We start from the raw sequence: 1,111,957 nt of genomic DNA, 5'->3' as shown, positions 1-1,111,957 counted from the left end.
TCTGTGCAAAGATGTTCATAGCTGTTCTATTTGTAATTTTAATTAATATTCTGATATTGAGAAAATTAGCATCTATAAAACAATATAGACTCTTAAAATATTGAAAATCTTTTGCTGGGACTGGTTAAATAGATGCTACTTGAAGCCCTCCCTGCAAGAACTGCCTGCCTTCTAAGTCCTGCTCTAGAACATCCTTCCATTTAAACACTAAACTTAAGTTCACGCGTGGTACGGTCTGGGGTCTCCAGAACCCAGCTGTGGTCTGATGGGCTGGTCATTCTGATTGGTTGATCCATACCTGCTGGCTTTTACATGTTTTCTATGTGTTTTGAATAAAATCCCTTGAAATAATGTGAACATTCAACAGTAGGACTTGATTAAGAGAATGAGAATACTAGAAGGCCATGCAGCTTGGTGGTCTGGAAGATATTGATAATGAGGGAGTCTATGCATGTGTGGGGCAAGGGGCATTTGATAAATCTCTGCCCCTTCCACTCAAGTTTGCTCTGAACCTAGAAACTGCTCTAAAATACAAAGTTTATTTAAAAATATGATGGTCTGAAGATATGTGATATCATGACAAAATATTTAGAATGTATTGAGGCACTTGGGTGGCTCAGTCAGTTGAGTGTCTGACTTCAGCTCAGGTCATGATCTCATAGTTTGTGAGTTCAAGTCCCACGCTGGGCTCTGTGCTGACAGCTCAGAGCCTGGAGCCTGCTTTGGATTCTGTGTCTCTCTCTGCCTGCCCCTTCCCCACTTGTGTTCTCTCTCTCACTCTCAAAAATGAACATTAAAAAAATATTTAGAATGTATTGCCAAGTGAGGGGAAAGGTAGTTTATAAAACATTATTCCCAATATAATCCCTTTGGAAACATATTTATTCATACTGATTCATATAGAAAGGCTAAAAGAAAACAATAAAAGTGTCAATGATGATTAAATTTGGATGGTGGGATCATACTTGATTTTTGTTATTTGTTTTGTTGCTTATCTGCAGTTTTCAATACTTTTTCACAATGAGCCTGACAGCTTCCGTAATTAGGAAAAAAACAGTGTTGTTTAAAAAGTAAACTAAAGCTAAAATGACTTAGCTAGGAAAAGGCAATCTTTCTTCTTGATTCATGCAACACTTGCCATGCTTGCTTGGATACAGTTCCCTGGGGAAAGAGCCAAAGAGTAAGCCAAGAAGGCTTGACAGAAGTTCAGCGAAAACATCTGTAGGGAAGGAGGCTGGGGGCGGAAGGAAGGAGAGGCCAAGAAATCAGTCAGCATCCACTCTCCTCTCATTCTTTCTACCTCCTTTTGTTCAGATAGTTTATTCTGGTGAGGCCGCAGGCAGTTTTGAAATTCTGCAAGGTGGGGAGCTGCCAGGGGCACCCTTGCCATTCTTTTATGTTTGAGCATACGTGACTGTTTTTCAGGGAATACATGAAAGGGGATGTTTCATTCTCTAGCTGGGCTTTAGTCCAAGATATAGATTTACAGAGCTGTGTACATAGCCACTGAAATAACACTTATATTTCCCAGCATGGGATGGGGTGGCAGCTTTTATCTCAGCAGGCTCTGTTAGAAGTGACTTTTTGCAATGATAAACCTTCAAACAATAAATGGAAGACCCAAACCATGCTGAAGAATCTTGACCACATCTGAAAGCCTGTCATGGAACACTTTCCTGTCCAGCCAGCTCCTGGAAGAGATACCCTCAGGCCAGGGATCTCCTATTGTGTCATAGATGTGCTCAGCTCCAGTCTGGTTGAAAACCTGGGGCCAATATCCTTTAACATTGGGATGGAAGCTTGAAATATTCGTGGAGACTCCAGAAAGAATGGGCGGTAGACTCTCACGTTCTGAGATTGCTGACACCAGGCAGAAGTCCAGACTCATAGACTTTACCGGACATGTTTCATAACCATGGGCCTAGGAAAGAAACTTCAGTTCCTAGAGTACGTGATTCCTTATATGATATGGTATCAGAAATGTGCCTTCCCTATCTTCATTTCCTCTAATATCTACTCGGCACTCTGCAACCCTTCTATTAAAGTTTCATTCTATATGATCAAGGAACAAATAGATTTTTACAAAATGATTGTCATCTCTGGAACAGGTATTATATTAGCTATGACTGCCTAAATGTGACTGCATTTATTGCATCTAACTCGTGCTAGCTGACAAGTGTTCCCTGCAGAGAGTGACAGTTACCAGGTGACTCTCTGTAGAGAGGAAAAAGCTCCAGTTAAGGACTTTGCTTCAGGAAAGCAGGCCCAGTAGTGTTCCAGAAGAGAAGACCAAGAACGAAGATACTTAGGGGAGAGGTGGCTGGGGACCAAGAATATATAGTCTGTCTTCATTATTGACAATTTCTGTATTTGTGAATTCACTTACTAAAATTTATTTGTAAACCCCCAAATCAATACTCTTGGTGTTTTTGTGGTCATTAGTGGATTTTCACAGAACAGTGAAAACTTTGAGTCACCTGACATATTCAAAGCTGAGGATGGACAGGGTGGTACCCTGCCTTCTTGTTTTAACTCTCATGCTATAAACGAGTGTTCTTTTTGTGGACTTGAGTGGACTTTATTGTGTCATTTTTTTTTGCATTTTTGTGCTTTTTATTGGTGATCTCATGGTTTAAAATGGCCCTCAAGTGTAGTGCTAAAGTGTGGTCTGGTGTTCCTTTGCACAAGGAGGCTGTGATGTGCTTTACAGAGAAAGCACATGGAAGTTTCATTCAAGCATGAGTTATAGTGCCTTTGGCTGGTGGTTCAATATTAATGAATGAACAAAATACATTAAATATGGTATCTTTATTTATTTATTTATTTTTTTAATTTTTTTTCAACGTTTTTATTTTATTTTTGGGACAGAGAGAGACAGAGCATGAACGGGGGAGGGGCAGAGAGAGAGGGAGACACAGAATCGGAATCAGGCTCCAGGCTCTGAGCCATCAGCCCAGAGCCCGACGCGGGGCTCGAACTCACGGACCGCGAGATTGTGACCTGGCTGAAGTCGGACGCTTAACCGACTGCGCCACCCAGGCGCCCCTAAATATGGTATCTTTAAATAGAAACACATAACACAAAACACATAACACATAAAACAAAGTTATGTATTGAGTGGTTGATGAAAATGTTGTGACCCGAGGCTCACAGGAACCTAACCCCATTATTCCCCTAGGAAAACCGTTCAGTAATTGCTAATTTGCAGTGTTCTCAAAGACTTTATAGAACATAACTACCACAAATAATGGGAGTCAAATGTGATCTTAAATACTGGAAGAAGAAGAAAGAGCAGATGGTAAATAGCTATCTTTAGTAATAAATGACATGTATTTGTATCTTCCAGTTATTCACATGAGAAGAGATTATTGAGAGCCTCAATTTGGCAATTCATAAAGCTTATAAAAATCTAGAATTCCTTGGAAAATACCAGTGTCTCACAACAGTTCTAAAATTTCTCTTTTAATTCCCCCAAGGAATCATTCAGGACAGCACTGCTTTCTCTGTGAAGATAACCTCCTTCACTGATACACCACTGGGGTACTCACTCTCTAAAGCCAGCATAACAAAAACACCAAGAAACCTCTGCCTAGAAAGATTTAGCCCATTTAACCTTAATATTTGCTTATAATTTTCATTATTTTATCTTATAAAGCAGTCAAATTTGCCTGAAATGCCATTTTTAAACAACTACAGAAATCATCCTTCGCCAATAAACTATTTCTGATATCTCCTCAGGAACTAAGGAATTCTCTGTTCCAGTCTTAGATAAAGATTCGGTGCTGTTCTCTCTGTGACAGCTCTGGATAAGAGCCTGAGTATGCTAATTTATAAGCATGGATAAATATGGATTCCCAAGGAGTTGGGGGTGATGTGGGGAGTATAGATTAAGGTGAATTGACACACATATCCATCAGGCAATTTCTGTTGAAGTACCAGTGCTAGACTGTGTAGTGTTAGATTCTAACAAACTTATTTAGGTAAGAAGTATCAGCTAATTGACAACATCCATTTATGATGAGTATACAAGCACTTCAGTGAAAACTGGGCTTCGGAGGAAACAGAAGTCAGGTCCAGTGGTGCTAGTCAGACAAGCCAGCCCAGTCTGCAGGAGCAGGGATGTCGGGTGGAGTGGGTCAGCCCACACTGAAGATAGAGAGTACTTCTCATACTCGAGGAAGTGATAAGGCCTGAATCAGGACTAGAGAGAGGTTCATGAGCCTAAGTGACCCTCAGGACAGCACCTGCTGAGGCTGCCAGGGGGAACTGACCTCCACAGACTTCTCTGCTAAAAGGAACAGAACTGAATCTTGGATGAACACTATGTTCCTGCACGAGGTCCACAGAAATCATTCCTCACTGCCTTTGATAAGATTGCCTCAAGAGACTGTTTTAGTTGGTCTATAGGGGCTAGGAGCCAAAACTGGCAGCTAAAGGGAAAGACAGAGGTGAGAGAGAGAAGTGGGCAGCAAAGCATGAGCCAGATGTGCTGGTCTGAAAAATCCTGTAGAAGTGGCTTACCTGGAGATGTGAGATCCAGGTAGTCAGACATGTAAGCCAACTGCATCATTCCTTTCTTTTAGTTTAGGGAAAAGACTGATTTTTAAGAGCCTGTGGTTCTACTATAGGGTAATAGAGGTACTTAGCCAGAGAAATGGAGTTTACAATGTGCACAGAGGAGAGTGAGACAGATTTGTGTTGCTAGTGGATTACTTGATGGATTTATATCAGGGATTTTAACTCCCCTCCTTCCCCTGCCTTTGAGGTACCAGATGAGAACAAAGTCTGCATAAATCCTCTCTAGAGGTATGCTTAACTCAATCAGGGCACAATACATTTTAAATCAAATTTCTTCTATGCAGAAAAAGTTTCCAGAAAGGCAGAGCAGGGAGAGGAGCCTCATTATTCCCTTCTGTCATTCTTTTAATCCAGTCTTGACAAGAAGTTTCCTGTTGTATAAGTCAGGGTTCTTCAGAACAACAGAAGCCATAGGATATATATATATACCTTATCCTACGTAAACTGAATTACACCACTGACTTCCTTGGGTCTCCAGCTTGTAGATTGCAGACATGGGTCTTCTCATCCTCCATAATCACATGAGCCAATTCCTCATAATAAATCTTCAGATGTGAAGATCCTAGATCTGCCATCTGCTGGAGACCCAGAAAAGCCTGTCTGAGTGCAAAAACCCGAGCACCAGAAGGAACTAATGGTGTAAATCCAAGTCCATGGGTAGAAGATGAGATGAAATGTCTAGCTCAAACAGTGATGGAGAAAAAAGGGGCAAGTTCCTCCTTCCTCCGTTTTTTGTTCTTTTCAGGTCTTCAATGGATTGGTTCATGCCCACATGAATTGGAGAGGGCAATCTATTGAGTACATGAATCCAAATCCTAATTTTGTCCAGAAATGCTTCATAGAGACACTCAGAAATGTTTAGCTAAGGGCACCCCATAGCTAGCCAAGATGACACCTAAAATTAACCGTTACGCTGTATTATTTACAATTAATTTCAATAATTTACTTTTTGCACAGAAGCTTTTCCAGTTAAGAAAGCTTGTCAAGTTGTTTCTACCCATTAATTTTTGAAAAGTATGCAGCGGATGATGGATTACTTTGTCCCTCACACACATAAAGATAACTAAAGCATAAAAAATGTTTGTGTATCCAAATGTTGTTTATGCAAAGACCAGAGCAAAATATTCGGTTCATATATAGTAGTTGAAAGAAACATCCTTCAGACATTTGTGGTACATGTAGTCACTCTAGCTTTTATATTCTGCTCTTGTGGAAGTGGAGGGGGATCTATAACAAAACCATCCTCAGGTTAGCCAGTCTAGCATAACACTTCAGGAGAATGTGACTTCAGGTCAAGAAATAGTTTTCTGACCCAAATAAAACCCATAGAATAGCCAAGATCTGGGGTGACTTTACGGCCAACATATTGTCAAATCTCCAGTCAACAGAAAGGTCCCCCTCCTTGCCTTCCCTTCCTCTTTCAAACTCCCTCTGTTCTTTTAACCCTTTGGTTCTGGTGTTGATAATTTCACTCCTCTGTCCTTGTTAGTTCAACTATTAGAAGAAGCTTGGGAGCCAGAAGCTGAGGGGATTGGAGTCATGTGGTTGGTTGGAGAATGAGGACGGAGGATGTGAGAGTGGCCTCAGGGTGAATCATCAAAAAGACTATAACACTTGGGGCACCTGGGTGGCTCAGTGGTTAACTGCTTGGCTCTTAGTTTCAGCTCAGGTCATGATCTCACGGCTCATGGCTTCTAGCCCCACGTAGGGCTCCATTCTGATGGTGCAGAGCCTGCAGACAGAGCCTCTCTGTCTCTCCCCTGCTTGCTCTCTCTCTCTTAAAGTAAATTTTAAAAAAAGACTATAAGACTTTTCTCAGTGCAAATTTTAGTTAGTATATCGAAAGCAGATCATTCTGCTAAAGGTCATTTGTTTGCTGCCCCACCTCTAATCACATTATAAAAAGTTTCTTTATTCACTTTTCTTTAGGATATTGTGGGATAGAGATGGGGAGAGAGGGCTAAACAATTTATCCCAGGGTCCCATAGCCTGGCTGGGATCCCTTGTGTAGGTCCTTAATGACCAGCATGTCTGGTGGCCCAAATTTGAGTTTTATCTTCCTGACACAAAGCAGAGAAAAACATTGATTCCAGGTCAATTCTCACTTTTATTGATTTGTTTTTGCGTTTTTGCAGTGGGGGGAAAAACAGGAAGAAAAAATGGCATTACATTCAAGTACAGCCAGTTTTTCCATGCCAACAATTAGGATTCTACTAAACTCAGTAAAGTCTAGCCACTTGGGAGAACTAAGGGAGAAAAGCACTCCTACATCTTGTGCAATTCTGACGTGGCAGGCATGGTTTCTGGGTTTACATCCACTATATTGTTAATCCTGACAAAACTTCGTGGGACAGTCGGTGTTACTCTCATTTAACCAGGGGCTAACAAGTTCTGAGAGGTGAGTCACTTGTCCAAATTCTATACCTAGTGAGCGGCAAAGCAGGAATTTAAGTCCTAATCTCTTTAAACTCGAAAGCTGATATATTCTCTACTTGTTTACAAAAGCATTTAATCAGCAACTATTTTTGAGCATCTGTTATGTGCCAGGTCTTGTGCTAGCATAGAGAATACAAAGATAAATAAATATCCAGTCCTGCCCCCACAGAGTTCAAGGGCCAGTGGAAGGTGGTGCACATAGGTGCAGTGTGTCAGGCACTAGTGAAGGCTACTGTGCAAGCGCAGAGAGAGGCACCTGCCTGAGTCATTGGGGATCAGAAACACCAGTCCAGAGAAAATATGACTAGAGGAGCTTAAAAAACAGGGCTTCTCAAATTTTAAGGTAAATATGAATCCCTCTGGGATCTTGTTAAAATGTAGGTTCTGATTCAGTAGGTCTGGAGTGAGGCCCGTGGTTCTGCGTTTCTAACAAGTGCCCAGGAGAGGCTGATGCTGCTGGTCCATGGATGACACTTCTTAATTGCAAAGCCCTAGAGAGAAAGTAAAGATTAATTAGCCAGGTGCAGAGGTGTGGTGGTGAGAACTTCCCCAGAACATGCAAAGACCCAGGGAGAAAAAGAATAAGATCAACTTAGGGAACTGTTATCAGTCCAGTAAACCTGGATTGTAGAGCATGAAATGGTGAGCTAGCACGACATGGGACTAGAGGCAACAGCAAACAAGCTAGCTGGAAGCACATTATGCAGGCTCTGTGAGACTTGGTGAGGAGCTATGTCTAATCCTGAGGGCAAGTGAGATGCCATTCAAAGTTTTCAGCTGATGAGTTCCTTTTTCAGATTTGGGCTTTCCAAAAAGCATACTGGCTGTAGTCTGGAAAATGCATTAGAACAGTGTTCTTAATCAATCCTGTTGCTTGTTAGAATCACCTGAGAGCTTTGAAAAATACCAATGCTCAGTCCCCACATCAGGTAATTAAAGAGGATCTCTAAGGCAGAGCTTTTCAAAGTGTGGTCCTTGGTATCACCTGGGACCTTGTTAGAAATGCAAATTCCCCAGCTCTGTCCCACATTTACTGAATCAGGAACTATGAGGATGGGCACAGCAGTTTGGGTTTTAACAAGCCCTCCTAGGTGACTCTGATGGATCGCCTTTGAGTGGTAATGTTTGAGATCAGTTAGATTAGAGGGAGAAAAGTAGGAAAAGGGATAGAGGCTACCATTAGGAAGCAGAGAGGTGATGGTGTGGTTTTAGCTCCACATCAGATTTTATTAACCTAGTTGAGCAAAGGAGTATACCATCTTAATGGAATCCAAGTAGTGTCTCAAAGCAGGCAGGTGAGCATGCTGGTTAGCCATAGGGTAGTTTCTGGATGAAAGTTGGTAAGTGACATTGGGTCAGGGATAGGCCAATTTATAAACTAGGTAAGCTCTGCCTTGTGAGCTGAATTGGGTCCCCCTAAATTCATACGTTGGAGCCCTAAGCCTCATTGCGATGGTATTTGGAGGGAGGGCCTTTAGGAGGTAATTAGGTTCAGATGAGGTCATGAAGGTGGGGCCTTGTGATGAAATTAGCGCCCTTATAAGAAGAGTCACCAGAGGGCTTGCAAGATTTCTTTTCTCACTACATGTGAGAACTTAGGGAGAAGGCAGACTTCTATAAGTCAGAAGAGAGCTCTCACCAGAAACCAAAAATGCCAGCACCTTCATCTGGGGCTTTCCAACCTCTAGGATGGTGAGTAAATAAGTTCCTATTGTTTAAGCTACCTGGTCTATGGTATTTTGTTATGGAAGCCTTTGCAAGACACTTTTGGAATAGCAGGCAGTCTTATTGTGACACATGGGTCCCTGCAGAGTTACTGTTAAAATACTTACCTTGGAACTTGTGTGTGTGAACTAGTTTTTTTTTTTTTTTAATATGTGAAATTTATTGTCACATTGGTTTCCATACAACACCCAGTGCTCATCCCCATGCCCTCTTCAATGCCCATCACCTCCCCTCCCCTCCCTCCCTCCCACCCCCATCCAACCCTCAGTTTGTTCTCAGTTTTTAAGAGTCTTTTATGCTTTGGCTCTCTCCCACTCTAACCTCTTTTTTTTTTTTTTTTCCCTCCCCTCCCCCATGGGTTTCTGTTAAGTTTCTCAGGATGCTAAGTGAAATAAGCCATACAGAGAAAGACAGATACCATATGTTTTCACTCTTATGTGGATCCTGAGGAACTAGTTTTAATTATAATAAATTGAGCCTAGATAGCTTGTGTCGCAACTTATCAGTTTTGCAATTATGGCTTTTGATTTTTTTTTTTTGGTTTCTAAACCAATGCATAATTGGAATTGAAAACCTATAATAACATTGCCAGATAAAATGTAGGATGCCCAGTTACATTTGAATTTCATATTAACAGGAAATAATTTTTTAGTAACAGTATGTCAAAAATAGTGTATGGATTATAATTACTCTAAAAAATTATTCATTGTTTGTCTGAAATTAAAATTTTATTAGATGTCCTGTATTTTTATTTACTAAATAGGAAATTCCAAACTCTAACAAATTAATACACATCAAGGAATATTTATCAAATGAATGATGTGGTTGATTGGATGTATAGAGTAAGGGGAGTGATGAATCAGTGATGTCTTATAGGTTTCTGGCTTGGACACTGGGTAAATCTTGATACTCTGCAGGAAAGTAGGGACACTGGAGGGAGAGCTGGTTGGGGAGGAAGGGCAAAATGATGAATCACATTTTGGAAATGTAGAGACTAAGGTCTCTCTGGAATATATAGGTATATTTTGATTATTAGGCTGTTGAACATAAAGTTCTGGATATAAGGAGAAAGATCAGGATTGGGACGCCTGGGTGGCTCAGTCAGTTAAGCTGCGGACTTCGTCTCAGGTCATGATCTTGCAGTTTGTGAGTTCTAGTTCCGCATCCAGCCCTGTACTGATAGCTCAGAGCCTGGAGCCTGCTACAGATTCTGTGTCTCCCTCTCTCTCTCCCTCTCTCTCTCTCTGTCCCTCCCCAGTTTGCTCTCTCTCTCTCTCTCTCTCTCAAAAATAAATAAACGTTAAAAAAAAAAAGAAAGATCAGGATGGAATCACGGGTTTAAGAATCATTCGCAATTAAGTGGTAGGGAAGCTCTAGGAGTGGATGAGATCCCAGAAAATAGGTAGAAGAGAAGGAGATGTTGAAAATAGGATATAGGCAGAAGTACCTGAGGTGTTGGGAGAACAGATGCAGGACCCAGGAGAAGGACTATGTTCAAGGAGAGGAGTCCCCTTCTGTTCTGACAGGAAGGAGGGTGGAAGGGATGGCTATGCATGCAGGAGAGCTGGTAGGCTTGATGGAAGGAAATGGTGTTGTGGCAAGAGCCCCACCTAGATTCTCTTGCCTATGGAACACTTTTTTCCCCCTTTTGTGACCTGTTCATTCTGGTTGTACTCATTGTACTGAGTAATGTAAAATGATGGAATAAGAGTTTAAAATAGTGTTTTTATGAAAACTAAGCTTTGGAAAAAATCTTAAAATGGTGAATTGCACTTTTTTAAAAAGTTTATTTAGTTTAGAGAGAGACTGAGACAACAGAAGGGGACAGGCAGAGAGAGCATCCCAAGCAGGCTCCGAGCCCATTAGCACAGAGCCCGATGCAAGACTCAAACTCATTAAGCCATAAAATCATGACCTGAGCTGAAACCAAGAGTTGGACATGCAACTGACTGAGCCACCCAGGCACCTTGCACTTTTTATTGTTAAAGTAGGTGTGGGTAATACAACTGTAAACATTTGGATTAAAAAAGCCTAGTAGGATTTTGCACTCCTATTGCTTCACCTGCAGAAATTCAAATTGGACAACACAAATGATAAATTGTTGGTGTGATTTCTGCAGAACTCCAATTAATGGACCCCCTCAAAAATGCTGTGGTCCTAACTCTGAGCACTAAGAAGTGGAGGCATACTTTTTAGGTTAAAATAAAATGTAGATTACACATGTTATCATTGCTCAAACTGATTCAGTGTTTGGTTTGTTTTTGTTTTTAGTATATTCACATTTATTTCTAGTTTAGTTGATTGACAAAATTTTGTATATTTAAGGTGTATAGTGTTTTGATATATGTATACATTGTGAAGTGATTCTCATAACCAGGCTAAATAATAGATCAATCATCTGCATTGTTACCGTTGCATCTGTGTGTGTGTGTGTGTGTGTGTGTGATGAGAACTTGAGATCTATCTCAGCAAATTTCAAGCATACAGTACATTATGAACTATAATTACCAAATTGTACATTGGTTCTCCAGAACTTACTCTTAACGGACAGTTTCTACCTTTTGAAGAACATCTCCCTTTTACCCCCACCGCTCAGCCCCTAGTAATGACCATTCTACTCTGTTATTATGGGTTTCACTTTTTAAAAAAATTTAAATCCAAGTTAGTTAACATATAGCATAATAATGATTTCAGGAATAGAATTTAGTGATTCATCACTCACATGTAACACCCAGTGCTCATCCCAATGAGCACCCTCCTTAATGTCTACCACCCATTTAGCCCATCTCCCCACCTAACACCCCTCCATCAACCCTCAGTGTGTTCTCTGTATTGAAAAATCTTTTCTGGTTTGCCTGCCTCTCTGTTTCTATCATATTATTGCTCCCCATCCCCTATGTTCATCTGGCTTGTTTCTTAAATTTCACATGAGTGAAATCATATGATATTTGTCTTTCTCTGGCTGACTTATTTCACCTAGCATAATACACTCTAGTTCCATCCACGTTATTGCAAGTGGCAAGATTTCATTCTTTTTGATCGCCGAGTAAAATTCCATTGTATCTATATACCACATCTTCTTTATCCATTCACCAGTTGATGAACATTTGGGCTCTTTCCATAATTTGGCTATTGTTGAAAGCACTGCTATAAACATTGGGGTACATATGCCCCTTCAAATCAGCATTTTTGTATCCTTTGGGTAAATACCTAGTAGGCAGTTGCTGGGTCATAGGGTAGTTCTATTTTTAATTTTTTGAGGAAGCTCCATACTGTTTTCCAGAGTGACTGCACCAGTTTGCGTTCCCACCAGCAGTGCAAAAGGGTTCCCCTTTCTCCGTGTCCTCGATATCATCTATTGTTTCCTGAGTTGTTCATGTTAGCCATTTGACAGGTGTGAGATGGTATCTCATTGTGGTTTTCTGTTTCCCTAATGATGAGTGATGTTGAGCATCTTTTCATGTGTCTTTTTGCCATCTGGAGGTCTCTTTTGGAAAAGCATCTATTTATGTCTTCTGCCCATTTCTTCACTGGATTACTTGTTTTTTGGGTGTTCAGTTTAATAAGTTCTTTATAGATTTTGGATACTAACCCTTTATCTGATAGGTCATTGCAAATATCTTCTCCCATTTTGTCAGTTGCCCGTCAGTTTTGTTGATTCCTTCACTGTGCAAAATCTATTAATCTTGATGAAGTCCCAATAGTTCATTTTTGCTTGTTTCCCTTGCCTCCGGAGACCTGTCTAGTAAGACGTTGCTCCAGCCAAGGTCAAAGAGGTTGCTGCCTGTAGGACAGGTCTTTCTCCTGTAGGACTTTGATGGTTTCCTGTCTCACATTGAGGTCTTTCATCCATTTTGAATTTATTTTTATGTATGGTATAAGAAAGTGGTCCAAGTTCGTTCTTCTGTATGTGACCATCCAGTTTTCCCAACACCAATGTTGAAGAGACTTTCTTCCATTGGATATTTTTCCTGCTTTGTCGAACATTGGTTGGCCATACATTTGTGGGTCCATTTCTGGGTTCTCAATTCTGTTCCATTGATCTATGTGTCTGTTTTTGTGCAGACAATATGTCTTGATGATTACAGCTTTGTAATACAGCTTAAAGTCCAGAATTGTGATGCCTCCAGCTTTGGTTTTCTTTTTCAACATTACTTGGGCTGTTTGGGGTCTTTTCTGATTCCAAACAAATTTTAGAATTGTCTGTTCCAGTGCTGTGAAGAACTGGTGGTTTTTGTTTGTTTGTTTGTTTGTTTTTTGTTTTTTATAGGAATTGCATTGAATGTGTAGAGTGCTTTGGGTAGTATCGACATTTTAACAATACTTGTTTTTCCAATCCATGAGCATGAAATGTTTTTCTATTTCTTTGTGTCCTCTTCAATTTCTTGCATAAGCATTTCATAGTTTTCAGTGCACACATCTTTTGCCTCTTGGGTTAGGTTTATTCCTATGTATCTTATGGGTTTTTGTGCAATTGCAAATGGGATAGATTCCTCGATTTCTCCTTCTGCTACTTCATTATTGGTGTATAGAAATGCAACCAATTTCTGTACATTGATTTTATGTCCTACAACTTTGATGAATTCATGTAGCAGTTCTAGCAGGTTTTTTTGTGGAGTTTTCTTTGGAGGGGTTTTCTACATAGAGTATCATGTGTCTGTGAAGACTGAAAGTTTGACTTCTTCCTTGCCAATTTGGAGGGCTTTTATTTCTTTTGTTGTCTATTGCTGAGGCAGGACTTCCAGTACTATGTTGAACAACAATGGTAACAGTGGACATCCTGATCCTGTTCCTGACCTTAGGGGGAAAGCTTAGTTTTTCCCCTGTTGAGGATGATATTTGTGAGTCATTCATATATGACCTTTATGATGTTAAGGTATTTTCCTTCTAGCCATACTTTCTTGAGGATTTTTATCAAAAAAGGATGCTGTATTATGTCAAATGCTTTTTCTGCATCTATTGACAGAATCATGTGGTTCTTATCCTTTTGTTAATGTGGTGTGTCATGTTGATTGATTTGTGGATATTGAACCAGCCCTGAAGTGCAGTAATAAACCCCACTTGACCATGGTGAATATTTCTTTTAATGTATTGTTGGATTTCATTTACTAGTATCTTCTTGAGAATTCTTGCATCCATATTCATTGGGGAAATTGGTCTATAATTCTCCTTTTTAGTGGGGTCTTTGTCTGGTTTTGAAATTAGGGTAATGCTGGCTTCATAGAATGAGCCTGGAAATTTTCCTTCAAATTCTATGTTTTGAAATGGTTAGAGAAGAATAGGTATTAACTCTTCCTTAAATGACTGGTAGAATTCCCCTGGCAAGATATCTTGCACAGGACTCTTGTTTGTTGGGAGGTTTTTTTACTTACTCAATCTCTTTACTGGTTATGGGTCTGCTCAAATTTTGTATTTCTTCCTGTTTCAGTTTTGGTAGTTTATATATTTCTAGGAATTTATCCATTTCTTCCAGATTGCCCAATTTGTTGGCATATAATTGCTCATAATATTCTCTTATAATTGTATTTCTGCGGTGTTGGTTGTGATCACTCCTCTTTCTTTTGTGATTTTATTTATTTGGGTCCTCTCCTTTGTCTTTTTGATAAGTCTGGCTAGAAGTTTATCAATTTTTTTAATTCTTTCAAAGAACCAGCTCCATTTTGTTGATCTGTTCTACTTTTTTCAAATTTCAATATCATGGATTTCTGCTCTAATCTTTATTATTTCCTATTTCCCTTCTGTTTTTGCTCTTTATTTGTGTTATTTTTCCAGCTTTTTTAGGTATAAGGGTAGGTTGTGTATTTAAGATCTTTCTTCCTTCTTTTGGAGGGCCTGGATTGTTATATACTTCCCTCTTATGACTGTCTTTGCTGTCTTTTCTTTTTTTAATTTACTTCCAAGTTAGCTAGCATATAGTGCAACAATGATTTCAGGAGTAGATTCCTTAATGCCCATTACCCATTTAGCCCATCTCCTCTCCCACAACCCCTCCAGTAACCCTCTGTTTGTTCTCCATGTTGAAGAGTCCTATGTTTTTGTCCATCTCCTGTTTTTATATTATTTTTGCTTCCCTTCCCTGTGTTCATCTCTTCTGTGTCTTAAAGTCCTCATATGAGTAAAGTCATATGATATTTCTTTCTCTGACTAATTTCACTTAGCATAATACCCTCTAGTTCCATCCATGTAGTTGCAAATGGCAAGATTTCATTGTTTTTGACTGCCAAGTAATACTCCATTGTGTGTGTGTGTGTGTGTGTGTGTGTGTGTGTATACACACATACCACACCTCCTTTATCCATTCACTCATCGATGGACATTTGGGCTCTTTCCATTCTTTGGCTATTGTCGATAGTGCTGCTATAAACATAGGGGTGCATGTGTCCCTTTGAAGCAACATACCTGTATCCCTTGGATAAATACCTAGTAGTGCAATTGCTGGGTCATAGGGTAGTTCTATTTTTAACTTTTTGAGGAACCTCCATACTGTGGAGTGACTGCACCAGTTTTCATTCCCCCCAGCAATGCAAAAGAGATCCTCTTTCTCTGCATCCTTGCCTCCACATCTGTTGTTGCCTGAGTTGTTCATGTTAGCCATTCTGACAGGTGTGACGTGGTATCTCATTGTGGGTTTGACTTGTATTTTCCTGATGTTGAGTGATGTTGAGCATTTTTTCATGTGTCAGTTGGCCATCTGGATGTCTTCTTTGGAGAAGTGTCTATTCATGTCTTTTGCCCATTTCTTCACTGTATTATTTGTTTTTTGGGTGTTGAGTTTGATAAGTGCTTTATAGATTTTGGATACTAACCCTTTATCTGATATGTCGTTTGCAAATATCTTGTCCCATTCCATTGGTTGCCTTTTAGTTTTTCTGATTGTTTCCTTCACTGTGCAGAAGATTTTTATTTTGCTGAAGTCCCAATAGTTCATTTTTGCTTTTGTTTTCCTTGCCTCCAGCGACGTGTTGAGTAAGAAGTTGCTGTGGTCAAGGTCAAAGAGGTTTTTTCCTGCTTTCTCCTCTAGGATTTTGATGGTTTTCTGTCTTACATTGAGGTCTTTCATCCATTTTGAGTTTATTTTTGTGTATGGTGTAAGAAAGTGGTCCAGGTTCATTCTTCTGCATGTTGCTGTCCAGTTTTCCCAGCACCACTTGCTGAAGAGACCGTCCCTATTCCATTGGCTATTTTTTCCTGCTTTGTTGAACATTGGTTAGCCATACATTTGTGGGTCCATTTCTGGGTTCTCAATTCTGTTCCATTGATCCATGTGTCTGTTTTTGTGCAGACAATATGTCTTGATCATTACAGCTTTGTAATACAGTTTGAAGTCTGCCGTGTATTTTTTAATTTCCTTTTTAATTTCTTGGTTAACCCATTTCATCTTTAATAGGATGTTCTTTAACCTCCATGTATTGCGGTCTTTCCAAACTTTTTCTTTTGGTTGATTTCAAGTTCCATAGCGTTGTGGTCTGAAAATATGCATGGTATCATCTCAATCTTTTTGTATTTGTTGAGAGCTGATTTGTGACCCAGTATGTGATCTACTCTGCAGAATGTTCCCTGTGCACTTGAGAAGAATGTGTATTCTACTGCTTTATAATGAAATGTTCTGAATATATCTGTTAAGTCCATCTGGTCCAGTATGTCATTCAAAGCCATTGTTTTCTTGTTGATTTTCTGCTTAGAGTATCTGTCCATTGCTGTGAGTAGGGTGTTAAAGTCCCCTACTATTGTATCATTATCAATGAGTTTCTTTATGTTTGTTATTAATTGGTTTATATGTTTGGGTACTCCCAAGTTGGCATAAATATTTATAATTGTTAGATTTTCTTGGTGGACAGACCCATTAATGAATATATCTTCTTCATCTCTATTTACAGTCTTTGTTTTAAAATCTAGTTTGTTATAAGTATGGCTACTCTGGTTTTCTTTTGACATCCATTAGCATGATAGATAGTTCTCCAAAGGGATTGTTTTCTTAATTTTTTTCTCTACTACTTTATTATTGGCATATAGAAATGCAACAGAATTATGTATATTGATTTTGTATCATGCAATTTTACTAAATCTGTTAATCATTTCTAGAATTGTTTTATTGGAGTTTTTCAGGTTTTCTATACATAGTATCATGTCATCTACAAACAATGAAAGTTTTACCTCTTCCTTACCAATTTGGGTGCCTCTCTTTCCTTCTCTTCTCTGATTTCTGTGGCCAGTACTATGTCAAATAAAATGGTGAGAGTGGACATCCTTGTCTTGTTTCTGACCTTAGAGAGAAAGTTGAGTTTTTCCACATTAAAGATGATATTAGCTGTGGACTAAAAAGCAACCGACAGAATGGGAGAAGATATTTGCAAATGACCTATCAGATAAATGGTTAGTATTCAAAATCTACAAAGAACCTATCCAACTGAACACCCAAACAACAAATAATCCAGTGAAGAAATGGGCAGAAGACGTAAATAGATGCTTTTCCAAAAGAGACCTCCAGATGGCAAAAAGACACATGAAAAGATGCTCAACATCACTCATCATTGGGGGAACACAAATCAAAACTACAATGAGATACCACCTCATACCTGTCAGAATGGCTAACATGAACAACTCAGGCAACAACAGATGTGGAGGCAAGGATGCAGAGAAAGAGGATCTCTTTTGCATTGTTGGTAGCAATGCAAGCTGGTGCAGCCACTCTGGAAAACAGTATGGAGTTTCCTCAAAAAATTGAAAATAGAACTATCCTATGACCCAGCAATTACACTACTAGGTATTTACCCAAAGGATACAAAAATGCTGATTTGAATGGGCACATGTACCCCAACATTTCAGTACTATCAACAAATTATGGAAAGAGCCCAAATGTTCATCAACTGAGGAATGGATAAAGAAGGTGTACTGTGTGTGTGTGTGTGTGTGTATAGAATATCTATATATTATAGATATATATAGATATAGATATTATAGACATGTATGTGTGTGTATATATATTCTATACACACAATGAAATATTACTCAGCAATCAAAAAGAATGAAATCTTGCAATTTGCAGCAATGTGTATGGAACTAAAGTGTATTATGGTAATGAAATAAGTCAGAGAAAGACAAATTTCTGTTTTCTATATCTTTTGTGAGAGTCTCCTTAAGATGCTCCATTTCTTCTCCAGTCCAGTGAATATCTTTATGAACATTACTTTAAATCCTCTATGAGGCATATTACTTACCTACATTTTGTTTCATTCTCTTGCTGTGATTTTTGCCCTCTTCTTTCATTTGAGACACAATCCTCTGTCTCTTTATTTTGCCTAACTCTGTGTCTGTTTCTCTGTGTTAGGAAAGTCAGCTGTGTCTCCTGTTATTGAAAGTAGTGGCTTTATGAAGAAGAGGTCTGGTAGTGCCGTGCCATGCATTGTGCCCAGTTTACCAAAATCTGGCCCTTCGGGGGTGTCTCCTATGTGTCTTATGTGTGGCCTACTATTGTGGCTGAGCCATATTTGCCTTATGGTCAGTTGTCTACAATGGCTCTGTTTGCCTGTTGCAGGCAGGGTTTGATTCCTGTGTTGTTAGTGGGCCAGTCTGAGGCCCCCGTGAGCTTGAGTTGAGTCAGACCAGGTGTTTGCTAGAGATGCAGCAGCACCAAACTGCAGGGCATCTTCCCTGTGTTGTCCCTTGAGAATCTTTTATTGATGGGCAGGGCCTGCTGACACTTGATGTTTGCCCCCAGCTCACTGCTGGAGTCACAGTGAGACTGGTGTGTGTGATTATCTTTCCCTGTCCCTGGGTCAGGAGTCACTTTGGAGTGGTACTGGCTCCTGATGGGGCTGCTTGAATGCTGTTAGGCTTGTGGTACCACTTTGGATGGATTCCTGCCAAGTGTGTATTGGAAGGGGCAGATCTGCAGGAGAACATAGGGGTGAGGCTCACAGTGCCAGCGAGGTCCCCGATGGTCTGATGCAAGAAGGGAATTATAGCCACCTGGGACAACTCCTGCCCAGGCTAGGATGGATGGGATGAGTCCACAGAAAGGCGTGGAGGCAGGGCATGCTGTCAGCAAGTTAGGTGAAGAGTGTTTGTGATGCACTGGTTCCTGCAGGTATCTGTGTATCTAATCTGGGGAGTGAGGAGGGAATGGTGCTGGCTGGCTTTTGGACAAGTCTTCTAATATCCCTGGCCCTCCAGCATACTTCTGAGATTAGTAAACAAATCTTTTTCCCATATCCCTCAGGCATTTTTTTTTTAATTGCTGTTTTTATGCTGTATCTCAGCAGGGCTCTTTATTGTGTTGGCCCTTTGAGGGTGGGACTCTGTTTCCTATGGCTCCCCTGATTCTCAGAGCTAGTCCCACTGATTTTTCAAGTTGTCAGTCCCTCTTGTCTTCAAAGCCAAATAGTATGGAGATTGGTCTTCCCAGTGTGAGTCCCCATACCTAAGGGTCTGGGGTGGGGCATCCTCTCTTCTCTTTTCCATGCTTTCTTGGTGTCCCTCCCTCCGGGGGACAGTCTCATATGTTTATTTGGTTTCCTATTGTGTCCCTACAGTCTTAACCATTTTCAATGTGGCCTCTTCTCTACTATTAGCTGTGGAGAGTCTGTTCTGCCAATCTTTGGGTCACTTTCTGAATTTGTGACAGTGATGTGGGTGTTTTCTAGGTGTATCCATGGGAGGAGGTGATCAGCCTACTCTGTTATCTTGTGTGTTTATTTCAAAGTGTACTTTGTCTGATATAACCATTGTTACTCCACCTTTCTGATGTTTTGTTTGTGTCTTTGCTTCCATTGGCATCATCCATTCCAAGGCATTTCCATCCTTTCACTTTGAATCTGTTTGTCTTTAAGTTTGAAGGGAGTCAGTCTCTTTGAGCAGCGTATAGATGGGTTTTGTTTTTTATACATTCAGTTAGCCTATGTCTTTTGATTGGAGCATTTTGTACACTTATTAAAGTGATTATTTAAAGATATTTTTAATGTTTATTATTTTGAGAGAGAGACAGAGAGAGACAGAGAGACAGAGACAGAGAGAGAGAGAGACAGAGAGAGAGAGAGACAGAGAGAGAGAGAGAGACAGAGAGAGAGAGAGAGACAGAGAGAGAGAGAGAGAGAGAGAGAGAGAAGGTGAGTGGGGGAGGGGCAGAGAGAGAGAGAGAGGGAGAGAAAGAGAATCCCAAGCAGGTCTGCACTGTCAACACTGAGCCCAATGCAGGGCTCGAACCCATGAACTGAGATCATGACCTGAGCCGAAATCAAGAGTTGGACACAAACAACTGAGCCACTCAAGTGTCTCTAAAGCGACTATTGATAGGCTTTTGCTTATTTCTGTTTTGTTAATTGTCTTCTGGTTATTTTTGTAGTTCCTCTCTGTTCCTTCTTCCCTTCATCTCTTCCCTTGTGGTTTGATGGCTTTCTTCAGTGTTATGCTTGGATTTCTTTCTCCTAATTTTGTGTATTATAGGTTTTTGACTTGTGGTGACCATTGGGTTCATATATAACATTCTATGTGTATTCTATGGTAGTCTATATTATAAAGTTGATGGTCACTTAAGTTCAAACACCTTCTAAATCACTGCATTTTTTACTGCCCACCCCCAGGTTTTAGGTGTAGGAGGTCATATTTTACATCTTTTTAATTTTTTAAAAAATTTTTCAAAAATTTTTTTAAAGTTTATTTATTTAGAGAGAGAGACATAGTGAGAAAGTGAGAGGGGCACCTGGGAGAGACATAGGAAACAGGAGAAAGTGAAAGGAGAAAGGGGAGGAGCAGGGAGAGGGAGAGACAGAATCCCAAGCAGGCTCTGCACCATTACTGCAGAACTGATATGGGGGTTTGAACCCACAAACCGTGAGATCATGACCTGAGCAAAGATCAAGAGTTAGATGCTGAAACGATTGAGCCACCCAGATGCCCCATTTTCCATCTTTCTGTGTAAAAAAGTTTATTTTGAGAGAGAATGCATGGGACAGAGAATCCCAAGCCGGCTCTGCACAGCCCTGATGCGGGGCTCACGTTCACAAATCATGAGATCATGACCTGAACTGAAGAGTCAGACACTTAACCAACTGAGCCACCCAGATGCCCCATATTTTAATCTTACTATTTTGTGTATCCCTGGACTAATTTTTGTGGATATAGTTGGTTTTTACTACTTTTAAGTTTTAACCTCCATACTGGCTTTATAAGTGGTTAATCTTCCACTTTGACTATGTTTGCTTTTACTTGTAAAATGTTTTCCTTTAGTAATTGGTTCTAGTTATGACCTTTTTTTCATTTAGAGAATTCTTTAATTTTTCTTGTAAGACTGATTTAGTGGTGATGAACTCCTTTAACTTTTGTCCAAGAAATTTCTTTTTTATTTATTTATTTTTTAATTTTTTTATTTTTTTTTTCAACGTTTATTTATTTTTGGGACAGAGAGAGACACAGCGTGAACGGGGGAGGGGCAGAGAGAGAGGGAGACACAGAATCGGAAACAGGCTCCAGGCTCTGAGCCGTCAGCCCAGAGCCCGACGCGGGGCTCGAACTCACGGACCGCGAGATCGTGACCTGGCTGAAGTCGGACGCTTAACCGACTGCGCCACCCAGGCGCCCCTGTCCAAGAAATTTCTTATCTCTCCTTCAATTCTGAATGATAACCTTCCCAGATAGTGTTCTTGGTTGTAGGCTTTTTTTTTTTTTTTCCTTTAAACACTTGGAATACATCATGCCACTTCCTTCTATTCTGCAAACTTTCTTTTGAGAAATCAGCTGATAGATTTATGGGGTTTCTCTTGTATGTAACTGTTGCCTTTTACCTTGCCTCTTTAAAGAGTTTCTCTTAACCACTACTTTTTGCCATTTTAATTATGTGTCATGGGGTGGACCTCCTTGGGTTCATCTTGTTTGGGGCTCTCTGTGGTTTCTGGACCTGTATGTCTGTTTCCTTCCTCAGATAAAGAAAGTTTTCAGCTATTTCTTCAAATGAGTTTTATCCCCTCTTTTTTTTTTTTTTTTTTTTTTTTTTTTTTGCCTCCTTTTGGGATGCCTCTAATGCAATGCTATTAGGCTTGATGATGTTGCAGAGTTCCTTTAACCTTTTCTCATTTATAATAAAATCATTATTTATTATTATTATTATTACTGTTTTGCTTGGTTGCTTTCCATTACCCTGTCTCCCTGATCACTGATCTATTCTTCTGCATCCTCTAATCTGCTGTTGATTCCCTCTAGTGTATTATTCTTTACAATTATTGAATTCATTAGTTCAGTGTTTTAAATATTTTCTTTGTTTTAGCTCCGAATTCACTCTTAAGTCCAGTGAGTATATTTATAGCCATTACTTTGAACTCTTAATCAGCTCTATTTCCTATTTCCATTTAATTTAGCTCTTTTACTGTGATTTTTGTCTTGTTCCTTCATTTGGGATATATTTCTGTCTCATTTTGTCTAACTCTCTTGTGTTTATTTGTATATATTAGGTGGGTCAGTTACATCACCTGGTCTTGAATGTAATGGTTTTGTGTTTAAGACATCTTGTGGTACCCTATAGAACAATATCCCCTGGTCAGCAGAATCGGATGCACCAGGGGTCTCCCCTATGTGAGATTTATGTGCCCTCCTATTGTGGCTGAATTGTGAATGCCTTTAGCCCGGGTGGCCTCAATGAGTGACCTGACTTACCTGCTGTGAATACATGGGGTAGAGTTTGCTCCCTGTGCTATTGAGAGATCTGGCTGTGGCTGCCATTAGCTCATTGTTGGGTTGTGTGGACAGTCAACTTATCTGTCTGCAGTTAGCCTCTCTGACACAGCTGCCGGCACACCAAAATGAGAGCAGGCAGACCTCTTAGTTACAGGAATTGGAGGCATGCTGCTGTGGGGGGTTATCTCCCACCCCCACCCCCTCACCCAGGGCAGCAGTCACTTTGGAGTGGCATTTGTCCAGGCCATGACTGCCTTCCAGATGTGGTGGGACAGGAGCCACTTTGAAGGGATGTTTGCAGAGGTGGGCAGTTCTGCACGGGAATATCAGGGTGTTGCATGTGGTGCTAGCACAGTAGATGGAGAGTGTTAGCACTGGTTCCCCAAAACGTCCAGCCTCTAGTCTAGAGGAGGGGAAAGAAATGGTGCCCTCCATCACTTTTGTTCCTGGAGAAATCTGCAGATCCCTGTCCCTTCAGCACACATACTAGGATCAGCCAATAGATCTGCTTCACATATACCTCAGATGCTATTCAAACTGCTGCTTTATGCTATCTCCTGGGCTGAGTTATTTAGTATGTTGGCTCTTTGAGGGCACGAACTGGGTTTCTTATTGTCCTCTGGCTCTCCTAGAGTTGAGCCCCTAATTTTCAAAGCCCTCCGAATTAAGCCTCATTGATTTTCAAGGCCAGGTATTATGGGGGCTCATCTTCCCTGAGTGTATCCTCAGTGCCAAGGGTACCGATGTGGGTTCTGATCCTTTTTCCTCTGCTTGTGATGTCCATTCTGTTTGTGGTTGGTTGTGCTGAAGGATTGGCTCCCAACTGTGACTCTACCCATCCTCTCCTTTTCCATCTGGCCTTCTCTCTACAAGTAGCTGTGAAAGGTCTGTTCTGCCAGGGTTCACATCCATCTTTTGATTAGTTGTATAGATGCAGTTATCAATCTCAGTGTGTCTGTGGAAGAAAGTGAGCTCAGGATCCTCTTACTCTACCATCTATTATGTTTTAAATTTTTCAATAGAGAGCGAACTCACAAAACCCTAGGGAGCTTATCCTTGACATCATCACCATTTTTTTTTTCTTGTCTACCCATCTCCTCTCCTGAAAAATCTATCCTCAATGTGCCCCTCATGGTCAGGGCTTGGGAAGGAGCTCATCGCAGCAGGGTAAACATAGATCTGCTTGGTCACTCCTTACAGTTCTCCATAAAAACTCCCCCTCCACTCATACATTTTCCCATTCTTCAAAGTGCAATATTAATAAAAGAAACCCTGAATCAAATCAAATAAAAGCTTTTTGTTAACATTGAACCCCTTTCCAAATGTGTATTAAGAGTCCCTACTCAAAGTGGGGATGGAAAAGTTTGAAGTACGTGAAGAGAAACAAGAACCTTGTGTTGCCTCACTGAGGCTCATTGGTGAAAGGCTATGAATTTATACAGACCTACAGTTTTCTAAGCAATATTTGGTAGCCCTGGTGTAGGACGAGTGTGGTAGAGTGCCTCCGTAAGAAATGTGGTGGAGACCTCCTCAGAACAAAGGAAGGCAACGTGACCCAATCGACTCTGACACACGTATGTGTAACTCTGACACGACTCTATAACTTGAACTGTGTCCAGTCAGACTATGTGTCACCATATGTGGGAGACAAAGAAGTAGAATTGCATAAAAGGCTACACCCCACTGTGCTTGGGGCTCAGTTTTTTGGGAATGAACCCACGGAGCCTGTGCTGGCACGATGAATAAAGTTGCTTCTTAGACAGAAAAGCCTTGGTGTCCCATCTCTCTGTGCAAGAATCCTCTTACCCTAGGGTTGTCAGAGAACTGAACTAATCCAGAACTGGGATTTTCTGAAATTAAGTGAGATCAAAAGGCAGTAGGGCCAGGGAGTTGAGAACATTGGCAAAGTGTAAGTGAAGGGTAGCCTTAAAAGACCAGACTATGTATGGAAGGGAGTAAAGATTCTGTGTGTGGGAAGGAAACAGTAAAGGAAGCATTAGGAGAGGGGATAAATAGGGAAAAACTGGGTGGGGGAGATCAGAGGAGGGGTCATCTTAATGAAGATTAAAGAATAGAATAAAGGTGCTTGGGTGGCTCAGTCGGTTAAGCATCCAACTTCGGCTCAGGTCATGATCTCCTGGTTTGTGGGTTTGAGCCTCACACTGGACTCTGTGCTGACAGCTCAGAGCCTGGAGCCTGCTCCGGATTCTGTCTCACTCTCTCTATCTGCTCCCACTCTCTGTCTCTCTCTCACACACACAAACACACACACTCTCTCTACTCTCTCAAAAATAAACATTAAATGTTTTTTTAAATTTAATTTAAAAAGGGAGGGCTTTTTTTCCTACCCCCTTTAGCAAAAAGAATATAGCTTTCAGCAGAAGCGGTTCTCAACTTGGGATGTGGAAGAGATTATGCATCCTCCCCCTCAGGACATTTGGCAATGTCTGGAGACATTTTTGCCAAAATAGAATCGCTACTGACAGCTAGTGGGTATGGGCCAGGGATTCTGCTAAACATCCCACAGTGTATGTGATAGACTCCCACATAAAAAAATTACCCGGCACAAAATGTCAATACTGACAAGGTAGAGAAACCCTGCTCTAGAGAATGTCATTGTAATCTGGGAACTGTGAAATGTCCCTCAAAGTGGAAACATTTCCAAGGATTTTAAAGACCTGACTAGCTAGGGAACCCACTTTTTTTAGCACAGTCATACTGCTATGAAGGTGAATGTGAAGGTCTATAAAAGGGTGGGTAGATTTCAGGAACCACTTGGAATGTGGTGGTTGTGACTACAGATTTCAAGCCACCAGATGCCCGGTACCAGGTGACACTACCACATAGCAGACAGCCTCCTACAGAAGCTCAGCCACTGAGTCTTGCCCGTGGTGTGGGATGTCCCTCTAATCCCCAGAGCAAAGATGCCCTTTTATTTACCAGGGAGGCAGCCCCACTGCCTAAAATGTCCTCTTTCTATTTATATGAGTTGGGATTGTTTTCATAGCTTGGGAATGGCTCCATTATTTTCTCAAAGTGCCACAGATATTAGTCAACTTCATAGTTACACTGTTATCCTGTTATTTTTTAATTTGTTATTTATAGACCAATCATCTAGATCTAGTGACAAATAATAATGAATCTTTTGTAGTTGGTTTGTTTTCCTGAAAATGCTAGCAAGTTCTTTTGGGGTTCTAAAAATACATAGACAACTTCTGTACTCTATTTTGCTACAGAGGGAGGGTCATTTCTGATTGCTCATTAGAGGTTATATTTGGAAAATGGTCTCTGTGTTCTCCTCAAATGTGGGGAAATTCCATTATTACCAAGATCACACAGAATGAGAAGCCTCAATGAGTCTAGGTAAGAGACCAAACTCCTAGCAGACAAAAATGAGAGCAACAGGGGCACCTGGGTGGCTCAGTCGGTTAAGCAGCCGACTTCAGCTCAGGTCACGATCTCGCGGTCGGTGAGTTCGAGCCCCGCGTCGGGCTCTGTGCTGACAGCTCAGAGCCTGGAGCCTGTTTCAGAGTCTGTGTCTCCCTCTCTCTCTGACCCTCCCCCCGTTCATGCTCTGTCTCTCTCTGTCTCAAAAATAAAATAAAAAATGTTTAAAAAAAAACGAGAGCAACAGTTCTCAAACCTGTGTGTATCAGAATCACCTGGAGGATTTGTTAAGACACAGCTGACAGGGATCCATTCCCGGAGTTTCTGAATCAGACCTAGGGCGAGGTCCAAAATTTGCATTTCTTTTTTTAATGTTTGTTTACTTACTTATTTTGAGAGAGAGAGAGCAGAAGGGGGGTAGAGAGAGGGAGGCAGAGAATCCCAAGCAGGCTTCACACTGTCAGTGCTGCGTTCGACAGCAGGGCTAGAACTCACAGACCATGAGATCATGAAGTGAGCAAAATCAAGAGTGGGACACTTAACCGACTGGACCAGCCAACTGCCCCCAAGAATTTGCATTTCTGACAAGCTTCCAGGTGATGCTGCTGTTACTTATCTGGGACCACATTTGGAGAACCACCGTGGATGTATACATTAATTTGCATAAATTCTTCTGTCTCAAAGTTAGGTCATATTTAAGAAACAATCTCTTAGGTTTCAGTCCCATGTAGTATGTTCCTGTTTGAAAAAAGCTACACTAAATTACTTTGTCAGGTAGTCCTGTGAACACTGTATCTGAGAATGAAAAACATTAAGCCTTAAGATGTTTTTCAAACTTGCATGTTCACAGCAACTGTGGCTATGATTTTTAATGACTTATTTCCTATAATCTTTTGAAAAGGGCCAATTTAATAAAGGCTCACCAAAGCTGTATCTATGTAAACACCTAAGTATCTAAGCTAAACACCTAAGCCTGTAAGCTAAAATGAGAGCTAGGTTCCAGGTAGTAGGCCTGAGTGGCCATGTTCCTCATTTGTATAAAATTCTAGGTAGATATCCTATTAATAATGACATTTGTTTAATTATTCCAGTTCTCTCATCTTTTGGTTTAAAATAATCACTCAAAATTGAATAGTGTCTTAGAATTTATTTTCTCATGCTATGGAAAATTTCACTCTGAGTTTGAACATAAGGTAGTATTCTTGTATTTTCTTTTAAAAAAATGTTTTTAACCTTTAAAAACTAAACCTTTCTCTGGGAACCAAATTCCACAAGATAAGAGGCAAGATAAGCTAAAGTTAACATTTTTCAGAGAACTGACAGCAATATTATAAATGGTCATTGTATGGGAAATATCGGAGACCTGTTTCAATATTTCAAATAGCCATTTCATAAAAATGTCATGGTATTATAATAGGAATAATAGGAGGAAAAGGCCTGTGGTCATATCAGTTTAGGAAATGCTAGATTAATCAGATAAGTAACTTCTTTCTGGGAGGATTTCTCCATGAGTTTAAGATGCTTGTAATCATTACGAATCAGCAGCTATGACTTTCTCAGTGTGGCATATCTGAGGAATTTTGCTTTACCTGATGTGTTTTTGTAAATATTTTCAAGGACAGAATAACAAATAGATGTCATCTAATATGTTGTCAGTTGTAAGTGGTTGCTTGGAGCTCTGTGTTGAGAAGGGCTGTAAGACCCAGTTGGGTTCAGCAAAAAAAGGTGGGATATTTCTTTCTTTCTTTAAAAATTTTTTAACGTTTATTTATTTTTGAGACAGAGAGACAGAGCATGAACGGGGGAGGGTCAGAGAGAGGGAGACACAGAATCCGAAACAGGCTCCAGGCTCTGAGCTGTCAGCACAGAGCCCGACGCGGGGCTCGAACTCACGGACCGTGAGATCATGACCTGAGCTGAAGTCGGCGGCTTAACCGACTGAGCCACCCAGGCACCCCATAAGGTAGGATGTTTCTTAAGCCATGTCTGGCAGGCATGTAAAGAAAGTGGTGGCCCAAATGCTATGTACTTGTTACATTTCCTCTAGATATTTAGAGGGATGGTTTTTCTTACAATTCTTATGTAATGGTATAAATTCAGTAAAGTAACGATTTGTAAATTAAATTTCCTTACTTGTTTCAAGAAATTCTCTAAGGTTTACAGAATTCATTTCAACAGGAGTCCTAGAAACAGCAATCAGATATGAAAAAAAAAAAAATAAAAGCAGCCAAATTTGTAAGAAAGAGGTGAAACTGTCACTACTTAAAAAAAGAAAAGTCGCTATTTGCAGATGACATGATACTACACACAGAAATCCCTAAGTACTGCACCCCCCCAAAAAAACTATTGGAAGTAATAAATACAGTAAACTTGCAAGGTAAAAAATCAATACACAGAAATCCATTGTGTTTCTACACACTACTATCAAAGTTAGCAGAAAGAGAAATCAAGAAAGCAATCCCATTTTTAACTGTACCAAGAAGAATGAAATACCTAGGAATAAATTTAACCAAGAGGGTAAAAGACCTTTACTCAAGAAGACTATAAAACAGTGGTAATAGAAATTAAAGTTGACCCAAACAATGGAATGGTATTCCATGCTTATGGATTGGAATAATTACTATTATTAAAATATGCATACTACCAAAGTGATCTATAGATTAAATGCAATCCCTATCAAAATACAAACAACATTTTTCACAGATTTTGAACAAATAATCCTAAAATGTGTATGGAACAACAAAAGACACTGAAGAGTCAAAGCAATCTTGAGAAAGAAGAACAAAACTGTGGAGGCATCACAAACCCCAGATTAAAAGATCTATTACAAAGCTGCAGTAATCAAAACAGTGTGGTACTTGTACAAAAATAGACACATAGATCAATAGAATAGAACTAGAGAGCCCAGAAATAAACCCATGATTATATGGTCATTAATATACAATAAAGGAAGCAAGAATATGTGATGGGAAAAAATCTCTTCAACAAATGGTGTTGGGAAAATTAGATATCTATGTGCAAAAGAATGAAATTCAATCACTTTCTTACAACATACACCCCCCAAAACCCCAGATTAGATTAAATACCTCGGTGTTAGACCTGAAACAATAAAAATCCTAGAAGAATGCATAGTCATTTCTATGACCTTGGCTGTAGCAACGTTTTTCTACATGTGTCTCCTGAGGCAAAGGAAACAAAAGCAAAAACAAACTATTGAGTCTACATCAAAATAAAAAGTTTGCTCAGTGAAGGAAGCAATCAACAAAACCAAAAGACTGCCTACTGAGTGGGAGAAGATACTTGTAAATGATATATCCAATAAAGTTAATATCCAAAATATATAAAGAACATATGTAACTCAACACCAAAACAATCCAATCAAAAAATGGGCAGAAGACGTGCCCACTTTTCCAAAGAAGACATACAGATGGCCAACAGACACATGAAAAGATGTTCAACATCATTCATCAGAGAAATGCAAATTAAAAGCACAATGAGATATCACCTCACATTTGTCAGAGTGGCTAGAATCAAAAACAAAAGAAACAACTAGTATGGTGAGGATGTGAAGAAAAAAGGAATTCTTCTGCACTGTAGGGAAAGCAAATGAGGGCAGCGACTATGGAAAACAATATGGAGTTTCCTAAAAAAAAATTTTTTTTAAATAGAATTATTATATGATCCAGTAATTTCACTACTGGGTATTTACCCAGAGAACATGAAAACACTAATTTGAAAAAAAATATGTGCACTCCTATGTTTATTGCAGCATTATTTACAATAGTCAAATTATTGAAGCAACCCGAGTGTCTATCCACAGACAAATAGATAAGTAAGATATGGTGTATATATACAGTGGAATATTACTCAGCCATAAAAAGAATGAAATCTTGCCATTTACAACACAGAAGGACCTAGAGAGTATAATGCTAAATGAAATAAGTCAGAGAAAGACAAATACCCTATGATTTCACTCGTATGGAATTTAAGAAATAAAACAAATGAACAAAAAAAAAAAAGACAAGCTAAAAACAGACAAATACAGACAACAAACTGGTGGTTATCAGAGGGGAAGTGGCAGGGTGGGGGGATGGGTGAAATAGGTGATGAGGATTAAGAGTACACTTATCATGATGAGCACTGAGTAATAATAGAGTTGTTGAATCACTATATTGTACACCTGAAACTAACACTGTATATTAATTATACCGGAATGCATAAATGGCAACAAACTTGAATAGACGTTTCTCCAAAAAAGATACACAAGTGGCCAACAAGCATATGAAAATGTTTAACATCACTAATCAGAAATACAAATCAAAACCACAAGATGCCACCTCACACCCATTAGGATGTCCACTATTAAAAACAACAACAACAACAACAACAAAACAAGTGTTGATAAGAAGGTGGAGAAATCAGAATCTTTCTGTATTGTTGATAGCAACGTAAAATGGTGCAGCCACTATGGAAAATAGTATGATGTTTTTCTAAGAATTAAAAACAGAGGGGCACCTGGGTAGCCCAGTTGGTTGAGTGTTTGTCTCTCGATTCTGGCTCAGGTCATGATCCAAGGGTCGTGGAATTGAGCCCTGTGTTGGGCCTGCACAAGATTCTCTTTCTCTCTCTCCTTCTGCCCCTCCTCCTTGCTTTGTCTCTCTCTCTCTCAAAAAAAAAAAAAAAAAAAAAATTTAAAAATAGAATTACCATATGATCCAATAGTCTTACTTCTGGGTATATATCAAAAAGAATTGAAAGCAGCATCTTAAGTTAGAGATGGAGGGAAGCAAACCATAAGAAACTCTTAAAAACTGAGAATAAACTGAGGGTTGGTGGGAGTAGGAGGGAGGGGAAAGTGGGTGAAGGGCATTGAGGAGGCCCCTGTTGGGATGAGCATTGGGTGTTGTATGGAAACCATTTTGACAATAAATTTCATATTTTAAAAAAAGAAAGAAAGAAAGCAGGATCTTGATGATATATTTGCATACCCATGTTCATAGCAGCATTATTTTCAATAGCCAAGAATGAATAAAGATGAGGTGTGTACATTAAACAGAATATTATTTAGCTTTAAATGGAAGGAAATCCTGTCATATGGTACAACATGGATGAAACTTGAGGACATTTTGCTAAGTGAAATAAGCCAGTCACAAAAAAAGTGTATGATTCCACTTAGATGAGATATCATCTAAAGCAGTCAAACTTATAGAAATAAAGTAGACTTTTGGTTGCCAGGGGCTAGGAAGAAAGGAAACAGGGAATTGTGGTTCAGTGGGTACAGAGTTTCAATTTTGCAAAATCAAAAAGTTCTAGAGATCTGTTACGCAACAATGAGAATGCAGTTAACATGACTATTACATTAGTATAACATTGTATAACATAGATACTATAACATGTAACCTATATACATGTATATAACAATACTAATGTATTACATGTGGTATAACATTACTACATACCTAACAAAAAATGGTTAAGACAGTGATTTTGTTTTAACAATTAAGAAATACTTCAACAGGGGTGCCTCGGTGGCTCAGTCAGTTGAGAGTCTGACTCTTGTTTTCAGCTCAGGTCATGATCTCTTGAGTTCATGAGTTCATGAATTCAAACCCTACATCCGGCTCTGTGCTAACAGTGTGGAGCCTGCTTAGGATTCTCTCTCTCTCTCTCTCTCTCTCTCTCTCTCCCTCCCTCCCTCCCTCCCTCTCTCTCTCTCTCTCTCTGCCACTTGCCCACTTGTTCTCTCTCTCTTTCTTCCTCTCTCTTAAAAATAAATAAATAAATTTTAAAAAGAGAGAAATACTTAGAGATTTTTATACATTGAATTAAGGAGGGTAGGGGAAAAGCAGACCCTGAAAATGCCACAATAAATCAAAGGGTTTATCATAACACAGGATTAAGAGCACTAGGCTGGGCTGTAGTGGGTCTGGATTCTGACTCCACCATGCATAAACTGGGTAACGTTGTCAAATTACCTAACTCTCTGAGACTCAGTTTCCTCATGTGTAAAATGGGATAATACCAACATTATCTTCACAGTTGTTAGGCAGCTTAAATTAATACACATTAATACAGGTTTAGGAACTTGCCTGCCATAGTAAGTATTTAATAAAGGTTAGATGTTATTCTTAGAACATCAACAGCTCAAGAGAATACAGACTGTAGTATTAGATAGGCTGTTCCAAGAATAAATGTATTCTATATATAATGAAAGTATAGAAGAATGCTAAATCCATCAACATCATTTCTGAAATGTAACTCATTGACTTTCAGTGATCCAAATGCAGCCTGATAAATCAAAAATTTAGAGGAAATGTTAAAGTGAGAAGAAACCACTATTTTCAGTATCTTATAAGTATATAGATATTTTCTATTTCAAAAGTTTTCAGGAAAAAAAAGTGTAGGGAAGGTAAAACTACCTTTTACCCTTGTAAGTTCTGTGACTGGGCCTAAGAATTGAATGGACATAAGACAGATTAGCAGGAGAAAGGCATACAAATGTAATATTTTAATGTGTACATGGGAATCTTCAGAAGGAAAATGAAGACCCAAGGAAGGCTTTAGGCCCCAAACTTACATACCTTTTTACACAAAGAACAATACATTGTGGGGGTGTGACAAGATAGGATAAATTGAGCTAGGGGCAATATATTTTGGGACGGGGTGCCTGGATGGTTCAGTTGCTTAAGCATCCGACTGGTTCAGGTTATGACCTCACGGTTCTGAGTTCGAGCCGGGCGTGGGGCTCTGTGCTGGCAGCTTCGAACCTGGAACCTGCATCAGATTCTGTGTCTTCCTCTCTCTCTGCTCTGCCCCTCCCCCACTAGCACTCTGCCTCTCTCTGTCTCTCAAAAATAAGTGAATGTTAAAAAAAAATGTTGGGACAGTGACTGGTAAATATATGGGGAAACTAATGGAAAATTAGGGTTATTTTAGTAGGGTTTTTTTGTTGTTTGTTTTGTTTTGTGCAAGTCCATTTCACCGGCAACTCCCAGTCTCTGCTAAGAATGTTGTTTTCTTTCTTACGCAGGGAGGGCACCTTTCTCATGGGAAAACCTTGTGTCCCACTTTCAGGTAGAAAGCGGGAGGGCAGAGACCTTTCCACATGTGCTGTTTCTCAAGTGCTTTCAGCTCAAAAGAATCCATGTGCCAAAGTGGCAAATTTTTGGAGTGGCATGGTCTGAAACCCTTCAGAAGAAACAGTGATACACTTGCAAATAACAGAAAGATCATTAGCGAGCTCTGTGATTTAATTGGTTTAAGCAGTTTGTTACAGGTGAAAGGACAGCCAGATTAATAGAAGCTCCTCCTCACCCAAACAGCATCCCTACCACTTCCATCTCCCTTCCAAACAGGAACTAGAATATGCAAGAACTTAACGGTCTGTAAAAGTAACAATTCCAATCAGTAGGAAAAGGAAGGACAAGTCACTGAACGTTTCTGGGGCAAGAGGCTCATGTTTGAGAATGAAAAACTAGACTTCTGTATCTCCTTACAGACTAAAACTTCAGCTAGATCAAAGACTTTAGTGTAGAGGTATGAAACCACAGGACACTTAAAGGGAAATGTAGGTATGTTTTCATCTGATTTTGGGGTGAAGTTTTTCTTTCTGAGTATAAAAGCAGAATTATAGACTGACCTATTTAACCACATAAAAGTAGCTCTGGAAAGAACACTAGATGCAAAATTTCTGTATTGTAGTTGGACAATTTGGATCTGTAGTTACACTTCAAGAAATCCATCCTAATAAAATAGCAAACATTTGTGTCAAAGGATGTTAACTGACATGTTACCCATAATAGTAAAACTTTCCAAATACCCTAAATATTCTATCATTAGGGGAATATTTAAATGGTGGACTCCCTGTTCTACACCCATTCTGGGCAAATCAAGAAGCGGTAATCAAAGCATATTTAGAAATATAACTATCAGTATTAAAGTAGGTTAAAAGAAAGTCATAAATGGTTGCTCTAGACAAGAATTACAAGTTAGACAACAACAATTAATGTAAATTAGAGACTTTTTTTATAATATGCTTTTAAATACGAAATGACTTTTAACCAATATACATGTGTTAATTTCATACAAAAATATAGGAATAATAGAATCCTATTATTTATAAAATTTTAATTTAAAAAATAATCAGAATTTATAGATTACCAGAGTGTTCATTGTGGTTTTTCACTGGTGAAAATTATGGTGAAATTATAAGTGATTTTATTTTATTCTTAGCACTTTCCTGTATCCCTGAATTTTCAACAGAGAATATAAAATTCTTTTGTCATCTGAAAAAAAATAATTAAAATAAGCTAATATTACTACAAAGAAATAGAACAGTGTTTTACTGTGAATAATATGAATTTGATTATTTTACATGTAACCTGGTATGTTTCCATTTCCCCTTATCCAAGAATGACTATTTCAGGCACTGTAACTTTTTTCTTGACTTTTGTTTACTCAAATAGAATATGGTGGGCTTCCAAATAATATTAACAATCAGCTAATTATGTGCTATTAGTCTAGATGTCCATTCTGGTAGATGGAAAACCTTTTGGGTTATTGCTCTCTCAACCAAGTATAAAATAATTTTTTTTCATTGAGACAATGGACTTAACATTACGTTAGTTTCAGGTGTAAAATATGATTTGCTATATTCATAGATTGTGAAATGATCACATCAGTCTATTCAACATTCATTACAATGCACAGTTATAATTTTTTTTCTTATGAGAACTTTCAAAGTCTACCCTTAGCAACTTTCAAATATACAATACAGTAATATTAACTATAATCACCATGCTGCACATTACATCCCTCAGGACATTTTTATTCCATAGCTGGAAGTTTGTACTTTTTAACCAGCTTTACCATTTTACCTACTCCCCAACCCTGCCTCTGGCAAACACCAATCTCTTCTCTGAGTTTGATTTTGTTGTGTTTTGTTTGATTTCACATATTGGTGAGATCATACAGTATTTGTCTTTCTGTGATTTATTTCACTTAGCATAATGCCCTCAAGATACATCTAAGTTGTCACAAATGGCAAGATTTTCTTCTTTTGTGACTGAATAATCATTGGAATGTATGTATACAAATATAGCACATTTTCTCTATCCGTTTATCCATTGATGAACCCTTGGGTTATTTCCATGTCTTGGCTATTGTAAATAATGCTGCAGTGAGCATGGGGGTGCAGATACCTTATCCAGTTAGTATTTTCATTTTCTTATGCTAATACTTGGAAGTGGAATTGTTGAATCATATGTTCTATATTTAATTTTAAATTTTATTGAAATATACTTGACATACAATATTAGTGTCAGGTGTACAAAACAGTGATTTGACAGTTGTACACATTATGCAATGCTCAGCATGATAAGTGTAGTTGTGATTTGTCATCATACAAAGTTACCACACTATTAATGATATTTCCCATGCTGTACTTTTTATCCTTGTGACGTATTTTTTCTTCCTTGTGACTTTTCTTTTGTTTAAATTTTAGTTAGTTAATATATAGTGCACTATTTTTTCAGGAGTGAAATTCAGTGATTCATCCCTTACATACAACACCCAGTGCTCATCAGAACAAGTGCTCTCCTTGGGGCATCTGGGTGGCTCAGTCAGTTAAGCATCTAGTTCTTGATATCAGCTCAGGTTGTGATCTCTCAGTCGTGAGATCGAGCCCCACATTGGGTTCTGTGTTGAGCATGAAGCCTGCTTAGGATTTTCTCTCTCTCTCTCTCTTTCTCTCTCTGCCCCTCCCCCACTTGTGCTTTCTCTCAAAATAAATATTAAAGAAAAAAAGAGCGAGTGCCCTCCTTAGTACCTACCACCCATCTAGCCCATCTCCCACCCGCCTCCCTCCATCAACCCTCAGTTTGTTCACTATCCTTAAGAGTCTTTTGTGGTTTCTTTCCCTCTGTTCTTTTCCCTCCCCTATCCATATGCTTATCTGTTTTGTTTATTAAAGTCCACATATGAGGGGCGTCTGGGTAGCTCATTTGGTTAAGTGTCCAACTTCATTTAGCTCAGCTCATGATCTCTCAGTTCATGAGTTCGAGCCCCTTGTGGAGTTCTGCATGGACAGTGTGGAGCCTGCTTGAGATTCTCTGCTCCTCCCCCACCTGCACGCTCTCTCAAAATAAATAAACTTAAAAAAAAATCCACATATGAGTGAAATCATATGGTATTTGTCTTTCTATGATTGACTTATTTTGCTTAGCAGAATACATTCTAGCTTCATCCATATCATGGTAAATGCAAGATTTCATGTTTTCAATGGATGAGTAATATTCCATTGTGTATGTATACCACATCTTCTTTATCCATTCATCATTTGATGAGCATTTGGGCTCTCCATATTTTGGCTATTGTTGATAATGCTGCTATAAACATTGGGATACATGTACTCCTTTGAATCTGTATTTTTGCATCCTTTGGAAAAATACCTTATAGTGCAATTGCTGGATGGTAAGGTAGTTCTATTTTTAGGTACTTGAGGAACCTCTATACTGTTCTCCAGAATGGCTGCACCCAGTTTTCATTCCCACCAACAGTGCAAGAGGGTTTCTCTTTCTCCACATCCTTACCAACACCTACTGTTTCTTGTGTTGTTAATTTTAGCTGTTTTGACAGGTGTGAGGTGGTGTCTCATTGTGGTTTTGATGATGAGTGATATTGAGCATCTTTTCATGTGTCTGTTAGCGAACTGAATTTCTTCTTTGGACAATTTTCTATTTATGTCTTCTGCCCATTTCTTCACTGGGTTGTTTGTTTTTTGGGTGTTGAGTTTGATAAATTCTTCCTAGATTTTGGATACTACCCCCTTATCGAATATGTTGTTTGCAAACATCTCCCATTCCATAGGCTGACTTTTAATTTTGTTGATTGTTTCCTTCACTGTGCAGGAGCTTTTTATCTTGATGAAATGTCAATAGGTCATGTTTGCTTTTGTTTCCATTCCCTTCAGCAACGTATCTGGTAAGAAGTTGCTCTGGCCAAAGTCAAAGAGGTTGCTGCCTGTGTTCTCCTCTAGGATTTTGGTGGTTTCCTGTCTCACATTTAGGTGAGAAGTCTTTCATCCATTTTGAATTTATTTTTGTGTATGAAAGTGGTCCAGTTTCATTCTTCTGCCTGTTGCTGTCCAGTTCTCTCAACACCATTTGTTGAGGAGACTGTCTTTTTTTTCCATTGGATATTTTTTCTTGCTTTGTTGAAGATTAGCTGGCCATATAGTTGTGGGTCCATTTCTGGGTCCTCTATTCTGTTCCATTGATCTATGTGTCTGTTTTTGTGCCAGTAACATACTGTCTTGATGATTATAGCTTTGTAATACAGCTTGAAGTCCAGAATTGTGATGCTTCCAGTTTTGTTTTTCTTTTTCAGGATAGTTTTGGCTATTTGGGAGTCTTTTGTGCTTCCATAAAAATTTTAGGTTTGTTTGTTCTAGCTCTGTAAAAATTGCTGGAGGTATTTTGTTAGGGACTGCATTAAACGTGTAGATTGCTTTGAGTAGAATAGACACTTTAACAATGTTTGCTCTTCCAATCTGTGAACATGGAATGCTTTTCTATTTCTTTGTGTCCTCTTCAATTTCTTGCATAAGCATTTCATAGTTTTCAGAGTATAGATCTTTTACCTCTTTGGTTATGTTTATTCCTAGGTAACTTATTGTTTTTGATGCAATGGCAAATGGGATTGATTCCTTGATTTCTTTTTCTCCTGCTTTGTTATTGGTGTATAGAAATGCAACAGATTTCTGCATGTTAATTTTATATCTTACAACTTTACTGAATTCATGTATTAGTTCTAGCAGGAACTAAAGGAGACTTTTGGGTTTTCTATAGAGTATCATGTGTCTGTGAAGAATGAAAGTTTGACTTCTTCTTGCCAATTTGGAGGCCTTTTATTTCTTTTGTTGTCTATTGCTGAGGCTAGGACTTCTAGTATTATGTTGAAAAACAGTGGTAAGAGTGGACATCCTGGTCCTGTTCCTGACCTTAGGGAGGAAGCTCTCAGTTTTTCCCCATTGAGGATGATATTAGTTGTGGGTCATTAATATATGGCCTTTATGGTGTTAAGGTATTTTCCTTCTACACATATTTTCTTGAGGGTTCTTTTTTTTTTTTTTTTTTTTTTTTTTATCAAAAAAGAATGTTGTATTTTGTCAAATGTTTTTTCTGCATCTATTGGCAGGATCATGTGGTTCTTACCCTTTTATTAATGTGGTGTGTCATGTTAATTGATTTGTGGATATTGAACCAGCCTTGCAGCCCAGGAATAAACTCCACTTGATCATGGTGAATAATTCTTTCAACATATTGTTGGATTTCATTTACTAGTATCTTGTTGAGAATTCCGCATGCACGTTCATCAGGGAATTTGGTCTGCAATTCTCCTTTTTACTGTGGGGTCTTTGTCTGGTTTCAGAATCAAGGTAATCCAGGCCTCAGAATGAGCTTGGAAGTTTTCCTTCCATTTCTAGTTTTTGGAACAGTTTGTGAAGAATAGGTATTAACTCTTCCTTAAATGTCTGGTAGAATTCCCCTAGGAAGCCATCTGGCCCAGGTCTCTTGTTTGTTGGAAGATTTTTGATTACCGATTTAATTTCTCAGCTGGCTATACATCTGTTGAGATTTTCTATTTCTTCCTATTTCAGTTTTGTTAGTTTGTCCATTTCTTCCAAATTGCCCTGTTGGTTGGCATATAATTTTTCATAGTATTCTCTCGTAATTGTTTGTATTTCTGCAGTGTTAGTTGTGATCTCTCCTCTTTAACTCATGATTTTATCAATTTTGGTCCTTTCTCTTTTCTTTTTGATAAGTCTGGCTAGGGGCCTATCAATTTTGTTAATTCATGCAAATAATCAGCTCTTCGTTTTATCGATTTATCCTACTGGATTTTTTGTTTTGTTTTTATGTCATCTATTTCTGCTTTAATCTTATTTCTCTTTTTCTGCTGGCTTTGGGCTTTATTTTCTGTTCCTTTTCTAGCTCCATTTGGTGTAAGGTTAGGTTGTGTATTGGGAACCTTTCTTGCATCTTTAAATAGGCCTGAATTGCATTATACTTCCCTCTTAAGACTGCCTTTGCTGCAAATGGTTTGGATTGTCATGTTTTCATTTTCATTGACTTCCATGTATTTTTTAATTTCTTCTTTAATTTACTGGGTAACCTTTCATTCTTTAGTAGGATGATCTTTAATTTCCATGCATTTGAGGGCTTTCCAAATTTTTTCTTGCGGTTGATTTCAAGTTTCATAGCATTCTGATCTGAAAATATGCATGGTATGATCTTGATCTTTTTATACTTGTTGAGGGCTGACTTGTAATCCAGTATGTATGTGATCTATTCTGGAGAATATTCCATGTGTACTTGAGAAGAATGTGTATTCTGTTGCTTTAGGATTTAGGATGAAATTTTCTGAATATAGATGTTAAGTCCATCTGGTCCAGTGTGTCATTCAAAGGCATGTTTTCTTGTTGGTTTTCTGCTTAGAGGATCTGTCCATTGTTGTAAGTGGGGTGCTAAAGTTCCCAACTACTATTGCATTTTTATCATTCAATTTCTTTATATTTGCTATTAATTGATTTATATATTTTGGTGTTCAAGTTGGGGGTATAAATATTTACAATTGTTGGATCTTGATGGATACACCCCTTAATTATGATATAATGCCCTTCTTTATCTCTTGTTACGGTCTTTGTTTTAAAATCGACTTGTCTGGTTTATATATGGCTACTCTGGCTTTCATTTGACATCTATTAACATGATAGAGGGTTTTCCATCCCCTCTTTTTCAATCTGCAGGTGTCTTTAGATCTAAAATGTAGGTAGCATATAGATGGATCTTGTTTTGTGGGTTTTTAAAAATACATTCTGATACCCTATGTCTTTTGATTGGTGTATTTAGTCCATTTACATGCATAGTGATTATCGAAACGATATGAATTTAGTGCCATTGTGTTACCTGTAGAGTTGGTGTTTCTGATGATGTTCTTTGGTCCTCTCAAGTCTTTGCTTGCTTTATTGCTTTGGTCTTTTTTTCTCCCTCCACTCAGAATCCCCCTTAAAATTTCTTGCAGGGCTGGTTTAGTCGTCATGAACTCCTTTTTGTTTGTCTGGAAAACTTTTTATCTTTCATTCTATTAGAATGATAGCCTTGATGGCTAAGGAATTCTTGGCTGCATATTTTTCCCATTCAGCACGTTGAATATGTCCTGCCACTCCCTTCTGGCCTGCCAAGTTTCCATGGACAGGTCTGCTGCTAACCTTATATGTCTACCTTTGTACGTTAAGCATATTTTGTCCCTAGCTGCTTTCAGAATTCTCTCTTTATCTTTGTATTTTGCAAGTTTCACTTTGATATGTCATGGTGTTGACCTGTTTTTGCTGATTTTGAGGGGAGTTTTCTGTGCCTCTTGGACTTGAATGCCTGTTCCCACCCATATTATAGTAGTTCTCAGCTATAATTAGTTCAAGTAAACCTTCTGCCCCCTTTTCCTGCTCTTCTTCTGAGACTCCTATGATACCAATATTGCTTCACTTTATGGAATCACTAATTTCCCTTGCTCTACCCTTGTAATCTAATAGTTTTCTTTCCCTCTTCTTTTCAACTTTATTACTTTCCATAATTGTATCCTCTATATCACCTCTTTTTTCCTCTGCTTCTTTAGTCCTTGTTTTGACTATATCCACTCAGTTTTGCATCTCAGCTATAGGCTAACCAGTTTTTATTTCAGCCTGACTAGTTTTGGGGCCTTTTATCTCTGCAGCAAGTGTGTCTCTTATGTCTGCTATGCTTTTTTCAAGCCCAGCTAATAGCCTTAGGACCGTTATTCTAAATTCTTGTTTGGATATATTGCATATATCTGTTTTGAGCAAATCCTTAGCTGTGATTTCTTCTTGACCTTTCTTATGGGAAGAATTCCTCCATCCTGTCATTTTGGCTAAGTTTCTGTCTTTTGCATGTTTTGAAATCTTGTTGTGTTTCCTGCAACTGAGAGTACTACTATATTAAAAAGGGATCATACACTGCCAAGGGCCCGGCACTTCAGGAAGTGTCTCTGGTGTGTGCTGCGTGCACTCTGCTGTTGTGTTTTGGCTGCTCTTGCTCACTGGTCAGTCCTCTGCAGAGCTCCTCCTTGCTTGCAGTGGGGAGTTTTTGGAACTTTAGGTATGCTTTGATTTGTTTGTTGAAAGAAGCCTAGAAAAAAAAAAAAAGGAAAAAAACCTGACAAAAAAAAAAAAAAGAAAACAACAACAACAAAACAAGAAGGCAATCAAAAAACTCTAAGTCTGATTCCAAGGAAAAAGAAGAAAAAAGAAAGAAAAAGAAGCCTGATTCCCCCTATCCACCCCCCAGTCCAAAAGAGAGAGAGAGAGAAGAAAATGAAAAAAACAAGCAAAAGCTATAGGCCTGGTTTCCAAAGGAAAAGGAAGAAGAAACTAAGTCTGTTCCTATTTCCACCAGAACTGCAGGTGACACTTTGAAGCACTCTATGATCAGTACATTTTGTCCATGTGGGGTGCTGTGCTCATCTTCTGGAGGAGGGGCCCACTGGGCTGGCTCAGAGTCAGCTCTGCCTCAATAAATGAGCAGTTGCCAGGCACAGGGTGGAAGAGTTTGGTGTAAGTGCGTCCCACCTCCTCTGGGGGCCACTGTGTTGCTCTCTCAAGTCCCACCGTGTTGATGTTAAGGGAGAAATAGTGCCACCTCACTGTCTCATCCCTGGACAGGGGATCTCACAACCCTGCTGTTCAGTAAGCTCTCACAGAATGACGGGGACAGTCAGCATGCCCTGCAGCACAGCTCTCCTGCATTTTATCTTTAGTGTGTGGCTGGGTTTCAAAACTCGAAATCTTAAAGCACCCAGCACCACAGACCTACCCCCTCCTCCAAAGTAGAGGCTCTCCATGCTGTGTCTGGTGTCCTTTGTCCCAGAAAAACAGTCCTACACCTGTGCGGCACATGGAATCTATAATGTGGTACCACAAAAAGTAGCAACCAGGTTATCTGCCCTCTGTGCACCATGATGAAAGGTATTTTGCTGGTGCCTGCAGGGTCTTTTGTCCTTGGAGAGGACAAATGTACTGCAGGAAGGGGAATATTCTCTCTCAGTGTGACCCTGAGATTCCTACACCATGCTATGCACTCTGTGGCCAGTGCCCTCCTTCTCTCCAAGGGTGTGTCCATAGCTTCTCTCCAGAGAAAGTCACGCACTTCCAAAACCTCAGAGTTTGAGCTCCACACACTGTTTGCAAAAAACCCGTGGCACTCAATACCTCTTGCTTCCCAGTTCGTGGTCCAGAGAGGTTTTTCTCTCATGTGAACTTGGTGCCACACTCTCTCAACCCCACTCTCTTTCTCTCCCTTTTGTCTCTCTATTGAAAGGGTTCCTTCCCCTCTCCATGGCACCACCTTTTTTTTTCTTTCCCCCAATTCACTTCCATGCAACTCACCACACTGTCTTCCTCCAACAGTGGAGATCCTTCTGTCAGTCTTCAGACCAATTTCCTGGGTGTTCCAAGTGATCCGACCTCAATACCAGCTGTGTTTGAGGGACAAGGGAAGCCCAGGGTGCCCTTACTTCTGCACCATCTTAACTCCTGCCCCCAATTTGTGACTTCTTTAAAACTGGAAATTTGTGCCTCCTTATCCCTTTCATCTATTTCACCCATCCTTAATCCCTGTCCCCTTTGACAGCCACCAATTTGTTCTCTGTATATGTGAGTCTATTTCTGTTTGTTTGGTTCTGTTATTTTTTTTAATTCCACATGTAAGTTAAATCGTATGGTATATGTCTTTCTCTGACTTACTTCACTTAGCATCTTGCCCTCTAGGTCCATCCATGTTGCATGAATGGCAAGACTTCATTCTTTCTCATAGCTGAATAATATTCTATTGTGTTTATATACCACACCATCTTTATCCATTCATCTATGGATGGACACCATGGTTGCTTCCACATCTTGTCTATTGTAAATAATGCTGCAATAAACATAGAGGTGCCCATATCTTTTTGAATTAGTGTTTTCATTTCTGTTGGGTTAATACCTAGCAGTGGAATTACTGTATCTTTTTTGTTAATAAATGGACTCATATCACATTTATTATTCTTGCTTTTTATTTTTATTTTTTAAAAATGTTTTATTTATTTTTAAAAGAGAGAGAGCAGAAGCAGGGGAGGGGCAGAGAGAGAAGGCTGAAGAGAGAGAAGGCAGAGAGAGACATCTGAAGCAGGCTCCAGACTCTGAGCTGTCAGCACAGAGCCCAACGTGGGGCTTAAACCCATGAACCTTGAGATCATGACCTGAGCCAAAGTCAGATGCTTAACTGACTGAGCCACTCATGTGCCCCTACTGTATCTATTTTTAATTGTCTAAGGAACCTCCATGCTGTTTTCCATAGAGGCTGTATCAATTTACATTCTGACCAACAGTTACACAAGGGTTCCCTTTTCTCCACACCCTTGCTATTTGTCATTCTGACTAGTGTGAGGTGGTATCTTATTGTGGTTTTGATTTATATTTCCTGATGATTAGTGACGTTGAGTACCTTTTCATGTAGATGTTGGCCACCTGTATGTCTTTGGAAAAATGACTATTCAGATACTCTGCCCATTTTTTTTATTGGATTGTTTGTGATTTTGTTGTTTGCTATTGTCTGTGTTCTTCATATACTTGGATATTAATCCCTTATCAGATATGTAATTTGCAAATATTTTCTCCCATTTAATAGTTTTTGTTGGTGGTTTCCTTGCTGTGCACAAGCTTTTCAGAGTGAGGTTTATTAGATTCAAATTTGTAATCTATTTCAAATTGAGTTTTGTGAGTAGTGTAAGACGGGCTCCAATGTCATTCTTTTGCATGTGGCTGTCCAGTTTTTCTAATACCATATATTGAAGAGACTGCCCTTTCCTCATTGTATATTTTTGGCTCCTTTGTTGTGATTTAATTGACCATATATCCATGGATTTATGGCTGGGTTTTCTGTTCTGTTGATCTATGTGTCTCTTGTTATGCCAATACCTTAATATTTGATTATGTAGTTTTATAATACAATTTGAAATTGGGAAGCATGATGCCCCTAGCTTTGCTCTTCTTATTCAAGATTGCTCTGGCTATTAATTTCTTTTGTAGTTCCATATAAATTTTAGTATTGCTTCCTCTATTTCTGTGAAAAATGCCATTGGAATTCTGTTAAGGATTGCATTTTTTTTAAAGATTTTTAAATGTTTATTTATTTTCAGAAAGAGAAGGCATGAGAGGGGGTTGGGCAGAGAGAGAGGGAGAGAGACAGAATCTCAAGCAGGCCCCATGCTGTCAGCGCAGAGCCTAATGTGGGTCTCAAATTCATAAACCATGAAATCATGACCTGAGCTGAAATCAAGTCAGATGCTCAACTGACTGAGCCACCCAGGCACCCCCAAGGATTGCATTAAATATGCACATTACTTGTGGTAGTATAAACATTTTAAAAATATTTGTTCTCCCAACCTATGAGCATGGAATATCTTTCCGTTTGTTTGTGTCATCTTTAACTTCATTCATCAGTGTTTTATACTTTTCAGAGTACAGGTGTTTCTCCTCCTTGGTTAGGTTTCTTCCTGGTATTCTATTTTTGGTGCAATTGTAATTGAGATTGTTTCCTTAAATTCTCTTTCTGCTACTTTATTATTAGTGTACAGAAATGCAACAGATTTCTGTATGTTGATTTTGTGTCCTGTGACTTGACTGAATGCATTTATCTGTTCTACTAGTTTCTTAACGGAATCTTTAGGATTTTTTCTATACAGTATCATATTATCTGCAAATAGTGACAGTTGTACTTTTTCCTTATCAATTTGGATGACTTTTATTCCTTTATCTTGTGTGATTGCTATGACTAGGACTTCCAGTACTATGTTGAATAAAAATGGTGACAAGTGGACATCCTTGTCTTGTTCTCATTCTTAAGGGAAAAAGTTCTCAGTTTTTCACTATTATGATGTTAGCTATAGGTTTTTCACATATGGCTTTTATCATGTTGATACGTTCCCTCTAAACCTTTGTCTGAGGGTTTTATCATAAATGGATGTTGCACTTTGTCAAATGCTTTTTTTGCATCTATTAAAATGATATGGTTTTTATTCTTTCTCTTATTGATGTGATGTATCACGTTGATTCATTTGCGAATATTGAATCACATTTTCATTCCAGGAATAAATCCTACCTTATCATGGTAAATGATTTTTTAAAATGTATTATTGGATTTGTTTTGCTAACACTTTGTTGAAGATTTTTTTTAAGTTTTTTATTTATTTTGAGAGAGAGCGAGAGAGAGCGAGAGAAAGCAGACGTGTGAGCATGACCGGGGGAAGAGAGAATTCCAAGCAGGCTCTATGTGCTGAAAGCCTGATGTGCAACTCACACCCACGAACTGTGAGATCATGACCCTAGCCAAAATCAAGAATCAGTCACTTAACCAACTGAGCCACCCAGGCACCGCTTTGTTGAAGATTTTTACATTTGTTTATCAGAGACATTGGCCTGGAGTCCAAGCTTGCTTGCTTGCTTGCTTGCTTGCTTGCTTTCTTCCTTTATTGTAGTGTCTTTATCTGGCTTTTAATGCTGGCCTCATAGAATGAATTTGGAGACTTTCCTTCCTCCTCTATGTTTTGGAATAGTTGGAGAAGAATAGGTATTAACTCTTCTTTAAATGTTTGGTAGAATTCACTTGTGAAGCCATCTGGTTCTGAACTTTTGTTTAATGGGAGTTTTTTGATTACTGGTTAAATTTCTTTGCTGGTAATTGGTCTGTTCAAATTTTCTGTTTCTTCCTGATTTGGTTTCTTGAGCTATGTTTCTAGGAATTTACCTATTTCTTAGGTTATCCATTTTTTTGGCATGCAATTTTTATAATATTCTCTTATAATCCTTTGTATTTCTGTGGTATATTTTTTCATTTCTGATTTTGTTTATTAGAGTCTCTCTCTCTCTCTCTCTCTTTCTCTCTCTCTCTCTTTGATGAATCTGGCTAATTTTGTTGATCTTTTCAAATAACCAGCTCCTGGTATCATTGATCTGTTCTATTTGTTTCTATTTTATTTCTGCTCTACCCTTTATTTCCTTTCTTCTACTGGTTTGGGGTTTTGTTTGGTCTTTTTCTAGCTCCATTAGGTGTAAGGTTAGGTTAAGGTTTTTCTTGCATCTTGAGGCAGGCCTGTATTGCTATAAAATCTTCTCTTAGAACAACTGTTGTTGCATGCCAAAGATTCTGGATCATTATGTTTTCATTTGCAGTTGTCTCCATGTATTTTTTTATTTCCACTTTGATTTCTTGGTTGACCCACTTATTGTTTAGTAACAAGTTATTTAACTGCATACATTTGGGTTCTTTCCAGATATTTTCTGTGGTTAATTTCTAGTTTCATAGCATTGTGGCTGCTATGAAAAAATGCATAGTATGATTTCTATCTTTTTGAATTTGTTGTGACTTGTTTTGTGGCCTACTATGTGATCTCCCAGGAGAAATTTCCATGTTCGCTTGAAAAGAATGTGTATTTTGGATGTTCTGGATATATTTGTTAGATGCATCTGGCCTGATATGTCATTCAAAGCCACTGTTGTTGATTTTCTGTTTGGTTGATTTATCCATTGATGTAAATGGGGTGCCCAAGTCCTCTACTATTATTGTATTAGTATCAGTTACTTCCCTTAGGCTTATGTATTTATGTATGTAAATACATAATGTATATATTTGTGTATGTATATATTGCTTTATATATTTTGGTACTTTCATGTTGGGTGCATAAAAACTTCAATTATTATATCTTCTTGTTGGACTGTTTCCTTTATTGTTAGGTAGTGTCCTTCTTTGTCACTAGTCTTTGCTTTAAAGTCTATTTTGTTCAGTATAAATATTGCTACCCCACCTTTGTTTTCACTTCTATATGCATGATAAATGTGTCTTTATTCCTCTCCTTTATTCTGTATGTGTCTTTAGGTCTGAAATGAGTCTCTTGGAGGCATCAGATAGATGGGTTTTGCTCTTTTTTTTTTTTTTAACCATTCTGTATTCCACTGTTTTTTGATTAGTGTATTCAGTCCATTTACATTCAAAGTAATTACTATAGGTATGTACTTCTTGCCATTTGGTACTTGTTTTATGGTTATTTTTGTAGTTCTTTATTCTTCTCTTGCTCTCTGTTGTGGTTTGTTGGCTTTCTTTAGTGATTTGCTTGGGTTCCCTTCTCATTATTTTTTGCATATCTATTACCTGCTTTAGATTTGTGGTTGCCATTGGGTTTATATATAATATCTGATGCATATAACAGTCTATATTAAGTTGATGGCTGTTTAAGTTTGAACCCATTCTAAAAGCATTCTAAATTTTTACCACCTCCCGCCATGTTTTATGTACATGATGCCATACTTTACATCATTCTATTTTGGGAACCTTGTGTCTAATTTTTATTTATTGTTTATTTAAAAAACTTTTCCTTGGGGCGCCTGGGTGGCGCAGTCGGTTAAGCGTCCGACTTCAGCCAGGTCACGATCTCGCAGCCCGTGAGTTCGAGCCCCGCGTCGGGCTCTGGGCTGATGGCTCAGAGCCTGGAGCCTGTTTCCGATTCTGTGTCTCCCTCTCTCTCTGCCCCTCCCCCGTTCATGCTGTGTCTCTCTCTGTCCCAGAAATAAATAAACTTTGAAAAAAAAAATTAAAAAAAAAAAAAAACTTTTCCTTTTATTTGAATTTAAATTTTGGTTAGTTAACATACAGTGCAATATTGGTTTTGGGAGTAGAATTCAGTGATTCATCATTTACCTACAACACCCAGTGCTCATCATAACAAGTGCTCTCCTTTGTACCCATCACCCATCTAGCCCATCTCCCACCCACCTCCCTCCATCAACCCTCAGTTTGTGCTCTGTTGTTAAGAGTCTCTTGTGGTTTGTTTCCCTCTCTTCTCATCCTACTCCCTCCCCATATGCTCATCTGTTTTATTTCTTAAATTCCACATATGAGTGAAATCATATGGTATTTGTGTTTCTATGATTGACTTTTTTTGCTTAGCATAATACATTCTAGCTCCATCCATGCCATGGCAATGCAAGATTTCATTCTTTTTGATGGCTGAGTAATATTCCATTCTATGTATATATCATATTTTCTTTATTCATCAGTCAATGGATATTTGGGCTCTCCATAGTTTGGCTATTGTTAATGCTGCTATAAACATTGGGATACATGTACCCCTTTGAATCTGTATTTTTGTATCCCTTGGGTAAATACCTAATAGTGTGATTGCTGGATAGTAGAGTAGTTCTATTTTTAGTTTCTTGAGGAACCTCCATACTGTTCTCCAGAGTGGCTGCACCAGTTTGCATTCCCACCAACAGTGCAAGAGTTTTCTCCACATCCTTGCCAACCTGTTATTTCTTATGTTGTTAATTTTAGCTGTTTTGACAGGTGTGAGGTGGTATCTCATTGTGGTTTCAATTTGTATTTCCCTGATGATGAGTGACGTTCAGTATCTTTTCATCCTTGACTGACTTTTATAGCTGGATTTAATTTTACTGCTTTGGTCCTTCCTACAGTTCTTCCTCTTGCTGGTGGTCTTTCCTTTCCACTCCAAGAGTCCCCTTGAACATTTCTTCTAAGCCTGGCTTAGTGTGATGAATTCCTTCAACTTTTGTTTGGGACACTATTGATCTCTCCTCTATTCTGAATGGTACACTTCCTGGATAGAGTATTCTTGATTGGCAGAATTATTTTTCTTTCAGCATTTTGAATACATTGTGCCGTTCCCTTCTGGCCTGCAAAGTTTCTGCTGAAAAATCTGGTGACAGTCTTATGTCTTATTGGGGTTTCCTCGTATGTAACAAGTTGTTTTTGTCACTGCTTTTAAGATTCTCCCGTTTAACTTTTCACATTTGCATTATAATTCTGTTTATTGTTGCTGTTAAGTAGAACACAAATAATGCATTTAAGGATCTGTACTCAGATCACAAAAAAGGGAAAGAGAAAAAAGAGCAGAAAACAGAAAATAGAGGTAATAACCATTACCATGTGATTTATGTGGTAAATAACAGATTATCATGTTCAACCATGCAATTTTCCTTTGCTAGTCCAGCAATGCAAGTCTTAACATGAAGCTCACCGATGCCCTTGCATTCCAGGATGTAGTTGCATGCTTGCAGGGAGTTAGAGTTCCTGCCAGATGTCTGATTCTGAGAGGAGTTACTATGGCTAGAATCACTTTTACTCTAAGATGACAGAACTTCATATCCCAGTGCTTAACTTTTTTTTTTTTTTTTTTTTTTGCCAAGATGATCTTTCCATTTCTCAGCAATGTAACTTTTCACCAAGACTAATCTTGGAGCATCACTCACCATAATAAGCCATAATGATTTACTGCCTATTAATAGCAATGAGGACATAGGCAGCCAGAAATTGGTGTGAAGGTCAATGGTGTGCTTGGAATGATTACTAGAGAAGTCTTTAAAATCTTCTTCATCTCAACTACTGTAGTCACACCACGGCGTTTGGTCTTTATCTCTTAACTTTAGCCTGCATGACATAGTTATAATTGTTTTGAAACTAGATGTTCTGTGTAGCCTAATAGGTTTACATTTTCAGCATCCACTGCTTGCCCCTCTACAGTTTCCATTACTAGGATCCATAGGAAAATTCACTCCATCCACAGCGATGATGGCCTTATGAAAGATGCACACACCCTGGTCATAAACGGCAGCTCCTTGTAGGCTTGGCTCTCAGACCACAGGTGGCAGTACTTGCTGAAGATGGGCTTGCAGCCCTCTGGACCTACCTGCACGTAAACTTGCAGAACGTAATGTGCTCTTGTTGGAAGTAATGGTGCAGATAGATGCATACGTGGCACAGGAAGAGAAGATCAGGGCTCTGGGGAGTGCCTAGCAGATCTTCAAACTGCTCATTGGCCAGGATGGCATTAGTCTGGTACTGTGATGCAAGTAGTTGGACATCTTGGTCATGCTCTAGGGCAGGGGCTTGCACAGAGGGATGGAGACAGGCTCACAGAGGGATGGAGACAGGGCTGCAGGCCGGCCTCAGGGATCCACAGCAGGCAGAGCACAGTTAGGGCCAGCAGCCCAGCTGAGCCCACAGTAGCATCCATCCTGTGCCAAGGCAGACTATGATTGTGGCAGGATGGGGCAGGATGCAACAGTGTCAAGGACTCTGAGAGGCCTGCTTCACTGTCTCCTCTCCTGCACTGTAGGTTTGGTCTGTCTCTGAGAGGAGGTGAATTCAGGATCTTCTTATATTTTGAGCTGGAGTAAATGAGATGTTTTAAGAGTTCTATTAAGTTATGTCTCCATAATCTAGGTTTCTCATTTTAGCATTGTCTTTTGAAAAAAAACAAAAACCAAAAGCAAAAAACACCATAATGTATATACTCCCAAGGTAAATGGGACTGATTTCCTCCTGGACAGGAATAAATATGGAAAACACTACCTAAATGTGAGCTTAAGAACCAGGACTGCCTAAGAAAATACATCCTAAGCCAGAGACATACAGCTGGACAAGAACTTAAGACAACTCTTTATGGATCCCTAACCACACACTTAAGCAACAGACAGGGTCTTCCAAAGCAACTAATGGCTGGGTATTAAACAAAAAAGGTGACCAATGTTAAAAACACATCACACAACTTGCTACTCCTCACTACCGTCTCATTCCCCCAAAAAACAATAAAAAATAAGACTCCACACTCAGATAGCTAAACCTACAATTCTCAGAAATCATCAACTATTATAAATTACAAGTTTTCCATTGCCCTTTCTGCATATGTCTCTGTTCTTTCCATTGGCCCTAGACCATTAGGCAGCTGGCTGTTTTTGACATCATTTCCCTTTCAAGGGTGCCTTTAAATCCAAGTTTGGTCATGTAACTAAAACCTGGCCAATCTGTATACTCCAGCCTGGTGGCCACAGGAAAATCTATGTGAACCAAGTTGATCCAAAGGCCCAAGCAATGGACATTTTTGTGTGAATTACTAGGAAACAGAGAAGCTCTCTTTCCATTGAAATTGCCAGGTAGAAGAACAATATGTGCTGGGAACTTCTGAGTGTCTTATGGGGAAGAAGGTGGTTACAGCAGTTAGCATATCTTCATAAACATGCACAAATATATACAGAGAGTAATGTAGTTCAATCTATCTCTCTGCCCAGTGGTTTGAGAAGAGTGGATTTTCTTGTCTGTATTTCCATTTTATTTATTTTTTAATTTGAAAGAGAGAGAGAGAGAAAACACAAGCAGGGGAGAGGGGCAAAGGGAGAGCTAGAGGAGAATCCCAAGAAGGCTCCATGATCAGCGCAGAGCCCGACATGGGGCTTGATCCCGCAACTATGGAATCATGACCTGAGCCAAAATCAAGAGTCAGATGCTCAACTAGCTGAGCCACCCAAGACACCCCTATGTTTCCACTTTAGAAAGTAGTTAAGGATATACCTTTTTTGGAAGAGGTCTAAATATTAAGTTTAAAAAACTTCAAACTAGTAATTATTACAAAATATATTTAATTTCACTCTTTTCATTACCACAAAAATTTTTAAATACTAATATACAGACAAGAGCAAGTGAACGGGAAAAGAGGTAAAAATTGTATAAAAGACGAAGCTAAGCATAGGAATGTACGAGCAGTGACACATATACACACTCAAATGAATTCAGAAAGCATATTCCATCCATGTTAAAGTCTAAAGTCACCTTTTACTGGAGCCACATCTGGAAAGCTCCTTAAACCAAAGTTCTTACATGGGAAGCATCTTCCCAGACTTCTCTTAAAAAGCATTTCTCATAAAACAGCCCACACCAGAGACACAGTCCTAATCTAAACACAAGTCATAAATGCCTCCCCTAGGCCCCATAGAACTTGGAAAAATTAATGAAAACTATGCACTACAGAAATGGAAAAGTGACACCTAGTGGCCACATGGCAGTTTTCCATTATGGCTTCCCTGCCTTGCCGGTAACTGCTTGGCAAATCTGAATTTCCAATTCCTGAGCCAAACAATGACCTACCTGAGTGGTAGATATCTCTTTAGAGCAGGATCTGAAATGACACTACTAAACATGGTCCAATAACTAGGTAGTGGTTATTTCATTTACTGTGCCCAGACTCTACAGAAATTCCTCAAAAAATATGACTAATAAATATAGCCTTTCCCATTAAGAAACTGTAATGAAATACCTTAATCCCACTTACTTACCAAAAGCCTCTATGCTCTATTTTTCTTCCAATTTTTCAACAGATTTCCAAATTTAGTGGCTACAATAGAGGGTCAACATACACCCCAAGTTTGATTTCAGGCTATCATCATCTAATAAAATATCTGATAACATCTTCAGGTTCACTAGTTTCAAAAAAGTTTTAAATTTGACACATAGAGGTTCAGTTATTTGACTGTACTAAATCAAGGATCAATAAACAATTGTTCCTTAAGCCATAGCAGTTAGAGGTAAATATTATAGTTATGGTATAACCTTTGGTCTACTTCAATAATATCCATCTAATAAAATGTTTTACAGCAGCACTGTCCAATAGAAATATAATGTATGCCATACGTGTAATTTAAAATTTTCTAGTAGCTACATTAAAAAAGTAAAAAGTAAAAAGTAAAATGTTGGCTGTTTTATATAATTCAGTATATCCAAAATACTTGTCTGATCAGTATAAAACTGGTTTTTAAAATGTATTTTTTATATTTTATTTTTTGGGGGGGGAGCCCATGCAGGGGAGGGGTAGAGAGGGGAAAAAGAGGATCCCAAGCAGGCTCCATGCTGTCAGCGTAGAGCCCTACATGGGGCTCGAACTCACGAACTATAAGGTGATGACCTGAGCAAAAATTAAGAGTCAGATGCTTAACTGACTGAGTCACCCAGGCGCCCCTTTATATATTATTTTTAAATTTTATTTTTAGGAAGCTCTATGCCCAACATGGGGCTTGAACCCAACCCCAAGATCAAGAGTCACATGCTCCACTGGCTGAGCCAGCCAGGCATTCCATTATAAAATTGTTAACGTGATATTTTGCATTCCCTTTTTTATACTAAGTGTATGAAATCTGGTATGCATTTTACATTTAAAGCCTATCTCAATTTGCATTAGTGACATTTCCAGTGCTCAACAGCCACACATGGCCTGTGTCTGTCATACTGGACTGCACAGTTCTAGAGTCTGACCCTAATACTCAAGTCCTGTAGATTAGAATCACAGAATCAGAACTGGAAGTAAACCTAGAGGTCAAGCCTCTTGTACAGACAAGGAGCCTGAGGTACAGAGTATTTAAATGGCTTATGTGAGGTCACACAGCTTAATTTAGGCTGAGTAGGCTCTTCAGCTTCTAGGCTCTTGTCCCACTCCACTCCATTATTGTAGGTAATTCTTAGAAAAAAAAATTACTCTTTTTATGATTTCATTCAATGTACAGATGTTTGAAATGCAGGAAATTAATGAATAGGAGAAAAATTAGTTATAGGGCAAACCATAAAAATATCACTCCTAACAATTCAACATAAATGCAACACACTTTGGAGAAAACACTAATCTCAGGAGAGCTACAGCTATCATACGCTGCATGGACTGGATTCTGGATCCAGGACAAGATCTACAGAAAAATACTAGAGTGGATTATTAAAGGATCAAAGCATTCAATTGGCTATCTGTCCACTGTTCTATGGAATAACCCTTCCTCTTGCAAAGAGGAAAAACTGTTACTATGCCAGGCAGCAATGGCCTGCTTCTAGAAATTCTGCCTCCCAGATCCTTGCATCATAAAGCCCCTCCACTTTCAAGGCCATCCAGCACAGTGACCCATCTTGCTACCACTGGCTGAGTTCAACTCCAGAGGCCACGCCCAACCTGCAATGGTTTAGCCCCACAAAAATGTTATGTTGGTAAGGCCTCTGACTTAAAGAACAGCAACTCATTCCTGCTTCTTCAGATGGAACCGTCATGCTTAGGCTGTTGCAAACCAAGGTCCTTCATCTCATAGGGTTTCTTTGGCTTATTCTAAACCTGAGTGTGTCTCAAGTTCCAGAACCAGGAGTGGGGCTGACCTTCTAATATTGCTGGAACACTGTAAGTGCTGCAGGACACGGTGATACACCGTTGCCCACATGGCCACTGCAGCTGTCCCGCTTGAAGGGAACATGTGCTTTTGGCCTATTGCCTGTTGGTATGTTTGCCATTAACATGTCTGACAAAAGTTCTAACTTATTACGTACAGCCTAAAGAAATATGCAGAGTCAAAATAATGCTTTGTTTTGGTGAGAGGCTCTGAGGGAGATCTGTTGGGAGGTAGAGCACCACCTAGAGGAAGAAAACGGCATTGGATCCCCTACTGAGCCTCAGACTTCTCCATTAGTTTCCTAGCCTATCTTACTTTCCATTCAGTGGGGCACCAAAAAAAAAAAAAAAAAAAAAAAAAAAAAAAAAAAAATATATATATATATATATATATATATATATATATATATGTAAACACACTGGGTAAACTAGAAAGAGCAATTAAAACATAAGGTATAATGAAATTATGATCTTCAAAAAGGTAGATATACATGTATTATCTTAAATATTCTTCTTGTACTCAGTTTAAGCCACCTCTCAGTTACTAGTTAAAAAATGATCTCCAAATTTGTAATTACAGCTAGAAAATTGGTTTTTACATTCTTTCTCTTTGCCTCATAGTTTCAAAATTATACTTAGCCTTTACATAACTACCTTTGGCTACAGGCAACAGTAACCATAATTGCCTAATCTAGAAGGCCACAGCTATTTCCTGGGTCAGTCAGTTCATCATTTAACCAGCGAAACCAGTGCTTCCCCAAATGTGTATAAAGAAACTGGTTTATACACATTAAACATTTCAAAAATACGAATTTAATTGTGACTTTACACAAGACATTTATCCTGCCTGGGCTTGTTTTTTTTCCTCCATGGCTAATCCTTCACTAAGCACCTTTACTGCATCAAAAACTGGTTTTATATATAATGAAAATCTTGATTGGTTATGTTAACAGTAATTCTTACATGCAAAGGTTAATTGCCAAGAACTAGGACTAAGGTCTTCTGTAAGCAAAATTGAAACTCTCCCAGCTTTTCTTTTCTTTTATTTTTCCTGAGTTTTAAATAAATCATCTCACTTAAAGTCTATCTCAAGTGCTTCACTAAGCATAAATACCCTGTATCCAAGTCTACAACGACTGAATACTGTATTCATTACAATTATGAGCACCGATTATATCATTTCTTACATGTTCAAGTACTCGGTTTTCTTAAAATATTTAAGCCCTATTCTCAACTAAGGAAATACACAGGAAATGGTGATGTTCCAATTTACATAAATCTATTATAAATCAATTTTAAATGAATCTTAGACACAATATATTAAATTCCCCAAACTTAAAAATTGCATCAGAAAATAAAAACAAAACCAAAACAAGGTGTATGTGATATTCTTGGTTAGAAATATTTTAGCAAAAATACAGCAACTAGTGGGTTTTAAGCCATTTCACTGAGCCAAGGGGTCTGTAGGAAACGCTGAGCCATTCTTTGTGAAGGGAAACCTCACATTTCCCCCATACTGCTGTGAAAGGTGCAAATCTATAAAAATTGGTAGACCATTAATAGGAATAAAAGATAAGAACAGTATCAATACAGAGCAGAAGATTGTACAGTTTTTTTTTGTAAATGAAATGCTTTATCACATTCCTAATTTTTAGAGTTAGAAAATCAAATGCTAGAGTGTCCAGTGGATATCACTGATGTCCCCAGGGTCTCCCAGGCCCCCTTCTGCTTCAAAGTAATTCATGAAGGCAGCCATGGCTGTGTCGTCATTGTCACACAGGGCATCAAAATCCAGCTGGGCACCTTGGCCTATCAAATTAAAATACAGACTCATGTGAGTACATTTGGAGGTTAAAAGAGGAGTATCATTAAAAATGGCAAAGCAAGCAAAAAAAGAGATATAAATCAAGAAACAGAGTCTTAATTATAGAGAACAAATTAATGGTTACCTGAGGGGAAGTAGGCAAGGGGACTGGTGAAATAGGTGATGGGGATTAAGGAGGGCACTTGCCATCATGAGCACAGGGTGATGTATGGAAGTGCTGAATCACTATATTGTACACCTGAAACTAATATAACACTGTATGTTAAGTAACTTGAATTAAAAACTTGAAGAAAACTAAAAAGAAAGGCAAGAACACTATACAATGTAATTTTGAAGGCAAAACCTCTGTCTTAAATTGCACAAGGCTGATATATTTTTAAATGGGTCACCTCTTTTTATAACAAGGTGCTGTCACAGAAATTGCACATAACTCACTTGATACACATAAGTGAGCTAGTCTATGAATTTTCTAATAGAAAATGACAGTGGTAAAAGACAGTTGGAAGCTAGGGGCCAGAATTCATGCATGTGTATGTATAGAGCCTGGAAGGATAGATTTAACTTTAATCTGATGCCTTGTGAAAATGCCAAGGAAAAAATGCCTTGTATTTGTTTAATCTGAATGAGAAGATGGATACAAAAGCATCCTCTTCCAAAAATCTGAAAATGTTATAAAAGGGGAAATGCCCAGATTTTTATTGAAAAAGGAAATAAGAAACCATAGAAATGAGTTATAAGTTAGATACAAGGAAAAGGTTCTAGAGATTATAGGTTAACACACAGCTACAGATTAGCCTAAGTTTTCTAGAAATTTTTCAAAGTACAATACAATTTGAGATGATGAATATATGGCTCTGCATGAAGCTGATGTTCATTTTCTTTCAACTTCTTTGATTCTCTTTAACATATGTTTCTAGTAGATCAATGTTAGTTATGTATGGTATAAAATTGTATACTTGACTTGAGTCTGCATAAACATAGTTAAAATGAGTAATTACATCTTAAACACTTTGTGATTGGTATCATTCAAAAGTTCTTATTCTTGGGAATGGACGTTTTTTTCCCTAGATATAAGTACCTTAGTTTTATCTAAATGGCATGTATTAACGATACCCATAACTGATTCAGTTAATAACTGAACTTACAATGACAGGTGCATTAGGTAGCATACACCTTAAAGTCAAGAGTGTGATTTATTGCATTTAGGATTTTGAAAAAAATCTTAGTTTTAACTATTTGCTTCTCTAGAAGTCTCCTAAGTCTGAAAATATAATGATTAAGAAAGTGTTAGGTAAACTAAGACGGTGGGTGGTTGCCAAAGAAAACCTACCAAGGAGTGGCTCGTGACTATGGGAAGGAACAGCACTGTGGTTTTGCCTTGGAGCCTCTGGCTCCCCTATTTCAGAAGGATTTCGTGGAATCGGCTCCTCATTTGACATCTGAAAAGACAGGATAATAAATAGTAAGGCTCCTACTTGAGTGAAATAACGACCTCTTAGCAATGGTCAGATGTGGGCCTGATGGCAGTGCCACCGCTGCCATCATCAGTATGACAGCCTGCATCTGCCCAGTACTATGTGCCAGGACCCCACAAGCAGCCTCTCCTTTCGTGTCTCAAACGTTGTGAGGTCAGAAATCTGAGGGCTAAAGCTTGCCCAGAGTGTTGGGGCCATTATTTTAACCCATCCACCTGACGCCAGGGTCCACATTCTTTATAACAATAACTGAATGTACATACTATAAGGACAAGTTTTGGATTAAGGAGGAAAAGCTATTCTTTTTTTTTTTAAGAAAATGATCATAAAACTATTGCACATGAAACTACAATGGGAAATAGTGCTTTGGAGTGGGAAATGGATTAAACTAGAGGCTTTTACCAACAAGTTTTCATATTGTTGCAGAGTTACAAGCCAAACAATTGAATGTATTTAACATTTTTTTTAATGTTTGTTTATTTTTGAGAGAGAGAGAGAGCAAGCAGGGGAGGGGCAGAGAGAGAGGGAGACACAGAATCTGAAGCAGGCTCCAGGCTCTGAGCTATCAGCAAAGACCCCAACACAGGGTTCGAACTCAGGAACCATGAGATCATGACCTGACCTGAGCCAAAGTCAGAGGCTTAAACTGACTAAGCCACCCAGGCGCCCCACAATTCAATATTTAATGTAGCTTATCAATATACATCATTTACCAATATAATATTACTGACACTTTATTAGCCTGGCAATTGCCCTCCGATCACATCTCCTTTTCTCTTCTGCTGAAGTCACCACAGTCTTGAGTTTTATGTTGATTTTCTTGTTACTTTTATAATTTTAGCACCTATATAAATACCCTTAAGCAATGTATTGTTTCTTAAACCTTATTTTGAACACTCAATAAATGCAGTAATGCTCGGTGAAAAAAAATACTTCATTTACCTACACTTTCTTATTAAGTTGGTGAATTTGATCTATGAAATGTCTATATAATGCACACTACTTGGAGATTATGTTGGAATGCCGTAACTCCCTGCTTCTAGCTTATTGTCTGGCAAAAAAAGGGGTACTTAATAAACATTTGCTAAATGTAGGAGTAAAACTTAAATACTAGACCGAAAGTCTTAGGACATGTGTATAAAAACATTTTTTCAATTTCTGGTCAGATTTCTCTTATATTTTTATACCACTTAGTTTATAGTCCCACTTTAGGTCTTTTTGTTGTCTGGGATACATTAGAATTATATTGTAGACGGCTCCTCCAGATATTTAGGACTACATTTAATCAATTTTGTAAACGTAACCATGCATTTCAAATAGCTAGTATATGTTAAATTGAATTAAACAGTAGCTTATAGTAATTTTTCCCCACACCATAAGGAGTACATTTAATCCACCGAGTTAGAACCCATTAAAATAACATTAATAGCTACCATTTATTGGTCACAGGTTGTGTACCAGTCACTGTTAAGTTTTTGTTTGTTTTTGCATAAAATCACTTCATTTGCACACCACTCCAAGAGTTCGGTGCTATTATTATCCCTACTTAACAGATGAGGAAATTGAGGCACAGAGTTTAAATAGCAAGCCTGTGGTTGCCCAGCAATAAATGTCTGAGTCACAACTCAGATCCAGATAGTATGCTGTCAGCCACTATTCTATGTTGCCTCTTAAAATCCATGGAAAGAGTTTATTTTTACAGGACAGCATCTTTTCTCAAAAGAAATAATATTTTATGAATATTAACACTTACCGTGCTTACTTTCCTGCAGTTTATAGTGTGAGAATCTTTCATTAAATCTGCTGGCCTTGAGTCCTCAAGGGAGGAAGAAGACTGTAACCTTTAAAAAGTGACATAAAATTTTTCTCTATGTATAAGGTAATTTTCTCCTCCAAATGCATAATCTACTGATAAAAATACAGTGAAAAACAGGAGACTGAATGTCATGACAGTTTTCACAATTAGACTAATTTGTTCAGTGCCATACTTACTTTTTACTATGGGCCGCTGAAAAGTAACCTGTGGTAAATAGAAACCTAAAACTCCGAGGGTAAGAGCTCTTAGGTAAGTCATGTTGCCTGTCTTAATATAGCATGTGGCAAAGTTTGAATAGTAATACAGTTCAAAATAGGCATTCACATAAAGAATCTGTTCCTTATCAGTTCCTTATAGACAACAGAGCTGAGAGTAAAGAAAGATTTCCTAACATCCCACAACCTTTATTTTAAGTGAAAAATGGTCACATTTTTACTACAATAAGTCATCCCCAGGTACAAAATCAATGAAACATAAAACAACACAAACAAAATCATATGCTTTAGTCATAAATCTCTTCAAGACAGTATGACAATATTAGTCTCTTCAAAACTTGGACAGTATCGTATAAAGTTAAGTGCTTGATTATGTGAAATTCATAATGGCATTAGCATAACTTTGTCTTTATTGTCAAAAAACTAGTTGACAAGAAATTATAGAGGAAGAAATTAAAACACAGGAATGAAATGAATTAGGTATAAAACACAAGTGAAAAAAAATCAGTGACCTGTCTTGGGGATTTTTCATAGGACAGCCCATATAAATAGCTTTGCTGGTTTCTCATTCTATAGTTCATTATTTAAAACTACCACCTGTTCAATTAGCCTTAGGTTAAAGATGCACCCCCGTCCCTGGACTTCATTTCCACATTAATCTAAAATACAGCTTCATATTAGTCACCTGGGCAGAAACCTGCTATTTAAGTCCCTTCACCAAGTGACCTCTCCTTGGTTAAAACTCCCCACTGCTCAGCAACCCAACTTCTCTCACAAACTCCTTGTTGTGCTGAAACCATCATGCTTTCTCCTACCTATCTCTATACATTGGCTGCGGTGCCCCCATGGATAAACACCCTCCCCACTGCTTCCTAGACATTCTAATGGTATTCAGCTGTCAATAGGTGCCTCAAGTTCCACTTCTCTTAAAGTGCCCTTCCAGCATCTATGGTCAAATGATTTTCACCAGGGATCTAAAGACCATTCAATGGAGGAAAGGATAATCTTCAACTGATGACATGGGAAAACTGGATAGCTACATGAAGAAGAAAGTTGGACCCTACCCTATACCGTACCCAAAATTAACTCAAAATGGACCAACACCTAAACATAAGACCTAAAATTATAAAACTCTTAGCAGAAAACAGGGGAAAAGCCTTATGACATTGAATTTGGTGATCATTTTTTAGATGGTGTCAAAACACCAAAACAAAACTGGGTCACATCAAAATTTAAAAATGTTGTATATCAAAGGAAACTATGAACAGAGTGAAAAGGCAACCCACGGAGAGGGGAAAACATATTTACCAACCCTGTATCTGATAAGGGGTTAATATCCGGGATACATAAAGAACTCCTACAACTCAATAACCAACAGCCCGGTGAAAAACTGGGCAAAGGACCTGAATAAATAATTCTCCAAAGAAGGACTACAAGTGGCCAATAAGCACATGAAAAGATGTTCAAAATCACTAATCATTAGGGAAATACAAATCAAAACCACAAGGAGCTACCACCTCGCACCCATCAAGAGAACTATCAATGTACAGAAAATAACAAGTGTTAGCAAGGATGTGGAGAAACTAGAAAACTTGTGTACTGCCGGTGAGAACGTACAATGGTACAACTGCTATGGAAAACAGAATGGTGGTTCCTCAAAAAATTTACAATACAATCACCATATGATTCAGCAGTTCTACTTCTGGGTACATATGCAAAAGAATTGAAAGCAGGGACTAGAACAGATACTTGTATACCCACATTCATAATAGCCACAAGGTGGAAGCAACACAGGGATCCACAGATTAATGCATAAAGAAAATGTGGCATATATATACGGTGAAATATTATTCAGCCTTACAAGGAAGTTCTCACACATGCTGGAACCGGCTTAAACCTTGAAGGCATTATGCTAAGTGAAAGAAATCATTCACAAAAGGACAAATAATTATATGATTCATTCAGAAGAGCTACTTAGAGCAGTCAAATTCATGGAGACAGAAAGTAGAATGATGGTTGCCAGGGGCTCAGGGAAGAGGGAAATGGGAAGTTGTTGTTTAATGGGAGTTTCAGTTTTGCAAGGTAAAAGCTTCTAGAGATGGATAGTGGTGGTGATTACATGACAATGCAAATGTACTTAATGCTACTCAACTATAAACTTAGGAATGTTAAGCTTTTTATGTTTTGCCACAATTAAAAAAGAAAATGCTTTTTGCTGATACAATTGTTTTCAGTACTTAAGCCATTTAGTTGTAAAATCTTACATCTAGAAGGAAACCTGGATCCTATAGTGAAACTCCGTGTAGGATTAAATGCCAAGAATGTACAAATTACACACTCAAGCATTTAATAATATACTATATAGTACTTTCAGTTTTACATATTAAGTGTTAAGAGATTTATGATCAAAGTGTATGATGGGTCATATGCATATTCTTGTGCATATGTTTCATAATACTTTCAATTCTTAAAAGTATATAGCACATTGCAAGTATTCAATATTCAATAAAATTGGGCAGACAGTAGTCATATGACAAATGTCTGAGTTTTTTTTCAATGTAAACTTTTTAATATGAAAATTTAAACTGTATAAGCAGGTAGAAAATAAAAAGCAAAAATTTCTTCCCCCTTGTATGTCTCCTACCCCCCCGCCCCCCCAATGCCTAGTTGCAAATAGGAGAAGTAACTAGTCTGAACAAATTTCCGTATTGTTCTATATTGTGAGGTTTTAGGACCCTTCTCTACAATTCCAAAATCAAAAAGGCTTTGAACACTGAAAGATTTCCCATAATTTATTTGGCACCAAAATTAGAACTGATCTGAACTTGGCCAAGTCTGACCTGATATGAAGCTAATATTTTATCCTACTCTACCCTCCTAATATTTGTAACAATTCACTCCAGAAATAGATCTTTAAACTTTCATTATGGTAAACTTCCAAAAGATATAAAAGTAGATAATACAACGAAAGATCAATAATTCTTTTCCAAATCTTATTTAATGTATACACCCCAACCTCCTCTCCTCTCCTCCCAGACGTTTTACCATTTAATCTGTAAATACTTCTCAAAGCATAAATACTAATGTAATTGATTATGGGGTGCTGCCCATGATGTAACTAATTGTTCTAAACAAATTAAATTTCAAAACACTATATTTAAATGTTTGGTAGAATTCATCTGGGAACCCATCTGGTCCTGGGCTTTTGTTTGTTGGGATTTTGTTGATCACTGATTCCATTTTATTACTGGTAATGGCTCTGTTCAGATTTTCTGTTTCTTCCTGATTCAGTTTGTAAGACTGTATATTTCTAGGCATTTATCTATTCCAGATTATTCAATTTGTTGGCAATTTTTCATGGTAGTTTCTTATATTCCTTTGTAGTGTAGGTTGCAACTTCTCTTACATTTCTGATTTTGAGTCCTCTCTTTTTTCTTGATGAGTCTGGCTAAAGGTTTATCAATTTTGTTTATCTTTCTAAAGAACCAACTTTTAGCTTTGCTGATCTTTTTGTGTTTTTTGTTTTTTGTTTTTTGTTTTTAGTCCCTATTTCATTTATTTCCACTCTAGTCTTTATTATTTCCTTCCTTCTACCAACTTTGGATTTTGCCTTCTTTTTCTAGTTCCTTTACATATTAAGTCACATTGTTTGAGACTTTTCTTGGTTCTTGAGGTAGGCCTGTATCACTATAAACTTCCTTCTTAAAACTACTTTTGTTGTATCCCAAAGATTTTGAACTATTGTGTTTCCATTTTCTATTGTTTCTAGTTATTTTTTAATTTCCTCTTTCATTTCTTCGTTGATCCACTTGTTGTTGAGCACGTTGTTTAGCCTCCATGAGTTTGTGTTTTCTCCAGGGTTTTGTTGTTGTAATTGATTTCTACTTTCATATTGTAGTAGTTAGAAATGATGCTTGATATAATTTTAGTTTCTTTAAACTTATTGAGAATTCTTTTGTGCACCAGCATGTAATCTATACTTGAGAAGGCTCCATGTGCATCTAATGTGTATTCTGGGGTACCTGGCTGGCTCAGTAGGTTAAACCTCCAACTTTGGCTCAAGTAATGATTTCATGGTTTGTGAGTTTGAGCCCAGTGTCGGGCTCTGTGCTGACAGCTCAGAGCCTGGAGCCTGCTTCAGATTCTGTGTCTCCCTCTCTCTCTCTCTTCCCCTCCCTTCTGTCTGCTCACATGTCTGTCTGTCTGTGTCTCTCTCCCAAAAATAAATAAACATTAAAAAATAAAGAAAGAAGGGGTGCCTGGGTGGCTCAGTCAGTTGAGCGTCGGACTTTGGCTCAGGTCATGATCTCACAGCTAGTGAGTTCAAGCCCCGCATCAGGGACTGTGCTGATAGCTCGGAGCCTGGAGCCTGCTTTAGCTTCTGTATCTCCCTTTCTCTTTGCCCCTAACCCACTCACAGTCTGTCTTTTTCTCTCTCAAAAATAAATAAACATTAAAAAAAATTTTTTTAAATAAATAAAAGAAATGTGTATTCTGCTATTTGGGGATGAGACATTCTGTATATATTTTTTTATGTCCATCTGGTCTAATGTGTCATTTAGAGTCACTGTTTTCTCATTCACTGAGTCAGTGAAGTGTTAATGTTCCCTACTATTATTGTATTACTGTCAATTTCCCCCTTTATGCCTGCTAATATTTTCTTTATATATTTAGGTGCTTCCATGTGGGGTTTAATAGATATTTACAATCGTTATATCCTCTTATTGGATTGATTCCTTTATTATTATGTAACACCCTTCTTTGTTGTTGCTATGGTCTTTGTTTTAAAGTCTATTTTGTCTAATAGAAGTATTACTACCCCAGCGCCTTTTTTTTTTCTGCCTCCATTTGAATGGAATCTCTTTCTCCATCCTTTCACTTTCAGTCTGTATGTTTTTAGCTCTGAAGTGAGTTTCTTGTATGCAGCATATAGTTCTAATTTTTTATCTATTGAATCACCTTATGTCTTTTGATTGGAACATCTACATTTAAAGAAATTATTATTTTTTTAATGATTATTTTTGAGAGAAAGAGAGTGAGCAGGGGAGGGGTAGAGAAAGGGGTCAGTGGATCCAAAGCGGGCTCCATCCTGACAGCAGAGAGTCCGATGCAGGGCTCAAACTCATGAACTATGAGATCATGCCCTGAGCCAAAGTCAGATGCTTAACCCACCCAGGTGCCCCTACATTTAAAGTAATTATTGATAAGTGTGTACTTATTGCCATTTTGTATCTTCCTTTCTGGTTGTTGTACTTTTTTGTATTTTCTTCTTGCTCTTTTCCTGGTGATTTGATGACTTTCTTTAGTGTTATGCTGGGATTCCTTTCTCTTAATTTTTTTGCATATCTTTTATACATTTTTGGCTGCGGTTACTATGAGTTTCACATATAACATCCAATGTATACTATATGAAGTTGATGGTCTTTAAGTTTGACATTCTAATTTTTTTTAATATCTATTTTTGACAGAGAGAGGGAGAGCAAGTAGGGGAGGGGTACAGAGAATGGGAGACAGAGAATCCGAAGTAGGCTCTGCACTGTTAGCACAGAGCCTAACATGGGGCTTGAACTCATAAACCACGAGATCATGACCTGAGTCCAAGTTGGACACCTAAATAACTGAGCCACCCAGGCACCCCTTAAGCTTGACATCCTAAAAGCACTACATTTTTACTCCCACCTTTCATATTTTATGCTTAGGATATCATATTTTATACCTTTTAATTTTTGTATCCCTTAACCAATTTGTTAATATTATTAATTTTATTAATTTTGTTCTTTAACCATCATAGTAGCTTTATATGTAATTGACCTACTACCTTTACTGTGTGTATTTTTTAACCAGTGAAATTTTTTCCTTTCACAATTGTCTTCTATTTATGGCCTTTTCTGATTAAAAATTTCTCTTCAACATTGCACATAAGGCCAGTTTAGTGGTGGTGAAATCCTTTAATTATGTTTGGGAAACTCTTTATGTCTCCTCAATTCTTACTTTTTTTAAAATTTTTTGTTTGTTTTATTTTTGAGAGAGACAGATCATGAGTGGAGGAGGGGCAGAGAGAGAGGGAGACACAGAATCTGAAACAGATTTCAGGGTCTGAGTGTCAGCATAGAGCCCAACACGGGGCCTGAACTCGTGAATCATGATATCATGACCTGAGCCCAAAGTTGTACGCGCAACTGACTGAGCCACCCGGGTATCCCTCTCCTCAATTCTTAATGATAATCTTGCTGAAAGAATATCCCTTCCCCCCCCCCCCTTAAATGTTTCTTTATTTGTTTTGAGAGAGAAAGAGAGACTAGGGGTAGGGCAGAGAGAGAGAATCCCAAGCAGACTGTATGGTCAGTGCAGAGCCTGATGAGGAGCTTGAATCACGGATCATGACCTGAGCCAAAATCAAGAGTCAGACGGTTAACGAGCTGAGCCACTCAAGCACCCCTGGGTAGAATATTCTTAGTTGTAGTTTTTTCCTTTCAGCACTTTGAATATATCATACCACTCCCTCTTGACCTGCAAATTTTCTGCTGAAAAATCAGCTGATAACCTTATGGAGTTTTCTTTATATGTTTCTAGTTGCTTCTCTCTTGCTGCTTTTAAAATCCTCTCTTAACAATTTAAGATGTCAAAAACTAAAGATAAGTGTCATGGTGTGGATTTCTTGGGTTTATCTTATTTGGGGATTTCTTTGCCTTCTTTTTTTTTTTTTTTTTTTTTAATTTTTTTTTTCAACGTTTATTTATTTTTGGGACAGAGAGAGAACATGAACGGGGGAGGGGCAGAGAGAGAGGGAGACACAGAATTGGAAACAGGCTCCAGGCTCTGAGCCATCGCCCAGAGCCCGACGTGGGGCTCGAACTCACAGACCGCGAGATCGTGACCTGGCTGAAGTCGGATGCTTAACCGACTGCGCCACCCAGGCGCCCCTTTGCCTTCTTAACCTAGATGTCTTTTTCCTTCCCCAGGTTAGGGAAGTTTTCAGTTACTATTTCTTCATTTTTTTTTTAATTTTTTTTTTTTTTCCAACGTTTATTTATTTTTGGGACAGAGAGAGACAGAGCATGAACGGGGGAGGGGCAGAGAGAGAGGGAGACACAGAATCGGAAACAGGCTCCAGGCTCTGAGCCATCAGCCCAGAGCCCGACGCGGGGCTCGAACTCACGGACCGCGAGATCGTGACCTGGCTGAAGTCGGACACTTAACCGACTGCGCCACCCAGGCGCCCCAGTTACTATTTCTTCAAATAAGTTTTCTGGCCGTTTCTCTCTCTTGTTCTTCTTCTGGGATCCTTATGATGCAAATGTTTGTTCACTTGATATTGTCCAAGAGATCCCTTAACCTGTCCTCATTCTATTTTTATTTTTGTTGTTTAGCTTGGATGCTCTCCACTACCTTGTCCTCAAAATTAGTGATCCATTCTTCTGCATCTGCTAATTTACTGCTGATTACCTCGATTATACTTTTCATTTAAGTCATTGTATCCTTTAATTCTGATTATTTTAATATTTTCTGTCAACTTGTTGAAGTTCTCAATAAGTTCATCCACTCTTCTCTCTTCTCCAGTGAGCATCTTGGTGCCCATTACTTTGAACTCTTTATCAGGTAGACTGGTTATCTCCATTTAGTTTTTTGCCTAGGGTTTTGTCTTGTTGTTTTGTTTGGTACACATTTCTGTCTTCTCATTTTTAACTTTTTGTTTTTTTCTTCTATGAATTAGGTGGAACAGTTACTTTTCCCAAACTTGAAGGAATGGGCTTGTGTATGGTTGTCCTCTGTGTAGACTATGTGCCTGGTGACTTTAGCTGACTGGCTAGAGCTGTGGCTAGCATGGGTGCAGATTCCAGGGCACTCTGAGCTAGGGCTGCCCTGGTGGGATAGCTGGAGCTGATGTGGGCATGGGCCAGTGTAGTCTCAGGGCTCTCTGCCACACAGTAGAGAAGAGGCAGTGTAAGCTGGGGGTGCCTGGGGCTCTCCACAGAGAGGGCAGCCTGGCAGAGTAGCTAAACATAAGGCAGGGCTGAGTCTGAGGGTCCTGGGGCACATTGTGAAGACGGCATTCTGATAGGGTGTCTGAAGCTAATGCAGGCACGATCCAAGTGGCCCCAGAGTGCTATGGACCAGAGGTGCCCTAGTAAGTCATATGGAACTGAAGTGGTTCAGGTCTAGAGTATTCTGGGCTGCTTTGTACCCATCTCAGCTTTGCAAGACAGCTGCAGCTATAGTGACCACTGACCAGGTGTGTTCTGGCATGTGTTACACTGGGACAACCTTGGTGGTACAGCAGGGCTGGTGTGGGCTCGGGGCATGGGGCTCACTGAAGCATTAGGCCACCCAGAATGCCGAACCCTGCTTCCATCCACACTCTCAAGGTGGAGGGGAAATATAAACTGCGGCCACCATCCCCTCTGACCTGGACAAAGTTCCAGCAGTTCCCCTGCTATTTGACAGAGTTCTCGGCTGGTTCCTGTATATTCTAGTTGACCTTTTAATCCATGACTTTTTTTATGTGCCCCACAGCAGATGATCTGCTCACAGTATCCCTTCTCACTGCTGTTTGCAGTGTCAAGGGTGAGGATTCCCTTTGTTGCTGAGTCTCTATTTCTCTCGCTATTCTTTATGTGGTCTCTGTATCTTCAATTGTGCAGAAGCTGTTTAGTCAGCCCTCTGCTCTTCTTCAGGAGAAACTTCTCTATAAATAGGTGTAGATTTGGTGTGTCTGTGGCGGAGGTGAGTTCAGGGTCTTCTAACATCACCACCTTGGAACAAAATCTCTTCTTTATGATTTTTCTGAATATTTTCTTTTCTCTAGCATATGTTATTGTAAGAATACAGTACACAATACATCTAACATACAAAATAAGTGTTAATTGACCATTTATGTTATTGGTAAGGCTTCTAGTCAACAGTAGGCTATTAGCAGTTAGGCTTTGGGGGAGTCAGAAGTTTTACGCGGATGTTTGACTGGGAGGGGTGATATCCCCAACTGCCATACTGTTCAAGGGCCAGCTGTATATATTTTTAACTGTGTGGGGAGGGGTGAGCAATTGTTGAAGGTTCTTGGCCATTTATAACTTTTCTAGTCTACTCTCCAACTTCTTTAGTACTTATTTTATTCCCCAAGCTCTTTTTAAAAATTGGTTATGGCTAGTATCCAAAATCTATAAAGAGCTCACCAAACTCCACACCCATAAAACAAATAACCCAGTGAAGAAATGGGCAGAAAACATGAATAGACACTTCTCTAAAGAAGACATCCGGATGGCCAACAGGCACATGAAAAGATGCTCAACGTAGCTCCTCATCAGGGAAATACAAATCAAAACCACACTCAGATATCACCTCATGCCAGTCAGAGTGGCTAAAACGAACAAATCAGGAGACTATAGATGCTGGAGAGGATGTGGAGAAACAGGAACCCTCTTGCACTGTTGGTGGGAATGCAAACTGGTGCAGCCGCTCTGGAAAACAGTGTGGAGGTTCCTCAAAAAATTAAAAATAGACCTACCCTATGACCCAGCAGTAGCACTGCTAGGAATTTACCCAAGGGATACAGGAGTGCTGATACATAGGGGCACTTGTACCCCAATGTTTATTTGGCACTCTCAACAATAGCCAAATTATGGAAAGAGCCTAAATGTCCATCAACTGATGAATGGATAAAGAAATTGTGGTTTATATACACAATGGAGTACTACATGGCAATGAGAAAGAACGAAATATGGCCCTTTGTAGCAACGTGGATGGAACTGGAGAGTGTGATGCTAAGTGAAATAAGCCATACAGAGAAAGACAGATACCATATGTTTTCACTCTTATGTGGATCCTGAGAAATTTAACAGAAACCCATGGAGGAGGGGAAGGAAAAAAAAAAAAAAAAAAGAGGTTAGAGTGGGAGAGAGCCAAAGCATAAGAGATTCTTAAAAACTGAGAACAAACTGAGGGTTGATAGGGGGTGAGAGGGAGGGGAGGGTGGGTGATGGGTACTGAGGAGGGCACCTTTGGGATGAGCACTGGGTGTTGTATGGAAACCAATTTGACAATAAATTTCATATATTGAAAAAAAATTATACTTCAGTTAAAAAAAATAAATAAAATTAAAAAATTCTTTAATAACTTTATTATTTATACCCTATATAAACTTTAATATAAATAAAGGTTAATAAAGTTATAAAGTTTATTTATAAAGTTTAAATGAAGTTAATAATGTTATACTATCAAATTTCTATAGTAAGATATATTCATTTTATCACCTGAAACACACATTTTCTGCAACTTATTATTTACCTTTTTCAGAATGGTTATTATGCTTAAGTTTTGAGTTTTTATATAATTAACTTTTTTCTTTATGAATTATAGATTTTTTGTGATGTTTAGAAAGGAGTTTCTAAACTAAGATTATAAAAATCCATACCTGTGTTCTTGATACACTTCTTATAGTTTTTATTTTTTTAAGTTTATTTCTTTATTTTGAGGGGGGGAAGCGGCAGAGAGAGAGGAGGGAGAGAGAGAATCCCAAGCAGGCTCTGACAGCAGAGCTCTGACATGGGGCTGGAACACACGAACCATGAGATCATGACCTGAGCTGAAGTTGGCCCGCTTAACTGACTGAGCCACCCAGGTGCCCCATATAATACTTAACCTTTTTTGTTGCTACTATAAAAATGATCTTCTCTTCCATTGTGTTATTGAACTGGTTATTGTTTGAATATAGGAAACTTACTGATTTTTGACTACTGGTTTTATAATAATTTCACTTGTGAAGATATTTGCAGCAATAAAACATTACCTTTGTAAGTCCAGGACTTCATTTACAAGATCTGTTCCAATACTACCAGGGCCAAGTACTATTCCAGTAGACATTCCAGGTACATTAATATAAGATGGTTTTGAGGATTCTAAATAATAACAAAAGGGAAAATCCAATTGAAGACTTCTAAAAAGTTATGTATAACTTTGGTTAATATTTTTATCTTAATTCAAATACATTTCCCATTTTCCTTTTTAAAAGAAACAGACTAGCTACATCCTAAAATATTAGAAATATTTATGCTTGCATTACAAACATAACTCATGATGGCTTAAGACGTGTATGAAGGATGATAGGAGTCAAATGTGTAGAACATCATTGAGGGTATAATCATGACCTGTAACCCTTGAGCACAGACAGTTCCTTCCCATTTTAATCTCCACACTGAAACCAGAGTAATACTGCTTTATTTTTAATATTCCTTCATATTTCTGTTTTTATTTATACAAGTAATAGAATAAAATATTTCTGTGGTGAAAAACCAAGATAAGCAAAAACTCCCCATTAATACCTTTCATTAATTTGCTCAACAGATATGTATTGAGTGCCACAAACTACAAGGAACTATGCTAGCCACTAGATAGATAATGGATAAAATACCATTCCTACTCTTGAAGAACTTGATCAAGGGGCAGACCAGATGAACAAACAACTAATTGCAATACAGTGTAAGAGTATATTGGAAGGGTAATCAAAGAATTGTAGAATTGTAGAGGATAACTTTAGCCCTACAAGTCTTTGCAATATTACCTTGAAATCTTTCCATCTCCAAGACAGAAAAAGATGGTAACAATAACAACACTCCTAGTAATAAATCCCCATCATTTAAAACCAAGCTTACCTTCTGATAATTGAGAGCTGCAAGGAAGTAACGATGCTTCTCTAACCTCACTATGTCCCCTAGAATGAAGAAACACCATAGGTGATTTTTTTTTTAGGTGAAGGAAATTGTTAAATAAGTAGAGCTTTAATGTAGTGGCTTTATCAGTTCTTGACCTTTTTGTTTTATATATACTTATTGTTAATGTCACCACTAGAGATCAAAGTATTTATGTGCTAAGTACCAGGACATTTGCTAAATGTCCTATTACCCTATAAGGTACATTTTCTCAGTCACAAACTCTCGGTTTGTATACTAATGATAAGAAGGCAAGGATTATTGGAATGATAAACAGGGTATAGTGCTGGAATGCCAAGCTTTGGGGGCCTTTTAAAAACCTAAATATAGTAGATCAGGAATCAGAATTGGGCTAATGTTACAGCAATTACAATGAAAAACTTACAGAAAAATAATCATACTTAAAATGGGCTATGCTATCCTATTAAGCAAAGCAGGGAAAGTTGTTCTTCCTTTAAGTTAGCTGACACAGCCATAGCCAGGGTTTGGCAAGCAGTGCTTAGGCTGGATTTGTGCTTATCCCTCGGCCAAATATTCCTACACAATCACATGTAGTACCTCAGGCTTAGAAGATGTCTATAAAAATGATCCGTGGGACAAAACAATTTCTTACGATGATATATAGTTTAAAGCTACAACCACATCATTTATTGGAAGGTCATGACAAGGCCATGAAAGGTAGGAAGAAAGTACTTAAATGCATTTACTATCACATTTTATACCAAGCAAAAAGAAATGTATTCCAAAAGGGAAAACTTTCAGCCTAATTCTGAGAAGTAACACCAGTCAACAGTGAATGAATTACAAAAAGTATGTACTGAAGTTGTAAAGCCAGATGATCATGCAACTTTAATGGTTTAGCAAGACAAGAAAAGACATGACACTTATTTGAAATCAACATAAAGATCTTAACAACATAAAAGTTACTTACAAAACTAAATTGTTGACAGACACAATATATTCCAGTTCTTTGGTCCAAGGATTTGTGAAACTAAACCACTGGCTTTTTAAAGTTACAAAAGAGCCATCTTTCTTTCTGAATTTGTATGAATCTGTAAAGATTTTCTCTTTACTCTGTAGAACTTAACAAGAAAGGATAATAATCAGCATAACGGTCTACTGCTACATAAATCAATCCCTTGAGGGTTAATTCAAGTTTCAGATTTCACAGGAATGAAAAATGAGTTGAAACTGTAATGAAAAAGTACCAAAAAAATTACCCTACTCAATGCCTACCTGCTTTGTGCTTGTCAGTCAAATTACTATGGTCATCCTGATGAAAATATTCATAACAAGAAGTTCCCAAAAGTTCCTGAGGCAGGTATCCTAAAATTGCTGTTGCCCTGGTTTTAAAATCAAAAATAAACTTCAGATTGGTGAATGCATTCCCTTCCAGAGTACTGTAGGTCCACATACAGTCACAATAGTGGGAAAGTGACAGGGGATGAGTAAGCCATATGCATCACCGGGCCCCCCCTTTGGCTGCCCTAGACCCAGGCTAGAATGGACATCCCCCCCCAGCCCAGGGTAGACTCTTTTTACCATTCACCAATAAAATTGTGGCCACAGACCATGCTCAGTTTCTGCACCACTGGCTCAGAAATATTCCAAGTTTATTTATTTTTTTTTATATAGTATTTTTTTTTCTTTTTTTCTTTTTTTTTTTTCAACGTTTATTTATTTTTGGGACAGAGAGAGACAGAGCATGAGCGGGGGAGGGGCAGAGAGAGAGGGAGACACAGAATCGGAAACAGGCTCCAGGCTCTGAGCCATCAGCCCAGAGCCCGACGCGGGGCTCGAACTCACGGACCGCGAGATCGTGACCTGGCTGAAGTCGGACGCTTAACCGACTGCGCCACCCAGGCGCCCCCCAAGTTTATTTTTTGACTTGAACAAAATTATGCACATATCCACATTCTTTTTTCATTTAAACTTATTTCCTGTTCTGAAGCCTTAACAGTCTAGCAGTACTATCAAGGTACATCTTTAATAGCCTTAAGTATCCCATTGAATGCTAATCATTATGGCAATAAATAAATGTTCACCTTTGGTCCACATAGACAAACTTCCCATTCATTGCAAACCGGGTTATAAATTCAGTTGGTTTCACTTTAATTTCTCCACTGTTCTGTGGTACAATATATGGATGTAACCTTCCAATGGCAACAAGGCAGGTAAAATTACTACTGTCTTTCTTACTGTCCTTTTCTTCTTCCATTCCAACAATATTTGGAGGCCAGCTTCTCAAGTAGCCAGTGCAATGGATAGTACAGAATTTTCTATGATCTAATTCAAAAGTTAAAAAAAAAAAAAAGAACATTTGTGTTATCATGAATAAACTCTTAAATTTCTTTGACATTTATAATAGTTATAATTGTGCTATAAAGTATTCTTGATGCTAAAATATGAAAGGGGAAAGGTATTACATTGAAAAGAAATCATCAATTACATTTAATAACCTTATTCTTAATGGGTTATTTTTCTCATCAACTAAATTATACATACTACAATAAAAAGTTAAAAGATTACTTTAATTTAGGTCTAAATAGGCCTGTAGCTAAGTGTATTTCCAAGTCAGTTTTAAAAAAAATTTTTTTAACGTTTATTTCTGAGACAGCATGAGTGGGGGAGGGGCAGAGAGAGAGGGAGACACAGAATCTGAAGCAGGCTCCAGGCTCTGAGCTGTCAGCACAGAGCCCAACGTCGGGCTTGAACTCACAAACCGTAAGATCATGACCTGAGCTGAAGTCGGTCACTCAACCGACTGAGCCACCCAGGCACCCCTCCAAGTCAGTTTTTAAAAAAAATTTTTTTTTTTTCAACGTTTATTTATTTTTGGGACAGAGAGAGACAGAGCATGAACGGGGGAGGAGCAGAGAGAGAGGGAGACACAGAATCGGAAACAGGCTCCAGGCTCTGAGCCATCAGCCCAGAGCCCGACGCGGGGCTCGAACTCACGGACCGCGAGATCGTGACCTGGCTGAAGTCGGACGCTTAACCGACTGCGCCACCCAGGCGCCCCTAAGTCAGTTTTTTAAGTAACGGCAATTCACATCTGTTAGAAAAACTTAAACTTCAAGCTCCCTTGCTCTTAACCACAAAGGTACTATTTTTAGCTTACTAACTTTTTGGTATAATTCATATTCAAAAATTTATACAAGACAGCATACATTCTTAAATTTCTTATGTTAGCACTTACACTGATTAATAGATATCTATGGTTATAATAGATATAAAAAATAGAGAACATTTGGAGAAATTCATAAAAGGTATAAAAATAAAATTTGATTTGATTTCACTTTTCAGAAAATTCTCAATTAACTCATAGGAAAAGACTTAACAGGCCCAATCAAAATAATAAAGAATTGGAGCTGTCAGCACAGAGCCTGACATTGGGCTCAAACCCACGAACCACGAGATCATGACCTGAGCCCAAAGTTGGACGCCTAACCAACTGAACCAGCCAGGTGACCCTTAAATATTTATTTTTGAGAGACAGAGAGTGAGCATGTGCATTTGTGCAGGGGAGGGGCAGAGAAAGAGAGGATGACAGATTCTGAAGCAGCCTCTGAGCTGTCAGCACAGAGCCTGACGCAGGGCTCAAACTCATGGAACCATGAGATCATGAACTGAGCCGAAGTTGGAGGTTTAACCAACTGAGCTACCCAGGTGCCCTTCAAATATCAGGAAATTCTTAAAACAATGAGATACAACGCAGGCATAAAAGATAAGCAGTATACAGATTATGGCAACTCACACACAAAAAACCAATTTACAGGTTAAAAGAGATGGGGGGGAAAGCCTGGTAAAAATTATTTAAAACAGTTGTTTGTGATAAGAGTTAGAAAAGACCAGAACACTCATTGTTTTAAATCAGCACTATTTGGTAAGACTGTTATTACAACAAATCTTAAAAAAGAATTTTTTTTTAACAGATGATGATGTGGGCTCTCTTGTAAGACAGCACCTAACAGTAAGAGCAAAGACTTGGAGAACACTTCTTGTGCCATGCTGTTTTAAGTGCTTTAGATGTATAATTTTATTTATTTATTTATTTATTTTTTATATCAGTGAATTTTTTTTATTTTTTTATTTTTTATTTTTTTCAATATATGAAATTTATTGTCAAATTGGTTTCCATACAACACCCAGTGCTCATCCCAAAAGGTGCCCTCCTCAATACCCATCCCCCACCCTCCCCTCCCTCCCACCCCCCATCAACCCTCAGTTTGTTCTCAGTTTTTAACAGTCTCTTATGCTTTGGCTTTTTCCCACTCTAACCTCTTTTTTTTTTTTTTTCCTTCCCCTCCCCCATGGGTTTCTGTTAAGTTTCTCAGGATCCACATAAGAGTGAAACCATATGGTATCTGTCTTTCTCTGTATGGCTTATTTCACTTAGCATCACACTCTCCAGTTCCATCCACGTTGCTACAAAAGGCCATATTTCATTCTTTCTCATTGCCACATAGTATTCCATTTTGTATATAAACCACAATTTCTTGTATAATTAATTTTAATAGCCCAGTGAGGTGTTCCTATATTCGCACCACTGTCTCAGGAAACTGAGTTAATGCCAAAGTCACAGCAGAAAAGGGTGGAGCTGTGAGTGCTCTGTCTTAGAAGGTGTTCAAACATGAGTTGTCTGGGTGACGGAGGGGGAGGAATACAAAAGGTGTTTCAGTCAGAGGGAACAGCCAGTGTAAACCCAGAGCAGAGAGTGTCAGATGTGGGTGAAGGCATGGTCTGTGATGGGGGCGTGGCTTGACAATAAAGCAGGGAACAGATAGATTTAGCTCTTGTAAACCATGTATAGGACATTGTACTCATCACCTATCAGACATCACCTCCTCCATGGTCCACAGATGCCTTAAATTATAAGTTGTCTCTTCTATTCTCAATCCAGATATTTCCTTTAATTTTTTTTTTTTGTTTCAGGCGTACAACACAGTGATTCCACAAGTTTAAACATTATGCTATACTCACAAGTAGCTACCATCTGTCACCATACAATGTTCTTACAATATCATTGACTGTGTTCCTTATACTGTGCCTTTTATTCCCATGACTTATTTGTTCCATGACTGGAAGCCTGTATTTTCCACTCCCTTTCATTCATTTTGTCTGATAACCTCAACCCAACTTAAAAATGGGCAAAGGACCTAAATAGACGTTTTCCAAAGAAGACCTAAAGATGGCCAACAGACACATGAAAAGATGCTCAGCATCACTAATCATCAGGGAAATGCAAATCCAAAGCACAATGAGATGCCACCTCACATCTGTCAGAATAGCTAGAATCAAAAACATAAGAAATAACAAGTGTTGGTGAGGATGTGGAGAAAAAGGAACCTTCATACACTCTTGGTGGGAATGCAAATTGGTACAGCCACTGTAGAAAACAGTATGTTTTTCAAAACCTTAAAAACAGAAGCACCATATGATCTAGTTAATTTCACTGCTTACCCAATGGAAAAAAAAAATACTTATTTGAAAGCATATATGTGCCCCATGTTCACCGCAGCATTATTTACAATAGCCAAGATATGGAAGCAACCTAAGTGTCCATCAATAGATGAATGGATAAGGAAGATGTGAGATACACACACACACACACAATGGAATATTATGCAGCCAAACCACATCTTTATCACTTACTCCCTATTCTGCTCATTGGCACCATAATCAACCCAAGTAGTTAAATGACAAACCTGGGAATCCTACCAAGTTCTTTCTTTATAATATCCAAGATACCATCAAGGAATTATGGTAAGTGGTAAAAACAAGGTTTTTATTAATATTAAAACTAGATAGCAGTCAAAAGTAAAAAAGCTTACATACACTGAGTCTGGCATTTCTTTTTTTTTTTTCAACTTTTTTTTAATTTATTTTTTTGGGACAGAGAGAGACAGAGCACGAACGGGGGGAAGGGCAGAGAGAGAGGGAGACACAGAATCGGAAACAGGCTCCAGGCTCTGAGCCATCAGCCCAGAGCCTGACGCGGGGCTCGAACTCACGGACCGCGAGATCGTGACCTGGCTGAAGTCGGACGCTTAACCGACTGCGCCACCCAGGCGCCCAAGTCTGGCATTTCTGATGACACTAGCTTGCAAATTTACAAATGATACCGACTAAAAATATTCTATTCAACTAAAAATGTAGGTTTAAAAAAGTGTCACATTCATATGGAATTTCATCACACAGAACCTCGCATTTTGCTTTGATTCTTCTCTAACAACACGGTTGCCAACCAAATTTCCAACTTAATCTGTCTCACAATCCTCACTGTGAATATTTATGCATTCACACATTTTTAGTTGGGATTATGTAATTCCATCCACTGTAATCCATTCAATCAATTATCTAAGGTATTGTTTTAATCCCATAAAAAACCTCTTATTTCAAGAATTCTTTAGATTTTTACCTAAATATTGGGGTCATCGGCCCCAATCCTCATCAAACTATTTACATCAGCTCCAAAGGGTAGATGCAAGTATAGCCTACTCCATGATTTTTGAAGAGGGAGGAAATTTTATATTAACCCAAACACTGTCTTCATTTACAGGACATCGTTTCAAAATCCTTTGTGAAAATTTTCTTCAGATTGAGGGCTAGGTCTCTCAGCTTGATATCTTGCTGTCTTGGGTTAAATTCTCACAGAAGCAGAGCCTGAGACAAGGATTCTGGTACAAGAAGCATATTTGAGAGGTGATCCCAGGAACACTGGTAGGGAAGTAGGATGAGACAGGGAAGAGGAGGAAGCTAATAAAGGACATGTTCTCTAGCAAGTTGTCACTTTGGAAAACCAACATTATATCTGGGCGGGGGGTATTTGGGAAATAAAAATGTAGAACAAGAGCCTCAGAACTAAGTAATCTGAAGGAGAAGAGAGCTAGGAAGTTTATCCATCAGCTCCCTTTAGGCATTGGATGAGGGATGCTCACAGGCAGCATTCATTCCCTAGCACTTGAGGTCTGCCCCTAGCTAGTATAGGCAGAACCGTCTCTAAATAAGGGAGAAGGTCTAGTAGAGTCTAACAGAGATTCGACATTGGAAACAAGGTGCCATGCCCTTGAAGTGGTAGGTGCTAAGAGGACAGGTCATGGTGTACTGACAGCATCTGCCACACTTGCACAAGGAGCCAATGGGATTCTGGGTGTACTCCTGCATGGTTATCTTATTAGGTTCTAGAAACACCCAAGATATTTGGAAGTAGCCATCCGTTCTGCATCAGCCCTTGACTTCATGAGCAGAGACACATGAATATTCCTATCTTAAAGCTTTTTCAAAGTATGAATCTGTAACATTTATGTTAGAATCAGGCAGAAATAATGTTTTTAATGTCAATCTGGCTTATTTTTTAAAAAGTTTTTATTATGGAAAATCTCAAACACACAAAATCAGAGAGAACATTACAATGAAACCTCACTAGAGTGCGTCATAGCCAATCATGAGAAATGGCTTTTCCATAAATCTTAAGTTCAGTTTCAAAAATTAGCATAAAAATGATACTTCCTAGTGACTCTTTTAAATTTAAGTATAACTAGGGGCACCTGTGTGGCTCAGTTGGTTAAGCTTCTGACTCTTGATTTCGTTTCAGGTCATGATCTCATGGTTCATGGGGCTGCATCGGGCTCTGCACTAATAGCAAGAAGCCTGCTTGGGATTCTCTCTCCCCCCCTCTCTCTCTCTGCCCCTCCCCTGCTTGTGCTCTCTCTCTCTCTCTCTCTCAAAATAAATAAACATTTTTTACAAATTTAAGTGTAACTAAAACATGGAGGCAAGAGATCAGTGGTTGCCGGGGGTGCTGGCAGGGGGTAAGAGGAGATGAATAGGGCAGAAGACAGTGGATTTCAGTGCAGTGAGACTACTCTGTATATATTTTTTAAACCGTTTTTTAATGTTTATTTATTTTGAGGGAAAGAGAGAGTGAGCGGGGGAGAGGTAGAGAAGAAGAGAGAATCTTAAGCAGGCTCCACGCTGTCAGTGCAGAGCCTGGCATGGGGCTCAAAATCACAAACCTGAGATCATGACCTGAGCCTAAATCAAGAGTCAAATGCTTAACCAACGGAGCCACCCAAGCATCCCTACTCTGTATGATATTATAATGACAGATACATGTCATTATATATTCGTCTAAACCCACAGAATATACAATACCAAGAGTGAACCCCAAGGTAACTGTGAACTTTGGGTGATTATGATGATGATGTGTCAGTGTAGGTTAATCCTTGGTAACAAATGTACTATTTTGGTGGGAAAGGTTGGTAATGGGGGAGGTGTGTGCATGTGTGGGGGTAGGACTACAAGGAAAATCTCTGTCCCTCCTTTTTTTTTTTTATATGAAATTTATTGTCAAATTGGTTTCCATACATCACCCAGTGCTCATCCCAACAGGTGCCCTCCTCAATGCCCATCACCCACCCTTCCCTCCCTCCCACCCCCCATCAACCCTCAGTTTATTCTCAGTTTTTAAGAGTCTCTTATGGTTTGGCTCTCTCCCTAACTTTTTTTTTCCTTCTCCTCCCCCAAGGTCTTCTGTTAAGCTTCTCAGGATCCACATAAGAGTGAAAACATATGGTATCTGTCTTTCTCTGTATGACTTATTTCACTGGAACCCTCCAGTTCCATCCACATTGCTACAAAAGGCCATATTTCATTCTTTCTCATTGCCACGTAGTATTCCATTGTGTATATAAACCACAACTTCTTTATCCATTCATCAGTTGATGGACATTTAGGCTCTTTCCATGATTTGGCTATTGTTGAAAGTGCTGCTATAAACATTAGGGTACAAGTGTCCCTATGCATCAGCACTCCTGTATCCCTTGGGTAAATTCCTAGCAGGGCTATTGCTGGGTCATAGGGTAGGTCTATTTTTAATTTTTTGAGGAACCTCCACACTGTTTTCCAGAGGGGCTGCACCAGTTTGCATTCCCACCAACAGTGCAAGAGGGTTCCGGTTACTCCACATCCTCTCCAGCATCTATAGTCTCCTGATCTGTTCATTTTAGCCACTCTGACGGGCATGAGGTGATATCTGAGTGTGGTTTTGATTTGTATTTCCCTGATGAGGAGTGACGTTGAGCATCTTTTCATGTGCCTGTTGGCCATCTGGATGTCTTTTTTTTTTTTTTTCAATATATGAAATTTATTGTCAAATTGGTTTCCATACAACACCCAGTGCTCATCCCAAAAGATGCCTTCCTCAATACCCATCACCCACCCTTCCCTTCCTCCCACCCCCCCATCAACCCTCAGTTCTCAGTTTTTAAAAGTCTCTTATGCTTTGGCTCTCTCCCACTCTAACCTCTTTTTTTTTTTTTTTTCCCTTCCCCTCCCCCATGGGTTTCTGTTAAGTTTCTCAGGATCCACATAAGAGTGAAAACATATGGTATCTGTCTTTCTCAGTATGGTTTATTTCACTTAGCATAACACTCTTCAGTTCCATCCACGTTGCTACAAAGGGCCATATTTCGTTCTTTCTCATTGCCACGTAGTATTCCATTGTGTATACAAACCACAATTTCTTTATCCATGCATCAGTTGGACATTTAGGCTCTTTCCATAATTTGGCTATTGTTGACAGTGCTGCTATAAACATTGGGGTACAAGTGCCCCTATGCATCAGTATTCCTGTATCCCTTGGGTAAATTTCTAGCAGTGCTACTGCTGGGTCATAGGGTAGGTCTATTTTTAATTTTTTGAGGAACCTCCACACTGTTTTCCAGAGGGGCTGCACCAGTTTGCATTCCCACTAACAGTGCAAGAGGGTTCCCGTTTCTCCACATCCTCTCCAGCATCTATAGTCTCCTGATTTGTTCATTTTAGCCACTCTGATGGGTGTGAGATGATATCTGAGTGTGGTTTTGATTTGTATTTCCCTGATAAGGAGCGACGTTTAGCATCTTTTCATGTGCCTGTTGGCCATCCGGATGTCTTCTTTAGAGAAGTATGTATTCATGTTTTCTGCCCATTTCTTCACTGGGTTACTTGTTTTTCAGGTGTGGAGTTTGGTGAGCTCTTTACAGATTTTGGATACTAGCCCTTTGTCCAATATGTCATTTGCAAATATCTTTTCCCATTCTGTTGGTTGCCTTTTAGTTTTGTTGATTGTTTCCTTTGCTGTACAGAAGCTTTTTATCTTTGTGAGGTCCCAATAGTTCATTTTTGCTTTTAATTCCCTTGCCTTTGGGGATGTGTCAAGTAAGAAATTGCTGCGGCTGAGGTCGGAGAGGTTTTTCCCTGCTTTCTCCTCTAGGGTTTTGATGGTTTCCTGTCTCACATTCAGGTCCTTTATCCATTTGAGTTTGTTTTTGTGAGTGGTGTAAGAAAGGGGTCTAGTTTCATCCTTCTGCATGTTGCTGTCTAGTTCTCCCAGCACCATTTGTTAAAGAGACTTTTTTCCATTGGATATTCTTTCCTGCTTTGTCAAAGATTAGTTGGCCATACTTGGTCTCTATTCTATTACATTGGTCTGTGTCTATTTTTGTGCCAATACCATGCTGTCTTGATGACAAAGCAAACCTCCTGCTTTGGTCTTCTTCAATATTACTTTGGCTATTCAAGGTCTTTTGTGGTTCCATACAAATTTTAGGATTGCTTGTTCTAGCCTCAAAAAGAATGCTGGTGCAATTTTGATTTGGATTGCATTGACTGTGTAGATTGCTTTGGGTAGTATTGACATTTTAACAATATTTATTCTTCCAATCCATGAGCACAGATTTTTTTTTCCATTTCTTTGCATTTTCTTCGATTTCCTTCATAAGCTTTGCATAGTTTTCAGCATACAGATGTTTTACATCTTTGGTCAGGTTTATTCCTAGGTATTTTATGATTCAGGTGAAATTGTGAATGGGATCAGTTTCTTTATTTGTCTTTCTGTTGCTTCATTATTAGTGTGTAAGAATGCAACTGATTTCTGTACATTAATTTTGTATTCTGCGACTTTGCTGAATTCATGTATCAGTTCTAGAGGACTTCTGTCCCTCCTTTTCAATTTCACTGTAAACCTAAAACTGCTCTAAAAATAGTTTTAATAATTTAAAAGCTTAAATGTAAGTGATGTGTCATGGTAAACACGAAGAAAAACACCTTTAGTATGAGCTTTCCTCAGTAATAGGAAGTGATCTTAAAACATAATCCCATGGGCTAATTATTACTGGAAAGAACATTTAGAAGCAACTATAAAATATAAAAATATATTTTTTAATATTTTTATAAAATAAAATTGTATTTTTATTCGATTTTGTGTATTTGTAAAATATAATTATTTCATTTGATACTCTCCTTGGCTAAGGTAGAATACAGGTGTGGGAACCCACCCACACATGTGGCCAACCAAGGTTCAATTTTGCAGTTACCTTATCGTGACCCAGTTATCTGTCTACATGTCTGTCTACATTCAGTTGTCCTCAAACCAGGCACTGCAAGAAAAAGCCATACAATTGTTAACACATGGCCTTACTATTCCTTAGGCCAAATTAGCCGTATGCCTTTGGCACAGAGTTCTGGAATATTAAGTGAATATTTGGTTCAAGTGCTTGAGCAGATTAAAAAGTCTCTTTTGAAAAGATATTTGATTCTGACTGCAGGCATCCGTGTGTGGGCAGGAATACATTCCCACAACAAAAGCTAACCCCTTGCTGTGTGTCTGCTGCACACATCTAGAATGCATCTCTTTCATTAGTAACCTTTTGGCATCTAGGAAGCTGCTTTTGTAGGTAGCATGGCATGGTGGGAAGAATACAGATTTTAAAGCCGTGTTCATGATTCTGCCACTTTCTATGTGACTTTAGACAAATTACATAGCCTTTGAAGGCTTCAGTTTCCTCGTGTGCAAGATGAAGACGGTTTGCACAGGATTATTATTCAGATTAAATTAGGCATTTACTCAAAGTGGCATAGAGTTTTTTTTAATTAAAAAAAACCCTTTTTTTTAACATTTTATTTTTGAGACAGGGAGGGACAGAGCATGAACAGGGGAGGGTCAGAGAGAGGGAGACACAGAATCTGAAACAGGCTCCAGGCTCTGAGCTGTCAGCACAGAGCCCCATGCGGGGCTCGAACTCACGGACCGAGAGATCATGGCCTGAGCCGAAGTTGGCCGCTTAACCGACTGAGCCACCCAGGCGCCCCATCAAAGTGGCATAGAGATTTTGAATAATTACTGATTTTCTTGCTGAAGAAGAGAATTTTATTTTGTCCTCCTTCTTTCGGAGCCACAAATAATGGCTTCCATTTATCAAGCATCTACTAGGAGCCAAGTGCAGCATCAGCCACATGTAATCCTAACTCCTGTGAGGTGGTATTATTCTTATGCCCACTGGATCAGTCTGCGAGGGCTGCGATAACAAAATACATAGACTGGGTAGCTTAAACAACAGAAACTTATTTTCTCACAGTTCTGGAGGCTAGAAGTCCAATACAAAAGTATTGGCAGGTTTGGTTTCCCTGAGGCCTCTCTCTCTGGCTTGTAGATGGCTCACTTCTCACTGTCTCCATAGGGCCCCTTCTCTGTGTGTGTGCATCCCTGGTGTCTCTGCCTCTTATGTGGAAACTGGCCAAACTGGATTAGGGGTCCACTCCATAACCTCATTTGACCTTAATTACCTCTTTAAAATCTCTCTCTCTAAATATATTCTTCAAATATTCAGGAATTTGCTTCCAGTTGCACAGGTGTTAAACAGCCCCTACTGAACTCAGACTTCAGGCCCCTTCTGCTCTGTCGGAAAGCCTGTCTACCAACATGGTTGTTGCCAGGCAGAGCCACTTCCTTTGACTCATCACAAAATTCAAATGTGAATTAGTTCTAATTTAGCAATTGAAAAAGATACAGTTTTCCAGGTAGATTATCCAAATTTATTTAAAAAGAAAAAAAAATCTTCCGTCTTTTCTATACGTTTCTAACTTAAAATAATTCCATTTAGAAATCATGTAGGAAGATTAAAGTTTGATTATGACATTCTTTAAAAATGCTGCTTGGGGGGCGCCTGGGTGGCGCAGTCGGTTGGGCGTCCAACTTCAGCCAGGTCACGATCTCGCGGTCCGTGAGTTCGATCCCCGCGTCGGGCTCTGGGCTGATGGCTCAGAGCCTGGAGCCTGTTTCCGATTCTGTGTCTCCCTCTCTCTCTGCCCCTCCCCCGTTCATGCTCTGTCTCTCTCTGTCCCAAAAATAAATAAACGTTGAAAAAAAAAATTAAAAAAAAAAATGCTGCTTGGATTTTTCTTTTAACCTATGGCTATATGTAGGTCTTTTTGCTTAAGATTTAGTATTTTCTTTTTTTTTTTTCAATATATGAAATTTATTGTCAGATTGGTTTCCATACAACACCAAGTGCTCATCCCAAAAGGTGCCCTCCTCGATACCCATCACCCACCCTTCCCTCCCTCCCACCCCCCATCAACCCTCAGTTTGCTCTCAGTTTTTAAGAGTCTCTTATGCTTTGGCTCTCTCCCACTCTAACCTCTTTTTTTTAATTTTCCTTCCCCTCCCCCATGGGTTTCTGTTAAGTTTCTCAGGACCCACATAAGAATGAAAACATATGGTATCTGTCTTTCTCTGTATGGCTTATTTCACTTAGCATCACACTCTCCAGTTCCATCCACGTTGCTACAAAGGGCCATATTTCATCCTTTCTCATTGCCACGTAGTACTCCATTGTGTATATAAACCACAATTTCTTTATCCATTCATCAGTTGATGGACATTTAGGCTCTTTCCATAATTTGGCTATTGTTGAGAGTGCTGCTATAAACATTGGGGTACAAGTGCCCCTATGCATCAGAACTCCTGTATCCCTTGGGTAAATTCCTAGCAGTGCTACTGCTGGGTCATAGGGTAGGTCTATTTTTAATTTTCTGAGGAACCTCCACACTGTTTTCCAGAGCAGCTGTACCAATTTGCATTCCCACCAACAGTGCAAGAGGGTTCCCGTTTCTCCACATCCTCTCCAGCATCTATAGTCTCCTGATTTGTTCATTTTGGTCACTCTGACTGGCGTGAGGTGATATCTGAGTGTGGTTTTGATTTGTATTTCCCTGACGAGGAGCGACATTGAGCATCTTTTCATGTGCCTGTTGGCCATCCGGATGTCTTCTTTAGAGAAGTATCTATTCATGTTTTCTACCCATTTCTTCACTGGGTTATTTGTTTTTCGGGTGTGGAGTTTGGTGAGCTCTTTATAGATTCTGGATACTAGCCCTTTGTCCGATATGTCATTTGCAAATATCTTTTCCCATTCCGTTGGTTGCCTTTTAGTTTTGTTGGTTGTTTCCTTTTCTGTGCAGAAGCTTTTTATCTTCGTAAGGTCCCAGTAATTCATTTTTGCTTTTAATTCCCTTGCCTTTGGGGATGTGTCGAGTAAGAAATTGCTATGGCTGAGGTCAGAGAGGTCTTTTCCTGCTTTCTCCTCTAGGGTTTTGATGGTTTCCTGTTTCACATTCAGGTCCTTTATCCATTTTGAGTTTATTTTTGTGAATGGTGTGAGAAAGTGGTCTAGTTTCAACCTTCTGCATGTTGCTGTCCAGTTCTCCCAGCACCATTTGTTAAAGAGGCTGTCTTTTTTTCCATTGGATGTTCTTTCCTGCTTTGTCGAAGATGAGTTGGCCATACGTTTGTGGGTCTAGTTCTGGGGTTTCTATTCTATTCCATTGGTCTATGTGTCTGTTTTTGTGCCAATACCATGCCGTCTTGATGATGACAGCTTTGTAGGAGAGGCTAAAGTCTGGGATTGTGATGCCTCCTGCTTTGGTCTTCTTCTTCAAAATTACTTTGGCTATTCGGGGCCTTTTGTGGTTCCATATGAATTTTAGGATTGCTTGTTCTAGTTTCGAGAAGAATGCTGGTGCAATTTTGATTGGGATTGCATTGAATGTGTAGATAGCTTTGGGTAGTATTGACATTTTGACAATATTTATTTTTCCAATCCATGAGCAGGGAATGTCTTTCCATTTCTTTAAATCTTCTTCAATTACCTTCATAAGCTTTCTATAGTTTTCAGCATACAGATCCTTTACATCTTTGGTTAGATTTATTCCTAGGTATTTTATGCTTCTTGGTGCAATTGTGAATGGGATCAGTTTCTTTATTTGTCTTTCTGTTGCTTCATTGTTAGTGTATAAGAATGCAACTGATTTCTGTACATTGATTTTGCATCCTGCAACTTTGCTGAATTCATGTATCAGTTCTAGCAGACTTTTGGTGGAGTCTATCGGATTTTCCATGTACAGTATCATGTCATCTGCAAAAAGTGAAAGCTTGACTTCATCTTTGCCAATTTTGATGCCTTTGATTTCCTTTTGTTGTCTGATTGCTGATGCTAGAACTTCCAGCACTATGTTAAACAACAGCGGTGAGAGTGGGCATCCCTGTCATGTTCCTGATCTCAGGGAAAAAGCTCTCAGTTTTTCCCCATTGAGGATGATATTAGCTGTGGGCTTTTCAGAAATGGCTTTTATGATGTTTAAGCATGTTCCTTCTATCCCGACTTTCTCAAGGGTTTTTATTAAGAAACGGTGCTGAATTTTGCCAAAGGCCTTTTCTGCATCGATTGACAGGATCATATGGTTCTTATCTTTTCTTTTATTAATGTGATGTATCGCACAGATTGATTTGCAAATGTTGAACCAGCCCTGCATCCCAGGAATGAATCCCACTTGATCATGGTGAATAATTCTTTTTATATGCTGTTGAATTCGATTTGCTAGTATCTTATTGAGAATTTTTGCATCCATATTCATCAGGGAAGATTTAGTATTTTCAAATACTGTAATGGAACCATGCTTCACAATACTGTAACATACTATGCAGTCCATGGAGAGCATCTTATTTCCTTTTTGTGTGTTTGCAAAGGGTTAAGAGGCTAGACACAGAAAGTGCCCTTTCTCTTGGCACTTACTTGGGTGCCCTCATCTAAGAAAAATCCTTCAAGAATGTATATATCCAGTTCTAGAATTCCACAAAGGCTAAAACAAAAAATCTAAGGTGGCATAGAATTTAGACAAGGTAGAGTACTACCACCAACTTACGACTTGTAGTTCCATATTTCCAGCCAAATTTTAAAATGCCTATTCAATAAACACAGATTTTTTCAACAAGACCCAGATTCCTTTGGTTCCCACTGCAGAGCCTTTCCAGATTGACTTCTCATGAGAATTATGTTCAAATTCAAGTTGTTTCCTATCTTACTTAGCCAGAGCTCCCATGACACAGCATCACAGACTGGGTGGCTTGAACAACAGATTTACTTTCTCACAACTCTGGAGGCTGGAATTTTGAGATCAGGATGACTGCATAGCTGAGTTCTGGTGAGGGTTCTTGTTCTGGCTTGTAGACTCCTACCACCTCACTATGTGAGACAGTAAACTCTCGGCTGTCTCTTCTTACATGGGCACTAATTACATCATGGTGCCCCCACTCTCATGACTGAAACTTCTTGGGTCAAATCTTTTAAAATGTTTAGATTGCTTTTTGGGTGAAACAAAAACATTATAATGTAGATTAATTCACTGGATTCTTCATTGTTGTGGATTTGAGAGCAATTATGTGGTCAGTCAGGGAAAACAAAACAAAACCCAAGAAGATGGTCATTTAAGCTTTCAGTAAATGAGTGTCTACAATGTGTCACACGTCATAGAAACATATGAAACTCTCATTCTAGTGTGAGATACAAATACAAAAAATTATTGTGATACAGTGCAGCAAAGAGCTTAGGATTACTAATGGGTTACCTATCACAAGTAGCTACCTGGGACTTAACCCAACCAGAAAGGGAAGATCTCCTGGAAAGAAGTGTTGCCTGTGTTTTAATGGTCTGGATCTACCACTAGGCTTCATTCTCCATTCCTTCCAGTAGGGTGGCCTCATGTTGCTGCTGGTATTCTGTTTCAGAGATTGAAGGCTGGTAAACCTTCAGGGCCATCTGGGTAGGTGCCTGAGTTATAGGCTTGACAGGCTCAATCTTCTCTTCCATACTGGCACCTTCTCAATTCAGGAAAAAACTTTTGCTTTGGTGAAGCATGTTATCAAACTGCCCTCTTAAATCTTTCATGTTGCCACTGATCATGCTGTGGGGTCTGCCTTGTTAGGGGACGGATCCTTTGAAATGTTTCTTAAGGCTCTCTCAGCTGGTCTACATGTCTTGGCTCTCGTGTGGTGTTCACAAGAGATCCTAAGGTGGAGGGTATACTCAGGGTGTCCAATTTGGTACTTCATAATCTATTGCATAATGGCCACTTAGCTCCCACTGGACCTAATACAACACAGAAATGTTCTTCCTTACTAGCAGGTTAGGGGCCTATTAAAAATGCAGAGATGTTCCTAGGAGCACCCCCGAGGCTCGTCTGTTACTTATCTAATTGCTAAAGCAGTGGCCTTCAAACATTTTTTATTGTGCATGCTATGAAAAAAAATTTTAAGCCCTTTCATGTGCATACACTTTATATATCTACTCTTATACCAATATATTATGTGTATTATAAAACACAAAAACTAAAATTAAAAATATGAGAGAAAAAAGATGAAGAACATTGTTTTAAGAACATTTTATTCATGGTAAAACTTTTGTTCTTGAAAAATTAGAATACATCTTAATGAAACTACATAATTATGGCTTATTATTTTTTAAGACAATGTTTTAACACATTGTGAAAGAGTGATGTGAAGGTCTGGTTCTAAATCTAACTTCTTATTCTATTTTCTTTTTCTTCATAACACTTATTACCATCAAAAAAGTTTTTGTTTTGTTCATTACTTTGGCCCCAGCAAATGGAATAGTGTTTGGCCCATACTGTGTACTTAGTAAGTATTTCTTGAAAAACAATTCTTTTTTTAACACAATACCATATAATGGCGTGTTACTTTGCATCCCTTCCCGGTCCCACATTCAGTGGCCTCATGTGGGTAAAAGAGTGACTACTTACACCACAGATATTGGCACAGTTACAGATCGGGGCTTTAGTTGTTTTCCCCTGATTGTCTAGACCTATGAAAATGGTGGAGAAATTAATAATGAAGATTAAACGTTAAAGCAAGTTGTGCCTTTAGTTGTTATATAGTAAATAGCACAAAAATTGAGTAAATAATCCTCTAATATTAAAAAACTATCATTTCTTTTTTTTTTTTTTTTTTTTTTAATTTTTTTTTTCAACGTTTATTTTTTTTGGGACAGAGAGAGACAGAGCATGAACGGGGGAGGGGCAGAGAGAGAGGGAGACACAGAATCGGAAACAGGCTCCAGGCTCTGAGCCATCAGCCCAGAGCCCGACGCGGGGCTCGAACTCACGGACCGCGAGATCGTGACCTGGCTGAAGTCGGACGCTTAGCCGACTGCGCCACCCAGGCGCCCCAAAAAACTATCATTTCAAAAAAGTCACTAATAATTTAAAAAATGAGTGATGTCCTGACAACATTTCTTTATGATTTCACTTTCACCTTATTACTGTAAAGGAAAGTATGTTAACCAACATTCATATCAGAACTGCGTTCAGAGAGCTGGTTGTTGAACAATGACCAGCACACCTAGTCCCTAGCCCATATGGGTCTCCAAAGTTGGCCTCAACTGCCTCCCTTCCTATCACTATCTCCTGTATCTAGGATGTAGTCACACTGTTCTTTGCCAAGTGCCCCCAAACGCCAAGTGTCTCCTTTCTGTTAGGAATTTCTTCCCAGAGATTTTTGCATAGCTGGCTCCTTCTCATTATCCAGGTCTCAGATATCAAATGTCACCTAAGGAGACATTCTCTGAGTATTCTGAAGTAACTACCTCTTTCTAGTCCCTGTCCTCATTATTCCATATTATTGATCTCATTGTACTTTCCCCTACCTAAAATATTCGTTAATTTGCATGTTGACTGGCTGCCTCCTGTGTCTACAATACAATGTTCACTAGAGCAATGACTTGTCTGTTTTTAGTGTACCCTTTGCATTTGGTATGGTGCCTGGCACATAGTAGGTACTCAGTAATTATTGACTGACCAAAATCTATTTAATTAAATACTACTATGTTTGGCAATGGTATCACACTTCTACCACTTTTTTTTTTTTTAGAGTGAGCATCAATGGGGGTGAGGAATGTGGGGAGGGGAGAGAGAGACAGAGACAGAGAGAGAGAGAGAGAGAGAGAATCTTAAGCAGGCTCCATGCTCAGCACAGAGCCTGATATGCGGCTCGATCCCACAACACTGGGATCATGGCCTGAGCTGAAATCAAGAGTTGGATGTTCAACTGAATGAGCTACCCAGAAGCCTTTCTACCACTTTTACTTAAGCATAGCAAATTTGCAGGGAATTTTTTTTTTTTAACTAAGATTATGACAGAAGCTATGAGAAAAATGCAAGTGAGGAAGAATCTCCACCAACAAAATTTCAGCACCAATCTTAGACACTGCTGCCCAGGGCATCTGTTTTCCTCTACTTTCCTTGCTCTCGCCTCCTCTTCTGCTCCTAGATAATCTCTTACTTGAGAGAGGAGTCTAAAACAGTGGTTCTCAGAAAGAATAGAGAAGTTGAGAATCAAACCTGTGAGGCTGCAAAGTTTAGAAGCACTGAGGGTGAAATCAAGTTTTACAGAAGTAAAAGTATGGTTACACTGGGCACTAGCCATGCACCAATGCAAAGACATGACTAAAATACAAGTACTAAGTTAGACCATTTGGAAATTCTTCTATTCCCAGAAGACAAATTTTTCTGAAAATCTTTTTTTTTTTTAATTGAAATATAGTTGACACATAATGTTACATTAGTTTTAGGTGTACAACATAGGGATTTGACAAGTCTATACGTTATGCTCTCCTCAAGTGCAATTAGCATACAGCACTATAACAATATTATTGACTGTATTCCCTATGCTGTACCTTGTATCCCCATGACTTACTCATTCCTAAGCTGGAAGCCTGTTTCTCCCACTTCACTTCTCTTCGTCCATCCCTCCCCAACATCCAACTCTCCTCTGGCAACTATCAGCTTGTTCTTTGTATTTATGGGTCTGTTCTGATTCCACATATAAGTGAATTCCTGTGGTATTTGCCTTTAATCTGACTTATTTTACTTAGCATAAAACCCTCTATATCCATGCATATTGTTGCAATCTCAAGATCTCATCCTTTATGGCTGAATTAATATTCCATATTGTGTGTATGTGTGTGTGTACACTATTTCTTCTTTATCCCTTCATCTATTGATGGACACTTAAGTTGCTTCCATATCTTGGCTATTGTAAATAATGCTGCAATAAACATAGGGGTCATATATTTTTTCAAATTGGCGTCATTTCCTGGGAGGGGGGTGTTAAATATTCAGAAGTAGAATTACTGGATCACGGTATTTCTATTCTTACTTTTTTGAGAAACCTCCATAGTGTTTTCCAAGTAATTTACATTCCCACCAAAAGTACACAAGTGTTCCTTTCTGTCACATCCTCACCAACAGTTGTCTTTTTGACTGCAGCCATTCTGACAGGTATAAGGTGATATCTCATTGTGTTTTTGATTTGGATTTCCCTGATGATTAGAAATGTTGAGCATCTCTTTCTAAATGTTTATTTTGGGGGGAGACCGAGCATGAACGGGGGAGGGGCAGAGAGAGAGAGGGAGACACAGAGTCCAAAACAGGCTCCAGGCTCCGAGCTGTCAGCACAGAACCTGACGTGGGGCTTGAATCCGCCAACTGTGAGATCATGACCTGAGCTGAAGTTGGACGCTTAACCGACTGAGCTACCCCGGTGCCCCTGTTGAGCATCTTTGAATATACCTATTGGCCATCTGTATGGCTTTGGGAAAATGTCTATTCATTTGCCCATTTTAAATTATTTCTTTGATGTTGAGTTGTAGAAGTTATTTGTATGATTTAATATTAATTCCTTATTGGATATATCATTTGCAAGTACCTTCTCTCATTCAGTAGGCTGCCTTTTCATTCCGTTGATGATTTCTCTCAAACTTATTTTGCTGTAGTCCCAATAGTTCATTTTTGTCTTTGTTTCCCTTGCCTGAGGAAACATATCTGGCCAGACAAATGTTGCTAAGGCCAATGCCCAAAGCATTACTGCCTATGTTTTCCTCTAGGATTTTTATGGTTTCAGGTCTCACATTTAGGTCTTTAATCGATTTTATTTTTGTATATGGTGTAAGAAAGTGGTCCAGGTTTGTTCTTTTACATGTAGCTGTCCAGTTTTCTCAGCACCATAAATTCAATAGATTGTCTTTTCCCCATAGTGTATTCTTATTTTTGTTGTTGTAGATTAATTGACCATATAAGTGGTGGGTTTATTTCTGGGCTCTGTGTACTGTTCCAGTGATCTACATCTATTTTTGTGCCAGAACCATACGGTTTGTATAACTATAGCTTTGTAGTATATCTTGAAATTTGGGATTGTAATATCTCCAGCTTTTTTTTTTCCTTAAGATAGCTTTGGCTATTGTGGTCTTTTATGGTTCCATATAAATTTTAGAATTATTCTCGTTCTGTGAAGATGCTGTTGGTATTTTCATAGGGATTGCACTAAATCTGTAGATTGCTTTGTGTAGTATAGACATTTTAACAATATTAATTCTTCAAATCCATGAGCATGGTATGTTTTTCCATTTGTTTGTGTCATCTTCAATTTCTTTCCCCAATATTTTGTAGTTTTCAAAGAATAGGTTTTTCTTCTTGGTTAAGTTTATTCCTAGGTATTTTAGTGTTTTGCATGCAATTATAAATGGAATTGTTTGCTTAATTCTTCTCTCTGCTACTTATTAGGGTATAGAAACACAACAAATTTCTGTATACAAATTTCATATCCTGCAACTTTACTGAATTCATTTATCAGTTCTAGTAGTTTTTTTGAGTGTCTTTAGAGTTTTCTAAGTATAGTATCATGTCATCTGCAAAGGTGACCATTTTACTTCTTCCTGACCAATTCAGATACCTTTTATTTCTTATCTGGTAGCTGTAGTCAAAACTCTCAGTACTATATTGAATAAACGTGGCAAAAGTAGAACATCCTTGTTCCTGATCTTAGAGGAAGAGCTCTGTTTTTCATGATTGAGTATGATATCAGCTCTGGGTTTGCCATATATGGTCTTTATTGAGATATGTACCCTTAAAACTCATTTTGATGAGAGTTTTTCCCATGAATGGGTGTTGAATTTTGTCAAATGCTTTTTCTGTATCGATTGAGATGATCATGATTTTTATCTTGATTAATGTGATGTATCAAGTTCATTGATTTGCAAATATTGAGTCAACTCTGCATCCCTGGAATAAATCCCACTTGATCACGCTGACTGATCCTTTTAATGTATTGTTGAATCTGGATGGCTAATATTTTCCTGAGGACTTTTGCATCTATGTTCATCAGAGATATTGGCCTGTAATTTTCCTTTTTTTGTAGAGTCTTTGTCTTGTTTTGGTATGAGAGTAATGCTGGCCTTATCAAATAAACTTGCAGGCATTCCTTTCTCTTCTATTTTTTTGGAATAGTTTGAGGGGAATAGGTAATCTTTCTTTCTTTTTTTTTTTTACATTTATTTATTTTTGAAAAACAGAGCACAAGTGGGGAAGGGACAGAGAGAGAGAGACACACACACACAGAATCTGAAGCAGGCTCCAGGCTTTGAGCTGTCAGCACAGTGCCAGTAATCGTTCTTCTTTAAGTGTTACATAGAATTCACCTGTTAATCCATCCTGGACTTTTATTTGTTGGGAGTTTTTAAATTACCAATTCCATTTCATTACTAGTAACTGTTCTGTTCAGATTTTCTATTTCTTCCTGATTCAGTTTTGGAAGATTGTGTGTTTCTAGGAATTTATCCATTTCTTGTAGGTTATCCAATTTGTTGGCATATAATTCTTCATACATACAAATAAAATAATCCTTTGTATTTCTGTGCTGTTAGCAATTACTTCTCATTTCCTTTTTTTTTTTTTTTATGGCTGGAATGCATACTCAGCATTTTATTCTTTTTATAAAAACTTGATGTCTTGCCCAGGAAATAAAATATGGCAGGTTTTTTTTTAATATGAAATTTATTGTCAAACTGGTTTCCATACAACACCCAGTGCTCATCCCAAAAGGTGCCCTCCTCAATACCCATCACCCAGCCACCCTCCCTTCCACCCCCATCAACCCTCAGTTTATTCTAAGTTTTCAAGAGTCTCCTATGTTTTGGCTCTCTCCCTCTCCAACCTTTTTTTTTTCTTCCCCTCCCCCATGGACTTCTGCCAAGTTTCTCAGGATCCACGTAAGAGTGAAAACATATGGTATCTGTCTTTCTCTGTGACTTATTTCACATAGCATAACACTCTCCAGTTCTATCCACGTTGCTACAAAGGGCCATATTTCATTCTTTCTCATTGCCACGTAGCATTCCACTGTGTATATAAACCACAATTTCTTTATCCATTCTTCAGTTGGTGGACATTTAGGCTCTTTCCATAATTTGGCTATTGTTGAGAGTGCTGCTATAAACATTGGGGTACAAGTGCCCCTATGCATCAGCACTCCTGTATCCTTTGGGTAAATTCCTAGCAGGGCTATTGCTGGGTCATAGGGTAGATCTGTTTTTAATTTTTTGAGGAACCTCCACACTGTTTTCCAGAGGGGCTGCACCAGTTTGCATTCCCACCAACAGTGCAGGAGGGTTCCCGTTTCTCCACGTCCTCTCCAGCATCTATAGTCTCCTGATTTGTTCATTTTAGCCACTCTGACTGGCGTGAGGTGATATCTGAGTGTGGTTTTGATTTGTATTTCCCTGATGAGGAGCGACATTGAGCATCTTTTCATGTGCCTGTTGGCCATCTGGATGTCTTCTTTAGAGAAGTGTCTATTCATGTTTTCTGCCCATTTCTTCACTGGGTTATGTTTTATGGGTGTGGAGTTTGGTGAGCTCTTTATAGATTTTGGATACTAGCCCTTTGTCCAATATGTCATTTGCAAATATCTTTTCCCATTCTGTTGGTTGCCTTTTAGTTTTGTTGATTGTTTCCTTTGCTGTACAGAAGCTTTTTATCTTTGTGAAGTCCCAATAGTTCATTTTTGCTTTCAATTCCCTTGCCTTTGGGGATGTGTCAAGTAAGAAACTGCTGTGGCTGAGATCAGAGAGGTTTTTCCCTGCTTTCTCCTCTAGGGTTTTGATGGTTTCCTGTCTCACATTCAGGTCCTTTATCCATTTTGAGTTTGTTTTTGTGAGTGGTGTAAGAAAGTGGTCTAGTTTCATCCTTCTGCATGTTGCTGTCTAGTTCTCCCAGCACCATTTGTTAAAGAGACTGTATTTTTTCCATTGGATATTCTTTCCTGCTTTGTCAAAGATTAGTTGGCTATACTTTTGTGGGTCTACTTCTGGGGTTTCTATTCTATTCCATTGGTCTATGTGTCTTTTTGTGCCAATACCATGCTGTCTTGATGATTACAGCTTTGTAGTAGGGGCTAAACTCTGGGATTGTGATACCTCCTGCTTTGGCCTTCTTCTTCAAAATTACTTTGGCTACTCGGGGTCTTTTGTGGTTCCATACAAATTTTTGGGATTGCATTGAATGCGTAGATAGCTTTGGCTAGTATTGACATTTTAACAATATTTATTCTTGCAACCCATGAACATGGAATGTTTTTCCATTTCTTTATATCTTCTTCAATTTCCTTCATAAGCTTTCTATAGTTTTCAGCATACAGATCTTTTACATCTTTTGGTTAGGTGTATTTCTAGGTAATTTATGCTTCTTGGTGCAATCGTGAATGGGATCAGTTTCTTTATTTGTCTTTCTGTTGCTTCATTGTTAGTGTATAAGAATGCAACTGATTTCTGTACATTGATTTTGTATCCTGCAACTTTGCTAAATTCATGTATCAGTTCTAGCAGACTTCTGGTGGAGTCTGTCGGATTTTCCATGTATAATATCATGTCATCTGCAAAAAGTGAAAGCTTGACTTCATCTTTGCCAATTTTGATGCCTTTGATTTCCTTTTGCTGTCTGATTGCTGATGCTAGAACTTCCAACACTATGTTAAACAACAGCGGTGAGAGTGGGCATCCCTGTCATGTTCCTGATCTCAGGGAGAAAGCTCTCAGTTTTTCCCCATTGAGGATGATGTTAGCTGTGGGCTTTGCATAAATGGCTTTTATGATGTTTAAGTATGTTCCTTCTATCCCCACTTTCTCGAGGGTTTTTATTAAGAAAGGATGCTGAATTTTGTCAAATGCTGTTTCTGCATCGACAGGATCATATGGTTCTTATCTTTTATTAATGTGATGTATCGCACGGATTTATTTGCGAATGTTGAACCAGCCCTGCAGCCCAGGAATGAATCCCACTTGATCATGGTGAATAATTCTTTTTATATGCTGTTGAATTCGATTTGCTAGTATCTTATTGAGAATTTTTGCATTCATATTCATCAGGGATATTGGCCTATAGTTCTTTTTTGCTGGGTCTCTGTCTGGTTTAGGAATCAAAGTAATCCTGGCTTCATAGAATGAGTCTGGAAGTTTTCCTTCCCTTTCTATGTTTTAGACTAGTTTGAGAAGGATGGGTATTATCTCTGCTTTAAATGTCTGGTAGAATTCCTCTGGGAAGCCATCTGGTCCTGGCCTCTTATCTGTTGGGAGATTTTTGATAACCAATTCAATTTCTTCGCTCATTATGGATCTGTTCAAGCTTTCTATTTCTTCCTGTTTGAGTTTTGGAAATGTGTGGGTGTTTAGGAATTTGTCCATTGCTTCCAGGTTGTCCATTTTGTTGGCATATAATTTTTCATAGTATTCCCTGATAATTGCTTGTATTTCTGAGGGATTGGTTGTAATAATTCCATTTTCATTCATGATTTTATCAATTTGGGTCATCTCCCTTTTCTTTTTGAGAAGCCTGGCTAGAGGTTTATCAATTTTATTTTTTCAAAAAACCAACTCTTGGTTTCAATGATCTGCTCTACTGTTCTTTTAGATTCTATATTGTTTATTTCTGCTCTGATCTTTATTATTTCTCTTCTTCTGGGTTTGGGGTATCTTTACTGTTCTGCTTCTATTTCCTTTAGGTGTGCTGTTAGATTTTGTATTTGGGATTTTTCTTGTTTCTTGAGATAGGCCTGGATTGCAATGTATTTTCCTCTCAGGATTGCCTTCGCTGCATCCCAAAGCGTTTGGATTGTTATATTTTCATTTTCATTTGTTTCCATATATTTTTAAATTTCTTCTCTAATTGCCTGGTTGACACTTCTCATTTCTGTTTTGGGACCTCTTTTTGAGGAGTTTGACTAACAGCTTATCAATTTTACCTTTTCAAAGAAGTAGCTCTTGGTTTCTTTGATCTTTTCTGGATTTTCTTTCACTTATTTCTGTACTGCTCTTCATTATTTCCTTCTATTCACCTTAGGCTTTATTCTTTTTCTCATTGTTTTAGGTGTAAGGTTAGACTATTTGAGATTTTTTTTTTTTTTTTTTTTTTTTTTGAGGAAGGCTTGTATTGCTATGAACTTACCTCAGAAGTACTTTCACTCCAAAATTTTGGACCATTGTGTTTACATTTTTATTTGTCTCCATGTATTTTTTTAAATTTCCTCTCTGATTTCTTTGTTGACCCATTGACTGTTAAGTGGCACATTGTTTAGTCTTCATGTGTTTGTTTTTAAGAGTTTTTTGTTGTGATTGATTTCTAGTGTCATATTGTTGTGGTTGGAAAAGATGTGTGTATAATTTCTATTCTCTTAAATTTGTGGAGACTTGTTTTGTGGTCTACACGTGATTTATCTTGGAGAATGCCCCATGTGTACTTGAAAAGAATGTGTATTCTGTTTTTGAATGAAATGTTCTGTATGTATCTGTTAAGTTCATCTAGTCTAATGTGTCAAAGACACAGTTTCCTTATTGATTTCTACATGGATAATCTATCCATTGATGTAAGTGGGGTGTTAAAGTCCTCTACTATTTTTGTATTACTGTGTATATATTGTATTGTATACTATTATTATTTTATTGTCCATTTCTCCCTTATATCTGTTAATATTTGCTTTATGTATTTAGGTATTCCTATGTTGGATGCATGAATACTTACAATTGTTCTATCCTCTCGGATTAATCCCTTTATTATGTATTGCCCCTTTTGTCACTTGTTACGGTCTCCATGTTAAAGTCTATTTTGTTTGATACAAGTACTGCTAACCCAAGGTTTTTTTGTTTGTTTTTGTTTTGCTTCTATTTGCATAGAATATCTTTTTTCATCCCTTCACTTGAAGTCTGTATTGGTCTTTAGGTCTGAAGTGAGCCTTTTGTAGGCAGCATATAGAAGGGTGTTGTTTTTTTAATCCATGGAATCACTCTGTCCTTGATTGGAACATTCAGACCATTAACATTTAAAGTAATTATTGATAGGTATGTACTTATTGCCATTTTGTTTATCGTTTTCTGGTAGATTTGTAGTTCTTCTCTGTTCTTCTCTTGCTCTCTTCCCTTATGATTGATGACTTTTAGTGTTTTGCTTGGCTTTCTTTCTATGTTATATGTACCTATTACAGTTGTTTGGTTTGTGGTTACCATGGGGTTCATATATAATATCCTAAGTATATAGCAGCCCATATTAAGTTGATGGTCACTTAAGTTTGAACATATTCTAAAATATTTATTTTTACTCCTTTCCCCATTTTATTTTTATGTTGTCATATTTTATATCTTGATATTCATAATTTTCTTCTAAGTATGGCCTTTTCTTTTCCACTTCAAGAAGTCCCTTTAACTTTTCTTGTAATGCTAGTTTACTGGTGATGATGTCCTTGAACTTTTATTTGTCCGGGAACTCTATTTCTCTTTCAATTCCTAATGATAACCTTGCTAGGTAGAGTATTCCTGGTTGTAGATTTTTTTTCTTTTCAGCACTTTGAATATATCATGCCACTCCCTTCTGGCCTGCAAAATTTCAACTCCATAATCAGCCAATAGCCTTATGGGGTTTCCCTTGTGTGGCACATTACTTCTCTCTCACTACTTTTATTTTATTTTAATTTTTTTAATGTTTATTTTTGACAGAGAGAGAGACAGAGCATGAGCGGGGGAGGGTAATAGAGTGAGGGAGACACAGATTCCGAAGCAGGCTCCAGGCTCTGAGCTGTCAGCACAGAGCCTAATGTGGGGCTTGAACTCACAGACTGCGAGATTATGACCTGAGCCAAAGTCGGATGCTCAACCAACTGAGCCACCCAGGCACCCCTCTCTCTCACTACTTTTAAAATTCTCTATCTTTAATTGTTAACATTTTAGTTATGATGTGTCTGGTGCAGACCTCCTTGGGTTCATCTTCTTTGGGACTCTTGTGCCTCTTGAATCTGGACAGCTGTTTCCTTCCCTGAAATAGAGATTTCTTCAAATAAGTGTTCTGCTTCTTTCTTTCTTTCTTTTCTTTTCTCTGTCTCTCTCTCCCTCCCTTCCTCCCTCTTCTCCTCCTGGGACTCCTATAATGTGAATGTTTGTTTGCTTGATGTTGTTGAAGAGATCCCTTACCTATCCTCTCTTTTTAAAGTTCTTTTTTTCTTCTTGCTCTTCAGCTTGGGTGCATTCCATTACTCTATCTTCCAGACTGCTGATCCGTTTTTCTGCATCTATTAATCTGTTGATTTCCTCTAGTGTATTTTTCATTTCAGAAATTGTATTCTTCAACTCTGATAGTTTTCTTTTATATTTTCTGTCTTTGTTGAAGTTCTCACTGAGCTCTTCCACTCTTTTCTCCAATCTGGTGAACATCTTTATGATCGTCACTCTAAACCCTTTATCAGGCATATTACTTAACTCCATTTCATTTAGTTCTTTTTCTCAGGTTCTTTCATTTGGAGCACATTCCTCTATCTCCCTATTTTGCCTGACTTTCTGTGTTTGTTTCTATGAATTAGGTAGAACAGCTATTTTTCCTAAACTTGAAGGAGTGGTCTTGTGTATGGTCATTCCCTGTGTGGACTCTGTATCTGGCGACTTTGGCTGGTTGGAACTGTAGCTGGTGTCAATGGGGGTCCTAGGGCACTCCATGCTGGGACTGCCCTGGTGGGATGCCAGAGCTAAACTGGGCATGAATTGAGGTGGACTTAGGACCATCTGCACAGAAAGTGCCCCAGTGGGACAGCTCAAGTGGACATAGGCTAGGGAGGTCCCTGGATTCTCCACAAAGAAGGTATTCTGGTAGCACAACTGAAAGAGAAGCGCATACCAGCTAGTGGGTCCTGGAGCTCTCTGCACAGAGGGAATCCTGGCAGGATAGCTGAAACTGAAGTGTAGACATGGGCTGGGGTGATCTCAGGGCTCTCTGCACAGAGGATGCTCAGGCAGGATAGCTGAAGCTGAAGTGGGTGCAAGCCACAGTATGCGATGGTTCAGCATACAAGTTGCTCTAGCAGAGCAAATGATGTGGAGATGGGTATGGACCAGGTGTTCCCAGAGCGCTAGGATGCCCTAGCAAACCGTTTGGAACTGAAGTGATGTGGGCCTGGAGTATTCCAGTGTGCTTTGTACTTGTGTCACCTTGGCAAAGCAGCCGGAGCTGTAGTGAGGTGACCATGGGTGTCCTGTTCTGCACTGTTGTGGAGCTGCCTTAGTGGGACAACTGGGCTGGTGTAGACTAGGGGTCTGGGGCTCAATGAGGCAGAAGGCCAGCTAGGTCACCCAGACCCTGCTCTCATCCATACTATCAAGTTGGAGGAGGAATGTGAACCATAGTGTTCATCAGCCTCTCTGACTTGGAGAGAGTTCCAGTAGCTCCCTGCCATTTGACAAGGTTGTAGGGCTGGTTCCTGTATATTCTAGTTGCACTTTTAAAGTGTGGCTTTTTTGTGTGTCCCAGGGCAGACAAATCTCCTCAGAGTCCCTCAGTACTATTCCTCCCCACTACAGTTCACAGTGTCGGCTAGGGTTTCCCTTTGTTACTGTGCCATTCTGTATGTGGTCTTGTATTGTGCAGAAGCTGTTCAGTCAGCCCTCAGATCTTCTTTAGGAGGAAGTACTCTATAAATAAGCATAGATTTGGTGTGTCTGTGGAGGAGGTGAGTTCAGGGTCTCCCTATGTTGCCATCTTGGACCAGAACCATTAATCTTTAAAACACTTACAAAACCTGATAATTTTAGACTTTACTCAACTTACAACTTGTGTAAAACACCACCGAGATCTCAGTCATGTTAAAGTAGTTGCATTGGCTGCCATGTTTTTCTCTCACATGGATTGCTGTATAGATTAAGGGATTCACTTATGGTTGGATCTACCCAATATGATATTGGTTTACTTCCAGTTAAATCCTAAGGGTAAAATGTACTACAGTCCAGGGTCTACATGGAGCATGACTCCTTGGACCATCCATGCAGAAGGAATATTCTTGCCCTTGGAGACTAGTTCTACATTATATGGCAATGTCAAATATAAGATGAATTGGCTGACTTGGGAAGGAAGGCAGAGAAAACAGGCACCCTGAGGTAATGACAACACCATCTGCTTGCACGGTCCTAAGAGTTTACATGCATTACTTCTAGTAATACTCATAACAGCTCCTAACATTTATCTAGTGTTACTATGCTAGGAACCATGGTAAGCACATCACATGTATTAACTCATTTAATCCTAATAACTACCCTAGGAGGTTCTATAATTTTCTTTTTATAGTTGAAAAGAGTAAGACCCAGAAGGATTTAGTAATTTATCTTAAGTCACAAAGTTAATCACAAGTTAGGATTTAAACCTCAACAGTTTGGTTCCAGAATCAATGCACTTACCTACTCCACAAAACATACAATCCTGTGAATAATCTCGTTTTATAGATAAGGAAACTTGGCTCAGAGGGATTAAGAAACTTGTTCACTACTACAGAGCTAGCAAGTGATAAAGCAAAATTTGATCACAGTCAGCTGGATTCCACAGCCTCTTCATTACCAGGTCAGTTGTGACTTCACCCCCAGGGGGCAACTCTTGCACTCAGAGCCAAAGGCAAGAGGGCAGCAATTGATGGATTAAAACAGTTCCTCTTTTATGACTGCTGATTCATTCCACTTATGTTTCTTTAGAGTGTAACAGACGAGCAGGGGATTTAGGTTTGAGTGTGAGTTTTGCCTAGTTCCCTTTCTGCAAGTTATTGAATCTCTTCAAGTCTCTCTTCTTTGATTCTAAATCAGGGGTAAGAATAGTGTTTTCATGGGAATTAAAACACTTAGCACAGTATCTGATCTGGCACAGAAATATACTTAATAAGTATTTAGTGATTATCATCTTGGGTGGTCACCAAAATAGACTTGACCAAAACTTGTAAATAAATAGAATCTTCCAGCTCTATAGAAATATCCTGAGATTTTTATAAATATCTCTGAGATATTATATATTCTGAGAGAGAGAGAGAGAGAGCTAGAGAGCAGGAGCACAAGTTGGGGAAGGGCAGAGGGAGAGAAAGGGAATCCCAAGCAGGCTCCACAATGTCAGTGCGGGGCCCGATGTGGGGCTTGAACTTAACGAATTGTGAGATCATGACCTGAGCCCAAATCAAGAGTCTGACACTTAACCAACTAAGCTACCCAGGCGCCCCTATATAAATATCCTTTGAAAGGATATGAAAGCAAATCTCACATTAAAATTTGCATAGGAAATCCTATACATAATAGGTTAATATATTCTTAGGCAAAAAAGTGTGAGACATTTTGTAGTCCCTGGAGTTTCTCGGTTAAGTAAAATAGATGAGTGTTAACTCAGTTCAAAATGTAAATAGCACAAACCTATAAAAGAATCAGAAGAAAACAGAACTAGAAATATTTACCAAAGAACTAAAAGAATTGAAACTACCCCTGAAACATCTTAAGAAACTTTCACCAATTAATCAAATCAGGCTCTTGTACTATTACAGTTTTTCTTTAAGGACTTACCTTTTATATTTTAAAAGTAACAATGGTATTTCATAACAAAAGTTTTATTTCAATCTCTTCCCATTTGATTGCCATTTAATTCCAACAGCACCATTAAAAACTTGGGCAATAAAGAAAATATGTAATTACCTGATAAATTTGAAAGATATGATGAGCCAGTCTTAGTAATTCTGGTTAAAAAACAATCTTATTTCCTTTGATGCTTTTGGCCTCAATTATTTGCCTTGACCATATACTTTATTATTTCTGTATAGAAAATTTTTAGGACACTAATTTTATACGCATGCCTTAAATCATTTGACATCTTAAGATGATGATACCTTTTTTCTTTGAGGTGGATAAGCATTCATGCTCTTCTTTGACAGAGATTTTACAACGCCTTATCCGACAAAAAAAGGATCGTCTCAAGCCAGAATACACGTGACTCCTTCCACTGTGGAAATTACTATGAACTTGCAAATCAGCTTTCATAGCAGGAGCGGGCAGGAGAACAGGTGGAAAAGAAAATTTTCATATAGATAAGAAATGTCAAGGGACACATTTCAAATGTGTTGAAAATTGAAAAAGAAAAATGGTTAAAGCAATGGCATCGTTGTACCATAAACCACAAAGTGAAATATACCAAAAAGAGCATTTGTCAAGGAATCATATTTTTATACCTTCTAAACACTTGTAATTTATCTTCCTTTTTTTGCCCTAGGTGTAGAAATAAAAGAAATCTAAAAGAAATGAAATTTTAAAAAATTTTAATGAAAAAAACCCCTTAACTCTAGTAGTAATCAATGGCATAAAGCATCAGTACAGTATAAATAATTGTTTGGCACTAAACATTTTCAGGGAGGTCTTTTCAGAGAAGATAAACAATATTTACACTTCCAAAGTACAGTTAACAAGGTCTTTCAAACTGAGTAAACCTAACCCATATAAGAAAGAGAATTGTTTATCAGCATGTAGCTGAATAATAGAAGCTCCAGCAATTTTTTAAATCCCAAATGATGCTTTCTTATAAAGATTGTATTAGCATATGAAAAATAGTGAATATGAAATAATCACATATTCCCCAAAGCATCTTCATATGAATATGAAGGAATTCTCTAGTTATACTGTTTTTTGGAGCTCTGAGGTTAATGATTGTAAAGTTTACTAAATCTCCTCTTTATAAAACCGTAATTGCCTAATTTTCAAAATATTATATAGTTGTGCTTTTAAGTATCATATTTACATAAAATCACAGGCATACTGAGATAAGCACTTACTTTTGGCATCGATCAGCTTCTCCCTTGGTGAAATATCAGAAGAAAGTTGCTCCTTTACTTTGGCAACATCTTTTGGATGTAAGAAGTCAAATAAGCTTTGTCCAGTCAAGCTAGCCTATTTATAAGGTAGATGTTTGTTTAAAATTAGTACCACAATTTTTCTACATTTCTTCATATAAATGTATGGTAAAAACTGTTAAAGTGGCTTTTTCTTAAGCTCAAAAATACATCTACTGCACTGTGTGACATTAACTTAGTGTTAAAAGCAGGGTGATACTTGTAGATAAAACACATGCACACAAAACCTTATCTGGAAACACACAGATCACAGACACGTAATTGCTAGTGTTCAGTGGACTCTTGTGAACGTCCCCCAATTCACTTGTTACTTCTAAATCTTATTATGATTTAAACTTTTTTTACGTGGTAAAAGTAAAGAGATTGTCATTATAATATAATATGGAAGTCACAGAGAATCTGTAATTTTATGGTGTGACTCAGATTTAAAAAAAAAATCACTATACTATTAAAAAACAGAATTTGGGGTGCCTGGGTGGCTCAGTCAGTTAAGTGTCTGACGCTTTGTTTCAGTTCAGGTCATGATCCGGCCCCTCCTTGGGCTCTGCACTGACAGTGTGCAGTCTACTCAGGATTCTTGCTCTCTCCCCTCTCTCTGATAAATAAACGTTAAAAAAAAAAAAAATCAAACCTGGAATACCTTCCATTTCCCATTCCCCTTCTCCCAATATGTAGAGCATTCCTACTCTATGTTTTTACTTGTATGGTCTCATCATCTAGAATTCATTACTCCTTTCTCTACAAACTCAAAATTCCCTAGCCACTCTAGTCAATTGCCTTTTACTCCCCAGACTCCCTCCTCAACTTGAAATGTCTTCCTTCCCTTGTCTGCTCATCTTAAAGCCTAAGCAGACATTCTACTTTGTATGTGAAGCCTTCCCTGACCCACAGTGATTACCCTTCTTGTGAAATCCTTTATTAGCTAGGTAGATATTATAGAAGGCAGAACAAATGGACCAGCTGATACAATTAGCCTGGTGGCAGTTAGATATCTCATATTTTTAAAACTAGCATTTTATAAATCAATCTACTGTGTCATTGGTTAATAGAAGTTTATACCCATAACTCTTTGCCTCAAAGAAAACCTGGTTTATGAGTCTAAAAAGCTGAGGACCAGACCCCATATGATATTGAGGATTTCAAAGTCCTCCTGAGTAGTCAGTGCCCAGGGGGACTGGATTCCATGTCACTAATTTGGAACTTATGTGCTATCCTGAATTGTTATCTTCACATGTGTGTGTGCGCGTGGTGTTCTCTATCTTCTGTTGGAAAATAATCACGTCTTGCCCTGCTTTTGTCCCTTAGGCAGCTAAAACCAGCTGTATGATTCATTGGGTTCTTACTCCTTCCATAAGTAAGTTCGCAGCACATCTTCTTTTTATCTATGAATCTTGTATCTCTCCAAATTTTCATGTTTGGGGAGAAAATAGGTGAAATTAATGGGAGTTATTTAAGATTAAACCTGTGGTCAATTTGATTTCTATTTTAAAGGAGACCACAGCATGATCTCACGGCGCATGAGATGGAGCCCCACATCAGGCTCTGCACTGACAGCAAGAAGCCTTCTTGGGATTCTCTCTCTCTCTCTCTCTCTCTCTCTCTCTCTCAAAATAAATAAATAAACTTTAAATGAATAAAGGAGACCACAGGTGCTAGTTTATTCACTCTGGTGGATTATTGTTAGTGCTATAGCTTTTGAGTAACTTTTTTATTACTGGCAAATATTATTACTGGCAAGTATTAATTTATTAATTTAAATTAAATGGTGTTCAGGAATGAGGAGGTAAAGAGATTACAAAGCTAGATAAATAAAAGATGTATTTTAGAGTTTGTTGCCAGAGATTAGAGCAAAAGCTAACATGCAATGCATATAACCTAATAATATATAATAATGCTGTCTTTTGGAGCAAACAGAAGGGCAACTAACATTTTTCAGACAGTCTCAAATATGACAGCTATGTCTTTACATCCTAAGAGGCCCATGTAACCACCATTTCCCCTTTTTACTTAAGAGAAAGTTCAGGCTCAGGAAAATTAACTTGCTGGAGGTCAAGAAGTGAACACTCTTGTCAGTAATAAACACTCATACTCTTTCCATCTCTCTTGGAGTTCTTCTAATCAAGCAAACCTCAGCCCCCAGCACAGTGGGAAGACAGGGTTCAGGAAGAGAACCCAGAAATAAGTGTTTGTTCAAAAAAATTTAAACATCAGGCAGAAAATATCCTCAGTTTTGGATACCTGATCATAATTAAGTGTTTTGGAGACTGATTTTGAAACGAAGAGAATTTTTCCTCTTTCACATCCAACCACAAATAGGAAGCCTTCTGCAGTCTAGGATTTAAAAATATAAAAGTAAATATTTTTAAATATCTTCTTTCTTACACACATTCAGAGACTGTGAAATTGCTGTAGCGATAAAACTAAGAGTGGTTGGGGCAGCTGGGTGGCTCAGTTGGTTGAGCATCAGACTCTTGAATTGGTTCAGGTCGTGATCTCACAGTTCACGAGTTTAAGCCCCGCATCAGGCTGTGTGCTGACATAACAGAGCCCGCTTGAGATTCTCCCTCTCTCTTTGCCCCTACCCCGCTCACAATCTCTCTGTGTCTCTCAAACTTAACAAAACAAAACAAAACTAAGAATGTTCATAGAGCTAGTAAAATTAGGAAATTTTCTTAAGATGTAAAAGGATTTGTGAAGAACATCAAATTGAATGAACTCCAATCTAAACTCGTTTTTGACACGGAAAGTTTAGCCATGGAATATATGGTTGAGAGATTTTCTAATACAAAAAACACATATACCAAATTCTATACCGCATACAGAAACTATAAAGATATCAAAACACATCCATAACACTTTCCCGAGGATGTTCTGAGATGAAGGGACTGTGTAGACTAGGGACAAGGAAAAGAGAAGACATCCTACGATAGACATACTTTTTGAATTATGATAAGATGCCGCTCATTTAAAACTAAATTAAAAAAATTCTAATATCAGCTACTCCCACTGAAATCTGCCCAGGACATCCTTTGGGAAGCAACCTATATGGAAATGGATATGTATGGACATAGGATGAGTCTGGCACTCCATTGGACATTTCCTTGATTAATTTCTACTAACTGGAAACAAACATGAAGTGACTAAGGCAGACATATTCTATAAGGGCAGAACCAGTATATATTATGAATGAAAGAAACACCTAAAGATTGGTGAGAAAGCTTCCAAAGCATATTATACATTTTTCTAACTTTAAAAATCTTCATCTTCGGGGCACCTGGGTGGCTCAGTGGGTTAAGAGTCTGACTTCAGCTCAGGTCATGATCTTGCAGTTTGTGGGTTCAAGCCCTGTGTCAGGCTCTGTGCTGACAGCTCAGACCCTGGAGCCTACTTTGGATTCTGTGTCTCCCTCTCGCTCTGCCCCTCCCCTGCTCATGCTCTGTCTCTCTCAAAAATAAATAAACATTGGGGCGCCTGGGTGGCTCAGTCGGTTGAGTGTCCGACTTCGGCTCAGGTCATGATCTCGCGGTCTGTGAGTTCAAGCCCCGCGTCGGGCTCTGTGCTGACAGCTCAGAGCCTGGAGCCTGTTTCAGATTCTGTGTCTCCCTCTCTCTGACCCTCCCCCATTCATGCTCTGTCTCTCTCTGTCTCAAAAATAAACATTAAAAAAAATAAATTAAAAATAAATAAATAAACATTAAAAATTAAAAAAAAAATCTTGATCTTCAAAAAAAAATCCTTTATATTTCTATCAGGAATATCATATTTAAATTCAGCTGTTCAGGGGTGCCTGGGTGGCTCAGTCAGTTACGTGTCTGACTCTTGATTTCAGCTCCGGTCATGAACTCATGGTCATGAGATGGAGCCCTGAGTTGGGCTCTGTACTGGGTGTGGAGCCTGCTTAAAATTCTCTTTCTTCTTCCCTCTGCACCACTCCCCCCCCCCCCCCCAATAAATACATACATACAGCTGCTCAAATAAAAGGGCCTTTTAGGGACGGCTGGGTGGCTCAGTCAGTTGAGCGTCCGACTTGGTTTCAGCTCAGGTCATGTTCTCAGGGTTCGGGAGTTTGAGCCCCACGTCAGGCTCTGCATTTACAATGTAGAGCCTGTTTGGGATTCTCTCTCTCTCTCCCTTTCTCTGCCCCTCCCCTGCTCTCCCTTCCTGTCTCTCAAAATAAATAAGCTTTTAAAAAATTAGAAGAGGGGCACCTCGGTGGCTCAGTTGGTTGAGCGTCCGACTTCAGTTCAGGTCATGATCTTCCGGTTTGTGAGTTCGAGCCCTCCATCGGGCTCTGTGCTGACAGCTCAGAGCCTGGAGCCTGCTTTGGATTCTGTGTCTCCTCCTCTCTCTGCCCCTCCCCTGCTCATACTCTGTCTCTCTCTGTCTCTCAATAATAAACATTAAAAAAAAATTTTTTTTTAATTAAAAGAAAAAAAAGGTTAGAGAGGGAGGGAGCCAAAACATAAGAGACTCTTAAAAACCGAGAACAAACTGAGGGTTGCTGGGGGGGTGGGTAATGGGTATTGAGGAGGGCACCTGTTGGGATGAGCACTGGGTGTTGTATGGAAACCAATTTGACAATACATTTCATATTTAAAAAAAATTAGAAGAAAAAGGGACAAGTGTGTGTGTGTGTGTATATATATATATATATATATATATAAAGAATCTTTCTGTTTAATCATTCTGCGGCTTAAAGGCCAGGAGTCATAGCACAAGATCAAGACACTTATCACCTCCTGGGGGCAGGATAAGCCAATGACATGGCCATATTTTCCATGTCAAATAAACCTCTAGACCAGTGAATCTGAAAACCCATGCATGTGTAATGATGAGAACAGAAATGTCAAAGCATCAACTGATAGCTCATAATAGTAATTGGCTAATGTTCAGAGAACACAATCCTGAAGGAATAGGATATGAAGTAGATGACTTTGAAGGTGGTGGTGACGGGGGAACAGATCCCATGGCATAGGAGGTGAGTGCAGTAGGTGGTGTAAGTTTAGCATTAAAGACAAGCTTTGCTCTGTACATTGGAAAGTACCTACCCCGTCTCTACTTTCATCATCCCACGCTAAGACACGGTTACTTGTGCAACTTATTTTTGTATTAAGGGAAATGTGGTGTGATAGAGAATCCCGTGTGTTTACAACTGGAAGCAAACTGAAGAAAGTCTGTGTCCTACTCAAGCAAAGTAGAAAGGACAAATGCAGCTTAGACAAATAGATCTCTTTACTTACCTTAAGGATTAAGTGTCTGAGCTCATTATCCTGAATGAATGAAGGTCTATAATTATCTCCTGCATAAGAATTAGTCATACCTAAAAATAAATCCAAAAGTTACAGGAAATAGTGTAGAGTTGGAAACGTAGTAAGTGCTCAGTGAACATTAGCACTGTTGTTCCTGCCAATATTGAAAATGGTATTTTCTCTTTTAGCACTTTCTAAGACCTTACTGTGATCATTCTTTCATTATTACTAGATTAAAATGTCCTGCTTTTATGCTGTAAATTCTTAGAACTACTCATTCCCTTATACTTAGATGTGTAGACAGTAGGAGCTGTATTTAAAAAGAGTAATATCTCTCACACTACAACATGCAACAATATTCAAGAATCTAGTTATTTCTATAATTTCTTAGCTTATTAAAACTGATCATGTGAATTACCCCAAAGAGGAAAACTGTGGAATTTTAAACCATTTCTATGGATTCATAAAATTTTCCATATAGCTCTTTAAAAATCATAGGGAGAATTCTGATAATATACAAATATGTATAAAATATAAACGAAATAATGCAAGCCCTAAGCACAGAGTATATTGTATTAAAATAACTGAACAGCTGGCAAAATAAGGAATCAGCAGGTCAAAACCTAGGTCAAAGTTTGAATGAGAGAAGTAAGGGAAGCACCAAATCACATTTGCCCAGAAGGCATCTACCCACCTTGACAGGAGAAAGCCCTTTCTGGCCACAAGGGGGCGCAGGGGACAGTCCACCAAGCCTAGGTGCCCAGTCTCCAGATAACCTCCAGGCAAGGGTGATTCACAGGTAAATCAACTTTCCCTCCCTTTTACTTCTCAACATCCCTAACCCCAAGCCTTCTTCCTGAGGATTGCAAGAAAAGTTGCTTTTCCAAGAGAAAGATGGGTTAATGCCCTGAGAGGGTCCTCCCCTCTACCTTGAGATATTTTAACTACATACTGGTCCTTGGATGGATTTGCAGCTCAAACTCACAAAATACCTAAGTGATGGGGGGTGGAGGGGAAATAAAAAACACCTCATGGTATGATTTGATAACGTTTTCTCAGATTGGTAGCACCCTTATGAGCGTTGCATAAGTAAACGAAAACCTGTCAGGGGTACCTGGGTAGCTCAGTCAGTTGAATGACTGACTCTTAATTTTGGGTCAGGTCATGATCCCGGGGTGATGGGATCGAGCCCCATGTGGGGCTTTGTGCTGAGCATGGAGCCTGATTAAGATTTTCTCTCTCTCTGTCTCTCCTCAGATTTCATGCTCTCTCTCTTAAAAAAAAAAAAAAATCTATTTTTCAGAATCTATCTTCTAGGTAGGCCACCAAGAATTCCGTCAAACGATTTCTTGTTATAATTACTACACAGCAACCTGGTGGGAGGAAGTTGAGAAAGAGCTGAAAGATACAGACTGCGTTCCAGGCCAGGGTACAGCAATACATCAATTTGAGCAAAGCAGTGATATCTGCTTGTCTGGCTTGAAGCAAGGTTGGCAGAGGGATGCTGGGGAAACCCTGTCAGGGTAAATTGGCCAGAATAGGTGAGCCCTGACAGTGAGTGAGGACATGCTCTTGAGAAAATGAGGGGAACAAGGGCAGAGCTAAAGCTAGGGTGAGGTGTGTTAATAAAATGCATGCTGTGACATTCTGTACATGTGCCAATGAGGGATAATGAATTTGGATTCTCAGATTTCTGCTGGCAAAAACCAATGAGGAAACATGATTGCTCACCTTTATTGACAGTGTTCATTAGGTTAAAATGATCAAAATCACAGTAACTATTCCTCCCCCACCTCCTGTTACCAACTCCAACATGAGTAAACACTGTGCTTGTCCTTTATATATATTATTCTTTACTCTTGACAACGACCCTATCAGGTAAGTGCATTGTCCCTGTTATAGATACAGAAGCTGAGGATTAGAATGTTAAATAATGGGAGTAAGTCACACAGCTCTTAAGTCAAAGAGTCAAGATTTGAACCCAGACTGGGACTATATGCATGTACCATTGTACCCTACTGGGCCCCAGTGTTAGGACTGCACACATATAATGCCCACAGTTTCTCTGAAGGCACATGATGAAAAGAAGGGCTACTCTAAGTGTGGTCTGCGGGCCAATGTCAGCAGCAAACTGTGGCAGGTGAGTACAGAAACTAAGAACAAGCATTTAGACCCTTATGGAATTGACACTGTTGTGGATCCCAGCCCTGATCCTTTTTCCAGTAATTAAGTGTATTTCACAATGGATGGGGGTGGATAACACTTGTCCTCCACCCAGCTAATTTGAGAAGCACTGCTGAGAGTATAGTACAAAAAATTACTCGCCATCCTTCTGTCTTTAAAGTAATTACGTAGGGACCCAAATAACACGATCCACCTGCAGCCCTCTGATGATTCCGTGTCTAGGCTTTTGTGGTGCGAGCTGGGAGTATATGCTGGTAAATGCCCTGGAATTCAGACAGACCAGTGGCCTTAAGTCCTCTCACTTGTGGGCAGCACTGACTAAAGGGTATGCTCAGGATGTGCGAGGAGTACTTGATCACCGCACTTCAGCTTAGAAGGGCCCAGGGCAAAAACCTGTGCTCCATGCCACAGAATCTGCTCTGGATTTAGACAGTGTCTCATCCCCACGGAGCTTCTATTGCTGCTCCTGTCACTCATACTTCCACTGTAGCATTTATCACACTAGGTTTTAATGATCTCTGTCAGGGTCTGTTGCTCTTGCTTACCGTGAACCCCTAGAGCATAGAGATCTTGCTTCCTTTTCAAGTTCCCAGCATAGACAGGAAGCTACTTGCTGCCCAGTGCATGATTGTTGAATTAATCGATAGATCTGTGGCTTTTCCCTTAGGTCCTCCTCCCTCAGGGCCTTACAAATGTGAAAAGTGTTGGGTAACTTTAGGGTTGCAATCAAACGACCTCAGTTGAGCCTGCAAATGTTCACTGCCAAAAGACTTAAAGGAAATATTGCATACAACTTATGCAAGATCCAGTTGTGGGTAAAAGAGAATCTTATTTCACAACAGTTATGAAAATGAGACCTCCAGTCACACTCCCAAAAGGAAGCCTGCCAAGCAGTATCCCCACGCTTGTGCCATTCTGCATGGCATTGAAGGGGTCAAGGCTATACGTTCTTTTCCCCACCGCCTGCTCTTCGGATCTGCACACAGTCAGCTGGTTGGAGTGGAGAAGCCACTGTTCTACCACATGTGGAAATCTAAGGAAGGTGATTGAAAGTACCATTTTTTGTTAAAGGGACTTCTTAGGCAGAAAAGAAGGGGCTATAACTAGAACATTATGAAAGAAAAATATTTCACTGGTAAAAACAACTATGTAGTAAAGGTAGTGGATCCACCCCTTATAAAACTAGAATGACAGTTATAAGACAAAGGTAGTAAAATTATATCTATAAAAATCAAAGGATACATGAAATAAGAAAGATGTAAACTGTGACATCATATATATAAAATGTGGAGAGGGGGAGTACAAATATAGTGCTTTTAGAATGTGTTCAAAGTTAACTGACCATCACCTTAATATAGGCTGCTCTATACTAGGATTTTAAATATGAAACTCACGGTCACTACAACCAAAAACCTATAATACATACACAGAAAATAAAGAGAAATAAGTCTAAGCATCACACTAAAGAAAGTCATCAAATCACAAGGGAAGGGACCAGAAGAAGAAGAAAGGAATGGAGAAGAACTACAAAAACAACCTGAAAACAATTTTTAAAATGCCAATATGTACCTATCAATAATTACTTTAAATGTAAATAAACCTAATGTTCCCATCGAAAAACATAGAGTGACTCAATGGGTAACAAAACAAGACCCAACTATATGCTGCCTAGAAGAGACTCACTTCAGAGCTAAAGACACAGACTGAAAATGAAGGAATGGAAAAAGATATTCCATGCAGATGAAAGCAAAAGAAAAGATGGGGTAGCAATACTTATATCACAACAAAATAGACTTCAAAACAAATAACAAGAAACTAAGAAGGCCATTACATAATAATAAAGGGAATGCTCCAACAAGAGGATATAAAAATTGTAAATACCTATGCATCCAACATAGGAGCACCTAAATACACAAGGAAAACATGAACATACATAAAGGGAGAAGTTTTTGTTTGTTTGTTTTTTTGTTTTTTTAATTTTTCAACGTTTATTTATTTTTGGGACAGAGAGAGACAGAGCATGAACGGGGGAGGGGCAGAGAGAGAGGGAGACACAGAATCGGAAACAGGCTCCAGGCTCTGAGCCATCAGCCCAGAGCCTGACGCGGGGCTCGAACTCATGGGCCGCGAGATCGTGACCTGGCTGAAGTCGGACGCTTAACCGACTGCGCCACCCAGGCGCCCCCATAAAGGGAGAAGTTAACAGTAATTCAATAATAGTAGAGGACTTTAACACCCTACTTATATCAACAGATAAATCACCTAGACAGAAAATAACAAAACAGTGGCTTTGAATGACAGAGTACAACAGATGGGCTTAACAGATATACATACACAAAACATCCCATCCAAAATAACAATACAGATTCTTTTCAAGTGCACGTGAAACATTCTCCAGGATAGATCATGTTAGGCCACAAAACAAGTCTCAATAAATTTAAGAAGACTGAAAAAAAAAAAAAAAAAAAGAACCTGAAATCCTATCAAACATCTTTTTTGACTACAACAGTATGAAACTAGAAATCAATTAAAAAAAGAAACCTGGAAAAACACAAATGTGTAGAGGCTAAAAAAACATACTACTAAACAACCAATGGGCCAACAACTCATAGAGGAAAGGAAAAAATACATGGAGATAAATGAAAATGTAAACAATGGTTCAAAATCCCTGAGATGTATCAAAAGTAATTCTAAGAGGTAAGTTTATAGTGATACAGACCCACCTCAAGGAAGAAGAAAAATCTCAATCTAACTTTATACCTAAAGGAGCTAGAAAAAGAACAAACAAAACCCAAAGTTAGTAAAAGGAAGAAAATGATAAAGATCAGAGTGGAAATAAATGAAACACAGACCAAACAAACAAACAAACAAACAATAAACAAACAAAAAAAAAACAACCAGAAAAGATCAATGAAACTAGGAGTTCATTCTTTAAAAAGATAAAATTGTTAAAACTTTGGCCAGATTTATCAAGAAAAAGAATCAAACAAAATCAGAAATGCAAGAGGAGAAGTTATAACCAACACTGCAAAATTGCAAAGGATTAAAAAAGACCGGAACAAAAAAATTCTATGCAAACAAATTAGACAAACTAGAAGAAATGGATACATTTCTAGAAACCTACAATCTTCCAGAAATGAATCAGGAAAAAAGAATCTGAACAATTACCAGCAATGAAATTGAGTCAGTAGTCAAAAAATTCTCAATAAACAAAAGTCCTGGGCCAGATGGCTACATCACTGAATTCTACCAATCATTTAAAGAAGAATTAATATCTACCTTTCTCAAATCATTCCAAAATATAGAAGAGAAAGGGAAACTTCCAAATTCATTCTATGAGGTCAGTGTTACCCTGATTGCAAAACCAGATAAAGACACTACAAAACAAGAAAATTACAGACCAATAGCCCTGAAGAACACAAAAATCCTCAACAACATACTACCAAACCAAATTTAACAATACATTAAAAGCATCATTCACCATGATCAAGTGGGATTTGTTCCAGAGATGCAAGGATGGTTTGGTATCTGCAAATCAATCAAAATATACCATGTTATAAAATGAAAGATAAAAATCATATGATCACCTCAACAGATGCAGGAAAAAGCATTTGGCAAACACAATATTTAGATAAACTCAGCAAAGTGGGTACAGAGGGGACATAACATAATAAATGCTATAAATGACAAACCCAGAGCTAACTTCATCCTTAGTGGTAAAAAGCTGAATGCTTTTCCTCTAAGATCAGGAAGAAGATGAGGATGCTCATTCTTACTGCTTTTATTCACCATAATACTGGAAGTCTTAGCCACAGCAATCAGATAAGAAAAAGAAAGAAGAGGCATCCAAACTGGTGAGGAAGGAGTAGAACTGTCACTATAAGCAGATGACAAAATACTATACAGAGAAAATCCTACAGATTCCACCAAAAAACTATTAGAACTAATAAATGAATTCAGTGAAGTTGCAGGATACAAAATCAATATACAAAAATCCATTGCCCTTCTATACACTAATAACTAGCAGAAGGAGAAATTAATAGAACAATTACATTTAGCATTGCATCAAAAATAATAAAATACCTAGGAATAAATCTGACCAAGGAAGTGGAAGAACTATACTCCGAAAACTGTAAGACATTGATAAAAGACTTGGAAGATGACACAAATGGAAAAATGTACTGTGTGCACTTAAGATAAAGCTTTTAGTGAAACCAAGATTTTCGATATCTAGAGTCGTGTTCTCTCCACATACAGAGTATCAGCAAGTATCAAGATTGATGCCTATAAAAAACTGATGCCTATAAAGCTGAAAGACACATCTGCACAGAATCTCAGTAGCCAATAACAACAGATCGAATGAATCAAGTACCTTGATTACAGGGAGGACTTCACAAATCCAAGCGTGGAAGCCACTTCCAAACTCACCTTTTAAAGATCTCACGTGTTGGACAGCCATTCTTAAAACCGTAAGTTTGTCCAGTCTACGTGCCACGGGATTGCACTGAGGGATCATTGCAGACAGTTCTTCAATCAGGTTATTCATTTTATCTCTCCTCCGCTTTTCAGTTTGACTATGAGCTTCTCTAAGAAGGAAAAGAACCTCCTTTATTTTAACAATGAGCAGACCCACGGTTCCCCCACAGGCACCAGCTGGAGCCAGAGGAGGCCCCCAAGCACACGCGGTCCTAGCTCCCAACTCTGGCCCTGCACTGGCAGTTCAGGGAAGAGGAGGGCGCTGCTGAGCACAGGGACGGTGCTCATTCACGGAGCTTTCACCCCACCAACTACCCCTGCTCCTTCCTCCCTATCTTATTTCTGCAAGCCTTCAAGAATTAAGATGTGTCTGAGAACCACGCGGGTAGTTTTATAACTTCCTGTCTTCAGAGGAAGAGTTGAGTAGCCTTCCATTGCAGCTCACTCCTCCCGGGTATTATCATCAGCATCTTTTTTTTTTTTTTTTTTTTTTTAATGTTTAGTTTTGAGACAGACAGAGACAGAGTAAGGGGAGGGGTGGAAAGAGGGAGACGCAGAATTCCAAGCAGGCTCCAGGCTCTGAACTGTCAGCACAGAACCCTACACGGGGCTCGAACTCATAAGCTGTGTGATCATGACCTGAGCCGAAGTCGGAAGTTTAACCGACTGAGCCACCCAGGAGCCCCGGCAGTTAGCAGCATCTTAAGGTCACTCTCTTCCACAGCTCCTTCCCATGGGGCTACAAGTGTGTGCAAATCTCTCCATCCGGGCGGCGGGGGGAAACAACCTTTTCCCAATTCTAGGTATTTTTTTCCTTGCCATCTTCCCTTCTCAGCCAGCTTGCTGGGAAGAACACCATCTCCACTATGTCTTTCACTTCACAGGCTTTCCATCTATTAAAATCAACCTCCCACAGACACTGACCCACTGAAACTATTTCTAGTGTCCTTATTTTATGCAGTTCCTTGCTGATCCCTGACTTGAATTTGACAGTACTGACATTTCTTATTCTTTTTCCGGCTTCTGGGACCGCTCCTGCTCAGCTCAGTCCCCTTAGTCTCTTTATCAGCTCTTCGATCCGTAAACAGTGGTGTCCCCAAGATGCCCTGTTTGGCTATACTCTTTCCTCACCTTACAGCTTCACCCTGAGATACCTCCTTTCTGCAGAGACTTTACAATTGTACATAAGCTGCTGACTACGAAATCCCTACCTCATTCATACCTCACCCAGGCCCCGACCTTCAGAACTTGAATTACACACCTATGTGATTCACAAGCGCCTTAAGCCTCAAGTAATCCCACACTGAATACATTCTTTGCAATTTGCCCCATTTTATTTCTCCTTCCTCCATTACCCCTGATTTACTCCTTCTATAGAGTTTATCTTGGTTGCTGACATCACTAGGGTCATTCTAAACCCTTCCTTCTTTACTCTGAGGAACCACATAATCACAAATTCCTATAGGTTCTAGTTCTTAAATATGTCTTCTCTTCCTCTCCATCCATCGGTCGCCACCTTAATTCATTAGGCGATAGCTCACTGCACTATCCCCAAAAGCCTTTTAACCTGCTATACTTTCTAGTGTCTTCCTCTTCCAGTCTATACAAACCACCGCTTCCAAAATTATTCTAAAACAAATGAAGTCATCGAATTCCACCGCATAAAGCTGCTAAATACATTTCCACTGCCTAAGGGGAAGAGCCAAACTCCCTAATGACATCTCAAGGTTCACCATGCCCTGGCTTGTGCCCTCAGTCAGTTCCATCTCTCCATGCTTTCCCTACCTCTCCAAGTGTTATTTAGTAGCAACGCCAAATGACTTGCTAGTCCTCAAACATGCCAAGTCCTCTCACATCTCCACTGACTTGCTCTTTACTAGGCTTAGAATATCCTTCCCTTCTATATTCGTAGAAAAATCCTACTTCTTCTTCAAAACCCAGCTCGGTTATTCTCCCGAAAACTTTCTATGACTACTGCATGATTAATCACTTCCCTCTCTCCACTACCTCAGTACCTTTTATACTGTTACCATATGTCACCAAACCTAAGCCACCATCTGTTGGAAATTCAGTGTTAATACATCAGAAGGCAAGAAAAACGTTGCCAATTAGCAGGAAGATGCCATTGATAAGACATTTTTCACAGCTGGGAAAATGTAGGGGAAAATTGTGGATCTTACATTTCAAGAATTAGGCTATTTTACTCTTCACACTTAACTGTAAGCACCTGTCTGTTTCTCTTAGAATACTCAGATCATGGCAACTCCAGAATTTCCACGTAAGAAGAGTTTTCAAAGGACAATCTGATGGGTAAGAAGTAGGAGACTTGCTTGGAGCTATTTCTATAACAACTTTATTTTCTAAAAATTTTTTCATGTTTATTTTTGGGAGCAAGAGGCAGACAGAGCGTGAGTGGGGGAGGGGCAGAAAGAGAGAGGGAGACAAAATCTGAAGCAGGCTCCAGGCTCTGAACTGTCAGCACAGAGCCTGATGCAGGGCTCAAACCCATGACCCACGAGACTATGACCTGAGCTGAAGTTGGACATTTAACCGACTGAGCCACCCAGGCGCCCCTACGGCAACTTTAAATTAGATGAAAGAAAATGTAATTTTTCTACATAAAAGAGTGGGGGAGGGGAGAACACTAAAGGAGACTGATGGAGATAATACTTCCCTCTCCCCGCAACCATTCATACTCGGGTAATGCCATTCCTGGAACAAACTATGTCCTTTTGAGTGAACGGGATGGAATTAAAATTATATGTGTATTCACATAAAATTTAGTTATGCACTCATACTTTGGTCTATTCACGAGTAATTTTTAGATTAAAATTTAATGGTTAGAAGAATGTTATAGTTATCCTCGTGTTAGAATGATCACCTCTTATTTCTACCCGTATTACCCACCAGCACGGACAACAGCAATGGACAGAGATGCCCGATGCCACGGCTGTACAGCAGACAGGGTGCTCTCAAAGTGGTGGGTTAGAGACAGGTGAGGACAGGTGGGACCAAGGCCACTGTGGAGAACAATGAATGATGACGGTAGGAACCAGGGAACCCAGAGGAAGGCACAATAGCTAGCATTTGAATAAAGCTCTTTTCTTCAAGGGGATGCACTTGACAAGACATCTGGACGATCCTATGAAGGAAAGGCATGCTTCCCAGAGGCTGGTGCTCACTTCATAATGGAGCAGCAGGGCTCTGGCTCTTAATTCTGTGTACTGTTATTGCCACTCTGACCCATGCCAGAGTTTTGTAAATCACATCAAAAGCCAGAATAAATGACGAAAAAGCAACACTGAGATACGGCCAGGTGGCCAGATCTAGAAAAATTTTTCTTGATGTTGAGACTACGTTGAAACAACTGACAAGAGAATTTTACGACGATGAATTCCTAACCATCAGAAGCTCCTCATAAGTAATCGTTTGTTTATATTTTGTTTATATTTGTTTATATAAGGAACCCACTCTTCTCTAGTGCTTAAGGGAAATATTTTAATAAACAGCTCTTGTAAGAAAAATTTAGAGGCATCTTAAGACAAAATGTTATTCAAGTAGATAGAAAAGAAAGTAGATAGAAAAACCTCATATTCGTGAACCAATTCTGTCTTGATGTTGCCTTTCACTTTGGCTAAAGGTTTGCAAGTGCAGCCTTTTCCACCCACCACATGCCAATCTCACAATTTAATGTACCTGAAGGACTTCATTTGTACGTGTTGTTCACCATCTTCCTTTCTACAAAAAAGCAGGATAAAATGTCAAACTACATGAAACAGATTTTATTTAATTCTTGAAAGAGAAATAAATGTGAGATTAAGTACCATCATCCTAATTCCTGTTCAGTGTGTAGTTACGAATGCTACTCTGAGCTCCTAATGACCAGAAATGATTATCACTGTCGACACAAACGGTGGTTCTCCTCCCGAGGCTACAGGCACATGATCCCCAACAGGGCGACAGGAACCATGGTAGCTGACAATGAACAATAATTGGTACTTTACTTAAAAATGATCTCATGCCAATCCTGAGAAATAGAATTTTAATATGAATAATGTTAAATAGAATAGTTTTTAAACAATTGATGGCTTTACCAAAAATTTTACGGCAGCTGTATGAAAATAGCCTAAAAATGAATTAAGAATTTCAGACCTTTAAACAAAAGGAATTTATTTTGTTAAAATTCATCTGGATGATGAAAAATATCACTGAAGACTAGAAAGTCTGATCACTTGCCAATAACATTAATATTCACAGTAGCATATTCCCTAGCAGACTATGCCAAATGTATATATGTGTGTGGGAATATATACATACATGTATGTTTGTGTATGTATGTGTATGTGTTATTCATTAAGAAATGGAGTCACCAGACCACTACTAAAATAAAATATACTGATGGTGACAGAATACTTTCCACATTAAAAAATCATGCAGGCTGAGTAGTTTTTAAAATATATATATTTCAAAGAGCCTAAATGTCCATCAACTGACGAACGGATAAAGAAGATGTGGTTTATATATACAATGGAATACTACTTGGCAATGAGAAAGAATGAAATCTGGCCATTTGTAGCAACATGGATGTAGCAACTGGAGAATGTTATGCTAAGTGAAATAAGTCAGGCAGAGAAAGACAGATACCATATGTTTTCACTCATATGTGGATCCTGAGAAACTCAACAGAAGATCAGGGGAGAGGAGAAGGGGGAGGGAAAAAAAAAAAAAAAACTTACAGAGGGAATAAGGCAAACCATAAGAGACTCTTAAATACTGAGAATAAACTGAGGGTTGATGCGGGTTGGGGGGGAGGGGAAAGTGGGTGATGGGCATTGAGGAGGGTACCTGTTGGGATGAGCACTGGGTGTTGTATGGAAACCAATTTGACAATAAATTTCATATTAAAAAAATAAAACAATAATAAAATGGAAAAAAATAAAAAATATATATTTTAAGAAATATATTTCCAAATGTATCAATACAAACAGACCAAAAAAAAAAAACAAAAAAACCTCTTAAACACAGAGAACAAACTGGTGGTTGCCAGAGGGGAAGTGGATGAGAAGATTGGCAAAATAGGAGAAGAGAATTAAGAGGTACAAAATTCCAGTTATAAAATATAAATAAGCCACAGAGATGAAAAGTACAGCATGGGGAACATCATCAATAATATTATAATAATGTTATGTGGTGACAGATAACTACATTTATCATAGTGAGCACTGAATGTGTGAATTGCCAAATCACTACGTTGTACACCCAAATCTAAAATGAGATTTTAAATATATTCAGTAGAAAGTGATACAGAAGTGTAAAAAACAAAAAACAAAAATAAGCCCAATATAAATATGACTGAGATTGCAAAGAATGCCAAACAATAGAACAAAATAAACATTAAAACTATAATTCCAGAACATCTTTCTAAAATTTGGAAAAAATCCCGGAATTATATATTAAAAGGATACCATAACCATATTAGCATGGCCAACAAGGAATCATAATTAAAACTACTTTATTTTTCTTTAAAGTTTATTTATTTATTTTGAGAGAGAGGCAAGCACGTGCAAGCGAGGGAGGGGCAGAGAGAGAAGAGAGAGAGAATCCCAAGCAGGCTTGGTGCTGAGAGTACAGAGCCCAATGTGGGGCTCGAACTCACAAACTGTGAAATCAAGAGTGGGACACTTAACTGAGCCACCCAGGTGCCCCATAGTTAAAACTACTTTAAAGAAAAAAAAAAAAATCACTGGACAACCAGGCAAAAAGGCTAAGTCACTAATAAGGAAAAGAAGACAAGATTGTTAGTAGATTTTTCAACAATTCTTAGTGCCCAAATTTAAGATACTCAAGGAAGGGAAATATGAGTCCAGGATTTTATATCTACCCAAATTGACCTCCAAGTACAAAGCTGCAAACAAACTATTATAAACTTGCCAACTTTCAGGCTACAATGATCCCATGAGCCCTTCCTAAAGAATCTATTAGAAATGGACATTCAGACAACCAAAAGAGTGAAAGACAGTAATATAAGGATCCATGCTGATCATTAGATATAAATACACCTGTAGAACAAAGCTAATCCATGGTTATAAAGGAGAGAGAGAAAAAGAGGCAAGTTGTTTTCTAAAAATACATATTTAAAAAATATATTTCCAAATGCATCATTTTTCAGGGGGGACTTGAAAAACTCAGAAGAAAGTACCCATAATATCACCTGGAAATTATCATAGTTAATATTTTACTGTCTCCTTCCAGTCTTTTTCTTAAACATGTATCTAGATACATACAGAAAACAGCTTTGACTATTTAATTTAGATATGGTGTGTATGTGTGTATAGTCTATTTATGGAGATGTGTGTTCCATATATAAACAGAATATATACTATATATGGAATGTATAATATATAGAATATTACATACAATGAATAAAGTTCAGATAATAGTGTATAATTTTTTACAGCTTGTCTTATTCACTTAACATTGTAACACAAATATTTCCCACACCATCAGATATTCTTGGGGAAAAGGACTGAAAATGATTAAATAGCCCATTGGTTAGCTAAACCATAATCTAATCATTTTCTATTACTGGATATTTCAATATTATAAATAATATAGCTAATACTATTGTGGTGCATGCATATTTGATTATTTTTCCCATGATAACCCTTCAGAAATACAATGTTATGGATAACTATTTTAAGGTTTCTGATTCATCTCGCCAAATTTCACTCTTGACTCAACAATTATCATTTTCCAAGTTTAGCTTACCTTTGAACTATTATATTTATCTGACATATTTTGAGTTTTTAATATTTTCTTGCTTAAAAATTCATTCTCTCTATAGAAAAATTAATAAACTTTATAAAGAGATGCTTATAAATATGCCAGATAAAAAGAGCCACTAAGATAAAAACTTAAGGGATGCTTTTCCTTCTCACTGTCTAAATAAAAAATAGCTTTCATAGTTGTGGTACTGTGTCAAAAATATTTTAAAATACCTAGGAATAAACCTAACCAAAGATGTAAAAGATATGTATGCTGAAAACTATACAAAGCTTATGAAGGAAATCAAAGAAGATACAAAGAAATGGAAAAACATTCCATGCTCATGGATTGGAAGAACAAATACTGTTAAAATGTCAATACTACCCAAAGCAACCTGCACATTCAATGCAATCCAAATCAAAATTGCACTGGCATTCCTCCCAAAGCTGAAACAAACAATCCTAAAATTTATATGGAACCACAAAAGACCCTGAATAGTCAAAGTAATGTTGAAAAAGAAAACCAAAGTGGGAGGCATCACAATCCCAGACTTTAGCCTGTACTACAAAGCTGTAATTACCAAGACAGTATGGTATTGGCACAAAAACAGACACATTGACCAATGGAATAGAATAGAGAACCTGGAATCGGATCCCCAAATGTATGGCCAACTAATCTTTGACAAAGCAGAAAAGAGTATCCAATGGAAAAAAGACGGTCTCTTTTGCAAATGGTGCTGGGAGAACTGGACAGCAACATGCAGAAGAATGAAACTGGACCACTTTCTTACACCATACACAAAAATAAACTCAAAATGGTTGAAAGACCTAAATGTGAGACAAGAAACCTTCAAAACCCTAGAGGAGAAAACAGGCAACAATCTCTTTGACCTCAGCCACAGCAACTTCTTACTTGACACATCTGCGAAGGCAAGGGAAATAAAAGCAAAAATAAACTATTGGGACCTCATCAAGAATAAAAGCTTCTGCACTGCAAAGGAAACAATCAATAAAACTAAAAGGCAACCTAAAGAATGGGAAAAGATATTTGCAAATGACATATTGGATAAAGGGTTAGTATCCAAAATCTACAAAGAACTTACCAAACTCAGCACCAAAAAAACCAAATAATCCAGTGAAGAAATGGGCAGAAGAATGAATAGACACTTTTCCAAAGAAGACATCCAGATGGCCAACAGACACATGAAAATATGCTCAACATCACTCATCATCAGGAAAATAACAAATCAAAGCCACACTGAGATACCCCTTCACACTGGTAAGAGTGGCTAAAATGAACAAACCAGGAAACTATAGATGCTGGCGAGGATGTGGAGAAACAGCAACCCTCTTGCACTGTTGGTGGGAATGCAAACTGGTGCAGCTGCTCTAGAAAGCATTGTGAGGTTCCTCAAAAAATTAAAAATAGAACTACCCTATGACCCAGCAATAGCACTACTAGGAATTTATCCAAAGGATACAGGAGTGCTGATTCATAGGGGCACATGTACCCCAAAGTTTATAGCAGCACTTTCAACAATAGCCAAATTATCCAAAGAGCCCAAATGTCCATCAATTGATGAATGAATAAAGAAGATGTGGTTTATATACACAATGGAATACTACTTGGCAATGAGAAAGAATGAAATCCTGTCACTTGCAGCAACATGGATGGAACGGGAGGGTATTATGCTAAGTGAAATAAGTCAGTCAGAGAAAGATAGATATCATATGTTTTCACATGGGTGGAACTTGAGAAAGTTAACAGAAGACCATGGGGGAAGGGAAAAGGAAAAAAATAGTTTCAAACAGAAAGGGAGGCAAACCCATAAAAGACTCTTAAATACAAAGAACAAACTGAGGGTTGATGGGGAGGGTGGGGGAGCGGGGAAAATGAGTGATGGGCATTGAGAAGGGCACTTGTTGAGATGAGCACTGGGTGTCATATGTAAGAAGTGAATCACAGGAATCTACCCCCAAACCAAGAGCACACTGTATGCACTATATGTTAGCTAACTTGACAGTAAATTACATTAAAAAAAAAAAAACAACAACAAGGAATTCGTAACCAAAGATTATATATATGTATATATTTTTTCACATATGTTATCTGATTCTCACATTTGAGAATCATGTAATTGTCACCATCCCCATTTTACAGAGGATGGAATTGAGGCCACTAAGGTTAATGACTGCTCAAGGTCATATACCTAACAGGAGGCTGGTATGTCTTCCATTAAGCCTCTCCTGTTGCTGTCATCATTTCCAGTCTGCTCTGTGATTGGTCTCTGAAGCAAAAAACTAGGTTAGATTAAGTCAGCTTCTTTTCTCTTTTCCCCTTTTAGTCTAACATCATACTTAGGGAATAAAACAGAAAATAATTTTACAGGTGAATGATTTTCTTCCTTTTGGTCTGGAACTGTATATACATACACATTACTTCAATTTCAAAAGACAAACTTTAGCTGTTATGAATCATGCTTTTTTTTGATTATAGATGTTTTGGCAAATGAACTCACTCACTGAATTCACCTCTTTGGTGAAATCCCAACCTACTGTACTTATGAAAGCCAAATATACCACTATTTCATGGTCCCTGGTAGAACAGGAAAAAGGCATGATTGTGTTAGCCAAACAATTCACTTCTTGTTTGCAGCACAAACCTAGGTAATTAGTAAATTTGCTATCTATATTTTTTTCTTCATACTGGCATTTGGTCTATAGTCATATTTTTACATATGGATTTAACAAGCTTTCTGATATCAATAATGTTCACATTATTTAGATGCACTTTCTTAGTGTAGCATCTTATATGACAGAGACATAATTTTTTTCAAAATACAGTGCAAGTTTTCCTTAAAAACTATTTTCACTGCATTTTGAATGAAATGTAGGCCTTCTCCCTACATCAAACAAAGACGAATGAAATTGGGAGCAAATACAATCCAAACATCTCCCCGATGTGCTTCGCTCCATGCCTTCCTCTTTTGAAATCCCTCTTCCTTTGGTTTCTGACATACTCCTACTTCAGAGCCATGTCTTCTCACATTTGTGGTAGGATTCCCTCCTTCCTTTACTGTGTCTAGGCCCAAGTACCCCCAGAGTATATCCTCAACCCCCAAGTCTTCCCACTCCACACACCTCCCCCAGTGACTGCATCCATGCCAATCCCTGCACTTGTGTCTGTACATTAATGATGTGTGAATCTCTTTCTCCAGACTAGGACTCAACCCCGAGTTCCAGACCCTCACATCCAACTGCCTACTTGAAGATCCCAGAAATAATACATTCTCATTGTGTCCAAAACTGAATTCATCAACTATCCCTCAATCTCAACATATAATACCATCCTCCATGTAGGTAACCAAGTCAGAAAACTTGTTGGACACTTCTTGCATGCCTGCTCTCCCTAAACAACAGTCATTAATTCTCTTTTAAATGTGTCATAATAGGTCTCTCCCTTTTCATGTCCTGCCGTCCAGAGCTACTCTCTTAGACCAATGCTCAGAAAACAACCCCTAGCAAGAACTTCTCAGCTATTTTCTCTGCCTGCTGGATTTTCCCCTTTCAACCCATCCTTCATGCTGTTTTCCATAATGATTCTCTGAAGATGTAACTCTGCTCCACTTTGCACCTGGTAGGATAGCTATATTCTTTTTAAAAATGGAAAATAACAAGTGTCAGCAAGGATATGGAGAAACTGGATCCCTCGCACTTTGCTGGTGGGAATATATAATGGTACAGCCACTGTGGAAAACAGTTGTGGTTCCTCACAAACTAAGCAGAATTACCATATGACCCAGCAATTCCACTCCTAGGTATATATCCGAAGGAACTTAAAGCAAGGACTCAAACAGATATGTGTACACCAATGTTCATAACAGCATTATTCACAATAGGCAAAAGATAAGAACAACCTAAATGCACAACAGATGAATAAACAAAATGTGATAAATGGCAACCCCTGGGCAGAGCACCCCAGGACCCCTCCCTGCCCAGGTACATCACCTCTCCAAGTCACTCTCTGTACAGACAGTCCTGGAACATACTTGTTTGCACCCACTTCAGCTATCCTACCAGGACACTCACTGTGTATAGAGCTGAGGGGTCTCCTGGTCCACATATTGCCTTAACTCTAGTCATCCCACCAGGGCACCCCCTGCATGCAGTGCCCCCAGAAACCCCAGCCTGCACTCACTTCAGCTGTCCTGCCAAAGTGCCCTCAGTGAAACAATCTGAAACACTGGCCTGCATCTTCAGCTTCAGCTGTCAGGACAGGGTGCCCAGTGCGTGGAGAGCCCTGGGATCCCACGACATATAACCACTTCAGCTTCAGCTGTCCTACTAGGGTGCCCTCTTTGTGGAGAGCCCCAGGACGCCCCGAATAAAACCCACTGCAGATTCAACTATCCTGCCAAGATTCCTTCTGGGTGTAGAGCCTTAGGAAACTCCTGCATGAACCCACTATCCTGCCAGGGCACCTGCTGCATGAAGAGCGCAGGGACTGCACTGACCTGTACCCACTTCAGCTATCCTGCCAGGGTACCCACTGTGTGGAGAGTCCTGGGACACCCAGCTCATGCTAGACACATCTCCAGCCAGTGAAAGCCACCAAGTACACAAGGTCTACATAGGGAATAACACAAGACAATTACTTCAAGTTTAGAAGTAGTTGTCTGCCTAATTCATAGAAACAAATATAAGAAGTCAAGTGAAATGGGGAGATAGAGAAATATACTCTGAAGGAAAGAACAAGACAAAAACTCAGAGAAAAGACCTAAATGAAATGGAGGTAAGCAATATGCTTAATAAAGAATTTAAGATAATTATCATACAGATGCTCACTGGACTGCAGAGAAGAGTAGATTAACTCATTGGGACCTCAATAAAGAGATAGAAAATGTAAAAAAGAACCAGAGTTGGAGAATATGATAACTGAAATAAAAAATATATATATTAGAGAGAATCAACAGTTTAGAGGATGCAGAAGAACATATCAGTGATCTGGAAGACAGAGTAATGAAATGCACATAAGCTAAAAGACAAAAAGAGAAAATAGTAATAAATAAATGAAAGTAGATTAAGGGATCTTTTGGACAGCATCAAGTGAAAAAACATTCTCATTACAGGGGACCTAGAAGAAGCAAGAGAGAGGGAAAAATCCTATTTGAAAAAATAGCTGAAAACTTCCCTGACATAGAGAAGGAAATAGGCATCCAGGTTCAAGAAGCACAGAGTTCTAAACAAGATGAACCCAAGGAGGTCCAAACCAAGACACATAATAATTAAAATGTCAAAGGTTAAAGATTAAGAGTGACTTGGGGTGCCTGGCTAGCTCAGTCAGTAGAGCACACTACTCTTGATCTCAGGGTCATGACATTCAAGTCCCACACTGGGCATAGAACCTACTTAAAAAAGAGAGATTTTTTTTTTTAAGTTTATTTATTTATTGTGTGTGTGTGTGTGTGTGTGTGTGTGAGAGAGAGAGAGAGAGAGAGAATGTGGGTGGGGGAGGAACAGAGAGAGAGGAAGGGAGAGGGACTGAGAGAGAGAGAGAGAGAGAGAGAGAAAGAGAACCCCAAGCAGGCTCTGTGCTGCCAGCCCAGAGCCTGACATAGGGCTTGATCTCACAAACCATGAGATCATGACCTGAGCCAAAAATCAAGAGTTGGATGCTTAACTGACTGAGCCACCCAGGCACTCCCAAAGACAGATTTTCAAAAGCAGCAAGAGAGAAACAAAAATTTACCTACAACAAAAACCCTAAAAGGCTATCAGCTCAGTTTTCAGCAGAAACTTTGTAAGCCAAAAGGGAGTGACATGATATATTCAAAGTAAGATGGAAAAAACTTACAACCAAGAATACTCTACCTGGCAAGGTTATCATTCAGAGTTGGAGGAGAGATAAAGAATTCCCCCTCCCTCTACCACCACCAAAATGATTTTATTACCACAGAACTAACCTTATAAGAAATGCTAAAGGAAATTCTTTAAGTGGAAAAGAAATGGCCATTAGATGTTAGAAAATTATGAATAAAGATATAAAATATGACAGCATATACATAAAACATGGAGGAAAGAGCGAAACAAATCTTTTTTAAGAATGTGTTTGGGGCGCCTGGGTGGCGCAGTCGGTTAAGTGTCCGACTTCAGCCAGGTCACGATCTCGCGGTCCGTGAGTTCGAGCCCCGCGTCAGGCTCTGGGCTGATGGCTCAGAGCCTGGAGCCTGTTTCCGGTTCTGTGTCTCCCTCTCTCTCTGCCCCTCCCCCGTTCATGCTCTGTCTCTCTCTGTCCCAAAAATAAATAAACGTTGAAAAAAAATTTTTTTTTAAAAAAAGAATGTGTTTGAACTCAAATGACCATCAACTTAAAAAGAGTGCTATTACTTAGGATGTTATATATGAACCCCATGGTACCACAAACCCCTAAACTACAATAGACATGAAAAAAGAAAAAGAAAGCCAAACATGATGCTACAGAAACTCATCAATCACAAAGAAAGACAGCAAGAGAAAGAACTACAGAGAAGAACTACAAAAACAACCAGAGAAAAAAGTGGCAATAAATATATACCTACCAATAATCAGTTAAAAAAAAATTTTTTTTTAACGTTTATTTACTTTTGAGAGAGAGAGAGACAGAGGATGAACGGGGGAGGGTCAGAAAGAGAGAGGGAGACACAGAATCTGAAACAGGCTCCAGGCTCTGAGCTGTCAGCACAGAGCCCGACGCGGGGCTCAAACTCACGAGCCGTGAGATCATGACCTGAGCCGAAGTCAGACGCTTAACTGACTGAGCCACCCAGGCGCCCCTACCAATAATCAGTTTAAATGTAAATAGCCTAAATACTGTAATCAAAAGACATAGGGTGGCAGAATGGATAAAAAAACAAATGTTGTCTACAAGAGACTCACCTCAGACCCCAAAACACATATAGACTGAAGGTAAAAGGATAGAAAAAATATTCCATGCAAATGGAAGTGGGGGGAAAAAGTCCAGGGTAGCAATACTTCTATCAGACAAAATAGACTTTAAAATGAAGACTGTAACAAGAGTCAAAGAAGGCCATTACATACTGATAAAGGGCTTAATCCAATAAGAGGATATGTTGTAAATATCCACACAACCAACATAGGAGCGCCTAAATAAAGCAAATATCAATGGGTAGATCATCCAGGCAGAAAACCAACAAGGAAACACTGGCTTTGAACAACATATTAGACCAGATGGACTTAACAGATATACACAGAACATTCCATCTAAAAATAACAGTATACACAGTCTTTTTAAGTGTGCATGAAACATTCTGCAGAGCAGATCACATGTTAGGCCACAAAAACAAAAGTCTCAATAAATTTCAGAAGATTGAAATCCATACCATGCATGTTCTTCAACCACAACAGTATGCAACTAGAAATCAATCATTAAAAAACAAACAAACACACAAACACATGGAGGCTAAAGAACACACTGCTAAACAACCAATGGGTCAACAAAGAAATCAAAGAGAAAATTTTTAAATACACAGAGAAAAATGAAAATACAATAGTCCAAAACCTTTGGGACACAGCAAAAACAGTTCTAGGAGGAAAATATAGAGCAACACAAGCCGATCTCAAAAAACAAAAACAAAACAAAAAGAGAAAAAAGGAGAAAGAAAGCAAGCTCAAAAAAAAATCTAACCTTATGCTTAAAAGAACTAGAAAAAGAGAAACAAAGCTCAAGGTGAGTAGAAGGAAGGAATTAGAAGGAAGGTGAGTAGAAGGAAGGAAGAATAAAGACCAGAGCAAAAACAAATGATAGAGAGACTAAGAAAAAAATAGAAAAAAAAAATCAATAAAACTAAGAGCTGGTTCTTTGAAAAGATAAACAAAATTGATAAACCCTGAGGCAGACTCATCAAGAAAAAAAAAGAGAAAGGACCCAAATAAAATCAGAAGCAAAAGAGGAAAAATAAGACCACAGAAATACAGAAGGATTATAAGAAAACACTGCAAAAAATTATATAGCAAAAATTATTGGACAAGCTAAAAGAAATGGATAAATTCCTAGAAACGTACAATCTCCTAAAACCAAATCAGGAAGAAAGAACATGTGAACATACCAACTACTAGTAATGAAATTGAATTGGTACTCAAAAATGACCAAAAAATAAAAGTTCAAGACCTGATGGATTCACAGGTGAATTCTACTAAACATTTAAAGAAGAGTTAATACCTATTCTCAATCTATTCTAAACAGAAAAAGGGAAGCTTCCAAATATATTCTGCTAGGCCAGCATTACCCTGATACCAAAACCAGACACACACACGCACACACACCCACACACAAACACCTACAAGCCAATATCTCAATATCTCTGATGAATATAGATCCAAAAATTCTCAACAAAGTATTAGCAAACTACATTCCACAATACATTAAAAGGGACCACTCACCACAATCTAGTGGGATTTATTCCAAGAATGCAAGGATGATTCATTATTTATAAATCAATCAACATGATAAACCATATCAACAAAACTAAGGATAAAAATCATATGATCTCAATAGATGCAGTAAAAGCATCTGACAAAATTCAACATCCATTCATGATGAAAACTCTCAACGAAGTGGGTTTAGAGGGAACACACCTCAACATAATACAGGCCATATATGAAAACCCACAGCCATCATCATACTCAGTGGTAAAGAACTGAGAGATTTTCCTCTACAATCAGGAACAAAACAAAGATGTCCACTCACCATTGTTATTCAACTAGAAGTCCTAACCATAGCAATCAGACTAGAAAGAGAAATAAGAGGCAATCATATCGATAAGGAAGAAGTGAAACTGTCACTATTTACAGATGACTTGACATAACATATAGAAAACCATAAAAGCTCCATCAAAAAACTATTAAAACTAATAAATTTAGGGGCGCCTGTGTGGCTCAGTTGGTTGGACAACCAACTTTGGCTCAGGTCATGATCTTGCACTTTGTGAGTTCGAGCCCTGTGTCAGGCTCTGTGCTGACAGCTCGGAGCCTGGAGCCTGCTTCAGATTCTGTGTCTCCCCCTCTCTCTACCTCCCCTGCTCACACTCTGTGTCTCTCTGTCTCTCAATAATAAATGTTAAAAAAAAAAAACTAATAAATTCAGTAAATTTGCAGTATACAAAATATACCAAAATCTGCTACAATTTTATACACTAATAACAAACTAGCAGAAAGACATTTTAAGTGAACAATCCCATTTAAAATTGCACCAAAAAGACTAAAATATCTAGGAATACACTCAACCAAGGAGGTGAAAGACCTGTACTCTGAAAACTACAAGGCACTGATGAAAGAAATTACAGATGACAGAAATAAATGGAAAGATATTCCATGTTCATGGAATGGAAGAATTTATATTGTTAAAATGTCCATGCTACCCAAAGCAATCTAAAGATTCAGTACAATCCGTCTCAAAGTACCAAAAGCATTTTTCACAGAACTTGCACAATCCTAAAATTTGTATGAAACAACAAAAGACCCTGAGTAGCCAAAGCAACCTTGAAAAAGAACAAAAGTGGAGGTATCACAGTTCCAAATTTCAAGATATACTACAAAGTTATAATAATTAAAACAGCATGGTACTGGCACAAAAACAGACACATAGATCAATGGGACCAAATAGAGAGCCTGGAAATAAACCCACCATTATATGGTCAATTAATCTATGACAAATTAGGCAAGATTAGGCAATAGGGAAAAGAGAGTATCTTCAACAAATGGTTCTGAGAAAACTGGACCTCTCTAACACCATTCAGAAAAATAAACTCAAAATGGATTAAAGACCTATATGTGAAACTTGAAACCATAAAAATTCTGTAAGAGAACATAGGCAGTGATTTCTCTGACATTGGCTGTAACAATATTGTTCTAGACATATCTCCTAAGACAAAGGAAACAAAAACAAGAATAAACTATTGGGCTACATCAAAATAAAAAGCTTTAGTGCAGCAAAGGAAACCAACAATATAAGAAGGCAACTTACTACACAGGAGGAGATATTTGCAAATGACTAATAAGGGGTTAATATCCAAAATATACAGGTATTTATACAACTCAACACCCAAAAAGGTATTTATACAACTCAACACCCAAAAAGCAAACAATCTGATTTAAAAATGGGCAGAAGATCTGAATAGGCAGTTTTCCAAAGACATACAGATGGCCAACAGACACATAAAAAAAGCTAATCACTAATCATCAGGAAAATGCAAATCAAAACCACAATAAGATACCACTTTCCATCTGTCAGAATGACTAAAATTAAAAAGGTAAGAAATAACAAAAGTGTTGGCAAGGATGTAGAGAAAAAGTCATGCACTATGGTGGGAATGTAAATTGGGATAGCCACTGTGGAAAGCAGTGTGGAAGTTCCTCAAAAAATTTATAACAGAAATAACATATAATCCAATAACTCCACTACTAGGTATTTACCCAATAAAACCAAAACACTAATTCAAAAAGATACATGCATCCTTATGTTCACTGCAACATTATTTACAATAGCCGAGATATGGAAGGAACCTAAGTGTCCATCAATAGAGAAGTGGATAAAGAAGTGGTACACACACACACATTAGAATATTACACCACCAAATAAAAGATGAGGTCATTTGCAACAACATGGATGAAGCTAGAGGGTATTTTGCTAAGTGAACTAAGTCAGACCAAGAGAAAGACAAATATCATATGATTTCACTCATGGGGCACCTAAAAAACAAAGCAAATGAATAAACAAAAAGTAGAATCAGACTTATAAATACAGAGAATTAATGGTTGCCAGAGGGAAGGATGGGCAAAATGGGTGAAGGGGTGTAGGAGATATGGACTTACACTTATAAAATGAGTAAGTCATAGGAATAAATGGCACAGCATAGGGAATATTGTCAATGGTATTGTAATAGGGATGTATGGTGACAGACTGTAGCTATGTGATAAGCACACCATAATGCATAGAGAAGTTGACTATGTTGTGCATCTGATACTAATGTAATATTGTGTGTCAATTATACTTAAATTAAAAAAATGGTACAAAGATGTGGTATATACATACAATGGAATATTATTCAGCCATAAAAAGAAATGAATGAAATTCTGATATATGCTGTAACACACATAAAATTTGAAAATTTAATGCCCATAAGAAACTCTTAAAAACTGAGAACAAACTGAGGGTTGATGGGGGGTGGGAGGGAGAGGAGGGTGGGTGATGGGTATTGAGGAGGGCACCTTTTGGGATGAGCACTGGGTGTTGTATGGAAACCAATTTGACAATAAATTTCATATATTGAAAAAAAAAAAAAAGAAAATTTAATGCCCAGTGAAATAAGCCAGATACAAAAGGACAAACATTGCACGACTCTACTTATGTAAGATATCTAGAATAGGCAATATCATAGAACTAGAAAATAGGCTAGAGGTTACCAGGGACTGAGGGAAACGAGGTATGGAGTATCATTATTTAATGAGCACAGAGTTTGATTGGGGTAATAACAAAGTTTTGGAAATAGGCAGTAGTAATAATGTAACAATGTAAAACACTGTGAACATAATTAATGCCACTGAATTGTATAGTTAAAAATGGTTGAAATGGCAATTTTTATGTTATATATGTTTTACCAAATACAAAACGTACCAAGGCCAACAATTTTTTTAAATGTAATTTGATCAAGTCCTCTCATCCTTAAAATCCTTCTGTTTTCCTGACTGCATGCAAGATAATTTCTATACTCTTTGGTTCAACAGATCTCTTTACCCAGTCCACGTGCATCCCTCAAGTCTCATAGCTCACCCACCTCTGTGTACACCTTCTGCTTTATTGTGCCAACCACATCTCCTGATTAAAAGAGTGTTATTTCATATTTTGTGCCCTGTGCTTCTGAACAGTTCTTCCTTCTACATAAAATACCTCCTTTACTCCTGCATAGAATGGCTCACTTCCATTCTTCATTTACAACTCAGCTTAAGTCAACCTCTGCAGGAAGCTGTCCTTCCCTACTGATCCCAATCTCATTTAAATGCCCAAATGTCTTTGTTGCCAAAGAACTCATGGTGTATGTTATGACAGTTATCATGTGTAATAGTTATCTGTACCTTTCTAATTTGTACACGTTTCTTTTGTCTAATCTGTATTTCTTCCTCCCAGTCTACTGGGTGTCACATAGTAGGTACTCAAGAAATTGTAATAACTACATTCCAGGGAGTCTTCATCCATGACCATTTTAGAGAACCAGCTCTCCATTCAAAACCAAGAGTGCTGCAAAAATGGTAAACATTCTCATACATTCTTTGTTTAAAAATACCCAATATTCTGAGGCTCCACCAACGAAATCAACTTCATATCTACCGAATGGCTTTCACACCCTGAGTCTCTGGGAAAAATGCTACACAATTAGTATTTTGTAAAACCTATAAAGTACTTTGACATCCATCATTTCATCAGAGGAATGGAATATGGTGGAATGAAAGAAGGATTGGGGCAGAATGGAGAAGCTCTAAGGTAGATAATGGGCAAATCAGTGGGGTGTATACTCTCTTTCGACTCTCTTCCTCTTCACCTTCTTCAAGTAGGAATTATGTCAGGTCGAATTCCAGGACTTACCTGCTGCCACTGGTTGCTGATATTTATTTCTTTGTTGAAAGAAGATAGGTAAAAGGGTACTGAGAAAGCTTTTCCACCTCTTTTTTTTTTTGTCATGATTCCTGACATGGAAGAAAGGAGGTCTTGGGTCACCTACCCATACATGTTGGGAAATGGACAGCATAATTATCCTCATGTGCTAGAAGTAAGCTACCCTATCCAGTTGCAGAGAGACAGGAAACAGTGTAATGAAGAAACTACCACACTAACAATCAGGAATTCTAACTAGTTGTGTAATGTTAGGCAAGTCACTTGATATCTTTGACTCCTGACTTCTTCAGTTTCTAAAATGTGGGCAATTGGCTAATCTTTAGTGTTGTCTTCTGCCAAAAGATCACTATCTGTCAGTATTTTGCATGTTTCTGTTATTTTGCCTACCAATGACCCCATTTCCTCATTCATTCCCCAAACCACTGTAAGGTCTCATCCATGCCCCATATGTGACATAAAACTGTGTTACCTCTAGTGCTCACTGCTCTACTTCAACAGCCACAATCTTATTTGGATCCTAAGAAAGAACAATGGTGCTTATGATTCTGAAGAAAAAGAAAGAACATAAAACTTATAATCAATCACTTCTAGCTTGAGCTGAGTGGGGACTACAAATGATTAGCAAACAATGCCAGACAGTTACTTGGTCAATTGCAGTTATTTTTTATGACTGTTCACATTACTGGGAGAGTATAAGAGAATACAGACAACCTGTAGAATACTTTCAAGTCAATTAGAGGGGGGCTGGGAAGTGCACTGGTACTTACATTTGAATAACACTGATTCTGCTGTCTTGGGAATTTTAGCTAAATTATAAAGTATATTGGGAAGAACAGGCCTAAAAAGAAGTAGAATGTTTCATTATGTTCTCATCTTGTCACCCTACTCAAAATTTTTCCCTTCTTTCATGAAAAACTGTCATCAACTATCATATTTATGTAAAGTACCAGCCTAAAATGGAGTACTCTAGATTGCAATATTTACCTTGCCTTATCAATTTCACCATACAAACCCTAGCTTTGGGGAGTTCATTAAAGAATATTTGGGGGCTGTGAGCTGTATTAATGCAACAAAAGAAACAAGGAGATAGAAAGTATCCTCAACATTGGCTTTGTTATCTATTTGGCTTAATAAACATGGAAAACAAGAGTTTTATATGATTTAACTGACCACAGATAACCAAGGGCTGGTTATTATATAAATGATGAGTAAGGCAAGAAGCAACGTGGTAATTATTATTTTAAGTGCATGCAGGAAGATGTTCTCTTCATAGTTAAGCAATTCAAATAGGAAGGTAAGTATCTTGATATGACCATAAATGTTAAATTAACCTTATGTTCCTATATCTTTCAAATTCCAGCTGACTCCCCCTAGATATCTACTACGTTTCAGAATTCGACAGAAAAGTTCCAGATCAGACAGTGACAGAGGAAGCAATTGGGTGCAGAAATAATTGTCCCCATCCGTATGTCACCATGTAACTGAAAATCATCAGTGATTTGCAAAGTAATCTTTTTCTTTTTTCCTTAGAATCAAAGATTTCATAAATTCACTTACTGGGATGGGTCTGAATCACTTCCTTTTCGTTTTCTTGGGAGCTCTGTCACATGTGGGCTGAGGGATCCGATAGCTGTTGGTTTTGTCCATGGGCTCACATAACTGGAAACCATGGGAGCAATACACTCGTTCTTTTCTATCAGCATTCTATCTATGACAGATAAAGCACAATAGGACATCTATCTTTAACATTAACTTCCACTTTATACATATCCCTATCACATTTTAAATGGCTTTACTATCTTGTTATTTTAAAGGTATCACCTAAATAACAACATAACATAGAATTAAAGACAAATTACATACACTCAAATATTAGAAATGTATTTGTTAGTCCATATTTTAAAGCTTATTTTCCCCATTTAATTGTAAAAGAATTGTAGAAAGTATAGAAAACATAGAGAAGTAGAAAGGAAGGGGGAAAATCAAATGTCACCATTCTGCTATTGTTAGAATCTATGTTTGTTTTCACTGTCACAAATATATATTATGGTACGAAAACCTTTTTATCTACTGGTTATTTTATTTGCATAGTATCCCAGAAATGAGTTAACAAGGTCAAGGGACATGAATATCTTTAACCCTAAGTTGCTAAATATGACAATAAAATCCTTTTTGTATAAAACGTGGCTTATCAGATATTTAATAAAATATAAAAATCAAAATCACAGAAATAAAAATAACCTATAGTCCAAAAGTGGGCCTCCCTGAATAACTATAATTCCCTTACTAAAATATAACAAGTTTATATTTATATCTATAAGTTACAACATAGACTGAAAATGTGTAAGTAGTATTAACAAGGAGAATGCAATAACTCTACAATCGTGGCAGATTTTTAATACATCTCTAGCAGTAACCAATAGATCAAGCATTCAAAAACAATGATATTGAAAATTTAATCCACACAATAGGCAAGTTTGGTGTAATAGACATATATAGACCACTATCCCTAGGAGCTTCAAACCCATTGTTTGTTTTGGGTACACATGGAACATTTATCAAAATTAACAATATACTGGACAAAAAGCAAGTAAGTCTCAACAATTTCAAAAGACTATCATACATCAAACATTTAGTGACTTGGTGTAATTATGCTAGACACCAGTAACAAAAAGATAACTAGACAATCCCTGTATCTTTAAAAATTAAGAAATATACCAATAACACCTTCAGATAAAGAAGAATTCAAATATAAAATTATAAAATGTAACTAAATAATAATAATAAAATATTATACATCAAAATACGTGGAGATAGTGAAAGCATTACTTAGAAGGAAATTTTAACCTTTATTTTAAGAAATTAGAAAACGATATGTAAAATCCAAAGAACTAAAAGAAATACAGTGCAAACAATTGCACATCAAAAAGCTACACATGGATTCTTCTAAAAGACTGTAACTCTAATAACTCTATGGCAAGATTTTTCAAGAAAGAAAGAGGATGTAAGTAAATATAAGTGAACATGGGTCATAATTTTAGATGGTCTGGAGATTTAAAAGACAGTAAAAATCTCATGAACATTCTTTTCTTTTTTTTTTTTTTTTAATTTTTTTTTTCAACGTTTATTTATTTTTGGGACAGAGAGAGACAGAGCATGAACGGGGGAGGGGCAGAGAGAGAGGGAGACACAGAATCGGAAACAGGCTCCAGGCTCTGAGCCATCAGCCCAGAGCCCGACGCGGGGCTCGAACTCACGGACCGCGAGATCGTGACCTGGCTGAAGTCGGACGCTTAACCGACTGCGCCACCCAGGCACCCCTAAATATTTGGAATTTTAGATAGAATGAAAAAATTCCTAGAGAATTTTAACCAACAAAAACTGAAGCTAAAAAAAACAAAGACCTGAATATCACTATATCTTTCTTACACAACTATTCCAATATACAGAAAAAGAAGGAATATACTGGCCCCCAACTCTTTTTTAGTGAGGATTTCATAATTTTAAAATTAAAAACCTGACAATGTGAGTACAATAAGAGAAAATTACAGGGTATCTCATTTATGAACAAATATAAAAAATCTTAATAAAATGTTAGCAAGATTCAGATATGTATAAAAAGAATCACCCAGGATGACCAAGATAGTTTTATTCCAGGAATACAAAACTGGTTTAATATTAATAAATCAATGAATATGATTAACCAGAACAACAGATTAATGGGAAAATGTGATTATCTCAATAGATATAGAAATATTAATGAAGAAATACTGAAAGCGTGTTCTTTAGAATCAGAAACAAGAACATCTTTTACTACTACTCCTTTTCAACACAATAGTAGAAGACTTGCCAGTGGAGTAGGGAAAGAAAAAGAAATATGAGGTTTAACAATTGGGAAGGAAGACAAATGTTTTTTGCTATTACTGATAAATCATATGACTGAGTATATAGAAAACAGAAAATAATCAACAGATAAATGATTAAAATTAGAAAGTGTAGGGGTGCCTGGGTGGCTCAGTCTGCTGAGCATCTGACTTTGGCTCAGGTCATGATCTCCCCATTCGTGAGTTCAAGTGCCGCGTCGGGCTCTGTGCTGACAGCTCAGAGCCTGGAGCCTGCTTCTAATTCTGTCTCCTGGTCTCTCTGCCCCTCCCTTGCTCCTGCTCTCTCGCTCTCTCTCTCTCTCAAATAAACATAAAATAAAAAAAAGAAAGTGTAACAAGTTGGCTATATATAAGCCAACTTATCAATATATAAAAATCAACTGCCTTTCTATTCACCAGTAATAAAAATATTATTTACAATAAGATACTTAAAAAGACACAATTTACAATAACCTCAAAAAATATGCAGCACCTAAAGAAGAAATCTAATAAAAGTGTGTAAGATCTTTGGGGTGACTGGGTGGCTCAGTCAGTTCAAAATAAACATTTTTAAAAAGATCTGTATAAGGAAAATATAAAAATTTATTTAAAATAGTAAAAAACATCCATTAGTAAATAGGAAGATATGCCATTGGATTAGAGTCCTCCGTATCACAAAGTTGTCAATTTTCCTAAAATAGATGTGTAATTGAATTCCTCTCAAAAGACTTTTTTCTGGTAGAATTTCACAAACAATATAAAATGTATATGGAAGTGCAATGGGTCATGAATAGACAAGGGAAGGTGGAAGGACTTGCTGTATCAAATATCAGGACATTAATAAAGCTATAGTAATTAAAGTATAGACAAACCAAAGGAAAAGTAGAGAGGGCCCAGACACGTATAAATGGACATCTGCTAAATGTATGAGGTGGCATTTCAGGTCAATGTGGGGAAAACAGCTTTTTAGTAATTGGTCCTAGGCCAAGTGGTTTTCTCTATGGAAAAGAATAAAACTGGACCCCCTACCTTATACCAAATATAAAACCCAATTCCAGCTGGAGTAAAGACCTAAATATAAAAGGTAAAAATGTAACAGAAAAGACTCTAAAGGAGAGACAGTATTTTATTGGTGGGGAAAGAACTTTCCAAAACATAAAAAGAAACACCAATAAAGACTGATCAATTCAATCTTCTTAAAATTAAGTTAATGTTGATCAAAAGATAACTATAAAGAAAATGAAACCACAAGCCACAAACTGAGAGAAGATATGTGTTACACATATAAACAACAAACGGTTAATATCTAGACTGTATAAAGAATGCCTTTGCATCAACAAGAAAAAGCAACAACACAGTAGAAAACTGGATAAAAGACTAACAAGCACTTCATAAAAGAATTCCAATTGTCAATACACAAATGGAAAGATAACTCAATCTCATTAGCAATTAGGAAGAGCCAGAGTAAACAATGGTGATCTACCCATCCCATGGCTACAATGGAAAAGTTTGAGGACACCAGATGTAGGTGACGATGTGGAGCAATGAAAGGTTGACGCTTTGCTAAGTGGGGATGTAAATCGCTACAACCGCTTTGGAAGCCACTTTTGTTATTACCTAATAAATTGAATATTGCATATAACATATGATTCAGCATTCCAGGTCTAGGTACATAGTGAAACTCCATGCATATGAGGAGACACGTACAAGCACTGCTTATAGCTGAGTAACAAAAATAAAAACCTGAGAAAACTGGAAGCTAAATTTCCACTGACAGAAATATAAACTGTTTAGCTACTAAATGAAATATTAACAGCAGTAACAATGAATGAAGTACTGATATCAACATGGATGAATCTCAAACTAGTAATGCTGGGCCAAAAAAAGTGACAGATAAAAAACCTATAGCATGTCTTTTTTAAAAAAAAATTATATAAAGTTTAAAAATAGGTAAAACTATTTTTTTTTTTTTTTTTTAGCAATACCTACAGAGGTTGCCATACTATATAGAAAAGCAAAGGAACACTTAACACAAAAGTCAGAATTCTCTTTGGGAGAAGAGAAGGTTCATCTGGATTCAATTACTGAAGGACACACAGGGGCATCTAAGGAATTTGTGTTCTATTTCTTAACCTGGGTGTGAGTTCACAGATTTTTTTTTTTTAATTTCTTAAACTACATATATAATTTTTACAAACCTCTATAGGTTATAGTATATCTCACAATAAAGAAGTGGGGAGAAGGGCAACCTGGGTGGCTCAGTCGGTTGAGTGTCTGACTTCAGCTCAGGTCATGATCTCACGGTCATGTGAATTCGAGCCCCACATCGGGCTTGCTGCTGTCGGCCTGTCAGCACAGAGCCCACTTGGAACCTTCTGTCCCCCTCTCTCTGCCCCTTCCCCCACTTGCGCTCTCTCAAAAATAAACATTAAAAACAAAAAACAAACAAAAAAAGAAGTGGGGAGAATAATTTTATCAATGATTGTTGGCCACTTGGGAATTAAGTTTCTGATTTTTGGTCTTGCAAGACTTCTAGGCTTGGACTCTCTTAATGGGAATGATTCAGGATCACCAGATACACATGAGATTAATTATGATTTCAGCTCCCAGACTTCAATCTGATGGACTTTGAATGGCAGAACACCATCTGTCTCCACAGAAAATGTGGTGAGTTTCTTACAATAAGTGACAAATCAAGGGGAAAAATTCACCAACTATGAACCATGGTTTATACCAGACCCTTCCACCCACCTCCAGCCTCCAACACACTCAAGCAAGCACACAGTTTCCCTCACATAAGTTCAAAACAAAAATAAAGATATTTTTGCCTCTCATTCTAGGAAACATGATCTTCATATTTCAATCCTACTGCCTCACTAACTTTTAAAATAAGAAATGGACCATCTTTAGACTGGCAGAATAATATTCTTCTTTTCACAAAATCAAAATCTAAAGCACTGGTCTTTAGTTGTATGTTTCCTAACGAGTGGGGGAGTACTGCCCCCTAATTAACTATGTCCCATCAAATTTGGCTATGTCAGTAGAAGTGAATTCAAAACAGAGGGCTTTCTGTAAACAAAAGGAAAATATGGGTTAGTGGGACTAATTAGTTCTGGATGAAAAGATCACATAGATTTTTGTTAAAAGGTGACTCACAATTTAAAGAGTAAAGATTTCATTTTTAACCTCCCAGTTTACTTTCAGCCTCTCATTTAGAAGATGAGACCATGCGTTGAGGAATTGAAAGTTAATTCTGCTTTTGTTGAACCCATTTTGAAGGCGCATCCTTCAATATTTTGATATTGTCTTTCCTCACCAAATTGTCACCTCTCAATGGCGAAGATAATATATGTTATTTTTTTCAAGAAAAATAACATTTATACATTTCTATAATACTATTTTCCTATTAAAAATTTTTTTTGCATATAGTTGACAATGTGACATTATAGGTGCACAACATAATAATTTAAAATCTCTATATGTCATGCTATGCTCACAAGTGTCACTACCATCTGTCACCATACAATGCTATTACAATACCATTGACTATATCCCCTATGTTGTACTTTCTATTTCTGTGACTTATTCATTCCATAACTGGAAGCCTGTACTCCCTACTCCTCTTCACCCATTTTGCCCATCCCCCCAACTGCCTCCTCTCTGGCACAGCCATCAGTTTGTTCACTGTATTTATAGGTTTATTTTTGTTTATTCATTTATTTTGTTTTTTAGGTCTGCATGAGTGAAATTGTATGGTATATATATTTCTCAATCTATTTCACTTAGCATAATACCCTCTAGGTCCACCCATATTGTCACAAATGGGAAGATCTCATCCTTTTTTATGGCTGAGTAATATTTGTGTGTGTGTGTGTGTGTGTATTCACCACATCTTCCTTATCCATTCATCTATCAGTGGACACTTAGGTTGCTTCCATGACTCGGCTATTGTAAATAATATTGCAGTAAACATAGGGATGCATATATCTCTTTGATCAGTGTTTTCATTTTTTTTTTTTTTTTTAATTTTTTTTTTCAATGTTTATTTATTTTGGGGACAGAGAGAGACAGAGCATGAACAGGGGATGGTCGGAGAGAAAGGGAGACACAGAATCGGAAACAGGCTCCAGGCTCTGAGCCATCAACCCAGAGCCCGACGCGGGGCTCGAACTCACGGACCGCGAGATCGTGACCTGGCTGAAGTCGGACGCTTAGCCGACTGCGCCACCCAGGCTCCCCCAGTGTTTTCATTTTCTTTGGGTAAGGACCCAGTACTGGAATTATCGTATCAGATGATATTTCTGTTTTTAATTTTTTCAGGAACCTCCATACTGTTTTCCACAGTGATTGTACCAATGTTCCCACCAACACTGCATGAGGGTTCCTTTTTCTTCACATCCTCACTAACGCTTGTTATTTTTTGTCTTTTGATTTAGCCATTCCAACAGGTGTGAGGTGATATCTCACTGTGGTTTTGATTTGCATTTCCCTGATGATTAATGATGCTGAGCATCTTTTCACCTGTCTGTCGGCCACCTGTATATCTTTGGAAAAATGTCTACTCATGTACTGTAAGAATGCTAACAATACTGACTCCGTCTTTGGCCCTCCATCTTGTTCATGTTTGCTCAAGGGCCTCTCTTGGGGCTATGTGTTCCGGGCCACTTGGATATTAATATACATACCTTAGACATGCCTGCCTGGTGGGAAGGCTTGTTTCAGCCTCTCATTAATCTGTTAGAGATAACATAGACTTCCTTCTTTCCTGATGTACAGGGGGTGCCACAGATCTAACTAAAAGGAAGCTGTCAGTTAAGTGCATGAAAGCCTTCTGAGGTGTGTGTGAGCCCTTTCATCTCACTACAGTGCCCTCCCACATATCCCCTCACTCTATAAAATCTGTGGACTAAGGTCTGGACTTTGTGGAGAATAGCTATGCGGACTGCATGGATCATCCTCCTCCCAATTCCCCCTGTCAGTTAAGTTACCCTGAATAAGACTGTGTAAACTGTATGGTGTCGCCTGCTTCATTTTCCAGTTTCAAAGTCCTTCTCAGTTTGGGGGATACATTACTGTCCCTCCCCCACTTTCTAATAGGTCCTCTGCCAATGTTTTAATTGGATTGTTGGTGTTTTTGACGTTGAGTTGGGTAATACGTGTTATTTAACACTCAAAATAATTCAGAATTTAGGGGTACCTGGGTGGCTCGGTCGGTTAAGCGTCTGACTCTTGGTTTTGGCTCAGATCATGATCTCACGGGTTGTGAGATCCCTGCTCAGGCTCTGTTCTGACAGCATGGAGCCTGTTGGGATTCTCTCTCTCCCTCTCTCTTTCTCAAAATAAATAAGTAAACTTAAAAATGTGACATTAGCATTTTATCTCACTCCGTCCTACATGCATCTCCCTGGTGATGGTCATCAATCTAACAATATTTTTAATGTTTATCATTTAGTATCAGTTCCTCAAAGATGAAATAAATTGGGGGAAATGGGCAGCTGTTTGGGAATCATAAGTAGGGGAGAGCAAGCAGCCATTTGGTTCAGGCTCATAGTTATAAAGGGATCAAATTTAGAATGTGATATTGTGCTTGAAAGAAAATATACATACACACAGGCACACACATTCACAGAATGCAATGGCAGGGTGGAAAAATTATATTTTTCATACAACTTAAAAACTTTTGTCCCACTACCTATTTTCAGTGCAGTAGTGTGCTATGTTAAAATTTACATAAAATTTAAATTATCCTATGAATAACTTTGTGTTAAAAACAATTTATGCAATATAAACATTTGCTTCTTAATTTCTGAGAATCCATGCCCCCAAAACTGTTTTAGTCTGGTCTATCTACTACAAATTGTTTATTCAGGGCAGGGGAGGGGAGGGAGAAACAAGTCATTTAACACATCTGAGACTATTTCTTTAAAATGAAAGTAGGTAGGGGTGCCTGGGTGGCTCAGTCAGTTGAGCATCCAATTTTGGCTCAGGTCAGGATCTCACAGCCCGTGATTTTGAGCCCCACATCAGGCTCTGTGCTGACAGCTCAGAGCCTAGAGCCTACTTCGGATTCTGTGTCTCCCTCTCTCTCTGCCCCTCCCCTGCTTGTGCACTGTCTCTCTCTCAAAAATAATAAATAAGCATTAAAAAAAAAAATTTTAAATAAAATAAAACAGAAGTAATTTCCTGCAAATTTCATGTTTGTTTGGGTGAATCAAACAATGTATTTGAAATCTGTTTGAAACGAGGGGTGCCTGGGTGGCGCAGTCGGTTAGGCGTCCGACTTCAGCCAGGTCACGATCTCGCGGTCCGTGAGTTCGAGCCCCGCGTCGGGCTCTGGGCTGATGGCTCAGAGCCTGGAGCCTGTTTCCGATTCTGTGTCTCCCTCTCTCTCTGCCCCTCCCCCGTTCATGTTCTGTCTCTCTCTGTCCCAAAAATAAATAAAACGTTGAAAAAAAAAATTAAAAAAAAAAAAAATTAAATTGAAATCTGTTTGAAACGAATAGTGATGCTAAGTAACTAGTCCAGCAAAAAAGAGTCCATAGTAATGAGCCATAGTAATGCATAAGGTGTCCATCAAGAAAAGGCACTGATTTCAATGCCTCTTAATTTTTAATTAAAAAACATTTTAAAAAATTAAAAATAATTTTTAAAAATGTTAAACTTTTAATTTTGAAATAATTTCGTAACCATAAAAATAATGCAAAGAACCCCCATACACCCTTTAATCAGATTTCCCAAATGACAATATCTTACTTAACCCCAAGACCAGGAATACTCAAATTTTGCTAATCGCCCTGCTAATATCCTTTTGCTGGTTCAGGATTGAATCCTGGGTCACATGGTACATTTGGTGTCTTCAGTTTCCTTTCATATTTTTTTTAGTTTATTTTGAGAGAGAGAGAAAGTGCGAGCATGAGCAGGGGAAGGGCAGAGAGAGACAGAGAGAGAATCCTAAGCAGGCTCCGCACTATCAGCAAAGAGCCCAACATGGGGCTGGACTGCACAAACCTCAAGATCATGACCTAAGCTGAAACCAAGAGTTGGTTGCCTAACCAACTAAGCCACCCAGGAACCCCTTCAGTTTCCTTTACATTTTAACATTTCCTCAGTCTTCTTCTGTCCCTGAGGTTTTTGAAAGTTACTGGCCAGTTGTGTAGAATGTCACCCAGTTTGTCTAATACTGCCTTATGACTAAATTCAGGTTATGCACTTTTGCCAAGGATGCCACAAAAGTGATGCTGTGTCCTTCTCGGTGCTAAACGCCTGCACTTTTCAATGTTATTGCTTCTGGTACTTTTTATTGTTTCAATAAGATTCTGCTCTTCGGGATTCCAAAAGGTGTTCAGCTCATAGAATCAACAAAAGAGATAAAAGAAGGATTTATGGGATCCACAGTAAGCTCCAGGCCTGGAAAGTTTTGAGGAACATATCATCTCATATCCCCAAATCCTAGGACAGTGCCTGCCACATAATAATAGGGTTTGTTGAAAGAATGAACTGCGTTTCATTTCATTACCCCTAGACATTCAAAAGAGAATCTGAAAGAGATGTGAAATCAGAACTAACAGATTCACCTTCCTGGACTGCCGGAAATGATAAAATTCCCACAGTAAGGAATATGCAGTTCCCCACGGTGCTATTTCACAAATGAGCAGGCCTACTTCCTACCACTACTTCATTCTGTTTTATTTCTGACAGAGGGAAAAATACACTTGATTGTCTATTGGAATAAAGGTACTGTGTAATATGGGATTTGGCAGTCTGAAGTAGCTTTCTAGAACAAGAAGTAATTATTTTATAGGTTTGTGGTAACACATCATAATGAAAATCAAAAACTGTTTATCACGGACTTATACTGAAAGATGCTTAGTCACTACTGGATAAAGTACTACTTGGCACTATTAAGAATAATACCATCGGGGCACCTGGGTGGCTCAGTCGGTTGGGCATCTGACTTCGGCTCAGGTCATGATCTCATGGCTCGTGAGTTCGAGCCCTGCATCGGGCTCTGTGCTGATAGCTCAGAGCCTGGAGCCTGCTTCGGATTCTGTGTCTCCCTCTCTCTCTGCCCCTCCCCTGCTCACACTCTGTCTCTCCCTCTCTCTCTCAAAAATAAACATTAAAGTTTTTTAAAGAATAATACCATCTGTAGACAGTACTATACACAAATCATGAAAAAGCTTTTGTTGAATGACATATCAGATAAAGGGTTAGTATCCAAAATCTATAACTTATTAAACTCAACACCCAAAAAACAAATAATCCAAGGAGAAATAGGCAAAAGACATGAATACTTTTCCAAAGAAGACATCCAGATGTGTCTAAATTAAAACCACAAAGAGATACCACCTCACACCAGTCAGAATGGCTAAAATTAACAACTCAGGCAACAACAGATGTTGGCGAGGATGTGGAAAAAGAGCATCTCTTTTGCACTGCTGGTGGGAATGCAAGCTAGTGTAGCCACTCTGGAAAACAATATGGAGGTTCCTCAAAAAGTCAAAAATAGAACTACCCTATGACCCAGCAATTGTACTACTAGGTATTTATCCAAGGGATAGAAGGGGCACATGCACCCCCATGTTTATAGCAGTGCTATCAACAATGGCCAAAGTATGGAAAGGGCCAAAGTAAAGTCCATCAACAGATGAATGGATAAAGAAGATGTGGTATATAGGGGCACCTGGGAGGCCCAGGTGGTGTCGGACTTCAGCTCAGGTCATGATCCTGTGGTTTGTGAGTTTAAGCCCCACATTGGGCTCTATGCTGACAGCTCAGAGCCTGGAGCCTGCTTCAGATTCTGTGTCTCCCTCTCTCTCTCTCTCCCTCCCCCGCTCACACTCTATCTCTCAAGAATAAACATTAAAACAATTAAAAATTAAAAAATAAAATAAATGTGGTATACACACACACACGCACACACACACACAATGGAGTATTGCTCAGCAATCAAAAAGAATGAAATCTTGCCATTTGCAACAATGTGGGTGGAACTAGAGGGTATTATGCTAAGCTTTAAGATACAAAACATGAACATAAAGGAAGGGAAGCAAAAATAATATAAAAAAAGGGAGGGGGACAAAACATAAGAGACTCTTAAATACAGAGAACAAACAGAGGGTTGCTGTAGGGCTTGTGGGTGGGGGATGGGCTAAATGGGTAAGGGGCATTAAAAAAGACACTTGTTGGGATGAGCACTGGATATTATACATAGGGGATGAATCACTGGACTCTATTCCTGAAATCATTGTTGTACTATATGCTAACTAACTTGGATGTAAATTAAAAATAAATTTAAAAAACAAATAAAAAACAAAGCTTTTGCTCAACAGAGATTAAAAATATTCTATTAATGGGTCTCCCCTGGGGCTCATTTGGTTAAGTGTCCAACACTTGATTTTGGCTCAGGTCATGATCTGTTAGTAGATCGAGCCCTATGTCAGGCTCTACACTGACAGAGTGGAGCCTGCTTGGGATTCTCTCTTTCCCTCTCTGCCCCTCCCCCACTCATGCTCGCTCTCTCTCAAAATAGACAAACATTTAAAAAATATCCTATTATGGGGCGCTTGGGTGGCGCAGTCGGTTAAGCGTCCGACTTCAGCCAGGTCACGATCTCGCGGTCCGGGAGTTGGAGCCCCGCCTCAGGCTCTGGGCTGATGGCTCAGAGCCTGGAGCCTGTTTCCGATTCTGTGTCTCCCTCTCTCTCTGCCCCTCCCCCGTTCATGCTCTGTCTCTCTCTGTCCCAAAAATAAATAAACGTTGAAAAAAAAAAAATAAAAAAAAAAAATATCCTATTATTTCATACTATTTATTAAGAGCTTAATGTAGGTGGGGGATATATTTTAAAAGGTTAAGATTTAGTACTTCCTGTCAAGAAGCTTATGATCCTAAATACGTTTGTGCAAATGGGGGTGTATAGACATAAACCAAACACAGAATGAAGTTAGAGCTAGATGCAGGTACAAGTTTATGCTGCAAGAACCCAGAGGGAAGAGCACCTAATTCTGTTTGGGGGAAGGGAATAATGCTTAAAAGCATGTTTTCAGGCTAAGAGAACATTATGAACAGGTGGCAATTCAGTAAAATCCTATGCCGTCATGAACGACGTTTCATTATTCAATCAATGAATACCTATCAGAGTCAAGTTTTAGAAAATGCACCTCCTGGTACAAGTCTGATGGATAAAATTGGGCTTTTTCAAAATAAATTTTACCTTCTCACATATGAAACAAAATGCACACTAAATTGCCCTATCTGACCAGAAACCAGATCCCTAGATCATCATTCACCATGCAGAATGCAGATTGCCTAGAAAATTCAAAATAAGGATGAGGCTTAGATTTACTGAGATTTCATGAAAGTCCCTCAAGATTTATTTATCTATGAATTCTGACCACGCCTAGAGGAGGCAGGAAAGAGTCTCTCAGTGACCTCCTTTCCTGTGTTGTCAATCCTGACAGTCAGCCAAACCCTGAGGAAGAGCGGGTATTTAGCCACATTAGTCTCTGAAGCCAGCCAACTATCTTGCTCAAAATAAAGGGTGGATATTAAGGTACAGGGGCTTAAATGTGTCATTTTCCAAATTTCCATCTGTTCTCTCAGACAGAATGTGTCGACAGACCCTTCACACTGTAACTGTTTTTGAACTCAATTTCAGACCCCAACACATACATACCCTACTATTATAGAAAAATTGCACCCATTATCGTTTTCCCGTGATTTCAGCCTCCGTGACCTTGGGAGAAGAGGAGAATTTGAATTTTGATTTAAAAGCAGGATTTTTACCTGGGTCTACCTACAAGGAGAAAAGTGAAGGAAACCATATGGATGCCCAGACAAGGTCTTCTGATAGAGATATTTTGCATCCACTAATAAATTGGCATCCTGCTTTTCTATGCCAAAAAACCTGACGTTTAATGTCTCTTCCTATGATAATAGGGTTGTACTGGTGGCATCTCCACTATTCCTTTCTGTTTGTTGAAAAGTGCAACATCTTTGGCGAATGGGTGTGGCTTGGGTGAAGGAAGACCAAGAAGCAATTCTATTTTAGGAAAGTTTATTTTCTTGTGGCTCCGTCCAGTTACTGCATTTGAAACAAAGCTTTACTTGGCATTTGCCCCTGTGAAAAATAATAACGGGAAACCTCACTAAAATAGAGTCACTAACATGGATTAAAATCCACTAAAAGTCACAAAACATGGATTAACAGTCACGAAAATGGAGATTGAGCTGGATGCTCTGACGCCCTGGCACTCCTCAACTGCAGACCCAATAGGAAGAGACGGGCCTTGCACCTGGATGCTACTTTTCTATCCTCCCCCAACAAGCCAGTCAATGAGAGACAGTCCCAGTCCGGCCAATGAGAAGCCACTCCACTGCCAGCTTCGGTTCACTCCAATGGACTTTTGTTTACAACAGCCTTCACGACTTCCCTCTTTCCTCTAGAAAAGTGCATTCCTCTCCTTTATTCTTGAGAGTTGCCTACGGTTTTCTGGCAGCCTGCTTGCCCCAGCTTGTAATTCTCCTTTATTCCCGAGTAAACCCATCTTTTGCTAATAAAATAACTGGCAGTTTTATTTTTAAGGTTAACACTCCAGGGCACCTGGGTGGCTCAGTGGTCAAGCTTCCAACTTCGACTCAGGTCATAATCTCACGGTTGGTGAGTTTGAGCCGAGCGTCTGCTGTCAGCACAGAGCCAGCTTTGGATCCTTGGTCCCTGTCTCTCTCTCGGCCCCTCCCCCTCCCAAAAATAAACAATTAAACTTTAAAAAAAAAGTTAACATTCCATTATTCAATCTAAAGTGAGAGGGCTTCGAATTTTTAATGTGACCTAAGAAACAGGTTGAAAACGTTAACTCTTATTCAGTCACATTGCCCTGCTGCCTGGGTATCTGACCCCTTTGCACAGACATTTTTTTCAATCCTTGTAGCTTTTCCATAGAAATTTCTTACATCTATCATCATTTGTAAGGTTGGAGAGTCATAGCTTCAGCTATCTGACAGGTTTCCCAAAGTGAAGGCTTTGATACTGTCACATAGATAATCTCAAAAGCTAGCTGCTCCCCCATCACTTCCCTTTCCCTCTGCCCAGCCCGCACTTCCTTACATAACACAGCAAGGAGAGCGCTCCTTCTTGAGTGGATGGACACAATATATTGGGGCAATTTGAGGAAGAAATAAGCGGATATAATTTTTCCTTTAAAATCTATTTGGATGGGGGGGTATACAGACTAATGTTTGTGTCTCCCCCCCCACATTCATATGTTAAAATCTAATCCCCATAGTGATCCTGTTTAAAGGTGGGGCCTTTGGGAGGTATTTAAGTTATGAGGGTGGAGCCCTCTTGAATGGAATCACTGCCCTTATCTAGAGGCCAGAGAGCTAGCTCATTCTCTCTCTGTAGTTGGCAAGTTGCAAACAGAAAAGCATCCTCTCCAGAACCTAACCGTGTTGAAACCCTCAGACTTCCAGTCTACAGAATTATAAGAAATAAGCTTCTGTTGATAAAAAATAAAATAAAATAAAAATGACGTTTATGAGGTTTATGAACATGAAAAATGCTTGCGCAATGTTTATTTTAAAAAGCAGGATGAAAGGCACAGAGACTATGTAAAACAAGATACAAAGAAAATGTATATTCAGGGGAGAAAAAAGCCTGGAAAGAGACACAGTGAAATGTTTTCAGGTGTTTTGTCTAAATGGCCAATCAAAGGATTTTTTTTCCCTCTCTACTTTTGTATATCGTTCCAAATACAGAAAATATACAATATACTTATTGTTATAAGACATACAACTGAGAAAGAAAAGGGCATATACATGGACTATTGGGGAATAACAAGTACATTAGTACGACCTGACATCGTGTGAAACATTAGGAAATCAAGCTGGAAAAGTAGATTGCACTAGTTCATGGAGGACCCTGGATGTCCCACTGACAGAATCAGAGCTTTATTTCCAGGTAGCAGGGAGCTAATGAAGTTACCTAGCACTGCATCTCAGCCCATTTCTTGGGCCAGTCCTCACAAGGCAGCGGGTACATCTGTACTGTTCACCTTACTAGGAATTAGTCTTCCTGTTAAAAAGCTACAACTTTCACTCTAATGCATTCTACCTTTGCCCAACCTGAATGGCTGGCTTCTTACCTGGGTTCCTATTTATTTCTGTAATGAGGCTTGTGCTCGGAGCCGTACTCTGAACCCTTTCCAGCTGGGCTGGGAAAATAAGGCTTTGATGCCAAGCACAGACAGAGAAAGCCAAAACCCTTTCCTATGGAGCGTAGCAGGATTCCACCTGTGGATCAACCACCACGTATCTCAGACATGCTGTTGTAAAATCACAGAAGGATCAATCTCTCCTATGTAATGAGGAAATTTTATTCTTTTGGCCATGACTTCAAAAGTAGCAAGAATATCTAAAAGGTACGTCCTAAGGATGATTCTTAAGATGACATCCTGTTAGGGGAGGATGGCTCAGATACGGTGAGAAAGAAACCCAGGTGGAAGACCCTGGGGCAAAGTCTAACTACCTCAGACTTCATAAATGAAAATGTAGTTAGCCTTATTTTCTCTGTTAATTTTTACTTTAAGACTCTGTTAATTTCTTTGAGTTCCAACTAGTACAGGGGAAACCACATACTCCTAGATTCCACGGATGCAGAGCTTTTGCTGGCATGTGATTTTGTCCATGATTACACAATAGCTGCAGAACCAAAGCAGAGGAAATAGACAATTTTACTTGCCCAAGGCCAGTCCCTTGCCAGGGAAGTATGCAGAAAGTCAGAGGACAAATGAGTAAGTGATGTCCACATCACAGTAAAATGGTCCATCACGGAGTACAGCCTGGGTAGGAAAGCAAAGACAACCCAGAAAAAGCTGAAAAGAATAGGCAGGTGGTTGGAACGTTTGCATAAGTGGGAGAGGGTCAAAATAGGAGACTATAGTCAGCAGGGAGAAGTTCAGACTTCGGGATTCAAGGCTCTACATAAAAGGTGCTCACAGGGGTGCCGTAGTGAAGACAGAGTATGTGGGAAGAGAGAAGAAAGACCAAAGTTACCCAGGATGGCATTAGGGAATGGACAGGAGAGGAAAATGTCTAAGAATATACAGAGGTAACATCCTGAAGAGAAACAGATGATTAAAATGAGGACAGAAGGGGCGCCTGGGTGGCTCAGTCGGTTGGGCATCCGACTTCGGCTCAGGTCATGATCTCACTGCTCGTGGGTTCAAGCCCCATGTCGGGCTCTGTGCTGACAGCTCAGAGCTTGGAGCCTGCTTTGGATTCTGTGTCTCCCTCTCTCTCTGCCCCTCCCCTGCTCATGCTCTCTCTCTGCCTCAAAAATAAAAACATTTAAAAAATTAAAATGAGGACAGAAAAGGGTGAAATAAGCCAAAAACCTACAATTGACAGTGGGGAATAATTTCTTAAGATGGTAACGAGGCTCAGATAATTCCAATCTCACTTCCTGGTTCCAAAATACACAAGAGAATGGGTAGCTTCCACAATTCCCTTATGATCAGTACCTTCGAATTTGGGCTGATCACATTACAAATAACCAGGGAATTACTGAAGTGAAAAAAGAGATACTTTTCCCCTATCAAAACTGATTAATCCTGATAAATTGTTATACTGGCAAAGGAGCCTTGGAGAAGAAGAGGTAAGAATAGAGACACTCTCGTAGTTTCATAGACTTCTGGTGGGAATGACAATGGATATAACCTTTCTAAAAGGCCATTTCCATCCTTTGATCCAGAAATCCTATGTCTTTGAGTTTACCCTAAAATTATTAAAGATGCACATAAGGGCTTTTATGCATAGATATTTGTTAAAATATTACAACAGTGTAAACCTGAAAACAACCTAAAGGTATCAACAAAGCATCAACTAAAAAACTAAATGTAATCATGGGATGGACTTCTTTGCAGCCTTTAAATAGTGTTTTCAAATGATTTATGAAATGGTAAATACTATATACAATATTAAATTTCACATGTTTTGTGTTCTTTATTGCTTTAAAATATAGTATATGAATAGATTTGGGGTCCAGTAAAGCCAACAGATCAGGAAGTAATGCGAAATGGCAGAACTCTCACAGTTCCCAAGAGGAGGGGCAGGCACACCATCGGGGGCAGTGGCACATGGAGAAGCACCGGGGTCAGTCAGGTGGCAGAGGGAGAGAGAGGGTGTCTGTGGGCAAGAGTCTTTATTGTGTTATTTTGTGGGGGAGAACAGGTGGACAGGCTAAACAGCCTTAGGATTGGCTAGTTTGAGAAATTTCAGCAGGCCATGGACAAAGGGAGTGTCTCTAGCTGTCTGTTAGCTGGCCCAGGAGCAGTCAGGACACCTGGATAGTAGTCTAGAGTGTGAGATCCGAAAGAAAGGAGGTCGTTGGGATGGAGCCTCTGGATAGGTTGGTCTGAATTGGAAAAGTGCACACATAGGCAAATTGTTTACTATCTCCAGAAATGGATTAATCCTGGGAGAAGCAGGCTCCATACTCAAAGCATCTGAATACAGAAAATTAAAAATATGGTTAAACATTTATATTTTCCTTAATTCATTGCTTCTCGGCCTTTTGGCTAAGATCAAGTGTATATTTTCCTTAATTTAAAATTTGAAAATAAAAGTTTTTTTAATTTTCTGTGACTAACACGTTACTTTTTAATTCAGGAAAAAAAAAAAAAAAAAAAAAAAAACCATACCACAAAAGTTCTGTGTTATTCACGAGCCTTGGGCATTTCCTTGAAAGGATAAATTTATACAAAATTAAAGAGTCACGTGTGCAACCCTTATATTGTTTTCTAAACCCAAAGAACAAATACGAACTGCTGATACTGTGAACTTAATGTTGCTTAAGATACGAGAACATACTGAGCCACTTTCACAGAACATTTAATGTTTTCCTAAAGAGAAGGGACAGAGAGTTTCTAATCAACTGCACAGGATTCCAGACTGACTCTTGTCCTAAACTGTATGTGAAACAGAGATCTGTTGGCAAAGTATTCAAGAGAGTTAAGAGAAAACTTTCCACAGGAGTCACCTGCCTATAGAGAATCTGTTTATGGACGAGGGGGAGGGGTTAAGTGTATGGATTTCAGAAAGGGGCAGCCACATGGCTTCAATCACCTCTACATGCCACACTGGATAACTGATTGAAAGCATTAGCGAGGTGCCATGTTTAATGCTTTCTAACAACTGTGACATTACAGTCCACAAAGGGCTGTTTTTTGTGGTGAGGAACAGCCCCTTCTCTGCCAGAGGCACCTGCTTTTTCACGGGGAGGAAGTGGATCCTGACAACCTTTACTGATTGCTGAGCACTCTTCTCCTAAAGGCAGAACTTCCTGACTGTATGGACTTCATAAAATATCCACCAAGGATCCTAACTCAAGTTGAAGTCCCTGTTGCAGTAACATTGTTCCACATACAACACGAGTAGCCCACCAACCACCTCCGCCGACCGTGGGACAGGGAACAGTGACACGGCACTAGGCACAGCAAGCACACGTTTGTCTGAGCCCCCTTGACTCACCAGGTGGCTCTAGGTAAGGTGCTTCACCTCTCTGTGCTTTCCTCAGCTGTGAAATAAAGGCTGATACAGACTAGAATTACCTTACAGAGCTTCTGTAAAGAAAAAGAATGAGGTCAATGTTGAATCCTTTTAGAACCTGTGAAGTTCGTTGGATGAAGTGTTTTATCGGGTACTACATTACTTATTTATCCGAGTTGAGAATAATGGGCTCCTGGCAAGGAGGAAACCCAAACGGACACGGATGTGCATCTATCTCCATCCTCATGCAAATGATCAGATGAAACGATGGTGTAACTGTTAAAGATAAATAACTAAGGTCCCAGTCAAATTAAGGGTCAGGCTGTCTGTGGAGCTAGAGTAAATAAGAAATATAGTGCCAGATAATTCAGATTTCCACATGAAAATCCTATCTAATAGTAAAAAAAATAAATTTCTCCTACACCTTCGGAAGAAGGGAATGCGAGACATTAATGACTAATCATATACTTAATTCAAAACTGTGATCACTGCTTGGGTTAAAAGCCGTGTGCAATGAGACTATTCAATATGCAAACAACTAGCAGTGTGATTATTGCCCAACAGATTTAATTATTTCCTTCTATTGTGGCTCTCCACTGAATTTAAGATGACCTGTAATATAAAGTCTTGCATAGCATAGCACAGCCTGGCTACCGGCCTCATCCCATGCTGCTCTCTTATTCATGAGCCAGGCAACAGCCACAGGGCACTAGGTGACACTCCCCAGTCATACCGCATTCCCTCGTGGCTCTGCCTCCCTGGGCCTATTCTTCCCTTGCCTGGAATGCCCTATTCCCAAATCAGAGTAACATAAGCTCTACGGTCAAGACATAGGTCAGATGTTAACTCCTACAAGAAGCCTTCTCCAACCACTGCCCCCAAACCCGAAACCTGACCGAGGCCCCTTTTAGGTAATATGGTGACACTTTGCAATTGATGCCATCATTGAGCTTATCCCACTTCACTGTAATTATCTTTTTACTAGCCAGTCTCCCTCATTAGACACAACTTCTTGAGGGCAGGGGCCATATTTGTATTTCCAGTTTAACCCAATCCCTGACACATCACCCACACTCAATAATTGGGGCAACGATGGATTGTTCCAGAACCAGTATTAGGTCAATTCCTAACTGTTCATAATATATTAAATCTATATTTCTACCTACTTATCAAAATAAATTTCTAATGAATGAGTTCAATGTAGAGAAATCATAAAAGTATAAGAAAAAATATGTGAGTATTTACATAATCTTAAAGTGAGGCCTTCTGAAGGGTGATCCCAAAGGTAAAAGCCATGAAAGAAATTACTACCTTAAAAAGTTAAAAATTTCTGTATTCAAAAACCACCATAAGATTAATACATATAAAAGAAAGTGGAGAAAGGCTTCTCCAAAGCTGCTCTTTGCACTCCACCCCTCCCTCTACTACCAACCCCAGGCAGAGTGACTTCATTGTTACCTAGCCATTTGTTGGCATTTTCTAGACTTTATATAAATAGAACATGATATATGCCCTCCTGAGTTGGCTTCTTTTCCCCATAATGAGTTTGAGATTCATCCATGTTGTTGAACATATTCGTAGTTTGCTCCTTTTTATTCCTTACTCCTTTGGGACATTTGACATTTTATCAATTTAATTCATCTGCTCATGGCCATTTGGCTTGTTTCCAATTCTTGGTTATTGTAAATGAACATTCAGGTACAAGTCTTTGTGTAGACAAATGTTCTCATTTGTGTTTAGTAAGTACTGAGATGTAGAATGACTAGCTTTTAAGACAGGTCTGTGTTTTACTTTTTGAAAAACTGCCAAACTGTGTCCCTAAGGGTTTTGTGTCATTTCCACCAGCTGTGTAGGAGGGTTTCAGTTTGCTTCATATTCTCAGCAACAAGGGACATTGTCAGCCTTCTTAATTTGATCCATTCAAATGAAAGCATTGTGCTATCTCACTGTAGTTCATATGATTTCACGACATTTCAATTATTTGAAAATTTTACTCCTTGGATGACCAAAATATCTCTCTGTAATTTTTAACCATCAATCCTGTGTCTAAAAAGTCTAACAAGTTTTCAATTCAGCTGGGGAATTGTACAGGGAATTGTGTTAGAAGCCAGAGAGGATGCAAAGATGAATACATCATGGTGTTTGCTCTCAAATATCTCAGTCTCACAAGTAAAGCAATAACCCAACTACAAGCTAGAACAGAATTGTCTTTGGAAAAGTTTGGGTTACAACATCCCATAAAGACTTCATGAAGGAGGTGTCATCTGAGATAGTCTGTGTATTGTAGAACTCCTCAAACTTTGGTTGAAAACCACAATATCGCACACTTTTGTCCTAAATCCTTCTCTTCCCTAAACCGGACCATGTGACTCCCTCAAACATCACCCATAGGATGCCTTGTCATGAGCTTGGTTGTTCTGGACATACTTGAAACTAAAAAAATCCTTTGATGTGTGGTGTGATCAGAACAGAACACCCAGGAGTTGTCTAGCCCACAGAGAAGACAGAACTCTTATTGATAATGTTTTGCCTATACTTTCAATATTTATAGGACTACATTAGTTCTTATTTCATATATTGGACCTTTACTTTATATAAATGAATAAACAGTGTAATTTTAGAACTGTAACTGGTATTACAGATGGTCTAATATAACTCCCTCTTTTTTCAAGAAAGAAAAAGATTTTCACAGTTGATTAAGTTCTTTGCCCTTTATCATGCAGCCAGAAATTGATGGAGAAGGGACAGACATTTGAGTCTTCTGACTCCCCAACAGGGCTTTCTTTAAGTAAATCCAAACCTGTCTTTTCTTCAGGTTGTTGTTAAGCCACATCTTTACTTTTCATACATCTGCAGTTTTTCTTTTTTATACTTAGATACTGGCCCTTTTTTTGGCTGCTAAGTTTAATCTTCTTTGGCACCACCCTAACAGCATCTTTTTGGATTCAGATTATATCTAACAAATTGACTAAGCCTCCTCAAAATATGCCATTTGCAGAAGTGACCAGCATGACATTTACATTGTCAAACCAAATGTCTGGCTGGTGTGTTGAACAAAAAAGCCAAAGAGAGAACAGTGGGAAATTTACTCACTCTGATGAAATACAGCATAGGCAAAGTGAGAGCCCAAGTAAGAGTTACAGTGGATAGCAAAATGTTGACACTAGGGAAGAGCTCTGAATGGTTGGAATGGACTCAGAGAATCACTCAACAGATGGGAAAACTGAACTCTTTGGGTTGGGGACAGTGGTCTGGGAGTAAGACTGTGAACTATGCACAGTTGTCAGAGAGCCTCGGGGGTTAAGCTGTGCTAGCTGCTTGGATTGTTGGGCCTCATGTCTTAAAGTGAACTTGGGAACTGCTACAGTCTATAGGAATGATGTCGCTGGCATTGAATGCCACACAGGGAAGTGGGTGGGCCATGTTCCTCAATGCCTCAAGATTGTGCACTAGCTTTCATTCCCTGGTACGCCTGAACATTGCCCTTTCCCAATTTTGTCCCTCCCCGCCATTTCACCACAATGCCAATAGCACTCCAGCCTTGGGTTAATACCTGATAGAACTCCCAGGATACACAGAGGCTCTGTTAGATTTTCAGTTCCATGAAACAGACGTCTTTTGGGTCAATGCCATCTTCCCAGCCCCACAGTGCGGTGCCTGCTTCATAGTAGCTTGATGAATATGTACTGTTGGAACAATATGCAGGACATGATAGGATCACAGCTGACAAGTTCTGCTCACCAGATGACTATCCCAACAGGGGAATACACCAGCTCTTTCCTACCACATCTTTTCTACCTGGTTGTGCTACAAACTGGAGAACAGGCTTTTTGGTTCTTTCTGGGGTTTGAAAGTCATAAACTTCCTATCTCTCTCACATTCAACTGGTCTGTGTTCCACTCTGAACACTGTGCCCTCATAACCAGATATGGAGAGCCTTAGTATATACTGTGCAAGAGGTCCAGGGCACCTGTGCATTTTAAGGCTATTTTTAGTACACACTCCAGTAGGAGGAATATAAGCAAATCCATATCCTAACTCATACATGCTCTGGAATATGTAAGCCTTTGCACTGGGCAAGCCTGGGAATCACTGGCCCCTCCTTACTAGTAGAAGGGATGTGTCACATAGATAACCAGATCCTCCCCGGTTCATTTTAAGCCTTAAAGGACATGGCCCACTCACTTGCCTGTGTGACATTCAATGCCAAAGCTGTCATTCCTATAGACTATAAATGGTTCCTAAGTTCATTTATTTGTTCACATGTTGTTTCTTATTGATGGGTTGGGGAACTGAAACATTTTCCTAGCTAAATATTTATTTATTATTTGATTCTACGATATTTAAGTATTGCCTGTTATGTATCTGTTTTGATCTAGGAAAAAAAAACTACTTTTGATCTTAAGATAAAGATCACTATAAAATTTTTGAAGAAAATCCTAAAAAAATACCTGTTTTCTTAACTTACAATAGTACCTAAAGAGGAGGAAAAAGGAACAAAGGAAGTCATTTTGTCAAATAAATAAATACATAAATAAAAGAAAAAGAAGCAAAACTTAAATACAATAGCCTCTTCCGGAGAAACGGTTCTCAAGCATGTCCACTTTCAATCACTACAGAAATTCAAAAAGAACAAAATACACTTAGAATGAATTTTCATGCCACAGAAGGCAGTCCTCTGTCCAACTAGCTTTTAGCAAGCAAGGTGGGGCCTTTTTGGAGAAAATAGTTGGAATAGTGACTGATACATTGAGGCAGGCTGTAAACATAGTGTGTCCAGATTTCAGTAAGACACTTTTTCAGAGATGGAGAGTAGTGAGCTACTTGAAGACTCCATTACAACCTTGAGGTTTAAAAAAAAAAAAAAAAGATGGATGAGAAGTTTGAGGCAAGAGCACCAGTTAGGAAGCCAACCACTGCAGTGAAGCAGAATGATCGGGAAAGTGACAAAAAGAGGGATTGAGTCACTTTTGAAGGTGAGACCACAGCCACCAATGTCACCCACCCCCCACTACCACCACCACGACAAACAGAATTATCTTTTATTGAATCTTTACATGCAAGGCACTATGCATGCCCTTTGCCTACCTACATTCTTTGATGCAGTCCTCACAACAACCCTACAGTGGTGGTTTAGCAAATGAGGAAACAGGCTCAGAGAAGTGAAGTAACTTGCTGTGATGGTCTTTGTGCCGGGTCAGCTTGGCCAGGCTAGGATCCTCAGTTACCCAAACACTGATCTAAGTGTTGCCAGGGAGGTATTTTGTAGATGTGATTAAAGTCCATAGTCAGTTGACCTTAATAAGGGAGATTATTCTAGATAATCCGGGTGGGTATGATTTAATCAGTTGAAAGTCCTTAACAGAACGGAGGCTTCCCTGAAGAGAAGGGAACTGCCTACCTACAGCTGCTTCAGCCTGTGCCCGAGAGGTCCAGCCTGCCTTTCCTAACAGCCTGCCCTGTGGATCCCAGTCAGCCCCCACGGTTGCATAAGCCAATTCCTTGCAACAAATCTCTTAATATACACATCTCCTACTGGTTCTGTTCCTCTGGTTGAACCCAAATTGATACACATGCCAAAGATCACACAATAATTAGGTGAAAGAGTTCAGATCTCTCAAAGCCAAAAGCAGGCCACTATTCCACATTCCCTCCCAATAGAAGTTCAGCTTTGGATATCAGCACTTAACAGATATGGCAGCACATCCAAAAATCTAGCAAGCATTGAAGGAAAGGTTAAAAGGTTAAAGCTCTAGAGGCCAGTCTATACTAAGCTTTTGAAATGGGGCCAAGGGGTAGTCGAAACACCCATTATGACTATAAGGAAATCAGTCATAGAAAACCACTCAGTTGTGATACAGAATATAATCAGAGTGATATAAACATTGAAGACTTATTCCCTATGACTATTCTGGAAAAGGTCAACATTTCATAGGCATTATAACCTAATCCAGGTATAGGCAAAAGCAAGGGAGTATAGTTCATCAGAAACAGGAAAGTCCTCTAGCTTGTTCCAGACTGGATAGATCCTCATGCATAAAAAGAATACAGGGTTCAGCATTTTGAATGTCAACATGTTTTTCCAAAAAGCAGAAAAACATATTTAGATTTGGATGGTCTATACCCACATCATCGTTACACTTGGGAAAATATAATTCTTGCAGCTGATGAGTAAACAGGACCATGATGCATGCTATTATCATGATTAATGTTAATCTGGCATGACTGGATACGCCAAATGCCACACAGAAAACCTATAACAGATACACTGGTTGCAGTTTAAGGAAGATGGTGGAATAGGAGGATCCCGAGCTCACCTCGTGCCGCAGACATAACAAGGCAACTACTACGTACAATGCAGCTCACTTTGAAAACAACCCGAAGCCTAGCAGAGCAGATCTCCCGCAGCCAAACAAGTAAAGAAAAGGCCACGTCAAGAAGGACAGGAGGGGAAAGGATGCAGCAGAGAATGAAACCACTGGTGTGGCAGAGACCCACAAGCAGGAGGGACATCACAGGCACAGAGGTGCTCCCAAGGTAGCAAGGGGATCAAGCCCCACATTGGGCACTTCCAGCCCTGAGACCTGCACCTGGACAAGCCCTCATAACATCTGGCTTTGAAAACCAGCAGGGCTTAACTCAGGAGAGATGGACAGCTATAGGAAACTGCGACTCCACTCTTAGTATCACTCAGTCCAAGACCCCCTGTTTGAAAAGTACCTGGGTTATACACAAAGGAGACTCACTGACTAACTTCAGGCATGCGTGCCAGAGGGGCGGGGATCTGTGGGAGCTCTCTCTGGGAATGGAAGTACTGGTAGGCACCATTTTTCTTGCCCTACTTCAGCCCAGCTGGCCAGAAGCTTGTGGGAGCCAGTTCTTATACTTTCCGTTACCATACTGGCACCACTTGCCCTGCTCTACCAACCCACCCATCCCAGCCAGCACTCCTGCAAAGGGGCTCCTGCCTTGCAACACCGGGTAGACAGCCTCTGTCAGGTCCAGCACCTCTCCAGGAGGAGACACTTGCCAGGCAGAAGGAAGCCAGCCCTGCCCACCAGCATGCCTGTAGAGGTCACAGCCCTCTACTGGGCCCCACAGATGCCTTTTACAGAAGGTCACTACTTTCAAGACCAGATGTAGCTGACCTACCTAATACATAGTAATAAACACAGTGAGCCAGAAAAAATAAGGAGACAGAGGAATATGGTCCTGATGAGAGAATAAGACAAATCTTCAAAAAAAAAAAAAAAAAAAAAAAAGAACTAAACAAAATGGAGACAAGCAATCTACCTAATAAAGAATTCAAAGAAACAGTAAAAAAGATGTTCACCAGATGAGAGGAGGGTGTGAATTCAGTGAGAACTTTAAGAAACTGATAGAAAATATCAAAAATAACCAGTCAGAGCTGATAAAATACAATAATTGAAATGAAAAACACACTAGAGGAAATCTGCATCAGACTACAGGATGTAGAAGAACAGACCGGCTATCCGGAAGACAAGCTAAGGGAAAGCATCCAAGCTGAACAACAAAATAGATAGATACATAGATAGATAATACATATGAATTTAAAATAGAAGATAGGTTAAAGGACCCCCAGGGCAACATTAAGTACACCAACATCTGCATTACAGGAGGCTAGAAGGAGAACAGACTGAGAAAGGGGCAGAAAATATACTTAAAGAAATAACTGTTGAAAACTCCCCTAAACTTTGGAGAAGCGAAAAGATATCCAAGTTCAGGAAGCACAGAAAGCCCTCAATACCAAGACACATAATAATTTTTTTTATTAACTTTTTTTTTTTTTAATCTACATCCAAATTAGTTAGCATATAGTGCAACAATGATTTCAGGAGTAGAGTCCTTAGTGCCCTTTACCCATTTAGCCCATCCCCCCTCCCACAACTCCTCCCGTAACCCTCAGTTTGTTCTCCATATTTATGAGTCTCTTCTGTTTTGTCCCCCTCCCTGTTTTTATATTATTTTTGTTTCCTTTCCCTTATGTTCATCTATTTTTTCTCTTAAAGTCCTCATATGAGTGAAGTCATATGATTTTTGTCTTTCTCTGACTGACTCATTTCACTTAGCATAATACCCTCCAGTTCCATCCACGTAGTTGCAAATGGCAAGATTTCACTCTTTTTGATTGCCAAGTAATACTCCATTGTATATACCACATCTTCTTTATCCATTCATCCATCGATGGACATTGGGCTCTTTCCATACTTTGGCCATTGTTGATAGTGCTGCTATAAACATGGGGGTGCGTGTGTCCCTTTGAAACAGCACGCCTGTATCCCGTGGATAAATGCCTAGTAGTGCAATTGCTGGGTCGTAGGGTGGTTCTATTTTTAATTTTTTGAGGAGCCTCCGTTCTTTTCCAGAGTGGCTGCACCAGTTTGCATTCCCACCAACAATGCAAAAGAGATCCTCTTTCTCCACATCCTCACCAACATCTGTTGTTCCCTGAGTTGTTAACGTGAGCCATTTTGACAGGTATGAGGTGGTATCTCATTGTGGTTTTGATTTGTATTTCCCTAATGATGAGTGATGTTGAGCATTTTTTCATGTGTTGGTTGGCCATCTGGACGTCTTTGGAGAAGCCAAGACACATAATTATTAAAATGTCAAAAATTAAAGAGAGAATCTTCAAAGAAGAGAAAAAGCAAATGGTTAAGAACAAGGGAAACTCCGTAAGGCTATCAGCTGGTTTTTTAGCAGAAACTTCACAGGCCAGAAGACAGTGGCATGATATATTCAAAGTACTGAAAGAGGGGAAAAAACAAACAAACAAACCAAAAACCTTTCAACCAAGGATACTGCACCTGCCAAGATTATTCAGAATTGAAGGAGAGATAAAGAGTTTCTCAGACAAATAAAAGTTAAAGGAGTTTAGCATCACTAAACTAGACTTCCAAGAAATGTTTAAGGGACTTCTCAAAGGCAGGAAAAAAAAGAACATAACTAGAGGTAAGAAAATTACAAAAGGAAAAAAATTCACTGGTCACAGCAAACATACAGCAAAGGTAGTAGATCAATCACTTATAAAGCTAGTATAAAAGTTAAGACAAAAGTAGTAAAATTAGACTTCTGGTTCAAGGTGACAACGTAGGAAGACTCTGAACTCACCTCCTCCAGGGAACACACCAAATTACACCTATTAATAGAACAATTCTTCCTGAAGAAGAACTGAGGGCTGACTGAACAGCTACTGAACAAAGATAGAGAGAATGGCAAGAGAACAGGAAGAGAGAGACACAGTAACAAAGAGAACCCCCACCCCAACACCGTGAACAGAAGTGGGGAGAGAGACAGCACTGAGGAACTGGGAACAGACCCCTCTGTCCCTGGGGACACAGAAAAGCCACAGTTTAAAAGAGGAACCAGCATATAGGAGAGACCGCTCTAGAAATATGCCAAGAGGTGGAGGAGCTCTGGAACACTCTCCAGGTCAGAGAGACTGAAGGACACAGTTGTGTTCCCCCCTTAACAGCCTAGACTGGAGCGGGATCTGGATACCATAATGGGTGAGGTTACCCATTATCTGAGTGAGCTTACAACTTGAGCGAGCCCAGAGTCCACAAGCCCACACCAGCCCTAATCGCACTGGGGCACAGAGAAAGAAGCCAGCTTTAAAAGGAGCTGTGGGAATACTCTCTCCCCCCTCCACCTTAAAAGCCAAAACCGGAGCAGGGTCTGGACATCATAACAGGTGGGTTCATATGCCATAATTAGCAGGTCGTGATGCCATAACTGGTGGGTCAGATCATCACGGAAAGCTTGCGACCTCAGGAAGCCCAGATCCACAAGCCCACACCAGCCCGCTGGTGCTGGGACACAGAAAAAAAAGCCATGGTTTAAAAGGGCAGAAGAACTATGGGAACATTTTCTCCCCTCCACCCTAAAAGCGCAGACCAGGGCAGGTTCTGGACGCCAAAAGGGGCAGGTCCAGATGCCACAACTGGTGGATCCAGTCATCACAGGGAGCTTGTGACCTCAGGCAAGCCCAGGGTCCTCAAGCACACACCAGCACCAGTCACACTGCAGCACAAGAAAAAAAAAAAAAAAGCGACAGTTTAAAGGTGCAAAGGGACCGCGGCACTCTCCACCTTAAAAGCACACACTGAGCAGTGTCTAGCTCAGGGAGCTTGAAATATCAGGAAGCCCAGGATCCGCAAGCCCACACCAGCTGCCCTGTGCTGTTGGGACACCAAAAACAGGCCATGGTTTTGTGTTTCTCTGGTTTGTTTTTATTTTGTATTCTTTAATTTTTATTTTATTATGTTTTTTCTTTTTAAAATTTCTCTTCTTTTGTTTTACTTTTGGTCAGTTTTGTTTTTCTTGTTTTTTCCCCTTTCTTCCTCTTTTCTTTTCTTTTAACGTTTTATTTATTTTTGAGAGAGAAAGAGCGAGCAAGCAAGCAGGCGAGGGGCAGAGAGAGAGGGAGACACAGAATCAGAAGCAGGCTCCAGGCTCTGAGCTGTCAGCACAGAGCCTGACGCGGGGCTCAAACTCCCAAACTGGGAGATCATGACCTGAGCCAAAGTTGGACACTCAACCGACTGAGCCAGGCACCCCTCTTCTCCTCTTTTATTTTCTTTCACTTTTTCTTTTTTCTCTTTTTTCATTTTTTGTTTTATATTTCTCTTATACTATTAATCTTTCTTTATTCTTTCTGTAAAAAGGGATAAAAGTTTAAGAGATTAAGTAGCTCCAGACTTCAGGTTATACTGTAAAGCTGTAGTAATCAAAACTGTATGGTGCTGGCACAAAAATAGACACATAGATCAGTAGAACAGAACAGAGACCCAGAAATACACCCATGATTATATGGTCTGTTAATCTTTCACAAAGGAGGAAAGAATATGCACGGGGAAAAAGTCTCTTCAACAAATGGTGTTGGGAAAGCTGGACAGCTATCTGCAAAAGAATGAAACAAGAGGCAAGAAAAACCTCAATCTAACCTTACACCTAAGGGGACTAGAAAAGAAGAACAAATAAAGCTCAAGGTGAGTAAAAGAAAGGAAATAAAAACCAGAGCAGAAATAAATTAGGTAGAGACAGACAGACAGACAGACAGACAGACAGAAATCATTGAAACCAAGATCAGGTTCTTTGAAAAGATAAAAGAGAAAAAACCTTAGCTGGACTCATGAAGAAAAAAAGAGAAAGAACTCAAATAAATAAAATCAGAAATAAGAGAGGAGAAGTAACAATTGACACCATAGAAATAAAAGGATTATAAGAGAAAAAAATGTAAAAATATATGTCAATGAACTGGACAATCTATAAGAAATGAATTCCTAGAAACATAAATCTTCCAAAACTGAACCAGGAAGAAATAGATAACTTAAACATACCTATTACAAGTAATTAAATTGAATTGGTAACCAAAAACTACCAAAAAATAAAAGTGCAGGACCAGAGGACTTCACAGGTCAATTTTACCAAATATTTAAAGAACAGTTAATACCTATTCTCCTTAAGCCATTCCAAAAAATAGAAGAAGGAAAGTTTCCAAATACATTTTACAAGGCCAGCATTACCCTGATACCAAAATCAAAGTCATCACAAAAAACAAAACTACAGGCCAATATCTCTGTTAAGCATACATGCAAAAATTCTCTACAAAATATTAGCAAATTGCATTCAACAATATGTAAAAAAAAATCATTTACCATGATCAGGTAGGATTTATTCTTAGGATGCAAGAATGGTTTAATATTCACAAATCAATCGACATCATACACCACATCAACAAAACAAAGGATAAAAATCATATTTTCATCTAAATAGATGCAGAAAAAGTATTTGACAATATTCAACGCCGCTTTATGATAAAAACTCTCAACAAAATGGGTTTAGAGGGAACACACCTGAACATAAAAAAGGTCATATTTGGAAGACCCTCAGCTAAGATCATACTCAACAGTGAAACACTGAGAGATTTTCCTCTAAGATCAGGAACAAGACAAGGATGTCCACTCTCACCATTTTTATTCAACATAGTACTGAAGGTCCTAGACACAGCAATTGAACAAGAAAAAGAAATAAGAGGCATCTATACTGGTAAGGAAGAAGGCAAACTGTCACTATTTGCAGACGACATGATACTATACACAGAAAATCCTAAAGACTCCCCTAAAAAACTATAGGGAGTAATCAACAAGTTCAGTAAGGTTGCAAGATACAAAATACCCAGAAATTGGTAGCACTTCTATACAGTAACAACAATTGTAGAAAGAGAAACTTAAAAAACAACACCATTTACAATTGCACCAAAAAAGAATAAAATACATAGGAATTAACTTGACCAAAGAGGTGAAAGACCTGTACTCTGAAAACTATCAAATACTGATGAAAGAAACTGAAAATGACACAAACAAATGGAAAGATAGTTCATGCTTATGGATTGGAAGAATTAATACTGTCAAAATGTTCACATTACTCAAAGAAATCTATAGATTCAATAAATCTCAAAATACCAACAGCATTTTCCACAAAACTAGACCAAATAAAACTAAAATGTATATGTAACCACAGAAGACCTGAAATAGCCAAAGCAATTTTGATAAAGAATAATGAAGCTAGAGATATCACAATTTCAAGATACACTACAAAACTGTAGTAATCAAAACAGTATGGTATTGGCACAAAAACAGATACATAGATCAATAGAACAGAACAGAAACCACAGAAATAAGCAGACATTTATCTGGTCAATTAATCTATTAAAAAGGAGGCAAGAATACACAATGGAGAAAAAGAGAATCTTTTCAATAAATGGTGCCAGGAAAACTAGACAGCTACATGTAAAAGAATGAAAGTGGTCCACTTACTAACACTATACACAAAAATAAACTCAAAATGGATTAAAGGCCTAAATATAAGACCTGAAAGCATAAAAATCCTAGAAGAGAACATAGGCAGTAATTTCTCTGACATTAGCCATAGCAATATTTTTCTACACATGTCTCATAAGGCAAAGGAAACAAGCAAAAATAAGCTATTGGGAGTACATCAAAATAAGAAGCTTTTGCATAGAAAAGAAAACAACAAAACTAAAAGAAAATCTACTGAATGGGAGATCTTTGCAAATGATATATCCAATGATGAGTTAATATCTAAAATATATAAGGAAATTATATAACTGAACACCAAAAAAAAAAAAAATAATAATAATAATCCAATTTAAAAATGGGCAAAGAACCTGAATAGACATTTTTCTAAAGAAGCCATATGAATGGTCAACAGACATATGACAAGATGCTCAACATCACTAATTAACAAGGGAATGCAAGTCAAAACCACAAAGAGATATCACCTCATACCTGTCAGAATGGCTAAAATTAAAAACACAAGAAATAACAAGTGCTGGCAAGGAGGTGGACAGAAAAGAGCCCTCATGCACTGTTAGTGGGAAAGCAAACTGGTATAGCCATTGTGGAAAAAAGTATAGAGGTTTCTCCAAAAATTAAAAATAGAAATACCATATCATCCAATAATTCCAGTACTGGGTATTTATCCAGGGAAAGGAAAACACTAACTCGAAAAGATATAGGCACCTCTATGTTTATTGCAGCATTATTTACAATAGCCAAGGCATGTAAGCAACCTAAGTGTGCATCAAAAGCCAAATGGATAAGGAAAAGGTGGTATATATTACAATGGGATACTACACCTCCATAAACAAGGATGAGATCTGGGCACCTGGGTAACTCAGTTGGTTAAGCATCCAACTTCGTCTCAGGTCATGATCTCAGTTCCTGTGAGTTCGAGCCCTGCGTTGGGCTCTGTGCTGACAGCTCAGAGCCTGGAGCCTGCTTTGGATTCTGTGTCTCCCTCTCTCTCTTCCCCTCACCTGCGTACACGTGCTCTCTCTCTCTCTCAAAAAAAAAACATTAAAAAAAATTAAAAAATAAAAAACAAGGATGAGATCATGCCATTGGAGACAACATGGACAGCTTAGAGCATATAATGCTAAGTGAAATAAGTCATACTGAAAAAGACAAATACCATATGATTCCACTCATAAATAAAATCTAATAAAAAAATGAATAAACAAACAAAAGTCAGAATATGAACTATAAATACAGAGAACATGGTTGCCAGAGGGTAGTGGGGGTTTGGGCAAAATGAGTGAAGGAGAGAGGGAGATACAGCCTTCCAGATATGGAATGAGTAAGTCACAGGAATAAAGCAGAGCATAAGTCAGTGATTTTGTAACAGCAATGTAATGGGATGGATGGTAACTATACTTATAGTAAATACAAGACAATGTATAAACTTGTCAAATCACTAATTGTACATCTGACACTAATATAACATTGCGTGTCAACTATACTCAAATTTTTTTAAAAGTAGTAAAATTACTCATATCTATGAAAATTAGGGGGTAAACAAAATAAGAAGATGTAAAATATGACATCATATATATAGGACATGGAGATGGGGTTAAAATTCAGTGTTTTGGAGTGCCTGGCTTGCTCAGTCAGGAGAGCACACAATTCCTGATCTTGGGGTCATGAGTTCAAGCCCCACATGTGGTATAGAGTTTACATTAAAAAAAAAAAATTAAATAGGGGCTCCTGGGTGGATCAGTTGGTTAAGTATCTGACTTCAGCTCAGGTCATGGTCTCACGGTTCATGAGTTCAAACCTGCATCAGGCTCTCTGCTGACAGCACAGAACCCACTTTGGATCCTCCCTTCCCCTCCCCTGCTCACACTCACTCTCTGTCTTTCAAAAATAAACAAACATTAAACAGGTTTTTTAAATTAAAAAAAGTAGTGTTTTTAGAATGTGTTCAAACATAAGTGACCAATTTATTATAGACTGCTATATACACAGGATGTCACATAGAAACCTTATAGTAACCACAAACCATAATCCTATAACAAGCACACAAAAAAGTAATGGAATAAAACCTCAAGCATAAACTGAAGTCATCAAATCACAAGTGAAGAGAGCAAGAAAAGAAGAAAGGAATAGAGAAGAACCACAAAAACAACCAGGAAACAATTAAACAAGTACAAACCTATCAATAATTACTTTCACTGTAAATGGAATAAATGCTCCAATCAAAAGACACAGTGTGAATGAATAGCAAAAAAAAAAAAAAAAAAAAAAAAAAAAAAAAAAGACTCATCTATATGCTGCCTGTAAGCCTGTAAGAGACCCACTTCAGATTTAAGTTACATAAAAACTGAAAATGAAGTGTAATGACAAAGGAATCAATCCAACAAGAGGATAGAACAATTGTAAATATCTATGTACCTAGCATAGGAGCACCTAAATATATAAAGCAAATATTAACAGACATAAAAGGAAAAGCTGACAATAATACACAATAGGGGACATTACAAGTCCACTTACATCAATGGATAAATCATCCAGATAGAAAATCAATAAGGAAATAGTGGCTTGGAACAACACATTAGATCAGATGGCCTTAACACATATATATACAGAACATCCTATTCAAAAACAGCAGAATATACTTTTTTCCCCCCCAAGTGCACAAGGAATATTCTCCAGGACAGATCACATGTTAGACCACAAAACAGATCTCAACAAATTAAAGAAAACTGAAATCATATCAGGCGCCTTTCTGACTACAATGGTATGAAACTAGAAATCAATTTCAAGAAAAAAAAAACCTATAAAAAATGCAAACATGTGGGCTAAACATGTTACTGAACCACCAATGGGTCAATGAAGAAATTAAAGAGGAAATAAAAAAAAAATACATGGAGACAAATGAAAATGGAAACATAAAGATTCAAACTCTCTGGGACACAGCAAAAGCAGATCTAAGAGGGGAGTTCAGAGCAATATAGGCCCAACTCAAGAAACAAAAAACAACATCAAACAATCTAACCTTACACTTAAAGGAACTAGAAAAAAGAACAAAGCCCAAAGTAGTAGAAGGAAGGAAACAATAAAGAGCAGAGCAGAAAATATGAAACAGGGACTAAAAACAAAACAATAAAAATGATCAATGAAACCAAGAGCTAGTTCTTTGAAAATTGATAACCCTTTAGCCAGACTCATCAAGAAAAAAAAAAAAAAAAAAAAGAGAGAGGACTCAAATAAAAATCAGAAAAGAAAAAGGAGAGTTAATGGAAATCACAGAAATACAAAGGATTATAAGACTACTATCAAAAATTATATGCAAACAAATTGGACAACCTAAAAGAAATGAATAAATTCCTGGAAACATACAATCCTGTCAAACTGAATCAGGAAGAAAGAGAAAATCTGAACAGATCAATTACTAGTAATGAAATGGAATCAGTAGTCAAAAACAAACAAACAAAAACAAAACAAAAAACAAAAAACAGAAAACAACCCCAAGAAACAAAAATCCAGTACCCAACTGCTTCACAGATGAATTCTACCAAACATTTAAAAAACAGTTAATATCTGTCTCAACCTATTGTATAAAATTAAAGAGGAAAAAATGCTTCTAAATTTATTCTATAAGGCCAGCAGTACTGTGATACCAAAACTAGAAAAAAACACTATAAAAAAAAAAAAAGAAATTGAAGACCAATATCTCTAATGAACATAGATGTAAAAATTCTCAACAAAATACTAGCAAACCAAGTTTAAGTATACATTAAAAAGATCATTCTCAAAAAAAAAAAAAAAAAAAAAAAAGATCATTCTCCACTATCAAGTGGGATTTATTCCAGGGATGCAAGGATGTTTCAATGTCTACAAACCAAACAATGTGAAACACCACAATAACAAAATTAAAAACAAAAACCATATGATCATCTCAATACATGCCGAAAAAAACAATTAACAAAATCCATCATAATTCATGAGAAAATACTCTCAAAAAAGTGGTTAAACGGCTCAGTTGGTTACATGTCCAATTCTTGATTTCGGTTCAGGTCATGGTGTCGAGGTTCATGAGATCAGACTCATGTCCAGCTCTGTGCTGACAGTGCAGAGTCTGCTTGGGCTTCTCTCTCTCCCTCTCTCTGCCCCTCCCCTACAGCTCTCTAGCTCACTCGCTCGCTCTCTCTCAAAATAAACATTTTTTTTTAAAAAAAGGGATGATGGAGGGAACACACCTCAACATAATAAAGGCCTCATATGGCAAGCCCACAGTTAACATCATTGTCAATGGTGGAAAACTAAAAGCTTTCCCTCTAAGATCAGGAACAACACAAGGCCATCCATTCTCATCATTTTTTTTCAATACAGCATTGGAAGTCCTAGCCACAGCAATCAAAGAAAAGGAATAAAAAGCATCTAAATTGGTAAGGAAGAAATAAACTATCATTATTTGCAGATGACATAATTCTACATATAGAAAACCCTAAAAACCAAAAACTTACTAGAATAAATTTCAGGATACAAAACTAATACACAGAAATCCGGTGCATTTTTATACACTAATAACAAACTGGCAGAAAGAGAAATTAGGAGAATAATCACATTTATCATTGCATCAAAAAGAATAAAATACCTAGAAATAAATTTAACCAAGGATGTGTAAGACCTATACTTTGAAAACTTATAAGACATTCATGAAAGAAACTAAAGATGACACAAATAAATGGAAAGCTATACCATGCTCATGGACTGGATGAATCAAGGTTGTTAAAATGTTTATACGACCCAAGGCAATCTACAGATTCAATGCAATCACTATCAAAACATCAACAGCATTTTTCATAGAACTAGTTACTGATGACTTTTGCATATCTCCTATTCTCTGCCTGAAAGACCCTCTTCTTGGCTACCTCCCCAAGAATTATCTACCCACTGATACTAAAGTTAGCACCTTCTCTTAAAGTCTGTGAGTCCCTCCCCGCTGAACTAGATGTGATTTCTCCTTTGGGTAGTGAGGCTCACTCTCAGCAGTTAAACTAGAGATTTTACTAGGTTCTATCTTGTTACATATACCTTGACTGCTTTTTACCTATTTATAAGCTCTTGAATCATTTTTCTTTCTTTATCCATTTCTTCATCTCTGTGTGCTTAGTACAGTAGTTTGTATTTAATGGATAGTTTATGAATGAACCAGCGCTATCCACACATTAGACCAATCGTTATTTATTTAAAATCAACAAACCTTTATTAGGCATTTAACAGGTACAAGGAGTTGGAGATTTTAAAGATGAGTAAGAATCAACCCTGCTCTCCTAGGAATGGGCAACCAGGGCTGGAGCTAAGAAACCTACCTAAATAACTTGGGGCAAGCAGGCCCAAATGTTACAACAGACCCACAAAAAGACTACAGTGTGAAAATAGAAGGGGAGAAGCATTTCCACAACGGGGAGAGGAGAGGCTCTGGGAATCATCTCATTTAATTCCCACATAAGCTTCCAAGTTAAACATTTTTGCCCCCCATTTTATAGAAAAGGAAATTGGGGCTCAGAGCAGTTTAATAATTTGGCCAAGGTCACATAGCTAGTAAATAATGAAACTGGTGATCACATTCCCAATGGCCTGGTTCCCAAGCTCATGCTCATTTCCCTATATACCAGCTGTCCTCCTCCACAGGCAAGTAAAAACACAGTGACACCTGAGCTCAGCCTTCAAGACAAGGTGAGACTTCCATATGCCCATCTGGAGGGCAGGAGCATTCCAGTAGCAGACAATAGCCTGAGCAACACCTGCAGGGAGCAAAGTTTAAAACATATGGGGAAAGGCAGATGCCCTCATATAACAGACTACAGGACATAACAGGGAGACAAAATGGAGATATTTTGGAAGAAAAAGCCAGTGGATGACTCTCCACTTTGCCTGCAACATGTTTGGAACATATGGTAAAGTGTATTTCTTATCTACTTAAAAAAATACATAAAATATTAGAACTAAAACATTTTGAATATATTGGCAATTACTGTTTTCTGGCAATAATCTTCACCTTCAATAAATATCCTGTAATGCAAACCATGTTGAGTGAAAAAATGATTCTCTCCATATTTCCTTTTCTTCCAGCTTCTGTTTTTATCTCTCTGTAAAGATATTAGAGATTTAAATGATAAGATTAAAGACTAGGGAAATGAGATACCAATAACTTATTTGGATAAATGACAAATTTCCTATCGTACCAAACAATATTTAAGTATTTTCAAATGAGAATTTTAATATTATATAACTGGACTGATTTAAAATATTTTAAGAAATTTTAAAATATTTTAAGTTTAAAAATTGGAGGGGCGCCTCGGTGGCTCAGTGGGTTAAGCAACTGACTTCGGTTCAAGTCATGATTTCATGGTTTGTGCGTTCGAGCCCCGTGTCGGTCTCAATGCTGACAGCTCAGAGCCTGAAGCTTGCTTTGGATTCTGTGTCTCCCTCTCTCTCTGCCCCTCCCCCTCTCACATTCTGTCTCTCTCTCAAAAATAAATAGACATTGAAATTTTTTTTTTAATTGGGAGGTGAGATATTATAGCCTAAGGTGATATAATTTAAAGGGTATTTGTGAAGTACTGCTAAATGTGACTTCACACAAGAGAAGAAAATGGGGGCATAAGAAGAAATGGGCATAAGCACAGCTAAGCGCTTCATAAATGATCAGTAAATATCCAGAAATACTACAAGCAGCTGCAGAGAAGATCTTCCAGCTGTAGTCCCAGCTCCAATAAGAGTTTAAATTGTAGGTTCTTTTAAGTTTTCACAGCTCCTGCCAGGAAGGAGGGAGGCACTGGGTGAGGCAGGGGGAGGGTACAGACAGGCTGGGATTTGGTGGGGGGGAACAGACTGCAGGGAGCAGGCCTGCAGAAACCAGGAGAGGAAAGATGAGCAGGCAGATGTCTCGGGTACACTCGTCTCTTGCAGGGCACCTGCTCACAGAGTCCCTGATACTGCTGATGACGGTACTGATGCTGACTCGTGACCCAGACCCCAGGCAGCTGTGTAACTCAGCTGTCACAGTGGAAAGCTGGAGGTCTTCAACTAAATGGGACAACTGAAGTCAGGGCTACTAGAATGAGATGTTATTACCCAATTTATGATTTCCTGAACTTTATGTAAAGGGAGAGATTTTGAAAGGTTGCTGTAATCAATGTTTACAGCACAGAGACAATGCTTTTTAGAACCAAGGGTCTTGCCACAAGGAAAAAAGTAAAGTGAAATCACTGTTTACTAATATTTTGGATTTCCCTACATATTTTAAACATTAAATGTCTTTTTATTTTTTCCTGGAGTCAAACTTTGATGAGCTGGCAGTCCCTACCCCCCTCCATGCTCTCACCTCTACCCTGCCTCATTCCCCTCTTCTCCCCTCTCCCAGCTCCTTGCCTTGCCCCTTCTCATTTTCCTCCCCCTCCCCTCCACCCTCTCCTCTCCTCTCCCCATCTCTTTCCCTCACTTTCCGCCTTCTTTCCCTCTTGCGCCTTTACTCTCTCCCCTCTTCTCTCTTTATTCCACCCCTACCTCCCCCCATTCTCTCTTTTCCTCTTACTTCCCACCTGCTCCACAACCTTGCCCCAAACATGTGAAAAGCAGTTTTAGTCCATCCTGGTTTATCTTGAGTAACGCATCTCAGGCTCAAGCTTTGCCTAAGGGTCCAGGCCAGGAGTGGCAGCTTATGCAAAGTTGATTGGGACATGATTTTTTTTTTTTAATTTCTGAGTCACAAAAATGAATTTAAGCCACTATAATCGCAGAACTATGCCTCAGAAAGAGTTGTCTGATAACATCACAGGTAAGAAACTAGTAAGAAAGGGAAGGCGAGAGAGCTGTCCCACAGACAACAAGACCCCAAACCATCTCAGGTGGTCAATCTTGAAAATGTGCCTCTCCTGCATGATTGCCTTGGCCCTGACTCCAAGAATTCTGGAATCATTGGCCAGGAGGATACCCAGTCACTTGGCAGCTTGCTTAACCTTGGTGTTTACCATAAGCCTGTCAAAAAATTGAGCAGGCAATTATGTTAGGCACCAGCTGATTTTTGGCAGCCATCTGCAAAAGCAGCCCCGCAGTTATTCTCAGCAGGGTAACCACCATGGAGGGTTTTTTCCCCACTACTTTTAGATTGGTATTTTACTACCAGGACCTTAACGTCAAACTGCCTAGGGAAAAGAAATCTTTAGGGATTTTGTGTAAGGAAAACATGGTCCTGGATTCTGATACAGAGACCTGTTTTGTTTCGCTTTCCCACCAGGGATAGGGGAATGTGTAACGACTTGTGTTTCACCCTTTTTATCTAACGGTGGCGGTGGGGTGTGGGGGGTGGGGGGTGGGGTCTGAAAGGGCGCACATCGCTCATTAGCGCCACCCAGTAAGACAGGAAAGAAAGGAAAGCAGCATGGCCAGTAGCCACAGATCTTGAGTCCAGTTTTGTCATTTCTCTGGCTGTGCAACTGTGGGCCAGCCTGTTTTCTCATGTCATCTGCAAAATGGAGATAATGCCACCTTCGTCACAGGGCTGCTATGAACTAAGGAAGGCATCTCTTATGCAATGCTTGGTATGTAACAGGCCCTCAATAAATGCTGGCCCTCCCAGCCCCCAGTGAAACTTTGCTACTCTTACCTAAGAAGGATTAATTTTAATCATTCCCAGCTGCATGTTTGGTGTTCAGCTAAGGAGCAATAAGCTATTTGCCTGAAATCTTGTAAGTCCAGAAGGCTTTTGCGATGAAGGCCACTCTTTGAATGGGTGGGTGCATTTTTAGGTTTCTCTTTTTTCAGGAAAGTCCAAATATTCTTCAATTTGGCCAATTTTAACTTGGTGGGATAACATTTTAATTAACCAGACAAGGGGCGCCTGGGTGGCTCAGTCGGTTGAGCGTCCGACTTCAGCTCAGGTCATGATCTCACCGTCCGTGAGCTCGAGCCCCACGTCGGGCTCTGGGCTGATGGCTCAGAGCCTGCAGCCTGCTTCCGATTCTGTGTCTCCCTCTCTCTCTGACCCTCCCCCGTTTATGCTCTGTCTCTGTCTCAAAAATAAATAAACGTTAAAAAAAATTTTTTTTTAATTAACCAGACAAGATTCGTCAATTTCACAAAGCAAATGGGAGCTGTAAATTAATAATTGTATTAAGCTAAGGTTTGTGGAGTGCTTATTATTTCTCAAGTACTGGGTTAAGCACTTTATATGTACTTAAATGCATTTATATCTCATTTAATCCTAACAACCCTATAAAACAGATACTATAATTACCCCCATTTTACAGATGAAGAAACTAAAGCTAAGGATAAATAACTTAACCCCAGTGACATGTCTGAACTTAACACCGTATATACTCTCTTCTCTTTGCAAAACAGCGCTTACCCACATCTTTGTCATCCAGAAAGACTTCACATATTCACATGACAGAATGTTGGAAATCTCCCCATGATCCAAATCCCCATTAGCTGTATAAAGTTTTCAAGAGCACCTCTTCTCATTGCTGTATCTCAGAGAAAAATCACAACTCATCACCATATTCCAAAAGGTCAGTGCGGATTTAATCAACGGCGTCCCTGAAATTCTCTCTGCCACTGTTTTCCTTTAGTTATTTCTGTGTTTTTCCCTGCCTCCCTTTTGACCAAACAGATACTCTATAATCATCCCAGAACTGCGAGTGGTCTCGCAATGGACAAGACCACACAATGTTGCCAGTGTATGCATACCGGAGGGAGGAAAAAGAAACAGCAACGCTTCCAACTCAATTCACGAAAACTCCACTTAGATATGAAACAAAACAAACGAATTCAAACGTTGGCTTTCCTAAAGCAGCAACGGTAAAAGGGCCACCTCTCGCTGACTGAGGGTTATTGCGGGGCAATCTGTCATTTTCGAGTGAGAGGTGCGGTGGACCCGCCTCCACGCGCTCCCCTCCCCCCCCCCCCTGCCCGCCCCAGCGCGGGGCAGTTTTTGAAACGGGTTCTGGGAGATTGAGTGTTTCCAGCACAGAGGATACAGGCTCGCAGGACCCGAGTTCCTTCAATGGCTTATAACAACTGCTTCCTACAAAAAACGAAATCTAAGAAGTCCCTGCAGCAGTCCCTGCAGACGACGAAGTGGGATCCCGGTGGTCAGCAGAGGGTGACCAGCAGAGGGTCCCTCTCCAGGTCACCTTCGCCAAAAGGTCCAGCCAGGGCCAAGATGGGAGGCTGCGGGTAACCCCAAGACCGGCGGCGACCCCGGGCACTCCCCACCTCCCTCTCCCCGGGAGAACGCGCGGGACGCCGCGCAGCACCTGTGTCCCCAAGGGACGACCTTGGTCCTGGAGCCAATCGGAGGTGATGCCGGGGCGAGAAGAGCCCTCCGCAAACTGTGCCCAGCACCTGGCGTCGCGGCGGCCACCGCTCGCCCCCAGCGCGGCGAGGGATGCTCCCGCGCGTCCGGCGCCGTTCACCCACCTGGGGCCGCCCGCCCGAAGCCTCACCTCTCGCCGCAGCCTCCCCTTCCGCCGCCATCGCAGGAGCCACCCGGCCGGCTCCGCAGCCCCGGGGCTGGCGGCATAGAGAGCTCGGGGCCCGCCCTGCGCCGGCCCCGGAACGGGGACGAGGGCCCCGGGGGAGCTCTGCAGCCTGGGCGCGCAGCAGCGCGGGCTCGGAGCGCGGCGGCCGCGGACTGCAGAGCACGCGGCCTGGGACTGGCCTGCCCGCGGGTCTGGGCTGCGCGGGGCTCCAAAGCCGGAGAACCGGGCCGGGCGCGGGGCGGAGTCACGGCGGCACCGCCCCCGACCCCTGCGGCGGCAGGCCAGGCGCACAAAGGCCGGCGAGGCTGCACCTGGAGCCTTTCTGGAAACCGGCTTTTAAAAACAGGTTAAAACAGTCTGAGTGTTGGGAGGGTCGGAGTTGTTTCCCTTGGGGGCAAAGATAAAGGATAAAAGGAGATCGCTGCAAGGTGGGGGTCCTGGGGGCCCGTGGGGGAGCTGGAAGAGAAACTTCCCTGGTACACAGTAGGGCTAGGCAAGGGCTTCGCTGCAGAGACAAGGGTGCGATGACAGAGAGGGGTCGCCGAGGAAGCTGTTTTGGCTCCTGCAACGGTTGGGTAACTCCAGAAGCAGGATCCTCTGGGGATCATTTGACAACCTTCCATCCTGTGCGGACGACGCTGCTTCTCTCCGCGCCCGCTGATTCCTAGACCCGTGCCTGGGTTACAGTTTGGCTAGTAGAGGTGGGGGGTGGAGGAAAGGAACAGCAGAGAAAACACAAACGCTTTGTGTCAACCAGCCTAAATCTACTACTTTTCCTACCAGCAGTCTTCATTATAGCGTCTTAACTAGCTGCATATGCGTCCCGAGGGCTACTTGGGACCAAACCAGGGCAAGGGGGTTGGAACAGCGATCCCGGACAGTAGGCAGGACCAGAGGAAACTGCTGCCCTCTTAAGGGCGGACTGGGATTTTACGCTGCTGGAGGTGCAAGTCGATGCTGGGAAGTCCGATGCCCTCGGTAACACACTCCAAGGCACTTCCCTAATCAAAACCACTCTTGAAACATCTCAGTCCCAGCTTTGACTTGGAACTCTACCTGAATCCACCAGCTTCCACTGGCCGCTCAAAAAGAAAAATTCCACAGAGGAGCCTGGCAGATAGTCTTAAATCTGGCCCAGGTGTCCGTGAATATGTTCAAACCCTGGCTTTCCAGATACATATACAGTCTGGAGATGGTCTACCAAGTGGGGAGGCATTCTAACACCCAGGCATGGGTTAAATGTCACCTTAAAGGTGAAGCAGAATTTTAGGGCCCTGGTGAAAATGTACAGTACAGACTATATATTGTCTTGAGGACAAAGTGTTTTTCCCTTTGTCATCTCATGTGAGCCTCACAACAACCTTTGTGAGGTGGCTGGACAGCTGTCAATATTGTCTTATCAGTAGGCAAGCACAGGCCCAGAGATGAGCATTTGGGCCAGGATCACTCAGTAGATGGGAGAAGCCAGACTGTAAAAGTCAGATCTTCCTAGGAGTTCATACTATGGTACCCAATACACTTGCTGGTGAATCCCTGCAGTCCTCATTTCTTAGAAATGATGGTTCACTTCCACCCAAAGCCTGAAAGCCAAAGAAAAGGAAGCCAGAACCTAAATATGATAGCAGGAAGTAATGCTCAAGGAGAACCACAGGATTCTGTGGCAGCAAATCACTCTTCAAGCTTAACGTGCATTCCCCTTAATGTTCAAGTTTAAGTCCTACTGGCTACTTTTTCTTTATGCTCCAGAGCTTTCCGTTCTAGGACTTTTTTTTAAAGAGTAGGTATATTACACCTCATAGGATAAGACAGAGGTAGAAAACCTGTATCTTGAGAAATGAATGAGAAGGTAATCTCTCATTTCCAAACAGTGGTTTTCTAATCCTTGGGCAAAATGTAGGAAAAATGATTTGAAACATAACTTGCAGAACACGTGGTATATATATATATATATATATATATATATATATATATATATATATAGTTCCTTATGGTCAATGACGTTTTCTCACCCAAAGCCAAGGGACAGCATTGCTCTTCAGGAATCATTGCTAATCCTAGGGTGACCTTAGTTGGCTGGTTAATTTTGCTTCACTGCCAAGTACTCAGGCAAGAACCATACTGGGATTTGTAACCACTGCCTCTATAAATTCCTATACTTGGCAACCTCCTGATGGGATTGTAACAATGTAATTTATATTTTTTGTAACAATGTGATTTAGTTTGAGGGTTCCTTAAGACCATGTAGATATTTTAGTTGGTTCAGGAGGGACAAAGAAGGAAAAAGGAAGAAAGAAAGAAAAAAAAGAAAGAAAAATCCACCTGCTTGAGTGTAGTTACACTAAAGCTACTATTTCCAATGATGCATAAATATTAAAGTAACTACCCATTAATGAGCTCCTAAGTGACTGGAGAAAATAATTACATTATTATCATTTGAAACTACTCTTGGAGGGCGCCTGGGTGGCTCAGTTGGTTAAGCGTTAGCTCAGGTTGTGATCTCCAGGTTCGTGAGTTTGAGCTCTGCATCAGGCTCTGCGCTGACAGCGTGGAGCCTGCTTAAGATTTTCTCTCTCTCCCTTCTCTGCCCCTCCCCTGCTTTCTATCTCTCTTTCAAAATTAAAAAACAGAAAAGCCCACTACCTTTTCTTCCCTGTCACCCTCCCTCCCCCGCCCCCCCAGCATTCTATGGAGGGTCAATAGTGGGGAAGATTCTGGTTTTTGCTAAGCAGGTTGATGAGTGGGAGCGCAGCTGGGAGAAACAGGGAGGCCAAATGTGTTTAGAGGAGTAGATGGGCCCACTGTGGGCATCTGGTGTGGAGAAGATAGCTTGAGCTTGGCTTATGAAGGGGAAAGGAAGCCAAGAAGGTAAGTGCAGGAGGGTGTTCTCATGAGAAAGGGGAAAGGAGGCAGCGGCAGCTGCCACGGAGAAATTTGAGAAAAATCTTTTAAAAGGGTATTAAGGGAACTTCACTGTGTAATGCAAAACCTCTTACATTATTGCCCTGGAAAGTAGCAACTTTAGTGAAGGCTACACTCCTTTTCAGTGCTTTTGGAGTTGATTTCTGTTATTAAAAATGGGAACATGTAGAGATCAGCCTTAGATGGAAAGTAGGGCTGCCCACAACATGCAGTTATTTAATGCACTTGTTCACAAACAATTTATAGAGCGCTGCCATGGACCAGGTCCTGCAGTAAAGCACCGACTTGTACTTCACCCACTGTGCATCCATCATGTCATTTAGATGTTCTCACAGCAATTGGTCAGGTGGGTATCATTTCATTTTGGAAAAGCCCAACCAGCATCCTTAGCTCAGTGGTTCCCAAAGTTGGATGTTCAGACCTGCCCCTAGAGATGCTGAGTTAGTAGTTTTAAATCCTTGTTTCGGATAAGCTCCCTAGTTGAGATGTTTTGACTACTCTACTTCAGGAAACATGGCTTCAACTTGTCAAAAATCCATTTTCCTAAGCCTAGGTTGTGGTGGGGTAAGTTGTATATGTATTCCTACTAGCCAGAGACCAGAAGTAGCAATAAACTAAAATTCTAAGAAAAATACAAAAAGGGACAAGCGTGGTTGTGTGGACAGCTCTTTATACACTGGAGTTACTGCTTAATGTTATTTTTCCCTTAGAGATTATGTTTGTATGTGTCTGATAAGTGTCAAAAGCTGAACTAAGTTTTACATTTGCAGGTTTTGAACACTCTGAAGACAAGTATGGTATCCCTGGTCCTCCTCAGTCCTTCTCATATTGTATGGAATTGGATAGGAGTGATCTTCAAGTTCTATTCATGATTATCTTACCCAAGAGGACAAGAAAGGAAAAGGACAGTTTTCCTTTCCTGTTATGGGTTCCTCTGTTTGGAGGAGAAGTCATCCTATGTTCAAGGGGTTCATAAGGAACATTTTAATATGAACAGTAAGGTAATCGAGAGAAACATTGTGGTAGTTAGCACAAGCTCACCTGAGGAATGTTTTGATTTCTATTAGTCAAAGCCCCTCTACCCAGGTTAGACAAGGCAGTTGAGCCAAAATTAATTAGGCCACCCCACTCCTGGATGGATCTTGGGGAAGTACATTGATGAGCATCTCTATTACTGATATAACAGCAGAGGGGGAGATGGACCAATGAAGAGATGATTAGGAGCTGGGAGGGACGGCAAAAGCACTAAACAGACCAACCCGTGGTCACTGGGCCATGCATACATCTATTCTGTTTGTATGAGGTCCAGAGACCCGCCCCTATGCCTGGTTCTCCAATGGACAGGAAACCTGAGATTATAGTAGCTGAGTTGTGATCTACACAGTGGTACTTAGCACTGCTGTTTCTGATGGGCCAGGAAACATGTTAATGGATCAGCTTTCAGTTCATATGTAGCAATGGGAGAACCAGCAAGAACATCCAGGTACAGTGGCTTAAGGTGAGAACCATTGCTATAAACATGTATGGTACCCTTTTGATTATCTTGGAGCTTGGTAAAAGAAGTCCAGTTGGTTCTGGTATCAGGTGGCCATGGGCTTTAGGTAAGCCTCACCCTAGTACCAGGGATGTGAATCCTGATCAGTTTTAAGTCAGTCACCAGGAACGGATGGATGACATAATCGTGACCGATAAAATGTGGGGGTTACATTGCTTAGAATGCTTCTAGAAAAGATTGTCCTTGATTTTAAAAAGAGGGTGCAAGAAGTGGTTTTTTTTTTAAGTTTATTTATCTTGAGAGAGTGTGCATGCACGAGCTGGGGAGAGGCAGAGAGAGAATTCCAAGCAGGTTCTGCGCTGCCAGCGTGAAGCCCGACGTGGGGCTCAATCCCACGAACCAGGAGATCATGATGTGAGCTGAAATCAAGAGTCAGGTGCTCAACCAACTGAGCCACCCAGGTGCCCCAAGTAGTTTCTAGGGACTTACATGTTGTAGAATGATGTGATGCTTAGGGTCCTTGTATAGCCATTTTGCCTTTCTGAAAAACAAGACCAAGGACAAAGCGAACACTACTAACAAAGTAGAAAAATGGAAAGAACCTGTGCTCTTGATATTTTCAGATGCCAGATTGACTACCCTGGAAGCTCCCTATCTTGTGTCTTCATGTTACATGAGATAATAATTTTCCTTATTTTTGAAGCCGTCTTGACTTGCATCTTCTGGCACTTGCAGTCTAAAGTACCCAAAGTGACAAGTCTGTCACTAGCTTCCCATGTATTTTTCTGAGGTCTAGAAGCACATGAGGTGATTTGTCAATGAGGCATGCTGTATGATTTGGGGGAGTGAAGGAGCTCTGGACTTGGGTTCACGAGCAATTTATTACCTGGGTTTGGGTTAAGTCATGCTCAGCCTCATGTTCGTCATCTATAAAATCATAATGATGTGTATTTCAGGGTGGTCGTAAAAACCAAAATAATGTTAGTGACAGTACTTTGTATACAAATGTGAGTTCCCTTTATCAGAGGATGCTTTTGAAAGAAGATGCACTTAGTCTCCAAGTTTGCTCCAATGTCCAAGTTTTCACATTCAGTTATTTCACTGTTTTACCTTCACAACAGCATTATTGAATGATGTAAGTCAGGAAGGAGCACAGTTAGGATCAGCAGGATTCTGACGGGCTCCCTCTGAGCTCAGTGGAAGGAGTATCATCTCCACCCACAGGACAGGATGTCATGGTACCTGGGTACTTGGGCTACTTACATCACTAGTTTCCATGCTATTTTGAGACATTTTAAATTTAATTTTGAGGCATTTTCAATTTCAAGTCTGCTTGCAAACTGATTTTGGCTAGGTGGGGTAGTTGTATACAAACCTGTACAACTACTTTGTTCAAACACAACACAGTTGAAACTTCAAATATTCATTTTGTTCTCGATGTGATATTTAAGTGGAAAAGTTACACATATTTACAAAATAGTTTCTTGAATTTTGAATAACACCTGTCTCAAAACTTGAAAATAAAACCAAAACACCTCATCAATAGAAATATTATAAACATAGTTTTTATTCTTTTCTTACCTTCAATGAAAAAGGCCTGATGCCACCAACACATTTTTTTGAAACTCAGTATCTAAACACAGAACTTGAGAGCCCAGTGATTATTTTTCAAGACAAATGCTGAATAATTTATATTGCTTTTAAAAAATAACTAAGATCTATTTTTATTACTTCAATTTCTTCTTAAAGTAGCAATATGCCCTCACATTTTTTTCATACAAATCTAAAATATATCTAGTAGTCCCAAGTGTTTTGTGTTTACGTTTGTTCTAAGTGTTTGTTTCATTAAAACTTTTCAGAAATAAGTGCACTTCTAAAGAGAAAATAAATGTGAAATAAAGACAAGAGGAAATAGTCATGGTTATAGAAAAACAGTTGTTCTGAATGTTCTGGACCTTAACAACTCAGAGAGAATGTGTTTAGATGCTAGGGGGTCTCTCTGCTGATTCAAATCTCAATTCATTAATTTATAGATCATCCAAAGAAAAATCACCAGTTCTTATAACCGGTAGATACTGCTTGATTGTTTCATGGTTGTCTACAATAAAACACCAAAAATAAATGAACTTAATTTAAATTCACAGATTTACACGAAGATATATAGATGTTTTAAAAACAGAAAGAGTATTCTATTATGGAAATAAATGATACCCTATCTTAAGCTTTAGCAACCAAAAAAGTTTTGAGTATTCCACATGTTATTTTCCATTCAACTAATAGCTTATTAAATCGGCTATATATTCCATTCAGAAAAGGTTGATTGATAAGAAATTCCTTGTTTTCAGATAGCACTATGCTCCAATGAATTTAAAGACTTAAAGCTATGTTCATAAGAAAAGCATAGAAGAAAAATAACATAACTTGCTTTAATACAAAGGTTTTTTTTAATAAAAAAGTCAAAGTCTACATTAAATCAGGAAATCAATAAATCTGAATTATACAAGCTTTCTATATACTTAGAAAAACCAAAAACACAGTTTATAATAAAACTCTTTAATTCAAAATAGAGTCTAATTTAAAGAAAATGTCATTATGCCCAGTTGATTAGATTGGGTTTGTCATTTAAATTAAATGGTTCACCTGAAATATGGTTAAGTGTATAATAGAGAAACTTCAATCTGAGGGGTACTTTGCAAATTATCTAGCTAATTTGCATCATGAATCAAATTCTTAGCTTCCAAAGGGCAGACACAGTCTTTAATTGCTCTTAGATAGGCACTTAAGAAATGCTTTTGACAAGGAGGAAACCCCAAAGATTGTGAATCACTCTGTCAACTCCAGGGAATAATGAGACTCTAAACAAAGTAAACTTTCCAGAACTGCCCTTCCACTGCCAAGAAATCATAACTATTTCCAAGTTCTTACTGCTAAGAAAAATGAGGGAGATAGAAACCAAAATGCTCTACTCTTACTCGATTAAATAGTAAACTTCAGCTCTCTCTCTCTGTCAACTTGAATTAATGACACTTTTCTATACTGAAATGCTACTATATTACAACTAGAGAGTGATGTAATTTCCTCCTATCTTACTCATTCACTATCACACTAGCAAAACAGTCTGTAAAAAACAAAAAAAAGGGGGGGGGATGAGGTGGGGTGAGAAAATCTTATAAAAGTGAGAAGTTACAGAGTTTTAAAAATCAGATGTGGTTATAATATAATTTGACCAGAGTTGGTCAAATTGAGATAACCCCAGAATTGTAATAGTTTTCTCCTACTCAGCCACATGATCCAAACAAGAAAAATGGAGATGAACTATTAGATGAACACATAGTAAGTACCAAACAAATACTAGGAAGGAAGGAAGGAAGGAAGGAAGGAAGGAAGGAAGGAAGGAAGGAAGGGAGGGAGGGAGGGAGGAAGGAAGGAAAGAAGGAAGAAGGAAAGAGAGAGACTAGGTGGAGGAAAAAAAAACCAAAACCCAAACCCCAGGATGGCCCTGCTGAAACACTGTGGAGCTACCTCGCAGCAATGTTTATAAAAGCTTCTGTAGATGTACGTAATGATGCTATACAGTGCTTCCCCATCAAGAACACACCTACAAATAAGTCATCATTTTAGATTTTGATCACAGATAATTTGTAATGGTTGTAATTGCTATATCTTTAAAAAAAAAAAAAACAACTTATCAATTAACAGTTAAGACAAATGTTAGGCCATTCTTTGATAAAATGTTGCTCCTCAACCAGTACTTTTGAAACCAAAACCTCAGAGAGTCATTTTAGAATTAAAGCGTTGAGCTAGAAAAGATTATTTCATTCTTAGGGAAATAGCTGAAGAATTTGATGCTGAAGGCATCCCCCCATCCTCTCCTCACAACCCGCCCTCCGCCCCACCTGTGTTTACTTCCTTAATTTCACTTACGTTAACCACAGTGATGTAGCTGAACATGAACAATATTGCCCTTGAATAAGCTTGACCTCTATCAAAGATCTGTCGTGTCTGAATGTGGCATTCCCATAGGAAAGGAAAATCTACTCGGTGGTGAACATCCACTCTGTTCAGGATCTTTGGTACATTTGGAGTGTAAGAAAATAATGGCACAATAATACAAGTACTATCAAAGGAAAAATTTTTCACCAAAAGAAATAAAAGTTAACTGGCCATGATATGTAACAACTTTCTAGAAAACCAAAGTAAATAGGTCTTTGTTCTTCGTAAGTCCATTTACATGATCAGAAGATTGACATTTAAAAAAATAGTTTAATAAAAATACACCAGTTCTACAAGCAGCCTTCATGGTCATTTCTTAAATTCAACTCACCATAATCAAATCAAAATAATGCCATGTCCTCTTGTTAAAAAAGAAGTCCTTTTGTCACAAGAAAAGCAACTTTACATTTCATATAATACAGTACATCTCCCTATGAATATACAGACTACGTATATAAAGGTCATCAGTATTTCTGAATGCAAAGTAAATATATTAGCGGAGTGCTTGAGTGAAGGTGTTAAACTTCCTCCTTCTTATAAACCTGTCACTCCCAACTGTGGAGTTTGTGAAATAACATGATGATAAAGTCTATTTTTTAAAGAACCAGTGTATTTCCTTTCTAAAATTTCTTAAGACCATTACAGAAATTGTCTTCAGATATATTCATTCTACATATGTCCAAACCAATAGGGCAAGTATTCGAACACCAACTATGGAAGATGGCTTTTTTTTGTGATTATCTAGACCCATAAGATTTGCAGTAGAACAGCGATACTGCGGTGCTACCTACAGGTTAGCCTATGCTGCTTTGAATGATATGTTTCTCCTGAATCGATTAGAGGTGTTACAGTACAAAAGCCACAGCACACACAGGCAGAATGGACCTTAATACGCATGTAGGCAGTGCAGTTACAGAGGGATGTACGTTTCTTTTATTCCAGTACCTTCATATAATAAAGTTAACAAAAATAATAAAATATTAAAAAAAAAAAAAAAAAAGCCAGCTGGCACTGCCAACCAATTCCTGTAGTAGTCTCAGAAATCCTAATCCTGTAGAATTTCCTCTTGTGCTCAGAAGCACCACTGTCCGGGAGTATTTCAGTGTCTTGTTATCTACGCCAAGCAAGCCTGGTGATGCAGCTACCTGAGTTCTCTTGGTTGTGGGCGAATGTGATCTGCGTTCATAATTTTCCCGCTTTCATGTAGGTGGGGATAGAGCCACGCTGAGTCAACCCTTCAAACCTTTTATAGGTATAATTGAGAAAAACCCAGTCTTTGGATTTGTAGTCCGGTTCTGTGGTGTTTGGCACTAGAAAGATAGGAAAATTAACCAAGAGCAAAGGAATTTCATTAGTGAAAATGGCAGCATCTTCATCAACTGTTATCAGTGTTAGTTGTGTTACAGTATCTTACCTGGTTGTAAAATATCAGATTCAGGAAAGTCATCAAAATTTGAAGTATCATCAATGCTTTTGATTTCTATAGGGATTGCTGCTGGCCTTTCCCTATAAAAAAGTATCAAGTAGCATGGTAAATTTTCCTGAACTCTTGATTTTCCAAAAAATAACTCTACTTGCAAATTCTGCATGCTATTCTGTAGCTGTCAGAAGAGCCAAGGAAATTTATCGTGGCCTTGAACACTGTTAAGTGGATTTCATAGTTGAGTATGGTATTTTATTAAAACATTACCATTTACTTGGAGTTTCATTTCTTTGTACCCAGACTTTCTCATGCTGTTTTTTTTTTTTTATTTAAGTGGAAAAATAAGAGGTAAAGAAAGGGAAAGTTGGAACAGAAGAGATTTTGTCCAAATGATTTTATAATTGTATAAAGTATGCTGGACATTGTGGGTACTGGATTCTATCTAAGTAATTCAGAAATAGAATCCTTCTAGTAGAGGATCCATACATTAAAAGTCATGTGTAGAGGGGGGCACCTGGCTGGCTCAGTCAGTGGAGCATGTGACTCTTGATCTTGGGGTCATGAGTTCGAGCCCCACAGTGGGTGTAAAGATTACTTTTTAAAAAGAAGATATTTGGGGGAAAAAAAACACTTTTGGGAAATTAAGAGGCTCATAAGGTCAAAGGACTAGACATGTGTGATGAAATCTAAATCCAAAACCATATAAATTTTAAGGGAATCAAGGACATCAGGTTAAAAAAAATTAGTCATGAAAATGCCTTATCATGATAAAAATGTTTCAGTACAGAAATAGTTATTTTTTTTTATTTAAAAAAAATTTTTTTTTTTAATGTTTATTTATTTTTGAGAGAGAGAGACAGAGCATGAACAGGGGAGGGTCAGAGAGAGAGGGAGACACAGAATCTGAAACAGGCTCCGGGCTCCGAGCTGTCAGCACAGAGCCCGACGCGGGGCTCGAACACACGGACCGCGAGATCATGACCTGGGCTGAAGTCGGACGCTCAACCGACTGAGCAACCCAGGCGCCCCCAGAAATAGTTAAATGAAGCTATCCATTTCTATTGCTTCTATTTTTTTCAACAAACACTTGACTGGATGTATTAGGTGCTAAGTTAACAAGGCCTGTTATGTAAAAATGTATTTTTCCCAGAATCATTCCAAGTTATTTATAGTTAATGTGGTAAATTAATAAATTTTTATTAGTTTAGTGAAAAGAACCATAGACTTTGGTGTCCTAATCTCTTGTCATTAACCAGCTGCATGACCTTAGACAGACAAGTCCCTGCTCTACAACTATTTCCTTACTGTCAAGGTAAGAGATTGGACTAGTGGTCTCTAAGTGTCCTTCCAACTGTAAAAAAGGGGGGATCCTACTTCTGTTCAGTGAGATGAGGTAGGTACAGAATAATGCGGCACAGCAGTGAAGAAGAAGAACCAGGACTCCTAAATCAAACTACCTTGGTCCAACTCTGGTTAGGAAATTCTTGCTAGATTATTTATTACCTGTGGCACTGAAGGCAAATTACCTCTCCATGCCTTAGTTTCCTCTTTTGTAAAATAGACACGATAATAATAGTACCTATTTTTTAAGATTTACTATGAGGATAAGATTAAAAGTGCACAAAAATTAACAACTCAGAAAACAACAGATGCTGGCGAGGATGTGGAGAAATAGGAACCCTCCTGCACTGTTGGTGGGAATGCAAACTGGTGCAGCTGCTCCGGAAAACAGAGTGGAGGTTCCTCAAAAAATTAAAAATAGAACTACCCTACGACCAAGCAACAGCACTACTAGGAATTTACCCAAGGGATACAGGAGTGCTGATGCATAGGGGCACCTGTACCCCAATGTTTATAGCAGCACTTTCAACAATAGCCAAAGTATGGAAAGAACCTAAATGTCCATCAACTGATGAATGAATAAAGAAGATGTGGTTTATATATACAACGGAATACTACTTGCCAATGAGAAAGAATGAAATCCTGCCATTTGTAGCAATGTGGATGGAACCGGAGGGTATTATGCTAAGTAAAATAAGTCAGTTAGAGAAAGACAGATATCATATGTTTTCACTCATATGTGGAACTTGAGAAACTTAACAGAAGGCCATGGGGGAAGGGAAGGGAGACAAAATAGTTACAAACAGAGAGGGAGGGAGGCAAACCATAAGAGACTCTTAAATACAGAGAACAAACCGAGGGTTATGGGGGGTGGGGGAGGCGGGGAGGCATTGAGGAGGGCACTTGTTGGGATGAGCGCCGGGTGTTGTATGTAAGTGATGAATCATGGGAATCTACCCCAAAACCAAGAACACACTTTACACACTGTATGTTATCCAATTTGACAATAAATTATATTAAAAAAAAAAAAGATTAAAAAAGCACAAAAGTACTTAGAATAGTGCTGGACATACAATAAGTGATCAAAAAACACTAGCTATTATTACAGTTATTATGCCTAGCACATTGTAGGAGTTCCAGCGAAGATCTGCCTGAAGTGACACAGAAGCTGTCTTGAGAGATGAAAAGGAGCTGGCCAGGCAGGGCAGGAGTAGGGACGGGAACAGGGCAGAGAGAAGAGCATTTCAGTAGAATTAAGTGCAACTGACAAAGCCCTGAGGTGGGAGGAGTGGGAAACACCACACTAGATGCCACTGCTACAGATGAGGAAAGAGCCACACCCCACGGTCCTGAAAGCAGTTAAGGATCCTGAATTTTATTCTAAGTGCAAAGGGAAGGAAGAGAACAGCACGGTCAGATTTATGTTCTTAAATTGTCACTGTGTGGAGAACAGTCCAGAACTACTGAAGGTGGTTTGGCCATTAATTGAATAAAGACCAATGCTCACAATGAACAACTTCAAGCAAATCCTTTTTTTTGTTTTTAACGTTTGTTTATTTTTGAGAGAGAGAGAGAGAGAGAGAGAGAGAGCGAGCACAAGTTGGGGAGGGGCAAAGAGAGGGAGACACAGAATCTGAAGCAGGCTCCAGGCTCTGAGCTGTCAGCACAGAGCCCGACACGGGTCTCGAACCCACCAATGGTGAGATCATGACCTGAGCCGAAGTCAGACACTTAACCGACTGAGCCATCCAGATGTCCCTACTACAAGCAAATTCTTACAAGTTACTTGTTTCATTTCACTTTTGCCCACAATGTTTAAAAAAGGCACTGTATCTTCTTATAACTTCATAAAGAAAATGGTATATTAGAGAGAGGTACAGTATACAGTGTGATGTAATAGGACAAAAATGAGGGGTTGTAGTGTGAAATATAAATACGTCTCTGTTGTGCTAACATCAGCCTGTATCACGTAACTCTGAATATAAAAGTTGAAACAGATGCACAATATGTGGTTTTCCCCTTAAAGTGGACATTAGCTAAAATGAGTCATTTAGCTATCATCAGTAAAGTCTCACCCCATATAATCCAGAAAACACTGATTTAACAACATTATAACCGTGTTACCTCTTGTATTTAATCTAGTAGAACCAAAGACAAATTGATCGCTAAATCCAGTAAAAACAAAAACAAAAACAAAAACCCGTTTTTATTTAGACCTCTCCCACTCACAGCCTATGAACATACCTGATGTGCCCCCAGTCTACACCTTCAAAAAAAGGATGACCTTTTATTTCTTCAACTCCACTATTTCCAATTCTGTTTTCAGAATCAATACAAAATCTAGAAAATGGAAACAGAGAAATGATGATATGCAAATTACATCTAAAGTACTCTATTTGCATTTTTTTCAAACACTTATTTTTCTTCTCGGTTTACTGAAGTTAGCTGTTTATTGTGGGAAATGTGGGAGAAAATAGAAATCCTCTGTAATTGCACCGTACAGAGATTACTGTAAACAGTGTGAAACCATTTCCTTTTAGTCTTTTATTACGATTTTTAAAATATGTTAGTATAGTAGTCGCTGTTTTAGGGCTATATATTTTCTTTTTTTTTTTTTTAATTTTTTTTTCTTTCTTTTTTTTTTTTTTTTCAACGTTTATTTATTTTTGGGACAGAGAGAGACAGAGCACGAACGGGGGAGGGGCAGAGAGAGAGGGAGACACAGAATCGGAAACAGGCTCCAGGCTCTGAGCCATCAGCCCAGAGCCCGACGCGGGGCTCGAACTCACGGACCGCGAGATCGTGACCTGGCTGAAGTCGGACGCTTAACCGACTGCGCCACCCAGGCGCCCCTTAATTTTTTTTTTTTCAACGTTTATTTATTTTTGGGACAGAGAGAGACAGAGCATGAACGGGGGAGGAGCAGAGAGAGGGAGACACAGAATCGGAAACAGGCTCCAGGCTCTGAGCCATCAGCCCAGAGCCTGATGCGGGGCTCGAACTCACGGACCGCGAGATCGTGACCTGGCTGAAGTTGGACGCTTAACCGACTGCGCCACCCAGGCGCCCCTAGGGCTATATATTTTCATTTAATATACTGAGAAAACTTCCCAAAACTATTAAATATTCTTTTTTAACTTCGTTTTCTAAAATTTGCATATAGAAATATTACACTCTATGTAGCCGGTCCTCTATTATTGAATACTTTGATGGTTTTCAAGTTTTCATCACTAAAAACCTATCATGATAAACATATTCTACCTAAATCTTTACACACATCATCTGCATAAGCAAAATTCTTAGAATTACTGGGTCAAAGCTCATATATAGTTTAAAGATTTTTTTTTATAATATGCTGTCAATTAGCTGTTGTCATAGGTTGTCCCAATTTATATTCCTTGCAGCCATTCACAACAGTACCAAATACTTCATCTTAGTTGAGAAACAGAATGAAATCCTTTGCTTAGAAACAATTTCCTACATAGACTCATGATATAAAGTAGCAATTTTCTTCCCCTTTTCTCTTTAATGAGACAGCGTCACTGCATTCCAATAGGAGTGACCTTTGAAACAATACAAGCCTTCTTCCCTCCTTTTTTTTTTTTTTTTTAAGTTTATTTATTTATTTTGAGAGAGGAAATGAGCACGTACTGGGAGGGGCAGAGAGAGAGAGGGAGAGAGAATCCCCAGCCAGATCCGTGCTCTCAGCGTAGAGCTCAACTCAGGGCTCAACCATGACCTGAGCCAAAACCAAGTTAACCTACTGAGCCACCCAAGCACCCCACCCCCTTCTGTCTTCTTAACTCTTACTGTTTTTGCTGCATGCTTCCTTTTAATTGTTTGCAGTTTTAAAAAAACACCGTTTCTTTATTGATCTCTTTGACTATATAGATCAACGGTGATCCTTTTCTTCCCACAAAAGTAAAATGGGATTTAATCTTTTAGGTACCTGTGATGATTTAAAATATGACAAACTCCTCTAGGGAATTAACCACTAACCTAAGAATTAAGTCCTTGGCTTTCTCAGATATAGGAACCTCTGGAGGAAATACCAAAGTTTCTTTCCAGTTCATCACTTTTCTATATGTTTCTTGAGGAGTTTCAGAGCAGAAAGGTGGATATCCTACATATCAGAGAAAACAAAAGTTTTATCAGCTTTCATTATCAAATATTCTATACCTACTACATATGTGCCACAAGAAACACAACAGTCCTAAGTGCTCTATTCAATAGTAAAAAATGTCCCCATTCATCAATTTGTAATCAAATTGCTAATAAAGGCAATAAAATAAAGGATTTAAAGCACTGCCCCCTTTACCTGAAAGGCCATGCAGATATAATTTTGATACAGGGGAATTCTGGTTACATACCCTCTTCCTGAATCCCTACAGAGCTCACTGGTATTTATCGTGTATTTAACATTGGGGGATGTCAAAAATTGGTTTAAAAGAGTTCAGATATTTTAGCCCATGATATCAGCAGTATGTTTAATCAGGGGCACTCACAGAAATTTATACAGTATGTACATAAGCAGATGATAAAACATACCTATTAGCATTTCATACATAATCACTCCCAAAGACCACCAGTCACACAATTTGTTGTAACCAGTCTGCATAAATACTTCTGGAGCAATGTAATCTGGTGTCCCAACTGTGGAATATGCCTGCAAAGGAAGAGCTTATCAAACCAGCATACTTAAATATTTTTTGAAAGATCTGAGAATGGCTCACTACTGGAAAAAGCAATATATACAGAAGTTAATTTTTCATTTAATACTTGTTTTGCATGTTTATCATGTAGAAAGCTTAGGGATAGGAACCAAGCCAGATAATATGTTATTTAAGATATGATTTCTGCCCTCCCAAGAAGCTCAATGAAGTTATTTATATATTTAGCCATAAATCCTGTGGAAATGAGTAAAGGGAGAGCTCACTAAAGCGGACTTGGGATACTAGAAGGGGGAGCTATACTACCCGCTGTCAATTACAGATCCCATCAGAAGAATCATCAACAGGGAAAGAATCCTCAATCACAGCCCTAACAGTGAAGATGCATACTACATCTCCTATGAGAAAACTTGCCCTGCAACTCCGCCAAGGAGAAACCTTCACCACCTTGAACTCTTGCTCGTCTCCAATGGACTTTTGCTCAAAACAACCCCTTCCAAATCCTCATCCTTCTCTTAAAATACCATTCTTTTTCTTTGCTGGACTGCCGATGGTTTCGCCATAGCTTGTATGTCTCAAATTGCAATTCTCTGTTATTCTCAAATAATCCATTTTTGCTGGTAATTATTTTTAAGGTTAAAATCCATTTCAAAAAGAATAAGGAGGTTGAGCCCAGTGGGCCTGGGTTCCCCACTCACTGCTGATGTGTTCTCACGCAAGTTATTCAACCTGTCTGAGCCTCAGCTTCTGCTTACAGAAAATGGGAGTAATAATACCTGTCCTAACTCCATTGATAGGAGGACAAAACAAGAAAAGGAGTGTGCTTTGTAAAGTGCAACCAGCTACATATATAAAACATCCAGTCTTTTCATTATAAACCTAATTCCAGGGCATTTCATTCTTAATTCATATAAAATGTTACAAAGACAATTTCTTTAAGGCAGTAGTTCTCAACTAAGGGCAGTATGCTAGGGACTATTTGAAAACGTGTGACAGCAGATTTCGTCATTCCAATGACCTGATGGGGGTGCTGACTGGCATTTAGTTGGAAGGGGGCAGCGGAGAGGGGTTGGGGAGGGAATGGGAGGGTAGGATACAGGATTTAAAGAATTTCCTGCCCCAAATACTAAGAGTCCCCTCTACTTCTCCCTTGGTAAATAAACATTGATAGAAGTCATGATGATGGCCACGAGAATTATAAAACATGTACAGGAGTAATCACCTGTGAACGCTCTGTAAGTAGAATTCCCACCATATTTTTAAGCACTATTCATTTTTCCCCTTAAAAGTAGGAAATACTGCAATTCTTCTCTCAGTTGTAAAATCTGATCTGAAAGTGGCACATTTAAAAGTAGAAGGAAGTCTTTGTGGTTAATTCACGGCTCCAAATATTAAAAAAAAAATTTTTTTTTTAAAGCTTTAAAAACACTGAAATGCTTTTACAAACACAGAAAACTTGCAATTAACTACGTGGGCCAATGAAAGAATGAGCTCAATCATACACAGGTCATCTTATTGGTTTGAGAGGGTATCAGACCTTTCAGTCTATTTGCCTTACCCAATACTCAGAGAAAATACTGAATTAGTTTCCCTGTCATCATTTGGTTGAATTTAACAAATATTTAGAGTGTCTATATGGACAGGCATTGTATAAGAAATCAGGAAAACAAAGTCAAAAGGCACATTCCTAATCCTGAGAATGTTTATGGACCTAGTTAATAGCATAAAGGGAAAGAGGAAAGGGCACAAACAATTCTTATATTTGCTAAGTAATAAGGGAGAAATAGTTTGGGTAAACACAGTTTTATCCCACTTCCATTAAAAAAAGTAATGGAGTTTATCTGTAGTAAAGTCTGCTCTCTAATTTTATTTTATCTGCTTTGTTGCAATACTGTTAACATGCCAAACTTCCTATTTACTTTATCTATAAAGAAGTTCTTAGAGACACACAATCACCTTACTTATGCTAATTGATATGTTATTTCAGAACAAGTATGAAAAACGGAAAACACAAGGCATTCACTACAATCATACTCATGTCAGTGAGTTTTATATAAAGTGCTAATTACTAGTAAACAGACGACTTAACAAGAGATATGAGCCATAAAATAAAGTTAAATCACAGAATTAAAACTAGCAGTCACTTTACCAGCAAGGCAATGCTACAGAGAAACTAAGAGAACTACGTGATTCCAGAAGAAGCTCTATCATTGCTACAAAGTAAGTACTAATCATTGTGAAGATATAAAATGATCCAGCGAAACCCCAGTGAAATTTGAGGACTAGGGCAACCTTTCTTAAAGACATGTCTGACTTACCAGTTGTCTCCTGTTCTTCTTCCATGTTTCTGCTTTCCTCTTTGAGTTCATGTTCTGAAATGCTAATGTCAACAAGAGAGAATTGTAATCATGAGGGAAAAACTCTACCAAAAAAACAAATTCAAACATATACAAGTAAAATACATTGGTTTAAGGAGTGAGGGGAGAGAGAGAAGTTTTAGTTCTTAACAACCAGCTACACTATGTTAACCTGAAAAAAAAAAAAAATCAAACTTACAGAAGTCACTTGGCGGGTTGTGTGTAAGGTTTCTGTAGAATTCAGTCCTATGAGCTTTCTTTAATCCCGTGCATAAACCAAAATCAGATAATTTTACATGACCCTAAAAAAAAAAAAAATAACTAGTAAAATCAAGATTATATTAACTTTGAAACAAAGCCTTATTATAAATTTTTCTTTTAAATGCAATCATTATAAACATTCTTAGCTTAAAATTCATATAGGTGATATGTAAAATTAAAAATATTTGACGATGATGATTTTTAAAAGTAGAAAATGTTAGAAGATAAAAATAGCCATACTCCCTTGATGTCATTTCACTCCGGAGTCCTGTCCTATTACATCATTCTATGACACCACACAGTTGAGCGATGACATAAATTGTAGTTGCCCATTTCCAATCACAAAATCAGCTCTATTACTCCACAAAATAATCAGCAACCCAATATTTCACCAGTTTATTCACATGCCTTGGCATCCAATAAAAGGTTGTCTGGTTTAATATCCCGATGGATGAAACCCAACTGGTGGATTGCATCTATTGCCAGAACAGTCTCTGAAATGTAGAACTGTGTTTCCTCTTCTGTCAAAGTATCTTTTTTCATTAGCAATGTCATCATGTCACCTAAATAAAGAAAAATAAGTATCATGTATTAGAAACACCTCAAGCTTTCTCTGCATCTCTACAACCTATGCCTGATTTTCACATTTTATGACCCACCCAGTATATCTCCAACCGTTTCTAGGGCCAAGTAAAAAAAAGTTACATTGCATTAGCAAAAGTTTCACGACATTTAATGATTTTAAGGTAGAAAGTATGTGAAGTCAAATCAGAGCAGAGATGATCATGAAGTGATATCCTCCACTCAACATCCAGAATAGGATAATATGCTGAACTATGAAAATGAATCAGAGTAAGCACGCCAGAAATGGGATGTATTCTTTCAAATTGAAGTTCCAAATATATTCAGCGCTCTTCAGTCCAGCAAAAATAGAACATCATCCCACTAAAAGACACTCTTTTATTTTCCAGGAATTTTTTCTTTAAAAGGGGACAAAGAACAAACAATAGTGAATTTACAATTCAGAAGTGACAACTGTTAATATTTTTCATGATAGTTCAAGTCTTTTATTTTTATTTATTTATTTATTTTTTCAACGTTTATTTATTTTTGGGACAGAGAGAGACAGAGCATGAACGGGGGAGGGGCAGAGAGAGAGGGAGACACAGAATCGGAAACAGGCTCCAGGCTCTGAGCCATCAGCCCAGAGCCCGACGCGGGGCTCGAACTCACGGACCGCGAGATCGTGACATGGCTGAAGTTGGATGCTTAACCAACTGCGCCACCCAGGCGCCCCTGTTCAAGTCTTTTAAAAAACAACAACAAACATGTGGAAGTGTTCTTCATCCTCCATATCCCATTTTATTCCCCTTTCCCTTTTTGTTGAGTAACCATGATCATGGATTTGGTTTGGTGGGTAACCTTCTAGCTTATTTTTAAAATATGTTTTCATATATATATATATATATATATATATATATATATATATATATATATATGAAATATATATATTGATGTGTGAATTTACAGCCTTTTACATATTTTTTTAATTACATAAATGGTACATGTAATTCCACAGCTGGCTTTATTACTCCACTGTTTCCGACATTTTCTTATTGAAACGAATAGAGGTCCTGACTTTTAACAACTGTAAAATAATTCATCACCTAATCATGCCATATTTTATTCAGTCTACTAATGGTCATTTATTTTGTGTGCAGCTTTTCACTGTCACAACAATGCTGCAACGAACATCTTTCACAAATCTGTTGTGCACATGTCAGGAAGAATCTCCAGGGAAGACACTGGTTGTAGAATTGCCGGATTGTAGGACACATGCACTTTTCACTTCACTGGTATCTACAAACTGCTCTCCAGAAGAGTTAGAGACTAATGTACGTGGAAGACAGGCCAGTTTCTCCCACAGCCTCATCAGACTTTTAATGTTTTTACTAATGAGTGTGAAATGGTATCTCATTCTTGTTTTAATTTGCATTTCCCTCATATGAGCAGAGTTGAATACTTTCCTATATATTTATAGACTAGCCTGAGTTTCCCTTCTGTGTATTGTCTATCATTTGCCCATTGGGTTTGGGGTTGTTTGTCTTTTTCTTTCTTTCTTTTTTTTTTTTTTGTTTTAGTTTATTTTCTTTAAGAGAGAGAGCACGAGCAAACGAGGGTCAGAGAGAGGAGAGAGAGAATCCCAAGCAGGCTGACAGTGTAGAGCCTGATGCTGGGCTCAAGCTTCAAACCATGAGATCACGACCTGAGCGGAAATCAAGAGTCAGACGCCCAACCGACTCAGCCACCCAGGCGCCCTGGTCTTTTTCCTTACTGACTTTATTGTTCTTAACTCTAGACTTGTAACAATCTAACTAATTATATACTGTAAACCCAGAATGGTAGCATATAAAATGGTAGTATGTAAAATTTAAAAAGGATTTATCATTCCTTCAAAATAATCTGATTTGTGGTAAAAATTAGATTATGGGAGGAACTAGAGGAAAACCATGACTGCCTTTGTAAAACCTCACAGCTAGGAATGTAACAGCAAACCTAATCGACAGGATAATTACATATAAAGATGTGCTTGCGTCAGTCTGTCATTGGTATCATGTTTGCTTTACCTCCGGGGAGAAATTCCATGATCAGATAAAGGTTCCTCTTATCTTGAAAACTGTAAAACATCTTCACCACCCAGGCACCATCTGCTTCTACCAAAATATCTCTCTCTGCTCGGATATGGGCCACCTAGATGAATGTATGTTGAAAAAATAATTGCAACACATCATACATTTTTCCAGTTCACCTCTTACAATTATCCATCCAGTTCCTTAATGGTTGTGAAGGGAACGGGGAGTTGTAGAAAAGATTTGAAATATATACGCATGTTCATAATCTCATTACATATGGAGAACCTCCAGAAACAGTTTATTTTAGCTTTTATCTTTAGGCCTGGAAAAGTGGAATCCACAAGTTCATTATAGGAAGCTGAGGCCTCTGAGGTAGAAAAATGATTAGTCCAAAAACTTTCCAACCAGAATCCCCATTTGCCAAGGATCTTGGCTTTGTCATACACATTTCAGGCCCTGGCCTGACTTTTACAAGTTAAAAGTAGTAAGCAATGCTTTACAGATTGGTATGACAAAGTCATGGTCCTCAGCAAACTAGTTTTAACTGTTATTGGTCAAAGAAAGGGCCTTTTGCGGTGGTTAAACATTTGGCCATTTTTTTTGTAACAAGTAGACACATTTATAATAATTTTGTATGATTTTGCTAACTATAATAACTTTATGTTATTTTGTTAATTAGAAAACCTCTAGAATATCTATAAACATGATATACAGCAAATTAGTGTAACCTTTGGGGGTTTTGCTACTGACTTGTCAGACACACAATTACTAGGGACACTTCTATGTGAACATTTTATAGTCTGAAAAATTTTATAAACGGTAATTTGTTGGGTTGGTATAATTAATTTTCAGATGCTTTTGCATTAATATATTTATACATTCTTTTCAAAGATCAACAATAATATTTGATTTTATCCTTTTGCTATTCCTATTGTGCATTATTATGAATTCTGGCCCAAAGCACATGAGAACCCAGATTTCATAAACCTTTTCATGATAATGAAATATGATCTGCTTAAAATGTCATATTTGGGATTACTGTGTTTATTACCTGGTGCAATAAATGCTCTGAGGGCAAAGCATAGGAACAACAGTTGAAAACTAAGAACCTGTTTTCTGGCATCAAAAGCCCTTACAACCTCTCTGGATTATGTTTCATAAAGTGAAAAATGGTATCAAAATTCTTACCCATTGCCTTTTACAAAGCATTTCTGGGTTAGTAAAGGAAAAACCTCAAACCTTTGATGCTGCATCTATGGTGCTGTCAGGAAAACTACATCATAAACTTGGCTTGATTATTTTTAAATGCTTTAAAGTCAGATTACAGGATGTTTTCAAAATGGTCCTGTTTTCAAATAATAGGAAGTTATCACACATAGTAATCTGGTACCACAATATCAGGGAGATAATGTGCTACTAAATTTTGTGGACTGGATAGTATTAAAGTAAATGTAATAAAAACTTAAAGTAATGACCTTTTAGAATTGAGTGGGAAAAGGTTTTCTAAAATGAAATTCAGTGGTGGCAAAGGCAGATTAATTTATGGGGGGGGGGGGAACAATAACACAATGCAAAATAGACTCGATGTTTGGGCTCCCGTGGGATTTTCCGTGCATAGGAATGAAAAATGGTCAGAAGCTCTTCAATCTCTGGCAAAATATTCAAGATTGGTGCTATCCAATAGAAATACACTGCAAGCCACATATATAATTTAAAGATTTCTAGTGGCCACATAAAAGGTAAAAAAGAAACGGGAAATTATTTTTCTTTATTTAAAAAAAAATTTTTTTTAATGTCTTACTTTTTTAAGAGAGAGAGAGAGAAACAGAGCACAAGTGGGAAAGGGGAAGAGAGAGGGAGACACAGAATCCGAAGCAGGCTCCAGGCTCTGAGCTGTCAGCACAGAGCCTGACATGGGGCTTGAACTCACAGACAGTGAGATCATGACCTGAGCTGAAGTTGGAATCTTAACCGACTGAGCCACCCAAGCACTCCAGGGGAAATTAGTTTTAATAATATAGTTCATGTAACTCCATGTATCCAAAATGTTATCATTTCAGTACATAATCAATATAAAAAATTATTGAGTTTTTTTGTGCAGAATCTTCAAATTTTGGTATGTATTTTCTATTTACAGCACATCTCAATTCAGACTAGCTATACTTAAGTGCTTGGTAGCCACATGTGGTTAGTACCTAAAGACTGAACTGCTCCTTTTGTCCTTCCTCCAAAACCTTACCCAGGACTAATCCCATATGGCTTAGTTATATCCTGTTAATCTCTTTGTCTCTGAGGCTCTACATCTTGACCCAGACCTTTATTCTTATCATTATCTGTAATTCTCTAATACGATTCAGTATTTCAACCTTCCTTGAGTTCCATACCTCTTCCCTCTAGAATCAGTCTATCTTCAAAAAAGTCCCCTATCATCTCACCTCTAGATGGTTCCTATCACCTTGTTATCCTGACTGAAACTAGGCTGTGTGCTGAGAGTTCTGTCTTCCTGCACAAGGAGTTCTCAGGAATGGCCTGCTTTTCTTTCACATCTTACTTGGTGAGGCGGTAGGTTTCCTGCTCATTTTCATGCTGCATCTGAACCACTGTGACACTTTCCTTCTCTGCAACTCTTTTGAAGTGCATGTTGTGAAATTCCATCAGCCATCATCTATCCGCACAGCTATCATTTATAGAACTCCCAGTCAATCCCTCTCATTCATGACTTCAGCTCATGGCTCACCAACTTCCTTTCCATCTTTTCCACTCATGGATAGATTTCAACATCCATAAGGATGAACCATCAGCTACCCTATCTATTGACTTCTTCCTCATCCTCACTGATCTCTTCCACCACTGCATGTTGGTCAGTCACCCATGGTAACCTTCTCATTACAATAACTATATCCCCTCTAAAATCTCAATTTCGAGGACCTTTTTTTTTAATGTTTATTTTCTATTTCTTTTTGAGAGAGAGAGGGCGCAGGGGGGAGGGGCAAGGAAGGGAGAGGGACAGAGGATCTGAAGAAGACTCTGTGCTGGCAGCAAAGAGCCCGATGTGGGGCTTGACCTCAGGAACCAAACCATGAGACCATGACCTGAGCCGGAGTTGGAGGCTTAACCAAATGAGCCACCCAGGAGCCCCCTCCCTTTTTTCGATGTTTATTTATTTATTTTGAGAGAGTGTGAGAGACAGTGAGAGCGAGAGAGTGCATGTGAAAGTGAGGGGGAGGCAGAGACAGAGGGAGAGAATACCAAGCAGGCTCTGCACTGTCAGTGCAGAGCCCAACATGGGGCTCAATTCCAGGAACTGTGAGATCATCACCTGAGCCGAAGTCAAGAGTTGGACACTTAATCAGCTGAGCCACCCAGGTGCCCCAAGGAACTCTCTTTCTGATCTCCACCTTTTATCCTTCCAGATCTCTTATTCTTGTACTTCAATCTCCCTTCCATGGACTCTACCACTTTTTCTCTATTAGTCTCCTCACAATCTCATTTCTTTTTCTATCCAGCCTAGATTCCATCATTAGGATCACTCTTACAAATGCTTTAAACTCCCTTGTCCTCTTCCTCCATTGTATTTGCCTGGGAGAACATCAACCCTAATTAAACTCAAATTTCTGTCTATTCTGTACCTACCCCAGAGCAACTAAGTATTACTACAGAAAAGTTACCCAACTATGCTAACTGGTTTCACTTTACATTCCTGACTGCCGATCTCAATGGGTATTCAACTGTATTTCCCTAGCAAGCCTGCTTTCACACCATTCAAATCAATAGTTGTGACTGTTTCACAAATTCTCTCTCCTTACACCTCCAGCTAGCTATCTACTAAGACATGATGGCCTCACTTATTTACACTCAGGCAGGAACTTGGCACTTGGCACTACTAAATCAACCACCTGCATTCGTTCCCACTTTCTCTGCCTCTCCTTCCTGTTTTAGTGGATAGGTACATGTCTACTCCTACCAAAGATCAACTCTTCTGTCTGCCAGTGTATTCCTATAATTATCTGCTCTCTCCTGCATCTTCAATTTTCTTTCTAATGGATTCTTCCAATCAGCATCAAACACTTCTGTCTTAAAAAGAAAAAAAAAAATCCTCTTTACCCTAAATCCCACTTTACAAATCTGTTCTTTGTTCTGTTTCACATGAAAGATTTATCTGTGCTCACATTCTCCACGTCTTGCTCCCTTTTTGCTTTCTGTTACACTATTTCAGTCAGGCTTCTGCCCCCCAATCCACTGGGAATGTCTTTGCTGAGCTATTAATCTCCATATTGGGACATCCACTGGCTTGTCTTCCTCCTTGTACTCTCTCTGCAGCATTCAACATAGTTGACCACTCACCTCCTCCTTTAAACACTTTCTTCTCTTGGCTTCCATGACACCATGTTCTCCCAGTCTCCCCTGCCTGATAAGATGTTCCCTGTTGGTCCCCTTTGCTGGTCTCTCTTCTGCCTATTGTTCTCTAGGGCTTGGATCCAGTCCCCCTTTCTTTCTCTATCCAGATTTGTTTTCTAGGAAATTTCATCTTGTCCAATTACTTTAAATATGATCAATATATTGATGGCTTCCAAAGGATATTTCTAGTCAAACTTCTCTCTGTATTCTAGCCAACTGTCAACTCAATACCTCTTCCTGGAGATCTAACAGGCAGCTCAAACTTAATATGCCACAAAAGAGAACTCTTCATTCCCCTGATCTCCAAACCTGTTCTTTTTTCATTCTTTTCTAAATCAGAAATGACACCATCATGTACCCCATTTCTAAGTGAAACTCTAGGTATGATCCTGCTTCTTCTATTTTTTCCTCACTACCCTTACCCCTCCTCTCATCCCCTAATATAGAGGACATCACAGAAAATCCTGCGGACTCTTCCACTAAAACATACACTTAGTCTGTCAGACTCTTCTTCAGCTTCACTGCTGCAGCCCCAGGATAAGCCACAATCACATTCTGGCTGGAGGTGCCACACAGTCTCTTACTGGTTTCTCCGCTTCAACTCTTGTTTCTTCTGTCAGCAAGCAAAGGGACTGATTCATCTTTGTAAAACATCAATGCCACTCCTCTGTTCAAACAAAAGTGTCCTCCCCTCGCATTTAGAATAAAACCCAAACGCTCTGCCTTGGCCTTCAAATCCCTGCGTAATCTTGCCCCTGCCTACCTCTCCCACCACTCTTCCTGCACTGAACTGTAGCCACAGTGGCTTCTTTCTCTTCTTTGAGCAGGAGAAGACTATTCTTGCTTCAGGGCCTCTGCATTTGCAGATATTTGTTCTACCAGATCTTTATCTGTCCTTCTTTCTCATTACTCAGTCTTTCTTCAAATATTCCCTCTTTAGAGAAACAACCCCGATCTAATTCTTCCTCCTAAACCCAGGTCATCTGCATTGACTTACCCTTTTGTTAAAACTTTTGTCATAGTCTTTCTCAATCCTATTTGAAATAGCTGTCTGCCTATCTCCCCACTACTAGAAAAAAACAAGGATCAAAAAAGAAAAGAAAAACCAAGGATCAGGTTTGTCCTGTTAACCACTGTATTCCCAGATCCTAGAGCACATTATGGGCACATCTGGCACATCACAGGCACCCAATAAATACTTGTTGAGTGCATCGACTAGAAATAGTGAAAGAACACAGTGAAAATTCAAGAGGGCCATGTTTAAATGAAAATCAATAGTATACTGCTGTAATAGCCAAGTAAGCTTCAGGTGGGGCTTTCCTCAGCTGCCACTAAGGTGCTCAGTCCTTCAGAGGAAGCTAAGGCCACATTGGGGTGAGGCCCTCAGTTCATCCAGAAACTAGCACCGGGCCAGACATAGCACTCATCTGCACCATGGCCTCCGTCTCGGGGCTCCCCTGCTCCTACTCAGCCCTCATCCTGCAGGACCATGAGTGACAGTCACGGAGGATAGGATCAATGCCCTCATTAAAGCAGCAGGTATAGATGTTGAACCTTTCTGGCCAGGCTTGTCGGCAAAGGCTCTGGCCAACGTCAACATCAGGAGCCTCATCTGTAAGGTAGGAGCTGGTGGGCCCGCCCCAGCAGCCGGTGGTGCACCACTGGGAGGTCCTGCTCCCTCCATCATGGCTGCCTGGCTGAGAAGAAAGTGGAAGCAAACAAAGAAGAATCAAAAGAGTCTATGATGACATGTACTTTGGTCTTTTTGACTAAACCTCTTCTTCAACCTGTTCAATAAAAAGCTGAACTGGTAAGTAAGCTTTAGGCAGACACTAAAAGGCTGAAGCAAAGAATTAAGTAGAGAGAGGTGTTATCTTCCCTCTATATCTCCATTGTTGAGTCCTTCCCTAGTATATAGAATCAATTTAGGGTTCTACAGAGTGTCCACCCAAACTAGACAGAGGTGAGTACATAAAGTAATATTATTGATGTTTTCAGATTTATGACCAACCCTTAAACCGCGTTAAAGTCACAGGAAACATGGAGAGTCCAGGAGTATGAAATTAGAGGGGTTACAGATTTTGGAAATATGTAAAATCAGCAAACTCTCAGGAGACCGGTCTTGCTTCTAATGTGACAGGGATAAAGGAAGCTGAGAACTGTCGTTTATTTTCACTGAAGTCAGAAAAGAAGGTATTTTGTTATGGACTGACTGTTTGTGTCCCTCCCAAACCCCCCAAATTCCTATGGTGAGGCCCTAACCCCCAGGGTGACTGAATTTGGAGATGGGGCCTCTAAGGAAGTAATTAAGGTTAAGTGAGGTCATGGAGGGAGAGGGGGGATAGTGTCCTTATACGAAAAGATCCCAGAGAGCTCACGTTTTCTCTCCGTGCACACACCAAAGGCACTTAGTGGGAAGCTATCTGCAAGCCAGTAAGTGTGCTTCACCAGAAAGCAAACCCTGCCATGACATTGATCTTGGACTTTCAGCCTCCAGAACCGTGAGAAAATAAATTTCTGTTGTTTAAGCCATCCAGTCTGTGGCACTTTAGGCACTTATGACAGCCTAAACAGACTAAGGCATTTAAAAAAAAATTTTTTTTTTATGTTTATTCATTTTTGAAAGACAGAGAGAGACAGAGCACAAGCAGGGGTGGGGCGGAGAGAGAGGGGGACACAGAATCTGAAGCAGGCTCCAGGCTCCGAGCGGTCAGCACAAAGCCCGATGCGGGGCTCGAACTCACGAACTGTGAGATCATGACCTGAGCCGAAGTCGGATGCTCAACCAACTGAGCTACCCAGGTGCCCCTAAGACGTTTTCAGATTATAATTTGGAAGAAATTTTAACTTTCTTGAGAATTGAGAAACAATGAAACAAGCTATCAAAAAAATTAATAGGACTATATATAGTAAGATGTGTAGATTCCTTTTTATAAATTCCAATATTTACATTTACTCTAACACCTAGTCAGTGGTGCTCCTTTGGTTACATGTGTTAAAGAACTCATACCTGCTCTTTTTCAAGCATATCAGCTTTTCTCAATATCTTCATTGCATAGATATGGCCTGTATCTTTCTTCTGAACCAGCCGCACCTAGAATGTAAAAATTGATCATACTATCAATGTTGAACGGTCATTACTATTGATTTAGGAGCAAAAGGTAAGTTTCTTTAAAGAGATCAGTGGCAATTTGCCACTGCTTATATTTTAGGAATTTCATTAAAATTAAACTATTTTGCTATATTAAACTATTTTAATATATATTTTAAACTATCTGAATGAAGATAGATACTTTCAATAGCAGTGCCTTTAGAAAAGAAGTAATCTCGGGGCACCTCGGTGGCTTAGTCAGTTAAGTATCCGACTTCAGCTCAGGTCATGATCTTGTGTTGGGCTCTGTGCTGACAGCTCAGAGCCTGGAGCCTGCTTTGGATTCTGTGTCTCCCTTTCTCTCTGCCCCTCCCCTGCTTGCACTCTGTCTCTCTCTCAAAAATAAACAAACATTTAAAAAAAAAAAAAAAAAAAAAGTAACCTCTCCAAATGCTCCTCTTCCTATAACTTTCAGAGACTCAAAGTCATCCAAGCCAAGTCTGGTCCTCTTGAGCCGTAAGAACTCTGTTTCCTTTCGGGCATGCTGTGATCGGCGTAACTTTTTCTATTAAAAAAAGAATTTAAAAAGATGATTTTGTTTTCAATGAAGGCTATAGTGTTAAAAAATGAGATACATCAAAATGGAAGTATCTTAAATATTATTAAAAGATGAGATATATAAAAATGGGAGTAAAGTATCTTAAATATTATCTTAAGTTTACCAAAGTTGAGTATTTGTTAAGCATGGAAAGAATAAAGCAATCTTAAGAAACTTTTTCATTCTTAACAATTGATAAATCTTATTCTTCAGGTGGATTCCATTAACTATTTCACCTTAATGAGCTCATCACATATTTCATCTACATGCTAACTTAATTTATAAATAAAAATTAAACTTTAGGAAATGCTAATAGTATTCTGATAATGAATTTTACAGTCAGGCAATCTACTTTGCTTCACTTCCCTAATTTCCAAGGCTGTTCTGTGACAACTACTGAGACTTAGCACACCAAAATAACAAACAGCATGTTTCCATAGAGATTTGCTTTTGACAGAATTTTTTCTTAGATAAATTTTAATAAACTCCTTGAGATTTGGCACACAACCTCCTAAAAATATGAAACTGCCAAAAAACATAATGATTACATGAAGAATTCGTTAAAATATTCAAGTCAGTAATTTCATAATTCACTCTCTAAAAGTCACCAAAAAATAACTGCCATTAATAAGAAACATTATGAAATACCTGAAGGTTACATTTGGAATAGGCATTTATCTCATTGTTCTAAACCTCATTTTTCCCCTTACCAAACAAAACTCTGTTGACATTCTGTTAGTTCCTAGTTGAGGCAACATACAGTGGGAAATAAACAAAATCAAAAAAATTAAGCACCTGTTCATCTTCAAATGAACTCTACCAGGCTTTCAGGAATTCCATTCTGAAGAAAAGGCAAGTCAAATGACCATAACAGCTCAGAAACACTGCTTTTAAACACAGTACAAGGTATAACCATTGAGTAGTCTCTTACTACTCCTGTGTATATCTGCTTTCAAAAAGGTATGGCAAGCTATCAATTAACTGGGAATCTGTAAATGTGTATCCCCAGTGCAATGGAATTCTGATACTTTGAACAAAGTTAATCTAAGAAGATGAAATCCGGAAATGATGTCTTCATATCAATGGTGGAAACAGTGAAGATTTCTTTTTGTTCAAAAATGCTCCTTCAGTGATTTTTTAAAAATAACCAAAATACTAATAAGACAAAAAAGCCCAAAAATGTAGCTTGTTTTTTTTTTTTTTTTAAATGTTTGTTTTTCAGAGAGACAGAGAGTGTGGGTGGGGAGGGGCAAAGAGAGAAGGAGACACAGAATCTGAACCAGGCTCTAGGCTCTGAGCTATCAGCACAGAGCCTGATGCGGGGCTCAAAGTCACGAACTGTGAGATCATGACCTGAGCTGGAGTCAGATGCTTAACTAACTGAACCACCTAAGAACCCCCAAATGTAGCTTGTTGTAAGACTATAATTTACACCCCCCCCCCCACCACCCCCGCCCCCTGTGTCCCTCCAGGAAAAAAAAAAAAAAAAGACTATAATTTAAAAAGGCCACATGGTGGCACTACAGTATCATGTCTTTCAAAGCAGCAAGGAGGGTTGGGGGGGTTGTTTTAAGTATATAAATGAATAAATGTAAGAATTTCAGAAGACATTCTGGACTGTTGACTTTATGGACTATAAAATGTAGTAGAGTTGGGTGTAGTTTCAGAAACTTGTCTAATCTAAATGAAAAAGATGACCTCATTACATACTTTAATAAACTGTGCTCAAAATCAACAGAAGAGAGGCCACTAAAGAAAATAATTTTCACTAATATTTGATAGGTCGTGTAATGCAGCAAGCAAACAATGTTTATATAGTTTGGGGCACAGCTGTTTAACGGCAAAAAGGGAAAATCACAAGTATATAGAGCATACAATTTTACAAAAATGGGACATGACTATAACATTGTGAGGTTACTTTTAAAAACAGAAAAATGAAAAACCTATTTCATGATCTATTAGTCTTAAAATCAGTGTTGCAGTCTGGAGGGAGCTGAAGCAAGCTAGTGTTAAAAAAAATATATTGGTGATATGATGAGCAGAGTAATGTATAGAATCGTTCAATCGCTATATTGTACACCTGAAACTAATACAACACTGTATGCTAACTATACTGGGAATTAAAATAAAAAAATTAATAAGCTAAAAAATATATATATTGATGAAAAAGCACATTGATATATCTGTTCATGACTTGTGTAGATTAAACAGCCTTGAAAAACAAGTAACATTTTTGTGGTAATCATATCCTTTCTCACCAAACAGGACAACAAAATCTGGAAACACATTTAACATTTCATGGCTCCCTTTAAAAGCAGCTTAAATTTGTCTGTTTTGGTTTTCCATGAGAGTGAATAATATTGCATGTCTGATGGTAATTCTTAAGTAAGATGAAATTAGACATACATCGTTTTCTTCCTTTCTCCATTCCTTTTTAAATGAGTGTTCCCTGGGGTGCCTGGGTAGCTTAGCTGGTTAAGCATCTGACCCTTTATCTTGGCTCATGTCATGATCTCAGCTTCCTGAAATCAAGCCCCACATCCGGCTCTGTGCTAACACAGAGCCTGCTTGGGGTTCTCTCTCCCTTTCTTTCTGCCCCTCCCCAAGCTTGCACACTTTTTCTCAAAATAAACTTTTAAAAAAGGGGGGGTGTTCCTCAATTCCTCAAACTCTTGATCTGTGGGATGTTCAGTTTTTATATAAGACAGGGTACACAGAAGTTCCGAGATAGGAAAGAGTTCAGTTGGCAACTTCAATTCTGCAGAGACATTCTACATGATCACATTATATGGTTTATTTTTTTACAAATAACTTTCACAAATTACTTCACCAAGATTTTCTATTACAAATAAATTAGGGATAAATATTACTTTTCATTTTAAAACTAGTTTTTTTTTAATGTTTTATTTTTGAGAAAGAGACAGAGACTGAGCAGGGGAGGGGCAGCGAGAGAGGGAGACACAGAACTTGAAGCAGGCTCTAGGCTCTAAGCTGTCAGCACAGAGCCCGATGTTGGTCTTAAACCCACAAACTGCGAGATCATGACCTGAGCTGAAGTCAGACACTCAACAGATTGAGCCACCCAGGTGCGCCTAAAATTAGATTTTTAGAAAACAATTTTATTTTTAAAAAATCCACCCCACATAATGATAGCTCCAACATATTTTATATTAAGGATAAGAGAGGATGTCTATTTTATACAATTTGACATAATTTAGGACCTAGCATGGGCCTAATAATAAGCATTTGTGGAATTAAAATATCTTCACAGAAAAATGTTAGAAATTTTATAGTTATTAAAGGGCACTATTTGTAGGTATAAATCATATCACACTTTCTACAAGTTCTTTAGAAGAATTTAGGAAAATAGTTTTTATTTTTTTTAATGTTTATTTATTTTTGAGAGAGAGAGAGAGAGAGACAGAGTGGGAGTGGGGGAGGGATAGAGAAAGAGGAGGAGACACAGAATCCAAACAGGCTCCAGGTTCTGAGCTGTCAGCAGAGCCCAACATGAGGCTTGAACCCACAAACCGTGAGATCATGACCTGAGCTGAAGTCAGACACTTAGACACTTAACTAACTGAGCCACCCAGGCGCCCCAAAAATATTTCTAAATGTATTCAGCACTTCCTGGTGCAGACCAGCAGTTGCAAACTGAGAGTTACAAACTGTATTCAACCTCGAAAATATTTGATTTGGCCTGCAAGTTGTTTTTAGGACACTTGAATTATTTGCCGATATTTTAAAAAGCAGGTGATTTCACATAAAAGTCCAGATTTCCAGTTTCTCCTGAAAAACAGGAACTTGGCCACACTCGGCCAAAGTGGCAGTCATTCCCCCTTTAATAGACATCAGGTCTCTAACTTGTCAGCATCCACCACTGATGCCAGTCATCAGGGGACATGCAGAATTGGACTGGTGCTCCTGTTCTCTTTTAGTAAAGTGAAAGGTGGTATGTCTCTATCAAAATATAAACGCGGAGGACCAAATATTTTAGAAAGAGAAAAACAAAGAATCTATTTCTTTGTGGAAGTGAAAGAATATTCTTAGGAGTTGAATATGCAGATAAAGTGTGTTGGGTCAAAAGAACATATAACCTAAGATGTCACGAAACCAAGCCGGCCAGCTTCCTTCATTTGTATTATCTGCTTGGCCCCTGGGCATCTGTTTTTATAATTTCTCCCTCTAAATTCTGAATTAGGACCTTATGCTTGAGATTTCTGTATCGATATAATGATGTACAATGTACATTAATACAATTATAATTATAAGATTATTAAGGATAAGAAAGTTATTAATACTAATAAATAAATGTGCGGACAGATGTGCTTGGCCTTATTTTTTCTCTATAGGGTATAATACAGATCGAAACCATTACCTTTCTCACTTAAAGTGTAAAGGATATAAATTAAATGAGTTTTTAAAATATTATAGTAATTTTATGTAAATAATTTAGATTTTCTAGGTTGAGTCAACTGATTAACAAAGTAACCACCTGTAGTACAAATCATTAAATATATTTTATTTCACTTAAGCATTTCCAACAGAAAAATACAGGTAAAGTCCTAGGAAAGGTACAGGGAAGATTAAATAACTGCGTTCAAGTCATCATTTGTTAGACTGCTCTTTGAACACAGAAATTCCTTTCTGATCATTGAAACTGTTGAGCAAATTAATCTAGGTTGTACCCCCCTACTGCCTAGAAAATAAAGCGTACCTCGCTCAGTAAGCTATCTCAAGGCTAGCCTTTCCACTACATGGTGTCAGTTTACCGTGCTCTTTCCTCTACTGCATCCTTCATAGTTCATTGTTCTGCATTATTTTATATGTATTTATTAATTCTTGTGTAAATCTACCTATTTTTTTCAACATTCAAATCAACTGTTACCTCTTCCCAAACCTTTTCTGATCCCCTGAATTAGGTGGGGGGAAATCCCTGTATTTTTAAAGTTTGCCAGAATCTATCATGTATACATATATTTATATACACACATACATGATCTCTCTTTCCAGTCAGTAAACTCCTCGAGGGAAAGGTCATTGTTCATTTATTCACGAACTATTTCTTATAGCCCCTGCCAGCTCTGGAGGTATATAGCTGAGTAAGACATTATGGAGTTTCTACTATGGGGAGATATTTTAGGCTGCCCCATGGACACAGACACATGGACACATTAACATTCTGTTAATGCAGAATGTGGGAAGAGTACCCCAAGATATTAGGGAAGATTTCCCAGTGGAACTGAGGCCCAAAGTGAGACCCAGAGCTTCTTAAAGAATAAGAGGAGTTGGGCAGGAGTAAGGAACTTCTAAGTGGCAGAAATAACAGATGAAAGGCAAGAGTGTGGAAGTTAAAGTAACTCAATATTGGTGGTCAGCATGGAGGTGGGTGACAAGAGATGAGGTGAAAGAGACAAAGCAGAGGCCAAACTGTGAGGGGTCTTGCACATTAATGTTTAAGGGTCTACCCTTATCTGAGAGTACTTAGGAGCCCATGAAGGGTGTTAAGCAAAAGAGTGATGTGATCAAACTTGTTTTTATTTTTCTTTTAAGTTTATTTATTTAAAGAGAGAGAGTGCATGCGTGCATGAGAAGGGGAGGAATAGAGAGGGAGGGAGACGATCCCAAGCAGGCTCTGCACTGTCAGCCTGAAGCCTGACGCAGGGCTGGATCCCAGTAACCAGGAGATAATGACCTGAGCCAATATCAAGAGTCAGCCCCTTAACGACTGAGCTACCCAGGCGCCTCTCAAACCTGTTTTCAGACAGGAAACTCTGGATAGTGTATGCAGAAAACCTGGTGGTGGGAAGACACCAGCTGGAGGCAGTTGTTCTTTAAGTGAACTACACAGTAGTCTGAAGTAGGGTAGAGGCAGGCGCCTGGATGGCTCAGTCGGTTTAGTGTCCAACTTTGCCCCCGTCATGATCTCATGACTCATGAGTTCAAGCTCAAACTCGGTATCAGGCTCTCTGCTGTCAGCGCAGAGCCTGCTTTGGATCCCCTGTCCCCATCTCTCTCTCTGTCCTTCCCCCATTCACGTGCTCTCTCTGTCTCTGTCTCTGTCTCTCTCAAAATAAATAAATAAACTTAAAAAAAAATAAAGTAGGGTAGAGGCACTGGACTAGAGAACTAGAGGGTTTTAAGATATATTCAGGAAAAAATGTGAGAAGATTTGGCAATTCACGGATTCTTCTTAGAGCCCTCTCTTCTTGTTCCATGCTCTCCGGATACTATAGATACTGTTCACTAAATCTATATTCTTGGAATTAAAAAAAGCTGCCTCTTTAAAGATCTCCATCATAGCAACAAAGAAGCCCATATTCAAATGATGAAATCCATGTTACCTAAGTTATAAAATTATCTGATATCAATAGAGGACAAAGACACTGGGGTTGCCATTATACAGTAATTAGTCTTTCCCTCCCCAACTTTCTTGAGATATAATTGACATAACGCAAGCTTAGAGCGCGATGGTTTGATGCACATATATATTGTAAAATGGTTACCACAAAAAGGCTTGTTAACATATCCATTGCCTCACATAAGTAATTTTTTTTTTAGTGTGAACATTTAAGATCCGCTCTTAGCAACTTTCAAGTATAGAGTACTGTTACCTACAGTCACAGTAATTACAGCTAACATTACCTCTTCATCTGCTAATCCTTCTTCTTCCATGGCCACTTCTAATTTCTTCTGCCTTTTCAAAGAAAAAATAATTTAAATTTTAAATACATTCCTAACTATTCCCATTTAAGAAATGTTCACTTATTTATTTGAGTTTACCCCTTCAGTTTGCTATGCTAAAAAAAAAAAAAAAAAAAAAAAGTCACTAAGAATAGTTTTCTTTCTCAAAATTAAACCCAACCCAGATTTCAAATCACTTTCTCATACTGGCCAAATGAAAAATTTCCTTCTTAATGCTGCTTAAATCAATGATTAGCAAAGATGACTAATGTTCTAATAAGGAAAATCTGTTATCTAATATTCAAACCACCAAAATCATTAACATTTATCAATATTTATATTGGAAGTATATAAAGGTAACTATAGTGACTAAAAGTATAAATATTTAAGGTGGATATCCCTGTTTGAATCCCAATTCTAATAGCTTATTAGCTAACTGAGCTTGTGTAAGTCCTTCATTTCAAGTCTAAGCTTGATTTCCTAATCAAGAAAAATGTTCAATGCAATTGAGTGTATTTTATTCTAATTCTTTGAAAACTGGAGTCATATATGTACATAAAAAAACCCACTAACGACCAGAACATTTGCTTTTCTAGGTATAGTCAAGTTCAGGTACTCATTGTTTTTAAATGACACCACTGAAGTAAGTGAAACTAAGCACTGTGGGGATGGGGAGGAAGGCGGGATGACTGGATGAATTAAATCACTAGGAACTAGGGAGATGGCTCTGATACAAATTTTGCAGCTCATTTCCAACAGAATATTAAGCATTTTATTTCTATCATATTGGTTTTTCCTGAATATGAACCTGAGAGTACTCTTCCTAATTGGTGTTGGACTATGTTAGAATAGGACTGACTTTCCAGGATTTAACTACATGGGAGAGTATCTAAGGGTTGAGGATTGAAATCATCAAATACATTTTTTAGTATTTGTCCTTTACGATAATATGTCTGAAGGTAGGCACTTTCCTAACCCACCACTCTTATGGAAAATTCATAACAAAAATATCTAAAGCCTGTTCATAGATCAGCACCCCAATGGCAACAACACGTAATGACATGTTCTCTGCCTACTTCGTCAACATTTGTAATAGACATCTTGGTGCTTATCATACTGGTTTTAATCTTTTATTTACACACTGTTCTTCTAAGCCCAACCCTTAGAATGGAATAAGCTCTGTGTCTGCTACCATGCCCCTCTGGGAGTTGCAAGGCTGCCTGCTGAATGATTTTGAGCTTTCTCCTCTGTAGAGAGAATCCACAGTGTAAGGGACCATTCATCTGGGACGGCCTATCAATATACAAGCAACTTCACTCTTCTGTCACATCTCTACTGTCCCCTTTCCTCAATCCTTGCCAAAACCAACTCTTCATGAAATTATCCCTGACTCTGGAGAGAGAGGCAGTAGCCTTTGTACGTTTCCACCATATCTAAACAAGAAGACCTGTGACTTCCTGTGCACCTTTCAAAGAAATTAGTTTTCTTCCTAAGTGCTCTGATGTTTTGTTCTGATTGGTACTCTGTTTGGCTTATGTATTTATCCAGTTAGTTAAGCCTTAAAAATTTATCACATGTAATCCTAAAGTCCAAGCTTTAATAAATACGAGCTGACTGTTTAATATGATTTCCATGGCACCAAGCTGCAACTGCCTTTTTTTTTTTTTTTTTTTTTAAAGTTACAGCAGATACTTTTATTTTTACTTTCCTTTGTTTGGAAATAGAGGGCAAAACTGAATTACTCAAAGATTTCATCAAGAAAAGACAACAAGCCTTCAAAATTCTGATGCATAACTTAAGTGTCTGCTTCCTAAAAAAGTAGTCTTTCTTTCCCTGGTTCTCTTCTACTTCGTTTACTCTCCTTGGCGACTGCATCATTTCCAGAGACTTTCATTGTATTTACAGTTAATGTAATTACTCATATGTTTGCATTCATTTCTAACTGATTGCGTGGTCTCTATTTCTGTCGACTTTTTGGCGTTTCAGCTTTGCTTTTTCCCTCGCCTTATTTTCAACTGGGGTTTTGTTTTCCTCATTTCATTATTTTCCTTTCATTAGTTTGGAAGTTACAAACTCTGTTAGTCTGAAATGAATCAATCTTTACCCCTCTGTACGTCGTATCTCTATCATGGAGATACACAGATCTCTAGCAACACTTTAATTCCACTGACTTCCCTCCTGACTGAGAGCCTATCATTGGGAAATATTTTAATCTACTTTAAAAAATGTTTAAGACTTTATCATCATTGTTTTTGTTTTCATACAATTTGTGTTGAGATTTATCCACACATTTATATTTAGCTCTGTTTGTAATCACTTTCCTTCAGCCTAAATTGAATCTTCTGGAAGTTCTGCCAATGGTGAACTCTTAGTTTAACCTGCCTCTGCTCCAACCCCTTTCTTCTCCTCCTTTAGGAACTTTGGTTAAAGATACGTTAGCTTTCCTCACTCTGCTCCATATTTAACTCTCCTTCATATGTTCCTACTCTGTGTCTCCAGTTGACTTCTGAATAATTATTGAAGTTTTATTTTCTAGTTCAATTCTCTGTTCAGCTTGTCTGATATGTAGTTAGACCTATCTGACATTTCGTCTCTGGCTAGTCGCCACTTCTGTCAATCTTTCTCACTTCTAAATTCTATTCTACTGTTGTTGTCATGATCCTAATTCAAGCCTCCTTTCCACACGCTGGGACTACATCATTAGCCTTTCCTGTTCCTTCTCTCTCTACCCACAATCCATTCTGTACAACACAACTAAAGTACTCCTCTAGAGAAACACCCATGATCACTGATTCTGTTCAAAAATCTTCAAGGCTCTCTACTCCCATGAGGATATCTACATTAACAAAGCAGTCAAGGGTCCCAGGAAATGCTGAAATCCAGCATGAGCTAAACTGGCTCTTGCTTGACCCAGCACTGAAGGTGATTTCTTCTGTCTGTAATATCCTTCCTCCTGCTCTTTTATCTCTTCCTTCTCCCTTTTCTGCATGTATGATTAATACTGTTCCTTAAGAGCTCTGATAAATGCCACCACTGTTTATGAAGCCCTCCCAGTTGCTTTACTCAAAAGCAATCTCTGCCTTCTTTGACCTTCTCTTAGTGATGCTTCTCACTGTCATGTAATATTTATGTGCATTACCTGCCTTAATAGTTTTCTGAAGGCAGAATAACACATCATTAATGTTTGTATTCTTCCACCCTCATTCCCACTATACATGCTTTTGGATTAGAATTAATTATTCCTATAGTATAAGGATATATTATAATTTCACAGCTGGGAATGTTTTATTTAAAATATCATTGACATGTGATAGAAGGATATGGGTGCAGAGGACAAGAAACCATTCTGTTAAGATAATTAGAGGCACTGTCAGTAGAGGAAACCTAAAAACAGCATACAGGGACCCACAATATTCATATTATTAATGGACAATGTGTTTACACTCCACTTGCAGCATAAGAGCTTCTTAAACCAAACAGAAAAGTCTGATTAGCCTTTACTATACCTGGTCTCTCTCTCTTCATGCTGTAAAATTAGATTGCTGTAAAAATTCTCCAACGTGAGCTTGGCCACAGTCACTCTTTCCCGGGTATGGTTGCTCATAGGAAAGGAGGCTGCAGTCCCTGCCGTCATTGCCATAGTAACAGACACTGAAACAACATATAAACACAAATTGTTCAGTAGAAAAACACTTTCTATCCCTCATAGTAAACTCTGGAGACGGTTTAATTCCTACGAAGCAAAACTTTACCGTAACAGTTAAAACATCCAAGTTTTCCACATTATAAAGAAGACAGTGCTAGAAAAGAAAGAGGAAGATACACTATTCCCAAAGCAATAGAAATTAATTTTGTGTTGGCAAAACCAGGGATGAATAAGAGTAAGGAAGCACCAATCCACACACAACATGGACACATTTTATACAAAAGGCTGTAGTCAACAAGCATTCAGAACAAGAAAGGTTCGATGTATTTTGTTGGTTTTATTGATCACTGCAAAAAAATCCACAAGATTTGGCTAATACATATGCCTGCACTCAATGTTAAGTCTCCTAAGAGTTAATGTAGTTCAGCTAAATAGTAAGAAGCAACTTCTAGAATATAAATTCTATGAAACATGAAGCAGTGGATCAAATATGCACACAAAATCAGTCTGAAGTAATTCTTATGTATATGTTTTATGGGAAAACAACTTTGCAAAACAAGCCCCCTTTGGATGGAGTCCAGGGTGCCCTATTTCATTCTGAATTCTATGTCATTTCAAATAGCTCTATAACAAGGTCCAGTATACGTCTCCAGACTATAAGGTCCATTTCATTTTCAAATGATACTCATTTGAACCAGGCAGAAAACAGAAATGTATGAATCAAGCCAGGTGACAATAGGGATGTTCTGTGGCCTTAACTGGGCCTTGCGGTCTACTTAGTCACTCAAGTGCCATCTTTGAAAAACCACCAGGCAAGCCAAACATAGTACTGGTTTGAAGAAGATAATTGGACAATTAGACAAGATAAGGAATGTAGCAAAATGACTGCTTCACAGGGGGCACAGACTGAACTGTGATGGCTGCTACCAGTGGGTGGCACCAACCACAAGAAACTTGCCTACTACAGTCTACATCTGGACCAAAAAAGACTAGGATGGTTCCATGCATTAAGGAGGTTTTTGCTGATCTGGATGGAGATCACAACAGATCTAGAGAAGATGCAGACTGCCAACAGTGAGCATCCAACGTTGCACTGTTAGCTGGAAAGTATTCCCCCAACCTACACCCCAACACCCACCTCTCCCTAATTACGTGAAGATACAGACCTCTGTGTATGGATTTGAACAACAGTAGACTCCAGGGATAATGGAATGGACCAAAAGACCTTTCTTGTTCTTCAACATCAATCAAGTCAAGTGCAGGTTAATAGTAAGTTTACCTATGACAAATTCCAAGTTCTACTGCCCTCTTATTGGTTTTACATCTCAAGGTACTACAAGAGTCTTAAAGTCATTATGTCCAAATACAACATTATTATTTTAGCCTCACAAACTTGTTCCTCTGTGGACTACTCTAAAGATTTTTAGAACAAGAAGTTGATTGTGTCACTTGTTTAAAATCATTCATGTCTCTTCACAGCCTACAGCAAATCAAATTAGCTTTGCACGATAAACAAAGGCAACTCACATACACTGAATGGTCGTGCCTATCAGGAATTTTGTGATATTTTATTCACTGATTTCTCCCCTTTTCCTCCAGAGGATTCAAGAGAGTGGCACTTTCTATGCATGACTGCATTTCCTCCTTACAACAGCCCTGCAAGGTAAAGAACTGAAGCTTAGAAAGGTCACATGGCACGGCACCTGGGTGGCTCAGTTGGTTAAGCGTCTGACTTTGGCTCAGGTCATGATCTCGCAGTTCGTGGGTTTGAGCCCGCATCGGGTTCTGCGCTGACAGCTCTGCTGTCTGGAGCCTGCTTCAGATTCTGTGTCTCCCTCTCTCTCTCTGCCCCTCCCCCATTCGCACTTTGTCTTTCTCACTCAAAAATAAACATTAAAAAAATTAAAAAAAAAAAAAAAAGATGTAATGAATTTAACTCCAAAACCCAAAGGTGGATACCAAGTAATGAAAAACAAGTTCCATATGTATGGAATGTATGTGTATGTGTATACACACACACACACACAAACTATATAATTTGATCATGATTAATACTTTCCATTCTAGTTATACATACATACCTGCAAATATGTATACTTTGTTTAAAAACCAAAGCAGATCAAAACCTGTGTCTACTCAACAACTCGCAAAGTATTGAGCACACAGTAGGCATTCAGTAAATGATGATAACAACTCAACTCTAATGGATTTTAAATTATATTTTCACATATAATAGTTTCCTTTGGATTAAAAACTACAGAATCATTAGTGTTATGTTAACGTTCAGAAACAAATCCTACTTGAGGGATGCAATTACAGAAAAAGCAAATATCCCACCCCTGATCTCAATTAAATAATATCTTTTAGAAAGTAGCCTTAAAAAGAAGAAAAAATTCTTTCCTTCCAGCCAGAGAAAATAGGCTTTAAAAATTCCAAATTAAACAAAACCAAGAACAGAAGTGACCAAATTATTACAAAGAATGATCTAGATGAGTGGCACTTATTATATTGCAAATTTATTCCTCTAATGGATTTAACACTGTTCTTTGTCTATTACTAAAGCTCTTTCTTTCCTCAGAAAAAGAACAGGATACAATTTGCAAGTCTACAATTCCTGGACTGATAAAAACAACACTAGGTGCCCTTGAATTTCCTGTTCACGTGTTTTCTCCAGACTCCCCTATTCATTAATGGAGACACTACCAATAGTTAAGTCCAACATTCTTTCGTTTATCAAGCCTGGGGAAAGGAGATAACAAATCTGGCACTCAGGCTACCTATAAATAGATGTGGTGTCTCCAACCATTTACCATCAAACTTCTAAATTAGGAAAACAGAACTGCTTTACCTGACTGGCAAAACATACTATGTAACTGGGGGTTTCACCCTAGTTGCCACATACTACATATCAGAGGAAAGAGTATCCTTAATGCTACTGTATTGCCTTATAGTGTACAATTGTTTCTACACTCATTTAGTTGCGACCAAAAAGCCCCAGGCTACAACAGATTGGATACCGCATACACCAGGTCCCTAAAGACACAGCAGCCACAGCTTCTTTTCTCTGGGCAGTATAACCTGAAGAGCAAGAAATTCACTCAGGTGAGGGTTCCAGGCCCAGCACTAAATTTTACTAGTTGTAGTCTTTCCAGCTAACATTTACTGCAAATTTACACTATATGCCAGCACTGCACGGATTACTGAGAATACGAAGAAGGATAAAATAGAGTCCCTGCCCTATTCATGATCTTACAGGGACACAAAGAAGAGAGAAGTTGACTCTGCAAGGGTTTAAGAGTAGTCAGAGGTTTAACAGAGGAGGAGATACTTGAACTGCAACTTGAGGTGAGTGGGGAGGAGTAAGGGTTCACAAGTCAGATGGACAGGGCAGCGGAGGGAGAGGTGGAAGGGCACCAAAAAGACCGACACACGTGAGCACACAGATGGCTTGAGTATATTCAGTGAAATAGCAGGAGATGAAGGGGGTAGGACAGCTAGAAGTCATGATAAAATACCTTTTTGCCATGTTAAAAATTATCCTAAGCACAAATGGGAGTCATTCAGGGCTTTTAACTAAGTGAAAAGTGACAGCCAACAAACAACATTACTCAGTGCTTACCCAAGTAGCAAGAACTCTTCTAAGAATGTTCCTTGTTTTGATGCAGTTAATCCTCCTGTCAGCAACAAGACCCTAAGACCTGACCTTTACTGCCCACCTGCATGTGCCCACCCACCTTTGTCCCACATTTTCCTTAAGTTCTTTCCAGCTATCTCCTCACTCAGGCAAAGGAGCCAAAGGGCACAACATCCATTGATGGAAACCAAAACTACCCCTCAAGCTATAACGACTGCCAGGGGGAAGAACTTCGGAGGCCCAGACCAGTTTGAGCTTAACCACTGGCTACACCTGCGCAGTTGGACCATGCGGTGACCGACAGTGACCTCTACCTCACTCTAATGCTAAATTCTCCACCCGAGGAGGAACACAAGCCTCACTAACAACCTATAATGCACGTCTAGGCATGTTTCCTTGAGGCACATGTGTGACCTTATGCCCGCTTTACATGCGATGACAAGGGTTCCCTTTCTAAATATTCATCCTAACCCTAAATAAAAGGAACTCATTCACTCTTGCCTGGGGAATCACAGCTTTGGACGTTATTCCCCCACGATCTCTTTATTTGCTGCAAATATAGTTACTTTGTATGACAAGTCCACCCACTGTAGTTTCTATCTGTAAGTCACCAAGGAGCAAACTCATGTCAGTTGGGTTACATAACCACCTCTGAAGTCCGATCTGACTGGTACTTCACGTGATTGTGCTGGTACAGGGAGGTTGGCAAAAAGTCTGGGAGGAGATTACATGGAAGGAATATAAATCAGGTTGGGGGACTCAGTAACAGTCATGGGTTACAAACTGTGGCTCTGGTCATATTTTGTTTGGTTTGCACTGTGACTTAGAAGATTTCACATAAGAACTCAGATTTCTGGTTCTTCTTGAAAAATCAGATTGGTCAAATATCAGCCCACATTACTGCCTGGAACAGAGAAGCAGCAGCCCCCTTGCAAGACAGGGCATAGTGCCAAAGCCCACCAACTGTCTACTCCCTTATGCCCAGCATCTTTCACGCATCTTATTACCTACTTGCTTCTGGTAAGCATCTGAAATTACAATCTTTGGCTTAGTATAAAACAATAAGGGCCTAATTTAAGATAGTAGAGGCTCAGATATTTAGCTGGAAAGACTGAAATCTATAACTACTTCTGGGTTTCAGATTTGGATAAGTGGGTAAATGGTGATATCATCAATAAGAATAGGAATTATAAGAAGAGCTAACTTGGTAGGGAAAGAAAATAAGTTCGTCTGATTCTAAGTTGTTACCAGACTCAGTTTAAAATGTGTGCTTTTTTTTTTCTTTTTTAAGTAGGCTCCATGCCTAGCACAGAGCCCAACATGGCACTTGAACTCAATGACCCTGAGATCAAGACCTGAGCTGAGATGAAGAGTTGGATACTTAACCAATTGAGACAGCCAGGCACCCCAAAATTTATGCTTTAAAATGATAATTGAAAATTTTTTTAATGTTTATTTTTGAGAGAGATACAGAGTGCAGCAGGGGAAGGGAAGAGAGAGAGGGAGACACAGAATCCGAAGCACGTTCCAGGCTCCAAGCCCTCAGCATAGAGCCCAATGCAGGGCTCGAACCCACGAACTGTGAGATCATGACCCAAGCCCAAGTCAGACACTCAACTGACTGAGCCAGGCACCCCTAAAATGATAATTCTAAAGATTTACATTTAGAAATGAAAAATAATCCTGTTCACAAAAGTAGCAAGGAGAAGGGGATAAAGAACAACATCCATAAAATACCTAAGAATCCCGTGATTTAAAAAAAAAAGATTGGCCTTTTCATGAGGAAATCTAATCATAGACTGTGGAAGGAAGGGAAGAATTATTCAATTAATGGTGTTGAAATAACTGGTTATCTATTTAAGCAAGTCAGATTTTCATTCCATTCCAAAGGGCAAAATACATTTCAAATGGTTCAAAAGGGCGAACATAAAAACTAAAAAGGAAAAAAAAAAAAAAAACACACACACACACAAAAACAGGAAATAAAGTAAAAAGAATAAACTTCAAAAAAATTACAAGAAAATACAGATGAGTAACTGTCTGATCTTTGAACTGATAAGAAATGTATTCAAAAGAAATCACAATAAAAATCATGCCAGGCATCATTATACACAAATTTAGAATATACATATATGGATATCAAACAAGATTTAAAGGACAGTATTTGGGGGGAAAACTGCAAAATAACAATGTGTATTAAAAGTATACTGAAGTATCAAGGTATATGCTAAAAATAAATTCATTTCTTAAAATGTATGAAAAGCTTTTTAAATATTAAAGTTGTAAAAAGAAAATAAGAACCCTAATAATGAATGAATAATACTGATTGACAATATATAAATAAAAATAGCTAACTTCTGGAAAATGTTTAATTTTCCCAAGTAAATCAGACATGGAAACTTTAAAATAATGTATATATTCCCTCTATGAAAAAAGCCATAATTTAGAGGGGGCAAACCCTCCTGGTCCAGGCTACCATGAGATGACTTTCTCATATACCATCTATGCTTGTTTGTGTGGATTCTTCCAGCTTTACTGAGATGTAATTGACACTGCATAATGTTAAGATGTACCAAGTAATGATCTGACATATACATACATCATAAAATAATTACAATAAGGTTAGTATCCATCAAATCATATAGTTATAATTTTTCTGTGTGTGGTGAGAATTTTTAAGATTTACTCTCTTAGCAACCTTCAAATATACAAAACAGTATTGTTAACTATAGTTACCTTGCTGTACAGAACATCACCAGAATTTATAATTTACATTTGTACACTTTGACCACCTTTCCTCATTCCTCCTCCAACTGCCCCACCCCTGAACCCACAGCAACCGCCAATGTATTTCTAGTTCAATATTTTTTTAGGTTCCACATAGAAGTGATATCATACAGTATCTGTCTTTTTCTTTCTGACTTATTTCACTTAGCATAATGTCCTCCAGGTCCATCCATGTTGTCACAAATGTCAGGATGTCCTTTTTTTTTTTTATGGCTGATTGATATTCCATTATATCGAAATACCACATTTTCTTTATTCATTCATCTATCAGTAGACACTCAGGTTGCTTCCAAGTCTTGGTTATTGTGACTAATGCTGCAATGAACAGAGGGGTGTGGCTATCTCTTTGAGATCATGATTTCACTTCATTTGCAGATACCTAAAAATGAAATTACTGGATCATATAATAGTTCTATTTTTAACTTTGGGGGGACCCCCATACGAATTTATATTTCCAACCAACAATGTATAAGAGTTTCTATTTTTCCACATCCTCACCAATACTTGCCACCTCTCGATAATACCCATTCTAACAGGTGTGAAGAAATACCTCACTTCCAAAGAATATCTTCAAGCCTTTTGTCCATTTTTAATCGTATTATTTACTTTTCTTGATACTGAATTACATGAGTTCCTTGTATATTTTGGATATTAACCTCTGTCCTAGGCTTTTCTTTGTTGGGAGATTTTTGATTACTGATTCAATCTCCTTCCTTGTTATCAGTCTGGCCAGATTTTCTATTTCTTCAGGATTTGGACTTGGTAGATTGTATGTTTACAGGAATTCATCCATTTCTTCTAAGGTTGTCCATTTTTTTTGGTGTTTAATTATTCACTATAGTCTCTTATGATCCTTTGTACTTCTATAATATCGCTGTAATATCTTCTCTTTCTTTTCTAATATTATTTGAATATCCACTCTTTTTTCTTGGTTAGTCTAGCTAAAGGTTTCACACTTTTGTGTACCTTTCCAAAGAACCAACCAACAGTTTTGTTAAACTTTTCTATTGTTTTCCTATTCTCTACTTCATTTATTTCTGCTCTGGTGTTTATTATTTCCTTCCTTCTGCTAACTTTGGGCTTAGTTTGTTCTTCTTTTTGTAGTTCCTTGAGTTGTAAAGCTATGATATTTGAGATCTTTCTTTTTTCTTAGTGGATGCATTTATCACTATAAACTTCTCTCTTAGAAATTCCTTTGCTGCATCCCGTAAGTTTTAGTATGTTGGGTTTCCATTTTCAGTTGTTTCATATTTAAAAATTGTTTTCTTTTGATTTCTACTTTGACATATTTGTTGTCTATGAGTGTGTTGTTTAATTTTCATATATTTGTGAATTTTCCAGCTTTCCTCCTGTTCACTGATTTCTAGTTTCATATTACTGTGGTCAGAAAGATACTTGATATAATTCTAATCTTCTTCAATTTGTTAAGACATATGTTGTGAGTGTTTTTTGGTTTTGTCCGTTAGGTCCATTTGCTCTAATGTTATTCATATCTACTATTTGCTTATTGATTCTCTGTCTGGATGATCTATCCATTACTAAGTGGAGGTATTAAAGTTCCCAACTATTATTGCATAGCTATTTATTTCCCTTTAGTTCTGTTAATATTTGCTTTATAGATTAGGTGCTCTGATGTTGGGTGCATAATTATTTACTATTGTTATATATTATCAATTAATTAATCCTTTTATTATTACATAATGACTTTGTCTCTTCTGACCATTTTTAGTTTAAAGCCTATTTTGTCTGATTTAAGCATAGCTGCCCCTGTTTTCTTTTGATTACCATTTGCTTGAAATATCTTTTTCCAACCCTTCATTTACAGTCTGTGTGTGTCCTTAAAGTTTAAACGAGTCTCTTGTAGGCAGTGCATCATTGGATCTTGTCTTTCTAATCCATTCAGTCATTCTGTGTCTTTTTATTGGAGAATTTATTCCATTTATGTTTAAGTTAATTAATGATAGGTAAGGACTTAATATTGCCATATGTTAATTGTTTTGTTTTGTAGACCCCTTGTTCTTTGCCCCCTCTCTGGCTATCTTGTTTTATGAATGATGACCCTTTTTTTGTGGTAATATACTCTGACTCCTTTATCATAACCTTTTGTGTTTCCACTATAGGTTTTTCTTTGTGGTTGTGTTTATCTGGAGGCTTATAACACCCGATTTGAAGCTAGTAACAAATTTAACAATAACACTAACAATTATTGTAGTTATGCTTATTTTTACAGTGTTTATTTTCTAACGTTTAAGAATATGGCCAGTGAGTTTTACACATTTGTATGTTTTTATGATGTTAATTAACATCCTTTCACTTCTGCTTGAAGAATGTAACTTTAACATTTCTTGTAAATTAGATCTAGGGGCATTGCTTTTGTTGATTTGGGGAAATCTTTATCTCTCCTTCATTTGTAAAGGACAGTTTTAGGGCATATAGGATTCTTGGTTGACAGGTTTTTTTCTTAAAATATTTTGAATATATCATCCCGTTGACTTCTGGACTGCAAAGTTTCTTTTGAGAAAGCCACATATAGTCTTATGAGAACATCCCTGTACTGACAAGTTGTTTTTCTCTTCCTGCTTTTGAAATTCTCTTTTTCTTTGACTTTTGATCAAATAATTACTGTGTCTTGGTAGCCCTTTCAGGGTTCAACCTATTTGAGATTCATTGCACCTCCTGAATCTGATATCCATTTCTCTCCCCAAGTTTGGGGAGTTTTTTGCCACTCTTGCTTTAAATGGACTTCTCTCCCTTTCTCTTCTTCTGGGCATTCATAATAATATACAGATTCAAAATACATATTTGCATCTCTTTATTGTGTTCTATAAGCCTATAAGACTTTCTTCACTCTTCATTTGTTTTCTTCTGTGAACAGATAATTTTAAATAACCTATCTTTCAATTCATTAATTCTTTTTTTTTTCCTGCTTTGTCAAGTCTGTTGTTGAAGCTCTCAATTGAATTCTTCAGTTCATTATATTCTTCAGCTCTAAGATTTCTGGGTTTTTTAAAAAATAGTTTCTATCAAAAAACTTCATTGAACTTTTCATTTTGTATGTGCATTATTTTCTGAATTTCATCTAAGTGTCTGTCTGTGTATTCTTGTAGCTCACTGAACTTAAGAGAATTATTCTGAATTCTTTGTCAGATAGTTCACAGATCTCCATTTTTTCAGGGTCAGTTTTTGGAGTTTTATTAGTGTCATTTGGTGGTGTCATGTTTACCTGAATCTTCACATTCTTTTTTTTTTTTTTTAAGTTTATCTATTTTGAAAGAGAGAGAGAGAAAGAGAGTGTACATGTGGGGGAGGGGTAGAGAGACAGGGTGAGAGAGAGAATCCCAAGCAGGCTCTGCACTGACAATGGAGCTGTCTCAATGTGGAACTCAAACTCACAAAACATGAGATCATGACCTGAGCCAAAGTTGGATGTTCAACCAACTGAGCCACCCAAGCATCTCTCTTCATGTTCCTTGATTCCTTGTGTTGGTATCTGCCATTTAGGTAATTGGTCTCTTTCCCCAGATTTTATAGGTTCAGCAGGAAAAGACCTTCGCCAGTCAGCCCAGCTTGGGATACTGGACAGATCAGCTGGTAGTATCCATGGGCAGGTAGGATTTGCTATCAGGATCTCTAGTTGGGTGAGGCTGCTGCCCATGCTCTGACATTAGGGTGGGTGCTACTAGCTGGGCTCTGTGGTTGCCTGACTCTGTTGACTGGGTTCCATATTCAAGCGTGGCCAATGAGAGGGCTCCCTGACCAGGTGGGGCCACTGGCTGAATTCTACAATTACCTTTGGCCAAGTGTGGTCACAGGTTGTGTTCCCTGGCATAGTGGTGCCACGGTTGGACTCCCAGATTAAGTAGGACTATAGTCTGGGCGCTGCAATCACTCCTGTTTGGGTGGGGTCTTAGGCTGTGTTTCCTGACTGGATGGGCTGCTGGCTGAACTCCATGTTGAGGTTGGCTGCAGACAGGGCTTTGTGGTTGGACAAGGCCTTTGGCTATGCTCTGTAATCAAAGAGACAGCAGGCTGTGCCCTGAGGTTGGGCAAGGTCTCAGGTTGTACTTCACATCAGGTAAGCTGTTGGCCATGCTCCACTGTTTGAGAAGGTTGCTGGCTGACTTCTCTGGTTGGGAGGGATCTCCATCTGTGTCCCGCAGTTAGATGGGCTAGAGACTGTGCTCCGCAGAAGGACAGGATTGCTGTCCAGGCTTCCACATCAGGTGGGGCTGCAGGCTATGCTTCCCAGTTAGACAGGTGGCTCCCTGCCTGGGGAGGCTGTGTTCAACAATCAGGCAGAGCCATAGGCTGTGCTCTCTTGCAGGGTAGGGCTGTGGGGTGGGCTCAGCAGCTGGGTAGTACCATAGACTGGGCTACAAGGCTATCCAGGCTCACTGTTCCCTGATTATGCAGTGACAGAGGCTACACTTAACAGTATACTTAACAGGGCTTCTGGCTTGGCTCCCTGCCCAAGCAGGGCTGTAGGATAGGCCCTGTGGCTGCACAGATTCTTTGGCCTAGTTTCGTGGTTAGGTGGGACTGGAGGCTATACTGAACAGTTGAGCAGGGTTGTGAATGTGCTTCCCTGCATGGCTGGGGCCATAGTACAGGCCCCACACTTGGTATGGATGGTTGGCTAAGAACCCAAATAAGGCAGAGCTGTCCATTAAGATCCCTAATAAACAAGGCCACTGTCCTGGCACTGCAGATGGGCAGAGCAGCTGGCTGGGGTCTCTGCTCAGGCACCACTGTAAGCAGGAATGTGGGCCACCAAGATCTGAGCACTGGGTGGTGTAAATGCCATCCCCCTTCTCTATCTATCTGATCCCTAGCAGTAAAGTCCTGCAGACTTTCCCAAGGATCCCTGTGAGGTGAGCCCCGAGTGGACATCCCCAGATGTATCCCACAATGCTGGAGGAGCTGGATGTCAACCGTGGGCTCTCCTTTACCCACTGGAAAAACCACAGGCCCAGGGGGACCTTCTCGGCACAGCACTGTGCCGCACTGTGCGGCCTGGGGGAGGGGCAATAAGGTCACAGCATGTGGCTCTTCTCAGTCTCTGTGAGACAGCCTCACCCCTGGGTTCTGGGATTTTTATAATGGTGCTGTCTACAGGTAGTTGCTAGTTGGTCTTCTTGGAGGGGGGCTGAGTTGTCACTAACTTGATGATATCACTCCCTGTGCTTGTTAATTGGTAGGAATATAATACTTTCTGGAAGGGACTATAGCAATTTGTATTAAGAAACTAAGTTTTGGGGCGCCTGGGTGGCGCAGTCGGTTAAGCGTCCAACTTCAGCCAGGTTACGATCTCGCGGTGCGTGAGTTCGAGCCCCGCGTCAGGCTCTGGGCTGATGGCTCAGAGCCTGGAGCCTGTTTCCGATTCTGTGTCTCCCTCTCTCTCTGCCCCTCCCCCGTTCATGCTCTGTCTCTCTCTGTCCCAAAATAAATAAACGTTGAAAAAAAAAAATAAAATTTAAAAAAAATAAAAATAAAAAAAAAAAGAAACTAAGTTTTGTAGTTTTTTGACATAATAATTTCACCTTTAGGAATCTATCATAACAAAGTAATAACAACTGCAGCAAAAATTTATAGAGTTGTCTTTGAATCAAAGCATTATTTAAAATAGCAAATAAAACAAATGTTTAAAATTAGGTGAAATGAGGGGCGCCTGGGTGGCCCCTGGTCGGTTAAGTGTCTGACTTCTGCTCAGGTCATGATCTCATGGTTTGTGGATTCGAGCCCTGCACCGGGTTCTGTGCTGACAGCTCAGAGTCTGAAGCCTGCTTCAGATTCTGCGTCTCCCTCTCTCTCTGCCTCTCCCCCACTTACGCTCTCTCTCAAAAATAAATAAACTTAAAAAAATTTTTAAATTAGGTGAAAGGATTGATGGAATGATGATAGCAAGAAATACCACAGAAACACTGAAGAAAATTTCCCCCAAATATTTAACATGAGAAATAATATTAAGTAAACAGGATACAAAACTCTATCTAGAGGTTATATATGACCTCAAGAAAAAGGAAAAAGGGAGTCAATTATGGCAGGAAATTATGGATAATTTAAATTTTGTGCTTTATCATTTTTTAAATATTCCAATTTTTCCATAAAGGAAAACTAATGATTTTTATAGTAAGAAAAAAAGTATGTAAGAGTAATTGTGAGGGTAGACGCAGAAGCAGTGAAAGGGCATCAACCCAAATTTTTCAGCCCACGAAGGTGGTTTTCCAGGTACCACTGTACTTGGCAGTTTCTTCCTATGAACCAAATTCTCACTTCTGGTTTAGTGGAGGACTACGAACAGCAAAAAGAGTCTGAGTCGTGGAATAAAATTAAACATACACCACAAGGCTAATGAGAATTCTGAAAAGTTTTCTAGTCACATCTTAACTTTTTAGGAAAACAGATTTTTAGTGGCTCCTACTTGTGCATGTTCACAAGGGCTCAAAGTGTTTGTCACTCTCTTCTTACACAGCTTTTGTACTGGGGACTCCAAAGGCCCATCACAGAATCAAAAAGCAGAGCAGCACAAATCTCCCCTAACTTAACTTCAAGTCTTATTTCAGGTAAGGGAGCTACTCCAAGATTCTAAGAAGAGACAAAATGAATGCTCTGGCTTTAAAGGTGCCCACTCCCCTTTACTCCTTTTTTAAAGGACGCACAGCCTGATTCAACACACCAAAACAACCAAAAATGCCTAGTCTGTGCTAAAAGGTGAAGGTCTGGTAGGACCAGAGAAAACTAAAGGGACGACGCAGGAAAACAACGAGTGCTGACAGGCGGTGCGATACACTGTAAAGGAAATTTGGGGAGCAGCCCAAACACTTGCGTCACTCAGTGGCCCGACTGTAAGAGCTGATCTCTGAACTCCCATCTTTCACTTTCTTAAAAGGAAGCTTCTAACAGGAATCAGAACGGGAATGAGAGACAGAGACAGGAACAGACTGACATTTACCCAAAATGAAACTTGAAAACAGGCTTAAGTGTAGGTGAGGATGTAAAATACAAACTTCCCAAACGTGACTTTAATTAAAAATATAAATTCCTAGTTTAATTTTCCCATACACTCAAAAATATGCAAAGCAGCCGCATCACTCAACAGGCTCAGGAGGGATGTGGATTCCTCCACTGTGCCAGTTTCTTTTAGATGCCTTACTTTTAGTTTTAAAATCATTACTGTATTATTTTGTTTGCTGCTCCTTGTCAAAAGACAACCATTCACTGAAAGAGATCAGACTAATTTAACATAAGAGCAAGAAGCAGCAGTGCTTTTTGAGGGCAAAAACTGGATTAGACTAAAAATAAAACATGGTATCACTGAGCTTACAGTTTTAAGATGTAAGTAGCTCTGAGGTACTTTTAGTTATTTTGAGTCATTTAAACTCTCCCAAGAGGCTTTTTGACCATCACAAGTGACCAACGAAAACTGCCCCCAGCTAAAAGCAGACTTACCATGTGACTCATAAGATTCAGATATTGTGTTAAGTATGACTTGCCTCCTGCAACCGTGAGAAAACCCAGAAGGCATCCACCCCATTTAAGACACCAGAGTACAAAAATCTTTAAAGCAGAAAAAAACATTTTTAGTGCTATTGACCTGTATTTCATTAACTAATTTAGTAATTAATACCTGAACAGTTGATTATCTAACTATCAAACAGGGTCAGACCATTTTATTGACTTGGGATCTTTATTTTTTTTTTTTAATTTTTTAATGTTTATTTTTGAGAGAGAGAGAGACAGAAAGTGAGTGGGGGAGGGGCAGAGAGAGAGGGACACACAAAATCTGAAGCAGGCTCCAGGCTCTGAGCTGTCAGCACAGAGCCCGACGCGGGGCTCGAACCCACAAACACAAGATCACGACCTGAGCCGAAGTCAGACACTTAACTGAATGAGCCACCCAAGTGCCTCCAACTTGAGATCTTTAAAACACGATCCTGATTTTATTTGGAAAACAAATACAGGAGAGGAGGGAAAATGCCTAAAATGGAATAAAAAGCAAATTGTATAGTTAGCTGTCATCAAGGATTTCCTGTAATTCAAGTGAGTGTACAGGCAAATCCTCCCATAAATCAGTTTAGGAGTTCAATTCTGTTCAGCATTTTCTAGACTTCATCACATAAGGTCTAAGGTGGCAAATTTAGTTCACCAACACACAAGACTGTTAGAATCCCAGAACTTGAAAACAGAAGCTATGTGATCCAGCCCGTCTCCCTCATTTTACCAAGCACAGCCCACGGTCACGTGGCTATCTGGTGGAAAAGCCTGGACTAGAACCAGCTACACGACCTTCAGGTGGAGCTCCCCATCTAGCCGAGAGTCCACAGAGTGTGGGTCTAGGACTCTGAATTACCCTGCAGAGAAGCTGGCTGTCTGAACACTGACAGCCAGGGCCAAGTCCCAGACTACACGGTATCTATTAGCTCTAACGCTGATGTCCATGTCCAACACTAAATCACTGCTCACTATCTTATGATTACAGATCTGTGGATCAAATCACTGGTTTCTGCCTGCTTTTTGGATGACTGAAGAATGACATTTTTTACTGCAAACTTTCTAAAAAACCAAAATATTATGACTAAAGCTTTCTTGAAAGCGATTAGGATTTCGATGACAGAAGTTAACCACTATTAAGTGATCTAAATTTAGCCTGAACCCTACCTCTATCTATAATTATTTCCTTGTAAAACTAGTCCCCAAAGTGAGGTTTTCAAAATCTATTATACCCTATGGAATCACGGGCACTCCTTGTCTCTGACACCTGAGCCTGAAGGCATACCTAAGTGGACATATATTCAGAAGTCTGGAATCTGCCGTAGGTATTCTATAACATGAAATAAGGTTTCTAAAATATAAAAATATACTTCTTTTCTTCTCAAACTAGAAATATCTTTTTTCTATTTATGAAAGTAAAACATTTCCTGTAAAAATGTGAAAATATCCAGAAGTATATAAATTGCAACATGAAAGTGACCTCACATTCCTACCTCCCATAATATCCAGTTTTAACTGCTGGGTAACAGATTGGCATTACACTGCCTGGATTTAAATTCTGGCTCAGTCACTTATGAACTCTGAGAGCTCTCAGGGTGTCAGTGTCCTTATCTACAAAACAGAGATAATAAAAGCATGTGAGGATTGAAAACTAGTGTTTATTAAGTACTTCATAAAGTGTAGGTATTGTTCCAAGCACTTAAAACATACTAACGATTTTAATAAAGTGGTTGACGGATATATGATATATGTTAAAGCACTGAACAGTGCCTGAGCCTCAGTCAGGTGCTCATTAAATGTCAACTGTTGTTATGATGTTCCCAAATTTTAATGCACACAAACACACACATATATATGGTTTTACTACAAAATGGCTCATATAAACTGTTTTGTAACTTGCTTTTTCCCTTACTGTCTTAATATAAACAAATACACTTTACCTTTTTTAAGAAGCACACGGTAATAACATTTTCCAACATACAATGAGTTGTTTTGCGCTAGACACTGTGCTTTTTGTGTATCATCTCATTTAACCCTCATATGAACCCTAAAAAGGATGTGTCATTAATACTCCTACATATTAGGAGGAAAGAAAAGACTGAACTGTATTAAATAACTTGCCCAAGATCATACAGCTAACTGTGGTGGAACTAGGATTTGAACTTAGCATAGCACACTCCATTTTCTGTAGTGCCATAGTTTTGAGCCAATGTCCATTAACAGACGTTTAGATGGCTCCCATTTGGGGGAGGTATTGTTAGCAATGCCGCAGTGAACGTAGTCGATCACAGATTGTGCATTTTTTCTCTAATTTCTTTATTATATTCTTCTAGACATGCAATTGCTGAGTCAAAGAATATTCACATTTAAAATTTTGATACACACTGCAAGAGTCCTTCCCAGAGACAGGGCCAATTGACCATCTACATTTAGACAAACAGATGTCTAATATATGAGAAAGCCAACACTGGGCACTGTCCATCTTTTTTTTTTTTTTTTTAATTTTTTTTTCAACGCACTGTCCATCTTTTTAATCTTTGCCAGCCTGATAGGTTTAAAGAAAATTTTACTTTTGCTTATATATTTCTTTGACTAAGATGACTTAAGCATATTTTCATATTTTTAAATAATTATTGCTTCTTTTATAAGCTGTCTGATTTAAGTTCCTTGCCCACTCTTGTATTGAAAAATTCACTCTTTAACAGTGTCAAACTATATTTTAACAATATAATTATCAAAGCTCATTTTGAGCTATTTTAAATAGCTTAAATTATACCTTAAAGCCAATATTTAAATAATTTCAGTTTATACAACTTAAGAAAAAAGTCAAAGCAGGCTTTAATTCATGCAGGAACTATAGTTATTATATTAGAAGCAGGATACCTTCCTATAAATCAATAAGATCAAATCAAAGCTGTCAGATGACTCAAAGGTTGACAATGTAAAGTAGAGACAGTTTTCCAAACTAAGTAAGATTTCTGTTATTGGGATGTTACATTAAGACCCTATTGTTTAGGCCCTATTTATTTAGACCAGCACATATAATTTCTTTTTTTTTTTTTAATGTTTATTTTTGAGAGAGAGAGAAAAAAAAATACAAGTGGGATACGGGTGGAGAGACAGGGAGACACAGAATCCGAAGCAGGCTCCAGGCTCTGAGCTGTCAGCATAGAGCCTGATGTGGGGCTCGAACTCACAGACCATGAGATCACGACCTGAGCCGAAGTTGGACACGTAACTGAGCCACCCAGGCTCTTCAGCAATTTACTCTTACCCAATTTACTCTTCAGCAGAAAACTTCCCCTCATAGATAACGATTCTCTGGAAAGCAATTAACCAATGTCCTTATTGTCACTATCAATCCTGTCATCATCATGGCTACTATTCACTAAGCACCTTACCTTCTCTGTGCCAGACAATACTGTGTGCATTACCTCACTTAGTCTTCACAACAACTGTATGAGGTAGGTACTATTTCCCCATTTAACAATTGAGTAACTGAGGCTCCAAGAAGTTAAGTTAGTTGCCAGAGGCCCCTCGATTAAAAAGTAGCAGAGCTGGGATCTGAATCCTGACTCCCGGACTATGGTTCTCTTGTTCTAACATCACTCCTACCCTTTATGATCAGACTCAACTAGTTCAACAAAGCTAAAGCCAAAAATAAATCTTTTAACCTCCTAAAGACAACTCAAGAGAACTACTGGTCACTTCTCACATGATCAGCTTACTTATTCTTTTTTTTTTTTTTTCAACGTTTATTTATTTCTGGGACAGAGAGAGACAGAGCATGAACGGGGGAGGGGCAGAGAGAGAGGGAGACACAGAATCGGAAACAGGCTCCAGGCTCTGAGCCATCAGCCCAGAGCCCGACGCGGGGCTCGAACTCACGGACCGCGAGATGGTGACCTGGCTGAAGTCGGACGCTTAACCGACTGCGCCACCCAGGCGCCCCCAGCTTACTTATTCTTGATAAACCTGAAGTCACAGTATAGTTCCTGGTATTATAGAAACTTAAAAGACTCAACTAGCACATCCTACCAGAAACAAGGCTATGTTAACCTTCCTCCCACTCAACATGCCTTCTTGCCCAAAAAGCTGTACAAAGCGGTTTTTTTTTTTTCTTCCAACGTTTATTTATTTTTGGGACAGAGAGAGACAGAGCATAAACGGGGGAGGGGCAGAGAGAGAGGGAGACACAGAATCGGAAACAGGCTCCAGGCTCTGAGCCATCAGCCCAGAGCCCGACGCGGGGCTCGAACTCACGGACCGCGAGATCGTGACCTGGCTGAAGTCGGACTCTTAACCGACTGCGCCACCCAGGCGCCCCTCAAAGCGTTTAAAGAGTTTTATCATCTCTTTTGGGAACCTTTGCAATCATTTCACCGATTATTTAAAATATGTATTGTCTATCCTATGCTGTCCTCATCTCTTTGTCTAAATAGGGGGAAAAGTACCAGAATGGTTTACTGCGTGAGCAGGAAGACTAACCAACACTGAGCGGCAGTCAGAAACCCAGCAAAGTTGCCATATTAGGGGTGAAGTTCAGGTTTAAGCTGCATCTAGATGGGTTCCCAGGATCCCTGAAATAACCTCAGAAAGCCAGAAAAGTCTCCAGAGTGGTGACAAAGGAGACCCTCTTATCTGTTTGGCAGCCTTACAATTAGAAAGTTCTTCTTACATCTAACCTAAATCTCTCCTGCTGAAATTCAAACCCAACTATTTTTCTCAAGTTCTCCATTAAAATTAAGAAATTCAACTGCAGCAATTAACTTGCCCCAATTCTCACAGCAAATAAGAAAAATGTAGCTAGAATCAGCACTGATTTCTTTTGATTCTTGTCATTGCATTAATCCAAACTTCTTAAATTTTCAGTCCATTTTGCTAAGGGAAAAACTGCTTGTCTCTCTCAAAACAACTGCGAAACTGGAGAATAAAGTTGCCCTTCTGAAATCTTCATGACTGGTATTTATTTAAGAATTTAAAAAAAAAATGGAATCCCTTCACAGTGCTTTTAAAGATGTTTAATTAGTAAAAATAAAACCGTGGGTAAATTTAATCCACTACTTCTATGTCGGGTACAGTGCTACATGTTTCCCACGCATGACAGTCTTTCATCTCCACAGCAATTCCGTGAGGTAGAAGTTTCCAGACTCACAAATGAGGAAACTGAGACTTAGTTAAGTTGCCACTCCAAAGACATACAACTAGTAAGTGGAACCCAGTCTGCCTCATATCAGGGCCCAAGCTCACAACCCATTTAACTAGACTATCTCTCATCTGACTTTTATTTTCAAACGGGTAAGCCCTGCTTTACGGAGTACTTTGTTACTGAACGCACCAGGCTCATTATTACAAATTTGACTTTCCTTGCCTCTTTCCATTATAAAATGTGTGGAAAAATAACATCCCACACTTTCACAAAACTAAAGAGAGTCGTACTTAAGTGTACAGTGCCATTTATTTATTTATTATTATTATTTTTTTAAATATCATGTTGTACATCTTTATTTTTTTTAAGATTTTAAGTAATCTCTACACCCAAAGTGGGGCTCGAACTCACAATCCTGAGATCAGCGTCTCATGCTCTACCAACTGATCCAGCCAGGTGCCCCTGGTGGGCATTTTTCAAAAGCTAAGAAAAAAATATGTGCACAAAGGCTTAGGTATAAGTATGACCATCCACAGAACTTTTGCACTAGATAACCATCTGATAACAGTCCATTTTGAGACTCTTCTCTATTCCATTAACCAATCTATTCATTCATTCATTCTTACACCTAAACCAAACTATTTTATTTTTAGAGCTGTAAAATAAAACAAACAAAAAAAACAGGTTTTGACACCTGCTTAGGCAAGCCTCTCTCCTTTTTCCTTTGTTTCCCCTCCCCCAAATTTTTACATTCTTTCATATGAATTTTAGAACCTGCTCTAAAGTTCAACTGAAAATATTGTTGGGGGGGGGGGGAGCGCCTGCGTGGCTCAGTCGGTTAAGCGTCCGACTTCAACTCAGGCCACGACCTCGCAGTCCGTGAGTTCAAGCCCCGCGTCAGACTCTGGGCTGATGGCTCAGAGCCTGGAGCCTGCTTCCGATTCTGTGTCTCCCTCTCTCTCTGCCCCTCCCCTGTTCATGCTCTGTCTCAAAAATAAATAAACGTTAAAAAAAATTAAAAAAAAATATTGTTGGGATTTTAACCAGGTATCTTCTTTTTGGAAAGAGGAAAAAATATGGTTTAAACTAACCCAGCATCAGCCTATGGCTTCAAATTACCATTTTGATTTTGGTTTTCTGCCAAGGTATTTCTGCCACCTGGGGGACAAGTATCCAGATTGAAGGTTAAGGTTTTTTACTGACCCTTTAAAAAAGCGGCATCCAAACTTACAGTGTCTGTTATTGATTACAGAAAACAAAATAAGATATTCAACGAACCTAGGAAGTGGTGTTTGCAAGACAGGGCTTCAGGATGACCAAAGATAGAAAAATAGAAGAAATAAGCTAAGCTAATAGTTCCACTGGCAAATACTTGGCATCATTATCACCTGCTATACATGAGACCCTCTGAAGGTAGGAAGAGACCCAAATAGTGAGAGAGATGACATGAGCACTTTAAGATCCCATAATATATTTTATTAAGTTTTTAGTTATTTTGAGAGAGAGAGAGAGAGAGCACGCATGTGCATGAGCAAGCAGGGGAGGAGCAGAGAGCGGAAGAGAGAGAATCCCAAGCAGACTCCACGCTGTCAGCACAGAGCCCAATGTAGGGCTCGATCGCACAACCATGAGATCATGACCTGAGCCGGTATCAGGAGACAGATACTTAACCAACTGAGCCACCCAGGCACCCCAGATCCCATATTATTTTTGAAAAAAGCAAGACTAACTCACAGAAACAATTAGTGCATGTGACAAATAAGCTTGAGTGGGCCTTTCTGACATAAACAGTGCTTCAGAACGGGGAAAGATCGCTGTAGGCTGCCGTGCCCAACGGAAACTAGTAAGTTGGGTAGCTCAGCTCTAGCTTACCTGAATGCTGCACAGTAATCAAAATATAATGACATCGATTTTTTTAAAAGCCCATGTGAGGAAAAATAGTGATGATCTCAATTTGGTTCCAAACTTGCAGCACCCTAATAAAAGGGCAGATACCCTCCAGGCAACCATCTCCCAATGCTCTTGCTGTAGCTACTCCACATAATATGGTCGAACCGTGGCCAGCACCAGATAAACCCAATGGAAAACCCCTCTAGATACTTGGTGGCTCCAGGGGCTACTTGGTACCGGAACCCTATCCTATTCTCCCATATGCGACCTGAAAAGTCCCCGCTCCATAAGACTTGCTCCACGAAAACCTCCACCCGGTCTCCTAACATCATGGAAATTTACTAGTTCACACAGAAGACCTAGTATGTGGGCTCATCTATTTGTGGAAAGAGGTAGCTCTTTCCAAAATTATTGAGTCAGAAAATTTTACCGGCACTAGACTTGTTTGAAAAAAAAAAAAATTTTTTTTTTTTTTTTTTTTTTTTTTAGTTGAATAAACAGGATGAACACTGTATCTCCTTCCAAGGAGAGGAAAAAAAAAAAAAAACACTGCTAAACATAATATTGGAATTATGGAATATTGGAATATTCCATAATATTGGAATATTGGTTGGGAGGAATTAGGGTGGAAGGAACCTTTTTTTTTTTTTTAATTTAAATCATATGCAAACTCCAAAGTTAATTAATTTTAAAATCATTATTAGATAATGCAAAGCAAGGCATCTGAGTAGTTTCTTTACCACACTGACATGCCAGCAAGCACTATTTGGGTATTTAGGAAGGGCATTTTCTTTGAAAACGAGTAGAAAACTTACCTGTCATTTGGTATTAAGGCAGTTTCACTAAAATCAGGTAGTTAAGACTATTTAACCCTCTGAAATTCTTTATACTCCTTAAAGGTAATTATTAGTACTTTAAATTAAGCAGAGAACACAGCAGGGTGTGAACGTTTTCACACACGAGCCACAGAACTCCATTTCTAATCAGATACATTGCAAATCAAAAAACATTACTTCACTTGATACCCTACAGCTTTTATTAAGTGAAACTGGGAAGGTTGGTGGGTTGTGAATTTTTAGAAGTGAAATAAATACTCTATATAGTTCCCCATATACTTTAAGAGTTGTGAAGGTCAAGGGTGCCTGACTCTTGATTTCAGCTCAGGTCATGATCCCAGGGTCATGGGGTAGAGTCCTGCTTTGGGCTATGCACTGAACCTGGAGCCTGCTTGGGATTCTCTCTCTCTCTCTCTCTCTCTCTCTCTCTCTCTCACCTTCCCCTTCTCTTTCTCACTCCCTCTGCCCTCTGCTCACACACTCTCTCTAAAATAAAAAATAAAAATAAATTTTAAAACAGAGTGGTGAAGGTCAAATGGAAGAGGTGAAGGTCAAATGGAAGGTACAAATGGAAGAGGTCAAAAGGCAGGACACTACTCGATGTACCACACTGGAACCGGCTGTACGTGCACTAGAACATGATAAAAATTCTGTATCCAGGATAATGGTTATTTCTGGGAAGGAGGATAAAAGGCATCTCAAACTCTATAGTATTTTGCTACTTAAATAAAATCCAAGGCAAATTTGGCAAAATAATAATATCTGTGCTGCAGACACGTGGACGTTCCTTATACTTCTCTGTATAACTGCATATGTTTACAATTCATAACACCATAGGGTATCTTATTTTCTACTATTTTCCTTATTAATATTGTCACCGTCTCCTGTCTTCCTTACACCTCCATCTAACAGAGTTTCAATAAAAAAGCACAACTCTCCAGGGACAAAGGATGTCAGAGAGAAGGGGGCAGTGAATGAGCGGCCCTGGGAATAGCTGGGTAGAGCACGGAGAGAGAAGCAGGGCAGAAGACCACCACTCACCGGGGAGGGGGGCACCAAGGTCCGCAGTGAGGCTTCATTATTTTGTTTGAAGTATCATGACTTCCCAGAATACCAGAGACATCTATATAGATATGTATTTAAAGGCCTAAAAAACATATCCCATACATACTAAAATATTTCCAGATGAAATAACATCACATCAAGGATTTGCTGCAAAATAAATATGAAGGGAGTAGGTGGGGGTACAGATGAAACAGAACTGGTTACGATTTGATAACTGTTTAAGCTGGTGATGCTACATGGGGAGACATTATACTCTCCTTGGGTATACATTTAAACTCTTCCATAATAAATTTTTTAGGAAAAAAAACCTAAAATAAATTATTTAATTTTTACCGTGTTAAAAGTCCTGCCCCATTGCAATGTGTTAGACCCGTGCATGGCAGGGGGATCAGACAGGCCAAGGTTGGTCCTGACGCTACCACTAGTCAGCTGTGTGCCCTGACCTTAGTCACTCAAGTGTCTTCAGTGTTGAGTTTACCCATCTGAAAAAAATGAAAGGGCTGGATGAGGTAATATTAAGTTCCCTTTTAACTATAACATGATTATTGGGTTTATAAAACTGACTTGCCCTTCCTGTATAATACAATTAAGAACTGCAAATGTTATAAACAGAGGGTTACTGGAGGGGTTGCAGGAGGGGGGTGGCCTAAACGGGTAGGGGCATTAAGGAACCTGCTGAAATCATTGTTGCACTATATGCTAACTTGCTAAGTTAAAAAAAATAAACTAAGTGAAAAAAAAATAACTGCAAACATTATTAATGATACACTATGGCCAACTGGGAGTATCTTTGATCCCTCATTTATTTACTTATTGACAAACATTTAGGGAATGTGTATGATGTGCCAGGCAGTGCTACATGTGGGCAGAATACAAAGTTAAATGACACAGAATCCCTGTTTTCCAGATCCATTTGAATCATGAGACAGATGTATAAACAAATGACAATACAATGGGTGAGAAGATAGCGATGATGGAGCTGAAAATGCCAAAGGCCTTCACAGTGTGAGAGAGCAGGGAATTGTAAATAATCTTATATGTAGAAGGAGAGAGAAAGTTATGTGGCAGGAGAGGACACTGGCTAAGAAAGTAGGGACCAGACCGAAAAGAAGCATCAATGTTATACCAAGGGATTTGGATGGTATCTTGAAAAGTGATAAGGAAGCCATTTTAAAGATTGTAAGCCTGGAAATGATGCAATCCAATTTACACTTTAAACAAACTGCTGGAGCAGGAGTATAGATTTGGTGGTGGTTCGTGGTGTTTGGGGAACAAAGGAGGGAGTCAAAGAAGGGAGGGACGCTCACCTAGCTGTTAGGAGGTAACTACAATGGTCCAGCAAGACATGATGACGCTTGACCCAAGGCAGTATTAGTGGACATCACTGAGATATTGTTACAGCTTTAGAAATGCAGGTTTTAGATATTCTACTATATTCCCCAGCCCCTCCCCGCCCCCGCACCAGCTTTCAAGATAATATACAAGCTACAGCATGAAATAATATCTATTTATCACTGGTGGGGTACCAGCTTCAAGCACAGTGCGTAGCACATAGGAGGCGCTTAATAAATGTGGGTTATGTGTTGAATGTGACAAGTTTTAATGAACTAATGAAACACACAGGGTCACATGGTACCAGTGGTTAAGTCTCTGCTCACTGGATATTGGCAATGATTTGATAGAAAGCCTAAGTAAGGGAAGATGGAAATTCTTTTTCAGGTGATTTTTATGCCCCTCTATAACCTTCCCTTCATCCCTCCAGATTTGTAGACAATATCAGCAATGATCCTCTCTGTTATTTCTTAAAATCATGGAGTGGATAGTTAATTTGTTGTTATTTAAAAGTTAGACTACTCCTATGTGTAGACTATAATAGAAGACTTTTTTCCCATATATATTACATAGTATCTTTTAAGAACCAAGAAGGGTACTTCTAAGAAAAGTATTAGAAGTACTCATCAGTACTAGGTACTACAAACCATATAAACTTTTGTTCCAAGTTTTACAAAACAAAAGTAATATTTTTCCTGAAACCATTATCTTTAGTTGAATAAAAATAAAAAGTAAAGCACAGAAAAGTAGATCATCTAGATCTGTTACTGACTGTTACTCAAATTAGAAAATTGTGCCCTTTAATTACTACCTTCTTATAATTTCAGATTTTCTCAGCAGTCTGTGGTATTAAACATTAAAACTTATAAATTTTATTCTACTCCAAACCTGTAACTTTTAAAAATGTTAATATCATCCCAAATGTCATTGACAAAAATAAGAATATGTAATTCATAAGTAACTGAACATCAATTATGTGCCAGATAATATGCTTAACATTTTATATATACTTTATACATATATACACACTCAATCTATACCATTTGATCTTGACCCTCACAGTAACCCTAAGAAGGGGTACATAAAGTTACTGCCATTTTGCAGTGGAAAAAAATAGGGCTCAGAAAAGATGTGTATAACATTATCCAATGTTATATAACCAAAACAAGCCTGTTAAGCTCAGTAGCCCAGAACTTTTTGCCACCATGCAGGACTGACTGCCTCTCACAAACCGTGAGGTGGGTAGACAGGTATTATTATCCCTGTTTCAAAGGTGAAAAACCTGAGGTTCAGAAAGTTGACAAGACTTGCCTAAGGTAACACATTTAGAAATGGAACCATCAAGTCAGGCTCCTAGTTCAGAGTCTGTATCGCTCTACCTCTTATGCTGGACCTGTTCCATGAAAAAAATCATAACCACTCCATGGGAATCAGCAAAGTATCAAATCGCCCCACCACTGTTTTAAAACAAATCAAATCAAATCAAACACAAAATGGTTTTGTCAATATAGCCTAAAGGTCATGAGGTTCTATTAAAAAAAAAAAAAAAGCCAGTAAAGTTTCTTTTTGACATGTCAAGGCTACCTCACCTCAAATCATAAAAGGAGCTAATTTAGAAGATAGCATTTTTAAAATTTCTAATGTGTGCATTTATTTTGTTTTCCCAATATTTATTTGTTTCTTCTACAGTCCACATTCAACTTCCAAAGTTTTCAGTACTTATCAGAGACTTGGGAAAAGGTTAAAGAGCAAGTTTCTGTCCTCAGCCCACAGAGAAAACAACGTCTACAATTAATCCTCACAGAATCTACTCCCAAGTAGCAAGCAGGTGCAATAATTCTCTGATTCACTATGTGTATCTGGAGCAGAGGTAGTAAAAAAAAAAACGGGGGGGGGGGGGGGGAGAGGGTAGAGAGAAACATAAAAACTAAAAAAACTAAACTAAAAACTGGGGGATTCCTTTCTTCCAAGTGACTTACATCTTGTAAGGCATCTGGCTGTTGACAAGATGATCCTGCCCTTGAATACAAGGAAGTTGCACCCAGTCTCACAAAGCACAGATTCAATCACCCTAAACAGAAGTCTGGACTTCCCTCCAAGACAAATATGGAATTCAATCTGTGTGATGCCTTGAATGTGGCTAATTAATTTGCAATCCTTTATTATGACCATACAAGGGCGGGAAAAGAGCTACCTTCTTAGTCTGTCCTTGACAGGGAAGCAGTAGAGGAAAAAGCTTAACATTTAAATCCCATAGCAAAGTTTTAAAACTTTTCCATTAAGATACACACCCTAGCTGAGTCATCAGCATAATACCCTACAGCCGATCACCTCAGTACTAACTCTGCCTCCTATACATGGTTGTCCCAACTCTGTGCTAATTCTACTCAAAACAGAATGGGCAAGGAGCTATACCTTGTTTTAACCCTATGATTTTTAGAGGAAATGTACTGACCTTAACTTACCTAAGTACTTGATCTAGAGTTAAATGAATAAACCACAGCTGAATGAAAATCGTATCTGAAATAGCCAAAGCAATAACAGCAACCTAAAGAAAATTGTTTCATGAACCAATGAGAATGTTTTAAATCCAAAATAAAGATTATAAGGAGGAAAATTCTCTTAACCTAAAAGTACTTGAACCCATCTAGCACATGGAAAATGTGTCCCATTCTTTCACTATCACATTAAAAAACAAAAGTTTTAGGGGGGCACCTGGGCGGCTCAGTCGGTTAAGCGTCCAACTCTTGATTTTGGCTCAGGTCGTGATCTCACAGGTCATGGGACTGAGTGGGGCTCTGTACTGACAGCAGGGAGCCTGCTTAGAATTCTCTCTCTGCACCACCCCCCAACCCTTACACTCACACACTCTCTTTCTCAAAATAAATAAATAAAAAAAAGGTTTAGGTGAATTCTTCTCTTAAACTAAAAATTAATTAATACTTCTTCAGATACCAATTGCTATATATCTTATGAATCTACTTCTAAGATTCTGCAACAAGACTGCCTGAGTGAATCCATGATGCTACTCTTGTTAGCTGTGTGATCTTGGAGAAGTAAATTCATTGAGTCTTTGTCTTTTTATCAGTCAAAGGGGTCCTTGTGACTTAACATAGTTAAGTGGTCAGTTTGAAGAAACTATTATTACCATTTCTATCACCACTGTTAACTTGACAAATTATACTCTTAACATGTCCATTTGCCATCCTCCAGCATGCAGAAAATCTACCGAAAGATCATTACATCTCTGAACTGCCACTAACCTAAAGAAAATAATACACTGACAGTTTGGTCAGCAGGCTACATATTTCAAAGAACTTAAGTCTGTGATTTAACATCATAGGGACTCAACTCTAATAATAGTTTAGGATTCATCTGAATTATCTTATGGGCAACTGTTACAGATTTCAAGCCATCTCTAAGTTACTAGTACTAAACTTTTGAAATTATGAAGCCAAAAATATTTTGTATTCAAAATAAACACGTTACACTTGGAGAGACAGATGTATCTATAACTAGGCCACAATAAAGAAAATAAAACTACAGTAATTCAAGTAGAGGATTAAATAGCTTAATTTTCCCTGGGGTTAATAAAAAAACAACAGCAACAACAAAAAAAATAGTACTGAAGATTGAAAAATTAGTTTATGAAATATAACATGCGCCATGAATGTGCCATGGTTAATGAATACATATTCAAGATTTTGTAAAAAACTTAACTCATACATATTAAAATTTATAAACATTAAAATACTAAGGAAGAAAAAACCACACTAGCATCATAGAATGAAAAATACGCCACCAACTAGTAGAAGGTATTTGCAACACTTAAAAACAAAGAGTCAAATATAGCAAGGGTAATATAGTATTAATAGCTATTCTTAAATAGTTCTTACTATGTATTAGGCACTATTCGAACCAATATGAGTGTATATTAAATACATGAAGAATTTCTATGAATCAATTAAAAAAACACAAACGAAAATGAAAAGTGAGCAAAAACCTCAATAGGAATTTCACAGAGCGCAAAACACAAATGGTCCATAAACATAAAGAAAGATGCTCATCTACAATTCTAATCAAGGAAATGAAAATTAAAACCCCAATGAGGTATCATTTCATGCCCCTAGATCAGCAAAAACTTAAAAGGCTGTCAATATCTATTGTTGCTGAGGAAGTAGAATAGGAACTCTCATCCTCTGCTGGAGAAGGAACAACTGATTTAGAGAACAGTTTGATACTACTCAGTAAAGTGGAACACACCCAATGACCAAGCAATTGCACTCCCAGACATATGCCAAAAAGATACACATGTGGTACAGGGGGCATCACTTAACAATGGCCACTGGAGCACTGTTCTTACAGATAAGAAAAAGAACAAAACAAAACACAACACAATGACCATCAACAGAAGTGGAACAACAACAACAACAAATATTGTAGTATATTTACATAATTGAAAACTATACAACAGAGAAAATGGGCAAAGTACCACTACATGGATGAACCTCAGAAACATAAAGTTGGGGGGGAAAGCAGCAAGTCGTAAAATATGCACCATGTGTTTCCATTTATATAAAGTTCAGAAACAAGCAAACCTAAAAAATAATATTCACTCAGTGGGATAGATTTCTAGGTGGTAAAACTATAAGTAAAGCAAGGGGACGCTTACCAAAAAATTAAAGACAACTGTGGTTTACCACTGAGAGAAGGAAAAGCATAAGGGAAGCTTCTGGGATACTAGCAAAGTTATATTTCTTAACCTCCCTAGAAATTACTTAGAGGGTTATTTCATTATTTTTCCTTACACTGCACAGATACATTGTATGTTCTCTTTTTCTTTTTAATTTTTTTAAACGTCTATTTTTTGAGAGACAGAGACAGAGCATGAGCTGGGGAAGGGACGGAGAGGGGGGGGAGTCACAGATTCCAAAGCAGGCTCCAGGCTCCGAGCTGTCAGCATAGAGCCAGACGTGGGGCTCCAACTCATGAACCACGAGATCATGACCTGAGACAAAGTCGGATGCTTAACCAACTGAGCCACCCAGGCACCCCACATTGTATGTTCTCTTATGTTCTCCTACTGACACACTTTAAATTTAAACAAAAACAATTTAATATATTCCTTTTAAAAGAGTTGTGGGTAAGTCTACATAATGCATCCATCATTGAAACAATGTAGACATTTCAGACTAAGAAAGTAACTAGAATAAAGAATGTAAGAAATAACTTAAAATCTGCAACAGAAAAAATCCTGAAAATTTACAATGGAGTCAAACTCATTCACAAGCAGAAAAACAACAAAGTAATGATATAAAGCATCTTTTGTCCACGTGTGTTCTACAAAACACTTCTTAAATGTCTGAAGGAAAATGGCTTCTCAGAGTGAAATAAATTGGGGGAATAATGGATTAAACAAGTAAATCTCCTAAAGAACCATCAGAATTTCCCAAACTCTTTGATCTGGAATCTTTTAACACGGTGAATCACACAGTAATTGATTCTTTTAGGACTTGTGTTTCATATAACACAAATAGGGAAACATTTTATAACACGGAGGTCACACTGGATACAATATTACCCCCAGGACTCAGGTCAGAGCAGGAGAAAAACAGTCTAGTAAAAGATTTTAGATGTCTAAGTCTCTGGTAACTGACCTGTCCAAGACAAAACCCTGGACAGTCTCAATCAAAACCCATAACCAAATAGAACGCTTAGACACTAAGTGAATGCTCATTCTGTGTTGTAGGAACACAGATACCGCTTTACTGTGGTAAGGGCAAAACATGAAGTAGGCATAAAGCACAACAGAAAAGATCTAGATAGGATCTAAAGAAATATTTCTCCAGCTTTTAGGGTCATGGTAGACTAATAGGCAGAGGGTCTTATTTGATATACGTAGAGTTCAATAGAAGCCTCCAACACAAAAACCTAGGTTTCAAATCATATCTCTCAGTTAAAAGGTTTTTCTATTAGTCTTGTGATAAAATAAGAAATTCTCTAATTTTCTACTCAAGTTTTCCCTAGGTACAATGAATCTATGAACTGAATCTGGAAAATTCTTCATAACATGCTTTTCTTACCACAGGCAGGGGAAACATGATAATGTTCTTTGAAAGAAAAAATATAAACACTGCACATTTATTTTTTAAACTCTTTATGATTAGATGACTATCATAAACTTTTGCATACATTATTCTTGGAAACTAACTTCTGGGGGACAGTGAAATATATTTTTAAGGAAAAAGTTGTTGAACACAATGTCTTTGTATCTCAAATATGTTAAAATATTATTTGAAAAGAGTCAAATGTCTATTTTTTCAGGGTATCACAGGGATTCAAATGGGGAAATGTGGTACTGTCATGGGTCTCTACAAGGTGAAGGCTATCAGACAGTCTCCTTCAGAGGGCTCTTGACAGGGTAGCATTCATTACCTTGGTAATTTACCACAACCCAGGCCCAATCCACAAGCCTTATAGGCTCAGAACTCTGACTTTTATCAGCGTCAATAAGGTAGCTCCATCTTTTAGAAGCAAACAAAAATTAACATAAGACCCAACAGAAATCAGAATACAAATTTAAAAAAAAATTTTTTTAATGTTTATTTTTGAGAGAGAGAGAGCGAGAGAGCATGAGCAGGGAAGGGCAGAGAGAGAGGCAGACACAGAATCTGAAGCAGGCTCCAGGCTCTGAGCTGTCAGCACAGAGCCTGCAACGGGGCTCAAACTCACAAAGTGTGAGATCAATGACCTGGGCTGAAGTCAGATGCTTAACCAAATGAGCCACCCAGGTGCCCCAGAATACAAATTTATTAATGTAGAATGACAAATATAACTGTGACAGAAGTAAAAATTCCTGTTTATGGCCATACATGGCCAATACGCTCATTACATCCAGACTTATATGGACAGTTCCTGCGTATACATGGAATTAGAATTAAGAGGAAATGAGTATTTAACAGTCTTCTTTCATTCTGTCAATAACAATTTTTAAAATTAAGCAACAACTGGGGCACCTGGGTGGTTCAGTGGGTTAAGCGGCCGACTTCGGCTCAGGTCACAATCTTGCGGTCCGTGAGTTCGAGCCCCGCGTCAGGTTCTGTGCTGACAGCTCAGAGCCTGGAGCCTGTTTCAGATTCTGTGTCTCCCTCTCTCTGACCCTCCCCTGTTCATGCTCTGTCTCTTCCTGTCTCAAAAATAAATAAAACGTTAAAAAAAAAAATTAAGCAACTACTGTGTCCAGGCAGTCTCCTACGTGCCAGGGATACAGAGGTCTCAACTTTCAGAGAGCTCATGTCTAAGTAACAGCTCGAGTACGTATTTCACAGAAGTTTACTGTATTATTATTAATAAAACCAAAAAATTTTGGAAACAATCCAAATGTTTAACAATAGAATTGTGATTAAATAATGGTAAATCCACATGATGAAAAAATGTAGTTCTTTAAGAAGAGTATTTTTTAAGTGTATTTATTATTTATTTTGAGGAGAGAGAGAGAGAGAGAGACGGCAGAGGAGGGGCAGAGAGAGAGGGAAAGAGATTTCTAAGCAGGCTCCGCACTGACAGCACAGAGCCCCCCTTGGGGCTCAATCTCACGAACTGCAAGATCATGACCTGAGCTGAAATCAAGAGTCAGATGCCTAACCAAGAGCCACCCAGGGGCCCCTAGAATAGGATTTTTAAGCAGCCATTCATGACACGGGGAAATTACCATAATGCAATGTTAAATGAAAAAAGCAAGCTACAAAAGCATATAATAGTACACAATCATATATATGTATATGTATCACACATATACATACATTTGTATATATTTCCTATTCCTTTATATACATAAGAAAAAGACCAGAAAGAAAACCAACCGAAGTACTGTTAATGGTCATCTTTTTTTCCTCTAGACCTTTTTGAATTTTCTAATTTCCTAAAATAACTCGACATGCCTTTTATCACCAAAAGAAAAATTACTTTTTAAAGTAATTTCAATCAACACGAATACCAGGGTCTCTTCAGATTTATCTATCAGAAGTTATCTATGAAAGCCAGTCCTTGAACCTCAAATGTCTTTGAATTCTCAGAGACAGCTCATCCTTTCCCCTTCCTTTAAGCCATACTCTCCATGGATGATTAACACACCCTATCTTTTCATCCAACCCGCTGTCTCGTATTTCTGGCTGTCTGCTGAACATTTCAACCTAAACACCTTACACATAACTCATATATAATTACATCCAAAAGTAAATGCATACTTTTCCCCCATAGCTAATCTTCTAGCAGCCCTATTTCTGTCCATGGCACCAACCCTTCTCCCAACCGGAAAACTTGGAAAGCAGCCTTAATTCAACTCTCCCTTTCCCGTTTCAAGTTCATTAACAAACTCTGTCCAAACCTCTCTCCCTCCACCTTACTCTTCATTCTCATTTCCATCACCTTATCAGTCCAGGCCCCATCATACTGTCAGTGACAGAACTGCATCAGCTTTGGGCGGGGTCTTCCTGCTGCCATTCTCTGACATCTCTAAATCACATCATTCCTGGATGATGTCATTCCTTGGCTCAAAAACTTTTGAAGCCTTCTCCTTACTAGCACTCCAATCTAAACCTCTTTGCCTGGTTTTTATTAAACCCCATAATTTGGCTCGATCCTGACTACGTAAGTTTTTTTCCATTATTCGCCAGTCTCCTCCTTCATCAACCAACAGACATACCATAATCAACCTTACCACCAAACTTGGAATATCTGAACTTAAAAACAGCCCTTCCTTTTCCCTCTATTTGTATTTAAAGAGCCTCATGAATTTTTCCTCTTCTACAAAGCTGTTCTTGATTTCTCCAACTTCATTTACATTTCATTTTTCAGAACTTGTCTAGCATTTATTACAAATCTCGCAATTAGGCACTTAATTCCACTTCTGTATAAACAGATTTACTGTCATGTATGTTAGTCATCTATTAAATTCCATATTCCTTGAGGACAAGGGCCATACCTTATCCTGTCCCCCACAGTATTTAGCACAATACACAGCACAACAAAAGTGCTAATATTTGTTGAGTGAAGTAACCACCTCGACCCCCAGTTTCTCTTTAACTACAGGTTACATACATTGCTACCTACATTACATACATTGCTGTATACATTGTAGCACTCTGGGCAGGCCAAGGACCATTCTAAGGGATACAACAGGAGACTATTTTTGCACATGGGGAGGCCCAAATATGGAGGCCCATTAGGTATAACACCGTAGTGATGACAGAGGGTCTTACATGCGCCATAACTGGGACAAAGAGAGTTCCAGGGAATGATCATTGGGGTTCTTGAAGTCTCTTTCAAGGGGACAGTAATGAGGATCTCAAACACCTTCCAATCTCCACGAGAACAGGTACAAGGTCTTTTGAAAGAGTGCCTTGACTGGAGGGAATATCAAAGAGAAATGCATAATAAAACAAAAAACCTAATCAGGGTTCTGCTTATTCATAAAATGATATTACATAAGTCACCAAATCTCAGGTGTTATGCTGCTATTGGTTAAGAGATGGTAACTACCAGCAGACAAATATTTTCATGTGCATAGTTGTAGTGCCCATATCTATGAAGTTCCTTGGAGTCTTGAAAGGGCTTTCTACATCATCTTTTATTATCTGAACTTTCCTAAATGCAGGGTGAAATGGACTTTCAGATAGACTTCAGATACAACAAATATTTTGTTTTATTGAGTCTACTTTAAAATTGTTTTTTAATGTTTATTTATTTTTGAGAGACAGAGCATGAGTGGGGGAAGGGCAGAGAGAGAGGAAGACATAGAATCTGAAGCAGGCACCACGCTCTGAGCGGTCAGCACAGAGCCTGATGTGGGGCTCGAACTCAGGAACAGCGAGATCATGACCTGAGCCGAAGTCAGACGCTTAACCGACTGAGCCACCCAGGCGCCCCTTATTGAGTCTACTTTAAATACACATACCTGTATCACCATAAAATTTAAGAGCTACTTCAGAACCTAACTATTCAATGACTTCATAACATGAGGTTTCTTCTGCAGAAAAGGTAATGTTTCACAATACTTAATCTGTCAACATCTAGCATAATCTCTAATGCTTTCTTCTTTGTAGAGAGGTATTTTAACTTACTCATTTTTTGCTAACTCAATTAAAATGTATATGGAATCCACCAAATGTAAGTGTTAAAAACCAGTTTTCAACAAAATTTCTATTCACAAAATTTGACATTTTACTTTAAGTTTAAAGAAATAACTTGTATCTATTTCAAAGTGTAATGACTGGGTTCTCAACAAAGGCATTATTTTTGTCTGGATCTTACCCCAAAATGTAAGTTTTTTGAAGGGATTACTTTGAGGCTTCTTGTGGTTTCTTTTAGCAACTATACAGTGTTAAAGAATGGTACAATGGTACTTGGATGTCTGCTTCATACCCTAGCATACAGGCATCTGTAACAGACTCTTGGCTGATGAGGAGGCAGACCTTGCAAAAACTGAAAAATGAATGTTTTACACAGAGAATTGCTGCTGCTGTCGCTAAGAAAAGCTAGCATTTACTGACTACTTCTGAGCACACGCTAAACACACTGAAGGTCATATACACCATATGTTAATATATGCAGGCTCTTGGGGCGCCTTGGTGGCTCAGTCAGTTAACCGTCTGACATCGGCTCAGTTAACCGTCTGACATCATCTCCCAGTTTGAGCCCCGCATCGGGCTCTGTGCTGACAGCTCGGAGCCTGGGGCCTGCTTCAGATTCTGTGTCTCCCTCTCTCGCTCTCTCTCTGCCCTTCCCCCACTCACACTCACTCTCTCTCTCTCTGAAAAATGAACATTAAAAAAATTAATAAAAAATACATGCAGGCTCTTAAAACCATGTCTGTCAAATAGCAAACCCGACATAAAAGCTTATCATCATCATCTTCATGTCACTTCATTCTGAGAAGAGGATAAATACATTATGAAGCAGGCATTACTTTACCGTAGTTCTCATCCTCCCCATTTTACAGATACGAAATTAAGTCTAGAAGACTGAAGTAATTTCATTTGTTCCAGGCCACACAGCTAAGTGTTAGATAGATGCAAAGCTTTTTCTAATCACTAGGTGATTTTTCCCCCTATTTTATTGAGATATCATTGACATACATGACTGTAAGTTTGAGGTATACAGCGTGATGGAGTGACTTACATATGTTGTGAAATGATCACTGTTACAAGTTTAGTTAGCAGTCATCATCTCCTACAGATACGATAAATAGAAAAAGCAAAAGAAGAAAACGTTTTTCTCCTTGTGATGAGAACTCTTAGGATTCACTCTTCAGCAAGGTTCCTACATAGCATACGGCAGTGTTAGCTGTGGTTGTCATGGCGGACGTTCACTCCATCCCTAGTACCTGCTTAGCTTGTGACCGGAAGTTTGTACCTTTGACCAGCTTTCCCCTGTCCTCCCTGCTCCCCTCGACTCTGGTAAGCACAAGTCTGAACGCTTTTTCTATTAGTCTGTTTTGTTTTGTTGTAGATTCCATACGTAAGTGAGATCACATATATCTGTCTTTATCTAGCTTATTTCATTTAGCATAACAATATTCAGGTCCATCTATATTGTTGTAAATGGTAGGATTTCCTCATTTTTTTAAATGGCTGAATATTCCAGCATGTGTGTGTATATACATATACACATACACAATTTCTCTATCCATTCATCCAACAGTGGGTGCTTTGGTTGTTTCCCGTCTTGACTACTGTAAATAATGCTGCTATGAACACGGGGGTGCAGACAACTTTGAGTTCGCGTTCTTTCTCCTTTGGATATATTCCCAGAAGTCACTATGTAAGTTTGATTCACTGATCAAGTGACTTAAGCTTAACATTGAAGAAAAGGTAGAAAAACTTCAGATATTCTTGTAACTAAGAAAGAAGCTGGTTATGCTCTGAAAAAAAAAATGACCATAATGAGAAAAGTCTAGCAAATTATTTGTTGCAAAAAAACAAACAGGAAGGGTGTTAACAACAATGTGGTGTCAGGTCCCTGCAAACACATACCCCAAATATGGGTATTAAAGAAAGAGAACTGACGTTTTAAAAATTCCTTTAATGTTTATTTATTTTTGAGATAGAGAGGGACAGAGCACCAGCCGGGGAAGGACAGGGAGAGAGAGACAGGGAGACACAGAACCCAAAACAGGCTCCAGGCTCTAAGCTGTCAACACAGAGCCCAACGCGGGGCTCAAACTCATGAACTGCAAGATCATGACCTAAACCAAAGTCGAATGCTTAACCAACTGAGCTACCTAGGCACCCCAAGAGAACTGACATTTCACAAATAAGTATATATGATACGGTTAAGGATCACTGAGTCTGATGTGATAGGACTCTGAACTGGACTAGAGCAATGGCGGAAAGGTAGAACATAAAGAATTGCTGATTTGGAATATTCTAGAGACTAAAGCTGACACAGAAGTAAACTGAGTTTTAATGGGGACTGCAACTTTTGAGACATCTGCTAGAATTCTTCGACAGCTAAAAATCACGGCATCTGATAAATGCCTGGCTAAGCCTCCCATCTCTCAAGTAAGGAAAGAAACCTTCTGGATATGAATGTGACCATGGCAAGTAATTAGCTGATTAAATGGAAGTACTGGGAAATCTGACAGCAATTTTGAAGTTTGTGATGATGACTGGGAATGGGAATGTGGGACATTAGAGGACGCAAGTTATAGACAGTTCCCAGAAAAGTAACCCTTGTCTGAGACTCTAAAGGGAAGATGCATAATATGTTTCAGGAAGCTCTCAAGAACACAACTCTAGTTAAACCAGCTTTGAGTAATATTTACTGAGTATCCACCATGGGCTAGGTGCTGTTCTTGGCAGGAGGGACACAGGTAACATAAAATCCCTGCCTTTATGGAGCTTACATTCTAGTTGGGGAGGGGATAGAAAGTGCAGGAGTTGAGAGAGGCATTAAAATTTTAAATAAGGTCATCAGGAAAGGTTCCGTTGAGAAAGAAGTTTGAATGAGGTGGGAAAAAAGTGATTTCAAAACGTGGGGGAAGAGGGTACCACACAGGGAACAGTCAATGCAAAGGCCCTGAGGCAGGAGTGTGTCTGTAAGAAACAGCAAGGAGATTAGCATGGCAAGAACAGAGCGAGTGAGCAGCAGTGGTAAGAAAAAATGTTCAGAGAGGTAAGAGGTGGTGCAACACACAGGACTTGCAGACGCCATAAGGACTTTGGATTACTCCTGAATTACACGTATAAGAACTCACACTCATTGGGTCCTGTTACACTGAATGCCTATGTGAAATATCTGTGTTTTACCAGGTGTTGTGAGGAAAACACAAAGGAAGCAGAAATCATGATTAGTCCCCCAGAGACGGTATCCATTTTAAGCTCTATTTAAATTATAAATTCAAAATGAATTTAAAAGAGTAAGGAAAATGTTCTAGATCTATTCAGGACGTGATAAAATACCAGGTTGAAACTCCTAGGTTTTAGAGTAAAAATTCCTAAAGTTACATCACTAAAAGTAGCCAAGAAAGAAGGGTGAGAGAGAGAGAATGAATTAAAGAAAGAGAATGAGTCAGGAAAACATGGGGGAGAAAGGCGTAACCAAACAGTATTGCCCCTATTCATCCTAGTTGTGTAGGAAAAAAGTAAAACTTGAAATGATTTGGTAGAAGAAAATAGAGCTCTGGTTTGTAGACTGGAAAGGGTATGAACGACAGAGAAAGAGGGCAGATTCTGGAAAGACTGGTTGCACAAAGAGCTCTCCAATGAACTTAGTTTTCGAAGACACGAAGAAGAGACATACACAACATGGATGCCTATGAAAGAAACGCAAGATGGTATCAGGAAGTCAAATGTCCACAATGAGTGAACTTAAGAAAACCATTAAAGGGCTACAAAAGGGGCTTCTGAATTTCTGTCTGGAAGGGAAAATGTGCAATAGGGCTGGGTAAGTTTGTTAAGGTAAATGGTGTAGTTAACATATAACAGGAAAAAAAAAAGAAAAGAAAAACCACTTCTGTTTTGCTCTTTTAAAATATTACACTTGCACAGCACTTTACAGTTTACATATTTCTATTTTATGACATCCTTGCTGGGGAAGCACAACCCCTGTGTTATAGAGAACTCCCAGTCAGATAGATGCACACCCATCAGCCACCACTCAGGCTCTGCCTCTCTTCACAGTGGGGTAGGGAACAAAGGCCAAAAGTAGATGCCCAAGGAGGGAGCTAAAGCCCAGGACACAGAAGGCCATCAGAGAGCCACCCGCATGCCCTGCAAATCTTCTGACTTGGCCAGCTGATCAGTTTGCGAATCATGGACCCATGGATGAACGCGGCCAAGCGCTCTAAGTACTCTGACGAACAAATGAAGACCAGAGGGCTGTGCTGAAACTGCCCAATCTTTCAAAATGAGGAAAGAACATGAACATTACAAAAGAACATAGATGTTACAAAACATTACAAAACACTAACTGTTGTGCTTATCATCCATCCTGAGGAAAATTCTAGAACAGATAATAAGGCAGATGGCTTTTGAACAAAGATGGGTGATCACTAAACTCAGCATGGAATCAGGAGGAACAAGTCTTGCCAAGCAACTTTATTTCTTTTGCTGGCAAATCCACAGGACAAATCATCTCTGTGACTTCAGAAAGGACTGAACAAGCCCCACTCTCCAATTCTTTTTAGGGGGAGGAAGGGAGAAAGATGAAGACAAATGGGCTGAATGTCTATAACCAATTAAGCAACAAAATTCGGAGTGCTCATAGATAAGTACTGCAAGACTCGCTGAGCTTAGACAATTATATTATCTGGATATATTAACTCGATAAAGTCCTATCCTTATCAAATGTATCCTTCTCAAAATCCTTATCCCAAACTGGAATCTGGAGACAATAGTCAAAAAGGGGACAGCAGATTCAGAACCCAAAACATTTTTAGTAGAAGGTTAAGTTTAACAAAGGAAATTTAATGGAGAAAAGGTAAAGAATTATATTTGGATTTAAAAAAAAATCTAATGCTATGCATAAATTGTGACAAACTCTCATAGGCATAAAGAACTAAAAATATTTGTTGAACAAAGCTTGACATCAATTAAAAAATGTGAAATGGCCACCCCAAAATGTATGCAGTCTCAATCTCAGGCTGAGCTAATGGACATAAAGGTCAGGAACAAGGAAGGTGAAAATCATACTGTACCCTGTATTGGTCAGCTCATACCTGGAGAAGTTTTCAAGACTCGGCAATCAATGCCTTATAGTCAGCACACAGGGACAAAGCAAATGCCCACAGAATTTGAAAATTAAATCATCGCTCTGGGAGTAATATCAGCATGAATCAAATAGAGTGGTAGAATTTAGCTATCAACATAAGTAATTCCAAGAAAATGTGTGACTGAAAATATTTAGAAACACAAGTCCAATCAAAAGCAAACAGGGTATAGTTTCTAGGAGGCAGGATTAGAATGTGAATTAGGAAAGCTGAAACCTTGTCAATTTTATTTACTTCTGGCGAAAGAAACCGTGTTAGCAGAACACTGTTACATTAATCTGGGGGAGAAAAAGCAGGAGTTTGACCTGCAATAGTTTGCCTGCCTTTCCATCGCACTGTCGGAGGCTGAAATGCGCCGCCCACACTCAGATCAGCGCTGGGCAGGGGCATCCTTATAAAAAAAGAGGCTCCATTAGGCTCTCATGGCTTAGTGATGCTTCCCATGAAGACTGTCCTTGTGGGTGACAGTATGATGACCAAATGATGCAAGCTTCCATTCTACTCAGTTATCTTAATAGGTTAATTTAGTTGGCATTCTTGTGTTTATATCAGTCTCCTGGTCACTTGCTAAATGTAAGTAAATTTCCCTAATCCTCATTATTTCTGGACACACACAAACAATTGGGATTTATAGAGCTGGAAAAGTCTACACCTTAAATATTAAATATTCTAGAAAGAGATGGACAGTGGAGTCCCGAGCTCAAAAGAAGTCTGAACAAGATGTACAGATGTGGAAGCGATCATCACAGAGTGGTCACTGAAGATATCAGAGTATGTGAGATCATCCAGATCCCACAGCATGTGGAAGGAGAAGAAAAGAACAGGGGACAGAAGGCTGGAGAACACCAGCCACTGAAGGGAATGAAATTTAGGTGTTCTGCCTTTAGCAAGGAACTAAAATATGTGGACAAAGACTAACCATCCACTTCCCAGAGATTAGAGGGAACACATACAGTTAAGAACCCAACTAGATGACCTATACAGCATCTTTCAGCTCTGAAAAATGAGTTAAAGACTTTCAACTCCATCCAGTATTCCTCACAATCCGAGAAATAACTTTTTGTCACATTACAGAAAAACTAAAATTATACCCAATTTTATTCTTTGACTTTGTTAGCCAATGGTAGGGAAATGTTTTGAAGAATTAAAGCCTCTTGTTTTCTGAAAGCAAAGCGTACTTGGTTTACCTGTAGAGGAGACTACAGGCTCTAGAAAATAGGTTCTTACCCTATTTTTCCTTCTGTGGGACCTGTTATATGAGTAGTATGAAAATGCAGTTTTACCCAACCACATTCTTGCTTACTCTTCCCTTCCTGCCACCTCTGCCTGACGAGGGCTAGCCGTAATCTGTGGATTTAAATCTTAAAAGCTATACTACATTTCAGAAAAGTACCTGTAACATTCACTAATATTTAAAATCTGCTGGTTTGTTACCCTTTCCATTCAATTCTAAAAACAGAGGCACAGGTATATACACACATTTTGAAAATCCAGAAATATTTGATGAAAACAAACTGTCATTTTTGTCATAACAATACAGCCGGTGTATTTGCAAACATGACTACTTGCAGTTCAACTTAATCTTACAATATGGCACCTGTCCCACTAAGTGGCACCTTAGTAACTGCTGTTACAGGTATTTGACCCTTTAACCATAGGCACCTTTTCTCCACCCCCTACCCTATGCCTCCCCCAACACTCTGTAACCCTTTTTTTTCTTTTCCTGTTCTTGTCTTTAATTTCCTCTTGGTAGTGCCCATAAACTTTTATTACCACTAATGGCACTAACGCTAACACAGCTGCTAAGCCCCGACCTAGAAATACAATGGATATAATTCTTTTTTTTTTTTAAGTTTATTTATTTATTTTGTGTGTGTGTGTGTGTGTGTGTGAGAGAGAGAGAGAGAGAGAGAGAGAGAGAGAGCACACAAGCAGGGGAGGGGCAGAGAGAGGGAGGGACAGAGGATCCAAAGTGGGCTCCATGCTGACAGCAGAGAGGCCAATGCGGGGCTCGAACTCATGAACCGTGAGATCATGACCTGAGCCAAAGTTAGACGCTTAACCAACTGAGCCACCCAAGTGGCCCACAATGGATATAATTCTAATGAACTTTTTGGTTGTCCTTCTAAAACAACTTCTATAGTCTGTTTTAGTGACCAATCCACAGGACAGAAAGAATAAATGGCTGTAGGAAATAAACATGTAAAAAAGAAACCTGGAGTGCTTCCTAAGTCCCGCTGTCTGATACAGACTATGTTTGTATAGTTCAGAATCGTGATTTGCAGGGGAAGGTTTCTGAATGACCAGAAAAGGTGGGAGAGGGGCACACTAGACTCCATGTTTCACACCAGTTGAAGTTTAGAGTCATGCTAAGTTACTAAAATATAGTAAGGGTCAGAGTAGAGAAGATGGAAAAAAAAAAAAAAAAATCAAGTCTAAAACCAGAACAAAAGGACTTTAGCACTAGGTATTACAGTTCTGGGAAAATTTCACGGGTTCCATAAAACTTTATGGGAAAGGTAAATAATTAGGTTCCTACCACAATCTGCTCCCTTGAGTCCAGCACTCTTGAAGCTACCCTTTGATGCTGCAGTTCTCTTTATATGACACCCCCAGTGGCTCTAGGCATTCATCGGAGAAAAGGTCTTCAGTGCACGGCTTCCTCCCTTTATCTTTCTGGCTATTGTTAGCAATTGTTTCTGTTTAATTTCACAAAATGGAAGGAGAGAGACAATTTAGCACCAATTTAGCACCGCCAGTATACCTGCAGGCTAGGAATGGGAAGCAGAGCAGACAGATGCCTTCCACTAGGCTTAAGAGGCAGCAGAAATACTTCCTTACAAAAGCTCAGTGTGCAGGGGCTGGGCAAAATAAATATTAAAAAAAAAAACATGGCAAATAAAAAGCTATTTTATTAAGACAAGTCCATTTATCCTATCCATCTTCATGTCCCAACACTAAAATAACCCAGGTTTTTGTGGCTCTCTAAACAGTCTCTTAGATCTCTATGCTATCATGTCCTCCTGCTGCTTGCTGGCCTGAAAAACTCCTACTCAGCCTTCAAGTTTAAGCTCACACATTACAACCTCCCTGGAAGGTTGCTTTGATTCTCCCAAATAGGTGCTCCTTTCCCTTGGATGCTCCTCCTACTGCTCCCTCATCACAGCAGCTATGTGCTATTGCAATTATTTCTATACCTGGGAGTGTGGCTCTCTAGTTGCCTGCCTGCTGTCTGAGGGAGCACCATGTCTTTCTATTACTGTATCTCCTGGTACATGACATGACATGTACCCCCACAGGTAATTCACAGCAAAAGAACTCCCTAGGTCTCAAGTTGGAGGGGCAACACCCATCCATCCAATTCTCCCTTTTCCAAACCCACCTCGTTTAGAACTTCATTATCTATCTCTGGGGCACCTGGGTGGCTCAGTCGGTTAAGTGTCCAACTCTTGATTTAAGCTCAGGTCAGGATCTCACAGTTCATGGGATTGAGCCCTGTGTCAGGCTCTGTGCTGACAGCTCAGAGCCTGCTTGGAATTCTCTCTCTCCCTCTCTCTCTGCCCCTCCCCTGCTCATGCTGTCTCTCTCTCTCAAAATAAATAAATAAACTTAAAAAAGAAAAAAAGGACTTTACTATCTATCTCCTAGATTAGTCTCTTCGAAACAAAAACACAAATTTAAAAAATACATACGCATGCCTACATTCATTTCAGTACTATTTATGATAGCCAAGAAATGGAAGCAACCTAAGTGTCCATCAACAGATGAATGGATAATGAAGATGTCATATATTTATACAATGGAATATTACTCGGCCATAAAAAAGGATGAGATCAGGCCATTTGTGACATGGATGTCACTATAAAATTTCATTCACATGTGGAATCTAAAAAACAAAACGAATAAACAAAAAGCAGAATCGGGCTTATAAATACAGAGAAGAAACTGATGGTTGCCAGAGAGGGGGAGGGAGTTGGGCAAAATGGGTAAAGAGGAGTAGAAGGTACAGGCTTCCAGTTATGGAATGAATAAGTCATGAGGATGAAACACACAGCATGGGGAATAGAGACACCATAATAGCGTCGTATGGTGACAGATGGTAGTGGCAAGCATAACACATAGGGAACTTGAATCACTATGTCGTACACCTGAAACTAATGTGACACTGTGCGTGAACTACACTCAAATCAAAAAACATTAAATTAATAAAAATAGGTTAATCTCATCATTGGTCCCTCATTTCTGGTCCCTCTTCCGTTGAATCCATTCCAAATACACTATTGCCACTATAATGTTACTAAAGTGTGGCTTTAATTAAATGTACCAGGTTGAGCAGTTGATGATGCAGAGAATAAAAAGCTGAAAAACACCTGTTCTCTAAGCTCCATGGGCTCAAATCCAACAAGGCAGAGAGAGAAGTAAATAATTAACACACAATTTATCAGCTGTTATAGAGATATATCCAACTCACGCTAATCCCTCTACCTGGCCTGTGCTTCACTCTTAAATAGCCAATTCGTATTTCACTTTACACAGGAAGACTTCCTAATCTCTGCAGCCAGAAGCCATTCCTCCTTCCTCTGCTCCCACAGTGCCCTGTCACTCACTTATCACTTTCTGTTTGAATTACAGTTATTTGTACCCACACATTATGTCTCTTACTGGATTGAACCTTTCTAAGTGGAAGTGCAACACATTTTACTCGTCTCTATTTCGCCATGGTACCTAACACAGGGCCCTGCAAATAGCTGATAAATGTTGAATTATGATGATTAACCTCACTAAAACATTATGAGTCTGCGATTCCTTTAGGATTTGCCAATATTAAGAACATCGGTGGGTCAAATATATGCAATGCAGGACTGACATTTTTCCACTCTAGCCACAAAGATAGAAAAAGTCTATTCTGTTTGGCTAGATAATAGTGGACATATGGAAAATATCCTCAACCAGATTTGAAAGATGTGTCCAAATGAAATGTATCTCTTGTAAAAACACAACAAAAGGCAATTCCCTAGTACTATAAACCAGGCCACCAGCCTCTGCTGACAAATACAAAAAAAAAAACAAAAAACAAAACTATGAAGGGCAAACATGATGCGGTGTGTCCACACCGGGGCCAACTCAATGGGCAGATGCTTCACTAAGGAAAAAAATCCACACTTTAGTCCAAATCAAATTTAATAAAATGAGATACTGGCACAAGATAAAATTTCAAAGATGGATCATTGAATAAGTTCTCTGATCTTTCAAAGAAGTTGAGTATATGTAGCTTATCCATTCTTTAAAGTTTACATACAATTTCCTACAATAGTGACACTATAAGACACCTCCTCAAGCCCTGGTTAGGATCTCCATTGAAATTTTGTCTGTACTCCCTCTACCCCATTCCTTCACCAAGATTATTTTAGTCAAATGCAACCACTGTATGCAGCATGAGGTAGGCAGAAACTTGACCATCCTTCACCTGAATCACAAGAATGGAGGACGTTTAACATTTCATGATTTAAAATGCAGAACTAAAATTCCAACTTCTCAGTTTTGACCAAAAAGGAAGCTCAAATCTCAAAACCTTAATACCCTTTAAGAAAATGCCGTGCTGTAATGATAGTTATTTGCTCTTGATTTGCTTGAATGAAGTCAGAACATTTGATTATGTCATCTATTTCAGCATTAAAATTGCTGAGGACAGGGGCGCCTGGGTGGCTCAGTCAGTTGAGCGGCCAACTTCGGCTCAGGTCATGATCTCGCAGTCCGTGAGTTCAAGCCCCGCATCAGGCTCTGTGCTGACAGCTCGGAGCCTGCAGCCTGTTTCAGATTCTATGTCTCCCTCTCTCTGGCCCTCTCCCGTTCATGCTCTGTCTCTCTCTGTCTCAAAAATAAATAAACATTAAAAAAAAATTTTTTTTAAATAAAAAAAAAAAATTGCTGAGGACAAGAACTGCATCTCAATCAATTGTGCATGGTCCTTAGGAAACTGCCTGCAGCACCTTTTAATCTAAAGACCTGAGTTAAAGTTTGCCAGGAGGATTAAGTAAGAAAAAGTGGGGGGGGGGGGGGATGCTTTAAGAAACTCTAAAGCACCATACAAATATAATGTGCGACAAGCATTATTCTTACAATAAGCTCCCTCCAAGAGCAAGTCCCCTTCTACAGGAAATCTGAATACAGCTGATGTATTTCTGTATACTCTTCCCAAAAGAATTTGTGTGACATGCAAAACTGTAAATAACTACTTAAAAAGGGAGGAAGTGAAGGGAAGAAAGAAAACTCAGGTGGGACTAGAAGAAGGAAGTAAATTAAACGGCAGGGGAGAAGTTTATTAGATAAAATAAAGCAAACAGGAGAAAAGTAAACTGGAACTTAGGGATCAATTTCTAACTCCATCACTTACTATCTACCCACATGAATCTGGTCACTTCACCTCCATAGACTCCAGTTTCCTCACGTGTAAGCAGAAATAATAACTCATAGGGTTGCTGCAGGGATTAAATGAGATAATATTTACATAAAATACTTAGCATTATGTCTTGTACATAGTAAGTGATAAGTGACTAATTGTTGATAAAATTATTATTAGACCCATATACTGATTGGTGACATTCAGGAAGAGAAAAGAGCCAAGAATACGTCAGAAGGGAAGATGATATACAGAGAGCTCAGTCTATAAATTCTTGCTGGGAGACAAAGTTTGAGAAACATACATTACACAAAGCATTTTTCATATTAAATGTACAAATTACATACTGTGTCTCCAGGATTGCTGAAGAGTCTAGAGAACTGTAGCCAAAATCTCGAAGTCATAAAAGTAGAATAGCAGTGACTGTATGGAGGGAGAGCAGGACAGACCCCACCCCGCTGCTAAAAAAAATAAATAAAAATAAAAAAGTGCTTACTGATGTGTACAGAAGCCTGCTTCCAAACTTTCAATTTTTTTAACTTTTCCTAGACAGAATGAAACTTAGGTTCCATAGCAAACGTACACCAACTCTACTGGCCAAAATTAGATGGTATTAACAACCGTGCACAGTCATTTAGGCTTCCATTATTTGCTCTTTAGTCTGGGGAAGTTGTATTTGTGATGGATTTTGGGTGTTAAGTATTTTTAACTCCATCATATTCAGTAATTGCAAAAACAGTGAAAATGTTTCAAAATTAGGAATCAAATTTAGAGACAGCAAATCATTGTAAAAAGTAAGAAAACCGTGGATGCTGCCTGTGTAATGGGATCAGACTTATTGGCTGTAATATGTGAAAAGTCTATACCCATGGAATCAATAAGAATCAGCAGAAGACAAGGAAAACAAGAAACCCTGCATGGGGTGGCCAGAGAATTAACATCACTTTGGGTTGTCAACTGGTCTAGTGTTAATTCAGGAGAAGGCAAGGAGTTTAACAATTTAAAAGCTAAGCATAGTACAAGTACTATCATAAAACTGCTAAAGTTCGAGGCCTTTCAGTGTGAATGGTCAGCTCACTATATGACCTGTCACTGCTAACCTCTTCCCTAAGGCCTGTGCAGATCATCTAAGAGGGAGGCTGCCTGTCTCAGTAAATTTTCAATGTAGACAAAACTAGTCTATTAGGGGAAAAGACGGCCAAAAAATTCTACCAGCAAGGAGGTGAGAGTATATCTGGTTTCCCTTTGAGGGACCAACTCACAGTCCTTTTTACTAAAAATAACTTTTCAAAACCAAATCTGTACTTAGAGAAACTTTTAACTTTGTTTTTGGGGGGGGGGGGGGGGCAACAAAGCATAGCTGTCTTATAAGTATCTGCATGAAATTATGGGCTGAAGATCCTAAAAATGTTGTCAATCAGGCAGTGATAAATGGAAATAATATTTCATCACTATTAATTTAAGCTATGTATATATATGTATATATGTACATATATATGTGTGTGTGTATATATGTTTTGTCTAATTGTAATAATAAAAGTATATGAGCTTTAAATCTTGGCTTTAGTTCTGCTACTTCTGTTAGGTTTTAAGCTCACCAAACCATGAATTATCCTACTGTGGAGGTTTTCTACAATCTACCCAAATCAAACAAGGAGAGAACACTTACTATACTCAATCACAGAAAATGTGCCTCTGGAACTCTATTAGGAATTTGGTCAATCAGGACACAGCCAAAGGAGCTGAAGTGTCTGCATTTCGGTAGACAGTACCCCTACCACTGCCAAGATATACTTTTTATCCTAACCTTTAAACCCAGTTGAGTTTACTGTGATCCCAATACTTAGATAACCAATAACAAATGTGAACTATTCTTGCAACTTCATTAATAAAATCATTTGGACTATTCATTCAACAAAGAAGCATTTCTTGAGTAAGCCTATACTAGGCACAATGCATTTGTATGGCACCTTTTATTTTACAATCCCAAAGAGCTTTCAAAATTGCCCTAACATAAAGTATCAGTGATTGAACATCTCTCATTTTATTTTATTTTTTCAATTTCTTTTAATGTTTATTTATTTTTGAGAGAGACAGAGACAGAATGCGAGTGGGTTAGGGGCAGAGAGAGAGGGAGACACAGAGTCTGAAGCAGGTTCCAGGCTCTGAGCTGTCAGCACAGAGCCTGACGTGGGGCTCGAACCCACGAGCTATGGGATCATGGCCTGAGCCAAAGTCGGACGCTCAACCAACTGAGCCACCCAGGCGCCCCGAACATCTCTCATTTTATACATGTACAACACTCTATTCAAAACCGTGATTCATGGGGCACCTGGCTTGCTCAGTCGGTAAAGCGTGTAATTCTTATCTTGGGGTTGAGTTGGAGCCCTGCATTTTGTATAAAGATCACCTAAAAGTAAAATCTTAAAAACAAAACAAAACAAAACAAACAAACAAAAAACCTGATTCAGGAATAATAAATTGATTTGTTGGTGGAAATAAAAACTCAAGGGGCTGAGACAATCAATCATTAACTAAATTCCAACTTCCCAATTCAATCCAAAATGACCCAGTGCCAAGTGATTTTTTAAAATTACAAGCCAAAATATACAATGATTCAAACATTCCATTAGGGAAAGGAGTTAATATAGTTACAATTTCCCATTCCTAAATCCTTATGGGTATGCTACTAGGTAATAAGTCAAATTTATCAAAAGTCCCACTCAGTGGTTATATTTAATTTGCATACACTTGAGTAACTTCTTGAAATGGATTACCTAACTTTCCAAAAATAACTTATTTACCTAGGTTTTCTTTATTTTGAAGCTTTCTAGGTCTTTCTAGAAAATTGAGCCCTAAATTTATGTGTCAGTGAAATGCATTTGCCAAAATCAATTTTTTGAAACAGACCTGAGAAAGACCATCAAGAATGGAAGAGAAAATAAGGATAGTGAGTAAGCACAGGGACAGGTATAAACCAGAATTCGTGACTTGGAACCCTTGTTCTATGATTTTCTAGTTAGCTGGTCTTGGTAACTCAGTTACTCTGTCTGCAAAATGGAAATAATAAAAAATACCTACTCCATATGGTTGTTACAGGGATTAAACCCAGGTAAATTAGTACATATAAGGGTTTAGCAGCAATCAGCATTATATAATGTGTTTACTTATTATGATTATCATGACTAAATCATCCAAATCATTTACACAAATGCTGTTCCCTCCTCAAAACCTTCCTTATCTGATCTAGTAGAATTTAATCCCTCCCTCCTAGGCTTCTCCACAAAATGCATCATGTATCAGTTATTTGGGTAAATTTCCCTCCCAATGTAGATGACTTACATCTCTTTGAAGATAGAGACTACAGCTCATCTGAGTGCACCAGACAGCAAATATTGTTCATTGCTGTCTTTCTTCTCCCTCTCTCTAAACGTTCTTAACAATCAAACCCTGTCAATTACCAAACTTTCACCTGGAGACAGGAGCTTTATGTAACCCAATGCACTTATGTACTGGTCTTACCTTGCTAAATATTCTGTTGAGACTTAAATAAAATTTTGCAGGGAGAGGGAAGAAAGAAGGACTCATTTAATACACTTAAATTGCTGACTAAGAATATCTTTGTAAACCAATGTATTTTTTTAAAAAATTTCTTATGCCTTAAAAGCTTACTTGCATTATTTCATTCAAAAAAGCCCACGGTACTTTTAATATAAAAATACAGTAGCATAATTTCTGCATATGTCAAGTCTAACCTAATCATAACTTGCCCATCTGCTGATTTCAATGTAATCCTGGGGATGCTAGAAGACAATATGCTTGCTTGATTCACCCTACACTATTTATGTAAAATAAAATAATTTTTACATTACATCGAGATGCAAATCTTTCTGGCTTTGATATGTGCTCTCTTTTTCCTCCTAAAAAAAAAATGCCACACACACACACACACACACACACAAAACAAGTCTCCAACTTATTCCGGATCACTGGAAAGCATTTTCTATAGTATTATCCAACTTCGCTTACACAATGACGTTGCCCTTACTTTGAGAGAACTTTTCTGAAAACAAATGGCTGATTTGAGTGCATTGCTTTGTTGCCATTTTCTACTAATTCTCCTTTGTTTTTATAGTGTCCTACCTTTTGAAATAAATTTTTCAGCATAAAAACTTCTGAGGATACCTATTCATTTGCACAAATATTCCTAGTCTCTATTCTCTGACTCATTTTAAAATAAACTAAAAAAACCAGAAGGCTAAAAAAGAATTGCATCCATTTAAGGTGGCTTTTCTAAGTTTAATTTTTTTTCATTCCTCAATAGCAGGTCCTTTCAAAGGAGTACAAAAACTACATCCAATTTATTTCTCATCCTAAACACATCCCAGCCAAATGGGAATCGTTATCAGTCATCTTAACCAGGAGAAAAAACACAAAGCTAAGCCAGATCAAACCAAATTTTCTTTTTTTTACTTTTGAGATCAAGATTTTTCACATAAAAGTGCTTTGATAAACCTATGCAATGAACAAATGTAATCACAATTTAACATCATATTTTGGACTAATTTCTCTTCCTCAAATAGTCATAATAGTGGCTAATTCACATATAATACCTCTCAGCTACCGGGTAGAGTATAGTAAACTTAACTGTTTTATATATCCTGAGGCATACAAAGAAAGGTCAATCAAATACAAAGAGGTTCCCAGTATGTTATATACACATGTGACTGAGACAAAAAAAAATCTACCCTAAGAAAAAACTGGACTTAATAATAGATCCTGCCTTAAAGTAGGGAGACCTGAGAAGTTGAAGCCCCCATCCCATCCCCACCCCCTAAAAGACAAGGTCTCCCTCCCACCTTACAACCAGGAGGCATAAATTAAAACACTTAAGAGTTGTTTCCTCAGACTTTAGCAGTAAGAAAGCTAATACTCAGGCCTTTTCCGAGCAGTTGACTTCTATCAGAACTTATCACAAGTTATGTGAAACAGACAAGAGCATTGGTTCTGCATTTTACCAAGTGAGAACGGATCGCAGTTTTTGGACAAGCCACCACTTCCAGCACCCAGCTCTTCCCGCCCCTCCTCCCCCCATTTCTTTTTATATCTTTCCTCCAAACTTGCAACCCGAAAAGTGATGCCACAAAGCAAAAGCCGCATCAGTAAACGGGAGGCCACCGGTTTTGAAAATAAAGTTTGTTCTTTTGCTGTCAACCTGATAACTTTTTAAAGACGAAACGTCTCCTACTCAATCGGGTACAACCTATCCTATTCCCATACCAAGCAACCACTCGTTTGTCCCCGACAGTAAAGAGGAAAAAAGGGAGTGGGAGCAAATGATGTTTAAAAGAAGGGTCTACGGTGCCAGGGGTAGGGACAGATTTTGAGACCGGTGTTGAACACTCCGTGCTTCTGGGAGCTGGGCGGCTTTACTGTGTCGATCCGAGAAATGTTTAGCAATCTGACGCATCAGTTTTTAGGAATGGTACACAAGCAGCCCCCACAATTTGAGCCATGCCTAGAATACCTCTTCTCGGTGACACGGGCTGGAGGGCATGGGACGGGCGAGCCCGGGGTACCAGGAAAGGTTCCGCGACATTTGTTATTGTTTATGAAGCCCAGGCAGGGACCGGGATCGGGGAGCTCGGGGGCCGAGGAGTGGAAGGGGAGAAGAGCAGAGAAGCACAAAGATTCCTCCTCGGGCTCAGGGCTACCCTCCGGACACACGGGGCTAGTATCACCTCGGGGAGCAAGAGGGCGGGCCAAGGCCGTCGCTGGGGCTTCACTGGAGACACCGCCAGCCCCGACATTAGCCGAGTCGTCCCTGGACACCCAAAGACACATAAGATCTCCTCCTGCCCCTACTCGCAGAGTTGGGGCCGGCGCGGCGAGGGGGGCCCCCAAGCGCGGCCGCCGCGCGCCGCATCCGCGTACTCACCTGCCTCCGGTCGCGCCAGCGGCCGGCTCAGCCTCCGCACGGACCGCAGCCGGCCCGGGGCCCGTCCGCTCCCTTTTGCCCGCTCCGCCCTCGCCCCGCCCCCGGGAGGTGGAACCCGCGGCCGCGCCGGAATCTCGGGGCGGCCTTCCTGAACTCTCGCGAGCCCTCCCTCTTCGGCTTCTCGGTGGCTAGGCCGGTCCGACTCGGCCCTGACGTCATACGCGCCATAGCCGGAAGTAGCCTTCTGTCGTCAACGCCCGCTCCCCTGCCCCACCCACTTACGCCTGGTGAATTCCTGATGGTCCTGGAGGAGCTGGCTGGACTGTCACTACTAACCTTACTAATCACCCTCACCTCACTTCCCTCTAATCTACTCAAAACTGGTTCAGGCCTCTTATGTGAGTGCCCAATGTGTTGCCACATTAGTCACGTGTCCTAAATGACGGAGTTTTTCTATTTCCCAGTGTAATGCAAAGAATGTTGGAAATGGAAAGGGGTTTAGAGATCATTCCCACGAATCCACGCAATTTGCAGATTACGAAAAGGTGATAATTAACAAAGATGGATTGGCTGACCAAGTTGCTTAGCCACTAGCTGTGGGATCTAGAAGTAACCCGGGTTCCTTGACCCTTTTCCATCTCACCGTGACTCCACTGCAAAGACTTGAAAGGGATTTAAATTTGGAAACGCCACAAAAAACTGGGAGGCATACACGAAAAACTTGCTTAGGTTATCTTGGAAAATCTAAAATATCTGACAGTACTGGGCTCCTTTATGTAGGATTGGTGAACCAGGAGGAAAACCCCTGCATCATGACTCAAAAGAGATGACTTTGTGAAGATGATGCATTTGTCTTTGGGGAGAAAAGTTGCTGGGCAAACCAAATAAGAGAATCGTTCCCAATTATTGTTAACAAATTTATCTTCGATCTGCATCTGTTAACAAATTTATCTTCGATCTATTGGAGGTGTTATCAAATACCCCTGGCTTTTAGAGACTACTAAGGCAATATATGAAGCTGGTACTGTGCTTGCAGAAAACATAATTATCTTTAACTTCACCAAGAGCAAGTGATAGATGCAAAAGACTTAGGGAAGCCTCATGACATCATTTCTCTCTTTTTTTACACTCGGTGCTTTTCTCATACATTGCTTGGTAACAGAAAGAGCACTATTGTGGTAATTAGTGTATTCTTGAGGAAATCATTTCCACCTTTATCATATGGTCCTTTTGAGGCTCAAATGACCATTGCCATGTACAAGTGTAAGGAAGTTTCATTGTGATCAAACATGCTTGACAGAGGCCTATACACCTCTTTCCCTCCACCACACTCGTACATACATTAATTCAAATTAGTAGAATGGAGAACAGTTTGTGGAATGTTCTAGAGCAATTTTATACTTTCCAGTATGCCATTTTTTCCATACCACTAGAGTAATGTGGACTAGTCTAGGGTATCAGAAGAGGATAATATGGAGACTAAAGCTTTAACCTCCAGTTTTTAAACTGATGCTATTCTAAACAAACTCCTGCAAGAAGTTGTTGAAGGTGCCTGAACTAAAGTAAATTAAAGCCATGTGCCCTTCTGGAAGCTTGGTGAAATCTATGGATCTTTTTCAGAATATTGTCCTTAAATGCATAAAATAAACCATCTAGGGCTACAAAGGAAATTGATTTTATTAACATGCAGTTATTGAAACACTAAAAAGTGAATTTGTGATACAGTTATGTGGTAGGCAGCTTCTAAGATGACTCCCAATAATCTTCATTTCCAGTATTCTTGTCTTGTGCAACCCCTCCTCTTGAGTGTGGACCTGGTGACTCGGTTCTGAAAAAGAAAATACATCAAAACTGATGTAATGTCACTTCTCATGATAAAGTTATAAAAAGAATCTGGCTTTCATCTTGCTATCACCTCTTGCTCTCTCCCTTGCTCACTCTGGTGGAAACCAGCTTGCCACACAGAGACCTACCTTATGGAGAGGCTCACTTGGCAGGGAACTGAGAGAGGTCTCCAGTCAGCAGCCACCAAAGGACTGAGACACTCAGTCCAACACCTGCAAAGAACTGCCAACAACCTGAGATGACCGCAGCCCTAGCTGACACCTTGACTGCAGCCTGGGAAAGGACCCTGAGCCACAGACCAAGCTAAATCAGGCCAGATTCCTGGCTCACAGAGGCAGTGAAATTATAAATATTTGTTATGTAAGCCACTAATTTAGGGGGTAACTTATTCCACAGCCATTGATAACAGTTACATATTTGTGTCTTTATTAATGCATTAAATAACAAGATCAAGACCTACAGTAATTTTGCAGTAATGACGCACATTATTTAAACAACATTTTAGATATCTGCAACAACTTCAACGTGGTAGAAAATATGTGTGATTTCTCTTGGGGTGAAGTCACAGGTTGCTAATGTTACTGTGGTTTGCTGACTACTTTCATAATGGGAGAAATGCTAATTTACAGACTTTAGTGAAAAAAATATGCGAATGTACATATATGCTAAATATAAGTAGGTATATGTATATATATATAATGGATATATTTACTTTTTCATTAAGTTTCATTCACCTAGATGAAGAACTCATGGCCTAAATAAGAGATTATTTGTAGGGCCTTCCAAAACTGCAATCATCAACATTCTCAGACATTAGAATTAAAGTTCAGGGAATAAACCCAGTTAACAGATACAGACCATAGCCATTGCTAACTTTATTAACCTACCGTTGTACATGGATTTTTATCCTCTTTCACTTATTCCCTCTTCTCCAAATCTAGGCTAAATGTCGATAGACAGGCTAACATCGTAGGCCAGAACGTGAGAAAAATTGTGGTTGAAAACCTCTACAGCTCTCAGAATTCATCTGATTTTTGTTTTCAGCATGTAAGCTGAAAATGTAAGCTCTTTGACCAAAGTGACTCTTCAGTATTACTTTTACTCTCCTAGGACTACCTCATAGTAAGTAACCAATGAATGTCAAATGACTGCAGTAAATGATAATAGAAGGGAACTGTATTTTTTTTTTTTTTTGAGAGAGAGAGAGAGAGAGAAGGGGGGGCGGACAAAAGGAGAAGGAAAGAGAGACTCTAAGCAGGCTCTGTGGAGCTTGATGCAGGGCTCCATGTAGGGCCCCATGCGGGGTTTGATCTCATGACTGTGAGATCATGATCTGAACCGAAATCAAGAATCAGATGCTTAACCGACTGAGTCAGGTGCCTCTAGAAGGAAACTATTAATAAAACCTTCCCACTGGCTAAATAGAGCTGCTTTTCTATATATGCAGCTTTGTAATTGTGGGATATGGTCAAAGCAGTATTTGGAGGATAGTTTATTGCTTTAAATGCATTTAACACAATATACAAAAATGTAAAAACAAAAAACCAAGCTCTTAACTCAGGAAACTTGAAAAAGAAAAGAAACCTAAAGAAAGTAGAAGGATGTAAAGATTAGTGTAGAATCCCTTCCAAGGGTCCATGGCCCTTATGTGCACCAAGTATTATAGATCAAAACATAACTAATCCTACACATAATTCTATTTTTCAAATGGATGTAAATTCTATTATGATTAACAAAGTCAAATACATTTCTGGAGCACCTGGGTGGCTCAGTCAATTAAGCATCCGACTCTTGATTTCAGTTTAGGTCATGAGCTCAGGATTCATGAGATCAAGCCCTGCAGAGCCCGCTTGGGATTTGCTCTTTCTTTCTCTCTCTGCCCCTCTCCTGCTCACACTCTCTTTTAGAATAAATAAAATAGGGGGCTCCTGGGTGGCTCAGTTAAGTGTCCAACTTCAGTTCAGGTCATCATCTGGCGGTTTGTGGGTTCAGGTCCTACATCGGACTCTGTGCTGACAACTCAGAGCCTGGAGCCTGCTTTGGATTCTGTGTCTCCCTCTCTCTCTATTCCTCCCCCACTCACACTCTGTCTCTCGCTCTCAAAAATAAACATAAATTTTTTTTTAATAAATAAAGTAAAACATTAAAAAAACAAATACAGTTCTAGAACGTAAATGTAAATATAAAGTATTAATGCAATAGGGAATTTTTTTTAAAGACTGAACTTGACTTATAAAAACCAAAAGGTGATTCTTTGAAAAGTCAAGGAAGTAGGAAAAACTTTGGCAAAACTAATTCAGGAACAAAAATAAAAGACACGAATAGTAAAAATGAGAATGGAGATGTAGTTACAGGTATGGAGATTTTTTAAAGCATAAAAAATGTGATTAGAAAAGAGAGGAGGGGCAGCTGGGTGGCTCAGTCAGGTGAGCATCCAACTCTGGCTCAGGTCATGATGTAGCAGTTTGTGAGTTTAAGGCCCACGTCGGAGCCTGAAGCCTGCTTCAGATTGTGTGTCTTCCCCTCTCTCTGCACCTTCCCCTCTTGCACTCTGTCTCTCCCTCTCTCAAAAATAAATACATATTTAAAAGATTTCTTTAAGATTGAGAGATTATTATTAAGACAAGCTGGTTGAGCACTCCTCTCTGTGTGAATAAAAGAGTAATATTAATTTCTGATTCGCTCCATGTTAAGATTAAAGAGTAACTAACATTTACTGAGCTCTTTCTGTGCACTAAGCATTGTGCTCTTTGCTTGTAATATCTCATTTAATCCTTACAATAAGCCTGTGAGTTAGGTACAATTATCCCAGTTTACAGATGATAAAACTGAGGCTCAAGAGCTATAGTGACTTACCTCGGGTCACACTAGATAGCGAATGACAAAGCCAGCCTCTCAGATTCCCAGTGGTAGACAAAATACTCCTGAGCAAAAGCAAAAACAAGAAATCTGGAGACAGAGAAACTTGTTTTAGGTCACTGGCCTACTTACGATATGCTCAGTGAATGTTAGCTATTACTGTGATAATAATCCCCATACTTTAAATGGGTTTAAGACTACCACCTAAAACACACGAGAGTTAAGGGCAGAAATTCACTTTCAAGGCTGTTTATCCAGCATTATTTATTTGCAACTGTGAAAAGCTGGAATTAACCTAGATGTCTAAAAGTAGGGATGGGTGCAATAAATTACTACGGACCCATACAGTATAATAGCATGTATGTGTTAGAAATCATATATAGATAAATGATTGACATGAGGAGACGTTCAGAATATTTTGTCAGGTTTGGAAATTCTTTTAAAGCACGTTGCCAAGACTGTAATATCTTTTGTATGAAAATTATTTGAAAAATAATATATGTATATATAATCATAATATGTATATTTCAAGATTTAAATGAAAGACACAAAATAAAAGTTTTCTCTTAATGTGATTATGAAAAAAAATTATGATGTATAATGTTATGCCAGTAAATAAAAAAAAATTTTTTTAAGGATAGAGAGAGAATAGGTACTTCCAGTCCTCCTGGAAGGGTGTCCTGATAGAAATCTATTAATTTTTTTACTATGGAAAAAATAGAAAGTTTATGGAATAATGCCTTTCCAGTTTGACCCTAAGAGTGTTTGACTACTGGCTCCTCTTGTCATTGTCCTGACTTTCAAAGGGGCTCTAGTTCAGCCAGGCTAAATGCAACTGAGTTTCTTTGAAAATAAAGGCTCTGTTCTGTAAGCTTCAGGGGTATTTGCCCGGACCGTTTAATCAAACACATGACAATCCATTTAAAACTCTCACCAGATTGCCTTCTGCAAAGCACTTTATAAACCTGCAAACAATGACTTCTAGTTGATGCCTGCTTTAATTTTTAACCTGCTTGACTAAATGGCAAACTATTTATCACAGAGGGTCTAAACCATTCCAAGATTTTGGCTATGTCTCCCCCAAAGTGAAAAGCACCTATGAAAATCAGATGCCTGAAGAAAAGCATTAAGGAAAAGTGAAAAATACATTGTGTTTAACCATCTCTTTGCATTATTTTTATTGTTCTGCAAAGTGTAATAAAGAACCAAAAGGACTGGATTCCAAGGACCTGGTTCTATTACTCACTGTATGACCCAGCACAGATCAAAAAAGTTACCCGAAGTCCTATTCCTGCATCTGCAAAATGAAGAATATCAACACAATAGTTGCTGAAGAGATGAAGTAGAATTATGTATGGTAAAGGCACTTTGAAAATTATAAGACCCCATGGCCATAAAGGAAAGAATACTAGTTTGAAGCTAGGAAGATCTCAATATCAATAGCTACTTCTTAGGATCACTGTGAGGATGAACTGAAATTAAATGAGATAAATTAAGCACCAAGTATAGGGCCCAGAATATAATCATATTCAGTTCAAGCGAACTATTATCATTTCCATTAATAATATTTAGTGAGGGGCGCCTGGGTGGTTCAGTCAGTTGAGCGTCCAACTTTGGCTCAGGCCACGATCTCGCAGTTTGTGAGTTCAAGCCCCGCGTCGGGCTCTGTGCTGACAGCTCAGAGCCTGGAGCCTGCTTTGGATTCTGTGTCTCCCTCTCTCTCTGCCCCTCCCCCACTCACACTGTCTCTCTTACTCTCAAAAGTAAATAAACATTTAAAAAAAATTTTTAAATAATAATATTTAGTGATATAACAAAAACATGTTTTAGAATGGAACCCGTTTTTCTCTTGTCACTACAAGCCAAATGGATTCTCTGAAATTAAGGAACATTTTTGGTGATGTTTACATCCATGAAGAGAGAGAAAGTCCCTATGGGACCTTTCCTGCTTTGACTCTTGTCTGCTTTCTATTGATTTTTACAAATTCCTGATCCTAACAAAGATAAAGATACAGTGGATTTTCCATCTGTGATAAAGGAAATATAGTGCATGAGTAAGATGAGGCTAAGCAATGCAGTAACAGATCATCACAGAATTTTAGTGGCTTCAAATGGTGAGGATTTATTTACCGCTTATGCTTTATGTCCTTTATAGGTCATCAGTAAGGTTTTGCTCCTTAGAGTCACTCGGGGTTCCAGGCCAGTGGACAAGCTGTCATCTTGAATATTGCTAGTCTTCATGCCAGAAGGAAAAGCAGTTTGGAGGGTCTCAAGCAGAGATTTCTGCTTACAACCCATTGGCCAGAAGTAGTTGCACGACCCTATACAAATAAGACGGAGCCAGGATAGAATCTCTTGATAATCTAAGAACGAGAGAAAACCAGAAATATTTGGCGATTGTACTAATTGTACAGTATACATGTGAAATTGCATTGTATATGTGGAAACCACTCTCCAAATGCTATTATAGGGTGCCCTTTCTTCACCTATTAAAGAAAAACTGACAGTGACACTCCTTATAAAAGAAAAGTGCAAGGCACTGTGATATTCTGTGATGATATATACTACACTAGATATGGTTTAAAGATTTTAAAGCTCAAGTTAAAAAGGAAAAAAGAAATTTGTTTGGTGCCTTCAGTTTCCTAAAAATGATCTTCACTGATATTAGAAATTCACTAACATTATAATTCAATTTTAAAAAGTCTTTTTCTTTTTAAAACTGAAAAGCTGTGGGTTTGTTTTTTTTTTCCTTAAATCTTGCTGTCTTCCCCATTCCTAATTTTAGGGTTGAGTACAAAAACTTCATTTTTTCAAGTAAGAAAAAGAAGCCCCACCAAAGACTGTTTTTCATCATAATAGTCGAATTCAACTTATGAAAACCCATTGATGTTTAATATAGGCAGCCCAAGAAAAACTGAAATACTGTGAATACATTCTAGAAAATTATTATAGTCCCTTTGTTGTAGAGTATCTATTCATATCCTGTGATTCCAGTACTTAAAATTATTGTACTTTAAAAAGCGATTACTTTCCAGTTTTAAAAGGAATTTTAATGATACCACTCATTTTTTTTTTAATTTTTTTTTTCAACGTTTATTTATTTTTGGGACAGAGAGAGACAGAGCATGAACGGGGGGAGGGGCAGAGAGAGAGGGAGACACAGAATCGGAAACAGGCTCCAGGCTCTGAGCCATCAGCCCAGAGCCTGACGTGGGGCTCGAACTCACGGACCGCGAGATCGTGACCTGGCTGAAGTCCGACGCTTAACCGACTGCGCCACCCAGGCGCCCCACCACTCATTTTTAACTGTAAGTCATGTGTGTATCGTATAGGAATAGAATTCCTATACTTTATTTGGTTTTTCCTCTGTATTAGCCATTTAATATGGACTATATGAAACAAAATTGATTTCTTTAGAAGTAATTATGACTGCTTCAAAGTCTGTTTGAATTTTAGCATTAGCTCTTTCGAGATGGTGTGAGGTCTCAGAAAATCTATAAACCAAAAGGTTTTGGTGGGACTTTCTTTTTTATACCTTCTATCTTTTAGGGTGGGGATTTCTTTCCCTTTTTTACAGCCTATTCAGTGACTCTAAGTGCAAGTCCTACTCCTTCAATTATCTACTTTATTTTTTATTTTTATTTTTTAATGTTGAAATATCTAGGACTGGAGAAACAGTCCAGGTAGAGAACATCTCTAACGCAAACCCCCACATGGCCTGGATGCTAGTAGATGTTCCTACTGTGGGCTGAACCTGGAGGGAAATTCAGACATGGTACAACTTGCAGACCTATTTTCCGCGTTCTGAAGTAAACTGTCCATGCTCGGAGGCAGAGAATAGGACAGACCAAATGGGCAAGCAGGGCAGAGGGTCTCTCCTGAGTCACACTGTGTGTTGGAAGGAGGACCACATTTAGGGTCCATATCTGGACTAAAGGCTAATTCCTTAGCCTAGTGCTCTTGGGCACATTTCTTAAACTCTCTAAACCTCAATTAACTCATCCATAACAGGAATAATTTAGATTTTGGAGGTCCTCATTATCAGGGGATAATTGTTTCCAAAAAAATTTAAGATATTGGAAGGAGAGCCAGTATTTTATAGTAAACATAAAAAAAAAAAAAAAAAAATTGGTTGTGTGTACTTTACCACAGCAGAAAAACTTTTAATTAGGTTACAATTGCAGCTACGCAGTACTTAGACTGAGCAAAGGCTGAATCACATTAGGGATTTGGTTAGTGTAGTTTTTCTGACACACTTGTATGATATTATGGATCGACATCCCTCAGTCTACATTGGACATTACATCATAATCATATAGAGAGGGTCACCCTGGAAAAAAATATGTTTTCTGACCTCCTTTGACGTTCACATTTTTCTATTTTAAACCATTGTTTTCAACAGTTTCCACTATGTTAAAGCAGTTAAAACAACTGGACTTCCTTCTCAGCTCTTTCTTCCCACCAGAGAATGTCAATGTTAGGGCAAATTCCTAGAACTTGGTGAAGTAGAATGCACATTTTACACTTGCACACTTATTGCCAAATGGCTACCCAGAGATTGTACTAATTCCCACTATAACCAGCAGGCAGTACAGGCAAATTCCCACTTCCCCACGTGCTTGGTCATGCTAGGCCTTATCCATATTTTTAATCATGCCCAAGAAAGACTAAGACCTTAGCATAATATTTGAGATAGACCCTACTGCTAAACAGAAGGGAAGTTTGTGTGGAGACTCATTTTGTAATAGGTCAATTGGCTAGTAATTATTTTAATGTTTTAATGACTTTTGCTTCTTCAAATAGTCTCATACCACTGGGGATTCGGGGAATGAATATCTGGGTAAGAAAGACCCTCTCCCCCATCTGGTACAGTCGTGAAAGCTAAATTAGAAAAGGTATATAAAATGACAGCTACTTCACAGGCACGCCATCCAAGTTCCTCTTCTCCCTTTCGGCCCTGGGGCTATGGCTGAGGTCAAGACTCAGCCTCACTGTAGGGAAGTAAGTCACAAATCCTGTGGCTTATTTGAACATAGAAAATTCAAGTAGGGTCTGGGGCAGACAAGATCATTACTAGTGTCGGTTGTTGCTCTGTTGATGGTTGTCTTGTTGCTGAGTAGTTCTATAAATCTAAAGACAGGGATTGTCGAGGAGAAGTTACTGGATCTGCTTCTCATTCCATTCCATTCTCCAACCACCCTGTGAATCAGGTTGTTGTTTTCAGAGGCTTACCGCATACATTTTATGCTGATTTGGTTTCCTGGAGGAAGTAACCCAAATAGGCCTTGAAAAAATTGATTTTTTTTTTCTGATTAGGCCACACAGCATTTTGTGGACAAGGTTAAGGAGATTATCTTCATTTAATATCAATAGGAAACTGTTGAAGGGTTTCAGGCAGAAGAGTGACAGGTCAATTCGCACTTTAAAAATACCCTGACGATAGTATGGAGAATCAGAGTGGATAGTAGTGGACCATTAGGAGGTTGAGTTTTATATTTATAAGCACTAAGTTGTATATTTTAAATGGTCTGGGGCCAGAATACCATGGTAAGCAGAAATGAATATCTGGTCTACTTGTAGGTATGTCCCACCAGGGCTGAAGGGTACAAAGATGACCAGATTTGATAAATCAGACAAATTGAAATCAGACAAATCCTTTTACTCATCAAGAAAATTTCTGATTTCACTTCAATTGACATTTTCTTACAGATTAAGGGTATGCTACTTAGCCAACAGAAATGTTTTGGTTTGCTAGACAATTATATTTTTCATTATAAATTGCCACAGGTTCTTTTCTGAGTTCCATTTACCCTTAGTTTATATTAATTTCTCTGAGTTTGATTATCTCTGAAAAAGTTAAATTTCTAGAAATGCATAGCTAAGGATTAAGATCTGTCCTAAGCAATCCAGACAAAGTCTCTTGTTAACATCTTTGTGTTGTTGGTCTCTGATTACAATAGTTCCTATGGTAGAATCATGCTGGAATAAAATTCTTTTAGGAGGAGTGATACACATAGAACCTTAAACACTCTAATGTTTAAAATAGACCAATTGTAATACTTGAAAATCAAATTATATGTTATGTTATTATTATCACTCACATACATAATGGCCTGGTTGTAGGTTAGGTTTCCTGGGAAAAAGACCCAGTAACTCTTGGATTCGTGTGCAGGAGATTTATTGGGGAGTGATCTCTGGAACCACTCAGGTGGAGAGAGAGCACCACAGGATTAGGCAGAAGGAGAACTTGAACTCAGAGGCAGGTGCAGTAGAGGCGTCAGCCTACCCCACAGGGAGCTCTGGAGTTGGGATGACCCTTCAGAATCACAACTGAGGCAAGAGGTCGGGGCTTTGTACCCCAACCTCAACCAGCTGTTGGATGGAGAGGCAGTTGAGTTGGCTGCGGGCATAGCTGGAGAGGAGCTCTGTGGAGGCTCTCTGAAGCCAGTGCTCCCAGCAACCACGGACCTGAGTGACGTTAAGCAGCGTCCAAAACCCACCCACTGAAGACTTTGTCCTTGGGCCTGTGCTCTTACATTGCACGCTCCAATAAAATACTGCCTTCAAAACATCCCACTTTGCCTCCTGATGTGATACACTGAGGTCACATCCCTTCTGTATCACCCTCTTACCCTCAATCTAATAATGAAGAACATCAAACAAAAAGCGAGAGATATCATGCAACAATGGCCTATACTCTTCAAAATGTACGGGGCTCCTGGAAATGTCGTAAAAACGGTCAGACTCAGAAATGTTTCCAGACTTTAAAAGATTAGAGAAATAACACAGCTAAATGCAATACTTAATCCCCAATGTGTTCCTTGATCAGAATTTTATTATAATTTGCTATTAAAGACATTACTGGGGTGCTAGGCAAAAATAAATTAGATGTTAATGTAAATTTTTTTATTCTGAATTTTTCTGTGGTCACGAGGAAATACACACAGCAATATTTAAGCATAAGAGGGTAAAATGTTCCATTTGAACAGTACCATAGAGAAACCACAGTATCTGTCAATGGAGAACATGATGTTTTTAGTAACTAGGACTAATTACATTTCATAGAAATGTGCTTACCTAGAATGCATGTACAAGGAGAATAGATCCTATTTTCTAAAAGGGCCCTTTCTTATTGTTCTTTACAAAAGCCAGGTGGCTTCATTTATTTCTGACTTGTGCAACTACCTCCTTCCTGCCTATGTATTTTGCTTTTTAGGTCCAAAGGCCCTGTATCATTTACCTTCCTTATTTGATATATTTTTTAAACAATCTGTATAAATACATACATACATACATACATACATACATACATATATACATACATAAAAACAATTTGTTGTGAACTAGTTCTATTTTACATAAATATTGTTAGTGAACTTCCATGGGAATTACAGTACTTTAAAAAAAAGTAAAGTAATCCTCTTTGTTCAATCAGTAAGGTGCTTTGAATCCTGCTGAGTCGCACTGAATAAAAAAAGAATAACGTTTTTATAAACCTTTACAGTTACTTAATGCTTTCCTTAAAGGATCTCAAAGTAACTTATAGGTATTTAATTAAGCAATGAACACTCCTGTGAACACACTATATGTTATTCTTTTATTTTTTTTCATGTTTATTTATTTTTGAGGGAGAGAGTGGGGAGGGACAGAGAGAGGGAGAGACTCAGAATCCGAGGCAGGTTCCAGGCTCTGAGCTGTCAGCACAGAGCCAGACATGGGGCTCAAACTCACGAACCACGAGATCATGACCTGAGCCAAAGTTGGATGCTTAACCAATTGAGTCACCCAGGGGCCCCATTATTCTCATTGTAAGATAATTCAACTTGGTGCACCTGGGTGGCTCAGTTGGTTAAGTGTCCGACTTCGGCTCAGGTCATGATCTCACAGTTTGTGCGTTCAAGCCCCGCATCTGACAGCTCAGACCCTGGAGCTTGCTTGGGATTCTGTGTCTCCCTCTCTCTGCTCCTCCCTGGCGTGAGCTGTCTCTCTCTCTCTCTCTCTCTCTCTCTCTCTCTCTCTCTCTTCTCTCTCAAAAATAAATGAGCATTAAAAAAATGTATGAAAAAAATAATAAAAAAATAAAGATGAGTCAGCTAAAGAAAAATTAAACAGAAATCGTTATGTTATATATCTATATCTACATATCTATACGTATATATAGGTATATATATACGTATAGATATAGATATATATAAACACATATACATAACGTATATATTTATTATGTGGAATATAAAATTAATAGAAAACAATGCTTACAAGATAGGCCTAATCCCCTTTATTTACTTATTTTTATGCCTCTAGTGTAAATCTATGGGGTGATCAACCCATCCCAGCTTGCCCAGGACTTTCTTGGTTTTAGCACTGAAAACCCTGTGTCTCAGGAGCTCTCTCGATATCAGGCAAAGCAGAACAATAGGTCACTCTAACTATACCTTCTGTTTCTCTTTCAAGGTAAATGAATGAACATTGACTATAAAAGTCAGAGACCCGACTGGTTAATAAGTTATAGACTGGCCTTGGGGACTTGTGAACTTAAGTGCTCACTTTGTCCCACAATAAAAGTGAGCCTTGGGTCCATTTATGTGGGTTTTTGCATTCTCCATCAAACATTTTAACGTGTCATTTTTGTTTGAAGAAGTGACTATGTAAACAGAATTGTACGTTGTTCCTAGCCTCTTGCAAGCCCAATCTTAGAATTCACAGTGCTGAGAAAGAGAACTTGTTAAAGGTCGAATGGGCTGGGAGGTTCATAATAGGAAGGGTCACTAGGAAAAATGTAAAATGTCAAAAAACACATCAACAGAACTCTTAGAGATGTTGTGAGGAATAACAGACGTTGGTAAAACTGTTAATGAATGGCTTCCCCCAGGAACACTGGATCTTGACCCCAGCAACAACAGAACCACAGCCCCATAATGCTCAGCAACCATCCCCATCATCAACAGTCATACCACTAGTAGTACTGAACAGGTTTTCAAATTATTCATATTTTATATATAAAGAAAGATGAAGGTAAAAGGTAACTAAAATGAAAGAAACAGCTTTTGTATATAGCCAAGTGTATGGCTATTGTGTAGAGTGATTAAACTACCTTTACTTAATTTATATAACAATTCCTTTAAGATGAAACTGAAACAATGATACTCTGTTTGTATCCTGTACACATTTTATCATAGCACTTGCAATGTCCCATGCACCTAGAGTGATTATTGATATATGGTAGGTATAAATACTTTTTGAAGGAAAAAGTGAGAGAATAAAAAGGATTCAGGCAAGTGTACTGAATAATATACTGAATAGTCTACTGAAAATAAGCTCTGGTAGGCACACAGGTGCTAACTAGAAAATATACAAGGGGTGCCTGGGTGGCTCAGTTGGTTAAGCGTCCGACGACTTTGGCTTAGGTCATGATCTCACAGTTCAAGAGTTCAAGCTCCACGTCAGGCTCTGCACTGACAGCTCAGAGCCTGGAGCCTGCTTCGAATTCTGTGTCTCCCTCTCTCTCTGCCCCTCCCCCACTCACGCTCTGTCTCTCTTTCTCTCTCTCAAAAATAAATAAACATTAAAAAAAAGAAGGGGCGCCTGGGTGGTGCAGTCGGTTAAGCGTCCGACTTCAGCCAGGTCATGATCTCGCGGTCCGTGAGTTCGAGCCCCGCGTTGGGCTCTGGGCTGATGGCTCAGAGCCTGGAGCCTGTTTCCGATTCTGTGTCTCCCTCTCTCTCTGCCCCTCCCCCGTTCATGCTCTGTCTCTCTCTGTCCCAAAAATAAATAAACGTTGAAAAAAAAATTTTTTTTTAAAAAAAAAGAAGAAGAAAATATACAAGACATTCTTCTAAATTGGGAGGTGGAGCAGAAGGACAAAGAAATGTAAGATTATGCCTCTGTCACTAAGAACATTAAAATTATGTCAGGGAGCTATGGTTGAAAGTTTAAAAATGCCTTTGTTCAGTACAACAGTACAAAGCTCCACATAAGTAAAAGTCAAATGAATGATAAGGACAGTAATCTCAGAGAAGACGGCGACATCAGTATGACCTGTGCTAGAATAAGTGATGTCCTAACTTAAATTCATCTTCCCGATGACCTAAGACTGGATTAAATCCTCTTATGGCTTCCCTCTCATAGTATGGAGGCACTGAAATTCCTATTTTCTTCTCTGTTTCTGCCACTAGGCAAAAATCTCCTTGAGAGAAGGAACTGTATATCATTCACCACTGCTTCTCCAACAGCTGCCATCATGCCTGGCAAAGAGAAGACCAAAAAGAAATGGATTTGGAAAGATTGAATAAACAAGTGAATAAAAAAATATTTTGGGTGAATCTTTAAGGATCTGAGAAATTAGGGGCACCTGGGTGGCTCAGTTGGTGAAGCGTCTCTGACTCTTGGTTTTGGCTCAGGTCATGATCTCACAATTCATGTGATCGAGCCCCACAGCTGGCTCTGTGCTGACAGCAGGGAGCCTGCTTGGGATTCTCTCTCTCCCTCTGTCTCTGTCCCTCCCCCACGCATCGTGCTCTCTCTGTCTCTAATCTCAACACAAATAAATAAACGTTAACAAAAAGGGATCTGAGAAATTAAAGGATTGGACATTTGGGGACAGGGAGAACAATGTGGGCAAAGATGTAGAAGCAGGAACAATGTGTTCACTGAACACTGACTAGACTAGAAGTTCCAGGAAAGTAAATCTAGAATGTAAAGCTAGACAAGTAGCGAGGGCTTGAACACTGGAGTCAGATTTTTTTTTTTTTTTTGGCATGTTCTAGGAATTCTGATATACTTTTTTTTTTAAGTTTTTAATGTTTATTTATTTTTGAGACAGAGAGAGACAGAGCACGAATGGGGGAGGGGCAGAGAGAGAGGGAGACAGAGAATTGGAAGCAGGCTCCAGGCTCTGAGCCATCAGCCCAGAGCCTGACGTGGGGCTAGAACTCACAAACCGTGAGATCGTGACCTGAGCTGAAGTCGGACACTCAACTGACTGAGCCACCCAGGCGCCCCTTAAGTTTTTAAATTCCAGTTAGTTAGCATATAGTGTAATACTAGTTTCAAGTCTACAATTTAGTGATTCAACACTTCCATACTCACTCTGTGCTCATCACAACAAGTGCACCCCTTAATCCTCATCAGTTGTTTAACCCATCCCCCCATCTACTACCTCTCTGGTAACCATCAGTTTATTCTCTATAGTTAAGAGTCTGTTTCTTAGTTTGCCTCTCTTTTTTCCCCTATAGTCACTTGTTTTGTTTCTTAAATTCCACATATGAATGAAATCATGTTATTTGTCTTTCACTGACTTATTTCGCTTAGCATAATACTCTCTAGCTCCATCCATGTCGTTGCAAATGGCAAGATTTCATTCTTTTTTATGGCTGGATAATATTCTATTGTGTGTATGTGTGTGTGTGTGTGTACCACATCTTTATCCATTTACCAGTCAATGGACATTTGGGCTCTTTCCATAATTTGGCTATTGTAAATAATGTTGCTATAAAATTCTGGGTACATGTATCCTGTCAAATTAGTATTTTTGTATTCTTTGAGTACATACCTAGGAGTAAGAATTTTTAACCTGATGTTTTAGGAGAAAGTAAGGTAATAAAAGTTTGAATTGGAAGATGACAAAACCAAATAAATCCTTTAGGGAGATTAACCTGGTGGCAGGGAATGGATGGACTGTTGAATGAGGGAAAAGGAGCCACAGAGCTCAGTTAAAAGGCCAGGGCAGAGGCCCAAGTCAAAAAGATAAGAACTTTGGGGGGTTGCCTTGAAAAGAGAAAAGCAAAGACAAATGAGAGAGGTATTTTGTTTGTGATCCTATCATGAAACGGAAGGAGAAATTTTGAAGAAACAATCTCTTTAGTAGATTGGCTATGGGCAAGAGCAAGGAAAGAAGTGAAGAATTATGTTTTGGGGCCTGGATAAATTAGTGAATGACAATTGTAGCTACATACCAAACAAAAAAAAAGTAGGGGATGAGTTTGGTTTTGGAATGTTGCTATGGTAACTAGGCTTGACGATGGTTCCAAACAACTCTGCCATTCCCTGTACATTCAAGCTGTTTCTTGCATGAAGAGATAAGGCTTGGGCACCTGGGTGGCTCGGTTTGTTAAGTCTCTGACTTTTGGTTGTGCCTCAGGTCATGATCTTGCGGTTCATGAGTTCGAACCCCACATTAGGCTCTGCACTGACACACAGAGCCAGCTCAGGATTCTCTCTCTCTCCTTCTCTGCCCTTCCTCTGCCCATGTTTTCTCTCTCTCTCTCTCTCTCTCTCTCTCTCTCTCTCTCTCTCTCTCAAAATAAATAAATAAACTTAAAAAAAAAGAGCTAGAGCTTATGATCTTTCTCCCCAAATCTGGCTAGGCCGAGACTGCTTTCACCAATAAAATACAAAGGAAGTAATTTTCTGGGACTTCTGAACTCAGAAGAGAAGGCCTGGCAGCCTCCACTTCCTCCATCTTGGAGCTTGAAGTCATCAGGGAAAAATTCTAGGATACCCCACTGAAGAGAGGCCATGGGGTGAGAAAATCAAGGCACCAGCCGTCCAGCCCCAACTGCTATCCGAATACAACTGCATGAGAGACTCCAAGCGGGACACGTGCAACTACCCAGGTGAGCCATCCAAGTCAACCCATGGAATCATGAGTGAGAGTAAAAATGGTTGGATTTTGGGGATGGTGTGTTAGGCAGCAATGGCTATTTAAAATGGTAGCTTCTGAGGTCATTACAGTATATATTCAAGTGAAAAAGTGCAGCAGCAGAAAATAAAGCTAAGTTTGAAGGCTGGGACACATGCAGAGGGGCTATGGCCTGAGAGAGAGTAGACCAGCTGGCCAGAACTCTTCCTCGTTCTCATGCTATGATCCTAGGAAGATGGAAATCCACAGTTATCTTGAAGGCCTGTAACTTGAACCATCACTCTCCCCTTACTCTCCTCTCCCAAGTGTTAGGCAGAGTGTCAGGTAGCCAGACATTAGCCTCTCATCCTCATCTCCCCTGTGGTAGGGTTTCCAGGTAATGTACAGGATGTCCAGTTAAATTTGAATTTCAGACACACAATGAATTATTTTTTTGGTATAATTGTGTCCCAAGGATTGCATGGGAGGTGCTTATCCTAGAACACAATTCATCATTTGCCTGAAATTCAAATTTAACTGGGAGCCCTAGTTTTTGTTTTTGCTAAATCTGGCAATCTTATCATCAGCCACAGAACGGAGAGTTCTTTCCTAGAAGAAGAACAAGGGCAGCTAGTGTGGGTACTGGATTCCAGTGTTTCCCATTGCATTCAGGAGTCTGGAGGCCCACCAGAGTAATGGCTGGCCCCTGAAGTGAAGTCAGCCAGTCAGCAAATCCCACCCAGATACACAGTTAAACTTTCTATCATTTCATTCTTAAATATAAATAGATAGCCAGGTATTTGATGAAAGCCTCCAACATTAAAGAGAAAGATCAAGGGGCGCCTGGGTGGCGCAGTCGGTTGGGCGTCCGACTTCAGCCAGGTCACGATCTCGCGGTCCGTGAGTTCGAGCCCCGCGTCAGGCTCTGGGCTGATGGCTCAGAGCCTGGAGTCTGTTTCCGATTCTGTGTCTCCCTCTCTCTCTGCCCCTCCCCCGTTCATGCTCTGTCTCTCTCTGTCCCAAAAATAAATAAACGTTGAAAAAAAAAAAACATTAAAAAAAAAAAAAAAAAGAGAAAGATCAAGATAAATAAACAGAAAAAGTGGCCCTGGACAAAACAGTTAATGCAGGGAACAGGATAGGACTTTTAAAAGACAGAAATAAAATCCTCAGAGAAAATGAGGTGACATTGTATTCCTAAAACATGAATACGATGCCATGGGAAAAGAGAAGTCAGATAACAAACCTCATTCTTGGAATTTGAAAATACAAGTGCTGAAACAAAACATTAAAAAGTTTGAAGATGGCACAAGGACATTTGGCCAAACATAGAATAAAAAGACCCTAAGGTAAAAGAGAAGAGGGAACGTTAAGAAATGAGGGATCATTGCAGAAAGTCCAAACTGGCTAGAAAGCATTTCAGACAAAAAAGAACAACAACAGAATAGAAAAGCTAAATGAAGAAACAAGCTGTCTTCATATTGCACAAGCCCATTGATTGCAGAACAGGATGAGTGGGGAGGGGAAAGAAAACCGAAAGAAAAAACCCAGATATATCACTGGAAATGTATTAAAGATAAAATCCTAACAGCTTCTCGAGAAAGTTTACACATACACACACGCAAGGAGTAAAAGGCAGGCATGCCTCAGACTTCTCATCAGTGGTAGTGTTGTCGAAATTCTGAAAGAAAATCAGTTTCAGCCTAGAATTCTATGTCGAGCCTATTGACTAGGTTGAAGGCAGAATATAGACATTTACAAATATGTAAGAACTTGGAAATTTTACTCCTAATGCGTCCTTTCTTAGCAAGTTACTTGAGTATGGTCTCCAGCCAAATGGAAATAGAACTTCAAGAGTCTAATTGAGGACAGCAATGAAGAGAAGTACGAGCATGGCGTCTATTAAGCAGGCTTAAGAGAGAAACTCTTTCATTTATCCAGCAAATATTTATCGTGCCCCTACTTCATGCTAGACCTTCTCCTAGGGGATGGGAATTCAGCAGTGAACAAGGAAGTCACCAGAATACTTCCATTCTATTGAGGGAGACAGAAAAGTAGCAAACAAATATGTATGTCATCTAATTGTAGGAAGTGGCAAATGCTAGGAAGGAAAACAAAGCAGGGGAAGGACAGGCGTGTTAGCTCAGGTAGGCGGACAAGGAAATCCTCTCTGAGGAGTGACAATTGAGGTGAGGCCTGAATGAAATGAGGAACTGATCATATGCAACTCTGGGGGAAGAGTATTTCAGGAAGAAGACAAGTGCAAGGGCCTAGAGATAGAAATTAGCTTTGCGTGTTTGAAGAGTGGGAAGGACGCCACTGAGGTTAGGATACTGGGAGTGGTGGGAGGTGATGTTAGAGACATTAGCAGGCCCACATCATGAGAGCCATCCTGCAGTGTGAGCTGTGACTATAAAGTCATTGGAGGGTTTTGGGGCACCTGGGTGGCTCAGTCAGTTAAGCACCGGACTTCGGCTCAGGTCATGATCTTGTGGTCTGTGAGTTCAAGCCCCATGTCAGGCTCTGTGCTGACAGCTCTGAGCCTGGAACCTGTTTCAGATTCTGTGGCTTTCTCTCTCTCTGCCCCCCCCCCCATGCTCTGTCTCTATCTCTCAAAAATAAATAAACATTAAACATTTTTTTTAAAAAGTCATTGGAGGATTTTGAGCAAGATAATGAAGTGTGCAGCACAATGAAGGAATACAGGAAAAAAAGATTTCATGGGCTAGAAGGTGTGATTAAAATGATGAAAACTATTAAGTATCAAGGCAAAGCATAGAAGAGAAACATGGAAGGTAATCTGCAATGCTAGGGAAAATAGGTGGTATAATAACTAATGTAATTGTAGCATATTATGGAGCTCCCATTGAAAAATATTTAACTCCACACAATAATACAAGTAATTTTTAAAGACTTTCAACTTTTAGGGTGGGATTGGAGTAAGCATTAAACAGAGCAAGCAGAATAGCACCGTGGTTATGAGCATGGCTTCTAGGAGTAGACTGCCTGAATTTGAATCCTGTCCTTAGCATTTGTTAACTGTGTGACCTTGGGAAGTTATTCAACCTCTCTGCTTTTCAGTTTCTTTACCTATAAAGTGGGGATACTAAAAAGCACCTACCTCATATGGCTGTGAGGCATAAATGAGTTGATGTTTGTAATGTAGATGGAACAGTGTTAGTACATGGTTGAGATTAAATTACTATTTCTTTGACTTATAAAGCATGGTACGATTAGAGGGCATTAGAAAGGTGCTCCATTCAAGTTCCTCTGTCCTACAGGTGTGAAATTCCATTATTGGAGATTTTGTTGAAGGCTTCACAATCTTTTAGAGCCCCTATGAAGTAAAAGTTCTTTTGCGAGGGATGATGTCCTAAATTCTCATCTGCTCCCAAGTTGTTTGAATTAATCAAATCCTTTCCAACCTTGATCCTTGTCTGAGCACACGGGCAGCATGGTGGGCAGCCTGAGATAGGGAGAGGGGCCCGTTTGCCAGGGCAGCCCACGGCTTCAAAAAGGGATATGAGAGGATAGTTCAAAAGGGAACTAACTAGAACCCCAAGACAAACAGCCTCCCAATTTGGCCAAGAACAGGACTTCAACCAACAGAGTCTTGGCATCTGTTTCCCCATGGCCAATCCTGTCAGTGTCACATTGACATATTTAAACCAGGACAGAGGAGAGAGTTCCAGGTCTGGCACAGGCTCAGGTTATTTACTGCCAGACTAAAAAGCCATGTTGTTTCTGGGGCTGTCATGGAGTCAACCCCCCAGGGACCTCTTTCTTCACATTTATTTTTGTCCAAGGCTCACTGGCCCCTACAGTGGACTTGATCCCAAAGGGTGGTCCCTGAACCAGGTCAGCCTTGAGGGCTTGGGAGGGGCTGTTTGTTCAGGCAGGAAACAGCTCACAGAAACCCTACCCGCCTTTGGGAGTGGTTGCCTTGGGAAACCTTTCAATCCCCTCCAACTGGGGCCTCTGGCTGGCTAAACTCTTCTATTATTTCCACAAAAAACAGTGCCTGCGTTTGAGTGGAAAGAACATCTGTGCAAGTTAGAACCTGCCCCTTTTCAAGATGAGAATTCCTTTTTTTTTTTTTTTCAAACACTCTTTTTCTTAAATGTTTATTTATTGTTGGAGGGGAGAGAGATAGAGCTTGAGTGTGGGACGGGCAGAGAGAGAGGGAGACAAAGAATTCAGAGCCCCATGCAAACTCACAAGCCCTGAGATCATGATCTGAGCTGAAGTCTGATGCTCAACCCACTGACCACCCAGGCGCCCCTCAATATAAAATTTCTGATCCGTAGGCAGTCTGCTCTGGGAGTTGATGAAATCCAAAACTGGCATTTCCAGTAAACCCTTTCTGGCTTTTAGGTTTCACTTTGAGAGAGGCATGATACAGGAGGAAACTGTTGGCTTCATTTGTATTGGCATCCAAAGTATAGAAATCATAAAATCTTAAAGCTGGAAGAGACATATCACCTAGACCCCTAATTCTTTTTATACTCTAGGAAGCTGAGAGATGAAGTAACTAAGTGCAACTGAGATTAAGCTCAGGTGTATTGACTTCCAGGATGGAAATGCAATTCATCAGACACCATTCGTCACCTGGAGAGGACTGGGGAGAAACTATCTGAGGCTTGCTGGAAACATTTTATTTTCTTTGTATAGTATAATTATTACCTACAAACATGCAAAAACAATTTCAAATGCTATAAAATTTTTAATAGTTCTTAAATGGTTTAAAACTTTTTAAGGACAGCAAAAATGTAAAGTTACCCGTATCTCACAGACCCCTGTAACCTGTGGCAGGCCCACTGAGAGACACTGCAAATCAACTCTCTTTAGGACCTGGTGAAGCCCTCCAAAGTGGAATCTAAGTAATGGAAATAAAGAAGTAGTAGATCTCTCCCTTGCAGCCCCACTCCCACTCAGGTTTAGATGTGGCCAGGTTTAGATGACTGGTTATTTGTGAATGCAAAAGAAACCCCTCAGAAGGTTGGGGCTGGCAATGGCCAGCTCAGTCCAGCCCCACGTGTCCACTGTACTGTGGGTCCAAGGGGTCCTGGATCCAGAGTGCTTGGGAGCCGGAGACAGAAAGGAAGCATAGGAGAGGACAGGAAGTTTGGGAGCAAACGGGTAGGAATCAGACACATAGGATTATGTTCAGCTAGGGATGAGTCCATCATTCCGGAACCATCTCGGCGTGTCTGCCCATGGCCTAGGCTGTAAGGTGTATCCACCCTGAAATATGGAAATACTAGTATGACATCAGACTGATAAATGATGAGCAAATGGAGAAAAACAAAGGGACTGAATGCTTAAAAAGGAGGTAGTGATGGAGTAGGAAGGGAAGAAAGCAAACTTTGTTTTAGAGCAGTATCAGTGAAAACTAGCCGATGTTCTTAACACTTTTATCCCTTTCTCACTAACTCATCACTTACACTCTTTTTTAAAATGAACTGTATTTTGCAGAGCAGTTTCAGGTTCACAGCAAAGTTGAGTGAAAAGCACAGAGTTCCCATATACTCCCTATCCCCACACGAGCATAGCATCCCTGACTATTAACATGTAGCTCCACAGTGGTGCATTTGTTATAACTGGTGAATATATAATGACACATCATTGTCACCCAAAGTCTATAGTTTACATTAGGTTTCACTCTTGGTGTTGTACAGTCTATGGGTTTTGAAAAATGTATGATGAATGTAATCCACCATTATAGTATTATACACAATGGTTTCACTGCCCTAAAAATCTTCCATGCTCTGCCTATTCATCCTTCCCTATCCTGTAGCCCACCGCAACCACTGATCTTTTTTATTTCCAAAATGTCATATAGTACGAATCATACAATATGTAGCCTTCTCAGATGGGCTTCTTTACTTAGTGATATGCATTTAGGGTTTCTGCATATCTTTTCTGGCTTGATAGATCATTTCTTCTTAGCACTGAATAATATCCCATTATCTGGATGTACCACAGTTTATTTGTCTATTCACCTACTGAAGAACATCTTGGTTGCTTCCAAATTTGGTAATTATGAACAAAGGTGCTATAGACATCTGTGGGTTGTCTGGGTAGACATAACTTTTCAACTCATTTTGGTAAATACCAAGGAATATACTTGTTGGATTATATGGTGAGAATATGTTTAGTGTTTTAAGAAACTGCCAAACAGTTGGGGTGCCTAGGTGGCTCAGCCGGTTAAACACCCAAATTCGGTTCAGGTCATGATCTCGCAGTTTGTGAGTTCGAGCCCCGCATCGGGCTCTGTGCTGACGTCTCAGAGCCTGGAGCCTTCTTCAGATTCTGTGTGTGTGTCTCTCTCTGACCCGTCCTCTGCTCATGCTCTGTGTGTGTGTGTGTGTGTGTGTGTGTGTGTGTGTGTGTCTCAAAAATAAATTAACATTAAAAAAATGTTTTTGGAGAATAAACTGCCAAATTGTCTTCCAAAGTGGCTGTACTTGTCTTCCTCCCAGCAATAAATGAGGGTTTCTGTTCCTCCACATCCTCACCAGCATTTGGTGTTGTCAGTGTTTTGGATTTTAGACATTCTAATAGGTGCATAGTGGTATTGGCATTGTTGTCTTGATTTGCAATTGCCTGATGATATAGGATGTTGAACATCTTTTCATATGCTTATTATACCTGTGTATATTCTTTGGTGAAGTATCTGTTCAAGTCTTTTACTCATTTTTAATCAGATTTTTTTTATTGTTGAATTATTCTCCTGTTCTTTGTGTATTTTGGGTAACAATCCTTTATCAATATATCTTTCACAAATATTTTCTCCCACCTAGTGTCTTCTCATCCTCCTGACAGTGTTTTTCACAGAGCAGAAGTTTTTAATTTTAACTAAGTCTAGCTTATCGATTATTTCTTTCATAGATCATGAATTTGGTATTGTATTTAAAAAATCATCACACCCAAGGTCATTTAGATATCCTCCTATGTTATCTTCTAGGAGTTTTATAATTTTGCATTTTTAATTAAGTCTGATATATTTTGAGTTAATTTTTGTGAAAGGTGTAATGTCTGTGTCTGAATTAATTTTTTACATGCAGATGTCCAGTTGTTTCAGTACTATTTCCTGAAAAAGTATCTTTCCTCCACTGTGTTGCCTTTGCTTCTTTGTCTGTGTAACTTGTTGGGTTTTGATCGAAATTGAATTGAATCTATAGATCAAGTTGGGATGAACTGAATCTTGATAAGATTGGGCCTTCCTATCCATGAATATGGAATGTTTTTCCATTTATTTAGTTCTTCTTTGATTTATTTCATCAGAGTTTTGAGGTTTTCTTCATATAGGTCTTGTATATATTTTTTTAGGTTTATACCTAAGTATTCAGTACAGCCCTAGGCCACACATTAATTGACTCAGGAAATTCAGCTGACCACTAGTGACTTTGGTATATTAACCATGTATCCTGCAACCTTGCTCTAGTAGCTTATGAGTTCCACAGGTATCTTTCATCTATTCTTTCAGATTTTCTACATAGACAACTTATGTTCTTTTTAAGTTTTGTTATACCTGTGTTTTATTTTAGTTACTTCCACTGGAACAGCAGAGTTGAGGGAAGGAATTTCTGGGCAGATACAATTTCCCCTCTGATTCCCCATACTGAAGTGAGCAGAGCTGGAACTCAGCTCAAGTTTGTGTTTAGGTCAAAGCACTTGGAAGGATGGTGAAGGATGAGATAGAGGGTGAATAAGGTAATTACTTCGCCAATTTTTCAGACCTCTTGCCTGATTTTTGGCTCCCTCCTCTGCCCCCACCACCACAGCAGTGCTTCCTTTACCCAAACAGCCATGGATGGCTGGAGATGCCTTCTCATTCTCAGAGCTGGTACAATGCTTCCAAAATTTAAAATGTGTAACTGGCTTGTCCTTGAGTTTGTCCTTTTGCAACACTGGCTACCCAACTGCTCTCCAGAAATATAGAAAGATGTCTTTTCAATGGAGCAATCTAGGAACTTACAAAATAAAATAAAATAAAATAAAATAAAGATACCTTTGCTGCTATATCCTATCCTTCACTCTCAACCTCCCAGAAGACCTGGGTAAAGTCAAGTGGCCCCTACAAGCAAATATTCTATAAATGTGTGTTCAACATTGATTTGGTCAGGATATGGATAAACTTATTTTTTTAATCAATGAAAAGTAGGGTTAAAAACATTTGCTTGCTAATTCACTTCTACTGACCAGCAGGAAATGTTCTAAAAGCATTCAACAATTAGTTCCTGTTTTTCTGAAGTTCTCTTCTTTCTCCAGTTTTGTTCATTTGTAATTCTATGAACCAGAAACCGTTTTCGGAGGTATATGAAAGGGTGAGTAAAACAAACCACTTGCTGTTTCTCAAGAAACAGCACTAGGCCACACATTAATTGATTCAGGAATTTCAGCTGACCACCAGTGAACATGTATATCTCAAAAGTATGCAAATTAAGTGGACTGCTGTTAATAGAGTATTGTTTTCATTTCCTTTTGAGGGCAGTGCCTACTCCAGTGAGACTGGAACCAATTTGCATTTCCTTAACTATATAAGCAATTGATAGGAGAACCAGAATTAGGCACAGCTTTCCAAGTCATTCCAGTGAAACGTTGGAGTCGATTTGTCTTTGCCAGTGTTATTTTAGCAGCCTTTTAAAATCATATTTCCCCAATCCACCTCCTCCCACAGCTGCTCACCAGCCTGCCTCTTTAATTGGCTCCCAAACATCGGTCCCACCTAGTTCAGTCACTGAGTTTCTTTCTAAAATACTCTTCCTTGGCTCACTAACTTGAAGTTGACAACTTACTCCTGAATAATTTAGCTCCTTTCTTGAACTGCCTCCTCTTAAGACCTCTCTTAACTTTCACTTCTAAAGATGGGAGGAAAGTAAAGGTGTTAGAGACTCACTATATAATTGGCTAAGGAGTACATAAAGCTTTTTACCCCCTCCCTGACAGCAAGGGCTTTGACTCAGCCTGACATAAGGGCATAATATAACCCTTGTTTGATCTATATTCATCATATTCCTGCCTTTACTCACACCCGAGCATGATTTGCCTGCAATGCTTTTTTAATCAGGAGGGGATGAGGGTATGGAAAGAAGAGATAAGATTGATTCTTATCAGTAATTCTACACTGGCAAGTTGCAGCAATATTAACTACACTTCAATTCAAAATTCCATATCCCACAAGTCTCTGGGAAATAATTTGGAAATATGTATCAAAACCTTAAGGATATCTACATTAGTCAAGTCTTGGTTGCCTAAAGTCAGAAAGCCAGTTCAAATTATTGTAAGCAAAAAGAGGACTAGATTAGGCCAAGTAATTGGAAAAGTCTAGGGCAACCAGAAACTGAAATGATGTCATCAGAAATCTCCCTTCTGTCTCCATCTCTCAGCTCTGCTTTTTCCTATGTTGGTATCATTGTGGCATAGATGGCCCTTGTCAGTTCCAACCTTAAACAGTCCTTGGTGTCCATAATTTTGGAAGAAAAGAGATGTTTTTATCCAAACATCATTATCAGACTTAGAAAAATTCCCTCCTACTGGTCCTGCTTGGGTCGTATGCCCACTCCTGGACCAGTCACTGTGTTTGAGGTGATAGGAAACAGGACACTGTGATTAATCCCAACCATGTGACAAAAAGTTCTACCAGGTGAGAGCAAAAGCAATTCCTGAAAGGAAATGGATAAGTAGTGGAATAGGAGGTCAGTTCTGTCGACTTAAAAAAAAAGAAGAAGGAATTCCGAGCGGGCAGAAACAAGGGGTATCTATATTCAATGTTCATCCTCTTCCATATATTTATCCTTAGGAAATAACCAGAGGTGTGAGAGAGTGACAAGGTTATTCAGCACAAAATTATTTATAATAATGTAAAATCAGAAAGAAATGAAACATTCAATAATAACAGATTAGCTGAATACATTATGTTACATGTGTTCAATGGAGCACCTTGCAGCCTTTGAAAAGTGTGTTGTAGAAGAAACTTAATGACACAAAAAAATGTTCATGGTATGTTGCTAAGCATAACAGGGTGCAGAGTGTGGTCCCAATTCACATGCATTTTAATACATACACACATTTTGTCTGTATAAAATATAATGTATAAATATTATGAAAGATTGAAAGAATATATAATGTTGATTTCTTCTAGCTGGTGTAATTAGGAGCAATTTTAATCATTCTGGTACTTTTCTCTATTTTCTATAGTAAATATATATATTTTTAATTAAAAACATTATCGAAAAACTTTTAATTACTCACTATCAATTTAAAACTGATCATGCTGTTTTTCTCTGTGAAAGAAGGAGCTGGAATGGAGATCCTAATTACTGGTAAACAGCGAACTTTGGTTAGACTTCAAGGAAACTAATTAGGAGAATAAATTGTTCGCCAGTTTTCCAAGATTAGCTACGACCCAGATGTATTCTCTATTATGTCACATTCCCACATTTTGAGGCTTTACTTGTATGCACATGGCTGTCTTTTAGAATTAATCAAACAACTAGATCCATGCCCAAGCACAGGCCCAGATATCTGAACAGGGAGAGACTCAGGATATCCTTTCTGAGCTTCATAAGTACTCTTCATTGTATCTGGAGAATGTGAAACATATTTCCTGCTGCAAGGGACAAGGAATTTTTCTTGATAGCATTAGAAATATTCAGATTAGAGGAAGCAACTTCAGCAAAGCAGAGAGATAAAACATCCTAAAGGAAAAAATCTATAACTCCTAAATTTCTTACCCCACTTGTTTCAGTTTTCCCTGGAGAATTCCTTTTTTGAATGCGACTTTGCATCATCCAAAGAACCTCTGCATCATTCGACCTCAAAAGAGAGGATTGAATAATTGGTCTCTCCCCAGTTTACCAATTAAAAATATCAATGAGCCAAATCTTTAAAAGCCTAAAGGAAAAACAAAACAAAAAAAAATTATGCCAGTGACTTTACAAAAGTACAAAATTAGGAGAGGAGACAAACAGCAACACTTATGCACATTTATTTGTATCATTACCTGTGCTCACCATTTCACCTCTAAGCAACCCCCATTTCTTTTGGAATTACCCAACATGAGAGGCAGTTTGATGCCATGGGAAGATGAGTTACAGATGCTCTCCAATGAAGATGACATTTCTGTTTCTGGACACCCTTCCACCATGGCACACAACTACTCATGGAAGTTTGTTCAATAATCTGCTTTTATCTGACAAGACTGTTCATGTCTCCTGAGTAGAAAACTTGAAGCATATCAGACACAACAATGACCTACATGATATCCTCTATTCTTCCCTAATAACAGAACTCCAAGTATCTTTGGGAAGGCAGTGTGCCCAGATTAAAACTTTCATTTTCCAGCGTGGCAAATGTAGAGATGTGCCACCCAGATCCCCTTGCTTTAAGAAAGGAGTTGCTACCCACTTCAAGGAGTATGAGAGTCTCAAAATTAGCTGACTCATTTTTTTAGCTCCTGGCAAATTTCAAGCTGAGATCATGCTCTCCTGGAGGCAGCTCCTAGCCAATGACTAAATAAGATGGTAATATAAAGGCCTAACCATTTCTACCCAACACAGGACTTCCCTAATGGCAATCTTTGTCCTGGGGCTGCACATTGGGCTGGCAGAGATTTGTCAGGTCTGCATTAGGGAATGATGGCCCTCCTGACCAGTTTGGTGTCCTGCTTCTTTCACAAGTGTTACTCCCTATTAAACCTTTTACATTCCTAACTCCACCCAGCATCTGCTGCCTAAAGAACACAACAGGTGATACCAGTTTCCTGGTGGCATTGGGTGGCCATATGGCCAGTGAAATGTAAGTGGAAGTTGTTAGGTTGGAATCTAGAGAAGCTCTTTAATCAGAAGCAGTCTCAGCTGATATGGACCTTTTGCTCTCTGCATTTTCTCTTCCTTTTCCTTGGGATACAGATGCACTGTGAAGGGTGGAGCAGCCATCTTGTGAGAATGCAGTAACAAACACAAGGTCTAAAATGGCACGCTAAGGATGCCAGAGTCCATCTCGTGAAGAAATCACACCTGCTTTAGACTGCCTACCTCTAGGTTTCTTATTTTGCACAACAAATATCACTGCTACCTGTTTGACCCTTGATATGTTGGGTTTTACAGTGGAATGCAAATCTAACTAATTCATAGGACATAGGAAAACGTTCTTGGGATTAATCACGTTGTTAAATAAACCCAGCAGGTTAAAGAGCAATGTGCAGAGCATGTTTTCAATTATTTATTCATGTGTGTATGTGCATATGTACATACATATGTGTATCTTTTATATATGCATTTATATATATATATATATTATACATAATTTATCTATATAAAGCTAAAAGATGTGTTTAAGAAAAAAAGGAGGAGGATGATACCCACCTGCCCTGCCAAATGGACGAAGTCAACCTCCTTTAGGAAAGGGATTGGGAGTGACGTCTTGTTCACACCCCTCTCCTTCTCCATAACCATCTGACTTAAGAGGAATAAAACAATCAGCATGTGAAATATTTTCTTGTGCAAGACAAAAAGCAAATGTTTATCAGTTGTCTAAAACACATATTGATGTGCCCAGGAAACTGCAGAGCCAAATACTGCAAATAATTCAAGCTGATCATTTCTTTTCCCAGTAGAGTACAAGAATTTCAAATTTCCACCTTGTCATCACCTGGGAGTTCCCAAAGAAAAGGCAAGAAATCCAATCTTTACATTTCTGAATAAGGAAAACCAGGTATCTACCCATGTTTGGGGTTTTGAACCAGAAATCAGAAAATCTGAATTGCGCACATAGAATACTGAAAAACTTTTATCTGTAAGGGCAGCAATGTGACTTGTTCTACTTCCTTCACAGGAAGTTGTGAGAATCAAATGAGATAATTACTATAATATGCTACACAAATAAAAATTAATAATAATAGTAACAACAAGAACAGCAACTAAGGCTCTCTGCATGCCAGGCACTTGTACATTTTAACTCATTCAATCCTTGCAACCATTCAAGGATACCATGTGATGTGATTATGTGGCCCACAACACTGGGCCCCCAAATATCCTGAGGTCAATTCTCCCTGATGTATGCATTTTAGGGGTGGCCATACATATATTTAACAAACATACTTTATTAGTATTTTTTTCATGTTAACGAATACAGGAAGTGTGTTTAATCATGATCTAGTTGAACATTGAGTTTCTTCTATATCTTTGTGCTTCTAATTATTTTTAAGAAAAGAAGAAAGAAGACACAGGAGTAAGGAAAACTGTTGAACAGGCAAAGGTTTTCATTCCCCCTTTCCTTGTGTGTTTGCCTTAATCTCAGGAAGAGAGAAACTCTACTACATTTCCATCCTCTCTCTATTTGCCCTTTCTTGGTTCTTCTTCATAGGAGTAACTGAAATGACTGGTCAGAGTTGGGGACGGCCATTGATGCACTTTCACTGGCAAGCTAGACTGGCGTTGAAGACTCCTTGTCCTCCTACTCTGAGCCCAAGTCCAACAGATTCTACTTCCTGTAGGGGCAGCAAGCACATTTGGGCAGGGCCCAGAGCCAATATTTTAAAAAAGAGGCTTGTGGTCCTTGCCTTTTGTTTACTATTTGAATAAGTGGACTCAAGGTCTGTTCTGAAGGTCCTGCCTATGTCCTCACAATTGCATGCCTGAATATGCAGGCACAGAGGTCTATTAATCAGTGTACAAAGTAGGAATCCCCAGTGCAGCCAGACTCCAAATGCAGTCTCTAACACCACCATTTATCTCAGGCTTGCATTAAAGCAGGGTTTGTGGCTACTGCCTAGATTGAGAGAGTGGTGCACATCCTGTTTATTTGCCTAGTGATCTTTTCATGTATGTTCCTAGAAGACAAGAGGGTTAGTGGCACCCTAATCTTCTAAAAGAAATCCAAACTGTAACTTAAGAAATTTATCTCCTCTGACCATATATTCTTCCTATCTCCGGGTTGTGGCATAGGGTTTGACCCAGAATAATGGCTTAAAAAAATGCCTGTTGGGGGGCGCCTGGGTGGCGCAGTCGGTTAAGCGTCCGACTTCAGCCAGGTCACGATCTCGCGGTCCGTGAGTTCGAGCCCCGTGTCGGGCTCTGGGCTGATGGCTCAGAGCCTGGAGCCTGTTTCCGATTCTGTGTCTCCCTCTCTCTCTGCCCCTCCCCCGTTCATGCTCTGTCTCTCTCTGTCCCAAAAAAAATAAATAAACGTTGGAAAAAAAAAAAAAATGCCTGTTGGGTGAATGAATAAAGTATGCTAAAAAAAAAAAAAAAAAGGAAAGAAAAGAAAGAAAAAGAAAAAGAAAAAAAGAAAAGAAAAGAAAAAGAAAGAAAAAGTGGAGTTTGAAAGAAAATTTGGACAGGAGAAGAGGTTTCTAGAAAGATGAGAAGGTAAACTTAGCTTAGACCAAACGAGGAAGCATATAGACTTTCATAGAACCAAGCCAAAGTACTCAGAACCAGCACATACCACTTTGGAGCTAACAGAAGGGCCAGAGTCAGAACACAAGGGCAGAAGTACTCAGGCAGGAGCAGAGGTAACAGTTAGGTATTGACAGGTACCTCTATGTGCTCTATGACACATCTGGCTCCCAGCAGTGAACACATCTTGGGAACTTCAAGCAAGATATCTGTCAATATCATGTATTTTACATGTTAAAGGGAAACAACTAGCATATGACAGTTAACTTCCTCTTGAACAATAGATGAAAGTCATAAAGGAGATGATATGGGCAGTCCCCCACTTTAAAATATTGTTTAATTAATTACTTGCCAATAATTATTAATAAATAAATAAAATAATTATTATTAATAAATAATTGTTAAAATAATTAATTAAAAGTATTGTTTAATGAATTAATTGCTCATCAAAATAATGCATTGTAGTTAAAACAATCAAATAGCAATGGGCCGCCTGGGTGGCTCAGTAGGTTAAGTGTCCAACTTCAGCTCAGGTCATGATCTTAGAGATCATGAGTTTGAGCCCCACATCAGGCTCTGTGCTGACAGCTCAAAGCCTGGACTCTGCTTCGGATTCTGTGTCTCTCTCTCTCTCAAAAATAAACATTAAAAAAATTTATAGGGGCGCCTGGGTGGCACAGTCGGTTAAGCGTCCGACTTCAGCCAGGTCACGATCTCGCGGTCTGCGAGTTCGAGCCCCACATCAGGCTCTGGGCTGATGGCTCAGAGCCTGGAGCCTGTTTCCGAGATTCTGTGTCTCCCTCTCTCTCTGCCCCTCCCCCATTCATGCTCTGTCTCTCTCTGTCCCAAAAATGAATAAACGTTGAAAAAAAAAAAGACCAAGGCTGCTTGGTATTAAAAAAAAAAAAAATTATAAATAAAAAAACAATCAAATAGTGAAAAAAGGCTTGTAATAAAAAACAGCAGTTCCTGTTTCACCATTCACCAATTCTGGTATCTGTCATGATAGGCAACCTTTAGCTGTTTCTTTGGGCATATTTATTTTTTTCCCCCTTTGGGCATATTTCGAGGTAATATTCCTACACTGCTATTTCTTGATTACGAATTTTAGAAATCTATCCACTTCTTACGGAGAATAAAGCTCTAACCCTACTTTCACTATTCTCATTCATTCAACAGAGTTAGGTCACATCCGGGGGTAAATCAACATTATTATTATAACTATGTAATTGTTTACTGTTGAGATAAGTCGTGTGTTTTTTTTTTTAATTTTACATCTTTTTTTTTTAGAGTTAACCACTGCCTCTTTTTTTTCTTAATTTCCAATGTTCATAATCCTTAATTTTTTCTATCAATCTTCTGTACTTGCAGTAATAGCTTTTCCAAATGCCAGACACATCACTTATTCAATCAAATCCCTTTTTTCCCTGAAGCGCTCCACTCTGCTCTCCCATTCCCAGGCGCCAATCTTTTTCTTAAATATTTATGTATTCGGAAAGACAGAGAGGGAGTGGGGGAAGGGCAGAGAGAGAGAGTGAGAGAGAGAATCCCAAACAAGTTCCGCACTGTCAGCACAGAGCACCACACTGAATCTCATGAACTGTGAGATCATGACCTGAGCAGAAATCAAGAGTCCGATTTCGGCTTCACTGACTGAGCCACCCAGGTGCCCCTCCCCTGCTCCAATCTCGACTGCTCTTTAGGCACAGATTGACTAATTTTGTCATTTTCTTATAATGGATCCTCTTTTTTTCCTAGAGGATGCATTTCTCAGTTGTATCAAGTGAATGGGTTTATACTTTTTACAAGTATTAGCACTAGTATTTTTTTGACTCATTTTTATGAAACAATAAGGACGAGATGCAATTAAAGTGTTCTAAAAAGAATACAAACTACTGTTTAACAGAAATAATAGAGCCATCCAATAATCCAGCAGGTAGTACCAGCATGAAAATCCTTCACTCCTTGGGAGTAGTTGGTGTATGGAAAGTCAAGTGTTACGGGCAATCCATAAAAAGTACGGTTGTATTAAGGAATCTGTGAACTCTGGATAAGCTACTCACTTGGTATCTCTTCAAACCAATATCTTAAAGATATTTCCTTAACTGTGTGTGTGTGTGTGTGTGTGTGTGTGTGTGTGCACACCCACGCATGAAGGATAAACTAATTTTCTGCAAATTGACATTTATATTTTTTCTTCATGTCTCTAACCCTCATGCCAGCAGAATATTCATCTTCTTTAAGTTTCCTCAAAACAAAACTCCATTTAAAAATAAGGTAGGGATACCTGACTGGGCTCAGTCAGTTAAGTGTTGGACTCTTGATTTTGGCTCAGGTCATGATCTCACAGTCCACGAGTTTGAGTCCCGCATTGGGCTCTGTGCTGACAGCTCAGAGCCTGGAGCCTGCTTTGAATTCTGTGTCTCCCTCTCTGCACCTCCCCCGCTTGTGCTCTGTCTCAAAAATAAATAAATAAACACTGAAAAAAACAAATAAAAATGAAAATAAAGTAAGTGATTCAAGTAGACATTTTTCTGAAAATTCCACTGGGGAATAGTGCATAGCTTTTCACAAAAAGGGAAAAAAAGGAAGAGAGAGAGTCCTTTAGCTGTGCTCTTCTTTCAAATCTCTATATTTGGCTTGAAAACCCCTCTTCCTCCCTGCAGCAGCAAGCCTTCCTGAGGATGATCCCTACCTTCTTGGAGCTTCCCTCTTCTCTCCTAAACTCTCTTAGGCCAAGCACTTGCACTCTGCCCAGCTCTTGTAGCAAACTTGCACAAAAACCATTTGTTTCTACTTATTTCTGTCTTGCTGCCTGCCAAAGGCTCCAAGATTGGTCCTCTAGTTCATCGAGATCCACTTTCCTTAGAAGTCAGTGAAGGATTATTAATAATAAATTAAGTTTTCCTCTTACATGTTCAAATTCAAACTAACAGATTTCTTATATGCACTAAAATTAGAATTTGGACTGATCTCAATTTCTCCACTTATATAAGGAGATGCACATCAAAATCTAGGTTTACCAGCACCACATTTCCAGATTGGGGTGGGGGGGGCACGTTTTATGCCACTTACAGATTTATGCCTGGGTAAGCTGACTGACTAACCCTGTGAGAGGGTTAGTTGAAAGCAGAACAAGTGGGGCCCCTGGGTGGCTCAGTTGGTTGAGCCTCCAACTCCTGATTTTGGCTCAGGTCATGATCCCAGGGTGTGGGTCGAGCTCTGTGTTAGGCTGTGTGCTGAGTGTGGAGTCTGCTTGAGATTCTCTCTCTCTCACTCTCTCTGTCTCTTCCCCCTCCTCCTCCCAAGCTTGCACTCTCTCTCTCTGTCTCAAAAAAAAAAAAAAAAAAAAAAGTGGAATAAGTGAAATCAAGGACCACCATGGAGTCTTCCGAAGAAAGGAAGTCAAAGAAAACACCACAGGGGGTGGAGGGAGGGACTGGCAGGTAGAAGGCAGCATAGTATCCAGTGTTTGGTTTTTCTGGACTGTGAAGGACAACTGTTGGACTTTCAGGCTAGAGGAGTTGGCAGAGACTAAATTATGGAGGGTTCTGGAGCCAAACTGAGGAGTTTTAGGATTTCATCAATAAAGCAACAGCAATGGATTCCAGTGGGAAGTCTTACACTTATCTTGGTAGATAGAAAATAGAAGGAAATGTGAAAAAGGAAGAAAGAAAAACAGAAGAGGAATGAATGAAAGAAAAAATAAGAGAATCCTAAGAGTCTGAAGAAGCCTTGACATTTCTTTAGTCCCACCTTCTGCTCAGTGCTGGAATCCTTTCTTCAAATCCTGTGCTGAAGGTTCCATATCTCAGAGTTATCTAGAATTTTTATTTTGAGGTCTTTGTAGATTCACCTGCAGTTGTAAGAAATAATATAGAGAGATTATGTATATTCTTCATGTAGTTGCCCCCAATTTGTATGATTACAGCACAAGGTCACAGCCAGAAAATTGTTTTTATACAATCCATCCACCTAATTCAGTTTTACCAGTTTTACACGTACTCATTTATGTGTTTATGTGTATTTAGTTCTTTGTAATTTTATCACATGTATAAACTTATGCCTTCACTACCACTGTCAAGATACAAAGTAGCTTATCACTAGGATCCCTGATGCCTTCCTATTACAGCCACAGATATCTTCTTCCTTAATCCTGCCCTAACCCTTAGCAACCACTAATCTGTTCTATTTTTTAAATAATGTTATATAAATGGAAACATACAGTATGTAACATTTTGAAACTGGCCTTTTTCACTCAACATAATTCTTTGATGATCCATTCAAGTTGTTGCATGTATCAATATTTTATTCTTTTTACTTAAAAAAATTTTTAAGTATAGTTGACACGCAGTGTTACATTAGTTTCCAGTGTACAACATAGTGATTTGACAAGCTTATATGTTATGCTAAGCTCACCACAAGTGTGGCTACCATCTGTCACCATACAACGCTGTTACAGTATGATTGACTATATTCCCTATGCTGTGCTTTTTATTCCTGTGACTTACTCATTCCATAACTGGAAGCCTGTACCTCCCACTCTCCCCTTCACCCATATTGCCCATCCCTCCACCCACCTCCCCTCTGGCAACCATCGGTTTGTTCTCTGTATTTATAGATCTGATTCTGCTTTTTGTTTATTCATTTGTTTTTTTAGATTCTACATATGAGTGAAATCACATGGTGTTCGTCCTTCTCTGCCTGACTTACTTCACTTAGAATAATACCCTCTAGGTCCATCCATGTTGTCGCAAGTGGCACAATCTCCTTCTCTATATGGCTATGTAATATTCCATATATATATATACATACACATCTTCCTTTCCCATTCATCTCTCAATGGACACTTAAGTTGCTTCCATGTCTTGGCTATTATAAATAATGTTGCAATAAACATGCATAAGCATGTATCTTTTCTAATTAGTGTTTTTGTTTTCTTTGGGTAGATAACCTGATAGTGAAATTATTGGATTGTATGGTATTTCTATTTCTTTATTTTTTAAGGAAACTCCATACTGTCTTCCACAGTAGCTGTACCAATTTACATTCCCACTAACAGTGCACGAGAGTCCCTTTTTCTACATATTCTCACCAACACTTGTTATTTCTTATCTTTTTGTTTCTAGCTATTCTGACAGAGGTAAGGTGATATCTTATTGTGGTTTTGATTTGCATTTCCCTGGTAATTAGAGGTGTCGAGCATCTTTTCATCTGTCTGTTGGCCATCTGTATGTCTTTTTTAGAAAAGTGTCTATTCAGGTCCTTTACCCATTTCTTAACCTATTTGTGTGTGTGGGGGGGGGGGTGGGTGTTGAACTATGTAAGTTCTTTACATATTTTGGATATTAACCTCGAATTGGATACGTCACTTGCAAATATCTTTTGTAAGTTGCCTTTTTGTTTTGTTGATGTTTTCCTTTGCTGTGCAATGGCTTTTTATTTTGATGTATTCTCAAACATTTATTTTTGCTTTTTTCCCCTTGCCTTAGGAGACACATCTAGAAAAATGCTGCTACAGCCAACATCAGAGAAATTACTGCTTATGTTTTCTTCTAGGATTTTTATGGCTTCAGGTCTGACGTTTAGGTCTTTAAACCATCTTGAGTTTATTTTTGTGCATGGTGTTAGAAAGTGGTCCAGTAATCGCTTCTCGGCCTTTTGGCTAAGATCAAGTGTAGAAAGTGGTCCAGTTTTCCCAGCACGATTTGTTGAAGAGACTGTCTTTCCCCCATTATACATCCTTGCCTCATTTATCATAGATTAATTGACCTTATAAGCATGGCTTTATTTCTGGGCTCTCTGTTCTGTTACATTTATCTATGTGTCTGTTTTTGTGCGAGTACCATAATGTTTTGATTACCATGGCTTTGTAGTACATCTTGAAATCTGGAATTGTGATACCTCCAGCTTTGTTTTTCTTTATCAAGATTCCTTTGGCTATTCAGGGTCTTTTGTGGTTCTAAAGAAATTTTAGTATTATTTGCTCTAGCTTTGTGAAAAATACTGTTGGTATTTTGATTGGTAATGCATTGAATCTGTAGATTGCTTTAGGCAGTATGGACATTTTAACAATATTTGTTCTTCCAACCCATGAGCCTGGAATATCTTTCCATTTAATATTTCATTTTTTTATGGCTTAGTAGCATTCCATGGTACGAATATACCACAGTTTATTACAAATGAACTACTATTTGAATATTTGTGTACAGGCTTTGTGTGAATATAAATTTTTGTTTCTTTGGGGTAAATGCTCAGGGGTGCAATTGTTGGATCACGTGGTAGTAATATATCTCAATTTTCAAGGAACTGGCAAACAGTTTTCCAGAGTGGCTCCACCATTCTACATTCCCACTAGATTCAGTTTTGGAACACAGATTTTAAAAAATAAAACAGAATTTTAAAACTATAATTTTAAAATGTATTTTAAAAAATAAAAGAAAAAAGCTTAGAGACAAACCGAGGATAGTCTGTTTTCGATATCATTTCCTTGCTCTTTCATAATAAAGAGAAGCCGAGATTCACATTTTCCGGGATCGCCTTCCCCATGTAGTTCCAGGTCTGTCAGTGAGAAGCACTGCAGTGAGATGTAGACAGTGGAAGAGAAGGTAAAGTTATCACTCTTTGGAGGCCACCACAGGCAGGTATGTGAGCTGATGGTGGATCCACAGTTCTCAGCAGTCTCCAGATGCACCTCAAGGAACTACCTGCTTCAGAAATGTTGGCTGCCAAGACCACCTTGATGGTGCTGCAGCTGTGACGGTTTGTGCGAGCTTCCCTTACGGTCTTGACTTTAAAAGCAGGTTTTAGGTGAGGGGCGCCTGGGTGGCTCAGTCAGTTAAGCGTCCAACTTTGGCTCAGGTCATGATCTCACAGTTCATGAGTTTGAGCCCCACATCAGGTTCTGTGCCTGGAGCCTGCTTCGGATTCTGTGTCTCCCTCTCTCTCTGCCCCTCCGCTGCTCACAGTCTGTCTCTCTCCCTCAAAAATAAAATTTAAAAAAATAAAAAAAACGAAAGTAGATTTCAGGTGAGCCTTGGAGGACTACCCACTTTGGGCTGCAGGCTGCAGTCATTGGCGAGAGCGTCCTTTACTGTGCTGGCCCTTCCAAAGTCTGTAGGTCTCTAGCTCCCGGTATTAAAATCCTCCACACTTGGAGCACACGCATGGTATCAATTTTCCAACTGTTGTGTAGGGTAGCTCCTTTTTATTTGCCAAGAGTTTTTAAAACTTTAAAGATTAACAATAATTTCTTACTATTGTCCTCATTTCAGGAGGATGGATATACTCAAAATAAATTATGGCCTTTTACATTAAGTGAATCTAACTTTATTTTTAAAAGTTCCCTATAGGGGCGCCTGGGTGGCTCAGTCGGTTAAGCGGCCGACTTCAGCTCAGGTCATGATCTCGCGGTCCGTGAGTTCGAGCCCCACGTCGGGCTCTGTGCTGACAGCTCAGAGCCTGGAACCTGTTTCCGATTCTGTGTCTCCCTCTCTCTGACCCTCCCCCGTTCATGCTCTGTCTCTCCCTGTCCCAAAAATAAAATAAACGTTAAAAAAAAATTTTAAAGTTCACTATATTATCATTCTTTGTTTCACATCACTGTATATTAGTGAAAATGTCACAGTGAAAATGTCATCATAATTCAACACAAGTTTGTGAGCTGGCACTTAGGGGCTAAGCAGCAGCAGACCGCAATGGTTAAAAACAAGAGCCCTAGAAGCAAGTAGTCTGAGTTGAAATCTCAGCTCTACTGTCTCTGTGCCTTACTGTACCCACTTGTGAAATGGGGATAATTATCGTGCTTTCCTCCTAGCACTGTTAGGACAACTGCATAAGCTAATACACAAAAGGCATGGTGAACCCTGGCTGGCAAATAATAAGCCCTCATTAGCTAATGTAAACATTGGCTGTAACTTAGCACTCTGACCTGTGCAGCTAAGAGCAGTTAACATGGTTTTCTCCCCCTGAAGCCAGGCCAGTCTCAGGTAGGGACAATAGAAGTCAGCATGTCACTCAAGGTAGTCTTTCACCAAAACTGATCTGACATCATGATCGGATCCCTCTAGAAGGAAGCCTTTACCTGCCACCCCATTTTCTACAAGGGTTAAATTTCCTTGCTTTAGAATTCTAGCCTTCTTGACCCAGTCTTGGATGCCTGTTTCTAGACCTCTCTGAGGCCAGTCACCTGTGCATAAGGGTCTTGGCTAATTATCTGCAACCCCATCCTCTGCTGATACCTTCTTCTACTCTGCTTGGATAGAGAATACTGCTTTAACAATAGCGCACAAAGTGTTTGAGTTAGGACTGATTGAGTTTAATTACATAAAACAGAAAACTGAAATAACTAACCTACACAAGTAAGAAGCTTGTAGGAAAAATCCAGCCTGTACGGTCAGTCGCTCTGTGATGTCATCAGTGCTCAGCAACCTCCTTTCTCAGTCTGTAATCCTGACCATTGCGGCAGATTCTTCCGGCATCTCATTGATCACCCATATCTATGAGGGAGGTTGGTAAATAAGCTTTTCAGGATTGCCAGATAAAATATTGTATGAGACAGGCTTATACTAAGACAGACTCAGCTGAGGGCCCTGTGTTTTTATTGGTTAAGCTGGCAACCTTAATACTTTTATTGGACTGGATACATTGCCGTACCCAATAGTAAGGGGGGTCCAATTGGAAGCTGGACTGTCCACTGGCAGTCTCTGCCATGCTGAGCCTTCTGTTTTCTTCTGTTGCTTGGTCTTCCAATTTTTAGCCCATTTCCCTTCCCTATTCCTAGAATAATGAGCCAGTTTTCATTTTTACCAGGGTTTCTCATCTACTACAATTTCTTTATTTTTCTTTTCTTTTTTTAAAGCAGGTTCCATACCCAGCATGCAGCCCAATGTGGGGCTTAAACTCAGGACCCGGAGATCAAGACCTAAGGTGAGATCAAGAATTGGATGCTTGAGGCACCTGGGTGGCTCACGTGGTTGATTATCTGACTCTGACTCAGGTCATGATCTTGCATTCGTGGGTTCGAGCCCCGCATCAGGCTCTGTGCTGACAGCTCAGAGCCTGGGTGGGGCCTGCTTTGGATTCTGTGTCTTCCTCTCTCTCTGCCCCTCCCCTGCTTGTGCTATCTCTCTCTGTCTCTTAAAAAATAAAATGTTAAAACATTTTTTTAAAGAATTGGATGCTTAACCAACTGAGCCACCCAGGTGCCCCTACTACAATTTCTAATATGGTATCATAATGATTTTATTTTTAGCAGCACAATAAACTCCACTGTGCGTTTGAAGTTTCCCTTGAGAAGTGAATTGAGAGAGAGGCATTTAGTTTAAATTGGATGTTAAAGACAACTAAATTCGAATATAATTTGTCACACTAACTTTATAGCTTAAATAATTGGGGCCACCTCCCTATGTAAAATGTTTCCTATCTTACTGCTTTTATAGTTCTTAATGCTGTGTTTTAATAGTTGATTTTAAGGTAACCAGTATAGTACCAAAAATGGTGATGGAGTGCACAAAGGAAATTGAAGTGAAGAAGTGAGCTATTTCATCATCCCTTGTGATAGGATGGGACAGGAGGTGGGGATGGGAGAAATGGGTAAAGGCGGTTAAAAGGAATAAATTTTCCGTGGCTCCTGGATGGCTCAGTAGATAGAGCGTGTGACTCTTGACCACAGGGTTGTGGGTTGTGACTTCAAGCCCTATGTTGGATATAAAGCTTACTTAAAAAAACGAAACAAAAAACCCTTCTAGTTATAAAATGAATAAATCATTCGTGTGTAATATACAATATGGTGACTATAGTTCACAACACTGTATTGTACACTTGAAAGTTGCTAGAAGAATAGATTTTAAAAGTTCTCACCACATACACACACATTGTAACTATGTTAGGTGACGGTTGTGTTAACTAACCTTAACTGCGGTAATCATTTTGCAATACATACACATATAACATCAGTACATCGTATACCTTGAACGAATAGAATGTTATATGTCAGTGGTATCTCACTAAAACTGGAAGAAAAGAAAGTGAAAAGAGGTGGGAGTCTAGACTCCTCCCCTGAGACCTGGACAGGCCTCTGTAACTCTTTGACTAGAAGAAAGTGTCAAAAGTGACTTTCAAGCCTAGGTCATAAATGGCAGCAGGCTTCTGCTTGTTTCTCACTCTTTCTGAACATTTATCTTTGGAGCCAGAGGCCATACAAAAAGCCCAGCTACCTTGAAGCTGCCACAATGGAGAGACCATGAAACACCCAGAGATTTCTAGGAGACCCAGCTGTTCAGGCCTTTCCAGTCCAAGCAGCCTAAGTATAAATGAACAAGTGTTCAAAGATGGCCCAACCCCAGCCACAGTCTGATGAGATTCTGAATATGATAAAACCACCAGCTGCAGCTTTCAAATTCCTGATCCACATAAACGGGGAGAATTAATACATGAATATGGTGCTTCGAGCCACAATGTTTTAAGGTGAGTTGTCATGGAGAACTAGATAAACAGAACAGCCCCTTCATTTCTCACTCAAGATAGAACTGCAGTTACTGGTTAAACGTATATCCTCAGAGATGTTTTTGTGAAACTTTTAACAAACTTTTTAAAAAAATACAAATGAGTTCATACTCAATATATTATGGGGATCAAGGAGTGCACTTGTTGTTATGAGCACGGGTCGTTGTATAAAAGTGTTGAATCACTATATTGTACACTGGAAACTAATACTACACTGTATGCTAACTAACTGAAACTTAAATAAAAACTTGAGGAGGTCTGTGTGGCTCAGTCAGTTAAGTGCCAGACTCTTGATTTCAGCTCAGGTCATGATCTCACAGTTTGTGGGATCGAGCCCCATGTAGGGCTCTACGCTGATAACATGGAGTCTGTTTGGGATTCTCTGTCTCCCTTTCTCTCTGTCTCTCCCCTACTCTTGCATGCATGCACACACACGTGCACACACGTCTCTCTCTCTCTCAAGATAAATAAACTTAAAAAATATATATATATATACCATAGACATCTTTCCCCATCAGCATATAGATCAACCTCATCTTTTTAATATCCACATAATACTTCACTGTATGGATGGCCCACAGTTTATTTTCTCATCCCTCAGTGCTGTATATATTTTTCAGTCTTTTTAGAATAAATATTTACATACAATACACATTTTAATGATAAAATTATAATCATACTATCACACTATTTTATAAACTATTTACATATTTTTATATTTATATATACTTCCCATGATATTCTTTAAAATATTAATTATCTCATCTGAATGTACCTCAGTTTACTTAAATAAGTCTATTACTGGACATTTATGTTATTCCTGATTTAAAACACTGCAGTTAACATCATCATACATTCATTTAGATACACTTGTCCAATTATTTCTTTAGAATAAATTTCTAAAAATAAAAATGCTGAGCCAAAAGGTATGAACATTTCAAATTTTATACAAACTGCAAAATGCAGAGAAAGGTTGTTTTAATTAATGCTCCCAACAACAGGAAATGAGAATGTATACTTTCCTATAACTTTACTAACTCTGATCATTTAAAAAATTTTTAAACCCTGCTGATCTCAGTGGTTAAAATAATTTCACTTTTGTTTTTTTTTTTACTTTAATTTTTTTTTTTTTTTAGCATTTATTTATTTTTGAGACAGAGAGAGACAGAGCATGAACGGGGGAGGGGCAGAGAGAGAGGGAGACTCAGAATCAGAAGCAGGCTCCAGGCTCTGGGCCATCAGCCCAGAGCCTGATGCGGGGCTCGAACTCACGGACCGCAAGATCGTGACCTGAGCTGAAGTCGGACGCTCAACTGACTGAGCCACCCAGGCGCCCCACACTTTTGTTTTAACTAACATTTCTTTGATTATTGTGTATTATAAGATAGAGCTGACCTCAGTTTTGGTTCATACTGCCCTCTGAGATCATTGAAGTAAAAACTTTCAGCACTACAAGGAATCCTGCCTAGGGAATTCAGAGGTTTACTGTCCCCTGGCCTGTCCTAAGGACTAAGGCCTTACCTACAGATGACAAGGTTTTTCACATTGCACTCTTTTGCTTTAATATTTTTTGACCTTTCAGGGTACTTATCTGAGACAAGGATACCTATGAGATGTAGGTGATATTGGGAGAATATCAGTGGAGAGTCTTTTCTCTGGTTATTCTAGGCTATAAAAGGAATTTAGGCCCAGTTGGAATAAAAGTGCTGAGAGGGTAAGATCAATCTTGTTATTTGAACTGATCTTGCTATACTATATTTCAAGATGATCTCGGCTGATAATTCCAGTGACCTTCTGTGGGCTGTTAGGAAGGAAGTCCTCGTATGGTACAGGCTGAAGTGCTCATGATTCACACAAGGGTCATGAGACTACACAAGACATATTGCTATTGCTCCCTGAGGCCCTGATGCAGCATTTTGCCTCTTTCCCAAACACATAACTCAGGATACTGCCCTCTTGGCCTGGGGCAGGGATGGAAAATATGTGGTTTGCACACCAGCATTCTCCCCATCCTTCCTCCCAACCCATGGTGGACATTGCTAATCCATCACGTGGCCTTTCCTGAAAAGTCCAGATGTGGCCTCCAAATGCTCCAAAACATACACCATCTATCAAATATCTAGCAGAGTAGATAGATGGTGGATATTTGGAATTAGCAAGGGCATGACCATGGATAGGATCCAAGTGAGAGGTGATGGGTATTTTCCTCTTCAAACAGGAGCATCTACTCAAGTATCCACACCTGTTTCCATCCTTCCATGAGATCTGGTGACAAAAGTCTCAAAGCAGGTAGGCTGATAACTCTGAGGTTTCTAGCAAGGTTGTTCTTAGATGGGGGCTGTATGTCAGAGAGGTAAACGGGGCTCGTTGCTAATTACTCATGTTACTTTTCATCAAGCCCAGATGTGGCCCCACTCTCCTTCTCAAAACAGCTGCAGGGGGCACCTGGGTGGTTTAGTCAGTTAAGCATCCAACTTCAGCTCAGGTCATGATCTCACAGTTTGTAGGTTCGGCCCCACGTCTGGCTCTATGCTGACAGCTCAGAGCCTGGAGCCTGCTTCGGATTCTGTGTCTCTCTCTCTCTCTCTCTCTCTCTCTCTCTGCCCCTCCCCCACTTGTGTTTTTCTCTCTCTTTCAAAAATAAATTAATTAAAAAAAAAAAAAAACAGCTCCATGTGGCCTCTACCAATAATTATAGGTAAAAGCTACTTGCATCCCATCAATGTTGGCTATTTATTTATTTATTTATTTATTTATTTATTTTTTAACTTGACAAATGGGAATCTTGACCGCAAACTGGCAACAATGGAGTCAGAGGATGGCCTGGAAACTTATTTCAGTCTGGGCCATTTTAGGCTGGGTGGGCATGAGGCTTGTGACACCAACTTAGGTGGGCTCGGGCACAAGGCATGTGCAATTCCTGCAACAGAGAGCCAGCAGGTAAAAAGAGTAAGCCATCTGGCTTCTTTAGTTGGGGAAGGAAGAAACTGGGCCTGTATAATTTGGAAGTCAGTTGGGACATGGATCAATTATGTGGATATTTGCCCTGGTACAGCAGACCTGCACCTGTGAGCAGAGACGTTTGGGAGTGAGATCCAGCTCCAGGAAGGATGGGTTGGGAGGTGCCGTCTGGCTGCCAAAGTCCTGGTCCTAAAGGGGCATTTGGGTCAGGTGAACTCAGGAGGAGAAACTAAGGCAAAGCTGAAAGTCTGTCAAAAAAAAAAAAGAGCCAATACTAGGCTTGGAAAATGTTACAGTGAAGGAATCTCAGGGGCACACCTGGGGGTGGCCAGCACTCATGCCACCAGAGTCTGGGCCCCAGAAGCATGACATTATTTCAAGCCACGTTGGTGAATCCACAGCTGCTGAGATCAGCCTTAAGGGCCAGACTGATCATGGAGTGGGCATCCAGCCGCGAGGCTCTGGGAAAGGCAAAGACAGAAAGCAAGTTGTGGGCACATAACTCTGTGCCTTTATTTCCTTCTAAATGTCCCTTGTTCTCTCCTGCCCACAGCCCCTTGCCCGTTCTCCAGGTGAGCAGATCCTATGTCTTCTGCCTTTCCTAAACCAGAAATATTTGGTCCTCACTTATTTGACGGTCACCCCATTTCATGTCATGTGTTGGTAATTTGTTTACAGATTTCCTCCACTGTACTGGACTTTGGACCGTGTGGTCTACAATCTGATATTTCCCCATAATGTGCAACACAGGACCGGTAGGTTCTTTTTGTTAAATGCTCATAACCTTTCTCCTTTCCCTTTTGTCTTCCTTCAGGTGTCAGCAAACTACAGCCTGCAGGCTAAATCCAGCCCTCTACTGTTTTTTTTGTAAATGAAGTTTTACTGGGACACAGCCATGTTCATAATTTATGTATTGCCTGGAGCTACTTCTAACACAGTGGTGTTGAGTAGTGTGACAGGATTCTCACAGCCTGCAAAGCCAAAATATTTATTATCTGACCCTTAACAAACAAAACAGAACAAAACAAAACATGCCAACCTTGCTCTTTAGTAAGAAAAGAGATGTGCCCTTTGGACTTCATCCATCAAACCATTCACTGCCTTCCCCTCACCTTATAAAATCTGCAAGCATTACAATTGTGAAGTATTTTGAGAAATATTCATCGTATAATAGACTCTCAGTTAAAGAAGTGTCAGGAGTTAGTTAAGGGCCCTGTAGTAAGCTCATGTACAACCAAAGAAGCGTCTAGAAACTTGTCCGGCATCGAAAAATAATAAACTGACATTTTAGATTCGTAGATCATTTTCTCTGAGTTTGGGGAAGGAATACAAATCTGCCATTTGTGTTTCACCCAGCTGGAATTATTCTCTCTTCCCTCAGTGCTTCCAGAAGACCTCATTTTCCTTGTTACAGTATCTATTTCAATTGTCCTTGCATTAATCTCTTCCCAGGAATATACCTACAAACTAAGGTTATAAACACTGCATGCGAAGGAACTGTTTGTCCAACCCTGTAGCCCCCATAGAGTTTTCCCAAGATAAACGGTGACTGCGTGTGTGTCTTTAATGCAAACATGAAAAATAGCTTTACAATAACATTGGCCTTATGAAACCATGAGCAAAATTTCAGCAGGGACACTTCGTACTGTCCTTCACACATATGCATGTACAATCCTGTTTCTTCTGCTCATATCCCTGTTTGTTTTTCTCATATATGTGTATAGAAAGAAAATCATCTCAAGAATGCCTACTATACAATAGCACTCTGTTGTTTAAAAAAAAAAAAAAAGACAAAACAATTCTCTTGAAAAAGTAAATGCCTTGTCTGAGGTCAAGCAGTTTTCTCAGGAAATCAGCATTATTGTGAACCGGAAAACCCTCTGGACTTTATTTCCTTCACTATTCATTTCACTGTTAAACTTCAGCCCGGTAATGAGTCCCATTTAGCAATCCAAATGACAGATGATCCAATAGACCTTCTGTGTTTTCATCTGTGTGAAGTCATATCTATAGTCCAGGCCCAGTGGAGTTAGAAAAACAAAGAATCCCTGGGGTACTTTATTTGCCTTTGTATAAGTAAAGCTCTTGGTCATAAAGTGATAGAAACACAACTTGAATTAGCCTAAGCAAAGGGAATGGAAAGCAGGGTTTACTGGTTCACCAAATCCTAGAAGGAGGTGAGTAACCAAATTATGGGGAAAATTGGGAGGCAGCTGACCCCCTGGAACAATGGGAAACAGAGACTGGAAAGCTGCCGGAACTCTCTCCTTCTGTATTTGGAATCTCTGCTTCTCCCTACAGGCTACCGTCATTCTCCATGCAGATCAACTATCTCTACAAGGAAGAAAGCTAACCATACACAACTCTTTTCTTTTTCTTTTTAAAAACTTATAGTTTTATTCCTAGAGATGAACAGTCCCTCTCAATTTTAATTGGAAAACCCCCAGGGAAAATCTAACAGATGGAAATGACACTCCTGACTTAGCCATGGGGATAAGAGGGAAGGCGAGGGGTAGTTGGAGGAGAGACTGTTTCTAAGAGAAGGGTATGGGGTTGACAAGTCCATGGATGTTCTTTGCCCCTATTCATAGCATGGGCTGTCCTATTTATAAATCTCTAAGCCTCTGGAAAGTCACAAAAGAGGGCTAATAAAGAACCACACACTGGATACTTCATCTCAGAGAACACTTGCATCATGGCAGCACAGGTATCCCTCAGCTAAAGGCAAGAAGAGGTGATGTGTTCACACAGTCACTCAAAATACAGAAGTATAGTCAATGATGATGGGCTTCCCACCAGAGGGCAAGGAGAGAAACTGACAAGAAGCACATAAAACGTGTGGCACCTGACAAGGACCTTCCCTTTAAATACTGGAAGGGGTCTAGTATATTTTCTTAATGCAAAAGGCTATAGCTCCAGGCTACCTTATAGTGTCTCCAAGCCCCACCCCAGGACGGCCACCAGCACAGACAGTGCCTTTGTACAAATGTGAAAGGCACACCTTTCTTGAGGCAGACCTAGCACCTGCCCACCTCCATAGCACCATGCCAGGACTGCTGTGTTGAGTGTTGAGTTTTAGCCTACACTTACCCCTCAGCTAGGCATCTTTGCACAGAGTCCAAATAAAGTGTCTACGACAGCCCTTGCCTGCCCAGAGGGAGCTACGCTGGGCAGGCTACCCCTTCTCAAAGCAAGGACTTCCAACATCAGCAAAAGTGAGGCTCAGGTGGTAGCTTGGGCTTGGTGGTAGAAGATAGGAGCAGGAATGGCAACAACGATTGGATTCAAAGGACTCCAGGGATGGACAACCCACTTCTGGGCACTGGAGCGGTAGGGACATCTCTGGGAGTAGAGAGACCAGCAGCATCCCCAGGAGTGGAGAGACCAGCCCTGATTGAGCAACAGCAGAAGCATCACTAGCCTCTGAGGTTCCTGGAAGGATTCAAGACATGACAGTGATGAAGGTCTGTGCATGCTTGTCTCTCCCAGTTAAAAAAGGGTCATTGGGTTTTTTTTTAAATAGAGAATATATGTTAAGCAGAATGCCTTGATAGAGATGAAACTTTTTTGTCCCTTCTTTTTACTTCTGAAACACTAAAAATAACTCCCTTTTGAAGGGGATGGTTGGATAAGGATTTAAGGAAGCTATCCTTAGTCACCCTGAACCCTGAGTGATCAGGGCACAGTTCTACGTCAAGTGGGCATCATGCCAGCACATAAAGCAATGGCCAGAACAGACAGGCCATCATCCCAATGCCGCAGTCCAGGGAATAAGGTCCAGGCAGTCTGCCACTGTGCCGCTAGATCCCCGTTTATTTTTGTGCTTCGAAGGAGCCGCCCATGAATGTTCCAGTCACCGCATGAGTCATAGTCCTGTTCCCCAAGAACTGCTGCAACACTGCCTCCATTCTCCCCTCCCCACCTCCTTCCTGGACTTGGTCTGAAGCAGTGCTCACCAATGCCCCTGGCTGTATGTGAACTGGGGACTGGGCTGGGTCTCATTCTCTGACAATACGATGGAGCCCCAGGTTGCAGGGGGCGGGGAAATGGGAAAGAACTGGGTGCTAGTTAAGTATGTGACAAGAATTGACATTCATATGACTGAAAAAAAAAAAGGGATCATTCAAAAATGTTGGGAAAATTGACCAGTAATTAGGGGGGAAATATTAGATTATTACCTCATTGCATCTTAATAAATTAAAGGCAGGCCAAAGATTTAAATGGAAACATTTTTAAACATAAAAGTAATAAAATAGGAAAAAAATAAATAAATAATGTGGAATACAAACAACTGAAAACATTTTATGTGGCCAAAAAAAATCATACATAAGATTGAAAGACAAATGACAGACTGAGGAAAATAACAATAATTTGAGGCAAGGGTTTAATATCCATGATATTAATAGAACTTGTACAAATTGAGAAAAATTAAAACTCCAATAGAAAAAAAATGGGCAGGGGTGCCTGGGTGACTCAGTTGGTTAAGCATCTGACTTTGGCTCAGGTCATGATCTCACATCTGTGGGTTCAAGCCCCACGTAGGGCTTTGTGCTGACAGCTTGGAGCCTGGAGTCTGCTTTGGATTCTCCCTCTCTCTCTGCCCCTCCCCCATGCTCTGTCTCTCTCGAAAATAAAACATTAAAATTTTTTTTAAATGGGCAAAAGTGATAAATAGGTTATTAAAATGCAAATGGTCGATAAACTTATGAAAAAAATGTTCAGCTTTACTAATATTCAAAGAGGCAAACTAAAACAATTTTGAGATGATTTTCACCTATCAGCTTGGCAAAGATTTTTTTTAATTTCTCAAACTCACACATTGACAAGGTTGGGAGGAAGGTGGACTTTGTTCTTTTTCTGTGGGCATGTAAAATGTACCTGTTTTCCAGAGGGCAATCTGACAAGAAATAATAACACATAAGATGTATATACTCTTCGGTAATGATCCTTCTTGCAGAACTTTACCTCAAGGAGAGAATGACACAAATTTGAAAAGATATATTCACACTTTGTTTATAGTTTTCAAAAATAGGAAACAACCTTGGTGTCACTCAGGAAAGGCTGGTTAAATAATTATGGTACAACATCCATGGAATACTATACAGCCCTTAAAAAGAAGGATATAAATCTATATCGGTGCAGAAAGATGGCTTCAGCTATTGATTCTTTGAGGCCTCACTATTCCTTTGGATCAACCACTACCTATCCTTAAGTGTCTGTGTGGACAAAGCATCCCATTTCCAGACTCAGGAATTCTCAAATTCCTCATCTACAATAAAATACAGTAGATTGATACTCTAAAGTCACCCACCTTCCCGGTCGCAGCAGGCGCAAATGGCCCCATCTCTAAATATACTAAATCAGGTGCTGCTCTCTCTCTCTGGCCACATTCTCTTATCCTCTCAACCAGCTTGTTCAACTCTCATAGTTTCTCCTTTTGCTTCAGGTCCTCTAATCTGTCCCTCTATTCATCTTAGACTTAACGATTGACCATTTCACACATTCTCTTGCCAATATTTTAAACTCCTTTGCCTCATTATCTTCATTGCACCTGTTGCAAAATCTCCCACCCTCCATGGTTTATTTGGATTCTCTGCATTCTTTTTTCATACCTTGGCTACCAAACAATGTTAGAGTGTCATATCCTGGCAGATAGGTACCACCATAAATTAATAATGACTAATTTCACCTGGACCCTTATCTTGGGTTCCATTCCCACAAAGGCAGAGCCTGAGACAGAGATCTGAATACAAATGGTTTGTCTGGGGATAATTCCAGGTAGAGGAATGAAGGGGGTGGAGAGAAGAGGAAGGAAAGGGAGAGAGAAACAGGGTAGGGGGAGAGGAGCCAACGCAGGTATGTTGATGAGCAGGTTGTCACTGTGGGTAACTGGAGCTCAGTTCCACTGGGACCCCGGAGAGACTGTGCAGAGCTCACCTTTGAATCGTCCCACCCCATTCCTCTCTGTGGTTGACTGAGGACTGTTCTCAGGGCATTAATTCCCCCTCATTCCAAGCTGTTGCATGCACAGGTCATCCAAGCTCCTACCCAGGTAATAGCCTCAGGCTTCCGCCAGAAGGCCACAGGCATGTTTGCATGAGAACCGCGAGTGCTCTAGAGATGCTGGTCAGCCACCAGCACGCACGCACGCAGCCTTAGTGTGGCTTGGCATCCTTATCAAGTCACCTCTCTCTCTCTCTCTCTCTCTCTCTCTCTCTCTCTCTCTCCCCTCAACAACCATTTCAAAATCCTCCAGTCACTTTAGACCCCTGATGCCCTTTGCTGTGCCCTCACACTCAGTGGATGACTTCGCCTCCTAGTTCACAGAGAAACAGGGAAGTTCCCTGAAAGGAACTCGTCCAGCCTCCACCAACAATTCTAGCATTCCATCTCCATCTACACGCATTGTCCTCCCTTCTCCCTTCTTTGGTAGAAGGGCTTCCCTCCCCCTCTAAGGCCAGCATCTCTGCCTGCTCTTGACCTTGTCCCTTCTGCCTTTTCGGTGACCATCCTCTTTGATTGCTTCCTCTGTCTCCTGCATCTTCAACTTCCCTGTCTCCCTTGCCTTCTCTCTCCTATCTTAAAACAGACAAGCAAGCCTTCGTGGAACTCACCTCCCCTTCTCTTCGTCTTCACACCAGATTTATTGAAGGAGCATCTTATGGACATGGCCTCCAGTCCCTCTCTTCCCATTCACTTCTTATTGCTCAACAATAACTGCTCTCCCCAGAGTCACAAATAACCTCCTTATGGCAAAAGTCAAAGGACACCAGTCCTTCTCTCTCTTGTCCTGCTCAGCAGTTTTTGATTCTGCAGGGTAGTCTCTCCCCTGGACTTTCATGACATTGAACCATTGGCTTCCTCCTTTCTCTCTGGCCACATGCCTTTAAGGTGTCTTTATTTGTCTCTTTTTTTTTTTTTTAAAGAGAGAGAGAGAGAGAGAGTGCTTGTGAGCAAGGGAGGGGCAGAGGGGGAGAGAGAGAATCCCAAGCAGGCTCCACATCTAACATGGAGCCCAGTGTAGGGCTCAATCCCACAACCCTGGGATCATGACCTGAGCCAAAATCAAGAGTCAGATGCTTAACAGACTGAGCCACACAGGCGCCCCAGTCTCTTACGTGGTGCCATTCTCAGCTCTCCAGCATTCTCCACCTGTAGTCTCATCCACATCAACTCCTGTAATTACCATGCTAAGGTGAAGATCTCCTACATTCACAGAATAGCTCAGATTTCTCTGCTGGGCTCCAAACCTAAATACATATTTGCTTAATGCACATAGTCAGTTCTGTCACTTTGGCCAAATCTTTAAACTTCCCTTAACCTTTGTTCCTGGGTGTAAAATGGAAATGAGATGACTACCTCTTACATCTTTTGAAATTTTTTAAATTTCATAGTAAGTTGCAAAGATGGACAGAGAGGTTCCTGGCACCCTTCACCCACTGTCCCCCAGTGGTTGTGTTTTACATAAGTGTAGAGCAATATTAAAACCAGAAACTGACACTATAACAATATGTGTAGTTCTGTGCCTCTTTAACACCTGCGTAGATTTGTGGAACCACCGTTGTGATCAAGATACAGACCTACTCCATCACCACGAAGAGCTCCCTCATCTGTGTCTCTTTTTACATACTTCTTTGTTCAGCTTTTACTCTCATCCCATCCTTGAGAGAAGGGGCATATGTGTTATTTGGCTTTGTGTCCTCAGAATCTCACATGGTGCCTTGCTCTTAGAAGTCACTGTTAAATGTTTATGAAAGCAAGGATGAAAGGAAGGGGATTCTATCCATGGAGACCAGGGTCGTCAGCCTAGGATCCGGGACAGGTCATGCCAGTGGCCAGGGACCAGAGGACAGAGGCCTCCTTCCTGGATTTACCTCCTGTGGAATGAGATGTTGGCAAATGCAAGAAGAATCAGAGAGGTGAGGCTTGCCTCACAGCAATGCCAGTCACCACAGCCCCTGTCTGTAGCAGAGAGGAAGGCCTTTCCCAACCCAGTACCTTTTTTAGGAATCTCTCACATCACACCACATGGCCAGTTACCCATTCCACCTATCTGATCCCTGCCCTGCTCTGCCTCACATCACTGGCACGCCCCTGGTGCTTGCTGGAAAAACCAGGGAGACAGTCCTGACCTCAGCTTGTCTGCTACTCGGCTAATGGGTGGGGCAAAATTTGCCTCAAGGCTCAAGGAAAGTGGTAACTCCCAGGACATGAGTTCACAATCTGCTTAATTGAGATTGCTCCTGATAGATAGGTAAGGTTTCTGTTTGCTCAGTAATTATGATAGCCAGGAGGAGAACTCTGAAGCTGGGAAGAGAGGTGAGGCATGGAAGAAAACAGGTAAAGAAACTGCACAATTACACGTGCACTCATGGATACCCACAACCCACATAGTGTGTGTGTGTGTGTGTGTGTGTGTGTGTGTGTGTGTACCACCAAGTTACTATTCCTATTAGGAGAAATAAAGGAGTTCTTATCCAACAATGACCCATGTTATTATAATAGGTTTTAATCAGAGCAAAAGTAAAATCTGTGTTCCCTTAAATAGCACGGTTAAAGCCTCTGAAAGGAAAACCCTAGCTTGGAATCTTTGTGTCAGCAGTGAGCAATTTGTGTTGTCTAGTCTGCAAGTCTCGAGGGGCAATTATTTGGTTTCCAAGCTTTAAACTCATTTATCAGTTGAAGTTTATAAACTCGGTGCCGCAATTTGTGAGCTGACGTCATGCTTCCAACAGGGTGGTTTGGAAACGGTCCAGATGGGGATTCATGCTCAGTGGCAGAAGGGAGAGGAGAGGCATGGAATTAAGGCAATACCTGGGCTCTTCATCTGGGGAACTTTGGGAGATTGGAAGTACTGCATATCTTGTACATCGTGTGGAGGACACGTCATGTGTTGATCACACACGTGTTGATCTCACATCAGAGTGTGTTTGATATTAAAGATCTACATTACAGACAGCACACAGCACACACAGAATAGACATGATTCAAAAGACAGGGATCTTTGGTTTACTGGTATTTCCACAGTGCTTAGAATAATGCCTGGCGCATGGTGGCTCTCAGAAAATGTTTGATGAATCAAAACCGCAATGAGATACCACCTCGCACCGGTCCAAGTGGCTAAAATTAACAACTCAGGAAACAACAGATGTTGGCGAGGATGTGGAGAAAGGGGAACCCTACTGCACTATTGGTGGGAATGCAAACTGGTGCAGCCGCTCTGAAAAACAGTGTAGAGGTTCCTCAAAAAATTAAAAATAGAATTACCCTACAATCCAGAAATTGCACTACTAGGAATTTATCCAAAGGATACAAAAATGCTGATTTGAAGGGGCACATGCACCCCTATGTTTATAGCAGTGCTATCAACAATAGCCAAAGTATCGAAAGAGCCCAAATGTCCATCAATCTTTTTTTTTTTTTCAACGTTTATTTATTTTTGGGACAGAGAGAGACAGAGCATGAACGGGGGAGGGGCAGAGAGAGAGGGAGACACAGAATCGGAAGCAGGCTCCAGGCTCTGAGCCATCAGCCCAGAGCCTGATGCGGGGCTCGAACTCACGGACCGCGAGATCGTGACCTGGCTGAAGTCGGACGCTTAACCGCTGCGCCACCCAGGCGCCCCAAATGTCCATCAATCTTAATCCATGGATGGATTAAGAAGATGTGGTATGATATATATATACAATGGAATACTACCCAGAGATGAAAATGAATGAAATCTTGCCATTTGCAACAATATGGATAGAACTAGAGGGTATTATGCTAAGTGAGATAAGTCAGTCAGGGAAAGACAGATATCATGATTTCACTCATACGTGGAATCTGAGAAACTTAACAGATGAACATAGGGAAAGAAAAGGAAAAGTAAGATAAAAACGGAGAGGGAGGCAAACCATTAGAGACTCTTAAATACAGAGAACAAACTGAGGGTTGATGGGGATGGGGAAAATGGGTGATGGGCATTAAGGAGCGTACTTGTTGGGATGATCACTGGGTGTCATATGTAAGTGATGAATCACTGGGTTCTACTCCTGAAGACAAGACTACACTGTACACTAATTTGAGGGGGAAAAAATAAAATATAAAACATCTTGATCTTGGACATCCAGAGTCAAAGATTGGGCAAAAACAAAATTCTGTGGTTTAAGTCAAAAGAAAAAAAAGAAAAGAAAATTTTTGATGAATGGTCAATCTTTATACTGTGTGCTTGTGCAAGGGTGAAAGAACGAATCAACAAATCAATAGTTATTAAATTGCCAACAACCCTAGGGCGCTTTGGGTAACAATGTTACAACTGAGCCACAAAGCCGGTTGGACCGCAGCAAAATGAGACACACAGGAGTCAGAAGACTTAGGACAGAGGGGACAACCAAACCAGCTGTGGAAACTATCCATGGTCCAGGGCCAGCTTGGGTTGGGTATGGGTGGGTTCTTCTAGTCTGGAGGGAGGGACATGGCAGTAAGGGTCCAAGTGACAGATTAGACTCAAAGTCAGGTGGATAGAGAACAGTCTGGTCCAAGCAGAGCCCAGTAAGCAGCTGAATATTCACAAGATTTGGTCTTACAGGGGAGGGACCTGGCAAGAACTAAGCAGGGTGATAGGGTCTGAATTCAAGCAAAGAACTAAAGCACAGGACAATGGACTTGAGATCAAAGCCCAGGCTTACGGGGCTGACATGGCAGATGGCTGGGGAAGGCTGTAATCTGGTGGGTCTGCATTGACGCCCAAAGCATCCAGCTTTCTAGGTCATCACTGGCAAGTCTAATGCTAAGAGTTTGCCAACTGATGGGCAAAGGCTCATATCATAGGTAAGGCTGAACCGACAGGTAAAGCGAATTCGAGCAGCTCCCTCACCGCATGCTCCACGGCATCCTTCGTATGCTTTTGGATAACACTCATCACACTTGCAATTGCTTCAAGGCTTTTGTTCATTGCTGGTACTCGGGACTGTTTTCACGTTAGTTATCACTTAATCCCCAGCACCAATACTTAGCACATAGTAGGCACATACTATGAATAAAAGAAAGAACCTGGGCCTCCCTATGGAAGAGGCTTAGGAAAGCTGAGATGGGTGCTGCAACTGACCAGACTTACACCCCAGAAGTATCCCACCCCCATCTGCCTCTTATTTCCTCCCATTAGTCGGGGCTGGCACTGAGGAAAGGAAGACCTGAGTCGAAGACCTGAGCTGTGCTCTGCAAGGTGGCCCTGCCACGCTGCCACATTTCCCCAAGAAGCCCCGGATTCTCTGTTGCACTTACACATACTACCATTTGAATAGTGTGTTTTCATGCCAGTGTTTTCTTCTACATTAAAGAAAAGAGCTAGTGAGACAAGGAGAGGAAAGATGAGGAGTGGAGGAGAAAGAAAGAACGGAAAGGAAGAAAAGTAGAACGTCCCGTTACCACTTGCACCAGGCCTGGATCTGGGTTGCTACTTGCCCCACCGTGTAGTCGCTGCCCCCATCCTGCCCACTCCTGACCTCCACTCTCCCACTGCGCTTCAGCAAACCACAGCCTCCTGAGAGCCATCCTGGGGACGGAGGGAGCCCTGCCCACCACACGCCAGCACAGCAGCCACTTTGTTCTGACCTCCACATCCGTACCACGCACATTGGAGTCCAGCTCTGTCACAGTTGTTGACCTCTCTGGGCAGTTTTCCTTGCAACATGACCGTCTGAACCAGTGGCACAGGGCTGGAAGCCCTTATACTTGACAGCACCCCTGAGGCCAGAGCCAATAGCTGAAAGGACAGATGGTGGGCAAGAAACACAGACTGCCTGTGTGTATGTGTTCATTTCTAAATGAATGAGAAGAATACTGTAGGGACGCCTGGGTGGCTCAGTCGCTTAAGCGACTGAGTTCAGCTCAGGTGGGGATCTCACGGCTTGTGAGTTTAAGCCCTGTGTCGGGCTCTGTGCTGACCGTTCAGAGCCTGCGGAGGGGCAGAGAGAGGGGGAGACACAGAATCCGAAATGGGCTCCAGGCTCTGAGTGATCAGCACAGAGCCCGACGCGGGGCTCGAACTCACGGACCGTGAGATCGTGACCTGAGCCGAAGTCGGACGCTTAACCGACTGAGCCACCCAGGCGCCCCCCAAAACAATTTTTTTTAAGAAAAAAGAAAAATACTGTAGGCATAATTCCAAGTGGAAAAACTCCTATCCAATAGGAAGCTGTAAATGGTTCTAAAGAATACCAAAGAATGTGAAGTGTTTGCAGGGAAGCCAATAGATGATATTATTGCCTCTAAAAGGACTTGGTGTCCGAAGAAAACTGAGCTGGCCCATGAGGCAAACAGATGATGGAAATGTATCTGGAATGGGTGATTCTTTGCCCCATATTTGTACAGCAAATAAGAAAGAAGGGTTTTGAGCATAATTCTAAGATAGTGGCGGGGGCTGCGGGGGAACAAACTTTTGAAAACAAAAACCAAATTGTTTGGAACTAGAAGAAGTAATTTCCAGAAAGAGAGGGTCTAGACTACACGGCAAAGGTCAGAAATATCAGGATTTCATTCAGGGGCGCCTGGCTGGCTCAGTTGGTAGAGCACGCAGCTCTTGATCTTGGGGTTGTTTGAGCCCCGCGTTGAATGCAGGGATCACTAAAAAAAAAATCATAAATCAGTATCTCATTCAGACAGAGAAAGAAAGGGATTTTGACTTCTCCTCATAATGACTTTTTCTGGTTACGTTAGTATTCACTGGGGCCCAGTTGAGGGAGCTGTCCCTCAAAAGGAAAGCTATTAGGAAGATTAAGATAATCAATACATATAAAGCGTGCAGAAGGCTGTCTAACACAAAGGAAGCATTTAAAAAATTTTATTAGGGGAGCCTGGGTGGCTCAGGTGGTTAATCATCTGACTTCAGCTCGGGTCATGACCTCACGGTTCATGGGTTCAAGCCCTGCATTGGGCTCTGCACTGACAGCTTAGAGCCTGGAGCCTGCTTCAGATTCTGTGTCTCCCTTCCTCTCTGCCTCTCCCTCACTCACACTTTGTCTCTCAAAAGTAAATAAAAACTTTTTAAAAAACATAAAAATAAAATAAAATAAATTTCATTAAAATGCATGCATCAAGTGCCAGCTATAAATCAAATGCTAGTTTAGGTGCTAAAAACACAATGGTGAACTTGGAGCTTGCCACACTTGGGTGTGGCAGATAATAAACCAATAAACAACACAGTATAAAAAACAATGCCATGTAATACCAAGTACTCTAAAGAAAATAAAGTTCTGAAGGTGCTCTTTCATATAAGGTGGGTGATACTTGACAAAAATCTGAATGGAGTAAGGATACAACTCATGAGGCTATCTAGGAGGAAGGGGTTTTCTAGGCAAAAATAAATGGCACATACAAAGGTCCTGAGGCAGGAACATGCTTGGAGTATTCCCAAGACAGCAAGAAGGTCAGTGTGGCTCAAGAGGTATAAGGGGAAATGGGAACTGAGATCAGAAAAGTAGGCAGATCACACAGGACCCCACAAGGCATGAAAAAGACTTTGGATTTTGTTTAAGAATAGTGGTAAGCCATTGAGGAAGGTTGAACCATGAAGTGACATTATCTGACTTATGTTGTAGGATTGTGAAAGGGAGCAGGGTGATTTGTTCGACGGAGATCCTTCTGATGTGAAAAGACAGCACCTTGGACCTGCCGGTGTCAGTAGAGGTAGCAAGGAGAAGTCGGATTCAAAGGAAGAGATTGTAAGTTCAAAGTCTTATTGTCGGGGTGGACACAAGGTGTGAGACAGGAAGTAATCACTGAAGCGTTGGTTCAGAGCAACTTGTAAGGAAGATTGTCGCCATTCATTGAGATGAGCCATTAGAGTGAGGGGCATTCACATGTTTGGTCTTGGACATGTTGATTTTAAAATACAAATCAGGGGCGCCTGGGTGGCTCAGTCGGTTAAGCTTCCGACTTCAGCTGGGGTCACGATCTCGCGGTCCGTGAGTTCGAGCCCCGCGTTGGGCTCTGGGCTGATGGCTCGGAGCCTGGAGCCTGCTTCCGGTTCTGTGTCTCCCTCTCTCTCTGCCCCTCCCCCGTTCATGCTCTGTCTCTCTCTGTCTCAAAAATAAATAAACGTTAAAAAAATAAAATAAAATAAAATACAAATCAGACACCCAAATCCAGTAGGCAGTAGCAATGAGACTTTATAGAACATTAATGAAAACCGCAGCAAGTGTTTCCAAAACAGGTTTGAGGGCCTGTGCAGGGAGGGCAGCAGGACAGAAGAATGGGAGCCACCTGCACGAGGGAAGCACTGAAGGAAAAACAGTGGCACTATGGCTCAGAATGTGTGGAATGTTCTGGAATGGGGTGGAGGATGGCACTAGCAAGGGGGCAGAGGTAGCGGGAAGGGGGTTTCTCCACCAGACCCAAATACCTCCAGCACCTCACTTGTGTTTCCCTTGTCTGTAGATTCTGAGGTCAAGAGTGTGAGGCAAAGATCAGCCGCTTAATATTTCTAAGCCTCTTTTTATCTGTAATGTGAGGAGGATAGACTAACAATACTGATAAGAGCTAATAACTATCGAATGTTTTTCTATATGCCTGGCACCATACCAAGCACTTTACAAGCGCTGTCCCATTGACCCTTCACAACAGCTCTGGGAGACAGATGCCATTTTACAGATGAGGAAACTGAGATTTAGAGAGGTCAAGTAACCTTCCTGGGGCCACACAGCTTGTAAGCGGTTAAGGGACAGAGACCAGGATTAAAATCCAGCCAGTGTGACTCTAGAGCCAGCTAAATTGTTCTACGTCCAGCTCTCGTGCCCTGTAACTGCGGGGGAAAATGCCACCTCATATGTGTGTTAACATATTACAGAGCACTCTCTTTAAAGTTTATTTATTTCGAAAGGGAGAGTGCAAGCCGCGGAGGGTCAGAGGGAGAAGGAGAGAGAGAGGATCCCAAGCAGGCTCTGCACTGTCAGCGTGGATCCTGATATGGGGCCCAAACTCACAAACCATGAGCCCACGACCTGAGCCGAAACGAAGAGTCGAATGCTTAACCGACTGAGCCGCCCAGGTGCCCCTACCAAGCACTCTCGAGAAGCACTGACGTGTTGCATTCAGGGCTCCTGATGATGGTAGCAGCTGGCCAACAGCAAATGGCATGGTAGGCTGCATGCCGTCTCCCCCTCCAGCTCCCCTCTCCCCAGGGACGTTAGGACGTCCGTCCGTGACCTAATCCCCGGAACTTGTGACTGTTACATTGTATGGCAAAAGGGATTTTGCAGAAGTGATGAAGCTGGGTGTCTTGAGATGGGAAGACTGTCCTGGATTATCCAGGTGGACCCAAGGCAATCACAATCTTCTAAGAGACAAAGTAATGTGAAGGTGGAAGTAGAGTGAGATTAAGATTTGATGGTGGGATGCTGCCGCCTTTGAAAATGAAGGAAAGGCCCACGAGTGAAGAAATGCAAGAAATACAGTGTCAGAAGCTAGAAAAAGCAAGGAAACAGATTCTCCCCTACAGCCTTCAGAAGGAAGCAGCCCCTGCAGACACCTTGACTTTGCTCAATAAAGGCAGTTTTGGAATTTCTCACCTCCAGAATGTTAAGACAACAAAGCTGTCTCATTTTTAAGCTGCCACGTTTGTGGTGATTTGTTACAGCAGCGATAGAAAATGAATGCAGTCAGGGTGGTGTGGCAGGCATGGTCACTGCTCGACAAGGATCTGAGGGACAGCTAGACTCGGTGAGGTGGCGCGAGCCCTGGACATCCTCAAGGATAGGATTGCCTGTGAGAAAAAGCTAAGAAGTGGCCACAAGCTGAGGATGGCTGTAATTTCTAACACAGTTCACACAAGGCGGTGCTTCCCGAAGGTCAGGACCTGAACCTCCACTACTAAAAATGTTGAATCGAAGCAATTTCTGCTGCTCTGATCAGGCTTTCTTCAAGGGCGAGGACTGCCACAGATCCACCAGAGTAGATTGGGTTCCAGGCACCTTAGGGGTCAAGGAATGGGACCTTGGCTCAGCACGTAGCACAGTGCCTTGTCTATTACAGAGCTCCAGTAAACTTGGTCTCTTATGTCCTCCTGGATGGTATGATCTGGAAGTAAGAAGCATATACGTGTCCACCCACCGATATACAGATCTCAGAATTCTAGATCTCTAAATATAGTAAAGCCCTGGGAAAAAAAAATCTACCCAAACTTAAAGGACTGAAGAAAGTAATCAGACATAGGGAGTGGCTCTGATTCTAAGGAAAGTCATGCCATTTTTCACAGATACACAGACTCATGAGCAATCCACCCACCAAGGTAAAAAACATCAGCATTAGCAATAACACGTTATCACTGTATGTGATTTATCACTATTTCTGTGGCAAAGGCAGACATATGCCATATTAATTTAATTTTAATCAACCACTGCATAACTAATTGAAATACCAATACCCTACCATTTTTAAACAGGACGATCTAAATTCCCTAAAGTCATCAGTTATAAAGGCTGCTCGCCAAAACAACAAACCAAACAAAACAAAATGACACCCTGGGAATATTGCTTGATTTCCTCCCAAGGAAAACATTCTTCATGGAATGACATTATATCACTTCAGAGCTCTGAAGGTTTTTAGAGAGCTTCAAATACCCTTTCGAGTGTTTGAGTGACATTGGGTCAGAACTTAATGGGTTTCGGCCCATAGTCATCAGAATTTATAAATCAAACATCAGATACAATGTCATTTTTATCGTTTTTCTGATTATTAAAAATAGTGCATGTTATCTTAGAAAATTTAGTAATGTGGCAAAGTGAACGATAAGAAAATATAAATTACCCATAATAAAACTACCTGTATATAGAACTATCAGCATTTTACTGCCTTTTTAGATGTATTTTATTTCCGGGATGCCTGGGTGACTCAGTCGGTTAAAGGTCTGACTTGGGCTCAGGTCGCAATCTTGCGGTTCGTGGGTATGAGCCCCACATGGGGTTCTGGGCTGGTGGTGCGGAGCCTGCTTGAGATTCTCTCTCTCCTCTCTCTCTACCCCTCCCCTGCTCACGCATGATTTCTCTCTCTCTTGTTCTCCCTCTCTCAAAAATAAATAAACATTTAAAAAATGTGTTAACCCCCCCAAAACCTTCCTTTGACCCTACACCCTCCCTGTGTCTGCTGCCATCTCTGTCCTCCCCTACCCATCCAGACATTTGAACGTAGTCCACGCCTTCTGGAAAGCCCTCACTTCTGTACCTCCCACTCAGTTCATGCAGCATAGCTCTGTCCCAACCATTCTGCTGAAACATGGTTTGCCAGAGTGATCAGTTGCCTTCTATTAAGAATTCCAGTGGTTAGTTTTTGTCCTTATTTTTAGTGAATCTTTCTGCTGAATGTAATGCTGTGAATTACTTCTTCCTGAAATTCTCAACCCTTGGTTTTGGTGAGACCATACTTTCTAGATGCCCCTTAAGCCTTTCTAACTCTTTCTTCTTGGCCGCCTTTCTAACTCTTTCTTCTTGGCCGCCTTCCTAAGCAACTCTTAACACTGCACACTCTTCAAGTCTTGATGTTCTCCCATTTTCCCACCAGCTCTCTTCTCTTTTTGCTCTATGTGTCCCCTTTCCCCTGGACAGGTCTTACATACCTTCACAGTTGTAGCAGCTCCCTGAATGCTAAGTCTCCCAAATGTCCGCCTTCCTCTAAGGCCCTGGACTCACAAATCCGTCTGCTCAACATATTCATTGGAATCCATCACCATAGACACTGCAAGTCAATGCACCCCGACTTCTCCCACCACATGCTTTTCCTCCACCATTCTCTGTTGGTGACACTACTTAAGGATCTAAACTGCAGACCACAGATATTTCCTGGACTTTCCTTGCACATCCCTCATTGAATCATAAGCTGCAAAATGTCAAGCCGCACATAGGTGAATTCAAACATACAGTCATAGCCCAAGAAATACCAGTCTCACAAGAAAAACAGTGGAAAAGCTCAGTTCGCTTTAGGGTTCCCTCAAAGAACACCAGTTCAGGAGAATCAATACCTAGCCAAACTTCTTGTTTTCCCAGTCTGTCTTTATGGACTCACAGAACAGACGGTGCCTGATGCCTGGCAGCTGCCGTCCACTCTAACCGGTCTTTTTAGTCCCTCTAAAGTCCCCCAAACTTCCCTGACACTTCTCCTTGGAAACTCATTCTCCCCTTCTCCCTGTTTCTAATTTTTCAGGGTTGTGCAGAATAGCCTCGCTGCTCTGGCTGTCTTGGCCTTATTTCTGCTTTTCCCCTTACCTAGATTCTACACCCACAAACGTCCTAGGTCTGACCTGGGAAGAAGACTAGAAGGGGAAGATAATTAATTTATAATCTGGTATATTTCCTTCTTTCCTTTTGTGCATTTCACATAATCAAACACTCTATATATCATAACCATACATGTCCTGAACATCTCTTTAATCTGTCCTTTCCTCTACAATGATCCTTTGTCCAGACTCAGTCTGTCACTATCTCGCATCTGGACCACTCCACCAGCCCCCAGCTTTACTCCTTGCCTCCAGTATTGTTGCCTCCAAACCCATGCTCCATTAGCTTCCTAGTGCTCTAATCCAATAGTCTAACTTTGTGCCCCACCTGTCCACCACACACACACACACACACACACACACACACACACACACACACACCCCGTCTGGCTATGGCCGACAATCCGTTCCAACTGACCAGCCATGTGAATGAACTATCTGGAGAGTGGGCCCTCCATCTTCCAGTAGCAGCTGAACCACCCAGATGACATCAAATGGAACGGACATAGGCTGTGTCTCCCGAGTTCTGACCAAATCGCAAAATCATAAATACATGAGAGTAATTGCCGTAAACCACAAAGTTTAAGGAGGGTTTGTTATTCAGCATTAGATAACAAACGGTGTGTTTCTATTGACGAAAACCAGAGTCTGTGTGGCATTTCCTCCTTTGTCAATCATATTGCTTTCTTTCTCTTAACTTCTTCATACTTCAATTTTTCCCTTGTTCAGTTTTTGATAATGCACCTGGATGATTAGTTAGAATGATTTCTCAACATTATCAAATGCTGTGGAAAAATACACATATTTGATATACGTGGTTTCCCACTTTTCAGCAATACAATAATCATCTTTCATCAGACAATATACTGTTTCAAAGACTTGCCCTAGAACATATTAGGTTGCGTTTTGGTTTCAATAAGCAGGAATTTATTGGAGAGAAATAAAAAGCATGTGAGAGCTTATATGCCTCTGACCAACGTAACTTATTCAGGACAGGTGGGGATGGGCTGTGTTTTCCGAGTGAATGGGCGTTATGAAAGGCAATCTGCCTAATGCACCCAGCCCTCAGCTGAGAGTGCCAACCATCCTACTTTCGTCTTTTCAAAGCACTCCAGCATACAGAACTCTAAGAGCCAATACTATATTCAATGCTGTAACATCCTAGTAGGATAAAAACTTCCCTCTATTCAGAATTGCAGTTTTTCTTTTTATTTGAGAGAAAGAGAGAGACAGAGAGAGAGAGAGAGAGAGCATGAGTGGGTGTAAGGGTTGGGGGGGGAGAGAGAGAGAAAGAGGGAGGGAGAGAGAATCCTAAGCAGGCTCCACACTCAGCACAGAGCCTGACGCAGGGCTTGATCCCATGCCCCTAGGATCATGACCTGAGCCGAAATCAAGAGTAATACACTCAACACACTGAGCCACCTAGGCACCCCCAGAATGGCTTTAAAAATTCTGACCCGCAAATAAAAAAAAAAAAAAAAAAAAAAAAAGGAAGGAAGGAAGGAAGAAGAAAAAATCCTGGACAAAAGTTAGTAAATTCAGTATCACATCAGGTCTCAATGTCAATAATTCATTTTAATTATGTTCATATATTTAGCACATCATTTGACAACTTTCCAATGCCTGCTATTTTATTTTTTTTTCTTTATTAGTTTTATATTATTTCTTTTTTTTTTAATATATGAAATTTATTGTCAAATTGGTTTCCATACTAATGCCTGCTATTTTAGAGAACAAAAAGCTTCGAACTAAGCATCCTTTTGCCTTAAAGCCAAGATAAGTTTGGATGTCTGTAGGTCTACACTTCACTTTTAGAAGGAAGGAGATTCTTTACACTCAGCTCTAGTCTTATGACTGTAGTAAGCAATCTTTCTCAGTCCTCCTTTTATAGCCTATTAACATAAACACCCCACCCCTATTATTATTTCCTCCTTCTAGGAGAGATGTAGAGCCTCTCTCTTGAGTGAACATCTCCACTCTAAGTTATGCATTTGGCAATGTTAGTCAGTCAGTGAGTACATTTTGTTGAAGATTTGCTATGTTCCAGGAATTGCTCTGGGAAATTTGGATTTAGCTGTGAACCAAAGAGATAAGGTCTACTCTCACAGACCTTAAATTTTAGGGGTGAGGGGTGATTTAGTCAATAAAAAAATGAATGAACAAGATATTTCAGGTATTGCCATAAAGAAATGGGCTAGAGAGCGGCTAGGGAGTCACTTCAGATTTGCTGCCAACGGAAGCCTCTCTCAGCAGGGAGCTTGCAGAGGTGAGCCACCCCTCTCACTGAGAAGCTATGTAATATGCTAAAAGCCTTCTTCAGTGGCAGGAGGAAAAGGAAATAATCTTAGGGGGATTCTTTTTTTTTTTTAATTGTTTTTAAGTTTATTTATTTATTTTTGAGAGAGAGTGAGTGGGGGAGGGGCAGAGAGAGAGGGAAAGAGAGAATCCCAAGCAGGCTTTGCACTGTCAGCATGGAGCCCAACGTGGGGCTTGAACTCACAAACCATGATATCATGACCTGAGTTGGACACTTAACAGGCTGAGCCACCCAGGAGCCCCTTAAGGGGATTCTTTTGATAGGAGTTCGTTTTGTTTTTTTTTTTTTCTTTTCTTTTCTTCCCATTTCTTCTGGTTGGAGGTGTCAGAGATCTCAGAGTCCTGGTTTCAGGAAGCAGGCACAGTGTATGAGATTCCTAAGGCTGTCATAACAAATAACTACGAACTGGATGGCTTGAAACAAGACATGTATTCTGTCACAGTTCTGGAGGCTCAGAGTCCAAAATGGAGTTGTTGTCAGGGCCATGTTCCCTCTGAAGGCTCTAGGGAAGGTTATTTCTTTGGCTTTTCTTTGCCTTTTCATAGCTTCTGGTGGTTTGCCAGCAATCTTTGGTATTCCTTGGTTTGTGACAGCATAAATTTAATCTCTGCCTGTCTTTACATGGCTTTCTTTCCGGTATCTCCTCTGTGTCTCTGTATCCAAATTGCCCTCTTTATGTAAAGACAGAAGTCATTGGATTTAGGACCTACATTAATCCAATATGACCTCATCATAACTTGATTATATCTGCAAAACCCCATTCCAAATAATGTCACATTCATAGGTTCTAGGTAGACATGAATTGGTCGGTGAGGGGGTGGGGGAGTGGGACACTATTCAACCCACAAGAGACAGAATTAACTAGAACTCTCCTTAGTGGGAAGAAATACACCCAAAAAATTGATGGGACTAAAGAACAAAGTGTGGGGACCTCAAGAGAGGCATGGCCTGTGGAGTCTAGGAGCAATGTTATTTACCGCACAATTTTAGGTTTCCTTCCAATGTTATCAAAATCCTTCATGTTAGCCTTAAGAGTGAAGTGAAATTTACTAAGCCACTAAAACCTCCTAGGAAGTGCTTCAGGAAATGGAGAGAGCAGTTGGATCCCTGATTAAGCAAAGCATATGAAGGGATCACAGCAGCCCAGAGAAGCAATTGCTATGCAGCCAAGATTGATCGGCAGTCTCCATCTGGGATGACAATGAAAACCAGGACCAGCTGCGTGTCCCCAGAAATACTTGGAGACAGAATCTTTAATGATGTAGCCTTCATTCACTCGCCCAACAAGATTCATCAAATAGCTGCCATATGTCAAGTGCCTTGTTAGTATTAGCTATAAAATGCTGAGCAAAAGGAGATTGGCCTCTGCTCTTGAGAATTTCATTGTCATCAAGGAGGATGAGAATTTGAGAGTGTTGTTTGGCTATAAAGGAAAATGTGACCCCATTAAGCTGAGTTGGACATATGACTTGCACGGATTATGAAGTGATTGATAGGACAACAAATATGTGTTGACTGCCTCCCACATGCCAGCCTCTTTGCCAAGTATTGGCATTCGAAGCAGTATTCTTCTTGCTCCCCTCCTGTAGTTTCCTATTCACTGTTCTATAGAATCATTACAGACAACAAACGATGTCCCTACAACCTGCCTAAAATAATTTCTTGGTTTGGTGTGATTCTTTGAGAAATAGCCCCATAATAGTATCACATATCAATACTCCAACCTAGAAAACCCCAGATCAATGCCTCGATGTCCCTCTCCTTAACTCCTATTTAAAACCCTATACCATTGCATAGAAACACATAGGAATCTACTCCCAAAGCCAAGAGCGCACTGTATACACTGTATGTTAGCTAACTTGACAATTATTTATATTTAAAAAATAAAACAAAATGAAATACCTTAATTTAAAAAAAAGAAACACATAGCACAGTGTGTTGGACAACGTAGACATTCATCCATTCATTCATTCACATTTACTGAGCAACTACTATGTACAGTGGGATAGACACTAACTGTTAGTTTCCTTTTCTTTCTGAAATAAGTATTGTACACTTGCTTGCAGGGAATCTGAATCAGTTTTATATAAAAGAACTAAAATTCTGAAAAGTGATCTCACATTTATCTTAAGAATCACTATAGTTCAGAAAAGTTTATGCCTCTTCAAGATTTGATAAGAAACCGTCTCCAGGTTTTCTTTAATTTTGAATTTCCCTGCAGACCTATTTCTGTCTTTCCTCTCTTGCCTTCTCCTCTGATCTCCCACTGAAGGTAATCACTCACTATTAAATTTGGTCAACACACATAATTTGTAATATTTACCTTCAAATAAAAGCTAGATAAGTAATTTACATCTATGTTATAAGAGCTTCTAGAAATGAATGTTTAGGCCACCACTCGTGAACATAGCTGATAGGACTTAGTTTACTTCTCTTTTGCAGTTACGGACACCATGATGTTTTAGAGAAGAGAGCATAGTGTGTCGAGAATACATGACCTTTGGGGTCAGGTGTGGCTTTGAGTCCTTACTCGTCCATTTGCTGCCTGAGCAAACCTAAGCAATTTACTTAAATTTTTTTCAGCTGGAAACCACAGCTACATTTTGGGGCTCCAGTGAGAGTAAGAGACAATCTATGAAAATTGTCTGGCACTTAATTCATTGAAACTATTACTATTATTCTAGTCATGCCAGTAATCTACATAATCTCTTGGATCTATGTATGGTTTCTTCTGACATTTCCAATTGTACCTTTTTGATATCAGCTATGAATGCATTTATAAATGCAAACCTAGTGTCTTTCAAATGCAAAGGGGAAAAATACCCAATTCAGATTTCACTGCACAAAAGCGAGTGTTCTGGAATTCAAGCTGTGGGATATTAAACAGAGTACCATGGGCTGCTAGTGAGGTCATGAGCCTAAAATAATTTGGCAGTGCTTAACCAGACTAGCACAAACAGACTTCTGAATTGGCACATAGCACAAAAGGTAGTTCTCCTTATGCCCAAATATAGATGTTGACTCATACAGTCTGGGTGAAACATCTGAGGAACAAAGTGATATCATCCAAGGAGGCAGGATGACATCATTCTGCAAATGTTTTTCGTCTGTCTGGTTTTTGGCATTAGACCTTTTTGGCCCCAATTTCTCATGATTTCCATCAGTTGCTCTTAAATACTACCCTCCTCAAGGGAGGCAACATCAGCGCCCGCCTATCTTTAAATTTCCTGTACGTTATAAATATTTTTCCATGTCTGACATGGTATCTGGTTTCCCCTCTGCTCATTCTGTTGAAACTGGTCTCAAAAGGGCCACTAAAAATAGGCAAGATGCCCAATCCACCAGATTCTTTTTGTTTCCTTCCCTCTGGAACTGTGTACAGGGGGTACACTGCAGATCAACTCCTCTTCCTTGCCCTTCTCTTTCTTTGCTTCTTTATGCTTCCTTTGGGATTCTCTTTATCCTGAAAATCACTTCCTACAAGTCTGCTTCACTTGTCTCTATCCATACCTCCCCTTAGATGCTCTCCGGAATGATCATTCTGGCTTCTTCTCTGCCCACAAGGCCCCCCTGGCACACTTATCTCCCCACTTCTCCACTCGCAATCACTGCTTCTGCAATGACCTTCCCCAAACCAAACCTGTTCAGGTCACTGCCCCAACTAAGAATCTTCAATTTGCACCGCTGCCTTCAGGATAAAGCCCACACACTCTAGGAAGACCGTCATGCCGTTCATAACCTGTTACCAAATTTTCTGAGCTTCGCCTCCTCCCACTGAGCTTCTCTGTCCCTGCTCCGGCTATTTCTCTATCTTTCTATTCTCCACATTCAAAACTTTTGCAGACCCTCTGAGATCCAATTCAAATGCCACTTCTCTGAAGCCTTCCATAACCCCTTCCTCTTTGCCACCCTGGTGGAATTAGTGACTTCCTCACAGTTCCCACGACATTTTTTGCGTACTGCTAGTGTAGCAGTCATCACATTTTATTATTGTCGGTTCTGCATTTATTTGTCTGTAGCCTCCGATGGTGACTTCTTGAGAGCAGTGACATCACCTTCTCTGTTTTATTATTATTCACACCACCAGCACAGGGCCTTGCCGATAACTACATCCTCAATGAATATTTCCCAATTTCAACTGAACCTGTTTTTCAAAGATCAGTCTTCCAATCAGGTCCAGTTACTCTGCCACTTAAAATGAGAGAGAGAGAGAGAGAGAGACAGAGAGAGACAGAGAGAGAGAATATTTCTGCCATGAGTTAAATGTATTTTAGGCCTTATTTAGGCTTTCGTTGCAAAACTTTTTCAATCTATATAATTAAACTGTGGGCAAAAGAAAGGTGTTCCATGGTTTCTTAATCACAACCAACTTCCAGGTCAGCTAGATTCCAATGCGTAATCAGCAGAAAGAACCAGAAGGTCTAACCTACCCTTTGTGAATAAACAGCCTACTCAGTTGAATAAACTCTTCTAAGACACCAGGGTATCATTTAGTACATTACTTCCCCAAGGAGATTAAATAGGCCCTGGACGTGTGCTATAATAGATGCACATAGACTCTAATTTTGTTCAGCAAAATAAATGGTTACTTAAAACTAAGCCTGGATCAAGTCAAATATATCACATAGCCGATTCAGACAGAAATCAAGCTCATTATAGTGATTGTGAAGAACACCGTTTTCCCACTTTCACCTGCTCTGTTCAATCAAGACCTACTTCAGGGGTGCCTGAGTGGCTCAGTCAGTTGGGTGTCCAACTCTTGATCTTAGCTCAGATCTTCAGCTCAACATCTTGAGTTCAAGCTCTGCGTGGGGCCCCGTATGGGACACCATGCTGAGCATGGAGTCTACTTAAAAAAAGAGATCAGGGGCACCTGGGTGGCTCAGTCGGTTAAGTGTCTGACTTTGGCTCAGGTCACGATCTCACTGTCTATGGGTTCGAGCCCTGTGTTGAGCTCTGTGCTGACCGCTCAGAGCCTGGAGCCTTCTTCAGATTCTGTGCCTCCCTCTCCCTCTGCCCCTCCCCTACTCATACTCTGTCTCTCTCTCTCTCTTAAAAATAAATAAAACATTTTTTTAAAAGTTTAAAAAGAAAGAAAGAAGTTAGACCCTCTTTGGAGCACCTAGCTGGCTCAGTCAGTAGAGCATGCAGCTCTTGACCTCAGGGTCATGAGTTCGAGTCCATGATGGGCAGGGAGCCTACTTTAAAAAAAAAAAAAAGATCTAGTTCAACAATTGTCTCTGTGTAGAAGTATATAGTGGAGTTCTTTAGGTCAGGATTTCAGAAGAGCAACAGAAAAATCTCTTGTGAGTGACTGAATTTCCACTGTTTAAGAGAACATACAATTTACAATATACATATTTCCATAAAAATCAATAATATATATTGAACAATAGCATGTACATGTCAAGTACAGCCTCTATATCTTATATGGATTATCTCATTTCCTCAAAATAACCCTGTGAGGTTGAAACTATTATTATTTCCGTTTTATAGATGAGGAAACTGAAGGTCAAAAAGTCAAGTAACTTCCTTATGGGTCACAGAGCTAATGAGCAATGAGCTGGGAGGCAAAGCCTGAGTCTGACTCCCATGAATTTAGAGGACATACAGGTATTTTTGACATCAGTTACTAGCACCTGCTTATGAAGGGAATGATGACAACCCATAAGCAACATAAATAAGGAAATGTGGCCAATCAGGTCTTAATCTTTATGTACTTTCTTCCAGCTCAATCTCAAGGACTGAGCCTCTAGCACTTATATGAACAGAAGACTTTATTATTATTATTTTTTTTTTGAAGTAAAAAAAAGAGAGTAGGCAAGGTAGAGATGCTGGGGGAGTTAAAGGATCTGAATGAACAGTTTCCCAGTCAAACCTCAGCTTATAAATATGTTCAGATAAGTGGAGGCCATGCTCAGATCCCTTAGGCCCTTTACAGTGGGTCTAACTGCACCTTCGTGGAAACAATTCTGTCTTCGCCTGGATCTTTCCTCTACTTCCCAGAGGGGCTTTGTAGTGTGGAGCCCAGGAAACTCTACTGCAGGCTGTCAAGCACTGCCATGCAATCACTTCATTTGTGTGGACATTTCTTTTGTAAATTGACATTTCCCTTTCACTTTTTCCAGTGTCTACTAGAAAAATGCTCCAATACTGCCATGAAATAGAGGAGCCAAAATATTGATACTTATCTAACTTATTCCATTTTTAGCAGAATTCTTAAAAACAGCGCGTGTCTTTCTGCCTCCAAGATAGGCCACCTGCAAATATTTCCTTTAAATTGCCAGGTTCTTATGTTCCTGGCATGATCGGTTTGTTCCTGAAAGAGATAGCTTCCTACGTTGTATCTCCAAGAATAAATGTTCTTCTTTCAAACAAATCAGGTTGAGGCTATCATTTAAAATAGAATTTAATAATTATTAAATCAATAATTAATGCATTATATTAGCTAAGCCTGATTTTTTTTAAATCTTAGATGAATTATTAACAATCATTAACAATGATGATGTGGCAAAACACAAAACACACACTATATGCTGAGGGTGTGGGAAAACAGACATTCTCATATATTGCTGGTAGAAGTATCAATCGATGAAACTTTTCACAGACAGCAATCTGGCAATATCTACAGAAATTAAAATGCATTTGCGGATGACTCAGGTGATTCGCTGCAGCATTGTTTTGTAACAGCAAAAGATTGCAGTCTAGCTATCCATCAATAAGATACACACAAGGCAAACTTTTAAAAGATTGAGAAAGCTCTATCAGTGACATGGAATGGTATCTAAACTACATGTGTGAGTGTGTGTGTGTGTGTGTGTGTGTGTGCGCGCATGCACTGCGGTGGGCTGGTTGCTGTTCAACCACCAGTTCTCCAAGTGTGGTTCCATGAACATTGGTTGACAAGGAAGATGAAAGTCAAACAACAAAGATGAATTCTGAAGCTTCACTGGTTTATCAATGAAGTGAGTGACTTTTTTTTTTCAAATTGGAAGATAATTTCACATACTGAAAGAATATTTCCTCAATTTTTTGTTGTATTCACAAGGATAAACTTTTAGGTTTCATTAACATTTTATCATCATTTTCTATCTTAATTCTAGACAATCAATGAAATAAAAAATTAAGTCCTGATTTGTATCAGTTGCTGATTTCTATGGGGGGAAAAGCTCCCCCAATGGCCATCTCCAAGCCAGAAATGGGACATCACTGAATATACAGTGGGAAAAGATGAACATGCCTATGTGAACATCATTATATAGTATTTCCACCACATAGATTACCTTTTTTTTTTTTAATTACCTTTATTACCTTTTTTTTTTCAGTAGTGGCTCTGTTTAGTAACCAGCTCGCAAAATTCCTGAAAAATGTAACAATTGGCTCTCATTTACTTATGAGATGGCACCATACCAATTAGGTGTACAAATGCACACAATTAGGCTGTCCCACCAGGAAGAAAAAAAACACATTTGGATGAAAATCTGAAGAAAATGCAATGTAGAGACTTTTTAAAAGGTATGAGCAAGGTTAAGGAACACAAAAAGATGCTGATAAATCTGTGAGAATACCAAAAAATGTTGAATTTTACACTTCAAGTGGGTGAAGTACATGGTATATAAATTATATCTCAATCAAGCTGTTTCTTAAAAAGAGAGAGGGGCTGAGGCTCCCAGGGACTAGAGGTGGCAGGAAGCCATTACCATTCCCATGTCTTATGGGGCAAGAGAAGGGGATAGTTTTACCAGAGCCCTGTGAGAGATAAGGACCCAGCAGAAGGGCTTTCAGCAAGAGCTATAGTTATAGAGGGACTCAGCCACCACCTCGGCTGTAGCTCAAAAACAGAGGAAATTGGGGGTATGGAGAATAGCCCAACTTTCCACTTGCCTGTCCTTCAGTCTACTGGTGCCTCACATTGGCCAAACTCAACTGGGAGTCAGAGAGTTAGGGAACATGGCTGATCTATTCATAGGGGTCAATTCCCTAGAGCTCAGAGCAGATCCATAAGGGTTAGACAATGGATCTGAGGGCGAACCGGAAATGGACACACACACACACACACACACACACACACACACACATACATTTACTAACAAAGTATATTTGTTAATATTGGTTGGCTTCAGTGAAGGAGAAATATAGAAAGACATAGACTTTTCACTCTAACATTTGTAGCTTTTGAATTTTGAGCCATGTGACTATATTACCTATTTTGAAAAGTAAATAACATGTAAGTTAACAATGACAATAAACGAAAAAGCGAGTGAGTCTGTTAGTCATTCAGGCAGTTCACAAGTCACTTGATTCTTCTATCCTTCTGAGCACACGATGGGATGGCAGTCCCCTATCCCGGCTGAAGTCGGATGTGGCTACATGCCTTGTTTGAAGAATGGAATATGAGCACAACCAATGTGTGTCACACTCAGGCAGGAGCTTTAAGAGCCAGTGTATGTATTGCCACCTTCCCTTTCTCCCACCTCATAAGTCATAAAAGCAGCTACCAAGACAGAACCATCACTAGCCAGAGTCCATAATGTGTAGGAGGTAGACACCCTTCCTTCTGCCACCACCACACTGGCTTTGAACATGTAGCATGAGTGAGAAATAACTTTTGTTACTTTGAATTACCAAGATTATGGGATTGTTTTTTGGCATAGCATAAACTTAGTCTATCCTCACTGACACAAGATGGAACCAGATGGCTTCTGGCATTATTTCCAAATCAAAAATATGTGATTTTTAAAAATAGTTGCATTTACCCTCTTGTATTAAAAACAACACACATATTTATACCCATGAAAATACCACTGTTTGCAATGACAATATGTATATTAATTTGGGAATATTGATGCTAAGCTTACATTTGGCAATTTATATCAAAACCTCAAAAGTACATACGGTTAGGCCAAACAATTCTAACTTTATGAATTAATGTGAATGTAATAAAAATAACAATGGCTAAATTTTATTGAACAGTTATGCACCAGGCACTATTCTTAAGTACTCTGCATAAACGGATTGAGAATGCTCATAGTAATCCTGTGATGTATGACCTATTATTATTACTCGACTTTTACACAAAGAGACTGAGCCTGGGAGAAGTTGAACAACTTGTTAAAAATTATATAACTAATGAGTAGAGTATCTAGGATTTAAATTCATCAGCCTGACTCTGATGCCTGTGCTTTCAACCATTATGATATACAGCTACTTCTTTTTTTTTAATTTAATTTATTTTTTTAATTTACATCCAAGTAAGTTAGCATATAGTGCAACAATTTCAGGAGTAGATTCCTTAATGCCCCTTACCCATTTGGCCACCCTCCCTCCCACAACCCCTCCAGTAACCCTCTGTTTGTTCTCCATATTTAGAGTCTCTTATGTTTTTTCCCCCTCCCTGTATTCATATTATTTTTGCTTCCCTTCCCTTATGTTCATCTGCTTTGTATCTTAAAGTCCTCATATGAGTGAAGTCATATGATGATTACTTCTTTTTTTTTTTTAATTTTCCCCTTTATTTCTTCTTTGACCTACATATTTCTTAATTTCCAAATGTATGTCTTTTTCTAGTAATCTTTATTTCCAACTTTCTTGAGGAGTAACTGACATATATATTGTACATATTTTAAGTGGACAACGTGATGATTTTATATATATCATAGAATGATTGCCAAGATTGAGATAATTAACACTTCCATCACCTCACACAGTTAACACTTTTTTTTTAACGGTGACAGTGCTTAAGATCTACTCTCAGCAACTTTCAAATACAGATCATCATCAACTTATAATGGGATTATGTCCTGATAAACCCATTGTAAGTTGAAAATACCACACAACTCAAAACCGCATTTAATACACCTAACTTATCGAACATCACAACTTAGCCTAGCCTACCTTAAATGTGCTCAGAACACTTACACTAGCCCGCAGTTGGGCTAATCATCTAACACAAAGCCTATTTGATAACAAAGGGTTGAATATCTCATGAAATGTATTGATACTGTACTGAAAGTGAAAAACAGAAAGGTTGTACGGATGCTGATCATCAGTGTATCAGCTGCTGCTGCCCAGCATCACGAGAGAGGATCATACTGCATATCACTAACCTAGGAAAAGGGAAAAGATCCAAATGCAAACTCTGAAGTGTGGTTTCCACTGACTATGTATGGCTGTCACACCACCGTAAAGTCGAAAAATCATAGCTCGAACCATACTAAGTTGGGGACGATCTGTATACAATACCACGTTATTAACTGTAGTCACCATGCTACAGAACTTCAGAACTTCGTCTTTTTATAACTGAAAGTTTGTACCCTTTGACCTACATCTCCCCATTTTTCCCCTCTCCCCAACTCCTGGCAACCTGTTTCTGTGAAATCAACTTTCTCTTTACAGTCCGCATGTAAGTGATACCATACCTATTGCTACTTCGTAAATAGCTTTAAGGATGTAAAGTATAGCACTGCTTTAGAATAACAAAACGGGGAAACAAATCTAATGTCCAAAAGTGAGAGGGTATTGAATCAATTGTGGTAGCTCTATGTGATAGAATGCCATCCTCCTACAGCCTTTTTTTTTTTAATCACAAGGAGGAAAAGACGTCTGCAATATATAAAATAAGAATGAATTTCAAAATCGTGTTCTTTTTTTTAATCTTTATTTATTTTGAGAGAGAGAGAGTGTGCACACACACACATGTGTGAGTGGGGGAGGGACAGAGAGAGAGGGGGACAGAGAATCCCAAAGAGTTTCCATGCTGTGAGTGTGGAGCCCAACATGGGGCTCAAACCCACAAATCATGAGAATATGACCTGAGCCAAAATCAAGAGTTGGACACTTAACTGACTGAGGCACCCAGGCACCACAGTGCTATTTTTTTTTTTTTAAGTATATGCATAGAGAACAATCTAGAAAGCTTAGTAGTAGATCTGGGTAGTAGCTCTTTTTTTTTTTTTTTTTCAACGTTTATTTATTTTTTTTGGGACAGAGAGAGACAGAGCATAAACGGGGGAGGGGCAGAGAGAGAGGGAGACACAGAATTGGAAACAGGCTCCAGGCTCTGAGCCATCAGCCCAGAGCCTGACGCGGGGCTCGAACTCACGGACCGTGAGATGGTGACCTGGCTGAAGTCGGACGCTTAGCCGACTGCGCCACCCAGGCACCCCTGGGTAGTAGCTCTTAACATGAGTTTTCCTAAGTGCCTACATGTATTTTATGATTTTCCACACCATGATAAAGCCTAACATTAAAAGTACCACACTGAGCTCACACAGTAGATCCTGAAACAAGAGCTTGCATGCAGTTACTTCAGTTAGTAAGCGACCCCAGGGAACAGGAGTAGGGATGTGGAAGAGTGAAATTGGATGGAAGGAAAGCCAAATCAAAGATGTGGTTGTATCATAAAGCTGACCACCGCTGTGGGAAACTACAGTGTTTTCTCTAGAAATCTCTCTAAAGAGCCAGGTACAATAGACCTCACCATTGTCTGCCAGAAAGACAGAAGGCAGATGGATTTATCCACAGTTCCCTCCCCCATTGGTCAAGGGCATGGGGTCCCTCCTCTACCCAGTCTGCACATTTGCCAGAAGGCATCCCACCGGCCACAGCAGAGGAGCGTGGGGCAGAAAGCCAGTGCTAAGCCCAACAGCTTAGACTGTTGGGTGCTAGAAGGACACTCAAGTGGAAAAAGGTAAATTGAGATGATGAACACTGGGGTAAAAAAGAGGAGGACCTTACATAGCCTTGTATAAAGTTTAGAGATTGAAATACCAGCTTCAAGTCATGACTCTCCTTAATTAGAATGTGGTGAGACCCAGGGCGCCTGGGTGGCTCAGTCAGTTAAGCGTCTGACTCTGGCTCAGTTCATGATCTCACAGTTGATACGTTTCGGCCGGGCATCAGGCTCACTGCTGTCAGCCCTGAGCCCAAACCGGTTGAAATACTCTGTCTCCTCGCTCTCTGCCCCTTCTCCCCTCACTCTCTCTCTCGTGCTCGCTCTCTCAAAAATAAACATTAAAAATAAAAGAATTGGTGAGATCCAAGTTTTATTTTATTTTTCTTTTAGAATAAGAGCAAGTGGAGTTTGAAAAGGCTAAGTGGAAGACCCTGAATCTATCCATGTCCCCATCCAGTCAACTTAGTAAATAAGAAACCATGTCTACCTCAGAGGGACATGGCAGAGATTAAAACCAACCTCAAAGATTTAAAGGATGCAGGGGTGTGGTTTCTATTAAACACCATCGTGGCATCTACAAAAGCCGGATTGTGGATAATCTTGTACGACTAGAATTTGATAAAGGAGAAGTCCCAATCACAGCTACTAGGCTGGATGTTGTATCTTTACTAGAGCAGATTAACACAGCCTCAGGTGCGTAGTATGCGGTTATTGATCTGGTACATATATTCCTTTCCGTATCAATCAAAAAGAAGGATGAAAAGCGGTATATACAACAGTATATATTCACAGGCTTGCCCCAAGATGATGTTGATTCTTCTATTTTCTGTCATAGGGACCTGTACTTCATGTACATTCTACAAAAATTACATTGGTCCACTATTTTGAGGACACACATTAATGAGCAAGATGGGGCCTGCACACTGATGCCTTAATAAGACATATATAATCCAGGGGGTCAGACACAAACCCTGTAAGATCTAAAGGCCTGACAGATTAGTTCAGGACATGCAGGGATATTCTCGCTAAAGTAAAGGGTAGGTTACCGCCTCATTCACTTCCTACCTGTAAGAAACAAGTACATTGGGGCACCTGGGTGGCTCAGTCAGTTAAACATCTGACTTCAGTTCAGGTCATGATCTCACAGTCTGTGGGTTCGAGCCCCGTGTCAGGTTCTGTGCTGACAGCTCAGAGCCTGGAGCCTGCTTCGGATTCTGTGTCACCTCTCTCTGCCCCTCCCCTGCTCTCTCTCTCTCTCTCTCTCTCTCTCTCTCCCCCTGTCTCTCAAAAATAGATAAACATTAAAAAATTAAAAAAAAAAAAGAGAAGAAGCACGTTGGGGCACCTGGGTACCTGGGTGGCTCAGTCAGTTAAGCATCCGACTTTGGCTCAGGGCATGATCTCATGTTTTGTGAGTTCAAGTCCTATGCGGGGCTCTGTGCTGACAGTGCGGAGCCTGCTTGGGATTCTTGCTCTCTGCCTCTCTCTGCCCCTCCCCTGCTCGTGCTTTCTCTCTTTTTCAAAATAAATATAGACAAAAACAAACAAATAAATGAAGCGCATCCCTTTCTAGGCCTCTTTAGGCTCTGCTTGCAGAATATTCCATGCTGAGGCACACTGCTTCAAGCCACTTATAAGGTGGCTGGAAACTGGAAAGTTTCTAGCTTTAGAGTAGAGCTCAGAACAAGAGAGGGCCCTGCAGCTGGTCCAGTTTTCAGGAGAAGCAGCCTTGCTGCTTGGGTCATAAGAACCAGCGGGTCCTATGGTGGCGGGGATACCTGTGGAAGAAGGGAGGTCATGTCAGCTGTTTGGCAAGTCGCAGCAGGAGGACCGCGGTGCAGACATCTAGGGTTCTCAAAGCAGTGCTGTGCCATTTGCCGCAAAGAAACATAGATCACTGAAAATGCAGCTCCTTGAAGGCTACCCTGCCCTGATGTAGTTCAAGTACCTCCCTATAGGTCATCAAGTGACCATGGGGCTGAAAGTGCCCATCACGAGCTGGATGCTCTCAGATCCCCAAGTTATAAGGCGAGGTGGGCCTGGTGACAATATATCAAAGGGGAGCTGGAGACTGTGCTTGAGGAAGTACAGAAAACACAGATCAGCTGCGTGAAAGATGACCCCCCGATCTCAGGATCCCCGTGCTGTGTACTGACTGACATCTCTCCCTCATGGTGGTTTCCCAAGACCGCCTAACAAAAGAAGAATAACCCAAACTTGGTTCACAGATGGATCTGCTTGGTGAGGTGGGTACAGGTTGACAATGGACTGCCCGCATTTTCATTCAGGGGTGGCCTTAAAAGACAGCAGCGAAGGCAAACCCTCCGAATGGGCAGACCGCTTGAAAAAAAAATTAAATTGTCTTTGTACACATTCACATATTAACTCATAAATGTGTATTACTTCCACCCACAAGATACATAGAGGGCTTAAAAATAACACTTGTCTGTTTCAATTAGCTGGATTTAACCTGCATCGCCAACCATAAAAATTGAGTATTTAGCTATTATTACAGGTTGCGCCTACTATTCAAAAGTAGAGCATTCCTAGGATACCTAGGATACCTAGGAATGCTAGGTAAGCCGAAAAGGCAGAAAGCAAAGAACCAATTACCATTAACTCCTATGGAAAAATTTTTGAGCATTCTCAGACCCCCAAAATAACCTCCCTTACACGTTTCTGATACCCTAAGACACATCCTGCTAACAGATGCACAAAACAAATCGAGATAACTGCTCATGCTCCCAGACACCGTTCAAAGCTCTGGCAGCGTGATGCTGAGTGTCGTTCCAGGGAAGGAGCCTGGTGGACTCCCTGCTGCTGGCTGCAAAACAAATGCCAAACACGATATTTGCTTTTTGCCTTTTTTCATAAAAGCAAAACTCATCTTCGGCTTTTTTTCAGTAAGCAAAAACAGGTACCGATGTAGGTCTTTCGCAAAAGTGAAGGAATGTAATGCGAACTTTCAAAAAGCAAAGGATACCTATATGAACATTGTTAATAAGACAGAATAGAAGGGGAAGATTTCCAAGACCATATGGAGAAGATGCATGGGAAATAATTGGCTTTTTGAAAATTCTATTCTTATTGCATCAGCAGTGGGAGATCTGGTAAACGTTAGCAAAAGAACAAGGAGGCAAATTGAAAGAGCAGAAGGATAATAGGATTTTAAAACCAGACAAACGTGGCTTTGAGTCAAGGCTCTGCCAATGACTAAATGAATGATTTTGGATAGGTTATTTAATCTCTCTGAACCTCTGTTTCCTTTTTTGTGAAACAAGGTTGATGATACTTTAACTAGGTTTCAACTATATTTCTGCCGAGTACTGTCGTGCAGCCTGTGAACTGCACAAAAGTATCTAGGGAAGAGGTGACAAGGGGCTGACATCCCACTTGGGTTCAGATCACCAGGAACGTCGTACCATGCTCAGGTGCCTATTTCTAATTTTCACATTGCCCCCTGTAGGCTACCTCATCCCTGCCTGTTGTCAGGATTTAAATGAGATAACATATACACAACAGGTAGTAAGTAGTAATCAATGATACCTGCTATTGTATTCTGTTGTCTCCAAATCCATTGGTTACTGAAAGCCTAAAGTAAAAATAGAAGTCAGAACCTAATCCACGCATGATCAAGATGGTCACAAAAGGAAGGCCACATCTCTGACAAAACTTGTTTCCTCCCATAGACTCTATTTTTTTTTCCTTTTTAAAATTTTTTATTTATTTTTGAGAGAGAGCACAAGCTGGGAAGGGGCAGAGAGAGCGGGAGACAGAGGATCCAAAGCAGACCCCACGCTGACAGTGCCGATGCGGGACTCAAACTCACAAACCACAAGATTGCGACCTGAGCTGAAGTTGGATGCTCAACTGACTGAGCCACCCAGGAGCCCTTTCCTCCCATAGACTCTAAAAGCCACAAGGACTGGAACCTATCCTACTCACCCCTAGATGTTGTAGATGTTTCTGGCACCTGAGAGAAGACTGTGTTTTCTATCAGTTTTGAGGCCATGTGCAGAATAAATCTAGGTTGATATTCAGAGTATGTTGCTTCAACTGTCTCAAATTTAGAGAGAGAATCCTGAAGTAGTGACAAACCAAGCAAGTGACAGCCCCATGAATTCTCTAAGCTCATCTCTTTGTCATGTTTACCATGTAATCAACCTGTCTTCTGGCAGGGTAGAAGTGAAACTAAACCACACATTTATGTTATGTTGATCAGGCTTACATCTGATCGTTTAGAGTTTTCCAGCTGACGCTTGCTGTCACTTCACTTTCTCTGAAGCTTGCTGAACTATTTGGTTGGTGAAGGCAACTGCAAGAATGGGTAAAACTGCCTGTAGAAATGTTTCTATTGGGGAAGAACCCTCTTCTGGTCCTATCCAGACTCCTCCCCCTTCTTGGCTCTGCGAAGGAGAACAGTGTGGCACTGTTAGCCGCACAGTGAGGTTCCAGGACAGTCCTCTTGGGTGATAAAAAGGAGATGCAGTAAGATAGTATGGAAACCAAGCCTTCCCCTAAATAAAACTTCCAGTAGAATCCAGCAAAATATATTCAGGTCATCAAATGTATTTTTCCTGCAGGTGCTTCTGATTGAGTGTAAGTGATCTGAAATAGCTCTAAAATATGATATGGGGACACCTGGGTGGGTGGCTCAGTAGGTTAAGCACCAACATTGGCTCAGGTCATGATCTCACGGTTCATGGGTTCAAGCCCTGCACTGGGCCCTGTGATGACAGCTCAGAGCTTGGAGCCTGCTTCCAATTCTGTGTCTCCCTCTCTCTCTGCCCCTCCCCAGCTTGTGCTCTCTCAAAAATAAATAAATTAACTTTTAAAAAATTTTAAAAATACATGGTATGATGCGATTTATTCTGTTTGTGCTCCCTCCACGGTTCCACAGCCTAGTTGAATTCCTCTCTTCCTCCTACTTCACCACTGGCTAGGCTTATTAACTTGTCAGAATTAAATTTTACACATTGTGCTGACAGTTTTAAACATCATTGAGAACTCCAGGCCCTGTAGCTATAATAGCAAAAAGGAGCTGCCACAAGCTTCCCCATAGAAGGGCAGTCTCAGTGAAGATCAGAAGGAGTCTTTGTTCTTCCTAGAACAACTAATCCCTCGTGCTAAATTTGCCTTGCATGCAATCTGAGAGACTTGAAAAATTCGGTTCTTTGAGCATTTCTTCAGTTGCTTCTCACATGTTTCACTGTCACAGTGGGCCAAGGCTGTTATTGATTTTAGTTGCCTGTTTTGAGGTGCTTTTAGGATAGACTATTTTTAATTAATTAATTTTTTTTTTAATTTTTTTTTTCAACGTTTATTTATTTTTGGGACAGAGAGAGACAGAGCATGAACGGGGGAGGGGCAGAGAGAGAGGGAGACACAGAATCGGAAACAGGCTCCAGGCTCTGAGCCATCAGCCCAGAGCCCGACGCGGGGCTCGAACTCACGGACCGCGAGATCGTGACCTGGCTGAAGTCGGACGCTTAACCGACTGCGCCACCCAGGCGCCCCAATTAATTAATTTTTTAATGTTTATTTATTTTTGAGAGAGAGAGAGAGAGAGACAGAGTGTGAGTGGGGGAGGGGCAGAGAGAGAGGGAGACACAGAATCCAAAGCAGGCTCCAGGCTCTGAGCTGTCAGCACAGAGCCTGATGCAAGGCTCGAACCCACGACCGCGAGATCATGACCTGAGCTGAAGTCGGACACTTAAGTGACTGAGCCATCCAGGCGGCCCTAGGATAGACGACTTTTAAGTTAATCTTTATATTCACTAACTTTGATGGAAAACAAGCAGTATGATGTTGTCATTTCTCTATGAGGACAGGATTTCTTAGAATTGATTATATTAAAGCCTAAAATAGCCAAGTTTCGGCGCATTTGAAAGAGCACATCTCTATAAATGCAGTTGAAAAGTCTTTTCTCATTAAATTATATTAACTCGATTTACTTCGTGGCAAAATGGTGAAAGGAAGAAGAAAAAAGTTACATTCTGTTTTGGAAAGCTGCATTATAAAATCATGAAAGATTTGAAGAAAGGGTGATACAAATTTTTTTCAGATAAGCTTTTCCACTTTTGGTCCTAACAAAGTAAGTGAGGCCTGTCGTTCTGGTCCTGATCCAAGAAGTTCTAGGTTCCTTCAATTTCAAAAATATTGAGCAAGATTCACCCCACTCTCAGATCCTTCCCCATGCTCACCGATTCTCTCTCTGGGAGATTCCCGTGCTAATTAACCCTTTAAACTCCGTTTCTCAGATAACCCAAATGACAACAGAGGGAGGCCTTGTAAGGGGACAGTTCACAGCACACACCCTGGGGCCAGATTAGCTCTACCATTTACTACCTGTGTAACACTGGACAAGTTGCTTAAGCTCTCTGGGCCTCATGTTCCCACCTGTAAAATGCAGACAGTAACTGTATGTACCGAATAGAACTATTAGAGGGATTCAAATGAGGTCATCGTTTAGAATAGGACCTGCAGTACCATATGAGTGTTGCTAACTAAAATGTTATCTGACAAAGTCTAATCCTGACTTAATTTTAGCTCTAAAATCAGAAGGATTTTTACCCATAAATCCAGTGGAAAAAATTGTTAGTAATTTTTAATGTCTTTTATATAAAACACACATACATATAACATATCTAATAAGTATCTGCATCATGGATTATAAATAAACTAGATGTCTAACAATAGGCAAGTTGTTAAAATATCAAAATAATTTTTAATTTTTGATGAAATACAAATTTATTTTCAATATGTGCTTAAGTATAAAAGAATGGTTACATAAAAATAATATGTATTATGATTCTACTTTTTAACTGAAACAATACATATATAAAAGAATGCAAAAAAAAAAGTCTGAACAGACACACAACAAAATGTTCATAGTGGTTATTTCTGGGTGATGAAATGATGTTTTTTTTTTTTTTCAAAATCTGTATCTTCTAAGTTATCTCCAAGAATATTCATTACTTATGAACAAAGGGAAACTAAAAATTAGTAAAAATACAGTTTTATGGTTGTGGAAATTTATATTTTCTGTGTGAAAGCCTTTATGAAAAATGAAGAAATATATTAAAATCTTCTAATTCAATATAATCACAGCTTCCATAAACCTCAAATTTAGTGAGGAGATTTTTTTTTTTTATCCCATTCCCTTAGATACCTTAAGGCAATGAAAGGTATTTTCAACAATCTTGCATTTTATCAGCTTGGATATTTTAATCATTTATTCTCACTTTTATCTTCATTAGTTATAGATAACTAGTTTTATATTAGCTTATTTAGTATAACCAAACCTTTAAAACAACTCATTATGCTAAATTTGAGGACCGAAGTAGAAATCCTATGAATAATATAATTTTAATTAAGTTTCTACAATCTAGCAGAAAACAGAAATGAAAAGTTTCTAGGCATTATTAATGAGGCAAGATCGATGACTACTTAACTGGATACATTTTCCAAGAGCCAGAGAGGAAGTTAAATATACCACCTTACCGGTACTATCATTAGGGAGATTTTGTTAAATCACTTTTGATTTGCCCTTCTTCAAGTGTGACTCTGCTTCTCAATCTCAGTTGTTTTTTCCAGATTCATCTGTGATCCTTGTGTTTCTTCCTCCAATCTCCTTTCTAAAGTGTTCAACAGATTCTTTTTTTTTTTTTTTTTAATTTTTTTTTCAACGTTTATTTATTTTTGGGACAGAGAGAGACAGAGCATGAATGGGGGAGGGGCAGAGAGAGAGGGAGACACAGAATCCGAAACAGGCTCCAGGCTCTGAGCCATCAGCACAGAGCCCGACGCGGGGCTCGAACTCACGGACCGAGAGATCGTGACCTGGCTGAAGTCGGACGCTTAACCGACTGCGCCACCCAGGCGCCCCAGGTGTTCAACAGATTCTTAAGTCAAATCCTTGTGAAAATGCCAACTGTTTGTTTGTCTTTACCCACATAGGGATTGTCTTTCTCTCTCACACCAAGAACCTAAAACCTAAAAGTCACAATAAATCAGTACCTTGGGGAACTTATAAGTCAATATATTTTAATTTGAGGGAAGTCAGACTTAAGGAATATGAGTTGATTTTTGTTCTTTGACAAAACTGTGAAACCAATTTGTGCCTCACTGAATCAACCCACTAATTCACACACTTTTTTTTAAAGTGTATTTATTTATATTGAGAGGGAAAGAGAGAGAGCGAGAGAGAGAGAGCGAGAGGGAGGGAGCACGAGGTATGGGGGAAAGAGAGAGAATCCCACACAAGCTCCACATGGTCAGCGCAGAACCCGATGCGGGGCCCAAACTCATGAACCATGAGATCATGACCTGAGCTGAAATTAAGAGTCGGACACTAAGCCAACTGAGCCACCCAGGCACCCCTACCTAATTCGCACACCTTTTTAAAACACCAGAAAGTTATTCCAACCTTGCTAACTCAGCAACTAACCTCTCTAGCTATCTTACTTCTTTTGTCCCTCTGGGGAATTCCCCACTGGACTGTTGAAAACTTTCTACCTTACTCCTTCCCTCGAATATGTTCTCAGATTTAGGAAGAAAAGACAATTTCTGAAAAGAAGATGACCCAGTTTTCCAGAGTGAATAAAAATTTTCATCTGCAGTGGAAATCTTATAGTATTTTCCCCCAAAGCTATAAGATGGTGGGACTAGGAGTACTTTTTTTTTTTTAATTTAGAAGTATTGAATAAAGTATAAAAAATGTCAAAACTCTTACTTAGAAAATCTACCAAGGGGCACCTGGCAGGCTCAGTTGGTGGAACATGCAACTCTTGATCTTGGGGCTATAGTTTCGAGCTGCACATTGGGTATAGATTACTTAAAAATAAAATATAAAAAAATCTATCAAGAATCAATAAAGAGGGGTGCCTGGGTACTTCAGTCGGTAAGCATGCGACTTCCGCTCAGATAGCGATCTCACAGTTTGTGGGTTCCAGCCGATGTCGGGCTCTGTACTGACAGCTCAGAGCCTGGAGCCTGCTTCAGATTCTGACCCTCCTCTGCTCACACTCTCTCTCTCTCTCTCTCTCTCTCTCTCTCTCTCTCTCTCTCTCAAAAATAAATAAACGTTAAAAAAATTTTTTTTTAAAGAATCAATAAAGAAAGCACAGAAAACTACAAAGAATTTTTTAAAAAATTAAGGCAGGGGTGCCTGGGCGGCTCAGTCAGTTAAGCATCCAACTTTTGACTGCAAATCAGGTTATGATCTCAAGGTGGGTCCTGAGATCAAGCCCCACAATGGGCTCCATGCTGAGTGTGGATTCTCTCTCTCCCCCTCCCTTTGCCCTTTCCCTACTTGCATATGTGCTTGCTCTCTCATAACATAAATAAAAATAAATTTAAAAAAAATTAAAGCAAAGCCTCTTTCTCTTATTATCTAATTTCTCTATTTACTGAAAGTTTCAATAAGCCTTTCTATTTCAAAGCTTATAGTATAGTAAAGAGAGTGTGTTAACCAGTGATAGTAAGTTAGGAAAATATTTTACTCAATAAAGCAGATAGAAAAACACTTAAAGCTCAAAATAGAAAGTTTTAAACTTCTTCAATCTATATAAGAAATTTATCAGATTTTTCTGGAAAGCTAAGAGTTTTTCATATTCATTCGAATATGCTGTTATCCTCAAATTTATTGGCTCTTTATCTCCTGCTGCTAAATCTACAAGAAATATCTTTAAAATATTTTTTATAGTGCCTAAAAAGTTGACTCCAACTTTCCTCCTGCCTCCTCCTGTCTGCCACTCCCAGGAATCCATTCTAATTGCTTATGTGAACGATTGTTCATTTATGCATTTATTTATTTATTCAGTAAACATTTGAGCGCTTACTATGTTTTAGTCACTTAGTTTGGTTCTCAGATGCCACAGTGAACACAAGTAGACACAGCCTCTGTTCTGACGGAGCTGATGCCCAAATGAGACATTCAGATATTAGTCAGATAATCACACTAATGGAGGTATAATTATGAACTGAGGTTCATGTTCTAAGGGGAAAAAAAAAAGAACACAATCCTAGAGAGTGCAAACAATAGGATCCTCACCTAGACTGGAGGAACAGGTAAAGCTTCTGAGGAAACAAACAACACATCAAGAACCAAAACTGGCTGGACCTATAACCCAAGATTTAATCTCTTTTCATAGTAACCTTGTGGTAAGTCACACAAACAGCCTATCTATTAATTATAAGATAAGCAGAACAAAATTTCATCTTGACCCTTTCCCCACCAAAAAGTATTCCTTCACATCTGATAAGAAATACTTATCATTGTTCATCTAAACATATATTTTAGAGGTCTGTTCCCGCCCCCGGGTATTTCCATAAATTATCTAAGTGAGAAAAAAGAGTGGAAAAAAACCCAGCATTTTCCCACCATTTTGCCTCTCTGTCATGTGAATTATCCTTTTGAAATATTTTTCATATAAACAAAGATGTTTCATGGAATATTATTTGAAATCTCTTCCATAAATATTGCTTTTATAGAGTCCTAATTTATTCTTTTTAGCTCCCCTTCAGAAATCTGTAACTCTAGATCAAACTACTCCTTGCCTATGTTTCATTTAATGGAGCATTGCTAGATAATTTTTATTTCCAATTGTTGCTTTGTCATTTATTTTGAATCATTGTAAAGAAGATATGTCTTATATCAAACCTTTCCGTGGGTGCCTGGGTGGCTCAGTCAGTTGAACATCCAACTCTTGATTTCAGCTCAAGTTCATGAGTTCAAGCCCCAGGCTTTGTCAGAGCAGAGCCTGCTTGAGATTCTCTCTCTCCTTCTCTCCCTGTCCCTCTCTCTCTCTCTCTCTCTCTCTTTCAAAATAAATAAGTAAACTTTTTCTTAAAAATTCCTAAAACTCCAAATATATTTGGTCACTTTCCATTTGGTTGTTTTTATCTGTTGCTTTTTTCAGTTTACTCTTATTACAAAGTTAACACATGAACAGTAGAGAAGAGATAGTTTTTCAGTAGTAAAATAAAATGAAAATTGACCAGCCCTGAGCCAGAGATAATTTCTATTAATATTTTGCCACATGTCTACATCTATTTATATACAATTCACCATATTTCCTCAAAATTTTCATAAAGTGTTAAGGAAAATGACAGCATTTCCCCCTCAACTATAATTAATGATCTATTTCCATCTTTTGTCAAATATAAATTGTATAAACATTTATGGAGTAGCCACTGTGTGCCTATTACAGAAATGGTATGATTCCTTTCTAAAGCTGCCAAAGGAGTAGTATTGGCACCAGGTTAAAAAATATACAGAGGTTTGTCTTTATTTCAATTATTTTACTCTATTTCTACTAAATTCTATTAGGGTTTTCCTCTAACTCACAAATTTCATCTTTTTGCTATCAACACAGCATTTCAATCTACAGAAATCACTAGGAATCCTGGTTTGATTATCTGTCATTTTAGCTAACCACCCCCCCCCCCCACTTTTGTGTCATCAATGAATGTGAAAGTAATTTCATCTAAGCCTTAAATTGTTAATAAAAATATCAAACCATTGACAGGATATAAGAAGACTGACTATAAGAGAATGGACAAGAGCTAAAGGGCTCACCAACCCCCCCCCCCCCCACACACACACACACACACTCCAGTGAAAAGACAACAGGAGAAAAAATATAAGGAGACTAAGGATGCAGAAAAGCCTCTTTCTGGATGCACAGCTAGAGTCCAGCATAAGAGAACGGAGGGAACCAAAGCCACATCGCCTATCAAAAGCAGTATATACACATGGTGAGAAAGGGTGGAAGAATAGGCAACCCACTTCAAACAAATCTGCACAAATCTTTGACAGTATTCAAGGGAGGACTATGTAGGACTGTAAAAAGTTGCATGCAAGTTTGCCTGGAACCCTACGATAAAAATACATTCTTTTCACGGCCAGTTAGAAGATAGAAGACTGGTTGCTAACGTTTGAATCTGTGTGTGCACTAGCTTCCTTGGCCCCTGTGTGCAAATTAGAAAAGATGACACGGGCCCACGCAGGGGCTTAGCGCTTGGCGAGGAGAGCACAGGTTGGACTCACACTCATCCTGTCAGCCAAGTGTGTCCCTGTGCACCCCTCACAGTGTGGTTTGCTGGGGCTCTACAAACCCCATTTCAGCTTTGCCGGCAGGGTTTTTGCTAGGCTCCGACAACAGGGGGCGCTGGAGGGAGACTGAAAGGCTGGAGGAGGAAGAGACTTGTTCCTTGTTGTGTGCTTCCTGTTTGCTGTGGTTCTTGCTGTATGAACGCTTCCTCACCAAGAGGAAATTAGATCTAGTTTGCGGTTTTCGCAACATTAGCAGAGCTGGTTGAATCGTGCCCTCTCAGGGACGCCAGGCACGAGACCCTAACTCAGAGGTCAGTCCCAGCTCCATGAGGCACCTCTTCCTTCCAAACTCGCCACCTGAGCAGCACCTGCGTCTTCACAGGACTGGGTTTCTGCTTGGTTCTCCTCCAAGTGTCTATGTTTTAGTGATTGCAACCTCTTGACTTTGTTCCCTCAACCCCGAGGTAATTAACAGTTTATTGCAGTTGCTACCACAGTGATACGTTAGATTCCTTTTTACCTTTATAGTTACCAAGTTGACAATTTTACACTAGTTGTCAGTACTTTCTATTAAATTCTTTCTGTCAAATAACTTTGGTTAGTTTCTGTCTCTTGACCCTGTCTGGTACAAAGAGGAAGATGAATTAGAGTAATAAACCTTCACAATCTACAGTATGGTGTCCTTCAGGCATTACATGAACTGTCCTAACAGCCAAAGTACACAAAAAAGGGGGAAACTTTCCATCAGCCTCTTAAATTGGGAATTATTATCATAATTAAAGCTATAACGTAAGAAAGAACTAGCTGGCTTAGTTGACAGGCCTTTCTCAGGGACTCCTGGTTGGAGAGTGATAAAACCCACCCTACATGTTTTTATTTTATTTTTTTATTTTTTAGATTAAATACAATTTGTTGTCAAATTGGTTTCCACACGACCCCCAGTGCTCATCCCAACAGATGCCCTCCTCAATGCCCATCTCCCACTTTCCCCTCTCCCTCCCACCCCCCATCCACCCTCAGTTTGTTCTCAGTATTTAAGAGTCTCTTATGGTTTGCCTCCCACCCTACATCTTTTTAAAGGGAATACATTCCATGGGGTATTTACCCCCCCCCAAAAAAAGAAAACACTAATTTGAAAAGATATAGGCACTCCTATGCTTATTGAAATGTTATTTACAAGAGCCAAATTATGGAAGCAGCCCAAGTGTCCATCACAAATGGATGGATAAAGAAGAGGTGGTGTGTATGTGTGTGTCATGGAATATTATTCAGGCTTGAAGAATGAAATCTGCCGTTTGCAACAACATGGTTGAATCTAGAGAGTGTGATGCTAAGCACAGTAAGACACAGAAAGACAACTACCATATGATTCACTCATATGTAGAATCTAAGAAAGAAAACAAACAAAGGGAGGGAAAGAGACAAACCAAAAAATACACTCTTAAATATGGAGAACAATGACAACAAAACATAGAGAACAGATGGTCACCAGAGGGGAGGGAGGGAGGGGGGATGGGTGAAACAGGTGTAGGGGATTAAGAGTACACTTATCTGATGAGCAGAGACTAATATATAAAACTGTTGAAGCACTATAGTGTACACCTGAAACTAATATAACACTGTGTTAACCATGCTGAATTACAATTTTAAAAATGAAAAATAAAGGGGATATATTCATCATACATAGTTCATTCTGCAGTAACAAACAGCTCTTCAATTAGCAATGGCTTACAACAATAAATCTTTACCTATCTTGGAGGTTTTCTGTCAGCTGCTGCTCTGTTCCATGGCTGTGCTCCAAATGTCTCCTTCTTCTGGGGACGTGGGCCAAAGGTGTTGCCCCTATCCTTGTCTCTTGGCAGAGTGAAGAGGGTAAAAGTGGAACCATGCAATGGCTGGTAAGGCTGCCGCTTGGAAAGGGCGAAAGTCACCCCACTTACATTCTGCTGGTCGGAGCAAGGCATAGGATCAAACCTGCTCTCAGGTGTGGCAATTCGGGTAAACGGTTAACAAAATGTTTTCCCTGCTGCTTAAGAATTTGACCTTTATTCAACTCACTAGCTCTGTTCCCCTGGAGCTCCAGATTAGACCACTGTATTAACAGTATTGCTCAGCAACATCGCTCATGATAAAAGTGATCTCTGAGTAGAAGTTGCATCTGTGCTGGGAGGAACTGTAAATGCCCTATAGATACCTGCTGGCGGCTGTCTAGCGTCCAGCTTCCCTGAGTGTGGTGACTGTTTCACTGGGCGTGACTTTGTGGTGACTTAGAAGCTCTGTTTCTGAAGTCGTTACAAGAGATTGACTCCTGTGGGGAACAAGACTCTAAGAGTGATTCCTGCACCTGCCCCAGATGGAGCTTGTGAGCATTTGAGCTGTTCCTGGGCAGCTGTGTGATTTGATGTCCCACGGAAGAGGGACATGTGATGTGCATATTCTCTCATAGTGAAGCACTACAAAGATGTTATGTTCTTCTTAGTGGGAGAGAAGCAAATGACTAGAAGCAATAATAAAATCTACATAAGGGATTCTCCTACAGGCCCCTGGTACGTTTCTGCAGACAGTAGAGAGATCGAGAACTATTCATCAACAGAGGAAAAAGGAAAGAAATAGGTGTGTGGCTGAGATGCCTGAATCTGCTGTTTACTTCTTATGACTTAAGTGAGTGAGCACCAAAATCCTCATCTATGAACTTATTATTTTTCAGTCCTTTTTACTAAAAAGAAAAAAAAAACCAACTGGAACTCAATTAAGCAAAAACAGTGGACTTATTTGTTCATGTAATTGAAAAGGGCAGGGATGGAGCTGTAATCTAATGAATTTGAGTCTCCAGGACTCTCTCTTAGTCCCTATCTCTAATTTTTTCAGCTTCTCGGCTTCATTCTATCCTACTCCAGAAAGGATTTCTTCACATGACAGGGCTGATGACAACTCTGGCTCACTTTCTTACAGTGAGCATGTATCTTTTTTTAAGTTAATGATTTCATTTAAAAATACAATGGGGTGATCTTGTTATCTTGTCTTTTTTTTTTTTCATTTTTTAAAAATGTTTTTTATTTTATCACAGAGTGTGAGCAGGGGGTGTGGTAGAGAAAGAGGGAGACACAGAATCCGAAGCAGGCTCCAGGCTCTGAGTTGTCAGTACAGAGCCCAGCACAAGGCTCAAACCCACGAACCGTGAGATCATGACCTGAGCCAAAGTTGGCACTTAACCTACTGAGCCACCCAGGCACCCCGTATCTTACCTGCCTTAATTGGATTGAGCTTTCTTTGTAGGCTGATTGTTTTTCAATTTACAGATCAAAGACAATCCTTCTTGCTAGAGAAGCCAGAGGGAAAGTAGAAATTGCGTAAACTGATAGTCATAAAGTTCTACATATGGTAGGGACCATAATGATCATGTCGTCCACAAGTTCTGCCTTAATCTAACATTATATTGTCCTTCCCAGGATCTGGCCTATCTTTCACTTGTTCTTGTTCAGATCATGACTTACAAGTCTATTTTTATTAAGAATATCCACAAACTAATTCTTATTCTGGACTTTAATCTCTGCCTTGGATTGGGTTTTCTGGAAATAGTTTCTGAGGATTTTCATACAGGTTGTTGCCGAACAGTGATCTCAGGAGATACAGCTGTAAGGAAGTAAAGAAAGAAGGATTAGGCAGTGAGAGAAGTGGTCATAACTGAAGCCTCAGGATTCCACAGGCTGCTCTGGAGCTGGACTGGTTCTTAGAATTATTCCAAACTGGAGCAAAGTTGTTTTGTTTTGTTTTGTTTTGTTTTGTTTTGTTTTTTATTCCTGCATCAGCCACACCTGGGAGGGCTGTAAACTTGGGTCCCGTCAGTCCCCTGCAGCCAAGGGCAATTTCAAATGAGGGATACACCTGTGAACCAAAGCAGCCAGTATTCCCAGCTGCTTGGAAAGAAGTACATTGGCCCCAAAGATGGGGTCCTGGTGGGGAACATAATACCTATATTCTTTCTTTTTGAATTTTTTAATGTCTGTTTATTTTTGAGAGAGGGGAGAGGGGCAATGGGAGAAGGGGTCAGAGGATCCAAAACAGGCTCCGTGCTGACAGCAAAGAGCCCGATGCAGGGCTCGAACTCACGAACCGTGAAATCATGACCTGAGCCAAAGTCTGATACTTGATGTACTGAGCCACCCAGGTGCCCCGATACCTACATTCTTCTTACAGATACATTGACTGGGACAGGGTCCCTTCTTTTTATTCTTCTACTTGTTCTTCTACTTTAGGGAGCACCTTATCCCAGCCATCCCTTTATACGTCTCTCCTACCTTTTTTTAATTACTCACATTTATGCAATTATTAGTTTTGAATTTCCTTTTTTTTTTAATTTTTTTTTTTAACATTTATTTATTTTTGAGACAGAGAGAGACAGAGAATGAACAGGGGAGTGGCAGAGAGAGAGGGAGACACAGAATCTGAAACAGGCTCCGGGCTATGAGCTGTCAGCACAGAGCCCGACGCGGGGCTCGAACTCACAGACCGTGAGATCATGACCTGAGCTGAAGTCGGACGCTTAACCAACCGAGCCACCCAGGCGCCCCTGAATTTTCTTTTTTTTCCCCTTTACATATGGTGTTTCTTTGAATCTTTGTAAACCTGTTTTTCTAAACCTATCAATTCTTATAGAATGCAATTATTTCATATAACTTTCTCCCACATAACCAATCTTTCCTTTCTTGCTTGTTAGAAACAAGTTAGAATATTAGTTTTTCCCTTTGATTTTCTCTGCTTTTAAAGAATATTTCAGAGTTCTTGGCTACAAACAGAGAAAATACATCTAATCCAGTTAAGGAGAAAAAGAATTCTTGGAAGGGTTAAAGGTCACACAGTAGGCAAGAAGGCTAGAAAGACAGACATGGGCAGGAATGGAGGTGGACAAAGCACAGCCAAGATCCTGTGAAAAGAGTCATCTGTGTAGAATCCTCTTCTGGCACTGACCCTGCTGGAGAGTCACAGCTGTGCTGCTGGCACCTGCCACCTCTGGACACTTACCCTCATCCCTGGAATTCATGGCACCTCTGTAGATAAAGTGACTACGCTGACATTACTAGAATTAACTGTTAACCAGAAAGACCATCGTTCCCTTTCAGCTTCCATGTTATGAATCAGAGCCCTCCATTCCTTATTTCTTCCTTGTGATTCTCCCCACCAAAAAAGATGTCCATGTACTGGGGGACCGAAACAATAAATGACCTATAGAACAATATCCAAGAAATGTAAGGATTTGTCAGTGCTATTCCTTGAGTACAATTTTCAGAATGTTGGTATATATTTTTAAAATGTTTATTTATTTTTGAGAGAGAGAGAGAGAGTAGAGAGAGAGAGAGAGAGAGAGAGAGAGTCCCAAGCAGGATCCCTGCTGTCAGCACAGAGCTGGACATGGGACTCAAACCCAAGATCCGTGAGATCATGACCTGAGCCGATATCAAGAGTCGGACGCTTAACCAACTGAGCCACCCAGGCACCCCACCCGGAATGTTGGTATATTTGCACTGTTACTTACCACTCTAATCTGTCCCTCTGCAGTGTTTATATTAGGAAATCATCTTTTATGTAGTCTACCTTCCTATGTCCTCATTATACTCCAACAACAATAGCATTTTTGTTTGTCCCTGTTTTTCATCCTAGTCTGAGGTCCTCGTTTGAGATGTGAAAAATATGTTCTGTGGGGGGGAAACAGACTAAGGTCTTTAGTCATGTAAAATTGAGAAGCACTGCAAACCTTAATTCCCTTTTGAAAAATATCAAAGCACAGTAACATATTAAAGGTTTGGGGAAATTCTGTAAAGAAATGGATTTAATTATAAGTCAGCTTCAACCATTGTTATCAGAGTATTGTTATAATTGTTGGCTCAACTCCACGCCATCCTCCTTTCTGTATCTCAGGGGCTGGGAACCTAGACACCACATTTCCCAGATTCTCTTCACTCTCTCCAGGGGTGGCCCTGGAGGTCCTGGCCAGAGCTTAGAAAGCAGGAGGATGAGAGGAGCCCTTACTTTCCTTCTTCTGCCCTGGCGTGGGCGGCAGCAGTGGCAAGCCATTCCAGCCAGCTGCAGATCACTGTAATGGTGGCTCAGTTGTGGCAACAGTGGCAGAGGACAATTACCAGCTCAGCGGCAGCCGCAGCATGTCTATCAATACAGGCGGACCGTGGCTTCCGGGATCTTGAACCACCAGTGGGACTCCTGGCTTCCTGCAAGGTAGCGGCTGCAGTGATTCCAGCACAGCGGTGGGGACAGGGTTGCTCCAGAAGCCTCAGCAGCACAGCACTCAGGGGAGCCGGGCAGCACCTCTTTCCCTTTCGCTCCTCTGACCTTAGGGGTTGGCAGCTTCCCGTGGTTCTGTGGTTCTTGTTATCCGGGTAGCATCCTTTCCCCTCTGCCCCTGCAGCCCCTCTAACACTTGTGCAAACAATTCTCCGCGTTCAAGGCTAAAGGTTGGAAACGCCTAGAGTTGTTTCTATTGTTATGAGTAGACACAGAAAGATACAGACATGGGATTTTCCTCCCAGAAAGCGTAACAGCTTTTATGACTATAGTATTCTGCCTGACATAGTTTAGAAAATGCAAACAGCCCAAATCCTCTCTACCTTTCTTCTTCCATTTTCTAGTTGTTGCTTTTTTCTGTAAATACTTTGTTGATGCTGTTATTCCTTCCTTTTTTTTATGTGTACTTCTGACCCAATAATTACTTAAATCTCATATTGCATTCCCATGTTTCACCAAAGAATTCTTATTGATACCTATAAGATCAAATGTCAAGTTTGTTTTGTTCACCATCATTCTGTTTACTGAATCAGATACAACTCTCAACCAACTTATTCATTTAGTTTTGAGATAACTCACATACAGTTAAGTGCATGTTTAATCTTATATAAGATTAATATATTATTAATATACTTGTAAGTGTAATCTTAAATGTACAGCTTGATGTTTATATAAATATGTATATATACATGCATATATATACATACAACCCATTCTTTTTTTTATATGAAATTTATTGTCAAATTGGTTTCCATACAACACCCAGTGCTCACCCCAAAAGTACAACCCATTCTTATACGTATCAACTTAAGATTTAGAACGTTTCCAGCATCCCAGAAGGCTTCCTCATGCCACGGTAAATACTCCATTAAAAATAATGAGCATTCTGAACTCTATCACAGATTAGTTCTGCTTGTTTTGAATTTCATATAGATATTATATAGTACATATTCCTTTATCTCTGGCTTCTTTCAGTATTTTATATGTGAGTTTCATCCATTTAATGGATATAGTAGTTTGTTCATTTTTATTGGCGCATTATTATTATTGTACCACTTTACCATTCATTCACAATTTATTCATCCATTCAACTCACAATGGACATTTGAGTTCTTACCAGGTTGGAGCTATTACAAATAATGCTTCTATGAACATTCTTATTATACACATCTTTTGATGGTTATAAGCACTCTTGTCTGTTGGGTCATACTCAAAAGTGAAACTGCTGGATCACAATGTTTGCCTTTAAAAAATACTGCCCAAAGAATTTTCAAAGTGGTTGTACAAATTTGCATTCCATTCAGCAATATATGAGAGTTCCATTTGTTTCACATTCTCACCAAACCTTGGTGTTGACATTCTGGTATTTCATCCTTGGTATTTCATTATAGTTTATATTTGCTTTCTTGATATTTAAGCATGATGAGTAGCCTTTACACTTACTGGCTATGTGGCTACCTTCTTTCTGTGAGGTATAAATTTCTGCTAATTTTCAAATATTGGAGGTTTTTTGGGTTTTTTTTTTAAATCATTGTGGGAGTTTTTATATAATCTAGGATGAGTCCTTTGTCAGATACATGTACTGGAAATATCTTTTCCCAGTCTATCGTTTATATTTCCACTTGATTCCATATTTTGATAAATAGAAATTCTTCACTTTAATGAAAAATATCTTGTTAATCTTCTCTATTATGGACAGTATATTTTCTGTCCTGTCCTGTTTAAGGGATTTTTGTCTACACCAAAGTTGTGAGGATATTTTCTTATATTTTCTTGAAAAGCTTTATTTGGGACACATTCAGGTCTTTGATCATTTCAAAGTCATATTTTAGGTAGAGATGAGAGCTAATTTTTTCTATATCTGGCACCATTTATTGAAATGACCATCCTTTCCCCTACTGAATGAATTGCAATGGGCTCTTGATTGTAAACTATGTGACTATATATACATAGATCTATTCTAAATTCAGCAATTTGCCTACTTACCCCAATATTACACTGTCTTATTTTAGCTTTAAAGTCATTCCTGAGGGATGTCTAGGTGGCTCGGTCTGTTGGGCATCTGGCTTCGGTTGGGGTCGTGGTCTCATGGTCCGTGGGTTCGAGCCCCATGTCGGGCTCTGTGCTGACAGCTCAGGGCCTGGAGCTTGCTTTGGATTCTGTGTCTCCCTCTCTCTCTGCCCCTCCCCCACTCACACTCTGTCTCTCAAAATGAATAAATGTTTATATATATATAATTAAAATAAATAATGTTATTCTTGATATATGATAGTTTTAAGTTCCAGTCTTTCACCTCCATGATTGACTTCTACATTCTTGGCCCACTGCATTTCCATATATGTTTTTTCAGAGAGAGTCTCCAGCCCAAATTAACATAATTATCGAAATGCTCAGATTTAACTGTACCCTGTTTCCACTGTTTTTTTATTTGTCCATCGGTTTTTATTGCTTTATTTCTCCTTTCTTGCCTTGTCTTGTATCATACTATTATTATTCCATTTTTTCCCTTCTGTTAGCTTTTTTTAAAACAGCTTCATTGAGATAACAATTTATACACTATGCAATTGACCTACTGAAAGTATACAATTTAGTGGCTGTTAGTATATTCAAAAAGATGTGCATCTATCACTACAATCAATCTTACATTTTCATTACCTCAAAAAGAAATCCTATACCCCTCAGCCATCACCTTGCAATCGCCATATCCTCCTGCCCTAGGCGACCACTAATCTACTTTCTGTCTCTATAGATTCGCCTATTTTGGACAGTTCATATAAATGTTTGGGAACATGCATCCGATGGGTATCAATGTGGTATTATCTGAGTGTAAGTATGTGTGTAAATATGTGTGTTTGCATATGTGTGTAAGAGACTAAGAAGGAAAAGGGAGATGTTCTGAAAAACACATAATGTGAGGAGAAAATGGGAAGAAATTAAAAATGAGGAAAGAGTAAGATTTAATATATATATTTTTCATTTATTCATTTAAATTCAAGTTAGTTAACATACAGTGTAGTTTTGGTTTCAGGAGCAGAACCCAGTGATTCATCCACTTACATATAACATCCGGTACTCTTCCCAACAAGTACCCTCCTTAATGTCCATCACCCATCTCGCCCATTCCCCAACTCACCTCCCTCCAGCAACCCTCCGTTTGTTCTCTGTATTTAAGAGTCTCCTATGGTTTGCCTCCCTCTCTGTTTTTATCCTATTTTATTCTGTCTTCCCTTCCCTCTGTTCATCTGTTTTGTTTTTTAAATTCCATATATGAGTGAAATTGTATGATATTTGTCTTTCTCTGACTGAACTACTTCACTTAGCATTAATACCCTCTACTTCCATTCACATCATTGCAAATGGCAAGATTTCATTCTTTTTGATGGCCAACTAATATTTTATTGTATATATACACCACATCTTCTAGATCCATTCATCAGTCAGTGGACATTTGGTCTCTTTCCTCTATTTGGCTATTGTTGATAATGCTGCTATAAACATAGGGGTGCATGTGCCCCCTTCAAATCAGCATTTTTTTATCCTTCAGATAAATACTTAGTAGTGGAATTGCTGGGTCATAAGATTTTATTTTATTTTTTTGAGCATGGATCTTAAAGATCAGATTTATAAGTAAGGATACTGAATTACATGTCCTTGGTGAAGTTCATTAAGAGAAACTAACATTTCACCAATGAACCAACACTCCTATGTGTAAAAGTTTTGGTTCTCAAATATGCACTGATGAAAGACTATACACATTTTAGCACTGTAATAAGAGTCAACAAGCTGAAACCAGTTTATCCCTTCAGAGCACTTCAAAGGAAAGGTGTACCTCAGACACTCCTATCCTTTTTTCTAGAAGGTAAATAAAAATGACTAATGTAACTGGTGATACAAAGCCTATATTTTTCTTAAACGAACAAAAAAAAGACTTCATGAGAATTTTGAGTGTCAATATAAATGCTACATTTATTATTCATATCAACCACATCATTCTGTAAGGTAGGTCATTATTCTTATTTTATAGAGATAGTGTCTGAGACACAGAGTAGCAATGTAACTTAATCAAGGTCACATGGCTTGTAAGCGATATAGCCAGGGTTCAAAATCCCTAGGCTAGGGACTATGTCTACACTGGAGCCTAGGCTCCAAATCATTATGTCTTGTGTTTTCCAAATAGTAAAGAGTTTTTCAAAGGTCTTTCAACCAGGAAGTTCTTGCAGCAATAATCAGGAAACTACCTAGTAAGATTCTACCTTTCCTAAACTCAGCTTAGGCCTATTGAACCTAAAGCCCATGCTTCTGATAGTTTCAGTGGCTGCATCTAATTTCCAGCAAAATCGTGGGAGTAAAATTCAATGCTCAGTCACCATATAAGTCCTGCATTCTGCATGGTATGCTTTAGCTGGCAACTATTCCTTTGTTTTGATTTAGCCAAACTGAAAAAAAGGCTGACATTGAACTTGCATCTCAAATCTGAAAAAGTCTTTCTGAATTCCTATGTATCAACCATTGTTAGAAATACTAAGGACAAATCAAGGGAATTAAATTTAATCCCTCTTATAAATATAGAGAGCCTCAGCCAGGGTTAGGGAGAAATCTCTCCCAGCAGGGCTCTGAGGAAGGATAGAAATTTACTGTACTGTTCTACATTATTTGCTGAAGCATGGACAATAAGCCATCATCCGAAAGGGCATACTATGTCAGGGTTAGGCTTAACTCACTCCTAAAATTAAAGTACATATTCAGTCTCTTACTGGATCTTTTCTTTGGAAAGCACTTGTTTTCAATAAGCAATTTCTTCATTGTGGGTTGGGAACCATAACTTCAACATCATAGATATGACCATGGTATCTAGGTATTTTCTTAAGTTTTTAGCTGTGAAAAAAGAAAATTGTAATGTAAGATGAATTTTCCAATTTTAGCCAGTTCTGGGTCTGAAACCATAAACTTGATGAATATAAATAGTCTGTATAACTGATAAGGAAATGCTTCACTTTCATCCACAGCAGGGTTATGTGACTTAGAATGTTTATCCATATTGTCAGAAAATAGCAAGCCATAACAGACCTCAACTACAAGAGAAGAGGGTAAAAAGAAAAATGTAACCACTAATTGTTGTTATCTATCGCATCACTATCTGATGTGAGCATTTTCTCTTTCTACCTCTACTCTTAACCAATCATAGCAAAGTAAAGGAAAGCATGCTGTCTTATCTTTCTTTGGAGACTGCAGTTCGCACACTTTTGGGTCACAAGTCTCCTTTATGCTCTGAAAAATTATTGGGGATTTAGGGGGCATCTGGCTGGCTCAGTCCGTTAAGCATCCGACTTCGGCTCAGGTCATGATCTCACGGTTTGTGGGTACATGCCCCGCATCGGGCTCAGTGTGGATAGCTCAGAGCCTGGAGCTTGCTTCGGATTCTGTGTCTTCTCTCTCTCTGTCCCTCCCCCACTCATGCTCTGTCTCTCTCTCAAAATATAAATAAACATTAAAAAGAATTTAAAAAAATATATTACTGAGGATTCCAAAGAACTCTTGGTCATGTAGATTATATCCATTAAAACTGAGAAATTGGTAACGTATGGATTTATTATGCAATAAAAATAATAAACTCATATGTAAATATGGATAGAGATTTTATGGAAATTAACCATATTTTCCAAGACAAAAAAATAATTAGAACAGAAAGATTTTGAAATCTGGATTGTCATAGCTGTTTCTGCAAACTATTCTGGTATGCCATTTTGATTGAAATATGTGAAGAAAATCTGGATATGCAATTTGAACAAGGAAGAGTATGTTAATTGCCTTTTCAGGTAATTATGGATATTCTTCTTTGATACTGTACTAAGAATCAATAATTGGCAGTTTATTAAAAGTCAGTTTCCATGTGGAATCCAAAATCATTATCAATGAACTTTGTTAACCGCATTACTTTAAAATCCATTGCATTTCAAATGATATTTTACCCACAGATTATTTTGTAACATTACACTTTGGCCATTTGGGGGAAATTTGATTTGCTGAGCTACTCGGATCTTCCATATATTAACACATTTCATTAAACAGTCTTTTATTTTATTTATTTATTTATTTATTTTTTTAAATTTTTTTTTTCAACGTTTATTTATTTTTGGGACAGAGAGAGACAGAGCATGAACGGGGGAGGGGCAGAGAGAGAGGGAGACACAGAATCGGAAACAGGCTCCAGGCTCTGAGCCATCAGCCCAGAGCCCGACACGGGGCTCGAACTCACGGACCGCGAGATCTTGACCTGGCTGAAGTCGGACGCTTAACCGACTGCGCCACCCAGGCGCCCCTTAAACAGTCTTTTAAAAGTCACAATTGTTAAATCACCACTGATCTCATCAGAAAGACATCAGAAAAATATTTAAGTATTGGGAGGCTGTCAAGCGCATGGGGAAGATACAAGCTTTCCAGAATTCTTTCTGGATTTTCACTGGAAAATCCAGATTTTATCATTGGTAACAAATGCTGTCAGTTGTGTTCCTTGAAGTGACAGGATTCCTTGATTCATTTTTGAGACACTCTCTCAAGTTACCTAAGTCTGAAAAACCATCGTTTGTCTCTCGGTCATCAGTAAGTGATGTTCCCTGGAAAAAGCAGCTAGTAGAGCTCACAAGTCAAAAAATTGCACAAGTTCTTTTTCTTTGATACAACCTTAGTACTTGGATATGTGGCAGAAGTGTTGTATGTGTGCTTTGAGATTTTTTGTCCTACAGAATAATAAAAAGATATACGCTCGAGGGTCAAGATTTAATGAAATTAATTTTTACTGCTTCGTGAAGGGCATTCTTACATGAAATAGGCTTATTTGTGTTCCTGTGAGTGTAAGAGAGTAAACAACATCATGACCAGTTTGATTCATGCTAAGGCTCCGGCAGTTTTATTCACCATTTCTTTTGCCCCGTCAGTACAAATGCCAATAGAGTGGAAAAGCAAGTAATGTCAGCATTATTATGAAAACAGTTTCGACTTTTCAGACCCAGGGGTCCGTGGGTCACACTTTAAAAACTGTTCTCTAATAATAATATAGTAGATTAACTCCTGGATTAAAAATACCACTTTCTAGGTTTTTGTCTTGAGAGGAGGACTGCCCTAGAAAAATAATTTGACTAAACGTTGCCATTGAGATGACCTGATATTTACTTAAGTATATGGGTTGTTTCATCATCACATAGGTCTGTGATCCCCAAACTTTTTATTTTATTTTTTTTAATGTTTATTTTTTTGAGAGAGAAAGAGAGAGAGACAGAGAGACAGGGCATGAGAGGGAGAGGGGCAGAGAGAGGGAGACACAGAATCCGAAGCAGGCCCCAGGCTCTGAGCTGTCAGCACAGAGCCCGATGCGAGGCTCGAACCCATGACTGTGATATCATGACCTGAGCTGAAGTCGGACGCTTAACTGACTGAGCCATCCAGGTGCTCTTATGATCTGCAAACTTTTTAATTGGACACCCCATCCAAGCAATAATGAGCTGATATCCCTGGTATAAGCATATTTGTTTCTTTATAAAGTACATAGATAGTACCATAGTAATACATTTTATACATCATAGGTCACACCTCCAAAGATAGATATTTTGAAAGGATGAGATACAAATTAAACAATGTTCGGGGGCGCCTGGGTGGCGCAGTCGGTTAGGCGTCCGACTTCAGCCAGGTCGCGATCTCACGGTCCGTGAGTTTGAGCCCCGCATCAGGCTCTGGGCTGATGGCTCAGAGCCTGGAGCCTGTTTCCGATTCTGTGTCTCCCTCTCTCTCTGCCCCTCCCCCGTTCATGCTCTGTCTCTCTCTCTGTCCCAAAAATAAATAAACGTTGAAAAAAAAAAAAAAATATTAAAAAAAAAAAAAAAAACAAAACAAATTAAACAATGTTCTTAAATGTTTTATTTTATTGTAAATAAAACACTTCTTTGCCTTCACCAAAGAGATTTTAGTAAGAGAAATGTAACTGAATAACTTTGTTTCTGTAAAATTTGGTTTGGTACTGTGGGATAAAGTGATATGAAGTTCCGGTTACAAATTTTGACTCAAAGAATTATGAGTCAAATTGAAGGGTTAGCTACATTTACTAAATCAGTCCATCAACCTATTATAAAAATATTTTTACATTTGTGTAGTAGATTTATCTCCCTAGATATCAATAAGTTGTTCTTGCAAACATTAAGTGTATTAATGTCATATTTGAAACAACTGGGTCCAAAAGGAACCTTTTGGAAGATTTAAAAATAGACTGAATAGTTTTGTTTAGAGATATTTTAAGTGTTTAGGTAGCATTATTTTATAGATGACATAAATCATTTTTGGCAAAAAAAGAATCCTATAATGATATAAATATTTTCAAACATCTATTATCAAAATGTCTTACACGTTTGCACAATGTCTTAATGTATACAAATGTCTTATATAGAGGAGTTTCTTTGAAAATGCAGATACATATTTTTACTCATTGTTAAATGTTCCAATGACAGATTAAATGTGGTTTTCTGTGTGTTTATTTTGTTTCTCATTCTTATTTCCACACAACCACTTTGAAAGCAGTTTTGCAGATTGTTTTAAAAAGTTAAATATACCCTTGTTAAATGATCCATCCATTGTAATCCTAGGTATTTACCCAAGAGAAATGAAAGCATATGTCCATACAACCACTTGTACATAAATGTTCATAGCACTATTTGTGTTGGACAAAAATTGGAAAAAATCTAAATGTCCATCAACAGAAGAATTGGTAAACTGTGGTATATCCATACAATAGAATAAGATGCAGCAGTAAAAAGGAATGAACTGTTGATACATGCTGCAACACGGATGTATCTCAAAGTAATCATGCTAAGTGAAAGAAACCATCCAAAATACATACTGTATGATTCCATTTAGATAAAACTATAGGAAATACAAACTAATCTATAGTGACAGAAAACAGATTAGTGGTTGCCTGGGCACAGGAAATAGTAACAGGGAGGCGATGAAGGAAGGAATTTTGAAGGGGCATGAGGAAACTTTTGGGAGTTATTACTACCATACATCTACTAGAATAGCTAAAGTTAAAAGACTTTGCTAAGTGTTGGTGATGGTGTGGAACAACTGGAACTCTCATACATTGCCTTGAAAAATAGTTTGGCAGCTTCTTAAGAAGTTAGATATATACCTAACAAATACTCCAGCCATTCCATTCCTAGAAATTTATTCAAGAAAAATAAAAACATGTTATACAGGGTTGCCTGTGTGGCTCAGTTGGTTAAGCATCCCACCTCGGCTCAGGTCATGATCTTGCAGTTCATGAGTTGAGCCCCACGTCCGGCTCTGACAGCTCAGAGCTTGGAGTCTACTTTGGATTCTGTGTCTCCCTCTCTCTCTCTCTGCCCTTCCCCCACTCATGATCTGCCTGTCTGTCTGTCTGTCTGTCTCTTTCTCTCAAAAAAAAAAAAAAAATTAAAAATAAATTTAAATAAATAAATAAACATGTCCATACAAAGATTTGTATATAGCAGCTGCGTTCATAAAAACCCAAACCTAGAAACAGCCCAAATATTCATCAGCAGGTGAGAGAATAAACACATTTGGTATATCCATTAAATGGAATACTATTCAACAGTAAAAAAGAATGGATTGCTGATAAACTCAGCAACCTGTGCAATCTCAAAATCATTATACCGAATGAAAGAAACGAGAGAAAAAAGAGTACATACTGTACGATTCCATTTATGTAAACTTCTAGAAAATACAAACTAATCTATAGTGGCTAAAAACAGATCAAAAGTTACCTGAGGGTAGAGGTGGAAGGAGGGATAGATTGAAAAGATGCAGGAGGAAACTTCTGGGGCTTATGGAAATCTTATCTTGACTTGGATAATGGTTTTATGAGTGTATGTGTATGTGAACACTTATCATCCTCCCCAAGTACAGTTTATTATCATCAATTGTGCCTGAATAACTTTGTAAAAAAAATAATAAAAGAAGAAGAAGAAGAAGAAGAAGAAGAAGAAGAAGAAGAAGAAAGAACTGGAATATGATGGTTGTTGCTAAGTGCTATCAATCAATGCATTGAGAGAAAAAATGAAAGGCTAAAGGTATTAATTACCAATATAAGGCAAAGCTTGAAAGCCAGAAGGCTTCCTTGGTAGTGGACACTCAGCTCTTATATTCTAAAGGCAGAAAAAGATAAGAATTGATTTCTTATTTGATTCTTGACTCAGGCAAGTCAGGGCATTGATGGGGAAGGAATGACCCTAAGATTTGGAATAGGGACTTTGTGGTCAAAGCACTCAAAAATCTTAAATCCTCAGATTCTTCTGGGACTGCACACAAGGGGCCTACTCCTCCCTATTGAAGGCCAGCTCTACCTACTCCCTGGAAAATGATGCAGAATGTCTGCTTTGCAAGACACATGCCATCCCCATCCACATCTGTCCAGTATATACCCACACCTCATGTCCCACCTACCATATAAACTAGAGTCAATGACAGTATAACACCTGAGGAGGTGCTAGGCCTGCTGAGGAGGAAAAAGTGCTGTAGGACCTAACTAAGGTGTACTGGCGGGAGCCGAGAAAATATGTGTGGAACCGGGACATGACAGGAGGGTACAGGATCAAGAACAAACATAGGGGCACCTGGGTGGCTGAGTCAGTTAAGCGTATGACTCCTGATTTCATCTCAGGTTATGATCTCACAGTTTGTGAGTTCAAGCTCTGCATCTGGATCTGTGGTGACAGTGTGGAGCCTGCCTGGTATTCTCCTTCTCTCCCTCTCTCTCTCTGCCCCTCCCCCTCACACTCGCTCTGTCAAAATAAATGAACAAAACTAAAAAAAGAAGATAGAACATAAAGTTGGACAAGAAAGGATTTATCAATATAGGATCATTCTCCTGTCCTAGCACATTTAACATCTGTTTAACAACTGTCTCATAAAATTCCTAAAAATGTAACAGTCAGTTCTTATAAGAGCTGATAAAAGTGAGCACATCACAGCTAGCACACTGGTGGCTAAGGATGATGGTAGGGACACTAGCACCAAACTGGGCTACCTGTTAGAATGGGAATGAAATGATCTCTACAAAGTAGGGGCCATGTGGTAGTGCTTAACTCTCAGAAGCAAGATGGGCTCAATTATAATGAGCTGCAAAGTCAGGGTAGCTCACAGTGGAGACCCTGACTCAGAGAGCTATGGAGGTCTTTAAGGGCAAGAAAAATGGTCAGCAATGCTCAATCAATAAAATCAAAAGAAACCAAGGGTGGATGGATGATGAAACTCCTGAGAGCATCTGCCTCAATAGAAAGTCCTGGTCTCTCCCCTATTTCCAAACCTGAGCCCCCTTTTAGGTTCACAATACCACAGCAAATGTTTATGATAATTCTCCCAGACTTACCCAAAGGGACCCGTGGGCATTTTCTCAGGTCACTGTATACAAGGGAAAGAGAAATACCAAGGCATTTTGAGGAACATTGGCTCTAGGATCTAATTTGACATTAATACCAGAGGATCCAAAACATTATGATGGTTACCCTCTTGGGGAAGTTAATAATAAGTAATAAATGGTGTCCTGGCCAAGATCTCATAGTAGGTCCATTGGTTCCATGACTCATCCAGTGATCATTTTCCGGGTCACTAAACTTTACAGTTAGCAGAATTCCCACATTAGTTTCTTTCTTTTTTTTTTTTTTTAATATTATTTATTTTTGGGAGAGTGCAAGTGGGGGAGGGGCAGAGAGAGGGAAACAGAGGATCTGAAGCAGGCTCTGCACTGACAGGCTGACAGCAGCAAGCCCGACGCGGGGCTCAAACTCATGAACTGCAATATCATGACCTGACACTGACTGAGCCACCCAGGTGTCCTCCACGTTAGTTTTTAGCCCATAGCATAAGAGCTATGGAAGTGGAAAAAGCCAAGTGGAAGCTCTGAAACTGTCCCTCTCACTCCACCTTGGCCAAGATAATACATTTTTAAAAATTCAATATTATGAATAAAAGCATATATTGTGAAAATTTGAAAAAATATTATGTCACTATAAATATTGTAAATAAAATACAGTGTTGCCTGGAACAATGGCAGAAATTGAAGCTACCCTTAAGGACATAAAAGATACAGGGACTGTGATTCCCATTATATCCCTATATAATTCACTAGTCTGGCTCCTACAAACACCATAAATGTCCTAGAGGATGATGCTGACTACTGAACATGTATAAACTCATTTACTCTTGATGACAATCCCATGAGGTAATTAGTAATATTACCCCTGTTTTACAGTTGTGCTGAGACACAGGTAACATGCCTAAGATCACACAACTGATGAGTGGCCATGTTTAAGCAGTTTTTACATTGCTTTTCCATACAGCGTTGCCCTTCAGGTATCATGTAAAAGATTTCTGATGTGTGGCTTGTCTAACACACAGACACACACACACACACACACACACACACACACACACAAACATGCACATAAAAGATAATTTACCATCCAGAATAAGTGCTCAAGTACCTTCCTTTGTGGTTAAAGCTAGTACTTAATCCATGATGAGCCATGAAGTTGTGTCCCTGCCCTTTTGTTTTCAGGTGAAAATAAACAACATTTGTTCATCACATTCAAATTATTAACACCAGGAGGACACTAGCTTTGAGTGGATTCCAGGGGAATCCTAATTTGTGGCTACTGCTACCCAACTAGTTAATCCCCATATATCTCTCTGGGTCACAAAACATCCCATCCAACTACTTCATGAATAGAACCAAAAGTCAGGGTCAAACTGCCCTCTTGTGGTGAAAGATTGCTATCTGTTTGGTCTCAGATGATCCAACCTGCAGCATCAGTGCCTTAATGGAGTTTTCCTACCACCTGAGGCCTTTCTTGAGCAACCAGAAGGGAAAAGAAAAGAAAATCCCAAATAGGCACAGACAGGATGAGAAGCAGGGACATGGTAACAGGAAGCTCGTCTCTCTAAAGTCTACCTACTGTTGAACTTTTGAGGAATATGGGGGACAGAACGTTAGTCCTTCCACGTGGAGGAAGATTGAACAGCCTCTTCCAGCAATAGCTAAGAGCAAACCAGTTTTGCCTAAATTCAAACACAGATGAAACAATATACTATTTTGCTTAAAACTGGGCTGATTTATATCCTATTATTGAAAACATGACCTTTAAATATAGTTTGCATTATTGTTTTATTAAATACATATCTCCCAGTTCAAGAATACTATTACATTACCTTAAGAGTTCCTCTGTGCCCTTCCAAACGGCATTCCTTTCCCACCAGAGAGTAATCACTGTCCTAAATTTTACCTTTGGAATCTCCTTTTCTTTAGGTTATATAAACATACATTTATAGGCTTGCCCTGAACGTGTAGCTCTGGTCAAGAATACATGGAAACCCATGGACCACATATCCAAATGTATAACATTTATAAATCAAGCTAAAAAAGCATTAAATTAAAAAATAAGTATGTTTTGTCTTCCTGCCTTGAAAAGTGAACCTTCCTAAAGACCTAGAAAGCCAGATGCAAATTTCTCTGATTACTAATGAGGTGGAGCATTTTTTGCTTCTTTATTGGCCATTTCTCTACTATGAAATGACTGTTTTGTAGTTTTTCTAATGCATTATTCATCTTTTTCCAATTGATTCTTATTAATTCATAGGAGGGCTTTACATAGTCTAGATACTAACCTTTTGTGCAGTTACAGATTATGCAAATAACTGCTTCCAAGTTGGGCTTGCATTTTCTCTTTATGGAGTCTTCTGATGAACAGAAGTTCTAAATTTTAATCCAGTTGAGTTTAACCTTTCCTAAATGAGTTAATATTTGTAAGTTTGAAACAGTGTCTGACACATATTGCTTACTGTAATTTTTGTGTTATTTTCCTTTATGATGTGAACTTTTCATATCTATTTTTAAAAATTCCTATCTTGACATCATAAAAATATTTTCCTTAGGTCTTCAAAAAAATTTGTCCTTCACATATGTTTTCAATCTACCTGACATGGATTTTTTAAAATAATGGTTTTATTAACATATAATTCACATACTATAAAATTAATCTTTTTACAGTATACAATTCAGTGTCTTTAGTATATTCACAGAGCTGTCATGACTATGTAACTCTAGACCATTTTCATCACCCCAAAAAGAAACCCCATAGGCAATGACTTTAATATACGGCATACATATAACCAATGTTCTACACCAGTTTATTCTTTCCTCCAGTGATTTGTAACATTACCTTTGTCACAAATCAGATTTTCCTATGTGTGTGGATTTCTGTTAGATATCTCTGTTCTCTTCCATTGGTCTGTTTGTCCATCCCTGTACTCATATATGCTGTCTTAATTATTATTAAAGCAAGCTCTGTCCTTATGTTATCTTTTCTCATAAGTATCTTGATTTCTGTTGACATTTTGTACTTCCACATAAATTTTAGAAATAACTTGTAAATTTCTGCAGAAATCTCAATTGAAAACCTAGTTAAAATTGTATTAAATCTATAAACCTGTTGAGGAAAATTGACATATTTACAATATTGACTCTTCTGTTCCATAAAGATGGTATTACTTTATTTCTTTAGGTTTTTAAAAAATACTTTAAAATTGTTTTCAATTTTTTCCTTAATTTTTGTTCTATTTCTCCCTAAATGTCTTACATTTTAGTTGTATCTTATTCCTTGAAACATCATTTTTTATACTGTGGAAAAAATGTTATGTTTATTTATTTCTGAGAGAGTGGGCACGCATGCATGCATGCAAGCAAGTGGGGAGGGGCAGAGAGAGAGGGAGAGAGAGAGAGAATCCCAAGCAGGCCCCATGCTGTCAATGCAGAGCATGACTCGGGTCTCAAACTCATGAATTGTGAGATCATGACCTGAGCCGAAATCAAGAGTTGGATGCTTAACCAACTGAGCCACCCAGGCACCCCAGAAGATGGTATCAGAAGGTATTTTTTTCTACTATTTGTTGCTGTTGTATTGCACATCGTTTTCATGTCTAACAACCCTTCCAAAATACATCTATGGAATCTTCTTGGGTTTTCTACAGGTATTATTTTATCTTTAAATAAGAGTTTTGTTTCCTTTTTTCCCCATCTTATAATTTTTATTTCCTTTTCATGCTTAGATGCATTGATTAGGACTATCAGCACAAAGATGAGTAGTTATGTTTATAGCAATCATCCTTGTCTTGTTCTCAAACTTAAAGAGAATGCATCTGACCTTTCAATATGATGTTCACTGTATTTTGTACCCTTCATATTTTAAAATTCTTTTGTGAGGATCTCTTTTGCACCGCTGGTGGGAATGCAAACTGGTGTAACCACTCTGGAAAATAGTATGAAGTTTTAATAAAAAATCAAAAATAGAACTACCCTATAACCCAGCAGTTGCATTACTAGGTATTTATCCAAGGGATACAGGTATGCTGTTTTGAAAGGGCACATGCACCCCAATGTTTATAACAGCACCATCAACAATAGCCAAAGTATGGAAAGAGCCCAAATGTCCACTGACAGATGAATGGGTAAAGAAGATGTGGTATATACACATACAATGGAGTATTACTCGGCAATCAAAAAGAATGAAATCTTGCCATTTGCAACTACATAGATGGAACTAGAGGGTACTATGCTAAACAAAATTAGTCAGAGCAAGACAAGTATCATATGACTTCACTCATATGAGGAATTTAAGATACAAAACAGATGAACATAAGGGAAGGGAACCAAAAATAATATAAAAACAGGGAGGTGGACAAAACATAAGAGACTCTTAAATACAGAGAACAAACAGAGGGTTGCTGGAGGGATTGTGAGAGGATGGATGGGCTAAATGGGTAAGGAGCATTAAGGAAGACACTTGGGATGAGCACTGGGTGAGAGGATGAATCACTGGAATCCACTCCTGAAATCATTGTTGCACTACATGCTAACTAACTTGGATGCAAATTTTTAAAATAAATAAAATAAATAAAAATTCTTTTGTTTCTCCTTTGAAAAAAGTTTTTTCATAAACAGATGTTGGATTTTATCAAATGCTTTTCCCGTGTCAAGTTACATGATCATACAATTCTGATTTTAATCTACTGTGACAAATTACAATTTTTGATCAAAAATTCCACCAATTATAAAGCATACCATTATGTGTTCCAATAAGGAAGGAAAAAACAACTATCCATTGAATATTCCAATTTAAGATACAATTAAGAAAAAACAATGGTGGGCATTTTAGAATTCATAAAAATACAAAGTAATTTATAAAGATAAAACTGCCATGTATCCCTGGGGTTAAACATAGATGTGTGATACGTTCAATTTTTTAATATCTAATGTCTTTTAATTTGCTAATATTTTTGCATATTCATGATTGAGATTAGTTTTAATTTTTACTTCTGTACTTTCCATGAGATTTTGGTAATGAGCTTTCTTTTATGTGAAACTGGAATTTTTCTCGCTGAATGTTTAACAAAACTCACTAATAAAACTCTCTGGGCTTGGTGCTTTATTCGTGGGGAAGAGTTTTGACTATTAACTGAATTTTTTAAAGGTTATATGACCATGATTTATATATCTCGCTGAGCCTATTTGCTACACTACTTTTTTCTAAGTCCTTTCATCAAAACTTTTCAAATTCATTAGCACATAACATTATTCAAATTTTCTCAATATTTTAAAATCAAGGCATAGGACTTTAACAGTTCTTATTGTTTACATCATCTTTTTTTCTAATCAAACTTGCCTAAGTTGTCAATTTTATTACTCTTTTTTAAAAAAATGTTTATTATTTTGAGAGAGATAGGGCTAGCAGGGGAGGGAAAGAGAGGAAGAGAGAGAGAATCCCAAGCAGGCACCATGCTGTCAGCCTAGAGCCTGATGTGGGGCCTGATCTCACAAACTGTGAGATTATGACATGAGCTCAAGAGTCGGTTGCTTAACTAACTGAGCCACCCAGGTGCCCTGATTTTATCACTCTTTGAAGCCCAACTTTGGGCTTTCCTTATTTTCTCATGGTATGGTTCTTAATTTCTTCTGTTGCCTTTATTATGTCCTTCTTTCAGTTGGAAGCTTAGCTCATGAATTTTCAGCCTCTTCTTTCCTAATATAAGCAAGGAAGGTAATACTTGCATTTTCTCCTAAATGCTTAGAAGATGCCACAAGTTTTTCTTTTTTTTTTCTTTCTCTTCCTTTTCTTTCTTTTTAACAGCACTAAGTACTTTTTTTTATATATATCGAACTTAATAATTAACGAAAAATGACTTCCATTCTCATGGCACTTTTATACAAGAACTTAATAAAAGAAAAAAATTGAGAAGCTCTTGCTGTGAAAAAAGAATGATGCTGCTGCTCTGAAGGGATGAAATGTACTCTAGCGGCCTGGTTCCAACTGCTAACCTCTTTCCTCATTGACATTTTCTAGAATGAGAAGCATGATGCTGTGCATACACTCATTCAAAGATGTTAAGAGTCCTTAACAAAGCTCCTTTGGTATCCATCACTATTAATCCCATTTAGATGTTTTCCTCCTTGTGTAACTGTGCCTATCAATAGCTTCCTAGAGTTTCTTTGTATTCTCTAGTGTCACACTGTAGATAACCAATCCAAATAGCCCAAAGCGAAAGGGTTATCAGTGCAAAAGCCATTATAGGTTTGTCAGGTTTACGAAGAGCTCTGGATTCACAGCTCCTATTAAGGTTGCTGTGCAGACCCCTGAGCCTTGGGTTTCGAAAGTCTTTCTCTATGGGTGGTTCCTTTTTACGCGTCATCCTTGCACAGGGGCCGTGCTGATCTTCTCTGTATCATTCCAATGTTAGTATATGTGCTGCCAAAGTGAGCACTGGGTGGTTCCCTTTTAAAACAGGGAGGTTTGGGGCGCCTGGGTGGTGCAGTCGGTTAAGCGCCTGACTTCAGCCAGGTCATGATCTCGCGGTCCTTGAGTTCGAGCCCTGCGTCGGGCTCTGGGCTGATGGCTCAGAGCCTGGAGCCTGTTTCTGATTCTGTGTCTCCCTCTCTCTCTGACCCTCCCCCATTCATGCTCTGTCTCTCTCTGTCCCAAAAATAAATAAACGTTGAAAAAAAAATTTTTTTTTTTTAAATTAAAAAAAAAATAAATAAATAAAGCAGGGAGGCTCAGGTGCTAAAAAACATCTTGACTAATGATGATTCATTACCTGCCATGAGGTCACCTCCCCTGTGTGCCTGCTCCGCTCCCCACAAGTTTCTATATGTAATATTTTCATTAAGTTCCGAATTATGTCCTAACCTCCGTTATAATTTCCTCTTTCATCTGAGTTATTTACACCTCACAGGGTTGGGTTTTTAATATTATTTTCTTTATATTTTTTTTTTTTAATTTTTTTTTTCAACGTTTATTTTTGGGACAGAGAGAGACAGAGCATGAACGGGGGAGGGGCAGAGAGAGAGGGAGACACAGAATCGGAAACAGGCTCCAGGCTCTGAGCCATCAGCCCAGAGCCCGACGCGGGGCTCGAACTCACAGACCGCGAGATCGTGACCTGGCTGAAGTCGGACGCTTAACCGACTGCGCCACCCAGGCACCCCAATATATTTTTTATCCTAACTATACACATAGATGTTCTGATAGCTTTCTTATTACTTCACAGTGAATGAGTGCCTCAGTCCCCTTTGCCCCAGCCTTAGTCTCCAGGGCTCTGTTATGAGAGTAGATGAGGTTTTGTCCTACACAGGTGAGTGGTGTTAAGTAAAAACAAATCCAGATTTAGGTACAGAACGATTTTATTGGAAAAGATTGTGGCAATAAGGAGAATGCTCTGACCAGAAGATCTGCAATTGTCTCAAAGATCAGGTGGAACAGAGCTTTTTATAGAAAGGAGTATATAAACAATGAATGAAAAATCCGAGTGTGAAGGAGATAAGCAGGTGACATAATGGGACAGTTGATCAGGGAAAGTCTTTTAGTGATCAGTTAATTTGCACGAGGTGTCACTCAGGAGAGACTATTCCACATCCAGTGCAGGCTCAAGCTGAGGGTGGATTAAAATTCAGGGGCTTATGCGGGGAGAAGCCTAAAGTTTGATCAAGTCATTAGAGGGTATTTTGTCCAGATTGGTCTTTGGGAACAAAGAGATCAACTAACCATTTATGAGACAAAGAATGGGAATTTGGAGATCTGGGTCTAGCTTTGTCACAGGTGAACAAAGTCACATGGGAAAAGATGGTTCTTTGCAATAAGCCATTGCCTGGAATAAAATAGGAAGGAGGAACCAGATTGGTAACTGTTTTCTAGGAGCACAGCGTTCATTAAATTGTCGGTAGCCAGGTTACCCACACGCAAAAGACAGGGAGATGGGTTGGGCACTGTTTTACATGTCACACAACCACCTCTCTACCTTTAGCATGTCCTGAATGGGAGTATCTTTTCTGGCATTGGTGTGGGGAATGACAAGTGTACAGGGTGTCTACTCCAATAATACATTCATAGAAGCCATGACCACAGTGTTACCAGGACAGCCTCAAAGTTATATTTAGCCCTAAAGTTATATTTAACTTCCTCACTGGTTACTTTGCCTAGACCCAAGGTTGAACTTGTGTGTCCCTTCTCCCCAGTAGACCAGGTATGACACTAACTTGGGCACCCATATCCAACAAAGCCATGAAAGTTTGTGTCCCTCCTTTCCTTTAGTTCTCCGGAAAATTCCAACAGGGATATTGGGTCTATGGTCCTTTTGGAAGAGAGAGACCACGGCCCCATCTTTAAGAATTTTTCTCCTTAAAACAACTTAGATCTGAGTAGAAGGGAAAGGTAGGCAGGAACCAGGAGATGAAAGACACAGACACCCATTGTTTTTTGTCCTCCCAAAGCCATGTGCTGGACAGCAAAATCATCACTGCCCATACCCCCATTTCAACTTTGAGGACTTCTTATCCAACAGCCATGTCCACAAAATGATGGCCAAGAGAAGCTGCTATATACAGTCTTTATGAATTATTCCATACATTCTTTATAAATAGTTCAATATGTGCATTGTTATTTTTCTATAACACCTTAAATGGTAAAAACAGGCAATTTCAAAAAAAAATTTCTCTCAGGTAAGGATAAATAATAGTCTACCAGCTTACGGCTAGAACTTTTCATACTTCTCTCTCTGGGTTAACTGTATTGAATAGGGTTCAGTACTTTGAATATTACTTTGTGAGTTCCTTATCTTCTATCTCATGCTAGTGTCTCAAAGTAAAATGATTTTAAGTGATGCCAGAGAGAATAAACCTAACATTTTAAATATTTATTAGTATGGAGAACATTTAACTTTAAAAATTAATGACTATAAATTTTACTTTAGAGTTAAAATGTGCCTCTAAGCAGTATTTTTCAAGAACTGTGGAAGCGCTTGATGATGATGGGAATGACAAGCAGAATCTGAGACTACTGTTCTTGCACTTTCTTAAACTCAGGATAGTAACGGATTGTAGGAAATGGAGCTCAGGATATTCTGAAAAATGTAGCCTCAGGAGACAGAACCAGTTACAATGTGGAATACATTTCAACTCCAGCTTTCTAGTAGAAATAATCAGTAGGTTCAAGGAGAACCAAAAGTTGGATGCATAATCATACTTGGTAATACTGACACAAATGTTAGCAATAACAAAGTAAGGTGGAATGCATAAAATGATAAAGTAATGTAGGAGAATTATGTTCTTGTCAGATTAGAACACAGGAATAAAGGTTGACAGGTTAACAAGTCAGAACCAGGACCTTCAGATACATAAAAAGGAAGAGAAGGAACTGATGACTCAGGGAACATACTTCACCACACAAATTAGGAAGGAAAAAGCAGGTCAAAAGCTATGAAAAAGGATAGTTCAGGATGAAGAAAAATGTTGTCATAATAGCATGGGAATTCTACAGAGAAGACAATTTCTTAGTAGAAACACATGTGGAGATGAACCAGAATGGGTATGAGGTTCCGGAAAATGAGGAATGTTTCCATAAAAGTGATCTAATCTCTCATCCAGCCACATGCTTCTTAAAAGAAACATGGCTTCAGAAACTTTCCTGGCCCAAGCTCCAAATGTATATAATGTCATCTCTGAAGAGGCAGAAGGGCATCAGTTTAAATTGAAATGTCCCATATCTCTGCACTTACCACCTCTCCTCTGGCGTAAGGGATATTTTGATTTGTAAAAAGACTGTAGAAATTTGATAAGAATAAAGATAGAAATGTCACAATAGAATTTTAAAGTACATCTGTTTAATTATAACCATTAATGCAATATCTGCCTCAATAATTTAATTCTGATAATAAAAAAAATGATAGTATAATGATGGTTTAAAGCTGGTTCAATTCCAATTTTTAGAGGCTTATTTATCAAGAGTGAAAATAGAAGACTATTAAAAAATAGCTAAAAAGTTAACGTGTCCTAGTGCTTAATGTTTCTGTAACTGTTGGTAAGGCTTACATCTAAATTTGATGCAGAATTCTTAATGGCACTGAAATAGTTCTTTTCTCAGACACAGGGTACATACTGGTACTATGAGTCTGGAAGAGACTGGCTATGGGTACCACTCCTTGTCTTCAGCTGTGACTGCGCAATATCAGCAAGTGCACTTTGTATCTTTTCCAGAAGCATGTCCCCTCGATAAACAACATCCTCCAGACATGTAGCAGCTTCGTGGTTTTCTTCTTCCAGCTTATACAAGCTAGCAGCCTTTGTAAGACACAAATTTAAAATCTTTTGAGAGAAAAACTTGTAGTGAAAGCTAAGAAGGTAAAAAAAAAAAAAAAAACAACAAAACTGTAGAAGTATTTACATTTAAATCTGGATGACTCTGCAACCATTATGATAGATTTTTTTGGTGGCAGAAATTCTAAAATCAGATAGCTTTTAAGAGTTTTCCCTGTATGAATTATTTAAAAGAATGAAATTTTCAAATCTCCAGATGTCTACATGTGACTCTCTTCCATACTGCTTTGGGACACTACTATGCTACTCCACACCCAGAATGCCACCCTCCTCTTATTCTCTGCTAGGAAAAGAGCCAAACAGAGGAAAAAAGGAAGTTTCCTTGTAACTCAAAATTAGACAACTATATGTATTCAGCAAGGTCTTTAACAGACTGCAATACTTCACAATCAACAAAACTTCCATTTTAAAATTTAATCTTGGGACACCTGGTGGCTCAGCTGGTTGAGCATCCAAACTTCGGCTCAGGTCATGATCTCATGGTTTGTGGGTTCGAGCCCTGCATCAGCTCTCTGCTGTGTCAGCACACAGCACAGCTTGCTTCAGACCCTTTGTCTCCCTCCCTCTCTCTGCCCCTCCCCTGATCATGCTCTCTCTCTCTCTCTCCCTCTCTTGAAAATAAACATTAAAAAAATAAAATTAAAAATTAAAAAAAAATTAATCTTAAGGAAACTTTGAATATTATAACAAAAAAATGTTAAATCTCCTTTGGGGCACTTGGTTGGATCAGTCAGAGCAGCATGTGACTCTTGATCTCGGGGTCATGAGTTCAAGCCCCACACTGGGTACAGAGGTTACTTTAAAAAATAAATCTTAAAAAAAATCTATCACCTTTAATTGAAATTCTCTACTAGCAAATTTCTGAAAGGAAAAGAGATTTTTACCTGTAATGCAGCTGTAGATTCTTCACTGGGTAATGAATCTATCAAAACATCAATGTCTTTTGCTGTTCGTGCAATCAGTGCCGCAAAAAGCTGGGCATATTCTAAAGAAAGATATTACTAATTTAGAGTATTAGGGAATCTCAAGTTTTCAGAAACAGAAACTAAATTCAAGGCTAATAAAACCAGGAAATTTCATAAACTTTTTCTGTACTGGGCTTCAAATGATTAAATTTTAACACATCAATCCTGTTACATATTTGAGAATTAGCTTTACTATTAACTCAAATTGGCAATTAAACATAATCATTTCATTTTTTAGGACAATATGTCAGTCACTTGAATGAAGGAATCTGTAAATGGGATGCCTTCTTTATGAAGGTCCCTCAAGTGAAATTCAGGTAAAATCACACACATTCATTTCTAAAGGAGTAACCATCCGTTATTTGACATGAACAGAAATATGAGATGTAATATAAATTGACTGTAACAAATTCATTGATTTTATAACAAAATTTGCAGTAATATTCTCAAACAACCAGATTTTAAGAAAGCCATAATGAAGCTATATTTATCAATAACTTTAATTTTAAAGGATCACAATATATGAGGGTCAAACTAAGAGAAGCCAAGAAAATCTATAATCTATTTACCTTCTGTAGGATTAGCTGGCTGATCTTTGTTAATTGCTGTCTGAATATTACTAAAAGAGGCAGGAGGGCCACACTGCTGCAACACTCCAATGGCATTACAAAACTGGTCTGCAAGCTTGAAGCCAAAGAAAATGTATCAGCGTTAGAAAGGATTTATCAGTTTTAAAGACTGTGACTGGTAATAGCAACAAAAATAAGTTTCTATAATAACGATCTCTAAACAAGGGAATAAAACAGGAACAATTTTGGATAAAATTAGCCAGTTATTTACAATGATTAAATGTTTTAATCACACAAAGAAACTAGGTTTGGTGTCAATGTAGTTGAAACAGATAAAAAGAAACACAAAATAATCTTTCTTTTCTTCCCAAGGTAGTAGAATGATAAGAGAGATATACGCCAATATTTGTTACAAGCATAAATAAGGACTTTTTTGGGCAGTGGTGGGAAACAGCAAATTTGACTGGCAAATATCTAAGTATGGCCATAGGACAAATTTTAAAATGTGTGACTCATGTAAAGTATATGATCCCTTTTTTGAGACTAAAGTAGGTACAAGTATAAAGAAATAGCAGGAAAAATACTTCACCTTACGAAGTCTTAAGGTCATTGATGGATGAATGGATAAAGAAATTGTGGTAAACACACAAACAGGAACACTATTTGTTCATTTAAAAAAAAGGGAAATCGTGCCATTTGCAACATGAATTGACCTTGAGGACACTACGCTAAGTGAAATAAGTCAGAGAAAAAGAAATATTACATGATCTTAGTTATATATGGAATCTAAACAAAGCAAAAACTGAGCTCATACATAGAGGACAGACTGGTGGTTATCAGAGGAGAGGTGGGGGTGAAGGTGAGCAAAATAAGGGAAGGGGGTCAAAAGGTATGAACTTCCAGTTATAAAATAAGTTAAGATGTATAGTATGGTGACTACAGTTAATACTGTACTGTATATTTGAAAGTTGCTAATCTTAGAAATTCTCATCACAAGAAAAAAAATTAACTTTGTAACTACATATGGTGACATGTTAACTAAACTAATTGTGATCATTTCACAATACACACACCTGAAGCTAATGTTATATGTCAATTATACCTCAATTAAAAAAAAAAAAAAGGCTATCCCTTAAGTATTCAGAAATGTTTTTCTCCATGACTCAAGTTGTAAACTCCCAGTGTTCTAAAAGTATTCCTCAACTTTTCAGAACCGAGAATACCAATTCCTTACTATCTCCAAACTTAAGACTCCTATCTTCCCCCACCAACTTCCCTCAATAGTCCTGACCTTTTTGAACCTCAATTCCTTTTTTGGTTAATGTTTATTTGAGAAAGCATGTAAGCGGGGGAGGGGCAGACAGAGAGGGGAACAGAGGATCCAAAGCCGCCTCTGTACCGACAAGCAGGGAGCTGATGCGGGCTCTAACTCCCCAACCATGAGGTTATCACCTGAGCTCAACAGACTAAGCCACACAGGTGCCACCTGAACCTCAATTCCTTACTTCCAATCAGCGAATGGCCATTTCCACTAAGTTTCTCTACCATTATTTAAATGACCGAACTTGGGGTGCCTGGGTGGCTCAGTCAGTTGAGTGTCTGACTTCAGCTCAGGTCATGATCTCCGGGTACATGAGTTCGAACCCCGCTTTGGGCTCACTGCTGTCAGTACAGGGCCTGCTTGGAATCTTTGGTTCCCCTTTCTCTCTGCCCCTTCCCAGCTTGTGCGCTCTCAAAAATAAATAAACATCAAAAAAAAAAAAAAAAGAAGAAGAAGAAGAAAGAAAGCAAAAAAAAAAAAAAAAAAAAGCCAGAGCCCCAAATCAACTGTTTCCTTTGTTTAGTATCTAATTTGCATTAAGAATCTCCTAGTTAGCCAGTCTAATTTCAGACTCTTAGGTTCCCTTCATCTTCAAGTCTTTCTGTTACTATTTCCCTTTTCCTTCTATCATTGCTGCTGCCCTAGTTCAGTCAATTATCTCGCATCAGTGCTGTTACAACCGTCTCATTGTTTTCTGCTTCACTATGTTATTTTACCCTGCTTAAAAATTTTGAGCTCATCCCAGCATGGCCTTTAAGATTCATCTCCAACGATTCAGGCTGTTTCAAAGCTTTCAACAATCGAAGTCATCTCTACTTATTCATTTTCTACTACTCCTTCATATATACCTAACTAGTGATAAATTCACTCCGGACTATACTGTTTTTCTCACGTTTTGCTACTTGTAATGGAGCCATAGTAAGGGCTCAGAAACTGTACAAATGTGGATTCTAATTCTGGTTCTAGCAACCTGAATAGGGTTTATTTTCCATTTTTAAATTAGGGACATTCTCACATTACAACACTGTTTTGCAGAATAGAGAAGATGCACACACATAAAATTATTCAACACAGTGGCTATCTCTTCTGTCCTTCAAAAGTTCTCAAGATCCACTGATTGAACAAATATTTGTCGAAAATCCACTCTATGACAACCGCTGTATATAAACATTGTAGTGATACAGTAAACAAGAGACGTAGTTTCTGCCCTCACAGAGTTCTCAGAGTGTAAAACATATGTTATTTTAATAATAATTATTATTCAGATCAATGCTAATCTCTTAGCTATTTAGCTCATATCACTCTTCCAACTTTCAGCTTAAGACAGTTGATTCATTATAAATACCTAATCACGTGCTCCTTTTGCATTATCTAAATGTCTCCTGAGTATCTGACATCTTTCTAATTAGGCTGTAAACTCCTTAAGGAGTCTTTCTTTGTAAACATGAGAGTGCTTGCATACATAGTAGGCATTCACACTAGTTAACCTAGAGGTTTCTCTCCAAAATCCAATTATCAGCATGCCTACCCTGGAGTTAAGGCCATATTCACTTTGCCCTATCATCTTTCCAGTTATAAGACACGCATGAATATGCAACATTTCTCCTAAAATAACATTTCTACCCAGCAGCATCATTGCAATTGGATTTTCAAAAGCTTCAAAGTAGTATCTCCCAGAGGGACGCTGGCCGGCAGCCCAGACAAGTCACCGTAAAGTAGAATTTATCCTGGTGAATTCATCAACATTTAGGGGCTGGCCCTCTCAGTCCTAAAAGGTCTCATTTTACGCACTAGTAGACCAGTTTCTCACAAGCAGATTCACACCCCTGACGTGTACAAAGATTGATGGAGTAAGAATAATCCCAAGTTCTTAGCTTCCAGTGTGGACAAAACTGGCAAAGGACCAGACACTTTGATTTTCCAGTCAACATATCATCTCTACACAGTTTACCTGGGACATCAAATTATAAATAGAATGACAATGAGAAATATAACTACCGATGAGAAATTGTTTAACTCTTAACGGCAATGAGTATACGAATCCTGTGGTTTGCATATTCAGTACTTGCCAGTTAGGCACAAAAGGAAAAATAATCAGAAGGATCAAAGTAAAGGGGATGATTTGGCCCTTAACAGGAAGTAGGCTTTTTGAGACACATTAAAGATAACTTAAATAAATCGGAACCTATCCAAGGACTAGAAGATTCACTTTCATAAAGATGTCAGTTTTCCCCAAACTAATTTACGCTAGGGAGTCGCCAAGAGATGGAATCAGACTCTTGTCCATAGGAAGCAACTAAGGTAAAACAAAACTTCTCACGTCACCATCACTCCCCCTTCAATCTGAAAAGTCCTCGCGAAGGAATACTCTTGGCTGACATTTAACGAAAAAGATCCAAAAATCAAGAGCACTGGTTTTCCTCCGCGGCTCAAAACTGGTAAGAGAAAAAGAAGCTTCTGCGGCTTGTCCCCTTTCCCCCGAAAGACAAGTGATCTCGTAAGCAGTGCTGACAATAAAAGAAAACTGCTCCCAGAGAACAGGACAGGGCCGTGACGCCTAAGTGTCCTGGTAGAGAGATGCTCTACTTTTCAGGCGAAAGAGGCTGCTTGCTTCCTTCCTCAGCCCTCCGCAACGCCGGCAGCCGCCCTCAAACCTCCTAGAACGCCGCGCCGCCTCACGCCGTCGCCACCGGCGCTTTTTGCGGAAGCCCTGCCTCAGTTCGCTCCCCACTTGCGGGGTTGTTTTTCAGGCCCCTTTTGCTCTCTTGCTTCACCTTAGGAAAGGAGAAGACAGAGACTAATAGACCCAATTGCTCACCGAGTTCACCGCGTCCTGCAGCTGTGTGAGGCGATCCGCCATGTTCCTCCCGTGAGCTAAGGAGGCTAAGGCAGCTGCTCGTCCGCGATTGGGCAACTTCAGGACGCGTCGGGCCAATCACGGGGCAGCATTCTTGGAAGGGGTGGAGTCGAGAGGAACACCACGCCCCACGAAGAGGGAGGGCGGGACTTTCCTGAGACTTTAGTTAGGCTACCTCCAGCCGTGGAGGAGCTCTGCTCCGAGCAGTTTGAGTAATTTCATCATTGTTCCGAGTCCGTTCGTTTTTGGGTCCAACATACTGTTCTCGAGGCTTTGGGGTTTTAGACACTTTGGAGAGATTGTTAGATTCTGCGGTTTTAAAAGTAATTTTCCTTATCCTCCCTTGTATTCATTTTAAGGCATTGCCTTCAATACTTGAGTTAAGTTGCTTTGGTTTTCCAGGTGGACCACAATACATGTACACAGCAGGCAACTCAAAAATATTTGGGGGGGGTCGCGATACCGATTTTGACTTCAAAAAAATCCAAATTAAAATTCACCAGGCCATCTTGGCTGCGTTAGGGTGCCTTCTCTGTTGCTTTTGGGAGGGGGACGAGCGCTACCTAAGTTGGAGACTGGGTGCGTGCTTTAATTCTCAGTGTGGGTGTGCTGGGTGAGCTGACACACATGGGCTGGAAAGCGTCCGAAACAATTAAATACTAAATCGAGCTGTATTGACTGTGTTGGAAGAGTATGGATGGAAAGGGAAGGTTTCCATGGGCAAAGGTGAGGCGGAAGAGGAGCATTTGGAGTTAAGAGGTAAGGTTTGACTGTAGATAACTAATAAGCACCTCGTTCGTGTGACAGAGAGGAACAGAAGGTTAGTGGAGTGGAGAGTGGAGGTTCCTGGAAAACAAGCCTTACGTGTAGGTAGAGCAGGGGCAATTTTTAAACAGATACGGTATGCAATTTAGACTTAGCCTCGACATCTATTGAGGGTTTAAGTGTGAAGGAAGGTAGTAGAAACTTGGTATCTGGGAAGCCTGGCTGGCTGAGTCCGAGTGTGTGTGACTCTTTATTTTTGTTTGTTTTTTAATGTTTATTAAGTTTTGAGAGAGAGGCACACACAGTGCAAGCCTGGGAGGGGCAGAGAGAGAGGGAGACACAGGTTCCGAAGAAGGCTCCAGGCTCTGAGCTGTCCGCACAGCTGACACCACCAACCCTGAGATCACAACTTGAGCCAAAGTCCAACGCTTAACCGACTGAGCCCCCCGGAGGCCCCATGTGTGACTCTTAATATCTGGGTTCTGAATTTGAACCCCATGTTGGGTGTAGAGATTACTTAAAGAAAGACAGAGAGAAACTTGGTATCTAAGGAAAGTTGTAGCCTGAGGATAGTCTGGCAACAAGTGAGCCTGGAATCAGCAAATGACTGGTATGTGGACTTGAGACAATCTCATACACCTTCCTTCTTGGGCTGATTGTTCCTGATTACCCTACTGGAGTTGGGAGAGGGTGGGGGAAATTATACGTTGAGAACTCAGCTTGTTGGATTTACCCCACCCCTAGCTGGGATGCTCTACTTCTGCTTCACCACTACTTCTCCTCCATCTCCAATCTACATACCTGCTGGGACCTAATTAGGAACCTCTCCAGGTAAGGCACTTCCCCCCATAATGGGATTACAAGAGATAACTCTAATTTGTTTTAATTGTAATGTAGGATATTCTTGTGACTGACCTTTTCTTCTCACCCTCAGTTGAGAGTGTACCTTATTGAATGCTTGCCATGTACCAAGAAGTATGTTAGGTGCTAGGTTTGAATAAGCCAGGGGCTCATTAGGAGGAGGGCTTTGAAATTCCAATAATGAAATGGGTTGGGCCTAGACTAGGCTATTAACTCTGATGAGAGAAGAAGAAAGGCTCATTTTGAAGGAAATATTAACAGGGGTTGGTGCCTGGTTAGATAATAGAGGGATGAACGAAAGAGCCCATAAAGGAGAATACTGTTTTGTGGCCTGATTGAAGAAAACCTGGGCACCCACGGCAGAGGAACCACTTCAAGACAACTCATGTTGTGACTCAGTTATTGTCCTGTCATTATCTTCCTTACAGATTTTCAGTAGCTCCATAGAGACCTCAGGTTGATGTACAGCCATCTTGGCTTGGTTTTCAAGGTTCACTGTAATCTGTCTTTAGCAAACAAATCCAGCCTCCTCTCCCAATAATATTGTGTGAAGTAATCAGATTATTCATCCACAGTCCCTGAACCCTTGGCTTTCCTGGGCTCTGTAAGCCTTTTCCGGCCAGGGACACCTTTAAGAATCAGATGAAAGCTATGGACCCTTTCCTCAGACCAGGCTCGAAATTTTTCATACATTTTAAAGGGGTTTATGAATCCCTTGAAGCTGTGGACTTCAGAAAAAAAAAAAAAAAAAAAAAAACCCACCTTCCAAAAGCACTCCTTTGTATCTAGTTCAGGATTGCTCAACAGCAGCACTATTGACATTTTAGGCTGGATTATTTTTTCTGGAATGCTATCCTGCCCATTGTAGAATGTTTAGCATCATCACTGTCCTCTACCCATGAAGTGACAACAGCAAACTCCCCTTCCAATTGTGACAATACAAAATATCTCCAGATATTCCCAAATGTCTCCTGTGGGGCAAAATTTCCGCCAGTTGAAAGCTACTAGTCTACCTCTTTCCTTGTTGTTTACCTTTGTCAAAACAATTTCTTTGCCATCATTTAATTTATACTCTATCTTTTAAAGTTTTACTTTTTTCATGTACAATTTAAGAATTACTGGAGTTCACATGGATCTCTCCTTTTTCCATTTTATGATTTTTACACTTTTTTTTTTAATTTTTTTTTTTTCAACGTTTATTTTTGGGACAGAGAGAGACAGAGCATGAACGGGGGAGGGGCAGAGAGAGAGGGAGACACAGAATTGGAAACAGGCTCCAGGCTCTGAGCCATCAGCCCAGAGCCTGATGCGGGGCTCGAACTCACAGACCGCAAGATCGTGACCTGGCTGAAGTCGGACGCTTAACCGACTGCGCCACCCAGGCGCCCCTGATTTTTACACTTTTTCATATGCTTTTTCATTTGCTTTTCTTGCATCCCCAACTGATTATATGGTTTGAAGAGTAGAAACCCAGTATTCATATTCAGTTTATTTATTTATTTTTTTAGTAACCTCTACACCCAATATGGGGCCCAAACTCACAACCCCAGGATCAAGAGTCCATGCTCTTCCGACTTAGCCAGGCACCCCAAGCTTCATATTATTAAAAGTTTCAAACCTATACAAAAGTAGGATAGTAAGGTGGACACGCATGCACTCATCACCCAGCTTCAATGATCAACTCATAGCCAGTCTTGTGGTAAGTACTTTGATTTTTTTTTTTTAAATCTGTAGTGACTCCCTATTTTTTCAGAAAAAAAATTTTTTAACAACTCTTTAACTTAACATCCTAGACTCTTAACTACCTTTATTACCTACTCAGTCACAATTTATTAAACATCTAAAACATTCCAAGCACTGGGCTGAAATACTGTAAATAAGCATTTAGTATACTAGACTCCCTTCGTCCCCTTGTTGACCATCCACTCACCTTGTTTTAAACATTTCTGTTTTTTTAGAAAAACTTTCTGGAAACCTACACTAAGTTAATTGCTCCCAATCTTCATCACAATTGTTCCTTATACTTTTGTTATTGCACTTGGCATATTGAGGTGTAATTATTCATTTTTTAAAAGTTTATTTATTTATTTATTTATTTATTTAGAGAGAGAGCCATGTGTGCACGTGTGTGTGTGTGTGCATGAATGCATGCATGCATGCCTCAGTGGGGGAGGGGCAGAAAGAGAGGAGAGAGAGAATCCTAAGCAGGCTCCATATTATCATAGCAGAGCCCAGTTTGGGGCTTGAACTCATGAACCATGAGATCATGACCTGAGCCAAAACCAAGAGTCAGACTGAGCCCACTAAGCCACTCAGGTGCCCCGAGGTGTGATTATTCATACATTACTAACTCACTACCACGAGCTCCTTGTGAACAAGGAACATTTTAATTTTCTCTGTATTTCCAATACCTAGCACCCAGCATTTAGCATGGCACATAGAAGCCAATGAATGCATATTTGCAGACTAAATGAATAAATTTTCTAGCATAATAATTTCCATGTAATAGTTACTAAGTAAACATTTATTGGATTATATTTAATAAACACTGTCAAAACAATGTAACCCACAGAAACAAAAAAGTTGTTAAAAGAGTTGAGCAAGTTTCACAGAATGCCTTTTCTGCCTTTCCCCTGGAGCCCTGTTCCCATCTCTATCCAAGATCTTGGGTTTTCTAAAAAAAAAAAGTCTAGGATAGGTTGCCTTTCTTCCTTCCTTTTCTAAATTTTAAGCAGACGTTAAGGCTCTAGTTATCTGTATTTGGGGTTTGGGAATCTTCTCAGTTTTTGCATTTTCTTTCAATTCGTGGCATGAGAAACTTACCTGCAAAGCTCCTGAGCCAATTTGATTCATAGCTTTCCAGTGGAACTCTGACAAGAGCAAGGAACCTCAGCCAATATTTTTCCCAAGCTGTCACAGTATTTCAGGGCCAAGGTAATAAAGCCCTCTTCTGATTGCTGACACATCTGTCATCAGCTGTCCTCTGCAGGCAAAGGGAACTGCTATGCAAAAGTATGAAGGGGAGACAATGAATGTGGTTAGTTCAGGAAACTGAAATTAATTCAGTGGCTAACATAGAGGAATTGAATTTAATTGCAGCACGAACCTGGAGAGGTGGACAGGAACTACATCATGAAAACCATTGTGTCCTACTCAGGAAGGTGGACTGTTATCCTGAACGCTTTTATAAGAAAATCTTTAAAATTATACATACCTTTTAAAAATTAAAATTTTTTTATTCAAAGCAATACGTGTTCAATGTTGAATTTTTTACAAAGTGCAGAAATGTGGAAAAATTATTCTTAATCCATTCACTCAGAGATAACTATTTTAAACATTTAGATATGTTGGGGTGCCTGGGTGGCTCAGTCAGTTAAGTGTCTGACTCGTGAGTTAGGCTTCAGTCATGGTCTCACAGTTCATGGGTTCAAACCCCAAATCGGGCTCTGCACTGACAATATGGAGCCTGCTTGGGATTCTTTCTCTCTCCCTCTCTCTCTCTGCTTCTCCCTGTTCATTCATGTTCTCTCTCTCTCAAAATAAATAAATAAATTTAAGAATAGTAAACATTTAGATATGTTTTTATAAACATTTAGATATGTGCATATAAACATAATAAAAAGAAAACAAGACAAAGCTCATACTACATATATTTATTGCTTTGTGACTTGCATTTTCATAAATACTTCACAATCAGTGGTCTTCTAAAACATGATTTTTGAGAAACATTTTTTTTTCTTTGAGAGAGAGCACATGCTTTCGCCTGGGAAAGGGGCAGAGGGAGAGAGAGAATCCCAAGCAGGCTCCATGCTCAGTAGGGAGCCTGACACGGGTCCATCTCACAATAGTGAGATCATGACCTGGGCCAAAATCAAGAGTCTGACACTTAACTGACTGAGCCACCCCAGGGACTTTTTTTTTGTTGTTTATTTAACTTTTTTTAAATTTAACTTTTTTTAAATGTTTATTTATTTTTGGGAGAGCATGAGCAGGGGAGGAGCAGAGAGAGAGAGAGACACAGGCTCCAAAGCAGGCTCCAGGCTTCTAGCCATCTGCACAGAGCCCAGAGGCAGGGCTTGAACTCACAAACCGCAATCATGACCTGAGCCCAAGAGGTCAGAGGCTAACTAACTGAGCCACCCAGGCGCCTCCCCCTCTCCAATTTAAATTTTTAAGTAGCCAAATCTACCAGTCTTTTCCTTTATTTTTGCTTTTTTTTTTTTTTTTGTTTGTTTAGAAAGTTCCTCCCCTGAGGAGGCACCTGGGTGGTGACCCAGTCCATTGAGCATCTGACTCTTGATTTTGGCTCAGGTCAAGATCTCACGGTTTGTGAGTTAAGCCGGGCTTTGCACTCAGAGTGCTGAGCCTGCTTGGGATTCTCCCTCTCCCCTCTCTATCTGCTCCTCTCCTCACTTTTGCGCACCAGTGCTCTTTCTCTCTCTCAAAATAAATAAATAAACTTAAAAGAATTTCCTCCCCTGAATGCTTCTAACCACTTCCTGTTTGGTGCGTTCAGATTCAAATAGATTCTTGCTTAAATAAACTCTCTGGGAAAAAAAAAAAGGTTCCTTCCATTCTGAGATCAAGTTTTTTTGTTTTTGTTTTTGTTTTTTTAAAGCATTTTTTTCTTCTAACTCCCTTATGGTTTTATTTAATACTTCAGGATTTCATTTTGATAGGGTGAGATAGGGTTCTAATCCTGCCTCCCCAATAGGGTGCAGTTAATAAGTTATCAGTTTATTAAATCCATCCTTTGATTCAAATGCTACCCTTATTATAATTGTTCTTATCATCCTGAGATTTCATCTATTGAGGGTTACAGGAATGAGAGCATTTGGGGCAGTGAACAAACACCATAGGGATAGACAGTGCCACCAAAGTTATGAACATTTGGACCAGGAAGAGGGAAAACGGGAAAAATGTTGTGCCTGTTTGGATTATGGTGATTGCTATAGGTTTTTAATTTACTAGTGGAATAATCGAATATGTATTTTTTTTCAACGTTTTTTAATTTATTTTTGGGACAGAGAGAGACAGAGCATGAACGGGGGAGGGGCAGAGAGAGAGGGAGACACAGAATCGGAAACAGGCTCCAGGCTCTGAGCCATCAGCCCAGAGCCTGACGCGGGGCTCGAACCTACGGACCGCGAGATAGTGACCTGGCTGAAGTCGGACGCTTAACCGACTGCGCCACCCAGGCGCCCCTCGAATATGTATTTTTCAAGAAAGTTGCCCATTAAAATATCTAAATGAAAAATTTGAAGAGCAGGCAAAAGAAAACAGAGCAATCTTCCCCCAAATAACTGAGTCTATAAACGTAATTGCACAATCAGCTCACGAGCCATCTGTCACATGGACTACTGTACTTTAAACATTGCTCATATATAAAATTTGGGAGAGGAAGTTGGGTTATTTCGAGGATATTTCGCTTAGAGAAAATGAAACTTGATTTTTAAATGTGGTGCTGATCACTAATGTACTAATCCGTGCACAAATTCAATTCCTTCCTGCATTTTCATACTAACGTCAGCCTGAACAACTAAGGGAAACCCCATTGTGCGTCTTGAGCACCGGATTCCTTCCTGTTTTCCCTTTTTGCAAACGGCAGTTAAACACGGGAACAGGAGCCCGGAGACGTTAGCCCGCAACAGAAAGTTATTTTTTACTCTAACGGCGGTTTTCGTAACCGGGAAAGATACAAAAGTGCGAAGTGCAGGTTACACCACAGAACTTCCCCGGGTTTCCTCTACTCCCCACTCGCGCGCGGGCACGTCGGGACTCGCGGGGTGCGCGGCGCTCAGCGACGCCGCCGGGCGCCGGGAGGAGGCGCGCGCCGGCTGGAAACGCCGCTCGGTCTCCGCCGGCCGTGGAGGGTACCCGCGGCGGTGACGTAAGGGGGGCGGGGAGAGGCGCAGTATGGGGCTGCGGGTTTTTTGCCGGAACAGGAAACCTCTCCGCGGGTGGAGGCGTGCGGCTGGCGTTGCACGCAGGCGCTGCGGGGCTGGCAGGTGTGCGGCGTGTGCACCTCGAAAGTGATGGAACTCGGCGCGAGCGCCCCCGGGTAGCGCCGGTGAGGCTGCGGGGCCTGGCCCGGGCAGCCATGGGTCTCCTTCGCCTGCTGGTTCTGGCGATGCTGGCGTCCAAACCCGGTGTGACCGGTGGAGCCGAGGCCGTCGGGAACGCCAGCGAGGGTAAGCTCAGGGGCGCCTCACTTCTGCAACCCAAAGTTGGGTTTGCATTTCTTGCAAGGTCGCAGTCCTCTTTGGGATCTGTTCGTCTAGCAGGGCAGTTGGTGAGTTCAGAACCGGTGGGAATGGATCAGGGTCCTTTCCTGCAGAAGGAAACTCGATGCTAAGGAGGCCTCACCGTCCACCTCCTAATTTAGGCTGGGCAATGGGGAGAGGTAAGTAACTCTCCTGTTCAGACACGTTTTTATCTCCCTTTGAGAGAAGCCATGTTTGTAAGTTTAATTTAACACATTAAAACACCTCTGCTCTCCAGTGGTATATCTGAGCCCTTGGACAGCGAGGTTTGGTGCAGAACTAAGGGCTCTATGAATGATGTTCCTCCAAGCTGCAGAGGTTTTTTACACTCCAAAATCTGGATGCTTTCACATTGGTTAGGCTCTGCGGAGTGTGAAAGGAAAAGTAAACCCAGAATGGGACTTTGGATGGTAGGGCATGTGCTTGGTTAATAGCTCGTGGTTTGTTAATATAAACCGTAAAAAAAGCACTAATTGTGCTAGGCTGATGGTAATCATGTGCTTTTCCGTGAGGTTAATCACATTCTTTCATTTTGAGCTTAAGAGACCAGTTGCAGTTTTGAACCAGTGTATTTTCTGAATAGTGTGGTTGTGTCCCTCACTGCTCATGTTTGGAAAGCCCTTGTGCAAACTGAATCGTAGAATCGCTGCAGAGGACTTAAGGCCAGAGCTGAAAAGGGCCGTTATATTTTTGCAGAAAAAATAGCCTTGTTAATAATATGGCACTAGCACTCACCACGTGCTGTATGTGCCAGGTGCTTTCCATGGCATTGTAATTTAATCCTCACAACCCCAGGAGGTAAATTATCCTCCTTGCTTGGCAGAGGATGAAGCGGAGGCCCTGGATTTTGCTTAATACACAGGTGAACAATTGCTAGGGGCACAGGTGATATTTGAACCCAAATGTGTCTTGCTGCAGTTTTAATTTGCATGGCCCTTCCACTTCAACAATGCTGCCCTCCAATAAGAATATTCTATTTAGTATGGTACTTTACCCTTAATTCTGTGAATTCTCATTCCTCAGAATAGCCTTATGAGGCAGGTAATGGAGATGGTGTCTCCATTTTAACAGGTGGAGAATTTGAGAGATTGAATTTGTAGTTGATCAAGGCTCCTGAGTCAGGAGGGCTGTGATGCACATCTTTTCTAGTTCTGTACTTTTGTATTTAATACCTATGTTTGTGTTATCCGTAGTGCTAAATTTAAGGTAGCAGGCCATTTGTATACTTACTTGAAAATGATCTCTTTTAAAAGGTGTGAAAGGTAGTATGTACATTTCTGTGTGTCCTTTCAGCTTCTGGGCTAATGAAAATTCATAAGACATAAATGAAAAATGGCGAGGGGCAGTTGAATGCCAACCAACTTAAGTATCTGAACTGTTTTTTTTTTTTTTAATAGTTCATCTGAAGAGAATTATGACAACTAAGCTTTCACAGATCTAGAATTTGTGTCAAAGCACAGAGATGTAAATTTTAGTAAAAAAAAAAAATAGAGTTGGATAACTTTAAGGTTTGAGTTTAGGATCTGATTGGGAAAGGAAAGGAGAAGATTAGGATTAGGCAGCTATTTTTAGAAAGAAATTATTAGAAAGAAGAATTACCCTGGGTAAGAATGGAGGGGGCATATGAACAATAGAAAAGAGTGCCTGACTGTGGGTTAGTTAGATGGCAGAAAACGCCAAGCCATTGTTTTTGAGAGGAGAGCCTTGGCCTGAGTGCTCTGTCTCCATGTTAGCCATTTGTCTGTAATATCGTTTGATGTGCTGTCTTTTTCCTTCCCACTCCCAAAGTCATAAGATCTAATTATGCCTCATAAAATGTTGCTAGCGAATCCTTTTCCAGATGGCTTAGAGGAGAAGTTAAGTTCCTGTTAACTTATTCAGGATATATTTTGGATACATGTCTGTTTTTGAGTAGAAATTAAATGCATTTTCTGCTAGACTGTATTGTTAAAGTCTTGATTTTCAGTATTTTTCTTTGTCACTCCGTGGAAGTCTCTTTCTCACTTTGATGCTTACACTGGACATGTATAGTTTATTGGTAGGGCCAAATTGAAGTCTGATGTCTTTTTCTTTTCTTTTTTTTCTAAATAAGATGAGCTTCTGAAATACTGGAAAGCTTATGGAAGTTAATAACAATATTTTATTGTGTAGCATTGGACAGCTTGAAATTGTTTTCCCTATGTGTTTTATACTTTCAGCAGCCAAATGATGTATGTAGTATGTGACCTCCCTTTTGCCGTGGGGAAACTGAGGCCCAGAGGAAGTAAATTACTTTCCTGAGGACATAAATCATATACCATTTATTGTGTGCCAAATATGTGACTGGTACTGTACTAGGCACCAGAATGTCAAATAAAACAAAGCCCTGCATAGCCAAGAGTCAAACCACAAATGGTTTGGTGAATATGCAATCTTCTATAAAAATTGTGAAATGGCAATTAGATTGCCAAGGTAACACTCACAAAGGATTTTCACACAGAAGTTAGGTTAAAGATAACTAAGAATAGGAAAAAAAAGAATTATCTTTTCCTAATTCATCAAACATCGTGTTAGGAGTCCTCAGACCTGAATGAACATTAGAATCACTTGGAGAACTTTTTAAAAAGGCAGATTGGTGATTAGGCAACTAGAAATTAAAATTTTAAAGAAAAAATGAATTTCCAGTAGCATCAGGAAATATGGGATATTTAGGGATAGTTATAATGGAATATGTAAAGACCTCTACAGAAAAAAACCATACAACATTCTTGAGATAAATTGAGAAGCTAAATAAGTAGAGGGATATCTCAGATTCATAAATTAGTAAATTTTGTGTTATAAAGGTATCATTTGTCCTTAATACCTTCGTTGCCATCCCAAATTCCCAGCAATTTTTTTTTTGTGTGTGTGGAAATTGACAAACTGCTTTCTGAAATTTATATGGAAATGAAAAATGGCCAAAAATAGTCAAGATAATCTTGAAGAGAAAGAACAAATTTGGGGGCAGAAATGAAAACAAGGTAATATTGGTGTTAGGAGAAACAAATAGACCACTGGAATACAAGTCAGAGTCCAGAAACAAACCAACAAATGTGGTGATTTATGTGAAAAGTCGGATTGCAGAGTAGTAGGGAAATGCTGGTATTTTCAATAAGGTTGCTGTGTCAACAGGGTATACATATGGAAACATGAACCTGTTAACCCCCTGCCTTATACCACATATAAAAATCAATTTTAGACTTATTTTTTTGAATTTTAGATTGATTTTAGACTTAAACATCAAAGGTAAAACAAAGGTGTAGAAGTTAACATGGGGAATATAGCTTTACAGTCTTAGAATATGTTGGCAAAGGTTGGGTTAGAATGACACAAAAAGGACTAAGCATAAGAGAAAACCCCAAGAAATTGGACTACATTAAAATTAAATCTCTTGTTAATGTAAAGGTAGCAACTTACAAGAATGGGAGATTTACCCATGATGTATAAAGAACTAAAATTCAATCAGGACAGTCTGATTTTTAAAATGGACAAAAGTCTTGGGGTGCCTGTGTGGCTCAGTCGGTTGAGCCTCCAACTTCAGCTCAGGTCATGATCTCACGGTTTGTGGGTTCAAGCCCCACGTTGGGCTCTGTGCTGACAGCTCGGAGCCTGGACCCTGCTTTGGACTCTGTGTCTCCCTCTTTCTCTGCCCTCCCCTGTATGCTCGCTTGCTCGCTGTCTCTCTCTCTCTCAAAAATAAATAAAACGTTAAAAAAAATTGTTTTACACAAATAAAACAGATGAAAGTCTTGAACACAGACCGTTTTACAAAGAGAATATCTAATAATGGCCAATAAGCAAACCAAAATGTTCTTAACCTCTTTAGTAGGAAAATGCAAATTGAAATCACAGTGATATACCACTGTGCACCCGGAAGAGATACAGATGATACCAAGTGTTGGTGAGACTATTGGGCAGCCAGAATACTCTTCCACAGGTTGATGGAGTGTGAATTGGCAAAACCATGTGGTGTAACTCTTTGGTAGTATCTACTAAAGCAGAGCATAAGTATACCCTATTACCTGATGATTCTACTCTTATGTTCTTCCCAATAGAAATGCGTACATATGTGTACCAAAAGACGTACAAAAAAATGTTTGGAGTTCATTTTATAATTCATAATTCCAAACTAGAAATAATCCAAATGTTGATTACAGAAAAGTAGATAAGTAAATTTTGGTTTATTCCTTTCAAGAAGTATATAACAATGAGAATGAATAAATCGTGGTTACTTGTAGTAGCTTAGATGAATTTCACAGATGGTATTGATTTTTAAAATCCTGTATGATTCCACTTAATTTCAGAAACAGACAAAGCCCATCAATTTGTTTGAAGTTAGGATCACAGTACCTCTGGGCAGGAGGGAAGGCTTAGTGATAGAAACGGGCCACAAGACCTCTAAGATGGTAGAATGCTGTTTCTTCACCTGGCAGTGTAAACTATGTGCACTTCTCTTTATGTTATTTCTTTTCTTTCTTTCTTTTTTAATGTTTATTATTTTGAGAGAGAACGCACACACACATGCAGGGGAGGGGCAGAGAGAGAGGGAGAGAGAATCCTAAGCAGGCTCTGAACTGTCAGTACAGAGCCTGACATTGGGCTTGAACCCATGAACTGAACCCTGAGATCATGACCTGAGCCAGTATCAAGAGTCAGGCACTTAACCAACTGAGCAGCCCAGGTGCCCCTGTGTGTATATTATTTCAATAAATGTTTTTTAACTGACACTTGAACCCTAACCCCTTGGATTTTTATTTAACTGGTCTGGATAGGGGCTTAGGCAGCAATAGTTTTTAAAAAGCACCTCCAGATGATTGTAATACACAGCCAGGGTGGATAACCACTGTATGAGAATTTCCTTCTAAAAAGGACACCTTAGGAGTGCTATAGAAAATTTGAAAGTGTGCAAAGAAAAAATTATTTACAATACACCCCCAGAGGCACCTCCTTTTAATACCCCTACTTATTTTGTCAAGTGATCAGTTATTTAAATTATGAATGCAGGGTCTCCTTTGTTATCTGGCATCTGCCTGGTTCTTGCTACCGGTATTTGATTAGGGAAAGAGGGTGAGTGAGATGTCATCTTTTCATAACTTTTGGAAATCCAGGAAGTAATAGATGAAAGTTGTCACCAGGTGTTTTTATTGAAGTCAGAAGCAGAGACTGTAACTTAATGTTATGGTCCTGATCATTATATATTTTCACATGGGCTGTTTGTTTTCATTTCTGATTTTCTTAATGAGAACAAGACTTCTTAGGCAATTTAACCATTTAAGATCAAAGGTGATCTGTTAACACTGTCACAGCAAAAACCTCAAATAGGTTTTACTGCCTGATATGTGTATATGCTTTCTAGAAGACTCTTTCACAGAAACAACTGTTATTTTCTATTTATGCTGGAATGGTAACAGCCTCTATGTTCATCAGTAGGGATTTGTTGAATAATTAATGGTTACATACAGAATGGAATATTGTATAACTTTTAAAATGGTAAAGCTAGTGGGAATGCCTGCTGGTACAGCCACTCTGGAAAACAGTATGGAGGTTCCTCAAAAAACTAAAAATAGAACTATCCTATGACCCAGCAATTGCACTCCTAGGCATTTATCCATGGGATACAGGTGTGCTGTTTCAAAGAAACACATGCACCCCAGTGTTTATAGCAGAGCTATCCACAATAGCCAAAGTATGGAAAGAGCCCAAATGTCCATCAATGGATGAATGGATAAAGAAGGTGTGGTATACATATACTATGGAGTATTACTCGGCAATCAAAAAGAATGAAATCTTGTCATTTGCAACTACGTGGATGGAATTAGAGGGTATTATGCTAAGTGAAATTAGAGAAAAGTATCATATGACTTCACTTATATGAGGACTTGAAGAAACAAAACAGATGAACATAAGGAAAGGGAAACAAAAATAATATAAAAACAGGGAGGGGGACAAAACAGAAGAGACTCAAAAATATAGAGAACGACAGAGGGTTACTGGAGGGGTTGTGGGAGGGGGAATAGGCTAAATGGGAAGGGGCACTAAGGAATCTCCTGGAATCATTGTTGCACCATATGCTAGCTAATTTGGATGTAAATTAAAAATAAAAATAAAATGGTAAAGCTAGAATTATTTGTATTGATGTTCAGAGATAAGTATGTCCTATTAAATGGGCTGTATCAGACATATTTATATTTCTTCTTCCATCTATGTAGATAGAAATATTACATGATATCTGCCTAAGTCCTAAAAGATGTATATCAGTGTGTTAATAGTGATTATTTCTGCACAGTATACTTGGATGGAGGTATTGATTTTCTCTACATTTCTTACCTTTCTATAATAAGGGTTATATATTGTCTGGACAAATATTACCAATTTACAGGAAAAACAAAATGAGTGACAAGAGTGTTGAGAGTGTCATCATTTTGTCTGGGGTGTGTTCCTGTTTTATAAATTTGAGATGAAGTGTTGAGGTAGAACCTGTGTTTTGAGTGCCATCAAGAATGGAAATTAAAAAAAAAAAAAATGGAAGTTTTTTCAAATTGTGCAGTTTCTTTCTGATAAGAACCTCTCACTGTCACTACAGAAATTTGATAAACAGTGATATGTGTGAAGAAACGAAAAATCACTTAATATGTATTCATATACTCACAAGGATACCTACTTTCAATACCCCTATTTACTTTAAGTTACCAGCTGTTTAATTATGTATTTCAATTTCTGTGGTCCTGTCTTTCCTTACTGCCTTTTAAAGCACTGAAAACTTTGGTTTTCCAAGTCTTTCTGAGTTGTGATTTATTTTCACCCCTGTGTGATAGGTTAAGGGAAGGCTAAGAAAAGCTTGACACAGGACTTCACTAGGTGGTATCTTTAATCTCTTCCAGGGTTTCTAAAGGTTCTGCATAGAGTCTTGATTCAAGGCCTGTGTAAGGGGAGATAGGCACAGATTATCAAAACCATTTCTAAGATATACTTAGGAGCAAATTTAGTGACAATTACAGAAATCTTGGGTAACCTTTACAAATTTACTTGTACCAGTTTTGGTCGCAGTCCCCAGTAGGTAGAGCAAGTAGTCCATAAGCACTTCATAAATATTTGTCAAATAGAGAAAATGGGGAAGAAAAGGGAAAAACTAAAACAAAACAAACAAATACAAAGACTGGAAATATTACTAGAAGAGGCAGGATGGTAAATGAGCTGAGTGCTACACCTGACGCTAATATAACACTGTTATGTTAACCACACTGGAGTTCAAAGAAATGCAAAGTGAAAAATGAATTGAGTGCTTTGGACAGATAGTTAAATGATGGAAATCCAATTAATTCCTGGGAAAACAAACATACTGTTTTTAGTTTGACAGGCTAGAATTTGTGGACATTTTTAAGACTTGGAAGACAGGATAGATGGGACCAAAATACATTACATGCAATGTTTTTAGGGCCACTTACTGAGAGCCGCTTAATTTTATGTATAATTTGGTTTCCTGATAAAATAATCATGATAATGGGAAGGCCTGGAAAATGTAAAAAATTTTTTCTTGTTTCCCTTTATAAAAAGGAAAACAAAAAACTCTCTCACATTTTCTAGACTTTCCTACCCAGACTTTGTTAAATACGTCCTGATATTTTTACCTGTATTCTGGCTGGAGTTTTGTTCTACATAAAATGTAAAATGTGTTTCCAGTAACATAAATAGAAGGAAATAAACCATCTTCATTTGTCATTGTTACCAGTATTAAAATTTTCTCTGGAGTTTTAGAAATTAAATCATAACTACAAATAGCTTTTTTTCTATCACGTATAAAAAGTTATGAAGGTAATATAATGGCATCAGTGGAATTTGGGGAATTTATGGAGAATAACCTTTGATCTCATCGTAGGATTCTTTGTATGTTCTGTTCAGCTTTTTTGGTTAGCCATTGTTGATAGTCTTTTTTTTTTTAATCATCCAGAAGTAGTACTTGTATTAAAAAAAAAAAAAAAAGTGTTGAAAATTAGCCCGTTTGGGAAATGGTACATAAGAATGGGTTTGAAGTTATTTAATGTCTGGGGTATTCTCCTTTGCCACCCACTGACTTTAATTTCCTTTTAAAATAAAACCGTTCCACTATGGAATGCTAGTGACCTATAATCTATCTCACCAACTCTGTTTCATCTTTATTAAATTTAAATCTTTCTTTCTACTTTATTTTTATAGTTTATTTTTTTGAGAGAGAGAGAGAGCACAAGTGGGGGGAAGGACAGAGGGAGAGTGAGGGAGAGTCACAAGCAGGGTCCCTGCTCAGCACAGAGCCCAACATAGGGCTCAATCCTAGGACCCTGGGATCATGATCTGAGTTGAAATCAGGAGTCGGACGCTTGGCCGACTGACTGAGCCCCCGAGGCATTCCAAGTTTTTTTTTTTTTTTTTTTTTTTTAATATTTTTTTAACATTTATTTATTTTTGAAACAGAGACAGAGCATGAACGGGGGAGGGTCAGAGAGAGAGGGAGACACAGAATCCGAAGCAGGCTCCAGGCTCTGAGCTGTCAGCACAGAGCCTGATGTGGGGCCTGAACTCACGGACCGTGAGATCATGACCTGAGCCGAAGTCAGACGCTTAACCGACTGAGCCACCCAGGCGCCCCTCCAAGTTCTGTTTTTAACCTCAGTGTATTCATAGTTGTTAGTACCTCCTCAAGGTTAAACCTTAAATTCGGGGGCCCTTGCTTTTTAATTTTTTAGTTTTTTGAATTTTTTTAAAAGTAAACTCTGTACCACAAAAGGCTTGATCAGGACAATCAGAAGTCTCGTGCTCTACTGACTGAGCCAGCCAGGTGCCCCCCAGGGCTCTATTTTGAATAATTATTATTGCTGCTGCAGTGGGAGATTTTTCTGGGTTTGAGGAGCTGGACACCTTGGGCATTCTTGAACATCCTCAGGCATCCTCAGCACTCTAAGTATTGCTCACATCTTTTGAAACACCTCTCTTCCATTTTCTCAGTTCCACCATTTACTAGCTGCTTCCCGTCTTTAAGCCAGTTTGTCCTCATCAGGAAAATAGGAATAGTAATACTATTTATCTCTCCAGGTTTTTTGAGAATTAAAATAAGCAATGCATATATGTTTACGTATGTGATTTCTACAAATTGATATTACAGGTTCAGATATTACAATGAAATGTTTCTCCCATTGTAGGTCTTCTTGAATTTTCTGTAGGGAAGTTTAGATACTTCGAGCTCAACAGGCCCTTTCCAGAGGATGCCATTTTGCGTCATATTTCCAGCAATGTGTCTTTTCTTATTTTCCAAATACACTCACAGTATCAGAATACAACAATTTCTTTTTCTAAGGTAAGTACAGAGAGTTATTTCTTAAACACCATATTTGAGGGTCTTGTATTTAGTATAAACATGAGAATTGGATTCCTCTTTATGTTTAACTTTATGCCCTTAAAAGAAAAAAATCAAGATTGGATCCAGTCAACTTAGTGATTTAGACTGGCTAAGAGGCATGTGTCTGTGTGTCTTGGGCCTTTCTTTTTTTTTTTTTTTTTTTTTTTTAATTTTTTTTTTTAATGTTTATTTATCTTTGAGAGATAGAGACAGAGTACAAGAAGGGGAGAGGCAGAGAAGGGGAGAGGGACACAGAATCCAAAGCAGGCTCCAGGCTCTGAGCTGTCAGCACAGAGCCCGATGCGGGGCTTGAACTCATGAACTGTGAGATCGTGACCTGAACTGAATTCAGAGGCTTAACCGGCTGAGCCACCTAGGCACCCCATCTTGGGCCTTTCTTGAGTATGGTGACCTCTGACTTAAAGAGGGGGTGGGAGAGTGCTGAATTTGGGGGGAAGGGTGAGCTCTGCCAGATGTCTCCTGTCTGCATGTGATTTCTCACCTTTTCTTAACTCTCTTGGGTCCTTGATGATTTTTACCTCTGAATACGTTTTAATGGGTTTCCGTCATTGTGCAGCCATTTAGTGTTTACTAAGTTTACTAAGACACTTGTAGGTTCAACTTTATTCTTTGGAATCTCACAGAAACAAAAGAAGCCCAACACCCAGGTCATCTAGCCTAGTGCTGTGCTTCCAGGAGCATTTAAGACTCTATTTCAGAGATCATCACTAAACCCTTTAACCTCAGCCTCACCTTTGGGAAGTGTTTCAGATGCCCTGGATTAGCTTAACTCATTAAGGAACTACCATTTACATTAACCTTTTATAAATCTATTTTTATTCAGCCTATATGATCCCCTTCGACTAATAAATGCATTTCAGCGTGTATGAAGTCATGCTGCTTTTTATTCGTCCTAAGCCTATCTATTGTTATAAGTCTATCTTTTAATATTCTGAAATTTGCTAAACTAAGTGGTCTTAGTCCAATTCATATATATTCTGTAGGCATTGGTCATACTACCTTTCATACTAAATATTTGGTATACTTGCATTCTTTTCCCTGCCATAAAGGTTTTGAGATAGTGCATTTGGTAGTTTAATAGGCTAGAAATGAAAGAGTTTGATCAAGGAGAAGAAGGAATAAATTATATAAATTGCAAGAGTTAATGGTGTTTATGACCCCCACTCAGATTTTGCCAGAGCAGAGATCAAAGCTTGTTAAATGTTTTAACTTTCTTAGAAGGAAAAATCACGCCAGTTCCTCAGGGAAACCAAGTTTTTTTTTCTGGCACTAAAATCCAAAGGAAACTTCCTATTCAGGCCCTTTCATAGGAGACATAGTAAAATGCTACACAGATGATTTCTTTAATAACATCAGAGCAAAGACAACATTTGAAAGAAGAGAAAGGATTGAGAAAAAAGGCATTTACTTTTTTTTTGCATGCTTACTAGGGGCTAAGTCGATGATTCTTAAGCCCTTCTGGGGCCATGGACTTAGAATCCACTGAAATCTCTGGACCCTCTACCCAGCAAAACATGGATACATTTGTATAATTTCATGGGCACCTCTGGAAATTCATTGGGCCTCTGCGGCTCCTAGTTAGGAACCCCTGTGTTTGGTTTCCATGTAATTAATTCTCACAACAGCTCAACAAAGTAGTCTTAATGCATGTTTTTATGTTTGAAGAAACAGCTTGGACAAAGGAATGTCCACATAACTATGTGACTGAAGTGGCCTGAATGAACAGCATGTTGGGCCTCCGTTTTTATGTAGAGCAGATTTTAGTTATCCTGAATTATAATCATCTTCCTTTCTTGGATGGGCCATAGTTGTCACTCTATTTATACTCCTGAGAAACTGATGACCAGAATTGCACATAGCTCTAAAGATGAGTGGTCCGTGTGAAGAGAATAGTGTCTGTTTCCAATGCCCTTCCGGAGGAAGTGTGGCACTTTGGGTTTTTTTAGGTCATCAGAGCAGGTGGTTCTTTGAAACTGTTGACTCTGCAGTTCCTCAATTAGTATTTGAGTCATTTTCCCTTAGGCTTGTCAAGTTGAAACCCATCTGACGATTTTCCTCGCTTTTTCTTAGCTTTAAGAAAATGCTCTGAATCTACTACCTCTTAACTTAGTATTTTGTTTTTCAAAAAGCTTTCCAGATTGTTGGGGTGAAGGGATGGAGTTAGGGAATGGTTGAGTGGAAGGATAAGGAGGATAATCCTGATTGTGATGATGGTTCCACAAGTGTCTATGTATATCAATACTTACATAGTATTTTATTTACTTATTTAGGTTTATTTATTTTGAGAGAGAGACAGCGTGAGTAGATGAGGGGCAGAGAGAGATAGACGGAGAATCCCAGACAGGCTCCGCCCTATCAGCACAGAGACTGAAGCAGGACTTGAACTCCTGAAATCATGACTTGAGATCATGACCTGATCCAAAGTCGGATGCTTAACCAACTAAGCCACCCAGGTGCCCATATAGTATTCTTTACGTGTAGTTCATAATATATCAATTATAGCTCATTTTATTAAAACTTTCCAGTTTAGGGACAGTGCTCATCTTTTTGTCTTTGTAGTGATAGTTAATTTGTATATTGGACCTACGAGATGGAGGCTGGCTCACTGGCCCGGTTCATATCACAAATCTCAACCTGAGTCAGCTTGCACTTCTCCTGTCAGATAAACCTAGCATGCTAGTCACAGTGCTACAACTCTGCTTTAGCTAGCTAGCTTTAGGAAATAGGACCTGATAGCCTTTATAAGGAAATCCCTGACGTCCTAGCCAAAGTGAGCTATAAAACTCACTTTTGCCCCCAGTGCCTCAGGAACAGTGCTCCACTGCTTGTAAGGCACTGTTCTCCCCCAGTCTGTGGGTTGTTTTTCCTTGAATAAAGGACACCAAACTCTCTACTGAATTGTTTTTTCTTTTGACAGTAGTCTTAGTACTTCACATAGGAAATCTTAATTTGGGGAATTGAAAAACTTGAGAATTTCACTGTGCATCTGCTATTCCTATCAAAGGTCATATACTTCAGTAGTTCTTCCATGTGTACGTGTGTGCACCCATATATAGACATGAAAAGAATTCTTTAATTATATAAGGAAGGTCTGTGTTTGTTCTTGTTTTGAGAAAGTTTGAAATAGGACATGCATACTAGATCAAGTCTGGAATTTAAATATTTCGCTCAACTCCTTATTCATGATGATTCTTTTTTACCTTATTGCAGACTCTCCTTCCCAATACGTCAGGGACAGGCACTGACAAAGGACTGGTTTTCATTCTTAGACCAGAGCAGAGTATGTGCACTTTGTATTTGCAGACTTTAGATGCTGAGCCTGTCCAAAACATGGCCATTCCACTCTCCTATTCAGAAAGAGGTAACCTTCCTGTTTTCGACTTTCTATTTACTCTCCAGATTGTGGAACTTTTTCATGAAAATTCAGGGGAAACTATAATCCTTTTAAAAGTGTTTATTGCAAGTACAGTATATTGGATCAAAGATTTTAACAGCAAAGGAATCAGAGCATGATGATTGAAAGCCCAGGTAGGGGCATAGGAGAATGCAGTCATTAATTAAAAAAAAAAAAATTTAAGGAGCCCTTGAAAAAGCATTAACAGAAAGGCAAGGTACAGTCCTTAACACTTTACCTGATTATTCCAGGCAGAGGAAGGCATGGGAGAAGAATGGAGAGTATTTAGAGAATGGCAGAATATTGGGTGTGGCTGGAGCCAGAGTGTGAAGGGCTTTGTGTACAATTTAAGGTTTACGTTCTATTCTGAAGGAGCATCGCGCTTTTAAGCAGAGGAATGATCTGTATTTCAGCTATCAGAAAATTAACTCTAGAAGCAGTGTGGGGAGTAGTTGGAGAGGGCATAGCAGAGTCAAGACTCAGCATACCTTTAAGCGCTCAAAGTGAGAAGGTGTTTGGAAAGTAGCACTGATAAGACACAATGACCAGTGGTTATGGATTATGAAAAGGAGGAACATAGGCTTCCCATTTGGCTAGCTGGGAGATAGTGATGCAAAATAGGTAGGGTTGAGATAGAGTTGTGATGCTGGATTGGTTTACGTGATAAGGATGGGGTAGTTGTGACTACAGTTAGGGACACTGTGAATCTGAGATGCTTACAGGACATCTGGATGGAAGGGCATAGTAGGGAGTTTAAGGGTATGGAGTGGAGCGCTGAGGTTAGATGTCCAACTAAAAGGTTCTTAGTAAAAGCCAGAGAAGTGAGTAAGATTGTCTAGGCATGTACTTAGAGACTTATCTGGAAAACATAATAGCAGATACTTTCAAGGTGCCTACCACATATCGGGCACTGTTTCGGGGGATGCTAACTGCTGAGGAATAAGCATAAGACTAAAGAGGAGTCAAGGAAGTGACTGAAAGTGTCCATATGATAGCGCAGTGAAGAGTCAGCAGTGGCCTTTAATGACGCTCATTTTAGTGGCACAATGGGGATGAAAACTAGATTACAGTGCTTGAGGAGTGAAGGTGAGGTGAGGAAATTTCGACCACTCCTTGTGTTATATGTAGCAAAGGGTAATTTATTTAGAAAAGGAAAACCAGAGCCTTTGACTTTTTATCGAGGACAGCGTATAAAGAAAAATCACGAACAGTACGGCTTCAGTTCCAATCCGTATCCTTTTCTCGGGTGTGGTAAAGATTTGTAAATGCAGGAAAAGCAGAGTATGAAAGAAGAGCAATGTTGAAACATAGGCACACGTTCAGTTTCTCCACTACAGAACTGGCCAGGGGAAGTCAACCACCAGAATTCCATCAGTTTACGGAAACCAGGACCCAACCATGGGAGTGATTGATCGGATGAGTGTGTGAAATTGAGATCTTGTAGATCTTGAACTTGGTTTACCTTGATCTGTCTTATCTCAACCTTTCCATTTGAGTCCACCATATACAGTTCTTCGTATAGAGTTGAGCTCATGTCAAGTGACTTGTTTAAGTTTTGTCATGCTTAAGGGCATGAATAGGATTCCTAATGAGAAAAAAAGAGCTGTTTTAGCCACATTATTAGTGTAAATGGAATACCCAAAATTTGTATTTAATTAAATATCCAAATGCTATTCTGATATGTGATCTTGTGAGTCTTTTATTTTTACTACCTTATATACACACACTGTTTCAGTAATGAAGATGACATCATCTTTCTTCCTGTTGAAAGAAGCATGTGAAAAGTGGACACCCCTTTCTTTTATTACCGTGGAGTTCCTTTTCTCTTTGGCAGTGTTTTTACCCTTTACCCCTGGGTTCTTAAGCTCTTTTTGTGGGTTCTTAGACTCTCAAAATCTAACGAAAACCTCTCTTCTTAGGATATGCACACATTTGACACTTGGCATACAATTTCAGGGTGTTCTTGGGACCTCTGGAGCCCATTCTTGGATACCAGCTCAAGAATATCTGTTTCCAGACCTTTTCAACTCTAGAGCAGGGGTTGGCAAACGTAGACCATGAGCCAAATCCAGCGTCTGCATGTTTTGTACATAAAGTCTTACTAGAAATGGCCGTGTTTGCCTACATTACTGCCTATGGTTGCTTTCGTGCCATGAGGGCAGGGTTCAGTAGTTGCCACAGAAACTGCCAGGTGTGTGAAACCTGAAATGTTCCCAATCACACCCTTTACAGAAATTGCTTGCTAATCTCAATTAACTTTTCCTTCTTTAATCTCAGTTCATGTGGTAGTGTAAAACCAGAAGCTCTATTATATTTATTTAGCTTCTATATGGGAAGTTCTTATAAGAGTAGAGTTCTGGTTTTCTGAGTATGATTTGAATATACAAGAATTCTATGTTGAGTAACTTACTTTTTTTCATCCAGATCCTATCCCTGGAGGCTGTAATTTGGAGTTTGATTTAGATATTGATCCCAACATTTACTTGGAGTATAATTTCTTTGAGACAACTATTAAATTTGCCCCAGCAAACCTTGGCTATGCAAGGTATGTCTATTTCCTGTCTCCTAAAACTGCTTTTAGGACATACATGATCAGCTACTATGTAGATTCGGTAAACTCTCAAAATTCATGGTTCTCTTTAGTAAACTTGAATTGTTCACTTTTTCTTTTTTCAGAATGGAGATAATTTAAGCATTGTAAGTAATACTTCAAGCTGTCACAATTAACATTGGCCCCTTCCATTCTTAGGAAGAGCCAGATGTTGAATCTCTATTGTGGGCTTAGACGTACATTTAGTTTCTGTAAAGTTTTGAATATGGAAAGCATTCTGAAGCCATGAAACACCCGTATCTTTTCGTAAAGATTTTATTATTTTAATTAAAACTCTGCCTTAGTTTGTACTTTAATAGTAATGATAGCTAACATTGAGTAACACTTGAATGCTGTTTGTGCATCATCCATAGTGCTGAATGCTGTATCTTCTTGTCCATTTAATCCTAACAGTTTTATTAAGAAGAGGTGGTGTTTTTATTTTATAGAGTGGTTCCCTAAGGGTTATTTAGATTTAGTGACATGCCCACATACACATAGCTAACAAGTGGCGAAGCTACATTTCACTCCAGGCCTGACTGACATTATTAGCATCTGGTTATTTAGCCATACTGCCTCTCAGTATGTTACTTTTCTTCACAATGCCAAAATTGGAATCGATGCAGAAGTTTGAAATTTGAGCTTTTGGTTCCTTTTATAGATAGGACATGCACCACAAGAGATTGATGTTCAATTTTGTTGGTTGACTTTAGAGGCACAAATCCTCCGCCATGTGACATTGGGATGGAACGGGACTCTAGGTGGAGGTTGCTGTATGATGTCTATCAGTATTTTCTGCCTGAGAATGACCTCACTGAAGAGGGGTTGCTAAAGCATCTGCAGAGGATGGCCGAGGTGCCTCAGGTGAAGGCCAATGCTATCAAGGTAAATCTGGTTCTTAACAATTTGTGTGGGCCAGATTTGTAAGAGCTGGGAAGGGGAGAAGCTTCCTGGAGCTTATTTCTTTACTGTGTCCTTGGTCTTTCTGGGATTCTCACTTTATTGTCTTTTATTCCATTATTGTCTTGTTAGTGATATCCCAGAGTAATGTTGGCTTTTGAGGAAGTGCTTTAAATTATATTACATTTTGGGGCGCCTGAGTGGCTCAGCCGGTTAAGCCTCTGACTTCGGCTCAGGTCATCATCTCACGGTTCGTGAGTTAGAGACCCACGTTGGGCTCTGTACTGACAGCTCACAGCCTGGAGCCTGCTTCAGATTATGTGTCTCCATCTCTCTCTGCCCCTCCCCCACTCACATTCTGTCTCTCAAAAATGAATAAATGTTAAAAAAAAAAAAACTTTAGGCAAGTGTAAAAGTTACAGTGTTTTGACAAAAGACAATGAGAAACTGTTTAAGGATGTACATATTGTCATTAATATATATATATTTTTAAGGTTTATTTATTTTGAGAGAGTGTGAAAGCATGAGTGGAGGAGGGGCAGAGAGAATTCCAAGCAGCCTCCGCGCTGTCAGCACAGAGCCTGACTCAGGGCTCGAACCCTCGCAGACTGAGATCATGACATGAGCTGAAACCAATGAGTTGGACCCTTAACTGACTGAGCCACCTAGGTGCCCACACGTTGTCATTAATATTTAAACCCAAACTCAAAGCCTCTAACTTGGAGCAAAAGTTTTCTCTGACCTTTTGAACCCCTGTAAACTCTTGGTATACCAAGTGTAGGGTACCGACCCCCAGCAGCATTGGCATCACCTGGGAGTTTGTTAGAATTACAGACTCCTCAGCTCCACCCAGGACCGACTGAATCAAAATTTGAGTTTTGAGGTCCCAAGGTGATTCCTATGCATATTAAAATTTGAGATTCATGCTATAGATCATTTTTGTGGAGGGCAGGATTTATGTCTTAAAAGGTACCTGAAAGCAGTGTAACCTACAGGTTCATCCTTCAGTCTAATGGTTAATGGGTAGAGTTTTTATAGACTGCTTTGATTCTTCCCAGAGGGCTGATAGGTTACAGATTAGGTAGAAAGAAGTGACTGAAACAGAGCATACGTGATTAGCCCAGGGGCCTCAGTCTGTTGAAGAGCAAGATCTCATTTTGTTGCCATGTCACCTAGGATGTCATGGTCGCGTGCTAAGAAGGAGGCTTATACAAGAAAACTCGCTGTGCTTATTCACAAATTTGGAAGGTCTTTTGGATAAGTTTACCAGTTGCCTTTTTACATAGAAAATTTTGAAGATTGTTTGTATTCTCATGAAGAATACAAGAATTCATATAAGAGGAGCTTTTTAGGTTACTTTTTAACTTTAAGTTAAGAGTTAGAATATTGTATGCCAGAGTTGAAGGAAACCCTCCGTGACTAATGAGGACATGTGTGAAAAACTGGAGACTTTGAAGAGGTTTATACTGGCCAACTTTGGGACAATTCAGTCATCAAAAAGACTAATGATTGCTTATAAGTTTTGAATAAAAACAAGACCACACTAATATTAAGAAAGAAACAAAAAAAGAGGGGCACCTGGGTGGCTCAGTCGGTTAAGCCTCTGACTTTGGCTCAGGTCATGATCTTGTGGCTTATGGGTTCGAGCCTTGCTTCAGGCTCTGTGCTGACAGTTGAGAGCCTGGAGCCTGCTTTGGATTCTGTGTCTCCCTCTCTCTCTGCCCCTCCCTCCTCATGCTCTGTCTTTCTCTCCTTCAAAAATAAATAAACATCAAAAAAAAATATTTTTTTAAAAAAAGAAAAAAAGGAAAGAAAAAACTCGTCAGTTGCTATCATGGGAGAAGATTCTTCTACCAAATTACTCTGGAAATTGATACAGGGAAAGAATTTACACTGCCTTTTGTAAAAGAGGAACTGAAATTCATCCTAGTTGATGAGAGAAAGCTCTTTACTGAATAATGCTGGCCAATATATGTAGAAGGAGTATTAGGATTAGAAAATCACCTTTCTTGGGGCGCCTGGGTGGCGCAGTCGGTTAAGCGTCCGACTTCAGCCAGGTCACGATCTCGCGGTCCGCGAGTTCGAGCACGCGTCGGGCTCTGGGCTGATGGCTCAGAGCCTGGAGCCTGTTTCCGATTCTGTGTCTCCCTCTCTCTCTGCCCCTCCCCCGTTCATGCTGTCTCTCTCTCTGTCCCAAAAATAAATAAACGTTGAAGAAAAAAAAAAAAAATTAAAAAAAAAAAAAAAAAAGAAAATCACCTTTCTTTGAACCCTAGTGAAATAATTCAGGCAAGGATCATCAGATGAAAGATTGTTGGGGAACAGGATATTCTCAGGATGCCTAAATAGCATGCTGAGATTAATTCTAATTGCCAAAGGGAAAAGTACTTTTGAAATGGAATGATCTGAGGGTCTCCATCTTATCCATGTGGTCAGTTAGATTCACTGATGGCAGGTTGGCTTGCGTTATATGCTCATACGGCACAATCTGACGACATCACCATCATCTATAAAGTATTCTAGCAAAATATGTTTAACTGAATTCAGTCCATTGTAATTTCTGTTTGCAGAAAATACATGGGATAAAAGAATAAGTGGGATACCTTGAGCACAATCTGACAAATCCAGATTGTGGAATGTTCAGTAAGACAACTGCTCTTGTTTCCTTTTGTTTTGTTTTTTGTTTTTTGTTTTGTTTTTTTTTTTTTTTTAGATTTTATTTTTAAGTAATCTCTACACCCAATGTAGGACTTGAATTTACAATACTGAGGTCAAGAGTCGCATGCTGGGGCACCTGGGCAGCTCAGTCCATTGAGCATCCAGCTCTTGGTTTCTGCTTAGGTCATGATCTCATAGTTCGTGAGTTCGAGCTCTGTATTGGGCTCTGCGCTGACAACATAGAGCCTGCTTGGGATTCTCTCTCTCCTTCTCTCTCTGACTCTCTCTCTCTGTCTCAAAATGGATAAATAAACTTAAAAAAAAACAAAAAAAGGAGTCGCATGCTTTACCAACTGAGCCAGTCAGATGCCCCTATAAGACAACTGTTCTTAGATCTCCTTAAAGGTCATTGGATGGGTGGGAGGGAGTGATGGGAAGGATGATCCTAGATTGGAGATAAACACCATGCATAAAATGGTTGGATTTTGGTTAAGCAGTGGGGAACAGCTTTAAAAGACATATGGGAAAATCTGAATATGGACTGTGTATTAGACTATAAGAGATTATTGATTTTCTTAGGTGAGCAAAGGCATTAGGGATTTATAGAATACCCTCGCACTTAGTGCCTTGCTACTCAGAGTGTAGATGAATGGGTAGCATTGACATCACCTGAAGAGTGCTAGAAAAGTGGATCCTCTCTCGGGTGCCTCCTCTGACCAACAGAATCAGAATCTGAATTATAACAAGTTCTACCAGTGATTTACAGGCACATTAGGTTTGAGAAACACTGTTTTAGAGTGTGCACATTGAAGCATTTAGGAGTGAAATGTTGTATCTGTAACTTACTGTAAAATGGTTCAGCAGGAAAAAGAGGAAGAAGGAGGGAGGAATAAAAAAGAAATACAAAACATTAACAATTGTTAAATATAAGTGGTGGTATATATAGTTCATTCATTTTATTCTTTCAACATTTCTATAAGGTTGAATTATAATAAAAAATTTTGGGGTAGGAGGTAATGTTAACATTTTGTTGAACTTGACCAGTCCTTTGCCAGAAACATATTTTTGAAGGCTAAGCAATATTTTTATTTTTATTTTATTTTTTTTTTTAATTTTTTTTTTCAATGTTTATTTATTTTTGGGACAGAGAGAGACAAAGCATGAACGGGGGAGGGGCAGAGAGAGAGGGAGACACAGAATCGGAAACAGGCTCCAGGCTCTGAGCCATCAGCCCAGAGCCTGACGCGGGGCTCGAACTCACGGACCGCGAGATCGTGACCTGGCTGAAGTCGGATGCTTAACCGACTGCGCCACCCAGGCGCCCTAAGCAATATTTTTAAACAGAAGTTTTCTAAGAGGCTTGTAATTATTCCTGAAACTCTAATATTAAATGTTTTAACTTTTTTAGCAGGAACATATTTGTGTATTCTGGCCATGTAGGGCCTTTGTTTCTTCTGTTACATATATCTAAAAACATATATCTTCTGTTACCTATCTAAAAATTAACAAGCTTTAAAAGGGAGTTTTTGAAGTGAAAGACTACTGCATAATACAACTATGTGGAATGTTTTCTTACTGGAGAGTCTGTTAGACAAAAATAAATGGGTCCTGTGAGATGTTAGTAAACACTTGTCTATGACAGTTCTATAGCTAGTAGCAATAGCTAACATTTGTTGAACACTAACTCTGTGTCAAGCATTGTGCTGAGTATGAAGAGAAGAAGGACTAGTGAGCAGAATAAATCTGGCTCTTGCCCTTGTGTTTATAATCTAGCATATGAGAAAAAAATTTTCAATTTTGTCCTAGTGTTTACACTTTTATTTACATCGTTGACATTTGATGCTATACAAAAACTTTAGAAGCATTTTGTGTAAGAACTTCCTTATAGTAGCATGTATATAAACTGTGTAGGACAATCTTTTGACAGAGCTAAATGGGTCGGTATGTATTTTAAACAAGAATTATAACTTAATATTACAATTTAATATCACATGTAGGTGGGATTATAATAGAACAGCTTTTTAAAAAAATCTGAACACTAATCACAGATTATTTTTGGCTTCAGGTGGTTACTCTCACAGCTAATGATAAGACAACTGTTTCCTTCTCCTCCCTCCGAGGACAAGGTGTCATTTATAACGTTGTTGTTCGGGATCCATTTTTAAATACATCTGCCGCTTATGTTCCTGCTCATACATATGCTTGCAGCTTTGTGGCCTTGGAGGGTAATTGTTCTTCCCTTGGTGAGTATATGGATTTAAACTTTGAAATTTCTTCTTCGACTTTGCAGGTTTATGTCAACCAATACAGAACATAAGAATATTAAAAAGTGCTTTTGTCTAGTCTTCATTCAGTAGATGCCTTTTGAGCCCCTACATTATTCCATCTGTTTCTAGGCACAGGTATATATACAGCAGTGAACAAAACAGACAAGACACCTGCTCTTTCGGAGCTTATGTTCCAGCAGGGGAGATGAGCCAGACAAGATAAATTTGTAAAATACACATCATGTGAGAAACTGATGAGCACTGAGAAGTGAAAATTACGTAGGGAAGGTAGATAACAAGTGGCAGTGAGGGGGGAATTTTGAGAGAGATGGCCAGGGAAGCCCATGGTGGGGAGCTAACCTTTGAGTAGAGACCCGAGGCGAGGCAGGGAACCACACGTATGTCTGAGCAATACTGCCAGGCAGAGGGAACAAAGGTCCTCAGATAGGAGCCTTCTCGGTGTGTTTGAAGAACTTCTGTGAGAACAGTGGCTGGAGGAGACTGGGGAGGGTGAAAGGTGCAGCTACGTAGGTCACAGTGCGGGAGTCAGCTTCTGTTCAGAGTGAAATGGAAAGGCTTTGGAGGTTTTGAGCAGGGAATGCCATGATCCGACTCCTATTTTGACGGTATCACTTGGCTGCTTTTTTGAGAAAAGTCAGGGCAAGATCAGAAATGGAGATTGATTAGCAGGCCATGGTAATACAGATGAGAGAGGACGGTGGTTTAGATAGAATGGTGGCATTGAGGGGTTGCAAGATCGTGCGTGTGTGTATTTAACATTTTATTCTGAAATAGTTTCACAGAAAAAATGAAGAAATACTAAGAATTACTGCATAATCTTCACCCAGATTCCTCAGAATGTTAACGTTATCATGCTGTTTGCTCTGTAACTCTCTGTAGTGCGCTCATGTGCACATACATTACCTTTCCCTGTGAGCTGTTTGAGAGGAAGTTGCAGACATGAAGACCTTTTTCCCTTAAATTTTATTTTCTTATGTAAGCATAGTAAAAAGATCAAATTCACAAAATTGACAGTAATTCACATCACTGCTATTTAATATTACAGATGCTACCAAATTTCACTAGTCATTCCACTAATTGCCTTTATTTTAAAAAATGTGATCACATGTTGCATTTAACTGATATGTCTCTTTAGTCTTCTGTAATCTGGAACGATTACTTAGTCTCATTTTGTCTTTCAAGACCTTGACCTATGTGATCTTGCAGTTCGTGAGTTCAAGCCCTACATCAGGCTCTGCACTGACAGTACGGAGCCTATTTGGGTTCTCCCTCTCCCTCTCTCTGTTCCTCCCCTGCTTGCATGCACTCTTTTTTTCTCTCTTTCAAAATAAGTAACCTCAAAAAAAAAAAAAAAAAAGTCCTTGACCTTTTTGAGGAGTAGGTGCTATTTTTTTCTTTTTTAGAAGATCATAAGTTGGGGTTTGTCTCATGTTTCCTCGTGATTAAATTCACAGTTTGCATTTTTGGCAGGAATACAAAGAAGTGATGTTGTGTCCCACTCAGGAGGCACTTTATATCTATTTGTCCCATTACCGGTGGTGGTAACATTGAATATTCGGATAGTGGTGTCTGCCAGGTTTCTCTTTTGTAAAGTAACTGTTTTCCTTTTAAGTATTTTTAGGCAGGACTCTGAATGCAGCTAGATATCCCCTTCTTCAATTCTCCCTTGCTAGGTTTAGCATCCCATGATCTTCGCCTGAAACATTCATTACTCGGTGGTTGCCAAATGGCAATTTTCTAATTTCATCAGTTTTCATAGTTATTAGTTGGCATTCTATTGTAAGGAAAAGCTTTCTTTTCTCCCCTATTTATGTATTTATATACAAGAACCCATGGAATCTTAATTCTCTGGATTATAATCTATCACTATCGTTATTTTCATGTTCAGATTGTTCCAGAGTTGACCCATGAGTGGCTGCATGTAGTTTGAAATAGTGAGTTAGTAGTAGTTGCTGGTGGGTTAGATGAGGCGGTGGGTTAGAGGTGGGTTAGAAGAGAGGTGAAAAGGATGACTGCCGTTTTAACCCCGAGCAACTAGAGAGCTAGGGCTGCCATTCACGGAGGCAGGAAAGACTGTTGGAGGAGCAGGTTTGGGAGGATGTATCAGGAGTTCAGTTTTGGACACGTTCAGTTTGAGAACCTTAGGAGGCATTCAAATGGACATGTTGGATTGACAGTTGGTTATATGTATGCTGGAATTCAGGGGAGAGGTTTGGGCTGGAGATTACCTTGGAAGTCATCAGCTTAATAGATGGCATTTAAGGCCATGGACTAAATGGCATTACCTGTGGAGTGAGAATGTAGAAAAGGAACGGTGTCTAAGGATACTAGGCACTCCAGTGTTTGGAGGTCGGGAAATTAGGAACTGAAAAATGACCGTTGGATTTAGCAATGTGGAGGCTGTTGGTTGGAGCTGTTTCATTGGAGTGCTAGGGTAAGCCTTACCAGAGTATGCTCAAGAACAAATAGGAGGAAAGAAATTGGAGAAGAGTCCAAATAGCACTAGCAAAGAGTTTTGCTCTGAAGAATGAAGTCTCTCCACTGTGTTTGGGGATCAGGGCTTCCTCTCCTCTGCTGGAGCTGTATCGCATCCCACCCAGTCTTCCACAACCATGCTCAGGATCCTGGAGAGATACAGTGTAGGAGACCCAGGCAGATGTAAATTTTGTGTTTTCACTGATAGACTTAATCTCATCTGCATTCCTCTACTCCCCTTCCCTTGAGCCCTTCCATACTAGAGGCCCTCCTAATCAGAGCCTCTCTCTCCTGGGTCTCAGTCTGTATGTGTTAGCCTAAGAAGGAGAGCTCTGATCCTATTACTCCAACCTAGGATTGACCCCTCCTAGTAACATTGGTCCGGTTGTTGCTTTCATTTTCAAGCTCCATGTATGTGAGGATGTCCTTCCTGAGCTTGAATAGGGAGGAAGTATCCACATTGCCTTTTTTTTTTTTTAATGTTTGTTTATTTTTGAGAGAGATAGAGTGCAAGTGGAGGGGCAGAGAGAGTGAGACATAGAGTCTGAAGTGGGCTTTGTGCTGATGGCAGAGAGTCCGATGTGGGACTCAGACTTGCAAACCATCAGATCATGACTTGAGCCCAAGTCAGATACTCAACCGCCTGAGACACCCAGGTGCCCCACATTGCCTTTTAATTAAGACGTTGGCCTGTGTATCATAACCTAGAGTGATACTGTGATGATTGAAGACCCTCTACACTTGGACTGTCTTCCATTCTCCCCATCCGTTCACTCCTTTGTCTGCACAGCCCCCAAAAGTGCCCATTTCGCCTCTCGTGTTGTCTCTAGGGTCTACCTGTTACGAAACCTTCTGCTGTCTGGTTTTACCTGGATGTTTTTTTCTGTCCTTTCCTGGTACTGTGTGGTAGGGGGTTCTGTTTAGTTTCTCTCTGCTGCCTAATATCATGAAGGAATATCTAACTGTGGGTGTCAGGTTTTATTGGGGAAGCAGATCTTTCTAACCTTGATGATTATACTTACTGGAAACTGCCACTACATTTTATTTAAAAAAGAATTATCCCAGCAATCTCCATGTTTGTGGTATAAAGATTAAGTCATAGAACAGCATTCAACCACAGGTCTGAAATAAGCAGAACAGGGCATTTTATCTTTTGTTTCATCTTTCTTTTGGGTGCTTTGTTCTCAGAAACACTGCTGTGTGGATATGTATCATACCCTGCAAATTCTGGCTTGTGTTTCTTACTTAAATGTAGCTCTTCATGGTATTTGCATCTGAGCACCCTTAAGTGTTTTATGTGTTTTGATCTGTGGCAGGTTAAAACATTTTTCACATGAAATTGTACAGGTGTTTTCATCTTTAGTTCAGGGGTTATTTTCTTGTGTTTATCTCACAAGGAGTCATGACGGTGAATTTAGTGAGTGCATTTTTCTGTTTAGTAAGCTGTATCTTTCAGTTCATGTTATTTATAAGTTGGTGCCTATTAAGGACCATGAGATTTGGGATTCTTTGGCATCATGAAGCATATTGTGTTTTATTGTTAGAATACTTCAATTTTTTTCAAAAGCCGTATGTGTAATGAAGATGGGCAGTAATTTGTTCATGCGCGATATATAGTGTAATGCCTGTTCTTTTATTTTAATGTGAGTTTTGGTTAAAATTTTTTGTTACGATGAGCTTCAAAGAACCTTCCTATACCAGTTTTTCAGCCTTAACAGTTTTGATTCATGGCTATTATTTTGTTTCAGCTATATGCACACCTGGGTCTCTGTCTCCCAGCCCTCCTTTATTATTTTTTTAAAGATTTTATTTTTTAGTTTAATTTCCTATTATTATTTTCTAATGTTTTTATGTTTTGAGAGAGTGGAAGTGGGGGAATGGCAGAGAGAGGGGAACAGAGGATCCGAAGTGGGCCGTGTGCTGACAGGCTGACAATACAGTGCTCGATGTGGGGCTTGAAGTCTCGAACCACTTGATCATGACCTGAGCTGAAGTCAGGTGCTCAACCTATTGAGCCACCAAGGCACCCCAAAGATTTTTTTTTTAAGTAATCTCTACACCCAGTGTGGGGCCTGAACTCACAGCTCTGAGATCAAGAGTCACATGCTCTACTGACTGAGCCAGCCAGGCACCCCTGGCCCTCCTTTATTATTGGATTTTCTTTTAATAGCAAATTCCTGGCTGTCCTTTTCCTCACAGAATTTCTGTGTGTGTGTGTATGTGTGTGTCTTAAAGATAAGTGCCGTTTTTTTTTTGTTTTTTTTTTTTTAATTTTTTTTTCAACGTTTATTTATTTTTGGGACAGAGAGAGACAGTGCATGAACAGGGGAGGGGCAGAGAGAGAGGGAGACACAGAATCGGAAACAGGCTCCAGGCTCTGAGCCATCAGCCCAGAGCCCGACGCGGGGCTCGAACTCACGGACCGCGAGATCGTGACCTGGCTGAAGTCGGACGCTTAACCGACTGCGCCACCCAGGCGCCCCAGTGCCGTTTTTAAAAAGTAATAGCCACAGTATCACCAACATAAGTTTCAGTGAAAAATTTTGAAGATAATTTTTTAATAGCATCAAATTAACAGCCAGTATTTGCATTTTCCCAATCATCCCAATTGTTTTTCAGGTTTTTTAAAATTTAAATTAGGTTTCACATGAGGCCTATATATCATATTTAGTTGATGTGTCTTAAAAAATTTTTATTTTATTTTATTTTACATTTATTTATTTTTGAGAGACAGAGACAGAGCACAAGTTGGGGAGGGACTGAGAGAGAAGGAGACACAGAATCCTAAGCAGGCTCCCCAGGCTCTGAGCCGTCAGCACAGAGCCTGATGTGGGACTCGAACCCACAAACCGCAAGATCATGACCTGAGCCGAAGTCGGACGCCCAACTGACTGAGCCACCCAGGCGCCCCTAAAAAAAACTTTTTTTTAATATTTATTTTTGAGAGCGAGAGTGCTAGCGGGGAGGGGCAGAGAGAGAGAGAGGGAGACACAGAATCCAAAGCAGGCTCCAGGCTCAGCTGTCAGCACAGAGTCCAACGCAGAGCTCGAACTCAGGAACAGTGAGATCATGACCTGAGCCTGAGTCGGACGCTTACCTGACTGAGCCACCCAGGCGCCCCTTGAAGTGTCTTTTAAATCTCTTTTTATCCCTAGTTCTCCCCCTTGTTGCCCTCCTTTTTTCTTGTAGTTTGTGAAGAAACAGAACTATTAGTTGCGTGCGTGCGCGCTCACACACAAGAGCCCAAGAATATGTCACAATAGAGCTACATACCTCGTCAGGAAGCATGTATTGTCTGGTTCCTCTTTTGGTTATAGCAGTAGCATTGGTCTTCATTGCCCACATAAAATAATTGGTTAGGGCTGGCAAGGGTATTTTTAAAGTAAGTTTATAATATATATATGTGTGAAATAAATTATTGTCAGTTCACTTTGCTTTTTTCGTGATGCTTTGTTCTAATACCAGGATCAAACTGGATCTATTATCCACTAAATTTTTGTTTCTTTTAGGAAGAGTGTCGACCAAAGTGTTCTTCACCCTTTTTGCCCTGCTTGGTCTCTTCATTTGTTTCTTTGGACACAGATTCTGGAAAACAGGTATTTTTCTATAGTTGCTATTTTCAGGCGCTGTGGTCTTTTTTGCTTAAATTCTGCTAGGAGATTTATGACCTCTAAGTAGATTAAGTAACTGCTTATCTCCAACTGTCTTCATAGATTTGTGACTGGGGTTCTTTCAGTAAAGATTTTACTTAGTTGCTGTGCTTTTTAATTTTTTCTCTTAATGATGGAGTGTAACTTCCTCTTAGGGAAACAAGACTGGATTTGCGCAGCAAACTTCAATTGCTAGCTAGGTCAGATAGCCAACTAAAAATAACTGGTTGGAAATCAGGACATCTGTGTAAGAATATGTGGATTTTGGTATTGGTGGTTGACGATGTTTCCTATAAATCATGCTGCAGGTCTGTGGTATATTATATGTAGATTGAAATGTCTGCTTAGTCCTAGGAGGTTGAGACTGCAAACAGGAACTCCCACAATCTCCTCGGTGAAAACCATTCAGGGAGCGAAATACCATAGTTCCTCCCCTTCCCCCATCCGTGGGGCATACTTTCCAAGACCCCTACTGGATGCCTGAAACTACTGACAGTACTTGGACCCTATATATACTATGTTTCTTCCTGTAATACATACCTATGATAAAGGTTAATTTATAAATCGGGCACAGTAAAAAATTAACAACAATAATGCAATAGAGTAATTATGGCAATATGCTGTAATAAAAGTTATGTCAGTGTGGTCCCCCTCTCTCAAAATATCTTCTTGTCCTGCACTCACCTTCTTGTGCTGATGTGAGATGATAAAATGCCTGTACGATGAGATGATGTGAGTTGTATGATGTAGGTAGGAATTGGTACACAGTGAGCTTTAGGCTACTGTTGACCTTTTGGTGAACCTCAGGAGGAGGATCCTCTGTTTCCGGACCACGGGGTAACCGAAGCCGTGAAAAGAGTATCCACGGATAAGGGGGGTATGACTGTATACGTTATGCTCGCTGAATTGATTTGAATTTTTGGGCTGCCTTTTAAGTAACAATGTTTTCAATTACTAAAAAAAAAATCCTAATTTAATTCATTAACAAGGGGTATACTGGAGCATCAAGGGAAGAGTGAAAATAATCCTGATCTCAAACTCTTTAAACTTGCTTTAATAAATTACGAATTAAAATATGCATTTCTTTCTCAATTACTATATTTTTTTCTTGATTGAGAAGAAAATATTGTGAAGAATGTTTCATTCCTCAAAGTATAGAATGCTTCTGTAACAAAGAATTTAATTTTTAAGCCCCAGGCAAGGCCCCAAATATATTACTAGGTATTTTAGTGGGTGAAGACAGTGATTAATTATTCATCCTGGACAAAAAAGGATGAATTAAAGGAAGGTATAAAGGTCACTTTTTGCTTTAGAAGAGTTTGTTATTTTGCTTTATCTTTTTATTTTTGCTCACGTAACAAATTGAGTGTGATGAGATTCAGATCAGATACAATGACAAAAGTATACTCTTCTTGTTTTCAGTGGGAACTATGAGGATGTTAGAGTGAGCTATGAAATTAACAGTTAACAACTTACCAGCTGAAACTGACCTCTATGCAAGAGCGTATCCAATAGTTAGTACTTTAATATCGCATGCATTTTAATATGATTTCTAAATTTTTCTTGTCTTTCAGGTAATTATTTCTTTCCTCTAAATGTCCTAATATGTGTAAATTCTGGGAGCTGAAGCATATATTTGTAGGTTAGAAATTTAAATTGCACCGTAAAAAAAAATACGTAACCATAGCTTGTATTTTTTTTTTTTTTTTCTGGTGGTTTGCTACTAGAATTGTTTTTCATAGGCTTTATCTTCATGGGACTCTTCTTCTACATACTGATTACAAGACTGACACTTATTAAATATGATGGTAAGTGAAAATAATACAGTTTCATTGGAAAGGTGTTGTGTTCACACTCCCCCTTTCTTTGTGTAGTTTGACCAGTATTGTGTGTGCTATTACGTGTGTAAATAATGGGCCACCCATAATGGAGACGTCTTTTCTAAACTACTTATTTAGACCTTCTCCTCTGGGTTTTTAATCTGCATGGTGAATTCCTTGGTACTTAGGGAAATGAAGGGCCATGTTGATTATAAACCTGTGTTCTAGCTCTCTAGTGTATTGAAGATACGAGATTTATAACCATCAAAAATATTAAGATTTTCTTTACCTTAAAACAAAACCCGGCCATGTCTCATTGAACAGAATGCTTGTTCCCCGTTCTTCCTTAGCCCCTGTTTATAGATTGTGCCAAGCCACACCTGTCACGTGTCCTGGGAGGTATAGTTTACCTGCTGGTTCCCATGGCTCAGACCAGCCCCTTCCCTGGAAAACAACACCCCCCCCCCTCCCCCCACCGCCATGCTGGTGTCATGTCACCCCCTCAGTACCTGGCCTACAGAAAGGCTAAGGTTGGCTCTGGTGATGGTGTTGTGTATTTGAAGCATGTGGTAGGAAAAGCCGCCTCTGGTCAAACAGTTCATCTTCTTCTTCTGTGCAGTTCGTCTGATTCTGACAGCCGTCGCTGGAAGCGTTGGTGGGATTTTTTTGGTAGCTGCTTGGTGGCGATTTGGAATCCTCCTGCTCTGCATGCTGTGTGTTGGATTAGTGTTGGGCTTCCTTGTCTCCTCAGTGATGTTCTTCGCTTTCCTGGGTAGGAGATATGTAATGTTTTGTGTGTTCAGTTTTTTGTTTGAAAGACCTTTATTTGGGCTCTCTAGGTACAACTACCGCCTCTCAGGGACTTGGGGCCTTACCTGTAGAGCTCTGGAAATTTGTTTTGTTTTAATGTTTTTATTTTTGAGAAAGAGACCGAGCATGAGCAAGGGAGGCGCAGAGAGAGAGAGGGAGACACAGAATCCGAAGCAGGCTCCAGGCTCTGAGCTGTCCGCACAGAGCCCGATGTGGGGCTTGAACTCAAGAACCATGAGATCATGACCTGAGCCGAAGTTGGACGCTTAAGCGACTCAGCCACCCAGGCACCCTGAGTTCTGGAAATTTGTATCTGTGATGTGGCACTCTGGGGAGTACCAGTACACGGTGAATCTTGAGCAGAAGCTCCATTTATCCCACAGATGAACTGGGCATGGCTCTGTTGGAGCTGAGTTGGGAACCTGGTGCTTTGTTCCTGGTTTTCATTTCCACCGTCTGCCAAACCCCAGATATTCTAATGTACCTACTTGTCCTCTAGGTCAGTAGCACAGGGATGGTGTCAGAGATTTTTTTTTCTTTAAGTAATTCAGTTTCTGTCAATTTTTAGAATGTGGTTAACTTTTCTAAGTTAACTTTCTTTTGTAGGGGAGGAAAAATTTCCTTTTTATCCTTCTAAGGTTCTTTGGCTGGTAAAATAATTAAATTGACATAAGATAGATTAATAAGAGAAAAACAAATTTAATTTTGTATATACAGGAGACCCAGAAAAATATGAGACCCAAAGGCAGGGAGTTTCAGACCTCTGTGTCATATGGAGCTAAGAAATGGGGTAAGCGTGCAGGGTTTCAGATGGTGGGGGTTGGGGGTGCAATTCAGCAAGAAGACAAGAAGATAAGAGGAGCAGACATTTGGTAATCAGATGTTTGCCCTGCTAGGCAGTTAAGTCTTTCAGAGAAAATAGTTATCTCTGTTCATTGTTCTCTCCCTGGGCCATGATCCCTATTTACATTCTTTTAGGCAGTTAAGGAAGCAATAAAAGTTTTTCCTGACTCTGCTGGGTCTTGAGTGCCTTCAGCTCAAAATAATCCACATGCCTGAGTGGCACATTCTACTGCCCTTTGTGGTTGCATAATAACTTACATTTCCTGATTGTTGTCAAAAATGCAGAAAAAAAAAAGGAGTATTTATATTTTAAGGTACTCTTTTAGGCTATTTCCTTCTTGTGATAATGTTCTTATTATATCAACCTCAGCTTAAAGTTAATTTAGTTCTTGTGTATATCTTATATATATCAACCTCAGATTAAAGTTGATGGAAATGTTAGATATAAGGATATAAGAGGCTGTCACCTCTTAAGAATGCATGAAATGACAGAGTGTGGTTGGCTCTCTGAAGACTTTTTTCCCCCGAGACCAGAAAGAATTGACAACCTGTGTGTTTACTGACTATTCCAAGTCCCTTTGTTCTGATTTTAGCAAACCTATGAGTTCATTCCCACAGGCCCCCTTGCAGGTAGCAATATATATAAGAAACTAGATACGTTTATATATAAAAACTAGATAGTCTGATGCTCAGTAGCAATGTTTAGATTTGCCTAAAGGACAGATTCACAGGGAAATTTGTTGAAAATGCATATTCAGGGCCCTATTCTAAAAGCACTAAATCAACTACTTAATAAGCTCCCTTCCCTTGTTTTGTTAATGGTTGGAGGGATGATTGGTTAGAATTTTTAATAATGTGTTTATGAACTGACTCATTGCTGAAGGACAGTTAGGATCAGTGTCTCCGGTGGATGCAAAGTCCTATTTTTAAGCATTAAAATTTTAAACATTTCTAAGCATTAAAATTTAAAAAAATTTTAGGCATTAAAATTTTAGTTGGTGGCTAACTTCTCAGATCTAATTAAATTGCTACTGTTTTCACCTTATTATGTAGCCAGCAAAGAGCTTATACTCTGAAAGGGTCAGTCTTCACATGCTGGCATCGCGACTACTGTTTTCAATCCCTGGATTCCTTGACTTTTTTTTTTTTTTTAAGCTGCATGTGTATTTTGTGAAGGTTAATAGAGTTAAACTACAGAATATGACCCATAAATCCACCTCACTGCAGCACGTTGCAGTTTGCTTTCTCAGAATGTGTGGTCCCAAGGTCCGATCTTACTATGGAACTCCCCCTCTTCTGGGATTTATGGGTCTTTTTTTTTTTTTAATTTTTTTTATTTTTATTTATTTATTTTTTTTATTTTTTTTTTTTCAACGTTTATTTATTTTTGGGACAGAGAGAGACAGAGCATGAACAGGGGAGGGGCAGAGAGAGAGGGAGACACAGAATCGGAAACAGGCTCCAGGCTCTGAGCCATCAGCCCAGAGCCCGACGCGGGGCTCGAACTCACGGACCGCGAGATCGTGACCTGGCTGAAGTCGGACGCTTAACCGACTGCGCCACCCAGGCGCCCCGATTTATGGGTCTTAAGATACAGGGCCACTTCCAGTTGGGCTGAATGATGGTGTCAGTATCAGTATCAAATAATTGTCCAGCTTATACCCTCACCTCTAAACTTAATTTATAAATAGGAGTTCTAATATATTCTTCCTGGGTCACCCCAGGTGTGCTGCATGTTGGAGAAGGGTTCAGTAGGAGTGCGGTCAGTGGTTAGCTCCTATCTTTCCTGATACGTGAGGAGTCACATCTTCTAGTCTGTAGTGGCTGGACAGGAAATGCATTGATGGTAAAAATCTAGTAAAAGGATTTTGCTGTTCGTTTTGGGTGGGATTTCATACAGTTATCTCTGAATGCCATTTACTTGCACTTTTTACTTTGCAGTACAAAATCACAGAATGATAGAAGCACAGAGCAAGAGAGGATGGTTTGAACTACAAAATAGTTCAATCTTCTTATCTTATGGGTTAGGAATGTGAGGCCCAGCATCACAGCTAGTGAACGGAAGAGTTTAGACTCGTCCAGCCTCTTCTGCATTTCCCTGGGAATAAACGCAGAGCATTTACCTGCTTGATCCCACCCCTTGACCTTCTAAGACACATCCTTCAAAGGGGATTGTATTGGCCATTAAATCAAAAAAGTCAGAATTCATTTCTAAATGCCAGGCTATGCCTTGGTTGTTACAATAAACTTTCCATGTGTGTCTGTGTTCAGATGTTGAGAAGATGAAATTGAACTTGGTAAACCTGTTGTTAACTCTTGATTTCTTCTTGCTTTTTCAGGGAACCTAAAGATTTTTCATGATGATGGTGTGTTCTGGGTGACCTTCTCCTGCATAGCTGTTCTCATTCCAGTAGTTTTCACGGGCTGCTTAAGAATAGTGAGTGTTTCATCAATGAGATTCATTCACTATATTGTCCCGGGCCTTCACTTGTTCACGTGTTGCATCATTTTGCATGTTTTATTTACTGGGGAGAGCTGTAGGACAATCTTCATGAGATGATTAATTTTAAATAGCCTCGTTACTGTGAAAGCGGGAGAAGTTCTGATTATAATGATCACAGAGTGTTTTTCATCAAGTGGAGTAGGCAGGTCACCACTGTCCATATGCTTTGGACAGTGGGAGCAGAGAGGTTGGGCTCACTATAATTCACAACCTGGTGGGTGCTTAGTTTCAGCGGTCTCTCCAAAGAAGCATTCTTTGTGTAATTAGACTTTGTTGCTGAGGTTCTTTCACAGGGAAGACATTTTCTATAAGGTTCTGTTTTGAGAACTCACTATGGGTTTCGAAGGTGGTTTTCAGTTTAACCTGCCAGGTAGCCTTTATTCAGCTCTGAGACTTGATCCCGTTTCATGGGCCCTGAGGGAGAAGTGATTCCCTGTGATTGTTGAGGCCAGTAATGAGGCATAGAAACAATTTCTTGTTCTACCAGTGGCCATGCCTAAACTCTTGCACTCTTCCACAGCTGAACATACTGACTTGTGGACTCATTGGCTCCTACTCGGTGGTCTTGGCCTTTGACAGTTACTTGTACACAAGCCTTTCTCATATCACTCTGAATGTACTCAAGAGAGCACTCAACATGGATTTCCACAGAGCTTTCACAAATGTGCCTTTTCAAACTAATGGTAAGACTAAATCCAAGAACTGGAGTGACAGTCAAATAAGAATATTGGCCTGCCTGTGCCAACAAGGGCACTTGGTAACTCAATTGAAAGAAGGCTAACTAGACAAAAGGAGGAAACCCACGCCCTACAAATGCTATTAGAGCCTTCCGTTAATGATAACTTATGATCCACAGGAGCAAATAATTTAAATTTGTAAGTGGTGGAAGTTCACACTTCTAAAAATCTACTGAGTGAATTTTGTTAAGAAATTTCCCAACCATGATGGTTACCTGTTCAGATTCCCAGTTGGGAGAAAAATTCTGAGAACAAAACTGTTTGGCACCTTACAGATTGGGGTGGGATGAGGGATGAGAATGACAGCCTGATTTTTAAAGTTATTCCCTTGTTTCCCTCCTTTAAAGAAGCATGTAATTTGCTAATTGAAAGTGAAAAAGTGATTTTCAGTCTAGAAGTGTTACCATTTCCACAGTTGTAAGATTCTATCTGTTAAAGGTTTTCCATTAACTTTTTGAGGAAGAGAAAATGACCAAATTAAGTATTCACAGTGAGTGTAAGATATATTGGTTTCAGAAATGTTAAAATATGGAAGATGGAAAAGCATATCTTAGAGTTGGAAAATATTTAAGCACAATCATGATTGCAATATCTTTACCTCTATTATGCTGAGCCTGCCCTCATTGGATAGGAGGTTGATGGTTAGAGACCTCAAAATCCATGTTGTCTTGGAAATTTTACATACAAGACGATATTTTGCCAAGCCTTGTACTGGAAGCTCAGTTACAGTGTGTTGACTCTCTCCATGCATTTCTTTTTTTTAAATTTTTTTTTTTTTCAACATTTATTTTTGGGACAGAGAGAGACAGAGCATGAACGGGGGAGGGGCAGAGAGAGAGGGAGACACAGAATCGGAAACAGGCTCCAGGCTCTGAGCCATCAGCCCAGAGCCTGACACGGGGCTCGAACTCCCGGACCGCGAGATCGTGACCTGGCTAAAGTCGGACGCTTAACCGACTGCGCCACCCAGGCGCCCCTCTCCATGCATTTCTAATCCACCCTATGAGTGTGGTGGGGCCCAATATTGAGTGAAATGGGGAAAAAGAGAGCAAGGTGGCATCTCCTGTTCCATGGTGTATGTTTGTGAGGTGTATCTTGATGACTGCCTTCTCCCCACCCCACCTGCAGAAAAACACAACAAACAACTATGCCTGTGGGCATTGGTCATAAAATGTTGGAGTTCCAAGGATCCAAACAACTGATTCCTTTACAGCCTGTCTGGACTTTCAAATGCCATCATAGGAAATTCCTATTTTAAAATGTAAAACCGTAGCTTCCTTATTTATTCCTTGGTTTGTAAATGAGGAGATATACATGTTTGGTCAAACTCACCAAACAGTCTTAATTGTACTGAGAAAGAATGACACAGATTTAAACTATGAGAAGTTAAATGTTAAGAGCTGTGTTAGGTATTTAAGAGACAAGAGTTCAAACTGCTTTTCTGTTGTTTTTTTAGACTTTATTATCCTGGCAGTATGGGGGATGCTTGCTGTGAGTGGAATCACGTTACAGATTCGAAGAGAAAGAGGGCGACCATTTTTTCCTCCCCACCCATACAAGTTATGGAAGCGAGAGAGAGAGCGCAGAGTAACAAACATCCTGGACCCTAGCTACCACATCCCTCCATTGAGAGAGAGGCTCTATGGCCGAATAGCCCAGATCAAAGAGCTCTTCCAGAAGGAACAGCCAGCCGGAGAGAGAACACCCCTGCTTCTGTAGATGCCAAAGGGGGTTGGTCAGTGTGGTCTCAAAGTACTGCCCAGGCGTTGCCTCAGCTTTGGTGTGTATGCCCAGCCTGCTGCAGCAGTCTCCGGTGCAACTCTGATAAGAACAGAGGCGTATGTATGTGTGCTTTGCACAGTTTCACGGTGTCCTTATTGATGTGTTATCAAAAGGTACCCTTCTTTTGTTTAATTGTGGTAAAACACACATTTACCATCTCAATCATAAAGTATATAAGTTCAGTAGGCACTTTGTTTTTGTCCTTTATTGCTTACAATGCTAATTTAAAAACTAAATTATGTCCGTTATTTGAAAATAGGGTGATTTACATAGATCAGATATGGATATAACGGCCTTGGCTTTTTCTTTAAAGGCCTTTTAAAATAGTGTTGACCTCTGATCTCTAAAATGTGTTTGAATTTTTTTTTTAAGGAAACCGATTGGCGCCTACCTTAATCTGTAGTCCCTTTAGTAAGGAAGCCTTTTAACATTTGCATTTTTTAGTTGTTTCTGCTAAATTGGTTGTTATTAGCATTGATGTAAAAATAGTGTCAAAAATTTTCTCTTTTGTGTGAAGACTTTGTACCATCTATATTTTAGTGATGAGGAGGGAGGGGGTCAAAAAGGATTAAAGAATTTAAAGGAGCTACTTTTAATCAGGTTCTTGGATTCTGTAAGGAAAGTTCCTTCCATTTTGACCCTCCCCCCCGCCCCGCCCCAAGCAAGCACTTCGATGCCCTGGGCTGCGTACCCACTCCTCACGGCATCTGGTTCTGCCTTGGATCGGAAGCTGGTGACTCTGACACAATGAGTAACGGTGAGGGTAGTTGTGGTGGTTGCATACGCATTTGTGAGTTAACCACTATTTAAACGATGCTGCTTTTAAGAGTTTTTTCACAGCACGATAGATTTTTGGAGTTTTAGGTAACTGGAAAATTTTCAGCTTTTGCATTTGTTTTGGAAAGGCTGAAACACAAAACTAAACATACAGAAAGCGAAAACATACAAAACTAATCATTTTTGCATTGCAGAATTACACACAGGTGTTTACTATTATGTAACCCTCACTGTTTATATAACTTCAGTAACACTTGAATTTTTTTTTTTAATTACTGTAGGGATTGTGGCTTCTTCCATATCTTTGTACATTCTGACAAGTTATATGGAATGTTTGGGAGTTATTTTCTGTACCATCAAAATGTACTGCCACTGAAGACTGTAAAGACAGAGCACACTTTTTTGGAGGATTGAGACAAATTACTTAAAAAATTTTCATAATTTGTGAGTCATAAAATGCCAGTTTGTATCATTTTTTTAAATAATAAATACCTATTTTGAAGAAAAATGCTAAAAAGTCTCATTATTCTTAACAGATTTTTTTTTTCCTCACCAACTGTATTTGTACCATAGCAGTGAAGACATGACAGAAGTGTCATAGGTATAAAATTACTTAATCTGGAGAATTAAATCTTTATTTAAAAAATTTGGTTTAAGCCTAAGCGAAATACTAGGAAATGAAGGAAATCTGCGGCAGTGTGTTAAATTTATATCCCTTGTTAGAAGGAAAGCTGACGTCTTTGGTGGGCTGATTTGTGTTGGTTATTAGCACTTCAGGTTTGTGTAACTGAAGAAAGGTAGTAGTATTACCAGAAAATTAGTTATACTATTCCTTAAATGTTTTGGTTCTGACCAGTCTGTTAGGGGTTAGCTACCAGGTTGCTAAATCACAGCAGCTAACTCGTGCCATGGATCAGTAGATCTATAGAAGGTTGGGATAGAAAATTGATTCTTCCAAGGAAATTGCTAGACTGTTAGACCAGAAACAGACCTTAGAGATCATCTTACTTGGTCCCTTATTTTATAACTGAGTAAATTCTTAACCAATGAGTCAATTATATGGATATTTATCAATAACTGTGCCCAGATCAAAATTTGGGATACCTGATTCCCTATACAAATGTGCTTTATGCTCTATCATGATGAAAATGTAAGTCACTAATTATTTTCAGCTCTGTTCTGCTGGTGGATTGGTGACAACACAGTGAGAAGGCAGCCTTCTGCAAGAGGAAAAAGGCCTCCGTGGAACCCAACCTTGAACTTGGACTTCCAGCCTCCAGAATGGTGAGAAAATAAATTTCTGTTGTTTATGGCACCCAGTCTGTGATATGTTATGGCAGCCCTAGCAAACTAATACCCTTTATAAATCATTTCACCCTGAATGTTGATTGGAAGACCTCTGGGCAGTTTGGCCACCGTGTTTGTGAGGACCATTCTATGAAACTGAGATACAGAGGGGCTCAAGTTAGTGGAAATTTGGGCTTACCCAGGGACTACCATATAGTCATTACATGGGAGGTTGGCAGGTCTGGATCAAGCTACATCAGTATTAATAGGCAAAATAAAGAAAATACGCACAATGATAGTCGTTTTTACTTGGCTCTCACCCTTTACTCATTAAATGAATATGAGTTAAATTCCTAAATGTCAGGCCTTGCCTTGGGCACTAGGAAAAAGATGGCAAAATATTCCGGCATGGTGCCTATCTCAGGGCTTAGAGTGTGAGGAGACAGATACACTTCAATAGTTATACAGAGGAGGTATGGTAGGCAGTGAAATTTTTGATGGAGTAAGGGGTAGAATCGGGATGCCAGGGAAGAATTCCTTGAAATGACATTTAAGCTGAGACTTGGAGGATGAGTAGGAGTAACAAAACCACAAGGAGGCAGAGTGCATTCCATGTACTGTGGTTAAAGGCATAAAGAAAAGCTTCAAGGCCTTCTCTTCTCTACGGAGAGCTTCCAGTGGAGTCTCTCCCACCTGTATGCCCAGCCAGTCCTTACAGCCCTTCACATTGGTGCTTGGTGAGGTGAGTGCTTGGTGGGGTCAGCTCTCCCATTCTCAGCTTTTGGCATTTTGATCCAGGAAGGAGGTTGACAGTGTTGTTGTTTTTTGTTTTTTTTTTTTTTAATTTTTTTTAATGTTTATTTTTGAGAGACAGAGACAGAGCATGAGCAGGGGAGGAGCAGAGAGAGAGGGAGACACAGAATCTGAAGCAGGTTCCAGGCTCTGAGCTGTCAGCACAGAGCCCAACGTGGGGCTCAAATTCATGAACTGTGAGATGAGCCCAAGTCAGACACTTAACCCACTGAGCCACCCAAGTGCCCCAGCGTTGTTGTTTTTTTTAATTCAGATATAATTGACCTAATGTGTAAGTTTAAGGTACAGTATGTTGATTTGATACAATTATTTATTAAATATTACTCTGATTATTCCTACAATATGATTACCCTATGATTAATATCGTAGAGTTAGTTTGCATCTCTATCGTGTCACATAATTATTCTTTTTGTGAAAGCAATTAAAATCTAGTCTCTTGGCAACCTTGAAGTTCATAATACAGTATTGATGACTATAATCCCTAGTGCACTTGGGCTCCAGAATTTGTCTACTAATTTCCTTAAATAACGTTTCTCCAATTCTCCCACGCCCACCTGCTGGTATCCACCATCCTCTGTTACTAGGAATTTGGCTTTTTTGGATTTCACATATAAGTGTTATCATCTAGTGTTTGTCGTTCTCTGACTTCCCTCACTTGGTATAATGTCCTCCAAGTCTATCCTTGTTGTTGCACATGGCAGGATTTCTTTCTCTTTTCTTACCACCGAGTAATATTCAATTGTATATATAAGCCACATCTTTATCCATTCTTCCGTTGATGGCCACTTAGGATGTTTCCCTGTCTTGGCTGTTGTGAATAATGCTGCCATAAGCATGGGAGTTACATTTTTTCAAGATCCTGCTTTTCATTTCCTTTGGATATATACCCAGGAGTGGGATTATTGGATCATATGGTAGTTGTTTTCATTGTCCATCTTCCTCGTTAAATTTGGACTATACTACAAAACTGCCCAGAGCATACCTTGTCTTTTTATTTACCTTTCTTATTTCCTTCCAAGACCCTAGAATTTAGCAATTGTTCCCTGGCAGGTGGGTCAGAACACTTGGGTGACCCACAAAAGCCATAGTCCTCAAAATCTTTCCTTCTGTCCCAGAGTCTTATTAATGTACCTGTATACAAGTATAATATACCTGACTCCATTGCTCCCCAAGGGTGAATTCCTTCTTTTGGAAGGAGATTGAAGAATGGCCACAATTACTTTTTTACGGGCTAAAGTTTTTAAGGGCTAAACGGCTTATTCACCTGAGGTTCACGGCTCCTTCTGCTAATGGATTTTCTACTGTCCAGAGTGGCTTGTACGTGCTCTGCCCTGCCTGAACTTGTGGTGGGCGCACTGGGAAAAGCATGGATGCGTGTCTGGGAGCTTTAAGGAAGGAGATAGAAGATCCAAAAATGATGCAGATGGAAGAAGCAACTGAGACACATTAAGTGTGCCTTTGCTCCCCAGTTCTCCATGGGCTGTGTTTTCAGCAATTGAACTGGACCTCAACATGTTTTTTAAACTAGCTGTCTCCTTTGGAGAGACCATCCATATATCAAAATTCCTGAAAACTGAAATACATTGTATTGCTAGGGCTGGGCCTGGGGTTCTAGAGGACTGTTTTCATGGACAGGATTAAAGGCTTTTTTCTGAAAAAAGTCTCTCATCCTATTAATGCCCGAAGGTTTTTCAACATAGGACAGTCTTCCATTTCACAAGTAGAGCTACTCTTCTTCCAGATCAGCTCTCCCTCCTGAATTACTTCAATTGTAGATCCCAGTGATTTTCCACTGAATGTTGTTAACCTCTTGTATTCTGTATGTCTAGAGTCTACATGACTGGGAATAAAAACCTTATAATCTTTGAGATAGGTCTTTTTTTACACTTCAAATTTTTATTTAAATTTCAGTTAGAGATAGGTCTTAAACATATTCTAGAAGTTCACCTTTGAGGAATGCATTCACTTGATCTCACATCAGCCTTTGATTTGATAGCACTGTGCACTTGCCCACTGAGTGGTGCTGAAATTGGAGATGCAGCTGATAAATCCTTGGCATTTTAAAGTAGCCAAGGGCCAGCCCTATTCATCTTGAACTGTATATACAGACAAAAGCAGTGTGCTGAGGCTTGGGGTTATTGCACTGTGACAGGGAGAAACTCTTGAAACACTGATTCTAACTAGCTTTGTTACTTGTATTTTTAAAAAAAAAATTTTTTTTTAACGTTTATTTATTTTTAAAACAGAGACAGAGCATGAACAGGGGAGAGTCAGAGAGAGAGGGAGACACAGAATCTGAAACAGGCTCCAGGCTCTGAGCTGTCAGCACAGAGCCCGATGCGGGGCTCGAACTCACGGACCGCGAGATCACGACCTGAGCCGAAGTCGGCCGCTTAACCGACTGAGCCACCCAGGTGCCCCAGCTTTGTTAGTTTTATAGAAAGCCCAAATGTAGCCTTCCTAGCAGTATCTGATACTCGAGAAGTATATATCCTGTGTTTCAAGATCAGGATATTTTTATTCCGGGTCCAGTTCTACCTACTGATACTGATTTCAGTGTAGTGAATTTTCTGCAGGCTTTAGTTTTTCCAAAGCAGTGGGTTTACTCTTTTCCTTTTGCTCATATGGGGAAAAAAAACTTGTGAGGGATAGCATTAAATGAAAAAAAATTGAGGAACTAAGGTGTAAGACTCCAATTATGTGTATTTGTGTGTAAATATGTTTAAAAACATTTATAGGGAAGTTTTTCTGATTCAGAAGAAACTTCTAATTACCCCTGGGAAGACACAGGTTGTAGGAAGAAGTTGACTTACTTTAAACTGTACTATTTTCTGTATGGTAGATTTTTAACCGTCTACATTTATTTTTTCCTTTATGTGAAAGATCTCAAAAAGGAACATAACCTAACCAACTTCTGAGAATTTATACACCAGAAATCACAGTACATAAATTATGCACATGAGTTAATGAAGCATTTTTTTTTTTTTAATTTTATTTTTGAGAGAGAGCACAAATGGGGGAGGGACAGAGAGAGAGGGAGACACAGAATCCGAAGCAGGCTCCAGGCTCTGAGCTGTCAGCACAGAGCCTGTCTTGGGGCTCGAACCCACAGACCATGAGATCATGACCTTAGCCAAAGTTGGATGCTATACCGACTGAGCCACCCAAGCGCCCCTGGGTGCATTGTTTTAACAGAAATTTCAAACAGTCTGAATATCCATCAGAAGAAAGAGTTGAATAAATTATGATACATCGATACAAAGATAGTCACAAAAAAACTGCTTTGCAGGCAACAGAAAACTAGCTGGCTAGCGTATGTAAAACAGAGTTAGTTGGAAGTATACTGATGTTACTTGCTTCTGGACATTTCCCCCTATGCATTTTATTTATTTATTTTTTTAATGTTTACTTTTTGTGAGAGAGCATGAGCAAGAGAGGGGCAGAGAGAGAAGGAGACATAGAATCCGAAGTAGGCTTCAGGCTCTGAGCTCTTAGCACAGAGCCCGATGCGGGGCTCAAACTCAAGAACTGCGAGATCATGACCTGAACCGAAGTTGGATGCTTAACCGACTGAGCCACCCAGGCACCCCACCCGCTATGCAGTTTTTACATGGTTGTAATTACATCTGCAGTATAGCATTCAGGTTTTTATTATGTAAATTTAGTTATTTTTTTGTTTCTGTTGCTAGAATCTTTAAGCCACAGTATATATAAACTGCTTTGGGTAGATATTGATAGTAAATTAGTAATCTGGAAGTAAATTATTTCCTTATTGTATGATACTTGGGTTTAATTTGCTCACTCTAACACTATCATAATGTGGCTTTAACCAGGGGAAGCAGTAGAGATGGTGAGAGATGGTAGGATTCTGATATATTTAGAAGGGAGGGGGGTCAATAGGATTTGCTGATGAATTGGATGCAAGATAGAAAAAGTGGAGTCAAAGATGCCAGGAAGGTTTTTGGCCTTGGCCGCTGAAAAGATGGAGTTGTCACCATCTGAGATAGGGAAGCATATGGAGAGGCCTGGGGGGAAGACTGCTTGGAGCATGTTAAGTCTGAGATCCTTGATAGTTACAGTTGGAAGAGTCAGAGTTCATGAGAGCTGTAAATTTGGGAGTCATCAGCAGTACAGGTGGTATTTAAAGTCATGAGACTGGGTGAGATCACCAAGGAAGTGAGCAGGAATAAGGACTGAGCCCTGGGGCTTAAAGTCAGAAGAAAGGGACAGAGGAGGCTGAGAGGCAGCCACTGATGTAAAAAGAAAGCCCCTTCAAATTTCAATTAGAGATTATTCTTCATTGATATTTCACTAAAAAATGAACTCCTATTTTACTCTGTCAAAAAAGGTAGTGATCACCAAAAGTTGAGTTACGGATCTGTGATCTTCCAGTCATTGAGGCAGTTTAGAAATAGAAAATTTTGGAAGTCACCTTGATATTAAAGAATACCAATATGAGCAGAAAACACTCTGTGAGGTTGTGTAGAACTGGTTTTTTAGAATTGTATTTCCACTATAAAATAAAAAGCATGTAGTGGATAGATGATAAATAGATCATTGTTTTCTAGGGCTGCTGTAACAAATTACTACAGGTAGGGTGGCTTAGCAGAAATTTATTCTCTCACAGTTCTGAAAAATCAGGAAGGCCAGAAGTCTAATATCAAGCAGGGCTGGCCCCTTCTGGAGGCTCTGAGGGATGATTCAATTCATACCCCTCTCCTAGCTTCTGTTGGCACCTTAGGGCTCTGCAGCTTGCATAACTCTCTGCCTCTGTCTTCACATGGCTTTCTCCTTATGCCTGTTTCAAATATCCTTCTCTCTTATAAGGACACCGGTCACTGGATATAGGGCCCATCCTAAATTCAAGATGAGCTAATTCCAAGATCCTTAAATCTGCAAAAACTATTAAAAATGTGGTCAGTATGGGACACCTGGGTGGCTCAGTCCGTTAAGTCTCTGACTCTTGATTTCGGCTCAGGTCATGATTTCATGGTTCGTGAGTTTGAGCCCTGTGTCGGGCTCTGCCCTGGCAGCCTGGAGTCTGCTTAAGATTATCTCTCCCTGTCTCTCTGCCCTTCCCTGCCTCACATGCACTCTCCCTCTTTCTCTCCAATAAACTTAAAAAAAATATATGGTTGGGGTGCCTGGGTGGCTTAGTTAAGTATCTGACTTCAGCTCAGTTTGTGAGTTTGAGCCCCGCATTGGGCTCTATGCTGACAGTGCAGAGCCTGCTTGGAATTCTCTCTCTCCTTCTTTATCTGCCCCTACCTCCCCCACTTCTCTCTCAAAAATAAAAATAAACTTTGAAAAGATATATACATATATGCCACATTCACAGGTACAGGAGGTTAGCACTTGGACGTGCCTTTGCAGGGACACTTTGTAAAAAAAAAAATTTAATACTGATTTTTGACAGGGAGGGGCATAGAGAGGGGGAGAGAATCCCAAGCAGGCTCGATGCCCAGTGTGGAGCCTGACTCGAGGCTCAATTCTCTTGACTGTGAGACCATGACCTGAGCCCATATCAAGAGTTGGATGCTGAGCCACCCAGGTGCCCCTGCAGCAGGGACACTCTTAAATCTACCACATATGATTGTAAAAAGGTTTGCTGGATCAGCAATAAGTTGCTGGCCAATTCCTAAGAAATACAGATAGAAGTTGTTGCTAAGTACTAGTTTTCTGGTAAGAGATGAAATGCCAGAAAAATAAACTGTATGTAAGCATTGTTCTCACATTAACTTGGAGACCATATCAATTTCAACCACTCATCTTTATTGATAAAATAGGCTCCTATGCAGTATACACTCTCAGACATAAATTTAAGGTTCTGCTTAAAAACAAAAAATATATGGATGGAAAACTGTTGCTATGTAACAAAGTAAATGTCTTTGAACGCCAAGATCTTAAAATGATATCCAAGTAAGAAGACCAAGAATAAATTAACTTGTTTATAAAAAAATAGTTATCAAGAAACATTTTATAATAGAGCTGCCTCAATGAATTGCCTCAGACTTCATCTCAACTGTGTATTTTTTTTAATTCTGACTTGGGATAAAAACTGTATGAATGAATGTGCCACCAAATTAATATATTCTTTACCCCAAACCAATAGAAAAGGTTAAAAATAAAAACTGTCATTTATAAAATATCAATTAAGGCCTCTGAAAAAAGGAATCTATTCAGTGTTTGGGCCATTAGCCCTTTTCAATCAGCCACATCAGCCCCACTTACTCCAAACTTAATATACAAAAATTCCAAAGTGAAAAGTAGCTTTGAATTTTACCAATATATGAAATTATACACAAAAGCTACCATGTGAATATTTCTTTAACAAATTACATACCCAAAAGTAGAATTTTCTATTGTGCTAATTTTAATATAAATTAGTATATTTAATCATATTTGATATTTTTATCCTTCTATAATCATAAAATAAGAAAAATTTAGATTTCAATTGATGTTAAAGTACATTTCTTTTTCTAGTGGCTTTTAAAAATTTACATACTGGATATAGATTTTGTAAAAAAAAAAAAAAAAAAAAAAAAACACACAAAAAACAAATACTTATGAATCTACAGATTTCCTCTCACCCCCACCCCCACCCTTTGACTGATAGAGTATAAGAAAAATCTTACAGGTTATGAGGACCAGAAAACAAATTTTATTTTGAAATTTTAATTTACTTTCTGTATTTCTTAAGAATACTTTTAAAAAAGGGTTCAATGAGGCAGAGGAATCCCCAATTTACTTTGACATTACCATACCTAGCTTGCTATATCAAACACTGCAACTCTGTTAGCTAAAAGAACTACCTAATATCCTTAAAGATCAACCAGAGAAGAGAAAAATCTCATCTTCATTATTTAGAACCAAAACTTGAATCTCTCAAAGGAGTAGTTTAACCTACTAATATGTCTCTTATAAGATCTTTCTTAGAAAGTAATATTCTTTCTCTTTCATTCCTGAAATGATATTTCATATACTTAAACCTATGGATAATTGTTAGTGGAGTATTTTAATTATGGCAAATCAGCTAAAATTAAATTAACTTTTGTTTATGGTGCATTTGAAACATTCCTACAGTCTTGCAAACTGAATTTTCTTTGACCAAAATTTACAGTAATGGGAAGGTAGACAGGCAACCATTAAAGCTGAAATCTCACAGTACATAAGCTATTTGTTAACTCTGACACCAAACAGGGAGGAGAAATAACATTTAATATGACAGTCTTCCATTCACAAAACTGTGCCAAGATGTGTATTTTAAAATTTGGATAATGTTATGAATTCCCAAACATTTATTGGGAATATTCATGTTTATCCAAGTATCAGCCAGAATAGCAACAGTACTGCTATTAGGTTCAGCAGTCACTCAAAAAATCTTTAGTTTGTTCCCCAATTAACAAAGTTTCTATTTTTTAATTATATTTTGGAATAAAATCTACAACCATTAATTCTGCATTTTTGCCAGCGTAAGAATGTCATTGCCAGTGCACTGTACATACTATAGAAAAAAAATAAAGGGTTGCTTGAGATGGATTTTTCTGTTAATTCATTCATGTCAGTAGGCCAGTCCCAGTGACCATTTGGAGCCTTGCAGGAAGCTCACAGACTTACAGGCTCTTCAGCTCTTCCTCAGACTCAGGTCACTATTGGTCACTAATGCTGACAAAGATGAACTTTCAGACACATCATCTTTCCTAAGGTTCAGAAATGATTCTCGAGTTATTTGCAGGATCTCTCTTAAGCCTTTGTTTTCTTGCTAAAAGAAGGCAAACAAAAAGATGTAGTCACCAAGATAGCTACAAAAATACAAACCTATCTTAAGCCAAACGTAAGAAGGTATGACAAAAAGTTTTATAATTGGCAGAGCAGAAATAGACTAAATGAATATACAAAGTTGAAAACTTGAATCCAGAGAACACTTTTTTAAAGAGGTAGGAACTGTGCTCCTTTTCCATCAGGTCAAAGCCGCCTTATTTATGCAGCTGTAACTGTAAATGGAACCTCAGAAACGGCCTCATTTTATAATCACAGTATAGACGAGGAAAAGTAACATCTAGGTTTATATCGATATAAACACAACAAAGCCAATGATGAGAACCTCTTAGGACTTTAGTTAGTACCTTTACTACTTTCCATGTTAGCATGGAATACAGGAAAGGTTTGGTTTTCCTCACTGGAATTTGAAAGCAGTGGGGCTGGTTGAGTAGATCTGAGATTTTTCAAGAAGGATAGTTAGGTGGGCAAATCGAGCACTGATAAACAACTCTTTTTCTTCTAGATTAGTTACTGTAAGAATTTGCAGACATTTAACAACTACTTTGTTCTCAGTCTTACTTTCTACGTTTCAATGGTATAAAGCAAGGATCAGCAAACTACAGCCTGGCTTGAGGCCTGTTACTGTCAATTAAACTTCACTGAACATAGGTAAACTGAATATTTTTTTGTGTGTATGGCTGCTTTTGTGTTACAATGACAGAGTTGAGTAGCACAGAGTTGAGTAACACAGAATGTCTGGTTTGCAAAAAAATATTTTCTGTCTGGTCCTTTACTGAAAAAGTTTGCTAAGCCCTGTTTTAAAGAATGAGAGAACACTGTGCTTAGAGACTGAAATCACTTTTGGCCCTCTATAACCAGTATCTCCACCATCATTTCAAAAAGAAGCTTTTAGAGTATAAAAGTCTACTGATTTGAACTATTCAACAATAACTTATGCTTTCACTACCACACAATAAAAGACAGAAAAGCTTTTATATTCCACAGAAAAATACGAATGCCCAAAGAATATTTGTAGATTAAAATAATTTTCCCTGCATCACCATGATCTCCAATAGAAATAAAGAAATTTTTTAAATTACTAAGTTAAAAGGCATATTCACCCAATAACAGGAACACATAGGATCAAAAAATGTCAATTTGCTCAAATACTGCTATAAGTTATACTGATCCTAGACTCTTGTATTACTATTGAAATAGTCTTGCACTATATACCCATATAACCAATATCCAGGTTAAGAAAGAGAACATTACTAGTTTTCCCGAGATGTATATATTTATTTAAATGGGATGTATTTTCTGGCATAAATCTTCGTGTGGACAGTTTTCACCCAATTTACAATTTAAAACTTACTTCAAGTTGAAATATTCGTTCCTGTTCCTTGCAGCCCTGTTGCTCATCAATTTCAATGGCTTTCCTCATTACTGCTGCCATTTCTGTTATCTGATCAACATGTGCTTGTAATTCCTGAAAAAAAGATGGGAGTTGCAAATCAGTGAAATAACTGTTTTTACTTTTGGATACTCTCTTTAAAAAAAAAAAAATCTGCTTTGCCACTTAATATGAATGTAATATTCTTACATTGCCATTTAACATGAATGTAATATATCAAACACATTTATAAGAAAGTTGACTGACCATGAATGTGCTTTTGAAATCAGATTTCTGTTAGGACTATAAATAAGGATAAGCAGCATAATTACAACTAAACCCACTAGCAAGAAGAGTACTATTTCACATTCCTCTTACCACAAATGATCAACAACCTTTCCTTTTTTGTACCTACACCTACTAAAGTAATGGGAAAGACAAAAATTTTTGACACATTCAATCTCTTTATCTCTAAAGTCTTGATGATTTATAAATCTTTATTATCTATGCCTAAACATTGATCTCAATCCAACCTACACTTGATCTTAGCCAAAAGGCCAAGAAGTGATGATCTCAATCCAACCTAAAACTTTTCCAGGTTATAATCCTCCTTGAGAGCAGGAACTGTATCTTGTTTATATTTGCCTGTGTTTGGTACATAACAGATCAGATAATAATAAATACTAAGTAAAATGAACATAAGTCTGCTTTTAAGTATTAAAATATTAAATGGCCTTCTTTGCAAACTGTTCAAAATATAATTTAGGTATAAAATAGATATCCACATTTATTTGGTACAGCAAGTAGATAAATTTTTTCCAATCTTGTGGTATTCATTTTTGCACACCCATGATGTGCCAAGCACTGTGCTAGGCAATAGGAATACGAAGCCTATTAAGACATGTTTCCTGCTTTCAAGGAGCTTCTAGTCAGGTGAAAGAGACAGACACAAGGTTTAAAAACCAGCAGAAACTTAAGAATAATCATTTCTCAACAAACAGCTTCTATAGACCGTTGTTCACTGGCAGTTGAGGGTGACTTTATTATATTAAGGTCAAAACTCAAGTATAAAAGCTCAAAACTGCCCCCAAACCTTGTCTCTTAAATAGCTGTATATACCCTATTTGTAAAAAGGATTTGAAGGCGACCCCCAAAACCTATAAAACTAGTAAACTGTGAAAGAAATATGGAGAACAAACAGTATCTTTAGCAAACCACACAATATCTTCTAGCCAACAAAAATGCAAGTCCTTGTATTATTTTAATGGAAAAACCTATACAATGCTAGTATGCAAAAGGCGGCAAAATAAAAGGACTAATCTACCCTATCCAATATGATGCTACATAAATGTCAATTAAAATTAAACACCTTTTAAAAAGTTAACAATTCAGCTCCTCAGTTGCATTAGTGACACTTCAAGTGCTCACTAGCCACATGTGGCTGGCTGGTGGCTTCCATACTGAACAGCACAGATAACATTTCCATCATTTCAGAAAGTGCTATTGGACAGTCCTGGATTAGATTATGGTAGCAAGAATAGTGTCAAGACAAACATTTGTCATATTCTGATACAGTTTTTTGAAAATGATTAAATCCCCTCCCTCTGGAAAGGGAGCATAATGTTTAAAAGCAAGTTAAATACAGATAACTGCAGCAGCAGATTAAGGATAATGAAAAAATTCTGAACACCAACACTTTTTTCAGCTTATCATTTACTGTCCTTTTAGGTTAAAAGACGGTACAGGAAGGAAATAATTCTTTGCCTTTAAAATGGAAGAAAACAAGATTCCACTAATTTTTTCAGGACAGAGCCTGTTCTAATAAAATCATGAAACAAAACAATATCCCAAGACTTCAAACAGAGTAGTATTTTTCTAGACCCAGTTCATGGATAGTTCATTTATTACAATAAAATTTTTAGGGAAGCATCATAGACCTTTTAATGAACACAAGAGGCTAAGACCTGTGTTTTCGAAACAGTCTTAAAGGCACAAAGTGTTAGTAACATAATCCTTGAATTGTCAGTGATATAATCCTTGAAATGCTCATTTTTAACTCTTGTTTAGGTTTATTCAACTTTGCTCAGTCAAGACTTGCCACAATTAAAACAAAGTTAAGACAAGATAGTGTATGCTATTAAATCATAACACCTAAACAAAGGCATTTTTAGGTAACTGTGAACTCAAACTGGAGGACTACTAACCATCAGAAATCTGAATTAAAATAGTTTGAGCAAAATTTTTATGAAATTAGATTAAAATGACTGCCAAGAAAACATCTTTGATGTTCCCAAAGAGGGTAATTGTTTAAAGACTACTAAAATTTTGCAGTGATAAAATGAAAAGCTGGCTTGAACAACCTTTAAAGCCTGCAATTACCTAACAGGCTGTGTATGATACAATACACAGAGAAATGACAGGTTTAAAGTTTCTACACTGAATGTTTTTGCATGGCTATCAAAAGCACAGCATTTTTAAAAAGCAAGTTCATTTATTTGTTGATTTAAACTGGCAGGAAAATTCAATGTAAAAGAACGTTTTAAATGGACCTCCCCCCTTCCATCCACACCCCAAAAGTTGACTGTTTTATTTAGTGTACATTCTGATTTGCTTCCAAGTGCCTCCTCTCCAGTCCATGTTGAGATGCTTCAAAGATGTGTCGAGATGCATCAAGGAAGAATCCTTCGGAGCTGTTACGATGTACCATGTCAATCTGTAGTATAGAGTCATTATAATGTTAATACGGATATTATCCGTAATTTAAAAACTGATGAGTGTTAGTTCATGCGTGTTAGCCAACTGTTTGAAATGTTTGTTTTTTTAAGATTTCCAAAAAGGCATCTGTTCAAAAATAACGTAAAAATGAGTATTTGGATATTTAAAAATGAGTTCTTCTCAAACCTTTTACTGATTTTTAAATCTGTGCTCAAAAACTTCTAAGTGAGGGAGAAATTTTGTATCACGGTGGTTTCAAAATGGTCTCACGCCAAAATGCTGTTATGTGTAACTCTGTTAATCTAAATGTGTTATAAAATTTTTTTGTGTTTAGGCTTATCAGAGTGTCAATACCTAAATACATCCTGGAATCTTTTATTTCTGCACCTTTATCACACAAGTGTCTCTGCTCACCCACTTCTGCTTGTTGACACTCCCCCCCCCCCCCCCCCCCGCCTAATAATTAATTCAAGGCTGGATTTAGATGGGATTTTTCTTCCTTTCTTGACACCTTTCCAGATTCTCCTCATGAGAACTAATCTTACTTCCACTCATATTCCCATATTAAATGATATCTTTATTTTAGGATTCATCACATCCTATCTTATATTCGATATGTTTCTATCTATCTCCCTTTACACTGTAAGCTCCTATGGCAAAGTAATGGAACATATGTATTTATTCATCTTATGATTAATAACTAAGCCAGTGCAAGTGTTAATAAATGTTTATTTGAGTTGAAGTGTCTCCTTTTTGGGAAAAATCAAAATCACAAACATTAATATGTATTAGTTAGAATTAACAACAAGTAACTGAACAGTCATTTTATGGAAGGTAAGGATCAGCACTTAGATGAATTCAATCTCCATAGTAAAAAAGGATGGTTTACAGCTATCTTAAGAAATGTTTAACTTTACGGATTAATGAAATTGCTCTAGTGAATGGCAAAATCTTATGTGTTTTAGAAAACATTTGCTTCTGGCATAGTTGCTACCAGACAACTTAGCAACCTGCAGTATCTTATGCTAAACCCTTTTTGGTCAGAGCATTCCCTTTAGATCTTAAAAAATTTCTTAGGTTTTAAACACTAGGGGCTTTTGGAATTTCTCAAGATTATACCAATAATTTAAATCAATTTAAATTTATTTTACCAATAATTTAAATCAATTCATCTTTGTACCTTTAAAAGAAACAGTCAAGTTATACAATTAAATTCAAATGTTTTTATAATGATCTCTAACAATAGATAAATTTATGTTCAAAAGATTGCCACTTAAACATCCAAGGTTATTCCCCTTCAGTTAGAAGATGAATAGTGTAATTAGATAACATTAAACGCTTATTTATTAATCTATTTTACTATTGACACAAGAAGTATCTATTACTAACTTCCTTAATAATGTAAAGTTGTCACACAAAGATTTATTAGATATTTCATTTTAATAGAATAATAACTTAAAAATACCCACAAGCACTAAGATGGAAGAATTAAGAATTATCTTAAGGACTCTAAAATGTATTTCAATAATTGAGGAAGATGAAAACATGTCTTAAAACCGTATTTCTTAAATGTTAGTTATAACTAATAGTTAGCTCACCATTATCCAATACAGATAATAGCTAGAAATCACAGTATTCTAATATTTTTATTTCACACCAGCAGTTAAAACTCAGTTTAAAATGTAAATAGGAAAGGATTATTCTACTTGTCTTTATAGCAGTTGCTAACAAACACAGGGACATACAAAAAGGAAACACACAGGGATGTCAATAAGTAAAATGAGCAGAGGGAAAGACACAAATTTCTAACCAGCTGGGCTTTGTCTCTAAAAATGGTGCTAACTGATCTGCGTCTGGGGGCAGCAGGGGGCAAAATTTTAAGATGTTGGTTCTTTTCCTCCCCAGCCGCCCATGGTTTTTTCCATCATACTCAGTATTATTTATAATCTGGATGAAGTAGCCTCATTCAGTAAATAGTCTTAAGAAATCTACCTTTAGCTGGTTTCAGATTTCTGAAATGTTTTCAGCATTTCAATTTTTGTTTTTGCAACAAATGTCAACACACATATTAGAAGAAATATTTCTTAAAAGCAGATAACCTTACAGAATAATTTTGAATTGAATACACTTACCTTTAACTTCCCAAATAAAATTTATTTTTGAAAGTATGTTAAAGCTATTAGGGGACAAAAGGAGTTAGGAAGATAATCAAAATATGTAACAAGTAATGAAAAAAATAAGGAAAAGCAGAAAATTTCAGAAAGATGAAGTATTCAGTATCATGTTAGATACCTGTGATTTAACAACAGCAAAAAAAAAAAAAAATCTCAACACAAGTTAACTGATTTGTGCTTCTTTTCATTTCAAATTATGTTTATAAAATGGATTACCTTGGAGTGCTGCTCTTTTAACTTCGTTATTATACCTGGATCATCTTTTTTGCTAGCCATTAGCAGTCTAAACATTTGCTCTCGATACTTGCTCATTATAAGTTCCAAGGCAGACTGATGTTCTTCCAGAGATGTACGCAATTCTATCAAGAACAACAAGAATAACAGTATATTTTACTGAAACTTGAGTTAAAGATGTACAAAATAGTCTCTTCCCAATTACATTTATCAAAAAAGCAACTTTATAAAGAGGGTATTTTGGCAAGAAAACATATGAAAAAATCTTGCCATAAAGAAATAAAGGATACCAAATAGAGTCCTTTATTAGTTTTTTGAATAACCATTTAAAACTAATTTTTATAGAATCATTTCAACAAACATTTACTGAATAACAATTAAATACCAGATAATGCTGTATATTAGGAACTCCCAAAAGGCCATGGAGCGCACAGTCTAGTCGAGAAAGCCAATACATAAATAATTATAATACAATGTATAAAGTACAGAATAGAGCTCTACCCAAATATATATGAGAGAAGTCTGTGAGGAAAAAGTGGTGAAAGCTTTACATTACTGAGATTAATTTGCATTTCTTAGCTGAAAAATAAAGGAAAAGACATTCTGAATAGGGAGGCATGACAGTGGATGCTGTGTTGAGGGACTAGTTCAGGATGGCAAGAAAAAAGGTTTCATGGAGAAGAGAGGTATGGAAAAAAGAAAAAAAGGCTTAGAGTTAATTTTGAAGGCTTTTGGATAAGGAAATAAGTATACAGTGAAGGTTCTAAAGCAAAAGAATAGCATGATCAGATATATCTTTGAAAAATTAATCTGATGCCTGTGTTGAAGATAGACTGAAGGGGAAAAGAGACTGCAATCAGGAAGACCAATGAGGACAGTTCAGGGATGTGATTATGAACGCCTAAGCAAGAAGCCAAAGCAGTGGGACCACAGAGAAAGAAAGGGAATTATTTCATAGGTAACAACAATGGTACAAACTGGATATTGAGGGTGAGAACCTAAGATGACTCCAAGCAAGGTAGACACTCATATATAGGAAAGGGATAAAAACTAATACATAGATTTTAGACATATGGACCAGAAATAAGATTAGTAACAGAGAGTAAATTTAGTTGGCCATTGCCCCACTGGTTCCAAATTAATAGTCCAATTGTAAATTAAAGCTCTCTTTTAACTAAATGTAACTAATTTTAACTATAATCCAATGCACTATCCTCTTCAAAGTGTAGATTTTATGGTATGTGGATGAGAGTAACAAATAATAGTAAACAGTAACAAAAGAACATGTGCAAAAGAAATGAAAAAAATTTTTTAAACTCCTTTATTTTCAAGGCATTTGATGAGCCACTTAGTAACTTAATTCATTATAACATTCCTGGTTCTTAACTCTAGTGGTCAAACTCCGTTGTTTTTACAATCATATGCTCACTGGAATGAAGTGATTATATATATCTTACCTTTGTTCTCTTGTTGCAATTCTCTGATTTGTCTGTTTTCTTGCTGGATTCCCATAACTAATGTGGACCGTGGCCGATGCCTTGCAACTTCATTAAGTTCTTGAATTTCTTCCTGATACTAATGAAAAGATTAAAAAAGAACATGTGGGGAGAAAATATTTGAAAATATATTTCTGAGATATGTATCTGATGAGGGTTTAATATCCAGAATATATAAAGAACTCTTAAAACTCTCAACAATAAGAAGACCACCCAATTAAGAGATGGGCAAATAAGATAAGTTCTGCGGATCTAATGTATAGCATGGTGACTATAGTTAATAATATTGTATTCTATGGTTAGAAATTAATAGGAGTAGATCTTAAATGTTCTCATCACACACACATACATGGTAATTATGTGAGGCGATGGAGGTGTTAGCCTTACTGTGGTAATCACTTTGCAATACATATGTGTATCAAATCATCTTGTACACCCTAAGCTTACACAATGTTGTATGTCAATTCTATCTCAGTAAAGCTGGGGAAAAAATGGGCAAGGGGTCTGAAGAGACAATTCTCTAAAGAAGGTATACAAATGGCCAATAAGCACATAAAAAGATGCTTAATATTATTAGTCATTAGAGAAATGCAATTCAATATAACAGTGAGATACAACTTCACAACCACTAGGATGATCTTAATCAAAAAGTCAAATAACAAGTGTTAGAATGTGGAGAAACTATTGTATTGTTGATTGGAATGTAAAATGGTGTAGCTGCTTTGGAAAACAGTCTGGCAGATCTTCAAAAAGTTAAACACAGCTATTTTTTTTTTTTTTTTAATTTTTTTTTCAACGTTTATTTTTGGGACAGAGAGAGACAGAGCATGAACGGGGGAGGGGCAGAGAGAGAGGGAGACACAGAATCGGAAACAGGCTCCAGGCTCTGAGCCATCAGCCCAGAGCCCGACGCGGGGCTCGAACTCACGGACCGCGAGATCGTGACCTGGCTGAAGTCGGACGCTTAACCGACTGCGCCACCCAGGCGCCCCAAAACACAGCTATTATATGACCCATCCATTCTACCCCCAGGTATATACCCAAGATAACTAGAAATATATGTTTATACAGAAACATACACAAATATTCATAGCAGTATTATTTATAATAGCCCCCAAATAGAAACAATCCAAATGTCCATCAACTGATGGACACAATACACTATATCCTTATATGATGGAATATTAAGTCAGCAATTAAAAGGAAAAAAAAACTGATATATGCTACAACATGGATGAACTACAAAAACATTTTAAAAAGTCACAAAAAAGCCACATATAGAACAACATTTACACGAAATGTCCCAAATAGACAAATCCATAGAGTTAGAAAGATTAGTTGCCAGAGGGAAGGGAAAGCCAAGGGAGTGGCTGCTAACAGAGGTGGTCTTTGGGGGGTGATGGGAAGTTCTGGAATTAGACAGTGATCATGGTAGCACAACCTGTGAATGTACCAAAATCCAATGAACTATACGTTTCAAAAGGGTACCTTTTATTTACGGGTATTGTGAATTATATCTCAATAATAATAGTAAAAGAACATGGGCAAAATAAATGAAAAATTTTTAATGTGAATCTAACTTTAAAACTGTACTCCTTTATATTCAAGGCATTTTATTCTTTTTGATTTTTTAAGTTTATTTATTTTGTTAATAAAGAAACAGTGACAGAGACAGAGACAGTGTGAGTGGGGAGAGGGGCAGAGAGAGGGAGAGGGAGACAGAGAATCCCAAATAGGCTCCACACTGTCAGCGCAGAGCCCCATGTGGGGCTCAAACTCTCAAAACCATGAGATCATGACCTGAGCCGAAACCTAGAGTCAGACACTTAACGGACTGAGCCACCCAGGCACCCCTATATTCAAGGCATTTTAATGTTCCACTTAGTAATGTATTAATTATAACATTCTTGGTTTTTAACTTTAGTTGTCAAACTCTTTTGTTTTTACAACTCAATACCAGATATGTTTACTGGAATGCATGAGTCAAACTGGATAGTTAGGGAGATAGGTAATCTGTTTAGGGCAACAAAACAAGTAAATTTGCTCCATTATTTCTAGTAGCTTTGTTAAAAGCATCATCCCAGGATTGCTTCCTTTTACAAAATGGATGAGTTTCACAAGAGTAGGCTATGAATATACATCTCCCCTGATTTCCATCATAATAGCAGAGATTTTATATTTCTCTTAGAGTTGAAAATTTTTATCATAAGGCTTAAAATGATAGCTGAACTCCATGGACCACTGGAAAATTCTTATAGGCAAGTTCTTATATAAAAGAATAAGAAGTGAAGCCTTTTTCATTTCTTCTTTTATTGATAGCATTAAATGAAAAACAAGGCAGTAAGTACAAATTCAACAACTGCCTAATGTATAAACCAGATACTGCCTTACATCATTTTCAAAAACTACTTCATTGTTAAATAACATCACTAAGTACTTTTACAGAGAAAAATATGAACATTACATTATAAAAATATGAGAGAGAAAAGTATGTGTCACTATTAGTAAGTTATTATTTGTTTTTTGTCATATATATCTGAACCTAATATATTCATATATTTTCTAAACTCCAATGTGCAACTCTGTCAGAAAAACAAGTGATCAAATCTACAGTTTTTAGAGTATACATGCATATATACTGTCACCTGGATGTGACAAAATTATATGATAATGTAAAGTAAAATTAAAACATAGAAGTCAAGCTACTTTTAAATTCTATAGAACATTAAAAAAATACCTAAATACTAATTAGGCAGAAATTTATGATTCAAGCAATACATAAATCTCTAGGACTGCTTTTTAAAAAAAGAATCAACAAGAAAGAAGAAAAATCAAACCTGCTTCATTGCTTCTACCCGCTTGTTAAGAGCTGTGGTTTGCTCAATCAGAGATTCTGCTGCATCATCATGATCTCTCAATCTTTCAACAAGAGCTTTAGCATCAGCAAGTGCCTTCTCAATTGTGCAACTCATTTCTAAAGGAATACCTATAAAATTAAAATCAAGATTCAAAACAAAGCCAGCATACCATTTTATTATTTTAGGTTCATGTTAACATAGATATGCTTCTTAAGCTGCAATTGTTATAGGACTGTTCATGGGGAGAAAAAAACATCTACGAACCCTTGCAGTTTTGCTTCTGTTAGGATGGCATAAGCTTGAAAGTGAATTTATAATAGTAAAAAAATTAAAGCATATATAAATAATTTGCAGAAATAATCAGAATGTATTTAAAACACCCTGAATCTATGGTGGGGAAGAGAAGCACAAATCAAGTGAATACATTTTATATTGTATAAAAATTGTGCTTTTGGGGCACCTGGCTGGCTCAGCTGGTAGAGCATGCGACTCTTGATCTTGGGGTTTTAAGTTCAAGTTCCATGTTTAGGTGTAGAGATTACTGAAAAATAAAATCTTTTTATTTTTATTTTTTTAAATGTTTTTATTTATTTTTGAGAGAGAGAGAGAAGGAGACACAGGCTCCAGGCTCTGAGCTGTCAGCACAGAGCCCGACAGGGGGCTCGAACTCATAAACAGCGAGATTCTGACCTGAGCCGAGGTCAGATGCTTAACCAACCCAGGTGCCCCAAAATAAAATCTTTAATAAAAAAAAAATTGTGCTCTTCATGAGGGCGCTCTCTCATCTTGTTATTTGTGAAAAAGGTCACTTTATTAGTCTATATTCTGTGGTTCATGATTCTCAGTCACTACCTAGGAGATCCTTCCTAGCCTCTGCTTAGTTAGGTGACCTGAGACCCCATTCACAACACACACTGACCAGCCAAAGTGGTCTCTTATGTGTCATGCTACGTCAAAGTGTCCTTCTTTTGGAGGAACTACTTCTTATAGGAACTATTATAATCCTAACTCTTGCACTTTCCTTAGTAATTAAAAAAAATATATTACTTAGAGCACCAGCCATTATCAGAAATTTTTGATATGTTAAAATCAATAAATATTTAAGAGGAGCTCAAAATATTAGGAGACAAAATATGAAACAGTTAGTTAGCTTCATCATTTGGTATGCAGTGACCTCAAAACAAATTTTAATTCTAAAATAATCTCTCTCAAAAATGTAAACATTCTGAAACTTACCATCTTTTTGTTTGTTTGTTTATTTGTTTTGAGAATGACAGAGACAGACAGACAGGCCACAAACTGGGGGTGGGCAGAGAGAGGGAGAGAGAGAATCCCAGGCAGGCTCTGTGCTGATCTCATGAACTGTGAGATCATGATCTGCGCTGAAATCAAGAGTTGGGCACACAACCAACTAAGCTACCCAGGTGCCCCTGAAACTTACTATCTTCAAATTTTCTCTTTATACTAAGTTTTACCTTACCTTCTATATGAGCCATACTCTCTTCAGGGTTTTCTCAAAAAGTAAAATCACACTATAAAATTACTAGGCCAGAAGCCAGCTCTATAAGTTAAAACTCTCATATGGATCCCAGTTAACGGCTATAATTAAGGATTTCATCAACTTTAGGAAGACAGAAATTTGCTACAGAATGTGACTGTTAGAGTCTACTGTACTAGTTCAAACCTGAATAATAGGATTCAATTAGAATAAATTAAAGGGTAAAACTGCCAATTTACAAAATCTTCAATATGTGACTAGACATTTCTAGAGAGCTTCCAAAATTAAACAAGCTGGAAATTAATACAACTTCTGGCTCCCCAGATAAAACAACCAAAAGATTTGTCTTCTAAGATTTGAGAGGTTTAGCAAAAGGTACTTGAAAAAACGAGAAGCAAAAGGGTTATTAGTTATCAATGTCCCATACTAGCTAAAACACAGAAGGGCAACTATCCAGTGTCTATCCAAGATACTGCTTCTAGGAAAACATTAGCATCCAACAATGTCCTGTCCTTTCTCCAAACTTTTTAAGAGAATTACCAAATGCTATAGATGGGTAATAATACAGATTTCCTTTCATATTTAAGTCACCATATCTGCCATTAACTCCACTACCATGAAACACTAGATCCTTCAGAGTAAAAGTTTCAAGTTATTTAAAGTCCCCTTACCAATAAACCCACAAAAACAAACAGAACAAAACAAACAGGGAGGGAGAAGAGGGGACAAACTGACTTATATTTGATAGCTTGACACTACCTAAAATAGACAACACACAATAAAAATACTATACAAGCTAACATTCTATGTATGTACTAGTATACATACATATGTAAGTATAGAACTACTTTAAAGTGTGTTATAAACTAAGTTCTTTGACCACAAGTCCTTATGCAGGGGCCTCAGATAAAACAATAAAATCATAAATCTATGGAGAAGTTCAAAGATTCCATCACAGACACGCAAAATCTGGTCTGACATTCCAAAAAGAAACATGGGATGATCAAGTTGTAAAATCTATAAAGATAAGAGCTGCCACAATCAGAATGGTGACTTGATAGCACCAGATGAAACCTCAAATGGACTCTAGAAACTCCATGAAACATCTCATTCCAATAGGAAAAAACTGGCCACAGTATTCAAAACATGGATAGAAAATTTTTTTGGATAACATAAGATATGGCCCAGTGCATGCTTTATTTGTAGATAAATCTGGAAAATTTTTATTTTTGTTAATTAAAAAAATTATTTTAGGTTTATTTATTTTTGGGAGAGAGACAGAAAGAGTAGGAGAGGGGCAGACAGAGAGAGGGAGAGAGAGAATCCCAAGCAGGCTCTGCACTGTCAGCACAGAGTCTGATGTGGGGTTTGAACTCACAAAGCATGAGATCATGACCTGAGCTGAAACCAATAGATGGACGCTTAACCGACTGAGCCATCCAGGTGCCCCTGGAAAAATATTAAAGACGAAATGAGGATTAAAACCATTCCTAAAGGATTTTTTTTTTTAACATCTCCCAGTGGATTTTATAAGGTTGTCTCTCTATGCTCCAGGAATATGTAACATTCATTAATATACTAGAATATTTATTTTATGAATGGATTGAAAAAGCCCTCTGCTGAAAAGACATAAAGTAACAGAAGTTAAAATACTATTATAGTTTGTATTTCCTATCAACTATATTCTAACTTGTCAATCAAGTAATATGGAAACAAAAGCAAAAAGTAACATGGAAACATATTTAGCTGGAACAGTTATTTATGAGCTTAAATTATGCAACACTTTGTCTCTTCCTCAGAAATCTTCCTGTCTTCATCATTCCCAGGCCTCAGCAAAACGCAAACAGGATAAATCCAAGTAGGTATAAGCTGAGACACATCATAATCAAATTTCTGAAAACTAAAAACAAAGAAAAATTCTTGAAAACAGTAAGAGACAGATGATACTTATAAAGAACCAACAATTTGAAGGACTATCAATCTTTCATCAGAATCAGGATGGCCAGAAGCCAAAATGATTGAAACTGAAAGTGGAACACTTAAAATACAGAAAGAACAGAACTGTCACCTCAGAATTCTATACCCAGCAAAAATACCATTCATATATGAAAGTGAGATAAAAATCATTTTCAGAAGAAAACGAATTCATTTCTAATAGATTTGTTCTAAAGGAAATTCTTCAGAGAGAAGCAAAATGGTATCAGAAGGCAACTTAGAGCATCAGGAAAAAAGGAGAATAGAAATAGGCAAATACAGTGATCTATTTCTGAGTGTTTTAAATGTCTTATGTTTGAGGGGGCGCCTGGGTGGCTCAGTCAGTTGAGCGTCCGACTTCAGCTCAGGTCATGATCTACTGGTTCCTGAGTTTGAGTCCCACATCGGGCTCTGTGCTGCCAGCTCAGAGCCTGGAGGCTGCTTCAGATTCTGCGTCTCCCTCTCTTTCTCTGCCCCTCCCCCGCTCATGCTCTGTCTCTCTCTGCCTCTCAAAAAATAAACGTAATAAAAAAAAAAAATTTTAATAAAATGTCTTATGTTTGAAAACAAGAACTATGACTTTCACCTGATAGAATTTTCAATTTATGTAGATATAATATATAACTATGACATAACAGTGGAAGGGTAAATGGACCTATAAAATGAAAAGGTTTCAACATGTCACTTGAAATTATTAAATGTTGGGGTGCTTGGGTGGCTCAGTTGGCTAATCATCCAACTCTTAATTTCGGCTCAGGTCACAATCTCATGATTCATGGGACTGAGCCCCGCACTTGACAATGTGGGCCTGCTAATATGTTATTAGTTATATATGTATGTATGTGTGTATACGTATATGTGTATGTATATATATATATACATACACATATATATGTATAGATACATATATATGTATACGTATGTGTACATACATATACACACACACACACACATATATACATACATATATATACACACATATATATATAAAATTCCTAGCAAAACCTCTTGAAAAACTGTACAGAGATAATAGTCAAAATCACAAGAGATGAATTAAAATAAAGGAACAAAATATTGAAGGAACAAACAAAATAAATCATAAGATGTTGGATCTAAATCCAACCATATTTATAATTACACTACATGTAAATGTTATAAACACACTAATTAAAGACATTATCAGAATGAATTAAAAAACAGGACCCTGGGTGGGGAACCAAGATGGTGGAGTACGAGAATCTTCAGCTCACCCTGTCCCCTGAGCACACCAAGACAACAGTCACATCTGTACAACTAACTCTAAAAACAACCTGAAGACTGGCAGAACACACCTTACACAGTTAATGGTAGAGAGGTAGGAAAGGTAGGAGAGGTAGAGACTGGTTGGGAACCAACCCCCTGACAAGACAAACCACAAATGGGAGGGACACCACAAGCACGGAAGAGTATCAGACCCCACCCAGGCATCTCAGGCACTGGGGACATGCACTGTGAAGACAAATTCCCATTAACATCTGGCTATGAGAACCAATGGGGCTTAACTTCTGGAGCTTTTAAAATCAGAAGAGTTTAACTCTGGGGACTTTAAAAATCAGTTGGCTTAACAAAAGAGGTGGAGGGCAATAGGAAACTGGTCCCTGCCCTTAAAGAGCAAGCATCACAAATAATTCAGGCACAGGAGCAACAGTTTGAAAAGTGCCTGGGGTATATGTGAAGGAGACTTATTTACTAATCTCAGGACATGTGCTGAAAGAGCAGGAATCTTCAGAGATTACTCCAAGAAAAAATTGATGGTGGGGGCCACTTCCCTTCCCTTGCCTAGCCTAGATAGCCAGACACCTGCGGGAACCAGCACCAACACTCTCCACACTTGCTAGCACTGCATGCCCTGCCCCCACATTCCCCTGCCACCTACCTGTTCCAACCCACCCATCTTGGCACACATCCCTCTAAAGAGACTCCCGCTCCTCCATATCCTGCAAGCAGCCCGGGCAGGGAATGGTGCCATTCCAAAGAAACTCCTGCACTGTGGAGGGGAAAGATAATCTCACATACCAGCTGGCTCACAGTTCTAGAGCTGAATCTCTTAGCAGGCTGTACAGGAAGAGTACTCTGCCATATCGTGCACCTGCAAGTGCAGCCAGAGGTGGAATATGGACACCTAGTCTTGACTGCTGGCCCCAGGCCCCAAAAAAAGCTGCTGTGGGCTCTGCAGGGAGAAGGCCCTGCCTTTTGCTGTACCAACATAGAGAGGCTAATTGCAGACAGGTAGCCTGACTGCTGACCCTGCCACCCATGAGCCAACTGGGCCTCACACAGGCTCCTCAACAACTCAGGGACTAAACCCTGCCCAGTGTGCCCACAGTAGGCTTTGCAGTCAACTGGGCTGAAGGCTCAGTCACAACAGGAAGACATATACAGCCCATATAGGACACTGCTGGAATACCTGATTCTGTTGACCTGGGGGCATTATACTATAGGGCACCACAGGACCTCTTTGACACAAGGTCACTACTTTCAAGAAGTCGTAGCTGACCTAATACACAGAAACAATCACGGAGAGTTAGACAAAACATAGTCAGAGGACTATGTCTCAGATGGAAGAACGGGACAAAATCACAGCAAAAGAGCTAAATGAAACTGAGATAAGCAATATGCCTGATAAAGAATTCCAAGTAATGGTCATAAAGATACTCACTGAACTTAAGAAAGAGTGAATGAATTCATGAGAACTTTAAGGAAGAGATGAAGAACCAGCAAGGGATGAATAATTCAGTAAGAGAAACAAAAAAACACACTTGAGGTAATCAAGGGATTAGGGGAGGCAGAAGAATGGATTAGTGATCTAGGAGACACAGTAATGGAAAGCAACCAAGCTGAACATCAAAAAGAAAAAGGAATAAAAAATGAGAATAGGTTAAGGGAACGCAGTGACACCATCAAGCATAATAACCTTTGCAATACAGAGATCCCAGAAGGGGAAAAGAAAAAAGGAGAGAAAACCTATTTGAAGAACTAATAGCTGAAAACTTCCCTAATCTGGGGAAGTAAACAGACTTGCAAATCCAGGAAGCACTAAGAGCCTCCAACAAGATTAGTTCAAGGAGGTCCACACAGACAGGTAATGATTAAAATGGCTAAAAGTAATGATAAAGAATTTTAAAAACAGCAAGAGAAAAGAAAGCAGCTACATACAAGGGAAGCCCTCTTGTAAGACCATAAGCTGATTTTTCAGCAGAAACTTTGCAGGTCAGAAGGGTGGTATGATATATTCAAAGTGCTGAAAGGAAAAAACCCTGCAAACAAGTATACTCCACTCAGTAAAGTTATCTTTAGAATAGAGAGGTAAAGTTTCCCAACAAAAGTTCAAGGAATTCATCGCCACCAAACCAGCCTTACAAAGTATGCTAAAGGGAATTCTGAGTGCAAGAGAAAGCCCTAAGAAATAAGAAAAGCCCTAGAAATAAGAAAATAAGAAAATTAAGAAATAAGAAAATTAAGAAAGGAAATTATTTCACAGGTGAAAACAAATATGTAATAAAGGTAGTAGATAAATCACTTATAAAACAAGTATGGAGGTTAAAATACAGTAATAGAAAAATCAATTATGTCTACAAAAATCCAAAGATACACAAAATAAAAAGATGTAAAATATGACATCATATACATAAAACGTGATGGGGAAGTAACAATTTAGTGCTTTTAATGTGTTTAAACTTAAGTGACCATTAACTTACAACTGACTGCTACACACATAAATTTTATATGTGGACTTAATGGTAACCACAAATCAAAAACCTATTAATACACACACACAATAAAGAGAAAAGAATCCAAGCATAACACCAAAGAAAGCCACCAAGCCATAAGGGATGAGAGCAAGAGACAAAGAAAGGAACAGAGAAGAACTACAAAAATAACTAAAAAACAATTAACAAAATGGCATTAAATACATACTTATCAATAATTACTTTAAACATAAATAAACTCCAATAAAAAAAAATTGGGGCAACTTAATGGATAAAGAAACAAGACCCATCTAAATGCTGCCTACAAGAGACTTACTTCAGACCTAAAGACATATACAGACTGAAAGGACTGGAAAAACACATACTATACAAATAGAAGCCAAAAACAAAACCAAAAACAAGCCAGGGTGGGGCGCCTGGGTGGCTCAGTCACTTAAGAGTTTGACTTTGGCTCATTATCTCGCAGTTTGTGAGTCTGAACCCCAAGTGGGACTCTCTGCTGTTCGTGCAGAGCCCACTTCAGATCCTCTGTCTCCCTCTCTCTCTGCCCCTCCCTCACTTGCAAATTCTCTCAAAAATAAACAAACATTAAAAAAAAAAAAACAAACCCAAAAAACAAAAAAAAAAGCAAGCCAGGGTGGCAATCCTTGTATCAGACAAAATACTTTATTTTTAATTTTTTTTTAAGATTTTAAGTAATCTCTACACCTAACATGGGGCTCAACCCTGAGATCAAAAGTCTCATGCTCTACTGACCGAGACAGCCAGGCACCCCAGACAAAATAGATATTAAAGCACAGACTGTAGCAAGAAACAAAGAAAAGCACTATATAAAAATAAAGAGATCAATCCATCAAGAATATAACAACTGTAAATATCTCTGCATCCAACACAGGAGTACCAAAGTACATAAAACAATTATTAATAAACATAAAGGGAGAAATGGACAGCAATACAATAATAGTAGCGGACTCTAACACCCCACCTGTATCAATTGATAAATAATCTAGACAGAAAATCAACAAGGAAACAATGGCTTTGCATGACATATTAGACCAGACAAACCTAACAGATACATATAGAACACTGTAATCCCAAAGAGCAGAATACACATTCTTTTCAAGTGCACACAGAACATACTCCAGTATAGATCACATATTAAGCAGTAAAACAAGTCTCAATAAATTTAAGAAGACTGAAATCATATCGAGCATCTTTTTTCAACCACAACTGTGTATGAAACTAGAAAAAATTTGGAAATGCCACAAATATATGGACACTAAATAACATGCTACTACAAATGACTGGGTCAACCAAGAAATCAAAGAGGAAATAAGAAAATACATGGAGACAAACGAAAATGAAAACACAATGGTTCAAAATATTTGGGATGCAGCAAAAGCAGTTTTAAGAGGGAAATTTATTGTGATACAGTTCTACCATAAGAAACAAGAAAAATCTCAAATAAACAACCTAACTTTACACCTTCAAGAGCTAGAAAAAGAACAAACTAGCAGAAGCCTATCTGCACTGCAAAGCAAACAATCCACAAAACTAAAAGGCAACCGACAGAATGGGAAAAGATATTTGCAAATGACATATCAGACAAAGGGCTAGTATCCAAAATCTATAAAGAACTCACCAAACTCTACACCTGAAAAACAAATAATCCAGTGAAGAAATGGGCAGAAGACATGAATAGACACATCTCTAAAAAAGACATCCAGATGGCCAACAGGCACATGAAAAGATGCTCAACGTCACTCATCAGGGAAATACAAATCAAAACCACACTCAGATATCACCTCACGCCCGTCAGAGTGGCCAAAATGAACAAATCAGGAGACTATAGATGCTGGAGAGGATGTGGAGAAACGGGTACCCTCTTGCACTGTTGGTGGGAATGCAAACTGGTGCAGCCACTCTGGAAAACAGTGTGGAGGTTCCTCAAAAAATTAAAAATAGATCTACCCTATGACCCAGCAATAGCACTGCTAGGAATTTACCCAAGGGATACAGAAGTGCTGATGCATAGGGGCACTTGTACCCCAATGTTTATAGCAGCACTTTCAACAATAGCCAAATTATGGAAAGAGCCTAAATGTCCATCAACTAATGAATGGATAGAGAAGTTGTGGTTTATACACACAATGGAATACTACTTGGCAATGAGAAAGAATGAAATATGGCCTTTGGTAGCAACATGGATAGAACTGGAGGGTGTGATGCTAAGTGAAATAAGTCATACAGAGAAAGACAGATACCATATGTTTTCACTCATATGTGGATCCTGAGAAACTTAATAGAAGACCATGGGGGATGGGAAGGGGGAAAAAAGTTACAGAGAGGGAAGGAGACAAACCATAAGAGACTCTTAAAAATTGAGAATAAACTGAGGGTTGATGGGGGGTGGGAGGGAGGGTAAAGTGGGTGATGGGCATTGAGGAGGGCACCTGTTGGGATGAGCACTGGGTGTTGTATGGAAACCAATTTGACAATAAATTTCATATAAAAAAAAAAACTAGCAGAAGCCTTAAGCTAGCAGAAGGGAGAAAATAATAAAGATTAGAGCAGAAATAAATGAAATAAAAGTTAAAAAAATAAAGAAGATCAAGGAAACCAGGAACTGGTTCTTTGAAAAGATCAATAAAACTGATAAATCTCTGGCCAGACTCATCAAGAGAAAAAAGAAGACTCAAAAAAAAAAAAAAAAAAAAAAAAAAAAAAAAATGAGAAATGAAGGAGGAGAAACAACAACCAACACCATAGAAATACAAAAGATTCTAAGAGAAAATTATGAAAAATCATATGCCAACAAATTGGCAACCTAGAAGAAATGGATAAATTCTTAGAAACGTAAAATCATCCAAAAGTGAACCAGGAAGAAATAGAAAATTTGAACAGACCAATTATTAGTAATGAAATTGAATGAGTAATCAAAAAATTCCCAACAAAGTCCAGAACCAGAAGGCTCCACAGGTGAATTCTACCAAACATAAAGAGTTAATACCTATTCTTCTTAAACTATTCAAAAAAAAATGGAAGATGAAGGAAAACTTTGAGATTTATTCTAGGATGCCAGCATTACCCTGATACCAAAACCAAAGACCCCAGAAAAAAAGAAAACTACAGGTCAATATTTCTGTTGAACAGAGATGCGAAAACCCTCAATAAACTATTAGCAGACCTCATTCAATAACATACTTAAAAAAAAATCATTCAACAGGATCAAGCAGAATTTATTCAAAGGATGCAAGGGTGGTTCAATATTTGCAAGTCAATCAATGTGATACTTCACATTAAATAAGAAAAATGATAAAAACCATATGATCATCTCAACAGATGCAGAAAAAGCATTTGACAAAATACATCAATTCATGATAAAAAGTGTCAACGAAGTAATTTTAGAGAAAACATGCTTCAACATAATAAAGGTCATATATGAGAAACCCACAGCTAACATTAAATGATGAGAAACAGAACTTTTCCTTTAAGATCCGGAACAAGACCAGGATATCCACTGTCACCATTTTCATTCAACATGGTACTAAAAGCTCTAGATGAAACAATCAGATAAGAAAAAGAAATAGGGTGCCTGGGTGGCTCAGTTGATTGAGTGTCTGGCTTCTGCTCAGGGCATGATCTCCCAGTTTGTGGGTTCAAGCCCCACATCGGGCTCTGTGCTGACAGCTCCGACCCTGGAGTCTGCTTCAGATTCTGTGTCTCCCTCTTTCTGCCCCTCTCCTGCTCACACACTCTCTCTGAAAAATAAACAAACATTTAAAAAAGTTAAAAAAAAAAAAAAGGGGGGGGGGGCGCCTGGGTGGCTCAATCGGTTGAGCATCCGACTTCGGCTCAGGTCGCGATCTCGCGGTCCGTGAGTTCGAGCCCCGCGTCGGGCTCTGTGCTGACAGCTCAGAGCCTGGAGCTTGTTTCAGATTCTGTGTCTCCCCCTCTCTCTCTGACCCTCCCCCGTTCATGCTCTGTCTCTCTCTGTCTCAAAAAATTAAATAAACGTTAAAAAAAAAAAATTAAAAAAAAAAAAAAAAAAGAAAAAGAAATAAAAGGCATCCGAATTGGTAAGGAAAAAGTAAAACTGTCACTATGCAAAGATGACATGATACTATTTACAGAAAACCCTAATGACTCCACCAAAAAACTGTTAGAATAAATGAATTCAGTAAAGTTACAGGATACAAAATTAATACATAGAAATCTGTTACATTACTATACACTGATGAGGAGCAGAAAGAGAAATCAAGAAAACAATCCCATTTATAATTACAGTAGCAAAAGTAAAATACCTAGGAATGAAATTAACCAAGGAGGTGAAAGATCTGTACTCTGAAAATTATAAAATATTGATGAAAGAAATTAAAGATGACACAAACAAATGAAAAGATATTCCATGCTCATGGATTGGAAGAATTAATATTGTTAAAATGTCCATACTACCCAAAGCAATCTACACATTCAAAGCAATCCCTAACAAAATGCTAACAGCATTTGTCACAGAACTAAAATAAACCTAAAATTTGTATAGAACTGCAAAAGACACTGAATAGCTAAGGCAATCTTGAGAAAGAACAAAGCAGGAGGTATCACAATCCCAGATTTCAAGATAGAATACAAAGTTCTAGTAATCAAAACAGTATGGTACTGGCACAAAACAAGACACAGAACAACAGAACAAAATAGCCCAGAAACAAGTCCATTATTTACATACCAATTAATTTATGGCAAAGGAGGCAAAAATATACAATGGGGGAAAAGAAAGTCTCTTCAATAAACGGTACTGGGAAAACTGGACAGCTATATGCAAAAGAATGAAATTGGACCATTTTCTTAACACCATGCACAAAAACAAACTCAAAATGGATTAATAACTTAAACGTGAGACCCAAAACCATAAAACTCCTACAAGAAAACACAGGTAGCAATCTCTTTCACATCAGCCATAGCAACGTTCTTCTAGATGGGTCTCCTCACGCAAGATAAACAAAAGGAAAATTAAGCTACTGGGGTTAACACCAAACTAAAAAGCTTTTGCTTACTGGATGAAACCATCAACAAAACAAAAAGGCAACCTACTGAATGAGAGAAGATATTTGTAATGACATATCTGATAGGGGGTTAATATATCCAAAATATAAAGAACTTACACAACACCAAAAAACCCACAAATACAACAATTTAAAAATGGCAAAGAACCTCAATGAACATTTTGCCAAAGACGACATAAAGATGGCCAACAGACCAATGAAAAAGTGCTCAACACCACTATCATCAAGGCAATGCAAATCAAAACCACAGTAAGTAATCACTTCACATGTCACAATGGCTAGGAAAAAAAAAAAAGACACAAAATAAGAAGTGTTGGGAAGGATGTGGAGAAAAAGTACATGCATTGTTGGTGAGAATGTAAATTAGTGCAGCCACTGTAGAAAACAGTATACAAGTTCCTCAAAAAATTAAAAACAGATTATATGATCCATTAATCCTCCTATTGGGTATTTACCCAAAGAAAACAAAAATATTAATTCGAAAATGTATGTGCAGCCCTATGTTTCTAGCAGCACTGTTTCTAATAACCAGGAGATGGAAGCAACCTAAGTGTCCATCAACAGAAGAATGGATAAAGATGTGGTATATACATAAAATGGAGTATTACTCAGCCATACGAATGAGATCTTGCCATTTGTGACAACATGGATGGACATACAGAATATTATGCTGAGTGAAGTAAGTCACATAGAGAATGACAAATACTGTATGATTTCACTTACATGTGGAATCTAAAAAAACAAAAGAAAAACTAACACAACAAATTAAAAAAAACCAGACTCTTAAATACAGAGAACTGGTGGTTGCCAGAGGGAAGATGGGTTGGGGGATGGGTAAAATAGATAAAGAGGATTAAGAGGGACAAGCTTCCACTTATAAGTCACAGAGACAAAAAGTACAGCATAGGGAATATACTCAATATTGTAATAATATATGGTGACAGACGGGGACTATACTTTTCATGGTAAGCACTGAGTAATGTACAGAATTGTCAAATCAGTATGCTGTACACCAGAAACTAATATAACGTTGCAAATTAATTATAATTCAATAAAAAAAAAAGAAAAAGGGAAAAGAAAAAGCAGAAGATAGAAATTAAAAAAACAAAATCAGAACCCAACTGTAAATAGTCTATAGAAACTTATACCTTATGATATAGGTAAGTTAAAAGTAAAAGTACAGAAAAAGGTATACTATTCAAACACTAATCAAAATAAAGTCAGAGTGTTAATAAGCACAGGAAAAGATGCTCAACATGATTAGCTATCAGGCAAATGCAAATCAAAACTACAATGAGATGTTTCACACCCACTAGGATGGTTGTAATAAACAAGACAAATAATAAGATTTTGCTAGCATATAGAGAATTTCTTTCTCAGTAATCGATAGAATTTGTACACAGAAAATCAGCAAGCATACAGAAGACATGAACAAACACCATCAATGGGGTGGACTGAATTAATATTTATAAAATAAGTATCAACAGAATACATATTATTTTTAAGTGTGCACAGGATCTTCACTAGGATAGATCTTATCCTAGATAACAAAACAAACCTTAACAAATGAAAAAGAACTGCAATGATATAAATTATGTTCCATGGCCATAATGAAATTAAACTAAAATAAATAACAAAGAGATAAGAAAATCCGAAATTAACACACAACTAACTCAGGAGGAAAAAAAAAAAAACTTTGGAAATCAGAAACTTTCATCTAAATAAACATGAAAATACAAGGTATCAAAAAATTTGTCATGTATGTATAACAGTATTTTGAAGGAAATTTGTAGCATTAAATTCTTTTATTAGAAAATTGAAAATATCTCAGGGGCGCCTGGGTGGCCCAGTCAGTTTAGTGTCTGACTTCGGCTCAGGTCATGATCCTACAGTCCGTGAGTTTGAGCCCCATGTCAGGCTTTGTGCTGACAGCTCAGAGCCTGGAACCTGCTTTGGATTCTGGGTCTCCCTCTCTCTTCTCCCCTCCTTCTCTCATGCTCTGTCTTGCTCTCTCTCAAAATTCAACATTAAAAAAACAAAAAACAATTAAAAAATATCTCAAATCAACTACCTAAGCCTCAAACTATGAAACCAGGAAAAGAGCAAAATCAACTCTAAAGTAAATAGAAAGAAGGAAATAATAAAAGAGCAGAAATCAATGAAATTGAAAACAGGAAAGCAATAGAGAAAAACCAATGAAACCAAAACCTAGTTCTTTGAAAAAGCAAATGAAGTGGATAAACCTCTAGCAAAACTGATGAAGGGACAAATAAAAATAAAAGAGAAGATATAAATTACTGATGTCAGGAATGAAAAAAAAGGTATCAGGTCAGATTCCTAACTCATTAAAAGGACAGGTGAATACAATAATAAATTCTGCACACATGAATTGGATAATTTAGACAAAATGGATTAATTCCCTAAAACCACAAACTACATAGTCACACAAGAGGAAACAGGTAACTATTAATAGTCCTGTAACTATTCCATAATAGTCCTATAACTATTAAAGAAATTAAATTTGTAGTTAAAAATATTCTGCAAAAAATCACTATTTGGATGGTTTTAATGGCAAATTCTACCAAACATATAAAGAAACAATACCAATGTTATGCGACCTCTTTGAGAAAATGTAAGAAAATAGTTCCAAACTCATAAAATAATGCCAGCATTACTTTGAAACCAACACCAGACACACTTCAGGGAGAGAGAGAGACAGAGAACCACAAACCAATGTCCCTCATAAACATAAATGTAAAAATTCTCAAGAAAATACTGGCAGATCAAATCAGCAACATATAGAAAGAATAATACACCATAAGCAAGTAAGGTTTATCCCTGAAATCAAGTTTGTTTCTACATTTCAATATTAACCAATGTAATCCACCATTAAAAAACAAAAACAAGGGGCGCCTGGGTGGCTCAGTCGGTTAAGCGGCCGACTTTGGCTCAGGTCATGATCTCGCGGTCCGTGAGTTCGAGCCCCGCGTCGGGCTCTGTGCTGACAGCTCAGAGCCCGGAGCCTGTTTCAGATTCTGTGTCTCCCTCTCTCTGACCCTCCCCCGTTCATGCTCTGTCTCTCTCTGTCTCAAAAATAAATAAACGTTAAAAAAAAATTAAAAACAAAAAAAAAAACAAAAAAAAAAACTTCTTCATACTAATTGGTGCATTTGAAAAAAAACAAAACAACAAATTCTCTGCAATAAAAACTCTCTGCAAATAGAAATAGAAGGGGATTGCTTCAAATTGACAAAGGCGTTTTCTTTCTTTCTTTTTTTTTAAATTTTTTTTAATTTTTGAGATAGAGACAGAGAGAGACAGAACACGAGCAGTGAAGGGGCAGAGAGAGAGGGAGACACAGAATCTGAAACAAGCTCCAGGCTCTGAGCTATCAGCACAGAGCCTGAAATGGGGCTCAAACTCAGGAACTGTGAGATCATGACCTGAGCCGAAGCTGACACTTAACCAACTGAGTCACCAAGGCACCCGCCCCCTTTATTTGAATTTTTTAATGTTTATTTAAGGGGCATTTTCAATATAGCCAATATCATACTTAAGTGAAAGACTGAATGTTTTCTGTAAAGTCAGGAACAAGGATGTCCCCAAACACCACTCCTATTCAATATCATACTAGAAACTAGAATAAGAGAAACTAGAATAGCCAAAAGAATTCTGAAAACAAAGTTGGAGAAATCATACCACCAAATTTTAGGCCTTACTATAAAGTTACAGCAATCAAGACAGCATGGTATTGGCAGAGACAGAACAGAGGTCAGAAATAAGCCCACAGAAACATGGTCAACTGATTTTTGAAAAAGATACTTCAAAGGGACAGTCTTGTCAACAAATGGTGTTATAAGACCGGACAGCCATATGCCAAAAAATTAATCCCAACATAATTCTTACACTTTATCCAAAAATCAACTCAAAGTGGACCACAGATGTAAATGTAAAATGAAAAGCAGAGAAAAATCACTGTGACCTGGGTTAGGCAAAGATTTTTCACACATGATACCAAATGATTGATTCATAAAAGAAAAATTTAATAAACTAGACTTCATCAAAACTAGAAACGTTTGCTCCGGGAAACACACTGTTAAGACAGTCTGAAAAGACAAGCTACAGAATGTGAGGCAAAATTTGCAAATCACATATCTGACAAAGGACTTTATCCAGAATACTTTAAAAAGTCTCAAAACTAACAGTAAGAATATGATCCATTTTTTTAAAAAGTTTATTTATTTTGAGAGAGATGGAGAGAAACAGACTGCAGGAACAGGTAGGTGAGGGGCAGAGAGAGAAGTGCAGAGCCTGACATGGGACTCGATTCCATGAACCGTTAGATCATGACCTGAGCTGAAATCAAGAGTCGGACGCTTAGCTGACTGAGCAACTCAGGCGCCCTGAAAATGATCCAGTTTTTAAAATGAGCAAAAGACTTTAACACTTAATCAAAAGATATATAGATGGCAAATAAGCACATGAAAATATATTCAAAGTCATTAGCCGTTAAGAAATGCAATTAAGGGGCGCCTGGGTGGTGCAGTCGGTTAAGCATCTGACTTCAGCCAGGTCACGATCTCGCAGTCCGTGAGTTCGAGCCCCGCGTCAGGCTCTGGGCTGATGGCTCAGAGCCTGGAGCCTGTTTCCGATTCTGTGTCTCCCTCTCTCTCTGCCCCTCCCCCATTCATGCTCTGTCTCTCTCTGTCCCAAAAATAAATAAACGTTGAAGAAATGCAATTAAGACTACAATGAGATCCACTACACCCCAAATAAAATGGCTAAAATAAGTACTGACATTCCAAGTGCTGACAAGGATGCAGTGTGACTGGAACTATCCTATAATGCTGGTGAAAATGCAAAATGATATGGCTAGTTCAGAAAATGGTTTGGCAGTTTCTTACCAAGTTAACCATATGGCTGCCACATGACCTAACAGTACTACTTCTGGGTATTTAGGGTAGAGAAATGAGTGGAAAAACTGTACTGTAGTACAGCAGTCATATGAAATGAGGTACTGATACAATACAGATGAATCTCAAAGGCGTTATGCTGACTGAAAGAAGATAGTCTCAACAGGTTATATAATGTTTCCAATTATCTGGCACTGCCTAAAGGACAAAGCTATCGTGCATTCCCTGTCCCCAAGGTTTTGTCTTTGTCATGAATTCTTCTGGTGGCTATATGCATGTGTGGCAGAAGGAAGGTATCTATTTATATTTCCTTTTTCTTATGGGGACAACTAGTTGTCCCAGTCTCATTTATTGTATCGTACATTCTTCCGCCACTGAATTTTTTTCTATTGAAATATATTTGACATATAACGTTATGTAAGTTTAAGGTGTACAACATGTTGACTTGATACATTTATATACTGTAATATGATTGCCATTATAATGATAATTAGCATCTCTATGTCACATAATCACTTCTTTCTTGTGGAAAGAAGTACCCCCACTCATTTTAATGCCACACATACTGTATGTTTTCTCAATAAATGTATGGGTATGTTTCTGAGCTCTCTATTCTACCTCTGGGTCTTTTTCTTTATCTCCACAACAATACCACGCTGCCTATACTGTTAACAGTTGTAAAATACACCCTTACTATCTGATATAGCAAGTTACCCTTTTCTTCTTCAAAACCGTTTACCTATTCTTAGCCTTCTCTTCAACCTAATTCAACCTTCTCTCCAACTAAATGGACATCCAGAGCACTCTAGATCAAACTGCTAGCTATTAATTTTAACTAATTCAAACCGTTGGTAGATGTCTGAACTCAAAGAATCCTACCCTATCTTCTTTCGGTCAACAGGACAAATGTTATTCCCATTTCATCAATGAGGAAACGCAAGGAGCCAAGCTAGTACCAGAAATAGAATTTCTGATCCTGAGTTTAGTGCTCTACACAGGAGCCAACGTGGATCCTCAGGACTGTGTTTACTTTTAGCCATGTAAAAACCACCTGTCTCCCCGGGTGGAAAAACAATGCAAATTCCCTGACCATGCTTCACCAATGGGACTTCCAAGATATTACAAAAACTGAGTATCAAGCCAGCAATAGAAAATAAATGAGGCTGTAAGTGAAGAAAAGACCAAAAAAAAACCAAAAAAAACCAAAAAAAACAAAAACCCAAAAAACAAAAAACAAAAACAAAAACCCACAAAATTTTAACTATTTTCCCTTATGATTAATAAAAGCCTAGCATCCATTTTAATTGGGCATCACAGTTAATTATAAAATCAATTAAATGTTTACTGACAGGTTTTTCAAAATTAAAATTAACATCCACTTTAAAAAATCTCTAGGTTGCATAATGAAATACTGTCAAAATCAGTTATAGTTAAAATATGTTTTATAACTACAAAAATATACCTATTCAGAGAAAGGAATTATAAACATCAGATAATTGAAAGCATAATTTTATTAACACTTTAGAAAAATAGTGACACAGAGTTTCTAAGAATCCGCATGTTCATTTCCTGTATGTGAAACAACAGAAGTTTAAAATAGTTTATAACATGCATTTACTTTGCCAACTTTTTTGAAAATCATTGTGCTTTCTCCCCCTCTTTTGGCTGGTAAGTGGAGTGGGAAGAAGATTGTTTTTCCAAACTCTCTAACAAGTTTTAAATATTTAAAAATAGACTCCAGTAAAAAAAGAGAGTATTTTCAATTTATCTGCCTATCTTTATAGTGCTTGTCATAACTGGTCACAGTGCACTTACATTATTTTCCATAGGTAGGCCCAATTTACAGGTGGAATTTTTCTAAAGTGGGTTTTTCCCTGCCTGCATTAGCCACATTCTCGCCCACTTTGCCACCCAAAGATGTTGGCAGACTCCTGGCAGAGGTTTCGGAACATTCTGCTGCTGATAAAAGAGAAACCACCACCCACTCAAAATACCAACTGCCAGCTGTTCAGTTTTACATTTTGGTTAAGAAAAATTTAAAGAAATTCAAGTCACTCTTCTTTCTCTTTCATCCACAAATCCACTATCCCATAGCTGGACCTACACAGAAATATCGTGACTACTGACACACCATAAATTTCTTTAAATATGCTTTTTTTAATGTTTGTTTATTTTTGAGAGACAAAGAGACAGAGACAGAGATAGAGAGAGACCGTATGCACATGCAAGTGGGGCAGGGGCAGAGAGAGAGGGGGCAGAGGATCCGAAGTGGGCTCTGTGCTGACAACAGTGAACGTACATGGGGCTCGAACTCATGAACCGTGAGATCATGACCTGAGCTGAAGTGGGACACTCAACTGACTAAGCCACCCAGGTGCCTCTGTCCTTAAATATTAACAACCTAGTTTAAATTTTATTGGATTGTTCAGGCATACTAACTGTATTAATTAGTACATAATGTTAACAGATACATATGGAACCAGAAAAATAAAAAAGCATAGTTATGGCTTCCTTAGAAACTTTTAATCTAAAGAAATCAAGAAAGAGTGCATGTAAATTACATATAAAAATAAGCATCTTTTATCGACAATATATTTCTGCATTTGAAAGCGTAGAAAATTTTTTACGGTCTTTGAAAATGATGGAATGAACACGTTTGAAGCTTTATGAAGAAGATAAATTTGTTTTTAATGTTTATTTAATTTGAGAGAGAGAGCGCAAGCAGGCGGGGGGGAGCCAGAGAGAGAGGGAAACAGAGAATCCCAAGCAGGTTCTGTGATAGCAGTGCAGAACCTGACACAGGGCTGGAACTCACGACCACGAGATCTCATGATCTCATGATCACGAGATCATGACCTGAGTCGAAATCAAGAGTCTCACGCTTAACCAACTGAGCAACCCAGGCACCCCTGAAGAAGATAAAATTTTAAAATTGGAAGAACAGGATTTAAAAGGACATAGGAGAATTTTTTTTTTACCTTAGAATTGTAGCTAAATATAAGTTGCATATACGTGGAGGTTCAAACAGGTATGACAAGTCAAGGAACTAACCTAATCTAAACTGGTTATTTATAACCTATGGGCCAAGGAGTCATTGGAAGTTACATGGATGTACACGCACCCAGTACAATCTGTAGTCTAAAATAATTTGCTCACCCACTTATTTCTCTATTTTTCAAATGTAGACAGATACTAGTAAAATAAAATAGCAAATCACTTAAAAGGTTAGTTTTTTTTCCCATTATGCATAATCTCAACCAACAAATACTAAAAGTACAATTACTTCTGTGTTAGGAGTACAGTTCCTCATGTTCAAAACGGATCAGGGGCCTTTAACATACAAGGTTCCTTCTGGCTATTTAAGGGCACTAAGGACTTCTATCATTAATCTTTAGAACTTGTATTTACAAGTATACATATTTACAAATGTGTACACACATGATGCCTGCTATACCCCCAGGCACTGGACCAGCTTTTGTTACAAAGATGAAGAAGACAGGATTCCAGACTCAAGTTCAAATTGATACAGATACATGAACAAATAATACAACCTAATAAATACTGCAGAGCTGTTTCAAGTGCCCTGGGAGCACAATGGCATTATTAATGTCACCTGGGGGAGTATGAGAAAACAAGGATCTATGAATTCGGTCTTGACAGGTGGGGCATGGGGTGAAGAAGAGTTAGCATTCTAAACAGATGGTACAGCACACACAAAGGCACAGAGTTGTGAAAGTGCATGACATGTTTGGGGAAAAACAGTCCTCTCGTATGAGTGGATATCAAGGTATTTGGAGGAGAAGTAAGAGGAGAGGAAAAAGATAAAATGAATTGGAATAGATAGTAAAAGGCCCTAAATGATATGCCTCACAATTAAGACTTAATTCCATCAGCAATATGGTTACTGACAAAGTTTAAGGACTGACATAAACGGATTTCAGAATAACTGTATGGAAGGATGAAGGTGGAGAAACTACTGGGGGAGGGTGGGTAACTGCAATAATTCTGGTGGAAGAAATAATACAGTTCAGTGCAAGTGGAAACGCAGAATCAGGGACAAAGGTTTCTAGTTTGGACAGAGAGATGGATACTGGTACCATTATGAGAGATGGGATACATTGGAAAGGAAGAAAACCAGGAAAAGAGTAGTATTCCTGAGAGGGCAGTTTTTCAAGAGACAAGAAATGGTTATAGGCATGATATATTCTGCAAAGCGGTAAACTCAAAACCGAAAGGGTCCCTCTTCCCTCCTCTCAATGGTCAGCACCCAGGTGGGTTTAGGCAGGAAGAAAAAAGAAACGGAAGATGCGTCCACACAGGGTTAGGGCCAAAGCTTCAAGAAACTTTCCGCACCTCAGACCCGGAAAGAGGAGCTCACAACTGAGGCCGGGAAAAGGAAGGAGCGGGTAACCAGCGCAGGGAAGCGGCTAGGGACAGGGGGCAAGCAGTTCAAGAGGTGGAAAGCACCAGAGCGGCCCAGGGGAAGGAAACTTCCGACTCCCTTTGCCCGCTCATGTCCCTGGATTTATTCCACTTACTCTGGTCTCAATCCCTCGCAGCCGTCAACAGTGGCGTTAGGACTCAAAGCCTCTGCTAACAGGGACCTACGCACCCAAGGGAAGAGACTCCGCTCGTCTGTTCACCTTCTTCAGCGAGCAGACTCAGGACCCAGCAGAGACCATCAGTGGAGATGCGGCTGGAGAGGTCAGCGGAGCTCAGCCCCATCACTGGCCGGAGGTAAACCTCCGCGGACCGCCTCGGACCTGCACGCTCAGAGGACCCAAACCTCGCGAGATTTCCTTCCTCACGTTACGGTGGGGGCAAAGCCAGAGATTTATTTGCGGGTCTTTGCAGACATGCGCGAGAGGTGGAGGCGGTTCCCTTCTACGTCCCTCCCTATTAATCTACTCAGGTTTTCGCTTGGCTTCTCGCAAAGTGTCGCGAGTTTTGACAGGGGAAGCCGGCCTGGGTGGAGAAACCGAGAAAGGGAGGCCGGGTGGAGGCCTGGTGGGAGGGCCTTGCGTTAAGAGAGCGTGGCTGGCTTAGGCGGTGCTGTGGTTGGTACTTCGCTGTTGTGGAGTCTCTATGGTCGCCCGGATCAATCTTCCCAGTGGGTTATTGGGAAAATTAGCCGGTAGAAAATCTTGAGCGTCGGAGGCATTTTTTTCTTGGCTCCGCCCTCTTCCTGTTCTGCGAGCTGGGCGTCTGGCCCACCGAGGGGGAAGGGCAGCTTGGCGGGGCTGTGGAAGAGGGCTTTGCGCACGCGCGAGTCCGAGTGTGTGAGTGTTTGTGTTCACGCGCACGCGCGCGCGCTCTTGCATTTAGGAAGCCTGGGAAGGACCGGTGTGCTAGGAGATGAGCGGGGAAAGCATAGTTCCCTGTCTTTGGTACCAGACACTCCTGACTGTGCGCTGACCCTCCCCACCCAGCCAGCAGCCTTTTCCAGAGAGGCTGTGGTCCATAGCCTCTGTTCGTTTTCACTGCAGGACCAGGCACGAAAGTAAGCAAACCTCGATCCTGAGGTCTTCCCTATTCACTCACCTTGTACTTTCCACCCCCCACTCTCCAGCAGAATGTGACTAGGTTTCTCAAAGAAGAGTTTGCATGAAGGGGAAATGTGTTTGAAAGCAGAAGAAAATAGCTAGATCGTAAAAAGTCAGTTCGGTTTGATGAACACTTTGCTTACCATGTGCTTTTTGAATGTGGATTGTCTATTCAGTATAAGGTTTTATTTAGCGAAGCAAGGGAGTTTTTATAAGAAAAAGTTTAAAAGTTTCTCCTCTCCAGCTCTGTGAATGGTAGCAACTAAGTTTTCTGTTCTACATGGTAAATTACCATGGTGTTTCAAATACTAAGGGGTAAGAGTTTGAATTTGGGGTCTTTATCCTAATGCGAAGACCCGATATGCAGTTGTCTTAGGAGATGTTTTTTATATTTGGGGCTTTCCTTTTGCTGTCACTCCCCTTTCCTGTTAATTCTGGCTCCCCTCATCCTTTTTCAGAAGTCTTAAGACTTTTTGGAGGGAAGCCCAAAACTACTGACTTGGGTTAGTTTGGGGGTTTGTGTGTGATGTCAATTAGGAAGAATCATTAGAAGTGTATTTGAAGAGGATTTATCATTTGTTATGTTTGGTATTATGGAAGGCAATCGACCACAGTTATTTGTAAGCATTTTTTCCTGACAATTTTAAGTTCATTCAAACAGCAAAATTTTGTATGGACTGTAATTTTGCCTGTGACTGATAGAGTGACAGCTTAATGTGGTGTAGCTTATCCCTCAAATTGATAGCTACTTTCTAGTCATGACCTCATTAAATCCTGTTGGATAAATTTCTTTGAATACTGATTATTCATGTTCCCTACCAAATCTTTTTGAGGAAAAGACACTAATTAGGAACAATTTAAGGATATTAAATGTCATGTATAAGACATTTGGCTAATATATTTTATCCCTTACAGGTTAAAACAAAATGAAGATTTTTTCTGAATCTCATAAAACAGTATTTGTTGTAGATCACTGCCCTTACATGGCAGAATCATGCAGACAGCATGTCGAGTTTGATATGCTGGTGAAGAATAGGACCCAAGGAATCATCCCTTTGGCCCCCATATCTAAATCCTTGTGGACTTGCTCAGTAGAATCTTCCATGGAATATTGTAGAATAATGTATGATATATTTCCTTTCAAAAAGCTGGTGAGTGTGAAGTACAAGAAAAATCATGATTTGGGGGGATGGACTTAACTGCCTGTTACATTTTTTAATATAAGAATTTACTATAGATTTAACTTGAAACTGTTTACTACTTTAAAAATGTGGTATTTAGAACTCTTCTTTGCAGTTAATATGTTATGTATGTTTAATTGGGGCCAATAACCATCATAACAGCTAACAGTTATGGTGCGTTTACACATACCAGTCATATCCAAAGTATTTCATATTTATTAACTCCATTAATTCTCACAACAGTCCTATAAGGTAGCTACTCTAATGACTGGGACAATATTCGAAGTATATAATAACCCGAATAGAACAGGCACTGACCATTGAGAGCTATTGCTGGCCTAAGCAGAAAGGATGTGGGCTGTGGGCAATGTCAGATTGTGTTGGTGTGTACGATCTGAATATCAGCCGTGTTTATTATTGTCATGTTGGAGATGTAGAAACTGAGGTAAAGACAGGAAAGTTGTCCTGAGTCACACAGCTAGTTAGACACAGAACCAGAATTTGAACCTAAACAGGCTGGCTGCTCATAGTGTTAGTGAATGCACACTAAACTGCTGCAGGATTTGGCTGTTAGAAAGAAATGCTCTTAAGAATGCTAAGAGGAATTTGTTTTTATCCACAAGAAGAGAGATTGAAGATTGATAGATTCCAGATACGAAAATTACCTTCAGGTTTCATCATTTCAGCTATTTTATTTTGGGAGAGTCATTTGGTTAGCCACAAGTGGATGATTTGCTTTGTCTCATTTGGAGCAGCCTAGGCTGGGACCTAGCCAGTTCTTAGACTGGCACAGGCAGGGCAGTAACAGTAAGGCTGAACATAGAGAATCTATATATTCAGATATCTTCCAAATTAAATGTAAGTTGTTTTTAGTCCTTCAGTAAATTGTGCATTATGTAGGGTAAAAAAATACGAAAGGGAGGATAACTAGTCATTTAGGGTGCAGGCTTTGGTTCAAATTCTGGCTTCATCAGCTACCACAGTGTGACCTTGATCATATTGCTTAATTTCTCCAAGTCTGGTTCTTCCCATGTAAGCATAACACCTACTTCCTATGATGTAAGATTTCAATGAGATAATGTAACTGAAGTGGCTAGTAAAATGTCCCTGTCAGGTAAGGCTTAGGAGAGAAGGCTACTTATCACATTTATTAGGGGTGCAAAACTAGTATTTCATGGATGGTAGGAAAAAAGATCATGGATTAGATGATATAGTCCAGAGGAAAGAAAGAATCTCACCCTCCTCCAAAAGAACATTCGTCATTTTATGTATTTTCTAATATATCCTTACTAGCATTATCATCTTCTGTGATAGTATTTTTTTGGTTTGCATTGAAGTCCAAATGCACTATTTTGACTTTCAATGCCTTTTGTGATATGGCTACTGCTTATTTCTCTGAGCTTTCCCCCCACCCCTTTGCCTGTTCTGACCTTTTCATCCTTTTGAGGCCTTTGCGTTTGCTGTACCAGGAATTCTCTATCCCCAGCTCTATTTATGGCTGTTTTCTTTTGGTCATTTTGGATTCCCCCCAATTGCCACTGTAGACCACCCAACCTAAAGTAGCTAACCAATTTCTTTTTTATAGCATTTGTCACTCACTGAAATAATCTTGTGCATTTATTTGTTTGTATTCTTCCCATACTGCCCTCTGTCTTACCACTACCCACAAACCCCTGACTTTCCCCACATTGTGAGTGATACAACTTTCATTCATCACTGTATTTCCAAATCCCCAGTGCCGAGGATAGCACCTGGCAGATACTAGGCATTCTAGAATTATAAAGTGAATGAATGAATCAGCAAACCAGTTCTAGGAACTGCATATTATTTTAAATATGATGTGATTTCAGTGGAATTGGATGTGAATACTAATTCTGTCTTTGAAATCTATCAGGTGAATTTCATTGTGAGTGACTCTGGAGCACATGTTTTAAATTCTTGGACTCAAGAAGACCAAAATTTGCAGGAGGTATGGTTAGGTTTTGAGCTGTGGCCATTTTTGAAAATTATCTGAATGTGGTAATACTTTCTTGAAAGATGATTTAAAAGATTTTTTTTTATCACTATAGTATTTGCACATAGTTTTAAAACAACTACTACTAAAGGAAAGCCAGCTATCTTCATTCCAGTCTTTCCCCAATTCCTAGAAGCAAACTTTCAACTCTAACTCATCTAGTATTTTCTTCCATATTTCAAAATAACAAATTTTTACTGCTATTGATAGAATTCTCAATTTAAACTTTATTTTTTTTATCATTATTGTTAGTGAGGAATTAACTTTTATATTCTCTGCCACCCATGCCCCTCTACCTCCCTTCTGCCGTTCCTTCATTTTCTCAGTGTTGTTATGTCAGAATTTTTGTTAATTCAAAATTGCATATTTGCATTATAATATCTATATAAAGTGTTACTGCTAAGCTAAGTAGTATATGTGGTTATTTCCTTTCTCTCTCTTTTTAGGTTTTATTGAGGTATCATATAGTACTGTATAAGTTTAAGGTCTGAAACATAATGATTTGTCTTACATATTATTTCCTTTCTTGTGTGACTCTTTGTTTATTCTTACAATTTATCATTTCCTTCTTAATTGCTCAATTTTATGTATATCTGTTGCTGCTTTTCCTCATGTTTCTACAAAACTTCCCAATATTTTTATCAGAAATGTAACAGCTTCGTTTTTTTGTCTTGAAAAACTTCTTGGAGCAGTCTTTTGCTCCAGTTTTAGCTGGCCGCTTAATAGGCCTGGTGCTTCTTAAACATTATTTGTCTAAGGATATTGGGTTTGTGGTAGCTTATGTTCTTTGCTATTGTTGGTTGGATGGAAGACTTCAGTTTACTGGTTTCTTTACTGATGAAGATGTATCTGAGAGACAGACATTAGTGAAATTTTTGAATACATTGTTTGAATTCTTTCGTGTTAAATTTTTTTGTTAATGGATGGTCTTCAGTGGAGATAATCTCATGTTGTAAATGTGTTTTAAACGGAACATTTTTAAAGAAAATGTGTTTATCCCAGTGTTTGGTCTTAAAATGTTGTGATTAGTATCATCATGTATGTAAACATATCTAACCCTTTATTCTTTTGAGGTAACTCACTCAAGCAGCAGGCTTTTATTGGTTTGGCTTTGCATTTATATCACTCCAGAATGTTCTTTATTCTTTTTTTTTTTTTTTAACTTGAAAAAGTAATATTAAGGATTCTGTACATTCTCCTTGCATTTTCTTTCTGAAATGGCATGTGTTTTGCTTTACTTCTTTCAAGAGGTAGTGTGAAAGAAGCTTGAAGTCTCTCTGTTGTGTATGAAAAAAAAAATCAGTACAAATTGGCATAGGTTTTCCTTACTTCACCTCTGCAGTGCAGTAAAAGTTGTGCATCTCATAATGGCACATATACCAATGATAAGAGAATTGCTACTTCTCTCTGCTTTCTGAATGTGAAGGCACATTGTATCACACTGATTGTTTTTAAGTCGTGAACAGAAGGGGAAACTCCAGTCTAGTTCGGAAGGCAACTGTATAGCAGCTCACTGGTGTTTAAGATTATATGAAATAATTGACATGTTGTATAAATTATATATAAGCTTGCCTGTGTTAACACATTTAATGTTTAGCTTTGGTTATCCATGTCATACCTTTCCCTAGTTATTGTCAACAATCATGAGTAACAAGTGGAAGAGATCAAAGACAAATTTGGGGGCTAGAAGGATTTTAGATGTCTTTTGCTTCGACTCCTTCATTGTGCAGGTGAAGGAATGGAGCCCACAGGGGCTATATGTTGTTTGACTTCTATACCTGGGTCCAGGGCTCTTTCTGTTATAGCACATAACTCTATCCTACACATCTTAAATTTTATCACCAAAAATTGTCAGATTTCAGGAGTTTGGGTCTGATTTTTGTTGGCTAAATTAAATCAAGTTTGCAAGTATTATACTAATGTGGGACAGGTTATATTAGTATTTTCACTTTTAGGTTAGGAGGAATTGACCAGGGTCACACAGCATTAAAAGGCAGAGCCAGAGTTTTAACCCATCTCTGTCTGACCTTAAAAGTTAATCTTGCTTTCTGCTACTTTCTTCAGGACCACAGAATCCCTCCCCTATAAAGCTACTTTTTATTGAGCTTCTCCTATGTACCAGAGACTTTATATAGTCGTTTATACACAGTCTTTTTTCTTTCTTTTCTGGTTACTTATTATGAATAGGTAATACCTATATAGTTTAGAAGTAAAATTTACATACATACACATGTACATATGTACACTTCCACATACATGTTTGTGTTAGTAAACGGGAAAACTTTCCAACTCATCCCCTGTCTCAATGAGTGTGCTGGACCCTGCTTACACCAACTTTGCATTCAGTGAATCTTGACATCTCCCATGGTGGGGGTATTTTATTTAACCATAGATACTGGCAAACACTACAGATTAGGGCTTTCCCCACACTTTGGGGAACTGATTTACTAGCATATCACTATTTATCTCCACCACTATTAGTTTTTCATGGCTCATTCCAGAGTGTCTTTATGCATATACAAAGCACAGTCCTTCCATTTTGTTCCTTTTCAAGATTGTTTCGGTCATTTTCAGTCCCTTGCAATTCCATATGAATTTTAGAACCACCTTGTCCATTTCTACAAAGCAGTCGGCTGGGATTGTGACACAGATTATGTTTAATCTGTAGTTCAGTTTGAGTAATGTTGCAATTTTAACAATATTATGTCTTCCAACTCATGAACATGGGATGTTTTATATCATTTAGATCTTTAATTTCTTTCAGTGATGTTTTGTAGTTCTCAAGAGTATAAAATTTGCATTTCTTTTGTTGATTTTATTCCAAAGTATTTTATTTTTTTGATGCTATTATATTAGAATTGTTTCCTTTATTTTCGGATTGTCCATTGCAAGTGTGTAGCAATACAATTTGTGTTTGTGTATTGATCATGTATCCTGCAACTTGCTGGACTTATTATTTCTAACAGTTTTTTAGTAGATTCCATTTGACTTTCTACATACAAGATCACGTCATCTGTGATATAGAGATAATTTTACTTCTGGCTCCTTCTATTTCTTTTTCTTAATTGCCCTGGCTAGACCCACCAATACAGTGTGAAATAGAAGCGATGAGAGTGGACATCCTTCTTTTCCTAATCTTAGAACATGTACAGGCTTTACTATGAAGCATGGTGTTATCTGTAGGTTTTCTAGATGCTATTTTCTGCTTGAGGAGTTTCCTTCTATTTGTAGTTTGTTGAGTATTTTTATCATAAAAGGGTCTTGGATTTTATGAAATGCTTTTTCTGTGTTTATGGAGATGACCGTGTGATTTTTAAAAATTGTGTTGGTATTGACATTAATTGATTTTTGGATGTTAAGTCAACTTTGCATTCCTGGGATAAGTCCCACTTTGTCATGGTGTATAATTCTTTTCATATGTTGCTGGATTTGGTTTGCTAGTATTTTGTTGAGGATATTTGTGTCCATATTTTTAAGGTACGCTGGTCTGTAGTTTTCCTGTGATGTCTTTGTCTGACTTGTACATACTCTTGTCAACATAACTATTTTCCCTTTTACTTAGCTAATGGCAGCATTAGCTGCTGTTGGGCCTCCTAATCCACGAGCAGATCCAGAATGCTGCAGCATTCTGCATGGTCTCGTTGCAGCAGTGGAAACCCTGTGTAAAATTACAGAATACCAACATGAGGCTCGTACTCTACTAATGGAAAATGCAGAACGTGTTGGAAATAGAGGACGAATAATTTGCATTACTAATGCAAAAAGGTGAGACATTAATCACAGTGATTCTTTCATTGAGGGAATTTTAATGTCTTGTTGCAGTTTTTACTTAAAAAAACAGGACAGCATGTTAGCGGTTAAGCATATCTCAGGTGGCCTAATACTGAAGCTGTATTTATCCAGTTCTTAAATAGTCATTTCAGTGAAAGCTGCTTAGATTGTCATCATATGGGTTAATCTGACTTTTTCTCACTAGTTTTTCAGCTGGCTGTTTGGTATTGTGAATGAGCATACTGAAGACCGTCCTCACTGAAGTAATTTTAAGTGCCTATAACAAGATACGACAGCTAAATAGTGTGTTTAATTTTTTCTCTTACTGTTTATTTAAGTTTGTTCTTTTTTATGCCATAGTGATAGTCATGTGCGAATGCTTGAGGACTGTGTCCAGGAAACAATTCACGAGCATAACAAGCTTGCTGCAAATTCAGATCAGTGAGTATAATCATAAGTGAAATACATATTCCATTTTATAGTCATGTATTTCATTATAATTACTCCAATAATTTCAATAGTAATTGGTAGTATTCCCTTTAATTCTCTACTGGCTCTACTAGTTAGTCAAAAAATGTATATTTGATATTTATGTAGGGAAAACAAAAATAGCTAACAGTTAATGAATCTAGGTTAAGGGTGTATGGGTATTCATTGCATAGTACTTTTCCTTTAGCTTTTCTGTAGGTTTGGAAGTTTCAAAATAAAAATTTTTCAAAAATTAAAACCATTTTCAAAATAAAAGACTTCTAGCATTGAAAATCCTGTGTTCTTAGAAATAACCATTTATAGGTAATGGTTAGGATTGCCCGATTTTGTCCTTAAAAATCATTAGTAAAAAAAAAGGAAACAAATGTGTAATATATTCATTTTCTCTGTGGTAGTTATCTATGGAAAATTTTCCTGATTATAAGACATTTTCCTTTATTCTGTTTTTCAAACATACAAGAAAGTATCATATGTGCATTTGAATTAAATTCATATATTTACTAAATGTCCATACAAGTACAGCAATTATACAGTTTTTCTAAATATTTAGCTTTTGTGTTAGTTAACAGTAGTATCTGATTATAGAGATGCACTTAGTATATTAAACTCTTAATAGTCTACCTACCTGGTTTCTTTACATACTATGTGTTTTTAGATTCTAAGTGAAAAGTTTCTCTTTAAGTCTCATGCAGATTCAGAAGTGTGAACTGGTCTTGATCCATACTTACGCAGTTGGTGAAGACAGCCTTGTGTCTGATCGTCCTAAAAAGGAGGTAAGTGCAGAAGTAATGGAAGAAAAGATCATTGTCATTTATTAATAATAAATGCTGAGAAGGGTTAGCATAAAAATAATCACATTGCCAACATTTTCTGCCAAGAAGATATTTAGAGTTCGCAAAGCCATCTCTGGCAAAACACCTAGTTGGGTTCTTCATGTTATAATTGTAGATTTTAAAGTGTTTTCTGTTTTGCTTGCCTATTGAAGTTTAATTAAATGTGTTGCAAAACCGTACATAGTGTGTATTGATGCTAAAATTTCAATTACTGTAATGGATTTCATTTGCTTTAATAACTTTTTATTGTATAAAAATCTTTTTTTCCTCATTAGAGGAGTAATACACTTCTTAACAAAAATGGACTCTAATAACAAATTAATTTTACCTATCCAGAGGATAAAAAGCTAAAGCTAATTTTTAATCTTGCTTTTACTTTTTAAATAAATTTGAACAATTTTAAAGGAAAAAATGGGTCTGTTGATTTTCAAATGGATTTGCATCATGTAATATTCTCCCATCAGTGGTCTGTGTTTAGAAATATAGATGTGTATATTTATATAATTAAACATGTATGTTCTTATGTTCTGTTTTTTCTCTTAGCCTTAGTTAATACAAACAGGTGAAGTATTACCTTAGTCTGAATGTTTTGTAGTTAACTGGTATTTTTAGGTCTTTAGCTCTTTCATTGTGTTTTTAAGTGGTTTCCAGTGTAAACCCCTTTTCTGTTAACTTTTTTCTGCCTCTTTTGATAACATGGCAGTATGTTGGCTTTCTTTGTAATAACTAAACATTTATTTGTGACAGATATTATAGATATAATAAGCATGATAGGTAGTATATACAAATTATATATAAGATATATGTATACATACACTTTATCTTGCCATAAAGTAACTTTTGGCTGCCTGATCGCATTTATTTGTGATGAAATATGTTTGTGGCAGTTCCCGTATTCTTTATAATAAGCAGTTTTATCTGCAAGTGTTTTTCCTCTCCATAAAATTACTTATTTTCTACAGTATTTCTGTGGGCCATTTCAAATCCATTTTGCATATAGATAAATAGAAGTAAAAATTGTAAGTTAAAATAAATATTTGAATCGAAGACTTGCACTCTGAGTGTCAAGAGGAAAAGGACTTTGCCTGTTTATTGCTGTATCCTCTAATAGCTCATGTAGTTTCTGGCATACAATGTAGTAAGGTCTGCTTAGTACCTGTCTGTTGAATGAATAAATACATGAACATTTCTTGCTAAAATAATAATCATAGTTAATTTATGGGCTTTTTTACTTTTTCCAAATTCCAAAAACTAAAAATATTTAATATTTATAGACTGAAGTAAAATATTTGACACCAGGTCACAATGTATTAACGTTGTTTTTTTTTTCATATATATATATATATGTATATATATACATATATATATATATATATTTTTTTTTTTTTGGTAGTTATCCCCTGTTTTAACCAGTGAAGTTCATAGTGTTCGTGCAGGACGGCATCTTGCTACCAAGTTAAATATTTTGGTACAGCAACATTTTGACTTGGCTTCAACTACTATTACAAATATTCCAATGAAGGTAGGCAGTACTTTTTCTTGCTATTTTGAAAGTTATGGTTTGCTTTTTAAATATTTGTTTGACATGTATTATTTATTTTGATTGGACCTTAACTTTTTCTCCCCATATCATATTTTCTGTTTTGCTAGCCCACATTCAGTGTCTTTGACCAGGTCAGTACATAGTGAAAAGCAACAAAAAGGATCACAGAACAAAATTCTGTAGTTTTCTTTCTCGTAAGAGTACTATATATCAGCTTTTTGTTTTTAATTATGTTTTCATTATTTTCATCAAAATACAATCTCTATCTTAAATGATTATTTTTTCTGTGATTCTTTTCCTGATGGTTATGTTATTAGATTTTACTTTGTGCATTCTAGTGGATCTTTTATTTCCTATATTTTTGTTCTTGCTCATCTAGTATGAAGGTGTTTGTAACTAATAGGCCTGACTATAGAAAAAATAGCTCATAGTTTTTAAAAAGTTTATTATACTCTAGCTGAAAAACCAAAGATGTAAGTTTTATGATTTTACTAATGGATTTTCTTAGGAATCTGTTGGTACCTGTTTATTTCCATTATGTCATCATTAAGTTGTCTAGGACAAGCACAGTTTTAAGTCCAATTTCATTGTTTTGCCGCCATATGATGAACACTGAATTTCATGAGAAGTATAATCTATTCATTATTAATTTCCTCCTTATAAAATGACTGGCTCTTTAATAGAAATGGTAGCCTTATCTAATAGAATGGTTTGGATGCAGAAATTATCAAGTAAAATAGCATAATATATTTTAATATGTGTAATTTCATGAGGTACAAGAAAAATACTCTGAGGGTGACAGATACCTTGTTTTTTAAATTTGATCATATTTGTGTGCGACTGGTGTGACCCTTTCTTCAATCTTTGTCTTTTCCCTGTAAACTGATGTTATTGAAGTTCTTATTTACTATTTAGTGAAAACAAGTTACTAAACTTGTTTATTAGTCTGTATTTACTATTTTATATAACTGGTGTTGTTAATTTCCTGTAGGTATTTAAAGATGCTATTTCCTCCTTTAAACAACTATTTCACTTTGAATTTGTATAAGCTACTTCAGTTGTATTTATAAAATGTATTGGCAAGACAATGCATTTAGAGAAAAAAAACTCTAAAATTCTGGAAGAGTCATTTATGTTAATTCTGATGTAAGAAAAATCATTAAATACTTTATTACTTCTATATAGCTAGTAGTTTTATAGAGTTCATATTGCGTTGGAAAATTATTGCATCTTTAAATAGATTACCGAGCAAACTGTCCCAATATTATAGCTAATTATTGTTGGGTATATTTTATCTCACTTTAAGCAAAAAGCAAAGTGAATAATAACTTCATTATTTTGAAAATAAAACTAAATTATTTTAAATTTTACTTTAAGGAAGAACAACACGCGAATACATCTGCCAATTATGATGTGGAACTACTTCATCACAAAGATGCACATGTGGATTTCCTGAAAAGTGGTAAGAAAAGGACATTGAAAAGTTTTATTCTGTAAGATCTAACCTATGAAAGCATACTAACAACTTTCAGAAGTTTGTCAGTAAACAGACCTGATTGGCTGTAGTCCACCTCTTTCCACACTTATTCCACAATACTGTCTACTAATGGCCATGGAACTAGTGTTCTGTAGAATTTACTTTGGGAAACACTAGCCTCCTGGAACAAATACCGAGATAGCCGGTACAGTCATGTCATAGTTTGTCTTTTGCAAGCAAACCACCTTGGGAAAGCAAGAGGAACAAGAACTGACTTGAAAGAGTGATAGAGTTCCAACTTGCCTGCGTAAAGATCAGTTGTTCTGAAATCTAAATTTGTTGTTTTCTTCTAAAAATTATTCGAGTCAGTAGGTCTCATCACCAATATCATGATTTCTGCAACTCTATTAGCATAACTTGGGAGAAGGCTCTGGAGTTAGTAGATCAGAGTTTTAGCTAAAGCTTTGCCACCAGCTAGCAAGATCTGTATGTTTCTAGACTTGAGTTTGCACACTTTAATAAAATAAAGATGCTGCATTAGATGAACTAATAATCCATCCATTCCTAAAAAATTCAGTGAAATTGCCTTTAAGTTTTGACATTTGATTAAATCCTTTCTAATGTTTTCTCTGTAAGTTGATGCTATCAGAGAATTAAATGGTTAACTTTGATAATGTTTTATACATCTTTTTTGAAGTTAGTATCCATCAACCAGTCGTAACATTTGTTCAGTGTATAAGAAATCTTGAAATTAATCTAATACAGGGGCGCCTGGGTGGCGCAGTCGGTTAAGCGTCCGACTTCAGCCAGGTCACGATCTCGCGGTCCGTGAGTTCGAGCCCCGTGTCGGGCTCTGGGCTGATGGCTCAGAGCCTGGAGCCTGTTTCTGATTCTGTGTCTCCCTCTCTCTCTGCCCCTCCCCTGTTCATGCTCTGTCTCTCTCTGTCCCAAAAATAAATAAACGTTGAAAAAAAAAAAATTAAAAAAAAAAAAAAAAAAAGAAATTAATCTAATACAAATTTGTAATGTGAAAAAAACTATTAAGATAAACAGATGTATTAATGTTTAACAAAGGAATTTAAAGAACTTGTTTTTGAAAATACGGTGTGTGGAAATTATATCACTAACTGAGTTAATACCAACTTTTAAAATATTTTAAAACAAAAAAATGTTAAGAATATTCTTTGTGACACAAAATATTTCTCTAAGATAGTAATTGACATGTTGTCTATGTGACACAAGGGAACCATTTGTAAATGCTGTAGTAGCACTATGAATAGGGTGCTGTGGGATCACGAGGGTTGCAAGTGATTATGCCTCTGTGACTTAGGCAAGCTTTACAGAGATGACATTAGAGCTGGACTTTGATGAGTAGGCTTACGCTTTAGCTCAGATAGCTTCCGTAAGCTGTAGACCTATATCCTCTACTGCCTAGTTATATCTGCTAGGTGTCTCTCCGGCACCTATAACTCAACATTCCCAGAACAACTTAGGAGCCTGCCCCCCGAACCGGTCTTCTACTGTCCCCTCTCTTAGTGAATGGCCCTATTGTCTACCCAGTTGTTTAAGGCAGAAACCTCAGTCATCTTTGAGACATCTCTGTATCATTCTTCATATCAGGCCATCATCACATTTTCTTGATTTTACCTATTAAGTGTCTCCCAAATACATTCATACAACTGCATCTCTACTACCATTACCATCTCCCTGATCCAGCCTATTATTTTCTTATCTACTATTCCTTAGTAGCCCCTTAAAATGGTGTGTCTCCTCTTGACCTGTGAGCTAGAATAGCTTTCAGAATGCTAATCCTGACCATGTTCCCTTAGCTTAAAACCCTTTATTGTTTTTGTTACCCTTTGGATAAAGACCCAACTGTTTAAATGTCTTACCAGTCCCTGCATTGCCTGGCCTGTCCTCCTTTCCATTTTCCTCTCACAACGTACTCCTGTTTCAGTGCATAGGCCAGAAACTTCATGCTCCTTCCTGTCACAGTATCTTGACATTTGCTGCTTTTTCCTTGCTCAAATGTTCTTTCCTTCATTTCTTTAATTTCTCCTTATCCTTTGACAACTGAAACTAGTTTTTTCACTTCTCAAAGAAACCTTCCCTGGTGTCATAGATTAGGTCAGATCTCTGTGTATAGATGCTCATGGTACTGTACACATCTCCTTCAAAGCATTGTCAACTTTATAGTCCTCACTCGTTCATTATTATTTTCTTAACATCTGTTCACTCTGTTTTACTATAGACTCCATTGAGGCAAAACATGCTCATTGTTACATCTTTTTATATTTATTTTCTAGATCCCTCATTTTATGGTTCTCCTCATAAATTCATTAGGATTCAGTTCATTTTAGATTCCTGACACTTTCTTTGAGTATTTGACCATATTATGATTTCATGGTGTCAGAGGAGAACAGTTGTATATTATTAAAATAAACAAAAATTTTTGCTGTTGACTTTCAGTGCAGTGACTGAAATGATTAATGAGAAATTTGAAGATAATTGAATATTTGTTTTAATCAGAGCAAATATCTAAACTCCTTTTGGTATTATTCTAGGATACTTTATAGAATTGATGTTCTCCCAGAGGTGTTTTCTCCTATAGAGTTTAAACTGTTTTGGAAGTCTTACCTAAGTAAATGAAGTTTGTGATCTATTTTGTAATGTCTCTCTGGCTTATTTTTAAAGGTGATACTCACATAGGTGGCAGCAGTAGAGAAGGCTCGTTTAAAGAAACGATAACATTAAAGTGGTGCACACCCAGGACAAATAACATTGGTAGGTATTTTAAGGAAATTGAAACAGGGGTGCCTGGGTGACACCGTTGGTGAAGTGTCCAACTCTTGGTTTCGGCTCAGGTCGTGGTTTCACGGTTTGTGAGTTCGAGCCCCTCATTGGACTTTGCACTGGCAGTGCGGAGCCTGCTTGGGATTCTCTGTCTCCCCTTGCTCTCTTTCCCTCCCTAACTCATGGTCTCTCTCTCAAAATAAACTTAAAAAAAGAAGAAAAGAAAGGAAAAAAGAAAAAGGAAAGGATAAATCAAGAGGTTCTAAAAGTGGGTATATGTAGGGATCATTAGTTTATTTCTGAATTTATGTTTTTCATTGTTTTAGGGGCTCAACAAACATTTTTTCCCCCTCTTTTAATTGTGGAAATAATTCCTTTATATTCTTTCAAATCAGTGTTTTCTCCCATTTCAGAATTACACTATTGCACTGGCGCTTATCGAATTTCACCTGTAGACGTAAATAGCAGACCTTCCTCCTGCCTTACTAATTTTCTTCTAAATGGTAATTTTCAACATTTAATTGTTTGGGCTGAAAATATTACAAGTGAAGTTATTAGTAAGGATATGTGAAAATCTGTACTCTGGAAAGCTCTTTTAAGATAACCTAAAACTGTTTTATCTTCGAAAACTCTTCTAAAGTTACCTAATTGTAAATACCCTTTTAGCAATTTTATTAATGTTTTAAAAAAATAAGATAACTTTATGTTTCCATATTGTCATAAAAAGTTTTATTTAAATATTTTTAAGTATTTTTAATTTTAAAATTTGGCTGTTAGAGTCTAAGTTGATTTTTTTGGTAGAATAATACAGACTGTTTACCCTGGCCTGTTAAATTTTAAATTGCAAAGTATATATAGACCTCTTTTTGCACACTGTACCTTAATCATAAATAAACATTGCATTTTCAGTATTATGCCATAAGATTCTTACCTATATGACTCTTAAGTCTGTGGTTTCCTTGTGTGAAAATTAAAAAAAAAAAAAAATTGGAGTCCATTTACTAAATTTAAATTCTTAATAGCTTCTCCAGTTGATTCTTCTGATTGACTAGGTTTGAAACCACTGATGTGATGGGTCAAATTTAAGCAAAATGTGATTTTAACACTGTGTAACGTGTAGATTAAATAACCTTTGGTCATGTGAAATAGAAAGTAGTTATGGTAACTGTGCTGATAAGGAGGTATTGTGCAAGTACATTGAGACTTTGCTTTCTCCCCCAAATGTTGTGTAGCTTTGATAGCTAGAGAGTTATCCAGCAGTTGTCTCACTGTTCTTCTTGATGTCCAGGAGAAAGATTGTATGTACTTGTAATGTATAAAGAATGTAACCAAACATTGTACCAGAGACCACTATACTTACTTTGGAAAACTGTACAACTATGTAAGCTTTGAGTGACCAAGAGAAAGCTAAGGCTAGAATTCAGACTTTTAGGACTTGAAATGCAGATATACTGAATTAGCTATACTGCTTAAAATATGAGGTTTAATAAATAAAATGAAAAATCTAGACATAAATAATGAGGAAAAAAATAACAGCCTATATGAGCTTCATCACTGATACAGTAATCTTGCTTTTGACAGGTCGTTCTGTTTTATTGGAGCAACCACGAAAGTCAGGTTCCAAAGTCATTAGTCATATGCTTAGTAGCCATGGAGGAGAGATTTTTTTGCATGTCCTTAGCAGTTCTCGATCCATTCTAGAAGATCCACCTTCAATTAGTGAGGGATGTGGAGGCAGAGTTACAGACTACCGGATCACAGTAAGATTCTAATACTTACAAATTTTATGTTTTGAGCCTGCCACCATTCAGCAAATATTTATTAAATGCTTATTACATGCTAAGCTCTGTGACAAAATGGGGTTTGGAGAAGTTCATGAGTTATTATTTTAATTAGGTGACTTTCCTGCAATACTTGCTCAGAAGAACTATTTATCACTATGTGGTCTTCATTATGTATTCAGTGTATATCGAGAAGTATATGGGTAGCATTGACACCTGGAATTATAGGAAAGAATGGAAATTGACTTGAATATTTCAGGTGGAAGTTTACCTTGTAGTAACTTAATGGCAAATAAAAACAGTTCAATGTTTGGATTGCTATTTTGAAATAACACTAAATTTTTGTTATTTAAAGATATATACAAAGAAATTGTGTCTATTTTGGGTAGAAATCCTATTCTCATTTTAATTTTTCAGTTCCCCTCCTCTTTTATATATTTAGTACTTTATGGTTGTCTACTTTGAGGTGGTGGTGGAAATTAAATGTGATTCATATATAGGAATGTACTTGGTAAATCACAGAAGTGTTATAGACTATAGGTAATTATTTTTGATTAGGCTTTTCTTTATTATTTTTATATCTTTTTTAGTAAGGAGAAAATAAGTATTCTTTGCAGAGAATTTAGAGAACATAGATATCTTTTTTTAATCAAAAACAATAGCTGTAAATTACCTATAATTCCATCATTCATAGATAACCACTGTTAACATTTTGATGTTATGTCAAGGTAATTTTTAAATAAGCATTGGTATTCTAAGATGATTAACTCCTTCCTTTATCTGTAGATGATACAAAAGAGTTAAATTATAGAAGTGAAGAAAAATGAGTGTTCTTGGTTTTTAAAAAATAGAAAGAACCATGAATGCATTGATGTTTGAGCCTTTCTTCCATCTCCATTGTAATAAAGGCTGATAGACTTCATGTTCAAAAAGATGGGGAGAATTAGTAAGGGAACTGTTAGAGAAAATACTTTGTTGCGTATCACAGGAGAGAAGGCATCAGGGCAACAGACTATTACATGTAATCCATACTGAAACATAAGAAAATAGTTTCTAATTTTATTTTATTTGGTTATCATTAGGATTTTGGTGAATTTATGAGGGAAAACAGATTAACTCCTTTTCTAGACCCCAGATATAAAATCGATGGAAGTCTTGAGATCCCTTTGGAACGAGCAAAAGATCAGTTAGAAAAACACACCCGTTACTGGCCTATGATTATTTCACAAACCACCATTTTTAACATGCAAGCGGTAAGTATTAAATAGTTTTCAACCTTTCTTTTTGATTAGTTATATGTTTTTTACAGATAATCATTTCTCAAGCAAAGAATGAAATATATGAGTTTGCTACAGTTAAAGAATTAGTAATAGAAAATTGAAATGATGAATATAGGTTATCTCACTATGGTGATGTTTAAAATCAATTGAAGTTCTCCCTAGATGCTTTGATATTTGTTTTTCAAGACAGATTTTCTTTTTATTTCTTAAAAAAATTCTAACAGGTAGTTCCATTAGCCAGTGTTATTGTGAAAGAATCTTTGACAGAAGAAGATGTGTTAAACTGTCAAAAAACAATATACAACTTAGTTGATATGGAAAGAAAAAATGATCCTCTACCTATTTCCACAGTTGGTACGAGAGGAAAAGGGCCTAAAAGGTAGCTTTTTTCCCCTTGCTTTCTCTATATATCACATTTACTTGATGCAGACTGTTTTTTAAGCTAACTTATTTCATATTGTAATTTATATAATTGAAGGTATATATATATGTGTGTGTGTGTATACATAAGTGTTCATATGTATATGATTGAGATACAATGATATAAAATCTAAAATAGCAGAATCGGATACATTATAACTTAGAATTACACCACTAAGAAGAAAGAGTCTGTGTTTAATGATTCCTTTTACTTTATTTTACCAGTAGCAAGTGATACTTCAATATTATTTAAAGAGGATTTCTAAAAACGTCATTTCCAATCTTTACTTCAGAGATGAACAGTACCGTATCATGTGGAATGAGTTAGAAACCCTTGTCAGAGCTCATATCAACAACTCAGAGAAACATCAAAGAGTATTGGAATGTCTGATGGCATGTAGAAGCAAACCCCCAGAAGAAGAAGAACGAAAGAAACGAGGAAGAAAGAGAGAGGACAAAGAGGACAAATCAGAGAAAGCAGTGAAAGATTATGAACAGGAGAAATCTTGGCAAGATTCGGAGAGGTGACTTGTTGATAATGTAGGACCGTGGTGCCTTTTGGCACATCACATGCTGCATGTAGCACATTCAAACATTCATGTAATAGTAGTTCACTTAATGTCTATTTGTTTCATTATCTAACTATAATTTTTTCATTCTTAAAATCTGAAATATCCTGGGCTTAAGAATTACAGGGATTTTTTGTTTGTTTTTTGTTTTTTTGCTCTTGGGGGCAAAGGTAGTGTTGAATTTTTTAACGAACTTCTGCAAATCATAACATACCATATTTGATATCAGTATTTGCTTTATGTGTTATGAATATCAAAGACATGGTTTCATTTGTTCAATAAATACTGAGTGCCTGTGATGTGTCAGGCATTTGGTATTAGATTCTTGCCCTGGAAGAACGTCCAGTGGTTGTGATAGAGACAGGCATGTAGGTCATGGGTTACAGCAAAGGGTGGAAGAGCTGCTATAAAAATAGGCACAGGATATCCTTGGGAGCACAGAGGAAGAACATAGTCTTACTTCTGAAACCCTTCCTCAGTAATACACTCTTTCCTTAGTTTGTGATTTGTACGGTTATATCATAAAAAGTAGGAAAGTCTTCAAAATGAAAGAATCATAACATTTCAGCTGGCTTTGTCTTCTACCTCTTTGCCAGTAATCAACAAAAAAACAGGTAAATATTGGCAATGTTAGTAAGGTCCTTAGAAACAAAACAGTTTACTGTGGAAAATTTCAAACATATACAGTAACAGAACAAATAGCTACTCATTTATTTTTAACAGTTCATGGCAGATCTCATTTCATATCTGTCCACAACCACTCACCTCACCAGCACCACCACTATGCCTCCCACATGGGAATGTTTTGAAGCTAATTCTAGAAATCCTATCATTTCATCCAAAAATAAGTAGAACATTTTATTCTCTTTGACAGAAGTTCATTTCTTTCTTAGGGCTACTGAACTTCTGAAACAGAATCAGCTCACTTTAAGAAGAGTGGGGGGAAATATTCTCTTTCAGACACCACCAATCTTTATATATGTTGAAAGTGTTTCTGTTCTCTGATGAAACTCAAAATGAGCTTGGAGTTAAGTTCTTAGTTTGTGGAATGTAAATACATTTCCACAGCACATAAATTAGGGCACAAATAGTACATTTTTTAATCTTACTTGTAATTTGAAAGAGTATTTTGTCCATATTTGTAAAAATTAAAACTGACATTTCTTTCAAAGATCACATTTCTGACCTCTTTAATTTTAACTTCTTAAATTTTCTCCCATTTTTTCATATTTTACAGCCAACTATATTACTGAATTATTAAATTATGATGATGAAGGAAAAGGGAAATCTGTGTTTAATTCAGTCAGTTCTCTTACCTGATTTTAGGTTGAGATTTGTATTTTCATTAGTTTCTGGGTTTACTTTGTGAGAGCAGCTATCTTTTACTAAAAGCAATATACAAAGTCTAATTATTGAGCCGTTTAGAGTTCTAAAAATTTAAACTATGAAGCGTCTGTCTGGGTGGCTCAGTCGGTTAAGCATCCGACTTCAGCTCAGGTCATGATCTCGTGGTTCGTGAGTTTGAGCCCTGCATCGGGTTCTGTGCTGACAGTTCAGAGCCTGGAGCCTGCTTCACATTCTGTGTCTCCCTCTCTTCTCTTGTCCCTCCCCTGCTTGCGCTCTCTCTCTTGTCTCTTAAAAAAATGAATAAACATTAAAAAATTAAAAAAACATAAAAAATAATAAAACCAGTAAAATTTAAACTTTAGATTTTATTGTGTGTCCCTCTAACAGATTAAAAGGAATCTTGGAACGTGGAAAAGAAGAGTTGGCTGAAGCTGAGATCATTAAAGATTCACCCGATTCCCCAGAACCTCCAAACAAAAAGCCCCTTGTGGAGATGGATGAAGCTCCACCAGTAGAAAAATCAAAAGGTAGGGTAGAGCTGTGGGGGTAGCTGTGTTTGTAAACAGTCTTCCAGTTTAGTTCTGTTTTCTGCGGTGTCATTTAATGTTGTTGCCTATATGAGGAAGAGCTACTAACTGTTCCCGGATGTTGTTGAGGAGGTTCTGTTTACAGCCTTGGAAAATGCAGGCAGTGAATTTATTTCTTGACATTAATGAAAAAGTAGTGTCATACCTTCATTAATGAAGCCTGTGGAAAATAAGCACTTTCACTACAAAGTCTGTGTTGTAAGAAATTTTAATTCTGTAAACTTGAATTCATTTATGTTCCTGACTCTATACTAAGTGTGCTGGGTTTAATGAAGACAGATTTCTTTTCCCTAAACTGCTTACTGAACTTAAGGAAAGCTCTTACATTACCCATCTATAAAGTGATGTCAGTGAGTTTCAGTAAAGGTATTATAAATAATATTTTCACTGTAAAAAAAAAAACTCATAATGTTTTCATTTCATTTTATCTCTTATTTATAGACTGAAATGCTTCATTTCTTCTTGAAGGAATTTTGGGTAGCAGAGCTGTGAATTGGGTTTGGGAGCTCCTGAAATCATTGTAGGCTTTAGTTGTCTTGAGGATAAACTAGATTTAGGCCTTTTAGGATAAATGGCAAATAGATAAAAGGATTGTTTGGTTTCTTGCCACTATGCCTCTCCTAAGCAATAAGACCCAGGGGCTGGCCATATTGCACTTATTGGCATTTCATCCTAGAGAGAAGCCTTGTTTGTTTTTATATACTTCTGGGGGGAGGGAGGGAGGGAGAGAGGGGGAGAGAGAGAGAGAGAGAGAGAGAGAGAGAGAGAGACAGTGTGTGTATGTATGTGTGTGTATATATATACACACACACTATATATAGTGATACATGTAAAATATTCTCCTTTCACTGATTTCTTTGGAGCCAGAGATAAGAGCGATCTTATCATATTTGCTTTCAAGCATTTGCCAGGGTTCCTGGAAAGTAAATAAATGTCTTGATAAATTGTTCTATTTTTCATAGGCCAAAATATGCCACTGTTGATTAGGATGAGAAATTTAGGTTTAATCTAAACAATGCATTAATGTTGCTTGTAAAATAGAACTCCAAAAATTATTTATTAGTGGCAAAAAGTTGCAAGCAACCAAACACTGTTAGGAAGAAAATAACTAAATAATGGTATGTCCATAGGGCAGAATTTATATAGCCCAAGAATAATTATTGCTACAAATGCCCACTGTTCCCTCTTGCTAATGTGTATCATTCAGATTTCAGCTTAAGCAAGTCTTTTTTCAGGAAGGACTTCCTTGATCTCTGTTCACAATTAAGTTAGGTGCTTCCATTGCACCCCAGGATTATACTGGAGTAGCACTTAGAGTCCTGCATTGACATTGCTTATTGACATCTTGCCTCAGCTACTAATTGGAAACATTTTAAAGGATGGGCTTTTTATTTTTTAAGTAGGCTCCATATCCAGCCTGGAGTTTGAACTCATGATCCCGAGCTCAAAAGTCTCATGCTCTACTGGGGTACCTGGGTGGCCTCAGTCAGTTGAGCTTCTGACTTTGGCTCAGGTCACAATCTCGTGGTTCATAGGTTTGAGCCCTGCGTCAGGATCTGTGCTGACAGCTCAGAGCCTGGAGCCTGCTTCGGATTCTGTGTCTACCTCTCAGTCTGCCGCTCCCCTGCTCACGATCTCTCTCTCAAAAAAAAAAAAAAAGCTCATGCTCTACCAACAAAGCTAGTCAAGTGCCTCAATGCTGGGATTTTTAAAAGTTTACTCTTTTTTTTTTTTAATTTTTTTTTTTTTTCAACGTTTATTTATTTTTGGGACAGAGAGAGAGCATGAACGGGGGAGGGTCAGAGAGAGAGGGAGACACAGAATCGGAAACAGGCTCCAGGCTCTGAGCCATCAGCCCAGAGCCTGACGCGGGGCTCGAACTCACGGACCGCGAGATCGTGACCTGGCTGAAGTCGGACACTTAACCGTCTGCGCCACCCAGGCGCCCCAAAAGTTTACTCTTAATATCACTACCACTCAATGCAGTCCTGGCCCATAGTAGAAGTTCAATTATTATTTGTTGAATGAATAAATGAATGAATGAGGTAAAGAAAAAAAAAACCGGCTACAAAACCATATATACCATTATCTCCATTTTGTTTAAAAAAAAAAAAGTTCATATCCACACATACACTTGCTTGTCACTTTAAATTAAATAGATCCCTGATGCTTCACACACTGGAAACACTATATAGAGTGGCCCAGATGAAAAGCAACTTGGTTTCAAACAGAAACCATGTCTCTTTTGAGCAGCAGCTTATACAGGCCTTTCATTATATACTTCAGTTTCATCTGTTTTGGAAAATGACTTCCTAGGACTGTCCAAAGTGAATTTTGTGCCTGATACATATAAGGTTGGGCTATTCCAAACATGCTTTCTGGATTGGATGAAAATCTGTTCAGCTTTTTGTACAATGCAGTAGCAGAAAAACCGAAGTGTAGTTTTATTGATATAGATTGCCATTGAAAAAAACCTAGAATATTTATCGGTGTTAGAGCAGTGGTGTTATGGATGATTTTATTTTCTCCTTTATATGTTGTCTAAATTTTAACTAATGAACATGTATTAGTTTTATAGTGAGAAAAAGTATTTTTGTTCATTCAGTTTTGGAAAATGTATATGCAGTAATTTTAACTTTTTTTGGTGTGCAATTCTCTGAATTTAGACAATGTATATAGTTGTATGTCAATTGCACCACAGTCACGGTATAAAACCGTTCTGTCACCCCCAGAGATTCTTTAGTACTGCTCCTTTGTAAGCACCCTATACTTCCCTTGTCCCCAGTCCCTCATAATGGTTGATGTGTTTTCCTTCCTATGATCTTGCTTTTTTCAGAATGCCATTTAAAGTGAAATCTTAAAGTATGCTGCCTTTTGAGGTGGACTTATTTGATAAAGCATAATGCATTTGTGATTCATCTGTGTTGTGTGTTTGTCAATAGCTTTTTTTATTCCATTGTATGTGACTAGCTTTATTAGAATCTCATTTTTCCAAACTGGCTGATCATTGTGCACCAGAAATTAGTGAGAGTTCTGGTGGTTCTGTATCCCCAACAGTACTTGCTGGATTTTTTTCTTCTCTGATAGGTATAAAGTAGTTTTTCAGTGTGGGTTTAACTTCTATTTCCCTCATGACTGATGATGGTAAGCTTTTTTTCATTTGCTTATTTTCCATCTGTATATATTTTTCTGCTAGAAGGTTCATTCAGGTATTGTAGTTATATCTAAATTGGACTGTTTAACAGTTTTTTTCTTAGATTTTGAGAATTCTTTATTTTTTCTGGATATAAATGCTTTGTTGGATAATGTGGTTTGCAAATGTTTTCTCCCAGTCTGGTTTGTGTTTCTAACAGTGACTTGCAGAACAGAAGTTTCTAATTTTGATGAGGTCCAATATATCAAAACTTTTTTTATGGTTGTACTTTTGGTGTTATGTATAAGAAATCTTTGCATTGCCCAAACTCACAGAGGTTTTTTCCTACATATCCTTTTATAAGTTCTGTACTTAGATTTTACATTTAGGCCATGAACCATTTTGAGTTCATTTTTTAATTTTTTCCATATGGTAGAAGATATGAGTCAGTGTTCCCTTTTTTTTGTGTATGCAGTGTCCCAATTGTTCTGGGAGCATTTGTTGAAAAGACTGTTTTTTCTTCATTGAATTGCCTTTGTATCTTTATCAGAAATCAATTAATTTGATATGTGGAAGTCTATTTCTGTTTTTGCTTTAATTGTTTTAATTTTATTTATTTTTAAGAGAGAGAGAGAGGAGGAGGAGGGACAGAGATAGAGGGAGACACAGAATCTGAAGCAGGGACCAGGCTCTGAGCTGTCAGCACAGAGCCCGACGCGGGGCTTAAACTCATGAACTGTGAGATCATAACCTGAGCTGAAGTCAGATGCTTAACTGACTGAGCCACCCAGGCACCCGTTTTTGTTTTTTTTAATGTTCCATTGATCTATGTATCTGTTGTTTTGCCAGTACGATACTGTCATGATCACTATAAGCAGAATCTTAAAATGAGGTAGTGAGTCTTCTTTTTTCTACTTTTCAAAATGGTTTTAGCTGTGCCAGTGCTTTCTCTTTTCATACTGTGCTGAAGAGATAACATAGCAAGCTTGAAGCTGTTACCTTTAACAAAGCCTGCTTGCAAGTTTGGCCCTTGTTTGGCATCTGACAACTTGGCTTTTAAAACATTCCCTAAATGATGAAGTTATTTTGTCTTACATCTGAGGTGAACACTTACTTTCCACCTAGGAGTATGGAATTTTGGTAATTGTAGTTTGGCAGAGGATGCATTTGTGACCAGTTCTTAATAAAAACCCAGGACTCTGAGTCTCAAATGGGCTTTCCTGGAAGAAATATTGTATATCCATGGCTGCATGTTTGCTGCTGGAGGGAGTATGCACTTGGGGTTACCCCTCACTCTAGGGAGAGAGCATGGAAAGCCTGCAAGTGGATTCTTTTGCCCTTTGCTTAGTGTATCTTTTGCTCTTACTGATCTGGCTGTGTATCCTTATTGTGTTGCTGCAGTGATTCTTGGTTGTGACTATAACTTGGCTTAGTTAATTGAATCCTTCCAGCAAATCACCAAACTAGTAGCTGGTCTTGGGGAACCCTAAACATTTAGAATAAGGAAAAGATTATATTGCTTTAATTATATAAAATTAGCGATGGTAAATTAAAGGTAAAATTTTTTAATTTGTAAGTTTGGGGGCTGCCTGAGTGGCTCAGTCAGTTAAGCATCTGACTTTGGCTCAGGTCATGATCTCATGGTTCATGGGTTCAAGCCCCACATCGGGCTCTGTGCTGACAGTTCAGAGCCCACTACAGACCTTCTGTTTCCCTCTCTCTCTGCCCCTCCCCTGCTCACGCTTTGTCTCTCTCTCTCTCTCTCTCTCTCTCTCTCTCTCTCAACTACATTTTTTTTTTTAATTTGTAAATTTTGAGGTAATGAATTATTACACCTTTTTCCTCTTCTTTCACACTGTAACACCAGGGCCAGTGTCCTTATTATCCCTGTGGAGTAATAGAATCAATACGGCCAATTCCAGAAAACATCAGGAGTTTGCTGGACGTTTGAACTCTGTTAATAACAGAGCTGAATTGTATCAACATCTTAAAGAGGAAAATGGGTTTGTATTATTTATTGTAGAAATTGGTTTTGTGAATTGCTTTAAGTTAAAAGTAATAAACGTTGCTTGTTTGTCGTGTTCAGTAATTTTTTATTACTAATGTAATGAGTTGATATGTGTTACCTCTAAAGAGAAAAAATCTACTTCCTTCGGTTCTTGGTACTTATAAAAGACTTGATTACGTTGATCATAACCTTGAAAATATATATTCCTTAGAGCATTTCATTGCTCAGTAAGCATCATAGAGGGAAAATTGGGGAACACTTGATATACAACACTGAACCTGTATAAAATAATGGGGGAGAAAAACTTTCCTGTTAAGTAATACAGTATTAGGAATATTGACTTTAATTGAACAAGTCTCAAGTCTGATTATTTTAATATCCTTTTTGGAAGACCTCTTGAAAATGTATTGGTAAAGGAGTTTCTTTACTAGAAAAGGGGAAAAGGAAGTAAATTCTTGACTAAATGGTAGAGGTTTTTTTCCTTAGCTTTAAGTTTGAAGAGGTATCATGAAAAAAGTAGCCTTTGAAATGAAACCTTGGGAAGGGGACTTACTTCCTCTAAGCTTCAGTGTGCATCCGTCTGTGGAACCAGGAACGTAAGAGTAGCAGAAGAATCCTAACTGTAGTCCTTTTCTAAAGGACGGATGTTCTTTTGTCCTGTGAATATATAAACAGTTTAATTTTGTGTGAAAGTTGGAGAAAAAATATGGGCAATTATTGAATGTTTTATTTTAGCAACTCATTTTTCTCTTCTGTTTTTCAGAATGGAGACAACAGAAAATGGCAAAGCCAGCCGGCAGTGAAGAATGACTTGAGGAACTAAAATTTACTATATTGCATACATATTTTGGGCAGAATTTGATATAAGTACTTTTACAGCAAGATTGTATAGTTATAGTTGCCTGGACTGGTTTTTACATTTTTAAAATATTTCAACTGACTTTATCCTTTTTGTATTAATTGTAAAATTGGCACATATATCAAAAATATACATTTGAAATTTGTCCTCCCAAATCACACAAATTTATTTTATGGTAAACAATGTTCCCTCTGGAAATGTTTTTTAAAAAATTCTTAGGCTTCTCTTTGCCAAATAAAAACTATTAAAATTTCTGAAATGTAAAATATTGGAGTATTCTTTTAGAAAAGAGTTGATTTAATGACTAACGATTTTTAGAAATTAAAATTATCAGGATTTAGGTGAGATTTGCAATGTTTAACATAAAATATTTCCTATTAGTTTGCAACATATACAGTGCTTTCCCAAAAAACAATGTTGGTTTTATTTTATATTTTACTTTAAATTATTTTGTGTATGCATTGACCATTTAAAGGCAGAACTTTTAGGTAGTTGGTATAAATTTATATTTACCCATTTAAATAATGTTGCATTTTTTTTCTGCTAAAAAGTGTACTGTCCATTGGCTTTTCGTATTGAAAGAGAAGCATAAAGATTACTTCATAGACTTAGAAGAAAGGAAAGTTACTGGGTTATTGGTGTTTACCCCTGAATAGCATCTTGGTCTCCTTACATCTCAGAAGTGTCATGGTTATATGGCATATGTTTGGTGAGTCTCCTTGTGCTTCTTCACCTGGAGGCTTATAACATGCTACAAGAAACATGTTATTCCAGTGTTAAATGCTAATTCTAGGCTTGTCATTTTTCCCTGAGTGTTGAGTAGAGGACGGAGAAAGCTTTATTTAAACCTACAGGTCAGTATTTTCTGTTAAAATGACTGGTGTTTAAACAAGGGTTAGGTGGGCTCCCTTGTCAAGGCAGTGAAATTTATATCGCTCTCTTTTGTCAACTACTGTCTTGGTCTCAGCCCTTCCATAGGTCCTCTCCTCTAGACTCGAGCTGTTTTTATCCTTACCATTGTGTGTAAATACACACTTACACAAATCCTACACAAGCATGACCAGGCCTGGTTAGCACCTCAAAGATTTAAGGAGCTGTAAACCCAATCCTGAATACATTCTGTTTGGGTTCTGATCTTTTGTGTTTTATTCTTGATACCCAGATTTCAACTTGTGCCCACTTGGGGACCCTGGTTTCTTTCTTTCTTTCTTTCTTTTTTAAATTTTTAAATGTTTATTATTTATTTTTGAGAGAGAGCATGAGTGGGGGAGGAGCAGAGAGAGACACACACACAGAATCTAAAGCAGGCTCCAGGCTCTGAGCTGCCAGCACAGAGCCTGACACTGAGCTCAAACCTGTGAACCGTGAGATCATGATCCAAGCTGAAGTTAGATGCTTAACTGACTGAGCCACCCAGGTGCCCCACAAAGAAATTTTTTAATGTTTGTTTATTTTTGAGAGAGAGAGACAGATAGAGCATGAGTGGGGGAGGGGCCAAGAGAGATGGAGACACAGAATCCAAAGCAGGCTCCAGGTTCTGAGCTGTCAGCACAGAGCCCAACAGGGGGCTTGAACTCATGAGCCGTGAGATCATGACCTGAGCAGAAGTCAGACGCTTAACTGACTGAGCCACCCAGGTGCCCCCCTGGTTTATTTCTTGATCCTAAAGTCTTCACAATGTACCCTCAAAGACTGGGATCCTTTTTTACTCTCAATTTATGCTTCTCCCTTTCCAATGTGCAAAGGCCATGCTACCTGTTGACAGTCTCATCTATATTGCAGTCTCCTTTTTTTTTTTTTTTTTTTTTTTAATTTTTATTTATTTTGAGAGACTACAATCAAGGGAGAGAGAGATTGGAGCATTGAGTACATTGACATTTAGAGTGAGTACTGAAAGATACGAATTTATTGCCATTATGATGCTTGTAGAGTTGGAGTTTCTGGTGGTGGTCTCTGGTCCTTTCTATCTTTTCTCCCCTCAGAGAGTTCCCCTTAAAATTTCTTGCAAGGCTGGTTTAGTGGTCACAAACTCCTTTAATTTTTGTTTGTCTGGGAAACTTTTTATCTCTCCTATTTTGAATGACAGACTAGTTGGATAAAGATTTCTTGGCTGCATATTTTTCTGATTCAGCACATTGAATATATCCTGCCACTCCTTTTTGGCCTGCCAAGTTTCTGTGGATAGGTCTGCTGCTAACCTGATCTGTCTTCCCTTGCAGGGACTTTTTTTCCCTTGATGCTTTCATGATTCTCTCCTTGCCTGAGTATTTTGTGAATTTGACTATGATATGCCTTGTTGATGGTCGGTTTTTGTTGAATCTAATGGGAGTTCTCTGTGCTTCCTGGATTTTGATGTCTGTGTCTTTCCCCAGGTTAGGAAAGTTTTCCACTATGATTTGCTCACATAATCTTTCTACTTCTATTTCTCTCTCTTCCTCTTCTGGGACCCCTATGATTCTGATGTTGTTCCTTTTTAATGAGTCACTGATTTCTCTAATTCTTTTTTTTTTTTTTTTTTTCTTTTTTCTAGTGTCCTGTGAGTTCACTGAAGCACTCCACAGCACTTTAATTTTTTTTTTTTTCAACGTTTATTTATTTTTGGGACAGAGAGAGACAGAGCATGAACGGGGGAGGGGCAGAGAGAGAGGGAGACACAGAAATGGAAACAGGCTCCAGGCTCTGAGCCATCAGCCCAGAGCCTGACGCGGGGCTCGAACTCACGGACCGCGAGATCGTGACCTGGCTGAAGTCAGACGCTTAACCGACTGCGCCACCCAGGCGCCCTCTAATTCTTAAATCATGCTCTTTTGCCTTAATCTCCCTCTTTTTTTCTGTTTCATTATTCTCTATAAGTTTGTCCTCTATATCACTGATTCTCTGCCTCATCCATCCTTGCCACTGTGGCATCCATCCGTGATTTCAGCCCAGTTATAGCATTTTTTATATCATTCTGACTAGTTTTTACTTCTTTTTTCTCTGCAGAAAGGGATTCTAATCTACTTTCGACCCCAGCTAGTATTTTTATTATCGTGATTCTAAATTCTGGTTCAGAAATCTTGCTTGTATCTGTGTTGGTTAAATCCCTGGCTGTCATTTCTTTGTGCTCTTTCTTTTGGGATGAATTCCTTTGTTTTGTCATTTTGAAGGGGTAAAAGGAATTAATGAAGTAGAAAAATTAAAATTAAATTTAAAAAAGTATTAAAATTTAAAAATTAAACACACAAATCGAATAAATGATGCTAGAACCTAGGTGTGTTTTGTTCTGGGTGTTGGAAGTGGTTTGACAGATTAGAGAAAAAAAGGGTGGGGGGGAATCATTTGAGAGTTTGAAAAAATGAATACACTGAAGTAGACTAAAATGAGATGATGGGAGTAAAATAGAATTTGGAAAAATTTACACAAAAGTAAAGAATATAGAAAAAAATTAAAAATGTTTGTAATAGAAATTTAAAGTAAAAATGAAGTTTTTCTGCATTCAAGAAAAATAAATGAAAAAGAAAAAAAGGAAATCGTTTGAAAATTTGAAAAAGTGAATACGCTGAAGTAGACTAAAATAAAATGATGGAAGTAAAATAGAATTTGAAAAAATTTACACAAAAGTAAAAACCATAGTAAAAAAATTAAAATATTTTTAATAAAAATTGAAAATAAAAATGAATTTTTTGTTTTCAAGAAAAAGAAAAGTGAAAAAGAAAAAAAAAAGAAAGAAAATCGAATAGATGGACCTGCTAACAGATTGAAATAGGACTGAAATTACTTTGTTTTCCCCTAGAAGTCAGACTATGAGGCACTTTATAGTCCATAAACTAAGTAGGCAGTGAGACTTGTGTTCTTGAAGAGCAAGGTTGGCCCAGTTGGGTGGGGCTCAGTGTAACATCTCCGCTCTCCACTAGATGGCGCTGCTAGCCTACTGAGGTGGATTGTTGTGTCACTCATAGGTGCGTATGTGCATGCTCGGGAGCAGTGAAAATGGCGTCACCCAGCCACCTAGTCTCTAGTATCGGAACTCTGTTCTCCCTGATAAAAAATCACGCACCTGTCCTCTGTCTTCAGCTTTCGTCCACTCCCTGCTTTTTCACTGTGTGTGACCAGGCCCCAGCAGTACCTCTCTCCTGAGTTTTGTCTCAAATGTGGCTGTTTTCCCCATCCCCTTACTTCTGAAGGACTGCGGCTTTGACCTGTTCTTCCCCTCTGTGGGAGGGTCTTACCGACCAATGGCCGAATGAACAATGGCCGAATGTTGGCTGCACCCAGGAACGCTTGCTGGACCCTGCTGCTGCCGGTGCCTGAGACCGTGGCCATGTGCCAGCCTGCCCCAGAAAAAGTTCGCAAGATAGTGTAGCAGCAGCATTTCAGGGATTATGGAAAATCACAACACACATCTGGCACCTGGCTTCACCCTTAACGACCTTGTTCCAGCACCAGTGAATGTGGCCGTTTTCTGGGGTCTACTGGGACCAGGTGGCTTCAACAGTCTCTACCAAATGGCCTTCCAGCAGTGGAACCGCTTTCCCCAGTGGGGCCCGAGAACCTCCCGGACCCCACTCTGTTCCTGGGGATTCGCCCTTCCCACCAGAGCACCGCCAGGTATCGAGGTGTGGAGTTGCAGCCTTTGCGCTCCCCTTGTTTACAGTCTTAATGGAATTTAAGCCCTCTCCTTTCTCCTTTCTCCCTTGTTAGTTTAGTTCCTGCAGCTGTTTCCAATATTACACTTTCTCTCCAGCTGCTTTTGGGGAGGGGTGCTTTTCCCATATTCTACCCCCCTCCCCAGTCTCCATGCTCTCTCTGCTTGCAAAAGCTGTCTGCTGCAGCTTCTTACTCCCCAAGTTCACCTCTCTGTGCTTCATACCTGCTGAATTCTGTGGTTCATGTTGTGCAGATTGTTGTGTTAATTCTCCAATCAGTTTTCTAGGTGTATAGGATGGTTTAGTGATGGTCTGGCTGTATTTCATGGACGCAAGACACACAAAAAACTTCCATGCTGTTCTGCCATCTTGACTCCTTGAGAAGGAGAGAGAGAGAATCCCAAACAGGCTCTGTGCTGTCAGCGAGGAGCCTGATGTGGGGCTCAGACTCATGAGTTGCAAGATCATGACCTGAGCTGAAATCAAAAGTCAGACGCTTAAATGATTGAGCCACCCAGGCACCCCTGCCATTTCCATTTTTAGATACTACATATGAACTGTTGTTATGCTCTACTATGGTGGGTGGGGGGATATTTCTATGGCTGCATTTAGAACTACTCTGCCAGTAGCTTTCTATAGATAGCTAGTGAATACATGCAAAAAGTTGGCTCAAATGTGGAGGCCAAAGAGAGATCACAAACAAGCTTTCAAGCCACTTCTGGAAAAATGAGAGAGGCTGACAGCACTCTGCCTGGTGCATTGCAGGATCCAGAGAAGGCATGCAAGCTTAAAAATTTTGCCACAAGAGGGAGCAAGAAGTGTGGAACAGATGTACCATAGAAGGTCTGAAATAGCCTCAGAATCTGGGAAGGCTGGCAGTATCTATCACTCTTTTAAAGGCAGTAAAGATTGGAGGAGTTGACAGCTACTTCAACAGCAAACAAAGTCAGCAATGCAAAAGTTTAAGGCACATGAACAAAGTAAGATGACCATAATCTTTCAGTAACTGAACCCAAAGACATATGATTTACCCAACAAAGAATTCAAAATGGCTATTTTAAGAAAACTCCATGAGTTGTAAGAAAACAGACAATTCAACAATATCAGAAAAACCATATATGAACAAAATGAGAAGTATAACAAAGAAAAATCATTAAGAATGAAACATTCTGGAGATACAGAATTCAATAGATGAAAATGTGATAGCATCAACAACAGGAGATCAATCAGAAGAAAGTGTCTAAGAGAGAAGACAGGGACTTTGAAATTATCCAGTCAGCGGAGAATGAAGAAAAAAGAATGAAAGGGTGAAGAAAGCCTAGGTGGTCTGTGGGATGCCATCTAAAGAATCAATTTGTGAATTATTGGAATTCCAGAAAGAGGAGAGGGAGGGGGACAGCAAGCTTATTTAAAAATATAATGGCTGAGAACTTCCCAAACCTGATAGGAAATTTGGATATGCAAGTTCATGAAGCTCATAAGTCACCAAGCAAAATTAACTTAAAGAGATCTTCTCCAAGATACATTATACTAAAACTCTAAAAAAGTCAAAAACAGAAACTGAAAAGGAGCAAGAGAAAAAAAAAAGGCTTGTAACTTTCAAGTTAACTCCCATAAGTCTTTCTCAGCAGAAACCTTATAGGCTGGAAGAGAGTGAGATCTATCAGGAGTGCTGAAAGAAAAAACAAAAATTGCCGAACAGGAATACACTGTGGCAAAGCTGTCCTTGAGAAATGAAGGAGAAGTAAAGAATTTTCCCAAACAAAAGTTGAGGGAATTCATCACCACTAGACCTGCCTTATGAAAAATGCTGAAAGGAGTTCTTCAAGCTGAAATGAAAGGATGCTAATTAGTAACATGAAAATATGTAACACTGGGAAAGGAAAGTATATAATCAAATTCAGAATATTCTAATACTATAATATGATGGAGTGTTAACATAACTCTAGTATAAAACTTAAAGGTCAAGAATATTAAAAATAACTATAGCTACAATAATATGTTAATGAACACAAAAAAAGGTAAATTGTGTCATCAAAACCAAAAGGGGGAGGAGTAAATCATAGAGATGTATGTGATTGGAGTTATTATCAGTGTAAAATACACTGATATACATATATTTTATGTAAACTTCATAATACCCACAAAGTGAAAACCTATGGTACATTCACAAAAGAGAAGAGAATCAAAGCAAACCACTACAGAAAATCATCATTTCTCAAAGGAAGGCAGCAAGAGAGAAAGAAAAGAATGCAAAAACTACAAAACAGCCAGAAAACAATAGTATGACATTAGTAAGTCCTTACCTATCAACACTCTAAATGTAAATGGATTGAATTCTCCAATCAGAAGACATAGAGTGGCTAGATGGATTAAAAAACAAGACCCAATTATATGTTGCCGAACAGAGACTTACTTCAGCTTTAAAGACACACAAAGGTTCATCAGTGAAAGGATGGAAAGAGATATCCGATACAAATAGAAACCAAAAGAAAGCAGGTAGCGATACTTATATCAGACAAAATAGACTAAGCCAAAAACAGTACCAAAAGACAAGGGAGTTTATTGCATAATGATAAAGGGGTCAATTCATGAAGAAGATATAACAATCGTAAATACATATGCACTCCAAATCAACCTAAACATATTAAGCACATACTAAGTGGCCAGAAGGGAGAAATAACAATACAATAACAGTAGGGTATTTCAATTTCCCAATTTCAACAATGGACAAAACTGACTGGATGGAAAGGAAACATTTGAATGGAACTATATTCTAAACCAAATGCACCAGCAGACATATATAGAACATTCCATCCAAGAGCAGCAGAATATACATTCTTCTTAAGCCACATGGAAGATTCTCTGGGATAGAGCACATGATAGGTCACAAAACAAATCTTAACAAATTTGAGAAGGTTGAAATCATGCAACATGTATTATTTTGACCACCATGTTGTGAAACTGAAATCAATATCAAAAGGAATATTGGAAAATTTACAAATATGTGGAAATTAACACATCCCTGAACAACCAATGGGTCAAAGACGTCAAAAGAGAAATAAAAAAATATCTTGAAACAAATGAAAATGTAAACACAACATACACAAACTTATGCTATTATGCAAAAGAGGGAAGTTTGCAGTGATAAACATCTGCATTAAGAAAAAAAAGATCTCAAAAAAACAATCTAATTTTACACCTCATGGAACTAGAAAAAGGAGAACAATTGTAGTCCAAAGTTAGCAGAAAGATCAAAGCAGAAATAAGTGAAATAGAGGTGAGAAAAACAATAGAATCAACAAAACTCAAAACTGGTTTATTAAAAACAAAAAATGGACAAATCTTTAGCTACATTAAGAAAATAAGACTCAAATAAAAGTATAAATGAAAGGAGACATTACAGTTGATATTACAGAAATACAAAGGATAAATAAGAGACTACTATGAACAATTATATGCCAATAAATTGGATGACCTAGAAGAGATGGGTAGATCCCTAGAACCATATAATGTACCAAGACTGTATCATGAAAAAATAGAAAATCCGAGCAGACCAATAACAAGGAAATTGAATCAGTAATAAAAACCTCCCAACAAAGAAAAGCCCAGAACCAGATGGTTTCACTGGTGAATTCTACCAAAGGTTTAAAGAAGCAATGCAAATCCTTCTCAAACTCTTCCAAAAAAATGAAGAAGAGAGAACACTCCCAAACTCATTCTATGAGGCCCCCTTATCCTCATGCTGAGGCCAGATAAAAACACTATAAAAAAAACTACATCTGATGAATATAGATAGAAATTCTCAACAAAATATTAACACAATATTAGCAAATAAAATACAACAGTATATTCAGAAAAGGATTATTTTTACACCATGATCAAGTCAGGTTTATCCCTGGGATGCAAAAATGGTTCAATATACACAAATCAATAAATGTGATACATGACCTTAATAGTATGAAAGATAAAAATCACCTCAATAGATGTAAAATAGCATTTGACAAAATAAAACATCGTTTCATGACAAAAATTGTGTATAGAAGGAATGTATCTCAACATAGTTAAGGCCATATATGACAAACCCACCACTAACATATTTAATGGTGAAAGGTCCAGAGCTTTTCCTTTAAGTTAGGACCAAGATAAGTGTACCCACTCTCATCACTCATTCAACATAGTACTGGAAGTCCTAGCCAGATAAATCAAGCAAGAAAAAGAGAAAAAAGGTACCCAAATCAGAAAAGAAAGAAGCAAATTGTCTTTGTTTGCAGACGATATTATCTTATATATAGAAAATCCTGAAGATTCCACCCCAAATCTTGCTGGAACTAATCAAGAATTCAGTAAAGTTTCAGGATAAAAAATCAACATACAGAAATCAGTTACATTTCTGTACACTAACAATAAAATGTCTGAAAAGTAAATAAAGCATCCCCATTTACCGTAGCATCAAATAGAATACAATACTTAGGAATAAATTAACCTAGGAGGTGAAAGTTCTATGCACTGAAAACTATAATACATTGATGAAAGAAATTGAAAAAGACGCAAAAAATGGAAACATATCTCGTGTTCATGGGTTGGAAGAATTAACAATTTTAATATGTCCATACTACATAAAGCCATCTATGGATTCAATGCAATCCCAATGAAATTCCAATGGTGAAAATTTTATTTTCACCGAAATAAAACAGTTTGTATTATTTGTATGGAACCACAAAAGATCTTGAGTAGCCAAATCAATCTTGAGAAAGAACAGAACCGGAGACCTCACATTTCCTGATTTCAAACTACACTACAAACCTATTTAGTCAAAACAGTATAGTTGTTGCCATAAAAATAGACACATGGACCAATAGAACAGAATTGAGAGCTCAGAAATAAAACCTCACTGATATGGTCAACTAATATTGTAAAAGGGAGCCAAGAGTACTCAATGGGGAAAGCCTAGTCTCTTTAATAAATGATGTTTAGAAAAAGTGGATATCCGCATGCAGAAGAATGACATTGGCCCCCTACCTCATGAAATCTAACTTGTAATGGATTTCAGACTTAAACATAAACCTGAAGCCATAGAACACCACACAAAAGAAGCGAAAAAATTCCTTGACATTAGTCTTAGCAATGATTTTTTTGATATGATCACCAAAGCACAAGCAGCAAAAACACAAATACAAAAACAAAACAAACAAACAAACAAACAAGTGGGATTGTATCAATCTAAAAAAGCTTCTACACAGCAAAAGAAACAATAAAATGCAAAGGCACCTTACAGAATGGGAAAAAAAATATTTGCAAACCATAGATTTGATAAGGAGTTAATAAGAAGAAATATAAAGACCTCATAAAAATAGCAAAGAGAGACTGAACAGATATTTTTCCACAGAAGACATACGTATGGCCAACAGTACATGAAAAGGTGCTCAACATCGCTAATTACCAGGGAAATGCAAGCCAAAACCTCAATCAGACATCACCTCACAACTGTTAGAATGGCTATCATTAAAAAGACAAAAGTTAGTAAGTATTGAAGAAGATGTGGAGAAAATGCAACCCTTATAAATCTGTTGGTGGGAGTGTAAATTGGTGCAGCCATGGTAGAAAACAATATGGAGGTTCTAAAACATTAAAAATAGAGTTACCAATTGGTAGCTCTATTGGATCCAGCAATCCAATTCTGGGTATGTATCCAAAAGAAATAAAAACCTAATCTTGAAGAGATATCTGCACTCCCATGTTCAGTGCAGCATTATTCACAATAGCAAGGATATGGAAACAACCTAAGTGTCCATCAATGGATGAATGGATAAAGTAGATATGTTATTTATATATAATAAAATATTAGTCGTGAGAATGAAGGAAATTCTGCCATTTGAGATAACATAGATGGGCCTTGTGGGCATTATGCTAAGTGAAATAAGTAGGACAGAGAATGGTAAATACTGCATGATATGTCTTACATCTCCATAGAGAATGGAAGGGGTGGGGCTTGGTGGGAAATAGGGAAATGCTGGTCAAAGGATACAGACTTTTCAAGTTATAAGACTGGAGTAAGTTCTGGGACCCTAATGCACAGCATTGTGATTATAATTAGTAATACTGTGTATTATATACTTGAAAGTTGCTAAGAGAGTAGATATTAAATGTTCTCACCACAAAAGAGAAATGGTATTTATGTGATGTGATAGAGATGATAGCTAATGCTATGGTGGTAATCATTTTGCAATATATATATATATGCATTAAATCAAGTGTACACTTTAAATTTACCCAATATTTTATGTCAATTATATTTCCTTTTTTAAATAATATTTTTAAAATGTTTATTTATTTTTGAGAGAGAAAGAGAGAGAGACAGAGCACGAGTGTGGGAGGGGCAGAGAGAGATGGGGACACAGAATCAGAAGCAGGCTCCAGGCTCTAAGCTGTCAGCACAGAGCCCGACATGGGACTGGAACTCATGAGCTGTGAGATCATGACCTGGCCCAAAGTCAGATGCTTAACCCACTGAGTCACCCAGGCGTCCCTACGTCAAATATATTTCAATAAAGGTGGGAAAAAGATGCTACCGACATAAATCTCCCTTATTTTTGTAATCATAGTGTAATACATAATATTCACAATCCTCTTATTATCACATGATATGTTTGACAAAGATATTACAGTCATAAATATTGTGAGATTTTACCCCACAAAGTTCCATTTTATTTGAATATTGTTCAAAATCACCATATGGCTATGCACAAACATCATTATAACTTAATATAGCATAGACTTTTTAATGTGTGGATTGCTTGACATTGATGCTTCATGTAAGTATTAAGAATCAACCTGAACAATACAACAGCTTAGTTTTGGAGGAAGGTCACCAAGTGTTTGAATTCTTGAATATTGCTCTGTATTCCTGACTTTATGGTACACTTAGGTGCCCTTAGTTGAGGAAAAAACAGTCTATGGTATTTTGTTCAAGATTGTTTTATGAAGCACTGAGTTATTTGCCTTGTTATTACTGGCACATTTCAATTAAAGTTACTAGTACAATTGCACCTATGTAGAGGACAAAAGTGTCCAGATGCTAATTTTGTTATGGACATGTTGCTAACGTGAGCAAATCTAGAAATTTCCATAATATTGTGAAGATTTGAAGGATTAGATTTAATTTAGGAGACTCTGGGATCTGCATTTATACTTATCAAGTTTTATTCCATTTATCTCTATTTCCATAATTAAAATGAACATATTCTACTGAACCATATGAAATTGCCATTTTTATTTAAAAAACATAACTGAATATTGGCAATTTCATATGCTTCACTACATACATTTGTCTTTATATCCTGTCTGAATATTCAACAGAAACTATAAATGTAGGAAGTTGTGAATACTGAAATAATTTCCTTCTAGTGAAAGGTGAAAACTTAATTTAGTGTCTGCTTAGAAGTGTTATTTGTAACATTTTATTTTTTTTAATGCTTATTTATTTTTGAGACAGGGAGAGGGAGACAGAGCATGAGCAAGAGAGGGAGGGCAGAGAGAGGGAGACACAGAATCCAAAGCAGGATCCAGGCTCTGAGCTGTCAGCACAGATGAGGGACTCAAACTCACAAACTGTGAGGTTGTGACTTGAGCCCAAGTCTGACGCTTACCTGTCTGAGCCACCCAGGCGCCCCTTATTTGTAACATTTTAAATTAATTCCATTGTTGCTCTGAGTCAATTGAAAATGAAAAGCTCTAAGGGAGAAAAAGTGATATTGAGTTAAAATGCCCCTATAATTTCTTCCTTTGTAAGAAATGGGATAATAGTGAACTTATTTAAATTAGAATATTAAAAGGAGGGGGAAAATATTGTCCTTATTTAAAAACTGGCATCATATTACATTTATGTACTTACCAAGTTCAAGGACAGTCATTGTGGATCATGTTTAAAGGGGTAGAAGAGAAGGAAAAATAAAGGTCAGAGTGGTAGAAATAAAGAAATGTCATAGGACCTGTAGAGATGTTCAGACGGCTGAAGTCTAAGAGAAGGTCAGCCAAAGGATATGTCAGCCAAGATGCTGACAATTACTTCCAAAAACCATTTGCATGGAATGGTAGAAGTAGAAAGTACATTGCAGCTATTGAGTTATTACTTGAAGGAAGTTAGAAGTAGGGGATGTAAGTGGGGTCAGCTGTTTCAGAGGCATTGTAACAAAAGTATCCTTGCCTGTTATGAGAGAACAGAATTGAGGGAAGGTTTGTTATTTTTTGGTAGCCTTAAAATCAATATGATGAGTCTGTTAGCATGCTAAAGGTAAAAATAAAATGGAGAAATAAATATTTAATAATTCTTTGCTCATATATAGTAAAACTTTAACCTATTATAGAATTTATTATTTAGTGTTAAATTATTTGTGTCTTTGTGCTGAAGATTGTAATGATTGACTTGAGTTGGCAATCGATGGCATTTTTCACATTGGGAGATGCTGTTGCCACTGGTGCAATTTCTTTTCTTAATGGATGAGTCTTTACATGATTTGTTTATGGCAGTGGTGGCCTGGGGGAGATAAATTTGCAATTGGCCATCCAAGCTTGCAAGGCAAAATAAGTGATTAGAGTTAACTGGTAGTGTGTTAATACAATTAACACAGAGGATAAAATTATTTATTGCTCATTCTCTGGCAATTTGATTCATCAATTGTTTATTTTACCCAATTTCTGTATCAATTAGCCCTGTTTCTTATGCAGTTGTTGATGCGTGTGGATTTCTCATAACATTACTTACTTTTCCTCTGGCTAATGATTCCATTTCATAATGTAACAGGAGCTGATATTTTGGAGGCTGGGAGAATGGTGGCTCTTGTTTCTGTGGCCGGGATTACATTTTCTCTGTAAGGCTGACTCTGGGAAGACAGTGGTACCCCTCTCCCTCACTGAGGGGAAGGCAGAGCTTCATACCCATTAGAGGTGGCTTTCAAGGCCTTAATACCTTGAAGGTATCTTAAGGCCTTAGTATCACTTACTAAATTTCCCCCTTGAAACACCTGGGACAGAGGTAAAAGAAAAGTCTTCTATTTCTTACAGGAATGGTAAGCTACATTTTCTGCTGTTACCAGTCAGTATACATACACTTACCAACAAAGCCAGAAAGATATTTCTAATCTAGGGGCTATTTTCTATGCTAATTGAAGCAAGAATGCTGTTTTCAATTAATGACCCACTGTCTGCCTCCAGAATCAGGCAGATCCCACTATATGTCATGTTCTCTGTTGTGCCAATTTTGTATTCTGGTAACATAGCATATGCAAAGTTTGGATGGACATTTCTATCAGGCCTCCCTCTGTAGGTTAAAGGTCACTTCCTGGATTTTTCTGTTAGGACACCATTTCAGAACACTGCCATTGGCTAAACATAAAGCACTGTTATACCAGGATGTAATAGTAGACCCTGGTCTCAGGGTCATTAATACAATTTGTTCAGGGTCAGTGGAATTTAGATAGTCAGTGAGTTTAGCCAAAACAAAAAAACCCCCCCAAAAAACCCCAAAAAACAAAAAAACAAAAAAACAAAAACACCCCAACCAAACAAACAAAAAACCAAAAACCAACCCTCTCTCTTTTCTTTAAAAATGGGTAGAAACTGTTTTTTGTGCATGGAGTGTTTAACTGTGGCAGGGAGTATTTCTGGGCAGGTTCAGTTCAATGGTGAAAAGCATCTGAGCAGCCAGGGCCCCAGAATCTGGCATAAAGAATCAATTCCTGAGGGAAACAATGAAAATCCATTCAAAGGGGGGTATCCATGTAGTATTTGATGAGAAGCATTAAATTGCAGCCAGCTGTCTGGGCCTGAAGGATATTCATTTGCTGATTTTATGGCAACTATCAAGTGAGCTGAGTTGCCATCTTCCAGATCATAAAATGTGTCATGAAGGATTGGGAAATGAAGTCTGTGCCCAATAGTTGATGTTATCAATTGAATCGGATGAACAACTTTTGGAAATGTGTTGGTTTGACCTAGAAGGAGCACACAAGAAACCAATTTCAACAAATATCAACAAATACTAGTCTTCATTTAAATGTCGAAGGATGTCTTGATGATTGACTTGCTTCACCATATTCATTTTTGACCTGCTTTGCATAGGAAAGTGGGAATGCATCTATTGATACTCAGTAGATATATGTGTGCATTAGTAGGCCACCTTGTGTTTGGGTACCACATAAGTAGCCCCAGAGATGAGTGAAAGAGACTGACTTCTTTCATCTCTGTTTTTACCCTTTGATTTGGGATACTGCCTCCATCTACTCAAGAGTCAGTTTCATTCGTCTCAAGCTCAGTCAGCCCTTCTTCTACCATTTTCTTTCTCCCTCTTCTCTTCCCTCTTCTTTCCTTCTTAATCTTTCCTCATAATCAGTTAATAGATTTTGCATTTTGGCTTGAGGCTGCTTTAATATATTCATAGAATTTGTTAGTTTCCAAATTTCTTAATTCTTTCAGTCTTAAATTAAGTATGAAGAAAATCTTGAAATTAGTTCATCAAGTAACCAAATCTGGGCTGGGGGCAGCGGGCCCAAATTCCTAAACTGATTGTGTGTGTGTGTGTGTGTGTGTGTGTGTGGTTAAGAGCTCAATGGGGAAAATTTTTTTTAATGTTTATTTATTTTTGGAGAGAGAGAGAGAGTGTAAGCAGGGGAGGCGCAGAGAGGGAGACACAAAACCTGAAGCAGGCTCCAGGCTCTGAGCTGTCAGCACAGAGTCTAATGTGAGGCTTGAACCAATGAACCATGAGATCATGACCTGAGCAGAAGTCAGACACTTAACCAACTGAGTCATCCATGCTCCCCTAAATGGGGCAATTTTTTTAAAGTTCAGCATATAAAAGTCATATAATTGAACAAAGATGTAGAAATGAGCTAGTGCTTGCTGTAATTAACTAACTAAATTAAGACATTTAATTTCAAAGAAGCTGGAGAGAAACTGAAGCTCAGCATTGACATGGTGTAGGGTTGTCTGAAAAGGAAGTTGGAGTGACTTATCAGAAAAATGGGGATATGCTGCGATACAACAAGGGTAGGTTGCTTTAGATACTGTGGGTAGCTGAGGTGCCTGGGTGGCTCAGTTGGTTGAGCATCCAACTTTTGGCTCAGGTCATGATCTCACAGCTCATGAGTTCGAGCCCTGCACAGGGTTTTGTGCCTGGATCCTGCTTTGGATTCTGTGTCTCCTTCTCTCTCTCTGCCCCTCCCCTGCTTGCTCTCTGTCTCTCTCTGTCTCTCAGAAAATGAAATAAAATAAAAAATGTTAGATATTGTGGGTAGCACCAGTTGGCAAGATGCGGAGTGTCATGCTACCGGAAAAAGAATACTGAATCTAGAAGAGAGAATAGGGCACTCACTTGATGAACAAAAAGACTTTTTTTAAAGTGAGACCTGAGCATTGCTGCATGTTTCATGAGACTAGTTAACAGTATATGTTCTGACTCCTAGGGAGATGACTTCAAACAGGCTCAGGTTTCATTAGCCTTACCATTCCTTGATGATAGAAATGCTTACCTGGGTGTGACATGTCCTCAGGTTTTTGAGATTCAGAGTGGAGAGCACATGTTGCCAGAATCTTTCTTGTTTGAAGCAATTCATATTTATTGAAAGACAAACTGGTTGCACCTTGTCTAAATAATGTTTCTGGAAACTCTGTAGTGAATCCAGATAAAATGGTGACCATCTATTTAATTGAGATGCTGACTTCAAACATAGTAAATCCCCCAGAATTAAATACTGTCCATGAAAGTTACCATACAAGTAGGTTTTCATATGAAACAAGTTCTAAGAAAATCATTCTGATGTGGCTTATCTTAATCCAGGGATAACAGCTTGTATATCATAAACATTCACTGTACACTAGGCATTCTGCTAAGTGAATATTTTATCTTCACAATAAATATACTAGTATAACTGTTATCCTCAATGTATAAATGATTAAAATGAAATAATAAAATTAAGTAACTATCCAAGGTCATACACATAGTATATTATAGAGCCAGATTTTGAACTCCTGTCTGACTATAGATACTGAATTCTTTTTTTTTTTTTTTCAACGTTTATTTATTTTTGGGACAGAGAGAGACAGAGCATGAACGGGGGAGGGGCAGAGAGAGAGGGAGACACAGAATCGGAAACAGGCTCCAGGCTCTGAGCCATCAGCCCAGAGCCCGACGCGGGGCTCGAACTCGCGGATCACGAGATCGTGACCTGGCTGAAGTCGGACGCTTAACCGACTGCGCCACCCAGGCGCCCCAATACTGAATTCTTAATCACAGTACTGCAGGTGTTAACAGTATATCATGAGACAGAAGCTAAATGAAAAATGACGGTCTTAACTTTACCAATAGAAATTGAGTTTGTTAGCAAGGATTTATCTGTGATGGACCATAAGGTTGCAATTTCTTATGATTAGTGTCTTTCTGAAATAATTTAGGAATGATAATAAGTAGACAGAGCATAGTGTAAGTGATAGCTTGAAGTTCCTTACAGGATTGTGAAACTTTGATATATCTGAATATTGTATTTAACTTGTATAGGGCATAAGATAATACTGTATTTGTTTGTTGATTTCTTATGTAGTATATTCTTATTTCTTTTCCTCCTGAAAATGCCTATGTTCCTTGTAGAAATATTGGAAAATACAGAAAATATATGGAAAAGGAAGTTAAAAACTCATAGTTTCACTGCAGTTAACATTTAGGTACTCTATTTTAATCTTAATATTTTAACCAACATTTGCTGGTTACTGCTTGTTACTATAAAGATTCACTGAAAAATAGAGCAAATAGAAAATTAACCAACTGCTACAAACTTGCCTTGTATACTGTTAATATCATAAGAGGTCTCATATCTTTTTTAATGTTTATTTATTTTTGGGAGACAGCACAACTGGGGGAAGGGCAGAGAGAGGGAGACAGAGGATCCAAAGCAGGCTCCGTGCTGACAGCAAAGAACCTGATGTGGGACTCAAACTCAGGAACTACAAGATCATGACCTGAGCCAAAGTTGGACACTTAACAGACTGACCACCCAGGTGCCCCAGTAGTCCCATATCTTGCTGTCAATACGTTTTTGGAGTTATGTGGGTGATTTGACACCATTTCAGTAGAATCCAGGTTAAACACCATGTTGCCTGGCAAAGGTTTGCTAGTTCTTAAAAATGTGCTGTGAGCTAAATATTCTCTGCCTGAGTACCAGTGAGTAAGAACATGCATTATAATCTTTGAGCTCATACCTTCTGGTACCTAGAGGACTTTGCAAGTTTGGGAAGCTCAGAAAGGAAGGAAACAGATAAATCATGTAACTGAGTAAATGATGAGGTCTCCTTAGAAGAAGGTTGGGTTTTCATAATCACATCACATGTCGAGTCAGATGTGCCATCCCCTACAAAGTTTGTGTTTACGCTCATGCCAAGAGGTAAAATTGTTTCCATAGGAATGGGGACTGAATGAATCTGGTGACAAACTGTAGGAGTCTCAAACATATGTGTATGCTCATGAAGATGCTTTTGTTTTAGCTGACTTGACAGGTGCAACTGGCTGAACTCAAGGAGAAAATGCGAGGCTGCCAATATCTCCCTTGCTGATGCTGAAAGAGTCAAGAAACTGTAAGATGACTGTACAGGTCTTTCCAGGTAGGCTGGAACAGGGCCACTCCAGTTGCTGAGAAATGTTGTCATTGAAGATAGTCCTTCTGAAAGTGTGGCTCTATTTTGCATTACTTCCTGAGAGATAGAGGACCCAAGAAAAATGAGGGTACTTGGAGAAGGCAAGTAGGGCTTGTGAATGCCAAGCTTGATTAATCGATTCTGAGACAAGGTCAGATAAAACAGGAGGCTTTTGTACTTTTATTCTCTGGATCAGGGTGTGCTCCTTTATTGCCTATTCTGTAAAGTCTAGTTTTTTTTTTTTTTTTTAAAATAACATTGACACTGTGGAAGTTCTCCTCTGAAGGAAGTCGACATTTGTGAGTGAAGTAGCTATTAATAGAAGGAATAACCTTCTAGGTTTGTTGTCAAGGTCATTTCCTTTAAGAGATTTTGTGACACCAACGTGTGTAGTGGGCTTTTAATCTCCACGTACCTTAGTGTATTTAGAATAAGGTCAGGATCAGGGTTAGGAGCAAACTGTCTTAAGGGAGCAAATAAACTAGGAATTGATGATGCCTCATCTTCAGGGATCTAGTGAAGCAGAGAAAGGTGGGTAATGAAACAGAAAGGCTTGCTTAGTTTTGTTGACATTTCACTGATGTGATTGAGATAGCCCCTAACTGTCTCGGTCTTCTTCTTTGAGATTTGTAAAGTAATATCCAGACTTCTATCTTAAAATATAAGATTTGGGGAAGATACTTACAGGAAGCATGATATTGAAAAACTTGTATTAGCTCAGGCAGTAATGTAGAAACCTCATATTCCACAGTCTCTGCTAACCAGTGGAATTCTAAAGAGTGACCTTATAAAGGAAAGGCATGCCTGGGATCTTCAGCCAAGACTGGAGGTTTCCACAGGTGCTTGTTTATCTTGCTTGTGAATGGGCTCATAGTCACTAAGGAAGGATCCAAGTGAAATAGTCTGCCAGTGCGTATACCAAAAAAGAGACGCTCTTGAACACCAAGACTTTCAGTAGCTGCTTTAACAGTAATTTCAGCTATAATGGTGGAAAACTCCCTTGAGTCTCCTTGAGTCCTAATGCTGAAGATTTAAAAGAATAACACAGCATGGATTATTGCTTTATTAGCAATCCCTTAATTTTATGTAGTTCTTCAGAGTATCCATAGTATTCTCACATACATCATCTCATTGCTACCTCCGATAACAAGGAGGGAAGGAATGGCAATTATTATAATCCTTAGTTTGTGGTTGAAGAACTCATTCAAAGTGGCTAATTAAAATGCCCAAAGACACAGAGTAAGAGCCTGATCCACATTTCAGGTGTTCTGACTTCAAACTGGAAGGTAGGGATTTTAGTGGAAAAGTTGTGGGTTTTGGAGTTAGAAAGTTTATAAGTTCAGTTTGTCACTTAGACTAGTTATATGCTTTTGAGTTATTTAACTGATCTGAGCCTCAGTTTTTTTTCAATATATGAAATTTATTGTCAAATTGGGTTCCATACAACACCCAGTGCTCATCCCAAAAGGTGCCCTCCTCACTACCCATCACCCACCCTGAGCCTCAGTTTTTAAAAATAAAATAGGTAAAATAACATTTTCCTTGCAGACATATTTTGAATATTAATTGATATAAGCTAATTTGCCAGTTTCCTGGCACCCAGATAAGACCTTTACTCTACCGTGCCTTTCCTGTTCCTTTCTTTCCTTTTCCCTTTCCCAGGACCTTTCGTATCTTTCTCCTCCCTGTTTTCTTCCCTGTGTCCTTCTCTTCACCTTACTTGTGTCTTTTCTCCCTTGCACCCTTCCTTTTAGCTTCCTGTATCCTCTTCTTTCCATCCTTCCCTTCACTTTGCTTTGCTATATTTCTTTTTTTTAATTTTTATTAAAATTTTTTTTTCAAGTTTGTTTTTGAGGGGGGTGGTGGGGGGAGGGCGCAGAGAGAGAGGGAGACTCAGAATCTGAAACAGGCTCCAGGCTCTGAGCTGTCAGCACAGAGCCTGATGTGAGGCTCAAACTCTAAACGGTGAGATCATGACCTGGGCTGAAGTTGGACACCCAACTGACTGAGCCACCCAGGTGCCCCTATGTTATATTTCTTTATCTCATATTTTTTGCATCTAGACCAACAGGGGATCTCCTTTTAGATGGCAGTACTGGTTAGTGGTCACTGAAGTTACTAAATGTGTTGTCTCTCTCTCTTTTTTTTAATGTTTATTTATTTATTTTGAGAGAGAGAGAGACAGAGACAGAGACAGAGAGAGTATGTGCATGCATGTGAGCGGGAGGAGGGGCAGAGAGAGAATCCCATGGACTGTGAGATCATGACCTCAGCTGAAATCAAGAGTCAGATGCTTAACCGCTCTAGCCAACCAGGAGCTTCGCTCAGTGTGGTTTTTTTAAGTAGAAGCGCCCATGGTTGGGTTTCAGTTCAGAGTTGAGTCATGATGCTGACGTCTAGAAGATCTTGGCTATGCTGAGTGGAAATTCAAGCAATGACTCTCACAGATCCCAAAAGCCTTTGAGGGGGGGATAGCACCAGTTTAATACTGAAATGAGCAGGCTTGCTAAACCAAAAGATTAAGTATAAAAATGTGTAAAAATTATTCTAGATCTTTTAAGAATAGGAACATGTTATTTATTTTTAGAGTCGAATGAACGGATTATATTTGTGATGCATTCTTAGGGCTTCCATTTCCTCCCTTCATCTCCAAGACTTTCAAACGTGGTAACTGTTATGGAGCCCACAAACCATGTAAGGTCCCGGCTCTGCTAACCTCTCCAGCCTCATTTCCTGCCACTCCCCAACTTGTGCTGTGTTCCAGCAATACCAAATTTTATGTGGTTTCCTAAACACACAAGGTTTGTTGTAACTGTTGGCTTTTGTACCGATTCAACAGGTCCATACCTGTAAATCATCCCAGTGGTTTTTGTAACCATGAAACAAGTCCTTCTTTGAACCTAGCGTGTCTTTCCTCCTTTTCCAGTTAGCTAGCTGCTTCAACTTTAAAAATCCGTCATGGGCATTACTTCATCCAAAAAGTTTTTGCCAGCATCCTTCCCCAAATTGAACTAAGCTACTAACTTAGCCTCTATATCTAATATATGGTGCTGTAACTGCACGCATTACTCTATATTCTAATTTTTTAGTTACCATTTTTTTACATTTTTGCATACCCTTCTGGACTATTAGACTGAGTTCCTTAGTGGCAGCTTATTCATATTATCTCCTACTCCTAGCTCAGGGATCTGGCAAATAGTGGGCACTCACCAAATCCTTATCTAATGAATGAATAAATAAATGAAAAAAAACAATGAAAAAAAGATGCAGTAATATATGTGGAAGCACTTTACGAATTGTGAGTTGCTATGTCAGAGTTAGTGTTATTGGCCTGAACTATAATCTTCATAGTTTTGCATAAAAATCCTTTTAGAAATTAAAAGCAACTTTGCAGAGATAAGCTTCAAAAATTTAGATTAAGTTGAATAGCAAATGACATGGTTATTTCCACATTGGAAAATTATTTGAAGAAAATAAAAAATAATCGAAATGTAGAACTGTTTTTTTTAATCTATTTTTCATAGATACGGCATGAGCACAATATAAAATTCACAGTGTACTTTAAAAAAATGTTTATTTTTGAGAGGGTCAGGGAGGGACAGAAAGAGAGGCAGACAGATGATCTGAAGTGGGCTCTTTGCTGACGGCAGCAACTCCAATTTGGGGCCCGAGCTCACGAACCATGAAATCATGACTCGAGCTGAAGTCAGGCACTTAACTGACTGAGCCACCCAGGCGCTCCTCATAGTGTACTTTTTTAACCCCTTCACATTGGTTGCCCAACTTCCAGTTTCTCTCCCTTACTGCTACCATAATATTGAGACATATTCTGTGCTTATAAGGCATGTATGTATACAGGACACTGCCTTTTGAAAGAGAAAAAGAGAAAGGGCTGCTTTCAATTAATGCATGGTCCCTGAGTGTAAAGTAAAATGACATGAAAAATAAAAGTTAAGTTCTCAAGATTTCATTTATTTCAGGAGGTTGTTTTCCAATTCCATAAATTTCCACAATAAACTTTGCTTTAAGATTCCAGTGAAATGTCTCTTCTTCTTCCCATTTGTGATGCTCTTCTGTTCCTCACTCTTTCTCTAATCTAAGATTTTACTTCTCCAAAGCCTGCCTGGTTCTTTTGACTAAGTCCATAAGGTGAGCACCACACAGAGCTGCCCTGCTACTTTTGAATGAAGACACTTGACCATTTGGAGAAGAAAACAAGCTTTCTCCCCTTACTTCATTCCTAGCCAGCACATGAAGGGTAAAGATGATGGGGGCTATTTGTGTTTACTAGAAACAAAGATCTCCAGACACCAGCACCACGATTTGATGATCTCTTCCGTCATCTTCTAAAGGCAGTCCTTGCAAGGTCTTCGTAGGAGAACCAAATTCCAGCCATCTTGGAAGTTTGGTGCTGTGAACGAGTGTAACCTGTTCAATTACACGTGAAACAGTGTCTGAACTTGCCAATAGGAAGAGGTTTTAAACTTGCTTGCTCTGTCCCTCTGGCAGAGCCTTGGTACCAAGAGTTAAAGGTCTATATTGAGGTCTTTGTCAAGTTTAATCATAAACACAGTTTTTTTAAACCCTAAAAACAAACATTCTTTCATCTTAGGCTTATAAAGTCCTTAAGAAAAAACACAAACTTTGAGTACAAATCACAAAATAATCATCAAACTCATTAAAATACTTTGCTAAAGGGGTGCCTGGGTGGCTCATCAGTGAAACGTCCGACTTTGGCTCAGGTCATGATCTCAAAGTTCGTAGGTTCAATCCCCCTGTTGGGCTCTGTGCTGACAGCTGAGTCTGGAGCCTGCTTCGGATTCTGTGTCATCCTCTCTCTTTGTGCCTCCCCTGCTTGCACTCTCTCTCTCAAAAATAAATAAATATTTAAAAAAATTAAAAAAAAAATCTTCGCTAAGTATTTCACCAAAAAAAGTTTTTAAAATTACCACATATATATAATACAATATAGTAATTATATATATAACTATATATTATATGTAATATATATGACATATATAACTATATATGGTTAACTAGCAACTAGTTAATATGACTAACAATTAAGATGTGTCAAAAAATGCTGTATTCTATTAAATTAGAATGTTGAATTATTTTTCTTCTCAGACTGGTTTCCTCATAGTAGATTGTTATTTATCAGCCTTTAAAAATAGTTTAGGGGCGCCTGGGTGGTGCAGTCGGTTAAGCGTCCGACTTCAGCCAGGTCACGATCTCGCGGTCCGTGAGTTCGAGCCCCGCGTCGGGCTCTGGGCTGATGGCTCAGAGCCTGGAGCCTGTTTCCGATTCTGTGTGTCTCCCTCTCTCTCTGCCCCTCCCCCGTTCATGCTCTGTCTCTCTCTGTCCCAAAAATAAATAAACGTTAAAAAAAAAAATAGTTTAATTTTCTTAGTGCTCTGAGACACCTACATATAAATTATTAAAGGGATCAAGTTGGAAAATTTTTGCCCTATTTATTTTTAGTATCTATAAAGAAACAATGCTGAGCAGATAAGTAAGAGCTACTTAGATGCTTACCTGAAATTGACTCGTTTTCCCTTGGAAGGCGTATGGAGAAATTGGATGATTATCCAATAATAGCAACTGCATCTGGCATGCCATGAAGAACTCAGATCTCTTCATATGAAGGGTGCCCAGTCACAGTCAGCATATTCATGGACACAGATGTCACAACCGGCACAAGATTTGGTATCACTGAAACTCTTCTGATCCAACCGAGGAACAAATGGGTACCGGCATTGTTTTCCACACCTTTCTTGCTGGTATCCATTGCCTTGGTATAGTTAACTCCAGTTGGGTAACTAGATTTCACTGTACTGAACTTCAGACCATTGCAAAACAAAAGCAGCAACATTGGAGTTCAACCCATGTGTACTTCTTGGGAAGGGGGAAATAGATTTTATCTATCTTCAGAGAAATATTTAAGGTTTAGAATCGCTTTGTTTTTATATATCATTCACATCAATTAATGGAGAATTAAAATAAAAATTCTACTATCTCAAAACATTGACTGCTCTATGGTGACTGTCAGAGGAGTAAGAGAGGGAGACTACTGACACATTCTGATGTAGCATTCACTTTGCACTGCTTCCTGTCATGACCTCCATCCAGCTCTGCCCTAAGATTAATACGGGACTCTTAAAAGAATGAATTAATGTAACAATACAGTAAAAACAAAACAAAACAAAAACACAAAACAACAACAACAACAACAAAAAGCCCTTTTCAGAGACAGCTTTATCCCATTTTCATCCCTGTAATAGACACCAGCATCTCTGTCCCTCTTTTGGTCATAACACTCTCCCTTTGGGAAAATTTCCCTCTCCCACTTTATGATGATCTGATATAGCTGTCAATCACAGCGACTCAGCTCTGTGGCCAAAGGGGTGAGCGACTGACTCAGGCTTGGTCAATCATGATACTCAGTGCCTCTTGCCACAGGAAAAGACCAGGTTTGGGTAGGAGACCTGGGCTCGGTTTACCAGAATCTTTTCCTGTTTTCTGGGATTTTATACGGAAATGCTGGGACATAAAATCTCTCACTTTGCTCTAGAGTTGCTATGTCAACCTTCAGCTACCTACCGTACTCCTTCCACTCCCCCTCCCTCTCAATCCTCTCTCAGCACCCCAGTCCAGCTCAGAACAGCTCAGTTGTATACAGGCACTCTTGAAAATGTCAAATAATCCATGGTGCAAGCCACCAATTTATTCCTTTTCAGTTCCTATATCTATTCTGTGCTAATGGATTGCTGTTTATAGCATTTCTTTATTATGGTGAGCACAATGCCAATAGAGGGTACGGGAGAGACGCTACAGGAAGAAGGAGGCTTCTGGTGTCAGTGCGCTATGATTTTCTTTGTTAAACTCCTGCTTAAAGGTGCATCAATGTTGTGTAGAGGGGGATATCTGGAGACACTCTGCACCAGCCATACACCATCCCTTGGTGATCTTGCAGTGAGGTCCAGGCCAAATTGACCACGACTCTTTGACACCAACGCTGGATTGTTCCAGACCTCCTGTCAGCAGTGGCAGCTGGACTCTCTCTGTGCACCATCTGACCAGCCTTGGCTCATCTGTGCCCTAGAGGGTTGTTGCCCACAGCCTAGTAGCTGTGGACCAGCTTTGGCTCAGGCAACCCAGCAAACTTCCCTGCTATTCCATGGGGGTAGCCATACCTTCTCTAATGAGGTCTAAAACCCAGGCTTGGGGAGTGGGCCTTCCTCCAAGTTTTCCCTTCCTTGGACACTCTCCAACAGCCTAGGTATCCTTTTGAGTTCTCTTTACATCTTTTTTTTTTAAACTTAGTTTTTAACATTACTTTTTATTTTCTTAGAGAGAGAGCATGTGAAGACAAGAGGGAGAGAAGGGTGGAGGGAGAGAGAGAGAGGGAGAATCTCAAGCAGGCTCCATGCTCAGCAAGGAGCCCAATGGAAGGCTTGATTCCAGGCCCCTAAGGTCATGACCTGAGCCAAATCAAGAATTGGACACTCAACCGAGTCACCCAGACTCCCCTCTTTTTACATCTTTTAAAGTAGTTACTCTCCTATTCTAGTTTAATAATAACTCTTTATATATAACCTCCTCTGTTCAAATTAGTGTGTGTTTTCTATTTCCCGATTAGATCCAGACTGATTAACCTGTACTTTGTTTTTTAATTTTTACTGAATCCAGTTGATTTTTTTTTTAAAGTAAGCTTTATACCCAACATGGGGCTTGATCTCACAACCCCGAGATCAAGAGTTGCATGCTATACTGACTGAGCCAGGCAGGCACTCCCTAGCCTGTTACTCTTTTTTTTTTAAATTTTTTAAATGTTTATTTATTTTTGAGAGAAAGGGCCAAGTGTGTGCAGGGGAGGGGCAGAGAGAGAGAGGGAGATACAAAATCTGAAGCAGGCCCCAACCCCAAGCTGTCAGCAGAGCCTGAAGCGAAGCTCGAACTCACAAACTATGAGATCATGACCTGAGCCCAGGCTCAACCGACTGAGCCACCCAGGCGCCCCTAGCCAGTTATTCTTAGTACTACTTTTAGTTTCTGCGATTGGTTTGGCTCTTTTTTTTTTTTTTTTACCTCTACTTTGTTAATGTTTATATTATTATTCTACCTCTATAAAATGGGAGAAGCAATGCCTGCCCTACGTGTTATCATGCATAAGAGAGAGTTTGTAAATTATAAAGTGATATTTTATGTTTGTTCTGTTTATTATCTAACAGTGCTTCTTTATCTTCCTGGATTTTCTTTCTCCTCACCCTCTGTCTGAACATTTTTAGGAGTTCTTAACTTTTGCCTTCCCCCTATACCCTTGCTTCCTATAGCTTCATCTCGATCTCCTGCTGGAACTCTGGGTGCATATCTCCATTAATACCACCAGTTATTCTCCACTGTCTAGATGCTGGAAGATAATGTCCTAAATGTTAAATTTGACATTCAAGGCCTCATTCATTCAACATACATGAAGGCCTGTAATATGCAAGGCACTGTTCCAGATGCTGGACATACAGAAGTAAATAAGGTAGACAAAATGCCTAATTTATGGAGTTCATATTCCACGATTTCACCATAATCTATCCTTCCAGACTTATCTCCCTTCCTTAACTTGTGCCCCACAGGAATGTGAACATCTCATGGTTAATTTACTGCCCCTCTATCAAGTATCATACTTGAAATGATTTCCATCTTCTCTGTCCATCCAAACCCTATGCTTTCTTCAAGACCAGTTTAAACCTATCCATGAGTCACTAGACACTTCTTATAATAGTTCACGACTTTTCCCCATAGCAACTTATCTGAGAGATCAAATACGTTCTTTTGTAACAGTGGCTCAGTATGCATCTATTCTCAATGGGTGAAGAAAGAGTTTGTACCAGAACCTCAGCATATGGATGTGGGGACCTGTATAATCTGAAGAATCTCCTTAGCCATAGAGGAATATAATTCCTTTCCAAAGGAGAATGACTGGTCTAACCTTATGCTTCTCCATTAAATGTGTGCTGTTTTTAAACCATTTTCATTATTCAAATTCTTTTCTTTTAATTTTATTTTCTTTAATTTACATCCAAATTAGTTAGCATATAGTGCAACGATGATTTCAGGAGTAGATTCCTTAGTGCCCCTTACGTATTTAGCCCATCCCTCCTCCCACAACCCCTCCAGTAACCCTCAGTTTGTTCTTCATATTTATGAGTCTCTTATGCTTTGTCTCCCTCCCTGTTTTTATATTATTTTTGCTTCCCTTCCCTTATGTTCATCTGCTTTGTCTCTTAAAGTCCTCGTATGAATGAAGTCATATGATATTTGTCTTTCTCTGACTGACTCATTTCACTTAGCATAATACCCTCCAGTTCCATTGGCGTAGTTGCAAGTGGCAAGATTTCATTGTTTTTGATTGCCAAGTAATACTCCATTGTATATATATATACCGCTTCTTCTTTATCCATTCATCCATCAATGGACATTTGGGCTCTTTCCATACTTTGGCTATTGTTGATAGTGCTGCTGTAAACATTGGGGTGCATGTGTCCCTTCAAAACAGCACACCTGTATCCCTTGGATAAATACCTAGTAGTGCAATTGCTGGGTCGTAGGGTAGTTCTATTTTTAGTTTTTTGAGGAATCTTTATACTGTTTTCCAGAGTGGCTGTACCAGCTTGCATTCCCACCAACAATACAAAAGAGAACCTCTTTCTCCGCATCCTCCCTGACATCTGTTGTTGCCTGAGTTGTTAATGTGAGCCATTCTGACAGGTATGAGGTGGTATCTCATTGTGGTTTTGATTTGTATTTCCCTGATGATGAGTGAAGTTGAGCATTTTTTCATGTGTCCTTTGGCCATCTGGATGTCTTCTTTGGAGAAGTGTCTATTCATGTCTTTTGCCCATTTCTTCACTGGATTATTTGTTTTTTGGATGTTGAGTTTGATAAATTCTTTATAGATTTTGGATACTAACCCTTTATCTGATATGTCGTTTGTGAATATCTTCTCCCACTCCATCGGTTGCCTTTTAGTTTTGCTGATTGTTTCCTTTGCTGTGCAGAAGCTTTTTATTTTGATAAGGTCCCAGTAGTTTATTTTTACTTTTGTTTCCCTTGCCTCTGGAGATGTGTTGAGTAACAAGTTCCTGTGGCCAATATCAAAGAGGTTTTTGCCTGCTTTCTCCTCGAGGATTTTGATGGCTTCCTGTCTTACGTTTAGATCTTTCATCCATTTTGAGTTTATTTTTGTGTATGGTGTAAGAAAGTGGTCCAGGTTCATTCTTCTGCATGTCGCTGTCCCGTTTCCCCAGCACCACTTGCTGAAGAGACTGTCTTTATTCCATTGGATATGCTTTCCTGCTTTGTCAAAGATTAGTTGCCCATACATTTTGTAGGTCCATTTCTGCATTCTCTATTTTTTTCCATTGATCTGAGTGTCTGTTCTTGTGCCAGTACCATACTGTCTTGATGATTACAGCTTTGCAGTATAGCTTGAAGCCTGGGATTGTGATGACTCCTGCTTTGGTTTTCTTTTTCAAGAGTGCTTTGGCTATTCGGGGTCTTTTCTGGTTCCATACAAATTTTAGGATTAATTGTTTTAGCTCTGTGAAGAATGCTGGTGTTATTTTGATAGGGATTGCATTGAATATGTAGATCACTTTGGGTAGTATCGACATTTGAACAATATTTGTTCTTCCTATCCAGGAGCATGGAATCTTTTTCCATTTTTTTATGCCTTCCTCAATTTCTTTCATAAGCCTTCTATAGTTTTCAGTGTATAGATTTTTCGCCTCTTTGGTTAGATTTATTACTAGGTATTTTATGGTTTTTGGTGCAACTGTAAATGGGATTGATTCCTTGATTTCTCTTTCTGTTGCTTCATTGTCAGTGTATAGGAATGCAACCAATTTCTGTGCATTGATTTTATATCCTGCCACTTTGCTGAAGTCATGAATCAATTCTAGCAGTTTTTTGGTGGAATCTTTTGGGCTTTCCATATAGAATATCATGTCATCTGCGATGAGTGAAAGTTTGACTTCCTCCTGGCTGATTTGGATGCCTTTTATTTCTTTGTGTTGTCTGATTGCAGAGGCTAAGACTTCCAAGACTATGTTGAATAACAGTGGTGAGAGTGGACATCTCTGTATTGTTCCTGACCTTAGGGGGAAAGCTCTCAGTTTTTCCCCATTGAGAATGATATTAGTGTTGGGTCGTTCATATATGGCTTTTATGATCTTGAGGTTTGATCGTTCTACCCCTACTTTCTTGAGGGTTTTTATCAAGAAACGATGCTGTATTTTGTCAAATGCTTTCTCTGCATCTGTTGAGAGGATCATATGGTTCTTGTCCTTTCTTTTATTGATGTGATGAATCACGTTAATTGTTTTGCGGATATTGAACCAGCCCTGCTTCCCAGGTATAAATCCGACTTGGTCGTGGTGAATAATTTTTTTAATGTATTGTTGGAGCCAGTTGGCTAATATCTTGTTGAGGATTTTTGCATCCGTGTTCATCAGGGAAATTGGTCTTTAGTTCTCCTTTTTGGTGGGGTCTCTGTCTGGTTTTGGAATCGAGGTAATGCTGGCTTCATAGAAAGAGTTTGGAAGTTTTCCTTCCATTTCTATTTTTTGGAACAGCTTCAAGAGAACAGGTGTTAACTCTTCCTTAAATATTTGGTAGAATTCCCCTGGAATCAGTATTCAAATTCTTTGGCCTCATCTCTTTAAATAAATGGTAATGCATGAGAAAGAAGTCAGTGGGTCTACTACTTCTTGACAGTCGTCCTTGCCCACAATTCATGGTTGTGTGTACAGATGGTCCCCAACTTACGATGGTTTGACTTACAATGGTTCAACTTTCTGATGCTTTGAAAGCCATATGCAGTCAGTAGAAACCATACTTTGAGGGGTTCCTGGGTGGCTCAGTTGGTTAAGCGTCTGAATCTTGATTTCAGCTCAGGTGGTGATCACATGATTTATGAGTTTGAGCCCAGCATTGGGGTCTGTGCTGCTGGTGTGGAGCCTGCTTGGGATCCCCTCTCTCCCTCTCTCTCTGCCCTTCCCCTGCTTGTGCGCTATCTCTGTCTCTCTCAAAATAAATAAATAAAACTTAAAAAAAAAAAAAAAAAGAAACCATAGTTTGAATTTAGAATCTGGATCTTTTCCCAGGCTATGCAGTGTGACCCTGTCTCATGATTTCAGAAAGCAGCAGCCGCAGGTCCCAGTCATGAGGGTAAACAACTACTTCACTTATGCAACCACTCATACCCATACAACCATTTCAGTGCAACATGCAATACGTTACATGAGACAGTCAACACTTTATTATGAAATGGGCTTTGTATTAGATGATTTTGCCCAACTGTAGGTTAATGTAATTGTTCCGATCACATTTAAGGTGGGCTAGGCTAAGCTACGACGTAAGGTAGGTTAAGTGTATTAAATGCACTTTTGACGTACAATCTTTTCAAGTTACAATGGGTTTGTCAGGTCATAACCCCATTATAAATCGAGGAAAATCTGTATTACACACAGAATGTCAAGAAATGTTGAAATGATTATTGGTTTTATTTATAAATTGCAAATACATATATGTTTATATATTACTCACCTTAACAACTATTGCCAATGCTCTCCATATTTCCTCCAAAGGATTCCTGGGCCCATTCCTTCCTTGGTCTTGTGCACTAAATTTCAGAGGAAAAAATCAAGGTTACACTTGAGTATAAGAGTTAAAGCTATAAAACTTCTAGAGAAAACTTAGGGAACACCTTTATGACCTTGCATTAGGCAAAGAATTTTTAAATAGGATACAAAAAGCACATAATTACTAAAATGGCTAAAAAATTTAAGTTGACAATACCAAGTGCTGACAATGATGTGGCAAAATTGGAACTCTCATACATTGCTCATGGAGTTGCAAAATGGCACAGGCAATTTGAAAAATACACTGACAGTTTCTTACAAAGCTAATCACATACTTACAGAATTTTTCAAGTATATAGCTTATTATTATTATTAGTGGCAATATAATAATACAGAACTCTGAATTTGAAGCTACCTTAAAGATTAACATGTTGCTTTTCAATGAGACAATCTTACAGTACCTCTTACTGTATTTTTTCTGCATTTAAATCGCCACCTAGCTGTCTCTTTTTCACCTCATTTGTCTCCTGTAAAGAAACATTCCATTCTTTAAGCCTTTTAGTTACTTATCTTATATCCTCTTTAATTTCTCCTACATTCTTTCAGATGAGGAGAGAAAAAGTCGACACTAAGGAAAGGTTTCATCTTGTCTAAATATAAAAAGACCATTTCAGTAAGATGATTACTAGGGAAAGAATGTAATAAAGTACTAGCAACATGTTTGAAGCTGCCTTTGGAAAATTAGCCACCCCTGCCCTTTCCCCCTGTCTGCTGGGGCTCTGAGGTTCGTGTTTGAACTCCCTGTGAATACAATGATGGTGCCAGGAAGGAATGAAAGGGAATGTGGAACTGGACAAATTGCCATTTGCTTCACTGTAGCATCTTGGAGATAATGACCCAAGAAAGTTAGAATCCATCATTCTGATGAGTCTGGGAAATAGAAATCTCCCTCCAGTCGACAGTTTGTACTCTTCTCGTTAGGTATTTAAAATTGTAATACAGAATAGGTCAGTCAGAGAAAGACAAATACCATATGATTTCATTCAGATGTGGAGTTTAAGAAACAAAACAAATGAGCAAAGGGAGAGAGAGAGAGACAAACCAAGAAATAGACTCTTTTATTTTTTTAATGTTTATTTATTCTTGAGACAGAGACAGAGTGCGAACGGGGGAGGGGCAGAGAGAGAGGGAGACACAGAATCTGAAACAGGCTCCAGGCTCTGAGCTGTCAGCACAGAGCCTAACGCAGGGCTCGAAGCCACCAACTGTGAGATCATGACCTGAGCCGAAGTCGGACACTTAACCGACTGAGCCACCCAGGCGCCCCGTCCAAGAAACAGACTCTTAACTACAGAGAACAAACTGATGGTTACCAGAGGGGAGGGGGTGGGGGGATGGGTGAAATTGGTGATGGGGATTAAGGCATGCACTTGATGAGCACCGGATGATGTATGCAATTGTCAAATCACTATATTGTACACCTGAAACAAACATAACACTGTGTGTTAAATATACCAGATTCAAAATTTTTAAAAAATTAGGTTTTACCCAAAGAATGGTAAATGGAAAGTGGTAGAATGTTTTCGAATTGGAGGGAGTTAGATCTGGGTTCTCGTCCCTAATGAAATTAACCAGCTGGGACACCTAGGGAAAATCATTTCGTTTCTCCGGGTTTCAGATTTTTAGTTGTTAAGTGAAGAAGGGTCAGACTCAAAACTCCCTATGGTCCCTTTCAGGTCTTGCATTTCATGAGTTAGAGGTGTCATGAACATTACTAGAGTGAATTGTTCTCCTTTGTGGCAATCTTAAGAGCATTAACAGAAGTAACTACTCTTGCTTACGTGGGTCTCAAGAGGGAAGCAGTTCAGTGACTCGAGAGGGTTGAAGAGATGGAACACTTCAAATTCCATTTTATCACACACACTCTTAAAGAAATCCTGAAACGGGGCGCCTGGGTGGCTCAGTTGGTTGAGCGACTGACTTTGGCTCAGGTTATGATCTCACGGTCCGTGAGTTCGAGCCCTGGGTCAGGCTCTGTGCTGACAGCTCAGAGTCTGGAGCCTGCTTTGGATTCTTTGTCTCCCTCTTTCTCTACCCCTCCCCAACTCATGTTCTGTCTCTCTGTGTCTCAGAAATAAATAAATATTTAAAAAAATTATATCAAGAAATCTTGAAACAGATTAGTGGATAGCTTGTGAATATGCAGTTGGGTCACTTACAAAGCTACTGTCCATTTAAATATGTAGGAACTTTGGTGGGTTTTCTCCCCCCCACCTCTATTTTCTGAAACAAGTGATAGCAATTATAATTTAAGAAAGGTAGGTGTTGCCAGAGTTTAAGATTCTGTATTCTTTTTGGTGAACAAGATGATCAAAGAAGTAAACAATAGGGTCACCTGGGTGGCTCAGTCGGTTAAACATCCAACTTCGGCTCAGGTCATGATCTCACAGTTCATGAGTTCAAGCCCCACATCAGGCTCTGTGCTGACAGCTCAGAGCCTGGAGCTTCAGATTCTGTGTCTCCCTCTTCTCTGTCCCTCCCTCACTCGTGCTCTATCTCTCAAAAATAAATAAACATTAAAAAAATTTTTTAATATTAAAAAAATTAAAAAAAAAACAGAAGTAAACAATAGAAGATGATCCCATACTTTCAAAATCTTGATCTTAAGGTACTTTTTCCAAAAGAAAAGGACACTTTCTATGCAAGATATAAAAACCATGCCATTACAAAATCTATGGCTAGAGAATTCATGATGTTTTGAACTTCTAAAGTTTAGAGTTTGCTTCTTTTTTCTTCCCTAAGTACCTCAGCAGCACATACCTGCATGCAGCATTGCCTAGTAACTGTTTATTTATGGTGACTGTGGGGGTCATTTCTTTTTAGCTTAATTTCAAAACTAGAAAATTCGGAGACAAGACAGTGAATGATTTATTTCATTGATTATCAGTTTGGTTTCCATTGATTTTCAAACTTTCTGTATTCTTACATTTTTGGAGTACCAGCTTTAAGCAGCTGAAGTTTTATTTTTATTTTTTTAAGGTAGGCACTACACCAGGTTTGAGCTCACCACCCTGAGATCAAGAGTCGCATGCTCTCCTGAGTCAGCCAGGTGCCCCTAGATAGCTGGATTTTTAAAAATCTAGTCTGACATTTGCCTTCTTTTAATGGAAAAAAATCAATACATTTTCATTTATTATGGTTATTGAAATATTCGGATTATAGCTCTTTGTGTGACCTTTTCTGCCTCCCCTCCTCATATTGTTGCCTTTCAAATTCATGCAGTTTTCCTTTCCTCTTATTTGATTTTTTTCACGTGTACTAACTCAAAAGTAATACACTGTGTTTTTTTTTAATATACTCTGTTTTTTATTTTTGTGGTTATTCCGACTATTTTAATGGAATAGTTTTCAGAGTTTAGTTATTCAGTATTTTTACTTTAAAAAAATGCAAAGCCCTTAGAATGTTTTAATTCTGACCACCCCTCACTATTTATAAGTTACTATCACAGTGTTTGAGGCCAATTATTACCACTGACTTTTATTACATTACGACCAATGTTATCAGTTATTACAAACAGTCACTGATGCCCTGATGTCTTTGAGCACCACTTCTTTTGCAACTGAGTCCTTCCTCTGAAACTCCTTCAGTGAGTTCTTTTGGTAGCAAAGTGTTTCAGTTTTTATTTGTCTGAAAATGTATTTTAATTCTCCCTAGTTCTTCAAGGGTATAGACTAATAGATTGACAGCTGTTTTATCAAAGCCTATCAAAGATATTATTCCACTATTTTCTGGCCTCCATCATTGCTGTTGAAAAGTCGGGTGTTGGCCTAATTGGTATTTCATTGTGAGTAATTATTATTCCATTGTGGGTAATGTGTCTTCTCTCTGCATGTCTTTTTATCTTTTGATGTTTGCAGCTGTAACTAGGTACAGACTTTTTTCCCTCTCATTTTGCTTTTTAGTTTGGTTTATTTTTACCAGACCTGTGTCTTTTAACAATTCTGTGAAGTTAGAGAGAATGAGAGAGAGAGAAAGAGAGAGAGAGAGAGAGAGAGAGAGAGAGAGAGAGAATCCCAAGCAGGCTCCATGCTCAGCTCAGAGCCCCATGCGGGGCTGAATCCCATGGCCCTGGGATCATGACCTGAGCTGAAATCAAGAGTCACACGCTCAGCCAACTGAGCCATCCAGGTGCCTCTCTTTTGATCTTTTTATCAATTCAATTTTTGACTTCTAGAAATTTTATTTGCTTCCTTTAAAAATCTTTTCGTGCATCTCTAGAGTCTCATGTTCTTTCCTCATATTTTGAGTCTTCACTTCTATTCCTTTAAACATATTAGATATAGTTATTTTATATTCTGTGCCTGATAGTTCCAACATCAGAAGACTTTTGGGATCTTTTTTCCCTGTTGTTTCTGCCATCTCTTATTCATGGCGCCTTCCTTATATTTTGCAATATTCAACTGAGTTATTCCTTTTCCTTGGATATTTATCTATGCAAATTTTTGAGGCCTGGATTTTATTTTCTTTTGCTAGACATCTAAGGAACAATATCACCAGTTTGAATAACATTTTTTGCTTAACTTTGTTTTTTTGTTTTGTTTTGTTTTGTTTTTTGTATTTTTGGATCACAGTGACAATATGAATTCAGGCTGGAGATCCCAGGGAGAGTCAGTCTGTTCCTTGCTGTCAGAGAGTGCTTTGACTTGGTTTAAAGGTCTGAATATTTCTTACTTTCCTGCACCTCAGGAGTTTTAAAAGATATTTTTATCCAACATTTTATTTATTTTATTGGGAGAGTCATTTACAGCATCTAATCTGCCATATGGGATAGTCTGGATATGGAATAGTCTTATAAAATTCCAAGTTGATGCAATTTATTTTTGTCAGTAGCATTTCTTTTTTAAGACCAGGAGCCAAATGACGAAAAAGCCACACAATTTGGACCAAGTTTTGCAGAATGAATAACTGAGAATTTATCACCAGGTAAAAGAGACTGTGGCTCTAACTCTGTGACCTCCATGGCACATAGAATATGACACTCGCCAGCTTTCAGGATTCACTATCCTTAAGGTCTATAACCATTGACTTTGAAATGTGAAATGTGAGTTTTAAAAGAGACTTGGACGAAATTCCTCATAGTAACTTAATGTTAATAAACAAGTTGTGTTGACTTCAGTGTAAGATCTACTCTGGGAGTGGTTCCTACCTGATATTGGATAGAAAGGAAGGCATAAAGTCCCACTGATGGATGTAACCAGCTGTGCTGTGCTGACCCCCAGAGAAAACATTTCTCTTTGCCTTCTTTTTTTCCCTTTTGACTTGATCAGTTACCCTGTGGTCAGAAACAGGTATTGTTTTCTGAGAATATTTCTAGAAAATAGTTCACTTAGGAAAGTCTGTGAATAAACTACTCTTAATGCCAATAGCAAGATGGTAAACACTGTGTCCTAGAAAAAGATAGAGGACTGTATCCTGTTTCTCCCTCCACGCAACACAATGAAACCTGCTGTAGTAAGAGTTCCTTGACCAAAGGAATTAAAAGAAGGAAGCCCTATACTCAGCTGATGCTTTATGTAGCCAATGTAGATCATGATTTCTTCCAGCTTAAAAATGTTTCATGTCTTTGATTTACTGCAGGCTGCTAAAGGAAATTTCCATTATCTCTGACAAAGCAGTAGCTGAATGTGGCCTCCTCACTGTAGGGAGGGTAGCTCATGGCCAGTGATGGCACCCTGCCTCCCCCAGGTCCTGATCAGGAAATCTAGAATGCTGGTCAGAGAGACCACTCGCGCCGTTCAGAATGCCGGTATAAAAATCTCACAAGCAGCAAATGGGTGAAGGGGAATGGGAGATACAGGCTTCAGGTTGTGGAATGAATAAGTCATAGGAATAAGAGGCACCGTATAAGGACTATGGTCAATGATATTGTAATAACAATGTATTGGCTAGAGGGTAGCCACCCTTGTGGTGAGCTTAGCATGAAGTCTAAACTTGTGCAATCACTATGTAGTATACCTGAAACTAATGTCACATTGTGCGTCAACTATGCTCAAAGACAAAATGTCAAATAGCAGCTTATTCACTGACTGAGTTCCCACTGTGGTCTGGCATTGTTGCCACGGATGCGAGAGTGAGCAAAACAATCCCATCTGTGCCATCCGTAGGGACAGTTCACCGTCGTCCTCTGGTGGGGGACAGATGAAAAAAGACAATTCCATTATTAGAGTTTAATGAGGGCCTGCATAGGAGAGGTAGAAACTGCTATCTAAAGTGTCTCTATGTCCACTTTGTTGGTTTCACATTGAGCTTTTCAGCCCGAATTGTAATATATGTCACAACAGAGCATATAAAATGGCACACTGGAAATTATCTCCCTAACATAAAAGAGACATGGGTGGTGGGGGAGGAGGGGGTGGGAAAGGGAGCAAGGAATGATGTGATGATGAAAATACTATAATCACTTGACCCTTTTTGACCTTTCAGAGAAGTCTTAAATATGTTAATATCAAGGGAGGCCGCTCAATAAGTGAAACATTGGTACATTTGTCTGACATAAAGTGGGAAAAGGAAGTAAAGAAAACTTTTAGTTTGGAACTAAGGAATCAAATTTTAGTATATTTCCATGTTCACAAAAGTCTTATTTTTAAAATTAATTCCTTATGTAAAGAATATTTTTAAGGCGATGAAAATAACCCTGTATGATATCATAATGCCGAACACATGTAATGCTGAACACATGTCATTATACATTTGTCCAAACCCAGAGAATATACAACACCAACAGTGAACCCTAACGTAAATGAGGGACTTTGGGTGACTATGATGTGTCAATATTGGCTCATCAATATAACGAATGCATCGCTCTGAGAGGGGGGTGCTGTTGTGATGGGGCACACTATGCATGTGTAGGTGCCGGAAGTATATGTGAAATCTGTACCTCCCTCTCAATTTTGCTGCAAACCTAAAGCTGTTTTAAAAATAAAGTTTTGATTCAAAAAAAGAATACTTTCCATCTTGGATGTGAGCTCTGAGCACCCCCCCTTTATAATACAGCCATGTAAGGAAATATACACTACAGACTAAAAAGCCCATCAATACACAGGCTCCTTAGCACTCAAGAATGTTGGGAGTTTTCTTAGGGATAATAGTTAGGTAAAGCTTAGCACTCTTGCTGGAGCATTAAGACCATTTTATCTCCTTCAGAAGCCAACCCTGAGTGCTGGCTTATGGCACCAGAGGCCCCCCTACACGCACCTTGTAATTGGGTTCTTGCTGCTTGCCAGTACCTGGACTTCCCTGTGTTCTCTCTGCTTGAGCTCTGGGCATAAAACCAGAGTTTGATAGTTAAGTATTTTGGCGACTGTCTCCCTGGTGACTGTGGTTGGAAATAATCTTTGACCTTTCCTCTATTGTTTATAGTGAAAACCTGACTCCAGGCTTACAAGCTTTCTTCTGCACTTTCCTGGAAAAGCAAGGTTGCCATATTTTCTCTTGGGCCCTGGCCATCTGGCCCACTCGCCATGCATTGTTTTCTTGGAGCAGGAGATCAGGGCAACCACCATTCTCCCGAGGGGAAGCAGGTGAAGGGAGGTGGGGGAGTGGGAAAGCCTAGTTAAGGAATATTGTGAGCACAATGCTTGCCAGGATAGCCTGGTATGATGAGAAATCTTTACTTTTTCATATCTTCTACCATATTCTTCTGCTCTGTGTGCCTTTCTCATCACTAGTCCTATCTAAAATTTTGACACTTAATTTCTCTTACTGAGAAAAAAAGTCTGTATTTAGTTAAAATCATCACATTATTGAGAGACCTAAGTTTCAAGTACCCGGCCCTTTGCTTCACACTGTCAGGTCACAAAGTTAAGTTGTCTTAACAAACGGGACATAAAAGAGGGTTTTCATGAGTCCTAGGAAAATGAAATGTTATTTCTTAGGATACAGACTGTATATGGGATGTTGTGTGCAAACTCTGGGTGCTGGTGATAGTCGATGTGAGTGGAAGTGAGTTAGGCATCAAGGAAAGGAGGGATATTACATAAAAGGACATACTCAGCCTATCTCATACATTTTGCTTAGGGCAAAATTAGCACCCATCACTTAGCATACATTTACCCAGAGGTAATTTTCCTACTTACCAGCAGGGGGGTGTAGCGTATGGTAGTCAGGTGATTGCAGTTTTTTTTTTTTTTTTTAAAATTTATTTATTTGTTTTGAAAGAGACAGTGTGAGCTAGGTTAGGGGCAGAGAGAGAGGGGAGAGAGAATCCCGAGCAGGCTCCACCCTGTCAGTGCAGAGCTTGACATGGGGCTCGGTCTCACGAACCGTGAAATCATGACCTGAGCCAAAATCAAGTGTTGGATGCTTAACTGACTGAGCTGCTCAGGAACCCCAGGTGATTGCATTTTGAAGTCTCCTTGTTAAGTAGGAAAACCAGCTGGCTGTTCAGCTTTAATTTGGGGACCTTGGTTTTGCATGTAACCTTTGAACAAGATGAAACTTCATGCGGATTTTTATTGGTAGTTTAAATAGCTTGTTAGACTTTTATTTTTTTTTAAAGTAAACTCTACCCCCAAAATGGGGCTTGAACCCACGAACCCAAGATCAAGAGTTGCAAGCTCTACTGACTGAGCCAGCTAGGCACCTCAAGATTTTTATGGTTGTTGTTGATTCCATGACAGGTTCAATTTTCACTAAGTTAAAAAGGTATTCATTCCCGATTCCTTTTTTTTTTTCTGTTTGGTTTCTAGTTGGCTGGTTTCAGTTTTTAAACTTACCTTCAGGGACATTTGTCCAGTCATGTGAAGTTCCAGGTAAGCATGGCTTCTTCCACAGGAATCAAATCTGGCCCTTTTCTGTATCCCTACATCCAAATCCTACTGGTTCTACTTTCAAAATATAATATATTCCTGAATCAAGTATGTCAACATTACCATCTTAGTCCAAAACGCCATACCTATTTCCTAGACCATTGAACTAACCTTGAAACAGGTTTCTTGTCCTTTGCTTCCCACCCACCCAGCTGTCAGGTTGAGCTACTGAGTCTCCAAAGGTTCAAATGATAATTTTTTTTTCAAAGCACTCATCTTGGTGGTCACCTCCCTTCCCCCAATTACTTTTTGCCTTATCTGGATGGTCATCCTTGGGTCATCCCCTGACAAGTGATGCGTGGAAACTAGAGATTGCATCATGTAAGAACAAATTGCTGCTGTGGAGTGTAGAGTTATGAAAAGAATATTCTAGCTCATGTTTTTTTGCAAAGGATTTTTGCAAAGGATTTCACCAATAAGGGACTCTCCCCTTAAACACTTATGCTTCAAAATAAACAAATTCCAGGACAAAAGTTTAAGGTGATCAAAGACTCCCCAGGTTATAAGCAGAAGGTCACATAACTTATGAGGAAGAAGGTCCAGGAATTATCAGGCAAAGATAGACCTGGGGCTATATAAACTAATACGATGACTTCAATAAATATGGTAGCATTAAATACAGGGTCAGGTTGAAAGGAACATTTGTCTTAAAGGAATTTCTTTTCTTCCTCTAGATTTCTTTTTGCAGGCTTCAAATGCTGTTCCCTTCTCCAGCCGATCTCAAGTATGACTGTATGCATTACATCTTTAACTGTAGCAAAATGAATGCCAGTCTCCAAACTCCACTGTGTCAGAAATCTACATTCATTTTTTTTATAATCTAATTTGTGTTTTAAGCCCTCATTCCTCCAATGCAGCAGAAGTTAATCTCTGCTAAATTGGGCTAAACTGAGGATTTCCTACCACCCTTCCTAGAGTTGCCTCTAATTTCTGGAGGATGTTCCAAGTGACAAGAGGTGGGGCATGGGGGATGTCGGTCGGGTTTGAAGCTGGCCTCTGGCCATCATCTGTCCATGCTGGCTGGCATCCACTGTGATGCCCAACAAGGGGAACATAATACCTCCACCCCCTGCGGCTCCCACAGGGACTACACCCTCTTAGCTGTTGGCCACACCTGATGGTCGTTTCTCTTTTAGGCCATTCTTGCTCTTTCCCTTTGATCTGAGAACACACAAACCCATCTGGAGCTTCAGTAATTCCCCCCACTTGAGTGGGTGGGGGAGAAGGGGAGGGGACAGCCCCTGTTCAGAGGCTACATTAGCACTATGCTCTGACTTCTTTCTAGCATGTCTCCTTTCCCCACACCCGGGAAAGTTTTGTGTAATCCTGGGTGAGAACTCATTCTCTAAATTACCAAGTAAACTTCTATATCTTATTTATGCCCTGCATATTTTCCCATTCTCCTTGGGGCCTGAAGTTTGAAGACTTAAAAGCCAAAAGAAATTCATTTTTCCTCTGCTGTTACCTCTTCTGCCCAGGGGTAACAGAACTCAGAATAATCTATCTGCTGTTTGAAAGAGGGTAAGAATGAAGAAGTGGAGAAAATATTCGGGGAAAACATTGACTAATATTTTAGTATTAGTGGTATCCTACCTCATACTGATCAATTCCCTAAACAGAGGTAGCTGGAATAGCCTCTGAAACAAAGACTAAATGTTTGGATGTATGCTAACTGATACATATAAGCTCTAATAAAATACATAGGAGCTCGTAAGAAAAAATATTATTTGTAACAAATGGAAATTATTGAGGATATAATTAGATTACATGGGGTCCATCTGCTATGATCTGACCTTGGAACCTTAGGTTAATTGCTTTACCTTTTTAAAAAAATTTTTTTTAAACGTTTATTTATTTTTGAGAAACACAGAGAGAGAGAGAGAGAGAGAGAGAGAGAGAGAGCATGAGTCAGGGAGGGGCAGAGAGAGAGGGAGACAGAATCTGAAGCAGGCTCCAGGCTCTGTCAGCACAGAGCCTGATATGGCGCTCAAACTCATGAACCGTGAAATCATGACCTGAACCGAAGTCAGAGGCTTAACCGACTGAGCCACCCAGGTGCCCCGATTGCTTCAACTTCTAAGCATGGCTTTTCTCATTTGTAAAGTGGAATAATAACTCTACTTCAAGTTTTTAGTAAGATTTAAATTACATTAAATAACCAAGATGATGCATGATAGTCAATCAGTAAATGCTTGTTCTTTCATCCATCCATCCATTCATGTGTTCATCCTTTCTTTCATCAGGTATACATGCCTTACTCTTGTAATAGTAAGGCTATAGACACTGTTAAAAAACTTTTTGCAATATGAACAAACACCCGTTGGGTAAAGGGTGTGACTCTGACCTGGCCATTTGTCTCGACCGTAATAGACATATGCCCTAAGTAAGATCAGTGAAGGTAAGCCATAAATTCACTATTCCCACAGATCTGATGCACAATACTCATGACCAGGATCTTCTATTGCCCCTAATGGTTTCTTGTAAATGAGCTTTGTGCAGAAATAGTACCTTTCATGACCAAGAGCCTTTAACTGTGCACAGTGTAGACAATAGCATCCCCCTCACCTTTTCTCTGAGTGTTACCAATGACATTTTCCTGGCTTCACGTAAAGAGTTGAATGGGATAAAATCTTACGCACAGAGCAGAATTCATAACTATTCTTTTTGTTTTAATTGACGTATAGTTTTCATACAATAAAATGAACAGATCTTAAGTATTCAATTCAGTGAGTTTGGCAATTCCATACACCCATTCAGCGACCACCCAAAACAAGAAGTTAACATTTTCATCACCCCCAAAATGACCCTCATGCTCCTTTCTAGTCAATCCCCATTATGGCAGAATTTTTTATTGTAAAATCTCCCAAATGTTCTTAGGGATGTCTTCTACTTAACATTTGTACTCTCACAACTCTCTTCCATTGGAAGTAAACTAATGAGAGGCTTGCATGCATCCTATCAATATTCAGAACTATTCTATGTGGTAGGAACTATTACTGCTTCTATTTTACACATGAGAAAACTGAAGCTTAATGAGACAGAATAATTTACCCAAAGGCCAAACAGCTCTTACTTCCTCAAGGTCTCCACATCTCTTACTCTCAGAGCTGGGACTTGAACTCAAATTGGGCTGATTCTAGAACCTGATTTGTAAATCACTATGCTAAAGAGCAGATCCGTCCTGAGGGGTAGCTAACAATTGCAACTTTCCTGGGTCGGGATTTTGTGCATCTGTTATTTTGACAAAAGGAGAAAAAGTAAGTTGGTTGATTTAATACTTTCCATTTCTTTCATGAGATCCTTATAAGCTCTGTTACTCTTTCATTAACTTGTGCCTGCAAGATTTGTACCAGTTGACTGTTAAGAACCATGATAGAGATCATCATGATGATGACGGTTATGAAGGAAAACATTTTTGAACACTGACTATGTGGCAGGTGCTATGTAAAACACTGCCTTTAAATTTCTTGATTTAGTTCTCCTAATGACTTTCAGGGTAGGATCTGTTATTAGCAGTTTTACAAACTAAAATTTTGCAGCTTAGAGAGCCTGAGTGACTTTGCCCAGTCCTGCACAGTGAGAAAGGGGTAGAGGTCACCCTGAATCTTGTCAGGCTGGCCTGAATGCCTGTATCTCATCCACCACTGAAAACAGCCTGTTAATCCTCTATGTATGTCCTCAGTCTTGTTAATAAAGAATGGTGTTGGTTCCTGCCTGAACTGGATTTCACCAGTATAAATATGTGAGTGTGAACTCTGCCAGCTGGCTCACTTTTAGATAAGATCCTGTTAGTCCCAAACACTTAGCTCCACCTGTCTTCAGAAACTTGGAAAACAGCTGGCCCTTGGCCAAATTGTGAGGTAGATGAAATTTGTCTTAGGCATTTGATCCTCCCCTGCACTCTGCCCATCCCCTCTGAGTATCCTGTCAAACAAAGACTCTTCTTTCAATTCCTGGAGCCCAAGTCTTGCCAGAATTACTGAGTCCTTCAGCCTCTGTCTGTTAATGTGTTCAGACCCTCTGATACGCCTCTGACTCCTCCCCTGCCCCAGCCTGTTGATTTTCCCGTCCGTAGCTGAACAAATTTTATTCAAGCTTTCCCACCCAAGCCTGTGCTAATGTCCTCCTGGAGGGTTGGTGAAGGACCTCCAGATGCCTGAGGCTTTCTAGAGCTAGGACCCCTATTTATTTTGGCAACCTCGGTGGTGTGGCTCCCAGGACTGATTGCAAAGGAAGACAAGGCTGCCTTAGTGGTAACAACAGCCAATCATATAGCATTGAATCTAAATACTTAATATGTTGTAATTTATTTAATCCTTACAAGAGTCCTATGAGGTCTTAGTCAAGGCTCCAGCAAGAAAGAGGAGACACACACAGATGGAATTCTGAAGAGAATTGAAAGCAGAAACTATTTGCAGATGTGTAGGCAGATTTAAGGGAATCAGTCAGGGATATTGAAGCACCCAGCAAACTAGCTGCCTTCAGAAGCTGTTCCCACTCACAGGCTGAAAAGGGGAGCAAGGAAATGGTGTAACTAGGGCCTGATGAGGAGCTATTCTAGGAAGAGCTATTTTGAGAAACCGTCTGCAGTCATGGAGAGATGTGGCCAGAGCCTTGGTGGTGTGACCAAGGTGGTGTGGCCTTGGTGGCCATCTCTTGGGGTGAGATGGCAGGTGAAGTGAATAGTTTGGGGTCGATGAGGTGTTGAGGGAACAAACACTCTAATGTTCCCTTCCATCTTCCAATTTCCCTGTGGCTGAAACAACTAGAAGCCTGACATCAAGGGAATCTCAGTGATATAGGATTGAAGTATCAGTCACCATGAGGCTCAGTATGGGGCAAAAGGACAGAGAATAACCAGTCCATGAAGAAGCTGTGGCACAGAGAGATTAAGCAACCTGTCTTAAGTCACACAATTAGGAAGTGGCAGAACCAGGATCTGAACTGAGGTTGTCACATCTGGTCTGGTGTGGAGGGGTTCTCCCACACTTACATAGTGTCTTACAGTTTTCCCAAATGCCTCCGGGAAAGAAAGATTTTAGAAGGCTCATGCAGAAGGTATTTTGGAGCAGGTACCCCAATCATATTATTCCTACTGAATTGGGATCAATTCTAGGATCAGGCATTTGGTACTCAATAATGGATGGCACTGTTGGAATGAATCTGGGCCAACCATGGAAACTCACATGGGTCTTATGTCACTGGCCACAGAGAGGAGCCCCTATTACAGAGAAAAAGTTCCATTCATCTGTTCAAAATGTCCCTGTACACAACAGACCTCTGGAAGAAATGACTTCATGACAGATACAGGTAACACTAGTAGGCCTTGACCAGTTCAATGGGTTAATGACAACTAACATGGTCAAGTTTATGAAACAGAAAGATCATGAAATAGTAAGTTTGTCAGAAAACCGCTGATAAGATGGGGAGAATCATTCTGCCTCAACATAGGAGAAACTGAGACTTGTGGTTTCTGTGTGAGAGAAGCCAGTACTCAATTTGAACTTCTGAAAAAAAAAAAAAAAAGAAAGAAAGAAAGAAAAAGCCACCCACCTGGGTTGAACCCAATCAAGGCAGACCAAATGATAGAAAATACAATCATTGTGTGGAGACATTTCCTGTGAAATGAGAGGACGAGGTATGGAAAAGCACTCTTTTGTGAAAAAGAAAAGTCAAAGAAATGAAATGATTAGAACACATCTTTTCATATTAAAGAAGGAAAGCTCTAATGATAGCCTTTTATAGTTTATTATCTTATTTCTAATTAAGTTTTTGTTTTCTCCTTTGTAAAATTAGGCAGTGAGCTGACACTTTTTATATAAACCAGACAACGGCTTCTGTGAAGGAAAATGGTGAGGCTGGAAAGAGAGTGGAGGCCCAAGATGATGCATCAGAGAGTAAGAAAAATACCATACCAATATTTCTTGTGTAATTTAGCAACAAAAATGTGTAGCATGTAATAGGATACTGAGGCTTCGCATTATTGCTGTAATTTGAGAAGCAAAGTGGTCTTACCAACCTAGCACTCCTATGATAGAACCCTGTGAAAAGTAAATGACGTGCACTCAGCTTTTGATCAACTGAATATTATATGCCTAGAGAATGCTCTTTTCTACTAGACATTTTTCTCTCCTACCCTTTGTTCAAAGAGTGTTCTCTTAAAATTCTTTCCTATTAAATTATTTCAAATGTGGACATTGGCTTTAGGGAAGAAATTTTCATTATTTGTCAAAAGGGTATAATTTAATTGGCTTAACAGTCTTTCTAGAAGTTAGCAATTTCCAGGAGTTGGTTATTAACAATGTTTATTATACAGTAGGGTTTCAGATTACAGTTGGTTTGTTACAAGCCGTAAATACTGGAGGCACACCATATATAAATAGACATGCATACATGAGGAATGCACTCCCTATCTTCCTTTCCTCTGGACTCCAGATTTGTTGGGATTCTGTGGGACTGACCATGTGGGGGTAGAGACCATAAAAATTTGTCAGAAGGGCTCCATTTGAGCAATGATATCAGGAAAGGAGAGTCAAAAAGGTATATAGTCTAATGTACATGCATCTAATCCTCCCAAGGGCTGGGAGTTTATACTTGCATTTAAAAGTAAAGAAAGTAAAAATTAAGGAAGTGCTGGAGGCCCAAATGAAGTTCAATCCCTTTGTGACTTCTGACTAGAGCAAGAACTATAAAAGGCGTTTCGACATACCTTCCCACATGCACAGGAAGATTATGCCTTCCCCTCTCTCCAAAGAGCTGAGACGGAAGTACAACATTTGATCCATGCCCATCTGAAAGGATGATGAAGTACAGGTTGAGTGAGGACACTACAAAGGTCAGCAAATTGGCAAAGTAGTCCAGGCTTACAGGAGGAAATACGTCATCTACCCTGAACAAGTACAGTGAGAGAAGGCGAATGTCACAGCTGTCCATGTGGACATTCACCCTGGCAAGGTAGTTATCACTAGACCAAAACTGGACAAAGCTTCCAAAAAGATCCTTGAACGTGAAGCCAAATCTCACCAAGTAGGAAAGGGAAAGGGCAACTATGAGGAAACAATTGAGAAGATGCGGGAATAAAGTAATGTGATATATGACTTTAAATAAACACTGTTAAAATGAAAAAAAAAATTAAGAATGTGATAAGAATACCACCATCCAATTTGTAAAATAAAAGATTAAATTGAATAATGTCCTTAAGGATTCTAGAACTGGTTTACCTTTAAAATACTATTTAAGCCAAGGGCATTTGTTCATAATTAATACATACAGGAAGTGGCCATGAGTATGGTCTGTAACCATTCAGAAATAAAGTATGATCAACATCGTTTTCCTATCAGATTTATATATAGTGGTGTGGTTAATGGGATAGAGAAGAAAAAAAAAAGGAGATTAAAAGTAAGCTTTGTCTCTCCTCTTTCATACTTTGGGAGGGAGGGAAAAAATAGTTTGCTGAGCTTTCACAATACATCATCTACCTGTTAACTGTCCTCGAGTTAGGGTGGAAAGGCAGTTATCCTTCATGGGGGAGGGGTGGATAACTGCTAACCTACAGACTGTAATTTTACAATAGCATTCCCCTGTAGGACTTCTTTGCTTGCTAGTAAAACTGGGTTTCCACAAGGCACACCCACTCTTTTCATTCACCCAGTATCCTCTGCTAGAATCTGGGACCCATCATTGGGAACCACATGTCTCCTGGCACCAACCCATCCTCAACAGATAGCTGCCTTCCCACCCTGCAGTCCACACTCCTTCCTGTGCTCTCTGTGCTCCGCTTGCCTGAGTCCTCTTTGACCTAGATAACCGGACTCTTCAGAGAAGATGACACCCAGCATGAAGGATGAATGTTGCCAAATGTAGGCAATTTTAAAATATGTCAGTGTTAGATTAAAGACACTAATACTAGAAAATCAACATTTGCACTTCTCAATTCAGTATTAACTTCTCATTTATCTCTGCATATCATGATTTCAATGAATGTAACTTCAGCCAAGTCAGGATGATGAGCAAATGACATATTTAACAGAGAATAAAATGTTATAAGCAGCTTCAGGACTGTCTTGATATGGAATCCCATCCGTCAAATGAAAATATTGTAATTACATTTGAAAGTCATTGTATTTTGCTCTATCTAGTCATCTCATTTTTATTTATTTTTATTTTAGAGAGAGGAAGAGAGAGTGGGAGAGAGAGAGAGAGAGAGAGAAGGAGAGAGAGAGAGAGAGAGAGAGAATGAATCTCAAGCAGGCTCCACGCCCCGTTTTATTCCATGACCCTGGGATCATGACCTGATCTGAAATCAAGAGTTGGATGCTTAACTGACTGAGCCACCCAGGCACCCCTTATCTAGTCATCTCCTTATTACTCTCTGCTTTCCCTCTCACCTCCACAAACCCTTCAAAAATAATGGTTACTTTTATTGAGTCTTTTATTTGCCAGAAGCTATGTACTCACTTTGTACATGTACTGACTCGTGTAATCCTCACAACAAACCTAGGAGATGATAACTCTTTCCTCCCATTTTGTAGGTGACAAAAATGAGTCAGGGAGGTCCACTTTCCTAAGGGCACATGACTGGTAAGAAGAGAAGAGGGCTTAGGTCTCAGAGGACCAGGTTCTACAGCCCAGGCCCTCAATCATTCGCCTGAAGTATCTCTCTGCAGAGTGTGCACTAGGTTGTGCTGCAAGAATGGTTTGGCTTGTTCTCATCTTTGCTCCCATGCATGCTGACTTATAAATAGGGCTGTTCGCCTAAGGGTTCATACCTGTGTCTTCTTCTCTTTCCTGCTTTATGTCCCGATTCCTGTCTGTAGCCCTTGTCTTCTCCCTGTGGTCACACCATCTGATTCCACGGTATTCTGAGCTCTATATGAGAGGAAGCCCAGCTAGCTGGTGAGTGCACCACTCACCGTCCCCACCTGTCCAGATATTTGAATCTGTAGGAAATCTCATGTCAGCCAGAGGTGCAGGAAAAAAGAAAGACTGGGTCTTCTGGATCCAACTATTCTCTGTAGATATTGGAAAAGGGGCTAGCTCTCTAAGTTACAAGGCCCCTTTGGATTGTCTATGATGTGTGGCTTTCAAAATTCTTGACCACAGCTTACCATAAGGGATATATTTCTATTGCAAATCACAACATGTAAATTTACATACAGAAAACTGAAACAAAATGTTGTAAAAACACTTTACTATATGGGATGTGCTTTGAAAGTTTCTATTCTATTTATTTGTTTAAACAATGCCGGTCCAGATCCAGCAAACTGATTTATAACCCATTAAAAAGTTATCACTGGCAGCTTGAAACATAGCACAATAAAGAAGTATCTTTAACTCAACGTACATGGAGTATTCACTAATAATAGATTTAGGCTAAAAATGATTAATTCCCTGATTATCCACAATAAATTTTGCAAGTTATTTGTGTTCTCCTCTGTTTCCTATCCTTGCTGGAGATTAAAATGCCAGGAAGGGAAGCATCATGGGAGAAACATGTGAAGTTAGACCTATGGGCACTGAGAAGGTGTTTGTACACAAAAAAGATAATGGCCTTTCCTGAATGCCAGCTAAGATTACCTCTACACAGTTACCATCCTTTAAAATACTAATATTTGGTCAGTTGCATGTTGGGAACAATTGAAAAAATTTTAATGTGGTCTAGGTCTTAGGGAATTATTGTTAATTGTATTAGGCTGTGCTAATGGTATTGTGTTCATGTAGAAAAATGTCCTTTCTAAATGTTTATAGTAACAGATTTATATATGTCATGATGTCTATCATTTATCTTTTTTAAAAATATATTTATTTATTTATTTTTGAGAGAGAGCGAGTGAGAGAGCGAGTGTGAGTGGGGGAGGGGCAGAGGGCGAGAAACAATCCCAAGCGGGCTCCATGCCAGCACGGAACCCCAAGCAGACCTGGATCCCACGACCCTGGGATCATGACCTGAGCCAAAATCAAGAGTAGGATGCTCAACCAACTGAGTTACCCAGCCAGCCCAGAGTTTTTAAAAACAGGTACATTCACTGCCATTTTCGGGTTACTTCAAATTCTGGCTTTCTTCCGCAATCTGCCTGTTCCTACTTACTTTTCAGAATCCTCGGGCAGCTGTTCCATGCCTGCTTTTCAGGTTTTATAGCTGCACACAGTGGGAGACACGGGTTGCATGCTAGCTCCATCTATCCCAGAACCAGAACCATGATGCTAATTTTTTTTTTGACATCTAACTCTTGGTAGGTCCGTGGGGGTTTCTCTCTGCCTCTTCTTTCTTCTTCATTCTCGGCAACTGGAGTTTTAATTGCAGAGGGGACTGGAGAAGTGGGCGTGACAAAGGTAGCATCTGCTGCAGCTGCCACTGGCTGAGGTATATTGCTGCTTCTCTCCCTGCCCATCCCCAGGCTTTTTTTTGGTGTTGAAGTTTATGTGAAGATAAATGATAGGGGTGCCTGGGTGGCTCAGTTGGTGGAGCGTCATGCTTGGTTTTGGCTCAGGTCGTGATCTCATGGTTCATGAGTTCGAGCCCCCCCATCTGGCTCTGTGCTGACAGTGTGGAGCCTGCTTGGGAGTCTCTCTCTCTCCCTCTCTTTCTCTCTCCCCTTCAGCACCACTTGCACTCACTCTCTCTCTAAAATAAAATTTAAAAAAAAAGCAAAAAAACAAAACAAACAAACAAACAAAAACAACAACTCTGCACTGCCCAGCATGATTCAAGTCTATTTGAAACTGGGATGTGGACATCGTTGTGGACAGAGTGAGAGCTCCAGAAGTCTCTAGTTCAGGCACAAGGAGCAAGAGAGAGGATAGGCAAAGAGTTTCTAGCTGCAAAACCCAAAGCACCATCTTTAAAAGAAAAGCTTTGCCAATTGTATTTTATCAAATGTAAAAGGTTTGCTTTGTGAAAGACATTTTTAAGAGAATGAAAAGACAAGGTACAGACAGGGGAAAATTTTGTAAATCACGTATGTATCTAGAACATTAGAAAGAACTTTGAAAATTAATCATAAGGAAATAAACGGTCCCTTTCCAAAAAAATTGGACAAAAGACTTGAACAGATACTTCATCTAATATGTATATGGGTATCATTTTTAAAAGACAAGCAATGTGCAGACATTTTGTTATCTTTCTTAATATTAAGAAACAATTTTTAAGTATTTACACTCATCAAACCGAGGCCTATAAATGCATTGTTGTCCAGGCAAAATTCTTGATTACATTAGGAAACTAGTGACTTATGAGCACCTAGAAAAGAAAGCTGGGGTCACCAGAAACCAGCGCAGATACACAAAGAGCAAGTTCATGGGACTTCATCTTTGATAGAATTACTGTCAGAAGGGTATGAATCAGTTTAAGGTTTGTGAAAGTCTCATGAATTGGATACAATTGAAAAATGTAGGTCGAGTGAAATATAACAAAGTCATTGATAAATGATGATTTCTAAAATCTGGCGGGAGGTACATCTCTCTTGCCTTTTTCCTTTGTCCTCCCCTAATAGATATTTTGATTGGTGATTTGATTAATGGTAGAGAAAAAAATGATAATAAAACCATCAGTACATTCCATGATGATAGAAGGATTATGGGCACTTGGGTATCATGGTCAGGTTTTGATACATTTTTTTAAATGTTTATTTATTTTTGAGAGAGAGAGAGAGAGAGAGAGAAAGAAAGAGAGAGAGAGACAGAGCATGAGCAGGGGACGGGCAGAGAGAGATGGAGATACAGAATCCGAAGCAGGCTTCAGGCTCTGAGCTGTCAGCACAGAGCCTGACACGGGGCTCGAGCTTGGGAATGGTGAGATCGTGACCTGAGCCGAAGTCGGACGCTTAAATGACTGAGCCACCCAGGTGCTCCTTAATACATTTTTGATAGTTGAAAGGAAGAGATGAAGCAAGCAAAATAAAATTGATGTAAACAATTGCTAAGGTTTTGTTTTTATATCCATAAAATCAATCATATAAATGTAACACGGAGTTTTGCTATAGTATTTATGAACAAGACCTATATTAACTTAAGCTAAATATGAGTGTATTAGTTTCCTATTTCTGTTCTATAATATTGTCACAAATTGAGTGGCTTAAAAGAATGCAAATTTATTCTCTTATAGTTATGGAGGTCCGCAGTCTAAAATGATTCAGCAGGGCCACATTTCTTTTGGGGGCTCTAGGAGAGAATTTGTTCCCTTGCCTATTTTAGCTCTTTAGAGGCTGCCCACACTGCTTGGTCTGTGGCCCTGCATCACTCTGACCACTTCTCTTGTCATATCTCCTTCTCTTACTCTGGCCCTCCTGCCTCCTTCTTGTAAGAACTCTTGATATTACATTGAACCACCCAGATAATCCAGAATAATTTCCCCCTTTCAAGATCCTTAACTAATGGCACCTGCAAAGTTCTTTGGCCATGTAAGGTAACGTATTCACAGACTCCAGGGGTAGGACATGGATATCTTTAAAGAACCATTATTCAGCATGCTGCAATGAGTCAATAGTGTGACAGTATCACCAAAAGTTCCGGATCATTAGATGCATTAACATTTTGAATAGAATATCATTCTGATAATATGTAATAAATATATTAGTTATATAGCAAGCAATAAACATAATACTTCAAAGGAAAAATTATAGGTTCACTCTACTCTTCCTTATCGGACAAGATCCTTGGATAATTGTATCCAGCTCTGAACAGCACACTTGAAAATATAATCAAACAGGGGCACAATCAAAGAGATATTCTGAAAGAACATAAGAAGGAGGAAATAGAAATAAGAACAAGAATTATCTATAGAGAAAAGGAGTCAGGACAGTGTATGATCTCTGTCTTCTCTCTTTGAGGGGATAACATACAGAATAAACATCAGAGTTGTGAAAACCTTTAAAAGGGCAAACTCAGGGGTACCTGGGTGGCTCAGTTGGTTAAGCATCCAACTTTGGCTCATGTCATGATCTCGCAGTTCCGGAGTTCAAGCCCTGCATCCGGCTCTGTGCTGACAGCTTGGAGCATGCTTCAGGTTTTGTGTCTTCCTCTCTTTCTGCCCCTCCCCTGCTTGCATTCTCTCTCTCTCTCTCTCTCTCTCTCTCTCTCTCTCTCTTTCTCAGAAATAAATAAAATCAAAAAAATTAAAAATAAATAAAAGGGCAAACTCAGAGGCACATCAGGGAAATGAGTTAAGTTCAATAGAAGGAAGAGCTGTCCAGCATGCAATGGGTGCCCTACAGAGCTACTGAGTTCTTTCACTGGAGACTTCCATGCATAAAATCCTGATGATTTATATAAAAGCAATGCAAACATATGGAGAGTCCTGAGCCAGAAGAATTGCAATGCCCCTCCCACATATCAAGTTCCTGTGATTCCAATGACTAAACGTCTGTCCCTTCTTGAGGAAAGAAAAGAGAAATAGCAGGAGCAGGAGAACCAGTGAGCAGATAAGGGCTTTGTAAGGGTCTGAATGGCCTGTTTTCATGACTGACAGATTTATGATGGAATAATTTCCTCTGTTTGTCCTGTAATGAGTGTTTGTACCTTGGGTTGGTGGCAAACGCCTTGCCCTGCGAACATTTCCAGCTGGATTTCAAAGAAAGGAAATGGTTTTGCTTAAGTGACAGTTAACAGAATTCCTGTTGATTAATTTTTTTCCTTATTGTTTTCAGTGCAGCAAATAGGTAGCTATTTGTTTCAAAGTAATAAACCTAAAGTCTTATAATTTTAAAAGTTTACATTTTTTTATTTACTTTTATTTATTTTTTTGTTTATTTTTTATTTAGTTTATTTACACAGCATATGATTTCCTTGATGACTGAACCTTACATAGATTTTTTAAAAATGTTTATTTATTTATTTTTTATTTATTTTTTATTTAGTTTATTTACACAGCATATGATTTCCTTGATGACTGAACCTTACATAGATTTTTTAAAAATGTTTATTTATTTATTTTTTGTGGGGGAGGGGCAGGGGCAGAGAGAGAGAGAGTGAGAGAGAGAATCCCAAGCAGGCTCCATGCTGTCAGCACAGAGTCTATCGTGGGGCTGGATCCCACAAACAGCAACGTCATGACCTGAGCCAAAATGAAGAGTTGGACACTTAGCGACTGAGCCACTCAGGCATTCCTTCCTACATAGATTTTTACATTCTGAACAGAGAAAAATGAAATATGAACCCAGCTGCATCCTAGCAACCCTCTCATAGCAAGCGTTACATCCTGTCAATCTTTTCATTTTCCATTCTGCAAATAAGAATTTTCTTGGTAAGCTCCTCTCTCGCCCTCTCACTCTCTTGGTTTCACACATTTCCCTCTGTCTTTTAGCTTCTCCCTTTCTTCTGCTTCTCCCTCTCCCTCACCCCAGTTTGCTAAGAAAAAAGGAATCAGATGGTGTTCCCTCATCTTCCTGTGAGCAAACCAATGACACTCCTATTTCTGTGCCCAACACCTTCCTCTTTCCTTCCGTGTCAGTGAAAGTGTCCTTCCTCCTCCCCCTGCTCCTTCTCCTCCACATCCTGATTATTTTATTTGAAACGGACTTTTCAGTAAAGATAAAAGGAGAGCTAAATTCTGTGTTTATGAAGAATTAGGGGCTGTCATGGTAGAAAGGAACAGGCCATATACAAACAATAAATGTGAGCTAGGCTTATTTTTGCTCCCATAAAAAGAGAAAAATAAAATGATTTCAGAATTCTTACTGTGCTATCTAAAAGTTGGTTGCATTCAGCTTGAGACAATCAGTGCACGAGCATTTATTGCCCTTTTACCTCATGTACAATAAACAGTTTCATGTTTTTTTTTAACAAAATTAAAAAAAATTTTTTTCTACAGTTTATTTATGAGAGAGAGAGAAAGAGGGAGAGCAGGGGAGGGGCAGAGAGAGAGAGAGAGAGGGAGACACAGAATCGAAGCAGGCTCCAGGCTCCACACTGTCAGCTCAGAGCCTGACATCGGGCTCAAACTCACAGATGGCAAGATCATGACCTGAGCCCAAGGTGGATGCTTAACCCACTGAGTCACCCAGGCACCCCTAAACAGTTTCATGTTTAAAGGCAGATGTCTTGGAACTTGGGTACAGTGATCACAAGCGCTCAATTGTGCCTTCATGACAGTCATGAGCTTATCCATTTCCTGAGTCTCCTCAGAGTTCTTTTCATTTTTTTAATCAGATATTTACATATTTGTATGTGAAACTTTTCTCCTGAGATGAAGTTCTGCATTTGTTACTGGCTGGATAAGCAATTAGTGGGCATTACATGAAAAATATAACTGTGTTATGTTCTTTAAGAGATTGTTAGGAAATAATTGGCCTTAGAGAGTTAGTATCATTCTACTACCCTTCTGACATACCTTCCCACAGGACAATTTGGTTTATTTTTCTGAGAGTTTGTCACGACCTTGAACATTAGGAGATAATGTCTCTTATAACAATTTTTTCTCTTCTTCCCCACCTCCCTCCAATCCATCATCAAGTCCTTTGACTCCACCTTTAATCTAATTTTAAATGATTCCACTTTTCTTCATGTCTACCACAACTAGAGGTCACACCAATATTACTTTTTACCTGGACCTTACTTTTTACCTTAGCCTTCTCACTAGTGTTCCTATATCATTTCTTGATCCCCTTGACTCCTTTTTTCATACAGCAGCCTTAGCAATCTTGTGTCAAATGCTGCTGGCCAGTCGACTGAAAGTTGTCTATTAGACAAACAAGTCTGGATGTCTAGGCAGATGGATGTAGACTTTGGAATCCAACTTGGAGTGGAAAACTTGTGAGTAAAGGTAGACTGATAAGAGGTTCAATGTCTGTGCCCTGGGGTCCTCCTTTGTTTAGCTGTTCGGGATACAAGAAGGAGCCAATAAAGTTTGAGAAGCAGGTGATGAAATACAAGGCACATCAGGAGAGTATGGTGTCCTGGAAGCCAAATGGAAAAAATATATCAAACAGAAGGGAGTGATTAACTGCGTACAATGCTGCTGATAGGGCAAGAAAGATGAAGACAGAAGACCATTGATTTAGCATCACGGAGGTCACAGGTGATTTTGACAAGAGTGGCTTCAGTGGATTAATGGGGAAAAGCCAAAGGGTTCCAGGAATTAATGGGAGGAGAAAAATTTAAGGCGGAAAATATGCACAACTGTTCGGAAGGTTTTCTGTAAGGAGTGAGTTCATAACAAGAGGACAGAAGACACAGGAAATGACATAGATGCGTTGGCAGGTGCTTTCGGAAGCTTTGTTTAAATTGCTTCTATTCTCTCATTGAAATAAGTGGCAAGGCTATCAGCAGGATGGAAGTAAGGTTTGGGCAGGAGCTGTTGGCATTTGGAGAAAGAGCAGAAGGTTTGAAGTAGTCATCTAGAAGACTGGAGGAACGAACGGATTCAGAGAGCACGTTATGACTGCCACATTCCCTTGAGGTCCAGTAGTTATGTATTTAGAATGAGATGGTCAGTGTAGTCTTACGTTTTTCTCTGGTACTGTACATCAGCAGTGCAGGTAGAGAGCAAGCTGAGCATTGGCTTTGGCCAGGATTGGAGTTTTAGTAGGTGAATAACACAAAAAGAGATGATGAGGAGAGTTGAGAATAGTGCATGGAAATGGTTATAACGATCAGTTCTGATCCAACTGAGTAAGACAGGAAAGTAGGACCGGTGAGAGGCAGGTTACCATGGATTCGTGGTGGGTCAGTGTGATTATGGGGATTTAAAGCTGTAGTTAGTTAGAAAGATAGGAAGTAGATGGCAGTAAGGGAGTAAGCTGCTTAAGAGTGATATTGTGGGGGGCACCTGGGCGGGTCAGTTGGTTAAGCATCCGACTTCGGCTCAGGTCATGATCTCATGGCTTGTGAGCTCAAGCCCCACATCGGGCTCTGTGCTGACAGCTCAGAGCCCGGGGCCTGCTTCAGATTGTGTCTCCTTCTCTCTCTGTCCCTCCCCCACTCATGCACTATCTCTCTCTCTCTCTCTCTCTCTCTCTCTCTCTCTCTCAAATAGAAATAAAAACATTAAAAAACATTAAAAAAGGAATGATATTGTAGGTTGTAATCATTGGTAATGGTAGGACTGATGGCATGCTTATAGAGTGAGAAGCTGAAGCGAAGAAGAGGACTTGGGGTGAATTAAGTTGGAAGCCAGGATGTGAGAAAGACCATTTACATAGATGTTGAAAGTATTATGAGTTATGACCAGAGAAGTGTTAGCAAAAGTAACAATGAGCCCAGAGGTAAATCTGCAAGGAATTGAGAAGTATAACTCAGGGGCTTGGTAATGACTGTGACAAGGATGATTAATGCATATTTATGGTCTGATGAGATAGAATATTCTAACCTGGGAGCCACAGGACAGTAAAACTAAAACCATAATGCTAGAATGTAATAGATCTCATAAAAGAGGTACAAAGTGCTGACAGTGGTTCTCAAATGTTAGCAAATATTCTGATACTTGTTAAATGATTTGTTAAAATACAGATTGTCGCCTCCCCTCCCCAAGTTCCTGCTGCAATAGATCTGGGATAGGGTCCAACAATTTGCATTTCTAACAAGTTCTGATGTCTAGGGGCCACATTTCAAGAACTGATCTGCTATGAAAATTCAGAAGAGGGATGGATTGCTTCTGGCTGCAGAGATCAAAGAAGGTTCATGAAGCATATTCTTTATTTCTCTGCAAATGCTCAGAAACAACAGAGTTTGGCATCATCAAATACTGTACACTGACTAATAAGCAGAGAAGTCATATTTTGGGGGGCCCCATATTTACTTACGCTGCAAATCAGAGATGCAGAGGAAATGTAGTTCCTTTATTTCTCTAAAACTTCATTGTATCATATCATTGTACATCTTAAACTTATACAATGTTTTATGTCAATTATATCTCCAAAAAAAAAAAAAAAAAAAAAAAAAGGCTAAAAAGAGCAGCTTCCTGGCTGGCTCAGTTGGTAGAATAGGAGACTCTTGGTCTCAGGGTCACGAGTTCAACTCCACACTGGGGATAGAGGTTACTTGTAAAATAAAAATTAAAAAAGCTAAAAAGAAAAATAAAACTTAATTGTCTAAAGCTGATCTGATCTTCATCAACACTCCACCTGCTGGATGACTAGGACAAAGCTGACTTCTGTCCATTTCTGTTGAAAATTTGATCTAGTTACATACATTTAAATAATCTCTTTAGGTACATGTCAAATGTTTGGCCTTTTAGATTTCACCTGGCAGGATGTGGTTTTGTGACCTTGTGGCTTTGGGGGGAGGGTTTCCTTGTTCTGTATTCTGGCTTCTCTGTTCTCTGTGGTAATGTCTCTTGTCTGCCAGGTTGCTGCTGGCTCTGTTGGCATTCTTGACTGAGGTCTGTAACTCATCGTAACTCACTTAGCTTGACTGGATCTCATTGGTTCTCCTTGACTGACTTGGCATCATCTTGCTCACTACGGTTCCCTCCGAGTTTCTGCCCTGTTCTCTATCTGGCCACTAGCCTAGTGGATTATGGATCATCTCACCCTTCACCAGAGCGGAAAGTGATTTGTACAGTGGCCCTGTAGCAGCCCCACTGCGTCTCAGCTCACATGCCTTCACATTCTTACCTTTAGAATCAGCACTTTGGGCTTCCGTCTATACCACATGGACTAGAAACTCTGGCACCTGCTCTCAAACTTTCTTCTCTGTCCATTTCCACGGGATTGCTATTTTTTCTCTGCCATGACATACTGCTCTCCCATTAGTGTGGCTGACAATTGCTTGAGAGACAGCCTCCTTTTGGAGCCCTAACTGGAAGCAGGGCAAAACCCCTTGTCTGTCCTCAGTGCCACCCTCAAACTGGCCAGTGAGACTTCTTCCCTCCTCCAGTTTCTAAACAGTGAGATTCAGAGTATATCACCTCCCTCGTCTCCTTTCTTTTCCATCCCTGTATTTCTTGCATCCTGAGATACATTGTCTTCCTCCCTCCATTATTACCCCTCTTAAAGTCTCCTCTTTCTTTCCCTTATATTCCTTTTGCATTTCTTTCTCTTTCTGTAAGTTTTTTTTTAATTTTTTTTTCAACGTTTATTTATTTATTTTTTTTGGGACAGAGAGAGACAGAGCATGAACGGGGGAGGGGCAGAGAGAGAGGGAGACACAGAATCGGAAACAGGCTCCAGGCTCTGAGCCATCAGCCCAGAGCCTGACGCGGGGCTCGAACTCACGGACCGCGAGATCGTGACCTGGCTGAAGTCGGACGCTTAACCGACTGCGCCACCCAGGCGCCCCATCTCTTTCTATAAGTTTTAAGTGTATGTAATTTAAAAAATTCCCACTTTTGTCTTCTTTAGAACTGATAAAACACATCTGTTAAGTATCAAGATATATCACCAGAATAGTATTTAATTGTAAGAAATTCACACACAGAAAACATTATGAATCTATTTCAATTTGGGATAAATGACAGAAACAGATAATAAAACATGTTTGGCTTTTATATATAGAAAATACCGTTTATACAGATGTTCAACTTTTTTGGTTAGCCACTTTATTGACCTAATATTTACATGTAAATATATATAAACATATACATTATATATATACATATGTATTTATATATAATATATATAATTACTTTTTATATATTATATATAATGTATATATATGTGTGTGTGTATATATATATATTTTTTTTATTTTGTAGTAAGCTCTATGCTGAACATGGGACTTGAACTCATGACCCCAAGATTGAATCACACGTTCCACCGACTGAGCCAGCCAAGCACCCCTAATATATTTTTAATGTAAAAATATTTGCCATCCCTTAATTGTCATTTAAACTATGACATCTGCCTTTTTATCCTTGAGAGTCTCTATAATTAATAATTATCTTAACAATATATGTTTCTAGGGTTTTTTAAATATATGCTTTGGCGGGCACGTGCCATTATGCATATTGTTCATGGCTGACAATATATGGTTTGATTTTTCTCCCTCAGAGCACCAATTTTCTAAACTCTCATCCTTCTGTCAAATGATTTCTTTCTTTCTTTTTTTAATGTTTATTCATTTTTCAGAGAGAGAGAAAGAGAGAGAGACACACACACACAGGGAGTGGGGGAGGAACAGAGGGAGAGGGAGACACAGAATCCAAAGCAGGTTCCAGGCTCTGAGCTGTCAGCACAGAGCCTGACTCAGGGCTCAAACTCACAAATTGTGAAATCATGACCTGAGCTGAAGTCGGGATGTTTGACCAGTTGAGCCACCCAGGCAACCCCCTTAAATTATTTCTTAATAACATACGTGACAAGATATCCCTATCAGAGGTAAGTGACAGTCGAAGAAGCTCACGAGCTTAGTTTTTATTGTGAAGTTAAAATATAATCCAGTTTAACTGAAAATTTAACATTTTGTCCAGAAAATAAAGAGGAAAATAGCAACTTGTGTGGGGGAGATTTCATCTGCCTCTCAGTGGGTGTAGTTCCTGAGAAGGGAATTGTTCATATACTCCTCCCTCTGTTTGACTGACCTCATAACTTGGACGCTGAGTGTATGACAGTTCTTGATTAGATTCTAATGTTTAAAGGGTAATTTTTTCCTACTTCATTCAAATTTTACCTTGATTCTGATTTTAGAATTCCATCTGCAAGCATGATGAACTGGAGCATAAAATTCACAAGATATTTAATATCAGTGTTTTCCTTTTTCTTAATACCTATCCAATTTTATATGGCTTACAAAAACAGGTGGCACTTTCTAATGGATGTTTACATCAAAGTTTTTGAGGGCAGAAACAGTTTCTGGAATAACTACATGCATAGTTCCTGGCACATAGTAGGTGGTCAATAAAGATTTGTGGAATAAATAAAATGCTAGTATGTCCCTTTAACTTTGAATAAATGGTTATATTTAAAGCATTTAAGGGGCACCTGGGTGGCTCAAGTGGTTAAGCATCTGACCATAGCTCACATAGCTCAGGTCATGATTTTGTGGTTGATGAGTTTGAGCCCCACGTCCGGTTCTGTGCTGACAGCCCAGAGCCTGGAGTCTGCTTCAGATTCTGTGTCTCCCTCTCTCTTTCTCTACCCCACTCGTGCTCTGTCTCTTGCTGTCTCAAAAATAAATAAACATTAAAAAAAAATAAAGCATCTAAAGTGTTCATGTCTACTTGCTTTTTAAGGACATTTTTAGGGGCGCCTGGGTGGCGCAGTCGGTTAAGCGTCCGACTTCAGCCAGGTCACGATCTCGCAGTCCGTGAGTTCGAGCCCCGCATCAGGCTCTGGGCTGATGGCTCGGAGCCTGGAGCCTGTTTCCGATTCTGTGTCTCCCTCTCTCTCTGCCCCTTCCCCATTCATGCTCTGTCTCTCTCTGTCCCAAAAATAAATAAACGTTGAAAAAAAAAATTTTTTTAAGGACATTTTTAGGTGAATACAACACAATTAGTTTGTTTCCAAACCCTGTCTTATTGGTTCCAGATTGACCTAGTCATGGATGACAAGAGCACAGAGAGACTGAGTTTGGGGGAAAAAAAAAAAGAGGCTGATATTTCCATCAATTTGGTGGAAGAAATGGGTAATTACCCAGAAGTGGAGCAACATGAAAGCATCTAATGCAACGTAAACCTTCACAGGGCTCTTGAGAAAGGACAAAAGCTCTATTGGAAATAAACATGAATGGTGCTGGTGGATGATGTCACTTGGATTGGTGGGCTATGTTGCAGCAGGGGTCAGAGTAGAGAAAATGAGATCTCCTCTCTCCCCATATCCCTGTCTTTGGTCTAAGAATAGGGCTGACAACACGAAAGTCTGTGAAGGAAAAAAAGGTCTTGTAAACGTTAAGTCGGAAGAAAATTCTAATGATTGCAACACAGATGATAAAACCCTAAGAATGTAAACTTAATGTAGACTTGTAATACAGCTGCTGAAAAACCAATATGGTACAAATTTTCATGGGCATGTGTATGCCTGTGTATTTGAGGAGACGGCATAATATTAAAATACTAAGGTATTAGTATTAGACATATGGGCAGGATATTTCAAATGCTGTGGGAATGGAAGAATTGTAACCTGTGAGTAAATTAGCATGTTCATCAGAAGTAAACAGAACAGATGCTGTTAACAAGTTTTCCTAAACTTTCTACCACTACTCCTTGGCCAGCCTCTGGTCCTACCCACTGCCATTTATACATTCTCTCAGAAATTCTATAATGCAAAGACAGACTCTTAAACCAGTCTACAAGGAAGTGAGCATGTGTTCAAAACTTGGTGTTGTGATAGCATAGTTTACATACAAACATGGGTAAGAAGTGACGTCTTAGGCAGGTGTCCATCCTTTCCGGGAAATGAAAGTCAGAGTGAAGCAGCTGTGATGGGTTAGTAGTTGAAGGCAAACAGTGTTCTGTAGTGTAAACTTCACTTCTACAGGAAAGATACTAGATTAGATTAGTTCAAGTGTCTTAAAGCATTCTTAAGAGCGATACAATCTGATTGAGCTGAGTTTAGGCCCACATATTTGAATATCTGTACGAGGTTCCCATTGAAAAGAGTTTAGCATTTTATCTATCAATATTTCTGTGTCATTTATTGCAAGGTGTATTCAATATCATGCCTGTTCCAGTTTGATAAGCAGAGATTGCAGTGGAGATCATGGCTTAGCCCAAGGCCCATAGCTAAGGCAAAAAAATGGGAACAAGTTTAGTGGCAATACTTTCCTGGAACATGGTACCCAGAAATAAGCAGACTCCAAACACTGATAAGGTTGTTATGGACAACGGCATTCCGGTCTTAAATCCATTTCTGCCAAGAAGGGTGGATTCGAATTCTACAGGCTTCTTGAATTTTCACTTGGCACCTTTCTCTACTGAGATGTTCAGAAAGATGACAGAAGACTGGCCCAGCAAAAACTGAGTTACTTAAATGCTTTGAAGGTATGTGCTCTACTAATGGCCTCACTACATGGAACATGATCAACATTTTCTTGAAAGTGTGCATTAATAGGAAAAGATTAATTAAAACACCACAACCAAAAGTTTCCAAGCATGTATGCTGCACAACCGAATCTGATAATTTCATCTTCTACTGTCCTGCCTTCACTCTGCTGTGTTAACTTAGACTTCGTTTGAAAAATCTTTCTCATGGGGCACCTGGGTGGCTCAGTTGGTTAAGCATTCGACTGTGCCTCAGATCATGATCTCACAGTTGGTGAGTTTGAGCCCCATGTCAGGCTCTGTGCTGACAGCTGAGCCTGGAGCCTGTTTTGGATTCTGTGTCTCCCTCTCTCTGCCCCTCCCCCGCTCACACTCTGTCTCTCTCTCTCTCTCTCAAAAATAAATGAACATTAAAAAAATTAAAAAAAAAGAAAAATCTTTCTCATAATCTCTTCTTTCGAATTTTTCAACTTAAAAGCAGATGTCATTTATTTCTGTGTTTTTATTTTCCATTTAAAAGGTAACATATACTCTCTAAAACATTAGAAAAGTGAAAAAATATTACCCATAGTTTTATCATGCAAGTCTTTTTTTTTGTTGTTTATTTTTCCTACATTTTAGTGACCATACTCAGTATGAACTTTTATCTTGCTTTTATTTTTTATTTATTTTTAATTTTTTTTAATGTTTATTTTTGAGAGAGAGAGAGACAGAGTGCAAGCTGGGGAGGGGCAGAGAGAGGGAGACACAGAATCTGAAGCAGGCTCCAGCTCTGAGTTGTCAGCACAGAGCCTGACACAGGACTCAAACTCACAAACTGTGAGATCATGACCTGAGCTGAAGTCGGACACTTAACTGACTGAGCCACCCAGGCGCCCTTATTTTTTTTTAAATGTTTATATATTTATTGAGAGAGAGAGAAAGCAGGGGAGGGGCAGAGAGAAAAGGAGAGAGAATCTCAAACAGGTTCTGTGCTATCAGTGCAGAGCCTGACCCAGGGCTTGATCTCATGAATCATGAGATCATAACCTGAGCAGAAATTAAGAATCAGATACTCAACTGACTGAGCCACCCAGGTGCCCTTATCCTGCTTTTAAAGTCACGATATAAGTCGTTTTATGTATTATTACATATTCTTTTTTTTTTTTTTTTTAAATTTTTTTTTTCAACGTTTATTTATTTTTGGGACAGAAAGAGACAGAGCACGAATGGGGGAGGGGCAGAGAGAGAGGGAGACACAGAATCGGAAACAGGCTCCAGGCTCTGAGCCATCAGCCCAGAGCCTGACGCGGGGCTCGAACTCACGGACCGCGAGATCGTGACCTGGCTGAAGTCGGACGCTTAACCGACTGCGCCACCCAGGCGCCCCTATTACATATTCTTAATAAGAATTATTGGCTACATATTATGTCAGCTGCTACAGCTTACATTTGCTATTGTGCAATATTTACTTTACCACCAAGGTTTATTATTATTCATATTATGATAAACACAATTGTGAATAAAGTATTTTTCAAATATAGGATTATATCCTTAAGATATATTCCGTAGTTCCATTTTTGCCATTTAAAATGGTTGTAGAAGATATGAGATTGGTTGTTTCAATATCAGCATTGGTTACTATAATAAAAAATATTTTGCTAATCTGATACATGAGAAATGATATCTCACTATTATATTACTTTAATTTCTTTCCTATAATCAATCTTTTGCATATAACAGTTGTTGCAAAGTTTTCTCATTTTGTTGTCTACTTTTTAATTTTATTAGAGTTTTGACATAAAAATTAAAAGTTGTATGAAACACATTTACTTGATATATTGCTTTATATTTTCATATTAAGGCATATGTATTTCTAAATTAAGAAATCACTTATTCATAGAGTGCTAAATTTAAATTCAATTTTGGGGGGATATTTTAGAAATATTGAGTAATAATATATTCACCTGAACAATTACTTATTTACTTAATTAATTGATTTAGAGACAGAGAGAGAGAGAGAGAGCAGGGGAGAGGCAGAGAGGAAGAAAGAGAATCCCAATTTGGAACCCAATGTGGCCTCTATCTCAGGAACTGTGAGATCATGACCTGAGCCAAAACCAAGAGTTGGTTGCTTAACCCACTGAGTCACCCAGGCACCCGCACCTAAATTTATTTTTATCTTAACATATTATGTGATATCCTAAAACTGTATGAGACTGGTATTCTCCATATAAGTAAAAAATCACCTCAACATTATTTCTTGAGTAATCTTATGCTTTGTCATTGCTTTTTGATGCTTCCTTTATCATATATCTAATTCTTACAAATAATCAGGCCTGAAGACTGTGGCCATGTGCCTGCCTGTACACGTAGCTGGTACAGCACTGCCACCCCAGCCTACCCCCCTCCCTTTCCCCATCCTCTAAGGAGTTTGCTCTGAGACTGGTTAAGTGCAAGTCACATTTCCAGAAGCACGCCTCAGGAGGCCCAAGCTTCTGACCTCTCTGAAGTTTACTCCTTTGGTGCTTTGTAAATGTGCCTATCATTTAAATAAACACTCATCTTGCTCCTCTTAGTCCTTCAGATATTTACTTGGCCCACATACCACCAAATGACTTAAAAAGACTGAAAAGCCCATGGAAAGATCCCATTTCCAGAGCATTTGCCCTAAGCAGATCATGGAATGGAGTCAGCGTGACCGGGATTCAAGAGTATTTCCTGCACTAATGACTTCAGCACTGTGTGTGGGTGTGAGGGGATATGCAAGAGAAGTACAGGACAGAGCTCTTGCCCTGAGCAAACCAATGTTTTGGTTGGGTAACCAGGAGGTATATGCCTGAAATAATGCACACAGCAAGCCCACAGAACTACAATTCCTACCATATACACTTAAGAGAGGAAACCAAGGCAAACTTGGGGAAGAGGCTGGGGGTGGGAAAAAAGACTTCTGAGTATCTTCCCTGGTTTTGCCCTTATCTGAATTATGGTGCTATCTTCTCTTTTCTCTCCATGTATCTTACTAATTGGGGGATCTTGGATAGATTCCTTAGTTTCTCTCAGTTTCTTCAGCTATAAAATGGGGATAGGGGAGCCTGGGTGGCTCAGTCGGTTAAGCATCCGACTTCAGCTCAAGTCATGATCTTGAGATTTGTGGGTTTGAGCCCCATGTCAGGCTCTCTGCTACCCGTGCAGAGCCCACTGTTGATTCTCTGCCCCCTCTCTCTCAAAAATAAACATTTAAAAAATGGGGTTAAAATAGCGATTATCTCCTGGACGTTATTACGTATTGTATGAAGAGTGCTCCGCACAGAGATTCAAACATGAATGTTGTTAATATATGTTAGTTTCCTTCCTCACAGTCTATATCTTTCCCCTCTACCAAGACTTGTTCTGAAATCTTTTATTCCCATGGACATTTACTACTGGTGACTTTAGCCTTATTTGTCTGTTTCCCTTCATCAAGACAGTTTAAAATACTGAAGTAATCATTTAAGAGCGACTGCTCCGAAATCCTGGGGGATCTTAGCACCTGGACTACAGTTTAACAAGTCTCTCTTAATTTGCATGTGAGGACCTTAACAGGGCAAGCTGCCCTTCTTATGATCACCAGAAGTTTGTAAGAGGTGAGGGATGGTCAAAGTTTGGAGTACATCTTCCCCATTATCACCCAGGGGACTGCAAGCATGACAGCGTTCTCTGATGTCAGATGGCTGTTTTCCGTATGGGTTTTATCTGCTCCCTTCCGTGAAGAGATAAAAGCTGTCAGCTTGTAGAAGGCAGAGGTCCCATGTGACATTTTTGGGTGGTTTTGTAACACCAGGCTGGAAATTTAGCCACTTCTCTTTCTTTTGGTCTCAAAACTTGTTTTCCCTATTATGTCTGAAATTTTCCTGGTAAAAATTCGATTTGTTTCTCTTATAGACTTTAAAAAAAATCCAAATCTCCCTGAAAGAGATCAAAATTTCAATAGTTATCAAGCATTTACTACTGTTTACTGAAGGGGCTGATGTGTAAACGAAAGAGCTGTTGACTCAGAGTCTCTGGAGACAGGCTAGTGCTGGCTCAGTCACTAGTGCGTCCTCTTGAATGGGTCACAATATCTCTGATACTTGGTTTTCTTATGACCTTCAGTATTGCTTTTCTCTCAGATAATGATAATCACAAAAATAATTAGCATTTATTGAGCACTTACTTTGTGGCAGGTAACGTGCCAAGCCCTTTAAGTGTATTTTCTAATTTAAACCTCACAAGGAGCGTAGGAGGTGGGCACCATTATTTCCCTCATTTTATAGTTAAGGAAAACGAAACCTTGGTGATTATTCTTTTGGTAAAGACTGGCAAAAGGCAAATTAAAACTAAAATCAGTTCTACGTGATGTTGCATTCTTAAAAATTTTGGTATAGAGGTATGAGATCCTCTGAAGTGATTGATAAATGCTATCCTGATATATAGATGGAAGCATGAAATTATATTTAGGAAGAATCATTGTAAATTGAAGTAGGCAAGATTTGAAATATCCATATATTTTTCTTTAAAATTTCCATTCTTCTTTGTTATCGGAACGAGCAATTCAACGGCAAGTAGTGTAAATACCTCTAAGAGCTATGACCCTATCAAATAAGTTGGAAGTTTAATAGGATGCTAATTTGGGAGTCTCATTGGAGGCATCAAAATACAATGAGACCAAGATGCAAATTTTAAAAGAAAATATTTGAAAACTGGGGCTATAATGATTAAAAGCCCTGCTCCCCGACCAAAGATATAAAACAGCTGAGCTGTTGGAGATAAGAGAGAATTTTGTGATGGCAAGTGCTTTGTAGTGAGTTGTGTCTGTGTTCTGTCCTGCCCCACCTCAGTGCATGGGAGGGGACCCAGGTGTGGAGGGGAGAAGGTGGTGGTTGACACTCACATCTAGTCTAGTGGGAGGAACTTCAAAGGCTCCACTTGGGGAGCTTGCTGTTTGGCCTCTGCAGGTAGGGAAATAAGGTAGACTGATGTCACACTCCAGCTTTGGAAACAGAGAGGTTAAGGGTCAGGAGATGGGCTGGACGGCATTCTTGGCAGGAAAATCAGCCTTGCTGCTGCTTTGAGATTGGCCTGCATTTCCAGAGTTTTCCCAGGCTAACAGATTGTTTCTTATGAACCATACCTTAAAAAGAGATCTGGTTTGAGATTATTCCTAAACTCCTATCCTACACACTGTCTTTGACAGTGGTTAAAATTAATATCATCACAAGGGTGGCAGATGGTACCTGGGGAAGAAGACATCATCACTTATATAGTATTCTGACTGAAGATGCTTAACTTCATCTAATTATGAAGAGATGCAAGACAAATCCAAATTTAGGAATATCCTACAAATAAAGGGCCTGTATTCTTAAAAAATGGCAATATCACTAAAGACAAAGGATGGCTGAGGAATTGGTACAGATGAAAAGAGACTAAGGAGATTTGACAACTAAATGCTATATGTGATCCTGAATGGGGTTCTGTGCCGGAGGAACAAACTGCTTTAAAGAACACCGTTTGGACAACGGATACATTGGAATATGGGTAATAGATTAAAGTTTTAGATCAATGTTACATTTTCTGAACTTGATTGTTGTACTCTGAATATAAAGTAGTTCCCCCCTTATCCCTGGTTTCATTTTCCATGATGATTTCAGTTACCCATGGTCAACTGTAGTTTAGAAGCGGATGGTCTTCCTGACAAATCATCAGAAGGTCAGTAGCCCGACACTATGCCACTATGCCTATGTCATTCACCTCACTTCATCTCATCACATAGGCATTTGTCATGTCACATCATTACAAGAAGAAAAAGTGTAAGTATGGTATGATAAGGTATTTTGTGAGAAAGATGCCATATTCACATAAATTTATTACAATATATTATTATAATTGGTCTTTTATTATTAGTCATTGTTCATGTCTCACGGTGCCTAACTTATAAATTAAACTTTATCATAGGTATGTATGTATGTATGTATGTATGTATGTATGTATGTATATGAAAAAACATGGCATATATAGGGTATGGTAATATCTGTGGCTTTAAGCATCCACTGGGGGTCTTGGAATGTATAAGGGGGGACTAGTGTGTAAGAGAATCTCTTTGTTCTTAGAAATACATGAATTATTAAGACGTACATGGGTATGATGTATTCAACCTACATTCAAATAATTCCAAAAATAAATTGTGTGTGTGTGTGTGTGTGTGTGTGTGTGTGTGTAGAGGAAGACAATGATAAACAGACATGACAAATTATAAAAATGCTGATTTGGGGTCAAAGTTGTGTACTCTCCGTGTAACTTTTCTGTGTTTGAGATTCTTTTGAAATAAAAATGAGGGGCTCCTGGGTGGCTCAGTTGGTTGAGTGTCTGACTTTGGCTCAGGTCATGATCTCACAGTTTGTGGGTTTGAGCCCCACGTTGGGCTCTCTGCTGTCAGCATGGAGCCTGCTTCAGATCCTCTGTTCCCCTCTCTCTCTGCCCCTCCCAGCTCACTTCCTCTCTCTCTCAAAAATAAATTAACATTGAAAAAAAAAAAAAGAAAGAAAAATAAGACATTTTCTCAGCAAGGCCTCCCATTAGTGAATGCTTGTTTCAACCTTGCCTCCTACCTGTGGCCACATATAGTTCCCCTTTCAGAAATGCTAGTAAGCTCCACCCCAGACCTGCTAAATCAGAATCTCTGGGGATGAGGCCCAGGGATCTGTGTTTTAACTCTCCGGATGGTTATACACACTAAAGTTTGAGAAACACTGGTTTAGACTACTCAGGAACCATGTTTGGAATTGGGGTGTGGTGTTAATTCAGGCTGTTGGACATGGGAGAAAGGTGATGGATAGTTGGATGGTGACCGCAGGATCTAGCTCACAACAGTGGGTGAGGATAGTTATGAGATTCTCTTTCTATATTCTCCCCAATACCATCCACTATCATTTTCCAGCTTATATCTGGAGAGCTCAAGTACACAAGCATTTTTTAGCCCCAAATTTCTCAGCAGGAAGTATAAATGCCTAATTTATATTTATTAGAGAACAAATCCATAGATTCTCCATAGAAAATATAATTGATTATGGTGAGCTGGAAGAGTTGCCCATTTTCAGTTTAGTGAGGTAGTGAGGGGTCATAGAGCTTTTTTCTTGCCTCCGTGGAGGATATTTTGGAAGGGAACCTGTAAGGAGTGGTAGTACTCATGAGACAAGGAGCTCTGACCTTGAATCTCCTAATTGGAGGCAGCTTGGTACTTGGTATGTCAGACTTGTTGATCTGTCTGAAAAAGGAAAGGGGATTGGAGAGAAATGGGAAAAATTGATGGGATGGGGGGGACAGTGGAGCATCTTATATGGCCACTCTGGTGCAGTAAGGATGCCTGCCTGAGTCTGGGGCTGGCAGGGCCCAGTGCCAAAGAAAATGTGGAACCTCTTGTTCAAAAATAAGAATTTCTTGGGGCGCCTGGGTGGCGCAGTCGGTTAAGCGTCCGACTTCAGCCAGGTCACGATCTCGCGGTCTGCAAGTTCGAGCCCCGCGTCGGGCTCTGGGCTGATGGCTCAGAGCCTGGAGCCTGTTTCCGATTCTGTGTCTCCCTCTCTCTCTGCCCCTCCCCCGTTCATGCTCTGTCTCTCTCTGTCCCCAAAAAAATAAATAAACGTTGAAAAAAAATTTAAAAAAAAAAAAAATAAGAATTTCTTTTTTTTTAAAAAAAATTTTTTTTTTCAATGTTTATTTATTTTTGGGACAGAGAGAGACAGAGCATGAACGGGGGAGGGGCAGAGAGAGAGGGAGACACAGAATCGGAAACAGGCTCCAGGCTCCGAGCCATCAGCCCAGAGCCCAAAGCGGGGCTCGAACCCACGGACCGCAAGATCGTGACCTGGCTGAAGTCGGACGCTTAACCGACTGCGCCACCCAGGCGCCCCCAAAAATAAGAATTTCAAGATCGTGCCAGCAAAACATCAAACCAAGCATGGGACCCTTCTAAGTACTGGACAATGTGCTACAGCACAGCTCGTACAACCATAAGGCAGACGCTGCCTGAATCTCCCCTGGTCAAAAGGAGGGCACTCTTGCTAGAATTCCACCCAAGAGTGTGGTCTGCCTTTGGGTATACTGTCAGTGATGGAGCTAAGGGGGTTTGCAAGAAGTCAGGCCAGGGACAGCACTCCCACTTCAAAGAAGTGTGCACTGCAGAAATCCTTCAGAGCTACTAAAAACATCACTCATGTGCCCAACAGAGAGCTAACATTTGACACCTACCTAAGTGCAACCAGTCAGTGTTGACAAGACAAACAATAGTCAAGAGGATCTGAGATCACACACCCAGGTCAGAATGATATGTTTGCCCATTTCATCCTGATCCTGCTTCCCTATCCCAACAGGGAAGGAGCTCCAATGCACGGACAGGAGTAAAGGAATTAATGGCTGCCTCATTTATCTAAGGAAGTGTGGAAGAGATGAGACCAACATTTTATTTTTATTTTATTTATTTATTTATTTTTTTAATTTTTTTTTCAACGTTTATTTATTTTTGGGACAGAGAGAGACAGAGCATGAACGGGGGAGGGGCAGAGAGAGGGAGACACAGAATCGGAAACAGGCTCCAGGCTCTGAGCCATCAGCCCAGAGCCTGACGCGGGGCTCGAACTCACGGGCTGCGAGATCATGACCTGGCTGAAGTCGGATGCTTAACCGACTGCGCCACCCAGGCGCCCCGAGACCAACATTTTAAACTGATCTGGAGTGGGGTATGTGTGTAATGTTTAATAACTGAAAATAACTAAATCCAAGGACTGTCCTTGAAATATCATTAAGGAATAGAACATATAGATTTGATTGTTGCAAGGGAGTTATTTAAAAACCAATATTTTATTTGTACCTCATTGAGGCGACTGCTCAATAAACGGTTACATATTAAAAATTATATTTAGGGGCGCCTGAGTGGCTCAGTAGGTTAAGTGTCCAACTTTGGCTCAGGTCATGATCTTGGAATCTGTGAGTTTGAGCCCTGCATGGAGCTCTTTGCTGACAGCTCTGAGCCTAGAGCCTGCTTCAGATTCTGTGTCTCCATCTCTCTCTGCCCCTGCCTCTCTCTCTCTCTTTCTCTCTCAATCCTTCTCAAAAATAAATAAACATTTTAAAAAATTAAAAATAATTATATTTAGTACAAGACAGGGGAATGAAGAAAGCTATTCATGAAAGACTCAGTTGATGGATCACGGATAATAATCCCTTTCACTTCTAGTCTTGAACTGAGGATATCCAAGTGAAGAGTGAATATAAATCACCCTGAAAAGATCTCTGATGGAAGAACATTATACTGGACACTTATTTTTTAATACAATCAATCTTTTGGGAGTAAACATTTTAAATATTACACTATGCTCTCTTTATGACCTCTCCTATAGATTTTTTAGGGCAGTGATGACTGGGCCTTTGCTAAAGTGATTCACAGTCTTAGCACAGGAGACTCTTTGAATGCCATTTGGCTGAATTGATGTTTGTGACATCTACTATTGATCCTATCAGGGGTAATAAAAATACTTAAGCATTACAAAAATTCCACATCAATTATTTATTGCTACATTTATGTATCTACTATTTATTGAAGCTCTAAATGAGGACTGCTAAGCCCCATAAAGGCTAAAGCATGAATTAGACACTGATCTCATTCTCAAAATGCTTCTAGTTTGGTAAGGCTCAAGTGTATGGAAATAACAAGAAGGCAAGGTGGAAAGTGTTGAATGGTACCTTAAAAAGGATGTGACCTTAGACTCCTGCCCTGAGCTCTGAGTTCTAGAAGGCCCTATTCTGGACCAAGGAGACATGCCCACCAGCAGCCTGAGATTCCTCCCACTTTTAGAATATGTTCTGGGTATCTGACATCCCAGCCTTTATCGATCTTCCCAAGTGTAGACTGCACATCTGGGGTGTGCCAGGGTGGCCCAAGGAGTGGCCAAGGAATGACTACCTGTAGGGACTATTGGTGGGAAGACTTGGAAATGTGGGCCAATTCTCCCTGTATCACCTGTAACAGTTTATTACCTTAAATTGCAACTTTTAATGTTTAGACTATGTTGCAAGGGTCTCCAATTACTCTTGCTCCGGAGGCCCACAAATGTTATGGGCAGGGTGGCCTGGCTATGGGAATTCATGAAGAGCAAGAACTTGACCTTGGCAGTATCTGGGAAGTTTCACTGGGGAGGTAGAGCTTGAACAGGCAGAGCTGGGAGAAGGGAAGGAGGAAGAGGAATTTCTGACAAGGGGAACATCACACTCAAAGACATGGAACTGAAAGTGTCAGCTTGTATGTGGGGAATCTAGCTTTCCATGAGGACATCAGGAGTGGAAGAGTAGAAACAAAGGAGACCAGATCATACACTACCCAGAATGCTAGGACATGGTGAAGTGTCTCGTATTCTCAGCACAGGAGATCCATTTACATGGACTGGTGTTCATGACATCTAATATTCACTCCAGTAGGGTTAGGGTCTTTGAAAATCTTTATGTAGACAATGGGGTGTCGTAAGTGTGAAAAGTTTTGATCAGATCAACTTTGTAAAGAGAGAGTGCTGGCTTGCCATGAGGATGGTGAGCAAGGATGGGGGCAAGATAAAAAGAAAATGTATTTGAGATAATGGAAGAGGAAGAAAGAGGTAGAGAAAGGAATAAGACTCGGTACCTGGATTCTAAAGAGGTTGGTGAAGCCATTTGATGAAAAAGGTGATTTCTACGGGTGCCTCCCTGGCTCAGTCAGTACAGCATGCAACTCCTGATCTCTGGTGGGGAGTTCCAGTCCCACATTGGGGGTAGAGTTTACTTTAAAAAAAAGAAAAGAAAAAGGTGATTTCTATTTGAAGCTGGACATTTTTTACTTTGCATAGTTAGTCAGATGGTAGTAAGGAATTAAGTAATGTGTTTTACCCTACCTGGGGTTTCACTGAATTCTTTTTAGTCATACGCTGACAACTTTTTTCCAGTCCGGGCAGTTAGATATGAGGATACTCTTGCCCAAAGTAGGTGTCTGGTGGGACCAAGAGGACAAGGTCAAGTTAAAGAAAAGAAACACTGAACACAAGTGTAAGTGTGAAGAATGATTTTTCAGTGAGTCTCTTTTAAACTTATCTGGTTTTCCTCTCTGTTCCCCCCAACCTGAGACATTTTTTTCCACTGACTTTTGTAACAGCTTTATTGAGATATAATTCATATACCACAACTCACCCATTTAAAGTGCACAATTCAATAGGTTTTAATAGTCATAGAGTTGTGCAACCATTACCACAATTTATTTTAGAACATTTTCATCTCCCCAAAAAGAAATCCTGTGCCCTTTACTTACCTACTCCAAGCCCTAGGTAACCACTAACCTACTTTTTATCTCCACAGATTTGTGTACTCTGGACATTTTGTATAAACAGAATAATATATGATCCCAATGTCTGGTTTTTTTCACTTAGCAAAATCTTCTTAAGGTTCATTTATGTTGTAGCATGAATCACTACTTCATTCCTTTTCATGGCCAAATAATGTTCCCTTGTGTTTATCTACTCATCGGTTGACGGTCATTTGGGAAATTTCCTCTTTGGGGTTTTATGGATAAAACCACTATGAGTATTTGGGTAAAGGTTTTGTGTACATATAAGTTTTTATTTCTCTTGGATATATACTTAGAGATGGAAATGTTGGGTTAAATAGAAACTCTGTGTTCAACTTTTTGAGGAAGTCCTAAACTGTTTTTCAAAGTGTTGTGCCATTTTACATTTGCACTAGGAGTGTTCGAAGGTTCCAAAATCCAAGGAAAAACATTTGTGACTTTGACCAATAATTGAACATCCATTAAATGTATGGCAGAGGGCTGTGCAACATAGAGAGTGATAGATAGATTGTCATATACAAATCCCCTGGATAAACAGAAACCTCTGTTTCTTTTAATAGTTCATGTTTAATGCCTTGGAGGCCCCAAACAGTAACATCATTTGTGTAGACAGAGGAGGATTTCTATCATATAGGAGGCATTTCTAAGTTGCTAAGTACCCTTTTCCAAAGGAGAACGCAGACATAAAGAGATCTGTCAGCTGCATGGTAGGACAATGACTGGGTCCAGTTTATCTCAACACTTACAGGCCTTGTGCTAGCATTTCCTGGATTCTGGGTCTAACACTCTATTGTCTTCTTTCCTGCAGGCTTTCTAAACACACATATTTGAACATTAAGCTTATTTTTCTTTCATATTCCATTGTATGGCCGTAAGTCTCAACCAAAACCATCTATGAATTGTAAGACATCTCTGACCTATAATTTAAGCTTTGGTCAGTTGCACAGTTTGAAATACACCACTCTGCATGTCCTGAGCTCCTCTGCCTTTCTGTAAACCCGGCTCTGTGAAGATTCCTCGGGTCGCAATTCTTTGATTGGGTTGCTAGTGTCCTAAACGAGTTTGCCTTCTCCAGGTCTCCCAGCAAAATAGAGCAAAAGGCTTCTAAAATGATATGATGAGGGGTACAAACACAACAGAGGAGTGGAAAGGCGTCCTGACACCACTTTCATTTGTCACCGCTGGAGCTTTAAGGGTCAGCAGACGTTGTCTGGGAGATGGTGACGGTGGGCTCCCGAGGTGGAAGGTTAAACCTTGGGTTGGGGTTAAGGAAGTGCAGGAGGCGTGGCTTGGAGACTTAAGAGAAGGTTCACCTCCACAGGTTGGCCACAAAAACTGCTGGCTCCTCAAGTGATGTTTACGTCCATTGAAGTTCGCACCCACCTGGACATCAGCTGACAGGTCAGGTTTCACTAACTCCGTATACTTGGGACAAAAACCCAAACTACATACTCCAAATAGAGACAGAGCCTCCCTTCCTTCCCTCCAGCCTTCCCTTTCCTCCTCCCCTGCTTCCTTCCTTCCTTCTCCTTCTCTTTCCTCTCTTTATTTTCTTTCTTTATTATGTATTTATTTTCTATTTCTATTCCACACCCTCCACCCCCCACTTCACCTTCTTCTCCCTACGTCGGCAAATTACCCTCCCCCACCCCACCGATCCGACCCCGGCTCCACCTTTTCATCTCCTGGCGCTTAGCAGGCTCACTCCACCGCGCGCGACCCTCGCGCCGGTCAGGCCAATTCTCACCCTCCCTGCTCCCTTAAAAGCCCAGGGAAAACGTCTTGGCCCCACCATCATGCACTTTGCCGGGAGGGGACTGTCGCACCCCAGGCCCATAAGCTCCAGGGCGGCTATAAACCTCCCTTTTCCTCGCTCTGGGGGCCCCCGCCGCCCCTCCAGCGCCGGAGGCTCACCACAGCGCGCCGCTTCCCGGGTGGCCCAGCCTCCCCAGAGTCGCCCCGCCCCGTTCCAGCTCCGCCCCCGGCCGCAGCTCGCTGATTGGCCTTCCACCTCCTTTCCCCGGGCTCCTCTCCTCCCCTCAGCCCAATGGGCATCGCCACCTGGTCCAAAAATTCCCCCAAGGGGACCAAGGGGCTCTGCCACCACCAGCTCCTGCAGAGCGGCGGGGACCGCCGCGGTGGGGCGCAGAACGAGGAGGGGACCCGGAGCGGGGGAGCGGAGGAGGCGGGAGGAGGAGCAGAGGTGTTGGAGAGAAAAGTTCTGAAAGGAACAGGAAACCTGCCGGGGAAGCGGCGGCTGCGGCTCTCGGGCCCCCCCGACCCCCAGGGCTGCGCACGTCGCGGGGCGTCCGCAGCAGCGGCTTCGCTCCGGGTCGGCTTCCCCGGCGCGGGGGCAGGGCTGAGCCACGACACTCGGTCACTCAGGCCGTGCCCTTCGCTGCCGCTGTCGGCGCTGCAGCTGTGCGCTCCGTTCCGCCTCTGCCGCGGCGGCTCCCCGGAGAGGGCGGCGAGGGCGCAGGCAAGAGGAGGGACGTCTACTTTGGAGCATGAAGCAGCATGTCTGATAAAATGTCCAGCTTCCTCTACATAGGGGACATCGTGTCCCTGTACGCGGAGGGCTCGGTCAACGGCTTCATCAGCACCCTGGGGTAAGCCGGGGACGCGGGCTGCGCAGCGCCCGCGCTCTCTCTCCTGAACCATCCCCGCCCCTGCTCGCGCCGCCGCGTCCCCCTGCTCTCGCCCGGGGGGTGGCCGGGCCGCGCGGCTGGGTCTGTGCGCCCGCGGACAGCGCCGGGCGCTCGGCTCGCTCGCAGGAAGCTGCCCGGAGGGGCACGACTTTCTCAGCAACTTCGTAATCTCAAGCTCAGAGACGCATCAAAAAAGGAGGAAGTGATTCAAAAGCCCCGAGACAGGCCCTGCGAAGAAGTCTTCGCTAGCTTCTCCAAGGGTTGTTTTGGTTAAATGTGTTTGTTTTCCCGAAAAGGTAGAACAATACTGCACCTCTCCCGGTCTTGGCGAGCGACCACCCCCAAACCCCTGTCTCTCAGGGTAGTCGATAAAAGTCCGTGGCCTTGGACATGAAACTCAGGCGACGTGGTGAGCCAAAGTGTGGCTTTGCCCCTGCGGGGGTTGCTCACCGTCACGTCTTCTCTGAAGTAATTTCCTTTCGGCTTTGCCAAACCCGGACTTGCCGTCAGGGGTAGCCCAGGGATGATGACTGCAGCTCTGTGACCCTTAGACGTCTCTGAGGGCCTCCTGGTTCTAGAACGCAGACCTGCTTTTCCCCTGTCCCGGGCCTTGGCCCACTGAAATCCTGAACTTCTCCTGGAACTCAGCCAAGTGCAGGGCTCTTGAGATTCGAGCTGACTTATGAATGGGGGAAATAGCTATATAAACATAACATGTGCTAGTTGGTTAAATAGGACTTCCTTGATGACTAGTATTTTCTCTCTGTCCTGATTGTGAATACCAGTTAGCAGTTTAAATATGCAGGCGGCAATGTGTTTTCATGCGCACGCATTTTTTTTTTTTTTAATTTTTATTACCTTGCGGTCTCAGTACTTCAGACTGCCCACTCTTTAGGATTTGAGGCTGCAGAACTGGTGTTTCCACTCCTGGCCGGTCACTGTTAGGTTTTAGGGCACATGACTTAACATGCAGTGTCCTTGGACCGTGACTGTGAGCCATATTATAACGGAGTGAGTGCCTACTCGACCGAGGTCGTGGAAGTCACCAGTACCTACACAGTTTGTGTTAATTGTGCATCTCCCCCGTAGGTGAAGGAAGGGAGGTAGATATAATTGATTCCCTTTAAGGTCAGTGTTAATCGTGAAACTGAAATGGGTAAGAAAAAATGTCAGTGGCCACTGTGTATGTTGGGTTTGTAACTCATGAGCCACCATTTGTTCCTGACAGAATTCACAGTACAAGGACATTTTTGTGCCCCCAGCACCATTTTGCAGATGAACTCTGTTGCACTTCACCTTTCCCCACCATAGACTTACTCTCTGGGTGGTGGGTAAGCAGGAAGGGCTCCAGGGCCAAAATGCTTAGGGTCAAATCCTGGCTTCTCCATGTGTGAATCTTATGACTGTGGGATGGGCAAGTTACAAAATTGCTCTGTATCTCAGTTTCCTCATGTCTAAAGTTGGGAAGAATGATGGTTTCTACCTCACAGGGCTTTGGTGAGGAAGAAGTGAGTTAATATATGTAAAGTGCTTAGCACAGTACCTGGCACATAGTAAGCACTTATGTGTCAGCTATTGTAATTAGCACTACCTTGGTTCCTGTGAACAATAGTTAACACTGGTAGACAAAATGATAAAAAAAAAAAAAAAAAAAGGACTAGGAATAGAGTATAAAGCCTAGACAAACAAAAGGCCATGTGTTTGTAGTGTCTCATTCAGCAAAGGTATGTGTTTATGTATCTATACACATAAAGAGTTATAGGTGGTAAATCAGGAAGCTGCTGCTTCAGCACTTGTGGACTCTGTCCTGCTCATTATAGAGATCAGGGAACTCAGGGGAAGAGAAATGAGGTGACTTACCTAAGAAACAGAGGATATTAATGCCAAAAGCTGGAACTGTAACCCCGTCTCCAGATTCCCAGCCGAGTGTGTGTTTCTTTGGCGACATATCATAATCTTTAAGCCTTGAGAAAAAGAAAGCTCTCGACCTTTAATGTAGTGTATGTTTGTGAAAATATTTATTTATATCCAAATTTCTCGCTGGTGTTTTGAAAGTTGCGTTTCTACAGAACATGTGTAGTATTATTTTTCTGTTAACAAATTGAGTCTTGTTGAGGTTAATATGACAAGACCTCTGTGTAGCTTGATTCTGAGGTGAGGAAGGATCTTCAGAAAAGCTGCCCTTCGTGAAGCTTGGTGCTTTGATTGGATATTCTTTTTCTCTAACCTGTGGAGCTAAAAATTTGGCTTAAAGTTTCTGATTTCTGTTTTAGCTCTTTATGCATTTGACACTTTCGATAGCATGATGGCTTTTCAAATTCAGCTTAAGAGAGTAGTTAATGAGAATTTAGTGGATAAGCATTTCAAGGTAATTCTTGGTAAAGATAGTCATCTGCAAACAAATTTTGTCTGATTTGAACATTTAGTGTGTAAGGAAGTTTTGGAGGATATGCATTATTATCATTTTGCTTTGGGGAAGTTTTGCAATAAGGTAATGAATTTTTCTGTTAAAAAAACAATCAGTTTCATTCTCGAAGAGTTTAGCAGGCTCCTCTTAGAGATACTTCCTACTGGATATGTGGGAGGAATTTTCTTAGGCTCTGTGACTGAGCTTCCAAGTTTGATTTCTCAGTGTGAGAAATTAGAATGCCCCAGTTGCAAAGATTTGCATTTCCTCTTTTTTCTCCAGTTATCCTTTAACCAGTACGTACCTGATGTTTCTGAATCCCGAATTGTTGCTGACTGAGGTATTTTTCTCCCAGCTTGTGTAGGTGCAAAAGGGGCCAGTTTGTATTTTGTAACTTAATTTTTCATCTAAACATCTATTTAAGAAACACTTATATTGATTTAAGGAAAACTGCTTTAAATCCTGTAGAATGAAGATGGTGAATATATTTTAAATAAACAAATTTCTGGCTAATGGTACATTTTAGGGTTATAATTTCTATTTTTTAAAAGGAAGGGAGGGAATTTTGGGAGCTGCTGTACAATTTTAAATGCAGTGGTAATAGTTCCTTCTTCCCTTTTCTATTTTCTTTATCCTGAGCCTCACTTCCCTGGTTATTGCCACATCTGACACTTCATATTTCTGAATATGATATCACCTTGAATATGATATCAAGGTCAATATCACCTTGACCAGTGATTAGGTACCATCCAGTGGGAATGAGCATAGCAGGACTTCCAGGGTGGGTGGGATAGAATCAGTAAAAAGGTATTTAACTCCTTCATTGTCTATTCTCCATATGGTTGAAAGGTTAGTAAATGACACATGTGCATATGAGTGTGTGTGTGTGTGTGTGTGTGTGTGTGTGTGTGTGTGTGTCTATATATGTATAAGTGATTGTTGCTTTTGGCTTGAGGTTTCTTCGCAGGATCTACCAAGAGTCAACACCCACTAGTTAAAGTCTCAGCAAACTATCAGATGACACTCATTGATGCCGTGACTACAGAGCATCATAATAATCTCTTAACCAGAGTGACAAAAAACTGGGGCCCTTATCTTTACTTGCTGCTTGATTTTTGGCCAATTCAGTGAACTTTTCAGTACCTTTGTTTCCATGTTCAATGATGGACGTTAGGTAGGGTGATGGCGTGTCACACAGTTTATAATTCTACCTTAATTCCTCGGATGAATAAAACTATAAATGCATACCTTTTATTGTTCCCAATTATAGTCCCTTGACTTTCCCTTCCTGATCTTTTTCTCTGTTTAATGTTTTTGGTATTTAAATATTTGCAGATTTGGTTTATTACTATCTTTTCTTCTGTCATTGAATTATGCTACTCTTATTACAGTTTTAAGATTCTTTCCCTTACTAGGACTGATCAGTGAAGAAAGAGTCAAGTAGATGAAGCAAGGCATGGTTATAGTCAACTTCTATTTTAGTATAATTTGCAGATTATCTTTAGTCTTTCCAACAGAACCCTTCCAAGTTAACAGCCAGTATTTCCTGCTGTAACTAGCTGTATAAACTTAGCTTTGTTTTGGTTGAGGCATATGCTATTTTGATAAAAAACATCTAAAAATCCATTGAATATTTGCATGTATGTTCAGTGGAGAGGAAGAAGACAGTATAATCTTGAAAACTTAGCTGTTTTGGAAAATCTAAGGGTTAGTAGTGTCATGTTATGGAACTTGAAATCTGCTCAGGTACAAAGACAGTTTCTCAAGTGGTGAACATAAAGTCTATTTTAAGCTAAAGTGGACTGTTTCTTAAACTTAGAAGTCATTAGAAGTCATTCCATAAATGACTTCTCTTTTAGCTTTTAGACCCTCTCTTGTGGATAGCTCGGTCAGGTAAACAACCATCCCTCCTCAAATGCCTGGCTTGGCTCTGATAGACTGAAACTCACAGGCAACTGCTTGATCTTTTTCTAGGTTTAACAGAAGCTTATTTTATTTTATTTTATTTTGTTTTTTGCATAGGTAACACATTTCATAATCACATTGTCCCCTTGGAACTGTCCTTGTACAGATGGTACAAGGGTAACTTACAGAATATAGACAGAATACTATAGACTCATAATTTAAAACTGAAATTCCAGGCAGAGGGTGTGTCTTCATATACAAATATAGAAAAAGAAGTAACAGTGGACATCTATGACAAATTTATGGCATAGTAACAGAATGAATTTTACTCCTTTTTTTTTTTTTAACACCAGATCTTGGTAACCGATCATCAGATTATAATGAGAAGTGTAACTTTAATGATCATTCATTCATTCATTCATTCAATGGATAAAACTATGCTTTTCAAATGTATTGATGCCTTTTTTTTTGTGGTTATCTTTCCACTCCCATGCAGATTTAGACTGGAAAGTTTTCAATATATGCCTTCAGAAAACCATAATTCTACTTGAAAAATACAAAACAACATACATGGGAAATAGTGACAGAAAATAGAACAGCGTATTAGCAGTTATGGCACCACATGGTGAATGGATAGGTGATTCCCATTTTCATTTTTGTATCTCCTATATCTCCCAGGTTCTATATATGTTTCTGTAATTAAACATCTATTACTGATACAGTTGGGAAAGCTAGCCAAAGTGAAAGTGATGTTTTGAAAGAGTCTTCAATTTCTTATTACTGTTAGTCGACAGTATTTATCTTAAAAAGCATAAATAAAGCATTGTACTGGTCATGGTCTGCAAGAAAACTATAGACGAGGAAACTGCATGCTACTGAAACAGATGGTCTTATGTTTACTGTAAACCCAACTTGTTTATAGCTATTATTGGTATTTTAAAATGTATTATGGGAAAATGACCAGTAATGCTGAGCAGTTATGAATGATTGATTTAACTTATACAGTAAATAAATAGTTTGTTTTATTTTAGAAGTCTGTTTATACATGTAAGAAGTAAGCACTTTAGCATGGCCGACTTGTTCATGTTCATAATCTTAGTAGTCACAATGAAACTTTTATTTCCTGAGTCAGCTTCTATAGGCGATAGTTTGTGAAGGATTTCTTTTTGTGTAGGTATGATTGAAATATTTTTCTTAAGTATCTTTGAAATGGATGATTAGCTCTCTCAAAATTTAAATCACTCATTGGTTAACAATGGCTATTTTATAGTTTATACTAACACACACCCACAGAAATCCAACCCTGAATAGGAATAAATTAAATTATGAGGCTATTTACAAAAAAGTTTAATCATAAAATTGAAAATGTGTCTACATCATGCATCAAGTCCATGTAACTTTCCTTGTGAGGTGGTTTATGCTGGAGCATGCTGCAGATGGAATCATTAATTCACTCAACAAATATTTAATGAGCCCTGACTATGTGCTTGGGATACAGTGTGAAGATATGCTGGATCTTATGTAGTGTGGATTCCTTTGAGAAGTTGGCTAAGACCTATGAGAGAGTATATGTATTTGACACCTTCTTTGCTCTTAGTGCTATAAATGCCACAGGGTAAAGAACTGTCATTTTAATCTTTGTATGCTTAGCACCTCACACAGTTCCTGTTTAATAAATGTTTGTGAAGTCAGCGTAGTAACTATTTAGTGATGGGGGTGAGACTGATATTGAATAACCACAACATAAGGCAATTCTTTTCAAATGTCATAAAGATGGTTAAAAACAGTATTGTAAAGAAGTCAGAAGAAGATTCTGTTGCTTCTTGCTGGTATGATCTCGGTGGGGGGGGGGCGCTTCGAGGAGGAGGTCGTATTTAAGCTGAACTTTGAAAGATCATTAGGATGGATATTTGTCTCAAATATGTACCCATAATTTGAGCACGTATTATTTTTTTATTTTAGAGAGAAAGAGAGAGAGAGGGCACAGGTGGGGGAGAGGGGCAGCCGGGGAGAGAGAATCTTAAGCAGGCTCCGCACTGAGCGTGGAGCCAGACGCGGGGCTCAGTCCCACAACCCTGGGATGATGGCCTGAGCTGAAATCAAGAGTTGGATGCTTAACTGACTGAGCCACCCAGGTGCCCCTTGATATATATTTTTGATGTTTTTTTTTTCTACATTTAAAAAGAGGCTTGGTGAAATTTTACTGTCGATTTTTGATAGCTCCAAAAAAGGAAGCAAACAATTGGATATTTTTGAGATATGAAAAGATAGAAGACATGATCAAAGAAGATATTTTATGCTAATTTCCAAATATGAGAAGTTTAAGTTTGGCTCAGATCCTCTGAGTTGTTTAGACTGCCTTCAATCTTTGTCACATACACTGAATTTACTGAGACCCGAGATAATGAGGGCATGTTATAAAGAAGAAACCCGGGAATTATTTGGGGGAATTTATACAATGCTTCCAGCTTCTTAGGATATTATATATTTACTCCTTTCCCCTTATTTTTCCTTGTCCCCAGTGTTTCATAGTTTTTCTTCAGGAATCATGAACCTAATTAGAGTCTTACAGATCCCTGGAAATTTAGGCAATAAGGACAACTTTTTATCTAACATAGTTCTAAATTTCTTGGGATGCAAAAAAAATAGTTTTGTTTTTTGTTTTTTGTTTTTTTGCTTCATACTGCCTATGACTGTTCAATACACACACACACACACACACACACACACACATTCACACTTGGTATAGAATACCTTTTTGGTAGGTATGAAGCCCTCTTTTTTTTTGGTGCATTTATAGATAACCATGAATGCAGGGAAAGGCTTAGGAAGTGAGCAAAGCATACTCTGAATACATGTCTAAATTCTTAGAATTCAAATGTGTTATTGAGATTCTATTAGTAAGATGTTTGATCTCCTATTAAAATATCCTCATAAAAATTTCTTTGTGAAAATTACAAAATGCTAGACTTTTATTATATATTAGTTACCCAAAACAATTCCTCAACAGAGTCCTAGAGAAAACTGAAGTTTTTAATTAAATAATTTCCTGGATATCTAGCCCTCTAAGACCTTGTGGTAGTGACTAATTTTGAAACAATCACTAAAGGCAGACGCTGCTACTCTCCACATGTTATTGAAAAGAGGATTCATCAAATTATGTAGGGAATTACATGGATCATCAGAGCTAAATAGAGCACAAACAGAACCGACAGAAACAAAAAAATAAAACTGGACCATAAAGTCGTTGATTGACTTTTCTACTGGCAAATCAAAGTGTATTGCAGGTTTTTCCTGCTATTTGAAAGTTTACTTTATGCCATTTTGCTTTACAAACGACCTACATTAATACCTAATTTTCATTAATTGAAAGAAATCCGAAGAGAATTTTTGCTTTTATGTCATGGTAATTGCTTCTTTGTTTTCTGCCATTTTGGCTTGCAAAAGCTTTCATAGGAATGCTCTACTTTCCTATAGTGGGGTGGGGAGGAGACCTGTTTTTGTACACATTTCTGAGCCTAAAGTGATCTCCGATTCATGTTCCAACTCACATTTAGTTAAATTATTTACAAACCTTGTATTGAATTGTCTTGGATCCTCTTGAAAAGAATCTATCGGTATCCTTTGCTATCCTCATTCTTATGATCTGATCTCAAAAGCCCAAAAGATTTGGAAAGCAAAAGATACTTGCATATCATTTTCCCACATGGATAAAGCTTAGGAATCAAAAGTCTATATTATATTAGAAGTAAGGTTCTTTTGTTTGTGAGGAACAGAAACCATCTCTGGCTAGCTTAAGCAAAGAAGGAAATGTTAATTATAAGGATACTGGAGGAGCTCCAAGAAATTGAATGATGAGCTCAACAACTGAGCAGTAAGACAGGCAAAAACCCAGGGCTGCTGTGGGAATCTTAATAGCAGAAACTTCTCTCTGGGTTCTCCGTTTACATGACCTGGATCCACCAGCAATTCCTATACTTTGCATCTTCTTAAATTTCAGAATGTTGAGTGATGGAGTTTGTCTCCACTCAGATTATTCATTAAGGTGCATGAACAATGCCAGGTTTGATTATCACAGAAATCACTGAGCAGAGGTGTCTGATTTCTGCTGGCTTCTGGGCAGTGTGGTATGAGGAGAGAGCTAAGGGGATTGTGAGCTTAGATCACTACTTTGTAGGTAAATAGTGACTTCCTAAGTGCCTTTCTAAATAAATTGTGGTAAAATACATATAACATAAAACTTGCCATCTTAACCATTCTAAGTATAAAATTCAGTGGTGTTAATCATATTTACAATGTTGTGCAGCCATCACCACTATCCATTTTCAGATTTTTCATCATCCCAGACAGAAAGTCTGTACTCTTTAGATAATCACTTTCCCCACTTCCCCTCTGTGACTCCTAGTCTACTTTCTGTCTCTATGAATTTACCTATTCCAGGTGCCTCACATAAATGGAATCATACAATATTTGTCCTTTTGTGTCTGGGCTTATTTTACTAACTATAATGTCTTCAAGCATCATCCATATTGTAGCATGTACCAGTACTCCGTTGCATTTTATCACCAAATAATATCCTATTGGAAGGATTTAGCATGTGTGTTTATCTCTTCATCCATTGATGGTTATTTGGGGTTGATTCCACTTTTTAATTGTTATGAATGATGCTGCCATGAATATTCATGTACAGGTTTTTGTGTGGATATATATATATTTTGTGTGGATATATATTTTTAGTTCTTTTGGGTATATATCTAACAATGGAATTGGGGGGTCATATGGTAACCTCTTTCACATTTTGCCTCAGCCTTTCCTATTCTCCTTATCTTGCTCTACCCTTTTACCCCCCTACTATCTTATTATATACAATATAATTTACTATTTAATGTACCCATTGTTTATCATCTGTCTATGAACTCTTTGAAGGCGGGGATCTTTTTGTTTTGTCAATGAGTATCTCAAGTGCTTGGCTCAATAAATATTTATTGAATTAGAATATATATATTCTCAGGGCACCTGGGTGGTTCAGCTGGTCAAGCATCTGACTCTTGAATTGGGCTCAGGTCATGATCTCAGTGTCGTGGGATTGAGACTGCATCAAGCTCCGTGCTGAGTGTGGACCCTTCTTAAGATTCTCTCTCCTTCTCTCTCTGTTTCCTCTCTCTACCCCTCCTTCCCCATCCCAAGCCGCTTGTGTGCACACTCTCTCTAGAATAATAAAAAAAGAGAATATATGTATTGTCAAATCTCTAAGTAGCTGTTAACATCAGTCCTTCTCTGGAAAGAAATCAATATAATTGTTCTTATTAAATGTTTTGAGAATCTATGTAGGTAATTCTTTTGAAACACATGAAAGTTGCCATTAGTTTTATGGTGCCATTAAACCTCACTATAATAGGTAGTTCAGTAATCTCTTGGGTCATATCTCTGCACCTACCTAGCCCAACATGTGATAAATCCTATAGTCTAGAAAAAGTAATGTGTATAGCCTTGTTTAATAGCCACATGAAAGAAAAGTTGATATTTCAGAAAGTTCGATTTTGTTTTTAATGTGTGCAAAGGGTGAATTTGTCATCTCTTTCTCCTTGTGGATAGTATATGATATATCCAGGGAGACATTTTGGCAAAAAAAGTTTAGTTGGGAATAATTTGCTAATATGAAACCGGAGAATAGTTGGAGAATTTATAGAACTTAAGAAAAATGGAATGACAACTTGTAATTTGTATTTTTGAAATTTAAGGATAAGTGTCTGGAAAATTTAAAAAGTAAGACAATGTCATTCTATTTGCTTTAGTTCTAATGTGCCATGATCTTCTATGATAGGTGTTTAAAATGTAATATTTTTAGAAAAGTACATTTGAGATGAAAGATACAAAACATGATCAGTTTTGCTTCATTTCTGTAACATCCACATTAATTCAGTGGAAGTACATCACACCAATTAAAGACAGTGACTAAAAAAATATATTATACAAATCATCAACACAGTTACATTAGGGATCCAAAAGAAGTTAATGATTTAAGGACTAGCTACTTGTGTTTGGCTAAAGTGTTCAAGGTCATTGCTGATATCAGGGACATAACTACTTAAACATTTGCATTTCAAGTAGATTTTTGGCTTCAACCATGTTTTCAAAGAGGGTAATTTCAAACCTGGTTTGTTAAAATAGGCAGGAAATGTAAAGAAAGGAATTTTGTTGTTTTAAGGACTCTATGCTTGTGGCTAGGAATGGTAAATATTATGACATTTTTAAATCAAATTAAGCCTCATTGTCAATGAAAGTGTTAGTTATTTAAAACTTTACCAAATTAATCCATTTCTAGGATTAAGAACAAATGAAAATAGAGCCTCTATTTACCTTTGTTCACCATTTACCTGGCAGGACATGATTTAATAGTTGAGTTCTAATTCTAAATTCATGTGAAGAATGAGCCTCCTTTCCCAATCAGTACAAATGAAGTCATTGTTATCTGTTAGGGTGAAACCAAGTGCTTATTTCCAGTCTTAGCTGCTAAAGAATCTCTCAGAAAGGCTTTTAAAAATATTATCAAATTGCAAGTATAATAACACTTTGTTAATTATTGAAGAATCTGAATAAAGAATTGTTTAGATAAATTGTCATGTAGGACTTTTGAGAGGCAGTAATTACCTTGGCATATAAAGTTATACTATGACAGTTTTCTAAAGAGTGTGGGGCACCTGGGTGGCTCAGTCAGTTGAGCATCTGACTTCAGCTCAGGTCATGATCTCACGGTTTGTGGGTTTGAGCCCCGTGTCGGGCTCTGTGCTGACAGCTCAGAGCCTGGGGCCTGCTTCGGATTCTGTGTCAGTCTCTCTGCTCCTTCCCCACTCATGCTCTGCCTCTCTCTCCTTCAAAAATAAATAAACATTAAAACAATTTTTTTAAAGAGTAGATCAACATTCATATTGCACTTTTTTTTCAAAATGGAATTATAATTAATATGATAAACTCTAAAGAATTGATGCCAACTGCATCATTTAGTTTGAGACCAATTTAACTTAGCAAAATACATTTTAATTTCAGTTTCCATATCAGAGACTGCTAGTTATTCTCTCAAATTCGTTTTTCCTTTCTTCCTTTTTATTTATTTATTTAATAGAATTTATTGTGAAATTGGTTTCCATACTATTTTCTTTTCTTCCATACTAACAGAAGTATTTTAGTTTGTGGGTGCCTAGAGTAAAGACCACATTTCCCAGCCTCCCTTGCAGCCAGGGTGGTCATGGACTATACTTGGAGGTCGGGCCTTTAAAGAAGGCTTTTATTGCCCTCCTCCCCACCCCACCGCCTTCAGTTAATTGCAATATGAGCAGGTAAGAAACCATTTTGAATCATGGTGATAATAGAGCATCTATAAATGAACCTGTTCTCTGGATATCCTCAAATCCTGGCTTGACTATATTCTAACAGATGATGAAACTGGATAGGCACACAAAGGCCAGATCATATTCCCCATTAGGTAATGTGAAGCCACTGAAGGATTTTTAAGCAGGATAATGAAATGATCAGGTTTTGCTGTAGGGGGATCAGACAGTGGTAAAGAGCAAGAATAGAATAAAGTTGGAAATGGTAGACATGGGAGGAATCAGGGTCATATGTAAGGCAGCCTGAGCCAGGCAGCTGTGCTGGGGATGAAAAGTAGCTTATCATAGAATCACTGAAGGGACAGTATCTCTGGTTAGTGTTTCACTTACCAGACCTAAAAAGTTTCATAGATTAAAATATTCATTGTGACTTTTGAGGCTTTATTTTAAGAATGAAACACATGGGGTGCTGGGTGGCTCAGTCAGTTAGGCGTCCGACTTCAGCTCAGGTAATGATCTCAAGCCTTGTTGAGCTCGAGCCCTGTGTCTGGCTCTGTGCTGACAGCTGAGAGCCTGGAACCTTCTTCGGATTGTGTTTCCCTCGCTCTCAGCCCTTCCCTTGCTCCCCCTGCTTGTGCTCTGTGTCTATCTGTCTCTCAAAAATAAACATTGAAAAAAAAATTTAGAAATTTCTTTAAAAAAAAAAAAAACGAAACATATAGAAAGAAGTTTCTGTTTCATTTGCTTATGTTTGGATAAAATGTCATGAAGCCCAGCACAACCTCACGCTTTTTGGGGCTTTGAGATCCAAGCCTCATCTTGTTCCATGCTTTCCTCTGCTGGCTCTCTGCTTCAGGCACAATGCTTCCCTCCCCCTCCCCTTTTTTTAGGTGCACAAACATTCTGAGCTTCCTCTTACCACAGGGCCTTTTCACACATTTTCTTCTCTGTCTGGTAGGTTTCCTCACTTAACCCCATGCCTTTCACCTAATTTATACCTATTCATTATTCAGATTTCAGCTCAGTGACCCTTCTGCAGTAAACTTTTCTTGATCTCCCAGACTGTGTGAGTTCCCTTTCTATATGCTCATACTTTTTTTTTTTTCTTTTTTCCTTCAGAGAGTTTATCACAGCTATAGTTTTAATTTTACTTAAGGTTACTCTGTAAGGGCAGAGACCATGTCTGGTTTTGTTCACAATCATGTTCCTAATGCTTCACACAGTATTTGTCGGATAGTAGGTACTCAGGAAATTTTGTGTTTGATTCAGACAAACCTGGTTTCAAATCACACTGTACCTCTTGGTATTACCTTAAGAAGGACTTAACACCTGAAACCTCAATTTCTTTATCTGTAGAGTGGGATTATTGCCTAGTTTATACTATTGTGATAAGATTAATGGCAATTAACATATGTGGAACACTTAGTAAGAATCAAACCCTTAGCATCAGGCGCCTAAATTACATAGGGTAGAAACCATAAATATTCAAAAAATCAACATGAGTCTCCTTTTGGAAGCTTGGTTGACTTCAGAGTGCATCGATGTTGAAAGTTTTGCTGTATTATGTTTATAAAATTTTGCAGTAAAACAATTTAAGCTGGTGTTTGTTTAGTAGGCTGTTCAAAGGCACGATGCCTTATCTATTATTTATTTTGGTTTTGGCTTTTTTTTCTTCCTTACTTTGATAATGCACGTCACTAAATTGCAAGCACCTACATTTATCTTTTATTAGTGATTTGATGCCTGCTATCTTTTTGATGTAATGGGAACACCTGAAGTGTACCAACATTAGTAATAACCTTAGAATTGCTTGGCATATATATGTGTACATATATATGGCATATATATGTATATATATATATGGCATATATATGTATATATATATATATGGCATATATATGGCATATATATATATATATATATATATATATATACACCCTGTCTTCCTTGACTAGAATTTTCAAGTCTTGTTACATTTTATTTGTTTATTTATTTATTTATTTATTTATTATTTTTAAATTCTTAATTTAAGTAGGCTCCACACCCAACGTGGAGCTTGAACTCACCAACCTGAGATCAAGAGTCCTAGGCTCCACCAACTGAGCCAGCCAGGCACCCCAAGTCTTGTTACATTTTAAAGACAACATATTATTTTAGTTGCTAATATTTCTTCCCTGGTAGAACATAGTGGTAAAAGGAAACAATTTTGTTTAATTTATTGAAACAAAAACAAATGTTTGCTTTGGAGCCATGAGAATAGAGGTTTTGCACAACTTTTCTCTGGACAGCTGGTGCTACTATACTTCTCTAGTCTCCTATGGGCCAAGATCTCCTAATGAACTTCCGTGAATGGTTGAGGGATTAGCAAAAACTGCTATCTAATTTGGATAATTAATCAATTTACAAATAAACAAATTTGCCTAGGATAATCTTGTTAAATTTTGAACAGTGACTAATCAAATTTTGATGGCCTCTTATCTTGGGAATACTAACGATTTTTAGACAAAATCATGGGGGTCTGAAAGGCATAGAGAGTGTCTCTTATATATACCAAACAAAAAAAATGATGCAGGCTGTAGCCTTCTTTTAGATATGCCATAAAAGGAGATTTTACTATTTACTGGAATCTTAATATATATATATACACACACAAACTATTGAAGAATCCTTATAAATTAAAGCATTAAAAAATGCTTATACCCTCCACTTTATTGTTTTTAACTTTTAAAATATTTATTTTTGAGAGAGAGAGAGAGAGAGAGAGAGAGAGAGCATGAGCAGTGGAGGGGCAGAGAGAGAGGGAGACACAGAATCCAAAGCAGGCTCCAGGTTGTGAGCGGTCAGCACAGAGCCCGATGTGGGGCTCGAACTCACGAGCTGTGAGATCATGACCTGATCTAAAGTTGAACAGTGAACCAACTGGGCAGGTGCCCCATACCCTCCCACTTTATAAACTCTTGTTTGAAAGTTTCTCCCTGATGCTTCCTTGTAGCTAACATAAATTCCTTATGTTGCAGTTTGTATTCGTTTGCTATTTCTAGACTAGAGTCATGGCTAAGAGCTCAAAAATGTCACATTCCTTGTTATGATAGAACTAGTGAGTTTGAAGACACTTTATTAATCAGGCTGTTTTTTTATTGAAAGAAACAGAAGACCCAGTTGGAACAATTGTCAGCAGAGAACTTTGTAATCAAGGTAACTGAAGGGTCTAGTCATAGGTTTGTTACAGACTCCTTCCCTTGATTCCATTGTGTCTGGAGTGTTAGTTCCATCCTCAGGCAAGCCTCTGCCTATGGTGACTGCCAGGCTGCTAGCAGCTTCTGCCTCACAGTACCCTATCCTCTTAGCCCAGAGCTGAAAAGAGTGCCTCATTTCCATGAACTCCAGAAGTGTGCAGTTGTCACTGTTGCAGGGACTAGGATAATGGTCCCATCTTTGGCCAAACACTGTGGCCAGGGAATGAGATGCTCTGCTTACAGGGATGATACCATCATGCCCTGGGTGGGAGAAGAGCCCATCTCTGTTATTCTGTCAGGGTTCTGTTGCCAGAGAAAGGCAGTGGGTGCTGGAAAGGCAAAGACAACACGTGTCCACTGCAGCCAAATAGGATTCTCTTACCCTCCAGGAAGCCACATTTCCTATGTCCTTTCAATCAGGTTTTCAAATGTGAAGACTTTAATTATGTTTGGTGTTTATAGAAGACTATTTCTGTTTCCAGTTTATTACTTTGGGATTTAAACAATTTTTTTAAATGTTTGTTTATTTTTGAGAGAGAGAGAGGGAGAGACAGAGAGACACAGAGACACAGAGACACAGAGCATAAGCAGGGAAGGGGCAGAGAGAGAGAGGGAAACACAGAATCCGAAACAGGCTCCAGGCTGTGAGCTGTCAGCACAGAGCTCAATGCAGGGCTCAAACGCTGGGACAGTGAGATCATGCCCTGAGCTGAAGTCGGAGGCTTAACTGACCGAACTACTCAGGTGCCTCAACTTTGGGGCTTTTTAATGCTAGCACTGTTTCAGATGGGGTTTACTTTCTGATGAAAAGGAGAATTACGTGAGTACTTTTACATGCCATACTAAAGCCTCAGGTCTGGTCTGGTCTAAACTTCCTTGGCATCAGCTCTTGAAGGAAAGGACTCTGAGGAAATCAAGTGTCACGGTGAGAGGTCAAAGAGGGAAGACATCAGTTTATTGTATCTAAATGTACCTAAATGTACCTAAGTGATACCTTAACAATGTTGTTACAAAATAAAGAGGGAGTTTATGAAGCAGACTTTTCAAAGTAAGTACCTTATTCATAAGCACATGAATCAACATGCTTTGATAAATGAATCTCATCATGAAAGTATATGCATTAGAATCTCTATTTCTTAAAGTGAATTTTATTGTGAGTGTATCTGCTTTTAATGTAGGTAGTATTTGTTTAGGTACAAGTAGCTTATCCGCTTTATGGAATAATTGCAGCACGTCATGTATACACACATTAATTATTATGGTGGAGATGTATACAGAGCAGGGTGTAATATAGGCAGGATTTAAAATACAAATTTTGAAGGGTGCCTGGGTGCCTTAGTCGGTGGAGCATCAGACTCTTGATTTTTGGCTCAGGTCATGATCTCATGGGTTTGTGAGTTGGAGCCCCCTGTCCGAGCCTGCTTGGGATCCCCTCTCTCCCTTTTTCTCTCCCACTCTCTCTGCCCCTCTCCAACTTGTGCTTGCTCTCTCGTGCTCTCTCTGTCTCTAAAAATAAAAATAAACTTAAAAATAAAATACAAAGTTTGAAATTAAAAAATCATTAGCTTAGATCTCAAAAATTAGAAAATTTTGTTGTTAAAATACTTTCAAATAAAATTTTCTCCTGTAAAACTATTTTGTGCCAGAGCTAGATATGAATTATGACTCTTAATTGATATGTAATATTGAAATGTGATCTTTGGGTAATCTTTTCAGAAATAGCACAGTAAAATTTTCTAACTTTTAAAAAAAAATTTTTTACATTTATTTATTTATTTTTGAGAGATGGAGAGAGACAGAGCACAAGTGGGGGAGGGGCAGAGAAAGGGGGACACAGAATCCGAAGCAAGCTTCAGGCTCTGAGCTGTCAGCACAGAGCCAGACACGGGACTCGAACTCACAAACTGTGAGATCATGACCTGAGCTGAAGTCGGATGCTCAACCGATGGAACCACCCAGGTGCCCCCCCAAATTTTCTAACTCTTAAAAGTTAGTGTCTTCAACTCATTTTTTCCCTACTGTTTTAATATTTAAAATTGGGGTCCACTTTGAACTCCTGAAGAAATTGGTTGGTTATGATATAATTGTCTAGAAATCATGTTTAATTTCAAAGTTGAGTCAAACCATTAAATAGATTCTTGACAATGAACTTTTAAAGGCAATGTGTGTTTTGGAAAGAGCTGTTTAAATGCTTAGGTTTGAATTCTTGTCTACCTTGAAGAGGTTCTGAGAACTTGGGCAAATTATTTAATGTCTGAATTTACTTCTCCATTTTTAAATGAGGAGAACTAATTATACTTGTCCTCTGTTCCTCAGTGGTTCTTTGGGGGGCACGAAATGATGTTATACCTGTGTGAATATTTGAAAAGCTATACTGATACATGCCAGATGTTTTAAAAATTTGTATTAAAAATTTTTTCAATTTATTATTTATTTATTATTTTGAGTCAAACAAAAGCCATCTGGTGCTGGATTTATTTATTTATTTGTTCGTCTACTTAAAATTTTATTTAAACCCAAGTTAGTTAACATATAATGTAATAATGGTTTCAAGAGTAGAATTTTGTATTTTTTTTAAATGATAAACTCATAAGGACATCACCTAAACCTACTTACTGAGTTGAATCATATTACACATTTAAATATCAATGGCTTCTTTTTCCAGATTTGCTATAATTTAAATTTTTTTTTTTTTTTTTTTCAACGTTTATTTATTTTTGGGACAGAGAGAGACAGAGCATGAACGGGGGAGGGGCAGAGAGAGAGGGAGACACAGAGTCGGAAACAGGCTCCAGGCTCTGGGCCATCAGCCCAGAGCCTGACGCGGGGCTCGAACTCACGGACCGCGAGATCGTGACCTGGCTGAAGTCGGACGCTTAACCGACTGCGCCACCCAGGCGCCCCAAGATTTGCTATAATTTAAAAAGACACAAAACATTTCCCCTGTAGGAGTGATACAAAAAAAAAAAAAAATAAATAAATAATGTTGAGTTAGTTACATAACCTAGTATTTTCTTGATTTATTTTGTGTTTATTGATGAAGGAACATATTCAGAGAAGAGAAATAATTTATTTTAGTTGTATATGTGTATGTGTGTGTGTGTGTGTATATAATTACATATATGTAATATGTGTGTGTATACATGCCATATACATATGCCATATATATAATTACATATCTTGTTTTAGGCAGTGGTTTTAAAACTACACTCCAAACATCATCTGACTATATGATTCAACAGTCATGGTTTTTGGAGTGTCATTAAGGTATACCTTTTTTTTTTTTTTTTTTTTGAACAAAACATGAGAGAGGGAGAGCACATGCGGATTTAGGGTTTGTTGATTGTTAAAAAAAAAAATACTTGGTCAAGCTGTTTCTTCTAGCTCCAGCGTTCAGTGAAGTTTAAAGGGTGAAATACTCCACACAATTATGTGTGTAAATTAAAGTATCCATAAATTAAAAGCAATGTAATATTGAAGGAGGGAAAATAAAACACTTCCTATCACATCCTTTCTTTTCCTGTTTTTAAATTCCAAGCTCTTTAAAGAAAACTTTTGCTACTTAGCAGTTGGTTCTTCAGGCCATGTTTGGAATGCTAATGAGTCTGGCCTAGTAACAGCCCCAGCACTGCCAAGTTGTTGGAATTTAGATGTTTTTCCAGTCATGGAAGAGGCTTTTGATTGGTGTATGAAAGGAAGGGAAGACTGAACATCCCTTGGTGCTGTGCTTGGAGAAGGGGAGAATTAAAGAGGGTGGACAAGGGGAAAATGGCGTTCTGGCTCTCTTACATTTAGAGAGAACTCAGTGGTTTAGAATATTGAATAAAGCAAGTGACCAAAGAGATGTCATTTCACTAATTTAAAGTTGAAATATAGGACACCGTGGGGGAAAGAAAGCTCTAAGGATTTCTGGAGACCATTTACTGTAGGGACTATCCATAAAAATTGCTTCGTGAGAGGAAACTGAAAAAAGAACAGGTGTTCTTTTGGTAATACTAAATCTCGGTTCAGAGTGAATCCTGTGCCTTTCACAGACCTTCTTCTGACAGGCTAAGTGAGACCATGAAGGTTTTTTATTCTTTGTGATTTAGGATAATTTCTTCTTATCCTAGCAGGAGATGACACCATCCTGCATGGATGTGGCCTCTCAGTGACAAAGTCCTCTGTGTACAACCCAGCAACAACACACAGTTGAAGAATTGTTTGTCTCCTAGTGGATGTATTTATTTTTTTCATGTAATTTGTTATTATGTACAGCATTATGACTTAATGTGCAAATTTAGAAGAGCTTTAAAAATGAAAAGCTGAAAGCTTGTATTGGTTTGTGGGAGAGAGTGAGTATATTACTAAATCTACATGTGTTCCTTATAGCGTGTCCCGTAAGATAGGTTGACCCTGGAGGTTTGTCTTTTTCTTCTTGATTAGGAGTTTGGTTGGAAGCCATCAGTTTGACAAGATAATTGGACCCTAAACACAGTTCCTCAAAAAGACAACCTAAAAAATATCTTGGGTAAGTTTAAAGCTCAACATTGTAGAAGAGAAAGGATGAGATAAACATATGTAGATAAATAAGAGCACGTGCTACCAAAAGACAAATACCTGGTTTTATTCCTGGGGCAAATGGCTGCTGCTGACATTGCTCTTCTCTCATCTCTCCCAGGAGGCAAGGAAGTCATGCCATCTGGGAGGGAGTTGGGAAGACTTTACCAAAATGTAAAGTCTTACCAAGATACACATGAGATTGTGTATCCCCAGGGAGATACCTTTTGTTGAAGAGTGAAGGTAGTGGGTACATGGTAAATATGAATCAGTGAATATCTGGGCAGGATAAAAAAAAATCATTGCGGACATTTGATTACTTGGTCTTTAGTTTCACTCACCAACATGGCGGGAGCTTGAGGAAGAAGTTGTTTTGCCTTGAAAAGGAATCTGCTTTTGGTAGTCTAGGAGTAGGAAAGGCCAGAATAAAAGCTACCAAATCACATTCTTAGGGGAAGTTTTTGTGAGAAAATAGTCACAATGAGCCAACTGCTGTTTAAACATCTTCAGAAGACCATTTTTGAGTAAGGGAAAGCAGTGACCCTGGTTCCTGTTTTTCTTTTCTCCTCTTTTCTTTTCTTTCTTAACCAGACAAGAATCTGATCAATATCAGTTTAGTAAAAATCCATTTTGCAGATGAAAAGGATATACCTTTCCTTTTGGGTCCAGGAAGAGCAAGTGTGAAACAGCCTATATATATGCTTCAAAAGGAATTAGAAAGTAGGTACTGAGATACTCCCATCCATTCAAATGATGGGCAGAATGTAGAAGATGATAGCTTTCTTGAGCTTGTCTTTGTTTGTTTTTTTTCATTCATACTATTATTTATTCTTATTTTTTAAATATAACTTATTGTCAAATTGGCTAACATACAGTGTGTAAAGTGTGCTCTTGATTTTTGGGGTAGATTCCTGTGATTCATCACTTATATACAACACCCAGTGCTCATCCCAAAAAGTGTCCTCCTCAATGCCCATCACCCATCCTCCCCTCTCCCCCACCTCCCCATCAACCTTCAGTTTGTTCTCTGTATTTAAAGTCTCTTACGGTTTGCCTCCCTCCCTCTCTGTTTGTAACTAGTTTTTTTCCCCCCTTCCCTTCCCCCATGCTTCTGTTAAGTTTCTCAGGATCCACATATGAGTGAAAACATATTATATCTGTTCTTCTCTTGAGCTTGTCTTTGTAAAATTATTTTCCTCTGATTTAAAATTCTAAAGATGAAGATTATAACTTCAAGAGAAGATTTTTCATATTAATTTCCCCTATGACTTTTCAGAGTTATTGACATTTTGCATGTTGCAACTTGATTGCTCTTTAGTTCTATTAAATTATAATATAGAAACTTTCAAATTCAAATTACATTGCTAAGGGAAAAAAATAAAGTTGGCTATTGCTAGCAACATTTGTAAGCTGGGCCCTTTAAAACTTCATGGTAGGGGGAAATCCTCCTTTTGAGGAGTTCTTTGCTTCCCATTAATTTTTTAAAAAATCACTGAACTATATGTTGACCACAAACAGCATCCTAAGAAGATAAGACTATATGTGTTATATATAGGAGAGTCTCTAAATCCTCTTCTCTATTCAGCCCTTTAAGTGCTAATATTTGAGATGCTCTCCAGCATATTAGGGGTTAAGGCAGTCAGCTATTAGCTATTAGTTTTGTTTCCAGAGAAAAAAAGGAATTGTTAAAGGAGTTAGCTTCATAATATATTTTAAAGGATAGTGATATTTCTGGGAAATGTCTGTTAAATAATGTGTGTCTTCTTTGAACAAAACTATGTAAGGTTAAAGGGTGAGAATTTCCATAAAAACTTTAAGACATCTTGACTCTAAGGTATGCTTATGTTCTAAGAGTTTTCCTTAATCTTTGGGAATCATATGTCACTTTGAGAATCTGAGCAAATTTATGTTGCAACTTTAATGTTTATTTTTGAGAGAGAAGGAGAGAGAGAGAGAGAGAGCACGAGAGGGGCAGGGGCAGAGAGAGAGGAAAACACAGAATCTGAAGCAGGCTCCAGGCTCTGAGCTGTCAGCACAGAGCCTGATACGGGGCTCGAACTCATGAACCATGAGATCATGACCTGAGCTGAAGTCAGATGCTGTACTGACTGAGCCACTCAGGTGCCCCTATGTTGCAACTTTAAATGAGTATACAAAGACACAAGAGTTTACCCATGTTTGAGGGCATTCAAGACTCCCTGAAGATCACCCGTTGGATTGTTGGACCCAAGTTTGGTAGCCCTTGTCCTAATGTGCAATAATGGCTCTTACATTAAACTGTAAGCTTTGCGTTTGGTTTGTATAACACTCTGTTATTTCCTCAGTGTCCAAAACAGTGCCTGGCTCAAAGTCAATGAATATTTGTTGAATGAACCAGTTACAAAATGGACATTTTAAATTTTGGACTTATTTGGTATGTGGCTAACATAATTTGGATTTTCTGCTTGCTTATACTTTACCAGTTCGGTACTCTATGAGACCTTCATTTACTTCTTTTGCAAGGGATATAAACCCATTTAGTTTAAGTGCAATAGGAGCTTTTTGGTTTGCATTACTGGGGAGTCCACGAGGAGGGTCTGGCTTCAGGTTCAGCTGGGACCAAGCGTTCAGTTGAAGGGACCAAGGAGTCAATTGAGGAGACCAGGATTTTATCTTTCTTTCTTAACTTCTTCCCTTCTTGTAGGACTTACTCTCTGGCAGACTTTCTTTTCTTTCTTTCAAGTTTATTTATTTTGAGAGAGAGAGAGAGAGAGAGAGAGAGAGAGAGTAAGCTCATGTGGGGGAAGGGCAGAGAGGGAGAGAAAAATCCCAAGCGGGCTCCATGCTGTCAGCGCAGAGCTCAATGCAGGGCTCGAACCCAGGAACTGAGAGAGCACGACCTGAGCTGAAATCAAGAGTTGGATTTTTAACTGGCTGAGCCACCCAGGTGCCCCTGGAAGAATTTTTCCATTCATAGTGAGGAAAAATGATTTCTGGCATTTCTAGGCCTACACTTTCTCTCATAATGCTTGATTTTGGAAGGAGGTAGAACCCTCCCTTTTCCTTTCATTGTTCATATCTGCTTCTGTAGAGGCACTTTGGCCTTGCTTGGGCTGTCTCATACCCTAGGTCTCATACCCTCCCTTGGGTAGTAGAGCGATCCCATTGTTACTTAACTGTACCATGTTAAGAATTACTAGGTGGGAAAGGGAAGTTTCTAAAAGGTTAAGAGGCAGAATAAAACATAACAGATGTCTAAGGCACACTTCATATATGATAGTTTAATTTAAGGTGGATATTGTGGTCTTAGGATATCAGTGGTTCATTGAGTGTCTTTTACTGAGCAGCTGGTTTTCTGGATGTTACCATCGAAGACACTTATGCCCTCAAAGGAATCGCTTCTGCAAGCACTTCTCTCGCAGAATTTTTGATAATTAAGAGAATAAATACCAACATTTGTGTAAAAGGAGGAAAAACTAGGAGAGCATAATAGGAATCTAGTGAAACCTATCATAAGGCTGCTTTCTTCAGACTGCAGAGGCTGAATTTGGATTTACCAGATGTGATATCAAGTCTGGCTTTGGCTTTTCACTTTCCCTGTGTCCCTCCAGCAGGACATTAGTATGGACTGGGCATACTGTGCTTGGCAGGGCTCATAAATGGCACCAGTGTAGGTTGACTTTGAGTAGGAAGGACATACTTTGAAATGTACAGGTATTGTTGAAATAGTTTTCTAAGTATTTTATTATAGGAGAAAGCATTCAATATCAATGACCAAGATTCCAAGTGACTGCAACTTCAAGTATTCTTTACTATGTATTTCATTAGATATTGGTTTTCTAATAATTTATATATTTTTTCTTTGAAAAGAAGAGGAATATTTTTTTGATGATTATCATGAAAGTTTGAGAATATCACTTAAGATTTAAATACATTCAAAACTTAAAGACATATTAGGATAAGTTAAGATGGCTTAATATTTAAAGGCATAATGTCCTTGGGGCACCTGGGTGGCTCCATCAGGTAAGGGTTTGACTCTTGATTTTGGCACAGTTGGTGGGATCAAGCCCTGTATCAGGCTATGTAATGACAGTGTGGAGCCTGCTTGAGATTCTGTCTCTCCCTCTGGCCTCTGCCTCTTCCCTGCTCACACTCTTTCTCTCTCTCTTTCTCAAAATAAATAAAAAACATAAAAAAAAATAAAGGCATAATGCTCTTAAGTTTTTTGTTTGGTCCATTGTGGACCTATGCTAAGCAGGAGACCATTAGTTTCTTGACAGAGTGGTAATTTTTGAAATTTAGATCTCTAATATGCTCAGATTCTCACCCTGGACTGTTTTTCATGTTCAGTAACTAAATGTGAACTTTTTGGGGAATATTTCCACAACTTTCTTCCTTTCTTTTTTCTTGAAGTCCCAGTTAGATTTGGTTAGGATCTCGTGTGATACCTGACACACAGTAAGTGGTCAGTTTTATGTGTTTAATGAAAGGATGAGTGAATATAAATTAATGTGTAACCGTGTGCCTCCTGAGCAACAGGTCTATGTTATTTTTCCCATTAAAGATCGTATTTGAATAACAAGAAGTTGGGTAAATTTTAGATTTACTGAATTAAATTTGTAATAATTATGTGTTTGCTCTGTGCCAGACGCTGCTAGTTTTTTAGCTTTGAAGGTCTTAACTGCACCTTATTTATGGCAAATACTATATTACCATGTGTAATTCCACTGTACAACCAATATGGTAGGCCTTGAAGAGAGAATAGCTATTTACATCTCTTTTGAATTTCCCTGCTGTTCTTTTTAGTCAGAGTATTGATAGTTTGTATGGAACACATTTATGGCTCTTTAATTTTCTCACCAGGATTGCTGTGCTAGTCTCTAAAGCGGGCTCCCTACTATCTTCCTTATTCCTACTAGTCTGTGCTCAACTCAGCCACCAGTGAGATCTTTTCAGAATCAAGTCAGATTACACTGGCCTTTCTCTGCCCCAAACCTTCGAGTGGCTTCTGTGTCACTTGGAGAAAAAGTTGGAGACTTTACCATGATGTAGGAGGCCCTATGAGATCTGGCCTTCCATTCCTTGGCCTTTCTGACCTTTCCAATAGCTCACTTTCCTCCTCACGGCCATCAGCCACACTGTCTTCCTTGCAGCCCTTGAACACCCCAAACATGCTCCCACTGGAAGGTGTGAACTGGCTGCTCTCTCTGCCTGGAATGCTGTTCTCCTAGATACCTTCCTCGTGTCTTTTTTTTTTTTTTTTTAATGTTTATTTATTTTTGAGAGAGAGAGAGAGAGAGTGCAGGGGAGGGGCAGAGAGAGAGAGAGAGGGAGACACAGAATCCGAAGCAGGCTCCAGGGTCTGAGCTGTCAGCCAAGAGCCCAACACGGGGCTCGAATTCATGAAAAACGAGATCATGACCTGAGCTGAAGTCAGATGCTCAACTGACTGAGCCACCCAGGTGCCCCTCTCATGTCCTTCAAGGCTTTTAGCATGTTTTACCTTTCCTCTTTTTCTATCACATGTATCCATTAGCACACTATAAAATTTATGTATTTGTTACTGTTTATTGTTTATTATTGGTCCACTCCCCACTACCCCCTGTGAGAGTGCTGGTTTTGTTTGCTCTCAGAACAATGCTTGGCATGTACTAGCTACTAAATATTTGTAGAATGAATGAATGAAGAGATTTCCTGATGAAGGGATTTAAATAAATTTTTTCTGAAGTGATTACTGGTGAACTTCTTTCAACAGTTGGTGGTAATAATAAATAGTAATGATGATGAAAGCAAATAATTATTGAGTGTATACTCTGTGCTGGATGTTTATAATGAATATCGTTAATGGTGATGATGATGATGATGATGATGATGATGATGATGATGATTGCTAACCTTTATTAAATGTTAACTTTGTACCAGGTATTTTGCATTATCAGCTCAGTTAATTTTCAAATCAATTCTATGAAATTAATACTAATATTATCTAAATTTTATAATTAGGCCAGAGGAATAACTTTCCAACATCACATGGTATGAAATAGATACAACTGTGATAGTAGAATCTCAAAAGAAAACCTATATTGTTAAATTTATCATTACCCCATTTTTGTCCTGTTCCAGCAGAAGTCAATATGTCTCTGGGAACTTTTATTTGTGGTTATGATGATCGCTGTCTGAAGAATTAGTATTAGAGTTAAAAATATACTTGTATTTAGAGATAAGTTAATTGCCTAGGATTGATTACAATTTTTAAAAAAATATAATTTATTGGGGCACCTGGGTGGCTCAGTCAGTTGAGCCCGACTTCGGCTCAGGTCATGATCTCACCGTTTGTGAGTTTGAGCCCCCGCGTCAGGCTATGTGCTGACAGCTCGGAGCCTGGAGCCTGCTTTGGATTTTTTGTTATCTCCATCTCTCGGCCCCTCCACTGCTCATGCTCTGTGTCTCTCTGTCTCTCAATAATAAACAAATGTTAAAAAATATTAAAAAGAATATAATTTACTGTACAAATTTTAACTTAAGAGTACTACTATTTTTGCCTCCAGGGATTGGATATTTTTTTTTTTTTTTTTTTTTTTTTTTTTTTTTTTTTTTGGTCTAACCTGGAAACAAGGTAAATAATTTAACAATGCATGTATGTATAACTTTTTTTCTGGCTATCAGACTTTTCTGCTAGTTTTTGTTTACCTTTGATTTTGTCCTCAGTTGGTTCTGCTTTTAGAGGTCCTGTGGGTTGCTTCATTATTTTCAGGTTAAGGATTCATTTACTCTCTCCCACTGAGTCTCTGCCTTTTAATTAAAACACTCCAGAAGAGGGGTTATCTATCATTTCAGCCACAATTAGACCCTTGCCAGTAACACATGTAAGTTTAGGATTATTTTCTTCCTGCACAGAAATGGCTTAAAAGAGAGTCTTATATCCATTGATTCCATCCATACTAATTATAAGTGTTTTAAAATGACATCTGTGTTTTGGGGCACCTGGGTGGCTCACTCAGTTCAGTTTCCAACTCTTGATTTCAGCCCATGTCATGATCTCACGGTTCTTGGGGTTGAGCCCCACATAACACTCTGTGCTAACATCTAGGAGCTTGTTTGGGACTCTGTCTCTCTCTCTTTCTCTCCCTCTCTCTCTCTCTTTGCCTCTCCCCCACTGGTGTGCTCTTTCTCCCTCTCAAAATAAATAAACTTAAAAAAAAATCAAATGACATCTGTGTTTTTTTAAAAACTCATATTTATTCACATTTAGCTACCATTAATGAAATGTTGGAAGCTATGTCTCTGGGAGTTTTTCTTTTTTTTTTTTTTTAAGAGTTTTGAACTCTTCCCTTTTCTGGTAGTTCTTAGAAATGTACTGGTTCCTTATTGACTCAAAACAAGAGTCATGTGCTGGTAATTTTAACAAGGTAATTGTTATACTCTCCAACTTTCTGGAAAAAAAAAATCTAGTTTCTCATGCCGGAATCATTGTGGGAATTGGTTTACAGTTGCCAGAGGTTTTTCCGGCCAGGGAACTTCTCTTGCCAACTGTTTCTTCCTAGGTATATTTCTCTTTTATGTGTGATTAGCCAGGAAGTGGTAGTTGGATCTCATAGTCCTCTCCTTTTAGAGAAGGTGGCATACGTAAAGGAACAGGGAAGAGGCATGTCCTTGCAGCAGTAAAGCTTAACCACCAATTGCATTGTGCTCTGAAGATTTCCAAGGAAATACTTTTGGCTTACTTATGTTCTTATGTTTTGCTTAGGAGTTCTTACTGATTGGCTTACTTTTTAGGTCTCTTTTAGCCATCCACTTTTAGAATGTATAATTAAATGTTACTTTATGATTTTCTGAGGGGGTGAGCCAAGGATAAACAGTTAGTTGTATCATCACATATTTATTTCATCTTTCCTCTCTGTGATCTTTCTGCTATATCATCATCAGCCTCATTTCATCTTTTGCAATTTGGCTTATTCACCTGCTTGATTCATTAAAGTATCCATTCATTCATTCAATTGTTTTTTTGTGTACTGACTACATGCTAGTAGTTGCTAGATAGTTGCTATGTATTGAGGATATAAAGCTAGTAGTGCTAGTAGTAAAGCTAGTAGTAAAGCTAGTAGCTAGTAGTGCTAGTATTGAGGATATAAAGATTAAAAATCTACTGCATGGGTGCCTGGCTAGCTTAGTAAGTGGAGCATGCAACTCTTGATCTTGGGGTCATGAGTTCGAGCCTCATGTTGGGTGGAGATTACTTAAACAAACAAACAAACAAACTTAAAAGTATATATTCCTGTAATCCTCGAAGAGCTCATTGTTTATAGCAATAAATATCATCTTGAAAGAGTGCATATCAAATGTGGTGGGACAATAGAAGGAGACCCCAAGCCTCTGGAGGACCGGTGAGTATGGACTTTTTAGCTAAACATAAGTGCAGTATGAACCAAGAGAATAATATTTTTAAAAACCTGTAAATTTAGGGTGTATTTTAGAAATATAGGAGAAATATGAAAACTATATATAGTAATATGAAAACAGTTGAGGGACCTGGTATAATAATGTTCCATATATTTTTAAAAGAAAATACTTCAGTTACTGAGTTTTATATATTTCCACGAGTAGTTATATGTTTTATATATGCCCATTAGATTGGCTTGTTATTTATCAGTTTCAAGGCATGTATTTTTACCAAATTTTGTCTGTTTGCCCTATCAGTAATTGAGAACTGTGTTGAAATCTCTCACTATAATAATGTCTTTGTTAATTGCTCCCTGTAGTCTATAAATTTTGTTTTATATAATTTGAGGCAATTACATATAAATTTAGAATTGTTCTACCTTCTTAGCGAACTGAAACCATTATCTAATGTCCCTATTTATCCTGAATAACGCTTTTTTTTAAAATTCTATTTTTCTGATGGCATCACTGCGACCATAGCTTTCTTTTGATTAACATTTTTCTGTTATGTCTTTTTTTTTTTTTTTTTTTTTTTAATTTTTTTTTTTTCAACGTTTATTTATTTTTGGGACAGAGAGAGACAGAGCATGAACGGGGGAGGGGCAGAGAGAGAGGGAGACACAGAATCGGAAACAGGCTCCAGGCTCCGAGCCATCAGCCCAGAGCCTGACGCGGGGCTCGAACTCACGGACCGCGAGATCGTGACCTGGCTGAAGTCGGACGCTTAACCGACTGCGCCACCCAGGCGCCCCTGTCTTTTTCTATCCTTATGTTTTAGGATGACTCTTATAATTATGTAGGATATGGTTGGATTTTTTCCATCCAATCTGAGAATCTGCTTTTTTGGGGGAATATCTGACTTTTAAACAATAAGTTAAAGTTTTAAATTTATCATGATTATTGTTGACTTATTTCTACCCTCTTACTTTGTGCCTTGTATTAATCATAACTTTTCCCTGATTTTTCCTTTTCTTAATTTTTTGGGATGGATTGAAGTTTTGCTTCTTTTTCTTTTTATTCCATTCTTCCCTTTCTATTCCTTCTATTTATGTGCTCTGTTTCTGTTGTTTCAGTAGTTTTTATTTTTAAAAATTATACATAATTAAGGAAGTGTAAAGTTAATTGATATTTTAACTTTTAACTATGTACAATTCAGAACCATGGGACTGACTTTTCAATTTTGATCACTTGCTTTCTGCTTATATGCAGTTGTTCAGTATTTTAGTGCTGTTCTTTTTTAAACTCACATGTTGGTCATTATTATTCTTTTATACCAATGATTTTTGTTTACATTAGTTCATGTTTAACAGTTTTTTCTTTATTTCTTCTAATGAGTTGTATTTTTTTTAATAAGACAATATTCCTTCTCCCTGAAGTATAAACCCAATAGCTTTTTAAGTGAAAGTCTGTTAGTAGTAAATTCTTAGTTTTTGTCTATATAATAATGCTTTGATATTACCCTTGTTCTCAAAAGTTAATTTTGCTGGATACACACAGTTTTTTTTTTTTTTTTTTTTAAGTTTACTTATTTTCAAGAGAGGGAGAGAGACAGAGCATGAGCAGGGGAGGGGCCGAGAGAGAGGGAGACACAGCACCTGAAGTAGGCTCCAGACTCCGAGATTTCAGCACGGAGCCCGATGAGGGACTCAAACTCATGAACCATGAGATCATGACCTGAGCTGAAGTCACATGCTCAACTGACTGAACCACCCAGATGCCCATGGATACACACAGTTTTAACTTGAGAGCTAAATTTTCTCATAGCATTTGAAGAAATGATTCAAGTCTTCTGGCTTGTAGTGTAGATTCTGAGAAGCTTGCAGGCTAACAGGTTGTGTTTTCTGTATCTGTGGATTCATATCTTTGACTAGCTCTGGACATTTTCTCAGCCATTGTCTCTTTGAATATTGCTTCCCTTTCATTCTCTATAGCCTCTCCTTCCCGGATGTGAATTATATATGCATGGTAAGCTTCTCATCCTACCTTTTATGTTTCTTAACCCCTCTTTCATACCTTCTCTGTCCATCTTGCCCTCAGTTTCATTTTGAGCGATTCTTATGATTTATCTTCCAATCTTCCAGGTTATTCATTGGCTGTGTCTAATTTACTGTTTTAAACTCACCTACTTATTTCAACAATTATGCTTCATTAAAAAAATTTTTTTTAAATGTTTATTTACTTTTGAGAGAGAAAGAGAAACAGAGCACGAGTAGGGAAGGAGCAGAGAGAGAGGGAGACACAGAATCTGAAGCAGGCTCCAGGCTCTGAGCTGTCAGCACAGAGCCTGATGTGGGGCTCGAACTCACGAACCATGAGAGAATGACCTGAGCCAAAGTCGGACACTTAGCCGACGGAGCCACCCAGGCACCCCATGCTTCATTTTTAGACATTCTTTATCAGATCTGTCTAGTCATTTTTGATTGCCCTTACTCTTTTCTCTCCCTCTTTTTTTTTTTTTTTTTTTTTTCAACGTTTATTTATTTTTTTTGGGACAGAGAGAGACAGAGCATGAACGGGGGAGGGGCAGAGAGAGAGGGAGACACAGAATTGGAAACAGGCTCCAGGATCTGAGCCATCAGCCCAGAGCCCGACGCGGGGCTCGAACTCACGGAGCGCGAGATCGTGACCTGGCTGAAGTCGGACGCTTAACCGACTGCGCCACCCAGGCGCCCCTCTCTCCCTCTTTTTAAATATCTTTTTGTTTTAAAATATTCATAATAGTTATCTTCTATTTTTTAGTTGATAATTATAATACCTATTGTTTTTGCTGATGCATGTATAGCAATTTTTGCCTTGTCTTATTAGTGATTTTTAAAATATTTTATTTGAGTCATATTTTAAAATATTTAAAAATATTTCTTTGAATTTAATCTGCAGTATAACAACTATAAACTCTGGACAAACCAGGTGGCAAAAACTCAGAAAGGAATGTCAATCTGGTAAAAGTAAACATCTGGACCTGAATTTTGCCTCATGAGCCGCTTTTATCAGTGCCAATGATTTTCTAGCTCTTGGCAGATGATTGAGAACTGATAGTATTAAGGTCAACTCAGCATCACTAAATAATTGACCTCAATTGGTAGAGATGCTCATCCATATCCTGAGAAAGGCATTTTGCAAATGCTTTGATTTCTATGAGAACAGTAATAGGCAGACTAGGAGAAAATGCTGCATAAACTGACTGATGATATTACTGAATTCGAACAGGGCAAGGAGGCAGGGTAGAGAGGATCAAGAAAAGGAACTTATTAGATGCAGAAGGAAGATCTGAAAAGAAAAAGTCATGATTTCTTTCTTTGCTGGATTGGGGCTTTAAGCTTTCAAAATATATGGAGAAATCCTTTCTGAAATCATGGTCAGATAGACACACATGTTTCTCTTTGAAAGGCAACGTGTAACCTAGTATTTCCCCATTCTCTGCCCCACCCCCATTTCATCAGCCATCTATACTCTGAAAATGATGGCTTCTTGCAGTGATTTCTAAAAAGGTTAATATGTGCAAGACATTATTGCCTTTGAAGTCCACATGATACCTTTTTAAAAGGTCTGTAAGCCACTCAGGCTGTGATGGCACTGATCAAAAAATTTAAGCACAAGGTTTCCATGTGCTTTTTAGGGTTTTCCATGTGCTTTTTAGGGTTTCCATGCAGTAGTACTTCAAAATTTAGTGTTTATGCTATAATTTATATGTGATTTAGTTTGATTTAATCTTTCATGGAAAAATAACTGTAAACATTTTAAAGACGTAAGAGCAAGCACAATTTCAACTTTGGAAGGAACCAGTTTTAGAAATATCAGCAGCAACAAACCTATGTATGATGGAAACGTTGCTATATAAAATTAAACATTCTTAAAATATTTGTGTCAGTAGAAAATGTTATTGTAGTAAGTCCTCTGAAAGGGGAAAATAAAGAAATAAAAGGGGAAGACAATGTTAAATTTTCTTGGCTTAATTTTTAGCAACCTCACATTTCAAATGGCAAACAAAAGTAAAATCAGTTCTTGTCATCATAGACAGGCAAAATAGGAATATAGCTGTGAGTGCATTTGGTATGTTGCATATGTTTTGCATTTACAAGGTAGAACACTTTTTGAAAAATATTTATTTTTGAGAGAGACAGACAGTGCAGAGAGGATGCAGAGAGAAGGAGACAGAGGATCCTAAGTGGGCCCTGCGCCAACAGCAGAGAGCCCAATGTAGGGTTCAAACTCATGAACCTTGAAATTGATAGGGAAAAATTATGTTATAAGATGGCCGATGGGACTGATAAGGAAATTCCAGTCGCTGCCTGAAGATTCTCCTTCCAGGTTCTTCTTCCTGCCCCGCTTGCCGTGTGCCCCAAATTGCCACTAATGCAGAAGTAACAGACTATAAATTGTCCCCCATGCTTATGCTCCGGGGCTCAGAACTCTGGAGAGCGATCTCCTCGGAGCCTGCCAGTGTGCAATAAACCTCCCGACTTCCAAGATGTCCCAGTGCCCTTGGTTCTTCTGCTGGGTGATCCAGGCCAGGTTCTGTAACAAGATCATGACCTGAGCAGAAGTCAGATGCTTAACTGACTCAGGTGTCCCCAGGTAGAACACTTTTTGGCAGAAAGTTTTGGCAATGTTTTTTTCCCCTCTTTGTATGATTTTAATTGTTTATGGCTTTGTGCAGGGATAAGTCCGCAGGACCTATCAGATATAAGGTATTGGACATTTGTAGAATTTCCTTTTCAGTTTCCCTGATTTATGAGACAAATTAATAGGCATACAAAGAAGAATACGTTGGTTCCTTACTTGAGCAACTTGAGTACTGTAAGTAAAAAATGTCCATATTACTAATGATAAGGTCTTAAGATTTTATGATACCGAGCTCAGTATGATATGGCTCAGTTGTTTAAGTGTTGGACTCTTGATATCTGCTCAGGTCATGATCTCATGGTTTGTGAGATCCAACCTCATGTTGGGCAGAGCCTGCTTGGGATTCTCTCTCTCTCCCCCTCCCCTGCTCTGTCTCCTTCCCCAAAAAAAAAAAAAAAAAAAAAAGAGTTTACAATACCATGTTCTAAGACAATGAGTGAACAGAACAAGATTGCATACTGGTACTTTGCTTGGAATGAGAAAATAATGCATAAACTTAAAAAATTGATACTAAACAGCTAAGTGTTCACATTACAGTTTGTAAAACATTAAACATGGCAGAATTTGCTATTGAAGAATGATACCACAAGCCAAACCTAGTTACAAAATAGGAGGAATGAAAAAGCTACAGGAATGGAAGGAACTTGTGAGGTCACAACTGCTTCATTTAAAAAGTAAGGCCCAGAGAGGTTAAATGACCAGTGTAAACACAGCTGCTTTTGTACTGGCAGACCAAGTATTAAAACTTAGTGCTTTTGTTTTTTTAATCCCCTTCTGTTCTAGTGTTGCTTCTAAATGAAGGTGAAAGAGGCAGGTGAATATGTGCTGGCATTAGGGGGCTGTGGTGATGGCTGGTGGTGGGAAGGTGTGGGAAGGAGGGACAGTTTAGGTAAGAAGCCAGAGGATTACATAATTTAAGAGAGAAATTGATATAGTCAGCAATGTGAATCCAGAGTTGGGGATAAAGTTATTTGTGGTAAAGTTCTCAAAGTACTTTAAGGGCAATTCCATCATGCTTATGAACCTAGCCACAATCCTAACCCCCATTCTTAGTAAACATTTAAAATAATATCTATTGTCGATTCCCCCCTTTCCCTTTCCCCCCTAAATTCATTTTGTTTAAATGTGCTTCAGAGTCATCTCATTAGAAATGAACTGTATCACTTAGTGGTATAAGGATCAGATATATGTGGTAGGCAAATATCAGGAAAATAAAATACTTATTTTACTAAGTTTCAAACTAGGAATAGTTTGTTTCGTGGTTTCTAAAGCAAAAAGATAGTGACTATTAACTTTAAAAATTAAGACAATTATCAGCAAAATTGAGTTTATTTGAGAATTGAGATTTGGATCATGCAAGCTGTGGCAGAGCCCTAGGCAAGTCTAACAAACGAAGGGGAGGACCATTATTTTATGGAGAAGAAGGAGGAAGTTGGGAGGGGTTGTCTTGATGAAAGTCCAGTGGAGAAAAGTATGAATCCAGGGTGATGATGGTTTCTCATTAGCTGAGTTGAAAGGTAGTTGATTTCTTACAGGAGATGCAGTGTCTTTCCTTGCTGGGGCCTGTAACTGATGATTCTTCCTGTTGATGGTTTTATGTTGGGGTCTATAATTGACAATTCTTCGTGTAATTGACCTTGAGTGTCCCCTTCCTATCCTCCTTCCTATCCTCCCTACTCCACTTTTGTGAGATTTCCCTTTACTCACATGACTAACATATTTTACCCATTATGTGGCATTTTCTTTGCAGTTGGAATAACAAGGGACTGGAGATCAAAGAATAATTTGCTTTCTGTTGGAAATCTTTAAAAAGATTTGATAGCATGTATTTTTATACAATAATTTACTTATACCCCATGCATGTTTCTCAAATATCTGTTGTTTAGTATTGCCTATTTATGCCTTCTATACAAATGGAAATAATATGGCATTTATTAGTTTGGGACTTGCTTTTTCTTAAGCTCAACTTTATGTCTTTGAGATTTTCAATGTTGTTGCATACAGCTGCAGTTTATTCACTTTTAAAATAGGTTACCTATTGTATGAAATTGTTCATTTAGTCATAATTTATTTATCCATGCTACTGTTGATGGATATGTTTTTCTCCACTTTTTGCTATCACAGACAGTGCTGCCTCAAACACATTTGTACATATCTTCAGATGCATGTTTGCAAGATTTCTCTAGGGGGATATATATATCCAATTAAAATTTAGTTCACATATATTTTTGATTCACATTTATATGTAGCATCATTCAAAGTAGCTATTGAAATCTCCCTACAGAGATATCTTGAAAGGTCTAATAGTTGAGTAATTTTTTTTCTTATGAATGAGAATGAACAAATAACTTACAGTTAAGATCTTTTAAAGAGAAGATATGAAGGATAATGGGTTTTATGATAGTTGAGTTTCAGTGACAGGTTGAGCATTTTGGGCTAGCTCTGTAATTGCCTGATTTGGACATGAGGAGAATAAATACAGCCCACTGAAAAGTACACTGATATATTGGGTTGGAAGGGGCTATATGAGAATAGTTATTCAGAACAGGCTATCTTGGCCCTTTTCAGGATTTGGTATTTTTGATAATTTTCAGAAACACATCTGGATGGGAAATGTTTCCCACCCTTCCTTACATCTACTTTTAGGCAACTGTTTGTTGGTTCCAGTTAATTTTGACATACCAAAAATAACATCATTGACTTATTCGGTGATTCAAAAAGTCATCCAGTCATCTACTCAATTAATAATTATTTAGCACCTTTCACATTTGAGGCCTAATGCTTAAAGTTGGGCATATTATGGTGAGCAAAACAGATGGACCGACTCTCTTGGGACTTATAATTTATAGCATTAGAGACCTATATATAAGTAAAAAATTATGATGGAGGGTGATAAGTTTTATTGACGGAGGGTAGCCTAGACTACTATGAGAGTGAAGAATAGGTACTCCTGATCCATTTAAGGAAGGTGAGAGTTTTTTTTTTAAGTTTATTCATTTATTTTGAGAGAGAGAACTAAAGAGTTGGGCGGGGGGAGGAGCAGAGAGGGAGGAGAGAGAGAATCTCAAGCAAGCTCTGTGCTGTCAGCATCAGCACAGAGCCTAGTGTGGGTCTTGAACTCATAAACCGTGAGATCGTGGCCTGAGTAGAAACAAGAGTCAGACGCTTAACTGACTGGGCCACCCAGATGCCCTGAGAGATTTTTTAAAAAATATAGATTCTTGGTCCTGATTCCCAGAAATTTGGTTCTGTAGATCTGGACCAAAGAAACATGTTGTTGTTGTATTATGTTGTTGTATTATGATGATGAAGATGATGATGATTTTAACTCCGCACACAATCCAGCCAATTAGCCAAATTTAGAAAATACTGTGTGTGAGTGATTAAAATGGGCACTGATCATGGCAGGGTCTCTTAAATGAACTAGCTAAGGATGGAATGGATGGTTTTTAGATAATTTCTGCTCAGAGGCCAAAGGTTGATCTTTGTATTTATCCCTATTCAGTTGTAAATTCCTGTCTTAGGTTGTAAAAGTTAACTGCCCCAGTGGTGGGTGGGAGGGACTACCTGTACTGATAGTACACACACGGAAAGGACCTGGAATTGTTGGTTAGCTATAAACCCAATGAGAGTCAAAGGTGGGCCTGTCTGCCATGGAAGCTGCCATGATTTTAGGACACATAACTAACTGTAAGCTTAGTATTAGAGAGAAGTGGGGAAAGGTCCTCTAGGGAGGATTCGTTGGAGAACACATCTGGACTCATGTGGGTAGTTTCTAGGTTCATGTGTAAGGGGCATGTTGACAGTTGAGGTGTATGAAAGGATGTTGAGCTCCTTGATAAATATCCCTACGGAAAAGAATTAGAGAGAAATAGTTTCATTCATCCCAGAATAAGAAAACTTAGTCTACATCATTCCAGAAGAAAGAACTGGGACTAAAAAGGGAAAGTTATTTGGGAAGTAAGTCTCATTTATTCATCGACTCATTTATTCATATAACAAATATTTAGTATCTACTGTAACTCATTCCCAAAGTTGCCAAAGATATACTAGTAAACAAGATGGATTCAGTTCCTGATTTCATGAAGTTGCGATTTATTAGAAGATCCAGACAATTAAGCAAGCAGTTTAATGAAAATGTGATGAAAAGTATGGTAATGGGAAAGCCAGGATGCTATTTCCCCTCCATGTAAAACACCTTTCTGATATTAATACTATCAGAAAGATGGTAAATGATGAATACTCTGACCTTGGAGATAACTTAAGAAGAGGCTGTTGGGGGGTAATGAAGAAGTTTTGCCAATAACTATCATTAAAATCCTGTGTAACTTTTAGCATCAATGATTGTATATGGCTTTGTAACAGATTCACACTTCCTTGCTTTTTTCCCCATTCCTATCCTGTCCTTCCCTTTCTTCCATTCTCATTTGCAGTTATTTAAGTCTGTATGATGAAATGATTTTGTGATTTTCACAGATGTTTGTATATAAGGAACAGGGCCAATTCTTAGAACTGAAATCATTCGTAATTATTATGTTTTAATCTGGGCTATCATGTAATGGATAGGCATAGTGTTTATGTAAATGCACTGTGATCTGATTTATAGCTTCAGTTTTTCCCATTCCTCTTGATGATTAATGAATGCAGATGGGGACTCTTAGTGGGCATTATAGTGGAAGCCTATATATCTGGGGAATCGGGTGTGCACAAAGAATGAGTAGAATGTCAATGCTGTTTTTCATAGAACTTTTATGTGTTCTAGATAAGATTATGGTTGTTTTGATCATTATGTTTTGAATTCTTAACATGTCTTAAGTAATTAGAAAAGCTGACCTTTAATTCACAGCATTAAAAAAAATTAAATATTATGTTGTGACATTCTCAGGACTCTATGAGCCTTTCATATTTAGTGTTATAGGCTGAACTTGGATGCTGTGAAGGTTTGGGTTTGCTTTCTCTTGACCCAATGTGACTTCCTGTTTCTAAGAAAAACAGTTTTAAAGACTTTTAAAAGGAATGTCTTGCATGCTTGGCAGCTCTTGTAAAACCACATGTTAGTATACCAGTGTGAATGAAGTATATTATTTAAAGAAAGAAATATCAAAGAACCATATTGCTCGACCAAATTGGCATTTTGTTTTGTGGAAATTGGATGCCATAGAACAATCTGGTGATTTAGGAAGTGTCTGCTTTTGGTAACCAGATAAATCAGGAACCAAAAGTTTCATTTTGATTTGGTTAATCATCCTAGGTCAAGGGGACACTTGAGTCACAAATTGGGGTTTACTCTGTGCTGGAGTTGATGCAAAGTAGTGATTCTGGTTATAATGGTTTTTTGTTTGTTGCAACTTGGTCACCTACTTTGAAATGAATTCATAAATTTAGTAAATTACATGCATTCTCACAATATCCTGGAAAAAATCCAGTTATTCCTACCACTTAGTCAATGAAGAAAATGAACGTTCGTGAAGAAGCTTTGATAGTTAGATAATTCTCTTTGATCAGGAGGTTCGTGTCTCCTGGCTTTCAAGTCCTGTGCGTGAGAGCTTCTTTCTCTTGGTATTGTCCTAGAAGTTGGCTTCTCATAAATATTTTAATAGGCATTGAGTATGATTTTGTAACTACAAAGATGATTTATTCATTTGGTTAATATTCATTGAGTACCTAGTATGTACCAAGGTCTCTTCTAGAAGCAGTCTGTATGGTAAGGAATAAGGCTGGCAAGGCCTAAATCTTTTTATAAATTTATGATTGTAAAAAACTTTCATGGTGGAAAATGGTATTAAAACTCTTTGTAAATATTTATACAATGGCCACATGCAGTCTGTGCTGTAGGAACATGACGATGTTAACGATGTAAACACGCTTTTCTTCTAGGTTAGTGGATGACAGATGTGTGGTGCACCCGGAGGCGGGAGACCTTGCCAACCCTCCCAAGAAATTCAGAGGTAAGAAATAAATTTTTAACATATTTAAGATATATATATTTATAAAAATATATTTTTATTATGTGGCCAAAGGGCATGGGATCATTTTTTGTCTTAAAATAAATCATGCTAAAACTTTATTCAGTGTGAAACTGTCATATATAAATATGTCCACTGAAAATTTTTTCAAAAATTTCTCCATTGTTTCTCTTCTTTTTTTTATATGTAGAAGGATTTACATTGGAAGAAGAGTTTCAATTTTTGTTTTGCTGGACAGTAGTTTATCTGTTGAAAGGAAATCTTGGTAATTAACTCTGAAAGGCTACTTTTCAAACCAATAAATACAGCCGAATATTTATTTGTGAGACTTATGCTGTAAATGTTAGCGTTTCATGATCAACTCTTCAGTGTAGCTTTGTAAAGTCTGTAGCTGGGTGACAGTGATTTGTTAGCTCAGCTTTTAAAATGTCACTTTGGATGGCATGTAATAACTCATGATTGTCTTAGAACTCCTTTCTAAGTATAATTTTTGTGTTAGCTTGGTAATATATCAACTGAGACATTGGTCATAATAGGAGACCAATTATAACTTGACTGTTATGAAGGAAGGATTAATGGAATCTGCAGAGAATCATAGACAAACTAAAACCAATAATTACAAGCTTCTCAAATCAATTTCATAGTTTGTGTGTACTTACAATAATAAAAATAACTTTGAAGGAGCACTCACTTTGAACACACTGTGTAAGCATTCCTTCTCATAATGGTGAAAAGCAGCTTTCATAGGGGATAAAAATCTGGAGAGAGAGAGTGGAAGGGATTCCCCAGATCCCCAGACCCAAGTCAGGGTGCGCTGCTTCCTGCGCTGGGGAAGGATGTGTTCAACATTTGACAGGTATTTCCCTTGTTTCACTCCTTGTGTAGACACTTTCCATCCACGTCTCATTATAAGAATATATATTTCATTTTATCCAAACTCAGAATGTTGTGGGGGGCACCTGGGTGGCTCAGTTGGTTGAGCATCCCACTTCGGCTCAGGTCGTGATCTCATGGTTCATGGGTTCGAGCCCCGTGTTGGGCTCTGGGCTGACAGTTCAGAGCCTGGAGCCTGCTTCAGATTCTGTGTCTCCCTCTCTCTCTGCCCCTCCCCTGTTTGCACTTTGTATCTCTCTCAAAAATAAATAAACATTAAACTCAGAATGTTGTGGAGAGAGTGACAAAAACAATAGATAATTTTTGAGTTAAATTGGTCACTTTGAATAAGAAATCCAGATTTTTCTCTATGTGGAGATATTAACATAAAACAGGCTGTGGAAGATACACTGCACCATAAAACTACGTACTAGGGACCCTCCCCTAACCCTGGGCAGCAGAGGTGTTCTCTCCACCGTCCTCACTGAGGATGGACTCATGATAAAACTACGCTGAAGGAGAGTCAGCAGTGCGTCAGGTGAGTAGAGTGGTAGCACATTAAAGATAAAAAGAAAATTTTTCAGGGCAAACTGGGACAACAAATCTGTGTTTGTAACAGGAAAAAGCATGGGGTTCAGGTTTTGACTGTACCGCTCACTGGCTGTGTCATTGTAAGTAGGTCACCTAACCGCTTTGAGCCTCAAAGGACATTTGTCATTGGCTGATGGGAGCAGGGGTGGGTAATAACAAGAACAATGCCCACCACACAGAGCTTTCTGAGGCCTAAATCTTTCCAGAGAATAAATGTAAAGTGTTTTAAATCATTACAGAAATGAGAGCTAACTTATAATAGAAAGGCATCATGTATTTCCTTTTAACGTATTTGACTCTGCTCTTAGATTGTAACCTCTTTAGGGACAGGATTCTACTCTTTTCTTTTTGTGTTTTCCAGGCATTTGCCCATACTAGACATCCAAAAAATAGCCATTAGGTGCTTTTGGATGAGACACCCAAACTCTCCCTGGGGCCAAGTGACAAAACTTGGTTCCTGGGACTGCTCCACACTTCACTACCACAAGATTGGATAGTCTTACTCCTCTGTTGGTAAGGGGGTGGGGGATTCCTCTTTTACAGATAACCTTCAGGGTTTGTGGCCACCTTTTTTTTTCTTTTCCTTTTTCCCAGTGAAGTGAATTGTTTTAAAGCATTAAGATTATTTTAGTGTATGTGAAGGAACACCATGGTAACACTCTGTACCCGGTAGGTAATTATATACAGATGCTTGGTGTCATTATTCAGCAGGCGCTGGCTCAAAGTATGAATCACTCAGGTGCTCTAGCCCGCCCCTGGAAGGCTGGCTTTTCCCGTAATCTGATACTTTAGGTCATTGTCCTTACTAGTTTGCTCTTATTTTCTATCTTATTCCATTCATCATTGGAGAAGGAGGGCCCCCGCTTTTTTTATTGGGGATTTAGGGTTTCCTTTTATCTTAAAGCTCTGACTCTTTTCCGATGATTCTTGGAACTCTGTCATGGCAGAGCCGTGGAGGAGAATTCCGAGTTGGGCTTGCCTCTGCCTTGGTCTCCAGACTACTCAGAAGCCACAAGCAGGCCTTGTTGTCCCAGATGTCATGTTTTTCGGCATAACTTGTCCTCTTACAGCTCTTGCATTGCACCGTTCTCTGCCTGTGGTGTATTTCCCTGTGCCCTCTGGCTTTAAAAACCATCGCTTTTTCATAGATTTGCCGCCCAGCATCACCACCCCTGCATTTCCAGACTCCTCTGCCAAGTTTCCAGAGCACCCTCCCTTATTGTTACTTTTTAGATAAGGTGAAGAAACAATAGCATATCACAGTTCCGCTACACCTCAGTTCCTCTCGCCTCAGCCACACAAATGATATTCTGAAATTAATTTGGAAAGATTTTTGTTTTTCACAGTCTGTTATTTGTTCAAGTGAATCATATGGTTTTAGAGCTTCTAGGCAATTAGAAGTTAATCTACTGCAACTCCCCCAGTGTTTGGAATGAGGAGGCAAAGTTCCAAAAAGGTTAAAATGATTCTCTCCAATACACACAATTATACAACGAAATATTCTTTTGACTATGTCACATTGCCTCACATATGAACAGAGGAAGCTGAATTTTAACAAATAACTTCCCAAGGGCTATTTAAAACCTGACTGATAGCTATTTTTTCAGTAGACACCACAGAATCAGACTAATAGTAACAGAAGCACAGTGGCTTTCTCTTGTGAGTGCAAAATTCCTTTCATGGTCAAATATTGTCTATTTTCTTAAAAGATAAACTTTAAACTTTGGAATAAATTCAGAAGTACAGAGGAGTTGTAAAAGCAGCATAGAGAGTTCCCTTTCACCCAGTTTCCCCTTAGGTTAGCATCTTACATCACCAGGGTGCATTTGGTTATGCTAAGAAATTACTATTTGTACATTATTATTGACTAAATTTGAGACTTCCTTTGGATTTCACTAGTTTTTTGGCTACTTTCCTCTCCTTATTCGTGATTGCATTCAAGATCCCACAGGGTATTTAGTTATCATGCTCTTTAGTCTAATCTGGTCTGTGACATTTTCTGTCTTTCCTCATTTTTCATGACCTTGATACTTTTGAAGAATGCTGGCCAGGTATTTTGTAGAATGTCCCTCATTTGGGGTCTGCCTAATGTTTTTGTCATGATTAGACTGGCGTCAAGTTTGAGAAGAATACCACTGAGCTTCACTGCCCTTCTTGCAACATATCAGGGACACAAAATATCAACATGTTTGATCACTGGTCCTGATTTTTTGATATACAATTTAATCCTCCTTTATACTAAATTAATCCTCCTTTATACTAAATTATGGCAATTAATCCTCCTTTATACTATACAATTTAATCCTCCTTTATACTAAATTAATCCTCCTTTATACTAAATTATGGCAATTAATCTTCCTTTATACTAAATTATGGCAATTATTTTTGTTGAATTTATATTCTTTTGATTTTCCTTCTTTTCCCCCTAGTTCCTTTATATACTTCTGTCCCTACCCCTAACCTCTACTCTGTAGTAAGCTCTTCTCTGATGTGGATTTTTCTTAAAGTCTTTGCTCTACTGATACACATACATTTTATTTTGGAAGGAGAAGCTAATATAAATCAGGGCAAAAGAGGCTGTGTGTCCTTTTATTACCATCAGGGTGATAAAATATAGAAGTAATAGAGGGGTGCCTGGGTGGCTCAGTCGGTTAAGTGTCTGACTTCACCTCAGGTCATGATTCCATGGTCTGTGACTTTGAGCCCTGCATCAGGCTCTGTGCTGACAGCTCAGAGCCTGGAGCCTGCTTTGGATTCTGTGTATCCCTCTCACTGCTCCCCACCCTCTCTCTCTCTCTCTCTCTCTCTCTCTCTCAAAGATAAATAAACATTAAAAAAAATTAAAAAAAAAAAAGAAGTAATAGAGAACCCAGGAAGCCACCCCCCCACCCCTCCCCAGAGGGACTGAGGGAAGAGAAGATGGCCCCTTCTTCTGGTTGATTAGATACTCCCCAGGGTTGGCCTTGGCCCATTTGGTCTTGCAATTTTCAGCTCTTGAGATCTGTGGTCATTTGACATGTGACTGTTTCATAATCTACCATGCCTATCAAGTGGACACATCTAGCAAGCAAAAAGTCATTCTGAAGCAGTCAGAATGCTTCCGGAATTAGAGCTAAAATAGAGAAATCTGCTCTGTTGTGCAACACTAATGTAGGTAGTGAAAAATCAGGGACTTGGGAGAAGATTGACAAGATTATTTCTTCAACTCAATTCCTTTTCTTCACATAATTCAAGGAAGTCTCTTTGAAGGCTGGGACTGTCACCTTTTGCCTCCAGTCATGGAGGTTACACACACAAGTGCTTAAGTGAGAAAGCCATCTTGCAAGGAAGTACCTTTGGATTTTTGTGTAGTTGACCATGTCAGCCTTGCGTAACACAGTGATTCACCAGTATGAGCCAGTTTAACGATTGCTGTGTTGGATTTCTTCAGAATTAGGGTTAGTGTAATTACTTGATGATGACTGAAACAATTTCAGATTTGAAATAACATTGGTTGAGCATTTAAACCATGCTACGCTGTGCTTGGGGCTTCCTATGCATGATTATGTGGTAATTACAATAACCCTATAAAGTGGAAATTGTTGCTCTTCCCAGTTTTGCAGTTGACAGAGTCAAGTACAAAGAAGTTATGCCGCTGTCTTAATGTCACTGATTCCAGAGCTGTTTGTTTTGAATCACTATACCATACCGTGTACTGAACTATGCCCTCCTATAAGTTTTAGTTGTTGGTTCTAAAAAGTCACACAGATTAAATCTAATTCCTCTTCCACACAACAGCCCTTTTAAATATTTGTTTAGGGGCGCCTGGGTGGCGCAGTCGGTTAAGCGTCCGGCTTCAGCCAGGTCACGATCTCGCGGTCCGTGAGTTCGAGCCCCGCGTCGGGCTCTGGGCTGATGGCTCAGAGCCTGGAGCCTGTTTCTGATTCTGTGTCTCCCTCTCTCTCTGCCCCTCCCCCATTCATGCTCTGTCTCTCTCTGTCCCAAAAATGAATAAACGTTGAAAAAAAAAATTTTTAAATATTTGTTTAGAATGATCATGTTTCTGCAGATTTTTCCTCCTGCAGGCTTAATTTTTAAAAAATCTTTCGCCTGTGGCCAGTCACAAAGTCTTCAGTGATTTCTCCAGTTTTCATTATACTGTCTTGTTTGTTTTCTGGTTGGGCTTCTATTTGTCGGTGTAATTATTATTTTTTTTTCTTTCTTAAGTGAGTTTTTATTGGTTGTTCTGAGGATCAGTACAGATGATTCAATTTGTACACAATGCTTAATGTATGTACCAAAAATCTAAAAAATCATGTAGTTGTGATTCTTTTCCAAAAGTTATTCCAGTGACCTTCCAGCTTAAAATTTGGAGGCAGATTTTCCTTAGCAGTACATCAAGTACCAATATCTTCAAATGTTGATATGCTGTTGCATTGTTAAGCCCCCTTGATTCACAATTTAATATCATATATACTACATACTCAATGTTCAATCTTGCACAACATATTAACAAAGTTGCTAGGAAATTGGACTACCACCACCAAGATGTTACAGAATGCACAAAATTCTGACAGGGGAGAGCTAAGATCAAGGAAACAATTCTACCAAAAACAACATGGGAATACAAGTAATTTAAAATGTTCAAGACATTAAACGCACGACCGACTCTAAATTGCCTTTTAGTATGTTTGGTATTATAGGATATAAAAACTACCCCATATGTGGAATGTTAAGCTGGCACCTAAGACGATCACAGCCTCCCGTATTTTCTATTTTCTGGTTGTACAACCCCACTATTTTCTGGTTGTACCAAAAAATAAACACCCGGCAAGTGATTTCACCTCTTCAAAAAAAAGCATTTACACTTAAAAAAATGGGATGAGGTGGGATCTCCTCCTTCTTAAAAATGTTTCTAGAGCTACTAAAAAACTTGCATTTACAAAATAACTGATAAAAATATTCCTCTGGGCTGCACAAGAAGGGAGACAGCGAACACCGATAAGACCTGGGATATGATATTAATCAGACTTGGCTTCTTTCTCTCCTGCTTCCTCAGAGGCTGCACTCTCCTCGTTTTCAGTTTCTCCGTTTTCTGCAGGCAAGTCTTCTTTCGTGTCTTGGTGAGCCCCTTCAGCCTGTTTTCCCTTTGCTCCCCCTTTCCCCTTTGTTTGCACTTATTGTCTGAAGATTTATCCTTTCCCCGCTGCCGCCGCCTTTTTCGGCTTCGCTTCCACTTTTGCAGGAGCAGGTTGAGCTGACAACCTCGCCCACCTCCTCTTGGGCTCCTCCTTCCCGCCCCCTCGGCGGAGCTGACCTCCCTCTTGGGCATCCTGGTGGTGAGACTGGCGTGTGCAGGTGCCTGCTGGCTGCCCGTGCCCTGAGCCTTCAGGAAGCCCAGCTGCCTGGCCACCGCCAGAGGTGCTGCAACCCCCCGGTCAGTGTAATTCTTGGTGGTTGTAGAAAGAAGAGAACGTAGTACATTTGGGTGCAGTATTATGAGACTCTTATTTTGGGATACTGTGCTTGTGGCCCAAGAGTCCTGGGCAGGATCCCTAACTCACCTCCAGCTGTTAGTCAACCTAGATTCCTGATGTGTTTTCATTTGCATCTCTAATCCTCATTTTCCTCCTCCTGTGCTGTATAATTGGTACTTTGGTACCAAGCAGAGAATCTGTTACATTTCATCTTATTAGCATTGATTGGCTCATTATTCTAGCCTGCCACTCACTCTGACTCTCTCTCTCTCTCTCTCTCTCTGATCTTAACTCTTATCCAAATTATTTATTCAAACTCCCAGGCTTATGACACCTGGAAATTCGTTAAGTTGGTTCAAGGTAAATGTGTGATCCATGTGTTATTCCAGTATTTTTGAATATCTCTGAGAAGTAGATTAGGAATGTGTAGGTCAGCATCCCTACAAATCAGACCTTGGAAGGCGTGGATGGAGGTAGTCAGTTTGGGAGGTGATCTCTTGCAGCACGGATAATGGAGTGGGGGAGAGTGAGCCTAAAGAAAGAAAAGGCAACAAATTGTTCATGAATGTCCACCACTGTGGCAACCAGAGCTCAGTGCTTCTGGGGTCCTCTGAGACTCCATGGGGACCATGCCTCAGAATCTCCTACCCACGGACAGAAAGTCTGGGGCCAACTTCTATCCTCTGTGGGTTACGGGTTGGCCCTCTTCCACAGCACACTTCTGGGCTGCTCCTCTTTGAAGCTGAGCAAGGTCTCCAAGTATCCGGGAAAGCTCTCATAAAGGAGATGGAGGGGTTCGAGGTTGGAGGCTGCTGGCATGCTGGGAACTGTCCACTGCAGTTGTCAGTGAGCTTGGGCCTGAAGACAGTCACATCACTTGTGCCTGCTCGGAAGTTGCACCTGTTTCCTTACTGGAAAGACCCACAGTTAGACTATAAACTGTATGAGAGTAAATACCATGTTAGCCTTGCATTCTGGGGAATTGCCAAGATCAAGAACAGTGCTTTGCATATTGTCAGTGCTGAATGAATTTTCATTGAATTAATGAATGGAGTTCTAAAAAAAATTATAATTCTTAAAGGCAATATAATTTCAGATGCTTGTTTTGGGGTCTTAACGCTACCCAGCGTGTAGCAAAATTGCTGGCTGATGAGTTGTTTTAAAATAAAACCATGTGCAGCATCTGGATAGCTCAGTCGGTTAAGCCCCTAACTCTTGGTTTTGGCTCAGGTCATGATCTCATGGTTCTGGAGTTCAAGTCCTGCATTTGACTCTGCACTGACAGTGTGGAACCTGCTTGGGATTCTCTCTCTCTGTCCCTCCCCCACTTGTGCACTCTCTCAAAATAAATAAATAAAAACTTTACATAAAATATGTAAAGCAATGTGTAGACCTGTTGTCTTTTTTTTTTTTTTTTTTTTTTTTTTTTTTTACAATTTATTCATTTTTGACAGATAGAGAAAGAAAGAGTGCGAGCAGGGTAAGGGCAGAGAGAGAGGGAGACACAGAATCCGAAGCAGGCTCCAGGCTCTGAACTGTCAGCACAGAGCCTGATGCAGGGCTTGACCGCAAGACCATGACCTGAGCCAAAGTCGGATGCTTAACCAGCTGAGCCACCCAAGCACCCCTATTTTGTTATAGTCTTAAATTCTACTCTAAATTTAAGTTCATTGGTATCAAGTGTGCATTCTAACATATAAATCTGTAGGGTGAATAGCAGAAGATGAAAACTTCTATGTGTATCGAGTGACTTTTTTAGCATTTTATACTTTCCTGCTACACAAAGAAGTTTAGAAAAGTCCAATGGATTTCCAAACCAACATTACATGCTTTATACAAAAAAATCTTTAAAATTCTCTAGTCGAATGTTACTGCTGTGCCGATCATGTGTAATTATGGTATGTCATCATAGTAAGAACCTTCTGCGGCTAATATTAAACTCCAGGAGGCAGTGGAAATTGGATACTAAGTTTACTCTTCTCAGGGAGGTTTCAGAGAAGGCCTAAAGGGTGAAATGAAAAGAGACTGCCTCTTTGCTTCTTCTGTTGGAGCTAGTCAGGGTTGTAAAAGTGTTCGCACTTTAAAATCCTTCAGTCTCTATTGGAGGAATTTGCTGTGGTTCTGAATGGTCAAACCAGATTGCTTTGGAAGCCTCACAAATTGGTATGTAGGGCAGCACTCCCACAATTATTGTGTATCTAAGATATATACGGTACGTGAGCTTTGATATGTGGCTTTATGTTGTGAAGTTTAATTCCCTCCCTTCAGAAGTGAGGGACAGACAATGAACACTTGTAATGTGTGTGTTTAATGGCGTTAGGACCACTGTCTTTCGAGTGGGACTCGCCCACTTGCTAATCGTGTATCGATGGGCCAATTTCCTGTGCTGCTAGCTCTTGTGTAAAAATCTCTCTTCTACTATTGGGTATGCAGTTGGTTGTGTGTCTAACTTCCTTATAAATACTGAATAAATGCCCTTTGTGAGAATTTTAATAGCCACGACTATACTCTAAGAATAGAAAGTCCTAAATGTTGGATTTCTTACCTTTGAGGGCTTAAGGTAGCCTTTATCCATGTTACCTTGTTTAATTCTTAATAGTGCCATTCTACAAACGTGGAAGCCACTCTTCAGAGAAGTAAAGTCACCTGCTCAAGGTCACACAGTTACTAGGCGGTGAGGCAAGTTTCTTTGAAGCTAGTATTCTTCAATACTGTCAGATCTCGGGATATGTTTGGTAGAGATTTATTCAATATCCACTGTGCTCAGTGCAGTGTGTGAACTTGTTGCTACAGTTCAAGCCAGTCAGAAATGAATGCTGCTCTCAAGGAATTTATAATCTAATGAGGGAGATAAGATGTATTGGTAAACAATTATAGCACAAGGTAGAAAGCGATAAAGGCTAAATAAAAAGGTGTGGTGATGGTATTGAAGGAGGATGGAGATTGTAATTTCCTGTTGTGAGAGGTGAGGAAAGCTTCTTAATTAAGATAGCATTTGACTTGTAGGTTAAAAAATGGGTACCCATGGGGGAGGCACATCCAGGTTTTCAGGCTGAGTATGAACCTCTTCATGAAAGTAGTTCCTGGGTGATAATAGTTGGTATGCAAAGCTAAATTGCATGTCTTCTTAAAACAGTGGCGGAATGCTTGGCATTCTTTCAAATATAATGCCGAGATGAAAGCACTAAGCCATTATCCCAGTAAATGTGGTTTTCTAGAAGATAAGCTAATGATAATTACATGTGACCAAGCCTATTGTACTGCCACCCTGGCTGCTGATCACAAACATTTATTTAATTTTTACTCTATATTAGGTAATGTTCGAAATGCTTCACATTCTACTAATCCATTTAATCTTTACACAACCCTAAGAGATAAGTACGATTATTGAAATATTATTACCTGCATGAGTTAGGTAGGTGCTAGGCCAGAAATAAAACAACAGCAGCAGCAACAACACCAAAAACCAATGGCTTATCTAAGATAGAAGTTATTGGAGAAGGCCATGTGAAGACAGAGACAGAGCATGCAGTTACGTTGCTACAAGCCAAGGAATACCTTGGGCCACCAGAAGCTGGAAGAGACAAGACAGTATTATTTCCTAGAGCCCTCAGAGGGAATATGGCTCTGTTGACACCTTGACTTTGGACTTATGGCCTTCAGAACTCCACGAGAATAAATTTCTGTTTTAGCCACCAAGTTTGTAGTCATTTGTTATGGCAACCACAGGAAGCTTATACATATGGCCACATCTTGCCACAAGGAGACTGAGGAATGTGGTGGTTAGTGGGCTGGCCCCATGCCTACCTAAACTCAAGAGTTCTATTACCAAAAGGAAGAAGAGAGGGGTGCCTGGGTGGCTCAGTCAGTTAAGCATCCGACTTCGGCTCAGGTCATGATCTCGCAGTTTGTGAGTTCGAGCCCCGCATCGGGCTCTGTGCTGACAGCTCAGAGCCTGGAGCCTGCTTTGGATTCTGTGTCTCCCACTCTCTGCTCCTCTCCCACTCATGTTTGCACTCTCTCTCTCTCAGAAATAAACATTAAAAAAATTTTTTTTAAAGGAAGAAGAGAATGGGTATTGGGGGTGAGGGCTAATATTCTCTGGCACATCTCATTTTATAGCTGAGGAAATTGAGGTATGGAGAAGTTATGTAACTTGTTCAAGGTTTTCCAATGGAAAGGAAGCAAAGCTTTGATTGAAATCCTGACCCTTCACCATTAACTACATTGCTTTGAAGCCCAAGGGGCTTCAGAAGCACAGAGAAGAGGATTTTAAGTGGCTTAGGAATTCAGAGGAAGAATGGAGGTGAGCTAGAGCTGTGGAAGAATGGGTGGTTGTTAGCTAGCTGGAAAGGAGGGGGTTTGAGGAGAAAGAGGCATTTCTGGCTGAGGTGCAGAGGTGTGCAGCGGCAGGATCCATTTGTGTTTGTGGCTTTTAAGAATGTTTAAAGCTTAGGAGAATGTGGAAGAGTGGCAGAGATGAGCCGGGAGGAAGGTCAGATGCCTCATGGCCTTGTATGTCGCACTGAGGCATTTGATATTTATGTTAAGACAGTGGAGGACTGTCAAAGAATTTTAAGCCAGCCTGAGACGTGATCAGAATTGAAATTTTGAAAGACTCTTCTTTTACATGGGGAGGTTGGAAATACAGGATGGGATATCAACCAGGAGACTGTTAAAATAGTTCAGAAAATTTGATAATGGACTAAGCTAGTAGCTATGGATGGCAAGAAAGAGATGTATTTGACCATATTAGGACTTGATAACCTATCGTATGTGGGAGTGGGGTAGGAGGTGGTGAGGGAGAGCATGTGTCCCAGAATTCTCTGAGGCTTCAGATTTTGGCAGTGTGGTAGATATTAGTAGCATGTATTGAGATGTGGAATACAAAATAAATTACCTGATAGAGGAGGGTAATTATGTAAGTTCTTTCCTTCTTACTTCAAAACACCCACAAACCGAGTGGCTCACACAGCATCCATTTGTTTAACGCATGAATCTGCAGGTTCGTTGGCTGATTCTTTTGTTCTGAGCTGGCATGGCTGGTTTCTGCTGAACTGGCTCATGTATCTGCAGGTATTTGACATCTGGATGGTCCAGAATGGCTTCCTTCACATATCTGCCAGTGGATAGGTTGTTGATGAGGGTGGCTGAACCCCCATCTTATTACCTGGAGAGCCAGTTCAGATTCTTCACCTAGGGATAGTGTGACAACAGCAAGAAAGGGCAAACATCAGTGCTCATCAGTGTTCAAACCTCTGCTTGTGCTACATTTGCTAATGTGATACGGCTAAGTTCAGATGCAAAGAATGGAGACATTGGCTGTGCCTTTTGAGAGGTGGAGGTGCAAAGTCACCTGCAACGGGACACGCATATAGGGATGGGAAGAATGTAGGACCTTTTTGCAGTTTACCACAGTACTGAACTTGGTTCTGGAATCCTTTCTGCCAGAGAGGTAGATTTAGAAGATTGCTGGATATATTGATCTGAAGGCTCAGGAGACAAATCTTGATGGAAAAATAGACATTTGAAATTTATTAAGATATGGATAGCATTTTAAAGCTGTGGGAGTGAAAAGCAAAGAGGACCCTAACTGGAATCTCTGGCAATAGCAACATATAAGGTGCCACAAGAAAACATCACAGTATCGAGAGCCACCATGAAATACCACTATAAAAGTGGCTAAAATTAAAAAAATATACAGAAAATGCCAAGTGTTGACAAGGATACAAATCAACTAGGACTGTTGTACATTGCTGGTGGCGTATAAGACACTACAGCCATTTTGAAGGTTTATTTATTTTTGGGAGAGAGAGAGAGAGAGAGAGAGAATGAATGAATAAGCAGGGCATGGGCAGAGAGAGAAGGGGAGACAGAGAATCCACAGCAGGTCTGTGCTCAGTGGAGAAGGTCAGATGTGGGGCTTGAACTCAACGAACCGCAAGGTCATGATCTGAGCCAAAGTCGGTCGTTTAACCAACTGAGCCAACCAGGCTCGCCTAGCCATTTTGGAAAAGAGTTTGGCAGTTTCTTATAAGGTTAAACGTGTACATACCATATTACCTCCAACTCTTACTCTTGAGTATGAACTAAAAGCAATGACAAATTAAGTTCACACGAAGATTTGTACATGAATGTTTGTAGCAAAAACCGGAAACAATAAAAATGACAACTGGTCTTGGATAACCAATACATGCAATGGTATATCCACATAATGGAACATTACTCAGTAGTAAAAAGGAATGAAGGACTGATATGCCCAACAACACAGATGAATCTCAAAAGTGTTATCTAAGTAAAAGAAGCCAGTTTCAAATGGCTACGTAATATATGACTGCATTAATATGCCATTCTGCAAAAGGCCGAGGCAGGAGGGATGGATTTAGCCAGTTAAAGATAGGATGGACCTGAGGTAGTTAAAAGTTCTGTTGACCCAGAAGTACTCTCTTGACTTCACTGAAAAAAAAAAAAGTCTCCCCATTCAACACTTCTGTGACTTTTTTTTTTTTTTTTTAATCTCTAAGGTTGGCTGTGTGGGAAGATAGAGAAAGACCTTATTCATTCAGAACTCTTTGTCCTTGGTGAGGTCTTCAGATATTCATATGATACAGTATTAATTTGGGGGAAATAAATGATCTTTACGATAATTTATTTTAATCACTTTTATAGGATGTTTGCTCTTCTAAATGATATGGAGGGTTAGAGGTTTTCTACCTGTGCTATACTTACTATAAACTTTGTATTCCTGAAGAAAATAATCCAATTTTATTATTCCAGTGGAGTTCCCTATGGGAAATGCTTTCTTTCTTTCTTTCTTTCTTTCTTTCTTTCTTTCTTTCTTTCTTTCTTTCTTTCTTTCTTTTATGTTTATTTTTGAGAGAGAGACAGAGTGTGGGTGGGGGAGGGACAGAGAGAGAGGGAGACACAGACTCTGAATCAGGCTCCAGGCTCTGAGCTGTCAGCATAGAGCTCAATGAGGGGCTCAAGCTCAGGAACCATGAGATCATGACCAGGTGCTTAAATGACTTGGCCACCCAGGTGCCCCGGGAAATGCTTTCTTTTTATAATGTAGTTTCCAGGAATACATTATGGTAAGAAGCATGGGCTGTTTGTAGAACTGAAACCATGGCCACTCAAAAACTCTTCAGTGAAGTAAATAGTAGTGACTTTTAAACCATTTCTCTTATTTTTCCTCATCTTGTCACGTAGTAGGCATATAGAAAGTCATGTTAAAAAGTCAAATCACTTCAATTTTCTCATGCTCTATAGCATAAAGTATCTACATGTGGGAGAATGTTGTACACATATTTATCAAGTGGAAATATGTGTGAATTAAGATTGTACTTCTATGGTTAATGGTAGGTAGGCCTTGATTCACTCTCTGATGAGTATTAAATAAATTAATAGAAGTTATATTTTGTTTATGAAAGTCTCTGTGTATCTTCACAAAACTCACTAATCATTAACCTATTCAAGCTACTACTCAGATAAAAGATTGATTTGTACATTGTGTATTCAAGTTCAAGTAAACTGCCTTTCCTTCCCAGGTGTTGATTTAGTGAGTGAGCCATTTAAAGATCTTTTCTGATCAGGTGCCGTTGTTTACATTTTGTGGTTTTCAAAGTAAATACAGTAATTTCAGAATAAAGCAAAGAGGTGCTGGCGGGTGGCATTGTTTGTTTTACAAATACTTGGAAGTAGTTTGGAAACTTGGTGTTTTAGAGGATAAAGTAGGTAAAAATCTAAGAAAACAGCCCTCCACAGTAGAGATCCAGCCTCACTTGGCAATGCACCACTCACTCACCCTTGTTCTTCCTGAGCCTTGCTTGCCCTTTTACAACTGGAGACCCTTACAAAGAGAGATACATGCCCTGAAAAGGAAAGTGGTGGGTCGCCAGGAACTCACTGAGGCTTGGTTCTTGTTTAATGTGTTGCTACATGACTGACTGCTGTGTGTGTGCACGTGTGTGTGTGTGTGTGTGTGTGTGTGTGTGTGTGTGTGTGTGAATCTTCCACTGAATGGATTTAGAAGTGGTTAAACTTAAATTCACACAGGCTCTCAAGGGCCATGCGGAACTGGAAGATAATAGGCTTATCTAGAGAGTGTCCTATCTTGAAAGCATAGATAGCTTTCTGTGATAGCATAGATACCTTGAAAGCTTTTAAACTAGCATTTTCTAAATGCTGGAAGTTTCAGCTCCTGTTCAGAAACAGGACTGTGGAACTTGTCCTTTTGAGTCTATATAGATGTATTGCATAAAGCACAAGTGCAGCTATCATTGTTGTAAGAAGCTTCATAGTTATGCAACTTCCTTTCTGATTGTATCTGCGTAATTAAAAACCTGCATGTGGGCAAATATTGGAAGGAAGGGAGTTAAACAAAGTTAATTGTGTGGCAAAGTTGGGAGTTACATTCTGTAATGTTATCATATGAAAGAAAAAATCCCATACACAAATGTCATGTTGAAAAAAAGTGTGATTGTCCAGTGGGAAAATGCAATATTTTGACTTAAGACATTAACAATGGAAGTCCTTTAAGCCCTATTTCTTTCTCACCTTAGTTTCTTTCTATATATTTGGCCAGCATTGTTAGTAAAATTAAAGGCTGGTATCACTATTGGTTGGCTTACACATATGTAAGCCACGAGAACAAGATAGTTCCCTGCTTTCTTCCTAACCCAACAGATGGACAGCACTGTTCTAGAGGCTTCTTTGGATGTATTGTTAGTCCTTCCTTGCCCTCCTAAGTAAAATTTATTAACAACCTGAAATTCAAGATTTCATCATTTAAATAGCCTAGAAACACTTAGTTGAATAAAACCTTTGGGACTTGGAAACTGGTCACTTTTTTCAGAGAAAGCAAAGGCAACCAGGAGCACTTCCTGCATGTGCCCTGTGAGTCGTGCCATCATGGTGTATGGCAACCAGACAAGCTGAAGACAGTCCCCTGTGGTTGACACAGGCCATAAGAGATGGTCAACGCACCGTGTGAATCGGGTATCACAAGAAGTTGAAAGACAAAGGCCTTCTTGTGGTTCTGTAGGTTAGGGGTCCCCCAGATCCTTTCAGGATGGTCTGCAGGATCAAACTTTTTTCATAATGAGGCTACACACTATTTGCCTTTTTCATTCTTACTCTTTCTTGAGTGTGTAGTGGAGTTTTCTGGAAGCTACATGAAGTGTGGTGGTGTCACGTCTTGCTTGGCTAATGACATATGTGTTTGTGTTTTATTGTGTTGTGAGTTGCTCAGTTTTAATTTGTCATATGGTAAATATAGGCAGAAAAAGGAAATCTCTTTGGGGTTCTCCATAATTTTTGAGTGTAAAGAGGTCTCGGTACCAACAAGTTTGAGAACTCTTTGCTAAAAGAACAATCAGGTAGCATAAGTTGGAGTAAATATCACTGAGCTGTGGGAAAGGCATGTGTTAAAAGCAGTGGATCCACAGGGAATAGGCAAGAACTGTGGTCAGGAAAAGTAATTAGAAATGAGGATGCCCGCAGGTGTACCAAAGAGGCAGAACAAAATGAGGGGATGGGAGAAATAGTTATTTTCTGTGAGCTTTTCCAGGTTCAGCTTTGTGTCGCTAGCACTGTGCTTACAGGAGGATAGGCCTGTGATGAATATCTGTGAAAGGGTGAACTTATCAGTATAAAGATGTAGAACCAAATAAAAATTTGAGAAACATATGAGGCGCAGTGTTTATCACAGTAATACTTTTAGTAGAGGGAAGAATATACAAAAGGAGGAAAAAGATTTACACGTCATATGTGTCCTAAGTGGGAATTTAATGTTTTCAAGTAATATTTAATGACATTAGAGGATATGAACTGGGAAAAAGGCTTATTGTGAAACTATATATGTATATATACACAGTTCATATAAATACATTTCTAGTTACCTAAAATATGATATGCCTGTATAAGTGTATATTTTGGTGAATGTATCTGTGTACCTGTCTCTGTAAGGATATACACCAAAATGATAAACATGGTTAACCTTGAGGCATGAAAAGAGGTGGGTTTTTTCCTTTATGCTCTTTAGATTTTTCCAATTTTTTTTCAGTGATCATATATCAGTTTTATATTCAGAAAAACCCAAGTTTAAAAAAAATTTTTTTTAATGTTTATTTATTTTGAGGGAGAGAGAGACAGCATGTGAACAGGGGAGGGTCAGAGAGAGAGGGAGATACAGAATCTGAAGAAGGCTCCAGGCTCTGAGCCAACAGCACAAAGCCCGATGTGGGGCTCGAACTCGTGAACCACGAGATCATGACCTGAGCCAAAATTAGACGCTTAACCAACTGAGCCACCCAGGTGCCCCAGAAAAACCCAAGTTTTTTATACACAAACACACACACACAGTTTTTTAGGCCACTAGGAAAGAAAAAACTAGAGTTTCATATCACGATAGCTTTCTGTCCCAGGCTTAGAACTTTTTAAATTTCTTCACTGGTTATGTGAATTCAAGCAATCACTTCAAAACTGAATCCAACAATAAATGAAAAAAGTCATTCACCGCGATCAAGTGGGATTTATTCCTGGGATACAAGCATGGAATTTACAAATCAATCAGTATGATACATCACATTAACAAGAGAAAGGGTAAAAAACCATATGGTCATTTCAATAGATGCAGAAAAGGCATTTGACAAAGTCCAACATCCATTCATGATAAAAACCCTCAACAAAGTAGGTTTAGAGAGAACACTCCTCAATATAATAAAGGCCATATGTGAAAAACTCACACCCAACATCATACTCAGTGGTGAAAAACTGAGAACTTTCCTCTTAAGATCAGGAATGAGACAAAGATATTCACTGTCACCACTTTTATTCCACATAGTAGTAGAAGTCTAACCAAAGCACTCAGACAGGAAAAAGAAATAAAAGGCATCCAAATTGGTAAGGAAGAAGTAAACTTTCACTATTTGCTGATAATGTGATACTATATATAGAAAACCCTAAAGACTCCACCAAAAAAATACTAGAATTGACAAAAAGAATTCAGTAAAGTAAAAAAATACAAAATCAATGTACAGAAATTCATTGTATTTCTATATACTAATAGTGAAGTAGCAGAAAGAAATTAATAAAACAATCCCATTTATAATTGCATCAAAATAATAAAATACCTAGAAATAAACTTAACCAAAAGGTGAAAGATCTGTACTTTGAAAACTACAAAACACTGATGAAAGAAATGGAAGATGACACAAACAAATAGAAAGATATTCCATGCTCATGGGTTGGAAGAACCACTATTATCAAAATATCATACTACCCAAAGTAATCTACAGATTTAATGCAATCCCTATCAAAATACCAACAGCATTTTTCACAGAACTAGAACAAATCATCTTAAAATTTGTATGGAACCGTAGAAGACCTCAAATAGCCAAAGCAATCTTGAAAAAGATGAATAAAACTAGAGGTATCACAATCTCAAATTTCAAGTTATACTATAAAGCTGTAGTAATCAAAACAGAATGGTACTGGCACAAAGAGAGACACATAGATTAATGGAACAGAATAGAGAGCCCAGAAAAACCCCACAATTATATTGTCAATTAGTCTTCAACAAAGGAGGCAAGAACGTGCAATTGGAAAGAGTCTCTTCAACAAGTGGTGCTGGGAAAACTGGAAAGCTGCATGCAAAAGAATGAAATCGGACCACTTTCTCACACTATACACAAAAATAAACTCCAAATGGATTAAAGACCTAAATGTGAGACCTGAAATCATAAAAATCTTAGAAGAGAGCACAAACAGTAATTTTTCTGGCATCAGCTGTAGTGACATTTTTTCTAGATATATCTCCTGAGGCAAGGGAAACAAAAGCAAAAATAAACTCTTGGGACATCAAAATAGAAAGCTGCAAAGCAAAGGAAATGGTCGACAAAACTAAAAGAGAACCTACTGAATGGGAGAAGATATTGGCAAACAACATATCCAATAAAGGGATATGCCAAAAAATGGGCAGAAGACATAAACAGACATTTTTCCAAAGAAAACATACAGTTGGCCACCAGACACATGAAAAGATGCTCTGCATCACTCATCATTAGGGAAATGAAAATCAAAACCACAATGAGATATCAGCTCACATCTGTTAGAATGGCTAAAATCAAAAACACAAGAAATAACAAGCATTGGTGCAGATGTGGAGAAAAAGGAACTCTCTTTCACTGTTGGTGGGAATGCAAATTGGTGGAGCCATTGTGGAAAAAAAGTACGGAGGTTCCTTAAAAATTAAAAATAGAACCCCCCTATGGCTCAGTAATTGTCCTACTAGGTATTTACTCCAAAAATACACAAACACTGATTCAAAGGGATACAGGCACCCCCTATGTTCATTGCAGCATTATTTATAAATAGTCAAGATGTGGAAGCAACCTAAGTGTCCATTGATAGATGGATGGATAAAGAAGATGTGGTATATGTGTGTATATACATACATATAATAAGATATTATTCAGCCATAAAAAAAGAATGAGATCTTGTCATTTACTGCATGGAGAGAGCTAAAGAATATAATGCTAAGCAAAATAAGTCAGTCAGAGAAAAGTAAATACCATATGATTTCACTCAGGTGTGAAATTTAAGAAACAAAGGAACAAAGGAAAAAAAAGAAAGAGAAAAACCAAGAAACAGATTCTTTTTCTTTTTTGAAGTTTATTTATTTTGAGAGAGAGATGGGGAGAGAGAGAGAGAGAGCGCCCGTGGGAAGGGGTAAGGGGCAGAGAGAAAAATCCCAAGCAGGCTCCATGCTGTCAGCACAGAGCTTAACGTAGGGTTCGATCTCACAAACTGTGAGATTATGACCTGAGTCAAGACTAAGAGTCAGATGCTTAAACCAGCTGAACCACCCAAGTGCCCCATGATTCTTAACTGTAAAGAACAAAGTGATGGTTACCAGAGGGGAGGTGGGTGGGGAGATAGGCGAGATAGGGGATGGAGATTAAAGAGTGCACTTACTTATCATGGTAAAACAAATAAAATAAAATAAAATAAAATAAAATAAAATGATAAAAAAGTGAAAGGACCATGCACAAAAACTAACTCAAAGAGCATCATAGTGTTAAATTAAACTTTTAGAGGCAAACATAGGAGTAAACTTTTGTGACCTCGGGTTATTTACTGATTTCTTAGTTATTGCACCAAAAGCACAAGCAACAAAAGAAAAAAATAAACTGGACTTCATCAAAATTAGAAACTTTTGTGCCTCAAAGGACAATCAAGGAAGTGAAAAGACAACTCACAGCCTGGGAGAAAATGTTTGCACATCGTGTATCTGAAAAGGGACTTGTGTGTAGAATATATAAAGAACTCTTTCAACTCAATAATAAAAAGATAAATAACCCAATTAAAAAATAGACAAAGAATCTGAATAGATATTTCTTCAAAAAAAAAAAAGGTTTAAAAATGGTCAGAAGCACAGGAAAAGATGCTAAACATCATTAATCATCAGGGAAATGCAAATAAAACCCACAAGTATCAGTTCACACTTGCAAGGATGGCTGTAATAAAAAATGCAGATAATAACATGTGCTGGTGAGGATGTGGAGATATTTGAACCCTCATACACTGCTGGTGGGAATATGAAATGGTGCCTGACTTTGGAAAACAATCCAGAAATTCCCCAGAAATCTAAAATAGAGTTACTATGTGACCTAGCCAAACCCTCTACCGTCTATCATCTACCACCTAGGTATATGCCCAAGAGACATGACAACATGTCCACATAAAAAACTTGCACACCAATGTTCGTAGCAGCATTATTTATAATAGCTCAAAGTGGAAACAACCCAAATGCCCATCAAGTGATGAATGGGTAAACACAACATGATATATCCCTTTAGTGGAACATTATTTAGCCATAAATGTAATGAAGTACTTATCCATGTTATAACATGGGTCAATTTTGAAAGCATTATGCTAAATGAAATAAACCAGTCACAAAAGAACACATACTGTAGCATTCTATTTATATGAAATGTCTAGAATAGGACGAATATGTAGAGACAGGAAGTAGATCACTGATTGCCTAGGAATAGGGGAAGAGGACATAAGGTTGATGGTGTTGAGTGCAAGATTACTTCTTGAGGTGATAAAAATGTTCTAAAATTAGTTTATGGGGATGTTAACCCAACTTTATGAATATACCAAAACCACTGAATTACAGACTTTAAAGGAATGAACTTAATGGTATGTAAATTATATATCAATAAAACTGTTATAAAGGCAAATGGTATGGAGTCAACCTGTGATAAAGTGCTAAAACTCACAAATAATTACCAAGTTGAAACAACTTGGTGTACCATTATGTCTGTCTAGTCAGCCAAAATATGTAAAAATTACAAGCTCTAAGAAAGGCTATGTACGAAAAAGAGAGAGGAGCTTTGTGGAAATAGGCACTGAAGGAGAATGTATAAAGTGATGCAGACTTTCTGAAACACTGTCAAATGAACCAGATATACTTTATAAGGCTTTGCCAAGGGAGGAGAATAGGGAATAACCAGGAAGCAAAGAGTTCTGATCTTAAATGTTAAATAATAAAGTACCATCTCTACCTGCTCATGAATGAGTACAAGTTCAATGATGAACTATCTCATAAAAAGTATTACCAACTCATAAAATGTATAATTAATGTAACTTTGTTGAGTCTGTACAGGATGGGGAAAATTTGAAGCCAATTTTGATGTATGTCCCATAGAAGATACTGGCTATTTTGTTGCATTTTCACACAAAATTCTTGGGTATTGCTTAAGTTCCACTTACATAAAAATTGTTGCAGGTTAGTTCAGTCAGTTTCCTTATGGTCTGATTTGACAGCAGATCTAGATGGAAAGGCACGATAATCTTAGTCAAAACTTCTGTTCCCCTTGGGTCTTAAGAGTAGTCCAGAAGTGGCCAAAGAATTTGCAGAAAAAATTTAAAATGATACTCCTCATGATAGCTACAAAGGAAAAACAGTATGCAGCAATTTAGGAATGGGTTAGTAAATGGTGAAATGTCAACGTCATTGCAAAGAAATAGGTGTACTTTTCAATACATGTTCATGGGTATACATTTCCCCTACTAAAGTAAAAGCTTTACAAAGAGAGAAAGTATAACTGTGTTGTTCGTCTTTCATCCCTAGCAAATATCTTAGTGCTTGGCATATACTGGGTACTCAGTAACTGACTAATATGTAAGTCTGGAATACTTTATTTTTTGTTAATAGTTTTTCTATATGTGTGAAGTAGTTCATCATTAAAAATTAAAAGCAAAGCAAAAAACAATGTGCCTACCCTTATTGTTACTATGTAACATTTTGTTTTGAATAAGGATTCAAAGAGGATACATTGCCTTATGTTTTGAAATATTTTCCTTTATGTTTGTTAGTAGATCTCAAGTAAAAAAAAGTGTTAGTATTATGGGAAAAATAAGAGCCACACATCCTTTCTGTCATCCTAGAATATTAGCGGCTACTATTTGGTGCAGATCTTTGCTGTTCAGTCAGAGTATCCCAATCCAGAATCCACAATCTAGGGCCCATGATTAGTTTTTCTGCTTTCTGTTGGAAGGGCCGATTGATTGTGTTAGGATCATTTTACTGTTGAAACAAATGTTCCTGAGGAGGAAGAAAGCAAGAGGACAAAGGTAACTGCTTCTCCTACTTGATAATTATCACTTGTTGGAGAAGCAGAAAGGAAAGGAGAAAGACAGGAGCTGCCAGTCTTAGACTGGCCATCACTTTTCCTCCTGTTTGTCTCCCACCTGCAGTTGTTTTTGCCACACTTTGGGCTTTGCCACCTACAAAGGACTCACTTCAGACCCTGGGAACGTTTTCCAAGGACTGTTTAAGCTAATTCCATTTTTCTTAAGGCTTAAGAGGTTTATGTTCTGCTTTTTTCATTTAATTTTATGAGTATTTCCCATATTGCTGGAAATTCTTAGAAGTATCATTTATCTTTGAAGTCACCATATCCTTACTTAAAAAAAAAAACAAAAAACTTCTATTGTGAAGTAAAGCATACATTCAAAAATGTAATGTATATACCTTTTTGTGTATATATATAGATACATGTGTGTGTATTAGGATATAAATTATATAGATATAGTAATAGAACTAACTGGGCAGAGTCCCCAAAGTAGCCCTGCTCTTTTTTTTTTTAATAGATACCATTTTCAGAGCAGTTTTAGCTTCATAGCAAAATTGAAAGCAAAGTACAGAGATGTCCCACATATGCATATCCTCCCCCATTGTCAACACCCGCTACCAAGAGTGATACATTTATTACAATTCATGAACCTACATTGACACATCATTATCACAAGGTCCACACTTTACACTAAGGTTCACTGTTGCTGGTGTGTGTTCTTTATACATTTATATACAAATGTATAAATGTGTATCTACCAGTATAGTATCACACAGAGTAGTTTCAGTGCCCTAAAAATCTTCTGTGCTCCACCTGTTCATCCTTCCCTCCTTTCTAATCCATCAACCCCTGATACTTTTCCACCTAGTTTTATTGAGATATAATTGACACACAACATTGTATTAGTTTAAGGTGTACAATATAATGAACTGATATAAATATGTATATATATCTAAACAAATTAGTATGTGTGTGTGTGTGTGTGTGTGTGTGTGTGTGTGTGTATAACTAATTAGTTTAGTTAACATCCATTACCTCACAGAGTTACAATTTTTTTTTTCTTATGGTGAGACCTTTTTTTTTTTTTTTAAGATTTTATTGTTTTAGGTAATCTCGACATCCAAAGTGGGGTTCGAACTTATAACCCTGAGATCAAGGGTCACGTACTCCACCAACTGAGACAGTCAGGTGTCCCTCTTGTGATGAGAACCTTTTTTTAAAATAATTTTTTAAAAAATTTATTTATTTTTAGAGAGGCAGAGAGAGAGTGAGCAGGGGTGGGTCAGAGAGAGTGAGGGAGAGAGAAAATCACAAGCAGATTCTGCAGGGTCAGTGCAGAGCCTGATGTGGGGCTTGAAGCCACGATCTGAAACCAGATCATGACCTGAGCCGAAATCAAGAGTCATATGCTTAACTGACTGAGCCACGAGGCACCCCATGATGAGAACTTTTAAGATTTACTTTTTTAACAACTTTCAAAAATACAATGGAGTATTGTTAACTTTGGTCATCATGCTGTACATTACACTTACAGAACTTATTTATCTTATAACTGGAAGTTTGTACCTGTATTCTCCTTTCCCCCATGCCCCTAACCCAGCCACCACTAATCTGTTTTTTGTTTCTGTGGGCTCAAGTTTTTTAGATTCCACATGTAAGTGAGATCATACAGCATTTGTTTTTCTCTGGCTGATTTACTTCACTTAGTGTAATGTCCTCAAGGTCCATCCTTGCTATCACAAATGGCAAGATTTCCTTCCTTTTTAATGGCTGAATAATATTCCATTATGCTCCATTTAAATAATACTCCATTGTATGTGATATATACCACATTTTTAATCCATTCATCTGTTGACAGACACGTAGGTTGTTTCCATTTCTTGAATATTATAAATAGTGCAGTGCCTGGTAGTGCAGATATCTCTTAAAGATAGTGATTTTGTTTCCTACACATATATATCCAGAAGTGGGATTGCTGGATCACAAATGGTAGTTCTATTTTTAATTTTTTGAGGTACCGACACACTGTTTTACAGAGTAGCTGCACCACTTTACATTCCCAGCAATGGTGCACAGTGGTTCCCTTATCTCAACATCCTCACCAGCACTTGTCATTGTGTTTTTGATGATAGCCATTCTAACAGGTGTGAGGTGATATCTCGCTGTGGTTTTGATTTGCATTTCCCTGATGACTAGTGATGTGGAGCACCTTTTCATGTACCTGCTGGCCATTCACATGTCTTCTGTGGGAAAATGTCTATTCAGATTCTCTGCTCATTTTTTAATCAGGTTGATTTTTTTCTCTTTATTTTTGCTATGGAGTTATATGAGTTTTTTAAATATACTTCGGATATTAATCTCTTGTCAGATATGTGATTTGCAAATTTTTCTCTCATTCTAGCCTTTTATCCTTTACTTTTTCCAGTTTTGCCTTTTCCAGAATGCCATGTAATTGAAATCGTGCAGTATATAGCCTTTTCAGACTGACTTCTTTTGCTTTAGTATGTCTGCATTTAAGGTTCCTCCATGTCTTTACATGGCTTGAGGGCTTGTTTCTTTTTAGTGCTGAATAATAGTCCATTGTCTGGATGTCCCAGTTTCTTTATCCATTCATCTACTGAAGGACATATTGGTTACTTCTAAATGTTGGCAATTAATGAACAGAGCTGCCATAGACAGGGTGCAGGTTTTATGTGGGCAAAGATTTTTGGCTCATCTGGGTAAATACCAAGGAGCATGATTTCTGGATCAGATGTTGAGAGTACATTTAGTTTTGGAAGAAACCACCAGATGGTCTTTCAAAGTCGCTGTGCTGTTTTGCATTCTCACCAGCAATGAATGAAGAGTTCCTGTTGCTCCACAGTCTTGCCAGCATTGGATTTTGGGTGTTTTCATAGGCGTGTAGTTGTATCTCGTTGTTTTAATTTGCACTTCCTTAATTTCATAAAATGTTGACCATCCTTTCATTTGGTTATAATGTGAATCTTTTTTGGTGAGGTGTCTGTTTAGGTCTTTTGCCCAGTTTTTAATTGGGTTGTTTGCTTTCTTATTGTTGAGTTTTATGAGTTCTTTGTGTACTTTGGATGGTAGTCCCTTATCAGACATGCTTTTTTTTTTTTTTTTTTTTTTTTTGCAATACTTTCTCTTACTCTGTAGTTTGTCTCCCATTCTCCTGACAGTATCTTTTGCAGAGCAGAAGTTTTTATTTATTAAAAAAATTTTTTTAATGTTTATTTATTTTTGAGACAGAGAGAGACAGAGCATGAACAGGGGAGGGGCAGAGAGAGAGAGGGAGACACAGAATCCGAAGCAGGCTCCAGGCTCTGAGCCGTCAGCACAGAGCCCGACGCGGGGCTCGAACTCACGGACCGTGAGATCATGACCTGAGCCGAAGTCGGACGCTTAACCAACTGAGCCACCCAGGCACCCCTATCAGATGTTATTCTTCTTTCTTTTTTTTTTTTTAAACGTTTATTTATTTTTGAGACAGAGAGAGAGAGAGCATGAACGGGGGAGGGTCAGAGAGAGAGGGAGACACAGAATCCGAAACAGGCTCCAGGCTCTGAGCTGTCAGCACAGAGCCCGACGCGGGGCTCGAACTCACAGACTGTGAGATCATGACCTGAGCCGAAGTCGGACGCTTAACCGACTGAGCCACCCAGGCGCCCCAGAAGTTTTTATTTTCATGAATTTTGGCTTATCAATTCTTTGTTTCATGGATTGTGCCTTTGGTATTGTACCTAAAAAGTTATCACTTATCACTATACCCAATGTCATCTGAGTTTTCTCCTATACTGTCTTCTAGGAGTTTTAAAGTTTTGCGTTTTACATTTAGGTCTGTGTTCCATTTTTGTGAAGGGTGTAACTTTTGTGAAGGATGTAGAGTCTGTGTCTAGATGTTTTCCCCCGGCATGTGGATCTTCCAGCACCATTTGTTGAAAAGACTGTCTTTTCTCCTTGTATTGCTTCTGTTCCCTTGTCAAAGATACAATGGACTGTAATCATGTGGGTCCATTTCTGGGCTTTCTAGTTTGTTCCATTGATCAATTTTTCTTTTTCTTTTTAAAATTTGTTTTGTTATGTTTATTTCTTTTGAGAGAGAGAGAGAGAGTGTGTGTGTGAGCAGGGGAGGGGCAGAGAGAGAGGTAGACACAGAATCAGAAGCAGGCTCCAGGCTCTGAGCTGTCAGCACAGAGCCCGATGGGGCTCGAACTCACAAGCGTGAGATCGTGACCTGAGCCGAAGTCGGACGCCCAACCACCTGAGCCACCCAGATGCCCCCATTGATCGATTTTTCTGTTTTTCACGAATATACTGTCTTGATTATGTAGTTTTATAATAAGTCTTGAAAGTTGGTTAGCCCCTATTTTTTTTTCACTAAGGACAAATTGAGCTGAAGGAGGGAAGGTAGACACCAAAATTTCACCTTTTGTATAGTAGAGGCTAGGTATGGAGGTTAGGCTTTAAATATTTTGGCCCAGTGGGCGTGCCAATTCTGAATTTAGAATCAGGCAGAACTCTCTACCCAGTCAGAGGCAGCATTCAGGTAATCAGGAAGCCTCTTTGCTTCCCCAGGCACATGTAAACACAAGGGTGGAAAAATGCCACAGTTTCACTGTCCAACTTGGAAGCAGTCCAAGTGGGGAGGACAGTCTTCGCTAATGGCGCTATTAGAAAAACAGCAATACCAGTGCTCTGCAGCCAGTTTAAGAACTAGAACGTACCATTACCTCAGAAACTCCCTTTGTGCCCCTGACTTTACTGTGCCCCCTTTTTTTCTCCCTCAAAGGCAACTGCTCTCCTGACTTCTGTGTTAACCATTCCTGCTCTTTTGTCCTGTTATTTATGATGTATGCATGCATTTCTGAGTTAAATGTACATGTCTCGTTGTTTTCTGGGTCCATGAACTTGGATGTAAAAACTTTACATGTTTATGTTCACTTGCCTTTTTTTGTCATGAGTTGCATTATTTTTGCTGGTTCATTGCCTTTAATTATGAGTGGAGGTAATCAAACATTAGTCTGAGAAAACGCCCAAGGGCTTTACTAGATTGCCAGAGGCCCATGGCACATTCTTGCTCGGGTATTTCCCTAGGAGTAGGATTGCCGGATCTCAGAAAACATGCTTTTACACCATTGCTAGGAAACTGGCAGACTCTACATTCTGTTCTTTGTCACCCAGATTCCTCATCTATCACAGAACACAGATAATGTGAGTGACTGTTTTCTCAGTTCTCTAAAAGATGGGATGTAATTAGTCCGTTCTAGATGCAGAGGAGAGAGGTTAAAGTGTTATATACGATGAATTCCTTAGAGTGCTAGGGCTCACTTCTCTCCTGGAACCGCAGTTTTGGCATTCCGTTTTTGATGGGCATCTTCTTTTTCCTGCGTTGGTGTAATGTAGTCAGACTAATTGAAGGTTTGACCCTGGCTCTGCCACTTACTGGGAACGTGACTTTGGGGTTTACTTAATCCCACTCTGTCTCACTATACACCCTGTAAAATGATGGTGATATAGACATCCTGGGGTTATTAGAAAATTAAATAAAATTGTTTGTGTAAAGTAACTAGCATGGTTACTGGCAAAGGTGGGATCACGGAGGGTTGTTTTCTTCCTCACCTCATCCCCTATATTATAAGGAAATCAGAGATGCAGATATTAAGATAAAGTCAAGATTGCCTTCTTTTCTTCTTTGAGATGCTGACAATTAATTTCATATTTGATATTTCGATGTAACCATGTTTGATTCTGGTGACTTCCATCTTGTTATGGGTTTCCTTAGCTCAGACTTTGTGTGGGCTTGGTGGAAGTTAACAGTAGCAGAGATTAACAGTAATCTCGGGCAGCTCTAGAAAAGATGGTGTGGAAGTCACATACTTTGCCCCTGGGCTTGCCAAAAGCTGCTGTTCCCGTGCCTTGTGCACTGTCCTTTAGCCTTGCTTCACCACCTGTAATTATGCACTAGTCTTTGGAGGCATTGTTCTCACCTTTCATTAGGTTGCTTGTGTGTGCCAACTCATAGTATCAGTAATTTTGTACTTCATTTGTCTAGATTTGCTTGATGTTTGCAAAGCTAGTGTAATTTCCTTAGGTAAGATATAATTTACAACAGAATGGCACCTCACGATTTAAATAGCAGCTGTTGAGGGAAGGCAGACAGTTACAAACTACTGTTTCTGTCCCTTTGACAAAGAGCTGTGCTGTGATGAAATGAATAATGTATTTTAGAACATACCTGGGTTTGCTACTGTGTCTTGATTTTACACGGACAAAAGGTAAAAAAACCATTTGAATTTGTTTTCAAATGTAACACAAGTTAGATTTCTGTGAGGGGATTTTGAAAGAATATCTGTCTTGTCACTAAGAGAAGGACGTTCTTTCTGCTAGTTCAGGTAATGGATGTGGCCCATTACCTACTTCTTAGGATGGGTATTTCATTCAAAAGGTGAGAATTTATATGCCTGCATCATTCGTTGACTTGTAAAGTATTTACTGAACCTTTTTAAGTATTAGGTACTTTGATAGACATTGGAGATGTTATTACAAAATAATACAGATACTGTTTCTGCCTTCATGGTGCAAATGGCCTACGATGCCCAGAGTTTAAGTCTGGCCTCTGAGCCTCGATCCCAGAGAAGACCATGTGTTGAGTTGGAGGTGGTCCATAGAGTATCAATAACCTGTTGTTGGAAAAACTATAGATTTTGTAAATATTTCCTTTGATATTTTCCTTGGCATTTAATAAGAAAGTTAAAAAGAATGTTGACTGAGGGGTGCCTGGGTGACTCAGTCAGTTAAGCGTCCAACTTCGGCTCAGGTCATGATCTCGTGGCTTGTGAGTTTGAGCCCCACATCAGGCTCTGTGCCGACAGCTCGGAGCCTGAGCCTGCTTCGAATTCTGTGTCTCCCTCTCTCTCTGCCCCTCTCCCACTCATGCTGTGTGTCTCTCTCAAAAATAAATAAACCTAAAAAAAAATGTTGGCTGATTTCATGTGAGCTCAGGAGAATATAGAAGATCCGTGTGTCCAGTTCAAAAGATGGGTATGTAGGTTCAGTGGAACCCGAAACTCAAAAGGATAGTCCAGCTACTGGATCAGATATCCTGCTATACCTGGAGCTCTTCTTCACAGTCTGGTCTGTGAGGACTTAGACATCCTCTTTTCCAGCAAGAGGCTTTATATTCTGGACTTGTGTCTTTTAACAGAAACGTTACAGAGCTGGATTTTTTAAGAGCCATTGTGGCTAGAAAGACTGGGAAAAGGCTAGTGTTAAGGTGGGGAATCCTTTTTTCTTCATTAAGGGTAATTGATCTGGACAAATTAATCAAGTAAGGGCTAATTGCAAGGCAAAAACAACAAGCAAAGGGGGGAATATAATGTGGACTAACGTTAGTAATCATCTATTATGTACTAGATGGTATTTGGTTACTTCTAAATTTTCATGGTCAATTTATGTATATTTTTTAATTTTTTAAAAAAAAAATTTTTTTTTCAACGTTTATTTTTTTGGGGACAGAGAGAGACAGAGCATGAACGGGGGAGGGGCAGAGAGAGAGGGAGACACAGAATCGGAAACAGGCTCCAGGCTCTGAGCCATCAGCCCAGAGCCTGACGTGGGGCTCGAACTCACGGACCGTGAGATCATGACCTGAGCCGAAGTCGGACGCTTAACCGACTGCGCCACCCAGGCGCCCCTATTTTTTAATTTTTTTTAATGTTTATTTGAGAGACAGAGAGAGAGCAAATGCGGGGGTGGGGGGAGGGAGACAGAGACAGAGACACGGAATCCGAAGCAGGCTTCAGCTCTGAGCTGTCAGCACAGAGCCCAATGTGGGCTCGAACTCACAAACTGTGCATGAGGTCATGACATGAGCCAAAGTCAGATGTTTAACCGACTGAGCCACCCAGGTGCCTGCATGTTTTTTTTTACAAAAATTTAATGTTTATTTATTTTTGAGAGAGAGAGAGAGTGGTCAGCTGGTATTTTTAAATTGAGAAAAGAAGGTATCAATGTATATTTATGGATATTTAAAATATAGATTTACATATTGTGTGTAGTTAATGAAGAAAGAAGATGAGAAGTGGGAGATAAAAAGTAAGGAAGGTAGGAAGAGGATGAAGAAAAGACTGGCTCTCCATGACGTAAGGAAAGAGATGGAACAGAAAGCCATATGGAAGGGAAAGGAGACAATAGGAGAGGTTCTCACCTGGGCTGTTAATTTGGGCAGTTTTATTCAGAATCAAAGTTTAGTAACTGCCATTGTCCTTTGGATTCTGATTAAGACACAAGCCATTATTCTTAATACTTCCAGAACTGTCTTTGAATTTCTACAAATTCTCAAGTAGGAGAGTCTAAGCAGCCAGCTCCTACCCTCACTTTCCCATCTTCCACATTCCAAAGAAGTATTTAAAAATTTTTTTTAATGTTTATTATTTTTGAGAGAGAGAGAGAGAGAGAGAGAGAGAGAGAGCAAGTAGGGAAGGTTCAGAGAGACGGAGACACAGAATCTGAAGCAGGCTCCAGGCTCCGAGCTGTCAGCACAGAGCCCAACATGGGGCTGGAACCCGTGAACTGTGAGATCATAACCCGAGCTGAAGTCGGATGCTTAACCGACTGAGCCACCCAGGCACCCCTCAAAGAAGTATTTTTTTTAAGGACTCTACCTAAAGCATTATCACAACATAGTGTACTTCCTGAGGGTCTCATAAAATCAGAGATGAATTTGGATCAGATAGAGAAAGAAGAACAGTTGAATTAAAGAAACATTTTCATGTATTTGAAAAGTTATTATGCATATAATAACTAGTCACTATCTCAAATAAGGATGGAATAGGAGAAAGTAGCTTAGCCATTGTAGGCAAAAAGCACTTTATTACTAAAAAAAGAGTGCTGCTGAAATTAAAATGAGTTTTTAGATGTCTAAATTGAAATCTTTTAAACTATTTTTAAAAAGGAGACTATTCACCCATCGTAGTTAATTATTAATCCTGCTTATGCCTCCAGACTGTTAAAAGGTAAACTGAGGCACATTAAAAATTTGAAGTTTATATGGGCAAATATCAATTGGAATTGGGCAGTAGTAACCCAGGAGTGTTCCAACGACAGAAGCTAGGGGTGAGGTTTTTATAGAGAAGGTGCAGAAGGAAAGCAATGATTTGATTGTTTAATATTTTACAGTGTTGTGCAATTTGGGAAAGCCTGGTTGGCTGTTTGTGATTGGTTTCACTTTCTTGGATTCCCAGGCATTGACTCTGACTTGGGTTTTGGTTTGTTTCTGTAGGCTACCAAGACACTGGAGCCCACTCAGTCTCATGGCCTCCCTGTCTATGTCAAGACTATAGACACATAACTCTGTAATTCAGTGGGATTATGCATGTGGTAAAAATAATTTCATGTCTGGCTTTAAAATCATGTTATTTTGTAGTGTTGGTTTAGGACCTTTAGAGCTTCTAGTATAAGATGATGCTTTTGATATTTCACACTCAGCTTATTTGAGCTGATGGGAGTTTGTTGTTAGAGCGTGTAATAGAGAAGCGAGGGACCACGTGAATCAGTCTAGGTCACCACCACCTGTGCCTCATGGCTGCAACCTTGTCTATAGTAGCTTGAAATTAGTCCTCATGATGCCAGTGACTGTGGGAAGTGTCCCCTCAGAAGTGGGTGTCTGTTGCTCTGAATTCTAGGGCAGTGGTCTCTCAACAGTTTGATCGTATGCCGCATCAGAAAAAAGTGAGTGTAATGGATCTGTGTTGACTTATAGATTATGTGTTTATTACTCTAATACAGATTTGTATATACTATTGAACCTACACAAAAATAAAATTTAAAATAGAAGATAAAAAAATGTAAATTTTATTTCTAGCATTTTCTTCCACACTCTACTACTCTCTTTGGGTGATCTTCTGGAATGTGCATACCATTTCTGGAACCTTCTGCTCTGGTGTTTAGCCATTAAGATGACTCAGCTACTTTCGTAGCCTGGAAGATAGTAACTAGCTGCATGATCTTGAGCAGATATCCAAACTTAACTTATTTGTAAAGTGGGGAGTGATTATAGCGGTCTCATAGAATTGCTTTGGAGATTAAAGGCAACAAGGTATCTAAAGTTGTTAGCGCAGTGTCTGAAATATTAACTACTTTTCTTGATGTCATTGACAAGTTGTTTTTCCATTTGTGTCTTACCTCTTCTGTTCATTCATGACTACCTATCAACTTTCCTTTTGCCTCAGGATTTTTGCTTACTGCGTTCACTCTGTGTGTTTCTGCTGGCTTTCTTCTCTCATGTGCAGAGAGAGGATCTGTTTGGGCTCATTGTTTATAACCACACGTCCCATTTTTTTTGGAGGCAATTCTGGTTTTCACCTATTGTCCCAGTGTAATTACAGGGGTTCTTTTAACTTTAAAGTGTCCTGGTTTGGAAATAAAATAAAACACATGGTCACCCTATTTATTAATCAGTCACCATCAAGTATAGTGGACCTCTGTGAGGCAGATCTCTTAAACGAAGGCCACCTAGTTGGCACTGTACAGCCTAGAGATGGTTCTCTTCAGATGAGGTGTAAATCTCTAGTTTACCCTAGATGTTACCCAAAGAGAAGGGTTCCATAATTTACTGTCTATGAGGAGATGACAAGGGGAGTGGTGAATGTGACATACCCTTAGAGAGATGTCTAGTGTCAGAGTTAACTCTAAATATATTTAAGGATATATTACTTTATGGAAGGGCAGGGATGTTGGAGTCTGTAGCCATGATGACTGTCTACCCAGATTGCAAAATGAAAATCAAGCATTTATTGGGTATTGAGCTTGGAAATCTAACTGTGCAACCTAAAGCTCAACATTATGGTAAATATTTTCCAAACTGAGATTAAGTTCTTTTGATATGGAATGAAACGTGCTACTATTATGTAAGGTCACTCTCAAGTTCATAATAGGAGTTAGAAATAGGTTATCTTATTCTTCACCAGGCTCTCTAGGAGGAGCAGGATCGTTTCTTGTTTTCTAATGGTTCATGTTGTCTGGCTCCATATTTTACCCCTGTTGGACATCCAGCAGGTATTAATTAGCAATTGTGAAGGTTATTCTAGCAGTGCAGGGTGGGGGAGAAGATACATGATTAATAAATTATGTACATCTTGGGGTGCTTGGGTGGCTCAGTTGGTTGAGCATCTGACTTTAGCTCAGGTCATGATCTCGTGGCTGGTGAGTTTGAGCCCTGCATCGGGCTCTGTGCTGACAGCTCAGAGTCTGGAGCCTGCTTCAGATCCTGTGTCTCCCTCTCTCTGTGCCCCTTCTCGGCTCACACTCTGTCTCTCTTTCTCTCTCTCTCTAAAATAAACATTAAAAAAATAAATTATGTACATCTTCATCTTCAAGTGATTCCTATAACTGTGTTTCTGAGTCATAGTACTTAAAATGATTAGTGATTTAGGGAGTCATAGAGGACAGATGTCATAATAAAGAAAATGAGATTTTTGGTGTTTATTCCTTCTTCGATGACATATATGGGAATTGATAACATACGAAGCTGATGGACAAATTAACTTTGGCATTCCCTGAGATCTGTAGGCTTGGTTTCCAAAAATGAACATAATACTTGGCTGTGATTCTTAGAATCCTTAAAATCCTGGTACAATATTTAAAAGCAAGGGCCTTTATTTTCTCTCATAGAATCAAGAGCAGGCCGTGAATGTAGTGGGACGTCATCAGTATCTCATTGTTTCTCCAGGAGGAAAAAAAAAAAAAACAGGGATTGTAACTGTGTGATTACTACACTTAGAAAATCTGTTATGACTAAAATATGGCTCTAATTCAGATTTTTCCACCCATGCTTGACATCTTAAATAACGAAATAAACAGTAACTTTTCCTTCAGAAATCGTTATGCATACTATGCCTGAATGATCGCTGCTTTGGATCACAGTCCATTGTTAATTTCCTGACCAGGACATTTATAAGTCAATGCCAGCTAGTCATGAGTTCAGTTTCTTCCTCAAGTTTCCTATCTTTAAACTGAGAAGTAGACATAATTACCCATAAAAACCTTATAGGGAATCAAGCTAATACTGTTGGAGAAGGGCTGGGGTTATGTGAGTGCTGTGTGATACCTTACAGTCAGATCCCAGCAATGAATTTCACTTCTTTTTGTACCTCAACATATACTTAAAAGAATGAATTTCCCAGGTTTTGCCCCTTCCCTTCACATTCCCTTACTTCCATTTTTTTTGAATTTCATCTGTTCCTGTGGTTTAAATAATTATCTTTGTGCTAATAGCGTCTAAAATTTGTATTTTGAGCTACTTACGATTTTCCCGGCCTATGCAGTGACTCATCACACATGGATTTCCTGAGGAAAATGATATTTTAGAATCTCAAGCATTCTTTTGCAATTTAAAAAATAACTTACCCAAATATCAAGGAATGACCATCATTATTACCACTAAAATTAAAAGGAAGGTCTTCTTTCCTGTGGAAAATGGGACACCCCAGTGGATATGTTCTGCAGGCAGTTTGGAAATCATGCTACTGAAGTTTTAGTGAGAAGATGGTTTGGAGATAATACATCTAAAATTCAGGTAGGAACAAATGCGAAAACAATGAGAAATGATGATCTCTTTGTAATATTATAGCATTAATTGAGTGTTTTAATTAGGGAAGGCTTCCCATAGAAGGTGCTTTCTTCAGCGACTCGAACTGGTGGAAAGCTGATACACTGAATTATTCAGATGATAGACTAACACACATAAGTCTCTTATGAAGGCAAAAGAAGCTATGGGTTTGTGGCAGGTGTTTTCTGGCCTGGAATAGGCAATCTTCTGGAGGATAATAAGGAAGGTTGGTGAAGTAATGACACGAGACAGGCGACTTGATGGAAGACACTCAAGCAGAGGTAAATACATTTCCATTTGATGCAGAATTCTTGAACAGGAGAGTATGTTAAAAGCAGCGTTGGAAGAAATTCACCCAGTCGTCTTGAGACTGAACTGGAAGAGGAGATGTGAATGATGGAGAGTCCGGCACAAACATGGTTGGTAGGTGGTCCTCCCGAGAGGTGGTGAGCTGTGCATTTCAGCACAGTTTAGCAAATGGACAATGGTCACTATGAAAGTGAAACAAGAGACATATCCAAAAAACCTTATGGAATTTGATTAGTCAAAACTGCATAATATTTGAATGAATAGCATGAAGAACAGAGGAGTTGAAGATGTTTTAAAGCATATATTAGGTCTGAGCTGTATTAAATTACCAAATTGGAACTTCTTTTTTTAGACTTAAAAATTTTTAGTTTTTAAAAAGTTAACATGTGCACAAAAGGAAACTGAAAAACACAAGAAATAAAGAACAAAGTCATCCATAATCACAAGCAGTTTACAGTTTGATTTCTAGGTCCCATGTGTGTATCTACACATCTAAGCATTTTAATGTAATTAAGCTCATATGTTTATGTATCATGTTTTTTACACACCGTGAATATTTACCATTTCAAAGTCCCAAAACTATGAGTATTTTGATAACCAAGAATACACTACGCCAACTCAATCTGAAAGAAAAAAAATGTAATCCTGCCTTTCTTGGTGACAAAAATTTCATAGAAGACGACAGGCCTCTAGATAAAGATTTTGGCAGAGTTACAGTTAAAATACTGCATTCCCGGGGTGCCTGGGTGGCTCAATTGGTGAGGTGTCCTACTTCGGCCCAGGTCATGATCTCGCAGTTCGTGAGCTCAAGCCCCACATTGGGCTCTGTGCTGACAGCTCAGAGCCTGGAGCCTGCTTCGGATTCTGTGTCTCCCTCTCTCTCTGCCCCTCCCCTGCTTCCACTCTGTCTGTCTCCCCAAAATAAATAAATATTTTAAAATAATACTGCATTCCCTACTGTTCAACTAAAAATGAGACATAAAGTAACTGAGTGTACAAAGTACAATGCTTCTAATAGAATTCATTATCCAAACTATAAAATATAAGCAAGGAGGTATGTTTCCACTGAATCACTTCGTGTATTCCTATGGCACTGACAAAGAGATGCACATACATACATTAGCGGTTGTTATTATTAGAATGTAGATATGAACACACCTGCATACATCTCTCCCACCGTACTTCCTCTTGCCCCTCTGCTAGCAGCCTAATGCGTAAGTCCTGACATACGTTTCTCAGAGACAGCTTAACACTTCCATGCCCAAGATGCTTCCTTCCTATCAATTAAAACAAAAAGAAACTTATAAATTGGTTAATTCACTAGCTATGCATTGTATGATACATTGTCACTTTAGGACATCCAGAAAGCTTAGGTGTTACAAAATAATGGACCTTTGGGTGCCTGGGTGGCTCATCTGTTGAGCGTCTGACTTTGGCTCAGGTCAGGATCTCGCCGTACGTGGGTTTGAGTCTCCTGGCTTGTGAGTTTGAGCCCCACATTGGGCTCTGTGCTGACAGCTCAGAGCCTGGAGCCTGCTTTGGATTCTCTGCCCCTCCCCTGCTCAAGTTCTGTCTGTCTCTCTCAAAAATAAATAAACATTAAAAAAAATTTACAAAATAATGAACCTTGTCCACAGCAAACACAGGTACTTCATAAAAGTGCACATACAGACCTCTAGTTATTACATAAAACTGTCTTCTAGATGTGGAGATACTAACAGAAAGAAAGCCCTTCCCTCACCCCTCCTCTGCTCCCTCCACCATTTCAGTGACTAAGTAAGTACAGGACTACATCCAGCTCCAAGAAGTGGTTTAACAGACACTCCCAGAACAGCCCTTCCTAGAAGCTAACAAAAGGGCTTTTATAAAGGGATTATTTTACTACCTCTACTTTTAATATACTTTGGGCATTAGGACTTGTTTCTCCTTTAACACACAGTATTATTAACTAAAATGCACCTACAGAACAATGATTAGACAATCTAAATTTGTCTAAAGACTCATGGGCACAGAACACTTCTCTCCTCACTTCTCCCCACCACCCCCCCACCCCCCAGTTGAACAGTCACCACACTCTCTAGCACATCAGGTTCAACACGTCCATTCCCCAAATACAACCATTCCTGTAAATTAACAGAATAGTTAAAGGGGGTTGTTATTTTAATTCTCTACTTCTAACACGTTCTTCACTTTCAAACATCTAGAAGACTAGACATTTCAAGTAAGGATTTACCAAATTTGAACTTCTTAAATCTACCAAAGTGGTAGTTTATATGGTTTCTTGTATACACAACTAGTTGGAGGTGACTACTCTAAAAAATGGGTAATGACATCAGTAAGGAGCCAAGAATTGGAAGGGTAGCAATATTACCAATTATGTGAAGACAAAGATTTCAAGTGATTGTAGGTATTTTTAGAGCTCTGAGCTGGGAGTGGGGTAAATTGTAGAATCAAGAACTAACTAACTAACTAAATGCAAATTTCATGAATAATTTTTCTTTGGAATTTTAAATTTACTAACTGAAATTTACTAACTGAAAATTTTGTAGAGAAACTTTGGAAGATTGGTTACCTCTTTGGACAGTTTGGTCCTGACCTGGGCAACTGCTCAGTTTTGAATTATTTGGCTATTTAGCAAGAAAAAGTAATTTTGTGAATTTGAAAGGGAGCCTGGAAACATGTTTTTCTCACTTTTATAGTTTTCCAATGTAGCCACAAAGATAATTAGACATAAGTTAACTAAGAAACTAAAAGTAATTCTGTCTCTGTCTCTGTCTGTCTGTCAGTTGGTCTCACACACACACACACACACACACACACACACACACACTCACACACACACACACCCTGAGAAGAAAACACTCGAAATCTTTGAAGAAAAAGGCAGGTACATACAACAATGCACTGTTTGTTTATTGAGATATAATTGGCATACAACATTATATTGGTTTAAGATGTGCAACATAATGATTTGGAATTTGTATATATTATGAAATGATCACCCCAATAAGTCTAGTTAACATAAGTCACCATATTTTTTTGTTGTGATGAGAGCTTTTAAGGTCTACTCTCTTTGCAACCCACAAGTATACAATACAGTATTGTGTCACCATGCTGTAGATTATATCCCAATGACTTATTTATTTTAAAATTGGAAGTTGGTACCTTTTGACTCCTTCACTTGTTTTGCCCAGCCCCAGCCCCCTGCCTCTGACAACTACCAATCTGTTCTTTGTATCTATGAGCTTGTTTTTTTTTTTTATTTTGTTTTAGATTCCACATATATAAGAGATAATATGGAATTTGTCTTTTTTCTGTCTGATTTAGTTCCCTTCTCATAATGCCCTCAAAATCCATCCATGTTGTTACAAAAGGCAAGATTTCATTCTTTTTATGGCTAACTAATATTCCACTGTGTGTGTGTGTGTGTGTGTGTGTGTGTGTACCACATTTTATTTATCCATTCATCTGTTGATGGACACTTAAGTTGTTTCCATACTTTGGCTCTTGTAAATAATGTTGCAATGAACATGGGGGTACGTATATCTTTTTGAGTTAGTATTTTTGGTTCTTTGGATAAATACTCAGAAGTGGAAATGCTGGATTATACAATAGCTCTATCTTTACTTTTTTGTGGAAACTCCATGCTGTTTTACATAGTGGCTGCACCAATATACATTCCTACCAGCAGTGCACAAGGGTGCCCTTTACTCCATGTCCTTGCCAACTCTTATTTCTTGTCTTTTTGAAGTAGCCATTCTAACAGGTGTGAGGTGATATCTCGGTGAACAATGCACTGTTTTGAAATACTCAACTTGGCTGAATTGCCTTGACAGTCCTCTACTTTTCTCCATGTAGATCTTATTGGTGAGTGTAAATTCATAAATGGCCCATGTTTACTCCAGTAATAAAGAATGTAACAGCATTGCCAGATTAAGTTTGTGACATTCTCAGCAAACCAAGGTAGTGTGAGTCTGGAGGAAATCTCCTATAGACTGCTTTGGAAAGGATGTGTCACTAGCCCAGCCAGCTCTCCAAGGAGGCATGCCACGCTAAATAGGACCAAGTAGCAGTGAAGGAAAGGTTACATGTTTTTGAGTGGCAAATTGTCAGGTTATTTCTTCCCATTTCCTATTCAAACTCACGTCCAATGCTTCCTAAATAGCACAGAAACACTAGCCCTGTCTTCTCTAAGCTCAGCCAATGTGGGGTATGGGGCTAAGTAGAATGAGCTCATTCTCCAGGTTCCCTCCATTTGCATGCATATTTTATTGGGTCTTCAAAGAAGCAGCTCATGAAGAGCCATGCAAGTGTGTGTGTGTGTGTGTGTGTGACAGAGAGGAGAGAGGAGAAAGAGAGAGAGAGGGATTCTATTTTGAGGGGTTTGTGCTCACTTAGGGTGAATGGGGTGTGATGTTTCATATTTAATCCCACTCTGTGTTTCCCCATGGTTAGGTATTATTAGGTTTTTCAGAAGAAATGTAATGCCCAGTCTCTGATTTTGAGGGAGTTGGGAAATAAGTTGGGGAGATAAGCATCTATGTACAAAATAAAGAACAGCAAAAACCAGCTGTAATCATTATTGGGTAGTAAGTATTCTAGGGCTCTGAGGAGGAATTTTTTTTGTGTGTGTGACGTGATTTAGTCATGAAGCCTTCTTGGAAGAATGAGGTTTATGTTTTAGAATTAAATTTCAATTAAGTTAGCATTTATTGAATATCTACTGTGGCAGTCTCAGTAATGGAACTAAATTGTGAATTATGAGTGAAAAAAACAGTCGGGTGTGATTGTTTTTGTATAGTTCAGGTAGAAGCATCTAAATGCTTTTTTCTAATTGTGTTCCACAAAACAACATTACGATGGCCATATTATTGTTATTTCCCCCCTCTTCTTAAAGCAAATATTTCTTCATTTTTGCTTGGTTCACTTGTGTTTTTCCTGTAGACTTCTCTACCTTCTCTAAGTGAAGATTTTGTGACTGCATTTCTTCTTTCTCGAGCCCTGGCAAGTCCCTCACGGGTGATTCTTCAAGCAGTGTGAGTCAGCTGTCTTGGTAGCAATTGTTCTAACGAGCCGATAGTTCAACTTTGCAGTTTTGGGCTCTCGAAAAATAATCCTGTACCATTTTCCGGATCATTAGCCTATCCAGAATTTCTGCCTGAAATACACTTTTATGTCTGTGGTGCCGAGGATTGCTTTCACCTTCTGCCTGGATTCAGTCACACAGAGTGGGAACATCACGATGTGTGATCCTTAGAAGTGCAATCAAAACTGTGCATCAGTGGAACCAGCTCATATTTAGTGAAGTCACATCTGCTTTGTGTCTGTGTTTGTTCAGGGATAAAAGGAAAGAAGCACCAAGGCTCCTTTATGCTCTCATGTTTTCATCTAGCAGGCAGCGAGCGCGGGAGGTCTGTTGTTCGTCATTCCTGGATAAGATCAAAGCCCGCCTGTTCTGGCAAAGCCGTTGCTAATCTGCAGGCAGGATAGGCCTCTATGACCCTTGAGAACGTTTATAATGCTGCTACCTGGGAAACATCTCTTCCTGCTTGCGAAACAGTCTAGCTGAAAAAAGTTGCACCTACCATCGTTTGCCTGATTTTCACAGACAACTTATTCTGATAATTTATAAATGAATAACATTTTGCCTGAAAATGATTTTTCTCCATACTCACATTTTCCTTTTGAAAGATCGTAGTAACCACTTTCTTAATAAAGCCAAGGAGATGGTAAGATACTCAAGAAAGAACATATTTCCTTTTGCTTTATTGCTTTTCTCATACTTTTTAGGCATCTCATGAATAGGACCCAGTAAACTGCGGGCTCCTGTGACTGTGTCCTATACCTCCTATTCGGTCAAAATAATTCATATTTAGGACAAAAAAAAATGTAGATTGTACCAAAGTTTGTGGGATTTTATTCAACATCCAGGAATGAATGTAACTAACATCATGCATTTCTTTTACTCAGTTATTCATGTGTGTGTTCACTCATGTAGGAAACATCCTTTGAGTGCTAAGTGCCAGGAACCCATCGCATGGTGCTATGTAACGTAGGAAGGTAAAGCAACATAACAGAGTGTGGCTGGAAGGGGTTGCTGTTTTCGCAGTGGCAGGGAGGGCCTTGCCGATGTTCCAGCGGAGGCCTGAGTAGGAGAGAGAGTCAACTCTGCAGACATCATGGGGAAAAGGCAGAGGCAGAGGGAGCATCCAGGTCAGAGGTCCTGCGTAAGTGTCCGTAATAGCACGCAGGTGGGGGGCTGGGGTGAGCTAGTGAGTGGCCCCGAGGGTAGCAAATGAAGTCAGGAAGGTTGTCAGGGGTGGCAGAGGCCAGGGGCCTGTGTCTGGGTTTGAGCAGAAACGGACCGGACCTGACTTGTGTTTTAATAGACTCACTCCCACTGCTGTGTGGAGAGTTAGTTAACAGGCAGAGGGGCAGGCATGGAAACACGGAGACGGGGTAGGAGGATTTCGCCATAGCCAGGGGAGAAATTATGGCAGTCTGAGTTAGGCTGAGGAGTCGGTGAGAAATCAGATTCTAGATATATTTTAAAGGTAGGCCTTACAGGGATTTTATTACTTGGAACTTGAGGTACAAGAGAGGGGATGCATACAAGGCTGGCTCTCGAGTTTGCAATCAAGGCGCCTGTTCAGCACTCTGCCCGTGTGATTTATGTTGTTGCGTGAGGAGCAGTTTGTTCTTTTTCATTACTGTTTTAGGGTTCCGTTGTATGAACGTATCACAATTTATCCATTCTCTAATTGATGATCATTTGAGTAGTTTCCAGTTTGGGGGCTATGATGAATAACACTGCTGTGAACATCCTTTAGGTGTCTTTTGGTGGGCAAAAGCAGTTATATCCCTTGGGTAGAAGTGGAGTTGCGATTTTGTTCTTTCTGTCTTTCCACATCATTCTGGCACGCTTGCTTACATTGGTGCTGGGAGCGCCTGTGGCTTCTTGCGGACCTGCTCTAGGAATTCTTCTCTACCTGAGCACACACTTGGGACTGACTCCCTTTTTCTGTTCCCTCTCCAGCATCTTGTAACAATCTTCTCTTTCTTCTGTTGATTAACAAGGCAGAGTTTAGCTCGTGCCTGCCTACAACTCACTATGTTTATACAGTTACCAGCAGGGGAGCTTAACATGATTTACATTGGTACATTTCCTTACTGTAGTGGTTGCTACAGGTTTTTGAGGGGTCTACATCTCCCCCTCTCACAATGTGATAAAAGCTATAGGCCCTCTGATAGAAAATGCCCCTGTGAACACACACACTTTTTCTTATATTTTTTCTTACACTTTTGGGGGATTTGTGGTCCTCCAGGAAACTGTGGGTCCATGGTGCGTAGATTAAGACTCTCCTCTGTTTTGTAATGCCTTAAAAATGTGTCAGTACTTCCGTTTACCCTGACTCTTCAAGATCTTCTGCTCTGAGCTTTCCCTGTCAAAAGAAGTAGACATACAAATGACCATATATGCATAGATATAAAACTGATTAATACAGAGAGTCTAACCTATCTGGCAAAAGACATAAGAATTATTAGCAGTTAGAAAAGTCATTGTAATGATTGTGGAGTCCTCATTCTTTTCAGTTCTGTGACCATTTGAGAAGTTTCCTAACTGTGTCCTTCACCACTCTTGTTAAACTGCGTGACTAGAGATTCAAAGAAATAAAATGCAGTTCAGCTGGACCCTCCCAGGCTGAGAGGGCCTTGCCTTGGCCTCAGGGACAGCTGGCATGCGGTTGGGACGTGCACGCCTCCTGTTCCCTCCCTCACCAGGAACCTGCCCCTCCTCAGCCTGGGTGCGTTTCCTGTCTCGTATTTTCTTAGTGGGTGAGTGGTTGGGTGCTACTGCATCAGAGTTCGTGGAAAAGAATGGAAGAGAACATGTGTGCACTAAATGAAGCACACAATTAAATAGTCCATGATAAATTTGATCCTTTTCTTGGAAAAATGAACATTTTTTTCTTTAAAAACTTACTGGTTTGAGATGTTTTACAAAAGTAACAGGAAAGTACAAGGTGAAGATCATTTCCCTTCTGCAATGCCCATTGCCGTTCTGCAAGGAGAGCCACTGTTACCCGTTTACCTTCTCAGGGTTTTTATCAAGCATGGAAAAGCACGTTGTGGATCTGTTTGTTTTTGCTGGACTGGGATCACATTACACCGTGCTGTGCGGCTTTTGTCTTCCACCTTGTAGGGTAGCACAGGCGTGCTTTTGTGCATGGGCTGTGTTGGTGCTGGGTCAACTTCCTCTTATTTTGTCTTCCTTTTCTAATGCGCTGGTTTTCTTTTCCTTGTTTTTAAAGTAACAAGCTGGTACCCTAGCATTCAAAGTTGACCACACGGTACTTTTTTATACCTGTGAACTCTTGGATTTTAACATATTTGATGTGCTTTAGTTCAATTCAGTCTTTAGTCTGGATGCTTCGATAGTCTCATCTTTGTTCGGTGTCAGCTTTCCCAAGTCTTTTTTGACGTGACTCAGTGGTCTGAGCTGAATTCCTCACTTTCACATATGAGAAGGTATTCTAGCCTATTCGTTTCCCCAGGTTAAAGTTAAATTTTGGAAACAAGGCTCAATTTTACTTTGTGCTTTGTTTAGGAAAATTTGTCTCACTAGGCTTAACCAGATCTATCTGCTGCAAGACTGGGTGTGCCTTATCAGTCAATCAAATACTTTTGAGAGCGGCCATGTGCGGGGAAGCCAGCTAAATCCTGTTATGGTAGCAAACAAGTCACCCCGTCTTCTTGCTGCCGTACCAAGCAAACCAGAATGCAAACAACAAAAAGGAGTTCTTACTATTCCTTTAACATTTATCTTAAAATTTTTTTTAATGTTTTTATTTATTTTTGAGACAGAGAGAGACAGAGTATGAGCAGGGGAGGGGCAGAGAGAGAGGGAGACACAGAATCCAAAGCATGCTCCAGGCTCCGAGCTGTCAGCACAGAGGCCGACACGGGGCTCGAACCCACGGACCGTGAGATCATGACCTGAGCTGAAGTCGGACGCTTAACCGACTGAGCCACCCAGGCGCCCCTGCTTTAACATTTATCTTAAGAATATTTTGGGGAAACCACAGATCCATGGAAAGGTATGCGATTGAAAGCCATATACAAATACAGTAATTTATTTATTTATTTTTAGTTTTATTGTACAATAATTTACATACAATAAAATCCACCCATTTTAAATGCTCAGTTCAGTGAGTTTTGGTACATGCCTACAGTCATGCAACCAACACTACAATCAGTCTTCCATTACCACAAAAAGTGTCCTCTCTTTGTAGTCATTCTTTGTCCCCACCCCATTTGCAGGCGACCCCTGATCTTCTTTTGGATGCTATAGTTTTGCCTTTTTTAGAATTTCTGATAAATGGAAATTTGTGTCTAGCTTCTTTCACTTAGTAGGATGCTTTTGAGACATCTCTGTGCTGTTGCATGTATCAGTAGTTTGTTTTTTTTTTTTTTTTTTGGTTTTTGCTGAGTAGTATTCCATTGTTGAGTTATACCATCACATTTACATTTACAGTTGGGTTGTCCCCCCGCCCCCACTTTTTGGGCTGTTATGAATAATGCTGAGATGAGCATTGCATACAAGGCTTTGTGTGGACATATGTTTTAATTCCCTTGAGTAGATACCTTGGAATGGGGTATCTTAAGTATATGTTTAACTTTTCAAGAAATTACCAGTATGTTTTTCAAAGTATTTGAACTATTTTACATTCATCGCACAAATGAGGGTAAGAATGTATATGTGCATCAGATATCGGGGGTCCAGCTGCCCCACATCCTCCCCCACATGTGGTGGTGTTGTTCTTTTTATTTTATTTTATTTTTTTTTTCAACGTTTATTTATTTTTGGGACAGAGAGAGACAGAGCATGAACGGGGGAGGGGCAGAGAGAGAGGGAGACACAGAATTGGAAACAGGCTCCAGGCTCCGAGCCATCAGCCCAGAGCCTGATGCGGGGCTCGAACTCACTGACCGCGAGATCGTGACCTGGCTGAAGTCGGACGCTTAACCGACTGCGCCACCCAGGCGCCCCTGTTGTTCTTTTTAATTGTAGCCTTCTGAGCAGGCATGTAGTAATATGCATTGGGGTTTTGTTTATTTTTTTTAAGTTTATTTATTTATTTTGAAAGAGCACAGGAAAGTGCATGAGTGGGGGAGGGGCAGAGAGAGAGAGGGAGAGAGAGAGAATCCTAAACAGGCTCCATGCAGTCCCAACGTGGGGCTTGATCTCACAAAACTCGAGATCATGACCTTAGCCAAAACCAAGAGTCAGACACTTAACTGACTGAGCCACCCAGGCACCCCTGTAACTGAGGTGTTAATTTGCATTTTCCTAATGACCAGAGATGTTGAGCATCTTTTCATGTGCTTGTTGGCCTTCCATATGTCTTTCCTTTGTGGTGTCTGTTCATGTTTTATTGGGTTGTATGTGTTCTTTATTGAGTTGTAAGAGTACTTTCTATATTCTGAATCCAAGTCCTCTGGTAGATGTATGTTATGCTTTTGCAACTTAGTTTTATGTTCAAATTTTTAAAAATTTTATTTATTTTTGAGAGAGAGAGAGAGAGAGACAGAATAAGCAGGGGAGAAGCAGAGGGTAAGGCAGACACAGAATCTGAAGCAGGATCCAGGCTTGGAGCTGTCAGTGCAGAGCCTGATGGGGGGCTTGAAGTCACAAACTGTGAGATCATGACCTGGCCCAGAGTTGGACACTTAACTGACTGAGCCACCCAGGTGCCCCTTAAATTCAATTTTGATACGAAATGTTCAATTCATCTACATTTTTATTTGAAATTCAAAAGATATAATCTTATCTGAACAAAATCATAGTACATTTTAAGCACAATTTTATAATCATGCAAGGGAGAAAGGAAGAAAAGAGGAGTAATGAGAAAGTTCAGAGAAGAAATAAAGGAAATATTGGAGAAAGAGTGAAATAAGAGAGTAAAAAGGAAGAAAATGATTAGGAAAAGGGAAGAACTTGATAAAACAAACAAACAAAAAAGATGGAACGAGAGAGATCCTAAGACATGGAGGAAGAGAACAACACACACACTTGAAGTTATGGAGGAAAAAGGAGAAATAGATATGAAAGGAAAAGACAAAAAAATGCAGGGAGAAGGAAACGCCACAAGTGTTTCTTCTTTTTTTTTTTTTAACATTTTATTTATTTTTGAGACAGTGAGAGACAGAGCATGAACAGGGGAGGGTCAGAGAGAGGAAGACACAGAATCCGAAACAGGCTCCAGGCTCTGAGCTGTCAGCACAGAGCCCGATGCGGGGCTCGAACTCACAGACTGTGAGATCATGACCTGAGCCGAAGTCGGCCGCTTAACTGACTGAGCCACCCAGGCGCCCCACACAAGTGTTTCTTCTAGTTCCCTTGTCTTGCCTCCTGCATCAGCTAATGTGATAGCTCATCTCTTGCTTCTGACTTCTCATGTCCAGCCTGTTTTCTGGAAGTCTCACTTTTCCTCACACCTCCCAATTCTTCAATATTTTGCTATTCCAGCTTCCAGACAAGCAAAATAGCTGGGTTGTGTGTGTCCCTTCCATCTCCAGAGTATAAAAGCACACACAGACTCTGAAGTTAGGTGTTTGGCTTTGAATCATAGCTCTGCCATTTGCTAACTCTGTGATCCTGGGCAGCACCTAACTTCATGCTCCACTGTAGAGTGGGCATGGTAGCACCACCTGTCTCCAGTTTTTCTATGAAGATGAAAGAATCCATGGGAAGCTCTTACCATGGTGCTCGGTTATTGAATGTTAACTGCTAGTGGTGCATGTGAGTGTGTGTGTGTGTGTGTGTGTGTGTGTGCACGTGCACACGTGTGTGTTGGGAGAGGAGGTATTTCTTGGTCATCATTCCTTCTACCTTTGGTTCTTTGTTCATCTTCTTTTAATCAGGGAGTACCTTACCAAATTAAAATATTTAAGTGACAGACTATCACAACAAACATCATGCTTCTGGAACTCCAAGATATAAACACAACTGTGTTTACACATCTGGACTGTAAAGTTGGAAATAATAATAATGAATATTTATATAGTGCTTTAACTTGGAGCATTTTACCCTAGTACTGACAGATATTTAGTACAAGACTTACAGGATCCAGGGCCAGAATTTCCTGGTCTTTGTAATAGGGAGAAGCCCAACAAAACCATGGTATGATAAACATAGCTGAGCAAAGTGAGAGGTCCGAGATTTTTATCCATAAATACTGGACATGAACCCTACCCTTTCATGCCAGTCACCCCTGCCACAGTTGCCATCATATTAAACAGAAGGTAGTATTTGGAAGGGGATCCTTCCTGATGCAAGATCCCTTCTGTAGCATTTCTCATCTGCCTCTGCCTGGACGTTATTATAAACGTTTATGTGCCTATGATTAATTTGTGTTTTTTAGACTTTTCCGATTGCTAGCAATATTTTCCTTACACTTACTTTTTTAAAAAAATGTTTATTTATTTATTTTGAGAGAGAGCTAGAGAGAGCAAGAGCAGGATAGAGTCAGAGAGAGAGGGAGACAGAGAATCCCAAGCAGACTCTGCTGTCAGCACAGAGCCCCACGTGGAGCTCGATTTCACGAACCATGAAATCATGACCGGAGACAGAATCAGGAGCTGGAGGCTTAACCAACTTAGCCACCCAGGCGTGCCTCCCTACACTTATAAATATACTTACACATTTAGAAATTTTGCTTTGGTTCTGGATCAACATGGAGAAAAAAATCTTCCTTCTTTTACATGTAGACCATCAGCTGTAAAAGTGAGATTATACCTACTCTTTGTTTTCTCTCTTAGACAACATTTCCTAGTTCCTACCATTGTCCTCAGAGGACATGACTTCTGTATTTTGCTTGCCTTCCCATTTGCCTAACTTTGGACATAGGTAATTTGTTACACATTTTAAGTGGCATCTATAATTCAGCCTAATATTCTGTCTGAGTACAATTGAGCCCAACAACATTCCTACTTCCTCTGGTTGTAATCCCATTCGTCTGTAAGTCAGCTTAAAATGGCTGCATCAGCTTTCAGCCGCTACATCACCGTGTTCATTTGCTGTATTTGGATTGATCATATACTTTGTCATGTAAGCTTTGAGACACTTTGCTACCAGGCACTAAGCTATCCGGACACTTTGAGAGTGCAAGGGCACACAATTAATAATTAGGCTCAGGCAACAGGCATAAACCAGAGTTGTCTTGGGTGGGGATGTATGGTCACTGTAATTATATTAACTTGAACTGAAGCCTAAGGTCTAGGCCTTTTGTTTTGTGTGTGTGTGTGTGTGTGTGTGTTTTCCTGCTAATAACGCTTTGGCTCTCTTCTATCATGCACTTAAGCAGTTGAAGGTTTTTGAACATAAATGCAAACCTTTATACTTAGGCTTGTTTACAGTTTAATTGTGTTGATGTTTGCCCTTGTAGAGATGATAAAATCTAGATTTTTATCTGTCAAATTAGCTATTGCTTCCCAATCTGCATCATCTGAAAATCTGATAAACTTTCCTGTATATTCTTCCCAGCCATTGGTATTGACAAAGGTGCCTTCCTCACGCCTGTAGCATCAATCCACCTCAACCTCAGGTAGCTATCAGGCTCCAGCCCTAAACTGAGAGCGAAGATCTTAGCTGTTCTCTTCTCAGGTATTTGCATGTTAATACGAGACAAAAAAGACTGTTAAAACTTTCAGAACAGAAAGAATAGATTCTAATGGTTGTTTCTCTGGTATCTTGGCAGGAGTTTCCTTCTGCAGATTCTGAGCATTTTCCATATACCAGATAATAGGCGCTGAATGCGGTTAGATGCAAACATAGTAACTAATACAGGATAGGTGCTCTAGTAAAGGCAGAGGTTAAGCAGAGTAGAGGTAAAAAAGAGGAGGACAGGGGCATCTGCCTGTTCTGTTGTAATTGCTTATATAAAAATTTGAAATGGCAATTAATAAAAGGATAGTTTTTGTGGATTTCAGAAGCCATTCATAGAGCAAAAAAACATTCCTTTGGTGGTCTCCTCTCCTCTTGACCACAGGATTTTTCTGTCTGTCTCTTTCCCTATTATATATACAATATATCCATTATAAGCACATTATATATCTATATAATGTAGATATTATACATTTGTATTAACTTATATAATATGTATACATATAATTTGTATTTATAGAATGCATATAGATACAAATATAATGCATTTGTATATATATAATATATATATTTTTGAATTTTCAGTTGTTAAGTCTAACTTGTGCACATATGTACTCCTTTAGAATATTGACTTTAAATACTTTTTGTTGCATCTGTCAGTGAGAAATACATTTTACATTGTAAGCCAGCACATACACGCGCGCGCGCACACACACACACGTACACACACACACACACACACACACACACAACAGAAACAAGTTCCTCAAAAGAATACTTGCTATTTACAGTGTCCTTCCCTTCCCTTCCCTTCTCTTCCCTTCCCTTCCCTTCCCTTCCCTTCCTTTCCCCTCCTCTTCCCTTCCCTTCCCTTCCCTTCCCTTCCCTTCCCTTCCCTTCCCTTCCCTTCCCTTCCCTTCCTGTTCCCTTCCTGTTCCATTCCATCTCACTTCATTCAAAAAGAGCTGATTGAAGCCATATAAATTGATTTCAAACCTGGTTTGCACAATTACAGTTTGTAAAACACTGTTGTCAACTTATTGTCCATTCTTGTCTCCTAAATTGTCTATAGAAGTAGATGCTTTTATCATGGTAGTAGTCAATAGAAAGTTGGTCTCACTTGGGCATAAATCAGCAATGATAATGATGACTAGGACTCCATCTGTTTGTTCATATGGACAAATCACTGCCCACAAAAGACCTAGTACAATGAACTGATTTTGTTTTAGGTTTTTCCATATGAGAATAGCAGTTAATTCAGTACCTAGACAACAAACAGCAAGCAAATTCTTTCATCTTTTTTTAAAATAAACTTTTTGGTACTTCTAGAAGTTCAGTATCTCTTGGAATATGGAACCAGAGAAAGCTAGACTATCATATTTTGTGTTGGGAGAAATACAGAGTGCCTTCTGTTACATTGTGGTGGGCTTTGGAGACAGATTGGTGTGGATTAAGTCTAAAAACTAGTTTTGAGACTTGAGGATAGATACCTAAAATGTGCCGAGTTTTTCTTCATTCATAAAACTAATGTTTACCTCAAAAGGTTTTTAGGAGAATTAGGGGTGCCTGGGTGGCTCAGTCAGTTAAGCATCTGACTCTTGATTTTGGCTCAGGGCCTGATCTCACGGTGGTGAGATGAGCCCCGCGTAGGGCTCTGTGCTGACAGTGTGGAACCTGCTCTGGATTCACTCTCTGCCCCTCCCATGCTTGCATGTGCACGCAGGGGTGCGCTCTCTCTCTCTCTCTCTCTCTCTCTCTAAAATAAATAAATAAACCTTATGATTATTTTTTTTAAGTTTATTTATTTTGAGAGAGAGAGAGAGAGCAGGGGCAGAGAGAGAGAGAGAGAGAGAGATGGAGAGAGAGACTCTCAAGCAGGCTCCTCACTGTCAACGCAGAGCCCCATGTGGGGCTCGACCCCATGAACCATGAGATCATGACCTGAGCCTAAATCAAGAGTCAGGTGCTTAATCGACTGAGCCACCCAAGCATCCCTACAGGCGTGAGGAAGTCATCTTTGTCATTACCAATGGCTGGGAAGAATATACAAGAAAGTTTATCAGATTTTCAGATGATGCAGATTGGGAAGCAATAGCTAATTAGGAGAATTAGGAGAATTAAATGAGGAAACGTATGAGATAACCTCTGATATATAAGAGGTACTATAGAAATATACACATAAATAAGAATACAAATAAACATATAAAACTTTATATATAAAACTATTGTATATATCTATTTGTATTCTATTTGCATATACATATACACACATTTATGTATGTATAAATTCACTTCTGGTTTTTTTTCAGACTTAATATTCATGTAATTGGGTTCATAAACTTGCATTTAGATTTCTGAGTCAGTCTGTTTTTGACAGTCTTGATTATCAGTGTTAATATGACACTTTGAGAATGGGATAATTGATTTAAAATTAAACATTATGATTTTCTGATAGAAATTCCACTTATTTGTAGTATAATGGTTTACTTAGTGTTAAAATTTAAGCCTTGACTAGAACGAAAATCAGCATTGATGCATTTGAATTTTATTTTTTCCCCACTCCAAATGAAGCAACATAGCAGTTTCATTTGTTTTTGCGTATTTACCCATTAATGTATGAATCAAGTGATTAATGTTTTTGAGGCTAACATTCCTATTGATGTTTTAACAATTATTTAATTACATATGCCTAGGTGGCATATTTCCATGTTCATTAGTTTCTTTTGAAGTATTACAACTGTTGTAAACATACTTATATATCTTCATAACATTTCTCTAGACATTGTATTATGTTGTAAGACTGCGGTAAGAAGGAGACTGAGACACATCTCACTCTCTGACCATTGCACATACTTGCTAAATACATTAATAAATGCTTTAACAAGTCAACCTTTAATTGGGTGGAATCACATCTATTGTGAAGAAGTATTCTTAGCATTTGGTAATAAGAATGGAATTTTTGAGGACATTGTATGTAATAATTAAACCAAAGATGAGCTAGAGATGTCAGATGGATTCTGTCTTCACATATTTAGGGCTATTGTGTTGAAGCCATATTAGATTTGTTCTTTTTCTTTTTAAATTTTTTTAACGTTTATTCATTTTTGAGAGACAGAGAGAGACAGAGCACGAGTGGGGGAGGGGCAGAGAGAGAGAGGGAGACACAGAATCTGAAACAGACTCCAGGCTCTGAGCTGTCAGCACAGAGCCTGATGCAGGGCTCAAACTCACGAACCGTGAGATCATGACCTGAGCTGAAGTCGGATGCTTGCCAGACTGAGCCACCCAGGTGCCCCAGATTAGATTTGTTCTAATTGGCCTCGAAGTGTATGTGTACAATTATAACAGCTTTTCAAGTGAGACAAATTTTGCCTCTGTATGACAAACCTGCTACTGAATGGTGTCATCACACGGTGAGACAGACATTGAATTGGGTTCAGATGATCTCCAAATTCCAGCTTGATTCCTTACCAACTTTGTAGTCTTAAGACAAATCTTAGGATGTGCGTTCAACCACACATAGGATGCTTGGATGCCTTCCCTGGTGACTGTTTGGCCTCTTGGTGGTAGGGATGGTGAGACCACACTTGGTTTGCTCATTACAGTTTGCTCAGTTTCCCTCTCTGGGATTGGGGAGAAACAATCCAGGTTAACTCTCAGTGTCTCAAATAATCTTTACCACCGATGTTTAGGACTCTGTATAGTGTACAAAGTGTGGGCGAACTTGTTCACATTTATAATTTATTTTGATCTAGAGATTTTATCATGAATGACCTAGGTAACTCACTCTGAGTTTTTGCTTCTTTATCTGAGAGAAGGAAAAGGTCAGATTTTATCTGAAACCCCTTGGAGTACTGACATTTCAGCAGTGTACAAGCCTTCAACTTCAAAAGGCTGTTTCTGTCTCTCTTCAATAGTAAAATAGCTGACTTTTGCCTAGAGGAAGTTATGCTGCATTTTCATGGTTGTCCATCCAGGTATTGTGATAAACTTTAATGTTTGCTAACACCTCTAATAAATTTTCTCTGGCCTTCCTAACGTTCTAGAGTATACTTTCTCTCTTACATACCTTCTCTACACTTGGGTTAGGCCATGATCAAGGGAGGTAGATGCTTGGTTTGAAATTTCCACTCCTAAGCAAAACATAACAACACTCCTTTTAAAAACACACTCTAAGCATAATTTTGTACAAACACTGTATTTCAGGATACTTTCTAAGAGAAACTGAAAGACAAAAGAAAGCTATAGTTACATTTTCAGCTAATGAATGTGTACCTGTCTTCCGATCAACTCTGAATTCTAATTACTAGCGTCCAATGGCCCCTTGTGTGCCTCTCCTGTACCCTAGGGAGAGTTTTCTTACTACTTTCCATTTTATCATTGGGAAGGTCCCATAATATTCATTGCACTCTGTTGCATCCTGTTTATATCATAAAGAGAAAAAGGAAAACTCTAGAGCCCTCCCTCCCCACCTTTCTCCACGTGGAAATAATAAACCCCTTGGCAACCATGTTCCCTGTAATCAGTATGAGGTAATTTTACAAGCTGCCATGAAAGAGCCATTTGTTGAATGCCTGCTTTGTGATAGGCATTTGCTGATGGTTTAATAGGTCTTGCGTCATTTAAATCTTACAACATGTTTCAGAGGGAAGAGAAATGAAACAAAGTTTTCTTTTCACTATTACCAAAGGAAGTTGCTGGCCATTACATAACTTAAACTTTGCCTTTAGTAGCCCCAAATGGAGTACTATAGATAGTTTCTGGCGGGTGCAGAAACTGCCTTAGGTACAAATATTTTAGAAAGTGCTTTTACAGATACAAAGCAAAACATTTCAAAGCTATTTAGATAGGTGTTGTAAGTGGAGGTTTAGACCGGTTTCCTGCAAGATTTACGTGGAATCGTGTGGGAAAGTTACTTTTTTGGTATCCACGTTATGTGCTCCATGCTTTGAATGGCTTCCATATTTTGTAGTGGAGAAACCGCTAGAATTTATAAGCATCCTAATGCTGCCGGATCTTTCAGTTCAAAGCGAACACTTCCAGGGTGTTTAATTTCTTTCTTCCAGAGTTGTAAAAAAAAAAAAAAAAAAAAGTTCTAATTCTAAGGCATTGTCCTTATAATATTGCCTAACTGAATATATCATGATTTGTTGGATTACTAACATTTCCTGAACTCTATAATTTTGCAAAATTATTGGCCTTAGGTCTTCAGGTTAAGCTTTTTATTATTTTATTTATTTATTTTTTTATTTTTTTTAAATCAACGTTTATTTATTTTTGGGACAGAGAGAGACAGAGCATGAACGGGGGAGGGGCAGAGAGAGAGGGAGACACAGAATCGGAAACAGGCTCCAGGCTCTGAGCCATCAGCCCAGAGCCTGACGCGGGGCTCGAACTCACGGAGTGCGAGATCGTGACCTGGCTGAAGTTGGACGCTTAACCGACTGCGCCACCCAGGCGCCCCAGGTTAAGCTTTTTAAAAAACTTAACTCAGATGACTTCCTTTTATTTGTACTTTTAGTGTTTGCTCCATGAGGCAAAACTTTCCCTTTTAAAAATTATTCCTTGAGTCTCGAAATGCTGAAGTGAATGTTGTCAACTAATTCCCAAACGACACTGAGCCACTTTTTAATTGGAAAACCCCCAGAAAACTTTTTCTTATGTACGTTTGAATTTAGAGAATGAGCAGACCAAGGAATACTAGAGGGCAGGGTGTGGAGGGGGCAGATGAGAGAGGGCGGCTCTGAAATAGCGGGATTCCTATCCTGGAGGAGGAAGAGTGTGGGAGGTCTGTTCAAAGGCTCCGCCCTTGCTGGTGGTAGGGCTTATACCTGCATACGTTAAGAGGCATTGCATGGTAATACAGGTTACCTCCTCTGCTCACTGCCGACCTATTTCAGGGAGTTCAAGAATTTTATACAATTACACACTGTGGCAGCTCTTAAACCACAGGTGCATACACTTGTGAGTTGAGCATTTCTGGTTTGTGTTCAGGTTTAGTCCGAGACCTGCACTTCTTGTTGCTCTTTGCTGGGAGCTCTGTGAGGGTTTAGTCATCTCTTAATCTCGGTGCAGCTGTTGCTGAATGAATAAAGCAATGAAGCAATATTAATAAAAATATCTTACATTTATAAGAAGGCTTTAAAATTCACAGAGTGCTTTCACACGGATTTTCTTTCTGTGACTCTCAGCAGTCTTGTGAATTAGGTGTGGCACATATCATTAACACTTTTATTATGCAATCAATTTAGAATCGGACAAAATATGTGACTAGCCCAAGACCAGTAGATTTTTTATGTTTCCTAAAAGAGGAAGAGAGAATTAAACACACACACACACACACACACACACACACACACACACACACACACACCCATCACGATCACTATCACCACCATCAACAAGAAAAGCATTTGTACAGAAGTCTGTGTATGCCCTACATTCTTTCCCATCAACCAAAATAGTCCTGAGATACTGGTTCCCACACAGAAACAGATTGGTTATTTATTTACTGTAGTATGAAATGAGATGTGATCCGTGGGAGGCTGCTGAGGATGACCACGGAACCAAAGCCCTGAAAGAGGAAAGAGCTTTGGAAATCAGAGCGTTTGAAGTTGCATCTCAGACACAGTGGGTGGCAGCTCGTTCATCTGGCCACCTTCACTTTCTCTCCTTCTCAGCTCTCCCCACCCCACATCTCATAGGTTATTAAGCTTGTTGCTTCTGCTGCTTTCTCTGAAAGCTGTGGCTATCCCCCAGCTACCATGCAGCCCAAATTCAGAGCGCTGGCAGGGAGCTTTCTGCTGGTCTCCTCGCCTCTTGTTCACATCATCTTTCACATGCTGTAAGAGCTTAAAATCCTGTAAGAGTTTGACATTTTCCGGGGGATAAAGTCCATTCTCCTAATCCAGCACGTAGGACTCCACAGACCATGACTTCACCAAACGCTCCATTCTCATTTCACAGCCTGGGCTGTGGTTTTCCTGTATACTTAGCAGGTCCTTTGGCACTCTCCTTCTCTGTCTTTGTACTGGCAGTTGGCTCTGTTTGGCATGCCCCCCACACCCGTGCATTTGAGACCCCTTGCCGCTGTGCTGAATTGGCGTTGGTTCTTTCAGCCATGCCTTGCATCTTCTACTTTGGGTGGACTATCCTGACCTCCTTGGTGAGGTTGCCCACGTGCAACTTTGTGCCTCATGGTACCTTCTCTTGAGCTCCATTGTGAAACTTCCAACGCATGGTTGACGCCTGTCTCATCCACGAGACTGTGAATGTTTGGGGACAGGACCTGATTCTTAGCACCTAGCAACACAGGCAGACCAGTAAACATGGTTTGGCTGAATGTTTGGCTTCGTTTCACAATAACCTCAGCCACAACAATCAGGACCACGGCACACACGGTCTGTTTGCTAGTTACCCAAAGATACCGCTAATTAGGAATGCTACTGAAGTGATCTAGAATTTAGTGAAAATATTTTTTTTCACTCAGAGGACCATTTCCTAATGAACTTAATTAGAAATCTGAAGTAATGGAGAGGAACATAATTTTTCTCTTTTCATGCATGGGTGGAGTCAGAAGTATAGACTGCAGATTATGGAGTCAGTTCCACTTGAATATGGATTTGTGTTTTTGCTGCACTAAAACAATGTAGAATTCAGTCACTTGCCTACTACAGGATAGTCCGAATAGTCTGCTGCATTAAATTGGGAACATTGTTTTGGTGGTAACCGTGAACAGCTTCCATACTGGTGCTTGAAAAAAATTGTATATTCCCTTTGTAGTTACTAATATGTGGAGAATATATTTTTAGGGCTTATAAAATATGTTGCCAAGGGAAACAGTTTTCAGGTCTAGTTATTTGGTGTTCATACACATGTACCAAGTGGTAATATCTGTATCATACTGTAATTGTGATGGTCTCTCAGCCTACTTTTAGTGGTGCCTTTTAGAAGGTGTCTGTTTCCTGTTATGTATAAGATATTTACTCATCCACATCAGTAACTTTTACACCAGAAAATTAACAATTAGTTTTCTGTAGCCTGTTTGTATATGGAAGGTGAGGACAATCAGTAGAATTTGTTTATGATTACAAGCTATAGAAAAAGTCATTATGTTTTAATGTTTATTTATTTATTTTGAGAGACAGAGAGAGAGAGAGAGAGAGAGAGAGAGAGAGAGAATCCCAAACAGCCCCACTTTCAGTATGGAGCCTGATGTGGGACTTTATCCCACAAACCTTTGTGAGATCATGACCTGAGCCGAAATCAGGAGTTGGATGCTTAACCAACTGAACCACCCAGGCGCCCCTACAGTCATATTTCTTGATAATTTATGCCAGTAGAACTATAAGAGAGATTTGAAAAGAGATCAAGTCCATTATTTAATTTTATAATTATTTTATTTTTTTAAAATATATGAAATTTATTGTTAAATTGGTTTCCATACAACACCCAGTGCTCATCCCAAAAGGTGCCCTCCTCAATACCCATCACCCACCCTCCCCTCCCTCCCACCCCCCATCAGCCCTCAGTTTGTTCTTAGTTTTTAAGAGTCTCTTATGCTTTGGCTCTCTCCCACTCTTACCTCTTTTTTTTTTTTTCCTTCCCCTCCCCCATGGGTTCCTGTTAAGTTTCTCAGGATCCACATAAGAGTGAACACATATGGTATCTGTCTTTCTCTGTATGGCCAATTTTATAATTATTTTAATAGAGAATAATAGAATGAGTATATATATAGTCAAGAATGTAGCTAAAGTAGGTATTTGAGTTGACAGAATTTTATTTTTGTGATACATATTTAAAAAATGAGAGTGACCTTAAATATTAACACATCAACCAAAATAAAGTACATTTATCATATTGAGTTAATACAATTTTTTGTGAAAAAAATGAAGGTAATGTTTGGATTTTCTGTATCACTACGCCTTTATCATAGAATATTGGGAGTTGATCTTTATTGTAGATTGTAGTCCATTTCACAAACATACAAAATCATTAGTGATGGAAGAATGGTTTACTCAAATTTCCAATTTCCTCATTAAAAAGAAAAAACTATGTTTAGCTCTTTGGCTCCGAGATGTCACCAGCTATATTATTCCACTATGATTTCCTATCTTGATATTTAGTAGTCGAGTTAGAACTATAATCCTGGTTTAGTTTTTTTGTTTGTTTGTTTGTTTTTGCTTTGTTTTTCCCTTATAACACACTGCGTCTCAGAGTTCCATGCAATGTTCACCCCAGGTATGTGGAAACTTGGGGAATGGATGACTGAAATGGGTTTTGTTGTTATTGATTGTTTCTACTTCTTGCATCACTTTGGCTGTCAAAGATACATACCATGAATGAATAATTAATGGTGCAAGGTCAGGTAAGGCAGTGAAAATCACGAATCTCATTCTCTTCACTTTCTAACACCAGGTACCCCATTATAATTAAGAAGTATCTTATAATGTAATGATTACATTGACTTAGTTTTTAAATAAATCACGCTAGCTATGGTGCCTTTTAAAAAACCAAAACTAATGAAGAAGAAGGTATTTTAACAGTCTAAATAATTATTTAGAAAGAATGTTATAGGGGGAGTTTGAGTTGATTGGGAGATAGGCTTAATCTTTCTACTCAGGGATTGCAAGATTCCAATGCTGGGCTCAAAGGAAAATCTAAGAAATGCTGGTTGCCTTAGTTACAGTGTTTTTGTTTGTTGCTTTGTCATAGACTGCCTCTTTAAGGTGTGCCCTATGAACCGATATTCTGCCCAGAAACAATATTGGAAAGCTAAGCAAGCCAAACAGGGGAACCACACAGAGGCAGCCTTGCTGAAGAAATTACAGGTAAGGGCCAGGTTGCCATTTGTCTGGCTGAGGCTAGACCAAGAACAGCAATAACAAGTGATCTGTTTTGTATCTTAGTGATTTCACTTAATGCACAGAGATTTTAGAATAGAGGTAGCAGCACACTGAAAGTGGAAGAGACTTAAGTTATAGGGTGTGACCACTGATTTCCTGGCATGTAGCTAATATATTCCTGCTATTTTTTAGGGTGTGCCAGACTAATTCAAAGATTCACATCAAACTGGAAACCATTCAGAATCTCTGTAGGAGTATCAGATCCAGTTATATTTTACTTGGCATCGTACCTAATTTTTTTCCTGAAAGACTAGAAAAAGAACTGAAAGTCTGTTGCTTCTGGTTTGGGCTGAATGTAAATTTGATAGAACTTAAATTGTGTGTTATTAAAATTCCTGTTACTTTTGAAATTGAAACTATTTTGAGACTTTTGAAATTCACCTACTGTTTCTATATTCTGTTTGGTTTGTCTAACAATATTCCTTCTGAAGCTAATTGTAGAAGACCAAAGAGCCTGGTACTTTTCTGAAATTTCCAACATAGAAGCATCCCAAGATATTTTTGGCCACATTTCAGCATTACCATGAAAGAATGATCATACTATATTATAATCATTTAATTGTTGGTTCTCTGCCTCCAGCACTAAGAGTAGAGCAATCAGCCTAATTCATTCATGGTTATAGTCTTTGTTCCTAAAATGACCCTTGTTTCTTTGTCAACTATTGTACTCTGTTTGCTATGTTTCCATGATGAATATTTGCTAACCATTTTCCAGCATGCTGCAGAACTGGAACAAAAACAAAATGAATCAGAGAATAAGAAACTGTTGGGAGAAATTGTGAAATACAGTAATGTTATACAAGTAAGTCTATTTACTTTCTTTAAAAAAAAGGTGAATATTTTATGGGTAATTTGTGTCTGTTAGGAATGCCGAGCTGGATTAAAATTTGGGGATACAACAATTTGTTCTTTGATGGGAATTATGGATATTGTGTGATATTTTCAGTTGATGTTCAGCATAGTATTCTGTATGTTCGCAAACAAGTCTGGTGAGCATACACATAGGAAGTGTACTTATCTAGGTGTAGGTACAGGGTATTCCACCAAAAGGAGGAAGACAGGGAAACATACTTTCTAAAGGTCTATAGTAAAACCCTCCTTTAGAATTAGTGGGACTAACATGTAACAAAGGAAGCTTTATCTTTGCATTTGGTAGAGTGAGGAGTGTTCATGTTGTACTTTCAGATGGGAATTGTCTTTGAGTTGTTATCAAAAGATTTATTTCAATGAGTTGCACCACTGATTTATCTCAGCTGAATTCCTCTCCTGTGTTTCACTTAGATCTTTCAGCTCTTTACTTGGCTATTTGTTAATATGCCCCACCTTGTTCCAAAAAGAATGGAAGGCATTTTTTAAAATACATACCACGTACACTAAAATGAAATAAATAAGGCGACTGGGTCAAAGGGAAGATAGTGCTTATATGAATAAGGTGACGTCAGGGGGAGGCATGTTTATAAATACCATGTTTTGAAGGCTGGACACCTTTGGCTAGAAGCCTTTTTGTTGCTGACCTTGCTGTATGGAAAGCATAATATATTATAACCCTCACATAGGAAGTCCTTACCATAGAACTAAGTCCAGGCTCTAGAAGCACACATGTTCCCAGGAAGAAGACCAGAGAAGTATTCCTCCAATGAGCCCTCATAAAGAGGACACTGTTTCATATAGTAAGTGCTAGCCTTAACAACTTATTACAGAAAACACTACAATGAGGTGTTTCATAGAGCTGTTTTAAAAAATATCGCCTGATGTTTTGTATTAGGCCAATGGCAAAATACCAGTGTTCAGGACTGTCCAAGCGGCCCTCTGCTGGGACAAGATGAGAATGCCTGAATCTGCAGCTCCCCTAATGTAGGACTTTATCTAATGAACGATGATACAATACCTGTGGCATGGGTGGGTTGCATGTCCCTTGAGAAATCCTCCCTAAATAGAGTTTTTCTTAACCAAGTTTTGATCAGAATTAAGTGCCAGCAAGTTGTTTCTTGTCAAGAACCTGAAGTGCAAATGTTAGTATTACCAACTAGGAGCCAAGCTATGTGCTCTAAAAAGGTGGATTCCAAAGGAGTGGGGCTGGACCATGAGGGTTTCATCAGTTCATGAGATAATTTCTTTCTTATATTGTGGATATTAAAATGACCATTCTGTTTTGGAATGATTGTAATAATAGACAGGAAGGTTGTTTGTTTTAGCTTTCCTACTCAGTAGAATACGGTCTTGGAGAGGTTTTGCAAATGGCACCCAAAAAGTCTGAGAAATGGCACATCCATGCTCATCTGAGAAGGGAGTAGGATCAGTGAGCAGGGATTATTGAGGATGCAAAGCCTGCCTGTTCACACAGGAAGAAGCAGGGCTGTCCTGGGCAGGGATGGTTAATAACACTAAGTGGTTTGGTGCATTATTTTAGTTTCTTGGTTATTTTTTTCGTGTATTCTGTTGTGTCTGTGCAAGAATTGAAAAAATGTTTGGAATTTCCTGGTCTCCTTTGGGATGCTTGGTTTTATCCTATTATTTATCAGTAGATAAAAATGGTTCAGAGGTGTCCTCTGGTTTGATTTCTCCATGTGCCCAGTTCATAGGGGGCGGGGGGTGGAGGTGAAGAGGAACCCGAAGAAAGTCAGCTTGGAAATTCGGTGGTGAGTGTGAAGTTTAAAAAGACCTCTTTTGTTTGACTTGCACCCCAAGTGGTGTTATGTGGGCTCAAGATATAGGTACAAGCATACACATGTAATTAACAGAGGACATCAAAGAATAAAGGTGGTAATGTCTTTTTCCCTACAGCTGCTACATATAAAAAGCAACAAGTATCTGACTGTCAACAAGAGATTACCTGCTTTATTGGAGAAGAACGCCATGCGTGTGTCCTTGGATGCTGCCGGAAATGAAGGGTCTTGGTTTTATATTCATCCCTTCTGGAAGCTGAGAAGCGAGGGTGACAATGTATGTAAAAATAAAATTAAGAGAGAAACAGTATGTTCATAAAGACAATAATTCTTAATAAGTGAAAGAATCCAGGTAGCACAAAGAAATGATACATAGTTTTCAATCGACACGTTGTTTTTATGGTCGTATGTTTAATAGGTTAAAAGTATTTATTTACAGTGCAAATTGTGCTTGGGAATCATGAAAAGACAAAATTCAAATTAATTAAAATCATCTTCCAGTTGGAATTCATGTGAAAGAATTTAAGTAATGTTAACATTGGCCGAACCTTTCAAAGGGTAGAGTTTGCTTCCTTTCTTAATCAGGAGGGAGCATGGTTGTAAGGAGAAAGCTATGCTTAGGAAATGTTGTTTAGCCCTTTGGATTAATAGAGTAACAATGCATTATGCCAGTATTTCATTTACTGGCTCTATGGTCAGCTGTTTACAGTCTATACATCTTAAAGATGCATAATGTATGAGGAGCTATAGGTGGGCGCTTGTTGATGACAGTATTGAAAATACATTTTGGAATACGTGTATGTCATATCATGTAGATTTGAGCAGCTGCTAAAGTATTTTCTGCTAGAAAATTTATAGAGTAGGGAAAATAAAAATTATGTGAAATGGTTCAATACATTGTTACTTATTTTCATTTGTAATAAATGAAGTAGCAAGTGACAGTCCCTAGCACATGGGGAATGCTCCATAAATGCTGAATAACTTTTTATGAATAGAATACTTTGCAAATATTGGGTCAGGTGATCAAGAAAATAGTTGCAATTAAAAAAAAATAACATAAAATCCAAGCAATATAAAAATATAATTATTCTGATAGTTTTCTCAGTGCTTTGATTACATTTTAAATATGTTTTGGATATTTCTTGTCCTAGAAATGTCCTCTTTTATAGTGAACCTCTTTTTTCCGGTGAATTTTGAAATATACATTCAATTCCACAGGATGCAAGCTTCATGGTTTAATTTGGTTAATAAATTATCTGATGATACCCTCTTTAGGTAAGGTTTGGGAGACGCATGGCATGCAGGAATGTAGTGCACTTTAAGTCTTGTGTTGGATTCCTTAAAAAAATAAGTCCTACATGTTTATTTTTTGGCATCAAGTGATGTGTGCTGTGAGCATGATATATATCTTAACTTCAGTAGGTAGTTAATTACAATCAACTCTCAATTGTTTAGGGACTGATTATGTAGTTTATGAACAACCTATGTCTTTTGGTGCCCTTTCTTCTAATGCTTGCTTCCCTCTCCGGTCCCCCACTGAGTAGTGTCCCTGGCTGTAGATGGTCAGTGAAAATCAAACTGTGAAAAAAGCAAAACCTGAGCTCAAGTTCTGAGGGAATATGAGGAAATGATTGGATAAATTAGGGCCTTTAGATTCACTGTGGATTTTATTAATTCATTCTGTTTACTTATTCATTCTGTCTATTCCTCTCCTTGCTCCCAGATGCCTTTATAGGATCAACTGAGAGTTGAATGTAATGAACTATTTCAAATAATTAGTTGTCCTGGGGTGGGGGGAACCTACCACCCAAACACTCCATTTTGGTAAAATGGACAATGTAATTGTTAAGTGCAATATAGAAATCCTCCTTATATAGATGTGCTCCATAAAGCATGGCTAAAACAACCTTCCACATTGCTTTTTGCTGTAACAGCTCATTGTTTTTGCTCACCACTATGTAGCTATTGTGTGTGATTAAGGTTGCTGTGAAAACATAAGCACACCCATAGTCCTCTGTTTGCCACTTGAATGTATAGCAATGCTCATTTTCTTCCCCCAGGAATAGGTGGCATTCCCTAGCAATAAGTATCGTTCTAAAATTCTAAAATGTAGGAAATACTATCATGTCATAGTAAGTGATTTAATTATTACTGATTTTTCTTAAAAATGTATTAAGCTAGGAAGAAATTGAAAGGTTCAAAGGACTCTTAAAATTATACTCTACCATTTAGCAAGTAGTAAGTTGTGATTTAGGTTGTAAGTATCCAATAAGATGTTCGGTGACTGAAATGAAACTTAGGAACGAGGCTGATGAGGGGCGCCTGGGTGGCTCAGTTGTTTGAGCTTTTGATTTCAGCTCAGGTCATGATCTCAAAGTTTGTAAGTTTGAGCCCCACGTTGGGTTCACTGCTGTACTCCCTCTCTGTCTCTGTCTCTAAAAATTAAACAAACATTAAAAAAAGAAAAAATGAGGCTGATGATAGTCTGGGGAGAAAAATGCTCATATCCTCAAAAATGAGCGGTTTCTATCATTTAAGAACACTTATGCCATATCTTACAGAATTGTCAGTTGGATGGGTTTTGGGGGAAAAGAGATTCAAGGACCCCTCAACTTTCAGCTGTATAGAAGCTCTTCCTTGCTGTTGAATAGTTAGAAAGTCATTGGGGATAGCAGAGTATGTAAATATTTCATTTTCATTTATTTTCCCAAGATTCAGTGTTTGTTTTTTTAATTTTCAACTTTGATCTAAGAAGCTATTACTTCTTAACCTTGATGGTAGATTTTAAAAAGGAGAAAAGCCCAGATCTTCCTCCAGTCAAGAGAAAAATTCAACTCTTAGGGAAAGAGCCTCTTCAAATAGCAAGTAGATTTTGCTATTTTGCAAAACTAGGTCTCTTGGAATTCTAGCAAAGGTAGGACTAGCTCCCTGGTGTTTTGGTTTTTATTGCAGTGTTCTTTTCACCAGGCCAGCTGCCACTTCAAAAGAAGGGTAGCTGCCAGTGGCACTGTATTGCTCTTTATTTGCAGTAAAATCTCAACTTGAATCTTACATGACTGTTGCTTAGAACCAACAGAAGTGCTTTTGAAATTGGAATTTTTAAAAGATGATTTTGTACTAGGGTGAGTGTGTCACGGCAGAAAATGATTGCAACCTCAAGTTCTGTATTAAATACATAGCATCTGGGAAGGCATCTGACCACATTGGTGGATCAGCCCCAAGTTCCATATTTACCACTTTATCCAATTAGGTGTAAGTTCCCCGAGAACAGGAATTATTTCTCACATGTTTGTATTCTTTTTGGCACCCCTTACTGTTCTTTTTATTTCTTTTGATTAGTATCTTGTCCATTTCATTTTCAAGTTGTTGTTTTGTTTTGTTTTGTTTTTGTTTTGTTTCAGCTTGGTTACTCAAAGTCACCATTGTCAAGAACAAGACAGAGGACTTGGAAATCAGTGAATTGATGTTAGATTCTCTTTGTGAATACCATTCTTATGAAACCTTGGTGCTTGGAACATTTTGGCTATATGGCTGGTCTCTTAAAAATATACAGTATAAGGGGCGCCTGGGTGGCTTGGTCGGTTGGGCGTCCGACTTCGGCTCAGATCATGATCTCACGGTCCTTGAGTTCGAGCCCTGCATCGGGCTCTGTGCTGACAGCTCTGTGTCTCCCTCTCTCTCTGCTCCTCCCCAGTTCATGCTCTGTCTCTTTCTGTCTCAAAAATAAATAAAAGTTAAAAAAAAATTAAAAAAAATATACAGTATAAGACTTGATGGGTGGTGTTTTGAAATAAATAGAACATATGGATTGACCCAAAGCTTACAGAAAAGTACACTAAAATAGTAAGACTTAGGTCAGTGGATATAGGTGCAAACAAAAATATTCTTTTAATTGAAAAGACACAGCTGAAATATATCATTATATTTAGTAGCTTATTGACTAATATTTATATGATGCAGATGAGAATGACATTGTAAACCAAATCCAGTTGTTCCTTAAGAAATTGGAAGATCAGACACAGCACTGGAAAGATGTGTATTAAATCCCAGTATTCGTAGTATGGATGATGATGCGGACTTCTGTCCGGCTCTGAGAGTTAGAGCCACTTTGATGTCATGTGCAGTAAGAAGTGTGTGTGTGTGTGTGTGTGTGTGTGTGTGTGTGTGTGTGTGTGAGTTATAGAAGGGGATGTTGGAAATATGTTTATGTCATGTTGGCTTTTGTATGTTTTTGTTTATTTAATTTTTAAAACTACTTACCAATTTTGGTTCACAGATAGAAAGCAATATAAAGATGTTTCACTTAAAGTCTCTTACTGTTTTTTCCATCTCCCCAGTTTTTGCCCCCTGCACCACAGTTAACCTCTGGAAAGATTTCTTATGCATGTACTTTTACTCCTTCCCTCTCCTTTTAACACAAATAGAGCCCACTCTGTTTCCTCACCCTCTCACTTAACACCTTTTCTTGGTGGTGTTCCCTTATCTGTGCATAGAGAGCTTCTACAGTGGCTTTTGTGAGTTAGGCACCAGCACCTGACTGATGATGACTTGAAAGGCCGGTGATGAACAGAGACCAATTCTAGAAGCTACTTCTGCAAACTAAGAACAACTACCCTTCGCTCGAATAGTGAACTTGAAGCTCCTCTATCATATTTGAATCTCCAGATATAGTTTGTGACAGCAGTACTATGTGTAAATGTAGACTCCTGTATATAACCCACAAAATCTTAATTTATATTGGAAATATGAAATTATGTTCCTGAAAGTCTTGGTCTAGGTTAAGATACAGGAAGAAGTTTTGTTTATTCTTATTTTCTGAGTCCTGATTTGCTTTTCAGTTTTCTCTCAAATTAATGTATTCTCATATTCAGTTGGTACAAAATATGCAAAGAGACAGGTATTGTTTTTCATTTCTGAGATGGTAAGAAATTTCATATGAGAATTAAGAGTATAGGTCCTACAATAATAAGTCTTCTAATGGATTGTCACAAGAGAGACTTTAATAATTCCAAAATTAAACTGTTCATTATCATTAAGAAAACACAACTTTATTTCCCACAATTTGAATTATGAATATAAATTCTTAAAAAAATTTTTTTTACATTTATTTATTTTTGAGAGACAGAGAGAGACAGAGCACAATCAGGGGAGGGGCGGGGGGGGGAACACAGAATGCAAAGCAGGCTCCAGGCTCTGAGCTGTCAGCACAGAGCCCAATGCGGGGCTGGAACCCACTAACCATGAGATCATGATCTGAGCCTAAGTCGGACGCTTAACTGACTGAGCCACTCAGGCGCTCCTATGAATAGAAATTCTTGAGGGTAAATTGGTCATCGTTAATGATAACATAGATGAAAAATCAACTTAGACTTACTTCTCTAGAGCATTTCTACCAAAACCAATTAAAACAATATTATGTATATTTTAATTAGTTTTTTAAGTGATCTCTACTCCCAACATGGGACTCAAACTTATGACCTGAGATCAAGGATTGCGTGCTCTACCGACTGAGCCAGCCAGTCAGTAGAGTCAGTTTTTTAGCTTTTTTTTGACTTAAAAATGAATACCAAGTTTAAAGAACAATATTAGTTTGGGATGTTTAAGATACAAGTCAACCAGGTGCTTAAGGACCAAACAATAAACATATTTCTACCAGGTCATACCTAATTGTGCATTTCCTGAATCCAGATGGCATTAGAATGTTTAATAGATTTCTGAGATTATGGGAAGGATCAAATTTCACAGACTTGTTTTTAATTCCCTAGATAATACACATGTATGACATTTTCTCCTCGTGCTTGAAGTGGTTCAAATATTTAGGCAGATTGTTTGTGGCGGATGTATTCACTCTCTTTGGTGTGCACATGGCAAGAACCTCATGTTGAGGCGAATTGTCCTATTTATCGACATTAAAAAAAGTTCTTACTGAAATGGGAGACTAATAAGAAAAGGAGCTACACTGGCTTTATGAATCCAGGCTGATAGGCATTATGAACATGATTACATGATCATTAATCAGAAGACATTTTACCACAAGGAGAAAAAGAATTGAACTAAGATTTGTGTGTTAGGTCAATAATGAGGACTTCTGTGCAGTTGTTTTGAGCTTCAAACGGAGCACCACAGATCCACTCAGTGTCATGGTTGCAACTTATTTCTGATTCCTAGATTGTCGTAGGCGACAAAGTTGTTTTGATGCCCGTGAATGCAGGACAACCACTGCATGCCAGCAACATAGAGCTTCTGGATAATCCAGGGTGTAAAGAGGTAAGTTCAGGTGGAAAGAAAATGAATTTTATATTCATTGTGAGAGAAAAAAAAGTCATGTAGCTTCATTTATTGTTTTCATGAGCATAACCCCAGTTATAGTAATTAATATTCCTAAGATCCACGTAGATAATGATTGCTAGTTTTGGATGGTATTTGTATTGAGGTACATACCTCATTGTCCAAAGTTATCTTTTTTCTCTCTTTTTACTGTTTGGAGGAATAATTTCTGGTACAAAACGGAATGCATAGTTTTATAACTTAACATTTCTTCATTAATAGGTGAATGCTGTTAATTGCAACACGAGCTGGAAAATCACTTTATTTATGAAATATAGTTCCTATCGAGAGGATGTACTAAAAGGAGTAAGTATGTGCTACATGGAACATTTGCCAGAAGAACTGAAGGTAGTCTTACTGAAATTCTACATGCGAAACCTGTGTATTCACTAGTATTCATACTTCAGAAGATGGTTATAGACCTTAATACACTGAGTGTTTCATTGAGTTTTCCTCTTTTTGGAACATATAAATAATCATTAAAAGCCAAGTAACTAGCAGAAGGGTACAGAGTATAAAAACCAGAAAGAGGGGCGCCTGGGTGGCGCAGTCGGTTAAGCGTCCGACTTCAGCCAGGTCACGATCTCGCGGTCCGTGAGTTCGAGCCCCGCGTCGGGCTCTGGGCTGATGGCTCAGAGCCTGGGGCCTGTTTCCGATTCTGTGTCTCCCTCTCTCTCTGCCCCTCCCCGTTCATGCTCTGTCTCTCTCTGTCCCAAAAATAAATAAACGTTGGAAAAAAAAATTAAAAACAAACAAACAAACAAACAAAAAACCCAGAAAGAGACATCTGCTTCATATGTCTATTTGTTCAGAATTTTCTTGGAAATACAGTTTTATTTTCCTGTTTTCCTAGGGTGATGTTGTTAGATTGTTTCATGCAGAACAAGAGAAGTTTCTGACTTGTGATGAATATGAGAAAAAACAACACATTTTCCTTCGTACGACCTTGCGTCAATCAGCCACTTCTGCTACTAGTTCTAAAGCACTCTGGGAAATAGAGGTGTGTAAATATTTTTGGATTTTAGTAAGTATTTATATAAAAAATTATATAAATTTACTAGTAAATCAGATTTACTAGGCTGATTATTTTATTATTATAGGCATCATTTGTGATAAGTTGATAAAAGAGTAATATTTGTGAACTAACTTGTCCTCCTCGTTACTATGATCAGTTTGAATTCTTACTACTTCCTTTACCTATTCTCTCTGGTGGATCTCTCTCTCTCTCTCTCTCCCTCTCTCTCTCTCTCTCTCTCTCTCACATCTAATAAGAGCTTATATAGATGTTGCTTTTTAAAAATCCATTGGGAAATGTTGTGAAGATTGATCAGACTGCAGGCAATGTGCCTCAAATGGCACTGGAGTTAAGATTGGAATATGACAACTCACTTTAAGTGAAGATAGATATCAGAACCGCACAGTAACTGAGAAGAACATTTATGTCTTCAGGGGATGCCATTTTTATGGGAATGAGGAGACCCATAGTTAAGAATTCATCCATCGTTGGGGCGCCTGGGTGGTGCAGTCGGTTAAGCGTCTGACTTCAGCCAGGTCACGATCTCGCGGTCCGTGAGTTCGAGCCCCGCGTCAGGCTCTGGGCTGATGGCTCAGAGCCTGGAGGCTGTTTCCGATTCTGTGTTTCCCTCTCTCTCTGCTCCTCCCCCGTTCATGCTCTGTCTCTCTCTGTCCCAAAAATGGATAAATGTTGAAAAAAAAAAAAAAAAAAAGAATTCATCCATCGTTTAAAAAGTCATTGCCAGTATGACAGAGTAATTAAGAATTGTAAGGTATGGATTTTTCTTTAAAGGATCTTTCTATGCCATGGAGGAGATAAGATAGATGTAATTACTCATGAACGAGCCAACATTTGATAAGTTCCATCCTGATGTAATGGACATCTAAGGCTATAGCAGTGATTTGCAATCATTTTAAACCCATCACTCCCCTTTTACAGCATATATTTTGTGGCACTTCCTTTAATAGCTTAAAATAGAATTCATAGGTAATATTATTTATAGATTTTCATGATTAAAAATTGATAAAATGCCTAAATTTCAAAATAAAGAAGAAAAGGAAAATGATTTGTAATAAAATAATATGTATCTCAACATGTAAATAATTGCTTTAGAAGGTATAATACTTGTACGTATCTTGAATAAACGCATTTGGACTTGAAAGAAGTGGTAGGAGATGAGGATCTGAAGACATTCTATGCAAGTACAGGAAAATGAATGAGCAGGGGCAAATGTGGGCCCTTGAATTATATCTCGTGTTAGAAGAAGTAATAACAGAACATACTTATTTTTCACATGATGAAAAAAAGAGGGAAGTAACCCTGCTGAAAGAGGGGTAACGGCCACATTACAGACTATTGTAACAGACAATGAGGAAGTATGATGTTTATTCCAGTGAGCTGACCCTTAATTATAATGGTAACATCAAAATAATTCTGTAGGCTTGGTTTGGATAATTCTGCCATGGTTTAGAATAGAGATGAAATCATACAACAAACATATTTCCTATCTTTATTTTTATTATTTCAAAAAAAAGGTTATTTATTTTGGGAGAAAGGGAAAGAGAGAAGCTCTATTCTACTTTTCTCTGCTTTCTGTTCCAGTGGAATGATTCCAGAACCCTGTTGATGAGGCTTCCTACCCCTGTGATACAATGGATCACTTAGAAGGCTGTGACTTGCAGGATTTTTGTATCTTGGCCAATGCCTGATGATGCCAAGAGCAGCCTTGCCAAATCATTGTGATAAATGATGACACTCCGTATCTCCAAATTGTCCTTTAGGGAGCTATACGAGCATTGCTAGATGCACTACTGTATAGGATAGGAATTCTTAGTCTGCGATCTGTGGTGAGCTTCAAGTTATTTGTTAACCTCCAGCAATTGTGTGCAAAATCTGTGTATGTAGGTGAGACAGCCGATAGATTTGAGCATTCTCAAAGGTATCAATGTCTTTGTCAAAGGAGTTAGAGTATAGCCAGTGTGATTTGTAAAGGATTTGTGGAAGAAGTTTGATTTGAGAACTTAGCCTTTTAGGATGGGTAGGTTTTTGATCACAGGGAGAGTGTTTTTAAGACTTCATCCACTTTGAAGTATTTTCATAATTATTATCTTACTTGAGCTATCAGAGTAGGGGATTCCTAGACGCCGGAGTCTAGCAAAAAGTATTAGAAAGTTCTGTATAGCAGCACACAGAATTTGAGGCTGGGGGCAGGAGTCTAAGTGTGGTCAGTATTAACAAAAAGAAGGTAACCTGTTGGGGGAGAATAATGAAAAGTTCTCCTGGTACTTAATCTTCAAAACAGTCTTATGAATTAAAATCATTTGGACATGATGAAACTGGCTTGAAGATGTTCAGTTGCTTGCTGTGATCATACCCTAGTAATTGGCAGAGCTGGGGCTCAAACACAGTCATCTTCAGACTGTAAAGCCTAGGATTTGCTGCTGTGCATCAGGTCACCTGGCGTAAGCAGCTGCTTCAGAGCACCTTCTTTTGTACTCAGGGAGCCTGGTGGCTCAGCATCTGGGCCAGTTCCTGGCTCAGCCAGTTCCTAGGACAGATATGAAAGGACATGGTGTTAGTAAAAAAGCATCCACGGATAGGGCCAAGAATTAAGTCAGTTGAGAAAGCTCCAGGTCTTGGCATTTGTGGTTCTCTCTACCTGGAATGATATCTTCCAATCTCTCTACGTGACTGTTTATTCTTACCCTGCGGGTTTCAGCCACCATGTCATCTCCGAGTGGCCTGTGCTAATCGCTACATCTCAAGAAGCCTTCCCTACCTCCTCTGTCATGCGCTCTGTTTATTTCCTCCTAGCACTTGCCAAATCTTATGTATTAAAAGCTCTAGTCTTACTCATTGCTGCGTCCTATTGTCTAGAAGAGTACTTGGTGCATAGTAAGCTTTTTATAGGATTTGTTGAAAGAATATTTGAGTAACAAATGGGGAAAAACCCCACAGCATTTCCAGTTTTGGCCTGGGAAACCTGTCTTTTGGAGTAAGGCTGTATTTGCACAGTTAAGGCATGAGCATCATGCATGCATACAGTGAGTTAACTGTTAGGTCTCTTGCTCATTTGTGGGGGAATTTTGTATTTCTGCCACATTGTCCTCTTGTGAAAACATATTAGATTTGACAAGTTAGTATTAACAGGCGAGCACTTTGTGTAAAATGTTGACATTTGCTTGCCAGCAACGTGAGTATCTTTTAGCCTTTATCGTTGTTGCTCTTTTTGTCTGTAGGTAGTTCATCATGACCCTTGCCGTGGCGGTGCTGGACAATGGAACAGCTTGTTCAGATTTAAACACCTTGCAACTGGGAACTATTTAGCTGCAGAGGTAAGTCTAATAGATAGAGTACTATTAAATCTCTGACTCTGGATAGTGACATAAGCAGCTAGGCTCTCCAAACATTGCTGTATTTGTAGGAACAGTCATGATACAAAATTTGACCATTGCCTATTATGATCTGGGCTGGCATATAAATTATTCTTAAGATGTAAATATTAATTGAAGCCTTTAAATAATCTTTGTCTTAAAAATTAAAACAACAGTAACAACAGAACACTGGTTGGTTTCCTTTAAGGTCAAGGGCAAGAGAGTATCGATTCAGTCTAAACTTTTGTATTTAGCCTCATTCTTTCAGAATGTCTGCATTGGAGACGTGATCAATTCATTTTTGGTGTAGTAGAGCCTTGATCGTTTCAGGCCGTTTTCACAGAAACTGGTTTTACTGGCTTTTATTGTTCAAACTGTTGGAGAGGAAAGGCATTTCTTCCTGAGACACTGAACTGTCCTAAAACTGCTAATAAAAATGGTGACAGCAAATAAGGTCTTTCCTTTCTCCACTAAAAGCGTGTTGACAATCAGGTAGATAGGAAGAGTGGGAAGAAGCAACAGCGTAGATGTTTTAGAAATGATTTAATTAAAGTTTGGCTATCAAATGCAAAAATAATTTTGAAGATACTAGTTTGTTTTTAGATGTATGAAAATATCCATCCATTCTACTCCCCTCAAGTCTGTTTCTGTTTTTCAATTTAGAGTTTCTTCTGGGATTCTGAACCAGAATTTGGCCTTAGAATTTTTAGTATGACTTATCTAACTTGTGGTTTCGGATGTGAGGGAAGATAAGGAAGTGGGGACCCAGAAGTGATGAGAAAAAGGTATGGGAAACAGGAAGTTTCCGTAAATGTGCTGACCCCTGTGTAAACCAGCGCCCGACACCATTACCCTTTACATCCTGTTAATCTGTGGTAATTTTCTTCATAGTACTTACCACTCTCTGACTTACGGTACATTTTATTTTTTTGACATTCTCTGACAGAATGTATGCTCTCTGAAGGCAGGGGGGTTTATTTTTTTATTTTTATTTTTTTTACTTTATTTTTATTTTCTACATCACCACTGTGTCCCCAGCATCTAGGGCAGTGCCTGGAACTTAGAGAGCATTTGATGACTATTTCTTGAATGAATGAATGAATGAATGAATACAAAGAAGCTATTCAGGCTTCTGTAAGCTTAGAGGATAGGAAGAAGATTTGGGGATTTGTATTTGAGAGGAATTTGGAGCCATATTTGGGAAAATTAATCTCTCTAATCTCTAATTTCTTCCTCTGTATAATGGGGATAATCACAACATTCATAGAATACAAGTATTAAGAGAATTAAATAGGGTAAAGGGCTTGGCATAATGTGTGCCTCATGGTGGGCATCTGGTAAGTGGTGCCGGCATGATTAATTTCATTATGAGAAAATTTTCTATATAAAATATTCTATATATTTACTATTTACTATAGTAAATAGTATAAATATAAATACTTTTATTATTATTGATGAATCTGTTCAAATAAATGAAATATAGCTTTGCCGTTTATGGGCTGTTTACACCATGAATGTTTTGAAGTAACTTTGTTGAAAAGTAATGCTTTGATGTAAATTTAAACAGTAAGGTGGAGAATCTTGTCTAAAATAAGAATTAGAAAAGTCTATGTGATGTCCTTTAAAAGATAAGAAATTTGTATTAAAATTCTCTTGGATCTGGTGTTAGTGACTCTTTTCCATAATTCAGCTTTCAGTCAATGGCTGTTGTAACTATGGACATTCTCTAGAAAGCTGACATGATTAAACATTATTAGTTTTCTTAGTTAATTTCTACAGTTAAAACTTGTATCATTGATAATTCAAATGACTAGATTATTGAAAATTAAATTGTTTATTAACTTTAATGAAGATCTAAGACCTCAATACATAAAGTAGTCCATTAAAAATTGAAAAATAGAAAGCAGCTCATTCCTTGAAAATAATTTGAAAGACTCTTTTCATTCTATCTCTAGAGGATATGACTTTAAATGCCAGATACTATACTGTCCATTAAAGATTCTGGTGTACTTGTAGGATCTCTGCTTTGACCTTTAATACTTGAGATAGCACTTTTTTTTTTTTTTTTTTTTTTTTTTTTTTAGGAGAAGGTGAGAGAAGGAGAATTAAGCATTAAATACATATCTGAAAATTGAAAAGTAGGAATTTATTGTCTACTGATTTTAACAGAATGGGTGCTTCTGTGTAGTATTCTAACTCAAAAGAAGAATCTTAGCTTTAGAATATTGGCATCCGTAGGTTGGGGTTTTATATTTCATATGTCAGCTCAGATCAGAAAAGGTCCTGGTACAGTCACATCTCAGCACGCTTGTCATACGGTGTGAAAGTGTCTTCAGGTGTGGCAAAAGCACATTTATTATAGTCACTATGACGTGATAAAAACATTGATTTCCAGTTCTAATTCCACAACAGATGGATATAGCCTCTGACAACAGTTAAAAAAACAATGTTGGGGCAGCTGGGTGGCTCAGTTGGTTAAGCATCCGACTTTGGCTCAGGTCATGATCTCACGGTTTGTGAGTTCGAGCCCCGCGTTGGGCTCTGTGCTGACAGCTCAGAGCCTGGAGTCTGCCTCAGATTCTGTCTCTTTCTCTCTCTCTCTCTCCTTCTCTCTCTCTCCCTCTCTCTCCCTCTCTCCCTCTGTCTCTTCCCTACCCCATCACTTGCACTCTTTCTCACTGTCAAAAATAAGTAAATAAATAAATAAGTAAATAAATGTTTAAAAAAAGAAGAAAAAACAATGCTTATCCTTTTTATCATTTTGCTTTTTAAAAATGCCCAGGTCTTTAATTTCAAATCATTATTCATGTCATTGAGGTATGGTAAGGAGTTCCTAGCATGTGGATTTGTAACTTCCTAGCCTTATTTATTTTGTTTAATTAGACCCTTACTTATAGGAGAGAAAGGGCTCTATGGCTTTTATTTATTTTGCTCTTTCAGTTTCATCGTTAATATCTAGATACTACTTAAACAATAAGATACGCATAATAGGATGTTGAAAATGCAGGAGTTGGGAATAATTATTTTTGGAATTCATAGCAGCAACAGACATCCTCTTTAAGATGTCATACCGTCTTTAACATATACTTTTTAAGTGCCTGATAAATGCATAGTATGGTAGAGAATGCTGCAGATAGGAAAGGAAGCAGAGGAGAAAATCTCTGCCCTCAAAGAAGTGACCTTCTAGTTTGGAACACAGTGTACAATAAATGGCCACAGGATGGTCAGAGGCAGGATCATGTCAGTCAGGTGGAGTTGTGAGGTAAGCCAAAGGAGGCTCTTGTTTGGGGCAAACTTTTCCCTGGTTCTCCAAGAAAGTAATAGACACAGGTTGGTAGAGAAGCAGAAGGACAATCACGGAGGCACAGACAGGGTTGTGGAATGTTCCACATCATCGGCAGACAATGTAAAAAGGGAGGCTTGGCTCAAGGAGAGGGGTTCTAAAAGGAATTATTGAGTGACAGATCCCTTTGCTTGAAGATTTTGATTGAAAGGTTTGGATTTGATGTAATTAGTAATAGGAATAACGATTCAAGTAGTTACCTTAGAGGCTGGGGCTGGACACCTATTTGCAAACATTTGGTAGACACCAGTGATGTCACTAGAAAACTCAATTTCCGCCCTCAGGGAGCTCTGAGTACAGTGCAATAAGTGTATTGTAGCAATAGGAATAGTGACGTGCTGACAGGGAAGCACTAAGGTGCCGAGGAGGTACAAGGAATGGTGAAGAGGCTAGAGGAGGAGCTGCCTGATGGATGAGTAAGGCAGGTGGGCAAGGAGAGTGTGCAGGCGGTGAGGACAGCTTTTGCATAGGCAAGGAGGTGTGTGGTATTCTACAAACTAGTTTTATATGGATAATACATATGTGTATCACACATAGGATATGTGTGAGTTTGGACGTGGTGCTAGAAGGTTGGGGGGGCCAGAAATGTAGGAAGCTTATTTTTTTCAGGCCGTATATATTAAGTTAAGGAGAATTGGTTTTATTTTAAAAGTAAAGAGCAGTGTTCTAAATAAATTTGTGTTTAAAGATGACCACTCTAGAGTTGCATTGTCCAATGTGGTAGTCACTAGCCACATGTTGGCTATTTAAATTAAAATAAGTACTATTAAAATTAAAAAGCCAGTTTGTCAGTTACACTAGCCACATTTCAAGGGGCTCAATAAGCACATGATATTGGGTAGCACAAATACAGAACATTTTCCATCATCACAGGGAAAGTTCCAGTGGATAGAACTACTCTGGAGCATTTTTAAAAAATTTTAATGTTTATTTATTTTTGAGAGAGAGACAGAGTGCGAGGGGAGGGGAGGGCAGAGAGAGAGGGAGACAGAGGATACAAAGCGGTCTCTGGGCTGACAGCAGAGAGCCAGACACGGAGCTCAAACTTGAGAACCATGAGATCATGACCTGAGCCCAAGTGGGATGCTTAACTGGCTGAGCCCCCCAGGCGCCCTACTCTGGAGCCTTTGTAAAGCAGCTGGAAGGGATTGCCTGAGAGGCAGGGAGCCCAGATAGGAGAGAAAGATCTGATACCATCAGGGTATTTTGAGGATTTGAACCAAGGGGGTGACATTGGTAATGGCAAGAAGGTGAAGGGGAGAAGACATTTTTAGGACATTGGAAGCAATGGAAAAAATGGTAATCCATGGAATGTTAGGGGTTAAGGAGTAGGATTCTGGCTTTGGAGAACTGGCGATGTCATTCACCAATTTAGGGAACATGGGAAGGGGTGCAGTGTTGATGAGGAAAATAATCCATTCACTTTTGATTATGTCTAATTGGAAGTGCTCTAAAGTATACAGGTGAAAATGCCTGATAGGGACAGTGTTCACATCTTCTGGAAGTTTGGGGACTGGCCTGGAGAAGTAGATGTAGTCATCGTCAGCATGGGTGTGATCATCAGGGAGTATGAGGAGAGTGAGGAGATGTTTGAAGGCGGAACTGTGGGGAATGCCAGTTTTTAAAGGATGGACAGCAGATTGGGAGCCTGAGAAGTCAAGGAAGCAACTGGAAGGTCAAATGGGCTGAATCACAATGTCAAGCAAGGGAAGATAGGCTTTCAAGAAGGAGGGAGTGCTACCGAAAAGGTCAGGAACAAAATGTATTTACAGCTTTTGGCAAGAACACAGTCATCTGTGGTTGAGAGCATTTTCGGTGGAGACCGGAATCCGGGGTGGGGGGTTTGGGGAGAGGAATGACAAGGGAGCCAGGAAGCAGAAGGAAAGGTGAACTGAGTTTTCGTATCATGGCCGTGCAGGAGAAGCAGTAATAAAGGGAAAGCAAGTCCTACTAGACAGGTTTTTAAAGGTCTGTTTAAAAAAAATTAGATGAGAAGGGAACTGCTTTTACATTAAAGGGAAGTTCCTATTACAGGAGCAGAATTTGGCAGTGAAAAGGCTCTTTTCCCTCATCCTTTCCATTCTCAACACACATATTGATAATCTGAAATATTACTTTTTAATGTGCTTGAGGCATTTCTGGCAAATTGGATTATGTAATTCTTGAATTGCCTTTGAGTATATGGTGTTTATATTGGCCAGTGTGGCAAAGACAGCCTAGTGTAGTGGGGGAAAAAATCCCATGTATACTGCTCACAGTCTCTCCGACTTTAAGCAAATATTTGACCTCTCTGAACATCGGTTGCCTTGTGTGTAAAAAAGATGATTGTATATATTAAATGGGATTATTTTGGGATTAAAGAAGATATGGAATGTTTAGCACTTTGCACATAAAATGTATTTAATAAGTATTAAGTCCCTTTCCTTCCATTGAGAAGGAGGGGACAAAAAATGTGGAGTAGCATTGTTTATTATTACTATCACTACTCCTACTATTATTGATTGTAATTTTTTTCCAGAACTTGTATTTCTTTGTAAGTCAGATGACTGAAGGGGGGGAAGTTTAGGGGCTCACCACGGGATGCCTTGCACCTAGAACGGAGTCTGATATTTAATTTATATTTAGTAAACACTAGATAACCTAAAGGATCAATCAGAGAGAGAGATTGAAGGTCTGCATCCAATCATTTCACTTTACAGAAGAAGGGACCCAGGCTCTGAGAGGCGATTTACTTTGTCCAAAGTTAAACAAAACAAAACAAAACAAAACAAAACAAAAAACAAGATAATGATGGTCTTTGGGCTCAATGCTAGACTTGCATTGCTTCATCTATACCAGTGGTTCTCACCAGTGGTGATCCTGTCCCCCAGGGCGTATTTGGCAATGTCTGGAGACATTTTTATTGTCAGAACTGGTGAGAGGGAGCTACTGGCATCTAGTGGGTAGAGGCTGGGGATGCAGGGAAACATCTTGTAATGCCTAGGATGGCCCCCACCACAAAGAATTATCTGGCCCCAAATGCCAATAGTGCCAATGGTGAGAAGCCTTGACCTATGTCTTACCAAGATTACACAGGCATTTATGGACTGCCCACTGGGTGGAAGCACTATTTTGATGTTGTGAAGAAAACAAAGTTTATTAACCATTGGTCCTTATCATTGGGTGTTTACAGTGTAGAGGAGAATGATATGAATTCAGTCACTGGGACATCTCCTCTGCATATGCATCTGAGACAACTGATTTTGTGTAATGTTAAAATTATTGACATCCATAGATGACCATGTTAAATCTCACAGGGAGTTTACAGGGCTGCAACCTTAAATCTAAGCACAAATGAAGAAAAAGAAAAACCTCAAAATTTTACTTAAACATATACTTCCTAAACATGATATTCTGTTTTAACTTCCAGGGTGGCCAAGTTTTTCAGAAAAATGTCAGTAAGGCGATTGCTTGTATAGAAATGAAGGGGACACTATCCAAAGGAAATTAGACCATTTCATATGCTGAGGCTTCTGTAGTTTAATTATAGAGGCAAAGCACATAAACTGCAAGCTATTTAAGAATAGCAATAGGGGTACCTGTGTGGCTTAGTTGGTTAAGCGTCCGACTTTGGCCCAGGTCATGATCTCACAGCTTGTGAGTTCGAGCCCGGCGTCAGGCCTTGTGCTGACAGCTTGGAGCCTGGAGCCTGCTTCGGATTCTGTGTCTCCCTCTCTCTCTGCCCCTCCCCAGATCATGCTTGCATTCTGTCTCTGTCAAAAAATAAATAAACTTAAAAAAATAAATAAAAAAGAATAGCAATACAAATATAGCACTATTTTGTTTTGGATAATTCAAAATTTATTTTTGAGAAATAGCCAATGCTAGAAACTCATGGACAAAATGTGGAACAAAGTATTTAATTGTGAATTAGATAATGAAGCCAATTGTGGCTTTGTCAGATACTGTGTTACAGTACATTTACAGTACCATATTGTTAGGTCTTCCTGTGATGTCAGTTTCCATGGGGCCAAACAAGAAATAAGGTAACATGAGGAGAAGGAAGGTGAACAGCCATGTATGTTTGCATTTGCATTTAATGCACAGCACAATTATAAGCACACTCATTGACATTTGCCCTAGATCCTTTACTTGTATCAATAAACACCAATATCTCCTTATTGGTACAGGAGAGTTCACACCCATATCAATGGTCAATGGGGGAGAAGGTGATTTTATCATATTTTGAATGGGATGATATGAGAGCCTCAGTAAATAGTTCCTCCATAGTCAAGGGAGCAATTATAAATCAAGTATCACAATTTCTGATCTGCTGCTTCTCCATTTTCTTTCTTTGGATATTATTAAAGCAACAATGATCCTTTCCAAAACAAGATAGATTGAGTAGTGCAAATAATTTTATTTGTTAAAGATTTTGTAATTTCCCTTTCAAAGACAACTAGCTTACTTGTTTGTAGATAGGCCAGACTTCCACCAGATGGCAGTAAACACTTATTTCCTGACTATACAACTGACTTTGGATTTAATTAATTAGTTAAAAACTTAGTACTCTAGAACCTGTCCATCATCATAGAACCTTATGAATCTCAGGGCTATAGTTTTAAATATCCCTATGTTTAGTTTGCCATCAACTGTATCAGCCACAGTTTATGAGAAGGGCCTGGTTTGTATGTTTGTGTGTGTAGGCATATATATAAATAAGGACAGTAGAAGAATATATATATGAGACCCTATACACACAAGCATAACTGTTATATGTCGAAATGTAAATCATGCCTGGCACATGTTAGCATCCAGTAAAGACTATTTTTCCCTTCTTTTCTTTTCTAGACTTGTCAGTCAGAATAATAGATTGTCTCTGAAATGCCAGTCATTGGAAAGAAGAAGATAGATAATTATTTAAAAATACACAAGTGATGATTTTAATGTTACATATAATAAAAGTTGATCAAAACGCATTTCATCATAAAACAAGTAACCTTTTTAAGACAATGAACGTGTATTAGAAGTGTTGTGTCCAGTTGGTGTTGTGTTCCATGGAAAGTTGTGGTTGTCTTTCACTTGATGTGGTACCATCGTGGCTTTCACTGCCCACGTGTTTATGATAGTTCTGTGTCTCTCTCTCTTTCTCTGCCACTTTTCTATTCTGACTTGTGTCATGCTTTGCTTGACTTCTTTCTAGCCTCTTTGGCCATTTAAATGAGAGCTCCCTTCAAAGGTTTAGTACTGGGTGTTTTTGTTCTTCATATCCTCTCTCTGTCACTCACTCCCTTGGCTTTAGTGGGCCATGAATTTGATCTCAGTTGTCCCACTGCCATTGAAACTCAATAACTATATCCAAGATTGAATTGTTTCCCCATAAAACAGTGCAGTTTTCTTAGTTAAGTGTTAGAAACTTGAAAGTGATGACAAACATATTTTTCTCTCAGTTTACACATTCAGATTCTACTGACTCTGTCTCTGTAAAATCTCCTGTGTCTGCTTTTTCCTTTCCATTTCAGCATGATTATTTCTGTCAGGGCTTTGCTGCCTCTCACTTGAACCACCGCACTTGGTTACTTTCCCCCTTCCATCCTTTGTCTCCATCTCCTACTAACCATGGCCAATGAGGATTTTTAATGCAGTGTTTCAGCAAACATTTCCCCAGTGATATGCAAAATCTTTCTGAAGATGTGAACCCATTAGCCTATGGTTTAATGGCCCCATTGGTCTGGGCTGGCTTGGATCCCATCCCTCCTCGTTATGGAGGCAGGAGAGAAGTAACATGCTATAGTAAGTAAAGGATGTAGCTCTGGAATCGTCAGACCTCTGCTCCCAGTGACCCTGCCACTCACCAGTGGTGTGACTTTGCACAGAGGACTTCACTTGATGTGCCCCAGGGGGCTCATCTGTAAAGTGGGGGTGAAGAATCCATTCTACTATGATGATTATAAGGGGAAATGAATTAACCTTTAAAAGGATATAAAAAGTATTCCATAAGTGACATTTATCGGTCTTCTCTGAACAAGTCTTATTTTTTACCATGTGGCGTTATCTTCCCTGCATTTCCTGTCTTCTTCACTCCTTTCCTTCTCTGCAAGTTAAATTTCTACCCATCCTTCAAGGCTTATCTCAGATGCTCCCTTCTCCATGAATAATTCTTCAATAAATTTGCCCACCACGGATCCCTCCTTCTTCTGACCTATATTATTTATAAATTATTCATTCTTATCTTATATCTCTTGTCACATTCTATTTTATATTACAGCTAGCTGTATTTATGTCTTATTTTCCCTCTTAGATTGTAAGGTCTTGTGGTCAGGGACCACATTCTTTTGTCTTTGCTAAAATACCATATGCCACAATGTTTTGCCCATTATAGATATTCTATTAATATTTATTGAATAAATGATTGAATAGCATATTAGGTCTCTCTCTCTCCAATGCCAGATTTATAATTTATTTTTTAACATAAGGAAATATTTCCTCTAACGTCCTAAAAGATTCAGGAATCTTCACATGACCATGTCTTTTTTCTTCTTCTTTCTATTAGAAATAATATTTTTTTGGTTCATCCTTAGTCTAATTACTTTAATAATTACTGCTATTATTTCATTTAGAGAAGGAAAGCATCAGTATAACTAAAACATCCATTAAAGCATATATTTATTTGGTCTTCAGTTAATACTGATAAATTTATATAGTCATAGATATATTTGGGTGGCTTCTCCTCCTTTTTCTCTTTCTTCCCCTCTGCTTCCTCCTCTTTCTCCTCATTATTATTATCCTTTAATGAATTTACTGAAGCAATAACTCCATATTAGTTATTGGAGAGACACAAAGATGAGGCAAAATCTAACTGATCTATCACTATCTTTAGTATTATTGCCAAAGACTCGAGTTATAAAATTTAATGACATATAATTAGTATGATTAGGCTTTGGTCATAGACTTTTCTCATTTTACCTATGAGGACCCTGAATTCCAAGGTGGAAAGGTTGGCTGACTGACCTTTTCTATAAAGCTCATGGGTGTGTCTTCACAGAGCAGAGTCTGAAATTTAGTTCCCAGACTTCCCTTAGGGATTATAACTGGGTGACCCAAAGTGGATGAAAAATGTGAAGACTGAATTTCAGAAAGTCTTTGTGATAGAATATAACTTATATTTCAGAGGGCATATGTGATTGTGTGTTTGACTTAGGTATGTTACTTCCTGTTCCTGTACACATTTTAGTTAGGCTACATCATGGTTCCAGTATGAATTTCCATCACAGTGTCTGTGGTGAACTACTGCAATGCTTAGTGAATAAAAACTTTGATCATAAGATATATCCACGTTTAAACATGTTGCATATCTTTTGGAAGTAACTTAGCTATCATTTTAGTATGCACAGTTTTTAATTTGAAAAAAAATCTGAATTCTTCAAATTGAAAACAAATTAAAAAAAATACAAAACAGTGATACTTGGCTAAAACAGCTGGATAAACCCCTCCCGGGCACTATGCTGGAACTGCCATCACTACCAAGTAAAAGTGTGTCTTTTTGTGTTTGATTAATCAGTAGACAGGAGGCCAGTTAATTCACTATCTTTTTGGCTTTCTACCTTTCACTCTTGGATTCCAAAAGCAAGAATAATCCCATTTTGGGATTAATTCTTTTATTTGTAATTCAAGGGAATTTAAGGAGCCTGAGAAATGTGTCTCCATAGAAGAAGAAAGTTCAGCCTCAAATCTCCCCAACTGCTGGCCTAGCACTAACAGGCAACTTGTAACTGGATTCCCATTTTCTTACCCCCTCCCTTGCCTCCCACTGTTAGTCAGTTCTAAAACCTGAGGGACTGCGGTCATGTGACTCTTGGCTGGCTTCTGCTTTCTATCCATTCCTCTCCCTTGGACCCTCTCCCCCACACTTCCTGATTTGTTTAACCACAGTTTAGTTTTATCTGATCTTAGATTTCATATAAATGGAGTCATATGAGTGGCTTCTTCTACTTACAACATTTTTAAGAATATATAATTGACATAACTTATATTAGTTTACATGTACAACACAATGATTTGGTATATGTATATATCGTGAAATGATTACCACAGTTAAGTCTAGATAACATCCATCACCATACGTAATTATAAAAAATTTTTTTCTTGGATGAGAGCTTTAAAGATCTATTCTCTTGGCAACTTTCAAATATGTAATACAGTCTTGTTAACTATAGTCGCCATGCTAGGCATTATATCCTCACGACTTACTTTCTTGTAAGTGGCTTTTGTACCTTTTGACAGCCTTCACCCATTTCACCCAGTCCCCATGTCCCACCTCTGGCAACCCACCAGTCTGTTCTCTATGTATGAGCTCAGTTGGTTTTAGATTCCACATGTAAGTGAGATCTTATGGTATTTACTTTCTGTGACTTATTTCAATGTTGTCAAGGCCCATCCCTATCGTTGCAAATGACAGGATTTCATTCCTTTTTATAGCTGAACAGTATCCCATTGCATATATATTTTTGAGATCCATCCTTGTTGTTATATCTGTAGCTCATCACGTTTATTGCTGAGTAGTACTCCATTGTTTGAATATTCCACCTTTTATTTATCCATTCTCCTATTATATGGTAAGTATTTTTGTCTAAACCTAATTTCTGGCCATCTTTTATGTCCCTACTGTTGTTTTATGTTTTGTCTCCCCTGCTCATTGTCCTCAAATGAATGTGTCAGGTGTTTTAGTTGACTTTCGTGGGGTATGGTAACCTCTATATACACAGTTTGTCAGCCGAGCAAAACTTTATTTTGCATTATCTTTGATTATTGCTTGTGTATTCTGTTAATTTTCTCTTTCCCTTTTCAGGACGCTGGTTATCTGTTAATTGATATGCCCTTCTCTGGTCCTCCATGGCTATTTTCTTTTTCCTAATTTTTAATTCTTTATATCTTTCCTCTGTATTGAGAGATGCCTGTTTATTTTTTTTTTATCCGTCATTTCCTATAGCATTTTTATTGCTATCAACATGGAGTTTAATATTGTATTCACTTTTAATTTTTAGTGAAATCTTTCTTAATTTCTTTTTATAATTTTTTAATAATATAATTAAATTTATATTTAATATTATTATTTATGTAATTAATTCTGTGTTATATTTTAGCTTGTTGTGTGGTTTGTTGTCTTTACGTAGAGGAAATGTTTACTTATGCTTTCTTGAATATGCCAAACCATTTCCTGAAAATTTATTTTGCATTATACCATAGAAAATATCAGAAAGGCTCTGTAAAAAGAATTTCCCCTTCTAACATGCTTTTTCATCAGTCCCATGTTGTTGTTTTTTTTCCTTCCTTCCTTATTATCCTCAGCAAGTGGACTCTGTGCAGAGCCAGATGGATTGAGTAGATGGTCTTTTTATTCTATTTTTTATTTATTTTATTTTTGCTTTAATTTTAATTTTATTTTAAGTTTATTTATTTTTGAGAGAGCGAGAGCATGCATGAGTGGGGAGGGGCAGAGAGAGGGGAGAGAGAGAGGATCCCAAGCAGGCTCTGTGCTGTCAGCCCGGAGCTCAATGTGGGGCTTGAACTCACGAACTGTGAGATTATGACCTGAGCTGAAACCAAGAGTCGGATGCTTAACCAAGTGGACCACTCAGGTGCCCCTTTTCATTCTATTTAAAAAATATCTTTTTAAATTTTTATTCATTTTTGAGAGACAGAGAGAGAAGGAGGCGGGGAGAGAGAGCACGAGCTGGGGAGGGGCAGAGAGAGAGGGAGACCAAGAATCTGAAGCAGGCTCCAGGCTCTGAGCTGTCGGCACAGCTGTGAGATCATGACCTGAGCCGAAGTTGGACGCTCAACGGACTGCGTCACCCAGGTGCCCCTATTCTATTTTCAAAAATTCTCAATCCTTTTTCAGTCTTCAGCTGAAGGACTGACTGAAGGACACACTGCAGTGCAGGTCTCAGGCCCAGCAGATGGCGACTCTGTGTCCCTGGTTTCTCCTGCACTTGCTTTTCTCTCCTATTCTCTGCTATTTCTACAGTGTTAGGCAGTGTGATTCCCACATACAAAGCCACAGTTCTTTCTCTTCTCTTTCTTTAGGCAGTGCTTCTCAGAAAGCCCTCGGCTATCATCTGTTCCCTTGACTTTCTGCCCATTTGTTTTCTGAGCTTTGTTGCATCTCGATGGTCATGGAAAGACAGAGGTAGTGGGACAGTGATGGGAGTCTGGGGAGACCAGTCTCCGCTCAGTCTAACAATGGCTCCTCAGCAGTAGACACTTCTGTGTAGGTTTTTGGCGGGCAAACACTTGGGGTCTCTGAGTGGATGGACAAACAGTGGGAACCACAGCATGTATCTTACTTGTGTTCACAAGGCTGTTAGCTTGAAGTGAGGTTGAAGAATGCCAGGAGATAAAAACTGGAGAGGTATCTGCTTCTCCTCCAGCATTGACTGTTTTGTAATTACTGGCAATTCATGGTAGATTTGGGTTTAGGTTGTTTTTCAGTCTTCGTTTTTGATGGGATTGAGATTTTTTTGCTTTGCTTTGCTTTCTTCTTGATCTTTTTCAGCACCTTCATTGATATTTGGTACTAAGTAGAGAGGACAGTCCTCAGAGCCACTAGCCAAGTTTCATTCTGAGAAAGACTCTTGATCTTACATTTTAAATGGTGACTTTATTTTTTTTTAAGTTTTTAAAATTTATTTATTTTGACAGAGAGAGAGAGAGAGAGAACTGGGTGGGAGGCAGAGAGAGAGAGACAGAGAGAATCTCAAGCAGGCTCCCTGCCACCAGCACAGAGCCCAATGCGGGTCTCGAACCCATGATCCGTGAGATCATGACCTGAGCTGAGACCAGGAGTTGGCCACTTAAGTGACTGAGCCCCTTAAATGGAGACTTTATGTGGTTACATGTTACATACACTAACATATTCATGTTGAAGGGTTAAAATCGAGTGAACAACTCATTATTTAAATAAAAACACCTTACAAGTCTGTTGTTTTACAAATTATGAGCTGGTTATTTCAGTACAATGCAGACATCCTTTTGGGACTGTGTCATCAGGTGGGAGTCAGGAGGTATGGATTCCAGCCAGTTGTTCACACCTCCAGTCAGGAGGTATGGATTCCAGCCAGCCGGAAATATGTGGATTAACACTCAGCATTTCTAAAACTCATCAACCTCACTGGAATGACCCCTAAACCCCACAATACTCATTCAATAGCCCTCATATCCAACATATATATCTGGTATATGGCTCTTCTTTTGCTTGATTTTCTTTTCTTATGTATAGAGCACGTGGAGCATGATCTCGGATCATTGTTAAGACTTTCCTTTGGTCTAATTTGAAAAACAGAGTTGTTGGTTAGTGGGAGATTTTGTGGTGGGCAAAATGATGAACTCTTTTGAAGGCTTCCTCAGAGGGTGTGAGATTGTCAGCTCTCACTTATGCAAAGATGTCAACTGTGCTAATATAAACAAAAGCCATAAACTTGGCATTTTAGCTCATGTCTCCTGCAGCTAGAACTTGAAGGTAATGTTTTAAATTGTAATATTTAGTGATGGTTTCTTTCTTAGGCTTTTTTAATATTGAGTTTAGTTAAGGATACAATAGTGAATTGAAGATCATTGGTCTTGTTAATGTGCTGTTAATAGCAATTCAAAACTGTTTTTTTTTTTTTTTTTAGCTTAATCCGGATTATCGAGATGCTCAAAATGAAGGAAAAACTGTGGTGAGTGGAATTGTTTTTTCCCCAACAAATTCCAAAAATATTGTGCATATTTTATATGAACAAATTGAAAAGTTAATAGAAAATTTGAAGACTAGGGATTCTGAGAGATTCTCTGACTAGAGGCTATGAATCACAGATAATAAGTAAAAGATGATGCACTGACATTATAAATAGATGTCTGGTAATAGGTATTTAGGGAGATTTCTGGAAACTTGGAGGCCATTTATGATGGAGCACTGATGGCCATGGGCATCTGGGAGGTATGGTGGGTCTGGGTTTACTTTTCATAAGTGCATAGAAATTAGGAAAGACAAATTGAATTATGGTATGATGATAGTAAAAGGGCACAGTGGGACAATCTTTTCTGATTAAAAATAATTTGGGTTCTATTTACGGGGAGAAATTGAGGCATCAAACAACTATATGACTGATTTTTCTGATATTATGAAGCATGCCACTCAAAAAACATCTCAATCTTATTTAAAAGCCAATTTTCATTAAGATATTTATTATTATTCAGCCTGATTTTTCATCACTGTTGTAAAGACAATGATGTTACGAGGACAGTAGGACTTAATTCAATAGAAAGTTCTGAAATTCAGGACAATTTGGTGTGATGCAGACAAAACCTGGTTGATGGGCTGGATAGAAAGGTGTATCTATATAGCTATATGTATTTTCAGCAATTTAGCTAGATATTTGGATGTAAAATAGACACAGTGTATAATTTAATTTTCTTAGGAATTTGGCAATCTCTTTTGGAATTGCTAAGAATGATTACTACAGCATTCAAAATTCCACCTTTTGACAGAATGAGTTGAAATGTTTGATCGAAATGACTACTGTCTTTGCACTGGCCCTCAGCTTTATGTTTTATGAGGATATTGATATGAGGGAGGTGAATCAAATCAGAATTTCTGGACCTGAGTCAATCCTGTTTGACTTCTTTCTCCATCTGACTATCAGGTTTACAACAGAAGTGAAACTGAAGTATCAGGTCTTTGGCCCAACGAGTACTTTAATTTGTGTCAAAATGTCCTTAAACATAGAAGTAGGCTTATTAAATGGGTTGGATCATTTATTTATAATTCAATTTTCTCCCCCTGTGTGGATTCTTTTCTCCTTGGTTTTCAAAAGCTAGCCCAGGATTGTTGGGTTCTTCTTTCCCCATGATTTAGAAAACGCCATCCATAACCATGTTTAAAAGCTGAGTCTTTGGTTCTTACTATAAGCTGGTCGATGGTTTCTTGCCAATGACTGCCAGGACACACCAGTTCTTAAATGGGGTTAATTGCACATTGCATTTACATCCAAGGGAACTGTGGGGCCTCTCAGAGGGTGCTAGAAAGAACCTATGGTAGGAATTGGGCTTGTACAAGATGACTTAGGGAGGATTTAAAGAAGTGGGGCTCACTGTGGATAAGAATGCTGGCAGGAGGAGGAAGTATCTTAATATATTTTTATCTATAGGGAGGGTAGATGAGAGCCAGGCTAACGGTGTGAGTGCTAAAGAAGAAGCACTCATTTTAGCTAGGGGAAAGGGATATCGAATCATTTTTATGGCTTGGACAACATTCACATGTTGTCAGTATTCAGATATGATTATGGAGCAGTGTTGTTTTGACGTGATCCATCCTGGGCATGGAGCGGCCTTGTCTGATGTTGGTGTTCTGTGAAATCGTTCACGTTCGCAGGAGGACACCGTGGCCTGGCTGTGAGAGTCAGGGTGCCCTTGGCAGCACTGAGCCTGCCTGATCACACCAGGCCAGCTGTCGGATGTCAGGAGTTGCCTTTCTCTTTCTCAAGGTCTTTTTTTATGAGATTCTATGTGACTTCTTCAGCCAAGGGAGTTCTACTTCTAGCACCACTGTTACGGCCTTGGACATGTAAGATAGCCTTCCCGAGACTCCATTTCCCACCTGACTAATGGGATGAGGATGCTTGCCCTACATACGTCACCTCTGTGCCGTGAGGTTAAAATTCAATCAGATAAAGGGAAACTTTTTGAATAAAAGATATTTGTAGGCTAAAAATGTACGTTGTTTCGATTAAAAGGGCATTGCATCAAACTTCGAATTGTGCAATTGAATTACATCTCTTTCAGCTTATCTCCTTTCAGCTACATGCTGTTTGGTGATGCTTCTGATGCTTCTGGGCAGGGCTGAGTGGGAGAGAGAGAGTATGAGTGATAGAGTATGAGAGTTTATGGAGCAGCACAGAAAATATAGGTAATGAATCCATGGTGAAGTTTGCTGTTTGCGTCCATCAAGCTTTTAGTTAGACTTCGTAGATTTGTTTCCTTCTGTATTCTGAGATACAAGTTCTTCATTCACCTCTGAAGGTGAGAAAGAGTACTTTTCTGTGAAGCAGTTGCTACCAGCAGCACTTTAATTGCATCTGACACAGGTGGGTCTGCTTTGCTGTGGAAGTTTACGACTGGATCTCGTCTGCCATCTCAGAGAGATGTCCAACTGGAGACATTTGATTTCATCTTTCTTCTATCCTTAATCCCTAGCTTGAAAGTAAATAAAACTGAAGATATGGAACACTAAAGCTAACAATATGGCTTCTCATGTTATAGACCATTTGCCACCTAGCAATAATTATGTTTCTGTCTAGAAAAGAAAACAAAGGAGCAGTTAGAGCTTAGCCTGTGAAAAACGAAATCAATTTCCCCAAACAGAATGCTATCTCACCCCAGATCTGGGTTCCAGTAATGCTGAGTTCACTGTGACCATGCTAATTATTTTCTTTCCAAATTTTCCCTTATGTTGTCTATTTAATATCCAGTTAATATTTTTTTCCTGTAATTTAGAAACCTTTATCAAAATGTTGCCTTCCATTTTTGAAGTTTCAAAGGTTAATGCATGGTGCCACTGAAATGCGGCGGTGTGTGTCAGAGCTCCCATTAAGACCCAAATTGCTGTATTTATTCTACAAAGGAGCCTATTATTTCCAATCTTACAAATGTACAGCATCCACAGGGACCCTGTAAACATTGGAACTGTGTCAAGCCCAGCTGGGAACCTGACAGTCATTAGTTCCTTCTTGAAAGGCTGCATCTTTTCAAATGGCTCTTTGAAGGGGATTTTTTTTTTTTTTTTTTTTTTTTGGAATAACACCACCCATTTTCACATTACCGTATTGATGTGGAATGTGATCTGATTTTTCAAGGGAGTGTCTTTTGTCGATGCTGGAGTCTCTCAATTTCAGCAATATTGATATATTGGCCCAGAAAATTATTTGTTGTGGGGGGGCTGTCCTTTACATTGTAAGATGTTTAGCAGATCTGTGGACTCTGTGTATTAGATACCAGTAGTGGTCTCCCCTGCCCCCAGTTGTGGCAACTAAAGATGCTCCTGGAAATTGCCAAATGACCCCCGCTGCGGTCCAAACTCTCTGCCTGTTGAGAACCACGTCTTTGTGCACAGACACACATAAATAGCAATGTTCTAGGAACCATGATGCTTAGCTGAAATGTATTTGAAAATTCTGTCTCATAGACTTTTTTTGGGGGTGGGGGACCAGATTATGAACAAAGACCCCCACATTTCCATGAGTTTTTACTCTATTTTCATCAATGGTAAGGTGATAAAGAAAAGAAAGGAAAAAGAGTCCTCATAGGAAATAGTTTAAGAGTAACAGATTTTTAAGGAACCATGCAAGAGAAGTGTCTGCAGCTTTAAATGGTAGGGTTGTGTCTGTTACATAAAGTCAGCAGTGAGAGCCCTGGAGAGTCTGACCAAGAACACAGATGCCTGCACATCATTATGCTTCCTTGGCCGTGGCCACACACAGGTCTGCATCAGCCCTGAAAATGCATACATTATTTCTTACAGAATGTCTCTGGCTCCTAACAACAGATTGCAATGTGATGTCTCTGCTAAAAATTCGATGACTCACAAATGAGTCAACAGAGAAGGTGTTCCAGGAGGCTAACTGCTGTGTCTCCACTGGCAGCCCCAGGACCGGAGGGAGAAGCTGGGTGAACCATTAGTTTACTCGACTGGCTCCTCCTAAGGGGATTTTCTACTTGTAGAACCGAGATTCTGTGTGCCTTTTCTTCCAAGTAAAACTGCTAGTTTTATAAGAGCCCAGCAGACTAGGTTAACATCCCAAGGCTCTGCGTTACCTGAATTGAGAATATTTTGGATACCTAGCTGATAATAAATCTAACACCTGTCTAAGCTCTGTTGTACCTTACATGTATTTTCGTGACACAAGAGGGAGGGCATTGCGCTTCTGTAATTCTGTATAGGGAACTAGTGTTTTTGTGGCTTTTTTCTTACTTAAAAAAGAGGTGGGTTTATAAACAAAAGCTACAGGCACACAATTTTGAACAGAAATGCCTTCATATTGTAGAAATATAATATTGATTTTTATAGATCTTATTGATCTATAGATCTCATCTTTCAGTCTTATAGATTGAAACCTGATCCATACATTTAAAAGATTGCATACTTATAACTCATTATTCATGTATTATTTTCTACAGATTTTGAGGGGCTGCCTTGAACTGTTTATGAAGGAGAATTTGTTAAGCAAATTAACAGAGTGCAAGAGATAAAAAGCAGAATGTATGGCATTGCTTTAAAAACTGCTATGGATGTTAGAAGTTCTTTTCACACATAAACAATTGTTATGCTACTTATAAATGGAGTTTATCTATGTTATGCTATGTTTATCTATGTTATGCTACTTATAAATATATATAAGTAATATATATAAATATAAATAAATATAAATATAAAAAAATAATACTATGTTATGCTACTTATAAATGTGCTACTTATAAATATCTATGTTATCGGTGGAGTTTATCTATGTTATGCTACTTATAAATGGAGTTTATCTCCCCCCCGCCCCAGGAACCTATACCTTTAGGGGTATAGTTGTAAATTCCACTTATACTATGTAATTAAAACTAAACCACAGGTCTTAAATAGTATGAATAATGCAGAGTGACCTCTTTTAATTAGCCCTAATCAAGGTTTTTCTATGTCTGGCAAAAATTTTATTGTTCATTATAAAAGTGTCAAAATAGAGAAGTCCCTGACTATTCTTGTTTGGAGCCCCCAGAGAGGTATACTAAAGGGGGTGTGGTAGGAGGGCAATCTAGGAACCTGGATCGGCTTTCTTTTTTGTAAGTCTTGAAAATTAATTTTATGAACATTCCAAAAGGAGAGTAGATGCACTAGGATTTGATTTATATTAAATGAACTCACAAGTGGCTGATGTATAAACCTCCATGCCACCTTTCAGTTGCTAAGTAAATAAATATAAATCCTTTGGTTAGTTAGTGTATTTTCTTTGAAGGGAAAATCCATAGCAAAAGCTAAGTTATAATTGGAAGATTGGTGTGCAAGAGGCTCAGAAAATTAGATGACAGGGGCGCCTGGGTGGCGCAGTCGGTTAAGCGTCCGACTTCAGCCAGGTCACCATCTCGCGGTCCGTGAGTTCGAGCCCCGCGTCGGGCTCTGGGCTGATGGCTCAGAGCCTGGAGCCTGTTTCTGATTCTGTGTCTCCCTCTCTCTCTGCCCCTCCCCCGTTCATGCTTTGTCTCTCTCTGTCCCAAAAATAAAATAAACGTTAAAAAAAAAAAAAAAAATTAAAAAAAAAAAAAAAAAAAAAAAAGAAAATTAGATGACAAATATTCCTTTTAGGTGTATGGTATTCCACCAAAAAGACAGGAATATTCATTTTTTGCATCTCTGCTAGCAGTGATGAGAGAAACTGTTCAATTTTGTTCATTGAATCTCTGCTTATTTAGGTTACATGATCATCTTGTAGTAATAAAGACTTTCTTCAAACATGGCTCAATATGATTGATTAAATTTTATTTTCCTTAATTAAAGTCATATTTTAATTGTGTCTTTCTAATAAAACACTGAAACCACTTGTTCCACTTGTTCTCAAATCCCTTTGCTTCCACATTGAAAGAATCCTTTGGATTATTTCTACAAATGACTGATCTTGTCCGTTGTTTCCGTGTTCCTACGTTATGAGGCAGTCTTCTCTCACATGTATTAATTAGCATTCATTATGTTCGTGGTTTTCTCTTTTGGCTGTAATAGCATTATAGAATCTAGAAAAAAAAGCTCTTTTGTGATATTTCTTTGTGACTGTAATGCTCCTGGTCTGTTTCTCCCCAAGTTTGCATCTTATGAGGACATAATTAAAACAAACTTCCTTTTCTTTCCTTTAGAATTATCACTTCTTGTGTCACCATTCCAGGGAAAACTGCTTCTTTGCCACCCATGTCTCAGTATAACACCTGGGTTTTCCTGTTGAGCTACATGGCAGTCATCAGAGAAACAGCATACTTCTGACTTCCTGCTTCCTTCCCTCCCTCCCTCCCTTCCCCCCTTCCTTCCCCCTCTCCCTCTCTTTTTCCCTTCTCTTCCTTGTTCCTTTCCCCTCCCTCCCTCCTTCTCTTTCACAACTTTGTCGATATGTAATTCACATACCATAAAGCTCTCCTATTTAAAAAATGTAAATCAGTGTTTTTTTTTAATACATTCACAGAGCTCCAAAACTATAGCCAGTATCTAATTCTATAACATTTTTATTATCTACCAAAGAAATCCTATATCCATTATCAGTTGCTCCCCATCCTCCCCTCCCCAGACCCTGGTAGCCATGAATGTACTCTCTCTATGGATTTGCCTAAGCTGGACATTTCATATACGGGCTCATACAATATATGACTTTTTGTGTCTGTCTTCTTTCACTTAGCATAATGTTTTCAAGGTTCATGCATGTTGTAGCATGTATCTGTACTTCATTCCTTTTTATGACCAAATAATATTTCATTTTGTGCATATGCCACATTTTGTTCATCCTTTCATTATTTGATGGGCATTTGGATTGTTTCCATATCTTGACTTTTATAAATTCTGCTGTGAACATTCATGGACAGGTTTTGGTGTGGAAATGTATTTTCATTTTTCTTGGATAGCTATCTACAGTTAGAATTGTTGGTCATACATTTAACATTTTGATGAGCTGCCACACTCTTCTTAAATGGCCACATCATTTTATGTTCCCTCAGCAATATACGTACTGTTACAATTTCTCCACAGTCTCACTAACAGTTGCTATTGTCTGTCTCTTTGATTATAGCTGTCCTAGTGCGTTTTACTAATTAGTAATGATGTTGAGCATCTTTGCATGTGCTTATTGGCCATTTCAATATCTTCTATGGAGAAATGTCTATTCAAAACTTTTGCTCAATTTTTAAAAATTTTTTATTTAATTTATTTTTAAAATTTACATCCAAATTAGTTAGCATATAGTGCAATAATGATTTCAGGAGTAGATTCCTTAATGCCCCTTACCCATTTAGCCCATCCCCCCTCCCACAATCCCTCCAGCAACCCTCTGTTTGCTCTCCATATTTAAGAGTCTCTTGTGTTTTTGTCCCCCTCCCTATTTTTATATTGTTTTTGCTTCCCTTCCCTTATATTCATCTGTTTTGTCTCTTAAAGTCCTCATATGAGTCAAGTCATATGATATTTTTGTCTCTCTCTGATTAATTTTGCTTAGCATAATACCCTCTAGTTCCATCCACATAGTTGCAAATGGCAAGATTTCATTCTTTTTGATTGCCGAGTAATACTCCATTGAATATATAGCACATCTTCTTTATTCATTCATCCATCGATGGACATTTGGGCTCTTTCCACACTTTGGCTATTATTGATAGTGCTGCTATAAACATTGGGGTGAGTGTGTCCCTTCAAAGAAGCACACCTGTATCCCTTGGATAAATACCTAGTAGTGCAATTGCTGGGTTGTAGGATAGTTCTATTTTTAATTTTTTGAGGAGCCTCCGTTCTTTTCCAGAGTGGCTGCACCAGTTTGCATTCCCACAAACAATGCAAAAGAGATCCTCTTTCTCCACATCCTCGCCAACATCTGTTGTTGCCTGAGTTGTTAATTTTAGCTATTCTGACAGGTGTGAGGTGGTATCTCATTGCGGTTTTGATTTGTATTTCCCTGATGATGGGTGATGTTGAGCATTTTTTCATGTGTCGGTTGGCCATCTGGATGTCTTCTTTGGAGAAGTGTCTATTCATGTCTTTTGCCCATTTCTTCACTGGATTATTTGTTTTTCAGGTGTTGAGTTTGGTATATTCTTTATAGATTTTTGATACTAACCCTTTATCTGATATGTCATTTGCACATACCTTCTCCAATTCTGTTGGTTGCCTTTTAGTTTTGCTGATTGTTTTCTTCCCTGTAGACTTTTGCTCCATTTTTAATTGGGTTGTCTTTTTTTAAAATTTAACGTTTATTTGTTTATTTTGAGAGAGAGAGAGAGAGAGAGAGAGAGAGAGCCGGGAGGGGCAGAGAGAGAGGGAGGGAGAATCCCAAGCAGACTCTGTGCTGTCAATACAGAGCCCTACATGGAGCTCGAACCCACAGACTGTGAGATCATGACCTGAGCTGAAATCAAGAGTTGGACTCTTAACCAGGCACCCCTAATTAGGTTGTCTTGAGTTGTAACTGTTCTTTATGTTCTTTATATATTCTAGGTATAATCCCCTTATCAGCTATATGACTTACAAATATTTTCTCTCATCCTGCTTTTTTCTTTTTTAAGCAGACACTATTTTTAAGAGCAGTTTTAGGTTCATGGCAAAATTCAGTGGAAAGTACACGTTCCCATATGCTCTCTGCCACCACATAATCACAGCCTCCCCCACTATCAACACTTGGCACCTGAGTGGTACATTTGTTACACTGCTCAACATACTTTAATGTATTATTATCACCCTGAGTCCATAGTTTACATTGGGTTCACTCTTGGCCTTGTACATTCTATGAGTTTTGATAAAAGGAGCCACCATTTGACATGTATCCACTACACATACATGTATCCACATCTATCAGACAGGATTGTTTCACTGCCCTAAAACTCCTCTGTGCTCTGCCTTTTCATTCCTTTCTCCCCCCTACTGTCTGGCAGCCATTGGTCTTTTTATTGTTTCCATAGTTTTGCCTTTTTTGGAATGTCATGCAGTTGGAATCATACAGTAGGTAGCCTTTTCAGTTTGGCTTCTTTGCTTGGCAATACACATTTAAGGCTGTGTCATGTCTTTGTGGCTTGATAGCTCATTTCTTTTTAGCACTGAATAATATCCCACTGTTTGGATGTCCCATAGTTTGTTTATCCATTTGCCTACTTATAATGTACATTAAGTTTTAAGTATGCTTTTTTTCTGATTAATAAACATAGTTTGTGCTTACTGAGTAGAAAAAACTATTATGGCGGGTCAAACTATCTGGGGAGAGTTTGCCAGACCCCTGCCTTCGTTCAACTCTGAATTGTGGTCTCTGTGGAAGACATATAAGTCAAAGATGACAGGAGCTACCAGGTGCTTCTGGGCTATGTGGGATTTAACAGCTCACAGCCCTGCTCCTGCTGAGGAACCCTGGTGATTCCTCTGCCCGTTCACATTCAGTGGTGCTACCGATTTGCACACCATTTACAGAAGACATCAGAATGAAAGCACAAGGGAAATAATATTCACAATCTTGGGATGGAACTTTGAGTGAATGTTTTGGAATGATCAGCTGTAATATCTCATTGTCATAGTGGCCATTAAATAACCGCGTGTCATTGGGCACGGCCTGCTTTCATTTGCCTTTGGAACACCACTTCTCTTGTCCACTTTTGTTCAACTTCCTGTGACAGTACAATGATACTCTTTCTCTTCTCTCATTTTTGAATTTTGTTTCTTTTGATAAATATGTATACTTATAGGATACGTGTAATTACCAAGCTTCTATTACATTTGCTCTATCACATTTTGGTTTCTTGTGCCTCATCATAGTCTTCCACAGGGATTGAGACTTGGTTTAAGTAGAAATATGTAATTACCATTCTCGTGTGGCCACTTGCTTAAGAGAGGGTGTACTAGAAATGTTGACTGAGTTTCACATCATTGTGAAGACTTCTTTTGTGAAGATCCCACTTTATTTCACTTGATATGCCACGATAGTATGTTTGCAGATTTAATGGAACAAGTTGATGAACTGAATGGGAATATTGCTGTTGATTCCTTTTCTCTTCAGGATAATGTCCCAGTTATGTTTTGGAAATTAGTCAGGAACTTTGAAACACTACCATGTTGACTCTTTAGTTTTTGAAATCTGGATGATTCAACATACTATGTCTTGTCTGTTTGTCTTAAATGTGGAATGGTTAAAACTACTCTGTAACTAGGTTTAAAACAAGGTAAGGGAGCACAACTCTTATGACTGTTAGTGCGTTGGTTATTTGCCCAGATCAGGCCTTCCCTCCATGAATGTGTGACTTATCACTTGGTAATAATTACCTCTAAGATTATGAGGCTTCACCTGCCCTTTTTGGATGATGTAAAACAGACATCTCTATAATCCAATGAAAAGATGCTGTTCACATTTAAATCCCACCTTCTGATTCATTGAAGAGTTTAGGAAGAAACCTGACAAAAGTAGGTAACTTTGTGCCTCTTCAACAGAGAGATGGAGATCTTCCAACTTCAAAGAAGAAACGCCAGGCAGGGGAAAAGATCATGTACACTTTAGTCTCAGTACCCCATGGAAACGATATTGCATCCCTCTTTGAACTGGATGCCACAACTCTTCAGAGAGCTGACTGCCTGGTCCCAAGGTAAAAACAATTATATGTATATGGCTAAATAATAACATTTCTTTGAGTGATTGTAGTGGGAGGTAAGGAATGAAAATACAACGTTAATGGAACTTTTGTGATATCAGTGGAGTAAGCATAAGTGAACTAGTGTGTAAAAATCATGCTTCTCTTGTGAGAAGATTAATATAGTTTGTTTTATTCTCATAAATAATTAAAATGTGCAGGACTGAAGAAACTGTGAAAAATTCATGACGATTATTTACTCTTATTACTGGTATGGCCTTTGCTTTCTAACATGAGAAATAATCTAGGGGAATTTCTATTAATACTTATATCATTTATTTCTATTATGTCAAATTTCAGATTTCATTCATTCATTCACTCATCCATGTGTTCATTTCGTTAGTCATTCAGTCAACAAACCTTTACTGAACTTAACAGACATTGCCCTTGACACTGGGAAGTGAACAGTGAACAAACTGGTTCTATACTTAATTTCAAATGAGGAATAGAGACAATAGAAAAATAAACATAAAATACCAGAGCAGGTAATAAAACTGCTTTGAAAAAAAACTGCAGAGTTGTATTAGGTATTAGTGTTCAGAAATGGCCTCTCTAATTTAGGACATTTGGGACCTAAGTGAGAGAGGGATGGGGAAGTGGAATTGGTAATGAGGTAGCCAGAACGTAAGGTAAGAGAATGTCTTACCTTCTTTTTTTTTTAAGTATTCTTTTTTTTAAATGTTTATTCATATTTTGAGAGAAAGAGAGAGAGAGAGAGAGAGAGAGAGAGAGAGAGAGAGAGACAGAACACAAGCAAGGGAGGAGCAGAGAGGGAGGGAGACACAGATATCAAAGCAGGCTCCAGGCTCTGGCGCTGTCAGCACAGAGCCAGACACGGGACTTGAACCCACAGACTGTGAGATCATGACCTGAGTTGAAGTAGGACACTTAACCAATTCAGCTACCCAGGAGCCCCTGTGCTATTTTACAGTTTTGAAAATCAGTCTCTATTGCACCTGCCTTTATGAATGAACAAAGTCATGATGCTGATTGAGCCTCTCTCTTTCCTGGAGCCCCTTGGCATTTTATTTGGGTCTTATTGGTCTTAATGCTTTTTGCCTCCTGTTGTAGGATTTATTTATGTCTTTTTTTTAAATTTTTTTTTCAACATTTGTTTATTTTTGGGACAGAGAGAGACAGAGCATGAACGGGGGAGGGGCAGAGAGAGAGGGAGACACAGAATCGGAAACAGACTCCAGGCTCTGAGCCATCAGCCCAGAGCCTGACGCGGGGCTCGAACTCACGGACCGCGAGATCGTGACCTGGCTGAAGTCGGACGCTTAACCGACTGTGCCACCCAGGCGCCCCTATGTCTTATATTTCCTACTTAACTCTCAGCAGCTTGGAGGCAGAGAACTTATCACAATGCTTTTGTTTTAGCAGGTATTTTATACATATTTGTTAAAGAAATGATCATAATAAAAGGTCACTAAGATGATAATGTTTGATTTGGATCAAGTTCTAGCTGTCCTTTCTCAGTATTCCCTCACAGTTTATACACAGTTGGTTCTGTTTTTTTTTTTCCCGGTACACTGAAATAGCAAATACCAAGCCATTGCTCCTAGAAGACATGAAGGATTAGGTTCCTATGAGCCTCTGGTCACAATATTTTCATCAGTCAATAACACGTAATCTTGTGCTGTGTGTATTTTTGTTTAAAGACACCTTATTTTTTTTTATCTATTGTTGAATCATTAACGTTAAACTAACAGTCATCCGCACCGTATCATGCCTGAATGAAGCTTATCTAACATAAGTATTTTCTCCATAAGGCACATCACAGTCTTGTCCTTAGGAACACTGGACAGCACTGCAGCACTATGCCTGAGGCTGTTTTAAACAGCAGACTCATCAACAAAAAGCACAGAAATCTGGAAAAACATGGCACTGGATAGATCATGAAAAGGATGCTTATTTATAGTTGGAGTAGAAACGAGATGGCAGAGTGTTGCCTTGTTCAGCCTCACTGGAAATGTGCACAGTGGGACTCAAATTTTTTGCCATTCTGTTCATGTCCAAGAATGATTGCAAAAGTGCCCTGACTATTGGTTTTGGGGTTACAAATACATTTTAGGGAATAGGTGTATTCACAAGTGCAGAATCCATAAATAATGAAGATAGGCTGTATATACTTTTTTTTTTCTTCCTAAGGCCACTACTGTATTTTTTTAATTATTATTTTAAAATATAATTTATAGTCAAATTGGTTTCCATACAACACCCAGTGCTAATCCCAAGTGCCCTCCTCCATGCCCATCACCCACTTTTCCCTCTCCCCCAACCCCCATCAACTCTCAGTTTGTCCTCAGTCCTTAAGAATCTCTTATGGTTTGCCTCTCTCCCTCTCTAACTTTTGTTTTCCTTTCCTTCCCCTCCCCATGGTCTTCTGTTAAGTTTCCCAAGATCCACATATGAGTGAAAACATATGGTATCTGTCTTTCTCTGTATGATTTATTTCACTTAGCATAATACCCTCCGGTTCCATCCACGTTGCTACAAATGGCCAGATTTCATTCTTTCTCATTGCCAAGTAGTATTCCATTGTATATATAAACCACAACTTTTTTTTTTTTTTTTACTTTTTTCATATTTATTTTCAAAAGTAAACATGTCGTTAGAGATGTGATGGAAGAGGCATGGGGATACAGAAGGGTACTAACATGCTGGTGTTTTCCCTTTTGCAAGCTAACAACTGACCCACCCTAATAGAAAAGATGAAGGTTAAAAGAAGAAATCTACTTGTCAACTTTGACCAAGTTCTACATGAACAGTTGCCCCCAAAATCATAATGAGAGTCTCTCACTGAAAGAATACTTTTGCACGCAAATGATTACGCTACAGAAACTACGATCAGATAGCTGTGTTAACTGACATGGCCACTCAGTCAGTGGTTCTCAAATCAGCATTGCCTGGAGAGGCAGCTAAAATATTCATTGTTGGCCCTACGTTTGGAGTTTCTGATTCAGTGAACTGGGATGAAAGCCTCAGAACTTGTATTTCTAACAAGTGCCCAGGTGATGCTGTTACCACTGGTCCGGGGACCACACTTTGAGAACCACTGGTCTAGGTAATAATGCCACATGTTTTGAAGTAGACTTTGGTTCAGAACTTTTTCCTTAAACCAGACTGACCTATGCTTGAGTCAACTAGTCTTTAATATATTCATATCATGTATGAAACTGTTAAATATGTTAATATATAAGTGTGCTAATTTTTAATCATCTGTTTTTTGTATTATTTTGCTTTTAGGAACTCATATGTTCGGTTAAGGCATTTATGTACCAACACGTGGGTAACAAGTACCAGTATCCCCATAGACACAGATGAAGAGAGGCCTGTTATGTTAAAGGTAAATGTTTTTGAGAATTGTTTGATGTTTTTTGAAGTTTATTTATTTTGAGAGAGACAGAGACAATGTGAGCAGGGGAGGGGCAGAGAGAGAGAGGAGAGAGAGAGAATCCCAAGGAGCCTCCGTGCTGCCAGCCCAGAGCCCAATGCGGGGCTGGAACCCACAAAGCCGTGAGATCGTGACCTGAGCTGAAGCCAACAGTTGGGTGCTTACCCGACTGAGCCACCCAGGCACCCTATGAGAACTGTTTAATTTTTAGACAAACGTTGTATGATTAGGATCCGGGGGTGATAGACATGTCCCTTACAATGTGTCCTTACCAATATTAGAGATTATTACAAGTCATTTCCTCAAATATTCATTTTGCCAGTTGCTTAGGTAGCTGAACTAAGTGGCTTGGCTGCAGTGGGGCTGTGATTCAGGAGGATGCTAGCACAGATACCAAAAGCGTGGGGGCAGCATGTAGAAAGGGGAGAAGATTCCAGGAGTACATTCTCTCTATTCTATTGACACTGAAGCAAAGGACAAGTGTGCAAGGATGTGTTTCTAGTGGGCTTTGGGAACAAGGCAGGAATGGGCATGGAAAATCTGTGTGCCCCTTCAGTCTTTCATAGTGGATGATGCAAGTGAGAATTATTGTATTTGGATGATCTATTCCTGTCTTGTATTTCTTTTTTTTTTAAGTATTTATTTGTTTTAGAGAGGGGGGTGAGAGTGGCAGAGGGAGAGGGAGAGAGAATCCCAGGCAGGCTCCACGCTCAGCATGGAGCCCCATCCAGGGCTCTCTCATGACCTTGAGGTCATGATCTGAGAGGAAATCGGGAGTCAGACGCTTAACCGACTGAGATACCCAGATGCCCCTGTCTTATATTTCTTAAACAATATTAAGATGTGTTAGTACCAGAAAAATATTGCAGATTTTAAAAAACAACTAATCTTAGTGTAAAAAACACATTGCAGATTGGAACCTGCCAAACAAAAGAAGATAAAGAAGCATTTGCCATTGTGTCTGTCCCGCTGTCTGAGGTCCGAGACTTAGACTTTGCCAATGATGCAAATAAAGTGCTGGCGACCACAGTTAAAAAGCTGGAAAATGGTACAATAACTCAGAATGAAAGGAGGTTAGTAATTTTGTTAAATGGCTCTTAAGTCATCAAGAGTCAGTTGTCAACTCTTGTGGTAAGCCTCAAGTGAATGAATGGCTCTAAGGGGATATTTAGAATGGTCTCCCTAGCGGCACACCTGCTTCTGAATGAGTGGATCATGGTGAGCGAATGAAAATGGGGACTTTAAAATCTGGTCGAATATTCACTTTTTTCCATTTTAGCTGGGCTTGGAGTTATTTATTTATTGAAAAAAATTTTTTTAACGTTTATTTATTTTTGAGACAGAGACAGAGCATGAACGGGGGAGGGTCAGAGAGAGAGGGAGACACAGAATCCGAAACAGGCTCCAGGCTCTCAGCTGTCAGCACAGAGCCCAACGCGGGTCTTGAACTCATGGACTGTGAGATCATGACCTGAGCTAAAGTCAGACGCTCAACCGACTGAGCCACCCAGGCGCCCTGCTTGGAGTTGTTTTTTTGCATGCTGATCTTTCCTTTTAAATGTTTCATAAAAAACTCGTAATACTTTTGTTGGGCTTCATTTAATATTTGTATTTAAGAGTTCTAAAAGTCCTAAAAGAAGTTTTATGTTTTTCTATTCTTATTTATGCAAGACACGTTCGTCTGTTCAGGTACCATGAAATAAATATGCCAGGACATAATCTGCAGGGTGCAGCACTCTACCCTTATAACTCCCGCAGAGAAACTGGATCCTCGATTCTTCAGCTCTGGTTCTGGAAATGGTTGAGAAAGAGAATGGTCCTAATAGCTCTCAATGATATCATTCCTATTTTGTGTTGGTACTGTAAACATATTTTATGTACTCCTTCAAACAGTCCTGAGATGGACATTATTCTCATTTTACATAAGTGGGGGATTCGATCATGTGTGGTTTTGTTTTTGAATTTTTTAAAATGTTTTATTTATTTCTGTGAGATAGAGGGAGAGTGGGGGAGGGACATGGGGGGTGGGCAGAAGATCCAAAGTAGGCTCTGCACTGAGAGCAGCAAGCCTGATGTGGGGCTCGAAGTCACGAACTCTGGGATCATGACCTGAGCTGAAGTTGGAGGTTCAACCGACTGAATCACCCAAATGCCCCCAGTCGTGTGCGTTTTTCAAGTCTCTGTGTTTTCAGTGCTCCAGAACACAAGCCTTTTTTTATATATTCCCCCCTTGATGATGTGCTACATACCTTTACATTTGAACAAGAGAAAGCTTTTTACCAGTTTCGCAGGCATTCATATATTGGAGCTCTCAGGACTGGGGTGACCAGGACTGACCAGGGATGAGGGATCGTGCATTTTTATTGTTCCTGCTTCTTTCCCCACTGTTTTACAGTGAGAAACATCAGAGCAAAGAGAAATATGCTTGAGAAATATGAAGTTGCAATTATTGATCTTGATTTAGTAATTTTAGAAAAGTCATCTCCTATCACAATTCACTCAAAGCTGCCTGTCAATACAATGGAACTTCTTGGCATAGTTGAGTGTTTTTATATTATTTTCTCTGTTTTAGAATTCAATATAAAATTCTATCTGAAAATACCCTCACAGCTCTGACTTTTTTTCTCTCTGGAGAATGAAGTTATTATTAGATCTTCTCTTACTCAAAACCAGAAAGAATGATACAAGGTCAAAGGGGAGGTGTTAGAATATTGCAGATCTACCTCAAAATGCCTGTGTTGTTTGAATTCTCTCTCATGGCTTCCCCTTTACTTGCCCCAGGAATGGGCTCTGGAGGCACAAGCTCCTGTGTTATGCCCCAAGATCCTCAATCTCAGATAGTTTTCAGTGGAGTTTCTGATCTTATTGTGCATAGTTGCATGAACAAAATAGAGAGTCTTGGGGACATGGTGGGGGTGGGAGAGGAGGGAAAGTGGAGGCGGGGTTAACTGCTTTTCAGTTAGTGATGCATGTAATTGTAAACCAGAATTTCTGCACCTTGTGTTAGTTTTGAGGGTACAGAAAAAGATGTGGGGTTCCTCAGCAGCATTTACAGTTTGGAGATGTAATTAATTCATGTTTATTGAGCTCCTGGCATATGCCTGGCCCTGGGCCAGGCAGCATGCACATGCACTGATAATGTGGTAGTGAACAGCACAGAACTACGGCCGCGTCTTCACTCTGTTTACTGGTTTGAGGTTGGTTCCGAGTCCCCAGGATGGAAGCTCAGTATCTAGAATAGTGGTCATCCCACATGGGATCACCGGATCAGATATCCTTGGGTTTTTGTTTGTTTCTTTGTTTCAGATCAGATACCTTTGTCATTCAAAGTTAACATCTTCCTTAGCAACATCATTTTTCCTTAACTTTTACTTGCCTGATAGTAAAGTCGCCACACTGGCTGCCTTTTGGTTAGTGTTTCTCTGGTGCTTCTTTTTGAGTATCAATTTATTTCAGATTTCCTGGTCATTTTGTTTTAGTGATGTGTCTTGTGAGCGGCAGAGAGCTAGATTTTTATTTTATTTTATTTTATTTTATTTTATTTTATTTTATTTTATTTTATTTTATTTATTTATTTATTTATTTTTTTGAGAGCTAGATTTTAAAAATCTAATCTGATCTCTTTCTTTTCTCCCTCTACTTGTGCAGTTTGTTCTCTCAGTCCTCGGATCACTTTCTTGGCTGCTCAGAATGATTTGGTATTTATCTAGCTATGTTCGAGGCATGAGATAAGCATAGGGTCCCCCTACTACTCCACCGTCTTAACTCCTCACCTAATCTGATCCCTTTTGTCTGGAGCCTTCATCTTCCGGTATTTCACCAAAAAGACCAACACAAAGGGAAAGAGTTGAGGCACGGCTGTGTGCTCTCAGGTCTCTTAGAAACCTGGAGTGCTTCCTTCAGCCACATATATGAGAATCGGCAAGAAAGATGATACTGTAGACATCAGGGGAATTGGCTCTGTTTAAAAAGGAACACCCCACAGATGTTACCATGGCAAAACTGGAAGAGTCTACAGTGTTACCCAGCATGCTGTTGACGTTGTTGTAAACAAACAAGTTAAGCACAAGATTCTTGCCAAGAGAATTAATGTACCTGTTGAGCATATGAAGCACTCAAAGAGCAGACATAGCTTCCTGAAGGGTGTGAAGGAAAATGATCAGACTAAGAAGGAAGAGGAAGAGATAGATACTTGGGTTCAACCGAACCACATGCTGCTCCACCCAGAGAAGACACGCTTTGCGAGAAGCAATGGGGAAGAGTCTGAGCTGATGGAACCCATTCCCTGTGAATCCGTGGCATGATATGTGTCAAAAAAAAGAAAAGACCTCAAGACTGCAAAAATAATTACAAAAATGGAATCTGATCATCTTTCAATTATTTCACATTTAATAAATGTTTGGGTTTATTCTATCTTTTTTTTCTTAATGTAGCTTTTTTTTGTCTGTTCCCTCTCTTGCTTCTTTCTGTTAGGTTGATAAAGCTGGTAAATTCTCCTCATTTTTTCTTTTCCTCTACTGGTTTAGAAGCTTTAGGTCCTATTGCTGTTCTCTAGCAATTGCATTATTACTATTCTTGCCATACATTTTAGCTGCATATTCTTTCTTGTAAAATTTGAAGTTATTAAATCTTTCTTCTTCTCATGGGAGTAAAGTACCTCAGAATGGTTTAATTATGCACTGATATTCTCCTTCTCATCTTTCTTGGAATATTTGTCTAGAATCATAGTTCTGTGTTCATCCTTTTCATTAAAAATTTTTTTCTAATAGTTGATATCTACAAAGGAGTAAATGTGTCATATAAATTATGATGTACCCCCTTTTTTATTAAAAGTTTTAATTCCTAAAAATTATTTTTACTATGAATTGTATTTCTTGTTATCTTTTACTTCTTCAGCTTGCTTTTATTTCTTGCTTCTCATGTCTTCTCTCTGGGCTCACTTTTCTTTTTGCTGAAATTTATTCTTTAAAACATTTGGTTAGGGTCTGTGGGTTATAAATCTCAGTTTTTAAATATATGAAAAAATCTTTGTTTTACTTCCACTCTTACGTGCTACTTTATGTGTTAGAATTTTAGCTTGGCAGTTATTTTCCTTTAGTAAAGTTATAATGTGATGATTTTCTGACATATTTTGTTGCCATTAAGAACTTTTTGCTGATAGAATTGTTACCTTATTGGCCATTTTTCCTTTACTTTTTGGTAATTTTCTAGACTTTTTCTTTGTCTTTGATGTCCTGAAGTTTTACTATGATGTGTTTACAAGGAAATTGAAAAAAATTTAATGTTTCTTTATTTTAGAGAGAGGGAGAGAGAGACAGAGAGAGGGAGAGAGAGACAGAGAGAGAGAGAGAGAGCGACAGAGAGAGAAAGAAAGAAAGGCAGAGAGAGGGAGACACAGTCTTCAAAGCAGGCTGTAGGCTCTGAGCTGTCAGCAGAGAGCCCGACATGGCACTCACACTCATGAACCGTGAGATCATGACCTGAGCCAAAGTCAGACCCTTCACCAACTGAGCCACCCAGGTGCTCCTACCAGGAAATTTTTTAACACACTTTTAAAACTTGAAGTGGAGTCGGTGTACAACATTATATTAGTTTTGGGTTTACAACCTAACTATTTGATATTTGTGTTTATTGTGAAATCGTCACCACGATAAGTCTAGTTAACATCTGTCACCATACAGAGTCACAACATTTTTTTTCTTGTATTGAGAACTTTAAGGATTTACTCTCGCAGCAACTTTCACATACAGTATTATTAACTGTCACCACTATGCTGTACGTTACACACCCAGGGCTTGTTTGTTTTATAACTGAAAGTCTGTACCTTTTGACTTCCTTCACCCATCTCACCCACCCACTACCCTTCACCTCTGGCCACGACCAATCTGTTCTCTGTGTCTGTGAATTTATGTTTAATTATTATTATTATTTTTTTTACATAAGGAAGTTTTATTTTTGTTTTTCCCACCTGATATTTAAGGTATGCTTTTAGTCTGTATACTTAGATCTTCCTTTAATTCTGAAAAGTTTTCTGGTGTTTTCTTTCAGATGTTACTTCTTTACCTTTTCCCTCTCTTGTCTCTTTTGGAACTCCTATTAAATGCATGTTGGATCCTCTTAATTCATCCTCTTTATCTTTTCACTTTCCTTTTATCATTTGCCTTTTTATATCTCTCTGTGCTGCTTTCTGCATTGATTTTTTATATTGTCTTATAAATCAATAATTTTTCTTTGTGTATAGAATAGTTTACCTTTGTGAATTAGATTTTTGTTGAAATGATTATAATTTTTTTCTCAGATTTCTGTTGGTTCTGTTGTGTTCATTTGTATCTGCCTTTTTAAGATATTTTTGTCTCTTTTGTATATAATTGCTTTCTTTATCTCTTTAAAAAAATTTTTTTACATTTATTCATTTTTGAGAGACAGAGAGAGACAGAGCACAAGGGGGGAAGGGCAGAGAGAGAGGGAGACACAGAATCTGAAGCAGGCTCCAGGCTCCCAGCTATCAGCATAGAGCCTGACGTGGGGCTTGAACTCACAGACCGCGAGATCATGACCTGAGCCGAAGTCGGATGCACAACCGACTGAGCCACCCAGGCGCCCCATCTTTCTTTATCTCTTTGGTGATTGAAAAGACTTATTTAAAAGTTATTTTGAAATTGTTCTGTTACCTGCATTTTGTTGGTAATGAATCGACCTTTTGATTTTTTATGTGTGATGGGACTGGCCTTCTTTTTTTTTTTTTTTTTTTTTTTTTAATTTTTTTTTTTTTTTCAACGTTTATTTATTTTGGGACAGAGAGAGACAGAGCATGAACGGGGGAGGGGCAGAGAGAGAGGGAGACACAGAATCGGAAACAGGCTCCAGGCTCTGAGCCATCAGCCCAGAGCCCGACGCGGGGCTCGAACTCACAGACCGCGAGATCGTGACCTGGCTGAAGTCGGACGCTTAACCGACTGCGCCACCCAGGCGCCCAAGGGACTGGCCTTCTTTATGTCCGTTTTCCTCACGTGCTTTGGAACTTGAATATGCAGGCTCTTCTTAAGTGGCTGGTTTTTGCTTTTCCTTTCTCTACTTTTGCTGATCTCCTCTGTCAGTCTTATGGTTGAGAACAGAGTTCCCCGTCCTATGGTAATTTGAGGCTTCAGCTGTTGACCTCACAGGTGGCTAGGTCCAGTCTTTCTGTGAGTTTCCTACCACACAGCCAGAGCTGAAAAGGGGCCACCCAAGTTTTAAGGTTCTCTTCCGAGGTGGAAAATTCCTACTTTAATATCTGCTTTCAGATCTTGAACTTAGTTTCCTGCTCTGTGCTTCCAGTCCCAGTTATCTTGCAGGGATTGAGCATTATCCTTGCTTATCGCTGTGTCTCTCTTAGTTTGTTCCTAATCCACAAAGTGTTTTGTTTTTTTAGTTATGTCTTTTAAAAACTATATCTTATTTATCGTTGCTGCATATGACAAAACCACACAGAAAGTTTTTAGTATAAGCAAATTAATAAAATGGGGTGAATTAGTAGGACCAAACCACTTCTCAGTAAAGAATTGGAGTTTGATGGGGCGCCTGGGTGGCTTAGTCGGTTGAGCATCCGACTTTGGCTCAGGTCATTATCTCACGGCTCGTGAGTTCGAGCCCCGTGTCGGGTTCTGTGCTGACAGCTCAGAGCCTGGAGCCTGCTTTGGATTCTGTGTCTCCATCTCTCTTGGCCCCTCCCCCACTCATGCTCTATCTCTGTCTCTCTCTCTCAAAAATAAATAATCATTCAAAAAAATAAAAAAAAAAAAAAAGAATTGGAGTTTGATCTAACCTGAGAAAACCCAGTTGCTTACCACAGATGGGGTGCTGGAGGTGAAAAGGGAGAAAAAGAGTTTCAACAGTTTTTTGTTTTTTTTTTTTATTATATGAAATTTATTGTCAAATTGGTTTCCATACCACACCCAGTGCTCATCCCAAAAGGTGCCCTCCTCAATACCCATCACCCACCCTCTCCTCCCTCCCACCCCCCATCAACCCTCAGTTTGTTCTCAGTTTTTAACAGTCTCTTATGCTTTGGCTCTCTCCCACTCTAACCTCTTTTTTTTTTTTTTTTCTTTTCTTTTTTCCTCCCCCTCCCCCATGGGTTCCTATTAAGTTTCTCAGGATCCACATAAGAGTGAAACCATATGGTATCTGTCTTTCTCTGTATGGCTTATTTCACTTAGCATCACACTCTCCAGTTCCATCCACGTTGCTACAAAGGGCCATATTTCATTTTTTCTCATTGCCACGTAGTATTCCATTGTGTATATAAACCACAATTTCTTTATCCATTCATTAATTGATGGACATTTAGGCTCTTTCCATAATTTGGCTATTGTTGAGAGTGCTGCTATGAACATTGGGGTACAAGTACCCCTATGCATCAGTACTCCTGTATGCCTTGGATAAATTCCTAGCAGTGCTATTGCTGGGTCATAGGGTAGGTCTATTTTTAATTTTCTGAGGAACTTCCACACTGCTTTCCAGAGCGGCTGCACCAATTTGCATTCCCACCAACAGTGCAAGAGGGTTCCCGTTTCTCCACATCCTCTCCAGCATCTACAGTCTCCTGATTTGTTCATTTTGGCCACTCTGACTGGCGTGAGGTGATACCTGAGTGTGGTTTTGATTTGTATTTCCCTGATAAGGAGCGACGCTGAACATCTTTTCATGTGCCTGTTGGCCATCCGGATGTCTTCTTTAGAGAAGTGTCTATTCATGTTTTCTGCCCATTTCTCCACTGGATTATTTGTTTTTCGGGTGTGGAGTTTGGTGAGCTCTTTATAGATTTTGGATACTAGCCCTTTGTCCGATATGTCATTTGCAAATATCTTTTCCCATTCCGTTGGTTGCCTTTTAGTTTTGTTGGTTGTTTCCTTTGCTGTGCAGAAGCTTTTTATCTTCATAAGGTCCCAGTAATTCACTTTTGCTTGTAATTCCCTTGCCGTTGGGGATGTGTCGAGTAAGAGATTGCTACGGCTGAGGTCAGAGAGGTCTTTTCCTGCTTTCTCCTCTAAGGTTTTGATGGTTTCCTGTCTCACATTCAGGTCCTTTATCCATTTTGAGTTTATTTTTGTGAATGGTGTGAGAAAGTGGTCTAGTTTCAACCTTCTGCATGTTGCTGTCCAGTTCTCCCAGCACCATTTGTTAAAGAGGCTGTCTTTTTTCCATTGGATGTTCTTTCCTGCTTTGTCAAAGATGAGTTGGCCATATGTTTGTGGGTCTAGTTCTGGGGTTTCTATTCTATTCCATTGGTCTATGTGTCTGTTTTTGTGCCAATACCATGCTGTCTTGATGATGACAGCTTTGTAGTAGAGGCTAAAGTCTGGGATTGTGATGCCTCCTGCTTTGGTCGTCTTCTTCAAAATTCCTTTGGCTATTCGGGGCCTTTTGTGATTCCATATGAATTTTAGGATTGCTTGTTCTAGTTTCGAGAAGAATGCTGGTGCAATTTTGATTGGGATTGCATTGAATGTGTAGATAGCTTTGGGTAGTATTGACATTTTGACAATATTTATTTTTCCAATCCATGAACAGGGAATGTCTTTCCATTTCTTTAAATCTTCTTCAATTACCTTCATAAGCTTTCTATAGTTTTCAGCATACAGATCCTTTACATCTTTGTTTAGATTTATTCCTAGGTATTTTATGCTTCTTGGTGCAATTGTGAATGGGATCAGTTTCTTTATTTGTCTTTCTGTTGCTTCATTGTTAGTGTATAAGAATGCAACTGATTTCTGTACATTGATTTTGTATCCTGCAACTTTGCTGAATTCATGGATCAATTCTAGCAGACTTTTGGTGGAGTCTATCGGGTTTTCCATGTATAATATCATGTCATCTGCAAAAAGCGAAAGGTTGATTTCATCTTTGCCAATTTTGATGCCTTTGATTTCCTTTTGTTGTCTGATTGCTGATGCTAGAACTTCCAGCACTATGTTAAACAACAGCGGTGAGAGTGGGCATCCCTGTCATGTTCCTGATCTCAGGGAAAAAGCTCTCAGTTTTTCCCCATTGAGGATGATGTTAGCTGTGGGCTTTTCATAAATGGCTTTTATGATCTTTAAGTATGTTCCTTCTATCCCGACTTTCTCAAGGGTTTTTATTAAGAAAGGGTGCTGGATTTTGTCAAAGGCCTTTTCTGCATCGATTGATAGGATCATATGGTTCTTCTCTTTTTTTTTGTTAATGTGATGTATCACGTTGATTGATTTGCGAATGTTGAACCAGCCCTGCATCCCAGGAATGAATCCCACTTGATCATGGTGAATAATTCTTTTTATATGCCGTTGAATTCGATTTGCTAGTATCTTATTGAGAATTTTTGCATCCATATTCATCAGGGATATTGGCCGGTAGTTCTCTTTTTTTACTGGGTCTCTGTCTGGTTTAGGAATCAAAGTAATACTGGCTTCATAGAATGAGTCTGGAAGTTTTCCTTCCCTTTCTATTTCTTGGAATAGCTTGAGAAGGATAGGTATTATCTCTGCTTTAAACGTCTGGTAGAACTCCCCTGGGAAGCCATCTGGTCCTGGACTCTTATTTGTTGGGAGATTTTTGATAACCGATTCAATTTCTTCGCTGGTTATGGGTCTGTTCAAGCTTTCTATTTCCTCCTGATTGAGTTTTGGAAGAGTGTGGGTGTTCAGGAATTTGTCCATTTCTTCCAGGTTGTCCAATTTGTTGGCATATAATTTTTCATAGTATTCCCTGATAATTGTTTGTATCTCTGAGGGATTGGTTGTAATAATTCCATTTTCATTCATGATTTTATCTATTTGGGTCATCTCCCTTTTCTTTTTGAGAAGCCTGGCTAGAGGTTTGTCAATTTTGTTTATTTTTTCAAAAAACCATCTCTTGGTTTCGTTGATCTGCTCTACAGTTTTTTTAGACTCTATATTGTTTATTTCTGCTCTGATCTTTATTATTTCTCTTCTTCTGCTGGGTTTGGGGTGTCTTTGCTGTTCTGCTTCTATTTCCTTTAGGTGTGCTGTTAGATTTTGTAATTGGGATTTTTCTTGTTTCTTGAGATAGGCCTGGATTGCAATGTATTTTCCTCTCAGGACTGCCTTCGCTGCGTCCCAAAGCGTTTGGATTGTTGTATTTTCATTTTCGTTTGTTTCCATATATTTTTTAATTTCTTCTCTAATTGCCTGGTTGACCCACTCATTCGTTAGTAGGGTGTTCTTTAACCTCCATGCTTTTGGAGGTTTTCCAGACTTTTTTCTGTGGTTGATTTCAAGCTTCATAGCATTGTGGTCTGAAAGTATGCATGGTATAATTTCAATTCTGGTAAACTTATGAAGGGCTGTTTTGTGACCCAGTATATGATCTATCTTGGAGAATGTTCCATGTGCACTCGAGAAGAAAGTCTATTCTGTTGCTTTGGGATGCAGAGTTCTAAATATATCTGTCAAGTCCATCTGATCCAATGTCTCATTCAGGGCCCTTGTTTCTTTATTGACCGTGTGTCTAGATGATCTATCCATTTCTGTAAGTGGGGTGTTAAAGTCCCCTGCAATTACCACATTCTTATCAATAAGGTTGCTTATGTTTATGAGTAGTTGTTTTATATATTTGGGGGCTCCGGTATTCGGCGCATAGACATTTATAATTGTTAGCTCTTCCTGGTGAATAGACCCTGTAACTATTAGATAATGTCCTTCTTCATCTCTTGTTACAGCCTTTAATTTAAAGTCTAGTTTGTCTGAGATAAGTATGGCTACTCCAGCTTTCTTTTGGCTTCCAGTAGCATGATAAATAGTTCTCCATCCCCTCACTCTCAATCTAAAGGTGTCCTCAGGTCTAAAATGAGTCTCTTGTAGACAGCAAATAGATGGGTCTTGTTTTTTTATCCATTCTGATACCCTATGTCTTTTGGTTGGCGCATTTAATCCATTTACATTCAGTGTTATTATAGAAAGATACGGGTTTAGAGTCATTGTGATGTCTGTATGTTTTATGCTTGTAGTGTTGTCTCTGGTACTTTGTCTCACAGGGTCCCCCTTAGGATCTCTTGTAGGGCTGGTTTAGTGGTGACAAATTCCTTCAGTTTTTGTTTGTTTGGGAAGACCTTTATCTCTCCTTCTATTCTAAATGACAGACTTGCTGGATAAAGGATTCTCGGCTGCATATTTTTTCTGTCTAGCACACTGAAAATCTCGTGCCAATTCTTTCTGGCCTGCCAAGTTTCAAAAGAGAGATCAGTCACGAGTCTTATAGGTCTCCCTTTATATGTGAGGGCACGTTTACCCCTTGCTGCTTTCAGAATGTTCTCTTTATCCTTGTATTTTGCCAGTTTCACTATGATATGTCGTGCAGAAGATCGATTCAAGTTACGTCTGAAGGGAGTCCTCTGTGCCTCTTGGATTTCAATGCCTTTTTCCTTCCCCAGTTCAGGGAAGTTCTCAGCTATTATTTCTTCAAGTACCCCTTCAGCACCTTTCCCTCTCTCTTCCTCCTCTGGGATACCAATTATGCGTATATTATTTCTTTTTAGTGTATCACTTAGTTCTCTAATTTTCCCCTCATACTCCTGGATTTTTTTATCTCTCTTTTTCTCAGCTTCCTCTTTTTCCATAACTTTATCTTCTAGTTCACCTATTCTCTCCTCTGCCTCTTCCATCCGAGCCGTCGTGGTTTCCATTTTGTTTTGCATTTCATTTAAAGCGTTTTTCAGCTCCTCGTGACTGTTCCTTAGTCCCTTGATCTCTGTAGCAAGAGATTCTCTGCTGTCCTCTATACTGTTTTCAAGCCCAGCGATTAATTTTATGACTATTATTCTAAATTCACTTTCTGTTATATTATTTAAATCCTTTTTGATCAGCTCATTAGCTGTTGTTATTTCCTGGAGATTCTTCTGAGGGGAATTCTTCCGCTTGGTCATTTTGGATAGTCCCTGGTGTGGTGAGGACCTGCAGGGCACTTCCCTTGTGCTGTGGTGTATAACTGGAGTTGGTGGGCGGAGTCGCAGTCAGACCTGATGTCTGCCCCCAGCCCACCGCTGGGGCCACAGTCAGACTGGTGTGTGCCTTCTCTTCCCCTCTCCTAGGGGTGGGATTCCCTGTGGGGTGGCATGGCCCGTCTGGGCTACCTGCACACTGCCAGGCTTGTGGTGCTGGGGATCTGGCATATTAGCTGGGGTGGGTAAGCAAGGTGCAAGGGGGCAGGAGGGGTAGGCTTAGCTCGCTTCTCCTTAGGTGATCCACTTCAGGAGGGGCCCTGTGGCAGCGGGAGGGTGTCAGATCCGCTGCTGGAGGTTTGGCTCCGCAGAAGCACAGAGCTGGTTGTTTGCGCGGAGCCAGCAAGTTCCCTGGCAGGAACTGGTTCCCTTTGGGATTTTGGCTGGGGGATGGGCGGGGGAGATGGCGCTGGCGAGCGCCTTTGTTCCCCACCAAGCTGAGCTCTGTCGTCCGGGGGCTCAGCAGCTCTCCCTCCCTTTGTCCTCCAGCCTTCTCGCTTTCCGAGCAGAGCCGTTAACTTATGACCTCCCAGACGCTAAGTCGCACTTGCTGTCGGAACACAGTCCGTCAGGCCCCTCTGCTTTTGCCCGCCAGACTCGGGGGCTCTGCTTGGCCGGCGAGCCGCCCCTCCGCCCCGGCTCCCTCCCTCCAGTCCGTGGAGTGCGCACCGCCTTGCCGCCCTTCCTACCCTCTTCCGTGGGCCTCTCGTCTGCACTTGGCTCTGGCGACTCCGTTCTGCTAATCCTCTGGCGGTTATTTAGGCAGGTGTAGGTGGAATCTAAGTGATCAGCAGGACGCGCGGTGAGCCCAGCGTCCTCCTACGCCGCCATCTTCCCTCCTCCGAGTTTCAACAGCTTTGAGGTCAGAAGAGAAGACTGGTTTCCTTGCCTTCCATTGCCCCATCATCAGTGGAGTCACGCTGTGCAAGCAGGGTTAATGTATAATGATTTTCAATTAAGACTTAATTGTCTTCATCATCATTCCGTTAATTGTCACCAATTCAGGCCACCTGGAAGACTTTAAAACAGAATGATTTGTAGTTGCCCCAAACTTGTGCTTTCTTAGATATCTAAACATCTGAATACACTTAATCTGAAACAGAGGAGGAAAAGAATATTAATAATTTTAAAAATAAAATACATATATTTATGCTTTTCAAAAGAAATTAACACCACATTTCAATGCACATGAATCATATTTTACATTTCTCCGATTGTCCTCAGAGCTTATGTGAGTGAATCTTATCAGGCACATTTTCGAAAAGAAACAGTTTGGGTTCAAATTTAACATAGGTACACCAAGAAAGCATAGAATCCCTGAAATTTTGGAGTGGAATTTATGATTTGGGAAGTATGCTGAAATTTGCCTGTGGGTGGCTAAATTCTGGATTCTGGGTATGTTCATTTCACTCTATGAAAGTACATTCTCTTTCAGGAGGTAAATCTGGAGATAGGATCAAAATGCTTCTTAACTAAATACATTCTATACTTTTTTGGAATTGTTGATCTCTTATACTATAGTTTTCTTATTGATGTGATCATGATTGGGCATGCTAATAATAGTGAATGATTATGCTCATGTGTATGGATAATATATATGTATATATATTTGCTGGACAAAATTTTTCAAAAATTAAAACAAATTTAAAAATTCATGTAGAAAATGATGAAGAACAGGCAGAGGAAGGAGGAAGAAAAAGCTAAGGGAGGAAGGGTTTTTAAGACATATTAGGTTTTGAATGCCACTGAAGTTCAAGTAATAGTTGAAGTAATAACCAAAATGTAGAGTTAAAGGTGAACGTTAATATATGATTTTAGAGTGCCGTATTTTTATAGATCAGGTAATAGTTTGAGAACAGTTTAAAACATCTGATTGCTTGCTCTGACTCTGTTCATACATCATTTAAGTGTTTCCTATTCTGTTCATTGGAAATGCAGAAGTATGGTGAAGATTGGAAATGTAGTTTGAGTCAATAGTAGAAAAAGGATTTGAATTTAGGAATTTAGAAATTGAGCCGTTCTCCCTTAAGCAGAAATGCTCTTCTTTGCTAGTCAGTTCTAGAAAATGAGCTGGTGGTGTTAGCCTATCAACTTATCTTCTGTTTGGGCTCACGTGGCTTTATGTCATAATTGTCTTTGCAAATACTTGATTAGAACTGGAAGCAGGAGTGGGGGCTGGAGGAGCTGGAGAAGGCATGCTCTTTATAAAGATTTAGGTAAATGTTAACTGAATTAGATATATTGTTGATTAAAGAATTTTTATTATAAAATGTTCTCAATGTTCCAGTGTTTCAGTCCTCAGTACTTATTAAAAAATATTTTCCAAAATTTGAGTAAAGTTTCTTTTTCACCTTATGGTAGGTTTGTAACCAAATTATTAGAAGACCTCATCTTCTTTGTGGCTGATGTACTTAATAACGGACAAGAAGTTTTGGATGTTGTTATCATTAAGCCAAACCGAGAACGTCAAAAGTTAATGAGGGAACAAAACATACTGGCACAGGTGAATGTTTTCATGTACTAAATTTGCACATTGAATTGTTTTGAATTATAGCATCAGGAAAGTCCTTGTGTTAGTTATCTATTACTGTGTAACAAATTACCCCAAGACTTTGTGGCTGAAAATAACAGATAGTAGTCTCACAGTTTCTGTGGATTAGGAATCTGGGAGTGGCTTGGGTGGGTGGTTCTTGCTCAGGGTCTTTCACAAGACCGCAGTCAAGGTGCTGGCTTGGGCTGCAGTCATCTCAGGCTTGAATGGGACAGGATTTCACTTCCCAGCTCACTCACACAGGCCTCTCTGTAGACACCGACCTCTCCATAGCATCTTGCTTTCCTTAGAAATGAGGGATCCAAGAGAGAACAAGAGAGCACACCCAGATAGAAGCCACAGCCTTTTTTATAACTGAATCTGATGTGAGTCAGTAAATCCAGCCCATAGTCAAGGAGACAGGATTGCATAAGACTGTGGATTTCAGGAGGCAGGGATCACCATGGCCATCTTAGAGACATCCTTCTGCAGACCTCTCAGAAAACCTACAGTGTCAGACTATCTCCAGAAAATGTGCTGGGATAATCTTCTAGGTAGAATCTACAGGATAACTTTGGAAATGCTATCTCCATCTACTTTCTGCTTCTGTCCCTCTCTTCCTTAAGAAAGTAGGGAAGTCTACTCATCAGCTCACAAATGCTCTGTATAATATTCTAGTTTTTTTTCCCCCTGGCAGTCTAGATCTACTCCTATACTGGTCCTTCTGAAATTGTTTTATAATACACCAGTTAATTAATTCCATACCTACCTTTATGTGTTTCTTTCAATTCAGTTAATTGCTGTATAAAGTAATGCGCTCCTGCATTAATTGTGAACTCAAGGAAGATATTTATTTTTTTTTTAATTTTTTTTTTTAATTTTTTTTTCAACGTTTATTTATTTTTGGGACAGAGAGAGACAGAGCATGAACGGGGGAGGGGCAGAGAGAGAGGGAGACACAGACTCGGAAACAGGCTCCAGGCTCTGAGCCATCAGCCCAGAGCCCGACGCGGGGCTCGAACTCACAGACCGCGAGATCGTGACCTGGCTGAAGTCGGACGCTTAACCGACTGCGCCACCCAGGCGCCCCTCAAGGAAGATATTTAAAAAATTAAAAAACATGTTATTAATATACATGTTCTTGTGGAGTTGGGAAAGGAAAACAGTAGACACATTGCCAATTAATATTCTATAGCTGATTGTCTAAAAATGTAAAATCAACATTTCTCTCAAAGAAAATAAAGGTTGCAAATATAATGAGACAAAGGCTTTTCTGACATTAGCATTCTTTTGTATAAAACATTTGATTTCAAGGACTTTTAGGACTTTGAATAATTTATTAATATTACATCAACCAACATGTCTAATAGTTTATTTCAGTCTTTAAATTTTTTTTAAATGTTTATGTATTTTTGAGAGAGAGAGAGACAGAGCATGAGCAGGGGAGGGGCAAAGAGAGAGGGAGACACAGAATTTGAAGAGCCTGTGAAGACACAGGCTCTGGGCTCTGAGCTGTCAACACAGAGCCCAACGTGGGGCTCGAATTCATGAATCATAAGGTCATAACCTGAGCCGAAGTCAGACAAAAACTGACTAAGTCACTCAGGAGCCCCGTTTACTTCAGTATTTTAAATAGAAAATTCAAGGTTTAGTGAATATAAAATTATTGAAGTAACTTTAATTTGCATTATATTTTATGAACTACAAAAGATGATTCCTTTCCATTTTGCTTTCTTGTATTAATGCTCATGCCCTTGTGTAGGTGCTCTTTCATAATTTACTCATACTACCAGCTCATCCCTAGGTGACCTTATCTGCTGTCCTGCTGCCTAAAAGAGTTATATTCCTTAATGTTTATTAAATCTTTCCCAGCTGCTATCCTTTGTTATAATGCTGGTCACTGGTCACCACCAGTTGCCCATGAAGTGCCTTATTTGTTGGAATACTGATATATCCATGCTTTGGTGACATCTTAATGTACCAGGAACAATAGATAAACTCTTTTGGAAAGAGGTTTAGAAGTAATATTCGGAACTAAAATTCTGATGTCAATTTCAGATGAAAAGTAAATGTTTTCTTTATGTCATTTTGATTTTAGAAAGTTATAGAACACAATAGAAGTAATTGTAAAGCCATAGAAATTGAACTATAGTTTACTTGAATATGTTCGTGTAACTTGGTACATCCCAACATCTTTCTATTTCTTATTTTATAAAATATAATTTCTAAACAGAATTAAGTGTTTTATTTAAATGTTCTTTGTCAATTTAAGGAATCCTTTTCATGGTATTTTTTTCTTTTCTTAATGTGTTGTTTCTGTATTCTAAGTCTTTTTTTTTCCTTTACATTAATTCTGCTCAAATATTGCAAAAGTGGTTTTGAGTCATTGTGCTTGTTTATAAAACATGAACCTCCATTCATCAGAATAGATGGTTGTTTTTTGTTTTTTTTCTCCCCCTGATAGGTATTTGGGATTCTTAAAGCACCCTTTAAGGAGAAAGCAGGAGAAGGCTCAATGTTGAGACTTGAAGATCTGGGGGACCAAAGATACGCTCCTTATAAGTACATGCTGAGGCTGTGTTACCGCGTGCTCAGACATTCGCAGCAGGACTACAGGAAAAATCAGGTCAGAGGTGGCTTGCGTCTTTGCCTCTATTTAACATTTCAAGTATGGGCAAGGGTCTTTGGTTACTGTTCTAAACTACATAACATAGGAATGGGAATTTCTGCTCTGCAATGAAATGTTTTATGTTGGCCACACAAAAAAATGACCTGTAAGTATTTTTGTGATGACGTATTTATTCTTCCATGTACAGTTAGAACCTTTGGGGAAGATACCTGAAGTCTTTGGGCATGGTATCAGCTTTTGCTAGGCAGGAGACATGCTGGATGTGTTATGTAAAGAGGTGGGAGACATTTCTTGACATTTCTTGACATGTGAGGTTCTGGATCATCATGTGTAGGCCAAAGAGTTCTGTGTCTGGTGGTGAAGATATGGTATGTATGTCTGAAATATGAGGGAGAGGCAAAGAAGGGACATGAGAGAAAAAAGATGGCATGGGAATTCAGGAGAGGGGAGCCCAGGAAGGGTGTTTGGAGAAGGAAGCATTTGAGGAGGATGACAATCATTTTCCTAAACTGTATCGGAACAGGCTTTTAGTGAAGAAGAGTCTATAAAGAGAGAATGGTGGATGCTAGCAAGGGCACTTTTGTCCTAAGATGGTTCTTACTACGGAGAACAGGAAACCTGGACTATTGCCAATGGCAAGTTTCCAATGGCAGATGAAATTAAAGTGTCATTTTTATCTTTAAAAAAGTGTTTATTATTTTTGAGAGAGAGTGTGTGCGGGGAAGGGACAGAGAAAGAAGAAGAGAGAGCATCCCAGGCTCCGTGCCATCAGCACAGAGCCCTACACGGGGCTCAAACTCATGAAATGTGAGATCGTGACCTGAACTGGAATCAAGAGTCTGACACTTAACTGAATGAGCCAACCAAGTGCCCCAAGTATCATTTTTATCTTAAAAATACAAAATATTTTGCAATGTGTTTAATAATATACATTTGTGTAATATAAAATTGTTTAAAATCATTATTTTATAAATTAGCATCCCATGTTTCTCTTAGCCAGTTTGAGAAAAAACTGATTAGTTTGTGAGAGGGCTGGTAAGGCAGGTCAGACTGAGCCACGTAGGCCCAGGATGTCAGGCCTAGAAGGTAGCGGTTACTTGGGAATAGTCAGTGGTATTTATTGAGTGTTTACTTACCAGGCTCAGTTCTAAGCACTTTTCACAACTTAACTCAGGTGATACTGAGTTAAGATGAGGAACTGAGGCTACATGGAAGTTAAATAAGTTACCAAAGATTATATAGTGTTATGACTGGAGCCAGTATTCAAACCTAGGCTCTTAGTCATCACACTATGGCCTCTTAGTAGTTTGAAACTTTCTTGGTGAGAACAAAGAATTTGCTTTATAAAAAATGTTAAAATACATTGGGTTTGAAATTCTATTTCAAGTTTGAGAAGAAGTCTAAAAAGAATATGTAAAACAAACTAGTTAGAAGATAAGTAATATGGCAAAGAACAAAAGAGTGAGGGAGGGGATAATATAAACAAATCCTTAAATACTTTTGAATATAATCCCAGTTATAAACAGCCTTCTTTCCAATTGGAAATACTGCCATCAGATTTATTTCCCCCCCGCTTCACTGCATTCCTTTAAGATGGCAAGATAAAGTAGGTAGAGTCCTTCCTATTTTGGTGGGGAAAAAAATTAAGTTCCAGAACATTAAATGATGGATCTTCAGCACTCAGAGAGTCTATGTCCCAGAAGCTACAATATTAGGGATCATGTTATTCTGTGAAGATCTGGGGTGGAGATGGGGGCTTAGAGGTTGTTCAGTGTATTCTACCTGGCCTCCTTTCTCTTCTTGCATCTGGAAATATCTACTTTGCTAGGTAGGCCACCACTCCACATGCAGGTGCTGTGTTGTGTTAGAGAGACGGCATTTACTGAAAAATCACCAGGTTTACAGAGTTTATCTGATGCTCTCAGTCCCATAGGTCCACAATATACACCAATCTTGACTGTGCTTAGCCTTTGGAAAGGTCTCAGGGACCTTCTTTCTATAGTACTGCCTTATGCTTCATTGTCAGATCTCCTTGGCTTTGGTTGTTCAGATAGTCCCCAGTAGATTCCCTGGGTGACATATCTTTTTTTTTTTTTAATTTTTTAACATTTATTTTTGAGACAGAGAGAGACAGAGCATGAATGGGGGGAGGGTCAGAGAGAGAGGGAGACACAGAATCGGAAGCAGGCTCCAGGCTCCGAGCCCTCAGCACAGAGCCCGATGCGGGGCTCGAACCCGTGAACCACGAGATCATGACCTGAGCCGAAGTCGGACATTTAACCGACTGAGCCACCCAGGCGCCCCCCTGGGTGGCATATCTTAACTGATGTCCTTTCTTCGTCTGGCACACAAATTTTATCTCACTCCTGTTAGTCTTAGCTAAAGACTCATGCCTAGTGTGCTGAGGTATGTGCAATTTCTCCTCTGAAAACACTCATCCGCCTGATAAGTGGAAACCACACACACACACACACACACACACACACACACACACACACACACACATTCTACGCCTATAATTATTCCTCTTCTTTGTTCTTAGTTCACCCTACCCAGGTGTATCACTTCTCCAGGTAAATGTTTATTCACTTTTGGTGACCTACTTTCTGGGTTTCTTTAGAGCATATGACTGTGGGGGGACACTCTTGTTCTCTTTTGGGATGTCTCCCCAAGATGTAGTTCATTGAGGTGACAAAAGAATAAATGTCCAGCATTTACTGAGGGTTAGATTTTATTTTCCCTCATGTTTTCATGCATGCTCCAATTCAGTCTCAGTGATAGATGCATAAGATTTTTTCTCATTTCTTTTGAATTAAAAATGCTTTTATTAAGCATAGAGCAGCTTTCTGATGTTTTTAGAACATAATTTTAAAATACAGGTAGAAATACTTTCTAATTTTTGCATAGTTATCTTATTTTCCTTTATCCTAATCTATATTGTATAGAGTCTTAATAGGGAGCTCTTTTGTGATTTAGTGTTAACCCAAGTCTTTAATGTTGAGTGTCTGTTTATTATTATTTATAGAATATGGTGACAACCTCTAAATTGATCTGATTTATCAACATCTTGATCTATTTATCAAACATCTTGGAGGTTTGCCTTATACTAGAGTATGATTACAGCAGTCATAAAAGTGTATAAATCAATACATGTCTTTAAAATGATATACCAACAGAACATTTACTTTACTTAACTGGCTACCCAATATGAAGCTATCATTTTGAAAGGCCACAAAATTGCTGCCTAGAATATAATTAGATTTGTCCAATGTGTATCATTTTCAAGGAATAGATAGGTTCTTGTCAATTTTACCTAAGGCAAAAAAAACACACCCCACTTTCTAATCAATAAATTTTCCCATCATAGAACCAGAGGTACATCCCCAAGGAGAATACCCAAGAAATTGGAAGTGAGAACTTTGGATTGTGGAAGGAGTTAGTTAAACTTACTGGGTCTATCTATGGTTGTGTGGGATTCTTACTTGTACCCAGAATGTGGGACATGAGCAATGGTGGCTTGGAATATAGGAGAGTCAGTGTGAAGAATGAGAAGCAGATTAAATAATGCATGATTGAAACTCCCAATGACCTTTCCCTGCTCTTAGAGTAACATTTTTTGTCCTTTACCAGGGCTCTCAAGGACCAACCTCTCCAACTTCAGCTCTAGCTTTCTCCATAGTTACTAGTCTGTAGCTACCATGGCCACCTTTGTTTATAGAACATAAAGAGCATGGTTCTACTGCCTAGATGGCTTCTCTCCCCATGACTGTCTCCTTTTTATCATTCCCATCTTTTCCATCCCAGCTCAAATATCATTTCTTCAGCGCCTACCCCATCTGAGGTTGTCACCTTTCCCCATGCCTCTATTTTCTTTCACTTATTAACATTTAAAAGGATCATATTTATTGGCTCATTTACTTCCTTTTTGCACACTGGGATATAAACTCCATGAGAACTCATCTATCTTGTTTACCACCATATGCCTAATCTCTCAAATAGCCTAGAATATAGTAGGCTTCCAAGAAATATTTATTGGATGAATGATCTGGTCAATAAAGTGACTGATTAATCATATTATCTTGTTTGGTAGCTTTCTAAGATAAAAAATGGTATGGAATTTCATCACTGTTTTAAAGAGAAGATTTAACAAATTGGCATATGTGCAAAAAAAGAAATCACCGCAAGTCTGCCTGGCGTCTTCATGTAACAGTATAGATCTCATGCCTCATAAACAAAACAAAGTATCAGAGAGTCATTTTCTTTCTATTATTTGATACAGTCAGTTATGCTTTTTGTGAGGTAGAAGAAAGGCCTCTGTTAGGCTGGTAAAACCTTTAGTTACCACGTCATAAGAAATTGTTATTTTAACTAGGCTTATGTTTATTTTTCCCACTTATACTTTCAGAACGTAAGCACCCGTGTTAAACATTTTTGGTATATAATTTTCTGTTACAATTTAAGTCAGGCATATGTTCATATGTTTTTATTTCCTTTCTCAAAAAGCCATATTTACTGAGGGATTATTGTTTCTCTTTTGACAATACATTTGAGTGAGTTTTCTGTTATGAATACATTAATCCATGTTGCCGACTCTAATAGAACCTGTTATTTCTAAGCTGCCTGCAGTACATTCTGACAGTCTGTCTTCTTTGCAGGAATATATTGCTAAGAATTTCTGTGTCATGCAGTCCCAGATTGGCTATGATATTTTGGCAGAAGATACCATCACAGCTTTGTTGCACAACAACAGAAAACTACTAGAGAAACATATCACAGCAAAAGAAATAGAAACATTTGTCAGTTTACTCAGGAGAAATCGCGAGCCAAGGTTTGAAGTGGTTCATGCAGTGTTCTTTACTAGTGGGGACAGTGCTTTATTTTTGCTTTTTGGAAAAGAGTTTTTGCTTTATTTTTAGAATGTGGTAAAAGTTGGAGTTGTTTCACACCATTAGCTTTCATGGACAAAATTATGTTGAGCTTGCTGTTATAATAATCATGTATCACAGACTTATTACCTCGTAGGAGATGGAAACCTTTTATAGACACAGTTAAATATAAATGACTTTCATTCTCATCACTTATGTTTGTATAGTACTTATAGTTTTTCAAAATGTATTCGTGTACATTGTCTTATGTAAGTCCTCACACAATCCCGTGAGGTTTGCTGTTTATCTATGGTCAGCCACATTTGAGAGATGAGAAAATAGAAGCCTACACCGTAACTTGCCCAAGAATACCCCAATAGTGAGAAATATTATATTACTATTACATATTTAAAATATAGTAATATTTCTCACTATTGGGGTATTACATCCAATTCAGTTTCTATTGATCCATGCTGCTTTATGTGGGAGAAGTGAATGCAGAAACATCAAGCACATTGACAGCTTTCTTTACTAAGTAGTGCAGCAAATAAATGTTAAAAGGTAGAAATGGGGCTTTGACTCAACTAGGCCATTCTCACTTTCATTAACTGTATGCTGTATTCCTATTTTACTCATTACAGAATTAGCTTTCATCTGCTTTTGTTTTGTTATCCAATTCTTGGATAGTCCATTTTAGGGCAGATAAATGATTATCTAAATGTAATAAGTCACAGTGCTCTGGGATGAATATCACCAAATCAATAGAAGCAAATTTATATCCTTTTTTGAAACAAGCTTTGTATTAAACACAAATAATTGGATGTTTAGTTTGTTTCTAATGATGCAATAGATAAGCAACACATTAAAAAATGTTGCATGGAGATAATATTAAAAATAGATAGAAAAAGTTATTTTCATTATATCCCCAAGCATATTTTTATTGTGATATTTTATGAAATGTGTTTTCTTACTGTTCAACTTATTTTTTTTTCTTTTGCCAGGTTTTTGGATTATTTATCAGATTTGTGTGTGTCTAATACTACTGCTATACCTGTAACTCAAGAACTCATCTGTAAATTTATGTTGAGCCCAGGCAATGCAGACATTCTCATTCAAACAAAGTAAGCAGGGGAGGAATCTTTTTCTGTTCATCATTTGTAAGCATTATAGCTCCTTGTCATATTTGTGAGTGAAATATTGTGAAATATTTGTCATATTTCTTTTTTTATGTTTATTTAGTTTTGAGAGAGAGAGAGAGACAGAGAGAGAGAGAGAGAGAGAGAGAGAGGATGAGTGGGGAAGGGGCAGAGAGAGAGGGAGACACAGAATCCGAAGCAGGCTCCAGGCTCTGAGCTGTCAGCACAGAGCCTGATGCAGGGCTTGAACTCACGAACCGTGAGATCATGATCTGAGTCGAAGTCGGATGCTTAACCGACTGAGCCACCCAGGCGCGCCCCTGTCAGTGAGCTTCTTAATAGATTTTGTATGTATAATTTATTTCAAGGCTGGTCTCAATGCAAGTAGACAACCCCCTGGAGAGCTCCATCCTTTCAGATGACATTGATGATGAAGAAGTTTGGCTCTACTGGATTGACAGCAACAAGGAACCTCACGGCAAAGCTATCAGACACCTTGCACAAGAAGCGAAAGAGGGCACCAAAGCTGATTTGGAAGTTCTTACCTATTACAGGTAAAGAATCATCATAAATGTCAATCTTACATATTCATTGAGAGAAGATTCTCTGAAACCACCAGAAGTCATATATCTAGGAAGAGGAAGTTTAAAAAAATCCTGTCAAAACTAAGGTAGTGAAAATATGTAATATTACTTAAAATATTCAAAATAAAAGTCAATATCTGTGTTTTCCACCTACACCACTTGCAGTTTTCTGATTTTTCACTAATTTCGAATTGGTGTAATTTCCCCCATTACTGATTGGAGCGGGTGCAGATGTGAGACATGTTGGGACCCCAGTGTTGGACTTGAGAGATGGTACTTAGCTGGGTGTGCTGATCCAGCCACAGAGGTGGCCTCGGAGAAAGTTAGCCGGTGGGAGTGTGATTGTATTTATGAATACGTGGGGTCCTAGGGCTGGAGAGAAACTGGTATCTTTGGTTATGAAAGTTCACTGGAAACAGGTAGCAGCAGAAGTTGCGATGGTAGTTCCCGGTGGTCAGTATCTTGGGAGCAAGAACTTAGCTGGTATCTTTGAGTGGAAGGTATAGAAACCCCGGCAGATGCCCTGGGGAAAAGTTAGGCCCAAATGGCAGGAATCTGAGAAAGGCAGAGCATGCTTCGTGTTCCCTGGTTTCTACAGGTATCGATCGCAATAAAGCCAAGGCTAATTCTTGATCTCAGAGGCTGACGAATCCAAGCCTAACTGATGCCATCTGGATTGGTCACATTTGGTTTGGGAAGTGAGTGGATCTAAGGTTAGAATGTAGATAATAGAGCCAGAGCCGAGTGGGACTGGGAAGGCGAGAGGTGGTTTCACGTGAGCCGTTATCCATAGCCTTCAAGCTTAGTATATTTGTAATCCTAGGAAACCAAAAATGGACAGCCTAATGATACTTTCCATCAGACACATGTTGCTGGAACAAGTAACAGAAATTGTAACTTGAACAGGCATAGAGACAGTTTCTTGTATTTGTTGTCATTTGATCACTTACCACCAAAAAAATTTGACTCCAGTGTGATAGACCCTTGGAAGTTTCGGTGTCATGAAAGTAGATAGTAGACACTGACTGATACTGTGCTGTTTAAGAACTTTTTCAAGATAAGACAAATAATGTAATATGCTTAATATTTTTAAGGTACCAGCTAAACCTCTTTGCAAGGATGTGCTTAGATCGCCAGTATCTGGCCATAAACCAGATTTCTACGCAGCTCTCTGTCGATTTGATCCTGCGGTGTGTGTCGGATGAGAGCCTGCCATTTGACCTCCGAGCATCTTTTTGTCGCCTCATGCTCCACATGCATGTTGACCGGGATCCCCAGGAGTCTGTGGTACCTGTTCGCTATGCCAGGCTCTGGACAGAAATCCCCACAAAGATCACAATTCATGAGTATGTTTGGAAAAATTTCTTGAGGACTTTAAATTTAGTAGATGAACTTGAAATCAAATGTCTTCAATTTTGAAATGAAGTATATGGAAGGGCATTTCTGTGCTCAAACTCAGGTTTTGGTCTTTTTTGTTTTTACTGTTTTATTATCTATCTATCTATCTATCTATCTATTTATTTATTTATTTATTTATTTATTTATTTATTTATTTTAGAGAGAGAGTGTGAGAAGGGGAGAGGGGCAGAGGGAGAGAGAGAGAATCTTAAGCATGGGCTCCATGCTCAGTGTGGGGCCCATGCCCTGAGCTGAAGTCAAGAGGTGGAGCTCAATTGGCTGGGCCACCCAGGCACTCCTATTATTTTACTATTTTTTAAAATTTTATTTTAATTCCAGTTAGTTACCATACAATGTAATATTAATTTCAGGAGTATACTATGATGATTCAACACTTCCATACAATACCCAGTGCTCCTTAATCCCCATCACCTATTTAGCTCATTGCCAGGTTGTTAGTCTTTCAAATGCAAATAAGATACTCTTTTGGAGAGTGGCTGGGTGGCTCAGAAAACCACCAGACTCTTGATTTTTGCTCAGGTCATGATATCTTGGTCTGTGAGTTTGAACCCTACATCAGGCTTTGTGCTGAAGGTGCTGAGCCTGCTTGGGTTTCTTTATCTCTCTCCCTGTCTCTCTGTTCCTCCCTAAATTGCACGTGCAAGCACACGTGGGTGCTCTCTCTCTCTCTCTCAAAAACAAATAAATAAATTTTTAAAAATAAAATAAAAAATGCTCTTTTTGGAGAGGAAAATGACAGCTCCTTTTTTAAAATTTATTGATTTATTTTTGGAGAGAGAGAGGGAGCAGGGGAGGGGCAGAGAGAGAGAGAGAGAGAGAGAGAAAGAGACCCAAGCAGGCTGTGCACTGTTAGCTCAGAGTCCAATGTGGGGCTTGAACTCACGAACTGTGAGATCATGACCTGAGATGAAGTCAAGAGTCAGATGCTTAACCCACTGAGCCACCCACATGCCCCCAACTCTTGATAATAGAAACATTATTTTATTTATTTTTATTTTTATTTTTATTTTTAATTTTTTATTTTTTTTATTTTTTTATTATATGAAATTTATTGTCAAATTGGTTTCCATACAACACCCAGTGCTCATCCCAAAAGGTGCCCTCCTCAATACCCATCACCCACCCTCTCCTCCCTCCCACCCCCCATCAACCCTCAGTTTGTTCTCAGTTTTTAACAGTCTCTTATGCTTTGGCTCTCTCCCACTCTAACCTCTTTTTTTTTCTCCCCCTCCCCCATGGGTTCCTGTTAAGTTTCTCAGGATCCACATAAGAGTGAAACCATTTGGTATCTGTCTTTCTCTGTATGGCTTATTTCACTTAGCATCACACTCTCCAGTTCCATCCATGTTGCTACAAAAGGCCATATTTCATTTTTTCTCATTGCCACGTAGTATTCCATTGTGTATATAAACCACAATTTCTTTATCCATTCATCAGTTGATGGACATTTAGGCTCTTTCCATCATTTGGCTATTGTTGAGAGTGCTGCTATGAACATTGGGGTACAAGTGCCCCTATGCATCAGTACTCCTGTATCCCTTGGATAAATTCCTAGCAGTGCTATTGCTGGATCATAGGGTAGGTCTATTTTTAATTTTCTGAGGAACCTCCACACTGCTTTCCAGAGCGGCTGCACCAATTTGCATTCCCACCAACAGTGCAAGAGGGTTCCCGTTTCTCCACATCCTCTCCAGCATCTATAGTCTCCTGATTTGTTCATTTTGGCCACTCTGACTGGCGTGAGGTGATATCTGAGTGTGGTTTTGATTTGTATTTCCCTGATAAGGAGCGACGCTGAACATCTTTTCATGTGCCTGTTGGCCATCCGGATGTCTTCTTTAGAGAAGTGTCTATTCATGTTTTCTGCCCATTTCTTCACTGGGTTATTTGTTTTTCGGGTGTGGAGTTTGGTGAGCTCTTTATAGATTTTGGATACTAGCCCTTTGTCCGATATGTCATTTGCAAATATCTTTTCCCATTCCGTTGGTTGCCTTTTAGTTTTGTTGGTTGTTTCCTTTGCTGTGCAGAAGCTTTTTATCTTCATAAGGTCCCAGTAATTCACTTTTGCTTGTAATTCCCTTGCCTTTGGGGATGTGTCGAGTAAGAGATTGCTACGGCTGAGGTCAGAGAGGTCTTTTCCTGCTTTCTCCTCTAAGGTTTTGATGGTTTCCTGTCTCACATTCAGGTCCTTTATCCATTTTGAGTTTATTTTTGTGAATGGTGTGAGAAAGTGGTCTAGTTTCAACCTTCTGCATGTTGCTGTCCAGTTCTCCCAGCACCATTTGTGAAAGAGGCTGTCTTTTTTCCATTGGATGTTCTTTCCTGCTTTGTCAAAGATGAGTTGGCCATACGTTTGTGGGTCTAGTTCTGGGGTTTCTATTCTATTCCATTGGTCTATGTGTCTGTTTTTGTGCCAATACCATGCCGTCTTGATGATGACAGCTTTGTAGTAGAGGCTAAAGTCTGGGATTGTGATGCCTCCTGCTTTGGTCGTCTTCTTCAAAATTCCTTTGGTTATTCGGGGCCTTTTGTGGTTCCATATGAATTTTAGGATGGCTTGTTCTAGTTTCGAGAAGAATGCTGGTGCAATTTTGATTGGGATTGCATTGAATGTGTAGATAGCTTTGGGTAGTATTGACATTTTGACAATATTTATTTTTCCAATCCATGAGCAGGGAATGTCTTTCCATTTCTTTAAATCTTCTTCAATTACCTTCATAAGCTTTCTATAGTTTTCAGCATACAGATCCTTTACATCTTTGGTTAGATTTCTTCCAAGGTATTTTATGCTTCTTGGTGCAATTGTGAATGGGATCAGTTTCTTTATTTGTCTTTCTGTTGCTTCATTGTTAGTGTATAAGAATGCAACTGATTTCTGTACATTGATTTTGTATCCTGCAACTTTGCTGAATTCATGGATCAATTCTAGCAGACTTTTGGTGGAGTCTATCGGATTTTCCATGTATAATATCATGTCATCTGCAAAAAGCGAAAGCTTGATTTCATCTTTGCCAATTTTGATGCCTTTGATTTCCTTTTGTTGTCTGATTGCTGATGCTAGAACTTCCAGCACTATGTTAAACAACAGCGGTGAGAGTGGGCATCCCTGTCGTGTTCCTGATCGCAGGGAAAAAGCTCTGAGTTTTTCCCCGTTGAGGATGATGTTAGCTGTGGGCTTTTCATGAATGGCTTTTATGATCTTTAAGTATGTTCCTTCTATCCCGACTTTCTCAAGGGTTTTTATTAAGAAAGGATGCTGGATTTTGTCAAAGGCCTTTTCTGCATCGATTGACAGGATCATATGGTTTTTCTCTTTTTTTTTGTTAATGTGATGTATCACGTTGATTGATTTGCGAATGTTGAACCAGCCCTGCATCCCAGGAATGAATCCCACTTGATCATGGTGAATAATTCTTTTTATATGCCGTTGAATTCGATTTGCTAGTATCTTATTGAGAATTTTTGCATCCATATTCATCAGGGATATTGGCCGGTAGTTCTCTTTTTTTACTGGGTCTCTGTCTGGTTTAGGAATCAAAGTAATACTGGCTTCATAGAATGAGTCTGGAAGTTTTCCTTCCCTTTCTATTTCTTGGAATAGCTTGAGAAGGATAGGTATTATCTCTGCTTTAAACGTCTGGTAGAACTCCCCTGGGAAGCCATCTGGTCCTGGACTCTTATTTGTTGGGAGATTTTTGATAACCGATTCAATTTCTTCGCTGGTTATGGGTCTGTTCAAGCTTTCTATTTCCTCCTGATTGAGTTTTGGAAGAGTGTGGGTGTTCAGGAATTTGTCCATTTCTTCCAGGTTGTCCAATTTGTTGGCATATAATTTTTCATAGTATTCCCTGATAATCGTTTGTATCTCTGAGGGATTGGTTGTAATAATTCCATTTTCATTCATGATTTTATCTATTTGGGTCATCTCCCTTTTCTTTTTGAGAAGCCTGGCTAGAGGTTTGTCAATTTTGTTTATTTTTTCAAAAAACCAACTCTTGGTTTCGTTGATCTGCTCTACAGTTTTTTTAGACTCTATATTGTTTATTTCTGCTCTGATCTTTATTATTTCTCTTCTTCTGCTGGGTTTGGGGTGTCTTTGCTGTTCTGCTTGTATTTCCTTTAGGTGTGCTGTTAGATTTTGTATTTGGGATTTTTCTTGTTTCTTGAGATAGGCCTGGATTGCAATGTATTTTCCTCTCAGGACTGCCTTCGCTGCGTCCCAAAGCGTTTGGATTGTTGTATTTTCATTTTCGTTTGTTTCCATATATTTTTTAATTTCTTCTCTAATTGCCTGGTTGACCCACTCATTCGTTAGTAGGGTGTTCTTTAACCTCCATGCTTTTGGAGGTTTTCCAGACTTTTTTCTGTGGTTGATTTCAAGCTTCATAGCATTGTGGTCTGAAAGTATGCATGGTATAATTTCAATTCTGGTAAACTTATGAAGGGCTGTTTTGTGACCCAGTATATGATCTATCTTGGAGAATGTTCCATGTGCACTCGAGAAGAAAGTCTATTCTGTTGCTTTGGGATGCAGAGTTCTAAATATATCTGTCAAGTCCATCTGATCCAATGTCTCATTCAGGGCCCTTGTTTCTTTATTGACCGTGTGTCTAGATGATCTATCCATTTCTGTAAGTGGGGTGTTAAAGTCCCCTGCAATTACCACATTCTTATCAATAAGGTTGCTTATGTTTATGAGTAGTTGTTTTATATATTTGGGGGCTCCGGTATTCGGCGCATAGACATTTATAATTGTTAGCTCTTCCTGGTGAATAGACCCTGTAACTATTAGATAATGTCCTTCTTCATCTCTTGTTACAGCCTTTAATTTAAAGTCTAGTTTGTCTGAGATAAGTATGGCTACTCCAGCTTTCTTTTGGCTTCCAGTAGCATGATAAATAGTTCTCCATCCCCTCACTCTCAATCTAAAGGTGTCCTCAGGTCTAAAATGAGTCTCTTGTAGACAGCAAATAGATGGGTCTTGTTTTTTTATCCATTCTGATACCCTATGTCTTTTGGTTGGCGCATTTAATCCATTTACATTCAGTGTTATTATAGAAAGATACGGGTTTAGAGTCATTGTGATGTCTGTATGTTTTATGCTTGTAGTGTTGTCTCTGGTACTTTGTCTCACAGGGTCCCCCTTAGGATCTCTTGTAGGGCTGGTTTAGTGGTGACAAATTCCTTCAGTTTTTGTTTGTTTGGGAAGACCTTTATCTCTCCTTCTATTCTAAATGACAGACTTGCTGGATAAAGGATTCTCGGCTGCATATTTTTTCTGTCTAGCACACTGAAAATCTCGTGCCAATTCTTTCTGGCCTGCCAAGTTTCAAAAGAGAGATCAGTCACGAGTCTTATAGGTCTCCCTTTATATGTGAGGGCACGTTTACCCCTTGCTGCTTTCAGAATTTTCTCTTTATCCTTGTATTTTGCCAGTTTCACTATGATATGTCGTGCAGATCGATTCAAGTTACATCTGAAGGGAGTTCTCTGTGCCTCTTGGATTTCAATGCCTTTTTCCTTCCCCAGTTCAGGGAAGTTCTCGGCTATAATTTCTTCAAGTACCCCTTCAGCACCTTTCCCTCTCTCTTCCTCCTCTGGGATACCAATTATGCGTATATTATTTCTTTTTAGTGTATCACTTAGTTCTCTAATTTTCCCCTCATACTCCTGGATTTTTTTATCTCTCTTTTTCTCAGCTTCCTCTTTTTCCATAACTTTATCTTCTAGTTCACCTATTCTCTCCTCTGCCTCTTCCATCCGAGCCGTCGTGGTTTCCATTTTGTTTTGCATTTCATTTAAAGCGTTTTTCAGCTCCTCGTGACTGTTCCTTAGTCCCTTGATCTCTGTAGCAAGAGATTCTCTGCTGTCCTCTATACTGTTTTCAAGCCCAGCGATTAATTTTATGACTATTATTCTAAATTCACTTTCTGTTATATTATTTAAATCCTTTTTGATCAGCTCATTAGCTGTTGTTATTTCCTGGAGATTCTTCTGGGGGGAATTCTTCCGCTTGGTCATTTTGGATAGTCCCTGGCATGGTGAGGACCTGCAGGGCACTTCCCCTGTGCTGTGGTGTATAACTGGAGTTGGTGGGCGGAGTTGCAGTCTGACCTGATGTCTGCCCCAGGCCCACCACTGGGGCCACAGTCAGACTGGTGTGTGCCTTCTCTTCCCCTCTCCTAGGGGTGGGATTCCCTGTGGGGTGGCATGGCCCGTCTGGGCTACTTGCACACTGCCAGGCTTGTGGTGCTGGGGATCTGGCATATTAGCTGGGGTGGGTAAGCAAGGTGCAAGGGGGCAGGAGGGGTAGGCTTAGCTCGCTTCTCCTTAGGTGATCCACTTCAGGAGGGGCCCTGTGGCAGTGGGAGGGAGTCAGATCCGCTGCCGGCGGTTTGGCTCCGCAGAAGCACAGAGCTGGTTGTTTGCGCGGAGCCAGCAAGTTCCCTGGCAGGAACTGGTTCTCTTTGGGATTTTGGCTGGGGGATGGGCGGGGGAGATGGCGCTGGCGAGCGCCTTTGTTCCCCACCAAACTGAGCTCTGTCATCCGGGGGCTCAGCAGCTCTCCCTCCCTTTGTCCTCCAGCCTTCTCGCTTTCCGAGCAGAGCCGTTAACTTATGACCTCCCAGACGCTAAGTCGCACTTGCTGTGGGAACACAGTCCGTCAGGCCCCTCCGCTTTTGCCAGCCAGACTCGGGGGCTCTGCTTGGCCGGCGAGCCGCCCCTCCGCCCCGGCTCCCTCCCGCCAGTCCGTGGAGCGCGCACCGCCTTGCCGCCCGCCCTTCCTACCCTCTTCCGTGGGCCTCTCGTCTGCGCTTGGCTCCGGCGACTCTGTTCTGCTAATCCTCTGGCGGTTATTTAGGCAGGTGTAGGTGGAATCTAAGTGATCAGCAGGACGGGCGGGGAGCCCAGCGTCCTCCTAAGCCGCCATCTTCCCTCCTCCCCTCAGAAACATTATTTTAGAAACCAATAAACAAATCATATTTATGATAGGAGTAACAATGTTTTAAGTGTTTAGTATTATGGTAGAAACATCTAGAAAGGTAACTAAGTTACCTAAACTTCAGAAGCCAGGAGGTTAAAGTATATGTATTTTCCTGTTTTAAATGATTTCAGTCAATTTAACTTGCTTCATATTCATCCTGCCTTCCCAGATATGATTCTATAACAGACTCTTCCAGAAATGATATGAAGAGGAAATTTGCACTGACAATGGAATTTGTTGAAGAATACTTGAAAGAAGTTGTAAATCAGCCCTTTCCTTTTGGGGATAAAGAAAAAAACAAACTGACATTTGAGGTATTTTATAAAAACAATTCATTTGTGAGGTTATTCAGTTTTTTCTGTGAAAAGGTAGATACATTGAGCATCAAAGATTTTTTTCCCTCTAATATTTAGGATGTCTTGGTAATTGGGTAGTTTAGTTGATGAAGGTATGATCCCTCTGCCATGGATTAAAAGATAGATTTGATGTTTTAATTATACCTGAAGTGCAATACAAAATATTTTAGTTACAATTATCTGTTATGTACTATTTTCCTGGATTTTGGAGGGGGGAGGCGTTCATTTATGTAAACTTTGTTGCATTTAATGAACAAAGACAGTTTGCATACATTGTAATTTGTTTGGACACATCCCCTCCGCCCCCGACTCATGGAAATGAAATTTTTAGCCTCATTAAACTGAATTGAAATACCTTTGGTTTTAATATCATTTGGGGAATATAGTGACAAAACGAGAGAATAGATGCCATTACTTGATAACGTGGTGTATTAGGCATCTACTGGTGTGTAACAGATTACCCCCAAACTTAGCCCAAAGGAACAAGCATTTATTATCTCACAGTTTCTATGGGTCAGGAATCTGGAAATGCATGATTGGGTAGTTCTGGCTCAGGGACTCTTATGAAGTGTAATCAAGCTGTTGACGGGGGTTGCAGTTATCTGGGGCTGGGTGATCTGCTGCTAAGCTCACTTATGTGTTTCTTGGTGGCCCTACCTCCTTGCTGGCTATTTACCAGACACTTCATCTTCTTGCCATGTGGGCCTTTCCATAGGCTGCCTGTGTCCTTATGGCATGGCACTCAGAGCAAGCCATTAGAGAGAGAGAGAGAGAGAGCCCAAGATGGAAGTTGCAATCTTCTATAACCTAATCTTGGAAGTAGCGTGCTATAATTTCTGCCATATTCTGTTGGTCACACAGACCATCCTTGGTGCAATGTGAAAGGAGACCATAGCTTGGGGACCATCTGGAAACTGTCATACCTAGATTGCCTTATAGTATCCAGAAAGCCACAAAGCAGCATAGGGACATATATTTCTGGACATATTTGTGGATAATATCCATTTATTAAAGTAACTCATTAATGTAACCATTTATTAAGTGATATCCTACTGACTTAAATAGGTTAATATTTAGTTAAGTAAACCATTCCAGTGTAAATTTCTTTAAACACCTTGATACACCTAAAATCTTCTCTTCTTGGCTTCCTTACTGGCTGTTGACCACATGCCTCATCTTGTCATGTTGGGTTTTGATAGAGATGACAAACTGGCCCTATTTAGATTTAATCATAAGCTCGAATAAATCAGAGTTCAGTGGTTGCTTTTGTAGGCATTTTAATTCCTAGGTGTTATAGAATTAGAAAGTTTAGAAATACCTGCGCTAATTGAGATGCTATAAAAAAAACCAATGTTAATTTCAGTTTCTAATGTTTTTTGTTTCTTTTCCACCCCCCTCCCTTTCTTTATTAAGGTGGTCCATTTGGCTCGGAATCTTATATACTTTGGATTTTATAGCTTCAGTGAATTGCTAAGGCTAACAAGAACACTTCTGGCTATCCTAGATATTGTACAGGTCCCCATGTCGTCGTATTTTGAAAGATTGAGCAAATTTCAAGATGGAGGTAAGAATGTTTAAGAAAAGTTATAATCTTTTTGGAGGTAAGGTGAAAACATATCTACAGAGAAGTGGTTATTAACATGTACCTGCTAGTGTATGTGTACACATGAAAATTGATCCTATGATAGGACTGAGTGCTAATAGGCTGGATTTCTAAACATTCTTCTCTGTTTTTAAATTGAAGCTTTGAAAGAAAAATTTATAGATCAATGAGTTCTGTCTTTGGCAATTATGGCTATAATATTATGGCTAACCTACTAGTGAAATATTACGTATTAAAGAATCAAAAACATCTTAATATTTGTGATCAGTTTGGTATGTGTCATAGGCTGGCTATGCTTCATAGCAGGGAATAGAAATGTACAAAGAATCGGAACAGTAATGGTTGTGCCAGAGAAGCACTGAATGCAAAACCAGTGTGGGAGGCAGTATAGAGAATGGGTTTTTGAGTTAGAGTGCTGTATTCAAATCCTGCCTTTGCCATTTGTTAACTTAGGCAAGGTACTTCTCTTAGGAGTTTATTTTTTTTCTTGTCTGAGATATGAAGATGATAGCAACAGTATCTTCCTCACAGTTTCCTTGTGAGATTTAGTGAATGTCTACGATATATTCAAGGTACTTCCAACAGTGCCTGTTTCCTAACTCAATTAAAAAATCTTTTGGTGGTGATTAGCTTAGGTTGGATGCCTTGCAAACACAGAGGTAGAGAATTGCTTGCAGGCAGTATATTGAAGAGTGCATTCAGGATATACACCTGCAAGGAAGTGAGGAAGGTAGGACTGGGCAGATGGAGGAGCTGATCCACCCTGTAGGTACATCTTGCAAATCAGCTCATCCTATAGGGAGCCCTAGAGCAGGGCTGGCCCTTTGTAGCTGTCACAGATTAAGGCAAAGGTGCTGAGTTTTGTGTTTTTGCATTAGCCAGCCACTGACTGACGGTTTTATCATGAAGTGGGGAGCGTACCCTTGGGTAAGGTAGTTCCCTTCGGCCAGGGGTCACTCTTAGTGAGAGGCATAGTGGGAAGTCAGCACCATGATGTTCAACAACTGGGGGAATAGGTGCCTAAGCTCTGAAGAAGGGACATGGGTGGAGCACAGTGTGGCCACTATAGTGTCCACTACAGGATTAAAAAAGTGAAACCAGAAATGTAATTTCAGACATAAGGAAGAAATATCTGGTTAGGATTATAAATGAGGAACTTGCAGGTAGCTGAGGTAATTAATTGCTGCTACCTAAATCTCAAGAATCTCTACATCTTCCAAAAATCTGTAGAGATCAGTAAGAAGCAAATTAAACCACATAAATCTCTCACCTTCAGCAGAACAAGAAGAAAGAGGACAATACAAACTTCAGGTGTAAGTAGAAAAGTAGCATCAGTTTTCAGTAGAGCTCTCTCCCAGGTTCTCACTGCAAGCCTTTGTAGACAGTCAGAAGGTTCTGGAAAACCTGGGCTGAAGAGACAAGAAGGGATTGTGTGCAAATCACCTTCAGAAAGAGAAAGTCTATGCTAAGTGTGAAAATACTGACAGAGAATCTAGGTGGATAAGAGCACTGAGTAAAGATGAAGGGACTTAACAGTACATAGGTAGAAATTGTGGAAAAGCAATGCCTCTCAGGAAGAGAAGGGTTAATGTTTATCCCTAGGGATGAAGGAGAGGCACCCTTTGGAATCTTGTTGGTGAAGGGAAAAATAAGCAAGGTGGCAAAATCCTGAATACCGGAAGCTAAAAGAAAACCACAAAATTGAAGGAAAGGTGCATAATTCCTTTCCATTGCCCCCCACCAAGAGCCAAACTTTAAAGAAATTGCACTTCACCACTCTGACAGGAGAGGGTGATCTTGAACTAAAGATTACATGAACCGGCTCACATTGTCAACCTTGTCCAAGAAATGCAGATATGAAGTTGGTCCTCCTCTATATGAAACTCTTGTAAGAGCAAAATAGAATAAAAAATCAAAACATATCAGTTGATGGAAATTCTTCTCTGAAAAACAACCATAAAAGATAAAAAAATTATAACACGAGACTCTAAAGTGAAATAACTATCTTAAAACAAACATTGGGATGTGAAAAATACCTTGAATCATAGATTCAAAAACTAATGTTAGAAATAGACTAAAAAACTAGGAAGAAATGAAATGAAAGTTTATTGGATCTGGGAAAGAAATAGAATAAAATATAGACTTTATTTTTTTTAGAAATACAGACTAAATTATATTATCAAAAGAGTAGATTAGAATGAAAGTGTAATATGAACCATTGAAGAAAGGCAGGAAAACAATGATGAGAATGTCAGTGATATGGAGAAACAAGTAAAAAGAGAGAGAAAGTGGATGAAATGGAAGAAAGGCAAAGAAGAGCTATCATATGAATAATTGGAGCTCCTTTGAAGAAGAAAACGAAAACCATGGAGCAGAACTTGTATTTAAAATTACAATCCAAGAGGACATTTTGTAAATAAAAGATAACCTAAGTCCTACATGGTGAAATTGTCCAGAATGGTGATTTCTAAGACATAGCATGATAAAATTATTATGTATAGTGTATATTCAGAGAGAGTCGTGGTGTGTGGGTGGAGGCACTATGAAAACAAATGGAGAAAAAATGAGAATGTATATAAGTGTTCTATTCTGTTCTTGCATCTTTTATATATAATCTTGAAATTTTATAAAAATAAAAGTCTATGGACAATATCTGAATGAAAGCAAAGGAAAAGCCAAGAACAGCAATGGTATATCAAAGAGCAGGGACATGCTGATAGACTATTCTGTTTCTGTTTCCTGAATCTCATCAGTGAGAGGCTTCTCTTAACAGTCCCAGAGGGTACATAGGAGTTGAGATATTGTGTTAAAGATATTTCTTGGTGTGATGCTTTTATAATCTTCAGTTTACTCTGAACCAAACTATTCTTAAAATGTTAGAAATTGATCTTGACTGTTGGTGCCAGTGCTTACAGTCTGCTTTCAGAGTATTACCATAAAGAAAAGTAGTTTTTGTCTTCTCAAAATTTGATAATATCTTGTTTGCACTTTTCACTGTCATATCCAGGTCTACCCTGTAAGAGGCATTTTTTAAGTTTATTTCTTTATTTTGAGAGAGAGAGAGAGAGAGAGAGAGAGAGAGAGAGAGAGAGAGAGAAAATCCCAAGCAGGCTCTGCACTGTCAGCACACAGCCCAGTGTAGGGCCAGAACCCATGAACTGTGAGATCATGACCTGAGCTGACATCAAGAGTCAGATGCCTAACTGGCTGAGCCACCCAGGCACCACTAAGATGCATTTTTTACTTTTTAAAATTGTTTCTAATTCTCATATTTTCTCATGGACTCCACCCATCTCTGGATATCTTCATCATTTTTTCAGCAATCTGAGAACCATTGGTTAATTTTTTCAACAGGAATTTATTGAGTTACTATTGTATGCCAGACACTGTTTTACACACTGGAAATAAAGAAGATAAAGTCCTTAGCCACAAGGAGGACAATTAATAAATACAGAGGCAGAGTCCCTCCCTTCTCTGTACTGGGGGAAACAGATAATAAACAAATGAATATATACTGTTACATCAGATAATGTTGTGAAGAAAAATAAAGTAGGCCAATATGGAGAGTGGAGTAAGTGGGGAGGATGGCAGAATTGACTGAACAACCTCTGACATTTGAGCAGAGGCCCACGTATGTCATGGAGGTCAGCCCTGAGGCAGAATATGCTTGACATGTGGGAGGAGCAGCAGGAAGGCCATTTTGGCTGAGGTAAAATGAGAAGGAGGAGAATAGTAGGACAGAAAGTTGGAGAAGCCTGGATTGTTGAACCTTGCAGACCTGTGAATCTGAATTTTGTTGAGTCTGTTGGGCAATTTTTGGAGGGATTTGAGAAGGGATTGATATTATCTGATAATTTTGGCTGCTGAGTAGAGAACAGAGAATACTGATGTGGACATAGTGGTAGGAAGACCATAGTAAGTAGCTGTCGGGGAATTAGGTAATGGTGACGAACTAGGAGAGTAGTGGTAGACAAGGGGAGAAGTGGATGAATTGGGAATTTTACAGTCTTAACTGATAGGACTTGGATGTGGAAAGAGAAAGACAGTCAGAGATTATTCCTAGGTTTGAATTAACATCCAAGTAGAGAGGTTGTGTCAACAGCTGGGTATATGAATGAAACTTTAGGGTAATGTCGGGGTAGGAAATATAAATGGGAGAATTAATGCATAGAAATCATTCAAAATATCAGACTGAATAAGATCACTTACAGAGTGATTATTGATCGGGAGGAAATGAGATCTAAAGATTGACTCCTGGGACCCTCCAACATTGAGCTATGAAATAGAGGAAGTGTCAGCAAAAGAGACTGGGGCAGAGAGGCCAGTGAATAAAGAATACCAGGAGAATGTGATATCTTGGAAGCCAAGTAAAAAGTAGCAGTAGATAATTTTAATTATTTGTTGGCTCATCTACATATATTTTCTAGGTAACTAATATTCATTGAGTACTCTATATGCTAAGTGGTTTTACATGGATTACCTTCCATGTAGTGTGATTTCTGCTTAATGACACACATTATTTTACTCCATTATTAAAATATGAAACACGACAATTTTACTCAGTATTAAAATAGATTCACAATAGTTTTTGTGAGCCAATTATAATTCTCTAAGAAAGTTCATTTTGTATTGATGGGAAATATCTCTGTATACATACTGCATCAACCAAGACTCAGATTTCTTCCTTTTGAGACTGGTATGTCAAGTAGAATAATGTCTCTTCATTTGGGGAAATACATTTTCCTAGTTTGTGGAAAGGAGTTTGTGGATTTTGGCTAGGTTTTTGAAATCTGAAAGAATGTGCTTATCCCCTTACTAGTAAATACCCAAGAGTTCTGTTATCCTAGTTTTTGGTGTACTGAAATTAATTTGAATTTAAGGACCATAGTTTCAAGATTCCTTCTCTTGATATCTGCAAATCAGAGGGTAAATTATTTTTTTATACATTCCTATGATTGGGTATCTAATGTAATCTGCGAGAAAACAGAGTTTGTTGTTAAGCATGATTTGATCACAATTATGATTGAATTATAGATGATACCTCTGAGAGACATTGTTATGCTGTGCTTTCTTCCTTCCACTAGCCTCTAGAAGTCCTTCCCAAAGAATCATTTTTGCTTTTACTAATGTTCAATGTTTATTTTATGTTAACTTGCATTATTAGCTTTTTAGAAAGTTTTATTTTAAAGTTCCAATATAGAAAAGCATATTCAGGGAGATTAATTAACTTGCCCAAGATGTGCTAGTAAGTTAGCAGCATTGCTAAGAGTTAAAGCATAAGAAAGTAGTTTTCCTGTTGTTTGTACCACTTGATTATGTATTAGTTCAGAGAGCTAATATTTTAAAACAATTGTTACTGAGGTTAAATCTTCGGTTCATAAATTTTTTTAAGTAAACACTTTGTGTGGGATCTTATAAATATGGATATTTATAAGGTAAGTAAACAAAATATAGAGTTTAAAATGAAAGGAAATTGAGACAAAGCAATGTCATGTGCCTCTAGATGTGATGCACTAAGAAGGACGTAGCATCACCTAGTAAGTGTCCCTGACAAAAATTCAGAATCTCCAGCTAATCACGAAGAATTATGAGACAAATACAAATTGTGGGATATTTTATGAAACAATTGGCTTGGACTTTTCAAAATGTCCATGTCATGAAAGATAAAGAAAGGCTAAGAAACTGTTCCAGATTAACAGGTGATTAAAGAGAAATGACAACTAGATACAATATGTAATTCTGGATCAGGGAAACTATCATTTATAGAAGATATTATTGTCACAATTGGTGAGATTGGAATCTGAATTGTATGTTAGGTTGTGGCAGTGGATCAGATTTCCCGAATTTTATAATGGTACTGTGGTTATGTAAGAGGATGTACTTGTTTTTACCAAATAAAAGGTCAAGAAATGAGAATAAAAAGGTCATGGTGTGTGGAACTAACTCTTAAAGGGTGTAGGAAAGATATGTAAGATATATGTAAAGAGAGAGAGAGGGTGGGAAAGGATGCAAATATGGCTGAGTTTGTGACTCGCATAAAACTGGTCAGAAGATATTATAGGAGTTCTTTGTATTATTTTTGCAATTCTTCCCATATTTTGGAAGTGTTTCAAAACAACAAGTTAATGACTGAAATAATTAGCCAAGTAGGAAAATGATTTATTGTATTTAAGATGACACTTCAAACTTAAAGTATTATCTGGCATCTCTACTAGGAAGTGTGTTATTATAGCTGAGTTCTATTAGACTATAAATTCCTAACAAAAGTTCTGTTAGACTCTATAAATTCTTAATAAAAAAAGCAAGAGAGAACACATTTCTGGAATCTCCGAATGTGGAGACAGGATTTTCAGGCCTGGGAAAAATTCCTGTGGTATAGGATGAGACAGAGGTTGATGCCAGAGAGGAAATCCCAGACTACAGAAAGTACCTGGGGGAAAAAAAAATAACTGTTAGTGTAAAGGACAACTCATGGGAGCCATAGCATTGTGGCCACATTACAATACTCAGTGTATCATCATCTTGGCTTTTATACTTAAATGATATGGATTATATTTTCCTATTTTAGTGAAACCTTATTCAATTGGAAGTCATTTGCAAAGCAAGATTTTTTAAAAACAGGAAGTAATTTTATAAGCATTGTTGCTAGATGAACCAGTTCCTTTAAGTATGTGATAATAGTTTTCTTTTCTCATACCATGTCTGGAAAATTTTGTGCAATAGAACCGGGTCTTTTTTTTTTTTTTATCCTTCTGATCTCCTTACAACTTACTAATTCTGCTCCAGCACAGTTGGGGTTGGACATTCAGGGAAATGTGTTTGGTAGCAGTTTGGCAGGTCAGACCCAGGGGAGCGGAGGAAGAGGTGTGTCCAGAAGGAAAGGGCTTTCAGTTCCTGGAGTTCCATTTCTTGCCAGCCTCAGTGGCACCTGACTTAAGGAGGGTGTGCATGTACAGTGTGCAGTATTCTTTTTTTTTTTTTTTTTTTTAATCCTGTAGGTTTAGATGTCGGTAATTAGTGTTTGAGGTGATGGGGATGGCTGGCTAGAAAAGTGGCAATCCCAGAAGTTGTCCTCTTTGGGGTCCTGGGTAACAGCCCACCTCTGTGCCGCTGTGAGTTGTCGTCACGCTGGAGTTGGTTGGGGGTCTGAATGTAGCTCACAGGCCGTGTTGCCCAACAACACAGTGGTTTTCAGTTGGCACGCTCAGCAGAAGTGGCTAGGCTCAGAAGCAACTTTTCATTTGTGTGCCCTAGAGGTGGCCTGCTCAGAAAATTATGCAGGTGTCCCCACATGGAGGCGCTGGGAGCCAGCACTGCCCTGGCCTGTGCTGTCATGAAATAGAAGATCCTAACCTTCAGAGCCATCAGTCCAATTCTCTTCATTGGCTATGCACTCACTTAAGAAAACAAATACTGTTTTCAAACAAATGTATTCGCTCCCAGCAGGCTATGTTGTTGAGTCAATTTGCTTTGCCTAATACCTATCATTTGCTCTCAGTGATTTAAAGTGCACAGGCATCATTCAGTGTAATTGATCTTTTGGGTGGAAGGATTATGTCAAGCAGTGCTGTTTTTTGTCACGTATACAAGTTAAAAGCAAATGCATACGCTGGCTGATAAGTCAGATATTTTCAATATACTTTTGAAAGTACATTTTACTTACTTACTTATTTATTTATTTATTTATTTATTTATTTATTTATTTATTTATTTAAACTACATTCTATTTAAAAATTATACTTTTTTTCTCTTTATGCTTACGGAAGGATGTACGATCCAAGGATTGATACTACTGTTAATTAAGATCACTTTTTGTGGCAGGGTGGGTGTATTTTGTTCTCCTAGAGAGTCATTCAATTTGGGAAGACATGTGAATACGACTTACATTCTTCTAATGAGCATTCCATGTTAGCTCTGAGCGGTGAGGGTAAGTCTCATCTCCACTGAACAGGGTACAGAATGTGATACAGTCTGGGGATGGTTTGGGTCTAACTCCTTATTTAGTGATCTGGCCAGTATCCTTCCATGCGTCTGTTTGTTGTTTGAATGGAACTGGGGTTCAAATTTCAACCTCCAACAGGGAGCAAGAAAGTCTTATCCATGGAATACGATGCAGGCCTAGTTAGGGCATCTAGGCCACCACCATCATTTCTTTTCACAGTTGTCTCCCCGTCCTTGAACTCACCACAGTTTGAAAAGGCAGTATATCAGAAAAGTATCAAAAGACCAAACCAGAGCTGAACGGTTTCTTTTAATCTTCTGTCATTTTGCTTTTTTACAACTTCAAATTCTTGGGAGTTTCCATGGTCAAGCCCCGAAATGTGGGCCAGTCCCTAATCAGTAACCAGATAATCTCTTTTTTTGGCATATGTGTTATAATGTTAAAAATGGGAAATCACTGAAAAAGTCAAATGGAGAATTCCATTTGCTCTTAGGATTTCCTTTCTTTGGAGGCTTCAGGCTCGGAGCTAAAGTGCCTTTGGTTTCAGAGAATAAGAAACAGATAACCACAATGCCCTGAAATTACCTTTCTGCCCTAAAAGGGTTGGAGCTGCACTGGGTGAGTTACAGCCCTGTGGACCCAAACCAGGGTAGGGAAGAGATAAGACGACGGGCTGGAAGAGGCACTTGGCATATCTGTCTGTCTGGGGGCACCCCTTTGCCTCAGGAGATTTGGGGAAGAGAGTAAAAGCAAGCTAACTCTCCGCCTAGCGGCAAAGAACCAGCCTTTTTCTTCAGTTTAACTTTTGCTTTGTCTTGGCAGGGACTGTACACGATCCACCTTGAAATGCTTTTTCTGGCAGCATAGTTGCTGTTAAAAAGAAAGGAAACTGAGATGGGAGGTGGAGCAGAAACATTTTTTAATATTGTGATATGGGTGGGAAAGGAAGAGAATATTTGCCGGCAGAATATCTGCCAGAAAATAGTTTCTTCCTTTATGAAATTAGATTAGTCTAACTGTGATCTTTACGGTCTCTTTCAGTTCAAAACGGTGATTCTTTGAAGATTAGTGTGTAACTCTCATTCACTCACTGAATGGTGTCTTTTTAAAGTGTGTTGCAAAAACGCTCCTGTGAGCCAATATCCATGAAGCATATCTCCTGGTTAATAGCTGTGATTCCTCTTTGTACAGACAGCAGCTAGAATGCCTTGAAACCAGAAGCCTTTGTTCACTTCAGATTTTGAGTGGATCACAAAAAAAGCAAGTAAGCAAGCAAGAAAGGATTTCCCTGGGTGCGGGTGAGGCTGAGGACGTATATATGGGGAGCTGGGAGTGAGGATGAACAGAAATGAGGTTTAGTACTAAGACCGTAACTGAAGAGCAAGTACCTGAGGTACAAGGCAGCTTTCATTGTAAAGACTCATTCACGTGTTCCTTCATCTTCTTCTAATTTCTCATCTGATTGAGTTCTTTCCAGGTCTCTATTAAGGATTTGTTTGCAGGGGAGTTCAGAGTACTCAGAAGTGTTAGCAAGGTTTACCTGTAGGGGGAAGCTACCACAGTTTCCATTTGTCATCTGAAAATCTCTTGCAGTGATTTCTGAACTTATGTTTTCCCGATACCATTCTGCCTCTCCGTATTCTCCTTTGGATGGCCTTCTTCTTTGACCTGTCTTCCCTCATCTCTGCTTTCAGTGATGTCCCTTTACTTCACATACGTCTGTCTTATCTCCAGTGTGTATCTTGTTCCTCGTACCTCCCTACTTCCTGTATGCTGTTCTCTTCTGCCTACTTCTTTCTGTGTGAACCATGTATTTCTAGTAAAGGAAAGTTCTAGTATTTCTAGTATTTCATGTATTTCTAGTAAAGGAAATTTCTAGAAATTCTGTATTTCTAGTGCAGTCCTATTCACGGTTCTAGGTTTTCTCTTGTCCCTTTGTGTGCGTGCGTACCGTGTCCGATGAGCATGTTATCATAATGCCTTGAGATTCTTCCACTAATTTTTAAATAAGAACAACGGCAACAGCAATGATGCCAGTGTCCCTGAACCTCTGGAGTTACTCATTGCTGGTTATGTTCCCCAGGAATCAGGCCCTGAACTGGAGATTAGCATGAAGGTTTACTAGCTTAATCGTAGGATCAACACCAGTGCAATGGAAGGGGAAGAAGTAGGACTGGGCAAAGGGAGAAATTAGGTTGTGATGCAGACCTAGTGGGAAGCTCTGGAATGAGGGGAGAGGTCTGCTGTTGGGACGTCCTTCCAGAATTGTCTCCTATTGGAATGAGGGTGGGGGCTGAGCCTTTATGCCTGCATGGGCTGTCCTGGAATGGGCGTGTGGCCTTGCTTGAGGTGGCACTCTTCAGACTAGTCAGTCCCCATAGAGGGCTGACATTTGAGGGCTGTCCTCCAAGTAGCTGAGGCAGTATACTGTCCTTCATCCCTGAAAGGGCATCTGGGCAAGACCATCACAGAGTCCACCATAGGTATCTCCCAGAAAAGTACCATGATTGGAAAATTTGTAGGTCAAGATTAAGATCTCATAGGAAATACAGATTAGGAAGAAAAATAAAAATGATTATGATCTTCTAGGAAATAGAGATTAGGGAGAAAAGTAAAAACATTAAAGCATTTAAATGTACAACAAAGGTCTCGATATGAAAAAAAAAAATTCTAGAAGCTGCCTACTTCCAAATGCCCCAGAATCACAAGCATCAGAAACCTGTTCTGGGAAGCAAGTCTTTTCTGGAATCATCTTCTTCAGATATGAAGGAGGATTTCTGTGACATTATGATTCTGAGGCTGGTTCTCCCATGGCTTTGCACTATGCTGACTACACCTCTGAGTTCTTTCTGGCGTAATGTACAATGTCTTATACTCCCTGTACCTGTCCCCCTTGGCTTTAAGCTTTTATAAGTTTTAGAAAAAGTGCCTGTAACTGACCAGTTTTCTCTTAGTTATCAATAAAGCCTAAAAGGACTTATTCCCCTTCTGGGCTTAAACCTCTTTATATATGTCGAGAAAGTTTCAAACAGATGATCTATGTGAGATCATGTTCCTTTTAAAAATCAAATGCATGTTTAAAAATAGGTAGAGAATAACTATGTGATATGTCTACTGTATACTGAGTTTCTACCATGTGCCAGGCCACAAGTTGGCAAAAGATTACTATAAAGGGATACTTTTATTTATATTCAACATTTAGCACACCTCTAGATCTTTTGCATACTTTTACTTTTAATCCATATTGGCCTCTAGCAATTAGGTATCATGATCACTATTTTGTCCAGGAAATAAGATTATAGAAGGGTAAATACTTTGCCTAAGATCATACAGCTTGTAGCTTACTGAGCCAAATTTTGAATTCAGGTTTCTTTTCTTCACTTCCTTAAAAATACCCTACAGCCCTACAGTTGATGTTCTTTCTGTTATTATTACACAACTTTCTATTTAGATGACTTCTTCATCTGCAGGGACTTCGTTTTCTACTTTTTCCAAGTTTCCCAAGAAAGTTTAGTACTAAACAGTAGATGTTTACTAAAGAGTTTCGATTTCACTTGAAGGGAAACATCAAGAAAACTTTTTAAAATCGATAATCATCCCATCATGAATGGTTGGCTTGTCTCTGAAACAAAGTTTTAATCACAAGTCTTAAAAGTTTTACCACTTAAATTTCTCTTGAAGCTCGATGTTCCTCTTCACTTCCTGCAATAAATTCTGACTGATCTCCCTGACTCCATTTTTGGGCCTTCTTCCCCCCCCTCCCCCAATCCAGTATGAGGATCCTTCTAAATCACATATTCTATCTTTTTTACTAGCTCTCATCATCTCTGGAGAGTAACTCAGTTCCTTAAGTTGGTGCCCAAAGGTCTTCACAATCTGCACCACACATCTCTAGCTCTGTCTCTTGCTGTTTCCCCAGTAATTCTAAACACTTTTATTCTCTTAGACACATTTCTACATCTCATATATACTTTCATAACTCACTTATCATTAGGATGGGTGTATGCAAGTGCCATGCCTTATATAAAATATGCATGCATTTGGAGGACAAAGGTTTTTAGAGATCTAAATATTCCAAATATATATTTGTGTCTTTCTTTTGTTCATTTCTGTAATTATTTTTTTAAGTCTTCTTTTCCTAGTAGACTTATAAAAGGCTCATGACTCTTAGATTTACTACTTGGATTATTCTATAATTATCATAATTCAGATTTATTGACTGAGAGAAGCAAGGTGGAGAGAAAAACTGTGAAAACAGATTCTATTTCTGGTTCTCTAAGCTTATTCGTACCGTGTATAATATATTATTATATACATACTAGGCTTTCAAAAATATCTATTGAGTGAAACACATTTGATGAATGCATGCAAATTACATGTTTTATATAAATATGTAAGTATTTGAATGTCAAAAATATTTGTTAGACCATGACATTCCAAATATATGATTGTTTTCTTTTATTACTTATGAACTTCTAGTTTGGCTTTTCAAACTTCCAGTGAATGAGAGAGAACATGACAAATGCCAGTTCATGTTAAAATACTTCCTGAGATTTTATTTTAGCAGTTTTAATGATTAATGTTATGCTTTTTCAGTGCCCTCTGATGCACCATCTTAATAGAGTAATATGATTGAAATATTCACTTGCTAACTGTATAAGTTAATAAATTTCAGAAGGACTTAATGGGTATGATGCATGCATAATTTACATAGTACAGCAAGTCACGAAGTACCTGTGTAACTTCCTTTTGGTTCTCAATCAGATGTTAGTCACATAAAGTTATAATACATAAAATTATTTTTGTTAAACTTCATAATTAATTGACTTAGTAGAGGCAGAAGACTCACATTCTGTGTTTGTCTGTGTTTCTGTGGGATTTGTCAGAAACAAAGGCATGATCTGTAGGTTTTCAGGGTTTTGGTTTCCTAAAGGTGTCAGCTAAAAAGTGACTCTGAAGGTCTCTGAAGTTACCTAGGAGTGATATGAATGACTCCTGGCACCCAGGATGACTACTAACATTACCATATTGAGTTAATAGGACAGAATCAATACCGAGGGATGCCCTCACAAATAACGAGAATGACTAAAGAGGACTACGTTGTCCACACCTCTTCTCTACTCCAACTATTTCCTCTAATTATAAATATAGTTTGAACCTCAGAGTCTGATGCCTCAGTGTCAATACACTGGCTTCCCCAGTTCTCTCAATATCTGCTGAAGAGAGTCCACCAGGGATCTACAATAAATTGCATTATTGGCACCCAAACATAAATTTATAGAATGTTTGCATATAAAAGGACTGTTGAAATCATCTAAACAATATATGAACTTGAAATCTTCATATAACGCCTATTACAAGTGGTCATCTAGGATCTCCTTGACCACCTGAGTGACCAAGATTTTGTTGCTGCAGAAGACAAGTCTTTCTTCTTTCCAAGAACTCCAGTTATTAGTTCTCGTACATTAGATTATCCTGAATATACCTCCCTCTGACTTCCAATAAGCAGTCCTTCTTTGTTACCTGGAGCCACATTGAAATTGAACATGGCTTCCACATGTCAGTTCTCTCCGTGTTTGAAAATGGCCAGGGTGTTTCCTGAGCATCTCCTCCTCTCTGTGTCATCACCTGCAGTTTCTTTAACTATTTCTCTTATGATTCAATTATCACTGGTCACTGGCCTGACCAGCGTAGAGGCAAGGACAGTTATTTTCTCATTCATTCTGAACACTTTACTTTTGTAATGCAGTCTAGGTGAAATGGGTATTTTGGGTAATAGTGACACAGAATAGATTCCCATGGAACTTGAACACAACTCAAGTTCGAATTTGTGCTCTGACACATCACATTTTTTTTCATCATATGCTTCAGTTGGCTTTATTTACATCTATGTACAGGGCATTTTATATTTTGATTTTAGCATATGTTTTCAACCTGTTGATGTAGTTTGGGGATTTGATGGAATCATTCACCATATTAGCTATCCTTTCTTGTTTCGTGCTACCTTTACATTTAAGAAACGTGCTATCTCTGACTTCAGCAATCACCAACAAAAATACTTACCTGGTCGAGGCAACAGTAGAGCGGCAAGGAACTAGAGACCCTTCTGTACTTCAACAATGATTAATTTACTCGTACTGTTTGGTTACAATCATTTAACTATAATCATACCTATTATTAAATGTACGTATCTATGGTGTGATGAATCAGAAGAGTGGTTGCTCTTGATGGTGGTGGGGGAATATAGAGGAGATGAACCAGAGAAAGGCACAAAGGAGCTTCTGGGGGTAATGGGAATGTTTGGTATCTGAATGACATGTGGCTTAGATAGGTGTATGCTCTTCTTCAGCAGAACTGCGGAAACCTTTCATTTAAGATCTGTGCATTTCATTGTCTTTAGATTGTATCTCACTTGTAAAACAGTGTGTAAATTCATTTATTGCTTGGATCACCAATTATTAACAATTAAAGTCAGTTTTGCAAATTAAAATCTTGAGGTTTGGAATATCAAAATGACTTTGTCAGTATTTGACAGTGATGAAATCCAAAGTAGGATGTAGAACTCAACCACTGTTTTGTATGAATTGCCTTTTAAATTCATCCTTTGAATAACACTTCTTTAGGGTGTGGGTGGGATGGGAAATAATTTTCTTTTGAGCAGTCGACTTGATATTCAAAAAAAGATGGATAATAACATTACTATATTTTGGGAACATATTTTCAATAGGTTTTGCTTTGCTCTAATTCTAAGGTCTTGGAAATCTGTAAATGGGTTATCAACATGCTATATTCAGTGAGTGTTTATTTAGAATGGAGAAAATTAGGTGTCATATTGTCTATTTTGTTCACTGAGTATTCTTTACATACCACTTCTCTGAAGGACTTCTCCTTTCCAAGGTGATATTGTGTGACAATCATGCCATAGTGTAAGAAATTATGAGCTATGATTATGTGATGGAACCACACGTTCATTAATAGAATGGTGGCCACGATAATAGAACATGATGCAAAGTAGAATGGCTGTTTTTCAGAGATATAACAAAAGTGCACAAATGTCCTCCACTTTTCATTATGAGCTAATATCTTACAATTATATGATACTTTTTATTCTTCGTGACTTTTTTGCACGTGTTATATAATCTTATTCTCACACGACTTGGAACATATTTTGTTAGGATTAAGATCGTGTACATAGGATGGTGAAATAATTTGAGAAAGATCACACTAAGCTGTCAGCAGCACAGAGCCCAACACGGGTCTCAAACTCACAAACCATGAGATCATGATCTGACAGACTCTCAACAGACCTAGCCACCCAGGTGCCGCACCCAGGCCCAGAGCCTGCTTGGGATTCTGTGTCTCCCTCTCTCTCTGCCCTTCCCCCACTTGTGCTCTCTCTCTCTCTCTCTCTCTTTCTCTCTCTCTCAAAAAAAATATTAAAAGAAATTTATAAAAACAATAAATACATTATGAACAAGAGGTATCCTTAAAATTAAATTGTGCAATAAAAATAAAATGCTTGAACTTAAGGAAGATGGCGGCGTAGGAGGACGCTGGGCTCACCGCGTGTCCTGCTGATCAATTAGATTCCACCTACACCTGCCTAAATAACCCAGAAAACCGCCAGAGGATTAGCAGAACGGAGTCGCCGGAGCCAAGCGCAGACGAGAGGCCCACGGAAGAGGGTAGGAAGGGCGGGCGGCAAGGCGGTGCGCGCTCCACGGACTGGCGGGAGGGAGCCGGGGCGGAGGGGCGGCTCGCCGGCCAAGCAGAGCCCCGGAGTCTGGCGGGCAAAAGCGGAGGGGCCTGACAGACTGTGTTCCGACAGCAAGCGCGACTTAGCGTCTGGGAGGTCATAAGTTAACAGCTCTGCTCGGAAAGCAGGAAGGCTGGAGGACAAAGGGAGGGAGAGCTGCTGAGCCCCCAGACAACAGAGCTCAGTTTGGTGGGGAACAAAGGCGCTCGCCAGCGCCATCTCCCCCGCCCATCCCCCAGCCAAAATCCCAAAGAGAACCAGTTCCTGCCAGGGAACTTCCTCGCTCTGCGCAAACACCCAACTCTGTGCTTCTGCAGAGGAGCCAAACCTCCGGCAGCGGATCTGACTCCCTCCCGCTGCCACAGGGCCCCTCCTGAAGTGGATTACCTAAGGAGAAGCGAGCTAAGCCTGCCCCTCCTGCCCCTGTGCACCTTGCCTACCCACCCCAGCTAATACGCCAGATCCCCAGCATCACAAGTCTGGCAGTGTGCAAGTAGCCCAGACGGGCCACGCCACCCCACAGTGAATCCCGCCCCTAGGAGAGGGGAAGAGAAGGCACACACCAGTTTGACTGTGGCCCCAGCAGTGGGCTGGGGGCAGACATCAGGTCGGACTGCGGCCCCGCCCACCAACTCCAGTTATACACCACAGCACAGGGGAAGTGCCCTGCAGGTCCTCACCACGCCAGGGACTATCCAAAATGACCAAGCGGAAGAATTCCCCTCAGAAGAATCTCCAGGAAATAACAACAGCTAATGAGCTGATCAAAAAGGATTTAAATAATATAACAGAAAGTGAATTTAAAATAATAGTCATAAAATTAATCGCCGGGCTTGAAAACAGTATACAGGACAGCAGAGAATCCCTTGCTACAGAGATCAAGGGACTAAGGAACAGTCACGAGGAGCTGAAAAACGCTTTAAATGAAATGCAAAACAAAATCGAAACCACCACAGCTCGGATTGAAGAGGCAGAGGAGAGAATAGGTGAACTAGAAGATAAAGTTATGGAAAAAGAGGAAGCTGAGAGAAAGAGAGATAAAAAAATCCAGGGGTATGAGGGGAAAATTAGAGAACTAAGTGATACACTAAAAAGAAATAATATACGCATAATTGGTATCCCAGAGGAGGAAGAGAGAGGGAAAGGTGCTGAAAGGGTACTTGAAGAAATAATAGCTGAGAACTTCCCTGAACTGGGGAAGGAAAAAGGCATTGAAATCCAAGAGGCACAGAGAACTCCCTCCAGACGGAACTTGAATCGATCTTCTGCACGACATATCATAGTGAAACTGGCAAAATACAAGGATAAAGAGAAAATTCTGAAAGCTGCAAGGGGTAAACGTGCCCTCACATATAAAGGGAGACCTATAAGACTCGTGACTGATCTCTCTTTTGAAACTTGGCAGGCCAGAAAGAATTGGCACGGGATTTTTAGTGTGCTAGACAGAAAAAATATGCAGCCGAGAATCCTTTATCCAGCAAGTCTGTCATTTAGAATAGAAGGAGAGATAAAGGTCTTCCCAAACAAACAAAAACTGAAGGAATTTGTCACCACTAAACCAGCCCTACAAGAGATCCTAAGGGGGACCCTGTGAGACAAAATACCAGAGACATCACTACAAGCATAAAACATACAGACATCACAATGACTCTAAACCCGTATCTTTCTATAATAACACTGAATGTAAATGGATTAAATGCGCCAACCAAAAGACATAGGGTATCAGAATGGATAAAAAAACAAGACCCATCTATTTGCTGTCTACAAGAGACTCATTTTAGACCTGAGGACACCTTTGGATTGAGAGTGAGGGGATGGAGAACTATTTATCATGCTACTGGAAGCCAAAAGAAAGCTGGAGTAGCCATACTTATATCAGACAAACTAGACTTTAAATTAAAGGCTGTAACAAGAGATGAAGAAGGACATTATATAATAGTTACAGGGTCTATCCATCAGGAAGAGCTAACAATTATAAATGTCTATGCGCCGAATACCGGAGCCCCCAAATATATAAAACAACTACTCATAAACATAAGCAACCTTATTGATAAGAATGTGGTAATTGCAGGGGACTTTAACACCCCACTTACAGAAATGGATAGATCATCTAGACACACGGTCAATAAAGAAACAAGGGCCCTGAATGAGACATTGGATCAGATGGACTTGACAGATATATTTAGAACTCTGCATCCCAAAGCAACAGAATAGACTTTCTTCTCGAGTGCACATGGAACATTCTCGAAGATAGATCATATACTGGGTCACAAAACAGCCCTTCATAAGTTTACCAGAATTGAAATTATACCATGCATACTTTCAGACCACAATGCTATGAAGCTTGAAATCAACCACAGAAAAAAGTCTGGAAAACCTCCAAGAGCATGGAGGTTAAAGAACACCCTACTAACGAATGAGTGGGTCAACCAGGCAATTAGAGAAGAAATTAAAAAATATATGGAAACAAACGAAAATGAAAATACAACAATCCAAATGCTTTGGGACGCGGCGAAGGCAGTCCTGAGAGGAAAATACATTGCAATCCAGGCCTATCTCAAGAAACAAGAAAAATCCCAAATACAAAATCTAACAGCACACCTAAAGGAAATAGAAGCAGAACAGCAAAGGCAGCCTAAATCCAGCAGAAGAAGAGAAATAATAAAGATCAGAGCAGAAATAAACAATATAGAGTCTAAAAAAACTGTAGAGCAGATCAACGAAACCAAGAGTTGGTTTTTTGAAAAAATAAACAAAATTGACAAACCTCTAGCAAGGCTTCTCAAAAAGAAAAGGGAGATGACCCAAATAGATAAAATCATGAATGAAAATGGAATTATTACAACCAATCCCTCAGAGATACAAACAATTATCAGGGAATACTATGAAAACTTATATGCCAACAAATTGGACAACCTGGAAGAATTGGACAAATTCCTGAACACCCACACTCTTCCAAAACTCAATCAGGAGGAAATAGAAAGCTTGAACAGACCCATAACCAGCGAAGAAATTGAATCGGTTATCAAAAATCTCCCAACAAATAAGAGTCCAGGACCAGATGGCTTCCCAGGGGAGTTCTACCAGACGTTTAAAGCAGAGATAATACCTATCCTTCTCAAGCTATTCCAAGAAATAGAAAGGGAAGGAAAACTTCCAGACTCATTCTATGAAGCCAGTATTACTTTGATTCCTAAACCAGACAGAGACCCAGTAAAAAAAGAGAACTACCGGCCAATATCCCTGATGAATATGGATGCAAAAATTCTCAATAAGATACTAGCAAATCGAATTCAACGGCATATAAAAAGAATTATTCACCATGATCAAGTGGGATTCATCCCTGGGATGCAGGGCTGGTTCAACATTCGCAAATCAATCAACGTGATACACCACATTAACAAAAAAAAAGAGAAGAACCATATGATCCTGTCAATCGATGCAGAAAAGGCCTTCGACAAAATCCAGCACCCTTTCTTAATAAAAACCCTTGAGAAAGTCGGGATAGAAGGAACATACTTAAAGATCATAAAAGCCATTTATGACAAGCCCACAGCTAGCATCATCCTCAATGGGGAAAAACTGAGAGATTTTTCCCTGAGATCAGGAACACGACAGGGATGCCCACTCTCACCGCTGTTGTGTAACATAGTGCTGGAAGTTCTAGCATCAGCAATCAGACAACAAAAGGAAATCAAAGGCATCAAAATTGGCAAAGATGAAGTCAAGCTTTCGCTTTTTGCAGATGACATGATATTATACATGGAAAATCCGATAGACTCCACCAAAAGTCTGCTAGAATTGATCCATGAATTCAGCAAAGTCGCAGGATACAAAATCAATGTACAGAAATCAGTTGCATTCTTATACACTAACAATGAAGCAACAGAAAGACAACTAAAGAAACTGATCCCATTCACAATTGCACCAAGAAGCATAAAATACCTAGGAATAAATCTAACCAAAGATGTAAAGGATCTGTATGCTGAAAACTATAGAAAGCTTATGAAGGAAATGGAAGAAGATTTAAAGAAATGGAAAGACATTCCCTGCTCATGGATTGGAAAAATAAATATTGTCAAAATGTCAATACTACCCAAAGCTATCTACACATTCAATGCAATCCCAATCAAAATTGCACCAGCATTCTTCTCGAAACTAGAACAAGCAATCCTAAAATTCATATGGAACCACAAAAGGCCCCGAATAGCCAAAGGAATTTTGAAGAAGAAGACCAAAGCAGGAGGCATCACAATCCCAGACTTTAGCCTCTACTACAAAGCTGTCATCATCAAGACAGCATGGTATTGGCAAAAAAACAGACACATAGACCAATGGAATAGAATAGAAACCCCAGAACTAGACCCACAAACGTATGGCCAACTCATCTTTGACAAAGCAGGAAAGAACATCCAATGGAAAAAAGACAGCCTCTTTAACAAATGGTGCTGGGAGAACTGGACAGCAACATGCAGAAGGTTGAAACTAGACCACTTCCTCACACCATTCACAAAAATAAACTCGAAATGGATAAAGGACCTGAATGTGAGACAGGAAACCATCAAAACCTTAGAGGAGAAAGCAGGAAAAGACCTCTCTGACCTCAGCCGTAGCAATCTCTTACTCGACACATCCCCAAAGGCAAGGGAATTAAAAGCAAAAGTGAATTACTGGGACCTTATGAAGATAAAAAGCTTCTGCACAGCAAAGGAAACAACCAACAAAACTAAAAGGCAACCAACGGAATGGGAAAAGATATTTGCAAATGACATATCGGACAAAGGGCTAGTATCCAGAATCTATAAAGAGCTCACCAAACTCCACACCCGAAAAACAAATAACCCAGTGAAGAAATGGGCAGAAAACATGAATAGACACTTCTCTAAAGAAGACATCCAGATGGCCAACAGGCACATGAAAAGATGTTCAGCGTCGCTCCTTATCAGGGAAATAAAAATCAAAACCACACTCAGGTATCACCTCACGCCAGTCAGAGTGGCCAAAATGAACAAATCAGGAGACTCTAGATGCTGGAGAGGATGTGGAGAAACGGGAACCCTCTTGCACTGTTGGTGGGAATGCAAATTGGTGCAGCCGCTCTGGAAAGCAGTGTGGAGGTTCCTCAGAAAATTAAAAATAGACCTACCCTATGACCCAGCAATAGCACTGCTAGGAATTTATCCAAGGGATGCAGGAGTACTGATGCATAGGGGCACTTGTACCCCAATGTTCATAGCAGCACTCTCAACAATAGCCAAATTATGGAAAGAGCCTAAATGTCCATCAATTGATGAATGGATAAAGAAATTGTGGTTTATATACACAATGGAATACTACGTGGCAATGAGAAAAAATGAAATATGGCCTTTTGTAGCAACGTGGATGGAACTGGAGAGTGTGATGCTAAGTGAAATAAGCCGTACAGAGAAAGACAGATACCATATGGTTTCACTCTTATGTGGATCCTGAGAAACTTGGCAGGAACCCATGGGGGAGGGGGAGGAAAAAAGAAAAAAAAGAGGTTAGAGTGGGAGAGAGCCAAAGCTTAAGAGACTGTTAAAAACTGAGAACAAACTGAGGGTTGATGGGGGGTGGGAGGGAGGGGAGGGTGGGTGATGGGTATTGAGGAGGGCACCTTTTGGGATGAGCACTGGGTGTTGTATGGAAACCAATTTGACAATAAATTTCATAAAAAAAAATAAATAAATAAATAAAAAATAAAAATAAAATGCTACAAGTAGTGCGTGGCTCATCATGTACAATAAAAACTCGTTGGATAAATTCACTTGAGGATAATGTGACCAAGTTTATTATATGATTGATAGTAATTCCACATATTTAGCACACAGTTTTAACTAGAATCTTTGCTTTCTGGGGGTGCCTGGCTGGCTCAGTCAGTAGAGCATGTAACTCTTAATCTCAGGGTGGTGCGTTCAAGCCCCATGTTGGGCATTGAGCCTACTTAAAAAAAACCCAACAATATTAAAAGAAGAATCTTTGCTTTCTGCATTTGGTACGTTTTCTGAGTTCTAGTATAAAATGTTTGGAAACTTGTAAGGTGATGGGCTATTAGCAAAGCATCATGGTATTGGGGAAAAAGCTGCATGTTGTTACTGGTTGACCTCTATCAGAAGCTTAACCACTTTCTGCTTGAGTAAAGTGGGATAGGTCCCCCAAGCCCCCACTCTACTAGGATATATTTGGCCCAACAAAGTACATGGGATGTTATTTGCCCTTGATAAGGGCAGATTTTATTATTTCCCTTATCTCACTGATATCTATTTTATTACTTCCTTTCTTTTTAATGGAAAAGTTTTTAAGTAACATGAAATTATATGTACTTTTTGAAAAAATTTAGAAAATTTAGGAAAGTATAAAGGAAAGCAAGCAAAAACTTACCTTAATGAAAGATGGGCTATTTCTAATGAAATAAGATCCAATTTTTAAAGTAAAAATGTCAATCTCATTTTTAATAACTCATTTATCAAATCTTTTTTTCTTTTATTAATGCATTAATCTAGCAAACAGTGATTGAATGACTGCTGTGTGTCAGGTACTATTCCAGGAGTGGGAGATAGAGCAGTAAACTAGGCAGAATCTTTGTTTTCATGGAGCTTATGTTTTTCTGAGGGGAGTATACAATAAACACATAAACAAATATAAAATATGATGTGAGATGGTGATAATGCCCCATGACTGAAATGTAAAGCAGGTACGTGGGTTCAGAATGATGGCAGTCCTTTTTCAGAGAGAGAGTGGCCAGAAGTCTATCTGAGGATGTGACGTTGTACCTGAAGTCATAAAGGTGTGAGAAAGCAAGTTAAGTGAGCATCCGGTTAAGGGAACTCTAAGCGCAGGAACAGTAAATTCCCACCAGGTCCAGCACAAAGCCTAAAAACCTGACAGAGACTGGATATCTAGCTCTCTACAATACCATGATCTAACTTTGATATCATGGTACCCATTATTCTGCTTGTATCCCTAGCTTAATTAAGGCTTTATTCTTATGTTAATCTTTTTGGGGTTTTTTTTGCATGTGTAAAAGTCCTTTTATAACCAAACCCTCAACCACTGGGAGGAAGCACTGCTCCAGAGAATGTTCAAAATAGAAAGTTGCTCCAATTCTAAAGTGTGGGCGTCTAGCAGCAAGTAGAGGTTTATAAGAGGCTGCTGAGCAGGGAGGGAAGATTTCCTGAGTCATGTCTTTATGGTTTAATATCATTCTGTTTCAAATGAATTATGATAACAGCAGATGCATTTTTTCAAATTCAACTATGAAAGTATGTTTCAGGGAAGTAAGGATGGTTTTTTGGGTTATCCATATTTTTGGCTTTTATTATAAAATGCTGAGCTGACTTTAGTAGTCACAGAGCAATTAAATTGCCGTGAAAATTATTCCCAGACTCTTCTAATCAAATATTTCATTTATCTCTTATAAATGCTGAGAAGATCCCAGAAATGCCTTTTTGAAATCTAAACAAATTCAAATTACTGTTTCTAGTCTTATGTATCTAAAAGAGAATAGTATTTCTAATAGTAAAAGATAATAAATAAAGATGGTTTTAAATAAAATACCAATAGGTATAAAGTTAATTTCAACCAAGTTATACTTTCTAGAAAATCACATAACTCTCAATGATTGTTGAGCTCAGTAGTGCTCACAAGCAGTAACATGACTTCTGAATAGGTAAAATTAAATCATGGTCAGCACAGCTTTAGTGTTGTGTAGGTTTCATATTGCGTTTTATTTCTCTGGAATTGGTAATGGAAACTTGACTCGTTAGAACAATCAGAAAAACAAAGAAACAAACAGTGTGTTCTCAGTCCACCCCCAGTCACCATTTGCATTATGCATTTAGCATACCTGTCTTACTTTCAAGTTTTTCTCTTGAGGGAATTAGGATTAGTAAAACTATCCGTACAATCATAAAATAAAAGAACCTGAAAAATCCATCTGCTTGCCTTCCTTCCTTTTCTTTCTTTCTTTCTTTCTTTCTTTCTTTTCTTTCTTTCTTTCTTTCTTTCTTTCTTTCTCTCTTTCTCTTTCTTTCTTTCTTTCTTTCTTTCTTTCTTTCTTTCTAATGTTTATTTATTTATTTCAAGAGAGAGCACACACAGTTTAGGGGCAGAGAGAGATGGAGAGACAGAATCCCAAGCAAGTTCCATGATGTCAGTGCAGAGCCCCACACAGGGCTCCATCTCATGACCATGACATCATGACCTGAACCTAAATCAAGAGTCTGACACTGCACCACCCAGGCCTCCTCATCTGCTTTTATTTCTAAGCAACTCCTTCTTTCTTCTTTTTGCTTAACAAACATGAAACCCATTTTTTCAAACCATCTCAACACCCTTTACACATAAGTCTAAATTCTGGCTGCTGGGTTAAAATGAAAGACATAGAAAAGCTGGACTTTTAGGGGTTAGTTTGTCCACAGGATTTATATGATAATAAAGTAGCTTTTCCACTGAAAACTTCTTAGTAGTATTAACTAATTATAGTTGAGAAGAGAAATGGTAACATTTCTTCTTTGGCAGCATTGAAAACTGATGGCCTGTGACTTATCTCAATAGTCTAGAATCAGAAATTTGTCTGTGGAAAAATGGATACTTGGGAGCCTTGCACATCTGTGATTTATGTGGCATTTGACTATAGTTTTCCAAGCTGTGATAGTTCACAATTTAAGCACTTCTCATCACCACCAAGCAACTCCAGAAAATATAGCATCTTTTAATTTGAGACCTCTCAGTTGGCCATACATGGAGATGTCAGGAGAGTTTTGTGTGACCATGTGCCACAGGCATCTAAGGATATGGTAGAACCGGAATGAACCCGTCCATGTCACTGACAACATGTGTTATGTATTATTATGGTTCTGGTCTCTAGATTTTAATTTCTTGGTGACAGGATCTATATTTGGGGAAAAAGAATTGTCTGGGCTAACTTTCTGTGTAATAATCGTTTGGAATAAATGATTATTTTCCATGCAAATCTAAATAAGATGCAGAGACTGTGGGTGCCAAGGATTTCTGTGTGAATCAGGGGGTAGGAATAACAAAGGAGGCTGTTCTGTGTTAGTGGTAAGAAAGCATCTCTTGGAGGCTAACACATATACATACTCGAATCAAGATTCAGGTAAATGTACTGGTTAAATGGTGGTCACCTGAAACCATTGCCAACAATCAGATGTGCAACCCTGCAGTCCACGTGGCAAACATGGGGGGCGGGGGTTGGAAGAAGTCAACTGCTCTGATTGCTTGAGAACCGCAGACAATGCAGCAATCTTCTCCTCGAAGTTGTTCTCGTAGAAAATAGGCCTCTTTCAAATCCGTGGTCTCAATCTTGTCCAAACCTGGAAGTTACCTTTCACATATATTTTTTCTTGTTGCCTGCCTGCTTTTTGGTTTATGCAAACAGCAGTCAAAGAAAAGGTTATAGACTCTCAGAATGAAAACCAAACTTAACTTCTGCCTGGAAAATGCCACTCAAGAAAAAAAAATGTTACTTATTTGCCACCTCACAAGTGTACTATTTGAGCACTACCCTTTACTATATGTATTTTTTTCATATATGGATAAGATAATAAGTTTTAAAAGGGATTTCACTTTTCACAGTGATTACTAGTGGCTTGATGATAATTGCGGGTTGGTCTGCACAAGACCATCAAGAGTTTTTGGGGGTCATCCTTTAAATATTTTCCTTTTCTTTATTGGTTTGCCTTCCAATCATGTAGATATTCCAACAGATTATACTCTTCAATTAGAGCTGAGAGTTTTATCTCATCCCATCTTATTTCCATTTCCCTTTCTCCTGGTGTACGTGTGTGTGTGTGTGTGTGTGTGTGTGTGTGTGTGTGTGTGTGTATGTGTGTGTATTTATTTATTCCCTGGTATATACCCTGAGACTCTTAGGGAAAGGAAAATTATTTGCTAGATTCTTAGGCCTTTGCCTGAGGCAAAGTTCCATGAACATACACGAAGTAAAGACCACTGTTTTGAAAGAAAAGTAGACAATTGTTCTTTTGAATCCTTCCTGCCTGTTGTAGGAACTGAGAAGTGAGAAACAGCAGTCAGGCTGGAGAAAATAAATGGGAGCAGTGTCAGGAGGTTGCTTTGGTACAGCTGCTCATGCTCAGTGAAGGAATGAGTGTACATGCAATTTTACTGGAGGACAAATGAATGAGAAGTCAAACACAGAAGATGTAGAAAGAGGGTGATGCCTTTTTGAAAATGATAATTTAGAAGAAAATTTTAATGCTTATTTATTTTTGAGAGAGAGAGAGAGAGACAGAGTGTGAGCAGTGGGAGGGGCAGAGAGAGGGAGACACAGAATCTGAAGCAGGCTCCAGACTCTGAGCTGTCAGCACAGAGCCTGACACGGGGCTTGAACCCACAGACTGTGAGATCATGACCTGAGCCAAAGTCGGACACTTAACTGACTGAGCCACCCAGATGTCCCGAAAATGATCATGTTTGTCACTAAATTGTTTTTGTGATTACCTCAAACATAATTGCTTTTTGTGGATTTTGAATAATGATTTTTTTATTCAAATGGGATGAAGGAATGGGAAGTGTATCGGCAAATACATGCTTCTTCCCCAGATGAAACTGTCTTTTTCTTAAAATGAGGTTATAACAATCCTCCTCACAAGCATTATGAAAGCAAAGCTATGAAGTCCTTGGTTTGAGGGTAGGATTAGGATGCTAGTCACCACTTACATGTTTTCATGTAACTCATTTATCGTAGGGTTCTTTCACATTATTATAAAAGTTAGAGCTTATTGGTGTGACAGTTGAGAGGACTTACTGTGTCCTAGAAGGACCTACCTTGGATGTCATCAGAGCTACCACAACTCATCCTTGGTACCTCATTTGAAAGCATTTTCTGAGAAAAGTAAACTTTCATTTTTAAAATCTGTCAGTTTGAAATGCGTCTGTCAGGACCTTCCCTATGTCTGTAAGGAAAGAGCCAGAACAGTGTTGATGCTATTCTTTCTTATCTCATTACTTTTCCTGTCATGTTTTCAGTCTGGTTTTGACCAACTGATATTACATCTGTTTCCCCAGGTGTTGTGTGTATTGACTTAAGGGCTTTTCTTTTGCTAGGAAACAATGTCATGAGAACCATCCATGGGGTGGGAGAGATGATGACCCAAATGGTACTCAGTAGAGGCTCTATCTTCCCCATGAGTGTGCCTGATGTTCAGCCCAGCATCCACCCCAGCAAGCAAGGAAGCCCTGTAGAGCCTGAGGACGTGACCGTGATGGACACCAAACTGAAGATTATTGAGATTTTACAGGTATGCTGCATAATGGAAGCAAAGTGACAAATACCTAATTGAGCTTCTCGGTTTAACTTTCTTACAGACTTTGTTCCACATCACTGTGGAAATATTCTGAAATGCTATTGATCTAATTTATTTCTTTTAAGTTAATGACACTATTTAACATATTAATTACATTTGTTCATTTCCATTAAATGTATTAATGGTGATATCTAACAATTGTGGAGTGCTTTGAGGTTGACAAAACCTCTTTCATATGCATTTTCTCATTTAGTATTGACCCTGATTTCATTTCACCTTCATTTAAGGATTTCAGAGCAGGCAAACTTGAGATTGAATTCTAACTCTATTTCTATTTTTAATTGAATTGGATATGTAATTCTGGGTATCCAGGCTTATCACTGTAGCAAGAAACTGAAATAAAATTTTATTTATTATTAGCAAAATGTTAATAATTGGTTTTTGTATTTTATATAAGTGACTATCTTTGTGCTTTTGAGGCTAGGAATAATATATATATTTAAAATTAACATAGTCTAATACCTAGCTCTGTGAATTTAAAGGAGATAAATTATTATTTTATTCCCCCTGGTTTAGTGAATAAATTCCCTATTACTGTAGCTGTGAATTCTTATATATTTTTTTAAGTTTGGAAAGTAGTTTTATGATACTTTAATTATAGCATTTATTCCAGATTTGGAGAATGGAGCCTGGAGTTTTCAAGGGTCTATTAAGATTCTGGATACAATTTAGTAGCTCTTTCATCATAATTTAATGTAGACTGAACTACCAGAAGTGGGTTAGTAGTCCTGGAAGGGTCTGTACATTTTTATTTAAAGTAATTAGATTTATAATCATAAAGGGTTTCACATTTCCTCCAGGAATTCCAAAGGCTGAATCCTGAGAAATATTGGCAGGCCTCCCAACCCTGTGTTCATGACCCTGAAAAATCACTTAGTTCTCCTCTTCTTAAACTGAGAAAGGTAGTGATCACCTGACCTGCGGATCTAATGGGCCCATAGCTTAACATCATCCTACTCACTGGACAACCTGTAAAATATGTGACCTCATTTTAGCCCCAGTTACAGAAGATCAGCGTTTGAAAAACATTCTCTAACAGCTCAAAAATGATGAGATGGAGATACTACTGCGGTGGGACAGATTAGGGCTGACCTTTCTTTGCTGCCTCTTTCGGGCTTTTAATGTATTTCTTGTTGAAACTCTTTCCTCACTCTGATTTTTGTGTTCCGTGTCTGGGTCTGCTTCACTCTGTCTGCGTTCCTATGTGCTGCTCTTGAATACGTTTCTTTCTTAGAACACCTCTTCAAGAATTTCTTTGTAGCTACATTCCTTCCGCAAGTCTCCTGCTTCCTGCCAGCTCTTCCTCCTCACAGGGTCTTCCTTTCTTTTCCCCCATATTTTATGTATCTCTCTTTTTATTTCTCTCTCTCATTCTCTCTCTCTTTGGCCCTCTCTCAACTATCTTTCTCTGCATTTGTTTTTATTCTTCCCTTTGCCCCTTTCCTACCTTCCATTTATGTTTCACAATTAAATATATTGGAAGATGAAAGTTTTTATTTTGGTTCTATCTATAAATAAAAATCTAGGGGTGCTGGGATGGCTCAGTGGGTTAAGCGTCCAACTCTTGGTTTTGGCTCAGGTCACTATCTCATGCTTCGTGATTTCGAGCACTGCGTCGGGCTCCGTGTTTACACTGCAGAGCCTGTTTGGGATTCTCTGTCTCACACTCTCTCTGCTCCTCTCCTGCTCACTCCCTTTCTCTCTCTTTCAAAATAAATAAACATTTAAAAAAATAAAATACAAGTCTATGAGCACTAATCTTCAACGAAAATGTAATAAGTGTTTCACCAATTAGTGTCTTATTAATTTGTTCTTTACGTAGTTTTTTTTTTTTAAACCCTTCCTTTCAAGCACCTGAAATCAGTTTCTGTCCCCACCCTTCTGCTCAAGGCTACCAAATCCAATGGCCCCCTCTCAGCCTGTTTTCCCACAATCTGTCCCCTGTTTTGAAATCCCCTTAACTAGAATTCATTCAACCTGTATGTATTATAGCACTCACCACATGCTCGTAAAAGAGACTCTTAGGTGTTTGTTACTCTTCTATGTTATATGCTCTTCAAAGGCAGGTCTTATATCCTTGGCAACTTTTTTGTACCCTCAGGTACCTTTCTTAGTACCTGGCTTAGCAAATGTTTATTGACATGAAGCATGTTTGTTGCCCATAAGGAGCATAGACGGCTAGCAGAGGAGAGAGAGAGACAGAGACAGAGAGACAGAGAATAAATAATAGATGTATTAGGTAGCCAAGAGACAGATAGGTGTAAATAATGGGTTGGGTGAGCAAAAAAGAGAACAGTTGGTTTGGATTGGGGAACCAGGGAAAGCTTCTTTAGAAAAGGGATTTAAACTGGATCTTGGAGGGTATCTCAAAGGCTAGTTGTTCTGGGTGGAAGAGAATTTTCAAGGTAAAGTGGACACTGAACAAATGTGAGAAGGCAAGAAAGAAATATCCAGTGCTATTGGAACAGAGCAGTGTGAGAGGGAGAATGCAAGAAGGGAGGGGGGAAGGACCAGGGAGGGAGGGGTGTGATACAGGAGTCACAGAAATGGTAGGAGATCAGGTCAGATGGTACCATACATGTCCATTATTGTTTACTGTCCAAACGAGGCTCTTTTGAGAGTGTAGGGGGCACTAATAGTAATTTTACTGCAACAAAAGCTTAAACTAGGCTTATTTCAGGCAAGCTGGGCTGGAAGGGAACCTCGTATTAAACCACTTCTTTATTGTTTCCCTTCTCCACTCAGAAATCTGTAGCACATACTTTTTCTTTCTCTGATCTCCACTGAAGTCTGTGCAGCCTGATTTAGTTCTTGACACTTTTTTAACGTTTTTATTTATTTTTGAGAGACAGAGAAAGACAGAGCATGAGCAGGGGAGGGGCAGAGAAGGAGACATAGAATCTGAAGCAGGCTCCAGGCTCTGAGCTGTCAGCACAGAGCCCGACACAGAGCTTGAATTCACGCACTGTGAAATCATGACCTGAGCCGAAGTTGGATGCTTAACCGACTGAGCCATCCAGGTGCCCCTCGATAATTTTATAATTATGTTAACCATGCTATATTTTGTTTTCCCAATTCAGGCACAGGCTTCTTGAGAGCAGGGGTTTCAAGTGTTTGCATTCTTTGTAGTACCCAGCACAGGCAGGAACCTTATTGTCTTATTCCCTTAGTGTCTCTCAACGTGTTAGTTAAGGAGGCAAGGTCAACAACACAATCCAAGGGAAAGCAAGCACCAATGAAGCTAATCCATGGTATATTTGGATGCTGCTTCCTCAGCTGTCCTTTTGTAGCCTAGATCCCAAACTGATTGTGGTAGAGCCAGAATCCACACTATAGTACCTGGAAGTTTAGCCTCTCTGTGCATGAATGAAAATCACAGCACCAGCAGTCTCCTCCCAGAGCCAATGTTACCTCCGCAAAATGCTCAGTGAAATAGTCATCATTGCCTCTTCATCCAGACTCATTGGATACCTTGGTCTGGAATATTCAGAGTGATCATGGGGGAATCGTTTTCTTTTTCCTAAAAAACTGCTTTGGGATTTTACTGACATTGGCTAATGGAAATGCATCACTCTTGTTAGCTTTATGGCTAATGAGCATGTATGCAACTGGAGTGTTAAGAGCTGAGATTTGTACTTAGTTCGTGTGAAATGTTAATAGTTACGTTGTTCTTGGTGTAATGAACTGTCGTTTTAAACATGATGCTAATAAAATTATGTTTTTAATGCTCTTTTGTAGTTTATCCTGAGCGTCAGACTGGATTATAGGATCTCATATATGCTGTCAATATATAAGAAGGAATTTGGAGAGAACAATGAAAATGCTGAAGCATCTGCCAGTGGCTCTCCAGATACATTACTACCATCAGGTACCTCCTTTGTGACAATATTTACCCCGTAGCGTTCATATTTTAAGACATAGTAATATTTCTAGGAGACACAAATGCAGAAACCATATCCACCAATGACATGAAGGAACTGAGACAGAGCCTAGAACGTCTTGGAGGATGTTTGCAGTTACTTGGTGCTAAGTCCTCAGAATGCAGTTAATTTTGTAGCCTTCACAATTCGATGAGGGAGAGGTGCTGTTTATGTGCCACTTTACAGATAAGAAAACCGAGGTCAGATGGGTTAAATTACTGGCTAACGGTCACGAAAGTAGTGGAGGAGGGATTCCCTCAGAGGTCTCTCCAGTTTCAGGGCCTGAATCTTGTAAGCACCATACCGTGTTGGTGAAAGTCCAAGGGAGACTTTTTTTGCTTGATCAAAGAGCAGTGTGAAATGTAGCTTTCGGGAAGAAAGGTGATTTTTAGGAAGCTGTTGCCCAGCTCAAGAACAAAGACGTGGTATCTCCCAAAGGTCTGAATGAGGGTGGTGATGTGTGTGTGTGCGTGCACTTACTTTGCATGGTTATGAACTGGTACCGTATGTCAATTTTTCACATTTAAAAATGTAAGAATGAAAACCACTCTTATCTCTGTGTGTAGGAGCATAGTGAAGAAAGAGCGTAAGAATTACTGTAAAAATTTTGTCACTGTAGAGAATACCTTATGAAACCTAAGAAATACTACATTTCCATGTTTCTGAATAGGTCAGGCCAGTAACAGCAGTCTAGAAACTACTGTATTAAAGAGTTAGCCAGGTGACTGAATTCTTTTTCTGAGGATCAGATTTGTGTTCAAATATGAACTGTTCTTCTAATCGCATCCAGTATGAAAGTGTCAGGGAACCTCCTCTTTTTTCCCTGTCATTCGATTTGGCAGGAATGATTCCGTGATTGTAAGTGTGTAGTTAAAATGAGTGGTAGACCGGGGTGCCTGGGTGGCTCAGTCGGTTAAGCGTCCGACTTCCGCTCAGGTCACAATCTCACGGTCCGTGAGTTCAAGCCCCGCGTCGGGCTCTGGGCTGATGGCTCAGAGCCTGGAGCCTGCTTCCGAATCTGTGTCTCCCTCTCTCTCTGCCCCTTCCCCGTTCATGCTCTGTCTCTCTCTGTCTCAAAAATAAATAAACGTTAAAAAAAATTAAAAAAAAATGAGTGGTAGACCAATGTCCTGCTCTTTGACTCCTTAGAACCATCCAGAAGGCAGCATGCCTCTGTAGATGGGTTAAGTTTTCCTACGTGAGAAGTCACTTCTGGTACATTTGCAACAGTATTGTTTTTATGTTTCCCAGAAGTATAGAACCCCAGAGGGCCATTTCCAGGAGTCACGTGGCTGAACCAGAGAGCCTAGCTGGCGGTTGCATTGACAGTATCATAAAAATTATTGGCTCTCAGAAGCCAGACTTCTGGAAATAGAAGCTCCAAGTGTCATAAAGTATGGGAGGGAACCCCCAGAAAACCAGTTCTTTCTGATTTACCTGATCTCTTTCATTGGTTGAGCCTGGAAGAGAGAGCTTTCTGGGGAGAATTCTTTTTCCTTTCTTTCTTTCTTTCTTTCTTTCTTTCTTTCTTTCTTTCTTTCTTTCTTTCTCTGCTTTGTTTTGTGCTTTGGAGATGAGAAATAAATAATGTACTTATTTAAATGTGTTATTTTAAGAAAGATATCTTCAAAATATTGGTGGTGAGGACGGGTGAGGAATCATGATTGGTTCACATAAAAAAAATTAATGTCCTATAAGAAGAAGGGATGGAATTGTAGAAGAGGAGCATGTCTGAAAGGACCATGTTGTTTGGAAATACCGTAACAGTTACGAGGTTCATTACTGCTATATTTTGATTCTTTAAAAAACATATTTAAAAAACGTCCTTCCACGTCATCACCCAGTTAAATTATATAAGTGTGTGTGTGTGTGTGTGTGTAGCTAATGCATATATATATATATATATATATATATATATATATATGTTTATACAGGTGATGCAACTTTGTAAATGGTGCTTTCTGATCTAAATATATCTTTGTAGCAATATATGTTTCAAAATGTAAACTTTGTTTAAAACGTTGTTATGTAAGTGAAATTATACTGCGGCTTTTTAAACTGTTGACTTTTCCTGGCAGGAAGGAATGAAGGCAAAATATTTTTAGGTGTGCTAATATCAATATAAATATTGTGACTCCTAATTATGATAAGATAAAGAATGGATTTTACCCTTTGTCTTTGTAGCGATTGTTCCTGATATAGATGAAATCGCAGCTCAGGCAGAAACGATGTTTGCTGGAAGGTATAGTAACACGTCTGTGGCTTTATCTTGTGAATACGATTTTTGCTTAGAATTTTATTGATACTTTGCTATTGTTTACCTCCCGATATTTATTTAACTTTAGATCCTTTATTGTTGGCAACATAATTTCTGCCAGAAATGAGGCTGCTAATTTACTGTAGAAGAGGAAAGCCTAGCTTTTCTTTTAGGTAGGCCAGGGGGAAAAAGACAAGAGAGATGAGATCAGTGTATTGAACTTTTCCCTGAATTCTTTTTGCTTTTCTTCCCTCAAATAATGACAGCACGCGAATGCCCTTTAAGTCCCCTGGTATCAGCAGCGCTGTGTCTTGCAAAACATCGCTTGCCTGAATCTAAAAAAATTTGAGGCAAGGAAGTAACTTCTTTCAATGTTATCATTAACTATTTGTGAGAAATAAAGCTATTTGCTGCCTGTTGGAAATATCCATGATTAAAGAAAACATGCCTCTGGCATGGCTACCCTCCTTTGTTACTGGGAGCCCCGATATTTATTGTTTTAAAGTTGCTTCTTTCCTTTTCAGAAATGAAAACTAATAGCAGTAAAAAAGAAAAGTAAAGGAAAAAAAAAGTGAACCTGAAATGTCTAAGCTACAACTTACTGAGTTTCTAGCATTCATTTCTGTTATAGGTTTGCCATGAGAAACTAAACAAATTTCACACTAAGCCCTTTGTTGCATTTTCTTTGGTTAGAAAGACAAACAAGAATGAAGAATCAAGGGAACCAAAAAGGATTTTTATCTCTAGTGAACATTTGGTTTAGCTTTGTTTTCATGTTGTTTTGGTGGATTTTGTTGTTGTTATTGTTGTGTTTTCCTATTCAAGTATTTCATTATTCCCGAGAAGAGATAGATAATAAATCAGTGTATGATTTTTCACCTTGAAATAAATGGACCTCTTCCTCCAGTGCGGTCTTGCCCAGTGTCTGAGTATAGCAAATACCCAGAGCAGCTCTGGTGATTGTGTCCACATGTGTGTGTGTGGGTGTACGCCCTTGTCCTTCTCCCAGCTGTCACTACCTGTCGTGGAGGGGTCTCTAGGGTTCTGGGGAAAGTCAGCTGTTGCTGTACATCCCTCCTAGTATCTCTTCTCAGTACTAGAGTCGAGATTTTTTGGATCGATTTAGATTTCTAGCCTTTGTCTATGTCGAAGTGAGGAACTCATCCTGGTTGGCCTCGTACCTTCCCAGTACGAGCTCTGAAAAGGCTTCGGTTCTGGGAACCCCCCTCCATCTCGGACATATTTGGAGGGTTGGTCACCCCTGCTTTTCGTGGACACATACACAGGCTTTTCTTTGTGCTTTGTTTCTTGATCAGTTACGTGAGGGGGGAAGAAAAGTGTAAAATTATTTAGCTTTTTATTTTCCAGTTTTTTGGGGAGGAAAGGAATATATAGCTCTGAGAATGTATACATAATTTGAATACCACGTATGAATAGATTTTATGTAAATATAAGCTATTGTAGAATTATTGTTGGTTTTATAGAAAGGAGAAAAATCCAGTTCAACTTGATGATGAAGGAGGCAGGACATTTTTACGGGTCCTCATTCATCTGATCATGCACGACTACCCGCCTCTGCTATCAGGGGCCCTGCAACTACTGTTCAAGCACTTTAGCCAGAGAGCCGAAGTTTTACAGGCATTTAAACAGGTAAGATTGAGTAGCCCCTCAATGGTGCCAGAGCGGAAGCTCCGAAAATGTTGTCTATAACATCCAACCTGACTTCATGGTTGCAGAGTTAATGAGACTGTGAGGCTTTTCCTGGAGATGCTTTCTATTTTTAAAGATAGATGTGGCCTTGTCTTAAGCCAAGGCATGATCTATTTTAGAAAGAGTTCCCCACGAGTGATTTTCAGTTAATATCTTTAATGTAAATGACAGGCATAAAGATTTAGGAAGGTGCTGGGGGATAATACCATATTAGGAATCTTGTTGCCACGGCTATTATTTTGACCCCAGACTTTACTGATAAATTTGGATAGGACAAAATGTATACAGGTGAAAGAAAGGAAGTGTTTTGGATCTAATCTTTTTCTTTGTCATCTGAATGACATCAATCTTGAGACTATTCATGAGTAATACCTAAGTTCTTACATGTGTTTCACTAATATTTATTTTATTTAATAAAGGGCTGATCTTCATTAGGAAGTTTTATAAGAATCTATTAAAATATGAAATAATTCCAAGACTAAACAAATAGACATAATAATGCATATATTTGGATATGTCATATAATACACATAAATTATAATAAAATCAAAGTTTATACCATGAGGTTTAGACTGTATCAGAATTTTCTTCCATTTATTTTTGTATTTCTACCTCTTTTCAATCACATAGACTCTTGGAGAAATAAACTTTAGCAGTGAAACTAGAGTTGAGGTATCTTTTATTTTACATTACTCCTTAGCATTTTGCTAGGACTCACTTTTGAAAAATTTATAATTCTTTATATATTGGCTTAGTGTTCACAGATACCTCCAGGTAAGTTTTCATGCTCAATATACATCTAAAATAACCACAAATATTCTAGAAACATGAAACTTCAACTGAGGAACAGCTTAAAAGACCTGGGATTTTTGGCATAATTGAAATAGGAATGAAGGAATTTCCTTAAGTACATTAAGGGTTCAGAATTTTCTGTTTCCAGGTGCAATTGCTGGTGTCCAATCAAGATGTAGATAACTACAAGCAGATCAAGGCGGATCTAGACCAGCTTCGACTCACTGTAGAAAAATCTGAGTTATGGGTTGAGAAGAGCAGCAGCTATGAGAATGGAGAAATGGGTGAAAGTCAAGTAAAAGGTGGTGAAGAGCCAATTGAGGTTCGTTTTCAAGATATTTTTGGAAATAATGATTTTTCAATTTCTTAAGTCATATGCCATCTAGCCAAAGTTGTTCATAAAGAAAAATTTTATTCTGAGTAATACAGCATCAACTTTTTATTTGCCAAATCAGTTAACTCCATACACCTGTATTTTGGAATTAGTTCTCTCCAATTGCTATCACTTCTTAGCTCATTTGCCTACTTTTTCACTCTCTCTCCTTTTCACGATACATCCGACAGTCCAGGAATCAGGACAATAGGATGGAGTGAGATGGACAAAGAAGGAGTGGGTCCTAAGCATAGACTTGAATAAAGAGGTGAAGTTTTGTCACCACCATTCACCGTGGCTGTTTACTGCCAACCTGTAACTTATTCCTTTCTTTATTGCATATCCTTATATAATACATAAAAATAGCTAACTGGAACAATCTGCTTTAGTGACAGCATGAAAATAGCAAAATTCTGCATTTGCTCTAAAGAGTGGTAAGATGGTGGTCCTATGTCTTCTGTTGTATAGGTTTTAGTTTTCAGTGGGTTAATTAGTTGCTGTTTTCGCATTTCACTAAATACTAAATAACCATCTAAATTTTTTAAAACTGTATTTTAATGGTAACACTTAGCAGACCAATGCCAACATCATAATCGATAAGATATTATTTCTTAAATGCCTATCTAGTGTCTTATTTAGTTGTTTTTTAATCTGCAGGAATGTAGACTATTTAGGTAGGGTTTGCCTACCACAGCTTCTCTGTTTGTTGGAATACCCAAAGTATTGTGTAGTGAAAGGTGAAGATGGAATGGGAAATAATTGGAGTCCTCAACATGTGGAAAGGGAAGTTCCTCTGGTGGGTTCCTTGTCTCAGGACTACTTACCACTAATCTGCACAAAACTTTTGACTGAATCTGTTAGCACCTTTTTCTATGATTTTATAATGTAAGTTACTAGAATGTGGAATTTCTACTCCATATAAATTTCTTTCATGACCAGATTTGTTGTTGTTGTTGAAGTAGAGTTCTTCCATAGCATATTTAAGAAATAAGAGGACATTTCGTATTTATTTAGTACCTGCTATACATCAAGTCTTAAAGCAGACATTTTCATACACGGTATCTCATTTTGTATGTTACAACAAACTTCGGAGAGAGTTAGATCACATTTCTAAGGATGAGTCAGCTGGAGCTCAGAAAACCCAAGGATTTCGTCACTATTAGGCAGCTCTGCGTGACTCAGCTGAGATTTTAACCTGGGTCTTTCTGATGGTACATTCCAGGCTCTTTAATGTAAGACTAAACTTTCTGATATAATATTTAAAGGTAATAAGAGATGTATTATGCTTTCACAAGGTTGGAATACCTCTTCCTTTTGCAAATACATAATTTGTACATGTTCTAGAGAATAAACATAATGTTGCTTCCCCTTCCAGAACATTGGATTTTTAAAAATAAAGAACAGCTCTAAAACAGAGATAAAAGCATTATGCTCTTTGTAAAAGTTTGCAAAAAATCAGTTAAGAGTATAGGTGAGATGTTCCATGAAAGATGTGAGTCACTAGTCTGAAGTTTAAGTTCCTAATTACTGAAAGAAGTAGAGAATGACCCTCTATCTTAGTGAATATCCATGGTACCCCCTTTTCAGTTTAATAAGCAATGTTTTGATGTAAGAAAGGAGAAGGTGTTTGATTGAGGATGCCTTCAAAATAAAACTGCATTCCATGTGGGTTATAAATCTATTTTTCTAGGGATTTCAGATGAATATAAGTCAATGAAGCTGGAATTTATTTATTTATTTGTTGAGTACAGGATTTATCAGTTCAGAAAATGGTGATAATTTTAGGCACTTGAAGCAGGAAGTGATTTAATACAAGCAGTTATATTTTTGAAAAGTCTGGAGGCGTGCACTTTGGAGGCTGCCCCTGGACTATTGATTTCAGGGTCAAAGAGTCGTAGCTACGATTCAGAGGTCAAGAAGCTTATTTGGTTGCTGCCGACACTGCTGCTCCAGCGCCACTGACTCACACCTGAAAAAACATGTGACCAGATAATGGAACACTCCCGTCTATCAGGATTTTCTTCTCAGCCCTTATAGACACAGAAAGATGGCCTTGAATGCATAGGGTATTGAGAGCATAGTTTTTGAGGTCAGATACCCTAGAATTTGCCACCAAGTATACGTGTGACTTTGGGCAACTTATTTTAATTCCCTAAGTGTTTTTTTGATAGTCTATTCAGTGGACACAATAATGGCACTTAGCTCATGGAAATACTGTGAAGATTAAGTGAGCAAGCTGTGCACAAGGCGTGTCAGTGAATAGGACTCCGGTGGCAAAATATAAACAATAAGGTGACATGTTATCTACCAACACGTCAAGAAGTAAGGCTCCAGCTTTAATTCATTCATTTCTGAGTGTGGTAATTATTCACAAATAGACTTAATTTTGAGACTGGTCTTTTCATGGTTGCATCATGGCAGCAGCGTCCTAGACATTATGCCCCTGCGTGACAACACCAGGAAGGGGTATCTATGATTTTCATGCATTTCTGAGTCTCCTGTTTAGGAGCAAGAAAACCTTTTCCAGGCATCCCTTAGTAGGTTCTATCTCATGTCTACTTGACCAAAGCAGGGCCACATGTTTACCTCTAAACCAATGGATTACAAGATTAATTCAGACTAAGTAATAGATGATCCTCAATCTCCAGGATACCCTCCCCTAAATTACAGTGGGAAAGGATAGATAGTAGAACAAAAACGAAATCTACTATCAAGAAAGAACAACCGACAGCATCTGCCAAAGTCAGTAGTCAGTGAATGCTTCTTATAATTATTATTGTTTTTTATGTACAGCATATCGTGCTGTTGACTATGATGGATATCGAATTATGAAATCTTAGGGTTAAAATATACTCGTAGGGGTATCAAGTCCAATTCCTGTGTGATATTTATTTTCTCTCTGAATACCTCACATGAGATATTTCTTAAAACCAAACCACCCTTCTGTGATGGCAAATTCAGTAGCTCTTGAGGTAGCACATTCTACTGAAATGAACACGTAGTTTAAGAAATAGAATATTACCAGTAAGGAGTCCCCGCAGTCCCTCCCCATATCCCAGAAGAAATCATTCTCATGAGTTTATGATTATTCCTTTGCTTTTTTTAATGGTTTTATCACACATATTTGTATTTCTGGAACATGGGGCATTTGGGTGGCTCAGTTGTTTCAGTGTCTGACTCTTGATTTCAGCTCAGGTCATGATCTCATAATCTATGAGTTGGAGCCCTACATGGGGCTCCACACTGGGCATGAAGCCTGCTTGAGATTCTCTTTCTGCCCCTCCCCTTTTCATGCACACACACAAACTCCCTCTCAAAAAATAAATAAATAAAACAAAAAAATATGAAAAATATTTCATTTAGTCTGTTTTGGGTATATTTTTGTCCTCCATCCTTGTTTATATATAGCTGTAACCCATTGATTTTTTTCTAATATATATTAGAATGTGCATTATATTTTATGCACATGTTTATCTAGTTAACTGTTGGTGGACATTTTCATTCTTTAAAGTTCTAGTGTTTTTAAAGAAAATTTGCTACCAAAAGAAATGCTACTTTGAAAACTTTTGTATGTCACCCGATGCACATGTTTAAGAGACCTCTTCCAATTAAAGACTTAGATGTGAGACCTGAAACTATAAAAATCTTACAGGAAAACACAGGCAGTAATTTCTTTGACATTGGCTGTAGATATTTTTCTTCATATGTCTCCTAAGACAAGGGAAACAAAAGCAAAAATAAACTACTGGGATTATATCAAAATAAAGGCTTATATTTATTTTTAAAATGCTTTTATATTTACTTTTATTTTAGACAGACAGAGAGAGAGAGAGAGAGAGAGAGAGTGCATGAGCAGGGGAGACAGGCAGAAGGAGAGAGAGAGAATATTAAGTAGGCTCAGTGTAGAGCCCAACATGGTGCTCAATCCCACGACCCTGGGATCATGACCTGAGCTGAAATCAAGAACTCGGACACTCAACCAACTGAGCTACCCAGGTGCCCCCAAATAAAAAGCTCTTAAACAGCACAGGAAACCATCAACAAAACACAAAGGCAACCTACTGAATGGAAAATATTTGTAAATGATATATCTGTTAAGAGGTTAATATCCAAAATACATAAAGAACTTATACAACTCAGCACCAAAAAACTGAATAATCCAATTAAAGGTGGGCAGAGGACCAGGGTGCCTGGGCAGCTAAGTCAGTTGTGCATCTGACTCTTGATTTTGGTTCAGGTCATGATCCCAGGGTCATGGGATTGAACCCCATGTCCGACTTTGTGCTGAGCATGGAGCCTGCTTAAGATTCTCTCTTCCTCTCTCTCTCCATCCCCCTCCCTCTCTCTCTCTCCCTTGTCCCTTCCTCCTTCTCGTACTCTTTCCCTCTCTCTAAATAAAAAAGAAATCTACTTAAAAAATGGGCAGAGAACATAAGTAGACATTTTTCCAAAGAAGACATACAGATGAACAGCATGATAAGATGCTCAACATCACTTATCATCAGGGAAATGCAATTTGAAACCACAATGAGATATCACCTTACATGTGTCAAAATAGCCAAAAATCAAAAAGACAAGAAATAAGTGTTGACAAGGATGTGGAGGAAAAGGAACGCTTGTGAACTGTTGGTAGCAATGTTAACTGGTACAGCCACTCTGGAAAACAGTATGGAGGTTCCTCAAGAAATTAAAAATAAAAATACCATATAATCTAATCATTGCGCCAGTGGGTATTTACCCAATGAAAATTAAAACACTAATTCAAAAAGATATATGCAATATATGCACCCTTACTTTTATTGCAGCATTATTTACAGTAGCCATGATGTGGATGCAACCTAAGTGTCCATTGATAGATGAATAGATACAAAGATGTGGTGTATGTATGTGTACACACACACACACACACACACGCGCGCGCGTGCGCGCACGAATATTACACAGCCATAAAAAAGAATGAGATTGTGCCATTTGCAACAGCATGGATGGACTTAGCATTATGCCAAGTGAAATAGGTTGGACTGAGAAAGATAAAAACCACATGATTTAATTCATGTGTGGAATCTAAAATAAAACCAATGAACACACAAACAAAAAGCAGAATCAGATCTGTAAGTACAGAGAATAAACTGAGGGAGAAAGAGGGGATGGGCAAAATGGATGAAGGATAGGAGATCTAGGTTTCCAGTTAGGGAAGGAATAAGTCACCAGAATAAAAGGCACAGTACGGGGGATATAGTCAATGATAATGTAATAGTGTGGTGTGGTGACAGATGGTAGCTACACTTGGTATCATAATATAGAGAGAAGTTGAATCGCTATGTTGCACACGTAAACTGATGTAACATTGTGTGTCAACTATCCTCAAATTAAAAAAAAATTAAAAAAGAGACTTCAGGATATATATTTAGGTGTAAAACATCTAGTGTGTCTACTTTTACCAAATAATGCCAGTTGTTTTCCAAAGACCAAGTGACACTCCCTCCAGTAATATGTGAGAGTTCCTTATCCTCATAACTGCTGGTTTTTTCGCTTTTCCATTTCTGACAATTGGGTGCATTGACACATTTTCTCTGTTGTGATTTTGCTGGCATTACTCATGAGGTTGAGCATATTTTCATATGCTTATTGGCCATTTCACTTCCACTTCCATTTTAGATTAGGTTAAATTTTGTATGGGCAAGTTAGGTCCTACCAATCCATGTATACCTACTACTGAGGCTAAAAATATTAAAAAAATTTTTTTTAGTATTTATTTATTTTTGAGAGAGAGACAGAGTGTGAGCGGGAGAGGGCAGAGAGAGAGGGAGACACAGAATCTGAAGACACAGAATCTCCAGGCTCTGAGCTGTCAGCACAGAGCCCAACGCAGGGCTCGAACTCACGGACTGAGAGATCATGACCTGAGCCGAAGTTGGACGCTTAACTGACTGAGCCACCCAGGCGCCCCAAGGCTAAAAATATTTTTGACTGCAAGTCATGATTATCCTATCCTATAAGTTCAAACTTGCATACAATCTTTTCATCTGTTATTTCTTTTTCTCTTACTTTGTTGTATTGGTAAGATTTTTCCAGTATAATGTTGAAAAGATAATGTCCTGCTATCCTTGTCTTGCTTCTGATCTTTAAGGGAATAATTTTAATATTTCACTGTTGAACATAATGTTTATTATCCATTTGTTTTGTAGATACCCTTTATCAATTATAGAAATCCCCTTCTATTTCTAGTTTGCTAATTTTTACCATGAATGGTTATTGGCTTTAATTAAATACAGTGTAAGCATTTATCAAGATTATGTTCTTTTTCTGTAATCTTAATCTGCTAATTTTTGAAAAGTTTTCATTGAAGTTCTAGTTACTTAACATATAGTGTAATGTTAGTTTCAGGTGCACGATATAGTGATTCGACACTTCCATACATCAGCCAGTGCTCATCACAAGTGCACTCCTTCATCCCCATCACCTATTTCACCCATCCTCCCCTAATCTGCTAATTTTTTTAAAAAATGTTTATTTTTATTTATTTTAAGAGAGAAAGAGAGCACGAGGGGGAGGGGCAGAAAGCGAGGAGAGAGAGAATCCCAAGCAGGCTCCCTGCTGTCAGTGCAGACCCCGCTGTGGGGCTTGTGGGGTTCGATCTCACGAACCATGAGATCATGACCTGAGCCAAAATCAAGAGTCGAATGCTTAATTGACTGAGCCACCCAGGCACTGCTAATTTTAATAGCATGACTCATAAATAGAGCTTCTACCATAGTAACCTTGCATTCTAAAATAAATATATCTTGGTGATAATTTTTATATTGCTAGATCCAGTTTGCTAATATTTTGTTTAGGATTTAGCATCTGTGTTGTCAGTGAGACTGGCCTGTAATTTTCCTTCCTTGTACTGTTCCTGTCAAGTGTCACTAGCAAGGTTAGACTGATTTCATAATAAAGTGAGTTGCAAGATCTAATCCTTTCTGTGCATATGATTATATATCTATTCCATAAATGTTTTTAAAAATATTTTTTATAGTTTATTTATTTATTTTGAGAGAGAGAGCGAGCATGAGAGGGAGGCAGAGAGAGAAGGATAGAGAGAGAATTCCAAGCAGGCTCCACGCTGTCAGCATGGATCCTGATGTGGGGCTTGAACTCACAAACCATGAGATCATGACCTGAGCTGAGGTCAGACACTTAACTGACTGAGCCCTATTCTGTAAATGTTTGACAAAGCTTATCTGTGAATCTGCCTGGGCCTTGGATTTAGTTTGTGGGAAGATTTTAACTACTGATTCAATTTCTTTAATGGATATAAATTAATTCAAATTTTCTATTTTGGGTCAGTTTGTTTTATTTTTCTGGCCATATGCTTTAGTTTTCAAATTTATTGGCCTAAATTTATTGACATTCTTTCATTATCTTTTAACATTTCTTCTATCTCTTTAGCTTCAGACCCCTTTTTTATTCCTGATATTGTCTACTTGTGTTAAGTTTTTCTTTTGCCCCTTTTGATTTCACTATTTGTGTTGTATACTTCTGTGGGTTCTGACAAACATACAATGTCATGTGTCATCTTACCAGCATTGCACATATTTTGATCATCCTTTTTAGTGAATCCATTTTTGGCTTTGTTGAGCTTTTGGTTTGTTATTTTGTTATATTTATTCTGCTATAACCTTTTATGTTTCAGATTTTAAAAAATTTAACGGTATAATTTCCTTCTAAGGAACTGCATTCCACAAATTTTGACAAATACCATTTATATTATGGTTCAATATTAGATATTTTAAAATTTCCATTATGACTTCTTCTTTCTCCCAGAATTACTTGGAAATGAGTTCTTAAATTTCCAAACGTCTAGACAAAATTTATCCCTTTTTGTTATTGAATTCTTAATTAATTAACTTGTGGCAAGAGAACGTGGTTCTGATGCCATCAGTTATCCAAAATTTGTTGAGACTTGCTTTTTGGCCTATTATATACCATCAGGTTTTGTAAATGTTTTATGTGGGCTTGAGAAGAATGTGAACAGGCATAGGGTTCCTTGTATATGGGTAGTAAGTCAAGCTTATTGTGTTTAAAATTTTTCTTAATGTTTATTTTTGAGAGACAGAGAAAGACAGAGTGTGAGTGGGGGAAGGGCAGAGAGAGAGAGGGAGACACAGAATGCAAAGCAAGCTCCAGGTTCGGGGCTGTCAGCACAGAGCCACTGCAGGGCTTGAACTCACGCATCATGAGATCATGACCTGAGCTGAAGTCGGATGCTTAGCCAACCCAGCCACCCAGGTGCCCCAAGCTTCTTGTGTTTGAATCATTTATCTACTTACTAATATTTTTGTTTTCTTGACATATCCGTAATTGAGAGAGATTTGTTGACATTTCCACTACAATAGTAGGTTTATGAACTTTTTCCTGTAGTTTTATTAATTTTTACTTTGTATGTTTTAAGGCTATTTTTGTTTGCTTGGTTTTCTTCCACTTAACTTTTTTATTTATTTTTAAAAAAATTTTTTTTTCAACGTTTATTTATTTTTGGGACAGAGAGAGACAGAGCATGAACGGGGGAGGGGCAGAGAGAGAGGGAGACACAGAATCGGAAACAGGCTCCAGGCTCTGAGCCATCAGCCCAGAGCCTGACGCGGGGCTCGAACTCACAGACCGCGAGATCGTGACCTGGCTGAAGTCAGACGCTTAACCGACTGCGCCACCCAGGCGCCCCCCACTTAACTTTTTTAAAAAATTTGTGTATAGTTGACATGTTTTAAAAACTTTTTTAGTGTTTATGTGTTTATTTTGAGGGAGAGAGAGACAGTCCATGCACACAAGCAGGAGAGGACAGAGAGAGAAGGAGAGAGAGAATCCCAAGCAGACTCTGTAGTGTCAGTGCAGAGCCTGATGTGGGGCTTGAACTCACAAACTATGAGATCATGACCTGAGCCGAAATCAAGAGTCAGACACTTAACCAACTGTGCCACCCAGGTGCCCCTAGTTGACATGTTTTAAGGCTATTTTATTTGATCCCTATAAATTTAAAATTAGCTTTTTCTGGGAAAACACCTTTTATCGGTTGAAAGATATTTTCTCCCACTTCTGATGATACTATTTCATGTCTTCAGGCTTCCGTTGGTACTGTTGAAAAGTTTGCTGTCTGTTGAATAGTGGTGCTTTAATTCTGAAACTGATTAAGTGTATGTTAAAATTTATGATTGCTTCAATATCTGTTAATTTCCTTTTCATGTTTTCCCTACCTGGGACTTTGTGCTGAATTGGAATAATTTTTTTAGACTCATATAAGTCTCTCTTTAAATATGTCTTATCTGCAGTCCACCTACTGAGTTTGTAACTTCAGTCATTATATTTTTTCATACTTGCAATTTGATTTTTAAAACAATCCTTTTGGCCATTTTTCATCATCTTTTATTGCTTGCTAATTTTTGTGATTCCATATGGCTGTTTTTTAGACTGTGTATAATAATTCCAGGATCAGAATACCTTGGGTGTTTTTTTATGATTCTCACTCATGTTGCCTGTTTCCTCATATATTTGGTCATCTTTGATTATGAGCTCATACCTTTTTTTTAATAGACTTTCTTAGAGCAGTTTTAGATTTAGAGAAAAACTGTGCACAGAGTACAGTAAATTCCCATATACTTCCCCCATGGTCATATTATCATTAATATGGCACATTTATTCTTCGACAAGCCAATATGGATACATTACTATTAATTAAAGCCCATAAGTTTACTTTAGGTTTTACTATTTATGTTGTACAATTCTATGGCTTTTGACAAATGCATAACATCACACATGGTATCGCACAGAATAGCTTCACTGCCCTAAAAATCCTCTGTGCTCCACCTGTTTGTTCTTCCCTTGTGAAACCCCGAGTCCGGGAAACCACAGATCTCTTTACTGTCTTTATTTTTTTGCCTTCTCCAGAATGTCATATGGTTGGAATCTCACAACATACAGTTTTTGGAGACTGGCTTCTTTCATTTAGCAGTACACATTTGAGGTTCTTTTATGTCCTTTTGTAACTTGCTAGCTCATTTCTTTTTATCACTGAATAACACCCCATTGTTGGATTGACAACAGTTTATCCATTCACCTATTGAAGGATATCTTGGTTGCTTCCAGTTTGGGGCAGTTATGAATCATGCTGCTGTCAACATTCGAGTGTGGGATTTGAGCTCTTATGTTTTCGACTTCGGGCATGGGGGTTGAAATTGGGCATATTTTCCTCCTGAGTATTTGTATTTGTGATTGCCTTGGCCTGATGCCAGGGGTCGCTGCTGGCCTGAGACCACGATGCTTTCTTCTACATCTGTCTGAAGGCAGGAGTCTCAGGTTTAGTTCCCCAAATTTGACACTTGCTTAGAACTGACTTCATCTGTGTTGCTAGCATTGGCATTTACTTTCAGGAAACCTTATCATATTGCCTTGAAGCTTAGAGTTCTGATATGGTTTTAGGTTAGTTTTTTTCTTTTCTTTTCTTTTCTTTTCTTTTCTTTTCTTTTCTTTTCTTTTCTTTTCTTTTCTTTTCTTCCTTTCTTTTTTTTTTTTTTTTTCCCAGTAGATGGAAGATGGGGTTTTGGAGTTCTCCTTTGTTTTCTGTGAGCCCAGAAATGTACTTCAAATAGGTTCTTTATCTAGGATGTAGCTGTTTTGTAATGGGAGGGTCGTTTGCAGTTTTAAGTTTGCTACTCTTGCAGGAGTCCATGGGAATGTGTTTACTTAGATATTTAGTAATTTAAAAAATTTATTATGAACTTATATCCTATGGAACTTTATATGTGTAATTCCTCTGAGGGTTATGTTTAATCTAGAGAAAATTTCATTTGCTTCTGTGAGGCACTTTAGGTTGCTTTATTTTTTGTAACTGTATTAAACAATCTTTTTGGCTTTGGACCTTTGAGGCCCTTTAATAGTGGGAATTCTAGTCACAAATCTTTTTTTTTATAATTTTTTTAAATGTTTTATTTATTTTTGAGACAGAGAGAGACAGAGCATGAGCAGGGGAAGGACAGAGAGAGAGGGAGACACAGAATCTGAAATAGGCTCCAGGCTCTGAGCTGTCAGCACAGAGCCAGATGCAGGGCTCAAACTCACAAACTGTGAGATCATGACCTGAGCTGAAGTCCGATGCCCAACCTACTGAGCCACTCAGGTGCCCCTCTAGTCACAAATCTTAAGTGAAAATGGGCTTGTCTTTGTATGCAGGAGCTCAGGAGAATTCTTTTTTTTTTTTTTTTTTTTGGCTTTGACCAAGCCAAGGCCAAGTCAGGTATCCCTTTGTTCTTCTTTGGGCCACATCTTTTCCTGGTTTATTATTCTGGATATCTCCTCTAAGGATTCCTGGTTTGAAGGCAGGGTCTCTAATCAGAATTCCTGTCTTCCTTGGGATTCAGTCTTTATTTGCTTTCCATTGTGTGAGTGAGACATATTTAAACTCAGTCTCCAGGTTATAAGACATGGACAGATGCCCTGAGGGCCAGTCCTGTTTGAATCCAGTGGTTGACTACTGCTTGGAAATTTTGATGAATTTTTATGTTTTCTGGCCTCTATTTACTTCCTTTTTTAAATTTTTACTAAAAAAGGATTTTTTTTTTCCAAAATGGGATATTGAAAAGGTTTTATCTATCACTTTTAGATGTTGTACTTGGAGGGGTTTCTCCACACTTCTACTTTGTCATATTGGACAGTTCTTAAGTTTTCTTTAAACTCTTCAAACTCTTCTTTATTTTGAGCCCATACATTTGTCCTTTTAATATCTGTTTACTGATGTAGGTTTGAGGCAATGGGGACCGTATCTGAACTGTCTCTGTTGGATTACTGTTGTGCCTCTCTAGAGCAAAATCCTTCTTTTGAACATTCTGCTTAAAGTGTAATTTCCATTTCTTCCCCATCATGCCTATGTAAGCCTTTGTACACACCTAAACTTCTCATTTCCCTCCTTGAAATTCAATATCTGCAATCAGAACTAATGTTCAAGATATGGCTCTTGTCCTCAAAGAACAAACGTGTGCAAAACAGTGTGACAAAATGCATGATTAAAACTGAACTGTGTTTGTAAAAATGACGGAGGAGTCACCGTGGGCCTCAGGACTTGGAGAAGACTGCACTATTTTGAAGGGTTGGGAACACTTAATTAGCTAATAGATTAAAGAATAGTAGCAAGAGAAGCAGAGTTCAACAGGAATAAATGGTCTGTATTTGAAGTGTCTGGAAACCGGGAGCCTCTGAAAATTCTTGGGTTCGGAGGTGAGTATACTATCTTGGAAAGTTTAGTCTGGCAGAACAAGAGACTAAAGGTGGGGACCAAGTAGGAGCCTCTTGCTTAAATTGAGGTGTGAGGTTATGCAGGTATGAACTAGGGCAGCAGGGGTAGAAATATATATACATAGGTGGGTAGATTGCAAAGACAGGAGAGTTTTGCATTTATAATAGCCTAATACAAGGAGCAAAAAGTGAGAAACTACAAAGTTACTAACATACACAGCCAAATAAGCTATGCTTTGCAATGAACCAACTGTCAAAGCTCGTGACAATTTATTGTCAACAGGGTGAAATATGTCACAATATCAATGGAAACAGCCAGTAGCAGGCAGCATGCACTCTAGCAGGCCAAAACAGATAATAATCCTTTGTTGTTCAGTAAATCTTTACAAAGGCTCTAAACACAGAATGATTAGCATTGTTTTAAAATGGCTCATCAGGGTCTTTGTGCCTGCTTAGATATCAGAAGACCAGATAACATTAATATGATTCTTTATTTTTAAACGTGGTTCTTCATCTTAGTAATAAAAAATGTTTCTTATAACATAACATAAAAGGTTTTTTTTTCTTAATGGTAAGACACCTTTACCTTGGGCAAGAAATGTGAATTGACAATCCATCTACTAATACTAACAAATCTCAGCATATGATCCCAAACTCTCCTATTATTGTAGTTGATTCTCTTATAAATAGGGCAGAGGATGGGGTGGATTTGGTCCTTAGCAGCTATGAGTTTTATTACCTGTTGTATGTTATATTTTCTTTTATTAAACTTATTTTCCAGGGCATTAGAAGACTATACTCTCCTTGTTGAAAGATTAAAGGTTAGAATAGAACAAGTTGCCAAATATCAGTAGTATTACTAATTCATCACATTCAAATATGTGTCGAATTCTAAACATAGGAAAGAGGGATTAATTCAGAAAAACATATTCAAAGGGGTTAAGTCAGGATTGCCCTTCACATCCGTGCATTCTAGATTTGTATCTGCCCATTTAATTTCATAATTTTCTTTTAATGGATGTGTAATGTAAGGAACAGAATTAACTGAAAAATATCCTTGGATTTCCAGACAACAAGCTGGCTGGACTATTTTGGAGGTCAGAGTAGGGAGTGTGGGAGGCAGTGTCTTCTCTTTTGAGTGTCTGTACCCAGTTCAGCTTCTGATGGGCAGAACTATGGCTTCCAGTCCTCAGCCAGAACTGTCCAATTTCTATGGACTCCTAGGTGGTGTTCCTGATACATTCCTATAAACAGTGGGCGCCTAAATCCAGACAGCCTAGTGCCCAAGACGTTAGTGTGCACCTTCATTGGTAGATTTGCTCTCACACTTGCCCCATAAGAAGTTACTACAAGGTGGAGTAGGAGCAGTTTCTCAGAAATCTAGACCCATGCTGCTGTTTGGCATAGTACCTAGCCCCTACGTGGGGTGATGGAAGGATGAGGGACACGTGCCTTTCTTGCTGACACTTGGCTTGTGCTTTCCCCCTTGCCCAATGAAACTATTCTTTCTCTATGCTAAGGGATGCTATGGAATCATCCTGGGCATGTGGTAACTGCAGAGGAGTGCATGTGGTGTGAGAGACATTATTCCTCATTTTATCTCTATGATTATTTTAAACATAAGTCCTTGAAGATTTTGCATTTCACTGGGAATGATACACTCTCATTATTAAGGATTTTTGTTCTCTTAGCATCAACTTTCCTCATAGGTATTTGAATTTTCATTTGCAGATTTATCTTAGTGAGAGAATGAATTTAAATCCTTCCTGTCTTCTCTCCTTCCTTTTTTTTCCCTTCCCTCCATTGTTTTTTCTCTATTTCTCTCTGGGCACACGTTTCTCGTCTCATGGTTTTTCTATTACCTCCATATGCTATTATTCTTTAAAAGCAAAAACTGGGGGCGCCTGGGTGGCGCAGTCGGTTGAGCGTCCGACTTCAGCCAGGTCACGATCTCGCGGTCTGGGAGTTCGAGCCCCGCGTCAGGCTCTGGGCTGATGGCTCAGAGCCTGGAGCCTGTTTCCAATTCTGTGTCTCCCTCTCTCTCTGCCCCTCCCCCGTTCATGCTCTGTCTCTGTCCCAAAAATAAATAAACGTTGAAAAAAAAAAAAAAGCAAAAACTGGTTTCCATTCTTTGCCTACTGCTTCTGATCTTTTTTCTCTGATAAGCAAGAAGGCAAGGAGGCAGATCCCTCTAGAAGGATATCTTGAAAGAAAATTGTGCTTTTCCAAGTGCTAGTACTTTGATTCTGCACAGCAGGAAAATAGTTCTACATAAACTTTGTTTCTTCAGCAAAACTTCTGATTGACTAACTCTTGACAAAAGCAACGGGTACAATTTCTAACCTTCATGGTTTGGTACAGATGGAGTCCACGTGCTTTAGACAGAACCTTCCTACATGTCCTGCCCAATGAAGGACACTGTGGCATTTGCATTAAGAACTTTTGTCCATTGATTTCGGGGCATGCTTTCCTGAATTTTCCTTTTCTGGAATTTGTTTTCTTATCTCCATTTTTTAAATTTTGCCACAGATCTTGTTGTATATTTATTTCATTTGTTTATATAACATTACATATCTTGTCTTTGCCTCTGAGCAAATGCTACTGAAGGTGATTGCTTAGGTGAGTGCCACAAAAATAAGTCCTTTCACAAGATACCCATCCGAAAATGAATTTTTGGTTTTGAGCCAAATGCTACTTTTATACATCCTCATTCCATTTGGTTATAATGCAAATTCTTGAATGTAATGCTTACATCCCCTGAGTTTGTTTCTTTGAATTACTTCTACTATAAGAGTCTTTTCCCTTCTTGTCTTTTGGCCTACATTTAAAATTAATGCTGTTTTAGGATAAACTTAGTATTTCCCTTCTTGTTATAGAGAACAGTTCCTGTCTTGCTATTTTTTTTCACTTTGCCATTTGTTCGCAATTTCATGTAAGTTGTTAGTGAGAATTCTAAGTTTTTATATGGTTTCTTTTCCTCAGCAAGTAGCTTATAAGAATATGATAGAAGTTGATTCATTCACATTAGAGCAGATGTCATTGGACCAGGCACTAACATTTCTGTAACGCTTGCTTGCTAAAGAGTGAGTCTAAAAGAAGGTGCTGATGGCTTTCCTTTACATTCTGTGTGTACATCCCCCTTCTCACAGCTACATCAGGGAGTGTTGTGATATGATTGTTTCTAGGGAAGCTTCTTTCACACAGCATCTCAGGTATCAGACACAGTCTCTAAGGACTCTATTATATTGCTGTTTTCATTTCTTGTACTGTGCTTTGTTATTCTGTGTCACCCTGTTGACAAAAGGGTTGCCTGTCCTTTCTATGTTTTATATCACTGGTGAGGATTATATTAAAAAGTATTATAGTATAAATACAGTATTGTAAAAAGTGTTATATATTGCTATACTGTAATGGGTTCCTGATGCATTTTTATGAAAACAACTATGAGTTTACATTGAAAAGACCTGTCATCCATTTATTCCCTGTTTTCCTAAATTGCCTCCAGTGCCCTCTAGTGGAACACCCTCTTTTGGTACCTTACTTATCAGAGATATAGATGGCCAAGGAGATTTGGGATGTTTTCTAGGACATCTGATTACACATCATCAAATACTAATTAAAATGCTGTCAAATGAGTCCATATTGTATTTGTCTTGGGACAAAGGGAAAGGAAATGGGTTTGGGGTAAGGTTAGGAATATGTTTTTACCCTCTAGAAGGGAAAGTATTTGGATTTGAGTTGAAGGAAGTCTGAACGGAAGTTATCTGTCAGTGATGGTGGACACCATCTCTTCTGCAAACTGTAGATCTTGGGCCAAGTCTTCAAGCAGCCTTACATGTCAACCAGAAGCAGAAACTGTCAATCATGATCCCATAATTGTCCAAATTAGCTTTACATCCAAGGTCAGATAAGTAGATCTAGAGTGATTTTAGGGATCTGCAACCCTCTAGAAGTCTTCCTAAATGACTGGTATATGACACTATTCTTAGATGGGAGGGAGAAAAAATGCCATCCCACAGTGAGGTTATCATTCAGTTGTCTGAGGAAGGTGACGTATATTATGAAGGGCTTTAAACTAAATTATAATAAAAAATATTGATTATTAGATTTTTTCCCCCATGCTTTGGAAGAATCTGGGAAGGGAGAAGGAAGGCATTTGACTTCTGAAGTTGGGAGGATGGTGACTGGTAAATGATGCCACTGATTCAGTTGAATAATGGTTACAGGAAGAGAAGCCTAGGGATACAGATGGTGAGCAGAATGCTTTGCAGTCTTGCTGACTTGACAACATTGCTGAGGAAGGACATCCTGTAACTTCACTGGGGTGGGAACAAAGAGAAGACATGCACTGAGCTATTTTAATAATGCAGCTGCAGATGCAGGCAGTTCTACATAGTAGGATTTGGAAGGTTTTTGTTGTTGTTGTTGTTGTTGTTGTTGTTGTTGTTGTTGTTGTTTTACAAGCATGATTGCCCTTGTGGAAATTAAGGAGCCAGATTCCCATTAACTGGTGCCAATATTTAACTCATCATATAGTTCATATAAAGTTATTTCCCTTTATGATTTTTGCTATTGATATAAAAGCATTTCCTTGACTGATGCAGATAAATTTTGGGGGTTAGCTCTATTCAGAACCAGTATTTGTTTAAGTATTCGCTCTTTGAGTCTCTGCCTAGAACCTTGCTCTTCATCCAATTTCTAGACTCTTCTAGAAATGTCTAGATCCTTCTAGACTATTCTTGCTATATTGTTTCTGAACCTACTGCTTTATGTTACAGTGTATGCTATGCAATTAAAAATCTACCTTCCTCTATAAAATCACTGAATTAAGCAGTTTCCCATATTCCATTAGAGGAAATAAATTAAAATTCTTCTAGATGATAGGAAATAATTATAGTAAAATGCAAATACTTTTGGAGAGCCATTTTTATTTTTCATCACTGTTGGCAAAAGGGTAATTGGGGTATCTACTATGCGCATGGCTCTGTTCTTAGTGTTACGCATTTTTTTTTCTGAGCCTACTCAGCTTTGGGGCTCTGCATAAGTTACATTTCTATCTTTTGTAGCTTACTAATATTTTGTTTACTAGAATGAAGGCAGGGATTTGTAGAGTTGGCCACTAACCTAAGATCAAAGTTATATAGGATTTAAAATGTATAATCAATTTTTGCCCTTTCTGGAGGAAAACTTTTGGAATACCTTGACTTAGAGCATTTTGGCATCAAAATTAAAAAACTCAAATGTGACTGTAATTATACAATTTCCATATTTTTTAAATTCCCCTGATCTGCTTTGGAATCATCCAGATGTTCACTGGGTTAATATTTTTGTTCCATTTAATTACACTGAATTATTTTCTGAAATTAAAAGGGGTTGATTTTGAATTCTCTAGTGCTGCCTCCTTTTGTTGACTGCTGGCAATTTTAAATTAAAATAATTATTCTTCATAATTCCCATACTTAGGGAGTTTAGCATTGTCTGTGTCTTCTCCCAGGCTGAACTAAAGAGCATAGATTTGTAATGTAGTACATTTTGCCTGAGATTACTTTTCTTAAAACAAGACAGCTGCTTTTCCTTCAGGTCATTGTTTGAAAAAATAGACTTAAATATACCTGCCAAAGCTTTGCCAGTATTTTCAACTGATTTTTTTTTTTTTTTTTATAAAGGTGACATATATCAGAAAGATCTCCTTTCCACCCTAGGAGATTTGTCATTCTTTACTCTTGTAATATCTTAATCCTAGTTTGTAGTACAAACTTGATTGTCTTTAATTTTCTTCTCTTCCAGAAAAAAAAAAGAACATGGCCTTTTAAAAATTCAACCTCCATGTTTAAGAGACAAAAGAAATTTAATTACATTTCTAGCTTTCACAATTTCAATTTCTCATCAATAGTTTTTGCTATCAAATAGAAACTCTGTCTCATTCTCTGACCTCCTGTCTTTTTCTATCTAAATGGTTTCCATTCATATCAGCAGTTGGGCTCCTTCCCTCTTCTGCACTGGCTTCACTTACATATATAGCTTGACACTTCCTCCTACAACTTTTTAGGATTTACTTAGTGACGTCTTGTAGACAGTCTCTCTCGCATTCTTTTTTCTCTTTTATTTACCTGTGGTGGAGGTTGGACTGCTTTCCTTTCCCTCCTAGCACCTATCTATTCTAGGATAGATAGATAGGTGATACCATCCTACAATCCAACAGCAACCTTGTGAATGCTTCTGTTCCGTATCTGTTACTTTCCGCAATTATAATACTATTGAGTGAAAGAGATAAGGTGGTCAGAAAGGTAGAAAGTAATCTTGAAGACTATCGTGGCATGATAAAGAAAAGAGAGTGGGGTTTAAAGAAAATGGTAGTGAACTACAGAATCAAATGCTAAAGAAAATTTTGGTAATTATGAGTCATTGGCACACAAAGCAATTTTAGTACAGTATGGTAGAGAGTATTCTTTTCTTTTAAAAAAAATTTTTTTTTAAGTTTATTTATTTATTTAGAGAGAGAGCAAGCAGGAGAGGGGCAGAGAGAGATGGAGAGAAAGAGAATTCCAATCAGGCCCCACATCATCAGCATGGAGCCTGATGTGGGGCTCGAACCCCCGAACTGTGAGATGGTGACCTGAGCCGAAACCAAGAGTCTGGAGCTTAATGGACTGAGCTACCCAGGCGTCCCTTATTTTGGAAATGTAGTAGGGGCCATAATCTGAGATGCATGACTTCTTCCAAGGGTGGGCATATCACTTAAAAATGGTAGTTTAGCCTCAACTTAGCCATATTTTTAAAGAGGTGAGAATGAATCAGTAGAGAGTAGAAACTGCTCACGCACAGGAAACAGAGATGAAGCAGGGAGAGGAGGCAGGGGAGATGGAATTTTTAAAAGCCATGCATGAGAAGTTTTGTTTTGTTTTGTTTTGTTTTTTCCTCTGAGACCCAGCAGGGAAGGTAGGTTTGTAGATGGTACTGGAATTTGCAGATGGAAAAGAGGAGATGTTCATAGCCTCTGTAAAATGGTGAGAGAGGTTATTTGCTAAGGTTGGCATTCAGATTGGGAACCTCCATCTTGGGCAATATTTGCCTGACAAAAGCAAAGGTGAATACAAAGTTTACTAAGGCATGGTGATGGGTCTGCACTGGTAGAGTCACTCCCCTACTTGAAGCCTTTCATCAAAATTCTTTTTTTTTAATGTTTATTTATTTTTGAGAGAGAGAGAGATAGAGAGAGAGAGAGCGAGTGTGGGGGAGGGGCAGAGAGAGAGGGAGACACAGAATCCGAAGCAGGCTCCAGTTTCTGAGCTGACAGCACAGTGCCTTATGTGGGGCTTGAACCCAGGAACCATGAAATCATGGCCTGAGCTGAAGTTGTATGCTTAACCAACTGAGCCACCCAGGCACCCCATCATCAGAATTCTTTGACCAGCACACAAAGGTTTGTCTGTTTGTTTGTTTCTTTTCTTTCTTGGTTTGCATTAATTTTGTGATTTGTCATGGAGACGGCTTTGGACAACAGCTGGAGACAAATGAAATTACATTGGCTGGCTTTGCATATGTTTGTCACTTCTTTTCCCTGGGTTTAGATTGGGGGTCCCCTCTAACTGTGAGAACCCAGCACTATCAATATAGTCAGGAGTTCAATGTGTTGTTTGACACAAGTTGGATGTGACATTCATCCCAGTGCCATTTTGTATGTGTTGTAAATCAGGAAGGTAATCAGGTGCCACTCTACTAATTGGTCTCTCTACAGGATGCACGGACAGTTCTTGCCTTTCTCTATACACTATTCTGTGTGTTCTTTCTGCAGAGCCCTTTGGCTGCAGTGACCTCTTCACTTAACAAGTGCTCCTCTACCTCCACACATCTCTCATACTTAAATAAATTTCATCTTTCAAGACCTTGGCTTCAACTTGACCTCCTTCATAAAGCTGTCTAAAACTATAGTTTTTCTCCCTTTCCCTTTCTGAGTAGTGAATTCTGCTCAGTTCAAATCTTTATTTTCATGTTTTCCCAGTTTTCCTAATTAGACTGTACTGTTCATGTGGGAAGGACCACATATTCTATTTCTTTTCGATCCGTTCATCTTTGTCTGTTACCAGGCATGTGTGAAGTCTTAATAAATGTTCACTTATTAAATTATTTGTGACATATTTTATTTTTATTTAATGATTATGAGAGTTGATATTTAAAATATGTCACTCCCTATCTTTGTGTTTTTGTACTGCTACAAATAATTGTTGTCACAATGAAGTATTTTGGTGTTTTGGGACCTCTTAGGAAGCCTTATTAATTTATTACATTAGAATATTATTTTTAATTTAAGTTTTATTTTCTTTTCTTCATTTTCATGGTTTTTTACATGGTTTGCTGGCCCCAAGTCATGACTCTTAAGGATGTCATGGTAACCTGGCAGAGGATTCTTGGGTTAAAGTGTTCTTTCCTTCCATTCCTGCAGTGTTTTTTCAGCTGTTGTGATATGATTCTTCACTCTTCTTTTCCCCGTAGTTTATCCCTGATGATGAAATTACACATTTTATGCCCTGGATTTTTACTATTCTTTCTCCTATAGGCAATATAAAGCAATGATATATCTGATATGTTTAGCATAAGGAAATACACTGATAACGTTATGTGTATTATCTTTTCCTTTTTAACTTAACTCTTTAATTATCAGTAATACTGTTTATCTTGTAATTTGGTGGTTATTTGGAAATAGTAATTTGCATGACTCTTTCAAACCAAGGAACTTTTTATGGGATAAAAAAGTACAAAGGAAACATTTAAGAACATTTTATAATATACTCATTATTTATTACAAAGTTATATATGGGATAAAAATGCATACTTGTGTTTGTTTTAGGAATCAAGCATTTTAAGTCCAGTGCAGGATGGAACAAGGAAACCTCAGATTGACAGCAATAGGGGTAATAACTACCGGATCGTGAAGGAGGTCAGCAGATGTCCACCATTTTTATACGGGCTTATGTTTGCATGGCAAATAATTTGTGCTTGTGTATCATATTTAATATTATATCTTTTATATTTAATGCTTTTCCTCTTTTTCAAGATTTTGATTAGACTAAGTAAACTCTGTGTACAGAATAAAAAGTGTCGGAATCAACATCAACGATTACTGAAAAATATGGGAGCCCATTCGGTGGTGTTGGATCTTCTGCAGATACCCTATGAAAAGGTTAGTTCTTAGTTACTTAAAAAATTTTTTAAATTTTTGATATGATCTGCTATCATATATAGCAAAGTTGCAAGAATTTTTTTCCCTGAACTACTTGAAAGTAAGTTGCCGATCTGATCAGCCCTGAGCCCTTTAGCGTGTGCTTCCTACAGAAAGGACATTCTTCTTTCTACATAACCACACAACAACCTTCCAGGTCAGGAAAGAGCATGACACTTTACTGCCACTTAAGCCTCAGTCACTGGTCACGTTTTTCTCATCATCTGAAATGTGTCCTGTGTGACAAAAAGGTCCACTTGAGAAACAGGTGCTGTTTGGAGCTCCTATGACATTGACACTTTTGAAGACAGACCAGCTCTTTTGAAAACTGTTCCTTAATTTGGGCCAGCTAATGTTTCCTCATGATTAGATTCAGTTATGCATCTTTGGCAGGAACATAACAAGTGAGGCTACGTTCTTCCCACCACTTCCTATCAGGAGGTGCATGATTCTGATTTTGATCCCATTACTGATGGTGTTTACTTTGATCACTTGATTAAGGCAGTGTCTGCCAGGATTCTCCACTGTGAAGCACTCATTTTCCCTTGGTAATTAATAAATATTTTGTGGAGAGGTGCTCTGAAACTAAGCAAATACACCATTCTTCATCAAACTTTCAATTTATTTATTCACTTATTTATTTTGATCAGTATAAACTTGTGGATGCTCTTTATTCAGTAGGTTATTCTAGGCTTCTCTAATTATCTATTTGATTCTCAAATTGTCCCCAGTCTGCCCACTGGGACTCCTCTGAATTAGCTTCTCTGTCCTCTAACATGCCACATCATTCTTTGAATAGTTTCTTGCTTTTTGCACCTTAAAACATTCCAAGGTCACCTTGCATTTTTCTTGTTCCAGCTCTGGAGTCGGCCATTTCTTTAAGTGGCCCCGCTTCTGTTTGGGGAAGTATGTGTTTAGAAGCAAAGTTCTGAAAATTAAGTGTACTTACTGCTTTTGGGGTTTTGTCCCTCTAGACTCTCTAAATAGACAAATCCAGGGAACATACGTGTGTATTGAAACAGTTACCCATGTCAATACTTTGTAATAGCTAATCTTCCATCACTGCTATTGCCTACTACTCCATGTGGACACCCTCCGCACCTCAGGCTCTGACAACCCCCCACGCCAGGGTGGATGCCCCTTTATCTCTCAAGCACCACCATGCCCTGCCAGGCCTTTCCTGGTGCATATGTTCTCCTGACTTGGACTTTCACTCCTTATGTAGGCTTGCTCCCCTATTCAGCTTACTTTTTAACAGGTAAGCTTATAAATTCTATCATTCCTTGGGTGGCATAATTCATTCAATGCATAGAATGCAATACAAGATTTATTGAAAGGCAACAAAAGGTATTAAATCCTCAGCATTTATTATCCAAATTATTTCATCTTTGATATTGTAACGTGGGCATTGGACATGTGATCAAGTCCCTTTTTCTAATAACATATCTGTAGCATTCAGTATTTTACTACTATGTTATGTTTATAGATTGATTTGTTCAGTTTTAAGAGCTGCCTTGTTCAGAAACATAAAAAGAATAAGATGAGAGTTTCAAAGAAATGTCAGATACGGTAGTTCTGGCTCTGGTGTTCTATACTGGCCAGCTTTTCAGTGGGAATTGGGTATTCCTGTGGCTGAAGTCTCTTTGATGTCTTTCATCTATCCCTGGATTACACAAGTGAAGGAAAGTGTTAGTAGATTTTGAATTAAAATTTTCTATTTTTCAGTTAGGAATGAAGTTTTTTTGTTTTATTTGTTCTCCAGTTAAGTATGAGGAAATGGGTCTATTAATGATCGTAGGCTGTTTAGTTAGTTATAGATAGCATAAACTGTAGACTCTTAGATTAGGAAAAACAGAAAACATTAAATTATTTATTAAAACTACTACTGAAAATATGAGTACATTATGTTTCTCTGACACTGCCTACATGACAGATCGGATAATCAACTACCCAGAAAAAACTTAGGTGGTTCCAGTGATATTGTTGAAAGACCACTTTTGAGAAGAGAACTTTGTATTCTTTGTGAATTTCGAGACTTCATTTCTTATTGAGATTCCTATAAGTGAATGACAGTGTTGTGGGACTTTGGAAAATGACAGTAAATAAGGAAAAGAACTTATGAGTACATGTGTTAAGATAGAGGGGGACCCAAAAAAGACTGGGGAAGGGAGGGGGTCAGAGAGCAAAGAGGAACAGGAAAACAAAGAGATGGAAATAAGAGACAAAGTACATAGCAAAAAGGTGAGGGCAGAGAGCAGGGGAGGGGAAGTAGAGTTGAGATGAGGTCAGAAATATATATAAATAGAAATTTATGGGTGGGAATGGAGGAGAAGTGAGTGGAGACAAGAAAGAGAGTAGGGACAAGGCAAGAGGATGAGAGATGACGGAGGCTGGGAAAAACAGTAGGAAGGAAAGAGTTTGGGAGGGAGAAGAATCTAGAAGGTGGGAAAGAGGAGGAAGCAAGAAAAAGGAATATCCAGATACACGGAAGTACTGGGAAAGAGAGCAAGTCCAAGAGAAGGGAGGGGTAAGAGGGATTTGGGGTCAAGCGGAGAGGAGGGAACAGAGAGGTCAAGGGGCCAGAGAGAAAGGAAGGCAGGACAGGTGAGCTGTGGGCACAGAGGCAGGGGAGGAAGATGCAGCTGTAGGCAGACTTGGGTGAAGGTAGTGAACAAGCAGGAAGGCTGGGGACCAGCTAAAACAAAGAGGGGCTGAGAGTGTGGAGCAGAACAGGTAATAGAAGGAGAAATAAAGAGAAGGTAAGAAACATCTAGAAGATGGTGGAGGTGGGGGGGTGGTAACAGTGAGGTAACCTGGAGAGGTGTAGAAACAGCAAGAGCACAAAGGAGGGGGAGCATAGAACAGTGGCCGAGAGGAAAAAGAATACATGTGGGAAAGAAGGTTCTTTTTCATAATATTTGGTATTATGGTATGTTTGTTTCTTCATATCATTGCTACTCTCTCGCTCACAGAATGACGAAAAGATGAATGAAGTGATGCATCTGGCCCACACATTCCTGCAGAATTTCTGTCGGGGAAATCCACAGAACCAAGTTCTCCTTCACAAACATCTCAATTTGTTTTTAACTCCTGGTGTAAGTATTTTAGTGACTTCTAATATTTATAGAAAAGTGCCCATCAAATATGTTTTAGCAGCATTGATGAATGGAATTTTATTAGCCTCTGCCACCTTATTTTTTCCTCGTAGGGGTTCTCTCCCTAAAAGTGAATATGTTTTATTTCCATTAAGGAAACATTTACAGACACTTGAAATATTACATGAACTTTACCTGAAAGTGACAACTTCCTTTATATGTATATAGTTTAATGTTAGGGAAAAAATATGGTCGAACAAAAATCTAACTGCAATGCCCTGAGTGAGATAAATATGGAAAACTCAAAGGTAGAGTTAACTCTGTAAAATGCGTGTTGGCGGATCCTGGGGAAGAGCTAACTTTGAGTAATAATTAATCTCAAGAATACCATTGCCAACATGCTGACCTTTATGACAATCAACTCCTTCTTCCAACTAAATTTCTTTGTGAGCTCAGGTTTCCTTTAATGGTGAATGATCTCACTGCATTTCGTAGAAGACTTGCACAGGAAACCCACCATGGCTTTGCATAAAGTAGAAAACTGATCACAAGCAGGGAAATTAGCCTAAGTAGAGTAAAATAGAAAATTGATCGTGTCAGAATTACAAGGGCACATTCCTCTCTGGTTAGCTCCTTGAAGCAGAAACCATGCGGCACATCTTCATGAACAATTACCATCTCTGCAATGAGATCAGCGAGAGGGTAGTACAACACTTTGTGCACTGCATTGAGACACATGGCCGCCACGTGGAGTACCTGAGGTTTTTGCAAACGATCGTAAAAGCAGATGGCAAATATGTGAAGAAATGCCAGGATATGGTAATGACAGAGGTATGTTCTCAGTTTGCATTTTAAGCAGCTTCCCAGAAATAATGCGCTCAAGTAGGTGTTTTCTGTGAATGTATAGTGTAGAAACCCCCCCACAATAAAGGTTTGGAAAACAATTGAATCCTGACGACTTCAGCAACAAATATATTTTGTTTAAATCTAGTGAAGGAACATAATGTATGTTGATTTTATAATTTTCCAAGAGTTTATTTTTCTTTTTGATCCTTAATGAATTTATGTATTTTAAATGGCAAAATTGGGGGCACCTGGGTGGCTCAGTCGGTTAAGCGTCCGACTTCAGCTCAGGTCGCGATCTCGCGGTCCGTGAGTTCGAGCCCCGCGTCGGGCTCTGGGCTGATGGCTCAGAGCCTGGAGCCTGCTTCCGATTCTGTGTCTCCCTCTCTCTCTGCCCCTCCCCTGTTCATGCTCTGTCTCTCTCTGTCTCAAAAAAAAAAAAAAAAAAAAAAAAAAAAAAAAAAACCTTAAAAAAAATGGCAAAATTGTATGAAATGTTGTAATTTAGAAGGGAAGTGATACATTTTATATTTAAAATTTTTTCAATATGTAACAACAATGGTTTAAACTTTGCTTTCCCACTGCCTTTTGATACTCTGTTCCTCAAATATAGAATGGATATTCTCTGCTACTATTTGTAGAAAGGTTTGAAGGGAATTAAATTAATTAATAGAAATTATCCATTGGTGATTTATTATAGGTAGAACCGTAGGTATTTAGAGTAAGTTGAAAATTTAAGAAACTCAAATTGTTGAAGTACCTCATTTATTTTGCCCTCTTCATTGTGATGTTTGACATTGAGTGAGGTTTATGCAATGAATAAGTTACTCACCAGGAACCAAGTGGTACTTTGGAGAAATTGAGCCCATTTGGGTAAATCATTTCTCTGTGACCTAATGGTTCTCTAAAGGCCTATATGGATTAAGGCTGCTTTCAACCATGGCGACTAAACAGTCACGTAATAGATTATATTGATATGAGGGGGTTTTCATAATTATATACTTTAAACTTGGGAATGGGGGGAGACTTCTATATTGACACGATGTGATCCCTCCTGCCCCATAGAAATCTTAAAATTAATTCAGCCTAAAGCCTTGAATTTTTTTATATTTATTTATTTATTTTGAGAGGGGGTGGGGGGAAGGGGCAGAGAGAGAGAGGGAGACCCCAATCCAAAGCAGGCTCCAGGCTCTGAGCTGTCAGCACAGAGCCTGATGTGGGGCTCAAACCTGTGAACCATGACATCATGACCTGAGCTGAAGTTGGACGTTTAACCGAGCGAGCCACCCAGGTTCCCCTCTCTCTCTTTTTTTAAGTGTTCTTTTTCTCTCATCTCCACTTTTACCTCCATTCCCTATTGCTGCCCATGACACATGGAACTTCCAGATTCTTGTTGAGCTGCATTTGGCTCAAAGTACTTGCTTTTTGTTTGTTTGTTTGTTTATTTTTGAGCAAGAGAAAGAGTGCAAGTGGGGGAGGGGCAGAGAGAGAGGGAGACACAGAATCAGAAGCAGGCTTCAGGCTCTGAGCTGTCAGTGCAGAGTCTGATGTGGGGCTCTAACCCACGAACTGTGAGATCATGACCTGAGCTGAAGTCAGACGCTTAACAAATTGAGCCACCCAGGTGCCCCAAGATACTTGCCTTTTTATTCTGTCACTATTGAAGGGAGTGGAGATGTTTTAGTAAGATTAGACTTACGAGATTTTTCATGTCTTTGGCAACGGCATCTTCTATTTGAAGTAGAGGAAAGTAAGTTTATTCAAATATTTTGCAGGTTTAATTTCAGGGGGTAACTCACTGGTGAATGATTAACTATCATCCACGTCATTTAATTCTTGTCCCTATCCATCCTCCCCATATCTCCCTGGCTGGTTTTGATAGTATTCATAAATAATCACTTGGCGCATGACCAGAATCTTTTTACTACTCTGTCTTGGTATAGTTATGCTTTTGCAACATTATTTGTGTTTTTACAAAGAGATGCATGTATTTCCAGATAGACCAAGCCTTTAGAAATAACTGCACAGATGAACATTCGATTTGGACTGCTATGTAGATTCTCTTATTATCGTTTCAGTTGATAAATGGGGGTGAAGATGTGCTGATATTTTACAATGATAGAGCCTCATTTCCCATCCTTCTCCATATGATGTGTTCAGAGAGAGACCGAGGGGATGAGAGTGGCCCCTTAGCTTACCACATCACGCTGGTGGAGTTGCTGGCAGCATGTACAGAGGGGAAAAATGTCTACACTGAAATCAAGTGCAATTCCCTTCTGCCCTTGGACGACATAGTAAGGGTGGTGACCCATGATGACTGCATCCCCGAGGTAAGCCTGGCAAAAGCTTAGCAGCCATGGAATTGTTATTAATATAAAGTCCATAAGTGCCGAAGTCCCCATACTATTTATAACGAGATAACGTATTTAGTCAAGAAATTGTACTCAGCTATGTAATTAGAAAAATTTAAAAGGGCATAAAAAGTTTACTTTTTTAGTTCCACAAGAAGCTATGAAAGATGATACATTTTTCAAAGTAGAGACACTGTTGGTTTACTGGGAGCTACTATAAGAGTCTCTTAAATTCTAAGTATGTCAATATGGTAAAACAGATTTACTTGTAACCTGTGGTATGTTCTTGAGAATGTAATAAATGCTCCATAAATAATTCACGGTCATCAATAGGAGAGGCCAGGATGGTGCAGCAGTATCATCTATTAGACTCTGTAGGTTTACCTTGCTTTATGGAATAAATGCATTCATGGAAATATGGACAAGCATTTTGCTTTATTCACACATCTGTTTTTTGCTCTCTGTCCTTCTTTGGCTGATAATAGGGGAAAAAAACTTGTTAAAAACTGGTTGTCTGCCAACAGGATTAATGAGGCTTCCAGGAATGTATATTGCAATAATTTCTTTTTTTTCTACTGTTGTATTGCTGCAAAGTTCATTAATGTGTGATGCGTTGAATATGATATAAGTCCAAACATTTTTTTTTAAAGAATCAGGTTGTAGCAAAAAGTTTATGAAGAAAAATAACAGTGCCCTGCTCGTCCCATCCACCTTTCTTCCTTCCTTTTTCAATTCTTCCCTCCCGTCCTTCCAATCAGTTTTACTTTTTATTTTTAATTTATTTTTTAAATTTACATCCAAGTTAGTAAGCATATAATGCATTCATGATTTCAGGAGTAGATTCCTTAATGCCCCTTACCCATTTAGCCCATCCTCTCCCCCGACAACCCCTCCAGTAAACCTCTGTTCTTCATATTTAAGAGTCTCTTATGTTTTGTCCCCCTCCCTGTTTTTATATTATTTTTGCTTCTCTTCCCTTGTGTTCATCTGTTCTGTATCTTAAAGTCCTCATATGAGTGAAGTCATACTATATTTGTCTTTCTCTGACTGACTAATTTCACTTAGCATAATACCCTCTAGTTCCATCCACATAGTTGCAAATGGCAAGATTTCATTCTTTTTGATTGCCGAGTAATACTGCATTGTATATATACATACCACTCCTTCGTTATCCATTCATCCATCGATGGGCATTTGGTCTCTTTCCATACTTTGGCTATTGTTGATAGTGCTGCTCTAAACATTGGGGTGCATGTGTCCCTTCGAAATAGCATCCCTGTCTCCTTTAGTAAATCCAAACATTTTAAGTCAGAGTGGCTTAAGAATGTGTTAGATTAACTTCCCTACTTCCAACTAGTGCTATGTAGTGATGAACTTAAAAATATATTTTTGTGAAATTTTGTGGAATTATTGACACTTCATATGAAAGGTGCTTCATGCTTTGATTGGTTTGAAAGAAGATGGCAAAGAAAGGAAGCGTAGTGTAGTGCTTAAATTCATGGCTTCTGTCTTTATTTGAGGGCTGATGCTGACTGTGCTTGTTCCCACATGCAGTTCTTTCTGACCACACCACTCCGACCTCTTATATTCACCTACCTTGCTCCTCTTCATCCTTCTTGATTCAAGCATTACTTCTTTAAGGAACACTTCCCTGACCTCCCATAGTAGATAGAGTCTATACGAGTCTACAATTTGAAATTTGGCCTTTGGATTTTGTGAACACATGTCTATAGCCTTCACATCCTTTCTCAAGATTATAAGCTTGATGAGAATAGCAACTAGGTTGTTTCTATTTACCATTATATTGTCTGAACCTAAGTCTATACTTAATAAATATGTTGTGAGGGGCACCTGTGTGGCTCAGTTGGTTGAGTGTCCAACTCTTGACTTTGGCTCAGGTCATGATCTCACGGTTTGTGAGATGGAGTCTTGTGAAGGGCTCAGTGCTGACAGTACAGAGCCTGCTTGAGATTCCCTTCCTCTATGACCCTCCCCAGATCATTTTATCTCTCAAAGTAAATAAATAACATTTAAAAAATATATCTTTTGAGTGAATGAATGAACGAAAGAATGAGTCAGAATCCTGGATCTGTTACTTCTAGCTGTGTGACTGATTCCAACAGGTTACTTAACCTTTCTGATCTTCAATTTCCACAACTTTATTTATTTTGTTTTGTTTATTTTACTTATGTAAGTAATCTCTGCACCCAGCATGGGGCTTGAATTCATGACCTGAGATCAAGAGTTGCATGCTCTTCTGACTGAGCCAGCTAGGTGCCCCACCCAATTTCCACAATTTTTAAGTGAAACAAGGATAGTATATATCTGAGAGGATTGTTGGAGGATTAAATTAAGTAAGATATTACTTACAAAATGCTGAAGGTGTTTGGCATGCAGCAAACCATGGATAAATATAAGCTGCTGTCAAGATGATTATGATAATGCACTGAATGGTTCTGATGTCTCCTTTCCTATAATCAGTTCTTGACACAGGCACCCTGTCACTGAAGGTTTGTTTTTGACCAGAGTCAAGTAGAGATAAGCACTGAAGGCATGAAAGCTGGCTCTGTATTCCTTATGGTTCTAAGTTGGATTCAATGAATCCGTGAAATTGTTTACATGATTTTGTATTTTATATGCATTTTTGAGGGAGGTTTATAGCACACATCACATTTTCATCAAAAAGAAAGAAAGAAAAGAAAACTACTGCCCTACACACTTTAGAAGCACTATATGTTGGTGAGATTCGGTCCTTTTTGAGGCATTTTGTAGTAAATACAAATAGTAATAATAATTTTACTACATCTTAAAATAATGTAATTTTTTGTAAGCTGTGAGCCTGTTTCTTCTCAGAAATAGTAATTTAAATATTTCTGAATGGCAATAACATATTATTTAATGAATACATTTAAACATTATATTAGAACCCTCTTGGTTTCAAAATATAGAGACCTATCTTAAATGGTTTAAATAAAAAAAAAGGGAATTTTATTGGCTCTTGTATTTGGAAATTTGAAGGATAGTTCTTCTGATGGGTCAAGATATTCAAACAATGTCAGAATTCTTCCATCTCTTGGTCCCTTTTCCTTTGTGGTTTTACATCATTCTCCTGAGCTTGTTTGTCCTCCACACATCTGGAGCATCTGGAGAAGATGGCTTCTTGGAATTCAGGTTTACCTTGTTCTACTTTAGTAATAAGAGAGAGAGAGAGAGAGAGAGAGAGAGAGAGAGAGAGAGAGGTGGAGGGGAGGGGGAATGACAGAGATGGAGAGAAAGAGAGAGAGAAATGGGGAGGGAGAGGAAAGAAGACAGGGAAAGGGATCACATTTGACTCTCAATGTCTCAGGTACAATAGACTTGGTTTAAGTCAAGTGTACTTTTGCACACCAATCACCAGGCCCAGGGGAACAGGCTCCTAGGTAATGTGTTTACCCTGGGTCAGGGGCTGGAGTGGTTTAGTAAAAGAAGGGAAACGAGAATGCTTTCTAGGTAGAAACAAAACATGCTATAATCAACTATAGTCACTCAGATTTTACTTAACTTGTAATTGCCATTTGAAAATGAACAATCATGAAAACAAACTTTCTTTTGTATTTGAAACTTGCACAGGTTAAAATTGCTTATGTGAATTTCGTTAATCACTGTTATGTGGACACAGAAGTGGAAATGAAAGAAATCTACACAAGTAACCACATTTGGAAGTTATTTGAGAACTTCTTGGTGGATATGGCAAGGGTGAGTTACACTTCCATCATTAAATAGTACTGCATGTTTAGTTAGGCTGTTGATATATATTTTGACAAGGTGGTATCAAAGATCTGGATGAAAACTTGGAATTAAACTCACCAACTTTGGATGTAATCCATTACATTAAAAAAGTTGTGATTGCATTTCACAAGATTGTGACATTTAATGAGTTCATATGCACAAAATACCCAGTATAGTGTGTGTAGCAACAAAGAGTTTGTTTTTACTTTTAAAACTGACTATATCATTTTGTTATGAAATGGAATTTTAGTGGCATTTTTACAGTGGTTAGGAAGATATTGGCAGAGGTCAATTTGTATTCAACCTCTTAACATGGGTGCAATTATGAACCATAGACGGAAGAGATCTTGGGAAGCCTTGACCCATGCTTTCAGACAGACAGGTACTTGACCAGACTACCCAGGGCTTAGCATTGCTCAGTGTTGCCTATTCAGAATTTTCTTTGGAAGAGTGCTCCAGTAATTGAGTCATCTGGTATTTTCACTTGTCAGTCAAAATATCTCTTGCTTTTTACTGAGTCCATTTCCTCTTGTTTGACTTTTGGTGGGGATTGGAGAGGACACGTGGAGCTGGTTGACATTTTCTAGATATTGTCCAGCATATGGTTTTGAGTAAAACTGAGTAAATGAATGCACAACTGAAGAAAGGAAGGAAGGAATCTTCTTTATAGACAGCATTTAATTTCATTTAGTTTATCTTAGGCCCTCCCCCGCATTTTGGCATGTTGAATTGTCAAAACATACAGGTTCTATTATGTTAGTATTTTTTGATCTTCTCTAGTTTTCCTTTGAAGTTATGGGATATAATGTTCAAAGAGTTGCACTAATAGAAGATAGTATATAGATAATCCCTAGAACTATGATGACTTATGGTGGACTGGCCCAGTGCTTTGGCTCTCTGCATTCCTGAGTGCTTTATGCCTCATTTAGATATATTTAGAGGAGAGGGATTAGTGAGGTCCATATTTCCACTGTCTTATAAGAATGGATGCTGACTGTTATCCACTAGCTAACTGCCTCCATACAAGCCTTTCTGGAAGGAGAGAAGACAAAGGGGGTATGATAAAACACCGAGACAGACTCAGACATCTGAGAGTAATGTTGGAAAATAAAATAAATCATTATTATTCCAGTCCAGGAACTCTTTTATTTAGCCAGAGTTTGCAGGTGAAGTGTGCTTGTTTTACCTTGGATGTGGTGTGGGATGAGCCAACTCTACTATGTTCAAGCACATGTGGAGTAAGGCAGTTCCGATTTGACTTCATTTCTATAGAATGAAAAGCCACTCATTACCTTTGTCAGGTATACCAGCACCTGTGGAGAAATCATCTTGTTTTACACAGGGCCTTCGTACCACTCCTATTTACCCCTGTTTCCTAGAGAAAGCCCTTGTGTCTGATCGGCTGCAAGTATCTCTAGAGACCTTGAAGTAAAGGATGGTTTATATGCCGATGACTGAGCTTTAAAACTGCGCGTGCAGGAAGATATTAAAGAGATTATAGACTGATTTGCAGAGTTGCACAGTGCCACGGACTAAAGATAAGCTTGAAAAGACCAAGGTCACATTCTAGGTGGCATGAACTGCAAAGCTAAAAGGATTTTTATTTTTTAAACCATAGAAAGCTGATGGTAACTGCCACTGGTTATGCCACCTTGGAAACACCCTTTTCATTGATGTGTTCGTAAGGCTAAGACCTATATATTCTTTTTTTGTTTGTGTGTTTTCAAAGCATGTGCCTGCTAGGAAAGATTTTTATTTTAACTATTTTGAGTAAGTAGACAATTAATGTTATTTGTTATAAAGCCTTGAGGGGAGTTTTGAGATCTTTTTAGTTTATTCACTCATTATGTCTAACCACAACAGCTTATCTATATTGCAAAAAGCATTTTTTTTTTAAATTTTTTTTTCAACATTTATTTATTTTTGGGACAGAGAGAAACAGAGCATGAACGGGGGAGGGGCAGAGAGAGAGGGAGACACAGAATCGGAAACAGGCTCCAGGCTCTGAGCCATCAGCCCAGAGCCCGACGCGGGGCTTGAACTCACGGACCGCGAGATCATGACCTGGCTGAAGTTGGATGCTTAACCGACTGCGCCAACCAGGCGCCCCAGCAAAAAGCATTTTTTTTACCTTCTTGTTTTCCTCTTATTTATATTTTAAAACAGCAGCTGTCTTATCCCCTCACCAAGAATGACAAAGAATCACCCTTCCTATTTCAGGGAAGGGACAGGAAACCTGACTTTTCCATAACTGGGCTCTTTCTCCTTTTGAAGAAAAATTAAGGAGCCACCTCATACTCAAATTCAAACACAAAAATTTGTTAAAATAAGGAGAATGTGGCCTTCTAGGCAAATTTCTAGTTGAGTAGATCAGTAGTTCTTAAGCTTCGGTGAGCATCAGAATTACCTGGAGAGTTTGTTAAAGCACAGATTACTGAGCTCTACCCCAGAGTTTCTGATTCAGTAGATGTGAGTCTTTTCATTTTTAACAAGTTCCCAGGCGATGCTGAAGCTGCTGGTCCAGGGGCCATACTTTGGGAAATGAAAGGTAAATGAAATGAAATATTAATATGGAGAGGCATTCATACCACCTTCCACCTTTCTTTTCATGTTTCTCTGGAGTCATTTGTACCAGGTTCTTTTTGTTTGCTCTTGGGTAAAGCTCTCTAAAGAGTCTTATTTAAAAAAAAAAAAAATTATTTATTTATTTATTTATTTATTTATTTATTTATTTATTTAAGAGCGTGAGCAGGGGCGATGGGCAGGGGGTGGAGAGAGCATGGAGCCTGACATGGGGCTCGATTCCTTGACCCTGGGGTCATGGCCTGAGCTGAAATCAAGAGTTGGATGCTCAACCAACTGAGCTACCCAGGCACTCCTAAAGACTCTTTATTAATATCCTTCATATTCCTGTTTTCACCCCCTTGTCTTTTATCTTGCCAAGACCCATATAAGAAAATCTTTTTGAAAGACCATTTTTAATAAACTGGTGCTATGTTTCACATACTTAATTCCATTCTGATTTCCTGACAGCATCCGTGTTCTGTAAAGACACCATATTTAGGCAGGCAGCAAAGGCATTAGACTCATGAAAAGCTGTTCCACTGTCTTTCACAGCATGTAGTAGCAGCTCACTTTGGTCTATGTTCCAATGGGCTAAAATTGGCATTCGTAGGGCAGAAGTACTTTCCTTTTCAGAGTCAGGGGACTTGAGTCATTATTAGAAAGCACCTTAAGGGGAGTGGACTATGGTCAATGTTATCTTCAGAGTGTAGTTTTTTCTTCTGAAGAAGTTTCCAGTTTTGCTATTAATTTCAAGATTTTTGTAATGACCAGTGGTACTCTAAGCGACATATTGGCAGAATGAAATTAGACCAAGAAATAACTTAGAGGTGCATCTAATGTAGTGTCATGTCATTGTCCCATCAGTCACTGCTTAACGGGACAAATTGGAGTATTTTATTTTCAAATAGTGAGCCATTCCTGCCCGTTACTTAGCTTACCGAATAGGTCAGAAGTAGGAGTAAAGGCAGAATTTATATGCGCTTTGAACCACACTTTCCAAATTCTCGAATTTGACAGAATTGAGTAAGTTTTCTTTGCTTGATGATTTGATTCTAGAGTTTTTTTGTTTTTTGTTTTTGTTTTTTTTTTTTGACTTTCTTAAGTTGAAGGAGCCATTGACAAGTCTTATTTTAAAGGGTTCCTTTTGTCTGGCCTTATTAGCTAGTATTGCAGGGAAGTGAAGAGTAGAAAGACTCTATAAACCTTATCCTTTGTGCGGCACTTTTCCTTCAGTTGTGATTCTATTTTTCTCCTCAACTTTCAGGCCAAGTTATATTGGTGGTGTGTCCACACGGAATGAATACTTGTTTGGCTATTGTTGATTGATGGTTGCTTGGTCCCTGTGCTGCATTCTACTTTCTGCTCTTCAGATCATTAACAGCATTTATCATAGTTGATAAATTCCTTCCTGACATACTTCTTCACTTGACCCTCAAGATATCATTTCCATTCTCTTAGCCTCCCTCCTTATTGCCCACTCTTTCTCAAGTTAAAAAAAATTTTTTTAAAGTTTTTATTGATTTTTGAGAGAGCATTTGGCTCAAAGTACTTTTTAATTTTTTTAGTGTTTATTTATTTTTGAGAGAGAGAGAAAGACAGAGACAGAGTGTGAAACGGAGGGTGGGGAACAGAGAGAGGGAGACACAGAATCTGACGCAGGCTCCAGGCTCCGAGCTATCAGCACAGAGCCTGATGCAGGGCTCGAACTCACAAACCACGAGATTGAGACCTGAGCTGAAGTCGGATGCTTAACTGACTGAGCCATCCAGGCACAACTTTCTTAAGTTTTTTTTTTCTCTTTCCTCCGAATCTTTCCAGCTTCTAAATATTGGAATGTGCCAGACTCAAACTTTGGACTTACTCCCTTCTATTTACAATCACTTGCTTGCTGATCTCATCATTCTCCTGTCTTTAATACCAGACTGATTTAATACCTTCTCCTGATGTCTAGTCTCCAACTGCCTGTATAACATCTCCTCTTGGCCATCCAACCTCATTTACCCCTATGTCCCACTAAAAATTAATTCCTTCTCAAGTCTTTTGCATCTCATTAAATGGCAATTCCATGATTCATTCTAGGCATTCAAGCAAAAAATCTTGGTGTTATCTGTAAGTTTTGTTTTCTTATACTCTAAATCCATTCCTTGAGCAAATTCTCCAAACTCTAAAATATTCAAAACATGACTACTTCTGAACAGTTCTTCACTACCACCTTTTTCCAAGATTAACTCTTGTCTGGATTATTGCAGTAACCTCATCACCTGTTTCCATGCTTTCATGCTTGCCCTCTTTCTTCATCTATTCTCTGTACAACAGCCATAATGACTAAAAAGGAGAAGAAGAAGAATGTTGGCTCAGGTCACTCCTCTGCTTAGATTCCTCCGAACGTAAAATGTCTACATGATTTGGCTATTCCCCTGTTTACCCTGTGTCCACTTAATTTCCCCTAGCTCTCTGTTTCATCTACTGGCCATCTTGCTGCTCCTCAAATATGCCAAACACACCTTTCTGTCTGCCTGGGATGCACTGGTCTTCCTATCTTCAAGACCCCTTTCATGTTCCTACTTAAAGTCTTCCAAGAGCCCTTCACTTACTACCTTCTGTATAGCAGCTTCTTCCCTCTTCTCCCCCCTTCACTTGCTCCAGGTTTCTTCATAGAACTTATCTCCATATGACATTTTTATATGCATTTGTATTTTTTTCTACTGAAACAAACAATGGGAAGGGGTTTTGTTTGGTTCATTGCTGCACACCTGACCTAGAACAGGTTCTCACACATAGTAGATAGTATGTATTTGTGGAATAAATAAATAGATGTCCACTGAGGTGAAAAATATTAAAGAGATGAATTAGAAAACAAAATAAGTGTAGTCTTAGCATAGAATTAAATCAGTGTATCAATGGAATGAAATAAATAGGCATAAACAGATTTTACATATGTAAGATATTGATATGTAATAAAGAAATTGTTACCCAAGAGTAGGGAGGTGATTAGTTACTTTCAGGGATGAGCAAACTTTTTCTGTAAATGGCAAGGTAGTTAATATTTCAGCTTTTGAGGCCATTATCACAACAGCTATAGCAATTACTAAAGGGAAAGGAGCCACAGACAATATGTAAATGAATGGATATGGCTAGATTTGCCCCTTAGGCTATAGTTTGCTTACCGCTAGATTATTAAAGTAATAATAGAAGCTACATTAAGGTAGTGATTCTTATATATTTAATTCATCGATAGACCTCAGGTACATAAACATTCTTGGCATGGAATAGGCACTCAACAAAAATCATTGATTTGAACTAAATCAGAATGACATTTGAGGACACTGGCGATGTGGGGTGAAATGAACTCCGCTCCTAACCTAAATCATACAATGGCACAAATTGCAATTAGATTAAGATTTTAGAGATAATGTGGAACAATAAAATGGATGGAAACATAGGTGCATATTTATCTGTCTTTAGATGAGAAAGTTCTTTTTAAGCATAAAAGCAGTGAATGAGAAGAGCTAAGGAAAATAATAGACTTTTCGCTATTTGAAAGTTTCAAATTTAAGGACATAAATACATCACGTGCATAAATAAAAAAAATAAAAATAGAAAAAGTTACTAAATATTTTTAAAAAGGCCTAAGTGATCTTTACATAAAGAACTTTTATGTATAGGTAAGAAAAGCACTCAAAATCTGATAATGAAATGGTCAAGACCCAGGCATTCGTGATTTATAGAGGAGGAAATACAAGCGAAAAAAAATAGTCAACTGCTAATAATTTTTTTAAAAAACAAAGAAAAATAAGATCCAGTTTCTAACTATCAAAGTTGTAAGGGCAAAAAGATAAAAGTAAAGAGATAATGTTAAGTGTTGGTTCACATACTTTGCTGATGAGAATGTAAATTTATGTCGTCTTTCTGAAAAGCATTTTGGTAATACATTAAAAGAAACCTTCATACCTTTTTAATGTGTCAAATAATTTACCTTCCAAGAATCTGTCCTTGGGAAATAATTAGAAATGATATCAAAGATTTATGGTCAAAGAAGTTCAACATGCTTTTATAATAGTACATAGTCGGAAATAGTTTCAAATTTTAATAATAGAGAAATAGTTCAATAAATTATGATATATCTATAAGATTGATGTTATGGAGTCATTGAGATTATTTTTCGAGGATTTTTAATAACGTGGGAGGGTGCTAATGGTTCAATGATGAGTATAAGAAGAATACAAAACTGGTTATCTAGAATAATTTCAGTTATGTAAAATGTACATGGTAGAGCACAAGGATTATAAGAGAGGATTGTAAGAGGTTAATCATGGTTTTATACAGATTTTTGTATTATGGATAATTTTTTCTTTCCATTTTGTGCTTTTCTGTATTTTTTTCAGGGTTCCTACAATCAATACATACTGATATTAAGGAAAATATTATGTTTTTAAAAGATGAATTTAGAATTCTGAGAAAGCCAACTGAGTGTACAAACCGATGCCTCACCTAAAAAGCAGGTGTAAAAAGCAAATGTTTGGAGGTTTTGGCCCCATGAGTGAAGGAATGCAAATGCAAATAAAAATGTGCCATGACCTCAGCTATGCGAAGGAACATGTTTACTGTGAATGAGGAATACAAAAACAATCCTTAGGACTAGTATTCCTTAGTGTCTGTGATCACAATTATGTTACTGACACTAGAGTTGCTCTATCCTACAGGGTAGCAACTTGCCACATCTAAAATTAAATTTTAATTGGGTAAAATTAAATCAAATAGAAAATCCCGTTCCTCAGTAGCAAGAGCCACCTTTCAAGTGCCCAATAAGCATGTGCATGGGACATCGCAGAAACAGATCCATCATTGCAGAAAGTCCTAATGGACAGTGCTACTCTAGCATATAATAATGTATTTAACCCCATCTGTCATCTTTGGAAGAGTAGCAGTCACTTTCAGAGCCAAAGGGAGAAGGGACATTCTATATGCAAGGGGAGAAATGTTAGTCATAATTATGTCTAGAAATATTGTTTAATATTTGTTTTTCAGCAAATGATTTTATACCTACTATGTGCTGAGGGTCTGCATGCGCAGTGGTGAGCAAGTTAGACTAGTTTCCGGTGTGAAGGGACTTATATTCTACTGGTGAAGACAGATTTTCACTTGCTCTTTCCCCCAGAAACCTCCAGGCCTGTTTCCTCCCTCCCTTCAGTTTTTTATTAAAATGTCACCTTATCCAGAGAGGTTCCCCAAGCAAGTTATATAAAATAGTAGTCCTCAATTGTGCCCATTCATCCTGCAGCATGAAAAAGGAGCTTGTACTCCTCCCTGTACAGCCTGACCTTCTTTATTTTTCTCTAGAGTCTTCTATCTGCTCTATTTTCCACTTATATTATGTATTTATTAGTTTGTCTATTGTGTGTCTTTCCTGGTTAGAAGAAAGACTCTTCTAGATTAGGGACTTTATTTTGTTTGGTTCACTGTTCTAACTCCTAATCCAATCTTTAGCTTCCATTTAAATAATAATAGTTTAATAATTTAAACAAATAACTTGAAAATAATAATATGTGGAGTTTGGGATGGTTTTAATATTTTATTTTACAAATATTTTAAAAATAATGACACATGGAATATACCAGAGATATTTAAATAGTGATTAGTGACACGTGCTATAAGACAAACCTCAAGCAACCTAAGAATGAGACAAATTGCTATTCAGTAAGTTTTTGGAGGACAGTTGGATATCAAAAAGGGAAAAATTGATCACAATCCATAAGTCAGGTCACTACAACAGCAAACTGCTAGATAGTGTGAAGAGTTAATGGGAGTCAAGATGTGTACAGGGATGGAGAAAGACTAGTAAAAAACTAGAGCAAAATGTATAGCATATCCTTTTCTTTCGTGGAAGGGAGTTTTTCCTTCTTTATATTAAGTAAATAGAAATGATCTAAATAAAAAATGCTCAGAATTATGAATGCTAAGAATTATTTGACACAACGAAATGTAATGGAATGAACATTCTAAATAAAAAATCAGAATGTGAGAATATATGTGAAATGACAATCAAAAACGGCTTACTATGAAAAATATGTTAAAATGATACATACTGTATCAGTCATTATCCAGGTTTATTTAAAGTGGTTAGAGGATTTGGATCATCTGTACATGACAAAATAGGCATGAAATGATCACATGGGAAGTGCCAGGCCTCATTAGCAATGTCAGAAACACAAAATAACTTTTAGGTGTCATTAAATGGGCAAAATAATGATAATTTACTGGTAGAACAGTCAGTTTCAGCAGGAACCAGATGGCATACTCCAGGAGATGCGGGCAGTGTGTAAAGGACTGAGAAGGCCCGGGGTAGCACCCAGGAATTGGGAACAATGCAAAGCTGTTTGCACCCAGGCCTGGAGGGGCAAGGGCAGTGCCATTGTTACTGGAGGCACTGCAGAAGGGCTCAATAGGAGCTGTCCCCAGAGATGCAGACATTGCTAAAGCCTTTGTGAGGAGGAGCTGGGGCTGGAGGCAAAGGCCTGGCAGGCACCTGACTTCCTTCTCTTCCACTCTGTTCTCCTGCTGGTGCCCTGTATCAGTTGAAACCAACCGGAGCCTGAACACAAGAGCTGGTTGGTACTAATGGGGGAACAAAAAGATTGTTGATAGCATTGTAAATTTATTAATTTAGAGGATCAGCTCATGAACAGTACAAAACGATCTATATATCCTCATCTGGTGATTCTTCTTTTGGTGGAATGTACCCCAAAAATCTGGAAGTAAAAATAATAATTTTGCACAATTCTTTATGGTTGCAAAAAATTTTTAGGGAAATCACACAAAAGACTAGCAAGAAGGAAATAACCAAGAAAATAAGAAAATGATTTGTATTTTTGGTTATATATACCTCAATTTATTCCCCAAATGGATTAAGGCATGATGGTGCATTAAAATGATGAAATAAATATAATCTTTTAAAGTAAGTGTTTCAAGAATGACGTGGGATGTGCCTTATAGGAAATAATGGCATGTGAATAATCTGTGCAAATAGATTGAAACTTTGAAAATACATGAATTACACATAAAAGTTAATTTAATGTGATATCAGTTTTTGAATCATTTCCAATCTTTCCTCCAATTGGAATGAGGCAGTAGAAAGAGGTAAAAGGACAGAGAAATACTGTTATATTTTGGGTTCTTTTTTTTCCTGGAAAGTTTTAAAGAATTTTAATAAGAAAAGTGGCTTCTTACATCGTCTCTTCACTATCCATGATATTATAATGTAGGATGCAAGGTTCTAGAGGTACAAAAATTTTATCATTCATATGGGGCAGAAGAAATATCTTGAAAATTTATTTGAATTTCTGGTTCAAATGCATTGAGGAATAGATTCAGATAGTTCTGTAAACCCAGACTTTTCATTACCCAGGATTTTGAGGAAAGTCTTTGTATAGAAATAGATTACTTTTACTAATCCACTGACTAAAGCAAATTTCTGAGAGGCTCTTTAGCAAATGTCTAGTTGCAGGCAATTCAATGTGATACTATAATAGCTCTGGAGAGCCCCACACTATTGTGTGAAATGTCACTGGATTTGGAAGAAGGTTATTTGGGCTGGTAATAATAGAAGTGGTCAGCTACTTCTTCAACTTTAATATATTTTTATCTTACAAATCAGAAAATTTCAGTATAAAAGCCAGTGTTGGGAAGAAACTAAATGAAATAAATCCTACTTCATGTCCATCATGGGAAAACTAATTTTATATTAGTTCTGGGACCACATTCGATTTTAGTCTTGATGTTCCACAAATATAGCCTAACTCAACGTTAACCTTAAATAGTGTAAGAGTCTTTTTATTCTTATTCTTTCATTTTTAAAATTAATTGATCCATTCATTTCCCAAATATTTACTGACCATGTTGTTTATGTCAGGCATTATGTTATATGCTGGAACACTAACCAAAAGATTACATAATTTAACATAATTTATTTCCTTTAATTGCACTGTTCTCTGCAATAACTGTGAATTAATTCTAATGCAACCCTGTCAGGTAGTTGACACTTAATAGATGAGGGAAAAATGAAGTGCCCTGATGGGAAATGACCTAGAAGGAAAACAATCCCTGCGCTCTTTCTTTTACCTCCACTCGGCAAATACTGTTATTTTTCAAACCAAAACACTGGGACACACGTTTCAGAAAGGAATTTTTCTCTTTCGTGAACTTATTTGTGTGAAAGGTTTTAAAGCAATATCAAATTAGATTATACTTACTTGTTCCTTTGATTAATCACCTTACTGAAAAGAAAAAAATGATGTAGAAATTTGGATTGTGTAAGAACATCTGGAACATCTGGCCACCATATTTCCCCACCATCACTGTGTGAATATTTAAATGCTGTTACTCTGCCTCAGGTTCTCACACCCTATGCTTTCCCCCTCCCACTTTTTTCTTCTTCCTTTTTTAATATGAAATTTATTGTCAAATTGGTTTCCATACAACACCCAGTGCTCATCCCAACAGGTGCCATCCTCAATACCCATCAGCCACCCTCCCCTACTTCTTTTTATCTTCAAGTTTCTTTTTGTTACCCAGCTTTTTTTCATTTGTTTTTAATCATGTATCTTCACTTTTGCAATTTGTCTCCCCTGACATACTTGGAAATTTGTAGTTTGTGTTACAAAACGACCAATTTCTGCCTCATTTAATCACATAGAGCAGGGCAGGAACCAGGCCTATGTTCTTTTTTGATATATGCTTAGCACGTGTATTATCTCTTCTTGCTTAGCTTACATGAAGAAGGAAGCATACAAAGGCACACTTCCATGCTTCCCAGTTAGTCTATGGATGAAAAGGTCAAAAGTGTTGGAAAGAGTTTTATCTTCTTTTAGCTTTCTATTTTCCTTGCCAAATATTTTCTCTTGGCATCTCCAGTTTGGGCCAGGTATTATAGGTGAAAATATGTAGAGATATAAACCACCATTAATCACATTCACCCCTTTCTTATAATGACTGTTTCCTCTTTGATTCGCTCACATTGTGTACAAGGGTGTCTTCCAGCAAAGCCAAGCTTGGGGACAGAGGGAGAAGGTTGGTGTGCAAGAGTGTGTAGGAGCAGAGCAGGAGGAAGGGGCTGGGGTCTATAAAAGAACTCTGGTCCAAGGATGAAATGACAACCAAACTTAAAGGAACAGCTACAGTAGAATGATAAAATTTTAATAGATTTTAGGTAGAAATGTGTCTATTTAAAACAACTTTCAAAAGCACAAGAAATGTTATAAACAACAATTTCAGAGCAATTTCTACAAGGTCTCAGTATTGAGTTAGCATTCAAAGATGTGATAAGATGTATTGAGTTGTTCTATTTTTCTCTCCAGGTTTGCAACACAACCACAGACAGGAAACACGCAGACATCTTCTTGGAGAAGTGTGTTACCGAGTCAATAATGAACATCGTGAGCGGCTTCTTTAATTCCCCATTTTCAGACAACAGTACCAGCCTCCAGGTAACGTAAACAAATACAAAAGCGTTCTGTCGCATGATTTACTTCCCTCGTTTGAGTAGGAAAAAAGTTTAATCTAACCAGGAAGTCATTTATCACACTTATGAAGGTTATTTTTCTCTCATATTTTTTATTATTATGCCCCTGAGTTTACCAAACTTTATTTTAAATAAAAAGGCCCCATCTTCTATCTTCAAATTGAATTATTCCTTCTCTCTCTAAGCATAATAGGAATATTCATTTCAGTATATTGGCCGTGTGCCAAATAGTGCAATGAACAGTTCTTTAAATGAATAGGCATTCTGACTCAATAATTCCACTTTAGTAATTTATCCTGAAAGAATTAGCAGGAATTTATATACTAAGATTTTCATTCAAGCATTTATAGTACTTAAAAATTGATATCAACCTTAAATGTCCATGAATAGAGGAATAGCTAAATAAATTATGGTGTGTCTGTAGGGTGGCTTATTACATAGCAATTGAAAATCATGTTTTAAAAGAAATATTTATGACTAAGGAAAATGATTATGAAGTAATATGAAGTGAAACAAGCCCCAGAATTGCAATATAGGATCATCCAAATCTGAGTGTGTTAAGAATATGGGTGCATGTATACACAGAAAAACTCAGGGAGTAAATATCTTCAAAATCTCGATACTGATTATCTCTACATGGTAGGATTATTGGTGATTTTCATTTCTGTGGTTCCCAAATACGCTACATTGATTGTGTATTACTTTTATAAAAATACCATTTCAGGAGCGGTGGGTTGCTCAGTCGGTTAAGCGTCCGACTTCCACTCAGGTCATGATCTCACAGTTCGTGAATTTGGGCCCCATGTCGGGCTCTGTGCTGACAGCTCAGAGCCTGGAGCCTGCTTCAGATTCTGTGTCTCCTTCTCTCTCTGCTCCTCCCCCGCTCACGCTTTGTCTCTCTTTCAAAAATAAATCAACATGAAAATTTTTTTTTAATTCCATTTCAATTATACTTTCTTTAGGGGAAACTTTGAAACTATTAGAACCATATGAAATTGTTTTTGTAGGTCAAAATTATCTCCTGTACTTTCATGTCATATGAAACCAAAGTATACAATCAGTCAAACAAGCAAACCCAAAACACCTCCTCTATTTATACTTGGAAATAAGCCAGAGATTATTAAAGTAAATACTTAAATTCATGTCATTGGCTTCAAAAAATGCCAATTTCTTTCTGATTAAGAATATAGTTAAAATGCAAATAATTGGTTTTCTGTAGAGTCTGGCATGGTGCCTGTCACGAGCTGGGTATATAATAAATATTTGTTGAATGAGATATTCTGTGAATGGCACTGACACTCAAAAAGACCTGATCATAGTTTATTTTGATGAACATTTTTGATAATGCATAAATGCTATGTCAGGAGCATTAATGGTTTAATGGTCTATTTGCATACTTTCTGTTTTCAGACTCATCAGCCAGTTTTTATTCAGCTGCTTCAATCTGCCTTCAGGATTTACAATTGCACCTGGCCAAATCCAGCACAGAAATCATCTGTGGAGTCTTGTATCAGATCTTTGGCTGAAGTGGGTAAGTCAGAATGTCAGGTCTTACTTATTTTTACATTTTGTTAAAGAAATTGGGCTTTTGGCTAGTCGGCAATACAAGCGGCTTTCCAGTTTGCAATTTAATAAGAAAGCAGGTATGGGAAAGAGCAATGACCAGCAAACAGGTCTGAATGTTGCATACTTTTGGGGAGGGGAATATAATTATTCTATTTCTTTTTTTCCAAAATTTAAAATTTATTTATATATTTTTAATTCTTGTATTTCTAAACTTAAATTTAATATTGTATATGACACTAACATAGCTCCAGAAGATTTTACAGAAAGGAATTTAGTTTGTTACCTCACAATTCATTATAGAATTGTTTCCTCTGTTGGGGCGCCTGGGTGGCGCAGTCGGTTAAGCGTCCGACTTCAGCCAGGTCACGATCTCGCGGTCCGTGAGTTCGAGCCCCGCGTCGGGCTCTGGGCTGATGGCTCAGAGCCTGGAGCCTGTTTCCGATTCTGTGTCTCCCTCTCTCTCTGACCCTCCCCCGTTCATGCTCTGTCTCTCTCTGTCCCAAAAATAAATAAACGTTGAAAAAAAAAATTAAAAAAAAAAAAAAAAAAAAAGAATTGTTTCCTCTGTTAAGTAGCCTGACATCTGAATACCTTCATAGAGCAGTGGGACCTTTTAAGGGTTTTGGTTTTCCAACATTGTTTGAAATCCATCAGTATTTACTAAGAGTCTGTTGTATATAGAAGCCTTCAGAAATTACAAATGAAATGGAAGGTGAGAGGATTACAGCTAAGGGAAGGTTAGTAGATTTTAGAGAGTTTCTCATAAATTCCTATTTTCTTTCTTTCTTTCTTTCTTTCTTTCTTTCTTTCTTTCTTTCTCTTCCTCCCTCCCTCCCTCCTTCTTTCTTCCTTCCTTCCTTCCTCCCTCCCTCCCTCCCTCTTTCTCTCTTTCTTTCTTTCTTTCTTTCTTTCTTTCTTTCTTTCTCTTTCTCTTTCTCCTTCCTTCCTTCCTTCCTTCCTTCCTTCCTTTGTCTTTCTTTCTTGCTTTCTTGCTTTCTTTCCTTCTTTCTCTTTCTCCTTCCTTCCTTCCTTCCTTCCTTCCTTCCTTCCTTTGTTTTTCTTTCTTTCTTTCTTTCTTTCTTTCTTTCTTTCTTTCTTTCTTTCTTTCTTTCCTTCTGTTAAGAGAAATACTGGACTTAAAAAGCAGATGAGCTTGAGCACTGTCTCAACTACTGGTGGTTCTGCAGGCATTGGGAAGGGTAACTTACAGTGTATGTCATCACCGCTGACATTTCTTGAGCAGTCGCCTTGTGCATTGCTAAGCAATTTACTTGCATTGTCTCATTTAATGCCTAGATAGGTTCTTTGTTTATTTACATTTTACACTTGGGAAAAACACAACTATCTAGATTAGGTAACTTGACTAGGGTTAGTTATAGTGTATTCTCAGTAAGTATTTGATAAACAAATAAATGATTTACTAATTAATGACCATCTAAATTTTGTCTTTCCTCCATCTGCAAATTGACCTGACTGTATGTTAACAAGATTTAATGACTGCTCAATTTTAATCTGAATAAATAACCTAAGATAACCTAAGAGGATCAATTTTAAAATGTTAGAACTAAGGAACTAATAGAGTTCATCTCAGTTATTTATTATAAATAAGTAGTAAGCTTGATAGATTTTCTATATACCAGAAAGAAACAGATTACACTGTGTAAAATGCATTATTCACACTAACAATAAAAATATTAAATACTTAAGAGAAAAGTTATTAACAAGAAACACGAGAGAATAATATACTATATAATACTATATACTATATATAATATATAATGCTATATTGAGGGCTATAAAAATGTATGATAAACAGAGAGCTTTACTATTATTGGATTTAAAACTTCCCTTTCTAGGGATGCTGGCTCTCCTCACATAACTGATAAGCGTAATGCTTCAATAGTCAAGAACCCTCCTCCACACACACAGCCTACTTGTGCTTAGGTAACACATGCGAGGCCAGACCCCACAATAGTGTGTCCCCTGGCAGCCTGGCCTCTGATGCCCTTCTATGAAGGGACCCTCTTTACTTCCTGTGGGTACCCACAGTCTACCTCGAGCTGCCGAGGGACCTTCTTTCCACCAGCGTGGTCCCTGACTCTGCTGGTCACTCCTTTGCGTGCATACACTCATCACCTTTGATACCCTGTGCCAGGCTGTCCCTGAGCATTGACACGCTCCTCACCCCTCCAAGTTCTGATTCTCCACCCCTGGCAGCCTCCCACACAGGCACCTCTGCTTCCTTTTGACTCAGAAGCTCTGGATCACGTCAGGTCTGTGTGCCCTTCTTGCCTAGTGCAGACACTTAACTTTGCTCTGCTCCTCCTACAGGTTCTAGGAATGAATCCTTTAAGAACAGAAAGGAAGAAATGAGGGACAAGGCCATAATATAAAGAAGGACACAAAAGAGAACCTAATTCTTACTTTAAAAAGACACACATAACAAAATGTCCAGAAGGATATAAGTAAAATATTAACACTGATGATCTCTGAGTGGTGAAATTATAGGTGTATCTGGTTCTGTTGTTCGTGCTTTAGTATAACTTCTTAGTTTTTAATAATATACTTTTAAGCTATACTGAACCATTACCAAAAGCATTTTTACTTGGATGAAATCATCTGGGAAATATTCTAGTCATTAAAAGATAAAATCCAAAGGAAAAGCAAAGCAATAAGATGATGCTATTTTTTTTTTTTTTTTACATAGGAATACATTGTCTTAGCTGCCAAGTATGTTTCTATATTTTACATTTTAAGGCAGCCTGCCTTCTTCTTCCTTCTTTCTCTCTCTGTCCTCCTCCTCTTCCACCTCCTTTTTCTTCTCATCTATCTTGTCCTCCTCCTCTTCCTCCCTCAGTATTTCGCAAATGCAATGGAGGAAAAATACCAGTTGGCCCTACACAGAATGTGGAAAGTGTGCTGTTCATACAGTTAAAAATTGAGATGAAGAGGGACGTCTGGGTGGCTCAGTAGGTTGGGCATCCAACTCTTGGCTTTGGCTCAGGTCATGATCTCCCAGTTCCTCAGACTGAGCCCCAAGTTGGGCTCTGTGCAGACAGCATGGAGCCTGCTTGGGATTCTCTGTCCCTCCCTTTGTGTCTGCCCCTCTCCTGCTCTCTCTCTCTCTCTCTCTCAAAATAAATAAATAAACTTAAAGAAAATTGAGATGAAGAACTTTGAACCATAAGTGAGACCCCACACCATGCTTTCTATCTGAGTTCTGACATCAGTGGTATTTCTTGTGCAGTCAAACCAGTTCTTGCATAACAGGATGGCCCAGTGTTGGAGATTTAAAATAGTCACCAGCACCATATTAGTCTAAAGATCTCTTTTTTTTTTCTAAGTTATAAGATTTCATTTTCTATCAATCCTCTACTGGCTTGAACCTTATGATTTAGCAGAATATTTTAGTGACTTTTTGTATGCTATAAAGACATGGGTGATAAAGAGTCTAAAAATTAATTATACCTAAGTCTGTAATCAAGGTAGGTTTGGAAGGGTGATGCTTTGGTGTAAAATCTCAGTTTTATCTTTGTGAGAAGGCATGTTTTCTTTCTCTTCCTCATTTGTCCTTTCCACTCGAGCAGTTATGAAGCTCTGGAAACTTTATCTCTATTGTCCCTCTGCATCTGTAGCTCTCCTCCATTCCCTTCCATTAAAGCCTTGACTTCCTTTCTGGACCACTGTAGCAATGCAATGTTCTCGCCTGTCTTTCTTTACTTAAATAAATCTGCTACCAGAGTAATCTTCTTGAAGTGAAATTCTCTCTGTTGGTTTATAAACAGTAACAACAAAGTCTCCAGCCTTCAGCACCATCCCTTTGTCTAACAAACTGAGAACAGATTTCTTTCCTTTTTTAAAAAAGTTTATTTTGAGGGAGGAGGGGCAGAGTGAGAGGGAGAAAGAGAATCTCAAGCAGGTTCCATGCAGTCAGCACTGAGCCCAACTCGGGACTCAATCTCATGAACCGTGAGATCATGACCTGAGCTGAAACTAAGATTCGGACGCTTCCCATGCAGGCACCTGTGAGCACAGATTTCTTACTATAACGTTCATGGTCTCTAGAGCACAGCCCTACCTTACCTTTCTGACTGCCTTGCCCGCTGGTTCCCACACAACTCATGTGACAGAAGACTCAACTATTAGGCCCTAGCCTTGCTCACGCTCTAACTTACTTTCTGTATTTCTGTCTGGTTCTTTTTCTTTTTCTCTCCAGTTTCCACCATTGCCGCTTGTCAGCATCTTTCCCATTATTCAAAATGTTTTGTTCTAATTTCTCCATAAAAGCCATTCTTAACTCCCATATCTAGAGCTGAGCTTATCCCCCTTTGACCACTCACACTTTTCTTATGGTCTTTATTTGATCATAGTTTAGCTCATCCTAAGTCATAACCTTATTTCCCCTCTTAGACTTTGAGGGACAATTATTATGAAGTGCCGATCACAAAGACATTGATAAAAAACTATTGTCTGGGATTAAGAAGGTAGAAAGCAAAGTCTGCTTTGTGATAGTGAGACCACATCTCTTTTTGCTTGGGCATGGATGCTGTTCATAGAAAAACATACTCAAAATGAAAGGTGTTCAGAAGTGAGCCTACATAGTAGTAAAGTGATCTAAACCCAACTTACTTGAATGGTGATTGCAAACATTTGAACTGTTTAGACAAAGAAGAGAAATCTGAGGGTGAACATAAGAATCTTTTGACATTTGAAGGTGATAAGGAACTTCTTTTACAGGGACAGGGTTATAACTAACTTGTGTCAGCTGCAAGAGGCAGATTTTTGTCCTAATATAAAGGATAACTATTTTACAGTTGGTACTCTTTTAAAGCCTTAGGGGTCACATTTGATTTTTCTATGTTGTTCAGGCTCTATTGGCTCCATTTCCAAAATATATCTTTTTTCTTTTCCTTGTGTGACACTCTTCTCCAAATTCACCTTCATGTGATGTGGACTACAGAAGCATCTTCTTACTGAATCCCTCACCCCCTGTCTCGCTACCATCCATTCCCTACACAGCGGTTAGAACAATCTTAAAATGTACGTCAAGTCGTTATCACTCACCTGCTCTCCACTGCACTTGAAAGTTGTATTCCTTACCGTGGCTTAGAAAGCCCTTTATCGTCTGAGCCTTGTCTTCTTTTTCTACCTTTCCTTCACTCCTCGCCCAATTCTGCTGGTCCACCCACACTGGCTTTCCTTCTGTTTCTAATCTACACCAGGTTTGTTCTCAACTCAGGGCATTTTCATACGCCATTTCTTCCGTCTGGATCCTCTCCCTCGGCATCCCCCCACCTCGGCCCGATTGTCATATGCTCAGAATGTAAGTTCTCGGTGAAATGTTCCAGAACATTCCATAGACAGTGTCCCACCTTCTTCCTGCTCCTTATCCTATTCTATTATTTTATTTTCCTCTTAGAACTTAACACTGTTTGAAAGCATCTTGTTTGTTTATTTATTTTTCCTTCTTGTTGTCTGCTTCTCTCATTAGAATGTAAACTATGAAAGCAGGGACTTTGCCTTATTCACTGACTGGTAGGTCCTGAAAGCTTCTGGATGATCAGGTTAATGAGTGTTTGTTGACTGACAGTAATTCACGGGCTAGGAATTTTGCAGATAGTGAAATTTAGGCTTAGAAAGGTTAAATAACTTGTCCAATTAATAAGTAGTTGAGTTGGGCTTAAAATCCAGGTTTCTCTGAGTATGAACTGTATGCCATACTGTGTTCCCCCAGAAGTCCTATCTTAGGAAGCCCTAAAAAATAAACTAGAACTTGGCAGTTTGGCTTGCTGAGTAGGGATTTACCTGAAATTTTACAACTCAGGTGCAAAATCATTTTTGTGCTTCACCAACCCTTTAAGAATGCAAAGAGGTGCTACAATTTAACACAATTCATATATGTAAGAATTTGTAATATTGGAGAGAACAAAGAGGATACATATTTAAGAAAAAGTCAAGAGAACACTGTTTTTATAAAGCAAATGTCCAGGGCATTTATAAGTTGGTAAACATACTCCTATGCGAATATTTATTATAGATCTTCCTTGACTTATGATGGGGTTACATCCTATAAACACCTCCTAACTTGAAAATATTATAAATCAAAAATACACTTAATACAACCTAACCTACCAAACATCTTAACTTAGCCTAGGCTGCCTTAAATGTGTGCAGAACACTTACATTAGCCTACAGTTGGGAAAATCATCCAACACAAAGCTCTTATTCTTTAGTAAAGTGCCGAATATCTCATGTATTTATTGAATATTATACTGAAATTGAAAAACAGAACGGTTGCACGGGTGCAGGACCCTCATGATCACGTGGCTGGCTGGGAGCTGTGGCTCGCTGCCACCTGCCTAGCATTGTGAGAGAGGATTTTACTGCACATCACTAGCCTGGGAAAAGGGAAAAGATCCAAATTCAAAATTCGAAGTACGATTTTTCTACTGAATGTGTCCCGCTTTTGCACTATCCTAAAGTTGAAAAATTGGTAAGTCAGACCACCATAGCTCAAGAACTTTCTGTGTAGTTACATTTACATAACACTTTGCAATTCGTAATGTGCTCTCAAGTACATAAACTCAACTCATTTATTACCAAAAATTCTTAGTTCTCTTCATTATTTGTACATTAGATACAAAAAGTAGTAAAAGCCAAGAGCACTTCCTTCACTAGTGCTTACGCTGCTGAGAGCAGCAAGTATTTATTGAGTATTGGACGGTGTGGTAAACCTTACCATGTGGACATAATTCTTACCCCATCTCATGATGGGGATGTGAGTTCAGCAAGGTGAGGCAGCTTGCCCAAGGTCACACAGGTACATGAGGACAGAGCCAGGATCTTCAATGCTGACACGTGCTACCAGGCATTTGTGATGCCCCACTGTCAAATCAGTTTCAACAAGCATTATTTGTTTTATGCCTTTAAGACACAAAATGTAGATCAAAATGGTAATTTAAGCTGTACATGAAACGAATGCATACAGCTTTCAAATAACTTAAAAAGAATGTAAGGAGATTGTGAGCTAAGTTAGTAAGGGTTTGGAGGAAGTCCTTATAGAAAAAAAGAGTGCTTCCTATCATTTGTTTGTCTCTTTTTCCTTCATGAATACTCCAGAAATATGCTACAGTTTTATCAGTTACTATCAAATGTGTTGAGGCCTTGATCAGTTGTGCATTCCTTATGTCATGTTCAGTTTTTCTGATAGAACTTCATAAGCATTTAAAGTTGAAGCTGTGGTCAGTTGTGAATGTACCACGTATATCATATTAGGTTTATCTGAATAAACTTCCTAATCTTTTAAAAGCTGAGGTGCTTTTGAATGATTTGTATCTGCAGAAATTACTGGTAGTTACCTCCATTGCTACACTTTTTCCCAAGTTATGTGGAATTTGAAATTGATAGGAAGATACAGGGTCTTAAATGGTAATAAATGCAAATTCCCAGGTAATGTCATAGGCAGGGGGAAGAGGGCTACCTGGAATAAGATATAAATATCTCTGTCATTCTCTCCTCAGTGAGGTAAGTTAAGGCTGGTTTAGGAGCAAGTATGGATGGGGATCTCTGGAATAAATGCACACCATAAATGCACTGAGATTTGAGAAATGATAGGGCCATTAAGGCCAGGGAAAGTTTTTTTTTGTTTTTGTTTTTTATGTTTTTAAATGTTTATTTTAGTCTTGAGAGAGACAGAGCTTGACCGGGGGAGAAGCAGAGAGAGAGAGAGGGGCATATGGAATCCAAAGCAGGCTCCAGGCTCTGAGCTGTCAGCACAGAGCTTGACACGGGACTCAAACCCACAAACCATGAGATCACGACCTGAGCTGAAGTTGGACACTCAGCCGACTGAGCCACCCAAGTGCGCTAAGGCCATGTACAGTTTTAAATGTGCTTGGTCAGTGCCTGTTCCTCAGTTTACTCTTTTACATAAAACACAATAGCACATGGTAGAAGTACTTTGAGAAAAAGCATCCAAAAATTACTTCCATATTATTTCACTTAAAAAAGAATTTTGTTCCATGTGTTTCATAATCTTCAAATGATTTGGGGGGGATTAATGTTGGGTACTTTGTTGGCAACAGAATCTTTTTTCCAAATGGAAATTCTGTAAAATATCTTCTACAAATGGTTTGAATAATGAACATCAATCTTCAAGCCAATTTTGCCCCAAAAATTTGAACATGTAGAAAATAGTAACTCTTTGAGAAGAGAAATTCAGTCTCTATTAAACAAACAAATCCATTTTAATCTACCTATGGTATTGTAGTTGACTATGTGATGAGTTTGACATAATGCACTCCTGTAATTCTGATTTTTCAAACTGTCATTATTACTTTTTAAAAATTAAATCTGAATAAGTTACAAGATGGGACAAAATCTTATAAAATTTTTCACATATTCATTGATTCATTGGATTTATAATGACTGTTCATTATCTGCAATGTTATTATTTTAGTTGTTTGGAAAAACAGTCTTTCAAACTGTATTTCCTGTCTTCAATGAATTTCTAGTACATTGGGAGTAAACAACATGTACAGAGATCACAAAGCAGAATAAGTATCTTAACTAGCAGTGCTAAGTATCCTATCTGTTACAAAATTGTAGAGCCTGAGATAGATAGTGCCTGGAGCCTCTGTAGGTATTCAGTGAATATTTATTACATGAATAAAATAAATGGATGAATACACGTAAATGAATGAATATCCTACTCTTGTCATTGGCTGCATAAGATCTTATTATGGGCCTATATTCTAATTTATTTAAACCCATTGCTGGATATTTATTTTGTTTCAAATTATTTTGCATATGAGGAAGAATAAGGTAAATACCTAGGAGTAGGATTTCTGGGTTATTTATTTTTTATTCATTTATTTAGTTAGTTTCATGTTTTTATTAAATCCAGTTGGTTAACATACAGTGTAATATTAGTTTCAGGTGTAGAATTTACTGACTCATCACTTCCATACAACACCTGTGCTCATCACATGTGCCCTCCTAGCCCATCACCTATTTAGCCCATCCCCCTACCCACCTCCCCTTCAGGGAATCTTCAGTTTTTTCTGGGTATTTTAATTTTGACAGACACTGTCCTCTGTAGAGATTGTTTAATTTACATATCACCAGTGATGTAGGAGAGCATCTTACTCCTCGATAACATGTTGTTGCCAAATTCTTAGATCTTTGCCAATCTTAACATGTCATTATAGATAACTACAAACATTGTTATAGAAGATATCATTCTAAATAACAGTATTGTTATATATGTGTTTCTCTTTTTATGAATGAAGAAAAAATCTGTCCGTATGATGGAGTCCTTGTTATTTCCTTTTCTGTGGACTTACTTGTGTTTTGCCCACTTTCCCTAAAGGTTTTTTTTTTTTTTTTTTAATCTTAATACTTTCTCAATCATTATAACCCTTTTATTTATTAAGAAAATATGTCCTTTGCCTATAAGTAACATTTTAAGAAAGTTTTTCATTTGTCATTTGAATTTTTATTTTGTTTTATTTTTTTGGCATGCAGAAATTTAGTTTCTTTCAGGCTTTTTAGGTTTTCTTTCATCTTCAGAATGGCCTTGATCAGACTGAGTTTTGTTTTTGTTTTTAATTCCCATTGAGAATTTTCATGATTTTGGTTTTTCTGTCTGTCTGTTTGTGTTCTTGGTGTGGCTGTTTACAATTTCAAGCTGTCTGGAATATATTATGTTATAAGGTAGAAGGTATGGAGTCAACTTTATTTTTTCCAGATGATCAGTCAGGTGTGCCAATACTAGTTATTGCATAACCCACAAAATTATAAAATTATTCAATTTGGGCATTAATTCAGTGTATGTTGAGTGCCAAACAGGAAAGATGCATTTTGTATCTTTAATGTTCTTCACATTTAACAGCACTCGTGCTTCAATAGAGACTTACCCTGGATATTATGACATGATACAGAAAAGACACCACACTGCCCACCCCATCACACCTTCTTTGTGGGCCAACTGTTGTGGTTCTTGTGGGCCCACACAGTCAGGCTAGACAACCAACCGAGTGTCCTAATTAGTGCTGATTCTTTCTGTTGCCTTTCTTTCCCCCAACCTGTCAGTTTATCTCTCTAAGCATTTTTTTCCATGGCACCCATCACTGCAATATGTGTGTTCTCAGAGATTTCGTTCTGGCAGACACCATCAGTGATTTTGTCTAATTAAAATTTTCACACAATAGGCAATATTTAATGAATAATAATTAGAAGTAGATTTCGATTATATCTTAAGATCACTGCAAAGACTAGTCATATCCAGAGAATTTTCAGAATTTATAAGCCTAATTAGTAGGTTAGCCGAATCATCAAAATACCTGTGAGTCAAGATAGCTCATTTTAGAGAACTAGCTATTGCTAGGCAGAGCTCTACAAAAGATAAATGTATTAATAACAACCCATCCTTTCTACCATTAGTTTTTTTTAAGAACTCCATATACTTACTCTCTGACAAAATATCATTAACAAGGTATGATCCCAATTGCATTCTAATTCAGAAGAGAAATAGGAGGATTTCTTTTTTAAATGTTTTAAACTTTAACGTGACTTATTCCATTAAAGCACACAGTTGGAGTTAATGCTATAGGCCAGAAGAGTGACTGGCTGTAGTAAATTCATTAGTTCTCCCTTAATGAGAGAGAGGGGGGCAGTGAACAGCCAGTAATCCAAAATACAGCCTAGTTCACATGTCGATATACTGTACTATTCATACCATAATTTCCCTAATTTAATAAAAGTAAGATAAGTTTGGATTATTTTTTTTTGTTGCATTCTAGTTTTTTAGGTTTTTGTAAGCCTTTTCTTTTTCTAGTCACAATTTTCTTTTCTGCTTTAATTTTTAAATAATATATGGAAAGCTAATTAGCATTGTCAGCTTTGCTTTTGAATTACTATTTATAATATTTTGACAGTGTAGAGAATCTATTTCAGGCCATATCTTTAAAAGGATTCATCTTTTTATAATTGCTTGAAAAATTTTTTATCATTATCTCCACAGCTGACTTATTTTAACTCAAATTCTCTTTTCCCCAATTGCATAGTTAATTTTCTTTTATTACTTAAAAACTGTGATCTAGCCCTCGGCTAGAGTTAACCTTAGGCATGACAGAGTAGTGTATTTTACTCAGTTAATCTATAATGTACAATTCGTGCTTAGATAGGAGACTAGAAAAATACCAATGAAAGTAGTACAATTTGAGGAAAGCAAGCAAACAAAAACCCCTTTCGGCAAAGTCTGGGCCATGCTGTTGGTCATGGTGGAATAGTGGCCGCAACATCTGGGGTGGGTGAGATTCTCCTGAGATGGCTAATTAGAAGCCTGCCCTGCTGAGACGAATAGAAGTGCTGTCACTGGACTGCATCTCCACTGGTGTCATTAGAAAAATATTCATTGAGGGGCACCTGGGTGGCTCAGCAAGGTTGAGCGTCCGACTTTAGCTCATGTCCTCCTCATCTAGCAGTTCACAAGTTCAAGCCACGCATGGGGCTCTGTGCTGACAGCTCAGAGCCTGGAGCCTGCTTCAGATTCTGTGTCTCCCTCTCTGCTCCTCCCTGGCTTGTGTGCTCTCTCTCTCTCTCTCTCTCTCTCTCCCAAAAATAAATAAATAAATAAATATTTTTAAAAAAGAAAAATATTCATTGAATACTTCTTTGTGTACATTCTATTCACAGCAACAGCACTTCCTTGATGGTCAGTTGTACCTAATGTACCTGATTCCTAAAGGGGAGATACATCCCAATCTCCTCCTCTATTTTTTTTTTAAATGTTAGTGTAAACTTGGCTATGATATATTTTGAGGAACATTGAAGTTTATCAATTTTTACTTTTTTGTTGTTTAGAAAAGAACATAGAACAGTATTGTCTTCTGTTTGACTTTCGGATGTTTAGAGCAAGCCCAGCTTATTTGTGAAGGAGCCAGAAAAGGAAGAAAGTCTCGCCAGGGCTTGATCGTGGTGCAGGACTGAGTATTTACACAAATATGTGCAGCTTGGCGGTGTCGAGGCCGTCTGTCCTTCAGATGGAACAGGAGTGAGGTTGCTCTGCTGTGTGTGATGGACATAAACAGCGACATTGTATGCTTTGGAAAAAGGACGTTTATAATGAATATTGGGAAAACATTCACTAGGGAAATCTGGGCAGTGGTACAATTAATTGTTTAGGGTTGCCTTAGAGCTTTATTATTTCCTTAAACTTCAGCTAGAGCTCTTGTTTAAATCGGTAACTTTTTATATTGGTAGCTAAAATTACCTGTTTTCAAAGAAGTTTCAAAGTATCTCTCAACTTCAGAGAATTTTCAGCAGCATAACTAGTATTATTGCTGCTTCCATTATATGAAAGAAGCCGTATTCTTCTGTCTCTCTTTATTCTTTCTTTCCTACTTCCATTCATTTAAAAAAGTCTTCCAGGGACTATCACAATATTTTTTTTAAATTTTCTAAATGTTTATTCTTTTTTTTTTTTTTTTTTTTTTTGAGAGAGAGAGAGAAAGAGAGAGAGAGAACAAGTGGGGGAGGGGCAGAGAGAGGGAGACAAAGAAACTAAAACAGACTCCAGGCTTCGAGCTATTGGCACAGAGCCTGATGTGGGGCTCGAACCCATGGACTGTGAGATTATGACCTGAGCCCAAGTTGGATGCTCAACTGACTGAGCAACGCAGGTGCCCCAATCACAATAACTTTAAATAATATCCTTACATCTCTGTATCTTGATTTAACAGCTGTAAATAATGTCCATATCTCCACGCTGAAAAATGAGGAACTTAACATGTTGACTTTGTTTTTATTTCTTCTCTCCCACTCTATGTTCTAACTATTGTTAAGTAGATTATTGCTTTTACATCGTTATGATTTATGGCATTTGTATTCTATTTGGAAATATAATGAAATATTTTATAGGGTGATAAAATTTAAAAATCAGTGATTAGACCTTACAATATTATGAGATGTAAATATTTTTCACTCTGTAACCATTAGAGACAAGGATGTCATGTAACAATATTGAAACTTTTCCAACTGGAAGGAAATTTTCCAGCCATTAATGCCTAATGGATCTTCTTTCATTTGTGTCTTGCTTTATTCTCTTCTTCAGGTTCATACTCAGTTGCCATGATTTCTCATATTCACACTGACATTTTCTTGGATTCCTGTCTCTCTCTTTTTTTTTTTTAGTGATTTTCATAGCTGGTTTTGAGAAAAATTTCTGAGACATGTTCTGAAATGTTTTTATTTGAGTATCACTTTTGATTTTCAGTTTAGATGGGTGTAAACTCCTAGTTTCAAAGTTTGTTGTCCATTAGCTCTTAAAGGTATAATACTACTGATTCTAGCCTTCAATATTGATGGTGAGAAGTTTGGTGCCAGTATTTTTTTCTGTAGGAATCCTATTTTTTTTTTCCCCTAGGAGTTCTTGCCATTTTCTCTTGGCTATTGGCATTTATATTACTTTCATAGGGCCACCATAACAAATTTCCAGAACTAGGTGGCTTACAATAATAGAAATGTACTATTTCACAGTTTTGGAGGCGGAAAGTCTAATCAAGATGTGAGTGGCACCATACTCTCTGAGACTTCATACCTTTCTCTTAGCTTCCAGTGTTCCTTGGCAGTCCTTGGCATTCCTTGAGTTGAAGCTGTGTACGTCCAATCCCTGCTTTCATCTTCACGTGGCGTTCTTATGTGTGTGTGTGTGTGTGTCTGTTTCCCTTACCCCTTTCTTATAAGGACACCAGTTGTATTGGATAAGGGCCCACCCTAATTTAGTATTACTTTATCTTAACTTGATTACATTTGCAAAGACCCTATTTCCAAAGAAAATCACATTTACAGGTACCTATGATTTAGACTTGAATATTCTTGGGAGGCACAATTCAACCCATGATAGCATTGTCAGTTTTTACCAGAATATGGTCAATATGCTTGCTTATTTAATCCTTTTAACACACAGTGGGCCCTTTTAGTCTGAAGACATAGGTCTTTCTTCAGATCAGGTAAATTGTCATTTATTATTTTCTTAATAATTTTTTCCCTTCCTTTGTCTCTTATGTTTTTTGATGAAACTTAGACATTTTAGATATTTGACTTCCTGGATGACTTTTTCTGTTTCATACTCTCTCTGTTTTATTCTCCCTTTTCATCTTTTATGCTTTATGTTCTAGAAGATTCTTTGACATTCCCAGATTATGAACTTGGTATTTATTCTTATTCTTTTCCTTTTCAGCCAGTTTGAAATCTTCATATGTGCAACTATATTTTCATTTCCAAGATTTCTTTATTTTTATGATTTGCTAATTTCTCACATTTTGCTAATTTGCTAATGCTCACATTTTCCGAGGATGATAATTAGAATTATTTAAATATTTTTTGTACTTCCTTGAATCATTTCTGTTTTTTACTGGGGCCAGTTATTCTTTTTTTTTCTTTTTAAGTTTATTTATTTATTTTTGAGAGAGAGACAGAGAGAGGGTAAGAGAGAATGTCAAGCAAGCTCTGCACTGTCAGCATGGAGCCTATATGGGGCTCCAACTCACAAACCATGAGATCATGACCTGAGCCAAAACCAAGAGTCAGACATTTAACCAACTGAGCCACCCAGACACCCATGGGGCCAGTTATTCTTGATGATAGTTTTCCCTGTGATTCTTGGTGGTGTGTTCATGGTTATAAAGGTCTTTAATGACTACATGGGCTCCACTTCAGTTTTGAGGGGTTTCTCTACTAGCATTTCCTGTATAAATGACAGGTCTGACCCAGAGTTCTGGGTGAGGGGCTGAATAAATGATACAAGCTTTCCTTTGGAGTGTGTGTGTGTGTGTGTGTGTGTGTGTGTGTGTGTGAAGCAGAAGACCAGCTGAGAATACTGACAAGTGTTAAAATAGGAGAGCTTTGCTCAGGGGTTAGAGTCTTTTGTATATTTTCTCTTTTTGCTGGAGCTGCCTCTTCTCTCTTCCCTATTCGACTCCTTATTTGATGAAGATCTTTGGAGTTACTTCAAGCCCTGTTCTGCTTCTCTGTCAAGTCCCGACACCTTCATTTGGCATTCTTTCCAGACAGGTATTTCACTTTCATGAGAAAACATTTCTGCAGTTCCCTAACTTTATCCTCTGGATAAAAATTGCTGCTGCTAACTTCTCTGCTTATGCTAGTGAGAGGGAGGAGGGCCTTGGCTTCCCAGTGGTTCACATACTATGCTTTAATGAGTTGCCCTGATGACTCCCCTGTACCCCATTATCACTCTTGGTGTTCGTTCACTATATTCTGAGGAAGACCTGTTCTAACTCTTAGCTCTTGTAGAGCGGTGTATATTCTCTCCTTTTCTGAGGGACCAGTCATATCTTCATTCTGCTTGTAAAAATGCCTCAACATTTCTGTTTTCCTTATGGCAAGTATTCTCATTTTTTAGTACTGTGACGTAAGTCTGATGAAATACACATTTCGGTGAATTTTGGGAAGAAGGACATGTACCACGTGCCCTCTTCAAATGCAAATTTTTAAATACTCTTCAAGTTTTTATTTTTTTCTTCAGATGTTTCACTAGCTGGAATTCTGCATGAGTGCTCATGTGTGTGCATACACACATGCACATCAGTTGTACTAATGAGCGGACTGGCAGGATTTTATCATGTGTTTTGTGTCTCCTTTCGTATTTTCCTTGGCAGTTGGGAAAGTACAAATTTTCATGGTTGTTATACACTGTTTTTCTATATTGATGCTCTATGAAGTTCATTTCAAACATTAATCATCAAGAAATCAAATAAGTTCTTAAATGTTTAATGAGCCCAGTTTAATAATCGGTCATGAGAATTGAAATACTTTCAGGTTAAATGCTTTTGTACTTATAGAAAAGAATTTAATGGCAGAGTTTAAAGATTTGATTTTTTTCTTTTTTTCCTAGTTTTACTTAAATATAATTGACATCTTATATTGGTTTAGGGTATACAACATAATGACTTAATATATGCATATATTGCAAAATGATTACCACAATAAATTTAGTTAACATTCATCACCTTAGGTAGTTAGAATGTTTTTCTTGTATGAGAACTTTTAATATTTATTCTCTTTAACAAATTTCAAATATATGATACAGTATTGTTAACTGTAGTCACCATACTGTTCATTACATCACAGAACTTATATTTTTTTCTTTTTTATTCTATGCTTATAAGACCATTTTAGTAATGTGTAAGAAGCTTTAGTCAGATTAAGAGAAAAATATTTTAAATCTTTCTTTTTCAGCAAAGAATCGCGGGATTGCCATTCCAGTGGATTTGGACAGCCAAGTGAATACTCTTTTCCTGAAGAGCCATTCTAATATGGTGCAGAGAGCAGCTATGGGTTGGAGACTATCTGCTCGCTCTGGACCACGTTTTAAGGAAGCTCTTGGAGGGCCTGCTTGGGATTATAGAAACATCATTGAAAAGTTACAGGTACAATAATAGCATGCAATGGCTTACTATTTTCTAAATTATAATTTTTAATATATGTAGTAACACAAATAAAATATGGTTAGAAATGTCAAATTCTAATTGGGGACCAGGCTTTACTTTATAATTCTCTACCAATACTACTCTTTTCAATTTTTATTAATGTTTGATTATTTATTTATTTATTTATTTATTTATTAATATAATTTGTTGTCAAGTTGGCTAACACACAGTGTATACAGTGTGCTTTTGGTTTTGGGGGTATCTTTATTTGTTTTTGAGAGAGAAAGAGAGACAGAGCATGAGCATGGGAGGGGAGACATAGAATCCAAAGCAGGATCCAGGCTTTGAGCTGTCAGCACAGAGCCCAACACGGGGGTTTGAACTCACAAACCGCGAGATCATGACCTGAGCTGAAGTCAGACACTTAACCAACTGAGCCACTCAGGCGCCCAATACTCTTCTTTTTAAAAACATAGCTTCTATGTAAAAGTTGTTTAGTTATTTTTAGTGAGTATGTATTACTTAATGTGTTTGATAGTATAGTAATGAGTTGTAATATCAAAACAATACCATAATAATAAGACTTGGAGAAATAAGTTACCATAAATTCTCATGTAATAAATTAAATATTCATAACCTTGTTTCAGTTTATCTCTTAGTATTCTCTTCTAGTCCTATTGGTGAAAATGATGTAACCACCTTTAGTCCCAAAATTTTTACATAATATCCCCATCCTGTGTTTGGCCTGGACATTCTGGGGACATCAAGTAAAGAGAGACATTACATTCATTTACTCAGGCTGCCATCACAAAATACCACAGACTGGGTGGTTTAAGCAACAGAAATTTATTTTATCATAGTTCTGGAGCTAGAAGCCCAAGTTCAAGGTGTTGGCCCAAGTTCAAGGTTTGTTTCCTTCTGAATCCCCTCTCCTTGACCGGGTGGCCACCTGGTCACCGTGTCTTCCTGTGGTCATTCTTCTGTGCGCATACATGTCTGTATCCTAATCGCTTCTTGTTGTAAGGACATCAGTCATATTGGATTAAAGCCTGCCCATATGAATTCATTTTACCTTAATTACCTCTTTAAAGGCCCTATATACAATAATAGTCACATTCTGAAGTACTTCAACATATGAGTTTTGTTAGGGAGACACAATTCAACCCATAACAGAAATCTTCCCACCCACATAATTGTAGACGATTTCATGGAGTCAATTAGGGTATGGTTTAAGGAAATTGTTTGGCTTGGAGAATAGTCAAGACATGAACTGGAATAAATATTGCAAGAGGTCACATGTAGAATAATTGGTAGAGGTCCAGAGTTTTAATAGCTGAGTGTTATATGTGATTAAAAAGACAAGTTAGACTCAGTATGAAAAGCTTGAAAGCTATGAGTCATTAAAAATTTGGTGGAAATGTCATTATAAGTGATTAAACAGTTACTAGTTTTCAGGAAAGAATTATCAGGAAGAGACTAGAAGAGGACAGATTAGTTGAGAATCACTAAATATCTTAGCCAGGTGGCGGTATGAATGAAATGAAGAAAAAGGCCTTGCATCCAATAATGAAAGCAGGGTCAACAGACCTGGTGGCTCCTAGATGGAGATAAGAGAGAGGCAGTGAGAGGCATATAAGAGGCACTGCTGTTTGGAAACCGGGTGATATTATTAAGACTTTTTATTGTAGCAGGGAAGGAAAGAATACAGTAAAAGGAGGTTGGCCATGTTCATTGATAATATGCTGAATCACATTAACAGATTGTGAAATGTATGGGAAATTAAGTCTATATTTGGAGATATTAGTTGGAGCAAGGACAGCAGATGGTGTTGCTAAAAGAGAGAATATAGTGATAGGAAAAACAAAGAACATCTTGTAAGAGGCCAGGGTGGCAGAATGGCCAAGTAAGAGAGACAAATGGCAGGGTCAAAAAGGAGAGGAGTCAGGTTCGTGAGAGCCAAATGAGTAGAACGTTTCAGAGAGAGATGGACAGAGTGTTAGCCAGCATAGAGAAGGAGTGCCTTGGACTTCTTTTGGAACACTCACTGGCATTCATTAAATAAATATGTCTTTGGTGAAAACAATACCAGCTACTGTGTGCTGGAGATAGAGCTGTGGGCTCTGTGCCCTCATGGAAGGTCTGTCCTCACCCATTACATGGATGCTTTAATGTTAGGTAATTAAAACTATGAGGGGCACCTGGGTGCCTCTGTCAGCTCAGCATCTGACTCTTGATCTTGGCTCAGGGCATGATCTCAAGGTTCATGAGATAGAGCCCCACGTTGGGCTCTGCACTGACAACAAGGAGCCTGCTTGGAATTCTTCCTCTCCCTCTCTCTCTGCCCCTCCACCACTCGTGTGTACGCACACATGTGCTCTCTCTCTCTCTCTCAAAATAAATAAATAAACATTAAAAAATGCTATGAATAAAATAAAGCATGGTAACAACATGGTGAAGAAATACTGGGAGAAAGATCTTTTAGCAGGGAACTCTACTCTGTTGAGGTGACATTTGAATTGAGATTCGAATTAATGAAGAGGAATAATCTATTCAAAGATTTGAGGACAGAGATTTTTATTGGGAGAAAATAGTAAATTCAAACGTATTTAGACCGGAATGAATTTAGCAGTTTTGAGGAACCAAGAGAAGCCCATTGGGGTGGAAGTTTAGTGAGCAAAGGAAGAGAGGATTATGAAATTAGGAACTCAGTCATGTAGAGACTTGCTTGGTAAGGCATTTGGATTTTATTCTAAGTGAGATGGCAAATCATTGGAGATTTTTCAGTAGAGGATAAGCATGACATGATTTACTTACTGGATTTTGAGAGATAAATAGATTATAGGGTCCAGACATGGAAGCAGTGAGTCTCTTGCATTAATTCAGGCAAAGGATGATGGCAGTGTGGCTTAAGTGGATAGTGATAGTAGTGAAGAGAGGTAGATGAATTTTGGATATGTTTGGTTGTAAGGCCAGCAGGACTTGGTAGATGGGGGGATGAGTTGTGGGGTGTTGGAAAGAATAGAAGATATGATATGATTGAATCATTTGCTAAGATAGGAATGGGAGAATTACAATCAGGAATTCTTTTGGGGGGATTTTAAGTGCGAGATACCTGTTTACATATCCACGTGGGTTTGTCAAACAGGCAGTTGAATAGGAGTCCAGAGTGGACATCTTGGCAAGATGTCTGTGCAGGAAATATAAATGTGGGATGTTCAAGCACATATAGGATATTAAAACCATGGACTTGGATGAGATCCCTCATAAGAAACGACCAGGAGCTACTGGGAGTTGGCGGTGGAAAACAGAGAAAGTATGATGTCACAGAAGCCAAGAGCAGATAGTGTTTGACAGAGTAGAAGCAAGTGTGTAAAATGCTTAGCAGTGGTTGGGTAAGATGAGGACAGCAAAATAAACACTGGGTTTATTAATAGGGTGATGATTGCAGCTAACTGGTACTCCACAGTAATGATTACAAACATGTATCAAGGGATAAAAAGAGGCCAGTATGTGTTAGAGGAGGTTCTACATACTTACCTTTAATTCTCCCGGCAAACCCATGTGATTGGGAGTATAATTATCTCGACTTTTAATATGGGGGAATAACAAGTTAGAGAGATTACATATTGGCCCATGATCAAAATAAACGATGAAGACAGAATTCACATCATAGGAACCTGAGCACAATTTGTTTAGTAAATAAAATGAAGAGAGGTAATCTGAAAAATAGGCACCTTTTAGTGATATTTTATTAAATATGGTTATAGTTGATAAGCAGATTTTCTTCCCACCTTATATAATATCTAGTTTCCGATTTATGTTATTTCCTTCCTGGTAGTTTCTTTTACCTGTCGTCAGAATTTTCTCAGAAAGCTTATTAGAATAGTTGAAGTAGAAATGGTCATTTTTGCTAAAAAGGAAACAAAGAATCCAGCAAGAATTAACTCCCGAAACCTAGACATAAGAAATGAAGAGAGGTGGTACCCCCATCTGTGCTGCTATAGCTGAAAGTAACAAAAAGCAATTGACACCAGTTTTCTGCTTAACAAAATATGTCACAGGTATGGGTGAAATTACTCCTGAAACCATCATTACACTATATGTTCACTAACTTGGAATTAAATAAAAATAAATAAATAAAAGGAAAAATAATATTGCTTTATGTGAGAAGATTTTTTTTTGTCTTTTAACACAGTTATTTTAAAAACAAAAAAGGGATGCGTTAGTCATTAAAGAATGTTCAGTAAATTGTCATTGCCCACAGACCATTTTAGAAACATGTCGGTGCGAATGCGTTCAGGTATAATTAACACGATTTTAGCTAAAAGTGGCCTAAACAATAAAAAAAAAAATACATCATTCCACATAGCAAGGAATCTGGAGTTGGGACTCTTCCTGCATTGGTTAATTTAGTAGCTCGATAGATCAGGGCACTGACACTGTTGGTCTGTTGGCTTTCAGCTTAAGGCTGGTCTCCAAAGGTCTTATGAGGGCTGCCTCACATTTTGGGTTCACATTCTCAAGCTGTCTTGAGAGCCTTAGGTAGTTTCAAGAGAGTATGCCCCTTCCTCCCCTAACACACACCACCGTCTCTGCTTAGCAAGCCTCACCCGATGTCCTGTTAGCCAGGACTGTGTCACATAATCATGCTTAGACTAATCACTGGGAGGGGAACTGGAATGACCATTATTGGCTTATACTAATCAGCCATGACCCTAGGCTGAGGGGCCTCATCTCCCTGAGGACATTGCTCCCTAATTGAGAAACAACATGGGAATTCTGTTAGCAAGAAGGATGAAAAAAGCTCTTGGTTAGGTGACCAGTAATGTCTACCAAAAAATGTAATTTGAGGGGCACTTGGGTGGCTCAGTCAGTTGAGCGTCTGACTTTTGATTTGGGCTCAGGTCATGATCTCATGGTCGTTGGATCACGCCCCACGTCAGGCTCTGCACTGGGCATGGAGACTGCTTGAGATTCTCTCCCTCCTTCTCCCTTTGCCCTTCTCCCTGCCTGTGTGCTCTCTCTCTAGAAAAATTGAAAAAAAAAAAAAGTAATTTGAAATAGTATTAAATGTCATCAAATCCCTGTGAAGTGCTAATATTGCTTCAAATATCATATCAAGGAATTTCCCTGTTGGAAGATATGGTTAGTTCCAGATGATCAGAAACACATAGAGAATCTTTTTATTTTTTCGCTGTTCCTCAAAAAATATCCCACTTTAGCCTAATTTGCTGAATACCTACCGGGTCTCTGTTAAAATCCTAGATACTATAGGGCTCATCACAGTGGCTTTACTGACTTTTCACTTTGTATGTATATCCTTAGAAATCATCTACCTACCCACCCTTCTCTTATCTTGTAAATGAAAAAGGTGGCCCAAGCAGTACTCATATAGAAAAGCAGACTGTACTTAAAGCACAGACTTTTGATGCCACGGGAAGGTAGGGTGCATCTCTGAAATTCCAAGTCTCATTTCTGGTTAGTATTCTTAGGCCTGTCATATCTTAAAAGTATGAAGTCTGATTTAGATCTTCACATGGGTTCTCTTGTGCTTTATTTCTCAGGATGTCGTGGCCTCCTTGGAACAACAGTTCAGCCCAATGATGCAGGCTGAGTTCTCGGTGTTGGTTGATGTGTTGTATAGTCCAGAACTACTGTTCCCTGAGGGGAGTGATGCAAGAATAAGATGTGGTGCTTTCATGTCCAAGTAAGTGTGTACAATCTGAGATTCTGCTTGTGTTACCAAACTAAGACGGCCTCTAACACATTTCTGCTTTTTACTCTGCTGGTACATAATGATAGTCCACAGAGTACATGAAAGGTCTGAAATGCATGTTAAAATATACTTCCAAAATAATTAACTTGATTCAATTGAAATTTCTCTTTGATGAAGGTCAGGTTATATTTTGCTGAAATTTCCTGAAAATGAAATGTGTCATTATTGGGCACAAAATTTCACATGCAATTGTTTTTTTGGTTCTAATTCCTCGCTATAACCATATGGGGTGAGCTTCCAAAAGATTCCTGTTTCACGTCACTTATTTTCTTTAACAGAGAGGAAGGAAGGGGAACTAGCATTTATTGAGGTCTTACTGTGTGCATCGTTGTCCTCCGTGTGCTTACCTCTTGTATCATCTATCTACACGAACACTCTGAGAGATTGACGACTCAGCCTCATTTTAGTGGTGAGAAGGCTGAGGCATGCTTCAAATGAAGAGCTGTGACGTCTCGGCCCAGCACTCGGCCATGCTGCCTTGATCTTCCTCATCTGCAGCCCTCTCATTTACTTATTTCTCTCAGCCTTTTTTGTGGAATTGTCAGATCTAGTGTAGCTGATGTGTTTATCCTAGAATATTTCCATTTTTGTGGTAAATGAGCAATTCTCAAGGAAGAGCTGCAAGTTCTGACAGAAAATGTAACCAGCTCCAGAAAAAAAAGAGACATATCATAATGCTGAGGGCGCTCATTGAGTAATTCACTCATGACGGCCTGTCAGGTGTACTTGGTCTTCTTGGGAAGAGTATTTTGATGGACAGTCGGAGGAGGCTGCCAACCCCTTGACCATTATCCATCACAGCTAATTCCTGTGCCACTGAGGACATTGCTCAAAGAGGTCTCAAAACCCCCTCTGTTGACTGTGATGCACTGAGGCAGAAATGGAAGGACTGGGGGACACAAGAAGTGTGTTCTTGCTTTTTCCAATTAAAGCTGGGATTTGCAGAGAGAAAACAAGATACGGGATGAGAAGAACTGACTACAGGAATCATGTTGAATGGGTGGTATTTCTGTATTATGGCCTGAATCATGGATTCTTGGCTCTAGAGCCTCTCTGTCTTATAGGGACTGGAAAGAATGTGTTTGTCTGGACACTTGCCAGTCTCCTAACAAGAATTTTTAAATGAAGAGGTCCAGAGTATCTGCAAAACTGATGACTATGGAAGCCATTAGAAAAAAAATTCAGTAGAGATATTGGGTAGTAATTCAATATAAAAAATAGGGCCTTTGGGAAATATCCTTTACCTCCTGTGAATGTATCTCAATGCATAGAATATTAATTAGAAAGTGGGTAATAAAAATATAAAAAATAAAAAGTGGGTAATAAATGAGAATTTTAACTCCAGGAAATTAATATGATACTACAGATATATCCCAGAGGGTTGATAATCTAGAACAGGACTGGCAACCACTGGCTTCAGGGTACACTGGTCCTTTTGATCATTTTTACAAATAAAGTTTTTTGAAACATAGCTACACACTTTCATTTACATATTGTCTGTGTGGCTATCATACCAGTGTCAGCTGGTGGCCACAGAGGTTGTATATACGGCCTACACAGCCTAATCGTTTACTCTTTGGCTCTTGAGGAAAAAAGTTGGCTGGCTCAGTGTCAAGAATGAGGCTGTCAATACAATAGTTACGAACTACACATAGCTATTCAAGTTAAAATTTAAGTTAATAAAAATAAAAATAAAATATTCAGTTCCTCAGTCACATTTGCCACATTTTAAGTGCTTAATAGCCATATGTAGCTAGTAGCCAACAAATTTATAGCACAGATACACAACATTTCAATTATTGCAGAAAATGTTATGTTGGATGGCACCAGTCTAGATCTTAAAGATATACATCTATGAAAAGATGATATAAAGTTAACTCAAAATGCCAAAAAAATATTGACCTGTGCTGCAAATGTGCTGAAAGCAAATCCGTTGCAACACCAGGTATCTAAAAGGAGAGAAACAGAGCAAAATAATAGTGGGAACATATTACAGATAATACACCGAGATGGGAAAAAATTTCACATACTTTAGTGGTTAGAGAAGAGATTTTTGTGTTATTATGATTTTAGTATGGCCAGTGACTTGGGAATATCTGTTTTCTGCTCTAGTGATTATCCTACCCTTTCCCTAACTCTGTGAAGAACCAAGGGTTTTATTTGCAAGGATATCTAATGAAATTAGAATCCAACTTTATTAATAGCTATACAAGAGCCCTTGTATTACTGTGCAGAGCTCTCTGGTAAAGCTTAGCTAGAGAATACAGCTTAGGTCCAAGGCCTTAGTGGGGCTTCTGACTTGCTCAAATGAATTTCATTCTTGGAACATGTTGACTCAGATGGGTCTGCTGGAGAATGTGAGGGATAGATCCCAGGAAAGAACCCAAGTGCACATGTCTATTTTGTCATATGGAGAGAGAAGAGAATAAAGAGAGAACAGGTCAATGTGGGTGTTAACCTTTAAGGCATCTGGTTACAATATTCAAATCACCACTTACTCCTCCCTTATGAAGGATAATCTCAGTGTTTATCACACTGTGGGATGTGTTTCACTTATGAGTTTAAAAATTAATTTAGAAAGAGAGGCAGCCACTAATTTAAAAAATGAATTAGGGGAAGATATAAAAATCAGAGTGCATCTCATATAGTAAAAGTAACTTTTGTGTTAGTTTAATACACCTGTATTTATATGGTGAGTTGTTTCATGAAATTTATTTTTGCATAGATCATAGAAAAAAATATTAGAAGGCCATGGATTTTACTCAACCAAACATTATGTAATGGGCAAATACCTTGTATAAACCCCTAGAAGATGGTATTCACCCTTATGCTTGCTATTTGCAAATCATTAGTAAATTAAGTATTTATCTAAGGGGAGTTAAAGAAAATTAAAATAGTCTGAGAGAAAAAAATAAAAAGAAATTGACAATGCCCACCCAAACTATTTTCATGGATTCAAAGACTACTATGTGAAAGAAAAGACCAAATAACAGAAGTTTCAGGAAGGCAGATATTTTCCTTGCAAGGAGAACTCTAGAAGAATTATTCTGCCTGCTGAGCCTGACCGCGTGGATCTAGAACACCTTGTCTGAGTTCACATGTCTAAGAGGAAATCACTTTTCCTTTCCTGCATGCTATTCCTTCAGCATGACCTAGGTATCATTGAAAAGTATTGCTGTCCATCTGTTCACCCAGTCTATAAATTTCAGGTGTCTATGATCTGCCCTTCCTCCTCCTCTTCTATTTCCCATTTGTCATTACTTACCGAGTCCTGGCCATTTTATTTCTCTATTACTTCTTGCATCATAACCCCATCACATGCCCTGTTCACCCCTGGCCTTGTTCTCACTCTTCCATATTGTCTTTCACATGTGGGCAGGGCCATTCAGGTCCTTGATAATGGTGGTTCCCTATTTTCTATAGAGTAAAGTCCACTGTTTAGCATAATATTCCCAGTTCCTTCTTTTCAGATTGCATGTCTTACCCTGTCTTCTTTCATGTCTTCATGTGTCAGCTGGCAGTTGGAGTACTTATCATTTCCTGGACATGATGGCCAGCTTTCTGCCTCTGCCCTTTGTTCATATTGTGCCCTTTGGAAGGATGCCTTCCCTCCCCACCTTTCTCTGCCAGGTGAAATCTTCATTGTTAGAAGTTACTCTTCACTGAAACCTCTGATCAGCCCTAGGAAACTCCCCCAACAGAACGTAATCATTTCTTTGTCTAGTTTATGGTATTTGTCATTGCCTGTGTTGTAACACTTATCATATTATATAGAGGTGGCTGTGTGGGGACTCTCTTCACAGTAACTCTGAGACTCAAGAGATTGGTAAATGCATGGTGTCACCACAGAATGGTGCTTCAGAATCTTGGCTCTGTAGTCAGATGGACGTGGGTCTATTTCCAGATCCCACCACTTAATGATTGTGTAACTGCAGGCAAGTTGCTTTATCTCTCTGGACCTCTGTTTTCTCTTGAGCCCGATAATAGAACGTGTAGCATTGTTGTGAGGGTGAACTGAGAGAATCCATGGGAAGTCCTCGTACTTCACCTTGACGCCTGACAACCACTTACTAGGTATTATCTAGTGAAAGCTCACTTTTCCTCAGGGTTTCCCCATGGTACTCCTGTTATGTCACTGAAATGGGACCATTACATTATGTTTGACTTCATTTTGTTTTTCTAGAAGACATATCTCACGGGGTCATTGTAGGAACCAGCTTTTTAAGAGTGTTATATGTTAAACTATAGTGATTATAAACATTTTGCTTGGTTTTGAGTTCTTGAGGATGGTATATAGCTGTGATCCTCAAACTCTTCTCCTGAGAGGACACCAGTGCAAAGGTTACCACTACAAAATTAGAGTTTTTGCCCAAATTATAGTAAAATAGTCAATGGAGGGGCACCTGGGTGGCTCAATCAGTTGAGCATCTGACTCTTGATTTCAGCTCAGGTCATGATCCCAGGGTCATGGGATTGAGCCCTGCATCAGGATCCACGTTAAACATGGAGCCTACTTAAGGTTCTCTCTCTCTCTCTCTCTCTCTCTCTCTCTCTCTCTCTCTCTCCCTCTGCCCCTCTCCCGTCCCTCTCTAAAATAAAAAAATAAAAAATAAATAAATGGATAGACTGTCTTGATGTTACTTTGTTGTTGTTTTCTGCTTCTAATTACAAAACCGCCAATTTCAACCAAGTCCTAGCAGTGAAAAATAGCATATTATTATTATTAATGCAAACTGGAAAGCAGCCCATTATGCTAAGGTTGCAGTGTTGTATACTGCTACAGCACCTGTATCATTAAGGTAACACAGTACAGAGAAAATAATATAGTATAACATAATGAAATGTAATATGCTACAAATACTCATATTTCTCTACTACTCAAATTGCTTTAGTTCATACGATGGGATTAAACATCATCAGTGTCTCATTGTCTTTTAGAGTATTGTGTCCCACTAAAAGTATGCTACTTGAATAAATTTAAAAGCACTGAGATATACCACCTATAAAACAAAGGATGGTTTGTAATACAAAGTTTATGAGCTTAAGTGTAATTTTAAAAGTTTTTAAAATAGGTATCTTGTTTACTTTATATTTTCAAATAATAGTGTGATGTTTTTTTTCTAGTATATGTTAGTATATAGCTCAAAGAGAAATCACTGTTGTATTTAAGGTTTCATGTTTTGCTTTCAGGTTGATTAATCATACAAAGAAACTGATGGAGAAGGAAGAAAAGTTGTGCATTAAAATTCTCCAGACTTTACGAGAAATGCTAGAGAAGAAAGACAGCTTTGTGGAAGAGGTAATATGGTTTTAATGTTTAGTATTTGAAAATCAAGTAAAATTTCTAGAATACTGTAACCAATGAATTACACAGGCTATGATACGATTGCTTGTATTACGTACTGATGGCATGTGTACTTAGATGAATTAGATAATCTCAGTTTTTATGGCATTCGTCTTTCGTGTCTGCTTTGAATTGAGAAAAAAAAAAACAACTAAGATTAGAATGGCTAAGTATTTGGGTTATTTGTTTTATTATATTTTATCTTGAATATGTGTATTTTTCTCATGTAGACCAATGACCTTTTTTACAATGAACAACTGAGATTCATGATTAAAATTTCATATAAAGTTCTGCTGAGTATTGAAATGGCCCATGCACTTGGGCACATGTTGATCTTTTATTGTAAATAATTGTCTGTTCCATTTTCTATAATGTTATGCCAGGTATTATAAAACAATACTATTTTTTATAAGCGAAATAGTATGTTTCTATTCTTACCTGTATTAAGTATTGCACAAATGATTCTCAGGGAGTAGAACTTAGAGATAATAATTGTCATTCTGTTATTAAAAATGACAGCTCAGGTGCTCATTAGGAGATAGCTAGCAGCATGTTTAATACCCAAGGTGATACACTTAAGTATAAAATATAAATCCAGGGGAGGTTTTTTTTTTTTTTTTTTAAGCTAGCTACCTATACCTATAACTCTTAGGTATCAAACAAAATGTGTACATGTTCCTTAACAACTTTTGGTATGATTCCATAAATACTCATCATCTGATATATTTAAAATTGGAAGAATTTATTTATTAATTTATGTATATGCTATCTAATTCCATAAAGATCATATGGTAGTTTTTGTTGTTGTTGTTGTTGTTTTTAACTTAATCCATAGAAAATAAATGTAATGGCATCTTGGGTATTCATTGAAGGGGTATAACTTCAAAATACTCCATTTGAATCAGAGGCTTGCTTTATACCCAAAATGATTCTTGCTTTGCATTAATTCTCTTCATCATTTCATCTATCTTTGGGAAGCAAATTATGGAAATAAAGGTTGTTAGTGCTATTTTGGCAAGTGCTTCTATGACCTAGGACTCAAGAAAAATGCTCATAGGTCTGAGTTTTTGGCATACTTGTAAAAAATGGTAAATTTCAGACTTCCTTGTTGTCTTTTTCCAGTTCCTTAAAATATTGCTCTAGATGGTTTGATTTTGACTGAAGTACTAGATCCTAAATAGAAAAATGGGGTCAATATAAATTTTTGACAGAGGAGTGAGGTTTACGGTAATAGTAACTTGTGGTTAACAGGAGATACATGATAAGAGTTGCACTTTTATGTAACAGATTATTATTGAACTATTCTCAAGGAAAATAAGAAAGAAATCAAAGATTTTACTTTGACTAGTCAAGAGTATTTGAGTGTATCTCCCAAACCACCCTAGAATAAATCATGCTGGTGCCTGTTTCTCCTTTCCATTCCCACTGCTCTCACTGGTTCAGGCTTTCACTATCCCTTGCCTCCAAGACTCCAGTAGTCTGCCTCTCTGAGACAGAGCTGGAAGGGAGGCAGAGATGCTGTTTTCAAAAGTCCAAGAGGCACCATTGACATGATATTGTGTGAATGGCACCACCAGGACACAGCCTTTAGGGAAGAGTTAAGATGAGAAAGGCTAGTTGGGCTTATTCACTCAGTCATTTAACACATATACTGTGAGCCATATTAAATACTGGTTATTGTGCCTGGTCACTGGGCATAAGGAGATGAGTGACACAGCTTGCCAAGAGCCACTGCACATGCCACAGCTCACATGCTAGACGACTCCTGGAATAGTCTGCAGAGATCATAAAAGCCTTTCAGAAACTTTCAGGGGCTCAGCACTGCTTTCATATTCCAGACTCTCTCTTATGTCCCTAGTGCTTTCTCCCCCCACCCTTCATCATCCGTTTGCCTCCAGAAATCTGTGTTAATGTGTGCCTGACATGTCCCTCAGGCTTATCCTGCACTGAACATTTGGAATCATGTATTGCTAAAATCCAGACAAACCTCAATAACTCCTAGTGATATTTTTGTGGAGGAGCTCTGATGGGTGGTACTTATCAGTTGTTCCAGTCAGCGACGATGACTTTCTCAATAGAATTACCAAAATACATTGTGCCTCTCTTTTATGACACTTCAGGCTATTTCTGAGTATGTAGCCCAAGTATTTATAAATAATGTCATTGAGACCCAGAGAGGTTATGTGATTTGCCTGAGGTCACACAGCAAATTCCAGACCAGGACTTAAATTAGCTCACTTATTCGTGTCAGTGGAGGGGAGTTAAATGATTCACCACTCTCTCGCGATAGATTCAGAAAATGATCAAAACTATTATTTTACACTCATTGTGTGCTCTCAGAAAAAAAAGAAGCCTGATTATCGGTAGCAGGATCATAGGCTGTTTTCATGATTGTATTAGTTTTCCATTTACCAAAAATTTAGTGGTTTAAAATCACACAAGTTTATTACCTTATAGTTTGGGAGGTCAAAAGCCTGAAATCAAGGTATTGGCAGGAATACATTCTATCTGGAGACTGTAAGGGAGAATTTCTTTCTTTGCCTTTTCTAGTTTCTAGAGCCTTCTACATTCCTTGGCTTGTGACTCAGTCCTCCATCTTCAAAGCCAGCAACGTTGCATCTTCCAACCTCCCTGGCCCCCAACGACAACCACGTGCTCTCTCTCAGACACACTCACTCCATTGTCATATCTCCTCTTACTCTGACCCTTCTGCCTCCCTCTTATACGTAGGCTTATATCGGACCCACCTAGATAATCCAGTATACTCCCCCTATCTTAAGATTCTTAATCACATCTGCAAAATCCTCTTGCCATGTAGCATATTCACTGGTTCTGGAGGTTAGGACATAGACACATTTGTGGAGGGCCACCATTCACTATATCACAATGATTCTTTTACTGACAGTGAGAAATGACATGTAGTACGTAGATGGAGTGTTTACTTGTGGCTGATTAAAGTTTCTGGGTAGGACAGTATAAATGTAAATGAATGTAACAAAAAATGCTTTGAATTTATAGCCCTTTGCTGTTTTCAAAGTATTTTAAAATACTTTGCTACCTTTGGACAGCTCTAGGAAATACGTGGGGCTGGTGGTGTTATCTCCACATATGTAATGTGGAGACACTCGGAATGGTGTGAAGTCACAGAGGGTACCTAATATCTTGTCTAATATCTGGATTTCTACCATCAACTGTTTTTCTACTATCTGTGTATCAAAGTATTTCCAAAAGATCTCTCAGAAGTCAAAACAGCAAATTCATACCAGGGTTTTTCACACTAGCTATCCTAATACAGGTTTCCTCTGCTATCCCAAAGTGAAATGTTCTCTAAAACCTTTCATAGGCCAAAATGGTGTAAAACAAATAAACGATTACTATTAATTAATGAATCGATTTTAAATGTTTATTTACTTTGAGACAGACAGAGAGAGAGAGAGAGAGAGAGCAGAAGAGGGGCAGAAAAAAAAAGGGAGAGAGAGATTCCCCCACAGGTTCGACACTCAGTATAGAGCCCAACGCGGGGCTCAGTCTCACAATCTTGAGATCATGACCTGACCTGAAATCAAGAGTCAGATGCTGAACTGACCGAGCCACCCAGGCACCCCTGCACCATTAATTTATATGGAAATTTTTTATGCATTCCTAGGCCTAAAATATAGTCTCTCTAAGGCTTTTCTAATACCTCAGGGCACACCTTGCTAACAAATGCACAGAATAAATAAAAACAAAGCACAGGTGCTCACAGACACAACTCAAAACTCTGGTGACTTCATGTTGCGATGCTGAGTGTGGTTCCCAGGGAAGGAGCTTGGTGGGGCCATTCCCACTGCTTGAGGTCCCTGCTGCCTCTGTAAGAGCTGTCCAGCTCTCCAGCAAAGCAAATGTTGAATGCCTTTTTTGCTTTTGCCTTTTGTTGTAGAAGTGAAAATCTTCAGAGTTCTTTCAGTTAGCAAAAACAGGTACTAATATAGGTCTTTTATAAATGCGAAGTGATGTGCCGTGAACTTGCAAAAAGTGCAGGGATACATTTGAGACTCCACCTGTTTAAATTTAAAACCTTAAAAAAAATCACCATTTACATTTATGTTTCTTTGGTCTCTGATATCCGAAGTTGTGTCTGTTTGTGTAGCTGATAAAATTAAAGTAAAATAGAACAATGAAGCACAAATTTACTTCATGGTTGAGTTTGATGCCCTTTGAAGCAATTTCCAAATTTAAGATCTCAGTTTTCTGATTTTATTTGCCTTCTCTGTATGATATATTTAAAAAAATTTTTTTAAATGTTTATTTACTTTTGAGAGAGGAAGAGAGACAAAGCACGAGTGGGGAAGGGGCAGAGAGAGAGTGAGACACAGAATCCGAAGCAGGCTCCAGGCTTTGCGCTGACAGCAGAGAGCCTGATGTGGGGCTTGAACTCATGAACTATGAGATCATACCTGAACCAAAAGTGAATGCTTAACCGACTGAGCCACCTAGGCGCCCCAATTCTCTGTATGATATATTAAATAGAATCATCATGTAATTACATTTTATGTGGTATTTAGTCAATTATTTAAAAACATTTATAATTTATAATACTATGATTGCAATTCCTAGATGAATTTTACTTAGTATTCTTCCTTGTTTCATGTTTCTTAGTTTGTGCCAAAAATTTGAGAAATAAGATGGGCAATAGCTTGAAGATTTCCAATAGACTAGTATAAGTAGAGGAAAATTTAATTTTCTGTTATGTGTGTCTCTGTGTGAATCATCTAGTGATCATACATGTACCATATGTTATAGTATAAATTATAGTACTTATTTTTATTGAAGGATAAAACATGAAAATTATATATAAAAAGTCCTTAAAGGGAAAAATTACTAGAGGTTTATAAAAATTCCATGTAAGTATTGTTTGCTTAGGTGATTCTGGTAGGAAAGCAAAAAAAAAAAAAAAAAAAATTACAAAGGATATAATTCTAACAACCTTGAAATCCCTTTGGGATTGGTCATGTTTGGAAGCATTTTACAGGTAACAACAGCTGGTATATTTATTTGCATTAAAAAATATGTACAGGTGCGTGAGTGGCTCAGTTCGTTCAACATCCAACTTGTTTTTTTCTCAGGTCATGATCTCACAGTTTGTGGCTTCAAGCCCTGCATCAGGCTCAGTGCTGACAGTGTGGAGCCTACTTGGGATTCTTTCTCTGCCCCTCCCCCACTCACATGGGCATTCTCTCTCTCTCTCTCTCTCTCTCTCTCTCTCTCTCTCTCTCTCTCAAAATAAATAAATAAAAACATTTAAAAAATAAAAAAATAAAAATGTATGTTGACAATCTGGGGAGAGAAGCAAGAGAAGGAATGTTTTAAAATGGCTTTAGGGCAGTGAGATTTCAAATGTTCTCGATCCTTTAAGCCATTTGTCCCACTCTTATTTCTATGACCTCTCTACCACAAAAAAAGACATAACTTGATAGCATATGTGCGCTGTTGAACAGAGCAGTATAATTATAGCACCACACCATTATTTTGCATATTTTTTAAATGTTTATTTATTTATGTTGGGGGGAGGGGCAGAGAGAGGAAGAGAGAATCCCAAGCAGCCTCCACCTGCTGATAGCACAGAGATTGATGCAAGGCTCAATCTCATGAACCATGAGATCATGACCTGAGCCAAAATCGAGTCGGATGCTCAACTGACAGAGCCAGCCAGGCGCCCCTGTTTTATGTATTTAAAGACATTTCAGGTCTATACCTGAGTAAGCATTTACCTGAGGTGGTAATGGAGATACAAGCTTTTGTGGGTTGGATAGAGGTGAGCTGATGAGGGGGAGCAGGAAACAAGAAGGACTTTGTTCAGAGGATTGGTTTGAAGATTTTTTTTTCTTCATCTTACACTCTTTAGTATACATGTCCATTAAGATTTATAGAGCATTACAAATTATTCCTCTCATAAAAAATATATAAATCATAAATATAGATGTCTATAAGCTCTGATCCTAAATATATAACATGTAGCTTCTGTAGTTTAGAACTGGAAAAGATAACGAGTCCTGAAAGTATTTGCTGATAGCCTGTGGAACTGGTAAAGTTACTTTACTTAGGCGGCAGTCAGAGAAGTTGACCTATGTGGAATGCCAGTCATAATTTCCCTGAGAATATATTGCTATCTACTCATAAATTACACTGACATACATATAATCTACAGGACAACAAAGATATTTTAGTAAATCCAATATTCTTAAAATGTTCGGGTTAAAATGCCAGTATCCTTGGAATTAATAGAAACTTCCTCTATAATAGCTATGGAGTGGTTTTAACCACTGGTTTTTATAAATGGTTAACAGCCCAGCATTTATCAGGAGCTTACTGTGTATCAGATCCTGTTCCTGATCCTTTATATGTATTATCTTATTTTCATCTTCAAGCCCATGTTATAGGAGGTCCTCTTACCTCCCTTTCACTAGTGAGGAAACAGGTATGGAGAATAAGGTCACACATCCAACAGGCGGAAGAGAGCTGGTAAACCAGCCCAGACATTTTGGCTCCTGAGCTCACACTCTTAATCAGCATATTGGAGCCACACAGGTTATATGACTTATAATCATAACCTTTTATTTTCTCAGATATTCAGCTAAATAAAATGAGTTCTTTGATTTTATTCTCGATAAAATTTGCATACATATATACTGGAAAGCATAAGCCTTTTATTCAGTGAGCTGCTAAGGAAGAGGCTTGAGATTTCAGACCAAGTTGATTGGGAACAGTTTATGACACAATAGCTGTGGGGTTTTTCGGGTTTTATCGTTACAGGCCTACAGATCAGTATCAGAGCTCCCCACATCCCACCCTGTGATCATGGTCTGAGTTGTTAGTACCCTGAATATTAGATTTAAAAGTTCTAAACAGTGCTTTATAAGATGACCATCATAGGCAGCCCCTTGCGGAAATGTGGCATTCAACAAACAGCACAGCATCTAATTGAGAGCTGTGATCTTTACCAATGCCCAGGTGGGGTAGGTGGTATTTACACATTGAACAATAATGGCAGATAGTGGCTTCTTGATTTAAAAGTTGGTATCTGGAGTGATATAGAATAAAGGTCTTTAAGAAATGTTGCCTTCAATTATTTTTAAGATATCTTCCATCATTTTTTTTTTAACTCTAAAATTTACTGTCAGCTGAGTTAACAAGAATTTATTCTTTCCCTCAGCAGGAAAAAAATCATTGTAACTAATCTTTTATTTCATATTTTGAGGAGCAGCAAAAAAAGAATAAGGAATTATACCAAGGAGCTTACCTCCTACTTCAAATATGCAGACCTGTCAGTCTCGGCAGTAATCACATTGTTGCAAATTTATAAATTGTATCAAGCTACTCTCATCATAAGAGTCTGTGCAGAATCATTCACCTTCTATGCACATACTAATTTTACTCTCTAGCAGGCAAATAAACAAATTTAAGTAGAATTGCTATACAGAGTGCACAGTAGCTTAAGAATTTGATAATAACTGTTTTGCTAGGGGAAAATAAATTTCAGTTTTTAGTATCAGCTGTGTTTTGTAGACTTTCTTACTAAATACATTTTAGAGGTGAATGCAACTTTTTTTTGCAATGTTCTAATGCTGTTTTAAACTATGTACATACAAGAAGTGATGTTGCACACATACTGTTCTATTTTAATCATTCATATGTTGGGAGTGTGTGTGTTATTTAAATATAGATAACTAGATGGTTGGAAATATGAAAATATGTTGATATCTCCTTAAAATAAGAGATCTTTTTAAGAACATAATTAATATACTCTTTCACTTTGGAATCTTGATTATATTTTCATCTAGGCAATGATCGTTAAGATGGACATAAAAGCAATAATTGTTTATAGAAATTTACTTCTTTCAATTGCTGAGCTGGCTGGTGACTGGTTAAGCTATGAAATTGCTAAGTTTACCCAATTATAGTCATTATAACCTCATTGTTGCAAAAATTTATAAAATTCTTTTTTTTTAAATTTTTAAATGTTTATTTATTTTTGAGAGACAGAGCATGAGTGGGGGAGGAGCAGAGAGAGAGGGAGACACAGAATCTGAAGCAGGCTTCAGGCTCTAAGCTGTCAGCACAGAGCCTGATGCGGAGCTCGAACCCACAAACCATGAGATCATGGCCTGAGCCGAAGTCAGATGCTTAACCGACTGAGCCACCCAGGCGCCCCTAAAAAATTTATAAAATTCTTAATTACACCTTGTCTTTACTTTTCTGTTTTAAAATCTGACAGCATTGCCTCAGTAGTTTTTGAGATATGCTGTGATTCTGTAGGGATCAATGACTAAAATATCATGATGAAAACATTATCAGTACTCAAAATTTAGCCAACCATTCATTGCTTCTAGTAAGTGGAAGACATTTGGTAGTTAATGATTGTAGATGAAAAATGGTATTGTGATTAAAGAAAAGAAAGAAGAACAAAAAGAAAAACACATGAAAATTAATATATTACGAAACTATGATGCTAGTTCTTTCCACCTAAATCTAATTTAAACAACTTTTCAGGAAGCATTCCATGATTCGTTTCTTATAACTCCATGTTATTCTAGTTTATGAACATTTCAGCTCTTATAAAATCCTATCTGTCTTATTAGCATAGAACCTTTATTATCATGCTTTATGAAGGTTTTTTTTTCTTTATGTTGTTATTTTAAATTAACTAGAAACTCCTTGATAGGCATATCTATCTTATTCATCTAGCCTATGTATAAGATGTATAAGATGAAGAAATGTCCAGAAGGCCTTGAGTGCTGAGATTCTTTGAGGGTATGGTTGTGTATCTCTCTTCAGTCCCACTCCATTCTCCATAAAGTGTTGTACTTATTGAGGGCAGAGACTGGTGATCTTATTCACTGGGGTATTCCCATTGTCTGGCATTGTTCTCTGCACAGAGTCGTTGCTCAATAAATGTTCATGGACTGACTTATTTGCACATGGTACAATAAATGTTATCGACTACTGCAAGAACAATGCATTGATCTTCACTAGTGGTATCCAAGGAGCAGCTTCTAGAATTATCACTTCAAGTTTCACTTTACATCTCTTTGTAGCCCAGGAAATAGATTTCTTAATAGTTGGCATGCAGAGTTGGGCCAGCAGTGGACAGAGCAATGGCAGAGAGGGCCAATGAGGAGATTATCTTGCAGCAAGCACTATGTTGGAGTGGCTGTGACATCCTTGTTGCTGTCTGACTTGGAAAGCAAAAGGAGGAGTGGATGCAGGGTCCCCAGACCCTGCACAGTAATGATGGAAGCTCAGCCAAGGGAGGCTGGAGCTAAAGAAGGATGACCAGATCTGGAGGCAAGCAAATGGAAGGAAGGCTCCATCCACTGTGCTTCTCTTTCAGGAAGGGCTGAAAGGGACCCAGAAAGAACTAGCAAGTGACTCAGGCTGCAGAAGAAGCAGGAAAAGCCCCCTGGAAAACGAGGGGAATATGGGAGCAACTGGGGCTCTGGAGAGAGGCTGAGGCCCAGTCATCCAAACCGGGACATTGAGTGAGTTTAGCTAGAGTAATTAGTTGCAATGTCCAGCTGTGATCTCGAGTAGCATCAGGATCTCATGCCACGGGGAAAGTTGGTATTTGGAGCTGCTCTGTGTTGTTCCTATCGTAAGGAAGAAAAGGGACGTAGAAAGGTTGTGGAGCAGATTGGGCCTGATACATTTTACCTTTTCTATCAGTACGTTTATTTCTGGACTCCTATTTGAACAGGTCCTCAGAGACGGTGTGTGTGTGTGTGTGTGTGTGTGTGTGTGTGTGTGTGTGTGTGTGTGTGTAATCTGTATGTGAGGTACTAAAGCTACATTATTATTATTGAGGTTGTTGTTACTTAAGTTTGCTGACTGTGCATCTCTAGGGAAGCTATTTGCAAATCAACAATGTGTGTGCTCTTGGATCCCCACTGTAACTCTCAGAGATAGGAAAGTAATTTTTAATCTCCATTTTATAGGAAGACTAAGGCCCAGAAGGTGCAGTGATCTAGTAAGAACCATACTGTTAGTAACTGACGGAACAGGGATGTGAATCAAGGTTTTCTGAGTCTACTCTACATGTGATGCTTCTCCACATGGCAGAGAATTAAGTAATGCTGGGGAAAATCAATTATAACTTAAATTTGCTTTTACCTTTTGAAACCACTATCTGAGGCTTTTACTTCTTTTATAGGAGTTTGAATCTGAGGGCTCAAGAAATCTTAAAATAAAAATATTAAAAAAGGAAATGTATTCTTATCAACTTTTAGGTACATGCTCTAAGTAATAGTAACAGCTAACCCTTGTATGGTGTTTACTATGTTATAAAAGCCAGTTGCTTGCATAAATACTTTACAATGTTACTTCATTTAACTCTCATTAACAACACGTTGAGGAAATTGTAGCACAGGAAAGTTAAGGATCTTGATCAAAGTCACACAGAAAAAAAGAAAAACGGATGAAAACTGGGCATCTGGCTCCAGGGCTGGTGTTTACCATCACTATGTCAGACTGTCTTCATTCTATCCTGGTATCAATTTGCAAAGCTGTAGGGCCGTCACCCGTGGCTTTCAAAGGAAAATGATTTTCCTGTTTAAAATAACACCCAAAAACCTTAAGATATTTCTTCTTGTGTGTAATGATTTTGAACATCTACTGTTTACTGATTTTTTCAGGGTAGGCTTGGTTTCTGCACATGCTGTCTGGTGCTTGAAAATGAAACAACACATAACATTTTGAATACTTGCAGATTGCTCAGCGCAACTGTTGGGTTTCTCTTTACTTAGTTGTTCCTGACCGTTGGCTGAATTTCTAAATAAAATGCAAATTATAGACTATACTAGTTCTTCTGTTCTGGAATAGGGAAAACCAACATGATATGTTAATGAACACAACATAGCACCTTGGTATAATGAGTTGGTGGCACGAAATCCAAATGAGAGCATGTGGACAATTATAATCAGATCAAATACTTTTAATTAATATTGGATAGATGGCAGAATGGTGAAGATAGTGACTCAGAGACATTCAGTTAAATTCCGCCCCAAGTATTGCATTGATTTCGCGCTCAACATACCAGAGTGTAGCGATCAGGGAAGTACTTGCCGAAAGGTAAGTGGCAACCAGCAATAATCTCACACTTGGGCACACCTTTGAGAAGGGTGCTTGCTTTAGGCTTCTCACTACCTGCCACCATGGTGTGTAGTCATTTATTCATCTATACGTTCAATGAATAGGCTGCACTGTGTGCAGACTGGCTGAGTCCCTCATCGCCTTGATAGAGTTAGATACGACCTCTGGCTACTGGTTGGTTGCTCACTCTCTTGAGAGAAGCGGCTCGTATCGATTCTACCATGCTTTTGCCCATCAGTGCACAAAGGGTAAGCACAAAATCCTTCCAGGCCTGGCCCCAGTGGATACCAGACACTGCCCCGACCCTGCCATTTCTGTCCTCAGTCTCTCAGACTCTTCTTCTCCTGCTCTGTCCTATTCAGGAAATGCTCCTGTGTCCTGAACTTCTTCAACTGGTCCTTCCACCTTCTTGCTTTAAACGAAGACTCACTCTCCATGAAGGCCTCCTCGCCTTCTCAGCAGCTCTGTCAAAGAGTGTTTCTTTCTTATGTGAAGAGACTTGGTGTCCCTGTTGCTTCTCCTTGTTCCTCATAGCCTGATTCCTCTGCCCTCTTAAAGTCCAAAACTCCTTTGAGGTTAAGCCTCTCTCACTGTATCACTCCGGCATCTGCCAACATCCTGGGCATTCCCTCTCCCCCACCCAGGACTTTGGAACCTGGCTCACATTCTGTGTTTTGGTTTCCAGACCTGCTATCATCAGACGGGACTTTAGTTCTCATGGGCTGTGTTTCCCACATGCTGGCTGCTTCTGACCTTCTCTTCTCCATGTCCATCACCCACATCTTCTGTAACACCTTGGAAGTTTTCGTCACCAAGAACTGCTTCTTTTCCACCATAGCCAATCCAGGCATCCCACTGGCTGACCTTTACTTTCTCCCGCTCAGTATCCTTGTTTGCACCCATTATGACTATCCTTTTACCTAGTCAGATCCACTGACCCCTCTGAGTTCCCAGTTGCTCAGTTTGCTCCCTTCTTCTGCTTATTAAGCCTAGATTTCATAGTCACAAGTCCAGCTCTGGAACAGCTGTTTAAGACCAGGCAGTAACAAAGAGTCCCAACAAAACAGCATGGGTGAGGGGAGGAATTGTTTTTCGTAAGAGAATCAGAATGTGGTTGCCAAAAGATAGTAGAATGGATGCCAGGGGGCCAAGACACAACCAATGACCCCACCAATTTCTTCTGCAGTTTCTTCCTGACAGATTGAGTTATTTAGATTATTTGAGTTATTTGGCTCATTTTCTGTTCATGTTCCATGTCAACCATGTATGCCACTTCTTTCCAAATGAAACCAGAAATCTTGGCTCAAAGTTCCCATACAAAAAAAGCTTCTCTACTCCACTATATACACAGGCACTCTGTGTTCTCCAAAATTGAAATGACTGAGGATATCTTTTCTCAAGGCTGAGAAAACATATGGACGAGAGTATGCTACTTCTCATAGTCTGCAGCCTTTTGACAAGACATCTGCTACAACATTTTTTGTTCTTGCATCATGGACTGTTGTTTGCCAATTGTTTTCATAAATATTAATCCTTGAAATCTTGACTGACATATAAGTTGTTCCTTTTTGGTTTCTTTTCTTCTTTATATGCACCATCTTTAAATAATTGTGTCACAATATAATAAACAAGGATTTTCTTATGAAAAATGCCTATTTTAAAACTGGAAGCTAAAATATCTAATTAAAAAACTTGTGTTTTCTCTCTTCTTCTCCTCTCTCTCTCTCTCTCTCTCTCTCTCTCTCTCTCTTTTTACATTTGAATTCTCCTTGCTTTTCCTTTACTTAACTAAGTGATTTATCGCTGTTGGAATACTGCTTCTGCATTAATGTTGTAGTCTTTCACTTCAGCTCTTAGAAGTACCTCAGGAAGACATTTAAACTTAACTTCCCCAAGCACGTGATTGATTTAGTCCCAAGGTAGTTGACTATTCCTTCTTAGTCTGGTATTAGGAGCGCTAGAGCTAGGTCAGGATTTTGAACTGGACTATGAATCGCCTAGTAAATATGTTTACTAGTGGCAGTCAAAGCATGTTAATTTCTACTCATACGTTTGCATGAGGAGATAACTGAAAAGTCTGCGATGGAAGATACAATGAGCACTTTCCACTGAGCACACTTTCCACTGTTGACAAAGTTTTATTTTTCTCTACCATGCTCCAAGTAACACATATAAAGAACTGTAAGTGCTATGTGCAGCTTTGTGGGGGCCCATTTTTATTATGCATGGTATTTCCTGATTTATTTTACTATTACCTCTAAGAATCAGTAATTCAGCACAGTTTAAATTGTTTCACTTATTTCTCAATTAATAAATCAACTGAAAAAGCAAAGTCCTTTCCTATAGATACTTGATTGTAAGGCCTGTTAGCATAGTCATGTGCGTGAAGCCATGGACACCAAACACATCTGGTGCTTAGTTTAGAGGGAAGTTTATTTGAAAATGATGCCGTTGGATCTTCTGTCCTCAGTGAACTACCTTTTCAACATTGAATTCATCTTTGTCTTTACAAATACATTACAAGGTCTCTTTACAAGATCTTGAGAGGAATGCTTCATGGTCAGGTTTTCATAAGAGGCTTAGTTGTTTTTATTCATTTTTGTTTTAAATTAAGAGTACTCCATTATCAAAGGAGAGTTAATAAACTGGAAAATATAGTCGCTTATCAATGTGTGATGAAATTGTTTTGTCCTCGGCTCCATCTAGAATCATGTAAAATTATATTTAGAGTAGAAGAGATTTTCATATTATGCTATCTCTAGAGGCTCTGTCAGGGATTGGGAATGTATCTCACAGTTGAGATCAAGCACAGTTTCCTCTGAGGTCTATTGGCAAGAGTCAGCTCTCTCCTACATCTGCCATTTTCTGAGAATAAAATGAGATTCACATGTTTGCATACCATCTTGCTAATCCTTGCCAGGGATACTTTCTGGAAAGAGCATACTGAATATTTCTGCTGTGCCTCTATTTTAGGGAGAAAAGAGAACCTCACAAAAATTGGGAGCTGTTCCGGGATTGGGCCAGAAGTTGAGGAGTAGATGCAGGGCTCATTCCAGGGAGGCTGCTGCTGGGGCAGCTAGTGATTCCATGCAGGTAGGAGGATGGGGTGTTGAGCCCTGTTCCGCCATGTCAGAGATTTGCACCAGAGAGAGGATTATTTGGAGAGAAGCCTGGCCTCACTTGCATGGTTTCTGTCAATGACCAATACCTATTGAGTGTTATATCGCACTCTGTGGTAAGACACAAAGGAATGAAATGATACTGCCTGTATTCGTTTTCTGTGGCTGTCATAACAATGAACCACAGACTGGTAAACAACAGAAATAAGCTGTTTGGGAGCTCTGGAAGCTAGATGTCCAAGATCCAGATGCCAGCAGGGTTGGCTCCTTATGAGGGAAGAATGTGTTCCAGGCTTCTCTCCTTGTTTCTAGTTGGCCATCTTCTCCCTGTGTCTTCATGTGGTCTTCCCTCTGTACATTTTTGTGTCCAAATGTTGTCTTTCTATAAGGACACCAGTCATAGTGGATTAGGACCCACCCTAATGACCTCATTTCAATTTAATTACTTCTTCAAAGTCTGTCTCCAAATACGGTTCTGTTCTTTGGTAACAGGATTTAGGACTTCAACATGAAGTTTTGGGTGATGCAATTCAGCCCGTAATACCACTTGAGTCTTTCATCTACTCATAGATAAGACATGTGCAAATGTTTTCTGTGTGCTTCTCCTGTGCTCATTTTGTTGAGGGCAGTTAAATGCCCTGAGCAGATGGCTGGCATCCACAGAGATTGAGGCAGTTACTTCTAAACTTTATTATTTAAGTCAGTCTAAACCAACACAGAAACATAGAACAGTGATTTTGCTTTTCTCTTATTTATAACTTAGACTGATGTTAAAAGAAAACAGTTGATTGGCATAAAAACTCTGGGGGCACCCGGGTGCCTGGGTGGCTCAGTCGGTTGAGTATCCAACTTCGACACAGGTTATGATCTCATGGTTCGTGGGTTAAGCCCTACATCAGGCTCTGCACTGGCAGTTTGGAGGATGCTTGGGATTCTCTCTCTCTCTCTCTCTCTCTCTCTCTCTCTCTCTCTCTCTTCCTCTCTCTCTGCCCCTCCTCCACTTGGGCTCTCTCTTTCAAAATAAATAAATAAAAACTTAAAAAAAAAGCTCCAATGACACCGAGAAGTACATGGGTAGATGTTTGAGAATAAAACTGAAACATGTAGATCTGACTGGTTTTGAAAACAAAAAATGGGAACATTTGATAAAATTTTAATTTTAGTGTTTGTGACATTCTTCAGCTTTGGGCCATCTCTCAATAACATAGTCCGGTTTATTTTCTGAGCACTTTTCACAAGTGTGTCAGCACAGTCATGAAAAATGGCAAGTTTCAGATACGATCTTCGGAGTTTCCGTATTTTTACAAGTTGGGCTAAAAAAATTATTCTGGGCTACTGTTTTGGCAATTTATCATTGTATTTCTCTCACAGCAAAATATACACTTAAAATCCTTCACTAAAAAATGTACCTTTTCTGGAGGAGGGCTTCATCTATTTGCAAGTATTTGTAAACTATACACACACAATTTTACTATTTAGTTTGCTAAGTGACCAGTTTTTAAAATGGTTGTTTCTGGGACACCTGGGTGGCTCAGTTGGTTATACATCCAACTTTAGCTTGGGTCATAATCTCCTGGTTCATGAGTTCGAGCCCCGCGTTGGGCTCTGTGCTGACAGCTCAGAGCCTGGAGCCTGCTTGGGATTCTGTCTCTTCCTCTCTCTCTGCCCTTCCCCTGCTTATGCTCTCTCTCTCTCTCTCTCTCTCTCTCTCTCTCTCTCTCTCTCTCTCTCTCCCCCCCTCTCTCTCAAAAATAAATAAATAAACATTAAAAAAAGTTATTTCTAATACCCACATAAGGCTAAAGTGAATTTTAAAAGAAACGTGGCACAAACAGGGACACTACTTTAAGCCTAGTCTCAATGCCTTATTCTTTGCACCTGTATGTGGGAGACAACAAAATAATAAGTTCTCATTATTTTAAGAAAGAAAATGACTCAAGTTACAGGGCTAATTACTTTTGTAAATACCCTGGTTTATAGAATATTTTTCTGTTATTTTAAGGTACCATTGTTTTATTTTCTTAGGTGCAAAATTTTCCTGCTTCTTATATGTTTTAAACTAGTTCTCTCATACCAACAAAACTAGGACAATCAGCGTCAGAAAAATAGAGTTCAGGATACATTCCAGACTAATTCCTTCCATACTCCAAGTGACTATTTGCATAGCCAAGTTAAGATTATTGATCATTTGTGTTTTGATGCAGGTATCATCTTTCCCATGAGATTTTAAGTCATTGGTTACTTCACTAGTTTCTCGAGGAAAGGGAATTTCATGGATCGTGCAGACATATGCTTATGTAAATGCAGTAAATGTTAGACATAGAACTTGGTAGCAGGATTCAATGGTGTAAGTGAGAAAATACCACCTGTTAAAAATGAGACTGAAGTTCATTATTCTCGAAGTGGAGAGTCAGTTGAAGCCACATAAGAATAATAATCACCAGAGTATTGTTAGAGATGTATCACGAAGCCAAGGGGAGTGGAAAAATCCAGAAGCAGTTTTAAAAACCAGTATTTCTCTAAATTTGGTTTTTACTTCAAGTTGATACACATGACCAGTATGTGGTAAATGGTTAGAAGCAGGTTACAGAATTTAATGTGAAAATCATTTGTTGGATTTTATAGTTCAGTGTTGGCGTTTTCTGTGCATTTATTGAAATGTCTTGCACACTTCATGCTCTGGAGTGTTACACATGTTTGTAGTTCACATTCACCTCAGATATTTCAGTGAGCAGAATACAATAAGGAAAATTAGGAAAGCCCAATGAATATTTATGGTGATCGAAGGGAGCCACACACAGAAATGAAGTTGCTTGCTTCCCAGACATCTATCTTTCATTTTATTCTTAAGGGTATTTAACAAAAAAACAATTTGTTGCCGTCGATTTATTTTACCAAATATACTAAGATTTCAGTGGCTATATCCAAACCTAAAAATGTTGATAGTTCAACACTAAAAGTAGGTTTAAACTGAATCATAAAACGTTTACTCTTAAAAGGCTCATTTTTGGCTTTTATCTATCATCAGCTCTTTGTTGGATGTAATTTTTATGATTTCATATTTATAAATTGGATGGCATTCATTTGGAGAACCCAAAATGAGAAAATAAAATATTCCTGGAAAGACGTATTCTTTTTTTTCTCCGAATGTATTGTTGTAGTCCCATGTAGATAAACTACAGTGTTTGACAAGGCTACATACCTGTAGCCTTTCTATCCAGAACTATATTCTTACCATTTAAGAACCTAGTAGGGGGGTATTTAAGGTTGAGATCGACCCCAGAGATTCCCACACCAAGTACAGTTCCTGACTTAGGGAGTAGAAGGCAGGAGACTGTGTGTGGAGGTTCTCGCTGTGTGGATTCCTGTTGTTCTTGGCCCCTATAGGCGGGCTAAAGAATAAGAGTCCTCCTACAATTACTCCTGAACAATCAAGAAAGAAAAAAGTCTCCAGGATTAATGGTGAAAATGATCCTCAGCAAATAATATCATCAGAAGATTATTAACATTTGGCAACACAAAAATGAAGTTTCCATCACATAACCATGAACACAAAAGAATGACCCAAATAATTTCAAGTATTCTGTGGCCTCTGGGTCTTTGTTTTTGTAAGGACTTCAGAACTACAAATTCCAGAACAAATGATTGGGAAATTAGCTGGTATTCTGACCCCATATGAATGAGAAAACAAAGTATCATCTATGGATTCTCGACTATACAATACTATTAAACATTAACTTAATCAACCTGACTCTACACAGACCAAATATGGCATTTAAGGTAACCTTGTACAATGTGAACAGCACTGGTCTGGGACATAGGGGCTCTCTCTGTATCATTACTAGCTGTGGGATCTTAGGCCCCTTGGCTCTCACCTGCTTTACCCATCAAGTTAAATGAAAAACCCAAACTGAACCAGATATCTTCTGAGGTCCCTTCTCTCATGTTTCTCTGCCTTTCCTTCTGTTTTCTGGATTTAGATTCTGAGTGTGACTAAACAATAAATAAAATTCTATTCAGAAGTAGCAGAGGGTAGATTTAAGCTTTCCCCCCCCATCATAATAAAAATTTTATTAAGCTGCTCCCCAAGATTATAATAAAAATTATAATAAAAATTTATTGAGATATTTAATCCTCATGATAGCTGTATCAGATAGATGTCATTTCAATCTCCATTTTATAAGCGACAGAACTGAAGTATAGAGATGTTAAGTCATTTGCCTCAGGTTGCACAGACAGGCCCAGGTGACCCAGCTGGGATTAGAACCCAGGCAGCATGGTTCATAGGATCTTTGCTCTTTAATACTAAGTTACTCTGATGCCTGTCTTTGAGCAAAAGCAGGGGAAGGAGAAAAGTGATAGGGGTTTGTGTTTCATGTGAGCGGTTAAGGCAATATCTCTTTGACACGTAATATTTGAGGGAGGTATTAATAGAAAGATGAGTCAAAAATGACTCTAACGAGTGTGGACCATATACCTGGAAGAATGGGGGTGCCATTTATTGTGAAGGAGAAGACCATGGGAAGAGCCTTACTTACCTCATGCCCCTGGTGCTCAGCACAGCGAATAGGCATATTATGGAACTGAACCGGTTCAGTGCAGAATTATTCCTTCTCCTGCCAGGCTTCCTCAAATGAATACAGAAAGCTAAGGCAATGAATTCTAGCCAAGACACCACGTCCCCTTTACAAGGTATTTTGAGCATGCAAGTGGCAGCAACATCAAAAGGGAAAATACAGTTTTAGTTTGGAGGGAGATCGACTTTCATGAGTGGCGAACCTGAATTTAAGATAGGTATGTAAAAAAAAGTTTCACTCTTCTACAGTGTGTTGAGTGATTTTGAGCAGGATTTCAGGGACTGGTGAAGAAATGTTATTCCAGTACAGCTTCTTTCTTGGGGCTTTCATAAGGATGGACATTGTTATAATAAATGACTAAGGAAGAATTTGGAAGAGGATGGTAGGATAGACACTATTTCCTGCGATATGTGCAGCGTTCCTAGAACAGGCAAATGTGTTGGATCCTATGATTAGCTTTGTAGCTTCCAAAGAAAGTTCAACACCCTGTATAGCTCTAATTCAAGCTAGTGTTAGTATTAGGGCTTTGGGAAGCTCTTTGAGTCATGTCCCTCTCCCAGGATTTGGAACAGTTGAGAGACAGGAACCATTCAGATCAAAGTCAGAATGTAGCTTAATACCCTCAGTGTCCAACTGGAAAACATAGTTTAGATCTGTGGATGTTTTTGGTGGTATTTTGCCCCAACTCAGAAACAACCCCACGTTCCCCCAAAGGGACAAGACTCTAAGACTATGGCAGAGAGTGGTCCAGAATTCACATGCTCTTGTGGTCAGAAAGAACTTGGGAGAGGTGTTCCTAAGCATCCCCTCATTCCTTCCTTCCAATTCACTAATCACATAAAGTACTTCCCTTTTTCAGGGGAGTGAGTGACTGAGTGGATGGGCAGAGAGAGGTCAGAATGTCACTAATTGGAGTCCTCCCCCTGTGACATATGAGGTGAGGAACTTCTCCATTGACCTTTCCCTATCAGGAGCTTTTCTCATTACATAGAGTTCCATTGCCCTTCTCCATGCTAAGTTCACATTTTTATGAGAGATACTGTATATGTATATTATTTACTTTGTACTATAGGAGCAGTAGGTCTTAGCTTTTTCCCATAGAAACCTTGATCAATAACAAGTCATTTGTCACACCTCACTATGTGCTTCTGCTAAGCCATGTGTAATTGTCAGTTTTATTGACAATCATTTCTTTTCTCTGTGAGCTTGAGAACCACTAGCATAAGGCATGTTTCAGTAAAGACTGGCTCAAGAAAAATTATTTTTTTCAAGCTTTTTTTTTAATGTTTATTTATTTTGAGAGAGAGAGAGAGAGATTGAGAATGTGAGCGGGGGAGGGACAGAGAGAGAGGGAGACGCAGAATCTGAAGCAGGCTCCAGGCTCCGAGCTGTCAGCACAGAGCCTGATGTGGGGCCCAAACCCATGAGCTGTGAGATCATGACCTGAGCCGAAGTCAGAAGCTTAACTGACTGAGCCACCCAGGCACCCCAAGAAAACTTCTTTAAAATGAATTTGGAATTTATTTTCCCAAAAGTTTGCCAGTATACCTGAATTGAAAGGCATTTGCTTTCCATTCCCCAAATGCTGAGTGTTAAACTATATCAGAACCATATTGGCTGGTGGTGCAGTGTTTAATAGAATTTTCAAAATTGGATGCCACTGTTAAAACATTATACTCTTCATCATTAACAACAAACATTTATCAGAGCCTCCTTCATACCAAATACAATATCAAGTTCTGAGCCAACAGGAAGCAGCAATTAACTGTCCACAGATGTTTGTGCTGCTGTATAGAATGCATGCCATGTGAGTACGTGTAAAAAATAAATAATATGTTAGGCCTGTGCTATTTGCTAAGTGAATTATATAGGTGTTAGAGGCAGAATGTGATGTCATGCACCAAAGACATTTTTGACAGATTTGGAATGTGTATAAGCCCTTTCTTAGGAATTATTCATAAAGCTTGAGACACTAGAAATGAGTGTTACTGTTACCTTTTTAGAAATTGATCATTATGGGCTTTTTGGTCCTAGGAAATTTCAGGATGGGATAGAATTTTAGCTGGTCCTCAATATCCCAAGGATGAGCTGTTTGTGTGCCCTCCTCACATCCCCCTGAATTCCTCTAATTAATAAATAGCATCCCCCTCCTCCAAGCTGCTCAATCAGAACCTTAAGTGTCATTCTTGGTTCCTCTTTATCTCCCACCCCACATGGCAAATGCACCAGCAAGTCCCAATGATTCTGCCTATAAATGTTTCTCGAACACACCCAGCTGCCTGTCTGCCCTGCTGTCCCCTGGCCTAAGCCTGTTATCCTGAACGAAGACATCATCATCTCCTGCGTGGGCTATCCCACTATCTCCTAATTCATCTCCCTGCTTCCAGTGTTTGTAACCTCCAACCCATTATTTCTATAGACTTAGAGTCATAAATCATAAGTCACATTACGTCATTCCCCTGTTAAAACCCTTTGATGTTTTTCTATTGCTCTTTAAAAGAAAATCCACATTTCTTTTTTAAAAAAATTTTTTAATGTTTATTTTTGAGAGAGAGAGAGAGCGAGCGAGCGAGCGCGGGGGAGGGGCAGAGAGTGAGGGAGACACAGAATCCGAAGCAGGCTCCAGGCTCTGAGCTGTCAGCACAGAGCCCGATGCGGGGCTCAAACTTATAAACTGTGAGATCATGACCTGAGCCGAAGTTGGATGCTTAATGGACTGAGCCACCCAGGCGCCCCCAAAATTCACATCTCTTGCCAGAATAAACAAGGCCCTATATGACCTAGTTTGTGCCATCTTTTTAACTTCTCTCCCTTATTTTCCTAGAGTGTAGCCACAATGGTATCCTTTCTGTTCCTCAAACAAGATAATCTCTTTCCATTTAGAGGCTTTTTGTTTGCCATTCCTTCTGTCTGCAATGCTGTTCCTCTGCCTATTTGTGCACCTGACTCCTTTTATCCTTCAGATATCAGCTCAAGTATCACATGCTCAGCTCAAATGCCTTTCTTGACAACTCTATCTAACAGAACTTTTTTCCATTTGTTCTTTATTACAACACCCTGTTCATTATTTTTCACAGCACATTTTAGAATCTGGTTTCATTTTTTGTTCTTGTTTACTTGTTTGTTGTTTGTTTTCCTCAGGAGGCCTGCAACTCCAGGAGGGTAAGAAACTTGTCTTTGTATTTATTACTGAATCTGCTGTGCATTATCACAGTCTTAGATTACTCAGTAGTTGTTTGTAAAATGAATAAAGAAGGCAGCCTGCATAAGCAGAGGAGAAAGAAAGGCCACACCAGGCTGGGTGAGTGCAAGCAAAGGGCTGGAGACAGTGTAGCATCTTAGCAGTAGCAGTGGGGTCCTCCTGCTTTGGGGCCGGGGAAGCCTAGCAGGGATTAGCAGTGGTGGCTGGGGTTGGAGGTTGGGGCCTGGGGCTGGGCTAGAATGGCTGAAAGTGAGAGTGTCAATGGTGAGTGTGAATTGTGTTCAAAGAAGGAAACAAGAGATTAATAGCAGAAGAACCATATTAAGCAGCAGGTCCGATAGGGTGAGTTCAGGTTGTAGAGAGAAGATACCAGAGAACATTAGGAGTAGGGCGTAGTATAGAAGACAAGAGAATAAATAAAAATAATTCAGGCTGTGGTTTGTGAACAAATCGTCTGTAGCGCTGTTTGAGAGTAATCCTGTTTATGTGGTGCAGAGTTTTATTTTGTTAATGCTAGGATATAAATTTGGAAAGTAAAACTAACTTGTAGAAGGTCTTAACATCAAAGCTGTGGGAGTAGAATTTACCTTTCAGTCAACTTGAGGCCACTGAGAAAGAGTTTTAATCAGGGAGTGACTCTTTAGAGTTAATCCTGCGGGTACCATTGGTGAGAAATGCTATGAGCTGAGAGGTCAGGTCGGAGAGGATTGTTGCGGTCCAGCTGAGAGCTTAGGAGATGTATTTCTAAGGCCATTCATTTAAAAGGATGGACTTTTTATGTCGGACATGGATCCCAAACTAAAATCTACTCAAAGGAATTTATTATGCAGTGAAGGGAATGAGGACCTGGGCTTTGGGGAGCTTTATGAATAGAAAAATTGGCACAAACATAGAAGTATCTCTTCTTTGCCATTCCTTGCCTTCCATGTTTGCACTCTCTTCACCCTAGAGATACTGGTGTTTTGCCTTGAAATCTTTTGAAATTTCCTTTTCCTGTCTCTGAGGAGATTGGTGGACAAAGCCTGTAAAGCTGGGCTGCAATATTACAATGCGTCAGTAGGTGTCACCGTCTCACAAACGCTTTTTCCCAGTCTTAGAATTTCTCAAGTCCACAGCTTTAAATTATATAAAATAATGTTTTATTGTATCCCACATATTTTGAGTTCTCCACAGTCGTAAATATTTATTCAGGTCACAGGAAATCAACTTTTTTTCTTAATCTAGCTACTTAAAATAACAGTCACATTTTATGCAGGGTGATACTTTTATACAATTGATAGCCTGCTTAATTTTAGCTACTGTAATGTTACATTAGTTATTTTTATAATATTTTAATATTGGTAGAGCTATAGACACATCCTAGAACCAGAAAAAAATATCGTTTCTATACTTTGTTTTCATTTTTATTCTCTCCATGTAGCATTTCTACCATCATAGAAAGTTCTATTAGAACTGGCATAAAAGTTCTATTGGCCCTGGCATAGATCAAACTTATCTCATCCATAAAAAAAAAATGCAGATTTTACTCTGTGCCTGGGTTCAGGATCTTACACACAGATATGCTTAAAAAATTAAAATATGGCTAGGAATTTATTTTCTTAGTACATTTTATTCTTAGTTTTAGAGATTTGTTTTATATTAGGGCACAGGTTAATAATAAAATGGAAAGAAGGCAAAGGTTAAATGTCTAGGTGTATATAATAGCTCAATATTTATTTATTTATTTACTTACTTACTTATTTATACAATGGAGTATTACTCAGCCATTAAAAAGAATGAAATCTTGGCATTTGTAATGACATGGATGGAGCTAGAGAGTATTAATGCTAAGGGAAATAAGAGTTAGAGAAAGACAAATACCATGATTTCACTCATATGTGGAATTTAAGATACAAAACAGATGAGCGTAGTGGAGGAAAAGAAAGAGAGGGAAACCAGGAAACAGACTCTTAACGACAGAGAAGAAACTGAGGGTTACTGGAGGGGATGTGGACAGAGGGATGGGTTAAATGGGTGATGGGGATTAAGGAGGGCACTTGTGATGAGCACCGGGTGTTGTCTGTAAGTGATGAATCAGTAAATTCTACACCTGAAACTAATATTACACTTTATGTTAACTAACTGGAATTTAAATAAAAGTATGAAAAAATAGCTCTATTATTTATAAATCTAATAGCGTTACTTGAAAATTACTTAATATTTTAAAATGCATGTTAATATTACTCAATACTTTAAAAATGTATGTTCTAATTGATCCTTGGATATAAAATGATGAGAATACAAGCCTAGGAACCCCCGTGGCTCATGTTGAGGAATAGACGACTCATGTGAGACAATTGGTCAGACTCTATGTAGTGTGCTAAAAATGTTATTCGCCTGCCTTCCCCATTTGAAAATTCATTTGAAATGGCAGAGATAACGTATATCCTTAGTGTCTAGGAAAGGCACACTGTTTTCCTTTACCTTCACACTTTATTTCTGGCCACCAAATGTGTGAGTTTCTTCCCCATCGACTAATTCTCCACCACAAGCTAGGTGTCCTTCAGGGTAACTCAGTTCTGCACTATGTGTAGTGTCAAACCATACAGGCTAAAGGCTCGGACCCACAAGGCTGCTCCCCTCTTTCAGATGCCAATCATAAGTCTAGGTCATCACCTATGCTTCTGAACAACCAGCTATAAACCTGAGGTTCTCAGGACCCCCTCCTCAGGTCTGATAATTTGCCACTGTGGCTCACAGAACTCAGGAAAAACAGTTCACTTACTAAATTAAAAGTGTATTGTGAAAAGATACAACTCAGGAATAGCCAGATGAAAGGGCCACATCGGGCAAGGTAGATGGGAAGGGGAGTGGTGCTTCCATGCCCTCTTCGGACACACCACCCTCCCAGTACCGCCACATGTTCACCAGCCTGGAAGCTTTCTAGATGCATACTTTGGGGATTTTTATGGAAGCTTCATCATGTAGGCACAATCAATTGTTAAGTCCATTTCCGGTCCCTCTCCCCTCTCCGGAGAATGGGGCATGGGGGCTGAGAGTTCCAAACTTCTGATCATGAGTTAGTCTCTATGGTGACCAACCCTCATCCAGCAGCCCACCTAGAGTTGCCTCATTAGAATGAAAGATGCTTCTGTCACTCAGGAAATTGCAAGGGATTTAGGAGCTCTGTGTTAGATGCTCCTATCATTCAGGAAATTACAAGAGTTTTAGGGGCTTCTTGTTAGGAACCAGGGTCGAAGACCAAATATTAGCAGGGAGACAGAAACCCTTATACGTATTTATTATTCCCCATATGGTTGTTTGGAAAGTACAGTAGAATATTTGATATGTGCTTTCTCTCTGGCTTGCTTAGAAGCTGCAGCGTTCTATGTGTCTTTTATCCTGGTAAATCTTGTGTGCTGAATGACTGGTTCTAATGAACTGTTTCTACCAGTAGGGAAATGGTCCCTGTTTTATTTGCTGCTATGAAAGTCTCAAAACATGTGACTGTCCATGTGAACACTCTGTGCAGATTAAAACTGCAGGGCATGATTGGAGGAGACACAAACTGCCAAGCCACCGAGGCGGCTAAGAAGGCGTCCTCTGCCAACGACAGCATGGGCTTATGTAACGCCTGCAGTGTCTGGCACTGTGTTCCACTGGAGACACATCACGTGTTGTGCAATGCTCTTGGCCCTGAAATTCAATTAGATTGCTTTGAACGATCCGTGAGTCTGCATGAGATAAGCTTTTACTGCTCCACACTAGAAAGCAAATGGGTTGATTAGCTGCACATAAATTGATAAATTGCCATTGTAATTCGAGCAAGGATATTTGCATTATATGTACATCGTCATGCCACGGAGGAGCAGAATTTAAGCATTATGTAACCTGGAAAGATAATGGGGCAGAAAAACCCAACTGTCATGACTAGAGAAAAAATATTTTCTTACAGACACTTAGCAATAGTTTTTTGTTGTTGTTATTTGTTTTTATAGGTTTTGCCATTGTTTGGGGGAATCTGCTTAATGGCTGACGGTGGTTTTTTTTTAACGCCGTGATCTGTGAATGAGAGTAAAGAAATTGACAGAGTGATAATTTTGGTTGGGGGAAGGAACTTCTATTAGAATGGATTTTCAATAGTTCAAATAGCCTTTTAATACTGAGCAGATTTACTTTCATTGCAAACTTATAGTTGATCAATTTAAGGGATTGGGAACCATCAGAAATTAACCTCATATTGTTTGACTGAGACCTTTTGATATCTTTTCACAAAAGGAGATCTGGATGGAGGAGAGAAGGTAATAGTAAGTGTTGGGATATTGAGATCTTGGGAGGAATTTGAGGGTTATTAACATATTAAGGGCTTTAAAGAGACACTGGGAAACCACCAAAATCAATGATGTGAGTTTGACTTTCCTCCTTCTACCCCCACTTTCCTCCAAATAGGATTTAAGGTTTTTACCAAAAGCCCTGGTAAGAAGTTGATGTTCATTAGAATCATTAGGGACTCTGAGTTGAAGCCTAAGGCCCTGAAATATTATACAGAGAGCTTCCCTTCTGTTATATCGATGGGGATTAGGTGTACAGTTCCTTTGTGATTTTAGGTGAAGAGGGCTTGAACTGTAGCAAAACCAGTGCTATTTTGTTTTCTCCTTGTTGGAAAAAGGCTTTTATTTCTGTCTCTTGAAAACCTTTTCAGGACACAAATTTGCTCAACGTTATATCCTTATATATAACCTTATATCCTGACTTTTAATCTAAGTGGCTATTCACGAGTGGGTTTTTTCCTACTGAGTCATATTAAATCCCAGATTTTAACAGGTTTTTATTTTAGCGGATTATCTAAATTTTGTGAGATTTAACAGGCACGTGTATTTACCATTCATTAATTTTTCTAACCGTCTGCAGTAGATGCTATTGAAAAACAGATTTATAAAGAGGTACGGTGAGCTGCCAGAGTCACAGTGCAAGGAGGTGACTGGATAGGGTTCCACAGCAGATTGTAAGCTTTTCATCCCATTATAATAATGGCCCCCAAATGCAGTTCCAGGGACTGATACCAGGCTAGCCCATATTTCAAGGAAATTCTATTTTATTATGCCTGGAATAAAGGCCTGGGAATCTGTCATTTTTAAAAAGCTTTCCAGATGATCCTGATGTAAGATCAGAATTGGTAGCTACTTCATGTCCAATATTCTGAACTGTAGAGATAGCATTAGAACATCTCTATTTATGCTGTACTTCACATATATTTTTTCTGTTCATCCTCCTTATATATAAATATATAATCTCCATATATACAATACCTATAAACTCAAACTCAAACCAAACTGTAAAAATATAGTTCAGCCTTTTTTGTTTATTTGTAAAACTTTAGTAAAAATATATTTTTATAGAATAGATATGAAATATTCTGTGGCTAGCATAGCAGTTTTTAATAGTTGAAAGAATATAGTGGGAAATGTAATTCAATAATGACATCTGCTATAAAAAGGCTAGTCTCTAGGTCTTAAATTGATGCCAGCTGGTGTAACTTTGTTAATGAATGAATTCAGAGTTGGTTTAATGAGTTGGTGATAGAGGGATGGCTCGTTATCGTCAGTGAATATAACTTGCTGATGCTTCTTTAGAAAATAATAAAAAGGGACTAGTTCATCTCCTACCCTACCATAATTGAGTCTCCCCCCGCCCCCACCTTTTCCTGTTTGCTTGTTTAAAACATGATATATAATCTATCACTGCTGAGGCTGGGGCTCCATGAACATCTTTCTTTTCTTTACCTCCCTTCCCCGCCCCTGCTGTCTTTTCACGAAGATCATCTTGTTTTGTACCACAAACATGTGTTTTAAAGGGGAATGTCTTCAAAGGCCAAATTAAGTCTGTGAAGCTACATGTTTCATGACCAAAGTATCATGGCTCAGGCTTTGAATAGACTCCAGAGGGGGCTCTGAATGCACACAATGAAACTGAAAAATTTTGACAGTTCTAAGTTAATAAGCAGGGTACAGATAACTTTGCAGAACACGCACTTTCGAGAAACACATTCTTAATGCTTCAACTGTCATAGTGCATTTACCAAGTGTATGACTAGCAGTTAAGGCATTTTTTTTTTGCTTTAATTTTATTATTTACATAATACCAGTATTACATAATAAGTAGCAATAATTTTTCATGTGTTGTACTTATAAAAATAAATAATAATAAAGTGTTATGGTTTTGTGAACCTCAGTCATGAGTGAATAAGTTTTTCTTTGCAAATGAACCAAATATTAATGTCAGCTTTGCATAACTACTGAAAATGCACTGCCTCGCCAAAATGTCTTCAGGTAATAAAACAAGTGAAATCAGCATTATACAGGTTGGTTAGGTGGGGTTTCTTCCTGAGGATTTATACCATATAAAGGAAGCTACTGAAGGGCAGACTCTGGGTCTTCAATGTATTTTCTTTCACAGTAGCTAACATTGCAACATTAATATGATGAAGTTTGGTCCAGTATATAATTTATCAAGGTACTCCAAAAAGAAACAAATTTCGTTCCTTATGTAAATGAATTCTCCCCAGTACCTGAATTGTTCTGCTATGATTTTTAAAAGTTCTATCAGCCTATAGAAGATCCATTCCCATGAATAACTAATCAAATTCATAATAGTATGTGCTTAAAAAATAAAAAGAAAGATTTGCTTGCTATACTGGTCAGGTTTGAGTGAGGAACAGAATAAACACAAGTTATTTTAACAGATTATTTAATATAAAGAATTGCTAACTGGGAATTGAAGAAAGGAAAGAGAACACTAAAGTGTCACACAGATAGCAAATTTAATAAGCAGCTATGACCTCTAGGGCTGGAGCCAAGGGAAGAGATTGGAATTACTAAAACGTTAACAATGCGGAAGAGGGGACTTGTGTGGCTGGATGCAGACTTCTGAGATCTCCAGCAAAAGCCAAGTGCAGATGTTTCTTAGGGAAAGGCACAACAGAAAAACTACATACTGGGTTAACTAACTAGCTATGGCAGGAACCACCCCTGCCAGAATAATGTATGGCTGGAATGCAACTCATAGGAACAGGAAGTAAAACCAGGAAGTCAACAGGAAGCTCAACAGAAGCAGGCAAGAAATAACAAGTGTCTTCCTCCAGCCTTGCAGCTCCCCTTTCATGCCTTGCCTGCAGTCAGTCACCAAAGAAGAAATGTGATTTATAGAATTCCAACCCCACCATCACAAGGGCCTTGTTGGAGCTGAGAGGCAATAGCTTAATAACTGGCATGCTCAAGTGTCTTTGAGAATCTTAAGAAAATTTTCTCCAAGTGTTTTAAATTTTTAGGTAATATACCACATGGTACAAAAATATAAAGAGAATAGTTTGTCTCTCACCGTCATGGCCCTTAGGAACTTCCCACCCTGCCACCCACCTCCACCTAGATAATCACCACGGTTAGTTTCTTATACATACACAAGCAAACATAAATATATAATCTTATCTTCCTAATCATATTAGTTATCATACCCCTATTTTGCACCTTGCTCTTTTTACTTAGCCATATATCTTGTTGATCTTGCTGTATCAGTACGCAGAGAGCGTCTTTGTGTTTTTAAATTTCTTTACCTAAACAGATCCTTTTACTGTTTTCATAGGTTTTCACTTTATTCTCTTTGGTGTTCATAGGATAACATGACATCATCTGCAAATACTGATAGTTTCCACATTTTCTATCTCTAAAATCATTTGTCTCTGCTAATTGTTTTGGCTTGTACATCTAACACAATGTTAAATATTAATGGTAATAGTGAACATCTTTGTCTCTTTCCGGCCTTATTGGGAGTGCTTCTAATATATCCCATTAAGCATAATGCTGGATTTGGGGATAAGAGAAACATATTTTATTTTGTTAAGGAAGTATCCATTTGTTGAGATTATTTTTTTAAATCAGAAATGATGTTGAATTTTGACAAATGGCTTTTCAACATCTATCAAGCATGACCATATGACTTTTCTTTTTACACCTAATATACTTTGCAATATATTTCCTTACATATCCTACATTGTTAATAGATTTTCTAATGTTTCTAATATTGAGCTTTGTATTCCTGGAACAAAGTCCGATGGGTCATGGAATTTGCACACACACACACACACACACACACACACACACACACACACACACACTATAAGAAGGGTGTAGGGATTCATGATTGTTAATCACTATTTGTCAGGGTTTTATACCAGTTTTACTTGTTTCATAAGAAGAATTTGGAAGATTTTCTTGTTTTCCTCTGCTCTGAACCAGTTAAAGAACATTGGAATGAACTCTCCTTTAGTTTGGTAGAATTTCCCTGTGAAGCTATCTGGGCTTTGTACTTCTTTGGTGTTTAGCTCTTTGATAGTTTCCTCTGTTGGAAACGGTCCTTTGAGATTTTCTGCGTCATTTTGGCTCAATTTTAGAAATTATATTTTCTAGAAAATTACTCGTTTTGGCTTTCAAGAAATTTTTATATGGAGATGTGAAAACTATGTTGATCATAGAGAATCTTATGATCATTTATATGTTTTTTGTTTGTTTCTTTGGTTATTGCCCCTTTGCAGTGTACTCCTTAGTGGTTTAGCGTTTTAGTTTCTTTCTTTACTGGGTTGCCTGATGGTTAATATTTTTTCTTTTTTTTCCCAAAAGGCAAGTTTTCAAAAATTTATTAGTGCTATTTACTTTCTTTTTTTTTTTTTTTTGTTCTGAACAGAGACTATTTATTTCTTTCAAGGGTGTTTCCTCTAAAACCTTTTGTTTTTATTTTATTTTTTATTTTTTAAAATTTGCATCCAAATTAGTTAGCATATAGCGAAACAATGATTTCAGGAGTAGATTCCTTAAAGAAAATGTGGTATATATTTTCTATAAATACACCACATTCTATAAATGTGGTGTATATATACATATATATGTGTACATATATATATACACACACACACACACACAAACACACAATGGAGTATTACTTGGCAATCAAAAGAATGAAATCTTGCCATTTGCAACTATGTGGATGGAACTGGAGGGTATTATGCTAAGTGAAATGAGTCAGTCGGAGAAAGACAAAAATCATATGACTTCACTCATATGAGGACTTTAAGAGACAAAACAGATGAACATAAGGAAAGGGAAACAAAAATAATATTTACTTTCTTTTGTAACACATTACATTGTACTTCTATATTTAAAAATGTATCTGGCTTAAATTTTTGCTGTTTTTAATTTTTGAATATGACATTTAATTCACTTTTAATTGCTATAAGTGTTTAAGGCTCTGGAGTTTTCTCCCTGCACTACTTTAGCTATCTCCTATAGTCTTCTTTCTATATAGGAATTTATTTATTGTTGTTTCCTAGAAATTCTGAAATTTAGTTTGAATTTTCTCTGGCCTAAAAGTTGTTTAAGGAGAGTTTATTATTTTCCAGACACAAGGGATTTAATTTTTTTTTATTATTGAATTATAGTTGACTTACAATGTTATATTAGATTCATATGTACAACACAGGGATTCAACATTTCTACACATTACTCAATACTTTCATATCCTTTTTATATATTTTTCTGTTGATACAACCAGCAATTTACAGGAGGTCTTTGAAGTTCCCAAAGCTCTTTCCTTTTCTGCCATCACAAAGATAGGACATAGCCTATAAATATGGCTGCTCTCTTGATTCCTGTTCAGCTGTAGTGTCTCTGCATTTCTGACATTGCCTTTCCTCACCCCCATTCTGACTTCTAGTGATACAATATGGAATGGAGCTTTTGTACTTCTGGTGGGCTTCTTAACTTCAGGACATCTCACTTTGCCTTTCCTTTCTGGTGCTGCTGCTGGGCCATGTTACCGCTGTTATTGTTTCTTCCCTTGGCTTTGTCCTACATGGTTTCTGCCTGATGGCTGCTGACATGGGCAGCAGGCCTCACATGTCCTCTGTAGTCTTCAGATTATATCTGTCTTTTCCTTCTACTGAAAATGGAATTTTCAGGGTTTCATTTTATTCTCCTTGTTGATTTGATTGATTTCCATGGAAGTAGAATGATGATAAATTAATTAGCCATGCATACACTGGAAGTCACTATGTGCTTTTAAAGAATAGCATTTTCGTATTAGGGCTTTGATAGTTTACACTGGTAATACAGTAATTACAGCAGGTGCTGTACAAATGTCGAAGCAAAATAATGTTCAGACTGCCCCAAAAAAGTCACTGTAGAAAATGAGAGAGATGCTACTTTTCTCTTTCTTTGCCTCTCCTTTCCTTAAAAACAAACAAACAAACAAATCCAAAAACTTTAGTATTGAAATTTGATGGTAGTATTTGGGTAGTGCAGGAAGATTATTTTCATTAATAAATGATACAAAGCTTTTGGGATTTTTGAGTTATTTTTACCCCTGCAGTTTCCATTTTTTTTAAACCCATAAGTTCTTTTTTCTCTTTCTCTTATTCTCCTGCTAGTACTGGAGCAAATTGGTTCAATCTGAGTAAGATTTTATGGTCCCTTTTCACTGTTCTTATAAATGTCTTCTTACTTTTGACAGTGCAGAATATGTTACTGAGTCCTGGGGTAGAAATTAATTTGTATATTTGTTAAACTTTTCCTTGTTTAGGAGAATAGTTTTCTACCATCTTACTTTTAGTTAATAGGAAAATACACAGACCTGTCCCATTTGAAGGCTATTTTTTTCAGTCTGTTGTTATAAATCCAGACACTGGTAGATAATTATATTTCGCCTGAAGAACTAATCATAGTTTTAAGGCAAGTTTTAATTGATAAATTAAAATAAAAAATTTAAGGTCAGATGTTCATTAAATCTTATTCCTTTTTGATGATTGTTAGTAACCAAGGTTAAATTAGGTTGGATTAAGATGAAAAGTAAAGCTTTAAAATGGATTTCCCTTTAAAATATAGTTCTCAGCAACACTCAGAAAATAAATGAACTGAAGTCAGTGTTCCAACCATATAACTATGCATACAGTGGCAAGTTACTGGAGCTGGCAATTTCCAAATGATAGTAGCTGGTTATATAAGTCACCCAAGATGGCTTAATGTACTATTATTTCCAGACAGAATTGGAAATAACACGTGCCAAGGCAACAGGCAGTCAGACGAAAACATAACAATTTACTTTCCAATAATTATCATCACCTCTAGCCAGGCTGGAACTTGATTGATCCAGTACAGAAGAATATCTTTTGTATGGATTTATTTCAAGGCCCAAAAACATCATGACTGCAGTAAACATTCCTGTAAATCATTTTCTGGACTTTATTAGAAGAAATGGCAATAATCACTTCATTCCTTCTGTATCAAACTAAACTGATACGAACTCCAGCCACTATGATCCATCCATTCATTTGTCCTTTTCTCTCTTTGCTTCACTGTTTCTTTTTTCCTCTCTCTCATTTAAAAAAAATTACAGTTAACTAGAAGCTTTTTATATGAGCGTTGATTATACTAAGGAATTTAGCTCGTATTTCTTCCATAGTGGGTAGAATCATAAACTAAAAACAAAATCTTGCTTCATATTGTGCATAAGTATCACATTGTTCTTGGGATATAAAGTTAATTGAGGGATTTCTGAGCACTTTCAGAGGCGTATTAATCCTTAAGCTATCACCGTGGAAGGAAAATATTTTCAGAGGTTCAAAGGCAGGACAAATGAAAACGGACAAATGACAAGGTTGATGGAAAATAGCTGAAAGCTAGTTTGAAACAGTTGATAATGTACATGTGGCCTGCAGTCAGGTGATTTTCCTTCTGAGTAGCTTTTATGATCTAAACTGGATCTATTCAGGGACAGCTACAGGGGAAAGAGAGAAAGGGAATGTGTGTGTGTGTGTGTGTGTGTGTGTGTGTGTGTGTGTGTGTGTGCGTATTGTAGTACTGGGGATTGAGAGATCATGGAAAAATTGGCTAGCAGAGATCAGGCAAAGATGTGGGAAAGAGGGAATGCTGTGACAAGTTAAGAGACACCTGGAGAGACTCCCGTGTTGATGAAATTGTATTCCCGGATGACTTTTCACAGCAGCTTCGTGACTAGCTTGTGCTCAGAGTCCGAAGTTCTCCAGACAGCAGTGGGTCTGGACAAAATACCTTAGGAAGAGTCACAACCGGAGCTGTCCAGGACAAGACTGGCGATTGCCCATCCCGACTGACCCTCACTAGCTTATACTGTTTATGGTAGCACTAGGTAATGAAACATAAACCTGGGAACCTCTGGGGCTTAATCTAATAAAAGCTTACTTACATTAGTGTTAGAAAAGTTAAAATCCCAACGTGAGCGTTCCCGCTGGGCAGCTCTCCCCCCTACTTAGCTCCCCTAGCAATTTGGAGCCCTAGGTTCCTTCTGTTTTGGGGGTCTGCATCTTCCTAGGCTGCCTTTACCTTTTTGCATCAGGCTGCAAAGAACACAAGATTACCACGTGGGCCAGATTCGTGTCACTTCTGCTCACCTTCAGTTTGTTCATCCTCAGTCACGTGGCCCCACCTGACTGCACAGAAGGCTGGGCAGTGTAGTCTAGTTGTATGCAGAGGGAGAGGATTTGGTGAACAGCTGGCCAGCCTCTGCCTCCTCTGGCAGTACACCAGAGTGTTTGTCTTTTACTCTCTTGTGTTGGTAATGGCAAATTTTACAGGGCAGGGATATCTGATGGTATCTTTTAACCATGGATTTTTGCCAAAAAAAAATGTTATGTTTTCTGGAAGGAACAGCTATACTAAGATTCTTTTTGCAGGGAGTTAAAATGTTAGCATCATGGCAGTGTCATAATGAATCTTAATTCTGACTTAAGCAGAGGCTTTTAAAACGTAGGATGGAAATGGCTTTCACAAACCTGAGAAATCCCCTGGGCATAAATACAGCACACTGTGCTTTACGATGATACTGCAGAGTGCCTTCCTGCAAAGTGTCTGCTCAGATGCTTCAGAGTTAATAATTGGTTCCCTTCTCTGTTCACTGAGAAGTAAGACAAGGGCAGAGGGATGTTTTCGGTGGAGGTTTGAAAGAGGTGAAGGGTAACTGAAGCAGAGAGGTACCAGGAGCTTCTTCCAGATGACAGAAGTTGCAAAGCACGGGAGGTTAGTGCCAAGAATGGCAAGCCTGTGTGCAAAGGCATCCAGGAAGTCAGAGGTCAGAGCTAAAGACACTGATGAAGTCTAAAGGGTCAGAGTGGAAGACAGAGAGGGCCTGGGCTCGAAGACTTCATCTTCAGCTAGAGTGGACATGTGGAAATTCCCTTCCGCCCTACCATCCTCCAGTTGTTTGTACGTTGGTCCCACACATGTCCCAAATGTGGCCACACAGATGTTTGTATGTTGGTCCCACAAGTGCTTCCAAGTGATTATTTTCTGTCCAACAGGGGCCAAAATAGGATGGATAGTATTTATTTCATAGTATGACTTTTTAGGTGATTTTGAAAACAGGAATCTGATTCTAAGGAAATTTTCTTGTTAGGAAGTCATAAAAATGATAGAAAACAGAGGTGTTTGGAAATAGAGAAAAAGGGATGAGACAGAATATACTTACAAAAAATTATTGAATGTCTGCTAAGTGCTGGAGATGTGTTGCTAAACAATCTAATATACCCCCATAGAGTTGAGGGGTTAGTGAGAAAGTCAGGTACCAACCAAAATGAACAAGGATTGACTAGTTTCTCTTTTTTGTTGTTGTTTTTTTGTTTTGTTTTGTTTTTGTTTTGTTTGAGAGAGAGAGAATGAGAGAGGGCATGCACGTGAGCAGGGGAGGGGCAGGGGGAGAGGGATAGAGACAATCTTAAGCTGGCTCCCTGCTTGGCAGAAGCCCAAGCACTGGGCTGGATCTTGTGACCATGATGTCATGACCTGACCCAAACTCAAGAGTTTGTTGCTTAACTGACTGAGCCACCCTGGTGACTTTACTTAATTACTTTGAAGGAGAAGTCCTGAGTGCTGTAAGAGTGTGTCCCTGGAGGCTAGGGCAGAAATATCCAGAAGATGGTTTTCCCAAGAAGGTGACATGGAAGCTGAGACCTGAAAGATGTGGGTCTTTGGAGAAAGCAGGAAGAGCCTTGCAATGGTGCATAGTGGGGGGGTGGGGGAGGGGGCAGGGAGGAACAGGTTTCAAGGCCACCGCACTGCTGATGGGGTGATACTCTTCTACCTTTAAAACAGTTAGACACATGGAAGCAAAAGGGACTGACGGAAGAATTTGGTTACAGTTCAGGTAAAAAGAAACTGAGAAAACAGGAAGGATTTGAGTGAATCGAAATGATAGTGAATAAGAAGTAGGGGAAGAGAGTTGACAACAGTAAAGAAAACTTGATTAGAGCAGAGTTCTATTTAATATAGTTATTTCTCTAGAGAATGTTCTTTTTGCATTTTTCTGCTACTAATTCCTCTCCCCAATACTTTCAATGAACATTTTCTAATTTTTCACAAGATTGTCTTTAACATTGAATTAAAACAAATACATACTTCTCAAAAATATTTGCGAACAGAATAACACAGTTGACTCTTGCTGCTAAGCTAGGTGATATCTTAGTTTGCTATGAGCATTGAATCAAATATTTGTCAAATTGTCCTTATACATAACCAAATACAGTAAAACCCTGGATTGTGAGTAACTTGTTCAGTGAGTGTTCCACAAGACCAGCATTTCTAATAAATTTTAACTTGATAAACGAGCCATGTCTTGCAATAGGAGTAGTTCCTGACGCCGAATGTCACATGATCACATCTGAGCCAATGGTTCATGAAATTCACTTTGATATACAAGTGCTTTGGATTACAAGCATGTTTCTGAAATGAATTATGCTCGCAAGTCAAGGTTTTACTATATTGGTTTAATTTGATTCAAATTTACTGATTCATTTGTCTCCTTTGTTAAAACAAGTTGTGTCCTTTTCCCTCATTTATGCTGGAGCTCATGTAATGACTGGACTAAGTGGTCGATAGAAAACAGCTACATTTCCACGCACGCTGATTATCTCGTGAGTTCTGGGAATAAATCCCAACTCGATTGCCTAATAGTGGAAGAGATTTGGGGACATGGAAAAAGCTAATGCTATAACTTTCTTGTTCTTCCTTCTCTAACCTGTTAATGGTATGAACAAACAGGTGTGTGGTCAGGTCTTCTCAACAAAGTGGTGTGGGAAATATCTCCTTTTCTTATGGAAACTACATGTATTTTTCTTATGCTTTATTTTGTCTGATTCCAAAATGGTTCGTTAATAACACTGTGGCTTTTATGCTACATCTGGAAGATATGTAGTCTTATTTCATGGGAAGGAGCAAAAGGATGGTGGGCGGAGTAACCTGGTTGTAATTACAGTGTACATTTATTTGGAAAGATCAGCATATTAGTATGCAGTGGCCAGATTAATTAAACTCAGCTGGGATAATTCAATCTAGTTGGTTCCTATAAAAACTAAACATCTTTAAAACTCTTGAGGTTTGCTGTAAACCTTATGATGATAGAAGCATTTTGAATCTCTCTCTCTCTCTCCTATGAATTATAAAGCAACTTAAAAACCAGCCTTTTAAAAATTTTGGCTCCCTCTCCCCTAAAAATATCCCCTATCTACTTGTCAACAAAATAGATTCTAACATCTTTATCAGGAAGATTAGTATTTTTTTGTTAATGTATTTTTGAAGCATAATTTTTGTGAAGTTGTTTATAATTTTTAGTTTCTACACCTCCAGCAATGTGAGGTATCCATGGAAACTGTCTAGCCTATATTCAGTGCACTGGACTGCCTTCCCACACAGGTCAAGACACAAATAATCCTAGGTACTAGCTCGATTTTGGTGCCTTAGCCATTAGGCAGTTTTAACAAGAAATTGGCTTCTAATTGACACATACATTTTCATTTTTAATTAGCAGTTTGAGCCTCTACATTTTACTAACAAATGTAACATTCAAAACATGTGCCATTGTAATACATCTGTTGTACAGATGCATTTAACGGAAGGGACTTTGTGGCAAATAGTATTAATGCCTCGGCTGCCTAGCAAAAATTTGGACAGAACTGACATTATTTTCTTTAAGATGTGTTTTTAGAAAATACTTAAAGAGTCAATCTTCTCAACCAATCTAATGGATTTTCTATTTCTATAACAGCTTTTTTGAGATATTCACACACTGTAAAATTCACCCTGCTGAAGTATCCAGTTCAGTGGTTTTTAGTATATTCACAGATTTGCAGACAATGCCCACTGGCTAATTTTAGAACATTTTCATTACTCCAGAAAGAAACCCCATACCCATTGGGAATCACTCTCCACTTTCCCAACCCTAACTCCTGGCTACCACTAATCTACTTTCTATCTCAATGGATTCTCCTCTTGTAGAAATCTCATGTAAATGCAATAATAAAATATGTGATCTTTTATAACTGCCTTCTTCCACTGAGAGCAATATTTTCAAGGCTCATTTATGTCGTAACATGAATCAGTGCTTCATTCCCTTTTTGTTGCCGAATAATATTCCATTGTATGGTATACCACATTTTATGTACACATTTAGCATTTGATGGACATTTGGGTTGTTTCTACTTTTCAGCTATTATGAATACTGCCTCCATTAACTTTCATGTACAAGTCTTTGTGCGGACGTATCTTTTTATTTCTCTTTTGTATAGCCCCAGGACTCTCCCTCTCCCTCCCCCCTCTCTTTCTCTCCCTCTCTCTCGAGAGTTGCTAGGTCACACGATAACTGTTCAATTTTTAGGGATTGTAAAATAGTTTTCCAAAGTGGTTGTACCATTTAATATTTCAATCAACAATGTGTAAGGGTCCCTATTTTTCTACATCCACAGACTTGTTATTGTCTCTCTTTTTTATCTTAATCATCCTAGCAGGTATGCAGGGGTATGAAGGGGCAGGTTTTTTTTAAGGAGAGCAATTTAGTATTGTTCAAGCTTCTAAATTAATTAAATGAATTTATGTTACTTATTTACTTATCCACTGCTCTTGATTTGTAAGTAAATATACCTCTTATCTCTATCCATACTGTTGTTTTCTTTACTAATCTTAATGCGGGCCCGAATCAACATATGACATCAAAACTTAAGTTGGTGGTAAATTGAAGTATCGTATAGAATGTGGAGCAATGAACAAAGGCAAACACTGAAAACAAATAGTTTGATTAAAAAACTAATTCCTAAATTTCTGGCTTAATTTAATCTTCCTTTATGTGAACTGAAAAATGGGTATGTTAGTGATGCCACCTGCTCTGAACCTTAGTTGTTTCCAGTGTCAGATTAAATCCATTCAATATAATATATCTTCCAATTCTAATCTGCCATCAGTTGTATTGCTGGAAAGATAAAGAGCACTGCCAATTGAGCTATAACACACTATTGATTTTGGAGTGACCTGTCTTTCAGAAATGTTAAAATATGGAGAAAAAAATGTGTGTTACAATCACTGAGATTGAGGGGTGCCTGGGTGGCTCAGTCACTTAAGTGTCTGACTTTGGTTCAGGTCATGATCTCACTGTTTGTGAGTTCGAGTCCTGTGTCGGGCTCTGTGCTGACAGCTCAGAGCCTGGAGCCTGCTTCCGATTCTGTATCTCCCTCTCTCTCTGGCCCTCTCCCACTTGTGCTCTGTCTCTCTCTCTCAAAAATGAATAAACATTAAAAAATTTTTTTAAAAAGAATCATTGAGATTGAAATATAATGGAGAAGGAGGTGTGATGTGCACTTCTTGCCTCCTTAACCCCTGCCTTGGAGGCAACCCAGTCATCTATGCTTACCTATACCCAGGGGAAAAAACAAGACTTTTAACAATTCAAGACTTGATAAATATGCATTATGCATTTTTATATTATGCATTATATGCATTATATATGCATAATATCTAGGAATTAAAAATATGCATTAATGTCTAGGAATTTAAAAAAAATGGTATATTACCCAGACCACACACAGGAAAAGTGGAGAGAGGTAGTTGTTAGTTTAGGGGTGTGAGATCATCAACCTATGGTTCACTGAAATGATTCTTTCCCCTCTCCTCTTCAATGTACTAATTAAAAATAGCTGGATGTTTACCTCAAATCATATTTATTAAAGTGTGTAAGTTTTCTTTTCAGCCCAAGGATGCTTTGTTTTGTTTCTTTCAGAAGCCAACATCAGCAGGCGATTCATAAGCTTGTGAAAATTGTGTTTATAATGCAGATGCCTGGCACCCCAGCTTTACCAAGAAACTACCTTTTCATAACAACAAGTGTGCTTTGCATGTTATCGAAAATAATGTATTACCTTTTTAGTACCTGGATTCTAGTTACAGTCTTAGATATATAAGGTAGTGTAATATCTGCTGGGGTATATGCCAGAGGGAATCCAAATGATTTTAAAAAGTGTTCAAAAGACCATAATAAACCTACTCAAGGACTTTCTGAAAAAGTCTGCTCCTGAGTTAGGCATATGGCCTTTAATCAGCTCAGATAGCTTTAGGTTTGTTTGAATTAATACCTCTTTTTTTTGGAAGGGGTGGGTAATAATTGTATTGGTACTCTGAAACGTTGATGAATATTTAAGAAATTCCTAGTTTCCACTAGCTCTAAATCATTATCTCATAGTTTTTCACTGTGAAATTCTTTGAAAATTATGATTAACATGGCACACAATGAGGAGCTCATGGGGGAAGGTACTAGATATTAAAGCGGGCAAAATATATGGTCTCATGGACAATTTGATGCAGGAAATGATCAAAATCAGGTCTACATATTTTTTTAATGTCATAACAACAAACACTAAAGAAAGAAAATGATTTTCATTTTATGAGGGAAAAGTGAAATAAAAGAATTATCTTTAATTTTATCCTGCATTAAAATTATGACACACTAGGAGCGCCTGGGTGGCTCAGTTGTTTAAGCTTCCAACTTCAGCTCAGGTCATGATCTCATGGTTTGTGGGTTCGAGCCGGGTGTCCGACTCTGTGCTAACAGTGCAGAACCTGGAACCTACTTTGGATTCTGTTTCTTCCTCTCTCTCTCTGCCCCTCCCCCACTCGTGCTCTGTCTCTCTCTCAAAAATAAATAGACATTAAAAAAATAAAATAAATAAAATTATGGCACACCCAAACATAATATCTTAAAAAGACAATAGTGGCTTTGTATATTTTGAAATGACATATTCACATAATACTAGAAATTATGTCGCTAAGTCACAGCCTTGTGTGTGATCAAGGTGGTTTCTATGTTTGTCAATAAAACATAAAAAATCCTATTCCCATAGACACATTGTAACAAGGAAGGCCTTGAACTAGTCTCTTGGCATATTAATATGTTCTTTTGCCTTAGGTCATATCTGTGATCATTAGTTCATATTTTACCTTCTGACAATTCAAAGAAATTGTTCATCTTTATTTTTAAGTGTTTTCTAACATTTTGCTTATTGGATTCTAACGTAATTTCCTTCTTTCAGCCATAGAACTGTAGTTAATGAGCTTATACACTAAAAATATTTAGTTTGCAAGTAACATTGAATGCATCTCAAATATTTGCTGAAGTTATAAGACATGATATACAATGTATATCACAGCCTTTAAATAGATGGCACTCAGCATCAAATTTTGTTGGTAAACGTGGTGATCTCTAATGCAGAATCATTTCTTCATACACTTACTCAAAATTGTTTATTGAGTAGTTAATGTGCCAAGTTTTGCATAGATCTTAGAGTCACTGATCAGCAAATAAAGAAGAAAAAGGCAGTCCCTATCCTCGTGGTGTTTACAGTCCAGTAGAAGGATACTGAGATCATTCAAAGATTGAAATAAATACATATATAACTCAAACACATGGTGAAGCATGTGGTGTTTGAGGGGATTGAATGAGAGCTGACTTGGTGCAGTTGGAGAGGATGACCCTGATATGGATGAGCTGAGACCTAAAGTTGAGTGGGAGTTAAGTAAGCAAAGTTGGGAGTATTGGTGTTGAGGGGTTGGGCACTGAAAGCATGACTGGCGAAAGGGAACATTATCTGCTAATGTCTTGAGGCAGAAGGGAACATAGTGAGACGCTACATGGCTTGTGTGGCGGGAGGAAGATGTGGATTGGTTGAGAAAACAATGTGGATAACGGTTCAAGATTTGTGGGTGTTGTATCCTGGATCCTCGCCTAAGCCATGTGATGGATCGTGGTCAGTATTCAGAGGGGTGAAAAGCAACAGAACATCAAATGTAGGAAGCTATTGCCATTTTGAGGTTCAATATTTTTTGAGTATTTTCTTTTAATAGGATGTTGAATTTATTCGAAATAATAGGTACATCATCATTTTTAATTGTAAAGCATAGTAATATAATGAAGAGCCATGAACCCCTCAGCCAAGTGAAGAATGAAAAAATTATCAATACCTTGTATCTACCTATGTACTCTGGCTTCCCTTCCAGAAACAACAGGTAGCTCACATTTTAATACCACACTAGGACTTGCTTTTTCCCCTTTCTCTGAATATTATGTTTCTAAGATTCATCAAGGTGGTTGTGTATTGCTGTGAGACTCTGGTTCATTCATGTTTACATTGTATAATATTCTGCTCTGGGAATACACCACAATTTATTGATCCATTTTCCTGTCAGTAGGTATTTGGGTTGATTTGTTTGTTTGTTTTTGTGTTGTTGTTGTCATTGTATTTGCTATCAATGCTTGTATGAATGCCTGTGATGTGGTACTTATATAAAATGCCAGCTCAATTCTTTTGTTCAGTTTTCTACTGGATTATTTTTTTCACTGATTTGTAAGCATTATTCATATATTCATATACAGTAAAACCTCGGTTTGCGAGCAAAATTCATTCTGGAAACATGTTTGTAATCCAAAGCACTCATGTATCAAAACGAATTTCAAGAACCATTGGCTCAGTTGTGATCATGTGACATTCTGCATCATATACTCCTATTGCAAGACATCGCTCATTTATCAAGTTAAAATTTATTAGACATGTTTGCTCCTCTTGGGGAACATTCACAGAACAAGCTGCTCGCAATCCAGGGTTTTACTGCATTCTGAATTTTAGTTCTCTGTTGTTTCAAAAGCCTCTGAATACTGAGTGCAAAATGAATTAGAGGGGTACCAAGTGAATATAAGGAGAATAGTTAGGAAGTACACCCTTCTTAATGAACGATTATTGCATGATAATTTTATAAATGTATTTAATAACCTTCTTATATTTCTCATGTTAAAAATGAATATCAGGAGCATGGAACATTGGTTTTCCTACTGACGGTACTTTAAGAAAAGTTGGTCTGAATTGGCTTCTGATGAATTCCGCTTTGTGCATGCAGTAGGGATGATTGAAACCTACGCACGTGTAGGTGTTGTTTTTATGAAAAAAACCTACTGATCAAATTGGCTCTGAAGTAATATTCTTCAGAATTAATGCTGTTTTCATTTTCCTTCTCTTAAAAACTTGTGGAAGGTCAGATCTGGATATAGATATGAGTGGGTAAAGCTATTTCTGTCCTCATGGCACTGGGCATTGTAATGTCCTGTACATGCTGTGAGTTTGACAAGTCTTATTTTCCTGTAAACATTAAAAAATATTATAATAACTGTTTACTTAGCACTTATTATAGATTAAGGACTTAAAGCTTTTCATATATACTTTACATATAGCCCTGCGGTATGGATATTATTATTCACAGATAGGGAAATTGAGTCTCAGGGCAGTTAAATAAAGTTCTTGAGATTGCAAAGCCAGTGGCAGAACCTGGATCCAAACCATTCGCATTGGTCTCCAAGACATCATCTTTTCTACTAAGTATACAGGCTTTTCATTCCCAGAGTTTCATAAACTAAATTTATTACGTGTCAAGCTGTGTATATAAATATTATCTCATTTAATTCTCAAGATCTTCCTTTGAAATTGTGCTATGCAGAGCTCCTCATCATTCCAGCAGCTCCATAAACATTTCTCTCCTACCTGAGGAACTTCTAAATGTATTCTGAATTTGTTAAAATTTGGCTTTCTTTTGTCAAAATATTTGCACTGATTATGAGTAATGCGTTAGTTTTCTTCCTCCCTTCTAAAGACAATTTCTTTCATTGAATATGGGAAAAGAGATGAGTCCCCCGCCCTCCCCCCTCCTTACTCTGTGTGTGTTCAGGGGAGTGGGGGAGGATTCTCTACAATGTTGTTCCCTTGACAACTTCAAGGTCATGTCTTCCTCTCACTGCCCTGTGGGCCAACACTCTCTTGGTTATGATCAGTAGTTCACAGCTTGGAGCTCATAGATGGCACTGGGAACATGAGACTTTAGAGAAACAGGCAGGTCTATGCAAGGCTGAAGAGTGCTGGTCTTCTGTGTCTTTCTGTACTGTTTCTTACCTCTTGTGACACCAGCTTGCAAAGTGGTACGCATATATCAATCTTTACTAAATAGTTGTGGAAATATAACAGGAATCACAGCAGGTGAGGATTTAAATTTTTTTGTTTTTTTAATGTTTTATTTATTTTTGAGAGAGAGAGAGAGACAGAATATGAGTGGGGGAGGTGCAGAGAGAGAGGGAGACACAGAATCCATGAAGCAGGCTCCACACTTTGAGCTGTCAGCACAGAACCCGACGCAGGGCTTGAACCCATGAACCAGGACCTGAGCCAAAGTCGGATGCTAAACCAACTGAGCCACCCAAGTGCCCCACAGCATGTGAGGATTTAAAACAGCAAGCTAAATAGGAGCCTTCCCATTATTCGAGAGGAAACCTCTCCCATTGTACTTCATATTGTTATTCAGATCCGAGTTGGTTCTCTCATTTATTCTCATCTCTTCCCACTCCTGCTTTCTCCTCTCATTTTCTCTGGGACCTCCCATAAACTGAGTCTGTTATTGAACTACATACCTCTCCGTATTATCCCTCAGGGACATAGTCTTTGCAGAAGCTTTGAAATGACCACTTGAAATTCCATTTTTCCCAACCTTTGGTGTGAGAGCACATGCTTGCATTGGCAGCATATTGATTCCATTTTTCCAGAAACAAATAGCGCTCAGTAGGTTTCCACACTATGTACCTAGGGATTATGGGCTTAGTGTTAGTGGTTGTGTGCACTGCCATTTGAGTGGAATTTTATGAGGTAGTGACTTATGATGTGTGAATCTGGTAGTTGGACTTCAATAGTGAAATGGTAGCTAAAACTTACCTGTATATTTCTTGTTTATTTACCCTTCTTTCAAAGCTTTATGTTCTGCAGATCAGATAAAGACTGCTTACGCAGAACACTAACCAATCACAAGCAGAAAAAAAAAAATCCATTCTCCAGTACCAAGGGTGAGGGATTGCATATGTTCTCAAACTCTGAATTTAAGCAGACCCTATATTTAAATTGCTGAGGTGTTTGAGTCCATTGAGTTTGATATCAGTCAGTGTGCTTCTTGGAAATCAAATACCGAGAGGCTTTTATTATATCCCAAGAAAAGAGATAGTTTCCTTTTTTCCTCGCTAGTTACCCCATAACTAGCGAGGAAAAAAGGAATCTATCTCTTTTCTTTTCAGCAACCCTGTTTGCTGAGAGGCTAGGTTTTTTGATCATCCTGGAGTGATGACCGAAGTCATTTTTAGCTTCAGCATCATCATCAAATGTTTACATATGATTTACTGTTTAAATGTTTAAATTTCACAAATGGAATCAAATGGTCTGGTGAGGATTATTTATATTGAAAAACAGTGCCATGTGTCTTAACTCTACATATTTGGAAATTCTTTCAGCATATGCTGCCGAAGTTTTTGCCCCCTTCCCTTTCCTAACAGTTCCTGACATGTGGTAGAAATGCAGGATGTTCTTACAATGAATAAGAAAAAAAAAAAAAGGAAGGAAGATAGAAGTATATTGTCACAGTGGTGTATGAATAATTTGTTTTAACATTTTCCAGTCTTTTTTATAAGCCCTTCTTCTAGAATTGTTGAGACATCCATATGTTTTTCAAGATTACAATGATTATGTTGTTATATTGATGAAGAGCATTTTGTGGATGTGTATAATAACTACTCCTGTTGAAGTTTGTGTGTTTCATCTTGAGAAAGCTGGGAAGAAGCATCCAGGGTAGGAATGGCCTTCACTGCTTGGAGTCAGGGACTAAGAAATTCAAACCATTAGAAAGCTAGATTATAGGAGACTGGCCACATTTTTCCCAAAGGAGTTCCTTGAAGTTGTAGTTAATTATAATGATGGACCTAATGTAATTCCAATTAGGGTACAGCTATTGCAAGAATGTATTTGAAATTAAAAATGTACCTTTTTACCCCTGGGAATTCAAGTGAGGAAAAATATCTAAGCAGACATGCTAGCATTAAACAAAAAGGTTAGGGAAATATCAATTAGGCTAAACCAGGTTTAATGTTAAAAAGAGTCTATGTGGAGTCTACAGGTACATACAATAACGTCCTTACAGATCTCATCCACACTGATCAGTAGCTAAGCGATAGTCTTTGAGGGAAAACCCTAAATTAAGCATCTCCAGTTTGCAGTTGTCATTACCTTTCGAATTTCCAACGGAGGACTTGTTTTCGAGGATTCCGGTTGTGGTTGTCATGGTTTGATGGTGTCTTCATTATATTTTCCACAGTGGAAAAAATATTACTTCAGTGTGTCATTTTTCCAAGGGAAAGGGAACACATGTGGATTCAGTACCTCAAATATCATGTCCTTGAACTTTTCACTCTTAAAGCTATTAACCTATTATGGCAAACAGTGTTGTGCTTTCTGGAAAATCAAAGAAAATCCTTGGTCCTTTCTAAGACTAGTAAACTTTTGTTATTCTTTCTACCCATGAAAAGCAATAATTTCTAAGCTTAATTTTTGATACACTGGAGTTGGTGCAACAGGAAGTGGCCAGGAAAAAAACGGTCCTCCCAGATATTCACAAACTGTCAGCATGATTGCTCTGGCCACAAAAGATGTCTTTTTATGGAGATGTTTTGTTGTAATTTCAGAAGGTGGTTGTTAGTTATCTTGGCTCCATTACATTTAGCACATCTGGGATGTGTTCACATGAAGACATTGGCTAAAAGCTGTGTCTTGTGGCCTGGAATTGACTCTGATATTGAAAAGACTGGAAAGGACATTTCTTGCTAGTTGGCCTCATCCAGCAAGGACACCTTCCATGGGAAGCCCAGTCAGGAATTCATTTTGGAATTGAAGAGTGAATATAATAGAAGTCAAACTTCTCAATTGTTGTAGAATTCTTTTCAAAATGGCTTAATGTGCTTTTCATTCTTTCCCGAATTTCTGCCTTGACAGTTATAGCTCCATGGCACCAGAATTTACAACCCTGGCACCAGAATTTCTGCCAGTAATTCTAAAATTAATTTATTGGAGTTAAAGGAATTTGTGGAGACGACTGTCATCTGAATTATCACCACTGTAACCCATCACCGATAGTGCAGGCCACTAAGGATACCCTAAGACAAGTGTGAACACAGGACTTGCCTTGATCCTCAAGTCAGAATTTGGTGTTTGGCAGAAGAAATCAGTTGTGCTCGACTCGTCATGTAGCAATATCTGGAGTTTTCAAAGCTTAAACGAGGATAACTAAGACAAACAATAGAGTCCCATTCATCTGCACCTATTCTTGTTCATTTTCAGTGCCGAAGTTTGTGTCTGTTGAAAACCATGGAGTTGGAGCCACAGTAGAGTTTTTCCACTTTAGTTGGACTTCTAGAAAGGTCCATTTTATATAGTGCAGTGTACACATATTAGCTCACACAGACAGAATTCCAAGGACTGGTTAATAGTGGACGAATTAGAATTTTCAGGTAGTTTATCATTTATTATTTTTGCTCTTTCGTTAGTGGATATAGAAACTTTTTCACTTACATGGGAAGGTTTGGTATAAAGTGAGAAAGTCTGTACAAAAGCACTTTTTAAATTGAACACTATTGTGTGATCTGGATAATATCAATACTGGCAGCAATAGCATCAGCCCTGCACAACTTACGTCACACCTACTATGTGCTGGGAACTATTCTGAGTATCTTGTAAGTTTTTACCTATTTAATCATCACAGAAACCCAAAGAGGATAGGCATTATGACTATTCCATTTGACAGTTATGGGACTGAGGGCCAGGGGGATGGAATAACTTGCTTAAGGTCCCCCAGTTGATATGTGGCATGAAGAGAATTGGAACCCAGGCAGTGTGGCTCCAGAGTTAAGAACAGGGATAGAGGAAGTCCTTTCCTCCTTCCATGGCATTCTGAATATTACATAGTTAGAAAATGGATGCTGTTGACAAGGCTGGAATTGGATAAGAAAGATTTAAAAAAACCAAATTACTCATTTGATTTTGATGTTTATGAATCTGACAAGTATCTGTGATTTTATTTTATCTTTCCAAAGAAAATTTAGGAATAATAGCAATATGAGGCTTGTCTTAATTTGATGTGACACACTTCTACTCTGTAGTTGGTTTTGAACAGCTTTATTCTTCTCGCAATATAAAGGGCATTTTTAAAAACAAAGGATAAAATGCAGCTTTCTATTCTCCTTTTTAAAAAAGATACACCATTGTTTTATCTTTTGGTTGGGTTCTTGGAGTAATGTGGTTAAAAGGTTCTCTTACATAGACTAAAAAGAGAGCTAGTTCACAAGGACCCAGGAGCTCTGTTTACAGCAAGTTCTCTTCCAGACAGTGACATGGACTTGAGTGATTTTAAGAAAAACAGGCCTGCATTTTCATGTTTTTCAGCTTTATTTATTGTAGGTAGGCCAACTGTATCTTACAGAGTTTAAGTGAGAAGCAGTACATTGGCCTGTAGAGGTGAGAAGCATGGTTACTATAACAAACTGAGCTACCCTTTATAGAAATTTAGTACTTAAGTAAAAATATTCTCATATTTTTCTTCCCAACATACAATTATAGCTCCATAGTTAATGGGTCTCCAAGCTCTCTTAGAACATCTCCTTCTGCTATAATAAGATGCACAGCAAAAGCCCATTTGACTTCAAAGAAATATTTTATTTTGTTTTCCCTTTCCTTTTGGAAAGATCTTTTTTTTTTTTTTTTTTTTTTTTTTTTGGTCTGATGAAATTAGTTCAACTCAAAAGGCTTTCTCTTAATAGAAAAAAGAGACAGACTCTTTTTTTCTTATGTATTCTCTAGGTTCTCTATTTCTTCCAAGACTGGGCATCACCTTTACTCATTATAATATTATATGAAAAAGTCTTAAAGGAAGAAAACATGAAATAGGGAACAATGGCAAATGTCTGTGTGCTAAAATTTTAATTATCGATAAATAAAAGTCACTCTAAGGATAAAGAACTCCAGACACTCTAAGTGTCTATTAAAATTCTTGGCACTGTGACATTTAGGACATATTTGTTGTGCATCAACTATGCACAGGACAGCTTTGCGCTGATGATTGTATGGTTAGTAGAGGAGATTTGCATATAAAGCCTCTTCAAAGTCAAGCCTCTTCAAAGTTTTATATGCTTCCACAGGGCCTAATATATGTGCCTATTATGGTACTGACCTTATTGTAAACACTTTGAGTGGAAGATTACATATTATTCACTTAGAATAGTGTCTAGAAGTACCTGGGTGACTCAGTAGGTTAAGTGTCCCACTCTTGATTTTGGCTCAGGTGAATCGTGAGGTTGAGCCCTGTGCTGGGCTCTGTGCTGATAATGCAGAGCCAGTTTGGGATTCTCTCTCTCTCCCTCTCTCTCTGCCCCTCCCTTGCTCGTACACTCTCTGCCTCTCTCAAAAATAAATAAACTTAAAAAAAAAAGAATAGTGTCTAAAACAGAGTAGGTACTTAATGAATATCTGTAGAATGAAGAGGGGGGATAGGTGGTATCCTTAAGGTGGATGAAAAGAATATGACATGAGAAAGCAGAAACACTGAGAAAACTGTGGTTGAGAAATCATCATATAGTTCAGTTCAGTTAAAAAATTATGTGCGAAGACACTATTGGAAGCTACACCTGAAAAGATAAAATAGGTAGGATTTCACAAATCATTGTCAAGATAAGGGGTTAGTAGATGATCTCTTAGGTTTGGGGCCTTAAATGATCAACATGGTTCTGATGTAAAAATAAATTGAAATTGAAAGGAAAACAGGTTTAAGAAAGGACAGTAAGTGATGATGAACATCTTTTCATGTGTCTGTTGGCCATATGTATGTCTTCTTTGGAAAAATGTCTGTTTAGGTCCTCTGCCCATTTTTTAATCGGGTTGTTTGTTTTTTCATGGTGTTGAGTTGTAGAAGTTCTTTATATAGTTTGGATATTAACCTTTAATTGGATATATCATTTACAAATATCTTCTCCCATTCAGTAGGTTACCTTTTTGTTTTGTTGATAGTTTACTTTGCTGCTTAAGAGCCTTTTATTCTGGAGTAGTCCCAATAATTTATTTCATTTTTATTTCTCTTGCGTGAAGTGACATGTCTAGAAAAATGTTTCTACAGCTAATGTCAAAGGTATTATTGCCTATGTTTTCTTCTAGGAATGTTATAGTTTCAGATCTCACATTTAGATCTTTAATCCATTTTGAGTTTATTTTTGTATGTAGTGTAAGAAAGTGGTCCAGTTTCATTCATTTGCATGTAGCTATCCAGTTTTCCCAGCACCGTTTTTGAAGAGACTGTCTTTTTCCCATTTTATCTTACTGCCTCCTTTTTAATAGATTAATTGACCATATAGGCATGGGTTCATTTCTGGGATCTCCTATGTGTCTGTTTTTGTTCTTTAGTACCACACTATTTTGATTACCAAAGCTTTGTGGTATAACTTGATATCTGGAATTGTGATACCTCTAGCTTTGATTTCCTTTCTCAACATTGCTTTGGATATTTGGGGTCTTTTATGGGTCCGTACAAATTTTAGGATTATTTGTTTTAGTTCTGTGAAAAATGTTATTGGTATTTTGATAGGGATTGCCTTAAATCTGTAGATTGTACTACTCATCAGGGAAATGCAAATTAAAACCATGAGATACCAGTTTACACCTGTCAGAATGGCTAAAATCAAAATTACAAGAAATAAAAAGTGTTGGCAAGAATGTGGAGAAAAAGGAATCCTTGTGCACTGCTGGTGGGAATGCACACTGGTATAGCCACTGTGGAAAACAGTATAGATGTTTCTCAAAACATAAAAGTAAGTTTTCATATGATCCAGTGATTGAACTAGTGAGTATTTACCCAAAGAAAACAAAAACACTAGTTTGAAAAAATACATGCACCCCTATGTTTATTGCAGCATTGTTTACAATAGCTAAGAGGGGAGCCTGGGTGGGTCGGTCAGTTAAGCATCCGACTCTTGATTTAGGCTCAGGTTGTGATCTCACAGTGTGTGAGTTCAAGTCCCACATCGGGTTCTGTGCTGACAGTGCAGATCCTGCTTGGGATTCTTTGTCTTCCCCTCTCTGTCCCTTCTCTCTCTCTCTCTCTCAAAAATAAAGAATCTTAAAAAAAGACTATGAAAGAAAACAAGGAGTACAATAGCCAAGATATAGAAGCAACCCAAGTGTCCGTGGATAGATAGGTGAATGAATGGATAAAGAGGTTATATATATATATATACACACATACATACACACACACACAATGGAATATTACTAAACCATACAATAGAATGAGATTGTGCCATTTGACCAACATGGATGGGCCTAGAGGCTATAATGATAAGTGAAATAAATCAGTTGGAGAAAGACAAATACCATATGATTTCACTCATATCTGGAATTTAAGAAACAAAACAAATGAACAAGCAAACAAAGGAAAAAAGAGACAAACAGAGAAACAGACTCTTAAAGCAAACTTGTGGTCGCCAGAGGGGAAGTGGGTGGGGGGATGGGTGAAATAGTTAGAGGGAATTAAGAATGTACTCATCTTGATGAGCACGGAGTAATATATAGAATTAGCGAATCACTATATTGTACACATGAAACTAATATATTTTGTTAATTATACTTCAAGAAAAAAAAGAATAAAAAAGAGGAGGTCATTCCATTGTGACAAATTGAGTTTGAGGTGCCAGTAGAAACTCCAGATGAAGATAAGGAAATCTAAGTGGAAACAGGATGAAAAGCTTAGGGGAGCCAGGTTGAGCTAGAGGAAAGACATTTGGCAGTCAGACTGCAGAAGTGGTTATGCAACCAGGGATCAGATAAATTTGCTGACAGGGAGAGGGAAGGCAAGGAGAGCAGCAGGACAAGAGAGCTGAGGATGAAACCTCAGAGCATGAGAAGGAGGTCTAACCAGAGCAAGAGAGAGAGAGGAAATGGTGAGGGCCACGTGTCAAGGTGTCACAGCATTGGAAGGTGTGCCTGGGGAGTGGCCCTGGGTACCGTGTGTGGAAATGGCCTGGGCGACTCCGTCAAGCATTGAGTTCAGCTCTTTGCTGTACCACCTGTTAGCTGCACGATCTACATCCGGTTACCTGAGCTCTTGGGCCCCAGTGTTCTTACCCACAAGATGCGACTAACACCTCAGTAGTTGCGGTGTTAATTTAGTTTTTAAAAGTATTCTTTAATAATACCTTAAAATCACTTGTCTATTGAAATAATAAGACCAATAAAATGGAAGATCTGGAGTTATCTGTATGTCTTATGTACATCAAGGAACTATATTGCAAAACATTGTATTTTTTTTTTTTTTTTGGTTATTTATTTGTTTTGAGAGAGAGAGCACATAAGCCAGGGAGGAGCAGAGAGACAGGGAAAGAGAGAATCCCAAGCAGATGGAGCCCTATGCAGGGACTCGATCTCAGGAACCATGAGATTATGACTTGAGCCAAAATTAAGAGTTGGTCATTTAAACGATTGAGTCACCCAGGTACACCAGCAAAATATAGTATTTTATTTTTTTATTTTAATTTTTTTAAAGAGAAAGGGAGGGAGAGCATGATTTGGAGAGAGGGGCAGAGAGAGAGAAAGAGAGAGAGAGAGAGAGAGAAAATCTTAAGGAGGCTCCACACTCAGTGCAGAGCCCAAAGTGGGGCTCAATGTGGTGCTCAATCCCACAACCCTGGGATACTGACCTGAGCTGAAGAGCATCGAGAATCAGATGCTCAACTGACTGAGCCACCCAGGTGCCCCCAAATATAGTATTTTTAAAATGTCTTGTAATCAGTATAACATTGAAGACTTAGGAACTTCTGAATTACATATTTTATAAAGGAGTACACTTGTCTTTTGCCCGTCAGTTTCTGAATGAAGCCCTTGGAATTTAAATATATTCACTCTGTCTTATCAAGCTTAATTTTTTGAGCAGCTGTTGTATACCCAGCACTTTCCTAGCTCTATTTACCAATCTCCTCTTAAATAGGGCTTTTGGTTTCCAATTCTCAGGGTGTTTATTAAACTGTGTCTTCTTTAGGCATCACTAATATTCTTAACAACACTAGGACCCTCAGCCTTTGAGGCAATCTTAAATTTATAGTGCATAGATTTTCTTAGTACAATCTGTTGTGATTTTCTCAGTACATTTCATGGAAAGTACTCTAGTTTGTTCTTTATTTCTGGGAGAAGCAAAATCATTATTATTTTCTTAGGAAGCATTTGCAGATTTTCATCTCAGAAAATATTATGCTATATAAAATTAATTCTTCCATATCAACATCATTGATAAAATGCATCTTGAGTGGGCATTTTAATGTACTGCTACTTTCCCTTTTCATTAGAAAGAGAAACAATAAGAAACACTTTTCTTATCCCTTTTATTAGGGTAACACATTAAGAAAAATACTCCTGAATCGCTACTTTAAAGGAGACTATGGAGTTGGTATCAATGGACACCTCTCTGGAACCTACAGCAAATCTGCACAAGGGGGAGGTAAGACTGATCATTTTCTCCTCGTTCTAGGATTCTAGTCACATGTCTTTCTGCTGGTGCTATGCTGGTATTTAACTTAAAATAGCATGAATATAAAAAATTCACTTGAAAAGCACTGTCAAAAGAACTTTGTCCAAAATTTTGCATTCATAAAACAAATGATTTGAACATCAGGACTAGTTTTGCTCTTTGACTCTGGAAAATAGTAAACAATGTCATAATTTCTTAATATGTAAATTAAGGACAAAAATAAAGCTAGTTTTCTTTTTCTAAAAGCATTTCTTATTAAGAAAAAACATTTAATTCTAGGTGTCATATATTTAATAGAAAGCTATGTTTTTACAAACTTTTGACATTTTTTAAACCCAAGCCCCTATTATATTTAATGGGGAAGGGAAAAAATTCCAATGATAAATATTCCTTAAAAAAAATTTTTTTTTAGTGTTTATTTAGTTTTGAGAGAGAGAGAAAGAGAGAGAATGTGAGCTGGCAAGGGGCAGAGAGAGAAGAGGACACAGAATCTGAAACAGGCTCCAGGCTCTGAGCTGTCATGTCAGCACAGAGCCTGACACAGGGCTTGAACCCGCCAACCGTGAGATCATGACCTGAACTGAAGTTGGACACTTAGGCGCCCTCAATGATAAATATTTTTAAGGTCTAAGAATTCAAAAATATTACATACTAATAATGTCTGTAATTAAGTTTTACTTATTTATTTTTGCTAATCACAGGGAGCTTTTCGGGACAAGATTCAGATAAGATGGGGATATCAATGTCAGATATTCAGTGTCTACTGGATAAAGAAGGTGCATCTGAACTTGTCATTGATGTTATAGTGAACACCAAAAATGACAGAATTTTTTCAGAAGGAATTTTACTTGGCATTGCCTTGCTCGAAGGAGGAAATACACAAACTCAGGTATCTGTTTATCATGATGAGCGTTATGTTGGTTATTTGTATTTCTTATTTACTTGTCATAGAAACCAAGGAAAGTAATGTCTTTTTCTCTTACCTTCTCATGACTATCTTAAAAAAAAACCTAGCAACTTTCATATTTTCCTTATAAATTTATTTGATTTACTGTAGAAACTACAGACCTTCACAAATTATTCAGTGAAGCTAAACATTCCTCAGAAGCATCCTTTCTAACATCATACCAGAAATTCTGATTTGTTGAGGGGAACTTTCAGCAGAGAAAAACAACATTTTGACTCATCTAAGAATTAAATGTAAAAATAGATAGATAGATTCATTCAATGAGGTAATATATATAAACACCTCACACAGTATTTGGCATCAATCAGGTTTTAGTAACATTGACCACCCCTATCAGCACATCCCCTTCCATTTACTTTTCTAGAAGTTTAGAATAGCACCTTTACTCGATGCCCCAAATCTCCCAGTGCTTATTACCCTGATCCCTCTGAGTAAGTGAATTCTCACTGGTCCAGGGAGAGAAGAACAATTTCATTCATTCATTTATCCTAGGAGAGGAGAGTTGAAAGCTGTTACCACCTGCATGCAGGGATCATCAGCCACGCTTTCCCAAAAAGCACACACTTCACTTTGAAACTGTTACCATTTGCCCCTGGGCTCCTGCACTCCCAAAGGCAGAGCACACTGGGTGAGCTGGAGGACAGTGCTGGCGAGTGTTCCCAGAGAACACACATCTTCCTCCTTGTCCTGCCACTCACTAAACCTGCTCTTTCCACGTTTGTCTCGGTTGGAGAAGCTATGCTTACAGCTAATTGGAAATTGCAGAATCAATCTTTCCTATTCATGGCAAATAGAAACCCTATCTAATTGAAAGCCAGGATATTTTCCTTTATTAATCCACTAAATGCAATGAACAACAGAAGTTTCACTATATCTAATAGCAGGTGGCTTTAGGACTAAAGGCCTCATGAGCAACAGATGTCACGGTGACCAAAAAGCATCTCCCAAACGCCGATCCCTCTTAGTCGAAAAACAAATTTTGAGAAGTCTTGTGGTGATGAAGCTTCAGCACAAATTCCTCTGAGGGACGTTGGGGAAAGTGGGTGGTGGAGGGATTTGTGTGGGTTTTCTTGGAAGTAGTCTTGTCTTCCACAATCAGATATTCAGTTGGGACTTTCTAAAGAAATTGTCTAGGCAACTACATAATATGAGATGTAGATTATCCAGACAGTAGTGAAGGATTTTTTTTTTTTTTTTTTTTTTTTTTTTTTTTTTTTTTTGCATCTCAAGATAGAAACAATCCTTGCCAATAAAGTATCTTCTAGATTCCTGTTATTGGACCACATAGGGTCATCAGATGAGATCATCTTTCACCCTCCATACATATGTATGTCTATTTATGTCCTCATATTGCCACAGAATAACCCAGCTTCTGTCAGAAGCTTCCTGATCTACTTTAAGATTCTTGACAAGTTCCCTGAACCCTCAAATACCTTTTAGTCCCTTTTCACATGATGTTTCTGTGGCAGTTGTCACTGATGACTTTTTCTTTGTTTTTGAAACCTTTTCAGCTTAGGTCTTGGGACACCACTCTCTTCCCACCTCCTGCCATTTCTTCTTAGCCTTCTGTGTAAGCTCTTCTTGATTTACTTAACTGTTGAATCTTGATGTCTCCCAAGTTTCTTTGGGCTCTCCTCTGTTTATTTTGCTTGTTCCTTCAGCCTGACCTCATTCATTTCTGCATCTTTAACTTCCATTCGATGCTGATGATTCCCCACTCTGCACCAATAGACTCTACATCCAGCTATCTTCCAGAAATATCTTGTGGGATGTCCCACAGGTACCTTAAACGCAACGTGTCCCACACTGAATCCACTCTTATTCTCCATCCACCCACTTCTCCTCTTACTTTGCCTCCCTCAGTGACTGGCAGTCCATCCACACGGATATCTGGCCAGAAGTTGAAAACCCACCTTGACCTCAGCCTACTCATCCTCACTCCCTTCCTGAACATCTCATTGAAGGCCAATCTCTGTGATTCTGCCCTGTTAACATGTCTCATACCCACACTCTGCTTTCGATCTCTCCATATCCAGCCCTCATTATCCATCCTTCTTATCTTTTCCTGGGCCATGGTGTCTTTCAGGAGGTATCCCTGATCCCAGTTCTGTGCTTCTCCAAATCATTCTACACTTTGCCTCCAAAGCTATCTTTCCAAAAAACATGTTTTTCTTCTGCTTAAAATCAGTCACTTGCCCTATAAAGGCAAACTCCCTAACAAAGTCCATTAGATCTTCATGATTTAATCTCTTTACATTTTCCCATTTTCCTTTCTTATCCCACCTCCTCCCTCCTCTGTCCTGTCTCCTGCACACCAGCTATACTAAGCTCTTCATCGTTCCTCATATGTGTCGTGTTATTTCTCTTACGTTGTTTTCTCCTCCAGGAGGACCCAACTCATGAGCTTCTCTTGGAAGCCTTCTCTGATCCCACGTCCCTCTGGGCAGAATTGTCCAGTGGTTACTATATGCCCTTGCTGTATCCTGCAGATGCCTTCAGTGGCATTTTTTTTTGCCACTTTATTGTGCCTTTTCATGTGTGCACCAGGCTCTAACAAACTATGAGTCCTTAAAAAATTGAGACCCCATGTGGTTCATCTTTGGATCCCTTGTGTCTGACACCATGTCTGGCCCAGTAAATGTTCAGGAGTGATGGCTGTATGAATGAATGGTTTGAATCAAATTCTACCCCCTTCACAAAATCTTCCTTATCTGGCATGGGCCTTGACAACCACTCCTTTATCTGAGCTCCCATAACACTTGTTTCCTTAATATTTATTTGGCACTCTTCCTGTGCTACTTTGTTTTGTTGTTATTTGTATGAGATTTTGCCTCTTCAATTAAATTTCATCTTTCTTAAAGTAGATCATGTCCTGTCTCTGACATTTATGTGCTTTATCGCCATTCAGCAAATATTTGTTGATGAAAAGCATTAAATTATTTTTGTATATGAAAGCCTTTTTTAAAGATGGGTTATGACAATGTCATTTACCAGCCATCCCTTTTTTTGGTTTGTCACTTAACTATATCACGGTGTAACCCAGAGAGCAGCTGTGTGCTTCTGTCTCTAAAAGGTCTCACTGAGGTCAACTTGAATCGTGTTCCTTGCTCTTTAGTAGTATAAAATCCACTCCTCCCCAAGACTCCTGGCAGTCCCCAGAGGGTTTTACATTGTCACGGTGCCCTTAGGCACTAGTGACTTGACACTCCTAAGTCTATAGTACTGGGGTAGGAATCTGATTCCCCTCCTTACTTTATACCCTCCTAGCTACATAAGCCAATTTATGTGTTTAATGTTGAAGATTGGTTGAAGGGGAGGATAGGAGAGGTATTTATATTTTAATTTCAAACTGAACACCAATAACAATAATGAAGATAATACCTACTAAATACCAGGCACTGTTCTTATTGCTTTCTTTATATGTACTAACTTGGTTAATTCTCACAACAGCTGGTGGGGTAACATATATCATCTCATTTTACCAAAGAAGAATTTGAGATAGACAGTCTAAGCTCCTTACCAAGCTCACATGGCTAGTTATAGGGAGAGTCAGGACTCGAACCCATGTGGACTGGCTCCAGGATTGGTGCTCTTAACCACTATAAACATCTCCTTTCTGAAATAACCTTCTACTTCCTGACTCCTGGTAAATTTTGCTGGCTGATTCACCCCGCATCATTATCCTAAGCTTACTTCATCTCTAGTTCCTCACTTCATGTTCCTTCTCTGCCTTCCCTCTTCTACTCTTCCCCATCCTTCTTGGGGGGAAAGTCTTTCCTCTCCCATATAGATCTGTTGGTCCATCATCCTTGGTTCCTGAAAAAAGCCTCAAGAGTTTCCTCTTATACTTTCAAGCTTATGGAAACAGTTTCCTAATCAAAAACCATATCTTTTACAAGTGAAATCCTTATGCTGCCTGTTGAGATTATATATGTATATATAAAACATACTTTTTATTTTTATTGAAGACACACTGTTCAGCTTTGTAATGCCCTGGTTTTAAAAAGGTGTAGTCTACGTAAATGACCAATTATTTTGAGCTTAAGAGGTTACTTTGTAAATTTAATGATTTAGAGACAGAGAATCTAGATTGAAATCCTAGCTTTACCACTTACTAGTTATGTAATGTTGGACAAGTCATTTACCTTTACTAAACTTTATCTTATTGATCTATAAAATGGAAATAAGATTACTCTCTATCACACAGTTGTGTTGAAAGTATCAATGAGATCATGTATTTCAAGGAACTAAATAAATTATAAAACTTTGCTTTAATAGAGCCACAAATTTCCTATAACTTCCTCATTAATATATTGGGAACTCCTTTCACCTTCTAACCTGGTTATATTGAAAATATTAGGATTTAAGCATCAGCTTAATTTGTGGGACTGTAGAGGTCTGTAAATGCTGCATTTATCCTTTGAATTAATGGAACCAGTGTGACTGTTTCCCTGTAGTTGCTATGGTTACTGTGGCTTTTTGTCCTGCTTTCTTGAGGGTTTGCTAGCCTCCTGCTTAGAGCTTCCACCTTTTAGGTATGAAGGCAACTCCTAAGGCTTCATAAATTGCTCTTTACTCATACATTGTTCACACTGAAAATTGCAGGACAGACATCCATTTCAAGACTTGATTTCATTAGTTTTACCTGCAAGTCCCAGGACCTATGGGTCATGGTTCTAAGCATTCTTTTAAGAAAGCCTATGTACAGGAGCCAAACTCACCAGAATTAGTTGTTTCCATTTGCTGGATTATGGTTCATTGTACTTGATTAGGTAGTCATTACTTTTCATGTTTTCTTCACACTATCTCTCATTAAGGTTATATAACTTTCTTTCCATCAGTATAGTTACTAGAATTATTTTCATTTTTTTTTTTTAACTTTATTTCAAATTCTATTTTCTCTGGTACATATCACCTTTCCCATCTCCTACCTCTTCTGGATACTGCCATAAGTCACTAAGCAGACAGTGATTAGATAGATATTCTCAAGGCTTAGTATTTCTACCTCTCACTAAGACATATTTTATCATTGTTTTGGTGTTGAACTCTTTCTACATCATTATTCACTCTTAAAGCAGAATCCATTTTATGCATCTTATGGCAGGCTTGTCCTAGACCCCATGCAAAGCAGTGTAGCTAATGAAGTACCAAAAAAACTTAGGGCCTATCTATCAGTGGGTTCCTGTGAGTGAGGCTGCCATGGTAACACATTCTAAATTAAATGTACTATAATTTAGATAAAGAGAAAAATAACTCTTTGTAACTCTGCGTAAACCCGCATTTAGACAGCATGATCATTGGATTAGTGGCTGTTTTCCACTCTAGGTGACACACTCATGAAGGGAGGGATTGTGGTGGCTTTTCCTTTTTGTTCTATGCCTCGTAGTAGCAAGGGCCTGGCACATAGTAGGCACTCAATAAATATGTGTTGAATCAAGACATGAGTTTACAATATTATAAAAATCAAGGCACTCTTTGCATACAACTTCTTACAGTGCACTTATAAATTTTTAAAATAAAATAATCACTAAAGGTGAATTAAATAACAGGAAAATATATTGGATTTTACTGGAAAGTGCTAAGCAAACACAAGTTATTATTAGTATATGTTAAATAGTACAGGAGACTGGCAAAGGCTGCTAATTTATGAAATAATGGGCAGCATATGAAATGTGTGCTTTTATTCATAATGTTTATATTTATTTCAAGCAAGAAAGCACTATTTTTCTCCCCTTGGGTGTTGATATCTTAAAATATGCTTTCTTGCAGTACTCCTTCTACCAGCAATTACATGAACAAAAAAAGTCAGAAAAATTCTTCAAAGTTCTGTATGACCGAATGAAGGCTGCTCAGAAAGAGATAAGATCAACGGTGACCGTTAATACCATAGACTTAGGTAACAAAAAAAGGGATGATGACAATGAATTGATGACATCTGGTCCACGAATGAGAGGTAAAGAGATAGTTGAGTACTTGGGGGAATAGAGAAAAAAGAAGGTCACACCACCTTTAAATCTCACTTACCTTCATCTCAATGTCCCATCTGTGGTTCTGTGTATGGAGCTCCATCCTTAAAATCCTATGGCCACGGGGCTGACCTTGAAACAGCTTTGTAGGACCAAATTCAAACAAGGCATTATTAACGCAAAGGAACAAGCGACATTGAAAAGTTTGACTTCATTGTGGAAGGCATGGTAAAGAGCAACTGCCCAAACCTTTTGAGTATTCATGAAACCCAAATTTTAAGAATAGGAGTTACAGCACCTTACTCTAATGAAAGATTCTTGGTATTTGGAATAACAAAGTCATCAGTGAAGTTAATACAAATCATATAAACATAACATTTTGAAGTTTGCCATATTTTCCTCCACCTTCTCGTATTCAAGAATTCTCATATTTTATATTTATCAGAAAGACACGAACCCTTCTGAAATTGGCTGAACATTTAGATTTTTTTTTAATGTCCTGTGCAAATTTAATTCTGTAGTTGCTAGATTATTTTGGGAGAAATTGTTGCACCTCTTGTCAAATGTTTTTTGATTCAGTTGTTAGAGTATTTGGGTAACTGGTTGTCTTGTTTTTTAATTGGCAAAAGAAGCTAATTCAGAAATCTAAGAGTACTGTTTTATTTCAGTAAGAGATTCATCATTACTTTTAAAAGAGGGAATGAAAGGGCAATTAACAGAAGCTTCTTCGGCAACCTCCAAAGCGTATTGTGCGTACCGAAGAGAAATGGATCCAGAAATCGACATGATGTGTGCAGGATCCGAAGCAGGAAATGCCGAGGAAAAGTCTGCCGAGGAAGTAACCATGAGTCCTGCAATTGCCATCATGCAGCCCATACTGAGGTTTCTGCAGTTGCTGTGTGAGAATCACAATCGGGAGCTGCAGGTATTTGTTCTATTTTGTGTAATAGTTGAGAATACAGCCTGTGATTGTAGGTAACTAAATTCCAATGAAACTAATGTGTAGTTCTGGAGAGATAATCAATAAAACCAATGGTGCTCTTCTGAGTCGGGAAGAAACTTTTGCATCTAAGTGAAGGAAAATGAAGGGAAAATTCCTTTATGTGTGAAAAAATCAGGCTTGTACAGTATCATCCTTTGTATCCTCAATTCACATATGTTTAGCCTCAGCATTATCTATTCCTAATATTCTGGTATTTGTTGAGTAAGGTCACATTTGCCTCAACTATACCTCTCATGGTTTTGTAGATACAGGGGCTTTCATCATTTCCAAATCAGTTCATATATCTTTTTTTTTCAATTCATATATCTTGAGTGAAGATACAGAGTATATTTATGTCTTCATTAGAGACAGTTAATATACAAGAGGATTTTTTAGGACAGTAAAGGTTGATACCTTTGTAGATGAATATGATCCCGGTCTTACATCTTCTTTGGTACATCTTTCTTTGTCAAGTAGGTGCTTAGGAATTTTCGCCTCCTGTTTTTTTCGTTGTTGGTGCACACTGCTTATGTCACTGTGGCATAATTACATGAAAGGTGCAATAGTCTCTAACAGCATATGTCCAGGATTAGAGAGAGCAGAGTTTGAAGTTGTGTTCTCTAGTAAGAGCCTACAATGCAGGTGTTCTGAGTTGGTAAGAGATAGTAGATTCATGTAAATTGCATTAAATATCCTTCAAGGAGAGGAGAAGCTCAGGAATTAATAAGTGGTAGAAGCTATGAGTCTTGTGGACCACATCGTGGAGAGGGCTGCTGCAGACCTGGGCCAGGCAGAGACCAGAGTATTACTTCCAGAGGGAAGATACTGGATATATGCCTACATGCTTATGCTGATCTACTTGGTCTGTCCATGTAGCAGATAGATACATAGTATCTTATCAAATATTTTTCTTACAGGAGTGTGGGATCAAACAGTTTGGAAAATGCTACTTATAAAAAAAAAAACCTTTGTTTTAATAGGACAAATGGTAGACTTACTCACAATAGCTAATATATAGAATTGCCCCAATGTCCATCAACAGATAGGTATACAAAATGTGGTATATGCGTGCGGTGGAATACTGTTCAACCTTACCAAGGAAGAAAATTATGACATAGGCTACAACATGTATCACCCTTGAGATATTATGCCAAGTGACATGAAATCAGTCACATAAAGACAAATACTGTGTGATTCTATATATATGACATTTAGAGTAGTCAAAATGACAGAGACAGAAAGTAGAGTAGTGGTTGCCAGGGGGAGGGGGAGGGGAGAATGAGAAGTTAATAGGTATAGAGTTTCAGTTTTACAAGTTGAAAAGAGGTTTAGAAATGGATGATGGTGATGGTAGCTCAACATTATGAATCTATTTAATACCACTGAACTATACACTTAAAAATATTTAAGATGGTAGATTTTATATCTATTTTGCCACAATAAAAAAGTGGGAAAAAATCACACACAAAAAACCCCTACACAAAGATAAGTGGTTGGAATAAATTCAAATAAGTAAATTAAATAATAAATCAATAAAAATAAATAATAAATAAAATAAAAATAAAACTTTCCCTCTCTGCCTCCCCTTTCACCAGGTTTACTCCCCCAAAGAAATTACGTTAACAGTCATACTTCCTTCGAGAAATTTCTACGTACATAGAAGCATATTGATCTGTACATGTAAACTTAAAAAAAAAACTAGATTATATAATGTTCTTCCAGTTACTTTTTCATTTAGTAATACATCTTATTACGAAATTATTACTAGACTGTGTTTATATCAGTATATATTGAAGTACCTCATTTTTATAGCTTTGCAGTATTCCAATGTTTAGATGTACTATTATTTGTTAAACCAGTTGCATTATGATAGGTATGGTATGGTTTCCAGTTTTTGCTATTAATAAGCAGTGCAGGGAACCTCTTTGTAGTTTTATGTGCATGTATTATATATACACATATATGTTACCATATATATGTGGATGTATTATATATACATATATGTTACCATATATATATGGTATATAATATATTATATTTATATTTTATACATATATATATATATATATATATATATATATATATATATAATATGGTAACTTAGGAAGTGGAATTGTATGTTAACTGAAAATTTTAATAGGTGCTTCTAACTTGCCCTCCATAACGGTTGTATCATCCACTGTTTGAAGCTGCACTGTTTACAAGGGATCGTTTACTTGAAAATTCGATTGCTTCCTTCCCTAAAGAACTTCTTTCTAGTTTCTTTTTCCCTTCTCCTTTTCCTACTACTTCTTTGTTTGTTTGTTTGTTTTTGCCTTGTCCATATAGTTTGAAGATAATGACACTGAGAAATGTTTGTTATGAACTATACTGAGAAATTTAGATTCTTGAGGAAAAACTTAAGAGTCTTTTTCTTAAACCCAGGGGAAATTTAATAAATGTGAACACTTTCTTATAAAAAGCAATTCCATTCCACATTGCCATGGGGATATTTTTGAGTTAGAAAAACACACATAGTGAGAGAGCTGAAAACAATTAGCACAGTGATTTCTTTTAACCCCTCAGGTATATTTTCTTTTGCCTTCAGAACTTCTTGAGGAATCAAAACAACAAAACAAATTATAACCTTGTCTGTGAGACCCTTCAGTTTTTGGACTGCATTTGTGGAAGTACCACCGGTGGCCTGGGCCTATTGGGTCTCTACATCAATGAGAAGAATGTAGTGCTGGTCAACCAGACTCTGGAGAGCCTGACGGAGTATTGCCAGGGCCCATGCCATGAAAATCAGGTAACCGTGAAAGCAGTTCTTCACGCAAAAGTATTCATGACTAATTAGCAAAAGGCTCAAATTGGTGAAGGAGCCAACCTTTGTCTACATTTAAAAGGTCTTTCTTCTTGCTTTGCCAGATATTTTTACTTTTCTCACAAAACATACAAAGACTGAATTATAGACTAGCAAATACTATGCCATATTTTTATTTAATTTCATTGTAAAAGAAATTTCCCATGAAAATGTTCCAGATGAAAATCAGACCTACCAAAAAGAGTAAAAGGCATTTCTTCATCGTTGCTCAGTTTTCATCTTCAATGATTCTTTTCCAGGATTTGTAGAACACACTCCCTTTGGCTCCTTCCACTGCACTGCAGTGGGCAGTATATATTATCTCCTTTATATTCACAAAATTATGAAATAGGTCTTCTTGCTCCCATTTGTGGATGAATAGGCTCTGACTCAGAGGTTAAGTGATGTTCTATTGTCTCAGAGTGACGGAATCAGTAAATCGTAGAGCTGTTCCTAAAACTCAGGATTTTTTAAATTTTTTTTTTCAACGTTTATTTTATTTTTGGGACAGAGAGAGACAGAGCATGAACAGGGAGGGGCAGAGAGAGAGGGAGACACAGAATCGGAAACAGGCTCCAGGCTCTGAGCCATCAGCCCAGAGCCCGATGCGGGGCTCGAACTCACGGACCGCGAGATCGTGACCTGGCTGAAGTCGGACGCTTAACCGACTGCGCCACCCAGGCGCCCCTAAAACTCAGGATTTTGATGGAGTCTAAAAAGAGTGCGCTTTTGACTGTATTACCTTTTTCGGGGTGAAATTTTACCTCTCTCTTCCAGAATGTTTGCCTGATTCCATTTTCTTGGATATCAAGGACACATTGTGGGAGTAGAAGATAGGACACGTGAACTAGTAAAGGGAGGGGAGCCACCCTAGAGTTTATTGACCATTCACATCCACTTAATTATGGGGCTACCATCGCAAGCATGGATTCACCCTGAAAGAAAACGTTTTCGGGTTGTAAACGTCTTTGGAAATAAATTTTAAAGTAGCCATTGGGACCAAACATCAGTGCATAACGTAGAAAGAAGTGTGAAAAAAACTGCTGCTTTTCTATTGCAAACTATATGACATATGCCCAAAAAATGCATAAACATGTGCACACACATATGCATACATACAGAGGTATGTAGGATAAAAACTCAACAATTGCTGACATAAAGAATTTGTTATGAGGATACTCTTCTCCCCTCTGCAATGCACATGTTCCCTGATAAAGGACTTTTCAGATTTTGCCCTGGATTTTCCTGGATTGTATTTCAGTCTCCTAGGGTAATGATACAAGAAAACTTAACTATTGATTTAAAGTTAAGGAAAAATATATAGATTTAAAGATTTGGTTTTGAGGCGCCTGGGTGGCGCAGTCGGTTAAGCGTCCGACTTCAGCCAAGTCACGATCTCGCAGTCCGTGAGTTCGAGCCCCGCGTCGGGCTCTGGGCTGGTGGCTCAGAGCCTGGAGCCTGTTTCTGATTCTGTGTCTCCCTCTCTCTCCTGTTCATGCTCTGTCTCTCTCTGTCCCAAAAATAAATAAACGTTGAAAAAAAAAAAAAAAAAAGATTTGGTTTTATTGTTGGTGAAAACATGTATACCTGTAATGCCAAACACATATTCCCCACTTTTGGTCTTATAAATGGATGAAGTTGAGTTTTAAAAATCATTTATTGGGGCACCTGGGTGGCTCGGTCGGTTAAGCATCTGACTTCGGCTCAGGTCACGATCTCACAGTCCGTGAGTTCGAGCCCCGCGTCGGGCTCAGGGCTGGTGGCTCGGGGCCTGGAGCCTGCTTCCGATTCTGTGTCTCCTTCTCTCTCTGTCTCAAAAATAAATAAAAACGTTCATTCATGCTCTGTCTCTCTCTGTCTCAAAAATAAATAAAAACGTTAAAAAAATTAAAAAAAAATCTTTTATTAAGTCAGGTAAGCTCTAAAAGTAAAAACTAATAATAAAATAACATAATAAAACAATATAAGTAATAATAATGAACATGAATCCCATATCTAAAAATATACTTACTTTGAACCCCGTGCTCTGAAAATGTGTGCGAGAAAAGAAGGTTGCCAGAAAATTCCAGAAATGATCTGCAAATCGATTCCCTCTAAGTCTAGCAAGTGTTTTAGTGATCAGAACCTCAGGAAATGTAGAAGATGAATAGAGGACACCTTTCCTTTGTGTCATGGGAGTAAAAAAAAATTTGTGCAAAAGGAGAAATGAAGCCCATGCTGAAAAATAGCAGTCATTCCAGAGTTACCTTGATTTTACTCTTGCTCATTTAACTCACCCGAGTTTCCATTTTTCAACCCCCTTGACTGGGTGCTGCATTGTAACATGTAATTCCACAAACTCCAACCCACAGGTTTCTGTTTTTCAAGTTCTATAAATTGAATTAAGTTCAGAATCGGGGCACAGTAGACCTTAACTTCAAAATACTGATATTTATCTCTCAGGATGTTTTATAAACTTTCCCCAAGTAAGGTCCCTCTCTAAATCACTCAGGTTTAAGGAATCTGCAACTTTTCATTAGCCATCATCATGGACAGGATGTCCCTAGAACATTGGAAGGCACCTGTATGCCTTGTCTGCTGCCACCCAGCACGTGCGGCAACATCATTTGTGACTCACTGAGTACTAAGTACCAGCTAAATTGGTATGCTGCATCAGTGCCAATAACATTGACTTGAAGACCTTAGGCATATCACGAACACTGCTTTCATAAATGGGAATATTCTCTTAGCCAGGAGAGATCAGGTCTTAAAATTCTGAATTTAAGACACTCCTCTATTGGAGGGAATATTGGAATTTGTTGGTTGAAAGAGTATTTAACTTAATTTTTGAAATTCTTTGAAAGTCTATAAAAGTGGTTCATTTTAAAAGATACCTGGGGTCCCTGGGTGAGTTCATAACAATACATAGAGTGCTCCTATTGGGTGAGTTCAGTTGGTTAAGCGTTCCTCTTGATTTTGGCTCAGGTCATGATCCCACAGTTGTGAGATCAAGTCCGGCACCAGGCTCTATGCTTACAGTACGGAGTCTGCTTGGGATTCTCTCTCTCCCTCTCTCTGCTCCTCTTCCATTCACTCTCTCTTTCTGTCTCTCAAAATAAATAAATAAACATGTTAAAAATAAAAGACACCTGTTACACACGGTCTCTTTCAGTGTTCTGCATTCAAAGCCATTTAATCAAAACTAATCAATTAAAAGATTCTATATAAAACAACAAAGGAAACTTAAATCCTTGACTTCAAAGTTAAATCTTAATTATATTTTAAAGGTCAAAAAAACTAAGGTGACTGTTATTTTATGTTAGATAATTTCTAGTGCTTTTATGTTGTAAATAAAATATTGTTTACAAACATTTTGCTTTCTAGACGTGTATTGCTACTCATGAATCCAATGGGATTGATATCATCATTGCTTTGATTCTAAATGACATAAACCCTCTTGGTAAATATCGAATGGATCTGGTGCTCCAACTAAAGGTAGAGTAAATCCACTATGTGGGGGGGCGGGGATAGGGAGTGACATGTTCTATATAAAACTTGCTTTCTGAATTGACTCTGAATCTTCAAGTAGCTCTTGTAAAACCCCAGATATTATCCTATTTTCAGCTAATGACTTGACAGAAAGGAATAGCAAAAGCACAATGTGCACTAAATTCCTAATGAAATGTCCAACAAGCTTCGAGATAATGTTTGGCTAGAGGGTACTTTACTGAAAGGTCTTTTAAGTAGTTACTTTGTTTCACTACTTCCTTTTGTTTTTATTTTACATTTTTTATTATATAGAGGAAGAGAAGGTGTTAAAAATTCATCATGCCATATATTTTTTAATTCATCTTGCTACAGAATTCTATCTAGCAAGTCACAATGAATTAGACTATTTAAAAAAGGGCTGCATTCTAGTTTTATGGCACTCTTCTTTCTAAAAGTTGTTTTCTTTTAAATCAGAATCTTATTTTTTCCCCAAATACTGTGAGCTATTTTCACACTCCCTTTGAGAAGCTGCCTTAACTTAAGCTGTGCACATACTTCCCAGCAGTTACATTTATCAGAGATCAGGAAGAAAATGGCATTTAAAAAAATTTCCTCAAGTTTTTGTTCAAATGGAAATAGACAAATGAATATACACAAGAAGCTATATAAATCCCAAATGCAAAGGCATGATATTCAATACAGATGAATTATTAAAGACCACATTATTGTGTTTAGTGTTAAAGAGGTAAAAAAAAAATTGGTTGAATACAACTTTTTCTGTAAAGACAGGTCTATCCAATATCACAGCAAATATAATTAAGTTAAACTTTGTGTAGGTAAATTTATGGCTAGGGAGAATAGGAATGACATTTTTATAATTTTGTTTCTTTTTTATTAAAAAAATTTTAAACATTTTTATTTATTTTTGAGACACAGAGAGACAGAGCATGAGCAGAGGGAGGGGCAGAGAGAGAGAGGGAGACACAGAATCCCTAACAGGCTCCCCAGGCTCTGGGCTGTCAGCACAGAGCCCGAGGCAGGGCTTGAACCCATGAACCATGAGATCATGACCTGAGCCGAAGTCGGATGCTTAACTGACTGAGCCACCCAGGCACCCCCATAATTTTGTTTCTAAATATAGATTTAGATATATAATGGAATCATATGTTGTGCTTATGTGAAGATTGTGCTAAGAGCTCCTAATAAGCAAATGTTTCTTTTCATAGATGAGATGAATTTGTATTTTTTTCACTGTTTTCATTGGCAATATGTATAAGCCTTCAGTCTTTCTGTTCATAGAATAGAATGAAGATGATCCTTACATAGATTGAACTTCTATCCTTTTCTTCGTTAACATCATGCTTTAGTTAATGAAGCCAAGCTAGGACCATGTGACGGATAGCTTAGGTTGAGTTACAAGAAAAATGTTTATTTCATCTTATATTCATCTTTAATCATAATTCATAAAAAAACAACATACAGAAGCCTTGACCTTTGGCTTTTAAAGTCCTATATTGGCCTAAAAACTCATTTTTAATTGATATAACTTAATGGAGGGAAATACTGAGTGATTCATCAATTAGAACAAAGTATAGGCATATAGATTATTTACAAATCCAGACCTATTAAAAAACTAAATGATGGGGTATTACTTAACCGTATATAAATGTTTTTATCTATTCAATGAAAATGCTTTTTTGATAAAGGATTATTTAAAATTTCACTTATGTTACTAGGCACTATTATGTATATCTTTTCAAAATATGACAGTTGGCTAAATCAAGATATGTATAAAATACCAGAGGGATGGATTTACCTTGAAATATTTAAAATATAGTCTTCTACTTAAAGAACAAGGCATATATACCTTTCCAAACAACCTATGAAGCTTTATGTATAATGGCCAATATGAGAACAATGTTTTTAAAGCAGAGAAATACAAAGTGACAAATTTTAGGGGGCTTCCATGGGTAGAATGCTTTTAATTATAAATTCTCCATAACATTATAGAGTATGCCATAGCAAAAATGCTAAATTAAGTTTTATTTTATATTAGTCATTCTTAAATTTAATTGCTTAATTATTTATAATTTTAACTGTACTTAATTCTATAGACTCATTTACTATATAGGTTTATGAATTTTTTATTCATATGTCTTATCCTTTCATTTTTAATTTATATTTCATAGCTGATCTGTGACTGTGAAGTGTTGAATTTGTAAATAGGTAGCTTTTTTTTTTTTTTTTTTTTTTTATAAAGGTCCCTAGCTCCCTTTGGAAGAAAATCTTCTGTTAACACTGACACACACATTTGATTTCTTAGTGTATGTAGGCTCTTGTACTTTCAATTTGATTCAGATTTCTGTAGGTCATTTACAAGATTTCTATTCTTCCAACATAGTATAAAAAGCAGATTGGTTGGAAAAAATATCATCTTGCCAATGGTATTCTGAAATTGGATGTATTTTTAAGCTATTATGTACTGGGCCTGCTAAGTAAGGTTCATTAGAGAATACTGTGAGTGTTACCAAGGTTTTAGCTTTAAATTCTGTGGGGTCAGTTCAGATTGGTCTGAGGATCTCAGCTCCACTAATCCTGGAAACTTATTTTTTTTAGGTACGTTGTTTGTATAGGATGCTAGATTATAAAAATGGATTTTTAGGATTTAGTACCAATGCTTAAAAATTGAAAATGGAACAGAAAAAAAATAATGCCACTTCCCTTACAAAATTCTAAAGCTTTTTCAGGACATTGCTACCATCATCATCAGACATCATTGCTACTAATATTAGTCATTTAAAGACAGTCTTTAGGCTGTACTCGTGAAAGAAAAAAGTGGAGAGAATTTAGTATTAAACTACTCAATAAAATTAATTTGTATAAAATTAACAAAATTTATGTAGTGAATGTCTGCATACATCAAGCAACTGATTCAGTTCAAGTTTTTATCCCGTAAGATGTTAATTTTGACTCACTGAGAAATATCTTAAAGCCATTTGGCTCTACTTCTCTTGTGCTCCTATCAAAGATTGTGTGTGGAGGTTGAGATTTTTATCTAAAGAAATATTGCAAAAACACTGTAGAAATATCTCCCAGGTGGTTTTTATCATTTCACAGGTGGCCACAATTCTGGAGCAGTGCTATTGAAAACAGTGTAAAGAAACATCTTCCCACATGTTGAGGATATTGTGCTTTGTGTAATAAGACTTTCTGTAATTCTTTGGATCATAAATCAACTATATCAGAAACATTTTTGGAATCCATAGGTTAAATGTTTGAGAATACATATTTATAAACCAAATTGGAACATTAAAGACAACATAAACTATTTTTAGTCTCTATTAAACAAAATTAGAAAATATTATTCTTCAACAACCCAGATGATAAACATGATGCATATATACTGCCATATAGTGAGACGAATAAACTATTATCAAGAAATTTATATTTTACTTCTAACTTGTGAATTTAGAATTTTAGATTAATTCTCAGCAATTATTGCTTAAATTTATTTAAAGTTTTGGTATGCTAATATGCTAACATGTTACAAACTATTACACCAAATTCTTTGAATTATATACCATTTCTATAAAATACATCGTTGCTACCGGTTCACCTTACTGTCATTTTTTTTAATTGTTTTAAATGTTTATTTTTGAGAGAAAAAGAGAGAGAGCAGGGGAGGGGCAGAGAGAGAGAGAGGGAGACACAGAATCCAAAGCAGGCTGCAGGCTCTGCACTGTCAGCACAGAGCCCAACGCAGGGCTTGAACCCACGAACCATGAGATCATGACCTGAGCTGAAGTCAGATGTTTAACCGACTGAGCCACGCAGGCACCCCTCACCTTACTTCCTTATTAAAATGGCATCATGGCAATGCCTATTTAGAAAATAGTGAAGGAAAATACTATATTTTAATGCATTACGTACGAAGTCAATTTTGTATTTAAAACACCCTCTCACCAATATTTAAAATATTCTTTGTAACATAGCTCTCATGATTCGTTATTTTTATTTCGTGTTGACAATGAAGTAAAGCATTCTATTTAATTTATTTTTTGTTTTTATTTATTTATTTATTTATTTATTTATTTATTTATTTATTTATTGAGAGAGAGCATATGCGTGTGCACATGTGCAGGTGAGCAGGGGAGAGGCAGAAGGAGAGGGAGACAGAGAATCTTAAGCAGGTTTCATGCTCGGTGGATTCCATGACTGTGAGATCATGACCTGAGCCCAAATCAAGAGTTGGATGCTAAACTGACCGAGCCACCCAGGCGCCCCTAAAACATTCTATTTTAAAATGTTAGTTAGCCAAATGAAATTAGCAGTTTAAAATTGTGTTTGTTTTTTTAAAAAATGCTCCTGGTAATGTCAATCAAAACAAATGCAGGGATTGTTAATCCATGAAATAGACTTTTCATGTGCATTAACTAAATCTGTATCTCTAGAACAATGCCTCCAAGCTTTTGCTGGCCATCATGGAAAGCAGACACGACAGTGAGAATGCGGAAAGAATTCTTTTTAACATGAGACCCAGAGAACTGGTAAGAAAACTTTTGAAACTGTGCTAATAGTGTGCATCCAAAAAGGGACAAATTTGTAGTATGCATGTCATGAAACAAGTCTAGTGGCTTTCACTGCTCTACCAGGCATGATGGCACATCACAACCTACCTTTAAAACCTACTCAGGAGGTCCCATGATGCAAAAGGCCTTTGTGATTTGGGTCCTTACTTCATTGGTTTTATCCACTCTAAGCACTTTTCTTTTATTTTAAGTTTATTTATTTTGAGTGAGAGAAACAGATAGAGAGTGCATGAACAGGAGAGGGACAGAGAGAGAGAGGGAGAGAGAGAATCCCAAGCAGGCTCCATGCTGTCAGTGCAGAGCCCGATGTGGGGCTCAATCTCACAAACTGTGAGTTCATGACCTGAGCCACAACCAAGAGTTGGACAGTGAACTGGCCGAGCCACCCAGACGTTCCTCTAAGTACTTTTCTTAATCAAACTGTCACAGTCTATTAAACTTGTCTGCAAATTCTTTTTGCCAGAAAAAAAAGCAAGTTTTCTTTAGTTTGTGTATTGGAATATTTGAGAAAGGTATGTGAAAAATGTTTGTACTCCTCGAAAATTTTATTTATATCTCTTTCTGAACAATAAGAATAAAACCAATTCCTTCTGTGCTTGTTTGTATCATTGAAATGTTACACTATGCTTGGCCTAAAGAAAATTATCTGAAGACTTGACTGGGGATTCCACAGAGATCATTAGTGTGTCTTCTTATTGTAGAAGTTATATTTTCCTCCTCGCTTGTAACATAAAAATTTTGAAGTAATATCAGCATGCTTTAAAAGCACTGGGCTTCTTTTTTTTTTTTTAATTTTAATTCCAGTATATTTAACATACAGCGTTATTTTAGTTCCAGGTGCACAATATAGTGATTGAACAATTCCATGCATCATCCAGGGCTGTTCATGACATGTGCCCTCCTTAATCCCCACCACCTATTTCACCGCCCCCCCCCCCCCCATCATCTCACTTCTGGTAACCATAAGTTTGTTCTCTATAGTTAAGAGTCTGTTTCTTGGTTTGCCTCTCCCCTTTTGTCCTTGAAAGCATGGGGTTTCAAAAGCATTGCTCTCTCTTTAATAGTGAGGAATGAAGTTGAGGAGGGCAGATAAAAATGTAAGATACAGTTTTATTTAACATATATTTACTGAGAGCCTCATATCTGTAGGTAGTGGACGAAGAGGACCAAGACATTCTCTATTCTTATGGTTAAATGGGGCTAAGAGTTACATGTTCATTCAACAGCAGCAATGTACAATAGCCCTCTGCCTACAACACCTTATTCTCAACATCCACTTCCTTCTTGTGGCCCCCCCATCAGTCTCTTGCCTGAGTTCGTGTCCCTAGTGTGTGCTCACTAGGTGCCTCACACTTAGTGCTGCTGTAGAACTGTTGTGTTCACCTCTTGATGTACTGACTCTCCCGCTGGACAGTAAGTTCCTTGAGAGCATATACTGTGTTGTACCCACTGTTGGGTCCTCAGTACAGAGGACGACGTCCAGCACCATTTGTCCCTGTACCTAGTGGAAGCTTAATAAATAACGGATGTGTCTCAGGGTTCTAGAGTTGCCTAATTCATTGGAACTTTGGCATTGTCAGTATTCAAACATCAAAGCAAAAATGTTCAAGGAAGACAGAAAATATTGTTCATGTTTATTTAAATAAAGATGATTTCTTATTTTTTTTTTCAACGTTTATTTATTTTTGGGACAGAGAGAGACAGAGCATGAACGGGGGGAGGGGCAGAGAGAGAGGGAGACACAGATTCGGAAACAGGCTCCAGGCTCTGAGCCATCAGCCCAGAGCCTGACGTGGGGCTCGAACTCACGGACCGCGAGATCGTGACCTGGCTGAAGTCGGACGCTTAACCGACTGCGCCACCCAGGCGCCCCTAAATAAAGATGATTTCTAAGGCCATTTTCATTTATAGTTCTTTCATAGTTTTCAAGTCTTTAGAAGTGTTCCAGTTTTTAAAATTATGTTATTTAAAAAAAATTTTTTTAATGTTTATTTATTTTTGAGACAGTGGGAGACAGAACGCTAGTGGGGCAGGGGCATAGAGAGGGGGAGACACAGAATCTGAAACAGGCTCAAACCCACGATGCAGGGCTCAAACACACGAACTGTGAGATCATGACCTGAGCCGAAGTCGGACGCTTAACCGACTGAGCCACCCAGGTGCCCCAGAAGTGTTCCAGTTTTTCATTATACCTCATAGACAACGTAAAATGCCTGTTCTTCCTATTTGTTTTTTTGATAGGTGGATGTGATGAAGAACGCCTATAACCAAGGATTGGAATGTGACCGTCGGGATGATGATGGAGGAGATGACAGTGTTTCCCCAAAAGATGTTGGACACAATATCTATATTCTGGCCCATCAGGTATCACATTTTATGTCCAATATTATTTTGTTAATCTTAACAGTTGTGTTTTGTGCCATGGCTTGTTATATTTTCATGTTCTGGTCCCTTCATTTCTTCAGCACCTGCCCCCTTGTTCTGGGCCAAGGAGAAGGAAATGCTCTCAGAATGCCCAGTTGTGTTCCGGGAGTTATGCTAGGGGCTGATCTACAAGAAAATGATACTTGCCACCAAAAACTGCTGGGCCAGGAGGGAGGAAACAGTCCCAGGTCAGAGCCTGAAAAATAGGAAAACCATGGCAACTAATGGAAGTTTGAAGGAGAGAGGAGGAGAGGCTGAGAAGATAGTGTGAAGGAAGGGGGTATGTTCAGGTCTAATCAGGATAAACCTTGAGGATGGCTTTTGGCCTCTTGGAGTTGTAGGTCGGCATGTTTCATACAGAAGCTGTAAGTATCAGCCTGTAATTAGTTTCCATTGGACTTCTAACAGATATTAGGCTAAATTTTAAATTCTTTTAGAGGAACCATTTTCATTTTATAGTACCTCATGAAAATAGGTGCTTAGTAAGTGTTGTTTGATGAATTTAATTTTATTAACATGAAGATCAATTTGAAATTTGTATCTTCTAACACAGATTTGTTTAAAAGTTAAAAATATTGAATGCACAATGCCAATTTGATTTTTTCCATAGTAGCTTCTTTTTTTTTTTTTTTTTTTACAGGTTAAAGTCCAAACTTTCTGGACTTTCCCAGTCTTTCTCTCCAGTCATTTTCTCACATTGTCAACCTCTCCCTCTTCCTTCTTCCCATACATCTTAACAGTTAATTGAACAGACATTGGTAGATATAAAGTAGGATCCTGAGTACATTTATTTATTTTTACTTTTTTTATTTTTCCAGTTTTATTGAGATATAATTGACATATACAGCACTATGTAAGTTTAAGGTGTTGAAAGGTTGCTCTTTAGACACTTCTTGCCCTTCTCTTCTTTGTATAACTATCTAATATACGTAAACTTGAGTATAACTTTTACAAAAGATTCTGGGAAGGTGTCACATTCTAGGATATATTAACAAAAGAGGTTGCTCTGTTTTTTTTTTTAATACATGTCAATCACTGACAAGATTTTTGGGTCTCTCATAGTATAGCAAAATGCATATATAGAATGGAAACAGGTAAGGGAAGATAGATTATAGCTAGAAAGACAAAGGAGGATTTTAGATATTGAAGGATGAAGGACAGAATGAAGGGCAAGTTGAAGGAAGTAGAACACAGAGGTTTAGGATGTGGAAAAGGTGTTTTTGAGAGAAAGAGAAATTCAGATGATAGGAATTGAGTCAGTCTAGAAAAGGAGTGACTAAAGATTGAATGTGAATGGAAAGAAAAATAATCACAGGCTGAGAATGAAAATCAAATTGGCTACTAGAATAAGTAGAGAAACCTGATGGCCCAACATGGACTTGGGCAAGGAGTTATTTCACAAGCTGTAGCATGGTGGAAGGAAAACAACAAGGAAGAATGGGCCAGAGTGAGCAGTGAAAATTTTAGAAGAAGGAAGTAGAGGAGTCCAGCCACCCATGTGCTCTTGACTGAAGGCTAATTTTGCTCTGTCTGGAGAGGCTGTCCCCTCTGCCCGAGTGAGCAGTTACACGAACAAGTCCTGACCTTGCAGCCTTTCAATGGGAAATGAACAACCAGACCAGCTAAGGCAGCCTTGGAACCAGTAGAATGGCAGATGTTTGAACCAATCACCCAGATCCATGAAGAGGAGGTTTAAAAATGCAGCCTCAGATTACCAGTATAATGTGTGTAATGGTAAAAATGTCAAGGTCAAGAAGAGACTTTTCTAGGTCAGTTCATTTTTAAGCAGACTAAGTATAAGAGTAGAGAATACAAATTTTAAAAACAGGCTATGGGGGATGTTGAAAAGAATGAAGAATGAGAATAAAGAATGCAAGAGCTAGTCACAGATTGAAAGGTAATGACACAAAATACAAACAATGTTAAAAGCGAAGATGGTGCAAGGGTCAATGGTCTTGATGGATTTAAGTTTATGACAGTTCTTGAAGAGAATAGCTTAGATTCAAAAATTATGGTGGAGTTGTCCAAAAGTGGGAGTTCAGAAGTAGTAAAAAAAAAAAAAGGGAACAAGGGGATAAAAACAACTTACTGAAACAAAGAGATAAAATTACAGATGTGAAAATGGCTTGCATGGATATGTAGAGGTTTCTCAATTTCACAAAGCCAAAACGTTGAAAAGCAATAGTTTGCAGAACCAGGATGGTACAGTGTGGATATACATAAATGAAGCCAGATTTCAGGAAGAGGGAGTACATCAGAGGGGTAAAGGGAAGGAGATTCTGAATTGCTGAACACTCTAAGCCTTGTGATTAAATTGTTAAGAGTAAATATGAAATGAGAGTCCATGCACATTCTTCTAGGAACTCAAAACGGGGTAGGAATGGCAAAATATATGGAATGGGGTATGTGCAACTGACAGTGTCGGGTTACGCAACTGTCCTCTTATTTAGTTACAGTGACGCAGAACATTGTTACCTTATTACTTTTAAATGCATTCTCTTGGGTGACTCTTCCCACCATCTTTTAATGAAAAATTCAGTTTTCACTCATAGAAGAGAATCCTCTGTGCTCTTTTGATCTTTCCACAAGTGACTCCTTCAGCTTTCTCTAGGCTTGGGTGTTATATCTGGTTAAGTGCATTATGAATCTGTTACCCAAACAGCTCCCTCACCGAAGCACAAATGCAAAGAGCAGGGGGTGTATACTTGGCTTCAGGAGGAGCCACGTAGCTGTGCTCCAAGGGTTTGGTGGAGCCCAGGTTTCAGTGCTTTCATTGTGGACATGGAATTATTTGCCTCCTGAACACTGATGACCATGCAGATTGGTTTCTGCCTTTGCACAGTTCAGTAATTCTAAAGCCAAGGTTCAACTTCCTCCTTGTTTTACTATAATCATCTTTTGTACAGACAGTTTATTTTGGTACACTGAGACTTTCAATTTTTGTTGTTATTCTTTTCATGGTAGTGAGGTAGTTCTGCTTTTCTGCCATGACATCCTTTTTGGCCCTTCCTGTGGTTGGTGTTACAAGAAACAAATAATGCTTCTTGTAAGTGTCTTGTCTGATCTACATAATACTATAAATACATCAAAAAGGGAATTTCTTAAGTTCTAATACTATGCTGTGTGCAGAGAATTTCCTTAAAATTCAGCTATGTGTCCTTTTTGATTTTCTGTCCTCCACATGTTCTCCTTACGCATTTCTGTCTCTTCTTTCTGCTGTGGTCTTGTTCTTTTATATTTTGCTTTCTTCCTGTTCCTTCTCCCATTTATTTCTCTCTTTCTACAGAATAGTCACTACCTGCAATCTAGGACATTCTTCAGTGCTTTGTATATGTTAAACTTGTATTAAACCATATTGCTTTTCTGATCCAATGTAGCAATTTCTGTTTTTTGTGTCTGAAAATTTTTTTAATTTTATTTTCCCCCAAACCTTATTGAGATATAATTGACACATAACACTGTATAAGTTTAAGGTGTATAATGTGTTGATTTGGCACATTTGTGTGTTGCAAAATGATTACCACCAACCATTAGCTTCATCTCATTGCATCATTATTTCTTATTTGCTGGGAACATTTAAGGTATACTCTCTTGGCAACATTCAAGTATATGATACAGTATTATTAGCTATATTCACCACTCTATACATTAGATCCCTGGAACTTGTTAATCTTATAACCGTACATTTGTATCCTTTGACCAACATCTTCTTATTTTTCCCACCCCCAACCCCTGGCAACCATACTTACACTGTTTCTATGAGTTCCACATTTTTAGATTCCACGGGTAAGAGATCATATGATATTTGTCTTTCTCTGACTTATGTAACTGAGCATAATGCCCTCAGGGTCCATCCAGGTTGTTGCAAACGGCAGGATTTCCTTCTTTCTTAGAGCTAAATAGTATTCCATTGTGTAAATATATACACCACCACCTATGTTGTTTCCATATCTTGGCTATTGTAAATAATGCTGCAGTGAACATGCGAGACCTTCTATTTTTTTTTTAATTTTTTTTAACGTTTATTTATTTTTGAGACAGAGAGAGACAGAGCATGAACGGGGGAGGGTCACAGAGAGAGGGAGACACAGAATCTGAAACAGGCTCCAGGCTCTGAGCTGTCGGCACAGAGCCGGACGTGGGGCTCGAACCCATGGACCATGAGATCGTGACCTGAGCCGAAGTCAGACGCTTAACCGACCAAGCCACCCAGGCACCCCGCGAGACCTTCTATTTTAATACCTACCAGAACTAAGATTTATATGGAGAAACTCCTGTCTCATGAGGCAAGAAAGAATGGATCATTATAACTGGCTATATGAAATTATTTTTAAAATATAGGTTTTAAAAGTTTTAGTAAGCATTTCCCTATGTCACTAAATGGTCTTTGAAAACATAATTTTAATGTGTGCATAATCATTCATCATTTGAATGTACCGTAATTTATTTAATCACTCCTATTGTTGGACATTTAGATTTCTAATGTGTTGGTATTATAAATTATGCTATGATTAACATCCTCATACATTAATCTTTGTCTGCTACACTGATTACTTCCCTAGGATAAATTCCAAGAAGTTTAATTACTAGGTCACAGGATAGGAACTATTTTATGGTTCTTGATGCATATCATAAAATTGTTTTTCACAATGTGTGATGGTATTAATTTTACTGAATCCTAAAATTACTACCGTTTAAAAAAATATTTGCCAAACTTATAGTGTTTGGAACATAGTGACCACTCCGCAAATATTTGTTAAATGAGTTAATCAATTATAGATGAAAGGGGATCTCATTAAAAAAAATTTAGTTAACATTTATTCATTTTTGAGAGACAGAGAGAGACAGAGCATGAGCAGGGGAGAGGCAGAGGGAGAGAGGGAGACACAGAATCCGAAGCAGGCTCCAGGCTCTGAGCCATCAGCATAGAGCCCCATGCAGGGCTTGAACTTACAAACCGTGAGACCGTGAACTGAGCCAAAGTCGGACGTTTAACCGACTGAGCCACCCAGGTGCCCCGAAAGGGAATCTCATTTTAATTCACATCTTTTGGATTATAAATAAAATGGACTATCTTTTAATGCTATTTGATATTTCTATTTTCTGTGAATTATTTGAAAATGTGTTTATCCATTCTTCTGACAGCGTCCATTTTTTGTTAGTGAATTTTAATTAACAGTAACAAATCTTAGTCATAGTAGTTATATCTACTTTTTCCTGATTAATTTGCTTTTTAATGTTTTTTTTTTAAACGTTTATTTTTGAGACACAGAGAGACAGAGCATGAACGGGAGAGGGTCAGAGAGAGGGAGACACAGAATCTGAAACAGGCTCCAGGCTCTGAGCTGTCAGCACAGAGCCCGATGTGGGGCTCGAACTCACGGACCGCGAGATCATGACCTGAGCTGCTTTTTAATGTTTTAATGATAGGTTTCTTCTGCCACGTTGAGATCTCTTAAACACTCACCTAGATTTTCTTCTGGTGTATAATGAATTCAGTTTTGTATTTGATTATATAATCTTTCCATGTCATAATGCAGAAATAATAAAAAAGTAAGTTCTGACGCTAAGTTATCTCTGAAGATACAGTCTCAGATTTAGTAGTAACAGCAGTCCATGAGGACAGGGATCATAGGAGTCATGTGAGTGTGGTGTAGAGCATGGGTCACAGAGACAGCTTTAGCAGAAGAGGTCAGGGCCAACTCCAGACCACCTTCAGGGTCAGTCGGCGCATGTGACTGAGTGCTGAGGGAGCAGGTGAGGCTGGGACAGTCTGGTGATCCTCGTCCAAAGCAGGCAACCATTACTCACCTCTGCTGACTTTCCAATTGGGATTGTAGGCCCTAGATTTCCACTTCTTTCAACATTTCAACAGAAACCTGAATTTTGAAATTTTTGAAAAATGTAAAATCTTTTAATTTTTAAATTTGACAACTCATTCAGTATTTAAAAAAAAAAAAAAAAAAAAACATGAGCAGTCCAAACAAAGCTCGCCAGCAAGTGGAACGTAGCCCATGAGCCATAGTTTGCCACTTATGGAAAAGAGGATCCAAATTTCTCATTTATTCTTCATTCAATTGCATGGATTTCTTGCGTGCTTACTAGATGGCAGGCACTGTGCTAGATGGTAGGAGTACAGCAGTGGAAACTAAGAGATCAGCTCTCAGGGAATTTACATTCTGACTGGGAGCAATGAAGAGTAGAGAAACCAGAAAGACAGGAGAGTGTGATATAAGCTCTGTGGTGAATGAGAACAGGGTGTGATGAAAGACAGTGGCGAAATGCCATTGTAGATTGGGGATCAGGAGGGTTTTCTCTGAGGAGCTGAAATTGAAGCTAGCTCTAAGTGAGAAAGCTAATGCCAGCGGTATGAAATGGGGAGGGTGGGGGACATCCCAGAGGAGAGAGTGGCTTGAAAGTGGCAATGAGCTTGGCGTGTTTAGAGGGACAGAAGATCTGTGAGGCTAGACCCTCAACCAGCTGTTAGCACTCAAATATTATAATAATCACGTACAGTGTACCTAAGTCTCCTTTTTTATAAGATAGTCATTCAAGAGTATTCATTGAGCACCTCTTACATTAGGCATCGTTTCAGTTGCTAAAATGGAAAGATGAATAAAGATGCCATCAAGGAGCTCACAGTTAAGAGCTCGCAGCTCTGTCTAACAGGGGGATAGATAAATCATAATTTAATATGCTTTTGTTAAAATGGAAGCATGCACAAAATACATTTTCCCTAAGAGTCAGGAGAGGGTTCATGGAAGAGGCAACTTCACTTGAACTGAATCTTGAAGGATAGATAAAGGGGGAAGACGTTCCATCAGAGGCAACAAGTTCTGCAAAAATGCACCATAGATATTTTAGAGGAAGGAACTTCTTTGGGGAAAACTGGTAGGGCTCTTGTGTGATAGCTGCTCATGTCTTTATAAGAAATGAATTGTAATCATTTGAATTAAATCAACATCTTTGATAACTGTGAAGACCTTGATTATAGGCATTTAACAAATGTATGAATGAATGAATGAAAAATGAATAAACGAATGAATTAATGACTAAGACATGATGTACTCTAAAACGTCAGTGTTTATAATTTCAGTATTATAATTAAAAAACTGAATAAATGTAATTTCTTGTTATCATCGTCATCCTTATCATGATCAAAACTAATGATAAATGTTTCCACTGGAATATAAATTCTGTGTGCACAGGCAGTATTTTTTTTCTCATCCTGTGTCAGCTACACCTTAGCATATAGCACATACTCAAGATGAGGTTGGGGGAATAATTTCTTGCAAAAATGCATGCAGGCTGATATTATTATTATGTAATACAGGTACTATGTAGGATTAATAGAAATAATCCTACCAAACTGGTATTAGCTTTCTGGGAGCCAAGATCTTATTCAACTTTGATGGAGTTTTTAATTCTGTAGATCACCCTTTACCAATCATATCAGCAAACTCTACATAGATAGACACAGCCCTATAATATTTTCCAGGCACTTTTCTTACTTTTGTTCATGATGCCACCTCAGAACTAATAAAATATCTCCTTCTCTTAAAACTCATTTTAGTACTACATTAGTTTTTCTAAGGTTTCAAATTGAGATGCACTTACCCCATTTCTTAGATGAATCCAACCAACAATGATCTTCTCTTTGTATTGAATTCCTACTGCTGTAATGTTCACCCCAAACTGCATACATACTTTCATAATAGCCTATGCTGTATATCACCCTAGAATTGTTCTTTGTTTCATATGTGTAGGTCTTGGCTACTTAATTAGTAGTAGAATCTCCAAATCGGGGCACCCATGAGGCCTCATTTAAAAAAATGAAAGGAAACTTTCCACAAAGAAAAATATCTTGGGGGAAAAATACTTGACATATTAGATTTAAATCCTTTAATGGGCACCTACATATCTTTCACCAAGCAACAAAGACTCTTTGGATTACTTCCACTTACATGACCTCTCAAATTCATGGTTAATGGGAGTAATAAAAAATGCAATCCAGGAAATGGATTGAAATTGGACTCTCTAATTGTTAGTTTGGTGTAAGGATCATGAAGCCAAGTTCAGTGGAAGCAATTATTTTTCTGCTTAACATTTCACGTTTGGTAGATATATATTTATTTCTGAGTGACATAATTGTTATGTTACAGCATCAATCTGAATTCTAGCAACTTAGAAAGCCTTTGCCATATCTTGGCTCCTTCTTATGTCTGCTCTGATTTCAACCATATCCACTGAATTCAAAGTCTAATAGGAAAGCTGGAGATATCAGGCAGGGGTGCTTCTATATGTATTTTTTTTTCCATGCAGAAAAATACATAGCATTTCCTAACATATTTTAAACGCTTGGATTGTTACACTGTCCCCAATAGAAGACAGTATCTCTTTCTTTCCTTTCAGGAGAGAGAGAACGAATGGTAAGGAATAGTCATCATGTTTCAAGGAATAGGGTTCTTAAATTTTTTTTTTAAGTTTATTTATTTACTATGAGAGAGAGCGAAAGTGCGAGTCAGGAAGGGGCTGAGAGAGATAGATAATCCCAAGCAGTCTCTGGACTGTCAGTGCAAAGCCCAAACTGGGGCTCGAATTCATGAACCTCTTGATCATGACCTGAGCCAAAGTTGGAAGCTCAACCAACTGAACCACCCAGGCGCCCCTTAAATCTTTTTTATTTTAATTAAAAAAAATTTTTTAATGTTTTATTTATTTTTGAGAGAGAGAGAGAGAGAGAGAAACAGAGCGTGAGCAGGGGAGGGGCAGAGAGAGAGGGAGACACAGAATCTGAAGCAGGCTCCAGGCTCTGAGCCGTCAGCACAGAGCCTGACGCGGGGCTCAAACTCACAAACAGTGAGATCATGACCTGAGCTGAAGTCGGACGTTTAACTGACTGAGCCACCCAGGCACCCCTTTTTAAAAATTTTTTAATGTTTATTTATTCTTGAGAGAGAGCGAGAGTGGGGGAGGGGCGAAGAGCGAGGGAGACACAGAATCCCAAGCAGGCTCCAAGCTCTGAATGGCAGCACAGAGCCTGACGTGGGGCTTGAACTCATAAGCCGTGAGATCTTGACCTGAACCAAAGTTGGACACACAACCAACTGAGCCACCCAGGCACCCCAAATCTTTTTTTTTTAATGTTTGTTTATTTTTGAGAAAGAGAGAGAGAGAGCGAGAGGCAAAGAAAGAGGGAGACAGAGGATCCAAAGCAGCCTCTGCACTAACAGTGAGCCTGTTGTGGGACTTGAACTGGTGAACCTTGAGATTATGACCTGAATAAGATCTTGACCTGAGTGAGATTATGACCTGAGCTGAAGTCAAATTTAACTGACTGAGCCACCTAGATGCCCCTCAAGGACTAGGATTCTTAATGTTATGTTATGCTGAAGGAATTTGCTGGATGTCCTGATAGTCCTCATTAATCCATTTTCTTTTCCTTAAGTATTTGACCTCAGAGCTGCCATTGCTTGAGCTATATTCATTTTAAAGGATGCGCATATACATACCCTAAGTAGCTAAATTTTAATTTTTACTGATGTGGAATGAAATGTATATATTACTCAGACTACTTAAAATGTTTTCCTTAGAGACTTCGCCACTCACCTCTTTGCAATTTCTATTTTGTTATGTTAATATATAGTAATCAGCATTGCTTCGTTTACTTTATTTGTAGAAACAGAAGGATGGGTTTGTAATTGGATACATAACTTCCATCTTTATTATCTTTGAAGGGTTTTAACTGATTTACAATTACTTCATCTTTATTATTGCTTGTAGTGCAAAAAGTAGAAAACACAGCTGGGCTTTTCAGCTCACAGAGGCACTTGTAACTCAGTAATATGTTGGCTAGAATATTATACAAATAGCTTAGTTGTTATTCACCCTCCATTTTCTCCATTAGCTGATTACGTCACTCAACTTCTCTGACTTTACCTTTCTTGTCTATAAAAATCTGAGGGGTATCCATCAACTGTGTTTCCAGAGTAAACTTTCAGAGACTTTTATGGACACTTAGAGAATAGTTGGAACATGATGGCTCTTTTACCGGATTAGATTATGTTTTAAATAATGTAACAGAGAAACTAACCAGCTACTGGATATTTATGTATTTATTTATACCTTTCCTACTCACGAAAGGAATCTGAGGTCAAGTAAGAAATGCACTTGTATAATTAGACTGTTAGAATTCAAGATCAAAAGCCCTGAGAAGGAAAAGGAATCTAAGTATGCTAAGGGTCTTGGCTGATATTCTTACTGCTTATCAGTAGGACTCTGAGCTTCTTGGTAACCAAGAGTGAAAAATCATGTGCAATACAATTAACATCTATACAGTTCGTTAATGGCCAACTTTTTTCTGGTATTTAATTCTAAAAGAAAACTGTAAGGGCATAGGACAGCATGGTAGACAGTGTTTTCTAAGCAGTTCTACAGAACACACCAGATTTTATACAAGTGCACAGAGCTGTTTTTCAGTCTTCGGGGATGAATAATGTTCAGCATTTCTGAGTTACAATCAAAAGTGAGTATAAATAAACTGGAAGTATTTACAGTACAATAGTCATTGTGAAAGTAGATATGTAAGGTCACTTCGTAGAGAGACTTCGATAATGTAGAAACTTTCCAATATGTAAACTTAGTAGAAAAAAACCTTTTCTAACGTCAAGAGATTATTTTACTAAAATCGCAGAAAACGGACTAACTTTAATTGCCCAGCTACATGAAGAAAAACTATTGTTAAGTCTTGGCAACAGATATGTAGACATATAAGCAACTGAAGGAACTTTGCCTGAAAACTTAACATGATTGTAAGTTTTCTTTTCTAAAAGAAATTCTTTTCTAAAAAAAAATTCGGGATCAACTATTTTCCCCCTACCAAAAGATATTTTTCTGTGTTGCCTTCACAAAGCAGTTTGAGGTAATAAAATACATGATTATTAACTAATGCTACTTTGAGCATTAATTATTCTGTGTTTCTTGGCAACCAAGGCAAAGAGAAATACTTTACATGATTCATATATAATGCAAAAAAACAACAACAAAAAGCCACTCCTGTTGATTATTAGTGTAGCACAAAATTTCTTTGCACTTAATTTTAAGAGGAATTTATTGAGGGAACCCTCGTGTAGTAATATTAATTTTTGGTGGTGTGACAGAGGTTGGGATTAGCAGGCCTTTCTCACTAGTATAATTTGGAAATAAAAAATGCCTCTCAGACACCAAATTAAAAAAAAAAATAAAAATCTTGTTGTATCCTGTTGCCATACATTCTCTGTAGTAAAAAAAGTAAGCAGATTTTCAATTAAAATTTTCATGTAATATAAAGGTTGAAAATTTTTTCGATCACAGCCCATGCGTCCGGCATCTACATGGAGCCTGGTGCACAGGAAGTGCTCCATAGACATTAAGTCTCATCAGAATTCCTTTTATAACTTTCCCCAGCTAAATTCATTCTTAATTCATTCTTTATTCAGTGCATATTTACTGGTTACCTGCTGTAACCAGGCTCTGTTCCATGCTCGGGATAAAGTAGTGAGCAGACAGACGAAAATCCCTCCCCTCAATGAGCTTGCATTCTCAATGAGGATAGGTCTCTCCTTGTGACTACATCATTTGCTCCTTTCGGGGGCAGATAATCTACAGGGATCATTTGTGCCATGGACATGAAGATTAAGGTGTGCAAATGAGATATAGTCTCTACCCTCATGAAATTTACCATTCGTTACAGGGAGACATAAAAACAATCACAGTGTGGCAGCTCCTGTAGAATATGTATATCTGGAGTGCCCTGGGGTGTCAGGTTAGGAGTGGGCCTCGGAAAGTGAGCTGGTGGCAGAGACAGGGGAAGAGCCAGAGGAATAGAGAGAGAACAATTTCTTTCTATACTCGATCATTCCGTCATTTGCTCAGCATTCAAGCATGAAAATCTGCTTCTCTAAAGCCCCTAGTCCACTGGGCCATTACTCTGCTCCCTTTTATACCAAAACTTCTCAAAAGATTGTACACAATTGCTATCTCCAATTCTTCTCTTTCTCTTCTCTCTGGAATCCATCCCTGCGAGGCTTTCATCCTCAGCATGGCACCAAAACAGCTCATGGTGAGGTCACCAGTGACTGCCGTCTTGTTACATCTAATTTGTTCTCATTCCTCATCTTATCTAGCCTGTCACTAACATTTGACACAGTGAGTCACTCTCTTCTTTTTGAAATAATTCCTCCACTTAGCTTTCACACAGCACAGTTTCCTGGTCTTTCTGCTTCCTTATTGGCCCTTCTCAATTTCTCTTACTGGTTCCTATTGCTCTCTCCTGCTTCTGTCACAAGTGTTCTAGTCAGTGTGTTCTAGGACTCATTCCATGGATCTCTTGTCTCCTCAATTGACACTCACTCCCGAGATAATCTCATTCAGTCACGTGACTTTAAACACCAGCTGTACCACAATAAGTCCCAAATTTATATCTTCGGCGTGGGCCTCTCTTCTGAACACCGGACTGGTACATCCAACTGCTTGTTTGAGATCTGCATCTAAATGTCTTTTTAGGCATCTCACACTTTACATATCCATAATGGAAATCTAGATTTCCCAGTTTTTCTAACTCTGATGCAAATCCAGGCACTGTGACTCCAGAACCTGAGCTTCTTATCATTACTTTACCCCGTCTGTTCCTGGATGTTTCCACTGCACACTGTGCTTACATCTACCAGTGAATTATTGTGGCCTATTTAGTTGTTTGTCTTCTCTTCTGGACTCCGAATTCAGTAAAAGCGGGTGTTATGTATTATTCATGAATGTGTTGCGAAACGCATAATACTTGTGTTTGATATGACAAATACTCTTGATTGATTAAGTGGATGAGTGACTATTACAGTCAACAAGTGAGCGCCATAGATGACTTAAAAGGAAATAGCTAATCTTGGCTGGAGTTACTGCAATGGGCTTTGTGGAGGGGCTGATATTTTAGATGAATCTTACATATGGATGAGTTTTAGATAGGCAGAAAAAAAGTGAGGGCTTCTCCATCATAGGGAAAGAATGAGCATGAGTAGAGGAAATATTCACCATAATATGTATGCGGAGGTTAAATGCTCTGGGACATTAAATTAAAGGGACAGAGGAAACCGTGTGGTGCCGATGTGAGAAGTAGCAGTGGAGGGCACATCTTAGCAAATTCTAGAGGGCTTTAAGTCCCAAAAAATAATTCAGTGTAAATATATATTGAAATGTGACATAGCATACATTTCTGCTAAACTGCTCCTTAGGGTACTTAGTTCTTCTTTATGGTGCCATAAAATTAATGAGATATTAATGATTTTGTAGAATGCTGAAACAATAACACAAAAACAAATGGCACAGAAATCTGCTTTAGAAGGTATCCACTGACTCAAAAGTATTATTACAAGTCTTAAAAAGATCTTTTAATGATTGTACTTTTATTCATGCACTAATTCATACCCTGACATTATTAAGCAAGTGTTTAAAGATAAATCAATTAAAAATGAACCCATGAGAAAATATAATTAGTAAACACATGAGCCAGTATAAAAACATTGACATCAAAGCACTGAGTAATATTCTGGGCCTGCATGTTTATACACGTGCTTGCATGTATCTGCCTATGCATGTTGATTAACTTGTTTTTCTAGCTAAAACATAAATGTAAGAAAGATAAACTATACAGCTGACACTCTATCCTGAAGACGCATTGTAGAAGTATAAGACAGGATGGCATGAGAGAGATCCAAATAATACCTTTTAGTCAGTAGATCCAGTTCTAGAACATATTAAGCTAGCGTATGAAAACCATTCTCTTCTGATTTAAGAGCTGAGAGACTCATATAGGGACGTGAGTCTTACTAGTAATGCAGTGAGCTTGCTCAGCACTTGTGTTTTGTGGCTATTGGTACATTCTGAATTTCAGAATTACTTACAGAGGCACAGAAAAATGACAGACCATTATAACAAAATCATTCTGGAAGATAAACTGTTGGGCTGAAAAGTCAAGTTTCAGAAGGGGAAATAGTTATCCTCGGCCAGACCAAAAAAGTCCCCCTTCTACATCACAACCAAGTAGTTATATGAAATTATACAGCGGGGGAAATTTCTGGAAAGTCCCTTGTTAAGATTTATGTTATTGATAAAATAGAATCATTTTTAGACATATAAAATTGGTTGGTTCAAAACCTAGCTTCTAGAAACCTATGTATGTGTGTGTCTATTTCTCTATGTTTCTATGATTTTAACATCTTGTCAGCTGTATGAGACCTGCAAACCATAAATGTGCATTACATTTATAAAGAGTTTGCCGACATTTTGCAAAGGGTCCCATAGTAAATATTTTGGGCTGTCTCTGATGTAGATACTCAACTTTGCCATTCTACTGTAAAATCAGTCATAGAGAATATGTAAACAAATGAGCATGGCTGTGTTAAAGTGAAACTTCACTTAAAAAAACAACAGGTGGCAAGTCCGATTTGACCCATGAGCTGTAGTTTTCCAAACCCTGCTTTAGATGATTTTTACAATCTTCACAGTCAAAAAGTTTCCCGTGTGTCCCACATTTGAAGTGTCTTTATGCACGGGGCGCCTGGGTGACTCAGTCAGTTAAGTGTCCGACTTTGGCTCAGGTCGTGATCTCGTGGTTTGTGAGTTTGAGCCCCACGTCAGGTTCTGTGCTGACAGCTGGGAGCCTGGAGCCTGCTTCAGATTCTGTGTCTCCCTCTCTCTCTGCCCCTCCCCTGCTCATGCTCTGTCTCTCTCTGTCTCTCAATAATAAATAAAAATGTGAAAAACATTGAAGTATCTTTTTTTTTTTAACGTTTATTTATTTTTGAGACAGAGAGAGACAGAGCATGAACGGGGGAGGGTCAGAGAGAGGGAGACACAGAATCTGAAACAGGCCCCAGGCTCTGAGCCGTCAGCACAGAGCCTGATGCGGGGCTCGAACTCACAGACTGTGAGATCTTGACCCGAGCTGAAGTCGGACGCTCAACCGACTGAGCCACCCAGGCACCCCAAACATTGAAGTATCTTTATGCAGAAGAATCAATAGGTCATGTGTTTGTAAGTATTTTTCATGTTTATATTTATAATGTTTAATTCATTTTGTATGTGAGTGTAACACACACACACACACACACACACACACACACACACACACACATAGAGACATAGAGTTTCTGACTGGATAAAAGAGAGCACACTGGCCATTCTTTCCTTCCATTGCTATGACTCTGATTTCAGTGTTCTGTGAACAGTGAGAGTTTGATCATAAATGAGAATTGACTAAGCAATCGACGGGGCAGACATATGTTCATTCATCAAATTGAGCAAATGAATGAATCAAGTATGAAACAGGAGTATGAATCAAGTAGCAGAAGCGGAAGAGGGGGACAGGAAGGCAGAAGCAATTGGAATGAGAGAGAATAGGGGTCAAACTGGAAGAAACTTAGCTGGGGGAAAAGGTAGTTTTCTTTTCGCATCTGATATACAACTTGGGACAAACTGTGTCTTAAAGTTGAGGTCAAAAGCAGTGGTTCTCAAATTGTAGTGTGCCTCAAATCCTGGACCCCATCCCCAGAGACTTTGAGTCGGTCTGGGTCAGAGCCCCAAATTGCTTTTTTACAATATATCCTGGATATTTTTACTCGAGTTGTCTGCAGGCCAAAAAGTTTCAAAAAAGCTACTCCAGACTTTCTCCCTCCTCAGCTTCCTTCCCTAATTGTCTGAGAGCCTGATCACCTGATCCAGATACAGCTATTTCATTTCATTCTCTTCCTTCTACTTTTGTGCTTTCCACCTTCCAGATATCAGGCTAATTTGATTATCACCTAACTTTCATTTCTGTTAAACCACGCTTTCTCAGAAATTATAGGAATTGATCTTTGCTATTTTGTAATAGGAAGAGACCTTTTAAAAACTTGCACCAAAACAAATGAAAACCATAACTCTTTTGTAGGCATCTATTCCTTGGCCCTATAAGGCAATGTGAGAATCCTGAGCCTCCTACTGCTTTATATATAAAGTCTCTAATGGCCAAATATGAAGAGAAGGCCAGAATGTCAGGCAAAAGAGGGAGAGAGACACAGATGAGGCTGAGGAGGTAGGCAGGCGGGGTCAGGTCCAGAGGGTGTGTAGATCTTGGCAAGGAGAAGCCATCACCACCTCCTTAACCCAAGCACTGCTGCATCCCTGGCCAATTTAATGAGTGGGAAAGGTATGAGGAGAGTGGGAATCATGTGTGAGTCTTGGATAACTCCCAGGTACAGAGTTGGTGGGTGAGTAGATGATGGTGCATTTCACAAGATTGGAAATAGAAAAGGCTTGGAGGTACAGTGTGGAGAGGAGAAGCCTGGTTCTAGATCTTTGGTATCTGAGAACCTAGGGAACATTAGGTTAGAGGTGTACAACATGCAGTTGATTACATGTACTTGATTCTCAGAAAAGAGAGCCAGGCGTGGGACATCGATGTACAGAGACGTTAGTATAGATGCTGTTGGAAATGGTGGGTGTAGTTGAGATTTCCCAGGAAGAGCCACTGGAAAGAGAAGGGTAAACCGTCAAGAACAGAACCCTGAGGGCATCTGGGTAGCTCCACCAGTTAAGCATCCAACTTCAGCTCAGGTCACGATCTCACCATTGGTGAGTTCGAGCCCCTCATCAGGCTCTGTGCTGACAGCTCAGAACCTGCAGCCTGCTTTGGATTCTGTGTCTCTCTCCCTCTCTCTCCTTCCCCTGCTCACACTCTTTCTCTCAAAAATAAATAAACATTTAAAAAATGTTCAAAAAAGAAGAGAATGGAACTCTGAGTAATATCACACTTTAAAAGAAAGGAGGAGGAGAAACCTGCAGAAATGGGTTGAGAATGAGTGGTCTGAGGAACGGGATGTGAACGTGAGGTAGGACGCAGACTCACAAAGGGGAGGGACCAGGGGCCCCAAAGAATTCAACACACAAGGTGCAGCCATAAATCTGATTCCAGGATTTGGCACTCAGCAGGTCATCAACAGTCTTACCAAGAGCAATCCACACTGAGTGCTGGGGGCCCCAAATGGGCAGCAGCAAATGGAGGAGGCTGAATGATTACTACCTAAAAAGTAGATACACTCCAAAGTGTACATTAGAATCAAAGAAGCAATGATTCAAAGCACCTCAGCCAAAATGTCCCATTCTGACCCCAATCTTATGCAGAACAGAAGTGAAATATTAGTTCTAAAACATGGAGTGGAGGGAAAACAAGATATAAACAATGGTGCCATTACAATTCACTGTTGTCCTGCTGAGCAACTTTATTGATAACCCTCAATACACTACAGTTACTCTTCAGAAGAAGTGGTGTGTGTTTGCGGGTATGTGCTTGGTTTAAAACGTCCTCCAAGATGTCCTAAGGCTCCTCGTATTTATCCTTGCTTTCCTTTCAGCTCTGCGGCCTTACCAAAAAACAGTATCAGTAAAGAGCCAATAGGAAATACTCACAGGTTCCAGTTTGCAAAAGCACATCTTGTTCTGTCAGAGGGGGATTTGTTTTAGCTTGTACCCACCCTGGGTGGTGCTTCATGGCTCTCATCTGGTAAGACGTGCTCTGGGATCGCAGCAACAGTGCTAATGAAATGTCAGTGGGCTTGGGAGCTGCAGTGAGGCCTTCCCGCTCTGACTGCTGAGACGGAGGCAGGAAGGAGAGGCGCATCAACCCTCCTGAAGCTCATTAGGGCAAGGTAGGGCTCGAATTCAGACAGCGTCAGCATCAGGCTCTAAATGGATGCTGCAAGAGGGCCCACAAATGAGCTCCAAAAGGAATAAACAGCATACCTCTTTATAGTTTTAACAGAAAACAATTTATTAGGGCAAGGTTTCCTTGCAATTGTTCCCCTCCATCGCTCCTAATTTTATTGACTGCATCACAGATTCTAGAAGTGCCTCATATTTAACTTGTTTTTAAAGTTGATCACTCCCACATGTTCCACATTGACACAAACTGAGGAGAAGTTTTCCAAAGCAATAAATTGAACACACATATCAGGAAAAGATCAATGCTTTGGTGTTGGTGGTGACAGGCAACCAGGCCCTTGCTAGCTTCCCCCGAAGGCCCTGACATTCTCCTTTCTTCTACGTGGCAATCTGAGCCCACTGTGGCACAGGGAAGCTAAGTCTTGAAGTCGTCATCTGTCCCTCCTGAGAGTTACTCTGAGCTCTCTTGCTAGTGAGTGGCATGGTTCTTTAACCAGTTATCAAGCTAGAAAGCTGGCATTCGTCTTGACCCTTCCATGGCTGCCATCCAGAGAGCACATCCCCTCGGTTCTACCTCCTGAATGTCGCTGGGATCCTCCCCACTTCTTACTCGTTCTGCATTTCCTCCTCTTGGCCATCCTCGTTTCTTGCCTGGACAACTGCAGCAGCCTCTTGTTTCTTTGCCTCTGGTTAGGTTCCTTTCAGTCACTTTCCACAGGGAAGTCAAAGGGATTATTCTCAAAAGTGTCTGTCTCTTCATTAAACACTTCAGGAGCTTCCAATAGAACAGAGTATGCACCCACTGGCATGACTTAGGAGACATTTTAACGTCATGTTCCTGATTACTCTTCCTTCTTTCTATTATGTTAGCTCACATTTAGCAACATCTTACTTTGTACGAGGTGCGGTGTCTCATCTAATCATCTCATAGGTAAATATTAAAAAGCACTGTTATTAACCTCATTTTGCTGAAGAAGAAAGTGAAGCTCAGTGAGGCTGTTGCTTTGCCCACAATGCTTGATTAACAAGTGGGATAGAAAGGATTTGAACCCAGGTCTCTCCAGAGCCCGTGATGCTAACTATGCAGTCCTACTCCCTAGCCATCTCTGGCATCATCCCTCTTCTTGCACTATATGTTTCAGAATCTGCCCACATTCCTCACCACCACCTGGTCCCAAACTGCCATCTCTCACTGGGATTCTTGCAATGAGCGTCTGTTCTCCCTGCTTCCATTCACCTGTGCCTGCCTTTATGTCTTCTCTAACACAGTGACAGCACTAGCCCTTAAATAGAGTATGTCATCTGTCTGCTCATAACTTCCCAATATCCAATGTCTGAGTAAAACTCAAATCTTGGCATTGGCCTCAAAAGCCTCTCAATATGACCTGGCCCCTTTTCCCCCTTCACCCATCTCTCTGGCTACCTTCCTCCTTACCTGCTCAAGCCACACGGGTCTCATGGCTGTGCTTTGAAGTCAAGAAGTATTGCTTTGTGTTGTTGAATTTACTGTTTCTTCTCCCTTTTAACTTTCTGCTAAACCCTTCTGATCATTTGATTTAAAATGGTAACTTCCTGGGGGTGCCTCCGTTGGTTAAGCATCCATCTCTTGATCTCAGCTCACGTCTTGATCTTGGGGTCATGAGTTGGAGCCTTGCCTTGGGCTCCTTGCTGGGCATTGGCCTGCTTAAAAATAAATAAAATAAAATAAAATAAAATAAAATAAAATAAAATAAAATGGCAACTTCCATTGCCCGGTGCTCCTTACTCCTGTCCTCTGCTTTATTTTCTTCTTAGCATTTGCTCGTTTGTTTGTGTCTTCTCCATTACCAGAAAGTCAATCCATAAAGGCTGAAGATTTGACTGTCTTGTTCACTTTTATAACTCCATTTCCTGGGGAATCACTGGGCACACATCAGGGGTTCATGAACTATTTTAGAACGAGCATACAAGACATACACCCATCATTGTATTTGCTCATGATTGCTTGAGTTATAAGGAAAACTTCTTTTGTTATTTTGGATTGGGATTATGAGTCCTTTGTTGTATAAAAATTGCATATAACATGCTTTATGGATCTAACAATTTTATGTTCCATTTATAGATAATTCGTGACCTCATCATATAGTACCAAAGAAGCTTATAACACAGGCAGTAACTGTCTATAGCATCTATGTTTGTGATCAATACCTGTACCCTTAAATGTCTTTTCTACCAGCTAGCTGTATAATTTTCTGAGAAAGGAGAACAGGATTTCCTAAATGAGTTTGTCTCTAAATTGTATTTCCTCCCTTCTTTTCATGCCCTCCTTTGTATTTTCATTTACAACCTGGGCAATTTAACTTCTGAATGACTAGATAGCATTTAAAAGGGTGTTGGATGTCACAGAATGAACAAGTAACAAAATACATCTGTTCAAAATTCTTTGTCTCTTTTCACTTTGATTCAAGTGATCTGTATCCTTACTTAGAGTTGAAATTCACCTTGCCACCTCATTTCCTCCTTTATTAGGTTTGCCTTTGAAATGCAGAAGTTCACTTGAGCAATAATTCTCTCACTTTTGAGAACCACTCTAACAAAAGCTGACCTTTTTTTTAAGCAGCTGTTGATTAGACAGTTAAACATCGAGGCAGCACTCGCATGATAGTTCTCAGTCTGATGTAACTTGGAAATAGAAAGCTATAACAACCTGAGGTTGAAATGCTTTCAAACAATTGAGCTTAAAGTTCCTGAAAATTATCTTGTAGGGCTTCTTCTCAATTCCCCACATTCCACCCCCCACCCCTCCCCCCACCCCCGATTTTACATCTGGCTAATTTGCGCACTTCAGATTGGATTCCTGAGCACACTGGCAGTGTGAGAACTGTTGTGGAACTCATCATTATCATTCCAAGCCTTTAATTAACCCACTTGAAAGTGGCTTTGTCATGTCTATAAGCAACAGAAAAGCAATTGACTCATTCTTAGAATAGGTGTATCATAGGGGAGAGTAATGAGTAATACTGTGCTCTTCACTAAAGCCTCATCGGTCCAGGAGCATAAGGAACATTAAGAACACAGATCCTCCAGTAATTTTCTTTGATACAATAGTGTAGGTATTACTGTTTTCTCACAGCTAGGTAAATTAGACATAAAAAGGTCAAGTGATTTGTACGTGTTCCCATGAAAGGTCAGTGGCAGAACCAGAGGTAATCCCTCAGTGTGAATGATAAGACCACTCTCTCCAACAATTGCTTTGAGAGCAAGGACCCTAATGTTTTTTTCAGTCAACCGCAAGACCTATTTTGATATGGTCAGAGGTCTCAAAAAGATGCTTCTTTTCACCTCTTTGTGCTTGCCTTGGAAAAAAAGAACCACTAGAAACAGTGAAAGAATTAGAATGCTTTTGAAGAGATAAGGGACAGTATAATTCTTGTTTTCTTTATGTTGTAAGTAAATGACTAATCACTTTATTCCATAAATAAGAACTAAAATATCTTTCACATTTACAAATTGTAATTCAACATTTCACAAAAATCAATCTACTCTGGAAAATTAGAAACATGTACCATTAAAAATTGGTCAGACAGGAACATTCTATGCCATCCATCCATTCAATAAATATTTATTAAGGACCTGTTCGGTACTGGACACTATCCTGGAGGCATGGGATACAACAGTGAACACAAAATTCCTGTCATCCTGAAACTTATAGTTTAGGTGAGGGAGACACACTAAAATCAAATAAATAGCATTTCATGCTCGCATATCATCATCTGAATTGTCACAGAGAAGGATCCTTGTGTTCTGCTGTTCCTATCCAGATCACATTTGAAAAATCACTCGGGAGGGAACGCAGATGGGAAATATCCAACACACCGATTTGTAAATGCTTGATGGAGCTACTAAAGTAGTCTTATCCTCTCGTCTCTGGATCTGAAGAAATAAATACATTACCTCCTTATAGGAATAGTAAGACCCAGAAATTTCGAAGACTCATCTTTATGATCATCAGAAAGAAATAGAGTCTGGATGAACATCTGTCTTTCATCAATTCTATGGAACAAAAATAAAAACTACAAGTGTACATCATTTGGGGGTTTTCTAGAGATTAGTTGCTACTTTCTCTTTTTATTAATGTTTATTTGTGTTTTGTATAATCACATGAAACATGGAGAATTGGTTTCGTTTTTTGCTTCTCACCCCCAAATATTTTATCCGTTTTGAATAGGACACTACAACAATGATTAATGTAGAATATTTTTGTGAAATACTGATTTCAGATAAGATGACCTACTTACTATTTTCATGTAGTCTTTTTCATGTAGTTTTAGTCATTCAGAAAATATTGATGTATATTCTTACTATGATATCAGAAGCAATTAAGCATGATACTTCATTAAATTTTGCATGAAAAATATAAAATGACAGGTATTTTTTTCTAAAAATGAAAATTTTTTTTTATAAAATTCTAATATATATAGCTTTTGAAGTATTGAAGTAAAAGAAAGTATGACCTGTTCTGGTTGAGCAAAATCAAACTCAAGAATAAGTTTGACTTAAATAATTGTAGGGAAAAAGTTTGTTTTAGAAGGTAATTTTGTTCATCTACTCTTTTCATGAAAATAAGCATATAAACTAATTTTATAAACTAATACGTGTACTATATATTTTGATAAGTATTATATAAACCTCCTTATTAGCAATTTTTTTTACTTGAATGGGGTTCTAGTACAGAAATATTTTTAAAAGTGTAAAATGAGCTCAGAAATTAAAGCTATGAGTGATAAATGACCAATATTTATTTATTTGTTTGGTTTTTTACTTATTTACTTATTTATTTACTTACTTATAATTTATTTTTCTTTCACGTTTTTATTTAAATTCCAGTTAGTTAACATATAGTATAACATTGGTTTTCAGGAGTAGAATTTAGCAATTCATCACTTACATATAACAGCCAGTGCTCATCACAAGTGCCCTCCTTAATGCCCATCACCCATTTAGCCCACCCCCCTACCCAGCACCCCTCCATCAACCCTCAATTTATTCTCTATCCTTAAGAGTTTATGGTTTGCCTCCCTCTCTTTTTTTTTCCTTTCATTTCCTTATGTTCATCTGTTTTGTTTCTTAAATTCTACATATGAGTGAAATCATATAGTAGATAAATGACCAATTTTTAAAAGCTAAATGGAATACTTTTCATATGTCTGATCTCAGTTACAATTGAAAAAAAATTGTTCAGGAAATTACTGTTATTAAGAGTATCTAATATTGTTTACATTTTTCTTGTAGGGAAGGGGAAAAAAAAAAACTCCTTTAAAAACCGTTGCTTCTTTAGTTTTCAATTTAAATGGAAGGATGATTCCTGTCCAGTATTTAAATTGGTCCTGGTGGTAAAATTTCCTCTCCAAGAGGACAGTGGTTCTTAAATGTAGTCAGGATTGAAATCACCCAGAGGGCTTGCTAAAGTGGTTGCTGGGCCCCACCCACAGAGTTTCTGATTCTAAAGGACCCTGAGGCAGTACCGAGGAATTTGGGTTTCTGAGGAGTTCCCGGGTGATGCTGATGCAGCTGGTTCAGGAACCACATTTTGAGAGCCACTCCATTAGGATGAAATTCAGCAATCACTAGGAAAGCTGGAGTTTTCATAGCAACACTTTGAATGCTTTATGTCAAAACCATAGTGCAAATATAACCTACTACCTTAAATCATTTAAAAATGCATTGTTGCTGGTGGGCCATTTATGTCGGGGTTTTTCTTTCCTACTTTGCCTTGCTTTGAAGTTTGAGCTATCAAGCGTATCTTCATTATAATAACGAAAGGTCTTTTATTGATTTTACTGTGATTTTAGATAGACCCTAATGAATAGGAGTCCAGACCATCTGAAAATTGAGCGTTTTTTTTGGGGGGGGGTGTGGGGGTTGTCTGTTTGGTTGGTTGGTTTTGGTGAATTTCTTGTCATTTTGTCCATCTTTGTCTTAGATTGGCCACAATGGAAAAAATAAACTGTTTTCTAAGAACCATAAAGAATTTATTTTGGATATTGGATGAATAAAACCTATATATTTTTTAAACTCCTTTTATAAACATGCTCCTTTATCAACTCCTTTGATAAAATATAGAGTAATGTTGGCATTCTAGGCTCCTTTAGTCCTGTAGGAGGAGGGAAGGAACCAGGTCATTACTTCCCTATGGTTGTAGGTATGAGGAAACAGTCCTGAGATCTCATGCTTTCCTTTGTGTCTGAGGTCGTTGGTCTGGCAGTCCACCTGTCCTCCACAACTGCCTCTCAAGGTGTTCAGGGGTTTGTGTCATCTCTTTCCCAGGCTTACTGATTTGTATTTCCCAGAGTGACACTCCCTCTGTTCACCTTCCTCTCCATTGCTATGCTTTCCTCTTGGCCATGCTTTCTTTGAGGCATTCTCTGTTTTTATGTGTGTGTGTGTGTGTGTGTGTGTGTGTGTGTGTGTGTGTGTTTTAAACTTTATTAATTTATTTTGAGAGAGAGAGAGAATGTGTGTGTGCAAGAGCAGAGGAGAGGCAGAGAGAGAGAGAGAGAGAGAGAGAGAGAGAAAGAGAGAGAGAATCCCAGGCAGGCTCCAGGCTGTCAGAACAGAGCCCGATGCAGGGCTCCATCTCACGAACCACAAGATCATGACCTGAGCTGAAATCGAGATGGTTAACTGACTGAGCCACCCAGGCGCCCCTGAGGCGTGCTCTTCAGATTCTTTTGGAAGTCCAGAAAAATAAACATTAGGTCTTTCTCTTTCCACTCTAGTTAAAATCCAAATTCTGCAAGACATTATGGACAACCATGCTTGACTAGGGAACAAGAAAGTCTGGGAAGGAGAAAAAAGAACTAGCATTAACTTTAAGAAAGACTGAGGTTTTCCAGCTAATCCATTTCTTTACACTCTTTGGTGGAGAATCAGTACTTTTGTCTGCTTCCCATAGCCTTATCTATAATACTATATAGATATTGTATACATAATATCAAACCCATGTCTGTGTAATACTCGTCCACATTTTCTCCCCTCACTTTACCCCTCACCCCCAACTCTCTAATGTGCTCACCCTCTTCTGGAAATGCCACCATTTCTGCATCTTTCACTATTTAACCTCAGATTTAATTTGAAAATTACTGGGGGGGTTCCTTCAGCCTTGATTTACTGATTGAAGTAGAGAGCAAGTGATCCTCTCTTTTAGAAATGCCAGAAGTTTATATGCTTACAAAGGGTCTAAGTGCACATACCCCTGCCACAGTGAATATTTTCTTGCTGAGACCACACAGTTCAGTCTCATGTGAGAAAGCCTTTTCTTCTTAACATGAGTTTGACCCTACTCCGAACACAATCATAATCCTGGTATCAATGTTCTAGAGGGACAGTTATTTCTTCTTTGGGTTATTTTCTTTATAAGGGACTTTGTAGTACTGAGAGCAGCTCTGGACAGTTGGCACCATTCTCAAATCGTTTCTCTCTATCCCCCAATTCTTTTTCTAATAGAAGGGGAAAAGAATAAGAAGATCTTAGTTTAACATGTCAAAATTAAGAGAAAAATTCCTAATGGCTTGCATTTGTATTAGCTTCTGCTATAGATTGAATGTTTATGCCACCCACCACCCCCAAATTCATATGTTGAATCCCAACGTCCAGTGCAATGGTGTTTGGAATTTTTGCCTTTGAGAGGTGATTAGGTCATGGTGGTAGGGGCCTCATGAATGGGATTAATGCCCTTATACCAGAGACCTGAAAGATCCCTTGCCCTTTCCACCAATGAGGTTTTAGTGAAAAGACGCCTGTCTATGAGGAAGTGAGCTCTCCCCAGACACCAAATCTGCTGGTGCTTTTTCCCTTCAACTTCCCAGCCTCTAGAAGTGTGAGAAGTAAATCTGTATGATATATAAGCCACCCAGGCCTTGGTATTTCTGTTTAGCATCCCAAACAGACTGATACAGCATGCTAGGGCTGCTGTACCAAATTACCACAATTTTGAATTTTTTTTAAGTTTGTTTATTTATTTTGAGAGAGACACAGACAGCATGAGTGGAAGAAGGGCAGCTAGAGAGGGAGAGAGAGAGAGAATCCCGAGCAGGCTCCGTGCTGCCAGCACTGAGCCCAATGTGGGGCTTGAACCCACGAAGCTGTGAGATCATGACCTGAGCTGAAACCAAGAGTCGGACGCTTAACCGATGGAGCCACCCAGGCGCCCCCAATTACCACAATTTTGATAGTCTAAAATGGCAGACATTTATTCGCTTCCAGTTCTGGGGGCTGCAAGTCCTAAATGAAGGTATTGGCAGAACTATGCTTTCCCTGGAAGCTCTAAGGTAGGGTCCTTACCTGCCTCTTCTTTGCTTCTGCTGGTAGCAGCAACTCTTGGTGCTGTTGGCCTTGTATCAGTCCCTGTCTCCTGTTATTACATGGCATTCTCCCTATGTGTCTGTGTCTGTGTCCAAATTTCCCTCTTCTTACAAGGACACTAGTCTTTGCATTAGGACCCACCTTCATCCAGTATGACCTCATCTTAACTGAATACATCTGCAAAGACCCTATATTCAAGTAAGATCACACTCACAGCTATTGGGGGTTAGGACTTGAGTATGTCTTTTTGGTGGACACAGTTCAACCTTCAATAGTATTCTCTGCTCAAACTCCTACATGGGTATTTAGTATGATTGCACCTTCCAGACCTGTCTCTCTCTACCCATCTTCTGTGACTTTCTTCATGCAGGTCCCCATCTCCCCTAAGAATGGCTTCCTCATGACATCCTCACCTCCCCCTTCCTGCCTATGGACATTTTATCCATTCTTTAAAACCTTTATCAGATGCATTTTTTACATGATTCTTTTCCTAGTGCTACCACCAAATGTGATCTCTTGCATTCCTCTCATTTTCCTTCATATTAATTACATTTCTATAATTATTTTCATTCCTCCAACTAGAAAGTAGATTGCTTAAAGAAAGAGAATAAGTCTTACTTATCTCTATAATCCCACAGTAGTGTTTTTTGCTTTCTACATAAAAGAAACACCAAATCAGAGAAAGATACATGTTTTGAAAACAGGTTTGTGTATTTTAAGCATGTTAGAAAAGGTAAACACCTTAGTTTATATTCTCCTGCTGATTTCTCTCTGCTTGTAACAGGAAGAGTGTTTGCTATAAAAGCATTGTACAATTATTAACGTAAACGTACAAGCCAATTATTCTGACTTCAGGCTCCAGCGCACTTTGTGATCTTTGGAAAGGCAGTTGCTCTGTCAGTTTTACCAATTAATACAAGTGGAACTCACATGAAAAAAATCACATGAGAAGTGCCAAAGAATAATCATTGTTGAATATCATTCAAGTGCAATTGCTTGATTTTTTTTTTTTACTCCATCCTTATTTGGACCCAAACTGAAATGAATCAGAATTCTAATGATAGGAAGATAAATGTGAATGGTTTAATAAGGGATGCTGCTAAAAATAAAAAGCCTAAATCTGTCATCTTTATTCCCTAATCTTGGATTTAAAAAGCTGCACAGTGTTACTTAAAGACTTAGCTGTAGGTTATATATGTTTGTGTATATGGTTGTGTATATGGTACTTACGAGTGTGTATGTATTTTATGTATATGCACAAATTTTTATTCTTGTTTAAAGTTGTATATGTATTTAAATTGCAAATATGTCATGACTAGTAATGAAGTGCATGATTTTCCTTCCCCCCCCCCCCCAACACATAATGAAAGATCTCTATGCATTCAAGGGAGTCTTTCCTTGTGGGAGTTATGTCTTTATTCTTTTATAAGGCTAACTGCCAATGTTTTGATTTCTTTCTCCCTGATATATATATATATGCATATATCTGCCCATATATTACATTGCATTTTTTAAAACTTTAATATTATGAAAGGGATAAATTATCTCAGGCTAGTTTTTCTGTTTGTAGTAATGAGCTAATAAGAGTTTTTTATTGGTAAAATTCTTTCATCACCATTTACCAAGCAGGTATGGCGAATGTAGGCATCATGTCCACGCCATGTATAAAACGATTGCTACAATTTCACCTAATAAAGACTGTTGTGGATTGTAAGTATTTCTAGGTCCCAGAGATTTTCTAACTATAACATTATTCCTTTTTAGTATTCAGTGATGATGCCCATGTTCAGATTCTCATTATTAGTAACATTGATGGATGGTTGGTTTTCCAGACCATGTTGTATAGTGACATCAGGTAATTTCAAATACTGTTGTGAGGGTCTCTGTGAGCTAAAGTTATATATCATAAGACGACTGTCCTTGTATGTCTTCATTAACTCTTTTCAAGTTTTTAATTAAGATTTAAATTACATTTCTCATTGTGATGGATCTCCACAGATGTGCTATACTTGTCTAGAAACTTACCGTTTTTTTTTTTTTCACATTTGGTTTCCAAAGCACATGATATTAAATGATGCTGTTGCTTCTTTGAATTCTGGGGTTGTTTTTCTTTATTTGTGCCATATAAAAAAGTATGTGGCAGGGAATGGTAGAGAAAATTGGCTAAAGTAAAGAGCCCATCACTAAGAAAAAACTGATGTTTGTGATTGGCAGCATGGTCATTCTGGGTAACATTTTTAATAGGAGTGCATATAGAGGGGACTAAATCTTTTTAAAAAAAACCAAAACTATTGAGCATATGTTAATTGGTCTCTGAGAATTTATACTGTGCTTCTAGTACACTGTAAACTTGGACCAGAGAGCTCTGTATCGATACCAGTTATTTTCACATGTTTTAGAATCATTGAGATATTATTTACTTTTGTACTTTGTTTATATAATAGGGATGCTATCCTTGCTTCACAGGGTTCAAGCCCACATTTATTGAGTATTCAGGTCCTTCTTCTCCAAATAGCTTACAATACAGCAGAAGAGACATAAGTACATGAATTAACTATGAAATAAGAACAAAATATTAAAATATTTTATTTCTACAAGCCCTGGGAATTCTACCATCATCTGATGTCTAACTATATTTCTTTGGCCTTTGTATTTTATCAAGGAGGAAACAGAGAGATAATTCATTGAGATTTAAGAGTTTTTGCTCAATAAATACATAATGAATGTCGTTCACTAACTTCTTTCTTTAGCAAATATCTATTGTGTCTATTTGGTGTACCAAGTTCTGTTTTTGGCTCTGAGAATGTAGAGGTTAAGACAAGGTCCTTTTCCTTGGAGAGACATAATGTTAACTAAGATGCAATATGAGAAATTTTGCTATCTAGGTATGTTACAGGGCACCATCTGAACACAGAACAAGCAAGAGCAAACTAGGCTACTTAGTCAGGAAAGGCTCTCAGTCACAAAATAATGTAAAAGATATCCAGGCAGAAAAAAAAAATGGTACAGTTATTTCTATTTTGTTTTTTCTTATTATATATTTTTAATTTTCCAATATATGTGTAGATTACATATATAATTATGAATAAATTTTATTTTAAATGTTTGAACATGTGAGAGAGGCCTCCACATCTTATTTTTTTAAAGTGTCTTTGAGAGTGCCATTATCTTCAATAAAACAAGAAAATGTAGAATCATCTCATTAACACTGCAGGAAAGAGAGAAGTCCTGCTGTTTCTGTTAAGTAGTACATATTAAATGAAAATTATCTGGATAGATTTGTACTATTCATTATATCACATAAAATGGCATTGTTGGTTTCTTAAAATCATTATGTTAATTTAAATACTATAAAGTAACTATAAAGAAGTAAAAGTTTTTAATAAATAAATTTATAAGAAATTATTCAAATTAATGTCTTACATTGGAAAGCTATCCTTTGTTTATGATTTAAGAGTTCTGATATTTATATTTAATTTATTAAACAAATATGTATTGAATATCTACTATGTGCCAGACACTGTTCTAAGCCTTGGAAATATAACAGTGAACAAAATGGATGAAAATCTCTGTTCTCTAAGAACATAAGCTTACTCTGTTGTGGCAGGGATAGTTAATGAAGAGATTGATAATAAAATATGGTATGTCAGATCATAGTATGCTATGGGGAAAAATAAAGGAGGAAATGTTGTTGGATGTATTAGGGAAGATGGCCGAGGTCATTATTCAAAGCATGTTTATTGATAAGCCATTATTTGAAAGGAGTCCTGAAGAAGGTGAGGAAGCAAACCATGCAGGTGTCTAGAGGAAGAGGATCCAGAAAGGGAACACCTACAAAGCCTTGAGATGGATACGCTTCTCAGGTTGAAGAAACAGTCAGGAGCCCAGAAGGGCTGGGATGTTGGGGAGGTACCAGAAGAGTAATGAGAAAGGTGTAACAAGGCCAGATTCTATTGGCCTTGTTGGCCATGGTGAAGACTTGGCTCTAACTCTAACTGAGATGGCAGCCATTGGAGGGTTTTGAGTTGAAGAGGCATGATTGTACCAAAAAGATGACTCTGGCTCCTGTGTTAAGGCTAAACTCTGGGAGACCAGGGTGACTCAGGGAGACCAATTAAAGGCTATTGCAATATTCCAGGTGAGAGAAGATGGTGGCTCAGGGCAGTGTGGTGATGGAGATCAGATGATAGATATATGGTTACACCTAAAACCTGATCATTACTAGTCACTGCTCCCTGCCCCCCATCAGTGAGTTCCACTTTAAGTATCTCAGTCTGGCTTGCCTTTTCTAACTAGTACTTTCTTCTAGCACTTCAACTGCAACATATTTTTTTAAAGACATTAGAAGCTACAATTCATTGATCCTACCACCTTTTCATTGTCCCTCTTGGCTTCATTACCTTTGTAATTCAGCTTAGCTTCCATGGGCCCATTGAAAGTCCTAGCATGGACTCTTAATTTCCACGTATCTCTTTTTGGTGTGTTGTTGACCTTGTCCTGAAACACCACAAATCCCATTAATTACAATTCTGTCTACTTATGCCTGGACCCAGACAGCTGAACCTCACTGGAGAAAAACACACAAACATGCTTACTGACCTCGCTTTCACCATCACAGAAAGGGAGCTCTTAGGACTTCCTGACAATCCTACTACATTTTCCAAGTGTGTTCACTTTCCCTAGCTCACCATCTCATATCTTCTCTTCCTCAAATTTCCAACACCTCCTTTCTCATCCTCATTATCAGCTTCCTACTACACTGAAAAAATAAAAGTAACCAGGAAAAAACCCAAAACTTTTCTGTGTTCCCATCATCAAAACTAACACCCTCCTGAATCTGCGCCCATAGCTCTGCTGTCAGTATGGTTGAATTTGTTTCTATCTAAGGCACAAACCTTCCACTTACATCTTAGATTATTCCATTCTCACCTAGTCAAGATGTTGCTTTAGCAAACGTTCCAGCTCTCTCAAAATTAAACGAACGTGATGTTACAATTCTCATCTTTAAAAATACCTCCCTGGGGCGCCTGGGTGGCGCAGTCGGTTGAGCGTCCGACTTCAGCCAGGTCACGATCTCGCGGTCCGTGAGTTCGAGCCCCGCGTCGGGCTCTGGGCTGATGGCTCAGAGCCTGGAGCCTGTTTCCGATTCTGTGTCTCCCTCTCTCTCTGCCCCTCCCCCGTTCATGCTCTGTCTCTCTCTGTCCCAAAAATAAATAAACGTTGAAAAAAAAATTTTTTTTTAAATACCTCCCTTTTGCCTTATCCATTTGTCTAGCTACCACCCTGTCTCTTGGCTCCCCCTTATAGTGGTGCTTTTCAAGAGTTGCCTATACTCATTGTTTATACTTCTTATCCATGCATTCTTACTTCAACTTGTTACATTAGGCTTTGGTGTCCACCTTTCTCTGAAACTGTTGCTGTCGAGGTTATCAGTGACTTTTAACTGTCACTTCCTGGTCATCATTTGATTCAACTGTCATCAACTTTTGACACAAATGATCACTCCCTCCATCCTGAAGTTCTTTCTTCATTTGGCTGCCAGGACCCCTGATTTCACTGGTTTGTTCCGACCTCCCTGGCGCAAATTTCTCAGTCTTCTTTTCTGATTCCCCTCCTCTTCCTAAATTCTATTGGTGTTCTTTGGATCTCTTTTCTCTGTCTGAGCTCACTTTTAGGTCATCTCATTAGGCTCATGATTTTAAGTATGACACATATACTGATGACACCTCAGTACATAGTTCCATTCCCGAACTCTGCACAGAACTCTTGATAAACACGTCCATCCAACAGCCTGCTCATCGTCTCCTTTTTGCATGATACATAAAGTTTCATGTGTCCAAAATCAAAGTCTTGATTTTCTCTCCCTAAATATGCTCCTTCTGCATTTTTCCTTAGTTACTGGAATTTCTAAGCCTTCAATTGCTCAGGTCTATACCGTTGGGGTCAATCCTAACTCCTTCATGCCCTAGATGCAAACTGTAAACAAGTCATGCCAATTTTACCTTCAACAAATTTCTTAAAACATATGCTAATGTGCCTAAATGATTATAATAATTCTATCCTTTGAAACATATTTAGAATTTTAGAAGCACCTATAAGTCACAACAAATTTCATGACTACAGCTTGTAATAAAAATCTGTATAATTCACATTTAGTCAAGAATGAAATGTAAATGGTTTTCTTGAGTGAATTATAAATATCCCTGAAAGCCAATCTAAAATAATAGCTTTGGAAATGATTTGCTTTAGAGCAGCATCAATGGAATGAATATTTAATTTACCATGTTACCACTTACAAGTATAATGTTTATGAGGTTTTATAGGTCCTGGATTATTGTTTAAAATTTATCTCCATTCTTAATAATCACAATTTGAGTTAACATCTTAAGAATAGTACAAAGACTTATTTATTGCTCTGTAAGTTGATAAGAATACTATGAAACCATACTGCTTGGGTTCAATACTGGCTCTATCATTTTCTAGAGACATTATCATGGGCAACTCCCTTAAATGCTCTGTGCCTCAGTTTCCTTATCTGTAAAATGGGGATAATACGAGTGCCTACTTTAGGATTTCCTAGAAGGATCAAATGAGACCATGCACTTAAGTGTTTAGGATTAGTGGCTGGCACAGGGTAAGAGATAGGAATGGTGCCAGGAATAAGAATTATATGTGGATTCTTTTTACTAGAAGCCCTCAGGAAACTTGAGGCATAAGTAGAATACCTGAAAGGTTAAAGACATTGCAGGGTTTCAGGAATTGTTCAAGACGGCCATAAAAGTGATATGTGAAGGCATCATGTATTAGTTATTTACAACGTAAGAGAACTGGCAACAAATGTCATAGACATTCAAATGGGAGAGAAAGATTACTTCTATCAACAGAAGTTTAAGACAATTTGTGGTGAAATTTTTATTCTGTAAATGCCATTTCCACTCCTAATAAAACTGAGAAAAGTATGAATTCTGACATGTGAATATTCAGAAGCATAGGATTTTAGTACAAACTGCTAATGTAGAGAGCTTTGATTATATTCCATAAGAGAAATTCCTCTGAAATATTAATACCTATTTATTTGTGTATATAGAAGCTGTCATTTATATTGGTACTGTTACCTACTGAAGTATCACACTGCTGATCAAGTTGTTTTAGATATGCATGTATTTTAAATCTATTATAAGGAGTATCAGTTATATATCTCTGCGGGTGTTTCTTCTTCCTGGCTCAATTATACATTTATCTAAGATATAAATTTAATCAACAGATAGTAAGTGAACACCTACTCTGGGAGAGACACGGTCTTCTCATGAGAGGAACATATATATTGCCAAACAAAAAAATGTAAAATTGATATGGTAATAACAGCTGATCCTTATAGTTTCATTATTTATAGCTTTCAAATGGACATGCCTTACTGAAGTGTAATTAATCACCGTTAACCCCAGAACTGTGAAGCTATGTGTACAAGTGGACAAAGTAATTTCAAAGTTTAATCCCAGGAAAGGGGGAAAAAGAGACCTAAATCCTTTTCCCTTCTCTTTCCCTCTAGTTGGCCCGTCACAACAAACTCTTACAACAGATGCTCAAACCAGGATCAGATCCAGATGATGGGGATGAAGCCTTAAAATATTATGCCAATCACACTGCACAGATTGAGGTAACCATCAATTATTTCTTGAAAGGGATCAACTGTGAAAATACATGTTCACTTTCTATTTCAGGACATTTTCATAATTGTTTCCTAGAACAATGAAGCAGAATTGAAAAATATAAACTGGAAAAGTATATATCAAAAGATAAGATATGAAGAGTCATGTATAAGAAATCGAGGTGCATATCTTTCAAAGCAGTCTTTGATTTTGGCAGATAAAGCAGTCTTTAGTTTTTGGCCAGAACTATATCTAAATTTTCTTTTGTAATTAATGTGACTTTTGTTTTATTTTGGTCATAGAAGCAATCATTGCAGAGCAGTGGTGTTTTCATGAAAAGATTATTATAATAGAAGTATCATTCAAGAAAAGCATGCTCGGTAAAAACTCTAAAAGGCTAATTAAAAGAGATCTCTGTGTAAGACAGTGTTCAAAAGTATGGAAGGCGCTATAAAGTTTTCATATTGATAGCATAAACTTGGAATGATTTATAAGCAGTTTCCATTTTCAGTACGCAGCAATTGATGCCCTACCCCCTAAATGAAACATTATTTAATAGCTGGTGGCAACTCAGAAGGTGGAGGTCAACATGGACTTACCATTATGTGTTGTGAGACCCATCTGGCTGTCATTTACTAGCTATGGTATCATTTTGACACTAGTTGGCAGAGCTAATCAGGCAGAAGTGAGCAGAGTAGTTGACGCTTGTCACTCGTAATTTACATTCATACATTTATTCACTTTGGCAGGTATTTTTTTAGTTTTCAGCAGAATGCATGATGGATAACACTGCTATTAACTCTCAGGGTATATTATCACTACACCTTGTTGTTTCCTATTGCCAAATATTTGGCATAATGAGCATTATTACCTCATATCACAGGATGGATCTCTTGCTCACGTTTATAGACATGAATAATACTGCAGCCTTGGTGGGAGACTTGACCCTGGTAGAACCCATGAGCTGGACCAGAAGCAGAAACATTCTTTATTGCATCAGGTGCTTAGAGACAGAGAGGCTGGCCAAGTCAGGAAGCTGGGGAAGTTGATACAAATTTATCACCAAACCACTTAGGTTCTGAGGAAGGTCCCAGAAGTCACAGTACAAAGCTACAGGATTAGAAGAGGTAGGAATAGTAGGTGGGCTGGGTGGGTCAGAGAAAGAGTCCAGTTAATACCTGTGTGAGAGATGGCAGCTGTCATTTGAGGTTGGATTTTTACTGGTTTCCCAGCAATGAGGAGGTATTTCACTGCAAATACACAACTTGAGAAATTTGTTAGCAGATCACTTACTCTCCATCACATACAGAAGATAATTCTGTGTAATAAGTGCATAAACAAAGGGCGAAGGAAATGTAGAGAAAACAGCAATTAACTGTGCCTGGGGAGTTTCAGGATGGATTTTACAGACAGTTGCCAAAAAAATATATTAAAGATTGAGTAGAAGTTTCTTCATTAAAGATTGGGCACAGAATTTCAGATAGAAGTAAATGAAAGAAAGATGTGAAAGAACATATGAGTGGGGGTGTCTCTTTTCAAAAGAACAACTGTGAAAGATGATGGTATTGAAGATGACTACACTGGAGAAAAACGTGTGTGTGTGTGTGCGCGCGCGCGCACGTCTCTCTGTGTGTGTAGGATATTTATAATGCTCCTTATAAAATGTGATCACCTAAGGAAAAGGGTATGGAAAAGGACACCCCTGGGCTTCTGGTCTGAATAAATAAGCAGAACTGGTGTTGTGCATTGGGGGCCTAGCTCTGAGACCCCAGAGAAAGGAAGACCATTTGTTGGTTCTTGGATAAATAGAACTTGAGGTGACTTTGAGGCATGCATGAAGTTGGGTACAGAAGTCCAGGGTTCAAAGGAACAGTCTGGACTGATGATCTAACTTATACATGTTGACCAGTCCTCATGCTCATTGGAAGACCAGCTCATATGCCCTACGCAGAGAGACCTCTCACCCTTCTATCAGGCATTCATTAGTTTCATCCCACTGCACCTCCCACAGCAGTTTGATCATGCTGTTAAATATATCATATTGGAATATGTGTATTATGTATCACTTGTCCCTTCCTTGAGGCAGGGCCCATTCTTGATCATCTCTATATTTCCAAAACTGACACTGTGCCTGGAGCACCACCATAATAATGATTATTGTTGAAAATAATAGGTTTTCTGAAGTTATAGACTGAAAGACACTGGAAATTTGAAGGACCTTGTGGGTCACCCATCCAAAGAGAAATTATTCTGTAATGATCCTGCTTCCACTTCCAATTCTTCCTGTGATAGAGATCTCACTACTTCAGAAAGAAACAGATCCAATTTTGAACAATTTGAATAATTAGAAAGTTATTTTTTTATAAAGAGTGCACATCAGCCCACTTTAATGTTTACCCAGTGTTCAGAACATTTGCTCCTCCGTCAGCATGATAGCTTGGCTGTACCATTTGAAGACCCATGATGATAACTAAGCTATAGGCTCCTATAGATTGGGATTCATGATGTTTTTTCACTTTGAATTCCCCAGAGCTCCTTACCTAAGGAGTGAATAGTTATTTGTTGAATAAGTATATTGAAAACATTATCCATTTTGGCTTTTTACAGTTAATACATCCCCCTTGTCTGCAGCAATCCCTCTAGTTTGTAGGTGCCCCCTTGTAAAATGTGACAACCAGAATCAAACATAGCATTTCATACAGGACTGAATAGTTTGGTTTGTAATAAATAAGGCTCTATTTATTTTTCAAAATTAATTTTAATTTTAATTTTTAATTTAAATTTTTAAAAAGTCAAAAGCAATGCACCCATTTTTCCCACATCCTGTCCCCTGACTCTGGCAACCACCAATCTATTGTCTGTATCTATGTATATCTATTGTATGTATCTATTTATATTCAGAGTCCACATATAAGAGAGATCATGTGCTATTTGTCTTTCTCTATCTGACTTTTTTCATTTATATGAATAATATAAATGAACCCTTGAGGTCCATTCATTTGTTGTCATAAATGGTGAGATTTTATTATTCTTTGTGGCAAATATTCCTCTGTGTATATATACCACCATTTTCTTTACCCGTTCATCCATTGACAGACACTTAGGTTGTTTCCACAATCTGACTATTGTAAATAGTGTTGCAGTGAACATGGGGGTGCAGATATTTTTCAAATTAGTATTTTTGTTTATTTTGGATAAATATGCAAAAGTGGAATTGCTGGATCACATAGTAGTTCCAATTTTAATTTTTGAGGAACCTCCATATTGTTTTCTACAGTGGCCACACCAATTTACATTTCCACCAACAGTGCACAAAGGTTCCCTTTTCTCCACATCTTCACCAATACTTAATATTTCTAGTCTTTTTGATAATAGTCATTCTAACATGTGTGAGATGATATCACATTGTGGTTTTGATTTGAAGTTTCTTGATGATGAATGATGTAGGGCATCTTTTCATGTATTTATTGCCCATTTGTCTATCTTCTTCAGAAAATTATCTATTCAGATCTTCTGCCCATTTTTTAATCAGATTGGGTTTTTCCGCTATTGAGTTGTATGAATTCTTTATATAGTTTGGCTATTAGCCCCTTATTGGATATTTGATTTGCATATATTTTCTCCCATTCAGTAACTTGCTTTTTCACTTTGTTGATGGTTTCCTTTGATGTGCAAAAGCTTTTTAGTTTGATGTAGTCCCACTTGTTTATTTTTGCTTTTGTTGCCTTAGCTTTTGTCATGTGATTTAAATCATCATCTTCAAGACCTATGTCAAGGAACTTGCTACCTGTTTTCTTCTAAGACTTTTTGTGGTTTCAAGTCTTCTGTTTAAGTTTTGATCATTTTGAGTTAATTTTTGTGTACTGTGTAAGGTAGTGGTCCAGTTTCATTCTTTTGCATGTAGCTGTCCAATTTTCCAAACCATTTATTGAAGAGACTGTCCTTTCCTCATTTTGTGTTCTTGGTTCCTTCATGGTTAACTAATTGACCACATATGCATGGATTTATTTCTGGGCTCTCTATTGTGTTCCATTCATCTGTGTTTCTGTTTTTATGCCAATACCACACTGTTTCATTACTATAGCTTTGTAATACTGTTTGAAATCAGGGAGTGTAATTTCTGTCTGTAACTTGCTTTGGCTATCTGGGGTCTTCAGTGGTTCCATACAAATTTTAAGACTGTTCCTTTTTTGTTAGGAGTGTTTGTTCCATTTGAAAAATGTCATGGAAATTTTGACAGGGATTGCATTGAATCTGTATATTGCTTAGGGTAGTATGCATATTTTAAAAATATTAGTTTTTCCAAACAATGAGCGTGAAATATTTTTCCATTTATTTGTGGCTTCTTCAATTTCTTTCATTGGTGTCTTCCAGTTTTTAATATATAGATCTTTTAGCTCCTTGATTAAATTTATTTCTAGGTATTGGAGAGAGAGAGAGAGAGAGAGAGAGAGAGAGAGAGCACAAGTGGGGGAGAGGAGCAGAGGGAGACAGACAGAGAGAGAATATCTTAAGCAGGCTTTATGCTCAGTGCAGAACTCCATGTGGGGCTTGATCCCATGACCCTGGGATCATGACCTCAGCCAAAATCTAGAGTTGGATGCTCAAATGACTGAGCCACCTAGGAGCCACTGTTGTGTTCTTTTTGATGAAATTCTGAATGAGGTTGTTTTCTTTATTTCTCTTTCTGATAGTTCATTATTAGTGTATAGCAATGCAACAGAGTTTTGTGTATTAATTTTTGTGTCTTGCCACTTTACTGAATTTGTTTAGTATTCCTAACACTTTTTTGTTGGAGTATTTAGGGTTTTCTATACCTAATATCATGTCCTCTAGATATAGTGACCATTTAACTTCTTTTTTTCCAATTTAGATGTCTTTTATTTTGTTTTCTTGTCTAATTGCTCTGGTTAGGACTTCTAATATTATGTTGAATAAAAGTGATATGTGTCTTGAGAACCAGAACAGGGCAGGGTTACCTAGTGAGCAAAAAGTGTGATGGGACAAAACAGAAGAATTAATGTTGATTTCAACACATCATTGTCTTGGTACTGATCTTAGAGGAGGAACTTTCAGCTTTGCACTGTTGGTATATTATGATAGCTGTGTGACTTTGTCAGGTATGGCTTTTATGTTGAGATATGTTCCCTCTATACCCACTTTATTGAAAGTTTTTACCATAAATGGATGTTGAACTTCTCAAATGCTTTTTCTGCATCTGTTGAACTGATTATATGATTTTAATGTTTTATTTTGTTACTGTACTACATCACATTGACTGATTTGTGGGTGTTGAACATCCCTTGTGTCCCTGGAGTATATCCCACTTGATCATGGTATACAGACACTATTTCTTAAATGCATCCTGAGAATTTTTTTTATGGTTTTATACTTTTGGATGAAGCAAAAAAAAAAAAAAAACAACATTTTTTCCCCCTGCAATATAAATAGGTCCAATTTTTCTTTTGTACAATTGACTTCTTTAACCTGTGTTTGGGAATTTTATTTACTGCTACTAAATTTCATTCTGTGTGTGTATTTTTTTTCATTTTTTCATGTTTATTTATTTTTGAGAAAGAGACAGAGACAGAGACAGAGACAGAGCATGAATAGGGGAGGGACAGCAAGAGCGGGAGACACAATATCTGAAACAGGCTCTACGCTGTGAACTGTCAGCACAGAGTCGACATGGGGCTCAAAGCCACGAACTGTGAGATCATGACCTGAGCCAAAGTCAGATGCTTAACCGACTGAGCCACCCAGGTGCCCCTTTTTTGTGTGTTTATATGATAGTATTCTAGCATTTAGTTTGCATATTTACATATCATTTAGGATAGCTTATATTACAAGTAACAGGACACCAGATTGACCATTGTTTGAACGATAAAAATATTTGATTATCCCACATAAAATGAAGTCTGTAGGTACCGGTAGTTCTACAATGGATTCAATAACTCAGTATTGTCTTCAGACATGCGGGCCTTTCCTATCTTACTTTGTGTCTTCCTTATTATGCTGGTGATATCTCACCTCAAGGTTGCAAAAGGACTGCCAGAGTTTTAGGCATCATGCCCTTCTATTACCTTTTGTTCTAAGTGGGAAGAAAAAGAATACAGGCCAAAACAAGAGTTTTTTGTATTTTGTATTTAGTTTTTTGGCTTTATTATTTTGTTTCTTTCATGTGACTCTCTGTTTTTTTCAGGAAGCAAAATCTTTCCTGATTCCCTCTCCCCTACCACCAGGATATTTCTACTTATGGCTCATTTCCTAGAACTAGGTCACATGCTTGCCCCACTATACCAGCCTGTGGTGAAGGGGAGTAGTAGGGTGGCCTTTCTGGCTTAGACCAATCCTGATTCATTCTTGAGGGATAAGCAGAGTATATAAACATGTACCTTGAGATTTAGTCTAAACAAACCCTTGTTGCATGGTGAATTCGTATGAAAATATTCAGCTGGTTTTTGTTTTGTTTAGTCTAACATTAAACTGTCACAAGTACCAAATAAGACAAGTTGAAAATAAGGAGTACTTACATCTAGTTATATATTTAAATGGATATTATACCTACAAAAATTTGTTTTGCCATGAGTAGGAAACATTTAATGATATAAAGCACCTTTTTCTATAGAACTCAGGGCACATCACGTTGAGTATGTCATTTGGTCTCCAACAGATCTTTTTAGGAAGAACAAACTAAGAATAAGATGCAGATATACCAAGTGCTGTGTTTAAGGTTATGCAGCCAATCACTTAGTTCTTAATTCTCTGATGTAACTCATGAAAATAAAAAATGGGTGACAGAAGTTTAATGTTAGTCCAGAAAGAATAAAGATTTGGGGTTTTGTTATTTATAACATAGTATTTATGATACAGTCATCAGTTAATTTTTCTTTTTTATTATTTTTTAATATTCATTTATTATTTATTATTCATTTATTATTTTTTTAATGTTCATTTACTTTTGAGAGACAGAGACAGAGACCTAGTGTGAGTGGGACAGGGGCAGAGAGAGAGGGAGACACAGAATCTGAAGCAGGCTTCAGGCTATGAGCTGTCCACCCAGAGCCCGACATGGGCTTGAACTCACAAACTGTGAGATCATGACCTGAGCCAAAGTCGGATGCTTAACCGACTGAGCCACCCAGGTGTCCCTAATTTTTCTTAAAGACAACAATGAAAAGTAGTACACTAAAGGATTATTCTAGGGATTTCATGCTGGCATGTTTTTTCAAACTTAACTAATAAAATATCATTCATAAACTCATGCTAAAAACACAAAATAGTCTAAGACTGAAGTGCCCAAAAGCTAAAGCGAATGCACATTAATATTTTCAGATTGTTCGGCATGATAGGACAATGGAACAAATAGTTTTTCCTGTCCCCAATATATGTGAATACCTTACGCGAGAATCCAAGAGCCGTGTGTTCAACACAACTGAAAGGGATGAACAAGGAAGTAAAGTGAATGACTTTTTCCAGCAAACTGAAGATCTCTACAATGAAATGAAGTGGCAGAAGAAAATCAGGAGTAAGTACAATAAACTAAAATGGTTAGTTTTGAGCATAATGGTAGATAAATTGGTACTTTAGGATACATAACAGGATTCATTTAAATTTTTTTTTTACAGTTTATTTATTTATTCTGAGCGAGAGTGTGAGTAGAGCAGGGACAGAGAGAGAGGTAGAGAGAGAATCCCAAGTAGGCTTTATGCTGTTAGTGCAGAGTCTGACGCAGGGCTTGATCTCGCAAACCATGAGATCATGACCTGAGCGCAAACCAAGACTTGGATGCTTAACTGACTGAGCCACCCAGGCATCCCTAAATCGGCTTTTAATTTCTTGCCATTTGATGGTACTCAAATCACTTATAGGCTTAAGAATATAATCTCAGTCCACACCTGAGTGAGAGCTGAGACACCTGTGGCTTAACAGAAACAGAAGACTACATTAGATCATCTTTTAGTGCTGATCCTGTAGTTTTATAAATATTATGAAATGCAAGCTTGCAGCTGTATGTTTCAACTGCTGAACAGCTGCAAGTCTGCTGTCCTTGAATGGGCTCTGACTGGCCTTAACTATCAGTGAATGGGATGGAGAGACATCGGCACGAGCATGCTTGTCCTCTCTTATCTTAAGATCCTATGAGTGAGTAGATTGTTTAATGTTTTCTTGAAAGTCATTCTTTCTTTCAAAATATCTTTACCTTGCCAAGTCAGACTAAAGATTCTGTGACACTTGTATAAAAATAAAGCAATGTTGTAATTTTACAGTTAAAAATTAATATAATGCAGGAGCACCTGGGTAGCTCAGTCACTTGAGCATCGTTCTTGATTTCAGCCTACGTCATAATCTCATAGTTGTGAAACTGTAACTTGTGTTGGGCTCCACACTAAGGGTGGAGCCTGCTTGAGATTCTCTTTCTCTGCCTCGCCTCTGCCCCTCCCCTCCCCCCAAATTAATATAATACAGTTTCCATTACTTACATCACAGCAGTCAACTCTATATGGAAATATTGAGTTTTAAAATTTTTAAATTCTTTTTTTAAAGTTTATTTATTTGGGGGGTAGGGTCAGAGTGAGAGGGGGCAGAAGATCTGAAGTGGGTTCTGTGCTGACAGCAGAGAACCTGATGTGGGACTTGAAGTCACGAACTTTGAGAACCATGAGAACCTGAGCTGAAGTTGGACACTTAACCAACTGAGCCACCGAGGCACACCTAAAATTTCAAAATTTTAAACTTTATAATACACTTTAGTTTGCTTCCCCAGATAAGGGATATCATGAGTTTTAAACAAATATTAGTAGGGGGAAACTCTAGATTAGGTCTTTCCTATCCTTGGGGGATGTTTTCCAGACCAGCAGGCATATGTTCTCAATACCTCCATTCAACAGTGTTTCATCATTCCAGTTTCCTAGGAACTTTACTGAGTGTGGTTTATGGATTTGAGTGGAGCTTGTGACATACCATCTTTGGCTATAAGATTATGGTATGCACTGTTAGGCTTTCTTATCAGAATATTTGAAAAATAAAGAAATGACTCTCCCTTAGCATTTTGCCATATAGAACCTTATGGAATTCGAGAAAATTTAGGGTGTCTAGAACACATACATGAAAATTCAACAATTTTATTTGGGACATTGGAAAAGCACACATTTTATCCCTGACTAAACTAAGTTGAATAATGAACTAGTGCTTGTGGGGTTTGTTCTTTTTTGGATAAATATTTTATCAATTATTAAAAAACAAATCTTAAAATGAATTTCAATGTACATCTTACATTTAAAGTTTGGAAGCAACTTACTATGAGGTTATAGATAGAAATGATTCATTGGATGTATTACAAATGTATGTATCAACATCTTCTATTTTGTCTTAATGTTCAACTTTTCATTTTTTTAAGTTTATTTATTTTGAGGGGGGGGGAGAGCATGTGAGGGAGGGAAGGCAGAGAGAGAGGGAGGGAGAGAATCCCAAACAGGCTCCATGCTGCCAGCACAGAGCCCAGTGTGGGGCTCGATCTCAAGAACCATGAGATCATGACTTGAACCAAAGTCAAGAGTTGGGCACTTAACCAACTGAGTCATCTGGGTGCCCCAATATTCTGCTTTTTAAAATGAAGACTCCTAATAAAAATGATGGAGATGCAGATGTTTACAATTTAAGATACATTAGTCAATTAAATACCATAGCAAATCATAGCCTGTTTCAGCGTTGGGATGCTTTATTCCAAGAGAAGGAAAACAACATATACTGAAGGGAAGTGCAGTTTATAAGTGAGCAGCAGATCCCAGATTGGAATTCACAGAACGTAATTTGAAAAGTTTATAATTTCTCTTTGAAACTTGATGTTCCTTTCTCCCTCATGTAACTCCAATATTTTAGATGTGATGTTTAGATAGTAACAGAGAATGGACAAGCTCTGAAAAAGTCATGTGGTCAAATTTGTATGCATCTCATATTTGTTCAGTTATTTAGGAGACGTAGATTTAGTAGATGCACCTACTAATTCATTTCTGAAGATAAATACAGAATCTCATTTCTGAAAATATTCAGTAAAGCCTCTCCCACTTATTAGTACTTCCAATTGTATCTTTCATGTTTTTCTGCCGTTAAAACCCAAGTTCTTAGGAAGTGTTAAGGTTTAAAACTTAGATATTGTAAGGGGCGCCTGAGTGGTTCAGTTGGTTAAGCATCCAACTGTTGATTTCAGCTCAGGTCATGATGTCACAGTTCATGGGATTGATCCCACATTCATGGGATTCTCTCTTTCCCTCTCTTTTTGCCCTTCCCCCCAATCGTTCTCTCTTTCTCTCTCTCTCTCTCTCAAAAATAAATAAAACTTAGATGTTATAAATCATGAATTCCCGGTAAGCAGTATTATACCATGCTATTAAGGTTCAGAATTTCAGGTAACTTTGGGTCATAAGAATATTCATCAGACTTGAGTCTGGTTTGGGCTTTTTTTTCCTTTTCCTTTTCCTTTTCCTTTTCCTTTTCCTTTTCCTTTTTCTTTTTCTTTTCTTTTCTTTTCTTTTCTCTTCTTCTTCTTCTTCTTCTTCTTCTTCTTCTTCTTCTTCTTCTTCTTTTTCTTCTTCTTTTGACTGTAAGGCATGGGAGTGGGACCAATTAATCAATATTACTGACTTACAAAGTGATACATACTGTTCTGTTAAGGGGGTCCCCAGGCATCCACTAACCTGTCTTTCCCCTAATCTGCTCTAGGGATGTGTCAGAGGGAATTATTACAGAGTCACCTTTTCTGACCATGTTTAGCAATTGCAAAATTACCCACCCCTTTATAATGGCTTGAGTGTAAATTGGCTGAAGAATAAAGAAGGAATCAAATAGAAAACTCCCTTATGGTACTGATTATAAACTTTCTTAAATAAGTCATTTTGGATGTTTATTTAAATGTGCTTTTATACTACTTTACAAAAACACAATTTAGTAAAATGTTGTTTCAGTAGGGTTCTTGTGTTGAGATCAAAATTAATTCTTCTGTTTTGTCCCATCACAATTTTGCTCACTAGGTAACCCTGCCCTGTTCTGGTTCTCAAGGCACATATCCCTGTGGGGGAGCATTTCCTTCAACTTGGCTGTGTTCATCAATTTAGCTGTTGCTCTCTTCTACCCATTTGGGGATGATGGAGATGAAGGCAAGTGCTTGTCTTTCTTTAAATGATAAATATTTTAAAGTTCTAAAAATAATACTCTTAAAAATACATCCCTTAACTATTTAGAGCTTCAAAATAATAATAAGTTAATTCTTGTTACATAAACTTTTCTGTATTCATTGGAAGTAGACAATGGTGGTAAGTAGATTAGGCAGAAAACAATGGTCAATAGAAATGTTAGTTTTCCAAAACCTCATATACAGAAGAGCTATTAGAGGTATGCTAGATTGGCAAACAAAGCAATGAAAAAGAATTATTATTTCTACCTGATTAGTCTTACTGAAAGCATTTTTAAGATGGTATCATCTTAATTATATAAATATATGGGAAAATGAGAGGTTTCTGCAAAAATATCCATTGCGATTACCTTAAATGGTGGAATTTGTAATTTGCCCTCTTCCTTGCTTTTTGTTTTGTTTTAGTTTTCGATAGTGAACACACATGGACTCTGAAAAAAAATTTTTTTAATGTATAACATAGAGCAGAATATGATCATAGAGAATATCTCACATTCTCAGATTAGAAGCTAATTCTTGTTTCCAATCTAGGACTTGTCTACATGATGACTGACTGAAATTAATATTATTAAACTAACAATAAATGAAGTTTTACAAAAGCAAAGATAAGAGATATCTCATTTTACATGAAATGGGAAATAGAAGTGGAATATGCTGAAGGGTGGGACTGTGGAAAGTAAGTTTTGTTTAAGTCTGGCAAAGCGCATGGGAAAATATGTTGCAGGCTTTGGATACATTCGGTAAATAGCTCTGAAATGTGTGTGGAGAGAATGGATTGAAGGAAAAGATGAGAAACATTAACAAACAAGAACCACAAAGTGCTTTTATATTTCACCTGTTCATAGAATTATTGTAAGAATTGAATGAGATGCTATATAGGTAAAGCATTTGGAACAGTACCTGGCAAGCATTCCATGAAGCTTAGTTGTTGTTGATGTCACTGTTGTTAAATATTAGTACAACAAAGGGAAGCCCAGTGAAAATAATAGTACAATGAGAGCAACAGGTATTTAAGCCGATTTCAGATGAACTGAAAGTGAGCATGAAGGGAAATGAGAATCCAGGACTAATTTGCTATTTCAAAGCTCTCTTACAGTTAATAGACATCAAAATCCAAACCTTTAGGTATAATTTGAATGCTTTTTAAAAAAGTTTGATATTTTAGAAGGCATGCTTGTACTGAAAGAAGAATACTCAACAGTGGAGCAGATGGGTGAGGAGTGAAATAGAAAACATAGCAAATATTTGGCCATCCGTTGTGGGAAGTTGCAAATACACCAGGAAGTGGAAACAGCTTTCTTTTCACTGTTTAGTCTTATTTAGTGATGACAGCCCTCTTGGCAGAGAAGAATGTAACTCTTGTAAGAAGAGAAGTCCAGCATGAAATGATAAATTGGTATCATCTGCACACAGAACGTTGAGAGTAGGTTGTAGAGTCTCAGTTAATAGAAGCATAAGGTCTTAGATATGGAAGCAATTCTGGAAATCCTCTGATATCAAACCCTCATTTGACAGATAAAGAGATGGAATCCCAGAGAGGCTAAAAAATGGTAGACCTTAGTAGAAAGTTAACTCCTTTGTTTCCAATCCAGGACTTTTCTACATAGATAATTGGGTTGGGAGCATATAGATAACAGGAAGATGACAAATCTTCATATAGAAGATTATTTTTTCTGAGTTCCATTGTATGGTATCCCTTACTTGACCACTAGAGCCAATGTATATAGCCTCTGCTGCCACCTATTGTACATGAAATATAATGGTAATGGGCATTGCCACCCCTCTAGACATCTATTTTTTACTCATTCAGGAGAAAGTAAAATATCTGATACATTTTTGATACTTGCCTAGTAACAGTTATAGCAGTAATATTTATATAATAATAATAGCAGCTGATGTTTACTATTTAGCTTGGGTCAAGCAGAATGCTAAACACTTCACATACATAATTTCATTGACTCTTCCTGACAATCCTATAAAGCAAGCACTTCATCTTTATGGATGAAGATCTGAGGCTTGAGAAGATTTGCCCAATAATTCAGGAGAGGAGTCCATAAATATGTATTTTTTAACAAGCTCCCAAGGTATTGCTGATGCAGCTGGTCATTGAGCAAGCACTTGAAACCACACGTATAGTACAGTTTGGAGTAAGGCTTCAGCGTCAGAAAGAAATAGGACTAACAAAAACACGACTGAAAAACATGGTGCCTCATCATCATGTGAAGATGCAGATTTTACTCTTCCAAAAGGACTGGGTAATAGTTAATACTAGTAACCAAGGTGGAGGCTCAATCTTAGGTGTCCGTGTCGAGTGAGGGGCACTGATGCTAAGAGAGAAGAGAAGGCATGAGCTGCCATTTTGGCAATATGGAATCCCAAGGTCATGTTTGGCTAACCTAATTACAGTTCTGGATGAGTTATTTAATTATAACTCTATGAATAAAGTTAAAATTTTGGTCAGGATTAGCTCAGTCTTTAACCTTCAGTTGTACACTATGCGTAGCTAGGAAGACTGAGAAAACAAAGTCAAAACTGAGAAGCATACTTGGACATCAGAACTGTCTGGAGAAGGATAATCCTGTGCTGGACATGCAAGTTATCTAATGCTGGATTTTGTCAGACATAGTTTGGGTGTCTACTTGCCAAGAGCACTTGGAGGTGATTTAAAGGTGGATTAGTTGAGCATTAACATTCCTTCCACAAAGTACATGAAAATGATGGAGACATGTCAAAGAACACAAGATCCAACTTGCAAAGCTTCCCAGTGACCACATCTGCAGAAATTTTGAGGAAAAAAAAATATATTGACAATAATACATAATAACCCATGGAATAAAATGAGAATCTAGGAGTCTATATGGATCATGAGAAAAGAAAGCTCCTCCTTACAATAGTATTCCAATTAATAAAAGTAGAAGGAGGGACACCTGGGTGGCTCAGTCGGTTAAGCTTCCGACTCTTGATTTTGACTCAGGTCATGATCTCGTGGTTTGTGAGTTTAAGCTCTGTGTTGGGTTCTGTGATGACAGTGCAGAGCCTGCTTGGAAATCTCTCTCCCTCTCTCTCTGTCCCCACCCCATTTTTGCTTTGCTCTCTGTCTTTCAAAATAAACTTAAGAAAAAAAGCATTAAAAGAAAAATTAAAAATAAATGTAGAAGGAATGATGGATATAGAATATCAGCATTTAGAATATCACCATTTGGCAAACAATACCGTAGTAAGAATCATCAATTAAATATTAGTACTACATTTAATGGATGCTAAAATTCATAGGTGAATATTAGATGAAAACGCATAATGAGACACAGGATATTGACATAGTCTCAAAGTGTTTTACCCCAACATACTTATTCATTACGAGAGGAGAAAGAATAACTTTAATTTGGAGAAATCACTTTAAATGATCAGCGTTAATGTCACCAGTAATGAGATGTCAATAACAAGTACCTCTTGATATGATCCACTGACAAGGACATGGCAGTATTAGCCAAAAATACACAAACTGAGGAAATTTTAGACAAACCCCAAATTAGGGACATTTTTCAAAATAATTGGTTAGTAATCTTTAAGCTTATGAAAGATAAAGATAGAGGAACGTTTCAAATTAATAGAGACTAAAGAGATATGACAACTGATATAATATGTGATCCTGGTCCAGATAAAGAATACTAATTGGGCAACTGATAAATTTTGAATAAGGCCTATAGATTGGATAAAAGTGATATATCATAATAAAGTACCTAGGAATAAACTTAACCAAGGAGGTGAAAGACCTGTCCTCTGAACAATATAAAACACTGATGAAAGAAACTGGAAATGACACAAAGAAATGGAAAGATATTCCATGCTCACAGACTGAAAGAACCAATATTGTTAAAATGTCCATACTACCCAAAGCAATCTACAGATTTAATGCAATCCCTATCAAAAGACCAACATCATGTTTTACAGAACTAGAACAAATAATCCTAAAATTTTATAGGACGACGAAAGTGGTGGGATATCCAAAGCCGCACAAAGCTGGAGGCATCACAATCCCAGATTTCTATTATACTACAAAGATGTATAATCAAAACAGTATGGTCTAGCACATACACACACAAAAAGACACATATATCAGTGGAACGGAATAGACAGCCTAGAAATAAACCCTTGCATTCATGGTCAATTAATCTTTAACAAAGGAGACAAGAATATGCAATGGGAAAAAGATAGTCTCTTCAACAAACGGTGCTCGGAAAACTGGACAGCCACATGCAGAAGAATGAAACTACACCACTTCCTTACGCTGTCACAAAAATAAACTCAAGATGGATTAAAGATCTAAATGTGAGACCTGAAACTGTAACAGTCCTAGAAGAAAACATAGACAGCAATCTTTTTGACATCAGCCATAGAGATATTTTTCTAGATCTGTCTCCTCAGGCAAGGGAAACAAAAGCAAAATTAAACTATTGAGACTATTCCAAAATAAAAAGCTTTTTACAGCAAAAGGAAACCATCAACAAAACCAAAAGGCAACCTACTGAATGGGAGAAGATATTTGCAAATATCCGATAAATGGTTAATATCCCTTAATAAATGTATTCAAAAACTCAAAATATATTGATTTATATTATCAAGGTATATAAGCAATTCAACACTCCCCCCAAAAAAATCAATTAAAAAATGGACAGAGCACCTGAGTAGACAATTTTCCAAAGAAGACATATAGATGGCCAGCAGACATATGAAAAGATGCTCAACATCACTCATCATCAGGGAAATGCAAATTAAAACCACAATTAGATATCACCTTACACAGGTCAGAATGGCTAAAATCAAAACAATAAGAAGTAGCAAGTGTTGGTGACAATGTGGAGATAAAGGAACCCTTGTGCGCTGTTGGTGGGAATGCAAACTGGTGCAGTCACTGTGGAAAATAGTATGGAGGTTCCTCAAAAAGTTAAAAATAGGGTTAAAATAGAATAATTCAACTACTGAGTATTTATCCTGAGAAAATGAACATACTAATTTAAAAAGATATGGGCATCCCTATGTTTATTATAGCATTATTTACAATAGCCAAGATATGGAAGTGAACCCATGTTTATCCAAAAATGAATGGTTAAGTGAAATAAGTCAGTCAGAAAAAGACAAATACAGTATAATTTCACTCATCTGTGGAATTTGAGAAACAAAATAAGTGAACAAACAAAGAAAAAAACAGACAAAAAGACTCTTAAATACTGAGAATAAACTGGTGGCTTCCAGAGAGGTGGTGGGTGGGGAATGAGTGAAATAGAGAAAAAGAATTAAGAGTACATTTATCTTGATAAGCACTGAAAAATGTATAGAATTGTTAAATCATTTCATTGTTCACCTGGAACTAATATAACACTGCATGTTAATTATACTTCAATTTAAAAAAGAAAAGATAAATAAAAATAAAAAATGGTGTATTGCATTAATTTCTTGGTATTCATGACTGTAATATGGTTATGTAAGATGGAATCCACGTGAGGGGGATATAGTAATTTTGCATTATATTTGCAGCTGTTATATGAATCTGAAAGTGTTTTGGAATGAAAAGTAAAAAAAGAAAAAATAAATATGAGGATTCTGTCCAACTCTAAAGTCCCTGGATTCTGGGTATAGACATTGATCATGAAATCACCTGGGAAATCCTGGGCCAAAAAAAAAAAAAAAAAAAGGCTTTGGTCATAATGAGCCACTTGTCCCACCCCCACACCCCCACACCCTACTACAGGCTGTTCCAGAGTCATTGTGGCCACTGTGGCAGTGAGGACAGGGATGCTGACAGAGGCAATGGGCTGTGTAACTTTCTCCAACCATGTTTTCCAGCCTGATCACACATGAACTGGGAATTACTGGTGTTTATATATCTAGTGTACTGTTGGATTGTAATATTAACTGAGAGAGCATTGTCTCCCTTCAACCATAGTAGTGGTGTATAATAATTAACAGAAGGGTCACCTGGGTGGCCCAGTGAGTTAAGCAGCCAACTCTTGATTTCGGCTCTGGTCATGATCTCATGGTTCCTGAGATAGAGCCCTACTTCTGAAGATTCTTTCTCTCCCCCCTTGCCTGCTGCCCCTTCCCCATGTGCACACTTTCTTTCTCAAAAAAGTTTTTGAGAATAAAATAAATAGAATAAATATAAAAGAAGTAATTAAAGGGAGGTACTTAAGGGGAAGGTGATTCTCAGGGGATCAGCTTAGTGCACTCTCTCCCCAAATCCTGCTGTAGATCATTGCCTTTCATTGCCAGGCTTTGAAGAGCTCAGTTTGATTTTTTTTTTTTTTGTTTGTTTGGGGGAATATTATGCAGTAGTTTTTATTTATTCAACTATAAAAACTATGGCAATTTTTTTGATGGGTAACACTTTAGAGTAACACTATATTGCTATATTGCTATACATTTAGTTGAGGATCAGATTGGATTCAGGAACAAGTGAAAACAATAACAAAAATCTTCAAACATTGAAACAAAGAAGTACTTTTTTTCTCCCCTTTAATTGAATGCTACTTTCCCATAGGCTTCCCTAGACTGGTTTGCAGTCTAAGGTGATAGGAAACAAGGCTTTGGGCATTCTCAAGAGACTGCAGGTTAAGCTATGGTGCCAAGCAGGAGACTGAAACCCTGATCTGAGTGTTAATCTTAGGCATGTTCTGAGAACAGAGGCAGATTCTTAAATGTTGCCTAGTGTTCTTTCCTCTGAACCAATTATATTTTCCCTTCTCTGGCTAATTCAGTGCAGTAACAATCCTGTCACTACCTTTCCTGGTTATGTGGAGGGAACCTGACAGGAATGTGTGGCTTCTGACTGGAGAGACAATGGACTAGCTTTGATCTATCTCCTCCTCCCGAACAGTGAGGAGTTGCTGAGGAAGGCCTCTTTGGGCAACTGAAAGGTCCTGTGTCTTGGGATAAACATTTCTTACCCTTGGGAAATGGAGGACCTCTCAGCGTGAAGCTGTGAGCTCTTGAAGGCAGCTCCACTTGACCGCTCTCCTCTGTCCCACACGATTCAACTTGGTAACTGGGCTGTAGGAAACTTTGTTAGATGTAAAAACAAAAAGAAGTTAACACAGGTCGCTTTTTATGCCATTCTAAATATTTTGGGTTTTTTCTCTCATTTCCTCTTTATCATTTTTGGAGAGGAAGCCCTTTTTTCCCCTTGACCTTTCCCAATGGTATGGATTGATTTTGATTGGTCATTTCCACCAGGAATCATAGATGACTGATGCCAGGTTTAGGAAGGGTGAGCTCAGTTTACATTTATTCAGAAATGCAAGGTTTATTTGTATGGCTATTGGTTTTGGTTTTGGCTTCTTTGTTTGGTTGATTGGTTTATTTATTTAACATATGCCTCTCTAAAAAGGAAACTTGTGCCCAGAGTTGAATAATGAGTTTATGGCTGTTGGTGCTAGAGAATATCCTAGATGTCCATCCAGAAGCTGAACATTTGCCATGCCAACTGCCCCTGCCCAGTTTGGAAAAGGCAGACTAATTCGTGGAGAAAATTGCTGCTATGGGAATTTCTTATATCCAGAGAACATGTTTTTTTTCCTAAATCAGTTTCAAATTTAGAGTGCAATTTGTTTTTCCCTCCAGTGCTTTGTGTTAAAGAAAGTTAAGTTCTTCAAGGTGATTTTAATTCATTCAATTTAATAACAACCATTGATGAAGTGTGTCTATATGCCAGGCACGGTACTAGGCCCTAAAGACACGGAGGTTGGTAAAGCTGTCCTTGCCCTCAAGGAGCTTATGGTCTAATTAAGGGACGAAGAAATGAGTAAGGCACAATAGTGAAGACCACCCATGGATTTATGGATGGATGTCTACTTTAGCTGGAATGAGGTGGGAGAAACAGGAAAGTCTTAGGAGGTTACATGGAAGGCAGAGAAATGGAGAGAGACTTGAGGTAAGAAGCAGCGTGTTCTGTACAGTAAGCTATAAACGAGTTACTACGAAGTGGATAAGATACTCCCATTATGTGAATTGAATTGAGGTCGCCAAGTTTGCTGTTTGAATTTTCTCCCATAAAGGACAAACTTCGTACTTTTTAAGACTTAAAAATATGTAGAGTGAATTTTTAAAAAAAAATCCATTATTAAAGTAACAATGCTTATAATAGAAAATGTATACAAATATAAAATATTAAGAAGAGTCACCCCTCCCACGTTTAGTGGGTAAAAACTGTCTTTGACAATTTGTACTGTACTGTTGTCAGAGTTTAAATTTATTACTATTTTTGCATTAAATCTTCAGCCTGAGGCCAATGTGACCATTCTTACAGAATATGATTGCACCTATTGACAATTGGCAATATTGCCATTTTAAGTAACTTTTAAGTTTATTAACTTCACAAATATGTATCTAGCATTAAACTATGTGCAAGGTACTACATTAGATGCTCTTTGAGTTCTTTCTACAAAGGGATCAAATGCCCAGTTTTTTTAAATATAATTTATTGTCAAATTGGCTTACATACAACACCCAGTACTCATCCCAACAAGTGACCTCCTCAATGCCCATCACCCACTTTCCCCTCTCCCCCACCCCCCATAACCCTTGGTTTGTTCTCTGTATTTAAGAGTCTCATGGTTTGCCTCCCTCCCTCTCTGTTTGTAACTATTTTTTCCCCTTCCCTTGCCCCATGGCCCATCTGTTAAGTTTCTCAAGATCCACATAGGAGTGAAAACATATTTCTGTCTTTCTCTGACTGACTTACTTCACTCAGCATAATACCGTCCAGTTCCATCCATGTTGCTGCAAATGGCATGATTTCATTCTTTCTCATTGCCAAGTAATATTCCATTGTATATATAAATCACATCTTCTTTATCCATTCATCAGTTGATGGACATTTAGGCTCTTTCCATAATTTGGCTGTTGTTGAAAGTGCTGTTATAAACATTGGGGTATAAGTGCCCCTATGCATCAGCAGTCCTGTATCCCTTGTGTAAATTCCTAGTACTGCTATTGCTGGGTCATAGGGTAGTTCTATTTTTAATTTTTTTGAGGAACCTCCACACTGTTTTCCAGAGCAGCTGCACCAGTTTGCATTCCCACAAACAGTGCAAGAGGGTTCCCATTTCTCCATATCCTTGCCAGCATCTATAGTTTCCTGAGTTGTTCATTTTAGCCACTCTGACCAGTGTGAGGTGGTATCTCAGTGTGGCTTTGATTTGTATTTCCCTGATGATGAGTGACGTTGAGTATCGTTTCATGTGTCTGTTGGCCATCTGGATGTCTTCTTTGGAAAAATGTCTATTCATGTCTTCTGCCCATTTCTTCACTGGATTATTTGTTTTTTGGGTGTAGAGTTCAGTGAGTTCTATATAGATTTTGGATACTAGCCCTTTATCTGATATGTCATTTGCAAATATCTTTTCCATTCCATTGGTTGCCTTTTAGTTTTGTTGATTGTTTCCTTTGCAGTGCAGAAGCTTTTTATCTTCATGAGGTCCTAATAGTTCATTTTTGCTTTTAATTCCCTTGCCTTTAGAGATGTGTCGAGGAAAAAATTGCTGTGGCTGAGGACAAAGAGGTTGTTGCCTGCTTTCTCCTCTAGTGCTTTGTTGGTTTCCTGTCTCACATTGAGGTCTTTCACTCATTTTGAGTTTCTTTTTGTGTATGGTATAAGAAAGTGGTCTAGTTTCATTCTTTTTTTTAATTTTTTTTAATGTTTATTTATTTTTGAGACAGAGAGAGACAGAGCATGAGCAGGGAAGGGGCAGAGAGAGAGGGAGACACAGAATGTGAAGCAGGCTCCAGGCTCCGAGCTGTCAGCACAGAGCCTGACGCGGGGCTCGAACTCACAAACTGTGAGATCATGACCTGAGCCGAAGTTGGACGCTAAACCGACTGAGCCACCCAGGCGCCCCTAGTTTCATTCTTCTACATGTTGCTGTCCAGTTCTCCCAGCATCATTTGCTAAAGAGACTGTCTTTTTTCCATTGGATACTCTTTCCTGCTTTGTCAAAGATTAGTTGGCCATACATTTGGGGATCCGATTCCAGGTTTTCTGTTCTATTCCATTGGTCAATGTGTCTGTTTTTGTGCCAATACCATACTGTCTTGATGATTACAGCTTTGTAGTAGAGGCCAAAGTCTGGGATTGTGATGCCCCCGCTTTGGTTTTCTTCAGTATTACTTTGGCTATTCGGTGTCTTTTGTGGTTCCATACAAATTTTAGGATTGCTTGTTCTAGCTTCGAGAAGAATGCTGGTGCAATTTTGATTGGGATTGCATTGAGTGTGTAGATTGCTTTGGGTAGTATTGACATTTTAACAATATTTATTCTTCCAATCCATAAGCATGGAATGTTTTTCCATTTCTTTGTATCTTCTTCAATTTCCTTCATAAACTTTCTATAGTTTTCAACATACAGATCTTTTGCATCTTTGGTTAGGTTTATTCCTAGGTATTTTATGGCTCTTGGTGCCATTGTGAATTGGATCAGTTTATTTCTCATTCTGTTGCTTCATTATTGATACATAAAAATGCAACTCATATCTGTTTGTTGATTTTGCACCCTGCAACTTTGTGGAATTCATGTATCAGTTCTAACAGTCTTTTGATGGTCAAATGTCCAGTTTTAAGTGCATGGTTACAATTTCTTGTTTAATCAGGGCTCCTGGGTGGCTCAGGCAATGAAATGTTAACTCTTGATCTGGGCTTAGGTCATGATCTCACAGTTTGGTTTGTGGGATCGAGGCCCTGCATTGGGTTCATGCTGACAGCGTGGAGCCTGCTTGGGATTCTCTCTCTTCCTCTGTCTCTTCCCCTCTCCCACTCATGGGCATGTGCTTCTTGCTCTCGCTGTCTCTCTCTCAAAACAAACAAACAAACAAACAAACAAACAAACAAACTTAAAAAAACACACACAATAATTTCTTATTTAATCTAGGGGAAATCTTGGCAGGCCAGATACTGTCTAGGAAAGAATAGTCAAGATGTGTTTAGCCTATCAGGCATTAATAACAATGAGCAGTGTAACTATTAATGTCAACACTAGGATTTTTAAAATAAGAATGTCATGGGGTGCCTGCATGGCTCAGTTAAGCGTCCAACTATTGATTTCTGCTCAGGTCATGATGTCATGGTTCACGAGTTTAAGCCCTGGTTTGGGCTCTGCACTAACAATGTGGAGCCTGCTTGGGATTGTCTGTCTCCCTCTCTCTGCCTCTCTCTCTCTCTCTCTCTTTAAATAAACATTTAAAAATAATAAAATAAGAATGTTGCACCAAGCCACTGCTTGTGAATTATACTGAAGAGTCCAGTGACTGGCTGAAAGTTGTTAAATGAACATAGATATTGGCAGTTTTAGTAAACTTAAGAGTGAAGCTCCACAACTAGCAAATTTTTAACCAGAGACTTAGTTATGGACTCAAAATGAGCTCACAGATTATGTTTTTGTTTATTCATTTAATCAATGAATATTTACTCATTGCTGCATGCCACATTTGTGATAGGCCCAGAGATCACTCTTACAAAGCTAACATTCTGACAGAGTCCAAATAAGAATGAGAGAAAGTTGAAGGCACTATGGTCTCCATGGATCTTTGAGATCTGTGAAGCTAGGGTTGTTGGTAGTCAGGCTATGTTTTGGTAGACATAAAGTGTGAATCAGCCAACATAATAATAAACATGAATTGGGTACCCATTTTGTTAGCATTGCCAGAAGATGGGAATTAGGCTAATTTGCAGAGAATTGTATCCCCTCTTCTTTCCCCATCTTCAAAGTCATGTAATCAGATCATAAATATGGTGAGGAACTTAGATCAGCTCTCTCTTCCCAAATTTCTTTCATCACTGTTTATTTGAGGCAACATGATAATAATAAACACTGAAAAAAAAAAACAGCTAATGCTGTTTACTTCCTGACTTGTTTTGTTTTGTTTTTTAATGTCTAACAGACTCTTCCTACCTATTTTTGATCTATTAGCACTCACTATGAACTAAAGGCTTACACAGAATTCATTGAAGGAATTCAAATAATCCCAGGGTGTCAGTGAAAATACAGAAACTCTACACACCAAAGCACTTGTGGTGTTTTGCATGCAGAAGTGAATTTTATAAATAATGAAACTGGCCAAAAGAAATAACTAGTGGAAAATCTCCATTTTGTTGTTTCCCCTGTGACTTCATTAGCCAATAGACCCGTGTTTGAGGTCCTACAGCTGATCTAATCAGCCCAAGAATGTGGCCCCTTACTTTACTTCTGCAAATCCAGCACCCCCAACCTTCACCCAGGGATTCCTCGAATCCACATAGTGAGTACAAATATCAATGAATTATACTTTTTTAAAAAGGAAATATATTTTTTAAACTTGTTTTGGGTAATTTCTAAAGAAATTTTGTTTGTAATGGTGTTCATTTTTTTTAAGTGTTTGGCCAATTTTTATTTTCTGAGGCTTTAAATAGCTCACCATCTTTTTAGAACTTGAGTTGCGTCTCAGAACATACATTCATACACACATATACACATTCGTACACATATATACACATGTATGTGTTAACAGTTAAAGCTTATGTCTATTTTATTAAAGACTGGATATTTTACATTCTTTTTTTTTTAATGTTTATTTATTTTTTGAGAGAGAGAGAGAGAGAGAGACAGAGTGTGAGCAGGGGAGGGGCAGATAAAGAGGGAGACACAGAATCTGAAGCAGGCACCAGGCTCTGAGCTGTCAGCACAGACCCCGACACAGGGCTCAAACCCATGAACCATGAGATTATGATCTGAGCTGAAGTTGGATGCTTAACCGACTCAGCCACCCAGGTGCCGATAAAGACTGGATATTTTACATTCTGAATTCTTTTTTTTTTTGTTTTTCAACGTTTATTTATTTTTGGGACAGAGAGAGACAGAGCATGAACGGGGGAGGGGCAGAGAGAGAGGGAGACACAGAATCGGAAACAGGCTCCAGGCTCTGAGCCATCAGCCCAGAGCCCGACGCGGGGCTCGAACTCATGGACCGCGAGATCGTGACCTGGCTGAAGTCGGACGCTTAACCGACTGCGCCACCCAGGTGCCCCACATTCTGAATTCTTTAGAAGAATCTATAATATAGAAGCTTCATAACAATAGAAGAAAGCAAGGTATGAGTTCAGTGAAAAAAATACTTGGTTTCACATGATGTAGCTGCACACTTAATAGTCATTAATCCTAAATTTTGAATTAAGGTTCCCAAGTGAGCTACATCGAGCAGAAGTATTTAACCGATAACTCTCATAGGAGAGAAAGATGAACAATTCTCCGACTTATTGGAAGGAACATTAACTAGGGAGTATTTAAACATCCTGAAAGTAATCACAAACTTTCTGGAAATGTAATAATGAGGGATGTGTTCAGAGACATTGCCTCTAAATATATAGTGTGTAGAGTGGGTTGTTATGAAATTCAGTGTCTTATGGCTTGACTTGCTATTGTTATATAAGGTGGAGTGGCAAAGAGTTTTACATTTTCTGCTTTTGTCCTCAGTAAAAATAAACTTCTTCCACATTTTACAGGTACGCTTTCCCCGTTGTTCTCAGTTCTACTTTGGATAGCAGTTGCAATCTGCACATCGATGCTGTTTTTCTTCTCCAAGCCTGTGGGTATTCGGCCATTTCTTGTGTCAGTAATGCTCAGATCAATATATACAATAGGTCTTGGGCCTACATTAATACTTCTTGGTGCAGCTAATGTAAGTACTTTACTTAGCTTTCTCCTATTATAAATTAATTAAAAATGTACTAACTATAAAAGTGTAACTATATATTTTAACTCATGTATGCATAGTAAATTCTTCTGTGTTGTGAATCCAAATTAATGAGAGTTTAATTTGTACATTCTTAATTTTGAGGAGAAAAAAATGACAAGTAAAAATTTGATATATTTAAGAAGGTGGCATTTGAGGCGTGACCCAGTTCTGCCATCAATTTAATCCAATCCAGTTTTAATGCCTTCTATACCCAAAGCTATTGACAAAAATGCTTCTGAGCCACTGTTAACATCCTAAAGTGACTTCTAAATCACCCAAGAAAGATTAAATTATATTTGGTGGAATTTTAGAAGTAAGTACCTTTTATAAAATGATCAAAGAAAAAAGGATTGCTATATGAGAAAATACGAAATTGGTCTCTTTTTATGTGAACAAAACCTATAAACTTGTGAAAGACAGATGAAATTAATATTTTTTTCACTAAATTTTAAAATATTAGAACAAAGGAGCACATTTCAAAACCTCTGTTAGGTAGGTTTAGAATAAGTAAGCCAGAGTACTATTGTATAGCAATATGTATAGCATTATTATTGTATAGCAATAATGTATAGCATTAATGTATACAATTATTAGCATATTATTGTATACATTAGCATATATGTTATATATGTATATATTAGCATATACAAATAGCAATAATTGCACTCAAGAGATAAAATTTTAAAGGGATTAGACAGCTTTCTACATGGTATATCCATAAAGGAATATTAAGAAAAGGGCAAATCCTCAGGTTAATGAAAGAAAAAATGTTTGGGGCGCCTGGGTGGCTCAGTCGTTTAAGCGGCCGACTTCGGCTCAGGTCATGATCTCGCGGTCCGTGAGTTCAAGCCCCGCGTCGGACTCTGTGCTGACCACTCAGAGCCTGGAGCCTGTTTCCGATTCTGTGTCTCCCTCTCTCTGACCCTCCCCCGTTCATGCTCTGTCTCTCTCTGTCTCAAAAATAAATAAATGTTTAAAAAAAATTTTTTTTTAAATAAAAAAAATTAAAAAAAAGAAAGAAAAAATGTTCAATTAGTATATTGCTAATATGTCTGCTGAATACCTGAAGCACTGTCTATATCTTGTACTGTGTTTCTAACATAATGTCCTATATTCTGGTATCTGCATAAATGACTTATCTCCCCTACTACATTATACATTTCTTATGGATAATGATTGACCATTCAGTGTCTTGGATTGTCATTGGTACTAACAAATATTTCTTGAATGAATTAACTAATGAGTGAGTGAATGAATGAGTGAAAAATTATCTTTGTATTCTTCTACATTTACAGTGCCTTGTACATAAAATACATGGCAAGTATTTACTGAGAATGAATAAATGAAATAGTCAACCAAACTTTTGAGAATTATAAAGCTGAGATAGAATGACCAAGTCTGTGTTTCTGACCATTAGCATATTACACTTCTTTGAAGGTTCAACATGGTATATATGACAGGTCCCAGTTAGAACATTCAGGCAACCAAATTACAGTTATTCCTCAATCACTGTCAATAAAGGGAAGTTTACTGTACATGCAAAGAGATCTATCAGTGAAGAATTCTGTCAAGTACCAAATATATGATTCCTAAGCTTTTTGAGGGCAGGGGTTGTCATGTTCATGGTATAATCCTGCCCTCCTCACTCCCTCATTCCCAACTCCATTTTTCTCCCACTTCATGCCTACTACTTAAACATTCAAAAATTATTTACTTGAACTGAACTTGTACTTTTAATGTTTCGAAAATAAGCTAATTTTGCAATATTGCCAACCAAGCTAATTGAAGAATCTTCATGGATTTATCTAAAATTTTCTAAATTGGGGTGCTTGGGTGGCTCAGTCAGTTGAGCGACCGACTTTGGCTCAGGTCATGATCTCGCCGTTTCCGAGTTCGAGCCCCACGTTGGGCTCTCTGCTGACAGCTCAGAGCCTGGAACCTGCTTTGGATTCTGTGTCTCCCTCTCTCTCTCTCTCTCTGCCCCTTCCCCACTCATGCTCTGTCTTTCTCTCTCAAAAATAAATAAACATTAAAAAAATTTAAAAAAATAAAATTTTCTAGATCTATTAGAAAACTTGAATTAAGGAAGTCTGGCTTATTATTTTAAAAAATACATTCAATTTTGAGCCAGATTATTTGAAGAAGCAAATAATATTCATAAAATGGCAGCTGGTCTTCAATAAGACATTAATTCAAGAAAGAGAATCTAAGTTTGATAAGTTGAAACAATAGCTAGCTAGAGTTGGGCCAGAAAAAAACAAGCATTTATTGGGCCTCTGTTATCTGATAGACATTGAAAACACCAAGAAGTGGAGAATGTGGTTCTTGCCATACAGAAGCTTCAAGAACATATAAAGAGATAAGGAAAAACATTTTAATGTCTATTGTGGAAACCAAAAACATTTGGAATTATGTTTCCTTTCCCCCTTGGGGACAGGTTAAAAAGATGATTTCTGCCTAAGGTTTGGTGAGAATAGTTTCATTACAGGAAATGACAATTCATATAAGAGGCAAGTATTGTACTTTAATTTCTTCTTGGGGAGAAAATACATGGAAATGTATCTTTCTTATTAACTATATGAATCTGTGAGTACTCTTCTATTTCTCACGGCATACAAAATCCATTTGCACACCCCCTGAATGGTACATTATAATTTGGTAGTTCAGGGTATTTTGACAAAGAAAATAATCACCTTTAATTTGAAACAAACAAACTGGATAGAATAATTGTGATTTTGATAATATTGATAGAAGTTTTATCTATAGTTTTGATATTGTACAGATTAATAAGATGTTTTAGCCAATAATCATTCACCTTAACTTTTAACATAACAAGCTTCTTACTGTGCTTTACCATTTCCCAGGAGGCAGGAAAACAATTCAAACATTAATCAGTCCTGTTTTGTAACTTAGGATTTAATATATTTATTTACTTAATTGGTACTTAAAAGTTTGCATTGTGTAACAGGTAAAACTAGAAGTGCTAAAATTATAATTATCAGAAGTAGGGAGAAACAAAAGCAAATATCTACCTGACAGTTATGCCTTAATGAGAATCAGAATTCGAGATAGGCAGATCAAGCCTCTGAGTGTAATTTTTCTCACCAGTGAAATGAAGATATTAAAGCTTAGTCTTCACCCACCACTTGTTGAAAGGATGAATGTGAAGATTTAGAACAGGGCAGTAACAGTGATGCTATAATACCAAAAAAGGCTACCATTTATCAAGCTCCTAATATGTGAAGTGCTATTTAATTGTAAAACATTGGTACCATAATCATAAAAGTAATTGTGTTTCGGTCTCACAGAGAGTTATTTGTTTCTGACTCAGTGTCTTTCATAATGTTAAGCAAATGTAGACAGTCACTTTTCTGGAACAGGAAACAAGCGGAAGGAAAAACCTCAATGTATGTTCTGGGCATTTAATATTATCAGTTTCCGTTTATTATGAGCTCCATTTTTATCATCTTCACTCATTTCTAAAATCAAAGTTTTGTTTAGATTGCAACTAATTTCTCTGTCTTGTCACAAGGGTTCTCTCAATGTTTAAGATGTTTCAAAAAATTCAGGTGTTTTTCTCTTAAAACACATACCTTATAACCCAGTACAGTTTACTTCTCATTGTCTACCTTGTAATGGAAATTAACATATTGTTTTGGTAAATATAAACACACATTTTATAAATTTTGGATCACCTAATATTTCTATACCACTAATAATGATAATATTCCCAGTCATATGGATGCTATATAATGTATTTAACCATTCCACTAATTTTTATTATTTACATTTTTAGATATTTTTTCTAATAATGCAGTAAACACCTGTGTAAGATCTTTTAATATCTTCTAAATACTCTAATGTACAATGTTATTTTCTTCTGTAGTAGTGCCTGGAAATGTGTAATTTATTTAGGGCACTTGTAAATTATTTGCCTTTCTACAGTTATTTGTAAGGTGAAAGTGTTTCCTTCTGCCGAAACTTGGTCTTGCCATTTTGCAGACAGGAGAGACAGGTGGAGTTTAGCAGATAGCTGTCTATTAGCAATAAGCCACAGTGTTCAAATTTAGTAGTGTCATGCCCTCAGTTACTTACCTGCAGATAGTTTCCTGGTAGGGCTCATGTTACTGCTATAATGTTGAGCCCACCATATGTTCATTTAACATATACAAATTAAATTATATATTCTGAGTCAAAGCATTCTCTCTCTGTCTCTCTCTCTCTCTCTTTCTCTCTCTCTCTCTCTCTCTCTCTCTCTCACACACACACACACACACACAGCCTGTGTTTCATATAATATGGTCACTAAATGCTCATAACTAATTCTGATATTCAGTTGTAGTAGTAGAAAACTGCTTCAGTTGCTGGAGGAAGGACTAGCATGTGTTGAATTTATTAAAAGACAGTATAGTTTACATCACCCTTGTTTATGATACTGTTTTGTCAGCAATTTAAAAGATTTCCAGGGTGATATTGACTACCTGAAAATTTTCCTATGCTTTGACCATACAACCGTATCCTGTGTAAGATGTAACACTACTGAAATGGAGATTTTTTGTAACACCATTGAAATGGAGAGTTTTGAATCAAATCGCATCAGTTTTAGTAAGGATGATGGTTGATGAAAATATAGTAATGTAGTTAATATGTAGTTCAATAAATTCAATTTTACTTTTCAATAAATACTAGATGGCTTTTTTCAGCGGGGGTGGGGGGACGCTATAGTTTATTCCTGAAAATAGGTTATTGTTTTCCCCTAGGCACAACGTAAGATGGGGATAGAATTCCTGATCAGGGACATAGAACCAAATAAGACAAAAAGGATAACATAAAGGCAGCTATAAATTTCTGTAATCACATAGAACAGTAAAATGTAAAGGACATCCCATAGAATTCTAGACCGTTGAGGCACCTTAAGGATTATTCACTTCCAGGCATTTCATTTTAGAAATGAGTATACAGAATCCGACAGAGACCAGGAAGATTTGCTAAAGCAACTGGTGGCAGAGCCAAGAATGAAACCCAGATGGTCCAACTTCTAGTCCAGTGTCTTTCTATTCTGCTGCACTGTTAAAAGTCCTGCAAAGACATATCAGTGAATTATGAAGCGTATATGAAAACAGTACTGTACTATATAATTAATTTACCCAATTAAAATTAATGAACTTGATTCACTCTACATTAATTAACAAATGGACATTGATTTTGTTTTTGCTTTTAGAAAACCTATTGGTAAATCATTTTTCAAAAGGCCACACAAGAAAGCTTACATTGATGCTGTTTCCCTACCCGACTTTCTGCTTTTCCCCCACCATCACCCGAGTCACCTCATCCTCAACAAAATGTACAGAGAAAGGCAATTTTGAAGAATAGATGGAAAATGTTAAAAATATGTGGGATAGTTGTGGTCATTTAGATTAGTATGCTGATTCAAGAGTCTTCTCAGCACCAATTCAGAAGGGGCTGGTCTTTTAACCACCTTGTCAAGTTCCCACTCCCTCTATTTATCATTGCCCACACGGACCCTTGCCTCAGAAACAAAGATTGCCTAGGCAACGGTATTGACAAATGAAGGACTAGTTAGACAACATCAAGCGAGTCATGGCATGAAAAGGGAGAATAAGTTTTGTAATTTCTTCGTTACTATAAATATTCCCAACTTTCATGGAAATGCTCTATAAAAATAATGTATACATTTCAGGGTCACGGTGCAGGAAAAAACAGAGTTCAACTTCTTTCCTACCCACATCACTTATTCTCATACTTATTTCTCCTTGGTATGAACAAAGGACAATTTCCTTCCTTCTGATCTCCACAGAAATAGATGGATGTCACTGCCAATATCAACTCCACTCTAGTTTGAGACGTAGTCAAGAGAACAGGGACATATCCATCAACACCAAGCTCTAGATCAAAGTTCAAGGAAAATAAAAATCAACCTGTAAACAAAGAAGGCAAACCTTTATTTTTCATGCAAAAGTAGCAGTGGCTTTTTTAGGCAGAAATAAGGCTTTTGCATTATTTGAGAACTGAAGTGTATCGCTTTGAGAACTTGAATTCAATGTATTGTTTTTCCTCAGTGTATAGATTTGTAAATAGTTTTCCTGCATCATTTTTTAATGATCCAGTTTAGGGAAATAAAGATCAGGAAACAACACATGAACAATTTGTCTTGAACATATCCACCCTTCTGAAAAGTCATAATTCCAGGTTTTAACTTTATTTTTTACAGAACTTATTATTTCTTTTTTGTATTGATAAACTATAGTGGGTGAATCAAGGCAAATAATTTGAACTTAAATAGCCATTCAAAACAATTTAAAGAGTAAAACATTGAATATTACTTCACCTAGACATTCTGTATTTCACCATCTTCATGGTTGTTTATTGTTAAATAGCACACTTATCTGAACACCTTGTATATATTTCCTGTATATATTTGTATATATTTCCTGAGTTTTTTAAATGATGACTGTTTATAATATTAAACTTACTCTTGGATAATAATCATAAAGACATCCATTATACTGTAACAATGCTTAATAATAAAGATCTGATGATGAAATACTAAAATAATGAAGTAAACTTTCTGCTTGACATTATTCAAGTTCTCAAAAAGATGATGGAAGAACTGATAATACTGATTATTGAAAAGATAGTTAATTAGCATGGTGAAATTTTAGGGAAGGTTGAACTTCTATGCTATTGATTCAGTTTGACTGTTAACACATTTCTCATTTTGTCTGTATTGATTTGGACTTCAGAAAGTTGAAGGAAAAGGTTTTTCCCATCTCTTAAATTTCACTTCTGCCTCAAAGTGTTATGCTCCTTCTTATGTTATTTAAAATCATTCCATAAGGCAATTTTTTAAATATATAATATAGCTAAAGTCAACAATGTTGCAAAAAAGCAACGTGTTTTCCCTAACTTAAGTTTGGACTAGAAAGACAAATATGGTGCCATCAGATAACTTGAAGAACTCAGGAAACAATTTGGAAGAACTGAAATTTGAAATCTATAATTCTTTCCATGACGACTAACAGGCAGAATTGGCTCTTTAGTTTATAAATAAAGCAGTGACTCCAGAACCAAATATATGACACTAAGTTTACGATAACTGTGTTCTTTGGAAGTCACCGCACAGATCACTGTTATTGCCAAAGAATCTCAGTGTAAATTTCTATATTCCAAAGTTACACCACAAAAGACAATTTTAAATAGTTTAAACACAAATACATAGCACCAAGCATAATAAACACTCCAAAATATCTAATGAATAATTACTTCACATGGAGCTTAGAAAATATATGCATACATTATATTTATTTTAATCTAACTGCATAAGTATATTTATATTTTCATGTATTTAAATTAAATTCAAGAATCACCTTTAATGGCTTACTTTTTAAAAATAATATTCAGTAGAGAAAGTCTAGGCTAAAAAAATCAAGGATAGATCTTTTCTGGATATTTTCAGAGAAGATACTTTTCTGTTACATACCCAATATAATAAAAATATTACATATATTATTTTTAATATGGAAAATATGATGAGTAGTATTTAAAGCATCATTGTACTAAGTGTTTCAAATGCATTATGAATTGTTTAATACTCTGAAGAGGTCTATGCGGTGGGAGTTCCTTTACTCCAATTCTTCCGAAGAAACAGTCCAGGCCGGCAGCTGCATGGCCAGGGTGCGACAGGGGTGAGACAGCCAGGGTTTAAATTCAGGTCTGCCTCGATTGTCCAGCTGGGGCTCTTCATCATTCTCATTTTCCCTGGAACTGCAGACAGTACAACTTTTGTGTGTATTACGTTTACATGCAGATTTGTAAGCAGTGCTGAAAAATCACCAAATAAAAAAATGAGAAAAGAAAACCACAGAACTCGTGAATAATAGGTTTTGCCAATGACTGCTATTTTTGTGAGTTTCCAGATAAATAAGACAGTAAAATCTAATCTTTTCCTCCCTGTAGCTTTGTAATAAAATAGTGTTTCTGGTGAGTTTTGTGGGAAATCGTGGCACTTTCACCCGAGGCTACCGAGCGGTCATCCTGGATATGGCCTTTCTCTACCACGTGGCGTATGTCCTGGTTTGCATGCTGGGCCTCTTTGTCCATGAATTCTTCTATAGCTTCCTGGTGAGTACTTCTCCGTGTGGACAATCAATGCTGAAAAAATACACAATGCTGCCTCTTCCTTTGATTTTTTTTTTAAAGCAGGGCCTGACATTTAGGACAAATTATGTTATTTTTAGAACTTCCTAGGAAAAGCGTGAATTATTATTATTTTTAATCTTTTCCTCTGAGAAACCACATAGGTGGTGGAATTCTTTATTTCCTCTCTGAGAAGTCACTAACGACCCCACCTCTTGACCCAGGCTTCATATAGCAGCTGCTTTTGGTTTCGGCCAAATCCTTACTTCGCTTTACATTTAGAGAGTCTCGAACAGAGTGTAGGGGGAAAGTATGGGGATATATTTTCATAGTACTGGAATCATTGCATTTTGTTTACAACAACAAATATTATTGTGACTTTAGAATGGCGTATACATAAAATGAGGGAGAAACTGCCAACCTAGTAAAAAAAACATAATGAGTTGTTTTAAGTCTTCATTTCAGATTTAATGTGTCATTGTTGCTAAGCTTATCTCCATGTATCTAACTCATTAAATGGATTTGCAGATTTCTTCTAGAGGTCTGTTTTTTGTTTTTCACGTTATCCATTTTACTTCCTATATATAGACTGTTTGATAGCCATAAACTAGGAGAGGAGACAATATAAATATGTGATAATATTTTGAAACCTAAAACACTACCAGGTTAACATCACGATGTCATGGGATAAATTTATTTATATCTCCCACCCATGGCTGGCATGCAGTGGAGAGCACTAGCCAGTAAAATAATTCCTGAAACCTAAGGTAAAGATCTAAAAACATTACGATGGCCCTGTTTGCTTGGGTCATGAGGAACAAATCCATTGCCTACTGCTTTCCTGTTTTCTAGCAAACCCATGTAGGAAGACTGAAAAGAGGCACATTTTCTATTTACTCTCAAAGAGCCCCAGTGATACAAAACTATCTTCTAGGTAGTTAAGTTAGATTATTCAACAGTCAAAAGCAGATTTTTTTTCTGTTCCAGGGATCCAAATGAATTCCCTTTCTGCTCTAATTTTCCATAAAGAATCCACTTTTTAAAACATGCCTGTGATATATAAAGTCTTATTATACTCAGCACTTTTACCGGACTGTGATATATAACAAACATTCTGTAATGTTTCTGTGCTTCAACCCTTCTCGTCTATAAAATTGATAGGGAGAGGATGATAGACTCGTACTATCAAGATTCATTAAAGAGATAATATAAAAAAACATGTGAAATGATGTATGTAAATCTTTATGTTTTCCAAGAAAAGGCATTTGACAAAATGAAGGTGTATTTGAATTATTATATTAGCTATTGATAGTAATGTTACTTTTAATTTACGTTACTTAACCTTAGTTTCCAATTGTATTTTCCTCTTGTCTTTTATCTTTCAAATCTTACAATACTGATACTAATTTGTTTTCACTGGGTTGTTTGTGAAAACGATATTATCCATTTTTAAAAGTTTGTTTATTTATTTATTATTTATTTATTTAGAGAACGAGAGTGAGAGCAAGAGAGAGGCAGAGAGAGAGGGAGAGAGAGAGAATCCCATGTGGGGCTCTATCTCACAAACTATGAGATCATGACCTAGGCAAAATCAAGAGTCAGACACTTAACTGACTAGGCCACCCAGGCATCCCAAGGATATTGTCCATTTTGATGTTTAGAGTACTAGGAGGAAATTATAATGGACGTGATGCCAAAATGGCATTTAAGTATTTTTTAAAATATGTATTGTATTTTAAAAAATACATGAATATGTATTCCTAGTTACATCCACAAATACCAATACTTTATCCAAAATAATAAAAGCCATATTTCTTTCAGATATAAGTAGAAAGAACCATCAACCTACCCAATGTCAATACCTTTTTTGCCTTCCCAAGATTCCGATTCCATGGGAATGGAATGGGGCCCAGAAATAAGCATTTTTAGTAAGCATCCCATGGGCTTCTGGAAGTGATAAACTTTTAGAAACCATTCAGAAGTGACCTAGAGTCCATTGCCAGACCTTTTCTTTAAGCCACTATTGAGTTAAAGTAAGGGAAAATCTCCTTTATGTCAATGACATGCTTAAGTAAGTTAAGTCAGAGTGTCGATAATTTGGAAGTTGAATTTGCATTAGTTAATTTTGTCTGTACTGAGGAACATTGACTTTATTTCTGGAAGTTTCTGCTCCCTCCAGAAGATAAGCAGATAGCAAAATATTTAAACACTTTTTTTTATGTATGATCATGATAAAATATCAACTTCCTAAGGTGAACAAATAAGGTAATATCTTTATGGCAATTATTTGCAAGACTAGAATTAAATTGGAAAGTAAGTATATAACCCTCAGTACTCAGCAAAACAGAGTATAAACAAGGCCCTGGTGTTTCCGAAGGGATTTGTGACACTGGTAATGGATCATTTCAACCAGTTCAGAAATTCTAATCAGTGCCCTCAGAGAGCAGGAGACAAACCTTAATTATTCCAACTTCCAAAATAGTATTCATTTCCAAACAGATATTTATGCCTTTTTAAGTGAATGTTAATTTATTGCTTTTAACCCGCTTTTGATAATATAACATGTACTTGCTAATGTATAATTTCAACTTAATAATAGAGCAATAAATAAAATTGCTCTTGGTGTGGACTCCAGACAGCAAACACATACCTAGGTTCTTGACCAGTGCATAGATTCTCTACTACTAAACACAAAATGGATAATAACCCATTAGAGGAAGTGGAAATTTAACAAATTGTATATTATAGTTTTGCTTATACTTCTGTTTCCAAATGTACATACTAAAATAATAGGTTTTGTCTTTGTTATGTCCCTGTAGCCAGGAAACGCATTTCCCTTCCTCAAATATTTTTAAATTTCCTATCTTTTCTATGGCAGCAGGCTCATCAAATTGTTCTGGTAGTTTCTCCTCTAATCCTTCGATTAAACAATACATTTAATGAATCTGTCAATTATTCATCACTTAGGCAAATGTAATTCAGCATTCTCACCTTAGCCATTTTACGTATTCCAGAAGCAACTGCAGAACATCAGTAAGACTAAAAATAAGGAATAAGTAACTAAGTTGGTTAAGTATAGTATTATAATTTCTCTAAATTCAAATGTGACACTATGCTATTTCTGTATCTTACAAAATTAAAGTTATGTTGGTTATGAAACCAACACACATTATATGCACATTATATACTGTGTTAGAGTTATCTTTATTGAAAAACAGTTTATTGGGGCGCCTGGGTGGCGCAGTCGGTTAAGCGTCCGACTTCAGCCAGGTCACGATCTCGCGGTCCGTGAGTTCGAGCCCCGCGTCAGGCTCTGGGCTGATGGCTCAGAGCCTGGAGCCTGCTTCCGATTCTGTGTCTCCCTCTCTCTCTGCCCCTCCCCCGTTCATGCTGTGTCTCTCTCTGTCCCAAAAATAAATAAACGTTGAAAAAAAAATTAAAAAAAAAAAAAAAGAAAAACAGTTTATTAATACATTCCAACTGTAGAAGAAACATATTTTGGTGCACCTTTAAGGTATCACTTAGATTGTTATTTTTTCGCAGACAAACTAAAATGGCTTGCATATGTATCCATAATTACCTTTACGTTTATTCAGCTTTTGCTCCATTGCATTTTTTTCTTGTTTTGTTTTATGTTTGTAGCTGTTTGATTTGGTGTACAGAGAAGAGACCCTGCTCAATGTCATAAAGAGTGTCACACGGAATGGCCGCTCCATTATTCTAACTGCAGTCCTGGCTCTCATCCTTGTCTACCTGTTTTCCATTATTGGGTTCCTTTTTCTGAAGGATGACTTCACAATGGAAGTGGATAGGCTGAAAAACAGAACTCCTGTTACAGGTATTGCTATTACCACCAAATGAGCTTCCTCTCGTGGCAGACATGACTTGTACACAGCTTAAGAGCATTACAGATAAACACTAATGGAGGAAATGTTTCCTTTGAAGACATGTTCTTCTTCACTGAGAGCTCATGAATGTCCAATACTCCTCAGCGGTTTTTTAGCTGTCAATGTGTATAGAGAAATCCTGATATAAGAAACATCATCTGGGCTCAGTTTCAGTAAGAAAGTTTCAACAATGCTAACTATTTTCCAGAAGACAGTCAACAACTTCAGTGTAGGAGAATGGCCTTGGAATCTTTTCTTCCTCTTTTTTCCTGTCTCCCCTCAAGAACAACATCTAGTATCATTCACAACCATTATTTCACATATGTTTGCTCACAGTACATTATATTATACTTAAATAATTGAAAATGATAAATGTTTTGATTTGGAAACCATCAGGAAATAAGAAATTTGGTATTGAAAAAATGCTCAACATGCTGTCGTTAAGGAGCTCAATTCATCAGTACGTGGCTGTCACAATTTCTGTACAATATTTATTTCTGTTTTCTGACTGGTTAGACATCATCCACTTAGACTTACTGTGATTCTTGTGGTGATACGGCTTATTCTTTCCATCTTACTTTGAATTTTTATTTATCATGCTTTCTAATGGTTTCTTTTTTCCCCCTTTCCTACCTTTTGTTGTTTGGGTTAAATTTCTTTGTTACTCTTTTTCCTCCTCTCCTGCTTTGCTGGATACAAATCATAGTTCTGCACTTTGCTGTTTGTTTCTCTGGGTGATTCTGCTGCCTATGAGTTGTAGAGAATGGAAACCACAAAATGACTCTCCCCTCAAGCCATTAAATTTAAAGGTATGACATAATTAGTGGTGACTTATAAACAATATTCTTTCTTGCCTTTAACAAACATTTCTTGATTATTAAATTGATGACAGATGGTAGTTTCTTTCTTAGAATATGGGATAATTAGGTGATGTTTAGATCTGTTATTAAGTCTGAGTGAACAAAGCACAGAATAGAAATGTCATATACATAGATTGAAAATTATTAAACTGGAGACTGAATTTCATACCTAGGTATTCATCTTTATTCGGAGGAACGTGAAATATTTTGTTACTGTCTTTCCTGTTCTCCCATAAATGTTACTTGTTCCAGAATCTTACAGGCATATATATTTAAAGAAAGAGCTCATATTTGTAAGTAGCCTCCCAGACTCCCCCAAAACTATCTGTGAATCATGAACAAAAATCTTCGGGTTTTAATTATTTCTTATTTACCAGGCATGATCACAATGAGTTACTCAGTACAGGGAGACTCTGAAGCTGAAGCAATCACAATCCCTGAATCCAAATGGATACAATAGTTATTGTTTTCTGACTCTAGTCATAAATATTTTTGTGTTATTAAAAAGGATGTTAGTGACATTATGAACATATCTTCCTTAGAAATATAAAAAGGGGCGCCTCGGTGGCTCAGTTGGTTAAGTGTCTGACTTCAGCTCAGGTCATGATCTCGCGGTTCATGGGTTCAAGCCCCGAGTTAGTCTCTGTGCTGACAGCTCAGAGCCTGGAGCCTGCTTCACATTCTGTGTGTCTCTCTCTCTCTCTGCCCCTCCCCCACTCATGCTCTGTCTTTCAGAAATGAATAAAAGTTAAAATTTATTTTTATTTTTTTATTTTTATTTTTCTAATTTTTAATGTTTATTTATTTTTGAGAGAGATACAGAGCATGAATGGGGGGGGGGGGGCAGAGAGAGAGGGAGACACAGAATCCAAATCACGCTCCAGGCTCTGAGCTGTCAGCACAGAGTCCTACGTGGGGCTTGAACTCACAAACCGTGAGGTCATGACCTGAGCCAAAGTTGGATCCTAACTGACTGAGCCACCCAGGTGCTCCAGAAAATAAAAAGTTTTTTTAAAGAAATATAAAAATATCTTTCCTTTTTTCTTACAAAATAGGCAGCATTAGACCTAAAATGTCAAGATCTTTATTAAAAAATGTGCATATTTAGGGGCGCCTGGGTGGCTCAGTCAGTTGGGCGTCCGACTTCGGCTCAGGTCATGATCTCACTGTCTGTGAGGTCGAACCCCGCGTCGGGCTCTGTGCTGTCGAGGCCTGGAGCCTGCTTCGGATTCTGTGTCTCCCTCTCTCTCTGCCCCTCCCCCACTCGTGCTCTGTCTCTATCAAAAAGTGAATAAAAGTTAAAATTTTTTTAAAAAAATGTGCATATTTACATGAAAAACTGTTAAATAAGAGAAAGCATGTGTAAATACTATGAAAATCTAGTATACGAGAAGTTAAACTCTTGACTCTTCATAGATTGAGAATGTTTGTTGCATAAGGCTGAGAATGAGTATGATATTGTGCCCTGAGGAAAGTGCCTTTATTTTCATAATATTTTTAATTATTTAATTTGTAACACCATCTGTCTATTGATAAATAGCATCAAGTTTGTTTTTTCAAGTACCAAACACTATTTGCTCCCAAAGTTGAGTGAAAGCTTATTGAGGATAACCAGCCTAGGTAGCAAGTGAAATCTGGAGGGCAGACATGTGCAGTTGTTCAGGGGGTAAGAAATAGTCATGGGAAAGCCAGGAGGTGGGAACAAGGAGGGAAGGTTGGGAGTTCTAGAGCTTGTGGCAGAGCATTGCAGACACATAGGACAGTGGAGGATGGATAATTTGCAAATGGCATCGGGAATTTAGGAAAACGCAGATCCTACCTCTGAGACGCGGGGCCCCGCGCTCCACAGAGGAAGCAGCTGCCACTTGACGGGGTTGAGGGGGGCCCATGTCTTAGAAAAGCCCAAGGAGTTGGAGAGAAGGATCTGTTGACAAGCAGAGATTACAGTGTTTCTCACGTGTTCTTTCTTCCCCCTTCTCAGTGCTGCCCTCTGGCTTCCCACCCTCATTTCCTCTCACCCAGGAGACTAGGAACCTCTTAGTGGCTTTCCCACCTGCAGCCCCTTCTTCCCGCCCAATTCATTCATTGTAACCTCCGATTGATTCGGTGTCTCATTGATTCAAAAACTGCTGGGATCTGCACTGGCTGTGAAATGCTTGGTTTAAAACAATAGCCTGGATGCTCAGGTCACTCTGCTCCCATGTCTGTGCCCTCGCTGGCCTCTGTGCCTTTTGTCATACAAACTGCACCAGGAATCCCGCCCACCCCCCATCTTTCTATGTGTGAATCCCATGTCTTTAGGTTGATCCTTCTCCAAAACGCTTTCTGTTTGTCTGTTTGTTTGTTTGTTCCTAGAATTCACGTCTCTCTCGTAATGCACTCCATTACGTTAACTGTACTTTACTTCCTCCATTCAAGTGTAATCCTGTCTTTGCCTCTCGGTATTCCCGAATTATCAGGTCTCTGAGGCCTTGACTCTGGGCCCTCAGAGCCTGGCATGGAGCCAATAAATATTAAGTAAGAGAATGGCCACCAGGACCCATTCAGAAACCCCATCTCTCTCCTTCTCTGACCACCAGAAACCCTCTCCAGCACCAGATGCTGCACCTGCCCTTTCCCCGGAGCTTGCCCCAGTAAAGGGGCAAGGAAAGGTGGAGGTGAATGTGTGACCTCCCTTCCCTGAGTGGACTCTGTCTTTCTCAGCTCCAAGGCTTGGGTTGCAGGCAACCCCAGGCCTGGTCCGTCCCCCAATCATGTGTCCTAACTTCAGCTCCTGTTTGTCACTTCTGCCCTCATCTCATCAGAGAACCAGGATAACTTGGTATGATGTTGCTCTGATATGCACTTGAGTATTTCTTCAACCCTTTGTATATACAAATGAACTTACTCCTGCCCCTCCCTCTCACGGACTTTGATGGCTGTTTGAAAAATCAGTTTGAAGAGAGGGAGGGAGGCAAACCACAAGAGACTCTTAAATACAGAGAACAAACCGAGGGTTATGGGGGGTGGGGGAGAGGACAAAGTGGGTGATGGGCATTGAGGCAGGCACCTGTTGGGATGAGCACTAGGTGTTGTATGGAAACCAATTTGACAATAAATTATATTAAAATTTTTTTAAAAAAAGAAAAATTGGTTTGAGAAGTATGAACCTCTTTACTTTGTATTTGTCACTAACAACAAAAAAATTTTCTTATAAAGCTTCTCTCGCACAGATAGGAAGTTTACCATTTTCTGTTCCATTCTGGCTGGGGAGATAGGCCAAGCAGATGGATCCTTGGGAACTAAGGGAGAAAAGAAAGATTCCCCCCACCCCCCGACTGTACTGTTAGAACTGCCACAACCTGAAAGTCTCTACCTGCTATAGGGACTGACCAGTGGCTTAGAATCCGGGAAACCAACTGCTTTGGAGGAAATGTGTTCTGTCATTCCAAGTCTGAATCCTGAATGCATTTGGCCATGGAAACATTGTTGTACATGGTGGTTAAGGTCTGCATTATTATTAATACTTTATCTTTGCCACTTCAAAAAGGTATAAAAGGCTTTTAGTGGGTTGGCTTGTGAACTTACTCCCTATTTATAAAATGCCTTCAATACACAAAACTGTGTTCAGAGTTCCAAACCAAGTTCCTAAAAGACTTTAGGATCACAGCTAAGTTGAGGTAGTAGTGATTTTTATTTATACGCCTTTGTAACTATATGTTAATTTCTTGTCATTTGCATATTTGTCTCTATACCATATTCTAATTTGTGTGTTCTCAGGGAGTAATGAAGTTCCTACTATGACTTTAACTTCAATGATGGGAACATGTGAAAAGGAGAACTGCTCACCCACAATACCAGCTTCAAATACAGGTCTGTAAAAAGGACCCCAGAACAGTACAAACCTGATACTTTGTAGTTATGTTTATTACTGCTAAGGGAGTTGCTCTAAGAATTTCCTGGTGGATTGAAATAGAATCATGGAGGGTAAAAGAACCAAAAAGTTTCAAACTAGAGAAAGGATTCCCATATCTGTCATTTTGTATACCCACCCCATTCCTTTTATTATTCCTATTCTTGAGAATTTATCAGATTTACCTTGTGGTACCTGCTGCTAAAAATACTATTACCAAATTGCAAACCCATACCACACTTGACACCCTTTTAAATATATAGCCTTTAACAGAGAATCTGGAAACACACAGGCTTAGAACTCAAAAGACTTGGTATAATCCTGGACTTCCCACTTTCTAGCTTTCTGTCTTAGATATGTTATGCAAATTTCCTGGACTTTGTTCACATGGTTTGCCCAGAGTGGGAGGGGGTGAGGGACCAGACAGACAGACAGAGAGAATATGATACTTTCCTTGCTTCCAAAGGAGCAAATGGGAACCATGCTCATAAAAAGAATTTTTGAAACTCTAAATTGTTCTCAATGGTTTGGAAACTATGGCATATGTGAAATTTAACGAACCGTAGAAGGAATTAGTGATCTCTTTCCAGAAGCAGCAGTGATTTAGGGAGTATATATCTTTAAACATTTGAAGAGTTTTATATATAAAAAAGGAGTGGATCCAGTCTGTATTACATCTATGAAGGGCAACAGTGGACTCAGGGGAGATGATGGAAGGAAGAGTTAAGCACAGTGTGAGGACAGAGTCCCCCTTTTCCATGTGGGAGCACACTGTTTTTCTGATCATAATGATAGGGGCTTCTTTCCTAAATTGCCTTTTTCCTTGAGATGTTGGATTGTTGCAGGAGGAAAAATGGATATGCCCTTTGGTGAATGAAACGTTTCAACCTTTATGACCTAAGGGGAGAAATAAACACATGTACATTCCATCCTAATGTCTCAGTAGTCAAAGGAACTGTGAGCAACTGCCTCCCAGGCTTCTTTCCTCCCCTAAGTCCTGGCTACTGGGCTAAGGCTTCCAAACAACAAACCAGCTCATTCCATGCTTGTGTAGCTTTACTGTGCTCTGCAATTTCTAAAATCCTGGTACATGCATCCTCCGGTCTAAACATTTCCAATTTCCTCAGCCTTCCCTACATATTACAGCAGTGACTTTTGATGTAACACTCCAAGGCAAGAAGCTGAGTGGTGTTATCTTATTCTGGATAGTGGAATTGGGAATCACACCATACCCTTGACCCAGATTTGGCTGACTCTTGGCTAACATGCCATTCTTCACTGGTTCAGCTGTTAAGCCATAAATGCCTATCCTGTACTCATGTAATTGGGAGTTTGGAATTTCAAGCATAAAACGGTGCATTTATTTTTACTTATTTCTGCCACCCATAATCCAAGGCCATCTCAGTTTGTCCTGGAAATAGACAAGGAGTTGTTTTGCCTGGTTGAACTCTAGGTTTCCAGCACCTTCTAGTTCTAACCTGTCACAGGGCTCATGATATCTTTATGGATCCCGATTCTGTTAAGCAATATGTTCATTCTCTCTTATGTCATCCTCAAGTTGATAAGCTGTAGAACAGGGATTGGCAAACTATGGCCCACGGGGAAATCTGATTTGCCACCTGTTTTTGTACAGTCCTTGGGCTAGGACTAGTTGTAACATTTTTAAAAAGTATTTTCTTTAAAGAAAAAGATGCAATGGAGGCTTTATGTCACCCACAAAGCCTATAACATTTCCCATCTGCCTCTTTGAAAAACAAAATTGCCCACCTCTGCAAAGGAAGATTTTCATTAAAAGTGCTAGAAATGTTACATAGGACAGTGCTAAGCTCAAAATCTTTAGCATGCTACTAGAAACATGCTTTCAGACTGACATAGTCATGTTCTGTGCAGTTCTTCAGCCACAGAGAACTCCCTCTTAAATAAACTATCAGTGAGCCCATGTTTCTCTATCTTTAAAAGAAAAATCATGAGACTCCTCAGAGTCTCCTTGCCAAATCCCAGACACATGTCTGTCACATCCCCAATTTGAGGTTAATGTGAACCCATGCTGGTTTCTCTTGACGCCTCCTTCTTCCCACACCATCCTTTCAATGATCCATTTTGGTATGTTATCTTGGGGATCAGCATCAGGCTTATTTGTCAGCAGTTTGCTGAATCTATCACAATCTCAAATTCAGGTCTATAAATGCTCCTCTCTTCTTATTATTCATGATTTAAAGAAATATCATAGGGGCGCCTGGGTGGCTCAGTGGGATGAGCGTCTGACTTTGGCTCAGGTCATGATCTCGCGGTCCGTGGGTTCGAGCCCCGCGTCGGGCTCTGTGCTGACAGCTCAGAGCCTGGATCCTGTTTCAGATTCTGTGTCTCCCTCTCTCTGACCCTCCCCCGTTCATGCTCTGTCTCTCTCTGTCCCAAAAATAAACAAACGTTAAAAAAATTAAAAAATAAATAAATAAAAAATAAATTAAAAAAAGAAATATCATAGCTATTTTAAAAACTTGGACATAGTTTAAGTAGCTGTGTAAAACTAAATAGCTCTTAGGATCTTTACCCCATCTTGAACTTCAATCTGTTGTCACTAGAACTTGTTACCTTCTTTTCAATACAGCCTTCTTTCTCCTTAACAGTGTGAAAAATAATAGGTTAAAAAATTTACTTTCTTTTTAGCACAAATATTCTAACAAGTGTCCCAAGTATACAGTGACTCAATTCCTGCCTTGCTCTTCTGTCTCTGAATATTACCTTAAAATTATTTCCTTTATTTTAAAGCAAATATACGTTAACTATAGTCTGATTTTAAGAAAAGAATATTACTTTGCCAGTGAACCAAACACAAAGCCAGCATTCTTCCTGCCAGAGACTATAAAGATGGCAGACCCAGGGGCCCAGCACAGTGGCTGAGCTAGTGATGCTCATCCCCAGCATGGGAGCCAGAAGCTCCTAAGGCTCGGGGAAATAGCTGCCAGAGGCTCTTGTCCTGGAGTGAGATCTTCCCGGTCTTATGTGCTGTGAGCATGTCCCAGGACGTGGCTGCCCAGCTCTGTACACTCTTACAAATTGTAGGCTTTATACAATTGTCATTGATAACCACCAACCAGGCATTCTATTGTAATTGTTTTATGTGCTGTTACTGATTGTGAGATTTTGATCTTAACGTTTTAGAAAAAGTGAATATTTTTGTAAAACCAGAAATTCATTAGGCCGATTCAGTACACATGATGATGATATTATTAATTATATAATTAATAATTATATATTTATATATAATTATTAATAATTAATAAAACCTTAATAATTAATTAATTATTATAATTATAAAACCTTATTCATTCCTTCATATAGCAATATTTGTTGAGCCTGTACTACTGGCCAGCCACCATGTTAGGTGTTCAAGACATAGTATTGAATAGACAAACGTGATCCTAGTCCTTATGGAACTTATAAAACACTGAGGGGGGGAGGCCTAAAAAGTCATAAAATATGGTGAGTCCTACAAGCGGTGCTATGATAGATAATCACAAGAGAGTTTGGCTGTAGGTAGAGCAAACAGAAAGGCCTTTCTGAGGAGGGATTATTTAAATTGAGACTTGGAGCATGAAAAGGAGCCAATCACACCAAGAGGTAGGCGCAAGTACATTCTAGGCACTGGGAACAGCATGGGAGAGGGCCCTGAGGCATGTCAAGGGTGTAGATAGATGCTCTTAATTATCCTCACATTATATGTAAAAACACTGAAGGACACAAACTTTAAGTAAGGTCACAATAGCTCGTAGAGTAAGCTAGATCTCCAGTTCCAGGGCCTGTCCTCCAGTCTTCTAAGTTTTATTGTCTTCTAGTTAAAGGATTAACTGGGAGGAATGCTAGGGGCGTCTGATGAATAGAGGCCAGGGATTCTGCTAAACATCCTACAATGCATAGGACAGCCCCCCTCAGCAAAGAACTATCCAGCCCAAAATATGAATGGTGTTGAGGTTGAGAAACTCTGTTCCATCACAAAGTCCATTTGGATATTGATTTACAACTCCGAATACAAACTCATAAAAGGCTTCTCATAAAAACCTCTACAACCTGTGACTCATCTCATATATTACCCAAAGAAGAGAACTTCCCTTTTCTGGATAGACAGATGGGGACAATTCTTCCTGGCTTATTACGCCAGAAGCAAAGTCTCCATTTATTTAGGCTCCACCTGCACTGGGAGCCGGGAAAGGCAGGTATGATTTTGCAGGGAAGCTCCCAGAGAATGGAGATGAGGACAGCAGAGGAATGTCAGCCCCAGAGGGTGACAGGAACACTGTTGGGAGCCAGAGCTGATGGCAATCGTTCCTAAATCAGTCTTTAAAACTGCAGGAATGCCTGTATTAATGCGTCTACCCTTTCCCCCTGTGCCCGTTTGGCGTTTGGCACGGTTAAGTGATAAAATTCATTGGGCTGAAAAGTCCACAGATTTGATCCTTTAGCCCTTGGCCACATGTATTTACTGCAGAAGTGAATAAAAGCCAGAACCTCGTGTTTGCTGTGCACCATGTGCCACTGAGATTTAAAAATAACTTTTCTATGTCTACGATCAGAATTAAATTTTAATTTGCAAACCCTAGTGTGCATTTGTGATGGCCTTGGTTTGTTACCTTGTGGACAGCAGGTCCGTGTTACAAAAGGCCCAGACACATACACAGTAGCAGAATAACAAGCCTTGTGGTGACTGGGAAGCCCAGCGGCCGGTCCCTGAGGAAGCTCCAGCAGATGCCGGTAGGGTCATTGTCCCAGGAGCCGCACATTCGCACGGTAACTGGCAACCAACTGTGGTCGGAAAAAAAAATAAAAAGAACTTTTATTTCATTTGCTGCAGACCTACCTGAATTCTTAGACAAATATAATCACCAAAGAAACACCAGAAAAATTTAATAACTGATTTTCTAGAAAGGTTAGGGCTTTTTTAGGCAATTTACAAAACACAGTTACAAGTATTTTCCAAGGAAAGGTCATTTGAATATACAGAAAAGGGAGGAAGTTCACAGATTTCTCACACTAATGAGTAATTCAAATGTAATATGTTTCGGTATTTTACTTTAATGAAAAAGACTGAGGAATAGCAGAAACCAATCGGCCTTAGTGCCAGTCTACGTCTTGGCTTCCCACTGGGGGCCCCGCGTTTTAAGTCTCTCTTTCTAGTTAAAATTTTTAAAAAAGAATTTCCATAATGAAGCGATTGTAGTTAAAGTTTAAAACTAACAAACAAGAAATTTTCAATTGCACTCAGGCTTTCAGATATATATCTTAGTGATAATCTGTTGTTTCTAAAAAATCATTAAAAATGGATAATTTAATTATTAAAACAGAAAAAAAATAGTCTTATTAACAGCTCTTAATTCAAGCATGCCCAATATTTGAAAAAATTTATAGACTAACACCTCGGATCGGAGCCAATCGAATATATTTTTATTCATTTCTTCATATAAAACACTTGAATTTCTTTTATGAATTAAGAAAAACCACTTTATTTTACTAATACTCAACTGAAAAGGAGGATAATTTAACCCCATATTGTTCAAGTATAAAGTTTGTTATATTAAAACTATAACTTTGTATAAGATTTTGTAGCCCTCTATCACCAATAATGAAATTATGATACCTACATTTGTTACCCCCCATGTGCCAAGTGATGTTCTCAGTTTCTTACAGGTATATATTTAGCTTTTTTAAGTGTGTCCACATGACCCATCTATTTCCATGAATTCTTTACTTTTGCCTGTACACAAGCATGTGTTGTCACTTCTTTTTTTTCCATAAAGCCTATTTATTTATTTATTTATCTATCTATCTCTCTATGTATCTATCCACTTATTTAGAACAGGGGAGGGGCAGAAGGAGAGGGAGAGAGAATCTCAAGCAGGCTCTGCACTGCCAGCACAGAGCTCAACATGGGGCTCAAACTTGTGAGATCATGACCTGAGCCAAAATCAAGAGTTGAATGCTCAACTGGCTGAGCTACCCAGGTGCCCCTGTGCTGTCGCTTCTTTTATAACTACCTGTTTTCATCATTACCCCCTTGCCACCATTAGCTAGATTATTGTTCTTGCATTTGAAATCTCCTTGCTACCATCTGTTTGAACCTTCCTCTGCTCTCTGTTATCCCCACAAACTAATCCATCTCCTTCCTTTCAGGACCAAAGTTTCCTAAAAAACAATTGACCTACCCTCTCTCCTTGATTTCTGCATCAACTGTCTTCTGTTTCACTGTCTACCATCTTCCTGTTGTTTCCTGATGACCTAAATGTTCAGTCCAGCGACCTTTTCTTGCTTCTCATTGCCTTTGACTCTTCTGTAATTTTTACACTTTTTTGTGCCTTCTCCATCTTTAAATTATTTCCTTCCTGAGTTTAAGGTCACATTACTCTCCCAGCTGTCTTGTGCTCTGTAGCTTTTAAAAATGTTTTCTGGGGGGCGCCTAGGGGGCGCAGTCGGTTAGGCGTCCGACTTCAGCCAGGTCACGATCTCGCGATCCGTGAGTTCGAGCCCCACGTGGGGCTCTGGGCTGATGGCTCAGAGCCTGGAGCCTGTTTCCGATTCTGTGTCTCCTTCTCTCTCTGCCCCTCCCCCGTTCATGCTCTGTCTCTCTCTGTCCCAAAAATAAATAAACGTTAAAAATGTTTTCTGGTGGGCAGAAAACATGAATAGACACTTCTCTAAAGAAGACATCCGGATGACCAACAGGCACATGAAAAGATGTTCAACGTCGCTCCTTATCAGGGAAATACAAATCAAAACCACACTCAGATATCACCTCATGCCAGTCAGAGTGGCCAAAATGAACAAATCAGGAGACTATAGATGCTGGAGAGGATGTGGAGAAACGGGAACCCTCTTGCACTGTTGGTGGGAATGCAAATTGGTGCAGCCGCTCTGGAAAGCAGTGTGGAGGTTCTAATTAAAAATAGACCTACCCTATGACCCAGGAATAGCACTGCTAGGAATTTATCCAAGGGATACAGGAGTACTGATGCATAGGGGCACTTGTACCCCAATGTTTATAGCAGCACTCTCAACAATAGCCAAATTATGGAAAGAGCCTAAATGTCCATCAACTGATGAATGGATAAAGAAATTGTGGTTTATATACACAATGGAATACTACGTGGCAATGAGAAAAAATGAAATATGGCCTTTTGTAGCAACGTGGATGGAACTGGAGAGTGTGATGCTGAGTGAAATAAGCCATACAGAGAAAGACAGATACCATATGGTTTCACTCTTATGTGGATCCTGAGAAACTTAACAGAAACCCATGGGGGAGGGGAAGGAAAAAAAAAAAAAGAGGTTAGAGTGGGAGAGAGCCAAAGCATAAGAGACTGTTAAAAACTGAGAACAAACTGAGGGTTGATGGGGGGTGGGAGGGAGGGGAGGGTGGGTGATGGGTATTGAGGAGGGCACCTTTTGGGATGAGCACTGGGTGTTGTATGGAAACCAATTTGACAATAAATTTCATATATTATAAAAAAAAATGTTTTCTGGGGTGCCTGAGTGGCTTGGTCAGTTAAGCATCCAACTTCGACTTAGGTCATGATCTCGCAATTCCTGGGTTTGAGCCCCACGTCAGGCTCTATGCTGACAGCTCAGAGCCTGGAGCCTGCTTCGGATTCTGTGTCTCCCTCTTTCTCTGCCCCTCTCCTGCTTGTGCTCTGTGTCTCTCTCTCAAAAATAAACAAACATTTAACAAATTTAAAGATGTTTGCTCATCTTCTCATTCTACACACACAGAAATCATCTGAAATTCTTTCTTTGTCTTCATCATAACACCTTACATCCAGCTCCCCCTTCTCAGTTGTCAATTTCTGTGGTTTAATGGGACCATCCATTCCCAAGTAAGCTCTGGCTGGAAGCTTCAGTAGGATGTGTAACATTGCCTTCTCCCTCATGCCTAGGGTCATGGCGCCTCCTGTTCATCCATACTTTTCATTCTCATGGCCATCACCCTGTTGAGGCTCATCACACATTATGCCTCCTATCTGGTCTTTCTACCTCCAGGCATTCTCTTCTCTTCAATTCACCTACTGTATCACCACTAGACTGCTTACCAGAAATCACTGCTTTGGGTATTTTTTCCCCTACCCCAATGCATGATTTTCTTGATACTCCATTGCATGCCAAATAAAACCCAAACTCACAGAGAGCCCCCAGTTTCTCTCCCCAGAATTATCTTCCACTCCTCTACATACTGGTTTATTTGATCTTCTATCTTCATCATATAGGTGAATGTTTTTCTACCTCTTGGGCTCTGTGGCCATACCATGTGAATGCCTCTCTGCTACTGTTTTAATCCATTGAATATTCAAGGCAAACTCAGAGGCTACAGTCATTAGAGGGACTCCCCTCTCATTACCCTAGTATTAAGTGTTCTTCCTCTATTCTGATTTCTTTGTATCACTTCTGTGGCTTTAAACACATGTGAATTTGCCTTATTATTTAAGTAAATATTCTATCTCATACTCTTTCATGAGCTAGTTGATAAACCACCTTGCCCCGATTTAAAGTTCTCCGGTGGCTCCTCTTGGCTTTCAGATAAAGTTGAAACCCTTTATCTGGGTGTGCGAGTCTCTCCATAATAAACAGGCCCCTTCCTGTTTTTCTTCTCACACTTGTCTACATGCACCAAAGGCCCGGTCATTACAATACACCTGCGGTTCCAAAAGCACCTCGTATGCGTTCATGCCTGTTGACCTTTGCTCATCCCACTTTCTCTGCCTGGAATGTCTTACTTTGCTGATATTACTAGCCAGGCAATATCTCTTTCAATATTTAACTCAGGCGCCACCTCCTTCAAGATGCTGTCCCCAGTGCCCCCCATCCTGTGAGATGCATACCACCCTGCCTGCACATTGCATTGTCTTTGTTCACCTGCTGACCCATCTTTCCTAGGAAGCCACAAATCTCCTAGGGACCCCCACACTCTGCTCTCCCCACCTGTATACCCGGCACCTAGCACAGGGTCTGTTGAGGTAGTGAAATGAGGCAGGTTTGGCATAGAGAAGGCAAGGTGGTTATGTAGGTAGGTCTCCACAAGGTGGCATTTACTTAGGTGAATTTACTATGACTCAGGGCCTGGCTTTCAGCCTGAAGGCCTGGGAACTTGGCTTAACATATTGTGAATAAATCCATCTCACAAAGATAGAGCCTTATTAAAACCAAGCTCTTGGAGGCTGCTATATAAAACTAGCATGCCTCTGCACCGGATATTATAGAGTGAATATCAATTGTTGTCGTTGACCTGACCTGGGCATTCTCCCCCTGTTTATATGCCACACAGAAGGTCAGTACTCTCATTATATATATTTGCAGCCAATGAATTTTATTTCACAATGACTAATCATGTGAATTGTGTGTGTATTTTACTAGCTCACCTGTGACAGAATGAACAACCTCGTTCTTAAATACTTGGGGAGAGATGGGAGGACTTTCATGTGGCTTCTATGTACTGACCAATCTGGCACATATTAAGTCATTAGTAAGCACTTATGTGACATGACCAGGTAGTTTCTGATTAAATATATGAACCCAGATCCCTCCACTAAATATAAGGTTGCTTTGATTGAAAGTCTAACCATAGCAAAGTAGCATATAGACCTATTCCATATGACCTCATTACTGGAAAACCATATTTCTCTTTTTAAAATTCCTTTAATTCCCTTATACATTTCTATTTTTTTCTCATGTTTATTTATTTATTTTGAGAAAGAGTGGAGAGAGAGAGCAGGGGATTGGCAGAGAGAGAGGGAGAGAGAGACTCCCAAGCAGGTTCCATGCTGTGAGCACAGAGCCTGATACTCATTCTCACAAACCATGAGATCCTGATCCAAGCTGGAATCCAGATTTGGACACTTAGGTGAAGGGGCCACCCAGGTGCCCCCTCTCATGCATTTCTAACCAGTTTTCTTTATGGTCTTCCTAGCCATCACATTAGAACCCACTTTCAGGTGTCAGAGACCTAACTAGCATGTTGCACGCTGAGATTTCTCTGTCTGATTTGTCTCTTCCTCTGCGCTGCTGCCCCTGCGAGCCTCACCTCTTCCCCATTTCTTCCTCCAAAAGCAGTTTTATTTCTTCTACTTCCTCAATCAGAATGTACCTCAAGGCTCACCTCTAAGGCAAGTGGTCTGGCTCAGAATCTGCTGCTAGCTTTGAAGCTGAGCTTGATACTTGCCCATCTCTGACTTCAGCTTTCCTCTCGAGGTATATGTTTATGTTTTAAAAAGAAACAGCTCTGAATAAGGTGAAAATATTGGGATCCCCTATCCATGTGAAGTTAAAGTCAGTTCACAAGAGGAAAATTAGGCTTTTTGTAACAAAGTACCAAACAGGCTGTTGGTTGGATCATGTAGACAAAATTAGACTTTCTTTCTTTTTTTTTCCTCTGGTTGTTTCCATACTCCTGCTTTGACATACACACTGTGGCCACACAATTCCAAAAGTCAATGCCTTTATGGTTCTTTAACCTTGTAACAAGAAAAATACGTTTCTGCTCACTTACCAATTTTAGAAAATCCTGATTCTAATATCCAATTTAGTATGAACTTTTCACTATTTTAAATGCCTGGGAATTAATTACCAAGTCTGGTAACTTTACCTTTAAACAAAATAAGACCAGGAATTTTTCTGTCACATTATATCTTTTCTGTCTCCCCATCTCTTCCTAAATATTTTCACATAAGTACATTCCCATGTAATAAATTGTTCACATAAATACATTGTGATTCTTGTCCATAGCTCAATGCTCAACATTAAAAGAGCTTAGGGGCACCTGGGTAGCTCAGTCAGTTAAGCACCCAACTCTTGGTTTTGGCTCAGGTTGTGAGATCAAGCCCTGTGTCAGCCTCCACACTGAGCATGGAGCCTGCTTAAGATTCTGTCTCCCCTTCTCTCCCTCCCCCTCCTCCACTCGTGTGTGTGTACGTGTGTGTGTGTACACTACCTCTCTCTCTCTAAAATAAAAAAATATATAAATAAAATAGCTTAGATGCTTAGCTAAAGTAATGAAATAATATCTGCCCTAATTTTTAAGCACCTACTAGGTGTATGCTAATCTCTGTGCAGTGTTTTACATACCCTAAATATAAGGTTCTGAAGGGTTTCACCCTTAATCAGACCTCCCCATTTTATAGATGAGGATATTGAGGTCAAGTGACTGCTCAAGTCTCAGTACTGGGACAGAGTAGAATTTGAAGCCACGCCCATGTAACTGCCTTCACATGTCCCTTCACCTGCAATATCTTTGCCTCCTGGGTGAGCTGTTTTCCTGAGCTCTTACCACAGCCTTCCCACATGACACAGTGCACAAGGCATACTAGCTTTCTTATATTTTGTACTTTTCATCCTGTGATTTTTCACCGATGGAAGAAGACAAATATTTCAGAATCCCATTGCGTGACCTTCTCAGTCTGTGTTAGTCACGTGCTGCAACATTTAATGCATGTTGTGTGGTCTCAAAAAATTGTGTCGTGGCACAATTATAATGAAATTGAGATTCGGAAGTAGACGATAGCATATTTAAAAACATGAGCTTGCTGCGGTGTTTAATTTGTGTGTTTTCATAGCAGATGAAGAGTATGAAGATGGAATTGAAAGGACGTGTGACACGCTCCTTATGTGCATTGTCACTGTCCTGAACCAGGGCCTCAGGAATGGCGGCGGCGTGGGAGATGTTCTGAGAAGGCCATCGAAAAATGTAAGCTGGAGAAGAAAACATTTTTTCAAAGAGAATATAATCATTTTTTTATAATTTATTTATTTATTTTGAGAGAGAGAGACAGCACACAAGCACGAGCAGGGGAGGAGCAGAGAGAGGGAGAAAGAATCCCAAGCAGACTCCACACTGTCAGCGCTGAGCCCCACGGGGGGCTCCAGCTCAGGAACTGTGAGATCATGACCTGAGCTGAAACCGGGAGTTGGACACTTAACCAGTTGAGCCACCCAGGCCCCCCTGAACATAATCATTTTTTTAAAACCTTCTTAATAGCATTTACAGTATTGTTTTTGTTTTCAGGATACCATATCATGTTGTTTGTTTTCAAAGTATAATGGTGGCCATTAAAACCAATTCATTGTATGCTAGAATTACACAGAAATAGCTAATGTACTAAAAAAATCTATGTATGTCATGAAAAGTTTCCAAGTTTGAACTGTGTATTGTATTACAGCAATGAGATCATGCCTACAAACTTCATACAGGAGTTAATTGTTACATAAATAACAGAAACTATGCTGCTCCTTGTCTATGCGTCTTCTCAGGCATGAAGATTTTACTCTTTGTCTCTGAATAGTAATGGCCACCATTATTTATCCATGATGAATATAAAATTTGAACAAATTCTAACATGATTTCATATATTAAAATGGCAAGGCTGAAAATTTTCTCATTAGCTACAAAACTCTCAAGCGCCAGACTGGAGGCATAAAAAAAAAAAATCTCGGTTCTCCAACAGGCCAGCTGTAGCATATTGTCAGTTCATCTAATGGTGCCTCATCTATGAAACAGCTGGATTAGAATCTCTAATGTGTGTTTTCATACTGTCCATCAAAGAGAAGTAACCTGGAGCTGTGTGTCCTTGACCCTATAAGGCCAAGAACAAAATCTACTCTAGAAACTGACAAGTCCTTCTCAGCTCCCTAATCACTGACTTTTGGAATGGCTACTTGTCTGCTTTTCGTGTAGCTTCTGGGATAGGGTCCCAATGTGCCAAAATGCAGTTAGCAGAATCATACAGGGAAGTGGTTTTTAAGAAAAGGTACGTGTCTGATTGTTGGGAGGGGTAGAAGTCCTAGAGAATACAAGGGCTTCTGGGAAACAGATGTGACGTTTATTTCACGACACTTAAGGAAAAGAATATGAAGATAGAAAGTGTGTGTCATTTTTTTCCAACTTGGAGTACCATTTGTATTTATTCAGGAAACATTAATTGAATATATTCTCCATGTTAGACAATATGCCAAATCAACTTGCCTTGAAAATGTGTATATATATTGATATACTTTTAAAATATCCTATTTCAGGAGCCCCTGTTTGCTGCCCGAGTGGTATATGACCTTCTTTTTTATTTCATTGTTATCATCATCGTTCTTAACTTGATTTTTGGTGTTATCATTGATACTTTTGCTGATCTCAGAAGTGAAAAACAGAAAAAGGAAGAAATCCTAAAGACAACATGTTTCATCTGTGGTAAGTGTTCTCGGAATACTAAAATAATAGATGAAGAAACTGTCCAGGAGGAAGGAGGGGCTAGAGTGATTTTTATTTGTCATGCTTTGGGAAAAATAATTTCAAAATGAAAGCTGGACAAAAACTATGTAACCGAAGATTGGACTAGGGTTCTCTGCTTCCAGAAATAGATAGATGAATTATATCTCAAAGCTATCTTGTCATTATTTCTGCAATTTGTATGATTCTCTGACTGTAGAATGTGTTGCAAAAGGTTACACCAACTGGCAAACAGATTTTTAATCACAATAACATATTGATTAAATGACAGAATGATTTTTATTTTATTTTGTTAGATTGTGAATCCACAGATGATTTTTCTAGCAGCTTGAACTTCTATTCACTGACTGTAACTTCTCTCAGTTTTTCATCTGTCTCTCTCTCTCTCTTGCGCACGCGCGCGCACACACACACACACACACACACACACACACCACACTTCACACCTCATACTCTCCTCTCCTTCTCCTACTGTTAGCTTTCTCAGACTCATCCAACTTTCTCCTTGCCTCATCATTCCTTTTGGCTCTACTCTATTCTCAATATACCACAGCCCTTTCTCGCTTTGGTTGTCTCTGTAGCTGGCCTAGCACCCTAGAATCCTTCCTCCTCCTTGAATAATCACCAAGTCCAGGTTACCTTCACCATCTTTTTTACCATGCTGAGCTAAAGAATCTTTTGCTTAAAGTCACAAAACAAGAGTGAAGGCTTCACTACAACATTATCCTCTATAACTCCAATTGGACCTTCAATAAATCCCATTTCCTCCTTGGTTCACCTTTTGTCAACTATCTCATTCTCCTCAGTGGATCTTCCAAACCTTTCCAACATTCCTCTAACACTTGGAGGTGTACCAAATAATGAACTGTAACAATGAACTGTCTTCCAAGGAAACAAACATGAATTGGACATGCCCGTCTTCAGGGTATTCACAGTCTATTGTGGAGTACAAACACAATAAGTATCATGGCTATTTAACATTTAAGCAAGAATGAACTATTGGGACCTCATGAAGATAAAAAGCTTCTGTACAGCAAAGGAAACAATCAACAAAACTAAAAGGCAACCAACGGAATGGGAAAAGATATTTGCAAATGACATATCGGACAAAGGGCTAGTATCCAAAATCTATAAAGAGCTCACCAAACTCCACACCCGAAAAACAAATAACCCAGTGAAGAAATGGGCAGAAAACATGAATAGACACTTCTCTAAAGAAGACATCCAGATGACCAACAGGCACATGAAAAGATGCTCAACGTCGCTCCTCATCAGGGAAATACAAATCAAAACCACACTCAGATATCACCTCATGCCAGTCAGAGTGGCTAAAATGAACTGCTGGAGAGGATGTGGAGAAGCGGGAACCCTCCTGCACTGTTGGTGGGAATGCAAACTGGTGCAGCCGCTCTGGAAAATAGTGTGGAGGTTCCTCAAAAAATTAAAAATAGACCTACCCTATGACCCAGCAGTAGCACTGCTAGGAATTTACCCAAGGGATGCAGGAGTATTGATGCATAGGGGCACTTGTACTCCAATGTTTATAGCAGCACTCTCAACAATAGCCAAATTATGGAAAGAGCCTAAATGCCCATCAACTGATGAATGGATAAAGAAATTGTGGTTTATATACACAATGGAGTACTACGTGGCAATGAGAAAGAATGAAATATGGCCTTTTGTAGCAACATGGATGGAACTGGACAGTGTTGTGCTAAGTGAAATAAGTCATACAGAGAAGGACAGACTCCATATGTTTTCACTCCTATGTGGATCCTGAGAAACTTAACAGAAGACCATGGGGGAGGGGAAGAAAAAAAATGGTTAGAGAGGGAGGGAGCCAAAACATAAGAGACTCCTAAAAACTGAGAACAAACTGAGGGTTGATGGGGGGTGGGAGGGAAGGGTGTGTGGGTAATGAGTATTGAGGTCACCTGTTGGGATGAGCACTGGGTGTTGTATGGAAGCCAATTTGACAATAAATTTCATAATAAAAAAAATTTAAAAAAAAAACACTTTCAGAGACATAATAGAGAAGCTCACAGGTGGTTATACCCCTTCAGGTTGTGGTAAGGGACAGTCAAGAAAGAGTCAGGAAAGGCTTCAAGGAGAAATGGTCGCTGAGCTGATGGTAAAAAAATGGAGGGTAATTAGTCGTATTAAAATGGGTAGAAGTAAAGTGACCAGCATAAGAACAGTCATGGAGGATAAGAACAGCACAATGAAAGTCTTCAGTTACTCTAAGGAGCTCAGTGTTTCTGGAGCATGAATTTTGGAGCAGGGCATGTCCAAGGAAGAGATTCGCCAGATCATATGTGGCCTTTTATGTTAAAAAAAACTTAGACTTTATCCTGTAGACTTATAGAGGATGCTGAATCATTAAAGAATTTAAGTAGAGGAATGCAGGGTCTAATTTTTGTTTTAGAGCAATAGGGCAGCTATGAGAGGTTGTTTGTTAGGACGTAGTCCACGTGAAAAGTAATGAAACCGTGATGTAGGAGAGTTAGGGTGGCAGTATTAAAGGTAGAGGACTGGGTCATGAAATATTTAGGGACAGAATTTTTAAATCTCAGTGGTTAGAAATGGATATGAAAGATAGTTGGGTGTCTGGGTGGATGGTAGTACCAACAGTTGAGTTTAAGAAGAAAAGAAGAAGAAGAATTTAGAGAGAGATATGCTGAGTTTGGCTTTAGAAATACTGAAATTGCAGCATACATTGAACACCCCAGTGGGACACACCCAGCACAGAGGTCAACATAGGTCTGAGCCTCAGAGAATGAGTCTGCACTAGAGACAGCAGTTGGGGAATCTTCAGTCTGTGTGTGGAGCAGAAGTGTGGAGAAAGGCTTCTGAGGGGGGAAGAGAAGAAGATAGGTTAGCGTGGGAAACATTAGCACTGAAGAGTTAAGAGAGAAAGAGGAACACACACACACACACACACACGCACGCTCACACGCTCACACTCACACACACAAATCTGTCCAGTCAGAATGGTGTGAGGAGAACCAGGAATGTGTGGCATGTGGACATGAGGGGAGGGTGCATCCTTGGGAAGACAGAGACTGATTATCAACTATTTCAAAGCAGAGAAGGCCAGAGACATATTAACTGAAGTAGAGCCTTTGGTGACTCAAGATAAAGATGGAGAACTTTCCACAAGGATAAGTTGCACAATGCTGAAGGGAGACTTACTGGAAGGAAATGAGGCAGCAAAAAGAGTCTTGTCTTTCTAGATCTAAATTAGATGGAGAGAAGCAAGATTGGGATGGAGCCAAGGAAGATATTGTACAATAATTTGGGGGATTTAGAGAAGAGAAATGTATGGAAGCATGAGTCCCATGTGGGAAAAGAAGATGCTGCCCTTGAAAATCTCTCTTTGTGTCACAGGATCTTGCTTCGACAGTGATTCGTGTAAACCCTTTTCTTCATGATCATAATATCTATTATGTCAGTATTCAACTTTGGAAGAAAGCGTTCTTTGGAAGAATGTATCAGTAAGAATCGAGCCTCATTTGAGGACATGATCCTATCCCCTGTATTCTAACAAGAAACATGAATAGCAAAACAAGTCCATCACTTAACCACTATTTCTGCTCCTCTAAACTTTCCCTTTGCTGTCAAAATTCTCTTTGGTTTTTCACAGTTATTAAAGAAACCTATAACCTATACACTCCTTAAAACACCACAATAACCCTCATCACAAAATTGAATGTTTTTCTCAACTCTCCCCATTAATTTCCTGCTGACCTTTTCTTCTGCCTTGGATTGTTCATTCTTTGGTTCCATCACAAGGCCCAATGTTTTTTTCCAACCACTGGATAAGCAGTTCGGACTTTATCATTGACTTCTTGTCTCTTCTCTCTGCCCTTCTCTTTAATACCACCTTTATGCAGATTACTGCCAGATGTGCAACCACAGCTCCAACCTCTCTCCAGGCTTTTGTCCTTTGTTTTCAATTATTGACTGACACCTATGCAGGCATGACTTCCTGGCAGCCAAATTTACCATGTCTAAAAACCAGTGCATCCCGACTTCCCATCGTCTTCCTCTGACCTACCATTTTATCCTGACCTCCACATTGCAGCTGATGATATCCCATGGTGCCTTCAGTTATCTGGGCTGGGAGCTTCTCCATCGTTTTTAACATCTCCTTTTTCCCATTCTAGGTGCACTAGTTACCATGTGCTAATGAATCTGCTCTCCCAGCCTCAGTCTCTTTCTTCCACACATTCCACAGCCACACCTTGATTTTGCAGGCTCACCTTGGCTCACATCCCAAAATATCCTGCTCAATGCTGCCAGATTAATTTTTCCAGTGTGAATTCATCATTTTCTTACTCAAAAGGCTATCAATAGCATGGCACAGTCTGTAACTCTAATATTCCAAATTTTCTGGCCTGTGAGGTGCTCCACAATCAGCCTCCTTCTTTTTTTGCCCACCTTTTCACCCAATGTTCTCCTGTTTGTAGCTCAACTTCCAGCCTAACTGCATTACTCATCTTTAATGTAGAGACTCTCAGTTACAGTATTTCCATTTGGAATGCCCAAACTCCTTAGCTATTGAACTCCAACCCTCTGTCTAAGACCAGCTCTAATGCCATTATTCCGTGAATCCTTCTCTGGTTTCACTAACCAGCAGCAAGTCCTCGCATCACACTTTGCTCCATGGTACTCTATGCATTTTGTCTCTTGTCATATCTCCCTTGGATGCTATGCACTGTCATATCATAGAAAGGGCATGGACTTTATAGTTAAGTAGGCACACTGGATATCTTGGATATGTGATCTTGGCCAAGCTTCCTTTCACCTTGAACTATTGTTCCCTCATCTGGAAAGTGGGGAATATAATGCCATCTTGTGGGGTTTGGGGAGTATAATTGAGATCACATATATCAAAATTCCTAGCTCAATGCTTAACTGAGTAAGCCTTCAATGCACATTAATTTCCCTTCTTTAAGAGATCCAGATTCATGCCTTATTTATTTTTATGCTTCCGTAGTATGTATTGGGGACCATTCATAAATATTTGCTGAATGACTATTCAATAAATCAGCCCAAATTAACATTGTCTCTATTTTTAAAAAATTTTTCTTTATGTTTATTTTTGAGAGAGAGGAAGAGACAGAGAGCAAGCAAGGAAAGGGCAGAGAGAGAGGGAGACACAGAATCCGAAGCAGGCTTGAGGCTCTGAGCTGTCAGCACAGAGCCTGATGTAGGACTCAGACTCATGAACTATGAGACCATGACCTGAGCCAAAGTCGGATGCTTAATCAACTGAGCCACCCAGGCACCCCACATTCTCTCTATATTTATTTGACTTATAACCTACAAAAGGAAGATAAAGTGGGTAAATACTAAATTGACATATACTGCAGACAAAAAACCTGGGTGCAACAATTCCAAGTTATTAAATTTTGTCACATTCAGGGTATTGTTTCTGTGGCATCTGCATTCCCACGGAGATATTGGGTCATCTATCAGGAGGCATAAGGAGATATTAGATCAACATGGTCTATTTTCCAGAAGCTTCACATTTATTCTAAAATTTGAGAAGCCATTTAAGTACTTTAACCTAAGAATAAATGTAAAGAGTATTTTTTTAATGTTTATTTATTTTTTAGAGAGAGAGGCAGAGAGAGAAAGGGACAGCATGAGCAGGGAAGGGACAGAAAGAGATGGAGACACAGAATCCAAAGCCGGCTCCAAGCTCTGTGCTGGCAGCACGGAACCTGACGCAGGACTTGAACTCACGAGCTGTGAAATCATGACGTGAGCTGAAGTTGGACACTCAACCAACTGAGCCACCCAGGCACCCCAAGAGTATTTTCTATATTAGAACAAATAGAATGCTACAAAGTAAAACAAATTTAATGTGAACATTTAAAATCATGTAGAATTAAAGAAAAATTTGCAATGTAATCTCAGGCACTTTCAGCTATTAATCCCTGTGACCTCAGTAGCATAAAGGCTCTCTGCTCTCTGCCCTCAAAGAAACTTTAGCAGAAATGTGTGAAAAGCATTATGATAATGTATATCTAGATATGCATCTGTTCCTGGAATTGCTTACCATATGTAAGATCTAACATGTACCGTATACATTATAAGAACTTAGTTACAAGAATGATTTAAACAGTTGGGATATTTGGGGGTTGTACCAGTAGGCTATGATATAGTTATTTCTTGGTAAATGATTCTTAGAAGAGTTGGGTGTTAAACTGTGATCCAAAGAGGGATATAGTATCGAACAACAGAGGAGAAAATCTCCGCACTAGGAGAGAATCAGCTCCAGGACAACACGTACCAAGTGACACCCAAGTAGCAACAGAGGAGGAAGTAGGTTCTGCGACAGGCGAAGAGAGCAGATGGGACATTCCTAGCCTTGAAGGCAATGGCCAGATGTGTGAGCATTATGACTCAGAAAACAATTGCTAGTGATCCAGAAGGCGGTCATGATAGGGTGATGATGAGCAGATGCCAGAGCTGGGGCAGTAAGCACAGGAACAAATTGGCACTGATATCCGTATTAGTTATTAATTTTGAATTACCAGTGGCTGAAAATCCAGTGAGAGGGAGATGTTGACAGAGCAGATGTGACAAAATAACAGAATGGAGAAAGGATTAATGGGAATCTGGTGCCTAGAATTAAAGATCTTTCTAGGTGATTTCATAGGAGATAAAGGCTGCACTGTCAGAGAGGGGCAATGTGTTCTTCTCTCAGCATATTGGTTCTTTATTTGTACTTACACACTAAGGTCATTTATGCATTTATTTGTTCAGTGATTACTTATTGAGTGTCTACTATGTGCCACGATATTGCAGTGAGCACAACTGGACAAAATGTACTGCCATCATGGAGCTTATTTTCCAGCATACATAGAATGCATGATGCCAAGGGCTATGCAGAAAAATAAAGCTGAGAAGAGGAATAGACAGGCACACCTGGGTAGTGGGTGGGTATGTGCCCTCACCTTAGTCATATTGTGTGGGAAATACGACATAGGTATTCTGAAACGTTTGTGTTGAGCACACAAAATACCTCTTATCCTTCCTTTCTTTTTGCCTTGCTCATCTCTTCCAATACCGTGGCTTTCATTGTTAATTTTATGTCATTTATCCTTGAATTAGTATATTTACACCTTGACATCTCTGTTCAGAGTTTCTAGCTTCAGACCTAGCAGCCCAACACCGGTTGTTCGACAGGCATCATAAACTCAACACACCCCAAAGCAAACATATCTTCCCCCAGTCTTTTCTTTCTCTTTTTTTTCCTCTTGCTGTGGTGATATTACCATAAATTCAGTCATTCAGGTCAGACTTTAGATTCACGCTTGATGCTTCTAAATCTATACCTCTAATTGGACATCAAGCCCTCTTAAATTTTCATTCCAAAACTTCTCTTTACTCTCTCTGTCTTATTCATTTTTCAGTTACTCTGTTAATGTTAGTTGAATGCCTACTGTTTTCCAGATACTATGCCTGGTGCTGATAAAAATAAGTCAGACGGTACAGTGCTAGAGGCTAAGATAGAAATAGACAAATTTTCATAACAATATTATGGGCACAGGGAGGATCCACTAGCTGGTTGTGCCTTGTGAGAGTCAGTGGTGGCAGTAGTTAAGCTGGGTCTTGAAGAAGGGTAGGAGGTAGGAAAGGGAGGAGATGGAGGCATAGAATTTTCAAAGGACTTGGTTTGTTTGGAGAATGGCGAGAAAGTCAGAGTCACTCTAAGAAATGTGCACAGGGTGAATTGTCACAGCATGAGTCCGAGGATGACTTCAAGTTCCCTGGTTGACAAAGACTTCATTAACAGAGGTGAAGAAGAAGAGCGTGACATGCCCATAAGCTACCCAGCATGATTTACCCAGTAGGCAGCTGGAAATAGAACCTCAAATTGGGAAGAAAGGTCAGCGCTGGGGATACCTCACCAGTATGATGCAGGTTGAAACCATGGGAATGGCTGATAAAGTTTAGCGAGCAAGAACCACTGAAGATGAAAGACAAGCAGTTCCCCTCTTTTACACCCCTCACTGCCCTAGTCCCCTGGTCTCCCCACCCTCAGCCTCTTCTGTCAGTCTTTCCCTAAATCCTACCACACAAAGTTACCTGATGCACAGCTCTGAACATGCTGGTCTCCACTCAGAGGCTTTCAGAATAAAGTGCAGTCTCCATTGCTTTGTGCTTAAAGCTCTTCACGCTTTGTGCCAAATGCACCATTTCATCTTCCTTTCCAAATGTTCCCTTCAGAGGAGTTGATGCTCCCCCAAACAGGGGATCCACTTTTACCTCTAGCTTTGCCCCGCCATTTCCTCCGCCCAGGAGCAAAAGAACATGGCTTTAGAGCCAGAAAGTTTTTATTGAAACACTGACCGACTTTTCCACTACCGAGAGGCGTCAACTTGAGCAATTCACCAAATTCCTCTGAATCTGTTTCCTCACGTGCTAAAAGGTCAGATTGGATTACTGTAATTACCAGAGCATATTTACACATCTTTACGTTGTTGTCAGCACAAATAGGTGCTCAATAAAAATTAGGTGGCTTTTATTACCATTCATCTCTTTTCCACTTGCCATAATCCTGTTTCAAGGCTAGACATTTAAAGCTTTACACCTCTTTTAAACCTTTTAAAATGTACCTAGTCACAATTCATTTTGTCCTCCTCTGTGCTTCCTTGGCAATTTATCACCACTTCAGGATATAACACAAGTTTTCTGTTTCCTCTACCATATTACAGATTAATTGATAGTAGACACATTATTTTTATAGCCCTATGTACCTTGCAACAGGAAGGTAATTGTTTGAACTGAATTCTGGGAACATCTACTTTAACATTCTCTCTCTCTCTCTCTCTCTGTACCTCTTTTGAGATATATGCCTTACAACTCACCCATTTAAAATATACAAGTCTGTGGGTTTTAGTATATATATTCAGAGCCAGGCATCCATCATCACAATTAATTTTAGAACATTTTCATTGCTGTCAAAAGAAACTTCACACCCCTTAGCCCTCACCACCATCCCCCACCCCCAACTTTTCCTCCTCCTCAGTCCTCAGCAACCACTGATCTACTGTCTGTCTCTGAAGATTTGCCTATCCTGGACATTTTACATAAATGGAATCATATAATATGTGGCCTTCTGTGACCTGCTTCTTTTATTTAATATGATGTTTTCAAGATTCATGTTGTAACATGTATCACTACTTCATTCCTTTTTATTGCAGAAAATTCCATTGTACGATATGCCACATTTTATTTATCTTTTCATTAGTTGATGAATGTTTGGATTACTTCTACTTTTTAGCTATTATGCATAATGCTGCTGTGAACATTCATGTACTAGTTATTGTGTGGACATATGTTTTTATTTCTTCTGGTTAGGTGCTTCAAGTGGAATTTCTGGGTGATATGGTAACTCTATGTTTAACCTTTTGAGGAGTTGCCAAACTGTATACTACTTGACAATGAAAAAGAATGAAATCTTGCCATTTGCAACAACGTGGATGGAACTGGAGGGTATTATCCTAAGTGAAATAAGTCAGAGAAAGACAGATATCATATGTTTGCACTCATGTGTGGAATTTGATAAACTTAACAGAAGACCATGCGGGGAAGGGAAAGGGAAAAAATAGTTTCAAACAGAGAGGGAGGCAAACCATAAGAGACTCTTAAATACAGAGAACAAACTGAGGGTTGATGGGGGGCAGGGAGGGGAAAATGGGTGATGGGCACTGAGGAGGGCACTTGTTGGAATGAGCACTAAGTATTGTATGTAAGTGATGAATCAGGAGAATCTACTCCCGAAGCCAAGAGCACACTGTATGCACTTATATTAGCTAACTTGGCAATAAATTATATTTAAAAAATATATAAAAAATAAAGTGCTTTAGGAAATAAAAATTAAAATTGAAATTAAAATTAAAATTAAGTTGCATTATTTTAGATTCCCACCAGCAGGGTATGAGGGCTCCAGTTCATCCACATCATCACCAAGATTTGTTATTAATCTGTTTTTGATTATAGTCACCCAAGTGGAATAACATTTTATTAGTGAAATATTCTTAATTCATTCAATAAACATTGTGTTCAGTGCTGATGATAAACCAGACACCAATCTAAGCTATTAGGACTGTTGGTGAAGAAAAAAAGACAAATATATCTTCTCATAGACACACAATAAATAATAAACATAATAAGTTCTTATCTGAGTTCCTGGATAAATTTGCATTCCTTTCTTTTGTGCTGATTAACAAGCAGGCTTTTTCTGACACAATCATTTTTTCCTCTTTATCTTAGACTTGTGGTCCGGTTTAATTTCACAACTTTGATATGACTGTGTTCAGTCTGCTAGGAGGTGATAAGCACTCTAGGAAAAAGAGGATAAAAGAGAAAGAGTGATTGAGGGTGTTGGCAAAAGGGAAGGGGCAGGTTGTAGGATTAAATAGGGCGATCAAGTTAAGCAACACGGAGAAGGTGAGATTTGAGCAAAAGGTGAGCAAGTTCATCAAAGAGACATCAGAGGAAAGAGCTCTGTGGGTAGAAGAAGCCACCAGTCCAGGAGCCCTGAAGCAGGAGTCTGCATGCAAGGAACAAGGAGGCCAGTGTGGCTGCATAAGAGTTAGCAAGGGAGAGGAGAGTAAGAGACAAGGTTAGAGAGGCTATAGGGCAGAATCATTTCCAGTTTAGCAAGTAGATATTACATGGGATATACTAATACTCAACAATTGTTCATTATTTATATGAAATTAAAACTTGGCATCAACCCAGAATTCTGTATTTTATCTGGCAACCCTACTCATAGGCCATTGTAAGGCCTTTGACCTTTACTTTGAGTTGGAAAAGAACCACTGCAGGGCTTTGAACAGAAGAGAGACACATTCTACTTAGGTTTTTGAAGTATCGCTGTGGCTGCTGTGTTGGGAATAGGCCAACGCAGAGAGTTAAAGTGAAAACGGGGAGGCCTGGGAGGCTAATGCAGCGGTCCAAGTGAGAGATGATGAAGGCTCAGATAAGAGAGGAGGCTGTGGAGGTGGGGAGGAGTGGCCAGATTCCAGATCTATGTTGAGGGTAGACCCAAAAGAATTTCAACATGAATTGGATATGGATGAGAGAAAGAGAGGATTCAAGGATGACTCCTCAGTTGGCTTGAACGACTGGAAGCCTGGAGTTGCCATGGAATGAAGAGGCAGACTGTGGGTGGAGTAGTTTTGGGGAAGAGTATGGATTTTATTTGGGTCATGCTGAGCTGATGATGGGTCAAATAAGATGAGGCGTCACCATTGGCCTCATCTAATTTTATGGTATTTTCCATTAAAATGTCCAGTAAGGTAATATAAAAGGTCACCCTTTCACTAGGGATAGATTTTTTTTTTTTTACTTATTGTATGTTATAGCTTATTATTTAAAGAGTCTTCTTCATGCCTGAATGGCTTAAAAAAAAATGCTTACAAAAGAAGAGCCAGGATTGGAATCCAATTTCCTAGTTTCTTCTCCAGTATCTGAACTGCAAAACCAGACTGAATCCCAACATCCCATTTTATTTGGCGATCTAACTCATTTTTCCATAGATGTTTTTCTTCATCTCCATTCACTTTCTTTCATCTACTCTTCAGCCCTTGAAAGAAAAGATTCTTGCTATGCGGAAACCTCCTCAGTGTCCTTCCAGCAGCTGAAAATCTGCCCTGGATATTGAACAGACCATCCCCTCCTCAAAATGCCAGGAACACAGTAGTCTAAAGGCTGGATAAGTCAGAGTCCTTATTGCACTCGGAGCAAAGATCACCGTGGACGTTGGCTTGCCTTTCACTGATTACAAGTGGTTTTCAAGATGACTCTCTCAGCTGACTTTCCCCTTTTTACCCAAGTTCCTGGATAAAATACCTTTTTTTCCTGTCCTGATTAGCAAGCATGCCTTTTATTGCACAATCATTTTTACTTCTTCTGCTTAGACTTGTGGTCCAGTTTCATTGGACAGTTTTGATATGACTATATTTTAATGTTACATCTATAACAGGACCGCACATTTCTAAGGACCCATTGGGCAGGGGGTGGAGGAGGCTGGAGAATGTTAGTTGAGAAGAAATCTATAAACTATGGCCTTTTTTTCTGGAGGTCTTGTGTACTGTGTTGTTTTTAATCATAACATTCTAAATTGGCACACTCAACAGAAAGCATTTTTTCCACATAATTATTATGTTTTGTTTTTATGCTGGGAAGCGCATGCTGATTAAATGACAAATCACATACATTGTGTTTTCTGTGTCTTGCAGGACTTGAGAGGGACAAGTTTGATAACAAAACTGTTTCATTTGAGGAACACATCAAGTCAGAACACAACATGTGGCATTATTTGTACTTCCTAGTCCTGGTGAAGGTTAAAGACCCCACTGAATACACTGGGCCTGAAAGTTATGTGGCTCAAATGATTGTGGTGAGTGATCAGAGCATTTTAACCCATGACTATGTTGCATTTTGTATACTTTCCACTTCTCTACCCTACCCTTCTCCCAAAATGGAAAAGTTCTCCCAACATTTGGTTAACTACCAAATAGGACTGTCAATCACTGAAGAATCCTCAGGCTAGCTAACTCACTGGTTTCCAATGGACTTCTTGGTTATAGAAACCAAATCTAAGTCTCCAGGGCACAGATGATATTTACTGAAGAATTCTCTCTGCAGTGAATAGTACCATCTCAGTCATGTCCGTCATCTCCTGACCTCATGTCTTTGCTAATGTCTCAATTCCCCAAATCTGGAACTTTCCCATTGGCAAATATGAACAGAAGATTCATGCTTTAAGAAATTCTTTGAATTTCAGAAATCAAGAGTTTAAGAAATTTAACTGTGTTTGAGAAGGGTATGACATTTGATCTCAATGGGAGAACACTGTCTTCCTGTCTATACAATTTGGATTGTCAGTAACGATTGGTACTGATTCTGCCATACTAAGTTGCTTATAACTCCTCATTAAGATCAGTAGCAGAGGCTGTTGTTGTCCATGGTTTGGAGTTCCTTCTGTTTCACAGAAGATTAAAACTAAGTGGTTTAAAAAGAAGCCTAAGTTACAACTTAAGGGTATCATGACACATGTTCAGTATTATTGCATCCAATATAAATTCATGTATTCTTATAATAAACATGGCCATATGTTGGATTTTTTTTTTCTCAAAAATCTTCTTATAAGATAGTGTTCACTATTTGAGAATGAGGCTTTAGAAGAGTCATGACCCTCCTTGCTGCCCAGTCCCAAGGATAGCATTTAGTAAACACCAGTTCCAAAGCTTCAGAGAACCAAGTGACAGTGACTCTGTGTCCATCCTTCTGGGAGCTGGTCATGCACATAGGAAGACATATACTGCAGTAGAGGGAGCAACCAAAGAGCATGTTTGGAGGGTAACATCCTAATAACTACAAGTAAATATTGCAGTAATTTGTCTTACCTGACAATATTTATGTGTCATAGCAGAGCTACATGTAAATTGAATTTTTATTGTTCAGCATTTTTCATGTTTTCTCCTTTTTGACTTACATCCTCCTATAAGTTGTTTCATGTGCATAGTAGTTTGCATCCTACTATGATGTCATTCTTTATGTGACAGTGGGCAGAACCTAATATTGTTTCTTTTTCTCCATGTTTCCTTTTCTACACTCTCTCCCTTCTACATTAGGCGGAAAAAGCTAATCAGTTTGAAGATAGGCATTCATAATCATTATTTATACATTCTTGATCTTGAGATGCTCGAGACCATCAATGTGAAATATTTTGTGTCTGTTTACTGGAGAAAAAACATGTAGAGCATTAAGTTTATATATATATATATTTTTCATGTTCATTCATTTTTTTTTTTTTAATTTTTTTTTCAACGTTTATTTATTTTTGGGACAGAGAGAGACAGAGTATGAACGGGGGAGGGGCAGAGAGAGAGGGAGACACAGAATCGGAAACAGGCTCCAGGCTCTGAGCCATCAGCCCAGAGCCTGACGCGGGGCTCAAACTCACGGACCGCGAGATCGTGACCTGGCTGAAGTCAGATGCTTAATCGACTGCGCCACCCAGGCGCCCCTCATGTTCATTCATTTTTGAGAGACAGAGAGAGACAGAGCATGAGCAGGGAAGGGGCAGAGAGAGAGGGAGACACAGAATCTGAAGAAGGCTCCAGGCTCTGAGCTGTCAGCACAGAGCCCGACGCAGGGCTCGAACCCACGAACTGTGAGATCATGACTTGAGCTGAAGTCAGATGCTCAACTGACTGAGCCACCCAGGTGCCCCACATATAGAGCATTAAGTTTAAAATGCAACCTCACATTGCTGTATGTTATCAAAATTTGAGTAAATATAATTAGTATATATTTACTGGGCATCCACTCTGTCCCTTGGACTAAAAGATTTTGGGGAATACACTGAAGAGTCTGACACATTCCTTCTCTGCCAAGGAATTTAGAGCTTAATAAGAGGGGGAAGAGAATAACAAACCAAAAGTAGAACAGGCCAAGTTCCTCAAGGGTGGAACAAATGAAAATCTGTAAAGGCTTAAAGATATAGAGTGATATCCAACTGGGAGGTGGTAGAAGGGAGAGTGTGCGTGTGTGTGGGTGTGGGTGTGGGTGTGTTGGGGGGCAGTCCATCAGACAGAGTAGGATTTGTGCAGATTGGGAGTGTCTGATGGATTGAGTTCCTGTAAGAGGGAGCATCTGGCACAAAGGCATATAGGTGGAATTTGGGGGACACCGGCCCAGTTTCAGTGGCACAGAGTCAACTTGTAATGAAGCTCTGAGAGATATTATAGGGAAAGTAGATTGGACTTTTGAGTAGTAAGTGTCCGTTTGGGCCATCATTTCATTAGGAATGGGAAGGCACTGGAGGGTTTCACTACAGGAATGATGTGGCCTAGAACAGTCGTCAAGCAGTGGTGCATAGGCTGGTTGGGAGAGGGGAAAGATGAAATCAGAGGTGCTATCTGGCAATTGATGAGATTAGGGTGGGGGCCAATATGAGCCCAAGACACCTGACATTGTGAGCCTGGTCACTGGGAGAAAGGTGGTGTATCAGTTTCAGAAGGTCTTGCGCAAGATCAGAAGCTGGTCAGAAAAGAACACTTCTGATTTTAAAATGATACTAGAAGCTAAGTCATAAATTAGGAGGGACAGGGTAGTAACAACATGAGCCTTAGAGCCCAAAAGATCTGGGCTTAAGCCTTAGTTCTGTCACTTATTTGCTGTGTGGTCTGCGATATCTTGGGTAAATCTTTGAACCTACCATACAAGGCTTCTGTCTTCTCATCCAAAAGGGAGAAAATTGCTGTGACATCAGTGAGATGATATGTTAAACATGGCTAGCATACTGGAGGTACTCGGTAATTGACAGTCTTCACTGTGACTGTCCACATGGAGTAACAGTTGAAGCCATCAAATTAGAGAGAAATGAGAGAAGGGAGACTGTGTAGAGAGAAAGGCAGAGAAAGCCAGAGACAGGACATGCGAGATCCCCCATTCAGGAAGAAAGAAGAAAGACACATAAAATAAGTAGGAAGACAATAAAAAGGGCAAAAGGAGAACCAGGAAGCAGAGTATGTCAAAAGGCAAGAGACAAGCCTTGCAATGTCAATTTCAACAGCATCAGTTGCTGTAGAAAGGCCATAAAGAAGAGACAGGTCAGACAGAGCTTTGGGGTTTTGTAATAAGGAAATCACAGGTGGCTTTTACCATAAAACAGTGTTGACCTCTGTTAAGCCTTAACATTAAAATCAGCATTTGGCCAGGCACTTGTACCTGAATTTTTAAGTGCCCACACACTTATCCATGTTTCTGCCCATCCTATTCCATCAGCTCTCTCCAGAACCGTGATGGGAGGGAGGAGAGCTCATAAACTCATTCCAATCTGAACTGTCTCATTCTCATCCAAGCAGGGCACATCCAAGACAACAGGCACTGTTTCTGAATTTCAATGGCCAGGAGAAGGAAGAGTGAAATTATTAAGCTCAGTACTGATGGAAACAAAAAGTCATTTGCACCAAAGAGTGTTCACTTACTGGAATAGCCTTTCTGGAAAAGTTCAAAAAATCTGTAGCTAATGAACCCAATATAGAAAATCTGTGACTCTAAGCTGTGTGGAGATTATGGCCTTGAAATCCTGATCTACCGAGAGAGAGAGAAAGAGAGAGGAGAGAGAGAGATTTTAGAGCACACAGCAAGTTGAATCACATCTATAACTCAATTCAAACTCTATATCTTTTCTGTCTCCAAGCCAGAGGTAACTACTTTTAATAGTTTGGTAGGAAACCTTCCAGACATTTTCCTACCACCTTTATTTTTGTCCTTAAAAATAGCTTCATTTACCGAGCTGATTTAAGTGCTTGTTTATCAGAACTTTAAAGCTTTAAATTCTTCATAATTGATGTAGCTCTTACCCTCAAGTGTTTATGCAAAAGAAAATGAGGAAGTTCCTCATATTCACCAGACAACTCATATGAATTCTACCACACTGCTTAAGTACATCTGATTTGTACTCTGGGACCCTCAGGAAGTTCCTCCTTCCTTTTGGTGACATGAGGAAAGCAAGAATATAACAGAGGGCGGCAAACCACAAGAGACTTAAATACAGGGAACAAGCTGAAGGTGGACGGGGGTGGGGAAGAGGGAAAATGGGTGATGGGCATTGAGGAGGGCACTTGTTGGGATGAGCACTGGGTGTTGTATGTAAGCCAATTTGACAATTAATTATATTAAAAAAAGAACATAACATTTTGGGGGATATTTCTCCCTTCCATGTATAGTTTGTCACCTTTAGTGCTTCAACTTTATTGCTATTGTCAATAAGGAATATTTATATCAATATGCATTAAAACATACATTGTAAATACATTTATTTCTAGAGGTTAGAATCTAAATATACCTGTTCCTCTGCATCCACCCAGTGATAGGCTCAAGACTCTGAAATATGAAAAGAAATTTAAACCTTCCTTGCCCTTGCCTTCAGATGCGACAATAAGTTGTTCGAGTCTCACCACTGTCTGAATATCTGAGTGAACACAAAGCATCTTCTGGGATATAGTTAGGGGAGATGTGAGTTGATCAAGGTATTGGAGGAATATATTTTCTCTCAGCAAGCGAGCCCTCATTTTTGATAGGAGAATTGATATTTTGAGCTAGTATTTATGGGGAACAGAAAATGAGAAGGGAAAAGGAAGGGCCATGCTGGAAAGTAAAAGTAATGAAAGGGAACCCAATAAACTGGAGGGAAGGGTATAAAAGGATAAATCCTCCAGCCTGTACTAGTAATGGCCTTTGAGCATCACTAAGCCCTTTTGCTTCTCCCATTACCCAGAGGATGATGACTGAGGAGGAACAAACAAAATAGAGATCATTAGAAAAAATGCCCAAGGCTTTTAGATGTTTCTCTAACATTTTGAGGACATTTTCAGATTTTCAGTGTTCATTTGCTGAGATATGACAGGGGCCTTTGGGGATATTTAGTACTTAATTTGGCAAATAGCGGGATCAAAACCGCAGGTGTCTGTGAGAGGGGTATTGTGCATGTTCAGAGAACTACTGCCTTGCCCGTGTGCTCTGCCGTACTGGGCTGCAACCAAGACCCTGGCTGGCCACCCCCCATGAGCATGGGTTTTTGAGATCACTTTCTCATTTTAGTACATGGCACTCTTCCACTCTTCCACTGACTTGACTCTTAACTAAAAACTGTTTCCGGCTAGCATGGAGATGTCAGCTAGGACAATTGAACTCATGCTTTTGTTAACATAATAATTGCTTTGACACTAAAAACAGTTAAGTTTCTTGAAGGCCACAAGTGGGAATAGAGTAGCCCTTGGTTCTTTGTAATAGCAGGGCAGGTAATAATATCTGTAATATGCCTTAAAGTCAATTTCATGAACAGTGAGTGCTTCCTATATCCTAGCAGCAGTGTATGGGTCTGATACATAAGGATAAGTAAGAAATAGTCTCTTTTCCCCAGGAAGCTCAAAATGTTTAGCGAGTGAATAATAAAGTAACAAGTCAATCAACAAATGAATGGTTTCTTCTTAGCCCTCTGGTTGTGGTACATAATTTACAGAAAGATACACCAAAAGAGCTGCAAGGAGTTTGGAACGTGAATTTCTCATTAGTCAAATGTCATCTTTCCCCTCTTTTAAATCAGAAGACAAAGATGCAGCAGGAAGGCTTAGGCCACTGGAACCAAGTATGATGAATGATCCAAGTATGATTAGAAATCACGTGGCTGATGAGAGAGAAAAGACGATTTAGTCCCCTCTTGCAGTGTTTCTCAAACCCGGTCCCTTCCACACGTGCATGTGCTCAGAAGTGTGCCTGAGGCTGCTCTCCTGGCAGAGGGGGAGGCATGCACAGTGGAAGGTTTTGCAATGTAACTCATACTTAAGAATAAATTCTTCCAGGGGCACCTGGGTAGCTCAGTCAGTTAAGCGTCTGACTTCAGTTCAGGTCATGATCTCACCGCTTGTGAGTTAGACCAGCGTCAGGCTCTGTGCTGACAGCTCGGAGCCTGAAGCCTGCTTCAGATTCTGTGTCTCTGTCTCTCTCTGCCCCTCCCCTCTCACACTGTCTCTCTCTCTCTCTCAAAAATAAATAAACATAAAAAAAAAAAGAATAAATTCTTCTTGGGGCGCCTGGGTGGCTTATTCGTTAAGCTTCCAACTTCGGCTCAGGTCATAATCTCATGGGTAAGGCTCTGTGCTGACGGCTCAGAGGCTGGAGCCTGCTTCTTGTTCTGTGTCTCCCTCTCTCTCTGCCCCTCCCCTGCTCTCTCTCAAACATAAATAAACATTAAAAAAAAAGAATGAATTCTTCCTTACAATAATCTATTGAGACTTCAGAAAGAGGGATGGTCCTTTCAATGAGATAGGAAAGAAATCTCTCTAGTCACCCATTAGTAACAATTTTCCAGATGTTGTCTTCTGTGTCTAGATCTCAAAATCAGTCTTGTTTATTGTTAAGCCACATTTTGAGCAGTAACTGTTGGAGGGGGAGATGTTTGGGCTCATGAAAGACATCGAATCTTCTAGGATTTGTATGCAAACCTCCTGCGTTAGCACCATTTGCCAACCTAATTTCTGCATTATTATTATGTGTCATAACTATGAAATTATATGTTCTGATTCTATTGTTTCCAATTTATGCTAATTGTGTAATTGGATCTAATTAAGCCAATTATGTAACTGCTCAATCTTTAAAACCTATTTTAAAGACTTTAGAACTTCATAAGACACTGCTAAAAATGTTTACATTTCAGAACAAACCAAGGGGGTCTCTGCAGCTCAGAATGCACAATTAAGAAGTAAATATGCATATTGAGGGAGACACCACCTTCACTTTCCATATTTTAAGTCCAGACACGTGTCTTCAATTTAAGAGGGGTCCTTTTCAGTTCCCAACTCTGGATTTCATTTGTCATTGTGGGGTCTACCCTCTACATTATTCTAATTTTTGATTTAGTAGTCATATGTAATATCCATGAGTTACCACATTTTTGTGCATGTTAACATCTTTCTTGTCTTCCTTTTAGTTTGTAAAATAGAGATAGAAATGGTAAGTACTTAACAGTGTGGCTATCCATAGGGTCATCATCTCAAAGATTCTCCTCAGTGCTAGAAGTGAGGGTGAAGAATTTGGGCCAAATCGTGTTTAAATGAGATTCATGGATGGGAGTGGGATGGGGAATCAAGACGAGAGCAAGGCTCTGACTCGAGATAACATTGACTCCTTCCTGAATGGATCAGAAATTGAAACTGCTGGTGTCCAGGAGATAGTTCTGCAAGTTCAAAAAGCCAAAAAATTGTTTTGTTAGTTTTCCTAATCAGTGTGGAGGAGAAGCTCAGTGTGAGGGAATCAGCCTAGGTAATAGATTCTGAAGTTTGACTTCTTAGGATTTCCATTTACAAGATTGGTGACTTGACCTCCCCCCGACCCCAAACTTCACTTCACCCATCAATGAGATAAGTGCAGTCAGCCAGTCAGCACTCAGAATAAAACCTGCTGAATGTGGCTGGATCTGAGAGGCCTCCTGCTGAGTGGGACCTTGTCCCTGTCCCTGTCCCTGTCCCTGTGGTTTCTGGATCCTGGAGAGAAGGGAGAGGCAGGGATCCCAAGGGAAGCACCTGGGCAGAGAAGGCTGCAGGGTCATAGGGGGAGAGGGGGATTTGGAGGCTGGGACAGTGGCTAATTTGGCAACTAGGAAATATTACAATGGTTTTAGCAACCAGTACAGCCATATCTATGCGTACTAGATAAATGTGGGCCCTGGACATAATAAGACTTTCTTTGCAGAGTTGCTGTAAGAACCAAATAAAATCATGCGTACTGACAGTACTCCTACAATATAACTGACATTTGATGAGGGGCTGACTGTGAGCAGGTGCTGTGCTACGTGTTTGACACGGGATCTCTTCTGAGGCCCTGTAACAATCCTAGGTAGCACTCTTCTAATACTGTCCCCATTCTGCACATGAGGAAGCAGGCTTAGAGAGGACTGATTACTTGCCCAAAGTTGCACTGCCAGTGGAAAAGCACACTGCGTCTGTAATGTGCCTGACACATACAAGTGGTCAATAAATACTGTGTTATTATCTGATGCTGTGTGGTGCATAAAGCTAGGAGCCGTGGTTCCTTTGAGAGCGGGCCAGGCCGGCTGCACCCAGCACCCCCAAGGAGTGGGCCTCGTGCTCTGCAGAGGGGGGACTATAAACATTCAGTTCATGGCAGGGAGTAGACCTGGCCAGGGAGACAGGAAGTCAGCTGACATCCCTACAATTGCAGGAAGGCCTGAGAGGAATTCAAATGGGAAAAATGTACCCGTTCAGAGTGGGTTGGCAACTGCAAGCTTCCTACAGCGATTAGAAGTACTGCAATTACAATTATTACAATTGCAGGCAAGAAAGACAGAGGCTGCAGGATATTTCAATTTAATTTGGCAAGAATTTTCCAGGAGCGCTGTACACAGGTGCTGACCGAAACAAGAATAAAACATCGTCACTGCCCTCACAGAACCACACCGTCATGGAAAAGACAGCTACGTCCACTAGAAACTATAGTGCAAATCCGAACTCTAGTAAGAGGTATAATGGACATACAAACACAGCATCTGGAGAAATCTTAAATTATACGGTTACCCCCCTGCTTAAAACCCTTCAGTGGTACTTAGTATAAAATCCAAACTCTTTCCCGTGGCCCCTTATACCATCTGGCCCCAGTCTGCTTCATTCCACTTTCCTTAGCCAACTATAATTCAACCACATTGGTCCTTTTCTTTTTCTTGGAAATTCACACTTCTTCCCTGGTCAGAGCCTTGGCACGGGGGTGCCTTCTCTTTGCAGTTGCTGTTGCTAACGCTTTCCATGCCTGGCACCTTTCCTGACACCCCTGTTCCAATTACTTCTGTCCTGTCACCCTTTAGAGCACCTATATTAATCTGACCCTAAAATTGTTTTTACACTTATTGATGTGTTTATTCCTCTCCACTATGACTTCAGCATTTATACATCTGATTTGATCACTGCACCTAAATTCCCAGCACCTAAATTAAGGCCCAGAACACCGTAGGTACTCAGCATAGATTAGTTGAACAGAATTAATAAGACGTGGAGCCACAGGAGCCCTGAGGACAGGACAGGTCTTTCTGGCCAAAAGAACTAGGGGCAGTTACACAGAGAAGATTATGAGGGGAGTTGGGCCTTACAGAGGATTTTGACAGAAGGGGAATATATTCCAGGCAAGGTGTGTATCTTAAAGGGAAAGTGTGAACAGTCAGGAAGAAAGGAATCTAAGTGTATATGTGCTAGCAGCTTTGCATGTTATTTAATTATACCCATTTTATGTACACCGAGGCTCAGCGAAGCTCATTACTTATCCAAGGTGCTCGGCAAATAAATGTTTGAACCAGGACCCAAATACAAATTTTTCTGGGGCCAATGTCTATGATTTTACCTTTCTCTGTGCTTCACCTACTGAAGAATGAGGCAAAACTTAACGAAGACCAAATATATGTAAGTCAAGTATTGGAGAAAAAGTAGGAAAAAGCCCAAAACCAAAAGACATCCTTTGGAAGGAGAAAAGCCTTCTCCAATATTTTAAGGAATTAGAATTCTTAGTCCTTCAGCTGCAATAGTTGAAGTAAGATATAAAATGCCTTTTAAAAAAGCAGGCCAGTAAAGTACTTCCCATTGGTGAATGGTTTGTTCATTTAACAAGCACAGGCTGAGTGCTTGCTATGCTCCAGGTGCTGGGCTGCTTAGGGTTCAAGGTTTAGCTTCCCTCAGGAGGCTTTGATGAAATCTAGGAGACAAAGAAATATACTTACTAAAGGAGAGGTGATGGCTCAGTGCAGTGGTAGAGCCTGCCATGGGTATGGAGGGAAGGAGGCTTCATAAGTTCATGCCAGATGCTCAAATAAGTCAGGTAAATGAGAATGGAACAGTTGAGTCTGTCTAGAGAAAGAGTGGGGCTAACCATGGGGCACCAGGAGCCAGATCACAAGGGCATGGTGTGCTTGGAAATCTTTACTTGATCCTGAAAGCTAAAGAAAGCCTTTCAGGGATATTAAACCAAAGAGACATGGTCAGATGTGTATTTTAGAAAGCATGTTCCATGGAACAACAAGAAATGGAGACAAGGGGCTATCCTGGAGCAAGAAGAAGAATAGGCAGAAAGAGTTCATTCCCCAGTAACAATCATGAAAGCTGCTATGAAAGTCCACTGGAGATTGAAAAGAAATGATAGATGTGAAAGGATGCGGGTGGAGCATTTACTGAAGGTGAGGGGAACGTGGTTTAGGTCTCTGGCCCTGGATAGTTAGGGGTGGTGGGTGGAGCAGTGGGGCTCAACCTAAATCATCAGGGGTCCACAGGAGTAAGTTGAAGAAATGTGATAATCTCAGTGTACCTGATAGTATCCAAGTGCCTAGGTCCAGTTTGGGTCTCCAAGTGCATTATGACCAACAAGAAGCTGAATAAAAGAGTCTGGAATTCTGGAGAGAAGTCTAAAATGGACAATCCACTAGAAAAGATAAAGTGTCGCAAAGATAAGATTTCAGTCTTTTTTTATTCACTAAGGTGTCCCAGGAGCATAGAACAGTGCCTGGTATATAGTAGATACTCAATTAAGATTTATTAAATGAGTATAAATATTTATTAAGTCACTAGAGAATACATGATACATGACATTTCGGACTGGGACAAAGCTATCCAAGGGAAATTATATATAGTGAGTAAATCAGAAAAAAAAAAACATGCCCTTAGACTAAAAGATACAGCAGCATAACCATTAATCAACACTAATAACTAATGATGATGCTGATAATAATATCAAGAGTCTTCCCCATAGATTTTACTTAACAAAAAATAGACCCAGAAAGGAGAAAATGATTTTCCCAGGACTCTGAAAGAGGATTTTAACTTCTCATCCATCAGCCAGTGAACATAGAAGTCAGTTTTTTGGATATTTTGTGACCTAACATTGATTAATAAGTTTTAATATGGAATTATGCTGCACACCCAAATGTTTACAGCAAAACGATTTGTATTTTGTTCAGTGCCTCTTTGAAATAGAGGCCCATCCTAAGTCATTTATTTTGAACTTAAAGGGATGTTCACATCTCTGATTCTCATAACCTTAATAAAAGGATTTCTTCCCACTGTGCTGAAGAAAATTCTTGTTTCCCAGTCCTAGTCATTACTGTAAGATCTTGTTCAATTCTCCATTGGCTTTCTGGAATAATCATGTCCACATTGTTAGGACTGATACATTTTATTCAGAAATTCTGGCTTTCTTCCAGAGAGTAAAGATACCAGCAAAATGTAAGTTGTGGGAATGAGAGCTGTGTACCGTAAAGCCACCCTGAATTCTGTCTAGTGGTTTTAATAGACTTGCATAGCCCATGCCATATCATGAGTAATTAGCTGAGATGGTAATTAAGCTGAAAGACTGCTCTTGGGTTAGGTAAGGTTATCAGGCAAGTTAATTGCCATCAGATTTTGAACTAGTTTTAGCTAAGGGAATTCCTGAAAAATTGCTGAACTTTACAAAAGTGATTCAATACTTGTATGTCAAAGATTAGTTATTTAATGTCATGTTCGTAGAGTCTGTTGCTCGTTTGGGGGATTTAGAGAGCTAAGAGTTTTGAAATAATGGCATCTGAGGTAGATTACCCCAGCTCTCTGAGTCTATTTCCTCATCTGTAAATGAAGGTAAGTAAGATTCTTGATGGTTTAAACAAAGTTCCATATATCCTAGTGCCTTACATGATGTCTGGTTCAGGGTTATTGCTCTATGATATTTAAATGGTCCTTCCACTTAAAATATTTAGCTACTCACTGTGGCTAAATGTAAATACTAATTTGCAGATTCAGAGTATTCTTAAGCCTTTTAGTGTTCAAATGCATTACTGATTCTGCATAGTGGTCCTCTTACAGGTTAAACAACGGTCAACTTTTATTTGTTCAATGAACACTTACTACCTACCATGTCCCAGGCACTGTGCTAGCTCCTGGAAAGGGGGACAGAGGACATCAGAACAGATGTGGCCTGTCACAGAGTTTCCTGTTCAGAGCAGAAGACAGATCCTAAAAAGTCACCACAGTTTTTACATGGTTAAATGAGCGTTACCACCAGGACAGAGTGGGCAGGGGAACCTTCCTGTCTCATGGCCTGACTCAAGCTGAAGTCCATTTGGCACCTGTTTCTTTGTTAACCCAAACGTCAAGAGCTCACTTAACTATTTTAATTGCTGGAACCATTGATGAATCCATTTAAGTTTTACAAGCTTTTTTAGGACAGAGAGTATGGTGAGATACTGTCAGGAGTGTGCCCGAGAGCACATGAGGACATTGTGAAAGGGAGTAGTAGGAGTTGTCATTGAGTCAGAACAAAGATTGTATAAGAACAGATTTTACCTCACTTACTGACATGTTCACCTCGGGGAATGAGAAGGGCAAGCTTTGCCTTTTTCTTGGCTCTGTGATGGGAGCAACAAAGGAAGTCTATTTCATTTTCCAAAGAGTACCTTTTAAGCTTCTTCAGGTAAAGAACTTGCAGTCATGTAATCACCTTCTTCATTTCTTTCAGCATTTGAAAAAGTTCCAGTATAAAGCACACACATTTTACTTTAGAACGAATATTCTAGCTCTCTAAGTTTCCTTCTGCATTGGTGTTCTACTGTCATTTTGAACTCTTAAGAAAGGTTTCAAGGTGTTTATGTTGCTCAGAGATTATTGATTAGCATTTCAAATGCAACTGACATAAAAACACCAGGTCACCAGAATCTGAAATACAAAAATAGCTGAATTTAAGGGTGGTTTATTTGCAGAGGTGCCTGTAACTTTACAAAGAGATAATTGCCCAGGGTTTTCTTCTAGCTATCTGGTGCCAAGTTGTGATATAAAGGTCCTTGGCCCTGGTTCTACCTGTGACTTAGAAGAGGTTTGACTCCCATGCACATCAGTTTTTTCATTGATAATGAGAGTCTGAATGGTTTCCAAAGTCTCTTCTGTCTTAGTTCGAAAGTTCTGACAACTCGAATATCTTAAAGAATTTCTATATCAAATTTTGAGTATGTTACTCTTTGTTTTATATTACAAATGAGAAGTAATTGTAGCAGGAGTTTTGGAGTGGTCAGAATTTGACTATTTCCATTGTATTCACTGGGAGGATATATATGAATTCACCCCTTCCCTAGTCCTGGCTGGAGTTTGTTAAATCCCCAGGGTCTACTGTTCACATGATTACACCTCCTTGCGACAGCCATCTCTGTAAGACAACACCGATTAAGGCACCAGATCATGAATTTTCCTCTAAGACCTGAAGCCTAAATGCTCGGAGAGAAAATTAAACTGTGATTCTGGCAGAGGTTGAGAAATTTCGTCTCGGGCTGCACCTGTGCTTCAGGGCCTCAGAGAATTTGTTTCCTGAGCTGAGGGCCTCATACTATGCAGGACTCCTAAAGCCAGTTTGAAAATATCATTTTAAAGGACAAAGACTTAGTGCTGACAGATAAATAATAAGGAAATTCATTTTATGGGGGACTGTAAAATTGCTTCTTACTTGAGAGTATCATGTTTTCCTCACTTTGTTTTCTTGTGCCTGAGTAACCAAGAATAAAGTCAGAGGCAGGTGTGTTGAAAGGGAATTGGTGGAGGGGTGTTTTGTGCATGAGAGAGATGGCATGGCTGAGTGCTTTAGACACAGACTGGGGACTTTCAGAGCCTTGGGCAGGTGACTTAACCTTCCTATGTCTCAGCTTCTTCATCCATAAAATGGGTGAATATCTCTACATATAGGGTTTTTATGAAGATTAAACAAGTTAATATTTATACAGTATCTGACATGTGGTAAATGTTATATTCAATTTTAAACCATGTATAAGTGTTTGAGGATCAGAATAGCATTTCAGAGCTCAAAAATGGTTATTTATTCAACAACTTTTATTTAGTGCCTATAATATCTGTAGCAATGGGTTAGATATGGTAGGGAGCACAAATGAGACAAATAAATTCTCTGCTTCACAAATCTAGGGCCTAACTGGTAGAGCATGATAGATCATCCTGAAAGTTGGATGATAACACCAGGCAGCGACATTTCATGAACTAAAGATGAGGGGCTAGCCTGCAGATTGAGGAGAAGACACTGTGTATGAAATAAAGCTGCAGATTTGAGTAACTGATATCAGAGCACAGGTAGACCCACCCCCAGGATTAAGATGGGGCTAAATGGTAGCAGTAATTAATTGCTCAAGGTAAGAAGTTTCTGCTTGAGCCCACCAACAAAAGAGAGACATTGATGACTTTCAAGTAGAAGGATCATATGATTTTTTTAAGTGGGATTTTTTTTATGAAGTATCAAATAGTTCGTAGTAAAATGTAGTAAAAGGACAAGAGGCTGGAGGAAGGAAAACCAGTGGCCAACACACTACTGGAAAATGTGATGGAAGAAACCTGTGACAGAAAGCAAGGGAAGTCTGGATTTGACTGAGAGCAAGGATGGGCTGTTGTCCTCTTTCCGCCACCATGAACCAGGTGGGACCACCCCCTCCCTGTCCCCAGCCTTCGTGGCTTTCGTTCTGAGGTTTCCAATTCTGCCAACTTGTCTTCCACTCTTCTCTTCACCTGGAATGCTTATCTTCAGAAATTAAAATCCTCCTTTCCTGCCCAACCCAACTAAAGAAGACCCCGGGCCCTCTATGAGTATCTTGTCATATCTTACCCAAAATCTGCACCACTATCTGAAATTGTTTCCCTGTGAATTCATGTATCTACTTTTATAAAATGTCTTTGTTTCCTTGAGTTCTGGACTCTTGACTGTCCTTGTCACTGTTCCCAGTAGCTAGTCTAGAATAGCTTCTGGAATAAAAAGGCTCCCAGCAAATGTTTGTTGAATTGAATGCATGATATAACTAATCTCTGATGTTTGTCCACACAAATTTTTAACTCCCTAATTTCATGTGCAAGATAAAATAAGAAAAATGTTTACTGACAGTGCCTTTAGGAGAAAGGAAAGGAAGGCTAAGGCTTTGAGTTTGGGCGACTAGAAGAATACTTTTATTGACTGAAATATCAGTAGTTATTCTTCCCCCCAAAACATTCAGAGAAATAGTGACTTTGGTCGCCAGTCCATTCCATGTATTGGGACCCTGGGCAATGATTCCATTGGTCCTTGGAAATAACAAAACTGGATTTAGGAGCGAAGACTGATCAAAACTGAAGATAGAGTTTTTGAAATGGTATATAAGACACATGTTCGCTAACTGAAGTAACAAATGTCTGTTTATGTAAAACTATCAGTAGAGCTATTGATATTTGAATGAAAGTTCCACATGCAGGGAAACACACTAAAGGAAAATGGCGAGAGATTTTCACATGGTAAATCAATTTTAACATGTAATATTTACATGGATTTGCTCACTGTTCATGACAGAGGGGTAGTGGGACTAAAATGCTCCCTTCCCATTATAACTGGACTCTGGATGAATCATTCTCCCCAGGTCCATTCTGTCCCGCACAGCGGCGGTAACTGGAGATGCTATACTGACACCAACTATTGTTGTGCAGTGCCATCCTGGCATTAGCAGTACTGCCCTCACTCTGCTCTCATTGGACAGAAGCTCAACCCAAGAATAAGATTTGCAATACCATTCTGATGCTCATCACCCAGAGTTAGCTCAGATCACACAAGTTAGATGGAATAGTCTCTAACAAGACTGCCCTTACTTCAGATGCCAATGGCACTTTGGGTGTCCTCAGGCCCCCAGCACTTCTGAACAACTGGCTTCACATGCAGGGTTTCCATGACTCCTTCAGGTTTGAGAATTCACTAGAATGACATACAATCTGCAGAGAAGTGCTACACTCCAATTACAGTTTTATAAGAAAGGACATAGATCAGGAATAGCCAAATGAAGAGACATATGGGGTGCGACGTAGGCGGGTTTCAAACAGAGCTTCTGTGCCCCTTCTAAGTGGAACTGGGCCCATCGTCCTCCAGGCACAGCAATGTGTTCACCACCAGGAAGCTCTACTGAGTTCCCATGCCCAGAGTTTTCACTGGACTTTCATGACATAGGCACAATTGACTTAATCATTTGCCACAATACTGAACTTGGTCTCCAGCCCCATTCCCCTTCCTAAAGCCTGGGCTAACTCAAAGCCCCAATGCTCTAATCACGGGTGCTCTGACCAGTGACTAGCCCCCATCCTGAGGTGTCTCCTCCCTTAACAGAAGCTCAGGTGTGATCCAGGGGGCTCATGAATAACAAAGACACTTCTAGCAGTAGAAAATTCCCAAGGGTTTTAGAACCTCCCTCACTAGAATCAGGGGCAAATACCAGTCATATGCTTTATTAGGCAGTAGATGTAGTCCCCATTTTCTGCACATGCACATGTTGCTTTTTTTTAAGCACTTAATCTGAAAGAAGTTTTAAATCTTAACCGAAGGTTAGACTTCCTCATTCTTCTCTCCCTTATATGCAACATACACTTCATCAAAATATCTCCTCTACCTACAGTATCCAGTGAAACAGATATGAATCTACTGCTTCTTGAGACTTGTACCACTCTCGTCCAAATAACCTTCAACTCTGACCTGAACTGCTACAAGTGCCATGAAGCTGGCCTTTCTGCGTCTATACTTGTCCCTCTACTGAATATTTCTCAGAGAACAAAGTGATAACTTTGAAAATGTAAATCAGAATATGGCACTCCTCTGCTCAGAACCCTCCACTGGCTTCCTAGTACATAGAGTAAAATGCAGACTTCTTGTCCAGGCTTGTATGCTTTGACACCTGCTGTCCTCTGCCCCTCCCTCCCTCACTGGCTCCAGCCATATTGGCCTTGCTGTTTCTATAATAAGTCAGGCTTGTTTCCACCTGAGGACCTTTATATTTGTTCTTCTCTCACTCTGCAACATTATACTTATCTTTCAGATCCTGCATCACTCTGCTTAAATGCTACTACCTCAGAGAGGCTTTCTCTGGTCACCTTTTCTAAAGGGGCCCCTTCTCCCCACTTTATTATTCTTAATCCTCTTATGCTGCTTTCTTATTTTCCCAAAACACTTACTGCAGTCTGACATTATGTTGTATATTTTTTATTGTGTGTCTCTCTTATTTGAATGTAATCTGCATTATAACAACAACTTTGTTTCATTCATTGTTCTATCATCAGGACTTAGAACAGTGGTTGGCACTTACTAGATGCTTAGCAAATATTTGCTAATTGAATGGATGGCTGAATGAACAAAGAAATGAACAAGAAATAAGTAATGATATCCCCTTAGTGACTTAGTTTAGCTTCCTGATAATGCAGATGATGACTAGAAGACAAAAATTTGTAGTAAGAAAAGCACAGGTATTTGACTGAATTTACATCCCAGTGTGGCTACTGCCTAGCTATGTGACTTTGGGTAATTTGCTTAACCTCTCTGCCTCAATGTCCTCATCTGTTAAAAAAGAAAAGATAGTACTGTCTACTTTGACTCTTAAAACTATTTGAAGACCTCCAGTAATGAAGAGCTTCCTCCCATTCATCATAACCCTTTAGTCTACACACATTCAAGTGGAACCTCTGATCAGAGGACCTAATAGATCTAAAATCGACCTCTTGTACATAGAAGACTGAGTTAGAAATTAAGCCACACAAGAGAGCTTATCCAGGTTATTTGACCTCCTCTTGCTTTCTTTTGTGAAAAACAAAGGGGTTGAATTCAGTCTACCAAATCTATTAAAACACCCTTTGAGCTCTGATACTCTCTGGCTTTAAAAATCAAAACCACAAGTCTGGATGGACTTGGAAGCCAAAGGTTTCTAGGAGGATCATATACCAACCTTATAATCTGCTCATTCAAGTGGGCACCAAGCAGTCCTACAGTGTCAACTAAATTTAATTCACAGGACATAACTCATCACTGAAAATCACCATTTGGTTGGCTATAATTAGGTTGCCAGCTCTGGTCTGTACAGGGAAATGGCAAAGAAAATGGAGGTGAAGCTGGAGTCAGATTTAGATCAACAACCCATGTCAGCCATCTCTTTTCTTTCTTACTCTTTGCCTAATCAAGCACTACCTAAGAAGTAATAGTAATTAGCTTCTATCATTACTGAAAGACAGGGCACTAAGGCAAATTGGGTAGAAACATGAGTGAACACATGTAAATGTAATTTCTCCATCTGGCAACATGCAACTTTTTTGATCTATTCAAATCAGAGTAGCATAGTGAGTCTTCCCGGAATAAATAATTTATGTCTACTGCTCGATTGCTCTCTCTTGGTTTTTCCAAGTATGGGTCTTAGTTTGTTTCTATTGCCAGATTTCTTTTCTTCATATAAATTCATTGTTTCATTAATCTTCCAAACTGGCCTTACGATTTTTTGTCAGATTTTTATGTTCCTTTGCAAGCCTGCTTTGTGAAACCTTATCCTTTCCTATCTTCATCTTTTCATCTCTCTCTTGTTCTCAGTAGTTTGGAGAATGTGAATGTGATAGGAGTTAAGATTACATCACCTTTAATAAAGGAGAAAATATATTGAGTATGTAGAAATCAGGTGAGCTTATAGAGAAAGAAATCAATCACGTTGGCAAATTGCATCTATGGGATAAAGTGCAAAATGCTTGTTTCATGCAGTATTTATTGACCAAGTTTGTGGAGAAGATGGTTAAAACATATATGGAATAGTAAGGAGTCATTTTGTTCAATTTAAATGACATTGATATTATTTTTACATTATGAAATCTTTCAATATTTCCAACAATCCTTCATGTAGTATTTTACACAGTTGCTTCAAAGGGCTTTCAGAAATAAACATATGTGTATAACATTGTAAATTGGGTTCATCCAATCTGTTTATAATAGAAGCCTCTAGTCACTCCACAAAATTCAGTAGATCAATTATTGCATTATAGCTTGGAAATTTGGGGGAAGTTGAGGTTTTGAGTAATCCTTAAAGACCATGGTTAACTGTCATTGCTTTTAATCAATCCCAGTTCAGATGGTATATAAGTGTTCTTCTGTAGGACAAAGTTGTCGTGTTATGTTCTTCTTTTGTTCACCATGGAAAAGAAGTCATAATGTTGGTTTTATAGAGCCAGAAAATTTATTCTTCCTGAATTAGCAAAGGTGATAAAATTACTTTTCTTTCCTTATGGCTATTGGAGCTACCAATACAGGCATCCTTTCTAGAAGTGACCGCTCAATAGATTGTCTTTATTGCTATTTCTCAAAAGCAAACATTCAAGCAAAGTATACCCTCCCAGATCAAGTGAATGCAACCCTCTGATGATGACCATGAATGGGGGTATACAACAGGAAGAGGGGTGTTCTTGAAAAAATTTGCATTCTCTTTCATCTTTTTATCCTAAAAGAAACCCTAAAACAATGGTGAAGAAGAATATGGTAGATTGTGTTTGAGTTATTGCAACAACTAAAGAATGTGTTTATTTTGAAGATAGAGCAAAAATTGGACTGTAGTTGGGAGACTCTCAATAAAGACATCTCTGCTAATGAAAGCCATAAACATAACCCAATGCTACTTTTTGTAAAATATATCTCTAGTAAACATCAAAATACCAAACTAAAATTAGCAAAAGGAATTGTCGACAAAGGCTTTATTAAAAAACAGTTGCAACAGGGTGTGAAATTATAGTTAAAGCTCACATAGCCCTTCATTCCTTACTTGCAGTTTTAGTTAGATTTTCTTATTTCCCCTGCCTGTTGCTGTAATTAGCCATTAAGCTAAGAGAAACTACGTTTTCTACATCACACAGAAATGTCTTTAGAGTTTGCAAAAAGAACAAGGAAAGCAAGCTAACCTGTTTCCTGAAGAGACCAACTAATGTAGGAAAAGAATACTTGTTGCATAATCACTGAAAACCTGTCAGCAAGCACAAGAGGATATTTAACTGGTAATTAATTGAAAATAGATTTCTCTTGTGTCCTTTTAAAGACATCCTATGTATATTTTTACTTTCTAGTTTAAAATAATTTATAGTATTCGTGGTAAATTGGACAATGTGCAAGAATAATACTCTATCACCCCAAAATACTCACATCAGAAATGGTTTCTGTCTGGGCACCAGCTGTGGGACCAGTGTTGGTGAAAGGGTTTCCCCTTGCACACTCACTGACTCTTAATGCCTGAACACCTCAGCTGCTCTCATCATTTAACACTGTCTTAAGCAGATAAAGTTTTTTTTTTTTTAATTTTTTTGATGTTTATTTATTTTTGAGACAGAGAGAGAGACAGAGTATGAACGGAGGAGGGTCAGAGAGAGAGGGAGACACAGAATCTGAAACAGGCTCCAGGCTCTGAGCTGTCAGCACAGAGCCCGACGCGGGGCTCGAACTCACTGGCCGCAAGATCATGACCTGAGCCGAAGTCGGACACTCAACCAACTGAGCCACTCAGGCGCCCCTAAAGTTGTTTTTAAGAAGCATCCTGTTTAAACCCTTTAAATGATAGATTTTTTAAAAAAATTTTGTTTTTAATGTTTATTTATTTTTGAGACAGAGAGAGACAGAGCATGAATGGGGGAGGGTCAGAGAGAGGGAGACACAGAATCTGAAACGGGCTCCAGGCTCTGAGCTGTCAGCACAGAGCCTGACGCAGGGCTCGAACTCACGGACCGCAAGATCATGACCTGAGCCGAAGTCGGCCGCTCAACCGACTGAGCCACCCAGGCACCCCAATGATAGATTTTTTTAAATTAAAACATCGTATGTTTTAAGTAGTATGCAAATATTTTCCACAGTTTATTTCCTACAGAGAACATTTTCTTTTATGCTCCTTACCTTCTAGAGTAATGCACAGATGAACAAATTTATTTTAAGATTTAAAACTGTAAACTCATATATATCATGGTACACAAGCATGAACAATTTCAAGTTTCAAGTGTGTCGTGTGTACTTAATGAAAATTCTGATCTATGACTTTGAACTCCTGTGTCTTGGGAATACAAATATGTCAAGGAAAAAAATAACAGCTTCCAAAAGGAAAAGAAGGTTCTCATAATTAAGATTGCAGGAGTAATTTCTTGAATCCTCGCATGTTTGGGGAATGTGCAATGCCCTACTCTTATATTAAGAATATCGTTAGGCACTCAGGCTATGGGAATTACTAAGCCTTAGATTTAATTTTCACTCTTTCGAGCTGCATTGTTCGTTTGCCTTTCTTCAGGTCCTCTGTGTTCAGGCATGAAAACTGTCTGACTTGCTTAGAGTTTCCAGTTTAACCTTGCCACTAAACCCTGAAATAAAACCGTGGCTTGCTTTTGTACTCTGGCTGAGCCAGCATGATACCAATGAGCTTCATTTCACAATTCATGTTCATCGCTGTCATTCCCAAATTATACAAGCTAACTGTGGTCAGAACAGTGCTCTGCTAGAAATGCTTTATCTTGGGTCAGATGGGAATACAGTGATAGCAGTATTATCCCAGTATTCTGTCACCTGGGGAGGCTGACCAACCACAGATCACCAGGTGGTTTTTCCAGAGACAGCATTTCAGACACACTTTCTTATGTGATAAAGTTCTAGATCCTGTGCTAAACTAAATTTTGCAATCTCAGATACTTGATGCCATCAGAGGACACAGAATGAATTGAGGTGGGAACACACTAATCAGAGTCAAGAGGCAGAAATGTGGATAAATCAGAATGCCTGTGCATTGATTTAACAAGATAAATTATAATTTCCAAGCGGAACAGAGATGAATGATGGCTGGTCAGTGTTTTTTTCCCCCGAGGAGCCAGATTATAATCAGAAGGTTGCTTAATGAGCAGAGGTTTGGAGCAAAGGGAGTTAGCTGGTTGCATGATTTGAATGCTTAGTGGATCAGACTAAGATAAGCTGCTGCACACAGCTATAGACTAGAGTTTAATCCTGTGTGTGAGCTCTGCCTATACCACTTACCAGCTCTGTGACCTTGTGAAACAATCACTCCATGTGCCAGTTTGCTTCTCTTGAAGTGAGTCAGGACTAGCACCTATCTTAGGGTTATTGTGAAAGTACATTCTTCTGTTATTCATTTTCACCCTCTTATTAAACACTTACCATGTGCTGGCTATTATTTTAGGCACTGAGGAGTGGCAGTAAACAGAACAGACAAGAACCCCTACCCTCATGAAGTTTATGTTCCAATAGCAGGTAATCAAAAAGTCTGCTAGATAATGATGGATGCTACAGAGAAAAACAAAGCGGGGAAGGGAAAAAACCAGGACAGTGGAGTTCCTTTAAATACAGAAAAAATTTTAATGTAAATATGATGGCACTGGGCCATCATATTTTTTATTCTAACTTACTGTTATTACTACTACTTTCATTTCATCTTCCTTGACGAGCAGGTGGAGCCTAGCCAGATATCCCCGGGAGAGTGCTGGGCACACAAACCAGTTCTGCTGCCTTCTGCCTTATTTTTTCCTAGCGAACTGCCTTCCTCCTGACCGATGTAGTTGCTTTTAGATGTGTTAATCCCATTGATTAATTCATTGTTGGGTTTTTCTTTGCTGAAAGACATTTTATCTGTAAGGTGTCATTATATACATTGCATTTATCTTGAGTTTTTAGGGCTAACTTCAAGCATTTTGGAGGTGTCTATACTTAAGAGCAGTATGTAGGACTCTCTTTTTTTTTTTTTAATTTTCTTTTTCAACGTTTATTTTTTTGGGACAGAGAGAGACAGAGCATGAACGGGGGAGGGGCAGCGAGAGAGGGAGACACAGAATGGGAAACAGGCTCCAGGCTCTGAGCCATCAGCCCAGAGCCCGACGCGGGGCTCGAACTCACGGACCGCGAGATCGTGACCTGGCTGAAGTCGGACGCTTAACCGACTGCGCCACCCAGGCGCCCCATGTAGGACTCTCTTTTAAAGTATGATCATGAAAAGGATTCTAATACTTCACAATCTCAAGAAAGGGTCTTGGGACCTGGAAATCAGAAGCCTCTATTCCAGTTCTGACTTTCTCATTATCTCTGTGACACTGGTTAGGCAATGACAGCTGCATCTTAATTTTCTCTCCTGTGTCTTGGGGACACGTGGGGCTGCCCTTCACAGGGTTTATGAGAGAACAGAATGAAAGAATAAATATGGAAGAGCAATGAACTATCTAAAGTATTATGTGATTGAAATAGTACCAATTTTCATGTTATTAATCGTTTCTCCTCTACTTTTCCTTTCATATCTATTCTGATTTTTTGCCCACAAACCTAAGTAGGAGTTGAGATGACAAAGCCTGAGCTTTAGAGATTCTAAGGGCTGCAAAGAACTAGTCCTATCTCCCAGTCCAGCTCAGGAATCCCTCTCCTAAGGGAAGATCAGAGAACAAAAGTGACTCACCCAAGATCATCTGCGGGGAGGCTCCCTATCTTTTGCCCTCCCAATTATGCATTCTTCAAGTACATTGCAGAGAGTGATTACACAGAGTGTAAGTGATTACAGAGGGTGAGATGCTAAGCAGGATACGAGCAAAGGTAGCTGTCAGTGAAGTTGGGTGTCTCCGTAATGGTAGGGCTTTAATGTTATACCACAGAGACCAAAGAGTTTAGATGAGATAGATTTAGATAAGTTAGAAAGTGATGGTGTTTGAGCGAAAGAGCAGCCCATGATGATGGTTTTAAGGCCCCTGGCAGCACTATGGTAAAGGAAAAGGGTGTGATATGAGAGATGTAATAAAAACCAATTATAAGTCATCAGTGACTAACCAGCAGGTGGGGAGTGATGACGGTAAAAGTCTATCCACATTGTTGCATGTGCACATCCATCTCCAGATGTCTGAGCGCTTGCTGGGCTGCGCATGCCAGCCAATAAGCAGAAAAAAAATCTAAGTGGTCTTTACGCGTATGTGATAGCAGGGCAACCTGGAAGGACGTTTTCTAAAATGTTATGATGGTCTTTACGTTTCAGAAGCACTATGTAAATCGTTTTATTTTTTGATAAAGAACACATCCTTGTGAGCTCAGGGCTAATCTTCAGCCCAGACTGGAGATAAATTGCCAGCGGCCAGCTCTGGGGCAGAACGCGCCCAGTGCTGTCGATGAGCTAGGCCAGGTAGGCTGCTCTACACCCTCTGGTGAGATGTGGCTATAGGTAATTCCAGCCTCTTTAATGGAGCTCTAGCACTTTGACCCCAGCTGGAAGCCTGGGAATGCCGTGCCCTCCAGCCCCTGGATTCCAAGCCACTTGGAAGCTGGGCATATCAGAAACATCTCATTGCCTTGCTCCAGCGGTTGTAAGTGTACTTATTACAGTGGAATTCTATGCAGTGAGGCAGTGATACTGTGACTCAGGGAATGAGCTCAGGAGACTCTGTATTAAAAGTGGGATCTAGCTGGTAGGAAGTTTACACTGCACATTGCATCAGCTGCGTTCGTCCTATAAAATTTGACTTTGTAATAAAATGGTTGTCAGTATAAATAAGATTTTTCTAAATTAGCTGCCTGACCTGATAGAACACATCGAAATAATCTCTCTCTCACTTTTTACACTAGGCATGTCTTTGGAATGTTGCATATAAATGTATTTTGTATTGAAAATTGATTCATGCTTTTAATGCATCTGGGGAAAATGTTACTTTAAAAAATCCTGCGGTTATTCCTTTAGGAAAGAAGCCTTTTGAAATGAATAGTAAATAATGTATTTGGGGTTCTTTTATAAATGTCACATTAGCCTAAAGACACCTGTTATCTTAAGTTAAAATAATTAGATTACCTTTTTTCCAGAAGTAGTTGGTAGTTGTGCACAATCTAAACTAATACAATCAGCATTATATAGTGGTATTACCAAATCATTCCCCACATTTTCAACAAATTAAAAAAGAGTTATGAAGCAGTGGGATGGGGGAGGATAACAAAGATTACTCTGAAGAACAAAAATGTGTGAAAATTGTTAAATCTCACAGGATACATAAACCATGACCAGAGATGTAAATCATAGCCAAATACCTTAAGTAATATTGAATAGATGTTGCTATAATTCCAATAGAAAGTGCCATTTCCAACCCAACACAATTGTGAGACTATTGGTAGCCTTCTTTTAAATTCTAAATAAGGACCCAGATTCCAAAAAATTATTAAGCTTTGGGGTGAACAACTATAATATCTTCTAAAAATACTTATGACTGGGGCGCCTGGGTGGCGCAGTCGGTTGGGCGTCCGACTTCAGCCAGGTCATGATCTCGCGGTCTGTGAGTTCGAGCCCCACGTCAGGCTCTGGGCTGATGGCTCAGAGCCTGGAGCCTGTTTCCGATTCTGTGTCTCCCTCTCTCTCTGCCCCTCCCCCGTTCATGCTCTGTCTCTCTCTGTCCCAAAAAAAATAATAAATAAACGTTGAAAAATAAATAAATAAAAATAAAAATACTTATGACTGTCACACAAAGATGTGATCAAATTACATTAAAATCTTAATAGAAAGAAAAGTATATTTCATATCTTCCCAGTGACATTTATAAGATGTAGCAGAACATCTATTGGTGAGCTAAGGATAAATTTGAGTTCAACAGGACCTTGGAAGTCTTGGCTACTAAAACTGGCAAAACCATCAATTTTCCATTCCTGGTGATAAATTTTAAGTCCAAATAAATCTCGTTTGTCAGGGCATTAAAAAGTCTTGTCAGCTCCAAAGTTAAGTAGGCATGCATTTGCTGGCAGTGGACTGAAGCCGCAAACTGGGCGAAAGTGCAGACATCCCCTATAATCTAATTTTTAAGTGCAAAGTTATGGCGAAGCCAAAAATGGCTTCAAGGGCAAGGTTTCTTTAACACAATTCATCGCATGCCCATGGGCTTTGGGACCAGGCAAAGCTAAAGGTCAGTATCATTTCTCCAAAACGGCGGGCCTTGGAAAGAGGTGACAAAGAGGCCAGAACAGGAGAGGGTAGAGATAAACCTGATGTGTGGAAGAGGTTCTCTGCATCCTGTTGGGTAAGATAAAGAAAAGGGAGGAAGTAAAAGAGGATTAATAGTGTGTTTAGTAAAATGCAGAAGGGCTAAAACACCCTGGAAAAAAAGCTTCACAGCTTTCTCTCAGAGTAACAGTCCAGATACACAAATGGGTCAGCTCTGACTGTGTGGGCACCACCCCCTAGGAAACCTGACCACAGGCTGCTCTTGCAAAGAAACTGAGGGAAAAAAAACAGAATTTTCCCATTCCAGGGTGGTGTGCCCGTGATTTTCAAGCAGTCGACTTTGAAAGCCAAGTTGACTTGAGGAATTTACGTTTTCGAAAGTGGACGCTTTGTACTTGGGGATATGGAAGAAATGAATGGGCTCCTCATTCCCACAAGGTTACTAAGCCTTGAGGTGGGGCACAGTGGGGGGAAAACCCTCTGAAACTCCCGAATAGCAACTGACGTGGGAAAATTTAAAACCTCGCATCAAGGTGTCTCCTTGCTCTTATCCCTGAAAACCTGTTGACTTCAGGAAGTCGTAGTCCCCTGAGGCCAGTTACAGATGACTCCTTCCACTCTCTGTCCTCTTTGCCCCTAACCTTATGTCCCCTCGTGCTACACCCACACTGCCCTGCCCCAACTCTCATCCTGTTCTCCCCCCACCAAAAGCATGTTATGCATGTTGTTCTCTGTTTCCCCATGAGAGAAAGGCATTGCCCTAGTTCCTCTCCATCATTTTATCAAATCCTGATAGAAATCCTAAAAGATAAGCATTATTATCTGCATCTTCAGGGAAAGAAACTTAAATAATAATCTTCTCTGATCACACACCTAATGAGAGGCAAACCTGAGATTCAGACAGAGATTGGGCTGCCTCCAAAATCCTTCCCTTTTTATTTTTTTAATGTTTATTTATTTTTGAGAGAGACAGAGAAAGAGAGGGAGAGAAAGTGTGCACAAGTGCAGGGGAGGGACAGAGAAAGAGGGAGACATAGGACCTGAAGCAGGCTCCAGGCTTCACGCTGACAGCAGTGAGCCCCATGTGTGGCTCGAACTCATGAACCATGCAATCATGACCTAAGCCAAAGTCAGACACTCAACCAACTGAGCCACCAAGTTGCCTCCGAATCTTTCCCTTTTAAATCACAACTTACTTGGGGAGCCTGGGTGGCTCACTTGGCTAAAAGTCCAGCTCTTGATTTTGGCTAAGGTCATGATCTCACAGTTCGTGAGATCAAGCCCCTCATCAGGCTCTGTGCTGTTGGCACAAAGCCTGCTTGGGATTCTCTCTCCCTCACTCTCTCTCTGCCTCTCCCCATGCTGGTGCTCTGTCAAGGGAGTAAGTGAGCAAGCCATGGAAAGATTCAGAACCTGAAAGAGCCAGTCTCTGACAGGAATGGGCTGGACAAGAGGAGGACCAGCAGGACAGCAAAGGGCGACCAAGGATGTGAGAAGGGAGAGGGATAGACAGGATCATGCCAGGCCCCCCAGTCTAGGAAAGGAGTTTAGACTTTATACTAGGAAAATTTATTCTTTTTTTTTTTTTTTTTTTTTTAGGAAAATTTATTCTAAAAAATATATCAGTGCTTTCACTTTTGGGTTCAATGTTAATTATGCGTAGTACACAAAATTCACTCCTGACAAGGAAATGGGTAGAACATACTAGAGTAGAAATAGTTTAATCCACAGAACATTCACAAGCTGGTCGATTTTCAATTGCTCCTGACCCCAAAGGCAGGATAGGTAGGGGGTAAAGAGAGAATTTATTTAAGATTGCAATCCAACAGCATCCTTTCGACTTCATTCTTTTGCCCTAAACACACCCTGCATATTTCCTTCTGCCTTACGTGGTTGTATCTGAGTGTGTATATAGCTACAGGTCTCTGGGTATGTTCTGTCTTCTGTAGCTCTTCTCTTTACAACACTACAATCGAATGTCAACTATGTCTAAATTTCAGGCTAGCAACAGCAGATGCCCACCTAGCCCACTTATCTAGACTGGCTGCCCTGCAGCCCCTTCACCATCACTACCATGGCACTCTTCCCCTTCTTGCCACCAGCAGCCGATAGCCACAGGGCCCACAACCAGAGACAGTGAAGAGGGTTGGTGCCCATTCTAACACATACGTATTCCATTTTAGCCCCAACTAGGAGTACTGCAGCTTAACTCTGGCACTAACCACTGAGAGCCAGTGTCAACCTCGTAAGTTAGAGGATGTGATCCCCAACAAGAATGCCCTTACTTCAGACACCAACCACACTTCGGGTGTCCCCAGGTCATCTGCATTCCTAATGGACTAGATATGAATTCAGAGATTCTCACCATCCCTACAGGTTCAATGATTCACAAGACCAAGACCCAGAACTCAGGAAAACATTATATTCACAATTACAGTTCTATTACAAAGGATATAAACCAGGAGGACCAGCCAAATGAAGAGATGGATGGGACAAAGTTTGGGGGGAGCTTCCATGCCCTCTCCTCATAGAATCCAGATGTGTCACTCTCCCTGCACATCAGTGTGTTTACCAACCAAGAAGTTCCAGTGTTTAGGGTTTTTATTAGGTGTTTTTTACATATAAGCCTGATTTGTTGAGTCATGGTCAATCTTCAGCCTCCTTCCCCTCCCCCAAGGTCAGGTGAGCCCCAAGTCCCAACCTTTTAATCATGTGCACTTGGTCTTTTGGTGACTATCCCCTATCCTAAAGCTGGTAGGGTGTGATCCAAGGGGCTTGTGAAGAACAAAGACATTTCTATCATTTGGGAAAATTCCAAGGGCTTGGAGTATCCCGATAGGGACCAGGGACAAAGACCTGTCTGATCCCTTAGTATACAACACTGTCCCAGCCAGGAGACTGATGGATCTGGGAATGGGCGAGTCAACAGTGGGAGGAGGGCAGCAGAGGTAGAAGGAAACTGGAGGAGAAATGTAAGGTTAGGAGTAGCTTGTGCTGCTGTGGGTGCCATAAACGTGTGTGTGTGTGTGTGTGTGTGTGTGGTTTCAACTCTCAAGATGTGCACCATCTAATTGAGGGGTCAAGATATATACTTACATCAGGAAGCAATTTCAAAGTCAGCCAATATTGATCATAAAATGTCTCAGGGCAGCATCTGAGTCCTCAACAGCACCGAGTACCTGTATACAATAGCCAATCATAACCAAGCATTACATGATTTCATCTGACTGGCTCCATCATGTGTCTGAAACAAATTTTACATGTAAGAATTGCTTTAGTATCTGTTTGAATTTTTTAGTCTTCTCTCAGATTGACTCTGTAAAAACAAATAATCAGGGAAATGTTTCAAAAAGGGAAACATGGATAAAATGCATCAAACCTGAATAACCTACTTTTAAAAATTGAGGACTTTGTTTATGAAACTGCACAAACATTAGGTATACAGCACCTACTGTGGGATCAGCTATTGTTTCCACGTTGCATTTGTGTAAAACTGCTTTCTGGCTCATGGCTGCAATTCCTGTTCACCAAAACTCTGTGCCTTTTGTGACTTGGCATTGTGTAATTATAATTAGCCAGGAGCCATTATCCAAAAGGAACCACCATCCTCTGAAGTTACAGTATATTGTATTCTTCTTTCAGCCTCGCTTGTGTTCCAGGCAGCCCATAGCTCTGCTTCATCTGTTGTAATCCCTCTTGTTCATCCTACCTGAAATTACCTCACTTCTTTTCACCATGTAACAGCTGCTTGGCACGGTTGTGTGTCATCACCTATGGCTGCTGTTCCTCACCGTGTTCAGGATGACATGGTCCATTGACTCAGCTAGTCAGCAGTTGATGCATTGAGGGCCATGGTGAAATTCTTTTTAAGCTGTGTGGCATTCTGTAGCTGGTCCAAGTCCCAGAGCCAGCTAGACAGTGGTCACAGCTATACTCTTGAAAGCTATCCTCTAACTGGGAGTTGATTCCCATTTTGACATCATACCTGCTTGCTCCTATCCCAGAAGAGCATATTGATTTAGACCTAATTCATATGTTTTAAATTCAGCATCATTCAATCCACATGATGTCCTATTTGAAGAATCTAGTGAAGAAATGTTAGCTCTTTGATGCTAATGAAAAAGTTTGGCCTCGGAATAAGATTTGTGCAACCTGGTACACCATCTTGGTCCAACTTTGAATTTACTGTTAGGTCTGTGTTATGTTAACGCAAAAGAACCACTCCAGATCTTTATCCTGACCATGCCCTAGCTCTTTGGTGATGGACTTTTGAAACAATTCAGAGGCTGGTAAAGAGACCAGCAATGATAAAGTCTAAGGGAAAAAATTGGATTTTCTAAAAAGAAAAATCAAGGAGAAATTTCAGGGAGTGTTAGCATACATCCATTTTATTTTTTTTATTTTTGTAAGCTTATTTATTTTGAGAGAGAGAGAGCATGAGTTGGGAAGGGACAGAAAAAATCCCAAGCAGTCTCCGTGCTATCAGTATGGAACTCAACTCAGGGCTTGATCTCATGAACCATGAGATCTTGACCTGAGCCAAAATCAAGAGTCAGGCGATCAACCAAATGAGCCACCCAGGAGCCCTAATATACATCCATTTTATAAGGGGAAAAAAAGAGAGATGGGACATAATGAAATGAGAGTGGCAAATATGGACCACTTCCATGAGAAATGTGTCAAAACGCATTTCTATAGGCAACTTACAATGACCAGAATACTTAACGACTTCCTAGCTGATTGTACCTCAAAATGGTCCTCAGCAATTTACATACATAAAAGAAATTTTCAATCTATAAGAGGCCACTCAGATACTGTTACAGAATTCTTTCATTCTCCTAACTAATTGGTCCAGATACCATAAGTGATAGTTCAGGTTTTAATGGAACCTAGAGGGACCATAGTTTTGACTGTAATGGTCCAGGTTATGCCCCTGTCTCTGCATTATTTTTAATAACATTCCTTTCATGCTCAGATGTATCCCTATTTAGACAATAAATTGTGTGATTATCCCATCAGTGTGTAACATGAGTACAATTAAGGATTTTCATTAAGTTTCATCCAATGACTAGTGATGTTAAAGTATCACTGGTTAGGTCTTGAGTTATCTGGAGTGGTTGTTACCAAACTTTAGTACACCTCAGAATCACCCAGAGGGTTGTTAAAACACACATCAGAGGGCCCCAGCCTTAGAGTTTCTGATTCTGCAGGACTGGGGGTAAGGCCTGGGAACTTGCATTTCTAACCATTGCCCAATTAGTGCCGATGCTGCTAGCCCAGAGGAGACAACACTTTTTAGACCACTAGCTCTTTTCCTCTGCTTGGGGAGCATTTGGAAGACAAAGGGAAAGACTTAAATATAGCCCCAAAGTTAAAAGAACAATTTGAGAAAGTGTCTTAATGTGAGGGACTAGTAAAAGAACATCAGCTGGTGAGCAGGCCAGCTACAAACTTAGTATAATCCGATTACACTGGTTAAAGCTCTGTAGTTATGATAACCACAGGGTGCACTCTGCACTGAGCTGTGCTGGTTGGTTTTGAGATTTGGTGACCATTCATTAGCATGTTCTCAAGGAACAAAAAGAATATTCTTTGTTTTTGCTGTTGTTGTTGTTGTTGTTGCTGTTATTGTTATTACTATTATTGTCCCAAAGGAGGAATTTAAGTAGTATTTTAGAAGATTTACCCATTTCTTTGTGTGACACAAAAATGTGTGCCCCATACACACACATAGGAGAAAAAAGGCAATGCAGTTCACACAGTAGTCAGTGCAGTTATGACAGATTTTAATTTCATTTGTTGTTACATTTGACTCTGGTGTTAAAAGATTTGGGGAAATTGTTTTTCTCTAGATACAGTATTTTCCGTATAGATATTTTGCATTGACTATATAGACATTCTTAGAGACGCTGTATAGAAAATTACAGACACATATTCTCTGAACTCTACATATAAATCTATTATTATTTTTTTTTCAACGTTTATTTATTTTTGGGACAGAGAGAGACAGAGCATGAACGGGGGAGGGGCAGAGAGAGAGGGAGACACAGAATCGGAAACAGGCTCCAGGCTCTGAGCCATCAGCCCAGAGCCTGACGCGGGGCTCGAACTCACGGACCGCGAGATCGTGACCTGGCTGAAGTTGGACGCTCAACCGACTGCGCCACCCAGGCGCCCCTAAATCTATTATTATTAATTCTACTAGTTAGTCACATAAAACAGAGATGAATATGATGATTGTATTTGAGAGAAATATCGGAGGAGTCCTATCAAAATATCAGATATCAGATAAGACTTGGAAAACGTTTCTGAGTGACCTTTTAGAAGGAAATTTATCAACTTGTAGATTAACTGAAACAGGCACTAAATCAAATTATCATTTTTATGATTAAAGCACAAAACAATTGTTATTTGAACCTCAGCATGGCTTGAAACCCCAAACTGTCTCTTAAGATTGCTTCTAGAAGATGAACGCATAACGATATCCAGACAGACTCTAATCATAAAGTTTGGGCAGACCCCTCCCTAAGAGTCTAGCACCCAAATGCTCAGACTTCTCTTTCTCTAGGCCACTCTGAGTCTGCTGCCAGCACAAGCTACTCAGCATTTTCCCAACCATATTGGATATATAAACTGCACTTTTTGTTTTTATTGTTGAGATTTTTTAATTTTAAAAACAGTATGATCTTGATGTAAATATGCTTTTCATTATCATAATCGAGGGGAGTAATATCCAAAGTACTTATGTAAATACAGAATAACAAAGATTCAGAAAGAAGATTATTAAACCCCGAATCCAGTCAACAAAAGTAAATTCAAATCATGGCATATTTTAAGGTCAAGAGTCTTTTTTTAAGTTTTTTATTTTTAATTCTAGTATAGTTAACATACAGCATTCCGTTAGTCTCAGGTGTATGATATAGTGATTCAACAATTCTATGCATTAGTCACTGCTCATCATGATTAAGTGTACTCTTTAAGAAAAGGAGTGTCTTTGGTATATTAGGACACTTCCACTGTCATGCTGGTTCTGCCATGATCATCTGGTATGCCACTTTGGGTCAGTGGTTTAAGTTAAACTATCCTTAAGGATTCCCTCATCTCTTTTAGTAAAGGACATAATCCAGTAGTGTGATTTCTAATGTGCAACAACCACTTCTGGTTGTAACGGGAAAACCCTGATGGTAGCATTTGCCCCTTTCCATGGTGTCAATACTCCCACTGTGGCTGATCTCAAGCTACCAACACGGTATCACTGAATGTAGTTGTTGGAACACAATGGCATGGTCCAGTTCTCTTCTCCAAGGGAAGAGCCCTGAGGTTCTGGCCCAGTAATTCATTTAAAGTCTGGACTATCCAATCTGTTTGCTCACATTAGTCATGCTAATGAGAGATTTCGAGCTCTGTGAATGCAATCTTATCCTGCAAGAAATGGTGCTGTCAAGTATACGTTTTCAAACACCCATTTACTGACTTCGAAGCCCTCTTGGCTGACCTTATTCCGGTAGCCCCGTTCCTACCACTCTTGCCAAAGCCACCATTAATGCCCACCTGGAGACAGTGTCTCCCAATGAGAGTCTCTACCATGTCCATTCTCCATGTAGCAGTCAAAGTTTTATTGTATTTGTGTGTGTGTGTACACGAATGTATGTGTGTATGTATTTTTGCTGTAAACCAGGAATTGCCATTCATCTGTTGGGAGCCAAAATCCTCCTGTATCTCCCTCTGTATACAGGGCTGTCCATAACTCATGCCTGTTCACATCTGGCTTCTTACCTCCTACCACTCTCTGTGTCTCATGTGGTGCCTCACTCTTGTTACACAAATCTTTCTTTTCTTCAAATACACCAGCATTGTTTTCATCCCTGGGACCTTTGCATTATGATTTCCTTTGCTTTAAACTCTGTCCCCTCATTTCTGTGTAAAGCTATTTCCTTCTTGTCCATCAAACGTCATCTCCCCAGAGCAGCCTTCATGGTCTGCCCAGCTGACAGTAAGGGCCTCTTCCCCAAGATTGACGGGGATGTCCACTCTCATCACTGTTGTTCAACATAGTACTGGAAGTCTTAGCCTTAGCAATTAGACAACAAAAGGAAATAAAAGGCATAAAAATTGGCAAAGAAGAAGTCAAGCTTTCACCAAGATAATCTTCAAGCCATCATTTTCTTCATAGTATTTATCCCTATCTGAATTTGTTTCATTTATCTTTATTCATTGTCATCTCCCCACCCTTCCATCACTCATCTCCTATTAGAATATAAGCTCGAAAAGGTCAAGGACTCTTTCTGAGCTGTTTACTGTTTTAGCCAGTACCTGGAACAGTATTTACTACCTTGTAGGTGCTCATTAAATATATGTTGAAGAAAAAGAGAAAAAAAAGGATTTTTGATTTGGATTAGTAAAGAACAAAAAGAAAGAGAAATAATTTGTACTAATAATATATCTTATTGAAAAAATCAGGTTACCTTGCTTACCTATATTCATTAGTACCATATGCAACAACTCCTAATCAGCTATTCATTTTACAAACAATATGTGACACGTGCCCATGTCATACAGGTTCTGTCAAATGGAAGGTATAAGAATAAATCAGAAGTGGATAACCAAAAGTTCATAAACTAAGCAGTTCATAAATTTGCCCTCTGTGTAATTGATGGCCCCATAAGCAATAATACCATAAACGGTATCCAAATTAGAAAGGAAGAAGTAAAACTATCACTATTTACAGATGATATGATGTTATATATAGAAAATCTTAAAGACGCCATCGAAAAACTGTTAGAACAAATCAAATTCAGAAAAGTTTCAGGATACAAAATCAGTACATAAAATTCTGTTGTGTTTCTGTACACTGATAATGAACTATCAGAGAGAAATTTTAAAAAATCCCATTTGCAATTGCATCAAAAAGAATAAATTTAACCAAGGAGATAATGAACACTACAAGACATTAATGAAAGAAATGGAAGCAATCACAAATAAATGGAAAGATACTCCATGCTCACAGATTAGAAGAATGAATACTATTAAAACATCCAGGGGTGCCTGGGTGGCTTGGTCGGTTAAATGTCCAACTTCGGCTCAGGTCATGATCTCACGGTCCGTGAGTTCGAGCCCCCCGTCGGGCTCTGTGCTGACAGCTCAGAGCCTGGAGCCTGTTTCAGATTCTGTGTCTCCCTCTCTCTCTGCTCCTCCCCTGTTCATGCTCTGTCTCTGTCTCAAAAATAAATAAACGTTAAAAAAAAAATTTTTTTTTAAACTTCCATATTGCCCAAAGCAATCTAGAGATTCAGTGCAATCCCTATTAACATTCCAGTGGCAGTTTTCACAGATATAGAACAAATAATCTTAAAATTTGAATGGAATTACACAAAAAAATTCCCAAATAGCCCAAGCAATCTTGAGAAAAAATAACAAGGCTGGAGGCATCACACTCCCTGATTTCAAACTATATTACAAAGCTATAGTAATTAAAACAGTATAGCACTGGCATAAAAACAAACACATGAATCAACGGAATGGAAGAAAGAGTCCAGAAATAAGTCCATGCATATATGGTCAATTAATTTGCAACAAAGGAGCCAAGAATATATAATGGGTAAAGGACAGTCTCTTCAGTAAATGGTTTTGGAAAAAATTGGACAGCTACATGCAAGAGAATGAAACTGGATCACTACTTTACACCACACACATGCACACACACACACACACACACACACACACACACACACACGTTGGGGGGGTGGGGAGAGAGAGACCACACATACACATATGCAATGAAATTTTATTCAGCCATAAAAAAGAGTGAAACTATAGTGACAACATGGATGGACCTCAAGGGCATTATGCTAAATGAAGTAAGTCAGAGAGAGAGAGAAATACAGAATGATCCTTCTTTTGTGTGGAACCAAAAGAAAAAAAAACACATGAGCTTATAGATACAGAAAAGATGTTGGTGATTGCCCGGGGCAGGGAGAGGGGAGACGAGATAAATAAAAATATAAAATAACTGAAGCATCAGGCATGGTTGGATGCAGGATGTGAAAATAATTAATGAAAAATGAAGATCAGGGGCGCCTGGGTGGCTAAGTCAGTTAAGCGTCTGAGTTTGGCTCAGGTCATGATCTCACAGCTTGTGGGTTCGAGCTCCGCATCTGTGCTGTCAGCACAGAGCCTGGAGACTGCTTCAGATTCTGTCTCTCTCTCACTCTCTGCCCCTCCCCCAATCATACTCTGTGTCTCTTTCTTTATCAAAAATAAATACAGATTAAAAAAGAAAGAAAAGAAAAATGAAGATCAGATACCAGCTAGGTAATGAAAATTGCTAGCTGTCTTCTCCTTGGTAGAGATTTCAGCCTAAAATCATATGCCAAATCCAGCTTATCCCTGACCCCTCCACTGATGAGAACTATAGAGGTGCCACAAAGGTTTAACCTCTGGCGTGAGCAAGGTGGCTTCCACCAGGCTTTCAGGACTTGTTCATTTACTAACCATTGACCAGTTTACTAGACAATTACTAAATATTCCCATTACCATTCCCAGTGCTTGAGCTAGAGGAATGAGTAAGGCAGACACAAATTCCTGCCTTCATGGAGTTCATATTTTAGCAGAGCCAATAGACATGGCATGCAATAAATCCATATATTATATGGTGTGTTAGAAGGTGACTCCTGCTATGGAGAACAAATAAACATGGGTGAAGGGGATGAGAAAGCCACGCGTCAGAGGATTGCCCATGACAAAGTCAAAGAAACACAACTTTGAGGAAGGTGAAGACAGATAATGTGAGGAATTTCAGAGGGACTGAGACCTGACATTTGTTTTGTGTCCCCTTGCTACTTGCAAGAGGTTCATCCAGGACTAAGTGAGGGCCTAGGGGGTGGCCCAGAAAAAAATTGGAGAGAGAGTAACCTGGAAGTGGTATAGATAAAACAAGATTAGTTGTAAATTAACAATCATTGAAACTAGATGATGGGTATAGTCTAGTCACCAAACTTAATATTTGGAATTTTCCATGATAAATAAAGGCATAAGAATATTTATTATGAATCTTTTCCAGGATCATTAAATAATATAATGGCTCTATAGCTCACTGTACTGTGATGTGTCGTAATACATTTGATCATTGACCACTTTGTTGACACTTAAACTATTCCCCATTTGTTGCTATTACCACTAACACTGATAAAACTCTTCTACGTGATTCTTTGGGTCTATCCATGATTACTATTTTTACTTAATTCCATAAAAATTAATATAATTATTATCTAATTATATGCTACTGAATATAATTATTATATCATAATTAATTTGCTGTATGACTTGGAGAAGGCCCTCAGCCTTTATTCTGGACAAAATTGGCCAGTGTTAAGTAGCACTTGGCTGTTAATTTCTTGAAGCTTGTACCAGCCAGGGTTCCTCATTGCAAACAATAGCAACTGACTCAGGAAACCTCAGGGAGAAAAGGAATCTGTGAGGGAGGCCGGGAAGGAGGGAAGGATAGGGAACAGGAATGGGAAGCAAGGTAGGTTCTCAGGGGCCGAGGTCTCTGCTCACAGTCCAGCCTGTTGTCCGTGATGAGACCAGCCACTAGCCACCACGGGCACAAAGCTAAACTGATGGGATCTCATCACACCTGTATCCTCACCTGTTTTTCAGGTTACTACCCAGAGCCCTGCTCTTCAAACACTGGTGCATTTTCAGGTTACCTGGCTAGGCGGACTTTGAAGATCACAGTTCTCTCAACCTCCTAAATAGCCAAGGCCCACCATCTGGCATGCAGACCCCCCCCTAGGGAATGACTTTCTGATCAGCCTGGTGCATTGCAGTGCCTCCCGCCCGTTGCAGGAGAACAGTCCCGGTTACCGGCTACCTTTACCACTACCTAGTGCCTCCACCAGTTTGGAAACGTCTGATGACAGAAATCTTGACCCATGAGTCTTTGGAACTCCAGAGCCTAACACTCTTCCTAACATGCTTTTGTAAAAGTTTGTGGAACTGTTTTGACCCTCTTTTCCGTCAAGGAGGTCCATGCTCCCCTGCTTCACCCTGGCTCCCTGAGGTGAGGAAGCCACAGAGAGAGGGGACTTCATGCTTCCACCCCTGCAGAGGCTGGAGTCTGCGAGGCCATGATGCAGTGCTGAGCATCCCTGCTACCCCCGCTACCCCCAACCCCCCCCCCTCGCCCTGCACTGGCCACAGGTCATGCCCACTCCCACCTCTGCTATGCTGCATAGGAAACGGGTGGGGGGGTGCTGTAGAATTGGACCGGCTTCCAGTCCCTCCCAGCTGTCACTTTTTGATTCCAAACCTGCAGCCCTGCTGGGACAAACAGCCCTGTTAAGTCATTTTCACAAGCACACACCTCTCCTTCACTGGACCTTTTTCTCTCCCTGCCTTCCGGAGCAGTGACTACTTCCTGGCAGGCTCCCAGGCCAGCAGCCCCCTTCGCATCTACACCCTGGAGATGATGCCACGGAAGGGGGTCAGGCAGGAGCAGAGCAGCGAAAACAGTGGCTGTTGCTCACTGAGCATCTGTTAGGTGCCTTACACAGGCACAATGTAAGGGCCGCACACCTGTACACGTATGGCCCCAGTGGTCCAAGGATACTTTATGTTTGTATAGGGCTTTGTAATGTTCCAACCACTGTCACGTACATAATGCAAACCTGATATCTGAGCATTTAGATTTTAAACATATTTGAACATCTGACAATGACACTCTAAAGAGATTTTGTTGTTTTGCAAAATCATTTGATACAGATTTGCTTTGGGTAACTAACACATTTAAAACTTTTCAAACCACACAAATTTGGTACTCTACGTTACATTTGTCAGAACCCATCAGTTGCAGAGGAAGAATTTAGGGAGATACAGATACAGAATAAACAGAGAGCCACAGAAGGAAGATACAGTTAATAAGGACGGGCAAACGAATCTTCCAGTCCCATAACATGTTATTTTTCTAAATTTGTCCAACCCAGGAATAGTGTTGTAACTTCAAAGGATACAGCTAGATCTTTTCTGTCACCTCCAGTTCCTAAAGCTTGTCAGACAAGTGTATATTTTCCAGCTCACCCTTCCTTCTTCTGAACCCCCATGAGAACCAGCCTTTTTGTTGCCTACATTGAGCAATGTTTGTCATATGCAGGTGGGGTATTCAAGACTGGGAATGAGACTAGAAACCCAGATGCCAGTGTCCTGGGTGTCCCTTAAGTTTTTGAGGTAATGCCTACCCTGCCATTAAGGTCACCATGTTGCTGAGAGGGTGAGAAGCACCCCACGCTGCTACGTGGGCATGCTGAGACTGGCATGGAGTACTTGAAGCACTCCCCCGTAACCAAAACGATGACTTCCACTTCAGAAAGAATCCTTGTTCCAGGTTGTTTTTGTAGGTCTGAAGTTCCAGGAAAACAGCAATGGTGCCTTTCCCTCGGGGACCTTCCGACTTACTTCCAGTAAGTCAGTAGTATTTGCATTGCTAGTGTTCCTTTGGAGAGCCATTTCTGCTGACATCTTCAAACCAGAAGGCAAAGAGAGGAATGCAGGGGGTCATACTGAGGCTTTGGGGAAATGGTTACACTTGTCAGCTTAGGAGCCATCGTAAATGATTGCAGATCGGAAAATGCAGTATAAACATGAGGCTTAGAAGAGAGAGAGATGGGAAGAAGCAAGACCTTAGCAAACATGGTCTTGGGACAGCACATTCAGCAGAGAAAGTGGAAACAGGGCTGTATGAGATGATTTATTGGTACCCCGTCATAATACAATACAGTACGTGGTGTGTTCAGTGTGTTACCCCTCGTTAGCAGTATTTTAGAGCACTCAGCAAATCGCCGTGAATGTCAAGCGTTGATGCATTGTCATCAAGTATCTGCATATGGATCTGATGCCCTCCCTAAAGAATTTGTGTTTCTCCTGTTCAATAAGTAAGCCTTTAGCAGGCTTCAGAGGCAACCAAAGGGTGCAAGTTATTATATTCTCACTGTAGTCCGTTTTCCTTGGCAATGTCAGAAGCTAAGCACTGACCGCTCTGTTAGATGTAGAGAAATAGTCCCGTGTATTGAAAGGAACATGAGATTTCCAGTAGCACAGGGTGGAGGCCAAGGCCTGGCCCAGCCACTTTCCATCTGTGTGACCTCGAGCAAGTAACTGATCCTTTTCCTGCCTCAGTGTTGTTGTCTGTAAAACGGGCATGGTAACAATCTCTAACTTATGGAATTGTTGTGGTTATTGGCCATAGTATGGCTAAAGTGCCTGACACTTGCTAGGCAGCCAACAAGTGGGATCTATAACTATGTTGTGGATAGAATATACCCTTGCTTTCTATTCAGTTTACCAGCTAGCAACTTTTAATGTGTACCTAGTAGAACTAAAAACACATAAGGCAACTTCACCAAAACTTGGCTCACTGAAATCAGTCACATTACTTCTTCTTCTTCTTCTTTTTCTTTTTTTTAGTTTATTTATTTTTTGACAGAGAGAGAGAGAGAGAGAGAGGCAGAGAGAATCCCAAGCAGGCTCCACACCGTCAGCGCAGAGCCCGTGAGATCAGCTCACGAACCGTGAGATCATGACCTAAGTCGAAATCAAGAGTAGGACACTTAACTGATTGAGCCACCCAGGCGCCCCTCACATTACTTCTTAATCTCACTAGGATGTGGAGAGAAATCATCACAATCTTACATGTCCTTGAGTCTGTGGCCGATTAAGCGTCAACGGGGATAGATTATATAAAATCTATCCCAGTACGTAATGTGGAGAAGCTTGTCCAGAAGGGGCAATCAAGTGCAGGGACATCTGCCACTGTATATAGGACCTCAAGGAAACCTAAACTTTCTAGGTTTCAGACTGGGCAACTATAATATGCTGAGCTTGGGTTATGTGGTTTCAAGGTTGCGTCTAGCTGAAATGTTTCTGTTTGCTCACTTGGCGAGCTCAAGGCTTGTCTCAGCACTTTGAGTTGTAAAGCTTTCCTTGAATTCCTAGCTCACAGAATGCTGAGCCGGAGGGGACATAGAGATGACCTGGGGTATCATTCTAGTCTTACAGATGAGGAAACTGGGACTCAGAGAGTAAGGCCCCCCTCCCTTTGTATCATAGAGCTGGCTTGGGGCTGAGCTAAAACCAAAACCAGGTGTTCTGAGTCTTAGGTCGGTGCTCTTTCCATTATACCACATCGCCTCTTCCACACAAATGGGGCTATCACTCTGAAGAACTAAATGTAAGAATAGCACAGCAAGCCTTGAGGGACACTGCCACCCTAATCATGTTATTGAATAACTACACAATTAAATAAGTCCAATGGCTCTGACTGTTGGAAGTACTATTTTGAAAGATTCTTACATTTCTAGTCACCTAGAAAGATTCATTATTTTTAGAATGTAGGGATAGCTAGAGGGTGGGGGCTGGCATGCTCCGTGAGTCCTTTCTCAGAGACGTGACTAGTTCATTTCTGAGCTTTGCATTTTAGAACCCTCAAGAAGCTCTGAGTTTCCACTCACCCAGTTACCAAGTTCATACATTGTAACCACAGAATCTAACAGTTAATCTGCGACTTCTCTGACTTTATGCTACCCTGTGGTCAAATATTTTCATTCCTGGTGAAAGAAGGAAATGATTTCATATTGACTAACAAAAGTCAACATGGGAATGTACTAATCATGTGCATGATCACAAGATGTACATAGCACATATGAGTAACTGAGAAGTAACGAATCAAGTCAAGCTGCTTTGTTAGATGGCGGACACATTACAAGTTAGCACAGTAAGGAAGTGGTGTCCTGTTCCGTGTGTCTGTCCTGCGGCTCTGGCTCAGGTGAAAATCCAGAGTCTCACCCTCCTTGGTCCGAGCCTTCCATGGAAGCTGCTCTATCTGCCATTAGAGCAGAGAGAGGGACCTTAGGGTCCACTTTTGACGAAAAAGCTTATGCAGGATTTACTCTGAGAACACTATTGTACTTGAGTTATTTTGGTGAAAAAAAATGTACTTCCCTCATTAATTTGAAGAAACATCAGTTGTGAAAATTATTTTTAAAAGACTGGCTTTAGTTGTAAAAAGAGGACAGAAAACAATTTAACTTGGTTATTTTTTCAGTTTTAGTGAGAGATGTAAACCACTTAAGTCGGGCTCCTTAAAAATTAAGAAAAGGGTCCACAAAGCATTCAATATTGAAAAAAGTCTTAATCACACATGATCTTTTAGTTTCAGTTTATGGTCAGATGATGTAGAGAGGAAGGCTAGAATGAAACAACAATCACAGAAGTGGGAGAGAATAGATGGAGACACAAGCACCCAGACAAAAATGGAGAAAGATACAAGCAGCAAGAGAAAGAAAGAGGAGGAGGACCAGAAGGGGATTCGAAACGAACAGCTTCATGGGACTCCAAGAAAGGAGCACAGGGCCTGTAAGCACGAGCTGTCCGTGGCTTTCATCAGCATTTGGCTGAAGCCTTACTCTCCACCTGGAGTACCAGCTCCACGAACACGGGGACCATGAGGCTCTCGCTTACCATGGTTTTGCCAGTGCCCAACACAGACATGGTCAACATAGGAAGAATTAGTGAATGAATGGATGGACAAAACAACAGGTGAAGAAAGAGAGTGTAGGGAGAGGGAGTCCCGGCCCCGGGACACCTGTGATAGGATTTGTTCGAAGGTGGCTTCACAGAGTCTCACCTATGTTCTCTAAAGATGTTCTGCAGTCTGCTAAGCCTCGGAGCAATGGTGTGCTTCTGTTTCGGAAACTTTCTGGAAGTTGATGCTTCCACCATCCCGACCCTGGGTATCGCCATGTCAGCTGGGACCTTCTCGCTCCAGGCCCAGCCGTCTGAGGATCTCCAGCCCTGTGGCCCATCAGCTGCCCCGTCCCCTGCCCTGAAACCCTGTCATGGTACAGACCACCTCTCGCATCCCAGAATGCCGCCTTCTTGGCTCTCCCAAGACCGCCTCTTGTCTTTTAGTCCACTTGGTGGCAGCTGCCTCTTTCCTCAACCCCTCCGTACTGAGGGCCCTGCAAGAGGGTCAGCAGACTGGGTTTCCCTTCACTGAGAAGCCATCACATCTTCACCTTCACGTGAAAATGTCCTTTTTCAAGCCTTTCCCGTCACTGCCTTCTAGTAGCTCCTGGTCACATCTGGGACCAGATTTTGGCCCTTGGCCACCCACAGCCTCTTCATCCACCCAACTAGTGACCTCCTTCAGGATGATCTCAGGGACTTTGCACACAATTCATCCTAAAGATCAGCCCCTGCAAATCCAGCAATTTCAAAAAAATGTAGTAAAATACACATAATATAAAATTTACCAGTTTAACCCTTTTAAGCATACAGTTTTACAGCATTAAGTACATTCCCATTGCTATGCAACTGTCACTATGTCCCTCTGCAGAGAATTTGCATCTTCCCCAACTAAAACTCTATATCCATTAAATACTAACTCCCCCAGTTTGCTGATACTCTAGCAGGTTTAAAGCACTCTCATCCTGGGGCGCCTGGGTGGCGCAGTCGGTTAAGCGTCCGACTTCAGCCAGGTCACGATCTCGCGGTCCGGGAGTTCGAGCCCCGCGTCAGGCTCTGGGCTGATGGCTCGGAGCCTGGAGCCTGTTTCCGATTCTGTGTCTCCCTCTCTCTCTGCACCTCCCCCATTCATGCTCTGTCTCTCTCTGTCCCAAAAATAAATAAACATTGGAAAAAAAAAATTTAAAAAAAAAAAAAAAAAAGCACTCTCATCCTAAAATCTTCATTTCCTGAAGTCATTCTACATTCAGAATCTTTTTTTTTTTTTTAATTTTTTTTCATGTTTATTTATTTTTGAGACAGAGAGAGACAGAGCATGAATGGGGGAGGGAGAGAGAGAGAGGGAGACACCGAATCCAAAGCAGGCTCCAGGCTCTGAGCTGTCAGCACAGAGCCCGACGCGGGGCTCGAACTCACGGACCGTGAGATCATGACCTGAGCCGAAGTCAGACGCTTAACCGACTGAGCCACCCAGGCGCCCCTACATTCAGAATCTTAAATGTATCGTTCCACCTTCTGTCTTGCCAAGAGAGCTGCCTCGTGGCAGACAGGTCTGGGTTGGGGTCCCAGCTAAGCCATCTGCTAACCTCAGTTTCCTCATCTATAAAGCCCCAACAGTAGATGATACTGCAGAGAATATAGATATTAATAATAAGAGAACTGAAGTTAAGGGGATTGTTGAAAGGACTGAGTGCTTATAGAGCAGTTGGGCCCAGGTCCGTTCTTCTCCATCCTGCCTACCAGGCCACACACTGATGTCCCTCACTCCAGCCAGCCCCTCACTGACACTTATAGCTTCCCTATACCTTTGTCTTTCTGATACTGGACACACCATCCTGTATCAGTCTGGCTCTCTGCCTCAGATGCACATCCACCTGGGCTGTTGGTAAACAATGGTTTTTGTGGGGGTCACAGTCTGCTAGGCCATCCATCCTGCCCTACAAGCACGGAATGGGCCTGCATTTGGCTCTTCTTCCTGTTTCCCACAATAGCTACTCCAAACCTTTCCCCTTCGGGCCATCTTCCTACCCCGCCACTACTCCAGGTGTTACCATTCATCTTATTTGTCTCCAGTGACCAGGGTTCTTAAACTATGGTCCACACAGGAATCCTGCACATCCCCAAAGAGGTTCTGATTTGGAAAGAGGTAGTGGGATTGAAATCTGCAATGTTAACAAGCAACCCCAGAGGATTTTGATGTGCATAATGCACAGTCTCCTTTTCACGGAAGCCTGTCCTAAGCCAGAAGCCCCTTGGAGCAGACATATTGTCTTATCTGATTTTCACCTCTAAATCCTGGGCGATAGATAGATGTTGGAAGGATCGCTTGAATGAATGAATTTGGCTGTCACTGTGCGCTCCAGTATGTTACCATTCTCCTTTGAAATGCTAATTAGCCACAGCTGTGTAAATTCAGTTTAAAACTTTTTGATATGTTTATCTTTAAATTTTATCTGTCCTTTCATTATATTGGGGGTAGGGAACTAAAGAACTTGCTGTTTTCCCCGTAGTGACAATAGCTACAAACTGGTAGACGAGACTGAAACAGAAGGGCAGAGATAAGTTGAACCTTTCCTCAGGCGGGGAAAGTACTTTTTTGACCTTCATTCTAGTGATTGGCCAGGCAGAAGTCCTGGCAGCCACTGAGGTGGGCTTTTCTAAAGTGGAAGTGATCTTAAGCAGGAAGATCACTGCCAGGGATGTTGGGAGAAGGTTACCTGGAGAAATAGGTAGGTGAATCGCAAGGCAGGTTGGCATACCCAGTTGGTGGTGGAAAGAAAGGCTCACCTGGCTTCAGATCCTAGCTCGGCCATTGCCTAGCTCATCCAATGGGTGTTAAATTGTTGGGGCGGCTCATCTGTAAAGTGGGGACAAATATGATTTACCTTGCAAGCTCTTTTGAGCATTGAAAAGTGTAATCTAAGTAATGCACAGTGATTCTATAACGTTAAGCAAGCGAGTTGTCAAGAGAGCTGGGCATCTGGTTAACTACTCGTTTCTGCAGCGGTAGAGGGCTGCACACATACTCACACCCCTACACCCAGTCTGCCTAGAAAAACAGAAGTGGTACCAGCTATTGCCCTCTGGGGAAGTGTAACTCTGAAACCTCATCCTCACTGTAATAAAATGTTTCCAGAGGGAGCAGACAGAACAATCCAGGGCCATGCCCTTCCACTTCCCTCTTGCCTGAGTGGAGCTCAGAGCCCGTCTTGGGGAAGTGGAGGGTAAACCAGTTCAGCATGGGTGGCTGGAACCGAAACATTTCTTTTACCACCCTCCTGTCCTGCCGCCCCTCTCTCTCCTGTGCCGGGGGAGGAGAAACAGCTTATGCCTAAAGTACGCACACGTACTTGGATCTGTTGTCCTCAGTCTCCTGACCCTACCTCATCATTCGTCAGGATTCACTGAATGCCCTCTGGGATCGGGTGCTGTTCTAAATGCTTTATCTGGGACCTTTGTGGGAGCCTGTAGGAAGTTGGAGCCAATATTTAAAATCTTCCCCCAGCTCATGAAAACCAATGTTTAACCCTCACTTCATTCCCACCAGCAGGCCTGGCCAGAAAGAGTAACTTTTGCTTTGAATACTAAGAAACTTTGATCTAAATGTTAATACTGGGGCGCCTGGGTGGCTCAGTTGGTTAAGCATCTGACTCTTGGTTTCACCTACTGTCATGATCTTATGGTTTCAGGAGTTTGAGCCCCACGCCCGGCTCCACGCTGACAGTGCAGAGCCTGCTCGGGATTCTCTGTCTCCCTCTCTCTCTGCCCCTCCCCTACTGGTGCTGTCTCCATGTCTCTCAAAATAAATAAATAAACTTAAAAAAATAAATGTTAACACTAATGAACACCTATAAACCTTCTTTACAGAACTGTAGGCTCCCTTCCATCACTCCCTTGTTCTTGAACACGTATTTGCTTTTAGGAGAAGAATTTAGACTGGTTTCCTCGGATGCGAGCCATGTCCCTCGTCAGCAATGAAGGTGACAGCGAGCAAAATGAGATTCGGAACCTGCAGGAGAAGTTGGAATCCACCATGAGTCTGGTCAAACAGCTGTCTGGTCAGCTAGCAGAGCTCAAGGAGCAGGTCAGTGTGCTCAGGGAGCCGGGGCTAGAGCTGGGTGGGCTCGAATCATTCGCCACCATTGAGTGAAGGGCAGTGAGGGGAGTGCAGGGAGACCTGGAGACTCCTGGGGGCCAGATTGTTATTCACAGGGAACTGTAAATTCCAACGAGGAACCCTCACACTATGCTGTATGAACCACATCCCGGCAAGTAGAGGCTTCCATTTGTCCCATTACCACCTGTGTGCCCCTTCTGCACCCACGGAAGTGGGGGAGAGGAGTAAACGCCAAAGTACAAGGGCCTCTTTGCACTTTTTGATAGAAACTGGTATTTTGTGCCATCCTAGCCATTACTAAATACATCAGAACGGCAGATCATCTTCAGAATCTGTCATTTCAATGCTATAATCAACCCTTTCATCGTGTGAAATTATTAGTGGTAGTAAAAATACTATCAAAAGTAACTGTGGTAGCTATTAAAAAGACTAGGCTGACGGTGACGATTGTCTGACAAGCAAAGAGCCGCTCTAAAAGAACCATGGTTCCTGTTTTTAACCACAGAGAGGGGTTTGCTTATTTTCTGCTTGTGGAAATTCACTTTAAAAAAAACATTTTCCCCTTTTTAAAGGTAAATAGATTCTATATGATGCCAGACACAGACTGTAGGTGCTTGGGAAATTTACCCCCAAGTTGTGCAGCCCACCAGCACTGGGGAAAAGTGAGAAAATGAGCTGAACACACTCTCTCTTTTCCCCCAGATGACAGAACAAAGGAAGAATAAGCAGAGACTGGGCTTTCTCGGATCAAACACACCCCATGTGAATCATCACATGCCACCACACTGATACCATGGGGGGGAAGCCGTGACTAGCCTTTCATCAGTGTCCTGCCTGATCACTGAATAAAGAACTGAGATGGAGGGGAGTGAACAGTGCCTATTGTTGAAAGTTAAAAACAACCAAGTGCCAAGATGTGGAGTGGTTTAGCTCTGAGAACAATTTATAACTGTTTTCATGGTTGAGGAGACCAAACTTAAAAGCTAGAAAGCACACATCACGCATTCTTAATGTAACTCCAAGTAGCTTGCTCACATGGAAGCAGAGGGGACGGGAGGCAGGGTGGAAAGGGGGGGGGGTGTGGCGCAGAGAGAAGAACTACCTTTTGCTAAATCAACGAGGGAGGCTGTTTTGTCTTAAATACTGACTGCAACCTTCATCATGGTTGGTTGGGACTTCTTTCTTTTAATCATGGCATAGAAGCTAGTGATACAGGTATTCAGACTCTGGGGGCTGCATTTTACTAAGGAAAATAATGGAAAAGATTAAAAATGAGGGTTGCAAAGAAAAATGTTAATGCTTCCAAACCGTAGCTGTCACGGGGCAATTCTCTTATCTATCACATGCGACACAATGTATTTACAGCTCCACGAACATCGTGCTTTGGAGCTTCCGCCCCTCATGCTGACAGCACAACTGAGATGTGGTTGCTTTCTCCGAGATTCGGAGGTGCTCTGTCGATGTGGAGCGCAAAAGGGATTTTCATATAACCTGCTCAAAATGTGTTTTACGTCATGTATAGTGTAAGCTTTTTAAAGACTGGGGGAAGTAAAAGCTGACAGGAAGCCCCAGGGAGGAATTTTTGTGAACCTATGTATGCTATTAAAATATATTGAGAATAATAAATGAAAGTGCTTAAAGGTGACAGGGAATATTGAGAAACTTATGATGGTCACATTTCCTTTTACAAATAAGGAGTAAAAGCTTTTGATTCATGTTTGCTGTGCTTAAGGAACTGAGTGGTTTTATTTATCCTATTTCTGCAGTTAGGAAAAAAAAAAAAACTAAGACATTTATTGAATGCCCAAGAAAATGCAGCGTTTCAATTGCACGTTTTAAACTGTATCAGTAAGAGCTTTTCAACATGTAGAAAGATAATAATCTCTTCCCCAAATTGTTTCTATGTTAAATTATGCAACCAGGATTTGTGGAGAGAGAAAATAACCTGCCATGCTCGTAATATTTTTTGAGACTATATATTTAGAATGTTAAGGCAAACTGACGGTAATGAAAGCACAGGACACCAGACTCTGGGAGATGCTTTGCAAGTTGATCTCTGGTCCCTGCCTCCATGAGAACAAACAATTCTCTCCAGAGTCTTTAAACTCTCAGGTTTTTACCCCCAAGGTTTAAGGTCTGGATGGGGTTTGCTATGACCATTTTGAAGCCTTGGAATGGTTGTCATTTAAACTATCGGCTCTTAAAATTCTCAAATCATGGTATGGGTAGATCATAAAGGATTCCTGAACCAATCCTTCTTCCACAATATTAAAATGTAGATTTGGAGAGAAGCTGTTGAAACCCAGGGCAGCAATTTTTTTTTTTAATTTTTTTTTTCAACGTTTATTTATTTTTGGGACAGAGAGAGACAGAGCATGAACAGGGGAGGGGCAGAGAGAGAGGGAGACACAGAATCGGAAACAGGCTCCAGGCTCTGAGCCATCAGCCCAGAGCCCGACGCGGGGCTCGAACTCACGGACCGCGAGATCGTGACCTGGCTGAAGTCGGACGCTTAACCGACTGCGCCACCCAGGCGCCCCAGGGCAGCAATTTTTTAAAATTTCCTTTTTTTTTTCAACGTTTATTTATTTTTGGGACAGAGAGAGACAGAGCATGAACGGGGGAGGGGCAGAGAGAGAGGGAGACACAGAATCGGAAACAGGCTCCAGGCTCTGAGCCATCAGCCCAGAGCCCGACGCGGGGCTCGAACTCACGGACCGCGAGATCGTGACCTGGCTGAAGTCGGACGCTCAACCGACTGCACCACCCAGGCGCCCCCAGGGCAGCAATTTTTTAGCTGAATCTACTGGTACCTCCCATCCCTCACCCCAGTACTTCCTCCTGTTAAGGATTCTTTACTGTGACACCATAGTATTTTCCCTTACCAGTCACTGAAGGACCATGATCCAAAAATGCCAAGAAATTGGGATATCTATCTGCATGCAGCACAGAACTTTGAGCCTAGTAGGCATTCAACAGGCGTATGAGAAATTCCACTGACGCTCAATTACCCTTAATTCTTTATTAAAACTTTAAACTATATCACATAGTTGATTTTTTTAAATGCCGTCACCAAAGCCAAAGTAGACCAAAGCAGCCATTGTTTTAATCCAAGACCATCATTGTTATAACAGTATTAAATGAAAGTACACTTTAAAATATTTTAATGAGAGAGTGTGCAGGTGGGGAGAAGTGGAGAAAATTGGTAAGGATTGACCATACTCTGGTGTGGAAACCCATCTCTTTTTGAACACAAAATAAAATATTTTTGATGTCCGACCATCAGGAGAATAGATTAATTTGTACAGATGAGAGCAACCTGTTTCTCATGGGATGAACTATCTCTTCTTTTCTGGGACCGTGATAGGTCTTTTTTATAGTGAATAAATCATTGGGTAGATAACTGCCATCAACAAATGGCCAAACAGTGTTAGTGGCAGCTCACCATCTCACAGATCTTTTCCCATGAGGAGTATCCAAAAGAGATTGCAACCAACAAGACTCTTGTTCAAAATTGAAATATTTCTCAGTTGTGTTTTCTCTCTTGCCTAAAATCTTGGAGATTGTAGAGCAAAAGAAATAAAAACAAGCAAACAAAGAAGGCACTTTCCAGGCTCTTAAAGTCATGATGTTGCAAGAAGATAATGGGAAACTTGACATGGTAGAAGTTTATATTTGTCATGTACATGTTTGTTAATGCAACTGGAATATTTGACCTAGGCAAGTATCAGTTAACATTTTAATATTTGTATAGTGACATTAAAATGAACACAATAATCATTGATTTTGATGTTAAGGGAAATATTTTACTCTTTAGTTATTAAAATGCATATTAGTTTAAAAAGATCAATTTCTTCTGAATATAATTTTTAATTTCAAAAGGATTTTATTCCCTTGCATGCTACATTGTGAGGCCCAAGAGTTTAATGAAAGTATGTTTCCTAAGTTATAATATCATTTTAGGTAAGAAAATGTTTGTATCATATAAGACTATAATATTAATAAATAAATTATATACATGTAAAAATTATTTTTTTCTACCCCTTGAGAAAGTTCATTTAGAAAGGGCTTATTTTCTTGCTTATTGAAATTCCTTTGTTGATGACAAAGATACAGTTTCTAGTAGTTTATTGATTATATCAGGAATATATTTTGTTCAAGTCAGAACTAATCATGTGTGTATTTCCATATTCTCAGCTCACAATGCATTGTTTTGATGTCTTTTTTTTATAGTTGTTTTATTATCCTATAGTTGTTTTATAGTTGTTTATTACATACTAGGGTTGAGCTGAGTGGAGAGGTTTGTGGTCTTAAGATTTGGTCAGGGAAGGTGGAGATGGATCTTGACTATAATCAGGGAAAAGGAGTAAATGATAGATAATAGGAAGAAAAGGGTTGGCCCTGGAGCCTGGGGGGCGGGGGAGGGGAAAGTAAGTAAATATTGTACAGGCATAATGATATAACAGATTACAGGCTCAAGAGATCACACTTAAACATGCATGGAACAATGCTTGGTGGAAAAGCAGCTGTTAAGAGGCATAGTCCCTCAGCTGTTCTTAAACTGTTACGGAATAGCGAATCGACATATTCTGACCCACAGACCAGCTCCAATACATACGACACATGATACGCTTCGAAACAGAGTGGGGCAAACACACGTGCCTATAGGAGCCAGGCAAGTCACTAAAACGCGTGACATTATGGGGTGTACACCATTTGTAGCGAGTGGGGAGGCTACGGTGAACTCTCTCTTTGCAAAATTTGACAACCATTTCCAGTATTTAGAAAATGCCCGAGGCCATTTGAAGCCCTCTGGTCACTCATTGGCTATCTCTAAAATAATTGTTGGTAAAACCATAGCATTTAGTAGAAGAAAACACAATGCCAAAACCAAGCAGGGGAGCTAATGTGCGTGGGAAACTGGAGAAACCGGAAAACAAAACCAACTGTCATCTCTGAACTGGAGTGTTTTCATGGACTTGAATAGTTTATAAAATTATCGTACCAGTACTTCTCATATCATCACCAATAGACTTTTTTCCTGCTGTAGAGTATTACTATTTCTGCCTCAAATAGTATGATTCTAATAGAATATGTCAAGACCAGATAAGTATAATTTATAAATTATTATTAATAAATGGGATTTATACAACTTTTTTGTGTGTGACACTTTAAGTGCTTTTTTTTTTCATTTCTTACCATTTTCCTAAATAATGTATCGGTATGAAAGTCATTATTATTGCTGTTTTACATAGCGAGACATGAAGGGCAAAAAATTGGGTGAGTTGAACCACACTGCACTAATCCAAATGGAACATTTTGCCCAACATTTGTTGGGAGTTGGCTAAATCCCCAACTGGCCAACACCTACCAGCATACGTATACTGAGTCTGGTGCCTCTGAGATGGGCTCAGTGGACACAGGCTGTTCAGTCATCGAGCATTTCCTGGTGCTTCGCAATGATAGTTCCCCTCAGAAGAGAACGAAGCATGCAACAGCTGAAATCAAAATGAGTTGCATGAATCACATGCAAACCGTGAATGGAATTCTTTGCTCATGTGGGCATTTTCCAGTATGCCACAGTTCCTTGAAGCAGTGTGGCAAGAATTGTTTTGTTTTGCTTGGAATCAGAGGAAAGGTTGGGGGAAGGGACTTGGACAATGAGTTCCTCTTCCAGTAAGAATAATTGGCACGAAGGGCAGGAGTTTGCCTGTGGAGGGAGCGTGATGGACGTCTACAAGTCACCCTGCCTTTGGTCAGCCACGGTGCTTTGAGGAAGTCCTGGGAAAGCCTCATCTTCTTGGCACAACTGTAGGCCAGAAGTCTGTGTACCTTAGCCTCCCTTCTGTCTTTCCTCAATAGCAGAGCTGCAGGGACATTATATGGAATCGGCCACATGACAAAGAAACATAGAAACCCAACTTTATGCAGGTAGAAAATTTATAGGAACAGAGATTAGTCGTTGAGCACAGTTGGACTCAATTCAACAGAAATTTCTCCTTTTTCTTTTTTTTCTTACACTTCAATGTGGATTTCCCCTAGAATAGCCTGTTCCCCTTTAATGCTGGTCCTGGGGATAAAGTCACCTCCTGAGAGAATTATCTCCTCACAGCTGTGGAAACGTGGATACAGGTATGGATTTCTTTTGCAATCCACTGCAACACATCCCTCCAAAGTCCCACCCCTACCGCCACCCCATCACATCTATTTGCTTAGGAAAAAGTGCCTGAGCTGCTCCCTGTTCTAATAACTGCTTTTAGTTTGAGTTTATAATTGTCTTCACTTTGGACAATTGTATCTGCCTTTCTATATGCCATAACCTGGTACTTCTTTTTCAACGTGGATAAAATGTTTCTTCGTGATCCTGCTCTTCTTGGCAGTATATTGAAATAGAAATTCTGTAAACATAATAGCTTAGAGTTAGACCCTACTTTGTAAAAAAAAATTAGTATACTTCATATCAATTACAGTTTTTATCAGAGAAGCAAAACCATCATGACTGAGATTTATTTTAGGGATTTGACCTCATGCAGTTGTAGTGAAGAACTCTACAGAAGGCTGGTTCTTTTGCATCCGGTCGTGAGTCTGAAGTCACTAAGTCAGTAGGGCTGGCAGTCAAAAAGAAAAGCTGGGTATGAAGCAGAAAAAGAACAAGGACAAACTGGAAGCCACGGGAACAAACTAAAATTGGCATCTAGCTCTTGCCACCAAACTCCATAGCCCATGTGACCGAAAAAGAAGTTGGCATTCTTCACATTGGAGCTGTGTGTGCATGTGACCCAGGACTCAGAGAAGCTGAAGGAGTCTGATGGGGGCTGGAGAGGTGCGGACTGGCTGTTGCCACACACCAGCAAGGTGTGCCAGGATATCAGGCTGTTCCTCTTCCTTCTGAACTTGAGGGCTGTTACTTCACTTCATCTACCACATCTTGTGAAAGAATTTCCTGAGTTCAAAATCAACCTGTAATCCTATGAGAAAGGGAATTCTGGGAAACATAGTTCCAGCCAAGCTAGATTGACACAGTATATAGCCACCCCACTGGAATAGACCAAGAGTGATGTTCCTTTTCTACTGAACACATATTAGACACATTCCCAGCACCAATTTCAGTTGAGCAGGAAATACATGAGTAGTCCTGACCAATGGATTGTGAGTGATTGACAAGCTGAGGCAGTAAAAAATCCCTGCACAACTTCCAGTTCCCTCCTCACCACATCAATTATGGAAACCAAAATGGAAGCAGCCTGACTCCCTGAGTCACCTCTTTGAAGGGAACTACCCTGAAGAGCCTTGACAGGCAGAGCAGAACTGGTGTGAATGAGAAACAAACTTTCCTGTGTTAAGCCATTGAAATTAAAGGAGTTTTGGTTGTTAAATAACTAATGTGGGTATGTGTGATTGTTACTGCAGCATAACCCAGACTACCTGACTAATACAGATATATGTATTATATATGCATTTTTGGCACCAGAAAATACACTTTGGGATGTACCCAGGAAAAATATAAAGAAACATCTATATACACAAAATAGTCATCATATCATTATTTATAATTCAAAAATTATATGCAGTCCAAAGTCCAGTAACTTGGGTGTGTAAAAATTTATACTTGTCGTAGAATGGAATGTTATGAAATCTATGAGAAGTATGTAAACTGAGGCAATGTTGTAAAACAGGATAAACTTTAAAATATTTTTTAATGTTTATTTATTTTTGAGAGAGAGACAGAGCATGAGTGGGAGAGGAGCACAGAGAGAGGGAGACACAGAATCCAAAGGAGGCTCCAGGCTCTGAGCTGTCAGCACAGAGCCCGACGTGGGGCTCAAACCCATGAACCATGAGATCATGACCTGAGCCGAAGCCGGACGCTTAACCGACTGAGCCACCCAGGCACCCCAAAACAGGATAAACTTTAAAAATAGCTACAAATTATATGTACACCATCAACTATATAAAAACATGTTTCTCAAAAAGGCATGAACAAAATATACTATAATGATATTTGTTTTAAAATAATTATATGATTATACATTATTTTCCTTTGCCTTTATTTTCTAAATTTTTAAAACTGCTTTTATAGTTTAATAATTTTTTAAAAGGAAATAAAAGTCGTATGATATCCAGCAAGTTTTCCCAAACTCATTTAAATTTTTATAAGATAACTGGAATTGTAGATGAAGTGAATACCATCACCACCATTTATATTGATTTCATAAAGACATTTAAGAAAAGTTACATGAACTTGTTATGATGAGCACTGGGTGTTGTATGTAAGTAATGACTCACTGAATTCTACTCCCGAAACCAATATTACACTGTATGTTAACTAACTGGAATTTAAATAAAAATTTGAAAAGTTGCATGATATTCCTGTAGATGAGGTAGAAAAATATGTCCTAGAAGAGAGTAGGGTTCTACAAATCCCCTATGCAAGTGAATGATTTTTCTTAATGTGAGGTTAGAGTAAAATATCCTTGGTTTATTTAGGATGTCAGCCTTGGCCTTTTCTTTACCAACATTTATTCAATGTCTGGAATAAAGAAATAGATGGCAAAATTATAAAATGTGGAGATGACATAAAGTTGGGGAGTAGAGTGAACGTGATGGATGACAGTAACAATATTGTCAGAAAACTGTTACAATGAACAAAGCTATTCTGATGAACTTTAACTCGGATACATGTAAAGTTTAACTCCAAAAAGCTCAGGTGAATAAATATACGATAGAGTAGACAATCATTCATGTAAAAACAAAACCATCCATGAAATTCTGAATAACATCTAGCTTCACATTCATATATTAATTTACTTCAATGTATGTTTATTTAGTGCTTACTATATTTAAGGACAATTGCCAGAGTCCAGACAAGATATGATGAGGGTTTTATCTCAAAGAGTAAGCACTGGAAGTCGAAAGAGGGGTTGGTTATAATATTCAAAAGGGAAAATCTACAGAATTTTGGGCTTAGTTGGGTGAAGAATGAGGAAAAAAGGAGGAATCCAGAATGATTCCTTGGCTTTAGGCTTGATGAATGGGAAAACAGTGATGTTGTCCATTGAGATAGGAAATACTGGAGGAGTAGGCTGTAGGAGAGTATAAGATGAGTTCATTATTGGACATACTAAGTTTTAGTTCTTTGAGACATCAGGAAAAAAGATTTGTTAGATAGTTGGATATAGAGGTTTAGGGTCCATGAAAGAAATCAAGGCTAGAGAGAAAAGATCTAAAAGTCATCAAGACAGCCATACATGGAGGTGAGAGAAAAGGAATAAATGAATGCTAAAAGACTGTAGACATTAAGAAGAAAAGATCAAAGATACATTCCCAAAGAAAATCAAGCAAGTGAAGCTAAAAAAAAAAAATAGAAAAAAATCAGCAAGTGTAAGAACAAAGAGAAATGAGGTTTCAGAAGTCAAGGGAGGAGTTTCAAAACTCCTCGAGAGAGGAACTTCCTAACAAATGTGCTCATATCCTCTCAGAGCCTCATCTATCCCTTCCTAACTTTCTACTCATAAACATATAAAAAGTAGAGGGTAACACCACACCCAATAATATAATATAAAAACAAAATACCATAATCATACAGAAACTAGGTAACTTAATACCATTACTAAAGCTAAGAAAAGTCTAGTAAGGAATTTTTCTACCTGCATCTGGGCCACGGGTTAGACATTCCAATCTCAGAATCAGTTTGTTGACAGCCTAGCGTAAGAAACTAGGAGAAAAATTTGACATGCTCTCACAGCTTGTCTCTAATTCCATCTTCATCTGAGGAAGAGGTGACCATCCCCTTTTACAGGAGAACTGTGTTCTGAGTCAGTCAGTTCTTATGTCAATCTTCTATTCCCTTCCATACTCCCCAAATCTTCTTATTCTACCTCTAGAGGTAAACTTCTTGTTTATGACACTGCAAGAAATAGAATGAGGTGGCTGAGAAGCGAGGTTCATCTTGGCACATCTAGTCAGTGGAGGAAAAGTGGTATGAGCCTGGACAGGGAGGTTGCCGGCAGTAATGCTTACTGGACGTTGTGATTCTCCACATATATTAAATAAGAAAGAATGCACTGCATCTGACTCTAGAATCGGTGCAGAAGGAAAGCATTTCTGCTTCTTCAAGGATTATTTTCTGGACAATGCAATTTGGGCTGCCAGCTATGCACATCAACCTGCTCAAGCCAGAGAAGTAGAGTGGGAGTAAAGAAAATGACCTTCTATCAAAAGGAATTCATCCCCTCATTCTTCCAGCATTACTGACTGGAGGGCATCTAGGAAGATAACACATAGCATCGGCTCAGTGTAGCACGGAAGGCCCCAAGCAACCATGCCTCAGTCACGCTCTCAAGTCAACCTTCACATTGTAGAGATATAGCTGAATGCTGAACTAGAAAGATGCCAGGGAGCCTCCCCTGCATCTGAACTTTTAAATTTAGCTACGTGAAGAATTACAAATAAGTATAAGGTCAGGATATTTGAAATGAGAAGCATTTTGTCATCATCAGTTCAGATTTGCTTCCTCATTGTAGGCTTCAATGTTCTGGCTTCAAGATTTATGATAATTTACCTGTGGTTTTTTTTTTCCTTAACAGTTTCAATATTGTTCTAATGGTTTGACACATACACTGTGGTATGTCCCTTATGTTGGCTTAAAGCAATACAGCAATATTGTGTGTAGACACACAGATAGATAAACACACGTAACAAGTGTACTATACTACAAACTGTTGAGACTAACTTGGCACCATGCTCAATTTTATTTCTCTCGTGTCTCCTTTAAAGACCCTGGGCTGGCTCAGTGAATGAGCTCTGGGGGCAGCCAATCCAACGGTGTGATGGCTGAGTCTGTGAAGGCTGTACTTATTGCTGAGTGGCCGGACTCCACTGTCTCCTGATTAGAAATGCCTGCTTTCATTAGTCACTTCTTTAAATTAATAATACTTTTGCTGTGTGTGGAGAATGGAGGGATAAAGTAGTGGACGCATGACTTCAGAACACGCCCTGTAAAAAAGCACTGATTGGAAGAGAAAAAGGACCGTGGCATTCTAACATTTTCCCGTTAGGTCATCATATTGGCTAAAGGTCAGTGACACATCCCTAAGTGAATTAATACATTGATTGCCAACTTTGTGCCTAATACCATACTCTAGGTAGAGAGTGGCAGGCAGGAATGAACAAATAAAAATAAAAAGACATGATCTGTCTTAAAAGAACTTGACAGTCACTAAGGGATAATGCTACATAGACAACTGCAAAGCCAGGTGGTAAGTGTGATAGGAGAAGTAGACTGTGGAGCCCAGAAGAAGGATCATGGAGGAGAAAGGAGAGTTTGCAGAGGGAGATTCACATTTCAACTAATACTACTAGCGGCTAACATTCCTAAGCGTGCACTAAAGGTCACTAAAAGCTGCACATGTATTAAATCATTTAATCCTCATACATCCCTATGAAGTAAGTATTATAATAATCTCTACTTTAAAGAGGATGAAGACAAAGCACAGGGAAGTCAAGCAACTTACCAAAAGTTCCACAGCCTATAAGATCTCAACCTAGACAGTCTGCTTCTGAAATCCATACTCTTAACCCACACACAACCATGTGCACTGATAAACAAATAGAAGATCTAGGACAAATAATGTTCCAGGAGAGATGGGGATGTAGCGTTGTGGTTTAATAGTTAAAGAAAGATAGAAACAAGAGAGGTAGACGTGGGAAGAAAGCTAGGCAGCTCTCAGAAGACGAAGATCCAGGAAAAATGCTTGAAGGATAGGAGGTAGTGCTTCTTCATACATTTATTGATCCATCAGGCATCTGCCAGGGTCAGATACTGTTGCAGGCACTGAGCGAGGCGCTGGAGATACAACAATAAATCAAACACCGACGCTGTTCTTACAAAGCTCACGTTTCAGGAGTAAGACAGTCCAGAATGTATTTGAGTCCAATGCAGCACATACTATGGTCAAAGTACAGAGGGTGCCATGGGAGCTTAAAAGAAGAAGGTCCAAAGTGTTGAGATGGCACAGAAAAAAAATGACATTTGAACAACTGAATGGGAAGTTAGAAATGGTCAAGAAAGGAATCAGGGAGAATGGGCATTCAAAGTTACAGGCAGTGTACAGGCAAACAGAGAGAAAAGAAGAAAAAAATGAACCGTGTTCATGGAATGGCCAAAGTCACAATGGCTGGTATGTCATGGGGGAGTGGTAAGATTCAGGTTATGAAACTGTTCCATGTTGCTAAACTAGGGAAAAAATGGGGGGGGGGCAGGGACAGGTAGCAAAAGCTTCTATATAGGAAGCAGAACATGATCATGTTTAGTTTGGGGAATATAACTAGAGGCAGAGTGAGGATGGATTGGAGAAGAAGAAGCTATAGACACGAAGGTCAGTTCAGTTAGGAGAACAGAAGGCCTGTACCAGGGCGGTTAGCAGTCTGACAAAGAAGTGTGGCCAGACCCGAGAGATGCCCGTGAGGTAAGGGTCCGGGATTTTAGACCAACAAGGGGAGAATTATTGAGGATTATCTTAAGGTTCTAATTTGAGAAAAGGGGTAGATGTCCATTAGCCGAGAATTCATAACAGTGGATATGTTTGTGATCTGTTGAGTTTGAGGAATCTGCACGGCACCTAAAGGAATATTATCATAGACTCTATAATTGCTGAGGCAAAACGATATCATCATTGTGATTGCCTAACACTTTATTTTCAGTACCAGATAGCTTTACCGTAAAGACACTAGTAATGGATAGTAAATATTCAGCAACCGAATCAGTTTCCTGAACATTATAAATGAAGAGGCAATCATCCCCATGTACTATGAATTCAGTTAGAAACACCCAAAACTTGTATCAAGTTTTACAGTGCTTTGACATCTTATTTTTTTTTTATTTTTTAAATTTTTTAAATTAGTTTTATTTATTTATTTTTTTTTTTTGAGAGGCAGAGAGAGACAGAGCGCATGTGGGGGAAGGGCAGAGAGGGAGACACAGAATTGGAAGCAGGCTCCAGGCTCTGAGCTGTCAGCACAGAGCCTGACCCGGGGCCTGAACTCACGAACCCGTGAGATCATGACCTGAGCCGAAGTCAGATGCTCAACCGACTGAGCCACCCAGGCACCCCGACATATCTTATTTTTAAACCTGCCCCTGCCCCAATAATCCTAAAGGTCTGTATTTAATATTTGTCCAAGGCAATATTGAATATCCTTCCAATTTTACCGATGAGGAATCGAAGTCAGTTGCCTTAATGATCACACAGCAAGAAGCAGAGCGAAGACTGAACCACCTTCTTCTACCTTTTCCTATGGAAAAGATCATCTTCATGAGCCTGCAAATCTCACTAAAGTCAAAACTGCTCTTATCAATTCTTGTGATCTTGATGCTTATCACAATGCCCAGCATACGATAGCATTGAATCACTGGATTTATTCATTTGTGGAGGGGTGCCACACATCTACCCTGCCAGAATTCTTTACTTTGATAAATAACATGACTACATTCCGGAGTAAATATTTTCATGGAAATGAAAAATTAAAGGTATTAGTTAAGCAGGCGTTACCTCATGTGAAGTAGCTTGGGGGAGTGGGCAGATTCCATTAGCTAAAATAATGCATATGGGAGAATTAATGCTTTAAAGAGCATATATTAAAAGAAGTATTTCCATGCAAACTAATTAATTTCTCCAACTGCTGGCATGAAGTCCCTTTCCTGAAACCCACCTTTGCAAGTGTCTTCATTGCTTACTTTCCAAGGGTGTGTGTCTACACATCAGCTCTCCTTGCCTCCTCTGCCTGCTTCTCTCTATTTTATTATGTGACATTTTCATTGAGCTATTGAAATTGGATGTGTCAGACATATTAAAAGCAATGGCAGTTGTGGTAAGTGAGTTGATATATTTTAAAATAAACCAAGAGGGCCATGTAGATGTCAGGGGAATAAATTGCTCTGTTTAGCAACAAGTGATTTATTTAACTACTCTAGATGGGGTCCGAGGGATGCCAAGCTGCATACATTTTGGGAAAAGCTGAGCTATTTTCTCAGAAATCTCTCATGCAGGACCAAAATAAAAGAAGGAGAAGTTTATGAGAAAATTAATTAAATTCTTGATTTGGGAATGACCCTAAGGAATGGATTTTATTTCCCATGTGCTACAAGATCGACCTCTTAGCATTTCTGAAGGTGAGACACGTTCTAGAAGCATCAGGTGTTAGCACTGACCCAGACTTCACGGGCTTCCCTCAAACCGCAGCCGCAGTGTTTTTCCCTCACTTGCCTGGGAGGGCAAAGCGTGGGGTTTCTAACCAAGCGCATGGCGAGCGAAAAGGCACAAGTCTGGGATTTCACTCTTTCTTGCTCTCACCTTCAGCCTTGCTAGACACAAGATAACCCATCTACGTGCATTGATTAGAATCTAAAGTTGCAAAACTACAGCGGCCTCTAAAAGCACCACAAGGGTCCAGATTTGCATCCCGGTTCTGCCACTTACTCTCGGGGAGACCGGGAACAGGGTTCTGGTCTTTCTGTTCCTCGTGTTTCTCATTCACAGATGCAGACAAGGAACAGTACCCATCACATAAAATTGATGTGACGTTATGAGTTAAGACAACTGAGAGAGGGCGAGCCGTAATTGTTTCTTCTCCTCTCTTGATCATTTCCTCTCAATTGGTTCATTCCCCTCAGTGTACACACAGACTGTCATAGCTTCCTTGAACAAGAATCCTTGATGCGACACCCTCCTCCGGTTTTGACCTTATTCATTTTCTCCCACGTACATCAAACTCCTGTGGGGGGAAAAAATGTGCATTTGCTCTTTGATCCACCCCAGGCAGACATTTGTCTCTGTGATTCCAGTGAAACTGTTCATCAAAATCATCAGTGACCTCCATCTTGTCTAATCTGAAGGTCAATTCTAAAGGTCCCTCTCATGGGACACAACTTTCCAGCAGCATTAGACCCATTCTAGACTCCTTCATTCTGAAACACAGCTCTTTCTTGGTTCTGTCTCTCCTGCATACGCCCTACTTTCTTAGACTCCTTTTGCAGGTGCTTCTTCACTGGAGAACCCTGAGATTCAGCCACTGAGCTCTTCTCTCCTTTTTCTACACTCCTCAGATGATTTCAACTAGTCTCACGCTAGCTACAGCTGTAGATTTAGATACACTCCCAAATCGATACCTCCAGTCCCATTTCCCCTGGAATCCCCTGAACTCCAACTCATATTTCATGTTTCCACTTGGATGAATAATAGGCCTCTCTTAACATAGTCAACCCTTATTGTTGCCGAATTCCATATTTGCGAATTTGCCTATTTGCTAAAATTGATTTGTGACACCCAAATCAACACCCTGGTACTTTCACAGTCATTTGCAGATGTGCGAAGAGCTGCAAAAAACACATTCTAGCTGAGGTTGAACGTGACAACACACTGCCTTCTTGTTTCAGCTCTTATAAGTAAGCATCCTTTTGTGATCTATTTAATGCTACCTTCTTCGCATTTTTGTGCTTTTTGATGGTGACTTCACTGTTTAAAATGGTTCTGAAGCATTGCCTCAAAGTGCTGTCTAGTGTTCCTCAGTGCAAGAAGGCTGCGATGTGCCTTATGGAGAAAATATGTGTGTTAGGTAAGTTTCATTCAGATATGAATTCTAATGCTGTTGGCCATGAGTTCAATGGCAATGAGTGAACAATATATATTAAGGTGTCATTAAAGCATATGTAAAGCAGATCATGTATTGATCAGTTGACAAAAAAAAAAAAAAAAAAATTTGCCACCAGGGGCTCATGGGAAGCTCACCCTGTATTTCCCCTAGGAGTAATGGTTCAGTATTCACTGATGCAGTGTTCATGGTGACATTATAGGACATAACTCTTGTGAATAATGAGAGTTGACTACATATCCAAAACTTAACAGTGAATCCCTCTCATCCCATTCCTTTTTTTTTTTAATTCTTTTTTAATGTTTATTTATTTTTGAGAGGCAGAGAGAGAGCACGCGTGAGCAGGGGAGGGACAGACAGAGAGGGAGACACAGAATCCAAAGCAGGCTCTAGGCTCTGAGCTTCCAATGCAGAGCCCGATATGGGGCTTGAACTCGCCAACTGTGAGATCATGACCTGAGCAGAAGTCGTAAGTTTAACCGACGGAGCGGCCCAGACACCCCTAACCCCATTCTTATGTCAGAAAACTTCATTCTTCCGGTTGCTTGGGACAGTTTCCTTCGTTACCGGTTCCTCTTACCTCCCACGTGCATTACATCAGCCGGTCCTTTTGTATCTTCCTTTGAAATTGCTCCACCTCTTACACCCTTACTGCTTGAAGCCAGGTGCAAACCATGGTCACGCTAACAATAACAGTAGCGACTTTATTGGCTATCTTGATCCCATCTACGGCCACGCCCACCCCCAAACCCACAGATACGTTATATCATGTCACTCTGCTGACACTCCTCCCATGGCTTCTCACCTTATTCAGAGCAATAGCCAAAATCCTCACCATGGCCTTCGGCTACACTGTTTTCTTTGCTGACCCTCTAACACATCACGATGTGTCTCAGCTCAAAGTCTTGCACTTGCTCTCTTCTCTATTCCAAGCATTTATCCTGCAAGAATTCACATGGCTCACTTCCCCACTGTCTTTGTGTCTGTCCTCAGTTTACAAGAGAAAGCTCCACCAGGGACTCCTTATAAAATTGCACATCCCTTATTCCCTATCCCCTTATCTTGCCTTATTTTTCATCATGAGTTAGTATCCAATATATTCTATATCTGCTTGTTTCCTCTCAATAGAATGTAAACTTTTTGAGGGCAAGGTGAGGATATTATCTGTTATGTTCACTGCCATTTCCCCAGTGCCTGAAACAGTACCTGACACAAAGTACATGCTAAATTAAGTTTATCAGTAATCTGATTGATTCTTCTATTTCTTTTACGTGAAATGGAGATAATATTACCCCTATTTCACACTGTGATGTATCTGTAACAATGTTAAAATTTATTTTAGACTGCCTTTTCTGCTTACTCCCATGCCTCTGGGCCATCTTCAACAAGTCTGCTCAGAGAAGGCATATGCTCACTGTTGACCTAAGCAAGGCAAATGATGCACTATATTCCAAAGTCTGATATCAAGAATGTTGAGATTGCCTACTGCCCCTGCCTCTTGGCTTTGGTAAGGGGGATTAAGAATGACTGAGTTGCTTTAGAAAATATCATCTTGAAAGCTGTATAGGGGATGAGCTTTGTCTCATAAATTGCCTGTTTTCTTTCCCCTATGAATTATGGAGGAAACAACTTTCTTCTCAAAGGAAGATGCGCCATTTGAAAAAATTTTTTCCCATGCAGATGCATCACGGTGAGATCACCATCCAGCCAACCGTGGTAATGTGACTCAGGAAATTCATGCAGATTGAATGCTTGAAAACATTAACTGCATGATTCCCAGGTGTAGGGCCCTTACCAAGGTTGTTTGCTTAATTTTGAAAGAAATGTTTCCCTGGGAACATACTTCCTGGTGAACAGGGTCACCTGTTGCTTAATATATATTAGATACAGAGTAAACCATGGGCTCCTGTAGGGGAATTAGCTGCTTAGGCAAACTCACTCTTCAGTCTTAATCAGCAAGCCAGAATTTCAGGGCAGAGTCAGGGCTGGAAGCCACGTGCATTGGAGATCTAAGAAACCACCCACAGAGCCATCATTCTTCCAGGCTCAGTCTCCTTAAACAAAAATCCCACTCTGTTCCCAGGCCAATGAGCCTCTAGGGCTGGAATTGCTCAAGCCGTGGTTCTCAGGCTTGTCACTATATTTGCTTCACAGGTATGCACATAGGTTGGCCCGATACACAACAGTCCAAGTTAATAGAGACCTGGAAAATTGATATTTATTGCAAAATGAACACATGGTCGTTGCAAAAATTTCAGAGCATACAGAAAGAATCATGAATTAAAGAGGGACTCACAATTCTAAGAGTCAGACACTAAACACTTAACAATTTAGGGTATATCCTTCTAGTCACTTGTCTGTACGTGTGGAAGTATATGTAGTTTTAAAAAAGTCAGATTATTCTAACAACGTTGTTTAATAATTCTTTTCTACTTACCAGGCTATTGAGGACATTTTCCAGATCATTATTCTGTCACAGTGATTTTTTTTTTTTGAATGGTTGTCTAGCCTTCCAACATATGAATGTGCTGTATTTTATTTAAAAACACTTTACAGTTTAAAATTTAGATAATTTCCATTTTTCAATATTAAAAATACCTGTGTGATGAACTTTGTTGACTATACATAGTGATGTGTATCTCTGATTATTTTCGAAGAATAAATTCACTCAAGTGAAATCATACGATCAAAAAGCATGAATATTTCTAAGCCTTCAAAAAGTTTTTGCCAATTTATATTCCTACTCGCAGACCGTGAAAGGGTCTCTTTTCCAGAGGTGGCTTTTAGATGTGGCTATTCTGGGAGTCTCTCTTAGGGTCCCCTGCCCCTGAGACAGCTAACCTGCACCCCCGGAAGCTGCCCCAGGGCAGCCGTGTGCAGAAAGCTGTCTCTGCGCCTCAGGGCCTTCCGGGCCACGTTTACTCATCTCTACAGCTGGGCCAGCTGAAGCATGTGGAGGTCAGGTGATGTGTGTGGGGTCATGCAGCCAGTGGTGACTCAGCCAAATCGGCTCCAGCTCCTGAACCTTGCTCAGATCACAAGGCTGAAAGCACTCACTTCCCTGAGGCCCATTATTCCCAAATCATTAAAAGAGGCCACTTACACTTGAGTTTGTGGGTGTTAAGTTCTGGAATGACTGGTTCAGCCCCATGACTTTGCTAATTGGTGACACTAAATGCTATATAATCCTGCCATCTTTTTCCTTTTTGGAACGAATCAGATAATGATTTATAGAGTTTCCCTTCACAACATAATTTGCAATGAAACTATGTAATGGATGTATCCAGGTGTCTATCTGAGATTTTCAGACTCAGAAAACTGCTGAACCGGATCAAAACAAAAATCCTAATTCATTATGACTTATACATAAAGTCCAAGCTATAAAAACAAACAAATGAACAAAACGCTGGTGACCCAGATTAAAGGCTTCTTGTCTACATCATCCATTATTCAACAAACTGAATTAAAGTCAAAGGACCCAGAATCAGCCAACCTAATAAGACTGAGTCTCTGCAGGTGTTTGGGCCAATATGGTGAATGACTATAGGTGTTCCATGATGGGTCTGTGCTTCCAGTGGTTCACTATCCCTGGATTACTCCCTGGAATGGTGCCTATGAATTCAGTGCCCTCCTTGGACATTGTGTTTTGTTCTGACACTTAGCCACACATAGTAGGAGTTAAAGCTCAGATGCCCTCTTAGGTACCACTACCACTTGCACTTGCACTTGCACAAGTGGAAAGAGAAAGGGGGAGAGCACTGAGCCATCCACACAATGGGGGGATGACTCCTGGCTCTTTCCCTAGGAGATTTTCCCTAGGAGAGTAGATCACTTACATCCTTTGCATTAACAGAGGAGCTTAATGTATTATTATGTGTGTAATGTATTAAAATAAAATAAACACACTGAAGCTGTACTATAACTGCCACGTTTATTTAGCTACATGTATAAATACACAAACATGTACCCCTACTGACCCCAAGCTGGGACCCAGGGGGTTGTTTATAGAACCAGGAACCAGGAACTCCTTTCATGAGTTTGGGTTTCAGGACGGCTTTGGCTTTTACCCAAAGGATGATGATGGCATTTGGTGAGGAATTCCTGAGACAGAGAGCAAGCTGGGAGGGATGAGGACAGTGGAGGGATGGCATGGTATTTGGTTCCTTCAGGAGCTTTGAGAGTGCTTTTGAGCCCTGAAGACAAGAGGGATTCCAGTCACTTCTACTCAGCACTGCTCTGACATTATGGAGGTCAGTAGATTTGGGACTCTGAGCTTGGACCATGGTGACACTCATGACAGATCCTGCCCGCAATGGTATGAGTGAGGTTCCTTCAAAGGGTGTTGAGAATAGAGAACACTAAATGGGGGAGGGGCAAGAAAAAGAACTGGGCAAAACCCACATGCGGTTGTATCCAATAGACTGACCCCAGTTCCTGTGAAAGAACTTTGGGGACTCACAGAAATCTTAGGGTCAGAGAGATTTTAAAAAGGCCTGGAGGGTAGGTTAGGGCCAGAAACAGGAAGCCTAGTAATAAATGCTAATGTATTCATCATACCAAAGCCCTCCATTTTAATGCACCAATCCTTTATTGCTTGGTATTAAGATAGTTTCCAGTTTTTCGTTATTAAAAATAACACTGATGAACATCCTTAAATATGAACATTTGTCTAATTTTTATTCATGAGAGCAGTTTCAGATTCATGGAAAAATTGAGAGAAGGTACAGAGAATTTCCAGATACCCCCTATCCCCACAGATACGTAGCCACCTGTATTATCAACATCCCCAACCACGGTGTTACATTTGTTACAATGAACCTACGGTGACACATCATGATCACCCAAATTCCATAGTTTGCCTTAGGGTTCACTCTTGGTGATGTACATTCTATGGGTTTGGACAAATTTTTAATGACATCAATCAACCATTATAGCAACATACAGAGTAGTTTCACTTCCTTAAAAAAATCTCTGTGTTCTGTGTATTCATCCTCTCTCTATCCCTACCCCTGGCAACCACTAATCTTTTTACTATTTCCATAGGTTTGCTTATAGTAGTCAGGTTTCTCCAGAGAAACAGAGCCAGGAGAGTATAGATTATATACAGATAGATATAGATACAGATATAGATGATTGATTATGAGGAATTGTCTCACA

At 38.8% G+C, this 1,111,957-nt stretch overlaps 7 protein-coding genes, 3 long non-coding RNA genes, 2 other non-coding genes and 5 pseudogenes across 38 annotated transcripts; 9 read left to right on the top strand and 8 right to left on the bottom strand.

Moving 5' to 3' along the window:
* Positions 1–8,542: 8,542 nt before the first annotated feature.
* LOC123591670 lies at positions 8,543–119,683 on the top strand. The gene is made up of 3 exons (XR_006709444.1): positions 8,543–8,706; positions 118,242–118,307; positions 119,109–119,683. It is a non-coding gene; the product is annotated as an uncharacterized LOC123591670 (long non-coding RNA).
* On the bottom strand, positions 48,252–51,101 carry LOC123591668 (annotated as a pseudogene).
* Positions 54,674–179,842, bottom strand: ARNTL2 (aryl hydrocarbon receptor nuclear translocator like 2). Of its 11 annotated transcripts, XM_045466220.1 has the most exons (17): positions 136,986–137,089; positions 135,898–135,973; positions 135,399–135,499; positions 119,694–119,735; positions 115,950–116,107; positions 109,329–109,408; positions 106,327–106,419; positions 104,011–104,125; positions 103,075–103,218; positions 72,959–73,199; positions 72,150–72,256; positions 71,845–71,995; positions 70,857–70,915; positions 69,995–70,103; positions 58,934–59,021; positions 57,036–57,144; positions 54,674–55,689 (listed from the first exon to the last, which is right to left on the bottom strand). In XM_045466220.1, exons 4-17 carry the CDS (start codon positions 119,705–119,707, stop codon positions 55,553–55,555), a joined length of 1,605 nt encoding a protein of 534 aa, XP_045322176.1. In that variant the 5' UTR covers positions 119,708–119,735; positions 135,399–135,499; positions 135,898–135,973; positions 136,986–137,089; the 3' UTR covers positions 54,674–55,552. The 11 variants fall into 11 exon arrangements, with proteins under 11 accessions (XP_045322176.1, XP_045322168.1, XP_045322171.1 ...); XM_045466212.1 differs by lacking the exons at positions 135,399–135,499; positions 135,898–135,973 and adding an exon at positions 179,178–179,842 and having other exon boundaries at positions 58,943–59,021; positions 136,986–137,132; XM_045466215.1 differs by lacking the exons at positions 135,399–135,499; positions 135,898–135,973 and adding an exon at positions 179,178–179,839 and having other exon boundaries at positions 136,986–137,136.
* LOC123592374 lies at positions 154,847–154,945 on the top strand (annotated as a pseudogene).
* A 5,334-nt stretch (positions 179,843–185,176) lies between the features above and the next one.
* On the bottom strand, positions 185,177–270,636 carry STK38L (serine/threonine kinase 38 like). Of its 2 annotated transcripts, XM_045466224.1 has the most exons (15): positions 270,513–270,589; positions 264,922–265,035; positions 218,583–218,727; positions 215,038–215,089; positions 208,237–208,359; positions 207,714–207,797; positions 200,300–200,423; positions 198,081–198,235; positions 197,611–197,713; positions 197,373–197,434; positions 194,933–195,050; positions 194,384–194,507; positions 192,629–192,724; positions 189,035–189,126; positions 185,177–188,930 (listed from the first exon to the last, which is right to left on the bottom strand). In XM_045466224.1, coding segments are annotated over exons 2-15 (1,407 nt in total). In that variant the 5' UTR covers positions 264,923–265,035; positions 270,513–270,589; the 3' UTR covers positions 185,177–188,802. The 2 variants fall into 2 exon arrangements, with proteins under 2 accessions (XP_045322180.1, XP_045322179.1); XM_045466223.1 differs by lacking the exon at positions 264,922–265,035 and having other exon boundaries at positions 270,513–270,636.
* On the top strand, positions 206,138–206,476 carry LOC123591669 (annotated as a pseudogene).
* A 1,535-nt stretch (positions 270,637–272,171) lies between the features above and the next one.
* Positions 272,172–310,735, bottom strand: LOC123590677. 2 transcript variants are annotated; one of them, XR_006708914.1, is made up of 8 exons: positions 310,593–310,735; positions 308,701–308,817; positions 305,997–306,096; positions 300,207–300,296; positions 298,575–298,734; positions 277,347–277,537; positions 275,214–275,281; positions 272,172–272,340 (listed from the first exon to the last, which is right to left on the bottom strand). It is a non-coding gene; the product is annotated as an uncharacterized LOC123590677 (long non-coding RNA). The 2 variants fall into 2 exon arrangements; XR_006708915.1 differs by lacking the exon at positions 308,701–308,817.
* A 73,289-nt stretch (positions 310,736–384,024) lies between these two features.
* Positions 384,025–384,135, bottom strand: LOC123592279. Its single transcript, XR_006709677.1, has one exon. It is a non-coding gene; the product is annotated as a U6 spliceosomal RNA (small nuclear RNA).
* A 901-nt stretch (positions 384,136–385,036) lies between these two features.
* On the bottom strand, positions 385,037–393,769 carry MED21 (mediator complex subunit 21). Of its 3 annotated transcripts, none has more exons than XM_045463703.1 (4): positions 393,695–393,769; positions 389,556–389,670; positions 388,906–389,006; positions 385,037–388,009 (listed from the first exon to the last, which is right to left on the bottom strand). In XM_045463703.1, exons 1-4 carry the CDS (start codon positions 393,734–393,736, stop codon positions 387,809–387,811), a joined length of 459 nt encoding a protein of 152 aa, XP_045319659.1. In that variant the 5' UTR covers positions 393,737–393,769; the 3' UTR covers positions 385,037–387,808. The 3 variants fall into 3 exon arrangements, with proteins under 3 accessions (XP_045319659.1, XP_045319660.1, XP_045319661.1); XM_045463704.1 differs by having other exon boundaries at positions 385,037–387,985; XM_045463705.1 differs by lacking the exon at positions 385,037–388,009 and having other exon boundaries at positions 388,940–389,022.
* Positions 393,770–400,955: 7,186 nt separating this feature from the next.
* On the top strand, positions 400,956–438,766 carry TM7SF3 (transmembrane 7 superfamily member 3). The gene is made up of 12 exons (XM_045465208.1): positions 400,956–401,550; positions 410,814–410,968; positions 414,242–414,392; positions 416,850–416,970; positions 417,729–417,900; positions 422,639–422,816; positions 428,846–428,932; positions 430,714–430,794; positions 431,426–431,578; positions 434,799–434,896; positions 435,483–435,645; positions 437,156–438,766. The coding sequence occupies exons 1-12, from the start codon at positions 401,460–401,462 to the stop codon at positions 437,416–437,418; spliced, it is 1,713 nt and encodes a 570-aa protein (XP_045321164.1). The 5' UTR covers positions 400,956–401,459; the 3' UTR covers positions 437,419–438,766.
* A 7,343-nt stretch (positions 438,767–446,109) lies between these two features.
* On the bottom strand, positions 446,110–480,904 carry FGFR1OP2 (FGFR1 oncogene partner 2). 4 transcript variants are annotated; one of them, XM_045465210.1, is made up of 7 exons: positions 480,796–480,904; positions 458,966–459,114; positions 456,090–456,207; positions 454,615–454,757; positions 452,109–452,222; positions 449,492–449,605; positions 446,110–448,120 (listed from the first exon to the last, which is right to left on the bottom strand). In XM_045465210.1, exons 2-7 carry the CDS (start codon positions 459,098–459,100, stop codon positions 447,983–447,985), a joined length of 762 nt encoding a protein of 253 aa, XP_045321166.1. In that variant the 5' UTR covers positions 459,101–459,114; positions 480,796–480,904; the 3' UTR covers positions 446,110–447,982. The 4 variants fall into 4 exon arrangements, with proteins under 4 accessions (XP_045321166.1, XP_045321165.1, XP_045321168.1 ...); XM_045465209.1 differs by having other exon boundaries at positions 480,722–480,827; XM_045465212.1 differs by lacking the exon at positions 452,109–452,222.
* Positions 480,905–481,118: 214 nt separating this feature from the next.
* Positions 481,119–507,966, top strand: INTS13 (integrator complex subunit 13). Of its 4 annotated transcripts, none has more exons than XM_045465205.1 (18): positions 481,131–481,240; positions 481,509–481,683; positions 482,642–482,877; positions 484,802–484,876; positions 488,484–488,686; positions 489,053–489,133; positions 489,864–489,954; positions 491,408–491,536; positions 492,935–493,019; positions 495,729–495,818; positions 496,223–496,330; positions 497,409–497,587; positions 498,691–498,861; positions 499,113–499,267; positions 499,602–499,832; positions 501,612–501,751; positions 506,812–506,947; positions 507,716–507,966. In XM_045465205.1, the coding sequence occupies exons 3-18, from the start codon at positions 482,653–482,655 to the stop codon at positions 507,753–507,755; spliced, it is 2,139 nt and encodes a 712-aa protein (XP_045321161.1). In that variant the 5' UTR covers positions 481,131–481,240; positions 481,509–481,683; positions 482,642–482,652; the 3' UTR covers positions 507,756–507,966. The 4 variants fall into 4 exon arrangements, with proteins under 4 accessions (XP_045321162.1, XP_045321161.1, XP_045321160.1 ...); XM_045465204.1 differs by having other exon boundaries at positions 481,165–481,293; XM_045465206.1 differs by having other exon boundaries at positions 481,119–481,683; positions 496,241–496,330.
* LOC123591246 lies at positions 503,476–504,729 on the top strand. The gene is made up of 2 exons (XR_006709186.1): positions 503,476–503,525; positions 503,766–504,729. It is a non-coding gene; the product is annotated as an uncharacterized LOC123591246 (long non-coding RNA).
* Positions 507,967–553,955: 45,989 nt separating the features above from the next.
* On the top strand, positions 553,956–555,624 carry LOC123590147 (annotated as a pseudogene).
* A 28,309-nt stretch (positions 555,625–583,933) lies between these two features.
* Positions 583,934–1,092,872, top strand: ITPR2 (inositol 1,4,5-trisphosphate receptor type 2). Of its 7 annotated transcripts, none has more exons than XM_045463013.1 (57): positions 583,934–584,438; positions 622,811–622,881; positions 681,760–681,875; positions 682,666–682,752; positions 684,735–684,893; positions 690,785–690,883; positions 691,166–691,249; positions 691,797–691,943; positions 695,198–695,293; positions 710,327–710,371; positions 720,880–721,031; positions 724,326–724,425; positions 725,386–725,546; positions 739,811–739,952; positions 742,444–742,605; positions 747,264–747,436; positions 748,475–748,594; positions 748,978–749,163; positions 750,288–750,539; positions 757,767–757,911; positions 759,367–759,517; positions 786,361–786,554; positions 790,359–790,488; positions 792,725–792,782; positions 794,282–794,447; positions 795,448–795,621; positions 816,785–816,874; positions 816,992–817,117; positions 820,129–820,251; positions 820,882–821,082; positions 823,173–823,424; positions 827,055–827,180; positions 839,132–839,260; positions 840,706–840,826; positions 857,122–857,312; positions 862,877–863,019; positions 868,279–868,387; positions 922,091–922,199; positions 922,931–923,118; positions 928,966–929,149; positions 929,831–930,087; positions 932,732–932,932; positions 936,350–936,460; positions 940,906–941,001; positions 943,285–943,407; positions 977,087–977,194; positions 984,522–984,714; positions 988,217–988,342; positions 1,001,902–1,002,077; positions 1,010,112–1,010,276; positions 1,013,934–1,014,129; positions 1,018,798–1,018,890; positions 1,030,522–1,030,649; positions 1,031,975–1,032,140; positions 1,044,446–1,044,606; positions 1,090,958–1,091,119; positions 1,091,855–1,092,872. In XM_045463013.1, exons 1-57 carry the CDS (start codon positions 584,347–584,349, stop codon positions 1,091,939–1,091,941), a joined length of 8,103 nt encoding a protein of 2,700 aa, XP_045318969.1. In that variant the 5' UTR covers positions 583,934–584,346; the 3' UTR covers positions 1,091,942–1,092,872. The 7 variants fall into 7 exon arrangements, 6 of the variants coding, with proteins under 6 accessions (XP_045318969.1, XP_045318968.1, XP_045318973.1 ...); XM_045463012.1 differs by having other exon boundaries at positions 1,030,519–1,030,649; XM_045463014.1 differs by lacking the exon at positions 583,934–584,438 and adding an exon at positions 663,324–663,415 and having other exon boundaries at positions 622,863–622,881; positions 1,030,519–1,030,649.
* On the bottom strand, positions 629,080–631,071 carry LOC123590148 (annotated as a pseudogene).
* TRNAQ-UUG lies at positions 1,021,165–1,021,249 on the top strand. Its single transcript has one exon. It is a non-coding gene; the product is annotated as a tRNA-Gln (tRNA).
* Positions 1,092,873–1,111,957: the final 19,085 nt, after the last annotated feature.

Source organism: Leopardus geoffroyi, chromosome B4 (genome assembly GCF_018350155.1).
Source record: "Leopardus geoffroyi isolate Oge1 chromosome B4, O.geoffroyi_Oge1_pat1.0, whole genome shotgun sequence".
Classification (NCBI taxonomy): domain Eukaryota; kingdom Metazoa; phylum Chordata; class Mammalia; order Carnivora; family Felidae; genus Leopardus; species Leopardus geoffroyi.
Note: the sequence above shows the minus strand (reverse complement) of the source record. Positions and strands in the feature narration are given on the sequence as shown.

Excerpts from the sequence above, each read along its gene's own strand:
- ARNTL2 (XM_045466211.1), bottom strand. The coding sequence starts at position 179,254 with ATGCCGCCAGCCCCGGGGCTGCGGAGCCGGCCGGGTGGCTCCTGCGAT. Across the intron at positions 103,219-104,010 it reads GAAGCTGATCGATGCCAAAA|CTGATTTGCAAGTTCATAGT; the intron begins GTAAGTGCTTAT and ends CTGCTATGAAAG. Across the intron at positions 72,257-72,958 it reads TTTGTCTATGTGGACCAAAG|GGCAACAGCAATTTTAGGAT; the intron begins GTGAACATTTAT and ends TTTTAAAACCAG.
- STK38L (XM_045466224.1), bottom strand. Across the intron at positions 198,236-200,299 it reads CATGGAATTTCTCCCCGGAG|GTGACATGATGACATTGCTA; the intron begins GTAAAGCAAACA and ends TTCTTTATTTAG. Across the intron at positions 194,508-194,932 it reads TATGTATGAAATGCTAATAG|GATATCCACCTTTCTGCTCT; the intron begins GTATGTTTTATC and ends TCTGATATGTAG.
- MED21 (XM_045463703.1), bottom strand. The coding sequence starts at position 393,736 with ATGGCGGATCGCCTCACACAGCTGCAGGACGCGGTGAACTCG. Across the intron at positions 389,671-393,694 it reads TGCAGGACGCGGTGAACTCG|CTTGCAGACCAGTTTTGTAA; the intron begins GTGAGCAATTGG and ends TTTGGCTTCAAG. Across the intron at positions 388,010-388,905 it reads AATCTACAGCTGCATTACAG|ATTTTAAATTTGTGTCTTAC; the intron begins GTAAAAATCTCT and ends TTCTCTCAAAAG.
- TM7SF3 (XM_045465208.1), top strand. The coding sequence starts at position 401,460 with ATGGGTCTCCTTCGCCTGCTGGTTCTGGCGATGCTGGCGTCCAAACCC. Across the intron at positions 416,971-417,728 it reads GCAAACCTTGGCTATGCAAG|AGGCACAAATCCTCCGCCAT; the intron begins GTATGTCTATTT and ends GGTTGACTTTAG. Across the intron at positions 430,795-431,425 it reads GACACTTATTAAATATGATG|TTCGTCTGATTCTGACAGCC; the intron begins GTAAGTGAAAAT and ends TCTTCTGTGCAG.
- FGFR1OP2 (XM_045465210.1), bottom strand. The coding sequence starts at position 459,100 with ATGAGTTGCACAATTGAGAAGGCACTTGCTGATGCTAAAGCTCTTGTT. Across the intron at positions 456,208-458,965 it reads GGGTAGAAGCAATGAAGCAG|TATCAGGAAGAAATTCAAGA; the intron begins GTTTGATTTTTC and ends TCTTTTCATTAG. Across the intron at positions 454,758-456,089 it reads ATTGCAACAAGAGAACAAAG|AATTGCGTACATCTCTGGAA; the intron begins GTAAGATATATA and ends TGTTCTTGATAG.
- INTS13 (XM_045465205.1), top strand. The coding sequence starts at position 482,653 with ATGAAGATTTTTTCTGAATCTCATAAAACAGTATTTGTTGTAGATCAC. Across the intron at positions 489,134-489,863 it reads CTTGCTGCAAATTCAGATCA|TCTCATGCAGATTCAGAAGT; the intron begins GTGAGTATAATC and ends TTTCTCTTTAAG. Across the intron at positions 499,268-499,601 it reads AGAGGAAAAGGGCCTAAAAG|AGATGAACAGTACCGTATCA; the intron begins GTAGCTTTTTTC and ends TCTTTACTTCAG.
- ITPR2 (XM_045463012.1), top strand. The coding sequence starts at position 584,347 with ATGTCTGATAAAATGTCCAGCTTCCTCTACATAGGGGACATCGTGTCC. Across the intron at positions 840,827-857,121 it reads CAGATCTTTGGCTGAAGTGG|CAAAGAATCGCGGGATTGCC; the intron begins GTAAGTCAGAAT and ends TTTCTTTTTCAG. Across the intron at positions 863,020-868,278 it reads TGTGGTGCTTTCATGTCCAA|GTTGATTAATCATACAAAGA; the intron begins GTAAGTGTGTAC and ends TTTTGCTTTCAG.